General features: G+C 45.1%; 9 protein-coding genes and 5 long non-coding RNA genes across 32 annotated transcripts; 7 read left to right on the forward strand and 7 right to left on the reverse strand.

The window, feature by feature from the left end:
- Positions 1 to 33,343: 33,343 nt before the first annotated feature.
- Positions 33,344 to 776,467, reverse strand: MAD1L1 (mitotic arrest deficient 1 like 1). 8 transcript variants are annotated; one of them, XM_014581068.2, is made up of 19 exons: positions 776,378 to 776,467; positions 774,206 to 774,368; positions 771,715 to 771,855; positions 769,476 to 769,655; positions 767,181 to 767,305; positions 766,384 to 766,465; positions 764,638 to 764,768; positions 762,679 to 762,793; positions 761,650 to 761,711; positions 691,059 to 691,145; positions 534,452 to 534,596; positions 421,719 to 421,859; positions 372,270 to 372,326; positions 331,529 to 331,617; positions 323,083 to 323,173; positions 244,226 to 244,433; positions 183,144 to 183,334; positions 153,244 to 153,346; positions 34,309 to 34,461 (listed from the first exon to the last, which is right to left on the reverse strand). In XM_014581068.2, the coding sequence occupies exons 2-18, from the start codon at positions 774,353 to 774,355 to the stop codon at positions 153,245 to 153,247; spliced, it is 2,097 nt and encodes a 698-aa protein (XP_014436554.2). In that variant the 5' UTR covers positions 774,356 to 774,368; positions 776,378 to 776,467; the 3' UTR covers positions 34,309 to 34,461; position 153,244. The 8 variants fall into 8 exon arrangements, with proteins under 8 accessions (XP_006112934.2, XP_006112935.2, XP_075755706.1 ...); XM_006112872.3 differs by lacking the exon at positions 153,244 to 153,346 and having other exon boundaries at positions 33,344 to 34,461; XM_006112873.3 differs by lacking the exon at positions 153,244 to 153,346 and having other exon boundaries at positions 33,344 to 34,461; positions 774,206 to 774,365; positions 776,378 to 776,461.
- On the forward strand, positions 118,863 to 128,536 carry LOC142818622 (uncharacterized). The gene is made up of 3 exons (XR_012896178.1): positions 118,863 to 119,037; positions 126,242 to 126,299; positions 128,217 to 128,536. It is a non-coding gene; the product is annotated as an uncharacterized LOC142818622 (long non-coding RNA).
- Positions 309,143 to 316,322, forward strand: LOC142818620 (uncharacterized). Its single transcript, XR_012896176.1, has 2 exons — positions 309,143 to 309,230; positions 316,015 to 316,322. It is a non-coding gene; the product is annotated as an uncharacterized LOC142818620 (long non-coding RNA).
- On the forward strand, positions 621,791 to 627,289 carry LOC142818621 (uncharacterized). The gene is made up of 3 exons (XR_012896177.1): positions 621,791 to 621,924; positions 622,909 to 623,035; positions 627,161 to 627,289. It is a non-coding gene; the product is annotated as an uncharacterized LOC142818621 (long non-coding RNA).
- Positions 776,468 to 786,254: 9,787 nt separating the features above from the next.
- MRM2 (mitochondrial rRNA methyltransferase 2) lies at positions 786,255 to 792,036 on the reverse strand. Its single transcript, XM_006112876.2, has 3 exons — positions 791,903 to 792,036; positions 790,008 to 790,297; positions 786,255 to 786,905 (listed from the first exon to the last, which is right to left on the reverse strand). Exons 1-3 carry the CDS (start codon positions 791,908 to 791,910, stop codon positions 786,463 to 786,465), a joined length of 741 nt encoding a protein of 246 aa, XP_006112938.1. The 5' UTR covers positions 791,911 to 792,036; the 3' UTR covers positions 786,255 to 786,462.
- Positions 791,704 to 800,120, forward strand: NUDT1 (nudix hydrolase 1). 2 transcript variants are annotated; one of them, XM_075899598.1, is made up of 4 exons: positions 791,704 to 792,200; positions 792,635 to 792,791; positions 798,994 to 799,139; positions 799,613 to 800,120. In XM_075899598.1, the coding sequence occupies exons 1-4, from the start codon at positions 791,732 to 791,734 to the stop codon at positions 799,783 to 799,785; spliced, it is 945 nt and encodes a 314-aa protein (XP_075755713.1). In that variant the 5' UTR covers positions 791,704 to 791,731; the 3' UTR covers positions 799,786 to 800,120. The 2 variants fall into 2 exon arrangements, with proteins under 2 accessions (XP_075755713.1, XP_006112936.1); XM_006112874.4 differs by having other exon boundaries at positions 791,724 to 791,828.
- Positions 800,121 to 810,446: 10,326 nt separating this feature from the next.
- Positions 810,447 to 847,366, reverse strand: SNX8 (sorting nexin 8). Of its 2 annotated transcripts, none has more exons than XM_006112877.4 (11): positions 847,213 to 847,366; positions 828,380 to 828,561; positions 825,839 to 825,956; positions 818,576 to 818,697; positions 817,504 to 817,584; positions 816,313 to 816,473; positions 815,558 to 815,690; positions 814,090 to 814,158; positions 812,684 to 812,833; positions 811,853 to 812,002; positions 810,447 to 810,754 (listed from the first exon to the last, which is right to left on the reverse strand). In XM_006112877.4, the coding sequence occupies exons 1-11, from the start codon at positions 847,268 to 847,270 to the stop codon at positions 810,641 to 810,643; spliced, it is 1,338 nt and encodes a 445-aa protein (XP_006112939.1). In that variant the 5' UTR covers positions 847,271 to 847,366; the 3' UTR covers positions 810,447 to 810,640. The 2 variants fall into 2 exon arrangements, with proteins under 2 accessions (XP_006112939.1, XP_075755712.1); XM_075899597.1 differs by lacking the exon at positions 847,213 to 847,366 and adding an exon at positions 834,771 to 835,639.
- Positions 847,367 to 850,951: 3,585 nt separating this feature from the next.
- On the reverse strand, positions 850,952 to 852,224 carry LOC142818623 (uncharacterized). Its single transcript, XR_012896179.1, has 2 exons — positions 852,091 to 852,224; positions 850,952 to 851,155 (listed from the first exon to the last, which is right to left on the reverse strand). It is a non-coding gene; the product is annotated as an uncharacterized LOC142818623 (long non-coding RNA).
- EIF3B (eukaryotic translation initiation factor 3 subunit B) lies at positions 851,124 to 889,864 on the forward strand. Its single transcript, XM_006112944.4, has 19 exons — positions 851,124 to 851,787; positions 859,533 to 859,725; positions 860,763 to 860,882; positions 861,294 to 861,351; positions 861,805 to 861,933; positions 869,309 to 869,466; positions 870,758 to 870,889; positions 870,995 to 871,061; positions 871,749 to 871,795; positions 873,752 to 873,962; positions 874,597 to 874,669; positions 875,516 to 875,638; positions 876,496 to 876,574; positions 880,833 to 880,971; positions 882,690 to 882,815; positions 883,360 to 883,437; positions 883,830 to 883,938; positions 884,898 to 885,016; positions 889,315 to 889,864. Exons 1-18 carry the CDS (start codon positions 851,280 to 851,282, stop codon positions 884,999 to 885,001), a joined length of 2,454 nt encoding a protein of 817 aa, XP_006113006.3. The 5' UTR covers positions 851,124 to 851,279; the 3' UTR covers positions 885,002 to 885,016; positions 889,315 to 889,864.
- A 146-nt stretch (positions 889,865 to 890,010) lies between these two features.
- Positions 890,011 to 943,402, forward strand: LOC102443372 (kinesin-like protein KIF19). 3 transcript variants are annotated; one of them, XM_075899600.1, is made up of 20 exons: positions 890,011 to 894,056; positions 898,651 to 898,731; positions 909,154 to 909,264; positions 913,206 to 913,293; positions 913,721 to 913,857; positions 914,604 to 914,729; positions 916,931 to 917,125; positions 918,888 to 919,043; positions 920,031 to 920,153; positions 923,613 to 923,766; positions 925,802 to 925,976; positions 930,678 to 930,870; positions 932,975 to 933,245; positions 933,501 to 933,622; positions 934,631 to 934,767; positions 936,376 to 936,481; positions 939,550 to 940,002; positions 940,412 to 940,577; positions 941,622 to 941,729; positions 942,669 to 943,402. In XM_075899600.1, exons 1-20 carry the CDS (start codon positions 893,946 to 893,948, stop codon positions 942,743 to 942,745), a joined length of 3,090 nt encoding a protein of 1,029 aa, XP_075755715.1. In that variant the 5' UTR covers positions 890,011 to 893,945; the 3' UTR covers positions 942,746 to 943,402. The 3 variants fall into 3 exon arrangements, with proteins under 3 accessions (XP_075755715.1, XP_075755717.1, XP_075755716.1); XM_075899602.1 differs by having other exon boundaries at positions 939,553 to 940,002; XM_075899601.1 differs by having other exon boundaries at positions 918,891 to 919,043.
- Positions 943,403 to 946,855: 3,453 nt separating this feature from the next.
- Positions 946,856 to 1,057,245, forward strand: CHST12 (carbohydrate sulfotransferase 12). 8 transcript variants are annotated; one of them, XR_012896180.1, is made up of 4 exons: positions 975,603 to 977,368; positions 983,712 to 983,782; positions 1,054,929 to 1,055,032; positions 1,056,512 to 1,057,245. XR_012896180.1 is itself a non-coding variant. In XM_075899605.1 (3 exons), the coding sequence occupies exon 3, from the start codon at positions 965,279 to 965,281 to the stop codon at positions 966,527 to 966,529; it is 1,251 nt and encodes a 416-aa protein (XP_075755720.1). In that variant the 5' UTR covers positions 947,042 to 947,285; positions 948,551 to 948,748; positions 965,185 to 965,278; the 3' UTR covers positions 966,530 to 966,827. The 8 variants fall into 8 exon arrangements, 4 of the variants coding, with proteins under 4 accessions (XP_075755719.1, XP_075755720.1, XP_075755718.1 ...); XR_012896184.1 differs by lacking the exons at positions 975,603 to 977,368; positions 983,712 to 983,782 and adding an exon at positions 947,032 to 947,285; XM_075899605.1 differs by lacking the exons at positions 975,603 to 977,368; positions 983,712 to 983,782; positions 1,054,929 to 1,055,032; positions 1,056,512 to 1,057,245 and adding exons at positions 947,042 to 947,285; positions 948,551 to 948,748; positions 965,185 to 966,827.
- Positions 1,024,946 to 1,033,873, reverse strand: LOC142818611 (galanin receptor type 1-like). Its single transcript, XM_075899527.1, has 3 exons — positions 1,033,756 to 1,033,873; positions 1,033,493 to 1,033,641; positions 1,024,946 to 1,026,286 (listed from the first exon to the last, which is right to left on the reverse strand). The coding sequence occupies exons 1-3, from the start codon at positions 1,033,871 to 1,033,873 to the stop codon at positions 1,024,946 to 1,024,948; spliced, it is 1,608 nt and encodes a 535-aa protein (XP_075755642.1).
- GRIFIN (galectin-related inter-fiber protein) lies at positions 1,048,789 to 1,054,089 on the reverse strand. The gene is made up of 4 exons (XM_006112882.4): positions 1,054,024 to 1,054,089; positions 1,051,084 to 1,051,163; positions 1,050,817 to 1,050,979; positions 1,048,789 to 1,049,060 (listed from the first exon to the last, which is right to left on the reverse strand). Exons 1-4 carry the CDS (start codon positions 1,054,033 to 1,054,035, stop codon positions 1,048,896 to 1,048,898), a joined length of 420 nt encoding a protein of 139 aa, XP_006112944.1. The 5' UTR covers positions 1,054,036 to 1,054,089; the 3' UTR covers positions 1,048,789 to 1,048,895.
- Positions 1,057,246 to 1,112,150: 54,905 nt separating the features above from the next.
- On the reverse strand, positions 1,112,151 to 1,122,475 carry LOC112543839 (uncharacterized). The gene is made up of 3 exons (XR_003087104.2): positions 1,122,196 to 1,122,475; positions 1,115,723 to 1,116,197; positions 1,112,151 to 1,113,608 (listed from the first exon to the last, which is right to left on the reverse strand). It is a non-coding gene; the product is annotated as an uncharacterized LOC112543839 (long non-coding RNA).
- Positions 1,122,476 to 1,153,433: the final 30,958 nt, after the last annotated feature.

Consider the following 1,153,433-nt stretch of genomic DNA (forward strand, 5'->3'; position numbering starts at 1 on the left):
GGGTCCCTCCATGAGGCAGCAAGGTGTCTGGTTCTCTGCCCAGCGACAGAGGCCGACATAGAAACAGGGATGGCTTTGTGGTTAAGGCACTGGGCTGGGAGCCGGGCACGCTGGGCTCAGTTTGTAGCATGGTCATAGAACAATTGCTATAGGACCAAAGGCAAATCACTCACTGGCTCCATTTTCAGAAGTGCTGGCCACCCGCCATGTCCAGCTGAAGTCACTGGGAACCCTGGTTGCTCCCCTCTGGCCTTGGGATTTAGGAATCCTCTTCTAGTCCCTGTGGCCCACCTTCACAAAGATACATAGGTCCCTCCCATTGAAGTGGCTGGGAGTTAGGCACCTAAATACCTGTGTGGAGTGGGCCTCCATGCCCTATGTGTACAATGGACCATAGGAATGATCTCACCCTCCAGGGACACAGGGAACACAAAGCCAAACTTGTGTGGCATGCAGATTCAGCAGTGATAGGAGCCATATAAACTGACAGCAACTGTGATGGCTTCCCCCAGTCACATGAACTCCAACGGTTTCTAATGTATCACCAGCTCTGTGGTGACTAAGAAGTCTATGGTAGGAAGACTGGCTTCTATAGACAGCTAAACGATCATCCAAAGCTTCAATCTTACCCTCCATGACATAAACTGCAGTGATGTCACAAATAGCATCGCATGATGCAGTGACAAAGGGACAGAACGGGGAAGCTTTGTCTAATCAACACTGTTAATAAGGGGAACTGGGTTCTCTTCCCTGTCGGAACGTTAGCCAGTCACTCCATCATGCTGTGCCTCGGTTTCCTCATTTTCAAGGCACTTGTAATGTGTCCTCCCCTCCCTGGGTGGGGCAGTTGGTGAGGCATAATTAATTAATTACCTCTTTGCGCCCATTTAAATTGCTAGGATGAAAGGCACCATATGAAGTGACAAGTAATTAGTATCATAAAACAGCGGGAGCAGAGCAAATGAAATCAAAGGGAGATCCTCTTTTCATGCCAGTGTCTTATGAGCAAGAAACCAGCAAAGAGAAATGGGGAACGTGTGCTACAGAAGCATTGTTCAGTCCAAATTAAATGCCTGTCACCAAAGGGTCAGCAGCTCTTCAGACGAAATGGGGGCATGGAAAATTCTAAGCAGCTTATGTGTCAGGGAGATGTGAGTATCTGCAGACACCCATTCAAACCTATGGGCATTTTTCCAGGGACTTCAGTGGGCTTTGGCTCGGGCCTAGAATGAAAATGGGAGCAAAAGGCTTTATTACAGAGTTCTCCAACTGTAGCGGGGAGCTGCCAATGCTCTGTGTGCAACTCCCGCTGTTGTTCTACAGAGACACCAGGAGTGTGGTGATGTGTCATGTCCCTTGGTTTGAGATGCAGGGGGATTCACAGAGCTGGGAAAAGAGGCAGCAGAGAGAGAAGTCCAGATCTCATTGTATAAGGGGTCATAGCACAAAACCCACCACCTTATTTATGGCCTCAGCAGAACCGCCAAGGGCAAAGTGTGCAAAGTTTTCAGGGCTGTTCCAGAACTGTTACTGTGTCCAGAGAGCGAATAGACACACTAGCCCCTGGGCAAGGTGTGTGTGTGGGGTGGGGTGGGGGGCAGCTCCGTGCTCCTGGAAGGAGCAGGGCCTCGAGTGGAAGGGGCAGTGCCAGGGGCAGCCAGCCCTTAGTGCCACTTGGACTGCGGCACGCGCCCCTCCCCCCAGGCCTCAATGTTGCCTGGAGCATGTCACATGGAACTCCAGCGGTGATTTAAAGGCCCCAGAGCAGGCCTGAGTATGTAGGTAGACTGAGCTGGGACATGATAATGGTTTTCAAATACATAAAAGGTTGTTACAAGGAGGCGGAGAAAAAATGGTTTCTCCATAACCTCTGAGGATAGGACAAGAAACAATGGGCTTAAATTATAGAGAGGGGCGCTTAGGCTGGACACTGGAAAATACTTCCTGTCAGGGTAGTTAAGCATTGGCATGAATTGCTCAGGGAAGTTGTGGAATCTCCATCACTGGAAACTTTTCAGAGCAGTTTAGACAGACACCTGTCTGGGGTGGACTAGATTATCCTTAGTCCTGCCGTGAGTGCCGGGGACTGGCCTGGCTGTGATCCAGCCCTGTGATTCTGTAGTGCATTCATTTAAAAGCCAACACACAAATAAACGAGAGGAGACAGAAGCGGCAGAGGTAGGAGAGTGCCAGGAACCAGATCTACTAAGGGATTTGCAGCCCCACAGCCCATTTGCAGTTGTCAACCACCAGGTGTGGAAGCTATGACAGGCCTAGGCGAAAGGCAGCGGGAGGAGGACGTCCGCCACTATCTTTCAGGCCTGCGCTTCTCCTGAAGGGGATCTGGGGACCCATGGTCATAGAATCAAAACAGAAACAGAGCAGATCGGCTCCTGCTGCCGGCTCCAGCTGCATAAACATCCACAGAGAGGCCCCAGATTGACACCGGCCTCGGTCTATGGAGAGAGCTGAACAATGTGGCGGTGTCACTCCGCTTTGCAGGCTCGACTGTGCGACTGGGGCAAGCGAAAGAGCACGGGAAGGGAGCAAGGGAGCGAGATGAAAGGGGCAGGGAGATGAGAGATAGAGCGCGGGGCTGGGAGATGCAAAGGGAGAGCCAGAGGAAGTGAGCGAGAACAGCTGTGCCCTGCCTGTTGGACAGGAGGCTGTCTCCAGAGAGGCTGGGGGAAGGCACAGAGTAAAGCTGTCAAGACAGAGATGTTATGAGTGAGCAGTTGTTTCCCTGAGGCTAGGCAACAGAGAAAAGCAGCAGAGGGACCCATCACTGGCTCTTCTGGAACTATCCTGTGAAATTTTCTGACCTGCATGGGGGGGGGGGGGGTGAGGGGGGAGGGGGGAGGGAGACAGATCCTCTCACCTGCTCTTTGGAAATACTTACTCCTGGGTGGGTTGAAGGGCATTGCCTTTGGCCATGGCTACCCTGGGAAGGGGGCGCTTCAGCCAGATGTGCTGCTGGCTGCGGAGGACAGGCACGGTGGTGGCAAAGGGGCCAGCACTGAAGGGCTCTGGGACCAGGCTGCAGAGCTCTCGCTGCCACCAATGGGAAAGCTGTCCCCGTTGAAACCTGCCGTGTGATCAGTCTCCATGATGGCCACAGAAAGCCAGTTTGCCCTGACCTGCTGCGGGCCAGGGGCAGGGCATGCAGGTGATGGAAAAGGGAGTGTGGGTGACAACTATGCTCTTGTGCAGGGATGCAAACCAGGGACGGATTAGGAAAGTGGCTTTAGGGGGCTGCAGCCCAGGACCTGGGATGCAGCCACCCAGGCCCAACAATGGGAGGAAAGGGGCAAAGTGAGCAACTGCTCCGGGGCCCAGTGATTCAAAAGGGCCCAGGGTTGTTGGTTGTTGCTGCCACTACAGTGGAGGCTGGAGCCAGGGGGCCCTTTAAATTGCCATTGAAGCCCCATGTGGCATGTTCCAGGTGGCACAGAGAGCCACCTGACTAGCCCCAGCCCTGCTCGTTCTGGGAATGCAAAGCTTCCCTGCTTTTCCTAGGGGCCTGGTGAATCTGTCAACCCCACTGCAGCCACTAAATCCCCTATGTGCTGCATTCACGGCCAGCTCTGCCTGGTGATGGTGGGGAAAGGCGGCTCCATGTGCTGCTAGTCCCTCTTCCCTGCCCCACTCCCCCCGGCTGGACCCACATGGCCATGAGCGCAGGGAAGCTTTTCCCCTGCCACTCCCATTGGCTGGGAATCATGGTCAATGGGAGAGGTGGGTGTGGCATAGAACCATGTGTGTCTCCTGCCAAATGGGAGCTGCACCAGATAAGTGCCCCAATCCCTCATCCCCTCCCTTCCATCCCTCGCAGACCCCACCCCACCCCAACCCAGTCCTGCTCCTTAACTCCCACCCAGGCCCCCACCCCTCCTGTACTCCACCTACTTCCCAGAGCCTGCACCCTCACCTCAGCCCACTACTGCACTGCAACTTACCTCACACCCAGCAAACCCCATATTCCCCACCCCAACCGGCTCCTTGGCAGCCCTCTCCCACACACTGAACCCCTCTTTTTTGGCTCCATCCCAAATCCTAGGGAGCCCCACAAAATATACTAGACCCGGGCCCCCAAAATTAATCTATCCCTGGTGTAAAATACAGCGGGAGCCCTGAGCAGATACAAAATTTGTATCTGCGTCCGCAAAAATTAACCGTGGATAGCCACATCATCTTCTGTGGATGCAGCTACCCGCGGATATAAAGTGGGTATCTGCCCATTTGCAGGGTTCTAGATACACATTGTGTATCCGTAGCCACATCCTTCTCTGTCAAATGACCACAGATAGCCACAGTCACATCCGTGGATGCAGGTACCTTCTCTAGCCACTGCACAAATCCGCCAGCCAGCCCATCTGACTGAACTGGCGGGTGTGTTTCTCTCAGCACTGCCCCCTACTGGATAGAATGTGGTCAGCTGAGGGCCAGGGTGAGGTTACCTCCCTTTTGGTGCAAAGAGGCTGCCTGGTGAAACCACTTTTCCTTTTATTTGCTCACTCCTGGCCCCCCTCCACCCTCTGCTCTCGCATTTGCCATCGCCACCTCCCCCAAAGGCTTCCATCTCGATCCCCACTATACAGACCCCCCCCCTTCCATCTGGTGAGCTCATTGCATCACATGGAACAATGGTCACAGGGCCGATAGAGAAACAACAGGCGGAAACGAGTGTATTTCCAGCTGTCGCTAGCGCGATCCATGCTTTGTCCTTTCTGTGATAAGACCAGGCATTCTGTCCAGGAAGGAGGAGAAAGTGAGCCCCAGGGCCCAGCCATAAAGGCTGCAGTCCACAGAGAAGACACACCCCTAACGAATCCTTCCACAGCTCCCCGCCTGTAGCTTTAATGGGCCCGTGTTTTCAAGGCAGAACGGCCCCTGAGTTCTGTCTCCGTGGAGCTGGTGAAGGGAACATCCGACAGCTACGAGGGCTGAGACAATCCAGCCCCCTGCTGGACAAGGGGAGCATGTGGGGAAGTGAGGTGAGGGGTGAAGTTTGACTTGCAGAGAATGGGGTGAGGGAGAAGAGCGGGGGTGGGAGGCCATCCGAAAAGGAAGAGGAGGGAAAAGCTAGTTCTTAGTTCTGTGGGTCTTTTCAGAGATGGGCTCGGCCAGAAGGGTGAGGGAATGCTGGAGAGGGGAGAGAAACGATGACCAAACTTGGCTGTAGCTAAGTCATTTGTGTACCTGATTCCACCAGGCGGAAACAAACAGTCCCAGCACTGTGTGCTGCACGGCGGCATTAAGCCACATTCTTCCAAACCCAGCTCCTCAGTTTCCTGTGAGGTCTTTTGCTCTGATGCAACTGCAATGCAAGGAGGGACTCTCCAAGCCTGGCAGTGTTTGGGAAGCAGCAGGTCCTTTCACAGCCTTTTTTTTTTGCTGTTGATGAAGCTTTTTCAAAATGCTCACAATTAGGGATGTAGAGACCACCTACATTAACCACTGGCCCTGGGATGGGGGCTGCTCTGGCCCTGGTCCTGCTGCAGATGGCGGGGGTCTACTCTTGCCAGCCAGACCCTTTGGATAACTGGTTACCCAGTAAGTATGCCAGTAAGACTAATGCTTACTGGATAACTGGTTAACCTTTTACATCCCAGTTTTAGTTGAAGGCATCATTCTGCAAGGGAAATAAATAGTCAGCCCCCTTGTGCTAACTGCATGCCATCCCACACTATGCAAACAAGAAAGGTTGTTGGTTGAAGGTTAGCTCCTGCCTTGCTACCAGCATCTCAGGATTCACAGGTTGCCAAACACAAAAGGAATTCATGATTTGCAAGTCCTGTTCAAAATCTGGAAACCCGCCACTTCTAAGGAGGTTCTAAAATTGGAAGAAAGGAACATAAACATACAGAGATACATTTAGGGCCAGACTGTCCCAATGGGGCATGCCAAGGTCATTTGCACAGGCAAACCATTGGGTAACTTGTGGCTGTTTGTTGGAATTTTAGTCCCATGGAAGTTACTAAAGAAAATTTCCCCGGCAGAAACTACAGGCTGCCAGCAGGGGGAGTAGCAAACAACACGCACATGGCTAGGAAGTTTGAGTTACCAACTGGATGCTATGTTGTGAGACTTCTATACTCCTCACTCACCACACAGCGCTGTGGGGTTTACCCTGGGTCCCCAAGGAACAGTGCTAGCAGCTGCCTCTCTCATTTCCTTTCATTACGGGAATGTGGTTGCCCTGGAGAAGGATATCAGCTCTTTATTCACAGATGACACAGCGCCGCAAGCAGCAGCGCAAGCCCGTTCCCCAGCCCGTTCCTGGAGAGCCTCCCTAGGGGGGCAGGAGACTGCAGAACAGTTGAGTCTCCAGGTAGGGCCTTGACCTCACAGCTGAGAGTGCCGACAGCGATGATGACAGTGGCTATGGACGTAGGAAATGGAGGAAGGTCACCGACTCGCGGCATGCATGGAGAGATGCGGCATAGTGACCAGGCAGACAGCAGCAATACTTGGACACTGCTAACTTGTATCAAATCATGCCAGTGACCTGGGAGCTGGGGGGACAGCTCTGTGACACCCCAGCAAGTGCCCATCTCACCATAGGGGAGCGCCTCTCTGGGTATTTTCCTTGCACCCATTGCAGTGACAGCCAAATGCCATCGCTTTTCTCTAGCGGCGGGAGGGTTTTCTGGCCGAGGTGGGTGCAGGAGGGCTGCAGGCTTGCAGCTTGCCATAGCGTGGGTGTTACTCTTCAAGCTTTCCCTTGAGCCTGCTCCTGCAGGACGACGACATGGAAGTGATCCACGTCAAGGGGAGCGCCAATATCATACCGTAGCAGGGGGCCCAAACTTCCCCAGGCCACAGGCAGAGTGGTCCCACCCAGTTTGCTGCCAGAGGGGGGAGAGATGTGATGTAGTGGGGGGGGGGGGGTCTATCCACTCTGGTTGGGCATTCACTGGCCACTATCCTTGGGCTGTGGGTGACCCCTACTGGCCTCCATCTGTAAGCCCTGCCCAGCGGGGGGGAGAGGTGTCACCCTAAGGGCCCTCATGTCAGGTAGACGATGGCCCAACTGGTTCTCACCTGAGCAGGGAAGGGGTTTGACCAAGGGAAGGGTGTGGCTTGGAGAGGGGGCAGTAGGAGTGTGGGGAAGCATGGGAGGAAGGAGACTAAGCCGAGTGCTGGGAATTTAGTGCCTGTGTGCCCCTACCCCAAGTGGTCTAAGGCTGCCTGCCCTGACTCCTATGTCCACATCGCACCTATGCTGGGCTGTATCTCTGAGAAGCAATAAACCTTCCATATTCTACTGGCTGGCCGAGTCACATCTTGCTGCGGACGGGGCTGCAGGGTCAGGGGATCCCCGACGCGCCGTCACGCCAGCTGATACAGTCTCAGCTGTTCCAGATCGGGCCTCCCACATGGTAGCACTGGAACTAAGGACAGGGTGCAAGGACAGCACATGGGTCTGTCATGTAGATCTCCCTGAAGCCCTCTTCCCCTCCTTACTCTGCTAAGGGAATCTGCAGCACCTCTTGTTTGTTCCCTCTGAATATAGGACCCGCAGGAGAGAGGGGGAGAGAGGGGGCGGGCAGGTGCTTGGCAGGCTTCCCCAAACAGCTCTGGATGTGCATCAGACTCTGAACTGGAAGCCCCCCTGCTGTTCTTAGCCCCAAGTTCAGACAGCTCTGCAATGCACTTCTGGCTGGCTTAGGTGCATCCATGGCCCCCATAACCTTAGTATCCAAGCACCTTGCAACCTTTAATGGACATAGCACAACCTCACAACCTGCCTGGCAGGTAGGGAAATATTATCAACATTTTACAAATGGGGAATTGAGGTGCTAAGTGACTTGCCACAGGCCACATATGAAGTTAGTGGCAGAGCGGGGAATTAAACCTGGGTCACTTAACTCCCAGGATAATGCCCTGACCATGGAACCAGCCTTCCTCTCCCTCACATCTACGCTGACGTGCAGCCCCCTTTGATATTTTTGTCTTGCTAACTCTGCTCCGAGTCTCCTTACAGCTCTACCAATACACCTCCACCCTAGCCTCCTGGACCCTGCCACCCCCACCATTGTACCACGGCTGGGTTTCCACAGGCACAGACTGCCAAGAGAGGGGCCGTCAACCACTTTGTACCAGGCTTCCAAACTCATCTGAGGGACAAGCCTCGCGCTGTAGAAGCAACCCACTGCCACGAGCGCCCACGCAGATACTCCAGCCGGGCCCCATGTTGTGTTCCCTGGGTACGTGGGGATGAATCACCGCGAGTGAATGAGAAGCAAGTCAGCGCTGGAGGAGGGGGCCAAGAGAGCCAGATTTCTGGCCCAATCGCTCAAAGTGGAGGGCAGGTCCTGGCGCACAGCACTGCGCTGCCGTACTGGTCCCACGAGCAGGCAGCTCAGTGAGGGTGACTGAAGGCAGCACGCACTGCCTTGGTCTATTTTTAGTGCAGCCAGCAGAGCAGGCGTTTGGAAACCCGAGTCAGAATTTATTTACATTCCTGAGTGCTCATCAGAGTGAGGAATGACAATGTAGGGAAAACAATCCCATCATCTCTACACGCCTCGGCGGGAGCCCAGGCTGCTTCTCTGAACGCAGCCTCATAAGAACGGCCGTACTGGGTCAGACCAAAGGTCCATCTAGCCCAGTAGCCTGTCTGCCGACAGTGGCCAGCACCAGGTGCCCCAGAGAGGGTGGACCGAAGACAACGATCAAGCGATTTGTCTCCTGCCATCCCTCTCCAGCCTCTGACAAACAGAGGCCAGGGACACCATTTTATCCCCTGGCTAATAGCCTTTTATGGACCTAAGCCTCACACTCCAGCACCCTCTGCTGGTGCCCAGGGACCAGCCATGAAGGAGGTCGTGCACAGAGTGGCCAGAGGCAGCAGAGTGGGGTGGCTGGGGGGCAGCTTGTGCATTTGCAGACTCAAATTAGCCAGAGCCAATATGTACCAAACTCATCTCTCCTGGATGGCCCTGGGAGCTCTCTAGTCCCCTGCTGACCCACGTACATAGGAATCTGCATGTACCCAGTGAACACGGGAAAGTGCACAGCGCAATGCAGCGCAAGATCTGCAGGAGGTGACATGTCATAATGGAGAGGCACAAACACAGCCCCAAACCCATCCCAGGCTCAGGCTCGCTTCCAGGGGCCAGTCAGTCTTGGTCAGAGACTCTTGTTCCAACGTAGGCATGTGATCTGTAGTAGTGGGCTGCTGGCCATTCCAGAGGGTCCCATTGCCCAGTACATACCATTCTCTCCAGTCGGGGTGAGAGTGACTGGCAGCATGGGCAGCCCACGGGACTATAGGACATGCAGCATTACTGGTCGAGTGGACTTCAAGTTTGGCCAACTCCCCATTCTCAAATTCGGATATGAGATACTTGAACTGCTGCCAGCTGACAAGTTTTCGGAGCAGTTCCAGAGCTTTGAAGGCAGGTCACAGCCCCTAGCAGACCAGCCATCATTTTTGCAGGCAGATTCCAAAGTGCCAAGTAAGACATTAACGAGAGATGAGATGGCAGGATGTAATGAATTGGGCAGGGAAGTAGGCAGGACACATTTCAGAAAGCCCCATTCAGTAGGTAAATGTCCAGCCTTCCCTAGAACGATGCGAGCTATTCCTTGGTGTGGGAGTTTGGGAGAGCCCGCACAAAGATCTGGAAGCTGCTCCCAGGGGAAATATCATGTCATTATCTATGTATCAAATGACAGTGTGAATCACAGAACACACAGAGGAAGGGAATATACGTCTCCTGTTATTGAAAGTATAGAGCAGGGGTGGGGAACCCTTTTTGGGTTGCGGTCCACTGACCCCCAGAATAATCAGTTGGGGGACGCACACAAATAAGGAGCAAAAATAAAAAAACCAAACCCACACCTTAGTGATGTGACCCCTGACTGAGAAGCAAAAGCCCCTCCCCCCAGTATTCCTCTCGCATACCATAGCCTAAAGGGGCCTGGGCTAGTAGATTTTGTGGGCCACCCATGGCTCTGAGTTGGGGCCAAAAAAAGAGGGGTTCATTGTGTCGGGGGGCTGCCGGGAAGTGGGCTTGGGGTGTGGGGTCTGGGCAGGAGGAAGAATGCAGAACTGGATTAGAGGGTTGGGGGGTCTGGAAGGGTGGTAGGTTGCAGAAGCAGGCTGGGGGTGGAAGAGCTGGGGGGAAGGGAGTGCAGGAGCAGGCTGAGGATTGAGGGTGGGGAGACTAGTTGGGAGACGGGGCAGAAGTGGGCTGGAGGTGGGGTTTTGGGTGGCAGGGGATACAGGAGCAAAGTGGTGGGGAGTCTGGGTAGGAGGGGGTTCAGGAGCAAAGTAAGGTTGTAAGGTCTAGGTGCAGGAGTGGGCTGGGGATCAGGGTGGGAGGGGGGTAAGAGCAGGGTCTGGGTGATGGCGGGGGGGGGGGATTTCCCTGGCGCAACACCCCGGGGATGCACATGGCTCTGTGTCCCCCGCTGCTCCCAGGCACCACCCCCTGCAGTTCTTATTGGCTGCAATTACAGCCAATCAGAGCAGCAGCACAAAAGGCTCCAGGCAGCACTTTGCTGCACTGCTGTTTCCCCAGCCAAGAGGAGGGAGACGGGAAGGGGGACTGGCATGGAACCACTTCCTCCCCCTCCCAGGCAGAGCCCATGGGTCAGATCCAGCCCTGCCTTGCCTGACTCCAGCCTGCAAGGCTCAGGGACCCCCACCCTCCAGCAGGGATCTGGCGCTGGCACTTCAGCCCTACAAGAGGGCGACACAAGGCTGGAGTGTTACCACCCGCTCCCTGACGCTGGGTGTAGGGAGGCCCATGCTTCAGGGGCCAGATTCAGGCAAGCCAGGGCTGGATCCAGCACCCAGACTGTAGATTCCCCACCTCTGGTTTATAGCCAAGGAACAATCCCCCTGGCTTCCCCTTGACAAAATCCGGCGCTCAGTGGAGACGTCCCCCACCTGCTAGCAGAATGGGCGGTTAATGAGATTCACTCTCCGTTCTTGAGCAGAGAGATGAGGCGGTGCTGTCCTGTAGCTTTGGTCTCAGTGGCAGAGCCGCTGACCTACATGAAGGGAGACTCCAAGGCAATAAAGGGCATGGGACAGACAAGTCATGGCTGATGCGTCGCCCTTTTCAGAAGAGATGAAATCGAAACAGCGGAAGGTACAGATGTGAGATGCCACCGAGTGAAGACAGCATAACTAGAGGGATAATTTATGTAAGAGCAAAAAGGAGCCCTATGGCAAAGTACAGCATATACCTGTGCTGCGGCCGGGATTGATTTTAAACAGCAAAAGCAGAGAAAGAGCCGACACTGGACCCAGAACTACTCTGTACAACAATTGCAGGTAAAAGGTAGTAGGATTGAAGAGAGCCAGAAATCAAGCGGCATGGCTAACCCGTAAATGTCACTGCATTTCATTTGGGTGGAATTCATGGAAACGGTTCATGTAATTGGAGAGGTTATTTAAATGTAAATACCCGGAAAAATGTTTTCATGGAAAATAATAATACTTAGCACTTACCGTGTGCTTCACAACTTCAAATCCTGGCCAGCCATTAACTAATTGCTCTTCAGCTTGCCCAAAAGCTAATGAAAGAGAGGGTTTGATTGGTTATTTCATAGTTTCTCAGTAAAGCGTAAGGAAACAAATGGTGTTTGCCAATAAACATTTTGAAGAAAACCAGTGTTGGGCACATTCTATCACACCCTCCCATACAGCAATGCCAGGCCATGCCTGTATCTGTCCTGACCCAGTCAACGTCATAGATACTTATGGCGGATCAGATGCCTTAATCTCATCTAAGACCGAAGACAGGCCTACAATGCAAACTTGAGATCCAGACTTCAAACACAGCCAATGTTCAGTGGGTCTTATTCTGGGGTCCAACAGTAGTCTCCATGCTTCTACCCTGAGATTTCTCAGGAGCCCTACACAGGCACAGGAGTTATAGGGATGTGTGTCTCATGGGGTGTTATCTTGTATTTGTTGCTGGCCTGGCTTCATAGAATCCTAGGGCTGGAAGAGACCTCAGGAGGTCATCAAGTCCAACCCCCTGCCCAAGGCAGGACCAATCCCAACTCAATCAACCCAGCCAGGGCTTTGTCAAGCCGAGGCTTCAAAGAGGAGTCACAGAAAAGGCTAGACCCACAGTTGCTGTAAACCGGTGTAGTCAACGGAACTTCAAAAAATTCACGTCGGCTGAGGTTCCAAGCCACTGTTTTTAAAAAGGGGAAAGGGAAGGGGGAAGACACATGGGTCCTGCTGGGGTCATTTCTTCAGGGCTAAAGAGCAAGGAGAAATGTTAACTGGAGGAGGTATAGCTCAGTCAGGGTAAACACTGCTGGCAGGATGGATTCCTAGGCACTGGGACACTGAGGGCAGGGCTGTAGGATGCAGAGTGAGACACAGAATGGAGTTTTACCTCAACAGATTCAGGGCCAAGAACTCAGTTTCCCTACAGATGTCCTTGGTGATATAGTATCAGGGTAAAGGGAACCATGTGATCTAGAGGAATAAATGTAAGATTAAGAAAACCCTCTGTTCCATCTGTCCTTTAACTAGGGTTACCAGGTAGCTTCAGAAAAAATACCGGGGGGGAGGGAAGGGACTGGCCAGGAGGGGAGCAGGGCTGGCCGGGAGGAAGGGGACAGGAAGCAGGGCTGGCCGGGGAGGGGGGTTGGGGGCAGCGGGGCTGGCCGGGGGAGATCAGAGGAGTCGGGGGGAGTGGAGCTGGTTGGAAGGGAGGGATGCAGGGGAAAGAGGGGGGAGAGAAGCGGCCGGCGGGGAGCGGGACTGACCCGGGCACATGCAGATCTCAGGACGCTGCCTGTCCCATGCACGGTCCCGGCGAAGCACGAAAGAGTCCGGCTACGGCTCCACAATGCGCTTAAACAGCGCTCAGGAGCAGGGACAGGGCTTCTCCTCCTCCCAAGGCGTCACTCCTACAGCAGACACAACCAGAGTCTCCAAGCGCCGATCACGCCCCACCTCCCAGACACTCCCCCTGTCAGGTTTTCGTCAGGCACCCAGCTGGAAAGCCAGAAAATAGTGGACATTGCACATGTCTGGTATTTTCTGAATTTTTTTACCAGACAGAGGGCCCAAATACCGGACAGTCTGGTTGAATACCGGACAGCTGGCAACCCTACCTGTAACATTCACTTGCCTCAGGCAAGTCACCTCATCTCAGCCATGTGCTCTCTGCTTTTCCTAAAAATGTTGATTGACAGTGCTACCATAATCACTCCAACCTTCTGGGGGCAACAGAAGAGAACCTAGCTCCTCCCACTCCAAAAATCACAGGCCCTTACCTCTTTGAATCAGAAACTCTGTTATCCTCTAGCAGCATGGGGCCTATGATGCCCAGTTGAACAGGGCAGATTCCACTGAGCAGAGGAAAGTGCCTGACATACAAATGAGACAGTTCACAACAGGATTACATATTCATTGGAAGAGACTCAGGATTTCACTTCCATAATAATGCTGGGCATTTTACAACGGCGACGAGTCATGCACATACAAGACTTATTTGAATGTATTTGTCCCTTTGTAACAGCATATTCCCTTTAATGCCCCTTAGGAGTGCCTCATTTCTTGTCTAATCAATGGCCATTACTATGCATACACACTCTCACAGTCCAGGTTTATAATTAAAATAGCTCCCTAGGATGGTAGCATGCCACATGGCTCAGTGCAACATAAGAAAACACAGTCTCAACCACACTAAGGGGGTAAAGGGTAGGGCTTAGTGACTGTGCATTTGATTTTGCTGATGTGTGGGTTTAAAATCGCCAGCCTTGTCTTGAAATATTTAATTGTTTTAAAAGCACATGCAGAGCCTGTATAAAGGCTACCCACATGAATTTAGTGTCATGAGCTAATCTTACAAGCAAATCCTGCATACTTTACTCAAGCCAAACTCCAACAGATGGGAGGTTGGGCTGCATGAGGATTGCAGGGTTTGGACAGGATTTACTGGATATGATGCTCTCTTCTTTGTGTGTGTGTGGGGAACGATGTTATGACTGGCAAGTTATGGAGACACGGTAAGTTCCAAACATATTCTAGCAGCCATGGATATTTGGACTTGAGATTCGTTAATGGCATCATGCTAACTTCTGCTAAGAGTTCATGCATTACTACTGCATAACATATATGTGCTATACAATACGCTGCTAATTTTCCTCAGCAGATTTTAGGCATAATGAATCCCAAAGGCTGTGTATAAACAAAAAGCTACTCACTCCCTGGACCTCATGCATCATTTATATCTAGCCTGTCTATGGCACCAGATATATTTACATATGCCGACATCAATTCCAAACTCTGCTTCAAAGCCATCTCCGTTTAATGAAGCCAGTGCTCTGTGCACGGTGACTTCCACCCAGAAAATAATTAGCAGCTAAAAAGTTACCAGTAAAATGCAGCTCACCGCTCGCTGTAGTGAGATGCATGCCTTATTTTCACTTACAAATATGACCCGCGCTCTCACTCAGGGCTCTGCTCTCTTCTGAGACTCGTGATGGATGCAGGCACCATAACTCAGGCAGATATAACATATATTACACCCCGGGAGGTGACATATTCACACTCCGGGCAGGAGATTCTGTGCGTGTGTGAGCAACTACATCTCCGAGTTTTCACAAAAGAGTGAAGATTGGACTTTGCTGGCCAGGATAGCCCCTGCTGACCTCATGCTTGCGGGGGATTGCCAAAAAGAGAGTATAGTTTGTGTTTGCTATCAGAAGTTGCAAGGGTCCCTGTTTTGATGCTATCAGGGCTGCATTGTGACCTTAGGCCAGGGCTTGTGTCTGATGCCAAGGGACAAGGTTAGGAAGAAGTAAATCTTCCACTATTCCAAGTTTCCTGAACTCCAAATTAACACATCTCTTGATTCTGAAAACAAGCTGCAATGTTGCTATCATGATCCTCCACGGAACACCTGGGAAGTTGTGACGGACCAGGCCGGGTCTGGGCACAGCTGAAGGCATCTGCTCAGGGCGAATTGCTCAAATTCGGGGCTCCTTATAGCCACAGACTGGAGACCTTCCCAAACACGCCACACACCAGTCCCACAGAGCGCTTCAGCTGCCTGCCTGAAGCCTCACGAGCAAAACCCCTCTGGCACCCCAGCAATATCCGTGCCCCAGGTGGCCCCGGGACTCATACACAGGTGAGGGGTCTACAACCCAATCTCACCTACCCCAAACAAGTTCATTGCTCAAATTTCGGGGCTCCTTACAGCCCCCAGACTGGAGACCTTCCCAAACAGGCCACAAACCAGTCCCACAGAGCATTTCAGCTGCCTGCCTGAAGCCTCACAAGCAAAACCCCTCCGACACCCCAGCAATATCCATGCCCCAGGTGGCCCCGGGACTCATACACAGGTGAGGGGTCTACAACCCAATCTCACCTACCCCGAACAAGTTCTGTCTGGTTCCAAGAAACCAGCCACAGATCCCCGGTCAATTTACCCTCTGGACCTTACCCACAAATCACGCTGAGCCAATCCTTTAGGCTGTGTCCAGACTCCATGCCTCCGTCGACGGAGGCATGTAGATTAGCGAGATCGGAAGAGGGAAATGAAGCCGCGATTAAAATAATCGCGGCTTCATTTAAATTTAAATGGCTGCCCCGATCTGCCGATCAGCTGTTTGTCGGCAGATCGGGAGAGTCTGGACGCGATGCCCCGACAAAGAAGCCTTTCTTCATCGACACAGGTAAGCCTGGTTTCACGAGGCTTACCTGTGTCGATGAAGAAAGGCTTCTTTGTCGGGGCATCGCGTCCAGACTCTCCCGATCTGCCGACAAACAGCTGATCGGCAGATCGGGGCAGCCATTTAAATTTAAATGAAGCCGCGATTATTTTAATCGCGGCTTCATTTCCCTCTTCCGATCTGGCTAATCTACATGCCTCCGTCGACGGAGGCATGGAGTCTGGACACACCCTTAGAATCTACCATCTAAAGGTTTATTACCACGAGAAAGAAAAGCACGAGAGTGAGGTTGCTAAAGTATCATACGTTACATGCATCGAATCTCCCAGTTCTCGATGCAGGCTTGCAGCAAAGATGTTATAAAACTGCTGGCTTAAAAGTCCTTGTTGCACATCCTAGGTCAGGATGGGTCCACAGTTCTTTCCGGCTCTTCGATCCCTGCACTGCTGCCTCTGGGATGAAGTGCTGAGCTGAATAGCAAGATGGAGTCAGCCACATGGCATCTTTATACCTCCTTCCTGGTCTCTTCTTGGCTGCAGCAGGTCACCTGGCAGTGGCCTATCCCTGTGTTCCCTGCTGGTAGCCCTTAGGTGTCAGTCCCCATTCTTGAGGTGTGTCCTTGGCCCATTGAGTGCTATTGTCCCACATAGCCTCGCTAATTAGCATGTCCATAGGCCGGGCTCTGCCCAATGTTCAACCACATGCAGAAAAATATTCAGTATCCATACAAAGTACATGCTTATAACTTCACACACAGACATTATACAATCACATGAATAGTGTACATAGGATTAGCAGACAGTAAGCTTCTATTCAGCACCTCACATGGCCCCCTTTTATACCATTTTTGGGGATGACACCCCCACCTATGTGTGCAGCAGTGATCTGGCTGCTTCCCTCAAATTCGGTAACATGACAGAAGTGCCCTATGACACTGGGCCAAACAGCCAGAGGTGGAGGGAGTTCAGAGCTCCAGAACTCTTCAAGGATGTTGCGAGGAAGGCAACTCATCAACTTGGAGGAAAACATTTTGCACAGTCACTGCTATTTTTATTCTCAGTTATACTGCAGCTCAATCACACCTCTTCCGCGTACAGCAACATTGTTCATACTAATCTGTCAGGCTTGCTGGGATCCAAAGGGTTAAACAACTCTTCCTATGCAAATTAGATTTAATTAATCCTTTTCATCAGTTGCAAATATACCTTCTGAACCCTATTAAAAACATGAATATGCAAATTCAGACCTTTTTTAATTCTCATTTTCAAGGACTTGGAGTCGGGTTTGATTATTCGATTCCAGTTAACAGCCTGTAAACCTGGTGCAAAATTTAATTTCCATTTTAAGTTACAAAAAATGGATCTGTTGGTAATTAAGCTAATTACAGTATTACACTGAAGAGGAGACAAACAAGGAGGACAAGACCATTCATTACACAGAACACTGGTAACAGCGATTGTCTTAGCCCTTGTCTACACTACAGTTTTGTCCAAAAAAAACCCTGCTACTTTTGGCAACACAACAAAGTTACTTTTGGTGGCACAACGCTGCTGCTTTGCCAACAAAATACCTCAACAAGAGGCATAAAGGTTGTTGTGACAAAGTTAAAACATCAGTGTAGCTGCTGCTGTGCATTATAATCACATAACTGGCCTCCCCCAGTATCCCACAATGCCTGCTGTGACTATGCTGCTCATTGTTTCGAACTCGGCTGCCTTGCAGGCATGGGCCGCTGCCTTTTCAGAGCTCTGAGGAGCTTTTACATTTGTTGGCCTGGAAAGCTCATAGAACTGCTGAGGATGCCGCTCCTGGTAGCTGAGGAGGCTGTGGGAGAACGCGGAGGGAATCAGAACCATTAATAGGACATGTGGCTGTTGCAGGCAGGCAGAACAGGGAAGGTGCTGGAGAGACTGTTAAAGCTGCTGTCTGAACTTAAAGAGACCGCACGCCAACTCACTCTCCCCGCGCACACACACTCTGAGCGACAGGGATGGCCTGCTCCCCTGCCTGGCCAGTTCAAGTCTCACCCTGCCCTCGGAGTGACCAGGCAACCAATGTGTGGGCATCAGGTATGGTGTGCACCTGGGGAGCACAAGGTGGTAGGCCTGAGCCTTGACACTACCCCTGCTCCACACGCTGGGAGCGGATGCTGATTGCCTGTTCTGTTCATTCCCTATGGAGCAGCTGGTACTAGCCCCTGTCGGCAGACAGGATACTGAGCTAGATGGACCTTCGGTCTGACCCAGTATGGCTGTTCTTATTAGGCATATAAAATCCAATTTAATTGGTTAACCGGCTACATACTATATTTAACCACGTAACCACTTAGAGGAAGGATGAATGTGTGGGGGAGGCTCCTGCCATGGTCAAGGGCTGCTCCAGCTGGTCGGCCAGAGCAACCCCTGCCTGTGGTGGCCCTGTGGGGCTGAAGAAACTCCCTGCCTGTGGCAGGTGTGGAGCTACTCCAGACCCTACCAGTTAACCAGAACTGGTAAGCCTCACCCATTAAGGTTAACTAGTTAACCATTCACATCCCTAGTTCTTATGCCACACTCTCTCTCCCCTGCCCCCCCCCCCCCACTTCGGTTGAAGAAGTGACTGGCATTCTAGTAGGATGCCCAAGGAATGATGGGATTGAGAAACCTGCATCATGTGACACTGTATCTGCCCCATGAGACTCCGCAAACCCTTGCCAAAGTATCCTACAGCCAGTTGCACAGTGGGATAGCTACCCACCATGCACTGCTCCCTGTGTCAATGCAAGGGCTGCTAGAAGGGATGAGCTCTGCCAACACAAGGAGCATCGTGTGGACATGTAGCAGCAGTGTAGTGAACGCAGCAGAACTGTTGTTGACAAATCTCCATAGTGGAGACAGCCTTAGGGTACGTCTACACTACAGCGCTAGTTCGAACTAACTTAGTTCGAATTAGTTAATTCGAACTAAGCTAGTTCGAACTAACGCATCTAGAACTAAAAACTAGTTCGAACTAGCGTTTTGCTAGTTCGAACTAGCAAGTCCACATTGAGTGGACTCTGAACAGGGCTTAAGGATGGCCGGAAGCAGTGCCGGCAGGGCATAAAAGGAGGACTTAGAGCATGGAGATACTGTCTCAGGCTAGCCGAGGGCTGCGCTTAAAGGGTCCCGACCCCCACCCCGGACACACAGTTCTAAGGGGTGCCCCGCTTCCAAAGAAGTTCTGGCTTGGAGTGCCCTGAGTGCCCACACTGGGCACATCACACCACTCGGCCATCAGCCCGGCTGCACTTGCCGCAGGCTGCCATCTGGGGAGAGGGAGTAATTGGGGGGCTGCAGGAGAGCTTCCACCCCAAGAAGCCCGCAGAGCCAGCCCAGTCCTCCCCATCGGGGGCTCGTACCCCATTCCTCCCTCACCTCCTTCCACTTGCCCTTCCCTAGCCCCCCTTCTTATTGATGTACAAAATAAAGATAACGTTTCTTCCAACATTGACTCTGTCTTTATTGAAAAAAACTGGGGGAGACTGGGAAAAGGAGGTGGGAGAGGGGAAGAGAAAGGCTGGGAGAGGGGAGGGCAACTAACATGATCAGGGGTTGGGAACAGGTCCCAGATGAAGAGAGGCTACAGAGACTGGGACTGTTCAGCTTAGAAAAGAGGAGCCGGAGGGGGGACAGGATAGAGGTCTCTAAAAGCAGGGGTTGGGTGGAGAGGGTGCATTCAGAAAAGTTCTTCATGAGTTCCCATAAAGAAGGACTAGAGGACACCAAAGGAAAGGACTGGGTAGCAGGCTTGAAACTAGTAAGAGAAAGTTGTTGTTCTTGACAAAGCAAATAGTTAACCTGTGGAACTCCTTGCTGCAGGAGGCTGTGAAGGCTAGAACTAGAACAGAGTTTAAAGGGAAGTGAGATCAAGTCATGGAGGTTGGGTCCATGGAGTCCTATTAGCCAGAGGGTAGGAGTGGTGTCCCTGCCCAAAGTTTGTGGAAGGCTGGAGAGGGATGGCACGAGACAAATGGCTTGGTCATTGTCTTCGGTCCATCCCCTCCAGGGTCCCTAGGGTTGGCCGCTGTTGGCAGACAGGCTACTGGGCTAGATGGACCTTTGGTCTGACCCAGGACGGCCATTGTAAGCTCAGGGCTCAGTGTCGGGGGTCTCAGTGGACCCCCTTGATTTTCATGCACACCTGGTCCTGGGTGGCCAGGCTGGCAGCTCTCCTGCCCTAGCCGGCCACTTTCCTGTGCCTAGTGCGGAGATCGTGGACGAGGTCCACGATGTCCGCACTAGCCCAGGAAGGTGCCCGCCTCTTGCGGTCCAGGGCAAGCTCCCGGGAGCCGCCAGCCTGGTCCCGGGAAGAGGGGGAGGGCTGGGGGGCATCGGGTGGGTGGCTCTGTGCCGTGCCAGGTGCAGGGTCTGCTAGCTGGGTGCTGGCAGGCTTGCACCTGGCACGGGCACCGTTGCCAGCCCGTGCCCCTTTAAGGGGTCCGGGGCCGGGAGGGGGGCATAGAGTTTCCCTGGTGTTGGCCAGAGTGGCCACCAGGGAAACCTGGGGAGGGCTAGCCTCCCACTAGTTCGAACTAAAGGGCTACACAGCCCTTAGTTCGAACTAGCTAGTTCGAACTAGGCGTTAGTCCTCGTAAAATGAGGTTTACCTAGTTCGAACTAAGCGCTCCGCTAGTTCGATTCAAATTCGAACTAGCGAAGCGCTAGTGTAGCGCATAGGAAAGTTAGTTCGAACTAACGTCCGTTAGTTCGAACTAACTTTCTAGTGTAGACATACCCTTAGTCTGGAGTGAACTGCAAAGTTGGGAAATCAGCGCTAGCACATCCCCAGCACTGCACAGTAGGGATGTTAAATATCGGTGAATTGAATAGGCGAGTAACTTCATGAATTTTTATTGGTTAGTCGACTATTCTATAGTCCCCGGGGGTGGGGCCGGCAGCCACTATATCAGAGGCAGTAGCGCAGGGGGCCCGGCAGGAGTTGGTCCACGAGGTGAGCCAGTTTAAAAACCAGCTCCCCTCCTATACCAGCAGTCTGTCGCTCGGTGCTGCTGCTTCTGATAAAGAGGCAGCAGAGTGGGGGGCAACAGCCCCTGTCTAAGGGGGGGGGTCTAAGCTCCTGGACAGGGCACAAGCTGGAGCTGAGCCAGACGGCCAGCCCACCTGGCTCCTAATACCCTTTAAATGCAGAGCCGCAGCAGGGGTAGGTTCTGGACCTGGCAGGAGCCAGAACTGAGCCGAGCTGCTGGCCAGCCTGCAAAAAATTTAGTGGCAAGGGGGGAGGGAAATGAATGTAGTCTATAGCATTAACCTATAAGCTTTTGCTTATCAGTTAATCAGTTAATCGACTACACTATTACACCCCTACTGTGTGGGGGTATCTGGGCATCCTGTGCAGCCAAGCTTGGAAGTTTCTGATCCTGGCACTGGTGTGCTGGTGCAAGACTTCTCCCCCACACAGGGTGTGTCTACCCAGCCGTCAGAGGGATGACCGCTGCACTTGCAGACCTACCCAGTCTAGCTTTGGGCTCAAATAGCAGCAGCAACCAAGCCATGGCAGAAGAGGTTGTGAAAGGCCACCCAGAACCCTAGGTAGTTACTTGAGTGGCTAGGTCAAGTTGTTGTGGCTTCATTGCCATTGTTATTGGAGCTAACCAGAGCCAAGCTAGCTCTGCCTGTCACCGCTTGCTGCAATCACACCTCTCTCTGCAGCGCAGATGCAATCTACGAGCTCTAGTCAGCCAGGGTTTCCACCTGCAAAGCATCCCAGCGCAAAAGCCACCCCAACAGGGGCTGCTACAGCAAAAGGCGGGTCACTGGCTGAGATCCAGCATCCTCCTAAATGTAGGTGGGGCTGTGGCCTGGGCAGGCTGGTATGCACTGTGCTGGCACAGCCCACAGCTGCATCCGAGGACGGGCCTTTAATTTGCCCTGCTTCGATGAAAACCCAGGAAAAAGGCAAGTGGAGGTACCGGTACCTGCTTTCCATAGGGATCACTCTGCCCTGGGATGTGGGGGGATCCATCTGCCGCAAGTTTGCAAATGACACCTCCCCGTGCCAGTGCAGGGGTGTGACCCAAGGATTTAAACTGTGACAGGAGACTAGTGCTACTTAGTCTGGGGTGTTCACACTGTTTGGTTCCAGCCCTTGGTTTGTGGATTGTGGGGGACCATATATCACAGAGGGAAAACAGGAGATTGTATGGGGCTAGCCGGAGACCTCCCCCACCTACAGGGCTGGTCCGTGCAACTCGCACAAGTCCCCCCACTCCTGAGCTGGGGCCCATCCCATGCAGGGCTGGTGTTACGGCCTGAGCCGCTGTCTGCTCCCCATGAGAAACGGGGGCTGAACTTGATGTGTATCCAAGCCCTGCCTCCCCCACGGCCTGGCACTGCTGCTCGCCCCACCCTCTCACAACTGTCTACACCCCACTTGGACAAAAGTGGGCATTTGTCCCACCTGTCAAGCTGGACAGCTAGGATACGGCTTAAGCAAAGGGTCTGTCCCAGCCAAATCGGGACATACAGGCACCCTAACCCAGTGGTCACCAACCAGTAGATCGGGATCTACTGGTAGATCTTGGAGCCTCTGACAGGGGATCCTGACTGGTTTGGCCAAGAGGCTGTCAAGTGCTGGCACTTCACCTGCCCCTTCCCACACTGCTGCACATCTCCTGCCTTTTGCCTTGGAGCTGACCCCCTACTCCCACCTCAGGCCTCCTGCTTTCTTTGCAAGGCAGGGGAGGGACAGGAGGGGTGCAGATGTCAAGGTGCCCCCTCTCCCACTTTGTATCCTATCTCTACAGGGCAGAGAGGGGGCACAACAGGACTTGGGAGGGAGTTTGCTGGCTGCTTTTTGGGAGTGGTGCAGGGCCAGGACAGGGGTGAGCCTGCCTTAGCCCCACTGTACCACCACCCAGGAGCCACCTGAGGTAAGCAGGGCCCAGCTGGAGCCCACATCCCAAACTCCTACCCCAGTCATGTACCCCTTCCTGCACCCCAAACCCCTGTCCCAGCCCCGAGTAGCCCTGTATCCGAACACTCTCCCAGAGCCTGTACCTAGAACCCTCTCCTACTTCCCAACTGCCTGCCACAAGCCCCTCTCACACACCAAATCTCTTAACCCAAGACCACAGCCTGCCCCAGCCTGATGACAGTGAGAGAGGATGGGGGAAGGAGGGAGGACAGAGTAAGCAGGGGCGGGGCCTCGGAGAAGGGGCACAAAGGAGGCAGGATATTTGGGTTTGAGGTAGATCTTGAATTGCACTTAAATTCAGAAAGTGATCTAGTGCTTACAAAGGTTGGAGACCCCTGCCCTAACCCTACTGTATGCACAGGCTGGAAACTGGATCTGTTCAAGGGCCACTTTTGCAGGAATATAAACCCACTGTCTTCAGTGGATTAACTCCCGATTCACACCAATGTCACAGCAAGAGGCAGGACTCTGGTATATCACCACACAGACCCCTCTGTACTCACAGTCTGAGAGCATGAACACGGCTATGGTGTCCTGGGGCATGGGTCTTAATTCATTCACCAACTTTACCCAACCTTGCAGCTCTGCCTGAGTATAATTATACAAGAACGGCTGTTATAAACTGTTAATTATGGTTTACCACAGCAATAATCCCTTAAAATCAGTCATTAGGCTGCTTAAGAACTGTTCTGTATTTGGCATATTCTAATGAGTTAGTGTAGTTAACGAGTGATTTGTTGGAGCTGTAATCCTCTCAACATCACCTCAGGGTTGTTCACTAAAAAAAAAGAAGGGCAGTGTGAGATGTAGTTATCTGCTGATCCAGCCTGATATCTTTTGTGGGGAATGAATTGCAGAGCTAGACACTACACTAAGTAATATACAAAAGAGACTGTGTCAGTTTCAGAAAGGCCAAGAACCAGCATCTGTGATATCAGGTACCTCTTGGCATTTAAATGGAACTGGTAGTATCCAAAATAGAACTTCTAGCCCTCTCCTCTTTATATTATTTTATTTCAATCCCACCTGGCAGCCAGCATGAAGAGGATTTGACGAACTAGAACTGCAGGTTTATTAAATCAACTCAAGAGAGAGAGAGAGAGATGTTATCTGGGGACCTTTTATCAACCCCTTCTCGCTCCAACATGTCTGTCAGGTTTTTCGTTGTACTTGGTTGTTTTTTCTTTCCCCGGCTCTCTCCCTCTTTTCAAGAAAGAAGGATTCCAATAATCACAGCACCGGAGTTGTCACATCGGAGCATGCCAATCCAGCGCGGCTCTGTTTGTAACAGACTGATCAGAGTGGGAGCCGATCAAGTCCCTCATATGGGGCTGGAGCGTGCCTCCTAAAATAAGTCCAGCGAGGACAGAGGTGCAGAAGCACACTGAGGAAGAGTTGGGATGGAGAAGACCAGAAAGAGAATCACTGAGGGAGGAAAATTAATCTGCCAGAAGTTCAAAGGGGAGCATAGAGGTGAAGGGTGGGAAGATGCCACCTTTCAGTATATTTCTCTGAGACACGAGGACTCAGCTTTGTAACACAGAAGCCCCCCGAGACTGCTTTCCTGTTCCCATTAATGGCCAGAGCCTGATGATTCCCAAAGAAGTGGGCATCTTCCCTCCCCAGGCCCATCTAGTGCATTTAGCGCCACGTGTAATATTTGGGGGGGATTGAGGGGTGGAGAACTGCCTTCTCAATCCCTTCAGGCAATCAGCTTGGTCCCTGAAGCATAAGATAAAATTGCCCTTATTATTTTAGCTTGCATAGCAGCAAATGTTGCTAATGGTCATAAAATTATCCAGTCCTTATTTAAATCCAGCTACCGTCTGTGTCTTGACGACCTCCTGATGGGCTCTGGCATCATTCCAGCATTGGGGAGGAAAGAGGGAAGGAGGCAGAGAGCTACCAGAGTGAACAGACGGGGGTGGGGGAATCCAAAGCCCTCGGCAACCCAACAACAAACGAGCCAAAGGAATCGAATAGAACAAAAGATATTAAAGAGAAATCAATCCATCAGCCAGAGACTTCAAAGAGGGAGAGTGTCAAGGAGAGGTGGAAGCAGTAACAGATATAATTAGTAACACTAATAACAATGAGGGCTGGAGCCTGGGCCATGAAACAGGATGAGGCAGAAGAGCGCCGAGCAGACATGCGCCTCGACAAGTGTTATACTTTATGTGCGAAACAAGGCCAGATGGAAATCCAGCCACAACGGGGTCTTGGGTTTTGGTGCTAGCTTGTTCTGCCAGTCATCTGAGCCTCTGGCTTCTCCAGCTCTCATTTTCAGGACTCATTGACGTGGAGCTATTTGCCACCCCGGTTCTCTGGTCTGACCAGAAAGGTCAATCAGACAGAACAACCAGCAGGAAGCAATTTTATACCCCACTTCTGCTCTTCCCCAGCGCCACGAGGAGCTCTGCTCTCCACCACCGCCAGGGGCGAGAGGATGGGAACAGTATCAGGCTCTCTTATTCCACAGCAGGACTTAATGGAATGATTCTGGGCATTTCCCATTGCTGCAGTATCCAAGTACTCTATACAACATGCAGAGCTTCATGTGGGGAAGGCCACAGTTTGCACTCTGCCCCTCGTTTTAAGCTGCTCTCCTATGTGGTCATTCCTGAGAGCTGTCTTTCAGGGTCTACACTGAGGCTACAGCTACACTGACATTTTTTTTTGGGAGAAGAGGATTTGAAAATTGCACTCTCATTTGCATATCTTCTTCTGATTCTTTTTGTGGAAGAGATTTTGTGGATAACAAGACCCATGTAGACGGGGCCATTTGTCGGAAAAAAACCTTTTTCGCAAGATCCCGTAAACCTCGATTTTTGAGGAATAAGGGATCTTGCAGAAAAGGGTTTTTTTTTTCTGATAAATGGCTTTTTAATCGGCAAAACCTCTTCCGCAAAAAGAATCGGGAGAAGATATGCAAATGAGATCATGATTCGCATATCTGTCCCTGCAGAGCCCGTGGCTTATAAATGGGTCATCAGATCAACGTTCCACCACCCAGGAAACCAACAGCCCAGTTTTCCCAATGATTTCCCCTCGGACTCGATTTCTGGCCTCAGTTCTCGTGGATACTAGAGTTTGTAGATCAAAACCAATTAAAGTGACTTCTTCTCCCTCTCAGACTAACTTCTGACATTCTCCAGAGTAAAAAAATCTTCTGACAAAAATGTAAAAAAACCACCAGCAACAAAAACCAAACCCCCTCCGTCCCAAACCACCCAACTTATCATACCGCTGTTGTGGCGTATGCACACCCCGTCACAAGGGTGAGGGTACTCAGGTGTGTGGATGCTGCCTGGTCGGCCACAGGGTCGCCAACAGTCTCTATAGTCCATAAATATCCACCTGCGGTCTAGGGTAGTTGAGCTTAGTGTCTAAGGTCAATAATGCTGTCCCTTCTCTCAGGGCAGTATAGTCTACCAGTCAGAGTCCATAAAGAGTCCTAGTTTCAGGGCAGTATAAAGAATCAGTAAGTAGCCCTTACTCCAGGGCAGTATTGCCTAATGGTCAGAGTCTGTAAGCAGCCCTTACCTCAGGGCGGTATGGCCTAAGGGCCAGAGTGAGTAGGCAGCCCTGGTCTCAGGGCAGTACAGTGAGCCAGTAAGGATGAGGGCAAATACCCTGATAGGGGGACCCGGGCCCACCCTACTCCACCGGGTTCTGACCCAGGGCCCTGTGAGAGGCAGAGCCGTCTACCACCCGCTCAACGGGGAATCCAGTCAAAAAACGAGTGTACCTGGGTGGGAGACGCTGCTCCTGCACCCTCGTTGGGTCACTTCCTACCAGGGCTGGTGGGGCAGCGCCCCATGTAGCGACTGGGTCTCTCGGTTCCCTGGCAGCGGCTTCTCCCTGGGGCTCCGCTGGGGCTGTGTAGCGGTGATCTCCTGGGACTCCAGTTTCCATGCTCTGCTGCAGCTCTGGCTGGACGTCCTGCTCCTTCACTGACCATCCCAGACTGAGCTGCCCTCCTGCCTTTCATGTGGCCCCAGCATTTGGAGCATGCTCAGTCTGGGTGAAGGGGCGGGACTTCCTGCCCACAGGGTCTTAATCCCTCTTGCGTCAGTGTGGAGTAGGCACACTTCGTCGCAACCACCACGTTCAAATACCGTGTTCAACCACCACGTTTTGCAACAAACCTGAGTCTCTAAGTTAAAAGAAGCACCAGCATATTTCCTATTAGCCAGGACTCTTTTTCTGAACAGCTCATACATTCATATCCAATTTTTCTAGACACTTGTGTCAATGCAATGTCATCAGACACCAGCTAATCGCTCCCCTCAGCCTGAAAAAGCTTTTCCATTGAAAAGGAGGGGATGTTAATTGTTTTTAAAAGAGCAGATGAGCAAGCACTTCTGTTTTTTTTTTAATGTCTCTTTCCTGGTCAGACTGGGTGCATCTTGTAGCTTTTAAGTATCATGCAATTTTTAGCACGGTTGGTATCCAATTTGAATCCATCATCCTGGCAGACAGCATAAACTGATTTACACCAAAACTTAGCACACTTTTCCTGTCCTCTCAATCCACTGGGATCCCTTGCTGGAGACGTACAGGTCTTATAGCCGACACAATAGTCACTATCCTAACCTGTTTTAGTAGCAAAAAAAACGGTAACAGAATCAAACCTGCCTATATTGCATCAGCAACAGCACCATGTATCGTTGGCTGATGAGCTCTAGCATTATTTTGGTGATGTCCTTAGAAAATAATGCCTCCCCTTCCCCCATCTTGCTTCAACATGTTTTCTGGTCAGCCCAAGTGACACTATTTTCTCTAGTCTCTAAGCCCGCAGCAGGGGGCTGTGAAATGAAAAGGACTGCGATTGCATCTCCTCTCCCTGTTTCGCTGACATGCTGGAGCTAGTTACAGCTCTAAAAACACAACCTCTCCCTAAACTGAAGCCACCCATCCACAGAGGATGCAGAGTCCTTCCTCCTGGAGCCACCAAGTGAATCTAGAGCTGTAATGTAGCCCCCAGTGCCCACATCTGGCTGCGATATTTTGTCATCTCCCTCACATGAGGCTAAGCTCTTACAACACGCCAGGGCTCAGGCTGACAGAGTGGCAGAAATCAGGCCACAAATTGCTTTCATCGTCAATCTCACTAGTGGAACAATGAGATGATGCTAATAAAACAACTCAGCGGCAGTCTGGGAAGCTCGCCGTGCTCCACAAACACTGGTTGATTAAGCCTTACAACACTCCCCTGGAAAGATTGGGGAGTGTTATTTCCATTTTACAGAGTCCCTGACAGAAAGCGGGCAAGTGATCTGTCCAAGGCTGGGCCAGAGCCAGGAGTCAGAACCCTGATTTTCTATCTCCCAGCTCGGGGTTAACCAGGAGACTTTCCTTCCTATGTAAGTGGTAGGGTGTTGCTTCTCCGTCAGGCCCTCTGCTGGGCAGAGAAGGGACTGGGCAGGACCATGATTCGGAAAGTGGATGTTTGGAAGCCCTAGGACTCCATGGGGCCCTGCAGTCATCAGAGCCTGCTGTTCCTTCCCTGAAGCTGCCAGCTCATGGGTCTGCCACTGACCTGGCTACTGTGATGACAAACCCAAGCAATGTCAGCTCACAATGACAGCCTCCAGTTCCAATGGAGTGGTGGGGACAGGGACAAAGACATAAGGAATTAGACCTCTCCTTGCCTTAAAGGAGTCACGAAAACTAACATGGTCTTTAATAGTGGAGGTGGATGCAGAAAGACAGTGCCAAGGGCCAGGTGTCATACCATGAGAGTGGTAGGAGTTAAGACCCATTTTGGGTGTCTGGCCAAACATCTCTTTGTAGTTTGCTTGCCAAGGGGTGCACATTGAATTTACACTTGGGAGCATTTGCACTTGAATTTTCTTACATCACTGCGCCTCAAGCAACCTCCCCCATCACTTGTGCTTGAGCCCAGTCCTGCCTTTAACAATGCAGCTACAGTCAGAAAAAGACACCGGAGCATACATCATCAGGGCACCCTACTACGATGATTTCCAGGTCAAATTTGCTCCGATAACAAGACTGCCCCCTTATTGCAAGAGAGTCAGCGTTTGGAGGGGTTGGCAGCATTTTGCTCCTGTCCTAGTATCAAAGATTTAAGAATGCATGTGAAAATATTAACACACCAAACCAGACAAAAAGCCAAAGAGAGGCTTGAATGCAGCCGGTACACAGGCTAGGCGGTCCCAACGAGCTCGGCTTTCAGAGCGCACTTCTCGAATGAAAGGGACTGGCGTGTTTGCTACAGGCGTGTGGTGCAGAGTATCTCTGTAGCTTCTACATGGAGGACAAGGTAAAGAAACTTTGCTTCTCTCTGAATCACTGGGAGCTTCTTAATGCTACGTCAAAGGGCGACGAGTCTGTCTCTTTGGGAACATGCTAACTTCCCATGATGGATTAAACTTCCTCTTTCATCTGTGGCATTTTGCCATCAACTGTGGCCACTGTACCATGCTTCCAGGGCAGGCTCTGCACCTGCCCAACTGTAGCCAGAGACCAGCCTCCTACTGCAAATCAGCACTAAGCACTGGAATAGTGATAGTCTGGTCTAGCTGAAACAAAAGACAGAACTATGTAGCACTTTAAAGACTAACAAGATTAACCATCTTGTTAGTCTTTAAAGTGCTACATAGTTCTGTCTTTTTGTTTCAGCTAAGCATTGGAATGGCACACTTACAACAGAGAGCAGGTCCTTAATCTGCATAGGAAGTGGGGGGAGGCAGGAAAACAAGGCTTCTTGCCTCTACATACAGTGGGGGAGGCTGCACTAGAGTCTGAAAAAAGATCTTTCACTGCCCTGACCCAAGACAAGAGAGAACACCCCCTGGAATGAAAGGTTTTCAGTGCTCTGCCTCCTTTCCCATCCCAAGTATTGTACGGCCAGAATGAAAAGAGAATAGAAGCTCTCTTCTCCTCTCCTGGCTTCTGAAGTTAAAGTGACTTCTGCACGGGCCTCTCCAGCCCACTCTGTGGCAAGCCCTTTGCAGAATCAGCCCAACCAGAGAGAGAGAGACTTTCAAATTCTCAGGGTGCGGAATGAGACAGGATGTAAAATCCAGGCTGTTTCCAACACGGCACAGAAAATAGCCTTCTCAACTTGATCCCTACGGCAACTAATGCAGCTGGAGACTGGCATCCACTGTGTGTACTTCAGCAACGGCTGATGCATTTCACTCACTCCTCCCCAGAGACTTCTGCTGACAGGGGCTGGGGCAGGAGTAGCTGTGAACTCCCCAGGACCGTCGGCACTCAGAGCAGTGGGATGAGAGGACTGTGGATGAGTGACTCAGTTCCCCTAATGGTAGTGACTTCTCCCAAACTATCCTTATTGAGGACTCCTGCTGGGAGAGGTGATGATTGGAGTTGGTGAGCCCCCTCAGCCAATAGACCCCCCACCATTCCCTACACCGAGGCTGTGTCTAGACTGTGGTGTTCTTTTTCCGCTTCTTTTGTCAGAAGAGGCTTTTCCAACATTTGGCCTGTCTATATGGAGCCAAATGTCAGAAACCCCCCTTTTTTCGGCACATCCATTCTTCCTTGTGAAGCAAGGTTTACAGGGATGCTGAAAAAACACGTCTGCTTTTCTGAAACTTTTTTTGGAAGAGCATACACGTGCCTTGGACGCTATCCTGGAAAAATTCTGCAGTGTAGACATAGCCAGACTGTCTCCTGTGGGGGAGGCCAAACCTGGAATAGCTGATTTTCCCAGATCTCCCAGGACCGTTGTTCAACAACAGGACAGAGATCTTTTAGGGCTGGTCTGCAGTGAAAAGAGACATCTGCATAGCTATGCTTCTCACCAGCAGGAAAAATCCACAGCCCTGAGCAACATAGTTAAGTCAATCTAACCCATCCATAGGCCATGCTGTCAATGGAGGAATTCTTCCCTGGCCTAACTACCAGCTTCTTAGTGAGGTGGATTATGTACTATGAGAGGGGAAACCTCCTGTTGCAAGTATCTGTGTGGAGGCACTACAGTTGCAGCTGTGTGGACACCAGTTTCAGGTAGTTTGTTTTTCTCCTCTTAATTTATAAATCATGAATCCTGTATCAGAGCCTCCTGCTCTCTTGCTGGCTCCAATATCATCTCTATCTTTCCCACCTTCTCCTATCCTTCCCCAACTCCATTCCTTTCCCCACTATATGTATATGGAGATATACCAATCTCCTAGAACTGGAAGGGACTTTGAGAGGTCATTGAGTCAAGGCACCTACCTTCATGCAGGACCAAGTACCATCCCTGACAGATTTGCCCCAGATCCCTAAATGGCTCCCTTGAGGATTGAACTCATAAACCTGGGTTCAGCAAGCCAATGCTCATACCACTGAGCTATCCTCCTCCCCCCTTTCTTTCACACCACACTTATCAGCAACTCCTCCTCTCCTCAGCTTCTCTCAACCAGCTGCTGTGCCCTTGAGGGTTCTCTGTCCCTCCTCACTTTTTCCATGCCTCACCATCCCCATCACCCACCTCAGCTTGTCCCGTTCCCAGCTTCTTACCCCCCCATCCTGCTGACCCCTCAGGATTCCCCATTTTCCACTTCATCAGTACCCAACCTCTTATCCCGGTGATGACTCTAACTCATCTGGCATTTAGATCCAGGAGTGCTTAAAGCAACAGTACACCAGGGCACAGTCCATGTCTCTGTTTTATTGCCGAAACAATTCTTTTGCCTCCCCTTTTAGTAGGAGTAATGCAGTGTGGGAGGCAATGCCATTGTGTGCTCTCACAGCAGGGGGGCTTCTTAGATAAGTCTAACTCCAAGTGGCTCAGCATGTAATCAACAATCATTGCAAGTCTTAGCATCAGAATTATTCCTCCCAACTCCTTGTGCTAGATATGCATTAGAATCCTCATTTTATAGAAGGGAGAAACTAAGTCAGTGGGGCTAAGTGATTTGTCCAAGGCTCCCCATCAAATCTGTGCCAGAGCCAAGACTAGACCCTAGAAACTCTGAACTCCCACTGCTGACACTTCCTGACTAAACATGGCTGCTTGCTCATTTAGTGTAGAGCTGCTTGCAGTCGACACTTTCAGTTGAATGCTCCCATATCAGTCAGCAAACCGCACAGGAGCTGAGTTTCCCAAAGGTCATTGTTTGATGCACAGCTAATTGCTACTCACTAGCAAGGCCCCTCTCCACAGGGAGCCTCCATACAGAGACCTCTTGGATGCCAAGGGAAGAGTCGTTGTTGGAAGAAATCAGGAGCACTGGCATGTGCTCTCTGAAACCAGGCATGCCATCTTCAGGGGCAGTGTATGCACAAATGAAGCGCCCTCTGGCCAGGAACTCTTGTCTGCAGAGAGCAGACTCTTATACACCAGATTACCCCCGGATGCCAGGGCAGAAGCCCTGTTCTACAAGGGGCAGAGGCTATAATTCACTGGAGTGCTGGTTTATTAAACCTTGTTGAACCAACTAGCTTCTTCGGAAACCCATGGCTGAAAGCAGCAATTCATCTCAATGTCTCTCCCCCACACTGAGGGAGTCTCTGAAGAGAGATATTTCTTCTAACCTAGCCTATTATCCATTCACCCTCGGGAGGCAACTTTCTAATGGGCAGGAGGCTGCCTTCCCTTGCCAGTTTCCAGCACTGCTTCTCACATCACCTCTGTTTTGCTAAGATAGTGGGTTTAATGTAAACTTATTAATTACTTCATTTCTCCTGCGAGGAGCCAAGAGAAAGATTTCTAGAAGCAGCCAGGCTCTGCTATTATGTTGGCCGAGAAGTTGAGTGGGGCTGATGTCATGATTCATTTTCTTCATGACTGATGAAGGCGAGTCTTAGCTTCATGTCGTGCATATGAATCAGACAGCGTTCCCCTGGCACAGAATGCCAGGCAATCCATCTTCAACCAGGGCTTCTCCCAGCCTCAGAGAAAATGGCAAACTTTTGTTATTGGTCTTCACTCAAATGGCTATGCTAATGCCCTGTAACCACAATGAGAATGGGGGAGTTGTGATCCGTTCACAAAAGTTGCGCCTTCCACCACTTATGAAAACTGGGGTGGGAGCAATTTGTTCCCTTTAATTTTTTCCATCCATGTGCAGAATAAATGTTGTTATGTGCACTGAGGCATGCACGAATGTGCACCACCAATATAAACACATGCTGCTAGCTGTGGGCTCTCTGCTAATCAGCTGGAAGGCATTTGAATCTCTCATGAGAGGCTGCCCAAGTGCACAGCTTACAGAGAACGCTGAACTGGAGCAACTGTTTACTTCTTGCGCTTGTAGCTCCACACTCTGTTTGCTTCAGTCATTCTAGTTGGGAAAGATTGGGCCTAGAGTTACTGTGAGTGTCCTCAGTATGATTCCTACTGAGAATGGAGGAGCTACTGCCTTCCCACAGGGTAATGGAATAAAGTACAAAGGGGAAGCCATTGTATTAGTAGGAATCACTTTTGGATAATGTGTAGAGACTAGTATCATTTCTGGCAGTAATGAGATGTGCCTCAAAAATTGAAGGACTGTATAATACACCCTCAGGAGTGGCCCAAGGCCGGCTGTGGCAGCTGGCGCCCCAGGCGGAAGGCACGATCGGTGCCCCCGCCTGCACAGCCGTCAATGGCGTGATGTCATCATCGGGCGCCTAGGCCGCCCCTGTACACCCTCCCTTCCTGTGGTAAACCCAAGCACCACCAATTGACCATTTGTTATCAATCGGATACCTATGATGCCCTGGGTAAGGGAGGGAAGGGAGTAAAAACGTCAAATAAAAGAAGCATACGCCCAGATGGGAAAGTGATACTTTAATCTGAAAAACAAACTAACCAGCCCCTCTATTACAGTACAGCCTTTCAGAGCTGTCAGAAAGATCCCTCTGCAGTCGGGAGAGAGAGGTGGTGACGGTTACACCCAAAAATAGCCTGAAATAGCCAAGCAACCCGAGAGTCTTGTGCAAGGAAGGAAAAGCACTCCAGTGATGTCTAAGCACTGGGCGTTTAGCGTAAGAGGGGGAAGAGAGAAGGGTCCACACAGGTGCTGAGTTCTGACAAACCAGCTATGAAGGACATGATCTTGCAAAGCTTTCTGTCTTGAACGGTTCTCAACTCTCACTGAGCAGCGAGCTGTCTATGAGAGCAGGCTGTATCCAAAGGGCCCCACTAGCCATGACTCCAGTCCTCCACAATTGTCCTGCACTCCCAGAAGCCAACCCTCATTAGTTGGTGGCTGCTCAAGCTGTCATTTCCCCTATAGCCTGTGCGCTGAGCTTCAAAGAGCTTTCATGTAGGAGAGGTTGAGACCCAATTCAACAGGATCCACCTACAAGAAGCTGGGACTTGAGCAGCTGTGAGCTCCCCAAAGTCAACATTCTCCTGCCCTCTCTATAGTGACTCCTGCTGAGACAGGCTACATAAGAAGCTGACAATTTAATAAAAAGGTCTCAATGTTCAATAGGGAGGTGGACAGCTGGCAAAAGGGAGCTCTGACCTGGAGTTATTTTTGTTCTCCCCTGGAAACTGTATTGTGGGAATCTTAATTGCTTCTTCAAACAGCCATGATGTGTTTGGGGAGAAAAGGAGAGAGGGGACTGTAAAAGAAATGGGAAGCAACCGTATGCAACAGAAGCAAAAGAACTTGGCCTGATTAGCTCCTGGATCCCCTTTCCACTGCACTAGGCAGGCCAGCGGTGAAACGACAGTCCTGAGCCACATCTAGAAGGTGCCAGGCTAGCTTTCAGTGAGGGTTAAGCACAAGTCTGGCGGCTGAAGAGTTCGAGGGTGACGGCGCTGAGGAATGCTGGAATGCTGTCCTGGTGCAGCAGGTGCAGATCGATGAGCTCACGAATTGTCAGAGAGAATTCAGTTTCCAGAAGTTGCATCTTCCCACCAGAGGAGCTGGAGGCCTGAGAGGAGAAGATAGGGGTGGAGAAGAGAGAAATGAGGGGCAGGGAAGGAAGAAAGAAATTGTTAATACAGTAGGGTTTCATTTCACTTCAAATACTGAAGAATTCTAGCACTCTTGCTATGGAGGCTCCTTCAGTGTACATCTTATTCTAATCAAGGTAACGTTATCTGCTGCAGAGCAGGTGTTCAACACATGATTTAATTGGACCATTATTAAGTTCTGCATTTCCAAAATCTCTGAACAATACCCCCCCTTGTGAGCCTCAAATGAATAATGAATTACAAGGCAGTAGGAAGAATATTTAAAATATCTTGAAAATAAACTTTAAAGGGTCTGAACAATTAACACATGCAGTCACAGCAGAAAAAGCAGAACCAGGGATGCTTTAGAAGAAAAATCTTTGAATAGCCTGGTCTTGGGTGGCAGAAAATAGTCAAAGAGCTCTTTCTCCATTAAGGATCCAAAGTCCTTAGGCCACTCCTCTCTTGGAGGAAAAGACGACATGTTTTCAATGAATATTCCTTTTAAATGAGCCAGTGATCTATCTTTAATTAGGCCCCCTGGTTTGGGTATGTCTACACTGCAATAAAAGACCCAGAGTGATTACACGATTATTTAACGTGGGGGCAGGGCCAGGAGCCAGTATGCTCCTGACTCCACTGCTGGGGAGCCCCAGCAGAGGCAGCAGCTGTGGCAGAGGCAGCAGCACAAGGTGGCAGGCGGCTCCCAACGCAGGCCAGCCTACCCCCCTGTGCTGCTGCCTTTGATACGGAGGCAGCAGCACAGGGTGGCACCAGACCCCGCCCCCCATGGACAGAGGCTGCACTGGCTTCCCATGGAGCAGCCTCCCCGACCTTCCCCCACGCTGCTGCCTCTGAGGGAGACAGCAAGGGGGGGCACGTGGCTCTGTGTAAGCTGATATGTGGGGGGAGCCGGCTTGAAAGCCAGTTTTCTGCGTGTATCTGCTCCTGCCTGCTCCCCTCACAGTATCTGCTACTGCCTCTCTATCAGAGGGAGCAGTGGGGGGCGAGAGTGGGGCAGGCGGCTCTGCTGATCCAGTGCTTGTGGGAAGCCAGCTTAAAAGCCATCTTTTCATGGGCACCAGCTCCTGCCTCCCGTCCTTCACTGGTACAGAGGTAGCAAGGGGGGGGAGGGGAGTACATGTCGTCGATAGGACTAACCCATAAGCCTAGGTTTATTTGTTAATCATGTAGTCAGCTACATGCTGACATCCCTATTATCAAGACCGCTTCCCATGATCAGGTGCTTTGCTGAAGGAGAAATTAGACACACAGAGAAGGGTGGAATCTCAACACATGGTAAAAACCTCTCATCATAACATAGGCATAGGTGCTGGAACTAAGACAGCGGCGGGCGCTGCAGCACCCCCTGGCTTGAAGCGGTTGTCATTAAATCCAGGGTTTACTGGTCAGTTCAATGGCTCTCAGCACCCCCACTGCACAAACTGTTCCAGCCCCCCTGAACATAGGTTATAAAAAGGGTAAAGAAGCAAAATGCAAGAGGAACCAAAGGATCCAGTGCAAACTGTGCTTGTTTCTTAATAAACCAGCAAAACAATCCCAGCAGAAAGTCGTGTTTTCCTCCCCAGACATTTCTCTTTTGGGAAAGATCACTGTTCCGCATCTGCCCTCTTCATGAGGCACAACACAACCAGCCGGTCTCCGGAATGGGACATTCCTTAGCCACATGCTATGCAGCCAAGGGAAGTCTTGAAGCAGCTCAGATAGAACTGCCCTCTCCCAAGGGGGCTATCAGTAACTTGAGTGCTGGGTGTTTGTGTGCACAGGCAGCATGTACCTTCACCTCCTAGAAGGGCAACGCTAATGTCAGGGAAGCACCAAAGGCCCCAGGGATCTTTTTGTTTCCAATTTCATGTTTGCAGGAGTCAGGGTTAATTTCATTATGAACTTCTCATGTAAATGTCACTTCTGATTGTGACGAGTGCAAGGCACAGAGGAAGGCCCTGTCACACCAATGCCAGGGAGGGGATTGAAACAAGATTTTGTAGTGGAAAAGTAAATTAAGAGTTTGTTTAAAGCTCTTCCACTTCAGTTCAATGTTCATTTCTCTTTATGAACTACTCCAGATGGTGAAGTTTAGCGCCTTAATCCTTTGTTTCATAGAGCCACCCTTCTCGCTTTCTGAGCATTCTTTGGGAAAGTGGGTCAGATAGGGACAAACTGAAGAGACTGACTGGGAAAGATGAAAACAGTGGCAAATGACAGAGAGAAAGGGAACTAGGTCAGTGAGGGATCTGCATTTGCACAATCTCAGTGTGGAGCTCTCACATAGCCTTGAATTAGACCATAGGCCAGATGCTATCAATCAGAGATATGCCAAGGCAGCCAGCTTTTGAGTTTGCAAATCCAAGCCCATGGGTTTTGGATCTGGGTCTCTGTGTGCCAACACATTAAAGTTTAGGCTGGGGAGAGGAAGGTCAAAATATTACGGAGGCACCAGTAGTATCTTCATAGTCAGGGCTGAGTTGAATTTTACAACTCTCTTCACTATGTATGAAATATATAGTGTCTCCTCCACCAAATTAGTGCCCTTATTATTTGGGCACAGAATTAAGTAAATCCATGGAGGAATTTGGCACCCACTGTCAGACCATTTATTTGTTCTTTATGGTCTAAATAATGGAAATAGCTTCAAAACTCTGTACAGTTAGAACTCAGTGAAATCTTCTGGTTGTTTCTATATTGCTCAAGGGTGGCATAAAGCAGCCAGATATTAAATCCCGGGCTTCATTTGCAAGTTCGAATGCCTACATTGGCCACCCTAGTTCGAACTAGGGTGGCAGTGTAGACATACTCAAACAGATTTATTTGGGCATAAGCTTTCATGGGCAAAGATGCATCTGAGTCCTTGCCCACAAAAGTTTATACCTGAATAAATCTGTTAGCCTTTAAGGTGCCACAGGACTCATTATTTTTTGAAAAAAATCATATCATTCTTTTTGCATTTCTTATTTAGTGTTCATGTACACTACAATGGACTAAAAAAACCTAACAAACAAGCAAGTTGCTGGACAAAATTTTGGTTAAAATGGAGTTAAAGTTGAGAGTACCAGTAATTTTGGGTAAAATTTATCACAGGAATATAATTATCATCAAACCAAACATTATTAACTCTGAGTTCCCTGGGTTTATGTCAAACTTAAAAAAAAGGGCCAAATATGTTCAGGTAAGGAAATGTAGTTAGGGCACCTAAAAAAATCTGCAATCTGATCTGTCGTGATGGCATGTGGAAAATGTCTAATAACATTTCTTTAAAAATTAATTCAATCTAATATGGACCAAAAGGACGACAGTGTTTTATCCAGTCATATTGTTAGGATGTTGTTACTGAAAGCAGAAAGATTTAGAGCTCGACTAAATATGTGGGTCTACTGAAAGGGTCAGGTCAAAGATAACACCTCTGTTACGGGTCTAATTTAGCCCCTTTAGGTTAATGGGCAAATCAATGTGGCCTTTTGGAGTTTGCAAAACCAAAGCCAGGGTGGGTCAGATCTAGATTCTATTTTATCCAACACACCAACATTTGGGGAGAAGACATTCCAGTTTTAGCCTGTCTCTGTTATCACTCCATTCTGTTTTCAGAAATATAAAAGATCTTTATCAGGAAAAGAATTGAGATAGGACAAAACACTCTAGATACTGATAAAGGGGTGCTGGAACAAATTATATCATGGGGGTGCCATGGAACCAAACTGTAAACCCTAGGTATAATGGAGACCATTTCAATCCAGGGAGTTGCTGCTGTACCCCTAGCTCCCGCACCTATGTACTGATATGTGCATAAGTCTGCAAGTGCCTGAGCCACGCTACGGGTACAAAGAACACCACCACATTTTCTACTTCTTGGGTGCTCTGCCCTACTGAATCACCACAAAGTCAGAAGCAGCTTTTTGGCCATGTTGTATGAACAGGACAAGTGGGGTCCATCTATCATGTGGAGACATGAACTTCCAGCAGTTGCTTTTCAACCTCCTCAGAAAAAGGAGCCTTTAGTACAATTGCTTTTCCAGAAGAGAAAAGATTACCTGTTCCCAGTCAGAAGAAAACATCATAAATCTTCCTTTTAACCCTGGAAATTGGTAAATTATTCAAGGCTTTATAGTTTTTTTTATATTTTTTGAAGGCAGAGACTTGCATTACAGATAAAGCCTTGTGTCAGCACTCAGTCCTTTACGAGAGCCAGGTACCTTGGAACTTGTGTGCCCTTTCCATTTGTTCCACTCTATTTATCTGTCTGTGCAGGGGATGAAGGCTTGAGTGGGATCTAAAGCTAATCATGGAAAGTGAATGCCCGAGAGAGGTGAGCAGCCCAGTGAAGGAGCTACTGTTTCCCTTTCAGTCACAGGATAAACTTTCTATTTGTCTCGCACTCTGCTCATTCCATCTTCAGCCAAACTCTTCGGTCAATATCTGTGTTTCTAGCTGGACATTTATTTTGAGGGTTGGAAAGGCACAAAGAGTGGAGCAGGAGGGTAGGAGCCAAGTAGCCCCAACCACCAAATTCCTCAGGTTGACGAGTCTGACTGCTGGCCTTGAAAAACAGCGATACCCACATGCACTCAGTCGCTGCACTTACAGAGACTGGGAGTCTCCGTAACGGTGAGCATAACAGGGAAGCAAATATTAGCTCCTCTCAGCTCCAACAGGGATCACCCTCACTCATGGCACAATAGGGGTCTAAAGCAGACTCTGTTCACAATCCCTAGGGACTCTAAATGCTGCAAAAAGTAAAGCGTTTCTTTGTTAGGAAGTCACGTTGGCAGTTGCCAGGACTGTCCTGATGTTTGTAAGAGATGCAGCGAGGTGTGAAGTACAAAGGAGGATCACTCATTGTTGTCACTTCAACAGGACACATACATGGGTTCAGACCATGCTAGGGTTGCTATCGATATGGTCAAGATTACACTCTCTGTCCCAGTCTTTAAAGTCTATAAGCTTTCCAACAGAGCAATCTCCTGGACTGGAATTTCTCTCTCTAGACTGGTGGGGATGTTCAAGGTTTGCTAAAATTTTGTTTGGCTCTTTACAAGACACTCAGATGATTCAGAAGGCTGTGTGGGACAAGATAGAAATTCACCCCTCCACTGCCCCATTCCAGGGAATACTTTTGCAAACAGGAAATTAAAATAAGGTATAAAGTCTGTAAACTGAAACTTGGTATGAACTGTCATCATTTCTTACTAGACCAACCAGCTCAGGCCTGGCCAAAGAGTTTGCAGGTCTCAAGGCAGCATGCTGTGGTTGGCTGCGCCATGTGGCCAGGCAGCTCCCAGCCAGGCCAGCGAGCAAGCGGCTGGGCAGGCAGGCACCAGGCAATGCGAGGCCCTGAAGGCACTGGGCCCAAAGGCCAGGCCTGAACCAGCTGGCAGCAAGAGGTCACACAGCAAAAGGGTCAGACACAGTGACAGATGCTGCCAACACACGGGAAGGGCAAACACCATGAGCACATTCAAAAGCATGAGGTCATAAGCAGGCCCGCAGACAGAGGGGAGGGGGAAAAGGGGGCAACTGCCCTGGGGCCCAGTGATTCAAAAGGGCCTGGGGTGGCTGTTACTGTGGCAGTGGCTGGAGCTCCAGGCCCTTTAAATTGCCACCAGAACTCTGGCTATGCAGTGGGCCAACGCTCCCCCCCACTTGTGCCCTCACTTCTAGGATCACGGAATTCGTCCCCCACCCCGACTTTGCCCAGGGGCCCAGGAATTCTGCCAGCCATCCATGGCCATAAGAAAACCCAACCCCATAGTGTACTGGGCAGCATCTTTTGCCTCAGTTTCCCACCTTGCAGTGGGAGAGTCTGACAAACGAATGTCCCTTTAACACATCATTTCTGTCTGCCTTCACTGCACCCCTGGAGTGCTGTGAAGAGAAGGATGCTGTGCTGCGGAGGCCCCAGAAGAAGGTGTCTAGGGGAAAGACGCAGCAGAGGAGAACAAAGGTGGGAGAAAGGGAGAAAAAGAGAAAAATCACATTGTGACGTTTGATACAATTCAGAATTTCACCACAAAGTGGGGCAATCTCCTGTTTCATATGAAAATCCACTGCCCTATTTATGGAAGATGTACGACATAGATGCCCAATGAGCATTCAGATGTACATGTGCAGCATGGACCTCAGAAAGGGTTAAGCTCTAAGAGGATGTGCTGCTTTAACTGGACTGGCAAAGTGACTCTCTAGCCCTTTGACACCATGAGGAACTTCATTACTGTGCAGATGAAACAGCAATACTCCAAAGTGAATGGGCACCTTTATTTTCAAAGCTACTCTTGGCCAGCTGTTTTAATGGACAAGTAATCTGTTGCCCCAGTGACATTTATGCAGGAAGGCTACTGGGGCTGTTCCAGCTCATCTGCTAAGATGTCTGCACTGCTCTTTTCATTGAGTGGATCCACCTGCTGTGCGACCTCCTAACCCATGAAGGCTTTGTCTACACTTCAAAATGAAAGTGCAGCCACAGCAGCGCTTTACATTGAAAGTGGGCCCACGGCAGGCGTGCTGGGAGAGCACTCTATGTAAACCATCTTCACGAGGGGAGTAGCTAACTGTGCTGGGAACCCGTTTACACTGGCGCATCAACTTGCTGCACTCGGGGTGGGGTGTGTGTGGTTTGTCACGCTCCTGAGCCAGGAAGTTGCAGTGCAGTAAAGTGGCAGTGCAGACTTAGCCTACCACTGTGAATACACTGCAGGGAACAATCCTACTGGTACCCTACTCCTTGGCTGATACCTCCTTGCTGCAATGGTGTTTTTATTCACTCTGTGAACTTGGCCATGCTGACTGTATGCCTGCAGTGCCAGTATGGCTCCTGCATTGCTCTCGTCACAAGATGGAACTGCCTGCTGCATTATCTTTCCATGGGTCACCCAGCTCTGCTGCCTCCACACCACCTACCTCCTTTAATTACTTTATAAAACCCCTTTGGCACTGATCTGGGCATCTCTTAGGAACTCTGCAATGTTCTTACCCCACCTAAGATTGCATTACTCAGCAGTGTTATCACAACCCACTGTGCAAAACCCTGCATGCCAACACTCTAGCTGGATATGACACTTGCCCTTCTGTTTGCCAAAAGCAACCCATCCCTCATTCAAGTGTTTTAGCCTGCCTCTCTCACTTTTTATAGTTTTGTCATGCAGCCTCCTGCAGGGTTTCTCTTTTTCCGCCTAGGCCAGGTCACATGTTTTCTCCAGCCATTAGTACGGTTAAATCTTGTCACAGTCCAACAAACCAATTTTAAAACCATTTTTAAAGCAGTCGGCTCTGACCTTTAAACAAGAAAATATTTTTGTTTCTGCCTCTTGCTTTAGATTCCGAGATTTTTCTAAATGTCAAAGGCCTAGCGTGCACACACAGCTGTCAGAGAGAGGCACACAGCCTCAGAGAGGGCCCTAAGCCTGTTCTCAGGCGCCAATTCCCAGCAAAGAGTACACATTAGAAAACAAAGCTCACGTCTAAAAGTCTGTGTGTGTGCACATGCGCACGCATACTCCCGAAGGAACACACACAAACAAAAGTATTTGCAAAGTCTGAATGCTCAGCTAAAAATACCACAATCAATTCCTCCTTTAAAGCTGATGTGGTAAATTCAGGAGCAGGATGGGATTTGCTGGCCACATTTTTCTCAGTGGAGTTGGTGCACTACAGCCTTCTCTTTAGTGTCTGCACAATGGGATTATTCTGTAGAGAGGCTAATTCTTGCTAAGCGTTCTTTCCTCTCATATAGGTCTCCAGAAGATCTCTTCAAATATTGAAGGACAGAGACATGGGGAGGGAGGATGTGAAGGGGAGACTGACTGCTCAAGTTAAACAATGCGATATAAAGAGTTCTGAGAATCTGTATAATTGTTCAGACTTGGCTCTCTTGGGTGGTGATATCATTATCAAAATCCCCCAATTGAATTATGCTTCACCAATCAATCTCTCCTAAGCATTACACCCTGCTCAAATATCAGGTCCCCAGGTAGCTAGTAAATCACTGTAATTAGAGGCTGTTCATTTAAAACGATAGAAATATTAAAAAAACAACATCAAGCAAATTTGCCCACAAGATGTGGTTCTGGCTGGAAATATTTATGAGTTTATTGAACTCCCACTCTATTGCTTTTGTTTATTTTTTGTCGTAACCAGCAGATTTGCTAGCCTGCGACATCACTCTACCATGCCCTATGGGACGCTTAACAATTGAGCACTAATAAGACCTGTCCTTCAATCAGGGAATGCTGCCTTTCCCAAAATGACCTCTCCTTGTCTCCAGCTATATTCCCTTTCCCCATAATATTCTCTTTGTAACCTAAAAGAGGGAGAGTTTGCTCTTTATAATAATTGCTTCTTGTCAAGACCTCTGATCCCTATGTCACAAGCTTGATACATAAAGTGAATTTATGAGGCAGAGGGGAACAGACGTCTATATAAAGAGCCTTCCAGGGCAGGTAATGAAAAAGCTGCTTTGAACTGCTGTGTGAAGAGGCGCAAATGCCTAGCAATGCCAGGATGAAAAGTGAATACTAGGACTAGGATAAGAGAGGAACAACCCCATGCACACGACCAGATTTATGACAAACACTTCCTGTCTCTTGCTTATTATTCAATATTGAGATGAACCACAAGCCCTGCCTCTTTAGTATAGGCATATAGCTCAGACACTTCCATCTTTAATGGGGAACATGACCCACGGTTTATATATACAAGTGATAAAACTGACTGAGCACCGGCTATTACACTAACTCAGTGTCAAAGGAAACTAAATGGCGCGCTGCATGCACATGGACACGTTCCTTCACACAACCACGTGCTTTGACTTATGTGCGTATGTCTGCAAAGGCCACAGGAGATGGCAAAAAGGAAAATTTAAACACAAACACCAACACTTGTCAAACTGCATCCATTTCTCTCCTGGAGAGTAAACCAGAGGATGTTAGTGCCAGGGAGAGAAGTGTGTGGATGGCTTTTCTTCCGTCATGAGGTCTCTTCTATAGATTGCTGCTGTTTAGATAGTGTAGTCCCCTTACTAAGGGGGCCTCTGTTTTATTCTGAAAAGACCCTGTGTGCTACAATCCAGACTACAATTCCCATGAGCCCTTGGAAAAAAACAGGAAGGGAGGACTCTGGGGGGAGAGAGGAGGCTCTCTCCATGTGCTTAAAGAAGAGGCCTAGCAGTCTGCCTTAGAGTTTGGAACCAAAGGGGGAGCCAGGCTGCTGCCAAGGACATTGATCCAGTGCAGAGGCTGTTGGAGTGCAGCTACAGACCCTTGCCTGTTGAAACTAGGAGATAGCAGGCTGCTTTCTATAGGCACAGCACGAGGCAGTAAGTTTTGGGCCTTGTTGGAAAAGTGCTGCCTGGGACAGAGCTGCTGTTTAGCCTGGACCAAATCTTCACTACAGCTGCAACATCAGCGTGCCCACGCAAGCGTCTGGGGCTGAATCTAGGGGGGTGCACACTCTGGGGTGGGGTCACTGGTAGTACAAATGTTAGCTGTATAAGCTTCAATTATTGTTATGTGTTTTGTTAAGGCTATTCATTTCTAATTCTGTTAATCCCTGTTTATTTAAGTTAAGTAAAGATTGCTTATTTTAAAGTGTTCTATTAGATGTATATGATCTGTAGTTGTTGGTTTGGATCCATATTATAGTTGGAATGAGTACATTCCTGGAGGCTCTCAAGGCACACCAGTGTGTGTACAAGGCCAGCCAGGTGGAGGCACCGCCATTTTATATTCACTGCCAGCAAGGGACTGCAGCAACGGAGTGGATAGGGCTTTCCCCAACTAAACACCATCACCACTGGGGTGCTCAGGATCTCTTCTAGGTTAAAACATCAGGCGCCCAGGCACACCTGTGAGTGTGACCTGCTCCTCAGTAACCCGGGGAGGAAAAAGGGGGTTACAATAGTAAAAAGTGACACCCTAAAAATGAGGGCAAAGGTCTCAGGTTTTATATAATGGGAAGAATTTATGAATATTTATACTATTTGATTAGTACTACTGATGTCTTGCATTTGTCTATTAAGACAGCAACTTTGATCCTGAAGGATGTAATTACACACTAACTACTGCTTTCATGACCTCACTTCACCATTGCATGAGGCAACCACTTCTGGGATGGAATTTGGCAACTATTGAATAGCACATAGAAACACTACACAACGGTTTAGGATAAGAAGAGACAAATGCCATACCTAATTAGATCAAAATACACCCATGGGACATCCCCCAAACAAAATATTCTTGCTAGGCTCTAGGTTTGCCTGCACTGCACTAAAAAACCTGCAGCACTGAGTCTCAGAGATCGGGACAGCAGACTTAGGCTCATGCTGCGGGGCTAAAAATTGCAATGCAGACATTTGGGCTTGGGCTGGAGACCAGACTCTGTGATCCACGTGCTTCTTGGGGCCTCAGAGCCCGGGTGCCAGCCTAAGCTTGAACATCTATACTGCAATTTTATAGCCTCATAGCCCTAGGACCCTGTGTCAGGTGATCAGGGTCAGCTGCGGCTGTGACGCAGGGTTTTTATTGCAGCATAGACGTACCCAGCAAGTATTAGCATAAGATCCTATTTTATAACTGGCTAGCAGACCTTTGGCCAGTAGAAATAGCTGATGTTTGCACCTACGTCTGAGGTGTTTAAAAAGGTCTTCCAACAAAAAAGAAAATGAGTGCTTAAGAGAATACGGTATGATAGCCACAGATTTTTTTTTTCAAATATCAATCAATCAAAATCCCAAACACAGGATTATATCTTTGAACAAAATTCCTCCTTCTCCTATGTTACCACAAGCCTTTGTGTGTAAAGAGTATGTTACCTTTAAAAAACAATGCTGCTACAGTATCTTAGAACTAGAAGCAAGAAAGCAGAATTGTTACTGAATCTTCAATGGAGGCACCTACAAAGAAAGTGGACACATCAGCCCTAACACAACAGCTAAATTTCTAAATAAGTGGATGGCTAGGATGTCCATGCTGTAACTTCCTGAACATATGTCAAATGACTATATTGGAAGTGTCAGACTATAAAATGAATGGCTAACAAGCTATGAAGGCAAAATGAATGGCTAACAAGCATGGACAGTATCTCCCCCATGTGCTCTGTAAAGTGGAAGGCCAACCCACTGTTGGGCAGACAAATTAGAGAGAAAAATCCCTCGTTACTTCCTCTAAAATGAATCTGCAGGTTTACACTGCAATCATAGGGGCTACTGTTTATCTACATTTACGTTTCTCCTCTCCATGTAAATGGAACACATAGCAGCCTTGGACTCCACTAGTGAGGTCTCCAGTCCAAAGGTATTCTGGAATCTCCATCCTCTCTCATACATGAAGGGCCTGGAGTCCTGGAGCAAGGCAGAAACATGGCTGCACTTCCAGCCAGCCAGCACCTACTCCCCAAAGACACACCACGAGAGAACCAAACACCAGCATGGATCTCCTACTGCAGACAACTTGATGGAGGTGACAGGGCCTGGGAATAGAACCCTGCATCTAAGAGTCTCCTGTTTAGAAGAGGAACCAGCTACTATAACATGCAGATTTATTTTTTAAGTTCTTCTTTTCCTCACTGGGAGAGCAGGAAGAAAAAAAGGAACATAGAATAGAGAATACCTGCCTTCGGGAACAAAGAGATTGATGACTAAGAAGGAAGAGGGTGTACTAGGGTTATCTGTACAGACTTTGGTTATGTCTAGACTACATCCCTCTTTTGAAAGAGGGATGTAAATTAGACATATCGAAATTGCAAATGAAGCTGGGATTTGAATTTCCTGCGCTTCATTTGCATAACTGTGTCACGACATTCTTTTGAAAAACGCTATTTTGAAAGTGAAATCGTGGTCTAGACGCGGTTCTTTCAAAAACCTTATTTTTTGAGGAGTACAGGATCTTTCGAAAAAGGCTTTTCTTTTAGAAAAAACTGCATCTAGATTGCGGTTTCACTTTTGAAATAGCGTTTTTTGAAAGAATGTCGTGACGCGATTATGCAAATGAAGCACAGAAAATTCAAATCCTGGCTTCATTTGCAATTTCGATATGTCTAATTTACATCCCTCTTTTGAAAAAGGGATGTAGTTTAGACGTACCCTCAGATTAACAGGTCTTTGTGCTTGCTGCTTCCTGCAATGGGGAGCTATTTAGCTCTGTTCTGAACTATAGTCCTCAATTCGACAAATAAGGGAACATGTATAACAAAGCTTGCAAAACATTGTGTTAGCACGAGAGATGGAAGTGGTATTAAGGTGATTTGGATGGCCACATTTCATATATTACCTTGCTGCTGGTGCAATAAACTGCTGGGCCCTAAGAAATAGGAAGTATCTGACTTTCACCTCTGAGGAAGACTTAGCCTGTACCTTCAGTACTCACGGAGTGATATCACTAATTCTGCAGACACTTACCATTCTTCTGCTCCATCTCTCTGCACTGTGATCCTGCCAGGAGCCTCTACTTCCTTATTTTTCCTTCTCCAAGTTAAAACAAATAGGCAGAGAATTAGACATAATAACTGTGTGGTTGAAGGGGGTTGTGCAGACTTCAGGACTCACTAGTTATCAGCTGAAAAGCAAGTTCCACTTATTCCAAGAGATGGGTCTTTTCTCTTTGCAAGAGACAGTGGGTGACTGCACATCAGGGGAGAAAGGGGCTGAGAATGGTTAAATGAACCGATTATAGGAAGTGCCTGTGAGGCATGTCTTACTGGAACAACTGTTACTTTACTACCCAGCAGACATCAGTGTGTAATTAATACGTTTATCTTTCTCATCTCCTTGGTAGCCTTATGGATATGTTGTGATGAGCAGGGAAGGGGAAAGGACAGAGAAATGAACAAAAAGATGCTGTAACCATCACTGTCCTAAGGAACCCATTCTGATGAACTACAATCAGAAATCAGCCCTGAGGAGTTTGACTGTAGCACTGGATGGTGTATAAAAAGTATGCCTGCTCCTATCCATCCATGCAGTGTAGGCTTTTTGCAGGATGAAGTGGCATATGACCTTGATGGCAGATTACACTGGTAATTCGCAGCAGGTTTACTCATTACCCTGTGTGTTTAAACCAAAATCAAGAAAAGCAGTGGTGTGTCCTTCGTCACCTACAGGCAGTCCCCGACTTACGCGGATCCGACTTATATTGGATCCGTAGTTACAAACGGGGCTTTTCTCGCCCCGGAGGACTCAGGCGGCGGGACCGCCCGGACGCGCCGCAGTCCCACTGCCTGCGTTCTCCGCGGCTTTGCTCCGCGTCCCCTCCCACCAGACCAAGGAGACGCGGAGCAAAGCTGCGGAGGATGCAGGCAGGACCGCGGCGTGTCTCAGCGGTCCCACCGCCTGCATCTCCCTGGTCTGCTGGGGGGGGGGGGGTGGGCGCAGCTAGTGCGTGTCCCCCCCCCCCCCCTCCCAGCAGACCAGGCTTTTCTCGGGACGCCTGGTGTAGAGCAGCTCGGGGGCTGCCAGGTTGGTCCCTGCAGCGCTGAGGTGTGGCGCTGCGGGGACCTACCCGGCAGTGCCCCAGATGCTCTGTCCCAGGCGTCCAGATTCAGCCGTTGTTGAAACTGATCAGCGGCTGATTCCAGGAAGCCCAGGGCAGAGCAACTCTTCCTCGGGCTTCCTGTAGTCAGCCGCTGGTCAGTTTCAGCAGCGGCTGAATCTGGACGCCAGTTCCGAATTACATACAAATTCAACTTAAGAACTAACCTACAGTCCCTATCTTGTACTTAACCCAGGGACTGCCTGTATATGCAAAATCACGGCAGAGCAGTACATTCTGTGCTCCGGAGAGTAAAATCACTGGTAAAAGAGAAGGAAAAAAAATAAAGCCACACGAAGATATTAAAAAAACCTTTGCAGTCTGACCCTTTTTGAGGCTCTGAGCATGAATATCAGACTTTGACCTATCACCAGTTGTCCTTGCATAGTATTGAATCTTAGTGCTTTATGATGCCTATATAATTGCTCTCTACTCTTGCATTTTGGCATCAGAGTAACTTCAGCTGCTCTTGAAACTTCTGTGACTCAGAGTTGTCAACTCTCATAATTTTACTGAGAGTTTAGAAATTCTGATTTTTTTTTACTTGTTTCAGGAAAACAGCAAAAAGTCATCAACTCACAAACTGTCCCTTATTCAAAATGCCCACCCTCTCCAATTACTGGCTAATTACTTGAAGTCATCAAGATGGCTGCCATTTTGCTACAACCTATCTGCACGAGGCAGAGAGATTATCACAAATAATAATAATAATAATAATAAAAAAAAGACTGCCACCTCCCACTTTTCAAGGAGATCAGAGACATGCCCACAGGCAAGATGGCTGCCAATCTACGGCTGGGGCAGCAGGGCTGGATAGGACGCTCTTAGGACACACAGAACGTGAGGGCAGTGGTGACACTACAAAGGAAGACTGAGGAGGGAGCAAAAGGTAGATTAGCAGCTGCAGAAGAGGTGGGCACGAAGCAAAGGAATGATATAATGATAGGAGCCAGAGGCAAATCAATGTGATGCAGGAGGAGAACTGAGGAAGGTATGCCCACACTTACACAGCTTTTAGTGACATGGGAGTGTCACACAGCCATGTTGCTGAAAGTCAGGCAGAGTGAACACTGTTGCCAACAAAAAACTAGCACTCCATACAAGCGGCATTTGCTTTGCAGGCAGGGGAGCAACTCCTGCCAACAAATCACTGTTTACACTAATACTTCAAGTGGCAAAGTTTTTCTCCTTCATGGAAAGGGACGGGGGTGGGAGAAGGAAGCACCTGTTAACAAATAAAGATTTGTCACTTAATTGCAAGTGTAGATAAAGTCTGAGGGAGTGAAGAAGATTGTGGCAGGGAGATGGAGACAACAGCTCCTGTGTCTGGGGGTAGCAGAGAGGAAGGGGAGAGGGATTCTGAGCAGCCAATGAGGGCACAGTGTTTGAGGGTGGATTTTGATCCTGAAAAGCTCACATACATTTTGGGAGCAGGTGACTTCCTCCTAAAACTTGAAAAACCAGAATGCAAATAAGCACCACCCCAGAACATACAACACACAGAGTCTGTTCTTTTAATCCAATCTCCTGGCTTTTGAACAGGTGGGTTTGATGTTAGAGGTAATTATATTCATGACATGATACACTAAGACTGGCAAATCCAAGGACAGTAGAAACTGGGGAGTGGGACACTAAGACCAATTAACTTGCCACCCAAAATACAGTCTTTTCTCAAAGTCAGTCCTGAAATTAATGGACTTGTACTCGGAAGCCTAGATTTAAGATGTGAAGAAGTGGGAACTTTCTGAAATATTTTTATGATTCCTATGTGTTCCTCAGTTTTCCCCAGTACTTTGCATTGCTTCCTACTTCAGGAAAAAGGTTTAAGTCTGCTCTTAGAAACAGTGCAGTATATAAGGTATGTTACCTTGCTTCTAGGCTGCAATACACGCGTCACTAAGGAACTGGCTGAAACCAACCCAGATTAACAAAGGCTCCAGATTGGACAACAGATGCCCCAACAACTGAACAATCGACAATGAACAGCAGTGAGCTCCAGCAGATGGAGTTGTGAATTTAGCATGGTGTCTGGAGATAAAGGACTGGGAAATGACCAGCAAGGGATAAAGATTGGGCTTCTAAAAGAAGCTGGTTTCTCTCATCCGGAGCTGCCTAAGGATTGAGAAACAACCAGGCTGTGTCTACATTGGCACCCCTTTCCGGAAAAGGGATGCTAATGTAGACTTTGGAATTGCAAATTCCGTGGGGGATTTAAATATCCCCCACAGCATTTGCATTTACATGGCTGCCGCTTTTTTCCGGCTTGGGGATAAGCCGGAGAAAAGCGCCAGTCTAGATGTGATTCTCCAGAAAATAAGCCCTTTTCCGGAGGATCTCTTATTCCTACTTGAAAGAGATCCTCCGGAAAAGGGCTTATTTTCCGGAGAATCACGTCTAGACTGGCGCTTTTCTCCGGCTTATCCCCAAGCCGGAAAAAAGCGGCAGCCATGTAAATGCAAATGCCGCGGGGGATATTTAAATCCCCTGCGGAATTTGCAATTCCAAAGTCTACATTAGCATCCCTTTTCCGGAAAGGGGTGCCAATGTAGACACAGCCCCAGAGCCTGAAATGGAATCCATTACAACTTGGCTGGTGGATTGCTTTGGCTTGGCCAGATGGCCTATTATTTGACCTTCATTTCTCTGTGCTAAGGACTTCTGAAGCTGTGTTCCAGTTGACGAATAAACCTGCTGTTCTGAATAGTGCACAAAATCTCTATCTATCAGTTTTCTCACTTCTACTCAATGGGAAGAACTCACTGAATGAAGCAGGAGGACAGAGGCTCAGTCTCAAAGGTGGTGAGACTCCAGAGCACACTGGTGGTCTGACACAGTGAAGGGGTTACTCCAAGAGACTGTTTAATAGTAGGAGCATATGGCAGAGTCTCTGGATCTGTAATACATTCGAAGAGAGGGAATTCCTTGAGCTGGGAATCATACCCTAGCTTGAAGTGTGAGCACACTCCAAGAGGCTCTTCCTACTGTCCTAGGTGCCTAACCTAAGAAGGACTTGGGAGGACAGCACTGCTGCTTTTCAGGCACTCATGTGGTTACAGCAGCCTCTGAGGAATCTGCTTGTGGGATCTTCACCCTCTCTGGCAGGAAGCCTTGCTGGCTGACATACATTTGACTAACATTCCTTCAATGCCGGTCTTTCTCCACTGTCTGCCATCCTCCACTCAGCTCCTGTAGCTAGAGGTGCAGCGAGGAGATTTATGCAGACATCATCTCTGCAATTATGAAAGCAGAAGAAAAGACACCTAGATATCATACAAATTGATGCATTTTGCCAGCGGGCCTGTATGCACAATTCAGTAACAGCTGTCATGCTCCAGCCTCTGTCATCTGAACACCCATACTACCTTGGCATTCTTAAACACACTTAAGATAGCTCTGTTCCCTTCCCTGGTGTGATTTTATTCTCTGTTCCAGATGCCACAGCAAAGCAAGCAGCAGCATGGGCACAAAGGGGAGACAGCATGATTGGTGGCTGTTTTCATAGCAGCATTAAAAATTAATGTTCAGTTCTTTAGGCAACATGCAACTAATTAGCAACGACCTCGAGGCAGCCAAAGCTCAAACGACAATCTCTCCAGCCCTCGGAGCTCTTTAAAATCTGCCCTTTTCTTGTGCCAAGTCTTTCAGGAATCGTCCCAAAAACCCAATAGCAATGTACAAATATACATTTATACATTCTATTGCCTCTGAGAGGAAGGGGTGACATATGCTCTAAAGGTAGCAAGGTCATTTGAGGAGAACTTGAGCATTATGTCTACTCCAGAACACATCTCCCCCCCGCTCTGCATAATGTTAAATGAACATATATGTATCTGTCAAATCAGCTCCTAGGATGACTTCTGCAGACCTGGAACCTGTTATTCCCCATCCATCTGGATTTCAACTCCACGCTTGGGTTTATTTTTGTAAACAGAGTTAACCTTTCTAAAATTAGCTGCAGACCAGATCTTCTTTTGGCAGCAAATCAGCTACAGACAGGAGGAAAATAAAACATTTTCCCCAAACATTTTAAAACCACACTAAAGGCCCCATATATTGCCTTGCTCTTTATGTGGAGTGCTAATGTATTAATTGCATTTAAGGACAGTATTACACTATTTCTTTACCTACATAAGCGATTCCTTGCACCGGGGTATTGAAGCACTGTATCTGGGTAACACTGAGAAAAGAAGTTTTACCCTCACATCCCTTCTGATATGGATGTGATCTTTATGGCCAAGACTAATTGCTATTCAAAACTACTTCTGCACACATATACAGAGGGCATTATGCCCAGAGCAGCAAAGCACAGTGTTTGATAGGGTCCTGCAAAAAGCATCTTCTTGTATTTGTTCCCCCACTATGGGATGCTCTTCATGTTGTGTTCGCAGTTGCAGTAGCATGCAGTATTTGAGCACTGGCCTTATAACCCGAAACGGAGCTTTTAAACTTGAAAAGTGTCTGAATGGATTTGTTCTGTCTGAAGAATTAATCCAAAATGTTACCCCTAGAAGCATCAAGACAATTCATGTTTCCTCCACTCTTTTCAGCGCAGAGCTGTCAGTAGAACTGAGCACTTTACAGTTATATAGCATATCTGTTCCCAGCGGAGTCCAAATTGGGTTCTACAAGCTGTATGCTTCCAGCAGCATTCACATACTGATCTGAGGGATGGTAACTAAGGGTATGTCTACACTATTGGCCAGATCATCAGGCAGTGATTAATCTGGCAGGGGTTGATTTATTGAGTCTAGCATAGCTCTCAACATCGACTCCAGTATTCTAGCTCAATGAGAAGCACAAGAGGAGCAGGAGTGTCATTTCAGATCTTGGTATTGGGGGGGGGGACTAACTGTGCAGTGAGAACATGGGAGGGTAGACTCAGGACAGTGGCTTCAGCAGTGTTACAAAGCATATTCAGTACAAGCCAACCAGCGAATCAGAGGTGGAAGAGGGAACTTTGTCCACCCTCCCTCCCGCACATATCACCTCTTTCCAGGAGCTACTAAGGCACTTGAAAACTCTAATTTTGTTTGACAAGTACCTTAGCAATTAGCAGACAGGAGCACTGTATCTAATTACTATATAAAAGAAAGGACATTAAATAAATATTAGACCGACTCAATTCTAATACCAACATGTTCTAACATCTTGTGGCAAGTCACTTAAGGCACAATGGTGAGGCTCAAAACTGTAACGTATATTTTTCTTCATTACTTAATCTGCAGAGAGAGAGAAACAATCAGGACTCCTAGGTTCTATCTCAGCTCTTGGTGGGGACTGGGGTGTAGTGAGTTACAGCAGGGAGCAGATACATCTTGGTTCTATATAAGAACAGCCATACTGAGTCAGACCAATTGTCCATTTAGCCCAGTGTCCTATCTTCCAACAGTGGCCAATGCCAGGTAAGTCAGAAAGAATGAACAGAAGAATCATCAAGTGATCCATCCCCTGTTGCCCATTTCCAGCTTCTGGCAAACAGAGGATAGGGACACCTATGCTCCTTGAACTTATTTCATTCTTATTGAACCTTGTTATAATTTGGGTCTTTCTACCACCCCCCTGGAAAGGAGTTCTGTAGGTTAACAGTGAAGAAATAATTTCTTTTGTTTGCTTTCATCTATTGCCTATAAATTGGGCAGCCTTCTTGTGTTATGTCAGTGAAGGAGTAAATAACATTTCCTTATTCAATTTTTCCACAACTTCCATGATTTTCTAGATCTCTAACACATCCCACCACCCTTTAGTCATTTGTTTTCCAAGCTGAAAAGTCCCAGTCTTTTTAATGTCTCATCATAAGGAAGCTGTTCCTTACCCCTAATCATTTCTGTTACCCGTCTCTAGGGGCGACTGGTGAGAGGGAACCTGGGGGATCACCAGCCACATGACAACCCCCAGTCCTACCTCTCCCTGCCCTCGCTCTGCCCCATCGCTTCCCCCAAACAAGGCAGTCAAGGGGAATAGTAGGGCTGGAGGCGGGAAGGGAAGAGAAGTTTAACACTGGCAGCGGAGACCCCACTCCCCACAGCCCATCACTCACCGGCAGCAGCAGGGGAAACAGAGAAATGCAGAGGAGCAAAGCAAGCTGGGGCCATATTGCTGCACTTCCCAAATCCTGCTGGTGAGTGTAAGCGGCCCAATCCGTGCTGTGGGTGCCAGGCCCTCCCACTAGTCCAGGGGTGGGCAATAATTTTTGGCAGGGAGCCACTCCAAGATTTTGGAAAGTGGTTGAGGGCCACACTCTTCCATGATATTAATGGAGGAGATGCAGGGTCTGGAATGGAGATTGGGTGCAGAAGGGAGCTTGGAGTAAGGGATTGGGATACAGGAGGGAGACTGGAGTCTGGGAGGGAGTTGGGATGAAGCAGGCGATTGTGACCTAGGACAGGGGACTGGAGTGCAGGGGTTTGGGATGTGACCTAAGGTAGGAGGGGACTGTGATCTGGGGCAGGAGATTGGGGTGCCAGATCTAGGAGGAGGTATGAGTGTAAGAGGGAGACAGAGGGTTTGGATATGTCGAGTGGGAGGGGGGCAGAGAACTGGGGCAGGAAAGGGCAAGAGTGCCAGAAGCAGGCTGTGGCCCAGAGACTTGCCAGCTGCCAAACTAACCTGCCTACCTGCAGACTTAAAATGTTTCCCAGCCAGCCAGTCTACTTGCCTGGACATGTGCTTCAACTGAGCCCAGGAGAGGGGGCGTGATTCTTCTTAGCTGCCTGTTAATCTAATAAGCAGTTCCCATTGACTGATTTTTGCCCAGGACTGCACTAGTCCCATCTAGGGATGTTCAATTTCAATTAGTCGATAAGGACCAGTGCAGTGTTCCACCTTTGAAATGTAAAAGTCCCCCGCTGACCCCGGGCTCCATGTGGGCGCTTCTGCTTTGAAATATACAAGAGACCCAGGGAGCCCAGGACTCTGGGGCACTTGTACATTTCAAAGCGGAAGTGCCCACATGGAGCCCAGGCTCCGCGGGTGACTCCTCGCTGGCCCCAGCGGAAACTCTTGCACATTTCCAAGTTGGAACACCGCTGCTGTGTCCCTGCCCCCTCCCACTGAGTTAGAGCTGGGGCGAACCTGCTTTTAAGCTGGCTTCCCCTGCTCTTCCCTCCCCTGTGCTGCCTCTTTCTGATAGAGGCAGCAAGGGGGAGGTGGGGGAAGCTACTAGTTGACTAGTGTGTCAATTATCTGATAAGCTTTTGCATATTGGACAGTCAACTAGTTGATTAGTCATTTACATCCCTAGACCCACCATCAGCTGCTGGCAAGCCATCTTGCCCCTCCTGCCCATAGCATTTGGGATGGCATGCGACCCCTTATGCTCCCCATCCAATTCACACACACATTGCTTCTGCCCTTCTCTGTTCCTTTTTTACATTGGGCAACCACATGTACAAGCAGTATTCAAGATGGGGACATACCATGACTTTACATAGAGGCAATATGATATTTTCTATCTTATTTTCTATTCCTTTGCTAATGATTCCCAGTGTTTTGTTAGCTTTTTAGACTGCCACTGTATATTGAGCAGATGTTTTCAGGGAACTATCCCCGTGATTCCAAGATCTCTGTTTTGTGTGATAACTGGTGATTTTGAGCCCGGCATTTTGTACTCATAGTTAGGATTATATTTGTCCATGTAAATTACTTTTCATTTATCAACACTGAATAATATCTACCATTGTGTTGCTTAGTCACACAGTTTTGTGAGATCCCTTTGTGAATCTTTGAAGTCAGCTTTGGACTTGACTATGTTGAGTAATTTTATATCATCTGCAAATTTTGCCACCTCACTATTTATTCCCTTTTCAAGATCATTTATGAAATAAGATGAACAGCACTGGTACCAATACAGACCCCTGGAGGATACTACTATTTATTTCTATCCTTTCCCCCCTATATTTGAAGTAGAATACTTGGCAACATGTTTATGATCATCTAATGATCTTTCAATTACTTGAATGACAAGCCTTTGGTTATCTTAATCACCCTGCCTCCTCCTGTTTATAAACAAACTCCCTTTTCCACAGGCAAAGCTGGGAGCAGCTCAAGCTCAGTTGCAGTTAAGAGCTGCCTCCGGGGCTAGGTCATATGCTTTAAGCAGACCTCAAGTATGAAATTCATGGAGTTGAAACTACAGCTCCCCAAGTGCCTCAAATGGTTCCCCCAAAGGAGAGTTGTTGGGAGAGCATCTCCTATCGACACACTGAAGTGAAAACACCACAGTAAATAGAGCTAAATACTGTGACTTTGGCTACATTATACACATAGTGGAAGTTACATAACTTAGATCCACCTCGCTGGGTAGTGTAGGCCAGTCCTAACAAGCACACAGCATAGTGCACAACAATGGGGGATGAAAAATTTTGGCCAACCCCACTAGGGCCAACCCTTACTGTTACATAATCCTACATTGGCAGAAGGGGATCTTGACCTAAAAGGCATCTTCCATCTCAGTTTCTTTGATGCTAGCAGTATCAAATGGTTGAGCCTAAAAATAGCTTTCCACTTTTCACTAGTTGCTAGACCACTGACCAGTCTTGTCATTGGCCAGCAGATATCACATTACCCTATTACAAACAAATAACACAGGATTTTTTTAAGTCCAAAAAGTAATATCTACAGTGGGTCAGTAGTTTTACTTTACAACCATTAACTTCAGCAGTAAAGGATTGAAACACCATGTAAAAATCAAAGCTAACAAAAATGCCTCTGCATGCCCCAACAGGAACCAGGAAGTGTTCCTGTTGTCATCTATCTAACAATGATCTTTATGCTTATTTTAATACATGTGCACACATACAAGTAAAGAAAACAGCAAGGCAGTGTAACTAAACACTGTTATAAGTTTAGTTGTTTCAAATTCAGTGTTTTTGGCCTAAATATACAGCAGACAGAGCTAATTTGCTGATGTTCTATAGAGGTCACAGAGTCACCTAATCCAATCTTAGCAAACAGCTGGTTAGTCAGTTTTTGGTGCACAAAATCAGTTGAGAGAGATTAGTGGGTCACTTCCTGACCAACTAGGTTGTATTTTACAATTCAAGTTGGGAGAATCTGTATGCACAAATAGATTTCACTCTCTCCATCTCTCATGCACACCAAGTGAAAGAAACAAACATGAGAAAATAAAAGTATGGGCTATCCCTGAGACTTGTAAACAAAGATGTTAAGAGAAAGTAATTTTAAAACAGAAATTGTGCTACAGACAAAGTGAAGTTGTTTTAAGCCCAATGTTTTGCTTGCTTGCTTTTAACATCATTTCTGAAAGCCTTAGAGGCAACCAAAACACTTTAGTGGTTGTTTCTTAGTTTTTATGTTCTCTGGAGAGCACCAGTAACTTCTCTCACTACGTTTTGTATATCCAAAATTGCATCAATAAACAGACACACAACAGTAAGTATAACTATGATAGTAGTAATTTGCACTTTTATGACATTTGTAAGATGAATATCTGAAACTTTTCATATCTGTTAGTTAATTATCCCCGTAACACTTGTATGTGGCAGGTAAGCATTAGTACTCTTTTACAGACAGGGAAAGGGAGGCAAAGAGAGATGGAATGGCATTCCATAGCTCACACAGCAAGTCAATGGTAGAAATATGGGAACAACTCAAAATTCTTGACTGCCAGTAGTCTGAGTTACTCTCTAGACCAGAGTTTTTCTAAAACATAGGATGGTTGGAGGGAATTGTGAAAAATGTAGAATATGTACATTTTTCCAATCAGTAACATTTAATAGATTTTAAATGACTACACAATATAAGCCATGTTGCCGGGTGGCTCTTTGAAGCTAGTATCCGGTTGTAATCTCAGAAGTGGTCCTTTGGAGAGTGCAACAAATGGGGGACATAAGTGACGTATTTCCTTAAAGCCGCCATATTGTTTTAATCAGAGATCCTAGCTATTGGTTCATTATAGATTAGCAAATGGTGTGCATATGTACAACCAGCCTATTCATTCAGAAGCTGTTATCTTGTCTCCACTGACTGTTCCACCACTGACCCCAGTGCCAACTCTGCCCACACATCTACACCAGCGATTTCATCACTGGACCCAACCACATCAGCCACCAAATCAAAGGCTCATTTAACAGCACATCCACTAATGTGTTTTATGCCATCAAATGCCAGCAATGCCCCACTGCAATGTATATTGGCCAAACTGGACAGTCTCTACGGGAAAGAATTAATGGACACAAATCAGATATCTGAAAGGGCAAAAACCTGTTGGAGAACACTTGAATCTTCCTGGACACTCATTAATGGATCTCCAAGTCACTGTTTTGTTTCAGACCAATTTCACAAGCCAAATACACGGAGAAGTTTAATTCACAAGTTTAATTCTTATGCAAATAGTATGACCGGGATATCAGATGGCTTGCACATTATCTTCCACATCTTAATGACTTAACCAATCAACCAAACAATGAAGGTGCTAACGGTTCTAATCAGCCTCTTGTAACTACTTAGTCTTTAAGATGCTTCTATACTATTTGTTGTTTTTTTAGTTTTTCCTGTTACAAACTAACTCTGCTACCTCTCTGAAGCTTATCTACTCACTGTCTCTTTTTTGCCTTCCTCCTCCCCTTTTTTTTCTCCTTTTTTCCTTCTCCCCGCTCCCTCCTCTTATTTATTCTTGGATCTGGACTTCTAACACTCCTGTCATCTGAAGAAGTGGGTTGTGCCCAGGAAAGCTCATGATACATGTTTTGCTAGTCTTTAAGGTGCTACTAGACTATTTGTTGTTTAAGTTTTTCTTGTTACAGACTAATGTGGCTACCCCTCTGAAGCTTACACTTAGAGTTTGCTTTTCAAAGCTTCATCAGTAGTTATTTCTGTAAAGTGAAGGTGACAAAAATTCTGCTCATGGCTAGAATTAGAGATCAGTGGGGAGGCAGTGACAAAATACTTTGCAGTGTGAGCAACAGGCTGGCAGTAAATCCCAAATTATCATTTTTGTTTACAGTACTGCCTCATGGTCCCAGTTGAGATAGAGCCCCATGGAGCAAGGCACTGCACAAACACATAATAAGAGACATTCCCTGACTAGAAGCACTTATGACCTACATGGCCAAGACAATGGAGAAGCAAAACAGAGGCACAGAGAGGTGAAGTGACTTGTTCAAGGTCTCACAGCAAGTTAGTGGCAGAGCTGATAATTAAATTCCTAACTCCTAGCTCAATGTACTCGTATGTACTGAATCACACTGCTCCTATGTACTGACTGCCTCCAAGAGTTTGGAAAAGCCTTTTCTTCCTCATAGAAGCACAAAGGAGCAAAATTATTGGTGTGCTTTCAACCACAACTATACGTTTCTTGACTTTTAACTGCTTGATCACTCAACCTTAATGTTTCCTTAATGCTATTTCTCGGATGGAATACTACATACATGCTGATGTACATGAGCTTAGATCTGATGTGACCTTTATCTTCATGAGTGAGGACACTAATACATCACCAGGGCTACCCAGAAGGCAGCTGCTATCATTAAGGTGTCTTCTCAATTTAAGTTTCTTATGAATTATTTGTAAGCCATTTTCTCACTTATTTATCTACAGTCTTCCTACACACTCACCAATCAACAAAAATAACAGAGAATTAATGTTTCGGAAGTCTATTCTGTTTCCATGCTGTCGCTGCTTTGCTTTCCTTTAAAAAACATCCTATTCGCAAACCTGATTCATTAAATTCAGCATATAGGGTGAAAAATCCTGAGGGGAAAAAATCAGTGCAATCAGCATCTCAATAAATATAGAATCATAGGACTGGAAGAGACCTCAAGAAGTCATCTAGTCTAGTCCCCTGCACTCATGGCAGGAACAAGAACCACTTAGACCATCCCTTACAGGTATTTGCCTATCCTGCTCTTAAAAATTTCCAATGATGGAGATTCCAAAATGTCCTTAGGCAATTCATTCCAGTTGTTAACCACCCCAACAAGCAGTTTTTCCTGATGCCCAACCTAAAATCTTCATTGCTGCAATATAAAACCATTGCTTCTTGTTCTATCATAAGTGGTTAAAGAGATTATTTTTTCTCCATCCTCCTTATAACAATCTTTTAGGTACTTGAAAACTGTTATTACATCCCCTCTCAGTCTTCTCTTTTCCATACTAAACACACACAATTCTTTCATTTTTCCCTCAGAGGCCATGTATTCTAGACTTTTAATCATTTTTGTTGGTCTTTGGACTTTTTCCAATTTGCCCACGTCTTTTCTGAAATGTGGCACTCAGAACTGGCCACAATAATCCACTTGAGGCCTAATCAACGTGGAGTAGAGCAGAAGAATTAATTCTCATTTCTTACTTACAACACTCCTGCTAATACATCCCTGAATGATGTTTGGTTTTTTGCAACAGTGTCACAAGGCTAACTCATATTTAGCTTGTGGTTCACTATGCCCTTTCGGCAGTACTCCTTCCTAGGAAATTATTTCCCATTTTGAATGTATGCACACATTTACTATATAATGCAAGGTAAAAACAGAACAGCTGAAAATGTTAATTAAACAGTGGATATAATGTATTTATATAATCAAAAGGCTTTCGATAAAGTCCCTCACAAAAGCCTATTATGGAAAATTAGTAACTGCACAGTAAGTACAATTGTGCCTTAAATTTTAAAATAGCTGGCCAGTTCTAAGCATGGAAATAAATCCATAGTAGGGTGCCGCACAGAACAGCTTATCAGTTAAAAGTTTTGCTCTCTAAAACTGCCATCAGAAATGCACATCCTGTTTTCATTACACAGATGCAAGATGCAACATTTGAATAAGGATTCCAAGTCTAGATTTGACTGTTCTTCCCAGCAGTCCTTTTCTTACCAGACACATAACATGGGAATATTCTGAACTGGGATTCTGTGGGAGCACATCACAGACATTGGACTCTAACTTGGAGAAATGTTTTGGTCTGGATTTCAAACTCTTCCTTCCCCTTCCAATATCAGGTGTGCATGGACTATTGGGCAGGTTAGGTGTATTGCTAAATTCCATGAGGTTCTGAGGAGGACCTGCATAATTAAAGGGGTTGGGCTGATACCTTCAGTGTACTATTAATGACCTGGGAGAGAGGGAGATTCATGAAACAGGAACATTACAAAACTTAGTCAAGACTGTGGAGGATTCTAAGAAATTCCAGAAAGACCTAACAAGTAGGTCACTGGACAAAGTAAATTCAATACAGACAAGTACAATGTAATGCACATTGTTATGCCAATTAAAAGGATTTTTAACATACTGAGATGCATTTTGAAATGAATGTAACCTCTCAAGAACAAGAACTAGGTGTCATTTGGGTCAGCTGAAAGATGACAACTGCTCAATGGAAAGTGGCATTCAAAACAGCAAACATGTCAGCCACTGAGTATTAAAGAAAAAGACAGGAGGAGAATATAAAAAATATTATCTAGTCATTATAGAAGTTGATAAGGATCCTCTTCTTGAATATCTTGGTGACCTCCTCATAAAAATGCAGAATGTTAAAAGAAGAGGTTTAGAGAAGGCATACAGAAGAGGTTTCAAGAAGGCAAGACCACCCAGGAAGACTCCCTCAGCACCAAGGGGCATGGTTTCTTTTTGTGGAGAAATTAAAAAATTTGAGGTCATAATTGGAATGAAAACAAATTCAAAATACCAAAATCTTCCATTAAATAGAATTATTTTTTCCACCCAGTTATATTAGATACTTTGCAAAAATAAACAATTCTATTTTATTTGTGTCATTTGTTTTGGAAATTACACCTCTCCTGGGTGGTCTTGGAATTGGGGTTCCGGTAACCCAGGCTGCTGAGGAGCCAGATGGTCAACCAGGCAGGGCTGGGTTGGAAAGACACTGAAATTGAACCATCTCTGGCAAATGCTTTGAAACACTATTTCAGCTGAATCTTTCCAACTGGCTCTAATAATTAGACTGAGAAACTCACTTCTATTGAGGTTTGTAGTTCAACAGGATTTAAGAAAAGGATAGTAATGTGCATGGATCAGAGAAATATTACTAGTTAAAATAAAAAGTATAAGCATTATTAATCTTTATAATTTAAGGTATAAATTGTTTACCAGCTGTTTTCCAGAAGAAATTTCCTCAATATTCTATTACAATTTTGCTGAAGCACTAACATAGATCACTGTCAGGGGCAGGATATTAGCTTAGACAAAACATTGGTCTACTCTTGTATTACAATTCTTAAATTCACGCTCATGAGAGTAGTTTATATATTTCTATGGGGAATCTGATTTCATTTGGCTGGCAGATTTCAGAAGATGTTGTCATCTCATTAACTCTATGTGTAAAGAGTTCATTCTTAGGTTTCAGCTAAACAGAAGTTATTAACTGTACTAGATTGCAATGGTGAGAGTCACCAAGAATGGATCTGGATATAAGTTGCCCTCTGGATTAGGGTGTGTCTCTATGTGATGCAGCATCTTCCCCACCCAGACATGGGAGGGGTTAAACAACCCACCAGGAAGCAGTGGAGTTGAGTCATTTAAGTGGGCTACAGCAGCTATGTGGGTTGCAACCACAGGGAGCAACCAATTCAAGCTCAGGAGGGCTCATATAAAAGGAACGAAAAGGCCAGAGACAGGCAGCTGCAGCCTGGGGCTTCAGAGGCAAGGACTGGGTTCCCTAGAAGGTAAAAGATACACTAGCATCATGGACGGCGTAGTTGCTGGCAGGAACTTGGGATGAGAGAGGGAGCTCCTAACTGGCTGCTGGGACTGAGTAACAGAGGCCCTGACGTAGGGGTGAACATGTTGGGACCATGAGAAAGTGGATCAAGGAAATGTATTTGAACAATTGGACAGGATGCACTAAGCAGCTGCCAGCTGTTCCTGGGATAGGTTCCTGGGTTGGAACCTGGAGTAGCAGGCAGGACTGGATCCCCCCATTTGCTCCTGAGGGTAATGACTGGCTAAATGGACTGCAAGGTACTGACCCCCAGAAGGGGGAAACAGATGGTGACACGGCTAGAGGGCTGAGTCACGAAGAGGGCATGGGGATTCCTGGACAGGCTGCTGGCAAAAGTGGAGACAGAGTGAAGGGGTACAAACTGTGGATGGGGTTATTGTCCTTGAGCTACGTCCCTGAGAGACCAGTAGGAGGCGCAAGTCCAATGGCGATTGTTGTGCCCTGTGACAGTCTGTGTTCAGGATTTTATTTTAGCTTGGGCCCATCTGTGGTACTACTGTGTGTGTACTTATTATCACTGAGTAATAAAATACATGTAGAAACACCAGGAGCTGCAGTATTTTCTTTGTTGATCATGTATCTGGAGAATGGAATTGATAGGATGAGGTAATCTTTTTCACTCCTGAGTGACTAGCCTTGAGGTGCTAAGGAAAGGCACTTTGAGAGAGGTTATGGAACATTACAAAATGGTTTGGAGAATCGCAATATGATATAGGCACTAAGTCAAAAGCTCCTGAGTTTTACTCCTTTCTCACTTCTCTGTCTGTCTTAATACTGTCACCTACAACATTGGGACGATAACACTTACTCCTCTACTAGAGGTGTTATGAGGATTAATTGAGGTTTGTAAAGCATAACTTGTATGTGAAAATTATTCACATTATTAATTACTGATAGTTCATATTATATTTATACAATTCCCAATTATCCCTGGATATGAAATCTATTCAAATGCTAGAGTCACTACTGCTGCTAATCTCTGTTCATGCTAAACTGGTTTGTCAGATATCTTTTCCTGGTCTGAATGGGAGAAATAAGTAGAGTGCGAAGAAGGGAACACACAGTGCAAAGGGAACAAAAGAAAGGAGGACAGATTGAATGGGTGTCATGGAAGACAATGAAAAATTCAATGAACAAACAGTTCTGTGCGAACACTTCTGGATTTCTCCTTCCTGGGTCTTTTCTTAACTGTAGCAATATGAAAATATCATCTTTGATAATTAAGAATTAATCTCCTGTGGCTTGAAGATGGACAAAGCCAGCTGTGTTATTTCTATTCATTAAACTACTTGTTCTGTGCACACTGGCTTAGGAAATGCCTGAATCATGCTATTTAATGGATTCCTCTTTGTCAAAAGGATGGTGCTCTGTAGGAAGCCATCACAGTAATCAGAAGCAGTGGTCTCTGTGTAGATGCACATATTTTTACTGTGCCATATTACTGAAGGCACCGTAATTTAGTATGATTCAAGACAATACTTGAGAAGAGGGAGCATATGTATATATTTTACAGTCTTATTCACATACTGAGGCACGTTCCTGCTCCCCAAACACACAAGGTATGTTCTGATTTTTTCAGTATGTTTTGCAAATTTGTTCTCCCTTCCCTCAGTCTGCTAGTTTTGCTGCATCAGTTGCTTGTTCAAGGGAAATGCTGCCTACTGTAAACTGGCAATATTAACGTCAGGTCAACAGAGCATTTCTTGCGAAGCAGCTGTGGGAGAGGGAGAGATGGAGTAGTTATTTTCCTTTCTTTTCAGTTGGAATATTTATTTCCTTGCTGTGATCTTGCTGCTTGATCCTCGGGCTGACAAAACACTGCCAATATCTGCTGTGCTGGAGCTCAAGGACGATCAATATTTCACTTGAATCAAATACAATGATTTTTGTTCTCAAAGCTCTACAGTTAGCAATTAAACTTCTTATGTCTGTTTCAGAGATGTAGGAGAGTAAAGGTGGGGTCTCTTTTGGTAAAGGAAGGGGTGAAAGTGGCACAAAAGCATAAGTGAGAGCAAATCAGCAGTGAAGCCACCAGAAAAATGCTGCATCTTTTCTTTCTTCTTTTTAATACATTTTTTATGAGCAGTGATATCTTAGATTACACTTTTGATTAAGAGAGACAGGAATGGCCCTGCCCTTTGCACAGTGAGTAGGAAGGAAGTCTTTCATGTTCACAGATGTGAGACTTCAAAACAGCCATTCCCAACTCTTAAAAGGATCAGACAAACATGCCACTCACACTGAGAGGGAGACTTTGATGAAGGTAGGTTCCAGGAAGATGTCACTATGCTTTTGCTGCTGCTGGAAACTATATAGATACACACAACCCTGCCTACTGTTGAGCTAAATAACAGCGTTACATGTTTGCTGGATTTCCAAGAGAAATCCAGAAAAAATGACACACAGTGCTGTAATAAGAGCAACCAACAGGTAACCATGGAAAACTACTGAGGAGCTTCTAGGCATAAATTTATTCAAGTCTAATTATACCTCTTCCACAGAGAGGACAGGGCTCTCCCTTCCTCCCAAAGAGGTGATGATGATGTTGGTTCCCCATCCCCAGAGACTCAAAGACCCAGCAAGCTTCCAGAATTCTGCCACTGAACAGTGTTTAGCTGCAAAATAATAAAACAGTTCAATCAGCTGCTACCCACATCCATAGTTCCACAGAGTCCTGGAGGTCCCTTCCTTTCACAAGTCACCTTGGTTCACAGATAACCTATATCAGTTGAATCACAGAAACAAGAACTTAGCATTCTGAACTTGGAAGACTCCTAGGGAATATTAATGACCGAGGCAGTTGCTACTGTGCTGCATCATGGCTGTGGTAGTTCTAGAGCTTCTTACTTTTGCTATCATAAAGCCTGTAAAATCACAGCCAGTGGAACTCTTCAAGACAGTGACTCCACTAGACAAACCAGACTGACTTTAATTCATCCTGGACTCTGGTACGTCCTACTGACAATGCTTCCCAGCCTACTTTGCAGAAAAGATCAGCCAAATCCAGGACATTTTCTCAGGATTCAAGGAAAGTCAAATACCCTGGTAACAAAGAACATCTGCCTTATCAGAATTTCGGTTCCACTTAGCAAGCAAATGTCTTACAAGCACTGAATGAAAACAGGAGCTACCATAGGTGAATGAACACTTTTCCACAGTGGTAAGTGAAAGCCAGAAAGGACCATCTGTGTCCACTGCTGAATGAAAAAGTCAGTCAGTTAGTCTTTCACAAAGAAAGATGCCAGCTAGCAAGCTTAAATCATGCCAGACTTGCCAAGGTTTAAAAAGGCATCTCTCATCATTATTGCAGTAGTGGTTGCACCAGTGCCAAACAGAGAGATAATGTAATCTCTCTGTTCCCACTCAATATTCCCCTATTTATGCATCCCGGGATCTCATTAGCCCTTCTGGCCACAGATTACACTGAAATATCATGTTCAGTTGATTATCCACCACAACACCTAGTGTTTTCACTACTTCCCAGGATAAAGATTGCATCTCCAGTAAGAATGGTCTATATTTTTTGTGCCAAGATGTATTACTTTACCCTTGGCCTATTAAAACACAAATCAACCTACCAAGTGATCCAGATTGCTCTCTTTTCTTCATGATTTTCTCTTCTTTGTGTCATCTTTAACAAACTTTAACATCAATGATTTTATTTTATTCCAAGTCATTAATAAAACTATTAAATAGCTAGGACCAAGAAATGATCCCTGGGAGATCCCACTAAAAACACACCTGCTCAATAATTCCCCTTTACAATTTCATTTTCAGATATGTGAGCTAGCTAGTTTTTATTCTATTTAATGTGTGCCATGTTAATTTTCATAGAATCACAGAAATGTAGGGCTCAAAGAGACCTCAGGAAGTCATAAAGGCTAGTGCTCTGCAGGGCAGCAGGACCAAATAAACCCAGACCATTCCTGACAGGTGTTTGCTCAACTTGTTTTAAAAGCTTTTTTTAATCAGCAAACCAGGGAAATGTTGTCTAGATGAATTTACTGGAGGTGGACGCACAATTAGTTGAAAGACCATATTGTACATCCACCTTCCAGTAAATTCATCTAGACAACATTTCCCTGCTTTACTTATAAAAATGTCATGCATAACTTCGTCAAAAGTTTTGCTAAAATCGAGATATACCATGTCTACTGATTCCTCCTATCCAGTATGTTAATAATCCTACCAAAGAAGAAAACAAAGCTGGTTGGCATGATTTTATTCTTGAAAAATCCATGCCACCCATTCCCCAACATTCTGGCAAACAAGACAAAAAAGACAGATTTTTTTCTACAAGATTTGTCCTAAGCATTAAGAAATACACAAATAGTCACAAGATCACACTCTTCCACCAACACTTTAGGCTGAAACGGTATGACTGTAGATTTCCATTAGTGGAAGTAGAAGTTACATTTTGCCTTTTATATAGGCAAGTACAGTAGTAAATACAAGCTTGAATTTGTGGATTCTGTGTAAATCATGTTTACCGCCTTGGATCAGAATTTCAAATTATAGCAGAATAGAAAGAAATAATGTTTTTATACATACACAAAACACACTGATGTGAGGGTGCCCACTTGTGCACATAAGGGACTGTGCTTTTCTCAGTTTTCCAATTAGCTCTATGTTGAATTGTGCATTTGCAGTCCAGGGTGCCTCTCATAATGGGAGTTGTGTTCACTTATGAAAACACATTAATAATCAAAACATCCAGATGGGCCCCAAGAATGAGTGAGCAAAGAAGCAGAGATTGTGCCTCATGGGTACATGCATAGGTATAAACAGCATGTTCAACAGAGAATTCCTGGGCTGTATATTACCGCTCTCCTCTCAGAATGGGAGAAGAAACCAAGAAGCAGTTCTTGTAGCAGCTGCTATAGGATGTGTGAAGTCCAGCAGAAACATTGAAGGCATTTCTCAGAAAGACGAATTCAATGAACAAAACAAAACATTAAGTCTTCTTGTGGCTCCCTCAGTAGCCTTGGATAAAATGCTCCTCACTGTTAGCAAGCTAGGCTCACACACACATGGGAGGGGAAGGGCAGAGGAGACAGGGTTTTAGACCACGTCAGCACCCTCTCCTCTTGATATGATTTGATTCCAACTTGACGGCTTTAACGCTCTCAATCTCCTTCAGGGAAGTCTCCATAAATGCAGCCTCCTCCTATGTGTCCTATGCCTAGAACCTACCAGCTCATGCACAGATTGCATATAGCAGAACCTATTTCCCGAGCACCTGCACTGCTTCATGGGAGCCTAAAGACTTATCTGTCAAAGCACAGCTAAGCTGTATTTTAATAACCCAGCAAGAGGTAGTAGGTGAATAAGAGAAGCTAATAGAGGGAAGACACAACATCTCCAAGAAACATTAGGAGCTTCAATTGCTTTAAAAAAAAAATCGTACTTTAGGCAAAAACATAAGGAGTCTGAAGCATCAAAGAGCCTGTAGGGGAACAGTGCTTACTGTACATGTTCCAATCCACTTATTCAAGCACTGCTCTGACCAATTTACTGGGGTCCAGCTGCCCTCCTGCATCACCTCAGTACAAATACCACTTAATTTGCTATGCCAGGGAAACAAAACAATGTCTTCAAGGTCAGGCAGGTCTGGCTCGTTAACTGGCAGGAAAATTCTGCCTCATGCTGACTTGTCACCCATATTAATGGTTCCCTTGCAAGACCATTGCCAAGGTGAAAACAACAGCACACCCCTTTGAATTCAGATCACAGGTCCAGGCTGCGGTGCATGAAAAACCAGCTTCTTCCTTCTGGGTAACTTGTGTTTACAACATGGCCACACATCCCATTCTAGAGAAATTTCAATTACATTTGTTGCATGGTTTGGAAATTGAAAACCAGACCAAGAGTTAGGCCTTAGATATCACTGCCCTGAAATCTGCCCCTTCCCTGAGTCACTCACATGGAATCAGGCTGGGGCAAAATAAAAAGGGCTTTCTCTGCTTTGGAAAGTGTTTTGATATCACCAAGTGCTTGTAAGGCAACACTGACAGAATTTTCCTCTTTCCTGAGGAATCTCTGACTTGAAAACTTTCTTTTTGCCCAGGCTCCTCTGATGCTGTCAACCCACATGTCACTGGGACTGAGAACTGTGACAGAGATACAACTGTGTAAACATCTGGCAAAGAGCCTGTCTGCCAAATGAAATGGTGCTCCAGTGGATGGCTAACCGCTAATTCTCCTTTTTTCTTCTATACTTGCTTGACGCAAGGACTCTGAATAGTTCCCGCATTAACTATTAAATGCCACATTGTCAGGATCACCTAAAGTAAAAATCGCAGAAAATTATAAAGATTTGTCATGAAAAAAAAATATGCACAGTGAAAGATTGAGAATTTCTGATTCAGCCTATGGAGGAAAATAGAAAGGAGCACAAACTCTGGCAAGTCAAGCGTAAAAAATATAATTAGGCAGGACAAAAAAGAATTTGGAGAGCAGCTAGCAAAAGACTCAAAAACTAAGCCATATACACACAAAAAAAGTACATGAGAAGCAGGGAGCCTCCTAAACAATCAGTGGAGCCATTAGATGACTGATGTGCTGAAGAACACTCAAAATAAGGTCACTGAGGAGAAGCTTAATGATTCAGAGGATGAGAGGGAGATTCCCATATTTAAGGTGAATTTTTTTAGGTGAAAATCCGAGGAATCTTCCAAGACTGAGATATCAGTAGAGGAACTTTTAGAACAAATTAATAAATTAAACAGCAATAAGACTCTAGAATCTGAAGGTATTTACCCAACAGTTCTGAAAAAACTCTAATATGAATTACTGTGAACTACTGTTTAAATCAGCTTCTGTATTAGATGAGTGAAGGCCAGCTAATGTGACACCAATTTTTTAAAAAGTCTCCACAAGTAGTCCTGGCAATTATGGGGCAGTAAAGCTAACCTCAGTATTGGGCAAGCTGAAACTTTTCTAAAAAACACAATAATCAAACACATTATGACACAATAATCAAAAACACAAGATGAACACAATTTTGGGGGGGGCGTTAACATGAATTTTGTAAATGGAAGTCATGCCTCACCAATTTATTAGACTTGTTTGAGAGGGTCAATAAACATGTGGACAAGGTGATCCAGCAGATTTGGTGTATTTGTAATTTCAGAAAGCCTTAAACAAGGTCCCTCGTCAAAAAGTCTTCAGCAAAGTAAACTGGTATTGAATTCAAGGGAAAGTCATCTCATGGACCAGTAACTGGTTTAAAGACAGGAAACAAAGGGTAGAAATAAATGTTCGGTTTTCAGACTGGTAAGAGGTATAGAATAGTGCCTCCAGCGAACTGTACTTGGACCAGTGCTGATCAATACATTAATAAATGATCTTGAAAATAAGTAATCATCAAAATAGAAGTTTGCAGACGATACAAAATTACTCAAGATAGTTAAGTCCAAAGCAGGCTGCAAAGATTTACAAACAGTGGTGCTGGAACACTTTCAATAGTGGGGGAGCCAAAAGCCAGTTTCATTGTCCCTCTCCGTGCCTCCTCCCCCACCACAGCTGGAGCTAGGAGCAGGGCTGTGTCCATAAGGCCTGGGGAACCCAGACGAGGGTGAGGGGTCTAAAGCTGGAACCGCAGCTAACAGCAGGGCTGGGGCAGGCAGTGAAGCCTTGGGCATGGGGCAGCAGCCAGTTCCCTAGCAGAAGCAGCATGGGGATGGGAGCCAGGGCCTGGCAGTGGAGCCGGCAGCCAGAACCCTAGGAGTGAGCCTGGAGCCTGCATGTGAGACTGAGACTGGCAGTACACCCTGCTTAAAACCTGGGGGTGCTGCAGCACCCCTGCATCCCTAGTTCCCAGGCCTATTGTTACAAAGGGATCTCACAGAACTCTAATATGAGCTATGAAATGGCAGATGAAATTCAATGCTGATAAATGAATAGAATGCTGAAGTCATTGTGAATAGCTCTCTACAAACATCTGCTAAATGTGCAGTAGCTGTCAAAAAAAGCTAACAGAATATTAGGAACCATTAAGAAAGGGATAGATGCTAAGAGAGAAAAATATCACAGTGCCACTATATAAATCTATGGTATATCCAGAGTTGGAATACTGCGAGTAGTTCTGTTTGCTCCATCACAAAAAAAAAGATATATTAGAAATGGCAATAGTATAGCTAAGGGCAACAAAAACGTTGAGGGGTATGGAACAACTTCTATATGAGGAGAGATTAAAAAGACTGAGATCAATGAGTTTAGAAAAGAGACAATCAGTGGATATGACAAAGGTATATAAAATCATGAATGGAATTGAGAAAGTGAGTATAGAAGTTTTGTTTACCCTTTCACATAACAAAAGAGCGAGTGGTTACCCAATGAAATGAACAGGCAAAGGGTTTAAAACAAAAGGAAGTATTTCTTCACACAACGCAGAGTCAACCCGTGGAACTTGTTGCCAGGGGATGTTCTGATGGCCAAAACTGTCACTAGGTTAAAAAAACAATTAGATAAATTCATGGAGGATGGGCCTATCAATGGCTCACGGCCAAGATGGTCATGGATGCAACCCTTGGGTTCTGGGTGTCCCTAAGCATCTGATTATGAGATGCTGAGACTAAACAACAGGGGATGGATCACTTGATAATTGCACTGTTCTTTTCACTCCCTTTGACGCCTCTGGCATAGACCGCTTTTGGAAGACAGATTACTGGTCTAGATCAATGTTTCTCAAAGTAGGCCATGAGCTTGCTTTGGGAAAGCCGTTAGCTGGCCCACACGGCTTTGTTTACCTAAGGGATCCATAGCCATGAAGCCTCATGGCTCCCTTTGGCTCCAGTTCACCATTTCCAGCCAAGGGGAGCTACAGGAAGCGGATCCTTAAGGTAAATCAAGCAGCGTGGGCCCACTAGCAGCTTTCCCAAAGTGGGCCTGTGTTCCACCTTGAGAAACACTGGGCTAGATGGACCATTGCTCTGACATGGTATCACAATTTCAACTGACCCACAAGCAACAAGGTAAAGATGAACCTAAAACAAAACACGTGTGCTTTACTGCATCTCTTTACATAAGCCACCTAAATTCTGTGTTTCAGTTTTTCAATCCGTAAAAGAGATGTAATATTTGCCTTGCCTCATCGAGGCACTGGGAGGCTTAATTCATTAATGTCTGTGAAGTATTCGCAGATGTTAAGTTTCGGAATGCAAGCGAGTAGTCAAGTAGCCAACTAGGCTTTTGGGAAAGTCAAATCAACTACTCACCCTCCCTCACTGCCTCTGTATCAGAGGCAGGAAAGGGGGGGAGCAGGAGCTGGTGGGAACCAGTTTAAAAGTCGGTTCCCCCCAACACTGTCTCCTCCCACACCCTGCTCCCTCATCAGCACAAGGAGAGGCTCTGCCTGCAGTGAGCCATGGTAGGCAGAGGCCCACTGCAGGCAGAGGCTACTCTGGCAACAGCCTGTGTCCACAGGGGATTCCAGCTCCACGCTGGAACCCACCACAGACAGGGGCTGCTCGCACCTGGTCTGGGATGTATCCCCACTGCGGCTCTACAGTTTAAATTTAGCTCTTATTACACTTAAACTGAAGAGCCGCATCAGGAGTAGCTCCTCCTGGTCCCAGTGCGAGTCCGGGACTGAGCGCCTTCCCCAATCGACTAATCATGTAGTCGATAAAAATTCTATCAACTACACAATTAGTGAAATACCCGTTTCTTAACATCCCTAGTTAAGTTGGAAGGCAGCACAGAAATGCAAACATTGTAACTGTAATGTACTTTATATGGTATGTATACATAATATAATTTTGCTTACATTTCAAAGGATTCTGCTATATGACCCTTGACACACACATCTGATAATAATCAGACATCTTTGATCCTTTATTCCCAGCACAGCCTTTTTATCCACTGGAAAACAGGAGATTAAGAAGAGACCTAATGAAGTTATAAACACCTCTTCTTGGTTTAACTAAATTCTCCAAATCCCTATATATCATTATTGTTGCCCTCTGCTGGATTGCCTCCACTTCTGTGAGAGCATTATAATAAAGTGTCCAGAACTGCTCTGAGGATTCCAAATATGCTCTCATCTGTCCTCATACAATGCCAGAATAGTTTCTGATTGGTGTTCGATATCTCTATTTATGCCAGTTAAATGTTCAGGTGATATTTTACTGCTGTTGACCAGAGCTACTCAACACACAGCCCATGGGCTGCATGCGCATCCCATTTGTTTGCAGCCCACGGGGGGAGCCAAAACAAAAAAGTAGTCAATATGATGGTCTTCTGTTGATATGCGTTTTAGTAGTTAAATTCCTGGACTGTCATTGCTCATTAAAAGTGCTGTCATATGGATGGAAATTGGGTAAATATTGCATTTAATTAATGTCAGCACAACTGATTTAAATGGGGCTTGTGTGTTGTGTAGTCTTGCCTTAATCTTTGTATTCATGCCTGTCAGTGTGAAAGAAGCTATTTGCATATATATTTGCACGTACATGCAACCACACTTAAACTTACGGCCCTCCACATGTGCTGTGAGTATCATTGTGGCCCCCAAGGCTTCCAAAGTTGAGTAGCTGTTGACAGTTCTGCCAGAGCGTTTAGTCCCAAATATGAGAGTGTTTTTATCCCACTTGAACATCATACCAATTTCCCAGTTTATTATTGTTCTGTAGTATAGGACCCTCTTGGGGAATATTCCTTCCTATTTTTTTTTTGTCTCTAGCATCCAACCTGTTGCATGCTTCCCTGCCCCAATTTCTTATCTAATCAAGTTATTCTGAATTCCGTAGCCTTGTTTGTATTGACTGTTTTCTTCCTCTTCCCTCTTGTCTCCCCTGGTTCTTTATCATCTGCAAATTGCGTTTTTATCTTTCGCTATGCTGGAAATCTGATCATGAAAGAGGGCCTTTTCTTTTTTTCTTTTTTTAATTAGTACTTGGTAATATTACCAAGCTGTGAGTTTATGGCTTTGTAGATCTTATATTTTTGACACTAATTACTCACAAAGGCTTTTTAAGCAGCATTTTGACATAGCAACAGCCATGACTGTAATTAAGTAAGAAGTGGTAAATTTTACATTTCAGAAAAAGCATTTCCATTCATGCCCCTCCTCACAGTTCAGCCCACAATATCACACTCCCCAAAAAACAAACTTCTAGGAACTTATTAAATTGATGCATTCAGATCACTGAGCAGACTAGTCCCAGTCCTCTACAATAAAATGTATGTACAGCTCTAGGAGGGGGAGGAACTCATAGAGATTTACCAATCGCCAACTGGTGGCCTGAATGGTTCAGTTAATTTTAGGCTAGTAGTTTCTGCTGCTTCTGGGAGAATGTTCTTTCCACATTCAAACGCTTGGACCTCAAAGACTCACTTTCAAAAAACCAGATGATTGCACTTGACTTATTTTTCTCACTCTATTTAACTCTCATAATCACTCTGGGTAAGTCTACACAGCAGCAACATTTCGGAATAACTGATGTTATTCCTAAATAATAAAGAGTGTGTCTACACTCTTAGCCATTATTTCAAAATAACAGTGAGCTGTTGTTTTTTTTAATTGTATCCTTTGGTATATATGGTTGTGACTATTTTCTTCCACTATTTGATCTGAGGAAGTGGGTCTGGCCCACGAAAGCTCATCATCTAATAAACCATCTTGTTAGTCTTTAAAGTGCTACAAAGTCCTGTATTTTGAGTGAGCTGGGGGACTTCTTACTCTGACTCATAGTAACCCTCATTTCATGAGCAGTAAGGGAAGTCAAAGGAAAAGTGTTCTTCCTTCAACTTCCTGCTTTGTAGCCAGAGCCAAAAGCCGAATTAAGTTATTTCTACTTAAGCTATGCAGTTGCCTAGCTTAATTCAACTTTTGCACTGCAGTTTAGACATGCCCTCTGGAACCCTAGAATTAACATAAGGGAACGTGATGTTTTTCTTCCTGGTAGTGAATGTAGTACCAGGAAGGTACCATGACAGCAACTGCTTTAACTGAAGGTTAGTAAAGTAGCTATTTTGGCAATGATCAATTAGGATCAGGAGGGGGTCAAATGAGAATCTTTGATTCTGCAGATCAAATTAATTTTTCAGTTACTTCAAGACAATGGGTTTTAGTAAAATGTTATGGTTCTGAAGCATCCACCTTGAGATTTTGTAGGACTCGGAGTTTTTAAGCAGAACTCCTCTCATAAATCAACAAGAAAACAGACAGTCCAATACAATTCCCTGCCTATTTCTAAGTACTTTAAGCCCTTGGAATTGATTGGCCAATACCAGCATGTTGTTAATTTGCAGCAAACTTCATTATCAAATTTTTCACTGTAAATACCTCAAAGCTCTAGAACTTCTATCGGTGTGTGTGAGAGAGAGAGAGAGTGAGTGAGTGAGTGAGTGTGTGTGTGTGAGAGAGAGAGAGAGAGAGAGAGAGAGAGAGAATGAATCTACTCCCCAGTGTCCTAAACCTGACACAGGGATCAAATAGAAAACAGTTTAGACTCCCTTTTCTCAGACTGTGGGGACCAGTTAGGGCTCCAGTACAGGTCAGAAGAACCACCTGGGCTGTCTTAGCTTTTGGCCCTAATAGCAAAGGCTCCATGGAATAGGTAGGGGATAGGAGCTCCCCAGCTATGCCTACCTCCTGCACCAGGGACTCCTGCTGGGGACATGCAGCACTGCCTACACAAGCTCCGTGCCTGCTTAGCACACAATGGGTATTCATGTGGAAGGGAAGGTGCTTTTCACAGTGTTAGCGCCACATCAAAATCACAGATCACCTACATCTTGCCTTCTTGTACTATGTGTTCTGTCTTCTACTAACACAAGGCTATATATTAGAATACATCTCTGGCATCCTTTGGCATGATACCCCAGTTTTATTTGTGCCCTTTTTAGATTTGTTTAAGCTATTTGTTTATTGCCTGACTGGCGCTGGCGTGTGCGCATGCCTGTATTTTGTTTCTGTGCTGGTGTTGATATTTATGTATTAGGTCAAGTTATTTATGCTTTTGTTTTAAGATGTATTTTGTTTTCCAATTAGTGAAGCACCCATAGGCATCCTGGCACCAGGCACCAAAAGAAAAAGAGCAATTTATTATAATATATAAAAGAACATTTGTGCTTCTTATCCTCGGGCTGGCAGAATGAACAACAGAAAAAGTTTGATTCTCAAAAATGAGGCATATTAAACAAAACTATGAATATGATATGTTGCGAGAATCTGTGACAACAGCAAACTGATCCTGCTGCTGGAATATTCATGCAAATAGGAGCAATTTCACTATGATTAAAAAGGCAATTAACTGAAAAAAATGCCAGCAATTTCAGAAGCAGCCTGTGTGTCAGTGAGGCCTCCATGCAGTGCTGAGCTGACATTTCGCTCACTTTTATATTCCATCAACACGATACTCGCTACTAGAGCCTGAGACTAGCAATTACCCCAACCAGAGGCAGATGCTCTTAGAAAAGCTTCAACAAAGTCTACGCAAGCCACTTCATACACATTGCACGGAGGGGAATTGCTTTTTCCAAGCCCACCCACTCTGCTGCTTGGAAGAAGGATACAGATATACAGAACACTCATAGAAAGAATGGGTTTAAACAAAGACATGTCTGCCCCTATACCGGTGAGTTGAAGGAAGGAAGTACAGGTAGAATTACACGTTACATCTATTGGTTGGTCAGCTACTTCGCAATGAGGTTGGTGCATTTCATCCTTACATCATGGGGTCAAAGCCAGGGCAGGATAATAATGACAAACGATTGTTTCCTGATCTAAGGGTGAAAAGTTGGTGGTCTATACTATCCAGTTCTTAGTGGACAGGTGTCCACACTGCATGCAGTACCATGAATATTAGCTACCTTGCTGATGCTCCCTGTAGAGGCCATAATGACTGATTTGCTTTATCCCTATACATTTTGGCACCCTAGAAGATGATTGAGGCTTATTGGAAGTCTCACATGGTTCCCCATTGCTATCAATCCAGAATCTTTCAAAACTACTAAGTTTACGTAACATCCTCAGCTCGCCAAACCTGACTGTTAATCTGAGATCCCACAACACACTCTCTCTGAACCCCAGCACGTCAAGTGAAGAAGTTGGCCTGTGGGATCCTTACACAAATACAAGGAGAGCTGACTGCAGATCAGCCTGCCTGACTGCCTCCTTTTCTGCAAAAAACATCCCTTGTCTAGAGCCATGAAGTTTCAGAAGAAGCACCAGGAGATTTCCCCAAGTTGTCTCTCCACCAGTATCCCAAAATTAATTAGGGACAGAACCACTGCAGTACCTATCAGGAGATCTCTACTTGATACTTTCAGAAGCTGTGAGTCCTCTGCCTGTCTTTGATGATCAACTAAGCAAAGAACTGTGCTAGAAACTTTCCATGACTTAGGTATCTCAAACTGGCCATGTACTCAATCTCAGCCCTCATGCAACTAATTACTTCTACTCGATAGCAATTTGTATTGGGTTTATGATTCTCCTTGCTGCTCTTTCCCCCTTTTAATATCTGGTGTTAGGCATTTTATCAGCAGCTCTCTTTTTGCAGGCCAAGGAGGAACAATGGACAGGGCCTTTGGGTTTAGTAAGGAATATGTACAGAATATTAATGGAAAGAAGACAAGCAGCTCTCTGACCCTCTTCAATTAAGGCACAATCTCCATCACCTTTGGCTGTCCTGAAAACTTGGAAATACCATCAAACAAAAAATAATTGTTTAGAGGTCAGGCTGGGACAGATTTAACCATTTATATCTCTGACAGAATCTACATGGATACTTCCTTGACAGATACAGTCCCTCTAGACCAAGCAAAGGCAAGGACTGTTTAACAGAAAACAGCTACTATCCTAGGAAAGTCAAAGTTGGACTGATTCAGTATCGTGGGCTGAATGAGAATATCTCAGAAATGCTAAGAAAATTCAAAGTGTGTTCAGAAAAGGGAGAAAGATAGTTATACGGGAGTAAGACACAACATTATTAGTCTCTGCCCACGTCATTTGGAGAAGAAATTCCAGGACTGACGGTGTAAATAAATCTAGCAAGTAACAATTAGGGGGAGGCATATTTATCAAGGGGTGAGTGGAGGACAAATTACAACTCTTGGAACTTGACAATGAGGCCCATGGCTTGTTATACATGGTAATGCTTGCAGAGACTAGATAGATAGGAGCTCCATCAGCATTGGGCAGTGTATGCTGAATGACATCATTTAACCAACTGCATACCACACAAATTACATTCATTCTTCCGTCTTTCGGCAGGCTGTCAATGGGAGCCTTGAGTAGGCACAGTTTGGGGACCCCTTGATTAAGAGGGTTTCACTAATACCACAAGTGGCTGATGTATGTTGCTCACAAAGGAGAGGAATGAGTGTGCTCATAGATGGTGTGTAGGAGCTTTAAAAGAAAATCCTATTTCATAACAACTTGTGTGCATTTAGATTAATGATGTAAGTTCCTTTTCTTTTCTAAGGAAAAGAATCTGCAAGAACTTGAAGACTCCACCCTCCTGTTCTCCAAGGGCACCATTTCAGGAGGGTGGAGTGAGAGGGTAGCAGCCCTGCGCTTCTGGACAGCTTGCAGGGTGAAAACCCTGTTCCCTGGACGCTAAGGGAGTGAGGTGAAAATGCTTGCATTCCCTGCATGCCCCTCACACCTGCCTGGTGAAGGGAGCTCACCAGACAGGTGTGAGAGGCATGCACGGATTGCAAGCATTTTCACCTCACTCCCTTAGTGTCTGGGGAACGGGGTGAAAAGCAAGCTGCATCCTGGAGTGTACAGCTGCTACCCTCCCCCCAGCCTTCCGAAATGGCGCCCTTGCTGTTCTCCACCATCAGCTGCGCAGTTTCTTTTTCACGCTCTTCCCTACTTCCATCCATAAAAGGGGTGTGTAAGCATATACAATGTAAATAATCTCATAGCCTCCCACACAGCAGAAAAACTTCAAAAATGGCTGTTTCTTTTTTCTTACTATTTCATGAGAATATTTTCTTGCATTTTTACATGATTTTGTGACTATGCCCCTGCACCACAATTTCACAAAAATATGCAATTCTGGGCTCACAAAACGAGACATTTTCACACAGTCATATTTTTAAAAATAGTATTCTTGTACCATTCTAGTGAGCAGGAGAAGCATGGGGAATATTTCTGATTTGGACATCTGGACAGAGCCTGGATCAGTAAGACTTCTTTCTCCTCTAAATGAGGTTTTCATGGATTGAAGGAGCTTACCTTACAGTTCTTCGCTAGGCCTCCAGCACTTTATCTCAGTGCTGCAAAGCTCTCTGCAAATTCATTGGCACCTACTGTTCAGCAAGCCTCTCTCTCTGGTCCAGTTTCAACAACAGTACCAAAGAAAGCTAAAGAGAATTTCTCAGGCTCGTCGACCTCCAGGAAAAGCAATGGACTAAAGGAGTGTGCAAAAATTGTCTGTGACAAAGGAGAAAAGATAGCCCTTCTTTCTCTGCCTTAATTAATGCCATTATAGGTCAGACTAATGAAGTTTTCATGGCTGGTGCGGGACAGCATTCCCAGGAGTTTGGGAGTCTGTACAGAGAGCAGACAAAATATATAAGATATCAAAACTACATGTACTCTTTATCCATTCCTGCATGCTTACATATGATGACTACTTCTCTCAACATGGCAGATTAGTTTGTGAGTGGCTCAGACTCAGCTTTGGTAGCCATTCCTCACCATTATGTTGTGTAGAGGAGAAGAAAATCTCCTTATGCTTTTGTTCACTTCTGCTCTCCTCTCTCTCTACACTCAGCACTAAGGTCTCTTTGCAGAGTTGAGGAGTTACACACTATGCCTTCCTGGTTCTATTTCAGCTTACGCTTAGAAAGATTTGTATTTACAATTAGCACTCTACTTCTTTCATGTCCCAAAATACACAAGTTTAATCACTACCACAAGAAATAAAAGGACTTTTGAGTAGCAGAATTCAGAGATGCAATGTGACGGCAGAGTCCCTCTCTGAAGTGTCAGCCTCTCCTGCACAGAGGATGTAACCTCAGGAAAATGACCCTCCTACTGGCACATCATCTGCTCAGAAATGTCCTTACCCTTCTAATTACAGGGACACCATTAAATGCCTTCCTGCAGTTCTGAATCCATTCTACTGGCTTCACAAGACGACAAGAAACTCAAATCCTAGCACTGGTGAAGGATTATGACAAAATTAATGTGGCTCAAACTGCTGTGGGCAGAGCTCTCACACACAGAGCAATACACACGGGCTTCTAAGTTCTTGGCTAAGAGAATTAAAAAGAAACTGTTAGTTTAATCCTAGTGACAGGACATTTGGGTACCAGAATTCACCCCAAATCTACCATGAACACTCCTCTCCATGCAACCCCAACCACACACACTCCACTCACTCCTCCATTCTTCACCAACTCTTGTCCCTGCTTCAGCCTCCCTGGACTCCCATCAGCCAGACCCTGCAACCAGCACCAGGGTCACCCCAACCTCATAACTCACAGCCACCTCTTGAACTCCCCTGAAACAGGGTCTGTTCCCTTACTCTTCCCCACAAATCTGCTAACCCCCACAAGCAGACCTGGGCTGCTCTCGATTCCCCTCAGAACCTGCAAGCCCCTGATGAATCTGCTTCCCTTCCCCACCAGCCAATCTCCATTTCCAGAACTGAAGATCTCCTTGCTCCAACTCCTGACTTCTCAACAGAGAAGTCTTGGCCTTCCTCTATCCTATCCTAGATGAAAGTGGGGCCCTCCTTTCATCTCCAACCCCCTTTATGAATTGGGATGGCATTCATAGCTCACACAGAACACTGCTGGAACCTGGCATGCCTAACACTGCTATTATATCAAGCAATTGCATTTCAAACAACAGACAGTACTGGGCAAGTGCCACAGTCCTGCTCTGGCCCCTTTAGCCCATTCTGGTTTGAGGTGGGAATAGCTGAACAAGAATGTATCAATCCAATTTTTGTACCTGTGCCTGAACCACATCCCCATGACTCTTAAACATAAAACACAATCTCCTTCAGAACTGGAAGGCTGGGGGGAGCACAAGCCAGAACCCCCCAGCACTAGCTTCCCAGTGCCGCCTGCCACCCCCCCAACCACTGCTAGGGTTGACAGGTGTCTGGTATTCTCCCGGACAGTCCAGTTTTTGCGCCCTCTGTCTGGTAAAAAAAATTCAGAAAATACCAGACACGTGTAATGTCCAGTATTTTCTGTTTTTCTGGCTGGGTGCCAGAGAGAAGCCTGGTGGGGGTGGGAGGAGTGCCTGGGAGGAGGGGTGCAATCGGTGCTGGGAGCCCTCGGCTGATTGCGTCTGAGGAGGAGTGACGCCTTAGGGAGGAGGAGAAGCCCTGTCCCTGCTCCTGAGCGCTGTTCAAGTGCATTGTGGCACCGTAGTTCAGGAGAGAAGCCTGCAGGTGCTTTGTAGTTGCATTTAGGCGCCTTCCATGGGCTCTCAGGCAAAACTGACTGGGGTGGAATTTCTGCTTCTTCCCACTGGGACACCCAAAGACCTGGCTATGGGGGAGTCACCTTCCTACCCATGGTCGTCCGTGCCCCCCCATCATTGTGTTGTCCCGGGCTCTGCCTCTCTCTGCTTTGAGTAGCAGGCGGCTACTTTACAGAGCAGGCTCTGCTGCCTCCCCCTTTGTTCCCAGCTTGTTGGCTCCTGGTAGTAGCCACTCAGGATGTGTGTTCGGTGTGGGTGGTGGTTTGTTTGGGGTTTTTTTGATTGACAAATTTTTAGCCCGTGTGTTTGGTATTTTTTGGGAAATCATCTGGCAACCCTAACTACTGCTGTAGCACGGGGAAGGGAGGAGAGGGGAGCCTCTGTCCACGGGGAGCTCAAACCTCCCGCAGGCAAGGGCTGATGCCACCCCACACTGCTGCCTCTGTATCAAATACAGAGGCAGCAGCGTGGGGTTGCAGGGGGCTCTCTGGGAGTGGGACCGAAGTGCACTGGCTGCCGGCCCTGCCCCGGGGACTACAGAATTGTCAACTAACTGCTAAGAATTCATGTGGTTAGTCGACTATTCTATTACCTTCTAGCTAGCATCCCTAATGGTGATTCCACTGACTGGCCTTTGGATTGGTACGATACCCAGCTTTGATTGCAGCACAAGTGCCTGATTTTTGTGCCACATCAGTGGGACTATGTTTTATAACGATCGCTTTTTAATTTAAAAAAAGTTCAAATCCAGGCCCTGGATTTCCTCCTTCACTCTTGTAATTTGTATTCTATTCCCTCATAAGAACGGTCATACTGTGTCAGACCAAAGGTCCATCTAGCCCAGTATCCTGTCTTCTGACAGTGGACAATGCCAGGTGACCAGAGGGAATGAACAATACAGGTATAATCAAGTGATCCATCTCATGTTGTTCATTCCTAGCGTCTTACAAAGAGAGGCTAGAACAGGGGTGGGCAATAATTTTTGGCCAGGGGCTACTTAAAAAATGTGTGAAATGGCCCCGGGCTGCCCTGGGAGGGGCAGGGCTTAAACCAGAAGGGGCAGGGCCGGGATGCTTCTGGGCTTCCCATGATTGGTCTGGGGGGGTAAGGGAGCCCCTTTGCCTCCCCCTTCCCACTAGGCACCCATGCCCCTGGCAGGGCAGGAAGAGGCTTCGCACGCTCACCCACCCCCAGGCCAATCAGGGCTTGGGGACATCTCCTCCTGCCCCGCGAGCAGCACATGGTGCTTCAAAGCGCCGCATGCTCCGGGCAGGGTAGGAAGAAGTTTCACACCCTCCCCCGCCCCCAAACTCTAATTGGCCTGTGGGTGGGGGAGTAGCAGGGCCTCCGCGAGCCATATCAACCCACTTAGTGGGCCAGAACCAGCCCACGGAGGCCCTTTTGCCCACCTCTGGGCTAGACACACCTTTCCTGCACATCCTTAACTAACAGTCACTGACGGACCTATCTTCCATGAATTTATCTTGATCTTCACAACATCCTCTGGCAAGAAGTTCCAAAGGTTGATTGTGCACTGTGCGAAGAAAAACTTCTTTTGTTTTAAACCCTCTGTTTATTAATTCCATTTGGTGAGCCCTAGTTCTGGAGTTACGAGAACAAATAAATACCAATTCTTTATCTATTTGCTCCATACCAGTCTTGATTTTATGGACTTTAATCATATACCCTGTGAGCAGTCTGTTTTCCATGCTGAAAAGTCCCACTTTTATTAATCTGTCCCCCATACAGAAACCATTCCAATAATTTTTGTGGTCCTTTTCTGAACCTTTTCCAATTCCAATATATCTTTTCTTGAGATGGGGTAACCACATCTGCAAGCAGCATTCAAGATGTGGAAATACCATGGATTTATATAGGGCAAATATGATATTTTCTGTCTTGTGTATTTCTTTCTTAATGAGTCCCATAACTGTTCACCTTTTTGACTGCCACTGCACATGTAGTAGATGTTTCAGAGAACTATCCACAATGACTCTAAAATCTCTCTCTTGAGTGGTACAGATTTAGCCTTCTAAAACTGGGATTCTCTGGTCCGGCAACATCTGGCAGGACCATGGATGTTGCTCAATGAAATAGCCTGTGGCCGCTGGGGAACCCTGGTGTGGAGATCCCCGATCAGACCAGCTGCAGTGGGGCTGGTGGTGGCTGGGGATCCCCGAGGCCAGAGATTCCCGGTCATACCAGCAGCATCATGGGTGGTGGCAGAGCCCCAGCCTCTGGAAACTGGCCAGGCTAGCAGCAGAGGGGCCTGAGCTTCTGTGGATCCCCAGCCCTGGCAGCAGCAGGACATGAAGTGGCCATGGACCCCCCAAAGATAGAGCTCCCTGGCTGGGCCAGCAGCAAGGAGTAGCAGCAGGGGACATCCCCGGTCTGGCAAAATCCCTCATTGGATGCCAGACCATGGAGGTCCAACCTGTAACAGCTAATTCAGACACCATCATTTTGTATGTATTGTTGGGATTATGCTTTCCAATGTGCATTACTTTGCATTTATCATCTGCTATTTTGTTGCCCTGTCACCCAGTTTTGAGAACTTCTCTTGTAGCTCTTCACAGTCTGCTATCTCCTAATCTATGTAACTTTAAGTCATAATATTTTAACTAGGAATATTTTAAAAGAAGAATTTGTATGTGTGTGTCACAGAAGGAGAATTAATTATTCCTCTAATTAAAAGGATATTTTAAAAAATAATCTCTCCCTTTTCCTGCTGATTTTGGCCTTTTCTAGTTAGTAAGCTTTACATTTTTTTCCTTCATGGGTTGAAGGAGTTTGAAATTAAAAAGGCTTATTTTACTTATGTACCCGTGTAATGAACTAGAAGCACAATCATCACAATTAATGAATGTATCCAGGACCAGAAGTGTGTGTGTGTGGCTGATATGCATAAACCTCACTAACCAGGTGCAAAGGAAGTAGAGATTGTGAAGAACTTATAAAATGTTCCCTGAAATGATGCACACCACAGAAAGCACAAATTGCCTGCCTTTGTTGACACACTGAGTTGTGACATTTCTCTTTCAGAGGAAGTCATCTGTCTAAAATAAGGGATAGCAGTTTCTCCAAGGATTATTAATAGTTTAATCGGATACTAACAAGCCCTCTCAGAACAAACCCACTGTTATCATACAGCACTGGAAGAAACAGGGGAATCTCTTTAACAAAGTGTGAAGTGAACTTAGCAGCGCGGAGCCAAGCCTGAATAAGCCCCCAAAGTAGTCAAGTTCCTGTCAAGTGTCTTCCCCCTCTGTTGACATATTTGCAGCAGAATATCAGCAAGAAGTGCCTCAAAACAACAGAGCTCTCGCTCATTATTTCTGTTTTGAGGGACTCTTTTCCAAGTCACGCTTCACAAGTAACAACCCTCTCCCGCATCCCAAAAGTATTATCAACAAAGGTTTCTTAAACAAATGTGTCTGTATCATCAAAAATACCAACTTTTTCCAGGAATGCTCACAGTTGCCTGGAATGATGATTAAGTTCCTATAGAAATTCCAAACATCTCTTAAATCCACAGGTACATCTAGGATGAGGAGGTGAAAAGGATGGAAACAACCATAGACCAATGTGGAATCACTACCATCAGAACAGCTCTGACATGTTTTGAAGGAAAATACCAATGACAATAAGAAAAGGCAAAGCTGCTGAAGAGATACAGGAAAGCGCTGACAAAAACAGAAGAAAATGGAGTCTCCAAAGTTGCCACTGTTCTTCTTGCAACATGCAAGTGGATAATCAGTTTTAATGTTAAACAGCATCTTCTCCTGAAAAATGAAAGCTCAAGAGATTCTGCCTTGCAGCATCCAGTGGTAACCTAGAAATTTTGACCAAGAATGGTATCTTCAGACAGTTCCGAATTTTGACCAAGAATGGTATCTTCAGACAGCCACACATCCACTCAAGTCAGCCATAACAATGAATCATCAAAATCAGGGTCAGATCAACCCTCACGCAAACTGAACTACAAACTTCTTTCCATGAATTCAACATGCCATACATCTAGAACAGATGGGAAAAAAGAGCCACAAAACACCGAGTATCCCAAAAGCCTATTTTAGGAATGATTTAAAATATAACAGAATTGTATTCAAACTACTTTTCCTATCCTTTCATCTGAAAAGTCAAACTCTCTTAGCTACTATGATCCCAACTGTACAGGACTGAGAGAGAGCAAGTGTGCGCATGAGAGAGAGAGCTCTAAAAATTACCAAAAATAGTGTTTCTACTCAAGGATGTGTCACAATATTGGATGATTCCAGGGATCGATAGGAGTTCTTGGGTTCATTAGACAGCCAGGCATCTTCTTTTTCTGATGGGTCGAAGCTCCTGTTCTAGACCTGCATGACTGCAAGATATTAATTTTAAAACCTTGAAATATTGGTCTTTGTTTGTCCCGGGCCTTGGATACGTATACTATTTGGGGGGAGAAAGCAGGAGAAGGAGTGGGAGAGATGTGGGGAAGAAGGAGTTATACATTCTATGACAGGACACTATTTTTTTTAAAATAGTATCTGTTTGACATTACTCAAGTGTTTTGGAATATCAGAATAAAGCCCAGTCAGAGAGATTATTGGGGAAATAAGTGGGATTATCTCTGCAGTTTTTCTTTAAATGCATCCTACATTACATTAATTAAATTAGTTGTTTAACCAATCAGTGTGGAATATCATTTGGTTTCATATTTTCAGGAAAATCCTATATCTCACTGACGCTTTACCACCACATTACAGACCCAGAAGCCATTCAAGGAGAATCCTGGAGTCAATTTATAATAGAAAGACATGATTGCACCTCCCTCCCTTCTGCTGCCTTACAAGATGTGTGCTTAACTGATTCAGCTCTTTCTGTAACACGCTGTTAGAAAACTATATATTTTTGGCTCTAAAAACAGTCTAATCCCTTTACAATCTTGCAGTGCAACCAGGTAGTGCATAGTGAAAACACGATATAATTGCGCAAAGTTTCATAAGTTACTCTGCAGCAATACTCTGCTGCTGCAGCTTCTGCTGGCCTGCAACCAGAGGAAAAATGGCTAGAACAACATACAGGGAACTCCTCTCTCCCCGCATTCTGTTTGGACCTAGTTCAAGGCACTTCGCTGCGTCCAGGCTTAACCTGAGTTAAAAATAGCTGAGTGCTAAGAGATACCATTTCCCAGCCTTTCTCCTCCTACTGCTATTCACCCTGTCCTCTCCTCCTAGTTTTGATATTCACAGATGCAAGCCTCCCGCCCATGTGCAGTCACAGCTGCAAACGCAGCAGTACCTGCCCAGAATTGAAAAGCTGGACATTACCAGATAGTCCACTTCTGCTGACTTATCCTTTTGCTATCACCTACTCATTATCATGCAGAGAATCACCCTGACTTGCTTTCCCCATCCCCAGTCCTGTGCCTGTTTCCCCTTCATATTAATCATGGGCTAGATGTTATCACACTTCTCCTGCTCTCTTGTCCCCCACACCCTCTATTGATTGTCTCCTTGGAGCTCCTGCTTACTACTCCCCCAAGTCCTGCCTCTGACCTTCCCATTAACAACACAAAGAGACAAAGTCAGTGTATTCTCAGCAACGCAGAGAAGCGGAACAGCCACGTCAGCCCATTCCTATTTCGCAGACAGAGAGAAAAAGATGGAAAAAAAAAAAGCCAGAAAAGCATTGAAGGTGAGGGATCAAAGTACAATGCTCTAGTTTAATGGTCCTGCCTTGTTTTGAGTCTATTGTTTTCTCACCCATCACTGAAGAGCTTCACAAACACCCAACTCTCTCACTATCACACAGGGATACCGGGGAGCTTTTTTAGTGTAGAGAGGTTCTAGGAGCTTAATAATATCCCATAAAATCATTATTGTCACCACTTCGGTTTGCTAAGAGTCCTGTAACAGCCATCCCACTCATTGTCACGTGGTGGGAAGATGTCACTCACTAATAACCTTGGAAATGTTTTGGTTTGACTTGCACACTCAGTTGTGTGACGATTTCTGACTTCCAAGGTGGAGAAAATCCTTGTATGTAAAGTTTGGGTATTGCAGAGCATACAGAAAACTAGTCTGAGCTGTGCTTGGGGCCTCTGGGAATTAGTATATGCTGAGTGCTACATCCAGCATCTTTAATTCTTCACTTCCAAAGAAGTTTACCGGCAAAGTGGGAGGCAGGGGGAGAAAACAGCTGCAGCAGTGTGTACTGCTGACATGAAACCACATTCTCCTTAGCATGTAATGCAGAATTAACAAAAAGACCCAACGTATTAAAGAAGGAACTTTAAACTTTAAACTAGCTATAGGCATGAAGGGAAACAAGACCACCTTTTATAAATACATTAAAAGCAAGAGGAAGACCAAGGACAGGGTAGGCCCACTGCTCAGTGAGGAGGGAGAAGCAGTAACAGGAAACTTGGAAATGGCGGAGATGCTCAATGACTTCTTTGTTTCGGTCTTCACCGAGAAGTCTGGAGGTGTGCCTAACGTAGTGAATACAAGCAGAGAGAGGGTAAGTTTAGAAGATAGGATACACAAAGAACAAGTTAAAATTCACTTAGGAAAGTTAGATGTCAGCAAGTCACCAGGTCCTGATGAAATGCATCCCAGGATACTCAAGGAGCTGATAGAGGAGGTATCTGAGCCTTTAGCTATGATCTTTGAAAAATCATGGCAGACAGGGGAGATACCAGAAGACTGGAAAAGGGCAAATATTGTGCCCATCTATAAAAAGGGGAATAAGAACAACCCAGGAAACTACAGACCGGTCAGTTTAACGTCTGTCCCAGGGAAGATAATGGAGCAGGTAATTAAGGAAATCATATGCAAACACTTGGAAGGTAATAAAGTGATAGGGAATAGCCAGCATGGGTTTGTGAAGAACAAGTCATGCCAAACTAATCTGATAGCTTTCTTTGATAGGATAACGAGCCTTGTGGATAAGGGAGAAGCGGTGGATGTCATATACCTAGACTTTAGTAAGGCATTTGATACGGTCTCGCATGATATTCTTATTGATAAACTAGGCAAATATAACTTAGATAGGGCCACAACAAGGTGGGTGCATAATTGGCTGGATAACCGTAGTCAGAGAGTTGTTGTTAATGGTGCTAAATCCTGCTGGAAAGGGATAACAAGTGGAGTTCCGCAAGGGTCTGTTTTGGGACCCGTACTGTTCAATATCTTCATCAATGATGTAGATATTGGGATAGAGAGTACGCTTATTAAGTTTGCAGATGATACCAAACTGGGTGGGGTTGCGACTTCTTTGGCGGATAGGGACATAATTCAAAATGACCTTAGCAAGTTAGAGAAATGGTCAGAGGTAAACAGGATGAAGTTTAATAAAGAGAAATGCAAAGTGCTCCACTTAGGAAGGAACAATCAGTTCCATACATACAAGATGGGAAGCGACTGTCTAGGAAGGAGCATGGCGGAAAGGGATCTAGGGGTCATAGTGGACCACAAGTTGAATATGAGTCAACAGTGTGATGCTGTTGCAAAAAAAGCAAATATGATTCTAGGTTGTATCAATAGGTGTGTTGTAAGCAAAACTCGTGAAGTCATTCTGCCGCTCTACTCTGCACTAGTTAGGCCTCAGCTGGAGTACTGTGTCCAGTTCTGGGCGCCACATTTCAAGAAAGATGTGGAAAAATTGGAAAGGGTACAGAGAAGAGCTACAAGAATGATTAAAGGTCTGGAGAACATGACCTATGAAGCCAGGCTTCATGAACTGGGCTTGTTTAGTTTGGAAAAAAGAAGATTAAGGGGGGACATGATAGCGGTTTTCAAATATCTTAAAGGGTGTCACAAGGAGGAAGGAGAAAATTTGTTCCTCTTGGTTTCTGAGGACAGGACAAGGAGTAATGGGCTTAAAGTGCAGCAGGGGAGGTTTAGATTGGACATTAGGAAAAAATTCCTAACTGTCAGGGTGGTCAAATATTGGAATAAATTGCCAAGGGAGGTGGTGGATTCTCCCTCTCTGGAGATATTTAAGAACAGGTTAGATAGACATCTGTCAGGGATTGTGTAGACGGAGCTTGGTCCTGCCTTGAGGGCAGGGGGCTGGACTCGATGACCTCTCGAGGTCCCTTCCAGTCCTATGATTCTATGATTCTATGAAGAAAAGAATGAAGTTAAATTGGTCTGCTTAGTGCCTCAAATGACAAAGGTGACGTTACTGGAAACAAGACCTCCCAATCTCTATTTCCAAACAACACTTGCAAGACCGCATTGGATTCTTCAGCATTGCATGCTTTCTCCCTCCTGGAAATACTTTGTTCTGGGATCTCCAGCATATTAACTTAACCCTTCTGATATCTCTCCCTGTAAATTATTCTCAAATCTCCCTCCCCCTCCCCCAACTGCCTCCCTGGCCTCTCTTTTTAGATGCCTCTGAGCCATCTAAAAATTATTAACCTTATTCCAAAAAGTTACTCCTAACAGTTATTTTATGACTTCTCTATCAGATACACCTTATTCATGGAACAGAACTTAGACCTCTTCTAAGGATTTAACTGTGAGAGACTATTCCTTTTTATTCTTACCAAAAAGCTGGAAAATGCCCTAGGGATGGATACTACTGCATACATTCCCTGGCTCCAAAGATGAGAGGGGCAGGGAGTATATATTTTACCTTTTCTTAAGGAAAAAACATGAGAAAATGGGAGAATAATGCCAGAGGATGTTTCAAGACCAAGACAAACAGATAGGTGCAAAAATATTTCAACTTCAGACAAAAAAATCCAGGAACAGTCTCTCCTGCTCTCAAGTTTGCTCAGGATGAGACCCTTGATCATTCTCTCTGATCCATGTTTGGTCCTGGTGTCTGCTTTCTGTAGAGCATGATCTTCTAGTAAACACAGAGAACAACCACCAACACAATTAGAGGTCATAAAACCCTCAGGCTGTGTCTACACTGGCTCCCTTTTCCGGAAAAGGGATGCTAATGAGACAAGTCGGAATTGCAAATGCCATGAGGGATTTAAATATCCCCCGTGGCATTTGCATGAACATGGCTGCCGCTTTTTTCCGGCTCGGGGCTTTGCCAGAGAAAAGCGCCAGTCTAGACGGGATCTTTCGGAAAATAAAGCATTTTCTGGAAGATCCCTTATTCTTCTTAAAATCAGGAATAAGGGATCTTCCGGAAAAGGCTTTATTTTCCGAAAGATCCCGTCTAGACTGGCGCTTTTCTCTGGCAAAGCCCCAAGCCAGAAAAAAGCGGCAGCCATGTTCATGCAAATGCCGCGGGGGATATTAAAATCCCCCGCGGCATTTGCAATTCCGACTTGTCTCATTAGCATCCCTTTTCCAGAAAAGGGTGCCAATGTAGACACAGCCTCAATGTAAAAGTTGGAGTCAGGCTGCATTGTACTGTCCTGTTAGCTTAGGGCAGTGTTTCCCAAATGGTGTTCCACGGAACCGCGGGGTTCCGCAAAGTAAAAAAAAGGGTTCAGTGAGAAAACTGCATTACAACAACATTTTATTATTTAAAAAATAATAATAATTAATATCTAAGCATTTATGAATTTTATTGAAAACAATTTTCATTTGAGTTCCCTTCAGACGGCCAATTAATACAAAAATTTAAAGAAGTTTCTCTGATTACATTTTGGGGTGGCTTATGTCAAGAATATTCAGCTTCACCAAGACGTGCAATTCGTCAGTTGTTACCCTTTGCCAACACATACTTGTGTGAAACTGGGTTCTTGAATTACGCAGCAACAAAAATGAAATACAGAAATCAACTGAATGCCGCGCCAGATATGAGAATCCAACTTTCTAGTATTAAACTAAATATAAAAAGAATTTGCCAAGAAAAAAAGAAAAACTACTCTTCTCATCGCAAACTGCCAATATAAAATATATTAGTTTTTGAGCTTTATTTTTTGTACACATTAAATGTGATTTTTTAAAAATATGTGCAATTAAACTAAATGTTGATCTCATGACTTTATTTAGCATTTGTTTATTATTATCCTTACTTGTCATCTACTTTTTCAGCTCCATATATGAGACTGTTATTAAGGGTTCCGCAAAATTCTTTCGAGTTTAAAAGGGTTCCATGGCCAAATAAAATTGGGAAACACTAACTTAGGGACATAAGGACCCCACCCCAATACTGACCTAGTGATGCCATATTTTCAAATCCTTACGCAATGGTTCATTTTTTAAAAGCCTGTTCTTTGAATAAGTGCACTGCTGGCAGCTGGGAAATGAGGGAGGCTAACACTGTAGTCTCCTATAGGTAATTTTATCATGATCAGCATCTGAATAGAGCTGCAGCCACTGCTATTTTCTCCTAAGCTCATAGAACTTGGAATTTAAAAAGGTATCTGGGTGACATTATATGATTTAAAAGTTAATTAAACTGAATGATATAAAGTATAACAGCCCCAGGTGTTTGTTCCAAGCTAGCATGCTTCTACAGCATTTGGAAGGAAAGAAGGGGAGAAAATCTAATAAAAAATCCTGTGAAGTGTTGCACTAAGAAGTAATCATGCCGTTAAATCATTCCAGTTCTGGAACACTCCTAATAACTTCATACCTTGGCTATTCTCTCAGGCTAAGTCTCATTTCCATTGTTCTGTTGTCTTCCTTCTTGGGGCTGGCAGATTGCTTCTTTGAAGAACCCCAAGAGAGACTGCACAACATGGCAGAGAGTGAGGCAGCCTGGGGGCTTTGTAGGTTGAGCACGTCAGCACTGACACCTTTGCTCTAAGGCATGTTAGATCCCTTCCTAGAGCAAACAGGAAAATAGGGAATCAGATTGCCACCTCCACATTGCTGTTAGGCTGCAGAAGCAACAGCGACAGAGCCCCTTGAGCAGAAGCACGGTTGGGGTGCACAGTAAACGCTGGCAAAGGCTTTGGGAGATTAAAGCATGCAGCTTGGGAGAAAAGGAAGGAAGCAGAGATGGGAGGAGGGACGGAGGACAGCAGCATAAAGAAGAGAATTTGGAAAAAATATTTTTTCCACTTAAAAAAATGATTTGTACAGAAGTTGCAGTGACAACCAAGCCAGTCCTGCCTATAACAAATCAGGATGTGATCCTGCTGCTTTCCGGTGAGCCCACTAGAAATATGGCGCATCCCGCACACAGGAAGGCACCTGTTCCTCAGTCCCTGTGGAGATACAGCCATATTCAACAGGGTGCAGGATTCCACAAATCTGCCCATCGTCTAACAAGAGCCCGCACTGGACAACATTTAAACCTTCCTGGATAGTACTCACCCTTAACATTGAGTCCTCGTTTAAGCCTTAGATCTCCTGAGGTCCCTGGTCACTAGCCAAACTTTATCTCTTCTCAAAACTGCCTGGTTAACTACAAAAAACTATAGCACGATGCTCACAGGCTAATAGATCAACAGGGGAGAATAACAAGTGATATATGCCAGAGGAAAAACTTGCTGGGAGAAACAGGCAGTTTTCAATGTCAGGAGCACTCATCAGAGTCATGCAGCTCTTCAGAAAGCATCACGTCCAAGAGAACCGCTCTGCATTCTGAGGAAAGTCCATTTTTCTTGTAATTCATCAGGTTAAAAAACGCCTCCCTCTTTCCATACAGCCTCTCATCTGACCAATTCTCATACAGTGTGCCAAAACCTCCTTTCACTATTAATATCACTCATTGTGAAATGTAATTACCAGCTCTATCACAAAGCGTCAGGCACATTTATCCACTCTACACACTTGCTGACTCTAGACTACATCAGTCATTGGCAGGCTTGATCTGACAACATCATCCAATAGAAACAGTGAATGCACAAGTTCCCATCTAACTTAGGCCACATAAGTAGAGCAGCCAGCAGGTTTGGGCTTTGAATGTGGACACAACAAACAAACAGGAGAGCATGGAAGAAAGACTTTAACTTATCACAGCCTATTAATTTAACTCTAAAAGAAAGAACAGTGATTAGGAATAGCAGGATTGGTGGCTAGGGAAAACAGGACCAAATGCCCTAGAAAGCAATCCTAAAGGATAATGTGAAATGCAGGACTCACTCCCCACAGTCTAAGCTCAGCACTGCGGGAATTAGCTCACTGGGTAAGAGCTCTCCTTCCCTTTACTCCTTCTCACCACATTTTGGTTCTAGCCAATAGAAAAATGTTATCGTTCCCTGTTTGAGCCCTGTCCTCTCTTACCTCGTCACAATCTTTGTCATCTGTCCCTGAACATGCATACAGCATATTGTGACACACTCCCCTCGCTCCCCCGGTGTTTGTTTCAGTTCCTTCCCACCTAACCCAGTTATATTAAATAATAATTATTATTTATTTTACTTTCAATGTCAGAATGGTTCCCAACTAGAATGAGTTACTTCATAATTAACGGATTACTTCCCAGGGCATCTGGAAAGGAATGCCTGACAATATGGCACTCTGCAAAGATCTAATCAATAGCTTTTGCTTACAGCATATGCTTGCTCATCGCCAATAATTAATGAAGGTTTTAAAATTTAACTCTTTTGCTGCTACTTTGGAGCAATGACAGGAGAACAGCATTGCAATAAGGATTCTCAGGTCCTAGCACATATGTCAGATGACTTTGAACAACCCCCCTTCAGCTTTCATTGATAACTGTGCCACATCCCATTACCAATTAAAATGAAGAGGAAAAAGAAGACAAACGGATGCTTTTATCCCTTCACCTGTCTTTCAGACTAGTCATCTTTTAGTATCCAGCAAGTACCACCAATGGAGGAGAATGAAAAGGAGTCTCTCTACTCTTTTCCCACCACAGCATAACGGTTGGTGCTGTTTTTGATAATTAACCATTTGCGGACCATCTGCCTTCGATTTCACGTAACGGTATTTACTATTCTGATTTAGCCCTTTATAAGCATTAAGGTAGTAGGTGGCATGCTATTACACGCTATGGCCACATTGCAGTGGTCACAGGAAGGAGCATCAACTAAAAAAGTAAAACTTCAAAATAACAAAGGTGAAGAGTCATAGACGAGGTTTGATTTTATTTTTGTACCTCAAACCAATTATTTGAACGTATTAGAGAAAACTGTAAATATATCCAATGGACTCACTAAATATACATTATTAATTTCCGCTCATTATTAATGACCTTATAAATTCATGAGTGATGGAATCATAATGGTTGTAGGGAAGGATCATTAATAATAAGGGGAGCTAAATAATGTATGGGAAGTCAGCTCATACTGTGTTTATATGATGGCAGTGCCTTATATTTATTTAAGTTGATTGTGTGCTGGCTTTTTATTTTTTGCAGGATAATGCTGGAACAGCTACTAAGAACTAAAATTTCTACCATTCTAGAGTAACTGATCACAATGGACAGGCGATCCCTTTATGTTCACTACAGCTCATAAGTTAGAACATCTCTCTAAGATCTCCTCTTCCCTCCATCACTGTTTCTTCTGCTAGATACTTCCATTGTCCGCTGCCCTCTCCTCCCAATTCCATACCATTCCTTCTCATCCCAACACACTGAGAATGGTAGGCCTTAAAAATTCCATACTGACTTGGAGATAAACTCCAGGCATGCAAGCATGGAAGGTGAAGGAGCCAAACATGCAATCACAGAATTATTCTGAAATGCACAGGAACACTGTATGACTGATGAGCCAGGAAAGACAAGCCTTGTGCTGTGTGTATGTACAGAAGATTTTGTTTAGCTTCCATCTGTTGGGGCTAATTTGTTAATTATTAAATAGATAATTTATCATTGCTGCCTGCTTGATCTGTGTTTATTACCGATTGTCTATAGCAAAGAAAGTGCTGTATGAATAAAAATTGGATTAATTAATAAAGAAAAGTTCAGGCAACTGCAAACTTACAACAGCTGCTTCCAGTCCCTATACTCTGCTGAGAAAACACACAGAGTGAGGGGAGAAACATCAGGTGGAAGCTCAAATCTCTTGAACCCCAAATTCTTACACTTCCTCACCATACTAATTGCTCAGGGATGATGGAAGGGAAACCTCATTTCTGAAGATGTTAATGAAATTAATACTAACTCTTTCTACCCAAGCTTCAGAAATAAGACACAGAGGCTTTCTTCCAGTGCCCAGTTTCACTGCTGTTACTTAGAGCAGTTGTTCCCAACCTTTTTGAGCGTACGGACCCCTTTTCAATCTATTAAAATTTCACGGACTCCCCCCCCTCCACCCTGCAGGAGAAAAAAAAAGAAGAAAAGAAAAGATTGAGCCTGGGCCCAATCCTTATTTTTAAACTTCCACGGACCCCCTGCAGTCAGGACCGGATTAAGGGAGAGGGGGGAGCTAGCTGGGCAGCTGCCTGGGGCGCAAACCTATGGGGGGGGGCACCTGATTGAAGTGGTAAGGGGTGCCGTGCGCCCGGGGGCGGTGCCCCTTATCACTTCAATCAAGCGCCCCCCACAGGTTATAGCTTGGTTCGGCACTGCCTGCAGTACTGTCACAGACCACCGGGGTCCATGGACTACAGGTTGGGAAACACTGACTTAGACCCTTATGAGGAGCCGTGGACAAGAATTGACTATTTAGGAAAAAAAATATGCAGCAGCGAAGGTGGTAGATATGTTGCCCGTGGACTTCACTGGTGACCCACTCTCTGCCTTTTTCTTATTAGCCTCAGGCTGGTAGATCTAAGCTGCTGGCTAGTGGGAATCTAACTATTTTTCAAGTCCTTTTAAGTGCTGTTGGACAACATGTTTTACAAAATTGTTTAAGCAGATGCTTCTCCTCCTGGCTTTACATTTTAGAAATTTCCACTAGTCATTTTTACAATACAGGGATTTCAAGAGTGACTACAGAACTAACATCTGTGCACTAGTCTTGCCTAGCCCAGCCATCCTGGGGCTGGGATGGCATGTAATGCCGCAATAACAGATATTGCCCCACTCTCTGCAATCACTTTTTAGTTTCCAAAGCAGATGATGGCTGCTATTTTTAATTTCTTACTAGAATTTACTTGGGGGGAGGGAAGGAGAGGATGGTACTGAGGGAGGAACAGTGTGGAGGTGGTGAAAGTGGGAAGGAAGGCTTTCAGAATAAACCTCTTGCTTTTGCAACTTATACATTAAAATGCAAAGGGAATAAAAGACAGACGCAGAACCTACTGTTTCATTAAGAAAATACGACTGATCAAACAGTGAAAATCCTTGAACTCCAAAGGAATTTGCCACAACTGAATGTCAAGAAAAGCTCACATTCATGCTTAAGAGAAGGAACATTGACCTATGAAATCTGCTCCAAGCAAAACCCCCCACAAAGTTACAGACATGCGCTTTAGGATAACACAGGAAAACACTACTTGTTTTCCCTCTGCTGATGCTAAATACCCATGATTAAATGATAACAATCACTTTTGAAGGTTATGTTAGCCAACCCTCTCAGCAAATGATGTAAAATGTAATGAAATTAAGTCTCAATACCCCCAGGAGATAGGTATTATTACATTCATTTTATAAACAGCTGAAATGAGGTAAAAATAAGTTCAACTACTCAAAGGTACCACAGTGAGTTAGTGGCTGAGCCAGGAGTAGAACCCTGGAGTCCTGACTGTAAGTCACATACTCTTATTGCCAAACTACACTGCATCTGGTCCATCAGCGGTTATGAGTCTAGAACAATTAAAAACCTTCACACAAGCCTTTATAAGAGATACCTGGCTTCAGACTTTAAGCTTAATGGCAGGGGTCCGCTACTTGAACCAAAAAAAATGTTGGTGACATAGGGGAAGTGTTTGAGGAAGTGCATCTCCATCATCTCAACTGCTCATGATCAACTTAACAACCATTTTGCACAAGCAAAACTTTCCTTGCTGAATAAATTAATTATGACAGAGTAAACAACAACTTTTAAAAAATGCATGTTTCTATGTGATTGGTTTTTTAATTGGTTGGTTTAACATCTGAAATTTAATTTTCAATTTGATTTTCCTCATTACAGGGTCAGGCTGATGGGGACACAAATCACATGGGGGAGCCGCCAGGATTCACTAACAGGCTTTTTACAGTTGTGACTTAAGACTTCTAATCTCCCCCTCCCATTATGCACCCACTTTGGTGATATCAGTATGAAGGGAAAAGTCAATCTACACCACCAACAATAATTCCCCCTCTCCCCCCAAGTTTCATCTTTTGTTGTGTTTGGTGGACTAAACTCAGGACCAGGAGACCAGGCACTCCTGGCTTCTTTTCCTGTGGCCTGGAGCAAAACCTTTTAACTTCCCTATGTCTTATTCTCTCCCCATCCCCTGTGAAATATGCATAGTAATATTGTCTAATCTCACTTGGCTGTTGTAAAGATTAATTAGGGTTGGAAACGGCTTGGAAGATTAAAGCCATCGCACACGTGCTCCATTTAGTGGGGGGGAAAATCACTCTTGCACTAAGATGAATGAGTGGCTAGGCTGTGTCTCAGGCTGCCTCCAATAAAAGCAAACTGGCAGACTGGTCATTGTTACAGCAGAACAAAGCCACTTTCATCCCAGCAGAATTAGCTCACTATTAATAAAGACTACAGCCCTGTGTGTCCTTCTGTTTTGTCAGTCTTTAGGGAAGGGCCTGCATAGGCTTCTCTCTCATTTTCCCACTCTCATGATTTATATTTTTGTAAGCGGGGGAATGGTCCCGCTATTGTGGGGAACTTTCCTGGCTTCTATACCACCCCGGTGAAATGGACCAGCGAAAGGATCTGAGTCCCCGCTCCCACTTCCTTTACCCCACGGCCTCCCTGATCCTGAGGGCTCCCCCTCCCCTGAGTAGCAGAGCCCTTGAAACCCCAACAAGGCTGGGCCCAGGTTTCCTGGGGCTTAATCCCCGACCTTGTAGTCACTGGGGGCAGGAGTTAGGGTGTCCCCACTCCGAGGTGCTCTCTTTACACTACAGGCCTTCTTGGCCCAGTGATCACTTCATAAGGTTCAAAGCAAATACAATTTATTAAACATCAACTGGTTAAAGAGAAAAGAATAAGAAAAAATGAGAATGGTTAAATGAGAACACACAGCCCTGCTCTGTAGCACAGGGACATCAAAACAGCAGTATGCAGAGTGTAAGGACAATCCACAGTCTCTTTCTTAGAGGCCCTGGATATGCTGCAGGGGGGGCAACAGGCTGGACACGCTAGCTCTGGTAGTGACCACACAGTCTCAGGCTCGAAGTGGCCAGACCCCTCTCCCAGTCCAGAGCCTTTCCCCACACTTTGCTGGTCCCAGGTGCTCACCACATCCAGCTGCAGGCTGTGCTGCTTGGCCAGTTCCACCTCCCTGTGTTGCTTCTCTGTTCCTTTTGGCTCTCTGAGCACTGCCAGTCTGCTGCTCAACACAGGGTCTGCACTCCTTGAGCTGTGTATGCCTGGCTCTGCTGTTGCAAGACTGTCTCTCCACACAGCTTGCACTCCTTGGGCTGTCTGTGTCTGGTTCTGTCGCTGCAGGACTTCATCACACAGCTTGCACTACTCTTTCAGCTCTCTGTTTTTGCAGGACTTCTTCTGCACACAGCTTGCACTCCTTGGGCTGTGTCTCAGCTCTCTGTTTGCTCAGAGAGAGCCAGAACAATCCCAGCTTACAGGGAGGATGGGGCCTGGCCTCTCCCCTTCCTCACTGGCCTGTCCAACCTGTCAGTCAGGCTGAGCTGGAGTGTTGACTGCTTTCCATTGTCTCTGGGGTCTGTCAGTCTCATGAACCCTTCCCCTTCTGAAGCTGGGAGCTGGCAAACCAAAAAACTCCCGCAGAGCTTTAGTAAGGGGTAACAGTCCCCTTACATTTTCATTGTCAGGCAGCGGCGGATATAGGGCAGGGTGAGTGGGGTGGCTGTCCCAGGCCCCATGCTGCAATAGGCCCCACGTCAAGCCGCCATGTGGGGCCCAAACGGCCGCTTGAGCCACTTGCTCCCACGCAGCGGCCCGGGTGAGCGGCGCAGAACTCGGCCGAGCGCCACAGCGGAAGGCAAAGGGGGTTGGGGCAGTGATGTAAACAGCCAGGGGGCAGGAGGCGAAGGGTGTGACAGAGGCTCCAGGTCCCGCCTCCTGGCCGTGTACATCACTGCCCCGACCCATTCTGCCTCCTGCCGTGGCGCTCAGCCGAGTTCTGCGCCGCTCAGCTGGGACACCGCGTGGGGCCCAAACGGTTGTTTGGGCTCCGTGAGTGAGAGGCAGGAGGGTGAGGACTAAGGAGACGAGAAAGAGAGAGTGAGGCAGGAGAAGAAGAGAAAGAGAGAGTTCAGCAGGAGAGGGAGGAGAAGAGAAAGAGAGTGAGGCAGGAGGGGAGGAGACAAATACAAATAAAAAATGTTAATTATTAATGCAGAATTTTGTTTAAGAATAACTTACAATATAATTAAAATAAAAATTATCCAACTAAATTAAGTTTCTATCAAATTTACCCAATTCACATTTAATATGAAAATAGCCTTCAATTTGTGCATTTGACACCTTTTTTCTATTTTTTCTCCAAAGGGGGGCCCCGCAAAATTGTGCTGCCCAGGGCCCCGCAAAACTCTCATCCGCCTCTGCCGTCAGTTACCTGCCTGCCAGTGATGTTCCTGCATGTTTAAAAATTTGCAGATATTTAAGGCCAGAAAGGACTATTATGACCATCCCGTCTGATATCCTGCACAACATAAGCCACTGAAATAAACCCAGTGATTCCTGTATGAAGCTTATGACTTCTGGCTGAGCTCTTTTGGAAAGTGTGACGGGACAGGCGGACCACCCGCCCTACCCCGCACTGGGACGGCCCCCGAGGAAGGGGGCGAAAGCCCGGAGGGGGAATTAGGCGGCCGAGGGAGCGCCGCTGAGAGCTGGACGGCGGCACCGAACGCCGGCGCGGCCGATAGTCCGCAGCCCGGTCCGGCGCCTCTGGGTGACATCAGCGGGAGCGCCGGCCGGGACGCCAAGGAGGGCGGGGGCCCGAGCGCAGAGGTGACGTCAGCCCAAGGCACCGTGGGGCGGGAGATTCAAAAGGGCCGCGGCCAAAGGGAGGAGGGTGTCCGGCCTGGAGAGGAACCCCAGGACCTATCAAGGAGCCCAGACTCCGTGGAGGGCAGGCGGCCAGAAAGCCCTCAAGACAGAGGACGGAGGGTAAGCTTATCCCCACGCTGGGGTAACCAGTAAAAGGACCGACCGGGAAGAAGGGACCCAGGGCGGGGCCGCGAACCCCGCAAGTGGAGGGTTTGGGGGGCTCTTGACCCCCTCCACTGATAGGGGACGCACGTCCCCTTCTTAGGGCCCTGGGTCGGGGCTCGGAGAGAGGGAGGGCCCGAGCCCCCTTCCCGGTCCCCCTGGGATCCGCATAGGCTCGCATCGCCCCGGAGGTACGAGCGCTACAATAAGGCCAGGAGGCCAGCCGTGGAGCGAAGCTCCCACATAAGACGGCGTTCCACCCGAACTTGGGGTGGCCTTTAAGGGGAGGGTTACAGAAAGAGACAACCATCATTACAGATTCAAGCAATGGAGAATCCGCCACGTTCCCAGATACATCACTCCAATGGTTATCACCCTACGGTTAAAAAAAACAACTCTAATTTTTAATCTGAATTTGTCTAGCTTCAGCTTCCAGCCAATGGGATATTTTGTTATACCTTTGTTGACTATATTAAAGAGCCCTTCACTATCAGAAATCTCTGGATGTAAGTACTTATAAAGTATGATCAAGTCACCTTTTAACCTTCTCTTTTTAAAGCTTTACAGATTGAGCTTTAGTGTCTCTCTGCTTTTAACACTGAAGTTGAGGGCAGCAGAAATGAATGTCATTTAACAAAAAGTTCCACTCTTTTCATGACATACCAGATTAAAAATGGTAGTAAAACAAAATGCCAACTGTTGTGCAATGTACTCACTCATTATTCCATTATCTGTCTCCCCGTTTTAGGCCATATTTAGGTCTTTAAATCAAGGCTAACTGTCTGTTTCTAAAAGACGCTAGCCACGTGGACTGGGCTACCTCACAGTAAAAGCTCCATTGCACGATACGATGTCACAGCATATACAGGAAAATTTAGTGCATGGTAATCATGTCCCGGCAGTCAGTCAGTCTGTGTTGCAGGCTAGACCACTGTACTGCAGCTTGCAGTATGCTAACTAAGGGTATGTCTACACTACCACCCTAGTTCGAACTAGGGTGGTAATGTAGGCAACCGGAGTTGCAAATGAAGCCCGGGATTTGAATTTCCCGGGCTTCATTTGCATCTCGCCGGGCGCCGCCATTTTTAAATGTCCGCTAGTGCGGACTCCGTGCCGTGCGGCTACACGCGGCACGGACTAGGTAGTTCGGACTAGGCTTCCTATTCCGAACTACCATTACTCCTCATGAAAAAAATGGTGGTGCCCAGCGAGATGCAAATGAAGCCCGGGAAATTCAAATCCCGGGCTTCATTTGCAACTCCGGTTGCCTACATTACCACCCTAGTTCGAACTAGGGTGGTAGTGTAGACATACCCTAGGAGTGTAGACAAGTCCTGAGAACAGAGAATTTGTTTAAGAATGAGAGCAAGCACAGGTGCCTAGCAACACTGGAAAGTGCATGTGATAGAACTAGGAGGAGAGACCTGGTCCAAGAGATCTGGAAAGAAAAGGCCCAGATAGCATTAGGGGAAGAGATGATTATATCAAGGTAATCATCATGACGGGCAGGAAAAAAAAAACAGCCAAGGAGGGGAGAACAGCTGGCAAACAGCCTTGAGAGTAGGAGACAGGTGTTGAGATAGCAAGCAGCTTCTTAAAGAGCAATAAGCCCACTGCTGGATTTTCAGTAATAAACAGCATTCTCTCCAGTATGTCACTGATTGCCCCCCCCCCCCACCCCATTCTATCCATGGAGGGGCTGAAACTCCTTTGAAGAGATGCTGTGTCTGGGCCTGGAGCCAAGCTTCAGATGTAAATCATTGGTTAACTAGACCATTTTACATTTACACGCCCCAGCTTGCTGCGTGCTAACTGACCATGAAGACAAGCCCTCACTCTCCTTGGCAGACTACTTTTACAGCATGTCTTCTCTCTACCCACTGCTTTTCTCTTTCTTCTGTACGACTTCTGATTTATCCTCCCCTCCCTCCAGTGTTGCTTTTTATCTGAGGGACAACTCTTCTCCAGTGCTGCTCTTCATAAGGGCTCATCTCTTCCCTACACTCAATCCCACTCAATGTCCTCTTTTCTCTCACTACGGCTGCTAGCTCATGTAAGTACATGCTCTTTCCACGGTCCCTGGAACCCATGCTTTCTCTGACCTCATCTCAAGACTGCCCTCTTTCTCTTTCGTTCTTTCAATCAGGCCTTATAGCCCTAACACTAGCTGCTCAGTACTGCTAGGTTTCACCATCCTTTTAATAAGAAAATATGTGGCAAATGCAAGTGATGGAGCAAGTGTCCACTTGCTGCAGCACAACCCCTTGGAACAATCGCCTCTTCTTCAGAGTGACAGGCTTCCATTATTCATTTGAGGGGACAGGGAAAGCTGGGTGGGAACAGCTGGTCTGAGCTGTCATCTTGATTCTTTGATTCATTTGCACTGGCTCAAGGTAGCAAAAGTGTCTCCTTTCAAGAAGCTGTTCTCTAACACATGGTAGGAAGTAGCAGGCTGCATTTATCATTAATCATTCCTCTTCACTCTATGAACTGCAGTGCAGTCGCAGGCATATTTTGATTTGTTCTAAATTGACTGGTAATGGTGGTTCCAGACATCAAAAATGATTGTAATTACATCTGTGTCAGAGCTGTGCTATCTTCCGATGGCTCTGTCAGCAGAGTGACAAAGGCGGGGGGGGGGGGGGGCTTAGGGTCAATAGTGCGGGGAGTGGGGGGTGAGGAGAAAACCAATCCAATAACTATCAATGTAAGTTTATAAATTCAAATTAGGAACCACTAGACAATTAATGAGCATCAAATCTCAGATTAATGGTGCTCACAATGAAGAGGAACAGGACCCAACTTTACAGCAGCAAGGGAGGAAACAACCGGGAAGCAGCAAACATGCTGAAGGTGCTGTGAGTGGACTGTGCTCCTTCCATATCATTTTTATGCAAAGAATACAGACATGGGAGGGAAGGCAGAGGTCACACCTTGGTGTAAATAAAATGGAAAAAATAGTACCAAAGATTTTTTTTGCTTGTTTAATTCTGCCGCTGCTTTTCTTCCTCTCTTCTGTCTTTTAGGTTCTTGTGTAAATGTTGAATGGACACTTTGCACACAATACTTAACAGTGCTCAGGAAATGGGGGATTTAAAACACCGGCTCAGTCAGTTTAAAGAGCAGGATTCGCAAGCCCATTGTATCTGGATTTCTTGCCAGTTATAAAGAGCAGAGATTTTTCTCCCCAGAAGCAATGACAAAGCTCAGCACACGGGCCGCCTTTTCTAGTAGTGTCTGAGTTGTCTAATTTAAAGTGAATTTAGCATTGATGGAAAGGAGCTGATTGTGAGCTGTGCAAGGGGGCAGCAATGTGTGCTCTCTCAGAGTGCCCTGCCAGCATAGAATCATAGAACTCTAGAGCTGGAAGGGACCTCGAGAGGTCATCGAGTCCAGTCCCCTACCCTCACGGCAGTGCCCAGTACCATCTAGACCAGTGGTCTCCAACCTTTTTACACCCAAGATCACTTTTTAAATGTCAGGACAATCCAAGATCTACCCCATCCCTTCCCTAAAACCCTACCCCTTCCTTGAGGCCCCGCACTCTCTGTTCCCCTTCTCTCCATCAATCCCCGGCCCTTACACACTCTCAGGGTATGGCTAGACTGCCGCTTTTTTCGATCCTTCTGTTGGAAGAAATTTTGCCGACATTTGGCCCGTCTAGACTGGAAACCCCCTCATTCCTTGTGGGACAAGGAACACCGGGGCTACCAAAAGAGGGTGTTTACTGGAAAAACTCCTGCAGTCTAGCCGTACCCTCACTGGGTTGAGACAGGAGGTGCAGGCTCTGGGGTATGAATGAGGGATTGAGGTGTGGGAAAGGGTCAGAGGAGCAAGCTCTGGGAGGGAATCTGGATGCAGATGGGGATGCTGGCTCAGGGAGGGGGCTCCAGGCTGGGGAGTACTGGGCTCAGGTGGAGGGTTGCGGTGCTAAGCAAGCCGCAGGCTTGTGGATGTGAGGGTAAAGGAGTTTGGGTTGGGGTATGTGAGGGGCTCAGGGCAGGGAGGTTGGAAGTATAATGGGCTCAGGACACAGATTTGCAATGTGTGGATGGTGCAAGAGTGTTGTGTCAGAAGACTGAGGATGTCGGGGTGCAGGAGTTTGGGGATGTGAGAGGCTCAGGACGGGGGGGTCCAGTGTATGATAGGCTCAGATTTGAGGTCGGGGGGCAGTACAGGAGTGTTATGATGCTGTGGCCAGATGAGGGTTTGGCCTCAATTGGGGGCTGGTTGGCCAGGCTTCATTTTTAAATAAAATATTATGTCAAACACAAAAGTTTTCAGCATTGTCTTTATTTATGAGAAGGGCGGGTAACCTGTTTTGAATCAGGAGTCACTGACCCAAAGAAAAGTCAGTCGGGACCACACAAGTGAGATGCAAAAACACAACCCCTCAAACCTCATTAATGTGGCCCCAACTGTGCTGGTGGGGGCAAGAGACAAGGTGCTGGGGCAGGGTGCCAATGGGTGCTGGGCTGAATACAGCATGATTGTGGGTGCTGGGACAGGGTACCAGGGCAGAGTGACCCAATCTAAACCTCCCTTGCTGCAGTTTAAGCCCATTGCTTCTTGTCCTATCCTCAGAGGCTAAGGAGAACATTTTTTCTCCCTCCTCCTTGTGACATCCTTTTAGATATCTAAAAAAAAAGCATGCCCGAACCTTGCCTTGAGCAAGGATATTTCAGTAAAATCCCCAATCTTTCTGCCAATAGCTAGTATGGTAGGTTGTGGTGTGTTGAGAACCTGCTAACAAGAGTGATGGTTTCTGTCCTGAGTATGTTCCTGCTCACTAGGAACATCTTTCACAGAGAGAAGCTGCTGTCCAATGGGAATGATTTTCTGTTACTAATGGGCCAGATTTGGCCTGATGACCTACAGCCGAAAAGCTCTAGTCTCTATTAGAGTCATAGGATTGGAAAGGATCTCAAGAAGTCATCAAGTCCAGTCCCTTGCACACATGGCATGATCAAGAACCATCTTGACTGCCCCTGACAGGTGTTTGTGTAACCGGCTCTTACCAATCTCCCATGATGGAGATTCCACAATCTCCCTAAGCAATTTATTCCAGTGCTTAACCACCCTGACAGGCAATTTTTCCTGCTGTCCAGCCTAAACTTCCCTTGCTGCAATTTAAGCTCATTGCTTCTTGACCTATTGTAAGAGGTTAAGGAAAATAATTTTTCTCCCTCCTCCTTGTAACAACATTTTAGGTACTATAAAGCTGTTATGTCCACTCTCAGTCTTTTCTTTTCCATACTAAACAAACTCAGTTCTTTCAATCTTCCCTTATAGGTCATGTTTTCTAGACTTTTAATTATTTTTGTTGCTCTTCTCTGGAATTTTTTCAATTTGTCCACATCTTTCCTAAAATATGGTGCCCAGCAGTAGACACAATACTCTAGCTGAAGCTTAATCAGTGTAGAATAAAACAGAAATATTTATTGTTTCTTATTTACAACATTCTAGCTAATACTCCCCAGAATGATGGTTGCTTTTTTGCATCGGTGTTACATTGTTGACTCTCATTTAGCTTGCAGTCCACTTAGAATCATAAGCTCTACTATTCCCTGACCACTTTCAAACAAGCTGCCTTCTGCTTCCAAATTCTCAACCAGTTCCTCCTCTTGTTTCTTTCTCCCCATTGCATATTTCTGCAACAGCTTCTCCCCTTGTATCTTTCTCCATCTTCTGAAATAAAAAATTGTCTCCAATACATTCCAAGAACTTGTTGGATAATCTGTGCCCTGCAGTGTTATTTTCCCAACAGACATCTGGATAGCTGAAGTCCTCCATCACCATCAAGTTCTATGCTATAGATGATTTTGTTGTTTTAAAAAAGCCTCATTTGCCTCTTTTTTCCAGGTTAGATGGTGTGTAGTAGACCCCTAACATGACATCACTCGTATTTTTTACCTCTTTTATACTTACCCAAAGACTTTCAACAAGTCTGTCCCCTATTTCCATCTCAACTTCAGTCCAAGTGTACAGGCAGTCCCCGAGTTACGCGGATCCGACTTATGTTGGATCCGCAGTTACGAACGGGGTTTGCTGCCCGTCTCCCTGGTCTGCTGGAGACCAGCAGACCAGGGAGACGGGAAGCAAAGCCTCTGAGGACGCTGGCAGCGGGACAGCCACAGCGCGTCTGGGCTGTCCGCTGCCTGCGTGCTCCGCGGCTTTGCTCCACATCTCCCCAGACCAGGGAGACGGGGAGCAAAGCCGGGGAGCACGCAGGCAGCGGACAGCCCAGACACGCCGCGGCTGTCCCGCTGCCGGCGTCGTCAGAGGCTTTGCTCCCCGTCTCCCTGCTCTGCTGGTCTCCAGCAGAGCAGGGAGACGGGGAGCAAAGCTGCGGAGCACGCAGGCAGCGGACAGCCCAGACGCGCCACGGCTGTCCGCTGCCAGCGTGCTCCGCGACTTTGCTCCACTTTGCTCCCCGTCTCCCTGGTCTGCTGGTCTCCAGCAGACCAGGGAGACGCGGAGGACCCGGGCGGCGGGACCGTGGTGCGTCTTGGTCCCCCGCCCGCGTCTCCCTGGTCTGCTGGGGGGGGGGAGGGAGCGCAGCTAATACGCCCCCTCCCCCCAGCAGTCCATGCTTTTCCACGGACGCCTGTGGTAGAGCAGCTGGGGCGCTGCCGGTTGGTCCTGCAGCGCCGCTCTGGGCGCTACTGGACCAACCCGGCAGCACCCCAGCAGTTCTGCCCTAGGCTTCCTGATTCAGCCGCTGCTGGTCAGTTTCAGCAGCGGCTGAATCAGGACGCCTGGGGCAGAGCAGCTGGGGTGCTGGTGGATTGGTCCAGTAGCGCCGAGGAGCGGCGCTACTGGAGCAACCCAGCAGCACCCCAGCTGCTTTGCCCCAGTCGTCCCCAAGTCAGCCGCTGCTGAAACTGACCAGCGCTGACTACAGGAAGAGCGAGGCAGAGTTGCTCTGCCCCGGGCTTCCTGGAATCAGCCGCTGATCAGTTTCAGCAGCAGCTGACTTGGGGACGCCTGGGGTTCTTAAGTTGAACCTGTATGTAAGTTGGAACTGGCGTCCAGATTCAGCCTGTTGAAACTGATCAGAGGCTGATTCCAGGAAGCCCGGGGCAGAGCAACTCTGCCTCGCTCTTCCTGTAGTCAGCCGCTGGTCAGTTTCAGCAGCGACTGAATCTGGACGCCAGTTCCAACTTACATACAGATTCAACTTAAGAACAAACCTACAGTCTCTATCTTGTATGTAACCCGGGGACTGCCTGTATACATTATTACTATACAAGGCAATACATCTACCCTTTTCCCCCTGTCTATCCTTCCTGAGCAAGATGTACCCTTCTATACCAATATTCTGGTCATGCTTATTGTCCCACCAACTCTCCATGATGCCAGCTACATTACAGTTACGTTTATTTACTAGAATTTTCAATTGTTTCTGTTTATTTCCAATAGTTATCGCATTAGTATATAGACTTCTAAGATATTGATTTGTTCTTCCCCACGCTTAGTCCTACAGTCATGCTAACAACAGTGAGAGTTTGTGGTTTTACCCTTAACTTTAGAATGGTTGTTTTTGGATTTCCTGGAAGTGGATTGGTATTCAATAAAGAACTCCCCCTCATCACCACTCTGTGGGTTTCTCTTGCCCCTCTAGTACTCTCTCAAAGGGTACTTTGGAAACAAACAAACCTAGAGACAACAAGATATATATTCCTATGTGATCACCTTTTAAAGTGACTGGTTTAACAAAACTGCCATTTATAAATACAGGTGCAAAAAGGCACAACCTTACAGGTGCAGAAGGTCAACTTTAACTCCACTCCCAACAACATAGCCACAGCTCTACAAACGGATCCAGGATGCTCAGTGTAAAAGCAGGAGGCAATTAAAGAAAGCCATGTTTCCCAGAGAGGCCTTTAGGAAATAGCATCGGGAAGGGAGAGAAATCAGCTCTTAAGAGTTTGTTCCCACCAGTCTTGCTCTGTACTCTGGACATAAATTTTGTTATATTAATGAGTCACAGTGGTCACATAACCTGCCATTCCATCACTTCTTGCTTTCTAATGGCTCCTGTTGGAGTTCTAATCTCAGTAAATGCTGGAGGAGCCTCTCAAATGGCCATGCTTTACTACTGTCAGTCTGTCATTGATGCCTCATGCCAAAGCGGCACAAGGGAACGATCTCTTACTTCAGAGATCAAAGTTCCACATTAATGATCAGGAGCTGCTGCTCGCCCTGAGTACAGACAAGCTGAGAAACTTGCTCGCTCTCCAGTCAGAAGTCTCATGTATTTATGGGAGCAACTGTTAATCCAGTCGATGGCTCGGTTATCACTATTATTTATTTGCTGTTTAACACCCAAATTGCAATGCATGCTTGAGAAAATGTGAGAGAGGCAGAATCTCTTCCCAGAAGAGCTTTCTGTCTGGGAACAGACAAAATGCATAAAGGGAGACCAGGACAAAGGGCTGAGGGCAGTGGCTGGTAGAATGGGCATGCACAGATAAAGCACTCCATTCGTCTCCTCTGCGCTGTACTATTACTAGGCTGTAGTGGTATTTTAAACAGCTTATGACATACTCTTAAAAAGTGTCATGATGTGGGTGATTTGTTTTTTGTGGGATGAGCTACAGAAGGGGAAGAGGAGGTGGTTGGGAGGTTAAGGAGAGAAATTAGAATGGGGGATAAGAAAGGAGTGGGGCAATCTGAGACTTCATCATCTGAAGAAGTGGGTTGTGCCAATGAAAGCTCATGATACCATCGACATGTATTCTTAGTCTCTAAGGTGCTGCAGGACCAAATGTTGAGTTTTAAGTTTTTTCAGGGACGGACTAACATGGCTCTGAGCCTTACAAATGTTTGACTACCCACAACCATGTCCAAACATCACAATAAAAGATTTTGGAGTTGCAAAATGGACCTTTGGCCCTTGTATGTTGGCCTCACTCAGCCTGACACAACGCACTTTAGACTAGCTGATCTAACTATGCTAGCAGAGAGCTCTAAGCTACTGGAGGCAGTGTCCTAATCTTTCTTTTTCCTGAATCATAAAAATAAATGGTAGTCAGACAGCTACTAAGAAGATAGCATTCCCAGGAGGCAAGGGTCCTGGATTTTGATCATTTACTCCCTGCACTCTGCAGGTACAAGGACCAGACTTTGAAGATATATATTGCTTTTCACTTGCTGATTGCAAAGAACTTTAAAAAGACAAGCAAGCATCTGTATCTCCTTTAGATATGGGGCAATTTTATTATTTGTATTCTACAGTCGCCTTTGAGGCACAGATACTTTATATCAAGTAACTTGCCCAAGTTACACAGCAAGTCAGGAACAGAATTTAGGTCTAATCTCTGGAGTTCCCACAATTAGGTTTTATTTATATGGGTGGTGCACATTTGCAGATGCATTGGTGCATGACAAATTTTATTCCACACATGGATAGAAAAAATCTGTACATGGTTGGGGAGGTTTAGAGGGAACATTGCCTATAACTCTCAGGCAACCTCAAATATCCCAAAAGGACACTGTCAGGATGAACACTTGAATGTTCACATAACTGGTTCAAGTACAATGGAGTCCGGATTAACCGACACCCGGTAATCCGACACTCTGCTTATCCGACCCTGCAGCTCCCGAGGACTTTGTCCTGGTAGCAGCAGCAGCAGCAGCAGCAGCAGCAGCAGCAGCAGCAGCAGCAGCAGCTTTTCCTAGAGAGCAAGGGAACAGCTGATGCTGCTCCTGCCGGGGACGTCCCCCGCAGGAGCGGCATCAGCTGTTCTTTTGCTCTCTTGGAGCAGCTGCTGCCTTTCCTACCTGGAAGCGTCCCAGCAGGAGCGGCAGCAGCTGCTCCTAGAGAGCCACAGAACAGCTGATGCTGCTCTGCCGAGGACACTTCGTCCCAGCAGGAGCGGCATCAGCTGTTCCGTTGTTCTCTACAGTAGAGTCCGTATCATCCGACATATTTGGTAATCTGACCATGTGTCGGTCCCGTTTAGGTTGGATGCTAGGGACTCTACTGTAAATATAATACTTGTGTGTACAAAACAGTGTCTGAACTGGGAGAGCCAAATTCTGATGGATGGCAAGAACCATGTATTTGGGTTAAGAACCTCAAAAAAGATATTTTGGCCTTAGAGAGAGTTCAGAAAAGGGCACTAAAATGATTAGGGATTTGGAACGGGTCTCATATGAATACAGATTAAAGCAACTGGGACTTTTCAGTTTAGAAAAGAGGAGACTGAGGGGGCGATATGTTAGAGGTATATAAAATCATGAGCGGTGTGGAGAGGGCGGATAAAGAAAAGTTATTTAATAGTTCCCATAATAGGAGAACTAGAGGACACCAAATTAAATTAATGGGTAGCAGGTTTAAAACTAATAAAATAAAGTTCTTCTTCACAAAGCATGTAGTCAACCCTGTGGAACTCCTTGCCAGAGGAGACTGTGAAGGCTAGGACTATAACAGAGTTTAAAGAGAAGCTAGATACATTCATGGAGGTTAGGTCCATAAAAGGCTATTAGCCAGGGGATAGAAATGGTGTCCCTGGCCTCTGAAGGATGGCAGGAGACAAATCACTTGATCATTGTCTTCGGTCCACCCTCTCTAGGGCACCTGGTGCTGGCCACTGTTGGCAGACAGGCTTCTGGGCTAGATGGACCTTTGGTCTTTCCCAGTACGGCCGTTCTTATGTTCTTATATTCTAAGTTTATTGTCAGCATTACAGGCCACATGCAGCTCTGTTTAGTTTTTGGCTATGGTCCAAGTCTGCCTGTTAAAAATAATTTTTTGCACATCAAAGGCCTTGCTGTTGCAAGGTCAAAGCTGAGACTATCTAGAAAAGGTAGGGATGAGCCATCAAGTCATCCCAACAGGCTAGAAGACAAAATAATTGTGATAGTGCAGGCTTGCATTTTAGTGGGTGGGCTCATGAAGAGGATCAATAAATCACCAGACTAAGGTCTTTTTACCGGTGACCCTGGGACATTCTTGGCTTGGAAGACAGCTCTTTTCAATGTTAATGCACTGACTTCCTGTTGGACGCCTTCCCAGGGCTCAGCAGCTACATCTTCCACACATTAGGGAATTGGGTAGCAGGAACCGAGTTGAGTTTGCCTGCGGTGGAATTCTGTTCCACAGCCGTTGCAATGAAGTTAGAAGCTGTGCTGCTGAAACAGCCCAAGGCTATCAGGAGTGTGCCTGTGGATTTACTCTCTGTGAAACACAGAATCAGGCCTCAGGAGCACAGGGGACTTTAAAGCCATCAACAGGAGTGTGACCTCATCCAGGGAAAGTGGTCTCTGTATCAAGATTAATTAGTCTGGAGGGGAAGCCATCTGCTGGTAAAAGGTTACATGCTTGGCCTGTTACGCTACTTCCTCCTGTCCTCTCCCTCTCACCATTCTGCCTTCAGCCCTCTCTTCTTTGCTGGACTAGTTTCAGCCAATTAGTAGGTATTAGATGCTACTGCCTAATGGCATCTGCTTCTGTAGCTTCCTATTTTCTGTGACAGTCATTAAATCCTTGTTCACTGCTGATTCTCATTCACTTGTTCAAGGCCCAAATAGCTAATAACCACAGCCTCCTCCACTGGACTCTGCTTGGAATGCAATTGAATTCCAAACTTCCCGCTCCTTTCTGCCCTTGATATGTCTACTCACTGCAGCACCAGCTGATGCAGAGTTCTTCAATGTAAACTAATGATCCATAGATCACCTCCTTAGCTTTGGGACTATTTGGATATTATCTACTAATGCTGCTTCACTCCCACCGTTTTGTCCACTGCTCATGGATGGAAGGAGGCTGAAGAGGAGAGGAGGAGTCTCTCTCTTTCTTCAGAGGAGAAAAAGAGAAGTCAACTTACTGATAACATTGTACTGCTTAAGAACATCAAAACGACCATATTGGGTCAAACCAAAGTTCCATCTTCCAACAGTGACCAATGCTAGATGCCTCAAAGAGAATGAACAGAAGAGGTAAACATCAAGTGATCCATTCACATATTCTGACAAACAGAGGCTAGCGACACCATCACTGTCCATCCTGCCTAATAGTCATATCCTTCTCTGAAGTTACCTAATCCTTTTTTGAACCCTGTCATAATTTTGGCCGTCACAACATCCTCTGGCAAGGAGTTCCACAGGCTGATTGTGTACTGTATGGAAAATATTTCCTTTTGTTTGCTTTAAACCTACTGCCTATTCTTTGGTGACCCCTAATTCTTGTATTATGAGAAGGAGTAAATTACACTACTTTATTTATTTTCTGCAAACCAGTCATGATTTTATAGACTTCAATCATATACCCCTCTTAGCTGTCTGTTTTCTAAGATGAAAAGTCCCAATTTTATTAATCTCTCCACATATCGAAGCTATTTCATACCCGTAATGACTTTCGTTATCCTTTTCTGAACAATTTCCAATTTCCTTTTCCAATTCCAATATATCTTTTTTGAGATGGGGCGACCACATTTGCATGCACTATTCAAGATGTGGGCATAGCATGCCTTATATAAAGGCAATACGATATTTTCTGTCTTATTATCTATCTCTTTCTTAATGATTACCAACATTTTGTTCATTTTTTTCATCGTTGCTGCATATGGAGAGGATGTTTTCAGAGAACTGTCCACAATGACCCCAAGATCTCTTCTCGGGTTGTAACAGATAATTTAGACCCCATAATTTTGCATGTTTAGTTGGAATTATATTTTACAATGTGCATTACTTTGCATTTATTAATATTAAATTTCATCTGCCATTTTGTTGTCCAGTCACCCACTTTTGTGAGCTTCCATTCTCAATCATTAAAGACTATACTACTCTGCACATCTCAGGTAGAGAACCAAAGGCCTATTATCCTTGGATCCATATATCATCTCTGTAGCTTTGGGATTATTTGGATATCATCTTTGCTACTTGGGCTCATTTCTACTCTAGCTTGGTGGGTTAGGAAAGAGAGGTTGGGAGAACAGTTCTCCCTACTGATTCTGCAGCTCCGAGGCCTATTTTTTCCTTATTCCACATCAGTTCTTCATTGTCTCCACTCATTTCTTCTCAGAGGGAAGCTCCGTATTAGCCTGTGTTCTCACTGGTAACGTAAGAGTAAGACTTGGTGCTTTTCCCCAGATATGCATACACACCTGAGCTGAAGTGAGTGGGACACAGTAGTAAGTAGAAGTGTCGGTAATTACAGAGAAATTGCAATAATGTAAGGTGAAAGAATGCAGAGTATCTAATTCCAGTCTGCACAAACTATGTGAAGGAGTCAAGACCAGAGGAAACTTCCTTTTCTATTTGGAGGTAGCCTGCATCTTTCAGCTCAAATAAGATGATTTCCTGGAAGAAAACAAAATCCTGTAGTTTGCAGAAACAAAATTTGCTCATAAGGACCAGTTGTTCCAGGAAAAGTAACTCCATGCCTCAGTGTAAAGACCATTTAAATACTGCACCACATTTCCCCATAGTTTCTGTACATCACACTTATGTGCAACCCCATATGCTTAACCTGGCAGTGAGACCGCACTGTCATTTTCACTGAGCTAATGGGAGCCAGCAATGTTACCTGCCTCTTGGAGGACGGCAGTCTTACCTAAACCAATATTTGCCTAATAAAAGGTCAGCCTGTTAGACAGCATCTATTTGCAAAATTAAGAGCCTCTCTCCGGCAGCTAAATGCTTGCTTTGGATTTGGAATTACTGTAATTAAAGTTACATTGTGCTCAGATTGGTGCCAATCACTGCAGAGCTCCAGACACGACCTGCCGTTCCCAGCACCAGGCGGCTGGGCGTCCCACTCCATTAGCTCTGGGGAATTAGCTGTCATTAACGAAGAGATGCACACTCCTTCGTGTTGTCAAACCGCAATCAAGCAGGTCGCAGGTGAAGAATAAATACTTTCAGAACAAGCCCAATTACACCATTTACATTTCATTACAGAACCTGTTTAAATCCACTGATGGGCTCCCGAGTTCTTCTGCCTAATAAACAGCATTTCAGAGGAATTAATAGGCCCTGCAAAACATGCTAATTACACTCTTTTGCATTGCATTTGCAATATTGATTTTTAAAGTTGCCACTTCCCCCTTCCTTTTCCACAGCTTTAACTTTCAGGAAAATGCATCTCAAACCAGTTTAATTACTGGAGAGTTTGGAAGTTAATGCACATCATTTGTCAGAGGTGAGCCGTGGTGAAAGCAGAGACACTGTGAGGGACTTCATCCCCTTTACTTGCATGAGCTCCTTGAGACGACTACTAGAAACAACTGCTGAATAGCAATTACAGATGGAGAACAGGCTTCAGCAGAGACTTTACCATAGCAACCAAGCCTAGCTGGACCTGCTCCCCAAAGATGCCTCCTGCTCACAGAGACCATAGCAGCGGAACGGGTACGACAACAGTATAACCACAGCAATCTCATTTTGATTTGAAACTGAAGCTATTTGATGCTTTCCTGGGCACTGAGCTGTTGAAAAACAAAAAAGTTTATTTTCAAATTGTGAGCTTCAACTAAACCATCAGTGCTGGGAGACTCACAAGACTAAAGCAAATTGGAAGCACTTGTTAAAAACATACAGGCTGGCTGTTTCTTCACTCTGACGCTTCCTTTTTGCCCACTAGATTTATGGCCTATTCTCTCAGCAATTCCTGGATTCTAATCTCCTCCTCTTTAATCCCAATTCCCCATTCAGCAGCAGTCCTCTCCAAACTCTGACACACTGTTATTCTGCCTGCCTTTGCCTACCAAAGTGGCTGAGTGACTGCTCAAGATCAGAAGAAATGATGCAATTATGGACAGCAGAACTTGCAAGCTCTTTAAACAGTGCTCAAAGTAAGAGAGGAAGCCTTCCACTGTTTCTTTCTTGCTTTGCAAAGAGTTGAGAGGGAAGGAAAAGTCAATGGAGGCCACTCTTATATCTTCACACAGCTAACACACAGACCTGCCATGGTGCTGGAGAAAAGAGATCTCACTCAGGGATTTAGGCTTTGTCTTCACTTACCAGGAGTTTGACACTGCAGAGATCACTCCTCTGGGGGTCGATTTAGCAGGTCTAGTAAGGACACACTAAATTGAAGGCATCAACTCTGGTTCCACGGAGTTGTGAGGAGTAAGGGAAGTTGATGGGAGAATTTCTTCCATCGAACCTCTGCAGTAGGGATGCTATGGTAAGTAAAACTAAGGCACATTGACTCCAGCTACGCTGTTCGCTACTGTAAACCTGGCCAAGATAGACATGTCTGGATGGGCTAAATAGTAGTGACAGATAACATGCATGGGAGGGGGATCATTCAGGAAACAATTATATTGTCTGGCAAAATTATATATAAAAACAGAAAAGTCTACTGTCAATAAAAGTAAATGGACTATGGATTCCTTTTCCTTCCTCCTCTTCCTGCTTCCTATGTTAACCTTCTCCAACAGATAACATAGACCCCTGGAGGAATAGAAAAAAGAGCATAGTCCAATTTAAGCCAATCTAAGTAACAATCAAGAGTGACAATGAGTAACTCATACTGTCACAATTGTTGTTTCTTTCTTTTGGCTCAGCCAGAATAAAAAGGTGGGAAAATAACTGAGAATCAGGCTTCCATTTATACTGCAGTGCTCAAGTGAAAAATGGAATAGTCCCTTCCAAAACATGCAAGGTGAAGGATAGTAGCAAAACGTGACCAAGAATTTCACTTCTTACATATCTACTCTATGTGAATGTTTATGCAGGAGTGAGCTATTTTGTACAAGTCAGAATCTTTTGTGCTAGCTCAGTCATCCATGTAATCCTCAACCAGAAATCCAAATCAGATGTTTCCAGCTGCGTCAGATAACCTACAGTACTCACTGGACTTACAGCTGCTGTAAGAAGCTTTATGCTATGAAGGGTCTGGTGATTTCCTGATTTGCTTCTTACAAGATTCAAGGAGGCTTCTCCAGTGACCCTCTGCCTTTTCTTTGCCACTTTTAACTGGAACATCTGGGATGTGGGAGGCAGCTGTGTTGAACTCACACGCAGTAGGCATCCAAGAAGAGTGGCTGGCACCCGGCATATTTTAATAATAATAATGATCACGTGCATGGGGCTTTTCATCCCAAATGATCTTAGAGCAATGTACAAACTTAAAGTGATGTACAAAGAGCACAGTGGGATCACTTCACCCACATAAGCATCAAGCTGGGTTAATTAGTTCCTGTCTGTAAAGCTCTTTGAAATACCACAGATATTATTTACCATACAGCCCCTACTCGACAGCATACATCAACATTAAAACAGTTTATAACAGGAAGACAAGCTTACCATCAATGTCCAGATGAACATATAGGTGGAATTTAGGCAGGCAGAATGCAATTACATTAAAATTGGGTGCAATGCTAACGAAGCCAGACTCTACTGAGCTTGTGAGATCAGAGAAGACCACAGTCCAAGGAGAAATCATTTTTAACTGGAACAGATAAAGCTGTCTCCAATGTTTATATTACATGAAAAAAAGAAAACAAATGAAAAGAAAAAGTCACATAATTGACCCTCAGCCCTTTCCCTTTTTAATTACCCAGGGAAAATAACACACGGCTGCCATGTTTGCTGCAAGGTCAGAATGAGGAGTACAGATAGGTAATTTTTTGCCATTGGCTACCTGGATTAACGTTTTCAAACAGATGTGCAGTTTGAAAGCACTTAAAAAAATAATGACTCATATTTTCAACACACTATTTTCCCTGGGCATTGAGCCAGTGTGTAGTGTAGACTGAGGAATGTTGCTATTTAAAGAGTTATCTTGAAGTGTAAAGTTCAATACTGAACACAACTCATTACAATCCCCTCTGCTGGGATCAGGAGCTACTGACAGTGCTCTTCAGAACCTCCTGCCCCCAGTCAATCTGCAATGAGGTAGCCCAGTGATGTGCTTCCAACAATTGTTTCCTTTCTAGCTTCCCCTGGTGGAATAAGAACAGAAACTTCAAACCTTCTCTATCACCAAAGGACCAGGAGCCATTTATACTCGAGTAACCTTTCCTGTCTGTTGCTGTCACGGAAGAGGCGGTTATGCTAGGAAATTGAGAGAAAGGAGGAAACAGCGCAACAGTGACAGTAGTTAAGTCTTGTACAGAAGTCAGCACCATTCCATGCAAAGCCACCTCTCTCACAATTCCTAACTAAAGATGGTACTCTGAGAACATTGTCTCCTGGGGCTCTTGCTAGGAGAGGAAGAGATATGAGCACCCCCTTACCGAAAGCTTATATGCCATTAGCTGCTGTGACACGTGGGATGAAGGGAGTCCTTTTAATTCCTGTCAGACCTAGGACTCAGAGCGCTAGGGACTTAAGCAGGCAGGAATTGCTCCAAAGCCAGCCTGCAGTCATAGACCATTCTGGCTGGGAGAGGTTGGTGGCACTGAGATCTTACAATATTTTGCACTTGCTTCTGCAGCATTTCAGGAGTCACTTCATTTGGGAGTAGAGAGGAGGACAATTGTGATCTTACTCTAAGGAACACTGGGGTCATAGGAACACTGGGGTCATGAGTTATCTGTCAACCCCATGGGACCTCGTGTATTGAGGTACTATGAACTCTTCAAAACAGCATGCTGTGGTCTTTTGCATTTCAATAGACTTGAGTAGTGTGGCAAGGGCCCAAGCCACCACTGGGCAGGCCTCTCACTCCTAACCCCAGAGTTTGGGTTTTGCAGCAGGTCTCTGTGGTAGGGTGTCCGGCCATGCCTCCTCAGACTCCCTCCCTAGCTGCCTTTACCTAACGCTGTTACAGAGTGTTCTCTCGAACTTCTTCCTCTCTCTCTCTCCACCAACTCCCTTCTGTCCTCTCACACACCTCCCCAGCTTCCAACTGCTGAGGCTTTTAAAGGCCCTCAGCCAGCCAGCAGAGAAGTCAGCTGGCCCCAATCTGCTTGAGCCAGCTCCCTCCCAGCTGCATCTAATTGGCCTGCAGTTCTCTGCTTCTACTTACGTTTTTTTTACCCTTTTGGGCTGCCTTTTTCCCTCTCTGCAGCAGCTCGCTGGCCTGACCCCGCCACAGTAGTACCATAAATTAGCACATATAACCTGTGCACAAGTATACAGTGTTGTCTTCAAGCCGTCATTGTCAAGTCTCAAGTCGAGTCTCGAGTCCCTAAAGTCACTTTTGAGTCAAGTCCCAAGTCGAGTCTCAAGTCTTAATTTAAAAAATGTCAAATCACTTTTGTACAAGCCATCAATATTGGCATTTTTGGACATTTTTTTCACCAAGTTGATTTAACAAAATTAACAAGTCTCAAGTAGAGTCTCAAGTCCAAACAATGAACCCGAGTCGAGTCACCTAGGCGACTTAAGTCGGACTTGAGTTCAAGTCGTAGGACTCAAATCAACAACTCTGCGAGTATTACCCCCACCTGTGTATAACCCACGGTTTTCCCTGATTGAGTAAAAAAAGTCTTGTATACCCTGCATAATAGTGAATCAATGAGATTGCAAGACATGTGCCAACCTGCTGGCATCTGCCCACATTTCCAAAGTCCAGAGAGGCACAGGAAGCCACGAGTGGTGCAGCACTGCATGAGGAGAGCCCTTTCCTGGGGCAGGCCAGTGAGCATGTGTGGTGAGGAGTGGAGAAAAAGGAGGGTCAAACAGAAAAAGGGAGAGAGAAAATCAAGGGATGGAAGGCAAGAGGCAAATAGGAGGGCTGATGGAGAGGAAGACAGCCTAAGGGTGAATGTTGCAGATGGCACTCAAGGGCATATCACATCTAATGGGGTCTGGCACTCTACAGGCAAAAGGTGGCCATTGTGCTGTCACAATGATGGCTCATACATGTTCTGGTTGTTATCCATCCTGGCTGCAGACTGCCACTGGAACACTCCTGAGACTGGAGAACCATCCATCCTACATTTCCCCTCATGCTTCTACAGTGGTATGTTCAGTCTAGAAATAAATCTGCCCTTTCCTGTGGTCCAAATGTGCTACCAAATGCCCTACAAGATCATTTATTCTACCAAGTCCCTCAGCTGTGGCTGAGGAAGGCCTAAAGTATGTCTACACTGCAGCTAGGTGTGTGCTTCTCAGCTCAGGCAGAGAGATGCATTAGCTCTTCTTGAGTGAACACATTAAAAAAAATAGCATAGCTGGGGATGGTACCAATGGCAGCTCACACTAGCTTCCTGAGTATAAACCTGCCCAGAGTCCCAACGTATGTACTTAGGTGGCTAGCTTGAGTCACTGCCTGCAATCTCCCTGGTTACACTCTTATTTTTAGTGTGTTAGCTTGAGCGGAGCCAACGTTTGTTTGTCTGCCTGAGCTGGGAAGCACACTGCTAAACTGCAATGGAGCTGTACCCTTAAAAGCTACAATTAATCCATATGATTAAGCCTGCATGACAGATTCCAAAATGAACTAAGGAGAATAATCTTGTGCTATACACATGGCCTAAGTTTAGTTGTTCAGCTCCTTCCCCAAAGACCAAACTAACCTACAGGAATCTCTTCACAATTCATTTTCATTAACTTGTACTGCCTTAAGGATTAGAGATCTGTGCCAAAACTAGCCGCTGGATAGTAATGGAGGGCACGGGGCTCCGCTGCCGTGATGAGAGGCCAGTGTCTGGCAGGCAATGAGAAAGCGTCCACTAAGGAAGAGGTAGCATTAGTTCACATGTACCAGTGGAACCAAATACCAAATGTCCCCACTTGTATGCAACATGCATTTGACAGCGACAGCAAGCATTTCCAATGTGCTCTATTATTCAAGTAGTAAAGACAGTGGGCACAAGTCCCGAAGGCTGTCACAACTTTTCCCACAGGAGAATAGCAGCAGCAGCAGGAGTCACCATATGGGATGGGACATGACGCAACTTCCCCTTAGTCTTTATTATTAGTCCTGCTCAGTCAGAATCAGCCTGAACTCTCTGCCCATCTGCTGACCGCTCAGAACACGAACCACAGAATCAAAAACTGTTCACTACAAGCTGGTGGGACCAGGTGCACATAGGGCGAGAGTGGGATTCAGTTTCCCTGTGTGTGAGGTCCTAGGCTTCTCATACGCTGCTCTAAACCAGAGCACTTCAGCTCTGCCCTAAAGGGAGTACCCCTCTAGCAACATGAAGGCAAAGGCAAAGGTTTTGTTACAGTCTCTGATTACTAATCAGTCTGAAATACACATCAGCTGAAGCAGAGATGTATTTATTTATTCTGAAGTAAACATCTTGACTTTGGGTAGAGAGTTTGAAAGGCTGACTCCTCACAAGGTTCTTCCACACAATATGGGGACTGCATGCACAGAGCAGTCTCATTTCAAAGGGAGGTATCCTCACTTCCAGTAGCCTATGAAAATCTCTACTTTAGTTTACTCTTGCAAGGGCTGGGAGGAGGTGGGAATGGAGCCAGTCCATGCAAAGTCACATTGCCTGTAGCCCAATGCTGGCAGAAACATCTCAGGCTAGGCACTGGCTATGCCTTGAGATGAGACTACTTATTGCATCTGCTGCTCCCTCCTCCTGTTCCTTGCTGCTCAGATGGGAAAGGAGGGTGGAAGTATTAGGCCGTCATCAGTCCCACAGTTACCTACATGGGGCCAGCACACAGAATGAAAAGGAACTATCTAGCAGACAGGAGGAAGGGGCAAAACTGGGGACATTCCTGTTGACAAATAGCCAGAAGCCATATGTGATTTATATATGTGATGCATTTTGTCAGGCCTTGGTGACTTACAGACATCTAATTTGTCTAAGTAATTTTTAACTTGTTCTTTTTTTAATTTTATCTTCTAAACCTACCCCATTTCCACTAGCATTCACTATGTTAGGCATTCCTTCATCAGACTTCTTGGTGAAGACCGAACCAAAGAAGGCATTAAGCACCTCTGCCATTTCCAAGTTTCCTGTTATTGTTTCTCCCGCTTCACTAAGCAATGGGCCTACCCTATCCTTGGTCTTCCTCTTGCTTCTAATATAGTTACAGAATTTCTTATTGTTACCATTTATGTCTCTAGCTAGTTTGAGCTCATTTTGTGCCTTTGCCTCTCTAATCTGCGTACCTGCATTGTTTGCTTGTCTGCCCAGTTTAGGTACAGACATCTCCTGGTGAGTTGGCTGGCAGAAAGTTATTTCTTTTTCCTTCCTTCCTTCTCTTTCTCTCTCTTTTCAACTTCGAGGGCAAGGAGCTTCTCTTCGAAGTGGGACACTGACTGACAGATGATGTGGTACCATTGAGATCAGCTGGTGATTTGCTCCTTTCAACTTGTGATGTCTAAATCAATTTTCTTGAGATACGCTTTCCCTATGTTTTGTAGCATTTTCTCTGACCTCCACGGGATCTCTGACCCTGTGTGAGCTGAGAGTAGGAGACTTGTTTTGGGAGGCGAGAGTCTGGCATCTACTACAATATCCAGCCCAGTGGAGTTGATGCATGAAGGAATGATCCTAGGGAGTAGTGTAGTAGGAATAGCTGCCAAAGCCACAGCTAAAAGAGAAATGACAGCTCTTAATCCCAGAATTTGGCTGCTGCTTAAGAATTCACATCTGATTCCTTTCCTCTCCTGGAGTGTCCCTGGTGGAATCATCAAAGCTAGGTTTCTATGTGCATGAAAGGCACCAGACTGATAGTTCTGGAGACATAAGTCCACAGGAAAGGTACAAGGAGCAATCAAAACTTCCCTACGATGAATCAATGGTGTGCATCACTCTGTCCTTAACTGACCAGCAAGGTCAGTCTCCATGGCCTGTTCAGATCCTTACCCTCTCTGCTTAGAACACCACTGACGGTGCTTATTCATGCTCTGGTGTTATTAGATTCTGATATAAACATGCAAAAACGTAACTACGTTTACAGGTTTGCATCAAATTGTGTACAAAGAGGGTCAAGTGAGCTATAGAAAGCTGATAATTTGCTAAATCTGTTTATACTGTTAGTATGCATATATTATTTTTTGTATTTGAAGCTATGAGAACTTGCTCCATAGTTGTATTTCAAATATTTGCTTCTGAGAGGTATCAACAGGCTTCACCCACCTATTCTGAAAGGGTTGCTCTCAAATGAATAGCAGTACCTTAAGCGATGCCAATCCACACCTGAGGAACTTTGCTGTGAACATTCAGACCAGCATGTAAGCAATAGCTGCTAAGGATGACTCATGCATGAACAGGTGACTTGCTCAGGTGACAACTCCATTTTGGGAGGCAGAATGATAGAATACTAGAACTGGAAGGGACCTTGAGAGGTCATCAGTTCCAGTCTCCTGTCCTCATGACAGGACCAAGCACTATCTAGATTATCTCGGATAGATGTCTGTCTAACCTGCTCTTAAATATCTCCAGTGATGGAGATTCCACAACCTTCCTAGGCAATTTATTCCAGTGTTTAACCACCCTGACACGAAGCTTTTCCTAATGTCCAACATAAACTTCCCTTGCTGGAATTTAAGTCCATTGCTTCTTGTCCTATTATCAGAGCTCAAGAACAATTTTTCTCCCTCCTCCTTGTAACTCCCTTTTAGGTACTAGAAAACTGCTATCATGTCCCCCCTCAATCTTCTCTTTTCTAAACAAAACAAACCCAATTCTTTCAGCCTTCCTCATAAGTCATGTTTTCTAGACCTTTAATCTTTCACACAAGGAGAACAAAAGAATTCCCTCCACATGGGCAAGGAATCAGAGGCAGCAGCATGGGGTGCCAGGAGGGAGCTGGTTTGCGATGGGAGCCAGTTTAAAAACCAACTCCCCTATGGAACGGCTTCCTGCCACCTTGTGCTGCTGCCTTTGATTCCTGGGGGTGGGGAGGTCTGAGCTCCCAGACCCAGCCTGAGCTGGAACTGAGCCAGGCTACCTGCCCGCCTGGCTCCTAATACACTTTAAATGCAGAGCCGCAGTGGGGGAAGATCCCAGACTTGGCGCAAGCCAGGACTGAGCCAGGTTGCTGGCCAGCCTGCTAAAAAATGTACTTGGGGGGGGGGGGGGGGAGAATGTGTATAATCTATAGCATTAACCTATAAACTATTACAGCCCTAATTAGCACAGCATGCGCCTGTGGGTAAGATATGAGGTACAAATTGATATGGGAATGTGGCTGGTCCCTTGGGATGGGAAGAACCAGTTTGGATTTGGTGAGATTAGTTTTTATAACCTCTTATCTGTTTAAGGTGTGTTACTGGTTGTGGCACAGGAGAAGCTGGGGTGTCTACGGGATTGCTTGTGTGACTTCTTGCTGGCCACCATGAAAAAAAGGTGCTTTTTGTGACTGGTTTGGCGTGCCTTATAGAGGCCAGTTTTGGGCTATAAGTAGCCCTGTTTCTAAGCAATTTACCCTGATTTGACCTCTCAGCAGTGCCCCCAGAAACCTGTTATATTACACAAGCCAAATGCGTTGGCCCTTTCTCAGCAATTCATCTGCTCAGTGACTGCCCATGTGAGCCAGCTCCTCCCTCGTCAATCTAGCAATCCCTTTTGCAGGAGCGAGCTGGGGAAAAAGCAAAGGAGAAGCAGATGACACAAATACAGACGTGGGTTTGTGACCTCAGAGGAAACAAAAAGAGAAACTGATCAAAAATCTTTAATTTTGTAAAGCAATAACAAGCCAGATCAAGATGCAGCCCCAACACTGCACAGCAGGGTCAGTGGGCTCTCCAAAGAGAAAGAAGTGGCCGAGCACACAGAGCTCTGATGTTAACTAAGGGGGTCTGCCTGCAATGGCCAATGTCCCTGGGATTGGTGGGCTGCCTGGTTGCTGTCCTTTGCTGAGCAGTTCTTTATATAGGTATTTACATTTGCTTGGGCTGTAGAAAGCAGTTCCAAACTCTCCAAAGGAAAAATGACTTGTGACCACCAGGACACTGTGCACTGCAGGCTACTCTGCTACCTTTACACTGTGCAGAATCGACAGACTGTGCCGCCTGTGTGCAAGGGGAGCCTACTGATTTGACAGCCGACATCGGGTTGCTGAACTGGAGACAATTCCTTCATTGATCTGCACTGAATCTGGGAAAAGTCAGTCCCTAGCCCCATCAATACTGCTGGTATAAAGGTTTATTGCTGGCTTAGTTATTTAGCTTTTAATGGCATATATCATAAAATCCCAGTGCAGATGGATGCATAAGCCTTTGTGGTAAAATCTCTGTCCCACACCCCTTTCTTTTCCCCCTGGAGAAATCACTTCGGTATTGGATACAATACCGGTGAAAAGAACCACCTAAACCTGGAAAATGCATCTTTTTAGCAACACAAGCAAGGTCATCAAAACCCTCCAATGGGTACTTTCAATATTAATATCACCACTACTGAGCAGAGTTTGAACCTCTTGGTAACCACGGGCTCCCTAGAGAAATGTCTTCCACAAACTTTGATGTGAGCTAATTAAGTTTGCACAGCTAATAAGGGCTGCCTGCTTGTCACAACATAGCCTCAGAATCTATGAATTTGGAGAGTGTTAGTACAGATGTGGTAATAGCTCTTTTATCTTGAATCACTTGCTGTACACTCCAGAACCCCCCTGATATTTGGATATAACTTCACCAGCTAGTGTATTTGGCAAGAGGAAAAATTCTCTAGGCTCCAAATTTTAAGGCAGAACCTGAAATAGCCCTGTACTGGCTGGCATTGCTCTCCAAACTTACTCTCATTGTGGGAACATTACCTCGTTCTGTTGTCCTGTACTGAGGCAACAGATCTGGGAGGTCATAGTGGATCACAAGCTAAATATGAGTTAACAGTGCAACTAAGGTTCAAATAAAATCAAATAAAACTGAACACTCCTGCCCTGACTTGAGGCCCCTTTCTCTTCATCCCTTCTCCCTCAGTCGTTCGCTCTTCCCCATCATCACTCACTCATTTTCCCCAGGGTGGGGCAGAGGATTCGCATGTGTGAGGGAGGGAGGGTGGGCTCTGGTTCGGGGTGGGGCTCAGAGGCGGGGCTGGCGAGTAAGGATGTCAAAGTGTAATGATGTACATGGTTAATAAGCAGGTTACATGCAGCCCTCCCTCCCCCTATGCTGCTAGAATACTATGTTCAGTTTTGGTATCCACAATTCAAGGATGTTGATAAACTAGAGAGGGATATAAACTCAAGGAACTCATTCTATTTAGTATCAGAGGGGTAGCCGTGTTAGTCTGAATCTGCAAAAGTGGCGAGGAGTCCTGTGGCACCTTATAGACTATCCGAAGTGTTGGAGCATACGCTTTTGGGGTCTTTGCCATAGGACTCCTCACCGCTTTTGCATTCTATTTAGCTTAACAAAGAGAAGGTTAAGTGTTGACTTGATCAGAACCTACAACTACTTTCAGAAGAAACATATATTTGACAATGGGCTCTTCAATCTAGCAGACAAAGGTAAAATAAGAGCCAGTGGCTAGAAGTTGAAACTAGACAAATTCACATTGGTAGAAATTCACATTACCCAACACTGTGAAACTGTTTCATCATACAGTTTTCACAGCAAAATGACTGACCAAGTATTATTATTTTATCAACTACAATTGGTTAATAACACAGTAAAAGCATCCTGACTATGAATAACTTAGATGGGTTAATTATGAAAACACACTTTGTTATAATATCATGTGCTGCAAAAGGCCGCAGGAGACACATTACAGAGCCACTTGTGGCTCAGAAGCCACAGTTGGAGTATCACTGCTCTAGTTCCAATGGGATTATTTCAGATGAGTTTATTATTATGCAGGTGATTAGATTACATGATCACAATGGTCCCTTTAGGCCTTAGAATCTATGAACTGATGGGTGAGTTTTCTCTCAAATATGATCCTGTGAAGACCATCCCTGGAATAAAACATCTCCGGGGGAAAAGCAAGAGTGAAATTTTTAGTTTGTGTATTTGGTGCTTCACTACCAAAGTGATTAACACATTACAAGTAGAGGAGAAGATACAATTTCCGTCTGCTATTTCTGCAGAAACATCAAGTAATGATCCGTGCAAAATACAAGGCGCAAAGGAGAGCCATATCAGAAAAAATTCATTCTTTCCAGGGATCAATAAGTGTTTAGCAGCAGGCATTGGCTTCACCCTTGGAGAAGATTCACTGTAATACCACCTTACTTCACACAATTTATTGGAGAGAGATATTGTCAAGATAAAAATAATATATTTAGAAAAACTGTATTTCTCTGTATTACAGCTGCCACCTTAGATACAAATGAAAGAAGCTGAAACATCTAGTTTTCTCTTCACTATTGGTAAGGACTGTTTACTTCCTACATTGCAATCTGTTTAGGCACTGAACTCAGTCTAGCACAGGGGTGGGTAATAATTTTTGTTGGGGGGCCACTCCAAGAATTTGGTAAATGGTCAAGGGCCGCACTCTTCCATGATACTAATGGAGGAGGTGTGGGGTCTGGAATAAAGGTTGGGAGCAGAAAGGGTAAGGGACTGTGCAGCAGGAGGGAGTGTGGGGTATGGGAGGGAGTTTGGGTGAAGGAGGCAGTTGTGGCCTGGGGGACTGGACTGGGGTGCAGGGGTTTTGGATGTGACCTAGGACAGGAAGGGGTTGTGACCTAGGGCAGGGGACTGAGATACAGGAGGTGGTGCAGGGATTTGGGTTGTGACCTAAGGCAGGGGATTTGGGGGTGCAGGAGTTTGAGTTGTTACGTAGGGCAGGAGGGGATTGTGATCTTTATAAAATTATAATGGAGATTGCCTATCTCCCAGAACTGGAAGGGACCTTGAAAGGTCATTGAGTCCAGTCCCCTGCCTTCACAGCAGGACCAAGTACCATCCCTGACAAATTTTTGCCCCAAATCCTTAAATGGCCTCTGCAAGGATTGAACTCACAACCCTTGGTTTAGCAGGCCAATGCTCAAACCACTGAACTATCCCTCCCCCCTGTGGCAGGGAATTGGGGTACTGGACATGGCAGGGGATATGGGGTCAGGGGATTGGAGAAGGGAGGGGCTGCAGTGCCAGAAGCAGGCTCTGGGCAGGAGACTTACCTGGTGACTCCCAGCCAGCAGCCCAGTATGTTACACAGGCTGCACGGCCATGTCCGTGTGTAAATAACTATGAGTGGGAGGGGGTGTGTTGCTTCGTGGCTGGCCAGAAACCGGCCAATGGGATTGTGCTGGGGACTGGGGCAGCACCTGAAGCCTTCCCCCTCCTCCCTTCCTGGCTCACAGTTCTGAATGAGAAACAGCCCGGCATCTTCTGAGCAGTGTGGGTGGGGCGGGGCAAGTAGGGAGCCTGCCTGGGTCCCTCTCTGCGTCCATGGACCTAGCCTGTAGGCCATATTTTGCCCAGGCCAGATCTAGCAGGAACTAGACTGGCCAGTTTCACTTTCAATCTCAGCTTTCCTTTTTCAGTTCCCAATGCTACATTGAGACTTCTAGCATTGCAGCAATTTTTTAAATTCCACCTATGCCAGCCCCTTCCCCTCCTCACATATACCAAACATTTAAACCTCACTCCTCCCACTTTTTTGATTACATAAGAGAAACCCTCCCAAAAACATCTGTATTCCTGTTATGTTTGTTTTCCTATGCTCCCCTCTTTATAAAACCCATACATTTAAAAGGCTGGGGGAGAGGAAGGTTAGGGAGAAGTTAGTGAGTTAGCCTGGACCATGTGATACTAAGGTTTCACCATAGACCTGCCTGTGTGATCTTGGACAAGTCACTTAGCCTCCCATCTGTAACATGGGGATAACTGCATTTCCTTACCCCCACAGAAGTGTTGTGAGATTAAATAAAGACTGTGAATGCTCAGATCTTATAGTAAAGGGGGGAGGGGGTATGATTGATAGCTGTGGGACAAACTTAACAGGCGCTCCTCTACTCAGGGCTGAGGTCTGCTCCACGGTGAAGCAACTCGGCTAAACACGTCCTATAGCTGGATTCAGAAAACCAATCTGATCCTTTTCCTTACCCTTTGCAGTCTCCCCTTTCTTTACCCTCAATGAACTTTTTTATAATAACTGAGAAAGTTTACAAGCCTAAATTTAATCATGGGCTCACCTAAATTATCATCATTAATCTCATAACCACTGATGGGTAATTTAATTAAGGTGCATTTGTAATGAATTACAATAATCAATTAGCACCATCACTTCTAACATGAGCTGAGGGGAGTCCATAAAGCAGCACTGTTGATCTTAATTACAGACATACTACGGAAACCTCCACATAGCTCGCTTCCAAGTCTTTTACTGCTGAGTTTATAGAGACAAAAACATCACCATTGTAGACTTTACATACTGGGCTTCTGTAAACATCACTATCTAAATTACCAACAAGCAAGGAACTACTATCAGTACTGGGAAACAGGACCTTTTGATGGAGCAGGTGTCAAATACAAATGCTTCAGAGCAGAAGTAACCAGGAAAATACAGATTCATACATGAGTCATTTGTCTTATTTTATCTTCTCCAAAAGCTTGTAATGCTTTCTAATGACTGAGAATATATGACACAATGTAATCTAGCAAGCAGACCAAAGACCAACGATTACTAAGAACATTCAATGGTTGGCAAATGGATAGCAGTTTGCATTGCAGCCCCTAAATTTAGCCCCATAATGCAATGCCAGTCATTACTACAGGAAATATTTGCTGTCAGTTAGCTCCTGACTGTTGTTCTGTTATTAGATAGATGACAATATGCAAAATAGTGAAGCTAACCGTGCTTATTTCAGACAATAGCTTTTTAAGTTTAAACTTGTGAAATGAGAAACAACCTATGCTGCAAGTCTTAATTCAAACTAAACTTTCAGAGGTTAATGGCACAGTCTTGTTTAATACACAGATCTTTTACCTCAGAAAGTGTGGTCACATTTTAGCTCTGGTAGCAAGTGTAAAGCAGTTTTGTGGTCTCTGAAGTACATTTTCCCATCCCAAAATTGCTAAATCAGCTGGCAACACTAAGCACAATAGGAAAATTTTCTGTTTAGGTAAGGCCCAAGGGTAAGGGGGGAGGGACAGAGACGTGATTTGCAGATCAGAACTGAGGTTGGCGTTTTTAGCGTGCCTGTCACCATGGTGGCTACATCATAAATAGACATCACACACATATGGAATTCACCATTAAATCATGCAACAACTAAGTATGACAGAGGAAGAGAAAGTGGCTAATAGCTTTTCAAAATAGGGTGCTAAGGGGGAGCTTAACAATTTAGAATAATAAGCCATACTCAAGTGCCAGTAGAGGTAGTGGAGAAAATTATTAAAGAAATATATAAAGCTTCTAAAGAACTATAATACAATCAGGAAAACCCAGCATGGGTTTGGGTAAAGGTTAATTGTGCCTCTGTAATCTGTTAGAATACTTTTGAAGAGTTAACAAAACAGCGGATAAAGGAAAACTGCTGGAGACACTTTATTTAGATTTTCAAAAAGCTTTTTTGATAAAGTGCTTCCAAAGAGGTTATTAAGAAAATTTAGTAATCACAGAGAAGGAGGTAAAATCCTGTTGTGGATTAAAAAAGGGGTAACAATAGGAAACACGGAGCAAGAATAAAAGGCTAGTACCCCAGTGTGATTTGAGGTTTCGAGAGGTGCATTCAGATATCAGCACTAAGACTGGTGGTGTCCCGTATAACTTTAATTGCTCATATAGAGGGGCTCAGCAGCAAAAACGGCTACCAGTTGGTGTTCCCTGTAAGCTGCGCACTCATACAGCCACTCAGGAGAGATTCAAATGCCTCCCAGCTGATTAGCAGAGCGCCCACTTCTAGGATTTTTGTTTCCACTTGTGATGCACATTTGCACAAGCCTCAGTTCATATAACAATCTATTTTTTGCACATGGATGGAAAAAAATCTGCATGAAGATGGAAAAGATTAGAGGGAACATTGTTACCAGTGCTAAATCTTTTCGGTTAGTCAAGGTCAGGAAGGATTGTGCGGAACCACAGAATTCCTACACTAAATTAGTAAAATGGGTATCATGATAGCAGGTTGAATTCAACCCAAGTAAGTGCAAAATAATGGAGGAGGAAGTTACTGTCATGGCTCCTTCCACACTCTGGCATGATAAATGCAGAAGTGGGGGCCAGCAAGTGTACCCCAAAGCCTTATTTACCAGGCTTTGGTATAAAACTTCCCCCCAAATCTTAAAAAAGCCTAGATCTTGGGAATAAAACTTCTGCTGCCACCACCCAAATGTTGCTAAAGAAACCAGGGGAAAGATCATTTGGGAAATCTTACCCTTAAAATAAAAATCAGAGCACACAATTAACCAATGCCAGGTTAATAAAAAGAAAAGAAAGAACTTTTATTATTACAACAATATTCCTGTTGCAAGTATAATGACTAGATAGGAAGGTAACAAAATATACTCATGGAGAAACTCCATGGGCCTAGAACTTAGTTACAAAAAAAAGCCAAAACATCTTTTAAACAGTGCCAGATCTCAGACCCCATACCCAATCCTTAAAACAATAAAACCTAACGAAACTACCTAAACTTTACCCTACTTACAGAAAATGAAGAATGGTGTCTGGGAGAGAGAGAGACATGCTTGTCCCTCTCTGTAGCTGCAGAGAACTCACACAGAGACAAAAGGAGAAAGAAAAAAACCCAAATTCCTTTGTCCCAGTTTGAAAGTCCCACCTACATTCCTACTGGTCACTCCACCTGGCTAGGTGTAGTTAACCCCTTAATCCCCAGGCTGCTGGCTAACCCTCATAATCATGACAGTAACAATTTAAAACTACTGCAACACACTCTGGGTTCTCAATCAGAACATAGGCGAAACAGCAAGTCAGTCAGTCAGTCTCTCTCTTCCCCTGTGCCCCCACTGCTCCAGAGGACTTAATGAAAGTATCTGCTCAGGGGACACTGGTGGTCAGAAACACCACAGATGGCATTGGATTGTATAAAGCAGGAGATGGAGAAATGTGTGGAAAATATTTCAATGCCATTTTATAAATTAATTGTATTTCTCCATCTGAAATATAATTCCTTCTTTTAATTAAGGCACAGGAGTAGGAAAGTCCAGGGAAGTGCAATGGAAATGATCACAGTCAAGGCAAATGGCTTAACAAGGAGATCTTGCATGATCTCAAAATAAAAAAGGAGTCATATAAAAAATGGAAACTAGGACAACTAACAAAGGATGAATATAGGCAAGCAACACGGGAATGCAGGGGCAAGATTAGAAAGGCAAAGGCACAAAATGAGATCAAACTAGCTACAGGCATAAAGGGAAACAAGAAGACCTTTTATAAATACATTAAAAGCAAGAGGAAGACCAAGGACAGGGTAGGCCCACTGCTTAGCGAGGAGGGAGAAGCAGTAACAGGAAACTTGGAAATGGCGGAGATGCTCAATGACTTCTTTGTTTCGGTCTTCACCGAGAAGTCTGGAGGTGTGCCTAACGTAGTGAATACAAGCAGAGAGAGGGTAAGTTTAGAAGATAGGATACACAAAGAACAAGTTAAAAATCATTTAGGAAAGTTAGATGTCAGCAAGTCACCAGGTCCTGATGAAATGCATCCCAGGATACTCAAGGAGCTGATAGAGGAGGTATCTGAGCCTTTAGCTATGATCTTTGAAAAATCATGGCAGACAGGGGAGATTCCAGAAGACTGGAAAAGGGCAAATATTGTGCCCATCTATAAAAAGGGGAATAAGAACAACCCAGGAAATTATAGACCGGTCAGTTTAACGTCTGTCCCAGGGAAGATAATGGAGCAGGTAATTAAGGAAATCGTATGCAAACACTTGGAAAGTAATAAAGTGATAGGGAATAGCCAGCATGGGTTTGTGAAGAACAAGTCATGCCAAACTAATCTGATAGCTTTCTTTGATAAGATAACGAGCCTTGTGGATAAGGGAGAAGCGGTGGATGTCATATACCTAGACTTTAGTAAGGCATTTGATACGGTCTCGCATGATATTCTTATTGATAAACTAGGCAAATATAACTTAGATAGGGCCACGATAAGGTGGGTGCATAATTGGCTGGATAACCGTAGTCAGAGAGTTGTTGTTAACGGTTCTAAATCCTGCTGGAAAGGGATAACAAGTGGAGTTCCTCAAGGGTCTGTTTTGGGACCCGTACTATTCAATATCTTCATCAATGATGTAGATATTGGGATAGAGAGTACTCTTATTAAGTTTGCAGATGATACCAAACTGGGTGGGGTTGCAACTTCTTTGGAGGATAGGGACATAATTCAAAATGACCTTAGCAAGTTAGAGAAATGGTCAGAGGTAAACAGGATGAGGTTTAATAAAGAGAAATGCAAAGTGCTCCACTTAGGAAGGAACAATCAGTTCCATACATACAAGATGGGAAGCGACTGTCTAGGAAGGAGCATGGCGGAAAGGGATCTAGGGGTCATAGTGGACCACAAGTTGAATATGAGTCAACAGTGTGATGCTGTTGCAAAAAAAGCAAATATGATTCTAGGTTGTATCAATAGGTGTGTTGTAAGCAAAACTCGTGAAGTCATTCTGCCGCTCTATTCTGCACTAGTTAGGCCTCAGCTGGAGTACTGTGTCCAGTTCCGGGCGCCACATTTCAAGAAAGATGTGGAGAAATTGGAAAGGGTACAGAGAAGAGCGACAAGAATGATTAAAGGTCTAGAGAACATGACCTATGAAGCCAGGCTTCATGAACTGGGCTTGTTTAGTTTGGAAAAAAGAAGATTAAGGGGGGACATGATAGCGGTTTTCAAATATCTAAAAGGGTGTCACAAGGAGGAAGGAGAAAATTTGTTCCTCTTGGTTTCTGAGGACAGGACAAGGAGTAATGGGCTTAAAGTGCAGCAGGGGAGGTTTAGATTGGACATTAGGAAAAAATTCCTAACTGTCAGGGTGGTCAAATATTGGAATAAATTGCCAAGGGAGGTGGTGGAATCTCCCTCTCTGGAGATATTTAAGAACAGGTTAGATAGACATCTGTCAGGGATGGTGTAGACGGAGCTTGATCCTGCCTTGAGGGCGGGGGGCTGGACTCGATGACCTCTCGAGGTCCCTTCCAGTCCTATTATTCTATGATTCTATGAAAGGCAGCTTTCATATAAGAAAATGAAGAAGTTGATGAGTATTTGATTTGAAAAGGAGAAAACTAAGAGACACCTCATACAATAACAGGGCTGATACTCAGGGTTAGCTGGGAGTTCTTATTTGCAAATGTTTAACACTACTGCTCTCTCAAGCTGGGGACTGGACTAGACTGGTCCAGTCCCACACTGGACCCAGAATGGGACAGACACAAGTGCCAAAAAGAAGCCCTCCCACTGATGTAGTGAGTCAGAGACGGTGCTGGGGGCGGCCGCAACCGCATTTCGGCCTGACCTCCCGAATCCTCCCCCGAGGTTTCCCTGGTTATTCCCCGACCCTTTTATTTATTTATTTTTTTGCTTGACAAATTTTTGTCCAGTATTTTTTTTAAACTATCTGGCAATCCTATGGGCAAGCCGGGCAGTCACCCGGGGCCGCCAATTGGTTAGGACTGGCCCTGTAGTGAGTGATTACACTGAACCACTACAGTGACACGGCTGCAGCTGTGCTGCTGCAGTGGTGTACATATACTCATAGACTTAGCCTTAGATTTTAAGCTCACTGAGGCAGGGACATTTTTTGTTCTATGTTTGTACAGCACCTGGCACAATGGGTCCAGCTTCATGAGTAGGGCTCCTATGTGTTACAGTAATACACATAAATAAATGCTACTAATAAATCCTGTCCAGTATGGGCAGCTGAACTGCAGCTGTTCCCATATTGCTGCCGTGCATCGTTATGCACATGAGAGGGTCTTTGCTTTTTAGCTTGCAATTCTAACAGACAGTAGTCGACCTGCAGCCCCTAGGGACTGAGATATATATACACACCAATTTCTCTTTGCTGATTGCTTTTTTAATTACAGACTGGGGGAGAGTTTCTTTTTCTCCTTATTAAGAAGCCAAGGAAATTAAATATTAAAAACTTATGATCATAGCTTAGTTTAGCTACATGTGCATGTGAGGGTGCAGAAAAAATTCTGTGATGTTCTGTTGTGTTAATGGAGACAGAGTACCTTAGCTTTTGTTTAGCCTAGTTAGAACTTTCTGACTTTTGAGGGTCCGACTACACAATCTCTATGCACATTCCTAGAGATTTTTTTGTGCATGAATTAAATGAATTTGATTAATCTACATTTTAAAAAAAATCTTAAACAGATACCTAAATGACTCAACTCTTATGATTTTTATCTTGAGTTTTGAATACTGGATGTTTTTCTTAAAGCTCCAGCTCCTGAAACTAAGTGATTAGGTGAGAATCTCAGTTCTCATTTTAAAAGAAAGTTGCTGGACTTCAAGGCAGCAGAGAGCGCCTCTAGAACTCACCTGAGTTTAATGTAAAGGCTCAGGGCTAGCCTACATTGGGAACTTGCATCAGCATAGGTACATTTCAGAGGGCTGAAAAAGCCACACCCCTCAGAGACAGAATATGCTGACCTAAGCCCTAGTATAAACAGAGCTAAACTGACAGAAGAATTACCAGTGGATTAACTATGCTGATGGGAGAAACTCTCCCCGTGGCATAGGTAGTGTTTATACTGAAGTGCTGCCCACTGGCACCAAGGCCTGCCAATGGGAGGGGCAAAGAGGGCCATTAATTCAAAAGTGCCCATGACTCCTGGCCATTGCTGCTGCTTTAAATTGCCCTTTAAATTGCCACGCGATTGCTGCGCGGTATACTCCATGCAGCACTAAAGGCTGGCTCGGAGTAGAGGGGGCACGGCTTGGCATGCTCCTGCTGGCGCTGGGTTGGCTGCTCCCAGCCTCTGCCCCTTTTGGGTGAATGGAGCCACCATCCGTCCCTTGCCTGGGGCCGGGCAAGGCTATTGACTCCTCTGCTGCCACTGTAGGACTATGTCTACACTGGTGGCTTCTTGTGCAAGAAGTCTTGCACAAGAAAACTTCCACACCACCATGTGCGAGCTGTGCTTTTGTGCAAGAGCGCCCATGGCAATGTGGATGCTCTCTTGCGCAAGAAAGCTCTAATGGCCATTTTAGCCATAGGGCTTTCTTGTACAAGAAATCCCTGCCGAGCGTCCACACTGCCCTCCTGCGCAAGAGGGCTTACACCTGTTAAATAAGGGTGTAGCTCTTGCATAAGAAGCCTTCTTTTACCACGCCATACTGTACATTTCCTTGAGCAAGAGCGGGCGGGCAGTGTGGACGCTCTGTGGATTCTTGCGTAAGAGGCCGTGAATGTAGACATACCCTAGGGGTTTAGGTGTAGACATAGCTTCAGACACCAGAAGACAAATAAAACAAAACCCACATTTTTAAAAAATTTAAATACTTCAACTAATCTCATGACTCTTCTCATGATTTTTGAATGCCTGACGCTGGTAATGCTGCATGTCCCTTTAATTTCATATGGCTTCACATTATATGCAACAATTTTTACATTTCAAATGTAAATACTTTCATCCCAGGCAGGGACCATTTATGTTAAGTTTCTGCCCAGAGTGGGTTTTACAGACTAGTCCTATTCCTATGAAAATAGAGGTTCCTAATGAGAACTGCTGACACAATCCTAACTACGGCAGCACTGATATAACATCCCCTGTCTGCTCCCATTGGGCCCCCTAATTTGATACATTCCTTGGTAAAGACGAGATATAAGAGATGAAAGGTTGGGGCTGGAGATATTAAAGTTTCTTTGAGCAACACCTCTACTTCCCCAGTTGCTCTTTTGCTGCTCTTAGCCATAAATCTTCTAGTCATGCAGCTGGGTACCTGGACACTTATTGCTTTTATTAGATAGGCTATGAGTGCTTTGGGATGTATTAATAATCCATCAGGAAAGACACTTGACACCAATCTACAGGAACCTGAGATACAACATCTATGCACTGAAAAATGACAGTGATGAGCACGGTGTGAAAGCACAGACACAATGTCACCCAAAGATAATCTTCCTCCTCCTCCCATCCTGAGAATTTATTCTCCATAATGCCCTACCTTCGGGGAAATGTGACAGTCATGTGGAAAGATTCTGAGAACTAGATTTATGTCCCAGCCATCAGTAAGACAGCAGCAGGAGAGAGAACACAATGTATTTCTAAAATCTGATAGTCATCACCAAACCCCACTCTGGCCCTCTCTCAGCTGCTACCTACCAAAGTAAACCGTGCCTCTCGCCTCCCAGCTTTAACAGTGCTCAACAGTGACTATTATGTGAACTGAACATATCAATGGAATGACACCATAAGGGATCAGGGTGCCTGCTGCCTGCCATCTGAATGACGAAAGCCCACAAGGAAAGAAATGCTCGCAAGCACTGCACAATTGCTCTGGTGCCAGGCCTGTTTGGCACCATTTCAAAACTCCCTTGGAAACCTGTTGTTCGATCTGCCCTCACACCACTGGCAATCCAGTGACACTGAGTGATGGCATTTAGCAGCCAGGGCAAATCCCAAGAAAAAAAATCATCAGCATAAAGGTGCAAATTCCAGTTCCTCTCTGATCTTCATTACTGCAGCTTTGTCCACTTTGGATCCATTCAGAATGCTGCTGCTGGGGATCACTGCTGTGGCTACAGCTTCACCCACCCCAACCTCCACTTTGAGTCACTCCATTAGCTCCTCCACTTCATCACAGGGTACGTCTACATTGCACGCTTATTTCAAAATAGCACGTTGACACAACAGGGAAGCTTCAAAACTAGTTCGAGGCAGGCTTCCCTAATGTAGACGTGCTATCTCAATTTAGAGCCCCAGGAGGCACTGGGGAGGAATAACTTAGAATGGCCCTGGTGAGAGGCTATTTTGAAATAGCAGCAGTGGAGAGTCTACACACGCCATATTTCAAAATAGCTATTGAGGAATAGGCATTATTCCTCATAGAATGAGGTTTACAGATTTTGGAATAAGCCCTTCATTATTTTGAAATTATTTCGAAACAACAGAATAGCTGTGTAGACGCTCGCATTGTTATTTCAAAATAATGCTAGTTATCTCAAAATAATGGTGCAGTGTAGACACACCCTCAAACACAAATGTTTTGTTATCATACAGGCTATTTCCCATTTAGCTCTGCCCTACATAGCTGCCTAATTTACCATGACATCAGGAGTCACCTTTGCTTTACCAAGGGTCCCAGACCTTACTGTCTGTTGGATACCCTTACTCTCAAACACCTCTGTGCTTCCTCCCAAGCCTATCCCTTATGCAAAGGGGAAAAAAACCCCAATATCATGTGAGCAGCCCCTGCCCTGTCCTTTTCCAAATCTCTCAGCTGTGAATACCACAGAACTCTGGCTTCTGATCAAGGCTAGGCCTGTCCCTCTTCTCCTTCCTCCTACCTTAGTACAGTAAACTTCTGATAATCTGGCACCTTTAGGACCTAGGGGGTGTCGGCTCATCAGATATGCTGGACTATAGCAAGGGGGGCGCTAGTGGACCAACCCAGCAGCACCCCAGCTGCTCTGCCCCAGGTGTCCCCAAGTCAGCCACTGCTGAAACTGACCAGGGAAGCCTGGGTCAGCCGCTGGTCAGTTTCAGCAGCGGCTGAATCGGGGAAGCTGGGGGCAGAGTAGCTCCAATTGTCCGGCTGCCCGGAGCACTTCCAGGTTCCAGATGGTGCCAGACCATCAGGAGTGCCAGACCATTGGATGCCGGACCACTGGAGTTTTACTGTAATTGCCCCATTCCTGCCACCCCTCTTGAACTACTTCTACCCCAAATAACAAACCAACAGCCACATAACATAACTAACAAAACTGCACCACCTTGTTCATTTGCTTGTGTGTTATTCTCCATTCTCAACTCTTCATTTGTTTTTATTTATTAAACTATAAGCTCTCCAGAGCACAATGCAGCCTCAGTCCAGATTGTGGTCTGCAGACACAACTGTAACATAAATGATAATATTTCTGTGAATAATAATATTCACATCTAACCTTTGTCCCTTGGAATATTAGTAATGCTGTTCATAAAGCCATGTAGTATTTAGTAACTTGTCAAACCTGCAGCATAATTAAACAGTCAACGCACATAAACTAATGTACAGCAAACGCTGGAAGAGACAATCAATATGCTGCTTAGTGATTTATTTCAAAACGAAGCTGAGCAAACAGCTGAGTATTCTGAACTGCTGAAAGCAGAGCAGCACTCTCACACGGTAGGAGGACCTGCTAGAAACAGGTTTGCAATAGTGCGCTGTAGCTATAGATCACTTTTTTGAAACCCAAATGACCCCTATGGATCTGGGAGTTATACAGGTACATTATTCTCCATTTCATTACTCATCAGTCCCTCCTGGGGTCTCCTTTTGGGTTTCTAATTCTCTCATTTGCTTTTCACACACAAGAGCTTTTATGAATACCCTTTCTTGCTCTCCTAATGGCTTCTGGCCAGATTTGTAGCTTTTTCATTCCGTCTCTTCTTCTTGATTCACATCAGAGGAAAATCAAGATGTTCACTGCCTGGTGTTAGCTTTGTGTCTGTACTGACTGTTCTCTCCTCACTCATAGATACCAGCGGGCTTTATTGTTAAGGGACAGGATATCAAGCAGCACCAAACACACTTGCAAAGACTTTTTTACAAATGAAAAGGCTATTTCTCCAGTTCTGACTGATGTACGTCATTTTGCAGCTGTCATTGTCTCTTGGGGCTTAGGAAAACAAGAAAACTGCCGTCTTCATCACAACAAGAGTCATCTCTGTACAGAAACCCACTGTTCCTATAAGAAGGAAAAAGGTTGCAATTCCAGTTTAACAATCTATAATGCTTCCTGCTAGAAGAGGATAATATTGTAGCAACTTCAAGCCAGTAACTACTGAATTCTCCAGAGACAGCTCATACTACAGCTTGGAACTGGAATAGCTGCATGTCTCCCCAAAGCCAGTATTCCCCTACAATTTCTTACAGTGTCTGCTGGGAGTCTGGCCCTTTATTAGCTACACACTTCCTGTAGTCAATGCTCTTGCACTATTCACTCCACTCTGGAGCAGCTTAGACTGGAGTGAATTGTGAACTCACTGCTAACTTTACTTACATCATTTCCCACTGAGTAACTCCAGCTGCAAGCACACAAGACCTGCAGTGTCACACAAGTATGCGTTATTGAGCTACTTCTAGAAGATAATATTAATTCTTGTAGTAATGTGTCAAGGCTACCTGGCTGATTACTCCTCATTCCTGCCTGCTTACAAACAGTGATTACTTTCCAATTGCAGCACTCTTGGAAGCACTGCAGAGTGCCCTTCATCTACTGTAATTACGTTCCATCTTTCCTGGAGCTGAGGCTCTTTCTAACTCCCAGCACTTCTATAGTCTATTCTAGGCAGCTGGAATGGAGGCAGAAATTACTCTGGTCCAGAAGCTAAGTTAGAGGAGTTGAAGTGTCTTATGATGCCAGAGGAAGACATAGGGTGAAACAGAAAAACACACAACACTTATGGTAAAAGGAAGTGGTCTCCCTATCGGGCATTAAGGATGGTCAGAGATTAGTTTCAGCCAATTCACCATATTTGCATGATCTAATAAGAGGCATATTTTACCGCCCCATGGTCTATCTACATCAGCTTCTAATGTTCCCAGGTATCTCTGGGTGGACTGATACAGATGCATTTTGGGAACAGAAAACCTGGTTCTCACCGGGTTCAACTGGTATATGGTCTTGCCCAAGCTTCTTTCCCAGACTTCAGTGAAATTTAATTGCTGTGATATGAGGCACTGAGTGTCAAAACATCACTGCCTCTTGGGATGTGACAGAAGAGCTCAGACGTTTCCAACTCAATAGCCCCAAACCATCAACCACTGGTAGATCTTGGAGCCTCTGACAGGTGACCCTAACTGGTTTGGACATGTGGCTATCAAGTGCAGCACTTCAGCTGCTCCTCCTCCCACTGCTATGCATCTCTAGCCCTTTGCCTTGGAGCTGTTCCCCCAGGAGCCTCCTGCTTGCTGTGGAGGGCGCTAATGTCACGGTGCCCCCTTCTCCCACCCTGTATCTTATCTCCACAAATCAGAGAGGGGGCACAACAGGATTAGGGATAGAGCAAGTTTTCTGGCTGCTTTTGGGAGTGGTGCAGGGCTACAGCAGGGGTGAGCCTGCCTTAGCCCCACTGCACCACCACCCAGAAGCCACCTGAGGTAAGCAGTGCCCAGCTGGAGTCCACATACTCAACCCCTACTCAAGTCATGAACCACCTCCTATACCTCAAGCCCCTGCCCTAGCCCTGGGCCCTCATGCATGTAAATACCCTCCCAGGGCTTGCACCTAGAACGCCCTCCTGTAAACCAACTGCCTGCTGCAAGCTCAGCTCAGAGCCCCTCACACTCTACGGCTATATCTATACTACGTTTTGTTGGAAGGGGCAATGCAAATGAAGCGCTGATCAGAGGCGTAGCAAGGGTGTTATGCGCCTGGGGGTGAAGGCAAAATTTGTATGTGTCCCCCCCCCACTGCTGCTGTGTGGCGAGGCCCTGAACCTGGCACACGGCTGAGCCCAACCTGGGAGGAGGGAAGCTTGTACCGCATCTTACCCCACCCCCTCCAGTTTGGGGCCGGGCGCTGCATGCACTAACCCTCCGGCAGAGGTGGAGGAGGGTCAGGCTGGGGGCAGAGAGGCAGGGAGGGGACGGCTCCAGCGGGTGGCAGTGGTCAGAGGAGGAGCAGGTGAGCAGAGGGATAACAGGAGGATTGGAGGAGGACTAAACTGGCGCCCTTCTAGCGTGGCACCCAGGGGCAACTCCCCCCCCCCTCCTCACTACACCTCTGTAAATAATCCACCTCTTAGGATATTTGTTGTTTAATTAATTACTTATTTTACTAACTACAGACAAATATAAATTATAAAGTTTTTGTGGTTTACATTGTTAAATAATTTTTTCTCTTTAATTTGTCCATATCCTGTTCTCATTAGGTTCATGTCTTTTACATAAAAAATGTCAAATTCTTAAAATATGTAAGTTTTATAAAACACAATAGAAATAAATGTTATACAACCTAAACATGAATTTCATCACTATATTTCAATCAAGCATTTAAAACCACGGTTATAGCAAATGAGTAACTCGTTGCTTTAATGAATAAAAGGTAAAAAAAGATTGAGCATATCAAATTTATTGTAAGCAATCTGTAATGCTTCCTAACTGCCTAGTTAGCCTAATTGTTTTTCATACTATTGCACAGCGATAAACTACATGAGAGTTATGATTGTAAGAGAGAAACTTACCTGTTAAAATAACACTCAGAAAAAGTTTTAAATAAAACTAACACACAACACGAGAATCACTCTTACTTTCTTGAAGGCATTTGAAGCAATAAATAGCCTAAGGCTGAGGATACATTTCAAGTGCGGCTTTCTGTCTACCACGAGGACTTTTTCCTTCAAGCTGTCATGAGATTCTATACTTAAGTAAAGGAGAGAGGTCTCTCTGAGCTGCTCTTCCAATTTCACACAAGCCATTCAACTGAAGCCATAGATATCAAGATTCAAGGCCAACCTTGCCTTGAGCAGACTGCCTTGCCAGGTGTTCACAATCAAAACATCTGAACATGTATAAGACTTTTAGTTGAGAAAGTTAATCCCAAGTCTCTGCTATGACTGGGAGATGTGGGTGATCTATAGAAAACATCAGCATTTTCTTTGGAAAATCCACAACAAAATGTAGGGGGATCTATCACCTCAGTAATGCCATCTCCTTTAGAACTGAGGCTCTGATTATTCAGCACCAGTTGAAGTAGAGCGGTCACTGTGTGCATATTTCTGATATATTTTTACCAAAACTCCTGCCTGCCCAAGTCGCTAAAGGGGAAAGGAAACAGGGAGGCCAAAAGGAATTTTCCAAAAGGAATGGTACAGAGCAGTGTTTCTCAACCTTTTTTTTATAAGCTTCAGAGGGGTAGCCGAGTTAGTCTGTAACAGGAAAAATTTAAAAAACAACAAATCGTCTATTAGCACTTTAAAGAGTAACAAAACATGTAGATGGTATCATGAGCTTTAGTGGGCGGAAGTGGGTTTTGCCCACGAAAGCTCATGATACCATCTACGTGTTTTGTTACTCTTTAAAGTGCTATTACCCCCAATGTACCCCCTCTCACCCAGAGCCAGGTACTCCAGCCACCCCCCATCCCAATGCAACCACCCCTCCCCCAGAGCCAGGTACCCCATACCCCCATCCCAATGTACCCACCCCTCCTCAAGAGCCAGGCACCCCAGTGCCCCTCATCCCAATGCTCCCACTCCTCCCGCAGAGCCAAGTATCCCCAGCGCCCCCCCAACCAACTCCCCTTCCCACAGAGCCAGGCACCGGAGGGATGGGATGGGTAAGGTAATCCTGCCTTTAAAGTGGCAGCTCCTGCCGCCCAGCCTGGATGCCTCGGCTTTTCCGGAAAAGCAGCCTGCCAATGTATACGCTCCTTTTCCGGAAAAACTGAAAACGGAATAGTATTCCGTTTTAAGCAGTTCCGGAAATTCATGCCAGTGTAGACACAGCCACCGTGTAGACAATGCTTAAATCCCTTAACTCAAGACCAGAACCTGCACCCCAACCCTCTGCCCAAGCCTGGTGAAACTGAGTGAAGGTGGGGGAGTGAGGCGTGAGCAGGGCCTCACAGAGAGGCGGGGGAAAGAGCACAAAGGAGGCGGGAGAAGGGCATTTGGTTTGAGGTAGATCTTGGATTGCACTTACATTCAAAAAGTGATCTTGTGTTTAAAAAGGTTGGAGACCACTGCCCTAAACACTGAAACCAAAACAGAACATTTCTGAAATTAACTGTGACATCTTTAACCTTCCTGGCAATGAAAGGGTGCTGCTTTGCCTAAAACACATCTGTGAGTAATCACAGGTGCAGAGGTACTTCCAAGCAGATACACCCAATGAAATGGAAACACAATACATATAACACTGATAAAAGGAAATAAAAACTTTTTTTCATGACATATAATTAGCTGGTGGAACTCACTGCCACAAGGTAGCACTGAAATAATTTAGAAAGTTTCATAAGAAGGATGACACATGCACAAGTTGTTCAACTTTTTAACGAGATTTACCAAAACTTAAGAAAAAAATAGTTATGAAGGCAACACAGTGGCTCCATAGTTTAAGTTGCACTGAGTTTTGCATTTTAAGCAAAGATTAAACCACTTTGCTGTGTATGAACAATACTGTTTATCCTTCTAGCAATAATACTCAGCACTTCAATACATCTTACAAGTTCAAAGCACTCAACACATATTAAGGGCTTGTCTACCTGGCATGGCAGCACATTAGAGGGGTGTGACTTGTAAAGCACTCTTATAAGTTGCACTGTAATTGCCCAGTGTAGACTCTGCAGGAATACTTAATGGTACCTAGTTTATATTAACAGTCATCTCTCATGTGCTTTAGTGGCACCATGAACACAAGCTCAGAGTCCTGTAATTTATATGTGCGGTAAGTAAATATTATTTTCATTTTGCAGATGGGGAAATGGAGACAAATAGTTTAAGTAACTTGCTCAAGGCCATGCAATCAGAGACAGAGCTGGGATTAGAATCCAGGGACTTCAGAATTCTTGTCCTGTGCTTAGGTCAGTTGGATACACTTTGAATATATATTACAGAGAGGCAGAATAATTGGCTAGTATTTTAACACAGAGAAAAAACACAATTGATGGCCTGCTGGAAGGATACAAAAAGGAGAAGTGTTTTTCATTAACTAACCAGCCTGCTCCCTTAGTTGTGTAGTGTGAAGCTGTGCTGATGCCAAAGGTAAAAGCAACTCTTTTTATAGCTGCCTTCAAATGCTGTCTCTCTCACCCTCCCTACTGTTTTCACAGTCCAAAAACACAGCAGATTCCCTTTACAGAATCACAAGGGTTAGAAAGGACTGCAATGCTCGTCTAATCTAACCCCCTATCAAGATACAGGATTTGTTGTGTCTAAACCATCCAAGACAAATGGCTGCCCAGCCTCCTTTTGAAAAGCTCCAGTGAAAGAGCTTCCACAACCTCTTTAGGTGTCTGTTCCATTGTCCTACTGTTCTTACAGCTAAGAAGTTTTTCGGATATTAACTCTGCTATGCTATAGTTCTAATTCACAGCCTCTTGTCCTGCCCTCTGTGGCAGAAGAGAACAACTTTTTTCTATCTTTACTGTGGCAGCCTTTCCAGCGTTTCAAGAATGCTATCATGTCCTCCCTTCCAAACTAAACATACAGGCTACGTCTATACTGGCCCCTTTTCCGAAAGGGGCATGCTAATTTTCCAGGTCGTAATAGGGAAATCTGCGGGGGATTTAAATAAAAATGTCCGCCGCTTTTTTCCGGCTTGTAGAAAAGCCGGAAAAGAGCGTCTACACTGGCCCCGATCCTCCAGAAAAAAGCCCTTTTCCGGAGGATCTCTTATTCCTACTTTGAAGTATTCCTTTCCTCGTATTGGTTGCATTCCATCCCTTTGATCATCTTTATCACTCCCCTCTGGATCCTTTCCAGTTTCTCTACTTCCTTTCTATACATTAGTGACCACTGGATGAAGTAATCCAGATGAGCCCTAACCAGCACCGAATAGAGCAGTACTATCAACTCCTGCAACTTCCATGCTATTGTATTTGCTTTTTTCTCTTTTTTTTTTGGCAACAGCATTGCATTGCAGACTTATGTTGAGGTTATGACCCCCCTACAAATCACCATGGAGAACTGGACAGAACATGCTATAGAGCCGTGGTCACCAACAAGGTCGATCGCGATCGACTGGTCAATAGAGAGACCTCAACCAGTTGATCGTGAGGTGTCCAGCCCCTCCTCCCCCATTTTCCTCCAACCCCCGAGAAGCCCCACTACCTACCTCCAGGGAAAACAGACGTAGTGCCGGCTTCCCGTGGGTGGATGGAAATCCTGCAGCTTAGCGCCACTTCTGGCGCTGGCTGCTCTGCTGAGCGCGCTGCGGGAGGGGGCATCAGCCCCGGAGGAGGAGTATGGCGACTTCCCTGCACCAGCGCAGGATGGGTGAGTCGGCCATGGGGTAGGCACGCGTGGGGTTTCCCTGCACCACGGGGGGCAAGGGTGTATGTTTCGGCTCCGGGGCAGGCACGCGCGGGGTTTCCCTGCACTGTGGGGGGGAGGGAGAGTCGGGCCTGGAGGAGGCATGCGCCGGCTTCTCGGGGGGAGGGGGAATCCTGGGAGGAGGCGGATGCAGGGGACTCTCTGCTTCCACTGGCATCTTGCCCCCTGTTCCCTCTCCCCTGCCCCCACTACCCAGCCACAGAACTCTGTCCCCACTGGCACCCTGTCCCCAGCTGCAGAAACCTGTCCTCTGCCCTCCCAGCACCCTGTTCCTTCTCCCCTGCCCCCAGCCGCAGAATTCTGTCCCCACTGGCTCCCTGTCCCCTGCCAAAGCACCCACTAGCACCCTTCCCCAGTACTATGTCCCACCAACACAGTTGGGGCCACATTAGTGAAGCTTGGTGGGGGGGAGGTTGGCGGAGGTTTTCTTTGCATCTTACTTGTGTGGCCCCAACTGACTTTTCTTGCGTCAGTGACCCCTGACTCAAAACAGGTTCCCCGCCCTTCTCAGAAATAAAGACAATGCTGAAACCTTTTGTTTGACATATTTTATTTAAAAATGAAGCCTGGCCAACAAACCTCAATTTGGGGCCAAGCCCCCATCTGGCCACAGCATCATAACACTCCTGCACTCCCCTCTCCCCCAAACCCTACATCTGAGCCTATCATACACTGGAACCCTGAGCCCCTCACATCCCCCAACCCAAATTCCTGAACCCTCACATCCAGAAGTCTGTGGCTTGCTTAGTACCATAACCCTACATCTGACCCCAACACTGCCCGGCCTGGCACCCCCTCCCCAAGCCAGCGTTCCCTTATCCACCTTCTTCTGCATCCAGATTTCCTCCCAGAGCTTGAACTGCTCACCTCTTCCCACATCCAAATCCCTCATTCCCACCCCAGAGCCTATACATCCTGTCTCAACCCAGCGGGGCTATGACTAGACTGCAGGAGTTTTTCAGGATTCTGGAGATATCCCAGAAAAACACTTCTGCATTCAGGGAGGCATTTGTTCTTCTGCTTCCTTTAATGGAAGAGCAAACATGATCTTTCAGTTACCCCTATATTCCTCTTTCCACAAGGAATAAGGGGGCTCCCAAAAGAAGGGGTTTTTCTGCCATTTGGTCCAGTCTAGACAGGCCAAATGTTGGAAAAACCTCTTCCTATAGAAGAATTGGGGGGGGAGGGAGAGGAAGCAGCAGTATAAGGGTTGGGGATAGCAAGTGATGGAGAGGAGAATAGAGAGGGTGGGGCTTCAAGGAAGGGGCAGGGCGGTAGATCTTGGCTTGTTCTGTCATTTAAAAAGTGATCTTGGGTGTAAAAAGGTTGGAGACCTACCCACATCTACTTCCCAATCTCAAGGTTTGTTGAAAAAGGATATTAGCTAAACTGTGCCATAACAGCTGGGGGCACCTCTCTGAGGGTATGTCTACACTACCACCCTAGTTCGAACTAGGGTGGTAGCGTAGACATACCCCTACGGCCTTGCTGGTCCAAGTGCTCTGACAATAGGCATTGAATTGCAGGGTATGTCTACACTGTGGCTGGAAATGAGCCTCCCAGCCAGGGCATACGGACTAGCATTAGCTTGGCTCCAGCTAGTACACTAAAAATTGTAGTGTAGACACTGTGGGGAGTGTGAGAGAACAGGCTTTCAAGCTCACTTGGCCCCAAGGGTCTGAGCTCAGATGGCTCACCTGAGCCTCTGCCCAAGCTGCAAGGTCCATACTGCTATTTTTGGCACACTCACTCAAATCCTGCTAGTGAGGGTCTGTCTACCCTGGCTGGGGTTCTCACTCCCAGCTGCAGTATAGACATATCCAAAGTGTTCCATGCATGTGTTAACTACTGGACCAAGTCAGTTCTAAACCCAGATCTTTTTACCAGGTAAAGTGCACCAGGACTCTGGTGAGACTTTAGCTGAGAAGGCAGTGGAAGCGTTTGATGGTAATACAACTACATACCGAACAAAGCCATAGCAAGAACAGAAGGTCTGCATTCTGCACCCCTAATGCCCTGGGCTCTATAGGATGGCTTTACAAGTGGCAGCTTAGGCTAATCTGCTCAGGACTTTCACTTTAATATGGCTATTATGAGCTGTAAGGGTGCCAGGCTCAAGGGAGGCAGATCAGACATCCTCCCATTTGTATTGCACAACTGACTACAAGCACTAGGAAGACTTGGCTCTCCCCCATCACTGTCTAAGCTAGGGCTACTCAACTTTAGAAGCCCCGGGGGCCACAATGATACTCACAGCACATGCCACAACTTAAGTGTGGTTGCATATACATGCAAATATATTCAAATAGCTTCTTTCACACTGATGGGTTTTGGTACAAAGATTAAGGCAAGACTACACAACATGCAGGCCCCATTTAAGTCAGTTCTGCTGGTATTAATAAAACGCAATATTTACCCGATTTCTATCCATATGGCAGCACTTTTAATGAGCAATGACAGTCTGGGAATTTAACTACTAAAACCAATATCAACAAAAGACCATTATATTGACTACTTTTTTGTTTTGGCTCCCACCCATAGGCTGCGTGTTGAGCCCCACGTACACCCAAACTGCACCGTGCGCCATGGGCCGCATGTTGAGTAGCCCTGCTCTAAGTGAGACATGTAGGAGATACTTTGAGAGGCTGAACACATCCCCTGTCAGTGAGTTAGTTGCAGTAGATTTAAGCTCCTTTCGGCTAGAGCACATTGCACTGTATTGGACAAATGTGCTAAGACTGGACTTGATTTGTTTCCTTTCTGCATCATGCAGACCATGCTGCTAGCCTTTGGCTTCCTCCATGAACCAGCACCTCTTTTATCTCTAGGGCTATGTCTACACTGCACCTCTCTTGCGCAAAAGCCTATGCAAATGAAGCATGGATTAGCATACTGCTGCACTTCATTTGCATAATTAATCAGGGGTCATTTTTGCACAAAACCCCCCTTTTGCGCAGAAGCCATTCTTCCTGAAAAAAAAAAAGAGGAAAAATGTCTCTTGCGCAAAAATGCCCCCAAATTATGCAAATGAAGCATGGCAATATACTAATCCACGATTAATTTGCATAGGCTTTTGCACAAGAGAGGTACAGTGTAGATGTAGCCCTATAGGTGATCACTCTTTCTTTCCAAATGCTTTGTCAGATACACATCCTGCAACTGAACCACACAGCTCAAAGTTTGCACTTATTAGCACTAATAATCAGAAAAAAATGAAATTAAAAATGAATTTAAGTGTAAAACCTCTAAAGGCTTGAAAAAAATCTCTAGAGTGAAAAGCAGGAGGGGAGGTGAATGAAAATTGTTAATTAGTGTGGAATTTTCTGCTCTGTGTGTCAAGAACTAGTGAGTTATGAGTTAATCAACGATTCTGAGATCCCCAGGAGAGCAATAAACCTGAAGGCTCTTAATGGAAGGAGAGGAGGAAAATGGGCATAGTTTCCAAATGAAAGCGTCTTTAATATTGCTTAACCCCAATGTCCAGGCTCTAGAGAGGTCAGGAATTCCAGCATTCAGTTCAGTTCTAAGGCCCTGCCCCCAGTCCCATCCCCATTCATGTCATTGCTTCAAGGCTTTCATAACACAGTCAGGTACACAGACCCTCTTCCCCAATACAACGCGCGTGTGTGCGTGAGAGAGAGAGACAGAGAGAGAGAGAGAGACAGACACCATCAATTCCTGTGTTCAGGAATTCTTCATTCCCTTTGCAAGGCCTCACCTTAAGGAATGAATTAAAAGACAAAAGTATGAGTGGGGAGAGAAGAGGGACAAAGTCCCTTTAAAAATGAAGGGGTTTTGAGATTGAGTGTTTCTCTCTCGTAATGAGTTGAGGAAAGAGAAGGCAAATGAAGGGTGATTTTTTTTGCTACAGAACTATGGAAAGATTTAATCTATTTTTACTTCAATGTGCTCTGTGGAAGTTTAGTATAAATGGAGTACATTCTTCTTATGTGCATCACGCTAAACTATCATTAGAGTTTCTCAGTGACTGGTAAGAGAAGAAAGGCTGCAGCTGTTGCAGGATCTCTGCCATCACCCAAGAGCTTCCCTGATGGGATAAACAAAAGATAAATATTAAGATAAATATTTATAGCTCAGGTCTTCTCCATGCATTTAGGTTTATGCTAAAATATATATAAATAAACTCCTCCAGGCTAAAGACTCAGGGATGGTCTGGAGATGGATGTGAGAGGGACTGGATGAGAGAGTGTGAACCCTAGATGCAAACAATCACAACCCCAATGATGTGAGAGGGACTGGCAGGGTGTGAACCCTAGATGCAAACAACCACAACCCCAATAAAGAGGCTACCCAGCTGAACAGAGTTCAGTGGTCTCCAACCTTTTCATGCACAAGTTTGCTTTTTAAATGTCAGGGCAACCCAGGATCTACCCCACTGTTCCACCCCTTCCGTGAGGCCCTGCCCACTTCATTTCCCCCTCTCTCCATCACCTGCTCTCCCTTACCCTCACTCACTTTCACTGGGCTGGGACAGAGGGGTGCAGGTTCTGGGCTGGGACCATGGGATTTGGGTGAGGGAAGAGCTGAGTGGGTGCAAACTCTGGGAAGGAATTTGGGTGCAGAAGGGAACTCCAGGGTGGGGCAAAGTGTTGGAGGGGGTGCAGGCTCTGGGAGGGGGCTCTAGGCTGGGCAAAGTGTTGAGCAAGCTCCTAGGCCAAGGAGAATACCCCTGAATGCTTGTGGGAAACCGGGCTTTGCACTCCCTAGCATGCAGGATAGCTGCCTTCCAGGCTGGAGGCCCATGGGAAAAGCCTGCATGGATGGGTATGCCACAGGGATTGGTGGAGTTTGCTTGACCACAAACCCTGTAATGGGATGGTCTGGGCTGTTGCCTAACACCATCTGTGTTTCTAGCCCAGGAAGCGCCTTCTCCTCAATGCTCACAGGTACGAGTCTCAACTCCCCTTGGCAACTGGTTATAACCCCACACCTGCCCCAAAACTCCCTGCAAAATGCACAGGGACAATCAGGACAATCAGCCTCCCCTCCCTACCTGAGGCCTACTCAGTGAAATACCTTCTTGCTGGCCAGATCCACCACTTGCCACAGTAGCTGAACCAAACCTTTCTCATGAGATACCAATTAGACCCCTCCCCACAGCACTCCTGAACCAGATCACAGGGCATTTGGGAGGGAGGAGGCTGTGGCTGGGGGTGGTGGTAGCAGCAGGAGGCCGCGAATTGATGGTGGGGATGCCAAAGAGTGGGAGGGAGTTACCGCAAAAGGGTGAAAGGACCGGGGTGGAGTATGAAAAACTGAGGGATAAGTGGATAAGAGGCAGCAGGAGACAGAAGAGCCAAGAGTCTGGGGAAGGGGCAGCAGTAACCCAAAGGCAGTGCAGGAGGAGAAGGCACTTCTAGCAAATGACAAAGTTGTCTGTGAAATCAGCAAGTCTTCTAGTGCCCAAAGGAGCTCAGCTGAACCTGGCTGCCCAGCCCCTTGCTCGCTCTGCATTGTCATTACAATGGCCCCTCTCACTGCTGGAGAAATGTGAACTGCTCTGACACCGCTTTGTGGTCGCTAGCATCCCAGTGCTGTTCTCTGCTGGGGCTCCATGAAAGGAGACAGGAGGATGTTCCTGGTTTGTCATGCTGGGGGAGATTCAGAGAACATTGTGCCTGCCACTCCTCTGCAGGAAAAAGAAACCCCAACACACACTGCATTTTAAAGAAGCCCAAATCAATTTCACAGGGAAACTTCCTCTGCTGAAGCTTTGAATGGAAAGGGGGAATTTAGAGGGACAGGAGGGTCAGGAAAGGGAAGGTAGACTGTGGGGAGTGCGAGACGGGGAACCAGGCTCCTAGGGAAGAGGAAAGAGATGATGAAGAGCAGATGAGGTGAGTAGTGGGTGTGGAAAGAAAGCAGGGATCATGTGGAACAGAGGTATAGGCAGAGGCTGGGAGTGGAAGGGAGGCAAATATGGGATTTGCCGATATAGCTTATTTTGCTGAGAGATGCTGATAAAAACACGGGTTGTGATGGTCCCACAGACAGCTCACCAGGTGTTTGTGTAATAACCATCCCAATCCTACACTCTCCTTGTTGAGCACCCCAGGAAGTGATTGGATTTTTTGGAAAGGCACAGGCACTTTTCCTCCTCTGTCTGAAGTTAGTATAGCCCAGTTCCTGGTAGTTCCTTCCCACGCTCTGCCCGCTGCTGCAGCTAGGCAATCTACAAGGATCTGGAGGGCTGCAGGGGATCCCCCCATGTACTCTCTTCTGAGGAAAGGAAGCATCCTGACCCACTGGACATTGCTGGAATTTGTTCTGTGCTGCAAACAGCTCCTGCCCAGTCAGTTTTCTGCTGACTCCTCTTCAAGATCAGAGGAGGGAACCTGGCAGAAATTCAAAGCGGTGAGCCCAGCCCAGCCCACATCCTACTCAACACCTTTCAAAGGAAAAAAACCCCTTCTGAGAAGGCATCCAGCAAAACAGCAGAGATTACTGACAGCATCCCATCCTTTGCTAAAGCAACATCTGCTACTGGAAAACAAAGCGGGTGGGGGAAGATGGTGTAGGACTGAGATGGAGATGGATTGTCAGAGCCTTGTGATTGACTGGTTGGGGGACACCTGACCTAGTTCTACTCTGGCAATGTCCCTTTTGCTGGGCAATTCTAAACGGTTCCGATGAGTTCCTGCAGCAGGTGAGGCAGGTGCTTTGGCTTGTAAAACTTTTATTTGCCTTGACTCACCCCATCATGGAAGCTTCCAAACAGCAGTTGCAGTTTTACACCTTAAAGCCATCAGAGACAAAATGACTACGTGCATGTGGCAGATGAGGAAAGTGGGCAGAAGTATGGGTTACTGCACAGTAAATTGCTCAGCACCACTGGGTACCGCTCACTCTCTCGGAAGAGCAAGAGACACCACTCCGTATACTTAGCTCATTCACACTAGAGAATACAGAATTGCTCTAGCTTCACTTCCAAAACATGCATGAAAACACCACAGTCCTTCCCCCACCATTTCCTTGAAGGCAGACAAATCCAACAGACTTTAAACCCCTCTCCATCCTTGTTGAAAACTGTATCTATACCCACAGGAAAACAAAACATCTAAGCAGGCAATTTGGAGATCAGAAATTTCTTTGTTTCTATCAACTAGTACAAAGTTGCCAGTCTATTTCCTTTGACATCCAGCAGCCTATCAGAACAAAGGAAAACTGAGAGGGTCACAACCTTCATTCTGGACACAAATTGGCTGCTGGTTCTCTACTGCCTAGCCATGGAGACAGGGAGAGGAGGTTACAGCCACAGAGTAATGTGTGAGATTAAACTGCAATCAAGGGATGGAGTGTGACCTGGGGGAGACATGCTGAAGACAGGAGAAACAGTCCTTAAAATAAACCCTTATTGTACACCTTGTTGCAAGCTCAGTGGATAATCCACCACATTTTAGATTCCTGCCGGTAGCCAGTGTGTTTATTTCCATAGAATCCTTCCCCTGCCATCAATAATAATTCAAAATGTGCAGAGATACAGGAATCTCAGCATTCTGCTTCTCTGAGTCATACTCTAGAGAAGGGCAGTTTCAGGGGACTTTGTGAACATCCCGTACCGTTGGCTTTCTCTAGTGATTATTAAGGTTCAGTTCAGTAACCTGAAGACTCTTGTGCAAGCCACACTGTTGAAAATTGAACAGTATTATTCAATGAACACGGAAAAGAAAGGGAAAATGAATATGGAGCCCCATGAAATGCAGAAAATCTTGTGGATGGAAAGGAAAATTGGTTCTGGTTAGGCTAAATCACGCCGATCTCTTTGGAATGCTTCAGTGGACCCTACCTGGAAACATCTGCAGGGATAAGAGTGTCCACCTCTCCAATGAGATTTTTGTATTTCAGCATAGATGGGAAGCACATGCCTATGATTAAAGGCACAGCAAAAACTGCCAGATTCCAATGAAGTGAGAAAGTAAGGAGAATGGATCTGAGGAGGAAATGTGTTCCAATCACAGGTAAGTAAACTTTCTTTTTCCTTTGAGAAATTGCCACTGCTGATTCCCACTCGTGGAAGATGAGCTAGCAATAACAAATCTTTTGGAGGGAGGCTGCAGAGTACCAATTAAATAAAGCCTCTAGGACCACTGTCCCAGAAAGATATCTGAATCAACTCTCAGCCTGGGAGACAGACTATGTGAAAATGTGAATAGATCAACAATTAGCAGCTTTACTGACCTCAGTGACAGACTCCGTAAGTGTTCCACAGATAATGCCTCAGAGCTCTCGGGATGTGCCTTAAGACCTTGTAGTGAAGTGACTCTGCAAGACTGCAGCAAGTCTGGATACAGAGCAATATATTGTTTATTTAGTCATGCATCCAACAGTGACAACAGCAATTTCATTCAAGTCCCCCATGAGCAACATCATCCTTGCTATCACTTCCTGCTGCCACTGTCTCATTAACACAGCTGCGCAGTGCTTGCCAGAGAGATACAATCAAATGTACAAAAGAACATGGATAAAAACACATCTCATTGACCTATATACTGTACCAGACCTTCCCTTGCTTCTCTTTCCCTTTTCTCATTTCCATTTTACATTTTTCCTTCCTCTTCAGATTCCCTCTCTTCTTTTGCCTGGTTTCTGTCTCTCTCACTTTCTCCTCTCAGCTCTTCTCCATTCTCAGACCATCGAAGTGTCTCTCTTCTTCTCTGTCACTCTTTCAATATTCCACTCACTACATTCAACTGTCTCCTTCATGCTCCCTCGTTTGGATGGTTTATTCAGTAGTTATCTGAACAATCTCACATGAACTACAGAGCTCCCTATAACGGGTAGTACTAACACTGCCACTGTACATAAGAACGGCCATACTGGGTCAGACCAAAGGTCCACCTACCCAGTACCCTGTCCTCCGACAGCGGCAATGCCAGAGGCCCTAGAGGGAGTGAACAGAACAGGGAATTATCAAGTAACCCCTCCCCTGCTACTCATTCGCAGCCTCTGACAAACAGACTAGGGACACCATTTCTACTCATCCAATGGCCAATAGCCATTGATGGACCTAGCCTCCATGAATTTATCGAGTTCTTCTTGAACCCTGTTAAAGTCCTGGTCTTTACAACCTCCTCTGGCAAGGAGTTACACAGGTTGACCATGCGCTGTGTAAAGAAAAACTTCCTTTTGTGTATTTTAAACCTCCTACTTATTAATTTCATTTGGTGACCCCCTAGTTCTTATGTTATGGGAACAAGTAAATAACTTTTCCCTATGCACTTTTTCCATACCAATCATGATTTTATAGACATATATCATATCCCCCCTTAGTCTCCTCTTTTCTAAGTTGAAAATTCCAAGTCTTTTAAATCTCTCTTCATATGGGACCCATTCCAAACCCCTAATAATTTTTGTTGACCTTTTCTGAACCTTTTCTGTCTCTATCCCTTTGTAAATGATTTCTAACATTCCATTTGCTTTTTTGACTGCTGCTGCACATTGGATGGATGTTTTCAGAAAACTATACACAACTTCAAAATCTCTCTCGAGTAGTTAGAGCTAAATTAGTCCCCATATAGTTGGCATTATTGTTTTCAATGTGCATTACTTTACATTTATCAACATTAAATTTCATTTGCCATTTTGTTGCCTAATCACACAGGCTATGTCTACACTGGCACCCTTTTCCAGAAATGCTTAAAATGGAACAGTTTTCCATTATATGTATTTCCGGAAAAAGCGTGTCTACATTGGCAGGATGCTTTTCCGGAAAAACACTTTTTCTGGAAAAGCGTCCGTGCCAATGTAGATACGCTTTTCCACAAAAAAGCCCCGATCATCATTTTTGCGATCGGGGCTTTTTTGCGGAAAAGAAATCTGTACTGTCTACACTGGCCCTTTTCCGGAACAATTTTCCGGAAAAGGACTTTTGCCTGAACGGGAGCAGCATAGTTTTTCCGGAAAAGCACTGATGATTTTACAGTAGATCGTCAGTGCTTTTCCGGAAATTCAAGGGGCCAGTGTAGACAGCTGGCAAGTTATTCCGGAAAAGCAGCTGATTTTCTGGAATAAGTGGCCAGTGTAGACACAGCCTTAGGGTATGTCTATACTACAGAGTTTTTTTGGAAAAATGGCTGTTTTTCTGAAAAAAAACTTCAATTATGTCCACACTGCAATTGTGTTCTTCTAAAAGAAAATTGAAAGAACAGAGGGCTTTTTCAGACATTGGTAATCCTTATTCTATGAGGAAGAAGCCTTTTTCCGAAAGAGCTCTTTCGGAAAAAGGTGTGTGTGGACGGGGAAGAGAAGGTTCTTTTGAAAGAAGAGGAAAGAGGAAAAAAGCACAGGTGCCCTGGCAGCCACTCCGTCCATAGTAATCACAGCTGAAATGCAAGATAGTGTCCATTTGGTGTGGATGCTATCTTTCAAAAAAACAGATTGCTGTTTCGATGCCCTTTTGAAGTGCAGACGCTCTCTTTTGGAAGAAGCTTTTCCAGAAGATCTGTTCTGGAAAAACTTCTTCTGAAAGAAGCCTGCAGTCTAGACATAGCCTTAGTTTGGTGAGATCTTTTTGAAGTTCTTCAGAGTCTGCTTTGGTCTTCACTATCTTGAGCAGCTTAGTATCGTCTGGAAACTTTGCCACCTCAGTGTTTACCCCTTTCTCTAGATCATTTATAAATAGGTTGAATAGGATTGGTCTTAGTACCGATCCTTAAGGGACATCACTAGTTAGCTCTCTCCATTCTGAAAAATTACCATTTATTCCTACCCTTTGTTTCCTGTCTTTTAACCAGTTATCAATCCATGAGAGGATCTTCCCTCTTATCCCATTACAATTTACTTTACTTAAGAGACTTTGGTGAAGGACCTTGACAAAAGCTTTCTTTAAATCTAAGTTCACTATATCTTGTGGATCCCCCTTGTCCACATGTTTGTTGACCCCCTCAAAGAACTCTAGTGGATTAGTAAGGCATGATTTCCCTTACAAATACCATGTTGACTTTCCTCCAACAAATTATGTTCATCTATGTGTCTGATGATTTTATTCTTTACTATAGTTTCAACTAATTTGTCTGGTACTGACGTTAGACTTACCGGTCTAACGTCAGAATCAACTCTAGAGTCTTTTTAAATATTGGCATCTCATTAGGTGCAGAAGATAAAAAAGAGAGGTTACAAACCAGTTAATATTTCCACAATTTCACATTTGAGTTTTTTCAGAACTCTTGGGTGAATGTCATCTGGTCTTGGTAACTTGTTACTGTAAAGTTTATCAATTTGTTCCAAAACCTCCTCTAATGACACCTCAATCTGGGACAATTCTTCAGATTTGTCACCTCAAAAGAATGGTTCAGGTTTGGGAATTTCCCTAACATACTCAACTGTTTGTTTTGTGGACAGAACTGACTCCACCAGTATCCCACAATGCCTGCCCTGATGCTTCTGCTCAGTGTTTTGATCTGTGCTGCTCTGCAGGCATAAACCCCTCCCCTTTCAAAGCTCTAGGAAAAATCTGGCAGCTGAGTGAGCTGCTTTGTTTGGGGAACAAACAAAAAAAGCAAATCATTGGAATGCTTCTGTTCTGCCCTGGTAGGAAAACAGCAGCAGGCAGACTGCTGCTGCAAGGGTAGAGCTGGAGAGACTGCTGTGCTGCTTTGACATTCCTCAGCACGGAGAGCTCACAGAGCTAGGAGGGAATCCTAAGCAGCGCAGGGATCAACTCTGCCTTCCCACAACACTGCACTGTGGGATGCTTAGCCAGATTGCTTTGCTCTAGCTGTTGACAGTGGAGCCAGCAATGTGGCCACAAAATGCCAACAATGGGAGGCAGAAAAACCAGTTTGACCGGTGTCAGGGCTGTTCCCCACTCTGGCACTCTGAGTGCAGAAGGTGAGGGCCCACAAGAGAGGTTCAAAACTTTGCCTGTACAGGCAATGGTTACAAAAAACTTCCCCCCAGAATCACAATACACAGATTTTGGGGAATCACTGCCATCAAGTGCTTTTCTATCCCTAAAAACCTGGGGTGAACATTTGAAATCATCTCCAGGAGTACCCCAAGCTCTTTTGCCCCCAAAAGAGCTTGAAAAAAAGAAAAACACAAGCTGCAGTCCCTGGTAGCTGACCCCCTTAGTCTGAGGCGCACAGATACATGCAGACAGACCTTCCAGGACACAAGAATCAAATCATTATCTTAAAAAAGTTACAGCTGCTCCCCGACTTACGGCCATCTCCACTTACGACCATCTGCACTTACGACCAAAGCGGTCATAAATGCGGATCCGAGTTACGAATGGTGATCTGCGTTTATGAACAGCGCGGTTGCCATGTAACTCTATGGGATCCGAGTTACGAACAGTTCGAGTTACGGACCAAGTGTCGCTCTCAGAGTTACGAACGAGTTACGGACCAAGTGTTGGTCCGTAACTTGTTCGTAACTCTGAGAGCGGCTGTATTTTTATTGCAAAACAAAAGATAAACTTGATAAAGCGTACTTGGTTGCTAGATGTTACAGAGCAACTAAGGAAAACAAATTAAAACACAAAGGAAATCTCTAGGAACAATGCTTAGATGGTAATTGGGGAGGGGAGGCATAGACTTACACAGAGCAATTCAAACCAAACCACAAAAAGAAAAGTTACCCTGAACGCAACTGTATTCACTCTCCTCTTTTACTTACTTCTAATTTTCTCTTTGTTTAGTCTGCTCCCATGCCCTGAATTCCTTGGAGACATGGTAGTCCTCTCTGGGTTTAAATCATTCTCTGTCTCTCAACTCCTGGTTTATCTCTCCCACATACAGAAAGCACACAGGGAACCTATATCCTATTCAAATTTCAACCCTCTATCTCGATTGGTTCTCATGGCCCCCTGGTCAACACCTTTGCTAGTTACCTGAATTTAACCCCTTTGTCACTGGGTGCTGGTCAGCACTCCTCCTGTCCATTAAAACCGGTTTTCATTTTTGCATATTGCAGCACTTTTGTCACCAAACCTTCCTAGTGTAGACACAGCCCAAGTCAAAATCCCATACAGCACTCTTGGATGCTTGCTGAAATCTGGCTCTTCTAGACCTCCAGGATAGTAGATTCCAAAAACAAAGATGTTTGGTTGTGAAACTGACCAGCAGCGGCTTAATTGGGGACGCCTGTGGCAGAGCCGGACTATTGGAAGGGGGGGCTATGAGGGGTCTGGGGTGGCATTCCCCCCCCAACCCAGACCCCTCATAGCCCCCCCTTCCGATAGTCCGGCATATCTGATAGTCCGGCACCCCCTGGATCCTAAAGGTGCCGGATTATCAGAAGTTTACTGTATTTGTTTTTCGTATTAAGTTCAAAACACTAGCAGGGCCCATATGTATGACCGTAGGTGAAATTCAGTTAAGTACTCCTTAATTCATCCTTTGCTTAAGCTATCTCAAAGAAGACTATTATGGTGTCCATGTCTTGTGTTGACTCTCTGAGGAGATAGGAATTTCATCCTCAGAAAGAAGGCATAGTACTGTCTGACGGTAAATGCCATGCCTAAGAATTTTGTCCCCAAGGGTAACTAACTCCTAAGAATTTTGAGCTCCACTGATAAAGCCTGGGACATCTGTAACAGTCAGCTCTGGTAGCTAAATTTTCCTTTAATTTTAGCATGTTTTCACTCATTACACAGACTGCAACAGAATGGGCCTCATTATTTTGGAGCTGTTGGTTTGTTTTTCAGTCCCTTGAGTGGGTCTTGGACTTGGTCACAGCAAAGCTAGGGCTGGGGATGTTGGGAGAGAAGACACTTTTCCTTTGAAAAATTCTTTTGGGCAGTTTTTTCTTACACATACCAACAAAGCACCTGGGTTTTACTACAGAACTTCACCTGGGATGTGTCAGACAAGTCCAGAACCTTCATCTCCTCCATGGCCTCAGAGAGCAGCATCTCTTCCTTGCAAAACATGTATTACTTTGAAAATATGCAGGTTGTGCTAAGCTGTCATTAATATTCCTCTCTTTTTCTTTGTAATGGCCTCCCTTGTCTGATCTCCTTCTCATAGGGGCAGCAAGAGACTTTGCAAAAGTCCATGGCTGGGGACAGGCAGACCATGTTCTCTCCTCCAGCACAAACTTGTAGGATGTAAGAGCAAACCTTCAATTATCACAGCACACAACTGTAAAACTTGCTGAACTGGAAACAAACATTCAGCTATTTCTAACCATCCCCTTCCTGCCTCTGCCCCAAAATTATCTCAAATAACATTCTCCTGAAACCTCTCTGTAGTCTGTAAAGCACACAGCTAAATTATAAGACAAAATGACTAATAAACAATATGAAAATACATATACTTCTGTCAATGCCGAACTGGGAACACAGCTTCTGAGACAACAGCATTGCTACATATTACTCACAGCAAGAACCCAGCTGAGAAGGTAGGGCACACAGCACTTCTCAGAGAGCCAGTTCATTCTCCTTTTTATATTGGAGAGCTAATGTGCACCCTTTAGTATGTGTGTTTTGGGTCTGTGCTTTCCAAGGAGCAGTGAATGCTTATTTGAAGTCATTAAAATGAAAAGCCCTAGTTTGGACTTCACTTGCCTAGAAAAGCTACTGGAAATGGACAGCAGTAAGAAACTGGTAAGACAAGCTTCCACCCCACTGAGCCAAATTGTTAGGTTAGTAATTGTGTTTTCTTCTCACTGAGTGGAAGACATCTTTAGTTGCTAAATACAGACCTGCGGAAAAGGTTCTTGGACCAATCCCCAGCCTCCATCTGAACGTGGTGGTTGACAGCCACAGAAACTTCCTGCAGATAGGAAGTTTCACCTTGATCCTTTTGCAATCAAGCTTTCACTTCTAACAGAGAGAAGCCAAGACGGGCAAAAGGCACTTGACAGAGGGCACATTTGAAGCTATTTCCATCTGCGTCCAGGGCGAAATTCCACCCTGTGCAGAGGGCCTGTATGAGGCGCTGCACCATTCACGGACTTCTGGGAGAGGATTTCTTTTCTAATATAGTTACTGTTTAGCAAGGACAATCCACCGAACCATATCCTCATTTCTGAAGATTAGAATAATGGTGCTAGGGATCATGCATTTGCTATGCTATTTGCTGGCCAGCATAAAAGGCCTTGGTGATTTTCTGTCACCATGTTGTACCTGTCCCATGTTTTACCCTGGTGAGCATATGCTATTACCAGTTCTCCTGTATAACCTCAAGGATGTCTCCTACTTGTGAAAACATGTCTACCCATCTTTGAATGCCTGTGTTAACAATTTACAGGCAGGATTATGTTATAGGAACCACAAGACAGTAAAGAATGGTTTCTGAAGAACTCAAAATAAAAAAAAAATCCATAATCCATAATCACGGAAAGTCTTAAATGTCCATTTGAGGAATAGTGATAGAAATGTAGCCGTGTTAGTCTGGTGTAACTGAAACAAAAAACAGGACTATGTAGCACTTTAAAGACTAACAAGATGGTTTATTAGGTGATGAGCTTTCGTGGGCCAGACCCACTTCCTCAGATCAAATGGTGGAAGAAAATTGTCACAACCACATATACCAAAGGATACAATTAAAATAAAATTTAAAATGAACATATATGTTCATTTTTTTAAATTGTATCCTTTGGTATACTTGGTTATGACAATTTTCTTCCACTATTTGATCTGAGGAAGTGGGTCTGGCCCACGAAAGCTCATCACCTAATAAACCATCTTGTTAGTCTTTAAAGTGCTACATAGTCCTGTTTTTTGTTTCATTTGAGGAATAGTATGAGTAATTGCCCTTCTTTGCACATCATCTGTTAATGGAAAAGCCCGGCTGTTCCTGATTTGTTCTGGATGGTAAAATAAAGACCACCTGTGCTGGCTGAGAATTGGGGAAATTTGTGAGAGCATCCATTATGTATAAGATAACTGTCCACCGGCAAATTGCCTGCAATCCGTTAAAGGGAGAACTCCCAGGTCCCCTCAGCGGCAGCCTGGCATAAGCCTATTCCAATGATACAGCAGAAAAATCACTTTAATTTCCAATTAATCTGCTGGCATATCATACCTTTAATTAAAACAAAATCCACACACCTCCCTTTGTGAGGGAAGGGAAGCAGCCAGCAATGGAGCAGAAAGACTTGCAATCTTGGCTGCCTTTCAGAGCTTGTCCCCTTAAAGCTGATGGAGCAGGTGAACAAGCAGTCTGCCGTTTTTCACTAGGCACTGAGAGCAGTTTGTCGGCACAGATCTGACACATGCACTGAAGCCCCCGCAACACTTCAAGGGATGCTTTAGAGATGAGGGTTGGGATTGTGTGTACACAAAAGAGACGCTCCAGCCTACTCAGGTCTTGCCTATTTACTGTGGGTGGAGGAGGGGGAATTAATACAGGCAGAAGCAAGGGAAAAAATATAATAGAAAGATGTATTGCATGGAAACAAAACCGACTCCTCACTGGACAAAGCAGGGGACAGACTTGGGTAAAAGATGGGAGAGATCTGCAGGCTGATAAGTGGAGAGATGATGAGTTTCAAGATATTCATTATCGTTTTAAATCTTAAAAAAGAATTATGACCCTACAACTAAATTTTCCCACGCCTTTCTTTATTGTAGTGTTTCTCTTCCTTGTATTCATTATTAATGTCAGCTGGGGGGACAAATTTAAATGTTGGCTTTTGAAAAATTAATTCTATTATAATTTCAGTCCCAAAGAGATGGAAGCAGCTCAGGTAAATGCTAGACACATCTTTGCATTTTCCGGCCCTCTGGCATATTGCCCAATTAGCTATTTGCATGTGAAGGCTCCCTTACAAATCTAACTCAAAAGGGAAAGATCTGGTAGAGGAATTGTGTTTTTAAGTTAATCAAGTTTTATTTTTATGGGAGAAACTATTTCACTTATGCTTCCCCATCAACCTTTGATTTTGCATAGAAACGAATAACTTTCAGTCATCCTAGGCATGACCGCTTATGGCTGTTTACACAGTGCAGTAGACAAGGGAAAATTATTGAGCACATTATAGATCTTACTTACAGAAAGAACTAGATAAATTCATGGACATTAGGTCCATCAATGCCTATTAGCCAGGATGAGTAGGAATGGTGTCCTTTGCCTTTGTCAGAGGCAGGAAATGGATGACAGGAGAGGGATTACTTGATGATTCCCTGTTCTGTTCACTCCCATTGGGGCATCTGGCATCGGCCACTGTCAGAAGACAGGACACTCAGCTAGATGTACCTTTGTTCTGACCCAGTATGGCAGTTCTTATGTACCCATTTTCAACCTGATTTTAGGCCTAAAGAATTTCAGTGCAACAAGTGAAATTTTCCATGACACCATATTTTAAAACTGATGAGAGCACTACATGGTATGAAGAGACTGAAATGGCCTTTAGTCTCAGAGTATATTCCTACCAGCTAATAGACTCATCAATGACTAGGAGGGATGGCAAAGATCACATAGCATCCATTAGATAGGCTGGTAACTTTTTCACACCCAAAGTAAAGGCTCTGGTGGGATTTGAGTATCAACTTCAGGGGGCATCCCCCAGGATCTGGAGGAGTTGTGATTGGTCTCAGGGTGTTAAAGACTAGTTGACTATCTGATAAGTAAATGCTTATTGATAGTCAGTCAACTAGTCGATTCCTCCCCCTTTTACATTTCAAAGATGGAATGCGGAAGTGCCTATCGACTAGTCGATAGAAATTCCATCAACTACTTGACTAGTCAATTAACCATTAGTTAACATCCTTAGATTGGTCACATAATTCTGTATGCTCCTTAGTCCTGTATCAGAAGAATGAACAGACTGAGGAATTATGATTGGTCACCTATAGTGGATTCCCTAATAATTGACATTGTTACTTTTGTTTAAAACAAACTTCAGAGAAAAAAAAATCTCTCAAAGCTCCCAAAGGCCTGGAGAACCTAGAAGCTCAGAGGAGTTTTCCAAATGTAGACAGAGGAATAACCAGATGAGACTTGATTCTCTTTCCTAAGAGGCTAAAAAAGTATCAGAAAGAAAACAGAAAGAAAAGACTGTCTTTCCCATTGTCCTCTTCAAAAATTTAAACATCTGTTTGAGTTAAAACCCTAGTATGGGTCAAGCAGAATGAAAACCCTAGTATGGCTTGAGCACAGAGAAGACTGCCAGTTATCCAAACTCGGGAAGTTTGAAATGTCTCCATCCAGCCTATGCTAGCTACTGGGAGGAATGCTAGAGCTCAGTGACTCCAACAGCAGGACATCTCTGTCATCCAACCCCAGCGCTGGTGGGGTAAGTGATGTTTTTGTTTTTATTATTATTATTAAATGAGCTGAAAAGACATTTTAAACACTCAAATGACTGAAGGAGTAAGAACTGAATCCCCACTGTACCCAGAAGAGCAGCATTCAACACAACCTAAAACTTACCTTCCACAAGCAGGTTTGAATGCCACGTGGATCATACTACCATGCACTAAAAGTTTCTAGTGTGCTTTGATGTACTTCTGAGCAGCAGATGCCAAAGGGCCATTTAGGATGCAGCAAGCAAGGTTACTGTAGGCTTACACCTTGTTTGTCAGGCACAAAATCTCTAAGTAGACAAGACTGGAACAGCAATGTTTAAATATGTAGGTCTGTCAAACAGCTTTCAAGACAATGGAGAATTTTTGGAGGAAACAGGGACCTGGCTGGTCCTGATGCCGCCAGCTTTACCGTGTTGTATGTGATATCAGCAGCACAGCACCTGCTGCAACACCACATAGCAGTGGGAACACACCGGACCTTGACTAACGATGCTTTAAGGTGGAAATGTGCAGAGTGCTGGTTGCCTAGCTTGGAGCACTCTCTACTTTCTCCTGAAATTGTTGGCTTTTCAAAAAATCCAGAATAGGTGGTCGTTTAGTTATGTTTAGCACTCTACAGAGATTCTGGGTTGACAGCTTTCCATGCTCTGGTCCTCTAGCCACAGCACAGATCCAGCATCAGTAATGGCAATACTAGCTTTCTCACATAGTTCCAACATGGCCAGCAATGCCGTCTGCAGGACAGGGTAATTTACTCTCTCATTCACTTCAGGTCTCTACTGAGACTGCACACTGTGTTAGTGGCTATTCTCCCTCTCTTCTGAAGGGAGCCCAGAGCAGAAAACATCGTACCTTATATTAAGGTTAACCTCAATTATGTGCTACTCAAACACGCATTAAAATGAGGAAACAGCCATGCTGCTCTGCGCAGATGCAAGAGGAAATGGAAATGTTGGAACAAGCAGCTTGGCATAGGCTGTTGGCTGGGCGAAAGGTTTATTCCTGGGATGCTGCTTTCCTGCAGACTAAGGAAAATTAAATTTAGCACTTTGCAAATAAATAGGTTAAGGCTGAAAGGACACTATTTAGGAATTTATTGCTTACAGCAGCTTCAGAGATTATAGATCCATCACAGTCTATTACCTTGCTAGTTACTGTTTCCATTCTGTCTGTCATTCCCGCTTACAGAGTGGTCCTTTCATCGGATCTTTTTCTGTTCCAACACCAAACTGTCATCACACTAATGGAATTACACAAAGAAAAACATCTTCGGGCTTCAGCAACTCTCCTGCCAAAAGCCAAGGACATCTCCCCTGCTTTCCCTGTGCAATGTGATAAAATTCCCTGCATAAGAGATCTAAAAGGAGATGTAACAACCTTATATGAAGTACAACAAAGGACAGCTGTCTTGCTCCTCGCCGTGACTGTAAAGTGGCATCTTAACTCTGACTTTCAAAAGCATCAAAGCTTTAACAGTAGCAAATAGGACTCCCTTGCAACCTGCCTCTACTGAAGGTTTGTTATAGCTTCAGGATAAAGACCATGTTTTGCAGAAGATGTGAGAAGAAATGCTTATTAAACATAACCTCACCAGAACTCACCACATCAGGTATGGACTACATGAGTGCAGGTGCATTGCATTTCCATTTTGCACACAGTGATACCACTTCTTACCATCATGTTAATATCTGCGCAGAGGTTCCCCCTCCAGACCTAGACCAGCTTTCCTGACCACATTTAATGACAACTATAAAATAAAATATTAAGGACCAATTTCAAAGGTTGACAAATCCCTCACTTTGAAGTTGATATTAATGGCAGTTCCTCTGAGCAAGTTCAAACAGACTTAAGATCATCAGTTACACATAAAAGTGCTACCTCTACTACTCAAATGCTTTATTTCCACTGACATTTACTACAGACTAGGAGCAGTTTATGTTGTGTAAACCATTGTTTGGTACATTCTGACTTAGTCCCCCCAAACACAGGCAGGCTCATCTTCTTTAAATAGTAACTGGTGACAATCCCAAAGTTTAGCCCTGGGACTTATATAAAAGTCTGAGGCCTTCATTAGCTCTCAGCAATCCTATTTTCCCTAAGAAGGAGGAAGGAAGTAGATGTTTTCAGTAAGATGGTTATACAAACAGACTTGACAAGAAATAAGTCTTTGAATTACTTGCCTGAAAGATGCTCTCATGCAGTTGACAAACAAGAGGTAGTGTACTCAATTCTGCTTATGAAACACAAGGTCCAAACAGTGTCAAAAGAGAAATCACTTATCACACTCAGACCAAAAGAATTACTGAATGCAGATCCTTTGTAAATGCATTTTGGATTGATTCATGTATGAGCCAGTGAAATGAAAGATATATGGGAATGGGTTAGTTTTTCTGTAATTCCAAAGTACAAGTATTAAATCAACCTAAATTGCATTTTCTGATAATGATTTCTGTTACAAGTGAGCTCCAAATTCTTTACTCAGATCTTTTACAAATATTTGTAACAAAGAAATTTCACAGAGTGGTGGACAGTAACGTAGCTTGGGATTCATGTTACTATTATAGCAATCAACATCCACAGCCACAAACACTTTCCATTGGTTTTCAGTCCACACCTGCGTTCTGTGCTTAATAGCATATACAGCATCATGTCAAAGATACAAAGATGAACAGGTCCATACTACACACAACCACTCTGAATGAATCTGAAGAGAAAGCATGGTACATTGTGCCTATGATCCCCATGCTGGGAAGTACATCAAATCTTGAGGCGTGCCATGAATGAATACTCGGTATGCTTTCAACCATCCTCAGCATGGAATAAACTGAAGAATAAATTGGCATGGAATAAATTGGAGATGCCTGCAAGCAAAGCAGAAAATGCAATGGCGTAATGGAGGAGAGCTCTATTTGGGATTTTTGCTTTTCTTCAGATGGGTGCAGAAAAAAGGAAGTGCAGGGTAATCTTGGTAAGTGAAAGGCCTCCGGGGACACTGTCTTTCAGACAGGCTCAAGTTCATACAAGCCATATAATGGGTGACAGGTTTTGAGGCTTGGGTTAAATGGAGCCCTTTTCCAAGTGCAGAATTCAAAGTCTACTCTACAGGCTGGTTTAAGCAATGTACTCTAGATCTTTAGAAACTACAAGTCAATGCAGCAGTAAGAGTGCCCAACAAAACACAGGAGTTCTGGGCTCCTATTCATGTTCCTTGAAATGGTATGGCTCTTCCAGTGATTAGGAACTCCCCAGAACTTACACTTTTGTTCTGATTCCACTCCTTACATGCTATTATTCATCCCTGCTAAGCTGGCTGGTCTTGGGAAAACTAACCAGAAACCTTGCCATCCAATTCTAACTTATTCTATATCAGCAGCAAGAACGAAAGGATGTTGTAGGAGCCACTACCTTGAGGTTATTCTGCAGGAGCTGGCTATCCTGGTTTTAGGACCTTTAGGCACAAGAAGAGCGGTTTGCTGCGATACTACTCTAGGATGGTAGAATCTGCTCTTCTTGCTCTCCTTGTTTTAGGCAGGGACCAATGGATAATGAAAACCAAATAGCTGTTCTTTATACAGGCTGGGCCTGTTTTGCTGTCTTGGCATATTATCTCCAATGTACTGTTGCTGGGACATATTGGAGCTTATTCCCTCTAACCTCCATTTTCAGGAGAAATTAACATGCACTTTCTCTTTATTCATTACTTACTCTTTTTATTCTTGTGAATAAAAATATTCCCTAAACAACATATGTTCAGTCAGAGCTGCGTGGTTAAGTGAAGTTGGAATAAACAATAATAATTGAGCAATATCAAGGTGGTGACAAATCAGAATTAAAGCTTTCACACAGACCTTGGTGTCCTCCCCTATATGTTAATAACAAACTCTTGCTCACTTCCTTCAGTGTAGGACTTGAAGGGCTACCAGAACAGCTCCAATTCAGCATATTCCCCCAAAGGAGTCCTTAATGAAATGAGAAATAGTCAGGGAATTTGCAGCTGAGCTGACAATCTGCTGAGATACATTGGTATCAGAGAACTCTGAGTTTCCTAAATCAAAGTTTCCTTCTTTTTCATTTGAGGCTTTGTACATAAAGAACTGTGAATGAAACAGCGGGGTTAGGGTTTAGTGACACGGCTCTGCATGTTTTGCAAATTCACAACAGCACCAGGGAAAATGAGAAGCAGGCATCAAAAGCTGCTTTTTAAAAACAACCACTTCATGTGTTCTGTAATGAGGTCTTTGTATTCCCCAAACTCTTCGTCTTGGAGTCATCTCCCTTCCTCTCAAGTGAGCCAATCACACAAAGTATCTTTGCAAAAGACCAAGGCTTTAAAAAAAATGAAATGGAATTGAATTTAGTGCTGCTGAAAGGTGGTATGTATCCAGAAAAAAGAGAGAGCAGCCAGGGCAGTAACCTAGTAGGCTTCCTCACCCTGTTCCACTAATGAGCCTCAACCTCAAGCCCGGTTGAAGGCATCGCTAAGAAGCAGTCTATATACGAATAACAAAAGCACTTTACATTTGGTATCTCTACACTGCTTTCAGCTAAAAAGTCCTAAGCGCTGTACATTTAATTAAGCGTCTCATTCCTCTCCAAAGTAAAGTGAATAGAATTGTTCCGGACCCATTTTATAGACGAGGAGAAAAATGGGCTGATTAAGTGATGAGTTCAAGGTTTCAAAGCAAGTCAATGGCAGAGATGGGAATAGAAACCAGGAGTCTTTTCCCTAGATCTTTGCTCTAATCACTAAATGACTCTTTCTCCCTTACAGAAAGTAAGCAGCTCTAACACATGCCAGATCGTGGGGGGAGGGGAGAAGCAGGGACAGAGATTTACAAAGGAGCACTCCACTCAAGCCACGATACTGATACAGACACTAGCCTCTGCTGAGACACCTAGTCAGGGTACCAGTTACCACTTGTGATGGCGGCTTGCATGTGGTGAACTAGACAGTGACCACATACATTTTCATATAGGAATAAAGACTATTTGGCAAGAAAAGTGTTTTATTTTAATTAAGAATGTTCATCAGGACAGACTATGGCTCTTTCATACTTATCCGTGACACGATGGCAGCTCAGCTCATGGGACTCCTTGGCCTCACCTGCAATATTTGTTGTGACAGTATCACATCTGCTTCCCAAGATCCATAAACCTGGACACCCCGGACGTCCCATATTCTCTGGTATTGGCACACTCACTACTGGTCTATCCAGCTATGTAGACTCTCTCCTCAAACTCTACGCAACCAACACCCCCAGCTATCTCGAAGACACTACTGACTTCCTAAGGAAACTACAAAACATCGATAACCTCCCCAATAACACCATCCTTGCCACCATGGATGTACAAGCACTGTACACCAACATCCCACATGAAGACGGATTACAAGCAATTAGAAACACTATCCCAGAGGACACTACTGCCAACCTGATAGCAGACCTATGTAACTTTGTTCTCACCCACAATTATTTCCAGTTTGAGAACAACTTATACCTCCAGATCAGCGGCACAGCCATGGGTACACGCATGGCCCCACAGTATGCTAATATCTTTATGGCTGACCTAGAACAACGTTTCCTCAATTCCCGTCCCCTTTTACCCCTTCTCTACTTACACTACATCAATGACATCTTTATGATCTGGACGCATGGCCAAGAAACACTGGAGACATTCCACAGAGATTTCAACAACCTACACCCCACCATCAATCTCAGCCTGGACCATTCTACACGAGAGATCCATTTCCTGGACACCACAGTACAAATCACCAATGGAAAATTAGTCACCACTCTCTACAGAAAACCCACTGACTCATACAGTTACCTACATGCTTCCAGTTCCCATCCAGCACACACCATACGATCCATCATCTATAGCCAAGCCCTTCGATACATCCGCATCTGCTCTAATCCCACTGACAGAGACCAGAAACTTCAGGATCTCTACCAAGCATTTATAAATCTCAACTACCCACCCGGAGAAATAAAAAAGCAAATTGAAAGAGCCAGACGAATACCTAGAAACCATCTACTTCAAGACAAACCCAAGAAAACCAACAATAGAGCACCATTTGTCATCACCTACAGCCCCCAACTTAAACCTGTCCAACACATTATCAATAAACTACAGCCTATACTGGAACAGGATACTAAACTCCAAGAGGCTCTGGGAGACAGACCCATAGTCTCCTTTAGACAACCACCTAACCTCAAGATGATTCTTACCAACCACCACAGGACATACCACACTAATACCAACCCTGGCACCTTCCCTTGCAACAAACCCCGTTGCCAGCTTTGTCCACATATTCACTCTGCTGATACCATTATTGGACCTAACCAAGTGAGTTATAAGATCAAGAATACATATTCCTGCGCATCCAGAAATATAATTTATGTTATCATGTGCCGACAGTGTCCGTCTGCTATGTACATTGGACAAACATCTCAGATGCTTCGCCAAAGAATCAATGCACACAAAACAGATATTAGACAGGACCACAAAGAAAAACCAGTTTCTTGCCATTTCAACCAGAAAGGACACTGTCTCAACGACTTAACTACCTGCATCCTACTTCAAAAGCATTTTAAATCTGCACTCGAAAGGGAATCCTCTGAACTGTCATTCATGCTAAAATTCGACACTCTATGTGTTGGTCTCAACAAAGGCGCCAACTATCTTACCCATTACAAAGATAGCTTCCCCAATTATCACTTCTAATGCCATTATCTCACAGACATTTACCTTTTCCACACTTCCCCCCCCCCATCCTCCTTCTGTTCTGAAATGTGATTTGTCCTTTTCATATGTGTTCAATTTTTTAAAATTGTATCCTTTGGTATATATGGTTGTGACTATTTTCTTTCACTATTTGATCTGAGGAAGTGGGTCTGGCCCACGAAAGCTCATCATCTAATAAACCATCTTGTTAGTCTTTAAAGTGCTACATAGTCCTGTATTTTGTTACAAGGCTATGTGTCACTTTTAAGATGGGGATTGAGTCTCAGTTCGAAGAGACATATCTCTGGCAGAGCAAACCTGTACGAACGGAGTGCAGCTGTGGTGGCATAAAATGCTACCCATCCCATGTACATGCTATCTCAGGTGGGTATATAGCCCCTCCTGTTGCTTTCACTGTCAAGGCTATACTGTTTTTAGCATGCTAGTTTGATCGGATCTAGCACATGTATATCTCCTTGAGCTGGGTCAATGTGAAGCGTAGACTTAGCTCCAAGTCTCAAATGCACTGGCACTTGTGGAAGAGGAGGGAAATCAGACTTGTGCAAAGAACTGTCAAGTCAGTAATTAGATTAATTACTATTATCTGTGATGCGGAATGACCAGAAGTCCTTCATGTGGTCCTGCTAACATATGCAGTGCCCAGATGAGACCAAACTGCTTTGATGGCTGCGATCAGGCTGAGCAAAGCACATAAAAGAACAACTTGAAGGCTGCCAGGTTTTTTAAATGGTTTCTCTGTGGGGAGAAAGAAAGAGAGAATCGAGTCTGTGGAGGCCATGGAGGGAGGGGACAGGCTCATATTAACCTATTGGCAGAGATGCTTGGAAAGGTCCCCGGATATGCAAGGAAATCCCATCTGTGAATGTCTACCATCATGGCCTGAAAAAGCTTGGGGCAGGGCACTTGGAAAAGCACCTCCATGGTGGCTAAGAGTAAAGATTAGCAAACAACAGAGACAGAGCATGCTGAATGGCCCCACATTAACAAGCTTATTCTCACATCTCCCCGTGAATCTGGTTTTCCGCTTTTAAAACCAAGGCTATGTAACTGGATTAGCACTTAAACATGACAGCCATTTCCTACTTGGATAGCGAAACCTGAATGTGTCTCCATCCTCCCCTGGATTACACTATAAAACAAATTTCAGGTCCTTGAGAAAACCTCTCATCCTCTTCTCTTCCCAGAAAGCACAGACTGAGTCAATGAGGCCTGGAGAATTCTATGTCCGCTATTACTGACTCCTGGCTAGTGGAGGTTTTCTCTACCATCTGCCATGGTAAGGGAGAATGAGGAGGGTATTCATCACTGATTCCCTTCGACCAGATTCTATACCAGAATGAAAGGCAACTGAGGCTGTGTTTACCCGCATTATGCTCCTGAGAGCTCTATGCTCAATGAGTCTTTCTGTTGGTTTCTCCTTTGGAGTCTGCAATTCTTGAGGCAGATTAGTTTAAAAGGGCAGAAAATACACACTTATGACTCCATTAAGAGAAAGGAAAACTATTTCAGGAAGAAATGCATGCAGCCAGATTGATAATGTGGCAGAAATTGGAGCATGTGGTGAGCAGGATGAAGACAGGGGCAAGAATTAAAGAAATGTACCAATGTGGAATGGAGACAGGCACTGAGAATGAAACATGGTTTTAATACAATATTTATTCAAATAACCTCAACAGATTGATTGCTACATCCTGCTTCAGAACTGTTGATTTCAGAGACCACACAAATTCCTGGCTGACCTTTGCTGCAATTCTAATGCAGCACATTTGGCATTAACACATCACACTCGCACACAAATGGCGCATGCCTCCTGCAGCTGAGAAACTAATCCACAGAAGCCACGCAGAGAAATTGAAAAACAAAATATAAAAATAAAATAACGTGTAATTAACAAGAATGAGGAGTTAATAGAGGCCTGCAATCTCAAATCAATCTCTCTCTGCCTGGCCTGCTCCACCGATGAGCACCACTGCTATTTTTGATTGTGTGTGCAGGAGTGCGAGACGGCTGCTGGAAGAACAGCACTCTATCAAAACTGTGACTTCTTTTCACTCTTGAAACTCACCGAAGAGAGAGGAGGAGGGGGATGAGAGAGATACAAGAAGAAATGAACAGCTGGGGACATGCTACTGAAGGACACTTATTGGTGAGTTCAAAGTGGAGGTAATTGATCTTGCAAGCATGCTAAGCACATGTACACAGCTTCATAGCTTCCACACCACTGACAGCTCACGTCATCCACATCCACATCTAACGAGCAAGCACAACACTCATACAGGAAGAGCAGATGGGGAAAAACAATCCACTTATTAAACGGCTCATTTTGAGACCTATACAGTAATTACAGAGGGGCCCTAGCTACTCTAAAGTTAAGGCTGCATTGTGATTAGTACTTAAAGGATTTAAACTGTCTATTTCACACACAAATGATTACATTCTGTCTCCTGGTTTAACCCACTACTTTTTCATTGGCTAGTTGAAATTTCTGTTCTAATTTCTAGGTCAAAGACTATATAACTTTGCCAGAGGAAACATTTAAAAATGAGGCCTTTTTGAAATGTCTCTTGAAGTCTACTTTTTTCAGGATCCCTCTAGCTAACCCATGAGAATCACACAGGCTCCACACATGTTCGGGTAGCAGCTTAGATGTAGGGCAGCTTTTCACAGTGTGTAACTTAACCACAATGCTATTCTTCTTAATCACTATAACCTCATTTAGTTCCAAAGATGACATGCAACTGCTGCTCACGGATGGAGCTCAGCCTGCTTTAGTCCGCAGGGGTTCTGCACCACCCCTAAACTCTGAGGAGACCAAAACTGCAGGCTAGGCCAGCAGGGGGCATGAAGGGGTGAGTGGGACTCTGGGGTTTGAGAGAGAGAAGCCAGGCTTGATATGGGAAGAGTGGACTGTGAGGGGCAGCCAAGTATCAGGAAGAAGCAACTCTCTTCACCACATCATTTTTAGACACAGAAATGCCAATTTAGGCCATTTGCTGAGGTTTTTACGCTGCTCTCTGTGCTGTAACATGGCATATCTACATAGGATTATATACAAGATGCATGATGATTCAATGTAAAGCTTATATTAGCTCTCTCTGGAGCCGAACAACTCACTCATGGCTTCTCCATTCAAAACACATCCACACAAACCCACATCTGCAGTGAATCAGGTCTATCTTACTATTGGTTATGTTAGCACTTTTATATTGCTTTATATTTTGGCTTTTTTGTGACATGTGTCCCCTGCAAAGGGATTATTTCAATTTGCATGGAATATAGTACCCTGTGAAGGAAACAGAAATAAAAATATGTGAACTACCTAAGCTATCAACTCTGCTAATCCTCCTGATAGAAGTTTTCATCAAACATGGAAAAATCCCTTTATTGCAAGGACACTATAATTCACATACATTTTGAGGGAGGAAAAAGGGATGAGAATTTAGCTTTAGGCCAGGGGTTGGCAACTACATCAAAATTCAGAACAAGTGGGCAACAAAGAGCCAGTATAAGAATGCCCATTTGCATGACTGAAAATATATAACTTAATATTATTAATAGTTGACATGATGATTAATAATAGCATAAATGAAACATTGTACTCATTGTACTCCCATTATTTAATGGGACTTCTGCTGCTGTATCTTTTTGCATATTCCTTTGAAGTTTACATCATAACTGGTTAAATTCAGCTTCATTAACGCATTCAGGTTACCTTCTGTCAATTTTGAGCGCAAATTACCTTTGATTTGATTCAAAAGACAGAAAGCCTGCTCACAAATATAGATGCAGCCAAACATTGAAAGTAAGGCCAAGCTGATGTTCTGCATGGTGTTGTATGTGACAAGAAGTTCTTTCCAAGATTGCAGAATCAGATTATCATCATGCTCTAATTTCTTCATGTCAGCCCATTTGTTCAGTTTTGCCAATTCTGGAAGTTGTCAAGCAAGTGATTCTAAATCAGAATTCAGCTTGATGAATTTTTCCACCCAGATATCTGACTCCTTGAAATCTGTTATTTTCATTTCCAAATCACTAACTGAGATACCTGAAATGACTGTCAAATCCAGTTCGTCAACAGACACTTTATGTCAGTGGTTCCCAAACTTTTTGCATCATACACCCTTTTTTGATTTTTGAGAAACCCTCACATCCCTCTCCCAAAAAAATAACAGCAAAACTTGGGGTGGGATTGACGGGGTGTGTGTGTGGCTGGGTCGCCTAGCATCCCCCCGCCCCTGGAATTTCTTCATGCTTCCCCAGGGGGGGAACGCCCCCCAGTTTGGGAAGCCATGCTTTATGTGGACGAATCATCATAAACTTAAACAGAGCACTGTGTTGGCAAAAGTCAACAAAACGAGACTCAAATGCCATCATGAGCTCAGAAACAAACCCAGCAAACTGCTGCAAATCAAGGCTGTTATTCGGATTTTCTCTCTGATTCGAATCATGAAACATTCATAATTTTTCAAAATGTCATAAGTCTGTCCATGTTGATATCTTTGATTAAGATAGTCAATTTTGACTGAAATCCAAACACTGGCTGCTGCAGAACCAGGACTGTATTTCCTTTACCTTGTAGCTTAAGGTTCATCTCATTCAAATGACAGGTAATGTCGACAAGATAGTGAAACATGAGCAACCAGTCACAGTCTAAAAGCCTGATGAGTTTGTCACCCTTACAAAATAACGTCAGTTATTCCAAAATAATGTATTGTGCATCTACACAGCAAGCCCATTATTTTGAAATAAATTTGAAATAATGGGTTCCTTATTCTGACTTCTGTAAACCTTATTGTATGAGGAGTAAGAGAAGTCAGAGGAAGGTGCTCTATTTTGAAATAAGTGCTGTGTAGACGTGCCCAAATTTGAAATAAGTTATGCAATTGGCGTAGATCAAGTTGCATAGCTTATTTCGAGTTTATCCCTGCTGTGTAGACATGCCCTTATGGATCTCGGCACCCTTTGTTTGATTTTACATTGGTAATATCTCAATCATTTCTTCGCGCACAGCATTTCTGCAAATATATCACCCCAGAATACACAACTGACTAATGTCACATATGTGTTTTGTTCAAAGCAAACAAAAAATAAGTAAATGTACTCAAAGTTTGCATTTCTTCCTTGTCGATTTGATGGGCCATTTTCACAGCTCCGTCATGAACAGTTTTGGCCGACAATAGCATATCTTGACTTTTCTGTACGATTTTTCTCTTTGTTATGAAACTCATCAAGTAGTTCATGACCAATTTTTAGAATGCATTTCTTCACATAACCCATAGTGAAAAGCTTCCCCTCTCAAATAATGCTGTATGAGCCTGCAAAAATTGCAGAGTTTAAGCTCCCACCTTTTTTTAACCATGCCACCAGGCTATTTTGTCCAATGTTCATTTTTCACTGCAGCTCCTCGGAGGCTTTTTTTCCTGCGTAACCCTGAGGGTATTTTGTAGCAAATACTGCATGTTTTGTCATTAAATCTGTTTGTTTGAGAACAGTCTCTCACCACAAATGAGACAGTGTGGAGATCCAGACCTATCCATAAATGCACACAAGTCTCTTTTGAAAATTTTGATACTCGTCATCTCTCTTTCTCTTCACCATTTTTACTGTTACAGGGTTACAGAGTTCACCATCACCTATGATGATGGAAGAAATCCTTGACCAATCAAATAAAAAGAGAATATGCATGACTCCCAAAGAGCAGAGAGGATGGATGATTGTTAAAATGAACAGTTAAAGGTGAAATAGACCAAAAAAAAAATCTTGACATGTGTAATTATGCATTTTTAAAATTCCGAATTACTTTTTCATTTAAATTTAAAAAGTCGTGTGTATTTTGGGAGTGACAAAAGGGCCATATTTGGTCCTGTACTGAGCGATATATGGCTCTAGAGCCATAGGTTGCAGACCCCTGCTTTAGGCAATACAGGTGGCCCCCGACTTGCGATGTGACCCGTTCCTGGAGAAGTCATAACTTGAACCAGCATTTACGATAGACGCTGTGCATTGTCTTAAATGCGGGCTGAGGACATAAGTCGGGGATATCGGCCCCTTCCACACTCACAAAAATGGTTGTAAGTGCGGGGGATCGCAACTCTGGCCAGCATAAGGTGGGGGTTTCCTGTATTGGGAAGAGGACTGATCTTGGTTACAGTTGATAAACCTCTACATAGAATCAACCCGTCTAAAATGCCGTAAGCAGTAAAGGAGAAGGAAGCGCTAGGATTGCCACAAACAGAAGTAAAGGTCAGCAAAACAAGTTTCTGTTGAGCCAGCCCCAGCTGCTCTCTTTGCTCATCAGACATTAGCAGCACCATCACAGCTACTTTCCTTCCACATTCCACAGTTACAATTAGCACACAGCCAGTGTCTGTCCTTACGGAGTGTCCCTCTTCCATCAAAGAGCCCCCAAAGTGAAGTGGCTTTTATTCTTTTTACCCCCCTTTCACTTGGCTTCAGTAAACAAAAGTAAACCACATGAGAAGCCAGCTTCAGCTCTTCAGATTGCCTTGAAGTTTTGCAGGGATGGCTGCTTTTTATGCATCTTCAATCCAGTCTTTTAAATAACAACTTAAACAAGTGTGGTTCAAAGGCTGTCTGAGTGCAGTGGCTGTTAATTTAGCACATCGCAAAGAAGCTGTTGATTTTATATTACTTCATGAAACTCACTCCATCTGGACTCGAATAAAGGTTTTATTTGCAGCGAGTGGTGCCAGCCTCATTCAAAGTCACAATGCTTCCATTTTTATTCTCTCTCTAAAACAGGGGTGGGGAACCTCAGGCCCGTGGGGCAAATGTGGCCCCTGGCTTGCCTGGATCTGCCCTCTGAGACTCAGGGCCCCTCCTGCATTGGGGAGCCTGTGTTGGGGCGCCAGCCACCTGCCTCCCCACCACAGGGCTGGAGTACAAAAATCTACTAGACTGGGCCCCCTAGGCTCCGGTGTGTGAGGGGAATGTGGGGAGTGTCTTTCTCCTTCTCAGTCAGGCGCCATGGGAGGGTTTGTGGCCCCGACCCGAAAAAGGTTCCCTGCCCCTGCTCTAAAATCTTGGGAAGTCTCCTTTAAACTCATAAAAACTACATCTCTGGGATATTTCCCAATGACTCACTTTGGGGAGCTGTGCTCACTTATGATAAGTTTGGTAGAAAAGAACATCATAGCTAAGAGGTGGAACTAGGTTGAGCTCCCCATCCTAGAGGGTGAGACTTTGAGGCTATGGAAAATAAAGGAGAATGAGAAGATAGGTTGATATTTACCAGATCAGGAACATAACCTCACTGTGATAATGGAAAAAAAAATTAAGGGATTTTAAACTTGCTTGTCAACCAAAGAGGGTCCACATAATAAATGCAAGGATTGTTAAGTAATTTGGTCCTACCTTTCTTGAGCAAGCAGAGAACATGATACCAGCAAGGTTTCTAAACATCATCAGATTCCACATACACATATAGAAATTGTCATACTGGATTAACCCAGTGACCCATCTAGCCCAGTACCCCGTCAACAACAGTGCCAGGGCCAGTTGCTTCAGAAGAAAATGCAAGAAATGGTAGAACACTCAATTTTGGAATAACCTGCCCACAGAGGAAAGTTTTGCCTAACTTCCTCAGTTAGAAACTGGCTTTATGCCCTGAAAAAAAAGGATTTACATATCCCTTTTTCCTACATACCGTAAAGGCGGATGTTCTCATTTGAGCCACATAACTGTCTAATGCTTTTCTAACTCTCAGTGAGCTTTTGGCCTTTACAGTATCTTGTAGCAGCAGCTTCCAAAAATCAAATTTACAGCATGCAAGAAAAGATTTCCCTTCATAAGTTTGAAATGTATTGCCTTTCATTTTCTTTTCATAGCCCCATGCTCTTATATAATACAAAAAGAGTAAACAAAGGCCCCTGATTTACCTTCTCTGTACCATTTATTATTTTGCATGCCTCTCATGACACCCTGATACATCACTTCTCTAAGCAATCCAAAAATCTTCATACCAAAGCATTTCTTTTTTGGCCTCTAACAATTTCCATTGCCATTCTCTCCCTTTCTCCACTGTTTGTTTAGTGTCCATGCTGTGAACAGGGTAAACAGCATGATATATATATGTGCTCAAATAAGCTACACTGATCCACCCTTCACCTTAATAAAAAGTCAGCTAAGCTTACTCTTGGTAATTTCTCTTGGTCTTTTAATATTTATTTGTTTAGCAATAGGTATAGCTAACAGATTTGTCATAAAGAAATTGATTAGTGCAGGAAAAATGAAGGCAGTAGGTAAAAGTGTAGTCAGTGCATCTCTTGTTGGGTTGCCTGGATAGAGCTACATTACAAGCACTTACACAGAAAGCAAAGAATATGCATTACAAACTAATGAACTAATGAACCAGCAACAGTGATAGAATATGAAACTGCCAAGTAATGCAATAATTGTAATATATAACCTTCCGCAAAATCATCTGAAACTAAACTCCTGGTAAGGAGTCTGAACATGACTTTTCATAGCATTTAATTAAAGCGAGAGAAAGAAAGAGAGAGGGCTGCGAAGTCTGAGATGCTCCAGCCTATGTACATGCACATGCAGGGGTTCTTAAAATCATTGTAACATCCTTCATCTTGATGAGCTCCTCTGTTGTGTCTATAGGGATCTCCAATATGCACTGATAAAAAATTCATTGAAATTCAGTATTCATTTATGGACAGTCTCTTCTTCTTAAAATGCGTCATTCTGATTAACCCATCCACTGCTGCTCTAACAAACAACTCAGCTTCTGTATCATATGAACTGACTGGAAAGTTACAGCAGACAAGGCAGGGTGGCCAGCCACAAGAAAGGAAAATTCTGCCTGGAAATACCTCACACATCATTCTGCTCTGAAGGGGTTACAGCCATTACAGTAACTACTCTTGCATAGCTGACTCTTCAAGTTTCAATGAAAATTAAATGCCACCAGCTGTATTACTGAAACGTGCCCTAAAGTTTGCAGACAAGCTGCAGAAGCTTGTAAAGTGTAACGGGACTTGTTTGGTCTAATTATATAGAACCTGCTCCATAGATTGCATGAGTGAAATAAATACAAACAGTGTTTCCTGCTTTGTGACCTCTCCAGCTTAATGCAATGCACACAAACACCCACAGTAAGTTACAGCTCAGAGATTCCACAGCATAAACACACAATCCCATTGAGAAGCCATAATCAGGATCCAAGCCTCATTGTATACATAGGCATCAGCAGTCTGTATTCACTGAGGGGAAAAACAGATGTATATACTTTGCTCTTTCTCTGAACAATAGACTTTGGGGATGCAACTTCTTAAGATGGGAGAAAGATTCCAAGATTTTGTTGTGGGGCTTCTGTGTTAAAGGAATTTCAAATCTGTTCCTCTTATACAAAGGCAACCCTCATGGTGGGACGGTGTGCCAGGGAAGCCTATAAATCAATCAGCCATTTGCGGAGACTGTTCTTGAAGGGTGCCTCCTGAAAATGTTGGAGATCTAAACTTCTCCTGCCATGTCTGGTGTCATCCAATTTAGTTCTATGGAAACACTTAGGAATGAAGCCACAAGTGAAGAAAGTAAAGCAAGATCAGTATTTAGAGATGAGAGTCTCTGCTTGCTTACTCTTTTCCAACAGCTCTCGAGCTTATTTTAGTATGGCGTTAAGAAGAATGTGGAGGTAAATGAATGCTATAATTCAGGTGGTCAACGTGCAATCTTCCCACACACAACTTTGCTAACGGTCTTAGCCTTAACTTGCCTGAAATATCTCTGATAGTGAGTCACTGCCATCTTTATAGAAAATGCTATTATTTGTACCAAATTATATGGTGCTGAGTATAATGTGGACAAAAGACCATCATGCCCTCAAGGGACCAACTGGAAGTGAATATGATTTTAATTGCAGTTGCCATAGGGGAGAGGTGTAGTACTCCTAGTTGCTCTGTAGGTTAACACTTGCTGGGATGGGTAAGATGCTATTACCAACACTGAGACCCTAGGGAGATGGGAGCTGCTTTTCATGATTTGTTTTTAATTATATCACTTCATGATTTAGAACAGAATGCCAAAAATAGGAGTAAGAGTGTTAAGCATCATGACAGGAGAAGCATGAAGATTAGGATGAAGGTTTTATTGCATGTGGAAATAAAACCTATGATATTAAACCAGTGTGAGGGTGTGACTAAACTGTTTGCTGCTGATGAGGACACATCTCAATTATTTATTTCATACAGTGCCCCAAAAGTGCTGCCCATGAGATAAGTGTCTCATATGAAAGACAGTGCCCATAAAATCTGCACTCAAAGCCTGGCCATACAGCCAGACCACTATGGGACTTCCCATTGCCACCCATGGGAATGTTATAGTACTTATTTTGCACTATAGATGTTAAGGCACTTCCCAAAAATAAGGATCAGTCCCTGTCCCATAGATTTCAGTGCAAGACAAGACAAGGAGAAATGATGACAGCATTGGGGCACTTGCATGCACCTTATTTGTTATATCACTTTGAATATTCTTAAAATAAATGTACCTAGGCTTACAAATGAGTGGCCTACTTGTAGGCACACTCTCAGGTCTCAGGGCAGCCCCGCAAGCACATCCTCTGCTTATTTTCCCTCTTGAATAACCCAATGGACTCCACTTCAGGCTCGCTCTTAAAAAAATATTCCTACAGGGGCCAGTTTATTACAACAACCTTTTACAAAGAATCTACATCTAAAGTCCCAAAACACAGTGCACATCACCTGTCTGCAAACAGTCCTTGTTCTCACCGTGGCCTAGTGTCATCTGTTAAGGTTACATTTCTTACACTTCCTGCTCTTCCCAGTGGGAATGCCCATAGTCTCTGTGCTAGGAGAACACTTGCCAGGGGAGCGTTACACTCTCTCCCGACCTTCTTACTGGTCTTCGGATGCAGCTCTTCAGAGAGAAGGTGACTATGGGTAAGCCCCTCTCCTGCTTTCCTTTCCTTTCCTTCAGTCTTCTCTATTGTTTGGCTCTGGCTCTCCAGTTTGGAGCTAGCAGGCATCCTTCTCTGGCCTTCAGCCTTCTCCAGACATTGGCCCCAGCTCTGTGGCTTGGAGACAGTAGCCAGCAGATCCCACCTGCAGTTCTCCTGCCTTCAGTCTTCTTCCAGGAACAGGAGAGCTGAGTCCAGTTTCATTTAACGAGCCAGCTACCCTGTTACAAAGCTATAGTTTATAACACTCATTAAAGAAGTGACTTTTAGGACTGTAAGGAGAAAAGGATGTGATTGCACAGTGTGATGTAGTGGAACACCGTGTCATAAACAATTTCCATTGGAAAGCACTACAAAATAACCTTCTATTAACCTAGAATGTATAAATAGCCCTCAGTGCTTATGTCTATTCCCCACCACTCCCGTCTTGCCAGAAAACTGCTCAGCCAGTTCAAACCAGCTAATTAAAAAACCCTCAGTACTTCAGCAGTTATTAAAAATTTGCAAAAGGGGAACAACTTATAGAGAAACTTACTTCTGTAGCTGACTTTGGCAGCTGGTTTTACATTCCAACTAATCTTGGGTAAATAAATTACACAAACGGCTTGTTGATTTCTCAACTAACAACCCCCTCTCTCATCTTCTCCAACTAAGATTGTATTTTGTTGAGCCCTGACATAGTCAATGTCTTAGTAATTCCACAGTGTCTGAACAGCCTGTGAATACTGAATATTACTACTTAACAATAGGAGAAAGCTGCACTTGAAATAACAGGCCTAAAATGTTGGACAGATGAATGGATGAGGCCCTGTCCTGGATATACAATCACAGAACTGTAGGGCTGGAAGAGATGTTCAGAGGTCATTTAGTACAGTGGTGCGCAACCCGTGGGTCATGACCCCAAGGGGGTTGCGGCTATCTTCCTGGGGGGTCGCGATGTTTTGATCTGGCCAGCTGGGGGCTGGGCCCGGTGGTTGGCGGTCGCATGGTGCTTTGATCCGGGGCCATTGGCAGCCCCCGCAGCACAGGGATCGTGAATGACAAAAGGTTGAGCACCACTGATTTAGTCCAGCATCCACACTGACGCAGGATTCACCATAAAGAGTAGCCAGCTAAACACATATCCCTCTGGCTAGGTTTGAGAATATGAAGATATGGTACATTTCTCTGCTGATAGAAAATAGGGAGTTCTAATGCTAGATTCTTGGAGCATCGTGCGCATATTTTATTTTCCTTTAAACCAAAGTAACTCCACTGAATTTGATTGAGGGGTGGTTTACACTGGAAACATACACTAGCATGTTACAGCTCTTAAAATCCATTCACACCCTATCTTCCCGAGAAGAGCAACTTTTGATAACCTCATCCTTAGTGTAGACAGTGCTAAAATGACAGAATTCTGCCATCAACCAAGTGGTCACGTCCTGGGGAGGTGGATTAACTACAGCAAAGGGAAGAGCCCTTCTGTCACTGTAATGAATGTCTACACTGCAGTGTTACAACATTGCAGCTTTGCAACCACAGCATTCTTAGTGCAGTTGTAGTATAAACTGGGAATGTAAAATACCAATTAATTGGTTAACTGGTTAAACAAAGTGTTAAACACTATATTTAACAGGTTAATAAATTAAAAGGAGGGCTGGGTGGGGGAAGTGTCTGCTTTAGCCCAGCTGGGCTGGTCCCCCCACCTGCAATGGCTGGGCTGGAGTGGTTCCAGCCCATCTGGAGCAACCTCTGCCTGCAGCAGGGGGAGGGGAAGGGAGTTGTTCTAGCCGAGCTGTGGTGGATGGAGGGGCTCTGTGGCTAGCCCAGGCTGCTAGCTCCCAGTCCCACATGGGACTGGCACTTCCCAGGCGTCAGTTAACCTTATCCAGTAAGCATCACCCATTAAAGGTGATGCTTCCCAGGTAACCTGTTAAGTGTTCACATCCCTAGCCTAAACTCCTCCCAATTTACTCTGGTATAAGTGAGAGGAAGAATTAGGACTCAGTCTTCTCACAGAATTCTTTAAAAGGAGGAAGCATCTCCACTCTCACTGTATTCAAATGCAGAAGGTGGTCAAAAAGGAACAACTGTCATATAGCAAGAGCTTCTGACTTGGCATTTCTCAGCAGTTAGAATGAAGAAAGTATTCTGGCTTGCTGATCACAATTACCTCAAAGAGTTGGATGGGACGGGGGAATACAAGCCTACCTTAAAAAGCAAGCAGTCTCCTTGGTGCTCAGCATACATGGAGGTGAGCCGGTATTGGTTCTCAGTAGTGATGTCAATCTGGTATCCCGTCAGTGTGTAGCATACCTTGCGAAACTCCTGGATCTTGGTCTGGAAAACTTCTTTAAGTCGTTGGTTTTTCAGTTCGGCACTTTCCACTTGCTTCTTCAGCTCTAGGAAGGGGAGGAGGGAAAAGTGTATCTTGGTAAAAGTTGCATTAGCACCAAGTGGATCTTGCATTGTAATTAGGGTGCTAGCCAAGCCAAATGAGATGATGGGGTTAATTAGTTAAGGAACAAGCAAGCAAAGTATGAGAAGTCAGGAGCTGAAAGGTCCTCTCCCAGCTCAAGAAGGATGATGTAGGACTGAGCTATGTACTTTAGGGTCACTAGAAGATGTTAAAATGGGATCTGAGAGAGAATTTTTGGTGGGACGAGGAGGGAGAGTTCCTTGCTTGGTTTCACTTTTAGCAATGAGCTACAAAAATTCAAAGTTATACTCTCCCATTCTAATGTTCTTATTTCCTTTGCACATCCCAAGACTATGATTTACGTTTCTGGGAGGCAGGACAGTAGAAAAGTTGTTTTTCTGTAGTCAGTTGCAAATACAACTGTTCAGAATGGTGCCTGGAGAAAGCCAGTAATAGAGGAAATCTTCTCCAGTGCATACCTAATTTGACTGTAAGTGCTTTGATCTCAAATTGTCAAACTGTCTAGCAGTCTCTTAAGATTTGTGGAAGGGGGTTTTTATTGTTACAAAATGCCTGAAGAACAACCACTGTCTCTTCCAGTTTGCTGCCTCAGCTGGACTAGTTTCTGGAAAAGAGGCCAGTAGGGGCTGTCTGCCACTCACCCAGGTATTTTAATATTTCAAAAGAAGCTGCCAGAGCTGTGAATCCTTCAAGAGCATACATAACAATTACTAAGAAACTTTCACCAAAGGTGTCTTATGATTAACTAAAACTCAATTTATCCCCCATTGATTGCAGAGACTGGCTTTACTTAAATATACACTGAAGAAACTGCCCAGTCAGATGGTTGTATCAACATTGCAGCTCAGGTTTAAGAAAAGATTTACCTTACCTTTTTTAATGACAAAACTAATGGCCATTCAGAAATCTCTTGCCTTTTCTTTGACATTGAGGTTCACAAATCATAACTAGTTGGGAATGGCCAAGGCATACCTGAGGTCTGTGCTAATGATCTCTACTGATTCACCTGAACCTCAAATCTTCTGCAGTTACCTCATGTGGTGTCAGCTTCCCCTTATATTCTACAGTGTTTCTCTAATACATTTTAGGTCAATCGAAAGGCTAATGACTTGTCAACTTTACCAACTTGTCCTAATGTAAAGATAAACTAACTTTTAAAGTGCATTAGTTAAGATGCATTAAATCTGTGTGTGGACACAACACAATCAGTATTAGAAAGGCCTTAATCAGTTCAGCTGAATTCACTTTAGAAGTGAAGTGATTTAAGCTAAAACAAATTAAAGGCTGATCTACATGGAAAACTTACATTAGCATAGCTGTGTATTCTAGGTGTGGACTTCTCACATTCCTGAGATATGTAGCTATGCCACCTTAACACCCAGGCTACGTCTAGATTGCATCCTTTTTTTGTATCTCTTAAAATAAGGGACAAGAGATCTTTCAGAAAAGGCTTTATTTTCCACAAGATCCGCGTTAAGACTGGTGCTTTTTTCCGGCAAAGCTCCGTGCTGAAAAAAAGCAGCAGCCATTTTTATGCTAATGAAGCGGAGGAGATTTAAATTCCCGCTTCATTAGCAATTGTGATATGTCTAATTTGCATCCCTTTTACGAAAAAGGGATGTAGTCTAGATGTAGCCCCAGTGTAGAGAGTGGAAGAATTCTTCTGTTGATCTAACTACTGCCTCTCAGGGAGGTGGATTAACTACAGCACTCTCTTATTGTTTTAGTGAGTGCCACTGTAGCTTTTTATGTGTAGAGTAGACATATCCTAAGGCCACTTCATTGCTGAGAGCATCCACAAAGGATTTAATGTGCTTTCACTAATGCACTTTAATGTCACACCTTTTGTTACTGTGTCTTAACTTTCCTGCACATCCACATTTAGACACACACTCAGATTCTACATTATTTAATCCACCACCCCTACGATCCAACCCTATTCAAATCTAACTGCTCAGCAGGGACATTTATTGTGAAAATTTATTCACTGGGGCACTGCTATAAAAGGAAACTATTGATCAGTGGAGGCCGATAAAGCAAGTGAAGTGCTACTAAAGCCTGGTCACAAACACAGAGGCCCTCTTGCTGATACATTGCACGTGAACTTGAGAAGTCAGTGACCACACGCTCTTCCTTTCTTCCAAATTCATCACTGTATGACATAAATCATTCCTTCCCAGGATTGTTATTCTGCAGCTACAACCCTTCTCATTCTCTCTGTTGCTTCTGCCCCTTGACTAATGGAGTAATCAGCCTCTGAAATCAAAAGGTTAATTGGCAGCTCTGACCTCAATATTCTGCCAGTCTTCATTCAGCTATGCATTCCTAAAACAGAACTGTAAAGGATAAAATCCTACATATGAAAGTAAAAATTCACTGACCACATTTCAGCGGTAACATTTCACCAATGTCAGAGACGGCATTAACTTTAATATATCTCACATATCCGACATGTATAAAATTAAAAATTTCTAATAAACACAGGACAGCCTTTGAGAAGTAAATATGCCTCTTTCCTGCAGATCTTAAAGTATGCCTTGCCAGAATTTTATAAACTTAGGAGGTGGATGGGGATCTAATTCATGAAATAGATAAATGTCTCGGTACACAACTAAGGTCTCTTGTGACTCACTGATATAATGAACAGTTAGGTCTTGGTTTCTTTTGGTCCTTTAAACTTATTTCTACTCATGATTATTCTGCACGTGCCGTGTTCCCACTGGACCACAGCCCTGCAAGTAGCACACTTTATGGAAGAAGATTCATTACTAGGGATGTCAACAATAGTCGACTAGACAACTAACCAATAATCCTAGGTGTATCAGTTAATCTAGTAGACTACTCGCATTTCCCCTCCTTGCTACTTCTGTATCAGAGGCAAAGGGGGGAAGGGAGAGGACGGGGAGTAGTAGGAGCCGGTGCGGGGAGGAGCCAGCTTAAAAGTCAGTTTCCTCCAGCACCGACCCTGCGGTGCCAGCGATGCCAGATGTTTCCCCCTCTGGTGTGGTGGGAGGCCTAGGGGAGGGGTCCAAGCTCTCCAATTAAATATAGCCATCAGGTTGATTTAACTTGATTTGTCCTTTACAAATCCATGTTGACTCTTACTTATCACCTTACTATCATCTAGAATCTAGATGTTTGCAAATCGATTACTTAATTATTTGCTCCATTATCTTTCCTGATACAGAACTTAAACTGAGTGGTCTGCAGTCTCCCGAGCTGTCCTTATTTCCTTTTTCTATAGATGGGCACATAATTGCCTTTTTCAGTCTTCTGGAATCTCTCCCATCTTCCATTACCTTTCAAAGAAAATAACTAATGGCTCCTCTATCAGCTCCTTGAGTATTCTAGGATGCATTTCATCAAGCCATGGTGACTTGCAGACTTCTAACTTTTCTAAGTAATTTTTAACTTGTTCTTTTTTATTTTAACTTTTAAACCAACCCCATTTCCACTAGCATTCACTATGTTAGGCATCTTGTCACCATCAACCTTCTTGGTGAAAACAAAAACAAAGAAGTTGTTAAGCACTTCTGCCATTTCCAGATTTCCTTTATTGTTTCTCCCTCTTCACTGAGCAATGGGCCTACCCTGTCCTTGGTCTTCGTCTTGTTTCTAATATATTTGTAGAATGTCTTCTTGTTACCCTAGATGTCTCTAGCTAGATTGCACTTGTTCTGTGCCTTTGCCTTGCTAATTTTGCCCCTGCATAGTTGCATTATTTGCTAATATTCATCCTTTATCATTTGACCTAGTTTTCGCTTTTTATACAACTCCTTTTTTATTTTTATATCATGTAAGAGCTCCTGGTTAAGCCAAGGTGGTCTCTTGCCATACTTTCTATCTTTCCTACGCAGTGGAATAGTTTGCTTTTGGGCCCTTAATAATGTCCCTTTGAAAAACTGCCAAGTGTCTTCAGATGTTTTTTTTCTGAGCCTTGCTTCCCAAAGGACCTTACCTACCAACTCTCTGAGTTTACTAAAATCTGTCTTCCTGAAATCCAGTGTCTTCATTTTGCTGTTCTCCCTTCTTCTATTCTTTATAATCATGAATTCTATGATTTCATGATCACTTTCACCCAAGCTGCCTTCCACTTTCAAATTTAGAACAGTCGTCCCCCTAGTAGCTTTCTTCACTTTCTGAAATAAAAAAAAAAGGTCACCAATACATTCCAAGAACTTGTTGGATAAGCTGTACCCTGCCGTGTTAGTTTCTCAACAGATGCCTGGATGGTTGAAGTCCCCCATCACCATGAGTCTTGTGCGTTGGACGATTTTGTTAGTTGTTTAAAAAAAGCCTGGCCCACTTTTTCTGGCTGGGTAGGTGGTCTGTAGTAGACCCCTAGCATGACATCATCCTTGGGTTTTTTTTTTTACCCCTTTTAACCTAATCCAGAGACTCTCAACAAGTCTGTCTGTTCATCTCAGCCTCAGTCTAATTGTATACATTTTAATACATAAGGCAATTCCTTTTCCGTTTTTTCCCTGCATGTCCTTCCTAAGCAAGCTGTACCCTTTTATACCAATATTCCAGTCATTTACATTATCTCACTTAGTCTTTGTGATGCCAACTATATCATATTTATGTGTGTTTATTTACTAGCAATTCAATTTCTTCCGGCTTATTCCCCATAGAATCATAGAATCATAGAATAATAGGACTGGAAGGGACCTCAAGAGGTCATCGAGTCCAGCCCCCCGCCCTCAAGGCAGGACCAAGCTCCACCTACACCATCCCTGACAGATGTCTATCTAACCTGTTCTTAAATATCTCCAGAGAGGGAGATTCCACCACCTCCCTTGGCAATTTATTCCAATATTTGACCACCCTGACAGTTAGGAATTTTTCCCTAATGTCCAATCTAAACTTCCCCTGCTGCACTTTAAGCCCATTACTCCTTGTCCTGTCCTCAGAAACCAAGAGGAACAAATTTTCTCCTTCCTCCTTGTGACACCCTTTTAGATATTTGAAAACCGCTATCATGTCCCCCCTTAATCTTCTTTTTTCCAAACTAAACAAGCCCAGTTCATGAAGCCTGGCTTCATAGGTCATGTTCTCTAGACCTTTAATCATTCTTGTCGCTCTTCTCTGTACCCTTTCCAATTTCTCCACATCTTTCTTGAAATGTGGCGCCCAGAACTGGACACAGTACTCCAACTGAGGCCTAACTAGTGCAGAGTAGAGCGGCAGAATGACTTCACGAGTTTTGCGTACAACACACCTGTTGATACAACCTAGAATCATATTTGCTTTTTTTGCAACAGCATCACACTGTTGACTCATATTCAACTTGTGGTCCACTATGACCCCAAGATCCCTTTCTGCCATGCTCCTTCCTAGACAGTCGCTTCCCATCTTGTATGTATGGAACTGATTGTTCCTTCCTAAGTGGAGCACTTTGCATTTCTCTTTATTAAACCTCATCCTGTTTACCTCTGACCATTTCTCTAACTTGCTAAGGTCATTTTGAATTATGTCCCTATCCTCCAAAGAAGTCGCAACCCCACCCAGTTTGGTATCATCTGCAAACTTAATAAACGTACACTCTATCCCAATATCTACATCATTGATGAAGATATTGAACAGTACGGGTCCCAAAACAGACCCTTGAGGAACTCCACTTGTTATCCCTTTCCAGCAGGATTTAGAACCGTTAACAACAACTCTCTGACTACGGTTATCCAGCCAATTATGCACCCACCTTATCGTGGCCCTATCTAAGTTATATTTGCCTAGTTTATCAATAAGAATATCATGCGAGACCGTATCAAATGCCTTACTAAAGTCTAGATATATGACATCCACCGCTTCTCCCTTATCCACAAGGCTCGTTATCTTATCAAAGAAAGCTATCAGATTAGTTTGGCATGACTTGTACTTCACAAACCCATGCTGGCTATTCCCTATCACTTTATTACCTTCCAAGTGTTTGCATAGGATTTCCTTAATTACCTGCTCCATTATCTTCCCTGGGACAGACGTTAAACTGACCGGTCTATAGTTTCCTGGGTTGTTCTTATTCCCCTTTTTATAGATGGGCACAATATTTGCCCTTTTCCAGTCTTCTGGAATCTCCCCTGTCTGCCATGATTTTTCCAAGATCATAGCTAAAGGCTCAGATACCTCCTCTATCAGCTCCTTGAGTATCCTGGGATGCATTTCATCAGGACCTGGTGACTTGCTGACATCTAACTTTCCTAAGTGACTTTTAACTTGTTCTTTGTGTATCCTATCTTCTAAACTTACCCTCTCTCTGCTTGTATTCACTACGTTAGGCACACCTCCAGACTTCTCGGTGAAGACCGAAACAAAGAAGTCATTGAGCATCTCCGCCATTTCTAAGTTTCCTGTTACTGCTTCTCCCTCCTCACTAAGCAGTGGGCCTACCCTGTCCTTGGTCTTCCTCTTGCTTTTAATGTATTTATAAAAAGTCTTCTTGTTTCCCTTTATGCCTGTAGCTAGTTTGATCTCATTTTGTGCCTTTGACTTTCTAATCTTGCCCCTGCATTCCCGTGTTGCTTGCCTATATTCATCCTTTGTTAGTTGTCCTAGTTTCCATTTTTTATATGACTCCTTTTTTATTTTGAGATCATGCAAGATCTCCTTGTTAAGCCAAGCTGGTCTTTTGCCATATTTTCTATCTTTCCTACACAGCGGAATTGTTTGCTTTTGGGCCCTTAACAACGTCCCTTTGAAATACTTCCAACTCTCCTCAGTTGTTTTTCCCTTCAGTCTTGCTTCCCATGGGACCTTACCTACAAGTTCTCTGAGCTTATCAAAATCTGCCTTCCTGAAATCCATTACCTCAATTGTGCTGGTCTCCCTTCTACCTTTCCTTAAGATCATGAATTCTATTATTTCGTGATCACTGTCCCCTATACTGTCTTCCACTTTCAAGTTCTCAACTAGTTCCTCCCTATTTGTTAAAACCAAATCCAGAACAGCTTCTCCTCTGGTAGCTTTTTCAACCTTCTGAAACAGAAAGTTGTCTCCAATGCAGTCCAGAAACTTATTGAATAGCCTGTGCCTCACTGTGTTAGTTTCCCAACATATGTCTGGATAGTTGAAGTCCCCCATCACCACCAAATCTTGGGCTTTGGATAGTTTTGTTAATTGTTTAAAAAAGGCCTCATCCACCTCTTCCACCTGGCTAGGTGGCCTGTAGTAGACTCCTAGCATGATATCACCCTCGTTTTTTACCCCTTTTAGCTTAACCCAGAGACTCTCTACACAGCTATCTCCTACATTCATCTCCACTTCAGTCCAAGTGTGTACATTTTTAATATACAAGGCAACCCCTCCTCCCTTTTTTCCCTGTCTGTCCTTCCTGAGCAAGTTGTACCCTTCCACACCAACATTCCAATCATGCGTCCCATCCCACCAGGTTTCTGTAATACCAATGATATCATAGTTGTATTTATTGGTTAGCAATTCCAGTTCTTCCTGCTTATTACCCATACTTCTCGCATTTGTATATAGGCATCTAAGATACTGATTTGATCTTGCCTCCCTGTTGTGCCCTGACCCTCCTTTCTCCTTGCCATTATAGGCCGTAGTCCCCCCCATTTCCAACCCATCTCCCGGTCCCGCACATGCAGCACTTACCTGTGGGCTTTGCTCACCTGCCCCCAACAAACCTAGTTTAAAGCCCTCCTCATACTTCTTGCAGTCGCACTATTATACTAAAGCCATACTTCTTGCAGTCGCACTATTATACTAATTTGATTTTGCCCGTCCCAGTTCTCTTGTCTCTCTTTTATCCCTGCTATTACATTGTCATTTTGTTCTGTGTTTGCTTGCACGTAGCAAAAGGGGGTCCTAGTCAGTAGCTAAGTCTTCTAGAAGCTATAGTAATACAAATAATAAACAACAGATTTTAGGAGGTTAATTAAACTTTCTAATATTTTCTGCCTCAAATTAAGATGTTTATATAAAACATAGGTCATTTTTTGCATTCTTTGCTCCTCAGTTTAAGCAGGTGGTGCACATGTAATTCTTAGGCCCCACCTATGCTGGGAATTTCAGCCACTGATGTCCAGCTGAATCCCAATCCTGGAAAGCAAAATATTTTTAAACCATAATTTGCATTAGGTGCAATCTGACTTTTCTGAGAAAAAATGGTTCAAGACACATTTCAAGACAGGAGGCTCATTCAGGACAGGATGGAGGTGTGTTAGTAGAAAAGGTTTCAGATGACAGCATTACTGCAACCACCCACTCTATCCGCCACCTACAAGAACAGTGAATGTCTTGATTCTCTAATATTCCTTCACATCATTTGGAGAATTACATTTAATTATATCTTTAAAAGACAGCGTTTGAAAACTCAACCCCCTATGTTTGGAGCACTCATTATAGTCACTGTGTTCGACTCTGCTGTATTTTTGCACAAAATGGCCAGGAGGAGCTGCAGATGTGTTCTGCAGAGCTCTTGAATGGAGAGGGCACATTTTATAGATGCACTTCATGTCCCAGAGAGTGCTTTGTTCCAGGTGGACCTTAAAGGTGTGTCTAGACTACAGGGTTTTTTCGAAAAAAGTGGCCCTTTTTCGAAAAATATTTCCCTGCATCTAGACTGCTGCTGCGTTCTTTCAAAAGTAAATCGATAGAATGAGGCAGGTTTTTTTGACCACAGAAAACCTCATTTTATGAGGAAGAACACCTTTTTTCGAAAGTGCTCTTTCGAAAAAAGGTGAAATGCAAACTGTGCTTTTTCAAAAGAGAGCATCCAGACTGCATGGGTGCTCGTTTTTGAAAAAGCGGCTTGCTTTTTTGAAAGTATCTTTCGAAAAAACCTCTTTCAAAAGAGGCTTGCAGTCTAGACGTAGCCTAAGGGGCCAATTGAATCGGAGGCAAGGCTTTGAGATGGGGCACCTGCTTCAAGCCAGCTGCCTTATAAAAAAGTCAGACAGAGTGAAATGAGCCGTGAACAGAGCAGCAGCAAACAGAAGGTGTTTGCCTGAGAGTTTGCCTCGGGGAGCCCCACAGAGGCTGGTCTTTCCTGTCCCCACTCCCCCCCCGCTCTTTTCTCTCCTTCAGGGTGTGATAAACACAACATCTGAGGAGTCTCTCAGAAGAAAGATAGTGGATAGTGAAAGATCAGCTGTTGTGTCCTCCACAGGATGTGCCATGTTTGTCTTCCTCCCAGAAGATAGAACAGACTTTGTCTCTATAAAGTGCAAGCTAGTCTCCATATTGGGAGAAAAGGTTAAAGGAATAGAAACCTAAGTATAAATCCTTCATTCCATCAGAGAAAATGGAGACTTTATGGCTAGAATTCAGCATTTAATACTGCAAGCACTGGATACTGAAGAACTAGAGAGAGCAGTGAAGAACGAGGAAGAAAACTGGCAGCATGTGACCTCCAGGAGAAGGATGACAACTTAGGTATCCCCAATCCCGATAGAGGTAAGTAACCATTTTCACATTCTCTGCACAGGAGGATCAAGGAGTTTGAGGTGCAAGTTGTGTTCTCATCCATCCTACCTGTTGAAAGAAGAAGCCCAGGTAGGGATCATTGAATTTTGGAAGTAAATGCGTGGTTACACAGGTGGTGTCAGAGAGGGCTTTGGATTCTTCGACCATGGGATGCTGTTCTGAGCACAAGGATTGTTAGGAAGAGATGGGAACCACCTAATAAAGAGAGGGAAGAGCAGCTTCACAGATGGCCTTGCAAATCTAGTGGGGAGGAGTTTAAACTAGATTTGTTGAGAGACGGTGACCTAAGCTGTGAGGTAAGTGGGGAAGTGGGATACTGGGAAGAAACACAAGGAGGAAGGTGCAATAGAGGAGGACCCATGCTCAGAAAGTAGAGCAACCAGCTAGTTACTTAAATTGTCTGTACATGAATGCAAGAAGCCTGGGAAGAACTGGAAGTCCTGACACAAAGAACTAGGATTTGATTGGAATAACAGAGACTTGGTGGAATGACTCACATGACTGGAGCACTGTCATGGAAGGGTATGAAATGTTCAGGAAGGAGAGGCAGAGAAGAAAAGGTTGAGGAATGGCACTGTATATAAGAGAACGATATGATTGCTCAGAGTTCCAGTATAAAATGGGAAAAAAGCCTGTTGAAAGTCTTTGGGCTAAGTTTAGAGGTAGGAGCAACAACAGTGATGTCATGGTGGGTGTCTGCTATAGATCACAAGAGCAGAAGGATGACGTGGATGAGACTTTCTTCAAACAACTAACAGAAGCTTGTTCTCATTGGGGACTTCAATCACCCTGACATCTGTTGGGAGACCAATACAGCAGTACACAGACTGCTGGAGAACATTGGGGACAACTTCCTATTACAAGTGCTGAATGAACCAACAAGGGGCCATGCTAGCTGACCTGCTGCTCACAAACAGGAATGAATGAATAGGGGAAGTAGATGTGGGTGGCAAGCTGGGCAGCAGTGATCATGAGATGATCAAGTTCAGGATCCTCACCAAAGGAAGAAAGGAGAGCAGCAAAATACAGACCCTGGATTTCAAAAAAGCAGACTTTGACTCCCTCAGGGAACTGATGGACAGGATCCCCTGGGACGCTAACCTGAAGGGGAAAGGAATCCAGGAGAACTGGCTGTATTTTAAAGAAGCCTTATTGAAGGTCAGGAACAAATCATCTCAACGTGCAATAAGAAAAGCAAATATGGTAGGTGACCAGGTTGGCTTAACAATGAAACTTTTGGTGAGCTTAAACACAAAAAGAAAGCTTACAAGAAGTGGAAACTTGGACAGATTACTAGAAAAGAGTATAAATATATTGCTCAAGCATGCAAGGATGTAATCAGGAAAGCCAACGTGCAACTGGAATTGCAGCTAGCAAAGGATGTGAAAGTTAATAAGAAAGGTTTCTACAGGCACGTTAACAATAAGAGAGTGGTCAAGGAGGATGTGGGACACTTACTGAATGAGGGAGGTAACCTAGCGACAGATGATATGGGAAAAACTGAAGTATTCAATGCTTTTTATTGCCTCTGTTCTTCACAGACAAGGTCAATTTCCAGACTATTGCACTAGGCAGCACAGTATGAAAAGGAGGTGGGCAGCCCGCAGTGAAAAAAGAACAGGTCAAGAACTATTTAGAATATCTGGACATACACAAATCCATGGAGCCAAATCTAATGCATCTGAGGGTGCTGAGGGAGCTGGCTGATGTGATTGCAGAGCCATTGGCCATTATCTTTGAAAACTCGTGGCAATCAGGGGAGGTCCTGGACAATTGGAAAAAGGCAAATGTAATGTCCATCTTTAAACAAAAGGAAGAAGGAGAATCTGGAGAACTACAGCCTCACCTCAGTCCCCGGAAAAATCATGGAGGGGATCCTCAAGGAATTCATTGTGAAGCACTTGGAAGAGAGAAAAATGATCAGGAATAGTCAACATGGATTAACCAAGGGCAAGTCATGCCTGATCAAACTGATTGCTTTCTATGGTGAAGTATCTGGCTCTGTGGATATGGGGAAGGTGGTGGATGTAATACAAAGCTTTTGATATGGTTGCCCACTGTATTCTTGCCAGCAAAAAAAGGAACTATGGATTGGATAAATGGACTGTAAGGTGGCTAGAAAGCAGGCTAGATTGTCAAGCTCAATAGATAGTGATAAATAGTTCGATGTTTGATTGTTGGTCAGTATCAAGCAGAGGGCCCCATAGGTCAATTCTGGGGCCAGTTTTATTTGACATCTTTATTAACAACCTGGATGAGGGGATGAAGCACCCTCAGCGGATGACACTAAGCTATAGGAGAGGTAGATATTTTGGACGGTAGGGATAGGGTCCAGAGTGACCTAGACAAATTGGAAGTTTGGGCCAAAAGAAATTTGATGAGTCCTGCTCTTGGAACGGAAGAATCCCATGCACTATTATAGGCTGGGGACTGATTGGCTAAGCAGCAGTTTGGCAGAAAAGGTCTTGGGGATTACAGTGGATGTGATGCTGGATATGAGTCAACAGTGCACCCTTATAACCAACAAGGCTAATGGCATATTAGGATGCATTATTAGGAGTACTGCCATCAGCTCTAAGAGAGTGATTATTCCTCTTTATTCAGCACTGGTGAGGCCACATCTGAAGTATTGTGTCCAATTCTGGATCCCCCATAACAGAAAAGATGTTGATGTATTAGAGAAAGTCCAGCAGAGGGCAACAAAAATGATTAGGGTACTGGAGCACATGACTTATGAGGAGAGGCTGAGGGATTTGGGTTTATTTAGTTTATAGAAGAGAAGAGTGAGGTGGGATTTGATAGCAGACTTCAATTACCTGAGGCAGGATTCCAAAGAGGATGGAGGGAGGCTGTTCTCAGTGGTGACAGATGACAGAATGAGGAACAATGGTCTCAAGTTGCAGTGGGAGAGGACCAGGTTGGATATTAGGAAAAACTATTTCACTAGGAGAGTGGTGAAGCACTGGAATGAGTTACCAAGGGAGGTGGTGGAATCTCCATCCCTAGTGGTTTTTAAGTCCAGGCTTGACAAAGACCTGACTGGGATCATATAGTTGGTCCTGCTTTTAGCAGGGGTTGGACTTGATGACCTCTTGAGGTCTCTTCTAACCCTATGATTCTATGACAACCGGCCATCCTGTGCAGAATTGCTCTAATAACCAGATACCAAGAACACAAGGGAGGGTATTTGATAGGACTACGCCTTGCTCCTTTTTTTCATTCAAGCCCTGCAAATACAGTTTATTTTGGTTGAAGAATACTAAGAACAGGGAAGAAGAGGAAAGAGTATGAGAATGAGTTATACAATTATACTGCTGGGAGTACTTTTGCATTTAGGGCAAACTCCTGCACAAAATCCAACCTTTATCGAAGAGGACCACAGAAAAAAAACCCTTTATGAAAAATCACATTCATTTGTTATGAAATCAATAGCTACGAATTATTAACTTCATCTTAATAATACTTTCTCTTCAAACATCTTGTATTTTCAACCACTTACATCAACTTTAATGAATAATATATACTATTTTGGATAAATAAATAAATTATGGAGTGGGTGTTTTTAGTCTTTCATATTGAAAATGTCACTGCTTTTTATTTCATTGCTTTTAATGTTCACAAAGCCTGAAAATGTGCCACAGATTCAACATCACAATAGTTAGGATCTGGCTCTAGATCCAAATTAGAAAGTTTAATTAGGTCAGTCCCCAGTCGCTGGAAGTGGATTAATTGTGTCGACGGGAGAACTCCCTCTAGTCGGCATGGGGCAGCTCCACTAGATATCTGTGTCACTTTAAGCACTCTACTATAGACATGGCCTTAGGGTCTGCTGCAGAGCTGCCAGCAGACCTCACACTAAGGAGCATACAGGTATCCAGGAAACTGAAAAACAGTAAGAAAGGCTCCAGAGCAGATCTAAACAGCTGTTTAGAAATGTCTGAACGTCACACACAAAGGCTATGTCTATATTGGGAAGGTTTGGTGTCAAAAAGTGCTGACAACATGTAAAGGTTGCCAAAACCAAAAATCGGTCAAACTTGTTTTTCTGCCTCCCATTGTCGACATTTTGTGGCCACATTGCTAGTTCCCCTGTCGATAGCTAGAGCAAAGCAACCTGGCTAAGCATCCCACAGTGCAGTAGTGTGAGAAGGTGGAGCTGATCCCTGTGCTTCTTGGGATTCCCTCCTAGCTCTGTAAGCTCTCTGTGGTGAGGAATGTCAAAGCAGCACAGCAGTCTCTCCAGCCTTACCCTGGCAGCAGCAGTCTGCCTGCTGCTGTTTTCCTACCAGGGCAGAACAGAAGCATTCCAATGATTTGCTCTTTTTGTTTGTTCCCCAAACAAAGCAGCTCACTCAGTTGCCAGATACTTCCACGAATTTTGAAACGGGAGGAGGGCATGGCTTCAGGGCATCAAAGTTCACAAAACGCTGAGCACAGCCATCAGGACAGGCATTGTGGGATACTTGCAGAAGCCAGTTATCTCAACAAAACAAAGAGCAGAGCCCACATTGGCTCTTGGTTGACAATAAAGCGAGTGGAAAAGAGAAAAAGTCTTTCTCGGGGCAGGAAGTTTTTTGTTGCCAAAATTGGGTGTTTTTCCTAGCAAAAGTAGCATTGCAGTGTAAACACTCTCACGGTTTTGTCAACAAAAGGCAGTTTTGGGTGACAAAATGTGCCAGTGTAGATAAGCCCTTACTCTGGTTAAGGTTACACTGCTCTGTTTCTGCATGTATGGAGTCACTCATTAACAGGCTAACCATAAAATGCATTTCACTCAACGCCATAACTCTCTAAGGGTATGTCTACACTACCCTCCTAATTCGAAATAGGAGGGTAATGTAGTCATACCGCAATTGCAAATGAAGCCCGGGATTTGAATTTCCCGGGCTTCATTTGCATAAAGCCGGCCGGCGCCATTTTTAAATGCCGGCAGTTCGAACCCCGTGCCGCGCGGCTACACGCGGCACGGAGTAGCTAGTTCGGATTAGGCTTCCTAATCCGAACTAGCTGTACTCCTCATTCCACGAGGAGTACAGCTAGTTCGGATTAGGAAGCCTAATCCGAACTAGCTACTCCGTGCCGCGTGTAGCCGCGCGGCACGGGGTTCGAACTGCCGGCATTTAAAAATGGCGCCGGCCGGCTTTATGCAAATGAAGCCCGGGAAATTCAAATCCCGGGCTTCATTTGCAATTGCGGTATGACTACATTACCCTCCTATTTCGAATTAGGAGGGTAGTGTAGACATACCCTAGGACATTAAGCCACTCTGTTTGCAAGACTGCATTAAGAACGTGTTGCTAAAGTAGCTATTGGTGATGCTCAGGTCTTACCAATTCTGTTCTATGTTAAACAAGGATTTATTAGTTTTGTATTTCTAGAAATAGAGAAATGGAAGTCAGTACCATCTCAGTTTCACAGAGTCCAGGATCAGATGCAGAAGTACTATTCTCTTGGCTCCAAGAAGCAGGATTCTACCAACATCTTCCTCTGTCACTTACCTATGCTGCCTCTATGTATTTCCATAATAACCTTCTAAGGTTATTTGCAAAGCTGCTCCTGAGTTATCCCAATGTACCTCTCTAACACTTATCTTCCTACACTCTGCCCCTCCTTTTAACTCTCTTCCCCTCACTTGTATTGTCCCATATTCCTGGAATCCTTAGAATCATCCCCCTTGTTGAAACCTTAGACTAAAACCTTTTTCAGCTTTAGTTTATTATGGCCATACTCTGTAAAGAGTTTGTAACACTGTGTGAAGGACACCACATAAAAGTAATTGCACTGTATTAAATAAAGGCTAATAGGAGAGGAGCAGAGTATTTTCTGAGCCAGGCAATTTTATGATCACTGCTTTCCAGAAGTAAAATTTGCTAGATTTTATGGGACTGTTGTATACAGGAGTAGAGTGAAGTGGGAGGGGAAGAACCTGCAATCTGAATAGCACAGCAGTTCTAGACCATGCTTATATATCTCTACGGCTACATGGTCTAGTGGATTTGATTTAGGCTTTGGAAACTTGCAATTTACAACATTACAACCATGAATTATAAGTTTCCTTGGAGGTAAAAAAAGTTTTAAATTAAACAAACAGCACTGGCTGCTCACTTCCACTAGAGCAGCTACTGAGTCCTAAATGGTATTTATTTTATCTGTCAACATTCGCTTATTTTTAAACTGCATATGGTGCATGGCTTAGATGCCACCTCTCCGGATGTACGGCCCCCACAATCTCTATCCACAACCAAGCCCTTCACATGAGTTAGAGAATAATTTTCAAAGATGGCCTTTACAAACGGAGTTTAGATACTGCCAGGAGTTGCCTGCATACTGACTCTAAGGTTTCCAATGATTTTGTGTGTTTTTTTTTCCTACCAATATACATGACGACCAAAGTTTCCTTTAATCTTTTTCTTTTAAGTAATTTCTTTAATGTTTCCCTTTTCCATCCTTTTTCTTTTTTTAACTTTCATGTGCAGAAAACATTTTTAGGTGAACTGAGGCATGTGCAAATGTGCACCACCAGTAGAAACAAAAAAACCTAGCTGTGGGTACACTGCTAATCAGCTGGGTGGCATTTCCATCTCTCCTGTGTGGCTGCAAAAGTGCACAACTTACAGGGAACACTGATGAGAACTTCAAATTCCATTTCCAGACATCACACAGGTTTAAAGACTTGTTGCATATGGGGCTCTACCTACACAGAATTACACCCGATTGAATGGCTACTGTTGGCTCTCTCAATCTGAAGATCGTGATCACCATGTCCTTCCCGTATTGCTACTTGGGAAGGGACAGAGCATGTCACAGTGGGGAAAAGGCTGTGGACCAAGAGGCTACTGTGGTCAGTGAAGAGAAGGATGGCTCCTTAGCTTGTCAGCCAGTTCATGAAGCTCTGGGGATGGAAGCAGATTCAGGCTCAGTTTCCTCTCCCAGATTAATACTGCACTGACATGAATCCATATAGGAAGTATGGAGCAGTCAAGAGCCTACTGAGCTCTTCAAAAGGGGATAAGCAATAGTGGGGGCTGGGCAGTCCCCTCTCCCTTCTGGTTGCCAAGGGAAGAGTCCTTGCAAGTTCTTAGACTATGCAGTGAAAACACTGTCGCTACAGAAAACTTGAAGTGTGAAGTCTCTGTCTCTCCTGGTAGCTGCTGCATGTCACACAATACTCTAGAATTCTTTTAATCTACTTCCAGTGTCTTACTTCAACTTTATAGAGATTTTCAAGGTCCTACAGAACCTTCCTGTATCCTCCATCTCTACTTCCTTTTTCTCTGGCTTCCTCCCATGCACGATTCTTTTTAATTCCATCCTCTTGCCTTGCTGCTCCTTTTTGTTTTGTTCTGATTTTCCAGCATGGATTGAAAGGATGTTCCATGAACAGGAGACGGGGGGGAGGGGGGGACCCAGTGTGTACACTTTTCCAGTTCCCTACACAACAGCTTCCTAAATATAAACTTCACCTCTACAGTAATATATTAAAATTGAATGCATGTATGTGCTCACATGGTAACTCTGGACATATGATGGTATGATATCACATACATGTTTCTTTCAGTAGGAAGAGGTTATAATTATCAACTAGTCAGAAGTGTGAACTAGTTATGCAGGTACTCCAAATAAGTCACAATAAAACCTATTTAGCCATCCCAGCCAGCCAATACTGAGCAAGTACCATGTATGTTATAGACTGTCTATGTCACAGAATAATACAAAGATCTTTTAAAAAATAACTGAGAATAGTTCTTGGTCCAAAGTGCCAGATAATCTGAATAGAGAACACAGGAATGTGAATTCTACAATTGGGCAGAGAAAGGGGAAAACATGTCTCCAGTTGTCTATTTCACAAAATGAGGCAATGGTTTTGAACCGCTTAAGTGTTTATAATTAGTTATGGGGACTACATACACACAAAGTAATTACATGTGTTACATTGCAGAACCACCAGATATTATTATTGATCATTTCTCCTTTACTTTACCCACTAACTCATTTCCACTGGGACACTGCTATTATTAATACTGCTGCCATCAATATTTAAAGCCTCTGATGTGCATCAAACAGCATCATTACAAAAAGATAAACTGCACCTGAAATATTTGTTTCTTCTCACCTCCAAAATGAGGAACTTCTTGCAGGGATTACACTCATCCGAGATGCAGGGTGAACAATAGCCAATCCTGCAGCAGAGACATGTTTAAAATTCACTGCTTCATATTTATCAGGATTAGAGATGTGAGTGTTATGCCATTGGACAGGAGAGATTTCTAGCTTCCCACAAGGACAACGAACTTCTGTTTTTATTCCAGAAATTCCCCATATATTAAACCTTAAAATTCTGACACTGTTATTTATGGAAAGGGTATTTTAGATCATTTTTATAGGTCTCTAAATTGTGTAAGTTATAACATCTTTTCTCTCAACAACCCCTCTCTCCTTTTAGTCCTTATGGCTGGACTCTATGGCCTGGTCTACACAATAGTGGAAGGTCAAATTAAGGTATGCAACTCCAGCTATGTTAATTACACAGCTGGAGTCGAGGTATCTTAAATTGCATTCCCACACTGTCAATACTGCAGGAAGTTGACAGGAGCATTTGCTTCCCTTACTCCCTGTGAGGAGCTGGAGTACCAGCACTGGTAGGAGCACCCTCTGAGCTCGATTTCTTGGGCCTTTACTAGACCCACTAAATTGAACCCTAGAAGATCAACCGTGGCACATAGTGAAGGCATGGCTTATGATATTGAGGTAGCCTGTCTATATGTGCAAAGGGATATAAAAATAGTATGAATATAGCAAACATTTACAACTCTCTAACCCATTTCTAAAAGAACTTTCCTGGAAAATATGTGGCATAAACAGAATACCTGATGGACAAAGGTGAAATAAAGGGGCTAGTGGCTCTCATTTGGGATACATATAATAAAAAACTCAGGCTGATTTAACTTTTAACCCGTGTTTTCCCAGTATATTTGTTATTTTAGAACATAAGAATAGTCAAACTGAACCAGACCAATGGTCCATCTAGTCCAGTATTTTGTCCTCAGACAGTGGCCAATGCTAGATTCTTCAAAGGAAACAAACAGAACAGGGCAATTATCAATTTCTCCAGCCCCTGTCATCAAGATTCAGCATATGTTAGTCAGAGCCTTATGACTCCTCTACATTTACAGCACTGCAGCTGCATGGCTTCACTGCCTTAGTGCTTAGCAAAGACACTACATTTGTTGATGGGGGTAGCCACCATGAGAGACAGCAGATATATCGACAGGAGAAGCCTACCTGTTGTCATTGCTCTGTTACACTGAGGAGCTCAGTTGGTATAAGTTCGTCACTCCAGGGTAGAGAAGTCAACGTATAGTCAAGTATATGATTAATTAATAAGCCTAGGCTTATCACAACAGGCCCAAGTGCCCCACAGACAGGGCTGTTCCACATCTGGCCTCTGACCCTGCAGAGCTTGGATCCCCCACAGACAGGGGCTGCTGTATAAGGGGCAGCAGCGCAGGGTGGCAGGCATCTGGTCTGTGTAGGAGCTGGTTTTTATACTGACTCCACTCACAGACTGGCTCCCACTGTCATCCCATGCTGCTATTTCTGATACAGAGGCAGCAGTGTGGGATGGAAGGGAGCTCCCCGGGATTGGGGCTGAGAGCACACTGGTTGCCAGTCCTACACCCAGGGACTATTGAATAGTCATATAACCGCAAAGATTTCATGGGGTTACATGATTATTCAATTACCCGATATTTAATATCCCTACTCCAGGCGGGGATTTTCCATACCCGGTGCAATGTAGTTTTACCAAAAGAGCATGGGGCTGCCTTGGCTAATAGCCATTGATGGACGGAACCTCCATGAACCGATCTAATTCTTTGAATCCCATTATACCTTTGGCCTTCACAACATACCCTGACAACAAGTTCCACAGGTTGATTGTACAGTGTGTTAAGTACTTCCTTATGTTTGTTTTAACTTGCTGCCTATTAATTTCCTTGGGTTTTAAGCCTGGTTAAAAGTGGAACAGTTTCTGTCTTTTCAATCTCTCCTCATTTGGAAACTGTTCCATACCTTTTATCAATTTTGTTGAGCTTCACTGTATCTTTTCAATTTATAATATGTATTTCTGAGATGGGGAAACCAGAACTGCACACAGTATTGAAGGTGCCATGGATTTATGGAGTGGCATTATCATATTTACTGTCTTACTATTAGGGCCCTACCAAATACACAGCCATGCAAAACACATCACAGTCCATGAAATCTGGTATTCTCCTGTGAAATCTGGCTTTTTTGTGTGCTTTTACCCCATACTGTACAGGTTTCACAGGAGAAACCAGAATTTCTCAGTTTAAGGTTCCTAGCCCAAAAGGAAGTTGCAGAGGGATCACAAGGTTATTTTAGGAGGGTCAGGGTATTTCCACCCCTTACTTCCATGCTACCTTCAGAGCCGGACAACTGAATATCAGAGATTATAATGCTGGCTGTGTGCCCAGCTCTGAAGGCAGCAACCCACCAACAGCAGTGTAAGAAGTAAGGGTGGCAATAGCATACACATGTTGCCCTTACTTTTGTACTGCTGCTTTCAGAGCTGGGGGGCCAAAAAATGACGATTGCCAACTAAGGACTCAGCTCTGCAGACAGCAGAGCAGAAGTAAGTGTGGTAATATCATACCATGCCATTGTTATTTCTTGCACAGCTGCTGGTGGTAGCTCTGGATTCCTGACCAGCAGCCACTGCTCTCCAGCTGCCCAGCTCTGAAGGCAATTCTGTAAGAGCAGGAGTAAGAGTATCAGTATCATAAACACCATACAATGACTTTCAACCCCAACACAACTCCTTTCTGGGTCAGGACCCCCTACAATTACAATACTATGAAATTTCAGATTTAATTATCTGAAATCATCAAATTTGCTATTAAATCCCATGACTGTGAAATTGATCAAAATGGACTGTGAATTTGGTAGGGTCCTACTTACTATTTATCCCTTTGCTAATGGTTCCTAAGATTTCATTAGTTTGTTTGTTTGTTTTGGACAGTTGCTGCACATTGAGCATGTGTTTTCAGAGAACTATCAAACATGACTCCAAGACCTTTCTTGAGTGGTAACAGCAAATTTAGACCCCATAATTTCTATATATAGCTGAGATTATGTTGTCCAATAAGCATTACTCAGCATCTGTCAGCACTGAATTTCAACTGCCATTTTGTTGCCTCTCACCCAGTTTTGTGAAATTTTGTTTGTAACTTTTCACAATCAGCTTTGGACTTAATTATCTCAAGCAATTTCGTATCACCTGCAAACTTTGCTACCTCACTGTTTACCATCTTTTTTTTCCATCAAATGATTTATGAATATATTGAGCAGCACTGGTCCAAGTACAAATCCCTGGAGAACTCAGATATTACCGCTCTCCATTCTGGAAACTGATCATTTATTCCTATCTTTGTTTCCAGTCTTTTAACCAGTTTTTTGAGAGGACCTATAATGGCTGCTTACTTTGCTTTGGTGAGAGACCTTGTCAAAGGCTTTCTGAAAGTTCAAATACACTACACATCTACTGTACTGCTCTTCTCCACATGTTTGTTGACCCACTCAAAGAATTCTAATATATTGGTGAAACATGATTTCCCTTTACAAAAGCCATGTTGACTCTTCTTCAACAAACTGTATTCATCAATGTATTGGATCATTCTACAGTTTTAACCAATTTGCCTGGTACTGAGATTAGGCTACCTCACTGTTTACCCTCTTTGGCCTATAATTCCCATTTTCGTCTCCAGAGTCTTTTTTAAAAATTCACACTAGCTGTTCTCCAGTCATGTGATGCTGAAGCTGATGTAAGGAATAGGTTACGTACTATAGTTATTGGTCCTGTAATTTCACATATGAGCTCCTTCTGAACTCATATGTGAATACCATTTGGTCCGGGCTGTAGTAAGTTGAGGGTCAGTAATATGGAGTCAGCAGGCCTAAATAGAAGCCTGTAACATGAAAACAGCAACAGGCCTGCAATCTGGTGAGCAAGACTTTGGTTCAGTAACAGGAGCCAAGAAAGAGGCCCTATTGATAATTGTGCGATTGTGTAAGTTAGGTCGAGCATGGAAGGACACAAAGAGGCACTGGGTACAGACTGTGAGCCAAAGGGGAGTAATGGAACATCTTAATAAGAAATGTCTTGGTACAAAAACTCCCTAAAAACTAATGCACATACCGACCTAGGTTCAGGACCAGGTCAGAACTGACAGCATGAAGGATAGTAAGTAAGCCCCCCTTCCATAAGATGAGGGGTGGTAACTAGACAACAGAGGGTGGTAACCTGGTGCGTAAAGAAATGATGTAAGTTGTTTGTACCTGTCTATAAAAGGACACCGCAGAGAGTGCTCTCCGGCCGACTGAGGTACGAACACATGTTGGGGTCACCAGTGTCGTACCTCGGTGTTTTCGTACCTCGGTACCTTCGGTGGTCTGGACTGTTAAGTGTCAGCATCGTCTGGTCAGGGTTGTCCTGGCGTGCTCCTGACAGGACCTCTACTCCGTTGTTAAACTTTCGGCTGCGTGCGTAACAATTGGTACTCCCTTTATCTAGAGTGTTAGACCCCGTGCACTTGGGTCAACACAAGAGATCTCTGAGAGGCCCCGGAAACGACAGATGCAGGCAAGGTTTGAAATCAATCGAGCAGGTTTATTGTCAAATGCGAAGCTCTACCAGTTGGTAACAGAGATCAGTACAATGTTACACCACTGGGCACTATGGCCCGCATTGACAAGGTACCAACACTGGGCAGGCCTATTGCCATAGATCAGATATTAACAGCAGTTAGTCAAAGTTAAGCTTCTGTGCACTCTGTAAGTTTAGGCAATGACACCTGCCGTTTAGGCGCTTAATGCGCCCCCCCCCCCCCCCCAAGGTCGGCCGGAGAGCACTCTCTGCGGTGTCCTTTTATAGACAGGTACAAACAACTTACATCATTTCTTTACGCACCAGGTTACCACCACCTGTTGCCTAGTTACCACCCCTCACCTTATGGAATGGGGGCTTAGTTACGATCCTTCATGCTGTCAGTTCTGACCTGGTCCTGAACCTAGGTCGGTATGTGCATTAATTTTTAGGGAGTTTTTGTACCAAGACATTTCTTATTAAGATGTTCCATTACTCCCCTTTGGCTCACAGTCTGTACCCAGTGCCTCCTTGTGTACTTCCATGCTCGACCTAACTTACACAATCGCACAATTATCAATAGGGCCTCTTTCTTGGCTCCTGTTACTGAACCAAAGTCTTGCTCACCAGATTGCAGGCCTGTTGCTGTTTTCATGTTACAGGCTTCTATTTAGGCCTGCTGACTCCATATTACTGACCCTCAACTTACTACACGGGCGACTTCCTACAGTTTAATTTATCTTTTTGTTTCAAAACTTCATCTCTATTATCACCTCAACCTGAGACACTCAGAAGCATGGCTCAGTTGTGAAAATCTCCCTCACATACCTTGTAGTGAAGACTTATACAAAGAATTCACTTAGCTTCTCCACAATGGCCTTATCTTCCTTGCATGCTCCTCTACCACCTCAATTGTCCAGTGTCCTCACTGACTGTGTCGAGCTGCCTACTTTCTTGCTGTTAACTCTTTTGCTAGTTGCTCTTCAATCATTTTTGTCTGCCTAATTATTAATTTACACTTGACTTGTCAGAATGTAATTTTCTTTCACTTTCCCCCAGATAATATTAATATGTTGAAGACATACAGATGTGTGCAACACTATATATTAGAACAATCACTCTCTTGACCCCAATGGACTTTATGTGTTGTCACAAATTCCAGCACTCAGTTTCCAGAGCCAGTACAACTCCCTCCCCACTCCTCACTCCTCAGAGAAGCCAGAAGGTCTTTGCCAAAAGGTCAGATTGGCATTTTATTTGTATTCATGCCCCCAGACTAATGGAACTGCTTCTGCTGTGAGCAGCAAGGAGGCAAGCTGGTGGTTCCCAGAAGATCAAAAGGAAAATATTGCATAGCATTTTATTTTCCCAGTAGGAAACAAATACCATTGCACACCTCTTTTTTTTTGTTTTGTTTTATTTCTATGCAGAGAGATTCTTACGTATTGCTGAACTTTTCAGTAAGAACATGCAACCTCCATTAGATCCCTCTATTTATAACTCCTTGATGATATTTAAAAGTAATGACACCACCTTAAACACATTTCACACCAAGGAAGCACAGCTTGTTTATAACAACCATTTCAACTTCCCCCAAGACCCTCTTTTGTTCCTTATACTTTGGTTATCAGCCCCTGGAGAGGGCCAAGTGCTAATTAATTACACTTGCCATTTCCTTTGTGCACGCTTTAAGATGCACTTGCCCTCTTCTTTCAAGCTCAAAGAAAAGTGCTGACCCATCTTATTGGTTCATTTTTCATCTTCTTCTTCTTCACTTCCTGGAGTCCATTTTATGAAAACAATTCTTTAAAGATAATACTGCTGAAGATGAACTAAATGATGATTCACCATGGAGCAGCAAAGCAGCAACAGGGGAAAATCCTTTCAAATAGCAAAACTGAAGGAATGTGACAAAATTGTAAGGGTGAGCAATCATATTTCCTCCAGAGGCTGACAAGATGCTTGGTAACAGAGCCATCTTCTGGATAGCTAGGCTTTCAAACATCTTTGAATCTTATATTACCCTTACATGATGCTGAAGTGTTAATGTTTATGTGAAGGCTATTCCCATAGCTACACACTGCACTAATTCTGCTTCCTTTAGTAATGCAGAACTGAAGTCTTCATAGATCCTGAAATAACTGTCCCAACACTAGCAAGAGGATCCAAACTAATAGGCAGACTGAGAGATAACGTAGCATCATGTTCAGCCCAAAAGCTGTGTCTCATTTTCAGACTTTTGAATTATTCATCACATGCTAACTTTCAAACTATTTCAGTTTTAAATTTTAAATATTTAATAATTGGGCATTAAATATTCATATAATTTTATTAGAAATTTTGGGAAGTTGGGCACTAAGGGTCTAATTATTAAGTTTATCATTGGCAACTGATTGGCTAGGCAGAGTGGCTTTCTAGTTTATTAAAGCAAGAAAGAGAAAACATCAAATAATCAAAGAACTCTGACTTACTATCAGATATTGACCCCATCTAACAGGGCCATTCATGCCTTGCAGAAACCTCTTCTGTTTACAAAAGGAAGAAAAAAACCTTATTTAGTTGCAACAGGTTGAAACGTCTCTATCCTTCAGTTTAAAGGGTCTATGTTTATGATGTAGATGTCTCAAAAAAAGATAATTCTCAGTTGAAAGCAGCTGAGAGGTCTTTCTCCACCAGAGGAACAAGAAAACATTATCCCTGGCTTGTAATAGAAACAACAAAGCAGATTATTTCCTTTCTCCTAACGTAATGTTCAGATGGGACAAAACTGGACACAAAAGCAGTACATACTGTTGTCTGTTTCCTCACTAGCAGCTCCTATCTTCTATTTTCCTTCAACAGATGAGACAGTTCTTTAACCATGATCCATGCAGAGGGAGAGCCTATCTTCCTGTCTCTCTATATTATGAGCACACAATCCCTACTGTGGTGGAAATTGTATGGTTTACACAAAAGATGACACACGAGCCCTGGAATTATATGCAAATGAACAGATCCATTCTTCACATTTTACGATTACAATTCTGACTCTCAAACAACTGCATTGGATAATTTCTGAGCCGGCTTTCAAACAAGGGGCACCTCTGTGTTATTAACATCTCACTCTGGCAAGCAGTTTGTCACTGTTCACAAAAATGATCTGAAAAGACACCAGCAATTATCCCCAAAGAGATTATTGGGTGACTATGTTCCAGCACAACAGCTGGAGGCTGAAGTGACATAATATTCATTGGGAAACCTCCTTTCCCAAGTCAAGAGAACATGGAACAAATTAAAGCAAAAATGAACTGAAATGCAAACACACACAAAAAACAAAAGAAATAATGAAGCTTGTTCTTTTGGTCATGATCACCTATGCAATTTCACTAGCAATATGTCTTTAATAGGAAACCTGATCCTCCTGACTGTACCGGAGTTAGGGAAGAAGATGAGATGATGATGATATCTTACATTAACATCAGGGGCTTATTCTTGGAAGGGATCCTGGTAATGTTACAGACCTCTTATAAATTGATACCCTTGCACCCATATTCAGAAATCCCATATACAGAAAGAGAAAAGGAAATTCTGACCAGCTGTTTCTACTCATGAGAAAAGTAGGTGGGAAAAAGACCTGACACTGCAATACTTTGGGGGCATTTCTACATTTCTAACAAGTGTCATCTCCTATGGAAAGTGGAACACATTCCTATGGAACACTTTTAGAAGATTATGCCCAACTTTTCCCACTTCCAACAGAAAACATCCACACAGAGCATACTTGCTAAAACTCACAGCATGTGTTTCTTCTTTTCAGACGTTGCTCCACACAGTCTGAAGGCTGCATTTCAAATTTTTGAGGAACTGTGGCCTTTTAAGAGAGATGTCTTGTCATTGCAAGGCATTTCTTACAGCCTTTTTTGTGAGTATAGCACAATACCACTGTCGTGATCATGAGAGATGGCCAGCAGCCTGGGGACTAAGGGGTTAACTATACCTAACCCAGGTAGAGTTGGCCAATAGGAATGTAGGTAGGAATTTCAAACTGGGACAAAGGAATTTTTGGTTTTTCCCTCTCCTTTGTCCTGGGCAGTTTATCTCCAGCTACTGAGGGAGAATGTCTCCCCCCAAGAATAGACTCTTCACTCTTCTGTAAGTAGGGTAAAGTTTAGATAAATCCGTTAGATTTTATTGTTTTATGGTTTGGAAAATGGGATCTGATGTCTGTGCATTTAAAAATGGATTTTGCTCTCCTTTGTAACTAAGCTCCTGGCCCATGGTGGGTTTCCCCTCCATGAGTATATTACTTTGTTATTTTTCCATCTTGTCATCATGCTTGCAACAGGAATATTGTGTGATAAAAAAAGTTCTCTCTTTTCTTTTTATTAACCTGGTATTGATTAATTTTTGTGTCCTGTCTAGTAGTGTAGGGGTGAGATTTCCCAGCTGATATCTCCCCTGATTTTCTTATCATTACTTGGGTGGTGGCAGGGGAGTTTTTATCCCCAAAATCTAGGTTGTTAAGATTTTGGGGGGAAGTTTTATACCAAAACCTGGAAAAATAAGGTTTTGGGGTACTTTTGTGGGGAAGGAGCCATGACAACCACAAATACTTAGCAGGACATGGATAGATAAAAGAAAGGGCATGATAGGAGGAGAGGATGTTGGAAAGAGCTTATAGAGATAGGCAGTGGGAAATTTAGAATATATGAGAAAGGACAGGGAAAGGATTTGTGCTAATAAACAGGAAGTAGAAGTGACTTCCACAGTGGGTAGAGTGGTCTGCAATGGAGAAAAGGAGGGTTCTGGGATTTTCAAAGTTTTTGCTGTGTAGTCAAACAGCAAACAAAGTATTTTAAGATGGGTCATAATTTTAGCTTTTATCAAGTGGGAGAGGGGAGGAAATGATTTCAGACCTGTGTGTGTTCAAACTAGCTCTGGCAAAAGCTTGTGCCATGGAACACACTGTTTATTTGTAGCCAAGGAGGTGATTATGGGCAGAGCTGGTAGGATAGATCAGCTTCCTTCAATCGCAGCAAGAAAGAAACATTGTAATAGCTTATTGGGCTTTTGCCCTGGTGAAAAAAATATACAGATTTGGGGGGGTTGAGTTACAATATAGAAAGCTCTGTATCAAAGGACCTGAAAAGCTCCAGGTCAGTGGTTCTCAAACTTTTTGGCCCTTGGCTCACCTGGCTCAATGCAAATCTTTCTGCAGACCACCAGTTGCTAATGAAACTCGCCATTAATTACATAATTATACCTGAGCCATTTTGCTGGTGCTGCAGCTAGGGAAAATGGTTAATTTAACCAGGAAGAATGGAAATATTAAATTATTAAACAGATTAAGCATTTTAACTCTCTCATGTTAGTTTATCAAACTTCATTTAAAATAAAGTAAAATACTAATTTATGTACAACACAAAAGGTTTCAATGTTTTATTTATAGCAGGGGTGGGAAACGTTTTTTGGGTCGGAGCCACTGACCCACAGAAAAATCAGCTGGGGACCACACAAGTGAGAAGCAAAAAACTCCTCCAAAACCTCCCAATGCTCATTGATGTGGCCCCCAGCTGGGATACCTCACTCCTCTGGCACTCCCACCCCACGGGGCAAGAGGGGGGGGGTACAGGGAGGACTAAGGTTCAGGGCTTCCCATAGGTCAGATTTACTCTTCTGGGATTAATGGATTTTTTTGGACCACCCTAAGCTCTGAGGTGGAGACAAAAATGGCGGTTTAATATGTGAGATGAGGGTGCCCGTGAGTGGGATACGGATGGGTGTGGAGGATCTGGGTGGGAGGTAGAGTGCAGAGGGGGTGAAGGTGTGAAGTCAGGGTGGGAGGTAGAGTGGGTGGGAGTAGTGTGTCTGGCCAGGAGAGACGGTGCAGAAGCGGGGAAGGGTGCAGGAGCAAGCTGGGAGTGGAGTGTCTGGCCAGAGGGGAGGGTGCTCGGCTCTCTTCTCTCCTCACCCCCAGGGACGCCAGCACTGGTGCACCAACTTCATGGTAGGAAGGGTGAGGACACAAGGCTGGAGAGCCAGCGTGGGCTCCTTGCTGTGGGGAAAAAGTAGGAAGCTGAGCTCGAGCTGCAGACAGCAGCCCGCGGACCACAGTTTGAGAACCACAGCTCTAACTAAAGGGGACTCTACAGTCTAAGAATTTAACTAGAGCTTTTTGCATAATTTTCACTGAAAATAAAAGTCACTCTGAGAAAAGAAGTGGGGTGCAGGGAGGAGAGCAGGAACACACTTCCAATGAAAAGCACATTTACTAGGGGTTTTTTTCTGTGCTTAAAAATTCCACTGAGGTCACCATTCTGGAGAGATGACAAACTCCTGGGATAAAGGCTGGGAAATCCTGGTAGTCATGCCACATTTAGCAAGTCAAAGATATGTTTGTATAAGGCTGTACAGGGCTAAATCCATTTTACATGCTGTATGTATTATTAATTTCTGACAGTGGGCTTAGAAAAACCTAATTCCCTAGGATATGAGCTCCCTTTGAGCAGAGGGAAGCCTTTTCAACACTCATCTTTTATTGACTGAGTCATTTTTGAGTCAATCTGCCTGCTTTCGGCAAGACAAGAGTTTTAAATCTTCTCTTTCTATCCCCCCCTTCCTTTTTGAGTCATGGCAAGTCTATTAAAAACTGCTTAATGTATGCAACAAGGCTTCTGATTTGAAATGTAATGAATTCCTCAGATAGTGGCAGATTAGGAGGAGAAGACTGTAGAAACAGCTGGAGATGCCAAAAAAAAAAAAGAAAAGAAAAGGAAAGGAAAGGAAAAACATATAAAGAGGACGGGAAGGGATCGGGCGGGGAGAGAGGGAGAGGATTCTTAACTCTTTTCATGGTAGAAGAAAATCCCTAAGATCTATTAATAGAATCAGTTAAAGAAAAATAATGAGTGGCAGAGAATCTTCAGACTTGCCAGAGGCTAAATGAGACAAAAAATAAATGAATCAGTCCCCCTATTCTCTCATAAGGTTAGGATATTCCCTAAGTGAAATGAATAACTTAATGGAAATTAGCTCCATGCATATAAATATGCCATTGTATACCAAACTCTTGACCCTGGGCTTCCCTTGCCAATGTCCTGAACCAGCTAGTTTTGTTGTTATGTAACAACACACAAGGTCCCACATGGAACTTTTTTTTTCTCTCTCTTTTCTTTGGTTGGTTGGTTCCAGTTGCAATGTCTCCCAGGTGAGCTTGTTTTAGGGGCAAAAATAAGCATTTTTTCACAGATCATAAATCATTTAAATACATAAAAAGATGCATAACAACTTATGTTGGGCTTTTCATCTTTGACGTGCTGTACACACAATTATACTATATAAAGATCTGAGATACATACTATCCCCATTTTACAAATCAAGAAATTGAGGAAGAAAAATCAAATGTGTGGCTTAATTCTACAGCATTAATTAAATTGGGCTAACTCAGGAATTTTTAGTTCGATGGACCTGTGTGCTCTCTCTCTCCCGTTCTCTTTTTTGTTTATTTGTTTGGACTTGTGCTCATACTATGACAACATATCTCTCTCTGCTTACTGGTAAAACACCTAGCTTGGTTCTGAATTTGACAACTTTAAAACCACATCTATCGCAGAATTCTAACGCAGCAAAGCCTTGGAGATAAGCAAACACAATAGAGATAGTTTGATGGAGCACAAGCAACCCAGCTGAATATAATTAAACTTATGCTCAGTATAATTCAGATGCAAATGAGCAAGATGGGGCCTACAAAACTGGATAGTATCAATGTAACATTCCTTTACTAATGACGAGCGATGGAATTTGGTAACAATGAAGAATTCCCAAACAGCAGATGCAGAATCATTCAATGTACCATCTCAAATCTCTTAACACACAGAATAGCTATGAAAGCCAATGTATGTCTTGAAGGGAAAACTCTTCCATCCCTATAGATATGAAGCTTTTAATCCTCTTCTAAATCAGAGAAGCCAAACTGCAGGAGAGAAAAATTCAAAGGATTGCAAACTTAGTTCAAAAACTGCTGAAGGCCACAAAGAACAGGGAAGATGAGTGAAAAAAATCTGGAGAGTGTTGGTGGGAAATCATTACGCTACGATACTAGACACATGCAGAACTTCTCAGAACAAGGAACACATTTTATCTCATTGCTGTTATACCTGGGGGCCAGCAGAAAAAGGGAGTCATAGCCCCTCTTTTCTCCTTCTCTGCCCTTGCAGTCATGAAAACATTTCTTCCCTTCCACTGCATCATAGGGATGTAAGCGACTAGTCAACTAGCTGACTATCCAATAAGCAAAAGCATATCAAATAATCAACTAGTTCCTTGACTAGTTGCTCCCCCTCCCTTGCTGCCTCTATAAGAGGTGGCAAAGGGGTGGAGGGAGCAGGAGCCGGTGCTGGGGAGAGCCGGCTTAAAAGCTGGTTCCCCCCAGCACCATCTCTACAGATGGCAGGGGAGGCAGGGGGATAGTGGGAACCAGGCACAAGCTGGGAATCAGCTGATTCCCAGCTAGTGCCCAGTCCCAATGCTGTACCTCTGCTTTTTAAATGTATTAAGAGACTGCTGGCTCTTAAAACATTTAACAATCAGAAGTGTGGGGAGGGGAAGGGGGGAAATGGGTGTGAGCCGGGACAGCTGATTCCCGGCTCGCACTTGGTCCTCCCACTGCGCTCCAGACTTTTTACCTTTAAGGCTGGTGTGCAGCAGGGGGACTCAGATCGAGTCGGGAATCAGCTGTCCCAAGCTCATGCAGGGTTCCTCCCTGCTGTGCTTCAGCCTTAAATGTAAAAAGAGCCAGTGGGCTCTTAATATATTTAAAAGGCAAAGCCGCAGTTGGATTAGTTCCCTGGGCCAGGAACTAACCCTGCTGCAGTTCCCCCACTTATTAACTAATCAATGGACAATCCATTGACTAGTCAATTAGTTGGTTAAACAAAATTTAACATCCTTATCTAGAATACAGCAGTAGCTTTCATACTCCCTCTACCATCTGGGTATCATTGTTTGAAACTAGGAAGCAGTGCTTTTTTACTAGCCTATTTAGCCTCCCAGCCCTTATCTCTGAGCTCTCAGGATTTACAGGTGCATAGCCTTTCCTATCTCTGGGTAGAAGCACTTTTGGAAAAAAGACAGCATTACTCTTGTCTTTATATATGCAGACATAATTCTGACCTTTTAACTAAATCTTAACCCTGTGATTCTCTGCCTCCAAATGAGCACCGAACCAAATGGTCTCAGCATGGTGTTAGGTACCCCAATGCTCCTGGAGGTTCAGAGACGTATAATGTAGGCCCTAATCATTACAGAGTTCATGACATTTTTTTTCTTTTTGATAAGGGATAGCATGTTAACTCCAATGACCTAACAAAATCCAACTAAGGTAATTCACTTGATCTTAGCCCTTAAAAGGCTGAGAAGCGGTTACTTAAATTCCTGATGCAATTTCAACTTAACAAAGACTCTCCTCAATTTCTGCCCTAGGCATCATGTAATGTTGCGCTGTGGTACTAAATTTCACTTCAGGAATGAATGCATTTCTGTGATGAATGAGCTAATCCCTGTATAGTCTCTGCATAGCTGTGAAGTTTACAGTGCACTTTGGGAAGCCCTTGGGAGTTTGACATGCTTATCACAGCAAGATCTGCTAATACTAGCAATTGTAGAAGGCTCCAAGGATAGCCAATCCAGAATATTTTTGTAAATCCTTTTCAAACTGCATTCACACTCCCTGTATTCATCCTGCTCACTCATTGCTTACTCCATTCCTTCTTTACTCTCTTCTGTATTCATCTTTGGTTTTGGATGATCTTCTGCTTGCTCCTTTAGTCTTCTCCAGCTCACTCTCCTCTACTCTAAATCAAAGGTGGGCAGCTGGGAGGGGAGAACTTAACAACATAAGAATGGCCATAGTGGATCAGACCAAAGGTCCATCTAGCCCAATATCCTGTCTTCTGACAGTGGCCAATGCCAGATGCCCCAGAGGGAGTGAACAGAAACAGGTAATCATCAAGAGATTCCTCTCCTGTCATCCATTTCCAGCCCCTAACAAACAGAGGTTAGGAACACCATTCCTATCCAGCTTGGCTAATAAATACTGATGGACCTAACCTCCATTAATATATCTAGTTCTTTTCTGAACCCTGTTAAAGTCCTGGTCTTCATGACGTCCTCTGGCAAGGAGTTCCACAGGTTGACTGAGCTGCATGAAGAAAAACTTCCTTTTGTTTCTTTTACCCACTACTTATTAATTTCATTTTGTGACCCCTAGTTCTTGTGTCATGGGAACAAGTAAATAAATTTTCCTTATTCACTTTATCTCTGTCATAATTTTATAGACCTCTATCATATCCTACTGTAATCTCCTCTTTTCTAAATTGAAAAGACACAGTATTTTTAATCTCTCTTCATACAGCACCCATTCCAACCCCCTAATTGTTTTTTGTTGCCCTTTTCTGAAACTTTTCCAATGCCATAATATCTTTTTTGAGATGAGGTGACCACATTTGTATGCACTATTCAAGATATGGGCATACCATGGATTTCTATAGAGGCAATTAGATATTCTCTGTTTCATTCTCAATCCCTTTTTCAATGACTCCTAGTATTCTGTTTGGTTTTTTGACTGCCACTGCACATTGAGGAGTGTGATCCATTGAGGTGTGATGATTGTTTATAATATTGTCATAATGAGGTGTCCTCAGACATTGAGTTCAATAATTTGGAGCTACTGTGTAATAAGGGCATTTCTTTTCTAGTCCTGGAGAAGGATTGTGTACTGATAATGGTGCTTTGACTCTTTAGTTCCCAAGAATCATCACACTGAAGGTATGAAGAGAGAAATACAGAGATCTTTTCTCTTCAGTATCCTACATTTCCAAGAGCAGGAATCATTTAAGACAGGGCTACTCAACACACGGCCCGTGGGCCACATGCGGCCTGTGGCTGGTTTGTTTGCGGCCTGCAGCGCAGTTTGGGTTTACATGGTGCTCAACACGCGGCCCACGGGTGGGAACCAAAACAAAAAAGTAGTCAATATAATGGCCTTCTCTTGATATGCGTTTCAGTAGTTAAATTCCTGGACTGTCATTGCTCATTAAAAGTGCTGTCATATAGTGAAAATTGGGTAAATATTCCATTTTATTAATACCAGCAGAACTGACTTAAATGGGGGCTGTGTATGGTATAGTCTTGCCTTAAACTTCTACTCATGCCCATCAGTGTGAAAGAAGCTATTTGAATATATATTTGCATGTATATGCAATCACACTTAAGGTGCGGCCCTCGGTGTGTACCGTGAGTATCATTGTGGCCCCCAGAGCTTCCAAAGTTGAGTAGCCCTGATTTAAGGTAACGATTTTTAAGGGTTTTTATTCTGTACACCTGTGACGTAGTGGGAGTACCTGGCTGGTTTCTATGCTGCTGGCTCTGGGGTAACCCCCACTGGCTGCTGTGGGTACCACGACCCAGCAAAACAGAATGAGTCACTATGCAAACCAGTGGCCAGACACCCCCCATGGAGAGGAACAAAGGAAGGTGGAATGCTGCCCTGGCTGGGGGGCAGGGCTGGAAGAGGGTTAGTTAGTTGCTGGCTGTCTGGGAGCATGGAGGAGACAGGCTAGGGAGAGGAGCTGGAGTTTAGGGGCCCAGTCTCCCCCCAACTCAAGGAGGCCTGAGGCATCCTAGCCCAGCTCTGTGACCAGACTACATCTGTGCTGTGCTGTATCCTGGAGAGGCAATAAACTTCCTCTATTCCACCGGCTGGTGCGGGCTGTTCATGCCATTTCGGGGTGCAGGAGACGGGGGACCCCCAACGCGCCGTCACAACACCCATGAATTTTTTCAGATAGGGTCAACTGAACTGAGTATTATGCTCAGTGCTGCTCACTTTTAATGGAGCCAAATGCCAAAACAGATCTGGCAGGGGGTTAGATAAAATTGTACTAGTGGGGTAAAAAAGAGGGAGCATGACACACACACAAGTTCTCTGTATGTGGGATCTGTAAATAACTGCTAGTAGAATTGCTCAGCTAAGTTTACACGATGTAGGGTAGTAAATTTGTACATAAAGGCCTAGTCTACACTGGGAGTTTAGGCTGAACTTGGCTGTATTAGGTCAAATTTCTATACGAGTCCGCACCACCAAGACCTTTCCATCAATTTTAAGGGCCATTAAAGTCGATTTCAGTTCTGCATTTCACAAGGAGTAGCAGTAAATCCAACCTAGCATGGTTGACTTTAGGGTAGTGCAGACACAGGGCTGTGAAAGTTGAGGTTCTTGGCCTCTGGAGGTGTCCCACAGTGCTCTGATGTGACTGCTCTGGCTAGCACTCTCAGGTCTGCTGTTCTCCAGGTGAGAGGCTCAGGGCTCCATGCATGGAATTGACTGGGCGGGGCTGATTAATCACCTGTGAAGCTGTGGGCACAAGGCTCTCCCTGCTGTTTTGCAGCCTGCAATTCTATTCCTCTTACTGGCTCCAGGAGGATCACTAGTCCTGCTCTGCAGGGTTCCTTCTCCTGCTCAGCCCCCTCCCTGCTCGGCTCTGCACCACATCCAGCCCCCCTTCCCTGCATCTTGGCCCAGGGTGGGCAAAGTGGACTTCCGCCTTGCTGCCCCACCCCCCCCCTTCTCCTTTGCCCTCTCCCTGCTCAGTTGGCTCAGTTGTGTGGAGTGAACCTGCCGCTGACTGAACCTGCCGCTGGCTCTTCTCACCTTGCCCTCTCCCCACGTGCATGCCCCATAGTCCCCCTCCCCTTTGCCAGTGTGTGGAGTGGTGGTGGGGGGGGGGGGGGTAGAAGGGGTGTTGCCTAGCCCAAGGAGCCCTGCAGAGATAGCTGCCTAGTCCCCTCCCCTTCTTGTCCTCTCCCCACAGGCTTCCTGTTTTCTGTGCCCTGCAATGGAGTTGACTGGGGGGGGGGGGAGAATGAGGAAAGGGGGGGAGGGATGAAGAAGTGAGGGGAAGGAGTAGTGGGGAAAGAATGGGGAGTAAGGGGAATGAGGGAGGGGGTGAGAAGGTGCGGGGAAGAGGTGGTGGGAAAGGAATGGGGAGTGAGAGGAATTAGGGAAGGGGGTGTGGAGATGGGGGAGGAGGCAGTGGGGAAAGAAGAGGAATGAGGGGCAAGGAGATGGGGGAGGAGGCAGTGGAGAAGAAATGGGGAGTGAGGGGAATGAGGAGAATGGGATGGAGAAGAAAAGGGGATGAGGAATCATGGGGAGGGAAGCACGAGTCCGGCATGCAGTGTCCCCTCAGCAGCCGCTGGGGCTCTCTGGTTAAGCAGGCCCATCTAACCCTCACCCTGACAAACCCTGCTCCCCTACACCTGCACTCATCCAACAAGCTTCCCACACCCACAGCCCACTGAGCCCCAGCAAGTTGCACCTGGACCCCCTATCCCAGGTGTGGCCAACCTGAGCCTGAGAAGGAGCCACAGTTTACCAATGTACATTGCCAAAGAGCTACAGCAATTTGTCAGCAATCCCCATCAGGTGCCTCCTCTCCCGTCTCCAGCATCTTTTGCCCACAAGCAGCCCCACTGATCACTGCCTCCTCTTCCTTCCCCACACCTCCTAGCCACTGCAACCAGCTGTTTCATGGCACCCAGGAAGCTCTGTGGGGGAGAGAAGGAGCGAGGGCACAATACACTTGGAGGAAGCGGTGGAGCCAGGAGTTGAACTCTGGAAAGTTGGCAGCTGCAGCCCCGGAGTCAGTGCCTGAGCAAGGAGCCACATATTAACTTCAGAAAAGCCACAGGTGGCTCCAGAGCCACAGGTTGGCCACTCCTGCCCTATCCTATGAAGTCCCACTTCCTCAGTGCCTGGACCCCACACCAAATCCCCGCCTCCATCCAACTCCTCTTGATCTCAACCAGAGAGAGTCCTATTGCCTCTACACCAGAACCTCCCAAGAGCCCTTGTGCATCCCACACCTAGACTGCCCCACACCCGGATCCCCCACAGTAATTCCCTCCATACTTGGATCATGTTGGGCTGAGCCTGCCTAGCCACATCTGGTACACCTGCAAGAGAGGGGCTGGGCCTCCAGCCCTTACGCTATGTAAGGGTCAGGTGAAGCCTCACTGCAAAGTTCCTGCCCTGGGGGAGGCTGGGGTTTCACGGTGATCTCCCCACCTCAATGCAGCCAGTGGTCCTCTCTGCTAGAAATGTTAAGATGAGGGGTTTTCTTAATGGCCTTCCAGTCACAGACTTTCAGTGTGACACTGGACCCATCATTTAAGGCTTGGTCTCACGGGGAGTTTTTGCATTGATTTAAAAAACCGCCAGCAAATAAGAAACGTAATTACCCCATTCCTCAGTTTCTCCATCCAAAAAAAAGGGATAATAATACTTGCGTCTCTCACCGGAGTTTGTGTAAATTTATTGGTTTTATAATTAGGCGTGTTGATGTCATCAGATGGAAAGTGATGAGAAGTGCAATTTTCCAAATTTTGTTTTTTATAATTTCACAATCATTCTGTTTATTCATGCAGTTGCTACTGGTCCTGGATTACAGGAGAATTTCTATTTGGGACTTTAAGGGATGATGACTCCTCCTATTGTCTGATGCTGAAGCAACTTGCTCAAATTTAGTGAAGTTAATTAGGTACCTTCTGCATGTCTGGCACATGGTACAAAACATGCTCCACTTTGTTGAGAAAGAAATTGCAGGAAAGTGTGGGTTTTGGCTAGAAGGGGACATGCACGCAGTGAGCAGGGATACAGGATGTGCAGGGAAGAGAGGAGGGAGACAGTGGAAAGGGGGTGGGGCCTGGGCAGAGAAGGGGGTGGGGCCTAGGCTGGGAAGCTACTGCCTCCCCAAGTGGAAGCTTCACCAACTGCCCATAGTCGAGATCGCACTGCATGGTGAAATAAGGATATGTCAGGGATGCCCAGCAGTACTGCATGAAAATAAGGGAGCTCAGGCAGGCGTATCGGAAGACAAAAGAGGCAAACAACTGTTCTGGGTTATCACCTCAAACATGAGCAGCTGCATGGGATTCTTCGGGGAGATCCGACCAGTTTTCCAAGCCAGTCTATGTATTAGTCCCAACACACTCCTCAAGCAGCAACGTGGAGGACAGTGTGAATGAGGAAGAAGAGGAGAAGGAGAATGGTCAGTAGGTGAGCGGAACATCCAATTCCACTGACAGCCAAGACTTTTTTTAAAACTTTGAAGGCATTCCTTCCTCCCAGGATGTCCTCTAGGTTCCTGTGGGAAGGGAAAGTTGAATTCTCTTGGCAATGGGGGGTACCAAATAAATGGTCACCAGGTGAGCCCCTGCCCTGCCCTTCTACCACACCCAGACTCCCTTCCCCTTCCTACCAGCTCCTGAGAGGAAAGAAAAGTTGCACTTTTCCATACAAGGCAGGGTGCCAACCAGATGGCCACCCCATGAGCCCCACCCAGCTGCCACACTTATACCCCCTTTTCTCTTCCCTGTGCAGTCTCTTGAGGGAAGGGAAAGTTGCATAGTGGGTGCATAAAAGCGTAACTGTGGTCTTATACACAACACATCTCCATTCTCTTTATCTAGACTTTCCTTTATGCATAAAGATTAGGTTTTATGCTCCACAATGTGTCTCCTGTTAAGACTGTCCTTCACTTTTCATTACAGCAGGTGCAGCAGTGAGCCTGCAGCATACTCCCTTGGGTCCGACTCCTCCTGCTGTTTGGGTAGCACAGATCAGAAGGCAAAAGCATATTAGGGATGACATGTTCAAGGAGCAAATGCAATCCACCCACTTGGACAGGGAGTGATTAAGAGAGTGGAAAAAAACACTGCTGCAGGGGATGTGAGCGGAGTGTGAGGACACGAGAGCGAGCAGGGAATGTGGAGTGAAAACATAGGAGAAAGTCTTCACCGTCATGGCAGAGGTGATGATGTGCATGGCGGACTCCCAGGACAGCCAGATACATAGCCCCTCCCTGGCCCATGCTAACCCACATTCTCTCCTCACCGCGTTTATAGCCTCCTCTCTCAGGGACCCTAGAACTTTGGGGAGGAGTTATAAGTCAAGGGTAGCCGAATACCTAAACCCCAGCGATTCATCCTGGAGCAAAAAGCTGTCCTTCTCCCATGTGTGACTGCTGAATGGGGGACTGTAAAATATACTGCTTTCCCTTCCCCTGCCAAAGCTCCTGCTCTGAACTCCTTTTCTGTCTCCCAGCTTCCTTGTGTTCCCTAAATAAAGATGCATGATTTCACAACAGTATCTTTATTGCCTGTGTTGAAATGGGGGTGGGGAAGGTTTACAGGCAAGTGCACAATGCAGGGGGCACCTCTTTAAAATCAACACATATGACTGTCATATCGCTGTCTGGTCATTCACAAAGCTGTTTTTCAAAGCCCTTCTGATTTGCAATGTCCATCAATGTGCTCTCCATATTGTCCTGGTTTCTGGCTGCTCATAATTAGTGGCGAGGTACTATGCCTCAGCCCTCCACCCTGATAGTATAAAGCACACAGCAGACTGCCACAACGGGAATGTTGCTTTCATTGAGCTCTAACCTAGTGCATAAACTGCAAAATCTTTGTGGTCCTTGACCACTTACCAAAATCGTGGAGTGTCACCCCTGTTCTTCTATCATTCTGCACTTGCTCAGCCTGTACAGATGCCTGTGTATGGCTTCATGAGCCACGGGAACAAGGGGTAGGTTGGGTCTCCAAGGATCACTATTTGCATTTCAACGTCTCCAATGGTAATTTTCTGGTCTGGGAAAAAATGTCCAGCATTCAGCTTTCCAAAGACACAAGAGTTCCTAAAGATGTGTGTGTCATGCACCTTTCTTGACTATCCCACACTGATGTTGGTAAAACAGTCCTTGTGCTCCACTAGTGTCTGCAACACCAAAGAGAAATGCTTCTTGGGGGTTTATGTACTCTTTGTCAAGGTGGTCAGGTTCTAAGATAGAGATATGCATTCCTTCTATCGCTCCACCACAATTAAAGAACCCATAATGGCAAAGCCATCCACTATGTCATAGAATGATAGGGTTGGAAGAGACCTCAGGAAGTCGAGTCCAGCCCCCTGTGCAAAGCAGGACCAACCCTAACTAAATCATCCCAGCCAGTATGTTCACAAGTTAAAAACCTCTAGGGATGACAATTCTACCACCTTCCTAGGTAACCCATTCCAGTGCTTCACCATCCTCCTAGCGAAATAGTTTTTTTGAATACCCAAACTAGACCTCCCCCAATGCAACTTATTATATAAGGGTATGGCTGGCTACACAGCAGTGTTATTTCAGAATAACTGATGTTATTCCAAAATAACATCGTCCATACCTATACTACAAGCAGTTATTTCTACAGAATGTTGAAATAATGGCAAGCCAGAGGACTTCTTACTCCAACTCCTGTAACCCTCATTTTATGAGGAGTATGGGAAGCTGGAAGACGAGTGCTCTAACTCGGACTTCCTGCTGTGTAGACAGCGCCAAAAGCAGAAATAAGCTATTTCGACTTAAGCTACACAATTGATGTAGCTCAAGTTGTGTAGCTTCTTTCGGCTTCAGCCCTGCTGTGTAGACATGCCTTAAATGTCCTGCACATTTCCCAGAGTCACATTTCCTAGAGTCTCCACCCTTTGCAGAAGAAGAGTATCGTTTGCTTTGGCTGCTTGGATCACAGCAGCCCCTATTACAGATTTCCCCACTCCAAAACTGATTCCCACTGACTGGTAACTGTCTGGCATTGCAAACTTCCACAGGGTTACTGCCACTTCCTTTTGTCTGGCACACTACACATGAAAGTTCTAAAGCAAACTAGCTGGAAATAATTTAATCCACATTTTTTTTCCAGTATAATAGGACAGGGTGGTGAGGTGATGACCTCACCATCACCTGGAAATCTCTTAATGAATTTTCATCTTTTGAGTATTCTGATGTTTCATTGGCTGTGCATGTTGTTAGTAAATATTGAATAAATGCTCAAAGTATTTTGGCTAATGTACATTATCAACAGTTGCCTCCAAAAGTGTATGCTGGGCTGAAAATATGGGACATCTGCTGTACTTTATTAGTGCTTTTTATCATGCTGCTCTCTCCATTTTATTCATTTATTTATTTTGGTACTAATGTTCTGAAACCAAAACCCAATCAATACCTTAACAGAAATCATAAAGAAGTCATGTAATTAGATGCATATTTTAATTAGTCATAAAAATTTACACACATGCCATACTTAGAAGTAAAAGATAAGGGAAAGGTGAATCATGGTTTGCATTGTTTGTGGCTGCTTAATAAGACAAAGACTTATTAAAAGAAAACCACATTTCCTAATGACTTAGCTGACTTCAGAAAATTTCACTTAATCATAATACTGTAAATAAGGAAGTTATGCAGCAGTATTTAAAAATATCAGAAAATGTTTCAGAAGCCCCACTGATCTGAATTAGGCAGCTGTGTAATCATCGGGGCTGCAAGTTTAATAAAAATTCCAACAGGAAATGTAGACTTGATTATATCTATTAAAACAGGAAAGATCAGAAAGCTGCAGCTACACAGACGAGGGTTTTATTCTGTTTATTATTTTAGTATGTACATCCAAAACAACCTTAAAATAATACAGAATTTCATCTGTCTGACTGCAGCTTCCTGTGCTTCTGGTTGCTGTCCTGATCTTCCTGTCTTGACACATGTAATCACAGCATTTTCAAGAAATAAATAACGATTCAATCAGGTTTTACATTGGAGCAAGTAACTGAAAACTGTTCTATATTCCACTGCAGTTTTCCTTTACCATATTTTAGGGCATGATATATATACACTTGTCTAGCTAATGTTTATACAATTCTTTGAAGATGTAAAATACCACATAAGTATTACTATCAGAGAGGACAAAGGTAGCATCGGCACGAATAAAGAACTAAGCTCTGAGCTCAGAAACAGAACAACATCTTGTTTTCAGAAAGGTACTGGAATATCTGAGAAAAATATGTCAACAGCTTCAAGCACCTAAACCTGAAGAAAGCAAGAGGTGTAAAGCATTGGAAACTGCAAAAGCACTTAAGTGACATAACATTGCTGATACCAGTGTGAGAACAGTGATAAGAAGTGAGGGTCAAGAAAGAAGTTCTGTCTGTGAAGAAAACAAATCCACACTGATCCAGAAACACAAGGCACTGTGCTTACTATCTGCTAATGGCAACTTGAAACAAAAAATGAAAAGTTAAGAACATTTTAAGATGTGCCTAAACAGAAATGAACATTCTTAAATAAATCTTTATCTACAGAAGGAAGGAGACATTCTGAAGGGCTAAAGAAGGATCATTTCCTACTGCTAATCACAGATGAAAGGAGCAGGCCTCTAACCACTAAACTGTTGGTAAGGCATATTTTACTGATTAGTGTAGTTTATTATTTATATTCCGGTAGCAATGTAGTAAAGGATTTGATTATGAAAATTATCCAATTGGAGAGGAAAGCTTAGGTAGTATTTCACTTTCAAGAGAATAAACATCCAGAGTCTGCATCAAAAGGTGTCTAAACTTGGATGAGAAAGAGTATGAGACAGATTCTGCCTTTTGTCCCAGTCAGGCAGTACCCAAATCCTGGCACCATGACCAACACAAGCATCTGATCCAAACTCAGTTCAGGAATTTAGAGGGAAACAAAAAAAAGCAGCTGCTAGATCAACCAAGAACAAAGAGCAACAGAAGCAGCATGTAGTGGGAAGCTAGAAAGAGCATTCATTCGAGAGAAATATGGCGTATAGAAATTGCTCCTGAGAGATACTGGTGTACAATAAAAATAAATAATGGACAAAGAGTATTGAACAGAGTGACTGAAAAAGAAAAAGCAGAGTTTCCCCCCTTCTTTTAAGCATGTGTCTGTAACTGGATAACTAAGTTAATTGAATTTGTAAAGAAATCATGTAAACAGTTAATTGGTACTAATATTCTTTATTACCTGGCATTTAAGATTAAGTAAATAAAAGACAGAAATACACACAGTATCCAGCAGTAGGTTGTGGAATCTCAATCATTGGAAGTTTTAAAGACCAGATTAGAAAAATACCTCACAGGGATGGTCTTCTAGCTAATACTTGTCATGAGTGCAGGGGACTGGATTAGATGACCTTTCTAGGTGCTTTCCAGTCCTACGAGTCTATGAATAATTAAGCACAACATAGACTCCCCTACCATATCAGCCTATTTCCAAACTTTTGAGGATAACTGTCTTTCACCCTTCTCCCTGCCCAACATGCTCACCTACTTCATCAAGTCATTTGATAACTGCACATTACAGGTGCTGGAGAGAATGTAATTCTTGTAATATCTTTTGTATGTATCCATATACTTTGAATTCTGCGTGGAATGAGTAGCCCTGCCAAATCCAACCAACTGCAGCATATGTAAAAGGGATCCTCAGCAACTGGCTCAGATAGTTAGGCGGGCCCAGGTTGTGCCATATCATTCCCCATTACAACACTGTAGCCGCCTGTTATTGTAGAAGGAAACGCTTTCCTCAGAGAGGGTAACAACCCTGCAAAAGAAGCTGCCATTGTTGTGGAGCAATGAAGTACCTAGTTCCCTCTGCTTGCAAGCCTGGAATAGCATTTCCACAGTACTCTCAAGAGCAAAGGCAAAGTAAGAGTCCCTTCCAAAGTCAGACCTCAACCTATCTTTGGGGTCAATGATACTTCAAGTTTGAGCCAGGACTAACAGCAAGAATGTCATTTCCAGTACCAGATTCCAACATGTGGTTAACCCCTGACACTACTCCAAGGCTATGTCTACATTGGCATGATCTTGCGCAAATACTCTTTAACGCAAGAGTTCTTGCATTAAAGTATTTACGCAAGAGAGTGTCTACATTTGCATGTGCTTTTGCGCAAGAGCATCTGTGCCAGTGCAGATGCTCTCTTGCGCAAGAAAGCTCCGATGGCCATTTTAGCCATCAGGCTTTCTTGCACAAGAAATTCATGTTGCCTGTCTACACTGGCGTCTTGCGCAAGAACAGTTGCACAAGAGGGCTTGTTCCTGAGTGGAAGCATCATAGTTCTTGTGAAAGAAGCACTGATTTCACACATTAGAACGTCAGTGTTCTTGCGCAAGAACTCCCCGTCGGTGTAGACAGGCAGGATGTTTTTGCGCAAAAGCGGCCGCTTTGGCGCAAGATTGCACTAATGTAGACACAGCCCAAGTGTATGAAGTTTTATTTTTCTCTGAGGCAGTTGGGTAATAGAAGGCTGGAAGGACTTGTTTCACAAACACTAGTGACACATTCTCTGTTCACTCTGCAAGCAAGGGAAGAGTAGTGTGAAGACCCTGACCCCCTCACAGGGACATTGTGAAGCTTTAATTAACATCTGGAAAGTGCTTAGAGACACTCTGGTGGAAGTTGCTACAGACGCACAAAATATCGTCATTATGCTTGCTACTGACAGTGTTAGAATTCAAGCCACAGTCTTCACAACAGATGGTGAAGTCACTAGCACGGCTGACTGCAGTTATAATTTCTCTCATCACAGACTCTCCTTGTTAGAGCAAATAGGCTTCACCTCTTGATTTCTGAAGGGCAAAATGGATTCTGAAATGACAGGACTCCAATGTACTGGTCAGCACTGCTGACACATTCAAACCAGCGAGCACTCAAATCACCAGAAACTAAGCCATCTGAGGGACTTTCTAATTAGATAAAGCCTCCACTTCATTGCAATGCTTCTCCAGCTTGTCACAGAAACCCTTCTCTTGCATTCTGAACATTAAAGGGAAACAACAAAGAATTATCCAGGTTCTGTTAAGTGTCAAACATTCCAATTTTAAACCATGCACACAGCAGGGGGAGAATTTTTATAAGCCCTCTTTGCAAGCGCATACATTTCTAAACACTTTTCTGCTACTCTTTGCTAACTGTTCATTTGTCCTACCATTAAGGAAATCCTATGCTTACAATCCTTAGAATAAGGGGGGCAGCTGCTGACATAGTTATAATGCTGCAGAGACTGGTACATGGATGGGTCTCAATTTTTAACAAATACAGGGTTAGAGAGCTAGGACTCTTAGCCAGTGTGCCCTGTAAGATGGGAGGCAGCACAGCTTCACAGGAGATTAATCAGCCCCGCCCAGTCAAAGGCTTAGGGCCTTATGCATGGGGCTGACTAACTGGGCAGGACTGATTAATCACCTGTGAAGCTGTGCTGCCCCCCAGCTTGGAGGGAACACTGCTCATAGCCATCTATCTATCCGAAGCGTGGTAAAGAGACTGTGGCTACTATTACGATTTCCAGCCACTGCAGAAGTTCTCTGCATTTACCTTAGAAGGTCACCAGCTGGAACCAAACTTTGGGACCTGGAAACCTTCTGTCTGACTGAAAACTTTAATGAGATTCCTAGAAAGACTTGGTGCTGTCAGTCTGAATTTAGTACTGCCCTAAATCCAATTATCTATTTTGGGGTCATGGAAAGGGATCCTAAAGCAGAAAACAGTGGCTTAGAATGAAAGTGTACAAGAACTGCCAAACCTAGGAACATCACAGCAACCCGAGCCTATGGTTTGGAGAGCTAGCAAACCCCTTTGACATACACTTCCAAGTTCTGAGGGAAACAATCTTGTTCACCAGGAGTTTCTGGGTAAAATGGATTCCAAGGACAAAGCCATAATGACATACCCCTATTACGAGGAGAGGACCCAGGGCTCACTACTGTCAAGTTAAGATCCACTTTCCAAACACTGCTCTGCTCAAGTTTGCTCTTTAAAAAATCAAATTGTATCTCATTTCATTATTGTCAAACATAACAATGCAACAAAGTCTAATAGGGGAATTACACATCATCAACATTGTCAACCTATTCAAAGTGCCTATGTGGATTCTTTTAGATCTGTCAGCTGCCTTTGATGCCACTAATCATGAAGTTCTGATGACATGTTTGAAGTCTCTAGAAAGGATAGATGAAGTCACTTGAGTGCCTCTGATCCTTTCTTTATAGAGGTCTCCATTCTATATTATTTAAGTTCGTATACTGTGTGCCCATTGTGGTATTATCTGAACATCTCAGAGGGCATTTTGGTTAGTTACCTGCCCAAGGAACCTGTTATACTTGGTACCTAAGGGATGCATTCAGCTACTCCTTTTATTCAACATGTGTCTGAGGTTACTGAAGAATCAGTGAGGGGCTATTCTGTGGCCAGTTGCTGTTATTCTGAAGGCTTATTTCATCCATCTTTGTGCCTCCGTTATGTCTGACCAGGCTCGTGCAATGAAATGAATGACCAATTTCCTATCTGGGTCTGGGCTGGATGAAGGCTAGCAAATGGAGAATCAGTCCAGACAGCACTGAGGTGATGAAGAGAGTCTGAGGAAGCAGCTAGAGGAGATGAAGATTATATCAGCATTTTCTGACTAATGGGGCACACCTATATAGCACAAGGGTTGTGTTTTGTCTTAAATAAGCTGGCAGCTCCTGGATGCTCAGATGGAAGCTGTGGTTAAGAGCTTTTTTATCAGTCAGAGAGAAATGGCTGCGATTTTTTATCTCTGATCTGAAATTTGCCATAGTAAAGCATACCTTTGTCACCTTGGGGTTAGACTGGTCATTGTAATGTGATCTGAATATGGCTGTAACATGCGAACATGTGGAAGCTGAAGCTAGCACAGAATCAACCACCCACTTATAAGGTTGTTGCAGGCAGAGAGCTGGTTACAGAACTGCTCTATACTCTGGACAGGGCACTAATATAGTTCCAGGGGGAATTAATGGTACCAGTTTTCACTGAAAGGTGTTGAGATGGTCTTAAACCTATTCATTTCTGAGGGCTTGTCTGTCATTACAGCATAGAAGCTATGCCGCTGGAGCAGTTAGCAAAGCCACTACCTGTGCCAACAGGAGGTGGCCTCCTGTCAATATAGTGCTGTCTACACCAGGAGTTGGGTTGGCATAACTGCATTGCTCAGGGGTGTGGATTTCTCACAAGCAAAAGCAATGCAGTTACATTAATATAGGCTTGTAGAACAGCATAGAGATTGTCTTCTTTCCCATTTCAGGCGCCACAGCTGCTATCAGCAGTGACACCTGAGTTGGAGCACATACTCTCACTTTAAAAGAGAAGGGGATGCTATCTGGATTAAGGATGTTACATTGTGTTTAATCAACTAATTGACTAGTTGATGGAATTTCCATCAACTGGTCGATAAGTGGGGGAAACTGTGGAGCAGAAGTACAGTGGGGGAGGGGAGGGACCAGGTGCGAGCTGGCTCTTGATCCATTTAAAAAGCAGAAGTACAGCAGAAAGGACCAGGTGCGAGACAGGACAGCTGATTCCCGGCTCGCACCTGGTCCCCACTTCTGCGCTTCAGCCTGGTGGCTCTTAATACATTTTAAAAGCACAACCACAGCCGGGGGGGGGGGTGGGGGGGGGGGAGGGGAAGGGCCGAGAAGGGGGAGAAGAACTGGGCTCACATATGGTACCCACTATGCCTCTGTTCTCCTGGGCAGATGGTGCTGGGGGAGAACTGGCTTTTAAGCCAGCTCCCCCAGCACCAGCCCCCCACTCCTTGCTGCCTCTCTTGGATAGAGGCAGTGGAGGGGAAGCGGGGGGGGGGGGGGGGGGGGGAGCAACTAGTGGAGTCACTAGTCAATTATCCAATCAGCATATGCTTATCGGATAATCAACTAGTCTCTTATATTCCTAGTCTGGATGTTCTCCAAGAAAAGTCTATATTAACTTCCCCTCCCATTGCTCCTCCAGAGTCCTTGCTTGTTAACCTTCTGGACAAGCTGCCAGGTCCATCTTAGCATTAGCAGTAGAGGGAGGGTAAGTCGGAATATATTAAATATTCAGACCTTCATAGATCTATTTTTATCTTAGCACCAGATTCAAAAGACTATGAATTTATACAGCATCATGGTACTGATGGTGGTGTCATGGTTAGAATGGTACAGTAATTATGAGCTTTTATTTACATGCACCAATTACTTTCCAAGTAGATTTTCTTTTCAGCTAAAATTTCACCTGTTTGTGCTCTCAGCCCAGCTGGAAAGTCTGAACAAAACATTTTTCAGTGGTCTGAATTATTATTCATTATAAGGAAGAAAAGTATATCCATCTGTCTGAATTAGATTATAAAGGAATATGTCTGAAAAGTTTGACAAAGTTTGTAAAAGTCTTCATATGTGGCATCTGAATGGTTTTCAGTGAGCACAGGGAGCAAACATGGACATGTCAGCAAACCAGTGTGCTAAGATAATCAGAACTATATAGTGATTGTTTACATGAATACACGATTAGCTCTGCAACCAGTACATACAGCAAGGATTGAATCCATATACTGATGTATTTCTTCATGGTGCATGTGTGTTTGTGTAATTAAATAATGTTTATTCCTTTAAAAGAAGAGGAGGAGATTAAAGATCTGATTCAGTTTATTGACATATATGGGAGAAATTCCCATTGGAATTTTGAGCATTTTTTCATCAGGCTATGCCTGCTTCTTTAATGCAACATTAAGGGTGAGACTGTCAGTGTCTTGTTTATCTTATTCTTTATTTTTAAACAGAACTAGAAATGCTTACTCTTACCTCAAAGTCACAGTGCTATTTCCCAATCAGGATATTCAAAGTTATATTTCCTATGATGGTAGTAGGATGGCTGACATTGCATGTGATTTAAGGCACATTAAGTTCACAATAAATAAAGTAATTGAAAATGCTACATATGCATATGAGGGACAACATAATTGCTGTGGGAATCATAGCTTTGAATCTCCTGACTTTTGTGTGATTAAAATATGAATTTAAGTGTTGAATCTATGGTGTTTCTCTCATTTAATATGGAAATCTAGTACCTCATAGCTCAAAGAATGTGTTACTCAGTTTACTTGATTAGGCTGGGAATTGTTGGTCCTGCTGTCACCGTGTTTAGACTTTCGTGACAAGTTTGCACATCACATTCACCTAATGCAGTATCATCAATTTACTTATCAAAAAATCAGCCCAGCCACATTTCACTTCATTTGCAACCTCTGAAGCACAGGAGCAAGAATTTTAAAAATTAGGGAGTAAAAATGAAGATTATCTTTTCCAGTGGATATAGCTTCACAGACAGGCATGCACAGCAGACAGCAAGCCCGTATGGCTAGTTTTCCTTTGGGTTCTGCAGTTTATTTGAACCTCAATCCCCTTCACAATTTTGGAACAAGTAAAGCTGCTCTCTTTTTTCACCCCTAGTCATCTGGAATTACCGGCTTTTCTCTACTTTGTGAATGTAGCCAGATCTCAGCTCCCAGACAAGAATGCTGATCTGGAACTTGAAATTCAGGATTTGGGAGATAAAAAGTAAATGGAGCAAGTTCTTCTGTTGTGCAGGAGCACCACCATCTTGTGTTTCGCTAAGCTGGAAACTTTTTGTATAACTTCAGTAAACCAAGTATTTTCCCTTTCTTAGCTGCCTTCCGTCACTCACTCTAATACAATCTGAATCATCCCAGTGACAGTACGTGTCTCAGCACATTTTTCTGTAACTTTGACACCCACAAGAAACTCTAATAGATTTCTACCACAAGCTTTAATTTCCAGGAGACACAATACATTGACATCATATAGAGCAAAGATCAAAGACTCTTCCCTGCTGGAGCATTCTGCTACATTGGCAGGATGTTTTTTCTAATGTCAGGGAATTTGTGTAGGCCCAAATCTGAGACATCAACAAGCCTTTTTTCTCCTTCCTGCTCATGAATGAAACAGCATTTTCAATTGTGTACAACCAGAGGCCTTATGGCACATAATTCCTCATCAAAGGCTGCTTTGTGATGGAAACTGCTTTAACAGGCAGCTTATATGATACTCTCAGGATCCAAAGGGCAGCCTGAGGCCAGGTCTGCACTATCAAAGAAAGTTGACCTAAGATACACAATTCCAGGTACGGGAATAGAGTCCCTGGAGTCAACATACCTTAGGTCCAATTTCTGTGGTGTCCCCACTGTGGGAGGGTGACTGGAGAAACTTGCTCCTCATGATCCCATGGATTACAGGTTTCAACAGGGATCCCATCAGCAGTCAGGTGGGTCATTTCTAGACTCACTAAATCAAACCTTAGGATATCGATCCCTGGAGCATCAATCTCGGGGTAAGTGAAGATAAGCCCTGAGATCACCATTCATTTCTATTTATTAAAGGGCTCTGCAGGGCTGCAGAGAGGAATCCAGGAGAAGCATCTAGACATTTAACAATGATACCAAGACAGGAGCCATACAATCAGTCTATTTGGACCTGGTTTAAAACATACATAATGTAAAGCTCTTAAGCAAACAGAACTGCCAAGTTAATGAAGCCTACAGGCTAAACATACTGATGCCTATGTCTTGTATGTGGATTATAAAAAAAGCATTACCGGAGATGGGCATTTAAAAACCATGGACCCTGTCTACATTAGTGGTTCCCAACCTGTGATCCATGGACCCCTGGTGGTCCTTGATGGTACTGTAGGGGGTCTGAGGAAAGTTTAAAATAGAAATTAAATTAAATGTACAGAGCCTCTTGTGGGTATGCTATTTTGTGATCCCGGTCAACCTCATTACACGAGGGTTAAGGGATGGCTCAAAATAGCATGTTATTTTGAAATTTGGTGGAAATTCACCAAATTTCAAAAGAAGCTATTTTGAAATAGTTTTGAAATAAAATAAGCAGTTTGCATAGCATGAATTGCGTATCTCATTTCAAGTTTAGGGTGCTGTATAGACGCACCCTTTGTAAAGGGCTCCAACAGCCAGTACAAGAGCTTTTAATTTGAATCATTCAACCTGCACTGATTTTATATTTCCTTTTCCATCATCTCTTCCTTTTAGAGCTAGTTTGCTTCCTCTTTTTCTGACCAACGTTGCTGCTTTTCTTTGGGCCAACAACTCCAATTTTAATTATTGTTTTTAACTTTTATACTGTGTCCAGAGAGATGATGACAAGTGCTTTTAAAACATATTAAGCATATAAAATAGAAACATACTGTATATAGTTTGAGGGATCTCTTGAGCTCTATAAACAGAGCAGGGCATATTCCTCCAACTCCCTCCCCCCACATATGAGCAGAAAGACTGCTAGCTTTTTAAAAATCTAGACATGACTTCTACAGACGAAAGGGAGAAAACGTGCAGCTCCTCTGTTTTTCATGGAAGGATAAGTGCACTCCATGGGGTAACCTTTGATTGATGCCAAGTATTACAGATTCAGTGGATACAAAAGGACTAAGTTACAGGATTTATTACAAACCTCTGACTCCCTAGACAGCTGTTGGATTTTTAAAGTCCCTTCAGTGTCTTACTAGAGCCTCACATCACTCTCACAGTTCCAACAACTTGCAAAACTGAAGCATCCCCTGGGACTGATTCAGTGTGTAGCTACCATTGGAATGCCTAGGTTCTGGTTTTCCAATGCACACAGACTACATAAGACTCTGAGTCCATCTCTTTCATTCTTCCATTTACTTCTGGTGCACTGCCATAGAATGGGTGCATTGTTTTCACACTGGAGTTAGATGTATTTCGGTGATGGGTGACTTCATCCCTGTGCTATCTATAAAGAGCTTTGTCATCCAAATGGAGGAGAGGAGTTGAATACCGTAATGGTAATATAGTCTTTATGGTGGAAAGTTTTCATAAGCATGCCTAACTTTTACTCCCTTTGGAGTAGCCTGCTTCCATGCACACCAGGGGTCATGGCTCTTTTAAGCATTTACTGTAATTTTAGTGTCCTAGCAAAAGAAGAGCAAAAAAGTGCAATTAAAAGAACGTAGAATTACTAGTTTTTTGAATGCACAACAGACTCAAAGAGTTAAGGTTTCCTTCTGCAAGATTTTTCCTCCTATTTTGGGGCTGTCCAATTTCATAACATTATATTATTCAGTATAATGTGAAGGGCATTTACAGGCAATGTATAGATACCAAATGTAACCTAATCAATAATGAAATGCAGGAACCATCACTTTGGTCCAATGAAGCCACACAAAGCAATTCCAACTACTCATATAGTTGCTTTGGAATGATGGGACAGAATTATGATTGGGAGGGAAATCAGCATGATTTTTTTCTCATGAACAGTCCATTACAGTCTCTAGACTGTAAGAAGGAAATAGCGACTAGAATAGCAAAAGCAAGAGCGAGTTTGAAGGCAATGGATAAAATCAGGAAAAGTAAAACGATTAGCTTAGGAACGAAGCTGAATGTTTTGAAAACGTGTATTTAGCAGCATGTTATACGGATGAGAGACATGGGTGATAACAAAAGATTAGAAGAGAAGGTTATTGGTGTTCGAGAGGAGATATAGAAAAATTCTGAGACTAGGATGGATGAAGAAAGTTACCAATGAGGAATTATATAGGAAGATACAGCCGAAAGAGAACCTACTGCAGAAGGTTATACAACGGAAGTTACAGCTATTAGGGCACATCTGCAGAATGAACGCTGAGCAAAAAGTTAAGACCCTGGTATTCGGCATAATGGATGGTCCTAATAGGAGAGGCAGACCCCACAGAGAATGGGTAGATGATCTAGTAGATTGGCGTGGAGCTAGTCTACAGAAATTAAGCCACTCCACACTGGATAGGGAAAGATGAAAGGAAATAGTCAGGGAGGCATCGGACACCAACAGGCGCTGAGCCCATGGTGGTGGCTGATGATGATGACCCAGCTCTAATGTAACATTCAGCCCGTCGGGGAGCTATGTGGCTTGAAATAGAAAAATTAACACTGCAAGCAGTAATATAATTATAACATTTAGCTCTGGTATACAGGTTTCACTTTTAGATGTCGAAGCACTATACTATGGAGGACAGCATTATTACCCACACTTTACAGATGGAGAGACTCAGGCACAGAAAGGAGATGTGATTTGTCCAAGCTCATCCAGCAGATCAATAGCATAGTCAGGTCTCCTGAGTCCCAGGCCAGTGCTCTATCCACTAGACAACACTGCCTCCCAGGAATTCTAACCATAGTCAGCTTTTCTACAGAATCTTTCATCTGGGATTGTCCAATTGCTTTGAACATTACGGCTCCACATCATGTCTGTGAAGCAGATAAGGACTAGGGATCATTTTCCCCAACACTTTGAAAGGCAGACACTTCTGTAGTGGAAGAAAGTGGTGGATTATCAGTGTACAGCAGCACTACTAACAGCTTAAGACAGAAAGTGACAAAATGCTTTCTTTAAACTGTGAGGGGATTTAGGGTAAGGCGATTTATGTTGGAATTTGGCCAGGACACCAAGGTTAACAACCTATTCTTACAAAAAGTGACACACCTTTATTGATAGCAGGTGGCCTGGACTTTGATTTTAAGTCTCATTAGGAAGAAGCTCCCTATCACCATAATCATGAATTGGCTTGTTACTGACTCAGAGGAAAGAGTGCCACCTACTGAAGCATCAACATCATCACTTCCTGAAGCTCTTACCTGGGCCAACTTTGCTTAGCTAGCAAGATCTGAGGAAAACACAGTACGATGTGGTATGGATGCAGGCAAAAAAACTCAAAGCACAGAAAAATCTGCCAACTGTTTTCTGTCAGACAGATTCCGTTTTTAATATACAAGTGCAGTCCCCACCTCTCACCCCTTCCCACCCCCCAATGTAACCATGTAGCAGAAAACACCAAGATTTACCAGGGACAAACAATGGGCAGATAGGTGCAACTTTTAAATGCCGTCCACTCCCTTTCTGAACTCCTTTGCAGTGAGACACACATTCATCATCAGTGCAGAAATGCTGGACAGTAACAAATTTTACCATCTCTGGCTTGTCACTTTAACAAAATTAGATTATTTTAATATTAATTAAGTACCCACTTTAATTCAAATTAATCATCTTCATTTGAAGGCCCTGCCTCTGCTATGAAGCAGACACAGCACCACCATTCAGATCAACCACCTCTTTTATAATGAGATCTCCTAGTCCCCTTGCATACAAAGGACTCGAGTCCCACTTGCAACTCTCAAACAGAAAACTACCTGTGAAACAGATTTGTAGCTTCCCTTTTCAGTGGAACTGTGATGGGGGAAACCTTGGTCCTTTTCCCAGAGGGCTCCCTGTTTGGCCTAAATGTAGGGCAGTGATGGGCAACATAAGAAAATAAGAACATAAGAATGGTCATACTGGTCAGACCAAAGGTCCATCCAGCCCAGTACCCTGTCTGCCTACAGAGGCCAATGCCAGGTTCCCCAGAGGGAGTGAACAGAACAGGTAATGATCAAGCGATCTCTCTCCTGCCATCCATCTCCACCCTCTGACAAACAGAGGCTAGGGACACCATTCCTTACCCATCCTGGCCAATAGCCATGAATGGACTTAACCTCCATGAATTGATCCAGTTCTTTTTAACCCTGTTATGGTCCTAGCCTTCACAACCTCCTCAGGCAAGGAGTTCCACAGGTTGACTGTGCACTGTGTGAAGAAGAACTTCCTTTTATTTGTTTTAAACTGGCTGCCAATTAATTTCATTTGGTGGCCCCTAGTTTTTATATTATGGGAACAAGTAACTAACATTTCCTCATTCACTTCCTTCACACCACCCATGATTTTATATACTTCTATCATATCCCCCCCATAGTCTTCTCTTTTCCAAGCTAAAAAGTCCTAGTCTCTTTAATCTCTCCTCATGAGAGACCCGTTCCAACCCCCTAATCATTTTAGTTGCCCTTCTCTGAACCTTTTCTAATGCCAGTATACCTTTTTTTGAGATAAGGAGATCACATCAGAACGCAGTATTCAATATGTGGGCGTACCATGGATTTATATAAGGGCAATAAGATATTCTCCGTCTTATTCTCTATCCCTTTTTTAATGATTCCTGTTTGCTTTTTTGACTGCTGCTGCACACTGAGTGGACATCTTCAGAGAACTATCCACGATGACTCCAAGATCTCTTTCCTGATTAGTTATAGCTAAATTAGACCCATCATATTGTATGTACTGTGCGTTATTTTTCCCAACGTGTATTACTTTACATTTATCCCCATTAAATTTCATTTGCCATTTTGTTGCCCAATCACTTAGTTTGGTGAAATCTTTTTGAAGTTCTTCACCGTCTGCTTTGGTCTTAACTGTCTTGAGCAATTTAGTATCGTCTGCAAACTTTGCCACCTCACTGTTTACCCCTTTCTCCAGATCATTTATGAATAAGTTGAATAGGATTGGTCTTAGGACTGACCCTTGGGGAACACCACTAGTTACACCTCTCCATTCTGAAAATTTACCATTTATTCCTACCCTTTGTTTCCTGTCTTTTAACCAGTTCTCAATCCATGAAAGGATCTTCCGTCTTATCCCATGACAACTTAATTTATGTAAGAGCCTTTGGTGAGGGACTTTGTCAAAGGCTTTCTGGAAATCCTACACTATATCTACTGGATCATCCCTTTTTCACATGTTTGTTTACCCCTTCAAAGAACTCTAAAAGATTAGTAAGACATGATTTCCCTTTACAGAAATCATGTTGACTTTTGCCCAACAAATTAGGTTCTTCTTTACTATTGTTTCAACTAATTTGCTCCGTTCTGATGTTAGATTTACTCGTCTGTAATTGCCGGGATTGCTTCTAGATCCCTTTTTAAATATTGGCGTTACATTAGCTATCTTCCAGTCACTGGGTACAGAAGCTGATTTAAAGGATAGGTTACCCATAGTTAATAGTTCTGCAATTTCACATTGGTGTTCTTTCAGAGCTCTTGGGTGAATGCCATCTGATCCTGGTGACTTGTTACTGTTAAGTTTATCAATTAATTCCAAAACCTCCTCTAATGACCTGGTTCTATGTGTGGCCCATGAGACATTTTATTTACCACTGACCACACACAAGGTTGCCAGATTCTGCTGGTTTTTTGTTTGTGTAGTTTTTCTTCTACTGGTATTACAAAAGTGACACACACTTGAAGCAAGGGCACGTGACGTGAGGTGTGTGCTGATTGCACATGACATTATAAGAGTGATTCACTCTCCCTATATCCAATCAAAGTGCTGCTACACAATTCAATCAGCACATTCCGCAAATTCTAGGTACACAACCACAGTTAGCAAAACCCTAGCCTGAGAGACCATCTTGGTTTTGATAATCTTGTGGTCCACTGAGATGAAGGAGGGTCACTCATGAGGCCCACTCACTAGTATAGGTTGCCCCTTGCTGCTGTAGGGAGATGTCCTATTTGTATGCTCATCTTTGCAGAAGGCAGGAGCAGCTGGACTGCATGTGGCTTTTGGCCCAAATCAGAACAGACAACCAGATCATAGCTCTTATCCTTTAATTATGGCTCAGAAATGAATACGGGAATAGAACTTCCTATTATATCACTCAGATGTGAATAAAACATTTTAGGAGGCTATTGCAAGATTTAGTATTAACATACTATGTTTAAAACAGGAAAGAGAGTCTCTGTGCATTGCTCATGAAAAATACCCACCCTCAAATAAACACAACATTGGTTTTAATCAAGGTTTATATGATGGGATAGCAGATCCTTATGAGGAACATTCAGCAGCATGAATGTTCTGTCCCTTCGCCACCGTTGGCTAGTGAACAGAGAAACTGACCCAGTTGGTCAGTACTGCCATATATCTATCCACTCGTCATTTAAGATTATACTCCACCTCTAGAAGGGGTGGCCAGAAAATAAAACCAGAGGCTAATCATAAAAACACAAAAGAAACAGAAAAAGGAGGGAGATAAACAAAAATGGTGGTGAGGAGAGAAAGGAATGATGAAGACAGCATAGAACAGGAAAAGTAGGAAAAGAGTGGGAAGAAATGAGAAGATAAAAGGAGTGGAGTTCACTGCAAGCCAGGACAATGTTTCCCTTCCCCCACCTTTTCAAAGCCATTACAGTTTGCACTCCTGTTTCAGGGACAGGAAAATTAGAAAAGCTCCGCAGATGGCAGCTTCACCTTGGTCCATAGTCCGCTGTTATGCAATTCATATTAGAGATGGCGACAAGAGAGAAACAAACCACCCATAAAGTTTCAGCCCATTCCAAAAATAGGGCTTCCACAACTCTGCCCCATTAATACTATATGGTCCTGAGTCCCATTTTTATAATTCAGGATAGAGGACAATAAGTGGTTATAGCTCACGCTGTCCAAAATTCTCCTTTGCAATAGCCATATTATCCACTTTAATAGAAACGGTTACGGCATAAATGAGAGAAAAGGCCGAGTGAACTCTGTGGCAAGTTGCCAAGTTGTGCTGCAGCCTCCAGTGGTTATGCTCAAAGAGATTTAAAGTCCAATATAACCTTGATTTTTAATAGAGTCACATTTAATGAGCTTTAGCGTCCACCATAATAATTTCCTTATTACCTGTCCAGGAATTGGAACTGTGGTCAGAGAAAAACGTGCAACATTCCAACCCAATGAGAACATTTAATAATAGCCAACACATTATTATCAAAACCATCAGCATCATTGTCCTTAATGTCATTTTTGGTTGCAATAATTATAATTCTTCAAACCTTAAGCATAATTGCAGATCAGACAAGCTTGCTAAATGTAGCAAAGCTGATTGGCTAAAGTCCATCCAAATTTCTCATTTCTGACTGACCCATTCAGTGTACATGGGTACTGCTAAAGGACAAAGCTTAGCAGAATGTGACAATCAAATTTTATATTAAATCACCTGTCAAAGTGCTAAAAAGCAAAGCTATATACATAATCCCTCATTGTCTTTTTGACTGACCAATACATGTAGCTAAAATGTAGCATTCTAGTGTTGGTATAAGAATGTAGCAATAAGCCTTATGCAATGTCCCTCAGTGTACCCCGTCAGCCACCCTTTCTGATTGACAGAAAAGAATGGCCTTAGTGCTGCTGGTAGAGATGCATCAGACAGGCTGCCTGCATCTGTTATTTATGTCAAGGCAGGAACAGACCAGGACACTCTTAGTGACTGATTACCGTCCCCATATGTTATAGGGTTTGTTGATGTAATTGGTAGATATTCTAGAACCTTGTGATTTGTAATTATAAAGGAAGTTTTGTTCTTTGTAGTGATAGTGTTTCGTGATGAGTGAAGAATGAGTTAATTTGGTAAGTTTAAAAGTCATCTCTAGGTGTAGATGTACCAAAGAACAGCGAGGAGGAAGCTGAGGTTACAGAGGTACTGGAAGATCATGTAAACACTTGCATCATGCTGAGGAGCAGACTGATGACCCTAGTGGTGAAGGAAGTACCCTTGCTTTAAGTGTGTGTCTGTGTGATCCTAGTGGGGAAGGAAGTACTTGATTTAAGTGCCCTGACCCTTGGGAGCAGACATGCTGAAATCCATATGGGGCCTCACCCTGAGAGCACAAATGTTCAAATGCCAGAAAAACAACAAAGATAAACACTTGCGTCAATAAGTTTGCATGCAACATGACTACAACACCCATCTACTCAAATGGGAGTTGAGGATTATTAGAGAGGGTAGCTTTGCAAGGTTTCTCTGGGTTCATCCCGCCAAGCAGCAGCCTCAAAGCATCAGAATATGACAGAACTTGACTCCAACCTAACTGGCCACTAGATTGGTCCGAGTCTCCGACTGGTAACTATAACATTGTTGGTGGGACTATGTGTGTATGTGTGCTGATCTCTCTGTATTAGGTCTTTAATAAATGAGGCATATTGAAAGATTTCGTGTGCTTCTTATGAGCAAAACACGCAGCCACTTTTTTCCTGTAGTAGGAGAAATCAGTCCCAGGTTTTCTCTATCCAACTCCACCAATGTTGCCCACCTCCATCTGCAGGGTTTGTCCACCTCCAAAGTTCAGTGCTCAACTTGCTCATATCCTTTCACAGGTTGATACTATAACTGTCTCAAAAAGTGATGCAAATGACATTCCAGTCCATGGCATTTTGCATGAAAACACTGGCTCCCTGTGGCTTCCCTAGCAAGTGACTGAATTGCATCTTGTATAGAAGCTACAGTGGAAGAAGGCACATGGTAGCACTGCCTCAGCTCCATTTCCTGTAGTGACCTATGTTTTCTAAGTATTCCTAGAACAGTAAAAAACAAGGTATATCTAACCCTTTTAGTAGTAATGTATCAGTACCATGAATGCCTTCAAATAGCACCCAACTTGTATAGCTCAACATACCTATCACATCTAATAGTAATGTTGTTTTCAACTATGTTAATCGTTATTTTAATTTTGACTATGCCACTGAAAAAAAAAGCTGGTTTTGCAGTGAAAGAAAGGTGTTAAACAGATTAGTGCATTGTTGTCAGCAGTGTCTGTACATGAGAATGATTCACAAAAGTTAATGAAGCATGAGGAAAGGGGGCTCTTCTTTTACTCCTTTATACAACCAATAGCATGCTGGTACCTTCTGATCTCACAATCCATCCGGGGAACACCCCCGCATCCCGATGCATAGTTCTTAGCTATTTTTTCCATTTTGTTTACATGAATACTTCAGTGTGCACAGAGACGCACCTGGAGGCTGCAGAGGTCCCTCCTGTGAATGTGATAAATGACTGCTAGAGACTGAAGCGAAAACCATACCCGACCCTAGCTAGACACTGCAACTGACATTCTCTCTTCCATACAAGTCAGCAAACAAAAGTCAGAATGACGTAGCAAGGGCTCAGGAGAGAAGGGACACACACTACACATGACAAGCTGAAAATAAACTGAAGCCCAGAGAGCTGTTTGTTTTACTGTCAGAATCAAAGAAAGAACAGAGAACAACTTAAAAATGTATCCCTCTGAGTTAGACACAATCTTGGTAGCATTCTGGCAGAGAAATGCCTTACGAATAGCTACAAGTAAACTGAGGGTGAAGATGCAGATAATAATGAACAGCAAATCACATGGGACATATACAAGAAATATGATCCCCCAGAGGAAATGACCTAATTAGACTATATTATACCCCAGCGATTCATTCAGTAGTGGCAGAGCCAAATATATGACTTCTCCTCTCCATTCTCTCTGCCACTGATGGCAATAGAACCCAGTGGGTGTGGGGGGCAGTGGCATCCACAGATATATCTACAGCATTAAACAAGCTAGTCTGTGCAGAAGCATGAGAGATAGGCACTAAGAGACACATTTATTATAATCTAAACAGTAACATTCAGATTTGAATTGCAGGGTATACACTTTTCCTGATAAATCTCTGTAGAGCTTTTTTCAGAAAAATGACCGTTTTCCCCAAAAAACTTCACTTACATCCACACTGCAATCGCATTCTAAAAAAAGAGTAGTTTTTCCAACATTGGTAAACCTCTTTCTATGAAGAAGAAGCCTTTTCCCAAAAGAGATTTTTCGGAAAAAGGCGTGTGTGGACAGGCAAGAGAGAGTTCTTTCGAAAGAAGAGGAAAGAGGAAAAAGCACAAGTGCTCTGGTGGTCACTCCGTCCATAGTAATCACAGCTTAAATGCAAAATAGCGTCCATTCAGAGTGGCCGCTATCTTTCGAAAAAGCAGATCGCTTTTTCGATGCGCTTTTGCTGTGTAGACGCTCTCTTTTGGAAGAAGTTTTTTTGGAAGATCTCTTTTGGAAAACCTTCTTCTGAAAGACGCCTGCAGTCTAGACTTAGCCTCTGTCCCTCTGGGATTCTTATAGTGGAAACTCCTTGGAATGGGAACTATCCTCCTTAAATGTTTAGAAGCAACTAGCGAGTGCTCCTATAAATAGATAAACAACAGTGGGGATGGACTGCTGTACCTCTAACTTCAGGGATCTCTTAATGCTCCCTCCCCACAGAGAAATGAATGCCATACCTCACTGAGACAGGCTACCTAGATGTTCAGTGTGATTACTTGTACTTATTTAGTGCCATAATCCACAAAGATGTTGGGATAAACACACTCTTAGCAACAATGAAATACTGTCATTTGAGCTAATGGAAAAACTAACAAATTACTTTCAGAATATTTCAGTGTCGTAACAACGAGAGCCACTTTCATCAGGGATTTCTTTAAAAGGCTGAGAAGGTTCATGGGTCACAAAATTTTCTGATTGTGAAGCCTTAGAGAAAAGCACTGTCTTCTGGGCCCCACACTTTAAAAAGTATTATTACCTGCAGGCATTAGCCATACACATCACTACATGTTAGCTCCCCATGGCCCCTCCTTCTGTTGTGTAAATTGGTTTATTTTTCTCTTCCGCTATAGCAGGGAAGTTTTGAGGGGAAGTACATGTAGGTCTGAGTTTCAATAGTTAGATCTCTTGGGTTCTGCAGTGTAAATCAACTCTGCCTAGTCACATCTCAATGCTTTAGGTGACAAGTCACACTTTAATGATATTACTACCTTGGTTTACAGAGTTTTAACTGTGTATAGGAAGGTGCCGAACCTCACAGCTACTGTACTATAAGGTCTCAGTTCCATATTTGAATGGAAGAAAGACTCTGCACTGTACCTCAGGAGTCTAAGATTCTGTGAAGTCTATTTAGGGAAAGATGTACTCTATTTTCATGGAGTAGTGAATTTTGCTATGATTAATGGGGCACATATATACTGATAAACAATATTCATTTGTTTAAAACCAGGTCAGAATAAAAATTCAGTCACTTGCTGAATTATTTTCTGTTGTCCATGAGATCTCTAGAGCTAAGCTCAGCCATGAAAGGAAGGATTTTTTTTTCCTGACCTCTATCAACACTGCCCAGCCAAGGTCACATCATTTAATGTATATAAGAACTATGTATATATAATCCCACCTGGCATCCTCTGCACCACATTCCCAATTTCCTTCATGATATCCCGCCTGCCACATTGCCTGTAATGTCCCTGATCTACTCATTTAGTCAATTGCTCTATCAATGTATCAGTTTGAATAGCAACACTAGGACAGTCACATGACAAAAGGCTATCAAAGTACCTGCAACTTCTTGGGGTGACTGCAAACTTCCAACTATTTCCAGATTCTCAGGGATAGAACCTCCTCCTTCCAGGACCCTGACCATCTCTCTCAGCTTCTCACATTCTTCCTGGAGCTGGTGCTGTTCATCCTTTCGCTGCTGCTTAGCCAGGCTGGCTGGGTTCATGCTAAAGTGAAGCACTTTGGTTTTACTGCGGTCATAGTCACCCTGCAAAATCCAAACATGGTATGTTAACTGTGTAACTGGTCTGAATCCCCACACACTACACCACCAGGCAAAACACAGCAGTGACACACACTGTACACTTAAAGAGCATTGATGTCACAATTCTAGCAATGAAAACCAGCCAAAGAAGGAGCTGCTTTCCCCTTCATAACAAACTTTTAACTAAACAGAATTTGTTCCTGGATAACAACTTCATTATTAAGTTTAACTCCAGAAGTGAAGTTTTATGGTTGCATTTTAAATATCCTGATAGCAGGAGTTTATAAATGAACATGTCAATGACCCCAGTGCCAGCCTAATTTATTACTATAAGTTTCTGATGTCTACAGGACTCCAGTGTGGAGTCCTTAGTGAGTTGTATCAGTCTGTCCCTAGCAACTAGAGACATTTCATTTTACACTCTTTTGAAGGTGAATTAGGTTTATAGCAGTTTAACCAGTCAAATCCTAAACTAATGGATTAATATCCTTCAAAAGTGAGAGGGAGACACTGATATTATACTTGTGATTTTAAAGACATGATCTTCACCTGGACTGCAGAAAGCTTTATAACCCTAAAACAAGCAAAACCATTGCTATCCCTGGCTCTCATTGTATCCTGCTCAGCTGAAGTCCAGAAATGTGGTTTGAATAAACAGGCATTTAACATGATAATATTTTACATTTCCATTAAATCTGAATCTCAAAAGTGATTTCACAAACAACAATGAATCTCAACCGAAGTGTGCAGCAGGTATTAGCCTAACTTTATTATTTATTTAGTATTAAAAATCTGCTAGATGACAGGCAAAGTGAGGCTCGGGGATGCTAAAGCACTTGGTAACTGTCACACAACAGCCCGCTAGCTAAGACAAGCATAGAAACCAGGGGTCCTGACTCGCAGGCACACTTTTTTCTTCACTAGAAACACTCCCTACAGATACTACAGTACTCACTATAGAGTCTGTTCCATATTTTGATTGACATTGTTGTGATATAAGCTCATTCAATAAAACAACAGGAACTGAAGTAACCAATGTCTGCATTTCTGAAAAGTAAAAACCCTTCTTTATATAGCCCTGTTAGCCAAACAGATTGTTCAACCTGCCTACCTCGTTGACCATTGACCCCGACCTGTTATCAGAGGGTATGTCTAGACTACATGGCTCCATCGAGGGAGCCATGTAGATGAGGTTTCTAGACATAGGGAAATGAAGCGGCAATTTAAATAATCACCGCTTCATTTACATCAAAATGGCTGCCGCGCTGTGCTGATCAGATGTTTGGCGGCACAGTGTGGTAGTCTTGACGCTCCAGTAAACCTCATTCCATGAGGCATAATGGGGCGGTCGACAAGGGCTTCCCTTGTTGACTGCGGAGTGTCCAGACTACCACGCTGTGCCACCAAACAGCTGATCGGCACAGCGCAGCAGCCATTTTGATGTAAATGAAGCGGCGATTATTTAAATCGCTGCTTCATTTCCCTATGTCTAGAAACCTCATCTACATGGCTCCGTCGACAGAGCCATGTAGTCTAGACATACCCAGAGGGTCTAAATTTTTTGGGTAAAGGGTTATGGAAGTGATGAAAGTTGTTACAAACAAGTTTGTGAACCAAAATATATGTATTCATAATAGGCTTGGCTCTAGGTCTTAAGGATTACATGTTGAGGACTTAGACTGAGGCCTAGTGCAAGTTGCCAGTTGGTATAAAACAGCATGGCTACGTTTACACTGGCATCCCTTTCCAGAAAAGGGATGCTAATGAGACGAGTCGGAATTGCAAATCCGCGGGGGATTTAAATATCCCCCGCAGCATTTGCATTTACATGGCTGCCGCTTTTTTCCGGCTTATCCCCAAGCTGGAAAAAAGCGGCAGCGATGTAAATGCAAATGCCGCGTCTAGACTGGCGCTTTTCTCCGGCTTATCCCCAAGCTGGAAAAAAGCGGCAGCCATGTAAATGCAAATGCCGCGGGGGATTTGCAATTCCGACTCGTCTCATTAGCATCCCTTTTCCGGAAAGGGATGCCAATGTAGACGTAGCCCATGAGTTTTATCTGCTTGACCAAAGGTTATGGGATATGTGTTTGACCTAATGTTATAAAATTTAGCAATATGTCTCTTAAGATAGGTTAGTAATGCATTTGGTGATAAACAGGTAAACACAAACAAACAGAGAGCATGTTAAGGGCTTTTTGCAGTAAAAGCAAACTGTATTGATGTACCTAAATTATTGCAAATGGGATGGACACAAGTGGTTGGGTTAAATTGTCAGAAATGTAATTATGGACAACCAGAATCCCCAAAAGTGGTCTCCTAGAATATCAAATGTGAACAAGAGTATGAGACATGACTTGATTCAAGATGATCCTCGATGTATGCGGGTGGAATAAGGAAAGGTGTAAAAAAGGTTGTCAAACCCATCCCGAGCTGGGACACAGAGATGATGCCATGGAACAATTGCATGGGAAGTCTGGCCCTGCTCCATCCTTTTTTTCTTACATTTTTGTTTCTAATTTTTTTCCATTAGGTTCTAAGTATTATTCCCTGTGTAAGACTAAGTATAAACAATTCAAGAAATCACTTTACCATATTTATCTTATTCTTATACTTATGTACATTGATTTTGTATAATTTCAGTTACATTTGTCTTCATTAAAAAAAGATTGTCAAAGTTTCTGTGTGCGATCTATCAATTTAATCTTTTTAGCTAACTCTAAATAACCAACTGGATAGTCCTCAGACCCCCCACCCTCCCCTATAATTTACACTACATCTTAGATTTCACATTCAGACAGTAAGGGGGGGAAAGCAAATAAAAGACACATTTCCCTCTCTTTTTAGAAGAGAATATCAGTGAGGGAAGTGGATCTGGCCCACGAAAGCTCATCACCTAATAAACCATCTTGTTAGTCTTTAAAGTGCTGCATAGTCCTGTCTTTTGTTTCAGTGAGGGAAACAGAACTTTAAAGGTTAAATATTTTACAATTGTTTCAGCGCCCTCTAGTGGCTCTTATTGCTACTCATCCCTGTTTTAATAACATTCCCGGGGAAAACATGTTGGCGACAACAAGGAATTCAATGGCACTTTAAAGACTAACAATTTTACTATGGTATAAAGCAGAAAAGCTTATGATTTATGGTGCTATCAGACTCCTTGTTGTTTTTGCTGAAACAGACTAATGTGGCTACCTCTGAAACCTGTCTTGTTGGTGACAGGAACACTGCAGACTAAGTGAAAGGGCTCATCCATCCCATTCAGCCCTGGTGTCCTGAAGCTATTGGCAGGGATGCTCCTCACTCTCTGAAGCTCCTTTCCCACTGGAAAAGGACCAGCAGCTCAAACCATTCTGTTCCCTGCCTCTGCGTTCTCTCCAGGAATCAACTGCAACATCCCTATTGAACCTCAGCTGCTAGGTTTTGCCCTGGCAGGGAATGAGGGGGAGAATCTCTGTGTAAATGGGTGAAAGAGAGAGCACTGTGTTTGTGAGGGAAGACGAGGGTGCTCGGGATAGGGTGTGAGAGTGGTTATGCATGTGTGTGGGTGCACGCTGTCGCTGGCTGGAATGCTGCTGGGCTCTGAGTGCAATATTGCCCAGTAACTTCATAGTGGCCCCCTGCTGGCTGCCGCATCTGTAACTAACAAGCACTCATCTCTCAGCTCTATGCCCTGCAGCTGCCTCCTAAAGAGGATGAAAGAGAGCCAATGCTAAGAGCTGGCTGGGAAGCCAGTGATCATATAAAATATCATGTATAGTTAGGTGAAGGAACCGTTTTTAAATAGATGAAAGATGGGGACGTCCACAAACTAATGAGGATTAGACTATTTCCTGCCCTCTACACCCTTGAAGAAGCAAATAGCCTTACAAACTTTATACCATGTGCCCATGACCCTCCAAAAGCTGGAATGCTGGGCCTCCCCCCACCTCCCAGCTTACCAGGCAAGTTGCTCCTGGCAAACATACCACACATCAGCATCTATGAATGTGGACTTTTCCCTCAGGCAGCAACCTAACCAGGATCATATGCTACTTAACACAGGACTTCCCTTTCCTTATTACACAACCAGGATAACTGGCAGGTCCTGGGGCAGGGGGCTCTCTCTCCAGTCTTCACCCTCACTTTGCTTTCCAGAGAGGGCAAAATCACAGTTAATCATACTCAGGTTGCCTGGTGAGAGGATGCTGGGATCCCCTAGCCTCAGACACACTCGTCCTGTGGAAAATGATCCAAGAGGCATGTGTGTGTGTCTCTCTCACTTGTCAACTGGGCTTTTATGCTGCACCCCCCGCTGAAGTATCTAAGCCCCTTATCCTGGCACCTCACACACATGGTCACATGCTAGACACTGAATGGATCTCTGAACTGAGTATAATCAGACAATATTGGCGATTACTCACACCTTTCCTGCCGAGACCACTTTGACCTGCTAGGCACTAGTTTGTTCACTCCAATTTCTTTCTGTATACAGTCCTGCCTTTCTAAGTCATTGCCACAAAGCTGCAGTACTGTGGCTCTTATCTCTCTATCAGCCCAGTATTTTCTAGGTTAGATAAACACCTGCCAGGATAATACTTAGTCCTGCCATGAGTACAGGGGACTCTTGAGATCCCTTTCAATCCTATGATTCCATGATTTCCTCCTTTTATATCACATATCCTTGCTAGCACATATTCTTAAATCAGCACTGGAATACAATTTCAGCTTTAGGGGCGCTCACCAGCTCTTCTGACATTGTTGGTGAATTAATTAGTCTGACATTAAACTTCATTTACAGGCGGGCACACATTTTAAAAACCTGATGTGGTAAGAAGACAGTATCTTACGGCCATGATAAAATGAATTTCATTTTAAATTACTGGGAAAGATCACTATAATATTTGGTATGTTCCTGCTAGCATCAGGACAGGACACTGGTTTCTTCTATAGTCTATACAGTGCTGATCGTTATTTTCCCCTTGAGCAGGACTGGGCAAAATACGGCCCAGGGACAGGATCCAGCCTTCCAAGCCACCGGATCCGGCCCACGGATGCAGCAGGGAGCCTCCGGCAGAGTCCCTGTTTCCCACGCCCCACTGCTCAGAAAAGTGACTGCTGTGGCTGTTTCTCTTTCACAGCTATGAGCCTGGGGGAGGGGAGAGTTGTGCTTTATGTAGTGCTCCCACCCCCAGCACAATCCCATTGGCCGATTTCTGGACAATGGGAGCTGCCTGTTTGAAGAACAGGCAGTGAGTAGTGAGTAAAGCACCCACCCCCACACCCTCAGGCTCTTATTCTCCAACACACATGGCCCCTGAAGCCTGTGCGGGGGCAGAGCAGGCAGGGAGGCTGCCTGAGAACCCAGCTGGGCTGCTGGCTGGGAGACAGCCAGGTAAGTCTCCTGGCCAGAGCCTGCCTCTGTCCCCTAGCCTCCCCTTCCTCTCATCCCTCTGCCCCCCCACTACTGCCTCCCTACATAAGCCAAACCCTCTGTCCCCTTCCTGAACCTACACTCCCTCTCAGACCCTGCACCCCAGTCCCATGCCCCAGGTCAGAACCCCTTCCTGCCCTAGGTCACATCCCAAATCCCTGTACTCCTCCTGCACTCAAGTTTCCTGCCCCAGGTCACAACCCCCTCCTGCCTAAGTCACAACTCAAACCTCTGCATCCCAATCCCCTGCTCTAGGTCACAACCCAACCCCCTGCACTCAAGTTCAGTGCCCCAGGTCACAACCGCCTCCTTCACCCAAACTCCCTCCCAGATCCCACACTACTGCCTGCACCCTAATCTCTTAGCCCAACTTCCCTTCTGCACCCCATCTTCATTGCAGACCCCACAGCTCCTCTATTAATATCATGGAAGAGTGCAGCCTTTGACCACTCAGTTCCAACCAATAGGAACTGAGAGATTTTGCTGGGAGTGGATGTAGTTAGTGAAGTTTCCCCCTGCCCTACAGAGAACTACATGGAACATCTGGAGCGGGCTGGTAGGCAGAGAAACCTGGTTGAGAGTGATGCTGGCTACCAAAATAAAGAACTCTATAATAATGGGGGATTTTAATTACCCCCATATTGACTGGATACATATCGCCTCAGGAAGAGAAGCAGAGATAAAATTTCTCAATGGCTTAAATGACTGCTTCTTGACAGCTGGTGCAGGAACCCACAAGGGGAGAGGCAATTCTCGATTTAGTCCTGAGTGGAGTGCAAGATCAGGTCCAGGCAGGGGCGGATATAGGGCAGGGCGAACGGGGAGGCCGCCCTGGGCCCCACGCTTAAAAAAGCCCCGCGCATGCGCTGTGGCGCCACCGCGCATGCGCATGGCATCACAGCGCATGCGCCATGGCAAAGGGGGGGGCCCCGCAAAACAGTCATCTGCCCCTGGGTCCAGGATATAACCGTTACAGGACCGCTTGGGAATACTGACCATAATATAATAACATTCAACATTCCTGTGGTGGGAAGAACACCGCAGCAGTCCAGCACCCTGGCATTTAATTTCAAAAGGGGGAATTACACAAAAATGAGGAGGTTAGTTAAACAGAAATTAAAAGGCACAGTGACTAGAGCCAAATCCCTGAAAGCTGCATGGGAACCTTTTAAAGACACCATAATAGAGGCCCAACTTAAATGTATACCCCAAATTAAAAGACATAGCAAGAGACCTAAAAAAGAGTCACCGTGGCTTAACCACCATGTAAAAGAAGCAGTGAGGGACAAAAAGGTATCTTTTAAGAAGTGGAAGTCCAATCCTAGTGAGATAAATAGAAAAGAACATAAACACTGTCAAATCAAGTGTAAAAATGTAATAAGAAAAGCAAAAAAAGATTTTGAGGAACAGCTAGCCAAAAACTCAAAAAGAAATAACAAAATGTTTAAGTACATTAGAAGCAGGAAGCCTGCTAAAAAACCTGTGGGTCCCCTAGATGATCAAGCTTATAAAAGGAGCAATCAAGGACAATAAAGCCATTGCGGAGAAACTAAATGATTTCTTTGCTTCAATCTTCACGGCTGAGGACGTTGGGGAGATTCCTGAATCTGCACCGTCCTTTGTGGGTGACGAATCTGAGGAACTGTCCCGGATTGAAGTGTCATTAGAGGAGGTTTTGGAACAAATAGAAAAACTTAATGTTACCAAATCTCCGGGACCGGATGGCATTCATCCAAGGGTTCTAAAAGCACTCAAATGGGAAATTGCTGAGCTATTATCTGTGGTTTGTAACCTATCCTTTAAATCGGCTTCCGTACCTAATGACTGGAAGGTAGCCAACGTGACACCAATATTTAAAAAGGGCTGTAGAGGCGATCCTGGCAATTACAGACCGGTAAGTCTAACGTCAGTACCGGGCAAATCAGTCGAAACAATAGTAAAGAATAAAATTGTGAAGTATGTAGAAGAACATAATTTGTTGGACAAAAGTCAACATGGTTTCTGTAAAGGGAAATCCTGTCTTACTAATCTGTTAGAGTTCTTTGAAGGGGTTAACAAACATGCGGACAAGGGGGATCCAGTAGATATAGTATACTTGGATTTTCAGAAAGCCTTTGACAAGGTCCCTCACCAAAGGCTCTTGTGTAAATTACATGGCCATGGGATAAGAGGGAAGGTCCTTTCTTGGATTGAGAACTGGTTAAAAGACAGGAAACAAAGGGTAGGAATAAATGGTAAATTTTCAGATTGGAGAGGGGTAAATAGTAGTGTCCCCCAAGGGTCAGTCCTGGGACCAATCCTTTTCAACTTATTCATAAATGATCAGGAGAAAGGGGTAAGCAGTAAGGTAGTAAAGTTTGCAGATGATACAATACTGTTTAGGATAGTCAAGACAGAAGCAGACTGTGAGGGACTCCAAGAAGATCTCACCAAACTGAGTGATTGGGCAACAAAATGGCAAATGAAATTTAATGTGGATAAGTGAAAAGTAATGCACATCGGGAAAAATAACCCCAACTATACGTACAGTATGATGGGGGCTAATTTGGCTACGACAAATCAGGAAAGAGATCTTGGAGTTATTGTGGACAGTTCTCTGAAAACTTCCACACAGTGTGCAGAGGAGGTCAAAAAGGCAAATAGGATGCTAGGAATTATTAGGAAAGGGATAGAAAATAAGACCCAGAATATCTTACTGCCCCTGTATAAAACTATGGTACGCCCACATCTTGAATACTGTGTACAGATGTGGTCTCCTCACCTCAAAAAAGATATTCTGGCCTTGGAAAGGGTTCAGAAAAGGGCAACTAAAATGATTAGGGGTTTGGAATGGGTCCCATATGAGGAGAGGTTAAAGCGACTAGGACTTTTCAGTTTAGAAAAGAGGAGACTGAGGGGGGGATATGATAGAGGTCTATAAAATCATGAGTGGTGTGGAGAGGGCGGATAAAGAAAAGTTATTTATTAGTTCCCTAAATAGAAGAACTAGAGGACACCAAATGAAATTAATGGGGAGCAGGTTTAAAACTAATAAAAGAAAGTTCTTCTTCACACAGCGTGTAGTCAACCTGTGGAACTCCTTGCCAGAGGAGGCTGTGAAGGCTAGGATTATAATAGAGTTTAAAGAAAAGCTAGATAATTTCATGGAGGTTAGGTCCATAAAAGGCTATTAGCCAGGGGATAAAATGGTGTCCTTGGCCTCTGTCTGTCAGAGGCTGGAGAGGGATGGCAGGAGACAAATCGCTTGATCATTGTCTTCGGTCCACCCTCTCTGGGGCACCTGGTGTTGGCCACTGTCGGTAGACAAGATACTGGGCTAGATGGACCTTTGGTCTGACTCAGTACGGCCGTTCTTATGTTCTGGCTCTCCACCCTCTCCCAGATGTTGTACCCCTCTTATGCCCCTCCCCCAGGCTACAATCTTCTCCTGCACCCATGCATCCTTCTGGACCAGGACCCCAATCCACTGCCCCAGTTTAAAATCACCTCCCGTGACTCAAACTCCCTCTCAGACCCCAAACCCTCTCCTGCAACCCAGTCCCCTACCTTGAGCTCCCTTCTGTACCTAATCTCCATCCCAGACCCCGAACCACTTCCACAGAAAAATGCAGCCCTTGATCACTTACCAAAATCTTGGAGTGAACACCCCCCCCATCAAAAATTATTGCATCATTTTAATACGAGTTTCAGTGGAATGTAAAAAGTGTTCTGTGGTCTCCAGAGACTCTGCACAGCTTGTTCAGAGTTTGGATAGCTGGGATTAATGTGCAGAAGTAACTGGCTCTTTCCCAGACTTAGAACATTTCTTACAGGGAAATATGAGACTTATTTTGACGAGAGCTCCTCCATGAGACCTGCAGACAATCCACTTGCTGGAAACACTGAAAAACATAATAAGGATTCCTTAGGCTTAGTCCATCTGTCATTTGTGTAGGCAGCATGTCTGTTCTCAACAGCACTTTATTTTGAAACTCGCTCATATTGGAGAGGTGTACTGCACATTTTGCTAATTAATATGATAAACTTGGCAAAGGTAATGCGCTTAGTAATAGGATACCCAACAGGGCACATTTCTTCTACTTCAGTTCCATTCAGTGGCCTTGAAATGTGAGAAGGACAGGGATGAGAAAGTAACTTCAAGACACAGTAATGACCTTCAGTGGATCTTCCTCCATGGAATGTTGAACTGGTAATTCAGATGTGACAGAAAGAAGTACAAAGAGTGTCAGTTCAGAGTGAAGTGATAAATGACTTGATTGATTGTCACCAGATGTGACTGACACTTAAGCAGTACAGTGAATTATTCATTCTTGGAAAGTGAGATGCTAACTAGATGATTTGGTGGTTCAGGCAGCAAAACCATATCTATGCAAGAATGGATCTATAGCTTTTCTCCATTTCTACAAATGGTTCAGCTCTGGTAGCCACAAGTAATGTTCAGCCAATCCATACTGATGAATTGATGCCTCTGAAATTCATATGTTCTGCACCTTATAACATGTTGTTTTCATGTGCAGCTTTGAAACAGGCCTGCCTGGGAACTTTGTCTAGAGCAGTGGTCACCAAATGGTCGAAATCAACCAGTTGATCGCAGCGTCCCTAGGAGTTGATCACCCTAGCCAGCTGGCCAGCTGGCTGACTCAGTGGGCTGAATGCTGCAGCCAGCTGGCCAGGCAGTTACCTCTCTTTGATCTAGCCCAATTGGAGTGAGGTACAACTTCAGCAGACTGAATACTGTGGCCAGCTGAGCTGGAGCAAAGAGAGGCAGCCACACAGACGGCTGCCCCCTTTTTGTTAACTTGCCAGCTAGAAGGTGGGCTGGAAGAGGTGCATGTACATCCCCAGCTCCTGTCTCCTGCATGCAGGGGACTGAGCCTGCTCTGCAGAACCAGGGCTGGGAGGCTGGCACAGGTGGCATGCTGGGGACTGGGCTACGCCGTGCTGTTCCCCAAGGAATGTTTGCAGCGTTGGGGAGCCCCTTCCCCAGCACCCCGGTATGCCAGGCTGGGCTGGAGCCAGCCCTGGGCTCTGCCTGATCCAACCCCAACCCCAGTCCCACTGTATGCAGGCAAAGGGCTAGGATGGGCAAGGAAGAGACTCTGCCCCGCCTCCCTCCTTGCCCCAGCACTACTTCCAGAAGGCTGCAAATCCCAGTGCTGCTGCACTGTTGGTGAGTGCGCTGGGGGCACAGGGATGTGGGGGCAGGATGGGAGGGGGCAGGGGTTGCACTGAGGGACATGGGATGATTCATGGGATCAAGCTGGGGGGGATCATGAGGCTGAAGGGAGTGAGTCTGGAGCAGAGGGAAGACAGGGGGGAAGATAGGGGGGATACAATTTTACTTTGCAGAAGCTGCACTCCCCATTTCTTTGCCTCCCTCCCCAACTAGCTATTTGGCTGCATTCTCACCCTTTTTTGCATTACTCTTCCACCCCCTTCCACTTCCAAACTCCCTCTTGTACCCCCAACCCACACCCTCTCCTGCCGCATGACACTCTTCCAGACCCTGCCCTCCTCACTCCGTCCTGCCCTTCCCACTTCCCACCCAGATCCTGCATCCCTATCCCATTTAATGGCAGGCTTGTTCTGAACATTGAGCCCCTCATTTCTGTTCCCACCCCAGAGCCTAAGAGTGTTCACAAAATCTCCTAACTCTGGAACCCCCGAAAAGTAAATCTGGCCTATAGGAAGCCCTGAACCTCAGTCCTCCCTGTCACTTCCTCTCAGCCCGTGGGGCTGGAGTGCCAGAAGAGTGAGGTGTCTCATTTGGGGGCCACATCAGTGTGGGTTGGGGTTTTCTGGGAGGAATTTTTTTGCTTCTCACTTGTGTGGTCCCCAGCTGATTTTTCTGTGGGTCAGTGACCCCTAACCCAAAAAAGGTTCCCTGCCCCTGCCATGAAGAAAGAAAACATGGAAACCTTTTGTGTTGGACATAATATTTTACTTTATTTAAAATGAAGTTTGATAAACTAACATGAGAAAGTTAAAACACTTAATCTGGTTAATAAATTTAAATTAAACCATTTTCCCCAGCTGCAGCACTAGCAAAATGGCTCGGGTTTAATTATGTAGTTAACTGTGAGTTTCCATTAGCAACCTGTAGTCTGCATAAAGTTCTGGAGAGGGCGGGACCTCAAGAAAGGGGTGGGGTCTCGGGGAAGGGATGGGGTACATCCTGATCTTTAAAAAGAGATTGAGTGTAAAAAGACTGGAGACCACTGGTCTAGACCAAGCATGACTCCCACAGAAATCTTCCCACTGAATAATGAGAAACTACAGTCACCATATCACCTCTGTCCTGACCCCATACAGACATCTTAAATAACAGCTATGAAAAAAGTGACAAATTTTGTCTTCAGAAATGTCAAAGAGAAACACAGTTGTGGCATAGGTGAACTACTCAGTGAGGGTTTGGCTTGCAACAGTCTTCCTCGTAAACGGATTAGGAGAAATAATAAAACAGAATTTGGAATAGGGCTGGTTTGCAGTCTAAAGCTTGGCTATTGCAAGCTAAAAGTATTACAACAGCAGTAACTGCAGTGCCTCTTCACACTTTCTTGCCACAACGAAAACTTTTGTGCTTTCATGATTATACCATTCTGAAAGCATTAAAATCTTGATAACTCAGTCTTCTGTATGAAGGTCTCTGTATTAAAATACCCATATGTTTTCACACACTTTCCATAATGGAAATACCTTACCTTTACAAGTCTTTTTGATGAAATAACGATTGAGGGCAACTCCTTAAAATCTATGAAAAATAGAAATTCCTTCTATAGAAACAGTGTGGATGAGAGAAAACTCCCAGCGATATCATCTTGAATATGTTTATACTTGAAGATGGTTCTGGAATGTGTATGTGTGTGTGTTTGGCAATTACATCTTTACAATTCAGGTAGGCCCTTCTCCTAAAGCCATAAAAGCTACTCACAAATTATTATGAGGGGTGTATGGTGAAAATGAAGTGCTTAGAAGAATATGACTCATTTTTATTTCAAACCCTGAATGTCCAGCATATTCACTGAATCTTACAAATATGCGGCATACATTCAGAGTCCCTGAGAATAGAGGTCTGCAAGCAAAGGAAGCTGTCTCAACTATTGCGAATCAATCTGTTTGATATTCATTAATGAAACAAAATGCAGACGGCTCAGACACTTCAACAAGGCTCTGATTGGCTTGAAGCAACTTCGGCAACAGCCATCAAGGATTTTTAATAACTGATTTTACACTGCCATGTACTGTAACTACGTTCCACTGTATTAGAGAGAAAACTGGTTAACACCCAGAGATGAGTCTGATATGCACTTATAAGTGGCACAGTGTATTACATATTCTTTTTATATTCATGATGTCAAGAAAACTAAAAAAATAAATAAAAAATAACGACTTTTGGGGAGTACAAAACATATTCTGGTGCAACATATGGATAGCAGAATTTAATCTTTTTTACTTTGCACAGGAGCAGATGGCAGAATCCACAACTGAAAAAGGGCTTGTGTTTGTAAGCTTTTCAGGAAGGGACTCTTTCATTGTGTGGACAGTTCCTAGCACAATATGGGTGCTATCAGAATACAAACAACAATATGCGATACTTTTTCTCAACTGAAGAGCCTATTCACACACTGATTTCTTAACAGAGAAATCCATAAAGCTTCTGGAATTCGAGGTGTACGCAGTCTATAAACAGTGTCAAAGGAAATTAAACAGGCATCAGGAGAATCTAATGTTGCTTATTAAATTCTAGCAACTTTACAGGAAAGATGGCTTAATACCTCCCTTGGCAGAAAACCCCAAATGACCGCTGCACCCACTTGAAAGGGGTGGTAGGGAAAACTACTTCCAAATGGTGAGCTAAAAGGCAAGACGAAGCTTGAATAGTATTTGAAGAGGGGAGGAATGAAAGGATTCCCGAACACTCTGCCCTACATATAGTCTTTTCTTCTTTGTAGCACACTCACGCTCACATTTGGAGGTTTTGTTTCCATTGTTCTAGATTACTTCACATTATTGTCTTGAGTCAAGTTAGCTTGAGTATGTGGGTGAGCAGTTTTGCCTATCAATGACTTTTCTCTAACTTTTCACCTGAGTATTTGGTCTCTTCTTGTGGTTATTCTGGCAGTGTCTGTGTTAAGTTCGCTGCTGTTTGCCTACTTTATATTAGCGCAAGGCAGCCACAAAATGAAGTGTTATCCTGTCCCAGAAAACACCATTTCAGTGTAATTTGTTTCTTGTTTATGTTTCTCTGCTCAAGATTGTAAAAGCGATTAGAGCAAAATCCAAACTAAACCATATCCAAGAATTCCCTCTACACCCAATGTACAAAAGCACAACCCACTGACCAAACCCCAGCTCCCTTTGCTGCAGAAGATAACCACACTAAGGGACCTCTAAAATCCTCAGAAACTGTATTCAGAGATGGAATGCAAAGATGAGACAAAGGAAAACTAACCAATAACAAACACACACCACCTGCTGCCTGTAGCCCTGCCAGAAGCACACACACTTGGAACGGAAAAAGCTGAGAAAAGAAGGCTACTGGATTGTCACAAAGGGGTATGCTTGTTCACATTATATTTTATATCTGTTCCTCCCTCTTCTCTGATTCTACTCCCCATCACCCAGAGATGAATGACCTCTACAGGGGTCACAACACTCGAAACTGGAAGTTGAATCTAACTTGGTCTTTTTCACTCCTTCCTCTCCCTAAAAACAATGAGATCCAAAGTTTTAGTTCTGTTCAGATGACAAACTTTGGACCACTCTTCCCGCCTACCTCAATTACTGCAGTCTCCTTCAATACCCATATCCTCCCCCTCCAGTCCTTAGAACACCACAGATGCTATGACATTCTAAGTGCCTTGTTGATTTGACATATGTATCTCATACCTCCTGCAAGCCCCTCGCAGTTCTCCAACACCTCACGTTTAAGATTCTTGTCATGACATTCACGGACCAGCATAATTCTTCCCTTCTTACTTAACCAGCCACATCTTCCCCTTGGCCCTATCAATGATATCACCCTCAATCTACTTCACCCGTTTCTTCCACAATCAGTACTGCCCCCTAGTCTTTCACCGTCTTGAGCTGATCTGCAAGGTCACATTATAGCATCCTGCATGAAATTCCTCCCTAGACCCTCTTTTACAGCAGTACCTACAACAAATTAGCAGCTAGGGAAAGAGGCAGTTGGAGATAGACAGGTCACAAACAACTCCCCTTCCCAATCACCCTGTGACTATCATTTCTCTCACATTACATCTTCCTCTGTGGCTGTACAAAATGTAGCACACTTTGAGCACCGCTGTAAAGTTCATGATAAATTAAATTTTGCCAGAAGTACTACAACTTTTCAGATGCCGTTATCAATATAGTGCCTTTGTACTCAGCGCCAAACTGGATATGCTCTGTGGAACGCAATCCACTTTGCACAAACCTCACAGAAGAAGGGTTTTGAATGTGATATGCAGACTAACAATCACATCTTCAAACAAGCATGGCAAGAGGCTTCAGCGTGGGGATGGTTGGGTATGTTGCTGGAACAGTTTGAGAACATTCAAATGCCTGATACTCCATCTTGATCATTGCTTGATTCATTGTTTAAAAAAAATAAGAAAAATTACATATTGCTCTGGCTCAGCAGGTTGCTGCCTAATGCTTAGAAGTCTGGGAGTTGTGAACTCAAGGCTTGTTACAGCGCTGCAGTGAAGTGCAGTGGAAGTGCTGAAATGTTTCAGTATCTTTCCATGGTTCTTTACTCCCTTAAGTCATATTAATCATGGGCGTCTGGTGCTGGGGCAGTGCTGCCCCCTCCCAACTTGTACCTGGGGTTGCTGTGGAATGTTGTTAGTGTGGCTCAGGCAGGTTCCAGCGCAGCTGGGAAGGAAGAGAAGCAGGGAGCCTCCTCAGCAGCCTGCCCCTGAATCTGCATGGTATAGGCACAAGGCTCCAGTTATAGTCACTTAGGGTATGTCTACACTGCCACCCTAGTTCGAACTAGGGTGGCTAATGTAGGCATTCAAAGTTGCAAATGAAGCCCGGGATTTAAATATCCCGGGCTTCATTTGCATCTTGCCGGGCACCCCCATTTTTAAATCCCCCTTAGTGCGGACTCCGTGCCTGTGGCTACACGCGGCACGGAGTAGGTAGTTTGAATTAGACTCTCTAATTCGAACTACCGTTACTCCTCGTTGAACGAGAACCCCCCCCCCCCAACAAGCCTCTGTGCATTCAGATCTCCCACTGAGCCACCCACACCCAGACTGCCCCACACCTGGATACCGCACAGTAACTCCCTCCACATTTGGACTATGCTGGGCTGAGCCTGCCCAGCCACACCTAGTACACCTGGCACAGAGGGGCAGGACCAGCCCTCACACTGTGTAAGGCCAGTGCAGCCTCACTGCCAAATTCCTGTACCAGGGGAGGCTGGGGTTTCAGAGTGATCTTCGCACCTCAATGCAGCCAGTGGCCTGTGCTTCCTTCTGCTAGAAATGTGAAGATTACAGGTTTGTTCAAATTCTGTGATGGGTAAGGCAGGGGAGCACTTGGTTGGGGAGGGCAGTGATCTTGATCAGTGGGAACCTGGGGAGACAGGGCTGTGGAGGGAAGAAATGGGGGACAGAGGGAGGAGCGGTGTGGTGGCAAGGAAGAGACACATTATTGGTAGGATAAGTCTCAACTTTTTCCAGTGGATGGGAGATTACATTTGCCTGGTGAGAACGGGGCTGGGGATTTGGTTCCTTTACCTCTGGAGATTGAGTCTGCCAGTCTGATGCATAAAGCTGGCACCATCATGCTGCCTCAGTGGGATATTTTACCTTCTTGGTTCTATGAGCTGAATGGGTGCTGTAAGTTAAAGAAGCAGCCATCCTGAATTTTACTGGCATGTCCCCTGGCAATTCTTATTCCTTGTCTGAGGTGCTTATTGCTGTTGAAACAATCAAAATAGGAAGCCCTCAACTTGTTTGTGTGAAGAAGTGAAAATGAGGCGGCAACTTTTGCAGTCTGATTCTAGTTATTTTCTTTCTGTCAGGGAGCAAATGCTAGCTGAGGGTGAGGCCTGACACCTTGTTTGACTGTGTGAAGACAGCACAGTGATTTCTCAATTAGCGTTAACTGGTGCTTGCCACTCTGTGTTCCCCAGGATCAATGAGAGGAGTCTGGGGCATTTGCAAGCTACCTGAATGTCAGCTATGAGGTTGTATAACAAACCTGTGAATGACATTTCTTACTCCCAAATTTAGTGCTTTTAATTAGATACCTTCTGCATGTCTGGCACCTGGTACAAAACATGTTCCATTTTGTTGAGAAAGAAATTGCAGAGAAGTGGAGGGTTTTTAAAAAAAATAATTTTCTTAGGTTCCGGGATTTGACTGGAAAGGGACAAGCACGCAGTGAGCAGGGACACAGGATGCACAGGAAAAAGAGGAGGAAGAAAGTGGGAAGGGGGTGGGGCTTGGGAAGGGAAGCTACTGCCTCCCCAATTGGAAGCTTCACCGACCGCCCATGGCATTTATATTAGGAAACTGATCCTCTGCTGACAGTGGTTGTCAATTATAGATTCTTTGAACTAGTGCTAGAAAGGGTTTAACTTCTAGCATAGTAGAAAAGACCTTTAGATTTTTTTTTCAATATCATTGCAGAAAATGCAGCAGAGTGTGAATGGTTTGAAGAACCCATTTTTGACAACCACTGTCAGCAACAGAACAACTTCCAATTGAGTTTTATAGCAAACATTCACTCCATATAAACAGGGTCCATGAAGGTAATCTTGAATAATGAAAAAAACAACAAATGATCTGGTAGCACTTTATAGACTAACGAAACATGTAGATGGTATGTGGGCACAGCCCACTTCTTCAGATGACCGGAGTTAGAAATATTCCTTCAGGCGGAGGCGATGAAAATAGGATTCCAGATCCCCACAGAACTGAATCATATTTGTGGGGGGGGGGGGGGGGCAGAAGAAGAGTCCATGGGATAGGACAGATTCTTCTGCTGGGCTGAGAGAGTGATTAGATAGGGTGATGATGTTGTTGGGTGAGTTTAAAGTATCCGTTATGAGAGATCCTGAGACATGTAGCAGTTTGGACAGTTTATCATCCTTTTTCCTCTGAAGGGAGATGAAATGGTCCTTGTAGGTGGTTTATTGAATAGTAGTAAAGTCTTGAAGAGGTGAAATGTGTGTGGAGGCTTGCTTTTTTATTATAGTTCCTAATGTAGTTCCTCCTTGATTTTCTTCTGTTTGTTGTGGAGAATGCTGACAAAGTGGTTCCTTAGATTTTTGCGAGGGTGTGGCATAATCTCTGGCTGTAATCTGTGGGGTATGTAGATTGTAGTGGGTTTTTCACCCTTATGCCATTTGGTATAATGTCTATCTGTATGTATTTGGAAAGGAAGATGATGTCAGTTTGGATATGTGCAAGTTTCTTTGTGAGTCTTAGAATCATAGAATACTAGGACTGGAAGGGACCTCGAGAGGTCATCGAGTCCAGTCCCCTGCCCTCAAGGCAGGATCAAATACTGTCTAGACCATCCCTGATAGACATTTATCTAACCTGCTCTTAAATATCTCCACAGATGGAGATTCCACAACCTCCCTGGGCAATTTATTCCAGTGTTTGACTACCCTGACAGTTAGGAACCTTTTCCTAATGTCCAACTAAACCTCCCTTGCTGCAGTTTAAGCCCATTGCTTCTTGTTCTATCCCCAGAGGCCAAGATGAACAAGTTTTTTCCCTCCTCCTTATGACACCCTTTTAGATATCTGAAAACTGCTATCATGTCCTTCCTCAATCTTCTCTTTTCTAAACTAAACAAACCTAGTTCCTTCAGCCTTCCCTCATAGGTCATGTTCTCTAGACCTTTAATCATTCTTGTTGCTCTTCTCTGGACCTTCTCCAATTTCTCCACATCTTTCTTGAAATGCGGTGCCCAGAACTGAACACAATACTCCAATTGAGGCCTAACCAGCGCAGAGTAGAGCGGAAGAATGACTTCTCGTGTCTTGCTCACAATACACATGTTAATGCATCCCAGAATCATGTTTGCTTTCTTTGCAATGGCATCACACTGCTGACTCATATTCAATTTGTGGTCCACTATAGCCCCTAGATCCCTTTCTGCCATACTCCTTCCCAGACAGTCGCTTCCCATTCTGTATGTATGAAACTGATTGTTCCTTCCTAAGTGGAGCACTTTGCATTTGTCTTTATTAAACTTCATCCTATTTACCTCAGACCATTTCTCCAATTTGTCCAGGTCATTTTGAATTATGACCCTAGCCTGCAGATTAGTTGCAACCCCTCCCAGCTTGGTATCATCTGCAAACTTAATAAGCGTACTTTCTATACCAATATCTAAATCGTTGATGAAGATATTGAACAGAACCGGTCCCAAAACAGACCCCTGCGGAACCCCTCTTGTTATGCCTTTCCAGCAGGATTGTGAACCATTAATAACTACTCTCTGAGTACAGTTATCCAGCCGGTTATGCACCCACCTTATAGTAGCCCCATCTAAGTTGTATTTACCTAGATTATTGATAAGAATATCATGCGAGACCGTATCAAAAGCATTACTAAAATCTAGGTATACCACATCCACCGCTTGTCCCTTATCCACAAGACTCGTTATCCTATTAAAGAAAGCTATCAGATTGGTTTGACATGATTTGTTCTTTACAAATCCATGCTGGCTGTTCCCTATCACCTTGCCACTTTCCAAGTGTTTACAGACTATTTCCTTAATTACTTGCTCCATTATCTTCCCTGGCACAGAAGTTAAACCAACTGGTCTGTAGTTTCCCGGGTTGTTCTTATTTCCCTTTTTATAGATTGGCACTGAAGAAATGGGCTGTGGCCATGAAAGCTCATGATACCATCTACATGTTTCCTTAGCCTATAAAGTGCTACCAGACCATTTGTTGTTTTTTTCTGTAACAGACTAACTTGGCTACCCCCTGAAGCTCTTGAATAATGAAGCTACTATCACTAACCAGATAGGTGCTAAATGATGCACTGCCAGGGATTACCACATCCCACTCCACCTCTGCTCTGGCCAAGCAAAAAGAGTGTGGGGGGCGGGAGAGAAAAAGAAATGATCACTTATATCAGGAAGGGGGGAGAAAGATGAAGAGGAATTCCTAATTCCTCTTTTCTTTTGATCAGTGAAGCACCACAAGCTTCGCTACAGATTTTTCATGAAGACAGATATGATCTTCCACGGCGTCCATTTCCCCAACACTCATACACTCCTAATAAGTAGAGGAAACTCCCCTTGTAATGAGTTATTTTGTCTGGCAAAAGCAGAAGGAGGGGAAAGTGTGGGGGGGTACTCCAACACCTTGTTATTTCAAGAGTATTGACACACAAGACACACATGGCGTAGACACAGTTTAACCATGGGTCCTTAGTAATTAACCATGTAGCTATCTACAGTGTTTACTAACAATGCTCACCAGTGTTTCAAAGGCTTCTTCCATATCCACAGTCTCAATGGAAATGGATATTGCTGCATTTTCCTGCCCTCCATGAAGAATCACTTGGGTAGGTTATGCTCTTCATTTAAGCACTCTTTAAAGAGCCCTCAGCTAACTGAACATCTCTCCTGAAGGAAGGAAATCAGGTGCCTTCTCTGCTCTTCCTACCCCCAGGACAGAGGTGGATACCCTTGATCCAATGCCTTCTTGTTCCAGTCTCCTCCTCTGTTTCTCACACATAAGGGAGATACTTCACCCTTTTATTCTTTGCACACTAAAGTTTCTGCAGACTTCGGATTAACAAACACTGGAAAGGTCCCAACCAGAGAGAACAGGGCTGTCACACAGCAGCTTGCTGTGCATACAAAGAAACCATTGACTGAAAGAGTCAGCAAGGCAAGGAGAATTAAAAAGCACAGTTAAATAACCCCAAATCCTCATGTATATTTATAGACTACGTGGCATCAAAACTAAATCAATACCCCTCCTGACTAGCTAGGTACAGCTTGGGAAAGTAAGAGCTGGTAACTTACTGTTGCTTTACCTGTCATCTTGATGAGACCCTGGAAAACCTCAGCACATGAGAAAAATCCAAGGTGACTACAAAGGGAATTTCGTAACATACCAGGAAGTAAAAACTGAGAATGAAAGGAATGGCAAGGAAAAGAGAGAAGAGAGAAAGAAGAATGGTGGGGTTATATTATGAAGTCAGAACAAGGATTACTACTTGGGCCTTGTCCACATGAGACAGTTTTACCAGATAAACTAATATGATTATATCAGTATAAAGCAGGGTTATACTTATTCCATTGCAAGAGTTTGGGGAGGCTTAAACCTCATTGCCAAAGTGACAAACTAAATCAAAGAACCCCACTCCCGCACCAAAATAAGAGTGTCCACTTGAGGGATTGCATTAATGTAACCGTATCAGGTTACATTCACATATTAGTTTACACTGAAAATTATTTTCCAAGTAAACAAGGCCTGTAACTGGGTCGTCACCTTACCTCTTGTGAGCACCCCCTTTCTCTGGCCAATGTACTTGTGATCAGTCTTTTGTAAGGATGGCATCCACCTCTTGTGGGTGGACCCATTTGAGTAGTTGGATGTGACTAAGTTTTTAATTTTTTGTAGGGCTGTCAATTGACCTGCGTTAACGCCTACAATTAATGCAGGACAGGATTAACATGTTAATTTTTTTTAACACTCTGGCACTTCAAAGGGGCAGCACAAACAGAGCTGGGGAATCCGCTGGAGTGCCCAGCTGATCCCCCGCTCCGCATTACAACCCCCAGGCTCCTAATGCTCTGCCCCTTGGAAATGTCGCTGCACGGGGCGGCCCGTGAGTATAGGCAGACTCAGCGGTTGCCTAGGGTGCCGCCTTCAACGGGGCACCTGGGGTGCTCAATGATGACGTCATAGGGTGCCCGACGATTACATCATGGCCATTGATGTTCGTGCAGGCGGGGACACTGATCGCGCATTCCGCCTGGGGTGCCAGCTGCCGCAGCTGGCCTCGGGCTACTCCTGCCACTGCAGCACTTCCAAGGGGCAGCGCTGCATGGAGACTCCAGCTGATCCCGGGCGCCATGCAGCACTTATCATTGAAACGCCGCAGTGGTGTTTCCAAGGGGAGGCACACACAATTAATTGCAATTAAATTTTTTAATCGATTGACAGCCCTAATTTTTTAAAATGGGGTGGTGTCACCTGTCCTCTGGCTGATGGTTCGTTCAACAAATCTTTAGCAGCTCAGCCATTCGGCTGAACCATACACACTATCCCTCTTTCTGAGGTTTACAGTCTAAGTTCTTCTTAGCTGTAAGTCTAAGGCTTCTTTCAGAGGCACTGCTTTCTTCAATCACACAGCTGAAGCCCATCTCAGTACCTGCAGCTGGTGGTGTTTCAGCATACCACTCTGGACTCAATCTTCAACCAGACCAGCAAGGCCCATCTCGGTACTGTCCTGGGCTGCCAGGCTTCATGCTCAGTCCCTCTGGGCATCAGCCTGCCCACTCTGTCCTGCTGCTCTTCCCGAAATCCAGGCACCTGGTCTTCAGCGACCCTCCCTGGGCTTCATTCCTGTTTGTATGAGCTGGCCATGATATTGCTGCTCTTCCTGTCACCTCGAGCTCCACACAGCAACTGAATTTCTCTGCTCTGTTGCGTGTCTTATATAAAGCCCTTCTAGCTCTGGACTGGCTGCTTCATCATCCTGTCTGATTGGCTGTTCTTCTGCAGCCATTCTAGGCTCCCTACAGGACTTCTCTCTGCTCTATTCTGGGGGCAGGGAGACACAGGTCCATAAGGTCTCCAGCATATCAGACTCATCTGTGGGTATTGATCTAATCCACCCTTCCACAAGGCCTTAGCTACCTAACCACTATATTCATGTAGACTGATATTTCAGAGTAAAAGCCCCAAGGAGGGAAAAAAACACTGAAAACACACACAAAGATCTTATGAAAAGAAATGCAACACACACATTATGTGATTCGCTGTGTGAGCATATTTATTCCTTGAATGTAAAAAAGCACACGTTATCCAAAACAACAAGCTTAAGCAAAATGCAAAAATAAAATAACAGAATCCCCAGTTTACTAACTAGAGTTACTACTTTTCCAGAAGCTGTTCTTAGATATCAATCCACCTTTAATAACGTATCTGATTCTTCAGCACCTAGCATATTATAAATGTTAGACCTAATTACTCTGAATATGCTCAAAAACATGCTTGATAGATGCCATTACCCTTAAAACTGCATGGAAGGCTATGACAAATGAAAATAAACTAATCAAACAAAACCAACTATGGTTCTAATAGGTGCAAATCAGCAACACACATTTCCTGCAAAAAGATCTGCCTGCCTCCCAAGAAAGCACTTATGATCTACAGTTCCTGATGACATCTCTCAACTGACTTCGCAATGTCCTTTGGAAACATCCCTTCATGCACTCATATCCAGTGTTGCTGACCCAGTGCCAGTCTCCAATGAACAATGGAATATCAAGGCTAACACCTATATTCTCGCAGAGCAGCAGAACTTTTGGGCAGAGAGATATGCTTGCTTCCTCTTAGGGAGAGAAAGCAGTTTCAAAAAAGACAGCTGAGGATAATCATTCTTTGCTTCCTACTACTAATAACATTTCTCCAAGATGGGAAACCTTTTTTCAATTCTTTCCATCCCCCACTCTCCTGGAAAATTACCAAATTTGAGATGGATTCCAGCATGGTCATGAGTCTTTGTAGGACCAATCAAAGTTTGGGTTGACAAGAAAAACAATACCATTTACAGATCATTGTCTTGAGCACCAGGCCATTAATTCCTTAAGTACCAATAATGTCTTTCACTAGAAGACCTAGTTAATAAGCAGGTTTACACTTCCTATTTCTAACTTCACATACAAGAAAGATACATGCACACAAATAGAATATACACATTCAGGGGATCACAAGCTCTTGACTGATAAGTTACTTGCCTGGTTTTCCATAAGGCATATTTGAGTAATTCATATTTAAAAACATATTTCCATAAATGCAGCAGTGTCACAATCTCTTGCTGCAACTGAAACCTATTGCTTCTTTTCCTTTCATCAGAGGTTAAAAAGAATATTTTTTCTCCCTCCTCCTTTTAACAACCTTTTAGGTACTTGAAGACTGTTACCATGTCCCCCCTCAGTCTTTTCTACACCAAACAAACCCAGTTCATTCAATCTTCCCTCAAAGGTCATGTTAATCATTTTTGTTGCTCTTCTTTAGACTTTTTTCAATTTGTCCACATCTTTCCTGAAATGTGATTCCCATAAGTAGACACAATGCTCCAATTAAAGCCTAATCACTGCAGAGTAGAGTGGAAGAATTCCCTCTCATTTCTTACTTACACCCCTGGAACGATTTTTGCTTTTTTACCTTTTTTTTTTTTGGCAACAGTGTCACCTGTTGATTCATATTTCACTTGCATAGGCAACAAGTTATATGGGCCCCAACCTGCTTAGGCACGATAAATATTCAGGGCTGGTGGCTCAGCTCCAGCAATGTTAACTACAACACAGCCTGAGTATGACTGTGATGAATTGGGAAGCTGGGAGCAGCCCAGCCTTTGTGGCAGGAAGTATGTTTATAAACAAAGGTAGGGTGATTAAGATAACAAATGGCTTGTCATTTAAAGTGAACTAAGGATCATTAGCTGATCCCAAAAGCATTATCAGGTACTCTAGTCAACAGATAAGAAACAAAAGATTGTCTAATGGGGGAGTTTCCTTGGGGAGCTTACAGGCAGAGTTTGGGAGGGGAGGGGGCTAGATATACTTAACAGTCTTTAAACTAAAACCCAAATCACCCAATTTAAAAAAAAAAAAAAAGCAAGAAAGTTCCTTGGTTTTTTTCAGAGAGCTGAGTTGTCATGACCAGGAGAACCACATAGTGATTAGCCTGCCTGGTGTGAGGGTTGCAGATCTCTCAAGACATCTAGATAGACTTATGTCTGAACACTGGAATAAATTGCCTATGGAGATAGTGGAATCTCCATCACTGGAGATATTTAAGAGCAAGCTGGACAGACATCTGTCTATGCTGGATGATCTAGATGGTGCTTGGTCCTGCCATGAGGGCAGGGAACTGGACTTGATGACCTCTTGAGATTCTTCCAATTCTACTATTCTATGCAGGGGCAGATGACCGTTTTGCGGGGCCCTGGGCAGCATAATTCTGCGGGGCCCCCCCTTTGCCACGGCGCATGCGCAGTGACGCCATGCGCATGCGCAGCGGCGCCACGGCGCATGCGTGGGGCTTTCTGAAGCGCAGGGCCCGGGGCGGCCACCCCGTTCGCCCTGCCCTATATCCACCCCTGATTCTATGTGTAGTGCTGGGGAAGAGCCACTGGTCATGGTACATATAGATGTCAATGCCATTAGGAAGGCTAGAAGAGAGGTCTTGGAGGAGAAATTTAGGTTGCTAGGTAAGATACTGAAATCCAGGATGCCCATGGTAGCATTCTTTGAAATACTTCCAGTTCCATGTGCAAGGCCAGTTAGAAAGGCAGAACAGCAGGGTCTCAATGCATGGAAGAGACCAATGGTTTAAGGAGGAAGGGTTTAGATTAATTGAGAATTGGGGAAACTTTTGGAAAGGGAGAGCCTGTACAGGAAGGATGAGATTCACCTAAACCAAAATGGAACCAGATTGTTAACACTTAAAATTAAAAAGATCATAAAGCAGTTTTTAAACTAAGGGCTGGGGAAAAGCAGACAATTGCAGAGGAACACATGGATAAGACAGACACAGACATCCCTTAGGGGAGGGTCTATTAATAGAGATTCTCTATGTCCTAGTAAAGAGAAGATGAAAGATGATAAAATACAGGTAAGATCTGATAAGAATCAGTCAAATGAAAAAGAGTCCCATTCAATCACAGCTGTAATGGCAGACAGCTAAAAAGCAGTCAGTTTTCTAAGTGTTTATATACAAATGCTAGAAGTCTAAATAATAAGATGAGTGAACTAGGGATGTTAGGTAGTGTGTAATTCAGTAATTTTGTAGCTGACAAAAATGCATTTAAAAGAGCTTGGGAGCCGGCACACAGTCAGTCTGGCTCAATTCTGGCTCGTGCCAGGTCTGGGAGCAACCCCGCGCTGCAGCTCTGCTTTGAAAAGATTTTGAGAGCCGGCAGACCTGTTATCTCAGTCCCAGCAGCTACTCCTGCTGCAGCGCTGCATAGAATAGAAAGAGCATAAACTCTGGCAAATGAAGTATTAAAAAAACAATACGAAGAACATCTATCCAAAAACTCAAAGTAATAGCAAATATTTTTAAGTACATCAGACCAAGGAAGCCTGCCAAACAAACTGCCATCCAAAGCCTTGAGTGGGAAGAATTTGGATGAAGGAGGGTGTTGAGGGGTATGCTCCCCTCGAGTGGGATCCCGGGATCAAAGCCTCCCCATGGACCCGCTTATCAGCGTCCTTATAGCTCAATGGCTGGAGTCCACAGCTCAGTTCCTCTTTAGCAGGATATATACAGCCCAACCACCAGATTCCCAAATAGTGGTCTGTGCTAGAGGGGTTAATGTGGCTCTGCAGCCTGCGTCCAAATAACAGTACCCTCCATCAGGGTAAATATGTCTCAGTAGCCTGGGTCCAAATATCAGTTCCTTCTGTAGGGGTAAATACAGCTCAGCAGCCTGCATCCTTGTAACACTTGCCTCTAAAGGGGTAAATACGGCCCTGAGGACTAGTCCTTATAGCACTCCCCTCTGTAGAGGTAAATATGGCCCTGAGGCTTAGACTTTATAGTGCTCCCCTCTATGGGGTATAAACAGCTCTGAGGCCTATCCCACAGGCCTAAGGGAAACTACCTTTGCCCAGGAGTGCTGCAAAGGGTATGTAGGGGGACCCGGGCCCTCCCACTCCACTGGGTCCCAGCCCAGGGCCCTGTTGGCAGTGGTTCGGTCCCCTGCTTGCTCAGCGGGGATTCCCACTGCAACACCCTGAGCGCCCAGAGGACAATCCTCCGCCCTGGGCTATTTCCTACTCTTCTCAGAGTGCTGCTTTGCTCCTGCTGCATCGCTCGGCTGGCTGGATCCTCATGGACTGCCTCTCTGGCCCTGGCTGCTGAGTCTGCTGTGGCTGTGGTTGCTGAGGCTGCAGCTGAGGCTGTGGCTGCTGAAGCTGCTGCAGCTGAGGTGGAGGCGGCTGCTGGGGCTGCTCTGGAGCATGGGCCGGAGCTTTTTCCCCTCTGGCGGTCCTCCCCAAGGGTGTGTCTAGACTACATGCCTCCTTCGACGGAGGCATGTAGATTAGCCAGATCGGAAGAGGGAAATGAAGCCGCGATTAAAATAATCGCGGCTTCATTTACATTTAAATGGCTGCCCCGATCTGCCGATCAGCTGTTTGTCGGCAGATCGGGGGAGTCTGGACGCGATGCCCCGACAAAGAAGCCTTTCTTCATCGACACAGGTAAGCCTCGTGAAACCAGGCTTACCTGTGTCGATGAAGAAAGGCTTCTTTGTCGGGGCATCGCGTCCAGACTCCCCCGATCTGCCGACAAACAGCTGATCGGCAGATCGGGGCAGCCATTTAAATTTAAATGAAGCCGCGATTATTTTAATCGCGGCTTCATTTCCCTCTTCCAATCTGGCTAATCTACATGCCTCCGTCGAAGGAGGCATGTAGTCTAGACACACCCCAAGTGAGCTGCCTCAGGGCCTTTTATACTCAGGCTTGCCTGTGAGCATGCCTGGCAGGGCCATGGGGGAGGGACTCTTTTGTCCAACTGGGCCCAGCCCACAGTCTGTTCTACAGTGCAGACCTGAGACGCCTCATCACAGAGGGGTTTGGGCTCTGAGCATTCTGAGTGCCACCAAAACTTCTGCAAACCTGTCGCCCCTGTTCACTTTTAGTCCTCTATTACATCCAGATCCCCACATCTTCAGTTAAAGAGACATATTACCCTGCAGTATTATTATCAGATATAGAATCAAATCATTTTTGCCTGTGTGAATTCTTGTAACCATTACACAGTTATTCCTCGTGTTTGACCAACCATCTTGTCTTAGTGTCAATGTTGAGTCTTTTAGTTGTTTAATTTATTTTCCACTTCTTCATTTGCAGCATATTGAAGTGGAACTGAATTTAAATCTTTCTGAAGTATATCCAGTTAATAATCCTTCAATCATTTCTTTTACTTGCTAATTCTGTGGCACATTGGAAATGGTGATATTGGCATAAAAGAACACTTTATCCTTTTCTGTTCAGTTCCACCGTCTTTCAGTTGTTTTCAATGGTATAACTACTACCTGATTTTTGACTTTGGGGAAGTGTTTGTGTGCTAGGGATGTTAAAATGCGTTTAATTAAGTAAACATATAACCACTGAAAATGTCAGTAGTTACATGTGGGGAGGTGGGGGATCGGCTTAAGCTAGCGCCCCGTGTGCACCAGCCTCTAATACAGAGACAGCAGTGCGGGGGGAGGGTGGGTCACACAAGCAGCTCCCTGGGAGCTGGGGCATATAGGGAGCCAGCTATTAAGCTGGCTGTCCGTGCACGCTGGCTTCCACCTGCCTCCTCCCCCTGTACAGAGGCAGTGGGGGAAGACAGCTCCCTTGGAGCTAGTGCATGCTGGGAGCTGGTTTTTTAGACAGTTCCCTGTGCATACTGGGAGCCTGCATGTAACAGTGATGTTTAACCAAGGAGCCCAGGCTCATGGCTTCACCTTGTATATGGTTACACTTTTCACATCCCTAGCGTGTGTTGGTAATACACAAAACCAAATCCTGAACAATACCAATGTTGAAACTTCCTGGGCATCCTAGAACATAGCAACTTAAAAACTATACATGAAGTGTAACTATGATAATAACTGTAATGTTGGCAGACCAGCCAGCTTTTTCCAATGCTTCACACTTGAGCCACGCACTGAGAAATTAATTGCTGGAAACCAGTCTGTTTCACGGATGTGTTACTATGGTTAAGATAAGTATGAAACGTACAACAATTACAAAGTTTTCATGAAATGCTTATTAAGTTTCTGTCTGTATTAATCTCATGTATAATCTCTATCACATTCTAAAAGGAAATATTAAAGGTTTTTGCTTTATGACTATAAACATGTTTGCTTTGAAACTCAAGTATCAGAGGGGTAGCCGTGTTAGTCTGAATCTGCAAAAGCGACGAGGAGTCCTGTGGCACCTTATAGACTAACTGAAGTGTAGGAGCATAAGCTTTTGTGGGCAAAGACCCACTTCGTCACATGCATGTAGTGGAAATTTCCAGAGGCAGGAATAAATATGCAGGCCAGGATCAGGCTGGAGATGACCAGGTGGATCCAATCAAGGAGGATGAGGCCCACTTCTAGCAGCTGATCTGGAGGTGTGAATTCCAAGAGAATAGAAGCTGCTTTTGTAGTTAGCAAGCCATTCACTGTCTTTGTTTAATCCAGAGTTGATTGTGTCAAACTTAAAGATGAACTGTAGCTCAGCAGTTTCTCTTTGAGGTCTGGTCCTGAAGTTTTTTTGCTGCAGGATGGCTACTTTTAGATCCGCAATTGTGTGTCCAGGAAGATTGAAGTGTTCCCCTACAGGTTTTTGTATGTTGCCATTCCTAATATCAGATTTGTGTCCATTGATTCTTTTACGTAGGGACTGTCCTGTTTGGCCGATGTATATAGCAGTGGGGCATTGTTGGCACATGATGGCATATATTACGTTGGTGGATGTGCAGGAGAATGTACCAGTGACAGTATGGCTGATCTGGTTAGGTCCTGTGATGGTGTTGCTGGTGTATATATGTGGGCAGAGTTGGCACCGAGGTTTGTTGCAAGGATTGGTTCCTGAGTTCGAGTTATTATGGTGCGGTGTGTAGTTGCTGGTGAGAATATGCTTCAGGTTGGCGGGTTGTCTGTGGGCAAGGACCGGCCTACCTCCCAAGGCCTAAAGGCTTGCTAACTACAATTCTCTTGGAATTCACACCTCCAGATCAGCTGCTAGAAGTGGGCCTCATCCTCCTTGATTGGATCCACCTGGTCATCTCCAGCCTGATCCTGGCCTGCATATTTATTCCTGCCTCTGGAAATTTCCACTACATGCATGTGACGAAGTGGGTCTTTGCCCACGAAAGCTTATGCTCCTACACTTCAGTTAGTCTATAAGGTGCCACAGGACTCCTCGTCGCTTTTGCTTTGAAACTGTGAACCCAGTCAGGAAGCATCACCTCTATCCATCAAGAAGACCTATCAAAACTAAATGGGCCACTGTGAGACATCATAATACGCAACTTTGTTAACTGCCCCTTCATACCCATGAAGTGTGCGCAAAGGGACTCATCCTGTCAGTTTGAATAGTGGAAGAAGGAAATAAGGACAGCTGACAAGGTTTGGACTCTGACAGCACCATAGCTATGACACAGAAGCAGAGCTCCCCCCAAGGTCAACCTGGATTAGCCTAAAAGACATTCAGAGCAGACAGATTACAACCCTGAACGCCTTTTAAAACCACAGACTGTAACTCATTTGTGTACGTTTGCCTACTTTAACATTGTAATAACTCATTTCTGTCTCTTTTAAAGTACATCTTTAGTTAGTTTATTACAGCACTGCCTACAAGCATTGTCTTTGGTGAAGGATCTAAGGCACAAACTGACTTGGAGGAAGTCACCAATCTCTCGGGACTGGGATCAACTTGACTATTTTTTGTGATCTTCGGTATATTATAGCCCCCAGCTACCACTAATTCCAGTTTGACTGGATGCCAAAATAGACTGGAATGCCCCAGGGGACAGTTTGTGACTCCATAATAAGACTGTTACAGTGCTTTAGGAGTTCACATTTGTGAAATCTAATTATGGAGCATACACCTAGTTTGAGATATCTGCCCTGAGATTGACACTCATGGTCATGAGCCACTCACCACAGCATGATAATAAAAGCAGTATACAAATGTCTTACTTGCACAAATTCATCTATGTTCTGCTTTTCCACTTCAATAGGCAAAGTTTCATTTAATCAGAAAAAGTGATTTAAAAAAGTAAGCATACTTGATTATGGAGAATTCAGAGAAAACAATGTTTTAAATATTCTGGAAAGGATCATGAATCCTGACTATCTACCTGTTTTAACAACTACTGACAATGTTTACAGGTTATTTTAGAAGAATTATCTCTTTTTTCTACTTCAATTACTTTTTTTCTTCTGCCTCCTCTAACTTTAGACATGTTGAGTCAGACAAATTCACACCGTGTTTGGTAATCACCAATCACCCATTTGCAGTATTGATCAGTACATTTCACATTTACTACAATTAGAATGAGAAACCGCTATATCTAGTGAATTTGACATTGTGAAGCATGAAAAATGAGGTAGCCAGCTTTATATGGAACTGGTTAGCAGCTGCCTGTCCATTTTCCAGGTCACAAATCTGAACTTATATATAAATATCAACAGAGAATTAAAGGATCTGGAATATAATTAATACTGATCAACATGGTTTCATGGAAAATAGGCACTGGCAAATAAACTTAAGATTGTTCTTTGACAAGATTTAGAATTTTGTTGATAAAAGTAATGGTGATGAAAAAACATACAGAGGTTGGACCTCCTTGGTCCAGCACTCTTGAGACCTGACTGGTTCCAAATGAAGGAATTTGCTGGACCAGGGGAGATCCCCTACTACTGGCTGCCCAGCTCGCTGCCGGCTTCACTTCTTACACCTGGCACTCTGTCTCCAGTTGGCTGTGCTGCCATCCCAAGCCGGGCTTGCTGGACACTGACCTCTCTCTCCACCGTGGGGTTTCCTGGCCATGCTGCTGCCCTTTCCCCCACCCCCCGGCTGCTGTGGCTGCACCACTATCTGTCCCTATCCCTGACCTCCCTGCCCCCAAGTTCTCTGGTCCAGGAACAAATATGGTCCTACCGGACCAAGGATGTGCCACACCAGAGTCCCAGTTTAGGAAGCTACAAACTGTATTTAGAATTCTGTAAAACATTTGGCTTAGTACCACATGACATTCTGTTTTAAAATTAGCAAAGTACAGATATCAATTTACCACATATTAAATAGATTAAAAACTGGTGTGGATAGACAGACAGACAGATAATTGTCAATGTCAATTAACCAACTAGATTTAAAGTATTGGGGGAGGGGTCCTATATGAAACAATTTTCAGGCTAATACTTCAACACACGAGCCTGTATCAAATGTTTTATTAAAGTCAAGGTATACCACATCTACTGCTTCCCCCTTATCCACAAGACTTATAGTCCTATCAAAGAAAGCTATCAGGTTGGTTTCACATGACTGTTACATATCACCTTCTAGATCATCTGCAAGATGTATGCAAATGTATTCCTTAATTATTTGCTCCATTATCTTTCCTGGCACAGAAGTTAAGCTGATTGGTCTGTAATTTCCTGGACTGTCTTTATTTCCCTTTTTGTAGATGAACACTATATTTGCCCTTTTCCAGTCTTTTGGAATCTCTCGCATGACTTTTCAAAGGTCTGACTGTTAGCCATTATATCTCAGTCAGCTCCTTGAATATTCTAGGATGCATTCCACCAGGCCCTGGTGACTCAAAAACATCTAACTTTTATAAGTAAATTTTAATTTGTTCTTTTCCTATTTTAACTTCTGAATCTACTCGATTTTTAGTGCCATTCACCATATTAGGCCTCTAGCCACCACCAAACTTCTTGGTGAAAACCAACACAGAAAAAGTTGCTAAGCACCTCTTGCCATTTCATTTATTCAAGCAATGGGCGTATCTTGTCCTTGATCCTCCTCTTGCTTATATGTGTAGAATGTTTTCTTGTTACCCTTTATCTCTCTAGTTAGACTGAGCTCATTTTGTGCCTTCACCTTTATAATTTTGCCCCTACACTTGTATTATTTCTTTATATTCATCATTTGTACTTTGACTTACTTTCCACTTTTTAATAGGACTCTTTTTTTGGTTTTGATCACTCAAGGTCACTTGATTAACCCAAGGTAGTCCCTTGCCATATTTCCTATCTTTTCTACAAAGTGGAATGGTGTGCTCTCGTACCCTGAATAAAGTCCCTTTGAAAACTGCCAACTGCCTTGAATTGTTTTTCCTCTTAGTCTTGCTTTCCATGGGAGCTTATCTACTAGCTCCATGAGTTTACTAAATCCAGTGCCTTTATTTTACTATTCTCCCTTCTACCATTCCTTAAAATCATGAACTCTATCATTTCATGATCACTTTCACTCAAGCTGCCTTCCATTTTCAAATTTTCAACCAGTTTCTCCCTATCGTTAAAATCAAATCTACAACAGCTTCCCCCTGCTAGCTTTCTCCACCTTTTGAAATAAAAAATAGTTTCTAATACATTCCAAAAATGTGTTGGATAATCTGTGCCCTGCTAGTAATTGGTTATATAATTTAGTTGGCCGTTTAAAAAAAGCCACATTCAGCTCTTCTTCCTGGTTAAGTGTTCTGTAATAGACCCCAACCATAACATCACCCTTGTTTTTTTACCCCTTTTAAGCTTACCCAGGGATGGCTCAACAAGTCTGTCTTTTACATCCATCTCAACATCAGTCCAAGTATATACACTTTTAATATATAAGGCAACACCTCCTGCCCTTCCCCCTGTCTATCCTTCCTAAGCAAGCTGTACCCTTCTATACTAATATTCCAATCATGTGTATTATTCTACCAAAAATACATCCAAAGATCTACAAACAAGGAACAAAAAGCCACAGTCAGAGGATGGATAATAGTATTCTGGAAAGCACCGAAAAGGATTTAGGGGGCCTTACTGATAGCCAAATGAGAATGAGCTCCCAATTGGATGCTGTGGCAAAAAGAGATAACATGCATGTACCTTTGCTGGATGCCAGGTAGAAAAAAGGAGGTGAGACTACCTCTGCATTTGCCACTGATAAGGCCATTACAGTTTTGTCCAGTTGCAGTGCCATTAGTCCATATGCACAGTCAACTGTCCCTTCGGTTCCTTCTCTGCCCCAGAAAGCATCTGTGTCCAAAACAGAGGGGAGGAAGTACAGGTACTGGAGCACCCACAGGGACAACCATCTTGAAGAACCTCTGTTACTACACAAGGTGAGTAAACCTTTCTTCTTCGAAGAGTGTCACACTGGGTGTTCCATCTTAGGGGACTATGAAGCAGTACTCGTGCTTGGAGGCGGGCACTTTAGTTGATCACTATTTTGTACAGTAGCCAGGACTACCTGTCTGAACTGAGTGTCATGAGACTAGTAAGTTTCAAGAGCACAGTGTTTTAAAAAGCTTGTGAACAGAGGACCATGTTGTGGAGCTACAAATACCCATGAGAGGTATGCTATACAAGTGAGCTGTAGATGTCACCATAGATCTTGTAGAGTGTGCACATAGCTATAATGGAGACTCCTGGACAAAAATGCAGTAGGCTGCTCTGATTCAGTCCACTATCCACCCGGATAACCTTTGGGTAGAAGCTGGTATGCCCAGGGACCTTTCTGTGGTGGATATGAATGACCTTGGTGATTTGTGTATTTGCTTAGTCCTTTCCAAGTAAAAAGCAATCGCCCTGTGGACATCCAGTGTGTGCCATGCAGCTTCCCCACGTCTGTGTGAGGCTTCGGGAAGAAGACAGGTAAGTATATGGGTTTGTTACAGTGAAAGGGAGTCAGGACCTTAGGGAAGAATTTTGGGTGTGGGTGAAGAACCTTGTCCTTATGAAATACGGTGAGGGGGGGGGGGGGTTTACCATCAACATACCAATTTCCCCACGCTCCTGGCAGATGTGACAGTTAATAGGAAGGCCACTTTCATAGAAAGGTAGAGCATGGAACATGTTGCCAGAGATTAAAATGGTTAGTGGGTGAAAGCTGAAAGCACTAAATTAAGGTCCCAAGTTGGGGTTGCGTGGGTAGGCAAGTGTTCTGTATACCCTTTAAGAAGTGCTTGGTAGTTGGGTGGGTGAACACAGATTTGTCATCAAAGGGGGGATGAAAGGCTGTTATGGCTGCGAGGTGATCCTTTAGGGAACTTAAAGACAACCCCCCCCCCCCCATTTTTTTTAAATTCTAGTAGGTTGTAATGGAAAGGAGGAGAGCTGACCAGCACTCGGTGACTAAAGGGTTAAACTCAAGGTAGCTAGCAAAGGTGTTGGCTAGTGGGCCAGGAGAACCAATCGAGATAGTGTTTTGAAATTTGAAATGGATATAGATTCCTTGCCTGCTTTCTTTGTGTGGGAGAGAAAAAATGAGTTGAGAGCTACGGAATTATTTAAAACCAGGCAGGACTACCATGTCTCCAAGGAATTTGGGGCATGGGAGTGGACCGAACAAAGAGAAAATTGGAAGCAAGTAAAGGGAAAAGTGAATCCAGACACGTTCAGTGTAATTTTTCTATATTTTGTGGTTTGCTTTGAGCTGCTCTGTGTGACTCTATGCCTCCCTTCTCCATTTACCATCTAGCACTGTGCCCAGACACTTTCCACTGTGTTTTATTCTGTTTTCCTTAGTTGCTCTGTAACATCTAGCAACCAAGTATGCTTTAGCAAATTTATCTTTTGTTTTGTAATAAAAAATCACCTTTTTAAGGTGATGATTTGATTCTTGTGTCCTGGAAGGTCTGTCTGTGTGTGTGTATCTGCATGCCTCAGACTGAAAGGTGAGCTACTAGAGACTGCAGCTTATTTTTCTCTTTTCTTTTTTCAAGCTCTTTTCGGGCAAAAGAGCTTGGGTGACCGCTGGGGGTGGGTTCAAGTGTTCACCCCTGGTTTTAGGGGAAAAAATCATTTGATGGTGGCAGCTTGATTGATTGTTTGTTTATTTATCAGAGCCAGGGAATGGGTGACTCTGGGAAGTTTTGGTAACCACTGTCCGTAGAGGCAAGTTTTTTAAGCTCTCTTGTGGGCCTTCACCTTCTGCACTTAGAGTGCCAGAGTGAGGAACAGCCCTGACACAGGTACTCTAAGATGCTAAGTAGGGGTGCTGTTGATGGATTTAAGCATTTTTGTTCAGTTCACATTGAGAATCTTCACCGCTTATATACATATGATTTTCTGGTTGTTAATCTGTTACAGTTCAATAAGATTTCTTTGATCTGGTTTGTAAAATTTTCTTTCTACTGAGGTGAACCAGGGAAGAGAAAAGTCCAGCTCCCTCGAAAAGGAGATCATGAATCGCCTCTGAAGAGATGCTGGACACTGGCAGCCATGAACTACACCTCATAACTGTGCTCATGGCCCTTTTCCAGGTGGCAAAGTCTGCGGCATCCAGGGCTGCCTGCAGGGCCGTGTGAGAGATGACCTTGCCTTCCTCCAACAGGGCTCTGAACTCCTGATGGGAGTCCTGTGGGAGGAGTTCTTTGACTTTCTCTACAGCTATCCAGGTATTGGATGCGCACACGCTCAGCATCGCCTGTTGGTTGGTGATACATAACTATAGCCACCATTTAGGGTATACCTTTCTGCCCAACAAGTCCAATTTCTTGGGCTCTTTGCTCTTTGGTGTGGGCCCCAGCTGGACTTGCCTGTCCCTATAGTTAGCCAAAGACCCCCGAGGCAGGTGTGCGTACAAATGTTCATGCCCGGATTGAGAGACAAAGTAACACCTCTCTATCCCCTCCTGTTCAGTGGTATAGAGGCAGGGGTCTGCCACAAATTCTTTGAGATCTTTGTCATAGTTTTGTTGAGTGGCAGTGCCAGCCTGGGTGGCGTATCCACTGTGAGGATATAGACCATGGGGTTAGTATCCTCTGCCACCTCCTTGGCCTGTATCCCTGTGGAGCAGCTCCTTGTGTGCTCTCTCATCCATGGCAGGCACAGATGTCACAGGGTGAGCAAGGGCCTCATCTGGCAATGATAATGAGGATTCCCAAAAGGGCCACTGCTCCTGCTGTGCTTCAGCCCATTGGGGTGAATCTAGGGCTGGCCCCTGCACTGTGGACACTTTGCCCTCTACAGGTGGTCTTTCTACCTGTTTCTGCGGGCTATGACTACTGAGGCTGAGGCCCTTGGGAGCAATTTGACTGAAGGAGTGCACAAAGAGTAGGTGCCTGTGGACCTGGGCCTTGAAGGTGTTGGGCCCTGGGCCTGGTGTTAAACCCAAAGTATCCAAAAGGGCCATTGCACCTGTGGTTACCATGGGGGGAAGGGGGAACGGTTTGCTGCAATATCAGGCTACCATGCAGTGATCAGTGCTGGGAGTAAGACCGGTACCGAGAGTGGCGCTCAGTCAAAAAGGCACTTGTGTGCACCGACTCGGCCTCCAACTCAGAGGAGCTGTCGACACCGACCAGGGTGGTGCTGCTGATAACAGTGCCGGGAACTGGTGCAGAAGTCAGTGCTGTGCCATCGCCGCAGGCTTTCCCCAGTGCAGAACCACCATGAGCAGCAGCATCTCCTCCATAGATGACCCAGGTACCATGGACTGCACTTGTAGTGACTGGCCCAGTGTGCAGCTGGGCAGAGTAACAGATGTACCACAAAAGCGGCAAGGAGTCCTGTGGCACCTTATAGACTAACTGAAGTGTTGGAGCATAAGCTTTCATGGGCAAAGATCCACGTCAGATGCATGTCACAATGTGTGCACACCTACATGGAATGGACATGAGCAAGCACTCAGAAAGAACAGTAAGTTGGTCAAGATGTACTACAGGCGGTGCTGTCAGTGCCTCTCTGGCCACCTCATTCTGCACCAGGATGTTCCCAGATTCCCCGGCTTCTGTAACTGGTGCTGAACCAGGTGCCAAAGTCATCTCGATAAGATCCCAAGCTGCATCAAAAGTGTCCAGTGTTGATGGCTGTTGGATACTCTCCATGGGTATGTCCTGTGCCGGACTCACTGTCCATGCTGAGCTCAACTGCCACGTCAGCAGCAAAGGAGTGTTCAGGTGTGGTGGGAGGGGAGGGGAAGGGCAGGGAGGGGCGGGTCACAGCTTCAGAGTGTCCCTCCGGGTGCTGCACTCTATGCCCATTTCTCAAGGGCATAGTCACCGCCTGCTATGTGTCCCCATCTTCTTTGGCAATGGCAATTGAGAGCAGTGCTGAGATGAGGTGGCCTTGGTCAGTGCCCCGAGGGCCTCGGTGTCCCCGTGGTTTCCACACTAATGCCAGTGTACTCTGTACTACTGGTGCCAGGGGTTGGAAAGCAGATTCCATCAAAAGAAGCCTGAGTCTGGAATCTCTCTCCCCCTTAGTTCTAGACTTAAAGCCCTGACAAATCTTGCAGCTATCTGCAAGGTGACCTATCCCCAGACGCTTTAGACAAGCGCTGTGAGGATTGCTGCAGGGCATAGGCTTCAAGGACTTGGAACAAGGCTTGAACCCGTGTAGCTCCAGCATTCCCTCCCCAGGAGGGGAGAGACAAAGTGGGACCTTCTGCTGACTTTACTACCATTTACTAACTAGCTGCTAACTACTGGAACACAAAAACAACATTACAAACTGTGTACATAGGAGCTAAGGGTAGACTTGCAGGGAAATCAAAGGCACTCCAACTACTGTCATGGGCGGTAAGAAGGAACTGGGGGGAGGGAGAGACCAGTATGCACCACTATAGAGGCGCCACTCCAGGGGGCTCCCTGGCTGGCCCAATGGATGCCACTGGGGGGAGGGGAGGAAGGAGCTCTGATATCTGTGCACAATGTGTGCACACCTACATGGAATGGACATGAGCAAGCACTCAGAAAGAACAGTAAGTTGGGCAATTTTTTGTTATGTTAGAATTCAAATAGGTCCTAACATGGGATGCCTGATAGCGGGAAGATGTGCTGAACTATTGTTGGGCATAAGGATATTAAGAGGCACGTAACTGGCTAATTGAGTAGTCAATAAAAATTTTATCAACTAAATGATTAGTTGCTAAGGGAAGGTGGACAGTCCTGGCTTGCACTGGGTCTGGGACCTACTCCCACTGCAGCTCTGCAGTTTAAATGTACTATGCTGGGCACGCAGGCAGCCCTGCTCCTACTACATTTAAACTGCAGAGGTGAAATGGGGGTAGGTCCCAGAGACAGTGCAAGCCGAGACTCAGTCAGGCTTGCTGATCCCCAGGTAATAACAGGTTCAGGACCAACCCCCTACTGTGGCTCTGCAGTTTAAATGTACTGAGAGCCAGGCTGTCCACAACACCAGCTCCTGCTCCCCACCCTCCTTTTGCCTCTGATACAGAAGCAGCAAGGGGGGAGGAGATGCAAGTAGTTGACTACTCACTCACATCCCTAATTGGGCAGTTTCCAACTGTGGTCTGTGCAGAAATGCCCCCTGAGACTGTCTGCTGGTAAACTTCTTACCCTGAAATATGTAGAGCTGAGATGTCAATGCACCAATTTCAAATGTGGATCACTTCTCTGTAGAGGGAAGGAAATCTCTATCCTCTCTCCTTGTTTATATAGTAGACAGTGGTCAGATAGCCTGACCTGAATGCTGATGGATGATATGAGCAGGAACATCTTGCTAGCTTTTAGAACTGTTCAAAGACTGAACAAAGTGATATGCAGCTTGCATTCCTGAGGGAGTCAGAAGCCTTGGACTGTCTTGTCATCAAGATGTACTCCACATTCTAGAAAGGAAGTGTTCATAATAAGTGTTTTTGTATGCGGTGCGCAAACAAAAAGAACTCCCTCCCGTGCATATTGTGTTTTTGTTGTTCCACTAAGTTAGTGATATCAGATGTCTCATGGAAAAGACAACACCTTCTCCTAGTAGTCCCTGTACAGGGCATAGACGATCCATAATCTGAGCTGAAGACATCTTAGATGTAATTGTGTATATGGGGGTGACACAAGAGTATATTGCCATGTGACTTAATAGGACCATGAAGGATTGGTTGGTGAGAGTCTTGTTGGTGAGATTCCTTCACACGTAGGAATTAGTCTGGAGCTAAGTACGCCCTTGCTGAGACCGAGTTCAGGTCCACCGCAATAAACTGTGTGGATTGTAAGAGTGTTAATATGAACTTGTCTGAAATGATCTGAAGTCTAAGGAAAGAGCTGAAGTGCCGTGATGGTTGTTGCTTCTACTTCTGGTATGACCCAGTGGCATAGCCAGGGATAGGCCTGAGTGGGCCATGGCCCACCTATCTTGCATCCAGGCCCATCCATCCTTGCAGGCCAAGCATAGGCGCTGACACCACACCACAGGTGCTCCAGCCTGGGGAACAGCCAGAGAGTGGGGACAGGGCCCGGGGGATGACCCTGTACCGCCTGGGTAGTGAGGCTGGGGCATGAGGGCTTCCTGCACCCACCATTGCCCACGTGCCAGAAGTCAGGGCCCACCCAAGTGGGCCCTTCTGGTTATACCACTGGTATGACCAACCTGTGAACAGCCAATCATCCAGCCAAGAAAATACCATTTTCCTTTGTCTGCAGTGGTTTATGACCATCACTGCAAGGAGTTTGGTAAGAAACCGGGGGTCTGTACCATGAGGTGCAAGCACAGGTGTTGTCAACCATCTGTCTAAGCACAATTTTGAGGCACTGTGAGTTCCCAGTAATACTGGCATCTTCTTCGCTGTTAGTCCATTTTGAGGTACAGAATCCCTGACAGAACTGGTGAAAGGAGTGAAGTGGGCATCTTTTGCTAAGGGCTTCTGTTGGGATTTCTCCATCTTCTTGTGGAGAAAGTTTGTCCCTATCTGTTCCAAATCTCTACTTCACAGAGTACTTGCAATTGTAGGAGAATTCCAAACTATCAATACTGGATGCTGGCACGGTTCTGCCTAGAAGTTCTGGACAAATAAGAGTGGGATGTTAGGGTCTCAGAGCCAAATAGGGACTCAAGTTTTGCAGAGCCTGAAATTCCAAACAACGGACACTGTGACAGAGTCAGGCCAGGGGGGTACAAGACAGTGATAGAAGAGAAGTATATTAGCCTTAGATTGAGTAAATCTCTATTTCCAGGGTAAGCTAAAACCAGCAGGAACTTGCCAGAATCAATTAGGGAAATTAAGCACCTGCAGCCAATTAAGTGGGCTTCTAGAGTCAAGTGAGCCTAGTTAGAACACTTAGGGCCAATTAAGGAACAGCTGAGAGTGGTTAAAAAGAGCTCCTTTGCAGTTAGTTTAGTGCTGAAGGAGCTGAGGAGGATCTAGGAAGAGCAAGCACAAGTGGGTACCAGGAAGAAGAGCCTGAGTTAAGGAAGGTGAGGAGAATTCACTCAGGGGTTATTAGCTGTCATGCAGCTGATGTTGGAGACATTTCCAAACAGCTGTTTTTACAAGGTCCTGGGCTAGAACCTGGAGTAGAGGTGAGCCAGGGTTCCCCCACACACCCACTCCCCATTACCCACTTGGGAAAAAGTCTGGCTGGGGAAAGAAAGGGATTTTATTCAGCCTTGCATCATTTGGAGGTTTCCCCTCTGTTCTTCATGCTGGCCAATGATGAGAGCAGCTCAATGAACAGCAAGATGAAGCCCTGGAAATGGTGCCTAAATTGAGGGCTGCTGTGAATTCTGAAGCAAACAATACACCACAAAGTGCATGACCCACCAAAGCTGAGTAGGAACTTTGTCGTAACATAGAAGGCTCTACCCCAGACCTTGAGCAGCTGCAAAAGAACTGGGACATGATCACTGAATTTCTCTTTATGCCCTCAAATGGACGCATAAGGAGATAGATAGAGGGCTCAGGCACAGACCAACAGACACTGCTCTTGAAGAATTTCCAGTCCCTAACATACAGAGCACCCCCGGTGAATATCCTGAGGGCTCCTCACTTGAAGATGAAAAGTGCTTTACAGTGAGTGACTAAGGAACTCAATCTAACTTATTAAGAACGAGTTAAGAGGCAATTTGATCATGGCCTATATTACCGACACAGGGAAGACACATGAAATATTAGAGAGCTCTTTAATTGAGAAGACAAAGGCATAACAAGATCCAATGAATGGATGTTGAAGTCAGCAAAGTTCAGACTGTAAATAAGACATCTATTTAATAGTGAGAGTAATTACGCATGGGGATGGATAGTCTGATGATTCACTAAAACTCATGCTTCAGATCAATCACACATACTTGGACTAGATGTAGGAATCACTATGGAATTCTATTGCTTCTCTTATTCAGCAGATCACAATAAATGTTTCTTCTTTTGGCCTGAAAATCTGTTAAGGCAACCTACTCCCCTTTCCACAATACCTAATGAAATCTGATTACACCCAATAGTAATCAGTTATACTTGTGTCTCTGACACCACAGACTCAATCTATTCTCATTCTTATCCAGGCTTTGAGACAGTTTTCTATAACTTTATTTGTTCCTAATAGACAAACAGTAACCACCTAAATGGTCCAGCTATTCCATTTTAACCTTTTAGTGGAAAATTTTTAATTTACACACAAATTAAATGCAAGCCAATGTTTCTAGCAGAAAAATACTTTCAAATATGTATTTCTCTTCATTTGAATATTTCAGAGTGGCAGAGGAGTTCAAAACTTGAGTGCAGAATGATCCCAAATACATCCACTGGTTTTTTTTAAAATGCCCTTTTCACAACCCCAATGGCAACTGAAATACATGCATTATCATGAATGCAAACATAATCTTCCACCTAGCACATTAGATAACTGTAATTTAAAAAAGGCTATGGAGGAGTGGGGAGCAAAACCAGACACTGAACTGTCAGGCTTATCATACTCCATCTTGCATCATCACCTAGAACTCCAATGTATTTTTCCAATATTTATCTGATATCCAACTTAATCGCCCATCTATTTCCTTCTCATTAGAATACTATAAGTGCCTGTTTTTTCCCCTGACTGTACATTGGTTTATTGCAAATAATTGTAGAATGTACTTACTCCTATAGCCTAACTATCGTATTGTCCTTACCCTTTTTGAAGACAAAAAGTCAAAAGCATAACCTGTTCATTTTATTCTTGGGTCACGTCTGTTCTATCAAGACCATGCCATGGTAATGAAAACGTATCTTGTGGCACTTCATGTATGTCAAACAAAATGTTGGGATGAATAGTTTTTAGCACTTGATTCAAAAATCTATCTTCCTGGAGAACCTCATAAATGTATGTGGGAGCCCAGGGGCAAGGCCAACCCTAGCAACCAAGCATAAAATAGCAACTATTATAGAAGACAAGCAGTGGTACCAACTGTAGCTCCTGTGCTAACAACTTAATTACATTTGAAAAAAAAATCCTAGTTCTAACATGACAACTCAAATGTTTATAACTTCAAGTGTATACAACCAAAAACGTTTACCAGAACATGTGAAAACCTCTCTCCTATAATTTCCAGTACAACACCCTTTCCCCTTATAGGTTGTGGATTAGTGGTTATTTTTTCAGTCCCTGTTTTACAGTATATTTAAACTTACGTTTTTTTCATGTTTGTTGACGCACAGATCTTATTTCTACCCGTCTTGACACTGCTACTTGTTAGAGGAAATAATTTTCTTTGTATTGTGGCAGCACCAAAAGGCTGCGCCCGAGACTGGGGATCCACTAAGTTAAGAACCATGTACGCGCGCTGCAAAAATACTATAAACCCTTTGGGGAAGGGAGAGACTTAGAAGACAACAAATGACTAAAACAAACAAAGAGGATGATGATTTGTGCTGCTGGAGTGTCATAACACAATTAGAATGGACATGTCTCTGTGTCATGGATTGGTGGTCAAACCACTGAACATGTTTGCTAATGCATCCTGGGTGAGCCTCACAATGTGTCAACACCCCTTTATGGTTCACATGTGGATTAGAGAAGCAATACCCTGTAGATCCATGGTGTCCAACCAGTTCTGAAGCGAACTAGACACACTCAACCGGCCAAATAGCCACACTGTTTAAGCCAACTAGCTACACTCCACTGGCCAAATAGCCACATGTGGCTCATAAGAACATAGTGGGTTGGACTCCACGGCTGTAGATGATATACTGGAAAACTTGTGTGCTATCATAGGAGGGAGGCTGACAACTTGCTCCTGAGGGGTCAGTTAAAGGTATGCCTCCTGGATGGTCAAACAGAAATCTACAAGGGCTTTGCAGATGCGTTTGTCTATACACCACCTTTTCTTGTGTGTGTAACATTGATTTTGCTCCTCTCAACCGCTTTCTCTAAGTAGCATTTTAACAGCAGCTGCTATCATCAGGGTCCCATATACTTACCATGCAGTACAATGAAACCAACCTCTGTAGCAACAACTCCTAAATTCCATGGCAACATTAATTTATTCTACTTCTATGGAATACTCCTTGTTTCTCCACTCCTCTCCACCCTCCCCCAAGCTATGGTTCATATGTTCAATGACATAAAATCTGTTTGCTTAATTTTAACAGTACAGGCAGTCCCCGGGTTACGTACAAGATAGGGACTGTAGGTTTGTTCTTAAGTTGAATCTGTATGTAAGTCGGAACTGGCGTCCAGATTCAGCCGCTGCTGAAACTGATCAGTTTCAACAGTGGCTGAATCTGGACGCCAGTTCTGACTTACATACAGATTCAACTTAAGAACCCCAGGCATCCCCAAGTCAGCTGCTGCTGAAACTGATCAGCGGCTGATTCCAGGAAGCCCGGGGCAGGGGCTTCCTGTAGTCAGCCACTGGTCATTTTCAGCAGCTGCTGACTAGGGGACACCTGGGGCGGGGCAGAGCAGCTGCGGTGCTGCTGGGTTGGTCCAGTGGCACCCAGAGCGGCGCTACGGGACCAACCGGCAGCGCCCCAGCTGCTGTACCACAGGTGTCCGGAGCAAAGCCGCGGAGCACGGGGGCAGCGGGACAGCCCAGACGCGCCGTGGCTATCCTGCTGCCCTCGGGCTCCGTGGCTTTGCTCTGCTTTGCTCCCCGTCCCCCTGGTCTGCAGACCAGGGGGACGGGGAGCAAAGCGGCGGAACACGCGGGCAGCGGGACAGCCCAGACGCGCCGTGGCTATCCTGCTGCCTTCGGGCTCCGCGGCTTTGCTCTGCTCTGCTCCCCGTCCCCCAGGTCTGCAGACCAGGGGGAGGGGGAGCAGAGTAGAGCAGAGCGGCGGAACGCGCGGCCAGCTGACAGCCCAGACGCATCTGGGCTGTCAGCTGGCCGCGTGCTCCGCTCTGCTCCCCCCCCCCCATGGTTTGCAGACCAGGGGGAGGGGGAGCAGAGCGGAGCAGAGCAGAGCGGCACAACGCGCGGCCAGCTGACAGCCCAGAAGCATCTGGGCTGTCAGCTGGCCGCGTGCTCCGCTCTGCTCCCCCCCCTCTGCAGATCAGGGGGAGGGGGAGCAGAGCGGAGCACAGCAGAGCGGCAGAACGCGCGGCCAGCTGACAGCCCAGACGTGTCTGGGCTGTCAGCTGGCCGCGCGTTCCGCCGCCGCTTTGCTTCCTCTCCCTGGTCTGCTCGAGACCAGGGAGAGGAAGTGCCCCGTTCGTAACTGCGGATCCGACGTAAGTCGGATCCGCGTAACTCGGGGACTGCCTGTAATCTTTTTTTAAGGCGTTTGTCACACTCTACCCTCCAGGGACTATTGCATCCTTCTTCTGGATACTAGCTCCTATGATAGTCTCCAACCAGCATAGCACAGAAACACCCCCAACTATTCCATGGAGGTCAGATGAGTAGTTCTATGGGGCCACGATGTTACCAGAAGCCCAGTTTGCTGGCCTAGGCTTCTGACTGCCTGCACCTTGGCCTGCAGCTTTGGGCTCCTGGGCTGCCTGCTCCCTCATCAAAGCAATGAGCATGCACCAATGTAATCCAATTAACTCCCTCTTTGTGAGGAATTCAGGGGAGCCAGAGACACATCCTAGCCACTCAGGGGGAGAGGGAACTAAATATTGGATATCTGGCTGCAGCAGAATGAGGAATTCCATGGTAAAAACGATGAATTTTACCTCTTGGGAAATAAAGACTAGAAACATTTTTTAAAGAAGTGAAAGCTGAGATTGCAAAGCAGAGTTTTGTGGCAAGGGGCACCACAGTCAAAGCATCGCTAAGCTGTGGTCACCAGCAATTGCACTTCCCTCTAATCAGACACCACTGAGAGGCTGGTCTTCCTTTCGAATTCTCATGTGCCAGAGCACATGGCTGCTCACCCTCACTACCCATGTCCACCGAGCTTCCCCGGTCTTTAGTTCTTCCCTACTGCCACTAATCACCAAGTCGCAAAAGATCTTTCTTCTTCCTCTCTGCACGGAGTTTGGCCAGGAATACTCAGAGGCATCCCTGGCACTGAACTGCTACAGAGCCAGTGACCTGTCAGCTGCTGACTGTGATGGTGGTAGCACACGCTACCCCCACTCACTTCCTCATCTACTGAAGATCATTTTTTCCTGCTTCTCCTTCACAATCTCACTCTGTTCACCTCCCAACCCACAAAGAGTCACCAAGGAGACCAAGCCTCTCGTGAACAGTTATTTGCATCAGCACCCGCAAAGCTATTATTGTCCAGCAATAAGAAGGTTCATCCAGACACAGGTACAAAAGCAAACAAGACACACACCAGACACCATGAGCTAATGGGTTCTCTTGGTGGGAATGTTTCTGCTGGAATGCACATCTGGTGATGATGGGCACCTCTTAGATTCTAAAGCCCTTAGCTAAAATAACACCCACGAGGTAATCTCTGATTCAAGCTAGTGCATTTCCAATTTGTTCAGTCTTGTTTGGAAATGGGAATTATCACAGGTGTGTGTGTCACTGTGTACTGTCAATCCTTGCGTGGGTAGCTGCTCACTCTCTGCTTCCTGAAATAGAACAATGAGTGACTGCAGTGTGTATTCAATGAGTGAGAAACTTGGCTTTCAATCTGTCCGCTACCTTCATCTTTTATGCATTATTTACCACAAATCAGGTCTCAAGCAGTCAATAGCTGAACTCTAAGCAAAGAACAGCCACGAGGAAGAATGATGGCACAGTAAAGAATGATGGGGATCAGGGATGAGGTGGGATACCAAGTTCAGGGGCTAATATTTTAAAGAGGGATTCTTCAGATGTTTGAAAAAAAATACTTTTCCACTATGTCATGGGAGTTAGATACAACCACCTGTGTATGGTAGGACAACCAGCTTGGTCAGCATTGCTGCAGAACTCTTGCAGATGTGGAAGCTTCTTATCTGGTCTCTCTCAAACATGCAGAATTCTTAGCAGACATGAAATGCACCCTAGAGAATCTCCTTTGTACGAGACAGGCAAAAGTCTTTCATATTAGCTCACGAGGCAGAGAGAGCTAGCAGGGAATAAAGAACTCAAGGATGAAAAGCCAGGAGGTAGCTCTATTGCAGAATATATAGAGATTAGAACAAGAGGTGAGGAATAAGACCCTCTGCATGGCTCAGTTGTTACCTGTTAGCAGTAAAGAAACAGACTCTTCCCAGGGTGAGAGAGAGCTCAGAGAAATAAAGGTGAAATATTCTAGGCTAGATTTAAACAGTTCCCATCCACTTCAGTGACAGCTACCAAAATAACCTGAAATCTTCATTTATCACCTACCTATTTCAAAATTGATCAATACTGCTACAGAACAGCAATGCTCAGTGGAAGAGGAAAACAAGATGTCGCACAGCCCCTGGGCAATTCTGCCCGTTCCCTACCAGCTTGATACTAACTCTGCCAGTATGTCTGAATCATGCATCGACAACGCTGTAACACTGCCTTAAACAATGCAGCAGCAGCAGCTCTTTTGCTTCCAGCAGCTCGACAAGCCTAGAGCAGTTAGTAGAGAAAGAGACCCCTCTGCTTGCTTCTCTACAGCTGTGAAAAATGTGTACATAGACTAAGTGTTTAATGAGAGAGGAAAGTGGCTGTTTTCGGAGGAAGCGCGTGGGAGAGAGGGGCCTGATGACTCAAGTGTATTGTTCACATTTGCATAATAATGAGGGGTGTGTGTGTGCATGTGCATGCGTGTGAGAAATGTTTCCAAAGTGAAAAACCCCTACACACTCAGGACTTCAGCTTAGAGTGAACAATTGGCTCCAAGTAACTCAAAAAGAAGTGGCCAGGTAGCTGAAAGACACAGAGATCTCAGCACAAAGAGCAGCACCCGGCAGCTGACTGACCTCCCCACCAAGCCCTCTGACAAGAAAGGGCAAAGGGAGCAACTGCCCCATAGCCTGGCGATACAAAAGGACCCTGAGTTCCTGGCTGCCATCGCTGATATTGCAGCAACAGTGGCAACCAGAGCCCAGACCCTTCAAATCGCTGCTGGAGTGCCGCATGGCATGTTCCGGGTAGCAGTGAGGGCTACTGGGGGAAGGCACAGCGTTCTCTGGGTGGAGCTGAGAGCTGCCTACCCATAGCCCTGCTGCTTCTTTCCAAGGCCCTGCTCGTTCTGGCTTCCCCTCATCTTGCCCAGAGACCCAGCCAGACTGTTGGCCCTGCTGTCTCCCCACTCCCACATAGAGCTCTGCTGGGAAAAGACAGGAGGGAGATTAACCAAACCTGTTGGAGTCTAGAAGAAAGGTGATGAGAGGGATAAAGCACAGCCAACAATGAATGAAGAAAGTGGGAGGGAACTGTTGTGCCCTGTCAACACCAGGATTTTTCAGATCTCTAATTCCCAATATGTGCAATTTCACCATTGAAAGCTGTAGCATGGAGGACAAAGTTCAGGTGGGCTCAAGTCAGGATGAGATGAGATGATAGTTAAAAGCCCAAACACCTCATACAACTATGCTTGTCTATGCAACAGCTTACACAGGTGATACCGCTGGAGGAGTACATCTGCTGGGAATTACACAACAGCCCATTGTGAACAAGGAGCTAAAATACGGATGACTTCCTTCTACCTCAAACAACCTCTGACACACAATCTCTTGCTTGTAATGTGCACATTTTAAACTGTTGAGCAACTTCACATACTGTGTCAAAGACATACCCTAAGCCCATAACGCTAGGCCTTTATGTTAAGTTTTCCTGACCTTGTAGGTTAATCAGTACATAAGGAATAGTAGCCCATCATGTAGAATTCAATAATTACTATAGCTGACACCCAGCCAGAGCCTTTCACAATGATCTATGTCCAGTAACAGGTTCATAAACAGTTCAGAGGGTGGAAGAGTGCTGTAGATTTCACTTAACTTTTTATCTATCTGCTTTAAAGGGATTAAATGACTGTCATTAAAACATTTCAGGTAAGCCTTTGACCGTAAACGTCACATCATTTTAGCACTTATTGAATCTGATCCCCAATTAATCTTATTCAGTTATAATTCTCTGTCATTTCACTTACTCTTCCAGTGTTGGTATTATTCTCCATTACTCCTGGCTCCTCATTTCTGCATGACTGTTTTGTATGCCAGGCCACTGTGACTCCCTACAGACCCCAATTGTATCTGCTGATTGCCCAACCCAAAGACACAGATAAAGTGGAAGAATTTTATTTGAGGTCAGGTTGGGAAGACAGAGAAAATAATCCAGGAAATACAAACCCACAGAACAATCTTTACATATTCACTGCACCGTGTATGACTGCAATTCTTCCATAACAAGCTCATCCTTTTCTTATAGCACATGGATGGCCCAACTCCCCCATTCACTTAGTACAGCCTGGAGATAAAACAAAGGGGAAATGAGGAGCCAGGGAGATGCACTACTGAGGTTAGGGAACTTTTCGACATAAAGACTCATCAGGATTAATTCATTCTGCTGTCAGGACCTGCCAATCAGGTGACTTGCATCTCTGCAGCACTTAGCAGCAGGGTGATGGCCATGGAAATGTGAGCTGCTTGTTCTAACATGATTTCTGAAGAACAGGGTTGTACCCATGAAAGCTCATGACACCATCTACATGTTTTGTTAGTCTTTAAGGTGCTGCTAGACTATTCATTTTTTAAAAAGTTTTTCCAGTTTACAGACTAACGCGACTACCCCTTTGAAGCTGATGAATTCCCATTATACATTACAAACAATAGCCAGCAGCCTAAAGCCAACATAGGGAGGGAAGCTCCTGGAGGAACAACACAAACCTCACCAGCAGCAAACAATGAAAATGGGCAGAGGTTTAGGGGACAAAATGTAAGAGATTACCTCTGGGCTGCTGTTATATTATAGGTTGTTATATGCTGTTGGCAATGAAGGGAAATGAACTGTTCCCATCAGCTGCAAATAGTAGAGAAGGTTATTGCACTGGTCATTTGGGACTTGGAAGATCAGCTTCATAACCCCAGCCATGTTCGGAACAACCGCAATTAAACTCACCCTTGAAGTCTAGAGTCCTGGATCGTTTTAGTCTTGAGAAATTCAACAGCTGAGGGAAGTGTCCAGAGAAGGGCTGGAAGTGTGATAACCTGTTTCATAATGTATTTATAGACGTGAGCTCCATTTTCATACATTAGACATCCAGAAACTAACTAAAGTGTTCAGATTCAAGGTGTGATACAAAATGTTGCTTTAGAAATCATTCAGTCTTGGCGCACCCCAGTCCAAATTTTTCTTGTTAAGAAAAACATCTAGGCAGATGTTTCTAATATACCCAGGAAGAGCTGAGTCCTTTGGAAGGAAAGAAACTCCTCAAATGAGCATGAAAGAAGCAGCACCTATTCCCCCTCAATCAGAAAGTTCATTATAAAGATGGGCCCAAAGTTGATGTGGCCCAAACAGGATGCTACCAGGCTCTTCTGCAACTCCATCTAAAATGAGGAGAAGCATGCTGTGTTACAAAGGTACCATATGTCTGTTTCTATACAAAAGACCTACAAAGTGTTAAACAATGACAGAAATAACAGGTAATTGATACAGAAGAGACCTGCACAGTGAATATAGGATTGTTCATTGCAGCTTTCCCAAGGGACCAGTGGGGGCAAAAACCTAATTAGCATAAAGACTGATCTTGATACCTTTTTGGAGGGAATGAGATTACCTTTAATGGCATTTGGCTGATCTGCAACTACTTGCCACTAATATCTCCAGTGGCTGGTGATGGGACACCAAATGAGTAGGGCTCTGAGTTACTGTAGAACATTCTTTCCCAGGTGTCTAGCTGATGGGTCTTGCTCACATGCTCAGGATCCACCTGATCACCATATCTGGGGTTAGGAAGGAATCTTTACCCATGTCAGATTGACAGAGACCCTGGAGGGTTTCACCTTGCTCTGCAGCACAGGTCACTTTCTAGTTTAAACTAGTGTAAATAATGACTTCTTTTAACCCGAGGACTTCAGTAACTCAGGCAAAGGTTATGGGTCTATTATAGGGTCTGTGGCCCACAATGTGTAGGAAGTCAGACTACACCATGATGATTTCTTTTGACCTGAAAGTCTACGAGTCACTTTGTCCAGTCCAATTTCATTCTACATTCTAATTAATCTCACCCTAGCTACCTCCCTGATGATCAACATAGATTCTTTTTCCCAATTTGATTCCACACTGTTAATTATACTCCTTTTGTCATCTTAAACAACTCCTCTGCTTAAAAAACAATAAATAGTCTAGCGGCACTTTACAGACTAACAAAACATGTAGATGATATCATGAGCATTCATGGGCACAACCCACTTCTTCAGATGACCGGAGTGTTGGAAGTCCAGATCCAAGAATAAATAAAGGAAGGAGGGAGGAGAGAGAAGGAAAAACAATTGAAGGGGAGGAAGAAAAAAAGACAGTGAGTAGATAAGTGTCAGAGGGATAACCAAGTGAGTCTGTAACTTAAAAAACAACAATTAGTCTAGCAGCATCTTAAAGACTAAATAGTTACAAAGGCTGATAAGAACCATTAGTTTGCACTCAAGGAGATGACCAACACCAGATTCTATACTAGTGGTCACCAACCAGTAGATCGGGATCTACTGGTAGATCTTGGAGCCTCTGACAGGTGATCCTGACTGGTTTGGCCAAGTGGCTATCAAGTGGCTACACTTCAGCTGCCGCTCCCCTGCACTGCTGTGCATCTCCTGCCCTTTGCCTTGGAGGTGCCCCTCCCCTTGGGAGTCTCCTGCTTTCTGTGCAGGGCAGGGGAGGGGAAAAAGGGGTGCTGATGTCAGGGTGCCCCCTCTCCCATTCTGTATCCTTTCTCCACAGAGCAGAGAGGGAGCACAACAGGACCAGGGATGGAGTTTGCTGGCTGCTTTACGGAGTGGTTCAGGGCCAGGGCACAGGTGAGTCTGCCTTATCCCCACTGCACCACCACCCAGGAGCCAGCAGCAGTGCCCAGATAGAACCCACATCCCAAACTCCTACTCCACTCATGAACCCCCTCATGTACCCCGAGCCTTTATCTGAGCTCTGAGCACCCCTGCATCCAAACACCCTCCCAGAGCCTGTACCTAGAACCCCCTCCCACATCCAACTGCCTGCCCCAAGAGCAGCTCAGAGCCCCTCTCACACTCCAAATCCCTTAATCCAAGACCAGAGCCTCTGTTTTAGCCTGATGAAAGTGAGTGAGGATGGGAAAGAAAGGGAGGATGGAGTGAGCAGGGGCGGGGGCTTGGAGAAGGGGTAGGAAGGAAGCGGGGCAAGGATATTTATATTTGAGGTAGATCTTGGATTGCACTTAAATTCAAAAAGTGATCTTGTGCTTAAAAAAGACCACTGTTCTACACAGACATCAAGAACCATTAGCACCTTCACTGTTTGGTTGGTTGATAATGTGTGAGCCATCCGATATCCCTATCCCGATTCAAACCATTAGCAGAAGAATTAAACTTGTGAATGAAGTTAAGATCCAATCCTTCTCTGTATTTGGCTTGTGGAATTGTTCTGAAACAAAACAGCAACTTGGAGATCCATTAATGAGTATCCGGGAAGATTAAAGTGTTCTTCAACAGGTTTTTGTGTGTTGCCTTTTCAGATATCTGATTTGTGTCCATTAATTTTTTGCCGTAGAAACTGTCCAGTTTGGCCGATATATGTTGCAGTGGGGCATTGCTGGCATAGATCACATTAGCGGATGTGCACTTAAATGACCGTCTGATTTGGTGGCTGATGTGGTTGGGTCCAGTGATGAAAACGCCTATGTAGATATGTGGACAGATTTGGCACTGGAGCTGATTGTAGGGTTCCTGGATGATTACGATGTAGCTGTGTTGCGTGGTTACTGGAAATAATTTGTTTCAGGTTAGGGGGTTGTCTGTAAGCAAGAACTGGCTTTTCCCCCAAGGCCTCTGAGAGTGAGGGGTCATTTTCCAGGATAGGTTGTAGATTTCTGATAATGCATTGGAGGGGCTTAAGTTGTGGACTGTAGGTGATGACAAGTTGAATTCTGTTGCTCTATCTTTTCAGCCTGTCTTGAAGGAGTTCATGTCTGGGTACTTTTTTGGCTCTGTCACTTTTTTTTCCACTTCTCCACATCAGTACTTCAGTTTTAAGAATGCTCTATATCAGGCATGTCCAAAGTCTGGCCCGCGGGCCAATTGCGGCCCGTGTTCCGGTTTAATACGGCCCCCACTTCCTCCCCCTCTCCTGGCTCCCAGGCGCTCTTTTGAACTGGCGCGCCCAGCGCGCCGCTTCCGGCCGCGCCACCGCCGCCCATGGCCTCCGCAGTCCTAGAGCCTGCCCTGTAGGGCACGTCCGCAGCTCCGCTGCCCTGCTCGGCTGCGGGTTCGCCCTGCCCCCGGGCCGCCGTGAGGCTGGCGTGCCCTGCGCTCTCCGCCCGCCTCCGACCCTGCGGGCCCTCCGCCTTGGGGCTGAGAGTGCGGGGACGGCCCTCACGCATGTTCACTTCTTCAAATCTGGCCCTCTTTGAAAAAAGTTTGGATACCCCTGCTCTATATAGATCCTGTAGGTTTTTGCCTCTGTCTGTGGGATTGGAGCAAATCCAGTTGTATCTTAGGGCTTGGCTGTATATGATCAATTGAGAAATGTGTCTGGGATGGAAGCTACAGGCATGAAAGTAAGCATAGTGGTTGGTAGGTTTCTGGTATATGGTGGTGGAAATTTGTCCATCATTTAATTGTACTGTAGTGTCAAGGATGTGGAATTCTCATGTGGACTGATCCAGGCTGAAATTGATGGTGGAGTGGAAGTTGTTGAAATCCTTGTGAAATTTTTCAAGGGTCTCTTTCCCGTGGGTCCATATGATGAAGATATCATCGATGTAGCATAAATAGAGTAAAGGTATTAGGGTGTGAAAGCTGAGGAAACATTCAAGGTCAGCCATAAAAATGTTGGCATATTGTGGTACCATGTGGGTGCCCATGGCTGTGCCGCTGACTTAAAGATACAAATTGTCTCCCAATCAGAAGTAGTTGTGGGTAAAGACAAAGTCTCAGAGCTCTGTAACTAAGTGTGCAGTGCTGTCATCAAGGATGGTGTTCCTGATGGCCTGTAATCCGTCTTCATGTGGAATGTTGGTGTACAGAGCTTCTATGTCCATGGTAGCCAGGATGGTATTTTCAGGAAGATTACTGATGTTTTGTAGTTTCCCCAGGAAGTCAGTGGTGTCACAAAGGTAACTAGGGGTGCTGGTAGCATAGGGTCTGAAGAAAGAGTCAATATACCCAGATAATCTTGTTGTAAGTATGCCAATGCTTGAGATGATGGGTCATCTAGGATTTCCAGGTTTGTGTATCTTGGGTAGCAGATAGAAAATTCCTGGTCTGGGATTGGGGGAAGGAGGAGGGGGCTAGTGTACATCTGGTCCTAAGCAGCATCAGGGAGCCTCATGAGCAGTTGTTTTAGGGGTTTTTTTGTTTTCTTTAGTGTGATCACAGGAGAGAGGCTTGTAGAATCTGGTATTAGTGAGTTGTCTGTCTGCCTCCTGTTCATAATCTGTTCTGTTCATGACGACTTCAGCGCCCCCTTTTGTCAGCCTCTTTGATTATGACGTTAGAATTGTTTTTGAGGCTGTGTATGACTGAGGTTATATTGTTATATGTTGCTGTTTGCTGATAATGTCAGCTCGAGCACGTTTGCAGAAGCAGTCAATGTAGAAATGAAGACTCTCATTACAACCATTAGTAGGGGTCCACACAGAAGCCTTTCTCTTGTGGGATTGGCAGGGGGAGCAGCAAGATCAGTGTGCTGTACATCGGGGTATTGGAAATATTCCTTTAGGAGGAGGCGGAGAAAATATTCGTAGGCGTGGTGGGGCAGAAGGAGAGTCTTAGAGATAGGGACAGATTCCTCTGCTGGGCTAAGAGAGTGGTTGGATAGGTTGACAATGTTGCTAGGAGAGTTGAAAATATCTGGAATGAGAGATCCTGGGGCATGTAGCAGTTTGGATAGTTTATTGTCCTTTTTCTTCTGAAGGGAGATGAAGTGATTCTTGTAGGTGGTTTGTTGAATTTTAGTAAAGTCTGGAAAAGGCGAAGTGTGTGTGGAAGCTTGGATTTTTATGATAGTTTCTAATATTGAGAGCCCCTCCTTGATTTTCTTCTGTTTGTTGTATAGAATGCTAATAAGGTGGTTCTTGAGTTTCTTTGCGAGAGTGTGGCATAATTTCTGTCTGTAGTCTGTGGGATATGTAGACTGTAGTGTGTTTTTCACCCTCAGTCCCTTAGGTATGATGTTCATCTGTTTGCACTTGGAAAGGAAGATGATGTCTGTTTGGATCTGTGGGAGTTTCTTTGTGTAGCTGATGGATTTCCACTCTATACAGCTGAATGCAGTGCCTTGCATGTTCCTCTGCTGTTTGTACAAGAACTCACTGAAGGGTACATGATTTTATCACCTTTAGTCACACTATTTCTAAGTCAAGTGCTATTAAAGATATAAAGAGAGAGATGCTTTCATTACATTCATGTGCTTCTATGTTGCAATAACCAGGCTGTTTCCCAGCTCAAGTGCAAGTTGTGGGAAGCCCAAAGACAAAGCCCAGCCTCTAACAGTACTTGGTCTTGGCAAGGCATACTGCAAGGGAAGAGCAGGACAACTCCTCCTTTCCACTGCCCAGCAGGAGTGAAACTGCCCTATTAATTGCAGTGGACCAAGAAAAAAATTAATTTATTTTCTGCTGTAGCCAAGGGAGAGGAACAGCCAGACTCTCACAGTGGCTGCATTCCTACCCCCAAAGCATAAATTACTTGCTGCAGAAGATTACACAATTTGTAGATAGGAACAAAGACACAGACCAAAGAGGCAAGTAGCCCTTTACACCTCGTCACCCTCATGTACATATAGTGACATTTTAATTAGCTCCCTGTATCTCTGATAGACATCTCCCTGGATCACACACATTGAAACAGCCTTTTACTTCTTACTCCCTTGAAGAATTTGGGACCTCTACAAAAATCAGCTTCTCCCTCCCCTCCTTTTCACCCAGCAATTCAATGGCTTGTCAGACTGTGCTAGAAACCTATTAGTGGGGATTGTATTCTGCATGCACTGTGAAAATCTAATGGGGATCTTATCAGTCTCTCTGTTCAAACTCCAAGCTCAATTGTTTTTCTTCCTGCTACTGCAGGGAGGACTCCAAGCAGCCTGGATGCTTTTTGAAATGGTAAGAGTCATATCTTCATTGAAAATTCAAAAGAACAAGGAAGGTTTATGGATAAACTGAAACAATAAGAAGAATGTCTATGGGGCAGAACTATGCAATCTAAGAGCTTCTGTGGGATGTCAAGTAAACAGCTCCAAGCCAGCAGCAGTAAATTCAGTGTTGGGTTGAATCTGACAAACTATGTAACCAATACTTCAGTAGTACAGCTTCTCTGTCAGGCTGAAGTCCCACACAGCATATGTGACTAGGCAGGAGGAACCTATTGCACATCCCATGAAGACCTGAGGGGCCTGTCTCCTTTTTATCCTTTGACAGCACTCAGACAACTTGTCATTACAACAAACTTTTACTGAATTGAAATGAGTGGATTTGGGGGTGAAAGGTGAGAACAGGAGGGGATGAAAGGATGCAGTCCGAAGTTCTGGTGGAGAAGGGATTCAGGAGCGGATGCATGGGACAGAGGACAGCTGAACGAAACTCAGGCCTTTCAGCTCTCAGAATATTTTATGTTCTCAATTTGGTTTTGTCCAGCTCAGGTTGCCAGTTTGCACCAGAGCAGACAGCCTGTGATGTAGTGTCAGTACCTTGCGGGTTGCTGTGTTTGGGCTGTGGATGACCCCTAACTGGCCTCTGTCTGTAAGCACTGCCCAGCGGGGGGGTGTTTTGAGGGCCCCCATGACAGTGACCGAACCAAACTGGTTCTACCAGTTCTAAGGGAAGGGATGGAACAAAAGAAGTGAATGTTGGGGGAAGGGCCAGTTGCTGGCTGGGAAACATGAAGGCTGTGTCTACACTGGGCCACTTATTCCGGAAAATCAGCCGCTTTTCCGGAATAAGCTGCGAGCTGTCTACACTGGCCCTTGAATTTCCGGAAAAGCGATGCTCTACTGTACAAAATCAGCCGCTATTCCGGAAAAACTATTCTGCTCCCGCTCGGGCATAAGTCCTCATTCCGGAACACTGTTCCGGAAAAGGGCCAGTGTAGACAGCCCAGTAGTCTTTTCCGGAAAAAAGCCCCGATCGCGAAAATGGCGATCGGGGCTCTTTTCCGGAAAAGCGCGTCTACATTGGCCATAGGTGCTTTTCCGGAAAAGCAGTCTGCCAATGTAGACGCTCCTTTTCCGGAAAAACTGAAAACGGAATAGTATTCCGTTTTAAGCAGTTCCGGAAATTCATGCCAGTGTAGACACAGCCGAAGGGAACAGCCTAGGCTGAGGGGCTAGGAGTGATGGACCCCTAACCCAAGGGGTCTGAGACATCCTGGCCCTGACTCCTGTAACCACATCACATCTATGCTGTACTGCATCCTGGAGAAGCAATAACCCCTCTATTCTACTGGCTGGCAGAGTCTGTTCTTGCTGCTACGGGGGGTGCAGCACTGGGGGGAACTCCGACATGTCGTCACACAGCCTAGCAGCACAATGGTCTTAGGCAGTTTGCATGATGGCACTGCCGTGGAGCTGAGGACCCGAGGCATGGGTACTCCTGCTTCCTGTCAGAAAAACATGCCATTGTTTCAGCAGATGTTTTGTCTTACTATCAAAAGGGTATTTTCCAACTAAACTAGGTTTATGTGGAAAATTTCCAGACAGATATAGTAGTGAAAACTCAACCCTTTCACCCAACACTAGGCATTATACTAGTGGCAACAAGACTCCATATGGAAATCTAAAGATAGGATGGTGGATCATTCCCCCAGTAGCACCATATTTATTGCTCAGGAGTGACCCAGAAACTTGGGAACACATAGGACCTTCCGTCCATTAAAATTATGGAGGACTAAAAGTTGCTCTTTAGACTCAATTGTGATATACGAGCTGTCCTTGCTGTAAGTCCAAGATAGGTTCCAAAAAAATTGAACTTATAGCAAAACAACTTAAAGTGGGGAATTTTTTTCCCCGGAGCTGACTTCAATTTGCACTTGGGGGGGGGGGGGGGAGGGTGCAACTTAACAGCGGGAAATGGGAGGACTTATAACACATCAGTTTCTACAAGCGTCACCGACTTTAGTGCAAAACGGATGTATACCAGAGCAACTTATAACAGGGATGCCCTGTAAATACTAAACAACAAGAGACAGGAAATGTTTCTTTTTGCTTGTGTATCACCATTTCCTCCCCTCTCTGGAAGAGAAACACAGATAAAAATTGTGAGATGACATCAATTCCATCATTTTGGTATCCAAGAACCTTCAGTAACACTCTTCTTGAGAAGCTGAGCCATGGCAGAAGCCTACTCAATGTCATGAGACACAGCAAAAACAGAAGCCTGGTTCTGATTTATGATATGGCCTCTTTGCATTGCTCTAATAGTATAATGGGCTCTTTTTCTCTATGAGAGTCACTTAGAATCTGGATCCAGAAAACCCAGCTCTTACTGATGGGAAGGGTTAGTATGATTAACTGAGTCTTGCTGATAACTCATATGCTTGATTCACAAGCCCCTAACATTGTTTGTTTATTTGGACTTATTTCTAGCAGCCAGACTGTACTCTAAGTGCTTTGAATAAGATTAAAATAAGAAACCATTCACGTATAGACATACAAGTACTAAACACACTGTTGTTATATTTCAAACATGTCTTCAAATATTTATGATTACAACTATAATCACAATCAGAACGGCTGCCACGTATCTAACCATCCTTTTCTTGCATAATACATGTCAGTGCCATCAACAAATGTCAGCTGTGCTGGATCAGAGGGAAAGTAGTTCCAGAGTCGAAAACCCCTCATGGAGAATGCCCTGCCAGCAGCATTCCACACCTCCGTCCTTTTTTAAAATTAGGATCTTTATGGAAGCTTTTCTAATACAGAACCTTTACGCTGTGGCTGTCTCAAGTTTGTTTTTGATCTGTCTAAAGTCTGCAACATGATGAACTGGATGTCTAAAATACCAACTTTGCTTTGAAGGATCATCACCTTGAGTGAGCATTCTACATTCTGTCCAATATATGTACACTATTGTCCAGGGAATTTTCATTTATTTTGCTTTGTGTGCACTGTCAAAAACCCCATGGAGATATAGCTTCTGCATTACTTAATGCCCCATAAGACTTAAACATTAATTGGCAGTGAGAAACGGAGAACTTGATGTGCCAAGCCCATGCCTGGGTGAACTTGTAGAGGCACATCAGATCAGATATTTAAGGATGCTGTTTTATAAAGACACCACGTTTCTTTTCAACACTTAGCACCATCTTTCACTACACATTGAGAAAAAGACAATCTTTAGACAGCAATTCCCCTAGCCAGCCATCCTGAAAATCCATCCTGATTTAAAGGGACCACCATCTTCTATTTAGAGTATACTCTGCGTGTCAGTGTCCATTCTACTGCTCCTATCTGACAACCGCTTTTATGTTTGTGTGGCTATTTAACCCTTTAAATAAAAACAGAATCAAATAGGTCAGATAACAATGTTTGCATCATTTAAATCTTCCATCATAGGCCAATAATTCCACAGCTTCTGTTCAGCACCACTATTAGCCACAGAGATAATAGGGGCAGGATCAGGGGAATGTCAATGAAATAAAACACAGGAATACAATGGATAGCAAACATATACAATTTGGTTGAGGGGGCACTGGGTCAACTTTCTGCTTTTCTTTAGCCTCTGTGACAGGGTCAGAAGTGAAGGCTATAAAAAAGTTGTGGAGGGGAGATATATGTCTCAGATCGAGGAGATCTTTGTTCCCAGAGTAATAGGGAGGGGCTGGTTTAGAACCAGCAGAGGCAATCAGGGGCTGTAGAATACCTGAGGCTAATTGACCAGGCCAGAGTCAGGCCAGCCTAGACTAATTAGGGGGTAATTAAGAAAACTAGTTCAGACTGTCCATAAAAGAAGCTTTGCCTACAACTTGAGGTGCGTGTAGCTGAGAGGACAGAGGAGGGGGCTAATAGGAGTAGGAGGAAAGGAGACAACAACCGAACACTAGGACGACGAATTGGAGAGAAGGAGGGTGTGGGGAAGTAGCCCAGGGGTCTTGGAGCTGTCTTATTGCAGGTGTCAGGGATTCACACAGGCAGCTATTATTACCGGGCCCTGGGATGGAACCTGGAGTAGAGGGTGGGCCTGGGCTCCCCCCAACACTCACCTCCCCATTTCCACTCGAGGAAATGGATTGTGGAGCTTATTCTCCGTTTTACTATAAGCTGGCCAATGATGAAAAGAGCTCAGCAAACTAAAGTCCGAGGTGTGGTGCCTAAAACTGTGGGCTGCTGTGAGCCTCTAATCTGCCAAGAAGCGCAGGACCCACTGAGTTTTCATAGGAGCTCTGTCACACCTCATACTAATCAAAGATAAAGCAGGTCTGTAATTGGCAGTTTATGCTCTATGGAGATTTTATTGCAATCTGAAAATAGAGCTCTTCCAATATGGAAGTGAATGTAATCAACGTAGCATTACTCCATGTTTTGGCTCAGCACCAAGTGCCTGGATACATCATTTGTTTCTTATACATTCTTGACCTTTGGTCCAGTTACTTAGCAGAGCGGCTGCATAGATTCACTGAGTTTCCAATGGCTCATCTGAGAGAAGCAAGTTCGTTACCCCATATTTAATTTACGTAGACTTCTTTATAGGGACACGTGTTCCTTTGGGAGTTCTCAGACAGCAGGATCCAGGCAAGTGAGGGATCAGTCTGTCTCCTTAAGTATTAAAAACGTTGCTGTCTAATACAAATAGTGACATTAAAACGTTACTATTTTTACTCAGATCGGAGTTCCCCACATACCAATAACAGCTTCTTAACAGCCTCCATTCATATTGTGAACTACCCCCACCATAGATTCCAGAGCCAAAAGGGACCACTGCGATCACCTATGTAGGCCAACAGAACTCCCTTAAACACAAGCCTAAAACTCCCTTAAACACTCCCCTAAAATAATTCCTTTACATTTGAAGCATATCTTGAAAAAAAATCTTGATTTAAAAATTACCTCATCATTAAAAACATACTCTTTATTTCCAGTTTGAATCTGTCTAGCTTCTAATTCCATCCATTGGGTTGTGTCATGTTATACCTTTGACTAATAGAGTGAAGAGACCTTTATCAATTAATTATTTCCCATGTAGGTTCTTAATAACTATGAGAAAATCATTGCTTTAACCTTCTCTTTATTAAGATAAATAGATGGAGCTCCTTGAGTCTATCATTACAAAGCATATTTTCTAATCCCTTAATCGTTCTCACAGCTCTTCTCTGAACTCTCTCCAATTTATCTAAATCCTTCTTCAACAGTGGACTCCAGAACTGGACACGCTATTCCAGCAGCAGTAACACCATTGCCAAATGTAAAGATAAACTATTCCCACTCGCAATTCTCCTGTTTATGTATCCAAAGGTTGTATTAGATCTTTTGGCCACAATGTCACACCAGGACCACGTTCAGTTGATTTTCAAACATGACTGCTAAATCTTTATCAGTCACTGCTTCCCAGGATAGAGTTCCCATCCAGTGAGTATGGCCAGCATTTTTTGTTCCTAAGTGTATGGATTTAATGGCATATTTTCTTACACCCAGTTTACCATGCAATCCAGATTGCTCTTTATTAATGATCTGTCATCATCTTTATTTACCACTTCCTAGTCTTTGAGTGACCAGCAATCTTTATAAACTATAATTTTATGTTCTCCTCCAGGTCACTGATATAAATGTTAAACAACATAGGGCCAAGTCCCAATTCCACCAGAAACACACCCTACCAATGATGAGTCCCCATTTATAATTATATTTTGAGACCTATCAATGAGCTAATTTGTATTCCATCTATTATATGTCATGTTAATTTTGTGTCATTTGACGGGTTGTTTTTTTTTTTTTTTTTTTTTTAACACATGAAAATGTCATGGGGAACCAATTTAAATGCCTTACAGAAGTCTGTTACATTTACATTATTATCTTTATCAACCAAACCTGTAAACTCATTAAAAATAGTTATCAAGCCAAGATCTATTTTCCATAAAGACATGTTGACTAGCATTAATAAAATTAATAAAGAATTAAAGGAGGGTAATTAAGTCTATCAGCTGCTGCATTATCTTATCCAAGATCTATGTTTGGCTGACCAGACAAGGGTCACCGGGTTAATCCCATTCATCCTTTTTAATTGTTGGTATGACATGATCTTCCTTCCAGTCTTCTGAAACTTCCTCAGTGTTTCAAGACTTATAGAAATCAACATTAACCATCGAGCATTCTCATTAGCCAACTCTTATAAAACTCTTGCATATAAGTTATCTGAAAGCTGCTCATTTAAAAACAACTTACCTCAGTAGCTGTTGTATAACAGCCTCATGAGTTACTATTTGAATGGAAAGTCAGAATTATCCCATAATATGACACATCTGACTTTGTCTCAAACACAGAACTGAAATATGTATTCTGCTTTTTCTGCATTACTATTGATAATTCTTCCATTTCCATCTAATGAGGGACTAATGCCATAGTTAAGATTATTTTTGTTAATAAAATAAATAAAAAATTCGTCCTTATTATCCATTACTTTGCTGACCATAGATTTTAGTGTGTCACTAATCAATTGTTCACAGTTCTGAGCTTCTCATTTATATTCCTTCCTACTGACTTTTTTCTTCCATGTGTTACATGTTTTTACAACTGTTTTTTTTTTAAATCTGTAGACTCCTTTCTCAGTTGTAGGACTATGGGACTTTGGGCACTCTAGAAAAGTTTTCTTAAACAATGCCCAATTGTCATTCAGTTTTTCTGGTTAAACTCTCTCTCTTTCTGCTAATTTGGCATAATTATTTTCAGCTTTGTGAAACTGGCCCTTTTAAAGTGGTGTGTGTGTGTGTGTGTGTGTGTGTGTGTGTGTGTGTGTGTGTGTGTGCATGTGCATGCATGCACACATGTAGTTTACTGGTTTAAACTTTATTCTCTTTGTATATTATGCATGTGATTCATGATCACTTGTATCTAAGCTACCACTAATTTTTAGTTGTGACAAACTCCTCTCTTGGTCATGATGAAGTCTAATATAGAATTCCCTTGTGTTAGATGGAACACTTTTTGAATGAGGAAATTGCTATTTATAATATTTAGAAATTCCAAGGATGGTTTAGTACTGACAGTGTAAAACCTCAAGTGTGTCACTCAGACTGAAGTCCCCCAGGGTCATGCAGCTTTCCTCCCTACACATGATAGTTAGGCATTTAAAAAGCCAAATATCCTATTCCCTGGTGTGATTTGGTGGTCTGTACTGAACATAAATTAATACTATATCTTATACTCTTATCTGTTAGGACATAACTAATCAAGATCATTTTCTTCCAAGTCGTCAATGACTCTGGAACAGGTAATGCCATTTTTGACAGTTACTCTTTTTTTTTCCCTTGTTGCCTGCTCAGTCCTGGTCTATGCCACACATTTATGTTGGTTTAAATCTACAGCCCTGAGCACTGTAGTTATCCCATGCTATCCTCTGGAGTAGTTAACTCAAGCCATCCTCTGGCATAGAAAGCACTATGTCAATGGGAGGGCTTCTCCTGTCAACATAATTACCATCTTTCAGGGAGGTGTTCAAACTACGCTGACATGAAAAGTGCTGCCAACAATGCAGTATCGCCATCGTGTGCAACCAGTTCTGAAGCAGTATTGCTTTCCCATAACTCTGCATGTCTGTCACGTTATTGGATTTTGAGGGGAGCAGTTGAGTCACTGCTGCACCCATGGCGGGGGGTGTTTGCCCCAAAAGTGGTACAAAGGGGGCCATCTGAGGTGTCAAATGAAAGCTTACTTTCTACTGATTCTGTATATGCCTTTCATATATCTGTATAATGTCTGGGTGTAGAGTTATGAATATGTACTCTGTATGGAGACTGGAAATTTCTCTGTATGTGGTTGAGCGATGGGCTCAGCCTATGGACATGCTAATTAGCAAGGCTCCAGGGACAATAGGTCTCTGAAGTACCTGAGACCCACCTATGAAGGAATCTAGGTGCCTGGTCAGAGACCATGTGACTGTCTCCAGCTTGGAAGAAGCCAGGAAGGAGGTATAAACAGGCCATGTGGCTGACTCCATCTTGGTCTCCAGATCTGCTCCTGACCCCAGATGCGTCCTCACAGGGATTCACAAGCCGGGAAGAGCTGTGGACCCATCCTGGCATACGATGTGTACCAAGGACTTTTAAACCAGCAGCTATAACATCTCTGCTGCAATTCTGCATCAAGAACTGGGAGATTCGATGCATATAATGTATGATACTTTAACAACCTTACTCTCATGCTTTTCTTTCTTGTAGTAATAAACCTTTAGATTGTAGATTCTAAAGGATTGGCTCAGTGTGATTTGTGAATAAGATCCAGAGTGTAAATTGACCTGGGAACTGTGGCTGGTTTCTTAGAACCAGACAGAACTTGATCGGGGTAAGTGAGATGGGGTTCTAAGACCCCTCACCTGTATATGAGGCCCAGGGCCATCTGGGGCACGGATATTGCTGGGATGTCAGAGGGGTTTTGCTCATGAGGCTTCAGGCAGGCAGCTGAAGCGCTGTGTGGGACTGGTTTGTGGCCTATTTGGGAAGGTCTCCAGTCTGGGGGCTAGAGAGAGCCCTGAATTTGAGCAATTCGCCCTGAGCAGATGCCCTCAGCTGTGCCCAGACCCGGCCCGGCCTGTCACAATGTCCTGGTGGCTCTTCTTTCAGGGAAACAAAACTGTTAGAGAACATTGCTGTAAGACTCTGACTTGACATACACCAGAGCCGGCCTTCTCCCTCCCCCAACCCCAACCAAAATCAAATCAGAACTTTACAGAAGCAGCAGCACAGACAAAGAAAGGAAGGAATTGTGATATCTTTTGAATTATTTGATAAAAATACACAAAGTAATTGGGTCATCAAACAAAGGCTGAAATGACATCAAAGGAACTGGAAACTAAGAGCCAAGTTTGAAGAGAGCAGTAGCTTCCTCTGGACACGGTGTTTATTCATTGAAACCAAGACAAAAAAAATACAAAGCCTCAGCAAACAAAACCTTTCTAACTGTTACATTCCCTAAGGTTTCAAATGACATTCTTTTTTTGTGTATGTGACATCACAATGGAATTCAAAGAACCAGCAGCAGAACAAAAAATAAAGAATAACTGAAAAGTGATTCTTGCAATCAAATGACTATATAACCAGAAAAACCACAGAGGTAATCACTATTAACTTTTAAATTATTTTCTAAAACTTCACTTGTTCTTAGCTATGTTACAACTAAAATGAAAGACTCTTAAAACTGAAGCTTCTTTTCAAAATGCTTTTGCCTCTATATTTTGTTTACTCAAGCTTGGTTTTACCCTAAGGAGGTGATTGTGGAACATGATTACAGTTTTCTTCTGCCATAAGAGTCCTTTGCAGTGGATATTTATTAATATTATCACAGTCATTGTAATCACACCTGATGATTGTGTATTTAATGTATTTTACAAATCTAACCATACTTAATTCATAGCTTGCCTTAATGAACCACATTCTGTTCTTATCTGCTTATATTCTGGTTCTTCTCCCTGTACAAGAGCACTAGTGAAGGCAGCTTTCCATAGCCAGGCTTTCTGTTAGTGACAACTGTACCTGTGCACAGTAGACACTGGAATTAGCAAATATTGATCCTTGCTGTGTCTTTTTATATCCCTCATTTATGTTCTGTGATTAGGCATCAGAAAAAAAAGGGCAGTCTCAATTGCCCACCTCTGCAGGTCAGAGTTTTAAAGACAGCAGTGATTTTTTTTCTGTACCTTGGACCCCTGTTGATGTGCACGATGGCAGCAACTTCTTTGTGTGCAGTAGTACAATGATTTCTTCATGCGTATGCATGTAGGACCACCTCCTCCTCATGGGCACCAATGCAGTGATTTTCCATTTGTGCCTATACCCTATTCACAAGGACTAGTCCAACGAACTGTCTCTCTCCCATGCTTGGCTCTTGATATAGTGCATTAGACCAGGGGTGACCAACCCACGGCCCTTGAGCTGCATGCAGCTCTTTGCTCAAAGAAACGTGGCTCTTGCTAATTCAGAGCCGCTTGCCTGGACTGTTCATGGCCACTCTGGAGGGAGAAATGCATGGCTGCAGCTCTGGTGAGACCCAGGCATTGGGTTAGAGAGGGGGAGTGGTGCCTGGCTCTGATGGAGGGGTGGGTGGGTGCACTGGGTTGGAGCAAGGGCTAGAGATGTCTGGCTTTGGGGGGAGGGATGCGTGAACTGGGTTAGAGCAGAGAGGCTGGGGGCTTGTTCCTTGTCAAGTTCTCTGAAGATCTATGGACTGGCTGTAACTAGAGACTTTTTTATTGGTTTTTGTCCAAAATGTCCTGTAATGTTATTTTTATCGCTACATTTTGTGTACTATATGTATCTATCTATATAGACAGATATATAAACATAAAGTCATAAAGTGTGGCTCTTTGCACTCTATCCACAGCTATTTTAGCTCTTAGACTAACTGGTTGGCCACCCCTGCACTAGACACAGTGATTTGGCAATGCTCTTTGCTTTCTGCTCACGCGCACTAGTGCAGTGTGGTGACTTCTCCATGCCAGTGCTTTATGCTCAGGCAGGTGCACTTAGTGCAGTGACCTTTTCATGTCTGTGAGCTGCTTAGGGAACCAATGTTCACTCTTTCCCCTTCTGCTCATTAAAGAAGTTGTGGGATGTAGCATGACTGCTGATGTCTTCAGAGACACTAGAAGAATGTTAATAAATGTATTATGTATTTTGTTATGTGGTGTTAAATGTATTATGTGAATATTAATCAGTGCCTGCAGACATTTGAGAAAGGCACTATATGTAATAAGCAAAGCAGTGCTGGCGCTGGCAGTGCAAGTGGGAACTTCAGGGGTTTAATATTCAATGTCCATATTTCTAAAAAAAAGTCAGTGCATGTTAATACTTCACTGCACAAATGTGCATCTCTGCATGTTGTGTTAGTCCCTGACATTAACAAACATTAGCAAGTCTGTACTGTGCATGTCTCTGCTTTATTAGGCACCCATTTTGCACATCACATTCAGTAGCGCCAACATCAAGCCAAGAAAGTTTGTCTTTCAAATGGGAAATCCCTCTGGTCATTACCTCTGCTTACCTCTGAATTGTTTTGTGGGTTTACACAAAGCATGCAAGTGCCCATAGGAAAAATAATGTGAACATTTAGCCCTGGGGTCAACTTACCTAGAGAAGTAAGGATTCTCCATCACTTGAAGTTTAAGTCAAGACTGAATGTTTTCCAAAAGTTCACCCAGAAATTAGAGACTTGATGCAGAAATCATTTGGTGAAATTGTATGGCCTATGCTATGAAGGTCAGACTGGGAGGATTGTCTCAGTGATCCCTATGACTACTACTTGAACTCTTCTCTACCTCTCAAGACCTCCTGATCCCACAGGAAGTTTCCATTTCCCCTCAATTCTCAGAGCCCCAGTGCATTCAGATTTAACATGAACACACACCTGCAGAGCCTTAGCTAATTTAATATAACCCATTATTCCCAAAACCTTGCATCCGTAACAAGGTAACAAACACCCTTTTCTCTCCTTCCTCTGGCACTTGGGGAAAAAAGTTCTAGACCTTCCCATACAACACCCACTCTGTCCCTGGTTCATTTGTAGTAATCACTTTCAAAACACACAAATGACAAGTGAATTTGCTGGCAGTGCTCCTCCCACCTGGCTGTGGAATCCACTTCAGCATGACTCTAAATCATCATTGAAACAACGGGATCTTCAAGTGGAATAAGGCCTAGTACAGAATCAGTACCAACCCCATCTAAAACTGTTTGTGTGACACAAATGTATATGCATGTTAGTGTGGCCACAGGTTTTCCGTTGTGTGGATCATTTGGGAAGTAAAACAAGTTTTTAAAAAAAAAATCATGTTTAAAGACTTTTAAAAAACTGTGCATGCATCACACCTTTCCAAATTTGTCATATACAGCTGCCAATAAATCACAGATCACATTTCTATAGAAATCTTGAGTGGCACACAGCTTGCCAAGGGAGACTTCTAAACAGGGCTAAGGTAGCCTCAAATGTCTGAAAATACATTGTGAAGGAGATCATGCCTGAAAGTACAAATCTTCCAGCTAGGTGACTGCACAATAATATTTAATGGCAAATACTGTAAGTTTGATCAAAGAAATAACAACTGTATAAATCATATATGACTTAGTATTTTGAGAAACTTATTTTGTCCCACCAATAGAAGGCTGGACCCAGAGAATGGAATCAATAGGTACACTGACATCAGGGGAGCTAAGTTCATTTTCAATAGAGAACAAAGTGGTGTGATCATGTCATTCTCTTAAGAGATTTTTTTTGCCTATAATTGACATGTAAGAAATGTGACAAAACTCCAGGTAGAAGCTGGGGAGGGGAGCTAGAAATTTAGAGGAGTGGTTCTCGACCAGCACTACATGTAATCACGGGAGGGGACCGAGAGGTTTAGAGCAATGGTTCTTGTCCAGGGATACACGTAATCAGCTCCAACAACACAGCATCCAAAAAGCTATGTCTGGTTGAAAAGATGTGTGCAGTTTGTACAAATCCTCTTGTATCCAAGAAGCCCTTGCCAAAGAAGGGGTGCTGGGAGGAATGGGTAAGTGTGGGCACAGGGAAGGTTTCCACTGAGGTCAAGCTGTGCCATGGAGGCTCATGTGGACTGGAGTCATGTACAAAAGGGCAAAGGGGAGAGAGAAGTGGTTTGTTAAAGAGAAGGCATCAGGACAAACTAGGAAGGAATTGTCATCTGAAGAAGCCTGTAGTGGGGTGGAGTGGTTGCCCACTGACCCGGAGGAGGAGGAACCCCTCCGGCCACCATGTTGGGCTGAGCCTGACCCTGCCCAGACACCTGACAGGAAATCAGTGGGCAGGGCCAGGGCTAAAAAAGCCCAGCCTGCGGAGGAACCAGAGGGCTGCTCAGTGCTTCTGACCTGGGAGGCTAGGGCTGAGGCTTGGCCTGGGACTCCAACCACATCTGAGCCAGAGGCTGACTACCCGCTCCCTGTCTGGGAGGCTGAGGTTTGGCCCAGGCCTCCGACTATACCAACTGCTGCGGACCCAGAGGGCCAGCCTGACTCTGTGCCCCAGCCTGCACCCCAGAATTGGGAGAGACCACTGCAGCTGCCAAAGCCTGACGCTTGGCTCGAACCCCCAACTGAGCCTGACCTGGAGGACCACCCAGATGCCTGCCCCAGACTGCACCAGGAAACTGGCTGAGCCTCGTGGACCTGCAAGCAGCGGAGTCCTGGACCGGACCGCACCACCTGGACCCCAGTGGGACGAGATCACCCTGGACTTCTCGACTGAGCAGTTAGAAACCCAGGTACCGGCTGAGGAGGAGAAGGGAAGTGGCCCAGGGGATATGGGGGACTGTTAAAGGCCTCAAGGCCAGCACGTTGCGGGCTGGAGCCCCCACCGAGCCAGAAGCAGCCTGCACTTCCTGGGCCAGGGCACAGTGGAGTGGGCCGGCCTATGCCTCCCCCTCCCATACTGGGTGGCAGTCTCCCCGCTCACCTCCACGGCAGGCGATCAGCCTGCACCCCTCCTGAACAAGGAGACCCCAAAGCTGTGTTTGTTGCTGCCATGGCCTGAACCAGAGCCTGGCCTCCTTGTACAATTGACTCTGTGTGTTTGCCGCCATGCCCTGAGCTGGGCCTGGCATATCTACATAAGCAGACTGTGGTTGTGTGTTGCCTGCCCTGAACAAGGACCAGGGCACTTTGAACTATTGTCTGACAGTGTTCACTGCCCGGCTTGAACCAAGGCCCGGGCCTCCGAAGCTGCTACCTGTTTGTTTGTGGCCCCACCCTGAACCACGGCTGGCCGGGGTGCTTTGGACTATTTGGTGGCTGGGATCATTTTGCTGCCTCGCCTGAATCAAGGCCACGGTGCCAGACCACTGCCTGTTTTGGTTGACTGCTGGCCTCCCGCTTGCCCTGAAGGAAGGCCAGGTGTGGACTAGTGACTTGGGGTTTTTGCTTAAAGATCCAGTACAGTGGGCCATCCACTGACCCGGATGTGAAGGAACCCCTCTGGGAAGCCGAACTGGCTACAAAGCCCACGAAAGCTCATGATACTATTTATACATTTTTGTTAGTCTCTAAGGTGCTACAGGACCACTGTTGTTGGTTTTAGGCAGGAAATGACACTCATGCATGTTAGAAGACTTACAACAGTTGACGGTATCCTTTGAAGTTTTATAACAAAGTAAATAATTCAGCCATTTTTCAACATAATGAACAGATAGACTATTAAGTGACCTTAGGTTTGCCTGAGGCCCTTAATTCCCAACTAGTTAGTGCCTGGAGGGTGAAGACCTAACTATATAATGAGTCATTAATACTTAAAGGAAGAGAAACATCGCCCTGCTGCTTCTGTATCCTCCATAAAGTCACTAAGTTAGTGTGTGCTCTCCCACCAACAGTCAGATAGGGTGTGACTAGGCTAGGATGTAAAAGCATGTTAGTATGTATTAGCTACCGTGTGCAAATATAGATGTTTGAAAAATAATAAACTGCCTTGTCTGATTAAGATTGAACAAGTGCTGTGCTGGTCAAGTGAAAGTATAGGCTTCTTCCAGCTCAACCTGTGTTAAAATCTAAACTTTATTGTCTGCATCGGACTTTTATAATGCAGTCATTCGTATCTTTTAGTTAACACTACAAACTGAAAAGGTATTATCTACCTTAGGAAACTAACTCGAATAGCTATTTCAGAATAAGCTATTTGGAACAGCTCCCTGTGTGGACTGCTTTCCAGAATTCTGGAATATTTTGTTCACACAGGGAGCTATTCCATAATAGCTTTTCTGGTCAATTTCCACATGTAAACAAGGCTTATCTTCTAGAGGGATCCCTCCATTGTGTGTGATTCTAGTAAGTGGTGGTAATTTTGCTGAGGAGGGCTCTAATTAGTATGGGACCAGCCCCACAGAAATCACGGATTTCATCGCTCTTCCCTTGGTATTTTCCCCCAAAATGTTGTTTCATAATTTTTATTGATGGCTCTTTATAGTTTGTACCTTCCCTTACAATCTCCCCTCCATAATTAATTTGCATGCTCTATTGTCTTTAAGTATCTGTAAGAATATGATATATTTGTAGTTAATCAATTATGCTTTAATGAACTTGGTAGATAAATAAATCCAATTCTTACAACTAGGAGGCTGTCAAAGAATATCTAGTTCAAGAGTTATTTTGTTCAGAACCTATTGCCCTACTCTAAAGGCTCCCAGATAGCCAAAAAACTCTTGGGGTCTGCATTATACAACATGAAGTCTCAGACAGGGAGCTGGGAAGAACTGTGAGTGTCTAGGCAATGAGACTGTGCACCATCTGTTCTCTGTACTGAATGAGGCAAGAGTTTGATGGGTTTCTGTAGTAAAAAGAGTATGGTTTTGCCCACAATAGCTCATGATACTGTAAACATATTTTTGTTAGTCTCTAAGGTGCCACAGGACTACTCATTGTTTTTAAAATTGAAAAACAATGAATAGTCTTGTTTTTAAAGGGTTAGAGTAACATGGCTACCCCTCTGACTTTTGGTACATAATTATGTAATTGAAAACGATCATAATGAATATGTTGCACAGCAAACCTTAATTCCGCAATTTCATAGTCCTGGAATGCTTGACTTTGAAACTTTAATTTTCTTTTAATGTTTGTGTGTGTGATTAATGTATATAGACACACAAACACACTTTCTTCATTTATATATCTAGTTTATACTTTGCATTTGTTTACTACAAATGTTCTGTGTAATAATCTATTTACCATTATCATTTACTCTCCAAGTAAGAAAGAATAAATACATTAAAGTATTTATGCAGTATGATATGCCACTGATTCCTGTGTAAGACACAGTTTGGTAGCCTGGTTACAGGACTACACTTTTCAGAGCTTGAAAATGTATGAGTATAAAGACAGAACAATGTTCTTTATCTTTACAGATCCACTTCTCTGAACTGTAACTGGAGTTTTGTTTTTCTCACCAACCAGCTGTGAACTAATTACAAGAAGTTCTAACTAGTCAAGCGCCTTCTCTAAACATATGGATCCAATTAAGTCAAACTGCAGCTGATTTTAATCAATCTTCCTTGAAGCAGCCAAAGCTGAAGAATCTCTTCTCCTTCAACTCGAAGAGCTGAGGAGAGCAGGAAAAGCAGGAGAGTGGTATTTGCATAAGGAACACTTCACCATCGGCTCCATTGCCTGTAAACACAAGGCTCCTAGAAGTAATAAATGCTAATTGAGCACTCTTCAGAAGTCTTTCCTCCCATTTTATCCCAAAAAGCACTGATTTGATCAGTCTCTTTTGTTCCTGGCTTCAAGTTGTAGTTTCTCCCAGTGAACAGAGGGCAGATTTCCTGAAGCGTTCTGGACTGTTTAACAAACCAAGCCACTTCCTGAGAGGACAGCAACAGTCTGCCCACAATATGCAAGTCACGCTAGCAGATATGCTCTCCCATCCCAGCAGGGGCACTATAGCAGAAATGGATGCAGATGAATGAACACTTAAATGTGTGTGATCCCCAGCTTTCATATCAGCTGCTCTCCCCCTACCTTAGATGCAAAAGATTTTAGTTACACATGTCAGTGGAAAGGAGTGATGTCATCTTCCCACTGTCCAAATGTTTCTGTGGGTAATTTTTTTTTTAAATAATTTGGGGATTTTAATCAGCAGTAAGGATCTGAACATCGAGTAATATCTATGCTATTATCATTATACAAGTGAAACAAAATCAATGCAGCCCACATTTAGGTGTAAAGAGCCATGGGGATATTTGGAATGGAGGGGTGAGAAGGTTGATGGAGCCTCTAGATATAATTCAAGATGTACTCACACAAGCAGAGAATACAAAGAGACGTCAGATGCGATACATGTTACTGCAGATACTCATCAATATCTCAACTTTTTACTTGCTAATTCTGGCCCAGGGGGTATAAATCAGATAACTCCTAGTACAACAATAACTTTCAAAGCACATACCTGTCCTCTGGCCAACTTAGTTCACTGAATGGAAATATCAGAACCTGCAGCCAGTTCAGGGACCAGCAAAGGCAAAATGACCACACTTGGAGTATGTCTAGACTACAGGGTTTTTTTTTTTTTTTTTTTTTTAAGTGGCCTTTTTTTTTAAAAAAAACTTCCCCTTCATCTAGATTGCCACTGCGTTCTTTTGAAATTAAATCGAAAGAATACCATATTTTTTTTGACTGCGGTAAACCTTGTTTTACAAGGAATAATGTTTTTTTTTTGAAAGTGCACTTTTGAAAAAAGGCACTATTGAATGCAAACAGGGCTTCTTCGAAAGAGAGCATCCAGACTGACTGGGTGCTCTCTTTTCGAAAAAGCGAGCCGCTTTTTCGAAAGAAGCGGTTGCAGTCTAGAAGCTCTCTTTCAAATTAGGCTTGTGGTCTAGACGTAGCCTCAGACACAAAGGCATGTGAAAATGTGAGAGAATTTTTTCCTGAAGATAACTTTTTCATGTGTCACTATAATCAAAGCTCAGACATCAGTCAGTATATAAAGATTTGTGCACTTAGGTTTTTATGCTTAGTTTCACTCGCTTTCTATCACACCTCTCTCCCTAAGACATCAACAAATTTTATATATCCTCTTCTAAGTAACTTTTATTTATCGAAGTCCAATCATTTATTCTAACAATGGCTTATTTATTTATTTAAATGAAAGTGCTACAAATTAAGATTTGGCAGAGGTTTTTTCCCCTTAATCTATTCATTGTCTTCTACCTCTTTTACTTTTTTATTTTCTCTGATTTTTTGCTTTTCCCATTACTGAAGTTTCACAAGGGGATTTTTCCTTCAGTAAATTTGAAAAAGTTATTTCGTAACATTATCATTTGTTCTCCTTTCTTGCTTTTCTTTCTGACAAATATATTATTTTAACCCATCATCTCTCTGACTTCTGAGGTGGAAACAAATAATAAACTGACTTGGGCATGTTTCAGTGTCTTGATTTGAATGCAGAATTACCTTTTCCCCAACATGTTCTCCTTGTACTGTACTATCTGACTAAAGAGATTAATAGCTGGGTAACCCATATTTAATGGGATTCAGTAGCAGATAGCCCATCCACAGCAGGGCCTAGAGTCAACAGAAGTGTTTATATAGGAATCAGTTGTGGGCCTGGACCTGCTAGGGACTTGGCACTCAAGTAAGGAATAATGAATCTTTATTAGCAGGCAGAAGCACTGAAGAATTTTTATCCTGAGGGTGCTAAAAGCCTTTGAACAAAACTGTAAATCAAGAATATGGTTAAAGCAGTGCATTCAGTTGCTATTACTACTTCAAGGGGTGCCACTGCACCTCCAGCATCCTTCGCTCATGTTAGCAAGGCTGTTTTTTCCTTGTAAGCAGTTCTGACCATTTAACCACTCACTTGAGTGGATACTGATCAGTAATTCACATCTTTTTAGTGCTCACACTTGCACAGCTCCATCTTCATTTGGAGAAACCTCAGGTGCCCAAGGAGTTAATCTACAGTGTTCTCCTTTCCTTGTTGTTCACTTCCTAATTCAAAGGAACTCCAAGCTTATAAGAAATACACAGACAGTTACTGAACTTCTCCTTACCTCCCCACTAAGCCCAAGCCTTAGCCCTCTCAAACTAGAACTAAGAATGCTGTTAAACTTAGTCTGGGTCTGTCATGATTTATGAGGGTTACCCAGCAGCCTCGGGACTAAATGGTTAACTACACCTAGCCAGGTGGAGTGGCCAATAGGAATGTAGGTGGGACTTTCAAACTGGGACAAAGGAATTTGGTTTTTTCCCTCCTTTGTCTCTGTGAGTTCCTCTGCAGCTACAGAGTGGGACAAACATGTCTCTCTCTCTCCAAGAAACAATTCTTCACTTTCTGTAAGTAGGGTAAAGTTTACATAAATCCGTTTTATTGTTTTAAGGTTTGGGTATGGGATCTGATGTCTGGTACTGTTTAAAAGATGTTTTGGTTTTCTTTGTAACTAAGTTCTAGGCCCATGGAGTTTCTCCATGTGTATATTTTGTTACCTTTCCATCTAGTCATTATGCTTGCAGCAGGAATATTGTTGTGATAATAAAAGTTTTCTCTTTTCTTGTTATTAACCTGGCATTGGTTAATTGTGTGCCCTGATTTTTACTTTAGGGATGAGATTTCCCAAATGATCTTTCCCCTGAATCCTTATTAATATTTGGGTGGTGGCAGCAGAAGTTTTATTCCCAAAATCTAGGGTTTTAAGATTTTGGGGGGAAGTTTTATACCAAAGCCTGGTAGATAAGGCTTTGGGGTACACTTGCTGGCCCCCACTTCTGCATTTATCATGCCAGATGGGGGAGGAGCCATGACAGAGTCTCCTCATGTGAGTTCTCCACCTAGTCTATTGGTGGGGCTGGTTTCTCAATTCTTGAACCAACAAAGGAGATGACATCTTCCCCTCTCCATGCTTGCCTGTCATCTTCTTCCTCACATCTTTTCCTTTTCCCTACATCCCCAAATAGTTTTGTCCCTCTTCAGTCCCTTCACAGCCTTGAGTTGCACTACACCCTTATTAAACTCTGGGATTCTGAACACTGCTGCTGCTTTGTGCTATTGTGATATGTGCTACTCTAGTACATATGCTCTGTCTCTTTATCATTACATCATATTTATCATTACATCATATTCACAGCATTAAAAAAATCCAGCTACTGAAATAACCACACCCACCCACTTCTGTTTAATATAAGACAGTTAGCACAACTACATGGAAGGCTCGGAACCTTTCCTGCTGCAGACAGACTTTAAAAGGTTGGTGTTGTTAGCAACTCAAGGCTAGGCTACTGGCATTGCTAATACTGATTATAAACACTGTAAGTCTGAGAATCCCAAACAAAGCAGGGAATTACTGTGGGCAGGATGGTGATGCCCCAGTGCTGAGAGAGCTGGCAGTAACCCTGAGGCAGCGAGGACAGATTAAATATGATTTGAATGAGTTGTAACCTGCTTTGAAACCAAAGCTGCTCTTGTGTACGTCTAGAGACCGGGGCATCAGAACACCAAACCCAATGTTTTCATCTCCTTCTGATGACAGAAACCCAATTAAAGGAGAGCTGGGTGACAGGTTTCGTGCTAACCACGACTCGGCAGAGGCGCTCAGCAGCTCTCAGCTCCCTGCTTTATCAAAGCTGTCACTTCTCCCGTCTCCAGGAATTGGTAATAAAAAAGAGATTTGATTTGCCTCTAATAGGTGTCAAGATAAAATCAATGGTCTGTCTGAAATCTGGGTAATTTCAAACCTGCAGGTTTTCTACCATCATAAAGCAATTTACACAAAGGGGGGGGGGGGGAGAGAAAGAAAGAAAAATTAAAAGAATGAAATGTTACAAGGCTGGATTGTTCCGCACATCAGAGAGAACAGTAGGGAGCGATAACACTGCTCAGAGCAGGATGGCCTTTGATTAAAAACAAAATAGGCTTGGCTTCTTGTTCACTCCAGATTCTTTGAAACAGAAGATGCTTTAAATGCAACACCCCCTCAACCCTCCATCTGCACAGAGCAAGAGTGTTACAGAAATAAGAGTAGCCTGAGTGAATATTGCTGCCAGCCTCCTTCACCCTCCTTTGGGGAGTGGAAGGCTTCACAGCTGAATCCAGACTAAAAAAGCTGAAGCACCAGTCTAGGCAAGAAGATGGGAAAATCCTGTGGAGCTACGGAGAAAACAGCACTCTCACTTTTCTTTCACTCAGATTTCGTATTTCATACCTTCCTTCTCTTGGGGAGAGAGTGTCAAATGCTGCCAAGAGAACTTATTTCCAAACTGCATCATCATATTCCAGACTTGAATAGCTCCTATCATATAAGGCTGGAAGGTACTGAGCTTTGCTCAGTATCAATGGTAATAATGGTAGAAGCTGTAACAAATAGCACTGAGGCATTTTTATCATCCTGTCATCTGAGTGGAAACCAAAGTCTATAGACCATCTCTGTTACCTACCCGCCTTGTGCTCTTGGGGAGCGAGGGAGTGACACTCATGGAAAATCATTCCTCTCCCCCAGGCCTCTGCTAGAATCAAAGACAAAGTAATGAAAAGGCCAGGGAAGACACACTTAAACTGCTTCAGACAAGGGTGACAGAATTAAGGAAACACCCCAGCCTCATCTGCATGGAAGATAGCACAGAGACACATCTCCATTAGCATACAGAATGGAGACCAGCTTTTCCAAAGCAGGAACCGCACTGAACTATGGGATACCGAAAGCCGAGAAGCACTGTCTGATGGGAAATCTCTGCTCCTGATGCTAATGAACCCAGGCCTGCTCACACCCAAATTAGTGATTATCAGACCAATTCTAGTAATAGATTTTATTGACATCCAAAATACTGAAACTGCCTAGTTGCACTGTGAGCTCCTTCAAGGAACATCACCCATAACCAGGTGGGATCACTCTCTATTGTCTCGCCTCTGTTTACCCATAAACAAATCCAGTGTTCTCTTCAAACTACTGTCCTATCCCTATAAAAACTCCTACCTTTGCCCAAGAAAAACTGTTCTGATACCTGGATTTAAACTGCATCAGTTCCATTGTGACTTCTTCATCTCCTGTCTGATCATGCTGGGGGCTCTGCTCTGCTTGTCTCCTGCCCTCTGGACCCACAACTCCCATCACCATCTGGGAACCCTGATCAGTGCAAGTTCCACGGAGTGATGAGGTGTCTCTCTCTCTCTTCCTCCTCCCCCCTGCACTCCCGCATAGCCTCCTGACTCTGCCCTATGTAAACTGTTATATGTTTAGCTAGCCCTAACATTTGTAATCAGTTTTAATTTAGATTTACTATTGTAACTGTTGGATTTAATTTTGTATGTGTTTGGCTTCCTGTATATATATTTTCACTACCCAGAAATAAATCACTTTCATTGTTAAGTTGGTTGCTTCTCTCGCTTCCTTTCTCTTTCGCTCACTCTTCCTCAAGGGGTGTTATTTTGGCTTCCCCGTTTGCTCTGCAACTACGCTTCTTGTACCCAAGCTAAAGATCCCTGTAGTGCCCAAAATCCGGTGGGGTTTGCTCATCATGTGGTTTACCAGTGAATGATTGTGGTGTGAAAGTAGGGATAGATGGTGCTGAACCTGGGGGCTTATGAGGATGGCAGCTTAAAGTGCTGTTTAATACAGCCCACTGAGTCCAAAGGCACATGAGGGTGAAGTGTGGCATTGCTGTTAAACTCAGCCTGCTGAGTCCAGGGACATATGAGGGGTCAGCTTGGGAGTGCTGATTACCCAGTCCTCTCAGACGTGCTCTGTCAGTGGGTGTGAGTGTCCGTGTGTGTTGCTAAGGTGGGAAGAACCCCATCCTGACTAACCTAGTTCCTGCAGGAGACCTCCAGTGGGAGGGGGAATTGGCAGAGGGAGAATTCAGCTCCATATGAGAGCACAAGTAAGCATGAGCAGCACACTGATAGAATTGTTAACCTTCCCCCTAGTTCCATAAGAGTAACCCTAATAAATGAGTGATAGAGATGTAGCCGTGTTAGTCTGGGGTAGCTGAAGCAAAATGCAGGACAATGTAGCACTTTAAAGACTAACAAGATGGTTTATTAGATGATGAGCTTTCGTGGGCCAGGCCCACTTCCTCAGATCAAAAATAAATGAGCATACCCTAGAGTAGTGGGCAAATATGGTAACATCTCCCAGTACTACTACAGCTGCAACAGTGGTTTGTTATAGCTATGAAGTTTGCTAGAACAGACAAAAGTTGAGAGGCTTGTAACCCAAAGAGGTTCTACCTGAGGACACTGAAAAAAAGCATCTGTTCTTGCATGCCTGAACACACCACCAAAATCTCAATGTGACATTATCATACACAGATAAAGGTGTGGGGGATGGGTTTGGTTTAGGCTTCTTGTGGGATCCTTCCCCCAGACTGAAGAGAAAGGATCTGTGGATTGTCAAAGGAACTCTGGAAGTTTATCAGTATACCCATCCATCAAGGCAGACCTGTGCCAAGCTGTCCAGCCCTTCTGGCCCTGCCCCACCTCTTACCTGAAGAGTGAGCTTCTCCAGTTTCATTTCCAGAGATTTGTTCTCTTCTTCTAGATGCCCTCGCTCAGCCTCCAACTCCTCAATTTTTAACCTGTAAAGAGAGGGGAAAATACACCGATACTCTCAATGTCCCAAGCCAGCTTTTGTCCCAACACTGGAAAGAATAAATGAGGACTCAACAGAAATCACACACCACAATATTGCACGCTTAAGAATGCGCAGGAAAAAGACAACTCATCAAGAAATTCAATAGTTACAATTCCTACAGAAATTTTATTTTGGCCATGTCACATGTACAATTGTCTGTTCCTTTTTGTTTTTTGCTAAATGTTTAATTTTGGTGTGGATGGGGTGTTGTTTGTTCAGAGTGGGTGTGAGGTTTGCTTTTTTTAAGATAAAAAAGCAAATTAAACTACTTAATGTTCTACTCTTTGAAAACTCACACATCACTTAGGTAAAAACCAGTTGGTAAAAAGGGTGAAAGGCGTGCTCACCTTACATTACATATAAACCTCCAACATCCTGGGCACCTTTTGCCAAAAGATATTGCTATATGACAGCGTCTTCAGATGTAACTTAATATTTCTCCTCATACTATGTATGCATTTAAAAAAAAATTGCAAATCTTGTCCAGCAAAGCTGGTAGCTGTTAAACATCTTTACTACTCATAAGATGGCTTCACAATTACATATATTCAGTTGCTTTAATGTTTAAAGTGTTTGTAAAGGCACAGGATTGCTACACGAATGATGCATCTTGCGAGGTATTTCAGTCATTCAAGTATGCACCTGCTGGAATTGCACCTGCTGGAATGCACCTACTCCTCACTGCAAGTATGCACCTACTGGAATTACTCAAGCAGCTAAGTAGAGCACTTGATAATTTTAGAAAGACACACAAAGAATACACAAACAATGAGGAGTCCTGTTGCACATTAAAGGCTAACATATTTAGTTGGACATAAGCTGTCGTGGGCAAAGGCCCACTTTGTCAAATGCATTCCATGTTTGTCAGCTGCATTTCGTGCCTTCTAGTGAATCTGACGAAGTGGGTCTTTGCCCATGAAAGCTTATGCACAAATAAATTTGTTAGTCTTTAGGATGCCACAGGACTCCTCGTTGTTTTTGCAGATACAAACTAACACGGTTACCCCTATCTCACAATGCAAAGAGTGCATGTTATCCAAGGGTATGGAACAGGCACAAGGATGAAGAAGCTGGAAAAATTAAAAGTGAACTTAATGCTTTGGGATATGCCAGGGGAAGAGGGAATTATTTCTGTGAGGAAACAACATAGCAGCTACTGAAGGTCAGAATAAGAAACTCAAGACATTCAAAGTCTGTGACATCCCCATATTCTCTCCTTTACTGAGCTGGCACCCCTCCTCTACACCTGAGCAATGACCTCTCTCCTATACTGGCTGCTGTTCTCAGTGCTGGAAAGATTTTTAAAGACTCATTAGTACTCTTATCTATCTATAAATCACTCCTCAACTGTCCTGTTTGACACTGTAAACTGCCCTGGATCTCCTTGGGGGATATAAAGAACCATAGTTTGTTCTTGATGCAATAGTGTAGTCGATTGACTGACTGATAAGCAAAAGCTCATCGGTTAATGCTATAGACTACATGCATTTCTCTCCCCTCCCCTTCCCCACCAGCAAATTTTTTAGCAAGCTGGCCAGCAGCCCAGCTCAGTCCTGGCTTGCAACTGGTTCAGGACCTCCTCCTGCTGCGGCTCTGCATTTAAAGTGTATTAGGAGCCAGGTCGGCAGGCAGCCTGGCTCAGTTCCAGCTTGCGCCAAGTCCAGGAGCTCAGATACCCACACAGGGGCTGCTGTCACCTTATGCTGCTGCCTCTTTATCAGAGGCAGTAGCACAGAGCAACAGGAAGCCAGTCTGCAAGGGGAGCTGGGTTTTAAACTGACTCACCTCATGTACCAGCTCTTGCCTGGAACCCCATGCTGCTGCCTCTGATACAGAGGACTATAGAATAGTTGACTAACCAATACGAATTCATGAGGTTACTCGACTAGTCAATTAATTGATATTTAACATTGCTAGTCTGTGCTCCTTGATATTTCCTGAACAGGATTTCCCCCTGGCAAAGAGAGAAGGGTAATGGAGAATATAAGAACATAACATAAAAGCAGCAGAGCACTGCAGATGGCAGTTAAACTACCAGAAGAAGGTACTTGCTTGTGTCTGAGATTTTTCATGCAAGTACACGCAGGGCGCAGTTGATGTATTTGAATTCTCCAGTGGGTATAAGGGCAATATTAACCTACATACAGCCTTGTGCTCTATTTAGGTACCAAGAATATATATTTTATCCCCAATTCTCACATCTCAATTTGTGCACCAGAGTTACTCTTCCTCAGCAAGTAGGTTGTTCTGTAGGTGTTTACAAGTAAGGAGAACAATCCAGGATAGTTTCAGTTGAGGAATAGGAAAAAGTAAACTAGAAAAAACTTGGGGCTCAGTACAGTCTCCTGTTGATTTAACATTTGACCAAGACTGAATACAAATGCAGCTTTTCAGTGGGAAGAGGAAAGAAATGATATTTACTCACTAAAATACCGACACCATAAAATGCAGAGTTTTACTTGTGCAGGAACCACTGTTGAAATTCATTAGAGTATCTACCAGTGGATTGGTTACAAAGACACTTGAAAACATGCAATTGTTTACATTCTTGACAGGACTGATTGAATTGCTGCAAACTGTATATGAACCCCAGTATCTTGGTCTTATGTATGTGTCTCCAATTCCAGACAGTTGGAATCACTCTGGTGTTGGACATAATGCTCCAATTTAGGACAAAAACAACGAAGGAACCCTCCCCCCGCCCCATCTCCAACAAAGCCTTTCTACAAGGAAAGGCACATCATAAAGTTCACGAGAGATCTAGTCATGCAAATCTCATTGACCTGGGAAGTGTTTACCTGCTGTGGTGATGGATTCTACCATAAAATCTGAGGCAAGAAGGCCAACCATTGCTATTTTTAAGCAGCAAAAAATAAAGTATTTCTCCAACTCTCTCCTTCCAGAAAACTCTGAGTCCAGTAGAGCTAACTGATGCTCCTATTTTATTCCTTAGGTTCTTTATTTACAAGATTAAAATGTTGGCAGATATGGCGCAGGTGTGACTGGCAAAATAGTATTGTCACTGATGGGGGAATCTCTTACAATATAACCCATCTGAGAAGCGGGCCCTGCCATGTAGAAAAGCTACTGCTGAACTGGAAACTACTGAATGGGACAGAAAATGTGTGTGTGAAGAAGACACTATTAAGGGATCCCAATGGCAGTAAGACGGTGTTAGAAACAGAGCAGAGAGATTTCCAGCAAGTGTGACTAATAGGCATTGGCAAGGACATGAATTTCTTTTGAATGACTGTAACTCTACCCACTCACTAAATCCATAGACAACACTTAGGATTTACTGGAGTTTCTGTGTGACAGCAGAAAGAAAAAGTTCAGATTTGTTCCAGCTGAGAAGGTCCTTCAGCTGTTGTCTCAAGTCTTTACTACAGTTGTTTTTTAATGTATTATTTTTATTTATTTGGTATAAAACAATAGCCTTTGCAGATTTATCACCATCCAAGTAAAACGAGTTACTGCCTAAACACTGTTTGTTGCACCCTGTGGTCAACAAACTAAATAGATCGACCACCCTTTCCCATGATGAGATCTGCAGAATATGGCAAATATGATTTATGGGGAACAAGTGGTATGAGGAATGACAGCATTAATATTGGCTTTTATTGTCTCCTTAGACGTAATAAAGGTGGATAAGAATTTCACGTTTAGAGCCATAAAAGGTCTGAGGAAGAGCACTTTGTTCTCCAGAGGAGAAGGAGAAAAACTGATAAAGTCTTTCAAGCTCCTCACTGAAAATTTACTTTCCATACTAAAGAAAAATGAAACAAAAGATTTTTTAAAAGCCTTCACTCATTCACAGGATGTGAATACAGATTTAGGGGATTAATGTGGATTTCTTTGTCCTCTGTGACTACCCTGCATTTGTTTTCAGAAGTTAGCTTTTAACAGTGAAGTTTATTTGGAAATGCCTAGAGGCACACAGTCCTTTCCCCTTCTTCTCCCATGCTTCTGATGGGTTCTTTCAATTTTCCGGGCTCCTTCAGTAAAGCAGCTATCTGGTGTGGGTAGGTTTAGTATAGGAGAGCAGGTGCATTGGATTATAGGTTAATGGTGTGTGGAGGCCCACAGTAAACATTAGCAGTAGAAATAATTCCCACATGAAGTGTGGGACTTCTTTCCCCATCTTCCAATTTGAAGAGTTTGTATTTTTCTTTCACTTGTTTTCTGCCACAGGGAATTTGAAATGGCAAACTGCATGGGGAAAGAACCTAAGTACAGTCATATTCCTAGTTCCTGCAAGTCCACTGGCAGGAGGCAACAGACTCTAATGATTAGAGACACCCCACAAACAAGGAATAGAAACAGTGTCAACTGGTGGCGTGGAACCCCATAGGGACAGATTCTCTAACATTGTAATGGAGAAGGAGAGGAGGAAATAGTGATTCCACCTCCACCAGATACCCCCTTTCCATTCCCCAAAACCCATCCTTCTTTTCCTTCCTTATCACACCCATCCGAGTCATCTTTGCTGCACGGAGCCAGCTGCAGCTGGCCATACAAACGGTTCTTCCATGGTTTACTATGAGAGAAGCTATTGACAAGCGAAATATTTAAAGACTATTATATTGGTTTTACAAATGTTATAGTGGCTAGTTGTTGTATTCCTTGTTAAATGGGGGAGGGCAAGCTGAAGTGTTTTCTGCAGGAACTAAATATCAGGAGGGCAGAGGATAGAATAAATTCCAAATACAGGTATCCATTTGGTTGAATTTACATTCCCCTGGGAGAACAAAACTATGGGTGCTGAACTAAAATCAGATCTACTGAAATAATCCTAGGGATCTGCAGGAACCTGCAGCCTAAAACTCCAATCAGAAGGGAGTAGATAGCGAGATCCCACCTTAAGAAAGATGACTCGAGGCCTGAAACCTAAGAGAGAATACCAAAAGGAGGACCAAAAGTGCTCAGAAAAGCAGCTAGCTCAGGAATTGTGACAAACATCACAAATGATATCTGGTTCCCATGCAAGGAGGCGTCCTGTGAAAGTCTATCAGCAAGGTTTACCTGTGTTACAGTAAGAGAGCTCTTTACTGATTCTGAGCCCTAATGCATGGGAGATACCCAAAGCAGGAAAGATGAAACACAACTCCATTCCTAGACTGGGTAATTCTAAAGCCACAAATCAGTTCCTTCTCTCCATCTAATTCAGCTGCTGGACAGAATGTAGAAAAAATGCTATGATATTCGGAGTAGGCTGCTCCTGAGAAGAAAACAAGCTACAGCAGCAGGGCAGCCCATTTGCTTGTGTGGAGAAAGGGATAGGAAGTTGCCCACTAGACCCAAATTGAAGAAGCCTTCAGCAGAAAGACAGAACTTCATACAGTGTTTCCTCTGTTAGAAACCACAGCCCACAAAATTTGCACATGCTGAGCAGCAAGAAGGGGAAAGAGGAAACCCAAGGGCATGTCGCCATTACGCCGGGGACTGACACTGTGGTGATGGATCTACCAGCCATCGATTTATCATGTTTAAGCAGCTATGATACTCAATCTCCAACAACGCTACTGTCAATGCTGGTACCCCACCAGGAAAGAGAGCAGCCCCTGCCAACCTTACTGCACACAAGATACTATGTAAGTACATTGACTTCAGCTGCGTTATTTGCATAGATGAAGTCACATAGACTACATCAATAGCAGAGGTTACTGTAGACAAGGCCTTAGTGAGCAATTTTATACCAGTTCCATCAGCCTTGCAAAAAAGAGTCATAAAATTGTGAATAGGAAAGGAAATAAACTCAGGTTCACATCCTTGGATGCAGAAGCCATACTGCTTGGGCCTGCTTAACTGCTAAATCACCAGCATCAGGGTTTGGAACATGCTCTGTATTTTGCTAAATACGCCAGCATCACCCTTGTAACAAAAAATGGTTCAATGACAGACTTCCACCTAAAGAAAGGTTTAGCTACACCAGGAATCTACCAAAAGTAATCTTATAATAAATCTGAAGGGTCAAATGTCTCAGATGACCCTAGCTGCAGAAAATGTGTTATCCTGGAAGTGTTTGTGGTATGTGTGTGGTGGGGCAGACAGAAGGGAGTAGAGGGTGCTGCTTTGAGAAGTCCCAGAAACTTAGCCTCTTAATTTGATATAGCTTTCAATTTTGCCTTCAAATTATTGCTCCTCACAGGAGAACTATACCAGAATATAAATGGCTCTGCTGGGGAGCAGCCCAATTCTGGGACACTCTATTTGATTTCTAAGGAATAGTTTAAATCAAAGAAGCAGAGTTATGCTTCTGAACACACTGTTTGGAATTATGTTTAGACTACCATGTATTTAAGAGCAGAATAGGGGCTTCTGCTTGCAGAGAACCTAGCACACTGCTGGCACTCACTAATAAAATAATTGGAAGGGAACTGAAAGTGCCATGTGAGAAATCTGCCCAGGTTCAGAGGGTAGGCTTACAAATCAGGGAAAAGTTGGACCAAGTGACAAGTGAGATCCATTGTAAGGAAAGCATCGGCAATGTCATGAAGTCCTGGATTATGTGGAAATCTAGCTCTTTAGTTTTGTTTTCTAGTGTCCTTGAAATTGCTCGGCTAATAGATGGCAAATGCTGTTTAATGAAGATAAACACTGAATAATGAATCATGGAGGTGAAAAGAGAGAGACTAGAATTGCTCCTAAATGGAAAGGGTGCTGCAGTCCATACTAACCAGGAGAGAGGGGGAGACTGGAGAGTTATTGTAGAAACATTCTGAATGTCTCCAGCTCCCAAAAGACAGCACACAGAATGCTGGCTTTACTGATACAGAAGCATAATATTAATCAGAATAAGGGATGATTTTTACTGCTGCTTGTGAGATTTTTAACACCCTGTAGCACTACAAACACTATGCTTCAGGAAAGTCCTATATGCCTCCTGGAGAAATGTCTCAAACGTACATTCACATCATGAATAAAGATTTAGGAATAACTGATTCAGCCTCATGGAAGTAGGAAACAACAGTACAGTATGACCTACAATATCATCTCCTTAAAAGATGATTTGGTGAAAGGTGACCTTCAAAATTCTGCCCCTCCACCTTGTGGGAGATGTACCTGAGAAATACATCTTGAAGGTCAATTTTAGAGCTCTCTATTGTATTAGAACATCTTAGCTGAACACTGGTTATTTTCAAATCCATTCCATTTTAATACTGAATAATACTTCTAGAGCTGTAAAACAAACTAGGCAGGGAGGGGAAATTTAGAAAATCCATAAGATGCAGGCCACTAATTTTGTGCCTCCTGCAAAACCTTGTTCTTGCTCCTAAGAGGCTACAATACTTTCACAATGATGGAACTGAGAATATAAAAGTAGTAAGAGAAAGAAATCCAGCCAAAATCTCACATCAGCTCAGAACCACAAATGCAAGTTGTCACGATCTAACAGATTGGCTCAGTTTAAAAAGAAGGAACTTTATTAAAGCATTCGGGACACAGATGAACTTTCTGCACTTTGTATTTATTGTTTCACCTTCCTTGGAATGGGAGCTGTAAATACTTTAATAAATATACTGAAAGGCTGTCTAGTTTCATTGTAGCTTTTGTAAGTGCTTATGTATCCTCTGCTGAAATGCTGTTTTGTAACTTTTCTCTCATTGAATCACAACATGTATCCCTCTGCCATCTGCAACTGCACACTAGGGGAACCATTTGTCTTTTCTCTCCAGTGTTGGAAGCACATCAGTATTATAAAACGCTGTTTTCTAAGGCTCTCTCTATGACTGCCAGCAGGACCTGTGCTTAAAGTCCAGATCCAGTAAAAATAAAAAAACAGCAAAGTTGTTCCACGGGGAGAGAAGTAAATTTGGGGATTAAGGAGCCACTGCAACATGAATTAAAATTGTGAAAAAGAGTCAAGCAGATTAAAAAAAACAGAGCACGGAGTAACCCAAGGTGGAAAAAAGGTCTGAAAATGACAATTTAGGAAAGGCAAGAGGCATCAAGACTTTTCCATGGCTGCTGGAATTTCCTATGGAAATTGGATAACTGGACAAAGAAGGATTCTACTTTAAAAATATCCCATCAGGAAAACATCTGTGTAATGATCAGTCCTAAAGCTTAGTTTCTTATGCTGTAGGCTTCCTGGGGTGTCTTTTCGGTATGTGCTTTGGTATGTGCTTGTACAAATAGGGTTCTGGTCTATGACCAGGCCTCCTATCTGCTACCACAATAGAAAAAATAAATTAGGAGGATGCAGCATTTGTTTCCTTTTATAACACCAATTTGGTTCTTTCCCTTCTCCCCAACTGTGTAACAAATAGAAGGAAAAGCTCCTAGAACACATGCTCACCTGAGCGCTTTAACCTCCTCAGTAGTGATGAAGGTGCTGTGAGCTGCTGTGCATTCCTGAGACTTCAAGCTCTTCAGTTCCACCTCCAACTGCAGGAATAGGACAAGAGGTTAGTTCATTCTCTGAGACATTACAGACACTTCTGAATCACAGAACTGTAGTATGGACAATAGCACACAAGCTTTTCTAATAAGTTTTCAGTGAGGAAATTATCATTAATACTCCTCATAGTGGTACAATTGGCCAAATGCATTATGGGTTTTTTCACCTTCCTCTGAAGCACCAGGCATTTACAACAACCTGATGGCCCATAATCTATCCCACTAGAGCAAATGCTATGATCCTATTGTCACATAAGTGTCTTTATTTCCAAGTGTTGTGTGGTTCTTCAGCTTAGGGTGCATCTACACAGCACCCTAAATTCGAAATAAGATACACAATTTGCACTATTTTGAAATATTTTGAAGAACAGGCAGCTTGTTAAGATGTGAGGTGGCTATTTCAGGATACCATCGGTATCCTGAAATAGCCATCCAGTGTAGATGTACCCTTAGGTGTGTCTATGCAGCAGGGCTTAACTCGAAAAAAGCTACGCAAACTGAGCTACGTCAATTGCGTAGCTTATTTTGAAATTGGGAATGTCTACACAGCATTTATTTCGAAATAGAGCTTTCTTCCTCCAACTTCCCTTACTCTTCATACAATGAGAGTTACAGGAGTCAGAGTAAGAAGTCCTCCAGCTTGACAGTACTTCAACATTATTTTGAAATAACTGCCTGCTGCGTAGAAGCGGACTACATTATTTTAAAATGTTGCTGTGTAGATGTACCCTTAGCGATACAACAGAAATGAAAACCAAATTCACCTCATAATACAATGTAGACAAGCAGCAGGGAGGCAGCCATTACATACTCCAGAGCCAGGGCCCTCTCAGTATAGAAGTAATTCTAACGTATTTTGTGAAATACAACAGTTTTACATGTGCCAACCACAACCCCCAACTAATACACCCTCTTTTGCCACACCTCTAATTATCTTTCCTAACATTTGCTTGAAGACTATATGGAGCAGGTGAGGGAAAGGGGACTGATACTGTTCAAGTGGAGCCATTGCTCCTCTTCTGAATATTTCCTCATCTATTTCTCTGTGACTAATCTGAGGCAGAGAACTCTTTGCATGAAACTAAGAGTTCCCTAGCACCTGTAGTTCTATGCCGGCAATGCAACCACATTTAGCACCAGAAGCTTCCAATGAAAAAAGCTGATCAGACTGCTTTGTCCAGTCCAACTCCAAGGCTTCTACATTGCTCTCCTCAGTCAGGGGAACATTTCTAGCCCTTTCAGATACAAGTTGCTCAGCCAAGATGAGGGAAAAAGAATGGATGAATTAAGAAAACAGTTTGTCTCAGCCCCTTTAGGCTGGGAAACCAAGCCATGACCTGAGCATGTGAGTATCTTTTACCCAGGCCCTATTATCGTCAGGATGGGAGCAGAGGGAGGAATGTGTTGAAATCGCTTCAGCCTCCTTTGGCTATGTGAATCTGTATCCCTCATCCAGTGCTCAAAAGTCCATGTATAGGGGTGGGAGAAATAGTGTATTTTACCTACTATTAAACTACTATCCTAAAAGCCTCAGGCATTCTAAGCAGAGGCAAACAGCTCTGAGTATAACTTTCAGACACTTTGCATGCCTGTTATATCTCCTCCCAGCCTGCCCACTCATTCTTCATGGTCTGTTCTTGTATACCTATTCTTCTCCTCACACTTTGGCTCTTCCTTCAGCATCTGTCTTGTATCTTCTCATTACTAACTTCCTCTAATAATCTATAGGCAGACACAATGCTTTTCATTTACATGGGAAATAATAAGCAAAACAACCCTAATTAGAAATGCAAACCATATGAACACTGAGGCTCAACATTCAACATCAGGAAGACAGCGCATTAACATACAGCACCCTTCAACTGTACTGATTAGACTTGTAGAGCATCATAATTTTGCACTGGAGTACGGAGTCCAAATGCAGCCAGCTGATACCAGTTTCTTTCTTTTACAATAAAGGGAGAGTGGGTAGGAAGCAAACGCATTCAATTGCAGAGCTATGCCTAATCACATTGCTCTGCCAGAAATAAAGTTCCAGCATAATGGATCTTCATACACTTGTGCGCTCCAAGAAAGACATGAAAAATATGGCAGCATTAAAGCTAAAGACAGGAGAGAAAGGACAGAAAAGGCCTGATTCCCATACCTAGTCCCATCCCTTTGGCTATATCTGGGGTTAAAGCAAAGGAAAAAGATGTGAGGGAAGAGGGTCTAGTGAAAACCCTCTTTGGAAAACTACATTGTAGTATTCGCCCATTATTTGCCAAAATCCTTTCAAGCAAAGGGAAAGAAGCAAAAAGCCCTCCTGCATCATCATGCTGTAAAAATGTTCATGTATATTAGCCAGCTGACAAGATTATCACAGCGAGGAATGCTTCCCTCAATTTTCTGATTACTGAGCTTATCTGTCCCAGCTCAGTTCATTACAGATGGCTTGGATAAAGCAAGCGCTCTAGATAATTCCAGGGATGAGAATTAGGGAACTGGTACTGGCAGCGGACTTCAATTCCAACCTACTTCTAGCTGGAAGACAGTATTATATAACCTGCTCCCCTCTCTGCAGAAGGCTGGGATGAAGTTTGTTATAATAGTTTTGTGCTGCTTTCCGGGACACATGTGGATAGCATTTGAAGACGGAGCACTGGTAAATGTGCTATTTGTCATAGGTTAAGCAGCCTAACCTTCAGTCCAACTGCCACCTGCTAAATGACAGGAACCAATACATCCCTGCTTTGGATGGGGGGCGGGAGTGTTACTAATCTGTTTTTGTGTTTTGGGGTTGCATGTAATTGTTGTGTATGGTGGGAAAGCGATTGAGTGTATAATAGGAAGAGGAAAGGAGAGATGTGTCTGAGTATACACATATGCTTATCTGTGCCAGAGGGCACAGTGCCAATGAAAGTCCTACATGATAAGCAGTTAGTTTCTAGTACATATTTAGTGACTCCTAGGCAGCAATATGAGAATCTGGGTGAGATTCTGTGCTATGCCTCTGTAAACAACCCAGAACTGTGGTGGGATAAATTAAGGGCCTTATGTAACCCTTGTATCCTTCCAATTCTGAAAGGGGCCACAGAAATCCATGGTGTAAATAAGACATAGGTGGGGAGAAGGACACTGCCTAAATTCCAGAAGCTGTCCTTGGCTTCTTGTACGATGCAGCCCAAACCTCTGCGGCACTACATGCTGACTCCTTACAACTAAACTGCTCCATATTCTCAGGGCTTATAAGGAGGTCTTTTGACTGTCTTAGACTCAGAGCTAGCAGCAGGGGAATTCTCCTCTCACTAGATCTGGGGCTTCTTGGGTATATCTAAATCAGCAGTTTTCAAATCTTCTGGGTTATTTTTTGGTTACAGCTTCCCCTCCCCACCATGCTGACCCAGGCAAAAATAGACACGTGCAGAAGTACGATTGAGGGCCTGTTCATAAGCTTAACATGGACTTTAACACAACCTCAAGTAAATTACCTGCATCTGTAAGTTTCAAATACACAGCCAAGGTTTACTCACCAATGGACTGCTTTTACCTTGGGCATGGACCAGTGCAGGGGGCAGGTGCTGCTAGGCGTTGAAATCGGTGAGGCCACAGCAGATGTTGACATTGACCCACAGGCTGGGTGGCCTGCTGAAGTGAATCGGGGTAGAGGTAGTGCTTCATGCTAGGGACTAGCATAAGCCACCTAATATTGCATTTGCCCCCCAAAATGTGCTTGCATGACCCCACAGTTTGAAAACTTCTGGCCTATGTCTACCTTGAGAAAAGTCCCTGCACAATCCAAAACAAAATGTGGCAACAAGTCTCAGAACCCAGTTCTACAGGTGACTTTGGCTCAAGTTCCAAGGCTAAAAAAAGTCGCGTAAAGGCTCTCACGCAGGTTCTTAAGCCTAATGAGGAAGGGGGCACATCTCAGAGTCCAAGCAGGAACATCTACATTGTTATTTTTAGTGCCATGGAGGAAGCCAGATTCTGGCTCTGAGACCCTGCCATGTGTTTTCCACTTTTTCTGCAGTGCAGATGTACACTTAGGGTATGTGTACACTAGCCCCCTAGTTCAAACTAGGGAGGCTAATGTAGGCATTCGAAATTGCAAATGAAGCCCGGGATTTAAATATCCCGGGCTTTATTTGCATGTTCCGTCCGGTCGCCATTTTGACATTCCACTAGCCTGAAGTAACTGCCCATGGCTACACGCGGCAGTGAAACAGTAATTTGAACTAAGTCCTTAGTTCGAATTAACTGTTACTCCTCCTGGAATGAGTTGTAACAGTTAATTCGAACTAAGGACTTAGTTCCAATTACCGTTTCACTGCTGCGTGTAGCCGCGGGCAGTTACTTTAGGCTAGTGGAATTTCAAAATGGCGACCGGACGGGAACATGCAAATAAAGCCCGGGATATTTAAATCCCAGGCTTCACTTGCAATTTTGAAAGCCTACATTAGCCTCCCTAGTTCGAACTAGGGGGCTAGTGAACACGTACCCTTAGAGCTCCTTTATGCTGCTCGGGCTCTTTTACCTGGCAATACAGAGAGGCTAGAGGTGAAGTGAGATTCTCAGCCCAGGGTAGGTATGCATCACCATGTTACTGCATCTCCTGTCATAACAAGAACAGGCCTGATCCAGAGAGGTGCTAACCACTCATTCCCAAGAGAGCTTAAGGCAGCGCAAACTGATCAGGATTAGGCCCTTTTAATTATTTTGTCCCCATTCTCTAGTAATATATTACTGGCTCCAGAAGAAACCAGACTATTTTTTAAGTTAGCCAAGGACTTTATGACACCAGAAAGGACAGAACCATGAGTAATGTCAGAGGCCATGAATGGAGAGAAGAAACAAACTGGTATTTAACATTTTGACCGTGCAATGTCCTTTTCTCAGAATACGGCAGAGCACCTTTCCCTCCCTCCCTCCATCCCATTTTATCCAGCATCTGTGCAGCTTTCATGATGTCCATAATCCCTGATTTCTGGCCAACTTTAGAGCTACTAATTACATAAGATCAAGGTGCATCCAACGTTTAAAATAACTCATTATCATTAAAAGCACCATTATGTATATAGTGTGCTCAAGCCGGAACGGTAAACTGCCATGATGTCCTCAGTAACAGCAAACACATCTTGGTTCTTATCATTTACACAATAGACTACTAATATGTTTAGAATGAAATGAAATGGCTTTCTTCTCTCCTCCCATTCCCCACTTTAAACCTCCTGGGGAATAGGAGTTCAAGATCTTTCTCCCACAAATGTTGATGACTTTATAAACACTGACAGCAAAATAAGGAATTCAGCCAGTTCTATTTCCCTGTTCTGCTTGAAGTGTCTGTTGTCTTTAGAGGTGGCAGGAAAAACACACAACTGTGAGCTAGGCTACTAGAGGGTAAAAACACACACACACACACACACAAACACAGATTTTTCATTTTCAGATATCTGGTTACAAGTTGCACTTGTGGCACTTGTCCCTTTTTAAGCTCCCTCCCCCCAGATATTCTGCTAATGAGTTAATCTCTGATTCTCAAGGTGCTATGCCTTCAAAAGCATCGTAGTGACTTAGGAATCTAAGGCTATATATTCACTATAAGTCCCACATTGGCACAGCAGCAGCTACACCATTATAATACACACACGCTACAAGGTTTTTCCATCACTGTAGTAAATCCACCTCCTAAGGAGGCAGTAGCTTCCATCATCCTCTCTCATCTGGCTTAGCTATGTCTCTCTGGGTGTCAAATATAACTAGGTCAACCTAAGGTTTAGGTGGAGACCATGTCCAAGTCCCATTTTCAGAAGTGATTTATAAATTATGGAACTCCCCTTAAGCTCAATGACTTTTGAAAATGGGACATTTTTGACAACTAACTTGTGTGTGAATGTCAGGCCACGTAGCTATACAAACTGAAATCCTGATTTCTGGACCTAGCTTTGGGCTCCCAGATTTCAAAGAAGCCTTTGTATTTTGCATTTTGTTTTAAAAAGAGTATTTCAACTGAGTGTCAAAATAAGCACTTGTTTGAGTGACGAAAAAAATAAAAGGTCAGATTTATTTGCCCACTTTGTGTATACAGATTTCATATAAGAGTACATGACTGGAGATATATTGTTACTGGTAGAATAATCAATGTCAAGGGCTGATTCAACAAGCTTATACTGAAGATGAAGATTGTCTGCCTCTAATTCAACATTTTGGGAATTGTAAAAAGGGGGAAACAGTGAATCCATTATGAATGTTTAATTTTTATTAAACGTACCATCCTTTGAAAGTCTTTCCTTAGCAAAAGAGATGAATTTAAAAGGGAGAGATAAATAAGAAGTGAATTTTCACAGAGCCAGCATGGAAAGGTGAATTGAGAGGCTGTTTCTCCCACAAGCCTCGCCACAATTCAATATGTTATTTAAATACATGAATAATTAAATGTGTGAACACCAGGTAGGGTTGGAAGGAAGGAGTCTGTGCCTGTTCCTGACTAAGGAGTCATTGCAGGTGGTTTTGGAACAAACGGATAAATTAAACAGTACAATAGAACCTCAGCATTATGAAATGACCAGTCAAACACCAAATGCATTTGGAACCAGAACTGTGCAATCAAGCAGTAGCAGAGGAACTCCCACTCCAAAGACAAATACAGTACTGTACCATGTCAAATGTAAACTACTAAAAATTAAAAGAAAAAACCAATTTTTTTCTACATAGTAAAGCTTCTAAAATGTACTGAGTCACTATGCAGTTGTAATTTTTTGGAAGAACAGTCATAACATTTTGTTTAGAGTTAAAACATTTTAGAGCACATTTCACTTGTCACGCCAGAGATCGCTCTTCCAGCATTCAATTTAGCAGGTCTAGCTAAGACATGTAAATCAAATTCTGAGAGCAGCTCCGGCCAGTGCCTATACTGGACTTAGTGCATCTGAGGGTACTGAGGGAGTTGGCAAATGTCATTGTGGAGCCTTTGGCTATTATCTTTGAAAAGTTGTGGAGATCGGGAGAAATCCCAGATGACTGGAAAAAGGCAAATGTAGTGCCCATCTTCAAAAAAGGGAAGGATGATCCAGGGAACTATAGGCCGGTCAGTCTTACCTCGGTTCCTGGAAAAATCATGGAAGGGATCATTAAGGAATCCATATTGAGGCACTTGGATGAGAGGAAAGTGATTAGGAATAGTCAGCATGGATTCACAAAGGGCAAATCGTGCCTGACCAATCTGATTAGCTTCTATGATGAGGTAACTGGCTCGGTGGACATGGTGAAGTCAGTGGATGTTATATACCTTGACTTTAGCAAGGCTTTTGATACGGTCTCCCACAATATTCTTGCCAGCAAGTTAAGGGATTGTGGATTGGATAAATGGACGGTAAGAAATATGGCTAGAAGGCCGGGCCCAGCGGGTAGTGATCAATGGCTCAATGTCAGGATGGCGGTCGGTTTCTAGCGGAGTGCCCCAAGGTTCGGTTCTAGGACTGGTTTTGTTCAATATCTTTATTAATGACCCGGATGAGGGGATGGATTGCACCCTCAGCAAGTTTGCAGATGACACTAAGCTGGGGGGAGAGGTAGATACTCTTAAGGGCAGAGATAGGGTACAGAATGACTTAGACAAATTGGAGGATTGGGCCACAAGAAATCTGATGAGGTTCAACAAGGACAAGTGTAGAGTCCTGCACTTGGGACGGAAGAATCCCAAGCATAGTTACAAGCCGGGGACCAACCGGTTAAGTAGTAGTTCTGCAGAAAAGGACCTGGGGGTTACAGTGGATGAGAAGCTAGATATGAGTCAACAGTGTGCCCTTGTAGCCAAGAAGGCTAATGGCATATTAGGTTGCATTAAGAGGAGCATTGGCAGCAGATCCAGAGATGCCATCATTCCCCTTTATTCGGCTTTGGTGAGGCCGCATCTGGAGTATTGTGTTCAGTTCTGGGCCCCCCACTACAAAAAGGATGTGGACGCATTGGAGAGGGTCCAGCGGAGGGCAACCAAAATGATTAGGGGGCTGGAGCATATGACTTATGAGGAGAGGCTGAGGGAATGGGGTCTGTTTAGTCTGCAGAAGCGAAGAATGAGGGGGGATTTGATAGCAGCCTTCAACTTCCTGAAGGGAGGTTCCAAAGAGGATGGAGAAAGTAGTGACAGATGGCAGAACAAGGAGCAATGGTCTCAAGTTACAGTGGGAGAGGTCCAGGTTGGATATTAGGAAAAACTATTTCACTAGAAGGGTGGTGAAGCACTGGAATGGGTTACCTAGGGAAGTAGTGGAGTCTCCATCCCTAGAGGTGTTTAAGTCTCGGCTTGATAAAGCCCTGGCCGGGTTGATTTATTTGGAATTGGCAAAGAAAAATTATTAGGGGTATAAAACAGCTTCCATGAGGAGAGAATTAAAAAACTGGTACTGTTCAGTTTGAAAAAGAGCTGATCATGCAGGGATATGCTAATAGTTATGAAGTACTTCACACAACATACAGTCAACCTGTGGAACTCCTTGTCAGGGGTTGTTGTGATGGTCAAAATCAAAATAGACTTTAAAAAAAATAAGTACATTCATGGAAGATAGGTCCACCAATAGCAAGTAGCCAAGATGGTCAGGGAAGCAACCTCATCTTCTGAGTGCCCGAAGCCTCTGACTGAGAGATGCTGGGACCAGATGACAATGGTTGAGATCACACAATAACTGCCCTGTTCAAACCATCTAGGGCATTTGGCATAGGCTGCTGTCCAAAGACAGGATACTTTGCTAGATGGACCATTGATCTGCCCCAGTATGGCCATTTTTATGTTCTCATGACTCTCACAATAGGCTGTGTATCACTCTACAACAGGCACTTGAGATGTCAGTTATTCTAGAAACATCAGCTGTAATAATCTATAAAGGATGCATCAATAAACATTAATTTTATTCACCTCCTTTCCTATAGGCAAGTGCAGCTAATTTAGTGACTTCCTACTTCACAATGCATCCAAAAATGAATGTGGTAGTTGAACAAAGATCCCACACACTTTGTGAGAGTCATTTTAAAACCATCCTGCCAGGAAGAAAGGGGGTTTCCTCCTTAAAAGTGGATAAGTTTTACTGATGAGATAGATAGAATCTTCCTCAAACAGGATCCTGAGGGCGGAGACAACATTCAGGGGAGCAGACAGCCATGGGAAGGTTAGGAGGAGGGTCTGGCTCCTTGAAAGGATGAGGATCACAGATAGAGGGGGCAAGGCTAAGGGCAGCTGTCCCTCAGTGCCACCCAGACGGTGGTGCCCCCCCCCACCCCAGCACTGCTTGGAGCATGCCATCCCCCCCAAGCAGCTCTAACACCCATAGCACCCATAACACCCTGCACAATTTAAAAGGTACTCTGTACTATGGGTGCTGCTGCTGCTGCAGTGACAACTGGAGCCCGAGGACACTTGGAATCACTGGGCCGTTGCTCCCCCCATCAGCAGGTGCGAGGAAGAGAGGGTGTCTGCTTGAGCCCACTAGTATTGATAGCTCCTCCTTGTGACAGTCATTTTGGGGTACATGACAATAATATGAGAGCTCTATGATGAATCCTTTCTGATCAGCTTTTCTATAAAAAAGAAAATACTTTTTACCCGCCTTCACCGGGAGCCCTCAATGTACAGGTGAATGCAAGAATCATCCTAAAACATCAGGAGCAGAAAACATTTGGGAAGAGCCAACCAGCACTGGATTCTCAACTGCTGAGCAGCAAGTTGCTCACCATTAACCCTGATCCTCTTCAAAAGAAACATAACAGTATTTGCTACAAAAACATGATATGACTTGCCACTGAGAAATGAGCGAAAAGGTAGAGGATGAGTTAGGGCTTTTTACTCGGAAAGCTAATCTTTGACGCTACTATTGAACATGATGACCACATGAAGGGAAAAAAAAATGGATGCCAAAATAATGGTGCTTTAAAACTATTTCACACTTGACAGAAACAAAGGAAAAACAAAACCAACAAAGCCTTTATAAATGTTTAAAACACACAAGAGTTAACTGGTCAGACATGTCCTGAATCCCACTGTTTATACAAGCTAATTGATCTATAACAAAGTCAGTGTCCTTTACCAGTGGGAAGGGAGGTCTAAGGTTAAATATTCTTCTAGCAGATAGATTCCTAAAACCATGTATGTCTACATCACTGTATATATACACATGGATAAACAGATGAGTGTGTGAATACACACACACACACGCACACACACACACACACACACACGTGCTGACTTCAGCTTCTTTCCAATGCAATATGAATTGTGTTTTTTCCTCCTGTTGCTGTTAAAGAGAGCAATTTTTCAAGTTTATACTGAATGTCACTCTATTTCATTTCCAAATATAATCTCCTGGAGAGAAGGTTCGCATGCCCTATTTTCAATCTCTAAAGCTAATACACAAATTTATATTCCTTTCTCCCACTCGCTCGCCTAAATTAAGAGGCGTAATTACTAGGAGCGCTTGCTACAAGCGAACAAAGTGCCAAGGGAGAAGGAGCTGTCACTGCCGGACGCCTGCAGCAGCCACCTTCCCCTCCCCTCCTTGTCATGTCGTTTCCACCCCCAGGATCCTGCTTATGAGGCAATTTCTATCTAGCCCATCAGCAGGACTTGTTCACTTGTAGGAAGCAACCCTCCTCTCCCACCAGGACGGTCTTAAAAAACAAATGACAAAATTACTTCAGCTGTCAAGGAACAGCTACTGATTGCAAATGCACCCTGCAGTGCACCTTCCCTCTGGTGCCTCACTTTTCTGAACTAACAGAGATCACTGGGCTTTATTTCTGCTAGCACCAAAACACAGTTTTATTATCTAAAATTTGGCCCCAAACTCACTTTTCCTCACTGCCATACTCCCACGTGCAGGATCTCACAAAAAGGAAGATTATTACTTTATTCAGGCTTAGCACTGAAATTGCATTTGTATTTTCAAAACACAGCATAGATTTTAACTAATTCAGAGGTTCCCAAACTGTGGTCTGTGGACTTGATATTTAATCAATTCATTTTACAGTTCTAAAGGAAGTGGTACATCAACCAAGTAAGTTTAGCTGATCTAATCCAAGAGAGCCCTAATGAGTTTTCGTCCACTCCTCTTCTTTGCTTCCAATCTGCAAGGCAATTTCCCTCCCACCCCCAAAAATCTCCTTCTACGCTGTGATGTTGCAGACACGCATTGGTGAAGTTGCATAGAAATTCATAGGGTCAGTTCAGTCCCGAGGCAGAAAAAATGCAATTCCACTGGAAAAAATCTGGGAGTATGCACATAAAGACATGCATGTATGTTACATGAAACTAGTTGTTCAAGAGTTTTAATATCTAGGCATAAAACCTCACACCACTATTATAAGCATAGCATTATAAGGTACTGGGGAAAAAAACGGTTACTTAACTCATAACTGTTGTTCTTTGAGCTGTGTTGCTTATGTCCATTCCATTAGGTGCGCGTGCACCGTGTGCATGGTCATTGGAACTTTTTTACCCTTAGCAGCACCTGTTTGGCCAGCTGGGGAGTCCCCCAGAGTGGCGCCGGCATATATACCTCTGCTAGCTCCTACCCCGCTCAGTTCTTTCTTGCAGGAAACTCCAACGAAGGGGAGGCCAGTGGGAATGGAACGGACATAAGCAACACATCTTGAAGAACAACAGTTACGAGATAAGTAACCATTTTTTCTTCTTCGAGTGCTTGCTTATGTCCATTCCAATAGGTGATTCCCAAGCCATAACTATGGAGGTGGGGTTGGAAGTCTAGATAGTGACGGATGGTAGCACAGCCATCCCCACAGCCGCATCCTGCTGGGACTGCTGTGAGATAGCGTAATGTGTGGTGAACGTGTGCACGGATGACCACGTGGCCACCCTGCACATATCAAGGATTGACACCTGGGCTAAGAATGCCATGGACAATGCCCAGACCCTAGTGGAATGGGCAGTCACTTGGGGCTCTGGTTTCCCTTTCAGCTCGTAACATGCCCTGATGCAAGCGGTGATCCACGAGGAGAGACACTGCGCCGAGACTAGCGAGTCCTTCATTTTCTCCGCTACCGAGACAAAGAGCTGCGTGGACTTACGGAGTGCTCTTGTCCTTTCTAAATAAAATGCCACTGCTCTCCTAACGTCCAATGTGTGTAGTGCCTGCTCCCTTCCCTCCGCGTGAGGTTTAGGGTAGAAAACTGGGAGATAGATCTCCTGTAACATATGAAACGGGGACACTACTATGGGTAGGGAAGCTGGGTGAGGGCGGAGGGTCACCTTGTCCCTGGAAAACACCATATACGATGGTTCCGAGGACAGGGCCCGCAACTCTGAGACCCTCCTAGCCAAGGTAATAGCCACCAGGAACGCCACCTTCCAGGATAGGTGAGACAGGGAACAGGTAGCAAGCGGCTCGAACGGGGCTCCCATGAGCCTTCAAAGCACTAGGTTTAAATCCCACTGGAGAACAGGCTGTCTGACCTGCAGGTATAGCCTGTCCAGGCCCTTCAAAAACCTCTTGATTAGCAGTAGGGTGAATACTGAGCGTCCCCGCACCCCCTGATGAAAGGCCGCAATGGGCGCCAGGTGTACTCTAACCGAGGAGGTACACAGCCCCTGCTGCCTGAGATCCAGCAGATAGTCTAAGACACACTCTGTCGGCGCCGCAAAGGGGTCCACCTCCCGCTCCCCGGCCCAAGAGGAGAACCTCCGCCATTTAGCCTGATAGGTAGCACTAGCAGAAGGCTTCCTACTTTCCATCAGTACACTTTTCACCGGGTCCGAGCAGAGGAACTCCTCCCCCCTCAGCCACTGATCTTCCAGGCTGTGAGGTGCAGGGAGTGCAGGTCCGGGTGACAGAGAAGGCCTTGCCCGATGTTCTGAGTGAGCAGGTCTGGGACCTGAGGGAGGAGGATGGGGTCCTCCGTCATGAGGCCCCGTAGGGTCGTGTACCAGTGTTTGCGGGGCTACGCCGGGGCAATGAGGATCAACATTGCCCAGAACCTCCTGACTTGTAAGAGGACCTTGTGAATAAGGGGAAATGGGGGAAACGCGTATAGGAGGCCCTTGGGCCAACGCCCTATCAGGGCGTCTCCCAGGGACCCGCTCCCCCTCCCCTTATACGAGTAGAACCTAGGGCATTTCTTGTTGCTGGTCGAAGCAAACAGATCAAGAAGGGGAGCACCCCACCTCAAGAAGAGAGAGCTGACCACCTCCCCCTTGAGGGACCACTCGTGGGCCGCAAAAGCTCTGCTGAGCCGGTCCGCCAGGGTGTTTGTCCACCCCCAACAGGTAGGTCGCCTGCACGTATATGTCGTGCGCCACACACAATTCCCAAAGGGCCATTGCCTCCTGGCATGGGGGAGAGAAGTGAGCACCACCCTGTCTGTTGATATAGTACATAGCGGCTGTGTTGTCTATCTGGACCAACACACAGTTCCCGCGAGGCGGAGGCGAAATGCTATGCACGCGAGCCGGACAGCTCGCAACTCCCGGACATTGATATGCAGCCTCCTCTCCGCCTCGGACCACATACCTTGAGACCTCAGGTCAACCAGGTGGGCTCCCCAACCTGCTTCCGAGGCGTCCATGCCCAGCTCCATGGTGGGGAGGGGAGGTGCAAATGGTACCCTGCCGCACACCTCCTCCTCTCGCTGGTGAGACGGTGACCATCCTGTCCATGTGGTCCCACGCTAGCCTGTAAACGCTCAACAGCCAAGACTGGAGCAATCTCAACCTGATGTGCTGGAACACATACGTACAGGCTGCCATGTGCCCCAGGAGTTTCAGACACTGTCTCACTGTGGTCAGGGGGGCAGCCTGAAATTCCTGGACCAACCCCCTGATTGTTTGGAACCTGGGGCCCAGGAGGTAGGCCCTCCCCATCATGGCGTCCAGTCTCGCCCCCACGAACTCGATAACCTGCGTGGAGGTTAGGATCGACTTCGCCTCGTTTACCCAGAGCCCTAATCGGTACAAAGTCTGTCTGGTCAAAAGTATGGACCATGGAGAGGCCAAAGTGGAGCACCGCAAACTGGTAATGGTCCCCCCCTACCATGAATCTCAGGAATCTCCTGTGATGAGGGAAAATGGAAATATGGAAATAGGCATCTCGAAGGTCGAGGGCAACAAACCAGTCTCCCTGATCGAGAGATGGAATAATGGAGGCTAGCATCACCATTCTGAACTTTTCCTTCCTTATGAAGGTGTTCAACCTCCTGAGGTCCAGTATGGGGCAAAGGCCCCCTTTCACCTTGGGAATGAGGAAGTAGCGGGAGTAGAAACCCTTCCCCCTGAAGGCCACAGGAACCTCTTCCACTGCCCCCAGCAAGAGGAGCATGGCCACCTCCTGCCGGAGGAGGTGCTCGTGAGAAGGGTCCCTGAAAAGGGACAGGGAAGGGGGGGACGGGGTAGGGAGGGAAAGGAACGGGATAGAATATCCCCTTGCCACCACCTAGAGGACCCACCGGTCTGATGAAATAGCTGCCCAAGCCCGGTAGAAAGGGAATAGCCTGTCCGCAAAGGGTCGATTTAGGGCCGTTACTGGATTGCCGTCCTCGCTCGCACCATCAAACGCCTGACCTGGGCCACTGGGGCTTGTGCAATGGCCCCTGGTTGTTATCAGAGCCCGACCTGGAACTCCTCCTGGCGTTCCTGTTACCACCACCCTGGGACCTACACATGTTGTCGAACCTGGCCTCCTGACTAAACCCTCTTTGTCCTCGAGGGGTCAGGGGCCTTCTCTGCGGGGCCAGGATATGGAGGCCCAAGGACTTCACAGTCGCCCGAGAATCCTTCAGAGTATGGAGCCAACTGTCTGTCTGCTCCGAGAAGAGACTTGAGCCCTCAAATGGCAAGCCTTGTAGGGTAGTCTGCACCTCTGTGGGGATGCCCGAGACCTGGAGCCAGGAGCTTTGGCGTATAACTATCCCCGTAGATAACCCATGCCACTGCGTCAGCCGCATCAAGGGCAGTTTGTAGGGCCAACCTGGAGACTATCCTGCCCTCCTCAGTGAGGGCTGCGAACTCCTGCCGGGCGTCCAGAGGCAAGCGCGCCTTAAACTTATCTGCTGCCACCCAGGAGTTATAGGCATACCTGCTAAGCATTACCTGTTGATTGGCAATTCTCAATTGCAGGCCCGCAGTAGCGTACACCTTCCTGCCCAATAGATCTTCTTGGGCTCCCTACTCTTTGGCGTGGGACCCAGCTGTCCTTGCCTCTCCTTGTTACAAGCTGCCTGCACGACCGCCGAGCCCGGCGGTGGGTGGGAAAACAGATGTTCATGGCCAGCCTGAGGCACAAAGTACCACCTCTTGACCCCTTTCTGTATAGGCGGTATAGACGCTGGGGTTTGCCAGAGCGTCTTGGTGATTCTGGCCACCGTTTTTTTTTGGGGGGGGGGCAACTTTAGTCGGGCCATCGGCCGTGATAACGTCCATGACAGGGTCCTGCTCCTCCTTGATCTCCTCTGCCTGGACCCCCAAGTTCTGGGCCATCCGCCTCAGGAGGTCCTGGTGGGCTCTCGCGTCCATGGCTGGCATCGCCGGGGCCAGGTCCCTGAAGGCATCGTTGGGTGGGGAGGAGAAAGAATCCTTCATCTCCAATTGTAACCTGGGGGAGCACCTCCCCTGAACCAGGCGGATGTTGCAGTACCGCCTGAGTGACCATCTGGGCTGGTGGAGGTGGCTGTTGCGAGGGGGCCTCAATCCCCGCCATGCCTGACAGGGAGGGTCTGCCCTCTGACATCGGGTCCCTAATCGGTGGGGTCGGGACTGGGACCAGTGCCGTGGTGCTGACCGGTGCTTCCGTGCCAAGGTGTGCTTCCCCTGGTGCCCGACTTCCCGCACCGACGCGGCCTCCGGTGTCTGAGGTTGGAGCGCAGGCTCCATGAGCAACAGTTTCAGTCTCAAGTCCCGCTCCCTCTTAGTTTGGGGCTTGAAAGACTTGCAAATCTTGCAAGAATCAGTAAGATGACCCTCACCTAAACACTTTAGACAGTCCTTGTGAGGGTCACCACGCGGCATCGTTTTAGAGCAGCGTCTGCAGGGTTTGAAGCTCTGAGGCCCCGTGTAGGGGAGGAGGGAAGACACTAACACCTAACAATGAATAAGAAAGAAAACACTTAAAGATAACAACTTTTTACAGAAGATAAGCTAATGCTACGGGCAGTCTGTCAGAGCAAGACCAATGTTCCGGTTCACCATCATGGGCGGTAAGAAGGAACTGAGCAGGGTTGGAGCCAGCAGGGGTATATATGAGTGGCTATGCCGGCACCACTCTAGGGGGCTCCTCAGCTGGCCCAACGGGTGCTGCTAAGGATAAAAAAGTTCCGATGACCGTGCACGCAGCACGTGCACACCTACTGGAATAGATATAAGCAAGCACTCAAAGAAGAAACAAAACAATCTATGTTGAATTTGGCTATAACTTAATGGTATGGTTTAGACAAAGATGATGAGACAAAAGGACTTCCTTAGATGTAGAGTACCCTTCCTCCATTAACCAATAAATTGGAATTAGAAATTCAGACCCAAAAAGCTCTATTTACTCTTTCACGCTAGTTATACTTTTAACATGCTGAGTTTCTGGTCATTTCAGTTGGAAGGGACAGTTTATTCAAGGTCTCTGGGACTGGTGTTGGAGATAAGCACTACTGCATACTTCAAGGGAACGAAGCTGGCATCAGAAATTCAGGAAGGCCGAGTCAGGGGAAAAGTAGCTTCCTGAGCAAAGGAAATACAGGAGCCACCCTCCTCCATAGAGCTACAAGAAGCTAAATAGTCCAAACGGGCAGAAGGCGGTTCATAGACAGCAGTGCTTGGTGTAAATACAGGCTATTTCATATCCCAAACCTCTCACTTTTAGAGAAAGGAGTAAACATGGGTCGTCTCTCTCCTCTTTGTTTAGTTGCACTCCCACCTTCTAAGGCCTGTTTTGTGTCCTCAAGCACCAACCCTGGGGGGCCCACCTGCAAGAGAGATGCGTGTGTAAGCAAAAACTTGTGAAACAACCCATGTTCAAAAGAATACCCCCTTTCGATCCTCTAAGGGCTCATTCTGAAGGGGGACCATCTCATTTCCATATTTATCAAGTTGGAGCCTCTCAGCTGTTATCAGACCTGCTCCACCACTTTCACCAGCTTTTAGATAACTAAGTTTTCTTTAATTATTACAGAATGCTCCTCCTGTTAGGGAGAGCAAAATAGCTGGTGTCCACTGAGAGAAAAGAAGCTCCAGAGTAATTAGACTTAAATGGCTGACACCTCCTTCTCATTACCCCTGGTTAGGAACAGCGTAACACTGAATAACAATCTCTGTGGGGAACCTGCCAAAGCTTCTGCAGTCTGTAAGCCAGAATCCCATCTAATGCATTCTGAAGCATCAGTGCATTGAGAGTCTTCCAGCTTCAGATAAAGCAGCAAAAGGGTGCTTTTTCCAAGAGAATAGGATAAACTCCCTCAGGTATATGTTAAAACTGGACCTTCTAGTAACTGATTCAGAACCCAAACCATCAGCGAAGCTAAGGAAATGGAACATCTCAGCATGTACAAAGTTTGCTCAGAACCAGTAGGTCAATAAATCAAAGAAGAACTGCCAATGCATCCCACCAAAGAACTGTGGTTTGATGGTAGTTTACAAGTTCATTTGTTTTAGTTTTTCATATATCAACTTTCTTGCCAGGAAGTCATAAAATAAATGGTCAAAGAAAATGATCTGTGAACATATGTATTTCAACTAACTACAGCTCTGTGCTTCCTCTGCCCTCTATCCATGATAGAGAAAAGAGAAAATTACTCACCTTGTGCAATAATGATGAATCTTCTAGATGTGCAGCCTCGTGGGTGCTCTACTGTTGGTGTCGAGTTGTTCCAGTGCAGCAGATCGTTTTCCCTATCAGTAGCTGGCCGGACTGTGCACTGTGCATATGGTCCAACTCCCGCCAGTTCCTTGTGTCCACCCAAGTATTTGAAAGACATGATTAAAGACCAGAGACTCCGAAGCGGGGAGGTGGGTAGGTAGTAGAGCACTCAGGGGCGCACACATCTTGAAGAACCATCATTACTGAGCAAGGTGAGTAACTTCCTCCTCTTCTCCAAGTGATGCCCCCGTGGGTGTTCCACTGTTCATGACTTTGTAACAGTACTCAACAACACAAGGTAGGCAGGTTTCAGAGTCACCATCTTACAGCTGTTGATAGCATTGCCGAGGCCACTGCTGTATCGTTAATTAGATGGTGGAAGATAGTGTAGTGCTTCATAAAAGTATGATTTGAGGTCCATGTGGCTGCACAGCCAATCTCCCGAAAGGGGACTCCTCTCAGGATCGCTGTGGATGTTACTACGGCTCTTGTGGAATGAGCCCTGGATGCTCCAGGAAGAGGTTTATTTTGGATAGTATAGCATTTGGTGATGCAAGGTACCATGAGTCTGGATATGCGTTATGCCGAGAGCGGCTCACCCTTGGAACGCTCTGCTATGGTGCAATTTATGGAAAGATCAAGTTCTGTTGATATAAAAGGCGAGTGCTCTGTGCACATCAACTGTGTGAAGGATAGCCTCCTGCTGAAATGCATGTGGTTTAGGGTAAAAGGACAGGAGAACAATTGGCTCTTTGATGTGGAAATCAGAACATACTTCCGGTACAGAAGAGGGGTGAGGACGCAATATTACGTTGTCCTTATTGAATACAGTATATGGCGGTACTGCCGTGAATGCAGCCAACTCATTATCTCTATGAGTGGATGTTATGGCTAGTAGGAAAACCATTTTGGTAGTCAACATGGATAGTGGACAAGTGGCTAGTGGTTCAAAAGGAGGTCTGGTAAGGGTGCCCAGGACCAGTTCTAGGTTCCACACTGGTGATGGTGTCCTAAGCAGTGGTTTATGATTGTACAATCCCTTGATAATTTTCTTTGTGGTGTAGTGCGCAAATACTGAGAAGCCGTCTATTGTATGGAGGAAGGCAGTAACTGCTGCCAAGTAGACTCAGAAAGGCTAAGGCTAGTCCCCACTGGGTTTAGGGATAGGATACAGTCTAAAATCTCATGTAACTGTGGATCAAGTCATTTGTCTCTATACCATGACACAAATCTGTGCCATTTTTTAATGTAGGTGAAACACGTGGCGTGTTTCCTGATGTGCATCAAGACTTCGTTAATGTGGTCCAAGCATCACATTTCAGATTCTTGGAACTAATAAGGAGCCATGCTGCCAGACGCAGGGCTGAGGATGCACCAAAGTGTCATGGTTCTGAGTCAATGGATCTCTGCATTCAGGGAGGAGATAGGTGGATGAGGAGACATCCGAGTAGATAAGGAAACATCAGAGAGAGAAAGGGAAACCATGTTTGATGGGTCCATAAGGGGGCTATGAGTATTACTGTCACCTGTCCCTGTTGGTCTTCTTCAGGACTCTTGGAATTAGTGGGGTTGGCAGAAATGTGTAAAGTTGAAGGCCCTCCCAATTGAAGAAAAAGGCGTCCTCTCACTCCAGCCCTGAGGCAGTATTGTGGGCATTTGGTGTTCTTGCATGAAGCATTAGAGGTCTATTCCGGGGAATCCCAATGACAGAACAGGAAGATAAGCTGAAGAATGCTGTGCTGTAGTTCCCACTTGTGGTCTCTTACAAAGTATCTGATCAGCCCATCTGTTGTGACATTGTTAATGCCAGGTAGGTATGATGCCACCAGTGTTATTTTGTTGTGGATGCACCAGTTCCATAGGCGTATCGCTTTGGCACACAGAGAACAGTATCGGGCACCACCCTGACAATTTATATAATACATTATTGTCATATTGTTGGTAAGTATTCTGACAGTGGTATTATGAATGTGTGCACGGAAGTGCTTGCAAGTGTTGACGACCACTCTCAGTTTCAAGAGATTTATGAGGAGCGATGTCTCTTCAGTAGACCATCAGCCCTAGGCAAGATGACTGTCCAGGTGTGAGCCCCTCCCCCCCATCCAAGTAAGGAGGCGTTAGTGGTAATGTTTATGATAAGTTGATCTCAGTGGAATGACACCCCCACTAGTAAATTCTGTGGGTTGGTCCATCACTTGAGGGAAGCAACCACTTCAGAAAGGAAGGGAAAGCTGTTTGTGAATGTTGTGTCTCAATGGAACGTATACTGAAGCTATGTATGCTGTTGCTGCCATGTGTCCCATGAGCTGGAGACAGGTAAGTACTGGCATTGTGGGACTCGTGATGACAATCGCCGTGAGGTCTGGTATCGCCTGAAACCTCTGTGATGGTAGGTATGCCCGTGCTGTGGTAGAGTCTAATTGGGCACCTATGAATTCTAGGGATTGCGTTGGGTGCAGAGTAGATTTTTGATAGTTGATGAAGAGGCCTAAGGATTTGAATATTTTCTGTGCTGTATTTGTCATTTTGAGTGTTTCTGGAAGGGAAGAGAAATTTATTAGGCAATCGTCGAGGTAAGGAAATATTATGATGCCCTGTCGACGTAAGGGAGCTGCAACATTGCAAGTGTTTTTGAGAATACCCTCAGACAAGCCGAAGGGTAGAACACGGTACTGGAAATGGTCTGATGCTACTGTGAATCTTAGAAAACACCTGTGAGCAGGATGGATGGTGACATGGAAGAAGGCGTCTTGTAGATGGAGGGCTGCGAACCAGCCCCCCTTCCCCATCCAGCAATGGGATGATAGATGCCAGGGTAACCATTTTGAACCACTGTTTGCAAAAATATCAGTTGAGTCTCCAACCGCCCGTCCTTTTTTGTGTGAGAAAGTAGTAGGAATAGAAGCCCTTGCCCCATAACTAGTCCAGTACTCTCTGTACTGCCCTGATGGAGAGGAGGTGAAGGACCTCTTGTTTTAATAGGTCCTTCTGAGAAGGGAGCCTGAAGAGGGACAGGGAGGGTGAAGAGGTTGGGGGAAGGGATGTAAACAAGATTGCATGGCCAGATATTATGAGCTCGAAAACCCAGCAGTTGGTTGTGATAGAGGCCCATTGGTGGTAAAATGCCCTTGTGTTGAGGACCTCATCAGTCTTTTCCACGAACAACTTTTGTTTGTTGAAAGGGAGGTCTTCCACCTTAGATTGTAGTTCCTTTGGGACAATAGCCAATTGTAATCAGGATGCTCTTCAGATTATGATTGAAGGCGTGGTGGAGCATGCTGCTGTATCTACAATATCAAGAGCGATTTGTAAGGATGTCCAATGGTTGCATAACCCTCTTGGACAATCAACTTCAAGATTGATCTTTTGTTATCTGGTACGTGTTCCATGAGAGCAATGAGTTTAGAATAATTATCGAAGTCATGATTTGCTAAGAGCTGAGTAATTAGCTATGCAGCATTGTATGGTAGATGAAGAATAAACTTTTCTTCCGAAAAGCTCCATGTATTTGCTCTCTGTCAGCTGCAGTGTTCTTGTACTGTGGCATCTTAGATCTCTGTTGCACTGCATCAATCACCAGGGAATTTGGTTGGAGGTGGGAAAAAAAAATCCCATGCTCTTGGCAGGGACAAAATACTTTTTGTCGGCCCATTTGTTAGTGGGTGGGGTGGAGGTTGGGGTTTGTCATATTTCATCAGCCACTTCCATAATGGCCTCATCAATGGGCAGTGCAATTTTTGCCCATTGGGAGGGTTGGAGATTCTTGAGGAGACAGTGCTGTTTCTCTTGTATCTCAGTCAATTGAACCTCCTGGCTGGCCACCACCCTTTTAAACAAGTCCTGAAATTGTTTCATGTCATCTGTGGTTGACGTATTCCCAGAGATCACTGCCTCGTCTGGGGAGGAAGAGGAATGGTCTGTGGGTGAGGTGTCAGGTTGTTGTTCAGGGTCGGATAGTTGTCCCTCCCTCAAGTTCAGGTTATTGGGGAGGTGCTCTGAGGAGATGGAGTGGTAGGATGATATAGAAGGTGCCGGCTCTGCTGGTTGAAGTACCTTATCAAAGAGGAGCATGAGGAGCCACACCTCCCTGTCTCACCGTGCTCTAGCTGTTACCTTCAAGAAATTGGGGTACTTCTGTGGAATAAGTGCTTCCCCAATACACAAAGAGTACCCCTCTGATGCAGGCATGGGCTCGCAATAAGTGTCGCACTTTTTAAAACCAGAAAAGCCTGGAAGGGTGCACCCTGTCGATGAATTAGTGTTTTCTGTTTGTTTAATCTTGTCATCTTTCCTCTTTTTTTTCTTTTGCTTTTGTGGCTGCGGCCTGTACAAAGGTCGACAGCAGCTTTTTAAAAAACAAACAAAAAAGCAAGAATGAACGAACAGTCTAATTACTAACTATAAAGTAATTCTAATAAGACTAACTAATTAACTAACTATGAACAATCTTGTTTTTTTTTAATAGATTCTCTGAGGAGAGGAACTTGCTCCATCTGAGACTGAGGGTGGCAACGAAGGGAGGGAAACTACAGACCGGTCAGTTTAACATCTGTCCCAGGGAAGATAATGGAGCAGGTAATTAAGGAAATCATATGCAAACACTTGGAAGGTAATAAAGTGATAGGGAATAGCCAGCATGGGTTTGTGAAGAACAAGTCATGCCAAACTAATCTGATAGCTTTTTTTGATAGGATAACGAGCCTTGTGGATAAGGGAGAAGCGGTGGATGTCATATACCTAGACTTTAGTAAGGCATTTGATACGGTCTCGCATGATATTCTTATTGATAAACTAGGCAAATATAACTTAGATAGGGCCACGATAAGGTGGGTGCATAATTGGCTGGATAACCGTAGTCAGCGAGTTGTTAACGGTGCTAAATCCTGCTGGAAAGGGATAACAAGTGGAGTTCCGCAAGGGTCTGTTTTGGGACCCGTACTGTTCAATATCTTCATCGATGTAGATATTGGGATAGAGAGTACGCTTATTAAGTTTGCAGATGATACCAAACTGGGTGGGGTTGCAACTTCTTTGGAGGATAGGGACATAATTCAAAATGACCTTAGCAAGTTAGAGAAATGGTCAGAGGTAAACAGGATGAAGTTTAATAAAGAGAAATGCAAAGTGCTTGTTCCATACATACAAGATGGGAAGCGACTGTCTAGGAAGGAGCATGGCGGAAAGGGATCTAGGGGTCATAGTGGACCACAAGTTGAATATGAGTCAACAGTGTGATGCTGTTGCAAAAAAAGCAAATATGATTCTAGGTTGTATCAACGGGTGTGTTGTAAGCAAAACTCGTGAAGTCATTCTGCCGCTCTACTCTGCACTAGTTAGGCCTCAGCTGGAGTACTGTGTCCAGTTCTGGGCGCCACATTTCAAGAAAGACGTGGAGAAATTGGAAAGGGTACAGAGAAGAGCGACAAGAATGATTAAAGGTTTAGAGAACATGACCTATGAAGCCAGGCTTCATGAACTGGGCTTGTTTAGTTTGGAAAAAAGAAGATTAAGGGGGGGCATGATAGCGGTTTTCAAATATCTAAAAGGGTGTCACAAGGAGGAAGGAGAAAATTTGTTCCTCTTGGTTACTGAGGACAGGACAAGGAGTAATGGGCTTAAAGTGCAGCAGGGGAGGTTTAGATTGGACATTAGGAAAAAATTCCTGTCAGGGTGGTCAAATATTGGAATAAATTGCCAAGGGAGGTGGTGGAATCTCCCTCTCTGGAGATATTTAAGAACAGGTTAGATAGACATCTGTCAGGGATGGTGTAGACGGAGCTTGGTCCTGCCTTGAGGGCGGGGGGCTGGACTCGATGACCTCTTGAGGTCCCTTCCAGTCCTATTATTCTATGATTCTATGATCTGCTTGGGATCCCAGGCCATGGTTTTGAAAGGAGCAGAATAGGTAGCACCTGCGATTACTCCTGGTCACGAACAGGTCCATCTGGGGAGAACCCCACTTGTGGAAGATCAACAGGGTGACATCTGCCCGAAGTGATTATTTGTGGGTGCTGAATGAGCAGCTGAGGCAGTCTATCAGCGTGTTCTGCCCCCCGGGTAGGTATGAAGCATACAGGTGAATGCGATAGGCAACACAAGAATCCCACAAGAGCAGGGCTTCTGGGAGAGGAGCAAGAACCACCCTGTTTGTTTATATAAAATATCATCAAGGTATTGTCTGTTAGTGCTGAGACATACTGGCCTGGCAGTTATGGAAGGAACATCTGGCAGGTGAGGTGCATTGCTCACAGCTCCCTGATACTGAGCTGAAGGGAGAGCTCTGTCCCAGACCACCTGCTCTGAGTCCAGAATGTGCCACGGTGCACTCCTCATCCCATTTCTGAAGCGTCCATGGGTGAGCGTGGGCTGTGGTTGGTGAAAGGTAGCCCTGCTTGCACCACACAAGGCTGCAGCTGCCAGGACAGGTACCAGAGGAGGGGATCTGGGAGAGTGGCTAGTCTATGGAGTGTCTGCTGGGCCTGTAAATCTCTGCCAGCCACAAATGCAGCAAGCACAGTCATAGCCTAGCATGTTGCCCCACATAAGTGTAGGCTGCTATGTGACCCTAGAGGCTCACGCAGATCTGCACCACGGTAGTAGGGAACTGCTGAAGGAAGTGAATGAATTCCGATACAACCCAGAAGCAGCTCTCTGGCAGGAAGGCTATCGCCTTGGTGGAGTCCAACAGAGCCCCAATGTACTCTTGTCTTTGGGTCAGCACCAAGATGGACTTGGATTTGTTCAGGAGGCGGCCCAGCTATGCGAAGACAGACCTGCCAGGGCCACGTGTGCCAGAACCTGTTCCCTGGACCAGCCCCAGATCGGCCAGTCATCCAGATATGGATAGATGTGCACCCCTCACAAAAGGCTGCCACAACTGCCATGCATTTTGTGAACACCTGAGACTGTGAAAAGGCCAAACAGTATTACCGTAAACTGATAGTGGTGGTCTTTGACCAGAAATCTGAGGAACTTCCCTGAGGTGGGATGATAGAAATAAGGAAGTACATGTCCTTCAAATCAAGGGCATCAAGGAAAGGTATGATGGTGGCTAGGGAGACCATTCAAAACCTGAACTCCTGATAAAGGTGTTCAGGTTCTGTGGATCTAGAATAGGCCCGAGCCTGCCTTTGGCTTTAGGAATAAGAGAACATGGGGAGTACGATCCTCTGGCCCTGAACTCCTTGAGGACCTCCTCCATGGCACCCAGAGCAAGAAGCATGTGCACCTCCTGCATGAGAAGTTACTTATGAGAAGAATCCCTGAAGAGGGATGGGGAAGGGGGATGGGAGGACAGCAGGGAATGGAACTGTATAGAGTATCCTGCCTCCACCATGCTCAGGACCCAGCATCTGTGGTAATCGGAGCCCAGGCACAGTAGAAGCGGGACAAGTGCTTGACAAAAGGGAAAGAATCTGGCTCAAACTGGTTCTCTATCCTTGGGAGCATCCTCAAAAGTTAGATTTTGAGTCTGGGGTTTGCTTAGGGCCTCCCTGACTCTGGTCTTGGCCCGAGTTGGAATGAGGCTGGTGCCACTACTGGTTCTATCCTCTGTGCCTAGAAGAGTCCTGGCAGGGTTGACAAGAGTAGATGCAAGTTTGCAATCTAAAGGACTTTCTCTGAGGTGCAGGGGTATTGGTCTCCAGGGATCTGAGTCTCACACTAGAGTCTTTCAGGCTGTGCAGGCAAGAATCCATATTCTCCACAAAGAGCCCGGCACAATCAAAACTAACTACCTACTCCGATAAGTAAACTAAAAAGAGATATTGAAGTACTCACTATACAAGAGGCTGAGAAGCTCCAACCACTGTTACGGATGGTAAGATGGAACTGGGGTGAGGGGGGATCGGCAATGTCTTATATACTGCGCCTTGAAGGTGCCACATCAGGGTCTCCATGGCTGACCTGACGGGTTCCACTAAGGGAAAAAATCTCCAACAACTGTGCACTTGGCACACACACACACAACTATATCAATGCACATGAGCAATAAGTCCTTGCTTCATTCCACAGGAAGCTAAGGAGCCTTGGTTCGCAGATTGAGCATTGTGTTTGAAACGTGAACCAATCTCATCCTGAGGTGGTTCCCTGGACACAAGTACAATCCCCTCAGAACTGGGCCTGTTTGAGCAAAGCTCTTTCACTTTCCTGCAAACACAGCAGCCACAATTTAGCAGGTGTTCTCTATGCTGGAGGCACTCTTCTGACTCCTGTTTTGCTGGAAGAGGGAGGGAGAACTGGGGCCCATCAGGATCTCATGCTCAGCCTGTTTTCTGAATTCCCTATTACAGGAAGCTGGGGGATGGCGTAGGAAAGCCAATTAGCATTATATGAAAGAAGCAGCTCTCTCAGCAGAGGCTTCCAATTGCCTCCAAGAAATATTGGCAGATGTTTGAAATCGTCACTGTTGTTCCCCAAACCCTTCCCAAGAACAGCTTGTGGAAGGAAGAGTTGATTTAGAGCACTCAAGTTTTCCAACTAAATGAGCCATCACAAAACCCTCTTACTGTAGCAAAGAGAGGGAGCACAATGCAAAGAATAAAGCAGGCGCTTCAGCACCAGACCTTCCCATTTTAGCCTGCAGCATGTGCCTGTGGCCCTCTTCAATCAACGTTATCCCCACCAAAGCGAGTGGTGACAAAACAAAACTCAGAAAGCACCACATTGAATGCCATCGCTTTAGCATAATGGTAAAACAGAAACCCGCTTTCCCATCATTTGGGATACATGCTCTGACTGCTATCAACAATAACCAAGACTACGTCTATATGCCTTCCTTCTTGTGCAAAAGCCTATGCAAATGAAGCGTGGACTAGCATATTGCCATGCTTCATTTGCATAATTAATTAGCAGCCACTTTTGCCCAAGAGGCTTTTGTGCAAGAGCCGTTCTTCCTCATTTTTTCAGGAAGAACGGCTCTTGCACAAGAGGGGGATTTTGCGCAAAAAGGATCCATGTACACAGCTCCTTTTTGGGCAAAAACAGCCCCTAATTAATTATTCAAATTAAGTGTGACAATATGCTAATCTGCGCTTTATTTTCATAGGCTTTTGAACAAGAAGGAAGCCATATAGACGTAGCCCTAGTCTCAGTACAAAGGGAAAGGGAAAGTGTAAAATGGTATGCAACAGAAATATTAGCACAAACAGGATAGGGCCTGGCAAGAGCTTGATTTTATACAGCCACTCATTAGAGGTTAATGAAATATCCATAAAGAAGTAAAAATTCACCAGACAAGACAGAGCCTGTAACACAACAAAGAGCTGTCAGCCTCAATTAAGTGACTCCAAAGAAGGTGGGATAAACCCATTCATTATTTATCATGAGGTCATAGGAAAAGTTCTTCTGTATGATCTTCTAGTCTCTGTGGACAAATGAGGTTTTGCACCTTCTTCCAGAGGACTTTGCTGACCTAATAGGACAGTCCAGGGAGACTCTGAACTGCTGCCACCGCCACACCTCTGGCAGCCAAAAGTGCAGGCAGTGCTGACAATCTGTTCTATTGCCACAGACACACACTGCAGATGGAAGGCAAAATAAATAATTGGGAAGTGTCTTTTCCTGAACTCAGCTACGAATTTAAAGGCTAACAAGTCACATTTTGAGGCCTATTTTTAGGCATTAGCCTCCCTCCTTTTTTATACACTCACAATCATCTATTGGCACTAGTCAGCTATCTGCTCTCTGGACACACATTACCTCACCCACCCCCATTGAATCCGATTGTTCAAGCGCTACATGCCCTCATTTGTGCTCAGAAATGTTTGTAAATGGCATCCCAAAAAGTCAGAGGCCTATGTCAGTCCAACCATGAGAGATGCCCCAGAGACTCATTCCAGAGATGGGCCAGAGATGGGGAAAGAGACCAACAGCAGTTCCTCCCATGTACTGAAGAAAGCAAATGCCCTTCCGAATTATAGCTCTTAAGTGTGGTGGGAATGGGAAATCTGAAACCTGCTTCTCCTCCTTTCAGGATGAGACATGGAAAAATTAAGGATTATTCCCCTCCACCAATGAGCACTAGTCAGAGGAATTCAAATTAAGAACATAAGAACAGAAACGTGCGTAAACACTGTTTACACATATGAGCTCTGTGCAGAAATTTCACCAGGCTCCTTCTCTCTTCCATGTCAAACATCCAGAAGAAATGAGGAAGTCACACCTGATAATTCTCCCTCCCTCTCAGAAACAAACCATTAGAGCAGAAAGTCCTCACTCCTCTCCAGAGGAAGCTTTAACTCAACTAGCACAATCAAACCCTGTTACCATGAGATAGAGCATGATTCATCACAGACTCAATGAGAGTACATGCAGAATGGAAAGGCTCTGTATTTAAAGAGCAGTGACTTTGCTTTCAAAACAGGGAACATCTTATAAAGATTTCCACCCATACTCTTCTGCATCACACAGGAGGAAAGTCCAGGTGTACTGTTCCAACATCATTTCAGTCATAATCCTATATTGTAACGGTCACAGCATGTTGTAAACCATCACCCAGGATCTGAATAAAGATGGTTTTGGAATGAAAAGCTTTCAAAGGTGATCCTTTTCAGTGGAAAGCAAAATCTGTTACAAGTCATCTACTTCAGCACTGCAGGAAATACCCTTTCGACCACATTCACCTGCCCTTAGCAAGGAACACAATAATTCCTGACAGCTCCAATGTGCACACAGAAAGTTAATACTTTTTACCAGGTTGTACAGAACCTCTTCTGCCTAATCTACATGTATGTGAGCCCTGTCATCTGAAGATCTAGGGTAAGGAGCTCTCTTTTGATGACTACGGGGAAGAGAGGCCACAGAGCTGCTTTATCTGTATAAGCTTTTTCACAGAGAACCCCAGATGCACAGAACCTCCAGACAGGACGGAGTGCCCTCCTTCTCTCCCCTGCTTCCCCTCCATCCAATGTTTGAATGAAGAGGGGGAAGTATGGCTAGAGAGAGCTTTGTTTGCATATGCTTTCTGCCAAAAATTCCTCCAGTGACAGTTTGAGTCACAGTCACTGTATGTAATGTCAGAGTTGTGTAGTACAATTGAAAGAATAGGGGAAGTGGTTCCTCGTGTTGTGACAAGAAGTGTATCACCAGGGGCAAGGACTCTGCTCAAAAGTCCCATAAACTGGTCCCAACCAGGGAAAATCCTATGCTATTGAAAAGGATCTTTGATGGCAGACAAAAGAGACAGGTCTTGAGTGCAGTGTGATGTAGAGAGGGATCCTGGTTGAAGCTGCAGAGAACGGCAGCAGAGCTCACTGAACTCTGGAGAGTCCTCTTGCACCCAGTATTTAAATAAAGATGACATCACTGCAGCTGGGTTAGGTGGAGTCATCTCAGGGCATGAACAGGCAGCACTTCCCAAGAGACTGGAGACAGATCTGCATCTAAGTGCACCTCATGACTTGGACCTTCTGATCCAAAGCAGGAGTGGGGTTTAACAGATGGGGAAGGGTAACGTGATGGGGTAAATGGTGATTTGCCTATTGGATGTTCACAGCAGCGCACAAGGAACAGAGTTAACTTACTACTGCCAAAATTAAAATGGAAGAGTGTATTATTTATCATTCATATAATTATGCTGCTGTTTTCCCAAGCTGACACTGTGATGATGTTGATGTTTCCCCCTCACACACACACACATTTGTCCTTATGAGTGGGAAAGCAGTGCCTATTAAGAGCTGCCAGAGTAGGTATTTATTGATCCCAGAAATTATGAGTAGGGGAATGAGCCAGTGGTGTTTGTTACTTAGGCATTCCTCTTAAAAGTCTCTGAACCCAGCTCTTGTTGGTGCTAACACCTGAGGGAAGTGTTACATAGTGTTCTCAAAGTGCAGTCCAGTCCATGGCTGCCTCCTAGGTGGTCCGTGGCAGGCGCTCACCTCACCCTCTTTCCTTCCCCATGCATCGGGGAGCCCATACTGCCGCTGAAGCCTTGCAGCAGCCATGAAGCTGCAATACCAGCTCCGACCAGCAGGTGGGGTGCTGAAGAAAACAAACTCACCCTCCCCACCCCGCATAGGCCGTGGAGCTACCTGTGGAGGAGCACCACTGCCATGGTAAGAGCAGCGCGCTCCTGAGTTGGTCCCACAGGGCAGACAACAGGTTGGGGTGCATGGGGCTCGGCTGGGCGAGCTCTCGTTGGTGCACGAGTGGCCAGCACCTCCCCCTGCTTTCCTGGCAAAAGGTTGGGTTGCGCTGTGCCTGGCAGCGGTGAGAGGAGGCGAAGCTGGGGCTGAGGACCCTGCACATGAGGGGACAGGTGGGAACTCAGGGCCCTTCAGAGCTCTGCATCCACAGGGAGTCGGTCTGGGGGAAGGAGCAGAGCAAGGCTTAGCCCATGAGGGCACCATGGACTGATCCCCTACAGGATTCCATCTCCTGCAGTGCTGGATACTCCAGGGTCACCTACTCACCCATCCTCGCCTTGCTGCATTGTGCCCGGCCTCCTTGCCCCCGTCCCTCCATTTCCATGAACCCCCAGAACTACCTTAACCCAGCCCTATTCCCAGGGGCTCCCTGCCCCCCATCTCCCTGAAACCCCTCAGCCACTCTGTCCCCCAACTTTAGCCTCAGGCACTCCCTGCCCCCTTTTCTCTGTCCCTCACCAGACACCCTACCCTCAGTATGCTGCATCCTCCCTCTGGCCAGACACTCTCTCTCCTGGCCAGACACCCTCCTGGCAGCCTGCTCTTGCACCCTTCCTTGCTCCTGCACCCTCCCCCCAGCCAGACACTTACCCCCACCCTGCTGCTACATCTGTGGTTGCTCCTTGCATCCTCCCTTGTTCTGGCTCACTCCTCCTGGCCAGACACCCTACTCCCAGCCTGCTTCTGCACCCTATCTCCCACCCGGACCTTGCACCCTAACCCCCTTCCGCACCCCACCTCTTTCCCAGATCCTGCACCCTATCCCACTCACTGGGAGCCCCGTCGCGCACACTGAACCCCTCATTTTTGTCCCCACCCCAGAGCCTAAGGGGATCAACTAACTCCAGAACCCCAGAAAAGTAAATCTGGCCTATGGGGAGCCCTGAATCTCAGTCTTCCCTGTACCTTCCCTTGTCCCGTAGGACTGGAGCGCCAGAGCAGTGAGTTGTCTCAGTTGGAGGCCACATCAGTGAGGGTTGGGGTTTTTTGGAGGAGTTTTTTGTCTCTCACTTGTGTGGTCCTCAACTGATTTTTCTGTGGGTCAGTGGCCCCTGACACAAAAAAGGTTTCCCACACCTGCCATAAATAAAGAAAACATTGAAACTTTTTGTGTTGGACATAAATGAATATTTTATTTTAAATTAAGTTTGATAAACTAATATGAGAAAGTTAAAGTGCTTAATCTGTTCAATAATTTAAATTAAACCAGTCTCCCTAGCTGCAGCACTAGCAAAATGGATAATTGTGGATAATTATGTAATTAACTGCACATTTCCATTAGCAACTTGTGGCCCATGGAAAAGTTTACATTGAATCAGGTGGTCCACGGGCCAAAAAGTTTGAGAACCACTGTCACAGAAGGTAATAGTTTGTTACTGCTACTACTTTTGGAGTTGTGCTATTGCACTAGGCAGTGATGATTTGTCTGTGCTTTTGCCCTGAAGGTTAAGGGTTCAGCCTCCACAGACAATCCTTGATGGAAGAGTCATTACGCTGTGATCGAAAAGTTATTATTTGAAACTGCATTAATCAGATCAGCAGCATCTGACCACGGTGCCAAGATGTCAATTCTAACCCCTTCATCAAAAGTATGTCCTTCCTCTTCTAGCATTTCAGCTACACTGGGTTGTGTATGTCTGAGAACTCAAAACCTTAGTCAGAACCTGAACGCGAGATCTAGGAAAAACTAGATGCTGGAAGAAGTGGTGTTTGTGAATGAGAAAATGGTACTTTTCGAGCAACAGTATCTAATATTCCAGAATAATCATAGCACATATTATGCTGTAGGAGATGATGTCTTTCAAAGAAGAGGTAAAACTAAGACTTTGATCATTTGTAATTATTAAAGAACCATTTATAAGAGTTGAGGAGAGGTGTTCTAACCTCAGGGTCCTCACCGAGTCCCTGAAGATATCCTTCTAGGTGACGGTACTTAGTGAGAAAGCCAAGTTAATAGATTTTCAAGTTGATGGGTTTTTAATTCAGTCCAATTAATGAAATATCCCTTTTTGCTATTGCTAATTATCAGGTTTGCCTTGTTTGTGAAAGTCCATTAGAGAGACCACAAATCAGTTCCAATCAGTTCATTGGTTTCACTATATAACAAACTCCCAAAGGGCAGAAATATCAGCTAAGTAAAGAAGTTGGATTTTGTTATTAAAGCCTCCTACTCCTCTGTGGGTTTGCTTACAAAGATACTACTTACTGAACAAACCTTTCACAAACAGCACGTTCAGCAAGTAGGGGAGTCTGGATGAAGAGCCCACACTGAAACTGCACAGCCAGGCAGTGTTCTCACCATTTCTGTTGATCCTTGTGCAGAGAGATATTGCGCTTAATGGATGACATTCAGACCACTGCAGAACACAAGGCCTGTGTGCCACTCGAGCCTTCAAAATAGGGCCTAAAGGGATTTCAGTGAAAGTGGTATATTGGAAGAGGCAAATTTCACTTAGGTCATAGCTGCAATAGCTTATCAACCCAGACATCACAAAGACAGAAGAGCATCATCTTCAAACTCCTAAGTTTTGACAGAAAAGACTGAAGCCTCAAAGACCAGGTAAAATGTGATTAGAGAAATTCCTATCTGGTAAAGTAAGGAATGTACTCATGATTTATTTTAAGAGACCTTCAAAAAGACAGTGAGGAATCATGCATTACCAGGATCCTGCAAATATATCTCCATACAAGTGAATCATAAATGACCAAAGATTTCCATTCTCCAATTCATCTGATGAACTGGGTTTTGCCCACAAAACCTCATAATTCTATATATTTTGGATAGTCTCTAAGATACCACAGGAATACCTGGCTTTTAGAGATTCCACGAGTTCTCAAGCAATCAGAAGTATCTTGAATAAACCAAGTACTATTTTGTTACTCTAGAGCAGCAGGCTCCCCAACAATGATGTTGGGATCAGAGATTGAAAAAAGTTATAGCCATCTACTCTATAATACTATAGCCAGACACCTTCAACAACTGTTACACTGCAGTGAAGCTTCCAAGAGTGGACATGAAGCCCCGAGAAAAAAAAAGAATGACCACAATCATATTTTTTACAATGAGACTGACCTTCAGGAGCATCATCAGAGCTAGACCCACCTCACAGCTCTGATGCCAAGTTACCCTTTCCACATGTAATAGCTGCCTTTCCCCAGGGAGTCAGGAGCCCAAGAAAAAAATATGATGTTTTCTGCTTTGGAAACTACTCCAATGCTATCTACTGCTGCATGAAAATCCTTAACCCCATGTCAGCTGTGATTGTCTTCAATGGGAAAATGTAAGTCGTCCTGCTCAAACTTAACTGTACTGCTGAGTTCCATAAAACTTTAATGTTAATGGTTCCAACAGCAGGTTCATTTGTGTAATGGGACTTTTAAACAGACAGTTTATTTCTTTTTAATTTGAGGAGGATGTACTGTTTGATCCCATGTGCCTGGATGGATTTTTAAAACAGAAATAAGCCAGTACAATCGAATTACAATCTCCTCTTCTAATCTAATTAAAGTAGCACTGATACACCAGCATGTGAAAGTGCAGCATGCTGATCCCTTCCCTGTGTCATGCGTGATTTATTCACCAATTCACATTCACCTATTCAAGGTCTTGATGTTTCCCTGTCTCTATTTGTTCCTAGTAATATACAACAGATGTTTTTGATTTTGCCACTGTCTTGTGTACTGAGCATGAATTTTGAAAGATGGAACATGAAGCAGATACAACAAAGCCAGCAGAGGGAATTCTACAAGGGACCGTACAATGAATCTGTAAAAGAGGAGTCAGACAGAGATACAGTTTCTGTGCCTTAGATGTTTGTATATAAATATACCACTCCATGGGGAACAGAGAGGGGTAAATTTCCCATGAATGTTATATTGGGTACAGAGACCAAGATCTTATCTAGGAATAGTACTAGGGTAGATATAATCTCAGAATAATTGTATTTCTTTCCCATCCCCTAAAAAAGAATTTACCCTGAGAGCTATGGCTCCACATCTAGGCAGAAGGTAAAAGGCCGGGGGAGGGAGGGAGAAGAGTTGGGAATCAATCACTCCTCCTACATACCTAGCCTTTTCTCCTTCTGATCAATCCAATTTCCTGAAGGAACAGAACACCAAGGGAAAGTGCAAAATCACACTCCTAATTTAAAGAATAAGGACAGGAGAAAGTGTGTGCAGGGGAAAGATTAGCTTCTTAAATTTGCCTTTAAGTATCTCTCTCTCAAGATACATGTTTCTAGTCCACCAATCAGCATGGCATTTAGGTAATAGTACACCAGGGTACCATAAACAATAGTCTATTTCAGATTCAATGTTCATGACTGAGCAGTTAATGCTTCTCCTGATGAACAAGGTTCACAACCCTGTTACCGTGAGAATGGTGATATTGGATCCTCCTCTCTTTACCATTCTCTCTTGTCTTCTGACTCACACTGTTTATTCCCCCTGTTTCAAATTACAGTATTGTTGTATTGATTTCTACAGCACAACCAACAACTTGCTTAACTGATTGATCATACTGCCTCTGCTTTATTCATGTAAACTTTCATTTGTATCACAGGCACTGTTACAGATATTGTTAATTCTTCCTTAACTTCTTGAACTTGCCTATCTAAATTTGAATGTGTGTTGGTAATTCCAGGTATAAAGAAGCCTAGTTTAAATACCTAAACCATCAGGAATTTTCTTCACATTTCCATCCAATCTTTCACCTTTATATTCAAACTAACTGTTACATTATCTCATCTGGAATCAGTTTTTGCTGTATCTTTATAATGATCCTTTATAATTCATCCTTTTCAACCCAATTTTAACACCGGATAGTTCACTAAACTGCTTTACTACTTGTCTATTATCAGAGGGGTAGCCGTGTTAGTCTGAGTCTGCAAAAGAAGCGAGGAGTCCTGTGGCACCTTATAGACTAACCGAAGTGTTGGAGCACAAGCTTTCGTGGGCAAAGACCCACTTTGTCAGATGCATGCATGCATCTGACGAAGTGGGTCTTTGCCCACGAAAGCTTGTGCTCCAACACTTCGGTTAGTCTATAAGGTGCCACAGGACTCCTTGATGCTTTTACTAGTCTATTAAGATCACATTGTTGCTAAGTTGAATATCCAGGTAGCCACTTGTCTTAATTTTGCTAGACTTGCATAAGCAAGGACTTATATAAGATATTACAGGATTTGCGGTCATCTACATTAGTTTGAAAACCAAAGTCTTGCATTCTCAAGGATGTTGACCATCCTCACTGATTGTTACTTTTCCACAGCTTGGGGCTGAAAAACAAGACCAAAACACACCCACAGCCATCTCCCACACATGCATGATTTGCAAGGGTCTATACTAGCTTCAGTTTTATTTATACTTGCAAAAGATTAATGCTCTAATTCCTATGTATTTAATTGCCAGCTATTTGTAGATAATCTGGAGACTTTATCAGTCTCTTACCAGCCTTCACTTATCCCACTCTTGATACTTTGATAATATTCCTAACTGCGTGTCTGATTACCTTTCATTATTAAGTATGGATGCAATGGATATTTTACTTCTTAACCCTACTGCCCACCTACCCACCATGGGTCTTTCTGTTTTGAGATTCCCTTTTCTGTATTATTACTCCTGTTACACAGACTAAAATGTGGCAGTTTCTTTTGAGTTTCAATTGGTATTTCACTCAAATATCAAATCTAATATAAGGCTGTTAGGAGCCTCCATTTACTAAATGTTTTTAATTTATGAATTTTTGCTGCCTAAACCCTAGTACACACCAGTTCTTTCTCAGCTCAGTTTTTGTAATGGTCTTTATATCTCTTTCCAGTTCATAACTGATACCAGAACAGTACTGTTCACTTCAGTTTCACTATTCCTGTTTCTTCTCTGTTCCTTCCATTCCATTTTGGTTACCTCTAAAGATACAAATACAGCTTAGCATTTTGAAATACAAGGCACTTTACATTGCTACACCCTCACCATATGATTTGATCCTGTGACTATTTCCCAGCTTGTAAATCACCCACCTTCTATATTCACCTTTCAATGTTCCTTCTCTATTCCTCTTCCATTGTTTTCTTAATGTCTTCACTTGTGGCCTCCAGTTCCCCTTAATTATTCTGTTCGTTACATTTCCAAATTTCCTTTGCTTCCCATCCTGCCAGGTAACACTTGTGATTCTCCCTTTAATCTTTCGGAAGGTCAGAAAAGAACACTTTCCAATAAGCAGTCTGAAGCCTTCAGAATGCACATTTGCCCTGGAAGCCATACTGCCTTTTGCAGACAAAAGCAGAGATGCCAAGAGTACTTCTAGAAAGTGAAAACACAGGCACACTTGTTTGATACCCAAATACCATCATCACTTCCCTCAGAGATTAAATGGTGAAAAAAAGTCTAGACACCAGCTAACTGGCCAAAAGAGAGCTGGAGAGCACAGACCCCAGCCATTATTTGGATAGCATGCCTGAAACAGATATTTTGGTCTTGACTACAAGAAGATATGAGTGAAGGGAAACAAACTCCAGATTTAAAAGAAAAAAACTTCCTGCAAAGAAAATGTGTGTATGTGTGGAGAAATTGCAATCAGATTCATGCATTGTCAATCCAATATGCCCACAAACAGCATTACATTAAATTGCCACACACATAAAGATCCTGTAACCACAAACTTAGGGCAGTACAGGCCTTGATGAAAATACTGAATGATTCCCTGATATACAAGCAAGTCCTAGAGAAAGTCATTCAAGAGTACTAACTTATTTCAGAAACTCCTTTGATGACAATCAACAAAACAAAATTTGCAGAAAAATAAAAACAAAATAAACATTTCAATCAGCAAAAACAAAAGAGCTGAGCTTTCTTCTTGCAACCATGGAACAAATTTGGGTGAAGTCCTGACAGAGTGTCTGCTGACCATCATGTAATCACACACCAAATAACTCTTTAGAAAGTCATACACTCACAATGGGAATACAAATACCACCACTACCACTCCCCAAAAAACAAAGAAGGAAAAATAAATAAAGTAAATGGGAGAGAAAATCAAAGTTCCATTATAAAAATTACACAACTCAATGATGGGGGTAATTTCTCTTAAATCAGAAAATAAATTCTAGGTTCAAGTTCCCTGAAGGGTATAAAATATTAAAGCATGTTTTATGGCTTAATCACAAACCCATTTCTCCAGCCACTACTGGCCATGTCTAATTAGGGTGAAGTATGTTAATGATAGCAGAACAGCCCAGAGACGTCTTCAGTTGTGATATTAATTGCATTTAGGGAAAGAAGCGTGAATTGTGCTTATACAAGCTAATTAGTATGGGTTTGCTAATTAATACTGGAAAGTCAAACTGCCTTTGTCTTGTCAACTGCAATTAGCTGAAGCTGTTTAATTTCTTTTTTCCAGTAGTAAACTGATTTTTAGCAGAGAAATAATTGAATCATGTGCAGCAATACACTATGCCAGTTAGCTCAGCATGTCTATTACACTTTCTGATACAGTGCATTTCAGATCAAGCTAGTGCACTGTCAGCAAGCTGCACATGCCACCACTTTTATAGAATTCTCTGGGGCACATGACTCCCTGAAATAGGGCCCCTCTCCTTTTGGCAGCTTATAGCATGCAGTCACTCTAGTCCAGGCCACAATCCCTATGCTCTAATGCTGCTGCAACAGCTTTGACTTTAATCAACAGTATGTCCAGAATGAATTATCTACCATGGGCCCACAGTAGCATACCCACAAACACCCAGTCAAACCCACTGGGGAGATAACATCTGTTATACCACTGAACTCCAAGCACAGCATTTTATCTCCATCGCTGAAAGATAACTATTAGCACTCATTAAGGTGGTTGCAAAGATGTCACCTGCCTAGCAGCTTATCCCAATCAACAGCCCAAAGACCCACTGGGCTGTGTGATAGTACTTGACAAGTGTTTATTCCATTTTACTTACAGCCATAGACTAAGCTCATGCACTCACTCTCTGGTGAAAAGCAACAGTCTCACCTGTCAGAACATAGGGTAAGAAGCCACCTTTTTGTATCTTCCCAGCCACAGAAGTTCAGCATCAAACAAACAAGAAGTAGATCACAGGTAAATAATTGGGAGGGGGATAGAATGGGAAGGGAAGATGTAAGAAGTGTCAATTTAAAATGAGTATGAAAATAAAGCCACCCATGTTTCTCACTTGGAGAAACATGTCAGGAGAAAATGTTTGTTTGGTAGCAAAGTGTGATGGGGCTGATAATACAACCCTTTGAGACCTCAGGTGGCCTGAAATGGAATGGCAGCATCTAAAGGAAACATTACCTTGTCATCCCTAAAGAAATAAAAGGAGTGACACATCCCTCTCCAAGAGGAGGATTTATTTTGTTGAAGGAGGGAAACCATTTGCAAAGCAAACTTCCAGTTCTGAGAGGAAAGAGCTACAAGTCAGCTTCCCTCAACTGGGATAGGAGGGTGGGAGAGAGAAAACAGACTGTATATCATGCTAGGGAACAATTTTCTCAGGTTTACTGAATGAAACTCACCAAACTAAATAAAGTCCATACCTCAGCACTCTGCAGTCCGTCCTTCAAACTACTATAATCTAGGGCCAGAAGTCAGAAGTCTCTTCCTACCACAATGGTATAGGCTCTGTGAGGATAACCAGAAGATCTCCAGTGTTTTGTTAAATTAAACCTCTCCAAGAGTGCACAATGGGCACTGCTTAATCCTGTATCCTCCTCCTCAGCAATAGGGCACAACAGCTTTTCACATATAAACATAAGGAACTAAAATTTCCCAATCTTATCCCGTGTTCCAAATTTATGCAATTGAAAACTGGAGCCACAGTAACTTCTGAAATGCTTACAACACCCCCCCCCCCCCCAACCTTGAGGATACAACAGTTTTCTACATATATATCCTACAAGCACAGGCCCAGTGATAAATGCATGGAATTTAAAACTGAGCCCATGTAATTTAGAGAATAGATGATAAATGGAATTAACAATGTCTTCCCTGGAGACCTCAGCTCACATCTGTCTCAAATCACTGGGAAACTGAACAAACCTTAAAAAAGATCTGTCCATATCAGTAGCCACTGCACTGTTTGACAGAACTGGCAATATTTATTTACAGAAAGCCCAATATTGGAAAAACAATGGAAGAGACAGCCAAACTAGGTGGCATTGACAGAGGTGTGGCAACTCATGATGAAAACAAGAGGGTTGAAGGAACAACATGCATTAGCAGAATTGTGTTGAGAGCCACAGGAAGATAAACAGAAGCTTTTCAGCAGCAACTTTAAAAGTCTAGCAGCACCTTAAAGACTAGCAAAACATATAGATGGTATCATTAGCTTTCGTGGGCACAACCAAGAAGTGGGTAGTACCCATGAAAGCTCATGATACCATCTACATGTTTTGTTAGTCTTTAAGGTGCTGCTAGACTATTCATTGTTTTTTAAGTTTTTCCAGTTACAGACTAACTCGGCTACCCTCTGAAACTTTTGAAGATTAGCAGTTGAGTTTCAGACCAGCAGTGTCTTCTGCTCCTACTTAATATTACAAGTCCTATATGTTCACTTTCATGAGTGCTAAAATTCACTCAATTTAACATAAAAAAACACTATATTGTTTATTTGTTCTGGACCATGCAGGTTTGTCCATATTAAAAAGTTCTACATCTGAAACTTTGAAATTTGCTCATTTGCACACCAAACATGGCTTATTCATCACATAGAGCAGTGGTCCCCAACCTTTAGAGGCTCCCGGGCGCCGGGCCACTCACGCGCCGGGCGCCCGGGGGCCACTCATGTGCTGGGCACCCGGGGGCGGGGCCACTCATGCGCCGGGTGCCTGGGGGCGGGGCTGCACGTCCTGGGGTACGCCGGGGAGGGGATGCCCTTGCACCTGGCGCCGGCATGTGTCCCAGGGCCGGGGCTGCCCGAGCACCTTGTGCTGTTGGCCCGGGGCCGGCGCCCGAGCCGCATGCCTGGGGCCGGCACCGGCGCTGCGTGCCCGCATGTGCCCCGGGGCTGGGGCCACCCAAGCACTGTGCACCAGGCGCTGGTGCGTGTCGCGCGCCTGGGGCCGGCGCCTCCAGTGCGCCGCGCGTGGGGCCAGCCCAGGTTGTCGGAGGGCGCGCACAAATGCCCCGGCAGGCGCCATGGCGCCCGCGGGCACCGCGTTGGGGACCACTGACATAGAGTAAAGCAACTGAATTGTGTACAACCTCGCGTCCTCCAATTTTCTGGTCTGTTTCCTGTCTTTGAGAAGATTAAACTCAACTGAATAGACAAATACACCTGAAAAATTAAATAGTAAAAATACTAGTTTTCAGGGCATTCTATCACATCTTAGACTAACTGCAACCACCCAATCAAAGTACCAGATTCATTATGAAATAAAATAATTATTTTCTTTGTAGAACTGCTAATGAATAGAAGGCAAATTGTCAGGAAGAATACAGGCTTTCGAAGGAGTAATCTCAGCAGTATGCAGGGTTTGTACCAAGTAAATAAGGAGAAGCACAAGAGGCCAGACCTATGATATTCTTTAATGGGACACACACTCTCCTCCCCTTGCAAGGGTCACTGCCCGTTCACATCTGAAATTCAGGATCCACATTATTAAAGGGCATTTAAAGTTGCACCTCACTTTTTCAACGCTGTAAATCAAGGAGGAAAAGAAAATTAACACATACCATATCTGCTCTCTGTTTCTGGGTCCCCACTTCTTCCAAAACTTGGGACAGCTGAGCCTTCAAGAAAATAAAAATCAGAACAGTATTTTTAGTCACTATGATCTTTCTTAAATAGCACTGTTATTTATTACAGCTTGCTACCACCAAATATCAGCATTCCAGTTCTGGGAAATGAGGACTGAGCTAAGAGGCACCTTAATGCCTCAAACTCTGTGGGCCTATCCCTTCTGCATGGATAATGCTGAAAGTTTGAAATCGCCCTGGTGTGCCTCTAACCCAAAAGGATCTACTTTTAGAGATGTGCAGCTGGTCATTCTCTAGGCCTATGCTATCTTTGACCTATCTAACAAGACTGCCAAATTACAGTACCAATTGTAGTTCAAAGACCATAAATGTAGCCAGACAGGGAGCAGAGAATCATTATCCTATAATGAGTGAAACTCCCCACAATAAAATTACAAATACATGAAATACAGGAGGAACATATCTAATTTTAATACACTATAGAGAGCCCCCAATAATATACACAGGATCTATTGTGACATATAGGACCACTATTATTATTAATTTGTATTAATACAGTGAATATAGGCTACAATAAAAATCAGTGTATCATTACAAGAAAAAGTCCCTACCACAAAAGCTTACAATCTACAGTCTCATGAAAGACACAAAACAGACACACAGAAAAAGAAAGTGACTTGCCCAAGGTCACAAAGCAGATCACTGGCAAATCCCTCCTAAACCCTAATTCAGTTTCCTTTACACTGATCCATATTGCCTCCAATGGCAATGTATGTACTGAAAAATATTCATAGATTTTTTTTCTGCAGCCTGAAGGCAGAAGGGTTCAAAAGCTCTTGCCTTTGTGAAGTATAATTTGAGGCTAAGCAGTGGTATGTTCAGGAATTCTTGTAGAGAAACCCTATGGGAAGGTACTCTGGTAGAGTCCTGGGAGATGAAGCTGACTTGAGTTTTCTTAAGAAAGTCATGGCATAGTGAGTATTTTCGGGCTGATGAAGTCTTGTTGCCAAGCAAGCTTATAGTGTGTTCCTTACAGAGACTCTCTCAAAAAACCTCTAAACTGGAAACAGGGTTCCCTTAAGAGAAAGCTATAAGCTAATCTTGGTTCAGAGTTGGTATCTCTTCTGAGTTATACACCTGAGTAATGTTGTGGAAATCGTGAACACATCCCAGTGAAGGAGTTTTGGTAGGATCTTATAATGCTTGGGTGATAATGGGCCTTTATGAAAGAATTGGTTCAAAGAAATCAAACAGTACAACACTTTGTTGTCACTTCCATCTTGTTCCATGACACTATGCTAGCTTCTAATCAGCCTCCCTGAGTTTAGCACAAAGCTTGAAAGATAGTTTCAAAAGAGGAAAGCAAAAAATATTTAAAACTCTAAACAACCCAATACAAACTACAATTTTTCACACAATTCAGGTAGATATTCATTAAATCCTCCAGAGTCTCTATAATGACATCTCTACACCACATGATATGGGTTTTATGAACACTATATCCAAGAGGTGAATGGCAAGCAGTTCATGACAACAAAATGAAAAACATTAAGCTACAAAAGCTAATAGCACTGAAATACAAGTAAACAAAACATTACAGTCTCAGAGTTCAGCATAAATGTGTAGTTCAATTCCCCAAACAAAGAAACAAAGGCTGCAATTAGATAGAGCCCAAGTCTGCCTCAGCAGTGAACTCAGTGGAAGCTCCCAGAAAGTTACAGGTTCTAGCTGTGCAGGCCCCATAACGATATCATGTTATTAAAGGAACAGGCACTCATACAAGACAAATGTGGTTTTTATATAAGCCTAGGTTCTGGTGTCGGGAAATGAAACAAACGCATTAAACACTACAGGAGATGCAGCCCTGTGCAGACATAGAAACAAGCACTAGCAAGAAAGAAGCAAAATTTAAATCACCACAAGAATGCTGAAATGTAAGGAGACTGTTTGCTAATTCACAGACACCTGGGAGCAATTTTTTCCCACAAATATTTAATCAGGTAGAATTATATCACCAGGTTAGAGTCAGAAAAGAGCCACATATTCCATTTACAAAGACATTTTTCAGATACTGGAATAGCCTTTGAAACACATGCAGATGGAATGAACACTCTGGAAAAATAAATCAGCTTTCTAACATCTCTAATGGACTCAGGTCTGCATAAAGAGGATTTTAATGATCCTATTTGACCATCCTGAGCTAGAAACCATGATGATGCAAAAAATGATGAAGGAGTGCATATTTGTTTACTCTAGAGTTCCATCAGGTGATTCTCAATCCATGGCCCAATCAGCACACAGATGCAGCTCATATGAAATCCTTAGGACCTTACATATAGTAGATATATTGTGTAAAAAACACAGAGAGTAGAATGTGAAGCCCACAAGGGTAAATAGATTGAGAACCATTGATTACACCTAAAACTGGTTCTGGTCTATCAGGGTCTCTCTTGGATTAAGGAAAAGTCAAACAGACCAAAGACAGAGAATGATAAAAACCAATCCATGAACAGATTGAAATGCTTAGGTATGAGGATATTTCACTGAGGCTAGTGTTACACTAACTGAGATAGGAGTCTGATGTTGAAGGTTGTTAACCCAAGAGAATTCTACATCTAAATCTACAAGGTACTTCAAAGAGCAAATTAGGAAAGTCAATTACATTTACCACGAACCTTGACAAACATTTTTAACAAGTGTGTGTTTCACAGGATACTTTCCACCATCTCTATTTTTCCAAAATAAAGAATTTGTCCCCAACCCAAAGCAACACTGGTAATAGGAGAACAAACTGCAGATGCTTAGCATATTTACAACCCACCTGTCACTTGGAATCCACACTGTAACTCTCCTACCAAAATGGGTATTCTTTTTTCCACTTCTTTCTGAAGTTTCAAACTTGACCTATACCATGCCTGAGGCTAATATTAAGATCATGCAATGTGGCTAGGAGAAGAGCTGTCCCTGCAAAAGGTGACACCTGCACAGCTTCTAAAAATAAGAATGCTGGGCACAATGTGTTCTCTGAAGCAACAGATAGCCTACATACTCTTGACTCAAGAACGTATAACATACATGCACAGTTCTGATAGTTCCTCTGAAATCTTGTTGTTTCTAAGTGCTTGTCTACAAAACAAGTTACAATGCAGAATCCCAGGCTGTGAATCTACAGAGCACCAGCTTGCCATGAAGTAACTGCAATCAAGTTCCTTCATGGCGCTGTAACAGTGTACACATGGGATATTACTCAATTTCAAGCTGGTGCACTATAGAGTCACACCAAGGCTTACAGTACCCTGTGGAACGGACAGGCCTTCCATCCCTCCCAAGTACTTGAGCATATTACCTGTGAAAAGTCCAGCCATGGGAATTTCTCTAAACTTTGATTTATTGATATGAATTTCCATAATGAGAAATGAGCACTGATGAAACATTTCTATACTGAGAACTCAGGAAAATAAAATCCAAAGAATAAATATAGCCTGCATAATTATAGGCCAAGCGCTTCTCCCTGCCCCAATCCTGACCTGAGAGGACCATGGCACTCAATGACTGTCTGAGATTTTAATCAGTCACCTACAGGTAAAATACTTTGTGTTCCATTACCAAATCCTTAAGCCTTGGTGAAATTACACAGCAGGGAACCAAATTTGTTCCTAAAACAAGAGGCATCCATGTGTCTTGTTGCTCAAACAAGTGAAATTAACTAACTTGAAGGCTTAATTTGTTGTTTGGGCAGCAAACACCACCAAGGCAATGTATCAATTAGGAGAACTGTCCAATGAGATGCCACTAGATGAAAGTAACATGATTAAATGGCTGGCAGAAACCATTTATAAAAAAAGCCAAACTATGCATTTTAACTCTTTTTAATCAGACACACAAGTCTTTGGAAGAGTATGGGGTGAGGGCGTACAAAATGTATAATCACCATGAGTAAACCTTAAAATGTCTTAATATCAAGGACAGAGGAATTATTTAGGGTGCTAGAAAGGAACAGAATTAGATATAAATCATGATCATATCACAGACCTGTGGCAACTACGTGATTAACAATGTAATAGAAACATAATTTAATGTATTGTTAATTATCTTTTAATATGATCCAGAAGCTGGAATTAAGGTGATCCCAGCAAACGTTCCGCAAGCCAGCAGAATAGGATCTGCAGATCATAATTTGAGAACCTTTTCAAATAGTGTGTGTGTGTGCGCGCACACCTGCCTGTGTATATGTGTGTCTATCTGAGAGTCTGTCTGTTCAAGAACCTCCTCCTAAATGGTAAGAACTAGGATCATCAAATTGAATATGCATCTTCCTCTTCTCCTAACTTAAAGCAAGGTCAGGATTTAGTTGTGACGGGCAAACCGTAAGCACTGGGAAAACAGCTGTTTTCCATAACATGGAAAGGGAAGGGCTGTTTGGAGGTACACAATATTGAGAGTGGCCACTGGAGGGGAGCCCACAGAGGAGAGCTATCCTGCAGAATCTACACTAGGAGCTGCCATACCATCAAGGGAGTGGAAAGCAAGGTTGGGGCTCTGCCATGATGCTTGTCAGCACCCCAGGTAAGTAGCCCCCTTTCACAAACCCTTTCCCCTCTCCTGGACCTTGGTTGCAGAGTGCAGTGTGGGGGGGAGAGAGAAAAGGCCCCTGGTGGCCAGGAGGGGGTTGGGGGAAGAGAAAGGCTCTCAATTCCCACATGCACTGGGGGTTAGTCAAGCAATGAATGCACAAACTAATAGTGCTCCCCTGGGACTGATCCACAAGGCTGTGAAGTAGCTAATCTGCATGTTTTATCACAACCACCTGAAACATCAGCCCTATGCCCTAGCCCTTTAATTAGCCCAAACCAAATATTGAATCTAGCTCAGCTGTTACAGGAAACATCATTCACTGCCATACCCCTACTAGGACATAAGGAAATGCAAACTAAGTGGCAGCAGCATGACACACACACATATTTTTTAATTATGAAGGAGAAATTAGGCTCTGAACTTACCCAACGTCTAACTTAATCAAAGCACTTCAAAAAAAGCTGCCAGCCACCACCATAGCTTAAGGAAGCAGTTGGAGAGAGATCCAGAATGGCATACAATAACCTGTTGCACCCCTTGTTTGTGGCCCATACAAGTATTTACAAGATCACCTCAGACAGGCTATGGGGAATGTTGTTGTATTGTTTCCTGTAGCTTCCCTTTCAGATCTAAAACTGTTAGGTTGCTCCATTGACACGTTTTCAGTTTTACACCCAAGACCACATGGTCTCGTGTCACTTAGGACTCCTCACAATTTATCATGCCCACTCTCCACTTTAGTAATGGAAATGTATGGGACAAGGTGTATTCTCAGATTTCCCATTCAGGTCAAAGGAGTAAAATATCCAGCAGAAGCTGGAGCAAAGTTTGACATTATAATTTCAGACCTTTTGCTTATAAAAAGACTCCCAACACCACCACATTTAAGTGACTTGAATCTAGTCTATACAGATTTTTATGCTGTATCTGTCACTGGCATCTGAGGGATCTCTTGCAGAAGCAAGGACATGCACGCTAAATTTTCAGACAAATATGGAATTAAGTTATATCTTTCAGCTCTCAAGAAATTTCCAGTACTTAATGGACATATTCAATTCCCATGAACCACAGTGCTCAAGCTTTAAGCAATCTCATAAGTAAATAGGTACTGAGTTAAAGACCTCGACAGGCAAGTAAAAGTTGTCAGCCAACAAGTTGCCCACTAACCACATAGTATGGGCAGGACAATCAAAATGAATTAAATGGAGTATGTCAGAAAAACATCATGCTACACATTTAACACATTACTTTAAAAAGCTCTGGAAGAAAAAAAAAAGGTCAATTTAAAGTGTTGATTCAATGGGACAACACTGGCTAATGTAACCCCATTGCAAGTACTATTGCATCCTCTTCCTAGGGAGTATGATAAATTGTAAGCTGGCCATATTATGGCTTTGCTATCCGCTTTCTGAAGCAGTAATATAAATGGTTTGTGAGCATGGGAACCAATTCAAATAATAGGGAGACATTTCTGTATTGTTCAGTTTACTTCTCTGTGCTCTGTGAGTTAATGGCTCTTCTGAAACACCTTCTAAAACAGCAATTGTAGCTACATCAGCCATATTTCAAACCTTCAAGAGAAAACACAAACATGGGGAAAATACTAGACAAGAGTGAATCAAAAAGTCAAGACCGCTGCTCTCCTCATATCTCCTCCTTGTGTCTATCAAACAGCTATTAACGCCAGCTCTAACGCAGGAAGTGTTTGGTCAGTGAGAAATAAAGAGCTTTGAGGATTAATGAATAAAACACAAAACAATTTGTTCATTACAAGACAGGTGGTTAAACTGGCCACATCAATGGCCCCAATTTCTCCTCTGAAGGAATTTGAGTCAACAATCTAATGTTACGAACAAGCTGCTGAAGTGACAGACACTCACAAGGAAAACTAGGCTCCTTAATCTCTATTGAACAAATTTTCTAAAAACAAAATAAATCCTCCGTTCTATGAAAAATTAGCAAAAAGTGCTCCTTTTGTGAGCCTGCAGTAATTTGCTCCTCAGTATCTCACATTCAGAAGCACGCAGGTACAAGCACACAAGTGGCAGCAGCCAAAGAGAAACAATTAAAATTGTAACAAAATACAGGACTCTGTAGCATTTTAAAGACTAACAAGATCGTTTATTAGATGATGAGCTTTCTTGAGCCAGACCCACTTCCTCAGATCAAATAGTGGAAGAAAATAGTCAACCATTTTCTTCCACTATTTGATCTGAGGAAGTGGGTCTGGCCCACGAAAGCTCATCATCTAATAAACCATCTTGTTACTCTTTAAAGTGCTACATAGTCCTGTATTTTGTTTCAGCTACACCAGACTAATACGGCTACATTTCTATCACAATTAAAATTGTGTGTGTTACGCATAGGTTGTAAATCAAAGCAACGTTGATTTGGAGGCGCAGCACCTTTAAGTCTTGTGTTTTCATTAGGAACTATGAAGAAGCTCAATATAGTCACAATAGAAATGTTTCTTACTTTATGATGCCATCAGAAAAAAAAGAGAGGAGTCATAGCATTGTCATCAGCAAAGCCTCCTCCCCGGGAGCTTGGATGGGAAGGGCTGGTGGTCCCGCCCCTGAGGAAGCAGTTACACGGTTACCATATTAAACTCTTTTTAATATCCCTATTTCCTAGTCAGAAATCCAGACTCAGGTCTCCAAGGGAAGAAAGCACTCCTCTTGGAGGTGCAGAAGTTTCAGTAACACAAGCTGTGGTTTGCAAACCCTAGGTTTGCAGCACTAACCATACCTAGGAGACAATGACATATCCCATTTTTTATATCCCATTTCCTCTTGGGATTCCTGAGGAGCCACGGCCACACCTTAGTGCTCCTCTTTCCTAGCAGAAGAGCTGGGAGGCTGGTAGTCAATATCTCCCATCAGGGCAGCTGCCTCGAACTAACAAGGCAAAGTCTAGCCCAGAGGGATTGTGACTTAGCTGCAAAATCGAATATGTTTTATAATATAACAGAAGCCTAAGCTGACTGTGCCAGTGTGTTAAAGAAATATTGCATGCAAACAGAAGAAATCAGTTGAAGTGATTGGCCAATTTACTTATGAGGCCACGAATTACTACTGTACTTTCTACTACTGTACTACTGTAATTTCCTTGGCAAATTACCTTAAAAATACAAAGGAGTATTTTGTAAGAATCACATAAGTGTGCTATTTTAAAATCCTGTTTCAAATGCATGAAATATAGGAAACCTAAATAAGACTCAATATTTTGGGTTCCGATATCAAAAAACACTTCATTGTTACACTGGCATTTACCCCGAGATAATGAGATAATAAAAAAATCTATGTATAACTTCACATATTTACCTGTGTAACAAATAAAAAGCAAAATATTGGGCCAGATCCTCTGACTTGGCTCAATTCCCCAAAGTCTGTTGATGGAGCATGCTGTGGTCTTTGGCTGCTTTAACTTGCAACACTGGTAAATTGACCCCTTACTCCATGATTTGGTGGGGAGAGAAATAGCGCAAAAGACAGTGTCACACCGTCTCTTTCCTTCCCCACTATCCCTTAGGTGAGCCAAACAGAACTCTGTGCATCTGAGAGGCTTTAGGCTGAATATAGGATGATACTAAAAAGGTGGCTGGATTATAAGACATATGCATGCACTCAACTAATCATGAGACACTGTGGTCATGAAAGTGCTATTTGACTATTCTGTAATGGACTAAGAATCTGAAATTGTCTATATTCACGGAGTTTATATTTTATCTAGAAAGCTTGAATGGTATCACCAGATTGTACTGGATAAAGGGTTAAATTCACATACAAAATGTCCCTGGTGCCTCCCTGCATGTCTATTTTTTGTAAAATTCTGTTCAGTGAAAGAAAACAGGAGGAAAACTTTGATTTCGAGACAGCTGTGAACAGCTCATTCGCGTGGGTGGCAGGGATTGTGACAGAAGTAACTCAGCCAGTCACAGTTAGACTTCCGTTTATTTGCATACTGCAATCCTATGTATTAAAATATTGTGAAAGCTGAAATGAAAAGAAATTTTCACTAGTGAAACATGCCAACTTATGACATCGCAGCCAAGAGATGTAACTTTCAACAGATAAAAAACAACAACAAAAAAACCACTTTGCCAGTTAAGTCCTTTGAAGTTATATAGCCCATTTATACCATACTATATGTATACAGCCCAGTACTGTTGCAGATTATCAGAGATCTGGAGCTGTTTCAGAAACTCCACAGTGTTCTTCAAATTTACACAGAATTTAATGGGTTTGGATAATTTTAAATGTCTTCCATTGGTGACTGCTAATGTTCCATGAAGCAGCATTATTTGGGAAACTGAAAGTAAAGGAGCTTAATATCAGAGACTGTTAAATAATTTCCATACTGCTATAATGATTCAATTCATTTTACTGCTCTCTGGAAAGTTCTTTTGGTTATTAAATTGAGAGCACACACACAAGTTGAAATAACATCTACAAATAAAATCTAGTAGTCCCCAAAGTGTCAAACACAAAATTGTACCGAGTATAATTTCACAACAACTGGGGAGGGAATGAGGGTGAAGGGGGAATCAGCCTCTCTTTAATAACTATCCAGAAGTCAGGAGGAAAATTCCCTACTAATCTTTGAACACACAAGTTCATACGTTGCTGGTGTAGAAGCAAAGCTCATTCTCAGGCATGGGAAAGTTGTAATGTAATGGGTAAAACAGGGATCATGTTCTTATTGTTGTGACTTATTACATTACGTGAATAATGTAATTCAAGTAGGTTTTGTGGATAACTGCCTATGTGGGTTTTAACATAGTTTGATTTCAAACACCTCTCCAGTCTCTTGAGAAAATGAAGCAATTTAAACCAAAGGAAATGCTAACCTGTGTAAAAAAGTCAACCCAAGAGCTGCCAAGGCACCAGTACTTCCTGTGCCTCCAATGGCAACTCAACCACATAAAGAAGGAATGACACTTCTTTATTCAGAGTAATACTCTTATTTCCCTCATATAAGCAAGAGCTGCTGGATGTTATAGAAAAATAACTTCCTACTAGACATGATGTGTAGTAGTGAAATGCTACCTCCAGTGAGAGACATATAGGCAGCTGGTTAAATCTGGGGGCATGAGATGTATGCATAAAGAAAATGAGTTTCAATGGTATTTGAAACTGGAAAATTGCTGGAGTCACAGTTATAATTACTGAAGACAGAGGGAAAGCATCTGTGAGCTACAGGCTCCTGTCAAAGTCACTATCAAGATTTACTGGACAGAGAGATAATGGCCAAATATTTCCCTTGCTCTCAAGTTTCAAGGACAGACCAATCCTACTTACTCTATTTTGTTTTAAGTGACAGACACAGTAGCTGGTGATGTCAAGAATTGCAGATAGCAAGTTTACTATAATGTTACAGATCATCCTGAGTTCTAGTGCTACTGCTGTGTTAAGAGAGTTGTCCAGAATCAGGAGGGACCATTTAATAGACCCATGTGTTCATATCACAAAGTGGAATATGATGATTTCAAACAGGAATTTTTTTTTTTTACTACAGGCAGTCCCCGGGTTACGTACAAGATAGGGACTATAGGTTTGTTCTTAAGTTGAATTTGTATGCAAGTCGGAACTGGTACATATAGGGGAAAGTCTAGCCAAACATTTCTCCAGAGCTCAGTTTTATTCTCCCACACCTTACTTCCCTCAGTCCTTTATTCTCAAGCTGAGGTGTCTGCTGAGAAAAGCCGCTCCGCGTCTCCCTGGTCTGCTGGGGGGGGGGGGGGGGGGGGGGGGGGGGGGGGGCGCTAGCTTCGCGTCTCCCTGGTCTGCTGGGGGGAAGCAGCTAGTGCGGGGTTGCCTCACCCCATTTGTAAGTAGGGATCCGATGTAAGTCGGATCCATGTAACCCGGGGACTGTCTGTACTCAGGAAAGTACTTGGCCAAAAATCAGCTGCATGGCTTTATAACAAAGTCAGGAGATCTAGTTTTTATTCCCAGCTCTGCCAAACAATTGCTGTGAAGCTTTTGGCAAGTTATTTAATTTATCTGAAACTCAATTTTACCAGCTGTAAAATGATAACATCCACTCTGTAACGTGATTTGGGATTTTTGGATGATAGAAGATATCCAAGTGCAAGATATTATTGCCACTGACACAAAAGGAATCCAAGCTCAATCAGATCGCTCTGTCAGTAGAAGCATCAAATGCTTAATTTTAGGTCTATGTATAGAGTTGCCCGTACATGTTCAGATGAAGCACTTCCCTGCTCTCTCCTATTCTTTATATCCGAAAGGCCATCTCCATCTCCAACCCACACATAAAATAAATATAAAACTCCAGACAGCAACCTGTGTGCGCGACAGAGAGAAAAATACAAAGCTCAAGATGGCAAGTGGAGAGGGAGACAGACAGACAGACACACAGGAGTCTAATGTCCTTTGGATTTTTGAAAGTCCAAAATCTTCCCCCAACACAATCCCCCAATTCCCATTGTTGGCATTTATTCAGAGATGAGAAGGGTCACAACACTAAGAGGCATCTAGAGGAGATGGCAGAGTGTAGAATGATCACTGAAGCATGTTCAGGAAGCCATCTTTGGTGATCAGGCCCCAATATCCTGGAACAGTTTTTAGTGGAAGGCATGTATGTGCAGCTCTTGATCGACCGGGGAGGGGGGAGAAAGGGTCCTCAGGTGTTTGCAAAAAGTGCCTGATTTGTAAGAACAGCTCAAAACCACAGAAAGCATCTGTTGATCTTGCATTCTGAACTGTGGGGAAATTTTGAGACACAGGGGAGAGACACAACAGAGAAACTCATTTGCTCCTGTTTTTCCTTGATGTTTTTCTTCCAGATGTTAGCTGTACGGGGATGAATATGGAGATCAGGGGATTAGCAAAGATCAATTGGGAATATTATACTGCTTCTATAGGTCTGTTGTCTTCCATTCTAATCAAAGGGTGCTGTAGCCCCTGGGAAAGGAATGCTGCCAAACAAAATGTGAGTTTGCAGCTGCTTCCTCAACAACAAAGGGCAGCCTGACTGATGAAACTTTGCCAAGCCTACTGCTGGTAGAGTTATGTAGCAGGCCAGGACAGCAACTCAGGGTCACACATGAGTGAATTCCCAATGGTCATGGACTCCAAAGGTGTCATTCCACATCACTGGAACACTACAGGAGTAACTCCACAGCTAAGGCACTCCTGCTGGGCACAGAAATATTCCCATCTCAAAACAGCTGCTAAATGTACCATCTTAGCAGCCAGTAGGTACATTGACAGGGTTCCCTTCTCTAGTACTGCTTGTCTAAGTTTTTAACCCTTTAGTGTCTGAACATTCTGTTACAAACTTCAAGTATAACAAAACAACCAATCTTCTCAAGCCAGAACCAAAATAGGCTTGTGTTTATGCCAGGGGATGCTAGAATACATTAAGCAAGCCCCCGTCACACTTCTCTAAGCAGCACACACACACACACTTACACACTTAAATCAAAGTACTAATAAGAAAGTTGCCTAGTTACACTGCCGTGATCAAATCTCAAGAACTAAACTGAAGGGAGGTGGGGGGAATACTCAAAGGATCAGCTAGATATGTACCATAGGAAATTACATTTGGTGATGCAGTAACTAAGTTTCTTTTCACATTGTATACTAAATCGTCACATTCTCAGGAGGCATCGTGCTGCTAGAGACACTAGTTTTTGACTAACAATAAAAGAGGGCCACTGGCAGTCTGTGGTTACATATACGCTAAGGATTTGTTGCAAGAGTCAGGCTGTTTGGGATGCCCTGGCCAAATTTTAGCATAGGTCATTTCATTCTGCCTGCCTAAAATGAGTGACAGAATGACTCAAGGTATGAAATTTGCACCCTTGCCAATACTGGCATTTTCACATGCACGGTGAAGGAAAAAATATTAACAATAGCAGCTACCAAATGATGGCCATCCATTTTACCATTTGGGGATCTTATCTGTAATGCCTTCCTACTGGGTAGACACACCTTTCCATTCCTAGATTATATGTTCTTTCTCTGTTTCCATCAGCTCCGACACAACTAGATGGCTGAAGGAACAAAACTTAATATGTTTAAGTTTTTATTTTCAAGTTACCTGGCAAAAATTGCCCCCTCCCCTCCCGGTTTGTTTATTCATTCAAAAATAGTGAAATGACTTACCTCTACCTAAACTTCGCTTCCAACTTCAACGCCATAAGGTAGCTTGATTTATCTGATCCACAAGAGTTAATCACCTCTCTGAAGTTGCTAGGTAACAGTATCTTGTCTTCAGGATATGATTAGTCAATGACAATTTGCTATGATGAGATAGTGCTTGTAACTAGAACCCTTGTTGGTTCTAAGTTGTAGACAGCATTGGATTAGGACTGGTCTTTCCGGTTGATAGAATATTCCAGATCAATAGTCTAGCTGTGTGGTTGAATTTGCTGAATAAAGCAAGCATTCTACAGTAGACTTCCAATAATCCGGCACCTTTGGGACCCAGGTGGTGACGAATTATCGGATATGCCGGACTATCGGGAAGTACTCCAGCAGGGAGGGCTGTGACAGGTCTGCAGTTTCAGCAGCAGCCTGTCACCTGCGGATCCACCCGTTCCCACCACTCCCACCCCCCTCAGGCAGTAGAGGAAAGATAAATTGCGAGCCTGTAATTGACTAACAGCTTCTTAAAGCAGCTGCCTGCCTCTCGCCCCCTCTCTGCCACCACAGCTTGCAGGCTTTGCCTCCATGCAAAATGGCAGAGAGTTCAGCCCTCGCCACGCAGTTCCCCACTGACCCCTACCCCCTTCCCCTGCCCGAGGCAGTAGAGAAAAGAAATTGTGAGCCTGTCACCTGCGGATCCACCCGGCGGTAGTGTAATTGACTAACAACTTCTTGAAGCAGCTGCCGGAGCACTTCCGGGTTCTAGTTGGTGCCGGACTATCAGGAGTGCCAGACCACTGGATGCTGGACAAGTGGAGTTTTACTGTACTTTAGATAGATAGCCTTTACTGTTTGTAGCAGATGTAGATTCTTCTCCTATTCCAGTCTTGAAAAAGTGTGTTGAGATAAACAAACTGCCACCAGCAGATTAAATTATCCAGTTTGTAAACCAATTTCTAAGCTCTTAAAGTTTCCTTTAGGATGAAATCCACTTTATGTCCTCTCTCTCCTGCTATTTTCTAAAGATACAAAAATGGAGAATGGATACAAATATTGTCCTGAAACCCCAAAGCATTTGGTACACTGTGATTATATTCAATTCTAGTTTGCATTAGCAGTGACAATACATAGTCGTGGTAGCCAGCAGTTTGCCACCAATGGAAGAGACGATAAAAGCAGCAGTATGCTTGGCACAGTTGATCAATCCTGAAAGCTGTTCTCACTTCAACTGACCTACCCAAACTTAAAATTGAGAACAAAATCATACCAATGCATGGAGCAGATGGGTAAAAACAATAGGAGAGTTGTCTGCTCTTGCCATATTCCTTGTTTTTTATTTCTCTCTCTCTACACTGCATGTTGGTGGAAGTTTAACCGACATGGGTTTCCTATTTTAAATTGGAAACCAAACCAGTTGCTGGATGATTTAGCAGATTGCTAATCAGAGAAAGTCTTATCCCTTGTCATAGAGTATAATGCCGCTTACAGCAGATGTGATGAAAAGTCATTACCAACTCATGGCTCTTCAGTGGTCAATGTGCAAGGATTTGACACTCTCAGTCCACTGTGTAGTGGCCAAATCCTCACATTACAAAAGCCAACTCAGCAATTGATGCTAATTGCTGCCCCTACTTGACTGTCTCAGCAGAGTTGCCAAGGACTGAATAAAAACAAATGCTGATAAGGAAGCAAGCAATGTTGCTTGTCATTTGATACCATTCTGTGGCAAGAGTGAAGACTCTGGCCAATCCAGCTGGCATCATTCATGAGCCCAACAGTTCATTTAAAACAATATCCGATTTCCAAATAAACAAAGTAGAAAACAAGCTTACTGATAATACACTACATGTGAGAAAATGATCATGAAGCATCTGTTCTCTGGACATGTCTCCCTCAGATGAGAGATTAGACCTTTCTAATGATAAAAATGATATTAGCGCTTACATTTTCAAAGCACTGCATGAACTAATTGCTCCTCACAGCTTTCCTGTCTAACACTGGAAATAATTATAATCAACCCCACTCAGTGAAAGGGGAAAACGAGGAACCAAGAGAGTCACAGTTGAAGGCCAGAAGGAACCAGTAGGTCATCTTTTCTCACGTCCTGTATATCGCAGGCCACCCACGCCACCCAGCACATACATACTCAGCTGAAATTAGAACTACCATAGCCCACGGAGACTAGACTATTCTTTGCCACACAAAGGAGATGGAAGAGGCCACGGTGTACCTGTGCTGGAGGCCCCTACAATGGCAGGGAAATGATCAAGATATACCCAGATAATCCTGGCAAGTGACCTGTTCACACAGGCTGCAGAAGGTGAAAAATCCTCAAGGTCACTGCCAATCTGAGCTGGGGGAAAATTAAGTTAGACTCTGAGCATGTGAGCAAAAACCAGCCAACCAATCATCTGAGACACAATGCTTAGTGCCAGCTTAGAGCCCTAACCCTCCCTGCCCAATGTCCTATCTCTGCCTCTGGCTATCCCTGATGCTTCTGAGGAAGATTTTTTTAAACCTTCACAGAATACACTGAGGCAGATCTCTCCCTGACCTTGGCCAGTAGCCAGTTGAACTCTGAAGCAAAAGAGGGTGTGTCTCTTTCCCGAGGCCACATGCACAGTCAGAGGAACAGTCAGGATTAGAATACTGAAGCTCCTAATCTTTTTGTCTTTACATTAGACGACACTACCACTCCTATTTCATTTCACACTAAGAGTGTGTCGACACTGCAAAGTGGGGGGCGGGGAGGAGCAGTGACTGTTGTATAGATAGACCAGGGGGTGGAGAACCTATTTTGGGTCAGGGGCTGCTGACCCACAGAAAAATCATTTGGGGGCCGCACACAAGTGAGAAGAAAAATAATCCAAACAAGCCCTCATTGAGATGGCCCCGGACTGAGAAGGAGAAACAACTCCCCACTTTCCACTCACACACCAGAACCTAGGGGAGGGCCCCACAGGCTAGTAGATTTTTGTGTGCACCAGACCCACAGGACAGCAGGAGAGGGAGGGGGGCTGGAGCACTGACACAGGCTCCCCAATGCTGAGGGGGATCCCTAAGCCTTGGGAGTGGGCTACCCCGATGTAGACATTAAGGATGTTAAAATGTGTTTATTTGCACAAACATGTATCCACTGAAATTTTCAGCAGATACACTTTACACATGGGGGAGGCATGGGGTGACGAGAGACGGTGCTCGTGGGGAGCCGGCTTTTAACCTGGCTCCAACTTCCCCTCTCCTGTTGCCTCTCTAACAGAGGCAGTAGGGAAGGGGCAGTCAGCTTGGCGGGAGCCGGCTTCAAAGGCTGTATCGGCTCCTGCCTGCTCCCTCTTCCCTGTGTTGCTGCCCCTACTTCAGAACCAGCACTGTGTAGGGAGGGAGCAGGGAGAGAGAGAGAGAGTCAGCTTGGTAGGAGCTGGCTACCCATGTGCACCAACTTCCACTTCCCCCCACAGCTGCCTCTCACACAGAGGCAGCAGGTGTAGGGGGGCTGCCTGTAACCGAGAGGGTTAACCGATCAGCCCAGGTTAACTGTGTTCTCAACTACATGGTCACATCCCTAGTAGACATTTGATTTAGCTAACTCATATATTGAAAACACTGTAGCTGATGTGGCATGGACTTCAACGCAGCCTTCCTGGGACCCTGTAATATCTGGCCTTTGTGCAAGCCTTCCTGGAATCCTGGGTATTTACTCAACTAGCCCCTGCTGAAGTCATGCTCCAGAGGCACCATTGCTCTTGGCATGCAATAAAGCTAGAATAAGCTAGCTGAGGTATGTTTATACATACTGCAATTACACCACCCAACTGTAGCTTAGATGTACCCTCTGGAAAAGACTGAAACTCATGCAGGAGTTGCATACCAGGGTGTTCTGAATGGAACAAACTGATCTATATGTACTACATTTGCTCAAAGTTGGCCTCAAATTTCTCATCAAATCTAAGAGGAAAACCTGAAGCTCCTTTCAAAAACTGAAAAAAAAAATCTCTTTTTATTACCATCTTGAAGAAAGTCAAGTAGCCCTCTCTGCCTGCGTTCAAGCTTCACCATTCTGCACCCCCTTAGAGAGAAGCAGAAACCACACTCATTTGAGAACATTTTCAAAACTAGTAAAGCTCAAGGAATTTTAAATGCCTGTATTTAAATTTAAAATACTCATTTTGCCTCCTCAGGAACAAGAGAACGAATAAAAAGATCCCCTCTTGGCACACTCCTGAATAAGGATTCACAACATTTCTAATTGACTGTTGCTGCTGAAAAGAATGAGTCTATAAATAGGCAGAGCACTGGCAAAGTGGGTAGTTGAGAGAAACAAGCAACATTTTTTTTAAATTAGTTTTTGGGGAGGAGGGTCAATGAGGTTGAGCAAGATGATAAACACAAAGGCAAAGCCACAGAAGAGGACTGAAAGATGGAAGGTTAGAGAAAATAACACAGTTTAGATGCAAAAAGAATCCTTTACACTTGAAAGGGGGTGGAAGGTGGTATCTGGCAAAGGACTGGGAGATGGGACTAGGAGAAGAGAAGCCATCCTGAGAGAATGCACCATGGCCAGCTAGTTGCCATACCCTGGGCAACGGGATATTCTCAGTTCAGGAACCATGACAGTGGGACTTTTCTGATACAACACAATGGGAAGATGGTGCTTTGCCATGGTTTAATGCTATGTGAGACAGAAGTTAATGCAGATGTGATTCCACACCTTTGTTCACACCTATGAGCACTATGATGAGAACTGTATTCTGTGGGCACAGGTAAACTGGTATTTAAACCATTATCGTATAGGGAACCTTCTGTTTACACTTTTATTTCTTCTCTATCACCTCCCATGCAAGCATTAGTTTTTATAGAGAAAGCTGTATCTAAACCATCCTGCATTAATCTCGTCTCTTAACTCAGAACCTCATGGATACCATTTGCACAGTCATTCAAGTATTGTGCTGGAAGAATTCATGCAGCCATCTTGACAGGCCTTTGTGGCATGGGATTAATCCAAACAAGAAGCAGAAAAAAATGTTTTAACTTACAATGCTACCCACACTATTAGACCAGAGAATACTCAAAATCATGTTCCATTAGTTTTGCTATTGATTTAACAGGCAGGAACAGTTAAAATAGGAAGGAAAGTTTCCAACAATAAATACATGTGAGCTTATAATGTGGAAAAAGCTTTTTAAATATTTGTATGATGTTTAATTTGATCAGGTACTGTATACAGGCACTGACTTTCTTCTTTCCAGGTGGGTGCTGATACCAAGGTGAGGCAGGAGTCAAATAGCCCTGCATCCTCCATCCACAGTCAGATGGGACTCTCATCCAACAGGTAGAATTGAAGGATTTATTAGTCCATGGAGAGACAGCATAGAACAGACTTGTCAGCACAGAAAGCAGAAACAGTCAATATAATCCATCTTTGGGAGAGAGGAGCCCAGAGCGAGAGACCTGGCTCTTTTCCTGCACCCCAAACCAGCCCAGACAGTCCCACTCTCTGCAGAATAGTGATAGAAATGTAGCCATGTTAGTCTGGTGTAGCTGAAACAAAAAACAGGACTATGTAGCACTTTAAAGACTAACAAGATGGTTTATTAGGTGATGAGCTTTCGTGGGCCAGACCCACTTCCTTTGATCTGAGAAAGTGGGTCTGGCCCACGAAAGCTCATCATCTAAAAAACCATCTTGCCACTCTCTGCAGTCTGTTCCCAGCCCCCCCCCCTCCACCCCATCAGGCTCCTCCTCCAGCCTTTGTCCTGCTTCCTGGGCAAAATGTGTCATCTGGTTGCATCCCCTCCTGGGGTCAGGTTACAATCCACTGAGTACATATGAGAGACTATTACACCCAAAATTCCCATCACCATATAAGTATTGGTTCAGTGGCAGGAAAACTGTGGCACACACAGGGTTACTATAGGACAGTAGAACTCACAGGCAGCATCACACGGTCACACCAAGGCCCTGCTCCACACCAAAGTCCTTCCCCAAGGTCCCATCCCCTCTTCATGTCACTGCTCCACTCCCTCATCCCCACTCCTCCTGCTGGTTGCCAAACAGCTGATGAGCAGTTGGCTGGTAAGTGCTGAGCACCCACTATTTATTAAAACTAATAAAAGAAAGTTCTTCTTCACACAGCGTGTAGTCAACCCGTGGAACTCCTTGCCAGAGGAGGCTGTGAAGGCTAGGACTATAATAGAGTTTAAAGAGAAGCTAGATAATTTCATGGAGGTTAGGTCCATAAAAGGCTATTAGCCAGGGGATAAAATGGTGTCCTTGGCCTCTGTCAGAGGCTGGAGAGGGATGGCAGGAGACAAATCGCTTGATCACTGCCTTCGGTCCACCCTCTCTGGGGCACCTGGTGCTGGCCACTGTCGGTAGACAGGATACTGGGCTAGATGGACCTTTGGTCTGACCCAGTACGGCCGTTCTTATGTTCTTATGTTCACTATTTTTTTCTGTGGGGGCACGAACCCCAGAGCACACACGGAGTTCGTGCCTGAGCTACTGTACATATTTCTTATTGCAACTATGAACAAAGTTCTCACCTATGTCATGTGCAGAAAGTATAAACTGTGGAGTTATCACAACAGACTATCAACTAGTGAAATGCATTAACGAGGGATGTGATGGTGTACACATTTAAACTATTAATCAATGAGCCTGGGCTCATTGGTTAACCTTAACTGTTACAAGGCTCCCCCATCCAATCCGTTCCTTCTGTATCAGAGGTGGCAGCAGGTATGCACATGGAGACGTCTTAAAAACTGGCTCCACACACATACTGGCTCTTGTGGAGCCAGTTTACCCCCCTCCTCCCACACTGTATCAGAGACAGCAGTGGGGGAGCCAGGCTCACATGGAGATGTCTTCCTTCCCCCCTCCCCTCCCCAACAGAATTTACATGTTTACCAAAACCCCTGCATTTTAGTTAGCATCGCTAGCATTAACCTCTACAATCTATCATTTATTTATTCTCCTTAATCTGGGAAAGGGTTGAAAAGGTATAAGGACCATGTGCAACCTTTGATGCCATGAACGGGGGGGGGGGGGGGGGGAAGGAGGAGGGGAGATAAACCATCTTTTTTCACCTCTAGCTGCTGGCCATTTGTAATACACATTCTAGGATTGCTAACCACAAAGAATTCCCTTGACAATTGAATTTACTTTGTAAAAATTGTTGGCAAGCTTAATGCTAAGGAAAAGAGTTGGACAGATGGCTCTGGAGACTGAAGTCCTGTTTTTATCCACAAAATAGACGTAGTATGAGAAACAAAAGTACAAGCTTCCCCATGCTACCTCACCAGTGTCTATCAATTTTCACCTGAAGAAATTACTTCTAAGTAATGGTATTTAGTGTTAGGTATAGTCCAATCATTCCTTGGCCCTTTTGCTGTGACTGATAATTTAGGTCTGCAGTTTAGACTGGGGTGAATTTTGTGATACAAACATTTGTACACTCTGAAGAGGGCTGAACAACTCATTTCAAAACAGCAATCAAAGTGTCATCAGATAGTAACAACTTACAATCATTATTGACCCTAGTTAGATTTAATTGGCAATGTAATGGTGGAAAAGGTTCTATTGTCTGTCCAATTACCAATTCTCTGGGCCATTCCATCTCTAAATTTTGACAAATCTGTTCCACGTCCTACAAACCAATTTGATATAGAGGGAAAGGGTAAGAATACACCACTACATGGCAATTTTCATCATTAGGACATGACAGAAAGTCACAAAGAAGTATTACAGTTTTATTCCTTGTGTATAGCAGTTTTCTGAAATTGACAATACATCATAATTCCCAGGCTTCAGTCACCTGTGGCTACAATGGAGGTTACTACACTGCATGCGGTACCAAATGCCTGCTGACTAAACCCAAAAAGTTCTTACGTTAGTGCCACGCTGTAATGTTTACAGGGAATAGGGACGGGTATCTGAATATATATTTTCCTAATCTTCTATCTTAAATTGTTTCTCTTTCTAAAAAGGCACCTAAGTAGCTGCAAAGTTTTACCTGTCTGAATGGCAAGGCATCTAAATAGCTGCAATTTTTTACCTCTGCCTGAATGAGGCACCTTCCCATTCAAAGGTAAAACTCTGCAGTTATTTCGATGTCTTTTTATAAAGAGGGACTCCAGACTTCAGGAAATCCTCCTGAGTTCAAGAAAGAACCACTTCACTTGACTGTTAGCTTGACAGATGCCAAAGCTGCTCATGACACACTTTCTAATTGCAGAAGAGATAATCATGGAAGCATGTATAAATGTATAGTTATCTGACTGGAGGTGTGCCATGAAGCAGCTCTCAGAGCATTGGAGTCCATGAAAGTACAGATTAGTGAAATTCTCCCTCTTGAGTGATCTTTTCTCCACTCAAGATAAGTAAGGAAGAGAGTTTGATCCAAAGTGTAAGTAGCATTCAACGCCACAACAGAAACTAGCATCAATAGAAAATACAACAATATAATGTGTATTTAAAATCAAAAGGCAGATTCTGAATTGTAAAAATCAGATACCACAAATGTTAGGTTTGTCTAGGCTGAAAAGCAAGGCCCTTATTATCTTTAAAAGGGGATATGCCACTTGTGTGTCATAAGGTCATGCCTGCACTGTGAAGATAAATGCCATTTGTCAGTACAGTTGGGAATACTCCTACCTTTTACAGAAATGTAGGAATAAAAAGACTACAGCATTATTCTATGCATGCTTTTTTACTTTAAAAGAAGAAAGGAAAATAAAAGATGTTAGAATCCAAGAGCTACTAATTTTCTACAACATGCACAGGGTACACAGATGCATATGCACAAATATGTATGTATGAGTTATGTAATTATTACCCTTACATTTCGCTACTTACAATCGTAGCATCAAAAAATCACCTTATGTTCCATCACACACAGCATCTGCATCACTATATACTTTACACAGCAAAAAAGACAGAAATAAATCCGAATATAGTATATACCAAATAAATATCCAGAAATGAAACAGCACACACATTCAGAGGCTGAAATTTCAAAACATTTACTAGTGTCATCCTAAAGTGAAAAATCAGCACATGATGACATAACACCTCTTACTAATGCTTCCTTCCATTTTCAACATCTCTAGGTCATGGAGACACACTTTCAGCCTATAGCAGGTATGCAAATTGGCAGGTCCACTCAGATGAATCTTAAACGGTTACCTACTATTTCTTAACTGTTCTTTGACATATGTTGCTCACATCCATTCTGTTTTAGGAGTGTGTGTGTGCCCACGTGAACAGTTGCTGAAGATTTCTGCCTTGTATCCATAGGGCCAGCTGTGGTATCTTCTGAGTGGTATTCCCATGCAGAGGTATATTAAGCACCACTGGGTCTGCACCCTCTCAATTCCTTCTTGCCAGCTACTCTAACAGTGGGGTAAGGAGGACAGGAAATTCAATAGATGTGAGCAACACATCTTAAAGAACCTTAATTACAAAAAAGTAAGTAATTGTTTTTTCTTTGAGTGCTTACTCATGTGGATTCCATATCAGATGACTCAAGCAGTATCCATGGTAGTGGCCTCAGAGTTCACAGCTTAGCAGCATGCTAGGATCATCCCAGGCTTGCTGAATCAGTGCATAGTAAGATGTGACCATATGGACTGATGATGAGGCAAATAGCTCTGCAGGTGTCCTGAAAAGGTACATGGGTGAGAAACGTGAGAAGGAGGCCTGCACCCTGGTAGAGTGGGCAGTGATGATCACCAGAGGTGGCACCTTCACTTGATCATAGCAGAAGAAAATGCAGGCCAGTATCCAAGAAGAAATTCTTTGAGTGGATAAAAGCAGCTTTACATCCTGTTTGGCTACAGCGAAAAATAATTGTGTTGACTTGTGGAATGACCTGGTTCTGTCAATGTAGTAGGCCCATGGTCGCCTCAGTTCGCCTCATGGTAAGGCCAGCCTTGGTCTAGACAGTACTGGGTCCTGCCATGCGGGCAGGGGACTGGACTCAATGACCTCTCGAGGTCCCTTCCAGTTCTAGTATTCTATGATTCTAAGGCTAGAGCCCAAGGATTGTAGCCTATGTTTCTTCCTTAGATTTGTACAACTTTGAGAAGAAGACCAGTAAATAAATGTTCTGGCTTAAATGAAACCGAGATGATCCAGGGGAGAAATACCAGGTGCAATCTGAGCTGGACGTTGTCCTTGTAGAAGATTATGTGCAGCAGTTCCAAGGTGAGCACCATTTTGAATATTGAGCAGACTAAAATCACTGTAACTAGCAACACGGCCTTCTGGGAAAGGAGGAGGAGAGACAATTATGCAATAGGCTCAAAGGAGGGACCACGGAGTTGTGACAGCACCAGATACAAGTCCCACAGCAGAATGGGGTCTCTGATTTGCATGTAGAGGTGCTCTAGGCCCTTAAGCAACTAGGCTGTTATATCCTGAGCAAAAACCAACCTACCCTTAAAATAGCAACAGCTGAAATGGCTGCTAAATGGACCCTGATGGATGAATGGAGCCTCAAATCAAGTGTCCTGTGCTTAATAGGTGAGGCTCTTGTCTGGCCAGTGAGATGCGACTTGGTACTAGGGACAGAGATCATGGCAAAGGAGACCTGCGCTACAGTCTGTGACCAATGGTGTTTCACCAGTCTATGCTGCTGCACCTCAGTGGACTTTAGTTCTGAGGCAGCAGCCACCTCAATCCCTTGTTATGGCACCAGAGCTGGTCAACCTTGCTCTTCAGCTGCCAGAAAAGCTTTAGGCATCTAAGGCCCCACTGTAGGCTGAGAACCCCTATTACTGCCCAGAGTGGGGGTCTGGGATTAGATGTATGACTGCAGCAGACTGCAGCAGGGTTCTGAACAGGGTATATGGCCTGACACAGGTCCTTCATCTATCGGCCCTCTGTCCTTCAGCTTCAAAGGGCTCTTCTTCTTTTGCCACGTCCGGGGCACTGGCTAAGTCAGTGGTGGAGTCCACTGCTGGTGAACCACTCCACACCAAAGCTGATGCTCTTGGAGAACTCTGGTGCAGGATGAAGAGCCGCTTCCATTAAGATATTCCACTCTTTCTGGGTATGAAGGTGAAAGTTGTTACAAATACAACACCTGTCCTTCCTGTGGCATTCTCCTAGACACTTGAGATAAATGTCATGTGGGTCATAAATGGGCATCAGCCTGCTGCATGCCAAACACAACTTGAAAGTAGGCAAGAGGAGCATGCCCCACCTGCTGAAAAGTCCTAGCTAGAATTCTGTTAACAACTATACTTACCAGTCATTTAAATAATACTATCAACAAAGCCCTAAGGTATGCAATCTATTGAGACAAGAACAACATTTAGCCTTTGATAAGCAAGAAAAGGCGCTCTAACTAATCACTATGGATGGTAAGAAGGAACTTAGAGGGCATAGGGCTGGCAATGCCTAATATATCTCCGCATGGGAGCACTACTCTAGAGGCAGCTACAACCAACACAATGGATACTAAGGCAGTAATCTTTGGCAAGTGTTCACATGGGTGTGCACACACCTAAAATAAAATCAACATGAGCAAGCACTCGAAGAACAAGATGGACACTTACAGCCAGTAGTTTAAACATATATGGAAGCAGTGATATTACACCACATGGGTAATTCATTGTCTCTCCTCCTCTGGCTACGGCTATGTCTATTTACAGAGACATGTATGTACAGGATAGGTGCTACATGGGTAAGTTACATGTTGCAATGAAAAAGGGCTGTATCTACACACTGCTGCAGCATATAGCTACATATTTTAAGAAAGGCTCTGGCACCAGGGGCCTTTCCCCTCTCCCTCACCCCTTCAAAGCCTTTCTGAATGGCAAAGTGTAACAGGTTTGAAGTCTCCACTGGGGTGTCTCCTGCTGCTCAGTCCAGGAATTAGCTTTCTTCCTGCCTGGAGAGCCTCATTCTGGGCGGTCTCTCAGCTGCTCTTACTCTTTCCAGACAACTCGGTTACCCCTAAGCCCACTACTTGCCTCTACTCTGATTGCCATCCTTCCTCGAGACCCCTCCCTCAGGGGCAAACTGTAGTCCAACTTGGCCATGCTCATCATAGTCAGGGAGAGAGGGCAGGAACTGCTGCCTATTCCTACCCCAACTGTCCTCTGCAGCCCTAGTACCTTCTCAAGCCTTTACAACAAGCACTCAGCCTGAGAGTTCACAAGGCCGGAGTTTCCCATCTCCTCCTGCCCATCCCCAGCACTGTTGTGTCCAAGGTACCCCTATCTGCCTACTGGGTCCTGCTCATATGCTGAGTTTAATATATTAGGGGTTGGGAAAGAATCTCTGCCCCAGGTCAGACTGGCAGAGATGCCAGGAGGTTTTCACCTTCCTCTGCTCCTCCCCCTCCCTCCCAGCACTTTTGGAGCAGTGAATTCCCTGATTTGTGCTCCATCCCTGCTCCCTCTGGCCCCCACTCTCAGAGCTAGAAACCCGCAAACCAGCTATTCATGGCTGTTCAAGCTCTGGGAAGGAGGGGGGATGAAGCAGAAATCAGGCAATCTGTGTGCTCCAAAAGTGCTGCGAGAAGGATGAGCAGGGAAGGGTGGGATTCCAGTGTCCCAAAGGCACATGGGGGGAAAGAGGTAGCCAGGGGGTCGAAAGGCTGCAGGTGAAACCCCAGTGAGCTGCATGCAGCCCATGGGCTGCAGGTTGCCCACCACTGGCCTAGATGGTCATGATGGTCTGTTCCACTGTTTGTTTGAATTTTGTTTCTGATTTCAGGTGCTGTCAGTTACTGTGTTAGTTGGGATTGTGCTTCTGTGAGTGTTTAATCCTTTGTTCCCTTGATTGCCTTTGATCAGCCTCCCCACATGGCTAACAAGGGGGTAGGCCTGACCTAGGTGAGCAGGCTTTAAAAGCCAGAGGAAAAGCGACCAGGGGAGCGAAGCAAGCAGGAGGCTACATACGGGCGTGCACTAAGAGGAGTGTTGTGAGCAAAACACGAGTAGTAATTCTTCTCCTCTACTCTGTGCTGATTAGGCATCAGTTGGAGTATTGTATCCAGATCTGGGCACCACATCTCAAGAAAGATGTACATAAATTGGAGAAGATCCAGAGAAGGGCAACAAAAATGATTAAATGTCTAGAAAGTATGTCCTGTGAGGGAAGACTGAAAGAATAGGGCTTGGTCAGTTTAGAAAAGAGAAGACCGAGAGGGGATGTGATAGCTGTTTTCAAGTCTCTAAAAGGGTGTCTCAAGGAGGAGGGAAAAAATTGTTCTTCTTGGCTCTGATGATAGGAAAAGAAGCAATGGGCTTAAATTGCAGCAAGGGAAGTTTAGGTTGGACATTAGGAAAAAGTTCCTAATTGTCAGGGTAGTTAAACACTGGAATAAGTTGCCTAGGGAGATTGTGTAATCTCCATCACTGGAGATATTTAAGAGAAGGTTAGATAGACATCTATCAGGGATGGTCACTCTAGACAGTGCTTAGCCCTGCCGTAAGGGCAGGGAACTGGACTCGATCTCTCAAGGTGCCTTCCAGTTCTAATATTCTATGGTCCCTTCTGGTTTTAAAGCCTATGAGTCCCCAAGACAGATTTGTCTAAAACACAAGACTGAACAATTCTGTGTGTACAATATGATTTTCAGTGCTCCATGATGATCATCTTCACCACAGTATCTCCTGACTCTCTGCTGAAGATTTAAATTAGTACCAAGTGGCATCAGTTCCTATTCTAGGGCTATGTCTAGACTGCAGGCTTCTTTCGAAAGAGGCTCTTTCGAAAGATCGCGTCTAGACTGCAGGTGGATCTTTCGAAAGAGCAATCCGCTTTTTCGAAAGAGAGCACCCAGCGAGTCTGGATGCTCTCTTTCGAGGAAGCCCTATTTACATTGAAGAACGCCTTCTTTCGAAAGAGGAACTTTCGAAAGAAAGCGTTCTTCCTCGTGAAACGAGGTTTACCGCCATCGAAAGAAAAGCCGTGTTCTTTCGAAATAATTTCGAAAGAACGCGGCTTGAGTCTGGATGCAGGGGAAGTTTTTTTGGGAAAAGGCTACTTTTCCCGAAAAAACCCCTGAGTCTGGACACAGCCTAGGTGATCCTGAGCAAAGTTCCCTCTAATGTTTTCCATCCATATGCAGATTTTTCCATCCATGTGAGCAATAAACTTTTATGTGCACCGATGCATGTGTGAATGTGCATGACCAGCAGAAACAAAACCTACCTGTGAGCTCTCTGCTAATCAGCTGGGCAGCATTTGAATCTCTTCTGAGAGGCTGCACAAGCGCAGAGTTTACAGGGAACAGTGATCCTGAGTGATCTCACTGACCCTGTTTAGGTTGTGGGCTCTGACAAGACAACAGCACAAACTGATATGGCTGAAGGCATTTATATTTTATTTGTATGCGCATGGAATGTTTAGCTGTAGTCTTCGTATTCTCAATTTGTATGAACATACCTGTAAAAATATCTCCATTTACACATATTTTGTATATAATCATTTAGATCTAGTCTATCATAGTCACTTTACATCCTCATAATTTATTTTTATATAATCACTATTCTTGTCTAACAAGTCCTCCAACATACTGGCTTTCTTTAATAATTAAAATTAATAAAAGGTTAGTAACTTTTCTCAAGTACCTACAGTTTTAAAGAAGTCTTATGAAAGTGTAGTGGTTTGGCAAAGTGTAGTGTTTGTGAATGGAGGTATTGAGTATAGAAAAGAGAATGCATAGTGGATAAAAATCAATTATTTAAAAAAAAATCAATGTTTTTGTGCAAGTTAGATTCTACTTACACAGAGCTGAAATCTGAATCTACATCTGTCAAAGCTAAGCTCACTATAACTATTATACTCATTTAAATAAATTGAAAATATAAATCAGTTCAGTATGCCGAACCAATGTCATGCACTACATATCTGTTATTGTCATCACAGTTGGATTCATGACACATGTAGTGTTCAGTATTACTGCTTGTTTTATTAAACAGCATAAATAAAATTCAAGAGAAAAATTATAGTTTAAACTATGGAGCAACTGCTGGTTTTCTCAAAACTCAATGCTTATTAGCCAGGATGGGTAGGAATGTGTCCCTAGTCTCTCTTTGTCAGAAGATGGAAATGGATGACAGGAGAGGAATCACGTGATTATTACCTATTCTGTTCATTCCCTAAGGCATCTGGCATTGGCCACTGTCAGAAGACAGGATACTGGACTAGATGGACCTTTGGTCTGACCCAGTATGGCTGTTCTTATGTTTCTGTTTGTTTAATGAAAAGCTTTTACCAGAATCAGTGCCTGTTTGATATTAACACTGATTAAATCAACTGGATAAACTGCAAAGTCTCTGAAAGAACTGAACAGTTCTTTTCAATGTACTGGGACCACTAGGTTTTCTATCACAGGGAAGATCTGTATCTGTAGTTTAGTTAAAGTTTTTGTTCATGGCATGATGCCAATCTTTTTAAGCTAACATTTCTATTTTCTGGGCTTCCAGTCAGGTTTTTTCAAATTTGAATGAACTAGCCCTATGCCAAAGAAAAAAAAGAGAGAGACTTTTAATGACTTACCTGTAAGTATTCTTTTCTGCAAGCTACAAGTTCCACTAATCCACGCTTTAGTTCATAATCAACATAAAATCAGACTAGTATTTCTAAACGAGAGATATGTTGTCCACTGCATAATGGGTATAACGCTCCCTACTGAAGGAACACAAATTCCTACTGCCCCAATTATGAATTCCTTCTCAATGAGGGAGAAATAGAAGGCTGCAGAGTAGAGAGAACCCCAGTTGTGAGGAAAAGACAGACACAAGCATGGTAGCAGCTGCAAATTATACCTCTGGAGAACAATTATTACAGGTAGATAATTATATCTTGTCCAAAACACACCAATTTCAACAGATCCTCACTTGGTTCTCAATTCAACAAAGCGTCTAAGCATATTCTTAAGTATTTTGTGGGCCACATATGGACATAGGCATATACTGGAGTGCTTTGCTGAATCAGAGCCTTCTAGCCCAATTAGGAGGTTGCATACTTCATAGCATCTGTACACCGAGCACACTGCATACTCCAGGAACTCCTTGCACTCCACCTTTCCCACTATAAGCTCTATGTGTGCTCCCTCCAACCCCTCTACTTCAGGGAATCCCTATACTTCTCCCTTGCCCTCCCTCATACCCGAGGCTTTGTGACCTCCCTTCTCCCCCCCCCCATTCCTCCATCTCCTCTATACCTAGTCTCTATCCTATGGCAGTGGGTCTGTGCCATTGCCCCCTGCCCCCAATGCTTCCCTTTACTCTACAGGAAGGCCCCCAAATCTGCCCCCTTTGTTAGGGGATCAATGCCCCCCCCAAACTCCCTCTCATCCCATATCAAGGTTCCCTATTCTCCTCCTGAGGCAATGGGTCCTGTATACCTTTCATTCCCCACATCTGCCATACCAAGGCTCCCCGTGCTCCCTGCCATGCTAGCAGCTTTGTGTGTCCCTTCTTCATACTTATCCCATAGCAACAGTATCTAATCTGCCCCAAGGGTTCTGTGAGCTCCACTTCCACCATATGCTCCCCATATGTCAGGGGCTGTGTGCAAGCCCCCTTGTCCTCCTCACTCCACCATTATTAGTCAGAATATTCGCGAAAAATTTGGAATTAATTGTATGCAGTATTCAAAATGTGACGTGATGTTACTCTGTTGACCCACAGGAAAAACTTTTTAAAATCATAGATAGATAATTATTTAACTTTTGCAACTTTTTTCTGCTGCTTTGTGGATGTTCATAAGAATCTTTCAGAAAATAGGGATGTTACATTTCGATTAATCAGCTAATCGAGTAATTTAAGTAATTAGCTAATCAAGAATTTCCACTGACTAACCAATTAGTCGATAAGGAGGGAGGAGGTTGCTCACTATCCCCACTGTGCCTCTGCCTTTGCACGGTAGTAAGAGCCGACTGCTTCATCCCACTTGCACTGGGTTCCCTGTTGTGCCTCTGCCTCCCTTGTCTGTGGTCCTTCCCCTCACCAGCTGCACTGATGGTGCTGTGAAGAATCAGCTTTTTTAAGGTGGCTCCCCCAGCACTGGCTCCTGTTCCCACCCACCCACTCCCGCTCCCTCTGATATAGAGGTAGCAAGGGTGGGGGGGATACAAGAGTAGTCAACTATTTGACTACTCTTTTACATCCTTATCAGAAACTGCATAACTAAACCAAGTGCTGCCAAATGCAAAGAAGAAAAGAAGTAAGCAGGAAAAAGAAGTACCAGGAACCATCATCTGTAGTGGTATTAGGTGTTACATGCAACTACAAAATTCAGAAAGAAGCTTTGAAGTTAACTGTCCCTTTAAAAGAATGAACAGGAGATACAAATAAAGCATTAACAGGATGGGGCAAGGGTGACTACAAGGCCTTTTATAACCTGGTCAGTTTATCTTCAATTATTATAGCGTCTGATTTCCACCTGTTCTTCCCTTCTGGGTTCTTTCCTTTTGTCCATTTTCCAGATAGGATGTTTTCTGGGCCAAGTACTATTTTAATTATTCTTGTAGCTTTCAGATGATATCTCAGAGTCCTTAGGAGCTATAGAAGATGGGATCTTTTATAAACCCCAAATTCATTAAAACTCAGTTAAGTTTACAGGTAAAAAAAAATCAGTGAAATAAAATTACAAAAAAAAATCTAAGTATACTACACTTAAAAGAAATCTAAATATATTACGATATGGAAATACACAGAGAAGGCATCCAAACAACTCTACTTCTGCCTTGCAGTCATGGGATTTTAGTAATTTGCTACCAAAGAACTTAAAGCAGACTTCTAAAACCTTTCTGTCTTTCCCACTATGCTCAAAATTCCTGGCTTCATAACAGGGAAGAGCTAAGAGATGAAAAATAAATTATAACTACATAAAAATAGGGATGTTACAATTAATTAAGATACTCTGGATATGGACTTTCAATCTTAACTTCATTTTAACATAGTTCCTTCACTATCCCATGGGAATTTCCCAATTTTTGTAAACTATTAAAAGTTTCACAAGAACTAACCAAAAAAACCCACAAAGAATGATCCCACTGTGAAATACTTCCAATGAGTTGTCAGCATGTCTTATCATTTTTATTGTTTTATATTTTATTTCATATTTTAAAGGGTTGCTTCACTAGTCTGCCAAAATGGCAAAAACAGCCAAAATGGCCCGAGCCAATTAGCTGGGTACTACAGCTGAAATGTATTAATGAATGTGACACCCCTCCCCCTCACCTTAGTTTAGGAGTGACTTTCTAGTTTACAGATCTGTGCTGGCAAGACAGCACAACGTGAAAGGGGATGAAAAGTCCTCGTCCTTAAATTATGTCTCTAGTTTTCAAAAGTTTCAAAGGAGATTGAATACCACCTTTAAAATGCAACATGGAACTAGCAGGGTCTTCATAACATTGACACTCCAGGTCCTCGATTCTGACAGAGAAAAGACAGTTACTTAGTTTCATAACTGTTGTTCTTTGAGATGTGTTGCTCATGTCCATTCCACTTAGGTGTGCATGTGCCACATGCACAAATCAGAGTTTTCCCTTAGCGGTACCCGTCGGGCCAGCTGGGGAGCCCACTGGAGTGGCGCTGCTATATCGGTGCATATATATCCCCGCTGTCCCTCCACCTCCTCAGTTTCTTCTTGCCGGAATGCTCCAACGCAGGAAAGGTAGGATGTGGAATGGACATGAGCAACACATCTCAAAGAAAAACAGTTATGAAAGTAATTAACCATCTTTTCTTCTTCGAGTGCTTGCTCATGTCCATTCCACTTAGGTGAGTCGAAAGCCAACCCACAGGAGGCAGGGTCGGAGACTACCTAGAGATGGACTGCAGCACAGCCCTACCGAGTGCACCATCTTCCCTGGCATTCTGCATGATGGAATAACAGCCTGCAAAAGTGTGTACTGATGACCTGGTAGCAGCCCCGCAAATTTCCACGATGGGCACCTGGCCTGCAAAAGACGCAGAAAATGCTTGAGCTCTTGTGGGGTGTGCCCTAATGGGTGAGGCCGGAACATGCGCTAGCTCGTAGCATGCTTTGATACAGTCGGTGATCCAGGATGAAATACGCTGGGCTGACATGGCTGGCCCTTCATCCTGTCCGCTATAGATATAAACAATTGGGGGTACCTGCGGAAGGACTTGGTCGTCTCTAAATAAAAGGCTAAAGCACGCCTAAGGTCAAGGGTGTGTAAAGCCTGATCTGTCCCAGAGCTATGGGGCTGAGGGTAAAAAACAGAAAAAAAATATCTTGGTGGATGTGGAAGTACGAAACAACTTTGAGCAAAAAGGCAGGGTGGGGACTCAGCCTAACCTTGTCCTTAAAAAACACCGTATACAGAGGGTCCACTACCAGATCCCTGAGTTCCGACACACGCTTGGCCGAGGTAATGGCCACCAGGAAGAACACTTCCATGAAAGGTGTGGAAGGGAACACTCAGCCAATGGTTCAAAGGGGGCCCCGTGAGCCTTGAGAAAACCAAATTTAGGTCCCTCATGCACCTGAGGGTAAACCCTATTTAACCCCTTGCGGAACTGGTATACCATGGGGTCCAAGAAAACGGTAAGAGCCAGACTGAAAACACCCGAGCCAGAGTGAAAAGCTGAAACGGCTGCTAGGTGCACCTGCACTGAGGAAAGAGCCGGGCCCTGAAGCCTGAGCTGAAAAAGGTAGTCCAGGATAGCTGGCACAGGGGCCTCCATAAGGGAAAACCCCTTGTTACCTGACCAAATTACAAAATGTTTCCATTTTGCCAAGTAGGAAAACAGGGTAGAAGGCTTCCAGCTCCCTAAAAGTACTGCCTGACCTGCTCCAAACACTGCCTCTCTGCCGCCAATAGCCATGGAGCATCCACGCCATGAGGTGCAGAGAGAAGAGGTTTGGGTGCTGGAGCCTGCTGAACTCCTGGGAGATTAGGTCCGGGTACAGAGGGAGGGCCAGAGGGTGCTCCACCAAGAGTGCGAGGAGGTCTGGGAACCAATGTTGATGAGGCCAAGCTGGGGCTATTAGGATTACTGATGCCCGGAACTCCCTTACTCTTAGAATTACTCTGTGGATCAACAGGAAGGGAGGAAGGGCATAGGTTTTGAACAGTCAGCACAGGACTTAAAGCCGTGAGGCCCTAGCATGCCTCATGAACCAGAAAGGAAGGGGACGCAATGGGCGAGCCCCAACCCAACAACTTATTAATACTATCTATACAGGAATTCAACAGTGAAAGCAACTTGGAGGAAACAAAGGGGATCAAATAGGTGCTAACTACTCTAAAAGACTTGCAGATACTGCTGGGATAAGGCCTGTGAACAAGCAAGAAGGGAGCTGCAAAGACCATCAAGGGCGGTAAGAAGGAACTGAGGGAGTGGAGGGCCAGTGGGGAAATAAATGCACAAATATAGCAGCACCATGCCAGGGGGATCCCCGGCAGGCCTGATGGGTACCACTAAGGGAAAATTCTCCGACAATCTGTGCACACGGCATGCACACACCTAAATGGAGTGGACATGAGTAAGCACTTGAAGAAGAACACTGAAAACCTGCAAACACCATGAGGAAACAGACAACGGCTTTCTGCTATCTGACTTCTGAGTATAGTCTATACCAGTGGGTCTCAAACTTTCTAGCCTGTGGCCCACCTGGCTCAATGCAAACCATTCCAGGGACCACCAGTTGCTAATGGAACCTTGCCATTAATTACATAGTTATGCCTGAGCCATTTTGCTAGTGTTGCAGCTAGGGAGAACGGTTTAATTTAACCAGTGAGAAAAGAAATATTAATTTAAATTATTAAACAGATTAAGCGTTTTAACTCTCTCATGTCAGTTTATCCAACTTCATTTTAAATAAAGTAAAATATTAATGTATGTCGAACCCCAACCCTCAGTCATGTAGCCCCCAGCCGAGACACCTCATTCCACTGGTGTTCCAGCCCCACAGGGCGAGGGGGAAGGACAAGGAAGGACTGAGGTTCAGGGCTTCCCTAGGCTAGATTTGCTCTTCTGGGGTTGCAGAGTTAGTGGATTTTGCGGATCCCCTAGGCTCTGGGATGTGGGACAGGGCTGCTAATGAATGGGATAGGGATGGGGTGCCAGGTCTGGGTGGGAGGTAGGGCGCAGGAGCAGGCTGAGAGGAGGGTGTCTGGCCAGAGGAGAGGAGGCAAGAACAAGGGAAGGTGCAGTGTGTGGCCAGGAGGGAGGGTGCAGGAGCAAAGGTGGGTGCAGGAGCAGGGTAAAGGTAGGGTGTCTGGCCAGAAGGAAGGGTACAGGAGCAGGACAGAGCTGCAGGGTCTTGGCAGGGGGCAGTGCATGATGGGGTTGGGGATGCGAGTTCTGGGCATGAGGGAGAGGGGGCACTTACTTACTTTCGCAGCATGCGCCGCTCGTAGGCACCAGGTCCCAGGCACTGCCTCCCACTGCACCCATTGGCCAGAATCTGGCCAATGGGAGAAGTGGGGAAAGCCTCCAGGCTACCTAGTTTTACAGTAATTATGAGCCACCAACAATCGGAGGAATCAGGCACAGAATCAACGTACTCTATACGCCATTATTTATCCAGTGGTTACAAACCATCTCTCACTGAAAAAGAGAAAAAGCTGTCTGTGAATGAGAATATACCCACACCTATACAGTATGAAGTTTTCACCTGTTAAAATCTGGGAACTACATGGCCCTTGCCCCCTTTCCAAAAGATACTTTCGTTGCATATTTGAGCTTTTCTCCTTCCAACTTGTGTCTATGAGGGTGGGGTCTTATAATTACAGAGCTATTTGCATCAAGCATCAAACCATCCCATCCCACCCTGCTCCTATATAATACATAGCACTAGGTATGAACCACCTTGTATAAAGGAAGCTCTTCTACTGTGAAGCCTTTGTGTGCTGCCATCTGGTGAGGACTGTAAGAATGGTTTTACTGAGAATATACTCCCACCCACTTACACATGTAAAAGCTTCTAATTGTAAATGTTATATCTCCAGAAACAGGCAAACAAACTTACAACACAGCAAACATCAAAACTCTCAGCCCCACATCAAGTATTTTTCATTTATTGTGGGAGATGTGAGAATGAATCATAAATGTATGTTAGTTATCTCATCCTTCCAAACCTTCACTAAAAAAGCAGCCAATTTAAAATCCTCTATAGAAAGTCAGACCTAGTACTTCATCTGCTTTTCTGGTCTCTCAAGGCCAGGTGGATTTAAGGGATGATCTAGACTCCCCAGATTGAGCCTCACTTCAATTTGGTTGCTCAATGTCAGCAAATGCTGACAAATGCCACTATTATTGCTGAGAAGACCACTCTAGGCAAACAATATATTAAAAAATTTCAAAAGAGATACACTAAGGAGTTCAGGATTGGAGAGCAAAAAATGCGTGGAGCAACTGTTTTAGAAACATAACACCAAGTGAATAATGGAAGACCAAGATCAGTCAGAAGCAGCTTCTGATTTTACAGGAACATTATCACTAGACACAAAACTATCTGAAGGGTGGAAAGGTGGAGTCCTGACTACGGCAGGAACTTTAAAAAAAAGTCTCTCACTGTTGCTAACATCATTTCAACTCCATTAGTATTAGTGTGACAGCCAACTTTTTGGCCCAACAGAGCTAAAAGTTTGGTTCTATAGTATGAACCAAAGTGCCAGGCTCTCTAACCAAGAGTTGTGGATCAGTCTGAAAGGGGAACCATAATACATTGGAGAAAATCCCACTTCAGGTAGGACTCTTGCCGCCACCGGAATACAATATACTGGGCTGATGTTCTGAATACGATCATAATGCAATGTACTTTGTAGGCTGACAAAAGTAGAAGCCCTATCGACATTTCTAGCACTACTAACATTAAGTGGAAATGAATAATTTTTAGCACCAGAAAATGTTGGGAAAATATTTCCAGTGAAAGCAAGGCCAGGGTATGTGGTCTACTCATTACAACAGAGAACTGGCAACAAAGAGCCCTGGGCTCCATCCACATTAGTAGGATCCGAAATGCAGGGCTGGAAGGGACCTTAAAAAGACATTTAATTAATATACGCCTACATAAACGCTGTCAACAAAAGGTCCTTCTTGGTGCTTTCTCCTTAACTGATGTTGAAAATGTTTCATTAAGACTTAAGGTCAAAAAGGGCTATGAAGATCATCTAGTCCACTGACGGGCAACCTGCAGCTCATTTGGGTACTATGTACGTCCTACAAGACATTTTGTTTACCATTGCCCATGTGTAGGATTGCCAAATTCCACTGGTTTCCGTCTGCATAGGGTTTTTTTCCCTACTGGTATTACTAAAGTGACATGCACAGAAAGCAAGGGCACGTGAAGTAAGGTGCATGCTGACTGCACCCAACATTGACTGTGAGAACCATAAGCTCCTTGTGCATCTAATCAAAGTGCTGCTATGGGTCAGCTGGCACACATCGCAAATTCTAGGTATGAAAGTGCAGTTAGCAAAAAAAAAAAATTACCTACTTTTTGAAATTGTTGTTCTTAGAGCTGTGTTGCTCATGTCCATTCCAAGCAGGTGTATGTGTGTGCCATATGCACAGTTATTGGAAGATTTTTTCCCTAGCAGAGTCCCCATCAGTCAGCTGTGGAGCCCTTGGGAGTGGTGCTGTTATGGTGCTGTATATAGACCACTGCCAACCCACTCCTCCCTGAGTTCCTTCTTACTGTCAGTGATGGCCCTTGGAGCTTTAAATTTTTATTGCCTCAGGCAAGTGTCTCCCTAGCTCTTGGCTTTTCTAGTGTAAATAGTTGTAAACAGAGTTGTTAGTTTTTTCTGGTGTTATCTTTCCTCAGTGGGGAGTAATCCCATTCTCCCCAGCCTGGGAGTCGGGCATGCCTCAATCCCAGAGCTTCAAACTATGTGCTTCTTGTCAGAAGCCTAAGCCCATGGGAGACCCTCATGAATCTTTCCTTAAGTGAAGCACATGAAATGGACAAGTTCAAGATTTCCAGGGGCTTTTGTCAGAGAACCAAAAAAGAGAGACTTCAGGCTAAAACTCCTCCTGAGGGAGTCAGCTCTTCTCCCTCAGCCTGCACAGCTGGGACCGGTACGGAAACTGGCCTTTTCGGTGCACAGTGCACCTTCTTCAATGCGGGACAGTACGGCACCACCAAAAGAACTGGCCTCCAAGACCCCTCAGCACTATCATTCTCCGGGATAAAGAGCCACAGGGACACCTTCTTGGCAGTGCTCACACTTTCTGGTGCTGCTTAAGAAGAAGCAGCCAGAGTGAGGAAGGTCACCCATAACCAAGCTCATAAAGCCAAGGAATACATCCCATGTCAGAACACTGAGGTACCAACAGGAAACCCTCTCAATGAGCAATCTTGAGGCTCACTGAGATGAAGGAGAGCTACTTATGCTGCCCACTCACTAGCCTGGGTTGCCCATCACTGATATAGTCTAATGACCTGTATATTACAGACTGTTAAATTTCACCTACTTATCTTTTTATGGAGCCCAATAACATGTATTTGACTAAAGCATGTCTCCAGAAAGGCAGCCAACCTTGAAGGCATCAAAAGATGAAGACTCCACAACATTCTTGGTAGTTTGTTCCAAGGATTAACTGCCCATACTGTTCAAAGTTGTGTCTATTTTTTTAATTTCAATTTCTCTGCCTTCATCTTTCCAGCCACTGGTTCTTGTTCCTTCTACACTTCCAAAGGACATTCTTAACCACATTGAGAAGGCAAACAACCCTCATCCGCAGCTCCATATTAGAAAGAGCAGACAGAGAATATAGTAAGAGACACAGAAACAACTGGATGACATACTCTCTTCTCTAAAGGAAAAATACAAGAAGTAAGCACAAGTCCGGATGAGTTTATGAGGCCATGTGACAGATTTCTACTGCCAGTGACACTGGAATAAATCATTCAGTATCACATGGAACTACAGAGATTATAGAAGCGACAAGGAGTCCTGTAGCACCTTAGGGTATGTCTAAGGGTATGTATGCCTCGTGAAACGAGGTTTACAGGATCGGTCGGCAAAGGCTTCCCCATCCCGCAGATCCGCGGCTACACTGTCGCACTGTGCCAGATCAGCTGATCATCGGCACAGCACAGCGGCCATGTTTATTTTAATGAAGCGGGGATTATTTAAATCCCAGCTTCTTTGCCTATGCCGGGTAAACTGGTTTCATGGCTCCGTCAACGGAGCCATGTAGTCTAGATATACCCTTATAAACTAACAGATGTATTGGAGCATAAGCTTTCGTGGGCAGAGACTCACTTCGTCAGATGCTTGGGAGTGGGTCTTTGCCCACGAAAGCTTATGCTCCAACACATCTGTTAGTCTATAAGGTGCTGCAGGACTCCTTGTTGCTTTTGCAGATCCAGACTAACATGGCTACCCCTCTGATACTTGACAGATTATAGAGGAGTTCAGAGTCCTGCGAAGGGAGTTGAAGAAGAGGAAAATCCAAAGGACATAAGAACATAAGAATGGCCGTACTGGGTCAGACCAAAGGTCCATCTAGTCCAGTATCCTGTCTACCGACAGTGGCCAGCACCAGATGCCCCAGAGAGGGTGGACCAAAGACAATGATCAAGCGATTTGTCTCCTGCCATCCCTCTCCAGCCTCTGACAGACAGAGGCCAAGGACACCATTATATCCGCTGGCTAATAGCCTTTTATGGACCTAACCTCCATGAAATTATCTAGCTTCTCTTTAAACTCTATTAGGGTATGTCTACACTACCACCCTAGTTCGAACTAGGGTGGTTAATGTAGGCAACCGGAGTTGCAAATGAAGCCCGGGATTTGAATTTCCCGGGCTTCATTTGCATATTGCTGGGCGCCGCCATTTTTAAATGTCCACTAGTTCGGACTCCGTGCCCGCGGCTACATGCGGCACGAACTAGGTAGTTCAGATTAGGCTTCCTATTCCAAACTACCGGTACACCTCGTTCCACGAGGAGTTACGGTAGTTCGGAATAGGAAGCCTAATCCGAACTACCTAGTTCGTGCCGCATGTAGCTGCGGGCACGGAGTCCAAACTAGCGGACATTTAAAAATGGCGGCGCCCAGCAATATGCAAATGAAGCCTGGGAAATTCAAATCTCGGGCTTCATTTGCAACTCCGGTTGCCTACATTAACCACCCTAGTTCGAATTAGGGTGGTAGTGTAGACATACCCTTATAGTCCTAGCCTTCACAACCTCCTCTGGCAAGGAGTTCCACAGGTTGACTACACTCTGTGTGAAGAAGAACTTTCTTTTATTAGTTTTAAACCTGCTCCCCATTAATTTCATTTGGTGTCCTCTAGTTCTTCTATTTAGGGAACTAATAAATAACTTGTCTTTATCGGACCCTCTCTCAGTGAGAAGAGAGCAGTTGGAAAAGAGTGGAGGTGAACCACTGACTATGTGACTCTAAAGGTTTGTGGACCTCTGGGTCACATATCAGTGGAAGAGATCTCACACATAGCAGGAGGGCTAATCTGATCAGCTTGTGATCAGCTGGAGCAGCCAAGAGGGTGTTAAACTAATATAAGGGAATGGTGCTTCCTAGGCAAATGCAGTACACCTTCAAACTCAGCATGTTGTAAATAAATTAAACCAACGGACATAGAACGTGAAGAGATTTTTCATTTGCTTATGTACCTATGCTAGGAGTCTGGGTATAACAAGCAAGAGGCACTGGAAAGTTTCACTGATGAGAAGAAATGTGATATAATTGGCATTGCTAAAACCTAGTGGGATGATTTGTGTGGCTGGAATTTTTAAATCACTGGATATAACCTGTTCAGACAGGATAGAGTAGTAAACGGTAGAGGCGGAGGAAGAGGAAGGCATGCTAAATTAGCAATCTAAAGACATCATTACCTTTTATAGAATTATTGATAACTCAGACATGCAGGATCTTGAATGTACACAGAGCAAATCTTAATGAACAAAACTTTGGGGAGCAAATTGGTCAAGGTCAGTTATAGACCACCAAATCAAACCAGAAAACAAGAATAAGTTACTCCTTAATCTCTTGTATAATCTATGAAAAGAAGAATTGTGTTATGGGGAACATCAATTTTGGGAGACCTATGCTAGAGATCTCATGCAGCCCTTACTAAAACATCATTAGAGTTTCTAAAAATTGTAGAGATGATGGTTCTCACACAACTACAGGTATAGCATCCAACATGAGGTATCTTTTTTGAACCTCATTATGATGGACACAGATAAATTAATCACTGGACTAGAAGTTGGTGGTTGCCGAGGGATGTGAGGCCCCATGGATCTAGAACCCACTTCTGTAGAGCTACCAGGAAGCTGGCATTTGCAGGTTCTAGGCCAGCAGTCGTAACCAGTTTGCATTCCACTGCTCATGACCTGCTGAGGACACAGAGTATGTGAAGGTCTCTCTCAAAAATTTAACAGACAGTAGCCTCAGAGTTTAAAAAAAAATGTGAATGAAGATTGGGAGCTCTTTAAGAAGAGTCAAGAGGAGGGCCAAAAAGTCTCAATTAAGGAAGAGGACAGCTTTGGCTAAAAAAAGTCCATTCCGGTTAGGTGGTCAAGTGAGGACAGCAATAAAAAATAAAAACGGAATATAAAATACATGAAAAAGGGAGAAACTGCAATTGATAAAAACTAGAAGTTATGAAGCGCAAAACATTTATAAGAAAGCTGAAGATATACAAAAAACCAAAAGCTAGCAGGTCTAAGGATAATAAGGAGGTAATTAAAATTATTTTAGGAATGTAAGAAGCCTGAGGAAGAGAAAAGGTCCATTACTAGAAACTGTAAAAATGTTACCAATGATGCAGAAAAGGAAGATATCTTCAATTAATATTTCTGTTCTGCATTTAGAACGCAGGATGATGTACTCTAACCATGAGGACAATTAAATAATTTTCAACAGTCTTAAGAGAGTCTTAAAGAGTCTTAAGAGAACTGGCAGAGGAGATGCCTGGCTTGCTGGTGTTAATTTTTAATAAACCTCAGAATGCTAGAGGAGTGCTCGGTTCTACCAATATTTTAAAAAGCCAAGCGGGATGACCTGGGTAACTATGAAGCAATTACCCCCAATATCAATCCCAGGAAAATAACAGAAAAGCTGGTACAAGATTCAACTGATAAAAAAATTAAATAAGTTAATAATTTAAAGCTAGTCAAGAAGTGTTAATAGAAAACAGTTCTTGCCAGTGCTCAATTGACTTATTTGAGATTGCAAATCTGGTTGATAAAGATAACCGTGCAGTTGTAATAGACAAAGATGTTCTGTTCATAGAATGATTTGGGGTGGATGCTCCAGGCCACAGCAGCCAACTCTGTCCTATATATGGGAGGGACCTGGGGGATTATGAGGGCCTGGTGCAGGGCAGCACTCACCATAGCACTTACCCCAGCCCCAGGGCACACCGCTTCCCACTGTCAAAGTGAAGCCAAGTTCAGCTGGCTGGGAGAGGGAGGTGGGGCAGAGTAGGTGGCGAGGCCACTCCTGCTCCTGCCCCTACGGTGAGTGAAGGGGGGAGAGACCCTTCCTATTGCCTTGCATCAGGCCCTGTAATCCCCCAGCTCATGTTGCTCAGGGGAGAGGGTAAGAAGGCAGAGCAGGGTTCAGATGGAGCAGGGGTGGAGCTTTGGAAAAGGGGTGGAAGTGGGATGTGGAGATATGGAACAGAGGCAGGGTGGTAGCAGGGACCGCGGGTTGCACATCAGGCTGCCTAGGTCCTGCACCGCTCTAGAAATAGACATTTGTAAGGCATTTGACTTAATACCATAGAACATGCTGAATAAAAAAGAAAAGCAGCATATTATATAATATCAACAGAGCATACATTAAATGGGTTAATATCTGATTGATTGACAGATCTCAAAAAGTAGATGCTGCTGGGGAGTTATTGTTGAATGTTTATGGATTTCCATAGGGAACAGAACAGTACTACATGCTACACTATTAAACATTTTCATCAACTATCTGAAAGTAAATATGGTATCATTGAAGATGAATTTGGTAAAAGACACAGAGTGGTGCCATCTATTAATGTCAACAGAACCAAACTCTTTTTTTCTTCATTGCTTAAGGAAGCACAAGAGAGATGCGGTACAATACAACAGTCCTGGGAAATGGTTTTGTTCTGCCTACATTAGCAGCTAGCCCATTTTCATCACCAAATCAGCAACACTAGAAGATGCCCACTGCTACCAGATATCGTGCAACAGGTTGTTCTCTCAGGGCATGTCTACATCAAAACTAACCTTGGCCTAATTAAAAGTGTGTTGCTAAATCAATGGAAGTTTGTGTGTTGACAATCTGATTTCTGTTTCTAACCTTATTTTGGTGTACTTTGGTAAGTAACTGAGTTAAACTAAATTATGAGAAGCCTCTCACACTGTAATAAGAGAGTGTCTACACACCAACTACATACTTTTAAAAAAAATACCTTTAATTAAACCAGGGTTTGTGTTGGGATAAGCTCCCAGAGTAAACAGTGCCCTGATTTCTTTCAGCGATTCATTCAGCCAAAACAATTCAGGGCTGCCTGGAACCTATCTACACTGCAGTACTAGCCAGTTTTAAAATCCACTTCAGCATGGAGGGAAATTTCTATTACACAGACCAGGCTACTATGTGACCTTGAGCAAATCACTATCCCTCTTTGTGCCTGACTTTCCCCATGTACATAATGGGACCAACACTCCAACCTACTGTACAGGGATGTTGTGAAGCCTAACAGAAGTCAGGTACTTGGGGATCCTCAGTAAAAGGTCTTAGCATTTCCTCCCAAAACAACATCCAATGATGAGCAATGGGGAGAAGAAGGGGGATGTCACAGAAGCTGTCAAACTAGAAACCTGACAGGGATATAGCCAGAGCAAGAAAAAATACAGTATGTGGAGAAAATCCAAGATGACCCACTCTGTAGACCACCAAAGGATAGAGATCCAACCTGTGCTCCCTCTAAAGGGGAAAGAAACACAAAGCATTGCACTGCTCCTGGGAGACCTCAAGTTTACCAGAAGATGCCAAAGAGATCATGAAAGGAAGGCTGTTTAGGCAAGGTGTTTGTTCTGCCAGCTCTGTGATTGCTTCAGTGCTCAGCAGTAGCACGGGGCACATTAGCATAGTCTCCAGAGGAATCAATTTTCTCCCTCATGTGCTACAGATGAGATGCTTCAATGACAACAGTGGGGGAGAGAGGGGGAAGTGAAGACTGAAGTGGAAAGAAATCTCTAGAGGCTCCAACTTGATTCTTATGGGCAACCAGAGGGATCAGAGAAGACTTCTCTGACATACTTGTCTGCCAGTTGCAGTTTTCATTGAGGAAAACAGCACAGTAAAGTGGAGTTGGAGGAGAAAGAGATATGTGATTCAAAGCAAACCTCCCTGCCTTGCACAGCAGGAAGGAAATTTCTTCAGCAGGTTCCCATAATCACAGACACACCTTATTCTAACTAAAGAAGGCATGTACCTTAGAGGCAAGAAAACCAGAAAGAATCAGCATAGGAGGGTAGAAGGAAGATCAATATACAGAAGAGAAAAAGGATGAGTTAAATGGAAGGGAAGGAGGAGAGAAAAAGGATATATTGCAAAGAGGGGGAAATGAGAGAGGCAGGATGGCTGAGAGACAAGGAGAAACTTTTATCCAAACATTTTATTGCATCTGCATGTACATTTAAGTACCTTAAACACAGGGTGACTGCTAAGTATCTTTTCTTTGTGAAGATCAGTTTTATATCTAACATTACAAGCCTTGGCAATGCCCAGACTGCACAACCAGCAGATGTGCCACAGCTATTAGATAGAGATAAGATGATAATATTTGGTCAATGAGTTCTGAGGTTACCAGCACAGTTCCAAATTTTCCTGGTTAACAAAATCAGAACATATGGCATTGGATGTGCTGAAACTGTCAGGCTCATAATTAACTGATTAGAGTACATATGGAGCTCACAGACAGTATAAATCTCTCAATGTAAAAAATGCTAGGGACTATTGAAGGTGTCAGTGTGAGTCTTCCCTGCAAATCTCTCTTCATTAATGTTTCATATGGAGCCAAATGTGTTTTAATAAAATGGCTATTAATGGAGTTATATTTATGATGATTTCACTTTTATGCAGCTGGTGTTAACCTTTCAAACCCTACACTTCATGCAGAGCTGTGTCAGCATCATTGCCAGCACGTAAAACTCTAGTCCAAGCATCTCTTGATTTGTCCTATTCACATGGAAGCCAGGTTTAGTACATGCTAGACAAGTAAAAATTCATCAAGCTAGTGGTTGTCACTTACACTGCTGATGTCACAGTGTCAGAATGAAAATCCATTTCAAGTTACAGACACAGCTTGGATTCTGTTTATTTTAGGTATTTTTAGAGCTCCAATCGACATAGTACCTAGAGGCAAAGTCCTCCCTTCTCAGCTCTCTGTACTCTCCAGAACACAGACTTATATACATGCAAGACATGTCATTAACCACTCAAAACAGACAGCTATAGCATGTTGCTTTCTCTGACCACAATTCTGCATGGCATTCTTCTTTTCCCGGCTTCACATTCAAAGTTTTGGAAAAGTGTATTACTGAATCTGAGTATTCAATACAACAGGACACAGAAAAATACAGAACAAAGTGTGCATGTATGGACTAGTGAGTGCAGGTGTGAGGATCCATGTAAATGCAAACAGATCCTGATCACTTAGCCATCTGTTCAGGTTTTTACAGTCTTGATACAAATTGGATTGAAGGTGGTGCCCAAACCGCATTTATCAATGCATGTGTGTGCTTCAGGCTATAAGCCACTGGACTACTCTTCTAGATATGCGAAAACTGTGGCTAGTGCAGAATGCCATGGCCCACCTGCTAACTGATGTTTTGCTCCAAGAGTTCATAACACCTGAGCCACAATATATACCTTGGCTACTGATCAATTCCTTGGTGTTGCATACAGTGTGTTTTTTTATTTATAAAGCCCTGTTTTAGGTCCTGGCCCTGACAGATGCTTCTTTTGCCATACATTATCTCAGCAGTATCATACCAAGCTGACAGTATCCTCTTGGTCCAAACGGTACCCTCATTAAAAACTGGGGAATTTAAATTCCTCTTGGTTTGCCAATCACGTATCTGATGACCTTCAAAAAATATACTTGCAAGATCCACCTATTCTCCAAGATCTGTTTTGGGGGAGAGGAGGTACTAGAAAGTTGTATTGGGTGGTATTTGGAAGTTAGAAACATACTGCAGATCATTTGCTGTGTTCTCCTTCTCTGATTAATGGATGTAGGTCAGGTGGGTATCTTGTTCTTATGGTTTACTGCAACTGTTTGATATCAATGTTGTAATGTGCCAAGAGTTTGGGGGAAAAAAAAGTTCTCTGATTTACATCTAGATGTCACATTTTCACTACCATTTAACATTTCATAGGGCAAAACCACACAAGGAAGAGGTAAAAAGAGACAGAAAAAACTGAGTAACCTTGGGGAGAGTAACAACTATCATACATAATCGCATAATCTATGTGCACACACCCCTAACCTTTTTGAGTGCTATTAACTCAGACTAGATCTATGCTAATAGTTAGGGGTGTGATAGCAAGAGTATATTTAGCAGTGAAGTTGCAAGAGCACAGGTAGTGGCAGTGCAGGGAAGGCTAAGTTATGCCAAGTAAATACTCACCAGATTCAGCAGTTGCATAGCTCTTTATTCTTGCACTAGCTCAAAGTGTATGTGAACAGGGAAGTCACATCCTTAGCTCACAGTGTAGACAAAGTCTCAGGGTGCATATTCCAGGCATAGAACATCTCACCCAAACTACCAGAACTCAACACTTTGCTCTCAAGACCTATCTCTATTTAGCATTGACAGAAGATTTCTACCATCTCCCCTTAAACTCAATTTACCCATTTGTAACGACGTGTCGGGGTTCCTCTGACTCCTGCACCCTCGTAGTGGCACGAACAGACTCTGCCAGCCAGTAGGAATGAGGGAGTTTATTGCTTCTCCAAGGATGCAGTACAGCACAGATATAATCTAGTTACAGGGCCAGGCCTAGGATGCTTCAGCCCCCCTTGAGATGGGGGAGACTGGGCCCCTAAATCCCAGGCCCCCTTGCTTAGGCTGCTTCCTCCATGATTCCAGACAGAAACTACTCTCTCTTCCAGCCCTGCCCCCCCAGCCAGGGGTTGGATCCTGCCTTCCTCCCTTTGCCTCTATCCCTGGGAGGCAACCGTTCAGACAGGTTGGGAGACCCTTGCCTAGTGACTCATCCACTGTCCTGCTGGGTCGTGCTACAAACAGCTGCCAGTGGAGGTCATCCACAGCCCACTGCCCAAGCCCAGCAATCAGCAAGGCCCCCACACTACACCACACCATTGTGCAAAGGAATATCCAGACCTCATCTCCTTCATGATCAAAAAACAGATAATACGAAAGCCCTCCTGTCCTCACCTGCCTCCCTGCCCTTGTGCACTATATCATTATCAACCACCATCTTCACTGGATGTCTTTTTTTCTCACACAGAATGGCTGATACAATCCATGTGGTAGGGGGATAACATATATTAAAAATACCTGTAGAGAAAATCAATTTTTTCCTGTATGATTTCTTTGGAGAAGGTGTAGTTGCGGGTAACAAATGAGGGGGATCATAAAATAACCTTTTCTCTACCATACACAAGCAAAAGTCTGTCAGTTATAAGTCTAACAATGGAATGCACATGCTGGGAATGTGTGAATAGATTTAAATAAAATGGAAACCTTGGATAAAGAAAAACCCTGGGATAAGACACAACAGGTAAGTGGGAGCATTATTCTTTATATGAGAAAATAGGACAAATTATTTTTTATTAAAGGTAAACTACAGTGTATATAAAGGATGTTATGCTCTTTGCCTTTATATGGTGTACAGAGGCTGACTCAAATTTTTCCCCTTAAAGTATTTTTCTGAATTTAAAAAAAAAAACAGAATTATTAGGTCATGCACTCTGTGGATTCTGCAGGACAAATACACTGCATGCCTAAGTAGCTCCTTCAGTTCTTCTATTTCCCCTATAAATTCCATGTGTGTTGTTCTCATCTCCCCTATTTTAGAGACTCTATTCAAGCCTGTCCCCACACTTCCTTCATCGTATAAGTAGCTGTGTGTCCCCATCCCCTTTTCCCATTCCCCCATGCCAGCAGCCCTGTGTGAACACCATTTCCCCCTTCCTTCACATCCAAGAAGTTCCGCACCCCCCCCCCCCCATGCCTCCTTTCCTCCCAATGGCAGGACTCATTTGTGCTCTCTCATTCCTCCCTCCACCATGACAGGGACTGTGTCCTCTGTGTCACCCATGCTAGAATCAGTGGAGCTGTACTGGTTCTAGAACACTGGGTTAAGTAAATTTCCTAAAGTTCTTCAAGTAGCTGTAGCCATATAGATTAACAGCTACAACTCAAGTTTCAGCCCTAGGTAATGTCACCAGCTATGTCTTCTGGAGATCTTGCAAGGGGTTTCTTAAAAGCTGGCTCCCTACATGTATCGGCTCCCGCCTGCTCCCCACCCTCACCAGTACCTTTGACAGCGAGGCAGCAGCACGGTGAGGGGGATGGGGAGCAGCTCTGCAGGAGCTGATACATGCAGGCAGCCAGCTTGTAAGCCATCTTCCTGCATGTACCGGCTCCTGCCTGCCCCACTCACCTTCCACACAGCTCCCACCTCCTCTTCCATTGCTGGCTCTGTATCAGAGGCAGCGAGGTGGATTGCATGTAGTTGATAGGATTAATTGATATGCCTAAACTTGTTGATTAATTGTTTACTCAACTACACGTTGACATCCCTAATAATTACAACTATTACAATCTTAAAAATGTGTTGCAGCGTAGTAAACTTATAAAAAACAAACAAAACTAAAAGCAAATAAAACATTTACAAATATAGAAAAGAAAAACAAAAATCAATGGAATTTACGCCTGGCTTGACATGAATAACTGAACATGGGTGAGGCCCCCTTTCTTAGGGGACAGGATTAGGGAGGTATATGAATCAGCAGTCTGAAAACAGAATACCTGTACTAGGTAAGACAAGGAGGAATATCCAGGGAACCATTTACAGTGGACAAAATAAGTTGAGAATCTAAAACGAGCTTAAGAGTAAGTTATACATGGTCAGGGTATGGAATGAGTGTGTTGTACAAGGATCAATGCCTACAAAGTAACTAGCCAATTTCAAAACATGTCATGTAATCTATATTAAATACAATGCAATGTGTAAATGTGTCTAAAGCAAGAAGTTTGTTGTGTAACTTTGGATGTGTGGTATGGCTTTAACCCACACCCTCTGCTTGAGATTGATGAACCCACCACCTCTGCTTGAGACTGATCAACTCAAGTGTAGTTTAACCATATGACAATAAAGGAAAGTCAGTGACGAGACTAGAGGCAAACTGAGTTCTTGAGGACCAAATTGAAAAGGTCTTGGGGGAACCCCAGAAGCGGGATACGGATAGGAAGTTCTTTCATGAACTTTATATTGCTCCTGACCAAGGAGTCAAATCTGCCATGAAGACAATGACAGTGAACAACACTTGACAAAGAGAAGACAGATATTTTCTCTGATATCTCTGTCTCTTTTTGGGCGATGCAGATGATCTTGATCTGACAAGAAAAATTGTTTTTGATGAGGCTGAAGGCTAGCTGGCCTCTAAGTGCTGATATATACATTCCTAAAGATCTCAAAATCACTTGAAAATCCTTTAGAGTCTGCAAAGTCTCACAAGTCTTAGCACTAAACAATAATCACGCTTCAAAAGACAGATCTCCTATTATCACCTGTACGACTTTAGGTATGCACATGACTGTAACTAAGGATGAGATTCTGGAACAGAAAACTTCAGCAAGACATGAATTCTTCAGCAAATTCTGCTGCATTGGAATCAACAAATATATGGAGCCCTCACTTTTATTTCTGTAGATACCCAAATTCTACAATTCCCTAGACCCTCTCTTGTCCTGTCAAGTTTCTAACAGTTCTGCCATTGTCTGCATCTTTATTACCATCTTTACCGTTCCCATCCATGTTCAGATAAATCCCATCTCTGCTCCCATTTAAGTGCTTTGTGCCTTCTTCATGCTGCCCCTTATGCCTGTAACTCCCTCCCTGTAGTATTTTTTGACTCTACTCCAGTTTTGATCCTTCTGCCCTTATGAAAGCAACTGCTCCCTTGTCGGCCTTTTATGGGAACCATTGTCTGCTGCTCTATAACACAACCACTCTCTGTTCTAGCTCTCAGTAAAGCACCAGGTAATACATCAGAAGGTGCGAGTGGCATCACTTGATGGTTACCTGCTTTGTTCATTCCCTCTTGGGGCACCTGGCATTGGCCAGTCAGAAGACAGGATACTGGGTTAGATGGGACTTTGGTCTGACCAAGGTCTTATATTCTTATGATGAGAAAAAACACATTTCTACTATGTGTGTATAAGTATGTATTGAAATCAATGAATGAATACTGGTGCAGATTTTGCAACATATGTTTTGAGCCCATGCCCACTCACCTGTTTCTTAAAAGTTGTTTCAAAAGGTATTTTGCAAACTGACTTTGATTTTATGGTTTTCTCTTAATGTCAATTAAATAAAGGATTTACGAATGGCCCCAACAGACAACTTAACCAGATGAACTCAGCATGTAAACACATCAGGTGGCTTTCTCCTCCTCCAAATCTACAAGCATGCTGCATACACAATCAGAGAAATCAGATGTGAAGGAACAGTCTGTGGCCCACTGCTATATAGATTATAACTACAGTTGGAGCATGGTGCCGCCTCATTCATTACCTCTAACTCAGCATTGTGCGCATGCATCTTCTGCACCATTTCTTCTGCTTCACGCATGCGCCGGCTCAGCTGGGGAGAGTGTTCTGATGGGGTCAGCTCATTGTCATATGACTCCAGAATTGCTCTCATTCCATCACGCTCCTGTTGAAAAGAAAGAAAAAAACCCAGGCTGTTTAGACTCTTTGCTGGAGACATGCAGCTTGCATCTTCAAACTGACGCATTCAATTAAATTTAACATTTTTTTACTATTCTTCTCCTACATAGTAGAGCACATTATTCCAGTCCAAAAGTTATTTCCAGTTGTCCCATTACTCTTTTGTATACACATCACACATCAACTGAGAAAAATAAAAACTTATTGCTCTAAGAGTTGAAAACGCACATAAACACAAACATCCCTTTTAGATGGCAACATGCACCATTTTATTGAGGTTCTCAATTTTATTTTCACTATTACAGTTCCCAGCTAAGAGACTTTTTCTTTCCATTCGTATGTTAAACAGATGATTAACCTGAGAAATTATATGTACAACTTATAAATTCTTTGGTTAGTACCATGAAATTATGAAAATTGTTGTATCACTGAATGTCTCTATGCAGATATAGAATCCAACATGACCTTCAGGCCTTGTAGCAAGTATCCATGGGTATGTCTACACTACCACCCTAGTTCGAACTAGGGTGGTTAATGTAGGCAACCGAAGTTGCAAATGAAGCCCTGGATTTGAATTTCCCGGGCTTCATTTGCATCTTGCCAGGCGCCGCCATTTTTAAATGTCCGCTAGTTCGGACTCCGTGCCCGTGGCTACACGCGGCACGGACTAGGTAGTTCGGATTAGGCTTCCTATTCCGAACTACCGGTACACCTCGTTCCACGAGGAGTAACGGTAGTTCGGAATAGGAAGCCTAAACCGAACTACCTAGTCCGTGCCGCGTGTAGCCACGGGCACGGAGTCCGAACTAGCGGACATTTAAAAATGGCGGCGCCTGGCAAGATGCAAATGAAGCCCGGGAAATTCAAATCCCGGGCTTCATTTGCAACTTCGGTTGCCTACATTAACCACCCTAGTTCGAACTAGGGTGGTAGTGTAGATATACCCCGTTAGACTAGGGACTACTGAAGAATAGTTAACTAATGACTATACTCTGACCACACAATGGGTATGTTAAGGATGTTGGCTACAACTAGGACAGGAGTGGCCAACTAATTAGACATGAAAAGCCAAAAGAGCTGTGGATAGTAGTGCAAAGAGCCACACAGCCTTCCCCCGGAGCCAGGCCCCCCCAGGCCCCCCAACCCAATGCCCTCCCCCTCCTCAAGAGCCAGGAACCCCAAGCATCTCCCATTGTAACCCAATGCCTGGGTCTCACTGGAGCTGCCACCACCGCAGCCACGCACTTCTCCCTCCAGGAACTGGGGTGCTTGCACAAAGTGGGCATGTGGCTCTGAACGAGCGGTAACCCTGAGAGCGCATTTCTGTGAGCAAAGAGCCGCATTCAAGAGTCACAGGTTGGCCACCCCTGAACTAGGAGAATTGGTTTTCTCCAATCCTCAACAAGGGATTGGGCATTTGGAAAGTGGAAAATCCACAGCAATGGAGATGACAAAGTAGACATGTTAAAAGGACTCCTAGGAAGAGAGAGACACAGGAAGCCTGTGAGGGAAAGAGACGGAAAGAAACATGCATGTTTTTGTAGCAAAGGGATGCAGTTTAGCTGTAGGACTAGGAAGAGAGACTCAGTGATTCAGAAATGAAGCCATAAGTTATAGCAGATGGTTCTTTAACAATCACAATCGAATCAAGACCCCAGATGAAAAAATGCTGAGGAAAGGAAATGAATGTAGGCTGTTTTTGTATGGAACTGTATATTTCTCATTCTACTGAATAAAGAGCAATGATGCTTTAGACAAAGAATCCAAGATAGCTAATGGAATAAATGCCACAGTGAGTGACAAGCATAGGCAGTTAAGGAATAAAAAGGAAAATGCAAATGTACAGGTACATCTACACTGCAACACTATTTTGAAATAACAAACGCTATTTCAAAATAGTCCGCATCTACACAGCAGGCAGTTATTTTGAAATAGTGTCAAAATACTGTCAAGCTGAAGGACTTACTCTGACTCCCCTTGTTCCTCATACAATGAGGGTTACAGAAGTTGGATGAAGAGTGGTCTATTTCAAAAGTGCTGTGTAGATGCTCCCTATTTCGAAATAAGCTATTTTGAAATAAGATACGCAATTGATGTAGCTCAATTTGCGTAGCTTATTTTGAATTAAGCCCTGCAGTGTAGATGCACCTTAAGAGTTGAATACAATAGGTTGACCAAAAAGGTTAAAAAAAAGAGTAGGGAGAGTGACAGAAACAAATTGCTAAGCAAATAACATAAAGAAGCAAAATAATATGCTCAACGAAATGTTATATAATGGTTATATTGCAAGATAACAGAACAGACTGGGACATATGAGTTGAAGATGTCAGCCAAGAAAGACAAGTTCAGGCAAATAAGTAAAAACAAACAAGCAATGATGGAAATAATATTTTAAAGAGCTACCTATACAAAGTGCAGTACCCACTGGGTGCCAATGTTTCCTTTTGCCTTGTGGCAAGCAGGACAACAGAAGGAGTTGCAAGTGGGTGAGAGGCCATATTGGAATTAACTGAGGGTACGTCTACACAGCAGAGCTAAAGCCGAATCAAGCTACATAGCTTCAACTACGTCAATTGCATAGCTGAAGTCGAAATAGAGTAATTCAGATTTTGGTGCTGTCTACAGCACAGAACACTCTTCCTTCGACTTCCCTTGCTCCTCATGAAATGAGGGTTACCATGAAGTGGAGTAAGAAGTCCTCCAACTCACCATTATTTTGAAAAAATGATTTGAAGTGTAGATGCTCACTATGTTATTTCAGAATAACATGTTTTTCCGAAATACTGCAGCTGTGTAGACGTACCCTGAGAGATTGTAAGTGAGGCAGGGAATGAGCCACTGTCTTGTCAGTTGAGAGGTTTCTGAATAGGAATGGCTGAGTTGGGAAGCTAAAGTAATGCGATCTTAAAAATATAGGGGGGAAATTTGAGTGAGTTGCGCTGGGGAAGATGAATTGAGAAAACAAAGCTAGGGACCATTGACTGAAAGCTTAAGAAAAGATTTTGTTACAATATTCACATTCAGAAACGAAGACCAGAACTGAACACCAGAAGCAACTGTTTTCAATTATAACTTCTGTTATGATTTATTATCAGTAGAATTACTGGATAAAGCTTGTACTGTGATTTTCATTATATAGTCCCTCACAGAGTCTTTGCTTTTCAAGTCAGAGCCAAGCCTTAACAGGCAAGAACCCATCCTGATGTCCTCTGCTCCCTTAGAGGCAAGAAGTTGTACCCTCAGAAAGGTGTCCTGATTCCTTAGAAACTCTCTGGTTCTCACTTTGGTAGATGAGCAATCTAGGAAGCTGCTTGTCTAGGGATCTGTTCTGAAGTATGCATCCAAAGGCTTGAAAGCCAAGTGTTGCATCTTAAGAGTCACTCTGCGTCCCAGTAACAAATCATCTCTAAATGTGGATGCTTTCTTTGTGCAAAGATGGACAGGGACCACTGGGAAATGATGCAACCAGAAGATACCTTAGACGTTTACATTTTATGGGGTTATGTTTGATTTTGCAGTTGAAACAATTCTAAGGCTTTTGGGAAATCCTTGAGATAATGGAGAGAACACCATTCTGTCCAGTTATGACCCTGATGAAGTATGTGTAGTCAAAAACAAGGGCTAGAAAGCTAGCGAGAGGAGAGACAATGTAGCGAGAAGAGTATTCCAATTATATACTTAGCTGCAAGCACACCCAAAGATCAAATCTTTACATCTCAGTAATTCTCTGGTGTCTTCTAGCCCTTGATTCTGGAATAGCAGGGTGAGAAAAGTTTTTTTTAATCACTTTCTCTTAGGTCATGAGTGGAGAACCAAAGGCCCAGGAACCAGAAGCAGTCCCGGGCTTGCCTGGATCCAGCCCCCAGAGCTCAAGGCTCTTTCCTACCCCCAGCACTGGGAAGCCCGCACTGGCACTCCAGCCCCCACCCGACTGATTTTTTTCTGTAAGTCAGCAGCCTCCGACCCAAAAAAGTTTCCCCAACTTGCCATAGGTAAAGACAGTTCATTTTGAGAAGAGACAATTTTGCAGGTGGGCTGTCTAAGAATTGTGCAGGTGGGCTGCCTGCACTGCTATTTCTCTATTGCAATGGTTCTCAAACTTCATTGCATGGTGACCCCCTTTTGACAACAAACATTATTACATATCCACAGGAGGGGGAACCTGCCATCCTGGGCTTGGGGGGGCCAAAGCAGAAGCCCAATGGCTTCAGCCACAGGCTGGAGACCTGTAACCTGAGTCTCACTGCTCAGGAGTGAAACCCTCAGGCTCCAGCTTTGGCCCTATGTGGTAGAGCTTAGGCTTTGGCCCAAACCCCAGCAGATGCCAGTTCTAGCGACTCCATTGGAAAAGGGTTGCAACCTACTTTAAGTTCCTACCCACAGTTTGAGAATAGCTGCCCCATTGTACTTGTGAAGATATTTTGCAATTAAGGGAGGCTTCCTCCTTGGCCGCATGAAAACAAATTTCCTTTCAGGTATCTCTCAGGTCAATAATTCTGTTTCTATAGCTTCTGGGAAGAGATTCCCTCTCCCAGGAAAAGTGTTTGCTTTTGGGTAGATCTGAGCAAAGCCCAATAATCAGATATTATTTATGTTAAAACCTGTTTTCCTTCATTAACTCTATAGCCCTAAGCTATTGTCTGATTCTAAGGTATTCTCCGTCTTATTCTCTATCCCTTTTTTAATGATTCCTAACGTCCTGTTTGATTTTTTGACTGCCGTTGCACACTGCATAGACGTCTTCAGAGAACTATCCAGGATGACTCCAAGATCTCTTTCCTGATTAGTTGTAGCTAAATTAGCCCCCATTACATTATATGTATAGTTGGGGTTATTTTTTTCCAATGTGCATCACTTTACATTTATCCACATTAATTTCATTTGCCATTTTGTTGCCTAGTTACTTAGTTTGGTGAGATTTTTTTTAAGTTCTTCACAGTCTGCTTTGGTCTTAACTACCTTGAGCAGTTTAGTATCGTCTGCGAACTTTGCCATCTCACTGTTTACCCCTTTCTCCAGATCATTTATGAATATGTTGAATAGGATTGTACCTAGGACTGACCTTTGGGGAACACCACTAGTTACCCCTCTCCATTCTGAAAATTTATTATTTATTCCTACCCTTTGTTTCCCGTCTTTTAACCAGTTCTCGGTCCATGAAAGGATCTTCCCTCCTATCCCATGACAACTTAATTTATGTAAGAGCCTTTCATGAGGGTCCTTGTCAAAGGCTTTCTGGAAATCAAAGTACACTAGATCTTCTGGATCGTCCTTGTCCACATGTTTGTTGACCTCTTCAAAGAACTCTAATAGATTAGTAAGACATGATTTCCCTTTACAGAAATCATGTTGACTTTTGCCCAACAAATTATGTTCTCCTATGTGTCTGACAATTTTATTCTTTACTACTGTTTCAACTAATTTGCTCGGTACCAATGTTAGACTTACCAGTATGTAATTGCTAGTATCGCCTCTAGAGCCCTTTTCAAATATTGGCGTTACATTAGCTACCTTCCAGTCATTGGGTACAGAAGCTGATTGAAAGGATAGGTAATAAACCATAGTTAATAGTTCCACAATTTCACATTTGAGTTTTCAGAACCCTTGGGTGGATGCCATCTGGTCCCGGTGATTTGTTACTATTTATCAATTAATTCCAAAACCTCCTCTAATGACACTTCAATCTGTGATAAATCCTCAGATCTGTCACCTACAAAGGACAGGTCAGGTTTGGGAATCTCCCTAACATCCTCAGCCATGAAGACAGAAGCAAATAATTAATTTAGTTTCTCCACAATGACTTTATGGTCTGTAAGTGCTCCATTAGTATCTCGATCGTTCAGGGGTTTTTGAGGTTTTTTTTAGTTTTTGGATAGCTATTCTTCAAACTCCTTTTTGGCTTTTCTTATTACATGTTTATACTTAATTTGGCAGTGTTTATGCTCCTTTCTATTTACCTCACCTGGCCTTTCATACCCCGAGTTTCTATGTCCCTCCCTCTCCCACACCCACACCCACAGAGAAAAACACTGTATTTCAATGTTTAGCAATTGGGCAGTGAAGGAGGAGACTGTCCCAGCATATAGGCTTGCTGGGTTGAGCTGTTAGAATCACTATTTTGGAAAAGGAACGCTTTTCATTTTGGAGGGGGAAAAAACATTTTTTGTAATTATGTCATTTAAGTAAAATATGCTTATAACTCTTGACTGGCTGCATCCCCAGAGAGCAGCATACAGAAAAACATTTCAGCCTGTTAAGCTAGACTCTGGCAGATTTATTGCAATAATTTATAGTGCTTTGTGAGAGAAAGTTCACATCGCAGAGGTCCTGTCTGGTACTTTCAAATGCACTGAGGAAGCTCTTGCTGCCAGTGACACTGATGGGAGGCACTCTTGTAAAGAAGCTCACGTTGCTGCTTCTGTTTACATATACACTTCAGATTAAAAATTGCAGCAATAGCCAGATCTGGAGCCATTGATGGGCAGGTGCGGAGTCTGAGCTGCACAATTATAAAACTAAATGATTTTTTAGAACTGTTTTGGCATATTTGTGATAAAATTTGCCTATACCTGCTACAGTAAAACTCCATTGGTCCGGCATCCAATGCTCCGGCACTCCTGATGGTCCGGCATCATCGGGAACCCGGAAGTGCTCAGGGTCAGACAATTGGAACTGCTCTGCCCCCGGCTTCCCCAATTCAGCCACTGCTGAAACTGACCAGCAGCTGCATTGGGGAAGCCGGGGGCAGAGCAGCTCGGGTGCTGCTGGGTTGGTCCTGTAGCGCTGCCCCTTAGCGCTGCGGGACCAACCCGGCAGCACCCCAGCTGCTCTGCCCCCAGCTTTCCCAAGAGCAGCTGGGGTGCTGCCGGGTTGGTCTTGCAGCGCCGAGGAGCGGCACTACCGGACCAACCCGGCAGCACCCCAGCTGCTCTGCCGCAGGCATCCCCGATTCAGCCGCTGCTGAAACTGACCAACAGCGGCTGAATCAGGGATGCCTGGGGCAGAGCCGGATTATCGGAAGGGGGGGGGCTATGAGGATCTGGGGTGGCATCCCCCCCACCCCACCCCAGGCCCCTCATAGCCTCCCCTTCTGATAGTCTGGCATATCTGATAATCCGGCACCCCCAGGGTCCTAAAGGTGCCGGATTATCGGAAGTTTACTGTACTATGCTAAGAAGTTTTCTTGCATGTATACATGAGAGTGAACTGGCAACAATGCAACTGGCAGTGCAGAGGATGCCTGAGGAGTTTCTGATCTCTGGTTTATTCCAGAGGATCACACTTATTTTCTTGGCTTTGCTGAATAACTTTAATTTTCAGACTCAACAAATATCAAAGTTCTCCGATGCAATTAAATGGAGATCAAATACCATATCGCCCATCTAATCTCCATATACATATCACTCTCAAAACAGGAACTGTGTGTTAAACATACCTCTAGCGTTTTGAATTGCCATTCAGCCCTCTGCCCCCATTTACTTTCTCCATCAGCATCTTAAAGGCAGGCAGAATATGTTGTCTGAAAGCTGGTGATGTACAGCTAACATTTTAACATGGAGCCCCCAAAGAAAGCTCCAGGCTTAGAGTATGATAAACCCTGTTTATCAGGAGGGTGCTAGCTTTCACAGAGATGAATTAGGGATCCCATTTATTTCTGTTCCTAGTTACATAGAAACACTATTTTCTACCTCTTAGCAAGTGGGGAAGCAGCAGCACTTAACTCAATTTTACATGAGCAACCTTTCTTTGGAAATGTTCATATTTAGTTTCTGAACAACATACTAAGCACAGTACTTGCGTTCAACATGTATCATTTGACAAGGGGTAGAGTGTAAAAGGCCTTCTAGGGAATATTCTCCATGAGGAAAGTTTGGTTTGAAATATCTGACATTTAGAGCAATGTGGTTCATTCCAAATTCAAACTCAAACCAAATGCTCTTCAGAGGACTTTTGTGAGCCCCAGCTGCTTTTCAACAGGGATGACATAGCTGTAAAAAAGAAAGAAGTGACTCCATCACTAGATAAATAACCCCAATCCTACTATTTCATAATAAAATTCTATCAAGTATTCACAGCAATGTTCCCTCTAATCTTTTCCATCCATGTGTGGATTTTTTCCATCCACATGCAAAGCACTGACACATGTGGGAATGTACACCACCCATAGAGAGAAAAAAATCTTATCTGCGCATGCTCTGCTGATCAGTTGGATTGCATCTGAATCCCTCCTGAACGGCTGCACAAGCACACAGCTTACAGGAAACACTGATTCACAGGACCACCCATCTTACATCCTCACTAAAGAAGCTGAAATGATCCTAATATGGGTGGCATGTACTCCAGCCTTATCATGAGCTCACCACCTCTTAGTCAGAAGGAGCCATGGCTTACTTGAGGACCATGTGTTGAAGTTTTGTTTTTGAACTCTGTGGCAAGAAAAAAAATGTAGAGTGACTCTGAATGCTTATCTTAAGAAAATGCACTCATTGAAATATCATATGGGCTGTATACGTCTTCCTGAGGAAAACTGGATTTCTCAGACCAAAGATGATGAGAAAAAGACCATTGCACCTCTTAGACACTGGTATATCACGCATGGCTGAGAGTTGCCAAAAGTAACCATTCAAGTCATCACTGGGCAGAATTAAATATGTTTTTGCCATAAGTCCAGTGATGAGGAGACAGGTCTGCATCACAACTTACATCTCTGGGATCCAACTAAACAGGTATTTTGTGTCATCAGCGGGTGGCATGTAGAGACTACCCTTTGGTTAGATCATTTGGCTCTACAGACATTCCCATACAAAACATTCCATTGCCAACCCCTCAGGTATGCATGTCCTACAGCAGAGTGTTTCCAATCAACCTATTGCTCTGCGCTAGTCCTTATTGGCTCACTGCTCCGTTCTCCAAGTCACTCCTTTCCATTTGTTCAAGGATCAGTTGCATAATAAAAGCTAGTTTCAAATTTTGCTTTAGAGGATTGTTGGTAGTTTCAGCTGACAATTTACTAACTGTACTGATTAGCCCCTGCGCCTGCCCCCCCTCTCACCAGGGGCAGCCCATGAGCCTAGGAAAATTAGGCAGTTGCCTAGGGCGCCACCGGCCCGGGTGTGCCGTGATGAGCATGCAGGGAAATGTGCATTAGCCTTTCCCATGCCATTGGGGTAATAATGTAATGACTCCTGTCACATGTCTTGACGACTCCCCCTACTGGACATTCACCAGACTGATAAGAAGTGATCCAAATGCAGAATTTACATGTGTTTTTAAGCTTGTGGAGTTTGAACAGAGTCCAGGCACGGTCACTGGCTTTGGGTGTCTTGGCATACTTTTGGGGTAAAAATCCTCTTTCTAGTAGGGATGTAAAATCCCATTTAATTGGTTAACTGGCCAAGCTGGAGCATCCCAGCCTGCAGGCGAAATCCACAGGGCTGGAGCAGCCCTGAGACAGGCGGGAAGCTACTTCAGCCCCCACCAGTTAACCGGGACTGGCAAGCATCACCCATAAACATTTCATATCCCTAGTTTTCAGCACTCCAATCAGAGAGCTGAGGTCTCACTATTCAACTGCCCAGACTCTAGGACCAGTGCTGGATCCCTCACCGGCAAACTGTCTTCTAATTTAAACACACTTTCACAGAGCTTCAGCTGTGAGGGCACTACAGATTTAGTTTTCTTCCGGGGCATGTGATAGATGTAACACAGTGTCACTAGTGCACTAGGGCCCTGCATCCCCATATGCAAGCAGATACGACTCAGGCAGCAAGTAGAAGAGCAGGTTTATTAGTTGACATGGGATACAGCGCAGAACAGACTTGTCAGCACAGGAACCAGAAGCAGTCAGTGCAATCCATCTTGAAGAGAGGGGCTCAGAACCAATGACTCTGACCTCCTCCCTGTATCCAAGCCAACTGAGACTACCTCACACATGCAGCAGTCCGATCCCAGCCCTTCAACCAGCTCCCCCTCTGGCCTTTGTCCCGCTTCCCTGGCAAAAATGTCACTTGGTCACACCTCTCCGGGGCCCAGATCAACCATTGTGTATGTAGGGAAAGCGGTCTCACTAAAGTTCCCACCATCATCTAGGTATTGGTGCAGTTCCAAGGGAAACTGAGATACAAACACGAGGTTACTACAAGACAGTAGAAATCACATGCAACATAACAAAGGGAATAAAATCCCCACAACCCTATTTTGTCATACACATAACACATAAGCAGGCTTTTCACAGGATTCTAGATCATCATTTTTTTTATTCCTGTCTGTCTGTTCAGCAGTTCCATTACGTTATGTCTTATGCTCATTTCTCAGGTTCATTCATCTTTAAACCTTTTTGTTCAATGTTATTCTTCACCATTGTATTCAACACACCCTCAGTTCTTCCTCTATTTCCAGTTCCTCACACACTGATGTGAAGAATCAGGTATGGCAAATGCTACCCTTTCCAGGCCCATTCTTGTCAGCTGTGAAAACCATCCTAGTTGTCTTTCTTGAATCTTCTATAACAGCATAATTTCTTGCCCTAGCCATTGTCTTATTTCTTTTCCAGTCTTGAAACTTAGTATTCTCCTCAGACAGTTCATTTCTGCAATCAATATCTTTCATTTACCAGCTTTCCTCGGACTCCAACATTCTGACTCATGCAGCAGTGTCATCACAACAACTGTTTCATATATGCTGATTTTCATTTGTATCAAAAATGTCTTTAACATCCCAGGTCTTGCAAAATTTTCTGAATACAGTAGTGGCTAATCTATTCCGTTTACATCATCATCACAGGTCCTATTCAATACTGATCCTCCAAGATACACACATTTTTCCATTTGTTCTAGTTCTTTGTCTTCAACTTTGATCTTTACATCTTCCTATTGTCTTCCAATTGCCTTTGTCTCCTCTGTACCAATCTTCAACCCAAATTTTCCTTCCCAGTCTACCTTGTCATTTATTCTGTGTCCTCCTTCATTAGTGCTGATTCAATAGCTGAAAATGTAAGGTTATACACTATTGTCCCACACAACGACACCTCCCATTCAATCTCCCAAAGCTGTAGCCATTACTGTTTCTAATACCAACTTGAACAAATCTGGTGATAGTGTGCATTGATTCTCTCCTGTGGTTTTCCTGAACCATTCCATCAGCTTCTGGTCTACTCTCGTTGCACTCATGGACTTCTTGTAAATGTTTTCTATCAGCTTGTTCTATTTCTGGAGGATGCCATATATTCTCAAAACTTGCCACAAACCTGTCTGCTAAATGCTATCAAAAGTCTGTTTGAAGCCTATAAAGTTATTGCAGCAGATTCTGGTATGTTCTATGTAATTTTCCGATCTCTCTCATCACAAATAGCTCATTTGTTCCACTTCATCCTGGTCTGAATCCAGCCTGATCCTTTCCAACTACTGCTTCCATGTACCACTGCAACATCTTCAGGAATTAAGAGATTTCTGAGATCAGCAGGAGTAGAAATGATTAATTATAACTGATTCACCCAAGAAACTCTTGCCCTGTCATAGCTGTGTGCAGAATAAAGGGAAGCAAAGATACATTGTAATCTCAGCCACGAATTGGACTCAATCATTTGGAAACCAGTGTGACATACCCTCTTCCCATACTGAACATAAGAACATGAAAGGGAGGGAATGTAGAAATAAAGGATTCCTAGCAAAAGGAAGTCTATTTAAACTAGAAAGTTAGGAGTCTCTTTGGCTGGCATGACACATCCTAAGGGAGATGGAGACCATAAGCAGAAAAAGATCTTTTTTGCCTGAAATAAGAACAGTTTAGGGTAAATTTGCAGTAAGCTTTAGTGTGTTAGAACTAGCTGTGTTTTCTTTTACTTTAAATTTGCAATCTACTTTGCTTTGTCTGTTTTCACTTGCAAACATTTAAATCCTATTGTTTGTACTTAATAACATTACTTTTATTTACTATCAAGCCCAGCATAAATAATTGTTACACCATTAGTGTGTACATCAGGGGTGGGCAAAAATTAGCCCTCCAAGCTGTTTGATCTGGCTCACAGCCGCCCTGCTGCTCCCCTGGCCCTAGGCCAATTGAGACAAAGGGGAGGACAGGGGTGCGTAAAGTCATTTGATGTTCAAAGCAGTTGGTGGCTCCCTCCTACCATGCCAAGAGTACACAGTGCCAAGAGGGAAACAGCAGGCGTTGGCCTGAGGACAGGGGAGCGCATAAGGTCTCCTTCCCCGTCAGGGGCATGTGATGCCTAGAGGGAACCACCAGCTGTTCAAAATCACCTATTGCATGGTGGTGGCGGGGAGCAAGAGACTTGGCCCGTGGTGGGGGAGTGTGCAAAGTCTCCTCTCACCACCAAGGACACATGGGACCTTGAGGAAACTGCTCCTTTTTGCCCAAGACTCTCCCCGTTTCCATCTGAAGCCCCGCCTCTTCTGGGGCAGAGCCAGATCGCGACCACAGCAAGCATTTGTGAAGTGGTCCCCTGCCAAAATTCTCCTCAGAGCTGAAGTGATTCATTGTCGGCATTGCTCTTTGGGGGAGGCAGTGATCTCAGCTTTGCGCCTTGGCGAGAGGAGACCAGGAGATCTGGCCCGGCAGGGTGGTGCGAAGCCCGAGAGAGCAAAGAGGCGAGTGTTAGTGGCTTTATCAGTACACCAGGAAGTAGCCCCAAGGAGTCTTCTGTGTCTGCACCCCGTCACAAGTTACATTCACCTGCAGGATCCCATATACACAAAATACCCTCTTTGGTCAACTTTCCCTCTATGTTCCTCCCACTAAATTCTTTCCTTACATGAATCCATAACTTGGCTGCCAGGGAGAGTGGCTGCAACTTAAGGAAGGTCACTTTCCACTAGAATGTAAAATGCAGGACAAATGTAGCACTTTAAAGACTAACAAGATGGTTTATTAGATGATGAGCTTTCGTGGGCCAGACCCACTTCCTCAGATCAAATAATTTAATGTAGTCTTTAAAGTGCTACATTGTCCTGCATTTTGCTTCAGCTACCCCAGACTAACACGGCTACATCTCTACCACTAGAATGTAGGCATCAGAGAGTACTGATCCAGGAGCTGCAATAGCATTAGCACGTCATTCTGCCTCCTACAGGTGGATTATAGGAAAAAGGACTCTGCTAACTTAAAAACAACTGTACATAGCTATAGTCTTCTGTATTAACAAATCTCATACCACTAATATAGTAACATTGAGTGACTCAAGTGCCCAACCTATGTCTCCAAGGAACACGGAAACAGGAATGGGAGAGGTGACTCCTGGGTTGAACAAGAGAAGCAGCTAAGGCAAGAATAAAACGTAGCTGACAAAAATGCTTTAAAAAAGCAATTTGACCCACTCATTTTTTGAGTGTTCCCCTATTCCTGTTGGTGTTTATTAACCCCTCCCCAAACACACATACAGAATCCACCACTGACTTTCTAATTAGTTGTAGAGAAAAAAAATCAATAAGAAAGAAATTAAAGTTACAAATCTAACTGGAGTCAGTCACATACCTAGGGAAAATTTGTTCCTGGGGTAAAGTTTATCTAGTGTCATAATTTTATTGAAATCCTATATCTTCCTATTGACTTTTATAGTTTCAAGCTGGATGCGAGAGTATCATTATTACAGTTTCAGTGTTGCTCACAGGGCCGAGGGGGGCTTTTTCCTTTATAAACAAGCTGTAATTGTCTGCTTTATTGATCAATAAATCTCTCAACTGCCTCACTTCACCAAAGTTCTTTTCTGTTTAGTCTTCTCAACCATCCTCTGAGAGAAAATATGGGGGGTTAGTAATTTGGGGGAGGATGTTTGGGTTTTTTTGTTTGTTTTGTTTTGGTTTTTTAAAGAAGAGCTTGTTTTGTTGTTAGCAATAAAAGAGCAGGAATTGTACCGGTCTGCTTAGATAATGGCTTTTTAATGACAGATTCTAGTCACAGTAAAATCCGCTTTATTTCCACATGAGTTAACTTCAAATATTAATCCAAAAGCAAACACAGTTCGCTTGCTCTATCGCTTCTGCGTGGATTGGAACCTGAAAGAGTCACTATGAAAAGTAGAATTGTAATGATATTTTCTACTCAGCGTGCCTTTTTGATGGTATGGAAGCGTTCCCATTCCTACCGTCAAACTCGCCTTTAGCTTAATTAACGATGATTTAAAGAGAATGTTAATAGACTTTTTCATTATGAGGAAATCAACTGAAGCTCTTTTTCCCCCCTTTCAGATTCCTAACTCCAATTAATGAAAACAAGAAGAAATTTCAAACAAGAAACAAGGCCTTAGTCACCATTCACAATTGGGTTTAATACAGCCAAATCTCCCTGGTCCAGATAAAATGGACAACATGGAAGTAATTAGGGTAGACTGACAAGTAAACAGAGTTCTTTTCAACATATTTGATGGATATATGTTTATATGAAGCCATCCCTTTATATATGGCATACTTTTTAGAGAACTGAGATTTAGTTTCAATCTTTTTGTTAGATGTTTTCTAACATAAATGTGATGTAGTAATAGTACAATAAGCAGCAAAATTTGGCTCATCAATTCATCACAAGTGGATAATATGATAGAGTGGAATACACGTATATCAAATTATTAACTCTGTTTTGTAATGAGTTTAACACATCTCTGAATTTTGCCTGAGGGTAGTTAATTGTAGGGCATTCTAGACAACTGCACTGCCAAGCAAAGATAATGGACACTTCCTTGAAAGTCTATCAGTGAAAAGCCATTAAGAATGCAATTGAGGACCATCAACTCTGATTGTTTTTCAACAGCTGCCCACTGAGGGGAATGCATGACAAGGGAGCCCTGGAACTTCTCTATGGTGCATCCAAGGAATTTTGTTATTTCAAATTTCTGTAACTCTCAAGCATTTTAAGAGTAAAAACACTGATGGACAAACTTATTTTCCAAGCCTATATTCCTTGTTTTCCTACCACACTGTCTCCAGACTTTCCACAAATGAACTCAGAACCACCTTGCTCTCCTTCAGGACAGTTGCAAACTCCAAGCAGGAGCCCACCAGAAGCCACTGCTGAAACTTGGACATCATGTTTCAGGAATTATAGCTATAGTGGCGAAGGACCAAGGTTCCCACTAAGCCAGGCCTGGGCAAAATATGGCCCACGGGCTACATCCGGCCCACCAAGTCACCAGATCTGGCCCACAGAGGCAGCGGGGAGCCCCAAGCAGGGTCCCCTGCTTGACCCACAGAAACACGGCTGCTGAGGCACAATCCCAGAAATCAGCCAATGGGAGCTGCTTGTTTGAACAACGGGAAGCCAAAAAGAACCATGCCCCCTCTCCTCAGCTCATTATTCAATGAAGCACACGGCCAGGCAAGCAGGCAGGGAAATGTTTTAACCACTGCAAGCAAGCAGGCAGGCAGGCTAGTTTGGCTGCTGGCTGGTAAGTGTCCTGGCCACAGCCTGCTTCTGGCACCCCAGCCCTTCTCCTCCCCCCCCCCCCCCCCACTTAGGGTTACCAGATGGATTTCAAAAAATACCGGACATACGTGATCTGAGAAGTGGAAGAGGGGGGCAAGAGGGGAGCGGGGCTGGCCAGGAGGGGGCCGGGGGGAGCGGAGCTGGCCCAGGGAGGTGGCTTGGGGGGGATCAGAGCTGACCCAGAGAGATCAGGGGAAGGAACCGGCCGGCGGGAAGCAGGGCTGGCTGGGAGGGCATCGGGGGGGGAGCAGGGCTGTCCAGGGGCAACCAGCCAGCGGGGAGCAAGGCTGACCCAGGCGCATGCAGATCCCGGGGTGCTGCCTGTTCTGCGCATGGTCCCGGCAGGGCGCACAGCCAAGTCCTGCCCCGGGAGTTTCTATCCCAGCCCCGCCCCCTCCTCTCTACTGCGTAGATGCATACTGCCTGGCTGGTAGACACGCTCACGTAGTGTGAGCATGTCTACCAGCCAGGCAGTATGCAACTACGTACTGATACTCCTGATAATAATGAAACTTAATTAGAAAATAGTATTTTCTCAATTTGTTTCCCGGACAGAAAGCTCAAATACCGGATTGTCTGGTTCAAAACCAGACACCTGGCAACCCTACCCCCACTTCTTGTGCAGAACACTCAGCTCGTGACTCGGTAAAACTGATTAAGATGCTGTGCAATTTAGAGGGAACCTTGCTAAGGACTGTCTGACAGTTGGCAACACAAAGCTGGAGCCCCAGATAGAATGCACCTTCCTACCAAAGAGATACAGGTTATTTGTCTCTGGATTTAGGAGTCAGCCCTTGTCACTGCTGCAGCCCCATGCCAGTCCCCCTCCACATTAATCCCCAAGGCCACATTCCTTGGGGGAAAGGGTGCAATGTGGGGAGAAGGCAGGATTGTAGCAGGAAGAGGCAGGGCTTGGGGAACAGGTATGGACACCCCCAGCTGCAGGCCACAGGGATTCCCAGGCCAGATCATAAAAATCCTCTAGCCATAGATGGCCCACAGACTGTGAGTTTGGGACCCTTGTACTAGAATCATTCTCTCATGCTCTGAAACAATTAGAGGTCATTATTCTCACAATTCATAAAAATAAAGTAACTACTTCATTGACAACATCCCACTAGATTTCCATTACAGCAAAGCACAATCACACAGGAAAATACTACCTGTCTATGCACAAAATCTATTCATCCATGTTTACAGAAAACAAGAGGAAAACTCATATCTTATTTGTACAATTAAATAAAATCTTACTTAGCCTGCACAAGTATACTTTTGCAAGACTACCTTAAATTCTGTTCCTCTATCTACTTCTACAGGATAAACTAAACTCACACTTACATATTCTCTCTTTTCCTAGTTTTTACTCTTACCTAGAAAGTAACCTCCCCCTGTGACAGCCTCTAAATCTGTCATGCAACAGCCAGTTGAATATAATTTTAATGGGGGTAATTATCATTAACCAATCTTCTGTGGCAAAAGATCAAGACAATGAACTCAGCTGTATTCTGAGCAGCAGTTACTATAGGTTGGACCTCTCTGGTCCGACACCCTCAGGATCTAACCATTCCCAAATAAGGGAGTTCGCTGGACATGGGGAGGTAAATTCTGATCTCTCTCATGATGGACTCGTGGCAGACCCAGGCAGGCTCCCTTCCGAGATCCCTGCTCCTGCCTGACTCTGCTGCCAGACTGGCTACCAGTCCAGCTTCCTTCCTGGCTGCCAGCCAGACTCTACTGACAGCCTGAGGATATTGGCTCCAACCACTGGGGTCCCTCTATTCAGGATGCCAACACATTTCTGGCCCCAACTGCAGTGGAGCCAGCAGCTGGGAGCCTCATATGCAGAAGAGCCAGGAGCATAAGCCAGGTCCCTTGTGAGTGAGGTTCCTGACTCCCGCTGCCGGTCCTCCAATGTGGGCGGAGGGCAGGGGGCAGAGGGGGTACTGGCAGAGGAAGCCCATTTAATCAGTTAACTGGTTAAACCTAAGGTTTAGCCAATTAACTAATTAACCAAGATTTTATATCCCTACTCGAGACCACCACACATGGATGGCAATGGTGACTAGAAATATTTGGGGAGATGAGAGAGGCTATACAAACATAAAACTACTACTACTACTAATAATAAATTTCCACTATCCTCAAAATGACTGAGTGCATGTCACCAGAGGACAGGTTGCAGGCATAAATTTTCTAGACATCATTAATGATTACTTCTTGAAGAAACTTATCAGGGAACCCACAAGAGGAGATGCAATTCTTAATTTTGCTCTAAGCGGGACACAGGATTTGATCAACAGATAAATATTGTTGAACTGCTCAGTAAGAGTGAAAATCATCTAATTAAATGTAACATCCTTGGAGCTAGGAAGCAGAAGGGAAGAGGACCAAAGAAGCCTACCACATAGCATTTAACTTCAGAAAAGGAAACTGTACCAAGAAGAAACCTAGTTGCATGGAAATTAAAAGGAACAGTCACAAGACAGACATGCCTACAAGCTACATAGAAACCATTTAAATATAATCTAAATAGAATGTCAAATAAATGTGTAGCCCAAATTTCAAAACAAAGAAAAAGGCAAGAAATGCCACCACACCTAAACAAAAGAGTTGGTTAGAGGCAAAAAGGTATATTTTAAAAATTGGAAGTGAAATCTTACTGTGGAAAACAAAAAGGAGCATAAACTCTGTGAAGCCAATTGCAAAGGTATAATTAATCAGGCTAAAAAAGAATTAGAAGAGTGACTATTAAAAGACTCAAAAACTAATAAATAATAAAATGTTTATGTGCATCAGAAGCAGAAAGCTTGCAAAACAATCAGTGGGGCAACAAGACAATGGAGGTGCTGAAGAACTACTTAAGGAAGACATTTCCATTATGGAGAAGATAAATGAATTCTTTACATCAGTCTTAAATGCAGAGGACGTGAGATTCCCAAATCTGAGCGTTTCTTCTCAGGTGACAAATGTGAGAAAATTTCCCAGATTGAGATATTACTACAGGTTGAACCGCTCTAGTCCGGCACCACTGGTACCTGACTGGTGTCAAACCAGAGAATTTGCCAGACCACAGGCGGTCAATAAACAAACTTTATGGGACCACAGGAAACTTGGCCACGCCCCTGTTAAATGGACATCCAGCTAACTAAAATCATGCTGGATCACAGATGTTGCCAACTATAGTGTGCTGGACAACAGAGGTTCAATCTGTGGAGGCGGTTCTGGAACAAACTGATAAATGATATTGAAAATAAATTGAAACACCAGTACCAGATAGTATTCACCCAAGAGCACTGAAAGAACTCAATTGTGAAATTGCAGAACTACTAACTGTTGTTTAAACCATCCTCTGTGCAAGACGACTGGAGCATGGCTAATGTTATGCATTTTTTTTAAAAACGACTCCAGAGATGATCTTAGCAATTACAGGTCAGTAAGCATAATATGAATATCAGGCAAATTGTTTGAAACTATAGAAAAGAACAGAATTATCAGACACTTACTTGAACACAATGTGTTGGGGGAGAGTCAACACAATTTTTGTGAAGGAAATCATGCCTCACCAGTCTACGAGAATTCTTTGAGGGGATCAACAAACATGTGGACTAGGATGATCTTCTACATATAGTGTGCAAGGACTTTCAAAAAGCCTTTTGCAATGCCCCTGAGCAAAAGCTCTTCAGCAAAGTAAGCGGTAATGGGACAAGAGAGAAGATCATTTCACAGATCAGTAACTAGTTAAAATACAGGGAACAAAGGGTAGGAATAAACGATCAGTTTTCAGAATGAAGAAAACTAAATAGCAGTCTCCTGGGGATCTGTATGGGAACCAGTGCTGTTCAATATATACATAAATGATTTTGAAAGTGAGATGGCAAAGTTCTCAGATTTTACAAAATTACTCAAAATAATTAATTATCAAGACGACTGCGAAGAGTTACAAAAAAAGTCACACCACTGGTTAAGTGGACAACAAAATAGCAGATAAAATTCTATGTTCATAAATGAAAAGTTATGGATGTTGGAAAACAATCCCAAGTGTACATATAAAATAATTTGTTACCACTCAAGAAAAAGACTTTGGGGTCATCATAGACAGTCCTCTGAAAACATATGTTTAATGTACAGTGACAATCAAAAAAGTTAATAGATTTTTAGGAACTATTAGGAAAGATAGATAATACAATAGAAAATATCATAATGCCACTACAAAAACTTATGATACACTACAGGTGGAATACTGCATGCAGTTTTGGTCACCCCATCTCAAAAAAGATACATAGGAATTAGAAAAGGGTCAAAAAATTGATTATGGACAGACAAATTTCCATATGAGGTGGGATTAAAAAGACTGAGACTTGTCTGGAAAAGAGACAACAAAGAAGGAATATGATACAGGTCCATAAAATCATGAATGGTATAGAGAAAGTGAGTAAGGTGTTATTTACCTCTTCATGTAACACAAGAATACGGGCTGATCCAATGAAATTAATAGTACACACAACACACAGTACACACAACACACAGTCAACCTGTAGAACTCATTCCAGGGGATGTTGTGAAGTCAAAAAGTGTAACTGGGTTCAGAGAAAAATTAGGTAAGTTTATGGAGGACAGATCCTTCAATGGTTATTTACCAAGGTGGCCTGGAATGCAACTCTATGCGCTAGATTTATTTAAGCTTCTAACTGCGAGACACTGGGACTAGATGACAAGGAATGAATCCCTGTTCTGTTCTTTCCCTTTGAAGCATCAGGCATTGGCAACTGCTGCTTGCTTGTGCACACAGGCAGATTTGAAACACTAGACTAAGGCTCTATGTACAGAGATCTTGAGAGCACTGGTGAGTCAGATTAACAAGTTTATCCCTTCAGTTCTATGCAGAATGTTAAGTTGCTTTTTAAAATTACTTTCCCTTTCTTTTCCAAGTCTCAATAACTCTATCAATATTGCAGCAATGTCTTTCTGAAAAATACAAAGAAAATACGGGTTTGAGTTGCTGCTTCAAACTCCACCACCAGTGAGGAGTACAATGCCTAAAAACCAGTTATTTATTTCAGCAGAATACAGCCCGTAGCCTACCAATGCTACTCACATGCTATACCGGGGTCAGCAATGTATGGCACGCAAGATGATTCTGAGTGGCACATGGTTGCCTCCCAGGTGGTCCGCGGCTCAAGTGCAGTGCAGTTTCCCCTTCCCCCACACAGCAGAGAGCCCACGCTGCGGCACGAGCCCCCCCTCCCCGCCCCAGACTTTCCTTGCCCTAGTGCTACTCCCAGGGGGCTGAGAGTCCCAGCACTGCTGCCCTTGCAGTGTGTGTGCTGGGGGCACAGAGATGTGGGGGGGAGGAGAGGATGAAGGAGGATGCGGTGCACCCTTGAGGCTACCGAGAGATTAATGAAGCTGCTAAAATTTAAGTAGGACTTAGAGTATGTCTACACTGCACGCTTATTTCAGAAAAAGCTATTCGCTGTCTCTGGGAGCGGATGCTGCCCCAAGAGTCTAGGCATGCCATGAGCAGCACTGCTCTGTGTATGTCTGTGTTCCCATGTCCACCCTCCTTATAGTGGTAGTTTGTGGTGAGAGGGTGTCCCACCCTGGTGTTGGGAGTGAGGCAGGCCTCTCCAGATACCCTGTGAGCAAGAACACAACTGTCCTCTGTTGTAGCTTCCCAGGTCTGGCTGCCCTGGACTGGCGCTCCATGTAACAGGCTGCTGTGTGATCCCCAGGCCGACAAGGCTAAGCGAGGAGTGTGTTGCAGCCCCTCGCCACCTGCCATTTCCACCCATGTGTGTCTAGGGAAAGTAATGGCACTCATCTAAACAGTACTCACCTAATGAGCCTTTCCCAGCTTCAGACGAAGCCTGGGAGACATCCTGGGAGCGGGGTCCTGGCTCTAGGGCAAGCATGACCTCCTGGTTGGCGGGCATTGATATGGTGATGTCCTCATCTGGCTCCTCCTCTGCACTGCCTCTGCCCCCTGGAAGGGTGACGATGGGTGTCTTCAGCCCAGAGTCCAAAACGGGTGGGGGAGGGGAATGACACACCCCCCCCCCCCCCCCACACACACACACAAACCTCTAGGATGCGCGGGAGCCAATCATAGTTAGGGCAGGTCTGCAGTGCCGCCCTGGAGTAGGAGCTGCACTCCCTGGCCTTAGCATAGGCCTGACTGAGCTCTTTGATCTTCACACACACCTGCTCCTGGATACGTATGTGGCTCCTCGCCCCAGACCTCAATGAGGTCCAGAATCTCCACACCAGACCAGGAAAATGCGCGCCTCTTTCATCCCCAGGCAGGGTCCTGGTAACTGGCTGCAGCCATGGAGGGCTCAGACACAGCACAGGGGTCATTCATGGCAGCAGGAACAGCTGTGATGGCTGCTGCTATGTGGCACAGGGCTGTCAGGCCCTGCTTTGTGCCACAAGCCCTGTTTTGTGCCACAAGCCCTTTCTCCTGTGGCTGTGGCTGATGGGGCTGCAGAGGAAGGAGACCTATAGAGTTCTGATGAGTGTGGACAGCGTGGTAAGCAGGTCACCTGTGGCAAGCCCTGGAGGCCACTTATTTCATAATAACTCCAGCTGCCCTGTCTACAAACACCCTATTTCGAAATAAGTGTTATTCCTCATATAATGAGTGTTACAGAATTCGAAATAAGAAGCCTGTTATTTCAGAAGTATTTTGAAATAATGGGCTTACTGTGTAAACGCTCACTTGGTTAGTTCAGAATAACTCTAGTTATTTCAAAATAATGCTGCTGTGTAGATGTGCCTCTGGTGACTTTAAAAAGCATCAATGGCATGCAGATCAGTAAACAGAAGTGAACAAGTTAAATCTTGGCATACCACTTCTGAAAGGTTGCCGACCCCTGTGCAATCCTTTGCTCTGCCAATAATTCTTACACTTTCCATGCTCTCCAAATATACAGAAACTTTATTTTTACCATTTACCTGTATCAATTTTTTTAAAGAAAAATATGAAACTGACAACATTTCCTGGAAAATTGCTAGCACTAAATACTCTGATAAAATAGGAAGCCTCTGAGCAAAGGCCACATGCACACTGGGAGACTGGATCATTTATTTCCAAAATGACAGTATACAAGGTTCCTTTCACAAACTTCAGAAGTTGCCATTTGCTTTTTAAAATGCAGTTGAAAGAGGCTTAAGGGAAACAAAAAGAGACAAAAGGCGAGGAAAATTCCCTCCTCTATCCTTAAAAATTGTTCCAAAGAGCAGAGGGATTGTTGGAATTAAGGGGGTAAGGAGAAAGAGTGATAATGAAATACCCTCACACAATAGTTTTGGTCTAGAATGCTGAAGGAAACTGACAGCAGTTGAATGTTTACAGTGGAGGACAAAATCCCAATACATTAGTTTGGAGGGGAGTCCACGTATCAGGGACTGTTAGCTATACATTTATACACCATGGAGGCCTAATGACTCACTACAATCATACAAATAATAAATAATATACCTAGATGCAAGATAAATGGATCAACTCTGCCTTTAGCTTGCCAAGCTCTCCTTATCACTCACTGCACATTGGACCCTAGCTAGTGTTAAAATAACTACTAAGCAACAGATGGCTCCTTGTTAAAAAGTTAAGATTAATCACTCCTACATTGATTCAAATTGTATATTTTAAAAACATTCACCCTCCTTGTATGCCATTATGTAATTCACAGTATTTTACTACATTTCTCAGAATACACTCATCTAAGACACTCCTAAATTCACCCACAATTGTACAGATGCACAGTAATTTGGATAAAGACCTGAATTTTGACAAGTTATAAATGACAACTTATCTCTTTGGTTACATCACACAACACATCTACATTATCCTTCAATAATTCTAGTTATCATAGAATCATAGAACACTAGAACTGGAAAGGATCTCGAGAGGTCATCGAGTCCAGTCCCTTGCCCTCACAGCAGGACCAAGCACCATCTAAACCACCCCGACAGATGTCTGTCTAACCTGCAATATCTCCAGAGATGGAGATTCTACAATCTCCCTAGGCAATTTATTCTAGTGTTTAACCACCCTGACAGTTAGGATATTTTTTCTAATGTCCAACCGAAACCTCCCTTGCTGCAGTTTAAGCCCATTGCTTCTTGTCCTATTCTCAGAAGCTAAGGAGAACAATTTTTCTCCCTCCTCCTTGTGACACCCTTTTAAATACCTGAAAACCACTATCATGTCCCCTCTCAAACTAATTATGAAATTACACTCTGCTCCCTGGTCCTGCACTTAATTTCTTCAGCAAATGCAGTTCACCTCCTCCATTGTGCAAATACTGTCTAAATGGAACATTAGGCAGGGAAATTGTATGGGAAGCTTTTGGCATTCTCCTGGATAAATATGGCTTCAAGTGATCACAATGGGCAATCACAATGTAGTGTCCATAATAAGGGCTATACTTATCTGGAAAGTTGAATTAAGATGCTCAACTCCAGCAACATTAACTACATAGCTGGAATCAACATACATTAATCGAGTTTCCATGTGGTCTCCATAACAGGAAGTCAACAGGAGCAACCGCACACCCTCTATTTGATTTATCAGGTCTTTCCTAGACCTGCTAAATCTAACATCAGAAGATCTTCAATCTTCCCCACAGTGAAGATATAACCTCTGAAAACAGGCTGTGTTCTAGTCCAAAGTGGGCAATAATTTTTGATGGGGGGGGGGGGGCATTCCAAGAATTTAGTAAGTGGTCAAGGACTGAACTCTTCCATGATATTAATGGAGGATGTGTGGGGTCTGGAATGGAGGATGGGTGCAGAAGGGAGCTCGGGGTAAAGGATTTGCGTGTAAGAAGGGGTGTGGGAACTAGGAGGGAGTTTGGGTCAAGTATGGTGTTGTGAGTTGGGGCAGTGGACTGGGGTACAGGGTCTGGGAAGAGATATGGGTGCAGGAGGGAGTGCAGAGGGTTTGGATTATGTGGGGTAGGGTGATGGGAGTGAGGAGCAGAGGGTTGGGGGGAAAGAGGGGCTGAGGCGCCAGAGTCAGGCTCTGGCCAGGAAACACTTATCTGAACAACACCCAACTAGCAGCCCAGCAGGATCTCTGCCTTCCATGCCTGGGCAGGCCACACAGAGCAGCCAGCTATGAATCCATGTGCATCGGTGAACAGCTGTGAGCCAGAGGGGAGATGGGAAGGGCATTTTGCATGCTGTCTTTTCTTTCAAAAGGCAGCTTCCCTTGGCCAGAAATAGACCAATGGCAACTACAAGATTGAACTGGGGTGGGGCTGAGCAGGCAGGGAGCCTGATTGAGAGTCCTGCTGTGCCCACAGGCCAGATCCAGTGGCTAGATGGGCTGTAGGCTTCCTATAATCGTATGTTGCTCTGGCCTGTTCTAGACTGTTAGGCACAAGAGGACAGCAGATTAGACATGTATTCATCTGTAACAGGAAGAGACCCATCTGTATTACGGTGTGACTAACTTCTGATTCACTTATCTGATGGTATATTGCACATGCACATCTGCTCTCTTTACCCTTAGCACACTTGTTTTTACTGTGTTTACCAGCCTACGCAGACATTTGTGAAAGTTTTCCCACATTACTGTCACAACTCTGCCAATCTTAGTGTTTTGAAACTATGAATTGAAACTCTGTCTGTAAATCTGGCCTGAACAGGGTTAGTTAGCAAGATGGTAACAATGCTAGTAGCTGATCTATACTAGTGCTCCCATTCACTGCTTCAAAAAATGTCAAGTGCTATTTTAAGTAGAAGGTCACCTGAAAGATCACTGTACTATTACTGTAATGCACACATGCCACCTACATAGCTAAAGCAGTTGATCTAAATGTACTCTCCTGGAAATGATAGTAACAACATTGTGTTACTTCATATGCACTCCAAAGACCTGTGAAGTGCTGTTTTAAGAATGATATCGTAAGCTATTGTTTCACATTTAAAATTCAGTTACAACTAAAATGTAATGACATATAATTCCACATTACTGTAGGAGGTTAAATGTTTATATTTTGAATCTGTAAACCAGTATCTAAAGTGAGCCCCTGAATGAATAATGAAGTGTTGCTACTGATAAAGGTTAAAAAATAAGTAGAACTGAGCAAGTCTGAATATTCTCCTTTTCAACCTCCTTTAAGAGCAGTTTCCTGTTGTTTCACCCTAAAGCATAGTTTGCTCAGCACCAGTACTATGCATCTTATTAAATTAATCAATAGCAAACCGCAGGGTTTGCTTTCCAACACACAGTGAAGTGAAAGATATGAAGCATGACTGCTCTGGGCTTCTACCTCTTAAGTACCACTCCTGAAATGGCCTTCTGCATGTAATCAAAACAAGCCTACCAGTTTTACAGTAGAAGAGAAATTTGTCAGTATAAGCAAACTATTCCAATAATAAACTTATCTGTGGGCCATTAACTAGGAAAAGAACTGCAAAATTGAAATTAGACATGTGGTACACCCAATCCAGTAACCTGTCTCTGACAATGACCAGTACCAGATGCTTTGAAGGAAGAAGTGAGAATCTCGCAATAGAAGGATGTGGTCTTATCTGCCCCTGTCATGGGTTCATACTCATGAGCTACAGTAAGAGATTGGCTTAACTCCCTAAGGCAGGGATGGGGTCCTTTTTTGGGTTGGGGCAGCTGACTGACAGAAGAATCAATCAGGGGCTGCACACAAGTGAGAAGCAAAAAAGAAAAGCAAACACTCACCAATGTGGCCTCCAATTGGGAAAGAGAATGACATTCCTCCCATTCCCTTCACACACCAGTGCCTAGGGGGATCTAGACTAGTAGATTTTGTGTGCTCCAGCCCCACAGTGGAATGGCAGAGGGTTGGAGCACCAGCATGGGCTCCCCACAATGCATGGGGAAGTTCTGAGCCTCGGGAGCCAGATCCAGGCAGGCTGGAGGCCGCATCCATCCCCCAGGCATTAGGTTCCCCACCACTGCCCTAAGGAGAAAGTTTACCAGCCAATCCACATCTTTTATCATCGTTAAAAACTCTGAATAGTCTTTTTATTCATATCAATGGCCAAACATTTTTTGAATGCTGATAAATTCTTGATCTTCCAGACTTCCTGTAGCAATGAGTTCCACCATCTAATTATACACTGAGTGAAGAATATTTCCTTTTATCAGTTTTGAATTTGTTGCCTATCATTTTTGTTAACTGTTCACCTTGTTTTTGTGTTTTGAGAAATGGAGACCAGAAGCTCCTGACTTACTTTCTCTAAATCACTCAATATTTTATATGTTTTCATCATATCCTCTCTTATTTTAATCCTTACAAAAGCACACAGTCCCAATCTTTGTAATCTCTCTCCATCTGAATTCTCCTTCCCCGCAATCCTTAATGATTACTACTGCCCTTTGGTCAACCATCCTGTACTTCTGCAATATCCTTTTTGAGATGGAGTGACCAGAAGTAAATCAGGAAAAACAATGAACACATAATAAAGATCAGTGGACCATATCCTACAATTCTACACAAACGAGAGAATCTTCAACCTTCATTAACAAGCCACTACATAGTCCTCCAGATTTTAAATACTGCCTAAAATAATCCATTGTCATTAAACTTCACAAACTAGTATATGCAGGATCTAACAATAATGTTACTCACCATTTAGAGAGCACCTTCAATTTTCAAAGAGGCATGCAACCACTAGCTAATTCATCCAGACAAAAAGGCAGTATTTTCTTTTGTTCTCCCTCCACTGGTTCTGCAGCTATAAACCAACAAAACCTTTCCTCAAAATTATGCAGACATCAAAGATGATGTGCTCAAACCATCAGACAAAAACCAAAACAATACTAAGGTCAAGCTTCATTAAAAAACAATTAGGAAAAAAGTCAAGTTTACCAAAAGGAAAAACATTAGTTGAGAAATGCATTGTTTTTAAATGTCTGAAAGGTTATTTTGATTAAATGAGCAAAACCAAATCCTATGAGAGCCTTCTATTAATTAGTATCTTACTGTAAAATTATAAACACTCATACTAATTGTTTATTTGTGTTGTGCTTTCAGCACAGCTTCACAGGAATGGATACTGGAATAAAAAAGTTCAAATTCTCACAACTTAAAATGAATACCTATCTTTCTCCCATAGCCAGGTAGATGTGAATATATATCAAGGATCCACCATGTAATCTAAAATAACATGCAGTGTTCTGCTTAAGTTGTGCTCAGGAGTGCAAAAATAAAATGATTCAAGTATGGTTTAATTGCTGAATCAGGAAGGTTTATTAAAACTTGAGTAAAGGGCAAAGGAAAAGAAGCAACACTGCACCAAAGAGCAGGATACCTTCCTGCCTTAAAAGTGATGTGATGGAGAAACCTGGTAAATGCCAGAACTGAATTAACGGGGAGAGTGAAATCCCCTTTTTTATTCAACTGTCAAACAAGCAGGTGAAGCAAAACTTTCTTAGCATTCATGAGATCATGATGAAATCTAACTTCCAACACTAAGTCCACTAGGAAACAGGCAGAGAACAGTTATTTTCCATTTGCCAACATTAAAGAATCTTCCAGTTTGCAACAACCTGAAACTTCATGAGGACAAATAAAAGGATAAAGAGAGTGCCCATTAACTTAGGAAGTCACTGAATAGTTGCTTAGGCTGTTTATCATAGGGCACTTGAAGAGGAAAGGCTTTTTATTAAGTTGTATTGTTGGCATTTTATTAAGCTGAATTGATGGCATGGACGTAGAGGAGACAAAAATATCATCAGGTACAAGATTTCATTTTAAAGTTGAATTTCATTTGTATTGAGAACACCACCACAAAATAACTCTGATATAAATGCCAACACATACAACACTGGAATCCTCTGTATAGGGATATAAGCAACTAGCAAAAGCTTATCAGGTAGTCAACCAGTCCCTGAATTAGTTGCTTGCCCCCCTTGCTGCCTCTATCAGAGGCAGCAAGGTGGGAGCAGGAGCCAATGCTAGGGGAAGCCGGTTTAAAAGCAGGTTCCCCCAGAACCAGCTTTGCAGTGGGTAGGGGAGTAGCGGGGACCAGGTGCAAGCCGGGAATCAGTTGATTCCCAGCTTGCGCCCAGTCCCAGACGCTGGGACTCTGCTTTTTAAATGTATTAAGAGCCTGTTGGTAAGAAGGCGGGGGGTACCTGGGTCTTGGGCATGGCTGGTATCTAAATTGTTGCCTTCTAATTGCAGGCGTGTGGATTTCCAGGGAATGAAGAGGGGCTCTTGAGTACTTCATAGAATTCATTGGTCTTTGCTGAAAAGAGCTTCTAGCCCTCGAAAGGGAGGTTCTCCAATGAAGACTGTATTTCCCTCGGGAAAGCTGAGGAGTTAAACCAAGAAGTTCTCCTCATAACGACCGCCATGGCTGTCAACCTAGTGACCGTGTCAGCCATGTCTAGGGCGGCTTGTAATCCTGTGCATGAAATAGCATGTCCCTTGGGGGATAACTGATTTAAATTCTTGCTTCTTTGCCTCCAGTATATCATCTGTAAAACTATTAAACTTCCAACAGTTGCTGAAATCATATTTACTAAGCAATGGGGCACAGTTGGCAACTTGGAGCTGAAGTGTGGAAGACATATAGACCTTTATACTGAAGAGGTCCAGTCATATGTTATCCCTATCAGCTGGGGTGGATCGTGGCTGGTGTTCCTTATTTCTCTGTTGTGTGTCCTCGACTACTAGAGAATTAGGAGGTGGATAGGTAAACAGAAACTCGGGTCTACTGGAGGGGAACATACTACTTTCTATCAGCCCTTTTGCACATGGGCAGCATAGTTGCAGTTGTCTACTGGATCGTTTTAGCAGAGTCCAAAATCATGGCATTAATAGGGAACGCGATCTTGGGGGTAGGAGGGGTCTGTAAGATGTTGGTAAGTTCATGTTGGGCTTAGAGACACCCTCCATTGCAATGTTGAGATTCAAGACCTCTTCAGTAGGGCGGCAGTGTAAGGACATGAAGTTGTCCGCCGCCATTGGAGGTGGTAGTATTACTGCTTTGTCTGGCAAAGATGATAAATTAGTATCAGGAGATGTGTCTGGTACAGATTCATGGATTTGCTGATGTGGTGTGTCCTCCTGCATCCTCTGAGGAGATGGAGACTGGGCTGGAGGAGAAGGCAGGGGCTGTTTGTTTATCTTTTTGGTATGTTGCCTTTTGTGCCCATATGACATTGGGTTCCAGTACTGCCAATGAGCACCATATGGCATGGGCAGTGGCATCCAGGGGTGTAGTCTCCAGGAGGGGATAGTTTCCCCCATTGAGTGCCTAAAGGTAGGATGTGAGGACAGTACTGAGGCCTCGGAGCCGGTTATGAGTTGGGGTGAAAAGAACAGCACCTCTGCATCATCCTCATCATTTGGTAAGAGTGTAGGAGAAGAGACATGTCTTGGTGCCACTGTGGCAGGTGATGTATTGGTGCCAAGGAACAAAGAGTTGAGGATGGAAGAAACGGCAAGGTCCTTACGGTGAAGGGACCTCAGTGCCGGTGTGGATGGTGCCAGAGGTGGCACAGATGGTATCTGCAAATCCGTGTGGCTGTGGTTACAGCACCGGTGGCTGGGTTGATGGTACCGAGGTCCATTGCTGCTGAGGGTTGTAGGGCTAAGAGACGTGTTCTCGGTGCTGCTCGCTCAGCCATCTGTTTGTCTAGTGCCATAATGGGCACCGAGCTTCTCAAGGCAGGCATATCAAGGTCTGTAGTCTTGGTGAGGGGCTTCTGTGCGCTCTGTTTTGTAGTACCACATTGGGTGCCAGAAACGCCTGGCGAATCACACATGCTGAGGCACAGTGCAGCTTCAACTTTTGGTGCTGACTTCTCAGTAATGCGCCGCTTAGGTATCTACGATTTATGAGGTAAATCGGAGGTGTGCTTCTTTGAACGTTTTTTCTCCTTATCAGATTTCTGGTTTTCAGAATGTTGGGTGCCAGAGTCACAGGCAGGATGCTGTGCCTTTTCAAGCATTAGCATTTTAAGATGGCGTTCTCTATTGCTGCGCATATGTGCCTTAAGCTTAGCACAGTGGTGGCAGTCTTGCTGCACATAGCTCTCACCTAGACACTTGATGCACTTGGAGTGTATGTCAGAGACGAGCATGGCGTTGTTAAATGCAGTGCAATGCTTAAAACCTGATGATCCAAGCATTTCTATCCAATGAGGATAAAGGTCAGAACAAGAGGGGGAAAAAACGTGGATAACAGGTTTTGTGTTTTTATAGCAAGACGAACTTGGATAGGTAACAAGGTATCAAAAAAAGAGAATGGGGGGAAACAAACTACTTCTCTATAGAGAATAACACTGAGCGAGGAACACTGCTGAGCTCAGTCTTAAGGTGGGGACGGTAAGAAGGAACTGAAGGGAGGGTGGCTTTTGTACCCTGCTGCTGCGCATGCGAGCTTTCCCCCAGGCACAGCTTTGAAGATTCTGTTCTGCGGCACTGGGATGCATTGACACCTGCTTTGGAGCACCCACAGGGATGTTTCTTGAAGAAAAAGAGCATGTTTTCAATGATGTGTTAAGCCTTTTAGTCTTATTTTCAGAATGCGATCATAGAATCATAGGGCTGGAAGAGACCTCAGGAGTTCATTGAGTCCAGCCCCCTGACCAAAGCAGGACCAATCCCAACTAACTCAATCCAGCCACGGCTTTGTCAAGCCAAGACTTAAAAACCTCTAGGGATGGAGATTCCACCACCTCTCTAGGTAACCCTTTCCAGTACCTTCACCACCCTCTTAGTGAAATAGTTTTTCCTAATATCCAATCTAGACCTCCCCCAAGGTAACCTGAGTTACTGGGAAATGGTTTATAATTAGCACCTACTTAAATGGAGATATACATTAGACAGTAGCCATTACTGAATCCTAACAGCTTGCAAGTACTTCCTTTGCATCACCTCTGGCACGTATATGCCAAAAATGTATTCTTTTGGAACCGTATAATATGTGAAGATATGCTGGGTTTACTCTCCTTGCATATAATCTCCAGTGGCATTTCTGAAGAATACTGCAAAAGGTCCTGGCAAGTTCAAGACTGAATATAAATGAGACAAGGCATACAAAGGTAGGTATCAGACTAACCTGTCTGTCATTGACCACACATTTGGAGCTCTGGCAGTTACATTTAGAGAAATATTGATCCTACCCATTTCAGACTCACTGGAATGGACAGGCTAGCTTACAGGATCAGTCATCTGGATCAAAGATAGCAGGTAATCCTCCTCTTTGCTAGAAGGAAAGGAGCTTTTCAGGCTGAAAGCTTCTTGTTTCTATAAATCTATTCTGGATCTGTTATGGATAGGAGGAGCGCTGGCCAGCATTCAGTGACTAAAGGGTAAAATTCAGGTAACTAGGAGGTGTTGGCAGGGAACCAAGAGAGCCAATGGGATAGGTTGTTGAAATCTGAACTGAAAGATATATCTGCCTGCTATTTTATTTGTGCGAGTTTTAAGCTAGGGAAACAAGATTAATTAAACCAGGCAGAACTACCCTGCGTACAAGGAATACTGGGTATGGAGATGGACTGCACCTCGAAGGACAGATTGTAAGTAGATAGGGAAATGTCTATTTAGTTGCAATCAAGTTATTTTCTTTATTTTGTTGTTTGGTTAAACTTCTCTGTGCTAAGTCCATGTGACCCCCAAACACTTAATTTTAAGCTGTAGCCCAGAAATGCCATTTTCTCTGTGTTTTAATTTGCTCTTTTCTTAGTTGCTCTGTAACACCTAACAATCAAGTATGGCTTTTGGTTTTGTTAATAAAATCACCTTTTTTAAGGAAATGATTTGATCCTTGTTACCTTGGAAGGTAATAAGAGGTCTGTGTATGCATGCGTATAACTGAGAGGTCAGCTATCAGAGATTTCAGTTTGTTTTCTCTTATTTTCTTTAAGCCCTCTGGAATAAGTTGAAGCACTTTCGTCCTGCGTCAAAGAAGAAGGGGATTTTCACTTGATGGTGGCAGCCTATCTCCCAAGGCCAGGGAATCTGTGAGTTTTGAGGAGTTTTTTAAGCAGAAGACTATAGAGGCAAGGTATTTTTAAGGTCTCTTGTGGGCCCTCACTTTCTGCACTCGGAGTGCCAGAGTGGGGAACAGCATTGACAGCATCTGCTAATTCTAGTGCTCTAGAGCAGTGTCTCTCAACCAGAGGTATGAGTACCCTTAGGGGTACTCAAAAGAAATCTGGGGGGTACATCAACAGAACTGAAATTTGGAGAAAACTGGATTTTTGTTTTAAGTTTCGCAGCACTTTATTATTTTTGTGTTTTTACACTCAAACGTTTTATTGCTCCCCTGGCTACGATTAAGCTGTTTAAACAAATGTGTTGCAATGGTAGAACAAAATTTTGTGCCCCCGAAAACTGTAGGTACTGAGAGTACTTAGAATTTTTTTTAAAAAAGGGGGTACTTTATATTAAAAAAAGGTTGAGAAACTCTGCTCTAGAGCAAGTTCACATACATTTACAGATAAATAGTGTGTGGGGGAGGGAGAGGAACCCCATTAAAGCCAATCAAAGGTCCTCTCAAGCCTGCAACACAATATTGGGCAGGTACCAACACTGGATCCTCAGCTCTGTAGCAATCCCAGAATGGGATGAATAACATTCTAGAAGTTATTAAAATTAGTCTCCAACAGTGACAAGGCACACACACCAAACTTCAGATAGAGCCTAGTTAGCAATGTAATACAAATGCAGAACACTATCACAAACTAAGACAGTTTTATTTCTATACAGGCAGTCCCCGACTTACGCGGATCCGACTTATGTCGGATCCACACTTACGAACGGGGCTTTTCTCACCCCGGAGCTCATGGGTGGCGGGTCGCCACCTGTGTCCTCCGGGGCGAGAAAAGCTTCTCCTGGTCTCCCTGGTCTGCTGGGGGGGGGGTCCAGCAAAGCCGCTGGACCCCCCCAGCAGACCAGGGACACCCGAGCAAAGCCGCCGCAAGTAGGAATAAGAGATCCTCCGGAAAAGGGCTTTATTCCGGAGGATCGCGCCAGTCTGGACGCTCTTTTCCGGCTTTTCCCCAAGCCGGAAAAAAAGCGGCGGCCATGTTTATTTAAATCCCGCGGGGGATATTTAAATGCCCCGCGGATTTCCCTATTCCAAAGTTGGAAATTAGCATGCCTCTTCCGAAGAAGGGGCCAGTCTAGACGTAGCCCCAGAGTTTATGCTCCTTTCTGTTTTCCACAGAAAGTTTTCACTTCTAATTTTTAAATGATGCCTTTTTGCCTCTAACCAAGTCTTTTACTCTGTTGTACTGTTTTACTCAGATGTAGTGGCATTTTTTGGTTCTCATATTGTATTTCTTTTTTAGGTGTTGTGACAGACTGCTGGCTAAGTCAGAACTCTGCCACTACAGTGGGGCTGAAAAGGCCTATTACAGCCAAGCTCATGCCTGATGGGCTAATGGAAGCACCTGTGGGCCTTATTAGCCAGGAGGCTATATAAGGCAGCCAGAGGGAAAGTGAAAGGGGAGGAGCTAGAGAGTGGCTAAGTGTGCTCCCTAGGCAGAAGGAGAGGTAGCTGAGTTAGCTGCTGGAAAACCAAAACTCTATAAATAAAAAGTAGTGGGAAATACACAGACAATAAAAGGCATGGGTGATTGCACAAGAAAGGGTCTTCTGATGATTTGTGGACAAAGAAGGTGTCCCAGGGAGAGGGGCCTGAGAGAAGACCTTGCACAGGTGTAAATAATTTTAGCCTTCATTGTATTATTTTTAAATATTTTTCATGTATCATGCAAGCATTTTTTCTTGTGACTATTTATATTCATTTCTGGTTAACCAGTTTCTTCATTTTGTGTTGTTTTTCTTTTTTTAAAATTAAATGCTACTGCTCTGGGCTTTTTTGGTATCTTCCCCCCTTGCATTGATATTTAATATTACATTTTTTTTAAACTTCATGCTTCAGCTATATGCATCTCTTATAGTCCTGTACTTCACTAAATCAAGAATTGCCTGTCTCCTATGGGTTCCAGAATTAGGTGCTTCAAGAAGAAATCATTAATGGTATCTAGAAACTTTATCTCTGCATCCTGTCCTGAAGGGACTCAGTAGCTAAAATCCTCTATCACTGGGTTTTCTCTTTTTATGGCCTCTATCTCCCAGAGCATTTCAGTACCATTGTCACCATCCTATTCGGTTAATTGGAAGAATATCCCTTATTATTACTCAAGTATGGATTTTTATCTGTCGAGATTCTGTGGTACAGTTTTTCATTTAAGACTTTACAATGTTTGACTCCATGCATTTTCACACATACTGAAACTGACCCACCAGCACAATTTTGCCTATCATTACCATATATATTTATCCCAATATTACCATGTCGTATAAATTATCTTCATTCCATCAATTTTCTATGATGTCTATTATATCACTATTTTCATTTTCCTCCATGTCCAATATAGACATATCATTAGTGGGAAGGGAGCTTTCTAAGGTTTTGTCTCAAAGTTCCAGGACATGGATTAAGATGCATGAGAGTTATTGTTTCTTGTCTCCTCTCCCCCTAGAGGGAGGAACAGGATTCATGTGGTCACTCTCTTCAATTTCAGGCCAGGCTTACACTAGATCCAGCAGCTCAGCTTAAGGTATGCAATTCCATCTACATAGCTGGAACTGGCTTACTTTCAGCACGGGGAGGCCGAAGGGAGCAAATGCACTCATCAGCTTCCCTTACTCCTGGCAAGAACGGAAGTACTGGATGCTGGTGGGGGATGCCCTCTGAGTTCAATTTAGCACATCTTAAGTAGACTCACTAAATCGAACTCTGAAAGATCAATCACATTAGCGTCAATCTTCCATGGAGTGAAAACATGGTGTGTGTTCTGGATATCTGCTATTGCTGATTGAGTCTTTGGATCAGAGGCTATGTCTACACTGCAGGAATTTGTTGGCAGAGGCAATGCAAATGAAGCACTCATTAGCATTTCTCACGCTGTCATTTGTATAGTCTCTTCTGATCTGTTTTGCAGAAGAGGCTTTTGCAGAAAAAACACAGTGTAGATGGGGCAAAAAACCTTTTGCACAAGAGCCTGTATACCTGCTTTATTGAGGAATAAAGGTTCTTTCACAAAAGGTTTTTTTTGCACAAAATTGTCCCATCTACACTGCGGTTTTTTGCGCAAAAGCCTCTTCTGCAAAATGGATCGGAAGAAACTATGCAAATGAGAGCGTGAGAAATGCTAATGAGCGCTTCATTTGCATTGCCTCTGCCGACAAATGCCTGCAGTGTAGACGTAGCCTGAGAGACATTGTGAAAGGGGTGCCTGTTTGCAGGGTACACTGAGTAAGGGTGTAGTTGAATGATGAGGAATTACACTGATGAACAGGGAGCTATTGCTTATGTAAGTAATGGAGCCAATGAAATGTATATATATTTTGGAACTAGTTTTGTCATATGCCCAAGCTTTGGAAAGGCTAACTATAAACATCAAATTAAAAAACGTTGGGGTCTTCTTTCCTGTAGCAGTTGAAAACATTACAGGTCAATGCTCAAGTTTGTCATCCTCTCTGTTGTAGGGAACTTAAAAGTGTAACCACTTAACAGATTAACCAATAAGTGGAGGCTTATTGGTTTCTGCGATGGTTACACGCTTGCTCCCCAGGAGCAGGGCTGGCAGGGGCTGCTGGACCCATTCCTGGGGACCCAGCTTCGCTGCAGGGCTCTGCAGTACAACTTTTATACTGCATGTTGAGGCTGGCTTTATACTGCAGAGCCCACAGCATGTATATTCATGTAACTGTTAAGATTTTTAGAGGTTACACAGTTACATTTTTAAATGGCTTTTTACATCCCTACTCTGTGGAGTCTGTGACATGGAATTAATTGAAGGGTGTATCTCTAGGAAAGGACGTTAGAGAGCAGGGATGCACTAGATGGTGCATGGTTTGGGCGCCTTCTACACCATTATATACTGGAATTTCCATCATTTTCCATTTGCATGGTGGGTAATTGCAACATGTGTGTGAGGTTCTGATGTACTTTGCTATAATACTTATCCTATGTAGCATGGTGAAGCCAGGTAGTTGGCTTATAGAAACTGTGATCAGCTCTTAAATCTTGACCATGCTGTTTTACTACTGCTTCTGCCACTCATCTGACCATGGCAGTCCTGAGCTGCTAAGAATTTTGACTGCTGACCAGAAAGGATTCCTAGACTAAAGGTAGTATCTCATGAGTTTTTAGAAATCTTCAAAGTTGTTTCTGGGTGATCATGTTCTTATATTATTGCTGCTTTTCTTCAGAGGGATGGTGGTAAGATGGAAAGCCAGACCATGAATGCTGACTTCCTCAGAGTGTTCAGCTGTATGTTGGCAAGTTTCACATGTGTTTCATGCCCATAAGAGCATCACTATTCAGCTGCTGAGTAGATGAGGGCCAAGTGCTTGTCTACAGGGTATGAGAATCCACTTCCCAATTGGTTGCAGTCTGTGGATTATATTTTTCCTAACCTTTGTCTTGGCAGGAATCTTTGTCAGATGTTGGTGGCATCTGAGGAGGTAGTCCTTCATTTTCCATTTGCGTAGTGAGTAGATGCCAAGATAATTCATGAAATCCTGAATGAAATTGTTATTGTAGATGATGACATTCAGGAACTTCTTTGATTAGTGGTTACTCAGAAGTGATGCCGAGGTGGCTGTTTTTTGAGGGTCAATCAGAGTGGACATAAATAATACTCAGTTTTTTCCGATATTCTGTGAGGATCCCTTCTGCTTGGATCCCAATGGATATTGTTAAGGGGAAAATTCCCCAACAATCATTCACATGGTTCATGGAATGGATATGAGCAACACATCTTGAAGAACATTATTTATGAAAGTTAGGTAACCGTTCTTTTCCTGACTGGTTTAGTAGATGGTGGTCCTGTTTTGAATTCCATTCAAGAAGCTGTTCACCCATAACAACATTCTCAACATAATTTGAGTCTGTAAGACTGCTGTGATGTCTGTGTCCCATACTGAAGGGTAGCTATGATTTGGCAAGATTGTTTTGGCCAGATGACATTAGGTTGCCTATGGATGTTGGTTATTGTTAGCTCACCCATTTTTCATTCTGATGAATGTTTTTTTCTGTATCTGATAAGTAAGTCTCTTGTAACATGAGGACACTGATTTTCTTTTTGTTCAATAGCTTGTTCAGGTATTCACGTTTTGTGAGAGAGGCTTTCTTCATTGAGGTAGCATACATGAATGTATATTTTACTTTTGATATTTGCACTGAAAAGAGCCATTTCACTCAAAATTGTTTCTTGAGTTGCTTTTCTAGTGTGCAAGGCCATTGATCAGCATTCAGTTGCCATGCTGATGACATTGGTCATACAGAAGCACTTAACAGGGGTGAGTAAGCTTAATATATGACCCCTAGATACAGCAGGACAACTGAGAAAGGGTGCATCTTTTTTTTTTTTTTTTTTTTTTTTGGAGGCTGCAGTTATCTTAAAGAGTCTTGCAGCATTTAATCTGTAATGACTCTCTTAAATATCTCACTCTCCCCTATCTTCACCTTCCCCAGGGCTGCAAGTCACCAGCACACGTCTTTCAGTGTTAATTTGTCCCAGTTTGCAGTGATAGCATCATTAGTAGAATAATGCTGCTGCTGTAATTACTGTGGGATTTGTACACAGCAGTGTGCTCTTTCATTGTGGCATTCCAACTCTTTAATCTACGCAGGCCATCTGCTTTATTTCTTAACTAAAAGTTGTTTCATTTCTGCTTTAGAAGAGAGAGTCTGCTGCTCCTAGTCTCCACTCTTCAGGAAAAAAAATACAGCAGGAGTAAATAAAATTGTATACTGTTACTCAAGTGGAAAGAGCATCTCTCTTTGATAGGTCTTGTTCATTTCCTATGACTTTCTTCAATTCATGTGATATATCTTTGTTGTGTCTATGTTTAGCTCTCCTCTATAGCTTCAATGACATTAAGATCAGAATATTACTAAGCCCAGTACACACTATAGACAGCGGACGCGCACACACATGTTTTATAAAACCCGTCCATTGACTCTGTACCACAGTTAAAGCAAACAAACAAACTAAGTGACTTTTAGGGAATTTCTGTTGCAATGTGGCTAGCAAACCTGGTCATAGCTAACTGTTTGCAATTATAGTTCAGCCAGAGCCTTAGATTTCAAAATCACATTGTCTACTGTCAAAAACTTAATACTTGACTAAATAGAACTTTAATTCCAGTCTAGTAATTCCTATCAAAACTTCAAAAACAACTAAGGCTACGTCTAGACTACATTCCTCTTTCGAAAGATGAATGTAAATTAGGCAAATCGAAAGTGCAAATGAAGTGCAGATTTAAATATCCTATGCTTCATTTGCATATTCACATCTGATCACTGTTTCAAAAAAGGGTATTTCAAAAGTGAAACCGCAGTCTAGACACGGTTCTTTCAAAATCTCCTGCCTTTTTTTTTTTCAACATGAGGAGTACAAGTTCTTTCAAAAAAAGGGGGGAGGGTTGGAAAGAACTGCGTCAAGGCCGCAGTTTCACTTTCAAAATACTTTTTTGAAACAGCGATCAGACGCAAATATGCAAATAAAGAGCGAGATATTTAAATCCGCACGTCATTTGCACTTTTGATCGGGCTCATTTACATTCTTTTGTAAATGTAATATTTTGTAAATATACCTTTCCAGCAGGACTGTTGTTAATGGTTCACAATCTTGCTGGAAAGGTGTAACAAGTGGGGTTCCGCAGGGGTCTGTTTTGGGACGGGCTCTCTTCAATATCTTCATCGATGATTTAGATATTGGCATAGAAACTACGCTTATTAAGTTTGCAGATGATACCAAGCTGGAAGGATTTGCGACTGACTGCTCTGGAGGATAGTGTCATAATTCAAAATGATCTGGACAAATTGGAGAAATGGTCTGAGGTAAACAGGATGAAGTTTAATAAAGACAAATGCAAAGTGCTCCACTTAGGAAGGAACAATCAGTTTCACACATACAGAATGGGAAGCGACTGTCTAGGAAGGAGTACGGCAGAAAGGGATCTAGGGGTTATAGTGGACCACAAGCTGCATATGAGTCAGCAGTGTGATGTTGTTGCAAAAAAAGCAAACATGATTCTGGGATGGATTAACAGGTGTGTTGTGAGCAAGACACAAAAAGTCATTCTTCCATTCTACTCTGTGCTGGTTAAGCCTCAGTTGGAGTATTGTGTCCAGTTCTGGGCACCGCATTTCAAGAAAGATGTGGAGAAATTGGAGAGGGTCCAGGGAAGAGCAACAAGAATGATTAAAGGTCTAGAGAACATGACCTTTGAAGGAAGGCTGAAAGAATTGGGTCTGTTTAATTTAAAAAAGAGAAGATTGAGGGGGGACATGATAGCAGTTTTCAGATATCTAAAAGGGTGTCATAAGGAGGAGGGAGAAAACTTGTTCATCTTGGCCTCTGAGGACAGAACAAGAAGCAATGGGCTTAATCTGCAGCAAGGGAGGTTTAAGTTGGACATTAGGAAAAACTTCTTAACTGTCAGGGTGGTCAAACACTGGAATAAATTGCCCAGAGAAGTTGAGGAATCTCCATCTATGGAAATATTTAAGAGTATGTTAGATAAATGTCTATCAGGGATGGTCTAGACAGTATCTGGTCCTGCCATGAGCGCAGGGGACTGGATTCGATGACCTCTCGAGGTCCCTTCCAGTCCTAGTATTCTATGATTCCTCTTTTGAAAGAGGAATGTAAATGAGCCCTAATAGTCTTGCAGCACCTTAAAGAGTTACAAAACATGCAGGTGTTATCGTGAGTTTTCCTGGGCACAAACCACTTCTTCAGATGAATGGAGTTATTAAAGGTCCAGTTTCAAAATAAATAGGGGATGGGGGAGAGAGAGAAGGGCAAAAAAGGGAAAGGAAACAGTCATTTAGAGTTTTCATGCCACATGAAGCTGATGGAGAAGGTGCAAATAGTTCTTAAGTACCTATTGGGGTTTTTTTTTATGGCATTAGGATGTGGAATGTAGTGGGCCATCCAGGGAAACCTTAGAACTTAACTTTATTTACAGGTTTGATTCCTATCACAAAGGCATAAATAAAGACATATTTGTCACTACATTCCACATCCTAATGACATCAAAAACAAAGGGTACTTTAGAACAATTTGCACCTTCTTTATCAGCTTCATGTAGCATGGACACTCTATTTCTTTTCCCTTTTTCTTCCTTCTCTCTTCTCCACTTCACCCTCCTGCCATCCCCTATTTATGTAGAAACTGAACTTTTAATACCTCCATTCAACTGAAGAAGTGGGTTGTGCCCACGAAAGCTCATGATACCATCTACATGTTTTGTTAATCTTTAAGGTGCTGCAAAACTATTCCCTTGTTTAAGTTTTTCCAGTTATAGACTAACTCGGCTACCCCTCTGAAGGTAGTAATTCCTATGTTCTTCATTCAGAAAGACCAGCGCGCATTGGGCTCCAGCCCCTCTACCCCAATGTATCCCCTGGCATTTGGGAAAACTGCCTCAATTCATGGGACTGACTATGCTAGCTATTCATGAGCTGAGAGTCCCTTATCCAAAGGAAATTCTCAAGTGTTTCCTTAACATTCTCTTTTCCCTTTGTGCCAGTCTTAAGAGGGGCCTGGCCTTTTCTCCTGTTTCAGGGAATACTGTTATCTGAATTTTGGTAGGTTTTTTTTAAGGGAACGCCCAGGACTCGTGATAGTGACTTTCAGTGATAAACTTTGGCATACAGTCTAACAAATGATTTTAAGTGTTCGGGAAGAGTCGAAATACAGCTGAGAGTAGCTGGCAAGTGCTGGAAAAGGGTTGGGAACTGGAATCCCAAGCATCCTGAAAGGTATTCTGTCTCTCTGAATTGTGCCATCTAATATGCTTGTTAGAGTTTACATATTTCTCACTAAATGGAATTAGGAATAATTGGTGACCAATGTCTGTAAATAATATGAAATGTGTGTGAGGAATAATCTCGTGTCTTTAACAATTTATTTCTCTCTTAACAAGTATATAACCTATTCCTGGAGTTTAGTCTTTCCTGAGCCCTGGGAGCTAACCTCTACAATAAGCATTTTTTAAAAGACATTTCTTATGTTTAAGTCCAGAGTGCAGCAATCATGCAGAAAATGTAGACCTTTTTGTTTTGGGCCCTTTTTTGCTACCATCTTCAATCTAAGCAGATGTCTTTCCCCTTTCTTCTGGAAAGCCATAGAGAGTAAATAACATGGAAATTTATTTGAAGACAGAGACATCAGAGGTTGGCATGGACAATTCATTCATTAATTTTATTTGATCCATACATGGAGGTGTTACTGCATATAAATGAGTTAGCCCATAAATGACATCATGAGTTAGCCCATAAATGAGTTAGCCCATAAAAGCCTGTTGATGAAGGGGAATTCTTGAAGGAGGCCACAGAAATCTCTGTCCTTTAGTGTAGAGTCTGTCAAGAACAGATCACCTTCAAGTAATTAGGCCAGGTCTTCACTATAGTTGTAGGTTAGCTTTAAGGTATGCAATTCCAGCTACATAAAAAAAAACTGGAGTCGATGTATTTTAAGATAAGCTTTGGCACCATCCTCACAGCGGGAGGTTGACGGGAGAAAAGCTGCTGTTGACTTCTCTTGCTCCTTGCAAGAAGTGGGAGTTCTGGCATCAATGGGGCACCCAAAAGTTCAATTCAGTGGGTCTCTATTAGATTAAATGGCAGAAGATTGACTACCGCAAAAATTATTTCTTTGGGGTATGTGACCTAAAACCCACTCCCTTCTGCTGCGCAATTGACCAATTTATCCTCAGGTTCCACTATATTGTTTATCATCCAAGTCAATCTACTATTGATCAGTTTAACAGAACTTAGATTGATTGGACCTGTTGGCAATAATTAGTGACTTTGGTGGAAATACTGGAAAGGAAAACCCTTCTCTCTAATCTCCAGAGCATGTCAGGAGATTGGGGATGGTGGAAAAGAAAGCATTTTGGAAAGGTTTTATAGTCTTCAAATACGGTTGTCTTGGCCTCATTTTGACCTTGCCTTTCCCCAATAGTCACCACAAGAAATGCAGCATCTCAGAGATGGCCAGACTCTGGCAATCTGCTTGTTCCTAAATAGTGACAGTTTCACCAATATATCAAAACATGTATTTTATTACTGTTGAATGCTACTCGTTGCTTTGTTACTGATCCACTGGCAGACCTTAGTCAGGTCACTTCACCTCTCTATGCTTCTGTTTCCTCATCTGTAAAATGTATGTTTGAAATGTTTATGTGAACATTTATCAGAGTCATAATATCTGAAGTGATACCTGACATCCTCTGTAATATGCTTTGCAATATAACAACAAAAAGCACAAGAGCTATTTAGCATAGATATTATTTAGAAAAATAAGTTGCTGGGAATTCCCTTTAAATGTCCTTCTCCTTACATGTTCCTCTGTATACACTTTCTAACTCTTTTGTATTTCTCCTGTTTGCATCCTGCCCTGCTCCCTCTGCCATTTCTCTCTAATCTCACATGTTGTCTCTGCTCCTTCTGCCTCTGGTGAGTTGTGGTACCAAAGTTGAAAGTTTTTGAAAATACAAACTATGGGATGAGGTTAGAAGCACTAAACATGGTCTACTCAGAGAACTGTGGGAAGACTCAAGTATGTATGTGAGATGTTATAAAGGGAGGCAAGATCAATTATTTTCATTAGGCAGTGAGATCAGAAGAGGAAACAGTGGGCTTAATCTATAATTGGGAAAACAAGGTCTGAAATACAGGTTGGACTTCCCTGGTCTGGCACCCTCAAGACCTGGCCTGTCCCAAAAGAGGGAATTTGCTGGATCAGTGGCGGTCCCCTGCCACTAGCCTCTCAGGACACTGCCTGTCCCTGTGGCTGGCTCCGCTCCAGTGCACTGCCACTGGGCTCCAGCCTGCAGGGCTTGGACTTGGGCTAAAGCCCAGCTGGGGCTTCCTGGCTTCCACCGCGCCTCACTAAGGCTTCCCAGGGATGGGGTTTGTGCCGGCTGCCACACTAATTCTCCCCCACCCCGCCCCAGGGACGGGGCTCCCTGGCTGCGCCACTGCTGCCCCAGTCAGCCAGAGCTCCCAGAAGACATGGCTTGCCAATTCTGCTGCTGTCCTCCCCAGCCAGGGCTCTACCAGGACAGTGCACCCTAGTCCTGCTGCAGCCCAGGGACAGGGCTGCCTGGTCCCGTTGCTGCCCTGCCTGGCTGAGGGTCCTTAGTGACGGGGCTCCCAGCTGGTTCACACTCCCATGTTCTGGGGCTCTCTGGTCCAGCAACATTCATGGCCCTGTGGGACCATGGATGTTGCCAGACCAGAGTGTCCCGGATGTAGGCGGTTCAAATTATATTTAGGAAATGGGGCAAAGCAGGATGTGAAGAAACCAAGGTTTGTGAAAAAATTCAAGGCTGAACTGAGCATCTATTTGTCAGGGATGCTTTAAGGGAGATGAAATAAATTCTGCCATGATCAGATGGGAAGACTAGAGAGAGGGAAGCAAAAGAGCCAAATACCTCCTGGTGTTACATACCATTAGCTGGAGGTGGAAGGGTGGTGTGAAAGGAAGCATTAGTGGCCAGTAACTGTCCTCCCACTTGTCAGTGAATGGGAGGTATGCACTATTTAAGTGTGTAACAATTTCCTTAATCACCTAGCACAGACAAGCAATCATTTCTTGTCCAGTAGCCTTGTGATTGTGTAATGCATTTTGGTAACAAATTTAATGGAAGCTACGTGGATTTGTCTTAAACCTGAAATGAGCCAATTTTACATCTGCTTTCCATCTCTCTCTCTTTCTGATGTGAGACATTGTGACCCTTGTGTTCTTCACTGTGTGAATACACTTACAACATACCAACAGATACAGGTGTAAATCTCTGTTGTGTAATTTCTAAATGAAAATTAATACCAAGAAAAAGCTGATAATCACTAATATAAACAACCTATTTATATAAACATTTCACACAAATATTTATCAGAACCATAATTTGCTTTGCAACATGATGTCTTTCATGGAGGGAGGGAGGTAATTAAGGCTGAGAAGGGAAAGAAAGGGTTGGAGTGTAGTTTAAGGTGTTGCTTTTCTCTGTTTGCATGGGTAAATAAATAGTCCAACAACCTTAACACAATGTTTTAGAACACGAGGGGTTTTCTTTGGCGGGTGGTATATATACCTTTATCTGTAATAGTCTTTGAAGTACTATAACACTGGATGTGAAGAAGAATCACATTCATAACTCAGTGCAGTGGCTGGTTTTAAGAAGGCAATTACATATGATTTACAAAATGAAAAGAGCCCAGTCGCCTTAGTGCATGATACTTGCAGGGTTTTACAGCACACACTCTAATCTTAGCTAATAAGAGTGGTATATAATATTAGAGTTCCCCTTGTCAGAGAGCCCATTATGTGCATGCTGGAAAACGAGAGCAGCTGCTTGCTTCTTGTTGCCACAAAAGGAGGTAGAGAGGCTCCAAAAGGTTGGCTTCCCTGCAGGGTTTTTATTTATAGTATGTAAGTATTAAGAAGTAAAATTCATATGTTTAAGTAAAAACTTTAAAAAGGTATTAATAATGTTCATGTGAATGTTACAAACTGCAAATGGAGATGGTATTTCTTTTTTTCCCACTCAAGAGTCCCAAGTTTTGTAAAAAGTTTAATTTCTTTTGTTTTGAAATGAGAAAGGGAATTGCCAAGAAGTTCAAATTCTGCATTTCCCTGACTTGGACCAACTATAGATTCTGTTCACAGCTTCATCATTCATACCCACTGAACTGATAATCTTCTCCCTGTGCAACTCAGATTTTAAAAACTTAAAACAATTGTAGTCTGGATAGCGTGCCCCACAAAGGAAGAGGTCTGCACACAGTCCACAATCAAAGCTTTAATTATTAGGGGGATACAATTAAAAGTCCATGTGTTTTAAGTTCAAAGCGGCGATGATCAATATTAAAACAGATGGGTGTAACTAGCAGGATTTGCAGCTTTAAAAGCTCTATTGAACTTGGGACATGAACTACTGTTTATAGAGGAAATGACGGCTATTCCTAAACTCATCCTAAACCATTCCTCTTAGGTGACAAATCTGAAGAAATATCCCAGATTTAGATGTTACTAAAGGAAGTTTTGGAACAAATTGATAAATTAAATTGTAATAAGGCAGCAGATTGTATTCAGCCAAGAGTTCTAAAGGAACTCAAATGTGAAATTGCAGAACTACTTAGTGAGGTATGTAACCTATCATTTAAATCATCTTCTGAGCCAAATGACTGGAGGATTGCTAACGCTATGCAGTTAAAAAAAAAAAAGACTCCACAAGTAATCCTGGCAATTAGACGCCAGTAAGTATTACTTCAATACCAGGTAACTGGCTGAAATGATAGGAAAGAACAGAGCTATCAGATACCTACGTGAACACGATTTGTTGGGAAAGAGGCAACATGACTTTTGTAAAGAGAAATCATGCCTTATTAATCTATTAGAATTCTTTGAGGGAGGGGCTCAACAAAGATGTGGACAAGAAAGCCTTTGACAAGATGCCTCGTCTAAAGCTCTTCAGCAAAGTGAGACGTCTTGGGAGAAGAGGGAAGATCCCCTCATAGACCAGTAACTGGTAAAAAAAACAGCAAAGAAGTGTAGGACACAACAGTTATGTGATGCAGAAAGGTAAATAACAAGGTCGCCCAGGAATATTTAATAGAATCAGTGCTATTCAACACATTTATGAATGTTAAAAAGAAGGGGAAGCAAAATTTGCAAACAATACAAAATTATTCAAAATAGTGTAGTCCATAACAGACTATGAAGAGCTTCAAAAAGATGATTCTCACAAAACAGAATGACTGCCCAACAACAAATGGCAGATGAAATTTAATGTTGATAAATGCATAGCAACACATATTGGAAAACATAATCCCAACTATACATGTAAAATGATGAGGTCTAAATAAACTGTTAACATTCAAGAAAGCAAAATTGGAGTCTTCATGGATAAGTCTCTGAAAACATATGCTTAATGTGCAGCAACACTCAAAAGAATTAATGGAATATTAGGAAGTACTAGGAAAATGATATATAATAAGACAGAAAATATCATAATTTCTCTATACAAATGCATGGTACGCTCACACCTTGAATACTGCATGCAGTTCTGGTCACCCTATCTTATAAAATATATATAGGATATGGAAATAAATATTATCAGGGGTGTAAAGAACTGGCATGTGAAGAGAGATTAAAAATATTGGAACTGTTCAGCTTACAAAAGAGACATTATATTATATCGGGGAAGTGTTCCCTCTAAGCTGAACACTTGGGCAGCCACCCAGGAGAGATTCAAATGCCACCTAGCTGATTAACAAAGCACCCATGGCCGGTAGCCGCTAGCAGCATGTTTCTCTAACAGCGGTGCACAACTGCACATGCCTTGGTGCACATAATATTTATTCTGCACACAGATGGAAAAAATAGAGAGAACACTGATCAGGGGATATGATAATGATCTACAAAATCATGAATGCTATAGAGAAAGTTAATACCAAAGTGTTATTTACTTCTTTACATAATACAAGAACCAGGCGTTACACAGTGAAGTTAACATAGTCATAGTTAGCCTATGTGTCCAGCACCTGAGTCTTCACACCAGCGTTAACCTAACGCAATATACTGGGTGTGAAAAGTCACTCCCCGCCCTGTGTGACCCAATATACTGTCTCACCAGTGGGCATGACTAAGACCTTCCAGGGGCAGGTCCCATGGTTCTTTGTGCTATAGTAAACTGAGCCACTCAGTCATTCTTTCCCAGTGAATTGTGGGAGAATGTATTTGTCCTTCTAAATGCAAAGGGAACTGTGGGAAGGCACTGGAGAATTATCATGAATTGTACAATTTAATTTGCATCCTCACTACCAAGTGGGAGATGATCAATTCAAGTAAAAGTGGAACCTGGACTCAATCTATATCTCTATCTGTGACACCTAGTCTCGGTTGAACACACCAACTAAACTTAGGTGAGAGATTTTTGCATGCAGACAGGAAGTAAATTAGGGACAAAAGCCTGGTAAAGAGCAAAGGCTAATTCTGCAGCAAAGATACACCCAACACGACTGAAAAATGCTTAAGAGGCTAAGGTGCTATTTTAAACACTAAGATTAAGGGAGGTTCCACTTAATGGTTTATTTTCTACACAATGACTAATTTACAGGATGAAATCAAAGTGCTTGATGAGACAGAGAGCCAGGCAGACTACTAAGGCCACGTCTAACCTGCCAGTTAGCAAGCCTGCTCTAATTACACGGAATTCATATGCAGAATTCATACGGCCCTTCTATCAGAAAAAAATAAAAATCTCAGTCTGCAAATTAAGTTTTGTTGGTTCATTTATTTTATGTTCTGCATGCCCCATAAGATACTTAACTAAGGAGTATCAGAGTGGGAGACTCTACAAAACACAGTTTTAATGTGCTAAATATTGCACCAGCAAGTCAACAACTCTTCCCTTTCATATTGTCTCATCTAGTCACCACTGGGATTGGACTAGTTTACTGGCAGCTCGCCCCCCTCCCCATCCTGGCGGGGGTGGGGGTTGGGGGGGGCAGTGTAGTATTTTCTGTTGCCAGAAGAGGGTCACGGTGCAATGAAGTTTGAAAACTGCTGGCATAAAACACAAAAAAGAAATAAAAGCACCAAGATAAACCCTGAGAAAGGGCTCGTTAAATAAGAGAATGCTTCCTGGAAATTGGTGTTTTGAGTAGTTCTGATCCTAAAGAGAGAGGTCAGAACATTTGTACATGTTTCCCCATGTATTGCAGATAACACACACAAGCTCAGACTATCCATCCTGGTAACAGGTTCTGCCCTTGTCACTAGCATAAATGGCCTACAGATCTCAGAGCACTTACTTTGTTTTGAAACTATATATTCCATAATTAATTCCTAGCAGAATAAATCTCAGGACTGCTGGGTTATAATTCATAAGAGCCTTTTTCAAAAAAATTTAAAACAGATACACTGAATTCTCCCTCTGCCATGCGCACAATCAAGCTTAACTATTCAGAATTAAAGGGGAAACTGTGTAGCACTTTAAAGACTAACAAGATGGTTTAATAGGTGATGAGCTTTCATGGGCGAGACCCACTTCCTCACCCCACCTTCTACACTAAATCTGATTTGTCAGTTGAATAATGTGTTCACTTTTTTCATTGTATTCCTTTGGCATATATGGTCATGCCAATTCTCTTCCAGAATATGATCTGAGGAAGTGGGTCTGGCCCACGAAAACTCATCAACTATTATACCATCTTGTTAGTCTTTAAAGTGCAACACAGTTTTTCCTTTTGTTTTAGCAAGATCAGACTAACACAGCTACCTCTCTATTACTATTCAGAATTAGTTACTTTTCTCAAGTGCTAAGGACTGGCAGATTTGTGACAAACTGTGTGTATCCCCCAGGAATCGTAACTAGTTTTTAGATGTTCTCCAGGCAGACTATGGAAAAATTCCTTCTTATTCTCTGTCCCATATGACAGATTGCCTCCCAGGCTAGTCTACAAAAAGTTACAGCTTCTAGTATCTACATTTTTCACCAACTCTAGTCTCTCTCATCCTCATCAAAGGCTGCTCCTGGTCTTGAAAGGCACTTGCTTAGTCAACACACAGCCTGCTGTCAACAGACTAATCTTTGCAGCTCATCTACAGAATTTAAACAAAATCTGCCTGCTCTTCCCTGCCTCTATGTGACTCCTTGCTTGCCCGCATCAGTGAAGCGGGAGCTATAGAACTCTTGGCTACAGCAAAACCCATTTTTGGCACGCCCAAAAGGTACAAGTTCTGACAGATAATTAATAATTCCGGTCTTGCATAGTGACTGGTTTGAGGACAAGTTATTCCATAATGAAAACTCCTGCTAGAGTTTGAAGCAGGCATGCAGAAATATCCTATTTTCAGCTGTATGTATTTTTTTCCCAAATCACTTCACCGTAGCACTGCTCTAAATATGTCTTGTGAGATAAGCTTTAAATCCTACTTGGGCAAAGTTTATTAAAAATTAAAATTTGCAGGGGGAGTAAAAAAATGAAAGGGAGGCCTTCATTACTTAAAATCATCCAATGAACAAAATAATAGATGAAATTGCTTTCCATTGTCCCACATTATATGAATTCTTACTGTTAGCCAAACCTTGAATTCTCAGAAAGCATCGCCTTCAACAAACCCACATCAAAATCCACACACCTATGCTTGTCAGCCAAAGGAAACCGACATCTACAAACATCCAGGTGACTTATAAATCACAGACATACCAGAATGAGGCCAAGTCTACACTAAGGGATAAGTGTGAACTAAGAAACACAACTCTGATGCCATCCCCACAGTGGGAGATCAACAGAAGAAATTCTCCTATCAACTTCTCTTACTCCTTGAGAAGAAAGCTTCAGGGGGCAGCTGAGTTAGTCTGTACAGGTAAACTGAAAAAACAACAGTCTGGTAGCACTTTATAGACTAACAAAACATGTAGATGGTATCATGAGCTTTCGTGGCCACGAAAGCTCATGATACCATCCACATGTTTTGTTAGTCTATAAAGTGCTACCAGACTATTTGTAGCTTTTTTCAGTTTCCTTGAGAGGAGTACGAGTACCAGGATTGATAGGGGTGCCCTCAGCGTTTGATTTATCAGGTCCTTACTAGACCTGCTAAATTAAATGCCAGAAGATTGATCTGCGGAGCGTTGATCCACAGGTAAGTATAGACATGGCCTGATTATCATCATCTCTCTTCAAATTAAATGAAGCACATATTTTTCTATGCCTTCTAAATTAAGATACCCATGAGGGAATCTCTCAGATCTTGACACAAAGCAAGTGCTGTCAGGAAAAAGATATCATCTGTCTGTCCATCATGCCGCTATTTTTATTTTCTATATAAATAATATTTTAATGGCTTTTGCTACATCAGCCCATTGAATCTCACCTCATTGTTACAGGCAGGGCTGGGAGCATTTCCTATTAAGGTTGCTCAACATTTCCCACTATTTCCCTAATTTTGTTGCTTATAATTTTGCAAAACTTTAATTGTTTTGGTTGAAATTTTTACTGTCAGCTGTTTGTCACAGGTTTATGTAAAATATTAATTGGGGGGGAGGGGGGAGAAAGAGAGGCCAAAAAAGTTCAGGCGTTTCTGAGAAGGCGGCTAGTGAAAAATGTCTGTCCTATATTTTTAAAAAAATCTGATATTTTTTCTTTAAATAATTCTTGTGCCTCATCCTTCAGAGCAGGAGTTTAAAAGTTGGCAGAGGGTAAACTTTGAGTGTTTTTGCCATTCCTCTGAAAAACAATCCAAATCTGACTATGTTACACGCTCTTAAAAAAGTCACTTTGTACATCCTCAGTAGAGCTTTTTTATTTTAGCTGCTAAAATCATCAATGACTCCATTCTCAATAGGAATGCTCAAGCACATCTTAGCTCCTTCAGTTAACTGGACTACTCATACACCATACTCTCCCCAGAATGACTGAGCATATGCCAATCCAAAGCAACAGGAACCTCTCCCTGTAATGACAGCTACTAGTTGTTCAAGACTAGGATAGGGCCAGACCCTGGAATTGAGAACAAGCAGCCTAAAATAAGACGGATCAAGTGGGTATAAAACAACCAGAAGGAATAGGGATGGATGGTTATGAAAAAAGTAATAATAGAATTCAAATAATAAATATTTAAGCATATGATTAAATAAGCTAGATATGTGCACAGCTGAGTCAGTTAATTTCTAATAAAAAAGACAAAAAACTATCCAAAGTCCTACTTGCCATTTACATCTCTCCTATCAGAGGGCAGTTTCCCATACGTATCATAGTAGAAGTAGTATTGAGAAAGAATCTTAAGGAGGGCAGTGTGCGGACCTTTGGAATAGTATAGGGAAAACATAGGCAGCCATTAGCCTAGCAAACCACCAGGCACGGCCCTGCCCACACTCCACCCCCAGAATTCCCCAGAATGTAGGTGTTCTGGGAGTGGAGCGTTGCTGCCCCTAGTGCTTGCCTTCCCCATGCTTTTGCCTGAGGAGGCTGGAGCTATGCAGACTCCTCCCTCCCTCAGTGTTCTGATGAGGCATGAGTTGTGCTGTATGGCCTCCTCCCTCCCTGGCGCTCTAATGTTCTCGGAAGGCGGGAGCCACATCATGTGGCCTCCTCCCTCTCTTGGTGCTCCAGGGAGACAGGACCTGTGTGGTGCAGTTTCCTCCCTGCTCCGGTGCTCCAGGGAGGCGTGAGCCGTGCTGTACAGCCTCCTCCCTGCTCTGATGCTCCGGAGAGAAGGAAGCTGTGACCTGTGGCCTCCTCCCTCCCCGGTGCTCCAGGGGCCGGGGAGGCTAGGGCATGCACACTCACCCTTTCCCACCTTCTTCTGTCCCAGTGGGAAAGGGGGCACTCAGTACGCTGTCCTGCATCCTCCCCTCACCACAGAGGTGGGTCCTCAGTGGGGGGTGGGGAGGGAGAGAGGTTGTAGGTAGGGCTGGGGGCCTGCCTTCCCCAACCCCAGCTACAACAACTGCTTATGAAGGAAGGTGTTTCATGAATCCAGTGCAACATGGCACAAAGATTTTTATAGGCAAACTGAAAAACAGGTGGATGATTGTAACATTGTTACAACACAATATGATACAGAGAAGTTAACTAGGAAGGGGCTAAGTTATGGAGAGTCTTAATAACTACAAAATTGTACTTGATACTGTGATGAAGAGGAAGCATGCAAAGTAACCCAAATAAGGGAGGTGTATGATCAGAGCAGGTCAGAAAGATGATCATAGGAGCAGTATTTTGAATAGACTTGAGGCAGCAAGCTGCATGTCAGGAACAGTAGAAAAGGAAAGGCCGCAATAGCCAAGATGCAAATGACTGAGAACAATGGTTATACAGTGTGCTGGATTAAAAGACTTACCAACTCCAAAAGACACCGTAATATAGGTCCAACTTAAACGTATACCTCAAATTAAAAAACACAGTAAGAAAACCAAAGAAGTGCCACTATGACTTAATGACCAAGTAAAAGAAGCAGTGAGAGATAAAAAGGTATCATTTAAAAAGTAGATGTTGATTCCTAGTGAGGAAAACAGGAAGGAGCACAAACTCTGTTCAATTAAGTTTAAAAAATAGAATAAGGAAGGCCAAAAGGGAATTTGAAGAACTAGGCAAAAACTAAAAAAGTAATAGCAAAATAACTTTTTTTAAGTACATCAGAAGAAAGACGCTGGCTAAACAATCAGTGGAGCCACTGAACGATCAAGATGTTAAGGGAGCACTCAAAGATGGTAAGGTCTTCACGGCTGAGGATTTTAGAAAGATTCCCAAACCTGAGCCATTCTTTCTGGGCAACAAATCTAAGAAATTGTCACAGATTGAGGTGTAATTAGAGGAGCTTTCGGAACAAAATGATAAACTAAACACTAACAAGTCACCAGGACCAGATGGCATTCACCCAAGAGTTCTGAAAGGACACAAATATGAAATTGTAGAACAATTCACTGTGGTTTGTAACCTATCTTTTAAATCATCTTCTGTATCAAAGGACTGGAAGATAGCCAATGTGGTGCCAATATTTAAAAAGGTTTCAATAGGTGATCCTGGCAATTTCAGCCCGGTAAGTCTATCGTCAGTATAGAGCAAATTAGTTCAAACTATAGAAAATAATAAAAATGTCAGACATATAAATGAACATAATTTGTTGGTTAAAAGTCAACATGGTATCTGTAAAGGGAAATCATGCCTTACTAATCCACTACAGTTCTCTGAGGGGGTCAACAAACATGTGGACAAGGAGGATCCAGTAGATATAGTGTACTTAGATTTCCAGAAAACTCTTGACAAGATCCCTCAGCAAAGGCTCTTAAGTATAGAAACATAGAATATTAGAACTGGAAGGGACCTCGAGAGGTCTTCAAGTCCAGTCCCCTGCCCTCACAGCCAAGACCAAGCACAGTCTAGACCACCCCGATAGATGTCTATCTAACCTGCTCTTCAATATCTCCAGAGATGGAGATTCCACAACCTCCCTAGGCAATTTATTCTGGTGTTTAACCACCCTGACAGTTAGGAACTTTTACCTAATGTCCAACCTAAACCTCCCTTGCTGCAGTTTAAGCCCATTGCTTCTTATCCTATCATCAGAGGCCAAGGAGAACAATTTTTCTCCCTCCTCCTTGTGACACCCTTTTAGATACCTGAAAACCTCTATTATGTCTCCTTTCAGTCTTCTCCTTTCCAAACTAAATGAGCCCAATTCTTTCAGTTTTCCCTCTGTAGCCAGACACAAACCCCATCTTGTTTTTCCACAAACCCCATCTTGTTCCCCCCCCCCCCCAGAGAGCAAGAGAAAGGCAGTCAGCCTTTGATGCCGTGGGAACGCAGGTGTGGTGCCTGTCCCTGACTCTACCATAAACAGAAACCAGACAGTAAATGGACTAGCTGACGACTGGGAGGCCTCCCGTCGCCGTGATGGCTAGTATCAGTAATTGACACGCTTGCACTGTCCCAGAGAAGAATCTTCGCCCATCACATACCAGAGGTGCCCATTGTCTGCATTTTTCCCAGGTGCAAATTATGCTTTGCACCCTTCGTGGGAAACTTGGCATTCAAAGCCATTTTTCCTAATTGGCCACTTGAAACCAGGAAGAAGCCTACATAACCCAAGGGGTATAAAAGAGGTTCAGCAGCCCACCCCATTTGAGCTCCAATCATCTATACCTGCTGGCAGGTATTGATTGTCTCCCGAGGTCTGTGGGACGCCCAACCTCGCCCTACTTCTTCCCGAGGGATTGAGAGAAAGACGCTGGCCACGCCAAGTCTGGAACGCAGGGGTGAGAATCTATACCTGCTATGTGTATTTTGCATGCATTTAATAAGAGCTCAGAGAACCAAAAGGGTTTCATGGTACCTGTAAGTGACTTATTAGAGTAATTTCTGTCCTGTCCTTTGTAGTGTAGCATTTAACAACTAAGTTTACCCTGTAACAATAAAATAGTAACTGTTTAAGTTTTAACCTGACTCCTTCAGTTGCTGTAACAGAACCAAGCACAATTTAAAAGAACTTCAGCTGGTCATAAGGGACTCACTGCCCTGACCGTCGGCTGACACCCTCATAACTCATGTTCTCTAGATCTTTAATCATTCTTGTTGCTCTTCTCTGGACTTTCTCCAATTTCTATGTGGTTCCCAGGACTTGACAATACTTAACCCAATCGAGGGCTAATCAGCACAGAAGAGAGCAGAAGAATGACTTCTTGAGTCTTGCTCACAACACTTCTGTTAATGCATCCCAGAATCATGTTTGCTTTTTTTTGCAACAGTGTCACTGTTGACTCATATTTAGCTTGTAATCCATTATGACCCCAGACTCCTTTCTGCAGTACTCCATCCTAAGCAGTCACTTCCCATTCTGTATGTGTTAAACTGATTGTTCCTTCCTAAGTGGAGTACTTTGCATTTGTCCTTATTAAACTTCATCCTATTTACTTCAGACCATTTCTCCAGTTTGTCCAGATCATTTTGAATTATGACCTTATCCTCCAAAGCAGTTGCAACCCCTCCCAGCTTGGTATTATCTGCAAACTTAATAAGCGCACTCTCTATGCCAATACCTAAATTGTTGATGAAGATATTGAACAGAAGCGATAACAAACCAGAGCCCTGCAGAACAGAAAATGAGTACAAGATTTTTTTTAGGAGTACAGGATCTGCCAAAAAAGCTCCCCACTGTCAGCAGAGCCACGGCTAAACTTTACTTTCACTTTCGAAAGGGTGCGTGATCAGCACAGTGCCCAAACGTGAGTATGCAAATGAAGCCTGGGATATTTAAGTCCCGGGCTCATTTGCACTTTCAAAGTGCTTGATTTGCATCTCTATGTTGGCAGAGAGGTGTAGTTTAGACACACCCTCTGAGTTTACTAAAATCTGCCTTCCTGAAATACATTGTCTTTATTTTGCTGTTCGCCTTTCTACTATTCCTAAAATCATGAACTCCATGATTTCATTATGACTTTTGCCCAAAATGTCTTCCACTTTAAATTTCTCAACGAGTTCCTCCCTATTTGTTAAAATTAAATCTAGAACAGCTTCCCCCACCCAGTAGCTTTCTCAACCTTCTGAAATAAAAAAAAATTTCTCTAATGCAATCCAAGAACTTATTGGATAAACTGTGCCTCCACTGTGTTAGTTTCCTAACATATGTCTTGATAGTTGAAGTCCCACATTACCATCAAAATCTGCATTTTGGATGATTATGTGAGTTGCTTAAAAAAAGCCTCATCCACCTTTTCTGCCTGCATAGGTGGTGTGTAATAGACCGCTAGCATGACATTGCCCTTGTTTTTTTTACCACTTTTAACCTAACCCAGAGACTCTCAAAAAGTCTGTCTTCTACATCCATAACAACTCAGTGTCAGCCTACACTAGCATATCCTTTTTAAGAATCAGGGTAATACTAAAATCACAACAAAGGCATCAAACAGACAAAATGCTAAGACTGAACTCCAAACTCAATGTGACATGTGATAGCAGCAGCATTGTATTCTGGCAATTGGGACAGTAAAAGTCTAAGAGCTACTATGAATTTCAAAGTTGGAAACCACTCACCCGTAACATCTATTCTGATTTTTTACCATCTCTGCATGTGAAACAATGACATATTCAAAGACCATAAGAAAAACAAAATACCAACTCTGGTTACAGAAAACCAGATAAAATCAGAACATGAAGGACCAAGCTGCAATGCTGAACTCCAGAAATCAACATAAAGAAAAAAACACTGTCCTCAATCCTCACACAGAAAAGCACCAATTAAAAATGTCTGAGATGGGGGGAGAGGGGAAGAGAGAGAGAGAGGAAACTAGCACTTCATAAGTGAGACATAAAGATGCTTCTTGATGGATTATTAGTTCTCTGATGAGATGCTACACCAAAGTTTGTTTATGGATTTAAACTTTAACTTTGTCAGCACTTGACATTCCACAGAAATCAAAATGTTGCAAAAAACAGAAGCCAAATACACATTTAACATTTGTGGGGTCAGAAGGGTTTTACTGTTGGACTTAAGGTTACTGGATAGTCTGACAAACCCTTCATTGGCTCTTATAATAGTGATCAATAGTAATCTCTAGTGAAGGCTGAAAACATGCTCAATTTCATGTGCATTTAAGTGCCGAATGGACTGATTTAAATCAAGGCTTTTTGGCCTTAGTTTAAATTAGCCATTTTAATCAACTTCTCCATTTGTACTTCAGTAAATTTCTAAGTCTAGATGCATTCCCACTGGTTGACATAACCACTAAAACATGCTAGTTTATGTTGCATAAAAGCCTCCACCCGAGCTATTACTTGATTTTACACATGAATTTTTGGAAATACACTAAACTGTAAAGTCCGGACAACACAAGACTTAGTGACTGACAAAAACCTCCCGCTGACTGCATTGCTAGGGGTGGGAGGAGTTTTCTTCTAAATTACTTCATTACTGATGATTTGTAAATGATTCTCTGAAGCTTTGTAATTGTTTCAGCTGCGCTGCATTTACAAAAACTCTGAAACTTGTTGTGATCTTAAACCTTGTAACTCTGTAATCTTTGTAAAACTTTGCAACTTTGTAACTCTCAGCAACTTTGCTTTATAAATTCAGAAATTTACTGTAAAAGCTTGGTAATTGTTGAGCCTTGCCACTTTGTAATCTTTGTAACTCTCAGCCACTTTGCTTGTAACTTGCTCTAACCTGCATTCTCCCCTGAGAGAGAGAGAGAGACAGACAGTTCCCCTTTAATTTAAACCTTTAGTGGCAGCTCTATCCTCTTTAGTTTAACCATATAGTTAATATAGTGGACTGTTAATTCCTCAATCAATAAACCCATACTAGTGTAACCCTGGGTGGTCTCCAGTGGAATTTTTTTTTGTGGGGGGGGGGGGGGGCAAATTACAATAGACATGATACATTTTTTAGCTACATAGCAGGATCCGCTAAAACATTTACATTTATTTTAGCAATTATATAGCTTCATATTTTTCGCTTATTAACTGTACTTTTTAGGAAGTTATACCATGGTTAATCATCTAGATTCATTGCTAGATAATTAACTTTTTGCTCATGACTAGTGTCAAGCTGCATTAGGATAGTAACTAGAATTTAATTAAACACAAAACTGCATATAAAATGTATTTGTATTAAACAAAACCGTCTTCAATATTTTGGATTAATAAACTTCCCTTTTCAAAACATGTTTTAAACTTACAACTAAATGATGTATTAAACAGAAGGATTAATTATAGTCAGTGAATTAAACTAATTATTTGAGAGAAACAATATGGATGAAGTAATATCCTTTTATTGGACTAGCTTCTGTTGGTGAGAGATACAAGCTTCTGAGCTACACAGAGCTCTTCTCTAGGTCATTTCAGGTGATTATTTCAGGTCACCCTGGGAAAACTTTCAAGTATGCATAAATGAAAGTGACATGCGCTTAAGTTCCTACTCTCTTCAAAATGAGAGCCTGCTAAGTTACTTAGGCTGACTATTGTGCCATATTTATAAATCTTGACCTCGGAAATTAAACTTTTTTCCTAATTCTTTCTCTGTATAAAAAAGCAGCCTTTAATTCAATGTTTTTGAGAGAGGCTCATGGATGCAGCATATTTATTTTTACTTACATGTTTTAAGAGAGTAAATTAAGTTTAGGCCTTAGTATATAGATTTAATTGTAAACTGTTTTTTTAATTATACATTCTAAAAATCTAATATTTTTAATTGATTTTTATCCACGCTGCTTCTTAAGCAGCTGCCTTTGAAACTCAAAAAGACCATATTGTGTATCTGCTTAAAAGTGCTGTTTTGTTTTTTAAGTTTTTGTTTTCTATGTTTCAGCAAAAATCTTTAAGCTATTTTTGAGTTGTGGGTGAATGAAAAATTGCCAAAAATGTAACTGCACTGTAAAAAAACTAAGAGGGGGCTTATCAGAAATGACTAAAGCCTTGTTCTGGTCATGAGCACATGTGTGTATAAGATCTATGAGGTGGTAAGGACAGAAAGATTGCCAAAAATAATTTCAAAAATAATGCTATAAGCAATATTAAAAACCTGTATCTGCTAAGATTTTAGCAGTTTAATGCGGTCACACTTGCTTGGTGACATCTCTATGCATTCTCATCGCCCAGCCCAACAAGTTCATGGATATTGCTCTCAAGCTAATGATGGGATGGATATGTGGTAAAAAGTAGGTGAATTTTGGGTGTCTAACTGAAGACATGTTGCAAGGGGCTGATTTTTCACAAGAGGCTCAAAGTTCAGCAGTTTCTGAAAATCAGGTTCCTCATTTTCTCAAGATGATCACCCACAATTTTTGAAAATTTTGGTTAGGAGTCCAATATTTTCTTTACCCAATTCCCACTTGGGGTAAAGCTATTTAGTCTTGTAGGGTTTTTGAAAATGTCCTTTATATTGTTCTACAAAAATGTACTAGTGAGTTCGTAATGAAATTTCAATCATTTAAAAATCACATAGAGGATGTACTGAGCTCCTGCATACTTGTTAAAAAATGGCCCACTAGATAATTACATGTTCGCTGCCAAAGTTTTAAAGAATGTCAGATCTATTAACCTGGCAAGTCACTGTTTAAATACCTGAAATTAGAGTCTGCTGATGTGGTAAACCATGTTTTGATAGTAGTAGGCGCATTTGCAGGTGCAAAGAGGATATTTTCATCATTTAACCTTATTGAATTAGTTCAATAACCAGCACATTCCAAGTTAAGAAACTGATTTGGAGTTTAAAAAGCAGGAATATTTGTTTCTCTCCAAATCTATAAAAGCCAGGGGGTGAGAGCATGACATTTACTAGTTTTAGCTTTATAAATAAAATTATGTTTATTATTGAATTGGTTCCCACTTCCTTTAGTTATGCATATTTAGTTTTAGGTGACAAATCTGAGGAAGTCTCCCAGATTGAAGTGTCATAAGAGGAAGTTTTAGAACAAATTGGTAATCTAAATGGTAATAAGTCACCAGGACTCAAATGTGACACTTCAGAATTACTAATCGTGGTTTAAATCAGCTTCTGTACCAAATGACTACAAGATCTCTACTACTACGCATCTGACGAAGTGGGTCTTTGCCCACAAAAGCGTATGCTCCAACACTTTGGTTAGTCTATAAGGTGCCACGGGACTCCTCGCCACTTTTGCATATTCAGACTAACACGGCTACCCCTCTGATACTTGAAGATCTCTAATGTGATTAAAAATTTTTAAAAGAGCTCTAGAGGTGATCCTAGCAATTACACACTGGTAAGTTAAACTTCAGTATTGGGCAAACTGGTTGAAACTATTGTCAAGAACAGAACTGTCAGACACGTAGATGAACATAATTTGTTTGGTGAGGCATTTTGACCCTTCCCATCTATACAAATTATTTCAGGGAGTCAAGTAGCACATGGAGAAGAAGAATCCAATAGATACGGTGTCCTCAGATTTCTAAAAAATCTTTGATAAAGTCCCTGAATAATGGCTCAAGTAAAATAAGCTGTAAGGGGATAAGAGGAAAGATCCTCTCACGGATTAGTAACTGGTTACAAGATGGGGAAAAAACAAAGGGTAATAATAAATGGTCAGTTTTCAGAATGGAGAGAAGTAACTATTGGTGTCCCCCAAGTTTCTGTACTGGAACCAATCCTATTTAACATATTTATAAAGGGGTGAGGTAGCAAAATTTGCAGATGTTAAAAAATTGCTCAAAATAGTTAAATCCACAACAGATTGCAAAACACTTCAAAAGAATCTCACAAAACTGGGTGACTGGATAACAAAATGGCAACTGAAATTCAATGCTGATAAATACAAAGCAATGCATATTGGAAAACATAATCCTAACTCTACATATAAAATGATGGGGTCTAAATTAGCTGTTACCATTCAAAGGAGAGATCTTGGAGTCATTGTGGATAGTTCTCTGAAATCATCCACTCAGTATGAAGCAGCAGTCAAAAAAGCAAACGGTGTTATGAATAATTTAGAAGGGGATACATAATAAGACAGAAAATATCTTATTGCCGCTTTATAAATCCATGGTAGGTCTGCATCTTGAATACTGCGTACAAATGTGGTTGCCTTATCTTAAAAAGATATACTGAGATTGGAAAAAAACCAGAAAAGGACAACAAAAATGATTAGGGGTTTGGAATGGGTACCATATGAAGAGATATTGGGCCTTTTCAGCTTGGAAAAGACACGATTACTGGAGGATATGACTGAGGGGTATAATATCATGTCTGGTGTGGAAAAAGTAAGAAAGAAAAAGTTATTTCCCAAAATACAAGAACGAGTCGTCATCAAATGAAATTAATAGGCAGCAGGTTTAAAGCAACCAAAAGGAACTATTTCTTCACACAATGCACAATCAACCTGTGAAATTCCCTGCCAGCGGGTTTTGTGAGGTCAAAGACATTAACAGGGTCCCAAAAAAAAAGAAATTCAGAGGACAGGTCCATCAATGGCTATTAGTCAGGATGGGTAGCGATGGTGTATTCCCTCTGATCACTGTTTGCCAGGGCTGAAAATGGGCAACAAGGGATGGATCATTTGATAATTGCCTATTCTGTTCATTTCCTCTACATCTGGCATTGGCCACTGTCAGAAGATAGAATACTGGGCTAGATGAACCTTTGGTCTGATGAAGTGTGGTCGATCTTATAAGTTCACTGAGGATAGGATTGCCAGGTGTCCGGTATTCACGGGCTCCATCTGGTTTAAAAAAAAATAAAATAAAATAAAAAAAAAAAAAAACAACCAGAAAATATCGGACATGTGAAATGTCTGGTATTTCCTGTTTCCCTTGGATGAAAGCCTGGCGGGAACAATTTTCCCTTGCTGCGTTTGGTGGAGGCAGGGGAGTGAGGAGCATGGCATAGTCATAGTGAAGGGGGGCAGGAGGGAGCGCTTGCTGGACACCATGCTGGGGGGGGCACCAGGCTGGGGTGGGAGAGGAGCGTACGCTATTCTGGCCCACATGACCAGCAGAGACCCGGGAGCTGGCCACATGATGCCTCCCTCAACACCAGCTGTGGCCAGCCTGCGGCTCACAAGCCGCACGCGGCTCTTGCTCCCCCAAAAGAGCGGCTCGCGAAGCCGCTCCTGCGCCTTCCTCCTCCCCCTCCTCCCCCGGCTTCCCTGTGCTTACTGGGTAAGAGCTGTGGAGTTTTAAAAATGGCACCCAGGATGGTGGCTGTCTTAAAGGGACAGCCTCCTTCTTAAAAATTAAAAAAATATATATATTTTTTTTTTGCTCGACAATTCTGTTCTGGGGGGCTTTTTGGTTTTTTCCTCTACAATTTTTTCCCTGTGTTTTTTTGAGGGGAGACAGAGGTTGCTTGGTATTTTTTGTTAAACCATCTGGCAGCCCTAACTGAGGACATTCAGACTGCCCTAGTAGAGGGCAGATAGCTGCATCTCAGATCCTACAGGTTATCAGGTTCTACTAGTCTATTTTCTTCACAATGCTCAACACTCACTTTTCTCTCTATGCTCCCCTTCATCAATAATTTAACTCTTATTCCTTTCCCACTGGCAGTTAAAACTAAAGTGTCCCACTGAATTCAACTTAAATAGGATTAAATCAGCAAAAATACTGAAAATAATATTTCCCCGTTCTGAAAAACAGACTGAAAATGTTGCTCTCTGATTTTTTCAGACCTCTACAGGTTGAGGTAACCAGCCTTTAGTAAGATTTAGATTCCAGAAACCAATATTTTCCCCTGGTATAATTCAGATGACTAACAGTATTACATCAGAGAGGAATTTGACAATAGGTCAATTGCAAGGGAACATCTCATCTCGTTCACTCCCTTTGAGTTGGCTCAGAATTGAGAAGATCAAATATAAGAAATGTAACAAATATTAAAACTCCCAATCCATCCTTCTGATATCCTGCTCTCAGCATCTCTGTAGAAAAAGGCATGAAGATTTTTAAAAGTTGTGGAAAACTACTTGAAACTTTTTGGAGAGACCTACAGTTCTTCCACCTAGTCTCCAAAAGAGTTCCTTCCCTATCTTTTTCGCAAAAAGTCACACTGACTTTCAAGGCCTGAGAAAACAGGGCTACTTACCTGTAACTGTTGATCTTCGAGATGTGTTGCTCATGTCCATTCGAATGAGGTGTGTGCGCACCATGTGCACGGATCCCGGAGCATTTTTTCCCCAGCAGTCCCTGTCAGGCAGACAAGTCACCACCTGGAGTGGCGTCGCTATAGTGGAGCATAAGTACCCCTGCCGACCCTCCCCCTCCTCAGTTCCTTCTTGCCAGAAACTCCGACGCAGGGGAAACAGAGGGGGAATCGAATGGACATGAGCAACACATCTCAAAGAACAACAGTTACAGGTAAATAACCCTGTTTTCTTCTTCGAGTGGTCCCTCACGTCCATTCGAATGAGGTGACTTACAAGCTATCCCCATTGGAGGCGGGGTCGGAGTCACCTTTTATCGAGAAAAGACTCTTACACATGTTACGTAACGTAACAATCAGAAATTTAATTTAACAATACAACCGAATCTAACATAACACAGAAACACAGGAGAAGAATTTACAGCACGTAATATGTCAATCACATCCTTTTTTATTTTTTAAACAGAAGTGAGCCTAAAACAGTGGAACCCAAAGCAGCATCCTCCCTGGCCTGTTGGGTGAGTGCATAATGCTCTGTAAACGTGTGGATAGAGGCCCATGCTCTACAGATTTCAAGTATCGGAACTTGTGCCCCAAATGCCACAGACACAGCATGTGCCCTAGTGGAATGTGCCGAAACTCAGGGCAGCTCCTTGTGCGCCAGAGCACAGCATTCTCAAATACACAAGGAGATCCAGACAGACAGCCTTTGGGCTGACACCGATAGCCCTCTCATTCGTTCTGCACAGGCAATAAACAACTGGGATGATTTACGAAAAGGTTTTGTTCTATCTATATCAAATGCGAATGCTCTTTTTGCCTGCTCGCTAGGGGAGTGGTGTGGCTTAGGGAAGAAAACCGGAAGGTATATGTCTTGCGACATGTGGAAGGCTGACACCACCTTGGGGAGAAATGCTGGTTGGAGGGTGCAACCTGACTCTGTCTGCAGAAAACACCAGATACGGTGGTTCCACCATAGAATCATAAAATATTAGGACTGGAAGGGACCTCGAGAGGTCATTGAGTCTAGTCCCCTGCCCTCGTGGCAGGACCAAATACTGTCTAGACCATCCCTGATAGACATTTATCTAACCTACTCTTAAATATCTCCTCAGATGGAGATTCCACAACCTCCCTGGGCAATTTATTCCAGTGTTTGACTACTCTGACAGTTAGGAACTTTTTCCTAATGTCCAACCTAAACCTTCCTTGCTGCAGGTTAAGCCCATTGCTTCTTGTTCTATTCTCAGAGGCCAAGATGAACAAGTTTTCTCCCTCCTCCTTATGACACCCTTTTAGATACCTGAAAACTGCTATCATGTCCCCTCTCAATCTTCTTTTTTCTAAACTAAACAAACCCAATTCTTTCAGCCTTCCCTCATAGGTCATGTTCTCTAGACCTTTAATCATTCTTGTTGATCTTCTCTGGACCCTCTCCAATTTCTCCACATCCTTCTTGAAATGCGATGCTTGGAACTGGACACAGTACTCCAACTGAGGCCTAACCAGCGCAGAGTAGAGCGGAAGAATGACTTGTCGTGTCTTGCTCACAACACACCTGTTAATGCATCCCAGAATCAAGTTTGCTTTTTTTGCAACAGCATCACACTGCTGACTCATATGCAGCTTGTGGTCCACTATACCCCCTAGATCCCTTTCTGCCGTACTCCTTCCAAGACTGTCGCTTCCCATTCTGTATGTATGAAACTGATTGTTCCTTCCTAAGTGGAGCACTTTGCATTTGTCTTTATTAAACTTCATCCTCTTTCTCTCAGACCATTTCTCCAATTCGTCCAGATCATTTGAATTATGACCCTATCCTCCAGATTAGTCGCAAATCCTTCCAGCTTGGTATCATCTGCAAACTTAATAAGCATACTTTCAATGCCAATATCTAAATAGTTGATGAAGATATCGAACAGAGCTGGTCCCAAAAAAGACCCTGCGGGACCCCACTTGTTATACCTTTCCAACAGTATTGTGAACCATTAATAACTACTCTCTGAGTACAGTTATCCAGCCAGGTATGCACCCACCTTATAGTAGCCCCATATAAGTTGTATTTGCCTAGTTTATTAATAAGAATATCACACGAGACCGTATCAAATGCCTTACTAAAGTCTAGGTATACCACATCCACCACTTCCCCTTATCCACAAGACTCGTTATCCTATCAAAGAAAGCTATCAGATTGGTTTGACATGATTTGTTCTTCACAAATCCATTCTGGCTGTTCCCTATCATCTTGCCACCTTCCAAGTGTTTACAGATGATTTCCCTAATTACACAGCTCCGACACCCTGCACGCCAAGTTCATGGCTACTATAAATGCCACCTTGAGAGATAGGTACTTGAATGGGCAGGTGGCCAGGGACTCAAAGGGAGGACTCATAAATTTCGTTAGCACCTAGTTGAGGTCCCACTGGGGCAAAGGGGCCCTCACCTGTGGGAATTATTTGTCGAGACCCTTCAGGAACATTTTGACCAGTGGGTCTGTGAACAGTCATCTGCCCCCAGACCTCTCATGGAACGCCATCAGGGACGCTAAATGCACCCGAACCAACAACATGGACAGACCTGCCTGACGTAGTTCAAACAAGTAGTCCAAGATCACAGGGACAGGGGCCCGGCAGGGACAAACTCCCTTTTCAGAAGCCCAAACAGAAAACCTCTTCCATTTAGCAGCGTAGGACAATCTGGTGGTCGGTTTCCTACTTCCTAGGAGAACCGCCTGCACCCCTTGTGAACAAGCCCGCTCAGGTTGTGTCAGCCATGGATAAGCCACGCTGTCAAATGGAGGGATCTGACATCCGGGTGGTACAAGATTCCCCCTTCTCTGGTATGAGTTACCAGATCCTGGGTCAGGGGCAGATGATGGTCTGGTCCTCCATTTCTCGCAGTATGGGATACCAGAACTTTCTGGGCCTGTCCGGGGCTATCAGGATGACCCATGACTTGAATAGTCTGATTCTGGTGAGTACCTTGGGAACCACAGGGAATGGGGTAAACGCATACAATATCCCTCGTGGTCACGGTGAGTTCAGGGCATCCCCTTTCGATCCCTTCCCCAAGCCTAGGAGGGAGAAATACTGGGGATATTTCCGCTTTGTTTCGGTGGCAAAAAGGTCCACCTGGGGATGACCCCACTTTTGGAAGAGCTGTATCAGGACCTCTTCCTTCAGGCACGACTCGTGGACTCTGAAGGACCTGCTCAGCGAGTCTGCCAGCGTAAGTACGCATCCCGGCAAGTAAGCCACTTGTAACTGGATGCTGTGGGCTATGCAGAACTCCCATAGGATAACCGCCTCTTGACACAGTGGAGATGATCGAGCAGTCCCTTGCTTATGTAAAAAACAGCTGCTGTGTTGTCCAGCTGCACAGAGACTAACTTTCCCAAGAGCAGGGTCAAGAAAACCTTGCATGCCCTTCTGACCACCCTCAGCTCCCTCACATTTATATGCAACAACCTCTTGTGCAGGGCCCACAACCCTTGCATCCTGTGACGCTCCAAGTGTGCTCCCCAGCCATCGTCGGAGGCATCTGTGATGAATGTAACTGACCACAACTCTGTCTGGAATGGTACCCCGGTGCACACCTCGCTCCCTAGAGTTCACCAATGCAGAGAGGTCAGGACATTCTGAGGCACGGTCAGGATTTGGTCCCAACTCGCCCTGGCCTGGATGAAAGACCTCGCTAACTAGGTCTGTAACGGTCTGAGTCTCAGTCTGGAGGGTCTTACGACATAGGTGCAGGCTGTCATGTGTCCAAGTAGCCTCATACAGGACCACACTGTCGTGAGCAGGGACTGCCTCAGATTGGACACCAAGTTCCCAATCGCCTGGAATCGGGAGGCTGGAAGGTAAGCTCGGCCCTTCCTGGCATCTAGGTAGGCCCCCACAAATGCTATGTGCTGGGCCAGTGTCAACTTTGACTTTTCCTCGTTTATGACGAGGCCGAGCCTTTTGAAAAGGGTCTTTGCTAGTTGTATGTGCACGACCACCTGGTCCCTCGAGAAGCCCCTGATGAGCCAGTCGTCCAGGTAAGGAAAAACCTGGACCCTGAGTCTCTTGAGGAAAGCTGCCACTACTGCCATGCACTTCGTTAAAGCCGTGGGCACCGTAGAAAGCCTGAAGGGCAGGACAGCAAATTGGAAATGGCAGTGGGATACCACAAACCGGAGGAATCCCCTGCTCAAACCCGGGCAAGGCCAACGGCACCTATTATGTACACTGGTGCCTGGCATATTAACAAAACCCCCACCAGGGCCCCGAGGTCTACGTGTCCAATAATCTGGGCGCGCAGCCTGGAACTGCAGCCTATTTATTTGTCTACCTGGCAGTTGCCTCCACTGAGGCGCCGGGGTGTGGATACCCAACAATCTAAGCATAGATCTGGTATCCTTAAGGCTATGAAACCTGGCATCCGTATGCTCTGCAAACAGGGCCTTTCCATCAAAGGGTAAGTCTTGTATTGTAGACTGCATGTCTAACGGAATCCCTGAGACCTGCAGGTAGGTGCTGCACCGCATTACCACGCCCGATGCCCTGGTCCTGGCAGCCGAATCCACTGCATTAAGGGATGCTTGCAGAGCTGTACAGGCTATTATTCTGCCCTCTGTAGGCAGGGCGGCAAACTCCTGCCTGGCGTCCTGGGACAACCGGTCGTGAAATTTCTCCATCACTTGCTAGGTGTTGTAGGCATAGTGACTAACATTGCTTGTTGGTTAGTAATGCGCAGTTGCACCCCTCCAGTCACGCAGACCTTGTGCCCCAACAGGTCCATGCGCTTAGGGTCTTTAGCCTTTGGGGTTGGATCTGGCTGCCCCTGCCCCTCTTTTTGAGCTACTGCCTGGACCACGATTGAACCAGGCATGGGGTATGAGTAAAGGTGTTCGTGCCCCAACTGGGGGACATAGTATCTCCTTTCAATGCCCTTGAGTCTGCCATAATGTGTTCGTAATTTTTGCAACGGTTTTATTAAGTGGCAGGGCCAGTTTAGCAGGGGCATCCTCAGTGAGAATGTCCACCATCAGGTCAGATTCCTCAGTCACCGGTTCCACTGGCACGCCTACATTCACCGCGAGCCGGTGGAGCAGCTCTTGGTGTGATCTGGCATCCATTGCTGGCATAGAGCTGGGTCTGCCAGGGCCTTGTCTGAGGATGATGACACCTGACCTGGAGCCGGGTGTTCTAGCATCAGTGGTGTGGGCCCGGCTGTTGTGGCACTACCGGCTGCCACTGGAGATCAGTGTGCAACTCTCCCAAGCTGGTGTGTCCATGCGGGCTGGCCCCCCGGAGCAAAGGTGGGGCTTTAGACAACCAGGTGGATGGTGTGGACCGTCTATGAGACCCACTAGCCGAACGGGAAGGCGGCATCGGGCCCTGCCATTGGTGGTAGGCCCAAAGTGTCCAAAAGGGCCAGGGCTGCTGTGCCAGTGTGGGCCACGTCTGTTTGAACCCCTGTGGAACCTGTCGGTGCCGGGAATGAGAGCGGTACCATGACGATGCCTGAGATGAAGCTGGAGAATGTAAGGATTCCTCCTCGGATTCGGAGGACAGATCGGATGCCAACCATGGCGGTGCCTTGGAGGGCTGCTCCTGCACTGCCACAGGTGTGTACCTCACCATAGACTCTGGCTTCCTAACATAGGGGTGGAGTTGCGGACGCGGCAACTGTGGTACCGGCCTTCCGAAAGTCGCCTGCTGCTGCAGCACCGATCCTACAGCTCGAGCTGGAATTGTTGGTGCCGGAGCCGGGGGCAGAGCCGGAGCCAGGGCTGGTGCCAACATGGCTGATGGGGCCACCGGCCTTGTGGGTGTTGGCACTCGGTGCTGCAGATGTCCCCAGGACGGGAAACAGTGACTCCCCTACCATCTCCAATAACAGTGCCGGGTCTCCTAGCACTTTAGGAGGTACCAGCGCAGGTTGACCCAATGCAGTTGGCAGGTCCCCTGACTCTATCAGTGCCATCCAGGGTCCTGGAGATAGGGAAGTCACCGGTGCCGCCAAGGCCCCCGATCCCGAAGTCGAGAACCCCTCAGAGGAAAGGGGCGAGGGAGGCAAGGCTGTTAGCTCTATCAACTCATGAGCCGCCTCAAACGTCTCCAGAGTGGAGGGGCGATGAGCTGGAATTGGCACAGGACTTCGCGCTCGGTGTGAGGCTGTCTTCCTCTTCTGTATGCCTCTACAGGACACGCCTGGTGGGGATGGTCCCAGAAAATGTCTATACCTGTGCCGGTCCCCATGGGCCTTTCGGCCGGGTGATCTCCCTCTGGAGTCCTTCACTTTTTTCGGTGCTGGGGACTGAGATTGTTGCCGTGGTGCCGTCTTCTTCAGTATCGCGGTGCAGGAGGGGCCGGAATGTGGTTACTGCACAGACGCCGGTGCACTACGCACCGAAACTTCTTTGGAAAGCGCTGGTTGAAGTGCCGATTCCATCAGAAGTAATTTTAGGCAGGAATCTCTTTTCCTCTTAGTAGGAGGCTTAAAACTCTGACAGATTTTGCAGGAGTCCGTAAGATGAGATTCCTCCAGACACTTAAGAGAAGCGTTGTGGGGGTCTCCCTTGCGCATCAGTTTAGCGCAAGCCGGACAAGGTTTGAAGCCCTGCAGTCCTGGCACCACCGTCCCCCAGCGCGGGGGAAGGAGAAAGGGTGATATCTACTAAGTATCTAACAACTACTTAAACAAAGAACTGCCAACTAACAGTAAGTAACTAGCTGAGATCTGTACGAGACACGGGTGGTAAGAAGGAACTGAGGAGGGGGAGGGCCGGCAGGGGGTACTTATGCTCCGCTATAGCGGCGCCACTCCAGGGGGCAACCTGCCCGCCCGACAGGTACCACTGGGGAAAAAAACACTCCGGGAACCATGCACGCGGCACGCACCCACCTTATTCGAATGGACATGAGCAACCACTCAAAGAAGAAATCCCTAAAATCATTTGGCATGTTAGAGAAACCATCTTCTAAAGCAAAAGGAGAGGCACATTTCAACAGAGGCTTCATACTAAAGGATCACATGTGACAAAGTAGGTACTAGCCTGGGAAGAATCACAACTCAATGTTATCACATCACAACTGTGTCCACTAATCATTTAATATTTCACTGAACAATGGAAAACAAGCTGCAGGAAACCATTCTGTATATGACTGCCCCTGCTCCTTAGAACATAGGCTCACAAACTGGGGTGGGATGTGCCCCCCAAGTGGGGCATGAAGAAATTCCAGCGGGGCTTGAGGCAACCCCCCCCCCCCCCCAAGAACCAGTCCATCTGGTAAATAAATTCAGAAATGTGAAATGTCCGATATTTTCTGTTTTTCCTGGCTCAGGCTGGCTGGGGGAGAATGGAGCGTCCCAGGCAGACTTCAAAATGGCTGCCTTAAAAGGACCTTTTTTTTCCGCGACTCAAGTTTTTCTGCTATTAGGGGAGGGGGCATGAGGGTTTCTCAAAAACAAAAAGGGGGCATGATGCCAAAAAGTTTGGGAACCACTGTCTTAGAAGATTAATTACATAGAATACCCCCAAAATATCTGGATTGTCTTGGGCAAGTGGAAGTCTTCCTTCTATCTGCCCAGCTGCACAGGGTTTTTCATTGTTTTGAAATGTAATCAGTAAGGTTTATATTTTTTCCTCAAGCATCACTTTCTTCCTGTGAATTTGAGATAGTGGGGAAAAGGGACTGATTTTTAGGTTTAAAGAATTTCTTTCTACTAGAGCAGCATGCATTGTTGATATGGATCAATATTGTTCAGCCTCTTCTGTTGAAGCCAAGTCTTCTGAACTTTTTCTTGGAGAAAAACTTTCTTATTATTAAAACACCCTAAAATGATGGCAAAACTGGGATGCATAAGAGAGCAGTAAACTACCACTTCCTCTTTCTTCATTTCCTCCCCAGGAACTCAGCACCGCCTATCATTCCAACAGAAGGCAAACACTTACAGAAATCCCACCAGGAAATTAAGTAAACTTTCCTGACAAAATCACTTATTAGTTCTGCAGAAAACAGCTTCTCATTTAAAACTTTGTGATTTTTTTTACCCACTTCATTCTTTTTATTTATAAAATTGCTTATGTTGAAATATTACAGTGAGTATAATGTATTAAATTATGCAGTGCAAGATGTAACCTTAATGGAGTGAATTATATTCAGCTAGATCACACGCTCCCAAAAATATGCGAAAGTACAGTGCTACCGACTTACAATTGTGAAGTGTGTGTGTTTGTGTGTGTGTATAAAAATTTGCTCGTCTCATTATTTTCTTTTTCCGCGTATGATAATGTGCCCAATGCTGACACCTCTCCTATTCTCCCTGGCAGGCCCTACATTAGCATGTAAATAGCTGGCAGATACAAGGATATGAAAGCAAGGAAGAGCTCTTTAATTAACTTTAATCCTCTGCAAATCCGTACAGCAATCTGTTCTGACAGTTTTCTACACAGGATCTTCTTAGGAGGTCCCTCAATGGTGTTTGTGGATCCTTGCCAGACCAGAATGAGGAAAGAGAACAAAAAAGGCAACTTTTGAAACAATATTTGGACATTTTTCTGCTATTAAATGTTGCCCTGTTGACTGCCATCTGCTATTATCAATCCTGTCATCAGTTCAAGTATGGATGGGAAGCAAAGAAGTCATAAGCAAGATGACAGTTCTCTTCATTCTAGTCCGCAATCTATTCCTCCTCTGTTCCTGGGGCACAAAAGTGACAGATCTCATTCACACAAACATACACACACATACCAGCCATCTAGTCTTTACCAAGGTGACAATTCTACCCATCCATCCCACATACACACGCACATCCTCAGCCTGTAAGAAAGGGAGATTCCTGAACAGTGAAGAGTGAAATAGCTTAATTCTTACGCTACCAGATAAAAGCTGTACTATAGATGATTCTTCAGAACTTGGATATAAACATGTATGACTGTATAACTAAAAACTACTAAATTTGAATTGCTCCTCATATCTAAGAGGCTTACATTATTCACTGTGCTACAGAAAATTTAAAGGGAGGGAAAAGCAAAAGACCAAACAGAAAGAGAGAGAAGCTCTCTGCTCACAACCTTCTTAAAGTGGACATTCTTAAATAGCTAAAACCCACTGATCTGTGTGTGAGATTTGTGCTGACTCACATAAATCAGCAGGATACCACTAGCAAATGCTAATCTGACCTGCTAAATAAAAATCCTTTGGGACTGCAATATCTGTTTCCAAAGACCAAGTGACTTATATTTAACAGGTCAGATGGGCCTTTGGCAGTAGAAGCACCAGGATTCTCCACTCTGACCAGAGCTGAACAAGACAACTCTAGGACTGGGTGAACTGTTAAAATCTCTTTGGACCGTGCAGTCTGAGCTTACTAAGGGTTCTACTTATGTCAGTGAAGTTAGTAGTTTTTATGATGAGGACATATGTCCACTAGGACTCTGAGGCCACCAAACAGCTGTCAAGAAGGGAACGATTTTGTTAGACATAGAAGGTTCTACCTGTCATTCTCAACCCCTAAGGCATCCAGTACATCACTTGGTCTGTTTTACACTCAGAGGATGGAAAGACAAAAGTCTCAGGAGACAAAGGAAAAATGTCACAGATACCAGTGTGTCAAAGAGAAAAAACACCATTCAGAGTTAGGAAACAGTTCTACAGTATCAGGCTGTAACTATCTGAAGCACTGCTTCACCAAGCCCACCAGCCAAGCTCCTCAGTTTCATTACCATTTCATATTTATCTGTAATTCAGTCAGCAATAAGTATAAAAATTAGATGTAAAAGTTTGTGAAGTTCTCCTCCCCTGCTCCTGTTTTTTTAATATTGCTCTTTCACCAAGGCAGCCACCTGACAGTATCCACTAAAACCACAGCAGCTTTCTATACAAAAAACACAGGGGATTAACAGCATGGTAGATTCAGAGATTTAGTGACCAAAAAGGATTTAATGAACAAGTCCTCGAAGTAATTATGAATTTCAGGATGGTGAACTTCAACATAACCAAATATGGCTGTGAAAGGAGAGCAACCTTTACTAATAAATTACTTCTTAAATGAGAATCTGTTTACGCATGACCAGATGATGTGTTATTAAGCATAACGGTCCCCATCTATACTGACTGCTAAACATATTTAACAATGTATAAGTTAACATGAATTCAAGGAGTCATGTTATAACCTTGACTGAATTTTGCTAGCAAAGGCACACTCTATCTGAAATAACTTTGTGAATGAACTACAACAAGGTAGACAAATGAAGGAATTGAAACAACTACATTGTTTGGGGTGGGAAGGAGGGATCTGATTTTGTTCCATAGATAGCTAAGACTTATAGTCTGTTTTCCTGGCAAGAGAACATGAGGTGCGCATTTTTGAACTGTAATTCTTACAGTAAAATTAAAAGCAGTATTGTTACTGTTGCTCAAACTCATTTATTTCTGTGCTATCTACATGCTGCTTTTTGGAATACTATGCTAACACTAATCTAATACTGTACATCAGAAATGAGATTATTTTATTATTTCTTAATCAAGTACACATTCACATACACCAATAATAATTCTAGATAAAATTATACAGAACAACACTAATCTAGTCCTTTGGTAGTACTGCCTACAGTTGCTGATGGCTGTCCATTATCACTTTATTCACTAAGGACAGGCAGTGTGGTTGGACAGTCACTGGAATTTAGTTATGTTTGTTTTAACAAAGAGAATCATAACTTGCTTACTCATTGCAAGGTTGTTAGGTTCATTCTCTGCTATCTCTAAATGACTATGATCATGATACATATAAATATCTGTGAAACAGGATATAGCAAAGATCCTGAAGCTTATTTCTCAATTGGAAGGAAGTTACAAGTCTATAAGATTGACAGTATTTATTTAACAATGTTGTCTGTTTCATGTGCCATCTATGTTGACAGATTCAAAGAGTCTCAGTGCTTGGCTGAGCATACAAAAAGCAGATATGGAAATATATGCAAAATATGATTATGGAGAAATGATAGTTTCCATTTTAATTTAAAGGGCATCCAGATTTACCACAATGTAGACATAAAAAACTAAAGTAAGAAATCTAAGATGAATAGCTAAAGATAAGGAGCAATTCTGGAAGTGTATCAGAAATAAGAACAATTTGAGTAACTGTTACTCCATCAAGTTATAAAACGTGACCCATCAAAGATAAAGAGATTGTGGATCAGCTAAATTATTTCTCCACTATATCTTTCGCTGGAGGAGTGGTGTAGCGAATGGAATTCCTACTCCCACACTTACTCTTCACAAAAGGTGAAAGAAAAACTTTATTAGATATAGAGATAGGAAAACTTTGAGAAATTAAATTGCAGTACAGAAAAAATGTAATAACCCAAAAGCTACAAAGGGACCAAGACCAAAGCACAAACAAAAGATATAATTTGTCATTAAAAACACCAGCTACTATGGTGGAAAAACATCCTTTAAAAAAATGAACTAAGGATGATTTGGGAACTAAGTATGATGATTAGTCAGAAGACAGCAAACTTTACTTAAGTACCAGGGCAATTAGTTGAGAAGGCTCAGAGAATTACAGAGCATCTGCTACAGTTGCGTGTAATAGGATAAAATAGACAGGTAAGTATTAATGTTTGTTAAGAGTAATTTAAGCCCTTAGCTCTTCCAAAGATTTCTAATTAGCTAACAAAAAGGAGAACTGGTTTTCAAAATCTATATAAACTTAACAAGAACCCCTGATTTGATACGTGCAGTATGAGAATTAATCAGGTGTGCAGTGGTGTAGAGGTTAAAGCAGGCTGGAGGGAGCCTACACAGAGTCAATCAGAAAGAGGCTTGTAGGGAGCCAGTCAGAGGGTGGCTGGCTGGCACAGCCCTGTTTATAACAGTAGTTGGGTCCTGACCAGGAAGGGTGCAGGGCTGGTTCCCAGAGAAAAAGCACCTTGGATAGAGGTGCTGAGCAGGCTATGGGGATCACAGAATCATAGCAGGACCAAGTTCTGTTTAGACAGAGAGGCTCCAGCCTGATACCTGCCAGGCTGTATGCCTTGACACAAAATTCAAGAAGGTGCATGAGTCACAAGGGAACTGTCCCACGGAATGAGAGGGAAGACAAGGCAGGACAAGGCTGCCACCCGAGAGTCCGTGGGCCAGTCCTCAGAGTAGTATTTGGGCCAGAAGATGGAGAAACTGCAGAGCAACGATGGGCGAGATGCCATCCAGAAGGGGGCATCCTGCTGAGGACTGAGCTAACTCCCACTGTGACCAGCAGGAGGTGCTGCGGCAGTGAATTACAAGCAGTCACTGGGTAAGAGCTAGTTTAAGTAGGACTATAGGATTATTTCTTGACATGGAAAGCAATTAATAGAAGATTAGCATTCATTTCATTTTGTGTATTTATTAGTGTGGAAGGAAGGGTGAAAAGCAAGATGGTAAAATGTGTTGACAACACAAAATGTTGATAATGTTATTTGAATCTAACTGGAAAGTGAGAAACACCAGAAGGAGTTAACAAAATGAGTAATTGGAAAACAAGCAAAGGCAAATAAACTGAACATAGACCAGTGCAAGATAATACAAAATGGGGGAAAAACATATCCACTACTTGCAATGTGCACATATGCAACTTTTATACCAGGTGCAATCTCTCTCTTAAGTGATCTAGGTCTCTCTGTGGGACACAAGGTCCTGTGGAGGTAACGGGTCAATAATCCTATAGCTCCTCCTGGGAATCTTGCACATTTCAAAGGTGAAACGCGGAAGTGCTTATCGACTAGTCGAGTAGACAATGGAAATTCCATCATCTACTCAACTAGTGAATTAATATCCCTAGATCAGATAAATAACAAGAGAAATTTCACTTCCAGCGTTATTCAGAACAACTGGAAAGAAGAACAACTTCTTGGAGCCAAGGTGCTGCAGCCCGAACGGGGCCTCTGCCTGTGCTGGGGGAGGGGGAAGGCGCGGCAGATAGACCAGCACCAGTCATATGACTGAGGTCCTGGAAGCCACCAGTGCCGCCGCCCGGCTTGCCCATCTGTGGCCTGAGGGGCTGCAGGAGCTGGCCAAGAGCCCTGCACTGCCAGCAGCCTCGGGGGACCGGGTAAGGCACTGGGTAACCTCTGTTAGGTTGCCCCCTGCGCTGGTGGCTGCTGAGCAAGCCGGTGACCCTGCACTGCAGCCACACCCAATGCCACCATTGTGCTGCAACTGCCTGCCATGTGGCGCGAGAACAAGTGAGTGCCCTGCCATCTCCTTATGCCCAGATCCCCAATCCCTTACTCATCCCTCCCCCTCCCAGCCAGACAGTCTGGCTGCTCCTGCTGCCTGGCCAGACATCCTGCACCCTTGGCCAGACAGCCTGGTCCAGCCCTCTCCTCACCCTGGCCAGATATCCTACTTCCACCCTATTTCCGCATCCTACCTCCCACCCTCAAACCCTCTTACACCCCACCTCCTGCCCAGATCCTGCATCCCCCTATCCCTATCACATTTACTGGCAGACCTGTCCCACATGCTGAACCCCACATTTCTGTCCCCAGCCCAGAGCCTAAGGGGTCCACAAAATCCACTGAACCCCAAAAATCCACTGGCCTATGATGGGAAGCCACAACCCTCAGTCCTCCCTATCCCTGCGGGAGTACCAAAGGAGTGAGGTGTCTCATTTGGGGGCCACATCAGTGAGGGTTGGGGGAGTTTTGGAGGAGGTTTTTTGCTTCTCACTTGCATGGTTCCCAATTGATTTTTTCTGTGAGTCAGTGACCCCCGAAACAAAAAAGGTTCCCCACCTCTGCCATAAATAAAGAAAACATTGAAAACTTTAGTACTGGACATATTTTACTTTATTAAAATGAAGTTTGATAAACTAATATGAGAAAGTTAAAACGCTTAATCTGTTTCATAATTTAAATTAAATCTTTCTCCCTAGCTACAGCTGGTTCAGAAAATAAGGTCATCATACCCAACCTCTCTTAACCCCTCCTTCCGGGGGCCGGACCACGGAACAGGACCTGTGGGATACCATTACATTTAGATGTATCTAAATATAGATAGTGAGTGGATATAGAAGTTGGCAAAATTGTGGAAAAACGTGTGTTATGAATTTGGTAGCTATGTCAATGATTAGACAATATTGGGATGTAACTCATAACCAAATATCAAAATCTGTTGGATGTTTATTACAAATGATCTTTTGATAAACCTCCTGGGGCTTCCTAATGGAAACAGTCACACATAAGGCAGTGAAAAATTAATCTCTCGGTGATAGGCTACTGATATCCTTCCACTACAAAAAGAAAACAGTCCAACTCTAGAAAAATGGTTCGGAAAAATATAAAAGGTTATGGAAATATTAATACACTAATTATGTACCAAACAAAATAGATGGTCAATAAAGAGATATTTAGGTATTTGGTAACCATTTATTCAATACTCAGCAAAGTACATTCACCTGCAGAGAAACCACCATGCCTGTCCAATATTTTTTAATATGAACAATTGATAGACATGCCTGGTCTGTTAAATCTGTAATCAGAGATTCCATTTGATTTCATCAACTCACTAGAAATAACACCACAGAAGTTGTAATGATGCTCACTCCGTAACATGGTCATACCTTGTTAAAAAGATCTGGTGACTATAATCCTATAAAATGTAGGAATGTAAAATCCTGTTTAATTGGTTAAACATTAAGTTTAATCAGTTAACTGATTAAACGAGGGGCAGGGCAGCCCCTACTGGTTAACTGCGACAGGTAAGCTTCCTGTTAGGATGAGGATTACTGGTTAATTGGTTAACAATTAACATCCCTATTCGAATGTGTCTCTAAACAAAAGCTCACTGTTGTAATGATTTTTTAAATATATTTACAAGGCATAGCATTGTAAATCTGTTAAAATTTCTGAAATAAACTAAAAGTTAATAAAAATAATAGGGATGGGAGGAGCCCACAGTTAATGGACAAATCTGTACGTTCTAATACAGGAGTGGGGAACTTAAGGTCTAGGGGCCAGATGCACACACAAGGCTCAGAGCTCCCCCTCAGCATTGGGGAGCCTGTGCTGGTGCTCCATCCTCTCATCCCCACTGCCTCTCTGTGAGGCTAGAGCACGCAAAATCTATGACGTAGGCCCCTCTAGGCTCTGATGTGCGAGGGGAATACGGACAGTGTATTACTCCTTCTCAGTCAGGGGCCACGTTAGTGGGAGTTTTTTGTTGTTTTTGTTGCTTCTCATTTGTGTGCAGGCCCCGACTGATTTTTCTGTGGGTCAGTGGCTCCTGATCCAAAAAAGACTCCCGTGTTCTAATATGACCCCTCAAGCAAAGCACACAAAGAATGGGAAAGAAACATTAGATGTGCTGCAAAAAGGTACAACTCAGCAGCACATGGACCTCAACCCTTTCTTATTACTAAAATAAAATAAAATGAAATGTATATGCCATGTCTTGAAGATAACTTGGAGACCTATTTTGTGTTAGTAAACTGAGACATGCCATCTTTCCAGATGACAAACAACTTCATTTTAAAATCCATAATTAACTTCATTTTCTAGAAGGGCTGGCTCAAGTAAGTAGGACCAATAACACACATTTATATCATTTTGAGTAGGGATGGTAGATACAGTGTAACTGAATAGTCATGTAAGTACACAAAATATTATCAGTTACACATTATTGGATTTTAAAGAGAGCAGACAGTTTACTGTTGCACCCATTAATGGGTGTTTACCCCAAATTCAGTACAATGTGGGCCATGTGAGGTGTCATATGAAAACTTATGCTGTGCTGATTATACGTATGATACTCATGTACTTCTATGATTTTGGTGTCTGAAATTATCAAAATGGGCTCTGTTCTTGTATTGTAAATGTTCTCTGTCTGGGAGGGAGCAATGGGCCTGAACTGCCTGTTGTGAGTAAGGATTGTTCAGTGAATAGCTGTGCTAACTAGCACTGCTTCAGGGACAATGGCCCTCAAAGTGGCCAATACACACCCGAGGAATGCATCTGGAAGCCTGAAGACCATCCAGTGCATAATGGCTACTTGCATATGAAACACAAATAGGTCACTTGATCATGTGACCAGCTCCAGTTTGGGAGACACCAGGAATATAAAAGTGCCATAGGTACGGTGACCATATTTTCTGAACCAAAAATAGGGACACATTAACCACGCCCCCAACTTCATTAGCCACATCCTCTGAGCGTGAACAGGAACAGCTAACAGAAGAGTTTGGAGAGGGAGTTTAGAGGGGGAGGTTAGAGGGCACTAGTGACTTCTGAACTTCTTTAAAACATAGCTCTTAGAATAATATATATTCCAGAGGTTTAAAAAGAATCCCAGTTTATACTTAAACTTATTCATTAGAAAAATGCAGACAGAAGCCCAGCAGCAGAGTGGGGGCTATCCTGTTTATTGTGTCGAGTGTAACAGGTATGATTACCTGCCCTGTGGGCGGGTGGCATATGTGTGCACCAGTTGCAAGGAGCTCCTGACCCTCAGAGACCGAGTTTGGGCTTTGGAGGCCAGGGTGGCTGAACTGGAGGAGCTAAGGGAGGTAGAAAGCTATGTTGATGAGACTTTCCAGGACACTGTAGTACTGTTCCACCTCCAGTCTGAGAGCCCCAGTACTCTTAAGGAGGATGAAAGTCTCAAGGGAACAGAGCATTCAGTGGGAGCAGAGGGAAACCATCCCGTAGTTGGGACCCTCCTCCCGGAGGATGTTGCAGTATCCTCTCACACTGAGGATACCTCTGAGGGGGAGGGAATGCCAGTTAGGAAGAGGCAGGTGTTAGTAGTGGGTGATTCGATTGTTAGAAACATACATAGTTGGGTTTGTGATGACTGGGAGAACCGTATGGTCACTTGCCTGCCTGGTGCGAAGGTTGCGGATCTCTCGAGGCATCTAGACAGACTTATGTGTAGTGCTGGGGAGGAGCCGGTGGTCGTGGTACATGTAGGTACCAATGCCATAGGGAAGGGTAGGAGAGATGTCCTGGAGGCCAAATTTAGGCTGCTAGGAAAGAGATTGAAATCCAGGACCTCTATGGTGGCATACTCGGAAATGCTTCCAGTTCCACGCGCAGGGCCAGGTAGGCAGAGTCTCAATGCGTGGATGAGACGATGGTGTAGGGAAGAGGGGTTTAGATTTATTAGGAACTGGGGACACTTTTGGGAGAGGGGGAGCCTATACAGGAAGGATGGGCTCCACCTAAACCAGGGTGGAACCAGACTGCTGGCACTAAACATTAAAAAGGCCGTAGAGCAGTTTTTAAACTAAGAGATGGGGGAAAGCCGATTGGTGCGGAGATGAACGTAAATCGGAGGGAGACTTCTCTTAGAGGAGAATCCATTGATAGAGATTCTCTAAGCTGTAGTCAGAAAGAGAGGAGGGGAGAGGGCAAACCATGGGCCAGAGCAGACAAACAACTGCATATAAAGGAATCCAATGCATCAGGGAAGGGCAGACAAATAAGCAGTGGCAAATTTTTAAAGTGCTTGTACACAAATACTAGGAGTCTGACTAATAAGATGGGTGAACTAGAGTACCTCGTATTAAAGGAGGAGATTGACATAATAGGCATCACTGAAACCTGGTGGAATGAAGAAAATCTGTGGGACACAATCATACCGGGATATAAAATATATAGAAAGGATAGAGCAGGCCGGGTGGGTGGCGGAGTGGCACTGTATGTGAAAGATAATGTAGAATCAAACTAAATAAAAATAATAAGTGAATCAACATGTTCAATAGAATCGCTATGGATAGTAATTCCATGCTCCAATAATAAGAAATTAGCAGTAGGGATATATTACCGACCACCTGACCAGGACAGCGATACTGACATTGAAATGCTAAGGGAGATTAGAGAGGCTACCAAATAAAGAACTCTATAATAATGGGGGATTTTAATTACCCCCATAATGACTGGATACATGTCACCTCAGGAAGAGAAGCAGAGATAAAATTTCTCAATGGCTTAAATGACTGCTTCTTGGAGCATCTGGTGCAGGAATCCACAAGGGGAGAGGCAATTCTCGATTTAGTCCTGAGTGGAGTGCAGGATCAGGTCCAGGATATAACCATTACAGGACCGCTTGGGAATAGTGACCATAATATAATAACATTCAACATTCCTGTGGTGGGAAGAACACCTCAGCAGTCCAGCACCCTGGCATTTAATTTCAAAAGGGAGAATTACACAAAAATGAGGAGGTTAGTTAAACAGAAATTAAAAGGCACAGTGATTAGAGCCAAATCCCTGAAAGCTGCATGGAAACTTTTTAAAGACACTATAATAGAGGCCCAACATAAATGTATACCCCAAATTTAAAAACATAGCAAGAGTCCTAAAAAAGAGTCACCGTGGCTTAACCACCATGTAAAAGAAGCAGTGAGTGACAAAAAGGTATCTTTTAAGAAGTGGAAGTCCAATCCTAGTGAGATAAATGGAAAAGAACATAAACACTGTCAAATCAAGTGAATCTGCACCGTCCTTTGTGGGTGATGAATCTGAGGAACTGTCCCGGATTGAAGTGTCATTACAGGAGGTTTTGGAACAAATAGAAAAACTTAATCTAACAAATCTCCAGGACCGGATGGCATTCATCCAAGGGTTCTAAAAGAACTCAAATGGGAAACTGCTGAGCTATTATCTGTGGTTTGTAACCTATCCTTTAAATCGGCTTCCGTACCTAATGACTGGAAGGTAGCCAACGTGACACCAATATTTAAAAAGGGCTCTAGAAGCGATCCTCCCAATTACAGACCGGTAAGTCTAACTTCAGTACCGGGCAAATCAGTCGAAACAATAGTAAAGAATAAAATTGTGAAGCATGTAGAAGAACATAATTTGTTGGACAAAAGTCAACATGGTTTCTGTAAAGGGAAATCCTGTCTTACTAATCTGTTAGAGTTCTTTGAAGGGGTTAACAAACATGCGGACAAGGGGGATCCAGTAGATATAGTATACTTGGATTTTCAGAAAGCCTTTGACAAGGTCCCTCACCAAAGGCTCTTGTATAAATTACATGGCCATGGGATAAGAAGGAAGGTCCTTTCTTGGATTGAGACCTGGTTGAAAGATAGGAAACAAAGGGTAGGAATAAATGGTAAATTTTCAGAATGGAGAGGTGTAACTAGTGGTGTTCCCCAAGGGTCAGTCCTAAAACCAATCCTTTTCAACTTATTCATAAATAATCTGGAGAAAGGGGTAAGCAGTGAGGTAGTAAAGTTTGCAGAGGATACAAAACTGTTTAGGATAGTCAAGACAGAAGCAGACTGTGAGGGACTCCAAGAAGGTCTCACCAAACTGAGTGATTGGGCAACAAAATGGCAAATGAAATTTAATGTGGATAAGTGTAAGGTAATGCACATCGGGAAAAATAACCCCAACTATACGTACAGTATGATGGGGGCTAATTTGGCTACGACAAATCAGTTCTCTGAAAACTTCCACAGTGTGCAGAGGCACTCAAAAAGGCAAATAGGATGTTAGGAAATATTAGGAAAGGGATAGAAAATAAGACCCAGAATATCTTACTGCCCCTGTATAAAACTATGGTACGCCCACATCTTGAATACTGTGTACAGATGTGGTCTTCTCACCTCAAAAAAGATATTTTGGCCTTGGAAAGGGCTCAGAAAAGGGCAACTAAAATGATTAGGGGTTTGGAACGGGTCCATATGAGGAGAGGTTAAAGCGACTGGGACTTTTCAGTTTAGAAAAGAGGAGACTGAGGGGGGATATGATAGAGGCATATAAAATCAAGAGTGGTATGGAGAGGGCCGATAAAGAAAAGTTATTTATTAGTTCCCTAAATAGAAGAACTAGAGGACACCAAATGAAATTAATGGGGAGCAGGTTTAAAACTAATAAAAGAAAGTTCTTCTTCACACTGCGTGTAGTCAACCTGTGGAACTCCTTGCCAGAGGAGGCTGTGAAGGCTAGGAACATAATAGAGTTTAAAGAGAAGCTAGATAATTTCATGGAGGTTAGATCATAGAATCATAGAATAATAGGACTGGAAGGGACCTCAAGAGGTCATCGAGTCCAGCCCCCGCCCTCAAGGCAGGACCAAGCTCCGTCTACACCATCCCTGACAGATGTCTATCTAACCTGTTCTTAAATATCTCCAGAGAGGGAGATTCCACCACATCCCTTGGCAATTTATTCCAATATTTGACCACCCTGACAGTTAGGAATTTTTTCCTAATGTCCAATCTAAACCTCCCCTGCTGCACTTTAAGCCCATTACTCCTTGTCCTGTCCTCAGAAACCAAGAGGAACAAATTTTCTCCTTCCTCCTTGTGACACCCTTTTAGATATTTGAAAACCGCTATCATGTCCCCCCTTAATCTTCTTTTTTCCAAACTAAACAAGCCCAGTTCATGAAGCCTGGCTTCATAGGTCATGTTCTCTAAACCTTTAATCATTCTTGTCGCTCTTCTCTGTACCCTTTCCAATTTCTCCACATCTTTCTTGAAATGTGGCGCCCAGAACTGGACACAGTACTCCAGCTGAGGCCTAACTAGTGCAGAGTAGAGCGGCAGAATGACTTCACGAGTTTTGCTTACAACACACCTGTTGATACAACCTAGAATCATATTTGCTTTTTTTGCAACAGCATCACACTGTTGACTCATATTCAACTTGTGGTCCACTATGACCCCTAGGTCCATAAAAGGCTATTAGCCAGGGGATAAAATGGTGTCCTTGGCCTCTGTTTGTCAGAGGCTGGAGAGGAATGGCAGGAGACGAATCGCTTGATCATTGTCTTCGGTCCACCCTCTCTGGGGCACCTGGTGTTGGCCACTGTCGGTAGACAGGATACTGGGCTAGATGGACCTTTGGTCTGACCCAGTACGGCCGTTCTTATGTTCTTATGTTCTTATCCCTTAGGCCCCACTCACCTGTCACAAAGTCCCATCCCTGGAGGTAGTACTTCCAGGTTTAAGATGGACACGTGATCAGAAGTAAAGGGTGTTGTGTGCCCCTCTAAGAACTCCTTCTACTATCCTCTGCCAGTAGGGATGGGTTTGGCCCCCAAAGGACCCTCCCATGCATCTATACTGCAATTTCATTAATCCAACTTGCATTGCATTAACTCAGGGGGAGAGGCTAGGGGTGCCTCTATTTCAGTGGTTCTCCAACCTTTTGGCCCATGAACCACCTGGTTCAACGTAAAACTTTCTGAGAACCTCCAGTTGCTAATAGAAACTCATTGTTAATTACATAATTACGCGTGAGCCATTTTGCTAGTGTTGCAGCTAAGGAGAACAGTTTAATTTAAATTATTAAATAGATTAAGTGTTTTAACTTTCTTTTGTTAATTTATCAAACTTCATTTTAAATAAAGTAAAATATTAAAAGACCAACACAATGCTTACCTAGCGTGGTACTCTGCTGCAGCAGGGAAAGTCTCCAGGCAGCGTGCTCTCGTTCCCCCAGCAGGGCGAGTGGGAGAGGGAACTCAGTCCCCTCCCCATGCAGCGGGGATCCCAGCACAGCTGCAGGGCTGCAGCACCAGGTCAGGCTTCCCGCTGGTAGGGCGTTGGAGGGGAAGGGGAGGGGGGGGGGGGGGAGAGAAGAAACCCTGAACTTCCCTGCCAGACCAGGCTTGCTGACACGTCCCAAGCAGAGTGGGGAGGGGCACGGGGGAGAGAGAGCAGCAGCTCACAAGGGGCAGTGAGCCCGAGTGCACCCCAAGGGGGGGGCAGTGAGCCCGAGCATGCCCTGAGGGGTGGCAGCACCCCAGCTGAGTTTCGTGAAGCCCCTGCCAGGGCGCAGGCAGCAGTTTAAAAATGCTGAGGTCTGGAAGCGACTACTCACCGCCTGGGACCCAGACACCTCTCCCTTACCCCCTCCCGGCAGCAGCGGCCTCTGTAACAAGGTGCCACCTGCACATGTGGAGGAAGAGGCGGCTGCGCGTCCGCACCGGAGGCCCCGTGGAACAGGGGCAATCCTGCATGGTAAGGAGGAGGCCGCTCGGTGAGCAGTGGTGGGGCAGTGGGTAGTGGAGTGGCCAGAGTCGCGCACCATCAGAAGCCCACCCCAGCTGACAAAGCTTCAATGGGAGCTGCCTATGTGCTCTGAGGTGAGAGGAGGAGGGGATGCTGCTGCTGCGCTGAGCCGCGCCGGGAACAATGAACCTACAGTTTCTTCTTCCTGCAAGTCCAAGTCCCCATCAAAGTGAGATGTCCGACGGAGATTTCCGGGACATTTTACTACTTGATGGGGCACTGGGACAGAGTCCTTAAAATTGGGACGGCCCTGGAAAAATCACTACATATGATCAGCATAGCCATAGGCCATCTCCATTTTATCTTCAATCCTGATTCTGATTCCAGATGCTAGGGACAGAGGGCTTGGAAGGATTTGTTGACCCGTCCTGATACAGGATGTACATCAGAGACTTTTAAGCTGGAAGTTTTTAATATCTCCAGTAAGAGCCTGCATCAAGAAGTTGGTGATTGATGTATGCAATGTATCCTCTAACAATCTCGCTCTCAACCTTTTCTTTCATGTATTAATAAACCTTTAAGTTGATTTTAGATTTTCAAGGATTGGCCCAGCTTGCTCTTGTGGGTAAAGTATAAATTGGCCTAGGACTATGGCTGGTCCTTCGGGACCGAAAGGATCTGTTCAGAGTTGGTGAGATTGGGTTTTATAACCTCTCACCTGTGTATGAGGTCTGAGTCTGGTTGTGGCACAGGGAAAGCTGAGGTGTCCAAAGGGTTTTGTTTGTGGGGCTTCCTGCTGGCCAGATTGGCAGCTGAAGTGCTTTGTGTGGCTGGTTTGTGGCCTCTATGGAAAGGACTTCAATCGTGGGCTGTAAATAGCCCAGGTTTTGAGCAATTCGCCCTGAATTGACTCCCTTGGTGATGCCCACACCTGGCCCAATATATTACAATGACTATTCAAATACTCCCCAGGGACAGGGCAGGCAGCCAGTACGCTCCCGGCCCCACTTCTGGGGAGCCCCCTGCTACCCACACAGCTGCCTCTGTATGAGAGGCAGCAGCGCGGGGTTGCAGATGGAGTCAGACTGGGTACGTCTACACTACAGCGCTAATTCGAACTAACTTAGTTTGAATTAGTTAATTCGAACTAAGCTAATTCGAACTAACGCATCTAGAACTAAAAACTAGTTTGAATTAGCGTTTTGCTAATTCGAACTAGCACGTCCACATTAAGTGGACCCTGAACCAGGCTTAAGGATGTCCGGAAGCAGTGCCGGCAGGGCATCAGAGGAGGACTTAGAGCATGGAGATGCTGTCTCAGGCTAGCCGAGGGCTGTACTTAAAGGGACCCGACCCCCACCCCGGACAGACAGTTCTCAGGGTGCCCTGCTTGCAAAGCAGTCCTGGCTTGGATTGCCCGGAGTACCCACACTGGGTACATCACAGCACTCGGCCATCAGACCGGCTGCACTTGCCGCAGGCTGCCATCTGGGGAGAGGGGGCAATTGGGGGGCTGCAGGAGAGCTTCCACCCCCAGAAGCCCGCAGAGCCAGCCCAGTCCTCCCCATCAGGGGCGCGTACCCCATTCCTCCCCTCACCTCCTTCCACTTACCCTTCCCTAGCCCCTCTTCTTGATGTACAAAATAAAGGACAATTGTGTTCAAAAATGGAATCTGTCTTTATTGAACAAAACTGGGGGAGACTGGGAAAAGGAGGTGGGAGAGGGGAAGAGAGAGGCTGGGAGAGGGGAGGGCAACTAAAATGATCAGGGGTTGGGAACAGGTCCCATATGAAGAGAGGCTAAAGAGACTGGGACTTTTCAGCTTAGAAAAGAGGAGACGGAGGGGGAACAGGATAGAGGTCTCTAAAAGCAGGAGTTGGGTGGAGAGGGTGCATACAGAAAAGTTCTTCATTAGTTCCAATAAAGAAGGACTAGAGGACACCAAAGGAAAGGAATGGGTAGCAGGCTTCAAACTAGTAACAGAAAGTTGTTCTTCACAAAGCAAAGAGTCAACCTGTGGAACTCCTTGCTGCAGGAGGCTGTGAAGGCTAGAACTAGAACAGAGTTTAAAGGGACATGAGATCAAGTCATGGAGGTTGGGTCCACGTGAGATCAAGTCATGGAGGATCAAGTCATGGAGATTGGCTATTAGCCAGGGGGTAGGAGTGGTGTCCCTGCCCAAGGTTTGTGGAAGGCTGGAGAGGGATGGCACGAGACAAATGGCTTGGTCACTGTCTTCGGTCCATCCCCTCCAGGGTCCCTAGGGTTGGCCGCTGTCGGCAGACAGGCTACTGGGCTAGATGGCCCTTTGGTCTGACCCAGGACGGCAATTGTAAGCACAGGGCTCAGGGTCGGGGGTCTCAGTGGACCACCTTGATTTTCATGCACACCTGCTCCTGGGTGGCCAGGCTGGAAGCTCTCCTGCCCTAGATGGCCACTTTCCTGTGCCTAGTGCGGAGGTCGTGGACGAGGTTCACGATGTCCGCACTAGCCCAGGCGGGTGCCCGACTCCTGCGGTCCCGGGAAAGCTCCCGGGAGCCGCCAGCCTGGTCCCGGGAAGAGGGAGGGGCTGGGGGGCATCGGGTTGGTGGCTCGAGCCGTGCCAGGTGCAGGGTCTGCTGGCTGGGTGCTGGCAGGCTTGCACCTGGCACGGGCACCGTAGCCAGCCCGTGCCCCTTTAAGGAGTCCGGGGCCAGGAGGGGGGCAGATTCATTTCCCTGGTGTTGGCCAGAGTGGCCACCAGGGAAACCTGGGGAGGGCTAGCCTCCCACTAGTTCGAATTAAGGGTCTACACAGCCCTTAATTCGAACTAGTAAATTCAAACTAGGCTTAATCCTCGTGGAATGAGGATTACCTAGTTCAAACTAAGCGCTCCGTTAGTTCGAATTAAATTCGAACTGACCGAGCGCTAGTGTAGCGCCTATGAAAGTTAGTTCGAACTAACATCCGTTAGTTCGAACTAACTTTGTAGTGTAGACATACCCACTGTGAGGGGAGCCAGTTTAAAACCCGCTCCCCTGGTGGACCGCCTGCCTGATACAGAGGCAGCAAAAGTGTGGAGGGAGATGCATGTAGTCAACAAGATTAACCAATAAGTCTAGGCTTATCAGTTATACTGTTGACTAAACAATGATATCCCTAATTTTGAGTAGTGTTGACCACAGTAATCACAGTAGAGAGTCCAGGAATGGTGGCAATAAAGTGGAAGAATTTCAGAATCCTGAACCAACTCTCCCAATACTGCCCACCCCTACAAACAAACCCAAACTGCTCTCTTCACAGTACAGCATGAGCCTTAAATTTCTGAATTGGTTGGCATTTTCCACATAAATGCAATTCTAATAAATTAGGGCTGCTGTTGAAAAGTTGCTAAAAACCAGTTAACCCAGTATTGCATTTTATCATATGTTAGAACAGTTTCTCAAATTATTTTCTCTGAAACCTGTCAAATTGTTTGGAGATTTTAAAAAATATATCTATCTATTTTAATAGAAAATCTCTGGAAGCACTATCCTCTGTGAGCTTTCTGAATGCCACAATAAATTTTCACACAATCTACCTTTCATCAGAGCTTGAGTAATGTCAAAATTTACATTTCTTGGTAGTTAGTGAACATGCAAGGGTTTGAATAAGGAATAGTATGGGGGGGACACCTCAGAATGAAGTAGGAAGCGTTTGAGCTCTAGAAGCAAGAAAGGGTTGGACTCGCTTCTGACAGAAAAGAATGAAAAAGTCTAAAGTGTAAAATAGCCCAAAAGACCCTCCCCCCTCAACTGCCTTTGCAAGTGAAAAGATTTCTTTCCCCCATTGTGGTGTCATTGTTACTGAAAGAAGATTTCAGTGGAATATGCTTTCCTCTTTTTGTACTGCTAATGTTCTGTTCCAATGAGTTCACACCAATTAACACCAACTTCCAACTGATAAGTTTAACTTCTTATCAAGTAAAAAACTAGTCAGTGTCTATATTTATCACCCTCTCTCTCTCTCTCTCTCTCTCTCTCTGTGTCTATGTATATAAAATCATAATCAAACCAGGTCAAAATTGCTGCTCAGTTGTCAATTATAACTGCAGTATACTGGGGGTTGTCAAACCAGGTCAAAATATAAAGAGAGAGACAGAGTAAGAGAGAGAGAGACCTGGTTTGACAGCCCCCACCATACAGCAGCTATAATTTACAATTGTTCAGCATTCCACTGAGAAGACATTCAACAATGCCAGCACTTTCAACCTCCTACCTTACATATATGAAAGTAGAAAAAGGGATGGGGTAGGTGCCTCGGATGAACATCTCATATGGGAAACTGACATGCAAAGATACTCAGTGCTAAACATCTAGGCTCATGACAAATATTGGTTTATTTTAAAACAATTTTTCTTTTTTAATGGCTGCTTTGGATTGGTAGAAGAGTCTAAAGTTGTAGCCTCTAATATAATAAACCTTCCCTATCTCACACCTTCTTCTGTTCTTGCTGACCTACCTGTGAGCTGTACTACCATGAAAATTACACAAAACTGAGAAGGCAGAGTCCAGCGACATCAGCCAGCCACTGTCTCTTGTCATAGCTGATGCAATCCACAGAGAGACTGACATTTTGTTACATTTTGCTTGGAAATATACAAAATGATTTAAATGGGTTTGAAAGCATCTGAGTTTCCTTGGAGCAGACAGTAACGAAAGCTTCTTTGACTAAGGCAACATGAATGGCACACTTACCCAAAGCATAAAGAAGTCATATCTGCTGCTATGGGATTTGCACTGTTCCCCAAGAAGATGCTCTAAACAGAAAAAGCGTTGGCTCGGGGAGAATAAAAGGCATAGTCGCACCAAACTGGGGATGAAGGAGGAGGGAAAAAGAAGGTGACAAGCATGGCATTTGTTCTGGGAGCAAATGAGAGAACTAAAGGTAAGGTTTTACTTAAAGGGATTGCAGAATGAATTACTTCCAGAAGACTGCTCTGAGCAACAAAAATTCTGTCAAATGCTGCCACATAGCCTTAAATAAAAGGCGTTGATCATTCTTGCTCTCTTGGGCGCATGTTCACATCTTAGTTGGAAAAAAGGGAAAAGAAAAGGGAAAGCATGGGGTGAATGAGGAGAGAGAGGGGAAGAGATGCCACTGGAGTAAGCAATGCCATTTGTGTTTTCACATTCACTTCATGCAAAAGGTCACAGCTCCTCCCTCCACCCCTCCTTTTTAATTTTTAACTACTGCCTGAGGCAGCTCACAAGCACCTCTCTTCCAGGCACTAAAACTCCCACGAACCCTATCTTAATAAACACCTTCACATCACAGAGGGATAAGAGCATTTTGTTTTGATTTCATTATATTTCCTGAAATTGCTTTTCTCTTTCTGTATTTTTTCTTCAATGCGGTGTTGCAGCGGCCCTCCTGAGGGATAATGCAACAATCTTTCTGAAAAAGTCAGCTTTCTAACAACACTACAAATGGTATTTCCCAGTAACAAAATAAGCAGGACTTTTGCTTTTTTTAAAAAATGAATATAATAGAAATGTCAGCCCAGAAACGTAGCCTCAAAGGACGATATATTAATACCAGAAAAATAAATTTTAAGAGAAAAGGGAGCTTTTCCTTGTCTGTGAAAGTTAGCAGAAAACCTTGCAAAGCAGAACAGATGCTAAACTAGTAAGAGTGAGCAAGTGTCTGCAGTGTGTTTGCCTAAAGTGCACTGAAGTGAGCCATGCAAGCACGTCTGTGTCTGAGAGTCTGTTGGTTCAAGAACTCCTCCTAAATAGTAAGAGGTAGGGCCACCAAATTTGATATTCAGCTCCCTCTTCTCCTAATTTAAAGCAAGGTCAGGGTTTGGTTGTGCAGGACACCAGGGGAAATGACTGTTTTCTATAACATGCAAAGGGAGGGACTGCTGTTCAGAGGGATAGGATATGAAAGTGGCCATTGGGGGCAGTGAGCCCACAAGAAATAGCTGTCCTGCATACTGTCCACTGGGGGTAGCTGGACCACCCACGGGAGTGGCCAGCAGGATTGGCGCTCCACCATCTTGCCTGCCAGCACACCAAGTAGCCCTTTTCTCCAAATCCTTCCCTCGCCACCTGGCTCTTGGCTGTAGCACTGGAGGGTGGGGAGAAGGCCCCTGGCATCCAAGGTGGGGACTGGGGGGAGAAAAAAGCCCATGCCGGATGGGAATCCACACCCCAAGCTCCTCCTCACTCCCCTACTCTCACTCTCACACCCTCCCATCCCCAGCCTCCTGCACTTACCCCCACATATCAGCGGAACCACCCAAGGGAGCGGCCAGCAGTACTGGCGCTCCACCATCTAGCCTGCCAGCACACCAAGGAGCCCCTTGTTCCAAATCCTGGGTGGAACTGGCTGGTTTTATTCAATGTGGCAATTCACAGGCTCCAAAAGCCCCGTGTGTTATATGCACCGAAACGGTTTCCAACAAAGCAATAAAACCTTCAAAGCTAATTTGTCATTTAGTCTAAACATCCCACTTTCTCTCTCTCAAAAAGAAAAAACACAGAAAAAAGGAAAGCTGAAGGACAAAAGCAATTATTTTGCAATGCCACATGTGCACCCTCAAACATGGCTGCTTTGAAGGTCTGGTTTCTAGCAGCTCACTGAATTGCCAAACCTAAAAAGCCTTTCACAATTGTCAAAGAGCTGATTCTTCCTGCTGCAAAAGATATCTGCCATGAGCTGTTTGGGGAAACAGCAGCTTATAAGATAGGACAAGTTCCTCTTTCCAACAACACTGTTGCCAGGAGGATCAATGAAATAGCTGAGGACATTGAGAAGTAGTTGCTGGAGAGGATAAATGGATCTCCATGTTTTTCTATTCAGGTGGTTGAAACAACCAATATTGAAAACTAGGCAATACTGTTAGTGTATGTGCATTATATATTAGAAGATGACATGCATGAAGATTTACTGTGTGCACTTCCCCTGCCTACGAAAGCAACAGGGGCAGAAATTTTGTACAGTTACATTTCAGGCAGGCTCAGCTAGAGTTAATTGCATTACAGTTTGTACTGATGGCACTACAGTTTCACAACCAGGGTAAAAGAAGTTGCGCCTGAATATAAGTCTACCAACGGTCATTCATCACAAAATGTTGGCAAGCCAAAAGTTTTGACCTGAACTTCTCAATGTTTTCCATGACATTATCTGTATCTGTATCCACTAAAGTCACATTTATTTGAATCACTGAGAGAGGATATGGACGCCGAACACAAGCAGCTTCTGCTGCATACAGTAGTTTGTTGGCTGTTGAAAGGGAAAACCTTGACCAAAGTCTAACTTAAGAAAACAGCTGCAGAGATTTCACAGATAAAAATTCACCATTAGCTGCACATTTTAATGACAAGATCTGGCTCATTAAACTTGTGTATGTGAGCAACATATTCACTGCACTGAACAAACTCAATCTCTCGCTGCAAGGGAGAATAGAATCTGTTTTTAAAATGGCAGATAAAATCCCAACCTTCAAAATCAATCTGGAAAACTGAGGGAAACGTGTGGATAGGGGAATTTTTAACTTTTCATACTTTTGGATTTTTCAGAAGAAGCTGTTGGACTTTCCAAGTTAGTAAGTAAGCACCTAAACCCACTCTCGGATGTATTTGAGCAATATTTTCTGAATTCAAAAGATCCGAGATTTGGCAAAGAATTGATCCGCAATCCATTTCTTCCTGCCAACAAGAGGTCGTCCTCCTTGCCACTACTGCAAGAGGATCAGCTGATTGAGCTGGCATGTGATGGAGAACTTAAAACTTTGTTTAGGGCATCCTCATGTGTGTCATCCTTCTGGATTAAAATAAAGGGTGAATATTCAGAACTCAGCACCCTAGCTCTGAAGACCTTGTTGCCATTTTCATCTACACACCTTCATGAAAAGGGTTTCTCTGCAATGACTGCTACCATGACCAGACATCAGAATAGGCTTGACATGATAAACATAGTGCAAGTCTCGCTGCCAAGCATAATGCCTCGCTATAACTTGCTTGTGTTGGACAAACAAGCCCAACATTTCATGTTCTTTAGCAGCTAGACTAACTAGTGATATCTTATATGTGACTTTTAACAGTGGTGGACATAAAATACTTTGGGAAGCGATGTCTTATGTATGACTTTTAAAGCTGTGGAAATAAAATACTTTGGGTAGCTAGCGATGCATTATGTATGATTTTTTAAGATGGAAAGTGAATACTTTGGAGGCGATAATAAAAAAAATCCATTAAAATGAGATGTATTGTGTGCGTATAGATGCAGTGTAAAATAACACGTGATCACAAAATTAATTGCCATAATGAATACGCAAATATGTAAATACATTAATTACCATAATGAATTAGCAAATGTTTCTCTGCCAGTCCACCAAAAGTTTTTGAATGAATTTGCCAGACTGCGGTAAAAAAAAGGGTTGGGAACCAATGGACTGCTTGACTATTTGCTTCAATCCCTAGTCCCAAATCTTTTTAAACACTCCATATTCCTAATAATTTTTCATGCCCTTCTCTGTGCCTGTTCTGTTTCTAATACAGGCAACAAAGAGAGGGAGAGGGAGAGCAAGTGTAGCATGCAATTATATAGTGGCAATATGATATTTTGTTTTATTATTTATCTCTTTCCTGGTGATACCTAACATTTTTACCGTTTTTTCTTTTGACTGCCACTTCCCATTGAGCAAATGTTTTCAGAGAACTATCCACAAATACTCAAGATCTTGTTCATGAATAGTAATTGTTAGACCCTGTCATTTTGTATGTATAGATAGAATTCTTATTTCTAGTGTGTATTACTTTGTAATTCAATACAGAATTTTATCTGCCATTTTGTTGCCTAATCACCCAGTTTTGTGATACATCTTTGTAACTCCTTGCAGTGAACTTTGAACTTAACTATCTTAAATAATTTTGTATCATCTGCAAATTTTGCTGCCTTACCATTCACTTCCTTTCTCAAATCATTTATGAATATGTTCAACAGCTCTTATCCCTTTACATTCTGAAATCTGACCATTTATTCTCACCCTTTGTTTCCCATCTTTTAATCAATTATTGATACATGAGAGGACCTTCTCTATCCCACGACTGCTCACTTTGCCTAAGAACCTTGGTGAGGAAATTTGTCAAAGGCTTTCTAAAAGTTCAAATACACTATATCCACTGGATCACCCTTGTCCACATGCCTAATGTTATCCTCAAAGAATTCCAATATATTGGTGAAGCAAGATTTCCCTTTACAAAATTGTCTTGATTCTTCACCAACATATTATGTTCCTCTATATGTCTGATAATTCTATTAATTTACTTATAGTCTCAAACAATTTCCTGTTACTGAAGTCAGAGTTACCAGCTTGTTGCCAGGATGCTCTCTGGAGCATTTTTTTAAGAATCCACATTACAAGAGCTATCCTCCAGTCATCTGTTACAGTAGCTGATTTAAGTGATAGGTTACATGCCACACAATTAGTCATTACACAGTTTCATATTTGAGTTCTTTCAGAACTCATGGGTGAATACCATTTGGTCCTGGTAACATTACTTTTTCATTTGTGAATTAATTCCAAAAACACCTCTGACGCCTCCATCTCAGATACTTCCTCAGATTTATCACCTAAAAATAATGTCTCACATAGGGGGAACTTCCTCACATCCTCTGCAGTGAAAACTAATTCAAAGAATTCAAGTAGTTTCTCCACAATAGTCTGGTCTTTCTTGAATGCTCCTTTAGCATCTCAGTCATCTAGTGGCTCTTCTGACTGCTGTTAGTGTTAATGTCTTTAGCTAGCTGTTCTTCAAATTCTTTCCTAACCTGCTTTATTATACTTTCATATTTGACTTGCCAGAGTACACTTGACTTGCCAGAAAAAACACGCTTTTCTGCTTTCTGGCTCCCTTTTACAAGCAGCAGAACAGGAGAGAGTTTTGTAACCCACTCCCCCTTGTGGTGAAAGCTTTCTAGAATGAAGAAACGATAACTAAATTCTGGAGAAGCAGAGAGAAATGGCAGATACAGCAGTTAAAACCTGTAATGCCATAACAGTTTGGCAATTTACAAGCTTTCTAGATAAATGTAATGGCCAGGAGGGGGGGTGGGGATAGCTCAGTGGTTTGAGCGTTGGCCTGCTAAACCCAAGGTTGTGAGCTTAATCCTTGCAGAGGCCATTTGGGGATTTGGGGCAAATATTTGTCAGGGATGGTACTTGGTCCTGCTGTGAAGGCAGGGGTCTGGACTTGATGACCTTTCAAGGTCCCTTCCAGTTCTAGGAGATAGGCAAATCTCCATTAATTTAAATATACATGACTGTCCCCCAAGGCCACACAGCACATCAGTGTCACAGGCAAGATTATAATTAGGACTCTGCAAATTGCAATCCATGAAAAATGTGTCACTGACTGAAATCTGGTTTCCTCCCTCTCTTCCCCCACAAAATCTGGGTTTTTTTGTGCTTTTACCCTGTACTATACAGATTTCACAGGGGAGACCAGGATTTCTGACATTGGGGATCATGATCAAAAAGGGAATTGAGGAAGGCTGAAAGGTTACTTTAGACTTTTGCTGTATTGCCACCCTTACTTCTGTGCTGCCATCAGAACTGAAATGTTGGAGAGTGGCAGCTGTTGCTGGGTGCCTTGCTCTAAACATGGCAGCGGAACACACCATGCTATGCCACCCTTACTTCTGCAGTGCTGTTGGCAGGCTCTCTGTCTTTGGAACTGGTCTTCTGGCCAACAGCCCCTGCTTTCCAGCTGCCCAGCTCTGAAGACAACATCACCACCACCAACAATGGAGAAGTAAGGGTAGCAATATTGCAACCCCCTACAATCACCTTGCAACCCCCACACTCATTTTTGGGTCAAGACCCCTACAATTACAACACTGTGAAATTTCAGATTTAAATAGCTAAAATCTTCACATTTACCATTTTTTAAACCCACAAACATGAAACTGACCAAAATGGGCCATGAATTTGACAAGACTAATTATAATTTTGGCATTCCCGTATCCCAGGCCAGTGCTCAGTCCAATACACCAAGTGTTCTCAACTATTTTCACTGTATAGTTCACAGCTTAATAGGCATGGCCTCTCTAGTAACTGATCGCCTCCTCTTAAAATCCACTATTATATCTGCCTTGTATCAAATACAGAAATCCAGTGCATAGAGAAGTAATTTTAGGAAAATATTTACATTATTTATTGATAGCCATCTAATATGAATAGCTGCTGAAAATAAGGTGTGGTAGCTAGAATCCTATGACCAGCCAGGTCTCTACAGTCTACAAACAACTAGTGTCCACACAGTTCAGTGCATTCTAAACCATGCTGCCTTCTCAGCCTGAAATACTAACATAGCAAATACTCATGAGACAAGGACCATTTAATTTCTGTTTTATATAACAAGTTAGGGTCAAAGATAATTTATCCTGTGTTTCTTTTAAAAAGTTACTAGCCTTGCTCGACCATTCCTTGAGATGTTTTGCACATGCCCACTCCACTCTTCATGTCCGAATGGGCAGAAATTTTTTCCACCTTAGTATCTGTCATGGAAGCTCAAGTGCCCAGTGTTGTTGCATGACACTATATATCAGTGTATAAGGGCCCAGTGACTCTAGAAACCCTGTTCCTTCTTTCCAGACAACTCCAGTGCAGATGGGTAGGACAACAGGTAATGAAATGGACATGTGCAACACGTCTGGAAGGTCAAAAGCTATATAAGGTTAGTAATTGTTTTTAATTCCTTGAGTGACTGCACATTCCATTCTTGGTAGCTAACAAGCTGTCAGGTAGCTATAAACACAAAGTCGGGAGTACAATTCAGGAAAACGCAGACTGCTGCATGAAAGGCAGGATGGCAGGGCTGGGGATGGTACAGTCACCAGGGGGAGCAACCCTATGGAGCACTGTCTCCTGGGATCAGTGGCTCCAGATTCTACTTCTTTAGCCTCTGTGGTTCACAAGAGAGCCCTGGGGTTTAGGTAGACTAGCTCTAGGGATACCAATTTATATCCATGAACATGAATTTGAATCTGTAAAGAGCTTTAAATATAGGAGGCTATCCATAATGAAAGTCTTTGTGGAGAGCTTGGGAGATGCTTCATTTTGTCTGTAATGTCCACAGATAGTTCGGTTGACCAATGGAACTGCTTAGTTTTATATTGAATGCCAAAGCTCTTTTAACATCTGTGGTATGCAGGCAAGTGATTTAGGGCAAAATATAGGCAAGTAAATTGATTGGTTAATATGAACGTTAGATAACTCTTTAGAGAGAAATCTTGGATGAGGATGCAGATGTACTTTGTCCTCAAAGAACACTGTATAAGGTGCAGCTCAGCCACTCTACTGTCCAAAATGATGCCTTCAAAAATGCCGTCTTCAGAGTCTCAAATGGAAACCCCGTAAGTCTTAGGGATGTTAAATTTCTTTTAATCAGCTAATTGAGTAGTTGATAGAATTTCCAATGACTATTCAATTAGTCCATAAGGGGGGAAAACTGCAAAACCACAGTGGGGTTAGTTCCCAGCCCTGGGAACTAACCCCACTGCAGCTCTGCCTTTTAAATGTAACAGCCACCTGGCTCTTATTACATTTAAAAGCCAGAGGCTCAGCAGGGACCAGGAACAAACAGGGAACCAGCTGTCCTAGCTTGCAACTGATCCCAGACACTGCACCTCTGCTTTAAAAGCATTTAAGAGAGGAGGTGCAGAATCTGGGATCAAATGCAAGCTGGGACAGCGGATTCCCAGCTTGTGCCCATTCCCCCCACTGTGCCTCTGCCTCCCCTACCCACCCCCCACGAAGACGGTGCTGGGAAGAACTGGCTTTTAAGCCAGATCCTCCCAGCACTGGCTCCTGCTCCCCAGCCCCTTTGCTGCCTCTGCTGGAGGCAGCAAGTGGGTGGGACGACTAATCAACTAGCCACTCCACTACCCATGTACATCCCTAAACAAAACTATGCTCAACTCCCAGGAGGGAACAGGTTCCCTTATCTAAGGATACAACCCTTCCAAGCCCATCAAAAATCAGATTGTCATACTGTTAGAAAATATAAAACAGATCTGTCCAACAATCTAGAGAAATCAATACTTAAGAAGGCACACCCAGCACAGAGTTCAGATGGTGACAACTTGCCGAATAACTGGAAGCCAAAAAACATTGAAGAGTCCTGAGATGTAGTCTGGCATGCTGGACATCTGTGCATGAAGACCCCAGGAGTCCCATACAGATTCAAACTATTAGGACTAGGTGAGCCCTCAGATCTGCAACAAGAAACCAAATTCCTTGGAATGCTGTTTTGGAAAGAAAAGCTCTGACTGGACAAATACTTGCCCTGGGCAGTCTCTGGCAAATCAGTCAGCTGGGTAGATTCTTATTCTTATCTTCCTTGGGAAAACTGCTGTCATGGGCTTACATTTTGGAGGAGATGCAGTCAGGTCAAAAGGCAGCATCGGCAACTGGTAATGAAGTGCTTCACTATGAACCTGAGATTCTTTCTGTGACCTTGGTAAATCACCACATGAAAGGAGGCATCTTAAGTTTAGGGTGGTATGCCAGTAGCAAGAAATGGAACAATGGAAGTCAGTATGACCAAGTGAAACTTATCTTTTTGAGAAATCAAAATTGGGTTGAGATCTCCTTTCAGTTTCAGAATTAGGAAATACCAGGAATAGAACCCTTTCCCTCTGAGACACTGCGGAACCTTCTTTCTGACTCCTACCTGAAAGGGAGAATGAATCTGCTGGAGGAGAACCTTCTTGTGAAAGTGGTACCTGAAGAGTGAAGAGAAGTGCTGAGTGGGAGGGAGGGACAGAAACAAATTGGATGGTAAATCCCATTTCCACAGAGCTGAAGACTCACTGGTCCAAAATAATCCAGGACTAAGTACTGAGCAAGTGGAAATTTTGGTTTGCTAATATTGGGGAGATGGAATGGGGCATCCTGGAAACTGGCATAATGACCTCAAGTGACCCATCAAAACACCAATTTAGCACACTCTAGGTATCTTGAGGGACCAAGCATTGATGCAGAGATAGGAGAAGGTAGTCTGTGTCTACAACCTCTATTCTTACTTTGCAGGTCCTGACAAGGAGCAGAGGCAGGGTAGCAGTGGATTTTCTATGAGCCAAAGTGTTTCCTAAACAGGGCAAGAATATGCAAACCTAAAGATTTTCAAGTCACCTTATAGTCCTTAAAGCTATGGAGTTTAGAGTCTGTTTGCTCCGAACAACATGAAAATGCTTCAAAGGATTGATCTTGTACTGTTTGTTGGACCTCTTGCAGAAGCCCTCAGGACTACAGCCAAGATTTCCTGCACATGAAGGCATAGCCCTTGCTTATGGATTCATTCTTTTCCTGTACTTACCCTTAGATGCTGTCACGCCTCTCTCCACCCACTTCAATCAGCTACTATAATTACCAACTGAGCCGCCGCCTTCACCTTGTTCACTAGATGTCTCTTCTGTCTGCATTACTTCCCTCGACTGCAGCTCCTTGTCCCCAGTCTACTTCCTAGCAGGCTTCTCTTCGATCCTCACTCACTGCCTTTCATAATTCAAGGTTTGGGGGCTTAAGGCATAAACTCTACAGAACATGCAGCAAGGAAGCAGACGAGATACATAATAAGATTGTTGCTGAGAGAACCATAACGTGGAATTACCTGACTTCAGTGTGTTTAAATTCTCAGACGTATCATTGGATTAACCTAGTTTTCCTTTATTTAATAGAAATATTCACAAAGATCTTTATTCAGTGGAAACATGCAGACTGAAGGTGAAATAAATTCCTCTTTTAGGAGTGTATTTCTAATTTTCATAATCTAACCTCTTACCTAGAAGGGCACTGGATATTAATATCCCTCTGCTAGGGAAAAAACCTAGTCATCATTCAGGGAGAAGGAATCTTACTCCTAAACCCCTGGTAACAAGCCCCATGATTTATAACACATTTAAAAGGCTCTAAGCACCTCTGTAGTAATTAAAAATACTTCCAAATACACCATCAATAAATTAGAGACAGTCAGTTAGCATCTGTCTGCGCAAAAGCATCTCTGACATTTGCTGTAAGTACTTTTGCACACTTCAATGCAAATCCAAAACCAGTGTAAGCTGGAATCACCGCTGTGGGCCCCTTTCACTACTCCCCACTTACAGGGAAAGTCAGGGAAGACCTATGTAACAGTAAACCTATGACTCTGGCCTGCACAGGAGATATCACCTAAATGCTTCCCCCAAATCCTGCCCTCCAAAAATCACAACAGCCCAGATCAGGAAACCTCCAAGGTCAGAATCAGAACAGGATTTGCACTCTAGCTGTGAAAAATTAGGACAATAAAATGAATCAATTATGCAAGATATTACAAATCTGAGCAATATTAGTGGAGAAGAACAAACTTAAAACCTGCAATACAAAGACAGCTCAAGGTTTCAAACTGCTCTAAAGATTACATGTACTGCTGTAGCTGTGTTGGAGAGCCCTGCAAATCCACAGATATCTACTTTATATCTGTAGATATCTACATCAGCAGACCATTTAGATCATGGATAGATACGGATCCAAATTTTATATCTAATGCCCTGCAAATCTGTGGCTATCTGCTTGATATGCGCTAGTCATTTTTGCAGATTTTTGTTCTACCTGTTGGTCCCAGGATATTAGAGACACAATGTAGATGAGGTAATATCTTTTAATGGACCAACTGCTATTGAGAAGAGAGACAAGCTTTTGCTGTTACACAGAGTTCTGTGCAAGTCGGACAGCTTATGTCTCTCACCAATACAAGTTGGTTCATTAAAAGCTATTATCTCATCCACCTTGTCTCTCTAATGGTTATAATAAGCTAAGCAAAGGCAAGAGGAATCATTTCTGGTCTAGAGACTCGCTTCTGGTTGTAGAACTGCATGAAAATGTAGATGTGAAACAGAAAGCCAATCCAGAAGAGCCCACAGTAAAACTGGGTCCCTGGACAGGAGTGTAGAGGGGTGCTCGATGCTCCCAGAAGCGGCGAGGGGCCGCAGGAAGAAGGAGCAAGACCAGTGCCAGCCACGCTGTCTACACTCAGCCCTTAGAGCCACTTGGAGTGCACCGTGAAGTACTCTAGTGTCAATTTAAAGGGGTGCTGCTGCTGTTGCAATAGAATCGCTGGGCCCCAGGGCAATTGCCCTTTTTGTCCCCACCTTTCTCCATCTGTGGGCCTGTGCCAGTCTGAGAAATCAGCAACTGAGGGAGCTTTGAAGCCTTAAGAGTAATTCAGTGGCAGCCTAACAAGAGTCTAACAAAACTACATGCTGTTACTTCCTTAGCTGGAAAGTAGAGGAACAAAATGAAATCAGAGACAGACACACACATACCATGGAATCAGGAAAATAGATTAGGCTTACGACAAAGCAGGAGAAAAGCATGTCTGTGTCAGGAGACAGAGACAGGGAACATTAATTCCTCTTCCCCACTCAAAGCTCTTCAAGTCTCCAACTACACATCCATTACAATATTTTCTTTTTAATCTGAAGATGTCTCCTCCTTCCAATTATACTTGTTTTCCCATGCTGCCCCTAAATTATTGCAAACAGCTTCATCCCAGAACACATCCCTTATATCTCTTCTGTTCCTTCTCTAAAATAAAGAGATTCTGCAAATGTACTGGTGAATATTAGTGACTCTCTTAAAACAGCCCCTTTCAAACAGTAAAAATCATTTGTGTTCACCCAATTCTGGAAGCAATTTCCATTAGCTTAATATAGTCATGATATTTTACCAAGGTAATTATACCCTTAGCTATCAGTAACAATTAAACCCTTAGACTGGAGTTGCTTAATAAAGATCTCAAAATAAAAATCACACATTCAAAATACAGTGTATTTTAATGTCAAGCATGCAAATAAGAACTTGCAATAACTATAACGAACCACAAAGTATAAATCAGCATAACTTATTCCGGCACTAATAAGCCTATGCTAAAATTACATTGAGAGCATTGTATAATTCTGATTACTACATTATAGGAAGGCTAGTGCAAGGACTGTAATGCTGTACAGAAAAGCAACCAAAATGATTCCAGGGAGTGTTGAGTTTTGTATGTGCAAGAAACAGGGTGCAAAAAGATCAGACGTACTTGGTTTCTACTGCTTTATTTAATAAAAGCATTCAACATGTCATTGAGAAGAGTGAGATATAAATTTATATATATATATATATATATATATATATATATATATATATATATATATATATATATATATATATATATGAATCTAAAAGAATAAAGATACAAATCAACAAAATAAAACTTTTCTTTCTACAGCATTCTCCATGCAAACTACATCCCCAAATACTTTATCCTTGAGCTTGAGTACATATTTATCTATCTAAATAAAACACAGGCGGGCAGAAATTCAGAGGTACCCACAAGAAAGGCAATATCACAACCGGAGATCTGGAAAGAGATTTGGAATTGGAATCAACAATATAGATAAAGAAAAGCTATTCCAAATGGCAGGCGTTTCAAAGGATAAGCTCTTGCACTAAGAATGACAAAATACTTGGGAGCGATGAATAGGCCAGTACCACACATGCATGTGGTAGTAAAGGGAAGTAAAGGGAGGAAGAGAAATGACAGGCCAGGTTTCTATGAGCAATGTTCCCTCTAATCTTTTCCACCCATGTTCAGATTTTTTCTAACCATATGAGGAATAAATTTTATGTGCACCAAGCCATATGTGAATGTGCGCTACTAGTAGAAACAAAAAACTAGCTGTGTGGCTCAATTATTCACATGGGTGGCATTTGAGTTTCTCCTGAGTGGCTGCAAAAGTGCACAGCTAACAAGGAACAGTGTCTATAAGCCCTCACAGTAAAAAGTTTTTAGAGAGAGTAGGCACCTGTAACCCCATTCCACTTGGAAGCCAGTTGCCAGACTTGGTGGACCTTGCAGTAAATCGTGTACAGGACTACGAGTCAGGAATATTGGGTTCTGTTCCCAGCTATACAAGTGCCCTGATGCATGAACTTTGGCAAATCACTTCTCCCCTATGTCTCTGTTTCCCCATCTGTGAATTAAGGATAAGAATGTATCCTTTGCACAGTACTTTCAGATTCAGTGATGAATACAGACTATGTATTGAAGAAGAGATCAGGCCAATCTCATTTAGTACCTTTCCTAAAAAACCTCAGCCGAAAACTAATGCCACTTTCCCTGGAAAATGCTTCTGGACAGGATGATGTCACTCCATGGAGTAAGATCTCTGACTGCCACAAACACAGAAGGGATAATCCTTGCCTCTGTGGTGTTCCTGGTCTAGAGTCTGTGAAGCATGTGTGGCACTTCCAGAAAGAGTTTTCAAAATAAGGGATTTTGTATTCAAGCAAACAGGGAAAGGGATATAACTGAGTTGTCTGAAAATATGGCAGATGTGGTCATGCCTCTTTGCATGTACAAAAAGTTAGGCAAAAGCCTTGTGTGACTGATAGAATCTGCAAAGCTCAGAATGATTGTGGGAGTAGCAAGGCTCAAGATGTGAGAAAATACAGGCATGAGCAAAGGTCTGAGCAAAAAGTTGAGACTAAGGAAAACACATGACAGTGTTCAAGATGATCTATAAGAGGTCGTAGACTGAATCAGAAGTAGGAACCTGCTTACAGAATATTACTACTTATTTCATTAAGGACAAATATGGAGCTTAGCACCACTTCAAGACAGAAAAGCAGGCATGGTCGCTATGCCCAGGACTAAACAGAACTGCAAAATAAAATGCAGTAGGAGACCAAGAGGAAATCTGCTGCAAAGTTTTTGTTTAACCAACCCATCCATTATATTGAAAACTATCAAGATGGCAGAGTTACATATGTTCACATGCCAGATAAAATTACTGATCAGTATAAAAAGGGTTAAATCACTGAGCTCCCAAAGTATGGATAACTTTTTTTACCAGCCACAAAGAAGGATCATTCATTATCCCAAGGAAGACCTAGCCACAGAGTCTAATGTGGCAAAGGAACAAACAGCATTATTCTGAATTTTATGCAGCTACAAAACAAATCCGACAGTAAATCAAGTCATGCATTCTGAATCTACCATGCTTAAGAACGGTTTAATCACACAGCTCAATTTCTGATGAATCTCTGCTGTTCTAGCCTCCAAAACTCACTTACACAGTTAGTATTGACTTTTGAGAAGATACCTTCCAGGGACAATCAGTGTAAATAATCAGCCAGTGTGTTAGTTAATCAATATTTACTTAATCCTAAACCCAAAACACCACCATAAAAATTATGTCTCACTAAAAGTATATTTATAAGCTGAAGACATGATCTGGTTCAACACCCTGGAAGGAGAATGGAAATTTATGGCTTTTCCTCTGAAAGTGCAAGTCCCCAACGGTAGACAATGCACAAATAGGAAGGAGACACTACAAAGGAACAGAACATCATCCAGGAAAATATGGCTAATTCACTAATGGAGTCTCAGAGGAGTAGCCATGTTAGTCTGTAACTTTAAAAGTGACTAGTCCTGTGGCACCTTAGAGAGTAACAAAAATATATACAGTATCATGAGTTTTCATAGGCAAATGCAAGGGCACTCCTGCCCTTAATCAGTAAACTTAACATTTAACCAGCTAACTATTACACAGGATTTTAAATCCCTAGAACAAAGCAGAATTAACAGTTTTATAGAGGCTGTAAACTGTACTTTTTCACCTCAAAAGGCTGTTAACCCTGAAATTCAGTGACACATTAAAAGCCAAAATAGTTAATTGATGTTTTATTATTGATATTATGAGCTCCACCCAAACTAGTATGAGTAACATCCCAGTTTGATTCCTCACCCCCTCCCCCCGCCAACTGAGCAGACTCTGGGAAGCATAGGAGTACACCACCATTTTTTTCTAACATAACTCCTGCTTCAATTTGTCCTCAAACCTGCCCACTAATGTCAAAAACTGTCTTCACATCACCCAATAAGACAGCATCACCAGGCTTTGCTTGTATCAAATCCTGCCTCAGTCAGCAGTTTATATTCAGACCAGGTTTCTCAAAAAGGGACAATTTTGAGAGACTAAAATGTCAAACAAAATATTTAAAAGACTCAGCTCCAGCTTGTGCCAGCTTTGCCTTTTATTTCCAACAAAGTAAGCAAAGGCCATAAGCTCTGTGCAAAACTCTAAAAAATAGAAAGAAATATGCACAAGCTTAACGACAACAGGCAAGTCAAATAAAAAGCTACCTTAGTAAATATGGCATTCAAAGCCAATTTGGCATCAAATCAAACAAGGGAATGAGACACAAAAGAGAACATAAGAACATAAGAACGGCCGTACTGGGTCAGACCAAAGGTCCATCTAGCCCAGTATCCTGTCTACCGACAGTGGCCAGCACCAGGTGCCCCAGAGAGGGTGGACCGAAGACAATGATCAAGCGATTTCTCTCCTGCCATCCCTCTCCAGCCTCTGACAAACAGAGGCCAAGGACACCATTTTATCCCCTGGCTAATAGCCTTTTATGGACCTAACCTCCATGAATTTATCCAGCTTTTCTTTAAACTCTATTATAGTCCTAGCCTTCACAGCCTCCTCTGGCAAGGAGTGCCACAGGTTGACTACACGCTGTGTGAAGAAGAACTTTCTTTTATTAGTTTTAAACCTGCTCCCCATTAATTTCATTTGGTGTCCTCTAGTTCTTCTATTATGGGAACTAATAAATAACTTTTCTTTATCAGCCCTCTCCACACCACTCATGATTTTATAGACCTCTATAATATCCCCCCTCAGTTTCCTCTTTTCTAAACTGAAAAGTCCCAGTCGCTTTAACCTCTCTTCATATGGGACCCGTTCCAAACCCCTAATAATTTTAATTGCCCTTTCCTGAACCCTTTCCAAGGCCAAAATATCTTTTTTGAGGTGCGGAGACCACATCTGTACACAGTATTCAAGATGTGGGCATACCATAGTTTTATACAGGGGCAGTAAGATATTCTGGGTCTTATTTTCTATCCCTTTCCTAATAATTCCTAGCATCCTATTTGCCTTTTTGACCACTGCTGCACTCTGTGTGGAAGTTTTCAGAGAACTGTCCACGATAACTCCAAGATCTCTTTCCTGATTTGTCATAGCCAAATTATCCCCCATCATACTGTACGTATAGTTGGGGTTATTTTTCCCGATGTGCATTACTTTACACTTATCCACATTAAATTTCATTTGCCATTTTGTTGCCCAATCACTCAGTTTGGTGAGATCTTCTTGGAGTCCCTCACAGTCTGCTTCTATCTTGACTGTCCTAAACAGTTTTGTATCATCTGCAAACTTTGGTATCATCAGCAAATAACAAAGAGGCAGGCTTTGTCTACACTGAGTTTCAGGGAAATCTAGTACCACTGCTACCATTAGTGGAGCTTCTTCAGAGCAAAAGCCAGGGTGAGAAATATCTCTAAAATTATGCATATAAGCAAAGGGAGAGAAAGGGAGAGAAGCTTCACCACCACTATAGACAGCAGGATTAAGCCAAGAGAAATTGTGGCAGACTGAAAATGAATATACTTCTTCAAACAATTTCTTGACTAGCAAGGACAGTGGCTTTTGGGAAAGCTCTTCAATCCCACAGTGATATCTGAAAAATCCTTCAGCGACCAAATCTAGCGTTCATACTTAATTTAAACCATGCATGTAAAGAACTGTAAATGAACTCCAGCCCAGGAAACTTTTGCTCCCACTTGTCAGGCACACAGTTCAGACTGATTAACTGAGGCCTTGTCTATACTGCAATCGGTTGTCAACCTAAGTTATGCAACTTCAGCTATGTGAATAACAAAGCTGAAGTCCACGTACTTATATGTGTTTACAGCAGCAGCATCACAGTAGTAAGTCGATAGCTGATGGTCTCCTTTTGACTTCACTTATTCTTCTCGTTGTGGTGAAGTACTGGAGTCAACAGAAGAGCACTCAGCAGTATGTCAGTCTCGAGTCTTTGATACAGCAGCACTCTGACTGTTACTCCTAAAATACCAGTCTGACCCTAGCATTTCTGCTTCTATCTGTGGGATAGGTTCCAGCATGAGTGCCTGGGCTCTTGTTGCACACAAACAATTATTTAGGAGGTGTTAGGGCATGTCTTCACTATCTGCTGGTTGGACTGGCAGTGATTGATCCAGGGAACCAGAGCAGCTAAGTGAAGCTGAGACACTGGCAGACTGGGAATGAAGGAGAGAGGCCAAATGAAGCAGGGACTTTAGAATGGTCAAAAAAGACCACTGAGACTAGCAGAAGAATTAATGATGAAGAATTAAAGTGAATGTCCATGAAGTTTCTATTTGGATACAGAGATGTAATAATTGCCTTAGAAATATCACAAATCAGATAAACTAATTACAGTAAACTTCCGATAATCCAGGACCTTTAGGACCCAAGGGGTGCTGGATTATCAGATATGCCGGACTATCAGAAGGGGGGGCTATGAGGGATCTGGGGTGGGATGGGGGGATGCCACCCCAGACCCCTCATACGCCCCCTTCTGATAGTCCGGCTCTGCCCCAGGCGTCCCCGATTCAGCAGCTGCTGAAACTGACGAGAGGCAGAGCAACTGGGGGTGCTGCCAGGTTGGTCCAGTAGCACCGCCCCTCGGTGCTGCGAGATCAACCTGGCAGCACCCCAGCTGCTCTTGGGGACGCCTGGGACAGAGCAGCTGGAGTGCTGCCGGGTTGGTCTCGCAGCGCTGAGGGGCGGCGCTACGGGACCAACCCGGCAGCACCCCAGCTGCTCTGCCCTAGGTGTCCTCGATTCAGCCGCTGCTGAAACTGACCAGTGGCTGACCAGAATCAGCCGCTGGTCAGTTTCAGCAGCAACTGATTTGGGGATGCCTGGGACAGAGCAGCTGGGGTGCTGCTGGGTTGGTCCCGTAGCGCCACTCCTCAGCGCTGCAGGACCAACCCAGCAGCACCCCAGCTGCTCTGCCCCAGGCGTCCCCAAGTCAGCCGCTGCTGAAACTGATCAGCGACTGACTCCAGGAAGCCTGGGGCAGAGCTGCTCTGCCCCGGGCTTCCCGGAATCAGCCGCTGGTCAGTTTCAGCAGTGGCTGAATCGGGGCGCCTGGTGCAGAGTAGGTGGGGTGCTGCCGGGTTTGTCCCGTAGCGCCGCACCTCGGCGCTGCAGGACCAACCCAGCAGCACTCTGGCTGCTCTGCTCTAGGCGTCCCCAAGAGCAGCTGGGGTGCTGCTGGGTTGGTCCCGCAGCCCTGAGGGGCGGTGCTACTGGACCAACCCGACAGCACCCCCAGCTGCTCTGCCTCCGGTCAACCACAACAAACATACTGCCACAGAACAGTAAGGACCATGTCATATATAACAATGCTTTCCCCAAAATGTGATTTTTATAGTCCTGTTTAACAAAACACACCAGATTCACCAGAAAGATGGATAAGTGAACTCCCCTTCCTTCCCCTCTCATTTCTAATTTCAATGACACAGAAAGCAGCACAGTCTACTACTGATGCCACACTAATCAGATGATTAAATTCCACTCTAGGTGATATGCTTTCACTATGAAATTATTATTTTTAAAGAAACTATTTGCTCAGTCTCATTTTAAACCACAAGATTATAATTTTTTAAGTAAATTAAATTCCTTTCCCTAATTTTCTGAGTAGAACCACCATTAAGAATTCCAGCACCGGGGAAAAACTGGCTAAATTTCTACCATAGCTCTAACTGTTAATGTGGTTCTACAGAGGACCTCATGTAATCCCAAAGCAGATTTTCTGAGGACAGAGATATCCTTTTCTCCTTTAAAGTGGCTCAGATGAAATATTACAGAGCTCACTGAAGGTTTCCACTTTCAAAAAGCAAGTGTATTTGCTATGAATTCAAATAGGACATTTCCAGTGATTTGTTCTCTTCTGAAAAAAATAAAACCACAGAGAGGAACAAATCCAAGCGTCTTCATGTCTTCAAAACAGAAATTAGGATTACAGTCTGCTACATCGTATATTGCAGAGAACAGTCTGAGATCTTTCAATCCAGGACTTTAAAAATCAATCTGTATCCTATGTATTTGCCAGCTGACAAAAGAAAATAGATTAACAAAAGAAATATTTTGGTGGTTTATTGGGCAACTGTTTTATAATTTCTTGCTCAGGTCTGATGCTACACTGAAGAACCTCAAAAAGCTAAGGAGGTTACAGTAGAATCTCAGAATTACAAACACCAAACTGACAATCTGAGGAGTCAACCACACATCTCCTTTGGATCTGAAAGTACTCAATCAGCCAACAGAAACAAACAAACAAAAGTAGCAAATAATGTAGAGTTCTGTGTTAAACAAACTACTAAAAATAAAAGAAAAGTTTTTTAAAAATTGACTGTGGTTCATTTAAATTTGGATGGTTCGAAGTAAACATTTTTTATCTGGATGGTAAAGCTTCAATGCTGTATTAAATCAATATTTAGTTGTAAACCTTTGAAAGAACAACCATGTTTTGTTCAGAGTTACGAATAACCTCCATTCCCAAGGTATTTGTGAAGTTCTGTTATATAAATGCAATACAGGTAGCAAAGGACTGCTAAAGTGCTGTATTCTTTTTCAAAATACGTGGTGTCACCGGATATTCCATAGGCTTTATAAAAATATGCTTATGAACATGACATAACTGGAATATGCTTTCTGTAAAATACATAATGTATTTGTTTTATCACCAGAAAAGTTATAGTCTACTAAATATATAATTTTCACATTTGAATTAATGTGTCATCTTTGTTGATCAAGATAGGAAAATGAAGTTTATACCTGTGTTATTAATGTAGTCATACTAAATGAGGGCCATAAATAAACAAAAGTGATTTTATTAAATATAAAAGGTAGCATTTATGTGGCCATAAGAGAGAGTGACAGAACAATGTAGGTTATTAAACAAAATAAAACAGAATATGGAACTTAATGGCACAGTGCTCAGAACAATAATCTACGAATAGACTTGTTTTTTCCAATAAGCCTGAAAGAGCTATGAATGATCCTATTAAGACACGTGGCCATGTCACCTGATTCTGAGACCCATCTTCAATTCTGTACTTTTCCACTGAAAGTGAAAAAATGTTTAAACTGGACACAAATGATTCCTGCCTTGTGCAAAACCTATTTAAGAGTGGGAATGAGGTAATCAAGGTCATCAGTCCTCCCTGACTACCTGCCCCAGATGACTGCTTGAAACATCTAAAACTGAATGGGGAGGGGGGGAAGTATTGATCCCAGACTGGGGGCTCTTCAGTCTGTGAAAGAAGCTTATTAGAACAACTTTAAAAGTGAGATACTACATGTAATCAGTTTCTTAGCGTATTTTGCATATTCTGTTTTATTTTGTTTAATAACCTACATTGTTCTGTCACTATCTCTTATGGCCACATAAATGCTACCTTTTATATTTAATAAAATCACTTTTGTTTATTAATAAACCCAATGAAAGTAACTGGTATCTAGAGGGAGTCTGTGCATCTCTCTGTTTATCCTGAGAAAGAGGGTGAACATGAGTTTATCTTGTACAAAACTTTATATAAAATAAGATAAATTTATCTTGGGCACAGGTTCCATTGAGGCTGTGCATTTGGGTGCTGAGGCAAGTCCCTTTGAAATAAGTCCCATCCTAGAGCTGAGCGGATCTCAGCATCTGTACTGTACTGCAAAGGACTATGATTCCATCTCACTGTCACTGCTGGAGAAGGCCTGAGAGCCAGGACAAGCACTGCGGAGTTGAGGGGTACCCATGAGGGCAGGAAGATGGGATCAGCAGTAATTCAGCACATGAAGTGACAGTTCCAAGGAGTCTCTGTGACCAAATCCATCTCACTTGGAATTATCCAATTATGTTTATAACCACGGCTATCATATTACAGACCACGTGGAAACCAGAAATGTATAATGCTTGGAAAATCCTGTCTATGCTGCTTATAGTTTCATTGAGCCAAGGGGAGCAAAGGTTTCCTGTCCTATTTGCCAGCCACTCAGAATGCAACGCCTGCCACAATATGTTAAAAAAAGCTACAGCAATTCTGTCTCTGTCATTTACTGGACTCTTCATGCCATCTTCTGAAGCCAGAAAGAGATTTAACTAATAGATTTAACTAATACCCTCTTGTGAAACAGCTGCTTCATGCTCCAGAAAGCTCTGCTTAGTACACCATACATCACAGCCTCTTTGGCTCACCACTGACACAGAATTACAGAACTGAGCACAGAATAATTAAAGCAAATCAAGATTCTGTAGCTGTAGTCAACACTCAAATTTTAAGCCTGAAGCAACAGCAACAACACCTTTTATTTTCCTGTGGGCCACATCTCTCATACAATGCTGGAAAAAGTTGTTCTGTCTAATTTCAGTCTTCAATCCAAATAACGTATATACTTAGTAAAGATACATCACTATATCTTGTGCATTAACGCTCAGTGAGCTGAGCTACAACAAATTTTATTACCTTCATCTTTCCTTCCTATTGTCTTGCTTCTCCCAGATATTGGCACATCTAGTTTAGAACCTGATCTGCCATACACAATAGTTTCAGGTTATTCACATGACCTATTGATGTCATTGAATTGCTAAGATAAGTGAAGTTATGCATGGGGCGTGCTTGGATTCACAACTTTGTGATGAGAGAGAAGTAATAAATGATCATTTGTCCTCAGGCAACAGTACCACAGAATTTAATATAAAACAATCAGGGTCCTACAGGCTCTTAAATCATTCTAAAATTTAATCAAAAAATAAAAGTCCTTCTACCAAATTCCATAGAATGGTTCAAAAAATCTGTAGAAATGGTCCTAAATTAATTTCAACAAAATGCTATTGGGTTAGCTAAATGTGAAAGGATTTTTATATACAGGTGATGTGACCATCTCACCTTTCCCTAAGTTCCATTTCTCCACAGAAGACATGCACAGTACAGTACCTTTCTTCTAGTTGGAGAAGCAAGCGATGTAACTATCTAGGCCATTTTAAATTCCATTTAGTGGCTCAGACACAGAAATATATACACAGAATTATAGGGCTGGAAGAGACCTCAGGAGGTCATCGAGTCCAATTCCCCGCCCAAAGCAGGACCAACCCTAACTAAATCATCCCAGACAGGGCATTGTCAAGCAGGGACTTAAAAAGCTTCTAGGGATGTAGCTTCTACCACCTCCCTAAGTAAAGTATTCCAGTGTTTCACTTCCCTCCTAGTAAAACAGCTCTCCTGGATTCCTTTCCCCTTCATGTTAGCATCCCAGAGGGTCCTGCTCATCAGTTCCTTGAGGGAGTTAAAGTCTGCTTTTCTGAAGTACAGGGTGTGTATTTTTCTGCTCTCCTTTCTTCCTGATCCTGAAATCAACTATCTCATGATCACTGCTGCCCAGGTTGCCACTCTCATTCACTTCCCCTACTAATTCCTCCCTGTCTGTGAGCAGCAGGTCAAGCTGTGCATGGCCCCTGGTTGCTTCCTTCAGCACTTGTACCAGGAAGTTATCCCCAACATCCTCAAAAAACTTCCTGGATTGTCTGTGTACTTCTGTATCGGTCTCCCAACAGATTTCAGGGTAATTGAAGCCCCTCATGGGAACCAGGGCCTGTGATCTGGATGTTTCTGTTAGCTGTCTGAAGAAAGCCTAATCTACTTCATCCACCTGATCTGGTAGTCTATATTAGACACCAACCACAACATCACCTCTGTTGCTTCCACCTCTAAACTTAATCCAAAGACTCTCAACAGGCTTTTCTTCCTCTATATACTGGAGCTCTGAGGAATCATGCTGCTGTCTTACCCTGTTAATTTGACTTAACTCTCTCCCCAAACATAGATGCCAAGAATGATATTAAGTGATATGTCAACTACATAACAGCAGTGTACACAAGCGCCACACACCAGCAGGCCAGCACTGACACTAGTGCATTTACTCTGAGCAGCCCCAAAGACAATACACGTCACTGTTACAGCATCCACTAGACTAAAACCAAGTAGCACTGAACTATCAACTACTAAGCACACAAGATGAGAAATAATAGAACTGCAGGAACAGTAACAACGGCAGAGGAGAAATGCTTGCATTCCTGAATTCTTTCCAGATTCTATACCTTTGTAAGCAGTAGCACTCGTTTCTGCAAGCGTCTGACAAAAGCTTCGTGATGCTCACGTTTTTTCTTCTCATCCAGTAGCTGACTCTGGATCCGTAATATATCTTCCTGTAGCTGCTGCCGAGCCTTCTCTAATATCCGGGCACTAAAAGACACAAGTGAGAGCTTAATATTATTTCTTATCCGTTTAGATGAGAAAAACTTAGAGAAAGTACTAATAGCAATGGAACATGTTACCAGCATTTTTTCAAGGAGATAAAGATGTCCAATGACCAAGCTTACTGCTTAGCCCCAAAACAATGACATTGCTTTATATATACACGTCATAAAACATTACATATACTTTACACGTATAATTGTTTTACCTTTGGGTAAATACTTACTCTCCAGCATCAAAATAATTATAGATGTTAACTACACCTTTTAAATATTAACCAGTTAGAAGCATGATTGCCAATAAACATGGTCTGCATTCAAGAATAGCTAACATTTAGCTAGTAATTGTGCCAATTATCCACGTGCTGTTCTTGTCAGAAGCCTAGGCTGACAGTTTGTGTTCCCGTGACTGAGTAATAGCACTTACTTTGCAACATGGACAGAACTTGCAACCACCTGTAGCCAATTTCCCTCTCCCTCAGCTTTCTATGCAGCAACAAACTTCATTGACTCATGGGAAAAAAAAGTTGTAGTATAAGAACAACTCAGTTGTATTGTAACTTGGGAAAAAGAGTGTTTCAGAACCAGAGTACATCAACAGTTGTACGTTCAGTGTGAACAAGCCCTGAAAATGAAAATTTCTGTGTACCAAACACAAAACTTCAAGCAGGCTAAAAGCATGAACACCAGGTACTCTTTATCACTAAAAATCAAAAGAAAATAAATGAAATGTCGTAAACAAAGATATTATTCAGGTACTGTTTAGATATGTCAGGAAAGTAACACTCCTATACCCTGACTGCCAGAACCATTTGTGCTCTCTGGGAATTTTACTGGGAAAGTGACCATAAATCTCCAATCATTCCCCAATCCCCCAATCAGCAATTTACCCATCTCTGATGACAAATCCCTGTAATAACAAAAATCCCTATAACAACAAATATGCATTTTAAAAATCCAATGAATTAAAAGCTTATTTAAAGTTCCAGATCAATTTGGAACCATTCACAGCTCAATCTGATAATCCAGCAGTGTTCACTTGGGTGGGAAGTTCATTAAGAGGGCTTTAAATTTATATGTGAAAATGAATAATTTAATTACCAGAGTACCACTACTTCCCTGGCTCTATTTTAATTAATTAGTTACACACAACGAAATTGATCCTCAACAGTATCATCTAAGTTGATGGGACATGGAGTGGTGTCTGCCTCTCTAACTGGCTGGTTTCCGCTTCATCAGAAGTTCAGTGCAAATGTTCAAAGTTCTTTGAGATCTTAATAGACATATCAGTATTTTTCCTAGTCAGCAGTAAAAGGATTTCGGAGGGTAAATAGAGACTCCAATTATTATTGTGTTGATTCTTTGGATAAATACACTGTTACATGATACCCTCTGCAAATGTGCAGAAATCTGTCTTTATCAAAAAGATATGCCTCAGCTGTCAACATTTAGAAAGCCAGATTCCACTACACTAATACAGTACTGTGAAAGATGGTCAAGAATCTTGTGGGAAAACAGAGTCACAGTAAGATGTCACAAGGATACATATAAATTCAGAAAGTATAGAACACACACAGTTTTTAACCTATGGGCTACGTCTACACTGGCATGATTTTCCGAAAATGCTTTTAACGGAAAAGTTTTCCGTTAAAAGCATTTTCGGAAAAGCACGTCTAGATTGGCAGGATGCTTTTCCACAAAAGCACTTTTTCTGGAAAAGCGTCCGTGGCCAATCTAGCGGTTTTCTGCAAAAAAGCCCCGATCGCCATTTTCGCGATCGGGGCTTTTTTGCGGAAAACACTACTGTGCTGTTTACACTGGCCCTTTTGCGCAAAAGTCTTTCGGAAAAAGACTTTTGCCCAAACGGGAGCAGCACAGTATTTCCGGAAAAGCACTGACCATCTTACATAAGATCGTCAGTGCTTTTCCGGAAATTCAAGCGGCCAGTGTAGACAGCTGGCAAGATCTAATAGACAGGATCACAAAGAAAAAACAGTTTCTTGCCATTTCAACCAGAAAGGACATTGTCTCAACAACTTGATTACCTGCATCCTGATTCAAAGGCCTTTTAAGAATACACTTGATAGAGAATCCTCTGAACTGTCATTCATGCTCAAATTCGACACTTTACACTTAAGTTTGAATAAAAACTCTAATTACCTTACCCATTACAAAGATAGCTTCCCCAATTATCACCTCTAAAATCATTAGCTCACAGACTTTTACCCCCCCCCCATCCCGTTTCTGTTCTGAAATTTGATTTTTCCTTTTCATATGTGTTCATTTTTTTTAATTGTATCCTTTGGTATATATGGTTGTGACAATTTTCTTCCACTATTTGATCTGAGGAAGTGGGTCTGGCCCACGAAAGCTCATCATCTAATAAACCATCTTGTTAGTCCTGTTTTTTGTTTCAGCTACACCAGACTAACACGGCTACATTTCTATCACTATCCAGAATTTAGTGTTTCTACCCTTCTAACAATGCTTCCTAGAGTGAAAATGACCACTGAAGGAATGAAGCTGATGGTTGATGGTGTGAGGCCTGTGAGACAGAGAGAAAAGTGTGTTTTGTTTATATAAACTAGTGTAAACCATTAAGGGCTTTTGTTGCACTAGAAGTGTTATCAGTTGGCCTAACAACATAACTGTATAGGAGACAGGAACTGTGTCCTACCACTGCAGTGCTAGCCAAGCCACACAGCGAACCTGAGCCTGAAATCCAGTTTTAAAATACTAAATTCTGAGTAAAATGCAGGACAATGTAGCACTTTAAAGACTAACAAGATGGTTTATTAGATGATGAGCTTTCGTGGGCCAGACCCACTTCCTCAGATCAAATAGTGGAAGAAAGTAGTCACAACCATATATACCAAAGGATACAATTTAAAAAAAATGAACAAATATGAAAAGGACAAATCACATTGCAGAACAGAAGGGGGATGCGGGGGGGTGGGAAGGGGGAGGAAGGAAGGTAAGTGTCTGTGAATTGCTGATATTAAAAGTAGGGAGAGTGGGATGTTTGTGAGTTAATGGTATTACAGGTGATAATTGGGGAAACTGTCTTGGTAATGGGTGAGAAAGTTCAAAGACTTGTTAAGTCCTTGTTGGTAAGTGTCGAATTTTAACATGAATGACAGTTCAGAGGATTCCCTTTCAAGTGCAGATGTAAAAGGTCTTTGTAGCAGAATGCAGGTGGCTAAGTCATTTAGAGAGTGTCCTTTCTGGTTAAAGTGGCAAGAAACTGTTTTCTCTTTGTGATCTTGTCTGATATCTGTTTTGTGGGCATTAATCCTTTGGCGAAGTGTCTGAGATGTTTGTCCAATGTACATAGCAGACGGACACTTTCGGCACATGATAGCGTAGATTATATTTCTGGATGCGCAGGAATATGTGTTCTTGATCTTATAACTCACTTGGTTAGGTCCAATAATGGTATCAGCAGAATGAATATGTGGACAAAGCTGGCAACAGGGTTTGTTGCAAGGGAAGGTACCAAGGTTGGTATTAGTGTGGTATGTCCTGTGGTGGTTGGTAAGAATCATCTTGAGGTTAGGTGGTTGTCTATAGGAGACTATGGGTCTGTCTCCCAGAGCCTCTTTGAGTATGGTATCCTGTTCCAATATAGGCTGTAGTTTATTGATAATGTGTTGGACAGGTTTAAGTTGGGGGTTGTAGGTGATGACAAGTGGTGTTCTATTGTTGGTTTTCTTGGGTCTGTCTTGAAGTAGATGGTTTCTAGGTATTCGTCTGGCTCTTTCAATTTGCTTTTTTGTTTCTCTGGGTGGGTAGTTGAGATTTATAAATGCTTGGTAGAGATCCTGAAGCTTCTGGTCTCTGTCAGTGGGGTTAGAGCAGATGCGGTTGTATCGAAGGGCTTGGCTATAGACGATGGATCGTGTGGTGTGTTCTGGATGGGAGCTGGATGCATGTAGGTAACTGTATGAGTCAGTGGGTTTTCTGTAGAGAGTGGTGTCTAATTTTCCATTGTTGATTTGTACGGTGGTGTCCAGGAAGTGGATCTCTCGTGTAGAATGGTCCAGGCTGAGGTTGATGGTGGGGTGTAGGTTGTTGAAATCTCTGTGGAATATCTCCAGTGTTTCTTGGCCATGTGTCCAGATCATAAAGATGTCATCGATGTACCGTAGGTAGAGGAGGGGTGAAAGGGGACGGGAGTTGAGGAAACGTTGTTCTAGGTCAGCCATTCTGAGTGGGAGTTATGAACGTTAATCAGTCCATTCTTGTGAAGTTCTTTAAAAATAAGCAACCCTATATAATTGTCAAGCTTTGCTATCAGTAGTAGCAAACATCAGTCTGCACCACTGATTCCTCGAAGTTTTTCCATCCATCCGTGGAATGAGTTTTGTCATGTGCACCACTTATGCAGATATATGCCACAGCGGTGCCCACCAGTCACAAACAAAAATTCTGGATATATATATATATAAAAATTAAATATTGTGGAAGAAGAAAGAATACTAAAACAAAACAAGGTGTATGACTTTTAAATGTTTATTACGAAATCAAATAAAAAAAGAAAATTAATACTCCAAAATTTCAATAGCCTTTTGGTATCTTATTAAAAAGGTTTCTGTTCTTGTTGTCTTTTTCAGGAAAGTAGGCACTGGGGCCTGACCTAGAATGGGCTGGGTTGGGCTGTTGGCATATATATTTTAATTGCTTTCAACTACTGGCTAAATGTTATTTAATGGTCTCACTTCTGAATACTTTTTGTGCACATATTGCTCCCCATTATCCAAGAAACAGAGGTTTTATATTTCAGTTCTGCTTACACATCTCAAATCTTTCAGACAATTTGCTTTGCCATTCATCAAAGCTGGTGTGATTCAGCTCTGGGGAAAGACTGAGGAATGAAATCTTTCTGCATATTTTATTCATTTATTTTTATTTCTGCACCTAAGCAATGTCTGAATAACCTGGGTGGAGAGCAAGCTTAAGTATTTTAGCACCAGGTTAATGCAGTCTCATTCTCACATCTGACTTGTTTTCTCTGTTTAATGGGTGCTTCCTGACTTGTACTCTGAACAGCAGCCAAGCAGCTGGAGTTATCTGGGGGGGAGGAGGGAGAGGCACAGGGGAAAGGTAGGTGCTGCTTTTACTCAAATCAGCCCAGCATCTGGGAAATCTGCCTGAAAGGCAGTTATGGAGGGGACAGGGAGCTTCTGTGTTTTTATTCAAAGCAGTCCAATGCGTGGGGTTGCTAGAGGGGGATGGGGTAGAGAGCTGATCCCACTTGTATTCAAAGTAGCCCAACACATGGAGCTGCCTGGGTGGGAGACTGGATGAGGTATGCTGCTTCTATTTGCAGGCGCACACACTGATGCTAGCCCAGCTTCTGGGGCTGGCTGAGAAGGAGGAGGAGCTGGATCTACAAGCACAGTGATGGCAGCTGGAGGTGACCAAGAGTATTGCACTCTCAAACCATCTGCCCCCAACTCTCCTCCTGACTTCTCACACTCCTGCTCCCTCACCAGTTTACTTTTTTCCACCTTGTTCATCTACAGGGTCAGGACTCAGGAGGACTCTGGTTTCAGTACAACTCTGGTTTCACCCAGCCAAACAGTCATCGGGTCGCTGTCTGGGTGGCCTCCCACTCCGCCTCTACAGTATATTCTGATACATGTGTTTGGCTGACATATACAGCTCTGGGTAATGTAGCAGAATTTCTGAATTTGGCATAAATAGATGCTTGGGTGAGGTTCGAAACCAAAATCCCTGGGTGTATGTGAAAAATAACATTAAATTACAAGAGACTTGATCAGTATGCTAAGTGGTACACACAACTCAGAAGAGGAGTTGAGTGATTTGTTCAATGTGACACAGCCAGCTGGAAACAGAACCCCATCTCTCCTGGTTCTTAGTTCTGTGCTTTAGCCAGTGGGACACACTGAACTGGGTCCCTTTGGATATCCACACCTTTGGACCTTATGTATTTTCTTCCATGGGTAATAGTGACTGGAGGGAAAAGCTGGCCAACTTCATCTCACTTCTTCCGAACAGCTGTGTGCCAATAAGGAAATAGAAAGGATCTTCAGAATTTGTCATACTTAAAAGTGAGAACTGTGACTTCTTTTTCAATTATCACTCCAGGCATCAGGAACCAAGTATTCAGTGGAGGCCTTGGGAGCCTGGGCATGTGAAAGTAAAATTCCTAAGAAAGGAAAGTGAACTAAAAGAAATTTCCAAGCAAACAAAGGGAAGTTCAACAGAGAATCCATCCTTCCCAGATGTAACACAAGCAGACTTTCAGCAGCTAGCTTTATTTGCACCATCTAATTCTGATTCTAAATGCTTCAGTGTCACCACGGTTTTTATTTTGAAAACAAAAAAAATCAAAACAACTAAAACCAAGCTGAGAATGAAAAACGCAAGACTGAAATAATTACTAATCAAAGGAGAAGCCCATTTATAGGATGGCAAAGCCACCGGGCGGCACTACCCAGTAATTTTTCTCCATGTCACCTCTGATGAGTTTTATATTTCTAACATCTCATCAATTTGCATCACCAAATTCAATTTGCATTCACAGATAAACAGAGAGAGAACAGTAAATACTCTCATCTGACCTTGAAGTGTGAGAGAGAAAATTGCCCTCCCAATTTCAATTCAATCCCAACCATAATGAATAATGCAATTTGCCCCATCAGTTACCAACCTGTAATCACACACTTGTATGCTGGAGGAACACGCTTTCATGCCAGGCAGGAGATGAACGGAGCCAATGCCTAACACTTTTTGTCCTGAGCTTTCACCAGCCCTGTTATACTTCCCCACCGCATTATTCAAGCCAATTGCCTGCTCATAGAGGGATAATGCCTCAAGAGAGGTACCATGCATATCTCTGCCTATAGTGACTCAGCTGACTGCATGTTCAGGAACTGGAAACTGGGAGGGCTATGTCCCACAGAGAGGTTATTTTCTCTCCTCCCCCTCTCCCAGCCCCTCTTCACAGTTCTCTTAGCAGCTCTGGAGGGAGGGAGTAAAATGGATACCAGCGATGGCCACCTCTTTGGACTTAAAACCACATAGGGGCTTCCCCACCCTAGAGGCATTAGGACCCAGGCGGTGCTTTCTCCCACAGAGAAAAACTTCAGAAAGGGGCCCACCAGAGATTTGAGCTGATGGAAGCAAAAGCAGAAATCCCTAGACCAGTGTTTCCCAAATGGTGTTCCACGGAACCCAATAAGAGTTCCACAAGAAAATTCCATTACAAACTGAATTATTATAATGGAACGGAATTTTCATTTATTTATGAATTTTATTGAAAAAAATTTTCATTTGTGTTTGCCACGATAAGTGTCCCTGTGTAATGCCAGCTTAGCCAGAGAGTTGTGATGATGTCACTACTCAACATTGTGCGTGCAGTCAATCAGGGGTTCCACAAAATTATTTTGTGTTCAAAATGGCTCCGTAGCCAAATAAAATTGGGAAACACTGCTCTAGACAATCAAAGAACTTTTTTTTACAGTTTTGGCAGACACTCTTCTACCTCTCTCCCTCCCTGTGTCCTCACCTCAATATTACCCCATCTCTACCCCTCTCACTCATCTTTCTCCCCAGCCCTGTCCCCTTCACTCCTACTTCTCTTCTCTTTCCACTTAGGAGATCTCCTTCCTAATTAAACCTACTACACACCACCAAAAATGTGGAATTAACATGACTAGGGCCCCATCAAATTCACAGCTATGAAAAATATGTCACAGTCAGTGAAATCTGGAGTCCTCCTGTGGAATCTGGCCTCTAGTGTGCTTTTACCCTATACTGTAAAGGTTTCTCAGGTCAAGTGTTCTCAAATTGTGGGTCCTAATCCAAAAGGGATTTGCAGAGGATTCACAAGGTTATTTCAGGAGAATCATAGTATTACCACCCTTTCTTCTGTGCTGCCTTCAGAGATGGGCAACTGGAGAGTGGTGGTTGTAATCTTGGCCGTGTGCCCTGCTCTGAAGGCAGCAATCTGCCAACAGCAGTGCTGAAATAAGGATGGTAATACTACACCCATATGCCATATCGCTCTTATAAATACTGCTTTCAGAACTGGATGGCCAGAGAGTGGTGGCTGCTGACTAAGAGCCCAGCTCTGCAAGCAGTAGTACAGAAGTAAGGCTGGTAATACCAAAATTATCATATCATTGTTACTTCTGTGCATTTGCTGGCAGTAGCTTGGCCTTTAGAGCTGGATTCCTGCTCCCCAGCAGCCACTGCTTTCCAGATGCCCATCTTTGAAGGCAGTGCTGCCACCAGCAGCTATGCAGAAGTAAGGTAGCAGTACCATGGTTCCCATACAATAACCCTGAGCTCTCCAAACAATGCCTACAAATATAACTCTGTGAAATGTCAAATGTAAATATATGAAATAATGAAAATTACCATTAATCCTGTGACCATGAAATTGACCAAAATAGACAATGAATTTGGTAAGGCCCTAAACATGACATTTGGTGCTATCAGTTTGTTCACTCTGCTTGTGTGTTCTACTTCTTCCCACAGCAAGGAGGTCTTTTCTATGCATCATGTAGATTCTTGGGGCAGAGATTGTCTATTATTTTATAGTGCATAGCCCCAAAGGACCTCACTCTTGATTGACCATTAGGCACTATTGTAATAAAAGTGATTAGAAGTAATAATAATATTAGCTGGGAATTTCCCTGTACTGCTCCAGATCTTACAAACACTTTCCTATCCCTTCAGGAATATCATTTTGGAAGGGCAGCAGAGCTGAGCAGGCTATAGGACATTAAGGGGCAGAGGACTGACAGAGGGAACAGTGCAGGAGGAAAATCTGCCTGGCGGTTGGGAATGAAAAGAGGAGGGAAATGGAAAAGCAGAACTAATTTGTCAGTAAACAAACCAATTGAAATTCTACACTCGACAGTGGGATAATAGCTTATTTCAATAAAATAAAGAAAGGGTCAGAAAGTGTTTGGATGATAAAAACAAAAGTTTAAACCCTCCATTGCTATCTAATGACAAGGAGCCCTTATAGATTCGTGACTCATTACTGCTTCATGAAGGCTCCACACGACTGTCTGCCATGACCTTTTCCAATCAGACTTCATTTCCAATGTGTATTACAGTTTTCCAGCATGAAATGAGCATTATACACTGCTGTTCATTCACATTTTTTAGCTGAATGCTTTTCTCAGGCTACTGGGTGCACTTATACAAACAGAATCTTCTGAAAGAATACTTGAAAAATTGTTGTTTGAGGGATAGGACCTCAATCATAAATCTGAGTAATGCAAGGCTATTGCCCAGGAAATAAATACTGGTCTTTTGTCTCTAAAAGTCTGGTTCAAGGTGCAATAAGTGTGCTGATCACAACTAGAGTGACCAGATGTCCCAAATGGATAGGGACAGTCCCAATATTCAAGGTATTGTCTTATATAGGCGCCTATTACCTTGCATCCCATCCAGATTATTCACATCTGGTCACTCTAATCCCAACCAAGTTCCTAATAGATACATATGCACACTAAGGATGTTAAGAGGCAAATAATTCACTAATCATGTAGTTGATAGAATTTTCATTGACTATGTGATTAGTCAATAAGGGAAGAAGTGCTAAGTCCCAGCTTGCACTGGGTCCAGGACCTAGCCCTGCTGCGGCTGTACAGTTTAAATGTAATAGGAGCTGAGCTGCCTGTCCACCCTGCTCATAGTACATTTAAACTACAGAGCCACAGTGAGGATAGGTCCCTGACCTGGCATGAGCTGGACTGCCTGCCCAGAGGCTGCTGCCGGAGCAACCTCTGCTGCGGCCTGCCTGTGCCACAGCGGACAGAGCCTGCGTCCTGGCAACAGCTCTGTCCCGCAGTGGGTCCCAGAACAGCCTTCCCCGCCTCCCACCATGGATAGGAGCTGCTGGAGCAGAATCTGCCAGTGGTGCTTTGTGGCAGCCTCCCCCTCAACTCCACTCCCCGTGCTGCTGCCCCTCGCTGCCCCCGCGTTGTCTCCCCCTTTTAAGTTAGCTGCCCCCAGTACCAGTTACTGCTTTCTCACCCCCCCAGTTGCTGCTTCTGATACAGAGGCAGTGGGGGGGGGGGGTGGAGAGAATGCAAGTAGTTGACTCAACTAACCAATAAGCCTTGGCTTATCGGTTAGTCGACTACTCACTTACATCCCTAGTGCACACAGACAACCAATGCACAATTAAGCACCACTATAATATCTGTCCAGAATAGATGGTTAGAGTCCAAATGCAGTGATGTTTGGGAAAGCATCTAGCTAATGACTACAAATATTTACATACAGTCAACAGTTTCTGTCCTTCACATGCACAGCACCAAATTCATTTCACTACATCTCTTTCATTTCCCTTCATCTTCCCCAGAACACCAAAAAGGCCTTTCACTTATCTGAACAGCAATAACTGAAGCCACTTTCTGAACGTGATAGCAAAGCCGTCCAGAGTGACAGTAGTTGCTCTAAATATAGCAGCACATAGGATGCTTTGCTATTTAAACATACTTGAATGAAGAGTGTTAAAAAATAAAAACTCATCTTCAACAAATGCCCTCAAAAAGTCTTCTTTGTCAGCCACTAGGAAACTCTAAATGTGACAACATACACCTCACTCCAAAGAAAGTCACTCCAGAACTCTTTTGGGCCTCTGTTAAATTTAACATTCACTTGCACCTCATGTCAGCATCTGCACTTGTAACACAGTTCCCAGGTCAAAATGGTAGCATTTTACCTCTGTGGTTAAAGCAAAGAAGGGAGAGTGGAGAGTTCTCCTAACTCCTTGGCTGGCACAGCAAGAGCTATCTCGACTGCTGCAATCTATTTTAACCATTGTTCACATCCACTTCATGCAGCTATAAATGGGTATAAGTTACAAGGCAGATGAAAATCAAGCTTTAAGTGTCTGGTTCCAGACATTCAGTTAGAAATCTGTCCAAAGGAGAATAATCTGAATGAGTATCAAACTGATTACCTGTAGTTGGGTCAGTTTGAAATGACTTGCACTTCTACAAGCGTACTCTTCACAGACTCTGCAGTCCCGCATTCTGCTTGCCAGTTTGGTCCCAGACAGTTAAACAGAGACAAACCCTTTCTCAAAACCACTACACAGTGTCATGACAATTTCTTCTCCTGTGGTAAGATGGGATCCAATGTTATGGGATGCTAAATTAAAAAACACTTAATGGAATTCTACCCATTGCTGTTCCACAAGGAGCTCCAGGTGTATAGCATGCTTTCTATGGTCCAGAAAAGAGAAGCCGTAAGTCACAGTGCTGCTCAGATCTTTCACTGGGTTGATACTTCTTACGAGTTACATGCAGGGCACAAAGACCTTCCCACTGCCAGCTTCATCCCACTCCACTGCTTCATCCGTTCATGCATCTGGACACAGTCCCACGAGGCAGCATCCTCTGGCTCTCTCGAGACCTTTGAGAGGCAGTGGGTGCTGTCCAGGGTTCTCTGCTTGGTATCCCCATCTGGTTCTCTTGTTTTAGTCCTTTGACCCTCACACCCATCCCTGTTTTTTTTCCTTTGTCCCCCGAAATTAGTTGGTGTCTAGGGCTCTTTGGATCCTCCCTGTAGGCTGGGGGAGAGTCCTTTAGATGTGGGCAGGCTACCACCCACCCACCTCCTAGACCCCAATAGGCCAGCTTCATCCCACCCCACTGTCTTTTAAACCAAAACCAGGCAACAGGAATGAACTACAGTCTATGGACAAATGAACTATCAAAGCAACTACATTCACAGCTCAGTTACATCAACTCTACTGCATCCATATTTCTAAATGACTAATAAAAACAACACTACACACCATGATGCCTCCCAGCAATGAGTATTTCAGACAGAAATCAGTCAAGTGGAGAAGTAAATGACCCTTATGCTGAGGTTTTGTGTTTCAAGATCTCTACTGGATGAGTAGAAAGGTTAGACTTTTATATTTCTGTGAAGCTTTGATAAGAAGGTGAACTCCAGAGATGTGGCAACCAGAACACTGAATGCAAACAAAAGCCCAGGGCATTCTGGATGCAAATTTTTCTGTGGTTTTGTCTACTGTGCAGAAACATATATACATGTAACACAGGGCGCAAAACAACACTGTTTGCAATCCAGTTAGCAACACACAACGTACCTGACAACACAGTAGCCAGGAAATTAAGACTCCATGCACAACCATGACTGCTCCACACACAAGCACACGTCCTACCATTACCAAAACTATTGTACACCACAAACCACACCCACCATACTGCTACTCTTACCCAAACTCTTGTATTTTGGATGACAGGTTTAACAACAGGTTGTTTCGGAGAGGTTAGTTAAAGTAAACAAGTTCATGCTAGGGATGTTAAAATGCGTGTTACTGGCTAACTGTGTAACCCTGAAAGTTTCAAATGGTTATACACAGGGCAGCAGCCAACTCCCTGGGAGCCACGTATAACCATTTGAGTAACTGATATGCATGAGCTTATAGGTTACCCTTTTAAGCAACTGCACTCTTATATTCCTAGTACATTTAGAAGGTTGTGTAAAGGGGTGATAGAAGACTGACATTCCTAGGAGACACAACTAAGGTTGCAGTACCTGGTCTATTTCATACAATAGTTAGGATAAGGACTGTGGGTAAAGCAGTAGAAATTCTGTCCCCAAATCAATCATACTAAATTTGTGCAAAGCCCCAATCAGATTTGTGTGCAGAAAACGAACATTCTGTTGTAACAAGGTTAATGGCCCTAAAGGACTCTAAATCCAATTTGTTTTAATATGCCTGCCTCGGGTTTACTCAGGACCAGTGTTCCCTCTAATTTTTTATGTACGTGTACAGAATGCTTTTCATTATGTGTACCGCTATGGAGGTGATGTGACACGTCACAAAAGTCATTCCACACATGACCAGGGTCCCGCTGGGCTGTGACTGGGAGTTGCATATAATAACGCCTCCCGGTCAGAGCCTACACTTGACACCCCCTCCTGCACTCCATCCACCTGCCTCCGGTCACAACCCCCTCCTGCACCCAGACCACGCAATCCTTCTGACTCCAGGCCCTTGCCCCCAAATTCCCTCCCTGACCCTAAAACTCCCTTCCAGAACCCACATCCCCTCCTGCATCTCAATACTCTACTGAGAGCTCCCTCATGTACCCAAACTCCATCCCAGACTCACTCTAATATCATAGGAAAGTGTGGCTCCCTGATCACTTACGAAATTCTTGGAGTGGCTGTGCAGCTTAGAGGGAACTTAGCTGAGGACCCACTTCTCCCCATGAACATTTGTATAGGTGGAAGATATTCTTTTAAAGATATTTAAGACAAGAAATGAAAAAAGCAATAGAAAGAAGCAAAGAAGAAATCTCAGACTGAGCCCAACTTAATATTCTGCTTGCCAAAGGTATTGATAGCTATTTCATTATCATAATACCTCGTGTCAATCTACGCAGTAAGACTAAGATTCTCTCCTCCCCCCTTCCCTTCTCCTATTTATTTCAAGTTTTCATATCCCCTACTCATAAGTCCGGTCATCTGAAGAAGCGGGTTGTGCCCACAAAAGCTCATGATACCATCTACATGTTTTGTTAGTCTATAAAGTGCTACCAGACCATTTGTTGTTTTTTTCTGTAACAGACAAACTCAGCTACCCCCTGAAGCTCCAGTAAGACTAAGAGTAGATTAGTGCATTGCTTGGAAAGCATTAAGGCCTTTTACTTATATCTTTTAAAATAGTTCTCCCTGTGGCTCATCTTTCTGGAGGTAAAGCAAAGAAGGAACATAATTCTGCTGGCAACCTTATTTTTGTAATAAAATCCTATTTTAAGAAAGAAGAGTCATGTCCCCCTCATGCACATCATGTAAGGGAGTGAAGGTGGGAATATGCAGGTCTCCACCTGAAAAGAAAGAGTGTATGTTTGTTTTAAATGAGTGTGCACGTGCCAGTAGAGCACATACACAAGGGGGGAAATTTGTTACAAAATGCAATAAAAAACGACAACAGGAATCCATGCTGCTCGCGCTCTGGAGCTATCCAACATCCCAATTAGCAACTCTGATATTTCTGTACCCTTCATCTCCCACAATCAATACAGACACTTTGGCAACCAACAGTAGATTGTCTATGCTCAGCGCTCCCTTCGATCGCCACCTGTGTTCCATTATAATCTCCCCTGCTGCCTCCACTGTACCTGATTAATAAAGCCTATTCTCCCTGTTTATTTCCTTATTGATTTTGCTGTCCCCTGCGTAAGCAAGAGAAGTCAATGCAGTGAGGGGTGGCACTTGCTTGGAGACCTCACCATACAAATGCCTCCTGAAACATCATTTCCCCCTCATTGCATAATAGGGCTCTCTGGTTGAAGGTACTTCTCGGTATCGGCATTGTCATATAATGTTCCTTGTGTTCTACTTTACTGCAGCTGACAAACCCTCCACTTCCTGTCAGTGCGCTAATAAAAAAAGAAAACTTCTAAATAGCTTCTGATACTTTTGTATTGCAAAATGAAAAGGATAAAGTGAGCTATTTCAGCAATGTTCCCATTTGATTCCCCACACCCCAAAAGAAACAAAAAGAAAAAGGGAATGCTCCCTGCACAATCACTATATCAGCCAAACAGCTCAGTTATTAATCTCTACCTCCTCCATGTTCCCTGTCTTGGGGGCCTGGAAAGTTGACACTTGACTTGAAAAATGCCAACCCTAAGCAGTTTATTTCCTTTTGAACTTTAAGAACTGACTGAGACAGGAGTGACCTTTAAAAAGGCAGGGTTAGTTCCTTTAGGAATTGATAAAAGTGTTCTCAGCTTACACAGCAGGGAGAAGTGCTAAGCAAATCTCCTATGCAAACACCCACTTCACATCACAGGCAAGCAAAACACAATGCTCCACCAATGTTCCATCAGTTATAAGGCACTAGCCTGGAGACCTAGTGACCTAGCTTGCAGTGCTTTGAGAGAAGATGAATTGGCCATAATGATAATCCTATGATCCAATTTAGGAGGAGTAAACTGTAGACAGCATCATAACTTCAGGAAAGACTGACTATCACAAACAGTAGATGAGGCCACAAGACATAATACCCTAGAATCTGGAACCAAACCACTACAACTAGCAAACAAAATAAAACAAGTGTCATGTAACTTGTAGTGTAGGGCAGGGCACCAGGAGTTAGGACTAGGATTCTATTTTTGAATAGTCAACAGATTTAATGTAACCTAGGCCAAGTCACAATCTCTCTAACTCAGTTTCCTCATATGGGACAAGGGAATGATTATATAAGGTACAATATTCTGTAAATGTTCATTCATGTCTTTTGAAGAAGAGTGCCATGGAAATGTGAGCCTTTGACAAATGGGAAGGGTATTACTCTTTTTCAGACATCTCAGCCATTTGGTTAACTACATTTCCTGTAAGGATTAAAACCATAGACAGTGGGTCCTGAGAGTGTCTCCAGGAATACTAGGGAAGCAGGAAATGCAAGCAGGAAGCCACGAGAGCAAATGAAAACAGAATGTGGGTTTTTGAACTGGAAGCATTGATCTTCCTGTGCAGTCTTTGTGTCCAGAGCAGAGATGGGAGAGAGAAATTCAGCCAAGAAAACCAGCAAGGAGGATTCAACAACAACCATACCTACTGAAGGACTAAGACTTGGAAAAACAGATTGTAAGTAGAATAGAGAATGTTCAGTCAGATACAATTAGGTTATTTTCTTTGTTTTGGGGTTTGTTGGACTTCTCTGTGCTGAGGCCTGTATTACTGCCCCCTCTATACTTTAACTTTTAAACTGAATCCAGGGAAGCAATTTACTGTGGTTTAATCTTTCTTTTTTCAGTTGTTCTATAACATGTAACAATCAAGTACGTTTTACCAACTATGTTTTCTTGGTTTGGTTAATAAAAAATAAATCACCTTTTTAAGACCATGATCTGATTCCTGTGTTCTAGAAGACAGGAGGTTCTGAGTGCACATGCCTAAAACTTCAAGGTCAGTTATTAAGAAAATTACAGGGTTTTTTTTAAGCTCTTTCCAGAGGGAAGTTTAAGGAGTTTGAGAGTACCCCACAGGAAGATATTCCCAAACACATCTTCAGCCTTGACAGAGCCAAATAATACAGGTAATGAAGCTACAGGGGGTAGCCGAGTTAGTCTGCACAGGAAAAAAACAACAATTGATCTGGTAGCACTTTATAAACTAACAAAACATGTAGGTGGTATCACGAGCTTTCGGAGGCACAGCCCACTTCTTCAGATGACTGGATTTTTAGTTCAGGATGTGCAGACTCAAAATAAATGGGGGGGGACAAAAGGACAGGGGTGGGAGACAGGGAACAGAGGGTATTGAAAATCGGGAAGGAAGAGGGAATCAGTAAGTATCTGAAGACTGGGTAGTTAAAATGAAGCAGATAAGAATCAAAGTCAATTGATAGTATCCTTACTGGCATAGGAATCTACACAAAGAGTTGTTTGCACCTTCATTGTCTATTAGGTTGATAGTGTCCTTACCATCCCGATGTCATGGTAGGGGTCTATTACAGACCATTTTATCAGAAAAAAGAGGAGGATGAGGCTTTTAAAAAAACCTAACAATCATCCAAAGCACAGATATTGATGGTGATGGGGGCTTTGTATCCACATATTTATTGGGAAAATAACATAGAGGGGCACAGATTATCCACCACATTTTCTTTCATTTCAGAAGGTGGAGAAAGCTACTGAAGGGAGACTGTTCTAGATTTGACTTTAACAAATAGGGAGGAACTGGTTAGGAATTTGAAAGTGGAAGGCAGCTTGGGTGAAAGTGATCATGAAATCATAGAGTTCATGATTCTAAGGAATGATAAGAAGGGAGAGCAACAAAATAAAGACAATGGATTTCAAGAAGGCAGACTTGGAGCTGGCAGGAAACATCTCATTGGAAGAAAGATTTTAAAAAATGGAGCTAGTTGGCAGTTTTTCAAAGGGACATTATTAAGGGTGCAAGAGCACACTATTCCACTGTGTAGAAAAGATAGCCTAGCAAGAAACTGCCTGGCTTAACCAGGAGATCTTGAATGATTTAAAACTCTAAACAGAGTACTACAGCATGGAAACGAGGTCAAAGTACAAAGGATTAATATAAACAAAACAAGTACATAGAGACAAAATCAGAAAGGCTAAGGCACAAAACAAGTTCAATCTACCTAAAGACACAAAGGTTAACAAGAAGACATTCTACAAATATATTAGAAGCAAGAGAAAGATCAGGAATGTGGTAGGGCCATGGATAAATGAAGAGGGGGTCACAATAATAGAAAACGTGGAAGTGACAGCACTACTTAATAACTTCTTTGTATCAGTTTTCACCAAGAAGGTTGGTGGTGACTAGATGCCTACAACAAGTTGGATGTCTTCAAAGTCACCAGGACTTGATGGAATGAATCCTAGAATACTTAAGGAGCTGATTAAAAAGTATCTGAGCCATTTGCTATCATCTTTGAAAAGTAATGGAAGACGGGAGAAATTTGAGAAAACAACAAAAAAAGCAAATAGAGTGCCCATCTATAAAAAGAGAAATGAGGACAACTCAAAAAACTACAGACTAGTCCACTTAACTTCTGTACAAAGAAAGATAATGGAGCAAATAATTAAAGAATTCATCTGCAAACATCTGGAAAATAATAAGGTGATAAGTAACTGTCAGCATGGATTTGTCAAGAACAAATCATGTCAAACCACAAGCTTTCTTTGATAGGATAACAAGCCTTGTGGATAAGGAGGAAATGGTAGATGTGGTATACATAGACTTTAGTGAAGCATTTGACATAGTGTTCCATGACCTTCTTATCAATAAACTAGGGAAATACAATGTTTATGAGGCTACTATAAGGTGGGTACATAACAGGTTTGATAACTATTCTTTGGTAATGATTATCAATGGCTACAGTCATAACAAGTGGAGTTCCACAGGTATCAGTTTTGGGACCAATTCTTTTCAGTATCCTGATCAGTGCTTTTAATAATGGCATAGAGCAGGGGTTCTTAACCTTTTTACCTTCACAGCACCCCTGAAAGTGAACTTCATGTTCACACCCCCTGGGAGCCATTTTTTGCACAGCCTAGCCCACCCCTCTCCCCCTCACTTGACAGGAAGCTAAGGGGTGTGGCTAGGATTATAAGAACTCTGCCAGGGAACTCAGTCGTGGCCCAGCCTCTGAGGGAGACAAAGGCCTGCCCAGAGCTCCTGGCTGACGAGGCTCAGACCTGGCCCGGGCCTCCCACAGCCGCCTTCCCTCAGGCCAGCGAAGGCTTCCCTACCTGGGCTGCTGAGGCCTGGCCAAGCCAGCCAGCAGGGCTACCCTCTGACCTAGAGGAACCCAAGGCTCTACTGGTGCCTGGCAATTCAGAGGACTGGCCTGAGCTAAAGGCCCGGCTCAAACCCCGAGGCCTGCCTGAACCCTTGGACCTGGCAAACCAGCTGGATGCTGGACGCAGCCGTCCGAGCTAATTCCCAAGTCCGACGGCTGGTGGCGCTATGGGATGAGTGAACCCCGTTACAGTGCCTAAATTAATAATGAGCTTTTTACTTTGAACCTTTTCCTAACAAATTTACATAATATTTGAAGATGAAAGTCGGCAATGCTCGCATACTGTTATTGTAGTGTGTCGTCACATAGGCCTGATTGATTCACACTGCTATTGTAGTGTGCCGATCTCTAGAAGTTAATAAGAAATTAATGTTTATAATTTTAATTCATAATATTAATTATGAAGAAATCTAAACTTTAGAATTTTATCTCGTGAGAAGGCAATTGCGATAAATTTTCTGGAAAGCACCTCACATCTCCCCTATATCTCAGTAGTTGAGAAGATTAACTAACTAGCGTAGGATTACTGGTTAATCAGACATTCAACCACTGGTTTACATCCTTAGTTGCAAGTGCTTTGGATGACAGAGTTATAATTCAAAATGATCTGGACAAATTGGAAAAATGGTCTGAGGTAGGATGACACGTAAGTGTGAAAAGTAACAGAGTTAGGCATGTTATTCTGATCTTGTAACACTTTACAGACTAACAGGATGGTTTATTAGGTGATGAGCTTTCGTGGGGCAGACCCACTTCTCATGATCTGAAGAAATGGGTCTGCCCCATGAAAGCTTGTCACCTAACAAACTATCCTGTCAGTCTTTAAAGTGCTATATGACTGCTTTTTTTGTTTTTACAGAAGTGTGAGAGAGAGTTGCCCAGGGTCACACAGCAACTCAATGACTGAGCTGAGATTTAAATTCAGGACTCTCTGGTTACTAATTGTGTCAAATGTTCTACATGATGATGCCTTCTAGAACTTAAGGAACTAGTAATTCAGAAAACTCCAATGGATAGTATGAAGTATTACTCTGCAGTCAGCAGTAGAAGAAAAGAAATCCTTCCAGTGTAGGAAGGAGGCATATGACTTTTCCAATGAATTCTTAAGGCTGCTCTATAGCACTTGCTATTTCTTTTCTGTACAGAGAGTTTATTTTATACTCACTATGGCAAATAGACAGACAACCATACAACGTAGGCTGAAATATTCATACTGAATCAGACCTATCAGCACTTATACATTTTAGTTTGAAGCCTTGAGAAAAATTAGAGAGGAGAAAAGGATGTGGTCATTTGTTCTGGGGATGGGGTCATAGTTATAAAGAGTAGACTAAGAGTATACATATGCTACTTTTCAATCCATGATTTTTAGAATTAACAATCATTGTTTTATCATGTATGATACTACCATTTTTCTGACTGATAGTTCAGATTTGGCTTTCTGCGGAAAAGGCGATAGCTGTAGGTCAGAAAGAAAGGTACTCACCATTGGAACACATGAGAAAAGCTTACACTTTCCAAGCTGTTGTACAATCAGTTATTTTAAATGCTTGATTTAACAGTGTTTAGCCACCAACTTTTGTAGTAAGTCACAAAATTATAAGTCTGAAAAACATATCCCCATGTATAGCATATAGATAAAGTAGCATCTGCATGGTTGTTTGAAAATGTAAAGTACTAGTTTTAATACTGTAATTGGATAATTGTAATGAAAAGAACTAGTTTCCATACTGTAAGAGCCAAGTGGCTTTTATTACATTTAAAATGCAGAGGCGCAGTGGCCCCGGATCGGCGCAAGCCAGAACTGCTCAGTCCTGGCTTGTGCTAAATCCAGCAATCCCTGTTCGCATCAACCCTTCCTGCTCCTTGCTACTAGGGTTGCCAGGTGTTGCCAGTTTTGAACTGAACAGTCCAGTATTGAGCTTTCTGTTTGGGGAAATAAATTGAGAAAATATAAATGTCTGGTACAGTAAACTTCCGATAATCCGGCACCTTTAGGACCCAGGAGGTGCCGGATTATCAGATATGCCGGACTATCAGAAGGGGGAACTATGAGGGGTCTGGGGTGGGGTGGGGGGGATCCCTCATAGCCCTCCCTTCTGATAGTCCGGCTCTGCCCCAGGAGTCCCTGATTCAGCCGCTGCTGGTCAGTTTCAGCAGCAGCTGAATCGGGGACGCCTGCAGCAGAGCAGCTGGAGTGCTGCCGGGTAGGTCCGGTAGCGCCGACCCTTGGTGCCGCGAGACCAACCCGTCAGCACCCCAGCTGCTCTTGGGGACGCCTGGGACAGAGCAGCTGGGGTGCTGACGGGTTGGTCCCGCAGCGCCGCTCCTCGGCGCGACTGGACCAACCCGGCAGCACCCCAGCTTCTCTGCCCCAGGTGTCCCCAAGTCAGCTGCTGCAGAAACTGATCAGCAGCTAACTCCAGAAAGCCAGAGGCAGAGCTGCTCTGCCCCGGGCTTCCTGGAGTCAGCCCTGGTCAGTTTCAGCAGCAGCTGAATCAAGACACCTGGGGCAGAGCAACTGGAAGGCTTCTGGGTTGGTCCCACAGCGCTGAGGAGCAGCACTACTGGACCAACCCAGCAGCACCCCAGCTGCTCTACCCCAGGTGTCCCCAAGTCAGCTGCTGCTGAAACTTATCAGCGGCTGACTCCAGAAAGCCAAAGGCAGAGCTGCTCTGCCCCGGGATTCCTGGAGTCAGCCCTGGTCAGTTTCAGCAGCGGCTGAATCGGGACGCCTGGGACAGAGCAGCTGGGGCGCTGCTGGGTTGGGTCCGGTAGCGCCAAAATTTGGCGCTGCGGGGACAACCCAGCAGCACCGTCCCAGGTGTACCCAAGTCAGCTGCTGCTGAAACTGACCAGCGGCTGATTCCAGGAAGCTGGGGCAGAGCAGCTCTGTCTCGGGCTTCCTGGAGTCAGCCGATGGTCAATTTCAGCAGCGGCTGAATCCGGGACAGCTGGGGTGCTGCCGGGTTGGTCCCGCAGCCCCGAGGGGCAGCACTCTAGCTGTTCTGCCCCCTGCTTCCCGGATTCAGCACTGGTCAGTTTTAGCAGCGGCTGAATCGGGAAAGCTGGGGGCAGAGCAGCTCCAATGGTCCGGCTGCCCGGAGCACTTCCGGGTTCCTGATGGTGCCGGACCATCAGGAGTGCTGGACCGTCAGATGCCGGACCATCGGAGTTTTACTGTATTTTCTAAATAAGATGTAATATAGATTGTGATGTAATGTCAAGTGTGTCTGGTATTTTTGTTGAAACCACCTGGAAACCTTACTTGCTACTGCCTCAGAGAGGCAGCAGTGTGGGGTGGGGTCCAGGAGGCACCATGGAGAGCTCTCTCCAGCTCCTCCCAGCACAGGCTTCTGTTCCCCCCACCCATCCCGCTGCCTCTGATACAGAGGCAGCAAGAGGGGGGAAGCGAGTAGTCAAGTATTCAACTCTACTACTTGCTTACATTTTACTTTATCCACAAGAATTTGGACTCACAGACTGACAGAAGGAAGGAAAAGCACAGTGGGTGGTGGTAAAATTGCTGGAAAAAAAGTCTGCTGGTTTTGGTCATGGTCTTTTAATTGCCTGAGTGCAATTTTCAAAGAAGGAAACACTTATTGTACCCTTGCTACTCTTCTTAAATGAGATAAGTTGATATTTTCAGAGAGGGAAGGCAGGTTCCCTTACATGAAAATGCATGAGGAAATGAAGAAGTATTCAGCAACTAAGTATCCTGCACTTCAACACCCTCTCCAGTCACTCTGTAGAATGGCAGGAGGATTTGCAACTGCAATAGGTGAGAGTTACTCCAGATAATTTCAGAAGGGTCTTAGTAACTCAAAACAGGGAATCTGTATTCTCCTGGCCTTTTAAATAATGACTGAAACAGAAAACAAGTTCGACAAAGAGCTCCAAGAAGTTTGGGTTAGGCACAATGAGCAATCACTCTCTGTGTGTCTGTCTCATCACGGCAGCATACAGACAGGATTCAACAATGCTTCCACTGGAAGGACATGGGAGTGCATGGATAGCTGTCACTGGTGCATTTATACAGTTACTGCCACAGTAGCAAACTGTGATATCACTATCACTGGAGCTCAGATAGCAAATCACCAAGGAAAACAGGCAGGTGAAGCAGACTAGTTAAAAAGGCTAAAGCATCTATCTACACAATTTCTTTGTTTAAAATACCACTGAAGTATTACCATCTCTTTGTGAGATTACCACTCTCAAAATCTGGATTCATACATGACAGGCAGATACCTGCTACAGTAAATATGCCCCAGACTGCATGTCTCTACTTCAAAGCTTAAAGTGTGTGTGTCAGAATGGATGAATTAAGAGTTTCATGAAAATACCATTAAACCATGAAAGTACCAATTTTTTAAATAATTAAAGTTCTTCTCATTCTTGCACAAATACATTAAACCAACCATCTTATCAAATTAATCAACCCCGTTAAAAACTGCCATTGTGTGAAAACAATGAAGGCAATTCCAAGCTGAACTATAGTTGATTTATAGCAAATTTATCCAACTAGAAGATTTACCTGGTGTTGCTCCGGTCAGCAGTTTCCCTGTATGAATGGGGGTGGGGGGAGGCTTCAGCCCCTCCCTCGTCCTTTCCTAAAGGGCATCTGGGATTGAGACCAATGGTGGGGGGGAATGGTTTGGGCTCCACCTGTGGGGGATGGAGGCCAGAATGGGAGGGATGGGCCAACCATGCTCAGCACTAGCACAGGAACCCTACCTCCACCTTTTCCCCCTGCTGGCCTAATGAGGGTAATAGCTGTCCAAGTCCTGATCTCTGGCATTTTGCTGCCCCTTTGTGGTCATTATACAGTATAATGGTCCCTGCTAGCAGAGCCCTCCCTTTCCATGTTATGCAAAACAATTGCATTCCAGGAACATCCCACTGTCATTTTACAACCAAACCCTAACCCTAACCTTGCTTTAAGTTATGATAAGAGGAAGCTGCATAGCAAATTCGGTGATCCTAGCTCTTACCCTTTAGGAGGAGTTCTTGAACAAACGGATGGATGACAGACTCATTCACTGACAAATGCTCTCAAATATATGGCACATGATTTTATGAGACAATTATAACACTATGGAAAAATATGTCACCCTACTAATCTCACAAAGTAGTCAAGGATTTGTGAAATGTTTATATTTCGAGAAGTATTCTACATAAAAATGTTCTAGTACTAAGTATAACTTGAACAGCAACTCTGCACTGTGATTAAAAAACACAGGTGAGTTGACATACTGAAGTTATGCATATAGATTTTCACAGCTCTGAAATCAGTTTTGTAAAACTATTGGCATTACCAGTCTGTCAATTCATACAACCAGTTAAAGTTTACTCTTCTAGTAGATTACTGCCGTTTACAAAGGTCATCTTACCAGTCAAGTAAAAAATCATGAAAGTTCTATACTTTTCATATTTTCAATGTATTTTATAAATAAATGTTTTAGTGTAATACAAATATGCTTGACATAATGGTCAGATAAGACAAAAGTCAAACAATTCACAAGAATGTAGTCAGTTGAATGAAATTGTTAAATATCTTCAACAAACAAAAGTTCTACTCAGAATTATTTTAACAAGGTTAACCAAGTAGCCCTATTTCTACCAAATTCATAAATCTGATTTATTGCTTTCATTGCTCCAATAAAGAATTACTGATATGTTCTTTAAAAGTCAGAAAATCATTTTAAAGAGATGCTATAAACTTTAAAATTATCTGTTATAGGCTTTGCACATGTTGCTCATAAAATTTTTGATTATGTTAAGTACATTTTAAAAGCCCAATCTATTTGTCTTTATTGATGCTATATCTTACACTTCCCTCAGCAATGAAAATCAATTAAGTCAGCTTCACTTTTGGTTATCTTTTAATTTCAGGATCTCAATGCTTCAATATTTGCGTTTTCAATATGGTTGTAGAAATTGTTTTAAAACAACTGATTTCATTTTTTAAAAATATGTTGAAATATTTCTAGTAGCTATAGGTTCAACTTATTCATAAATGATTTGGAGAAAGGGGTAAACAGTGAGGTGGTAAAGTTTGCGGATGATACTAAACTGTTTAAGATAGTCAAGAAAGAAGCAGACTGTGAAGAACTTCAAAAAGATCTCACCAAACTGAAACATTAGGCAACAAAATGGCAAATTAAATTTAATGTGGATAAGTGTAAAGTAATGCATGTTGGAAAAAATAACCCCAACTATACATACAGTATGATGGGGGCTAATCTGGCTACGACAAATCAGGAAAGAGATCTTGGAATTATCGTGGATAGTTCTCTGAAAACTTCCACACAGTGTGCAGCGGCAGTCAAAAAGGCAAATAGGATGCTAGGAATTATTAAGAAAGGGATAGAAAATACGATACAGAATATCTTACTGCCCCTGTATAAAACTATGGTACACCCACATCTTGAAGACTGTTTATAGATATGGTCTCCTCACCTCAAAAAAGATATTTTGGCCTAAGAAAGGGTTCAGAAAAGGGCAACTAAAATGATTAGGGGTTTGGAACAGGTCCCATATGAAGAGAGGTTAAAGCGACTGGGACTTTTCAGTTTAGAAAAGAGGAGACTTGGGGGGATATGATAGAGGTGTATAAAATCATGAGTGGTGTGGAGAGGGTGAATAAAGAAAAGTTATTCATTAGTTCCCATAATATAAGGACTAGAGGACACCAAATGAAATTAATGGGGAGCAGCTTTAAAACTAATAAGCGAAAGTTCTTCACACAGCGCGTAGTCAACCTGTGGAACTACTTGCCAGAGGAGGCTGTGAAGGCTAGGACTATAACAGAGTTTAAAGAGAAGCTAGATAATTTCATGGAAGTTAGGTCCATAAAAGGCTATTAGCAAGGGGACAGAAATGGTGTCCCTGGCCTCTGTTCGTCAGAGGCTGGAGAAGGATGGCACGAGACAAATCACTTGATCATTGTCTTCGGTCCACCCTCTCTGGGGCACCTGGTGCTGGCCGCTGTCGGCAGACAGGCTACTGGACTAGATGGACCTTTGGTCTGACCCAGTATGGCCATTCTTATGTTATGTTCTTATGTTAAAAGCTTGAAGTTTCATTAATCCAAGCCTTTTAAAGGATTTCTAAACTAACTAATTTCATCCATTGGATGATGCAGATGTTATAAAGAAACCACCACCTTGAAATAAAAGAATTCAGGTTACCATATGGATAATAATCCTTAACATTTACATAGCCTCAAGTGCAATACAATTAAATATTAACTAAAGGATGCTTGCAGATTTCTGCTCACCTGAGGCAAGTCGTATTTTTTTAAACAGAGAAATAGTATATCATTAGTTTTCCATTATCTTCAACAGGGTAAGGATATACAAGTAGATTTTGTCCCAGGGAAATTTTGTCCCATTCATATTGCAAGACTGAACTAATTTGGGCAACCTGAAGCTGAATATTGTCTATAGAATACAAGAAATAATCACATCCAAGCTAACCACATGGTACAAATTAAAGAAAGATAAATTGCCCTCAGAGTTCTAGCACAGTTCATACATCAAAAGCAATTAAAATAAAACTCTGTGATGGTATCAAGTACTTTTAACATCTAGCATCTCCATGCACAGAAAGAAAGGGGGGAAGCCAGTAAAACAGTAATACTGCATGAACAACTCTACTATTGCCAGCTTCCTTATAGGAAAAACCTTCACTGCATCACAAGTCATCTAACAATCTTACCTGGTCATCACCCATCTGACACCCCAAACCTGGCATATCATAGACAGCTACTGCTTGGCTCCTAGTAGTCAATTCTTTTATCCCAAAAGGCCTGTCTATGCCAATTACAAGATCCAGTATCTTCTCCCAGGGCAGACACACTCAAAGAAGTTTAATTTCCCTCTTCCATAAATTGAAAATGCAAAGTGTAACTACATCAGTGACTTCAGCATTTTGTTTAAAACAGGATGCGCTCATTTAGTCTACAACTTCTTATGAACATTTAAGTAATATTATAGGCTAGACCAGTGTTTCCCAATTGGTGCGCCGCAGAACCAAAAGTAGGGGTTCCGCAAGGAGCCGGCGCTCCCTCGCCCTCTCTGAAAGAGAGACAGACGGCTAGCCAACTTCTTAAAGAAGCAGCACACTTGTTTCCCGTTCCTCCCTGGCAACGCGGAGGCATAGCAAGGTGGGGGCAGAGGGGAACAGTTGCTCCCGGCCGGCACACTAGGGGGGTGCCGGACAGGGGTGACCCCATGTGACCCACAGCGGGGAGGGATGCACTTCCCCTCCCCAAAGGAGCCAACACACACTGCCTGAACAGCTGGGGCTGTGGCACCCGGCAATTTAGTTCCGTGGCCTTTCTGCACAGTGCAGGGACAGGAGGTCAGGAGACCCAGGTCTGCGCAGCTCCAACTAGGCAGCAGCGCTCTCTGCATTTAGACTCCCTGCATCCTCCTCTCCCCCCATCCCCGCCACGCAGGATGGCATCGCAGAAGTAAGTTGCTGGGGTGCAACAGCCCCTGCTGTTCAGGCAGCACGCATGCTAGCTGTTTGGGTAGGGGAAGTGCAGTCGCACACTTCCTGGAAACCAGCGGTGTTGCAGGATTGCCAGATACTGGTCCCAGCTTCTCTTGTCCTCTGGCCCTAGCCAGACCCCCCCCCCCCATGAGTACCCTGTCCCCACCAGCACTGTCCCCAGCACCCAGCAGCACCCTCTCCCAGCACCCTGTCCCCACCAGCACAGCTGGGACCACATTAGTGAGGCTTAGGGGTTTTGGATGTGTGTGTGGTGTTGTAGTGTGGTGTGGTTTTTTTTTTTTTAAAGCATCTCTCTTGTGTGGCCCCAACTGACTTTTTTGTGAGTCAGTGACCCTTGACACAAAAGAGGTTCCCCGCCCCTCTCATAAATAAAGACAATGCTAAAACCTTTTGAGTTTGACATAATATTTTATTTCAAAATGATGCCTGGTCAACAAGCCCCCAATTGGGGCTAAACCCCCCATCTCACTGCAGCATCGTAACATTTCTGCACCACCTGACCCCAAATCTGAGCCTATCATACACTGGAAGCCCCTGTCCTGAGCCTCTTACATCCCCTAACTCCTGCATCCCTACATCCTCGGTCTTCTGCCACAACAACCCTGCACCATCCGCACATCACAACCTCTTTGCCCTGAGCCCCTCACATATCCAACCCAAACTCCTGCACCCTCACATCCACAAGCCTGTGGCTTGCTCAGCACCCCAACCTTCCACCTGAGCCCAACACACTCCGCAGCCTAGCACCCCCTCCCTGAGCCAGCATCCCCTTCTCCTGCATCCAAATTCCCTCCCAGAGCTTGCACTTCTCACCCCTTCTCACACCCAAATCCCTCATTCCCACTCCAGAGCCCGCACATCCTGTCTCAACCAGTGAGAGTGTATAAGGGCTGGGGATAGCAAGTGATGGAGAGGAGGGAAATAGAGAGGATGGACCTCAAAGAAGGGGTAGGGTCTTGGGGAAGGAATGTGATTTTCATGCACTGGTGGGTCCCCCTTCCCCCTCTTTTTGCTTGACAAACCTAGGGGTTCCTTGAAATTCTGAAAAGCTGAAAAGGGTTCCATGGCCAAATAAAATTGGGAAACCCTGGGCTAGGCCAAAATGTCCTCAGGTTCTACTTGATTTAAAAATGTTTTTTAATCCACCACTCAATCAAGGAAAGTTCCAACAATTTGGTTTGAAACAGCAAATACAATTATAAGCTCCCCATGAAGTCCTACAATATGCAGTTAAATAGAACATACTACACTCAGCACTGTGCACATTCCTCCAGCTCTTGTAGATGCAACTGCAAAAGCAAATAATGACAGTAGACATGTTAACTTTCACTCCATTAGAAGCATCAAGAAAGGTGGTGTGTGTGTGAGAAAGAAAAATATAGAAACTGAACAAATTAGTCTGTAATTTTTTAATTTTCAAACTTTCTGAAAGAGCACTGCAAGCAACGGAGTTAAATACATTCAAATCTATTTTTTTTATAAAACTAGTTAACAACGTATTTTAATTGGTATCTCAAGACAAATCATTGAGGCAGTAAACAGCAGCCTTAAGGGAGACAGCAAACTAATCCATACAGCAGCATGACCAATCTGCACTTGCTTTCATGAGACTCCCTGCTGAATCTTGCAAACAGAGATCAGTTTCACATTATTTAATTGCTGTTATTCTCACCTGTTTCATATGTGAACAAGGTACAGAAACAGGGAAGCCAAGGCCAGTAAAACTGTGTAGGGTCAGGTACTATGCTCAGAAAATAAGATCTGAATTTAATGAAAGGCAAGGAGTGCAAGTCTATGGGGGAGGCTAGGATCCTATGTTTTCAGTGACAATAGCCAATACTGGGATGCCTTAGTGTTTGTAACCTCAAGTTATGTTATATTGGTCCCAGTTGTTTAGAAGTGCTAAGATGAAGTCAATAGGAATGGTGCAGTGCTCCCTGTAAACTGTGCATTTGCGCGGCCACGCAGGAGAGATGCAAATACTGCCCAGCTGATTAGCAAAGCACCCACAGCTAGGTTTTTTGTTTCTATTGGTGATGCACATTTATACAATGCCTAGATGCACATAAGAATGTATTCTGCATGTGAATGGAAAAGATGAGAGGCAACATGGGTTGTGAGTGCTCAACATTTCTGGCATTCAAGCCCAAGATCTGACACTAGAAATCAAGGAACAAAGACCTAGTGGCTTCTTTTGAAAATGTGGCTGTAGTTTTAAAAATTAAGGACACAAAACAAGGGCTAGCAGCAAATAATAGTTTGAGCTGCTTTTGGCATTTGCCTAGCTGAATTTAAGGTTTTAAAAATATGTATTACCTTGATTTCACCAGTTGGTCCAGTCTTCTGGGGACATGTTATCTAAACCCCAATTTACATTTAGATTGCTGAACTTCTAGTCTAATATTAAAATTACAACAGATTTTATGTTTAAATTCCTCCTCTCTTTTTTTTTCTTTGTACTAGGAATGTTAGATAGCACGTAATTGAATACTCATGTAACCGCATCAAAAATTTTAGAGGTTACAAGACTATTCAAAAGTCCCAGGGGCGGGGCTGGTAGCCATCACGCTCCTGCCACATAAGAGGCAGCAGTGCGAGGTTGGAGGTGGAAGCTTGGACTCCCCCCTCCTCCCACGGACAGGGGCTGCTACCACGAAGCAGCCTCTGTCCATTTCCCCTGCCCCCCAGCAGCAGCATGGGGGGAGGAAGCAAGCGGCACCATGGGGCCACTGCTGTAGGAATTGGCTAAGCTCCTGCCCACTCCTCCACTGCCTCTGTAGGAGGTAGCAAGGGGGGCAGGTGGGTCCCTACTTTGTACACAGGATGCTTGGTTGCTGTGCCTTCACCCAGGGTATCAGGATTCAAACTAAGCTGGTACTCAGGGTTATACCACAACAGAGTTTCTCCCTTGAGCCTATCCATTACTCTAGGAGTTTAAAAGATATTTAGATTACAGCCCATATGTTTGGGAAGGTAACATGACAGCTATATAATCAGTACAGTCTTAAAGTCTGCAGACATAGCTTGAAAACAAATGTGAAAATTCCCCATTAATCTAGTGTGTTAACTGTGAAGATTAGTAATGATAACTAATTATACTGAAATGTAGATTTCAGAGCTGACACTAGTGAAAATATCCAGCTTCTCTGATTTTAGTTGGGGCCTGGTATACAGGCGGGAAATGTCACCATCCTTCCCTCTAACCCCATGAGGGTCCAACATGCTAGCCACAAGCACCATATGACTATTTGGCCGGTTGAGTGAACTAGTTGGCTTGAACAATGTGACTAACTGGCCAGATCAATGTGGCTAGTTCACTACAGCAATAGTCACTATCGTGGCTATTGCTTCAGAACTGGTTGGACACCACGGCTCTAACCCCTACAATCAGATCTTTTTACTGGATAGCTGAACTCTCAGTAAGTGCAATACACCATACACGCACAAACTAGGCATGGAGAGGTGAGGGATTAACATAATTGAAAGCCATTTTCCAAAACTAGGCAGGAAAACATTCTAAAACTAGTCAAGCTACGTTCGTACCAAGGCAATTCATGTTAGAAGGTCTAATCACCTGCTAACATAGTAAAATCTGTTCCAAAAGAATCAAAAGGTAGCCTATTTGACTCACAGTACCACCACAGATATTTTAAAGCTATCTGATTTATCAAGCCAGCTATTACACCAGCTAAATGAGAATTTTTAGTTGACAAAACAATTGTAGTGACAAACAACTCAATCACGTGCATATTTTAAGGTGCCACAACTATGGAAAAATGCCTAGCTTAGGAAAATCATGTCACGTGTGGATCTTCCCTGTAATTCTGCAATAGAATTTAGTCATCATGATTCCCTGGTCTCTGACTGCCTGTGTCACCCTGGAGTCTGAGCTTACTTCTCTCTTGAAAAGGACAGTTTCTCTGGACCATAGACAAGTTTAGTGATAGATTCAAAAGCTCTGGAGCATATCCCTCAATGGCACTGTGTGTAAAGTAAAGACTAAGTGCTTTTCCCGACTGGGCATGAATGATGCCAATTTAGTTTATTTCCCCACACAGGTAAAAAAGCAACTTTCTGCAAAGCCAGATAAAAAAGACAAACTGAAAAGAAGGCATCAAATGCGTATATCTCAGAAAAGGAACCAAATTAACTATGATAAAGTCACTCAAGTGATCAAGATAAAGGTACAATTTGTAGAATCAATGGTTTCTCTGAAGGGGTTTATAAATGTCAGTTCAGTGGGATGGGAGCAGGGGCGAAACTAATTTACTCTCTTCTATCTTGGCCATGGCAAACATCTCTCAAGGGCCCAGGCTGGCATGGCCAGGAAGGTGCAGGACTGGGGAAGGAGAGAGGGCCCGGGCTGGTGTGACTGGCGGGAGAGGGGGACAGGGAGGAGAAAGGGCCCAGGCTGGCGTGGTCAGGGGAGAGTGAAGGGGCCCAGGCTAGTGTGGGTGAGGCGGGAGAAGGGGCCCAGGCTGCTGCGGGGGTGGGAGGGTGCCCACGCTGGCATTGGAGGGGGGGCCTGGACCGAGAGGAGAAAGGGCCCATGCTGGCGCAGCCGACGGGAGGAAGGGAGAAGGGGCCCTGGGGCTGGCGCTCCCCCGTGGCTGGGGTGAGAGCCAGCGTTGCTTACCCCCCATGACAGGGGATTGGCGAGCATAGTGAGCAGGAAGCACAGCCCCTTAGTTTACACTGAATATTATAAAATTGAAATTTAAAAATGGCTATTTTCAGAAACTCACAGGACTGGAAGGGACCTCGAGAGATCATGTAGTCCAGTCCCTTGCACTCATGGCAAGTCTAAGTATTATCTAAGACCAGTGGTTCTCAAACATTTTGGCCCATGGACCATCAGGCTCAATGCAAACATTTTCATGGACCACCTGTTCCTAATGAAAACTCACAGGTTGAGGGGAAGGGACAGGAAGGACTGAGGTTCAGGGCTTCCCATAAGCCAGATTTACTTTTCAGGGGTTCCAGAGTTATGGATTTTGTAGACGCCCTTAGGCTCTGGGGTGGGGACAAAAATTAGGGGTTCAGTGTGCGGGACTAAGGATGCTAAGGACTAGTCAACTATCCAATAAACAAATGCTTATCGGATAATCGAGTCGATTAGTCGCTTCCTCCTCTCCCCCTGCCTCCTTGCTGCCTCTATCAGATGGAAGCAGCAACGGAGGTGGGGGGAGGAGGCACTTCAAAGCAACAGCGCCGCATGGAGCGTGGGACTCCAGGCTCTGCCGCTCTGAAACGCTGGGTGGTGTTTCAAAAGGGCAGCGCCATACAGCTGATCCCTGGCTCCCTGCAGTGCTGCCCCTTTGAAATGTCGCCACGGTGTTCAAAGCAGCTGCACTGCATGGAGCTGACCCCAGGCTTTGTGTGGCACTGACCCTTTGAAACACTGCCGTGGCATTTCAAAGTGACAACACCACACAAAGCCCAGGGTCAGCTGGAGAGTTCCCAGCTGATCCTGGGCTCAGTGCAGCACTGCACCTTTGAAATGCTGCAGTGCCATTTCAAAGGTGCAGCGCCACCATATCAACTAATCGAATAGTCAATGCAAAAATGCAACAACTATTCGCTAAGTGAATTATACTATATTTAACATCCTTATGTGGGACAGAGCTGCCAGCAAGTGGGATAGGGATGGGGGTGCAGGATCTGGGCAGGTGGTGGGGTCCTCGAGGGGTTGAGGTCTGGGTGGGAGGTAGGGTGCAGAAGGTGGCTGGGAGTAGGGTGTCTGGCCAGGGGAGGGAGCAAGAGCAAGGGAGGGTGCAGTGTGTGGCCAGGAGGGAGGGTGCAGGGACAATGGTGGATGCAGGAGCAGGGTAGGTGTCTGGCTGGAGAGGAGGTACAGGAGCAAGGGAAGGTGCAAGAGGGGGCTTGGGATAGGGTGTCTGGGCAGGAGGGAGGATGCAGGAGCAAGGCAGGGTGTGGGGTCTTTGTGGGAGAAGGGAGGAGAGTGAGAGGGACTGGGGTGAAGAGGTCTGGGCATGAGGCAGGATGCGTACCTGGCTTTGTGCCCCCATTGCTCCTACTGGCCACCAAAGGCAGCAACGGGTAAATCCTGTGGCCAGCACATCACTGCACTGCTGTTCCCCCAGCAGGATGGGGAGAGAGGGACTTCAGCTCACCTCCACATAGTGGGGAGTTCGCACAGCCACAAGGCTGGAGCACCAGCTCCAGCTTTCCATCTGGAGGGTGGGAGGGAAGAGGGGGGTTGGTGAAGAAAGTGCCTACCTTCCCTGCCAGACTGGCTTGTGGCGAGAGGCAGAGCAAGCGGCTCCACGCTGGGGGAAAGGTGCCCAGACCCACTTGCTCTGCCTCTCTCCGTGAACTGGGTGCAGATGCCTCATGCATAACAGGGACCAGGCCTGTGTTCCTGGTGTCATTCGCCCCACCCCACCCCTGCCACCATGGGCTGAATGTGTGTGGGGGAATCAAACCAGTGATGGCGCAGGGGGGCCTCCTGGTGCCCTGGCACAAGCGCAGCTCCTGGTTCCACCACCCAAGCAGCCCCAAGGGAGGCAGCGACCCTTCCCCTCCTGCCCCCATGCACTGAAGTTCCAGGCAGGCTGCCCTGCACTTCAGTGGCAATGGCGCAAGGGGAAGATGCATCAGGAGCAGGCTGTAGCACATGAGAGTCACTCACTGAGCTGCCATAAACAAGCGCTGGTGACGGACTCTCATGGTGGGAAGAGGGAGGAGAGGAGCACGGCTTGAGCCTTCTCGGCATCCATACCGCCAGCCCCTGTGATGGGCCAGACATCATGCCTGAGTGCAGCTTCTAGGGACATTCAAAAAGGCCCAGCAAACAGGAGCCAGAGCTGGTGTTGCAGCCTCACAGCTGCATGGTGACCGCCAGGCTGCAACAGCAGCACGAGGTCTCCACTGCATAGGGGAGGAGGAAGGGTGCTGAACTCAAGCCACAGACTACCTGGGAGGTGGCTGCAGACCACTAGTGGTGCATGGACTGCACTTTGAGAACTACTGATCTAGACAAAGGGTGAGCAGAATAGTTAATTATACCGCCAAGCCACTGGATTTAGGTGCAAAAGGAGACTCAGGCTCCCTGCCTATTGCATGCTCAAAAAAGCCGGCCAGTGGGGGCTCTGTTTGTGAAGAGCTGCACGCTCAGGGGAGGGAGGGAAGGTTTCATACACTGCCCCCACCCCCAACACAATCTTGCAGCTCTTGTTGGCTGGTTCTGGCCAATGAGAGCTGCCTGTCTGAAGAAAAGGCAGTGCACAAAGTACTCTCCCTCCTCCTCTCAGGCTCATAGCTGTTCAGACACATGGTCCCACAGCCAGCTGCTCTGAGCAACCTGCTGGGGCATGGAAGGCAGGGAACCTGATGGCCACAAGTCACACAGGTAAGCATTTCCAGCCAGAGTCTCCCTCTCCCGAACCTTCTCCCTCCCACTCCTGTCCCCCTAACCCATATAACCCAAACCCTTTGCCCCTCCTCCTGAACCCATTCCTCTTCTCAAACCCTGCACCCCAATCCTCTACCAAGGTCACAACCCAAACCCCAGTACTTACTCCTGTATTCCTATCTCCTGCCATGGGTCACAACACCCTGTGTTCGCCCAAACTCCCTCCCAAATACCACACCCCTTCCTGTGCCCCCAGTTTCTTACCCCATGCTCCCCTCTGCACCCAACCTGCATGCCAGACCCTGCACTTCCTCCTCCATTAATATCATGAAAGAATAGAACCCTTGACTGCTTACCAAGTTCTTGGAGTAATCCCCTCATCAAAAATTATTGCCCACCCTGATCTAGACCATCCCTGACAAGTGTTTATCTCACCTGCTCTTAATCTCCAATGATGGAGATTCCACAACCTCTCTAGGCAATTTATTCTAGTACTTAACTAACCTGACAGTTTTCAGTTTTTCCCCAATATCCAACTTAAACTACCCTTGCTGCACTTTAAAGCCCATTGCTTCTTGTCCTATCATCAAAGGTTAAGGAGGACAATTTTACTCCCTCCTCCTTGTAACAACATTTTAGTTACTTGAAAATTGTTATGTTCCCTCTCAGTCGTCTCTTCTCCAAACTAAACAAAACCAGTTTTTTCAATCTTTCCACAAGTTCATGTTTTCTAGACCTTTAATTATTTTTGTTACTCTTCTCTGGACTTTCTCCAATTTGCCCACATCTTTCCTAAAATGTACTACCCAGAGCTAGACACAATATTCCTGTTTAGGCCTAATCAGAATCAAGTGGAACAGAATAATTACTTATGTCATTTACAACATTCCTGCTAATTTTATTAGATTCTTCCAATGTAGTGGTTAATCAAAGAGATTGAGACCAAAAGCAGACATTAGCACTTTGAAAACTGGCCCAGACATTCACACTTTCCAAATGAACACAGGATCCAACATGAAACAAAACAGTAAAATCTACAGATCTTAATGGATTTCTCATTTTTCATGATAACAGAAAAGGCAAGCTGCCTACACCTCCGTCCCCCACATGCAATACAAAACCTATTCTGCGCTCCGGGGATAGTTAGCATTTCGTGTTTCTCTACTTTCTTCTAATTTTCCCATGCAACTCCATGCAGGGTGCTAAACACCCTTTTTCTTTTGTCTCTGTGAAACAGTACACTGTATCCACCAGGCATGCATGCTACCTACATGAGAATTAAAACTCAAAGAGCAAAGTCATTTAAACACAAAGCTCTTACTACAAAATTCATGACCACTAAAACTCTGAAGTAAATAAGTCTCAGAGGGGCAGCCGTGTTAGTGTTACTTGGCATCTGAAAAAGTGGGTTGTGCCCACGAAAGCTCATTATACTATTTATATATTTTTGTTAGTCTCTAATGTGCTACACAACCATTGTTGTTGTGTAAGTTTTTCTGAAGTCCATGTCACTGGACAGTACAGTAATGCAAAGACCCAGAGTTTTACCATCTGTCAGAACATACAATAACAAGGTCAATGTTTCCATTAGAGTTCCCATACATTAAAGAAAACTGGCAAGTGTGTGGTATAAAAAGAACAAAACAATACGTACTGCAAAACCCATCTTAGGTTCCCCCTTGAAAGGTTTTACTGTAGATGCAACAGCTGTTAGTAATTTGAAAATGCTGCATTTTCAAATAGGGCGTATATGATAAATAGTAGGTATTTATAAAAAAAAAAGATACTGCATAGATTCAACATGTATGCCCAACCAATTACTTTATACCATGTTGTCATGCTTGTTGCCACATCTCATCTCATTTAAGAGTACCAAAACACTTCAGAGCAATCTGCTAATGTCATGACCATGAGGGTTAGCCAGTAGCCTGGAGACTAAGGGGTTAACTATGTCTCTTACCTAAGCCAGGTAGTGTTGGCCAAAAGGAATGTAGGTAGGACTTTTAAACTGGGACAAATGAATTTTTGGGTTTTTCTCTCCTTTGTCCCTAGGGAGTTTCTCTCAGAGGGAGATAGAATGTCTCCCTCCAAGAATAGTCTCTTCACTATCTGTAAGTAGGATAAAACTTAGATAAATCCATTAGGTTTTATTGTTTTATGGTTTGGGAAATGGGATCTGATGTCTGTGCATTTAAGAAAATGGTTTTTTGCTCTCCTTTGTAATTCAGTTCTAGGCCCATGGTGGGGTTTCCTCCATGAGTACATTAATTTGTGACTTTTCCATCTAGTCATTATGCTTGCAACAGGAATATTGTGGTGATAATAAAAGTTCACTTTGCTTTTTATTAACCTGGTATTGGTTAATTTGTGTGTCCTGGTTTTTACTTTAGGGGTGAGATTTCTCAAGTGATCTCTCCCCTGATTCCCTTATCATTACTTGCGTGGTGGCAGCGGATTTTATCCCCAAAATCTAGGTTTTTAAGATTTTGGGGGGAAGTTTTATATAAAAGCCTGGAAAGATAAGGTTTTGGGATACTTTGGCGGGCCCCCACTTCTGCATTTATCGTGCCAGAAGGGAGAAGAAGCCTTGACAGCTAGCAACAACAAATAAAATTACTCTTCAACCCAAGGGTCCCAAACCCCTAACACACTTACACACATCTGGTGTTAAAATAACACTTCTGAAATGTAAGAGTGTTATGTTCATACAAACTATTCTCACTTATGACCCAGGTCTTGTATAAAGAAAGCCTGTGCCTCTGTTTCCCCATCCATAAAATGGGGCTATGATACCAACCTACTTTGTTAAAGCATTTTGATATCTATGGATGAAGAGTTCTATGCAAGTCAGACAAAATTACCCTTGCTTTTCTATCCATCCTACATTCATTTGCAGTCATTCTGCCTCTGCCTATACTGAGGTAACAAACTGAGCATAAGCTCTCAATATGGGAGTTGAAAATAGGCTTAAGGGATGTGTAACCACTTCCATTTGGAAATGGCCTAATAGATGGGAACCCCCTTCATGGAAGAACTTAAAAGCCACTACTAGTACTACAGGCAGTCCCCGGGTTATGTACAAGATAGGGACTGTAGGGTTGTTCTTAAGTTGAATCTGTATGTAAGTCGGAACTGGCGTCCAGATTCAGCCGCTGCTGAAACTGACCGCCAGTTCTGAATTACATACAGATTCAACTTAAGAACCCCAAGCTTCCCCAAGTCAGCTGCTGCTGAAACTGATCAGCGCTGATTCCAGGAAGCCTGGGGCAGAGCAACTCTGCCTCGGGCTTCCTGTAGTCAGCGCTGGTCAGTTTCAGCAGCGGCTGACTTGGGGACGCCTGGGGCAGAGCAGCTGGGGTGCTGCTGGGTTGCTCCAGTAGCACCGCTCCTCGGCGCTACTGGACCAACCCAGCAGCACCCCAGCTGCTCTGCCCCAGGCGTCCTGATTCAGCCACTGCTGAAACTGACCAGCAGCGGCTGAATCAGGACGCCTGGGGCAGAGCAGCTGGGGTGCTGCAGGGTTGGTCCAGTAGTGCCCAGAGCGGGTGCTGCAGGACCAATCCGCAGCGCCCCAGCAGCTCTGCTCCAGGGTCCAAAACAAAAGCCTGGTCTGCTGGGGGGGGCACACTATCCGCGCCCCCCCCCCCCCCAGCAGACCAGGGACACGGGGAGCAGAGCAGCAGCGGCAGCGGGGTGCCGCGCCTCTGAGGCTTTGCTCTGGCAAAGTCTCAGAGGCGCGGGACCCCCCCCCCCCCCCCCGCGGCTTCAGTCCTGGTGCCTGTGGTCTGCTGGGGACCGTCCCCAGCAGACCACAGGCACCCGGACTCAAGCGGCAGCAGCGGGCGGGTTCCCGCGCTTCTGAGGCTTTGCCAGAGCAAAGCCTCAGAAGCGCGGGGAACCGCCGCTGCTGCCGCTTGAGACCGGGTGCCTGTGGTCTGCTGGGGACCGTCCCCAGCAGACCACAGGCACCCGGTCTCAAGCGTCAGCAGCGGCGGATCCCGCGCTTCCGAGGCTTTGCTCTGGCAAAGCCTCAGAAGCGCGGGAACCCGCCCGCTGCTGACGCTTGAGTCTCAGAGCCTGTGGTCTCCTGGGGACGGTCCCCAGCAGACCACAGGCACCGGGTCTCAAGCGGCAGCAGTGGCGGTTCCCGCGCTCCTGAGGCTTTGCTCTGGCAAAGCCTCAGAAGCGCGGGAACCCGCCCGATGCCCCTGGTCTGCTGGAGACGGTCTCCAGCAGACCAGGGGCACCGGAGCAGCTTACGAACGGGGCTTTCTCGCCCCGGAGCTTGCAGGTAGCAATCCGCTACCTCGACCTCCGGGGCGAGAGCCCCGTTCGTAAGTGCGGATCCGACATAAGTCGGATCCGCGTAAGTCGGGGACTGCCTGTATATGCAATATAATTATGAAGTGTCCTCCTATGTATTCTATACTTACACCTATCTATACATATGAAAACAATGTGATTCTACAATTTAAGTTGTGCCATTATATGAGTTCTCAGCATGGAAAAAAGTTAATGTGGGAAGCCTGTAAGTTTTGGGAGATACAAAACGATAATTTTTCCATATTTAAGAGCCTCATATATCCTCCAGGGCTAAAAATGACTAATCCTAAAAGCAAAAACCCTTCTCTAAAGTGGTGGCAGTTCCTTTGGGCAGCTAATGCCATTCCAAACATTTTAGAAGTATTTTATCACACACCTTGACTGCAACTGAAGTTAACGGTTTAACAGGTTTTCAAAAGCATGCATGCAAGCCCTCTGCAAAACATTACCTATATTATGAATCAAAATGGACTACCCACATCTAAAGTAACTGAAGACAGAGCCTTACAATCTGGAACTTATTTAGACTAAAGCCAGACTTAGGACCCTAATGGCAATTCCTTTGCATCTGCCATAATACTCTACTTCAAAAAGTTGGAATGACTATCTGGCCCTTGATAGTAACCACCGTCTGTAACTGGTAAGGCAGTAGCTCTGGCATTTGTGCTTTCCAACTCACATGTTATGTTTTGTATTTGTATCTGTTATTAAAAGTTAACTCAGAAAAGACACTGAAAAGGTCCAGTAGTTCTAGCATAGGACTTGAGACACCCAGGATCAAGACCTTGCTCCATCACAGTCTTTCTATATGACCTTGTGCAAGTCACTTAAGATTCTGTGCTTCTGTAAAATAGTGTGTACAATGAGGATAACAGGAAAGAAATGGAATGAGGACAAAGGCACTATGAAAATAATAGTGAGCTCAGATATTATGATAATGGAAACCTTATCAATATCTGAAATAGATAGATACACAGGCTATCACAAAAGCCACACATTTGCTGTAAATACAAATAGGGCAGGAATAATATCTCCTTGTGAAAGGCAAAAATCTCAAAGTACTAAAGTCACTGCAAAGTAAGACAGGGCAAAGTCTTTGCTCATTATCACTAGGGACAATGCAGAAATACAATAAATAAAAGAGATATAGGCCTGGGATGTAGACAGCCAGCTAGGGGGAAAAATCACCTTAATTTCAGATAACAGAAGAGAAATGAAAGCAAACAAATCTGGTTAGTGCTGTTCCAAGGTTATGGATGGGTAACTGGGTATCCCCTGTTGTCTCAGTGGAAGCCAAGCTAGACAGAACACAGAGTAATTATGATTTATGGAGGGTAAGGAAACAGCCGGTGATGGTGGTGTCAGGTGGTGCAGAGAGCATAGTGATTTCTTTATAATGAGAAGTATTTTGCTGCTTCTGTCCAGCCTGATGGTGTGCACAGCATGCTTGAGGTTGAATTACCAAAGACAGAGGAAGCCTGAAGTCTCTTTGTGCAGCCTTCCATAGGACTCCAGCAAAGGAGGGGTTTGGCAATTTGCAGGGCTTGACAAACCCGGGCGAGAGTGACTTGCCATCCCCGCACTGCACATGCGCCAGACCAGCATTGTGCATGCACGAAGCGCTGGTGAATGGGGCGCTTGGAGCGACCGGCTGAAATCGGCTCGCCCCAGACGAATAGATTCAGCGGTTTGTCAAGCCCTGGCAATTTGGACTAAGTAGAAGGAACCAGAGAAACATCAGCTTCCTCTAAGCCAGTGGTCTCCAACCTTTTGAACCATAAGATCAGTTTTTCAATGTTAGTGCAACATAAGATCTACCTCAAATCCAAATACCCTTGCCCCACTTCCTTCCTGCCTTTGAGGCCCTGCCCCTGCTCCACCCTTTCTCCAAGGCCCCACCATTCTCACTCACTTCCATCAGGCTAGGGTATGGGTTGGGGCGCAGGCTCTGGTTTTGAGCTAAGGTATTTGTGGGAATGTGAGAGGGGCTCTGGGCTTAGCCCAGGATTGGGGTTTAGGGTTCAGGAGAAGTTTTAGAGTGCATCTAAGAGGAGTTTGGGTGCAGGGGGACTCATGTCCAGGGCAGGAGGTTGGGAGTAGCAGGAGGTTCAGGGGTGGAGCAGGGGTTCAGGAAGCAGGTTCTGGCTGGGCACCATTTAACTGGGACAGCTTCCAGATGGAGTTAAGGCAGGCTTACTCCTGCCCTGGCCGTGCACCACTCCTGAAAGTAGCTGGCATGTACAGCAATGGCTCCATGGTGCAATGTGCTACAGGTACTGAGCCCACAGCTTCTACTGGCCATAGTTCCCCGTTATTGATCAATGGGAGCTGCAGAAGTGGCGACTGCAGGCAAGGACAGAGTGTGGAAACCCCATTCTCTGCCTGTCTCAAGGGCTGCAGGGATATGTCAGCCAATTCCAGGAGCAGCAGTTACTACAGGGATAAATACTCCACCCATGACAGGTTAGGCATTTTAGAACTCACTACTCAAAGCATTACATTTAAGCGTAAGAGAGAAATGAATATTATGAAATGCAAAGGTCAGTCCACACCAAAAATAACCTACTTTGCAAGCAGTAAAAGTAGTAACAACCCCCCACCATCGCCACATATTGTGTTGGGTCGGGAAATGAGAGTGAAGAGCAGTGTGTGTTTGTGAGAATGACAGACACACACAAAATGTGTGAGAGTGACAGAGATTTGCATTGCCAAGCTCCCTCCATCCCCTTCTCTCTGTGTGGAGATAGGGTACAGAAGAGGGGGAGGAGGAACACCCTGATATCAGCACCCTCCTTTTTCTCCCTCCCAGTCCCAGCACAGCAAGCAGGAGGCTCCCAGGGGGGCAGCTCCAAGGCAGAGGGCAGGAGCAGCATGACAGTGGGTGGAGGGGCAACTGAAGTGCCAGCGCTTGATAGGTGATCCTGATGGGTTTAGCCAGGAAGCTGTTAGAGGCTTCAAGATCTACCGGTAGATCCCGATCTATTGGTTGGTGACCACTGCTCTAAGCTTTCAATATATCTGTCTTTCAACAAAACTGAAAAATTAATTAGTGTTCAAAATATATTTTGTCAGAATCTTAAACTGAGAGTCCCATTTTGGGTCCTAAGCATAAAATTTGGGACATTCAGTCCTGATAGTGCAGGCTGCCCTCAGGGAGGAAGATAACCAACTTTCCTTTTCCTTACAGACTTCCCACAAAGTTCTGTCCAAAAGCAACCAAGAATTACCAAAAGAGCCCAAATATGATGTTCAGTCACGTCATTGGAAATAAACCATTTTAAAGAAACATAGTTCAATAAGTAAGGACAGAGGACATCTGAACAAATTCAATGCATTTCAAAGGGAGATGCTCATAACAGTCTTCTCTATGGGCAGCAACACAAGCACACTGGCTGATAAAGCAGATTCAGCTGCTAAAGAAAATGGAATTCACATTCACATTTAGTTAGTGGAAACCTACTAGATACCCAGGGGTGATAAACATTAAACAGTGTGAAATTGTATTGCATTTTTCAGCTCTCCTCCTGGGATTTTTATAGCGATAATCATTTTTTGCATATAGTGTGAGTTGAAAAAAGGTTCATTTTAATTGAAGATGTTTCATGAAAGTTTAACATGTGCAAGAATTGTAAGTGCCGGGGTTCTTTTGTGAAGGACAACAGATCATTTAAATGGCTTGTGAATTAAACACACAGTCATGCTGTAAGTGGCTGAGTGATTTGGAGGATAACACACTGTAGCTATGTCTGCATTAATGGCAGAGCATACAGTACAAACATTGTATGTGTAGCTACACACACCATAGTGAAAGGCAGGCTGTGTCTATATTCATTACTGATGTGTGTAGCTATGGATCAGGGAATCATAGAATGCTAGAACTGGAAGAGACCTCAAGAGGTCAGAGTCCAGTCCCCTGCTCTCATGGCAGGGCTAAGCACTGTCTAGACCATTCCTGACAGACGTTTGTCTAACCGGCTCTTAAATATCTCCAGTGATGGAAATTCCAAAACCTTCCCAGTCAATTTATTCCAGTGTTTAACCACCCTGACAGGTGGAAAGTTTTTCCTATGTCCAACTTAAACCACCCTTGCTGTGATTTAAGCCCATTGCTTCTTGACCTATCTCAGAGGCCAAGGAGAACAATTTTTCTCCCTCCTCCTTGTAACACTCTTTTAGGGTATGTCTACACTGCCATCTAGTTGGAACTAGGGTGGCTAATGTAGTCATTCGAACTTGCAAATGAAGCCCGGGATTTAAATATCCCGGGCTTTATTTGCATGTTCCCGGGCGCCGCCATTTTTAAATTCCCCGTAGTTCAAACTCCCTGCCTGCTGCTACACGTGGCACGGACTAGGTAGTTTGAATTAAAGCTCCTAATTTGAACTACCTTTACTCCTCCTGCAATGAGGAGTAACGGTGGTTCGAATTAGAAGCTTTAATTCGAACTACCTAGTCTGTGTCGCGTGTAGGGCAGGGAGTTCAAAATACGGGGCATTTAAAAATGGCGGCGCCCGGAAACATGCAAATAAAGCCAGGATGTGTGAAACAGACAGTTCCTTCCTAAGTGGAGTACTTTGCATTTGTCCTTAAAATCATAGAACACTAGAAGCAGGGATGCAGCTGGGAAAGGCTCTGACCAGAGGGGAAGGAGAATAATTGGAAACGGCTACAGCAGGTGAGAGCTGCCAAGGTATTTTCCCTGTTGCCTCTCGCACAAGACCCTTTTCCCACTGCCAGAGTCCTTCACCGAAGAGAAAAAAAAAAAACCTTCTGGCAGCACTGAGCAGGACCACTGCACTGCTAAAAATAGCATGAGATGCACTACTTGTGCGTAGAAAGAGTTCATGTAGGTATTCAGTCACAAGGAGCACTCTAAACACTTAAGCAGTGTCTCACTGTTATAACCAGGCTAACTAGAAGTGCACTGTCTACATTCATCCATAAGAGTCGATATAGCTCAAGGTATAAAGTTTTCAATTCCAGTCAGTTCTAAAATAAAATGATTTTCCCTGTCACTATTTAGGAATTCATTTTACATTTTCTGAAATATGGACACCTGTTTAACACTCTTCTTCATAGAAAGTGGATCTCTGATTACTGGATTGTAACATTAAACAGTTAGGGTATGTCTACACTAGCCCCCCTAGTTCGAACTAGGGAGGCTAATGTAGGCATTCGAAGTTGTGAATCAAGCCCGGGATTTAAATATCCCGTGCTTGATTTGCATCTTTCCGGCCGGTCGCCATTTTTGAAATTTACAAGTCTGGACTAACTGCCTGTGTCTACACACGGCAGGGACCCGGTAGTTCGAAATAAAGCCTTAGTTTGAACTACTTGTTAAACCTCATTCCAGGAGGAATAACAGGTAGTTCGAACTAGGGCTTTATTTTGAACGACCGGGTCCCTGCCGTGTGTAGACACGGGCAGTTAGTCCAGACTTGTAAATTTCAAAAATGGCGACTGGCTGGGAAGATGCAAATCAAGCGCGGGATATTTAAATCCCGGGCTTGATTCGCAACTTTGAATGCCTATATTAGCCTCCCTAGTTCGAACTAGAGGGTTAGTGTAGACATAGCCTTACATATTGTCAACACTTGGCATGGAGCTTTACAGATTTTTTTTTAAAATGAAACAGCCCCTGCCTGAAAGAGCTTATAAATTACATTAGACAAACATACAACATGGAGAAAACACAAAATATTATAGATGGAAGAAAAAATATCTCCAGCAGAAGGAAATATATAGATCTACTTACCAGCAGAATATTCTAACTGCATTTTCTACTAAACTCATCTAGCACTTCATGCAGAGGCACTAACCTGGCTCCCACTACAGGAAGGAGGTCTAAAAATTCCATAGTTTCTGCAAAGATTTTACTGGAAGCATCTCAAGCAAAGCAATAGTACCCATCTTTTCCAATCAAGATGAGATTAGTAGATTTGTTTTAGAACCCCCAGAAGTATCTAGGTGCTGTATAGGACAAAGGGAAGCGACATCTCCAGTCCAGAAGAACTTTCCATCTAAAAGACTTAAATGAGTACAAGAAAAACAGAGGACAAAAGAAAGGTGAAAGGAAATAATCTTAGGATGTCTACACTACAAAGTTAAACCAATATAATTTATGTTGACCTTCATCCACTGCTGTAATTAAACCGCTTTTGCACATCCACATAATGCGCCTTTTGATGGTGGAGCATATCCACACTTGGTGCTCTTACATAGAGAGAGAGCGCAGCGTACCAGTATAGCTATCCCATTGTGCAATTTGCCACTATCTGCCTCTGAGTATACTATGAAGGATTTGCAGTGCATCACTGGGGCTAGCTCAGTGTCCTTATGATGCAGTATTTTCCATCCATCATTTGATGGGCTTCCTACTACAGTTCATGCTGCTTTTCAACAGCCCCTGAAACTATGCACCTGCCATCTCTATCTGAAAGTATGGATCCTGCACTGCTCTCCAGTGCTGTGATGAGTGTTATGAACACAACATAGCTGATCCTGCAATATTTCATGAGCTGCAAATCGGAGAATGACACCAGGCTGTCTGCCCTAGTGTATGCCATGGATGGAAGCAATTTACGTTTTGTGCACAAGAAACAAGCCTATATGGTGGGATTGCGTATTTTTTGCAGGTATGGGATGATGAATAGTGACTGCTGAACTTTCAAATGTGCAAAGTCACCTTCCTGGAACTGTATGCAGAGCTAGCCCCTGCCATCTGGCACAAGAACACCAAAATGGGAGCTGCCTTAACAATAGAGAAATGAGTGGCAATCACTGCATAGAAGCTGTCAACTTGAAACTACTGCCAATCAGTTATGAATCAGCTTTGAGTGGGAAGTCCATCATGGGACTTGCAATGATGCAAGAGTGCAGGGCCATTAATTATATCCTACAATGAAGGACTGTGACACCTAGCAATGGGAACAAATATTGAATGGCTTTGTGGCAGTGGGATCTCCAAACTGTCGTGAGGCAATAGAGAGCATACAAATCCCTCTTTTGGCCCCAGACCACCTCCAGAGAGAGTACATCCATAGAAAGGGCTATTTTAGGACATTGTAAGCATAGGTAGATCATTGGGGTCATTTCATAGACATCAATGGAGGGTGGTTAAAGAAGGTGCATGACACAAATCTTCAGGAAAAAGTCTCTCTCCAGAAAGTTGCAAGCAGAGACTGTCTTACCAAACCAGAAGATTCAACTGGGAATGTGGAAATGCCAGTGATAATCACTGAAGACTGATCCTACCCTTGCTCCTATGGCTCATGAAGCTTTACACCAGCAACTTTGATTGAATCGTCAAAAAAACTGGGAACCGTGGAGCTCCAACTTAGGCTGAGGGCAGTTGAGAAGGAACTGAAGGGTGCAGGCCACGCATGCGCAGTGCCTACTGGCACACACACACCAGTTGGTGCTGTGAATGCACGGCCGCCATAGGGACTGCTTCAAAATCTCCCATCCAGGTGCTGGAATGGCACCGAGTCCCAGTGTGGAGCATCCATGGAGGCCTCTCAAAGAAGAAACACTTTTCTGCAGGCCCCCCCTACACCTAGCTGCATAGGAGAATTAGAAGCAGATACAAACTGCAACTATGCTGGTTATTTCAAATACCTCTACTATTCTGATTTTAAAAAGCAGAGCACTATTTCATGTCTCTCTGCAGTATCAACGTGCAATGAGAATTTACCAGAGCTTCCCTCTTCTGCATCAGGCACACCAGAGCTGCAGTGCTGGGACTGGCTAGAAGACCCCTCTGGAAATAAAAATTGTCTTGATTCACTATGTCACTGGATTTCTGTCACCTGTGCCCAATCCACCTCCAACTCAGCTTCCTCATCTGCCATGTTGTCCTCAGGGTTCACTCCACTGGCCACTGTCTCCAGCCCCTCCAAAGTATCCATGGGGCTCTTGGTGGTGGGATCACCACTAAATGTGGCTTGCAGCTACCTACTATTGGACTCCCTTGCCTTCTGGGACACCTGTCTCAGCTCCTTGATGTTTGCACAGCCTTGATGAATGTCACTATCATACCCCATCTCCACACCAAGAGCAATCTGCCATTAGGTATTTAAGCATTGAAGCAGTACTGTGACTGCACAACTTCCTGTCCCCATAGGCAGGAGCATATTTGCTCAAGGGAGCCAGCATGGATGATATAGGAGTTCTCCATGCCAAACAAACAGGAAGAAGAATTTTAAAAATTCAGAAAGGGGTGGTGCACATGCCAGTGTATGTATCCTCGTGCCAACTTCATTTTGTAGTGTAGACTAGCCCTTAGTTGTGCATTCATGCAGTTTCCTGGGCATTTTCTTTGTGAAGGATTCCTCCTTGCCCTCTTAAAATATACTTTTAACTTTTTTAATTTATATTAGTGAGCAACTGGGGTTGAAGCAGGGAAGAATAGAACAGATTGAAGAGGAGTGAGCAGGGGAACTGATGAAGGGAAAGAAGAATTGGAGAAGAAGTCTTAGAGAGGGGTTGAATAAACTGAAGGGCTGCATTGACAAAAATGTGAGGATGATGGGGGAACAAGCACCAATGGGAATACAGCAAATGAGGGGGGAAAAGTGTATAGTGCTGTAGTCTCAGGTGAATCAGACACAGTTAAGAGGCAATGAATATCCCTCTGAGTCTGCTTTTCCAGATGGGTGTCACTGAGACCAGGTGATATGCATCAAAGGGGAAGCAAGAGAAGGTGAGAGAAGATTTGAGGACCTGTGAAGTGACTACATACTTTCTGTGCCTTTATCCATAAGTGGTGCCGCCCACTTTGATGAATGAGTTTTATGAAGTGTGGAGCTTTCCCCCTTCAAATGCAAGTTTAACCCAGCTTCCAATTTGCTTTTTCATACAGAAGATGGGGGGGAAATGCTGCTGCGCTGGGAAGGTCTTTCTGGCTATGACTAGACAGCAGGGCTATTTAAGGATACCAGAAGTATCCCGAAATTCCGTATCTTTAAACATGCCTGCTATTTTGAAATCCACTATTCCAGCATCCCTGTAACTCTTGTTCCACAAGGGTAAGTGCGTAGCTTATTTTGAGGTAAGGGTGCTGTGTAGACACATCCTCAGGGTCCAGTACAAGTATGAAGGAAGAAAAAGTCCTGATTTACCTGATGTGTCCTTAGCTATTGGGTTGTATAGCAGTCTCCCTAAAGAAGTGACAGACGCCCCAGGATGTGGATTTGTAAAACTAGGCTGGACAAGAGAGACTAGGGAATATGCTGTAAGGAAACAATTCTGCACCAGGTGGAAGAGACTGGATGTTCAAATATTCTTTTTCATCTCTAACTTCTATGATTCAGCCTATGGCTCACTCTCTCATTTATATCCCTTAACAGAAAACTTAGGGCACTGTCAATTTTCAAGATATGAGGACAACACCCAGAGGTCAATAAAAAGTGAATCAGTTCTCCCTGATTTCACAAAGTTTATAAAGTATCCAAACAAGGGAGGCAGGCTCACTCCTATCCCGTTTACTTTCATAGCAAAAGAATCAAACACTTGGCTAGAAAGATATCTCTCCAGCAATGCTCTCTGTTGCTGCCAGTAAACCCAGACCTTCATATCCTTTGCATTCTTAAATTCATGCAGCAGGAAAACTCATATCATTTTATTTATTTTACGTAAACTTGGCATACAGTTACAGTTACCAGAATCCATCATTAGTAGGTAAAACAGGAAAGGTCCTATAATCAACAGCCAGTACACTCTAAATTACTCCTATAAACCACCATTCCCTCTTATATTTTATTTTGTTAAAACATTTAAACTGTATCGATTTTATGCCTCCAGCCTGAAGTCAGGGAATATTTGCAGATGTGTAAATCCACCTCTAACAGTGGTGACATTAGCTGAAGCAAAAAATGAAATTTACACTTGACTGCTTTCTTCAACAATGCACGGTCACCATTTAATGGGAAAGTAGAGCAGAGTGCAAACGCAAAAAGGAAAGGGCTGATTAAAAATCCAGTGGTCATGAACTGACTATAGCTCTGCCACTGAAACAAAACACTGCTGGGTTCAGAGGACAGCAAATCCAATGTTCCACGTCCCTCTTTATCACCAATAGTAACACTCCAGACCAGGATTATAGATTAATCTGAATAGGAGGCACTGAAGAAATATTTTTTATCCTCATTTAGAGAGCTCACCATCCTGATGAGCCAATCTACCACCTGCTTGCCTCTTCTTCCAAAAAACAAAGCAAGTTCTTTAGCTGTTGAGTCACATTCTAATTGAATGGATAATGGCAACCAAATTCATTAGGAGAAACTGAAAAAAAGAGACCTGACCTCTGATTTCCCAAAAGTCTCAAAGCGACCTCATTAGAACTGGGCTGGTGAATCTCGGGAGGGGATTAACATAAGTACCTCTAACTCTCCTACACCTCTCTCATCACATGACACTCACTTTTTAGTAACCCTTAGTCGTTCTCCATCTCTAATACAAAGAAACAACAGTCAGCCAAATCATGAAACACTGGCTTAAGGGGGAAAGGACTGTGGTTCTCTGCCAGTAGTATTCCTGGAAAGGTTTAATTCAGACTTTGAGCAAGTGCACACATTCCCATGATAACTATTGTTGGCTTTCCTTTGTTCAAGTTCAGCGTCTATTCCTCTTTTGCCTTCTCTGTAGGCTGTGCAGATAGCCAACAGTAGAAATGTCATCTTCATGTGTTCAAACTATTTTTGGTGGAGAAGCAAGGGAAGTGAGGGAATGGAGGCTTTATCTGAAATTTGTAATAAACAATAAGCATTCCAAATGGTATGAAAACCCACAAACATCTGAGCACCAGCCTGCTGCTATCATAGGACAGGATTCACCTTCTAGCACCAGCCATGGAAGGCTAGACTCCATAAGAATCTCCTATCTCTTATGACAAAAGAGGTGAAAAAGAGTGAAGCAAAGACAGATTTTGTTGGTTCCAAAAGCTCTGACTAAGAGAATGCCCTTGATTTCAATGTGGCTTCCAAGTTGCAGGGCAGAAGCAAAACTAGCATGGCACTGTGGGATCCAGGGTGTGAATACAATGAAAAAGCAAAGATACTGTGAGGATTACTCCACCCCCTAAAAAAGTTTATATTGTTGGGCCCAAACCCTAAACTGAACTCAGAAACAGGAGAGGATGAGGCGTCTCAGTAGTATGGACCTAACAACAGGCCATTACAACTTTTATCCTTTTTTTAATGTCCTCCTGCTGCTGCAACCCCAGCTCCGATAAGAGGATGTAATACATTATTAGGGTTTCAGATCTACCCCAAATTTATTTTGATAGTTGCTGTCATCATTGTGGCCAACTCAACTATGACACAGTATTGCTTTTAAGTTAATGGTGATACTGACACTAATAATACACCAAGCATTTCATGAGTTCCACCACCATTTGGCAACACACCCACACAAGTTTTAAATAAGGATGTTAAAATGGTTAGCTAACAAAATGACAGTGCTTCACCGGTTAACTTTTAATGTCAATCCCGCCACCCTAACCCGCCATGGTCAGAGTCCCTTCACCTGGCCTCACGATTGCTGAAGCTGTTCTGACATGGTTTGGCTGGCCGCTGCCTGTTAGCTGGCAAAGGTCAGTTAACCAGTAAGCATCCCTAGTTTTAAAAAATAATTATTTCAGACCAGAAGCTCAGAAGGACTGCACCTCATGACAGAATTCTCACTACTATCAAGAGAGCAGTAAACCCCACTGATTTATGGGAGGAATTTCCAGAAAAATGGTACTGGCTTGGACCTAACATTTCAAGCAAAGTAATCTCAGAACACTCCAGTTAGGGCATTCCCCAGAGATTCACCTTCACTCGCTGAGCATACTTGACAAGTTGACTTTTTTGTTTTAATTTTTATCATCTATGTTACAGCTCCGTTATTAACAGATTCTCATTTGCACATGTCAGAGAAAGAGAAAAATCACCTAATTAACTGCTTTTCCCATCAGCAAAGGAAAAGGGGGAGAGAGGAGGTGCCAATTTGTACTCCACTCTTTTCTCTTCCCCTTTTGTAAATGTATGCAATTTACAATTCCCTGTCAGATGTGAGCTGAAAGAATAATTTTCTAATTACCAGGATTTCTCAACACCAACTTTGAATTGTTAGGTTCTTTTCCTTTTAAATTAGGGAAAGACTCTGCTGAAACAATGTTTTATTTTCAGTGAGCTCTAACAAAAGTCTCAGTTTCTAACCAATATTTGCCATATATTAAAATAACTAATCCAAAAAATATGGCCAAAGCAAACAAGTAAACACACTTATCACAATAACTTACCAACAATCAAAATAAAATGTTCTGGGAAGGCTTTTTAATTTTACTTAAATTTGATAGCCACTTTCCCTCTTTATTTTGTCAGGTATCTTTTTATATCACTGAGCTGAGAATTTTTAAAAAGATTCAGGTTTGGCAAAATTATAATATTATGAATATACATTTTTCCTTCTCTGGTTGAACACAACATCTTAGAAACTTTATAAAGCCATATGCTGTCCTTTCAGAAGTGTGTTGCCACACGGAGCACTCAAATCAGCATGGGCAAGTTAAATATGGTTACTACCATTCCATCTATTAACTATCATTATATCAGAGTCTCTGGGGCAAAGTTACTGGCCAAATCATGGTCTCATCAAATGAGCTGAAACTATACCACTGACTTCAACTTCAACAGGAGCAGGGTTTGGCACTACGTACTTTAATATTATCAACACACCTGATTCTAATAAAGCTTCAAACTCCTATGTTCAGGAAAAATAGTACTATGACTACATTTAGATCAAAACTGCACTATTTTCCTCTTTTGTGCCTTTACAAAACCTAAACCAAAGACAAAAGCAATCCTGTACAGCAAAACCTAAACCAGAAGTGAAAATGCATAAATGTTTCAGGATAGAGTCATAAATTATAGTTGAGGCAGTAAATATAACAGGCTGCTTTAGAGTTGTCTACATGATAAACTGTTAGCAATAAACAAATGCCATTGAAGAGAAAGAGCTTCCAAACAATGCTTCAGTTAAAGCAGAAAATTCCACTACCCACTTGGGATAATAATAGGTTAAGAGCGCTATTAATTTTAATCTTAGTTCAGTTTGTCTTGTACTTCAAAAACAAAGATAACATCTCAGTAACACACATCAAAGCTGAACTACTAGCTAGTTGCAATCTTGACAAAACTGGATCCCAAAACTCGCAGACCCCTTTAATATCTAGACTCTGATAATATTCGAGACAGAATAAACACCATGGGGAACCTTCACTGCGAAATGCTCAAGAAAAGAATCATGGAGAAGGGAATATGTAGCTAGTGTCTAGAAACCTAAAGATAAAGATAGGAATTTATCTAACCAGCTGCCTAGAGCAAAACATCTACAGTCAGATAAGTAATGATCAGAGCTTCACAGCCCAGCTTGCATGACAGGCAATATCTGTTATTAAAGTCACTGAGGTTTGATTACAAGAAACCTGTGTTGAAACAAATAAGGATCACCTCCCCATCTTAAGTAAGTGGGGACAAAGGCACCACAGATAATAGTGTCTGACTGCTCAACAGCACAGCAATTTAACCCCAGCTGTTCACCAGCAAATTCCAGCTCTGTGTGTAAATTATATGTCTTACATTCAATAGAGACAAAACAAACCCTGGAAGAGTCAACACGGGAATAAAATGTTGCTCATTTTCCCTGTCTCCTGTTTAAAAAATAATGTATTGAAGCATTCCTGGAAAAGGGCAGAAAAATAAGCACAGTTCCAACACTATCTAGGCTGAATATCCAAAATGAGAGCAACTAAAAGCATATACAGCTGACAATGAACTCCAGACCCAACCTCTGCCAGCAGAAGTTACTCTGGGGGCAACAAAAGAGCACCAGGCTATCCTGCAGTTTATAACCACTCCAGTCTTAACCTCTCTCGGCTATAGCAGGCTGAAAATATATGAGAAAACACGGTAAGTGTCAGGGAGAAAACGGCAGTTACACAGTTTATAATCAGGCAGTCCTGTTAAGCCATCTCTCTTGGTAAATGAATTTATTCCTTGTTAAGTTCTTAGCCTGAAAACATAACTGTTTTACACTTATATGCCTCGTTTTGACTTTCATAGTATTTTTTATATTAAAGACATCACTTCCAAATCCCATTTTAATTATCAGCACACAGGTGAATCTGATTTATGCTAGCTCTATCAATCATTGCTGTTCCACTCAGCAGACACCAGGCAGGCAGGCTGTTATTTTTAAGTGATATAGATGCTAGGATGTGTCAGCTTCCCAAGCACAATGTTATCCTAAAGTAGGGATGGGGAACCTAAGGCCCAGGGGGCCAGGTGCAGCCTCCGGCTTCCCTGAATCTGGCCCCCGAAGCCTGGGACACTCCCCCACAGCATTAGGGAGCCCATACTGGGCTCAAGTGTAGTTTGCACTGGTTCCTGATACTCAGTTACAGAATGTACTCTCCTCTAATCATATTCTTATACCATGACCATCACTGTGGTATCTGAATACTTTTCAGTAGTGCACCAAATATACCTGGTTTTTTCCTTCTCTCTCCTTGCTCCAGGGATAAACAATTCATTCAACAATTTAAAATTAGGATTTTAATTTCTCTTCAACATAAGGTGTGTTTTATTGGTGAAGACAAGGTTAAAGAATGCACCTGACATTTGGAGAAGGAAGAGCAAGATTGTAGTGGTTCTTAGATCAACAGTTTGTTTTAGTCTTGGGCCAGCCACTAACAAAAATTGTTTCTCATTTCAAATTACGTTTGTCTTGACAGTAGATAATTTCCATTGAACACAAGGAACTCAGTTATCACTGTGAGCAGTCTTTCAAACATCTCAAGTCCAAATATCTTGATGATAAAGCCCAAGACCTTGAATTTCATTTGACATTCAATGGGGATCTAGCATACAGCAAGGATCACATTTGATCTGCTCACATCAACTATATTAATGAACAAGCATATTGCTGCATACTGTACCAGTTATGGCTTGCTGAGGGCTGATGGTTTTGTGCTCTGTTAAATTGCGTTGCTCTAGTTAAGTAGTAAGGAAGGAATGCATTACTAAGGCTAGGTCATCATCCACCAGGAGCCAGCGGTGGATGACAGAATGTATTTCCCACAGATCAGATACTGCAAGGTGCGAGTTTAGGGCACATCTTCACTATCGGTGAATCAACACGCCAGTGACTGATTCAACGTGGCTGATTGACCTCCTCTAGTAATAAACGCAATAAATCGATTGCTGATCACCCCCCCTCCCCCGACGACAACTCTACTACTCCACCAGAACGAGAACAGTGAAGGTAATTGATGGGAAAGTTTTTTCTGTTGACCCAGAGCTGTGGCCCCTATTATCAGTAGATCTAAACTACATCTATTTGAGTTGTGCTACTAGCCTAACTCAAATTGTGCAGGTTAGATTGACCTGTCCCTGTAGTGTAGATGAGCAGTGAAAAGCTGTGGATCAATTTTACCAATTCTGGGTGCGTATCCTCAACCACAGGAGACAACACACAGTGGCTGCAAACTCTACAGAATATATTCTTCTGCAAACCACCATGACTCTTATCATGGCCAGGTTCAACACCAAACAGATAGAGCCATGCAGTAGCAATGAAAATAGTAAAGGAAAAACAAACCCAAAGAAATGGCTGTTTCTCTAAAAGAGTGACCCATTAATCATCAATGAAGGACAACAATGATGTTAGTCTGTTTATTTGCCCCTTTAACTACCACCTCCCGCCCCACCATAAATAGGAAAGGATGCATATACTAAATGATTCATATAGAACTTAACATGTCAAAGTTGTCTGGAAAAATAAATCACAAACCTCACAATACCCCTGAAAGGCAAGAATTATCACTCTGTGAAAGCTTCACTCAAACTTGTGATTCATAAATAGGACATGGATTTAAATAAGGCATAGAGCACAGGAAAAATCGAAAGAGCCTAGACAGTTTAGATCCATGAGTGACACCAGAACAACGGAATCTATATGGGAGATACCGAAAGCAATTTTCTCCCCGCCAACATGCCTACAAAATCTCCCCCTTATAAAACTGCCCTGAGTGGCTGACAAAACAACAAATGCTGCTTGAATGACCAAGAAGGTAAATTTTTCATGATGCAGAAATGTTCTGTTCTGCAGAGAAGCTAAATGTGATTCAGACTGAATTGGATATCTTCATGGTGACAGATCAATGAGTGGAAAGACTAAATGCAGTGTCTTCTCTGAATGAAGTTCAACCTGTTTAGCTAGGACCAGAGAGAGAGAGACAGACAACACCAGTCTAGAATCTGGACATGGGCTCAAGCTCTTCATGGTTTCTAAAATCAAGTAAGGAGGCACTGGGTCCATTGTTGGTACAGATGGATCCCTATTAAAGGAAAGAAGAAATTACTCACCTTGTGCAGTAACGATGGTTCTTTAAGGTGTGTGTCCCCGTGGGTGCTCCATTGTGGGTGTCCGGCTCATCCCAGCACCGCAGTTCAGAGATCTTTCAGCCGTTGTCTGCTGGACCATGCATGCGCGGTGGCCATCTTGCGGCTTTTTGCACCGTTTCTGGTTGCACGGTTCAGTTCCTCCTGATCGTCAAGGTCTGGAAGACAAAAATAACAGACTCCGAAGAGAGGAGGAGGGCGGGTCGTGGAGCACCCACAGAGAGACACACCTTGAAGAACCATCGTTACTGCACAAGGTAAATAAATTCTTCTTCGGGTCGTGTCCCCATGGGTGCTCCACTGTGGGTGATTCCACAGCAATAGCCGACATATGGCGGAGGGTGCGAAGTCAATTTGTTGCCGCTAAGGAGAGGACCACAGTGGCTACTACTGTGTCAGAGATGATGATCTTTGTTAGCACGTAGTGGCTTGCAAATGTAAGGTCGGAGGACTATGTCGCCACTCAGCAATATCCTTCATGGGAACTCCTTTGAGAAAGGCTGTCGAAGACGCCACCGCATTGGTAGAGTGGGCTCTAACCATACGAGGTAATGTGACGTTTCCTAGTTCATAGCATTTAGCAATGCAGGACACTATTATTTTCAATATTCGCTGTGACAATAGCAGGCAATCTTTAGAGCAGTCAGCTAGCGAGATTAGTGGCTGATGAGATTTTCATATATTGCAGGTTCTTTCAATATAGAATGCCAAGGCCCTGCGGATGTCGAGCAAATGAAGCCTTGCATGGTGTTCAGAGGAGTGTGGTTTCGGATAGAATACAGGTTAGACGATAGGTTCATTTATATGGAAACTGGAATTGTCCTTGGGCAAAAATGATGATTGTGGTCATAAGATGACTTGGCGTGAAAATGGTGTAGAGAGGTGATGCCGAAAGGTCTGCCAGTTCTCCTACCCTGTGTGCAGATGTGATTGCTAACAGGAATACAACCTTCATAGTAAGAGAGTCTAAGTCAGATGTGGCCAAAAGCTTGAACGGGAGCCACGTCAGAGTGTCTAGGACCAGCTCTAGGTTCCAGGGGTTGTCTGTGTTCAGGGAACAGGTTGGTCAACCCTTTGAGAAATCTTCTCGTAGTGGGGTGCGAGAAGACAGTATATCATTCGATTGGTTGGCGGAAAGCTGTGATAGCCGCCAAGTGCACCTTGAGAGACGACAGAGAAAGACTGAGGTGTTTGAAGTGCAAAATATATTCCGGAATGGAATATAGAGGTGTTCCATGAGGAGCCGCCAAGTGCACCTTGAGAGACGACAGAGAAAGACTGAGGTGTTTGAAGTGCAAAATATATTCCAGAATGGAATATAGAGGTGTTCCATGAGGATCCGAGTTAGTGTGAGAGCACCATTCACTGAACCTTCTCCACTAATGAAGGTAAGTATTATGGGTCAAAGTTTTTCTACTATGTAAAAGAACGTGGTCAACAGCTTTTGAGCAACTTATTCTTTCATGTTGGAACCCGTCAGGAGCCAAGCAGACAGAGTGAAGTGATCTGGTTGCGGAAAAAGCAATTGCCCGTGATCCTGTGTCAGTAGATCGGGCCAATTGGGAAGACAATACGGAGGATGAGGCAACATGTGGAACAGGTAAGGAAACCAAGTCTAGCGCGGCCAGAATGGTGCTACTAGGATTAGTGTTGCTCTGTCCGCAGCCAGTTTCTCTAGGACTTTGTGGATTAGGGGAATGGGTGGGAATACATGGTTATTGACCCCAGTTGTACAGAAAGGCCTTCTCCTTTGACACAAGGCCGATGCCCACTCTGGAGCAATAATGAACGCATTTCGGGTTGTACTGCGTGGTGAAGAGGTCCACCGCTGGATGGCCTCAGTGCGAGAATATGTTCCATAGGACGTTGGGGCGTAGCTCCCATTAGTGCTGTTGGGCAAAGTGCCTGTTGAGCGTATCTGCTGTCGTGCTATTGTCCCCAGGGAGGTATGCTGCTGTAATCATGATATCGTGTTGATTACACCAATTCCACAAATGCACTGCTTCCCTGCAGAAAGTACGGGAACAGGCTCCTCCCTGCCGGTTTATATAATAGACTGTTGTCATATTGTCCGTAAGTATTCGCACTCCCTGGCTGCGTATCCAGGGGAGGAAGTGGTTGCAGGCATTGTACACAGCTCGTCGCTCGAGCAGGTTTATATGGCAGAGAGATTCCTGGGTTGACCAATGGCTTTGAGCTTGTCTGTCCGGCATATGGACCCCCCAGCCGAGCACGGATGTGTCTGTTGTGACCTGGATAGTTGGCTGGGGTTTCTGGAATGGTATACCTGTCAACATGTTGTGGGGGATGGTCCACCACCTCAGGGATTGCTTGACCGTGCTTGGTACAGTGACCAGTCTTGTTGAGTTGACAGCACTTTAAGGCCTTGTCGAATGATCGGGCTCTGAGAAGACAGTCATCCAGGTAGGGAAAAATTATGATTCCTAGTCAATGTAGGAAGGCTGCTACTACCACCAGTGTTTTGGAGAACACCCTGGGGGCTGACGAAAGACCGAATGGCAGGACTTTGTACTGGTAATGTTGGAGCCTACAAAGAATCGAAGGATGTGACTGTGGGCCGGATGAACTGTCACATGGAAATAGGCATCTTGTAAATTGAGGGATGCAAGCCAGTCTTCTTGCTCAAGTGCTGGTATTATGGTTGTTAGGGTCACCATCTTGAAATGCTGCTTTCGTAAGTATTGCTTGAGATGGTGAAGGTCCAGTATAGGCCTCCAACCCCCAGATTTTGTCTGTGTTAGAAAATAGCAGGAGTAAAACCCTCTCCCTTGGAAGGGTTTGGGTACCTCTCTATTGCTCTGATGTCGAGCAAATGAGCTACCTCCTATTTGAGGAGGAGTTTGTGAGAGGGGTCCCTGAAGAGGGATGGGAGAGGAGGAGTGGTAGGAGGAAGGGACGTAAAGGGAATTACGTAGCCCACTGTTATTAGCTGCATGACCCATCTGTCTGTTATTGCAGCTCAGCGATGGTGAAAGGGCCTTAAGCGATGGTGGAAAAGCGTAGTACTGGCATTCGAGACAGGTAGTATTTGAATGGCTTGGAATCCCTTGATCCACGCGTCAAACTTGCTGTTTCATTTGTTGTTGATTTGTTGGTCTGGCGGCTTGTGGCCATCATCTTTGAGGCCGTTGCCTAGGTCATTGGTGCTCGTATTTTTGTGGTTGCGCATAAGAGAAAGGTCTTTGTCTCTGATAGGGTGTGTACTTTTTCCGTCAATATGGAGGCGAATACATGCCCAAGGTCCTGAGCATGGTGCGCAAATCTTTGCCGGAGTGAAGCAGCTGGTCTGTCTTGTCCGCAAAGAGGCCTTGTCTGTTGAAGGACAAGTCTTCGACTTTAGATTGAAGGTCCCTAGGTACCGCTGACATGTGGAATCATGAGGCCCTGCGCATTACGACAGATGTTGCTGTCGTCCTTGCTGCTGCATCCGCTGTGTCCAGAGCGATATGAAGCGTTGAACGAGAGGCGGTCTAGCCCTCTTGAATGATAGCTTTGAGCAGCTGTTGCTTAGTGTCTGGAAGGTTGTCGAGTAGGGGAACTAATTTCACGTAATTGTCGAAGATGTGGTTCACTAACAGCACCGCGTAATTGGCCATTCCGAGCGTTAGAATGGCCGAGGAGTACACCTTTCTGCCCAAGAGATCTAGGCACTTGTTGTCCTTACCTCTAGTGGTGGTTTTGTATTGAGAGGCTTTGGCCCATTGTTGAGCTGCGTCGACAACTAAGGAGTTAGGCTGGGGGTGGTTAAACAAGAATTCCATCCTATTGGCTGGGATGAAATACTTTTTGTCGGCCTTTTTATTGGTCGGCAGCTCCGTGACAGGAGTTTGCCATATCTCATTGACAATTTCAAGTATGGCCTCGTCCAGTGAGAGAGAGCAACCTTGGAAGAGTGGGAGGAAGGATGTAAGTTTTTCAACAGATGATGTCGTTTCTGTTGGACCTTCTTTAACTGTACATTCTGGGTGTCGGCTACCCGCCTGAATAACTCCTGAAATTCCTTCAGGTCATCTAATGGTGAGGTGTCTCCAGTGAGGATGGCATCGTCTGGCGAAGAAGACGCCACCTCCATAGGGGACCTTTGATGTGATATCTCTGTGTCAGAGCTGTGCATTGCTTCGACGGTGAGCTGTTCTGTTGGTGGTTGATCACCAGATGGAGTAGGTGGTCTGGCTGAGGACAAGGTGGGGGATCTGCTCCTGTCACAAGATGTGAATGACGGAGCTGGTGAAGGTGAGATGCAAGTTGAGTGGGAATATCACTCACAATGGCTATGGTATCTATGCCAGCGATCATCATAAGAAGGTTGGCATCTATGCCTGTGGTCTTCCCTGTATGTAGAGCATCTGGAATATGAGGGAGACCTTGGGAATCTGGATCTGTGCCAAGAATACCAAGGAGATGGCGAGCTATAGTATCAGTGACAGTAGTGCCTTGGTTGGCAGCAGACACTAGGGTGGAACCGCCTGGATTCATGCCGAGTTGGAGGTGGAGTAGGGGATTCGGGGGGAAAAGATCCCCTATTGCGGACTCGCTGCTACTCCTCTGCCAGTGGAAGAACGGGAGAGTTGCATAAGAGGCGTTGGTGGTGTCGTCCTAGGTGTTGAAAATCAGTGCGAGTATGGAAGTGTTGTAGACTGCTGCGCTGGTGCCGATGGTTCTGGTGCCGAGTGCATTGGTGCCAACTGTGCCAGTGCCTTAGGTGTCGGTGCCGGTGGAACCCTGTGCATCGCTATGGTGTGTCCCGGTGCTCAGGTTGTTGATGCTGAGGAATGAGGTGCAGGCTGCACCGATATGGTCTCCAGTCCCGGCGTCGGTGCTGGTAGGTTGGAGGCAGATGGGGCCGGTACCGGTCCTGCGGCTGGTGCTGACATCGGTTCCGGCTTAGATCTCGGTGCCCAACGCTCCTCTGGACTCGGTGCCAATGTACTATGCAGCAGTTTGTCTTTATGCGCCTTTCAGGCTGCCACTATAACCGAGATGCCCGGCTTATCTCCAGTGCTCACTCTGAGCGCTGGTAAGGAAAGAGATAGCGATCGGCCCTTTTCTGGGCTCGTCACCTTGGGGGAAGGCCGATGAGTTGTGGCGGGGAGAGACGGCAGATGAGCTAGGTTTTCCGCCTGTGGTCAAAGCGCCTTATCCAATAAGAGCATCTTGAGTCGCATCTTCTGGTCGCGGCGTGCCCTAGCCGTCAGCTTCATACAGTGTGGGCACTTTTGGGGAATATGCCCTTCCCCTAGGCACTTTATACATGAGGAGTGCCCGTCTGACGCGGGCATTGACTCCCAGCACATCAGGCATTTTTTGAAGTCTGGTGATCCAGGAATGGTGAGAGGAAAAGGTGGGGTTTTTTAAACGCGCTAAGCTAACTAGAATCTAACTACTGTAACATTAACTATAATCTTAACTAATTAACTTTCTACAAATTCTCCTCTTTCAGTCCTGACAGGATCAACGAATGAGGGAGCTATTTCTCCGTCTGTGTCCGAAGATGGTCAGAAAGAACTGGTGGGAGCTGGACCGCGCGACCAGAAATGGCGGAAAAAGCTGCAAGATGGCCACAGCGCATGCACGGTCTGGCAGACAACAGCTGAAAGATTTCTGAACTGCAGCGCCAGGACGAGCCTGACACCCACAGTGGAGCACTCACGGGGACACTACCCAAAGAAGTTACAGCTAACCTCAGACTAAATGCAGAGGAAACAACCATCTTAAACTCAATCCAGACTGGTATAATACGATGTTTATGAAGAGAGAGACTTGAAGGACAAGTAGAAGTGTTTCCTACGTATCTATTACTGAGGATGTTTTTCAATCATTTTGTCCAAGTGGTTTAAAAACTACGTGCATTTTTGGACAACAAGACTGGTACTGTAATGTTAAGCATTCAAGATAATCAAAAGAACTTTTTCCCCTTACCTTGATTCTGCGGTCAGACTATGGTTACCATTTCATTTGCTACAGCAATGTGTATCCCATGTCCTCTACACTGGACTACAAGAGGCTAACCTTAAAGAGCATTTGGAAGCTACAGCAGGTACAGAATGTAACTACCTGCCTGCTGTGTACAGAATGCTATAGAGAGCTAGCTACCTATAGCAGTTTTATAGGAATCTCACTACCTTCCTTTTCAACATCCAGATGCAACTCACAGTGTTACATGATCTATAAAACCCTACATGGCTTGAGTCCTGGCCAAGAAACCATCTCCCCTCAATGAACAATGTAGTAGATGAGCCAGAACACTTGGGAGCTGATGGCAGATATTGTAGTGATGTTTACTGTATAAAACTCACTACATGGATTAGATGGATTGTGTCCTAAGGCCTTACAGGCGCTAGATAGGCCACACACAGGGCCAGTAGGAGGTTTTTGCTTGAGGAGGTGTTGATAGATTGCTGTTTAGCTCAGTAATACACAGACTGAGGCTCAAGAGCCTCTTTAACAAATCTCCTATGGCTCTTTGCAGCACATATTAAAATATCATGAAATATCATTATTAACCAATCTGAACATTTTTACTACATTAACTATTTATAGGACACCTGGTCAGTCATTCTGCTGTGGGAATGAATTCTCACTACTGTGACTCTTTCAGGTAAGGCTGATCACAAATTTGGCTCCTGAATAAATAATGTCTTTGTGTCACTGGTTTAGCTTTTCTGGTGGCCAAGGGATTTTTAGTATATACATTCTGTAGAAATTCTTTAAAATTATTTAGTTGTGACTTGAATCTTTATTTTTACTTTGTAAAAAATACATCTCTATAGTTATAAAGATTTCTCTCTCACACACTATACATTAACATAATTGCATCTACTTACCTCCAACACATAGTTTACCACACATTCTAATCTCACATAGAACCAAATTTACTTGCATCACAAGCAGCTGATATTTTATATTGCTCATATGAGAAAAAAGTTAGATCTTCCATCCTATTTCTAACTTCACAAACCTACAAGGACACTAGATACAGTATTGTACTATATGCAATCTATAACATCTAGCAATTACTTTCATTCCATCAAACTGTGTCTCCACTCTCTGTTTAGGAGAAAAGTAACAGATCATTCTCCAAGAAAGTACAAAACTCTAACATTGAATATGTTTATGGCAAGTGGTTCATACACTAATAAAAAGGGACCACTCAACCACTGGAAAAATAGATATGCCAATAATAGCTACTATGAAGTTATTTTACAAAACTTTGAAGACTGAGTATATCCACCACTTTATACACTCCATTCTTACAATGTACACATAAGAGAGGCACATGATTCTAAATATAACTGTCACATTACCGAATTGGAGGGAAGCAGCCAGATCGCTGCTGCACCCCTAGGTGGGGGTGTTGGCCCCAGAAATTGGTATAAAAGGGAGCCATGTGGGGTATTGAATGGGAGCTTATTGTTTGCTGATCTTATGTACGCTATTTATGTGAGTGTATAATGTCTGTGTGTGTAGGTAGGAATCTGTAATCTGTGTGGAAGCTGAATATTTCTCTGAATGTGGTTAAGCATTGCTATGGACAGGCTGATTAGCCAGGCCCTGTGGGACAATGGCACTTGATGGGCCAAGGACACACCCAAAGAATGGGGGCTGTCACCTGAGAGCAGCCAGAAGGAAACACAGGGATTGGCCTCTGACCAGGTGACCTTCTGCATACAAGAGGAGGCCAGGAAGAAGGTATAAAGAGGCCATATGGTCGATGCCATTTTGTTCTCAGCTCAGCACTTCATCCCAGAGGCAGCACTGCAAGGATCGAAGAGCCTGGAAGACCTGTGAACCCATCCTGATGATAGAATGTGCAACAAGAACTCTTAAACCAGCAGCTGTAACATCTCTGCTAGAGCCTGCATCGAGGACTGGGAGATTCGGTGCATGTAACGTACTATTCTTTAACAACCTGACTCTCAGGCTTTTCTTTCTTGTGATAATAAACCTTTAGTTTTAGATTCTAAAGGATTGGCTCAGCGTGATTTGTGGGTAAGATCCAGAGGGTAAATTGACCAGGGATCTGTGGCTGGTTTCTTGGAACCGGACAGAACTTGTTCGGGGTAGGTGGGATTGGGTGCTAGGACCCCCACCTGTTTATGAGGTCCGGGGCCATCTGGGGCACGGATATAGCTGGGATGTCGGAGGGGTTTTGCTCGTGAGGCTTCAGGCAGGCTGCTGAAGTGCTCTGTGGGACTGGTTTGTGGCCTGTTTGGAGAGGTCACCAGTCTGAGGGCTGTAAGGAGCCCCGGATTTGAGCAATTCGCCCTGAGCGGGCGCCCTCAGCTGTGCTCAGACACAATAACAAGGAGTCTTTTCTTAGAATATGGGGCCAGTAAATAATTATCTTAATTTGAATGGGATCATTTAAAAGTTAGGCTGTGTAATAATTTCAAAAAAACAAGTAACATAAGCACACACCTATCTTTGGCTTTTAAATTGCATTAGAAAGCTTTAGTGTCCATATATTTTCTCTTCTCCATGATTCTATTTATCAAAATAACTTTAAAAGATGATGAATCTTTGCTTAGAAAGCATTCGTATTGAATAAATACTTCTTTTTTCATTTCTTCCCTTATCTGGAATTGAATATTCGGGCCTTCATCAGCCGAGAGCTATGTAGCAAAATAATAGTTACATTTCTTGGCACTTAATATCTCTGGTGTATGCAAGAGGAAAATATGAACTCATACAAGACAAGAAGTCAACAAGCTAGGAAAAACTTTGTTCAGTAATAATGAGATTATTAACAAGAAAATCAACCAACTTTTACCTAGACTGAACCAATTTTACAATTTCCTGACTAAATCTCACACAAAACACATCAAGATTTTTTTTAAACTGTGCCTGGAGATTTTCACATGTATGATAACATTTCTATTAAAACAGAACAAACTTGAGGGATTATATCAAATCAATTCCAGTGGGATTTATGTCCGCTCTAATCCGCTATTCAGTCTCAATCTCATTAACATACCAGGCTTAATTGGCATTTCATCCCTGCATTGTGTCTCCAAAATGAACAAGGTGTAATTATGTTAAAAAGAGCACTTCAACGGTTTTAGTTTAATTCATGTCATTCATCCGCATCAAAATGAGCGCAGATGTTCTATTGCGGGATATAGCAAGAGATGAGCGGCTTTGAAACCATACTTTTTTGTTGAAAACTTTATCTTAAAAAAGTTATTTAAGTGTAATGTACAACACAGTATTTTCTTCCTTTGTTTCAGTTGCTATACAGCATTAGTTTTCAAAAGCGGGTTCTGCTTAATTTGATTTTTCATTTTCAAATGAACAGCTGTGTTTAATTCTAAAATCTCTTTGTTTAAACATACAGAGCCCAGAAAGAGTTTGAACAAAACATCTTTCTGTAAACACTTGATTACCAGGAAAGGCCTGTTTTTCAAAGTAATCTAGGTTTTTTTGCTCTAGGTTCTCTTTTGAAAAGAAAAAACTTGCATCACTTTTCAGATGTCAAACAACAAAATGAACAACCATTTTACTAATTGCATGGACTTTTTGTATTCAAGGTAAATGAAGAAAAACACAAAAGGATTTTCACCCACTACCAGAAATGTTAGTGAACGCAGTTAATAGGCATAACATTAGCCTTTAGAAAATTCTCCCTTTCTTGGCTTATTTGTGAGCAGATAGAGTCACCGCCAATATGAACAGAATAGTCAGATATAAAAATATACTGCAATTTCCTGGACAAACTTATTGAATTAAGTTTAACCTCACTGAATTAGTTTGGTATCTCAGTAGCTCAAAGTAAAAATGCAGATGTTTATGAGTTACAGTGGGATTGTATTTAACATAAAAAATGTACACCTTGGGAACTCATATGAACTTCAAAGAATTATGTGAAAAATGGGCCAAATCCAGAATGAACTTTTAAAGTTACATTGGTTTCCCAGGACATCTCTAGCAGGAGAGAAATGCAAATCCATCTATTCCAGTTATACTTTTGAAGCTTCACCCTGAAGGGGGGAACTTTTATTTCCTCATTTGTTACATCAAGACAGATTTTAAAAAACTGTATAAAGAAGGGACTCTCAGACTCATGGGATTCACAGAGCTGGCAGGGACCTGTGCAGACTGGAGAAACCCCAGTCAGAAAGAGTAAAGCAAATCTTTGCCCAAGAAGGGCAATGTCTGAGAAGCCAAAAGCAATACGAATGGATGCCTTTACTGAACCATAGAGAGGAAATAAAAAATGTATTTTCCCTGAACTGTGACACATACTGCTTAGTGAATTTGTAGGTCCAACAAACCCACAGAAGCTAAGAATGCTAGCATTAAGACTCATTTAAGAAGGGCTTTCTAAACAAATGTCATAGTTCATTAAAGCAAAAGCTCTAGTGACTGTCAATTAAGTGCCCAAATGTCTGCCCAGACTTTCAGCTTCAACACTCATTTTTGCAGTGACACATGTATAATGGAACTGTGTTTATTTCCTACAAGATCCATACAAAAATGAGGGAGTTTGGTTTTATGTTCAACCTCAGCACAACTTTCATCGGTGACTACTGAAGAAAAAAGTATTTTGTGGACTTAAATAGCCTTTGCATTTGTATTTTCTTCTGTTATCCACAGTAGAAAGCTTTACAAAAAGCATAACAATTATATAATTTTATAATTTCATAACCACATGCTTCCCATAATAAGAGAATTTAGACTATCAGGTAAACATATAATTAGGGAATTATTAAAATGAGTGTATTATTCACAACAGACTGACAATAACAGTTCCAAAGAAGCAATCAGATCAAATAATTAAATATCTTCAAAACATCAATTATGCAGCACAGTGGCTACTAACTCATTAAAGATGAGTATGAACAAGCATGAAAGCCTGAAAATCCAGACCCAGTAAACCACTGGCTCAAAGCCTGACCTAAAATATTATTAAAATGGCTGTGGATAATCAAGGAGTAATTTAAGGTAACTCACTGATGTCAAAATTCTTCCATTAAAATTTTAATTGCATCTCAATTTTACAGTTTTCATGCTCACTTAAGTCATCTGTAACAAGTCAGTTGCCACTATGGCCTGTTGCATCAATGTTTGAAAACATTTCTATGTAATTCCCTGATCCGATTGCTCCTTTGGATCAATTATCAGATTCTGGGGCATATGTTAGCATGCACTTCTGTGGTATTGTGCACCAGGCTATGTCTCAGGCTCCCGCAGGTGTGGTTGGCCCAGGTGAACAAACCAACCCATCATCCCCAGGACAGAGTAACCACTCTACCACTCTCCAATGGTGGTTAGACCCTCTCAACGTGTGCAATGGGGTTCCTTTCCATGTGCCCCACCCACGTTAACATTGATTATAGACACCTGAGATCTTGGCTGGGAAGCCCATCTGGGCAAGCTGACAACGCCAGCTGTGGTCTCAGGCACAGATTCCCCTGCACATCAATATCAAAGAGCTAAGGGTGGTAGGGTTAGCCTGCAAAGCCTTCGGGACGGAGCTTCATGACAGGAGTGTCAAGCCATGGGAATATGGTCTCTGGAACAGAATACCCTAATAGCATCCTCATGTGTTTAAAACAACAGGGGTTAGCAATATGGGTGCTTCTATATGGGTGCATTTGGCTGCTATCCTGGCATTCCACCCAGGATCAGGGGGCTGCTCAGTGTTTGTAAACCAGTTGGTGGGGAAATTTCTTAAAGGTCTGAATAGATTGTATCTGCACATAAGGGACCCAGTACCACAATAGGACCTGAATCTAGTGCTTGCAAGTTTAATCTTGGGCCTGTTTTTGAACTGCATATTTCCTGCTGTACAAGTCAATGAAGGTTGTCTTTCTGGTGGCTATCACCTTGGATAGAAGGGTTTCTGAGCTTAGGTCACTAATGTATGAATCTTCCTCTACAATGTCCTTTAAAGGCCCCATCCAGTGTTCCTCCCAAAGGGGGTCTCCCATTTCCATGTTTCCCAGGACATCTGTTTTTTACCCTCTCACTCCATGCTGAGAGACTGGCCCCTACACACCCTGGATGTAAGGTGGGCAATAGCCTTTTATCTAGAGCACAATAAGCCCTTCAAGAAATCAACCCAACTGTTTGTAGCAGTAGCGGACAGAATGAAGGGGTTCCAATCACCTCATAGGGGATTTCTGCTTGGATTATGGCCTTTATCTGCACATGCTATGATTTTGCAAAGATTTCCACTGGTCCATTTTCCACCCACTCAACGTGGGCACGGGCTTTGTGAACAGCTTTCCTTGCTCATGTCCCAGTCCAAGACATTTGTAGAGCAGCTACATGGTGGTCTGCTCATACTTTCACTTCTCATTATGCAATCCAACACCATGCTAGAGATGACACTGCATTTGGAAGGGCAGTTTTGCAGACAGCAGACCAGCAAACCCTGACCTCTCCTCCGTATAGCAGTTTGGGAGTCACCTAACCTGGAATGCACATGTGCAATCACTTGAAGAAGAAAAGATGATAACTGATTTCTTCAAGATGTGTTGCTCATGTCCATATCCTCCCACCTCCCCTCTGTCAGAGCAATTTCAGCAAAAAGGATCTAAGGGACGGGATGGTCGGCAGTTGGCTACATACCATGCGTACTGGTGCCACTCTAGGGGTTTCCACCGCCAACCTACAGGTCTTGCCAGGAAAAGCCTTCCAATGACCACCATACTGTGAACCAATAATGGCGCACTTGGCACAAAGTCAGCCTGCTTCAGTCCTGAGGCACCAAATGGGGATGCAGGAACGTTTCCATAAGGAGTTCTCCAAGCCAAAACTCCCCGTCCCAGCATGTTCTTGGCTTGAAAGCTTTGCAGAACTTACAGTTATCTATCTGCATGTTCAAAAGCTTCAGAGGGATAGCCAAATTAGTCTGTAACTAGAAAAACTTAAACAACAAATAGCCTTGCAGCACCTTAGAGACTAACAAAACATGTAGATGGTATCATGACTTTTCATGGGCACAACCCACTTCTTCAGATAATGAATTATCTGCCTAGTGTGCCACTCCCAGACACTTGGGACAAGATTTGTGAGGGTCCCTCATAGGCATAAACTTCTGGCACTTTACATATGGGTTAAACCTGTAGAGTCAAGGCATGCCCTGGTCTGGGGATGGGAGAAACAAACAATTCCTGGTTGAGAGCTATTTACAAGTACTAACTTACAAAATAATTAGCACTTAACAAAACTATCTTCACTATAAAGCTAGGGAACACTTGCTCTAAGCAAGAGACAGAGATAGCTCCAATGACCATTATGGTAAGAAGGAATTGAGGGGGGGGATGGTTGGCAGTGGACTATATACCTTACCATACTGGTGCCACTCTAGAGGTCTCCACTGCCAACTTATGGGTCCTACTAGAGAAAAGCCTTCCGATGACTGTGCTTGCAGCATGCACACACATAACATGGAATGCACATGAGCAATCATTCAAAGAAGAACAGAAAGGTTTCCTAAACATTAACAGTCCATGCTTTTCAAAAAACCAATAGCTGGCACTTAAAGATGCTTTATCAAAATAACACAGACAGTTGGACATCCATGATGTAAACCCTTTCAAATCCAATACCATATATTCAATTTATGGAATAAGCAAATTATACAAAATCTTGTCCCCCCCGCCACACACACTTATCAAAGTCCAAAATGACTACACTATGCTAAATTCTAGATTTTTGTTAAGGAGAATAAAAAAAATCCAGGCTCTTTTTTTTTTTTCTTTTTTTTTTTTTATAAACAGTTTAAGCTACAAAATGTACAATGCAGCTATAAGAGAAAATATGGGTTTTTTTTTCTATTTCACTGGTAATGGCTATGAAAAGTTATAGGTGTAAACATATTTAAGCAAAAAATGCTGGAAATGGGACTTAATGACTATGACATGTGACAATGCAAAAGTAAGTGAGCTGTTCTAGGGTAAGAGTACTCCAAGTGAGAAAGCTAAGAACAGTTCACAGAAGGCCTAGAGCATGGACTAGTGATAATATCTGCAGAGGCAGGGCAGCTATTAACAATACAAACTGCAATCCTATATAACACCATGACTTCTATGAAAATCACCATGATTTTAACAAGTCATGAAGTCTTGGGGAGTAGCCAAGTTAGTCTGTAACTGAAAAGACGAATGGTCCTGCATCACCTTAGAGACTAACAAAAAATGTAAATAGTATCAACATTTTTTGTTAGTCTCTAAGGTACTACAGGACCATTCATTGTTTTTTATATTTTTTCAAGTCATGAAGTGTCACTGTTAAAGAATTAGTACCAGGTGTAAAGAAGATTTAGATAAGATCTCTAGAGCCTAGGTGATCTCCTCAGATGTGAAATGTCAATGAGGATTCATAGAAAGGGTAAGTAAATTTGGGACTTCAAAACAATATGAAATTTAAGTCTGTTTTTAAAGTTCTAAAGCTTTAAAGAAAATTGCCTGGAATTCAATAGTAATATGTATGGGAAATCAACAGTGGGTAAGTGAAAAATATTTCATGTACAGTTGGGGAGGCTACAAATCAACCTTTTTCCTGGTAAAATCAAAAAAGCTAAAAGGGCAACATAAATCAATGTGACTAAGCAGGGACATAAACAATAGTACAAGAAAGAATATTTTTTTAAAAATATACGAAGAATCTGGGAGGCTTAAAGATTGATGAAGTTAAAAAAAGTCAAAAGAAAATTACATAGGAGTACAAAGGATTAACAGTAAACTTCAGAAAATACCAGAAATAGCATAATTTCCAATATACAAAGTTTAGAGACAAAAGATAAAAGAAACACCTGTGAAATTTAATAGAGAGTTTTACCAAGGATGGAGAAATATTTTTATTAAATAGGTGCAGGTACTCTGTTTCTATCTTCATAAAGAGTAGACTGTGGAATTCTGCTTACGCTGGTAATCAATTTTCCAAGGACAACAGAAGACAGAGCTAGGTATTGAATAGATAACACAAAATTTTAGAAAAGGTCAGGTGTACCAAAGGCACAGAAAGCACCGCACTGAGACAACAGAGTGTCAGTCATCACATTTTTAAAGTCACATGCTCATATTACTGAATGAAGTTTTAAAACAGGATCCTACACGAGCTCCAAAGTTCAAAATGTATCTTCAATCCTTTTCAGCTCACACAGCATGAAAAGGGAAAAGAGAAAACACTCAAGTTAAAAAGCAACACATTTTAAAATGAAAATAGGAAACATTTTAACACCACACATATTAAGGAGGATCAGTAATAAAGCATATTGACAGAGACCAGGGATATAAGCAACTAATCAACTAGTCCAGGGGTGTCCAACCTGTTACAGGCAAAGAGCCAAAATGGGGGAAAGGGGGGAGTTTGGTCAGGCAAAAGAAAAAAAAAGAGCAAGAGAGAGAAGCCCCCCAGAGCTGTTGAGTACAAAAAAAAAAAAAAAAGGACTTTTAAGGACCCCTTTAAGAAACGTGGTTAACGGCTTTTTGGCCACATCAGGCTCCCACCTGTCGCCACCATCTTGAACACGACATTTTGAATGGCTGCACCGGACGGCTCCCCTGCCCTGGTGAGCACAGGGAGCCAGGGGCCATTTTCCAGGGCGTAGGGGCGGCTTCAAGAGTCTCACTTTCGGGGGGGGGGGGGGGGAGCTGCATGCGGCTCATGAGCTGCGGGTTGGCCATGGCTGTACTAGTCAACTAGATGCTTTCCCTCCTCCCCTGCTGCTTCTATCACAAAGAGGCAGCAAGAGGGGGGAAAGGGATGGGTGCTGGAAGTAGACATCTTAAAAGCCGGTTCCCCGCAGCTACAGCTCTATGGGAGGGAGCAGGGGCGCAGCAGCAGCCAACTTTGAAATGTACAAGAGTCCCTGTTCGTGCTCTTATACATTTCAAAGCTGGAACACTGCGTGGAGCCCCAGGCGCCACGTGGGTGCTTCCACTTTGAAATGTACAAGAGTCCCAGCAGGGGTTCTTGCCAATTTCAAAGTGAAAGCACCTGCATGCAGCCTGGGGACAGCAGGCAGGGCCGGCCTTAGGCCAATTCACCTGATTCCTCCGCATGGGGCCCCATGCCTAAAGGGGCCCCGCGCCCTGAACCTGGAAGTGTGCCGGGCGCCATGGGGGACAAGTTAATATTCAGAGATGGGGGCCCTACTGCAGCAATATTTGGAGCTGGGTCTCTCCCCCGGCTCTGCCTGGAGTGGACCCCAGACCCCACCTGCGGGCGCCCCTCCTCCACGCGCGTTGAAGACTCTGGTCCCACAAAGTGGAAGGCAGAAGATAGGGGAGGGGGAAAACTAGGGGGAAGGGGTGGGAGAGGAAGGGGCTTGTGAGGAGGGGGAGGAGGGAGAGAGGAAGGGGCTTGTGCAGAAGGGGAGGATAGATAAATCCCAGGGGGCCAAGTGCAGACAATGAAAAAAGGGCAGGAGAGGAGGTGTCAGTGGGAGGGGCGACAGGGTGATTGATGATGGGAGAGGAGAAAGTAAGGGCATTGGTGGTTAGAGGGGGGACAGGAAGGTGCTGGCAGAAGGCTTGAAAGAAGAGGTGGGCATGAGGAAGATAGAGATGGAGCAAGGCATGTGTGAGGGCACAGGGGCAGGAGGAGAATGGGGGCAGAGAGCGGTGAGGGGGTGGGCATCAGGGAAAAAGGCCACATTCCTGTGCCTAGTGCGGAGGTCGTGGACGTTGGAGGTCTCCCCCCAAACCTTGATGAGGTCCATGATCTCCGCACTAGACCAGACGGGCGCCCACCTCTTGCGGCCCCGGGTAGGCTCCTTGGAGCTGCCAGCCTGGTCCCGGGAAGAGGCAGTGGGCTGGGTGGCAGGCTCATGCCATGCCAAGTGCAGGGTCTGCTGGTTGGGTGCTGGCAGGCTTGCAACTGGCACAAGCACTGTAGCCAGACCGTACCCCTTTAAGGGCTCCGGGGCCAGGAGGGGGGCAGAAAAGTTTCCCTGGTTTGGTCCACAGTGGCCACCAGGGCAACCTGAAAAGGGCTAGCCTCCAACTAGTTCCAATTAAGTGGTTACACAGCCCTTAATTCGAACTACAGGCAGTCCCCGGGTTACGTACAAGATAGGGACTGTAGGTTTGTTCTTAAGTTGAATCTGTATGTAAGTCGGAACTGGCGTCCAGATTCAGCCGCTGCTGAAACTGATCAGTTTCAACAGCGGCTGAATCTGGACGCCAGTTCTGACTTACACACAGATTCAACTTAAGAACCCCAGGCATCCCCAAGTCAGCTGCTGCTGAAACTGATCAGCGGCTGATTCCAGGAAGCCGGGGCAGGGGATTCCTGTAGTCAGCCACTGGTCAGTTTCAGCAGCGGCTGACTTGGGGACGCCTGGGGCAGAACAGCTGGGGTGCTGCTGGGTTGGTCCAGTAGCACCGCCGCTCCTCGGCGCTACTGGACCAACCCAGCAGCACCCAAGCTGCTCTGCCCCAGGCGTCCTGATTCAGACGCTGCTGAATCTTACCAGCAGTGGCTGAATCAGGACGCCTGGGGCAGAACAGCTGGGGTGCTGCCCGGTTGGTCCAGTAGCGCCCAGAGCGGCGCTACGGGACCAACTGGCAGCGCCCCAGCTGCTGTACCACAGGTGTCCGGAGCAAAGCCATGGAGCACGGGGGCAGCGGGACAGCCCAGACGCGCCGTGGCTGTCCTGCTGCCCTCGGGCTCCGTGGCTTTGGTCTGCTTTGCTCCCCGTCTGCAGACCAGGGGGACGGGGAGCAAAGCGGCGGAACACACGGGCAGCGGACAGCTGTCCGCGTCCTCCGCGGCTTGGCTCTGCTTTGCCCCCCCCCGTCCCCCCGGTCTGCAGACCAGGGGGAGGGGGGGGGCAAAGCAGAGCCAAGCCGCGGAGCGCGCTGACAGCTGACAGCCCAGACGCGTCTGGGCTGTCAGCTGACTGCGCGCTCCGCGACTTGGCTCTGCTTGGCTCTGCTTTGCCCCCCCGCCGTCCCCCTGGTCTGCAGACCAGAGGGACGGGGGGGGCACAGCAGAGCCAAGCAGAGCCAAGCCGCGGAGCGCGTGGGCAGCGGACAGCCCTGTCCGCTGCCCACGTGTTCCGCCGCTTTGCTTCCTCTCCCTGGTCTGCTGGAGACCAGGGAGAGGAACGGCCCCGTTCGTAACTGCGGATCCGACATAAGTCGGATCCGCGTAACTCGGGGACTGCCTGTACTTAATTCGAAGTAGGCATTACTCCTCGTAGAATAAGGTTTACCTAGTTCGAATTAAGCGCTCCGATAGTTCGATTTAAATTCGAACTAGCGGTTTGTATGTATAGCCGCTATTAAAGTTAATTTGAATTAATGGCTGTTAGTTCGAATTAACTTTGTAGTGTAGACATACCCTTGGGTGCCACAGTGGCACATCCAAACAAGCCATATGAACTCAGTACAGGTGCACAACACAAAATCCATTCTGCTCATGGGAGGAAACTCTTCGGCTATGTCTACAGTGGCAGCATCTTGCTCAAGGGTTCTTGTACAAGAAGTCTTGCGCAAGAACATGTCCACACTGCCATGTGCGAGCTGTGATTTTGCACAAGACCATCCATGGCAGTATGGACACTCTCTTGCGCAAGAAAGCTCCAATGTCCATTTTAGCCATAGCGGTTTCTTGCACAAGAAATCCCTGATGAGCATCCACACTGCCCTCTTGCACAAGAGAGCTTACACCTGTTAGAAAAGAGCATAGCTCGTGCACAAGACACCCTCTCTTACCACGCCGTACTGTAAATTTCCTTGCGGAACAGCAGGCAGGCAGTGTGGCTGCTCTGTGGGTTCTTGCACAACAACAGCTGTATTTGCATAAGAAGCCACGAGTGTAGACATAGCCTTAGAGGGAACACTTCTCCCAGCCTCTCTGCCCTCTAGTTAATGTCACACACATTGGGTTAATGCAATCGCAGGATACTTGCACGGGGAGGGTTTGCTGGGGGGGCCAAACTAATACCTGTTGGCAGGAGGATGGTGGCAAAAGTACTTTGAGAGGGGTGACATGACACCTTTTACTTCTGGTCATGTGTCCATCTTGCCCCGAGTGTGTTACCTCCACAGGTCTCCAGAGGGGGTGTGGCTAATGGGGGTCGGTGTGTGGTTAACAGCGGCCAGGGGACGTGGCTAATGGGGCACCACCAAAAATTATACAGATCTCCAGCCCCCGGAGAAGGAGTGAGTTTAGCGCAGGGTTTTCCTGTGCTGCGGGGAGGGGAAAGGGGGTGTCGTTGGGGGATTTTTTTTTGCTCAACCAAAATTTCTGTGGGTCCCCGTCAAAATTGTTCGAATTGGGCCCCGCACTTCCTAAAGCCGGCCCAGTCAGCAGGGGACTCTCCGCTGGCCCTGGGCTCCACATGATGTGCCAAAATTGAAATGAACAAGAGTACCCAGTGGGGGCTCTTGTACATTTCAAATGAGAAGCACCCATGTAGAGCCTGGGGTCAGCGGGACTCCCCGCTGGCCCTGGGCTACGGCCACATTCCAACTTTGAAATGCACAGGAGCTCTTGAACATCTCAATGGTGGAACACAGAAGTTCTTATCAACTAACTGAATAGTTGATGGAAATCTCATCGACTATTTGAATAGTTAATTAATCGAAATTTAATATCCCTAACAGAGACTAATAAACATCAGAAAAGAATTATTAATCTCTATGACCAAAAACCATCTACATTTACACTATCTAGGATAAAAAATCCAGAGTTATGAAGAAACTACCATGCAGGCCAGCCCATGGCTATATAGAAATACCTATGGGTATGTCTACATAGCAAAGTTATTTTGAAATAACAGCTGTCATTTCGAAATAACTTTACTAGTGTCTACACAGCCAAACCGCTATTTCAAAATTTATTGAGCAAAAAAAAATTATTTGAAATAGCAGAGAGCTCATTTTGAATTTGGTAAAACTCATTCCACGAGGAATAATGCCAAATTTGAAATAGCTATTTCGAAATAAGTGCTGTGTAGACACTTATTTCGAAATAGGGGACCTCCAGCCTTCCCAGGGTGCTCTGGTGGCCATTCCAGCCTCAACCAAAACACTCTTCTCCCTCCCCCCTTCCCAGAGCCCTTAAAGGGGTTGACTCTGGCCACAGTACCTGTGCCAGCTCCAAGCCTGCCAGCCCAGAGCCAGCAGTCACTGCCCCGACCCAGTGGCCCCAAAACATGAGCCAGCAAGCCACTGGCAGCCAGACCTCCACCACTCCCCAGGAGCAGTCTGCCAGCTCCCAGGAGCTGGCCAGGGCCTGGAGAATGTGGGCGCCTTCCTGGTCCAGGGTAGAGATCATGGACCTTATTCAGGTTTGGGGGAGATGCCCCCAACGTCCATGATCTCTGCACTAGATGGAGGAACATGGCCGTCTATGGCAGGATAGCTGCCTGCCTGGCCACCAAAAGCCACATGCGAACCCAGAAGCCGGTTTGCATGAAAATCAAGTTGGTCCAGCGAGACCCCCAACCCTGAGCTTCCCCCCGTCCCTTCTTCCCCTGGCTTCCCACTTCTAGCTCCCTCCTCCTAGGTTTCCTCCTCCCCTCTCCCACCCTCTCTTCTCCTCTCTCCCGCCTCCTTTCCCTAGTCTCACCAGAGTTTCATTCATTTCCCCTCTCTCCCCCCCGATTTTTGTTAAATAAAGAGAGTTTGTGTTCATGAAAATACGTGTATTTTTATTTGACATCAGGAAGAAGGATTAGGGAGGGCTAAGTGGAAGGACGTGAGGGAGGAATGAGGCACAAGCCCCCAGTCAGACAGACCAGGGAGGCTCTTAGTGCTCCTCAGGGTGGAAGCTCTCCCACAGAGCCTCCTGGGTACTGACAGCCCCCCGATGGACCTCCCAGATGGCAGCCTACAGAAAGTGCAGCCAGGCTCGCAGCAATGCGTCCACAAGAAGCATCAGAGTGCCATGGGGCAGCTCTGGCTCCATGGTGCAGAGTGCTGTGGTGTCCTGAGTGAGGGCATCCAGAGCACGCAGAGACAAAATGCTTTGCTGTCCTCATCGAGGTAGGCAAGCAAGGAGGGAAAGCTGAGAACTGTCTGTCCAGGGGGTCTCTTTAAGCACAAGCCTTACATAGCCTCAGGCAGCAGCCACACAAAGTAACTCCTGACCTGATGCCCTGCCGGACCAAGTTCCAGCCAGCCTTAAATGCGATTCAGAGTCCACTCAGTGTGGACGCGTTATTTCAAAATAACTTATTTCAAATTAACTATTTCGAAATAAGATATTTCGAAATAATGCTGTAGTGTAGATATACCCTATGTGAACAGATACACTGCAGTGTTTTCAAATTCCACTGAAGCATTCATTGATTTAAATAACTGACAGAGACAGACAGGACTTCAGACCAGATGGACAACTGGTCTATTCCAGTACAAAGTTCTAGTGTTATCATCAGTCAGGAATATCTCAAAAATCATTGCATTGCTGAATTAATTTATAGTGTCCCTTTGTTTCTAGATGACACATACATTCCAGCTCATGCCTGAGAAGCACACAACACAGCCTGAACACTATTATTCAAATCTTCATGATCTTAACTGAAAAGGAAAAAAACCTTCTGATTTTTTAGGTATCCCAAACAATCTTTGATAAACTGGCTCTCCTCTGATCCTTCCCATTATAACAGCAGCTCACAAATGAAATGAATGTAATCAGAAACCATTGAAAAATGTTAATGGTTAATGTAAAATGATAAAGCTCTCAAAACCCAGCATCAACATCTACCTTCATTCACTACTAGCAGAAACAGATCATTTTTTTGAAGTCTTTATTTTTTCACATTTCTGTTTCCTCCTCCTGTTTCAGAGGGGAAGCTGCATTTCAGAATTCCTCAAAACACCAAACTCAGACCCTGTGCCCAAGCTGCATCCCTTAGCTATCAACAACCTACAATCAAGCACAGGTAATAATCATAATACTCCTAATAGATTTATATCTTTCACCACAGATTGATAGCTGGTTGACAGTAAAAATACATATATTTCCTGTACTAAGACGTGAAAAATCTTAAATTTTTCATGTCTAAATAGTATTTTCGCAAAAGAAGGCTCTCTCATGCTGGGCTAGCGATTTCATTTTTTCAGTGTTTAATTTACTCATGAAGACTCTTGACAAACCACCACTTTTTTTTCCAGGATTTAGCCGGGGAGCAAAGTGGTCAAATGCAACCAGAAGCACAAATACTTTTGTAACCCCCAAGGAGATTACCTAGATTCCTCGGGCTCTGTCTGCTGGCAGCTCAGGGACAGGCACACTGAGTTTGCCTTGGCTCCCCCTCCCTACCAGAGACAGAGTCTGCCTGGCAACCCATAGGGAGTGAGATGCCCCTCCCAGGAAGAGAAGCCATTGTTGGAGGAGTGTGGAGCCTGCCAGGGCAAGGGGAGGGCTGTCTGTGTGGGAGCTAGTAAGCCCCAAGCCTGCATGCAGGGTGTCCCCCTGAGAACTAGCCTCTAAGGACCTGAAAGCAAGATCCCTCAGCTGGGTTTAATTTCTCCACTGTTGATTCCCAGTTTATAGAGTTTGCTGGGAAACTTCCCCAGCCAGGCTGAGTTAGCTCTCCAGCTCCCTAGGTGAGACCAGTCACCACATGGTCAGCTCTGCTCTGCCTGCTAGTTCAGGGCTGCTGCCTGCTGTGTGTGTGTCTAAATGCCGGGGTAGGAGATTACAGTTTGAGTTTTAGTGCAGTGGTGTAACCTGCACCTTGAGCTTTACAGCCCTTTGTGGTGATGGGAAATTCTGGGATCAAAGCAGCCTGATTCCTCCTGCCTGAAGAGGATCCCTGCCAGAAGAGATCAGCCCCTCTGCAGTGACTGAGTCATCTCTGAACCTGAGGCTCATTCATGGAGCATGTGAGTGCACCATCTTTTAGTTCATCTGTCAGGGACTTTGTTTGGGGATTTTATAACCTGCTGCATACTAGACCTGTGGAGGGATTTACCACCTTCTCTCACTTGTGAGTCCATTGGGCTGTAATGGACCCTGTCAGCCCCTCTGCTGAACCACTGCAGAGAAGAATTTTGTGGTCATAAGTCATCAAGGGTCCCAACAAAGTACGCGTACCAACAGGACACTAACTTTACAGTTGCTGGGCACCGGTGAACCTAAAAATAGTGTTTTATCCTGTTATGTTATATTTGTCTCGTGTTCAATATAAATTGTGTTTATTATAGTGTATGTGTTTGTGTTATTTTCTGGGAGTCTCCAACTATCCGGCAAGTACATGGGGATTACCCTGGGCTGGAATTTTCCTCCCAAGGTGCCCTGGTGACCCTGCCAGGAAGGAGTGAGGGGGGTGGAGGCACCTCCAAATAAATCCATAGGAAAAAATAAAGTTAAGTGGGTGGCGGGATCCAGAAGAACCCAGACCTATCCATCAAAACCTGTAAGCAGATTGGCATTAAAGAAGGTAACCAGGTGGAGAGGGAGCGCTACACTTTCTAAGTCATCATTTGATATGAGGCTTACATACAGCAGCTACCAGGTTCTTATGGAATAAGTGTTGTTAGCTTGCTATAATCTCAGTTAAGGCCTTCTCTCTCAAATCATATTAAAAATCCTTAGCAACTCTTCATGCTTTAGAGTCATGTGAGAAATTACCTCTTGAAGCACTTGCAACTGTTGTATTATAGCTGCTGCATGTATTTAGCTGTTTTTATTATTATATTTCGTACAGATAATTTGAGGAGCAACTTGATTCTGTTTTTAATCATTCTTAACTACTGGGGGGAAAAAAAGGAAAAACATGCATATAAATGCTACCGGCCCACAGTACTACTTCTGGTCTTCTGTCAGAATGAATTCAGCTTAGCACACAACAAAAAGTTTCCTGACAAAGCAAGCTGAAAAACCTCTGAATTCACCCATAGCCCTTTAAAAGATCCGCCACCACAGAGGGCTTTTAGGTGGAACCTAGTGAATATTTTTTTTGTATTCTGAAGGCAAACTGTTCCTCAGTTTCAGATTGAAACATACTGTACAAGCAGATCACCATGGCCCACAGCACATAATTCACACAAAAACAAGTGCATTTCTCATATATCTGTATTTTCTTTTTTTTCCCTCTCTTTCCACTCCTTGCCCCAAATAACCTATTCAGTTTTCAGCTTTGTAGGTGGCAAAGAACACCCAGAATTATTAGCACGCTATCAAAAATAGTAAGGAAGACAAGTTGTCAAAAAGAAGGGTTTTATTTACACAGAACAGATAGACTGTGCAACCAAGAAAAAAAATGTGAACCATGATACCTGGATAAATCCCAGACTGATAACACTGCCTAGGAATCAAGGACCAGATTTTAAGAGGTGATGGAAAATTCCAAAATGCACAAAATCTTTCAGATGTGTGATGTAAGAAGCATAATATAGATTTACGGAACTATAGATTTTTTTAAACCTCAAAAATTAACATCCACCTATATGAACTGAAAGATCCAGATTTCATGTTGCTAGCTCCATTCTTGCCCCCAACCTGTTGTATTAAAGGTGAAATACATATAGTGAATTAGAACGCACACAGTTGGGAGACCCTGTAATACTTCTAAACAATATTGGATCTACTGTCTTCCACTGAGAGCCTTTCCTTATCAAAGCACAAGATCTGGCTGCCTGAATGGTCTAAGGCCAAATTTTATCAACTCAAAGGCCTAAATCCAACTGACTTTTCATGAGACTTTGGCTTCGAAATGCCAAAATAGCTTTTAAAAATGGAACAGATTCACAAACCACTTAGACATTTTTGAAAATTTTACTTTACATCTTTAGCCTACTCAAATGAACACCACATACCTTGGAGGGGGGGGGGGGGGGAATTAAAAGCAACGAATGGTCCTGCAGCACTTTAGAGACTAACAAAAAATGTAGATGGTATCATGACCTTGTGTGTGCACAACCCGCTTCTTCAGACCTCTAAACATATCTTAAAGTTAGAGTTTGAATTCACCTCTGTGACAGAGCGGGCCGTGTCTGGGCATAGCTGAGGGCGTCCGCTCAGGGCGAATTGCTCAAATCCGGGGCTCCTTACAGCCCCCAGACTGGTGACCTCTCCAAACAGGCCACAAACCAGTCCCACAGAGCGCTTCAGCAGCCTGCCTGAAGCCTCATGAGCAAAACCCCTCCGGCACTCCAGCAATAACCGTGCCCCAGATGGCCCCGGGCCTATACACAGGTGGGAGGTCCTAGCACCCAATCCCACCTACCCCGAACAAGTTCTGTCTGGTTCCAAGAAACCAGCCACAGATCCCTGGTCAATTTACCCTCTGGATCTTACCCACAAATCACGCTGGGCCAATCCTTTAGAATCTAAAACTAAAGGTTTATTATCACAAGAAAGAAAAGCCTGAGAGTCAGGTTGTTAAAGAATAGTACGTTACATGCACCGAATCTCCCAGTCCTCGATGCAGGCTCTAGCAGAGATGTTACAGCTGCTGGTTTAAAAGTTCTTGTTGCACATCCTATCATCAGGATGGGTTCACAGGTCTTCCAGGCTCTTCGATCCCTGCAATGCTGCCTCTGGGATAAAATGCTGAGCTGAGAACAAAATGGCATCGACCACATGACCTCTTTATACCTCCTTCCTGGCCTCTTCTGGTATGCAGCAGGTCACCTGGTCAGAGGCCAATCTCTGTGTTTCCTGCTGGCTGCTCTCAGGTGACAGCCCCCATTCTTTGGGTGTGTCCTTGGCCCATCAAGTGCCATTGTCCCACAGGGCCTGGCTAATCAGCCTGTCCATAGCAATGCTTAACCACATTCAGAGAAATATTCAGCTTCCACACAGATTACAGATTCCTACCTACACACACAGACATTATACACTCACATAAATAGCGTACATAAGATCAGCAAACAATAAGCTCCCATTCAATACCCCACATGGCTCCCTTTTATACCAATTTCTGGGGCCAACACCCCCACCTAGGGGTGCAGCAGCGATCTGGCTGCTTCCCTCCAATTCGGTAATGTGACAACCTCTCTTCCCAGGGAGGTTATATTACTGACATTTGAAAGAAGAGTATAAAGCTCAACCTAAATAAAACTGCTCCTGGGTTTCCAGGATCTGCATGCTCCAGAACCTATATCCTTTTAACTACAGAGCCACTACCACCTCCATTAGATTTTCATATAGAGCTCCCTTCTCAGATCACAGGGTGTAACAGAAGATTATTCTATCCTGTTACAGGATGCAGTTTATTCTGAGCCAGTCCAGCACTCATGTAAGGAAAGAACTAATATCTGTGAATAGAGTCAGGAGTTAGGAGATTTTCCCTCACACAGCTCTAACAATCTATCTTGTAACACCATTCCTGGTGTATGGGTGGGCAAATATACCAAACCCTTTTTTAAAAAAACTGACCATCTATATCCACTCACAATTACTAGAAGACTATGCTAGTTTCTCTTGGAACCAAAGCAGTTAGTATTTCTACCCAGATCTTCAGAAAGAAAAGGCTAATGAGCTAAATTACTGACCAGCCTACAAGGTAGGGGAAGAACTGGCTCTTTTTCGCAATTTACACACTAGTATTTCTTTGAAGTTTAATGCAACTCTCTAGGGAAAAAAAACATTGTTCCCAGCCCATCTCTACCCACCACCATCTTTCAGATAATCTCATAAAGTTAATCACCCAAGAGTGGTTATTCCCACAGTTTAATAAACTCCCTCTGCACTGCAGTCAACTACAATGCAGCCATACAGTCAGAATGATAAATACCCTAGAATGGCATGGAAGAGCCCAAGATACACAGCTTAATTTTGTTTGCTCCTAAGCCTGAAGCCACATTTTCCTCTCACTAGATATTCAATATTTGCTCACAAACCTCCCATTCCTCTGGGCTATAGCGGGAGTCATGTCTGCACATCTCTGACCAGAGGATGACAGAGATCAGATGTGGACTATAAACAAACTGCATCCTGTTTAGGACAAGCTGCACAGAGGAGCTTGGCATCACTTCATTGTTCCAGGAGGAAAGCTCGTTTCAAAATTGCTTGCTTCTGAAAATTTCTTCTGTCTCCTGAAAGATGGCACGCTAAGACAGAGATCTGTGTAATGGGCAGAATTTTGAGTTCTAATTTGGACACTGATGGAATTAACAATTTTCAGTGAAGAAATTTAGAGGGCTTGTGACGGGGAAGCCGATCCCCGCACTCCAGTCAGCTGGCAGCTGTAGGGACGTGGGTGTAGGGACGTGGCTGTAGGGTGCCGGCAGCTGTAGGGACGTGGGTGTAGGGTGCCGGCAGCTGTAGGGACGTGGACGTGGCTGTGGCTGCCGCGAACAGTAAACGGCCTCCCGGCGGCGCAAGCACCTGGGGGCACGGGACACAGGTGGAAGGCGGGAAAGGGGAGGACAAAGCCCCTGCAATCACTGGTGGCCCGTGGCGCCCGCCAGCTGGGGAGATGCTGCCGCCGCCGCAGAAAGCGGCTGGCCAACAGCACAGGCACGGTCGAGCTCGGAGCCAGGCAGGAGGATGCTAGGACCCAGGAGGGATCAGCCAGTATGCTGAGTGTAGGGGGGGGGGGGGGGGCAGGACGCCGGCTGGGACGCTCACAAGAGAGGCAGTTGGGAGCAAAAGGGGGAAGGAGAGCAGGGTCTGGCTGTGCTCTCATCCCTCGCAGATGGAGAAGGTGAGCTCGGAGGGTGGAGGGTGCCAGGAGCAACGGACTCCCAGGACGCCAACTCCAACTGCGACAGCATTTCCCCGAGAGGCGAGCGGAGCAACCCGACGGCAAGCGACCAACCCGGCCAAACCAGGAGCTGAACAGTAACAGCCCGAGCTGCAAGGCGGGGAGCATCAGCGTGACTAGCCGCCCGGGACTGCAAGAGAGGGACAGAGACTCAAGGGAAGAGACTCAGAGGTGGAGTGCCAGTAGACAGGAATGAAAGGACCCTGCCCCAGGGCTCCAAATCACTGTGTTCTCATTTAAAATAACTGGATGAGAAACTGCAGCCATTTGTTGTGTTCCATCCAAACTGTCATGGCAGACACTGTGCACTTCAAATCACAGGATATTACAAACCAACTCAGGAATCTTCCTAAAATGCATTTTAGTGTTATGCCCATTCAACCCTATTCCCCTCTTCTAAAATACAGACAACTCTATGCAAACTCAGCTGCCACAAAACAGATTATTCTTAGAAAAAATGTTCTTTTACAGGTTGGACCTCCCTGGTTTGGCACCCTTGGGACCTGACTGGTCCCAGATGAGGGATTTTGCCGGACCAAAGGAGGTCATTTTTGGACCTATGCTACTGACCCCGCTGGCCTCCCAGCAGGCTCCTCACCTACTGCTGGCCCTGCTGCCCCACTTGGCAGCCATCGCTGCTATGGCTCCACCGAGCACACCCTGGCACTGGGGCTCCAAGCAGCCATGCGCACTGTGTGCTGGGGCTCAGGACAGCCACATTCAGGGGCTTCCTGAGCAGCAATGCGTGCCGTGCCAGGGTGCCCAGCCCCACTGGGCAGCTGCTTGGCGGCCCCGCCATCAGTTCCTTGCTGGCCCCACAGGGATCCTTATTGCTGGCCCGCCATCGGTACTCTCTGGTCCTGCAACATCCATGCTGGACCATGGATGTTGCCAGACAGAGAATACCAGTTAAAAGAATTTCAACCTGTAGCAGCATCAGCAAGAGCCTTTGAAAAAGCACATTGTCCTGTTTTCCAGGCTATTTTATCCACTACGCCCAGAGCTGGAATGGGTTTAAAAGATAAAAAGTTGGAAATTCATCTAACAAGCTACTTTTACTCTTTCCCATCACTAGCCCTGAAACAGGCTAGGCACAGCCAAGAATGAAATAATACGCATCAAGGTCACACAGCACCATGATAGGCAGCCTACACTCCCATCAAACATCACAGCCCACTCAGTGCTTCTCTAATAATAGTCATTTCATTTTTAAAGACCCCTGAAAAGGAAATTAAAATTGGGGGGAGGTGTCGTCTGTCATGGCTGCTTCCCCACTCTGGCATGATAAATGCAGAAGTGGGGGCCAGCAAGTGTACCCCAAAGCCTTATCTACCAGGCTTTGGTATAAAACTTCCCCCAAGATCTTAAAACCCTAGATCTTGGGAATAAAACTTCCGCTGCCACCACCCAAATGTTGATAAAGAAATCAGGGGAAAGATCATTTGGGAAATCTTACCCCTAAAATAAAAATCAAGGCACACAATTAACCACTGCTAGGTTAATAAAAAGAAAAGGAAGAGCTTTTATTATTACAACAAGATTCCTGTTGCAAACATATAGGGAGGTAACAAAATATACTCACGGAGAAACTCCATGGGCCTAGAACTTAGTTACAAAGAAAAGCCAAAACATCTTTTAAACAGTGCCAGATCTCAGATCCCATACCCAATCCATAAAACAATAAAACCTAACGAAACTACCTAAACTTTACCCTACTTACAGAAAATGAAGAATGGTGTCTTGGAGAGAGAGAGACATGCTTGTCCCTCTCTGTGGCTGCAGAGAACTCTCTGAGACACAAAAGGAGAAAGGAAAAAAACCCAAATTCCTTTGTCCCAGTTTGAAAAGTCCCACCTACATTCTTATTGGTCACTCCACCTGGCTAGGTGTAGTTAACCCCTTAATCCCCAGGCTGCTGGCTAACCCTCATAATCATGACATGCCCACCAAATCACAGACGGTGCTAGACAGCCTCTGGCCACACTGGCTGTGATTTCTTCCTGTAGGTCTAAGATAAAACATAGTAAATACCTTATGCACACTTCACTAAACACCTGAAGACATGAAAAGTAAGCAAATGCTTCCATATCCATAGAGTACCATCACAGCTATACAGAGAATATTAAGTAGTTGAGTCCAGAAATGCCTCATTAACCAAGCAAACTCTCAGTCTCAAAATCAAATTTTGAATAGCGTGGGGTCTTGATCTAAAGTTTAATTGACCAAGTTCTGTGCCTCTTGCGAAATACACCACTGTCATACACCAGGCCAGGTCTTGGCACCGCTGAGGGTGTCAGCTCAGGGCGAGTTGCTTAAAACCAGGGCTATTTACTGCCCTCAACTGGGGTCCTTTCCCAGGCACCCCTCAAATTATACCGAGCACTTCAGCTGCCTCCCCGGTCAGCCGGAAGCCTCACCAGCAAAACCCCTTAGACACTCCAGCTTCCCGGTGCCATCACCAGACTTAGGCCTCCACACACAGGTGAGAGGTTACAAAACCCACTCACCAACTCCAACAGATCCTCCTGGTCCAAAGGACCCAGCCACAGTCCCAAGCCAATTTCCACTTTAGATCTTACCCACAAGATCACGCTGGGCCAATCCTTTAGAATCTAAACTCTAAAGATACATTAATGAAAGGAAGAAAATGTCGAGAGTAAGATTGTTAAGGAGAACCTTCATATATAAACATCACACATGTACACACGTCTCATACATAGAATCAACAGTGAACAAGCTGTCATTAGACACCTTACATGGGTCCCTTAGCACAAAATGTTGTCGTGCCTCAGTTTTCCTTCCCACACAGTATATCAATTCTGGAATGCCCCTTCTCAGGTGAGAAGCTCCAACACTAATTACAAGTATTAACAGTGAAATACCAGGGTCACAAGGCTTTTGAACATACAGTGTGTCCTTGGGTACATTTCTTAACAATTTCCAGGGTTTTGGTACAAAATCATGCACATTGAACATTGTTACAATTCTTAGTAACAGCAGTACAGTGGTCCTGAAAGTTAACATCAGTAGCAGGAACAAATACATCCTAAGTGTACATTGACAATTCTGGCCTTTTAGATTTAAAAAATTGCAGCCTTCCTTGGTGAACACAAGTCTTGCCCCTCCCCCTTGCCCTGTGGGGTTAAATTCAACTCTCCCTCTTCCAAAGACAAAGGCTTGGCTGGGTGTGCCTCCCCCACTCACAATGGCAATGGGATTTTCTTTCTCTCCACGGCTAGTCATGAAGCAATCTGTCCAGAGAGTACCCTGGCCACCCTGCTTTCAATCTAGTTTTCCAAGTGGGCCACTGCTTCCCAGAGACAGGGCCTAGGTGAACTGGCCTGATAGACTTATGGATCTCTGGTCCCTTCACCGAATCAGACTGGAAATATGCATGTCTCAGCCACACACACTCTCCAGCAAGCTGGTCAAACACAGTCACTTGGTCATCAGAGGGCTGGTTCATCTCCCTGGCTATCCCCCCTACATCTGAAACAACCTCCAATCCCTCTGCAACTTCCTTACCCTTGTCCCCACTGGACCTTTCTAACCTTAAGTCACTTTTACCCCCCTCAGGCACAGCAAACTGCTGGCCCACCTCACCATAAAGATCCTCTTCCTTATGACCTTCCGCAAGCAAAAGCTCACCTTCCCCTGGCTCTACAGCAGCATCACCCTGCTGAACCACCACCAACTCCCTTGGAGTTCCATTAACCCCCTGAACAGACAGGTCTTCACACAACCCCCCTTCAGGAAAACACACAGACTCTTCTGGGGGGAGATCAGAGACCTCTCCCTCCCCCTTCTGGGCTTCAGCTGCCCCCAGAGCTAAATCTGGGCCCACAGCACTCTCCTCAGCCAATCCAGGCTGACAGGCACCTCCGGTAGACAAGGAACTGGGAATAAACCCTTCCCCCCCATGCATACCTCTCTCCTCAGCAGCCGAACTGCCAGGCTCCACACACAGAGGTTGCACACACTGAACACCCTCCAGAATTTGATCTTTTTCCCCAGCTAAACTTTCACTCTGGCCAGCCACTCCAGACTGCACCAGAAGGACACTTTCCTGAAATAGGGCAGGGAGAGCCCAAAAATCTGACCAAAAATCTGACACTACCCTCTCCTCTGAGGCTCCAGGCAGACGTGTAGATGCCTCACTCACAGACACACAACTATCTCCCTCAGGCACACATTGAGGAAAACTTTTACCTGGCTCCCCATAGGCCTGACTAGCCACAGACAACTTCCCAGATTCACACTCACCCCCTTCGCAAACCTCATACATGTCCTGAGGCTGGATTAAGGTATCAACCTGATTACACCTATTAGCCATCACTGCAGGCTTCGGGGTGTCTGGGTGTACAGCCTGCATAGCCTCGCTCAAGGCAGATTGTTGAAAAGTTGTTGGCTTTGTATCCACCTTAGAAATAAACGTCTTTTGCTATTCTGGAAGACTGGTGATTGGAAAATTCTCACTCTTGTGATGTCATATCACTAGACAGAGTAACTAAGAAGGGAAGACAACGAGGAGTCCTATGGCACCTTAGAGATTAAGATTTATATGCTGGACTAGCATATATACCCAACGTTGCTTGGGTCTTTAGCTGAAGTAATGTTGGGGAAAATAAATGAAAGACGTACATGCTTTATTTCAATGATTTTTAAAATGAAGGGAAATGAAGCTGGAGTGCGGGTTTGGAGGTAAGAGACAGTTTAGGGCAAAGGGTTGGGAGTTGTGGTGCAGGCTCGAGGCAAAGTGTGGTGGCGTCAGGGCAGAGGGAAAGTGTTAGAGGACTGATGGGGAAAGATATGGGGGGTGCAGAAGTCAAGACAGGTGGCTAAGAGGTGGGAGGTGCTTACCAGGGCTGCCGGTGGTGGCAAGGGTGGCACTGTTCCAGCAGTGACTCCTTCCAGGGGACCGTGGCAATGTTCCCCATGTGCCAGCGGCTCCTCTTGAAGGGTCTGGCTGCAGCACCCCCCAGGAGGGAGGAATCTGGGGCTGCATGTTTGTTGGTTGGGTATTAGGGCTTTGCGGACAGGCTCCAGCCTCCAGTTGCCCTCCAGGCCTGCATTCTGTCATGGGGAGCAGCCCCCAGCCTAAAGCTGGTCCCCCAGCTAGAAGCTGCTCTGTGGAGGGCCTTGCTTGGGGCAGCGGCCATCCTTCCTGCAGCCTGTTGGGGAAGAGCAGCACTCTGCATGGTGGTTCCCATCCTCCAATGGCCCCTCTGCGGGCTGCAGGCTATCTGTGGGTGGAGGTTCCGTGGGATGCCTCCTTTTCCAACCTGCATGCTATCTGGGGAAGGGCCAGGCTCTGGGGGCTGCCACCCCCAATAGCTGCCACCCCAAATCCTGCAGGCTTATCTGGGGCAGAGTGGCTAGGCTCTGGGGCTTCTCCTCTCCAGATGTCCCCCTTCTAAAAGCATACCTATGGCCAGCAGACTGTCCCTCGGGTGGGGTAAGCTAGGCTCCGGGTTTGGGGTGGGGGACTCTCTACCCAGTCTTGAGGCAGGCAAGATGGCAGAGTCCTAGCCCTGCTGGCCACTCTCTTAGTGCTGTAGCTGCCCCCAGTGGCCACTCTCAATATCCTGTCCCTCTTCTCTGTGCCCCTCCCTTTGGCACTGCACCGCTCCCTGCCTTTCCATTTTATCGAAAACAGCCCCATTCCCAGCACTTCCTGTTTTCCAGGCACAACCAAACCCTGAGCTTGGTTTAAGTTTTGTAAGAGGAAGCTGCATATCAAACTTGGTGGCCGAACTGTTTAGGAGTTCTTGAACAAACAGACTCACAATCAGATGGACTCACAGATGGACAGGTACACTCTACAATTTTATTTTATGTATATAACATCTGTTAGTCTCTAAGGTGCCCGAGGATTCTTCGTTGTTTTTGCAGATACAACTAACAGTTCTGCCTCTTTGAGAGGGGAAGGAATTTTCAGTCAGACTACATAAAATTTGGCTTTTGTTTTTATTAACACATTTAACTCAAGGGACTAATGAACACTAGGAAAATAATGTCTTTGTTACAAATTCAACACTCTTTTATCCCAATTAAGGTGTAGAGCTCAAAGACATGAGACACCACAGTTCTCTAGGAAGCATCTTAACTTATATTTCAGATATTTCTAAAAATAAAACAAAGAAAATAATCAAGACTTTTTGGCCTTCTACATACATACACATTAGAAAGTAGCAAAGAAAAAGGGAAGCAAAACCCCATTTTTCACAATCTTTTCCAAGACACCTTTGAAACTCAGAGCTCTGAAGAAACTGACAGTTAATCATAATAGGAGTTTATATAATTTTGAAGCCCAGTAAATCTACCTGGTAGGGTTATATGATGGATCCTAACTCCCTGTGAGAAAGGATGAGGTGTTCCCCAAAGTCATTGACAACAACAGTGGAGCCCAGAATATGACCTTAAAGTTTAGCCATAAATAATTTTGTAGCCAAAGCCTCCAACAGATATTAATGCTACAGCACAACACTGCTACACAACAAAATACACCACCACAGATTCAAGATGATTGGCTGTCTGTTCAGAAAAGGTCAATCACTGAAGCAGGAATAATGGGGCAAATCAGAACAGAAGAGTATTGACAGAGCTATCTGGAATCAAAGACTGTAATGTCAAGCAACCAAAGAGATTGGCTGAATTGTATGGAGAACCTGCATATCACTAACTCCTGCTATATTAGGGATCTTCCACTACCAGCTCTACCTCCTCACTGAAGATCTTACCATAACATGCAGAACATCATCTTAAATAAGACTGTAAAGACAGTTAGGTTATATTGTTTTCTGTTGTGGGACTTTGGATCTGAGGTCTGTGCTGTTAGAAATGGGTTTTCCTCTCTTTTTTAACTAAGTTTTGGCCCATGGGAGTCCCCATGAGTATATTAATTGGTGACTTTTTCCATCTAGTCATTATGCTTGCAACAGGAGTATTGTTTTGATGATAAAAGTTATTTCTTTTTTATTAAACTGGTACTGGTTCAGTTCTGTGTCCTGGAAAATCTGTCTGTGGGATCTGCATGCCTCTGACTAGGGGATAGCAGCTGCACCTACTAAGTGGCAGGGTTGAGGGTGGGGTTGCCCCTCTGAGATACTGGGCTAAACCAACACCAATGTGAATAGCAAAGCTGACTTCCTACCCTTGAGATTTGTACTGGTGCCACCACATCAGAGAATGATTACCAATTACGATAACCAGGGCAAATCCTCAGCATAGACAAGACCTAACTTTATACACTTTAAAATTCACATAGTATCTACTTCAAAGGAAAGAGAAATAATGTTTGCAAAAGATTTTGAGAGTCTCCAATGAAATTAAATATACTCAATGAAAATTACCATGTGATAAATAAAGATGCAGAGATGTTCATGTTCTTCAACAGCCATCTAGGATTTTTACTTGTGCCTGTCCCATCTTCAACAGTAGTTTTTCAACTGTGCATTACCGTCACTTATTCAGAGAACACAGTGCTCAGGGTTTATGTATGTGGAACAACCAGAGAGAAGGGGGTCGTTGTCATGACTGCCTGCTTTACGAGTATAAAGGGTTGGAGACCTTCCAAGGGTTCACCCAGAATAAGCCATATTTGAGACACCTACACACCTCAGCCAAATCTCATGAATAGGGATGGGAAAGGTAAGATATCCAGTAGCTCAAAAGTAGGTGAAATCCCCATGCTGATACTCTGGCATTCAGCCAATGATTTATTCAAACTCAGAACCATCTCAGCACAGCTTTTTATGCAGTAAAGTTCAAAGGAGAAAAATACTCACAAACCACCAATCCAATAATATTATTACCACCTTGCTACTATATGGCACTTTTTAATCAGTTGAGCTCAAAACACCTTACAAGGAAGGTCTCTATCATCTCTAGCCATTTTACAGGCAGAAAACCAGGGCACAGAAAGGGGCATGAGTTGCTCAGCATCACCCAGAAAATCAGTAGTAGAGCCAGAAATAGAACCCAGATCTCCAAGATCCTAGTTCACTGCTTTGTCTATTAGAACAAGATGCAATCCAAATGATCTAAATTATTTCAGAGAACATGACCTATGAGGGAAGGATGAAGGAATTGGGTTTGTTTAGTTTAGAAAAGAGAAGACTGAGCGAGGACATGATAACAGTTTTCAGGTATCTAAAAGGGTGTCATAAGGAGCAGGGAGAAAACTTGTTCATCTTGGCATCTGACGATCTAACAAGAAGCAATGGGCTTAAACTGCAGCAAGGGAGGTTTAGGTTGGACATTAGGAAAAAGGTCCTGTCAGGGTGGTCAAACACTGGAATAAATTGCCCAGGGACATTGTGGAATCTCCATCTGGGGTGATATTTAAGAGTAGGTTAGATAAATGTCTATAAGGGATGGTCTAGACAGTATTTGATCCTGCCATGAGGGCAGGAGACTGGACTCAATGACCTCTCGAGGTCCCTTCCAGTCCTAGTATTCTATGATTCTAAAGATTGAACTGGTATCAGTCCTGGAGTTCCCCCTTCAACCATGTCAGAAGAGATTCAAAAAGGAATAAAAAAAAATAAATAAAAAAAAAACTTACCACAGGGAATATAAAAGGATCAGAAAAACCCAAGGGCTTTGTGGTAATTAGCTTAACAGCTGGGACAGGTATTGCAAAGGAAAGACCAACTCAAATACCAATGGGGGAAGAAGACTATTACAAATCAAAGTCTGCACATAAAGACTCCCTGGAGAAGAAATAACAAATCTGAATCTACTTATGGATACAGGTATTAATGCCTCCAGCCAGTGACTTCCTCAGCTCAAGAAAAACAGTTTTCCTTATAAAGTATCCCAAAAAAGCCAACATTACAAGTGTTTTATTGCGAACTGCTTAGTTCAGTGATCTAAGAACACAGAAAGAGGAAAGGACTACTTTAGTCTTCATCCCTGATAACTCCTTTAGTTAGCCTTAGACAAGGCATTGAACTTCTCTGGGTATGTCTACACTGAGATAAAAATGTCAGTGCACCAAAACTGAGAGTCCACGTCAGCTGACTCAGGCCCTAGGGCTAAAAATAGCAGCGTACACATCCAGGAGCAGGCTAGAGCCCAGGCTCTGAGTCTCTCCCCACTCACAGGGTCCAGCCTAAGTCCAAACATCTATACTGTGGGTACGTCTAGACTACAAGCTTCTTTCGAAAGAGGCTTTTTTGAAAGAACCTTTCGAAAAAGCTTCTTTCGAAAGAGAGTGTCTAGACTGCAACCTCTTCTTTCAAAAAAGTGAGCCGCTTTTTCAAAAGAGAGCACGCAGGCAGTCTGGATGCTCTGTTTCGAAAAAGACCTGTTTGCATTCAAGAACGCCTTTTTTCGAAAGAACGCTTTCGAAAAAAGGCATTATTCCTCGTGAAATGAGGATTACCGCCATCAAAAGAAAAGCCGCGTTTTCGATTTTTTTCTGAAGAATGCGGCTGTAGTCTAGACGCAGGTGAAGTTTTTTCGAAAAAAGGCTACTTTTTTTGAAAAAAACCCTGCAGTCTAGACACAGCCTGTGATGTTAATAGTCTCAGACCAATCCCCACAAACCTGACTCAGCTGATTCAAGCCAACCTCAGCCATGCTGCGGGTCTTTTATTGCAGTGTAAACATATCTTCTGTCTTAGCTTCCTCGTCAATAAAATAGTAAGTATCCACCAGGAATGTCTGTGATTTTAAAACTTCCTAGGTTTGAAACCATCTAGCTGCACATACAGTTAATTTATATAGCTATATTTACTATCACTCAGTCTTACCCTCACTCTCCCCCTCCCACTGCTTTCATTTGTTCATTACACCCTGGCAATATCTTATATTAAATTAGATTGTAATCTCTTCTCAAGCAAGGACTGGCTTGTATTTTGTATGGTGTCTAGTGTTTACATGTTCCAAAGAAAAACGTCAACAATTATTTAAGTATGCTGCTTACTTTCAGACAGAAAACCTGACAGAGATGTGGAAAACCCATTCTTCTCAAGGGAGTAATAAATTATCAATAGGCTTAAGAGAGTTAAGTGCCTCTTAACTACTATGTTTCTGCTAAAACTGACTGGAATCATCCAACTAATCTGGTATTATGAGCAGAGCTTGAACGGAGTATGAATACAATTCAATTCCCATCTACCTCGTTGTGTAAATAGTTGGCCTATTTTTACTAAACTGACATGGTTAGATAAGCACCTAAGCAAATTCAAAACTGGAGGGTGTGAACAACAGTATCCTCCATTAACTGGTCTCAAAGGAAAATCTGTATAAATGGAATGTGTCTATGCTGTATCTGAAGTCTCCAAGTTCATGCCAGTCATCAACTTATCAAGAAATATAAATGAGTGACCATGTCAGGAACAATTTATGATAGATCTAATTGTATGTTGTTGGTATTGAAAAATTCATATTTTGTGTGGGGAATGATTTACACTCAGTATTATATATTCTCACTCAAATTTTCCAATACAATAATCCAAAAATATCTGTAGTGCTGTTTTATATATTAGCATATTTTATGGTGGTCTCTCTTTATAAAAAGGCACAAATTAATTTCAGAGACATTGTCTCTGAAATGTGTGGGGAGCATAAGCTTTGTGAACTATTCAGAAGTGTTGTACTAGCCTGTATTTGACAGAATTACATTTGCAAGCCAAGTGAGAAGGTATGTTCTAACTGGCACCTAAAAGAAACCAGTTCTCCTGCCTCCTTTTCCACCTGCTGGGTGTGTTTCTTTCATTTCTGCCCATGGTAGTTAATCCATTCCCAAAGTCTTAACTTAAATATGCAGGCAAACCCCACATTAAGACAGTAGCAAGACTAAAATCCAGATCAACAGAAAAATGCTTTCAGCTAAATGATGTTAGGTTGTGGGCATCGACAATTTTCTTCAACTGGGTCATGGGAAAAAATGTTTGAAAACCACTGGTTTATCACATGTCCTTATATGGGCTTGCTGACCCAGAGGAGTAGTCATTTCCCATATTCTGACTGGGATGCCCACAGAAGACTCACCAGGTAGAAAAAGCTTCTTTATATCCCATTGTTAACGTGAAATATCCTTAATGGGCCATTAAACTTGAATAGTCAATTCATAATTTGCAGGCTAGGCTGGATGTAAACTATTTTTGTGAATCTCAGAAGGATAGCTGTGTTAGTCTGTAATTTTAAAAACAATGATTATAATGGGTTATGATACTATTTATTTGTTTTTGTTAGTCTCTAAAGTGCCACAGGACTACTCCTTACTTTGTAGGTGTTACTTCCAGAAAAACACATTTCTAAAATACATATGCATAGCCCATATTGATAACTTCAGACAAAGAGCTAATATAATATATGAATTTCAACAAGATAATCTTATTTACCTAATCAAAACTTTTCCAGTGACACACCTTACATCAAATACACTGTACAACAGCTGTTGCAATTCTGTAACAGTGGTAGCAATACATGGTCCTATTTCAATCAGACAGCAATACATTATCCAATTCAGCTCACATCTTCTAAGGGAAAAGAAAGAACATATGGGCATAGCAAAACAAAGCAAGCAATTAATGGACGTTATACCCAGATACAAAAAGAAGGAATTTAAAAACCCCAAGCTGTAAAGGAACCAGAGATTTGGGGGGTGGGGGGGGAGGTTCATATACACCAATTTCCATCCATGGTATAAAATGATACGGATGAGCCACAAACTCAGTGGAAACTTGCACGCATACTTTAAAAATACTCTTTATTTCAGAAATCTATTCTTTTTAGCAGAAAGCAATTCAGTACATAATGGATGAATATTCAAACCCAGTAATCAGCAACTTTTAGTAAGATTACTGGAGATGCCTCTACACAATACTGCACCAATTTGGATATTAGAAACAGAACAAGGTCTGTGTCAATAAGGCCACAAGAACATCTGGAAAGTAATAACCGATGAAATTCCAGTCCAGATAGAAAGTCATTTACTCTGGCACTTGCTTCACCTATTGGTCCAAAAGCAGCTTGATTTTGTTAACCGTCAGGCTACAATGCAAACCCAATCTGTTCACAAAGGCTTTGCTTTTTTCAGAGACTATGAACTGTTATGGATGCATTGTTTATAGGATTGATCAAGTTATAGGCTGTAGTTATACATATGTATCCATTTTGTGACAGCAGCAAGTAGCTGTAAATTGGAGGATTGTTCTTGTAGCAAATAGTGGGCAGAAAAATGCTAATTTTTGTTTGTGTTCTATTAATCATTAATGCCCAGAATCTTAAGGATAGATATATTTTCCCAAAAATTAAATTCGAAAGTATAAAATCTTGCAAATCAAAATGTAGAGATGGTAGCAAGACTGCCTTAATTGGATTTCTGAATGATCTGGCTAACGCAAAAGGAGGAAGATAGTTATTTTACATCATCTACTTGCAGCTTTTAATATGGTTGATCACTTTATTCTGCTTAATCATCTGAGTCTCGTGAGTGGGATAGTACCAAACTGGTTTTGGTTAAGAGACAAAATGGACCCAGCCACTGATGGAAGGAAGTTTTACAATCTCAGCCAAGCTGATGCAAAAGGCGGGCTTTCAGAAAGAGTTTGGTTCCAATATTTTTTTACATCTCTACCATCTTTTGAGTGACATATCTGAAAGATATGGCTTGGATAATCATTACTATGCAACCCACAGCCAGTTACATTTCCTCTACTGTCCAACTTCAAGAGGGGGCTTGTGACGGGGCAGCCCCGCCCCGCACTCAAGCCCAGGGAAACCACCTGGAGCTGGGGGTGGAGAGGGCCCCACCCACACAGCCCTACTGGGCATGCTCCGAGGGGAGCCAAGATATAAAAGGCTGCTGGCCTGCTCAGAAGGGGCAGACCACAGCCCAAGTGGGAGCTAGCACCCAGATGCCAGAGAGGGAGTCGCGAGGATTGCTGAACGCGCTGCTGCCAGGCCCCAGCCGGGCTCGCCCCCAGCGACGGAGCCGCCGGCCGACCCCCCGTGACCCAGGCACCAGACCGGACACTGCCGACCCCGACACTGACTGGGGAAGTGTCGCTACAGCCACCCGACCAGCGCCGACAGGTGGGACCGCTACGGACCGGGGGTAGGAAGTGACCCAGGGCAGGGAGCTGGAAAAGCCCCTGAGGGCTCGGTGCATTGCAGGGAGGAACCCCCGCCGAGCCAGTGGTGGGAGTCACCCGCTGCTCATAGGGCCCTGGGTCAGGGCCCAGTGGAGAGGGCGGGCCCGGGCCCCCCTACCCCTCCTGCCCTGAACCCCGGTGAGTGGGAAGCTCAGCCTGAGGACTAGGCCGCAGAGCCTGCATAGGCCAGTGGGCCATATTTCCCCTGATACAGGGGCAGCATACTTTGGGACTAGGCCAGTGGGCCGTATTTCCCCTGATACAGGGGCAGCATACTTTGAAGACTAGGCCAGCGGGCCGTACTACCCCTAAGAGAGGGACATTGCACTTTGGGGCTAGACCCAGGTGAGCCGAACTATGCCCCGGACGGGGGTGGCAACCCTAAACCAGGGGGGAGCCCCCCGACAGAGCTTATGAGGTATAAGGAATTATATTACTGAAATACAGCAGTAGCTGACAATTTGCAGGGACAATCTCAAAAGAACTGAAATTGCAATACAGGCAGTCCCCGGGTTACGTACAAGATAGGGACTGTAGGTTTGTTCTTAAGTTGAATCTGTATGTAAGTCGGAACTGGCGTCCAGATTCAGCCGCTGCTGAAACTGATCAGTTTCAACAGTGGCTGAATCTGGATGCCAGTTCTGACTTACATACAGATTCAACTTAAGAACCCCAGGCATCCCCAAGTCAGCTGCTGCTGAAACTGATCAGCGGCTGATTCCAGGAAGCCCGGGGCAGGGGCTTCCTGTAGTCAGCCACTGGTCATTTTCAGCAGCTGCTGACTAGGGAACACCTGGGGCAGAGCAGCTGGGGTGCTGCTGGGTTGGTCCAGTGGCACCCAGAGCGGCGCTACGGGACCAACCGGCAGCGCCCCAGCTGCTGTACCAAAGGCGTCCGGAGCAAAGCCGCGGAGCACGGGGGCAGCGGGACAGCCCAGACGCGCCGTGGCTATCCTGCTGCCCTCGGGCTCCGCTGCTTTGCTCTGCTCTGCTCCCCGTCCCCCAGGTCTGCAGACCAGGGGGAGGGGGAGCAGAGTAGAGCAGAGCGGCGGAACGCGCGGCCAGCTGACAGCCCAGATGCGTCTGGGCTGTCAGCTGGCCGCGTGCTCCGCTCTGCTTCCCCCCCCCCATGGTTTGCAGACCAGGGGGAGGGGGAGCAGAGCGGAGCACAGCAGAGCGGCAGAACGCGCGGCCAGCTGACAGCCCAGAAGCATCTGGGCTGTCAGCTGGCCGCGTGCTCCGCTCTGCTCCCCCTCCCCCTGGTCTGCAGACCAGGGGGAGGGGGAGCAGAGCAGAGTGGAGCAGAGCGGAGCGGAGCGGAGCACAGCAGAGCGGCAGAACGCGCGGCCAGCTGACAGCCCAGAAGCATCTGGGCTGTCAGCTGGCCGCGTGCTCCGCTCTGCTCCCCCTCCCCCTGGTCTGCAGACCAGGGGGAGGGGGAGCAGAGCAGAGTGGAGCAGAGCGGAGCGGAGCGGAGCAGAGCAGAGCGGCAGAACGCGCGGCCAGCTGACAGCTGGCCGCGCGTTCCGCCGCTCTGCTCTGCTCCGCTCTGCTCCCCCTTCCCCTGGTCTGCAGGGGGGGGGGGGGGGGAGCAGAGCGGAGCGCGTGGCCAGCTGACAGCCCAGACGCGTCTGGGCTGTCAGCTGGCCGCGCGTTCCGCCGCCGCTTTGCTTCCTCTCCCTGGTCTGCTCGAGACCAGGGAGAGGAAGTGCCCTGTTCGTAACTGCGGATCCGACATAAGTCGGATCCGTGTAACTCGGGGACTGCCTGTAATTGGTTTAGGAAGGTGGTGTGGAAAGAGCAAACTTTTCCCCAGGCCTTCTGATTGTGATGGGAAAAAGCTTCCGTAGTCTGAGCTGCTTATGCATTAGGTGTGATCTTTAACTGAGTGCAGTCTTTAGAAAAATCAAGTGTCAGCTTGGAGCAAGAGGGACAGGACTGTTTACCATCTTATAAATGTTACCAGACTGCAGTCACCTACTTATACTGATCTTGCAGTCACTATGCATTTCTTCACTTCTTCACATTTCAGAAAAATGTTGCAATACATTATAGATATTGTAAGGTCTGCTAGAAATTTGAACCATTGTCTAGTAGACTAGGAAGTGATTAGGCCTATTTATTGTCATTCGTTTGCACTGCCTATTGCTGGCTGAACAGAATTTAAGGCTGGAATTTTCAGACACACCTAAATGAGTTAGGTGACCAAATCTCTGTGAAATTCAATGGGTTTTAGGCAAGCAAATCTATTTAAAGCCCAGTCTGAGATTCTAAAGCATTTTTAACTTGACATGTGTTGGGTTCCAAATCTCCTCCTGAACTTTTGACACTTGCCATCTCACCTCTAGGGTCAAAAAGTGTAAGATTTGCAAAGATAGTTCAGGTACATGGTGGAGTACCACTAGTCCACAGTCTGCGGCATGTCTTCTTATACCAATCTTGCAGTGAGAAATATCTCAGGTTTGGGAAATTTTGCAAGAAGCTTGGAGACTATTTAGAAAAGCATTTAGTACGGTGCTTGTTAGGACTTAATCTCCGTTTCTGAGATTTTATCTTCAGTATATTTTAGTGTTTTAATGAGTGTTATCTTGTTGTCAGTGTTTCCTGTCAGATGAATGCTTGGGTGGTCACCCAGAAGAGTCAAATGCTGTCCAGCTGATTAGCAGAGCGCCCACAATGGACAACATGTATGTCTACTGGTGGTACACATCTGCACATGCCTCTGTGCATATAACAAAATTTATTTTGCATATGAATGGGAGAAAATTAGAACATTGCTTGTTATGCATATGTGCATTGATATGCACCATACAATTTACTATTATTCATTCAATTGTTATCCTTTACCATGACAAAAAAAATACAGTAACATTTATAAAAAGGCAAAATTTTTATAATTATTACAGGTAGGTGTCCCAATGCCCATTTTTAAGCCATCTTTAAATTTCTGCAAGTAGGTTGCATGATGAAAGATTAATTTCACACCAAGTTTTGAACCAAACTGCTCCCAGCCTCCCTGCATTACCCCCCTTTATCTGTTGTATGTCCCAAGGGTGTCAGCTCCGTCCATCACCACACTTGTGTTGGGTGACCCCAGGCTGGGTGGGCGGGGCTTGAGCCCTTGACCTCTGCCTCAGGAGACAGGTACCTTAGTCACTGTGCCACTGGAGTAGCCTCTCAACTACCCTCCAATCTGGACCCCTTTCCACTAGTAAGACACTAGCTTTCCACTAGTAACACTGCATCTCGCTATAATTAAATTAATATTGTTCCTTTTCCATACTATCCAGACTATTTGAAAATTTAAACAAGCTTGGGCATGTTTCATGCCAAACCACCTAAAGAAAATTATAATACTTAACATTAACTCACTACATGTTTGCTTGTTTGCATATTCTCTGCTCGTGCTCTAGCATTAGTGACTACTAAAGGAGAAACTAGTTCATTCTACTATGATTGGTATCACATATAACATGGGCTACATCTGTAGACTACAGGCTTCTTTCGGAAGCAGCTTTTTTTGGAAGAGATCTTCTAAAAGATAGCGTCCACACATAAAAGCGCATTGAAAAAGCAATGAACCTTTTTGAGAAAGCATCCAGACTGATTGGACACCCTCTCCATAAAAGGCCACCTGGAACGACTTCAGCCAGGGCTTTAGGTCAGCAGTTGCTTCTGAGCGTTGGAGCTAGAGCCTTGCAGACACACACACTGGACAGCTGTTTCTTTCCCTCTGCTGCGTGCTTGCTACCTCTTCGAGGGACAGCAAAGATTTCGCAGTGCCTGCTGTGGCTACCGTCCTCCTTTTTGAACTCCACAGCTTTGTTCTTTGTGCCATGGAGCAGGAGCTGCCCCTGGGCATGCGATGGCACCACATAGCCATGCTGCAGTTTTTGCAGCACTTTATTCCAGCTGCCTTCCTGATCCTGCATGAGCTGAACCCCAAACTCATTCTGGGGACCTTTTCCATGGGTGCGGCTGCTACACTCTGGCAACCGCACCCCACAGTGGAGAGGTGTTTTTTGGAGGCTCGACACCATTTTGGACTGGTGGGACCGGCTGGTCATGGGAGCGGTGGGACGACCAGGAGTGGCTCCAAAACTTGCCCATGCAGAAGGCCACCTTTTTGGAGCTACATGCCTCGCTCGCCCCCACTCTCCGGAGACATGACACCCACGTGCAGCCCACCCACCCCCCGGAGAAGTGGGTCGCAATTGCCCTTGTAGTAAGGTCAGTAACGAGTCAGCAGGCCTAAACAGAGGCGTGTAACATGAAAACAGCAACAGGCCTGCAATCTAGTGAGCAAGACTTTGGTTCAGTAACAGGAGCCAAGAAAGAGGTCCTAATGATAACCGTGTGATTGTGTAAGTTAGGTCGAGCATGGAAGGACACAGGGAGGCACTGGGTACAGACTGTGAGCCAAAGGGGAGTAATGGAACATCTTAATAAGAAATGTCTTGGTACAAAAACTCCCTAAAAACTAATGCATATACCGACCTAGGTTCAGGACCAGGTCGGAAGTGACAGCATGAAGGATAGTAAGTAAGCCCCCTTCCATAAGGTGAGGGGTGGTAACTAGGCAACAGAAGTGGTAACCTGGTACGTAAAGAAATGATGTAAGTTGTTTGTACCTGTCTATAAAAGGACACCACAGAGGGTGCTCTCAGGCCGACCTTGAGGGGGGCGCACTAGGCGCCTGAACGACAGGTGTCATTGCCTAAACTTACAGAGTGCACAGTAGCTTAACTTTGACTAACTGCTGTTAATATCTGATCTATGGCAATAGGCCTGCCCGGTGTTGGTACCTTGTCAACGCGGGCCATAGTGCCCAGTGGTGTAACATTGTACTGATCTCTGTTACCAACTGGTAGAGCTTCGCATTTGACAATAAACCTGCTTGATTGATTTCAAACCTTGCCTGCATCTGTCGTTTCCGGGGCGCCTCAGAGATCTCCTGTGTTGACCCAAGTGCACGGGGTCTAACACTCTAGATAAAGGGAGTACCGCTTGTTACGCACGCAGCCGAAAGTTTAACAACGGAGTAGAGGTCCTGTCAGGAGCGCGCCAGGACAACCCTGACCAGACGACGCTGACACTTGACAGTCCAGACCACTGAAGGTACCGAGGTACGAATACACCGAGGTACGACAGCCCTCTGTAAGCTCACCTCCCCCAACAGCTACCGGTCGGTGGGCAACCAGTTTGGTGTGGGGAAGTCCAACATTGGGGCCCTCCTCATGGAGGTAAGGAGCTCTCGGGGGGGTGGGGAGGGAAGTCCTGAAAAAGAGGGGTCCCTCGGGAAAGAGGGTTGGAGGCTGGGGGGGAGGGGTGGAGTGAGGAGAAGCCCCATCCCCAGGGTGTTGTGCTGTTCCGCCCTCACACAGTCCTGCTGCTGGCGGGGGGAGGGGATGGCCTCATAGGGGGTGGCTCCTAGAGTGGTTGGGGGGGAGTGGGAGTGGAGCAGGACAGGCACTTCCTCTCTCATTCTCTGTGTTGTGTGTTTGTTTCTCTCCTTCTGCAGGTTGTGAGGGCCATAAACTCAATCCTGCTGCGGAGGGTCATCCATCTGGGAGACCTGGATGCGACCATGGCCGGATTTGCTGCCGGGGGGGTACCCAAACTGTGAGGGAGCCATTGATGGGACCCACATCCCAATCCGTGCACAGGATCATCAAGCAGCCTGCTTCATCAACAGAAAGGGCTATTTTTTGATGGTGATGTAGGCCCTGGTCAACCACTGGGGACACTTTACAGACATTTTTGTTGGGTGGTAGGGCAGGGCACACGATGTCCAAGTCTTCAGAAACTCCAGCCTGTACCTCAAGCTGGAGGCGGGCACATTTTCCCCTGCCATGAACTTGGCATTGGGGATGAGCAGATGCCACTGTGCATCGTAGGAGACGTGGCCTACCCTTTCATGCCATGGATTATGAAGCTGTACACTGGCCACATGGATCCCAACAGGAACTAATTTACTGCCCCCTGAACCGGGCCAGGATTCGGGTGGAGTGCACCTTTGGCTGCCTACAGACACATTTCCAGTGCCTGCTGACCCGCCTCGATGTGGGGGGATACAACATCCATGAGGTGGTTGTGGCATGTTGTGTCCTCCACAACATTGTGGAGAGGAAGGGGGAGGCCTTCCTCCAGAGGTGCAGGGGCAGATGCCAGCCATGAAGGGTGAGCATTTGAGCAGCCAAGTACAGCTGCCATCCAACAGGCCCATCAGGCCGGGGTGCACATTCGGGAGGCCCTGAGGGAGAGGTTCTCTCAAGGACCCCAGAAACTCTCCCCGTGACCTCCTCCCTAGGGGCCTCTGGCTTGCGGCCCTATCCCTTCCCCATCACACACCCTCCCTTCGCCCCTTCCCTGATCTCTCAATAAACACACCTATTTGGTTTTCAACAAAATAAAGTCTGTGCTGTCTGTGGGAGCAGCTGCTGCCTCGCACATGCAGGCATGCCCGCGTACTGTGTGCGGCACACCTCAGTCTGTGTGGGATCTTGCCTGCACCCTTATTGCTAGCCTGTTTCCAGCCAGAGACCCCCACCCCATGGCAGGACGTGTGTGACCTCCCTTGAACCTGGCAGCAGGATCCCACCCATGCTCAGGGGCTGCTTGCTGGGTCCACGTGCCGCACACTAGTGCTGCACGTGGTTGCACATGCACAGCCCTCAGCACGATGTCCAGCCAAAGCAGCCTGAGTGACACTTGCCCCCAGCCTGTGCGTGTGATCAAGTGAGACTAATCACCTGAAGATCCCTCCCAGGCATCCGAAGTGGCCTGGGAGACGTCCTGGGTCACTGGCACCGGCTCCGGGGATAGGGTGATGGTGCCCGTCTCCTCCTCTTTCGCCTCTGGCTCTCCTACTCCTCCTCCACCAAGACCTCCAGCCGGGCAATGACGGGGATCTCCAGGACAGAGTCCATCAGGACGGGTGGCGAAGACTTTTCCCCACCCCCCAGGATCTTGTGCAGCTCCTGGTAATGTCGGTATTACAGCGCTTGGACCGGAGATACTGCAAGGTCTTCTCCTCACCCCATAGTCTGGTCTGAACCAGGACAGTGCATGCCTCTTGCTCCCCCTTCATGGGTCCTGGGACCCAAGGGTCTTGAGGCTCAGACATGACTAGCAAGGCCTGTGGCAAGGAGAGCTGCGCGGTGAGGTGCTGCTCTAAAGCCGGCTTCCCGCCACAGGGCTTGTCCAGGGTGCCTGCAGCTTTAGGAGGGGCAAGGAGACAGGAACGATACAGTTGTGATTACTTTGTATGGAATGGCCACCAGGGCACCTGTGCTATTTCCTGGAGGCCTCTTCTTTCGAAAAAACCCTCCTCGCCGTCCACACATGCCTTTTTCCAAAAGAGCTCTTTTGAAAAAAGGCTTCTTCCTCATAGAATGAGGATTACCAACGTTGGAAAGAATCCATACTCCTGAAAAAATCCACACTTGATTTGCACTTTCAATTTGCCTCATTTACATTCCTCTTTTGAAAGAGGAATGTAGTCTAGACATAGCCCTACTGATCTTACTCTCTTTGTCTCCCATAGACTGCCCACACATCTTGGTTATCACTTTGCAGTTTATTTACAGTGTTTCACTCCAGCATCTTCAACACTGTGCAGACACAATAGTTACAATATATGCCAGTTTTACTATCTCTCTTCTAAAGGGGAAGGAAAATTCCCTTTTACAGGCTCTATGGTTCTCTCCTCTCTTCTCTTCCCATGTCTTTTATCTAGTCACAGTATTAGTTAGTTTCCAAGCCTCAATCTTATCTGATAATCAGCATCAACTCTCCTGAATCAGACCCTTCAAGAGCCATCTGAAGAAGTGAGTTGTGCCTATGAAAGCTCAAGATACTATACCCATATGTTTTATATTAATAGAGAGGTGGCCGTGTTAGTTTGATCTTGCTAAAACAAAAGGAAAATCTATGTATCACTTTAAAGACTAACAAGATGGTTTAATAGGTGATGAGCTTTCATGGGCCAGACCCACTTCCTCAGATCATATTCTGGAAGAGAAAGGGCATGACCATATATACCAAAGGAATATAATGAAAAAAGTGAACACATTATTAAACTGACAAATCAGATTTAGTACAGAAGGTGGGATGAGGGGGAGGGAGGGAATAGCTATTTGAGTCAATGAATGGCTAATCAGGGGTAATAAGTGGAAAGCTATCTTGTAATGGTTAAGGTAATCTGCATCTTTGTTAAGGCTCATTCATAAAGTGTCAAATTTAAGGATGAAAGTTCTGAAGTTTCCCTCTGCAATCTGGTGTTAAAGTCTCTTTGAAGTAAGATGTATGTAGTAAGGTCGTTAAGACTATGTCCAGGTAGGCTGAAATGAAAAGCAACTGGTTTTTCCTTGTGACAATGTCTAATGTCTAATTTGTGGGCATTAATTCTTTGGCGAAGTGTTGGCACATGATGGCATAAATTATATTTCTGGATGAACAGGAATATGTGCTCTTGACACGTGTCAATATAACCATGTCCATTATATGATCAAGAGGTTCATTAAACAGATCTCTCCCAAATCTCAGTTTACATATAAGCAGTGAAGAGGTTCATCAGAACCACCAAGATAGGTGGTAGGAAACAGAACAATCTGCATTTCAGGAAACACAACTGGGAGAAGAGAGAGCATGGAACTTCCTTCACGAGAATCTATGTTACCTTCCTGACAGCTTGAATGAAGTGTACTTTTGAGGTGTAACGGGGGGAGGAGGGGGGAGATATCTACTTATCCTCTCCTATGTAACAAACATGATAGAAATCAAAACCATGTAAACTCTATTTACATATAGGGGGATGAGATGCTCACAGGAAGAGAAGAAACAACATAAAGTCATCCTTTTTCTCAAAACAAAGACCTTTAACTTTGGAAGACATAAGCAAAAAGACAAGCCATCTTTGGTATCCATCACTAGATAGACAGAATGGAACTGCTCTTGGAAGCTGAGAAAGATGAGTCTTTCAACCGAAGGGCAGGAGAGATGAAGTCTCTGGAAGTTCAGTATAGGTGATAAACCTGCATAAGCAAAGACTGTATCTTGCTAGATTAAGATTCAGAATTTTAGATGTATATTTTCACTTGTTTGCTTGTAACCCTGTCTAACTTTATTCCTTTTACTTGGCATCATTTGACCTATGTCCTGTTAGCACATTTGCCTCATTCTTACTAAACGCCAACTCAGTGCTATGTTTACATAGAAGGGTGTATTTACTCTAGTTAATAAGTTGTAATGTGTTGTGTGTCTTTAGGGAAATAAATCAACCATATTATCTCCGAGCTGCCCGGGAGAGGATTGAACAATGAAACACACATGATTGTGGGACAATTCATGACTAGGAGTGGGTTGAGGTCAGTTTGCTGGTTGTAATCAAGACTGGTGTATAAGTCAGAGAGGATCTGCAGACAGATTGTTGGGTCAGAGCTACTGAACCATGTCTATCTAGCACACAGACACTAAGGCTACGTCTCCATTGTCAAGATTATGTGCAAAAGTGGCTGCTTTTGCGCAAAATCTTGCCACCTGTCTACACTGGCCTCAAGTAATTGCGCAAGAACACTGACATTCTAATGTATAAAATCAGTGCTTCTTGCGCAAATACTCTGACGCTCCCGCTCAGGGATAAACCCTCTTGCGCAACTGTTCTTGTGCAAGGGGCCAGTGTAGAGAGGCACCATCAATTACTTGCACAAGAAAGCCCAATGTTTAAAATGCCCATCGGAGCTTTCTTGCACAAGACAGCATCTACACTGGCACGGATGCTGTGTAGACACTCTCTTACTCAAATACTCTATTACAAAAACTCTTGCGATAAAGAGTATTTGTGCAAAGTATTGCCAATATAGACATCTGCAGGGCTCGACCATCATGGCGAAAACCACTCGGCAGCCCTGCACTACGCATGCGTGAACTGCCGGTGAACGGGGTGAACGGCTGAAATCTACTCGCCACAGGCAAGTAGATAAGCGGATTTGTCAAGCCCTGGTTATCTGCATGTTTGAAAGCTAGCTGTGAGCATCCCACAATGGAGCAAAGCATTGTTAGGCTCTGAGAGTTGCAGGACAAGTGCTAACATAAACACTTACTGGTCTGGATTGTACCCGGAACCCCATCACAAATCTACACTACCATAGATATCAATAAGACAGTAATGGAGAAATGAAAAGGATTTAATGACTAATGTTATATGGAAAAACTTTAAAAACAATTAATAGTCTTGCATCACCTTAGAGATTAACAAACATATAGATTAACATGTAGATGGTATCGTGAGCTTTCGGGAGCACAACGCACTTCTTCAGAAGAATAGCACATGTTATATGACATAGGATGGTTTGCTGAAAATAAAGGAAAATATTTCATTCAAAAAGGAATTTATGTTTCTGAACCACTATGGCCCCAAGTAAGCTTCTCTCTACTGAAGGCTCACCATGTCATCTGGCCAGCCATTAACTCTCTTGTGCATAACCTTTGTACTGTAGTTCTTATTTTATGATCCCTTTTGTCATAAAATCTCTCTGCTTTTGAGGCCAGCCTGTCCTCTGCTTCTATCCTATTAACTCATGTTAACACAGCAAAAGGAGCGAAATAAAGCAATCAGGTAGATGCTTGTACATTACACTACTGTATGGCTGCTACGAAAAAGAACAGGAAGAAACATTAGGTATCCATAGCCTCACAGAACGATAGATTTGTACCCCAATCCTCAGGTCATACTTGGTACCTCTTTGTATCAGAGGTGCCCATACCTTTACTTGCCTGTCAAGTACTGGAGCTAGGTTGTTGTTGTTGCATGAGACGTGTGAAGTGATTGCAGAGATCAAAAGATCACTTTTCATATAAGGATGTAGGGCTCTGCACCTGCTCAGCAGTCAGTCGTCACAAAACTGCAGGCTGCAGTCAACAACCAGCTTTGACTTCTTTTGCAACAGAGGAAAAAAATAAATTGCTATATAAAAGCTCTTCTTGTTTTAGCAATATCACCACAATTTGTAGCCAGCAAATATCCCAGATGTTCCCGTGTCTTCCATCCTATAATTCATTTTCCACAACTACATTCAAGGGTTCCAAATCTGCACGTTCCCACTAGGGTCATGAATATAACATCTTACAGAATCTCTGGGAGTAACATGGTGCATCACTGTTGAACAATTAACTCGATGGGATGGCCTCTCGTCTTCCCCTACCATTTTAACAACAGGACACCAAAGATCTACAATTCAGAACAAAGAAGAAAGCATTTATGGAATGCAGTGGAAAGGATTTAAGCACTTCCAACAATGATTAAATGACCACAGCATCATAGGAATCTCTGTTCCTGCTACTAGTGACTGGGATTTATGTAGGGGGTCAATAGAGCAATGAACATTACTTATCACCTGATAACCAGTTCAAACTAGTAATTTTAAACTGGTTATTGGAAACTAAAGAAAAAATAAAGGACAAAAATAAATAGACTGCATTGGCAGAAAAGAAAAACAAGAAAGGACAATAAGAAAGGGAGGAGGGGAAATTCGATGGTAATGAATGTTCAAAGTAAGGACAGAAATTAAAAGAGACTAAGGCAAGTTTAAGTAACTATTGACCTCTGACGTTAAGTACAGAAATAATGATGAATAATTAACTCCTTTAAGAGGTTCGTTCCCATGACATATATAGCACAAAGGTGTGGAGTCAGTACTTGGAACCAAGCATGCAAGTTATTACATGTTCTCTTTCACAAATATTCACTGTTCAGGGCAAAAGTTGCAAGAAGATACTGCAAGAAAGAAGAGGGGGCAAATGCCTGAAGAAAGGTGGGTCTCTACATGCTGGGGTGATACCCAGATTAGGGACAGTGATTTTTCTTCAAATTTCTTTTTATAAGGTTCTCTTCTGCTGAACAGAACTTGCTGCCTATTGCTGCACTTGACTTTTGCTCATTTTACTTGCTTACACATACTTTTTTCAGAGGCTAATACAAGCAATCTTAGTAATACAGTTGTGTGTGAAGGAAACAATAATTATTGCATACAGTAACTCCTCCAGATCTCCAGCTCAAACCCTCCTAAATTGTCCAACATCTGTGACTCCACAAGGGGAGGCACTGAATTTTGTCATTAAAGTCTGTAATGTCTTCAGATTTGAATGTTTGATTCAATGTTTGCATAAGGGCTAGAGAGAAAACTCTCCCCTAATTGGAGAGGCACTTAGTAATAGGACTAACAATGATTTCATCACGCTTCCATCCCCTATTCGAACAGGAGAGTCCTGATTCAAATAGAAGATTAGGAACTTTAATAATCATTCCTCTTAAGTGAGCTCTCATACAAGTGGTTCAGGGTGCTAAAAATATGCTGAAAGCCAATTTTGAAAAAAGCGTGCTGTATCTAGCTTCTCCCCTAAAACTGGTGTTGGTTTTGTTTTACATCTTGCAAAATTTGATGTTTTTCTTATAGTCCCAGCTCCTGGAGACAGCTGATGACATGACAATCTCAACTTTCATTTCAAATAAGGGTTTCTAATGCTTGTGGTTGCAGAGAATAGCTTGAATATGTGACCCAAGTGTGAACCTAAAGACTCTAAAAAAAACCCCAATAATTTTAAGTCAAGTTTTTGGAGCGGATGTGATTTTGAACTCAAGACTAGCAATGACTGCTACTCTTGGCACCCAGTACTGTGCATCAGGACCTCACAATTAAAGCTCCTAGGTACTACCATGACTACTAATAACAACATGTCGCGCTCTCACACGCCTTATGTACAGGAAAGGGTGCCAAACATGCATTAAGTTTCAATCAACTTGTCAGATTGGACTTCCACAGCAAATGTATCATCCTTTTTATCTCCAGCTAAGCATCTTACAGAGACTAACTTATTTCAATGTTTATCTGGTCACTATTCAAAGTGTATGGAGTTCAAACAGGAGCTACTGAGTTCATGTGCTCACTCAGGACGAAAATCACATTTGAAAATACAAGCTCCAAATTGCACAGTACCTACCTGAGGCAGCCAGAAGGTACAATCATGTGCCAGTAATCCAGGAGCCCTCCTCGCTCAACACATTTCTTATAGAGATGAATATGCTCAAGAGAATTTCAGGTTCCAGAGCTGGTAGATGGGCAACACTTTGTACTTACATTGCATTTTTCAGACAAATATTTTCAACTACCAGTTAAAATTCACAAACAATCCATAGAGCTAAGTTAAAAAAAAAACACATGATGTCTTCACCCACCTCCAAAATGCACTCCTTTTGCATTTCTGCAGCACCTTCCCTCCAGAGGATGTCAAAGCTCATTATGTAAGCACTCTATGTAATAAGTGTGATGGGGAGGACAAAGCCTGACCTCCCCGCTGGAGGCCTTTCAGCACCCTGGCCAGCAGCAGGAGCAGTGGAGAGGTCCTCCGAGCAGGGTAGAGGGCAGCCTTCACTGTAACCAATCAGGGTAAGGCAGGCTGCTATATAAGGAGCTGCTAGCTCAGGCCAGTCAGTTCCTTCCTAGAGCTCAACCCAGGCAGACCTCCTAGATGACTGGGGAATACCAGAACCATGGACAGCTCTGAGTGGGAGCTGGGCCTCCAGAACTGAGCAGCGCTAGATCCTGCAGCTGAAGGCTAACCAGCAACAACTCTGCAAAATTCCGGACAAGGGGAATTCGGCCACAAGGCCCTAGAGAAGGGCTGGATGAAACAGAATCCTGGGGAAGTGGCCCAGGGATGGGATCACCATTACTGACTTTGAAGCTTGGCAGATAAATGCTAAATATAGGGTCCCTGGGCCAGGACCCAGAGGAGAGGGCAGGCCTGGGTCCCCTCCAAATCCCTGTTCAAACCACACCCAAGCAAGGAGGTAAAAGAAGAGGTCTGAACCTCCTCCAAGGACTGGACTTTGATTCGCCTGCAGACAGGTAAGTTAAATACCGCGAGACCTCTTCAGCTGCCAAGGGGCGCTCGCACACAGGACTGAACCTGTTAAAGAGCTATAGAACATCTCAGTGAGAGAAGTTTCATAAATAAGTGAACTAAGGCATAAACAGGTGAAGGGACTTGTCCAAGATAATCATAGGACATCTATGGTAGGGTTTGGAAAACCTGCACAGAAACATCCAGCATGCTGCCAGGATGGAATCCCTGACAATTCTAAAAAATCATCTGAACCAGGACTCAGGCATATGCTGAGAAGACAACTTCCTCTGTGTCAAAATACTTACCCTAGTGGTTCTAGTCCCATCTGGCAAATTAATTTGCAAGTTTAGGCTTCTGGAAAATGATTCAATCAGTGGACCACAAGCCAAAAAGATCACCCCTTTACTGTATCTCAGAAAATTCAACCATACGGATACAAGACACACTGTTCTACCTTCTTCTGAAGGGATCTTACCCTTCTGGGATCAAAGGGGTTGTTCAGTTTCCATATTTATTAAACACCATGTTCCACTAATGGGATCCTAACAGAACCCCAGATCCAAGAAGTGAAAGAAAATCAAATCAACTTCAAACCAGACCCTAATTAAAATCTTTCCTTTTGAAGAATGATTTGTAAGTAGGTCTATAAGGGGTCACTCATTTGGAATACATTATCTCTACTAGATTCTGTTGAATCAGCAGCATACATGAATCTCCACTCTCTCTTATAAAGCAGTCGGATGGTAACTATACTGCACAGTCAGTCTCACTGGCCTTATCAACAGAAAATTAATCACTAGACACAGACATCACATCATCTTCCTTCTTCCACTCATAAAATCGCCTCTCGCAACAAGATTCCAGGGATCTTAAATTCAATCTATGGTCTCCAGCCAGAGCAACATTTGCCTCTTTGGGACACTGTATGTGTCTCTCACAAGTCTGCATCATATGCAAGTCTGGTATTAGGCAGCTCACCAAAATGACAGACAGAACCTCCACCGAGTCACATACAGTTCTAGAATAAGTCAACTGCTTTTTGTCCCAACAGTCAACAGAACCCCTCTTGCCCGCATAGAGCTTTAAACACTTCCTGCATTACAACTTCGAGACCATTTCAAGGAAAGTAACTTGACACTCAAGATACAGGCTGAAATCAAGAAGGTAAAAATAAAGTGGTAGAAGAAGACCAAACCACAGCAAAAATGCTAAAAGTACTATAGACCATCCTCTAAAGCATGGGCTCCAAACTGGGGTGGGGGAGCCACGGCATGAAGAAATTCCAGGGGAGGCACAAGGCAACCCAGCCTTCCCCCCACCCATCAAGTTTTGCCTTGTTCAGTTTCTTTTTCCTTTTTTTTTTTGCTCAACAAGTTTTGCTACTATTTTCGGAGGGGGGGGGCAATGAGGGTTTTTCAAAAATCAAAAAGGGGGGGTGATGCCAAAAAGTTTGGGAACCACTGCTCTAAAGTTTAGAAAAAAGAGGCTTCTGACCACAGCAAACTGAGAATCATTGTCAGAATACCCCCAAAAGTAATTTTATTTCTGTTACAACTGGAGAGGTTTAAACTACTTTCGCCTGTAGGGAAAGCCTTCTGCAGCACGCTATTGCACAGGATGAACAAGACTGTGGATGCAAAGCATAGAGAAGAATGGGCTGAATTCAAGTCCAAGAGATCCTATGTAGATTAGATATTCACATTAAGGACAACCATAGAAAAACGAATAAAATGGAAAGCTCCACTCATCATCAGTTTCACTGAGTTTCAAAATGCATTTGACAGACTAAACAAACACATAGGTTAGAATATTCTTCAGACCATTGAAGGGATATAAGCGACTAGTCCATTACCCAATAAGCATAAGCTTATCGGATAATCAACTAGTGATGCTACTGGTCACTTCCCCCCCTTGGCTGCCTCTATTATACAGGGGGCAACAATGGGGGATGGGAGCAGAAGCCGGTGACATCAAATGTACCAAAAAGCAAGTGACATCAAATGTAAAAAAACCCATACACCACATTACTAACTTAATGATGTATTGAAATCAGACATATGACATCAGAACATACCTCAGAATTTTCAATTCAGACAAAAACCTCAGTGCTAACATACAGCTGTAAAACCTAGAGATCTATCAAAACATTAGACAGAAAATCAGATGCCTTAAAAATATAAAGTCCCTCAACAAGATTCTAAGCAGTGGCTGGAAAGTCTTCATTACCAATCAGAGAAGCCACCAGAAGAGGTAGGTTAAACTTGAAATTACACAAAGGTTTCTAACCACGAGCGGAGTGCAGTTCTGGACCAGCCTTTCCAAGGAAAGCAATGGGCGCAAAAAACAAAACTGGCTTTAAGACTGAGCTTGGTAAATTTATGGAGAGGATGATGATATGATGAGTCTGCCTACAATGGCATAAAGACGATCTGCAACTGCTATTAGAAAATAGCTAATGGCCAGTGACAGGATGCTATATGGGAAGGGTTCTGAGGGTATGTCTAGACTACATGGCTCCGTCGACGGAGCCATGTAGGTGAGTTTACAAGACATAGCAAAATGAAGCGGCAATTTAAACAATCGCCGCTTCATTTACATCAAAATGGCAGCCGCGCTGTGCCGACGATCAGCTGATCGGCACAGCAGGGCAGTCTATAGACTTGCCACGGTCGACAAGGGAAGCTTTTGTCGACTGCTCCAGTATGCCTCGTGAAACGAGGTTTACTGGAGCCGTCAACAAAGGCTTCCCTTATCGACTGCGGCGCGTCTAGACTGCCCCGCTGTGCCGATCAGCTGATCGTCGGCTGAGCATGGCAGCCATTTTGATGTAAATGAAGCGGCGATTATTTAAATTGCCGCTTCATTTTGCTATGTCTAGTAAACTCACCTACATGGCTCCGTCGATGGAGCCATGTAGTCTAGACATACCCTGAGTTACTACAGAGAATTCTTTCCCAGGTATCTGACTGGTGGCTCTTGCCTATATGCTCAGGGTTCAACAGACTAGTATATTTCAAGTCAGGAAGGCTCTTTCCCCCAGATTGGCAGAGACCCTGGAAAGGAGGAGATGTTTGCCTTTCTCTGCAGTACTGGACACAGGTCATTTGCAAACTAGTGTGAGTTGTAGATTCTCTGCAATTTGAAGTCTTTAAATTATCAATAAACTCATCAACCCCGTTGTGGTTTTTTGCAGTCTTTCTATTATGAATTGAGGACTTCAGTTATTCAGCCAGAGGCTATAGGTTTTTTTTTTTTTTAACAGGGATGGGAGAAGAAAGTGCCTTTGGTCTACAACATGAATAGGTCAGACCAGATTATCATGATGGTTCCTTCTGGCCTTAACGTCTATGAGAAACACTGAACAGACTTGTGTCATGTACTTCAGCTGCCAACACACTGGCTCCCACATAAAGGTGTCATGTGGAAACCAACTGGTAAGAGGAAATGAGGTCCTTCAACAGAACTCTTAAGCAGGGAGGGAACAATCTCCACACCACAGTGCAGATGGAAGCAGCAGCAAACAACAGTGAGGCAAAATGAAGAAAACTACTTTCACCAGGGTTCCCTCTAAGCTGTGGGTCTTCCATTCTCAGCACACAGGCAAAATTTCTTACATTCTATTTTAAATTTGTGCAAATATATCTTACGAGCAAGAACCACAAGCTGCTTTTTAAAAAGATAGCTTCTATTAACAAAATAAAAACAGATCATTTCTAAATGCCTTCCACTATAATGTAATTTCAACAGCTACAACTATTACTAGGCCTTCACAGTAAGTTTAGATGGCTCCTACAGCCTATAAATACATAAGAAAAAAATGATAAAGGTGCAAAATCAAGCACTCAAAGTTAGGGAATGCCATAATTAAAGTTATTTATGAAAGTTCAATTCCATGTCCTCAATTATCATAGCTTTCAAATTGGTCATTGATAGTTACCTCCACCAGGAAAGGTGCATGAGCAGTATGGATTGTAAAGTCCATTCACACATTGGCAGCAGCCAGTGGAAAGGCTACAGCAGTAATACGATTGCTTGGCTTGTAGAACATACATTCTGCTGGGTTACGGCATATTTTGCAAAAAGGGTCTCTGTCTTATTCTTTCAATATATTGTCATTTTAACTGCTATGTGGGAAGTCATGACAGAGCTACCAGATGCATGGCACAGGGCAATGATAGCAGGCAATCATATATATAGTAGCCCAATGTTTGAGAGTCTGTAACGCTGTAGCATTACAGTCTTGCCTCTGGGGGGTGCTCTTGCCTCCCGCCGTGGCGCGCGGCTGAGTTCTGCACCGCTCGGCCAGGCTGCCGCAGGGGAACAAGCGGTGGCAAGTGGCCATTTGGGGTCCACAGTGCATGCACCCCCGGCGCAGAACTCAGCCAAGCACCATGGCGGGGGGGGAAGGTGGGTGGGGCAGTGACATACACGGCCCCGTCCCCTGACCGTCACTGGGGTAGGGTGTAAAAAAAATGGACACCCTTGATCGGGGGCGGGATGGGGGAGGGACCGGCCAGGAGAGGAGCGGGGCTGGCTGCGGAGGGGGAGCAGAATTGGGGGGAAGGGTCAGAGGCAGCGTAGCTGGCCAGGGGAGAACGGGGGAGGGGCGGCCGGCAGGAAGCAAAGCTGGTTGGTGGAGGGAGATGGGGGCAGCGAGGCTGGCCGTGGGAAATCAGGAGGAAGAACTGGCTGGCGGGGAGCTGGACTCACCCAGGCACATGCAGATCCTAGGTGCTGCCTGCCCGGCTCATGAATTCCTGACGGAGACAGAGGAGAGCGGAGAGAGAGTGAGAGGCAGAAGGAGGAGGAGAAGAAAAAGGCAGAGTGAGAGGCAGGAGGGGGAGAAGAGAAAGAAAGAGACGGGAGAGAGAGGCAGAAGGAAGAGGAGAGCTGAAAGAGAGGGGGGAAGGAAGTAGGAGGAGAGAGAGAGAGAGAGAGAGGCCAGAGGTTCAGGAGAGAAGACCGATGTGGAGGAGAGACCTGAAAATCCCATCTTATGATGGGCTAATTGGCTAGTGTATAATAATGTGGGAAAACAGAAACTTCGCATTGCCTACTTTCAGTATGTAGGCACAGCATCGCTATTTTGCTTGCTCTACATCGTGGTCTCATCTGACTCATCATTTCTTCTTAGAAGAGAGAAAAATCCAAGGGGAAAACAAATCCAGATGCCAAGGGAAACCATTCATACTTCCTGGGCAAAAAGGAACAATCAGCTGCGAAGGACTGTAGCTTCATTCTATTTGTAACTTTCCTGGGCACCTTTATAAGGAAACAAAGAAACCTGAGCTTCTTGTTGATCCTACCTTCTTCACTTCACAACTGTATTTATACTCAACAGTGCAAACCCCACATCTGCGTATGGGAGAAGTCAACAGAGTGACTTGCAGAAGGATGAAGAGGGATTTTTTTTAAACATAAAATTAAACTTGATTTCAACTGCAGGAGAGACACTCCTGCTTTTCACTGAACAACCTACAATAGCTAGGTGCTAACCCGGTGGCTACGTCTAGACTGGCCCCTAATTCTGGAAAAGTCATGCAAAGCAGGTAAGTCAGAATAGGGAAATCCGCGGGGGATTTAAATATCCCCCGCGGGATTTAAATAAACATGTCCGCCGCTTTTTTCCCGGCTTGGGGAAAAGCCGGAAAAAAGCATCTAGACTGGTGCGATCCTCCGGAATAAAGTCCTTTTCCGGAGGATCTCTTATTCCTACTTGCACTTGAAAGTAGGAATAAGAGATCCTCCGGAAAAGGGCTTTATTCCGGAGGATCGCGCCAGTCTAGACGCTTTTTTCCGGCTTTTCCCCAAGCCGGAAAAAAAGCGGCGGACATGTTGATTTAAATCCCGCGGGGGATATTTAAATCCCCCGCGGATTTCCCTATTCTGACTTACCTGCTTTGCATGACTATTCCGTTTTATGGGGCCAGTGTAGACGTAGCCTTTAGGTTTGAAAGCAAGCTATTCAATGACTACAGAGCACTGACCCTGCACTGAGTACAACACTGCAGTGGGCAATGTTTCTGTTCTCCTATATCTCACCTTTTTATGATGAACTGTATTAAAACAGATTTAAATGTAATAAAGTCTGCAACCTTTACAGCTAGAAAATATGGAAGGCCAATAAAATTAGTCGAGCATAGAAATGAGGGAGTTAAACATCCTTTACTTGTCTTCCAGTAGCAATACATACAGAACAGACTGAGACTGCAAAATCGAAGGGATTTTAAGCCAATTTAAAATTCAAACTACCATTTCTCCATCTCCTGCCTAGCACAGCTCCAGCCCCAGGAGACATTAAATACACACACTCTCTCCCACTCCTTTTTCCCTCCCCAGTATTGTTACCACAGCTTTTCATGCTTGTTTTCTGAAATTTGTTTATGAAATGGTAATCTGAAATATTTATGAATCACTTGTCATTCCCATACCTGTGTTCAACATAGGGTGGTTCAATTGTAATTAATGCATATTTTCTCTTCAGTTCACACTCCACCCAATTTCCCTTACAAGATACAGCTGGAGAAAATTACTTGAAGTTCCCCTCCACACCTCTGTTTCTTCTCTATCTATCTGCACCCTGATTTAACCCTGCCTCACATTCCCTGAATATAAGATTATAACACTGAGAGGGTTCATAATCTTAACTGAACAAGCAAGTCCACATAGAAGCAAACAGATATAAATCTAAGTAACCAACTGTACCACTGCACCAAGACAAAGTTATCATCACAATCATTCCTACCCCTTCTGTCACCACTACAAAGCTGCACAGAATATACTACAATGTGGAACAATGGTTTCTTCTTATATAATTATACGAGGCTACTGTATGTATCCGCTAGATGCCTCTATGCTCTGTTCTCAAGTAGCAACTGCTAGCAACCTCCAAAAATATAATTTAAAGAATAATCAAATAAGTTTTGTACTTTTATAGTACTTTTCCATCTCAAGAACTCAATTACTTCACAGAGATACACACTGGAAAACAAGGCACAGCAGTTAGCTGATTTGATCCCACAAGTAATTTTTTTCATTTGCAGATTCCTAAAGTTTCAAATGGAGGTAAGGCCTCTTTGTAAATCTTAGACATAGGTTGCAGACCACAGACTGAAAACTACTACTCTATCCAATAGATCATGTGAAGTCCCCTAATAATGACAGCAGGTGGAAAAAACTGGTAAAACAAAGCAGAAAATGAACTGTATTTGATTCAAAAATCCTGGCTTATATCATGCCAGCAATTTTTAACCAGAACTGCTCACTGAAGCTAAAGAAAAGCTACAGCTAAAAAGAAAATGAAAAACAAATATTATCTGGTGTAGCTTAGTTTCGGATATTTCTTTACCTAATCCTTACATCAACCTCTGAACTTTCATCCCAGTATTGTCCTCTTCCCTGTAAGCTAAAGAAAATCTTTCACTCTCTACAAAACATTGTATTAGATGAGACAAACAGCACTGGTAAAGTCTTTCACTGCTGAGTACCTGAAGAAACTATACAATAGTGACTATACTACAGAGACAGATTTGCTGAACCAATCAAGAATGCACAGTGAGTACACAATCAGTCATCAGTCTCTCCTCAAATGAATTTTGTAAAAGAAACCCTTTTTTCAATCTACTATACCCTCCTCACACCTCTCCATAACTTCTGCTATATATGGCATCTGTTTTGTGAAAAGTAACCTCCTCTATATATGCAGGGTTTGGATCACAATGTCTGCCCTCTAGCCCAGCCAAACAAAGCATACTTCTTTCTGCACTTTATCAATGAGATATTTAAGTTAGCTGGTCGAATAAAACCATATTACTGTACTGTAGTATCCGAATGCCTTCCACATAAAATCAAGAGCAATAGTGAAATTTCTCATGGACTGTATAGGGTCTCCCTTTATGAATAAAATCTCTACTTTGGGTAGATGGAATTTTTTGGTCATTAGCAGAACGGTTTGTTTCAGTTTGAAACTACCAATAGATTCTACTGTCATTCAGTAACAATTTCATCACCATACTCTACAGCTCCCTCTACAATGACATCAGAGTGAAAGCTTGTCTTCGATTTCATTGTATGTGGCTTGGTTTCAAATACAGGCTTCTCATTTAAAGATGTCAGTCTTTCAAACCTAAGGAAGTATTCCAGACAGAACATGTTTCTCAGACTACACCATGCACCCTGTGTCGGAAACATTGGTTGCCTTAAATTTCATGTAGTAGGGACTACTGAGAAGGAAGGAAGGAAGGAAACTGTACTTTTTAAAGAGCCTATAGATTGGCTTGATACGTGCTTCCATGCAAGCATAGAATTAAAGCTAGCTTGGGCACTTGCTTCCAGATCAGAAGCGTAGAGCTCTATATTAACTCCTTGGTTTGATCAAGGTACAGTATCCATAAGGCAACCCATGTACGTCCTCAATTTACAAAACTTCAATTGTAAAGTTTTGGATCTCCTCAACTGACAAAGTCTTCAAAGGAATGAAGAATTCTTTGGGAATTCTATACAAGTCACACAAATGGAGTAATTCAGTTTATAGTATCAATACCAGTGGAGTCAAATGACATCTGATAAACACTACCAAATGTATAGGGAGCAGTTACTCCTCTCATACTGGATGACAGCCTCACTCTTCATGAGCTGCTCCAACAACTGTGTCTTTAGTCAATTTCACACTCAAAACTGAAAGAACAGCCTGAGAAGGTGGGAGAGGGGAGACCACACAAATCTCACCCAGCCCTATTCTCTCAAAGTCTACTCCAGATTTTATTTCATCACTAATTTAGAGAAGAGGTGATTTTTTTAAAGATTTTGCAAGTTGTAACAGGAACCCCTGTAGTTATTCAGGAGGTGGTCAGGATTTATTGCCAAGGCGTCTTCACAGGTCTCTGCTTTGTTGATGATGATAACCAGAAGGCTGCTTGCTTGTGTGCTCAATGATGTGTGCTGTGTTGACTTGTGCTCTTAGAGAGCCTCCAAAGACCACAAACCAGATATGGATTGAAGGTGCCAGGCCAGGTTTATTGTTAAGCTAAATACAGTAATAGTTGTCAGTAGACTCTACTGAACCACTACGCGTATGTACTCCATAACACTAGAATGACTCAGTGGGAAATTTCCACTGCCCCCTAGGTCATACAAAGACTGTCCCACCCAAGACACCACTTTGTATATAGGTACAAACAACTTACATGTCACTGCTGATGTACCAGGATGCCACCTTCTGACACTGTCAGGTTACCATCCTCTGACGCTACTTAGATACAGCCCATCAGCTGTACCTCTTGGTTTGATTAGATCATCTCTATCCATCATGCTGTCATTTCAGACCCTTTCCTGAACTTGGTTCTGTATCTGTGAGGAGTAGGTACCAAGGTCTTTTTTAATGAGCTAAGTGGTACCGTATGCTTTTCACTTATGACCAATACCAGTTATTGTTCTACACCTGGGCTTATTACCACTTAGTATTTTGCACTCTCAGGACCCTGTTCATGCCAAGTTCTGTGAGCAGGGGCCTCACATCTTAGCTTTGCTTTATGTTGGCCATGTTTTGTCTGTTGTTAGCTAAGCCTCAGGCCTCAGACCAGGCCTGAGCTACACTGGCTTATGTTTTAGGCCTTCATCTTACTACAATCCCCACAAACACTTAACTAAGTCCTACAAGAACTAAAGAATGTCTTCTTTAAACTCATCTGGACATTTAAACCAGTATTTGTATTTTCTCATTCCATAGTAAATGAAAGGCTAATTTTACAGCACGGATTAAATCATTTCACACTTAACCTGGCTTTTTAGAATTAACATGTGGCTGCCCAACTAATTCAGTTATGTCCCTCTGTTACTATTTATTAGACCCCAGCCCCTGCACAAAAAAACCCAGTATAGAACGATAATCCTCTTCCTCCAAAAGACAATGATTTTCCTTATAGTTATCAGAACATTTTAATGAGCCTCTGAAGATACATTCAATAGGCAGAGTAACCAATGGAGGAAGCAGCACTTCAGTTTAATGAGACAAGTGCATAACTTATATTTTGTTTTCTCTTGCAGCACAGTCATTTCTTGTTGAAATCCCAATCCATGCAAAACAAAGATTTTAGAGGAAAACCATCAAAATATATTTCAAATCAGGGTTTTGGGGGAAGGGTTCCCCAAAAACTAGTTTCAGATATTATTCCAGCCCTAATTTCCCTTTGTATTTTTTTTTTTTTTTTTTTTTTTTGTGGTTTTAAAAATCACATGATAGAGCCACAAACAAATTGCGGACCTGATTCATTGACCTGAAAGATGAACAGTGAACCTGATTATATGCAGTGCTACCAAATGGTCAAATTAAAGTAGGGGGGGGGAAATATTTCTTTTTTTACCTATAATCATCGTAGGTATTATATGTAAAAATTGTAGATAAAACATTTATATGCACAAATATATATTTTTAAATGCAACATACAAATTGCTTAGACCACAACACCAACTTAAAAAGATGACTCAAATTTACAATTGATTTTGCTAGAACTCCCCTGGCCAGTATCCACAACATACCTTTTCCAGAGTCAGCATAGTCTATGGTTCTGTTTTCAAAGCCCTCAGAGGCAGAAATAGTTTCTTTTAGAAAACACATTTATCCTAGAACACATTCAGCCAAACGAAGCGAGACTCACTCAACAGTCATTGTGATGGCAGGTTCAGGCTGGCTGCTGCAGCTGTATGCCCAGAGGAGATAAGTCAAACAATACGATAAAAAATTATTTCATTGACAATAAAGAAAAGAATATTTTTGGTTAATACAAAATTGAAGTTCCAAACCCTCAAATTACAACTTTCCTAATCAGTTCTGAGTCAGTGAATCAAGGTATGTGTGTATAGATGGCCCCAGTGTAGCCATGATACATGTTGTACTTGCCTCATTGCAGAAAGATTCCTTTCTGAATGGCATTGAAATTAGGGATGTTAAAAAAAAATATCTATAAAAACAGCAGCTGTGTAACCATTAAAAATCCTATCAGTTACATAGTTAACTTTTTACCTTGGGATGTATGGGTACAAACTTGAGAGGGAAGGATAGTGGAGGTGTGGCTGCTCCCAGGACATACCTTGCTGGCCCCACTCCCAGGGAGCTAGCTCGCACCTGGAGCCTCCCAGCTGCAGAGCCCACAGCGCAGGGTAGCTAAGCTCCCTGAAAGTGGGGCAGCAGCCAGTGTTAGAATCCAGACAGCAACCCAGAGGGACCCCTGTGGTGCAACATGGAAGGATTCTGCATCACCACCAAAGATAGTGGTGGCAGGAGAGCCATGGGGAACAAGGAGGCGGCCTAGGTATGCGGAGCTGACAGGTAGGACCCTAACAGAGTTTAACTGGTAACAGAAACCAATAAGCATTTATCTTACTGGCTAAACTCTTATTGCCCTAAACAAAGTCCATCTAAGTCAGCCATCTTAAATAATCACTGGTGCAAGATGGTGATAAAAACCAGAGAGTGCTAAATAAACAAGGCCCAAGACAAAGCTGAGCAAATTTACCCATTACATTTGAAGAGGTGACTCAGTCAGGCAATTATACAGGTTAATGGCACAATTATACATCAATGGCAAGGCCCTATAGCTAAGCTTTCAACTGAAAGGGAAGCATACAGCACTCTACTGCAATATACAAGATGCAGGGTCACGGCAGGATTTTGTGGACTTTTGCTCTTGGAATTGGTGAAGACAAGGTTTCACAAGCTGACAACTCTGATTTCCAGGAGTCAATTAATAGAATACCCCTTGGCACGCTAAGAGGGACCAGGAGTAATGAAAAGGGATTTTTATTAAGGTTATCACATGGGTTTGTGACATGAGGAGTAACAGTTAATCCGAGGGAAGGGGTTTCTTTCGGAATACCTCATCTACATGTGGCGAGTTAATTCAGACTAGTGGATTTTTAAAATGGCAACCGGATGCGAATATGCTAATCAAATGCGGGATATTTAAATCCCATGCTTCATTAGCAACTTCGGTATGCTACATTTGCATCCCTAGTTCAGACTAGGGAGCAAGTGTAGATATATCCTAACAGTGTCTTCTTAAAATGTGTGTAGCGCTCTCCTTTAAATATATGTATTGTATGGGTCTGATACTTCCTCATGTACAGATGCCAGAAACAGAAATAAACCAGACATATTCCTGTGTATTTCAAAATCTTATTCCTGGCTAAAACAGAAAAGCTCTCCAAAGTTTATTTCACTCATGGGAATCTGATTTTTGTTGCTTGAATAAAAGCAGTTTCATATTTTTATACATTTACACCTCCTTTAATAATAAAAATATTTTAAAAGACTCTTGAATATGTAAACAACATTTTAAATATTAACACTGGAAAATATGTATAAACAGGACATAAATATTAATGGAATGGAATTACATTTTCCAAGAATGTTATTCCTACCTCTAATGATGTATGAGGTCTGTGAACTCTGACCAGCCATCCAGACTTAAAAGGAATTGAAATGCCAGGTCCCACTACACTGCTGAAAAAAAAATGCAATCTTGCGGATACAGACGCTAAGAGGAAAGAGTTTATATCCATCTGCAGCAAAATAACTTGACCAGTTGCCAACAATTCCTCTTTAATCTGCAGGCAATGAAATGTATGGCAAACTGAGTATTGAACTTTGGGTTAAAGTATTCGTGACAGAAACACAGGACAGATTTCCAAGATGACCAACCAATCATTCCAAAAGACAGAAGAAGATACACATATGGAAGCTGATCACTGTACTGAATCTGCAGTTTTACTTTACAAAAGCAATTCCCTGGTTGCTAAGGCCAAACTACAAAAAAGGAACAGCAAATCCTCTTGGGAGTCCATAGACGCAGCAGTTGAAAGATAACAAATTAAAGACTGAGGATGAAAAACTGGAGCCCTGAGAATGCATCTTGGAAAACTGGTAAGGTGACAAGCCTTGTCACCAATAAACTACCTCTTAGGCAAAGCAGCACACAATCCAGGGACTACCAAATATATGCAGAAGTATGAGAGAGAGTTAGAAATTCTCTGGGATCCTATCCAAGAAACAGTTCCTTATACCAAAGGGTCAAGCAGCAAAGAACTACTATGAGAGCAGGGTCACCTCCTAAAAATTCCTTCTATTGTAATTAAGAAAAAAAGAGGAATGGCTACGAGTCACCATATTTTTCCTCTGTAATGCATACACTAGGAGAAGATTTGAGAAGCTCTCAAAGTGATCCTCCTCCAATTAAAGTTGCCCCAGTACTGGATCTCATATGTGGGGGATGAAGAAAATATCTGGAAGGCACCAATACACCTGTCAGGATCCTCAAAACTCCTAATCAAAGATGCTAGAACCCACTTCACACATTCAGCTCTTATGGTGCAATGTCTTTGCTCATCTTCCCTTTACTCCAGGCTCCCTCCAACTAAGCCCTTGCTTACTTCAACAGATGCTTTAAAGACTACACCTTACGCTTTTATGGACGTTGTTTGAGATCTGTGGTGCAAGGCCACATCTGAGCACTCTCTAGGAAGAGCTTTCTGAGACAGACATGTGTACATCAAGATATTTTTCAGATTTGAGATACTTTCGTTTCATTAGTAATATTTTTTTTATCTTTCGTTTCATTAGTAATATTTTTTTTATCTAACTGGCCCCAGAATTTATAATCCTAGTGTCAGCATTCTGGCTGTACTAAGCACAAAAAAAAAAAGGGGGGGGGGGGGAGAAATCAGCTGCAAAGGCTAAAAGCACCATCTTCTGTTAAGAGCATGTTACTGCAATAGAACAGTTAATTTCCAGCTGCTGTTCTTTCCACCATCAACATGGTAAGGTATGGGTCAGACCAGTCTTACTGCTTCCAAGTATCATGAGTCACCTACAAGTTTTATGCAGATTCTTGAAAAGCAGCATTTAAATCTGAAGTGTAACTAAAACAACTAAAATTGAAAAGGCCTAGATTGAGCAGAGTGTGGAAAATGCAATTAAAGCAGAAAAAATGTATTTAACAAACAGCACTGCACAATAAAAAGGTTTGTCAGGCACAGACTTAGCTTACACATGTTCAGATCTGTCAGCATTTCCATTATAAATCCCAATTTTCAGCCATTGTTGATCAAACTGAACTGAAACTTGATATGCAAGTTTTCAGCCCAGATGCTCAAATAAATTATGCACATTAATTTTGTCATTTAAGTTTCAGAGCAGCAAAAATGAAGCTTTTTTTGTTTTTCTGCAATTTATGACAATTTGTTCTTTTGCCATAAACAGCTAAAAACTAGGCAGCCTACTTTTTTAATGAAACTTTTAAGGCAGTAAGTCTTTAGCATAGACTGGTAAGCTTTGACATTGGGGAAATTTATTTACAATTAAATAAAAATACCATCTGTGTTTTACCATATTTGCTCCACACTATGATCTTCAAATACTATAAACAAGTGTATATAATGAGGCATACTATCTGAAATTTTCCTAATATCAGGTTGAAAATCTGACAGTAGAACCTCAAAGATACAAACACCAAAGTTAGAGACTTACCAATCAATCAGATGGGAGCGGAGACAAAAAAACCAAAGCAATCAATACTGTATTGTCTGGGGACTTTAACCCTAGGGCTCATGGCTTCAAACATGGGAGACAGGTGAGGGCTGCAGCTGAGGGGCAGGGATGGTCAGCTGGCTTCTGACCCTCTGGAGTACTGGGGCTCAGGGTTTTAGACAGGGAGAGTGCTGCAGCTCCAGGGCTTCAGCTCCAGGGCTCTGTTCTCCGCTACAGTCCCAGCACTGCTCCTCCTCCCATTGCTAAAATCCTGAGACCCAGCATCCTTCCCTTCCCCCCACATCACAGTTGAAATTGAGTGGAACCCCAGAGTTGCAAACCTAAAGCCAGCAGTGCAGCAGTGAGGCTAAAGCCCCAAACTCCAGTCCTCTCCCAGGTCTAGAGCCTTGAACTGGGTGCTCTCTAGAGTCAGAAACCCTGACTTCTCTCCTCTTCATGTTAGGGATGTTAAATTTTGCTTAATCAGCTAATTGAGCAGTGATAGAAATTCCATCAACTACTCAATTAGTCGATAAAGGTGGCACTCACTATCCTGCTGTACCTCTGCCTGCGGCTCTTGTACATTCCAAATGCAGAGTTGCAGCAATCTGGACCCCGCTTGAGTGGAGACTGCTTCAGTCCCCGTTCATGCCGTTGCCCCTGCTGCGCCTCTGCCTCCCCTGGCTTCCATTGTGGAGATGGTGCTAGAGGAAACAGGCTTTTAAGCTGGCTCCCGCTTCCCCCACCTTGGTGCCTCTGATACAGAAACAACGGGGGGGAGGGATAGGGGGTGGTCTAGTCGAGTAGTGACTCAACTACCCAATAATAAGCCTAGGCTTATCTGGTACTCAACCAGTCGCTTACATCCCTACTCCATGCCTCCACCCTCCCTGAACTCAGAGCCATGACACATACCTGCCCCTCCTGCAGCCCCAACTCCTCCAGTGGATAAAGTCTACATTACATCTTCAGAGTGATAGACAACCTCCATTCCCAGGATGTCTGTAACACTGAGGTTCTCCTGTACACTGGGGACTTGGCCTGAGTTCAGTTTGGATGGGAACTGGTTGTGCTTGTTGTTGGTTCTCTTGGGAGCCGAGGAAGACATGTTGTGAATTTCATTTATGGAGATGCATGTGACTCGGGAGCCCAAAGGTCGAAGCACACATGCGGCTACAAATAGGGAATGGGATGCCGGTTGTCAGGACAAGAGAGAACACAGCTCTATGTCGTCTTTCACAAACAGCTGCGAGGCACTGGCGGTGGTCATCCTCAAACTTTGTCACTGCTTTTCTCATAAGGGAACTCCAATTAGTTCTGTCTGCAGCAGCTAGTTCAAATTGTCGAGGTTGAAAGCCTGTCCACTGCAAGTTGGTCTTCAGGTTATCCTTATACCTCTTCCTCAGGAGTCCCTGTTGCGACTACCATGTACCAGCTCTCCGTAGAACAGCTGCCTCGGGATCCTGCTTTCATCCAAGCGGAGAACATGGCCAGACCATCGAAGCTGGATCTGGAGGATCTTGGCTTCGATGCTTGTGGAACTTGTTCTATCAAGCACTTCTTGGTTAGTAATTCGGTCCCGCCAGCGTACTCGCATGATTGATCGTAGGACGCACATGTGGAACTGCTCCATCCGCTTGATGTGCCTACGGTACAGGGTCCATGTTTCACAGCCATACAGGAAAGAGGTGAGGACCACAGCATTATATACCTTGAGTTTAGTTGACAGACGAATACCTTTGTGCTGAAGAACTTTAATACGCAATCTCCCAAGTGCCTTACTGGCTTTCTGGATCCTTTCTGTAATCTCTTTGTCAAGGGATACATCACTTGATATTGTGCTGCCCAGGTACTTAAAGCTGTCCACTACCTTCAGTTGTGTACCTTCAATAGTGATACATGGCTGTGGAGGACAACTGTTTGGTGCAGGCTAGAAGAGGACTTCTGTCTTTCCGAGGCTAATTGTGAGACCGAATAGTTTAGATGCTTTAGAGATTCTGTCAATGATTGTCTGCAGGGTGGTCCTCTTGGTGTGCCAAAAGGGCGCAGTCATCAGCAAACAGCGCCTCGGTGATAAGCCTCTCCAGTGTCTTGGCCTTTGCAGTAAGGCGTCTCAAATCAAACAGTGAACCATCCAAACGATATCTGATGTAAATACCAAGATCTAAGTCTTTGACAGCATGTATGAGGATTTGAGCAAAGAACAGGTTAAAAAGCACTGGGGCGAGTATGCAGCCCTGCTTCACGCCATTGAAGATGTTGAATTTCTCAGATGGCACACCATCCGAGAGCACCTCTCCTGTCATATTGTCGTGAAACAGCTTGATGAGTGAGATGAACTTCGTTGGGCAACCCAGCTTCCAGAGGATGATCCACAATGCATCTCTGTTAACCGTGTAGAATGCCTTCGTCAGATCAATGAAGACAGAGTAGAGGTTCATATTCTGCTCAAGGCACTTCTCTTGCACCTGTCTCATTACAAAGATCACATCGACAGTACTGCGATTAGGGCGGAAACCACATTGTGACTCAGGGAGACTCACTTCTGAAGCTGTCGAAATCAGCCTGTTCAGGATGATGCGGGCGAAGATTTTCCCGGCAACAGAAAGCAGCAAGATACCTCTGTAGTTCCTGCAATTGGTTCTTGCACCCTTATTCTTGTACAGAGCAACTATCACGGCATCATGGAGGTCAGATGGCATTTCTTCCTCTTCCCAAATACTGGTCAAGACATGAAAAATCTTAAGTGACTCCTCATTAAGTGTCTTGTACAGTTCTGCGGGAATTCCATCCTTGCTGGATGCCTTGTCGCAACTCATCTGCCTGTTGGCCTTTCTAATTTCATCAATAAATGGAGGATCTCCCAGGTCTTCAATGGTTGACTTCTGAGGAATTTGTTTCAGTGCTGATCAATGGACTGATGATGGACGATTCAGGAGCTGACTGAAATACTCTTTCCATTGGTTATTAATGCCAGCCTTATCCCTAATCAATGTAGTTTCATCTGTAGACAACAAGGGGGCAAAGCCAGACTTGGAAGGACCAAAGACTGATTTGATGCAGCTGAAGAACTCTCTTGAGTTATTTTAAGTCAGCATAGTGTTGCACCTCTTCAGCTGTCTTTTCCCACCATTGATTGTGCATTTTACAGATTTCTCACTGAGCCTGGGCCTGGAGAAACTTAAACCTGTCTTTGTTAGAGATGGAGCCTGGATCATTCGGCCACTCCATAAATGCCTTCTTCTTCTTGGCAAGCAGGTCCTCAATAGCACTGTTATTCTCATCAAACCAGTCTTGATGATTGCGTTTCTTGGGACCCAGCACTGACTTCACTGTCTCCATCACCATTTCTCTAAACTGGCTCCACTTCTGAATTGGACCTCCAATCAATGGTCTGTTGGCAGTCAACTTTTCATCAAGGCTTGACTGGAACTTGCACAGATGAGAAGGCTGCTGGAGTCTGGCAATGTTAAAGGCTGTTCGAATGAGGTTTGGGAACTTTGGGTGATGCTGAGCAATGTGTATTTTGAAAATAGTGCCAACAAGCCTATGGTCAGTCCAGCACTCTGCTCCTCTCGTGGCTCTGGTGATAAGGACATCCTGAATATCACACTGACGAACAATGACAATCTATCATGTGCCATTGTTTCAATCTAGGGTGCATCCAGGTAGTCTTGTATTTGTTTGCCATCCTGAACACTGTTTGTAACGAGGAGGTCATAGTCTGCACATTTGCTCAACAGCAATAAGCCGTTGCTGTTCATCTTACCAACACCATGTTTGCCTAACACTCCCTCCCATCGACTGTGGTAACAGCCAACTCGGGCGTTGAAGTCTCCCAACAAGATCAACTTGTTGTTCGCTGGAACTGAGCACAAAATGGAACTGAGATCGATGTAGAACTGTTCAATTGTCTCCTCTGTGCTGTTCATGGTGGGAGCATGTGCATTGATGACTACTGCATGCCACCTGTGACTAAGGGGTAGGCAGAGCTTCATGAGCCTCTCGTTAATACTGACAGGCTGGTCTGAAAATGGTTCATCAGACTAGTCTTAACGGCCTGGCCGACTCCATGAATCCTAGCCTCATTGTGCGCTTTCCCTTTCCAGAAGAAGGTATAACCACTAGCTAGCTCAGTGAGAAATCCTTCTTCAGGAAGCCTGGTTTCACTCAAGGCAGCGATATCAATACCGTAGTGTGAAAGCTCTTTAGCGACTAAGGCCATTCTCCGATGAGGTCTTACTGTGTCCTCACGGTGCAGGAGCATACGGATGTTCCATGCTCCCATTATCAACTTGGGGTTTTTGCACAACATAACCTGTGCGTGAAAAATATTATTATAGTGGGAAAGCCTTTGCACAGAGATGATCCCACTCTCTCGACCTCAGAAGTCAGAATCCAGTGGCACAAAAAAAAATCGTTACTTCTGGAGACTACCTAGGCTGCATTGGATGGCCATGTCACCTTCAATGCTCTGACATGCCCCACGCACTCCACAGTGCGCTGCTGCAACGCTTTCTCAGCTGTTGAATCATAAGGATTTCCACCGCCTGATCTATCGAAGCAGTCTTTGCATGCTGGGGTGAGCAAGTCCCTAACTCACCGAGGGTTTCAGTCCCATCAGTTACCCTCACCTGGTTTAGCCGGCCTGTCAAAGCCGATGCCCGGGGTGTGGCCATTGCTGCATGCAGAGCAACTACGTGGAGCCACAGGTGAGAGCTGGATGCCGGTCAAAATCGATGCTACCATGCAACCCCATACACACTTATTAGGGATTAATAATAAGAAATTTAGTTACAAGCTGGGGGCACATTAGTTGGAAGTGACGGAAGGGGAGAAGGAGAAGGACCTCGGAGTCCTGGTTGATCACAGGATGACTATGAGCCGCCAATGTGACATGGCCATGAAAAAGGCTAATACGGTCTTGGGATGTATTAGGCGAGGTATTTCCAGTAGGGATAAGGAGGTGTTAGTGCCATTAAACAAAGCATTGGTGAGACCTCATTTGGAATACTGTGTGCAGTTCTGGTCTCCCATGTTTAAGAAGGATGAATTCAAACTGGAACAGGTACAAAGAAGGGCCACTTGGATGATTCGAGGAATGGAAAACCTGTCTTATGAAAGGAGACTCAAGGAGCTTGGCTTGTTTACCTTAACCGAAAGAAGGCGGAAGGGAGACGTGATTGCTCTCTTTAAATATATTAGAGGGATAAATACCAAGGAGGGAGAGGAATTATTTAAGCTCAATATTAATGTGCACACAAGAACAAATGGATATAAACTGGCTATCAGGAAGTTTAGGCTCAAAATTAGATGAAGGTTTCTAACCATTAGAGGAGTGAAGTTCTGGAACAGCCTTCCAAGGGAAGTAGCGGGGGCAAAAGACCTATCTGGCTTTAAGATTAAGCTAAATGGGTTTATGAAGGGGATCGTTTGATGGGATAACATGATCTTGGCAACTAATTGACCTTTCACTATCGGTGGTAAATAGGCCAAAGGTGGGATGATAGGAGTTACTATAGAGAACTTTTCCTGAGTGTCTGGCTGGTGAGTCTTGCCCACATGCTCAGGGTTCAGCTGATCACCATATTTGGGGTCGGGAAGGAATTTTCCTCCAGAGTAAATTGGCTGAGGCCCTGGAGGTTTTTCGCCTCCTTCTGTAGCATGGGGCATGGATCACTTGCTGGAGGATTCTCTGCATCTTCGGGTCTTTAAACCATCATTTGAGGACTTCAATATCTGAGATATAGGTGAGAGGATTCCAGGAGTGGGTGGGTGAGATTCTGTGTCCTGCATTGTGCAGGAGGTCAGACTAGATGATCATAATGGTCCCTTCTGACCTTAAAGTCTATGAGTCTATGGTTATGCTATTGATGAACTATAGAGCAGAACATGAAATTAACACACAATTATAAAACTTGAGAGCAGACTGAAGTCAAAACTTCACATTTTAATTCTGTTCCAGTATAGATTTTTTTTTCTGCTGTTGCCTGATGTATAGCAGGGGATTGTAATTTTTCTTTTTGTATTCACACATCAAAGATGATTTGAACATGGAAGATTCTGCCTCCCCCCACCAGCTCAGAGTTAGTCAGTAAGTTGATCGCACATAGCTCTTCAAAAACAATGGTAATGACCAAAATTGGGTAATAAGAAATGGATCAAAGGAAGAGACAGACAATTTAAAGGAGCAAGATTTCACTCTATATATTTCTAGTTTCTCAGGAATCCATAACAATTTCAACAGTGTATTTCATCAAGGGCCTAGTGAAAGTTGCTCTCATGAAATCAAGGGATTTCGAAGTTGGCTTGAAGCAGACATGGCACAGGTAAATGCTGGGCAAGCATCAGTGTTCCCTGTAAGCTGTGCACTTGTACAGTCATTGGGGAGAGATTCAAATGCCATCCAGCTGATTAGCAGAGTGCCTACCATTAGGCTTTTTTGTTTCTGCTGGTGGTGCACAATCACACATGCCTCAGTGCACATAACATTTATTCTGCACATAGATGGGAAAGATTAGAGGGAACATTGGTGGGCATCCTTTCATATGAAGTGCATTAGCTCACAAAAGCCATCAGTCACTCTATTCCACTAAATGTAGAGCCAGCCACAAAAGACTAAAATAAGGACACAGTGGACCCGTACCATTTCAATCAACAAACTTCCAGAACACTGATGATTAAAAAGAAATTGTGAGAGTTACAGTGAAAAAAATCAGTTTTTACAAAAAGCTTTGCTAAGTGATCACAAGCAACCAAAGTAAAAAGCTGCAGAATTAGACTAACTTCCATTCAATTCTCTTACCACTGAAAGAAGTCATTGTGTAAGAAACATAAAATGGAGGAACAACAGGCCATCCTTATTGGTTCCACTGATTTTGAATTTGAAGATTTCCATGGAAAGTACTGAGACTGGAGAGAATAAAGGACAATGATCTCTACAGTATAGACAAGTCTAAAATTAATGTAAGGAGATTAGACTCATTGAGAACATACTATGAGAAAAATCCTCATCCTGATAGTAAATCTGCTTAAATGCCCTGTTCGTGTGTAAAGGAATTAGAAAAGAGAAGAAAGTTAGTCTCTCTGGGAATATCTTAATATAGATAATTCATTATCACCCTGTCCCCATTTCCCTACAGTTGGTACAATGAGAGGCACTGTTGCAATTAGGACTATCCCCTTTTATTATTTAATATTTATATTACAGTAACATCCAGAGGACCTCCCAGTTTTAATATCTGGTCCTACACATTTACTCTAACGTGAGCTCACCTGTGAGCAGTGAGTGAAAGTTCATAAAATGTCACTATAACCTACAGCGACAAGCACTGATGGGATAAGATGCATAACTGGAGGTATATATGGTCACCGAATCTGAAATAGTTGTGTGTTTCAGATTCGGTGACAATATATACCTACAAACCAGTGACACCGCTATGCACACCCACATGGCCCCATAATATGGGAACATTTTTACAGCAGACCTGGAACAACGCTTCCTCAGCTCTCGCCCACTAAAATGCCCCTTCTCTACCTCTGCTACATTGATGACATCTTCATCATCTGGACCCATGGGAAGGAGACTCTGGAAGAATTCCACCATGATTTCAACAGCTTCCACCCCACCATCAACCTCAGCCTGCACCAGTCTACGCAAGAGATCCACTTCCTGGACACTATAGTGCAAATAATTAATGGTCACATAAACACCACCCTATACAAAAAACCTACCAACCACTATGCCTACCTTCATGCCTCCAGCTTCCATCCCGGACACACCACACGATCCATTGTCTACAGCCAAGCACTAAGGTACAACTGCATCTGCTCCAACCCCTCAAACAGAGACCAATACCTACAAGATCTTCACCAAGCATTGTTGAAACCACGATACCCACACTAGGAAGTGAGGAAACAGATTAACAGAGCAAGACAAGCCCAAGAAAGAAACCAACAGAACACCACTGGCCACCACCTACAGTCTTCAGCTAAAACCTCCCCAACACATCATCAGTGATCTACAACCCTCACTTTCACAGGCCTTGGGAGGCAGGCCAGTCCTTGCCCACAGACAACCCGCCAACCTGAAGCAAATTCTCAGCAGCAACTATAAACCGCACCATAGTCACACTAACTCAGGAACCAATCCCTGCAACAAACCTTGGTGCCAACTCTGCCCTCATATCTACACCAACTACACCATCACAGGACCTAACCAAATCAGCCACATCATCACTGGTTCATTCACCTGCATGTCTACCAATGTAATATCATGTGCCAACAATGCCCCTCTGCTATATATATCAGCCAACTGGACAGTCCCTACATAAAAGAATAAATGGACACAAATCAGACATTAGGAATGGCAATATACAAAAACCTGTAGGAGAACACTTCAATCTCCCTGGACACACAGTAGCAGAGTTAAAGGTAGCCATCCTGCAGGAAAAAAACTTCAAGACCAGACTCCAAAGAGAAACTGCTAAGCTACAGTTCATCTGCAAATTTGACACCATCAGTTCAGGATTAAACAAAGACTGTGAATGGCTAGCCAAGTAAAAACCAGTTTCTCCTCTCTTGGTGTTCACACCTCCACATCAGCTGCTAGAAGTTGGCCTCACCCTTCCTGACTGAATTAACCTCGTTATCTGCATATTTATACCTGCCTCTAGAAATTTCCACTACATGCATCTGACGAAGTGGGTCTTTGCCCACGAAAGCTTATGCTCCAATACATGTTAGTCTATAAGTTGCCACAGGACTCCTTGTTGCTTTTGCATGACCTATGAAGGAAGGCTGAAAGAACTGGGTTTGTTTAGTTTAGAAAACAGAAGATTGAGGGGGGACATGATAGCAGTTTTCAAGTATCTAAAAGGGTGTCATAAGGAGGAGGGAGAAAACTTGTTCATCTTGTCCTCTGAAGATAGAACAAGAAGCAATGGGCTTAAACTGCAGCAAGGAAGGTTTAGGTTAGACATTAGGAAAAGGTGCCTAACTGTCAGGGTGGTCAAACACTGGAATAAATTGCCCAGGGAGGTTGTGGAATCTCCATCTCTGGAGATATTTAAGAGTAAGTTAGATAAATGTCTATCAGGGATGGTCTAGACAGTACTTGGTCTAGACTTGCCCCCATGAGGGCAGGGGACTGGACTCAATGACCTCTCGAGGTCCCTTCCAGTCCTAGTATTCTATGATTCTATCCATGGTCCAGATGTTACTGGATCAGACAGCCCCAGACCTGAGAGTCCCAGACCACAGAGGTTCAAACTGTAATACAACCATGACACCCTTTTGCACTACTGCCTTCAAATCTAGCTGGCTGGGGAGTTGTGGCAACTAACCAAGGGCCCAGTTCCCTTCAGATCTGGGTTCCCGGCCAGTAGCTGCTACTCTACAGCTGCACACCTCTGAAAAGAGTGTCACAACCAGCAACAGCACAGAAATAAGGGTAGCAGTACTGCAATCCCCCTACAATAACCTTAAAGACCCCAACATACCAGGGATGTTAACAAAATGTTTATTTTTATAAACGTGTAACCGCTGAAATTTTTAGCAGTAACACGCTGAGGAGCAAGTGGCAGGCTGGTGCTCACACTGAGTGGCTACCCATGAGCACTGGCTCCCACCTGCCTTCCCTTCGCTGCTGCCTCTGATACAGACAAAACAGCATAGTGGGGCAGGTACCTCCACTGGAGCCAATATGTGCAGGGAACCAGCTCCCACCTGCTTCCCCACCTCCTACACTGCTACCTCCCACTTGAATGCAGGCTCCCCTCCAGGACTGACTCCCACCTGCCCCCCAACACTGCTGCCTCTGATACATTAGGTATCATCATTAGGACTAACTGATGAGCTCAGGCTTACTGGTTAATCATGTAAATGGGTACACGTTAACATCCATACCACAAACATCTTTTTTGGGTCAGGATCCCTACAATTACACCACAATGAAATTTCAGATTTAAATAGTAAATTTCACAATTTCAGCTATTTTTAAAAAATTCTATACAGTAAAATTGATCAAAATTGACCATGAATATGGTAGCACCCTAATTACATCAAGTAAATAAGAGAAGCCTGAGACCAGAAATTAATAAACCGACACAGGTGAACAAAATAATTCTGGTTAAGAACATGAAAAATAAAACAAAACAAAATGAGAGAGAGAGGGGAGGACAGATGGATGAATGTGAACGCACACTTACAAAAGATTCATAAGATTAAGACCAGAAGGGACCACTGTGATCATCTAGGCTGACCTGCATCACATAGGCCACCGAACATCCTCAAAATAATTCCTACAGCAGATCTTTTAGAAAAACATTTGATCTTAGTTTATAAATTGTCAGTGATGGAAAATCCACCATGACCCTTGGGAAATTGTTCTAGTGATTTATTACTCTGATCATTAAAAGTTCACACCTCATTTCCGGTCTGAATTTTTCTAGCTGCAACTTCACCCATACGATTATACTTTTCTCTGGTAGACTGAAAAGCACATCACTAAATATTTGTTCCACATGTACGTTCTCATAAACGGTAATCAAGTCACCCCTTAACCTTCTTTTTAAATTCAATAGATCGAGTTCCTTGTGTTTATCAAGGTAAAGCACATTTTCTAATCCTTTAATCATTCCTGTGGCTCTTCTCCAAACCCTTTCCAATTTATCAACATCCTTCTTGAACTGCAAGCTGCAAAATTAAACACAGTATTACAGCAGTGGTCACACCAGTGTCAAATACAGAGTTAAATTAACTTCTTTACACCTACTGTGATTCCCATTTCTGCATCCCAAGATCATATTATCTCTTTTGGCCACAGCAGTACACTGAGAGCTTTTGTTCAGCTGATTATCCACCATGACTCCCAAATCTTTTTCAAAGTCACTGCTTCTCAGGATAGACGCCACGATCCTGTAAGGATGGCCTACATTCTTTGTTCCTATATCTATACATTTACCTGTATTAAAAAAGCATACTGTGTGCTTGTACCCAGTTTACCAAGCAATCTAGATCACTCTCACTCAGTCACCAGTTTTCATAATTATTTACCATTCCCCCCAATTTTTTGTCATCTGCAAACTTTATCAGTGACAATTTTATGTTTTCTTAGAGATCACTGATAAAAATTTAACTAACACAGGACCAAAAACCAATCCCGATGGGACTGCACTGGAACCCAGAATGCTTAATGGCATGTTTGCCATTTTACAAAACAGACTAAGGTTTCTGTATGCCAAACCCCAACCTTTGCTTAAAAATGTTTAATGTTGGACAGTGACTGAGTTATATTAACACCGTTGGCTTATATATTTCATCTAAATTAATACAATAGTGGCCACTCTCAGATATCCTAGCCTCATCTCCTCAGGGCATAATCTTCTGTGTGTGCATATACTGCCTATCACAATGGGGACTCAATCATGACTGGGGGGTGTAGCCAGACAGGAACCCCCTTGTAACATCCATTTTTGCTTGCCTGGAGCATACAGGGCACACAGAGCAGAAGGCCCAGGCTGTGTGACCGTGAATGGCTGTAAACAGAGATACGCCAATTGCTGACCAAGAGGCTGCCAAGGAGTGCCCTTGACTGAAACCCATATTGATACGAACACACATCCATCCGCAGGGGGAGGAATCTCTCGCCCAGTAAAAAAATGTCTAGTGCTCACAATTTAGTTCTCTCTCTTGCAAGTGTAAATTAACTTGAAACTTGCTTGTAAGAACTGGCGCCACAAAACGGACCAGTAGAATTCGGCATCTTAGATAAGAAAGAGAATACGGGCCCCCAGGGGTATAAAGATAGGTCCAGCAGCGCATTTTCTCTGAGTGTCAATCTACCATCTATCTGCTGGTCGGGTTAGGTGTTTGATCTCCCGAGGTTCCAAGGGGACGCCCACCTCGTATTCGTCTTTCCTAGGAATTGAGAGACCGGCCCTGGCCTGACACGCTGGAGTCGAGAGGCACAGAAAGGGGTAAAAATTGTACCTGGATGTGGTCCTTTGTTTAAGTATATATATACATAGTATTAGAGCTCTTTAAAGATTAAGCTGTCACTTAGTACCATTATTTCTATTTTCTATCTTTATTTTCTTTGTAACCATTTTTAAAATCTGTATTTGTTAGCATTTAAGAAATAGAGCAATAGCCATTGTAACCATATGCTTTTATAAGTCTTTTAATAAACCTGTAACTGTTTAAGTTTTAACCTGACTCCTTCAGTTGCTGTAACAGAACCAAGCACAATTTAAAAGAACTTCAGCCGGTCATAAAGGGACAGACATAGGGAGAGCTTGGGCATTTGGATCTGTGTCACTCCCAGGTGACAAGATCCGTTGGGGCACCTTTCCAGCCTTTCCCAGGCTGCCCGCTGCGAAGGAATTTTGTGTTCTAGCAGTTAAAATCTAAGGTGTAATAAGCTCTTCCTATATAACGGGGCGTCTGTTGGCCTGCTGGCCACCCTCTGCAACGGGACCCCGGTCCTAGCAGTAAAGACACGGACGTTAAACCTTTTCTCGGAAGCATACACACACACACTGCCCTGACCGTCGGCTGACAGGGGGAGAGGGCTGTATTCATTTTGATGGAATATATGGACCCTAACAGCTAAAGATGTCAACATGACCCTGAAACTCAAACTCTGCTTATCGGACAGAAAGAAAAAAAGGAGAGAAATTGGAAAGAAAAAAAAATAAGGTGGGGAAGGACAAGAGATGGCGGCAAAGACAAAGTCTCTAAATTAGGCAGTGTCTGGGATTCAGCCAAAATCAGTAGAGATGGTGAGTCATCTGTCTCTCCCCTTTCTGGCCCACTGTGGTCAGGACATCTCTCATGTCTTGCCCACATGCTTAGGGTTTAGCTGATCGCCATATTTGGGGTCGGGAAGGAATTTTCCTCCAGAGTAGATTGGCAGAGGCCCTGGAGGTTTTTCGCTTTCCTCTGTAGCATGGGGTACAGATCACAGCTGGAGGATTCTCTGCATCTTGGGGTCTTCAAGGTATTTGAAGGCTTCAATATCTGAGATATAGGTGAGAGGATTATTCCAGGAGCGGGTGGGTGAGATTCTGTGTCCTGCATTGTGCAAGGGGTCAAACTAGATGATCATAATGGTCCCTTCTGACCTTAAAGTCTATGAGTCTATGAGGATGAAGGTCCCAGAAAACAGTGGGGGTGACAAGCATTATGATGAAACTTGCTTCATTAGCCAATCTCCCCCCCCCCCCCAGTCTCTTTTTCAAAGCCCCTAAAGCGAGTAATGAATGGAACGGCACATCCCCTCATTATTTTGCCATCTGATTAGACATGATCTTAACATAGTCTTGAATGATATTTGTAGGCCTTTTTGTTTGGGCAAATATAGTCTGTCTCCCTTTCATAACATCTCCCATCAACAAGTGCTGTTATAAGTTATTCTGATATTTTATGAATTTTCACTCACTCCTTACAGGTAAACTCATCATTAGGCTAATTTATCACACCACCCCCGCTGTTTTCAAAACATTATTTTCAGCAAGCTGAAAGGGGAGAGGGGACAAGAAAGATGAGCATGATGAGCTATGATCTAGGGCTTTTGACTATGATTCTAGAACAAAGGAAACCCATTAAGGTGGAAGGAGATTAGTGCTTTTATACTGGCTTTAACAGTTCCTTTTTGCCTCCTTGCTTTCTAATAGGGACCAATGCAGGATAAGGGGAAAATGAAAGATATACAACAATTTATTATTTCTACAGCACTATGGTTAAGCATGGCACTTTAGAGACAAATGCTGCAACAGAACCCCGCCCTATGGAATTTACAATCTGAATGTGGCAGCTGAGAAAAGAGTGGGCTGGTCATTTCTCAAAGAGACAATTATTTTCAGACCCACAATGGCCATTTTGTGCACTTTTTTTTTTTTAAATCGGGTGGGCTATGCAAAACTTAACATAAACTGGAGTCTTTTCATAAATATAAATGTCAAACACAGTGGAAAGGATTTAATATTGCCCTGAAGTGCTGTGAACACAAACATTAGTCTAGAATTATGCAAGTGAACACACACATCTGCACATAAAACCAGTTGATTATGTCCCTTATATAAACACACACACAAGAAGACTGTCCTTGTCCTAGAGCCTATATTACATACTAACTGCTTCTCCTGATAGCAAAATAACTTACAGAAACTATTAAAAAGCCAGCATTTTCTCCTTTAAACAAACAACGTTTCATTGTAATTAAGCTTCTGCCCAAACGATATGGGGAGAAAGTTTGACAAGCTCAATTTATATTTGTGATGGACAGTCTCTGGGACATCCTAAAAGTGAGGAAAACAGACAGTGGATGATGGCTTATGACACGTATCTGACTTAACACTTGAGGAGATGGACAGTTCCCAGCCTGTAATTCACTCACTGTTTTGGGGGAGAGGAAGTTGGTTTGTTTGTTTTAATCCCTGCTGCCTACTGGAAGGCATATTCTGTGGAATTTGTAACCTCCCTGTCCCTTGTTTTCATTGAAGTGGTTAGTTTGTTTAAGATATATATACACAAAACTAGACAGACCAGGTGCTTTGAGAGAGTAAATCATTTGTGGAAATCAAATATATGATTTATACAAATAGAGCCTGTGAAGGACATAAGGAAATGTGATTCCCTACAGGCAACACAACAGAAATCTGCTGAGCAATCTGGGAAGAAAAACATTTAATCAGCCATATTTTCAGTATCATCTCTCACACATGAAGCTGTATGTTCAAGCAGGAAAGGGTCCTTTCCTCAATGCCCCTAAAAAGAACTTTACATTTACTAGGGGGCTGCCACCCCCCAGCAGCTTTTGCAGGAGCAAAGGAGGGTTCAGAAGTAGGCTGGGGATACGGTGTGTGACCAAGGGGGAAGGTTCAGGAGTGAGCTGGGAGCAGGGTGTCTAGCCAGGGGGAGGGAGCAGGGCTATGGAGGAAGGGAGTCTCAGCAAGGTGATGAGTAAGGAGGCTGGGGGTGCAGGGTTTCAGCAGGGCAGTGAGTGAGTGGGCTGGGGGTGCAGGATGTCAGCTGAGTGGGGGTGAAGAGGTTGGAGTACAGGGTCTCAGTGGAGGGGTGAGTGCACTGAGGGTACAGAGTCTCAGCAGAGTAGTGAGTGGGTAGACTGGGGTGCTGAGTCTTGGCTTGGGGATTTGGGGGCCACTTGCTTTCAGGTGGCTCCCAGCACCATAGCTCAGGCATCACCTCCTGCTGTTTCCATTGGCCTGATTTAGGCCAATAGAAAGAGCAGGAAAAGCCTACAGGAAGTGCACCACTGTGCCGCTGTCCCCCAGCTGGGGGAGAGGAAAGGGAAGTGGCAGCGCACACAGCCACTTCTAGTGCCTCTTCTTCCTTGCAAGCCGGGTCCAGTGGGGAGCCCTTGGGACTCTTCCCCCTCCTTGCAGGAAGCCAGCACTGGTGCTTCAACCTCACGGTGAGAGGGATTGGTTGGGGCACCAGCGCAGGCTCCCTACTGGAGGGACTGAGCTGTAGTTGCAAAAGAGTCATATTTGGCTCTCTACTGAGCCATATTTGGGTCAGGAGCCATAGGTTGCCAACTCCTGGCATAGGAGGTGAGGCTTTCACAGCCAGAAAGCATGAGAGCGGCGTGATGAGATCTTTTTGTTGTCTGTCAGGAAAAACTTTTTTATATATACAGAGAGAAAATAAATTTCTTACTCTTCCACATGAAAACTGGTTCCAGCTTCAATCTCCTCAAGAGGACAGCATTCTGACTGATAGAGTACTTAGCAACTTACTTTGGCTCTTCAGACATCCTGAGGATTCCAAGTTAAAAAGACTTCTTGATTCTAAGAGCAGAGGCAATGTAACACACTATTGTTTCAGAGATATTGTAGTCTATATACTATGTACATCTGGACAAATCCTAGATCCCCAAAAGTCCACTTGCATGCATGCTTGTAAGGGTCAGAGTGAAAATCCACAACGGTGAAGAATTTATTCCAAAAATACAAGCTGTGTCATTCCATCAATACTGGACTAATTAGTAATTCTTACAGCTAGAAAAAAGACCTTTCATTTCAGATCTTGGATGCTTTGTCTTTCGATTTGTTTTAGGACTACGGTGTCCAACCAATTCTGAAGCAATAGCCACTATTGCAAACTAGCCGAACTCAACCGGCCAATAGCCACATGTGGCTAATGTGTTGGACACAATAGTTTTAGGAGATTTTCCACCCACAGACTTGGCTGCCTAAACAAAGACCAAAGATATCAGGGTAAGATACTGAAATTGTGTTACACATTGTGACAGGGTCAGACTGGAGGACTACAAGAAAGTGATAGTAGGGAAATATATGAGCCCTAGATTAAATAGGTCCTTGTTCCCAAGGTGCACTAACAAGGGCTGATCCAGAACCAGCAGGAATCTGCTAAAATCAGAACAATTAGATCAATTAAAACACCTGGAACCAAATAGGAGGCTCCCAGACTCAAGGGAGTCAGACTAAACAGACAACCTGGTAGCTAGTTGAGACCAGGGATGCAAAATCCCGGTTAATCAGTTGACCCGTTTACACTTATGTTTAACCGATCAACTGATTAAGCCGGATCCCTCACTGCCCCCCACCCTGCTGGGCTACCACTGCCAGCTCCCTCCTCCCCCACATTTGGGGCTGCTAGCAGCAGGAGTTGGCAACCCTAAGCATGTGGGGGAAGCTCTTGCTTTTGACCTCCTCTTGCATACAGGGTGGCTGGTTCCTGCTCCAGCACCCACAAGCGGCTGCTCCCAGATACTGGTTAACCAGTATCCAGTAAGTATCACCCAATAATAGTGATGCTTACTGAGTAACTGGTTACTCGTTCACATCTCTGGTTGAGACTGGTCTAAAAAGAATTCCTTTCTGTTAGCTCAGTACAAGAAGGAGCTGCTGAGAGAAAGTGTTGTGCAGAGTCTGGGAGGAACAAGTGCAAGCAGGTACCAGGAGAAAGAACCTGTGGTGAGGCAAGTGCTGGATAGGGATGTTAAAATGTGTTTTTTTTGTCAACCGGTATCTTGAAATTTTCAGCAGATACAAGATTACATGCGGGGGAGGGGAGGACCAACTGCCATTTCCCCCTGCTGCCTCTACTGGAGGCAGAGGGGTCAGTCCACTCAGTGGGAGCTAGCTCCCCATGTGTACTGGTTCCTTCCTGTTCCCCACTGATACCTCTGATTCAAAGATAGCAGTGGGGGGAGAAAAAGAATGCTCTCCCAATAGCATTAGCTCCTACCCCCACCCCCACTTCCCAACCCCCTCACACCCAGCATAGCTGTCTCTTTGGAAGGCAGCAGCATGGGGCGGGGAGGCAAGTGGCTCTGCAAAAGCCAGCTCCCTGCGTGTATCAGCTTCCACCTTCCCCCCTGCACTGCTGCCTCTGATACCAAGGCAGCAGCATGGGGGTGGGTCAGCTCAGCAGGAGCCACCCAGAAAGCCAGTTGTACGAGAGGAAGCAGTGTGGGGTGGAGCAGTTAATCCACAAGAACAGGTGCTGGGGGGTGGGTGGCTTTTAAGCCAGGTCCCCACAAGCACCAGCACTGCTCTTCTCTGCTACTGCTGATTTAGAGGCAGCAAGGGTAGGGGTTGCATTTAACTGAGGGTTGCCCAGGCTCATTGGTTAACCATGTTCTTGACTACACAATCACATCCTTAGTGCTGGGAAAGACCAAAGGGAAGTGGCCCAGGGATTTATAGCTATCACCCATTTGATACCAGACAAATTACAGGCAGCTGCTATCGCAGGGTCCCTGGGCTGGAACCCAACTCAGAGTAGAGGGTGGATCCAGGGTATGAACACCTTGATTCTAGAGAGGTTGGCCAGCGATGAGCCATATTGTAGGTGAAGTTTCTGGATATTAGGATGATGAAGCCTGCCTCCGTCCTGCATGAGGAGAGTGGAAACCAGAGGGAAATGTCACAGAGGACTTTGGATCATCTGAAGCAGGTAAGGGAACCATGTCTCTCTGGGCCAGTTTGGAGCTACCAGTATGTCCCTGGCTCGGTCCTGTTTTATTTTCAGAATCACCTTGTGGAGCAGCAGAGGCAGCGGTGGGAAGGCATACATGAGCATGTCCTACTTTATCATGAATGCATCCTCCAGAGATTGGGGACCTAGACCCACTCTGGAACAGTACTTTGCTGCATTTGGTATTGTTGTTGTTTGTCCATAAGTTAGTGTACTGACTGGTCAGCAAAATGTTAGCAGGTATTGCGAACCGCTCAGAGTTTCAAGATGTTGATATGGAGTTTAGACACCTTTGGTGACCATTAGCCTTGGACAACTTGTTGACCTATGTGGGCTCCCCACCCTAATAGTGACGCATCCATAGTTATTGTGACTGACAGGAGTGGGGGTTGAAAAGGAACTCCCTTGCAGGTATTGTCTACCTCCATCCACCAAGTGAGGGATTCTTTCACCATGATTGGCATGGACAAGTGTTTGATTATTTGGTGAACCTGTGACTTGTATACAGTGTGAAGCCAGGCTTGTAATGATCTCATGTGTAGGCAAGCATGTGGTACTACGAACGCAGCCACTGCCATATGTCCCAGGAGCTAGAGACAGAGCTTTGCTGAGAACTGCAGACAGTATTGTGCCTGGCCTATCAAGTCTGTGATGCAGCTCTGCCATTGTGCTGTTGAGCTCGACCCCTATGAAACTGAGGGTTTCTGTTGGGGTCAAAAGCATTTTTGAAGATTGAGTTGCAGTCCCAGTTGGCTGAATAGTTCTCTGGTTGATACCTGTTGTGCATCATGAAAAGACAACCCCTTTTGTAGGCAGTCGTCCTACAAGGGGGATGATAATGACTCCCCCTTCAGCGAAGGTGTGCTGCAACTACCACTAAGACTTTGGAAAAACTCTTGGTGCTGTGGAAAGTCCAAAGGAGAGCACCTTATATCTATGGGGCTGACAGAAAGAGGTTGGTCGATACTTCTGATTAAATGCTCTGACCTGCTTCCTTTTTGTTACAGGTACGTATATGCCTAAGGTTCTCAAGATAGCTTTTGAATCCTTGAGAGTGTGTAATGCTGTGTCTGTTGACTCTGCAAATAGTTTAGAACCCTCAAATGGAAGGTCCTCTACTGTGGCTTGCACCTCCTTCAGGAAACTGGACAGCTGTAGCCAGGAGGACCACATAACAATGGCTATTGAGATGGATCGTGATGTTGTATCAGCCGAATTGACTGCAGCGTGGATGGCTGTGCGTGAAATGAGAGCTCCTTCATTTAGGTTGGACTTGAACTGTTCCCTCTTCTTGTATGGAAACTGTTCAATAAAAGGTGTTATCTGCTCAAATATGTTGTAGGTGTATTTCACAAGCAGTGCTGTATAACTATCCTCAGTTGGAAGGTAGCAGAGGAGTAAGCTTTTCTCCTACGGAGATCAAGCTTGAGTCATCCTCTGTCATATGGTGTGGTAAGAGCAGATTGTTGCTTCCTTTCTGATTGACAGCCTGCATCACCAGGGAATTGGGCTTTCAACGGGAGAATAAAAAGTCTGCCTCCTGTGGCGTGACGCAATATTTTTTGTCAGACCTTTTGCAGGTTGGTGGGAAGGTGACAGGCATCTGCCATATTCTTTTTGACAGGTCCATGAGAGCAGTGTTCAGAAGTACCACAACCTTAGCAGCCAGGGAAGTGTGTAAAATGTTTGTTAACTTGTGCTGGGTTTCTGCCAAGTTAACAAATGATATGTGCAGGGAAGCCGCAATGCATTTGTATAGCTCCTGGAACAACTTGAAGTCATCTCAGGAAGTCAAGGAGATGATAAATGAGTGGATGGTGGAGATTCTGGTGTTCACTCTTCATCTTCTATGTCCAATTCCTCTTCCTCCTCTCATCTGGAGAGGGTGGTGGAGCATGCAGGAGAGATTGATGCAGGGATTCTCTGCTGCTAAGGCTGGGCTTGCTCTTGCCTATATACAGGCCAACAATGCCAGTATGGCCAATTGGAGGGGATTGGTAAAGGTGGTGGTAGCCACTGAACGGGACGCTGCACTGACTTTGGTAAGGAGCGCCTTGGTGTGTGCACAGTAATGGAGTCATCATCGTCATCACTGGATAGTGACAGAGGAGGAGCTGATCCTGATGGTGTCACAGGCAGGGAAAATTGAGATGTATTTGGTGTGCAGAACAATGGCATTCCCAGCACCCAGGTTACTATGAGTTCCCTGGCTGTGGTGAACTGCTGCAGTGCCCGTGTGCTCACTGCCAACCGTCTGTGACATGGGTTGGCTGGCGGAGCTAACCTTGCTCAGCACCGGCGGTGCTGTGTGCTTGGTTTGAGCCTGCATGGTGGAATGCTTAGTCTGAGGAGGCATTACGCTCGGTGCTGACGCTGACCACTGGTTTGTAGGTGCCGTAGATGATTTTGTCTGTGCTGATGGAGCTGACTTCGGCTTGGAATGTACCAAGGTCTTAGAGCTAGACCGAATTTGGTCTTTTGCCCTTGAGTAGTCTCAATACCAGATGTACCCAGAACCTCACTATCTGGTGCCTTGTGTGCCACTGGTGCCAGGGTTGATTTCTCTGAATGTGACTGCTTTTTCTCAAGAGACTTGTCCCTAGAGCAGGGGTTCCCAACCTGGGGTACGAGTACCCCCAGGGGGTACGAGAAGCTTATCAAGGGGGTACAGGGAATATTTGGTAAATAACTAGATTATCCTAATTGAAATATTCCAAAAGTGGTAGTGTTAGTGAAAAAAGTTGTGGATTCTAGAGTCTAAAATTTATTTCCTTTCATATTGAATAGGGGGTACGGGAAGGTTTACTAAAAGCCAATGGGGTACGGGGACCGAAAAAGGTTGGGAACCCCTGCCATATAATGAATGAGAATGCTTTTTGGCTTGATCAGCCATATTATCTGAGGGTCTCACCCCTGTGGAAGCCGACTTCTCAGAGCTCACAACAGGAGAAAGCTGCTTGGGTGGCAAGGAATGTTCAGCGTTAGATGCGAGTCATACCCTTTTTCCGTTGACATAAGTTTAAGCTGGAATTCTCTGGCCTTTCTGGTTCTCACAGTAAATTACTTGCAGTGAGGACACTTGTCCACTTAGTGTCGCTGCCTGAGGCACCACACAAAACTGAGCGTGGCCGTCTGATATGGATATTTACAACCTACACATCAGACACCACTTAAAGCTTGGTGAACCAGGTATGTCCCTAGGCCACATTAAAAACGGTTCGCTGATTATCTAAAGAACTTTTTTTAAAACTGTAACACTAAACTACTAATTGGTAACTTATAAACACTAAATAACTAATTACTGAACTAATCTAATAAATTGGAATGTTTTCCAAAGAGTAAGTAGGGCAACTGCAGGTTCCAACTATGGCTAACAGCATCAGAGAAGGAACCAAGGGATTGGTTGGCTGCGCACACACAGCTGCCATTACAAGTGGCGCATGCCAGCTGCCCAAAGACACTGCTGTCTTAAATCTCCGACTAAAGGTGCAGCAGCACCAAAAACACCAAAGGTGGAGCATTCCTCAAAGAAGAAGAATCCTGTTGCTCTTCTGAATCACATATCCATCTTAACTAGACATGGTCAGATAAACATCCAGAATGTGAGGGCTTCTCAACTCCAGATTTAGGATGCCTATCGGCTTCCTTTTTTTTTTCTTTTTTTTTTTTTTAAAGGACAATCTAAAGAGGAGTCTTTAAGGATGTTTAAAATGGAACTAAGAGAGCCACATGGGTTGAATGATCTGCAATAAGAATCCTGGTTTGGCAGCATTTCTGTCCCTGTGTTGTTGAGAACTTCCAGGAGAAGAGACGAAAGAATAAACACAATAAGAAGCATGAGCCAAGAAGAAAAATCCATCTTGTGAATAATCTGGGCTTCACCTAGAAAAGAAATTCTGTATAGACCCAGGGCTCTAACCATGTTAAAAAGTTCTGGACATAAGCGACAGGACTCTCACATCTGAACTCTTCCAGACAGGCCGCCTAATGTTAACTGAGCTAATCCATAGGACTCATGGTGTTTTCACCCAGGCTGAAGACAAAATGGAAAACACAGATTGTGAAGATTTAGTTACATAAATTGCTAAATGCTGTAAGGAGTAGTCACCAGATGAGGAATGGACTTTATCAAGGTTTGTGGAGCTGGCTCTTGTAAACAGAATATATTAGGAAAATATGTCTTACAAACAGAATTATTAACCAGAAACGTAGATTGCTTTTGTTAACAAATAGAAAATAGATACATTCATCTGACAAACAACCTGTATTAATCAAATCATGGAATTTGTTGTAGCTGTAAATGTGATTAAAAATGAGAAATTATGTAATCAGTATAAGAAAGTAGCCAATGGTGAATCAGTATATTATATTTAATACAATTAGGTTGCATAATCTCTGGATAATGGTAGCTCAGCATATACCAAGAGAATACAACAAGGTTTGAGAAATGAACTAAACCCACCAGTCAGTCTTTAGGTAAAGAATCACAGAATACTAGGACTGGAAGGGACCTTGAGAGGTCATTGAGTCCCAGTCCCCTGCCCTCATGGCAGGACCAAATACTGTCTAGACCATCCCTGATAGACATTTATCTAACCTACTCTTAAGTATCTCCACAGATGGAGATTCCACAACCTCCCAGAGCAATTTATTCCAGTGTTTGACCACCCTGACAGTTAGGAACTTTTTCCTAATGTCCAACCTAAACCTCCCTTGCTGCAGTTTAAGACCATTGCTGCTTGTTCTATCCCCAGAGGCCAAGATGAACAAGATTTCTCCCTCTTCCTTTTAGATACTTGAAAACTGCTATCACGTCCCCCCTCAATCTTCTCTTTTCTAAACTAAACAAAACCAATTCTTTCAGCCTTCCTTCGTAGGTCATGTTCTCTAGACCTTTAACCATTCTTCTTGCTCTTCTCTGGACCCTCTCCAATTTCTCCACATCTTTCTTGAAATGTGGTGCCCGGAACTGGACACAATACTCCAACTGAGGCCTAACCAGCGCAGAGTAGAGTGGAAGAATGACTTGTCGTGTCTTGCTCACAACACACTTGTTAATGCATCCTAGAATCATGTTTGCTTTTTTTGCAACAGCATCACACTGCTGACTCATATGCAGCTTGTGGTCCACTATAACCCCTAGATCCCTTTCTGCCATACTCCTTCCTAGACAGTCGCTTCCCATTCTGTATGTGTGAAACTGATTGTTCCTTCCTAAGTTGAGCACTTTGCATTTGTCTTTATTAAACTTCATCCTATTTACCTCCGACCATTTCTCCAGTTTGTCTAGGTCATTTTGATTTATGACCCTATTCTCCAGATTAGTCGCAATCCCTCCCAGCTTGGTGGTATCTGCAAACTTAATAAGAGTACTTTCTATACAAATATCTAAATTGTTGATGAAGATATTGAACAGAGCCGGTCCCAAAACAGACCCCTGAGGAACCCCTCTTGTTATGCCTTTCCAGCAGGATTGTGAACCATTAATAACTACTCTCTGAGTACGGTTATCCAGCCAGTTATGCACCCACCTTATAGTAGCCCCATCTAAGTTGAATTTCCCTAGTTTATTGATAAGAAGATCATGCGAGACCATATCAAACGCCTTACTAAAGTCTAGGTATACTACTTCCACCACTTCTCCCTTATCCACGAGACTCATTATCCTATCAAAGAAAACTATCGGGTTGGTTTGACATGATTTGTTCTTTACAAATCCATGCTGGCTGTTCCCTATCACCTTGCCACCTTCCAAGTGTTTACAGATGATTTCCTTAGTTACCTGCTCCATTATCTTCCCTGGCACAGAAGTTAAACTAACTGGTCTATAGTTTCCTGGGTTGTTCTTATTTCCCTTTTCATAAATGGGCACTATATTTGCCCTTTTCCAGTCTTCTGGAATCTCTCCTGTCTCCCATGATTTTCCAAAGATGATAGCTAGAGGCTCAGATACCTCCTCAATCAGCTCCTTGAGTATTCTAGGATGCATTTCATCAGGCCCTGGTGACTTGCAGGCATCTAACTTTTCTAGGTTATTTTTAACGTGTTCTCTTTTTATTTTACCTTCTAAACCTACCCCCTTCCCACTAGCATTCACTATGTTAGGCATGCCTTCAGACTTCTCAGTGAAGACCGAAACAAAGAAGTCATTAAACATCTCTGCCATTTCCAAGTTTCCTGTTACTGTTTCTCCCTGCTCACCAACTAGTGGGCCTGTCATGGCTCCTTCCCCACTCTTGCATGATAAATTCAGAAGTGGGGCCAGCAAGTGTACCCCAAAGCCTTATCTACCAGGCTTTGGTATAAAACTTCCCCCAAAATCTTAAAAACCTAGATTTTGGGAATCATTTTATACCAAAGGCTGGTAGATAAGGCTTTGGGGTACACTTGCTGGTCCCCACTTCTGCATTTATCATGCCAGAGTGGGGAAGGAGCCATAACATGGTGGCAGCGTGGTGGGATTGTTTTGAGAACCCAGGATTTTTAAGGACACAGGTTTTTCTTTTGAGCTGCAAGTTTTACAGTTTTTCTGGTTTTTTTCTTGTTTCCTGGGCTGCTCAGAGGGGCAAACAGAAGGTTAAGCTTAAGCCAGACATAGACCATCCCAACCAGTTTTTTTTTTAATATAGCTTTATGATAACTGGATAGCTAGGGTAGTTAAGGCAGGATGTCCAGCTCTAGGACAGATTCATACCCCAAGGAGAGGGCAGGAGCAATGTATAGCAGTGCTGCTCCTCCCTCACCTCTGCCTTCTACATGAGAAGCTGCCCGTAAGGCAGATGGCAGATCTTTAACTCAGAAAGAGGTTGAGCTTATCCCACGGATAGAGGAGAGGTGAGCACAAATAAATGCAGAAGCAGAGGCCAGGCGAGCACAAATAAATGCAGAAGTGGGGGCCACCAAGTGTACCCCAAAGCCTTATCTACCAGGCTTTGGTATAAAACTTCCCCCAAAATCTTAAAAACCTAGATTTTGGGAATAAAACTTCCACTGCCACCACCCAAATATTAATAACGAGATTAGGGGAAAGATCATTTGGGAAATCTCACCCCTATTATAAAAATCAGGACACACAAATAACCAATGCCAGGTTAATAAAAAGAAAAGAGAAAACTTTTGTTATTATAACAATATTCCTGTTGCAAGCATAAGGATCAGATGGAAAGGTAACAAAATATACTCATGGAGGAATTACACCATGGGCTAGAACTTAGTTAAAAAGAAAAGCCAAACATCTCTTAAGCAGTGCCAGATATCAGATCCCAAACCCAACCCTTAAAACAATAAAGCCTAACGAAACTACCTAAACTTTACCCTACTTACAGAAAGTGAACAATTGTTTCTTGGAGAGAGAGAGAGAGAGAGACAGACAGACATGCTGGTCCCTCCCTGTAGCTGCAGAGGACTCACCCAGAGAGACAAAGGAGGAAAAAAAACCAAATTCCTTTGTCCCAGTTTGAAAGTCCTACCTACATTCCTATTGGCCACTCCACCTGGCTAGGTGTAGTTAACCCTTTAATCCCCAGGCTGCTGGCTAACCCTCATAATCATGACAGGGCCTACCCTGTCCTTGGTCTTTCTCTTGTTTCTAATATATTTATAAAAAGTCTTCTTGTTTCCCTTTATTCCCGTAGCTAGTTTGAACTCATTTTGTGCCTTTGCCTTTGTAATCTTGCTCCTGCTTTCCTGTGTTGTTTGCCTATATTCATCCTTTGTCATTTGTCCTACTTTCCATTTTTTATAGGACTCCTTTTTTATTTAGATCATGCAAGATCTCGTGGTTAAGCCAAGGCGGTCTTTTGCCATATTTTCTATCTTTCCGACGCAGTGGAATAGCTTGCTTTTGGGCCCTTAACAATGTCCCTTTGAATAACTGCCAACTCTCCTCAGTTGTTTCTCCCCTCAGTCTTGATTCCCATGGGACCTTACCTATCAGCTCTCTGAGCTTACCAAAATCCACCTTCCCAAAGTAGGCATGTATAAAGCCAGGTAAGAGAAACTGTGCAACTTTTACAGAGAGTTAGTCAATATCATATAGAGTATTATATATAGCACCTATGGTTTTGTGTAACTATGAATTTTTTTCATGTTCAGCTTTGTTAGGTACAGATCCTTTCCACATAACAAGGACAAAACAAAATTTTGTTGACGTTTGTTGACCTGCACCACACTAACTTGTGAAGTAGGTCTCTAAGGTTTTGCCGACCTTTGGAACAGTCAAAACAAAATAATCAATTGATTACAAACTATGTCATGTTTACCGATGGTCTGTGCAAGCCTAATAAAGAGTCTTGAAAAACATGTCAAAGATAACAGATAAGAAGTAATGCTCAGAACAGTGAAAACTCTCAACCTTAGTATACACAGAGGTGGAATTCAGCTCAGATTTGAATCAGTTGACCAGCTGTACTAGTGTCTCCCAGAGAGGAGGTAACATATTGATCTTCCATTCTGGGATACACTGTTCTAATCTTTGACTAATAAACTAGAATTCACAAAGTTGAGTAAGCCTGGCGATTTGTTATCTCTTGTTATTGAACTGAATCCAACCATACCACTGGGTTTCTGCTGTCAATGGCTAAGAATCTGTTGGGCTACTGACCTGTTTCCCTAGCTCAGTAAGGATTAAACAATTTCTGGAAAGTCTGTTCCACTGGCATCTATCCCAGCAGAAACCATGGCACCAAAGTAGTCCTGAACCACTGGAGAGGCTGGGACTAAGAAGCAAAGCAATCCTAATGCCGCCTGGTATGCTGCCAGCATGGAGATGGTTGGTGCTGCTGTTCAATATATGAAATGGGAATTTATAGGCATTTCTCTGGCACACAACCATAGCATCTGAGCAACCAAGTTTATAAAACGATGGCTGGGAAAGCGCAGAGTGGAAAAGATTTACAAGTTGGCTAAACTCTCTAAGAGAAGTATAAGGTACAAGCAGCAGGAAGAATAAGTCTAAGATCTGCATTTTAGGAAAGCTATCCCTCTGCACCTCCTTTACCTCCTAAAGAGGATATGAGCAAGAGTGCCATTTCAGGGAAGAAGTAGGCAGGCAGGCTACTGCCACACATACTGGGATGGTGCTGTTCTTCTTCCCTTTCACTATCAGGGAGTGAGAATAAAGTACACAGCTTATGTACATTAATCTCACTCCCAGCTCGTGAGGGGAGGGGGCAGAGGAATAAGTGACGCAAGCTGAGTACTTTATCCTCATGGGGAAAAAGAGCACACTGCATCCTAGTACTTGCGTCTGTAAGCCCACACACACACGCTCTCACGAAATGGCACCTTTGGACATGTGCGGAAGCTCACTGCAGCATATGTTTACAGCAGAAGCCAGACATGGTGGACATGTTTCTAGGACATTAATTGTGTACTCAGAAGGAGTAAAGGAAAAGGGAAGGAGCTAATCAACAGTAGCTAAATGGACCTAGTAATTAAACTTGTTTCTTTCATTACCCACACAGTGCTCCTCCTAAGTAAAGCCAATTTCTCATAGGCTACATCTCATCAGCTATCAAAGTGATCCCAAAGCAGTCTTCATTAACCTCTATTCCTCTAAGCCTTTGGATTGTTATCTTTATTCTACAGTTACCCAGGTTCCACAATACCTCCTGCTGCTGCCACCGAAAGAATAATTTACTCTATTTACACAACTCTCAGCAACACGCTCCAGAGCAGCAGTGAGATTCCATCATGCACTATTAACAGCGCTTTCACTACATTAATCAGCAATGCTGACGGGTTTTTTTTCTGCAGCTAATGTGCCCAGTGGAAAAGTGGTTGTGACCCTCTATCTTTTCTCGTCACCAGCACTATGGAAGAAATTTTTGTTTCGCACCTAACCAATGTTAGCAACCTCCAAGAGACTCCATCTAATTCATACATAAATAAATAAACAATCCCCAGGTACACATAAAGACATTGACTTAAATCTGCAAATCAAGAAATGCTGGCCCCTGACTCTGCATGTCTAAGTGCCCCAATTTGCTTAGGAAGCGTAAGATATACGTTTTGCATCATCCCCTATTCACTACAGTTCCCTGAAATATTGATATACAACAGGTTATACAAAGCACTCATTGTGCTTACACTCCCCAAAGCCAGAAAAATCAACGCTAAGCCAGAACGGTAATGTTACACTAATGTGACCCTTTATGGTGCAACGGCCTTTCATTATTTTTTTAATAATGGAAACATTGGCATCACAGGAGCACTACTGAACTAGAGGGATAGAAATTCAAGGGAAGTGCTAAGTGAAATTGGTTTTGTCTGTTCATTCCTCAGATGCGCAATATGCTGTTGTGTACACATTTTACCCATGTCTTCTCCCCTCCTTGTTACACCCCTCTCTGTAGATCACCCAGATTAAACTGAACTGAAACAGGCTCCATATAGAGCTAAATCTGCTCTTCAGTTCTGCAACCAAGATGTGATTGTGTGTAGCAAATTACCCCCATTCCATCATTTCCATGCTTGGTTTGTTTTCTGAATCCCAGTCCTGCTCATATGCTGCTACACTTGCAATCAGATCCTCCCTGTTCAAAGGAAACTGGGAGCTGTTTGTGAGACTGCAGGATGAATAGAAGATTGAAATATGTCTTACAATAGTCAGTATTCCAGGAAGGTTCCCCACAATCAAAATAAAGTATCAGTAAAACTGTTCCATGAGGATCATAAAAATTACATGAGCAATGTAAAAGTTTGTGTAAGTATTCCATAAAACTCAACCAATATCAACAGCACCTACACAAGCATATCCAGGCACAATTAATATGCAGAGAGAGGGTTACCTGAGTAAAAGTTGTTTGCAGAGTGCTGGCATCCTGCAAGTGGGATGTTGCTGATCAATTAGGGTGTATCTAGACTACAGAGTTTTGTCGACAAAAGTGGACTTTTGTCGACAAAACTATACCTGCGTCTTCACTACCACCGAGTTCTATCGACATAACATTGACAGAATTCTGCAGTTTTGTTGACGGCGGTATACCTCATTCTACAAGGATTAACGCCTTTTGTCGACAGAGTTCTCTTGACAGAAGGCGTTACTGCATCTACACTATCCTTTGCGTCTACACTCTCATGTCGACAAACCAGCTTGCTTTGTCGACAGAACTGGATATAGTCTAGCCTCTGTCAACAAAAGCCTGTACATGAGGCAAACCCCGTTATTAAATTAAACATGCTAATGAGTAATAAGTTCATAAGCAGGTAAGATCATCATTAACCACACCTTACACTCTGCCCTCTTCTCATCATAACAATATGGAAATAAAGCTTGTGAGTGATTTCCTGCTTCCCTACCCAAAAGAGATTAAGATGCTGGCTTCTGGTCATGATTTTCTTAAGTATCCACGCAGATATTGAGAAAATTCAAAGCTTTCTGGAGCAGAGACCCTTCCCTATTTTATGTTTTTGCACTGAACAGAACTATACATATACAGGTATCACATTGTCAGCAGGCTCAATCTTAAGACCTTCAACACCAAAAGCCCAAAACCCGGCTACCACTAAAGCTAAAGGAGAACTACTGTAGTGGTGAGATAGTAGAAGGCTGTATAATTTCGAGGCCAACCACTAGAGGGAGTCATGATCTCACACACTAAGTCATTATATTACATCCACATTCTAGACAGTATAAGAAACAAATAAAACAACAGAGCATCAGCTGATCCCGGATATGGCTCAAGGAAAGAGAAAAATCAGATTTGCTTTCTTATAAAGCACTTTGTCAGAAACTCAAGATCCTCTCCTGGGAGCTTTCAAATCAACTGTAATGGAAGATTTAAGAACATACCTGATTGCCTATATTTTAAGACAGAAAATATTAGACAAAAGAAAGGAGATCTTGTCAATTTTATAAACTGAACTCAAATAATTGTGACTTAGCAGGTTTTAAGAGTTTTCATTTGAGCCAGGTCTTACTGCCTCTTTCATTTGAAGGCATCTTTGAAAATCAAGAAGTAATTTTGATCATGTTTTTGTTTTTAAGTTAAAATGATCCAGTTGTGACCAGCATGAACAAGCACTTCCAAAGGGCTCTTTTTCCCCTCAATAAAAAGATTCTCTCTGGCTATAAATAAATTAAGACAAAATCATTTTCTGTAACAGACAGTGAGCAGCAGCTATCAAAATCAGTAACTGTTAAAACTTTGCCACCTCCACTTTTATTTTTACTTTGGTCATTTGTTTTTGTTTTTTAAAAGATATCCAACTGTTTTTCCAGCTTACGCCTCCTAACAAATCCATGAACCAATTTAGCTGGCTGCCTGTTTGGCCAACAATTTTTACAACTGGCTAAAACATTTCAGTAGCAGTTAAAGAGCATTTATAGTAAACTTTATTGCCTTGCTTGAATCCTACTTGTCATTAATATTGGATGGCAGGGACAATGATTATCCCCTGAACCAGAACCTACCAGACACCTCAGGAGGCATGTTAGTAAAAGCAGGCTGAGATGAACAGAGGGTGTTTAACCAGTGCTGAACTATAGGACATTTGACTGCTTTGTGTTCAACATGTTTATGCTCAAAGTAGTCATTTTGCATGTTGCTATCGCTTGATCATGTCAGACAACACATTGGCAACACAAAAAGCCACAAACTCAAAAAACCTTTTAGATGTATGCTGAGGTGTTGCTTCTAACAAGAACAGACTTACGGAGTCAAGGAAATGAAAAGGCTTTGGAAAGAGAAGAGAGTGAGCACAGGGGTTCAGGTGACAGCACATTCTACTGAAGAATTACATTTCCTTCTTGCAGTGAATAGCCATGCTTAAAAATACTGCCACCTGTAAACAGCTCAGCCTGGGAAGTAAACAGATAGAGAGAGGCAAACAAACCCACGTCTCCTTATGAAACACCTAAGAATAGTAACATTAAAGATTGTATTGCATTAAGATATACTTTTCTACTCGTGGTTGCAGCAATAACAATATAGCCAACAGGTCTCTGGAGAAGTTCCAAGAACAAAGGACTCAGTCATTATTTAGTTTGTAAGCTCTTTGGGAAATGGACTGCATTTTTATTCTGTGTTTGTACAATGTATAGATCCATCAGGTCCTGATCAATGATTGTGACTCCTTACAAAGTAACTAATCCCAAAAGAAAAGTTTGATTAACCAAGACGACTACTGAATAAAGTACATATCTCATAGATTAAGTTTGTGGGGGATGCCAGTATCAATACAACAACTTCTACAATTCCAAAGTTAAAACAAATTACTTCCCTTCATGTCAAACCTCCAAGAAAGCTTAAACAAAATAAAAACACAATCCCTACTTCTCTGGGGGTCAGAAGCAAAATATATAATTCATACCTTCTGATGTAGATGGTCTATCCAGATAGGGAATCAAATTGAGTTACTTAAAAGATTTGGATCCTTGTAGTATTTCCTGCAGAAATCCCTGAAATCCTCAGACCAACTTGACTTAACCAGATTTGGTAGCCAAAAAAGCAGAATTAACATGTTCCTCTCAAACCAGGCCTACATTTAGAGGTGCAAGAATCAGTGTTGGATCTATTATACCAACATGTGAATACTGTCACTTAGAACATGGACCAAGCCAAACTCAAATCAGGAGTCTAACAGTGATTGGCGCACAAGATAACTTGATGCAGAATGCCGCAAGGACACGGATTATAATTCCCTCAGTCCTGCACTAGTGTAAAATATCACAATGCCTATACAGTCCAGTTATGGTGGCAGAGTCTGGATAATTTTATACCAGTTACATCACAGTAACAAATTAGCTTGCAAAAAACACTCAACCCCAAATTCAGGAAGCAGACGGAAGGTGCAGTAGTTCAGGCACACTGCTCCTATGATTGTTCAAGAGTTGTGTACTCTCAGAATACCACTAGCTAAAGGCAGAAATTCAAAGTCTTCTCACATGACCCATCAAGAAAAATTTCAAAGTCTTTGCAATGATCTTTTCCACTTGCCTAATCACAATCACTTGAACCCAAGGATTTCTAATCCTCTTCTACTGCTTTGTCTCTTTAGCTTTTAAAGGTGAAAATGGTTGGGAAAGCAGCTTACATTCCATCTGAACCCTGAATTCATTTCAGCCTAGGAAGTAAGCATGATTAAAGTGTTCCACATATTTATACACCTCCAATCCTCAAGACTATCCCACAATCTGCGGTTTTCCTTTAAATCACAAATGTAATCTTCAACATCAGCTTAGTAAAGATAATGACAATACAGATGATTTCTTGGAGGCAACAGGACAAAATGAAGAGCAGCAAGCATCTTGGACTGCAGCCTTTTATTTTCTGTTCACTTATATTAAAAGTAACAAATTCCTGCAACACACCATTTGTTGGCATCACCTACCTGTTTGTGATGGTACAGTTCTGCTCTTTCAACACAAGCTCCCTCTGCTGCAGGGCAACAATCTGTCTCGAGAGATCATCAGGGGTTCTAAACAATTAAACAATAATGGAAACAGTTAAACATAAACATGTCAGTGGCTGAAGTCCGAGATTTGACTGTATAAAAAGGATCACACAGAGAGGCAGATAAGATTGGTGCTATAGGCTAAGGCTGACACAGTCTATTACAACAACTGAACTATCACTGGTTTGTGTATTGTCAAGCACACACAGCCAGTTGTATTCATTAGGACATCAAACCCCTGCTGCACTCTAAGCCTACCCCTTCCAGTCAATAGAACATCAGGCCCATCACTTCGTACAGAATCACGCTCTCAGGCTTTGTCTATACTAACCCCTGCTGTCAATCTATGTGACAAATAGCATAGCTGAAGTTGGCATACTTGTTGCAGCATCTTGCATGCGGTAAGGATGCAAGGGCCTTAGCAGCAAGGGGAGAAATGTCTTCAGTCGACAGAATTAACCAATAAACCTACTCTTACTGGTTAATTGTGTAGTCGTCTACACGTTGACATCCCTACCAAAAAGTGCACTGTAATTATCTCTGCCTATATGAAATGCCTCAAAACAGCTCCTAAAGATACAGCTCCTTCTGTTTAGATGGACAGTGAACATGTATGCAATAGGAAAATCCATACTATTATAAAGGGAGTCTTCTCACAGAAGAGTGGAAGTAGATGGTGAACAGTGATTTTATACCAGAAACAGTCGTAAGACCCCAGAATTCACTTTGACTATGTTGTCAAACCAACTAAGCATTCAAGATAACAAAAGGTTGCAGATCTACTTTAGTTACTTTTTAAACCTCAAGAAAGTAAATTAAATTTTAAATTTTAAAGAGATTTAGAAAATGAATCTTTGAGCCTGCACATGTAGAATATTTTAATACACTGAACAACACTGCCCTCTCCAGGATGGAATACACTAAACTAGTTGACATAACTGAGCTTGAAAAGAAGAGACACACAATTTAACACATCAAGCAAGCATTGTTTTTGAAGTTAAAGACTTTACATTGATTTCCAAAACTGGAGAGGTTATGGAATAGTCGAATAGAGTATCAACTTCTCACTCCTTCCCCCTCTCCCCCCACCCCCCAGCAGCAAAGGGGGGTCGGGAGGGCAACAGGAGCTGGTGCCAGGGGTGGGTGGCTTAAAAGCCAAATTCCCCCCAGAACCAGTTCCGCAGTTGCTGCCTTGCCCCCTTCCGCCTCACTGCCTCTATCAGAGGCAGTACGAGGGATAGGGGAGGTCACTGTGAAATAGTCTCTTCCCGGCTCACCATGGGCAGAAGCTGCTCAGGCAGCAGCCCCTGCTAGTGGTGACCTGGGCTGGCCACGGACAGGGGCTGCTCCGGCAGCAGCCTCTGGCCACAGCCACCATAAACAAGGGCTGGTACCGAAGCAAGCCTCTGTTCACAGCAGACAAGGCTGGTCACTGCAAACTGGGGCTGCTGGACTCAGTACAAACCAGAACCGAACAGTCCCAGATCATGCTGATCCAGGACGCTACACCTCTGCATTTTAAATGTAGTAAGAGCCATAGTGCGGGTGGCTCCCAGAGCCAGCACAAGCCAGGACTTCTCAGGCCTGGCTCAAGTTGGCTCCTGGAGCTACCCCTTATCAACTACACGATAAGTCAGATATTTAACATTCCTATCCAAAACACAGGAAAGTCACAGTGTAACAGATGTTACTAAATGAGCGAGCACCAACTTCACTTGCTCCCATAATCTAAAGAAAAACAGATTTAATAGCAAAGACTGCTTTTCCTTTAGCTCAGTGAATCATTTGCAATTCAGTGCTCTAATTTCTAATCTGTACAAAAGGGAGGTTACTCACCCTGTGAAGTAGCGACAGTACTTCAAGATGTGTATCCCCATGACTATGTCTACACTGGCAGCTTCTTGCGCAAGAACATCTTGCGCAAGGGTTCTTGTGCAAGAAGTATCGCGCAAGAAAACATGCACACTGCCATATGCGAGCTGAGAAGGAGTTTGGAGCGTGAAGGAGGGGTTTGGAGTGTGGAGAAAGACAACTGATAAGGAGACCGGAGGAGCCAAGGAGAGCAGCAGCAGCCCTGATAAAGGCTGCAGGAAGATGCCAAACACCAACAAGGTGAGTGAATCTTATACGGTGACTCCTAAATTGTGGGACAGTGGCCTGACTAGGGGCCAAGGCGTAGGATTGACCATACCACAGTAGCTTGACGCTTGCTATGAAGTAGTACGCTCTTTACTTGTTGTGAGCACTTCTGTTCCACCGCCAAAAATCAGACAGGTACTAGGCCATCAAGTGTAGTGTTTGAGGCTGGGGATGGAGAATTGTGCCTCCTTTCTGAAATAAAAGGCCTGGGCAGGTCAGAAGTGGGTAGGGAGGTCTGAGAGACATTTGATAGAGATAGGGAAACCAGGTCTGCCTGGACCACGCTGTGGCTATAAGGATTACCTGGGTTTCATCTAGCTGTATTTTCCAGAAAACCCTGGGGAATGAGCCAGATAGGATGGAATGCATGGAACAGGTGAGTATTCCAGGGGATAAGCAAAGCATCTCCTATATATATTTGGGGCTTATGCCTGCTCTCAAGAAATATTGGGGACATTTGGAGTTCTGGTACGTTGCAAATAGGTCTATGTGCAGACAACCCTAACATTGGAATAAGTCATGAGTGATTAGCTCATGTAACTCCCACTCGTGATTTGTCACAAAGTGGCAAATGGTATTCTTTTTCCCAGGAAGATATGAGGCGGTGATAGTAATACTATGGTGGATACACCAGTTCCACAGTCGAATCACCTTTGCACAGAGGGAATGCGAGTGGGCATCCCCCCTGGCGATTGATGTAGATCATCATACTCATATTGCTGGTGAAGATATGCACCGCTGAGCCTTAGATACACTGATGGAAAGTGTATGCATGCATTGTGGATCACTCTGAGCTCGAACAGATTGATATGAAGTCCTGACAACGTTGGACCCCTTGCCCAGTGCGAACTGTTATAAAAATTGAGCACCCCAACCTAAAAGCGAAGCATCCATAGTGATCTGTTTGGAAAGTTGTTTCTGGTGGAATGGTACACCAGTACAAAGGTTCTTTGATTTGATCCACCATCTTAGTGAGGTGAAGACCTTTGGAGGAACAGAAACATATCTGTGCACCTGGTGTTGAGGTGGGGTATTACACTGAGGCAATCCAGTGTTGGAGGCAGCGAAAGCATAGGCGGGCATGAGGAACAATGTGTGTGGTAGCTGCCATTTGTCCCATAAATCTGAGAAGTTATTATAGGGACAGTTGAATTTGTGGTCATGATTGAGGTTAAGCTTCTGATGGCCTTGAAATGTTGATTCGGGAGGTATGCGTGTGCTGTTGTGGAATCCAGGTAGACCCCTATGAATTCCAAGGTTTGAGTAGGGTGGAGGGTGGATTTTTGTTGTTTGATGATAAATCCCAGAGACTGGAAAAGGTTCTTAGTAAAAATGATCATGTCTCTTGTGGCCTGTTGAGAGGTGCTTCAAATGAGGCAATCATCTAGGTAAGGGAATACTGTGATACCGTTTCGACAAAGGTGCGCCGCAGCGACTGCTAAGGTCTTGGAGAAGACTCTTGGGGCAGAAAAGAGTCCGAAGGGAAATACTCTATACTGCAAATGATCTGACGCTACTGTAAAGTGTAGAAAGCACCATGCGCTGGATGCATGGTTACATGAAAGTTCGTGTCTTGTAGGTCAAGGGCTGCGAACCAGTCTCCTTTTTCCAGTGCCAGAATAATCATAGCGAGTGTAATTATCTTGAAATGTTGCTTGCGGAGGTATTTGTTTAGTTGTCGGAGGTAAAGGATGGGTCTCCAGCTCCCTGTTCTTTTCTCTGTGAGGAAGTAATTTGAGTAAAAACCTCCTCCTTGGTATTTCATGGGAACCCGTTCTACGGCTTCTATAATTAGAAAGTGTGAGACCTGTTGGCAGAGCAGTATTTCATGAAAGGAGTCCCTGAAGAGGGAGGGGCAAGGTGAGAGGGTTGGGGGAGACAGATGTTAGGGGAATAGAATGCCCACATCTGAAGATTTCCAACACCGATCCGTGGTGACTGATGCTGATTGGTTTTAAAAGGGGTGCAGGAAGTGGTGGTGGAAGAAGATGTTGGACTAGCATGGCATTGGTGTGGAAGAGAGGTTGGGCAGGCCCCCAAAGCTTCCCATCTAGAAGCCTGTGAGGTGGAAGAGCTAGTGTTCAGGGCTCTCCGTTGGTGGTTTCTAGGTCTGAAATGACCTTGGTCAAATGGTCGTTGGTGGTGTTATCTGCAGAAGGATGAGTCCCTGTGTCTCTGGTAGGGTACGTAACACGCCTTCTCTGATAAGGGGGAGTGTACATCCCTAGGATACATAGGGTGGTACAGAAGTCCTTGCTGGAGTGTAGGACTTTGTCTTTGTGGCAAAGAGTTTACCTTTGTCAAATGGTAGATCCTCGACCTTCGCTTGGAGGTCCTTGAGGACTCCAGCTGCTTGCAGCCAAGACAAGCAACTCATTACTATAGACATTGCTGTAGCTCTTTATGCTGTGTAAGCAGCATCGAGAGCCATTTCTAAAGCTGAGAGAGATATGGTGTACCCCTCTTGTACAACAGACTTTAATATAGGTCTCTTATGGTCAGGAAGATGTTTCATCAGCTCTGTTAGTTTTGCATAGTTGTCGAAGTTGTGACTGGCAAGCAGGGCTGTATAATTTGCTAGGAGAAGTTAGAGTGTCAAGGAGGAGTACATCTTCCTCCCAAATGAGTCCAGACATTTGTGGGTTTTGAGTCCAGACATTTGTGGGTTTTAACCGGCGTATTTGTATTCAGAGTTTTTAGACCTCTGATTTGCAGCATCAACAACTAATGAGTTGGGCTTAGAGTGTAGAACTAAAAAGTCCATGCCTTTTGATGGAACAAAGTATTTTCTGTCAGCCCACTGATTAGTCAGGGGGAAAGGGGTTGTGGCTGGTGTTTGCCAAACTTCATCTGCTGCTTCCAAAATTGCTTCATCAAGGGGAAAGCGCAATTTTTTATCTTGCTAAGGTTTGGAGGTTCTTTAAAAGTTTATCCATTTTTCTTGCACTTCTGATAATACACACCTGCTGACTGGTAGAAACCCTTTTAAATAGGTCTTGGAATTTTTTTAAGTCGCCACTGGGTATGGGGTCGTCTGGAATGACTGCTTCATCTGGTGAAGAGGACGACTTGTCATTGGGTGTCAGACCTTGATGTTGGTATTTGGGTCATCCATAATCTGCCCTTCCTCCATGTCAAGACTGTCTGTTGGAGATGATGGAGGACTTGGGTGTAGGAATGGTAATGATCTCTGAGCAGGCACGGAGGGGACAGTTGAACTGAGTCATGTTGCAGCATGACGATGGTAAGGGGACCAGCAGCTTTGGTACGGAGGATGGTACAACCAATATGGGTGCCACAGAAACATGGTGAGAATACCATGTTTTCTGCGTATCATATGTTAATGTGGGCTCCTGCAGGGGAGGAGTGTTGAGAAGAGGAAACAGTCTTAGCATCATCATGGTAGACGCTGTCATGTGATAGAGTAGGTGATCGTAGTGAGAGAGGGGAGTTTCACACTGATAGGGGAGAGTGAGAATGATGTCATGATATAGTCCCATAAGGAGATCTGGCTCTTGGTTCCTGGTTCAGTACTGGAGCAGTCTAGTCCTGAGTGCATGCTGAGGAACAGTGGCGGCTTGATGATGTTTGCCATGGTGCCAATGTGGTTGGTGCCAGCCGAGGAAGCATCAGCGCCAGCGATGGCGGCAGTGACTCGGAGCTCGGAATGCGAGACTGAGTTAGGTGGATTTTAACCTGGCCTTCCTTGGTGCCGCTGGTGCTTGCAGTGCTGGGGATGATGGCAGTGCCGGGAATGCTGGTGGTGCTCACGATGCTGAGGTTATCTTAGAAGTTGCTGAGCTCCAAGTGGGTGCTCTTTTTGGTGCTGGGATAGCCACGGCCATGCTCTGTTTAGATTGCAGCGTGGATCCTGTTATTGATGTGGCACAGGGCCTCTGAATACCCAAAGTGCCTGTCTTATCTCCCATGTTAATTTTTTGTTTTGATAACACCTTCAGCTCAGCAGAGCTTGAAGGTTTTTCCCCAAGAAGAAGGGGTATCTGAATAATTAGTACCCTCTTTATCCAACTGAGGTTGAAGCATTCTGTCAAAAAGTAACATGTGCAATCTTAGCTCTCTCTTTGTAAGCCCTGGCTGTGAGGCTGTACCAATGGATGCACTTCTGGGGGACATGGCTCTCACCCAGGCAGCGGATATATTTGGCATGGCTGTCAGACGCAGGCATAGAAACCCAGCATTTCTCAAATTTTTTAAACCAGGAGATCCCAGCATGTCATCAGTTGATGGAGTTTCTTCTTTTCTCTTCCAGCTCCCCCCCCCCCCTTTTTTTAAGAGGCCTGAAGAGGCCTGTGGTTCACCATGCATTGTTCCTGAGGGATTATGCAATGACTGACTGCGAAATCTAAGCAACTATTTACACTAAAAATTAACTATATAATTTTTTTAACTATTAAAAGAACAAAAAGAACAGTTAACTTCCTAATACTAATTTTCTCTCCACAGAAGTGAAGAGAAGTGAGAGGTTGGAGCTCCATCTGCAGCTGAGGGTTGCAACGAAGGAACTGAGAGAAGTCGGGCTGCGTGCATGAACTCCAAAGACACGAACAGCATGTTCCAACCTTGCGCATGCATGGTCCGACTACACAGTGCTAGAAAAGTCTCTGATCTTCAGCACTAGGATGAGCCTGACACCAACAGTGGATCACCCACGGGGACATCACTCAAAGAAGAACCAGGCTTTAGCCTCAAGAACTCTGATCCTAGTCACAAGAAATGCTGATTTTCTTTCCCCACTGGATACCTAGAAAGTCCTGGGCTAGAGGAGGGAATAAAAAGGAAAGATAGGACAGGAATCGCAAATGACAAGGGGAATTTTCTTTCATATAAACCAATTATGTTCACCTTTCCACTACTTCCTCTATCTCCTAGTAGTTGTTCCATAACAGTACTCACTAGAATCAGGAACATGAACTCCTGCCATTAGACAGGGATATAATCTTTTGCAACTCTGACTCATGTCATGTAACTAATGCCAGGAAATAGTCAGTCTGTTACCAGTACTCCTACGTTTCCCACATATTACACAGTGCCAGAGGTAAACAGTATCTTTGGCAAAAATTGAGCAAATTAAGTCATTTGAATCTCTTAAGTTGGAAGCGAATGAAGCAGAAAACCCAAGAGGGGTAGGGAATGGCAGCACTTCCAAGATTTAGCAGAAGAAAGGAACAGCACAGAACAATCTTCCACATGCATTTACATGGCATGATCAGACACACTAGAGATGTAAATTTATTCCAGAGGCTTTGGCTACACTAACACCCCCCACCTTAATCTAGTCAACAACTTCAGCTAAGCAAATCGCATAGCTAAAGTTGACATAATTATGGCCGTGTCCTCTGTGTAGTAAGGCCAATGGGACTGCTCTCCCATTGACTCTGGCTATGCTTCTTGTCCTAGTGGAGTGACAGATTCAACCAGAGAGTGCTCGAAGATTGATTTATTATGTCTAAGCAGACATGATAAATAATTTGCTGGTGGATCAATCACTGCAGTTTTGATCCACCACTAGTGAAGATAAGAGGAACCAAAAAAAGATGCATCTGTGAACTTACAGATTAAGGCCTTATCCATTCTAGAGGTCTCAGCCATCAGTAACAATTTTTCAGTGTAATCCCCCACACTAGAGATAGACAAAAAATCTGGAAGTCACTATTTGTACCTATGCCTGATACTAGGATTTAAGTTGCATCCATACAAAATTCCTTAATAGAGGATTTGCTTGCTTGCAATAGATGTTTCCACTGGAACAGTTACACTGGTGGCTGACCAATAATGACTATATATCGAGGCTAAATCACGACTATGATCTAAAGCTTGTCTATTCAAACATTTCACGAATTCATTCCATGCAAAAATGCCACCAAGGAAAGACAGTTTCAGGAAACCAGGTACAAAGTAAGACTATTGATCATTATGAATTTTTGTATTACAGCTAAGACATTCAAATTTAAACAATTTAAAAGAAGGACTAATTAGAAGCCAAATTATTTACTGTGTTACATAACAAAAAAAGATGTGGAAAATATAGTATGTGATCAAGTAATTATCGACTATCATAAATCATACACACAAGGAAGATGAATCATTTGTAAAGGCAACTTTAATTCTAGAATTTCCTATTTTGGGGTGCCTGCCTTTATATGTATGTATTTTGTAATATACTGGTTTTTTATTAAAAGGTATTAGAAATTTCATCATATCGATTCCCATTAAGTTCATTAGCAAAGTACATTCATTCATAGAATTTAAGGAAAGAAGGGACCGTTAGACCCTATTAGCTAACCTCCTGGGCCATAGAATTTCATTCAGTTACTTCAGTATTGAGCACAAAAACTTTGTGACATTTAGACCTTCAGCACAGGTCCTAACTCAGTCTCCCCATGCATTTCAGCTAGGCTGCATGTATGGCCCTGGGATGGAGCATGCTCTGTGAACAAAGGGCATACTCAGGCTGGGCAGCACAGACCTATAGTAACATCGAGCATTCTCGGTGTAAGAAGAATCTTCAAAGAATTTAGTTAGTATTTCATAACGAGACAGTGTGGCATGTGTGAGCTGCAATTCTCAGAGGCTTACAGTTACAACTCATCCCAATGTGAGCAGATTTTCACAATGACAAAACACAAACCCCAGAAACCAGAAAGACCACTGCTGCCAAATGTCCCTGCTGCACATTACTAGAACTTCTCAGTGAAACAGTTGTAAGACCTTTTAAATATGAACAAAACACAAGTTCTGTAATTTTGCTCCAAGAAATCACTGAATTTTTTTTTTTTTAAGTGTCAACAAAAATATCAGCTGGAGGCAGCCTCCCAGCATGGAATATTTCCATTAAAGTTTGGCAAACTTATAAGCAACTGAAAAACAATTGTGTTTTAATGGAAAGTGATACAAAAAATGATGTTCAGAGATAGCAGCTGCCAACCGATTTCCAATAAAAGGCCAAATTATCATCCTCTGTCATGGGATTCAGGTCAACAATCTGACCTTTGACCTAGTTTTATCAATTAGCTGATTGGGATTTGTGTTTACTATTCGGTGAAACACTTTACTAGCACTTGATTTAAAAAGAGTGTTCGAATTGATGGTTAAATTAATAGATATTACCTTCTGCTATCTAACGGGTGTTAGCTTTCTATAAACTAACACATATGACTGGGCCAGGAAATAAAATTGGCCTCTTACAAATAAAAGTCACACACTTAATTATAGATTCCAAAAATTATTCACATCAAAATCCAAGTGAGATCACATACGGTGCCTTCTAGGTCATCAAAGCCACACGCCTCACACTTTTCCCGTTTTACTTTTTAAACATAGGCACATGTAATGAAACTAAACCAGCCCAGTTTTGGTACCACATTTCACTCTACTAGCAATGAACCTTCACTGATGTAAATCATCCTCTCTCTTCATAGATTTATGTAAACAGTGGTGAATGAAAAAATAACCACCTGTCAGCATCCCAGTACTCACCGAACATTTGTGCACTGGCTTGCCTCAAGCCTTTCCATTAGCTGCACTGATAATTACACAACCCAGTAACTATAACACAGTTCATACCAGTGAATATTAGAGAATCAACCAGATAATTTTGAAACAATCTGCCTTGTAAAATAAGCTACTAAGCTCATATTCACGTTTTTCCTGTACTCAGTACTGCTTCCAAGAAGCTAAAGCATCTAGTGTTTCTCTCCACTTTTCCCCCAATATTTCCCAGGCACATAAATCTAGTTTATTCATGGAACAAGCCACTCCTTACATTGTCTAACATGTATCAGTGCAAATTCACAGACAAATATTTTTCATAGTATAATGGAGAATACAGGCCTGTGATTCCACATTGCAATTTTGATTGAATTGCACTACTCTAAATACAGACTATAGATTTTGGTGTGCAAGACTGCTAGTATTTATTCCTCCACTAAATGATTATAAAGAATGGACAGAAAGGCAAATTAAAATACACCAAGTAGCCTCTGTATCTGAATTCTAGTCATTCAACTGCTGTCTGACTCTCGAGCAAAATACAAGGAGCTGAAAGCTGGATGCTGCTTCCCTTCACCCCTGCTCAGAGATCAAATCTCCTTCTGCAATAAACCTTAAAACAAAATTCTGCTTTCCAGTATCTGGGAAGCAATACCCAAGCACTCAGGAGCATTTGATATCAATTTAGAAACAAGGTTTTTGCCCTAAGGTACAAATTAGCCCAGAAAGGCTTAGAGCAGAAGTAAGGCAGTCAAGAGACAAAATTACACTTTGAAGTACAGATAATTTAAAAAGGAGCAATTTAATAATGATAAAAACTCCACAACTGTTCAAATGAAGTGAAAAATTAACTTAATGGGATGCCCATCCAAATCATTCTGCTTCACTCAATGAGCTTTCAAGCTTCCACTGGCAAACTTTATGCCAAGATGTTCTTCACCCACTCAACTGGAATTTTGTAAAAAAATTGCCAGAAAGTTTCTCTGTTGTGCTGTGTTAGTTAAGAGGCTATTATCATTTCCATTATAAACTCCAATACTTTGGCACTTAGAACTAGATGTTTTTAAAGCACTGAGCTGAGATCACTAAACAGCCTAGATGCCAACCTTTTTCTGTAATAAAACATAAAATGAAAAATGGATAAAATGTTATTTAATTTATAATAGATTAGAATTAAATATTACTTACTGCAAGTGTTTCACAGTTATACAGCAAAGGGAAAATATTTGACTTGAGTTAGATCTTTTTACCTATGAATGTGCAAAGTAAAAATAAGGCCATATTGATTAAAAAATAATTTGTGCTACTGTGTTTTGAGAATTGAGGCCGTTTAGATTTTTTGTTCTTAAATAAACTGTTGAAGTTACCCAGGTATTTATATTTTATAATGCAGTGCACTCCATTTATAAAAATAACTGATATAAGCAGGGCTCGACAAATAATGCAATCTACTCACCTGTGGCAAGTAGATTACAACCTGGAAAAGCCGGGTCCTGGATATAAGTTAGGCAAGTCCTGGATATAAGCGTCAACCACATACAGTGATCAAAACCATTTGGACAAAATCATTCCTATACAAACTAAATATGCTGCTTGTAAGAATCAACCATTTATAAAAATCAAATAGTCTGGGATGAATGTGATTCTTATAAAAGAAGTGCATTGTGTTAACATGCTCTAAGCAGCAATTTTTGCTCAGGTATAACTGTTTTAAAGTGTCTTCATGCAACATTTTTGCATATTGCTTTAACTCTACCAGAATACAAAGGAGGGATGTTTAATTTCGATTAATCAATTAATCAACTAGTTGATTTCAAGAAAGAGATGCAGCAGGACTGCTTAGGTCTCCACTTACATGGGTTCTCTGCTGAGCCTCTCCCTTTGAAATGTACAAGAATCGAAGATGGCTCTTCTGCATTTCAAAAAGAGAGGTGCAGCAGTTGGGATGCCACCTCCCCTGCCTCCCATGGAGACAGTGCTGGGTAGAACCAGCATTTAAAAGAGAGAGGCAGCAAAGGAGGGGGGGAGCGACTAGTTGAGTCACTACTCGACTACACAATAAGTTTATGCTTAAAGGGTAGTTGACTAGTCACTTACATCCCTAATCCAGACACATTCTAGGCTCCGCAACTCAGCACATTTAAATTCATATTGAATTGAAGCAAGGCATGCCCCAATTTTTGGCACAAAACTTTAATTTAATTCAAGGTTTTCAAGAATCCAGCTCCATAGGATACTTAGTCATAGAATACTAGGACTGGAAGGGACCTCGAGAGCTCATCAAGTCCAGTCCCCTGCACTCATGGCAGGACCAAATACTGTCTAGACCATCCCTGATAGACATTTATCTAACCTACTCTTAAATATCTCCAGAGATGGGGATTCTACAACCTCCCAGGGCAATTTATTCCAGTGTTTGACCACCCTGACAGTTAGAAACTTTTTCCTAATGTCCAACCTAAACCTCCCTTGCTGCAGGTTAAGCCCATTGATTCTTGTTCTATCCTCAGAGGCCAAGATGAACAAGTTTTCTCCCTCCTCCTTATGACACCCTTTCAGATATCTGAAAACTGCTATCATGTCCCCCCTCAATCTTCTCTTTTCTAAACTAAACAAACCCAATTTCTTCAGCCTTCCCTCATAGATCATGTTCTCTAGACATTTAATCATTCTTGTTGCTCTTCTCTGGACCCTCTCCAATTTTTCCACATCTTTCTTGAAATGCGGTGCCCAGAACTGGACACATTACTCAAATTGAGACCTAACCAGCACAGAATAGAGAGGAAGAATGACTTCTAGTGTCTTGCTCACAACACACCTGTTAATACATCCTAGAATCACGTTTGCTTTCTTTGCAACAGCATCATACTGCTGGCTCATATTTAACTTGTGGTCCACTATAACCCCTAGATCCCTTTCTGCCATACTCCTTCCCAGACAGTCACTTCCCATTCTGTATGTGTGAAACTGATTGTTCCTTCCTAAGTGGAGCACTTTGCATTTGTCTTTATTAAACTTCATCCTATTTATCTCACACCATTTCTCCAATTTGTCCAGGTTATTTTGATTTATGACCCTATCCTCCAGATTAGTCACAATCCCTCCCAGCTTGGTATCATCTGCAAACTTAATAAGAGTACTTTCTATACTAATATCTAAATCGTTGATGAAGATACTGAACACAGCTGGTCCCAAAACAGACCCCTGCAGAACCCCTCTTGTTATGCCTTTCCAGCAGGATTGTGAACCATTAATAACTACTCTCTGAGTACGGTTATCCAGCCAGTTATGCACCCACCTTATAGTAGCCCCATCTAAGTTGAATTTCCCTAGTTTATTGATAAGAAGATCAGGTGAGGCCGTATCAAACGCCTTACTAAAGTCTAGGTATACCACATCCATTGCTTCTCCCTTATCCATAAGACTCATTATCCTATCAAAGAAAGCTATCAGGTTGGTTTGACATGATTTGTTCTTTACAAATCCATGCTTGGTGTTCCCTAGCACCTTGCCACTTTCCAAGTGTTTACAGATGATTTCCTTAATTACTTGCTCCATTATCTTCCCTGGCACAGAAGTTAAACTAACTGGTCTGTAGTAAAGTAGTATAAAACAGTGACTATACAGTTACGGACTAAGGATAGTGTCTGAATGCTTGTTAACAAAAATCAAATGTTAGAAACAGACTACCAGGCTCTATTGCTTCTCTGTGTCAAATCCCTAAGCCCTAATCCTAATGCTCTTACCTGTTAAAGGCACTTGCAAAATAAAAAAAGAATTCCTTGTGCCATTTTCTGCTTCTTTCTGATGTTAAAGCATCGTGAAAGAATTTACAATCCTTTTTCTAGCTCAAAAAGAAGTTTTTCGTCTACTTTTACATTCTGAAATCCAAGTTACTTCACAGCTGGATAACTATAACCATCTCTACCCTACAAGCATGGCCCTACCAAATTAATGATCCATTTTGTTCAATTTCACAGTCATATGACTTTAAAAACTGTAAATTTCATAATCTCAGTTGCCAATCTAGACACGCTTTTGCACAAAAAAGCCCCAATCGTGACAATGGCAAATCTGAGCTGTCTATACTGGCCCTTTTGCGCAAAAGGACTTTTGCCCGAACGGAAGCAGCATAGTATTTCCACAAGAAGCACTGATTTCTTACATGAGATCGTCAGTGTTCTTGCGGAAATTCAAGCGGCCAGTGTAGACAGCTTCCAAGTCTAGACACAGCCAGGATGTTTAGAGCTGGGAGCCAGACCACAGCTGTATAAAAGTTTTCAAAGCCACTAGAAACCTAGCTAGGTTGACCAAATTTTTAAATGTAAACCTGTGTTCCAAAATTCTAAGCATACACCAGGCCTATCATGTATGAAGAAAAACAGTAAAATGGCAATCTCACAAGAAGAGCGAACTAAGATAGAAAGGGATTTTAGTCAGTCTATTTAAAATTGTTTTTTGTGTGATTTAACACCAATTTTATCATAGAATCATAGAGCTGGAAGAGACCTCAGAAGGTCATCAAGTCTAGCCCCCGTTCTAGTCAGGACCAATCCCAATTAAATCAACCCTGCCAGGGCTTTGTCAAGCCGAGACTTAAACACCTCTAGGGATGGAGACTCCACTACTTCCCTAGGTAACCCATTCCAGTACTTCACTACCCTCCTAGTAAAATAATTTTTCCTAATATCCAACCTTGACCTCTCCCACCACAACTTGAGACCATTGCTCCTTGTTCTGCCATCTGTCACTACTGAGAACAGCTTTTCTCCATCCTCTTTGGAACCTCTCTCAGGAAGTTAAAGGCTGCTATCAAATCCCCCCTCACTCTTCGCTTCTGCAGACTAAACAGACCCCACTCCCTCAGCCTCTCCTCATAAGTCATATGCTCCAGCCCCCTAATCATCTTGGTTGCCCTCCGCTGGACCCTCTCCAATGCGTCCACATCCTTTTTGTAGCGGGGGGCCCAGAACTGGACACAATACTCCAGATGTGGCCTCACCAGAACCAAATAAAGGAGAATAATGACATCTCTGGATCTGCTGGCAATGCTCCTCTTAATGCAACCTAATATACCATTAGCCTTCTTGGCTACAAGGGCACATTGTTGACTCATATCCAGCTTCTCATCCACTGTAACCCCCAGGTCCTTTTCTGCAGAACTACTACTTAACCGGTTGGTCCCCAGCTTGTAACTATGCTTGGGATTCTTCTGTCCCAAGTGCAGGACTCTGCACTTGTCCTTGTTGAACCTCATCAAATTTCTTGTGGCCCAATCCTCCAATTTGTCTAAGTCACTCTGGACCCTATCTCTGCCCTCAAGCTTATCTACCTCTCCCCCTAGCTTAGTGTTATCTGCAAGCTTGCTGAGGGTGCAATCCATCCCCTCATCCGGGTCATTAATAAAGATATTGAACAAAACCGGTCCTAGAACCGAACCTTGGGGCACTCCGCTAGAAACCGACCGCCATCCTGACATCGAGCTGTTGATCACTACCCGCTGGGCCCGGCCTTCTAGCCATCTTTCTATCCATCTTACCGTCCATTTATCCAATCCACAATCCCTTAACTTGCTGGCAAGAATATTGTGGGAGACCGTATCAAAAGCCTTGCTAAAGTCAAGGTATATAACATCCACTGACTTCCCCATGTCCACCGAGCCAGTTACCTCATCACAGAAGCTAATCAGATTGGTCAGGCATGACTTGCCCTTTGTGAATCCATGCTGACTATTCCTAATCACTTTCCTTCCGTCCAAGTGCCTCAAAATGGATTCCTTAAGGATCCCTTCCATGATTTTTCCAGGAACCGAGGTAAGACTGACCGGCCTATAGTTCCCTATATCGTCCTTTCCCTTTTTTGAAGATGGGCACTACATTTGCCTTTTTCCAATCATCCACGATTTCTCCCGATCTCCACGACTTTTCAAAGATAATAGCCAAAGGCTCCTCAATGACATTTGCCAACTCCCTCAGTACCCTCGGATGCATTAAGTCCGGACCCATGGATTTGTGTACATTTAGCTTTTTTAAATAGTTCCTAACCTGTTCTTTACCCACCACAGGTTGTCCATCTTCATCCCATCTTGCGTCACTTAGCGCACAAGTCCAGGAGACAACCTTGTCCGTGTATACAGAGGCAAAGAAAGCACTGAGTACTTCCCCACATCATCTGTCACTAGGTTACCGCCTTCATCCAGTAGGGGTCGCACACCCTCTCTGATCACCTTCTTCTTGTTAACATGCCTGTAGAAACCTTTCTTGTTATCCTTCACATCCTTAGCCAGTCGCAATTCCATCTGCGCTTTCACCTTCCTGATAACCCCCCAGCACTCTCGAGCTATACATTTAAACCCCTCCTTGGTCATTTGTCCAAGTTCCCACTTTTTCTAAGCTTCCTTTTTGTGCTTAAGTTCACCAGGGATTTCCCCTATAAGCCAATCCGGTCTCCTACCATGTTTGCCTCTCTTGCTACACGTTGGGATGGTTTCTTTCTGTGCCTTCAATAAGGCTTCTTTAAAATACTGCCAGCTGTCCTGGACTCCTTTCCCCTTCATGTTAGCATCCCAGGGGATTCTGCCCATCAGATCTCTGAGGAAGTCAAAATCTGCTTTTTTGAAGTCCAAGGTGTGTATTTTACTACTCTTTTCTTCCTTTGGTCAAGATCCTGAAATCTACCATCTCATGATCACTGCTTCCCAGGTTTTCACCCAAAGCTACTTCCCCTATTAGTTCCTCCCTGTTTGTGAGCAGAAGGTCAAGCTGCACACAGCCCCTGGTCGGATCCTTCAGCACTTGTGTCAAGAAGTTATCCTCAACATTGCCCGTGTACTACCGTATTGGTTTCCCAACAGATGTCAGGGTGATTAAAGTCCCCCACAAGAACCAGGGCCTGCGATCTGGAAGCTTCGCTCAGTTGTCCGAAGAAAGCCTCATCTATCTCATCCACCTGATTCGGTGGCCTATAGAAGACACCAACCACAACATCACTGCTGTTGTTTGCACCTTTAAACTTAACCTATAGACTCTCGACAGGTTTTTCTCCCTCTTTATACTGGAGTTCAGAGCAATCATAGTGCTCTCTTACATATAGTGGAACTCCTCCTCCTTTTCTCCCCGCCTGTTCTAAACAGTCTATACCCTTCCATGACAGCGCTCCAGTCATGCGAGTCATTCCACCAAGTCTCTGTTATCCCAATCAAATCATATCCCAATCAAATCATATTTCTTGGACTGGGCCAGGGTCTCCAGTTCTTCCTGTTTGTTGCCCAGGCTTCTCGCATTAGTGTACAAACACCTCAGGTAACCAGTTGAGCGCCCTATCTTCTCCATTCAAAACAGGGGTTCTCCTTTCTTGCTCGTTCCTCTCTGCATTTCTTCCCGGTATCCGACTTTCCCACTCCCCTCAGGGTTTTGGTCACCGTCTCCCGACGAACCTAGTTTAAAGCCCTCCTCACTAGGTTTGCAAGCCTGCCCGCGAAGATGCTCCTTCCTCTCTTCGTTAGGTGGATCCCATTTCTTCCTAACAATCCTTGTGCCCGGAGCAGAGTCCCGTGGTCGAAGAAACTAAAGCCCTCTCTGCGACACCAACTGCGCAATCATGCATTTATGTCCTCAATTCGACGATCCCTGCCCAGTCCTCTCCCATCAACAGGGAGGATGGACGAGAACACCATTTGCGCTACGAATTCTTGGATCTTTCTTCCCAGCGCTACATAATCCGCAGTAACCCGCTCAAGGTCATTCTTGGCTGTATTATTAGTTCCCACATGGAGAAGCAGGAAGGGGTAGCGACCCGAAGACTTGATCAGTTTGGTAATCCTCTCAGTCACATTGTGAATGCGAGCTCCCGGTAAGCAGCACACCTCTCGAGATTCCAGGTCCGGACGGCAGAAGGATGGCTTTTAACAACTATTTAACTTCTAATGCTCGACTAACTGCATTTTGAATAAGGAAAATTCACTCCTACAAATTTATGGTTTTAAGAACTAACAAAAAAACCCAGGATAAGTATGCACTGGCATTTTATAGTGCTGCAACTTTCAGGTTCAGAGGTGTGAAAACACATACACACGAGCGCAGCAAGTTACAGCGCTATAAAACGTTTATGTGAATCAGGCTCCCAGCACTGTTAGTTATTTTTCTCATGGAGGTGGTTTATATAGATGCCGGGAGTTCTCTTTATACTTTGTTTTAACTGTGCTTTAAACTTTTAAGTGTAGACCAAGCCCTAAACCTATACTTCCTACTGATCCTTGAGCCCAATCAAAGAGGACAAGTTTTTACATGCTTAATATTTCTCCACTAAAATAAGGAATGGAAGGAGAAAACATAGTAGTGAACAGAATACTACTACTGTCTGAAAGAAAGAGGGAGCAACAAGCAATCCCAATTTCTAGAAGTCTCTATCAAGAAAATGCTCTCTGTACTTGGACAGTACAATCAGCAAATTCAGTTCCTTCTGGCACAAATGAAAACTGAATTTGTCACTAAATCCAGCATTTGAAAGTCTGGCTAACCTGATGGATCAGGAAAAAGACTCTTGAAAAATGTAACAATAATTAACTTATCTCTGCTGGACCACGTAAATCAAAAAACACATAATATGGGGACAAGAGGGAGACAAGTGGCTAATCCAGATTCCATTCAACATCAGAGATTTTGGACCAAAACAGTTTTTCCCCACATCCCACAAATTAAATCAGTATGGGCATCTCAACAACCGGTTTCCTGTTTCAATTCTGTCTTATCTTATACCAGAGTTCAACAAGGTCTGCTTAGTCTTTAATTTTGGGGAAAAAAATCTAAAGAATAGGGAACTCCACACTACTTAAATCATATCGTAGCATTTTTTTTGGTTGAAATTTTGTTCAAATGTCAAACACAGAAGGATAGGACACAAATCTTTGCAAGAACACACATTATATACTTCAACATACCCTGTGGGTAAAAAGGTTCAGAGTCCTCAAGGAGGGACAAAGCTGTATTTTGTTGTGTAGTACAGAACACAACTGATAATAAAGATTGCAAAGTTTTCTGTTTATTTTCAAGAATAATGATGTCAATCATGTTTGCCTTCAAAACGGAGGTCACAGTACTCCACATGACATGACATCAACTATTCAGTTTTGAGATGTCCCACAAGGAAAGAAAAAAAAAGTTATTCACCCTGTGTACACTATGGGAGTTCTTTGAGAAGTGTGTCCCCATGAGTGCTCCACTCTGGGTGCTGGTGGGCCCTCACATCAGTGACCAAAAATTTTTTTAGCAGTGCCCTGACATATCGCACACGTGCTGCAGCATCTCCTTGAGCCATTAGTGTCTGTTAGGAGCACCTGCAGCCCCTCCAATCTTTATCTGCCGTGGTTCCAGCCCAGTGCAAGGCTCCAAAGCAGGGGAAGGAAGGAGTGTAGTGATCTTTGAAAAAAGCTATGATCTTTGAAAAATCATGGAAGACAGGGGAGATACCAGAAGACTGGAAAAGGGCAAATATTGTGCCCATCTATAAAAAGGGGAATAAGAACAACCCAGGAAACTACAGACTGGTCAGTTTAACGTCTGTCCCAGGGAAGATAATGGAGCAGGTAATTAAGGAAATCATATGCAAACACTTGGAAGGTAATAAAGTGATAGGGAATAGCCAGCATGGGTTTGTGAAGAACAAGTCATGCCAAACTAATCTGATAGCTTTCTTTGATAGGATAACGAGCCTTGTGGATAAGGGAGAAGCGGTGGATGTCATATACCTAGACTTTAGTAAGGCATTTGATACAGTCTCGCATGATATTCTTATTGATAAATTAGGCAAATATAACTTAGATAGGGCCACGATAAGGTGGGTGCATAATTGGCTGGATAACCGTACTCAGAGAGTTGTTGTTAACGGTGCTAAATCCTGCTGGAAAGGGATAACAAGTGGAGTTCAGCAAGGGTCTGTTTTGGGACCCGTACTGTTCAATATCTTCATCGATGATGTAGATATTGGGATAGAGAGTACACTTATTAAGTTTGCAGAGGATACCAAACTGGGTGGGGTTGCAACTTCTTTGGAGGATAGGGACATAATTCAAAATGACCTTAGCAAGTTAGAGAAATGGTCAGAGGTAAACAGGATGACGTTTAATAAAGAGAAATGCAAAGTGCTCCACTTAGGAAGGAACAATCAGTTCCATACATACAAGATGGGAAGCGACTGTCTAGGAAGGAGCATGGCGGAAAGGGATCTAGGGGTTATAGTGGACCACAAGTTGAATATGAGTCAACAGTGTGATGCTGCTGCAAAAAAAGCAAATATGATTCTAGGTTGTAACAAAAAGTGTGTTGTAAGCAAAACTCGTAAAGTCATTCTGCCGCTCTACTCTGCACTAGTTAGGCCTCAGCTGGAGTACTGTGTCCAGTTCTGGGCGCCACATTTCAAGAAAGATGTGGAGAAATTGGAAAGGGTACAGAGAAGAGCGACAAGAATGATTAAAGGTCTAGAGAACATGGGAGGTTTAGATTGGACATTAGGAAAAAATTCCTAACTGTCAGGGTGGTCAAATATTGGAATAAATTGCCAAGGGAGGTGGTGGAATCTCCCTCTCTGGAGATATTTAAGAACAGGTTAGATAGACATCTGTCAGGGATGGTGTAGGTGGAGCTTGGTCCTGCCTTGAGGGCGGGGGGCTAGACTCGATGACCTCTCGAGGTCCCTTCCAGTCCTATGATTCTATGTCCATTGATGTAGAAAGGACTATTGGTGGTAGGTAAACTAAAGGTGTGTAGATGATGATGTCACCCACCACTGAAGGGATTTCTCTCTGGCTCTCAACCAAACCTTCATATTTGTTATATGGAGGATGAAGGTTGGGTCATTATGGGCGGCTGCTGACCCTGAGGTCTACGTCTCTGTGGCCTGTGTTTCTGCATCAAGTCATATTGGCGTGGTTGCCTGTACAACTCTCTTGCTCTAAAATAGTTATTGTATGTAAGCCTCTTCTTAGGTAGTATATACATGCCTAAGGTTCACAATATAGTCTGGGAATCCTTCATAGAATGTAGGACTTTGCAAGTTTTGGCTGTGAATAGGTTTGTCGTATCGAAGGAGAGGTCTTCCACCTTTTGCTGTAACTCCCTAGGAATGCCGGATACTTGAAGCCATGAGGCTCTGTGCATATTGATGGCTGTTGTGGTGGTGCGAGCCATGGTGTCCATCACATTCACTGCAGACTGTAAAATGGTAGAGGCAATGGTGTATCCCTCCTGAATAATAGTATGGAGCTGTGGTCTTTTTTGCTCTGGAAGGAACTGGGAAAGCTCTTGTAGCAGAGTAGTTTATGTAGTCATAGTCGGCAAGTATGGTGGAGTAGTTAGCCACCCTCAGCTATAATGTCACCAATGAGTACATCTTTCTGCCTGGCATGTCTAGGCACTTACGATGGCCTCATCCAGGGAGTGCAATCCTGGAGGATGTTGGAGGTTGTAGGGTATGCAAGAGTCTGTACTGTGGATCGCATTCCTATGCCAGAGCCACCATCTTAAACAGTTCTTGAAAACATTTAGTGTCATCCATCGGGGTGGAATGACTGGAATAACAGCCTCACCAGGCGATGAGGAAGTGTTGTGGTGTAGGGACCTCCCCTCTCCTTCGGAGAGAATGTCTTCCTCCACTAATTATGGATGCTCCAGAGAGTTTGGTGCCATATCCCTGGGTGTAGGCTGAGGGAGAATGTGGTCTCTTGGCTGTTGTAGAAGGAATAGTGTGGTCCCAAGGATACCGTTCGCCCAGGTAAGGAGGTGGAGGATACGGCCAATGGTGAGAATACCTGTGAGGTGGCAGAGGAGCATGTGATGGTTTTGTGGAGCAGGGCTGCATGGGGCTAGAGTGTTGAGAAGAGAAACAATTTCTTTGACTGCTGCCCACTTCACTAAAAGAGAGTGATGGAGCTGGTGACTTAGGCGAGTGTATCAAGTACACCAACAATGCTGAGGATCCATGGACTATTGATGATGGAGGATGCCTAATATGCTCATGAAACGGTGCCAAGCCTCAGTGTATCATGGATAGGGCCGGGTATGAAGTCGGAGTCTGTGCCCAAGGTGGCAGCATTTCAGCATGAGGTCTCTAAGGTGCCGTTTCCAGTGCCATCTGCAGTACTGCCTTCCACACCAACTTATGATATTTAGTTGGCATAGTGGAAGGCAATGCTGTCGGTGCCAACGACTTCTCTCTGGGCTCGGAATAAGCTCTATTATGCAGCATCGAATGCCAAGGCAGTGGCGTGCCTGAGGTGCCGGGCTTGTTGCCTATGCTCACCCTGGATGAGCTTGGCGCCGGAGGCAATGATTTCGCCGGAGAAACCTGGGTTTCTACCTTTGCCTTATAAGATGAGGTAGAGGGATGACCTTTGTCTATACCTCTTGGTTTGTCTGCATCTTTGTTTCTGGATGGCAAGTCATCTCCCAAAGGTTGAAGCAACTTTTCATATAGTTAAGTTTTAAGTCTGTTGGCACAGTCTTGCCGAGCTCTAGTGGTAAGGTTTGAGCAGTGCAAGCATTTCTGTGTCGTGTGCCTCACTGAGGCACTTTATGCAGGACACTTAGCCATCCAAGGCTGTCATGGCCTCCCAGCAGGAGTCACGGTGCTTAAAGCCTGGGGAACCAAACATATTGAACAAAAACAATGAACTTGCTTCGGAGTGTTTTTGTTTGTTTTGACAAACAGGAAGGGTAGGAGTAAAAAACGTGGAAGTGAGGAAAAACTGAGGAAATTTAATGGATTTGTATGTTGTTTCAGATGAAGAAGGACAAGCTCAAAAGATCTCCATCTGCTGCCGAGGATGGTAGAGAAGGATCAGAGGGTCCGTGCCACACGTGTGCCTAACAGGCACTAACGGCACAAGATGATACTGGAGTGTGTGCGGGGCACGGCAGAGCACTGTTAGAAAAATCTCCGGTCACTGGTGCAAGGATGCACCAGCACTCAGAGTGGAGCAACCACAAGGACATCACTCAAAGAAAAACCAGAGTTACTCAAGTTAGATTTGAAAATGTTTAGCCAGGATTACAATGCTCTTCAGGCTGTTTTGTCCTTCAAAGGGATGCAGTTCAGACAAGTCATCGCTATGGAGTTCCAGAGCTCTGGGCAGCCAAAATGGCAGCAATGTATCCTAACAGCAATGTATCCTAATGTATCCAATGTATCCCAGATGGCCAAGGGAACATGGCAGATAACACAAGCATAAATCCAGGAGACTCATATGAATTATCAGCCTGGCTCTTAAAAGTTTGCTGAGAGGTCCAACATTGCCCATTTCACAAGTCATCCCTATTCTTTCCCTGCTAAGTAGTGAATATTGCCTCTGGCTTTATGTACCCCTGGGAGGTACGAAATACCTGAGAGAGTCTCTGTCTCTGTCTCTCGAAGAGAGAGCCATTGACATCTGTCTCTTTTAAGGAGCCTCTTTAGTGATATCAAGACTAGACTTTACTAACAGTGAACGTTAACTTGAAGCTTTAAAGAAATGGTATGTTTTCTGTACCCTCTAAGGTGAAAATATGTGAACAAATTGTTTATCACACTTCATGGGGATGTTCAAGAGATTAGATTTATTCCAATTAAATCACTATGCAGATTTTCTACAAATAAGGTATAGTCTTCAGTTCTTAATAATAACAAGCACCTCGACATATAAACTCAATTTGTTGTACTGCTAACCCACAGGAGTGCCCTTTAATTGCTATGCTGTTTCACATTACCAGAGTTCCAGCACAGAGCTGACTAGTAAGTATGACAGGGGCAACCTTTCTTTTCTCTCTGTTTAGCTGAATGTGTTTTGATTTTCAGCACAAAAGCTAATGCTTTGTTGTTACATAAATAATTCAAAAACTATTGCTGAATTCTAAATCCTTCACTTCTCTCTGGTATTTATAAACAATCCAGAAATACTGTATTCTAGATTGCTGTTACTTCCTCCTCCACCCCCAAACCATGAAGAAAAAGAACACACAGTGTTTTTTGAAATTTTAAATAATATGAAACACCACACAATAACTCCTAACTAAAACATATTCCATCACTAAGACTATGATTTAGTCACGGGTATTTGTCACGGGCAACCCGTGATAGACACTGAGTTGCAATCACACTTCACTACAAATTGTTCCAGAAGAAACAAATAAGAGGGTTACGTTATGGATTTAAGCAGGTATTACATCAACTATACAACAGACTGTGACTTGACTTCAATAGGGTGGATCAGGTCAATAAAGTGCATGTGTGATACATGGTTTGCATGTAAACAATAGGTCATCGATCATATACATCAAAGAATAAATGTGTTTTGAAGTAATTAGTGTACCATCTTTTCTAAATCTGCCAGATTAAACCGTTAATTCCAGCATTTTCTGCCTGAGAATCTTGAGACCTTCCATCTTTTCACCATTTTTTTTAACTATTAGGGAAGAAGGGAGAATCCAGTGTACTTGGAGGCCAAAGCCCTTAGAAATGCTCTCAGTATGAACAGCAGTGGGGGGGCATGGTAGGGCGGGAAAACTGGAAAATACCATTAGCTACCAACCATTCAGAAATAATATGTAGGAAAATTCCTGCTACAGCCAGGTAGCACCAACTGGCGTCATTGTTTTTACCAGTCTTTTTCATTTATCACAACTTTGTTTATATATTTTTTTAAGGTTCTAAAATAAACTGCGGGTGACAATTTTTGTTAAGTTCAATTCATTATAAATCATGTCTGAAAAATTTCAAATTAAAATCTAGACATTTCATCAAGTTATTAGTGCCTGTTTCCAGGGGATCTGAATGACAAACTTCATAAAATATTATCTAGAGTAGTCACTGCCACTTATGGGGTAACAGATATTAGCAAAATATTTGCAATAAAAGAGTAAATGTTTCCTTGAACTTGCAATTTAATCTAGCAAACATAATTGTATATTAATGTTGATGCTGAAAAGATATTCTTGCCCTGTGGGATCTTACACTTAATGTCCTCAAGATTCTAATATAAAATGTGAACATTGTTAATAATGCAATGCTCTATTGTTTAATTAAATTATTTTTCTTTGCAAAATGTACTATAGCAGCAATCAATACCACTTTACATGAACTCAGATTTAGTTAATTTATGAAAGCAAACATCCCAAAAAAATGCCCATCTAGTGTATACTATTTCATGGTGAAATCTCTACGGAACTTACTCAAAGTTCTAAATTTGAAATTGTGGGCTCAAAACAATCTTTAAGACACTTCAGGGATATTTCAGAGGAAAATACTAAAGAATTATTAGAGTGAACTCCATGAGAAAAATCTAAAGCATAGACTTATAAACAATAGAACAACTATAAAAAGTACTCACATTGGTACCCTAGCAAAGGATTTTTTCAGGATATTTGGATAATTGTGGAGTAAAAAATAGCATATGAAAAGCCCAGACCAAAATGAATTTGAAGATATGGTCAGTTGGAAGTGTATTCTGGGCAGACATATGCAAATTAGTCCAGCCATTCAAAGAACAGAGGGTCATTAGAATACCTGAAGACGACCGTTGGCCAAAAATTGGGCTTAAATAAGAAGCCCAGGAACACCTTCTGCCAATCAGAACATGGTGAATTAATACAAAACCATCAATCAGGTAATGCCACTAAATGGGAACCGTTCACAAAAGTCACTTTCTCCAAGCTTTCAAACAAGAGGATTGTAGAAACCATTTCATATTTAGCTAGAAGCCATCTTGTATAACAGAAACCATTTCAGATTTCTGCTTCTCCATGTATACCAGAGTGAACTTTCTGTTACCTCAGGACAGAGGCCTGCAAGATGAGCTATTGATATGCGTTAATTGGGCTGGTTGAGAAGGAAGATTCACTCCCGAATACCTGCCCACCATCTTGCTGATAAGACTTTGTTTTTCCAGGTTGAATTGATGATTTCTGTAATTAGATGTCCTGACGTCAGACTGTTTGGTTAAGGGTATAAAGATACTAGGATTAATTGTATTGGGCAGCCTTACTGGGCCCGTTTCTGCTGGGACCACGTTTGGCTCACTTTGCTTTACTGATCAATAAAGCTGTCTGTTTAGCCACCTAAACTGAGTGAGGCCTTTGCTTCGACAGGATAGAAGCCTGCTCCCACTAGCCTTAGAACCTTTATGGCAGTGTTTCTCAAACTTAGAGGGGGGTCACAGCTGGATTCAATTTTTCACTTGTGACCCTTCTCCCCCAGGCCACGAAGAGCAGCAGGGCAGCGGAAGGCAGCCGCCAGCAAGCCACACAGCGTGGCCAGGGCTATAGGACTCCAGGAGCTCAGCTCAGCTGCAGGAGAAGGCAAGGTGGCGGGAGAGTGAGGCCGGCGCCGACACAGGAGCGGCTGGCTGGGGCACGGTTGCCGGGCAACCAAACGTTTCCCCAGCTGGGAGAAGGCGGGGTCTTCTCAGGCACTGGGCTGGAGTATTGGGTCAGTGCAGAGGACCCGGAGGTAAATAAGGGCACGTGGGGGTCAGAGGAGGAGGCAGAGGAGACACGGGAGAGGAGTGGAGGACGGAGGGGGGGAGGGAAGGAGGGAGAGAGAGTCAAAAGGACGCGGAGTGGAAAGAGGCACAGGAGGGAAGGAGCCTGCAGGGGGAAGGGCATTGAGGACGGCAAACTCCTTGAAGGAACCGCAGGAGGGCAAGGAGTCTGGTGAGAAGTAGGGAGGAAGCAACCCAGGGCACTGAGGATGGGGGAGGTCACACAAATTCATTTAGCATTTTAGGGATCGTGGTATCACAAAGTTTGAGAACCCCTGTATTATGGTATATCAGGTTCTTTAGAGGGATCCCTGCTGGGAAATTTAGCTCCTTAACTTCCAAATTAATCAAAGGAAAGACAATGACAAACAGCACCAAAGAACTAGATACTTCTCCAGCTCCTCAAGCAACTCTATAGAATCTCTGATGGTGGTACTGTGCAAAACTGTTTTGCAAGACATTTGACAATATTCATCCAGTGCTACAGAAAAACAATTTAGCTTTGAAAGCAGATCACTTGATAGACCTGATGAATGCACAAGGTTTTGCTAGCATTTAACACCAATTAGTTCACATGAAAATTACTGTTAAGGCAGCAAACAGAATTATCTAGGATAGAACTAAAAGATCAAGTATTTGTTCATTAGGCCTGTTTTGTTAAATTCCAGAATAGCATGGATAAAACGTTATTTGGACTATCACAGAAGGACAAAATAGAGCAAGTAGGATTCTTTTTTTTTTTAAGATAAAACTCACGTATCAAACATACATCTTTCTGCCACAACTATTCCCTGCTGAAAAGATACCACAGCAAAAAGACCTCATTTTATAGATTACCAGGGTATTATTCTTATAAGAGCTACTCTCTGATAGCAAAGGCAGTGAACTACTGTAACTCAAACCTGAAACTGATACGCTATGTGCATTTGACTGTCTACTTTATGGATTTCACAGAACTTATGGCTTGCTTCTGTTAATATTTGCCTGAGATAATCCTTGGAAAATAAATTCATTTACTTAACTCTTGCATTATTTTCATTGCTTTTTCTGATCACAGTGTGTTCCTAGATACCTATCAGATCTGCTTATTATCAACCAGCAGCATAAAATCTCTGATCCTAAGCAAGAGAAACTGTTATTAATGACTGCAGGTCCTTGTGTAAGTCTGCCATTTCATATGAAATGATTTGACGTTCATTGTATTATTCTTATTTACACCTGATTATAATCACATACCTGTTCAATCTCACAGCTAGAACTGCCGTTTTCAATAGAAATTGAAGCTACTGTTTCAGTTAAAACTACACTAACTTGGAAAAATCTTTTTTTTAAACTCAGCCAATGATTCTCTTAGACACACAGAAAAGTAGACATATAATGAAGAGTAGTGTTTTTGGGTAGGTTTAATGTGCTAGGATATTTTTAGGTAGAAGAGTGGGTTTAAACCTACTGTTGCTATGAATTAAAAACTGTTTCATCTCTCACACACTACTTCAAGGTTTGTAACAACAGCTGTCTTACCACTGGCAGAAGCAGAAAGTGAATTGAGCTAGTTTCAGTAAACAGGTACAAATCTTTACTAGAACATGAAGAATCAATTGCCTGCATTAACAAAAGAACAGCCATAGTGGGTCAGACAAATGGTCCATCCAGCCCAGTATCCTCTCTGCCGACAGAGACCAATACCAGATGCCCCAGAGGGAGGGGACACAACAGGTAATCCTCATGTGATCCCTCTCCTGTCACCCACCTTTGGACTAACAGAGGCTAGGGACACCATTCCTACCCATCCTGGCTAATAGCCATAGATGGACCTAATCTCCATGAATCTATCTAGCCGTTTTTTAAACCCTGTTAAAGTCTTAGCCTTCACCACATCCTCTGGCAAGAAGTTCCACAAGTTGACTGTGCACTGAGAGAAGAAAAACTTCCTTCTGTTTGTTTTAAACCTGCTGCCTATTAATTTCATGTGGAGACCCCTACTTCTTATATTGTGGGAATGTCAATAACTTTTCCTTATTCACTTTTTCCACACCAGTCATGATTTTATAGACCTCTATCATATCCCCCCTTAGTCTCCTCTTCTCTAAGCTGAGAAGTTGAAGTCTTTTTCAATTTTCTTCATATGGGACCCGCTCCAAACCCCTAATCATTTTATTTGCCCTCTTCTGAATCTTTTCCAATGCCAATATATCTTTTTTGAGATGAGGCGACCACATCTATACACAATAGTCAAGATGTGGGCATACCATGGTTTTATATAGAGGCATTAAGATATTTTCTGCCTTATTCACTATCCCTTTTTTAATTATTCCTAACATTCTATTTGCTTTTTTGACTGCCACTGCACACTGCATAGTGACTCCAAGATCTGTCTCCTGAGTAGCTGTAGCTAAATTAGCCCCTATCATGTTTTATGTATAGTTGGTATAATTTTTTTCAATGTACATTACTTTACATTCATCTACATTAAATTTCCTTTGCCATTTTGTTGTCCGGTCATTTAGTTTGGTGAGATCTTTTTTAAGCTTTTCAAAGTCTGCTTTGGTGTTAACTATCTTGAACAGTTTGGTATCATCTGCATATTTTGCCACCTCACTATTTACCCCTTTCTCTAGATCATTTATAAATAAGCTGAATAGGATTGGACCAAGGACAGACCCTTGGGGGGTCTCCACTAGTTACCTATCTCCAGTGCTTTTGTTGTTTAAAAAAAAAAAGTGCCGGTACTAGAGTTTCAATGGTTTTGTTGAGGAAAAAAAAAAGCATGCAGCCGAAATGTGGTTGTGGACCCTTTAATTGCCATGTATCCCAAGCGGACTTCCATCCAGCATGGAACAAGTGCTCCCAGAGCTGGCTGGGGCTAGGGCTGTGCCAGAGAAAATCAGTGAGTGCTCCCAAAAAAAGGTGACGATACACTGTACTGGTGTGTACCATCACAAAAAAACCACTGCCTCTCTCCATTCAGAAAACTTACCATTTATTCCTACTCTTTGTTTCCTGTCTTTTAACCAGTTATCAATCCATGAGAAGACCTTCCCTCTTATCCCATGATAACTTATTTTGCTTAATAGCCTTTGGTGAGGGACTTTGTCAAAGGCTTTCTGGAAATCTAAGTATATCAGATGAAGAAGGCACGATTTCCCTTTACAGAAACCATGTTGACTTCCCCCCAACAAATTATTTTCATCTATGTGTCTGACAGTTCTATTCTTTATTATGGTTTCAACTAATTTGATTTACTGGTCTATAATTGCCAGGATCACCTTTTTAAATATTGGCCTTACATTAGCTATCTTCCAATCATTAGGTATGGAAGCTGATTTAAAGTATAGGTTACAAACCACAGTTAATAGTTCAGCAATTTCCCATTTGAAAACTTTTAGTACTCTTGGGTGAATGCCAGCTGGTCCCAGTTACTCGTTACTGTTAAGTTTAAAACATCTGTTATTTATTAATAGTGGAACAAAAACAACAACAGACAACAGTTGAGAAAGCCACTGGCATAGGTCAGTGGCATATTTGTTGCAAAGCTGTTTATATTATGGTAGCACTTAGAGGCTCCAGCAGAGATCGGGGCCACACGTATTAGGTACTAATTCATACATCTAGTTAAAACTGCCCATGTCCCAAAGAGCTGACAATCTAAATAGACCAGACAAAGGGTGGAAGAAAAGAAGTCTTCTTATTACATAGATGAAGGACCTGCTAAGGCAACAAAATTATATGATTTCCCACAGTCACTCTAGAACTCTGTGTCAGAATCCATACATTGAACCCAGGTCTCCCCAAGTCTCAGGCCAGTGCTTAAACCACAGGATCCTCCCCTTCAAATGCATTCTCAGATTCTACCATTTCATCCTGCCTCAACTTAAGACAAACACACCAGGATGGAATACACTTCCATAGAGAGGCATCTTATTCTGTCGTTCCCTGTCAGCCACCTTCACAGTGTTGAATGTTGAGATCAAACAACTTCCTTTTAAACTGAAGTCCTATTGATATACACTCAAACATCAACACATATTGCTAGCTTTCATAGGTGCAAATCTATTAAATTGTATTATAAGAATGAATTTATGTTTCTTCTCCCTCTCCCGCCGCCTTTGGAAGTTTTAACATGGCTTTAATTTCCTGTTCAGCTATTGCATGGTTTCCACACTCGGTTCATTTGCTGTTCACAGCCCACTTGTCAAGTACTGTTTTAATAAAGAATGTGTGCCAAACCTCTCACAAAGAGCAGACGCCTACCATCAGTGTCAAGCCTTTTACTTAATCAAAGTACCTTTCTCACTCAGCTGTCCACAAGCCAGCAATTCAGCTGAACAACTTCAGAAAAATGAATTACACACATCCCCAGACACATGTAAATAAAATGAAGAAATTTCAGATTTACAGTAGCTGCCTTCAAACCTTCTCCCCCAGCTCAGGGAGGATTAAAAGGACTTCAAAGAAGTCTGAGTTCCAATTAAAACAGTGTGACCACCCCAGGGATGCAAGAACATTCCTCTGATTAGTAAGATGCGCTCTTTGAACTGTTTAGCTAAAAAAAGCTTTCAGAACTTTAAACAAATGCAGTAATTCTCTGGTTTGACTTTTTTTAAAAGTACAGACAAAAACTGAATATTCAAAATGAAGGATGAGTAACCACTCAAACCAAAAGTTTAATACAAGCCCTCCAGTACATCAGCACTATAGATCCATTGGTGAATGTAAAATGACTCAGCAAGATCTAATGCAGGAGCTTCAGCACTACCAGGCTGGGTCAAGTGTCTAGAATAGAAATCACAAACATAGAAGTGTTATAGAAATGTAGCCGTGTTAGTCTGGGGTAGCTGAAACAAAATGCAGGACAATGTAGCACTTTAAAGACTAACAAGATGGTTTATTAGATGATGAGCTTTCGTGGGCCAGACCCACTTCCTCAGATCAAATAGTGGAAGAAAATAGTCACAACCATATATACCAAAGGATAAGTGTTAGAATTTTATAGCAGGGTGCTGAACAACCAACATGACCGCCAAGATAAGATAGGAGAAATTCCCAATTCAGTGCTATAAAACACAAAAAAATCTCAAGGCCCTCTAACTTAGTGAGGGGCAACTTAGGTTAGTGATTAGGGATGTAAACTGTTGTTTAAAAACAAGACCGGTTAAATATTATGTTTAAGTGATAAGCCGTGGAGCAACCTCCATTCTGCCCATGGCACAACGTGGTGGGCCCAGCCAGGCAACCTCCCTCCCCCCACCTCAGGGCTGCTCCAGTCAGACTGGGCCAAGCCCACCACACTGCAGACAGGAGCTGCTCTGGCTGGGCTGCCACACCACACCAAGGGCCTGTTCTGACCAGGCCCAGTGCACCCACTGCTTCCGCTTACCCAGGTACCAGTAAGCATCACCAAGTAAGGGTAATGCTTACCTGGTCGCCTCTTTACATCCCTACTGGTAAGTGGGCCGCATGAAAGACCTTCCATATCAGTGGGCTGCAAGACTTATAACCAAGATGGTCTCCCAGGAAAGGGTAGTATAACTAAGTGCACTTGCGTACCTAGAATGACCAGGATGTGCCGAATGAACCACACCAGCACTTTGACTGGATGCAGAGGAAGTACGTGGCTCAGAGAAAATGTTATGTGCAATCACCACGCACACCTCACTTCAGATACCCTTGCTTTAAGTGCATGTCACTTTTGTAACAGCGATAGGAAAAAAAACTACACAGATAAAAATTAGCAGAATCTGGCAACCATGTGCGTGGGCAATGGTAAACAAAATATCACACATAGAACCTCAATGGGCCACAGATTGCCGAACACTGTCCTAGCTTCTTCTTTACAGGACACAAAACACCTGCCCACTAGCAGAGGACCCATCTAGTTCCAAACTTCTACCTTATCTCCATTCCATCAAATGGTAACCCCAAAGTTACATATCCATAGCACCCCAATTCCAAACCTTGTATGTCAAACCCTCCAACCTGAGATGCCAGTAGAGACTTTCTCATATCTCATCAGCATGCATCAGTTTAAATGAAATGCTAGTGACATTTTAGGCCTAGCATTACAGACCAAGCAAAACTCCAAACCTGCTTTCTGTTCCCCAAAAAATTAAAAATTAAAAAGTTCACATTATGTACTCTGAAAGTTTTGACATCAAAAAGAGTGATGGACCTAAATACACATGGTGGGAAACTAACTGTGTCTTAAGAGTGTGCCAAAGGCATTCAGTACTAAATGAATATAATAAACTCTCCAGTGAAAGCCAAACCCCCATCACCATCATCCACAAATAATGAATAATTCATTTCAGAAGGAAACAAACAGATTTAAAGACTCATTCATAGAAAGTGCAACTGCTGGAGTGTAATCGCATTAAAGATGTAAACAGCGGCATTTCAGCAATTACTGTTCTCCTGTTGCCAGCTCACTCTCCATCAAACCGGTACATCAGCTCAGCTGCCTGCATCAAGCACAGGGTTCAGAACAGCCAAAAGCAATTACAACTTCCCTGCGTCTCTGCCACAGGCTTCTGTGACTGGGATTAAGATAAGGGTTGGATTGGTGTCACAAGCACTCTGACACCATCTTGGCTTACTGCTATAATAAAGTTCTAGTCACTTTCAAGGCCTGAAGCTACCATGGAAAGTACTAATAAACTTAACAGAGCTACAGCCTATAACATTTTAAATGTATTTATGGAATGGAGAAGAGTTGCACATTCTCCCTAGTAAAGAGGAAGAGAAACCACTGTCATTGCTTTAATCTTTACATTACTGTTTCTCTGCTCTTCCCTCAAACTCAAGTTCTGCATTAGGATTTTATTTGTGTGTGCTGTAAACCACAATATAAAAAAGGTACTGTACCTATAATCCACTATGCTTTTTGTGTTTTTTGCAGGGGGTGGGAGCGGGCAGGGAGCAGTGAGGCCATTCCAGAGCCAGCCACTGCACCTTCAACAATTAAAAGATGTTGAGCCTCAGAATGGATTTCAGCTAGCTGTTTCATACTTACTAAGACCCTACTTTCCCTCAGATATGGGACTTGCTGCTCTTCCATGCTCGTAATGTGTTCACAAAAAGTGTATGCAACACCATCAGTGAAGCCAGGGTGTATCATGTATGCACAGGTCCTCTGAAACCAGCTAATACAGGTAACAGTTGGGAGAGGATGTCTGAGATTGGTGAGATATTGTAGGTCATCTGTATTTTGGATTGTATTTCTGGATGAGAGTCCTATTAAGCATTAAAATTATTTTATCTAAACTTTGCAACACATGTAGCCTCTGGGACAGGTTCAAAAAACACATATGTAAGCAGGGTCTAGATGAATGCTTCCATTACAGCCAGCTGGAATGGGAAAGAAATCCTGGGTGTGTTTATGTAAATACAGTTTGCTCCTGCTCTGCTTAGATGTTAGATATTCGGCTGTTACATGGTGTTTTGCTCATTGTAATCAACTTGGCTGGCTTCGGATCACAAATTGTGTCAATAGTAATTGCAATGTCTGTAATTATTTGGGGGAATGCAAAAGAAGAAACTCGGCACAAACTCTCAGTTTAAAGAATTAGATTGTGGGTGTGGATGTGTGTATATATAAACACAGCTCACTCCATTTGCTTAGGCCTGCTAGATATTCAACACTTACAATGTTGTTTTGCCCACTGTAATCAATTTGGCTGTTGTGAGGTCACAAATTGTGTTAACACTGAATGCAAGAATGGTGAGATATGCTCACCAATGCTTGCAGTTATTGTGGGAATGCAGAAAAGTCAGACTGTATTTAACTCAGTTAAAAGGAGAGACCCTGTCAGTGTAAATACACTAGGATGGACAGAAGCTCGTCTTCCAGAACCCCATGACATTAAGTCAGACAGCTGCATGCCTTCCAGCCGTGAGCTGTAAGACTGGACCAACCTGTTTCTTTCCCAGTTTCAATGATAGAGTTAAAGAAAGGCTCCATAAGAAGTCTCTTTTGTATCTGAATTTACTCTAGTGGATGCTGGAATCTCTCGTGGCTGGACTGTGCTTTGGGCCACGAGGTGAAACCACTGATAACAGAAATCTCTAGTTAGCAGAAGATGTGATGAGCAGCCAGAAGGACAGTGATGGAGAAGCGTAAATGGAGACAGTGATGGAGAAGCAGTGCTAGAGAGCAGCAAGCAGGTGGATGGCAAGTAACCAGCAGAGTATGTGAGATGCCTTCTACCTGTCCCCTCCCCATTCAGGACGGGAGGTGAACTCTGCAGAGCCACCTCTGAACTCTGGGTCTGCCTTGACCAAGGGCAACAACTGTGAGTGGGCTGCAGAAAAGGGTTGGGCATGTGAAGGGGACATTTACATTGCTGGACTTGAGAGCCTGAGAGAAAAAGAACATTGCCTAATCTACCGGAACTGGGATGTTTACTCGTGGTTTTGGTTATGAACTCTGTTTGTGGTATGTTCCCCCCAATTAATGCCATGTTACTTCCCTCCTCTTATATTAAAGGTTTCTTTTCTACACTCAGGCTCTGCTTGCAAGTAGGGAAGTATTGCCTCCCAGAGATGCCCAGAGATGTTGTCTGAATTTTCCAGGTTACCGGGTGGGAGCTTAAACCAGTTCTGCGTTGGATGGATGGAGAGGAACCCCTATATATTGAACCAGGCCCTGGCTGAGGCTGATACTACCTGGAAGAAGGGTTACACATAGAAATTAATAAATAAAGTTGCCAAGAAACTAGCAGTTTCTAGATATTAGCCCCACAGTATGCTAATATCTTTATGGCTGACCTAGAACAATGTTTCCTCAACTCCCATCCCCTTTTACCTCTTCTCTGCTTATGCTACATTGATGACATCTTTATCATCTGGACGCATGGCCAAGAAACACTGGAGACATTCCACAGAGATTTTAACAACCTACACCCCACCATCAATCTCAGCCTGGACCATTCTACACAAGAGAGCCATTTCCTGGACACCACAGTACAAATCAGCAATGGAAAACTAGACACCACTCTCTACAGAAAACCCACTGACTCATAGTTACCTACATGCTTCCAGCTCCCATCCAGAACACACCATACAATCCATCATCTATAGCCAAGCCCTTCAATACAACCGCATCTGCTCTAACCCCACTGACAGAGACCAGAAACTTCAGGATCTCTACCAAGCATTTATAAACCTCAACTACCCACCCGGAGAAATAAAAAAGCTAATTGAAAGAGCCAGACAAATACCTAGAAACCAACTACTTCAAGACAGACCCAAGAAAACCAACAACAGAACACCACTTGTCATCACCTACAGCCCCCAACTTAAACCTGTCCAACACATTCTCAATAAACTACAGCCTATACTGGAACAGGACACTAAACTCCGAGAGGCTCTGGGAGACAGACCCATAGTCTCCTATAGACAACCACCTAACCTCAAGATGATTCTTACCAACAACCACAGGACATACCACACTAATACCAACCCTGGTACCTTCCCTTGCAACAAACCCCGTTGCCAGCTTTGTCCACATATTCACTCTGCTGATACCATTATTGGACCTAACCAAGTGAGTTATAAGATCAAGAACACATATTCCTGCACATCTAGAAATATAATTTATGCTATTGTGCCGAAAGGGTCTGTCTGCTATGTACATTGGACAAACGTCTCAGACACTTGGCCAAAGGATCAATGCCCACAAAACAGATATCAGACAGGATCACAGAGAAAAAACAGTTTCTTGCCATTTCAACCAGAAAGGACATTGTCTCAATGACTTGATTACCTGCATCCTGATTCAAAGGCCTTTTAAGACTACTGTACACTTGAAAGAGAATCCTCTGAACTGTCATTCATGCTTAAATTCAACACTTTACACTTAAGTTTGAATAAAGACGCTAATTATCTTACCAGTTACAAAGACAGCTTCCCCAATTATCACCTCTAATATCATTAGCTCACAGACATTTACCTCCCACTCCCCGGCATCCTCCTTCTGTTCTGAAATTTGATTTGTCCTTTTCATATGTGTTCATTTTTTTAATTGTATCCTTTGGTATATATGGTTGTGACAATTTTCTTCCACTATTTGATCTGAAGAAGTGGGTCTGGCCCACGAAAGCTCATCAACTAATAAACCATCTTGTTAGTCTTTAAAGTGCTAAATAGTCCTGTTTTTTGTTTCAGCTACACCAGACTAACACAGCTACATTTCTATCAAGAAACTAGTAGGCAGATTTGAGTCACCAATACACAGCTGCTTTCATTGGCTCTCTCAGCTCCTTTGGATCCCAAGCATTCTTGTCATTTACTAAGGAGAATTTCAAACTACCTCAACAGTGCTGGGATTCCAAGTTGATCCTTTGTTAGCAGAAAGAGACCGCCCTCCCCTCCCCCACACTGAACCATGCTTTCCCTAATGTAATCCACTGATTCCAGCACTCTCCAAAATGGAAATATGAGAAATGCACTTTTCCAAAACTACCAAAACAGGAATTAAAAAACCCCGAAGGATATAAGAAAGCCAAGTTCCTTTGCTCAAGAGTCACTCTGTGTGGATAAATCCCTGTAATACTATATTTTGTATTAAGATCTTGTCCTTTTAGTCATATCTTTGTTAAGTGTTCTTATAGAATCTCTGTAACATTTCTCCTATAACTTTGTATTAAGATATATAGATCTTGTAAGAAAAAATGTCTTTTGAGCTCTCCCCTTTCCTTGATGGTCCTGTTGAAATGAATGAGGTGTGAATAGAGAATGAAAGGTGAGCACCTCCAGCAGCAGCAGCAAGGGTGGAGAAGGTCTGGAAGCCAGATCCAAGACAATACCTGCAAAGTGAGCTCATTAAGAAGACTGGACATACAGACCTGTGGGGAGTCAAGCAGCAAGTGCCTGCCCTTGGAAGGACCCTCTTTGAAGCACATTAGGAAAGGCAAGGTGATGACTAATTGGCTGCATGAGAGGGATAAATAGGAGGCATCTTGCAGAGGTTTTCGTCTTGTCAACACGGGAGCATCGAACCGGATCGGCACAAGCCCGGCTCCACCCCTCCCCCATCTAACACCTGGCAAGTGCAGTTAGGGGGAGCAACTTTTAGTAACAACAAGACAGAGTCCACTTGTGTGTGTGAGAGAGACCATGAGTGTAATATATCCTATGCATATGATAAGTATTGATTGAACTATGTATGTTCAATAAATGTGGCGTGTTGCCTTATCCCCCCGAAAAAGATCCCAGGTGCTTCTTTTAAGCATAACATCTGTATAAGTGCTAGTGCTTTATTCACCGATAGCCATGTAATATATCCAGGATTATTGGATTCAGATAATGAATTATCCTTCAGAGCATAGTCATTTCACTGATGAACAAAATCAGCAGTATACTGAAGAGAGACAATGCACTCTCTCTGCACTAGATAAGTATGAGGTATTATTCCTAGTTCTAGATCTGTCCCACAGAACTATGACTAAGATATCATTTCTTTCTAGGGGTTCTCTCTTATCTCCGAGGACAATCCTGCTTATCTCCGAGGACAATCCTGCTAATGAATAAAATACGGAGAGGCTAGCACAATTAGCCTCTAAAATAAAAGCAACATTATCCTGCATGTTTGTCTCCCAACTTCACCTAACCTAAGGTTGTTATGTATCGGGTAATTAATCGAATAGTCAATGCATTTTTGCATCAACTACTTAGTCAATAGGGCGCCTCCACCTTTGAAGTGTAGCAACAGCCCTAGGGTGGCTACACTTCAAAGGCGAAAGCACTGAAGCCCAGGGTCAGTTAGGGACTTCCCCGCTGGCTCTGGGCTCCACCCGGCAGTGCCACTTTGAAATGCCACAAGGAGCCTGACACCAGGTTTCCCCCAGCATTTAAAGCGGCAGCGCCATGCGGAGAAGCTGACCCTGGGCTCCATGTGGCACTGCCACTTTAAGTACAGGCAGTCCCCGGGTTACGTACAAGATAGGGACTGTAGGTTTGTTCTTAAGTTGAATCTGTATGTAAGTCGGAACTGGCATCCAGATTCAGCCGATGCTGAAACTGATCAGTTTCAACAGCAGCTGAATCTGGACACCAGTTCCGACTTACATACAGATTCAACTTAAGAACCCCAGGCGTCCCCAAGTCAGCTGCTGCTGAAACTGATCAGCAGCTGATTCCAGGAAGCCCGGGGCAGAGCAACTCTGCCTCGGGCTTCCTGTAGTCAGCCGCTGGTCAGTTTCAGCAGCGGCTGACTTGGGGATGCCTGGGGCAGAGCAGCTCGGGTGCTGCTGGGTTGGTCCAGTAGCGCGGCCACTCCTCGGCGCTACTGGACCAACCCAGCAGCACCCCAGCTGCTCTGCCCCAGGCGTCCTGATTCAGCCACTGCTGAAACTGATCAGCAGCGGCTGAATCAGGACTCCTGGGGCAGAACATCTGGGGTGCTGCTGGGTTGGTCCAGTAGCACCAAGGAGCGGTGCTGCGGGACTAACCGGCAGTGCCCCACCTGCTCTACCACAGGCCCCGGGCTTTGCTCCACGTCTCCCTGGTCTGCTGGGGGGGGGGGGGCACTAGCTGCGTCCCCCCCCCCCAGCAGACCAGGGAGACGCGGAGCAAAGCGGCGGAGGACCCGGGCCACGGAGGACCCGGGCTGCACCCGCGGTGCTTCCAGATCAGCTGGAAGCGCCGCGGGTCCGGCCCCGGGTCCTCTGCCGCTTTGCTCCCCGTCTCCCTGGTCTGCTGGCTCCCCCAGCAGACCAGGGAGACGGGGAGCAGCTTTTCTCGCCCCGGAGGAGGCGGGCGGCGGGACCAGGCGTCCCGCCACTCCAGTCCTCCGGGGCGAGAAAATCGCCGTTCGTAACTGCGGATCCGACATAAGTCAGATCCGCGTAACTCGGGGACTGCCTGTACTCCCTTCTTCTCCCCCACCCCTTGCAGCCTCTATCTGATAGAGGCAGCAAGGGCGGAGGGGTGGGGATGGGAAGCGACTAAACAACTATCCTATTGACTATCCAATAAGCATTTGTCCTTCACATCCCTAACCTACCCTTGAAGATTAGAACCAAATGTGTTCTCCACTAGCACTGGAGGGACAATGCTCAAAAGCATCAAGCATGACCAACCAATGGAAATTCAAACATTTCCTTCAGGCAAGTGTCATCTTCAAATCTGGACCAGTACACATATCACCAGAAATCCCACATTCACATTTACCAGCACTTTCACAAATCCATGCAGCTTACTCAATTTAAAAAATAAAAAGTGTTCAAGTATACAGCTGCCCATAAAGAAGGAGAAGAAGCTGCTTATTGATTTCACATTAGGGCTACTCTTCAGACAGGAGGGTGAAGAAAACTGAAGTCAAGTCCTGCCCTCTCCCCATTACATTCTCCCCTCAAAAAGCATAAAACCTTTAAATACATGAAAACATCTCAGCTGTGTAGTCACCCTCAGAAAAGCCATCAATTACACAAATTGGTTGTGTGACAGAGACAGGAATAAAAATGAGACTGGGTCAGGGTTGCTCTGGAACTAATTTATTGGGGAAAGAGAATTTTTTTAAGGAGGGGTTTTCTCCTCCTTCCCCCTTCACTTGCCTGCAATCATGTCATGCCCCAAGGAGACAGCAGAAGAGGATTTCATTAATAAATTTATTTCAACTTTCTTTTCAATGGTGCTGAGAAATGTATGCAAATCCATTTGTAATTAGGTTTAAAAATTCCATTTCACGGGATAATCAGACTTCAAAAAACTCAATTTTAGTTTTAATCAGATTTTAACAAGGATATTAAGTCCGTTTCGTTCAGAAGAGGGAGAAATGGTGAATTTAACACAAAATGTATTCAAGCTTAGCCCTGGGAGATAATTAAATAAAATTAATTTGGCAAGGGTTGTCTGTAAATGGAAACACTCCAGTCAGCAGACCATGTTTCTGAAGGAAACAAAAGCAGTTCATTACTGTACAAATGGATACAAAGCTTATTGTTCAGATAGAAGAGCTGCAGCTCTTCTACAACAAGAAGTTGACCCGGACTCTCAAGCTGCGTCTGAGAAACACAGCAGGTTACTGAGGAGAAACACACAATGGTAGGGTTAGTGTTTCATAGCCTCTTCAGTTAAGCCCTTTAAGCTCACCTGGGAGAGAATAGGAAATGAAAAATGCAAGCGACAACATACAGAGATTTGAGAAATTCAAAACGTTATAAACAGGAAAGGTTTAAAAATTATCTGACTGCAGGGACCTCTCTTAGAGGGAAAGAGAAATAGAGATGTGTTTAAGGGATCATTAACAAAATTCACACCAGGTGTAATTACATCAAAGTCAATGGAGGATGAATTTGGCCCCATGTACCAGTCTATATCCCAGTCTGACATCAAATATAATCCATCCTCACCTGGCCAACACAATCAGATTGACAAGTGAACTTTGTACAAGCAGTAGGAAGAATGTAAGCATGCAAATATAATACGCATCAACAAGCTGGCTGAAATTTTCCATTTTGAAAAGTCACAGGAAATTTTCCATTTTGAAAAATCCATTGGTTAGATGTAGGGAATACACAAGCAGAAAGTCATAATGCTATTCAATCTCTAACAAATGAGTGAAAATGTGTTCTTATTCCCTACACCTCTCTTCTTGTTCCTTTTCCCCTTTATGCCTCTTTTCAAATTGCTTCTTCCTCTTGAAACAATACCCAATTCCAATCAACCAATCACTTTCTTTCTCCCCTTTGGACTCATTTCTTAGTCAACAACATCCTTTCTTGTTTTTGTCACCAATAATCTCTTCATATCTCATTTATCTCATGTTTGTATAAGCTCTCTAGTGCGAAGAACTTGCTTTTCTCTTTCTTGTGTATTATTACAAAAATGTAGTGTTGTATAAATCCATATAAAATACCTTTCAAAAATATTGAAGCTGCATGGTTAAACTCTCAAACATCAGTAAATTGCAAAGTTAAAATTGCATGCACAACCTTAGCCCTGTCCCCTCCAATGTATGCATTGAAGTTCTGATTCAGGTAAGCACTTAAAGAAATGCTTAACTTGAACTGGGACTTAAGTATGCGCTTACTTGCCTAAATTAGAGCCTGAACACTGTTTACTTCTGAGGACACACAATTTCTCAAACATGTTTTTCTTACAGCCTTATATTCACATGTGCAGAACTTTATATTACTGCATACTCTATGTATGTTGGGAACAGACAATTAACTAGCTATAGATTTAAGTACAACAATATACAATTATAAGGAAAGCATGTCATGCCTAAGCCACCTACTCTGCAGCAAAGTTAGCATCACAAGTAATTGCCACATCCCCTGAATTCTACTTGGCTGCGTCTAGACTGGCATGATTTTGTGGAAATACTTTTAACGGAAAAGTTTTTCCGTTAAAAGTATTTCCGCAAAAGAGCGTCTAGATTGGCACGGAAGCTTTTGCGCAAAAAGTGCTTTTGCGCAAAAGCATCTGTGCCCAGTATAGACGTGCTTTTGCGCAAGAAAGCTCCGATGGCCATTTTAGTCATCAGGCTTTCTTGTGCAAAAAATTAAGGTGCCTGTCTACACTGGCCCTCTTGCACAAGTATTCTTGTGCAAGAGGGCTTATCCCTGAGCGGGAGCGTGAAAGTATTTGCGCAAAAAGCACTGATTTTGTACATTACAAAGTCAGTGCTCTTGTGCAAATTCAAGCCAGTGTAGACAGCTGGCAAGTTTTTGCGCAAAATCTTGCCAGTTTAGATGCACCCCTTAAGTAATGCTGCATCATGGTCAAAATAAATAGATACAGGATATGGGAACAAAAATTAAGATACATACCTTAGAGAGACCAGAACTTATGGCAGAGTGAGTATCTTACTACATTTAAAAAGGATTTTCCTAAGGGACAATGCCCCTCCCTCTACCCTCAGCCGTGAGGCTCTGCCCCTTCTCCACCCTCCCACCATGCTCCTTGGGAGCCACAAACCATGTCGCCTCCACCTACAGATGTTAAATATCAACTAATTATCTAATCAAATAGTTAATAGGATTTCCATCAACTATTCGATTAGTCAATAAGGATTAGCACATGTTCTGCCTTTGAAATGTACAGGAGCCCCACCAGGGGCAGTTGTGCATTTCAAAGATTGAAATGCTGCGTAGAGTCCGGGGCCAACAGGGAGTCCCTCACTGACCCTGGGCTCCATGCAGGCACTTTTGCTTTGAAATGTACAAGAGCCCCATGTGGGGGCTCTCGTACATTTCAAAGAGTAAGTGCTACTGCTGTGCCCCTTCGCCATCCCATGGAGCTGGAGCTGGAGCTGGAGCTGGAGCTGGAGCTGGAGCTGGAGCTGGAGCTGGAGCTGGAGCTGGAGCTGGAGCTGGAGCTGGAGCTGGAGCTGGAGCTGGAGCTGGAGCTGGAGCTGGAGCTGGAGGCAACAAGGGGGAGGGAGGAAGCGACTAGTCGACTAATGTGTTGGCTATCCGATAAGCTTTTGCTTATCAGATAGTTCACTAGTCGATTAGTCGCTTACATCCCTACCTCCACCATGCTCCGACCTGACCTGGCAAGGCTTGGGGCAGCGGGAGACACAAGCTGCATGGCTCCCAGGACATGCAGCTTCCCTCTTCCCCAGTGCTCCAGGGAAAGGCCACATGGCTGCCCTACTTTGTCTCCTCCCTGCCCCACCATGATCCCCCATCGACTCCACGCCAATGGGCTGGAGGTTAAACCTTCCCTTACATGCCATCGGCCCCTGAGCATCCCACGTGGGCGAGGACTGCCAGAATTTAAATTGAACCGCGTGGCGGCTCCGCTGTCCAGGGCAGGGGAGGAGATGTGCACAGAAGCCAGGAGGGGGCGCGTGTAGGAGCCTCAGGGACACAGGTGATGGGGGAGGGGGGCCACATGGGAGCCGTATGACCTCTCCGGGGTTTGGGGAGGGAGGAATGCAGGAGCCACGCATCATTGCAGGGGCTCGGGAGGGGGAAGGAAGGAAAGGGGGTGTGCAGGAGACATGGGGGGGGTGCAAGGGAGCCAAGCTCAACCCCCCAGCAGGCAGAGGGGAGAAAGCAAGCTAGCCTGAGTTCAGCCCAACCTCCTGCACTAGTAGACAGACCAGGCCCACCCCAGCATCCAGGGGAGAGCCGGGGCTGCCTACCCACAGAGAGGGGTGTTGGCAAGCATAGCAAGCAGGGGGCACCTCCCCTTAGTACATTTATAAGAATATAATGGACCATTACAATTAAATTAGTGCAAGCATATATGAATGTAAACGTATCACAAGATTTTTTCACAGCTACAGATAAAGAAAAAAATGACTTATGTTATAATGTTTTAGTTAAAAAATAGTGTGGTTTTCTAATTACTGATGGCATCATCCACTACAGAGTTTGTGAGCAAGCGAATCTATCTATCCATTCATTTGTTCAAGAACTCCTCCTAAACAGGAAAAGCTAGGACACCAAATTTGCTTTGCAGCTTCCTCTTATCCTAACTTAAAGCAAGGTAAGGGTTTGGTTGTGCCAGGACAATGGGATATGTCTGGAATGGGATTTGCTTTCCATAACATGGAAAGGGAGGGGGCTGCTAGCAGGGACCATTATACTATGTAATGACCACATGGAGGCCAAGAGATGAGAACTGGAACAGCTATAGCCCTATTAGGGCAGCAGAGAGCAGGGGTGAAGGTAAAGTTCCCGCCGGCCACCCACGCAGCAAGGTCCCCACCTCTGCCAGCCCTGGAGAATCACCACACAGACAGCACAACTCCCACTGGCTCCTGCACCCCTCACACACACCTAGCCCCCTGCTCTGAGCCTCTCCTCGCCCTCAAACGCGACTCTTGCACCTCCCCACACAACAATCCCCTGCCCTGAGTCCCTCCTCATCCTCCAACCCTGACTTCAGCATCCCTACACTCCCCAGCCCTGTGCTCTGAGCTGTCCCTCTCACCAAGAATTTGCCTCTTGCACTCCCCCTCCCCTCCAAACCTTCAGGCCTCTGCCCTGAAGGATCAGAGCAATGCCATGTAAATCCTCTAGTAAGATATCTAGAGAAAAGTACACAAATCCACCTAATTCTACCACCTTAGCCATGGTAAGAAGGTGGGAATACAGTATCTGGTTACATTATATTCTTTGCCAAGTAACTATTTCTCACTAACAGACATTCAGATATACCAGTTGTGGACACTGCCAACTGCAATTCCAAATGCTAGCCGCTTCCAAGCAAGATAATAAGTACTCAGTCACCAAGACACATGTTCCAGCTAGGCAGGCGGCAGAGAACATCTTGCCAAAATCCCACTTGAAGCAATCAGGACTAAATGAGATGCTAGTCCCCAGCAGGCTTCAAGTCATCTTTGTCACCCTAAACTCTGTGGAAGCTCAATTTACAGGCAATCAACAGCTGCCACAAAGCATGGAATCTGAGAATACAAACAGCAGATAAAATCACTGACCAACTGCAATATGTAATTTGGCAAATCAGCCATGCATTAGTCAAATGGAATAAAAAATAATTCATAACTGGATTCAAGTACTGACTTACAATTTGAGTCAATAGCATATCTGTGAAAAATCACAGGAAACTAGCCAAGTCAACTGATGAACAGACTAAAATTGAGTCTCTATCTCAGGACATCTATTTGAAACAGTAACACCTCCAATCAAAGACTGTGAGCAAGATTCCTTGCGCTGCCCTCCCAGAAAAAAAAACAGGAGGATACCAAGGCCTCTCTTAACAGCTTTTTGTAGACAACAGAAACAGAGGGACAAATCATATGCTAATCCATAGCTGAAGAGATCTTATTTCAGGAGGAATTGTTCAGGTATCCCACTGACAAGGTGCATCGTGAGAGAGAATCCGAAATATTAGATTTCTCCCTACCCCAAATATTCCACTGCCACGGAGAAAAGTCTCCCTGACCATCTTCATTTTCCCAGTGAGCCTGACTTTTCACATGTAATATCTCTGATACTATCAGGTTTTCTGGAATAGAACTGAAGAGTTCAACTACAAGTGATAGCCTACAACGCCAACAAGGACCCCTTAAGTTCCTGTCATTGTTGCTTTTTTTATTACACCGATCAGAAGACACATCACTTATAAACCAAGCAGACATCCAAATTCAGGATGGAATAAGAAGGGGACAGGAGCCAGAAAGGGAAAAAACAGATTCAAGTACAATGGAGACATTTCTAGAAAGGTCAAAATGGCACACATACTGGATAGTACTCAGTCAACTTGATAGCTTCAAACTCTCTTTATAACAAGATGCAATACAAATTGAGAACATGTTTCAACGTTAGGTAGTTTGCATCTGTCACTCCAAGCTCACGAGCCTCATACAGCAAAGCTGCTCTGAAAGTGACTTCATTATGAAAATGTTCTACCATCAAGTTATTTTACTAGGAAAGTTTGCAAAATATATTCCAGTATATCAGCAGCCCAGAGGCAAAACCCACTAAACTTGCAAAATAAGTTTTTCAATATGCTCCCTGAACCCCTGACTACATAAGACACAGCAGGTATTCCTGCCCTTCCCTCCCATGGTAACTGATTAGGCTGCATTGAATAGTGGGCAGGTTTTATTTGCCTCCTGCTGAGAAGGCTTGGCTTCATTTTCCACACACTTAACATTCTAGTCCCTCAGAAATACTTAAACAGTCCAGGTCAGCGCTACCAAAATTAGCATAGACAACTAATTGATTTCAGGTGTTTGTTAAACACACAGATTCACTGGGGCCTCATCACCTCCCATCTTTGCTTTCAAATATAAATCTTTGCAAATTTCACAGACACAATTCCCTGGATGACCCAGTACAGTGTCTGCTTTCATTCAGCCTGGTTGCTTCAGGCGTTTCTTTCTACTCTGCAACTCTTCCTCCTCAGTTCTGGAAGAACATAGATGTAAGCCAGCAAACCCACAATACTGCACTGAACAGCTTATCAAATGAAACATCAAAGATACACAGAGAAGGATGTGAAATCAGCAAGACAGAAATCAGATCACATATTTAGAACCAGGTTTGTGTGTTTGATATTGTCTCCTCAGCTAAAAGTACAAGAAGAATAGGCTTGATTTCAAGATAGGACTTGCTACAGGGTCATCAACTTAACAACCCTACTTCTGTCTGTAAATCATATATCTATTATTGTTACAAGTCAAGATTATTTATAAAGAGAGTTACTCACCTGTACAATACCTGGAGTTTTTTGAGATGGGTTATCTATATGTATTCCACTTCTGGTGCACCCTATGTACTTGAGATCAGAATTAATTGGTCAGCATCTGTTGAGACACACCTGTGCCCTGGATCCCCTTTCACTCTCTGAGAGCATAAAAAAGCAAGGCCAATGGATGCCCAGTTTCTTCACCAATACAGAGTGTGGATATTATAAGCCTACATAATAGCAGGAAAGGAGAATGGAGCATGAAATAGACAGACCACATATTTCAAAGAACTCCATTATCCAGGTAAGTAACTTTCTTCTTTTGAGTTCTTGTCTATATTGTATAATTTATTTCTATTTATTTTGGAAGCAGTACCATGATAGAGGGAGTCTAATTAAGACCTGTATAAAAGCTCTGTCAAATCATGCATTGTAAAAGAAGCCACAAAGATTGCCTGTGCTCTTGTATAACAAGCCCCATCTTGACCAAAATCAAAAGGTGAGTTTGATTCAGTCAGCAACCCGCTTAGACAGTCTTTGGGTTGACATTGCTTGACCCTTTGATCTTTCAGCAAAGGCAACCAATAGTCTTAGGGGCACCCTAAATGGCTTTGTTCTAGATAAATAAAAAGACAGGGCTCTAGAAAAGTATGAAGTACAGCTTATCTCCTACCTCACCCCACCCCTCACTGAAAATTGTGCCTTTGGTGGAAAAAATAAGCAACAGTTTAGATTAAAATTCAGTATAAACTTCAAGAAGAAACTTAAGATGTGTTCTATGTATGACCTTGTCCTTCCTAGACATAATATGGAGTAGTCCAATCAGAGCAGCCTAAAAACCCCTTGAGACAATGTTCAGATCCTATGTAGGAGGAAGCTCTTATACTTGTAGAAATACAAGTTAATCTTTTTAGGAATTCTCATCAATACATGGGAAAAAATATTATCATCCTGAATAGGTGCATGAGGAGTACATCTGACTGCTTAGTGAATTTACACAGAACTGGCTATCAGTATTCCCTGGGCAGCAGCACAGCTTCACAGGTGATTAATGAGCCCCACCCAGACAGAGGCTCAGGGCTGATTGAGTAGGTAGGGCTGATTACTTACCTGTGAAGCTGTGTTGCTCCAGCTTAGAGGAAACACTGCTTGCTACTCCTCTGAAAACAGAGAGACCAGTATTCTTTAGAGACTAATGGAAGTTCAGGATATCATGAATCTCAGTTCTAATAAGGCAGGCTGTGTTGAACTGCCCACACTGAAAAACTCTTTCACTTAGCAGCATGAATAGTTCAGCAATATCATTTCATGCTATGGATTAAGACAGTGGTTTTCAAACTATGAGTCATGAGCCAGTACTGGATGGTGGAATGTCAGACACCAGGTCTCGTTGCTTATAGGGTGATCAGTGGGGGTGCAAAGGCAGGCTATATGCCTACTCTGGTACTGCAGGCTGCGCTGTGCCCCAGAAGTGGCCAGCAACAGGCTCCTAGGTGGGGGGGAGAGAGCACATAAGGCTCTGCGCACTGTCCCTTCCCAGAGCACTCTCTCTATATTCCTATTGGTTGGGAACCTGCTACTGGCTGCTTCTGGGAAGCAGCATGATCTGCAGCGCCAGGAGAGGGATGAAGCCTGCCTTGGCACCCTGCTGCACCATTGACTGGGAGCTGCTCAAGGTAAGCCCTTCCTGCCCCAGCCTTGAACCCCTGGCCCAAAGCCAGAGCCTCCTCCTACACGCCAAAGCTCTCATCCTCAGCCCCACCCCAGAGCCCACATTCTAGTCAAATTATGTTGGATCACAGGCATCAACAATTTTCTTCAACTGGGTCATGAGGAAAAAGTTCAAAAACAACTGAATTAAGATGTTCCGCACATCTCAAGAACAAGTTTTTTCTAAGAATTAGACAGCATCCAGGGCAGTGATGAGTTGGAGAGCATATGAATACATAGTCTTCACTTTATCCTAAGAGATAATGTCTATAAGCAGCGGTTAGAAGAGCCTCATCAGTTCTGGAAACCAATACTCCTGGGCTAGGCTGGAGCTAAGGGGATGATCTTATGTGTGACTTTTTTCAACACTCTTGGAATATGGGGAATCTGTAGATATCAGGCCTGTATGCGGGGGGGTGCGAAGAGTGCGAACACATTCCCACTTGTAAAGAGCAGCCTTCTGTGATAGTCACCTTAAGGCAGGGGAAGAGGCTTCAGGTTAGGGATGTAAGTTTAACCGATTAACTGGGGCAGGTAGAGGCTGCTCCAGCCTGGCTGCTTCCAACCCTGCACAGGGGCTGCCAGCTCCCAGCCTGCATGGCCTGGGAGTTGACAGCCTCACACAGGGCCAGAAGCAACAGGGGGTGGGTGAGGAAGAAAGCAGCAGGGGGTGGGTGAGGTACAGTTCCCAGCATGCATGGGCTCACAGGCTGAAAGTCAGAAGCTTCACACAGGAAGGAAACAGCAGTTGAGGGGGAGGCCTGGAGTGACCCGCCAAGGCATCACCCATTAAAGGTGATGCTTACTAGATAACCTGCTAACCATTTTACCCATTCACATCTCTACTCCAGGTTCTGCTTATTTCCTCAAGCAACTCCCAGAAACAGCAGCATATCCCCCTTTCAGCTGGCTCCTACATAGAGGCATGGCCAGGCAGCTCTGTGCACTGCCTTTCTGTCTGCAGGTGGCACTCCTGCAGCTCCCCTTGGCCATGGTTCCCAACTAACTGGAGCTGTGGGGGAACTGGCAGCACACCAAGACTTCTGGCTGCCCCTACACATAGGAGCCAGAAGGGATGACATGCTGCTGCTTCCAGGCAGTGTAGAACCATGGCACTTGCGGAACATGGCAAGCCCCAGACCCACTCCACAGAAAGAGCATGAGGGCCAGATTAAAATGGTTGGCAGGCCGGATGCAGCCCACAGGCCATAGTTTTCCCACCTCTGCCTTAAGGTCTTCTCTGGTATTCTGTGGCATTCTAGCCAAGAAATCTACAATTTATGTCAACTAAATTGTTGAACCTGGAAGGGAGAGATGGATAATTGCTTATTAATTTGTAAACTGGCTGACAAAGAGCTTTCTCTTCCAAAAAGGTAAAAACTTTTCATCTCTTTTCCCTTTAGAGTAGATTTTTGCTGCCTCATTATTTGTTGACCTTTGTTACTATTAATAGAAGCTAGTGTGAGTAAAAATACTTCCATCCCAGAAGGGAGTTAGTATCTCTCATTTATTTTTTTCAAAGTTAGTAAGATTGATGCTGACATTTGCCACCACAATTGTGCAGGTTCCAAAAGTCCATCATTTTCCAGCACAGCAAGTTCATCAGGGGAAGATGTAGGAATCTCTAACACCTCAGTCATTCCAAAACATCTTAAAAAGCTCTGTAATCACCATGAGGAAAAATTAATTTAGTGCAATAGTTTTGCCTAGCAACTAGGAAAACATATATGCAGAGATTACATCCAAACATTGCTGGTGTTTCTATTCTGAAATTTTGTACTGTTAACTTTCTAAACAGGACATTGATCAAGTTATCACTAGTAAAACCAAGCATCTCTGTGGTGAGGGCAACCTAACTCTAGGGGATACAGAAGACTTAGGCTTCCTGTCCCGGGCCATGCTCCAGGCTGCAGGAATGAAGAACATACAGGTAATGGATAGATGGGTAAGGTTGCGGGTGTCAAACCTCTTGTATATTTCTTATGCTCACTATGACTCCTAATCCTATAATCCCTTTCTTAGAAGTAGGGGCCATAGGAATGGGTATATAGGAAACTCTTCTACACTAAAATCTAAGGCATATTCCTCTTGCAAGAGTCAGAGGATGGTGGAACCCTAGTCAATGTCAAGGAAGTTCCTAATACCAACACAGATATTTTCCACCAAAGAAAATAACAGCAGCATCTCTGCTGAGACAGTTAAATCCACAACCACTGTAAATCCCAGTGCCAAGAATAACAAGATCAAGACTGATATTCAGAGCCCTGCTGGGCACAAAACTCTGTTGAAGAGACTGAAGGAAGAATGGGAGCCTCTGGGAAGTGCATCCCCAGATACATAATGGTTGTTCACGAGTGTTTGACGAAGTGTAACTTAACAGACTGTCTGTTTGGAGAACAGGCTCTTGCCCTCAAAGGGGAGATCCGGTAACATATACTGGACCCCTGGGGGAGGTCTCTAGGCTTGAAGCCACGCTGATTGGCACATGGCCACCTCCATCAACAGGGTCTTTGCCGCCGAGTCTAGGGCCGCTTGTAAAGAGGTCATGGCTATAGCATGGCCCTGCTCTTGACAAGACCCCGAACTCCTGGTGGGTATTGTGGGGCAATAGCTCTTTGTATTTTGAGAGTGCTTCCCACGATTTATATGCATAATGGCTGAGGATCTCCAGTTGGTTAGCAATTCTCAACTGTAGGCCCCCTGCAGAGTAGACCTTCCTGCCGATCAGGTCAGTCTTCTTCGCCGCACTGGGGGCTGGGGCCTGTTGACCTTGCCTTTCCTTTTCATTGACAGCTGAAACCACAACAGGAGGGATGGGGGTGTGAAAAAAGGAACTCATACCTTTTGGAGGGAACAAAGTACCTCCTCTCAATGCTCTTGGTCGTCGGGGGGATGGATGCTGGGGTCTGTCACAAGTTCATATTGTTCAACTGTATAGTCTTCATGATTGGCAGGGCTAACCTGGATGGCCCCTCCTGTGATAGAAGGTCCACCTGGGGTCCTCAGGTTCCTGTATGTCCTCCACAGGGAGATTCATGTTCTGGGCAACCTGGCATCATAGTTCTTGGTAAGCCTTATGGTTGACCAGAGGAGAAATGGACACGGAGGTGTCTGCCACTGCTTCATCTGGAGACAAGGACAAATATGCATGAGCAGGCACAGTGTCCCCACATGGGCTATGGGCGTTGATGGGCCCAGGGTCCCCCGTCTAGACCTGCCTGATGCCCTGACCTGGGCAGCTGGTCACAGGGCTCAGGCAGTAGGCTGTCACATCTTTGTGGACATTTTGCTGATAGGCCTGTAAATGGTGCCTATCCTGAGAGGATCGGGGCCCATGGATCATCAACACCATCAACCTAGGTGCACCCTGGGATTGATGGAATGCCCAGGGTGTCCATTTTGGCCATTGTGCAGGCGGTGGCCACTGTTGCTGCCACAGTGCTGAGGGGTCCCAACTGCCATGGCTGGTGCAGCTCCACAGAGAATGGATTGATAGTCTGTCCAATTCTGACTCCGACTGTGATGACCATGGTGGTGCAGATGATGTCGGTGCTGCATGTTGAGACCTTCTCAGGGACCTTGAGTGGTACTGGGACAGTCTAGACCCAGAATGGGGCCGAGCACTTCTGTAGCTCAACCTTGACATTGACCTAAATCGGGAGATCTAGTGGAGTGGAGGCGATCCCTCTGATGAGGATGACCCTGTCCCAGTACCGTTCCATGGACTGTGGTCGACACTGCACCGCACGAGGGGGAAAACTGGCGTTGCAATCTCAGCAATTTATCATGCACCCTGGATGTCTCAGACTCCAAAATTTCTATGCAGTCTTGGGCCGCCTCATAGGTATCCAGTGTCAAGGGAGAATTTAAGACTTGTATTGGACATATATCTCTCAGAGACAGGTCACCTACTGGACTTGACAGTGGTGGTCCAGGGACTGGAGTCAACAGCATGTCCTGGACTTGCGTGCTGGGGACTTCTGTGCTTGGTCCAGTCTCGGCCAGGACTTATGAGGGGATCTACCTGTCTTCCCTCCTGCCTCATAGTGCCAATGAGGTGGACCTATGCCTCAGTGCTGCGGTCTTCAGTGCCGAGTTTCCCTAGCACCAGGAGTCCATGGCCATGCTTGGTTTCAGCACACTATCATGCATGGAGGCCGGAGCACTCCACACCAAGCTGGCTCCAGGTACCAATTTCTCAGCCTGGGGGGCGTTTTAGCACCCCTTCCTTAAGAAGCTGCTGGAGTCTGTACTCCCTGTCCTTTCTGGTGCAGTTCTTAAAACTCATATAAATTTTGCACTTCTCAGTGCAGTGTTCTTCACCCAAACAGCAAAAGCACACGTTGTGCGGATTGCTGTTGGGCAAAGAGCGCTTACACTCTGCACACGATTTAAAGCCTCGGGCATTAGGCATGCCCAGGCGCCCCCGAGGGACTGTAGTTCTTGGGCATTTGCCCGCTGTTCTGCTGACACTGAAGACTCGCTACACAAAAGGAGATGACTACAAAGAGCTATAGGCTAGGGATTATACACTTGCCAAGGAAAGAGCTAGGAAGTTCCAACACCATCACGATAAGAAGGAACCGAGGGAGGGTACAGTCAGCTGTGGTTATACATGCGCTAAAATAGAGGCGCCGCTCTAGGAGTCTCCACAGCTGACCCTACAGGAGCGGCTAAGGGAAAAGTTCCGGACGCTCGTGCACGCAGCGCATGTACACCTGACTGAAATCAACATGAACAAGAACTCAAAGAAAAATACTTACTTCTTCCCAGAATCTGTGCCTAGACACCTTTATATAATATGGGTTGAGGCGGCAATTTACTGGCAGGGGGAACTCTCCTAATAAACTTATGATCTTAATTCAGAAATATTCACTGATACAAGGGCTCCAGAAGAAGAAAAATTGCAATTGCTAAACAAAGAGCTTAAATAATATCACACAGCACTTAGATTGACAAAGCTAAACTACCACTGTTAAAATACAGGCAACTTATTTTGGAGTACATTCACACACACATTTTTATACATTCTGAAAAACTGAAATAGTTTAAATATGTGTTTATACTCTAACTGCTGCTTTGCACAGGGAATAGTTAAAATTGGATACTAAAGCACCAATGACTGACTCAGTTTAGCATTCCCACCATTGGACCTATACTGGTGATGGAACAAGGATGACAAATAAAAGTAGCATTGCCCTAGCTATTGTCAGCGACAAATGCCACTATGCCACCATTGACAAGATTTAAGCAATAATCAAGACTGAAATGTTTTAACATCACATCAACAAGATGCTTTACTCAAAGTAGGCTCAGTCAAATTTGCTGAAATGTTGTGCAATAGGATTTGGTTTTGTGTACACTTGCACTAAACTGTTTTCAGCAGCAGTTTTGCTAAAGTTACTTTTCAGCAACAGGCACATTTTGTAGCATGATCAAGGCTTAACAGTCCTCACATAAGAGTCCCTGTCCATACTGAGCAGCTGCAGTAACAGATTTCTGCTAGCCAGAGGTCTGAGATTCTCTCTCCACTAAAGACTCTCTCTTCCCAATGCCCATGTTAAGGAACCATTTTTAAACCCTGATCTAAAACGGTTTCTACATCAAGCTGAACATGTTTATGCCAGATGGTATCACTGGGACATACAGGTGTTTTTTAAAACCATAGAATACTAGAACTGGAAGGGACCTCGAGAGGTCATCAAGGCCAATCCCCTGCCCTAATAGCAGGACCAAGCACCATCTATATTATCCTTGATAGATGTCTATCCAGCCTGCTCTTAATTGTCTCCAGTGATGGAGATTCCACAACCTCCCTAGGAAATTTATTCCAATGTTTAACCACCCTGACAGTTAGGAAGTTTTTCCCTAATGTCCAACCTAAACCTCCCTTGCTGCAATATGCCCATTGCTTCTTGCCTAATATTTAGTTAACTGTTTAAATACTGTTATTACGTGACATTATTACTGCAATCTTGGCTCTGCTCATTTCTTTCAATAGTATTTGCTCATACTATACTGTAATATTTTATATTTATAGACCTGATTAATTCCAAGGCTAGATAGGACCATTGTGATCATCTAGTCCCAAATAGCACAAGCCATAGAATGTACCCAAAATAATTCTTAGCACATGTATTTTAGAAAGACATCAAATCTTGATTTAAAAATTGCTTGTGATGGAAAATCCACCACAATCCTTGGTAAATTGTTATTTGATCAGATGAGGCAGATAACAAGGTCTCTGGGCAGAAACTACTTCTAGTGACTCTGACAAGCAGTGACATTTTTGAAGTATAAAATAATTAATGAATGATTTTTATAGCAGGTTCATATTTCTACTTTGAGAATAGCTTTAAAGAATAGATTGTGTGTCAAACTCTACCAACACCATCCGGCATGACCATGTCCAACTGGCATTTGCAGGCACCATTTTTTACACCTCTGTCTAAAACAATTCTCTATCATGAAGAAGACTTTTAATGTAGAATGGGTTTTTGTATAGCATGAGGGAGGGGAGAATACATGAGCAGCATATGCAATACAGTTCAAAAATGAAATACGTAGGCACACTTACATGGAAATGGGAGGTTAAAATTATATATGAGCTAACAACTTTAGCAGTTATTGTGTTTGTAGAAATGTCAAAATGAATGGCTGAATAAAAATAAAGCGAGCATTTGAGCCTTGTAACAGCAGCACACCATCCCCTTGCTGATTAGCCTCTGCTATTTAAATGATAATTTCACTTGAGTTACATTAAGCCAGTGCTGTTTGTGTTGAAGTGTCTCTTTTTAAAAAGGTCTGCACTTTGGAAATCTTTCCATTCACAGCAGAGTGAACACCAGAGTTCAATCCATTTACATAATACAAGGGGGTCAACCACACTCTCAAGAGAAAAACCTACTTTCGCCCAATTGCTTTTGTGCAGCCTCTCAATGCCACAAAAATGAAGCAGTTATGGGTAAGGGTGTGTCTGATGCACTGGTTCCTACCTGGGCTGGAATATCTGGATTTTGGCTACTCACAGAGGATGAGCAATTGAAGAGACAATGTTTCAGTTCTAAATAGGGGAACAGCATGTCCAACATCTACAATATTCTGATTTTACACAGCTAGGAGCAAAGCCATTCACTGGGGTCAAATAATGCTGAATTTTATAATGTGGACAAATGCCCATTAGGAACTAGGACGAAATCAAACTATTTAATTAGTGAAAACTTAAACAACAAATAGTCTGGTAGAACTTTAAAAGCTAACAAAACAGGTAGATGGTATCATGAACTTTCGTGGGCACAACCCACTTCTTCAGATGACCTGAGTGTTGGAAGTCCAGATTCAAGGATAAATAAGGGAAAGGGGGAGAGGAGGAAAAAAAATTGAAGGGGAGGAAGAAAAAAAGAGTGAGTAGATAAGCTTCAGAGGGATAGCCCAGTGAGTTTGTAACAGAAAAAAAAAACTTAAAGAACAACAGTCTACAAGCATCTTAAAGACTGAGTAGTTATAAAAGGCTGATAAGATCCATTAGTTTGCACTTTGAAAGGAAGATGACCAACACCAGATTCCAAACAGACATCAAGAACCATTAGTACCTTCATTGTTTGGTTGGTTGATAATGTGGGAGCCATCCAACATCCGGATTCAAACCATAGGCATGAGAATTAAACTTGTCAATGAAGTTGAGCTCCAATCCTTCTCTCTGTATGTGGCTTGTGCAATTGGTTTGAAATATAACAGTGACTTGGAGATCCATTAATGAGTGTCCATAAAGATTCAAGTGTTCTCCAACAGGTTTTTGTGTGATTTGTGTCCATTAATTATTTCCCATAGGGACTGTCCAGTTTTGCCGATATACATTGCAGTAGGTACTGCTGGCATTTGATGGTAGAGATCATATTAGTTATGTGCAGTTAAATGAGCCTCTGATTTGGTGGCTGATGTCCAGTGATGAAAACACCTGTAGGTATGTGGGCATAGCTGGCACCGCGGCTGATTGCAGGGGTGGGTTCCTAGATGCTTATGATGTAGCTGTGTTGTGTGGTTACCGGAAAGACTTTATTTCGGATTAGGGGTTGTCTGTAAGCAAGAATTGGCCTTTCCCTAGATGCCTCTGAGAGTGAGGGGTCATTTTCCAGGATAGGTTGTAGATTTTTTGATAATGCATCGGAGGTTTAAGTTGTGGACTGTAGGGCTATGTCTAGACTGTCAAAATAGCCTCTTTCGAAAAAGAATGTCTAGACTACAACCAGTACTTTCGAAAAAGCAAGCTGCTTTTTTAGGAGAGCATCCAGGCAATCTGGATGCTCTCTTTCGAAAAAGCACAGTTTGCATTGCTTAGCACCTTTTCTCAAAAGAGCACTTTCAAAAAAAGGTGTTATTCCTCATAAAATGAGGTTTTCCAAGGTTGAAAAAACTGCCATGTACTTTCAATTTACTTTCGAAAGAACACGACAGCAGTCTAGATGCAGGGGAAGTTTTTTTGAAAAAACCCTGTAGTCTAGACACACCCTAGGTGACAACAAGTGGAATTCTGTTGTTTTATCTTTTGGGCCTGTCTTGAAGGAGTCTGGGTACTTTTTTGTCTCTTGTCAATTTGTTTTTTCACTTCTCCAGGTAAGTATTTCAGTTTTAAGAATGCTCCATATAGATCCTGTAGGTTTTTGTCTCTGTCTATGGGATTGGAGCAAATCCGGTTGTATCTCAGGGCTCGGCTGTATATAATCTATTGAGAAATGTGTCTGGGATGGAAGCTACAGGCATGAAGGTAAGTGTAGCAGTCAGTAGGAGTCTGGTATATGGTGGTAGAAATTTGTCCATCATTTAATTATACTGTAGTGTCAAGGAAGTGGATTTCTCATGTGGACTAATCCAGGCTGAGGTTGATGGTGGGGTGGAAGTTGTTGAAATACTTGTGAAATTCTTCCAGGGTCTCTCCCATGGGTCCACCTAACACCTTTACTTTACTTAACTTACGCTACATTGATGACATCTTCATCATATGGACCCATGGGAAAGAGACCCTTGAAGAATTTCACAAGGATTTCAACAACCATCTACATGTTTTGTTAGTCTTTAAAAGTGCTACCAGACTATTTGTTGTTCAAGTTTTTCTTGTCACAGACTAACTCGGCTACCTCTCTGAAGCTCTTTAATTTGTGAACTACAGCAAAAGTGTGAAGCCAAACCTCCAGAAGGGAAATGTTAATAAAGGAATCCACAAGGCCCCTAATTCCCCTTTGACCTAATGCTTTACAAAACTTTATTCTGCCCCAGTGACATTTTGTTTCTTTCAAAAACCAAAGGCATCCCACAAACAGCTAAATTCCAAGCTACCAGTGACAAAGTGAGGAATGTGACTTCTAGCATGAGATGACAAACTGGTTAAGATGGAAAAGGCTTGGAGCAATCCTCCAGCAGATGCAGCATGTCATATTTTGTACATGATGGCTACATCCTTGATCTCTCCATATTCTGAATGGTGGTCTCTGCAGAAAGGGCAGAACCATCGTAAGAAAATTGCAAGTTTCAGTTGGGAATTGTGAGTCCCACCTCCTCAGCAGAGCCTCTCAATCACCTTCCTTGCACGCAGAAGGGAAGCTAGTGGGCGGTACGCTTGGTGGAAGAGTGAGGGGCCAGGGCTGAGTGGTGGCTGCCCAGCTTCTCTGGGGGCAGCCACCAGCCATGCAGCCCTGTCCCAGATGCAGCTAGGCAGCCACCAGACTTCAGCCCTTCCCCAAGACTGGCGCTGCAGCCAGGGCTACAACGCTGCTGCTCTGGGGGCCAGGGCTCGCGGTGCAGCTGCTCTGGGGACAAGCTCCAGCCTTTCCCCAGGTCTGGAGCTGTACTCAGGGCCATGTGGTGGCTGCCCAGATGCTCCCAGGCAGTGTGGGGCAGATGCTCCCGGGCAGTGTGGTAGGTGACTGCCTGAGCTGGACTGCGGTGCGGCTGTTCCTGGGGCCAGAGCCCTCTGCACACTTTTTCTCCTATCCCGGATCACTCTTCCCCGCTCATTGCCCTCTGACTCAGAGCCCCCTGCCAGCTCTCCCCCCTCTGTCTCTGCCTCAACTCCAGCACCCCACTCTGAGCACTGGCAGCAGGTTCCCTCTGCCACAGGCAGGGACTTGCAGGCAGCCCCGCAGGGAGCAGCTTGGTACACAGGCAGCACTGGGAGCAGCACACCTGGGGGGGAGGGAGGATAGGTCGCATCTTCTCCCCACAAGGTGTGGGGGGGGGGCACTGCTTGGAAGCAGGTCTTAGGATCCCAGCAAGGGGGTCTGGGATGGGCGCTCTGTGTTGGGAGTCTCTCTCGGGGAGTGATGCCACAGTGGCACACACCCAAACAAGTACACATGACCTCAATATTGGTGCACAAGACAAAACTCACTCCACTTATGAATGGAAAATCTTAGAGGGAACACAGGTACCCTACTTTAGAGATGTCTAAATATTTCTATCTCAAGAAGATTATAAGTTCCTCCAGTTCAACTCAGTCTCCCCTGAATCACAAGCTGCTTAAGAGCAGGTTGCAGTCCTGAATTTTTAAGTGCAGGCATTTCATTCCACCGGTATGACATCCCACACTGGAGCATTTCTATTTATAATGGTGTTCTCCATAGAGTGCAACTTCAGATGTGCAGTGGATGGAAGGTCAATACTGTGGGAACACCATTCCCATCCCGCTGCCTTACAATGTGAAAAAGCATGAGCACTTGAGGTCAGACTGGCAGAACTGTGCATCAGACATTTGCATGGCACTTATCACTGTGCAGAGGGCTAGCAAAAGTCCCTATCTATTTTGAAGGGTTTTGTGAGAATTTTTCTGGCCTCTGCACAGCATGAATTTCACCACTGTGTGGTAGCTGTATCATTTTACTTTTACAGAAGTACAAAATATTTGAATATAAATGTTGCTATTTTCAGAAGTGTACAAATACTATATTTTATAGTTAATAAAAAGTGTGTGTTCCTGAGAGGAGAGAGTATAAATGTTAATTCCATGGAGTTTTCAGTTGAGCCTTTGCAAGTGCAAAGAGGTAACTTAACAAAAATAGGTTTTTAAATTATTCTTATACATGTTGTATTTATTTCTGTTTTCTATACCAAGGAAATTCCCATTGTGATGAGACAGCTTGTTGTAGATGGGGGGGTCTTGTTAATAGTAGCCAGGCAAGTTACAATATGTTCACAAATCGTAAATTACAATTAATTACAGATATATTACATGCATAACATGAACTTTCACATGCCACAACTGTAGTAAGATTTCTTCTTCCCCAATTAGAGCCACTTAGCTCTAAAACAGCGTGGTCACCATAACTAGAACGCTGCAAATCCATGAACTATTTTTGCAGATGTAGATACAATTGCATAGTGCTCTATTCACTGGTGGCGCTTGGCCACAATGTCCACCTTGGGCAGCCCAACGGGTGCAGCGCATATGGGGCCAGTGGCATTTGGGACCAGTGGCTGGGGTTGGATAGCAGGTCAGAGTTGGGGCTGTCCAGCACTTGCTTGCCATGCTATGCATTCAGCAACTAGGGCTCCTCAGCCGCCACCAGTGTCCCCAACGAAGTCCAGACCAGCCCACCAACATCTGGGCAGGGCGTGCCTCCAGCTGCAGAGACTGGAATAGATAGGAACTGGCACTCCACCCCTCTGCTCCATTGTGATGTAACACATGCTACAATGTGATGCCCACTTCCTCCTACTCCCCATTCCACACCAACTCTTTTTCTGAAGGCACTGCCCCATACTCCCAGACCCTGCCCCCACTCATTCATGGGCACTCCTTCTACACCCCCGAGTTGGCATGCTATTGTGGGTGCAGGTATGGACAGAGGTAAAAGCCACTAGCGGATCAGGGGTCAGATCACAGGTTGATCTTTGTGGATGTGGATTGGATACAGATTATATTTTTATACCTGCACAGGTTCCTCAGCATGCCCCCAACCAGAGAAAGAGATCAAAAGAACATAAGATACTGCCATTCAAGATCAGACCAGTGGCCTCTGACAGTGGTCAGCATCAGATGTTTCAGAGAAAGGTTCATGAATCCCTAAATGCATAATTATGAAATGACCAGTTCTGATAGGAAGTTTCTTCCTAACGCTAAGCAGTTATGGGTTGGATTAAACATGAGAATTAACAGCACTTTCATTGGCTTGGTTAATTGAACAGCAGATGGTTTCATTACCCATATAAACATCTAACCCTGTATTGAATCATGCCAAACTCCTGGTCTCAATATTTTGTGGCAATGAGTTCCACAGGCTATTTACATATTAATTATACATTTCTGCATATCAGTTTTCAGTTTCTCTCTTCAGTTTCACTTAACTTCCCCTTGTTTTATTATGCCCATGTGGAATTCCTCTGTCTTTTCATCTTGATTATCTGTAAATGGTCGGGATGCAACCCCATGCAAGTGTCCCTAACCTCTGTTGCCTGAAACTGAGAGTGAGGGACAGGGAATGGATCCTTTGATGATTGATTGTTCTGTTTATTCCCTCTGAAGCACCTTGCATAGGCTACTGTTGGAAGACAGGATACTGGGCTAAATGAACCACTAGTCTAACCCAGTATGGTCGTACTTATGTTCTTAATCTCATCTCAGAAAATGTTATCACTGAATTGTTCATCCCTTTTTCCAAACTATTAATGAATATATTAACCCTCCTCCTCGATCTGGTACAATAAACTAGTGTTAAATTTTTCGCCATGTAACAAAGTTGACTGTTTATTTCCTATTCTTCCCCTTCTGCCTCTCAACCAATTTCTAACCTATATAAGTATTCTACCTTTCCCCTCAAATGCATAGCTTCAGTACAATATTTGTTGTGTGAGACTTTGATAAAAGCTTTCTTAAAAGTCCCTTTATATATTAATTTGGTAACATAAAACATTCTAATAGATTAGAGAAGCTCAATTTTCCTTTACAGAAACCTTCTTTCTAATCACACATTACTTTAAGTACTTTCTTAAATCTATTGTTTCAATTGGTTTGTAATGTCCAGGATCAATGCCTGCACCTTCTTCAAAAACAAATACAACGGCTGCATTCTACCCTCTTTGGTACAGCTCATTTTAATGGTTATACTGGTTAGAAAGGAGAGACGCTGTTGGACTGTATTCTCAGACAGAGTCTGGCAATTATTTTTCATCCAAAACTAGAATGCAAACAAGATGCCACAGTATTATATATAAATATATCATACACAAATTATTTACAATTTGTCCAAAGGCATAAGACATCAATAAAAGCCGAAATAACACTTTAATACTCCTCGTAGTATATTAAATACAGAAGTAGAGTGAGATTTTTCCAGATTAAATTACAAAAATATAGCACAGATTATATTTGAAGACCAGCTTTAGCAAAGTCATCATATGAGCATTATTAGGAGATTAGGAGGAGATTGAGAGACTTCATTTGTGGTTGCAATCCATTCACACTTTTGGGATGGAAGAAAATTTAGTATAACCTAATGTAATTACTAGGATTTAAAGCAGGGGTTGGGAAAAGGGCCTTCACGGCCCAGATCCAGCCTGCCAAGAGGGTTGATCTGGTCCATGGAGGCCCTGCCACTCCTGTACCCCCAGGCCATTGAGGGTCTAGGGACGGGGGAGCACGTGGCGCTTAGAGTCAACCACCAGGGTTGACTAAGTGCCACAATCCGGAAGGCAGGGAGCAAGAGACTTTCTGCACTCCCTCCACGCCACCCATCCCCAGAGCCTGGGGTGCGGAGGAAGTGTGCAGCATCTCCTCTCCTGAAAGGGGGTCAGCACTTAAAGTCAACCACCAGCTGCTGCTCAGCTGGTGGCTGACTCTAAGCACAGCGCTCCCTTGCAGGGAAGGGCAAGGAGCGAGAGACTTCACATGCTCTCCTCTCCTCCAGCCCCTGATTGACCCACCGCCAGGAGCATGGGTATGTAGAGGGAACCGCCAGCTGTTCTGAATAGGGTTGCCAGGTGTCCAGTTTTCACCCGGACAGTCTGTTTTTTCTGGCCCCAAAAAACAAAAAAAAAACAGAAAATACTGGACATGTAAAATGTCCAATATGTTCTGTTTCTCTCAGATGGAAGGTTGGCGGAGACAATCTTCCCCTGCCACGTTTGGTATGAGGAAGCGAGGAGTGAGGGGATTTTTAAAGGTGCGGCAATATTTATTTTTTTTTTTTTGCTCAACAAGTTTGGTCTCCAGTTTTTTTGGGCCATGTTCGGGATTATTGGTGAAAGCATCTGGCAAGCCTAGTTCTGAAGAGCTGGAGGTTCTCTTGGGGAGGGACGAGAGGGAGAGGAGATTTTGTGTGCTCCCCTACTCTCAGACTAATCCGGGTTTGTGAGTAGGGAAGCACAGAAGTGTCCTTGCCTCTCCCCTTCTGCCTGAGGGCGCCCCCCTTCTAGGGCAGCCCAGGGCCACTTTAAAAATTTCTGAAGTGGCCCCCAGTCAAAAATTATTGCCCACCCCTGATTTAAAGTTAAAGATTCACAACTCCTATGTTCCCCTCCCTTCTCTACTGCAAAAGAAATTCTAACCCACAATTCAATGCAGATAGTAAGAAACATGATTCCCTAGTGTCCCACAGAACACAGACACAGACCTCAAAAGGAGGACCTGGCTAGAAGGAATTCCAGTATTGAGTACTGTGCATGTGTAATTACAAATTACAACTGTGCTAACCTGTATTCTAAATAGAGACACCTGCCACATAATTAGCACCTGCCTTCCTCTCTTAGAAGAAAATATACCCACCCACACATTTGCTCTTCTCCCTAATTGGGTTCAGATATTGCAGAAAACTAGTCCCCAAGATTTGTCAACCAGCCAGCACACAGATGTTTCAGGAAGAAAACCAGGTCAGGACTAATAGGTTAATGTTTTTGTTTCTGGATGACGGGTCAGCAGTTTGGGGTCTGCTGCAGGCAGCTGGCAGGTTCCACAAAAAGTGAAAATGCTCCTTAAGTGTTGGCCTGAATTCCTGTTAGATCTGCACTTCTCTTTATATACAGGGAAACCATCAGACAAAGCAGCTGCACCAGTCCTAAAGCAATATCACTGTTGAAGCTAGCCAACCTTGGTCCTGTGAATTAAAGATCACAGAATCTCTCCCAATTGCTCATTTAAATCAAGAATTCCTTCAGTACAAGAATAAGCTCACTGGTACCTCTTTCATTTAGCTCAGAGTGCACCCTCAGCACACTAACAAGGTCATCACTATAGAAAGGGACATACCAGTCCTAAATGTCTCTTGCAGAAAGTGTTACCAACGAATTAAATACCAGGCACTGAGATGGGACGGCTTCCGTCCAAAGCAAATGCAAAGATTATAAATTATGGGAATAATCAATCCCAAGACCTCCATAGAGCATAGTGCTCTGATGCTTACTGAGGCCTGCTTCTCCAACTGGCTTTCAGTTTTTAGAACTACTGAAACGATTTTTAAAAATTAGCTCTTCAAGTCACTTGCATGCCTCACCCTGCATCCTTCATGTGTTACTTGTCTTATACTGTGAATACTTTGAGCAAAAACCTTCCTTCCTATGTGTTTGTGTAAGACCTAGAGCAGTCAACAAAATTCTGACTGGAACCTCTGAGCACTATCACAGTATATTAAACACCACAACACTTGTCATTTGATGTAAATATATAGGCTTCGCTCATACTTCTCTAGTCACAATTTAACCCTCATCCCCATTTGACTACACAAATAGGCTACGACCTTTCCTCTTATGAACAAGGATGAACAATTCCCGCACTAGACTAAGCCAGGTATGAGGATAAAACAGGGGTGGGCAATAATTTTTGCAGGAGGGCCACTTTATAAATTTTGGTAACTGGTTGCAGGCTGGCTGGGGGCCACCTGGAAGGGGTGAGGTTGGGGCTAGAGAGAGAGCAAATAGAGTCTGTGAGTATGAGACACACACTTTGTGAGAGAGAGACAGAATGTGTGACATGGATTGAGTGTGTGAGGCAGGTATGTGTGACAGCGACTGTGTATGTGGCACAGACTGGGAGTGTGTGCTGGCTGTTGCTGGGTAAGTTTCTGAAAGAAGCCATGCTGTCGCTAAGGGAAACCTGTCCGACTCTGTTGTCTCCCCCCTCTGCTGCTCTGTACTCCTCCGAGTCACTTATCCACAATTCAGATGGGAACAGCTCCACTGTGTGTCTCCTTCTCCCTGAATCTTGCTCTGCAGAGATGGAGTACAGAGGCAGGGGACTATCCTGACTTCAGCACTCCCCTTTTCCCTCCATCCTCCCACTCCCACTCTGAACAGCTACCAGGAAAATCCTGGGAGCAAGGGAGAAGGGGGGGGGAGGGCACACTGCTGGCTTTAAATATGCACGTTCTGCTAATTAAGTGGGCAGGCCGAATCAGGCCCCTGGACCTGATTTTGCCCCACCCCGAGATAGAAAGAAGGAATAGAATCCTGGAGAGCAATACAAATCATTTCATTGTCTTCCAATTCTTGGGCAGAGTAGGCAGACTACTCTCATCAGATAGCAAAGCCTATGAAAGGAGGGACCACCAATAAACTACGTGGCAGTGCTGATAGCTGTGCGTCAGCTGCAGCTCTGAAACCTAGTTAGCTAGAGAGACACCTATATAAGCCTAAGCTGTCCCCACTTCATTGCTCCAGTCAGTCCTCCAATGTCATAATCCTCCACAGCTTTAAGAGATTCGTTCTACTACACAGACACAGATCTGGAGGATTATCCTACCTGTGGTGCTCAGATTCAGAATTCAGTGGCATCAATTTAAAAATAAAACAGAACACAACTGCCTGTTTTTTGTCTCTGTACCAGTTCTCTTCAGAGAAAGATTTCTGGAGTGATCAGAATCCTAAATCTCCTGTGGCTTCTCATCTGTGGGCACCCACTTCCCCATGTGAGTTGTAGGACTATGCATAATCTTCGAGGAGCTTTTCCAATCATCATAATCTCCAGGCTTTCAGAACAGACATAAGGTCACCTCAGAACCAACCATACCAGCAACAACAGATGGGAACAGTTTAGCTAACCTATCTTGGGATGTACGTCCTTTTTAAAACTAGTCACCTAAAGCACATCATCCTTATTCTAGTGCTGACTTATTGCAACTAGCATTCTGAACAAACACAAGAAGTGGTATGTACAAGAGTAAGCTGCCAAATAAGATATACATTTATTTACATTAGAACAGTGGTTTTCAACCTTCATTAATTGGCAGACCTTACACAATTTTGAATGGAGATACAGACCCCTTTGGAAATCTTAGACAGTCTGAGAATGCAGAACTCTGCTTGCAAACCACTGCTTCATAACAACAACTACCTATCATGGACTCCTTAAACCTAATTCGTAGACTACCAAGGATCCACAGACCACAGAATGAATTTCACTGGATTAGAAAATGTACAGGGCAAGGATCTTGTCTGAACAACTGTCAGGTACCTCATAAGCTTTGAGCATTATATAAACAAGGAACAATGGGAAGGAAAGAATTGGGAGGATGATTAGATTTAAAACAACTTCCCTCTTAAGGATGATTCAGTGACTCAACAATGAAGAAGTAAAAGAGAACTCAACTTAACAGGTCTGAGAAGAGAAAAGGGATAAGAAGCCAGGGAGAAAAAGAAGGTTGCTAAAATGGGTGGAGAAACTGACTGAGGTATGTACTGCACTCCGTTGCTAGAGAAAGTGTGCGAAAATCCTTGAACACGTTCAGAATAGCTGCAATGAACAGGAACTCTGCTATACAGACACAGAAAGTGATCATATTAGTGTGGTTTTAAATAGATTTTAAAACATTTGATTTTAACAAGCCAACAACTTTAATTAGACTAATGCCTGACCTTTTCACCATGGCCAGCTGATGTTTGTAAAGGAGTCAGAGCACACGCCTGAGGAATAACATCCATCTTTTTCTGATACAGCAAGAGAAAGTGTGCCATCTAGTGGGTAATTCCTCACACTGACACCAAAATTATCTGCATTTTTTTCCCCACACCCAGAAAGCCTACTCCCTTCCAGAAACACTATTATTCATCAAAAATAATTTATTGCCTGACTTTTGCAAGATTTACTTAAATTAAAAGATGTCTCTGAGGTTACAGTGCCCCCTGGCAAAGCCAAACTTCACTGAAGTCTATGAAAGTGAAGGGCACTAGTACAAAACGAAGTCCTTCTCTGAAAGTAACTAACCACCAGGTCATCCAATCCCATGTTCAATATAAACATACTGTCATCAATGTACTACAGAGAGAGAGCAGGAATAAAAGGTACACACTTTACTGACACAGACCAATAGAATCACAGCTCATCCTTAGCAATCAAGAGTTACAATTGTTTATATCATCCAGCAGTACCTTTTCTAAAGACAGTATGCTGTTGAGCAAATAAAGCGACTAATACATTTAATACATGGTAAACAGATTTCAACTTTCAAATTTTATAACATTTTCCCTCTTGCAGATGAAAACTGATGTGGCGGAAGAACTATAGATCTGGAATAAATGAAGGCTAAGCTTAAGAGTCCCTGGCAGTCCATGGCAATGTAAATATAAAGGGTCACACGTAATACACCACTCTTAAGAAAGAAGAAGCATCTAGTAAATTGGAAAGTGGACAGCATTAGGACATGAACACAGAGGAATCCTTTGGTCAAATGCCTACGAACCTACAGACAGCTTCATGATAGGAGTACAAGTGGACTGTAAAAGACTGAATGCTGTGCGATATATTTTATTATCTGGGTAAGGAGTAGGGCGTTAAGTAGCGATTAATTTGCTAGTCAAGTAGTCAATGCAATTTCCATCAACTATTTGACTAGTTGATAAGCACTTCCGTGTTCCACCTTTGAAAGGTACAAAAGCCCCTGCTGGGGACTCTTGTACATTTCAAAGCTTGCACATCACATGGAGCCTGATCCCAGGCTCCAAGCGGTGCTGCTGCTTTGAAATGCCACATGTAGCCAGAGTGCCGCGCAGAACCCAGGGTCAGCTGGGGAGTCCCCAGCTGATCCTGGGCTCCACGCTGCTGTTTTGAAATGCCACAAGGAGCCTGATGTCGGGCTCCCTGAAGCATTCAAAGTGGCACCGCCCCATGGAGCAGCTGACCCCAGGATCTGTGGGGCGCTGCCGCTTTAAGTACCCCTCTTCCCCCCCGCCCGCTGCCTCTATCAGACAGAGGTAGCGGGGGGGGGGGGGCAACTAATCAACTAGTCTTTAACATCCCTAGTAGGAAGGGGCGCAGCTTAGAACATCATCATATTGGTAAACTATTGAAATTATGCTTACATTATATAGAGTATAAATAAGAATAGCATATGCTGTTCTTACCTCCATAAAAGTAGGAAGAACTTTGAAGAGAATGAAAAATAGCAGTGGGAGGACAACATAAAACAATTCAGGTCAGAGATGTAATATTAGCCAGTCTTCTATTATTTCTAGTGTTTAGGTGAGGGAGAAATCATGGAGAAATCAAAGAAGATGGAACTGATTCCCATCACTTGGTTGAGATGGCAACAATTCATAACGCATGGTCATGGACTTCAATACAGAGAGAGAAACCTTTGAATGAGGTATCTAGTTTTAATACTTTTTATAGTTTATTTCCACAAAAGGGGCAGCAATAGAAGGCAATCGTCGTATCTCCCATAAAACTCCCCAAAAATATAAGCCAAACATCACTATGCTTAACACTCTAAGAAGATGGCCCCCTCCTTTCCAAATTTTTATTAGATAAAATTACACACCAAAGCCCTGCTCACAAACTAATCTGACAGGGAATCTGCAGGGACCAGGCAATCAGTGAACACAAGCAACTGCAAGCAGATGTAGAACAGAAGCCCTAGAGAATAGCTAGAGGAAATGAGAAACCATCCTCTCCCAGAAAGCCAGAGGTTGTGTGTGCTCTTCCCCTGCATTCCATGTATAAATGGAGGAACTAATAAGAAGAGATACAAGGACCTACTGCATTCCCTTTCTTCTTGCTTATCTAGACAGACAGTACACATTGCACTAGCTCTTTGGGATAACCATCCAACTGTTCCCATTCTCTGTTACTCACTGTCTAGCAATTAACTTTCCTCAAGCTTTCACAAGTGATATGCTCCAGGAATATGACTGGGACAATGATCTCCTTTTACACTTATTCTCATATCACTGGCTGAAAATGAACATAATTCATGCTGAAAGAAGCCTGGATAAAAAGCTCACCCCGATTCCACTTGGTGCAATCACATGCAAAAGGTGATTTTCTTGAGAACAATTTGTTCTTCTGTACAAAGATACACCCTTAATAGTGCTAAACAGCTTGGCACAATCAAAAATCTCACTAACACTTTCCATCAAATATTCTGATTTTAAATGAAGAGGTTATCAGTCTTCAGCAGGAAGAGTCACTTGTTTCCATTTCCTTCCCACTGGGAAATTACCTCATTAAATCTTTAATAGCTTGAAATAAGTAAAAGCTTCCATACTACTGTCTGGCAGAAAGAAAGTTTGGGAAGGATGAACTCAGTATTCAGTACTTCACTTTCCTACCATTGGAGAGATGATGCAAGTCTGAACATATGCATCCTGAACAGAGGCAGGGGATGGTCTCAGCAGTATTATCTACCTACGTTCATTAGCTTATGATTCACTCTGAACACAAAGAATTATAAGAAAACCAAGGTGATATTCCTTGTGATACAATCCTCTTTTACTTAAACAGCACTGTACCAGTACAGAATCATAGAATCATAGAATAATAGGACTAGAAGGGACCTCAAGAGGTCATCGAGTCCAGCCCCCCGCCCTCAAGGCAGGACCAAGCTCCACCTACACCATCCCTGACAGATGTCTATCTAACCTGTTCTTAAATATCTCCAGAGAGGGAGATTCCACCACCTCCCTTGGCAATTTATTCCAATATTTGACCACCCTGACAGTTAGGAATTTTTTCCTAATGTCCAATCTAAACTTCCCCTGCTGCACTTTAAGCCCATTACTCGTTGTCCTGTCCTCAGAAACCAAGAGGAACAATTTTTCTCCTTCCTCCTTGTGACACCCTTTTAGATATTTGAAAACCGCTATCATGTCCCCCCTTAATCTTCTTTTTTCCAAACTAAACAAGCCCAGTTCATGAAGCCTGGCTTCATAGGTCATGTTCTCTAGACCTTTAATCATTCTTGTCGCTCTTCTCTGTACCCTTTCCAATTTCTCCACATCTTTCTTGAAATGTGGTGCCCAGAACTGGACACAGTACTTCAGCTGAGGCCTAACTAGTGCAGAATAGAGCGGCAGAATGACTTCACGAGTTTTGCTTACAACACACTTTTTGATACAACCTAGAATCATATTTGCTTTTTTTGCAACAGCATCACACTGTTGACTCATATTCAACTTGTGGTCCACTATGACCCCTAGATCCCTTTCCGCCATGCTCCTTCCTAGACAGTCGCTTCCCATCATGTATGTATGGAACTGATTGTTCCTTCCTAAGTGGAGCACTTTGCATTTCTCTTTATTAAACCTCATCCTGTTTACCTCTGACCATTTCTCTAACTTGCTAAGGTCATTTTGAATTATGTCCCTATCCTCCAAAGAAGTTGCAACCCCACCCAGTTTGGTATCATCTGCAAATCCCATCATGCCATCATTTTGCATGCACAACTTCTACTCTTTTTGTTTGCTGTAAAGTTGCAATTGACATGGTAAGGAAAGGAACCCACGAGGGGAATTTTGGATCTGGGTTAAAAGTCGCAGGTCAAGACTTATTCTTGTATAAAGCATAGCTCTCAATGCCAGGATACACAAAGGAAAGCAGTTCTTTTGCGCAAAACACCTCTCTTCCCACCAATATCAATGGGAAGAAGATGCAGCATATCCCACTTTTGGTTATATCACATACAAATTAGAAAATCCAGAAATATCATCTAGTTCAATGCTAAAAGAGGTTAATTTCTGTATCTACAGTATAACATATCAGCCCTCTCTTTGACTAGACTTACAATCATCTCATTGACCCTAGAGAAATTTTCTCTGCGCCATAAGTAATAAATGTTTATTTCACCTCTCCCTTCATATAAAACACAGGATGATAAAAGAAAGAGCTGTTAAGTAGTAACTTTGTAAAACAACATGTCAGGTCAGTCTGAGGTTTAATTATAGAAATTATATATACAATAATGCATCATAAACTTATAAAAATGACTTGCCATACAGATCATGAAAGTCTCTAAGCTTAATATGGTTAAACAAACTCAATTCCTTCTAAACATGAATGTAATTATACAGAAGAAGTTTAGAGAACTAAGAACGGAACCAGCTTCCCACCTACCTCAGTCTGAAACAGACTGAGTCGGGCTGTTAGTTACTAGTTCACAAATGAATCCCAACACAGATACTGCAAGACTGTTTGTATTTAAGGAGGCATAATTATATACATTGTATAGCCGTGAGAAAGAGGAATACCAACAGACAAGTTTGCACATGTGAGGACAGATAAGGTGGATAGTCTGACAAGCTTAAGCAAGCAAGATCACTGAGAGGTAAAGCAAGTGCAACAGAAGTTTTAACTCCATCAGAACCTACCTGATACTTAAGCCAGTGCTTTGGTCTAGTTTTTCCCAGCTTTTCAACTTTCCCAGAAGTTTCTAGGGAGGAAGCCAAAAGAAGTCATTAAAGAAATCCAAATTTTGTCCTCACATCTTAACACCTATGGCTGCATTTTTCATTCCCTCCAACTTCGTCTTTTCCACTTTCTTCCTGTGGACTTTGTCATCTATCCACGGCCAAAGCACTGCTGAAGCTTCATTCTGTGTCCTCAAGACACTATTAACAGCAACATTAATATTCTCAACTACCACAGTTACATGGCACAATGCACCATTTCTTGCCATCCATTATCTATCCATGTGAATTAACCCCCATTATACTGATCTCTGCAGTAACAGGATATAAAGAATTTAAACAGTATTCCAAGCATGCCAATTCTAAACCAGCTGCAGTGCCCAATTTCCCCCCCCCCCATCAATGGGATATACATCACAGTTCTCTATGCTTTCAATCAGATTGGATTGCCCAAGATAATCGCTTTTCACTACAACAGTTTTCATGACCAGGTAATTAACTTGGAAAATTACTTTATCTTTGACTAAGAGTGAAGTGGAAGGGATGCTGCTGGTGACAGCAAGACAAATAAATCAATAGTATGTGGTCTCTACCACCAGCAGCAGTGATCTGAGGTTTTGCAACAGGCTCCCATTATGTGTCTATTGTATAATAATACCTCTGGGACGCACTTAGGAATCAAAAGTACATTCATAAGGTGAATACTAAGGTGAAAAGGAGATGTGAAAGTGAAGATGAGCTGTTCCTAAGAGAAGTCTTTAAGATGAACAATGGATAGAGCTTTGGTTTTCTTCCTCATTATGAACACTCCCCTCATAAGGTATTCTACATCCTATGCTATATATTGGGGCAGGGCCAGTATGAAACATGAACAACAGTAATCACAGTCTATATCCTATGTCAAAAGGAACTAAAATTCCCTAAAAGCCCACACAAGCAAGAGCAGTAGATCCAATTTTACTTATACAGCAAGCATTCTCTGCTCCTCACCTCATTTTCCAATTCAAGGGTCACAAGATCTGCCTGAACCTTTTCAAAGCGCTCAAGTTTCCTCTGGAGACCTTCCACCTCCTCTCTGAGTAACCCATTGTTTTCCTTCATTTCCCTGATAAAAAGAGAAAGGGCAAAGCCATTAAAAAGCCACCATAACAAATCAATTCTCTTGTGCAAACTCCTGGATATACACACAATTACAGGGAAGCATAAGGCATTGCAAAAGCCATTATGACTTTGAGCCAAAGTGGTAACCTTCTATAACCTTTGCTACAAAGAGGCTGTTAACTCAGGAGGCACCATTCACTGGGCTGAGTTTCTTCACTCCAAAATGCCGAGTTATGTGCAAACATGTTAAAATTTCATACCTGCTTTACTGATTGTACAACAACAGAATTTAAAGTAACACAACAGCCTTGACATTATGATGCAGCCTCAATATGAATGCAGGTCTGGAACTCAGTAAATAAGGAAACAGTCAAGAATTAGATTTTATCAGCCCTGAGTTTGTTACAGGTTTTATGGGGGTACATTAGTCAGCCCCACTGTGTCAAAAATAATGGCACTAATCTTTCAACGTGCTTCAGTTTCCTCTCCATTACAATATATTTTACATGTCCAGATGCAGAGAGAATGGCAGGGAAGCAACCTGGAGAGTTTTCATGATAAATGGTCACTGAATGGTAGCAGTCCACATACATCAAGAGCAAAGTCAAAGGAACCAGTGTAAAAGTGTGATTTAACTTCCAGGTGACGGCTCTGCAGATGTCATTTAGAGGTATGTTTTTAAGAAAGGCCATGGATGCTGCTATTGCTCTGGGTGGAATGGGCGCATACTGTTGTTGTGGGCTCTCTATTGAATATGGTGTATGCAAGACAGATGAACTCTGACGTCCATTTGGATAGTCTCTGTTTAGAGATGGGCATGCCTTGAGAGAAACAAAGAGCCTGGAGGATTTCCGGAAGGATCTTGTTCTTTATAAGTACAAGGCAATTGCCCTGTGGACATCCAAAGTATGTAAGACGGCCTCCCTGTTGTTAGAAAGAGGCTTAGGACAGAAGATGAGTAAGTTACATGGGTTTGTTACAATGGAAAGAGGTAGGTACTTTTGGGAGAAACTTGAGGTGTGAGTGGAGGACGACCTTATCTTTGTGAAAGATGGTATACGGAGGGTCTGTCATGAGAGCCCTGAGCTCACCCACCCTGCACACTGAAGTGATAGCTTCTAGAAAGGACACTTTCACAGATAAATGCAATAACGAGCATGTAGCCATGGGTTCAAACAGCTTGCCTGTTAGTGCCCTCAGAACTAAATTTAGATCCCAAGCCAAAATCAGAGGTTTATCCGGGGGAATGTGTGTTCTGTAGCCCTTTTAGGAAACATTTGACTATAGGATGTGCAAACAGAGAATAGTCATCTACCTGAAGATGCAGTGCTGTGATCACTGCAAGGTGCTCCCCTTATGGAGCCAAAGGAAGTCCTGTGTCCCTGAGGAGTAACAAGTAGTGCAGTATTTGAGGGAGATCAGTTGACCTTGACAGACAATAGTTAAATGACTCACTAAGTTCAAACTATCTAAAACAAAACTTTTTTCTTTTACAAGAACAATTGAATAACTAACTATGACTAAACAGTAATAACTAACAGTTTTACTTAATTAACTAAGCACAAAAGGATATCTAGGGCAATTGCAGGTTCTGACTGAAGCCAACAGCAGCAGAGAAGGAACTGAGGGGTCAGTTGGCTGTGTGTGTGCAGCAGCCACTCTTGAATGGTGCATGTCAGCTGCCCCGCATGCGCAGCCCACCAAGGGGACTGCTATCTTAATTCTCCAACTAGAGGCATAGCAGCACTGAAACATTTAGGGTCGAGCATCCCCAGGGACACTCTTCAAAGAAGAAAGGAGCCATTTTTTACATATGCCCCATATTAAAGACAGAACCTTCCTTCTCACCTGAGGTAGGCATTATCCTCCCTGAGCTGGAGCAGTTCCCGCTCCATCTTTGGGAATCGGGCGAGTTCTGCTTTCATATTCTTCACAATTGAAGCATCTTGTTCCTGCAGAGAGAGCTTCTGTTCCAGATCCTAGAAGGCAATTGATGACATCAAAAAAAGAATGCCGAGTTTAGCCCAGGAAGGCCCAGGAAAGCTCAGAGCTCTAAACCTGTGCAAATCCTCTTCTCCCTATCCTTACATAAACTCCAATATATATCAGAAATGGGTTCTATTAACATGGAAAAGAACATCTGCTCTCCCTCTTACACATCAGTTCCCTATCAGTAAAGAGTAATAAACCACAAGTTTCCTCTTTTTACCTACAATAACATAATATATATGAGAAATTAGTACTCTGATGGGCTGCTTAGGAGTGGACAGAACAGACATGCACAATGGAGACAGAGGGCAACAAGCAGTAGACACCTTCTTCATGTTGGTGTAAACCCACATAGTTGGGTTTTATTTTTTGAGAAAACTGGGTTTATTTAGAACAGTAATGCAGTCTCTTGTCCTCTTCCCCACCTCCACTTCCAGTCACTCTGCCTGCTGTAGACATTTCTCCTGATGCATCCCTATAAAATTGGCAATGCTTCTGCCCTTCAGTTATATTCTACTAAAGGCCAAAGGAAACATCACAATAAGCCATTTCCCCAAAGCCAAGTTTAATTCGCTCCATCTGTTTTTCTCTCTCCTACCTCCTATCTCCATAGAGAAGTATCAATTCTAACGAGCCTAGTTGGTTTGGCAGTACAAAGGACACCTCCATACTTCCCCCAAAAAGTAAACCAGATTCCAGTGGAAGCATTTCTCCAAAAGCAAGAACTAAGCTCAGAATTGCACCACTCACCATCTGCTATGAAAAAGCCAATATATCTAGAAGTACTGTGCCACAGCCTTGAGTGACCAGACAAGACCAGGCACAGCTTGCATGCAAACATTCTGCTATATAAGGACAGAAATCAATTATCTACACAGAAGAGATTGGTATATCTTTCATCCAATTGGACTCTCAGGCTATATCAGACTATGGGTTTCTTTCGAAAGAAGCTTTTTTCAGAAGAGATCTTCCAAAAAAACTTCTTCTGAAAGAGAGCATCCACACTGCAAAAGAGCATCGAAAAAGCGATCTGCTTTTTCGAAAGAGAGTGTCCAGACTGAATAGACACTTTCTCACATGTAAGCTGAGACTGCTGTGGACGGAATCGCCACCAGGGCACCTGTGCTTTTTCCTCTTTTTCTGAAAGAGCTCCCTCTTCCCTGTCCACACATGCCTTTTTGCGAAAGAGCTCTTTCGCAAAAAGGTTTCTTCCTTGTAAAATGAGGATTACCAAAGCCGGGAAAACCCCTCTGTTCTTTCGATTTTCTTGCGGAAGAATGCAATTGCAGTGTGGACTTTCCTCAAATTGTGTCAGAAAAACAGCCATTTTTGCAACAAAACTCTGTACTGTAGACATACCCTCAGATATTAAAAAGATGAAGAGCATTATATAAATGCTGAATATTATAGCCTGTATAATCCACGCTTCCAATTTCCATGCCTTGAAATGTGAATTTAGGCAACTTCAGCTTTACCCTACTTAACAGGCAAGTTACTTATATGACAGAATAGCTTTCAGTTTCCTGTAAGGGTAACTTTTTCAGATACTTTTCCTGTGTAAAAATGAAAAAGCAAGCTTTCAGCAAAGGTCACACGCTCCCTCACCTTAATTTTCTGTTCATGTTCTGCCAACAGAGACTGGCTTGCTTGCAGCAACTGGATTTGCTGGTTGGCCTCCTGACATTTGCTGTTTTACACAGACATAAGAGATTCATTTACATACAAGAATAACTTGGTGGGAAAAATACACAGAGGCACATAAGAGGCACACACTTATTATTCAAGTACAATTTACCACCTTGATAAAGGACTATTGTGGTGTAAACACAAGAACTGCCCTCCAGGAACCTTCTTTAAGGTTCTGTGACAACTGAGATATTCAGATATGCAGACTAATTTCCTCTATAGCAAAGGCAGAACTACTCTTGTGAAAAATACTGACTGTATTTTATATATATTTTATACCTCTACAGAGATCCTCAAGATAATGTTACCCCATCTCCACGCCAACAAGACATTATGTAATGAGTACATTACATAAAGAGTTATTTAAACCTTGGTCCTAAAAACAATTGTTAGAGCATGGGGCTAAAAGAGGACAATGTAGCAGGAAGATGCACCTTGTCAGATCTTTTAATCACCCCTCAACTACACACAGCACAAAAATCAAGTATTAACGTAAATATATATAAGAGAGGTGATAAGCTTGTGTGTTTCTTTTCTAAGGTAGAATTAAATTGCTGCTCAGAGCAAGTCTCCAGCAAATTTTACAACCTACACATGCAGATCAAAGAAGTTCTTTGAAGAGCAAAAATTAAAAGCTGTTGAGCGTTTTTTGAATGATAGCAGCTGCAAAAGACTGAAGATTTGTTTTCTCTGGCAGTAGTTGTTCCCCTACTCACTTGTGTTGCATATCCAGCTGTTCCATCAGTTCCTGTTTCTGAGATTCGTGGCTTGTCATTTGCATCTCCTGATTCATTAAACGCCACTGCAAGTCAGATATTTTCCCTTTCAAGATGCTGATCGTCTAGATTAAGAGAAAGAAGGGGAAGAATAAATGACACACAACTAGACCAATGGTCCTCCAGGATGAACATTCTGGCATGCAAACTACTGAGATCAAACAACTGACTAATGTGAAACACTGAATCTAAAAATAATTCACAATAAGACCTGTAAACCCACCTCAGAACAAAGTCAAAGAAAATTCTTTGCTCTCTTTCATCTGCTGCTCAAACTGACACCTCTTTATCCATTAAGGATATGACCTCAAGTTGATATGCAAAAATCAAGCCTCAAAACCAAAACCAATGCTCACATGAGTGTTTGTCCTACCTTTAATTATCCCACCATCACCACATCCACATGCTTCTAAACAGTGGGGTTTCAAAATAGAGACCCAAAAATTTTCAACCAACCAAGTAACAGCAGAGGTAATTCCTCAGTGGAGGTATACCTACCACGGTGACTGGTACAAGAAACAGATCCAACAGCTAAGATAGTAATCACAGCAGCCTCTGCAGTTACTCCTTTACTAAACTATTAGGCTCAGCTCTCAGTAACTCAGATCCACTCAAAATACGCACACAGAAAACACACATCAGTACTGTCAAGCCTAAAATAAACCAGTTGCCTGACAAACCTTAAATAGCAAAGCAGAAGAAGGAACATCTCAAATTTGAAGAATAAGCCACACTTGCTAGAATTACCATTATTCACCTGACCCTCACGCCTCACTCCCACCTTTAACATTCTGAAACTTATCAGGTAGCACAGGGGTCAGCAAACTCTGGCTCATGAACCAAATATGGCTCACTAGGAAACCAGATATTGCTCTTCTGGAGCCCCAACTCAGCCCCCTCTAGCCCTCCCCTCCACCCCCCTGCAGCAGAGAGCCAGCGCTGGTGCTACAGCCCTACGGACAGTGTTCCCTCTAAGCTGCAGGGCAGCAGGCAGCATAGCTTCACAGGTGATTGATCAGCCCCACCCAGAGCCGGGGGGGGGGGGCACAAAATTCACTAACCCTGAAACCCCAAGAGTAAATCTGGCCTGAGGCCTTGAATCTCAGCCCTCCCTGATCCTCCCCACACCATGGAGCTGGAGCATCAGGGGAGTGAGGTGTTTCAGTTGGGGGCCACATCAGTGAGGATTGAGGAGGTTTGGAGCGGTTTTTTTCTTCACTTTTCACTTGTGTGGGTTAGTGGCCCCTGATCAAAAAAGGTTGCCCACTCCTGCCATAAATAAAGACAATGTTGAAACCTTGTATTTTAGACATATTTTACTTTATTTAAAAATGAAGCCTGGCCACAAGCCCCCAATTGTGATCCAGCCCCCATCTGGCTGCAGCGTCATAACATTCCTGTACCCATACACACACACACCAACCCTGAGTCCATCATACACTTGAACCGCCCCCGCATACTACCACATCCCCAGTGCCCTGCGATAACACTCCTGCACACTTCACACACCCCAAAAACCTGCCCTGAGACCATCATAGCCCCTCTTACACCCCAACCCAGACTCCTGTACCTGCACTCAAACCTTCATACTCAGCCCCATCCCAGAACCCTGACCCCATATCCCAACTCCCTGCCACAGCCCTGAGCCCCTTCCCATACCCCAACCTCATGGCCCCACCCCGTCACACACTGTCCACATGCGGAATGATTTTTGTTATGCGATACATCACTCCCATATTGGTGCACATAACAATAGTCACTCTGAACACGGACATACAAAATTAGAGGGAACACTGTCTAGGTAGTTTTTGTTCCTATCAGCTCTTCCAATTCTCCTGCTTGTTTCCGTTACTACCTTTGTTCCTTCTCATCTTATCAATCTTTTCATTAATTTCTCCTTCTCCCCACTTCATGACTTCTATCCCAATTTTCCCCAAGTTTAGAACACTCTCCCTACTCTTGCACTCCAACTGTCTTTCTCCTCCAAATCCACCTGTCTCAATGCCATCTCATTGTTCATCTCCATATTCACCTTTCCAGAACTGTTACCCTATCTCCTTTCCTGTTTAGACAGTAAGCTCTTTATGGCAGGGGACACATATTAACTGTGATTGTTAATCACTGTGTACACTGTGGTTCTAATTGTGGTAACACAAGTGGATAGTTCTGATTCCATGTGACCCTCATAGTCACCTAGACAACCAGGTGAAATAAAATAAACCATTACGCTCTTACTTCATTAGCTTCAGTTAGCTTGCTCTCCTTCTCCTGCAGGTTCTGGCTCACAGTCTCCATGCTTTTCTTATAAGATGTATTAATCTCCATTTGTTCCTTCAGCTTAGCCTCAGCCTCCACTTCTTTTTCTTGATAGTGCTTTATGCGCGTGAGGAGCTCCTGGTTACGGTCAGCCTCTCGCTAGGCAAGGGAAAATATAAAGGGACTTCATAAAGAAGAAAGGACCACAATGCTGAAGACATCATCCTTTCCTCATTGCCCCCTATAGTCTCACAGGCAACCCTAACAACAAACACTAATCTCTTAAACCCTCCTCCCCCTGGGTACAGCTAGACTGCAAAGATCTAGCAGAAAAAGATACACAAAATGCACTCCGCATTTTGCGTATCTTTTTCCAATACTTTTGTCGGAAGAGGCTTTTCCAAAATTTGGCCCATCTAGACTGGGCCAAATTTCAAGAAAAAACCCTCTTTCGAAAGCTCCTTTCTTCCTTGTGGAACAAGGAATACAGGGGTTTCTGAAAGAGCACAACTGCTCTTCCGCAAAAAAAAAGTGGAAGAGCAAACCCATTCCCTGGACGTAGCGGAGTTTTTTTGGGATACCACTGGTATCCCAGAAAACCCCCTGCAGGCTAGCCATCCCCCCCCCCCCCCCCCAGTAGAAAAGCTAATATCTTACTGGCAGCTTTTCAATGACAAGGGAATGAAACAAAGGGTAATGAAGCCAAAGAATTACTAGACAGCACTTTCTGAAGTGATGTATGAACTTAAAACTCAGAGATGGCTTCATGGTTTGCACAGCATAATTTACATGTGCTCAAACATCAATTACACTTACACAAGTTTATTTCACTGAGTCTGGGACCTTAATATCTGGAGTAACAAAATCCGTTTCTCTTTGAAATTTCTATGTGCATTAGAGTATTTTAAATCTAAATATTTTAATCTTAAATAAGTAACTCTTAAAGACACAGTATAAACCAGTGTTTCTCAACCAGTGGTACGAGTACCCTTAGGGGTACTTGAGAGAAGTCTGGGGAGGTATGTCAACACAACTGAAATGTGGAGAAAACTGAATTTTTGTTTTAAGTTTTACAGTGCTTTAAAATTTCACCGCCCAGCTACGATTAAGTTGTTTAAACAAATGTGTTGCAATGGTAGGAAAAAAAAAGTGTGTCTGAAAACTGTAGGTACTTTATAAAAAAGGGGGGATACTTTATAAACAAAGGTTGAGAAACACTGATATAAATAATCAGTGCAATGAAACCACCAACATATGGGAGTAGATTTAGGAGTTGGCAACTGTGGGAGGGGGAGTGTTCAGCCAGATTATTTTATTGGCATTCTGACAACATTTCACATGCCATTTCAAGTTTGTTTCTCTCTCAAATTGAGTAGCACTTACTGAAAAATATAAATAAATTTCTCTGCTAAATCAAAGCAATTTGGGCCACAGATTTACATGCTAAGCAAGAATTATGCAAGACAACACAAGATTCCTGAAACCTTTATCCACATGACTCATGAAACACTGAATTTGAGCATGGTAATACCACTCTGCTGAGTTAGTGCTGCTCCCTTTTTGTACCAGTATTTTAAGGGTTTCTGAGAGTGACTCAGCTAGATTCAGGTTTGAACCACTCCTGGCTTAATCCCAAGATCACGTGACTTGAAGCAGAACTAGGAATTTACTCAATGACCCACTATTTCACAGCTATAGAATAAATCTATCTTTCAGAATCCTTATAATATTTTGCCAGATTTATTTTTTTATTTATTTTAGCAGATGAATTTTGAAGAGGCACTAAGAGGATGACACAGCCCACAAACTGTGCTGCTTATTTTAGCAACATAACGAAGCAAACACATTTGGGCACACAACCAGAAGGCAACAAAAGCTATTAGTCACAACTAAAGCTCAGCATCTTATCAATGCAGCTTCTCTGTATGACAGTCACATGACTGGTGTTATCATTCCAGTTCATTACAGTCAAACATACTAATTGTTTGCAATTGTGCCAATAAAGTTTAAACACTTCTGAAATAATCAAAGTGTAATGCAATAGACCTGAATCTCCTTTTGTTTTATACTGATGAGCAGAGTGCTAAATAAACAAACTTACAGAGTATCCAGTGGTCAGATCAACATCAGACTATCTGTCAGCCATGCAACAGTTTCAATGATCTCAAGATGCTATGACTGGAGCCTTGGCTGCCAGACAGCACGAATGCTTACCTACCTCATAACTCCTGGCATTAGTATTAGCTGCCTTCTCCAGCTCAATGCGAGCTCTTTTGTGGCTCAGCTCCATCTGCATCTTCTCCCGTTCCACTTGCAAGAGCTGAGATTTGGAATGAATCTGCTCAGCTTGTTCCTCTAACTGATCAGTTTCCACGTGAAGATAGACACAAAAACACACAATCAGCAGAACAGCAATGATACTTTTCATTTTTACAGTGCTCTCCAGATTTGGCTTTCAAATTATTTTACAAACTTTATATATTTAACCCTTCATGTCATAGATGGGCGCAGGTAAGTATTGTCCTACCCATTTAGAAGATGGGAAAACTGAGGACCAAGAGTTAAATGACATGTCCAAGGCCACAAAGTCAATCAGTGACAGCTGAGAATAGACATGTGGGTGAACTTTGAGGTCCAAATTTCCCACACCAATCACTGGAGAAGTTTGCTTCTAGAATACACTTACAACACACAAAACTAAAAAAAGATTCTTATTTCAGATTTCTTTGGCCTTTTCAAAAAAGAAACAGGAGCTAGCCAAGGAACAGAGATCAGGCCCAATACCTACATCTGGGAAACTAAGTGTAGAGCAAAGTACCAGGTCTGACATACATGTTACAACCAAATTTTATTTCTGAGAATGCATTGTGTGTGCAAAATTACTACCAGGACTCCTGTTAATTCCTTCAGTGCTGTGAGGATGCACAGAATACTTTGTCTTTATAACCAGGGCTCGACAAATAATGTAATCTACTTGCGCATGCACAGAGAGCAGAACCGCGCGGCTGGCGAGCCCTGTTTATAACACATTAATACTTCTTCCATGTTAAATCAGAATCCTAAATCAGAACATATTTTCACTGAAGACTTTACAACACAGAAAAAAAAAGACTAAGGACATTCAAATATTATAGTTCAGGGGTGGCCAACCTGTGGCTCCAGAGCCACATGCGGCTCTTCAGAAGTTAATATGCGGCTCCTTGCATAGGTACCAAATCCAGGACTGGAGCTACAGGTGCCAACTTTCCACTGGGCTGGAGGGTGCTCACTGTTCAACCCCCAGCTCTGCCCTAGGCGCTGTCCACCTAGGATCCTGCCACTTCCTACTCTCTCCACTGAGCCTGTCACACTCATGCTTCCCTCCTCCAGTGTCTCCCACTGAGAAAGAGCAGATCACAGTGGGCAGGAGGAAAAGGAGAAGGAGGGACTGACCAGTGGGTGGGATGTGCTGAGAGCGGTGTGGAGATATGATCAGGGCTGTGATATATAAGCAGCTCTTTGGCAATGTGCATTGGTAAATTCTGGCTCCTTCTCAGGTTTAGGCTGGTCACCCCTGTTATAGTCAGAATGTTGAGGGAGTGGAGAAAGGAATGTCAAGCATCCCAGGGGTTAAAGAAACCTCTGGGCTCAGCTAGCCCCACCTCACTTTACCTGCAAGGATGCTAGGCCTAGAAGGAGGAGAAAAGGAAGGAACATGGCTCAGTTTGGAGCTGACTAAAGTGAGGAGGCAGGAGCTTGGTTTGTGGGTCTGAGGGCATGAACCAGATCCTGTCCATCCAGCAGCCATGGGAACAAGTAAGCCCCCACCCCTCTGGGAAAAGGGAGAACATATTGAGAAACTGAAACTGTAAGAAGAATTTGGACTCTTGAATCCATTTCCCAGACTGAAACAGGGAATGGCTTGGGAGTTCCTGGGCCAGAAACACAGTGGTAAGAGGGCCAGCTTCCCTCCCCCTTTTCTGCCCACCTACTCAGCAACCTAGCTAATAGGTTACCAAGTCCCCAGGGACCCAGCCACACAATTTTAAATGCAATGGAAATTTAAATAAAGATACCAAGGCCTTACTTTACACTCAGACACATAATTAGAGATCCATAACAAAGCTACAAAACTCAAAACTTGTGTAAGACATCTTGGACATTGCTAAAGTGTCCATCGCTATAGCATCCATGAAGACTGGTTTAGTAAATTAAAATTTATGCTTCAAAGACTACAATTCTGGTCCAGATTGAGGTCCCCAATAGAATTAATTTGGTGATCTCAATTCAGTCCTCAGAGTCAATATCATAAAAATGCCATGGATAGTTTAGCACACCTAACAGTATGTTTTCAAGAAAGAAATGGACAAGGCAGGAAAAACTGACCATCACCCCGAGCAAACCATCAGTTAAGCTCAGTCATGGGGGCAAGATGAAATCAAAATACAGCTGCCTAAGTTGACCTACAGATAAGTTAAAGGGAGAGAATTGAAGAAAACCAATTGAATACTGACCAGGACAAAGAGTCAGGCCCATAACTTACTTTTTTCTTAAATGAATGGGTTTAAGAGTTTTATTTTGGGAGCAAATTGTCTCCATCATTGGCAATGTTGGGATAGCAATGTAAGAAAGGACAGCCTCTGTTTCTTAACTAAAAAAATTCCCATGCCTGATATCAAAATAAATCTAAATTCTTAACTCCAGGTGTGAATGAACCAGGGATGTCTCACCTGAACCCTCTGCTGGTACTGCATATGCAAGGTACTTGGAAGTGATCCTGGTGCAGCCAGACTAGATGCCCCCTCCACACGCTGTGAAATGAAGTTGTTGAGAGATCGCAAGGCAGAGAACACAGTTGTATTGTCCTCTGAGTTCTCCATGGTGAGCTCTCTGCTGTAAAACACAGACACACAAAGGCAAAAGTGAAACATCCAGGGCAATCTTATTCACCGCTATAACATCAGGTAAGCATACCCCCTTCTTCAAGTCATTCTGAAAAAGCATTTCTCAAATACAGCCACAAGAAGGTTTTTTTAGAATTTATTTTGCATCCACAATAGCTTCTACAGCATAGAAGGGCAAAGCAGAGTATGGGGACAAAAGCAGCAGTTCCTCCTTGCAGCGCCCAATTGTTGCTCCTGGGCAGCAAAATGTGCCGCTTTCATGTTTACACTGGCACTGCCAGTAGGGAGCATTGTCCTGCACAGCACAACCTCCTCAGGGGCTCGAGGAAGTGCCTCTGGAGACACAGTGCATGCAGCTCTTAGTTTCTGGGATGCTCCTCCAGGTAGCTTTCCCACTGCTGCCCAGGAAACCTGGGACACTGCACACAGTTGGTGAGTTCATGACCCACTTTCCCAGATGGCAGAAATAGAGAGACAGGTTTGCCAGGGCAGCCACCAGCAAGAGTTGGTGGCTGCACTCTGAGGTCACCACAAATTTTATTGTGAAAACCCCTGCTCGAGTCCACATTCTTCTCATATACATTGGGCCCTGCCAAATTCATGGGTGTGAAAAACTGCAACACAGACTATGAAATTTGACTATCGTAGGGGTGTCATGATATTGCCACACTTACTTCTGCCCTGCCTTCAGAGTAATGGCTGCTAGGCGGGCATCCAGTTCTAAAGGCAGTGTTGCCACTAGCAGCAGTTAAGAATTAAGAGTGGTATGGTATGGAGGTCACCACCATAAGAACATAAGAACATAAGAACGGACGTACTGGGTCAGACCAAAGGTCCATCTAGCCCAGTATCCTGTCTGCCAACAGTGGCCAGCACCAGGTGCCCCAGAGAGGGTGGACCGAAGACTATGATCAAGCGATTTGTCTCCTGCCATCCCTCTCCAGCCTCTGACAACAGAGGCCAAGGACACCATTTTATCCCCTGGCTAATAGCCTTTTATGGACCTATCCTCCATGAAATTATCTAGCTTCTCTTTAAACTCTATTATAGTCCTAGCCTTCACAGCCTCCTCTGGCAAGGAGTTCCACAGGTTGACAACACGCTGTGTGAAGAAGAACTTTCTTTTATTAGTTTTAAACCTGCTCCCCATTAATTTCATTTGGTGTCCTCTAGTTCTTCTATTTAGGGAACTAATAAATAACTTTTCTTTATCGGCCCTCTCCACACCGCTCATGATTTTATATACCTCTATCATATCCCCCCCTCAGTCTCCTCTTTTCTAAACTGAAAAGTCCCAGTCGCTTTAACCTCTCCTCATATTTCCCTCTAATACTTCACATCCCTCAGCAGAATGAATTTTGTTATGTGCACCAATCTGGAAGCGATGTGTCCACCCCTCCCCAGGACATGGCAGATTGGAGACCGGGTTAAATTGGGGCAGGGCTGTTCCCCTGAGGGATGAGGTTCTGTGCCCGAGGTGAAGGGGCAGGACCCTGTACAGATGCCCACGTGAGGCAGGGCCCTGCCTTGCTGCCCCAGGTGGGTACAGTATTGGGTGGATGGGGCCCTGCGCTGCTCCCCGGGAGAAGAGGGGGAATTCCACAGGGGGCCGTGTCCTGCTGCCGCCCCAGGGGAGAGTCGCTGGGGGTGTCTGGTGAGGCTCAGCGCCAGCGAGGGGGACCCTACGGTGCTGCTGCTCCCCTGGGATCCCACCTGGCTGCCCCGGCTGGGGAGGGTCAGTGTTGGGGGCGGGACCCTCTGCTGCTGCCCCCCCCCCAGGAGTCAGTGTGAGGGAGGGGCCCTGCCGCGCTGCCCCAGAGGGAACAGGGGGAGGGGCGCTGCCTGAGGGGGGGTCAGGGTCAGAGCGCGGGACCCCGACGGGAGGGGGGGGTGTCAGGGCGGGAAGACGCCTGTGCTGCCACGGAACTGCAGGGCGGAGCCGAGCCAATCCGATTACCGCCCGGGGCGCGAGACAGCGCGCGGGTCTCTCGCACTCACCCACAGCAGCCGGCTCCCCGCCTCCTGCTTGGATCTCCCTCCTCGTCCTGCCCCGAGATCTCACGAGAACTCGAACCCAGCTCCCGCGAGACGAACCTTCCCGCCCCGCCTCCTCCCCCCCGACGCACACACTTTACCGTAATATTCGGGTTATACGTGCGTCCAGGGGTAGCTCCGTGGTCCTCTTACCGCTAGGCGCATGCACAAAGTTCCTATTTCCCCAGTGTGGTAGAGTAAAAACTGACGGTGCCATGGCAACGCTGTATCTGGGAGGATGATTTTGTGATTCAGACCCTGGAGTAGGAGTTGAGACACCGGGTTCCAGTTTCAACTCTGCCAGAGCAAGTCTGTCTGACCAGCTTGCTCAGGCTGTGGTTGTTCAGTATAGGGACGAGTCGACTGTCCCATAAGCAAATGCTTATCCAATAGTTGACAGGATAGTTGACTAGTTGATTCCTCCCCTTGCTGTCTCTATGAGGTAGAGGTAGCAAGGGGGAAAGAAGAGGAAGCACTTCAAAGCAGCAGTGCTGCTTGAAGCCGGGGGGCCAGACCCTGGACTCCATGCAGCACTGCCGCTTTGAAAAGCCACGTGCAATTGGGGGCCATCTGGAATGTCCCCAGGCTGCATGTGGCATTTTAAAGTGGCAACACCACATGGAGCCCGGGATCAGCTGGGGACTCCCCAGCTGACCCCCAGTTCTGTGTAGTGCTGCCACTTTGAAATGCCATGGGAAGCCCAGCATTGGGCTGCACGCAGATTTTCAAAGCAGTTAACTGACCCCACGCTCTGCAGCGCTGCCGCTTTGCAACACTGCAGAGAGTCTGATACCCCGGCATCTGGATTTCTTTTTGGGCTTCTAAGCTCTAGTGCAATATAAATGTTTACAAAGTAGTGATTCTAATAAGAGACACATCCTTTACAGAAAGGACATGAGGGCACACTGCCAGTGACCATCCCTTCTCCAACAAGGCGGGAGGCACCATACTAGAAGTTATGTTGTCAACATACAGGAGAGTGAGTAACCCACCCAATCCATCCAGATCTTCACAACTCCTGACCATAGTGACAACAATGCCTACATGCCACTTATTGCACTGTGCAGTTTCCTCTATTGGATTGAACCAGGGCACTTGCAGATTTTCTTCACCTGCCACTTCTTCACAGACAGAAATATCAGGAGGGACTCCTAGGATGATACACACCACAGGCTGCACCTACGGGCAGCCAGACCTGATCACATATTCTCTACTAAGCTTTCAAAGCAAAGTGCTACCACAGACTAACAACTTCAGTAGCAAATATAACTGTGTCTACATTGGATTTGAAGTCAGTGACCAGCATTACTGCTGTCAGGAGTAGGCAAATATGCTCAAGGTTCACTATGGGCAGTGGAAAACAAAAAAGCCTAAAGGGAATGAAGAACCTTTTTAAGCTCCTGGTGCTGTCCCTCTGTAAGCAGATAAAGAATTTATGAATTCTCACTTCCATTTTCTTTCCTCGGGCTTGGTATGCAATTGCACCTTTGCCCCTTCTGACTAGAACTGATGAATATGAAGGTGGGAAACTCAGCAATTCACTAAAGAATTAACTAAAAAAAAGAATTAAGGATGCCCACTGCTAGCTTGAGCCACACTAGAGAGAGGGTGTAGTTTAATCAAACCATGTGTTTAAGCAAAAGTCCAAAATACATTACAGTAACTAAAATATATACCTTGTAAACTTCCTTGCAATGCTAAACTGGGATTCCCAGTTACGCTTCCACTGTGTGTACAAGTGATTCTGACCAGCTCTCTCCTGATGCTGCATGAGAGAGTCTCCAGCACTTTGCTTTCGTTGGGGTTCAGTAGCCTAGAATTCTAATTTCAGAAAAAGTCCTGCTCAGCTCAGATAGAAGCATACCAGATGAAAACAGTCTTCGGGGAATTTAGCTACCAAGCTCTAACAGGGCTCAACTCAGCACATGCAAAAACTGATTTTTCAGAGGCTTGTTGAGCTGGTTAAATGTGGTTGGATTGTCATGCGGACAACAAAAGGCATATCCATGACAAGAAAGCTACTCTTCTTATAAGCTTCAAGACCTTGCTCCAAAGCCTGAGCACAACAGATCTTCTCAAAGAATAAGTCACCCAACATTTTTAAGACAGGCAAACATGCATTTTCCTAGCCTCTCTCTTAGAAACAGTTTAACCACTTCAGCCTAAGGCAGATAGTTGGCATGGAAATTTTCAGCCCATATAGTTATTTGGCACAATGTGCTAATAAATTGCACTTTTAGGAAAAATTCAGAAGTAAAACTGAATGATAGCTGCCTTCTCTTCAGTATCATGACAGCTGCGTTGCATTTAGTTCAAAGTATAACTATGATCACAAAGTAGAAATCTGAAACACACACATGTACACAAATCTTTAAGTAGTGTTTTATTTTTATTCCCATCCCCCACGGGCAGGTTTTATACATAAGAATGGCCATACTGGGTCAGACCAAAGGTCCACCTAGCCCAACATCCTCTCTGCTGACAGTGGCCAATGCCATGTGCCCCAAAGAGAATGAAAAGAACAGAATCGTCAAGTGATCCATTTCCTGTTGCCCATTTCAAGCTTCTGACAAACAGAGGCTACAGCACAGGCAGTTGGTGAAGGTAGGGCTGGGGGAGGCAAGCCCTCAGCCCCATCCCCAGCCTCGCACCTTCGGCTGAGGTCCTTCACATCCATAGGAGCCAAGCCACCTCCTCACAGCCCCACCATGGGGAAGCAGGGCAGCATGCTGTGCGCGCCTACCACCACCACAGGGAAGAAGACAGTGGGTGCGCACTGTTGTGTAAAACCTCCGCCCAAGCTGGTATAATGTGGATGTAAGACATGTAATTTTCTGTTATTGTAAGTCAGGTAACTTTGTTATTTTAAGTCGTCAGCTTCAGCCATTGCAAGTCCCAAAACTTTCTATTGTACGCCATGTAACTCTCAACTATTCTAAGTTATATCAGTTTCTATTGCAAGCCATGTAATTTTCAAGTAATGTTTCAAGTTCTGCAACCTCTTTGCAAGCTTTGTAACTTCCAGCTATTGCTTATATAATCTTTAAGCTCTGTAACATTCTATCCTGTGACAAGGGAGTGCATGGATATGTGTAAGTGGTAAGAGAGTGTAAATAGGGTTATGTCTGCACCTTTGTGGAGAGGAGCCATGAGGCTACAGACTTGAAGCCAGGGGCTAGGTGGGGTCTGATGTAGTCTTTGCTTGCACGTGAGAAAGACAAGAATGGAGGTGCAGCGAAGATGAGAAAAAGGAATTAATATGCATGAGGAAAATGAGGTCAGGTGGGCCTCTTGGGCTAAGTCTAGTCTTCAGGCTTCTTTCGGAACAAACTTTTCCGAAAGAGATCTGCCGAAAAACTTCTTCCAAAAGAGAGTGTCTACACATAAAAGAATAGTGATAGAAATGTAGCCGTGTTAGTCTGGGGTAGTTGAAGCAAAATGCAGGACAATGTAGCACTTTAAAGACTAACAAGATGGTTTATTAGATGATGAGCTTTCGTGGGCCAGACCCACTTCCTCAGATCAAATAGTGGAAGAAAGTAGTCACAACCATATATACCAAAGGATACAATTAAAAAAAATGAACAAATATGAAAAGGACAAATCACATTGCAGAACAGAAGGGGGATGCGGGGGGGTGGGAAGGGGGAGGAAGGAAGGTAAGTGTCTGTGAATTGCTGATATTAAAGGTAGGGAGAGTGGGATGTTTGTGAGTTAATGGTATTACAGGTGATAATTGGGGAAACTGTCTTGGTAATGGGTGAGAAAGTTCAAAGTCTTGTTAAGTCCTTGGTGATAAGTGTCGAATTTTAACATGAATGACAGTTCAGAGGATTCCCTTTCAAGTGCAGATGTAAAAGGTCTTTGTAGCAGAATGCAGGTGGCTAAGTCATTTAGAGAGTGTCCTTTCTGGTTAAAGTGGCAAGAAACTGTTTTCTCTTTGTGATCTTGTCTGATATCTGTTTTGTGGGCATTAATCCTTTGGCGAAGTGTCTGAGATGTTTGTCCAATGTACATAGCAGACGGACACTTTCGGCACATGATAGCATAGATTATATTTCTGGATGCGCAGGAATATGTGTTCTTGATCTTATAACTTACTTGGTTAGGTCCAATAATGGTATCAGCAGAATGAATATGTGGACAAAGCTGGCAACGGGGTTTGTTGCCAGCTTTGTCCACATATTCATTCTGCTGATACCATTATTGGACCTAACCAAGTAAGTTATAAGATCAAGAACACATATTCCTGCGCATCCAGAAATATAATCTATGCTATCATGTGCCGAAAGTGTCCGTCTGCTATGTACATTGGACAAACATCTCAGACACTTCGCCAAAGGATTAATGCCCACAAAACAGATATCAGACAAGATCACAAAGAGAAAACAGTTTCTTGCCACTTTAACCAGAAAGGACACTCTCTAAATGACTTAGCCACCTGCATTCTGCTACAAAGACCTTTTACATCTGCACTTGAAAGGGAATCCTCTGAACTGTCATTCATGTTAAAATTCGACACTTATCACCAAGGACTTAACAAGACTTTGAACTTTCTCACCCATTACCAAGACAGTTTCCCCAATTATCACCTGTAATACCATTAACTCACAAACATCCCACTCTCCCTACCTTTAATATCAGCAATTCACAGACACTTACCTTCCTTCCTCCCCCTTCCCACCCCCCCGCATCCCCCTTCTGTTCTGCAATGTGATTTGTCCTTTTCATATTTGTTCATTTTTTTTAATTGTATCCTTTGGTATATATGGTTGTGACTACTTTCTTCCACTATTTGATCTGAGGAAGTGGGTCTGGCCCACGAAAGCTCATCATCTAATAAACCATCTTGTTAGTCTTTAAAGTGCTACATTGTCCTGCATTTTGCTACACATAAAAGTGCATCGAAAAAGCGATCTCCTCTTTAGACAGATACCATCCACACAGAATGGATGCTATCTCGCAGGTTAGCTGTGGTGATTACTATGGGTGGAATGGCCACCAAGGCACCTGTGCTTTTTCCTCTTTCTTCTTCTATTGAAATAACTCCCTTTTCCCCATCCACACACGCCTTTTTCTGAAAGAGCTCTTTCGGAAAAGGAGTTCTTCCTCGTGGAAAGAGGTTTACCAATGTCAGAAAAACCCCTCTGTTCTTTCGATTTTTCCCCCCAAAAGAACATGATTGCAATGTGAACATGACATTTTTTCAGAAAAACTCAGTAGTGTAGACATACCGTTGGGCTACGTCTATATTGTGCTCTCTTGCGCAAGAACATATGCAAATGAGGCGCGGCAATGAATATCACCACACCTCATTTGCATACTTAATGAACCGCCATTTTTGCGCAAGAGGATTTTGCACAAGGAGCAGTCTACACTGCTCCTTCTTGTGCAAAAACCCCCTCTTGCACAAGAGCCATTCTACCGCTTATTTTCAGGCAGAATGGCTCTTGTGCAAGAGTGGGGTTTTGCACAAGAAGGAGCAGTGTAAACTGCTCTTCTTGTGCAAAAGCCCCTTGCACAAAATGGCGTTGTGACGGGGTGGAGCAACCCCATCACTAGCCGCAGACAGAGGGATCATCCGCAGCTGCGGGAGCCGCGGGTTCAGCCCCGGCAGCCCTGGGGGACCTGCCTCCGGACAGTTCCCGGGAGTGGAGGGGGCTGTGGAGGGCAGTGGCTGGCCGGCCGGAGAGTGGGGAGGATGCCGCGCAGCGGCGCCCGCTGATGACGTCACCGGCGCACCAGGAAAGGAGGATGCTGGGCACCTGGAAGCGGGGGGAAGACGGCCTGGAGGAGGATAAAATGGGCCGGGCGAGCAAGGAAAGGGGAGAGGAGGATGCAGAAGGAGAGGACCGGCAGGTAACTGAGGGCTTGGGGGAGCCAGGGTGCGGATAACCCGGGCCGGGCGCACCAGGGCAGAGAGAAGATTGAGCCCGCCGCCAGCAGGGTCGTTAGGCCCAGGGAGGGTCGCGGAGCCCGTGAGCAGGCAAGTTTAGGGGCAAACCCCCACCTGCTTCCACCGGGAGTTGAGCTCCTGGTGTTAGTGCCCTGGGCCGGGGTCCGGGAGTGAGGGAGGGCCCGGACCCCACCCTGCCGGCGGCAGTCATCGCAGCGCCCCGAATCACTTCAGAGCAGCACTGACTAGACCCACGTGGGCTAGGCGTGACACAGGTGGAGAACGTGGGCATTGTCCCATGCCCTGTAGTAAGGGCAGGGAAAGGAGATATTTTAGTGGTAGTATTTGTCGCCTAGGACCGAGGTATCCTGGAAGTGAATAAGTTACTCAAGTGGCTGGTGGAGAACCAGCGACAGCTGCAGCAGCAGCAGACTGAGGTGCTGCAACAGATCTCCGCTGAATTTCAGAAGCAACAGCGCCAGCTGCTACATGAACTAAAGGAGGGAGGCGCCTCCAGTGCAGAGACCCGAGGTCAAGATACGGGTCCCCGAGGGGGAGACGAGGAAAGGACAGTGAGTGCCCGCCTCCCAATTAGACTGGACAAGTTAGGGCTGGAGGACAATGCCGAAGCCTTCTTAGTGACCTTTGAACGGGTGGCGACGGCCGCGCGATGGCCCCAGGAACATTGGGCCACGATACTGGCCCCCCACCTTTCGGGCTCAGCATGCCTACCGTAGCATGTCAGACCGCGATGCTCTATGTTACTATAAGGTGAAGGAAGCAATATTAGACCAACTGGGTATTCCCCCAAAACGTACAGACAAAAATTCCGGGCTTCCAAGTATGGGACAGGGGAGCGCCCCAGGGCAGTAGCCCAGCGAGTCAAGGAGGCCGGTATGCGGTGGTTGGAACCGTCCACTAAGACGGCATCCCAGGTAACCGACCTGGTGATCTTAGAGCAGTACCTACAGGTGCTGCCTTCCGAGGGCCAGCAGTGGGTACGCTGCCACCTCCCCGGGACCCTCGAGGAAGCGGTCACGTTAATGGAGCATTTTATGGCTGCAGAAAATGCTGAGGAGAAGGGGAAGCCGGGGATAGGGGCCGGTTCATCTGGGCGAGATGGCCCGACTACACGAGGAAGAGAGACCCGGGTAGAAGGGGGTTAGGCCCAAAGATTGCTCCCAACCAAGAGATGGCACGTCACAGAAGGGAAGAATGGGGAAGAAGCTAGAAGTACTGATGAGAAGCAGGCGGACGCCAGGGCCCCCCCCCCCCGAAGGTGACCTGCTTCCAATGCGGGCAGAAGGGCCACTTCCGGAGAGACTGCCCGATGATGGATTGCACGTTCGGACAACCCTCCTTGAAGAAAGCCCTGAGGCAGGAGGTAAGTCACGGACGGATAATGCAGAAGGTACAGCTGAATGGGAGGATGGTCGAGGCGGTGCTAGACTCGGGGTGTGGGCAAACTTTGATTCGCGCCGACTCCCTAGAGATAGGGGTGCGCTGTGGCCGCCCGGTATGGATCCGGTGCGTACACGGAGATACTCGTGCTTACCCGACTACACGGGTGGTCCTGCATGATGGGCAACTGGGAAGGCTCCTATGGGTGGCGGTAGCTGACTGGTTGCCATACCCCGTCTTGTTGGGGAGGGATTGGCCGGGATTTCGCCAGCTCTTACAGGAAAAAACTGAAACCCCTGGGGGACGAAGCAAGTCAGTCTGGGTGGCCCAGAAGGAAGAAAGCTCCAGCCGATCACCGCCTGGCAGCAGAGAGACCGAGCGGCAAGGGCCCCCCACGGCGCTTGGTACTACAACGGGAGGACCCGACGCTCCAGCATGCGTGGGAGAACGCCCGGGTAACGACGGGGGAAGGGGATGGGGAGAACAGGCCACCCGAACAAGGACCGTACATTGAAGTCCAGGGTGACAGACTATACCGGGTCCAGAGGGGGAATGAACAACAAGGGGAAGAGGTCCAATTGGTCGTGCCTAAGGCCTACCAGTGGAGGATGATGGAGTTGGCACATGAAAACCCTTGGGCAGGGCATGTAGGCGTGGAGAAGACCCAACAACGGGTATTACAACAGTTCTATTGGCCGGGGATATATCAGGACATCAAGAACTTTTGTGCCTCCTGCCCCCAGTGCCAACTAACTTCGGGGGTGAGGGTGCCCCGGGCCGCCTTGGTGCCCCTTCCGCTGGTTGAGGAGCCCTTCGAGTGGGTGGGGTTAGACCTCGTGGGGCCCCTAGAGCGGACACGAAGATGGCACCAGTACATCCTGGTAGTGGTGGACTACACCACACGTTACCCTGAGGCAGTGACCCTCCGTAAGACCACGGCCTCTGCGGTAGCCGATGAATTAATGAAAATGTTTGCCTGAGTTGGTCTCCTGAAAGAGATTTTAACCGACCAAGGCCCGAACCTGGTATCACGGTTGATGGTCGAACTGTGCCGGTGGCTACGGATCAAGAAGATACGGCCCTCAGTATACCACCCGCAGACAGACGGGTTAGTGGAAAGAGTTAATCAAACTTTGAAGGCGATGTTACGGAGGTTAGTACAAGACGATCCTTGGGGCCCCGGGGCCGGGCGCACCGGGATGGAGAGAGGATTGAGCCCACCGCCGGCAGGGTCGTTAGGCCCAGGGAGGGTCGTGGAGCCCGTGAGCAGGCAAGTTTAGGGGCAAACCCCCACCTGCTTCCACCGGGAGTCGAGCTCCTGGTGTTAGGGCCCTGGGCCGGGGTCCGGGAATGAGGGAGGGCCCGGACCCCACCCTGCCCGCGGCGGTCATCGCAGTGCCCCAAATCACTTCAGAACAGCACTGACTAGACCCACACGGGCTAGACGTGACATGCGTCTCATTAAGTATGCAAATGAGATGTGTCGATATTCATCACTGTGCCTCATTTGCATATGTTCATGAGCAAGAGAGCGCAATGTAGACGTAGCCTCGGTGATAGAGAAAGAACTCAGTGTATGTGACGGGGTTGCCCAGCTCAATAAAGGAAAGAGAGCATGCAGACCACAGGTTGTACAATCAGCTTGCCGGCCCAGATTGGTGACTGCAGGCAGACACACTGGACCCATCCTGCTTGGCTTCTTCTGCTCTCTCTACACAACTCTTCACATGCGTGAGCGTATGAATGTGCATGTGTGAAGGAGTTCCATTCCCTTTTCACTTGATCCAATAGCAGCACTGAATAAATCACTATGGCTGGTCTCCAGTGAAATTAGGTAACACATGCACCCCCGCCTCCCTGGCCCCGGAGCATGAGGAGTGCGGGTAGGCACACAGGCCCTAGCTTCTCCAGCCCCAGAGCATGGGGAGGGCAGACAGCGCATAGCTCCAGCCTCCCTAGCCCCATAACATGGAGAGGGAAGAGGACCCACATCTCTAGCCATTGCAGAGCACAGGGAGGGCAGGCACAGAAAGGCAGCAACACTCCACTCCCAGAATGCCAGCAGTAAGTGTCCTGGGGGCGGCATGTGGGTGGAGCCAGGCTGACAGTTTGGGAAGTCTGTGCCTTCCCCTCACCCATTATACTGGATGCCCATGGGCTATGGATATCATTTCTACCTATCCTGGCTTATAGCAATTAATGGACCCAGCCTCCATGAATTTATTTAGCTCTTTTTTTAACCCTATTATAGTCTTGGACTTCACACCATCCTCTGGCAAGAAGTTCCACATGTTGACTGTGGGTTGGGTGAAGTGATTCTTCCTTTTGTTTGTTTTAAACCTGCCACCTATTAATTTAATTTGGTGCCCCCTAGTTCCTTTGTTATGGGATGGAGTAATAACTCTTTTTTATTCACTTTTTCCACACCAGTCATGATTTTGTAGACCTCTATCATATCCCCCTTAGTCGTCTCATTTCCAAGAGCTTCTAAGGTGGGAAATTAGACTAGATGTCCTTACTTGTATAATTAGGTTATACACACACTAGGGCAACAAGACTTTTATTTTGTGTGTGTAAAACATGATGAACCTCTAAGTTGTTATATAACAGACAGAGTTCACTAAATTAGACTTAACAATAACGCAATTCAATTTCAGAGTCTCAATACTGGGATTTTTAAAAAAAATACAGCTCAAATCAAAATCCCCAGTCAGTAACTTAACAACTACTGCAATAAGGGTAGACACATTTGTCAGTGTTTCTGATGTTTCACTCCACCATTGTACCGTTTTGCCAAGTAATAGATCTCTGCTGATTCTTTCCGGCTGGACTGAGGCTTTATCGTTCTCACATCCTGGAAATTCTCCTTCAGTCTGTTTTGGAGGAGATGGGTTTCCCGTCCATCCCAGAACTTACAGAGGATGGTTCCGCTTGGCCGTAAGATAATTTTGGACAAATCCAAAAGAGACAAGCACAAGTTAATCAACTTCTGATGATCTAGCTCCCGTACCCCAGAGGCATTAGGTGCCATGTCACTCAAGATAACATCTGCTTTCTCTGTAGGAAGAAGTTCTTGAATCTTCTTAAGTGTGACTGAATCTGTAATATCAGCATTGGAAAGGAAGACTGCTCCTTCCAGAGGGGAAATACGAAGAAGGTCCACTCCAAGGACAAAACCAACAGGGACATTAGGGTCTAGAAAACAAAGAGTTAATGTAAGAAAGGAAGACACAAGACACCTCCCTACCTCCAAATTAATCATTCTCATTGCAAGAGTTTCCCCAGAGTTCAATACACAAACCTACACCACATTCTGACAAAGTGCCATCTAGCCCTCCTATAACTAGAATGTTCATCTGTTATGCTCATCTCACTCTCATTATTTTTAGGAAATAAAATAAAGCAAGCTTTCTTTAAAGATCGATATTCCAGAAAACCTCTTCATCCATTTCTACCCAGTGCATCAACAGTAAGGCTGTGCTGAGGTCATCCAATAAGAACAGTACTTGTCCCTATTATATAACCTCTTACAAACATTAATGAATTAAAACACAATATCCCTAGGAGGTCACTGTTACCACCATTTTTACAGAAAAGAAATTAACATACAGAGAAGCTAAGATTCTTGCTTGGAATTACCTATTAAACGCTGGTCTCTGAGTAGTGGATTTACTACAGCAATGAAACAACCTCTTCCATCACTGTAGTAAGTTTCTACAGTACAGCATGTTTCTAGCATAAACATATCTTTAAAGCTAGCGGCAGAGATGGGGACAGACCTCTCCTCCTCCATGCCCAGCCCTTTCCTTTAACCTTTAGCTAATACCCTCAGGCTGTGTCTACACTGGGCCACTTATTCCGGAAAAGCAGCTGCTTTTCTGGAATAACTTGCCAGCTGTCTACACTGGCCGCTTGCTTTTCTGGAAAAGCAATGACGATCTACTGTAAAATTGTCAGTGTTTTTCCGGAAAAACTATGCTGCTCCTGTTCGGGCAAAAGTCCTTTTCCGGAAAAACTGTTCAGGAAAAGGGCCAGTGTAGACAGCACAGTAGTCTTTTCCGCAAAAAAGCCCCGATCACGAAAATGACGATCGGGGCTTTTTTGCAGGAAAGTGCGTCTACATTGGCCACGGACGCTTTTCCGGAAAAAGTGCTTTTCCAGAAAAGCATCCTGCCAATGTAGACGCGCTTTTTCCGGAAATACTCATAATGGAAAACTGTTCCGTTTTAATCATTTCTGGAAAAGGGTGCCAATGTAGACGTAGCCATTAAGTAGCTCAAGGTAAAAGAGCTTTAGCCATTTCTGCAACATATCAGCCTAGGGATGTGAATGAGTAGTTGAGTAGCACTATCAACTACTAGATCACGTCCTCTCCTCCCCCCATCTGCTGCTCTTAAAGGGACAGAAAGGAGCCAGTGTGCAAAAATGCTGGCTCAATCTCTGGTCCCCTGCTTTGGTCTCAGGACAACTCCTCCCCTTCCCTGCCACTCTGCATTCTGAAAGGGACAGAGCAGCAGCAGCGGGTCCTGCGGGTCTCTCTCAGCACAAGCTCTCCCTCCCGCCCCCCCCCCCCACCCCAACCCATTGCCACTTTGCATTTTTAAACAGATGTGGGGGTATGGCTTGTGCTGAGAGAGACCCAAGGGACCAGCTGCTCCTGCTCAGTTCCTTTCAGAATGCAGAGTGGTGGTGGGGGGGGTTGTCTTGACATCCAGTGGGGGATCAGAGATTGAGACAGTGTCTTTGCACGCCAGCTCCTCTCTGTCGCTTTTAGAACGCAGAACAGAGGGGGAAGGGGTTGTGCAGCGACCTAGAAGTGAGCACTGTAACTGCCTTTCCCTAACCACTAGTCCAGTAATTGATGGAAATTCCATCAACTACTCAACTAGCAAATTAATTGCTACTTAACATCCCTGTATCAGCCATTTCCTTCTGGGTTCCCACAACAAATTTTTGGTGACCACACAGTGCAGTATCAAGTCTTGCTGGTGGCCACTCTGATAGTTTTTCCTAAAATACTTAACTTTAGAATAAAACAATATCCACATATACGCATAGGTGTCAACTCCACAAGTGCTCCAGGATAAGAGCACCAGGGGAAAAAAAATGAGCAGGTGCTTAGCATCCACCAGCAGCCAACCTTCCCACCTACTGGCAGCCTCACTGATCACCTCCTTCCTCTCTCCACCAGACCCTCCTCAGCCACCGCGATCAGACGACCAGCCAATTAGCTGGTCTGCGAGATGCAGGAGGCACTGGAACAGAGGAGGAGAAAAAGGAATGGTGTGCACTCAGGGGAGGGGGCAAGAGATGGAGCAGGAGTAAGACCATTGGGTAAGGGGTGGGATTGGTGCTTAGGGAGACGGATGAGGAGAGAGGGGTGAGAGTTGGGGCAGGCCTGCAGCAGAAAGTGGGTTGAGCACCCCGAGGAAGAGAGGAAGTCAGCGCCTATGCATATATACCGGTATGTTGAAATCATTGTAAATTTATTCAAGGTTTTTTTTTTGCATATTCAATAATAAAAATAATGTACAGTTGTCTCTATTCTTTACTGGACCAAAACAGAAATAAGATCCTTTGCACATTCTTGTCTTTTTTGTGTCTTTTGCTTTTTTGGGGTTGCCTATTTTTTTAAGACTAGCTGGATGTGAAATCTGTGAAAATGTCCTATTAACAAAAATACAAATATCACTTTTCACAGCTGACTTACTCAGCCCCGGCAAGTCCTGGATGAAAAGGCAGAGAAAGATAGGGGGTGAAAGGACATTGCAGAGCCAGGAGGGAGATTGAAATCAGGGGCAGAACAAGACACCAAGTGGCTAGAGCCTGCCACCCACCACCACAGGGCTGAAGCCTGACACTACTACCCCCAGGAAGGTGGGAAATTGGGTGCCTGCTCTTCCAGCTTTTGTGTCTCCAGAAAGGGGCAAGGCCCAACTGCTGACAGTCTGTGTGGAGGGAGCATTACTATGCTTTCCCCCTCCACCTTGCAATCACTGTCCAGGAAGCTATGGTGACAAAAAACACCCCAGGGGCCACATCTGAGAAACACTGTGTACTCTCTAAAGACATCTTCTCCACCCATTAAGACCTGCATCTCTTTATTACCATCATAGTTATAAAAGCCCTGCATACTTTAAATTTTATATAGTTATCAATGACTGTGCTGAATATAAGCATACACCCTCATTCAGCTTTCTTCAGCACAAGTAAATCTGTTTTTAGATGACATTGATCACAGACTGCAGGCTAAGTCAGCACTGTCTAGTTTTTTGGGTACTAAGCAAGTGCACTCACCAGTGCCCAAAGCATTGACTCGCTGTACAGCAACCTGACTCCAAGCTCCAGGAGCTGCCCCACAGTCTATCACAGAGAGCCCTGGACAAAGAAACTTATGTTTGTCATCTATCTCCAGCAATTTAAAGGCACTCCGACAACGATAATTATGCTGTTTTGTTGCCTTAACAAACGGATCCTTCAGATGCCGCTCCAACCAGCGGTGCTCTGCCCCAGTTTTGCTCTTTAGACATCCTGCTGCACTGTGGAACCTTTGGCACTGAAAGGAGGTGCTCACCAACCTCTGATAACTATAACAAAGAAAGACAAGTTAATCTGTTACTGCATAACCACTGTGCACTTGATAACTATAGGTCTCTCACCTAATAGACTCCAATTCTAATCTCATTCCTTTCAATCTATCACTAAGCTCTTCTACAGATAGGACTCTTGAAATTTACTGTTGCATTTTAGAGACTATTAGCCACTTGCAATTAATAATTATTTGTATTGTAGTAACATCTAAGAGTCTCGAATATGGACCATGAAATTTACTGTCACATTTTATAGACTATTAGGCACCTGCAATTAATAATTATTTGTACTGTAGTAACATCTAAGAGTCTCGAATATGGACCAAGAAATTTACTGTCACATTTTATAGACTATTAGGCACCTGCAATTAATAATTATTTGTACTGTAGTAACGTCTAAGAGTCTTGAATATGGACCAAGAAATTTACTGTCACATTTTATAGATTATTAGGCACCTGCAATTAATAATTATTTGTATTGTAGTAACATCTAAGAGTCTCGAATATGGACCAAGAAATTTACTGTCACATTTTATAGACTATTAGGCACCTGCAATTAATAATTATTTGTACTGTAGTAACGTCTAAGAGTCTTGAATATGGACCAAGAAATTTACTGTCACATTTTATAGACTATTAGGCACCTGCAATTAATAATTATTTGTACTGTAGTAACGTCTAAGAGTCTTGAATATGGACCAAGAAATTTACTGTCACATTTTATAGACTATTGGGCACCTGCAATTAATAATTATTTGTACTGTAGTAACATCTAAGAGTCTTGAATATGGACCAAGAATTTTACTGTCACATTTTATAGACTATTAGGCACCTGCAATTAATAATTATTTGTACTGTAGTAACATCTAAGAGTCTCGAATATGGACCAAGAAATTTACTGTCACATTTTATAGACTATTGGGCACCTGCAATTAATAATTATTTGTATTGTAGTAACGTCTAAGAGTCTCGAATATGGACCAGGTCATATTCTGCAACAGCACTGTACAAGCACAGAATAACGTATGGTCTGTGCCCCACAAAGACCTTGGCAATTACAATGAGATTTTCCTACCAATATTAGCCAATCCTTGAAACAGCTGTGACAGACGGATATTATTGGATAAGTGATAGAAATGTAGCCATGTTAGTCTGGGGTAGTTGAAGCAAAATGCAGGACAATGTAGCACTTTAAAGACTAACAAGATGGTTTATTAGGTGATGTGCTTTTGTGGGCCAGACCCACTTCCTCAGATCAAATAGTGGAAGAAAATAGTCACAACCATATATACCAAAGGATACAATTAAAAAAATGAACAAATATGAAAAGGACAAATCACATTGCAGAACAGAAGGGGATGCGGGGGGGTGGGAAGGGGGAGGAAGGAAGGTAAGTGTTATTGGATACAGTGACTCTCCCCCAGCAATCTGATGGCCTTTGTGACGCTAAATGATACTTCTTGGTGCCAGGGTCTAGGGCGGGAAGAACAGAGCGGCCCAACTGCGCAGGGGCGCCCCCGGGTCTCGGGTAGAGATGAGCTCCCGACACCCCCCACCCTCCGCAGGAAGAAGCACCAGAGCCCCGGGATCCCGGCTCCTCACCGGCTCATAGCCCCGGCCCGCAGCGACAGGCCCCTCACGCTCCCTGTGTCTCCTCTGAGGCCTCCCCGCCCAGGAACACGCTGCGCGCCGCGGGTTCCGGCTCGGCGCCGCCGGGGCGGGCGGAGGAGAAAGCGGCTTTCCCGCTCTGGGCACCGCGGGAGCCTGGAGCCGCCGCGGCCCGAGCTCGCGCACCCGGGGCGGCGCCTCTTTCCAGTCGGGTCGTTTGCAAGCGCCAGCCCGGGGGCTGCACGTGGGGCCGCCGGGCCGGGCTCGCTGGGGGCGGAGCGGGCTGGGCCAGGTGAGGGACGGGGCTCGGAGCGGGCTGGGGCCCGCTAGGTCAGTGAGCTGGGGCGGGGGCTGTGCCAGGTTAGCAATAGGGGGGCAGTGTGGGCCGGTGAGTGATGGGCTGGGCGCTGAAGGGGGGGGTGAGTTGACTTTAATCAGTTTTAGGGGCCAAGCAGAGGACAAACCCCGGCGCATCCGTACGAGCCACTGGCTGGTGCCCGTGCTCCGCAGGCAGTCGGTGCGGGGGTGCTGCTGCTGCATCCGCTGCTTTGAAGTGGTTTCCGTCATTTGCACGCTTTGCAGTTTGGGGATCCCAGCACCCCCACTACACAAATTGCTCCAGCCCCGCTCCTGGCGCGTTCCATGCGCGGTGGGCACAGGCCGCGGCGTCTGATCGTGCTCGCCTAGCCGTGCCCGGCTCACACCCATTTCCCTTTGCACACACAGGGGCGATGTTCACCAGCAAGCTCTTCACCCTGGTGGTGGTGGTGCAGCCCCAACGGGTGCTGCTGGGCATGAAGAAACGTGGATTCGGGGCCGGGCGATGGAATGGATTCGGGGGCAAAGTGCAAGCCGGGGAGACCATAGAGCAGGCAGCCCACAGGTGAGACATGCTGGGTGCTGCCTGAGTACACATGCACCGTGGAGGTGTGGGAGGCAGGACCAGATAGGGTATTGATGGGTCAACTGGTAGCTCCTTACTCAGCCAGAAGGAGTAGACAGACTGACTCTATCCCTGAGCTATTCATTTGGCCAGGCATCTCTAAGGGTGCATCTACACCCTAAACTCAAAATAAAATACACAATTTGCACTATGCAAATTGCTTATCTTATTTCGAAACTATTTTGAAATTTGGTGCATCTACACAGCTGTAACACACTATTTCGAACCATCCCTTATTCCTCGTGCAACAAGGTTTACTGGAATGGTGAAATAGCGCACCCGTTATTTCGAAAAATATTATTGAGATGGCAGCTTGTGTAGATACAGGGTAGCTATTTCAGTGGCCATGCAATGTAGATGTACCCTTAGTTAGGGGTGAAACAAGGGAGTATCTCCAACCTCCAGCATTTAAAAACTGTCAGCCCCCCCTTTAAAAAAATTATTCATTTGTTGTAAATCATAATATTTGAGCCAAAACACTGGGATATTTTATTTGCCATCTGGGTTTTAATCTTTTACGTTCATGTTTTTCAAGCCTTTATCTGCAGTGTTGAGTTTTGAAAAACAAAAGCTGAAGCTTTGAGAAAAACATGAAAAATATCAGATTTGTGATTTTTTTTCCCCCTGCTTACAGAATTTATTACAAAAGCTTCAGTCCAATTAAATATAGGCAATTCTAGTGCCTTTTGTGGGAGGGCCACTGAGCATTCTGTAAACAAAATATGACATGTTGTTGTGTATTAGGTAGGGAATCACTTCACCCATCATTGAAAATGCCTTGTGCTGTAAGTAGCACCTGTTCAATAGTCCAGTGGTGGACAACCAGCCTATTGGGTTTATATTTGTGGCCTACAAAACTTTTTTTTTTTTTTAACTGTTGCCCACACACAAAGTTGCCAGATTCTGCTAGTTTTCATCCACATAGATTTTTTTTTTCCTGCCAGGATTACAAAAATTACGTGCACTTATAGCAAGGGTATGTGAAGTGTGGTGCGTACTGATTGCACGCAGCATTGCCGGTGGGAGGCATGTGCTCCCTTTGCATCCAAGCACTGCTGCAATTCAATCGGCACACCCCGCAAAGTGTAGGCATGCAAGCGCAGTTAGCAAAACTACCTTATCCCAGGAAACTGTCTTGGTTACGACAATTTTGTGGCCCACCAAGATGAATGAGGGCCACTCATGCAACCCACTCACTGGCTAAGGTTGCCCATCGCTGTTCTATGTACTACACAACAATTGAGGATGTGACTGATGAACAGTATGCTAGCCAATGTAATTACATGACCTGTAATTTGACTAGGAGTTAGTACAGATTTAACCTCTCTAATCCAGCAGCCTCGGGACCTGACTGATGCCATACCAGAGAATTTGCCAAACCACGGGAGGTCAATATCATCTAGCAGCATTGCCAACACTTCAACTGCTTTCTGGGATCTTAGAAGACATTTAGGGATAAATTAGAGCTAAATAACAGCATAGAACACTGGGAGCCAGGACTGGTGGCTGTAAACAAATTTTATGATAACACAGGAAACTTGGCCACACCCGGCTAACTAAAATCATGCTGCACCATGGATGTTGCTGGACCAGTGAGTGCCAGATTAGAGACTAGTGCCAGACTGTCTGGTAGACCTCAGTTTTAAATTTTTAATTCAAAAGATGAGAAGCTGAGTATTACCTTGGGCTGTGTTGAGGGATTGTTTTAGTAAGGGCTTAAAGGAAGAATACCAGTTACTGAGTCACCAATACTGGTATTCTGCAGTACTTGGGTCTATGTCCAGTTGTTGCTTGAACCAACCCACACCTGTTTTATTTGATGAGATCTGCTGGGATTGTGGCAGAAGGCAACATGGCAGAGTATAGCTGAATCAGTAATTTCATATGCAGATTTAATGTCAGCTTTATATAGAAGCATTCTTCTGACATAAGCCCATGCCTCCCAACCTCTTGGCTCTTTCACAAATGCCTGAATTTTCCTTCAGAATGGCAGGACATTCGGCATTTCTACAGTAAATCTCTGGGTGACCCACTGGCTAATTTTATTTGTTTCTGGATACTTCAAAGTTTCCTTCTGCACAGAGTAATTTACTTTGCAGAGAACTGGTCTCTTAGGGCATGTCTACACTAGGAAGTTATTTGGAAATAAGTTATTTCAAAATAACTCCCAAAATAACTATTTCAAAATAGCACTATTCCTCATGACAAGCATAAGTTATAATTTCAAAATAACACGACTGTTATTTCAAAATAATGGGCTTAGTAGTGTGGACGCTCCGCTTGTTGTTTCAAAATAAGAGCTCACAGTTTCTTTGGCTGCATTTTCTGTAATAGCTTTTCACATCAGTTACTGCCTGTGTATGGAGGGAGGGAGAGGAGCTTCCTTTCTTCCATCTGCTCTTGGTTTGTTAGATTTTTTGCTATTGCTGAAAATAGGGTAGATGGGTGCTTTGAATAATTTAGCATTTAGTAAGTACTTGTGAACGGGGCCGGACTGAGGCATGGGTGAGCTGAGCAGCTGCCCGGGGCGCCAACTGATGGGGGGCGCCTGATGACAGCTGTAAGGGGTGCGCGGCATCCCTTACAGCTGCCATCAGGCGCCGCGTGCCTGGCTCCCGCAGTGCCGACCCCGCGGTGCCGGCCAGCAATGCCCTTCCTCCCATGGCCGCGGGGCCCTGCACAGCCCGGCGTGCGCGCCAGCAGCACTAGCCAAGCCAGGCTGGGCAGCGCATGCGCCGTGCGCAGGCCCCAGGTTGCGCGCCAGTGGCCATGGCCGGCCCACGTATGCACCCAAAAGGGCTCAGGCTGGCCCTGCTTGTAAAGTTCTCAAAGAACTGCATACGCTAAGCCTCATACCAGCACTGAGGTTCTACCGTTACTACAACAACACTGCATATTGTGGGCCACTCATGCGACCCACTCACTAGCCAAGGTGTAAACTTGCCAATTTTGGATTTAGAAGCTGTGGCTTTAACATGCAAGAGTTTTTAGTCATACTTGTAATGTTTCAGTTATCACAGACAGTGTGGTCAGCACCCTGATAAAGGATGTTGCTCTATGTGTGTAGCAGTTTGAGCAGGAGACTTCTTGTAGCAGCTCATCAGAGCTGACAGCAGTGTCACTCTGGGGAACTCCGAACTTCCAAATGCACCGGCCTCTTGGATCTGTCTCTCTCTTGTGTCATCTCCACTGGGGTTGTGATATGATCCTATCTCTGGGTAGTGGCTTAGCATAGATAATGAATGTTAATCTGAGTCCTAGATCAAGAGATATTTCCTGCTTCAACAACAGCTACTGGAGCTGACTTGATGCACAGTATCCCATAGGGCTCCCAAACACCCACCATTGTTCACCATGTCACATTATCTTATTAAGGAAGCATTGAACTTTTTTGTTATTTCTAGTTTACATATTTACCCATTGGCTACGTCTACACTGGCCCCTCTTCCGTAAGGGGCATGTAAATTTCAAGAGTCGTCGTAGGGAAATCCGCGGGGGATTTAAATATCCCCCGCGGCATTTAAATAAAAATGTCCGCCGCTTTTTTCCGGCTTTTAAAAAAGCCGGAAAAGAGCGTCTAGACTGGCCCCGATCCTCCGGAAAAAGTGCCCTTTTCCGGAGGCTCTTATTCTTACTTCAAAGTAAGAATAAGAGCCTCCGGAAAAGGGCACTTTTTCCGGAGGATCGGGGCCAGTCTAGACGCTCTTTTCCGGCTTTTTTAAAAGCCGGAAAAAAGCGGCGGACATTTTTATTTAAATGCCGCGGAGGATATTTAAATCCCCCGCGGATTTCCCTACGACGACTCTTGAAATTTACATGCCCCTTACGGAAGAGGGGCCAGTGTAGACGTAGCCATTATGTTTCCAGCCACCATGTAGGGAATTGGACTGAATCAAAATGCTTAGAAAACCATAGCAGTGTCACACTCTGCTGTCCAATTATCACAACCTGTGAAGTGAAGCTTTAAGCTCTAGTGCTGAGAAAACATCTATTTTAGACACTACCCTGTCTTCCAGGAAGATCAACTAAAATTAGTCAAACCATGAAATAAGTGTTTCTAAAAAATGGGATTCATCACATTGATGCCAGAATCTTACAGAAGGTTCTCATTAGATTTAACTGGAGAATTGCTGCCCTCCCAAAAATAATATTCCTGAAAAAAAATTCTACTGCACATTCATGTCAAATTCAGGTCTAACTTTAATTAAATACTGAGCTCTCAAAATATTAGTTATTGCTGTACAGTGGAAGAACTCTGAACCAACCTCAGAGTTCCACAGCCAGCCTTCCAGGGGACGTGCAAAAAACTGCCTACAGTGTAAATAAAATAGTTAAGTCTGTTTTTCTGCCAGTGGCCCAAGCCCTGCGTGATGAAGTTGGGAATTGGCTGGTTGGCAACTTTAGAGAAGACATCAGAATTTTAAGCATATACTCCTAGTTTCTCATACTTTCATGTAGTATGTACACAAAGTTCAGTGCAGTTGCTGCTTTTTTGTAATGGTTGATGACTATTTACACTGGTCTAAATAGGAAGTAAAATATTTGGCATCACATGGATTATGATGATATCCTGCATCAGTATTGGAATGAAGCCCAGTAATTCCATCCTTTGAACACAGCTCGCTTCAGATTTTTGTATTGGCAAACCAGATTGGCAAAGAAAGCTGTTACATATTTGACCTGCAAAATACTGCTGAAGATTCATAATGTCTAAATTAAAAGGTGAGCCAGATCAATACTTCAGTGGGAAACCTTTAGACTAACAGTAGATCTACTAACCCAACAGTTCTGCACAAATTTCAGCTGTGACCATTGCCTCCTACCTTCCAAAATCTCCCCCCCCCCCCCCCCGCATTTCAGCTGGATATAGTAATGACTTCTTGTCTCAGTCCATTACCTAGTGTGTGATGCTATTAAACAGCAGTAGCTGAATTTCATTAGAAAATGCAGACATCCCTGTATTTACTTATCTTCCTCACCAAGATATCACAAGGGTTAGCTAACCTGCTGTTTGAGAAGTACTATGCACTGCCTTGGGGAAGGATCCCATAGGCTATGTCTACACTGCACTGTAGTTTGAAATAAAATACACAGTTTGAGCTACGCAAATTGCCTATCTTATTTCAAAATACCTTATTTCATAATTTCAAAATAACCTGCTATTCTGAAACATCCCTTACTGCTCGTGGAATGAGGTGTACAGGGACATCAGAATAGTGAGCCCGAAATAATGGGCTTGCTGTTAAGACATGGGATAGCTATTTCGGGATACTCCAGTATTCCAAAATAGCATTGCAGTGTAGACGTAGCCATGGAGGTGCTTTTCCCAGTGAGGCTGGACATGGTGAGAGTTTTCACCCAGCTGTAGTATATCTTTAAAAGGATCTGCCCATTGCAAGAGGATTAATATCTGAATAACCCGACTTATTGCAAAATGCACAGTTCAACTGTTAAAACCTAAATCTAATTTTTCCTCTAACTCCTTTCTCTAAAATGTCCCTTTTTTACCTTGAATTTTTCCTATTGTAAGTAGATAGAACATTTGTAGTAGCCTGCTTCTAGCAATGAGCAGTAGGCTTGTTCTAAATCAACTGAGGAGATTTCTACTCACAGGATTCTATTTTCTTCCAGTCCTCCATTATAGTTTCTGGAATATGCCATCATCCAAATAGCAAAATTCACATGCACATGTTTTTAACAGTTCCCTGCTTTCTGCATTTCATGATGCATCATTTAGAGCAAGGGCTAACTAACGAGTGATTCCTAATAGTTCTCATCCAGGACAGGTGTATGCCTCAGCATGCTTTGAGCCAAGTGTGCTGGCAATTTGGAATTCAATCTGGAACATTATTTGCTTAGAACTATGCACTTTGAGTTGCATTTTGCTGTCATCTTACACTGGTAGGTTTACCCTCCACATTTCTGGCAAGTTGCCAATTTGACGCTAACTCCTGCTTTTAAGTGTCCTTTTTTCCTAGTTCTCAACTCCCCTCTCTCCCTTCAATTCTTCATTCCAAGTTTGTGCAAAAGATGCAGGCGGTCTTTCTGCCTTCACCCCAAAGTGGTGAACATGCAGATGTTAACTGCAGAGTTTGTTTCTCCACTGTTCGCCCTCATTCAAATATATCTATCCCTCTTGCAGGGAGCTGCTGGAAGAGAGTGGATTGATTGTAGACAACTTGCAGAAGATGGGTCAGATCACCTTTGAGTTTGTAGGCAACTCTGAGCTCATGGAAGTCCACATCTTCCGGACGGACAGCTTTCATGGGGAGCCAACAGAAAGTGATGGTAGGAGCATGGACAAGTGGCAACACAAAGATTTGTTTGCCCCTATTTCCTAATACTTAAAAGCATATGATGAGAGGGGTGATGCTGGTCCCATGCTTGTATGCCCCTCTTTAGTGCACACTTAATTTGTCTTCTTCCTTACCTCTTCCCAATATTAGTTGTGGACTCTCCGCCCTCATTCTCTTGGCTAGAATAAACTTCCTCCCAGGGTTTACTAGAAAGGGGGGAGGGTGGCCGACTAGGGATATATTGCCTGATCAACAATAGCAGCCTGTGGCCTTTCTAAGTCCTGCCTTTTCACTCTGGACAGTTTCCACCGACAACTGCCCCGTCCCTCCCCATAAGGAAGCTACTAGATGTGCAGGCCTATGGATCATAGTTGTTGGAGGTGTTTTCCATCTCTTTAGGATATCCACTTTAAAAAGTGGCAGTGAAATAAGTTTACCTAAACCTCTTTATTCTTCTTTTTCTAGAAATGCGTCCACAGTGGTTTCAGCTGGATCAGGTGCCTTTCAGTCACATGTGGCCAGATGATGTCTACTGGTTTCCCCTGTTGCTCCAAAAGAAGTTGTTCATTGGCTATTTTAAGTTCCAAGGGCTAGACACTATCCTGGAGTACACACTGAAGCAGGTGGAGGAGGTATAAAAAGGAAGAGCAGCATTCCACTGTCACCAAATGGAATACGCCATTGCCTATATTGGGCAAGGCCCCAACTAGTAGGTGTGAACCAGCCACTGCTGTGACTGCTTTATGCAATGCTCTCCTTTCTTAACAGAGACTTATCCACTGGATGGGTGAAGGAGAAAACAGTGACTTTTCTCTTGCGGGAGATGAAAATATTTCTTGTGCTGGTGCAGTTCCAAGGCATGGCTTAGTAATGACTCCCATAATTCAAACCTGTCCCTTCTCCTGTAATAATTAGCTCAATAATCAGTTCCTTTTCATTTGGACCTCTTTTACATTAAAAACCCTAAAATGAGTATAGCATGTCTCATCTGTTTTATGTTCCAGGGAAGCAACACAATGATTTCTGAAAGGCCCTTAAAAACTGTCCAGAAGTAGAACTGCCCGCAAACAGCACAGAGACTGGTGTGTGCTAATTAACAACTTTCTTCACAGGCTACAGCACTGCCACTAGTGCTTCCTTTAGTTCTCATCCCCTTCCATCCTATATACTGGGACAGTGTGTTGCTCCCTCTTATTCAGGGCCACTGAGGCTGGAGCATTTTGTGCATGGCTCTAGTTCTGTTCCCCTCAAGGCAGCAGGAGGTTGTGGCAATTGGTAAAAGAAAGCACTGCAAGTGCTTAGCATTGCTTAGGCCCTGCCCTGGTTCTCATTTCTCTTGCTATGAACCTTTACTATTTATTCACTGCTTAAAGGGTTGTTAATGGTCCCTCCAGCACAGCTTTTCCTGTGATCAAGGGAAAACGTGCAATAAAAGCTTACAACCTCGAGCAGGAGCTTTCTAATACGTTTCACCCCAGGACAGCAGCAGGTGAGCTGTAGGGCTTGGGTGTGCTCCAAACTCAGCATACAGGGCAATGAGTTTAATCAGTCCATACCAGAAATAATGATACCGCTGTTAATTTCTTGTACACGATTTTTTTATTTGTCTTACAAATGCATATTTTTAAACACATTTGGAGATACATTTCAAGATTCTAATATAATCTGTAAACATTTCCAGTCTATCAGCCCTAGTAATAGTTTTCTAATTCCTGCTGTTTGATAAAGTGCTTCATACATACAACTACTGGAGCAAAGCAAAGATACAGGATTTTCCCAGGCAGGCAAAATTCACATCTTCCTCCCAAGCCTGCCTCTTCCTATCTCCCTCCACCTGCTCTGAATAGTCTGTACTAGTCAAAGTGCCATTCCTCATGCGCATGGAAAACTATGGCTGATGGTGAAGGATAAGAGTTAGTGCCTTGTATCCCAGCTACTCATTGTGCATTACAAACACTTGAGTTATATAGAGAGTCTTGGGACATGGGCCTCAGCTTATGACACTTACAGCTATACAGGCAAGTCTGTGGCTATCCCCACAGGGAGCAGCTTGAGGGCAATTTAAAAAATGGGCTTACACACAAGAAGACTGAATAGCTCAGTAGCATAACAACAGGATCTAAAACCTTTAGCTACTCACACCACAAACTGGATGGATAATGACTTTAAGGCTGTGTCTAGACTACATGCCTCTGTCGTCAGAGGCATGTAGATTAGACACATAGGCAAAGTCAAATGAAGCCGCGATTTAAATGATCGCGGCTTCATTTAAATTTACATGGCTGCCGCGCTGAGCCGACAAACAGCTAATCAGCTGTTTGTCCGCTCAGCACGCTAGTCTGGACGCTCCCCTGCCGACATCAAAGCCCTTTGTCGGCAGCCCCATTATTCCTCGTGGGATGAGGTTTACTGGGGCTGCTGACAAAGGGCTTTGATGTCGGCAGGGGAGCGTCCAGACTAGCGCGCTGAGCGGACAAACAGCTGATCAGCTGTTTGTCGGCTCAGCGCGGCAGCCATGTAAATTTAAATGAAGCCGTGATCATTTAAATCGTGGCTTCATTTGACTTTGCCAAAACAACAAATCTACATGGCTCCGTCAACGGAGCCATGTAGTTTAGATGTACCCTAAGGTATTAACCAGATGATGGCTGCTAATGGCCTCAATTTAGGACCTGCTGGATAGTGATCCATGCCAAGGAGGATAAAGACAGAATGGTCATGGAGACTGAATTTATCGTCAGAGGCGGTTTCTCTCCCCAACACAGGGCCATGGAGGTAACTTGCACTGCTGATGTTTCAGCCATGTCTGTTTAAACCATGACCCTCTTACACTGGTAACTTTCCCAGCACTGAATTCATATCTTGAACTTTTATATGAAAAACAATTTAACTGGCAATTATTCTTTGGCCCTGTGCTGCAGAGACCAATATTTTGTCCTTACATAAGCTGCTGCTTCATCTTTCAGTAAAGTTACAGTCTTGTACTTATGCAGGTAGCCTGTTACAAATTCAGCAGTGATCGAAGAGGAAGAGGAGATAGACAAGAGAGCAAGGCACTGTTTAAACATAGTGATGCTATCAGCAAGTCATAAGGAAGGGGAGTGAAGGGGGAAGAGAGCTAAAAATAGCTGTGTTTTATGTGTTGATATTTTGGAACGTTCCTCAGCTGTAAACCCCTCTGTACAGCTGGTCAGAGTGTCTACTAAATGCCATCCCTTTCCAGTCCGAAACAGTGGTGGCAATAGGAATGGCAGAGCTATATGTCTGTTTTGATGGAAAAGAAACCAATTTCTTTACTGAAGAGTCGGTGTGACGGGGAGTTGGGACTCTGCGAAGTGGAGCCCTCCGAACCCCGTACTGACAGGCAGAGAGCTCTCGGTCCACGGGGCTGTTGCAGCGTGGCAGTGCCAGGGTTGTTCCCTGACCACCGCTAGCGCATGCGTGGAAGTGCCCCTGGCCAGCTTGCCAGCTAGCGGGACAGCGCCTGCACAAGTGTCCCGGAAGGCAGACGCCGGATTTGAAAAGCTAGCGGCCCCAAGTGAAAAGGGGCGAGGAGGCTGGCGAGAGGGATTGCGGGCCAGTGATTCTCTGAGGACAGGCGTGGGTTTCCCAACCCCTAAAATGGGTCCGACTGCGGGAGAGCTGGTGTCACCGGAGCAGACCACCATGCGAGAGAGGGCTGTCTGCATGAACCCTTGACAAAGCAGCGAATAGAGGGTAGGAAGCAACCCAGGAGGGGGGAAAGGACATCAGACTGTGGATAGAGCCTGGCTGAAAACCTCGCAGGTTGGTGCGTTGTGGAACGAGTCCCCACCAACCAAGTAGAGGTTTGTCATCCCTGCTCTTACGGTCTTGGAGTGGGGGTGGGACCAGTCCCCCCTACACTCAACGAGTGTGCCAGGCTGATACCTAAGCCAAGAGACTGGAGAATTACTTGCGCGGGTATGGGACTTGTGGGGAACACAGAGGGATATTGGTGACGGGAAAAGAAAAGGGGACGTGCAGCCACTCACGATGATGAGACCCACTGTAGCCTGAGTGAGTGTGGATTGTGGGAAGGATCCCAACCCCTAGAATGGGGACAGTCGGGTTCTCACCACCTTCATGCTCATTTACAGACCTGGCTTCTTTAAGGCATTCTGGTGCAGAAACGCTTGCACTGAAAATTAGAAATCTGGGTGCCTTATCTACAAAGTCACATTGCAAATGAGCGGAAGCCCCCATGAGGTCAATGTGTGCAGAGAAAGCTTCCATTCAGAAAGGCACATTAACTCTTTGGTGCTGGAGCTCACAGCAGCAGCAGGTCTGGGTTAACTGGTGCACTCTGTTGAACTCATTTCCTGTTGTGCTTAATATTAATTCAAACTAATTCCAGTCATAGGAGAAAATTTGGCTACGGCAGAACCAGCTGTGGTATTGGGAACCACTTATTCAATGCATTAGCTTTTGTTTTCACTTCTGTTTGTTAGTCTGACCGTAACATGGATCATAACAGCAGCATGGAACCAGTTGGTCCTGTTTCCTCTATATTGTACACAGGCCACACAGAGAACTGAAGTCTTTTTTACTTTTCTATTCTAGTCTCTGCCATAGTAGAGAAGTTGTAATAGATACTGTCTCTGCAAATTTCATTGACCCCCCTAAACTAAGAAGAGAATATAAGTGCAGAAACCCCTTCTTTGCTGCTAGAAATAGTCATGCCACCATCATTTAGATTTCAGGCCACAATGGCTAAGTCTATAAAAATAAGTTTGCAAGTGAAAGCTTGCATGAACCACTGTTAGAGGGGAAGAGGCTCTACAGAGAGACCAGTAACCAGCGCAGAGTCCCCCAGGTTATGGCATTGGCTGTTTCAGGTAAATGAACACTAGATTCTCATTCTTTCTTGAAAGCTGCCCAAAGCTTAGGAGATGTTGTTGAACAGCAGCTGCAGTTCTCAGTGAAGCAGTGTATGATCATCCTTGTGTGCAGGAGCTAAGACAAGGTGACTGCACAAATGGATATGCTCTCACGCAGAGCTGCTCCAGGGAAACATTTCTTTTTAAGAAAGTTTAAGCCTGTGACATACATAAATCTGATCACACTGAGTTCCACGTACAGAGCCTGTAAAGGCTGCTCCTTAAAGATCAGCAATAAGCAGTTATCCCTAGACTATCTAAATATTTATAATGAGATTAAGAGTTTTTAGAAATAGCCTATTAACTTTCAGGTTTTTATAATTGAGAAGGGGAAGATTTCTTTCTACAAGAGCCAACTCGTCACTATGCTGACGATCAGCCTACATCAGACAACTGATACGGGCAATAAATCTCACCATTGGATTGCATAGGAGATGCAAACTTTTCTGGAAAAATGTACAGTATTTTTTTATTTTGATTATTTGTTAAATTTAACAGTGAGCAAACTACTTTTCAATTACCAAATAAGATTCATAGTGGGGCAGGGAAACTTGGGTTGCCTATAACCAGCATACACATTTTTAAGAGCATTGATCCTGCCTGGGTTAGTATTTAAAAACACGTTGGCTGTGTCTAGACTGCATCCCTTTCCCGTAAAAGGGATGCAAATTAGACACATCGCAATTGCAAATGAAGCAGGGATTTAAATCCCCCCCACTTCATTTGCATAAAAATGGCTGCCGCTTTTTTCCGGCTCGGAGCTTTGCCAGAAAAAAGCGCCAGTCTAGACACGGATCTTTCGGAAAACAAAGCCTTTTCTGAAAGATCCCTTATTCTAAAAGGAATAAGGGATCTTTCGGAAAAGGCTTTATTTTCCGAAGGAATAAGGGATCTTTCGGAAAAGGCTTTGTTTTCCGAAAGATCCGTGTCTAGACTGGCGCTTTTTTCCAGCAAAGCTCCGAGCTGGAAAAAAGCGGCAGCCATTTTTATGCAAATGAAGTGGGGGGGATTTAAATCCCCGCTTCATTTGCAATTATGATGTGTCTAATTTGCATCCCTTTTACGGAAAAGGGATGCAGTCTAGACACAGCCATTAAAATGTGTAAGCTAACAAAAAAAAAACAAACAGCTATCTTCCTAGCCTTAACAAGGCCAAATAGAGAAATGTCTCCTCCCACTCAAGATGGTAGTTGATTGTACTATACAATATATATGGTTTTAGCAGTTTGTTCTGGTTTGCTAATATAAACTCTTCTGTATTGCTTTGTATTCTCTCCTAGAGTCCTTGCAACCTGTCTTAGGCTACGTCTACACTGCAGGCTTCTTGCGCAAGAACTTTTTGCAGAAGAGATTTTCCGCAAAAAGTTCTCGTGCAACAGAGCATCCACATTGCCATGTGCTTTTGCACAAGAGAGAGTGTCTTCACTGCGTGGACGCTCTTGCACAAGAAAGGCGACTCAAACACTTCAGGCAGGACAGAAGGTCACCAGTTGCTTCTGAGGGCTGGTGCCGGAGCCCTGCAGAGACGTGCGCTTAAAGGGACCCTCTTGGACAGCCGTTTCTCTGCTTCTGGTGCCTGCTTGCGGACCTCTCTCGAGGGACAGCAACACTTCAGCAGTGCTTGCTCTGCTTGCCCTGTGCTTCTTGGGACAACACAGCTTTCCATTGCCTTTTGATTGCTGCCATGGAGCCGGAGCTGTCCCTGGGCATGTCCTGGCCCCACACAGCCATGCTCGAGTGTGTGCTGCACAGGATACACGGTGCCATGCTGCTACTGCAGGAGCTCGACCATGACGACACTGTGGAGTCCCTCTCCTGGGGTGCGGCAGCTTCACTGCTGAACTGGCAGCCCACCCTGGAGAGGTGGTTCTGGAGGCTGGACATCAGTTCCGACTGGTGGGACCGGCTGGTCATGGAGCGCTGGGATGACCAGCAGTGGCTTCACAACTTCTGAATGAGGAAGGATACCTTCTTGGAGCTCTATACCTGGCTCGCCCCCGCGCTCCAGAGACAAGACACCCACCTGCGGCCAGCCATCCCCCTGCAGAAGAGAGTCGCCATCGCCCTCTGGAAGCTCGCCACACCTGACAGTTACCAGTCGGTGGGCAACCCGTTTGGCATGGGCAAGTCCACCGTCAGGGCTGTCCTCATGCAGATAAGGCCCTCTGGGGCTGCAGTTTCTGCACGGGAGGAGGGGGGGAGGACGAAGAGATCAGTCCTGGCTGAGGGCGGGGGGGGGGGGGGGAGAGACCGGTCCCTGGGGGAGTTGTGCCGTGCTGTCCCGCCCTCACCTGACCTGCTGGGGGGGGGGGGAGATTTTTATGGGGGGGAATCCTGGGAGGTTCGCGGGGAGAGGGCAGGCACCTCCCACAGCTCACACTCCCCCTCCTTCTCAACCTCTGTTTTCTGTTTCTCTCCATGTCCTTCTGCAGGTGGTGAGGGCCATCAACTTCCTCCTGCTGAAGAGGGTCATCCGAATGGGAGACCTGGATGCCACCGTGGCCAAAATGGCTATCCTGGGGTTCCCCAGCTGCAGCGTAGCAATAGATAGGACACACATCCCCATTTGAGCACCTGACCTGAACAGCCCACTTCAACAAAAAGAGCTACTTTGCCATGGTGCTGCAGGCCCTGGTCGACCACCATGGACACTTTACCGATGTATTTTTGTGGGGTGGTTGGGCAGGATACACAACACCTGCATCTTTAGAAACTCCAACCTGTACCATAGGCTGGAGGCGGGCACATTCTTCCCCCACCGGGAATGCGCCATTGGGGATGTGCAGATGCCACTATGCATCATGGAGGACGCGGCCTACTCCCTCATGCCATGGTTTACGAAGCCATACACTGGACACCTGGACCCCAGCAGGGAATAATTTGATGAACCGGGCTAGGAACCAGGTCGAGTGCGCCTCTGGCCATCGGAAGGTGCTCTTTCGTTATCTTCTGACCCGTCTGGACATGGGGGAGCACAACGTTGCTGAGGTGGTTGTGGCATGTTGTGTCCTCCACAACATTGTGGAGAGGAAGGGGGAGGCCTTCCTCCCGGGCTGCGGGGACAGACACCGGCTAAGTGGGCCATGCATTTGAGCAGCCCTGGACAGTTGCCATCCAGCAAGCCCATCAGGCCAGGGTGCTCATCTGGGAAGCCCTGAGGGAGAGATTATCGTAGGCACCCCAGTAACTGTCCCCAGGGCCTCCTAACAAGGGGCCCCTGCCCAACCCATCCCTTTCCTCCTTCCCCCACTTCCTAATAAAGGAGCCTATGTGCATGGCAACCAAACCAAACCAAACGTGCTTTATTTAACATGACTGAAAGGTAGGCAGGGGGAGGGGGGGGCTTATGTTTCCCAGGGATATCTGCCAGTGCCACCTCAGGTGCAGGGGCCTCGTTGGTCTAGTGAATGGGTGGGCGCGGGGAGCACAGGGACATAGCGAGCATGGGGAGGCAGGAGAGGGGGACATGGGGTCGTTGTGGGGGGCAAGAGGGGACACATGGGAAGCAGCATGCTGGCCATGAGATCTGCAAAGCGATCACAGTGCTCTGTGAACTGTTCCTAGGCATGCTGGCGCCACTCATAGTCGGAGTGGACTGTCTCAGCCAGCGTCCGCTGCATGTCCTCAATTACTGCCACATGAGCTGGTCCCAGGGCCTGGCACACCTTTGTGTCCCCCAAACTCTGACAGGTGGCATCGGTGGACTGGCTGGCCCCTCACTCCCGGCTGTGGAGAACACACAACAGGGAGAGGCAGTCAGTCATCCCTGCAGACACTGTTCCTGAGGCCCCAGGGAAGTGTGACGTCAGTGGTGGCAGAGGAACTGGGAGCAGCCTGGGCCTCCCTGTGAGCTGCACGCACAGGGGCGGCTCGCACCAATGTGTACGGATGTGGCTGCTGTCTCGCACTGGCAGGCAGTCCCCATAGTTTGTGCGGTACTCCTTGGGGTGCGTGAGGTCTGGTCTGCGCCCTTGTGGCTAGCCTACTCCCAGCCTGCGACCCCCACCACACCCTCCAGACAGGATGTGTGTGTCCTGCAGGATACCAGGCGTGCTCAGGGGCTGCCTGCTGCATCCATGTGCTACACAGTAACGTAACACGAGGTTGCACGTGCACAGAGCCCAGCACGATGTCCAGTCAGAGCAGCACGAGCGACACACTGTACGCACTTCCCCCTCCCGCCCCCTGCCCAACCGGCCCCCCCGCCCTCTGAGAGAGTGACAAAGACACAACTCACCTGAGGATCCTTCCCCGGCTTCTGAGGAGGCCTGGGAGACTTCCTGGCTGCCAGGCAGCGGCTCTAGGGACAGGGTGATGATGGGACTGGTCTCCTCATCCTCCGCTGGGGCAGCTGGCTGGCCCTCACGCTTGTGCTCCTGCTCTGGGTGCACGATGACAGGGCTCCCCAGGCCAGTGTCCACAATCATGGATGAGGTCTCCTCCTCGTCCACCAGGATGCAGTGCAGCTGGCTATAGTAGGGGCAGCTGTGGGGTCCTGCCCCCAAGCACTCGCCAGCACGCACGCAGGAGAGCCAGAGTTCTTTGACTTTACTCCAGACCTGCTCAAAGGTCCGGAGTGGGTGTCCGTGCTCTGCCAAGGCCCGTGCCATCCAGCCAAAGATCTCGGCGTTTCTCCTCCTTGCCCAGGGATCCTGCAGGGCCTCCTCTTGTCCCCACAGCTCTAAAAGGGCCTCGACCTCTGGCCCAGACAAGGAGGGTGCACACCTCTTGGTGCCCCTGGGTAGGTCCTGTGACCCCGAGGCTGCTCCCTATGAGGGCCAGGGGAATTGCAGGGGGCCTCAGGGGCAGACATGCCTTGTCCTGGCTGTGGCAGGGAGAACCGCGTGGAGAGATGCTGCAAGGTTGTGATCTGCTTCTTGACACGGGGCTTCTCCAAGGGGCCAGCACCTTTAAGGAGGGGCCAGGAGACAGGAACTATAGAGCTGTGATGAGTTTTCAGGAGTGTCCACCAGAGCATGTGTGTTTTTTCCTGGAGGCCAGTTCTTGCATAAAAACCCCCTGCTGCCCGTCCACACGTGCCTTTTTGCTCAAGCACTCTTGTTCAAAAAGGTTTATTCCTCGTGGGGAGAGGAATAACTCTTGCACAAAAAGTCCTCTCTTCTGACGCTTTACTGTACTTTTTCTTGCGCAAGAATAGGCTTGTAGTGTGGATGCTCCACAAGTTTTTGCACAAAAACTTTTGCAGCAGAAACTAGTCAACATTATATCTGAGAATCAGAATTCTAGAATTAGAGAAGTTGAATATACCCCCTATTAATAGTCAACTTGCCTAGAATAGGGAAATAATTATAGTCCAAATTAGACAGATTACTCTTCCTACTTAGCACATTTCCTTTTCACTCACTCAAAGTTTATTGCCTCTTTCACCTGAAGGAGTTTGCCTTCATCTTCAGTATATACGGTGCCAGAAACGAGTGGCACTGTGATATATACTGATGTACTAAATTTCGGTTCTGACCTGGATATGTATTAATTGAGAGTTAAACCAGAGGGAACATCAGCATTAGCCAATTTGGGCTCTCACAGGCAGTCATCCTCTGAGGATGCCTGTAACATAGGCACCCATGAGAGACTCCAGCCCTTCCAAGGAAAGTTAATCACCCTAGAGCTGCCCTGCTTCTACTGCATGAAAAGTTATTCCTATCTAGGGAGTGTATTATCATTTCAATCAACTATTTTCTACCCATGTGGCAAGCAGATTCCTGTAAGAAACACTGTTCAGCAAGGTCATCTGTGGCCATACGTTACTATGTATGAGCAAATATGCCCTGTGCCTTCCTGTGACACATGAGTTCAGCTCGCACACTGGAAAACATCACACCCACCCAACAGAGTTAGAGAGCCAACCAAGACATTTTTACCTGGTTTGTATGTGGATCTAGCAATATGAGATCAAACACCTAATGAACGAGCCTGGGGGGAGAGGGAGGCTACCCTTCAGCTCTTCCTATACACACATGCCTCTACTTTGGGTCCTTAGCTTAAACAGCAAGGAAACGTCATACATCCTGTGCATCTCAGCACTTTAAACATTGGCCAGTATATGTGTAAATAGCTGTAAGAGGGTAATTCATATGAGCGATGTGGGACTTCAGCAATAGCCAAACTGCAGGACTTGGAGTACCAAGCCTCTTTCAGTCCTTAGGCAGAGGGCCGCTAGGGCAATGAATCTGAGTCATGCCCTGTGGCACTTCAAAATAAAGAACAAAAATCAAGAGATTGTGTGTGTCTGTGTGTGTCTCTCTCTCTCTGTATGTGGTTCTGTTTCCAGTTTGTCCATAAGTCAGAGAGCAGCTCAAAGCAGCAGTATAAAAATAGCTGTTCGGAAGCTTCATTTTCTTGTTTGGAGATAGAGGTTACCAGTGCTTTTTTTGTTTAAAAAAAAAAAAAAAAGGTGCCGGTACTCCAGGGGAAAAGCTCTGTTCTTTCCAGGTAAGCTCTGACTTGAGGTGCCAGTACTGCGTCTGGAGGTGCCAGTACTGCATACTGGGCAGTACCATCACAAAAAAAGCACTGGAGGTTACATTTCTCTCTTGACCACACTTCAGCCTGGTCAGTGTCAGATCTCAGAGAGTTAACTGGAAAAGAAGTTGCCCTCCGGGGGTGACAATGGCGGTGTTGGCATATTGTGGGGTGCCACAAAGAGGCAGCTCAACTTTGGCTTCAGTTCATTCCAAACTTTACTCATCTGGAGAAGAGAAAGCAAAACAGCTTGATGGGTCACCATCTTGTCACACAACACACAAAGGACTGAGTAGTTCAAGGCAGCACTTAGCCCTGTTGGAGGTTGATCAAAAGCCAAATATTATATGAACAAACAGGCTACGTCTACACTGGCCCCTTTTCCGGAAGGGGCATGTAAATTTCACCAGTCGTCGTAGGGAAATCCGCGGGGGATTTAAATATCCCCCGCGGCATTTAAATAAAAATGTCCGCCGCTTTTTTCCGGCTTTTAAAAAAGAGCGTCTACACTGGCCCCGATCCTCCGGAAAAAGCGCCCTTTTCCAGAGGCTCTTATTCCTACTTCAAAGTAGGAATAAGAGCCTCTGGAAAAGGGCGCTTTTTCCGGAGGATCGGGGCCAGTGTAGACGCTCTTTTCCGGCTTTTTTAAAAGCCGGAAAAAAGCGGCGGACATTTTTATTTAAATGCCGCGGGGGATATTTAAATCCCCCGCGGATTTCCCTACGACGACTGGTGAAATTTACATGCCCCTTCCGGAAAAGGGGCCAGTGTAGACGAGCAGACAGTGAGTCCAGAGCATTCCCCCCCATCAATCTGCTGCTTTCATGTAGCTTTCCGAGGACCACGTCATCCTTACCAAAATAAGCAGGTAGGGAAGAGACAGAGTTTCAAAGGCTTGTTCAGAGGCCTCCACAGAATGTGTCTCCCCCTAACAAATACTTCCATACGCAATGCATAGAAACAAGTCTAAACCTCAGAAATGCTGAATGATTAATAGACATACATAAAAAGGGATCCTGTTTCTTGCTAAATACTTTCTGTTTAACACAAAGCAAAAAAGCAGATCCATGTAGCAAATATCCAACATCCACAAATAAATAGCCAGTCCACATTTCTCAGCCAACTCTAAAGCAAAAAAGTCACCCCGGGGAATGGAAGAACAGCAAAACACACACTCTCACTCACATTCTCTCTCACTTCCCCTGAGTTTGTCAGCATGACCTTCACAAGGACAGCCCTACTCTTTGAGAAAGAGGGAAAAACAAACTGCTCAACTACCTATTTTTATTTGGAGGAAGGGAGGCAAGATGACTGAAGAACTTACCTCTTTATGGCCCTGGATCTGGGAGTTTACAAAAGCCCCCAAGATGTGGGAAGTGAGAGGCAGGTAGATATGGATCAGCTGTGTCTCCTGGTGCAAGCAGTACAGAGAAAAATAATTCCGCAGCTCCATAGTCAGGATGGCATTCTCTTGCTGAGAGATGGAAAACCCAGTTAACCTCTTTGCTCAGAAGGGAGGTACAAGGGGGGGAGGGGGGAGGGTGATGAAATGCATCATTCCTCAGCATCTACTCATGCCAATAGAGCACAAGTCCCCTCTCTATCCCTGTTATTCAAGCATTTACCAAAATTAAAAAGCTGTCTTGTGCCTGTTTTGCTTGTCAGCAATTGGTGAAGTCACAGAACAAGCACCTTCCACCAGGCAGAAGGTACATTTCTGTACTTCCCAGACTCAGCTATATTGGACCATGTTGGTTTTGACACCAATCACCAGCAGTAGAACAAGTACACTTTCCTTGCAGCACAGCAGTTCATTTGAATATGACTAAGATTTATGGGTGACCCATAAGAACAGTCACACTGGGTCAGGCCAAAGGTCCATGTAGCCCAGTATCCTGTCTGCCAACAGTGGCCAATGCCAGATGCTCCAGAGGGAGTGAATAGAAACAGGTAATCAAGTGGTCCCTTTCCTGTTATCCATTTCCAGCCCCTGACAAACAAGCTGGGGACACCATTCCTACCCATTCTGGCTATAGGACAGTCCCCTTTCTACCTGTTCCAAAAACACTGATAAACCACAGCATGGCAGTATTAGGAAAAGTTTTCTATCTACCACACACGCTGCCCATCACTCCCACACAAACATCTGCCATACCTCCACAATTCGTGACTCCAGCTGTTCCACAGACTCCAGTTCCTTGTTTTGCACAGTGGCGCTCATCATCTGCTTCTTCATCATGCTGTACTTGTGCAAAGCTCGCTGGTGTTTATGCAATACTCCCTTCTCATGCCTCTCACACAGATCCTTCAGGAAGAAGGGAAACAACCAATACTTACCTCACATTAAAGACTAGATATTGGGGAGGGAGCCATGGACAAGCGTGGGGAAGAGAGAATGTGTATTTCTGAGGGTATGCCTCACTGCAGAGTTTTTCTAGAAAAACTGCTGTTTTTTCAGAAAAACTACTTATGTCCACACTGATATTGTGTTCTTTCAATAGAAAGTTGAAAGAAGGGAGGGGTTTTTCAGACAGCGGTAAGCCTCTTTCTACGAGGAAGAAGCCTTTTTCCAAAAAAGCTTTTTAGGAAAAAGGCATGTATGGACATGGAAAAAAGTGTTTTTTCTAAAGAGAAGGCCTCCAGGAAAAAGCACAGGTGCCTTGGTGGCCACTCCATCCACAGTAATCACAACGGAAATGCGAGATAGCATCCACATTGATTACGCTATCTTTTGAAAAAGCACATCGCTTTTTCATTGTGCTTTCGCTGTGTAGAGTCTCTCTTTCGAAAAAAGATTTTCTGGAAGATCTCTTCCAGAAAAGCTTTTTCTGAAAGAAGCTAGCAGTCTAGTCGTAGCCAGAGAGGTACACAGCTCAGAATGAGGGCATGAAAAGTGTCCCATGCAATTTCTAAAATGTGTTATTTCCAATAAAGCCTTTTTTTAAAAATCAGAAACAGAACTGCTCAGAACTGCAACAGAGGGTACAACAGGCAAGCTGAAGCTTCATATCTGCCAATGTACTCTGAACTTTACCAATACCAAACTTCCTAGCTATGTGTCCCTTTTCAATATAAAACACTGCTAATTAACTTCAGTGTTAGCTTGGAGTGCCCTGCCCCTCTTCAGGAAGTCTGCCAGCTGTGTTAAACTGTATTTAGAGGTTTTCTGCAAGGTGTCCAAGGAGTAGACTGAGATCATAAGACTAATTTCATGTGCATCTGAACAAAGGTCTTCATCCTGGCCCACTAATTCATGCTTTTCCTCTGTCTCTAAAACAGCTGACATATATAAAAGTTTAGCTGATTCCTACAAGTGAAGAAGATAGAAATCTTTAACTTCTTGCAAGGTCTGATGTCCACAAAACTTTTCATAAGCCCAGAGCAAATCAGTAATACTTCAGTGCTAGCTAAGGGTGAGAACCACTCCCCTTACTCAACACGCCAGTTTGCCTCTGAACTGGCTTTTCCAGCCCTTTTTCCATTCACTTAGAGCTACACCCTGTAAAAAGCCAAAAAATGTTCTGAACAATTTTTTCACTGGCAAAGAAACAGCACACTCACTTTATAGGACTGGAGTAAATCCAGGAAAAGGTTCAGCTTCTCCACCACATCACTCTCTTCCTGTTTTCCCTAGAAAATAAGAGACACGTACATTTCATATAAGCCTAGCAAGAGCTTATCCCAGTTCCTCAAACCCACCTAATAAGTTGCGTCTCCACAGTTATTTCCAGTGCACACATGCCATTACATAACTACAATAAGCAGTTCTCTCAAAGGGGCTGGAGATTTTAAGCTTGGACAGCAGATTGACCACAGAATTAACTGGAGCAGGAACAGCATTCTGATCAAATGACCCCTACAGCAAGAGGCTGGGGTCATGACTCCTCTAAGGTTTTCCAGACAGCTCTGGCTGGAACCTCTATACTCACAGAATTCCCCAGGCTTTCATCTTCCCTTATGAATTCCCCAGGCTTTCATCTTCCCTTCCAGGTAACCTATAAATACCAGCACTCCCCCCTTAGAATACTTAATGAAACAAAAGACAGAGCTGACAAAACACACTCTAAACTTCAGCACTTGCTTGTTTGTTCCTTATGTCCCATCTCCCTTCCTGTGTCATGCGAGGCTCTAGAAGTTCTTCTAGAACTTTAGGCTCCTTGGTGCCGAAACCTGATTTGATTTATTTGTAACGCGCCAAGAATATCTTTAGCACCATGGAATGATAGTTGTAAGTGATAGTTTATTTTCACTACCTTTTTGGACTGTTGTGTGTTTATATTATTCCAAGAGTAGTTATCACAGTGTGCTGTCTCAGCAGCAATAAGACCGCTTGTGTTCTGTCTGAATGAGTTTCAAGTAGTGTTTAACAAGCGGTTAAGATCACAACTTATTACAGAAACAGGTTCTGCTGGACTATATCCACCACACCATCTGAGCCAAGCAGAATGCAGGATTCTTGGATCACTTGAGACAGTTACTATTTATTCTTTTAAGCCTTTTTAAAAGTTCCACCCATCCGCCCGCCCCCAGTCTTTTTTCCTCTCCATTATGCCATACCTGGCCAGTTCAGCATGGCTTTGGGCTGCAAAGAAAGAGGGAGTAAGTTCTGGGGCAACCATGTCTAGAAGGCCTTTTAATCAAGAAGTGACACAAGGCAGAAAATACCTCTCTCGGGGTATGTCTAAACTGCACGGCTATTTCAGGATACTGGAGGTATCCCTAAATAGCTATTCCGCATCTACACAAGCCACCCATTATTTCAAAATATTTTTCGAAATAATGGAGCTCTATTTTGCCATCCCAGTAAACCTTGTTGCACGAGAGTTAAGGGATGGCTCGAAATAGTGCATTATTTCAAAATTTGGCGCTGTGTAGATGCGCCAAATTTCAAAACAAGCTATTTTGAAAAAGATTCACGATAAGATAGTCAATTTGAGCAGCTTATTTCTAGTTCAGGGTGCATCTACATAGTACCCTAAGTGCAGCAACTGCAATTATACAAGAGAAACAACATGGCAGAGGAACTCACCTGCTGTACAGCCTTGTCAGCTAGCAGTGCAAATTCGATGGACAGGCCTTTTAAAGCCTGTTTCAGAGTCCCCCACGTGCTATTGTTCAGAGCAGCCCAGGAGGGAAGTGGTGTAGTGTCTGAGCCCAAAGCACTGAGAGAGGAAAGCAGAGACAGTGAGTAGATCCCGCTAAGAAGCTAGGTTTGTCTGATAATTTTACCCATCCCAATAGTTACTGGAAGTTCCCCCTCTCAAAACTCACTAGCAGTCCCCTAAGAATCAGGAAGCAGTAAGTTTATATCTACTTTCCAGGGTTAGGTTAGCAGCACAGTGCAATGATAGCAGTTTGGATATGTGTCTGTAGATGAGCATATGCACACACAACAGAGAGAGAGAGAATGATGTGAACTGTGCACTAGCAAGCACATCAGTGTTTTAATTTAAAACAAAAATGCGGCGTGTGTGTACATATACAGCACGTAAAAGGGTGTGTGCATGTGCATGATCACACATCCATGTACTCAGGGACTGTACCACTTCATACAAGTGTAAATCAGCTCCAGAATATCAATGTATTGCCATTTTCTCTCCCTCACTTTGGGGAACACACCATATATTCTTCTTTCTGCAACCAGAAAAAGGGATCCTGGTTTGTGCCTTGCGTCTTTAGAAATACAGGCCTTATCCTCATAGATATTCTGCTGGTACAACTATTGCTCTCTTTAAAACACAAGAATATTCACAGAAGAGTACCCTAGAGGGAGCCCTAATCTACCTTAGCTCCTTTCCAAATATGAGAAGATCTGAGGCATTATCAATGGCTCGGGAAGCTATTCTTTCTGCACGGTCCCGCAGTTTGTAGAAGCTGTTGTAGATATTTCGGATAAGCTCTCGACTGGCAGCAAATTGGGTCTGGATGTCAGCTGGGAGGAAGTCCTAAGGCAGCAAAAGAGAGCTTAGTAATGGACCCAGTTACACGATAAGTCACAAGCAGAAAGATTAGGAGTACTTAGCCTGATAATACCTAAAATGGTTGTATGCTCTGAGAGGAGCCATTCAATATGGTATTGTGATATCCTGGGCGTATCAGTGACTCCCTGCCAGAACTTCTAACCGTAGCCCTGCAAACTCAACCAGGTATTACAAGCAGTTTCTTCTTGCTTGTTTTCATCAGTAAAACACTGTGCAACCGGAGCTTTGCTAACCATTCTACTGGTGATGCATGGGCACGATAAGATCCAGCTCAATGTCCCACAGCTGGATTTGTTCTGCAGCACTAACATCAGTAAAAGTATGACTGCCCCTTAGTGTCAAGCACTGTGAATGATATACACGCCGGGGGCAGGATTGCTGAGTAATAACGGTAATATCTTTATCATTTATTTGTCTTGCAATAGCACCCAGCAGCCCCAGTCACAAAACAGAGCCCTGCTATGCTAGAAGCTGTAAAGACCTTTTTTTAAAAAGAAAATTTAACCCTTCACTGGCTTCTTTATTTTCCCCTTACCCTAGGCTGAACTTCCACATAAGCAAGCATCTCAGGGGAGCAGTAATGTCAGGCTTGGCAAGAAAGAGACACAACTAGGGTACAGCAGCCTTAGACAAACAAAAAAATGGTGAGATTCATAGCTTCTCTCATAGAAAGAGGGGGATGATAATATAAAGGAAAAGGAAGCAACAGGATGAACATTCACACTGTGCACGTTGTTTATAGTTATTGAGGAATGTGCATTTGGATAAAGACTTCTCTCACTCTAATTGTGTGACATTTTACTACGTAGATCCAGACTGGACATACTGGGCCTGAAAATAACCAGCTATGTGTTTTGTTTTAAAGAAAATAGAAGTCAAAAGCAGCTCCATTACAGTCCTCTGCATAAATTGTTCCTTTCCTCTTCAATTACAGCCACTCTTTTTTACCCAGCAGATACAAGACCCTGTGCCCATGGGTCATAAAAAAAAATACCTTGGCCCGGGGAGCTAGTTGGCAAATCATGAACTCATCTCCCACTCCTTGGACCAGCTCCCTCAGCTTGTTCTGCACATCCTAGAAAAGAAAAAGAAACTGCCACCAGTCAACCAATCAAACCCATCAGGCAATTCACACAGTGACAACAAATGACTGTGTTTGAAATTTAACAATTTCAGTCCTGTTAAAACTTGAGCTTTCTTATGCTCTGAAGCAAGAATCCACAGTTGATGGTTACTTTTATTACATACTGAAAAGGTCCACCTTTTCATGGCATTTAAGTCTTCCTCCTTGAGGGACAAATCAACCTCTCATGGCAAAGGAGCATAAAAAAAAAAGTGATTCTGTATCCTGTGCTTATTTGTAGACCCCTGACCCACCTCTTTCTGTGAATTTCCAACTCCCATATCACCAAACATGGCAGATATAATAGGCCAGAGGAGGCTAAGCCTCTCCTGACATAGCTGTTGCTCACCTGCCCCCGGATGCCTGAGCCATGGTGGCCCCACCTGAATTCCACCTCTTCATGTCCATGTTCCAGCCCTTTCCTAAAGCCCCCACTGCCTGCCGCTGCCTGGTGAATCCCTCCTCTCCACCACCACCCCCAGAGGTCCCCATTGCCCATCCATATCATCCCTTCCTCTAAAATTTAAACATATCCAAATGTTAACCCTGCACCTCAAATGCGGCATTCGTCTGAGAAAGTTCCTCCTGTGCTAAAAAAAAAATTGGATTAGGAGACAGAAAAATACTCGAATAATGACATCATCGTTTCTTAACACTCCTCTGGTGAGATACCTTTCTGGGGAAGATCAGCAATAAGGAGTGGTATGACACATATTGCCACAGGAAAGAGCATTATTTTAAAGACCTCATACCTACAGCATTCTAGGGATGACAACACAACCCACCGTCCAGTAGCAGAGATACCCAGTGCAAAGGAAATGCTCCACTAGCCCCTTGTAGCCAGGATTACAATTGTGGGTATGATAAATGTGCAGGCAATAAGCAGCTCTAAACCCAGCAACTGTTTCCCAGTGCACATGTTGCATCATTAACAAGTACTCACCGAGCCACTAAAGGAGAGAAAGAGCTTCAGGAGCACATCTTCTGAGAAAGGAGGATGCCGAGCCACCAGATTAATGAAACGCTTTAGAGCCCGCCGCCTAGATTCTATGAATTCTCGGTCAGCTATAGAAGGAAACACAACATTGTGTTAATGCACTAGGCACTACAACAGGCTTAGGAAGAGAGACAGACACCATCAAGTCAAACTACTCTCTTGCATTTGCATCTGCAGCAAAATCCAAGAAAGCATCAGCTGCGCCATGCAACAGATCTGCTGGTTACACTGGTCTACTTGTTAGTTATCACAACACTGCAAACCCCCACTCCCTCAAATGGTCTGTTACAGCCTGTCCTCACTAAGGCTCCAGTTCTGCAAACCCTTCTGCTCCTATTTACCTCAATAGGATTACTCAGGTGAGTCAAATTAATCAAGTATGAATTTGCAGGATTGGAGCCCTAGTTGCAAATTCTTATGTACAGGGAGACAATAGCTACACTGGCACTTTAAGTCAAACTATTATCGGGGTAAAAATCAAACGCCGACTGGCATAAGTTTTCAGCCGCAGAAGTGCCATATATTAGAAGTGGTTTAATTAAGCCAACTGGAGAGCAGTCTTCTGTCACCACAGAGTGCTACATGGGAGACCATACAGGGGAGCAAGTGCAGCTGCTTCAAGGTCTATAGCAAGGGTGGGCAACAGTGTTCCCTCTAACATTTTCTATCCTTGGGCGGGTTGAAATTTCTTATATGCAAAACCAGTACTGTAGTAGTGTGTGCACCACTAGTACAAACAACACACATATCCACATACATTTTAAGCAGTCCATATGTGTGGAAGAAAATGTATTAAAACAAGACACCTGTGTCTAATTGCTGTGAAGTACCCATAGTGACTACAAAGGTAGGGAATTAGCCTTCTTCCACTCGAAGAATAGAAGCCCCAGAACACATGATTTCAGGGTTTGTAGATAGAGGCCTGTTTCATCCTACAAAATTACCATCACACCTGGTACTTGCTACTTCTGACTCATCAGAGCCAGAACTTTACCACATAGCAAAGATCTGGCCTTAGTGCAATACAGTTTACCATGTATAAATTAGTAACACAGGATTAAAAAATATAAGTTCAGAGTTTTAGATATTGGCAACACTCCAAAAAGATTCTGTTAAAAGAAACTTTTTTCTTATCTTAAGCCATTAACACCTATGTAAACTTTGTTTGAAATGCAACCATGCTAACATCCTCCTAGCCTGCGCACACACACTCTCCATGCAGGCTGCTTTCCCTACCCCCTCCAACCCAGCCTAACAGAGAGGACTGCAGCAAGTCCGGACACCCCAAACAAACTGCCTCCTGTCTCTACTTCACTGCACAGATGCCAGCACCTACCCATCTCCTCCTTCCTCCACCTACCCCATGCAGTTAGCCCTTACCTTCCTCTTCCCAGCCCAGGAGGCTTGAAGAGATTGCTCAGTTTCTACCTGTCTCCTCTAGTGAATGGGACTTTCCAAACTCTCCTCTCCTCTGACTTTCCCCCAATACCTCCCTCCAGCCACTCACTGCATCCTTATCTTGGCTGCTTCTCTCATCTGCTTTTCTGCTCTGGGAGCCATTCAGTTCAGCACGCAGCAGCATTTAGCTGCTGTTTACAGATGTCCCAATTCCCACTGGTCAGCTGAGCTCCCTGCCTGTGCGGGGCTCAGAAAATAGTTGCACAGCCACGCAGCTTAGACAGAACTTTGTTGAGCAATAATTTTTGAAGGGGATCACTTCACAAATTTCTGAAGTGACCCTAGGCTGCCCCAGAAGGGGAGAGGCCTGGGCAGAAGGGCGGGGCCAGGACCCTGACTGGCCCGGGGGTGGGGGAGCACGTAAAGTCTTTGCTCTGCTGCCCCCACCCTGCAAGGGGCACACAGCACCTAGAGTGAACCACCAGCTGTTTTGAACAGCTGGCAGTTCACTCTAGGCACTGCACATCCCTGGCACGGGGAGGAGACTTTGCACGCTCCCCCGTCTCAGGTCTCAATTGGCCTGGGGGTAGGGGAGTGACAGGGCGACTGCGGGTCAGATCAGTAGGGTTGGCAGGCAGGATCCGGCCCACAGCGGCTCTCTTGCCCACCCCTGGTCTACAGTGCAGACATAGCCAGAGTGTCTCTTCATGTTTACACTGCATCTGGCTCAATGGGACCCTTACCTTATGTGGAGCTTCTAGGCGCAACTACAATACAGATAATTTTATAAGCACCAGCTGTGAACTAAGGTCCTACTACGAAGTGAAACATCCCATACCTTAAAAAGATTATATGCAAAGCAAATTTAACATTTGTACTCTTTTTTGCTCCTTTACATTGTGGAAAGATGGCTTCAAAATCTTTTCTCCAGAAATACCTTTGTCCCATACCTTGTTTGGGTTGGGATTGGTTTGGTGTGGTGTGTTTTGTAATTTCAGACTACTGTCACATCCTTATCCAAGTCATTCAAATATCATGCCAAAGTCTTCCAGAAAGAAGTGAAGTCCAAAGCTGATATTTGTAAAGTTAAAACAAAAAAAAAAACAAAAAAAGGAGAAGCATTTTTTAAGGAGAAGAAAGAGTTGCAAAAAAAAATGACGTGGCCTTTTAAGTACACAAATAGCCTAATGACTCTAGGCCACAACATATTAGAATGGTCCCTGGCAATAGTTTCACATCATAAAGGGACAATGAAGAGCAGCACTGCCTTTTCCTTCCCAGTTCGCTTTTAACATGAGTTTATTGGCCATAAGCAGCCTCACAATGATCCTTACCCACCAAGCAATTTCCAGTTGCTCAGGTCACAAGTCCACTCTGATTCCCTAAGACCATGTGCTCTGCTAGTTTCCCTGTTTTAATAATCTAACTAGATATATCCGCCCCTGAAAACATGTAGTGAAAAAACAAGTACCAAGAAGAATTTTAACTGTAGTTTGTTCTGTTTCTTGTAAAGTGTTATAGTTCTTACTACCACTCATTTTCTGTGGAGGAAGACACTCAAGTCAAAGTCCATGGGACGGAAGGAGAGAATGGTGAAACGCCGCTCTGTTCAATTGCTCCAAGCGCTTCATCTAGTGGCTATGACTGCTACTCCCTCCCTTCCCCCAAACACACCTTATGGCTCATACACAACACTGGATAGAACTAGCAACAAGATTTTTTAAAAGAAAAATTTAAGATGGAAAAAAAATCAGATGGCAAATAACTTCCTATAATGTAAGATATGTTGGACTACAGCAGTGGTCACCAACCAGGAGAGCCCAATCTACTGGTAGATCTTGGAGCCTCTGACAGATGATCTTGACTGGCTAGGCCAAGAGGCTATAAAGTGCCAGGACTCCAACTGCCCCTCCCCCCGCCGCTACTCATCTCCTGCCCTTTGCCTTAGAGCTGCCCGTCCTCCTGGGGAGCCTCCTGCTTTCTAGCCTGGGAAAGGAGGGGTGTTCATATCAAGGTGCCTCCTCCCACTCTGCATCCTTTCTCCAAAAAGCAGAGAGGGGGCACAACAGGACTTGGGATGGAGTTTGCTGGCTGCTTTTGGGAGTGGTGCAGGGCCAAGGCAGGGGTGAGCCTGCCTTAGCCCCACTGCACCACCACCCAGGAGCCACCTGAGGTAAGCTGAGTCCAACTGGAGCCCACATCTTGAAACCTTACCACAGTCATGACCCCCCTCCTACAACCCAAGCCCCTGCCCTAGCCCCAAGCACTCCTGCATCCCAACTGCCTGTCCCAAGAGCAGCTCAGAGCCCCTCTCATACTTCAGATCCTTCAAAAAAGACCACAGCCAGCACCCCAACTCTCTGCCCCAGCCTGATGAATGTGAGGGTGGGAGGCAAGAGAGGGAGGATGGAGTGCCTGGAGGCGGGGCCTCAGAGAAGGGGCAGGAAAGAAGTGGGGCAAGGGACAGGAAGGAAGGGTATTTATATTTGAGGTAGATCTTAGATTGCACTTAAATTTAAAAAGTGATCTCGTGCTTAAAAAGGTTGGAGACCACTGGACCACAGAAGAGTATCCTATGGGGAGTGATGGAAGCTCCAACATTTGGTCCGTTTAAAAATACATAGAATAAAGCATGGGAAGATAGAATAGAGAATAATTCATACTAATATTGGGCTGGAAAAATAGATATTTTGCATTTCTTACTTCTATGTGATCTGTACTCACTGATCATTTTATTTAAGAGGATTTATCAGCAGTGCAATAGTGTTCATATTCAGTAGTGTTACCAGTAGTTCTTAGGTTTTAGCATCAACATTCCTCCATTATTAACAGAAGAAGTCACTCTTCTCACAAGTATTGTTTCAGGATGTAGGCCTGTGAATTCTCACAGACTGTGAAACCTCAAGAGCCAGTTTAAAAAAAACAACAACAACCCTGACATCTTACATTCTGCAGAAATTGGCAACATTACCAGACTAGCTCCAGAATCATCATTCTGGCCTGGTCTAGTTCTCTTTAATCCCTCCTCCAGATCTTTTCACTAATTTCTGATTCTTCTTTTCTATGGGATGATGTGGACTCCATGAATTAAATGAAAAATGTATTGGGAAATGTTAAGTTTAGCAATATTAGCAGAAGATGAGACAGTGAAAGGTTTGTTCTTTAGCATATAAAGCAGAAACAAAATTGTATAAAAGACTTATGTAACATTACACAATAAAAATAAAATGTAAATACAGAGTCAAGATATGTGACTAGAGAAAAATGTATGGAATGTAGTATGGATGTGTAGTCAGGCTTAGAGCATTTCACTATCCATAAGTATGCTGTAACCATTAGAATATGAATGCAATGACAACGAATCCAAAGCCATCATTCATCTTTTTAGTTTCTAGTTATTTCTAAAGTAGAACTAGACAATCTGTGTGTAAAGCAGAGCAAGAAAAAACTATCCTGAGAAGAAGGATGATCTCTCAGATAGGAAGATACCTTTTATATATGGACAGTTACTCAATTTGTGTGACCAGTATTGGTATAGAAAAGTCTCTGGGGGATATGCCACGTCCTGGAGAAGCTATTTACTTAGAGCAGGAGTCTTACCTTGGGGCCAGTGCCAGTCCTAAAATCCTCCTAGCAGGCCAGCATGCACCCCCCTCTGGCAGGGCTCCAGGATGGGTCGGAGTCTCTGTGCATCCCCCCCCCCCCCCCCCACACCAGCTTCGCATACTGTCCCCAGGCAATTTGAAACCCTACAGGGGCCACCATCACCACCACCGGCAGCGCAGCAGGGCTAGAGTGACTTCTGGCTATTAGCCCCATGCCACTACTGGCACATCCCTGTGGCCCTGGGGAGGTATGAGCAGAACCATCCTGTCCATAGGTGTAAGCTGTGATGTTAAATTAACCAGTTATCTGTGATGCCAACTCTACTGATTTGATCACAAGCTTCCTGATAACTGGTTCCCCCACCCCACCCCGGAAAGCCATAGCCACATTATTAGAATTAAACCATATCTGAGAACTTCACTACCTGATGCCTCCTGAACCACTATCAACTGTACTCACTCTGCCTTAGCAGATTATGCTTGTTTATTGGTATATGGTATTAGAGGAAGAGAATCCCAGCCTTTTTCTTTTAAAACAAAGACTTTAGGTCTCACGGTTTGTGGAGAAAAGCTAGAAAATGTGCCCTGAGTTCCGCCAAAGACCTCAAACACCAGATGCCAAATAAAAAAATCTCCAAGTGTATTTTTCATCTGTGATTTCAAGAAGTCAATCTCTTTTTGATAGTGTGGGGGCTGATTCATGAGTTTTAAACTCTTGTGATTGGCAATACAGCACGTGCAAGTTTATAGTGTCTCCCCTTTTGCCCAGGAGCCCACCCAGACACTAGGATCCTACAAAAGACATGAAACTGCATCCTCACCCTGACACCCCCATTCTTGCACTGGGATGCCTCTTCCCTCCTGCCCCCCGCTAACATCCCACGCCCTCAGACTGGGAACCTGCCTCTCCTCCTCCCCCATTAACATCCACATCCTCACACTGGGATACCCTGCCTGGGGTAACTGAAAATGAAACCCACTGGCCCCACCCTGCTGGCTGCAGAAGCACATCAACTTGGGCAGCTCCCTAGCTAGCATGGTTCACATTGCAGAAGCAGCTAGCGCGGCTTCCTGAACTGAACAGCATCCTATATGGCTGGAACTATGTGGTCGCTGGGGGTGTAGGTGCTGCTGGAACTTGTGTGTGCGGGTGAGTCCCTACGCGCTGCCTGTCCCCTCATGCTCTCCCCAAGGGCCAACAGTTGCATAGGCCTGACTAAGTAACTTTTAAATTATGTTGCCAGCCAGATTGGGTAAGTGCTAGGATCATAGATGGCCCACAAGCTGGAAGTCTGAGACCCAACATAGAGTCTCTGTGCTTGTAAACAGAGGCCATAAGCTTGAACAAAGAAAAGTTGAAGTAAGGGATTCACACTGCAGGGTGTAAACTTTTTTTTTTTTTTTTTTTTTTTTTTTACACACTCATTTCTCCTGGAGCATTTAAGCCCTTTCATAGGAAAATTATTTTTCCCCACTTTCCATCTCTACGGTTCTCCCACCACAGAAAAGAGAAGGGGTGTCTACATAGGATTGTCAGGTGTCCAGTTTTCGCCTGGACAGTCCAGTATTTGTGGCCCCTGTCCGGTTAAAAAAAAAACAAAACCAGAAAATAGATATCTTGTGTTTTTCCTCATATGGAAGGCCGGAGTGGGGGGGATTTAAAGGCACAGTGACTTTTTTTTTTTTGCACTCAACCAATTTCCCCTCCCCCCGCCCACCATGTTTGGGATTTTTTGTGAAGGTATCTGGCAAGCCTATGTCTACAGCATCTTTCATACTCAGAGCACTTCATAAAGTGCTGTGTCACAGCACATCCTGCAGCTGCTTCACGTATGTTTCAGTAGCCATTCCACACTCTCCAATATGCACCAGCACCATGGACATTATAAGCTACCTTACTGGGGAAGAAATAGCTGACTCTATCCCACTCTGAGGCTAGCCTTATGCTTTTCATGAATGCCACAGAATTTTCAACTTACACTGGAGAGCTAGCAGTGGGTCTTTACAGTAATGGCTTACTGAAAAGGACTCCCAGCGGTGTGTTGCTGGGCATCCCCAAGCTCTACACTGCAGTGTCCACATTGCTTTATAAACCGAAGAACACAAATGTGATGGCCTCTTCAAGACAGCTGCATTCTTGACTGTCCTCTCACAAGCACACTCACACCAGAGCCCATCCAGTCACTACAAAGCCCCACATGTTTACCTCCCAGCATTCTCTTCGGTGGAAGTGCAGGCACCATTCGATATGGGAACTTCTGAAGCAGCATCTCATGGAACACCACAAAGTCATTGTATCGCCTGTACACAGAGCACTTGAAGCGCTGCAATAGAGAAAGGCACCACACAACAGTCAGATAGGCCAACAGCAGCATTTCAGTGATTTTCCCGCAGCCAGGGGGAGTTAAAGCTACATGTGGGACTTGAAGAGAGTGGCTGGTACATTTCTTGGATTTGCAGACTACTTGCTTTAAGCTAACAGTTAAAAAAAAAAAACACTCACATGGAACCCTCCAGTCATGTCTCAATTATGCATGCAGATGTCTTAATGTAAGCTGGATAGCTTGCTGGTAGGTTAGGTTTCTTTGGGAACAAGAGCTTCAGCAAAGAGCACATTTCCAAATTTTATATACACAAATATGGGGGCAAAAAGTATTTTATATAGGAAAGGAGAGGTGTCTTCTGTGCATCACTGCAAGGAAGTAGTAGATGTCCCTAAACTTGCTGTGATTCCACATAATTCCTCCACCAACCCAGTGTCTCATCTGCATCACACAAAGGCTTAAAAGGAAAAACACAACTGCAATGAGCAATCATCATTAAGGAGCATTTCAATGCCAGTGTACTCCACTCACAACTTCAGTTCCTGGTAACATCCACCAAACAAGACCTGTTTGCCAGGACAAACAGTTCTCAGCCCTCTAAAACCTGTTTGATCTCTTCTAGTGAGTCATGCAGCAGAATGAGGAAAGAGTGGGAACTGTGGGATTCCTAGAAGAGTGTGAAAGTTTATCATCTTAGTGTCAATATTTTTGCCTGATGTCAGATTTCAGGAATGAACAGTGAGATCACCCAGGTTTTGGGGATTAATTTGGGTCCAAGATGAGTGAGGTAGCACATATAGTAGGGATGTAAAAACTGCCCAAAAGAGTTTACTGGTTAAACTATTTGTTTAACCAGATAACCACTGGCCATGGCAGAAGCTGGTACTTATGGCATATGGTTACCATAACTGGTTAACCATTTAACCTTTAACATCCTTAACATTAAGAGGGACACTTGAGAGGCACACAGGCAAGTCATTTAAAAACCACATTTAGCTGATGGAATAGCATGTTGAAAAGACTAGATGTCATTACATTCATGCACTTTACATTTATATCCTACACTGCTACTACCTATTGCAGAACGATGTGATTTCAGAAATAACAAATGACTGGAACACAATAGATACAGCTCTTAGGCCCTCCTTGTATCTGCTCTGATCTGTTCTTACAGATTTCAGCAGGTGCCAAAGGAACAGTTACTGCCTTTCTATGAAGAATCTCATTACACAGAAAGAACTGTTGGAAGAATCAACAAGGGGTCTGATGACAGCTCAGGGAATTGGAAACTGAAACAAAATACAGGACTATGTAGCACTTTAAAGACTAACAAGATGGTTTATTAGATGATGAGCTTTTGTGGGCCAGACCCACTTCCTCAGATCAAATAGTGGAAGAAAATAGTCACAACCATATATACCAAAGGATACAATTAAAAAAAATGAACACATATGAAAAGGACAAATCACATTTCAGAACAGAAGGGGGATGAAGGGGGGCAGGGAAGGAAGGTAAATGTCTGTGAGCTAATGGTATTAGAGGTGATAATCGGGGAAGCTATCTTTGTAATGGGTAAGGTAGTTGGGGTCTTTGTTCAGCCCCCAGCAGAGAGTGTCAAATTTTAGCATGAATGACAGTTCAGAGGATTCCCTTTCAAGTGCAGATTTGAAAGTCTTCTGGAGTAGGATGCATGTGATTAGGTCGTTGAGACAATGTCCTTTCTGGTTGAAATGGCAAGAAACTGTTTTTTCTTTGGAATTGGTAATGAGATTAGAAGTCTCACATCTGTGATCTGAAAGTAACTCTGGCTAAGGACAATACTGACCGAAAATTGATACAACACTGTCAGACCGTTGCTTCTTTAGTGACCTGGGTGGAGTGAGTTGGTGCTCGCGGGCCAGTTCTTAGGGGACAGATAGCCTCATCAGGAAAAAAAAATAAAGACATAGAAGACATTATTGAGCAGTCTCACAAAGGGAACAAAACTTGAATGGGACATAGAAACTGGACTCTCATCTTACTTCAAAAGTGATCCCTAAAGTCAGGATTGGAGAAAGAAATTGGGAGTGGCGGGGGAGAACCTTCACTGCTGCTGGATGTGCCATACCTACATTAAAATACAGTCTAGCCTTCAAGTGATTTTGGTAATTTCACTCTAGTCCTCAGAGGAGGTCTGTTCACCTTACAAAACAACAGCAGTATTGGTCAGTCCCAGCATTAGAAAAGCAGTGGTTAGGAGTAAGCTGCAGGGGCAAACCTATACAAACAATTCTTGAATTCTTGATTCAAACCAGCATCACCAATACACTGAATAGATTTTAAAAAGTTACCTGGCTTTTGAATACAGGCTGAACAATTTCATGGAAACTCCTGAAAAAACACACTCTCCCACACAGACTGGTGTTCTCCCACTCCCACATTACCTTGCTGGAAACTTCATACTCCACGTGTTTCAGGAAGAGGCCCTTCTTCTCAGGTATAAGCTCCACTTGCACAGTGTCCTTACTCAACAGCTCTTGTAGGGTGTAGGAAAGCAGAAGCGGGTTGGTCTGCATTGGCAGCTGTTCCGGATCCTTTGGCTCAATTACTGGAGGCTTTGCCAAGTCTAAAAGGAGGAAGAAAAAAATTGCTGTTCTTGAAAGAAAAGCTCAGTGAAAGAAGGAACCTTAAAATAACCATCTGCATGTCTTACAGCACCTCGACACCAGTCAGAAAAGCAACCAAGCCACTCCTTCTATGAGACGCTCTGCCCACTTAACTACCTCCCCCACTCTTGGCATACTCCTCACCTCCCTCTCCACAATACTCATGAGCATTGCCTATTATACCTAGTCATGAGGCCAGCTCTGCTTCTCTGTTACAGGCCAGATTTTGTCTGTGAATTCACTATGAGGCCTCCATTTCCTGTCCATGCAGCTCCCACCACAGAAGAATCTGCCAAGCTAAGTGAATACCTCAGCATTCTTGGATCCTGTCTAGAACAAATTGTGGAAGGAAAGAAACTGTGTAGATTAGACTTTAATTTATTACTTTCACATGTCACCAGAAAGAAAGGAGACACTTCACTTGGCAGAACTTCATTTCTATTATAATGTAGTGGGGTAGGTGGGATTAATTAGTCCCATTAATAACTTTAGCACCTTCATGTACTGAAGCTCCAAAGAAGAGAATTCTTTAATTGGACAGCAATCGGGAAAATTTTCATACAGTGAGCTCTGAATAAAAGATTCCAACTTCATGTACAAGGGGTCATGCATCCTAAGTGGTGCAGCTTCTTACAATGAAGTCAAGCATCCCAGCTGTGCAGCTTGGACAGACGGGTCTACAATAATTCTAATCAATATACTATCAGTGAACTACAAATGGCTCTGAAACACAGATAATCTCTCTGTTGATTTGAGGTGGTTCCTTACTAGACAACATTCTGCAGCTGAGCTAAACAGCTGACTTTATTGCATAATTACACATACTATGCAACAAGTACATTCATATAAGTGTTTCATGCGTCTTGGGAAACAGAGATTCCTTTCCTGTTTCCAATCCCACAGCAAAGGGAAGATATAACTATGTTCTCCTAAGCAGGCAGGCACCGGATCACCTGGCTGACCACTGGTGAGCAGAAAAGATCTGGCTGCTTTATGTTTAATAGAGGAGAACACCTCCAGTGACTTCATAGAGGGACTTTGGACAATGGCTTGTTAGCAGGTGACTGTATAAACTAAGATATGGAAAAAAAATTCATTCCTAGAAGGCAGAATAAAAGGCTCTTTTGTCACTTGGAAGCCATGTCCTTATGATAAGATTTTTAATCCTGTTTTCTATAACCCGTCAAAGGAGAAAATTAGTCCATTTGCAATTCCACCAACACACTGCTTCAAGATATAGAGATCAGCCAGTTTGTTCATTTTTCCTAGGATATTGGACTTTTTTAAGTAAAGCAAACCAAATCCAGGACAAGTGACCATACCCCACACGTTTAGTTAGGCATCACATTCAGTTAGGCACCACATTCCTGCTAATATGACTCAAAGAAGCGAGCCTTGAAACCCCAGCATTGCTCAGGATGACATATTACTGTACCTGGCAACCACCTATATAATAGCTTCTAGAATATTTACATGCCAGTAACTTGGAAGAAAATAATGCAACCTGATTTAATGTTAATATGGCTTATTCCTGTATGACACTGCAATGTATCTGTCCCTCCAGCTGTAAAACAGATGCTACAAAGGCTTCTACTGGATTAGGAAAGAGGGAAGGAGCAGTAGAAGACAGTGAGGTCTGGGCAAAGGTACTGAGGCAAAAGGCAGGTTCTCTAATGCAATGGAAGAGTCCTCCCTGATTGCGTCCTTGATAGGGCAGTACTTTGATATTTTACCTTAATAATCAGTGAATCTTGTATCAAAGGCAGTACCCTTTCAGCTTGGCAATGCCATTAAATGCCTTCAGTGAACAGTACCCCACAGAACAAAACATCCCATAATGTTAAAAATCAGTCCACAGTATTTATTCACATTCCTACAACCAGAAAAGTCCCTGCAAAAGATGATTTCTCCTTTCCTAATCCAACACCAAGAGGGATGTTAAATTATTTGGTTGCCTTCTTAGGAGATGTACAATTTGGGGCCATGGCTTCTTTCACAGAGTTGCTGCTCCATCAAGGAGACTAATCACTGGTTAGATCAGCTTCAGAAGCTCTTACCCAGGTCTTTACACCTCTATTTCCACTCCAGCCACACCCTGCAAGCCCTCTGGGTCATCCAAGCTTCCCTCCTAACCACTCCTCAGCAACTTCACCAACTTTGGGCTTCAGGTCTTCTTTCATGTTGCCTCATACACCTGGGGCAGCCTTCTAAAGCATAACGAGATCCCCCTCTCCCCCCCACTATAAAAATGGCTTCTCAATATCCCCCTATTCCCATGAAGCAGTCTAGCAATAGTGACCATACTGGACAGCTTGAGTTTGTTGTTTTGATTGTACCCTCTCATGGGTAAGCTCAGAAGCTCCTGGGAGCAGGAACTGGTTTTTCTCTTTGGCACAGTTCTCCTCGCGCCATACACACAGGCCTCCCAGCACTAGATATACTGGCAGCACCATCTACATAACAACGATGCCAGTGCTTATCCCAATTTACAGACTGAGGAGGCCTGGTGCACAGGACATGTTTTAAGTAATCTGGCTCCAGAGCCAGAATAAACACTAGGGCAGTGGTTCTCAAACTTTGTGGCCCATGGCCCACCCCCTGCTCAACGCAAACCTTGCCAAAGACCACTAGCCAACCACCCATGATAACAAAATGGGGAGAGGAGAAGTTGGGGGAGCAGCGTCTGGCTGGGAGGTAGGGTGCAGGAGCTGGCTGGGAGGGAGGGTGCAGAAGGTGTGGAGTCTGGGCATGAGGAGGATGGGGGACACTTACAGACACCACCCCATTAGCCATAATTCTAGGCAATGGGAGCAGCAGAGAAATCTCCAGCCAAGCAGTTTCCTGCGCTGCCATTCCCCCAGCCAGAGAGTGGGGGGAGCGGCAGTACACAGAGGCACTTCCTTCCCCAGCAAGCTGGATCTGGCCCAAGAAGCTCTCCCCACTGTCGCCCCAAAGCAGGAAACCAGTGGTAGTGCTTCAACCTTGGGGAAGAGGGCATCAGTGCAGGCTCCTCGTGCAGGGGGGAGAGGAGGGCGAACCCACAGCCCACCTGCAAGATAGTTGCGGATAACTAGTGGTCCGCAGACCACACTTGGAGAACCACCACCCTAGGGCAAGGTCTGAAATCCTAAGTGTATTTTCCATTTCTTAGGATGGAGACTGGATGCCTTCCTGGAAGATACCCATTAGCCAAACACAAATAAATACATGGATAAGTGGGTGAAATTTAGTGGCCTGAGATACACAGGAGATTGGACTCGATTATCTAATGGTCCTTTCTAACCATAAAAATCTGTAAATGTACAAAGCCACGCAACTGAATATCCCATTGTAGAGAGGGCTTATTTTATCCTTGCCCTGTCCCTGAACCCAATTCCCTGAGAGAACCTGTTCCCACCTTAAGGTTATTTAAGAACTTTTTTCATGTGTAGATTCATCACTATTCAAGCACCTCACATAGAACTTCATCGTTCTGTGTGCTGTCATATGACATTCTTCAGAGGAAAAATGATAGGAAAACAAACTTATAAACGGGGATTGGTTAAAATTTAACCCATCCATTTCATGAGAGGACATTCATGTAAAACTCCTAATGCAAATGTTCACACACACCTCATATCACCCTGCTTGCCTACATACAAAATAAAGTCGAAATTCCACAGCAAGACACTTGCATTACTCCAAATGTTCAGCAAGAAAAGGCAATATTTAGAAACAGATAGGAGGGGAAAGATGGGCATCCAAAATTTGAGGAGGGCCATGGGAGAAAAGAACCTGCAGGAGGAATCCTGAATTCCCCAACATTTCGCTATTATCCTTGGAACACTGGCATAAATCTAGACAGATTAACGTTCAGAGCAACTTTATAACAAGTATTCAGCCTTCAAAATAGGGATGTAAAATCCAAGTTAATCAGCTAACCAGTTACGCGGGATACCACTACTTCCCCTCTCAGACATGGAGGGCAGCCAGCTTCTTTTCATGGCCCCTGCTTCTGCTCCCAGTCTCCACATCCCCATATGGCTTCAGCTCCTGAACCCTGCAGTGCTGGAGCAGCCCTCCACCTGCGGTGGGTTGCTCGCAGGTACCGGTTAATCGGCACCCAGGACACATTACTCGGTAAGAATGATGCTTACCAGGCAACTGGTTAACCAGTTACCTGTTCACATCCCTACTCCAAAGGATTAAAAATGTAACTGGTCCTTAGATTCCTCATGGAGTTTAAAACTCACACTGCACACTAAGACAAAATGCAGAATGAAACCAAGGCATGTGTTGCCCATCACAATTTTAGGCATGCCACTCCTAAAATCTGCAATATTATGCCTGCCTTCATCTTAATCACCTGCTTAGTCTCTTAGTCCCCTGCCTAACACCCACCTCCTCAATGAATTCCTTCTCATCAATAATCCCCATGCTGTCTCTCCTGAAATTTGTGTAGCTTATTGAAATTTCAAGAATGGCAAAGCACCATGTAAATCAGGGGTGGGGAATCTAAGGCCCAGGGATCAGTTTCAGCCCCTGGCTTGCCTGGATCCAGCCCCCGAGGCTCAGGCTTCCCCCACCCCACCAGTCCCATGCCACTCTCCACAATTCCCCCCATGGAGTGGGAGCACTAGCACCAGCTCCTTGCTGTGGGAGAAGGAGCCCCGAGTCTTGCGGGCTGGAGTCAGATAAGCCAGAGCTGGATCCAATCCACAGGTGCTGCCTGGAAGAGAACAGAAGCAGCTCCACGTGCTGCCATGCCACCTCCCCCTGGCTGATGCTGCGAGCACAGGTTTTCTTGCTACGCTACATCAATTTTTATGCGTATGTGCACACTGACTTGAAGAAGAAGATTTGTCTAGTAGTTAAAGCACAAGACATAGAATCAAAGAGCAGGAGTTTTATTCCTAGGCAAGATCTGCAAAGTCAAACTCTCCAAACTTTTTTTAAACCATCTGTAAAATGGAGATAACAAACTAACAACTCCCCACCTCACCAATGTGTTTTCAGACTGAATTAGTTATGGTTCTAAAAGGGCTCAGGAATCCTCAAATGGAAGCTGCCAGAGAAGTATTTATTACATTAGCAATAGCAGATTTCCTAAAATAAGACAAAAAAATGTTCTGGAAGCAACAAAGCTAACCCTTCAGGAAAGGAAGCTGAAATTTCCTCATCATTATCACAGGTCAGAGCCTGAGGGAGAAGAGGTGCTTTCATATCTCAAAAGTGGGACGTCAGAGCTGCATATTTATGTATGGGAAAACCTCAGATTTCCCCTTGGTAAAAAGCAAATATTTCACTCACACTTCAGAGCCAGGAGCATTGAAACAATAACATAACTATCATTCATCAGCATTTCCCTTCCCCTTAGCCCTTCCACAAAAAAACCCTCAGAAATTACAGATTAATCATCTATGTATTGTATCAGTTAACCCTCTCTCTCTCCCTCCCTTTCCTTGCCCATAACAACCTTCCTTGGACATCTGTTTCCCACCCCCACCCAACTGAAAATTCAATGTGTTTTCCCTCCCCATATCTTATGTTGAAAGATCTTGCATAGTTTGAAATCTCAAAGAGAAAACAGTAACTGCAAAAGTGTTGTAAGGAAGCTCCTTCCCTCATCAAGGGGCATAGCATGCTTTTGATACTCAACTGTTGAGTTTTTCCATTTTAAAATCACCTATAAATTCATCTCATCTCCCTGGAAAAAATCCAGGAGAATCCAGCACACCATGTCCAGTAGAATCTTCTATTTACTACAGAAGTCTGTCTTTAACACGAAAGAGAAGGCATGCTTCTGACTAGGTTAAAAGTAACCTATGTATTATGTTTCCTGTGGAGAGGCACGGTGTCGACGCGGCCCTCCCAAGGGCCATGCAGGGTCCTCCACCCGGCCCCTCCGCTTTCCCTCACCCGAGGTCTCTTCCTCTTTGTGCTCCCCGATCACCCAGGAGCCCTGCCCCGAGTCTGGCAGGGTCGGTCCGCGCTCAGTTGAGTGTGAGTGGCGTCCGCATCAGCGCGGGGAGGTGGGGGGCTTGGGCCTGCCCTCACTCTGAGCCCCGACCCAGGGCCCTAAGGTCTGGGGGGATACACTGACCCCCTCAGTCCTGGTTGGTGGGGGAGGGAGTCCCCTAAACACACCAACCCCCCGGGTTCCAACACCCTGCCGTGGGTCACTTCCTACCTCCCTCGCCACGCCGCCGTGACGACTTGGTCCCGAGGATCTGCGCAGATGGGGTCCGAGGTGCCTCTGTCTGTGCGCCCTCCCTCCGGCTGTGCGTCTTCTTCCTTCCTGCTCTGGCGGTGGCGCTCCTTTTAAGCGTCCCGCCGCAAGGACGTCCTCCGTAGCGGGGTGGGGACGCCCCCTCCGCTGGGGATAGTTGCCCCACCAGGGTGCCTGCACCGGTCGGCGCCATGGGGCAGTGTCAGCGCCCCGGCGTTCCTGCCCGGCCGGGGCCACGGCGGCGTGGCCAGGTGCAGCTGGTCGGGTCCCCTGCTTGGCCCCGCCTGCGGCAGAACAAGCCGCGCAGGGCAGGAGCCGGAGCGGAGCCGCTGCTTCTCCCCAGCATGCGAGGGACGGCGCCCGGTTAGTGCGGGGCGCAGGGGCTGCCCCGTCACATTTCCCTTCAGCTGTAATTTCTGTTAGCAGAGGGCTTGTAAATTATGATATCTGTGCCCCTCCCTTTTCTTCAAAATGCAGCTGCATGCAACCTCTGCCACACACCTGTCCTGCCACACACCCAAAAAGGCCACCTGTTCAATTACATCTACAGGTTGTAACACTTTAGTTTAGCACTCTCTGGTCCGGCAACTTCCATGATCTGGCATGATTTTCATTTGGTGGATGTCCACTTAGCATGGGTGTGGCCACGTTTCCCTAGAGTCCTGGCTCTCAGTGTTCTGTGCTGTTAGTTAGCTCTAATTTACCCCAAGGCTATGTCTACACTGCAGGCTTTTGGCAAAATCTTGCCGGGTGTCTACGCTGCATGCGTGTTCTTGCGCAAATAAATTTACAGTACAGCATCGGAAAACAGGGCTTCTTCTGGAAGAGTTATTCCTCTCCCCACGAGGAATAAGCCCTCTTGTGCAAGAGCTCTTCCACAAGAAGGCAGTGTAGACAGGCAACATGATTTTCTTGCGCAAGAAGCCCCTATGGTTAAAATGGCCATCAGAGCTTTCTTACGCAAGAGAGCGTCCACACTGCCATGGATTCTCTTGCGCAAAAGCATATGCAGTGTGGACATGCTCTTGTGGAAGACCTCTTGCACAAGAACTCTTTCACAAAACAGTTCTTGTGCAAGAAGCCTGTAGTGTAGACGTGGCCCAAATGTCCTCTAAGAGCCCATTTAGCAGTGGAAATTTTGGTAATGCCACTAGACAATATTGACTCCTGGTGCTGAACCACAATCAGGTTCTGAGGGAGCTGGATGAAAGGGCTGCGTCTAGACCGGCATGATTTTCCGTAAATGCTTTTAAAGGAAAAGTTTTCCGTTAAAAGTGTTTGCGGAAAAGAGCGTCTAGATTGGCACGGACGCTTTTCTGCAAAAGCAGTTTTTGCGGAAAAGCATCAGTGCCAATCTAGACGCGCTTTTGCGCAAAAAAGCCCCGATCGCCATTTTAGCCATCGGGGCTTTTTTTCGCAAAACAGTACTGTGCTGTCTACACTGGCCCTCTTGCGCAAATGATTTGCGCAAGAGGGCTTTTGCCCAAAAGGGAGCAGCATAGTATTTCCGCAAGAAGCACTGATTTCTTACAGTAGGAAATCAGTGTTCTTGCGGAAATTCAAGCAGCCAGTGTAGACAGCTGGCAAGTTTTTCTGCAAAAGCAGCTGATTTTGTGGAAAAACTTGCCAGTCTAGACACAGCCAAGAGGTTCAACCTGTACTATATATTTGAGGGAGTTTTTCAGCGTGTCTGTTCAAGAATTCCTCCTAAATGGTAAGAGCTAGGACCACAAAATTTGGTATGCAACTTCCTCTTATCTTAAACTTAAAGCAAAGAGAGGGTTGTGCCAAGAAAATGGGATGTGCTTGGAATAGGATTGCTTCTCATAAAACCATACAGAAAAGAGACAGAATCACCAGGCAGATGAAAGGGGCTGTCTGTGTGCCCTCTGGTCCCTCTGGGACTGCCTCAGCCCTGAGCCTCCCACCCCCAAGGTGCCCTTTAGGCAGACTGGGGCGGGGGGAGGGTGTTGTAGCTTGCCTCCCCACTCCACCCCCCGTTTGTATGGGAACATGTCTGGTTGTTTCTCTTCATCAGAGAGCGAGGGGAAAGTGCACAATTTGCTGCATTCCTCACTCTGGCTACGAAGCACAGGGGGCAGACAAACCTGGACCTGCCCCAGCTGGGGGGCATGCACCTCTCCCCTGGCTGTGCCGGCTGAATTTTATTAATAAAATAATGACATTAGCATTTCTATGAAACCTTTCAGTCACAGGGTACATCTACACTGTGGGGTTTTAATGGGATAAACTCAGTATCCTGGAAAAACTCCGCCACATCCAAGGAACACATTTGCTCTTCCGCTTTCTTTTGCAGAAAAGCAAACGCGCTCTTTTGCGGAACCCTATATACCTCGTTCTATGAGGAATAAGGGCTCCTCCAAAAGTGGAAGCTTTTCCGCCATTTGGCCCCATCTAGATGAGGCCAAATGGCAGAAAAGTCTCTTGGAAAAGCGATCGGAAAAAGCTACAGTGTAGACCTAGCCACAGACTTTAAAATGTTTCACAAAGAAGGATAAGTACCATTATCCCCATTTTACAGGAGGGAAACCTGTGGTCAAATTACATCATTTGTCCAATGTCAGACAGGGATTTTTTTATCAGAACACAGAATTGATCGCGAGTCTCAGCCCCGTGCGCTGTCCACTCAATTATTCTGTATTTTTCCTCCAAATGATTTTCCAAGTCTTGGTAATATGAGTCGTCCTTATAGTGAACACAGAGCACATTCCATCCACAAGCAAGGCAAAAAGATCATAGTCCCAGTGTGTAGTGACAGAAATAAAATAATAATAGAGATATAGTTACAAATTGGAGAAATAGCAGGATTACAGGAACGAATCCATTGAGGAATATTCTAATGGACTACAGAGAGAGCAGAATCATGGCCAATGCAGACTTTGGTCCTCAATTCCAGATCAGTAAACTGTTTCTCTTAACATATGGATGTGACAAAAGATAAAATGAAAGTAAACAGTTGTAGCCAGACAGGAACCCCTCTGTAACATCCATCTTTGCTTGCCTGGAGCATGCAGGGCACACAGAGCAGTAAAAGCCTTGAACAGAAGGCCTGGATATGCAGGCTGCTGTAACCCTGAATGGCTGTAAACAGAGATATGCCAATTGCTGACCTAGAGGCTGCCAAGAAGTGCCCTTGACTGAAACCCATATTGATACGAACACACAGCCGTCCGCAGGGAGAAGAATCTTTCGCCCAGTAAAAAAAATGTCCAGTACTCACAATTTAGTTCTCTCTTGCAAGTGTAAATTAAGTTGAAACTTGCTTGTAAGAACTGGCGCCACAAAAACGGACCAGTACAATTTGGCATCTTAGATAAGAACGAGGACACGGGCCCCTATGGGTATAAAGATGGGTCCAGCAGCACACTCACTCAGAGTGTCAATCTACCATCTATCTGCTGGTTGGGTTAGGTGATTGGCCTCCCGAGGTTCTATGGGGATGCCCACCTCGTATTCGTCTTTCCTAGGAATTGAGGGACCAGCCCTGGCTTGACCCGCTGGAGTCGAGAGGCACAGAAGGGGGTAAAAATTGTACCTGGATGTGTCCTTTGTTTTAAGTGTACACATAGACTTAGAGCTCTTTAAAGATTAAGCTGTTACTTGGTACCATTATTTCTATTTTCTATCTTTATTTTCTTTGTAACCATTTTTAAGATCTATATTTGCTAGCAGTTAGAAATAGAGCAATAGCCATTGTAACCATATGATTTATAAGCTTCTTTAATAAACCTGTAACTGTTTAAACTTTAACCTGACTCCTTCGGTTGCTGTAACAGAACCACGCACAATTTAAAAGAACTTCAGCTGGTCATAAGGGACAGATATAGGAAGAGCTGGGACATTTGGATCGTGTCGCTTCCAGAGGACAGATCCGTTGGGGCATCTCTCAGTCTTCCCTAGGCTGCCCGCTGTGAAGGGATCCTGTATGCTAGCAGTTAAAATCTGAGATGTAATAAGCTCTTCCTATAAACTCTGGGGCGTCTGTCAGCCTGTTGGCTGCCCGCCACGACGGGACCCCGGTCCTAGCGGTAAAAGACATGGACATTAAACTCCTCGGGGCACCCGTCAGTCTCTCCTAGACTGCCCACTGTGACGGGGCCTTGTGTCCCAGCAGTTAAAGACTCAGGTGTAACACACACACACACACACACACACACACACACACACACACACACACACACACACACACTGCCCTAACCATTGGCTGACAACAGGAAATAACTCAAACCTTAGCCCCTTTAACTCAAAAGATAACCTGATCTTAATGACTAGGCATGTAACTGCTGTCCAAAAGGCTTTCCTGTTTGAAGATGGCTTTCAGGAAGTCACCAGCTACAACTTTTCTAGAATCCGCTGGCAAGATGTAACATCATTTAGAATTCCTCAAGGAATGTACCTAAGTTAGAAATGGTCACGTTTCTGCAGTCCACCGTTGCTGTTTACTCAGGCCTCGAGAACCCAATCCAAAGGAAACAACTATCCTGCTTTGCTATAATTTCTTTCCTCCTTTGCATATGAAGCACCTAGATGACTTACCTTGCATTACCCAGGACCAGCCCAAGAGCCGGGGGAAGAGAGAAGGATCACACAGAGCTCCCGCCAGAAGAGATGTTAAATTTAGATTAACGAACTAATCAAATAGTCGATGGGATTTCCATCGACTATTTGATTAGTCGATAAGGGCACCTCCACCTTTGAACTGTAACCGGAGCCCTGACAGAAGAACCTGCTGGCCCTGAGCTCTGCTTTTCAAATGTACAAGAGCCCTGCCCAGGCTCTTGTACATTTCAAAGGCTCAGGTTTCGCAGGGACCTCCCTGTGGGGCTTTTTTTTTGAAATGTACAAAAGCCCCACTGAGGCTCTTGTACATTTCAAAAGCAGAATCACAGCAGAACCGGCGACACCGTTTCCTACTGTGACTCTACTTCCTCTGCCCCCTGCAGAGATGATGATAGGGGAACTGGCTTTTAAGCTTGCTCCCCCCAGCACTGGCTCCTGCTCCCCCACCTCTTGCTGTGTCTTTCTGTTAGAGGCAGCAATGGGGGAAGTGACTAGTCACATCACTAGTCACTTACATCCCTACCAGCTAGCACTCCCCCGGCCCAGCCTGGGGGAGGGAGCCCAGCCCAGAGGGGGAGACCCAATGCTGGGGGAGAGGGGAGAAGGCATGCAGGCCTCCCACCACCATTCCCCGGGCTCAGGCAAAGAGCAAAGGGAAGGAACAGTGCAAGATTGCAGCTGGCATCTCCCCAGGCCTGTGTTGGGGTGCACAGGCCTGCAGCCAGCACTCCCTAGGCCCCAAGGAGGAACATGCAGGCTCCAGGCTCCCCACCAGCATTCCCCAAGCTTGTGCCCTGGGTCGGGGAAGAGATGCAAAGGCTGGGCAGCCTGGCATTGCTTGCGGGGGGGGGGCAGCAGTGGGTCCAGAGGGGAGGGGCCAAGCTGTGTTGGGTCCACAGGGGAGGAGCATGGGAAAGCCACTTACATGGCTGGGTGGCAGGCAAGATAGCAAGCCCTGTCCCCATCTGGCCACTCCCTTGGTGGTGTGGCTATCACCAGTGGTCACCTGCAGTATAGCTGTCCCATGCACTCATTGCCCCCAGTAGTGACTGTGAGTATCACATCTCTCCTCTCTCTGACCTCTCCCTTTTCATGTTATAGAAACCAATTAAATTCCAGGCACATCCCATAGTCCTGACACAACCAAACCCTGATCTGGCTTTAAGTTAGGATAAGAGGAACCTGCATTCCAAATCCTGTGGTCCCATTTAGGCAAAAGATCAGTTTGGCGACAACACCAACTAAAACAATCTCTGATACCCCTTCCAAATATTACTGAAAAGTAGAATACCCAGTCTGTGTGTTTGCAAGAACTGAAAGCTTGGGGGGGGGGGGGGGGGGGAGACAGAAGAGGAGGAAGATTGTATATTCCACTTGCCTGCAATTGGTACAATTCTCTCCTCTCTGGAGCACAAGGTCTGCACACAGTTAAAGATTTACCACTACAGAAAAATAAACATCTGGACTTAGCAGTGCACTTGGCTTTCAGGACAAGCCATAATAATCATCAGCTCCAAAAAATCTGCAGTACAGGCATAAAGAACCAAAAAGAACCAAAAATGTAACTGACTAGTGCCAACTATTTTCTGAAAGAGTAACTTGCATCAATCATGTAAGTTACTTTTTAACCTTCTATAAATAGATTATGTTAAAAAGAACCTTTCATTCTAAGGACAGAGAAAGGCAAACGGATTACTAGTCCACCTGTCCCTCTACAAAAAATCCATCAACAGCCTATCTGAAGGCTCACTCTTATATAGAAGAGATGTCTTTGGCCTTCCTAGAGAATACACAGTCAAACTATGATGGTTTACAGAAGAGGAGCTCAACCATATCAGACGAAACAAGGACCATCAAACCCCAATGAACTAGGAGGAGGTGTCCTGTGACACCTTAAAGATTAACAGATTTATTTGGGCACAAACTTTCATAGGCAAAAACCAACTTCATCAGATGCATCTGATGAAGTGGGATTTTGCCCATGATGCATCTGACGAAGTAGTTTTTTGCCCATAAGAGCATATGCCCAAATAAATCTGTTAGTCTTTTAAGGTGCCACAGGAATCCTTATTGTTTTGCAGATACAGTATAACACGGCTATTCCTTGATACTTAAAACCAAATAAGAATTCACTCCCACAGTTTACAATACAATATTTGTCAGAGGAAACCAAATGAAGATGAACAGGACATTCAGTCACAGAAGTACTATTTACACAACAGAAAATCAGATTAGAAACAGCCTATGCCAAGACACGGTCACTGTGTCACCAACTGAAAGCCTCCAAAAGCAGCCAGATCGGAATTTTTCACAATGTACACAACTTGCTATGGAAAGCCATCTCACAAAGACAATTGTTCTAATCTCTTACACAGGTCTTCAGCACCAACATCCCAGAGTTATTTTACAAATAAAACCAAGGAGAGGACATGCAGTTATCTGTAGGGTTAACCAAAGATCACATACAGCTCATGCTGGATGCACTAACTTCTTTTGTTAACCCTACTTTTGTGTGTTTCCAAAGGGACACATAACACTGACCACAGAACAATTAGTGACCAGTTGTGTGAAGCTGCTTTAATTAACTGTCTCCCTCTTTTCTCCTTCAAAGAGAAAATTGACAGAAAAGTGTCCTTCTGCAATGGATACCTGATTAATAGCCAATAGATGTCGGATTAATATCAGATAGAGCCCTACCAAATTCAAGGCCGTGAAAAATACACCACAGACCACAAAATCTGGTCTCCCACTCTGCAATCTGTTTTTGTGTGTGCTTTTACACTACTATACAGATTTCACCAGACCAAATCAGTTTCTCAAATTGAGGGTATTGACTCAAAAGGGAGCTGCCAGGAGGGCAGGGGGATGTTTGCAATGTTATTTTAGTGGAGGGTGTCACTGTACCCTTACTTCTGCACTGCTACTTCAGAGCTGGGTAGCCAGACAGTGGCAGCTGCTAATTGAGGGCCTGGCTCTGCTTGGTAGCAGTGCTTAAGTAAGGGTATAAATACCATGCCATCCTTACTTATGCGCTGCTGCTGGCAGCAGCTCTGTCTTCAGAGCTGGGATCCTGGCCAGCAGCTGCCATTATCTAACTGCCCTGTTCTGAAGGCATTATTATCAACAGCAACAGCACAGCAGTAAGAGTAGCACTATCACAACTCTCCCCACAATAACTTTGCAACACCCCACCTCCCAGACACACAAAACTCCTTTTTGAGGCAATTACAAACACCACAAATTTCGTCTATTTAAATCTGAAATTTCTATGTTAAAATCCTAGGACTACAAAATTGACCAAAATGGCCCTGAATTTGGTGAAGACCTACCAAGAGATGATTTTCAGGAGGCCTTTCAGAAAGATGGAGATGACAATACAGCTGTCCCTCCCCCCTTCCATCTTTAACTATCAGGAGTCTAGTAAATTTAAAAAGCATATTTTAAAAACAAATAAATAAGCCACATAAGAAGCTCCCTCCCTTTTTCCTTGTATAACCAACACTGAAGGAACGTGCTGCCATTTTCATTCAAAACATCATAATCAATGAAAGTGTTTCACTGTCTGCTAGACCAGGGGTTTTCAAACTTTTGTTCTCATGACCCAGTTGAAGAAAATTGTGGATGCCCATGACCCAACATAATTTGACTAGAGTTTAAGCTTCAGGGTGGAGCTGAGGATGAGAGCTTTGGGATGTAGGAGAGACCTCTGGCTTTGAAGAGGCTCAGAGATGGGGCAAGCTTATCTTGAGCAGCTTCCAGTCAGCAGTGCAGTGAGGGTGCTAAGGCAGGCTTCCTGCCTCTCCTGGCACCGCAGACCATGTTGCACCCAAGAAGCAGCCAGCAACAGGATCGCAGACAACAGCAGAGCCTTGTGCACTCTCTCCCTCCCTCTTTACCCTGGAACCAGGCCTGCCGCCAGCCGCTTCTAGGGCACAGTGCAATCTGCGATACCAAGACAGGCAGATAGCTTGCCTTAGCACCCCCACTGGTCACCTGATCCCCCTGCACCAATGAAACACAGTGCCTGATATTCCACGACCCAGTACTGGGTCGTGATCCATTGTCTGAAAACCAGTGTGGTAGACCAGTGGTCCTCAACCTTTTTTATACCATGGACCAGCAAACTCATTAAAAAACCTTTGGCAGACCAGCACTGAAATATTTGCATAGTTATGGTAATTTATTTATTTGCATATTCATTAGGACAATTTTAGCCTATGGTATATTAGGCAAATCAAAGGAGGGGGGACATGATGGTTAGCCAGAATTTGAAAAAGTGCTGCACACACACATTTAAAAAAAACAATAAAATATTTGTTAATACTTGTTAAAGTGCATTCTCCAGCAGGGGCGGATGAGAGTTTTGCGGGGCCCAGGGCAGCACAATTTCTCCGGGCCCCCCTTTGGAGAAAAAAAATAGAAAAAAGGCATCAAATGCACACATCGAAGGCTATTTTCCTATTAAATGTGAATTGGGTAAATTTGATAGAAACTTAATTTCGTTAGATAATTTTTATTCTAATTATATTGTAATTCATTTTTAAACAAAATTCTGCAGTAATGAAAAGGGGAGGGATATCCAAATGTTGAGCAAAAAAAGTGCCCTCCCCCCCCAAAAAAAATCATGGCACCTTTAAATCTCACACTCTCCATCCCCATCAGACATGGCAGGGCAAGAACGTCCCAAGTGGCTTTCCAGCTGAGAAAAACTGAAAATACCAGACATTTTACTGGTCCGGTATTTTCTGGGTTTTTTTTACCTGCCAGAAGCCACAAATACTGGACTGTCAAGGCCAATACCAGACACCTGGAAACCCTAGTCCTAACTCGAGCCTGCATTTACAATAGGCCAAGGACGTAAATTGGGGGATTTTGGCCCCTTCCCCACTTCGGAAAAAGTTCATCATGGTGGGGGGAGGAGGGTTGTAAATCGGGCTGTTATAAAGCAGGGGCCTCCTGTATTTGTGGCAGGGGTGGGAAACCTCTCTTGGGTTAGGGTCCACTGACCCCACAGAAAAATCAGCTGGGGACCACACAAACGGGCTGGGGACCAGCAGGCCTGGGGCGGGTCTGGCCAGGGGTTTGGACTGTGCCCCAGGGCAGGGGACTGAGGTGCAGGGTCTGCGAGGAGGGCTATGTGGGTGAAGATATCGGAGTGGGAGTGACTGGGGGCCACTTACCTAGAAGCGCCGCTCGCCCGTTTCTCCCACAGCCCTGCCTGGCCATGTGCTGGGGGATTAAAAGTCTGAGGGGAGCAGTGATTGGTGGGTTCCCGCAGCTGCCATTGTCCAGGTCCAGCCAATGGGCTTGTGCGGAGGGGACGGGGGGGGGGGGGGCGGGAGCAGCCCTGAGGGACCCTCCCCTGCCGGCTCGCAGCTCCTGCACCACAACAGGCCCCACTGCGCTGTTCTGTTCTGCGTGGGGGCGGGGCTGTTGCTACCTCGCGGCCGGACCCAACCAGCACAGGGTTTGCTCCGGCCGCTGCTGCGCCCGCGCGGGCTGCCTGCTGCGGTGGGGGCAGGGCTCGATCTTCCAAAGCGCCACGTCGGGCTCCCGCGCGTACCCCACGCTGCCGACCCGGCTCTAAGCAGGGCGGATGAGAGTTTTAAAACACCAGGCACGGGGCCTATTGAAGCGCGGGGCCCGGGGCAGCCGCCCTGCTCGATATCCGCCACTGTTCTCCAGTCCAAACATTTTGCCTCAGTTGCACAAGAATTAAAGAGGCAGTACTAACAGGTCTGACTGCTGACACATTCTGCACATTCATATTTTCCTATGCTCTTAATAATGCATAATAGTAATGTGTGTATCTGCTGGCTCGGAGCAGCTGGAGGCCAGAGGGAGCCTCCTACCAAGCGGGAGGGAGAAGAATAGGGTTGCAGGAGCAGCCACCCTTCACCCAGCGCTTGGCCCTGCTGGCCAGGGTAGCCGCTTTCCACCTGGTGCTTGGCCCCACCAGCAAAGCCATGTAGCGATTGCCGGAGCTGGAACTGGGGCCCCAGTTAGGGATGTAATAGTATAGTTGATTAACAATAAGCAAAAGTTTATAGGTTAATGCTATAGACTACACACATTTCCCTCTCCCCCTCTCCCTGCCAATACATTTTTAGCAGGCTGGCCAGTAGCCTGACTCATTCCTGGCTTGCGATGGGTCCAGGACTTACCCCTGCTGGGGCTCTGCATTTGAAGTGTATGAGGAGCTGGATGGGCAGGCAGCCCGGCTCAGTCCTGGCTCATGCTGGATCCAAGACATACACTTGAAATGCAGAGCTGAAATGGGGGTATCAGAGCCAGGCAGGCAGGCAGCCCATCTCAGTTCCGGCTCAGGCCGGGTCCGGGAGCTCAGACTCCCCCTAAACAGGGACTACTGCCACCCCGTGCTGCTGCCCCTTTCTCAGAAGCAGCAGCACAGGGTGACAGGCAGCTGGTTCATGAGGGGAGCTGGTTTTTAAACTGGCTCCCCTTGTGGACCAGCTCCCATTTGACACCCTGCACTGCTGTCTCTGATACAGTGGCTGTTGGCTCCACCCCCTGGGATTATAGAATAGTTGACTGATAAAATTTCATGAGGTTACTTGACTATTCAATTAACGGATATTTAACATCCCTAGTCTCATAGGAACAGCCTTGCTCCAGCTGCAGCACACCCAGCTCAGCCGCCCCACTCACCCTGTTCCTGCATGGGGAAGAGTGCAGGAAGGGAATTCCCTGGGAGCCCCGGGGGGGGGAACTAAACAAAAGCTGGGGGCATGGCCTGGCAATGTGCCGCAGCCCATCAGACAGGTTCATGGCCCGCACTGGTCCACGGACTGGTGGTTGAGAACCACTATGCTATAGACTATTTTGTTTTCAGATTAAATTATGGAGACGGGAACCATTAAAAATGTATCCACATATTTAACAAAGGTAAATGGTGTTCTGAATATGCAGTGGTCTTCTTCACAATTCATTCAGTATAAAAACACTCCACTTTGCAACTCATTAGCCCTCTCTACCCCCCAGTGATAACAGCTTCCCTTGCAGGCGGGCACCAACATCTGCCAAACGCAGTTTACTACAGTACTCTTGTTACACAAGGAGGCTGAGCACAACATGAAAACGGTTTGGACTCTTGCCTGAAATAAAAACCTTGGAAAGGCTAGTATCTGGCTTGCTGAACAGATCCTGTGATGGACAGTCACTGGGCCAGTTAGCACGCCTCTTTGTGGCTTGGTCATCACCAAGGTATGGGGAGGCAAGGCTGTGCCTAGCACTTCTAGTACCCTACGCAGCACCCTGCAGAGGGGAGGTTCTAGTCCCTTTGAAAATGAATGGAATGGGGCAGCCCTGGTAGGAGCTTCCATGCCCCCCCTCCCCAGCTCATCAGAGGGGAAGGCAACGCTTGACATGCTTCCTCAGCATTTTTTTGAACGGGGAGAGGGAAGCGCTGACAAACACTCTCCTTTGACTAACTCATTGGGGAGGGCAGAGGACGCAAAACAGCCCGGATATTTCTGAAGACGAAAGAGAGAGCCCTGAAACGCATTACCTTCCATGTCCTCTCCCAGCTGGGGAGGGAAGGAAGAGACAGCCCCAACGCACCCCTGCACCTGGCTCCCTTGGGGAGGGGAGGAGAACAGACCCCGACACCCCGTCCTCCTACACCAGACTTTCTTGCGTGTGGGGGACACAGACCTCAACACCTCCTCCTCCTGCGCCCAGCTCCCTTGGTGGGGGGAGTGACACCCTCCTGCAGCGCTACGCGTCCTTGGGCGGGCGGGAGGAAGAGCAGCCCCGGCACCCTGGGCAAGGCAGCCCCCCTCCCCGCTGCCCCGTTCCGTACCTGTGCCGGCTCCCCCCGCGCCTGCGGACACCTCCCCGTCCATCTCGCCAGCGGTCATGTGAGTCCAGAACCCCAGGCCTCCCTCTTCTTCCTCGCCAGAGGGGCGGAGCGGGCGGTGGGGGGCTGGAGAGCCCGACTCCGCCTGCCCTGGGGGCGGGGCTGGGCCTGGGAGGCTGAGCTGGGGAGTCCCCAGGCAGGGATGGGACGCGGGAGGAGAGAGGACGCCGGGGGAGGGGGAAGGAAGGACATACAAGGGGGAGGCGATGGAGGAGACGCTGAGGGATAAATGGGAACACCAGGCCGGGAGAGCGCTAGAAAGGGGGACAAAGGGAGAGGGAGGAAGAGATGGGGGAGCATGAGGGAGGTGACTGGGGTCACTATAATGTTCCAATGTTTGCATTAATGTCCATTCTCTTTCCCTCCCCACAGCAGTACTTTAGTCTGTTCTCCACCCCCACCCCACCTTCTGTGCTCATCACCCTGTTACGGGGACACAGCATGCCACCTCCCCCAGCTCCCCGGGTGTCACATTGTGCATGGCACGTCACATATCACCATCCTTCTCCAGCATGGCACAGAGACAGTCTGACGGCCCTGCTATTGTGTGGTGTCACGGCTAGGAACTCTTGTGAGGCAGTGTTGATACCACAGCATTCTGATGCAGTGCCATCATGCTCTGTGATCATGCCACCACACAACCTTCTGTTCTGGCAGGAGTAAAGCACATCCAAATATTATCTCCCATCTAAACACCATCATATCACAACATCATTTCAGGACAATGGCCCTGATTTAGCAAAACACTTAAACACATACTTCAGTTTCATGCTTTAGGATAATGTTGGGACCCATCAGCTTTCTCATAGACAACCCTGTTACATTTAAAAATACTGGAACAGGTCATGTAATCAGTGTTCCCTGTAAGCTGTGCACGTACAGTCACTCGGGAGTGATTCAAATGCCACCCAGCTGATTAGCAGGGCACCCAAGGCTGGGTTTTGTGTTCCTTCTGGTGGTGCACATTTGCACATTTCTGATGAATAGGACACCTCTAGGCACTATTGTAATATAAATAACAATTATTGGAGTAAGAGGGAAAACTTTTGGGTCATTTGCACCATGGAAATGGCAGGGGCAAATGGACTCAGTGCTGCAAACATAATGGGTATTTACCTCATTGTTCTGTATGCAGAATGTTTACGGCAGCGATCTCAAACTCTCAGCCCACAAGCCATCACCTGTTGGAGCAATTGTGCAATGCAGTCTGGGACTCCTGGTGGGCCAGGGAGGCCCTATTTGCTACCAACCCCAAATCCTGCCCTGTCCCACCAACACCCTGGTCTCTGCCCCTCATGGCACCCCATCCCTGAGGATGCAGCTTTGGGATCACTGGGGAGGGCCTAGTGCTGTGCAGCAGCAGCAATCACAGACACCCATACTTCTCATGGCGGCAGGATCCCAAGGGAAGTGGAGCACACTGGGCAAGTGCAAATATTTTTCAAAGGGGGAAAATGTGATTGACTAAAAAAATGGCAGACAACAATAGTCACCAGAAATGACTTAATTCATATTAACAAAATTACTAGATTTCAAGTTGATGGTGACCTTCTAAATAAATAATTTCAAGTAGGGATGTAAATTCTCATTAAAAAGGTTAACCAATTACATGATATAATTTTAATAATTTAACTGGTTAACTGGGGTACAGCCAGATTGCTGAGGGTCCAGCATGGCCTTGTGTTGGCAGGGCAGCTGCTCCAGCCAGCAATGATCCTGCCACGCTGCAGGGCTGCTTCAATCAGCTGGGGTCATGCCACAGGTGGCCTTGTGTTGGCAGGGCAACTGCTCCAGCCGGCAATGATCCTGCCACACTGCAGGGCTGCTTCAATCAGCTGGGGTCATGCCACAGGTTGGGGGTTTCCATAGCCAGCTGGGGTCCCGCTGTGCTGTGGGCAGGGGACTGCTCTGGCTGGCCAAGATCCCACCTCACCTCAGGACTGCTCTGGACACCTGGGGTCCTACTCCGTCAAGCTGCAGGCAAGGAATTGCTTTGGATGGCTGGGTTCCTGTGACTGACAGCAAGGCTGCTGGCTGGGTCTGGGCTCCTGCTATGCTGAGAGTAGGGGACTGCTCCAGTCTAGTGGGGTCTTGCTGTCCAGGCCAAAGTGGGAGGGAGGCTGTGCCTTCCCTCCCCGTGCCCGGATCTCCAGTTAATCAGTTATCAGGCAAGCATGCTTGTAATGTTTACTGGCTATCTGAAATAGCAACCCGTCCTCTAAGGGAACACACCCATTATTTCTAAGTATTTTTCGAAATAATGGACATGCTATTTAGCCATCTCTATAAACCTCATTGCACGAGGAATAAGGAATGGATCGAAATAGCCTATTTTGAAATAAAATCAAAATAAAATACACAATTTGCGTAGCACAACTTGCATTTCTTATTTCGAGTTTAGGGTGCAGTGTAGATGCACCCCCAGTTTCAAGGTAGTCTTTATCTTTCATTACATAAGCAAAGGTTCCTTTCAGCCATCCCTTATCCAGTCATCAGATTTCAAAGCGGTAGCCATGTTAAGTCTATTTCAGCAAAAAACAAGGAGTCCACTGGCACTTGAAAAACTAATAAATTTAGTCTTTCAAGTGCCACCAGACTCCTTGTTTTTGCTGAAATGACAGAGAGCTCTGTATCCCATGTCTTTTGCTTCTGATGAGACAGTAACTCCCCACATCTCAATACTCAGGGCCATCCATGTAGGGATCCACTGGACTTGGGGCCCTTACATGAATGAATGGCTCATCATTAGAGCCCTGTGCAGATACAAAATTTATACCTGCATCTACAAAAATATCTGCACAGACATCTGTGGGTGTGGATACCCACAGATATAAAGTGACTAGCTGCAAACTTGTAGGGTTCTAGATACAAACTTTGTATGTGTATTCATAGCCATACCTGCAAAAATGAACAGTGGCTATGGATACAAATACAAAGTAGGTATCTGCCAGTTTGCAGGACTCTACTCATTATCTCATACCTTATGCCTTTAGGCTGTGGCCAGCTTGCAGGTGGTGCCCCAAACTTAATTGCTCTGTATCCCTGACCGTAAGAGCCTCTTTCAGGTGTGACACTGGGAGGAGCTGGCTTCCTGGAGGTGAGCAGCTCTGCACACATTTTCCTAGGGCCTTTGCTCCAGACAGAAAACAGGGCTTCATCATATCCCTGCCACACCAGAATAACACTGGGAAAACTCATGATACTATATACGTGTCTAGAGAGAGTGCGTGTCTCTAAGGTGCCACATTTAATTGGGACAGGTCCTGCATTGGGCCGGGGGCTGGACTCGATGATCTCCTGAGGTCTCTTCCAGCCCTGTGATTCCATGACACAGGACGGCTGCCACACGTGCCTATTCCCAGCGCCTGGAACCTCCATGCGAAGTGCTCTTCCGATCACGTGAAGGCTAGCGATGATGTGGCGGCTCTTCTTGGACCGTACCATCCTTAACATGACCCCATCTAATTGGGGGTTCAAATATTCTCTCCGGTTTTTGCTCTGCGTCGCCTCTGCAGCAATAGCGCCTCACGACCAATCGTGACCCTCCCTTCGATTGACGTTAGTAGCGTCCATGAGTTGGACAAGTCCATTACACCACATTTGTAGGGGTACTAGGGCTATATTGTCTCCTCATTTTACCGTTTTCTCACTTCGACTTCATTGTTTTAAACACACTCATGTATCCTATACACAGGGCGCATTTTATTTTTAATCTGTACAAAGAAGTGTATTTGGTATCCCTCCCTTTTCACCGTCCAAGATGGTTCAGACAGATCTCACGTAGGGCTGCAGACGAGGGCCGCCATGTTGGACTAAACCAACCTTGTGTATGAAATAGGGAGAATGGGGCTTGATGGGAGATAGAGATTGAAGTCGCCCTCAGGCTCTGTGGGAAGCAGGACAGAGAAGAGACCCGGGTGATTGTCGCGCGTGTGGCCAGAGGAAAGCAGCGGGTGAAAAGCCATCCCCCCCCCACGCACACGCGAGGAGTTGGTGTGTTCCGCTTCGCCATGCCCGCCGGGTCTCGCGCACATGGCCTAGGAGTAGGAGACTCCCCTCCCCCCTGCCTTTCCCCGGAGAGTCCGACTGAGCGCGGCCGGCCCAGCAGCGACCCCCTCCCCATGCAGGAGACGGAGGAGAGTCAGGCGGCCGCGGCCGGAGCCGAGGGGTCCGGGGACGAGCCCGAGCTGCCGGACGGGCCCCTCCAGCGGGAGGAAGAGGCCTCGCCGCCGCCCGGCTCTCAGGCGGAGCAGCCGGCGCCGCCATCGCCCACTTCCCCGGAGACGCCGCCATCGCCCGCTTCGCAGGGGGAGACGCCGCCATCGCCCGCTTCGGAGGAGGAGGAGGAGCCCCCCGCTGCCGAGGAGGCCGCCAGCCAGGAGGAGCCGCCCGGCCGCCAGACCCCCGAGGAGAAGGCGGAGGCCGAGGAGCGGGAGGGGGCCGAGTCGGCGGAGGAGCCCGAGGACGACATCTCCTTCAGCGACCCGGAGGATTTCGAGGACGACATCAGCGAGGAAGGTGCGGAGGCCGAGGCTGCGCCGCTGGGGCCTAGGCCTGGTCAGGCGGGGCGGGAAGGGGCGAGCGGCAGGGACCACAGGCCTGTGGAGCCCTCAGAGACCGGCGTGCTCGCCTGGCCTGAGGGGGCGTAAAGTCCGCAGACGGGGCCCTGGACGCTCCGTTCTCCCCGGCGCCGCGTGAGGGAGGCGGGCGCCCGTGCCCTGCCTGAAGTCGCGGCACTGATGGGAGTGGCGGCCTGATGGGAGTCTCTAGGCCCGGCTCGCCGAGCTGTGCTCCTGCTGAGAAGAGCATGGAGCCGCGTACCGTGGTCCCCTTGCTGACTAGTCGCGGAGGCGCGTGTCTTCCAGACTCCCCCAGTGCCAGGCGGTGCCATCCCGCTGGGCTGCAGCTGGTCCGGTGACACCGGAGGGAGGGGGGACAGCTGGAGCGGGTGCTCACCCAAGCCTCTCTGTGACCTGCTGCGTGGCGTGAGCTGGATGTATGTGATGTTTCTGTTACAGCAGCATGTTCAAAATCTCTTTCAGGATAGGGGCACTTTGTTATACTTACAAATGCACAGTGGGGATAGTGTGTCTGCCTTGAGAGGCTCACGGTGTTAGCTTCTGTGCATGTGTGAGCAGTAGAGATCCCTCTTCTGTATTAGCATTTGTAAAGTATACTTAAATTAAAACTTAAGAATCAACAAGAGACCTATAGCACCTTAAAGACTAACAGATGTGTTTGGGCAGAAGCTTTTGTGGGTTTAAAAACATGGGGGGAAAAACTTGTAGTCTTTAAGGTGCCACAGGACTCTTGATTGTTTTTGCAGATAGACTAACATGGCTATCCCTCTGATATTAAAACGCTACTCTTAAGTTATAATATAAAATCTATTAAACCAAATCTCTGAAGTACCTTTCATGTTAATGTACCTTAAAGTACAGAGTAAACTTAATTGCCTTTTATTTTTAAACCCACTAACATTGTTAGTATCTGCATATTTGCGGCCCAGGACAATGAAATAACTCACATGCTCGTTTCTTATCCTATACTTATTTTAGATCAGTGGTCACCAACCAGTAGATCAGGATCTACCAGTAGATCTTGGAGCCTCTGACAGGTGATCCTGACAGGTTTGGCTGGGAGGCTATCAAGTGCCTGTGTTCCAGTTGCCCCTCCCTGCACTATCCTGCTGCTCTTGCTCAGAACTGCCCCTCCGAGCCTCCTGCTTGTTCAGAGTGGGGGAGACAGAGGCAGAGGGGCATTGATGTCACTCTGACCCCATTCCCTGTACCCCATCTTCACAGAGTAAGGAGGGTGGTGCTTTGGTGAAGGGGTGGAGTAGGTATTTGGGTTTGAGGTAGATCTTGGACTGACTTAAATTCAAAAAGTGATCTTGTGCTTAAAAAGGTTGGAGACCACTGTTTTACATTATCTGGCAGAGGGATTTTTAAACTAGCCTGTCAAAAACCAGTGATTGGTGGATCTTTCAAGGGTCTACAGAGTGAAAAAAAATTTAAACAGTAGGGAGAGTAAAGAAGGTTAGCGGGTAGGTAGGTAGGATCAGTGTGAGTGGGTAGGATTGCTTTTATGAGGGTTATGATCTTCAGTTATTGTATTCTGAAGAGCTTTTTGTTTAATATTAGTGAATCCAAGCTACGAGGCTACATGAAGAATGTAATTAGCTGCCATCACGTGTAACTATCTAAAGATGACTGGCATTTGTTGTGTTGAGTTGAATTTTGATTTGTTTCTTGAATCACAACTATTTTACTATTTGGAGTGGTTCTCAAACTTGGAGTCAGGACCCCATTATTGGGGTCTCCAGAATTATTTTAGACTAGTTAGAATGTGAGGCTGAAGCCTAAGACTGAGCCCCACCATATAGGGCCAAACCCCAAGGGTGTCAGCTGTGGGTGGTGAGGTTCAACTTACAGCTCCAGGACCCCTGCCTAGGACTGAGGACCTTGAGTTTTGGCTTGTCCCACAGACTAGGCAGTGGGGCTTGTGCTTTGGCCCCATCCCTTCTGGGGGCAGTGGGGCTCGGGCAGGCTCAAGCTTTGGTACCTGCTCCTGGAGTCATGTAATGTTTGTTGTCAGAAAGGGATCACGGTGCAGTGAAGTTTGAGGTTCCCTGCTATTTAACCCAGTAAGATTGCACACAAGGGATGTAAGCGACTAGTCGACTATCCGATAAACAAAAGCTTATTGGATAGTCAGCTAGTGCCTTGTCTAGTCACTTCCCCCTTACTTGCTGCCCCTGTCAGAGTGTGGATCAGGAGCTGGTGGCTGGGGAGCTTAAAAGCCGGTTCCCCCCCCCAGCACCATCTCCTCAGAGGACTGGGGAGGCAGGGAAGTAGCGGAGATCAGGCATGAGCCAGCAGACACTGGGCCTGGTTCCCAGGTCCCCCACTGCTCCACTGCTCTTCAGCCTTTTAAATGTATTAAGAGCCACCAGGTCTTCAACTAGTTTATTAAACTAAATTTAACATCCCTGTTGCACATAGTAGAATCTTGGTCATGTAAGCACTGTTGTGTTGTACCAGTATTTACAGTTTTGTAGGCTTTTGTAATGTCTAAGTGCAGTGTCAGAAACAGGGCTTGCCGAACCGTGGCGCCAGCCATGCTGTCCGGCAATCTGCATGTGCAGATTGCCCGAACCCAGCTATTCCGGGTTCCAATCTGCTCACCCATGGCAAGTAAATTATATAATTTGTCAAGCCCTGGTCAGAAAAATCTGATATTTAAAACCTGACTTGCACATTAATTGAAAAGTGCTTGGTCAGATCCTCCATCTTGGAACAAGCCCTTTTAGGTATGTCTGCATTGGAATTGGACAACTGTGGCTGGCCAATGCTGGCTCACTTGGGCTCAGGAGGCTGTTTAATTTAGGTGTAGACATTTGGGCTGGAGTCTGAGCTCTGTTACCCTGCAAGGTGGTTAAACAGCCCCTTGGTGCTTAGCCCAAGCTCTGTGAGCCCAAGCAAGCTGCTGTGAGCTTTTAATTGCAGAGTATACCTAGCCTTTGTGTCTGTGCTGAGTTTGAAATAACTGTTAATTTTTTTTATCTTCATTCCATTCCAGAACTAGGTAGACTCTCCATTCTCACTTTATTGTTAAATTAGGAAGTAATATGTCCATGGAAGTAATTGAACTATGAATAATGTGTTTGTGAAAAGCCATTGGAAAAGTTGGAGGCTTTTCTGTAATAACTTTAGTGCGCACTCTCTCTCTTCCCCTTCCCCCCCCCCCCCCACCCCGCCTGCACTCTAACCTACTGACCTTTGCTGATGGTGACTGTGCTGGTCAGTTAATGCTTTTACTTTGCAATGAACCAAATCCTCTATATCAAATATCAGGGGGGCAGGGGCACATCAGGAAACCATAGCAGCTTCCTAATGTCTGCATGCCTTCCTTATTTGAAGTTGGCTGGTAGTGGTCTCCAAGATAATATCTGCTGGTTGATCATACTTGGAGCATAGCATGCTCTGGCCACACCCTTTCTGCCTCTGATATGACTGACTACAGTGGAGTCCCATGCCAGAGCTAATGCTAGCTAAGAGCAGCATAATGAGAACCTGGTCTGGTATGTCTTCCCTTCAGCACAATTCTAATTTAAGCTGGATAAAGTTGTTTATATATGCATATGCAAGTCAGTGGTTCTGGCTATAAACATGTCTTGCATTTCTTCTCAGTGGAGTTTCTCTTTTCACTTCTTGTTGGGAAATGCTTCCATTTCAATTTTTATTATTTTTATATAGAGAGAGATGTAAAAGTGTAACCATGTACACAGTAAGGCTGTAATAATGTAGTTGATTAACCAATAGGCAAAAGCTTATAGGTTAATGCTATAGACTACATGCATTCCCCCCCCCCCAGCTAATTTTTTAGCAGGCTGGCCAGCAGCATAACTCATTTCTGACTCATACCAGGTCTGGGACCTACCCTTGCTGTGGCTCTGTATTTAAAGCGTATTAGGAGCCTGGCACAGTTCCAGCTCAGGCCAGGTCTGGAAATTCAGAACACCTCCACCCCTGGACAGAGGTTGCTGCCATCCCGTGCCTGGGGTGACAGGCAGCTGGTCTGTGAGGGGAACTGATACAGACGCAGCAGTGTGGAGTGGCAGGGAGTTCCTTGGGAGTGGAGCATGCTGGCTGCTAGCCCCACCCCCAGGGACTATAGAATAGTCAAGTAACTGATAAGAATTCATGCAGTTACTCGACTTTTCTCTTAACCCACTATCTAACATCCCTAGACTTATCAAGCAATTGAATTAAAAATAACACGAGGCCTAATTTTCTGTTTGGTCGAGGTTGAGTAATAATGTATCAGTGCCAGGAATTTCCCAACACTGTGGTCTTTTCTTTTCCCTTCTTTCTCTTCTGAGTAAATACTTCAAAAATTCTGATCACATCAGTTACTAGACAACTGACAAAAACAGGTGGTGAAAGGTATATACACACTTATAAGATGTTGTAACGTTTTTCTGATATTTTACATGTTTTCATGGTGCTTATTAAATTTTCCTGACTGAGAATGCTGCCTACGCAGTCTGACTCTCCAGACTGCATCTTAGGATTGCATTTTAAAAGTTGAGACTATTTCTTTTCTGTGTGAGCATCTATACAGCCCTTCTGTTATTTCGAAATAAATTCAAAATAAGACGGCTTATTCCAAAATCTGTAAACCTCATTCTATGAGGAATAACACCTATTCCAAAATAGCTATTTTGAAGTCAGACACTCCACTGCTGCTATTTCAAAATAGCCCCTCACCAGGGCCATTCTAAGTTATTCTTCCCCAGTGCCTCAGGGAAGCCTGCCTCAGACTAATTTTGAGGCTTCACTGCAGTGTAGACATGTTATTTCAAAATCAGCTATTTCAGAATAAGCATGCAGTGTAGATGTACCCTAAATGAACTTTTGTTTTTTGCAATGATTCTCCCCCCCCCCCTTTTTTTTTTTAAATTTACAAGCATAAATTGATTTCAGATAAAGGAACCAGGGCTAACAGAATTATTTCTGCTTTGCAGTTGTCCCCAGATCTTCTTTTCTGCCCCTATTAACATTTTCATCAATATACTTTCTTTTCCAGTCAGGTGGTTAGATAGCACTATAACTGGAAGCCTTGGTAAAACTGAAGAAGATATATTTCAGTATTATACAGGTTGGACCTCCCTCATCCAGCACCCTCGGGACAAGGAGAGAATTTGCTGAACGAGGGGAGATCAACTCCTAGTCCTGCTGCCAGCCACCTGTCCTTGCACTGCTGATAATTCATGTGTTTCTTCAAACAATGCTGCAGATCTGATCACTAAAACATCTTAATTTACACCTCAGTACAGCATTTTACTACATCTAAGAGTATATTTTTTGTCTTTTTTTTTTTTTTTTTAAATCATTTTAGGAAATAGTACATAATACAGTACATTAGGAATGGCAAGAACTAAATCTCTCTCACACACAGAGTAGAATTTATATTTTATTAAACTAAATCTTAAATGTTTCACATTTGCAATGGCAGTCTCCTGAGTTGCTGTCTGATGACTGTCTGTAAATTTTTTCCCCAAATTTTATTAATTCCAACAGATAAGTCCTCAGAACACTGAATGTATGGTGTCCTTAAAACTTCATTTAGCTCTCATCTTTCCCACTCCCACTGTCATTTTGATGCAGATCTGATTCCAACTTGATCAAAAAAACTAAGACTGATTGTGCTTAGTGTGCACTTAATTTGGGAATAAGCCCCATTGAGAACAAGTATAGGATGGGCTTCTTTGGGAAAGCTGAGTTATGCTGAAATAAAATAGGGAATTGACTTATGGCATCACTATTATGGTCTGTGACCACGATTTTCCAAAATAAGAAGCATGTATTATACAATATAAAATAAGAAAATGACACTCATTGGCAACTGGCAACCATAGATTTCTCTTTACTGCAGCTTTCTGTACTATATGCATGGGTTATTCGAAACCTAGTTTACTAATTATACAGGCCCCTGAACTCCCTTCCCTGCATGGGGGAGGCCACAGTGGGGCCAGCTTTTCCCACCCGCAATCTCTTCCCTGCATAGGCTGGTCACATATTGCCAGCAGTGTCCCCATAACAGTTAAGGAGGCATTGGGGGAAGAGGGGAATCCCTTGCAGTAGTGGGAGAAAAGGGAAACCCCCTTGCCTATAAGGGGTGCCTTTAGGGAGGAAGGGGTGGCCACAGCTGGGCCAGCCCCAGAACCCCAGCGTGGGGAGCTGGGAAAAGTAATGAAGGAATGGCTTCTTTTTGGTGCTTCTCACTTTTGTGCAGCCCCCGAGTTAGTGGCGCCCAATCCAAAAAAGGTTCCTCACCCCTGACACAGACATCGAGAGAGTCTTGATGAATGAAGCATTGCATTGTTCTTCAGACATATCCACATCTTCAGCCACAATAGTTTCTCCCCACAAACAGCTTTCCTTATGATGTTTCATTCTTGCAGCTAGACCAGGCATGTCCAAAGTCCGGTCCGTGGGCCAATTGCGGCCCGTGTTCCGGTTTAATACGGCCCCACAGGTAATTTGGCAATATCTATCTTTTATGGCCCCCAACGAATCCATATGTATTGAGATGAATACATTGTAAAATCTCAGTTAATGTCAGTTGGTCTAAATCAGTTATAAATATATTTGGACACAACATGTATACTTGGTGTTATGTTCCTGTTCATATTTTTTGAACTTAAAAGTTGACAGACAGCCTTTATTACCAATAATATGTAATGTACTTTACAATGTTCCTGACATATATTTCAGCTTCCTGGATTTTTTTTTTCATCTGGCCTTCAGATATGAAAGGCAGAGTGATTTAACACCTGTTTAGATTTGTCATCCATGTGACGAAATGAAAAGTATGCCGTTTGCAATAAACTTCGCATAAAATAGTTAATTTGCATTTAATTTTAATGGTTCAAAGAATGTCAGGCAAAATGGTCGGCCCTCACGCATGTTCACTTCATCAAATCTGGCTCTCTTTGAAAAAAGTTTGGACACCCCTGAGCTAGACCCTGCATCAGCTTCTTGCACTGCTTACACTTGACATGTTTTCCTTTTTTTTTTATTCGGGGAACAAATGTCCTCAGCATTTAAGTTGCCATATGCTTAAAGTGGCTTAATACCTTTCCCTTGCTCTTCCAAAAAGTGAAGGTGTTCTAATTAAAGGCTTACAATGAGTATGACTTCCCACCATAATTGCAATGATGCTACAACATACAGAGCTTCCCATGGAGAATCATGCCAGGCTTTTTTGATGTGGGAGGCAGAGCGATGTTAAAATTCTTTGTCAGCAGATAGTTCAGTGGGTTTGTAGGTAACTCGTGTAGTTACTTGCTCATCCATGAGCAATTTCGGGGACTTGTAGTAAGTTTTAACACCTAGTTGTAGGCTGCAGAGGTTTCACATGTCTTTTAATGTAAAATGTTAACATGTTTCTTACAGAAATAGACAATGGAACACATCAGGCTGGCTGTCATTTGTGATCTTCAGGAAACTGTGCCCTATAGCAAGCATGCCCTAGTAGATGCCAACTGTGTTAAAAGTGGGGGGTTGGGGGGAAATACATTTTGGTCACATTTTCGTAAACTCAGTCAAGCTCAATGTTCCATACATCTTTCATTTGCACTCAATTTTTTACAGGTATTTAAGAGGAGTGTTGGTAACAAGCTGTTGAATTTTCCTTTCCTCACTTTCCCATTAACTCAGGAGACTGGTTTTGAGTTCCCCTCTTTCTCTTTGCAGAATTACTTGGTGATGTGCTAAAAGACCAGCCACAGGAGGCAGATGGAATTGATTCAGTAATTGTAGTGGATAATGTTCCCCAAGTTGGACCAGACCGTCTTGAGAAACTGAAGAATGTTATTCACAAAATCTTTTCCAAGTTTGGGAAAATTACCAATGAATTTTACCCAGAAGAAGATGGGAAGACAAAAGGGTGGGTAATGAGAGCTCATGCTGGAAATGGGATTGAAACATTGTTCAGGTTAATCCTTTGCGTGCTAATAGATGTTTGTGAGCTAAAATTCTGATATGCAAGTAGCAGAATGAGAGGTACCTTGAGAACGCATGCCAGTGATACAGACACACAATCCTTAGGCCACTGAAGGGCTTTATTGTTTCCTAGACTCTAGCTGTACAGGGGAATAGTTATCGTGTTGAACAAATGTGTAACAAATACCTTGGGCTTGGAAGCAGGAAATTAGGCTTTTTTTTTATTAGTAGTACTGAGTTACTTTCTCCTCTGATTATCACTATCCCAGTTATCAGGTGAATGAAACTGTTAAGGTGGCTGGGGAGCAGCATATTTCTCTTTGGGGTTGGGATGGAGACTTTATGCAGCAGATCGGAGAATGTTCAAACCAAATAACTTTTGTTAAATTGTTCAGTATATGTTCCTGGAGTTGTAGAGAGACACTAATTCCTGTGGGCCAGAAGGCTTTGAGCTCAGAGTAAATTTTACAAAACAAACCCAGGTCCCTTAAATAATTTTCTGCAGCACATTAGTAGGTCCTATGTCCACTGTACTATGAAATTTGGCTTAAAGTTACGGACTTGACTCCATTTGGAGGGAAGGAACTTGATTATAATTTGGCTTAAGTGAAGGGTAGTAGTTGGGTTTTGAGGGCCCAAAACATGTGAATGAGAGGTGTGGTGGTGTGTTTTTTTTTCTTTTGTGTTTTGTTCGCTTTTCAGATGTCCTGCCATTCTGTTGGGAAGAACTTCTTGCCCATTCACATAATAGCTCTTATTGCATTTCTGCTTTGTTTGAACATGTCTTGATAATCTATTCTGTCCAGTTTCAGGAGGGCAAAATAAAAACTTCCCAAATCATATATGTATGGTTAAGAAAAATACCTACTCAAGCTTGAAGTGGCATTGTGTACCAGCCTTTCAGTTCATTCAGCATTAGACACAGTGGGTAACTATAGGCAGGTTGCTATAAGGTAATGGCATTTATCTAATTTATCTTAGATATATTTTCCTGGAGTATATGTCCCCAGCACATGCAGTTGATGCCGTGAAAAATGCAGATGGCTACAAGTTGGACAAGCAGCACACTTTCAGAGTCAACCTTTTCACAGACTTTGACAAGTGAGTGCAGCTATCATGTTCTCTCTTCTTTATTCCTAAAGGCAATGTTATAGTCTGTTTCTGATTAGGGATGTAAGCGGCTAAGAGGCAGCAAGGGGAGAGGGCAGGCGTAAAAGCGGGTTCTCCCTCTCCCCCTCCCACCCCCCCAGCACTGTTTCAGCAGGGTGAAGGGGAGGCAGAAGCTTTAGGACTGCTGGGCCTCTGCCTTTGAAATGTACAAGAGCCATGGGCAGCTATTGTGCATTTCAAAGGGAGGAGAGATGCAGCAGGATAGGGAGCGCCCCCCCCCCTTTCTACTAATCAATGGAAATTGTATCAACTACTCGATTATTTGATTAGTAGAAATGTAACATTCCTATTTCTAATCACAGGCATGTGCAATATATGTAACTGATCAAATCATTCTTTTAGATATATGACAATCAGTGAAGAATGGGACATCCCAGAGAAACAACCATTTAAAGACTTGGTAAGGTTTTCTTTTCTTTTTTGTTTTGTTTTTTTTTTAAAGAAAGATGAAAGGGGTCTGTTTTGCAAAGCTTTGAATTAAAATATCCAAATGATTATTCTAAAACTACTTATTACTGTGACATTCATACAAAATTACAGAACAAAACTATATTGCTTTTATAGTGACAACTGCTACTGTTTAAGAATTGTAATCTTCACAATCATGAGAAGGTGCAGCTCTTCCAAAAAACTTGCCATAGCTCTTTGGGCAAAGAGGGAAATGAGGTCCTGATGTTTCAAATTGTTAATGTGGGTTTCCAATGTTTAGGCCAAAATAACTAGAGAATTAAATTGCTGAAAGCCATAGTTAAATAATATTTATCATCATGTGCTCAGAAGTAGCATCCTACATAACGGATATGATATTTTTGGAAATATGCTGCTTTACCTCCTGACTTTCTTTTTCTTTTAGGGTAATCTTTGTTACTGGTTGGAGGACCCAGACTGTAGGGATCAATACAGTGTAATCTTTGAGTCAGGAGATCGAACTTGCATCTATTGGAATGATGCGAAGGAACCAGTCGCAATTGAAGAAAGACCAGTAAGTGCCCCTCAAAGAATTGCTGCATATTCCAAATGAAATATTGTAATTAATGCTCTGAAAAAATAGTGAACTCAGGAAACGGGGGGGAATAGTGAGATGAAGATCTTGTTCAATTGTTGTGGGCCGAGAGAGGGAGACGGGGGGCAGGGGCCAGGGGGGGCAGCCAGTGCCCTCTGGACCCCACTCCCGAGAAGCCACCTGCCATCATGTGCTGCTGCCTCTTGTGTCAGAGGCAGCAATGCAGGGTGGCAGGCCGAGCTGGTCTCTGAGGCGACCTGATTTTAAAAACCTGTTCTGCACAGACTGGCTCCTGCCTGCTCCCTCTGTCCACAGGGGGCCAAGCTCCTCACGGACAGACGCTGCACTGGTATCCCACAGAGCAGCCTCTGTCCCGGCGAGTCTGGGTCCACCACAGACAGAAGCTACTCTGTGACAGCCTCCCCTGCCCCTCCTCCCCACTGCTGCCTCTGACAGCACTGGGAGAGAGGGGAGAAACAGGTGGCTCGCATGAGCCAATACGCACAAGAACCAGCTTTTAAGCCTGCTCTCGTTGTGTGCTGGCTCCCGCCTGCTCCCTCGCCCTCCGTGCTGCTGCCTTTCTATCGGAGGCAGCAGCACAGGAGTGTGAGGGAGAAGGCAGTTCCATGGGATGTGATAGAGGCAGCAAGGGGGGGAAATGTGGGTTGGATGACTGGAAAGGAAATAAAGTTGAATATGACCTCAGTTGGTCTATTGGCTCTGTTATATTGCTGTGATTCTCAATTAGCCTCCCCATCTGTAGATTAGGAATAATACCCCGAGTAAGATGTTTGGATAAAAAACCTTGAAGTGCAAAGTCAGAATTTGAGAGGTCTCTGCTTCTCAGTGGTGAATGGGTGTTTATTGTTGTCAGATGGATGCTACTCCTTAGCTCCACTGTGTCTGTTGCGAGAAGCAGCACTGAAGATTTGTGGTAGGCTGCTTGCTGGAGGGAGTCCTGAGACAGTCCCATCACGAGTAGCTCAATATGTCATCTGCTCTAGAGCCCAAGGAAGATGACAGTCAACAAGAATATCTGGTGCTAAAGAGCTCTTTTCTTGTGGTTAGGGGAAGGCAAGTAGTAGGGAGAAAATTGATGTGGGATTTCAAATTAGCAGATGCTTGTTAGCCAAGGTTCATATAAAAAATGCCCTTTTCCCTCACTCTAGTGAGGTTCAGGAAATGTCATCTTAGGAAGATTAGAACATACCCTTCCCAGTAGTCAGAGAACATTTGGCATGCTGTGTTAGTGAGAAGTTCTGGACACTGCTGAAGGTGTCCCTTCACCATCCACTTCTGGCTCATTCTTCTTCTGGTTAATGAGTGTTTGGAACCTGAAGTTTTTTTTTTTTTCAAAGCATTTTTCATGAAATAAGAAATGTATTCCGATCATGTTTAAATTTGTGGAAATGTGGTTGGTGGATTACTTTTGCCGTTACCTTGCTAAAATGTTCATTTAAGTGGACTTGTGGAGGGTGTTGTATCCCAGGTTTAAGAATATGACTTGGGGTAAAGCTCATCAATCTGACCAGAAAGTTTCTAGGTTTGTGCTCCACCCCAATCAGAGGTTAAGAGTTGTAGAGCTCTGTCTGAAGGCATGTCTCCGGAACTGCAGCAATCACACTTACCCTGTGGGTGGTACCAAAATAAAGCAATTTTTATTACGATCGGTATTAAGATTACAGACAATTCAAAGCCCATGCGATACTTGCATAAATGGATTCAATCTCCCTGGGTGGTAACATAAGCCTGATTATACAAAGTACAGTAAACTTGTGATAATCCGGCACCTTTAGGACCCAGGGGGTGCCGGATTATCAGATATGCCGGACTATCAGAAGGGAGGGCTATGAGGGGGCTGGGGTGGGGAGGGGAGGATGCCACACCAGACCCCTCATAGTCCCCCTTCCAATAGTCCGGCTCTGCCCCAGGTGTCCCCGATTCAGCCGCTGCTGGTCAGTTTCAGCAGCGGCTGAATCGGGGGCGCCTGCGGCAGAGTGGCTGGGGTGCTGCCGGGTTGGTCCGGTAGTGCCGTCCCTCGGCGCTGCAGGACCAACCCAGCAGCACTCCGGCTGCTCTGCTCCAGGTGTCCCCAAGAGCAGCTGGGGTGCTGCTGGGTTGGTCCCGCAGCCCCGAGGGGCAGCGCTATGGGACCAACCCGGCAGTACCCCAGTTGTTCTGCCCCCAGCTTCCCTGATTCAGCTGCTAGTCAGTTTCAGCAGCGGCTGAATCGGGGAAGCCTGGCGCAGAGCAGCTCCAATTGTCCAGCTGCCCCGAGCACTTCGGGGTTCCTGATGGTGCCGGACCATCAGGAGTGCCGGAGCATTGGATGCCGGACCAATGGAGTTTTACTGCATACTGCTGCTGTTACCAAGTATAATATAATACTCACATTCACCCTCCTGGAGACCTTAGGAGTGAGAGGACCAGCCTCCCTCCACTGGTGGAACACGGAGTGTGGTGAAAGACTGTGATAGCAGAAGAAACTTAGAAAAGGGTACTACAGTAGACTTCCGATAATCTGGCACCCTTGGGACCCAGGTGGTGCCGGATTATCAGAAATGCTGGACTATCAGGAGGTACTCTGGCAGGGGCGGGTCTCGTTGGAGGGGAAGCGGGGGAGGGGGCGGGGGTGTGCCAAACCCTCCCTCCTGCTGCAGGGAGGCAGAGCCTGCGAGCGGTGGAAGAGGAGAGGCGGTGACAGGCAGGCAGCCGCATTCAGGACGTTCTGGTCAGTTACAGTCACTCCGGCTGGATCCACAGCCGACACGCAGTTAATGTAATTTTCCTCTCTACTGCGGGGGGGGGGGCGGCGGCGGTGGGAACAGGTAGATCCGCAGGTGACAGGCTGCTGCTGAAACTCACAAGAGATCATCTCCCCTCCCTGTCCCTGCTGCTTTTACCAGTAGACCGATAGTCCAGGATCAAAAGATCAAGTGAGTGAGCTTTTGCAAAAAAACAGAGGCAGCAGTTGAACCCAGTGAACTGGAAGGCATTGAGTCAGTCTGCCATTAGCATTGTGACCCACTGGAGAGTGCTGTTTTGACTTTTGAATATTTTTGCCCATCAGAGTGTACATAGTGATGAAGTCAAAAGTGAATGAAGGTGCTAGTAGTAGTGGTAAGAAAACTTTAAAAAGGAAGCATATAACCCTGACACTGAACCAGAAATTAGAAATTATAAAGATGCTAGAAAGAGGCATAAATCGGAACGTTATCATGAGTAAATTTAGCGTTGGATCTTCGACAATCTATAACATAAAGAAACAGAAGGATAAATTGCGAGCATTTGTTGCTGAAAGTGAAGCACCTACTAAACGTACTGAGCTACGGCAAACTCTGAAAATGCCTAAGATGGCACAGTTGGATGTAGCTTTGTTTAAGTGTTTTAGTGCAAAGCGTTCTGAAGGTAAGCCCATTACTGGGCCAGTGCTCATAGAAAAAGCAAAACAGTTTCACAGTCAAATTAATATTAGCGAATCATGTGTGTTTTCAGAAGGTTGGTTGCGTAATTTTAAGGATCGGCATGGGATCCGTAAATTAGATATCAGTGGTGAGCAAAAATCTGCCAATCATGTAGCCACTGAGGAGTATAGTGCTATTTTTGAGCAGTTGGTGGAGGAACACAGGTTGTCACCTTGTCAAATGTACAATGCTGATGAAACTGGGCCCTTATGGCGTTGTTTGCCAAACTCTACTCTAGTTGGCGGTGGTGAAAAGGCTGCTCATGGCTTCAAAATGAACAAAGACCACATTACAGTTCTGGTATGCGCAAATGCATCTGGCACGCATAAACTTAAGCTTCTTGTCATAGGGAAGTACAAAAAACCAAGAGCTCCCATCCAGAACACACCACACGATCCATCGTCTATAGCCAAGCCCTTCGATACAACCGCATCTGCTCTAACCCCACTGACAGAGACCAGAAGCTTCAGGATCTCTACCAAGCATTTATAAATCTCAACTACCCACCCAGAGAAACAAAAAAGCAAATTGAAAGAGCCAGACGAATACCTAGAAACCATCTACTTCAAGACAGACCCAAGAAAACCAACAATAGAACACCACTTGTCATCACCTACAACCCCCAACTTAAACCTGTCCAACACATTATCAAGAAACTACAGCCTATATTGGAACAGGATACCATACTCAAAGAGGCTCTGGGAGACAGACCCATAGTCTCCTATAGACAACCACCTAACCTCAAGATGATTCTTACCAACCACCACAGGACATACCACACTAATACCAACCCTGGTACCTTCCCTTGCAACAAACCCCGTTGCCAGCTTTGTCCACATATTCATTCTGCTGATACCATTATTGGACCTAACCAAGTGAGTTATAAGATCAAGAACACATATTCCTGCGCATCCAGAAATATAATCTACGCTATCATGTGCCGAAAGTGTCCGTCTGCTATGTACATTGGACAAACATCTCAGACACTTCGCCAAAGGATTAATGCCCACAAAACAGATATTAGACAAGATCACAAAGAGAAAACAGTTTCTTGCCACTTTAACCAGAAAGGACACTCTCTAAATGACTTAGCCACCTGCATTCTGCTACAAAGACCTTTTACATCTGCACTTGAAAGGGAATCCTCTGAACTGTCATTCATGTTAAAATTCGACACTTACCAACAAGGACTTAACAAGTCTTTGAACTTTCTCACCCATTATCAAGACAGTTTCCCCAATTATCACCTGTAATACCATTAACTCACAAACATCCCACTCTCCCTACCTTTAATATCAGCAATTCACAGACACTTACCTTCCTTCCTCCCCCTTCCCACCCCCCCGCATCCTCCTTCTGTTCTGCAATGTGATTTGTCCTTTTCATATTTGTTCATTTTTTTTAAATTGTATCCTTTGGTATATATGGTTGTGACTACTTTCTTCCACTATTTGATCTGAGGAAGTGGGTCTGGCCCACGAAAGCTCATCATCTAATAAACCATCTTGTTAGTCTTTAAAGTGCTACATTGTCCTGCATTTTGCTTCAACTACCCCAGACTAACACGGCTACATCTCTATCACTAAAAAACCAAGGGCATTTAAAACTCTTACGAGTTTGCCAGTGATTTATGAGGCACAGGGGAATGCTTGGATGATGTCAGAAATCTTTAAGGACTGGTTTTTTAATCATTTTGTGCTCGCAGTTAAGGAGAATTTTAGAAAGGAGGGTCTACCGGAGGATAGTAAAGCTGTTCTTTTGCTCGATAACTGTTGAGCACATCCGCCCGCTTCAGAGCTTGTAAGTGGAAATATCTTTGCTACATATTTGCCACCAAACGTGACATCTTTGATCCAACCGATGGATCAAGGTGTGATACAGAACTTTAAGTGTTTCTACAAGGGGACTTTTGTCCAAAAGTTGGTAAACTCAGACTGCAGTGTTTCTGAATTTCAATCTGATTTCAACCTTAAGGACGCTGTGTATGCGGCTGCATTGGTTTGGAAAGACGTGAAGAAGTTTACTGTACGAAAATGTTGGAGGAAACTTTGGCCTAGCATCATGTTTTGTGATGATTCTTCTGATGAAGAGGAATTTTGTGGATTTAATGTTAGGCCTAAGCATATTAGTAACATACAAGAAATAATTGAAAATGTCTCTGAGAAGAATGCTGTTGCAAAGCTCTCAGAAAATGACATTGAACAATGGCTTGCCATGGACAAAGATGAACCAGTTGTAGAAATTTTGAGTGATGCTACGGTCATTGAAAGTGTTTTGAATCCACAAAAACCTCAAGAAGAAGAAGAAGAGGAAGTGATGGAGAGAGCAAAATATACCTGGCGAGAGGCAACTGAATTTATTTCCAAATTTGTAGAATTTGCAGAGTCTTGCAGCCAATATAATGCAGCTGAAGTGATGAACCTTCATATTATTCTGAATAACTTTTATGCTAAGAAGTCACAGTCCTCTAAGCAAGCTGATCTCAGGGATATGTTTGCAAGGGCACAGAAGACAGTTCAGCCTTTTTCTTCACCACCACCAGAGCCTACTGTTGTTGACACTCCCATAGAAGCAGAGGAGGATATTGAAGAGGGGGATGATAACAGGGATGAAGCAGCACTGGTTTCATCGGATGATGAGTAATTGTTCAGCATGGCAAAATAAAGTTACAGATTTAAGTTTCAGGGGTTTGTTAAAATTTGCATTTTTTAGTGTTTAAGTGAATAATTAACAGACTGTGTATATATATCAGCAGTGTATATATCTGCACACCCCCACCCCACCAACCCCTACTTTCCCCTGCCCCCCCTCCTCCCGGCAGTAGAGAGGAAAGTTACATTAACTGCGTGTCGGCTGTGGATCCAGCCGGAGTGACTGTAACTGACCAGAACGTCCTGAATGCGGCTGCTTTGGCACATCCGCGCCCCCTCCTCCTCCACCTCCTCCCCTTCTCCCACCGACCCCTACCTTCCCCTGTCCCCCCCCCCCCCCCCCTTCCCGGCAGTAGAGAGGAAAATTACATTAACTGTGTGTCGGCTGTGGATCCAGCCGCAGTTAATCAATTGCTCTAACAACTTGAAGCAGCTACCGGAGCACTTCCGGGTTGCAGTTGGTGCCGGACCATCAGGCGTACCGGACCACTGGATGCCGGACCACCGGAGTTTTACTGTATAAAGAAAATAGTTCGAGGAAGAAAAGTCCTGAGGAAGAAAATTCTCCTGCTCAACAATTGCCATGGGGTTTTATAGGCCTTTTTGTATTGCCTTTAGCCAACCTCTCAAAGCCAAAACAGATTTCTTCACCCTGAGATTTTTGTGGGTACACATTTGATTGGACGATTAAATTAGTGCATCCTTTTGAATGTTCATGAAAGATCACTTGATGCCCTCATGGATAAGTTCTCCCGGGGGGGGGGGGGGGATGGGAACTTGTGGTCCAGTACCAAGAAATACCTCAAGTTGCCTACTGCCCCTGTTTTCTTGATTAAACCAGGTTCAGTTTGGGTGGGTTATTGTATTTTGAGACCTTTTTAGATGATACCTACTTGTATCTTGTGAAATAACACCCCGGTCTGCCTATTTTTTTTTTTTTTTGTTTGTTTGACTTGACCCAACTGGAAACTTTCACACATTATTTGACTATAAATCCTTCCAAAACTCCTAAGATGTATATTTTAACCTTTACTTGTAACCAATCTACATTTCTATTAAAGCCACTTTTTACAGGATAGAATCCCTGTAGGCCCTTGTGTTACTTGCTAGAATATGATAGAATAATAAAAGGTTTAGGAAAGTGTATATAGGTTTACAGGCGACAGCGTGAAGCTGCAAACCACACATTTTAAAAGTCTTCTGGATGTAATTCAGCTCTGATGTACACTTTATCTGCAGCGGTGGACAGAAACTTATGTACGCTGGTCCCCAAAAGGAACCTACCTGGCTACATTCCATCAGAGAGGCATTGCTCTATGGGGAGGAGAGAAGTTCAAGCAGATTCAGCGGTTCAGTCACCAGGGTGTACAGCTTATCGACTTCTCACCTTGTGAAAGGTAAGGTAAAAAAGCAGTTTGAGACCATGCCTTAGGGAATAAACACAAAGCATGTTTATTAGTTTCGGTATCATGGGTTTTCAGCCTTTATTGCTCTGCTCTTTGGAATTGCTGCCTTTAGAGTTAATTTTTTTTAGAATTGTTCGTGTGGGTCCATGATTGTTTGACATGATTTTTTTATTTAAGTTGGAAAAAGTATTTAAAGAACACAATCCAGAATAATGATCTACAGTATCTAATAATAATAATAATAATCTCCTTGTTTACTTCAGTCAGTTTGTGGAGTACAAGTACCTTAATGCACACACAGATGGTGTCTTTGTACTCGGCCATTGATGCCTATGCATTGAGTTGTGGTCTTTCAGCAGAATGGTCAGTTTATAAGCATCTTCAAGTGTTTTGTTTTATGATGGCTCCATGGAGATTATTAACCAAATGGTTTTATGAAAGCTTCACCTCTTAAGTGTAAGCTTCTGTCTTGTGTTTATGAATGGAAAGACTGGCTTGTTGGGAGTAATTAGATTTTAGATTTTTTTTTAATATAGTTGAGAGATGTGTTTGGACTCTCTCTAGGAAAATATGGCAATAAATTCTTCTAATGTTCCTGTCCTGAAAGCTCCTGTCTGGTAAATTCTTGGTTTTTTAGGCCATTGTAGGTTATACTGTGTTGCTCATCCATCATCAGACCTTAATGGTGGTGATTCCCCTTTACAATACCCAGGGTGGAGGGTTTTGTAAGACGGTTGGGCGGCTTTTTAGCCAGAAGAATCTAGAGGCAATTCCATAATTTGGATGCCCAACAACCACCCCTGATACGTCTACAGTTCACTGACGTAATCAGTCTATCCAAATGCTTACACAGCTTCATCCCCTGTAGCTGTTGAAAGAGAAGGGACTCTGTTGTCCTAGCACATCTAGGCGCTCCGTTGCTATGGGGATGTGGAGCCATTTCAGTACCACAATAGAACTGCTGGTTCATGAGGTAGGTGAATAAAGCTCTCTGCTATTCTACTCCTAGAGAGGCTCCTGTGTATTACAAAGGACTGTATAGGTGGATATCTAATACTCAAGCCCTTCCTGAACTTCCTCATTATTTTGTGTAGGAATGGATTGGAGAAAAAAGTTTATATTCTACCTATTCTCTAGTTTTGACTGTGTTCTCTTTGTGCATGCCTCTTAAACTCTGCTTAACTGATTCTTCTCAAAATTAGATAAAACCGCATTTGTGCTGAAATGGTAATTACACCTTATGAAAAATGCAGTTAATCATTTTCTCCTGTCCTTTTTATAGGTACTTAGTGACCTTCAGCCCTTTAATGGACACACAAGATGACCCTCAGGCTATAATCATATGGGATATCCTAACTGGACAGAAGAAACGAGGGTTCCATTGTGAAAGCTCAGCCCATTGGCCCATTTTTAAGTAGGTTGGGTAACAATAGTGGATGACAAATTACATAACTAGCTGCTTGTTACTAGATAAGTAATGTGATAGATCTGATTTTTGGCCTTACTCTTATTTATTTAGGTGGAGTCACGATGGCAAATTTTTTGCCCGAATGACATCAGATACCCTCAGTATCTATGAAACGCCTGTAAGTGCTCTTTTTATCTTAAAAACAAACAAACAAAAACCCTGCTTTATAATGTCAGGTGTACCTGAAGTGCTTTTGTTTTAAGTTAGTTACTGTTAAAAAAGGATACCTTACACTCCAGTAAATATTTATTAAAGGATGAGAGATCCATCTTGTCTTGTTCTTCCCTTGGGCTTTCAACATCCCCAGTTTTGGGGGTTGGGACAAGGTTCCTTCCCCAGTGGGAAAATTTAACTGAAATGTTGGAAGGAAACCGATAAAGAATTAAGGTGTTCTTAAAGAGCGTAGAAAATATTGCTTTACAATATTGCACTTGTTTAATACTTCCCAACTCTTGTTAACAGATTGCTGCCAAAAAAAAAACCTAAATCCATTTATTTTAACACTATTGCTTACTGCCCGATTTTTCCAGTATATCCCCTTATGCGTTAGATTATCTTTTATTTGTAAGGTTATGGTGACTGGGTGGATAATGCAAGAATTAGTATTATGGGGATAAGTGAATTGTTTTGTACTTTATATCCAGATAGTGATAAAATGGGGACAATTATTTACCTCCTTAAGAGTGTTAATTTAAAGGGTGTTTTGAGGTGCTTTAATATGATGGAGGCAGGAGGGCATAGCAGTACCTACCTGTAAGTATTTCTAACTTACAAATTCATGATTTTTTTTTTTTTCTTTTTCTAGTCTATGGGTTTGCTGGACAAGAAAAGTTTGAAAATCAATGGGATAAAGTGAGCTTATTCATTTGTAAAGAATTCTGCTTTTTTGTTATATTCTTGAGAGATTATGTGTTAGGATTCTAGTATTGTGGAGTTCAATGCCAAAAGAGATTATTAAATGAACTAGCCTGACTTCCTATATATTAGAAACCATAGCATTTCACCTAATTACCCATATATTGAGGCCAACAGTTTGATTCTAACTAAAGCATCTCTCTCAGAAATGCATGTAGTCTTGACATGAAGACATCAAAAAGAAAATCCACTTGCCTAGGTGATTAGTTCCAGTAGTAATTGCCCTCCTGTTTTTAAAATAGACCATATATGTGTGTCTTTTTCTAATTTAAACTTTTGGACTGACTGCTGGACATTTGATTCTTAGTTCTTTTTTCACTAGATTAAATATTAAGTATTTTCTTACCATTAAAATAATTACACAGTGTTATCAACTTGCCTCTAAAAGATAAGCAGACTGAGCTCTTCCAGTCTTCCTCTGTTCTGGGCAGACAGTACTAAATCTTGTTTCCCAGAACATCATTCTTTCAGATGAGCAATAACTATTTGCACTGAAATATTTTGCATTTGTTTAGTGATTACACAATGAAGAATCAGTATCTAGTCTAGAACCATTTGCTTCCTATGTGGTGGTCAGCAGTGAGAATTGTTAACCTGTCTTTTTCCTGGGGAAGACACCTATGTCACTATTAGTTGGTTGTCAGTTAACTTGATGGTTACTGTTCTGCTTTTTGGTGTGGCAATACACAAACTTAGAATTTCAATATGCTAGCATGTTTCTTCTCAGTGTTTACTTTCCTTGATGATGACCTGCAGCTGTGGAGAGAAGTAGAGATATCTTTGTCATTACTTCTCTTTCCATGCATTGATCTATGGGCAGGGCTCGATAAATAATACAATCTACTCGCCCGTGGTGAGTAGATTGTAACCCGGAAGAGCCAGGTTCGAGAGATCTGCACATGCGCAGATCGCTGGACAGCGTGGCTGGCGAGCGGGGCTCGCCGCGGTTCGGTGAGCCCTGTCTGTGAGTGACAATTTGTGAACTTTACAGCAAGGCCTGAAATCTCTAATTGCTTGATGATCTAAGAACCTTACTTGGTGTTCCTGCTGCATGTGGGCAACTCTGATAAACCAAAATGCAGTTAACTTAATTTAAGCATATTTCATCAGCAAAGGGATATCTTGCCTGATAATTTGGCTTTCTGTAGTCTTAAATGAGAGCACACTATAAGTTACCCACTGGCAGTGAGCTTATTGTTTAATTTCTTTATAACACAACCTATAATCTAATTACTCCAAACAGCAACAGCAGGATCATGCTGAATCACAAGGATCCTTCTGATCTCTGTCTTGACATCAGATCAAGACACAAGCAGTCTTTCTGATGCTAACCAGATAAGAGTGACGGACAGAGTTAAACAATTAAAACATTCATTCTTACACTACAATTAAGCTATATTTCATGAAACATAAAACTCTGTGGTCTATATCTAATAGTGACAAATTGTAGGAGAGAAGTGTGCTTATAACATACTTTTAAAGGTTGTCTTTTTGTAACTCATTTTTATCAACCCATATCCCAAATCATGTTGGATTCTGCAGTATGAGATGAGGAGGTAATTTTTCTACCTTTCCTAGATAAGTGTGTTGCTTCAGCATCACTCCCTGCCACCTTGGAATGGCAAACCAAACCTGGGTTTTCTGCATGGTATAGAATATTGACTGCAGGGCCAAACTGGTCTTGGTAAATTTCTTTAATCGTTCTTGTGGCTCTTTAATTTAGGGATGGAATTTTTGGCTGTAGCCTAGCTTCAGTGTCAAGCTCCCTTGTAACTGATTATCATAACCTGTCAAATGCAATGCAGAACACTGTTCCTTATGTTGCTTGCAACATACCTTTTAACTTACTTGGTTTATTCCATCTTGTCTCTTTTTTTCTCTTCACTCCTGTAGGGATTTCTCATGGTCTCCAGGTGGAAACATAATTGCATTTTGGGTCCCTGAAGACAAAGACATCCCAGCAAGGGTGACATTGATGCAGCTCCCTTCCAGACAGGAAATCCGTGTGCGGAACTTGTTCAATGTGGTGGATTGCAAACTACATTGGCAAAAGAACGGAGATTACTTGTGTGTGAAGGTAGACCGGACTCCTAAAGGCACACAGGTATGCTTCTCCTTGGTGCATTCATAAAACTGATTCTGTGCCTGCTTTGGTTTTAACATTTCAAAATGGATTGATAGAAGTGAGTACATTAATTACTTGGCATCAAAACCCGGGACTCTTTCATTTTTCCAGTTAGCACCTCACACGCAGCTCTTTTAAAAACAAAAAACCTTGTGGGCACTTAATGAGCATTGGACTTGACATCAGTATGTGTTTTGAAAGATTAATGAAAGTATGTGTTTTATTTCTGAAACATCTGGGAATAGATTCTTTACTCTCTGCATTTGTTATTTGTTACGTCAAGTTTGGGTCCCACAGATCATGCTGTATGAGCTAATTTAGATTTTGGTCCTCTTGAAATGGTCTCAACTTCTGCACTGCAGAAAGCCTTTTCTGTTAATGCACAACTTGCTGAAGAAAATACTGTTTTATTAAAAGTGCTGCTTAGAAATGAGAAAACAGTAGTAATCTTTGCATGTTACCTTCCACCCCTTGGGGAAATGATGATTTAGACTCTTTAGTGATCATCTTAAAATACTAAACCAGGCCAGTTGCATAGTCATCCCCATATTTCTGCATTAAATTAATTGCCTTACTATTATGGCACTAGATATTTGACCGTTAACTTTCACAGGGTGTGGTGACCAACTTTGAGATCTTCCGAATGAGAGAGAAGCAGGTCCCTGTGGATGTGGTAGAAATGAAAGGTAAATTCAACTTTTCACATGTCTCGGTGCAGGAGATTCTCAGTGTTTTTTCTTAAATTGTGCTATATGCACAACGCTTACTAGGCTGCAAATATGCTAATCTAGTGGTTTGTGATTGAGGGGTTTTTTGGATGGGGACTGGGATGTTCATGTGGAGTGGGAATTTTTTTACATGGAAAACTACATGTGGACGTTTCATGTACTCTTTGCTAGTAGCTAAGTTTAGGATGTCTTCAGTCAGTATGGAAAAATCTTGGTGTGTCATACATTCTTCTTTAGAGATAAATGTGCTAGCTGTTTTGCTGATGTGCATTTATACATACAGTATTGATCAGTGAATAAACTGACAAAATATTGTAATGTAAAATGCTGCTAGTGGCTCTTAACAGATAAAAGAGCTGGGTGGCATATTGGCCTACTTTTTTTTGTTCTTGGACCAGCTATTTTTTATCTAAAAAAATTGCCTGGTAGATATATTTTTTTCTGCTTCAGTTGCTGTATTTTAACAACAAAGAACAAACTTCCTTAGTGGGAGACTGGCTATATTTGATCCTTACCTTTCAGTCTGAAGATATTCTGTACCAGGCTAGAGGAAAAACTGGGGTAGGTGATTGTGAACACCCCATAAGTAGCATCCTCTACATTTGTCTAGCTGGCTCATTAGAAGCAAAGCAGGAGTAAAAATCTTAATACCAAATTACTCAAACTGGATGTTTTTTTAGCATCCAGGATTTCTTCAGTCCTGACAGTAACTGCTTGGAATTGAGGCTGTGTAGGGAATGACTGATTTAACTCAAGAATTTTATCTTTATGTTGGGTTTTGACACTTCTTTACATCTGTTGCAGAAGGTATCATAGCCTTTGCCTGGGAACCAAATGGAAGCAAGTTTGCTGTGTTGCACGGAGAGCCTCCCCGAATTTCTATCTCCTTTTACCATGTCAAAAATAATGGGAAAATAGAGCTCATCAGTAAGTGGAGTTGACCGCAGGAGTACGGGTGGAGGAATCTAGGCATTAAGCACTTTCACGTGGTGGTAGCAACCTGTTTACCCTGTAGGCTTCTTAATATCTTTTTCATAGACCATGTGTCATACTTTTGGGTCTTGGCAGAGGGCACGAGGGGGAACATGTCTGGAGCATGTTGACTTCTGGCTGTCTTGGGCTGGAAAACAGCCACTATAGCGCACATATCTGCTTGTTCTGCGGTGAGGGCCAAATTACCATTTTACTTCATTTTGGGGGGGGGGGGGAGTGGAACTATTAATCTTTAAAGCATTTTTTGCCCTAACTTCCTTTCCTTTCTCCATTAATTTACTTTATCTACACTTTGTTCTCAATACTTCAGGGATTTCCTCCTGTTCCCAACTTGGGCAGTCTCCCACATCTCTGCCCCCCAATTTGTTTTAAGTCCACAAGGAATCAGCTTAAACTAAATTCTGAAAAGGAATTTATAAGCCAAAACAGATGTCTGCTCAAGAGGTTGTATCAATTACATCAGTTTCTAAACAATTTTAGTTAAATTGGTACAATTTGCATGTTAAGGCTTTAAGGATTTCTGATTTCCCCACACATGCACCTTTTTGAAATTTCTAATCATCCCAGTGTTTTCAGATAATCAGTGAGAGGAAATCCATTTTGGGTTTCATTCTTCCAGTTAAAATATGCTTTAGTAGACATTATCGGTTACAGAGCTCAGAGATGCCTTTTTGAGGATTCTGTAGAATGCCCGTGAGTATAGTTGCTACGTAGTTGTTTGTTTGGTGCCATTGAGTGAAGACTTCCCTCACTTTTATGTTGGCATAAATACAAGTTCTGTTTCCTTTCAGAAACGTTTGACAAGCAGCAGGCAAACACGATATTCTGGAGTCCCCAAGGGCAGTTTCTAGTGCTGGCTGGCCTGAGAAGGTGGGTATTGCTACTTGACAATTTGAGCTAGTTTTTTAATCAGTGTAATGTTCTCAAAGAGCTAAGAAAAGGTCTCCCTCACACCATTATATGCATACATCTGTAAGACACGTACCCAAAATCTTAGCCATCTCTCAGTTCTCTGCTAGAAAACTTGTATGCATTAAGAGGGTTATCTTTTTGTTTGGAAGAATATAATTTTGACATGTAGTAATCTGCCAGTTGGCCTTTCCAAGGTCTACATGGATTTCAGTTTGCAATAATAGGTTTTCTTGAAGATAAATTTATCTGTTGGTAACTTCTACATATTTCCATAAGATTCTTTCTCTCCTTCCTAAAATTTAATTTGCTGTAGTAGCTGTGACCTCCTTATGGCAAATGAAGATAGTCTAATCTTGCACATCTAAAATGCACTTCAGCTGTTAATTCCTTTAGTCTGTCTAATAAAGATATATTTAGTCTAACTATGAAGACATATTTATCCAGAGAGCTCCAAAGGTTTCTCTCACATGAAGCAATACAAATGACTTGTATAAGAATTTTCACAATTTCAGTTAAATCATGACAATTGGGGACTTTTTCTGAAATAAGTATAAGCTTAAATGAGTATAAGTATAAATAGGGTTCTACCAAATTCATTATCCATTTTGGTAAATCTCATCACAGCATTTTAAAAATCCTGAATTTCACAGTTAAATATTTAAATTTTAGATTTGTGTTGTTACATCATGAATATGTATCTTAAAATTTAAATGTGCAAAGTCAGCATTTCTCAAATTGGCAATCAGACCCAAAGTGGGATGGCAAAGCTTATGGAGGGGCAGTCGTGGTATTGCCACCTATGCTTCTGTTTGGTGTGCATCCAGCTCTGCAGGTAGCACTGCTGCTGATGGTTGTGGTGCCTTCAATGCTGGGTTCCTGGCCAGCAGCTGCCACTCTCCAGCCACCCAGCCCTGAAGGCAGCACAGGAGTAAGAGCGGCAATACAGTGACTCCCCTCTCCTCCGCCCCTCCACACACACTAGTCAGATTTCATGATCCATGATGTTGTCCATTTCCACACACAGACCCCCCCCCACTCTAAATTTTGGTAGGGCCCTAAGTATAACTGATATTGAAAGGAACATGACCCATAGATACCATTTTTTCTTTTTGCTAACCATACTAATGTTAGTTGTAACTTTCTTAGACCATTCTCCTATCCAGTTAATTAAAATCTTTGTGAAAGTGGGAATCTCCAGTAGGAGTAAAGAAACCTTTATCAACTCTGAATTTGGCACTGGTGTGACTGATACAATATTCCAGTATCCATTACTGGTGTCGTCAGTTGAAGAACAGAAGAGTGTTCAGAGAAGAGCCATGAGAAGGATTAAAAGATTATAAAATCTGCCTTCTAGGCATGCAGCAATTCTCCAAAAAGCTACATTTTTAGAGTTTAATGTATGCTGCTTATATATACACTCACATCATATTTCATTTCAAAGCTTATGCTATGTATGTTTAAATGAGGCATGATACAGAGTTGTATGGTGGTGCCTATCTCCCACTTCCATACTACTGAAGCAATTAGAATGACAGAACTGAAATAGGACATCAGCTGGAAGCTCAAATGGAAGGAATTCACTAGTTTAAGAGCACGTAACAAATAAACCACAGTGTACATCAGAGTTGCAGTGGCAGTCATACAAATGATGGCTGGAGACAAATTCTACACATTCAGTGAATTGGCTTCTGAGTACTTGAAGCAAATCCTGCAAGCATTTGACAAAGTTAATTCTGTAGTTGAAGTCTTTAAATATAACTAACTGAAAAATGCAGTGCTGGGCAGGTTGCACAGTGGGATGCAATAAATAGCAGGTAACTGATTGCCCTGTGCCTCCATGAAGAGAGATTCTAAAGTTGGAGTCCAAAAGCAATCACTTGTGAAATTTCTCTGACTATATGGTTCAAAATGCACCCGGAGCACGCACACTACCAATATGCCGCCTTACTGAAGGCTTTTTCAATGGTGAAGTAGCAAAACACATCACCAGTAGAGCTGTTAAACACAAACTAGCACAGTACTCAAGAGGAAGAAGACACAAAGATTCTTCTGCATGCGATATGTGCCAATATGACTTTTGGATCTCTGAATGTCAAAGGAATCATAGTAATTAGGTCACCTGAGCAGCAGGGAATATAAAAATCTAAAATGTGGATTGAAGCAGGCACCATTGACAAGAGTCACTTCATACCTATTCACACAACTTGAAGTATTCACTCTTGACTTCAGCAACATAGTTCCTGCTGTCCATGCATTAAGAGGATGTAACTGTCATCCTTGGTTGATATTGCAGAAATAATGCGGGGTTTTTTGTTAAATGTTGTAGAAGCACAGGGAACTAACTTACCGTGTGAGAGATCTTGCCAAATTCAGAGTAACAGTTGGAGTTCAACCAATGATGTGAAGCTGGTAGTGCTGCATTACAAGACAAAGAGAGACGGAGACCCACAGAGACCTAAATTGCTTGTATCTCAATCTAGCCCCCAAAAGGGCATGTCAGTGGTTGAACTCCCTCTGTGTGAGGACAGTTTTGAAATGTATGTCAGCAGAGCATCTTGGCAAAAAAAGATTTGGATGTCTTTTGTGCGTAAGCAAACCAGATATTGGCTCACCATTGCAATAGGGATAGACAAATGTGAACTACTTTCATATTCTTCAAAATCCCAAAGGCAGCCAAGCCTTCCATTACCATATTTATGAGCAGTGATCCTTACTGATGCAGGCAATCATCTGTCTCTGTAGTTGGAACAGTCCTCCCTGCACAGAACTGTGCAAGCAGTGAAGACTCTGGTAACCCATGTGATCTTAGCGCTTCATGCTAGACTAGATGACTGGAAATGTCACCAACACACTCTCATTCCAATGTCCCCTGTACAAACTGATTACTTTAGATTGTTGCTGTGATGTTGTGAGCTCTTAGAGAAATCCAATTTTATGTCTTAAATAATACATAGGATCATTAAACTAATACAAATGTTCTTCACAATGGTCATTTCCAGGGCTTGACAAACCCCGGCGAGAGCTACTTGCCAGCCCCGCGTGCGCAAAGTGCCAGTGAATGGGGCGCATGGAGCGACCGGCTGAAATCTACTCACCACGGGCGAGTAGATTCAGCGGTTTGTCGAGCCCTGGTCATTTCAACATGTTAATAGTGTCCTAGTTTATCCCTGTTTCTGTAGTAATGGCAACACTTGAGATCTTCATCATATTTCATATTACAGTAGACATAATAAGCATGAATGTAGAGAGGGTATGCCAGGGGGGCAAGATACCTCTTGCAGTCCAATCTGGCCCACCAAGCCACCGGATGTGGCTCATAGCTGCCCTTCTGGGACCCTCAAGCACGCAGCAGCTGCTCATTTAAGCACAGGGCTGCTCCATGTGCCTCTCTGCTCTGGAGCTGAACCAAGCTGAGAGATTGGCCTGGGGGGACAGGAGTGGAGGGCAGCGCAAGCCTCTCCCCGTCCTGGAGCTGAGAGCCTCATGGAGGGCACATCTTGTAGCTTTAAGCGATCTGGGGCTGCAGCAGGCAGGGAGCCCAGCCTGTCTTGGGGGTGCTGCATGGCTGCTGGCTGGGAGATGCTTAGGGAGTGCAGTCTGTTTATCTTAGAAGGAAAAGGTCAGTGGATGACTTGATTATGGTCTAAAATACGGAGTCCTGTGGCACCTTTAAAGACTAACAAATTTATTAGATCGTGAGCTTTTTTGTGGGTAAAACCCACTTCATTGGATGAGTTGGAGTAGAAATTACAGAATCCAGGGTACATAGAACAGCAAAAGAAGTTTGCTGACAACTGTAGGGTGAGTTCATAAAGAATGTCACCTCCTTAAAACAGAGATGGGGAACCTTTCTTGGGTCCGGGCTGCACACAAGCGAGACGTGTGCAAAAAAAACCAAAACCCTCACTGACATGGCCCCTGATAGAGAAGACAGACACTCCTCACATTCCCCATACACCCATGAGCCTAGGGAAGCCCAGCCTAGTAGATTTTGTATGCTTCAGCCCTGCAAGGGAGTGTCAAGGGGGCTGGAGCGCCAGTGCAAGCTCCCCAATGCTGGGGGTGGGGGCGGCCTTGAGGGCTGAATCCGGGCAAGCCCAAGGACTGCAACCAGCCTCTGGGCTTTTAGGTTCCCCACCCCTGCCTTAAGATCAAAGAAGGAAGTGTCAGCAGATGTCCTTCTTGCTTTCTCATTGATTTTTTTTTGCCTTTGCAGCATGAATGGTGCCTTAACATTTGTCGATACATCAGATTGCACCGTGATGAATATTGCTGAACACTATACAGCCTCGGATGTAGAGTGGGATCCTACAGGTCGATATGTTGTGACATCAGTATCCTGGTGGAGCCACAAGGTATTAAAGTTTCTGTTGTGATGTCTGCCCTGGGTATTTTAGAGCAGTGTTTTTCAACCAGTGGTACGAGTACCCCTAGAGGTACTCGAGAGAAGTCTGGGGGTACGTCAACACAACTGAGATTTGTAGAACTGAATTTTTGTGTTAAGTTTTACTGCACTTCATTATTTTTGTACTTTATACCCAAAAATTGAATTGCCTGCCTGGCTACGATTAAGTTGTTTAAACAAATGTGTTACAATGGTAGAAAAAAAATTGTGTCTGAAAATTGAGGGTACTTACAATTTTCTCTTTTTTTTGAAAAGGGGGGGATACTTTATTTAAAAAAAAAAAAAGGCTGATAAACACTGTTTTAGAGGGTCAGTCTGACTTTTCCTGTGTTAACTACAAAATAAAGATGCATAATGTGGCTTACATCTGTAAGTGGGTCATAACTCTTGGTGTAATTTTTTGCTATATGAGATAGGCATGCCACTCATTGCTTTCCTCTGTCAGTGAACTACTTCCTTGTAGTTCAAGTGAGTGCACTGTATCTTTTCTGAAAGCAGGTATAAGTGTTTTTAGTCTTTGAGATTATTTCAGGGTCTTTGTTACTGCAGTAGACATATCTTGGAAAGATAGGGGGATATCTTGGCTTTATGTTAATGGGGCTCTAGGATACCTCTGCTCTACTTCATTTTTGAAATAGTATGGCTTATTCTTAGTTGAGGAATGTAACTTCAACTTATAGTTAAAATAAAAGTTCACATCTACCTCAAGCAGCATGTTCACTCTGAAAAGGTGAGCGACTGAGTCCCACAAGGGCAGGCCTGGGCAAAATACTGCCCACCAAGCCACTGGATTTGGCCCCCAGAGACAGTGAGGAGCTCCCTTGCTTGCTCCGCACGCTGCACAAAAACATGGCTGCAGGGTGCTTTCTCTTTGAGTCCAGAGGGGAGGGAGGAAGATTCACACGCTGCTCCCACCCCAAGCACAATCCCATTAGTCAGTTTCTGGACAAAAACTGGCCAGTGGGAGCTGCCTGTTTGAATAACAGGCAGCCATGAAGCACAACCCTCTTCAGTTACTCACTCAAGCAAATGGTTGAGCAGGCAGAAATATTTTAAGCTCTGCAAGCCTTTATGTCTGTAGTCAAGCAGGTTTGGCTGGTAGCTGGTAAATCTCCTGGCTAGAACCTGCCTCTGGCACCCTAGCCCCTCACTTTCCCAACCCTCTACCCCCCACTCCTGCCCTGCTACTCGAACTGCACCCATACCCCCTTCCAGATCAGGCATCCCAACTCCTGCTTGACATCACAATTCCATCCTATCCTAGGTCACATCCGAAAACCCTGTGCCCTAGTTCCCTGCCCTAGATCACAATTGCCTCCTTCACTTAAACTCCCTCCCAGACTCCATTCTCCCTGCTGCACCCCAGTCCCTTACCCCAAGCTTCCTTCTGTACCCAAGCTTCATCCCCGATCCCGCACATCCTCCATTAATACCATGGAAGAGCGCAGCCCTCGATCACTTTCTGAAAGCTTGTAGTGGGCCTCTCCTCCCCCCCTCCCCACATGAAAAAATTATTGCCCACCCCTGCACTAGGGACTTTCCTGTTGCCATTGATTCTCTCTCCCTCCCCTGCCCTCCTCCCATGGAGTGCATTCAGTTATATGGCAATGGGATAGCAGTGTAAAACCCTTTGACACGAGTGAGATTTCTCATTTTGCTATTTTCCAGGTGGACAATGCTTACTGGCTGTGGACCTTCCAAGGTCGTCTCCTTCAGAAAAACAATAAAGATCGGTTCTGCCAGCTGCTATGGAGACCTCGACCTCCAACTCTTCTCAGCCAGGATCAGATAAAGGTGTTATATCTCAGTTTAATTATTCTGGCTTGAACATCATTGCAGAGAATTCTCAAGTATTCTAGTCACAAGAATGTGACTTAACTCTACAACAGTTTTCAATTCCATTCCCCAGTGTGTCTGTGTCTCTTACAGTAAAGCAATGTAAGAGCTGGTTGCATGTTGAAATGGTTCTATGTATGTTAACAGTGCTCTAAGTTGTCACTATTCCTCTCTCAAACTGTTTTGGTTCAGGTGTAGAGAGGAGTATGTGTTTTGAGTAAACTAGAAAGAATGGTAGTAGGAACAATAAAGATTGTAAATTTCAATAAGGAGCAAAGTTTGGATAGCCAAACTCAATTAATTATATTGAGGTTGTTTTTTTTTGTGCCAGGGCATCTATAAACCTAAGCAATAAAGAGAAACTGTATAAACGAGGGATTTTTTTTTATAGACCCAAGCAAGCTTGCAAAAATGCTGGGTATGTCTAGACATGCTTGAAGTGGCATTCTTTTATATAATATTGTTGTATGTAGTTCTGGTTGACATGAATTCTCTTTTACAGCAAATTAAGAAGGACCTGAAGAGGTACTCCAAGATTTTTGAACAGAAGGATCGCCTAAGCCAATCAAAAGCCTCAAAGGTAAGAAGCCTCTGGGACATAATGAATCAATGAAAGACAGTTAGTGCATTTGTTACCCATACTAGTATGTCTTTCTTTCATTCTACTGACTGGCAATATAGTTTTGCTGCTGCTGCCTCCAAGTTGATAGACCTTGTCCCTTATCTCAAGTAGGAGAGACCATTGTGTTTTAAGTCCCAAGTTTCCCAGATTTAGTCCTCAGATGACCTAAGAACATTATGAACTCAAGCACAAGCATATATGTAGGGAAACCAGTTCGTCAACAATTTGCTGATTCTTCACTTGGAGAAACCAAGGCATGGTTTACTAGTATATGTTGGAGGAGGAATCAGGAAGAATTTCTGTTGAATTAAGTGGAATATACTTGACCTCTTCTTCTTTTGCTTCTGTAGGAGCTCGTAGAAAAAAGACGTACAATGATGGAAGACTTCAAGAAATACCGCAAGATGGCACAAGAATTCTATATGGAACAGAAGAATGTGCGTCTGGAGCTGCGAGGAGGTAAACCAGGAACTGGCAGTATTGTAAATATGTGGTTTTAATTAGTAACTTTTAAAGCACCAAATAAACATTAAAACTAAGGCTATAGAAGCAGTCTTTGGTAATGATCAGTGTTTAGGAGTTGAAGACCTTTTATTTGTGATGGGTTGGGGTTCCTCCTTCTTCAGTATACATTTCCCTCTCTTGCCCAAATAATCACCAAACCCCTGGCAGGTTTGCTCACTCCTCTGCTATTCTTTCCCATCTTCCTCCCCGCCCCCCTTCCCCCCTTTAAAAAAAAATCTATCTTGAGGTAGTGAATAGAGGGAAGGCTACTGTTGCTGCTCAGGGTGGTCATTACTGATTGCTTTGCATGTAATATTCTGGAGACAAGTGTAGGGGTGTTAAATTGCATTTAAGCAACTGATTGACTAGTCAATAAAATTTCCATCGATTAGTCAATAAGTGGGAGAAACTGCAGAGCCACAGCAGGATTAGTGCCCCTTTTAAATGTATCAAGAGCTAGTAGGCTTTTGATACATTTAAAAAACAGAAGCGCAGTGGGAGGGGATCAGGTGCAAGCTGCGAATCTGCTAATTCCCGGCTTGCATCCGGTCCCCACTACGCCTCTGCCTCCCCTGCCTCCTGTGGAGATGGTGTGGGGGGAGCCGAGGAGGAGAGACCAGCTTTTAAGCCAGCTACCCCCAGGAGCAGCTCCTGCTTCCCCCTCCCCCTTTCTGCCTCTCCCTCTGATAGTCAGAGGGGTTGGGGAAGGCGAGAAGTGACTAGTCAATTCACTAGTTGACTATCCAATAAGCATATGCTAGCCACTTACTTCCCTAGGCCAGAGATGAAGTTAAAATGCCCTTTATTTTAAAGGTGATTTGGTGCTGTGTATTTTTATATTTTAGCAAGTACCTTAGGCATTCTTGCCTGCTTGGTGGTGGTATTCAGAACTAATGCTTCCTCTCTTCCTCCAGGGGTGGACACAGATGAGCTGGACAGCAATGTAGATGACTGGGAAGAGGAGACTGTTGAATTTTTTATCAATGAAGAAATTATTACCATTGCAGAACCAGAGTAATCCAATAAAACCCTGGTAAGACAGATTACCTTTCCGTTGAGAAATATCTTATTAGGTGTTGCAGTTAATCTCCAACTGGCTTAAGAGTACTTTCTAAAGCCTGGTCTACACTATGAGATATGGTCGAATTTATTAAGGTTAGGTTTTTTTTAGCACCCAATTTTATAAAGTCGAAGGTGTTTGTCCCCACTGTGCTTGAAGAGTTTGACAAAGTATGTCCCCAATAGAATGGCCACCATCGACTTTGACAGGAATGCACTATGGGTAGCTATCACACAAATCTGATGTCCCTTTGCATACTGGGACCAAAACAGTGCAGTGCATGGTTCTGGATAATGCTGTCAGTGTCCCATAATACACTCCTCATGCTGAAATTCAACAGCAAACAAGTTTTTCACACCCTTTTTTCCCCTGGTGGTTATCTGTACAGATGCCATAGCAGGGTAAGCATGGAACCCAGTCAGCAACAAAGTACTATGGCAATCATTAAACATCTTGCGCCTGATGTTGCAGTATGTCCAGAGCCTAGCTAGGGCCTGCTGGAACAAGAGAAACTCGGAGGAGGCCATGAACACACTCTTCTGTGAAGGCACTTGAGTTGAGTGATTGGCAAGTGCTAGTGGCATTTGATCCTCTGACACAGTGGAACACCAGTTCTGGTGCTGTGAGAAAAGCACAGATTGGTGAGACCACATATTTATGCAGCTATGAGATGATCAACAGTGGCTGCAAAATTTTCACGTGTAAAGCCACTTTCATGGATGTTCACAAATTGCTTTTTCCCTCCCCGGAGCACAGGAATACCAGGAGACCCCCTTGTGTAGGAATAGTGACTGCCACAGATTGTTAATCCCATTTATAGCATAATTAAAAATGTGAACTCACCAGGAGTGCCTTTCCCCATCAGGGCCCGGCAGTGAGATGTCTTGGGAGGAAGGGATTGTTTCCAAAAATATAAAAAGGTTGTGGCTGTCAGTGAGATCAGATGCTCCGCTCACCTGCTGACCATTTTCCTCTTCCTCATCTACACTGTCCTTCAAACTGCTCCTCAAGGCTGCCAGAGGAAACTCTTGGGAGGAATACTGGTCAGGTCCCCCTTAGAATCCTATGCAGCCGCTCACAGAAGTGGCATGTTTGCAGCGCTGACCCAGACCATCCGTTTGTCTCCTTTGTCTTCTGTTACGCCTGCCTGGGCTTTTATTTTCATGCAGCACTGCTGGATGTTCCTTGGCATGTCCTTTCTTGGCAAAGAATCAATGCACATAAAACAGACATCAGGCTCTTTCACAGAGAGAAAACTGTTGCTTGCCATTTTAACCAGACTGACCATTCTCTCAAAGACCTTAAAACATACATATTGCTTCAAAGAGATTTTAACTCCAGACTTCAAAGAGAAGCCTCAGAACTGTCATTCATGCTTAAATTTGACACTTTGTGTATGGGCCTTAACAAAGATGCTAATTATCTCACCCATTATAAAGATAGATCACCCCTAACATCATTACCTCACAGACACTAACCTTCCCCCCGACCCTCCCCTCTGTTCTAAAATCTGATTTGTCAATTTTATGTGTTCACTTTTTTTTATTGTATCACTTTGGTATATATCGTCGTGCCAATTTTCTTCCACAAATTGATCTGAGGAAGTGGGTCTGGCCCACGAAAGCTCATTACCTAATAAACTATCTTGTTAGTCTTCTCCCCACATAGCAATGAATTCCAGGGTCTCCTTCGCCCTGGGCATTCATGGTGAAGTGTGCTGCCTGCTCTAGAGTCTGCTCATCACTCTGGCCACACGGGAAACAAAATTCAGATTTTTTTTTTTTCCTTGGGCTTTTGTTGTTGTTGTTCACATGGAGAGCAACAGAGTTGAGCATCTGCACTACCATAAAGTCCACCATGCAAGGTCAAATTTAGCATTACTCCTTGTGAAAATCAGGAATACCAAAATCTATTTTAGCAGCCCCTAAAGTTCATGGAATAGGTTGGATGGAGTGGACTTCTTGTTTAGAAAATAGACCGAGTGCAGCTAAGTTTGACCTAAATTCCTAATGTAGACCAGACCTGTTAAAGCTTAAGGTTTCTAGAATACAAAAATTAATGTATCTATTCCTTTGACTTGGCTCTTGTACTTTTGTTCCCAGCTGAATGGCCAGTTGTAGTGCCAGTGGCCAGAAATGACACAGGTGTTCTTCAAAGCAAATGTTTAGGTTAGCATGTGAACCTAATGTAACTCTGCAGAAAACTAGTTGTGGTGTGTGTGTGGTTGTGTTTTTTGCCAGTGTGCTCCTTTCAAAGAGTGAGAATGAGCCAATTCTCAAACATGATGCATGTAAACACTTGATGAAAGTGTCTATGCAGCATGAGAAATATTTATCACTTTGGTAGTGGAGAGGTAAATTCTGAGTTCTGGTTATTGGAAGGACTGTAACCTTGAACCTGGTGTACACAGTTTTCTGATGCACTATGTAAGAAGGTTTAATTACTGAACAAATTTGATGCATACTGTTAAGCCAGGTACTCTACTTAACTCTTGAATTGCTCAAAGGTGGTTCTGTGCTCTGGCATTTATAGGAAGAGGTGTAGCACTGAGATTTAAATTTTGTAATAAACGCTTTTATTTAGTGTTACTGAAAGTGCTTTTTCATAATAAACTTTATTTTAAAGGTTGTTTGATCCAGAAGGCTCCTTACCTTGCTGTATACTCCAATATATCCCTCAAATATTGTCAATAGGTGTTACAGATCTAGTGGTGCTTTCCTCCTTGGACATTTGCCAGACTGCTGTAAAGGAGTCCAAACCCTAAATTCTACTGTAAGCTTCCAGAGTCTGAACAGAACACTGTGTCTGGCTTGGTGCGTACTGTAAGGATGCAGTTCCTCTTTCTAGTATAATGAGAGCCTAAGACCAGCGCTGACCTCTCAGCTTCCCTTGTAGCTTAAGTATCCCTCTCCCAGAATTCAACCATAGTGTCCTAGTTTTGGGCTGACTCATCATGCTACACCCCATGGTCCCTAAACAGAGACTTTGCATATGATTCTGTTGCTTTTTACTTCAGCAAAAAAGCACAGATCACTTGGAAGATAGCACCCCAAATGTGGTAGCCTTAAGGGGGCCTTCTGTATTTCCTCTGGTTGCCTGGCTTCTGCAGCAGCTTCTTTCAGTTGAGCTGGTGAAAATGACAGGAGACCCTGAGGATGGCAGCTTCTGCCCTCTAACGTTCTAGTCTCCTCTGTCAAGGTACTTCTAATCAGCCTCCTCAGGTGATCACAGCAAGTGAAAAGCAAGTCCTGCAGGTGACTTCAGTAACCAGCCTTTTGTCTCAAAATGCTATTTTTTTCAATCGAGGATCATCAGGACTGTTAGTCCTGGGCCACTTCATCTTGGAATTTTAGTATAACATGCAAGTAATAAAAGAATAGCAGAGAAATGAAAGGACATCTCATTCACAACAGCTTTTATATTTGATAATCATGATCTCGCGTAGAGTTCTTAAATTGTACAAATTCCCCAAATCATCACAAGAGAATAGTCCTTGTTGCTACATTGGAGAAATATGTATTTAAAAGGTTTAATTGCTTCTGTACTAGGGAGGAAGTTGTATTTAGTGGTTAGGACTAGGGATGCTAACAGCTAGCTGGCTAATCATTTAACCAATACGCAACTGCTTATTGGTTAATGGTTCCAGCTAACTGCAATAGCCTTCCCCTCTCAGTCCCAGCCCGCCAGTCCAAGTTTTAAATGAAGTGTGCGCAGAGAGGTGGGGGGGCTCCTTGGGAGTGGTCTTGGGAGCATATGGCTGCTGGTCCCACCCCCACTCTGGGAGGGCACCAAGTAACTGCTAAGAATTTTAGCAGTTACACAGTTATTTCTAATGCGTATGTAAGGCACTAGCCTCTGATTTTTAGGAGTTCAATTCCCTGTACCATCTTAGACTTCTGTGAGACCATGGGCAATTCACTTAACCACTTAGTGATTGGAGTTATGGCAGCAGCAGCTCAGTGCCCAGTAGCCCCGTCAGTGTATGGAACGAATACTAAAACCCTCTTACCCATCCAAAAATGCACAAACATTTTAGAGGCCAGGGATGTCCTCTTGTCCATATCTGGGGAATGTGGGAGAGTGGAGGTAAGAATGGGGAGAAGCAGTCTTCTGAATTAAATATGTTCAGCTAATCATTTACTTGGGAAGCACAACAGCAAAGTGTAAGCAGAGTGCAGTTGTAAAACTCTTTCCTTGCTAGCAGCTGTGAATTGTGAGTTTGTGTGAAGCACAGTACTGACATTGACTTTTCCTTTTTTTTTTCTTTGCAGCATCGCCACATCGTGTACTGAAAAGGGGTTCATTTATTTTCAGAAAGCCGACACCATCTTTGGAATTTTTAATCCATATTCTCACTCTGGACGGTGAATGCACCAGGTTCTCTCCATTCTGACACATTGTAGTGCCTTTAAACCTCACTGTCAGCAGTGGGGATATTTAAAAGGCACTGCTTTTAAATTTTTATTCATTTGGAAGGGGTTGTCTTTTCTTTTTAAAACCACCACCAGTATTTGCTGTCTGAATCCTGTGCATTGCTTACCAGTTGGCAGTTTTGAACTATTGCCCTTAAGTGAGCATCAAAACACCTTCCAGAATCTTGCACGCTCACAATGCTTCTATTTGCTGAGGACTCTGTGTGTGTCCCAAGTGCATGGACAGGTGTTTGTTTTGTACGGAGAAAGATCAGCAGGAAGACCATCTTTCATATGATGTATGTTAGTGTGCTGAAGCAGCACTACAGTGGGCTGTACCCTCCTCCATTCAGATTGTGACAGGATTCAACAGGTAGAATGTGGAAATAAAAGCAGACCTATCCTAAAAGCAGACTATCTGTGTTTATCTGTAGAAATCTTACCTTGATAAACTCAGGTCATTTATTATCTGAATATGAAACTCTTGGTTTAGAATTTGCAACTGCATTTGGATTTTTGTATCCCAGGTCCTTCGTGTCTGCATTCACTTTTTTTTACTCCATGGCAGGGGTGGGCAGTAACTTTTGACCAAGAGCCACTTCAGAAATTTTTGAAGTGGTCCCGGGCTACCCCAGAAGAGGTGGGGCCAGGATACTTCCATGCTTCTCTGTCCCTAAGCCCTGATTGGCCTGGGGGCAGGGGAGCAGCCGGACCTCCATGGGCCAGATCTGCCCTGCAGAGGCTCTTTTGCCCATCCCTGTTCCATGATGTAGCAGGTGTCAGACCAGCTTGCATGTTCTTGAAATCATCACATATAATTATTAAAAGCAGCGGATGAATTTGAGACCTCTTACAAGATGTAGCCATTGGCAACAGCAGGATTGTGGGAGACTTTCTTTTATTTGCAAGCTTTGGTTGGAAATATGTTCAGAGGAACACTCTACTTGTGTATGTTTGGATATACAAGGAAACCTATATTCTAATATCTGGAGCCCCATGCCTTGTGAAAATAGTCCAGAATACTTAAATTCTGCATCCACCTCTTTTTGAGCAAACTTCCTTACAGCAACAAAACCAAAACACCTTAAGAATCTAGTTCTTAGCAGATAAGAACTCTTAAATGAGTGTGTTTTATGGTAAAAATGCAAAACAAATTAATCATTGTTAAATCCATAATCAATTTTACCCTTCGCCTTAAAAACATCTTGTGGAATAACTTCTGAAAGCTTGAACATGTTGAATCATTATTACTGAATACTGTAACCTTTTTAAATAGGGAAAGTAGTTTTTAATATCACCTCTGTAGTGAATGTCTAGTGGAAGTTCAAAGATCAGTTGCCAGTAGGATTTACTAATGGGACTTATCGTAAGTGATGCATGTAGTGATCTGTCTTTTACCCACCAACAGTCCAAGAAGTTGACTTGTGAAGTGCATCAATGCCAAATGTCAAACTATCCACCATTTTTACAGCTAGATAAGTTATACTTTCTGACTATTTCTGAAGATGGAAATGTTCTCCTTTACCATGTTGTGATCTGAATTTGTTTAATTGTGGTTTGAAAAATAAGTTTAGCCTTGTCCAGTATGCCTTGTAGTTTTTCAATGATGCATATACCTTTTTGGTACAGGACACTCTACTTTTTGGCAATAATGAAAAAGTGAAATTACTAGAGACAGAGACTACTAGACATGTTTGGATATAGTGACTTACAGCATCATGATGCCCGTCATACTTTTGTGTGTGCACTGATATTTTTGAATAATAATGCTCTTCCGAACTCGGCATATCTCTTCAGTGCTAGTTGTAGTACAGATGTTTCAAAGCAGGGAAAACATTACTTTTATCAAGACCTTGCAAGTACTTGTTCTGTCGGCAGCATTCTGCTTAGTTACAACCCAGTTTGGTTATCACCCATCACCCAAACAAATAGGACTAGTTTTCTTTAAAGTATGGATCACATTTATCATAGACCAAGATCCCCTTCCAAAAATATAGAAACTACTTTAAGCCCCTCACAGGTTTTCAATAAATGTTGTTTGGAAATGATTCCAATCATAATTTCACTTCAGTTCCTAGAGCAGTGGGTCTCAACCTATTTACCATTGTAGACCAATTCACAGCTCTGTTACGTGGGCTGCATCCACACAATATATACATATCTATATGGCACTGAGAATGTCACGTGGGACACAACTGTAGGCCAATTGTGCTTCATTAGACTAATACAAATAATAACGGTCCATTTTCTAGCTTAAAATCAGAAGCCAAGAAATCCTGCATATTGTATTCCGTTGCCAGTTTTAAGTGGATTTACTATGCTTTACTCCTTATCTTTCTCTCAGTATAGCAATGCTACAAAACTGATGCATGAAGCAAGTCTTTTCCTTACAATTTACAAGTTGTAGTATATGAACTTGAGCTCCTTCAGGATGAAAGACTAACTTATCTCCCCAAGATAAGCAAGCAAAGAATTTTTTTTTATGACTTAGTAAAGTCTGTTACGTATGCTCATGTTGTATGAGGGCTGAAATCAGTACTGGTTCAACAAATAATTGGGTATTTTTTTACTTCAATACAGGCAGTCCCCGGGTTACGTACAAGATAGGGACTGTAGGTTTGTTCTTAAGTTGAATTTGTATGTAAGTCGGAACTGGTACATATTGTAGGGGAAACTCTAGCCAAACATTTCTCCAGAGCTCAGTTTTATTCTCCCACACCTCACTTCCCTCAGTCCTTTATTCTCAAGCTGAGGCGTCTGCTGAGAGAAGCCGCTCCACGTCTCCCTGGTCTGCTGGGGGGGGGCTAGCTTCGCGTCTCCCTGGTCTGCTGGGGGGAAGCAGCTAGTGCGGGGTTGCCTCACCCCGTTTGTAAGTAGGGATCCCATGTAAGTCGGATCCATGTAACCCGGGGACTGCCTGTATTGAGTACTGGCACTAGTGACTCATGCTGCTATTCTAGATGAGTTTATTTTTCTGTAGCACTTACCCAACTGTTTTTGCAAACTGTACAGTAATAGCTCTGCCTCCTACTGAAATGCAACTGTTTAACAGTGTGGTAAAGCAACCTTATTCAACACTTGACTACAGGAAACTTTGAAGTATTTTACCTGGAATAGGGCTGCTAAAACTTATTTATGAAAAATATCCTCGAATCCATGAGTAAAAGAGGCTTATGAACCTTTGCAATACTTCCCTCCAGAGAGAAATTTACTTGCCTTCCTGTAGTTCTTGTTTGTTCAAGAGCAGTGACCACCTCGGCCAGGGTGTGCTAAATCCTCCAGTATTTTCTGAGCGGCAAATCAACTACTGGAGTTGTGTAAGATGTCTTGGTGTGGGTGTTTTCTCCTTACAAAACCCCCCCAAATACTCCTATCTGATTTTGTGTTTAAAGTGTCTCTCAGCTATGAGGTAGTGCTTCTCTCTTCTGAGTAACTGTCATCACTGTTAAAAATAAGCCTCAGACTTTGAGGCCTGTGCTCTTAATTGCTAATCTAAACTAATAACTTGACCATTTAAAAATAAATCTCTCCTGAAATGTTTTATTGGACAACTGCATCCCTTCTCCATGCCATGAATGGAAGTAGAGGGGCTATGCTTTGTTTGTATATTAATCTCAGGGGTTGTCTTAGCACTAGGCTTGAGTCCTCTACATTCAGAATACAGCTCTAATATTTTGTCTTGTGGAGTAGTTTTTCTACTCTACAACAGAACCCCTGTACCCTGTTCTATAGCTCACGTATTTCAGTAAAGTGCTGTACTTCAAACATCTATCACCCCTTGAGCGGTCATTGCTTCATTATGAAGGAGGAGGGAAGGGCTGTGGGAAAACAGGCCGCCTCGACCATGTTATAACAGTGACTCTGGCTCAAGTTCGCGATTGGGTTTATTTACTCTGCGTAGAGGCACGGCCTGCAACTGGAATCATCTCCCAGGACCAGGGGTGCAGCTACTGTGCCAGGGCAGCAGCGGCGTCTGCACTACGCCCGGGCCACGGGCTCTGATGGACTGGTCGGGGCGGGGGCACCTTCCCGTGGCTTCGGTCTGAGGCTGGATTTCACTTCGCTAGGAGCAGGCAGCCGCCGTGTGGGCAAAACCCCAGTGAGGATGAGGATGCCTTCCCCCCTCAAACCCAGAGGCGCGTTAGCCCGCGGCCGCGCCCACGTGCGGAGCATCTCGGGCCGGGTTCCATGCGCGGCCGCCGCAGGGGAGGCGCTGGCGGTGCGTGCGAGAGACCGCCCGGAGCAGCGCACCTAGGGACCTGCGGGGCAGCCAGCGCTTCTGCCCCCTTTCGTGCCGGGCTGGTGCCGCGTAGTTCGGCCCTGCCCCTTCCCAGTAGGTCCCCGGGCGTGGGAGGGCCCAGCGCTTAGCCGCCCCCGCGGTTCAGGTGCTCCCTGCTGCCGCTGATGTCACCTGCCGCCTGGGGATCCCGGGGCTGCGGCTGCGGACCGCTCTGCCTGTCTCCCGAAGCCTGCTGGCGGGGCCAAGCCCTATGGCTTCGCCCCTGGGCAGCCCTCTCAGCGCGGGGCAGAGGCAGACCGGAGACCTGGCTCCCGGCTCGGCCAGGAAGGATCTGGGCGTGCAGCAGCAGCAGCAGCTCACGGTGAGTCCGGCAGTCCCGGGCAGTCAGGCGGCCTTGGGCGTAGGCAGCCAGGCACGGTCCCTTTCCTGTCTACTAGGCAATGCCCAGCTGCACCTATGGGTGCGGGAGCTACGGGCCTGAGAGTGCTACAGCTCTCCCTGGCTTGAAGGGGTTTCCAATATATCCAAGGTTTATAGTTTGGTTTCGTGGCTCCCAGCATCCCCAATTAAAAATTGTTCCAGCAGCACCCCTGGCTGCGCTCGCAGCTGGCGCATCTGAGAGCCCTGGGCAACCGCTGCTGCGGAACAAACTACTGCTGGACTGAACGCAAGACTGGACAAAGAAAACATCCTGCAGGGGCCAGATTTGTAGTGGTAAAGGGTGGGACAGGATACGCTGACAGGTGTGCCCCATGTCACTTTCTGTGAAAGCCTTTTCCAATCAAGGCAACTGAGCATTTCAGCTTCTCCATCTGAATGGTAATTGTATAAACTTTAAAAACAACAATTAGTCTTACCAGCCTATTGGTTGTTTTTTAAGTTTATCCCATACAGACTAACTCAGCTACCCCCTGAAGCTGGCAATTGTATGTTGTTAATATATGCTGAGTTGAAAGCAAGTAGGTTTCACTCATTAGAGTCCCTGATAGAATCTGTCCAGTCCCAAGATTTTGGCATTTCTTGGTGTGGATCACGGGAATGTACTAGTTTTTTTTTCCTGTAATGATTTTGTACACAGTTCTTTAATTAATCCCTCTCCCGCGTTTTTTATTATTTAAATAATCTCTCACTCCTCACACTTATTTTTGCTATGACTGTGTGTCAGAAACACATCTACAGACATCTCTGCTTTGAGCTCTAAACCAGTGTTTCTCAACCAGTGGTACAAGTACCCTTGGAGTACTCAAGAGAAGACTGGGGAGGAGGATGGCAACACAACTGAAATTTGGAGAAAACAGAATTTTTGGGTTTTTTTTTGTTTTACAGTGCTTTATTATTTTTTACTTTGTACACCCACAAATTTCATTGCCCGCCTGGCTATGATTAAGTTGTTTACACAAACATGTTGCAATGATAGAAAAAAATTCCATGTGTCTGAAAACTGCAGGTACTGGGGGTACTTATAATTTTTTTAAAGGGGTACTTTATAAAAAAGGTTGAGAAACACATTTAACTATTTAACGTAACAGGAATCTCTTCTATAATAACGTATAGTAGTATGTAAAATATTTTCAGTTCACTTATAATGCCAGTAAGTCCTTTTTACTGAGTCTGATCCTTTGTCACATGCTTTCTTGTCTTCCCTTGGTGGCTACAAAAATTCTTTTAATTTACCTGCTTTGGGATGTGAGTGTAAAGCAACAGGCGGAACTGAACCTGAACCTGGAGCTTAGAGCATGAGCCTCTATCACTTGAGCTGAAAGCTAAGCTAGGGCTGTAGAGAAAATTCATTCTTTCTGTAAGGGGTCTAAGTGCAACTACATGAGACAGTACACCACAGCCAGAAGGTGTGTGGGTTACATGAGCAATAACAGACATGAAAAAGAGGCTTGTCAGTCTTACACCATTGCCTGCTCAACATAAGAAGTACAGCTAGAGTGCTACAGATAGAGTAACATTTTCAAAAGTGCCTGCATCCCAAGAAAATTAAGCTCCAAAGTCACGTCTAAAATTTCATCCAAAGTCTTTTAGACTTGACAATAAAGCAAGAATCCATTCCAGGTCCTCTCTGAATATTAAACTTCCCACAGAGTTAGGGTGCCGCTGCTTATATCCTGTTAATATTCATCCAAAAATCAGCCTTACTTTTATATTACTAGACTTTAAAGTGTTATGTACTAGGTGATTCTGGAGAGTGCCTGGAGAGCTGCCTTTGGAAATACTCCTAAAATCAGCACAAGATTTGTTATTGTGGAAATAGATTTGGTCTCTATAGAAACTCTTTGTATGTGACTTTGGGGGCTTTATAGCAAGACTATTTTGAAAGCGGGTCACCTTTCAGGTATGACACAACAGCCAATTACTTTAAATAGCATTTCACTCACATTAAAGTATTCTCTGAGCAATTGTTAAACAGATATTACTAGTCCATTGTACTGATGGGAGATGTACACTTAACTGTTTAAGTACCCACTGATGCAGCAACCCGGGGGTGGGGCAAGCAGAAGCAGTGCTTATGGGAGCCTGCTTAAAAGGTTTACTAGCTCCTGTGGAGCTGCAAGCCCTCTCTATCAGAGGCAGCAGTGTGGGAGGTGATGGGGGCAGGTGGGAGCCGGTACACATGGGAAGCATCTCTCTCGAGCCAGCTCCCTGCACGTATTGTTTCCTTTGGACCTGCCGTCCCCCACACCCTTCTGCCCCTCTATCAGAGGCAGTTGGGGGAGGGTGTCAGGTGGGAGCCAGGGCTCATGGGGAACAGACTTAAGTCAGCTCTCCGTGAGCACCGGCACCCGCCTGCCCCCCTACATGTAAACTTGTAACTGCTGAAAAATTCAGCAGTTCCACATTCACACACTACATGATTTTTAACATCCCTAATTTGCAGCCCACAATTGTATTACATCTACACAATCTAGGATCTATGCTATATATTATTGGACACTGTCTTTTGGTAACTTATCCATGATCTATTTACATATAGGCTACGTCTAGACTAGCATGATTTTCTGCAAATGCTTTTAACGGAAAAGTTTTCCATTAAAAGCGTTTGCAGAAAAGAGCATCTAGATTGGCACGGACACTTTTCTGCAAAAGCAGTTTTTGCAGAAAAGTGTCCGTGCCAATCTAGACGCACTTTTGCGCAAAAAAGCCCTGATCGCCTTTTTTGCGCAAAACAGATCTGAGCTGTCTACATTGGCCCTTTTGCGCAAAAGACTTTTGCCCGAACGGAAGCAGCATAGTATTTCCGCAAGAAGCACTGATTTCAGACAGTAGGAAGTCAGTGTTCTTGCGGAAATTCAAGCGGCCAGTGTAGACAGCTGGCAAGTTTTTCCGCAAAAGCAGCTGCTTTTGTGGAAAAACTTGCCAGTCTAGACGCAGCCATACAGTATTCAGCTCTAGGGCTGTTTCATAGTACAATTATATACAGTGTGTTATGGACATGTGCACAGTGGAGAGTTTGGGACAATGTAATCATTGATTGCTAAGGAGTTATGTATTGTTTATGGGTAACTAATTAACAGTTAACAGTTTACTGATGACCCCAGCTGCAGGGTTTGGATCTAGAAAATTTTCAAAGTTCAGGCTTGCTCAGATTTGGGATTTTGGTTCCCCCCCCCATCTGTCTACATCACACTAAGCATAACACAATATCATCATAAACTTTGTCAAACGTGTTCTGTATCACAGATGTAGTGTCAATCACATGTTCGGTAGAACGTTCCTAAGAATGTCTTCTTTAAAAAAAAATTCTTCTCCCTGATCTTTGGATACTGAAATGAGTGGCTGTTGTTTGTATGGCAGTATCGTGACATTAGCGGCAGCCTGCTACAGGTTGTACCTCCTTTAACCGGGACTCTGGTCTAGCAACATCCATGCAGTGGCAGTGGGAGGCCAGCCACTCAGCTGGGAGCCTTTTGGGGGAGGGGGCAGAGGAGTAGCAGGGAGTTCTGACCCCTGCAGCAGGACAGTAGCAAGGGGCCGGCAGCAGCAGTCGCAATTTTCCGGCCCTGGCCGTGGCGCTCAGGGACCGGCAGCGACAGCCCTGGCTGTGGCGCTCGGGGGTGGCCGGGGTAGCCAGGGAGCTCTTGCTCTGGTGGCTGTCATGCAGCTCCAGCCTGGGACTCAATGGGGCCCGGGATGGTGCCCTAGCCAGGGGCAGCACAGGCCATGTTGGAAAGGACCTTCCCTGGTCCAGCAGATCCCCTTGTTCAGGACCAGTTAGGAGCCGAGGGTGCCGGACAAGGCAGGTACAACTTGTAGCAAAAGGATTCGTAAATCTGCTGCTCATTATAGTTTCTGATGAGGATGCAAAAGAACAAAAACTGTTGTGATTTTGTAGGTCCTGCAAAGTGGCTAATTTCACCCATGCGGTAATGAAATGAGTTAAATAAGAGCTTTGAGGTCACCTCTTTAGTTTCTGAAGATAATGTTTGTTTTAGGTTTTGAATCTACAAAATTATGAGATTTTTTTTATTATGTTCAGATTCTAAGGCCAAAATGTTCAAATGTAGGTGCTCACTCAACTTAAATTCCACTATTCTGTCACCAAGAACTAAATAACATACAATTGTAATCAGTGTTTTGGGGATACAGTAGAAACATAATGTACCTAACAGCTCTGCAGAATCCAGACAACTCCAATCTCTGTAAATGGCAATAGTGTTGGTGGGCAGAGAACTAAACAAAATGGAATGGTGTTGGGATTTTGTTCTTTTAGAGATGTGTAATAGGGAATAGGCATTTGTTGAAAGAAAACGTGAACATTATTGGAGAAATAAATATTTTAAGCTTCACTGGTGCTGTTAAATATCCTGGAGAATAAAGAAAAATCAATATAAAGTTATTCTAAATAGGGGATCATGTCACTTGAAAAGAGAATGAGTTAGTGATGGAGTAGCCTGCATTGGCTAGGGGAGTATTTACAACCAGAGCAACTCCTTTGTGTCTGTGTGCAGGTTGCTCTACGGATTCGTCCTATCAATGAAGCTGAGCTGGAGGAAAATGCTGTTATAATAGCCCACAAAGTGGGTCAGCAGGTGAGGTTGGAGCAGAGCAGCATGGGTGAGTTTACAGCTGAGCTGATAAACAATGGCTTTTTGGAAGGAGAACCAGGAGTTTTAATGCTGGTGCCCCCGTCACGACGAAGAGCAAGTACAATGACCCACTTGAACGTGGACAGGCATCTGAGGAGTTAAATGTTTTGCAAACCTGGGCAGTTGCAAAATTTGCAGATTTAGAACCTGTTGTGACATTTAAGCAGGGCCGTCCTTAGGCATTTTCAGCTATGTAAGGCACCATTAAATGTGGGGCACCAGTGGAGCTCCAAATTTAGAAGTCTCTTATGCTGTGTATGCTTAGGGCCACCAACGGGTGCAGAAGCCTTAATCTGTTGGCCCTCTACTCCAACTCCCAGCCTCATCGGACCCAGTGCCCCAGCTTCCCTCCTGCCTCATGGCCCTAATCCCTTAGCTCCTGGCTCTGCCTCCCAACCCTGTTTGACCCAATCTGCTCTTCCCACCCCAATCTGCAGGCCCCCTTTCCATCTGCCAGCCTGCAGTTCCGGCAGGCTATTATGCCTTCTAGCCCACAGTTCCAGTTGGCTATGCCACTCAGTCTGTCTGCTCTCCCACCAGCCTTCTTACCCTCTTCTCATCCCTGAGCACAGCCCCGCCCCATGGAGTGGCTGCCCTCCCCCACAGGGGATGGTGGGTGCCGGTGCTTAGGCTTCATAGGGCACCAAAAATCTTAAGAATGGCCCTGCATTTCAGGTCAATCGTAGCTGAAGATGGTAGAAAAAACTACTATTTTTTTCAATGAAAATGTTTGAATGAAATTCATTTTGTTCAAAAGCTTGTTTTCACAGAAAATTTTTAGACCTTTTATAGAAAATTTCAGAACATTTTCCTTTTGCTTTGATTTTTCAAAACCAAAATAAAATTAAATTGATTTCTGTTGCAAATCTTTTTGTTGCAAAAATTGACGATTTTATCAAATGAAATTGTTTTAGCTAAAAATTTCAGAGAAAAAATGCTGGCCAAATTCTTATGACCAGTTCCAGTTAACAGGAAATTTGTTTGGGGAGGAGGAAGGAAAGAAAAGAGGTTGCCATTGAGAGAGCTACAGGAGCTGGTTCATTCTCAACTTGTGAACTAATTGCGGGGTTCATGAAACTGCCCGGGAATTAAACCACTGGGAATTTGCCTGGGCTGCTTGGTGTGTCTAGAGATAAAACTGTAGATTTTAGAAACTTTACAAACATAGGAATTACAAGATTGATTTTGGGATTGAGCCAGTCTAGTCCAGTAACCTGTTTCCAACAGTGGTCGATACCAGCAGCTTCAGACGAAGATGCAAAAACCTTACATTAGGCGGGTATGAAATAATCTCCCACCTGCATCAGGTCTTGAAATCCCTAGTAGTTAGAGACTGTTTTAAACCAGGAATTGTTGGGATTGGTCCTGCCTTGGGCAGGGGACTGGACTTGATGACCTCCTGAGGTCTCTTCCAACCCTAGGATTCTAGGAAGCACTCAATTTAATATTCCTTCCAAAAATGTTAACTTTCACTTTTACAGCCCTTGATGTTCTTGATATCAATAGAAATGATTAATCAAACAAATAAAACAAAAGGAAGTTTTTCTTCACTCAGCGCACAGTCCCCCTCTGGAACTCCTTGTCAGAGGATGTGGTGAAGGCTAGGACTTCAACAGGCAGGGCTGGCTTTCGGAAGTGTGGGGCCCAATTTGAACAGTTTTGGCGGTCCCCCCCGTTCCCCCCAGGATTTTTTGTTGAGCAAAAAAAAAAAAAAAGCTCCCACACAACAAACCACAACCATACACACAAATATCACATCAGAAGTAGAGCTGATCAAAATGTGTATCAATAGAGTTGAACATTTTCAAAAAAAAATGCCATCTTTATGATGCAAAATTTTACACAAAATTAAATCATTTGCCTTAAGTGTAGGTCAAATATATTCAACTGTGCACTATCCAATCTTTTCAATAAAGTTTAAAGTTTGATTTTTAAAATTACCAGAGAGCATTGCAGTTTTCTGTTACGTTGATTTACTTTTTAAATAGCAAAAATATAGTCTTTGTTAAGAAAGTGTCAGTTCTGTGGTCAAATTCCAGTCCTTAGTGATTTCAACAGCACTGATTTCACTAAGTAATATGGTACCTCACCACCATTGCCTCCTTTGCACTGCCCTTCAACACATATTGCCTGCATGTTGAGTCCAAGGTCAGTCTACACAAGATTTTATCAATGATTTTTGCTCAAGCAATCACGGAGACAAGACAGGGACTCTCAATTGATTCTAGTCAGCTCTGCCTTGAAACACTGGATGTAAAGTGTCACAAATAATTGAGGACTCCCAAATAGACTCTACCACCAGAAATAAAACCTGTTTCCATCTTCTGTGACTTTGTTAGCTGTGACTCACTATCCCTCTGCTTAGTGTTCAAGTTATGGTAGACCCTAAGCCAGGTCATATTAAGTTCAGGTCTTTTACTTTTTAATCATACAATATGGATTACAACATTTCATTCTCCCAGCTCCAAGTCTTAAATGAATTTCGACCCAAAAGAGCCAAAATTGAGCACCTTAACACAGCAAGTGTGTCTACTGATCTTTGTGGCAAAGTTGGTATGACTATATAAATAAGGTCTGCTCCTGAAGCCTTTTCCTACAGTTGATTAACAGATGGCAGTAGATAGCTCATTCAGACCACTGGCTGATAATAGTTAGTCACCCTGACCAGTCATTAACCATAGTCATGGACTCACCCTACTCTCCATTGTCTCTATGATTCTCTGATGACCTGTGACAAAAAAGGAAGGTGGAAAGGGAAACTGAAGGGAGAGACCTCTCTAAATTCACCAATCAAAGAGCGGTATTGCCAACCCAAAAATCACAAGGAACGCCTACACAAAGTTATGAGAATGGTCTACAAATCATAAGATATTTTAAAAATAAAACAGGTTGGATTTTTATTGGCCTTTTGTTTCTTGAGTACTTAGGGTTCATGTTTTAAAGTTTTCCTCCTTAGCTGTAAGGCCCAGAAGTATAGAGAACTTTTTTTAAATGAAAGCTGAGATTCCTACATAATCAATTGACTCCAGGCCTTTAGAAAAACACCAAGGCTGAGTCTAGACTGGCATGATTTTGCGCAAATACTTTTAACGGAAAAGTTTTTCAGTTAAAAGTATTTGCGCAAGAGAGCGTCTATACTGGCATGTGCGTTTGCGCAAAAGATTTGCTTTTGCACAAAAGCATCTGTGCCAGTGTAGATGCTCTCTTGCGCAAGAAAGCTCTGATGGCCATTTTAGCCATCGGGCTTTCTTGCGCAAGAAATTAACTTGGCTGTCTGGCCCTCTTGCGCAAGAGGGCTTATCCCTGAGCGGGAGCGTCGGAGTATTTGCGCAAGAACCACTGATTTTGTACAGTACAAAGTCAGTGTTCTTGCGCAAATACTCGCTGCCAGTGTAGACTGGCGGCAAGATTTTTCGCAAAAACAGTTGCTTTTGCGCAAAATCTTGCCAGTCTAGACGCACCCCAAATGTTTTGAGACTCATGGTAAAACAATGGAGGAATTCTTGTGAGCCCATGCTTTGCCCACAGCATAAATAAATTTAAAGAACCAATATCTTCTCCATTAAACATCCTAATGAGATACTGCAAATGGTAAACTGAATTCAACAGCTCCTGATTTGAACAGGTATCAACCTAGTTTTTCATATTTGAGATGAGTTACCAGGAATCATACATGACAATATGAAATCTTTCCACTCTCAAGTCAGCATATTTACAAAGCACCTATAATTTTGATCCATGCATTTATTGGATAGTGAAAGAGAAAGGAGGGAAATTAGTGTAGATAAATGTTCAAATTAAAAAAAAAAAAGCCTGAAGGAATTAGGACTGGGCTCCTACATCTCACGTTCAGAACTGACTCAGACACTTATGACCAGATTTTCAAAGGTGTGTAAGATCAGATAGATATCTTTGAAGAGCCGAGTTGGAAACTGTCTCTTTAGGAGCTTAATTACCTTTGAAAATCTGAGTTTAGATTTCCAAGTCCAATTATCAAAAACTTTAACTGGGGACCTAAAGAGACAAAAGGCAAGAGATATGGTATTCCTTTTAAAAACACGTGACATCTATTTTTAGCTAAATTTTATATTATTTTTCTCCCAGGGGCAACTGACCCCTCCGGCCACCTCACTACGCCACTGCCCCCCCCCCCCCCGCAGATCTGTCATCCTATGCATGTGCAAGATCTGTGAGAGCCGTCCCATGAATCTGAAGTTAGTGTCTGTGGCGCCTGCTTCTGGGTGGTGTCTCAATGCTGCCACATTCACCTCCAAAGAGGGGGCTTCCCAAAGCAGGCCCTTGCTGTTGACCCCCAAGGCATCCACAGGTCCAGTCTCTTTTCAATGGGCCCACTTCCCAGGGCTTATTGATCTTGAATCTGGCTTCTATCCCTTCTCCAACCCCCATCAGAACTACTGTGCCCTCCTGGCTTAGAAAAGGCATAAACAGGATGATTAGAAATTAACCCGTCCAGTCTCATGTCCCCTAGGCAGGGAATGAGCCATCTACATTAGGCCCCAGCTGGAGTATCATGTCCAGTTCTGGGCGCCACATTTCAGGAAATGTGGAGAAACTGGAGAAAGTCCAGAGAAGATCAACACAAATGAGGAAAGGTCTAGAGAACTTGAGTTATGAAGCAAGGCTGAAGAAATTGACCTTGTTTACCTTGGAAAAGAGAAGACCGAAAAGGGACATGAGAGCAGCTTTCAAGTACCTAAAAGGCTACGTCTAGACTGGCATGATTTTCCGCAAATGCTTTTAACGGAAAAGATTTCTGTTAAAAGCATTTGCGGAAAAGAGCGTCTAGATTGGCACGGACGCTTTTCCGCAAAAGCACTTTTGCGCAAAAGCATCGGTGGCCAATCTAGATGTGCTTTTGCGCAAAAAAATCCTGATTGCCATTTTCGCGATCGGGGCTTTTTTGCGCAAAACAAATCTGAGCTGTCTACACTGGCCCTTTTGCGCAAAAGTTTTTGTGCAAAAGGACTTTTGCCCGAATGGGAGCAGCATAGTATTTCCGCAAGAAGCACTGATTTCTTACATGAGATCGTCAGTGTTCTTGCGGAAATTCAAGCGGCCAGTGTAGACAATCGGCAAGTTTTTCTGCAAAAGCAAGTACTTTTGCAGAAAAACTTGCCAGTCTAGACACAGCCAATGAGTATCATAAGGAGGAGGAAGAAAAATTGTTCTGCTTGGCCTCTGAGGTTAGAATGAGAAGCAATGGGCTTACATTGCAGATATTTAAGACCAGGTTAGACAGACACCTGTCAGGGATGAGCTAGGGCAACTCAACTTTGGAAGCCCCAGGGGCCACACTGATACTTACAGAACACGCTGAGGGTCTCAACTTAAGTGTGGTTGCATATGCAATCAATTATATACAAATAGCTTCTCTCGCTCTGACAAGCATGAATACAAAGAGTAAAGCAAGACTGTACAACACACAGGCCCTATTTAAGTCAGTTCTGCTGATATTAATAAAATGCAATATTTACCCGATTTCTACCCCTGTGACAGCACTTTTCATGAGCAATGACAGTCGAAGAGTTTAACTACTAAAACACATATCAACAGAAGATCGTTACACTGCCTACTTTTTTGTTTTGGCTCCCACTCACTGGCCACGTTTTGATCCCCACATAAACCCAAACTTCACCGTGGGGCGCAAACAAACTGGCCATGGGCAGCATACCATGTTATTAATAAATATTTTATAAACCTTTACCTTTTCTGTTTTCTGCCATGTCTCCATTCCTTGCTCCATCATCTCCCCTGGTACCTGCTGCCCCCCAACACCTCACCCTCTTCTGCTGTCCTGAGTCCTGCCCTTCTCACTGCCCTCAGCCCTCCTGTGACCTGCCCCCCTCCACCAACCTTTCTCCCCTTCCTGTGCCCACTCCTCCAGTAGCCCCACTCTGATCATGTGAGCTACTCCTCTTCTAACACCTCCCTCTACACACCTACCCTGCCTCTCTCCTCTGGTGCTGGTCCCTCCCCTGGAGGTTTCCTGCCCTTCTGCTTCACGCCCAGAATCCCCTGGCACCTGCAATTTCCCTTAGCCCTACACCCTCCTCGTGCCTCCCCTTTCCCTCACTGCCCCTGTCCCCTTTGCCCTCTTTTTCCCTGTTGCCCATCCCCTCACCACTCTCTGCCCCCATTCCCCTCATGCCCCTCTGTGCCCTCACACATGCCTTGCTCCATCCCCACCTCTCATGCCCACCCCTTCTTTCAAGCCTTCTCCCAGAACCTTCTCCTCCAGCCTCCAATGCCCTTCCCCTCTCCTCTCCTCGCATCACCCTGTCCCCCCCTCCCACTGACACCTCCCCTCCTGCCCTTTTCCTCATTGTCTGTACTTGGCCCCCTGGCATTTGTCTCTCCTCCAGCCTGTCTCTTGGTAACCTCCCCTTTCTTCCCCCCTCCCCCTCCGCATAAGCCTCTTCCCCTCCCACCGCTCCCGCTCCCCTACCTTCTGCCGGGCTGGATTGCGAACTGCGTGTGCCGCAGCGGCATGGCACTTTTCAGTTTTAAAATCCCCGGCATGACGTAACGTCACGCCCGGGTGTCTCCCCGCCCACCTGCAAACAGCACACACGGCAGCAGCAGCCGGCAGCATGCGCAGTGCAGGTAAGGGAGCCAAGGGAGCTGACTTCCGGGTGCAGGGCGCGGGGCCCCCTTAGGCGCGAGGCCCAAATCGGCCAAATTGGCTTAAGGCCGGCCCTGTCAACAGGGTTCAAAACAGAGCTAGATAGATTCATGGAGGTTAGGTCCATAAATGGCTGTTAGCCAGGATGGGTAGGAATGGTGTCCCTAGCCTCTGTTTGTCTGAAATTGGGTGACAGGAGAGGGATCACATGAGGATTATCTGTTGGGTTCCCTCCCTATAGGGCATCTGGTATTGGCCACTGTCAGCAGACAGGATACTGGGCTAGATGGACCGTTGGTCTGACCCAGTATGGCCATTCTTATGTTCTTATCTGTTTCTGAATCTTGTTAAATTATTTTCCTTAACAGTGTCATGCGGCAGTGAGTTCCACAGGTTCAGCACATGTTGTGTGAAACAAATATTTCCTTTTATCAGTTTTGAATTTTTGCTGTCTTTTAATGTCGTAGGGATGCCCCATTGTTCACGTGTTATGAGAATGGAGAACAGAAGCTCCCCGTTCATCTTCTCTAGATCAGTGTTTCTGAAAGTGTTCTGCAAAAGCACTTTGAGAAACACATTAACTGGCTGCCCCGGTTTGTTTATTTACTGGCACTGTGGCCACGGAGCTCCACAGCTCCCATTGGCTCTGTTTCTCTCTTTGCAGCCAAGTGGAGCAGCGGGAAGCGGTGGCCTGGCCCACGCCGCTTCCCGTGATTCCCCTTGGATGCAAAGGACAAAACTGAGCCAATGGGAGCTGCGAGGCTCCGTGGCCGCGGCACAGGTAAATAAACAAACCAGGGAGGCCAGTTAATGTGTTTCTCCAAGTGGTTTCACGGAGCACTTTCAGAAACACTGCTGTAGATCCTTCATTGTTATATAGTCTTTTATCATGCTCCTCTTATTCATCACCACCTCTCTAAGGCAAACAATCCCGTTCTTTTCAATTTCTCTTCAGATGAGATTTTCTCTAGATCCTTAATCAGTTTAATCAGCATTCTGTGAACTCCCTCTAATTGTGCCTTAGTGTTGCTGAGATGGGTGACCAGTTTTGCATATGGAATTCCAGATGAGTAGACTTCAGATCTGTATCATGGGGAACAATGAACTGTTATGAAATATTCTGGCTGCCTTTTACGCCATAAAGTGCAAAGGGCACACATCTCTTTTCCCCCTGTACAAATTATTTTATGAGTTATTTGTGGAACAGCATTCTTTAAAGGCCAGCATGCTGGCTCAGTCACAAACTTTGTTTCTGTATAGCTTAGTTAGAGACCCTCTCACCAGCCTTGTGGTCTATTTTCCTCCAGTGGACAGGGAAAGATTCAGAGATTGCATTGGCTTAAGGATATTTTTTACCCTGGAGAATGTGTCTGTGTCAGCCAAGAAAATGACTGTAACAGATGACGTGAACATGGGTTCTTTGGCAGTCTAATATCCTTTCTGGTTTCTTAGATAACATTACTATTCAGACCACAAGTATAATTTTCTGGGAGCTATTTCCACCCATTTGCTGATGCCTAAAATGAAACGTGCCAGTACAATTTATTAGTGAATGAGGAGTGATAGAAATGTAGCTGTGTTAGTCTGGTGTAGCTGAAACAAAATACAGGACTATGTAGCACTTTAAAGATTAACAAGATGGTTTATTAGGTGATGAGCTTTCGTGGGCCAGACCCACTTCCTTAGATCAAATAGTGGAAGAAAATTGTCACAACCATATATACCAAACAATACAATTAAAAAAAATTAACATATATGAAAAGGACAAATCAAATTTCAGAACAGAAGGAGGATGGGGGGGAAGGTAAATGTCTGTGAGCTAATGATATTAGAGGTGATAATTGGGGAAGCTATCTTTGTAATGGGTATTACATTACAAAGATACATTACAACCCATTACAAAGATAGCTTCCCCAATTATCACCTCTAATATCATTAGCTCACAGACATTTACCTTCCCCCCCCCCCCCCATCCTCCTTCTGTTCTGAAATTTGATTGGTCCTTTTCATATGTGCTCATTTTTTAAAATTGTATCCTTTGGTATATATGGTTGTGACAATTTTCTTCCACAATTTGATCTGAGGAAGTGGGTCTGGCCCACGAAAGCTCATCATCTAATAAACCATCTTGTTAGTCTTTAAAGTGCTACATAGTCCTGTATTTTGTTTCAGCTACTAGTGAATGGTTTGTAATTTTGTGTTTGCACAATGCCTGTCAAACAAGACATTAACCCTGGACCAAGAAAACTAACTTTATTTTTGCTGTCTAATTAAAAGTAAACTTTAAAGTGAGGTAATATAAACAATATTGATACCCTGGTTCCGACCTCACATAAAATCAGTCCAGGACAGCTGACAGGTGGTTAGGGGCAAGTGAGGAACTGACCTGGAGCTCAGCAATTCAGAAGGGCCGAGGGTTCCCAGGCACTGCCACAACTACTGTGATAACCGGAGCTCTGAGCCCTTTCAACTGCCACCAGTTTTGCGCTCCAGACATCTCTGAGGGCTGGTTGGGGGAGAGGAGGCGCAGCATGGCACAGCCTCAGTGCCACCTGCAGCTGGATGCCCCAGCCCTGCCCCTTCCATCCAAGACCCCACCCTTTCCAGGAGCATGAAGCTGCCCCACCCTTGCCTAGGGGGCAGCTCCATGTCGACCCCCTGATTAAAGCCCCCATTTCCAAAGAAAATGCCTAAAATAAATTCTCTGTGCCCAGTTGCATGGGTGGAATCTAGTGTTAAATCACACAGACACTTATGCATTTACCCACTTTGCATGTGCAGTTACAGATTGTGGGCACAAATCAGGAATTTGCCCTTAGATATTTACTAATTGTAATTATTTGTCTTCTGCATAGCTCAAAAATAGTTTTCTCTAGCAAATTAAATCATACAAGTAATTCTCCTAGGATATTTACTGTCTATTTTTTGGAATTTTGGAAAGGGCAGGAGTGGGATAGAAAACCAAGCCAAGCTCTTGATGTTTCCAGACCAGCTATTGGGGATTTGTTTCTTATCTAGTTACATGATTTTACTACAGTGAGCAGAGTTTTAGAGAAACAACCAAACATCGTAACTCTTCTGTAGATCAGGTGGTTGGTGTAAGCACTTAATTAGGTATTTATCTGAGAGATGGCAAAAGTTTCTCTGGAGGATATGGTGCATGGTTTCCCATCTCCCCTTCTCTTAAGTAATCCCCCTTGTGACCAGTACACCTCCTATGAGCTGTTCCAGCAGAGCGGAAGGAATATGCTTTTTCCACCGTAATTATGTATTTACGTGAGTAAGCAAAATTGGTCCCAAGGGAATCAGAGAAACGAAACCTGTTTTCTAACATGCCATAAAATATTTTTCTTTCCACCTTCCCTTTTTCCACTCTCCTTTTTCTAATAAAAGTTTTTTTTTTTAAAGGACCAAGTTTCTGGCCTTGAACTGAGCTGATACATCTCCTGATCCCTACTTAGGAAAGGTTTTGGGGGATTTTCCTCATGCAGTTTTGATCCCTGTAATTTGTTTCTTTTATGGTTCCCACATTGGCTGGGAATATTCCAGTGCCCAGCCTCTTCCCTAACAATAAAAATGGAAGGGGGTTAGTTTTTCTCTTATTCACAGTAGAGGGTGGTCTTCTGCCATAATTGCTAGTTACCCGTGTGACCTCAGCTGGTGATCAGATGAGACCCAATTAAGGATGCAAAGATTTTCTCTCTCTCTCTATTTTGTAACAGATGGTTCTTCTAATGGACCCAAGTGAAGGTCCAGATGACATCTTGCGAGCAAATCGATCCCGAGAGAGGACATTTATATTTGATATGGTTTTTGACCACAAAGCAACCCAGGTGAGTAACGTTCCCTCCTCTTCCAAAAGGTTTATAGCGTGGTTTACAATTGGGAATCTTTCCTTTCCATGGATATTTGGTCTGACCATGTGAATAATACTGTGCATCCCAAAATCCACTTGGTGTCCAGTGAAAAGGTAGCAGCGCTAAGTAGAGGCTAGCTGCAAAGGTTCTCTCATCTTTATTGTGATCTGCAGTATACAACATGCTCTTATCTGGTGGATGAGGTCACAGTCACCTCATGGGTCCTTCTATTCTGTGTGCTCCTCTCAATCTTTTTTTGTTTTGTATGGATGAAGCTCTGTAATAAGAGGCAAGTTCCTGAGCCCTTGTTCAGCAGACAGAACTGATTCACACAGCTGTGTGCTGGGATGGATGGGGGAAGATGGCCTGAGAAACGGATGAACGTATGAAATAATTTACGCTAGGCAAGTTATTTGTTCTGCCTATCGGCAATTGTCTAACGCGTCTATTGCAGTGATATCAAGACGTCACAATTTATTTACCTAAGGATTTACTGTGGGCGCCTGCCATCATAATATCTTCTAAGCAGTAGGAATGTTAAATTTAATCAACTGTTAACAGGGAGTTTAGAGAGGGAGTTCTCCAGGCAAAGGAGAAGCAGATACAGGACTCTTGAGGGAAGTGTTTGTTGTTATTGGGGCTTTCTTACTGTGTGCTGAGCTTGTGTTTGTTCGTGTGTGGTGGTGGTGGTTTTTTGTTTGTTTGTTTCTTTCTTTTCCCTTCTGTTTTTGAGTGAGGCTTTATAGAGGGATTTCTCCAGGTAGAGGAGAAGCAGATACAGGACTCTTGAGGGAAGTATGTGTTGTGTTTGGGGCTTTCTTGCTGTGTGCTGAGCTTGTATTTATGAGTGAGGGTTGGCGTGTGTTCTTTTTTTGGTTTTGTTTGTTTGCTTTTCCCCTGTGTTTGTGAGTGAGGCTTTTTTTTTTTAAAGTTGATAAGTGGGGAACCACAGTGGGGTTAGTGCCTGGCCTGGGAGCTAACCCCACTGCGGCTCTGCCTTTTAAATGGATTAAGACCCTGTTGGCTATTAATCCATTTAAAAAGCTAAAGCGCAGCAGGAGGGACCGAGCGTGAGCCAAGACAGCTGATTCCCTGCTTGTGAAGGATCCTCCCCCCGCTGCACCCCAGCCTTTTAAAAGGATTAAGAGTCTGTTGGCTCTTAATACTTTTTAAAAGCAGCTGATTCCCGGCTCGCACCTGGTCCCCCTACTCCCCTGCGGAGACAGTATTGGGGGAACTAGCTTTTAAGAATAAGATTTAAAAGGCTTTTAAGTCCCTTCTGATAGATGGAGGCAGCTGGGGTGGGGGAAGCAACTAGTCGAGGGATAGCCTTTGCTTATCAGATAGTCAACTAGTCGTTTACATCCCTACTAAGCAGCCAACAAGGCTACGTCTACACTGGCCCCTTTTCCGGAAGGGGCATGTTAATTTCAGAGATCGCAATAGGGAAATCCGCGGGGAATTTAAATATCCCCCGCGGCATTTAAATAAAAATGTCCGCCGCTTTTTTCCGGCTTTTAGAAAAGCCGGAAAAGAGCGTCTACACTGGCCCCGATCCTCCGGAAAAAGCGCCCTTTTCCGGAGGATCTTATTCCTACTTTGAAGTAGGAATAAGATCCTCCGGAAAAGGGCGCTTTTTCCGGAGGATCGGGGCCAGTGTAGACGCTCTTTTCTAAAAAGACGCTTTTCTAAAAGCCGGAAAAAAGCGGCGGACATTTTTATTTAAATGCCGCGGGGGATATTTAAATCCCCCGCACATTTCCCTATTGCGATTTCAAAAATTACCATGCCCCTTCCGGAAAAGGGGCCAATGTAGACGTAGCCCAAGTGTGTAATCGCCACAATATGTGATCCAGAAATGACTCCATGGTGGAGATTCTAGGAAGTCTTCTAGAATATTCTTCTTTATTACCTCTCTTGTTAGGGTGTCCCTGACACCTTAACATCCCTGGGAAAGCTTGTTAACTAGATGGGCATCCCAGCATGTTCTGAAGATGGTCTGGCTTCTCGGTTCTGCTTCTGGCAGCTCACTCCAGACTTACACACCCTGGAGAACACTGCATGGGTGTGTAGAGGTGACATGCCTGGTGCTTCTTTTAATATTCCCAACCTGCTAGCAGTTTCAAACAGACACTTTGGGGAAGAGCCACAGCTGGTATAAAGAGTCACGGCTATGTTGAAGGCAATGGAGTTATGACCACTTACATCTTTATTCCTGTTCGAACAGCCTGCCAGAGGAGGATTCCCTATGGGCTCCCCCTGCATGTGGAATAATACCTTTGTCTAAGTCCAGGATGGACAAGATTCAGTCTGCAGTTTTACAATAAAAATGTCACTGCATTAAATGTCAATAGCTCACAGTCCCATGGGGAGAGAAATAGGGGAATAAGAGCTTTATACCCTCAGGAAGAGGAAATTCCAAGTTTCACCAAGACATAGCCTCTGCTTCTAGCCATGGAAGGTCCAGAGGCATTGGACTTTAGAGCAGTGCAAAGCTCTAAAGACTTTAGATTTGCAAAGCAAATCTGTGCTAGATCATTTTTGAAGATTTTACAATTATGAATTTTAATTTTACTCTCCTTTCATGGCCAATTCCTGCTAAGGTGCCTGGTTTTATGAACAAGGGATACAAGAAATAGTTCTAATACATTTTTATAAAGAATATTTCTTTAGCATATTTAACATATAGCTAATGATATGTCAGGCTGTATATGTCTTGTACACTATGGCAGGGCTACTCAGCCCATGGCCCGTTTGTTTGTGGCCCATGGTACGGTTTGGATTTATGCAGGGCTCAACATGCGGCCTGTGAGTGGGAGCCAAAACAAAAAAATAGTCAATATAATGGTCTTTTGTTAATATGCGTTTTAGTAGTTAAATTCCTGGACTGTCATTGCTCACTAAAAATGCGGTCATATGAGTGGACATCGGGTAAATATTGCATTTTATTAATATCAGCAGAACTGACTTAAATGTGGCCTGTGTGTGGTATAGTCTTGCCTTAATCTTTGTATTCATGTTTGTCAGTGTGAAAGAAGCGATTTGCATATATTTGCATATATTTCCATGTATATGGAACCACACTTAAGTTGTGGCCCTCCGGCATGTGCTGTGAGTATCATTCCAAAGTTGAGTAGCCCTGCACTGTGGTTTTACACACATGGCCTTAGTTCTTTTCAGTAGTGCAGCTATCTCAGATGAGTGGGTGACAGATCCTTTATACTTCCTCTTATACAATTTTATGATTAGCATATTGTATATTTATGCAAATGTGTTATATGTGAATGCAGCATGTGTACCCTCATCTTTTATCTCTGTTGTATGTATCTTCCACATCTGTGGTTATATTATAGTAACGTATCTTTTTTAAAAAGTGTCTGCAATGAACTGTGTGCTAGAACAAATGGTGTCACTTCTTATGTGTGCTGAATGTTAAAAAATAAAGTAGTGTTACACTGCAACCTTCCAGCAAGAGTATTTGTGTTTATATCTAACTCCTCTATGTGCATGTTACGAACATAATAGTGTCTGCTGAAGCATGGAGGACGTGATCACAAATATTATTTTTGTCTGTCTTCCACTGATGCAAAGAATCTAAATGAAATGTTCCCAATTAAAAATCTAAGAAAATAATCAAACTTTGTTTTTGGACCCTGACGCACCACATGCATGTTTGGATAGTTCAACAAAATCTCTACCTTAAGTCATTTTGATAATTTTGCAAAAATCTTTTTGTACTATGAAGCCAGAAATAGTTTTGGGGCCCACAGAATTTGTGAAGCAAAAATGAATGTCCGAGCGAACTGTAAAGAACAAGAGATGAATGTTGCGGTAAGTTTAGACATTGGGTACTTGTGTCAGCTAGAAATGATTGTTTTGCCTGACCTATGACCTATGTTGTTTCTGACTATGACTAGGAGGAGGTGTACGTGTCCACAACCAACATTTTGGTAGATGGAGTCATTTCTGGATACAATGCAACTGTTTTTGCATATGGCCCAACAGGTAACATGAATAAAATATTATACCACAGGGGGGCAATAACTGCAAAGTTTGGATTTGGAGCCAGAGTGGAGAAGCAATAACAATAGGGGACTTGATCTGGAGTAACAAGTCCAGTTAATTGATCACTTCATAGCTGAGACCTGAGTAGTAAAAATACCATTCTGGCTGGGACATATGACTCTTTAAAAGTTAAAGCGAAGCCTTTAAAAGTTAAAGCAAAGCAAAGTCTGAAAATATATTTAAGTAGTGTGTGCAGTTCATTGGAGAGGAATATTTCATTATAAAAAGGGTGGGAGGAAAAAGGGCTTCTCTTGTGGTGATCACAGGAAGTCAGACCTGGCTGCAGTTAAACTCTGCCATGGATTACAGTAGAAGGTATTTTTTCTCTCAAAGTTGATCTGTGCTGCTCTACCCTGTATATTCACAGGTGCCGGGAAAACCTACACTATGTTAGGGACAGACAGTGATCCTGGGATCTACGTCCGCACTCTAAATGACCTCTTTAAAGCCATTGAGGCCACCAGTGAAAACATGGATTACACCGTCTCCATGTCGTACCTGGAGGTGAGATGTCTTTGTCTTCTGGACCAGTTCTGTAGAGACGATGCTTAAAAAGAATAGCTTAGGGATACTGTTACTGGAAGAAGCTCTAACTCTTAGCCCCTGGGAATCCAGAGTCAGGCCTCCTGCATCTTTCCCTGACGGTGATCCCCACCTTGAGTCTCAAATTCTTGTTTCTTTATTTTTTATTCTAATGCATAACATGCTGGCTAAAGGTGACATTTCTCCCTAGAAAGGCTGGTTCACGTAGTAGGTTCTTATCCTCTACTTTTACTGGTTAATAGTTATGCTTTTGGTTTAAGTGGTAAAGGCCTACGCTTCTGATAAACCCAGGCTTCTGGTGACTCACACTGGGGACAGGGACAAATGCATTACACTCAATTTAAGATACATAAAGGAGTTGATAAAGAGAGCGAGGTGAGGAGGGGGCTGGCTCATACTCCCTGTAACAAAAATGTAAAGCAAAAGCAGTATCTTTGCCATTATTTCTGTGACAGCTCTCAGTGATAACAGGCATTTGAGCCCGTTTCCTGACTCATTCATTCATGTTATCACTGTTATCTCCTGTCTCACCCATGCAGGGAGTGTAGCTCAGCCAGCCTCTCCTCTCCTGTCCAGGGAAATACAAAAAGTATCAAGCCAATGCAATGCACAATATATTTTGAATAATACACAAGCCTTTATTGCTAACCTAAGGACAAAGCACTGCAAACATACAAATTTCCTTTGCTTTTCTCTTCTACCCTCAGATTTATAATGAAGTGATCCGGGACCTCCTGAATCCATCCTCTGGATTCCTAGACCTCAGAGAGGATGCTAGAGGTAGCATCCAGATAGCGGGAATTACTGAAGTCTCCACTACAAATGCACAGGAGGTAAATTCAAAAGAAATTCCACGGGGAGGGAAGAGTTTGCTGAACTAGATTAATATTTTAAGAGGCTCTCAACACCTACATATTGGCATAACCTTCCTTGGTGTAAGACCTCTCATGGAACAGGATCCTACAGTGACTTACTTGATGACGTGGATTGTTCAGGAAGGGCTAATCAGGCAAGCACAAGCATAGTAGAAACATGAATGAAATCCATCACGAAGCAGTAAAGATCAGCCATGTGGGTCAATAGTAAGCTAAGGGTATGTTTACACAGCAAAGAAAAAACTTGCAGTTGGCCCATGCCAGCTGACTCGGCTGTAGTTTTCAGGCTGTGGAACTATATTCCATTGTTGTGTAGATTTCTGAGCTCTGGTACCCTCTCACCTCACAGGGTCCTAGAACCTGTGCCCCAACCCAAGCTCAGAAGTCCACCCAGCAATAAAACAGACCCTAAGCTCCACAAGTCTGAATCAGCTAGCATAGGCCAGCTGTGGGTGTCTAGTGGCCGTGCTGACATACCCTAAGTCAGTGGTCTACAACCTTTTTACACCCAAGATCACTTTTTAAATCTCAGAACAGGCGAAGATCTACCGCCCCGCCCCTTCCTTGAAGCCCCGCCCTCTCTATTCTCCTCCTGTCCATCACTTGCTATCCCCAGCCCTTACTTACACACACTGATAAACAGTTTATTTTTAAACTGCGATACATACAATTAAAATCACGTATTTATAGTTATGAAATAAATGGTCTGTTTTTTATTCATGCTATTTAAATCTAAAATGAAGCATTTATAATTATACATTTTGTGGGTACAGAGTACTGCGGCTGGGGGCAGGGGAGAGGGAACAGGGTGCTGGGAGGGCAGAGGATAGAGGTCTGCAGCAGGGGACAGAGTGCCAGTGGGGACAGGTTTCTGCAGCTGGGGACAGGGTGCCAGTGGGGACAGAGTTCGGGGAGTGGGGACAGGAGAGTGGGGACAGAGTTCTGTAGTTGAGGACAGGGGAGTGGGGACAGCGTTCTGTAGCTGGGGACAGGGGAGTTGGGACAGCGGTCTGTGGCTGGGGAGTGGTGGCTGGGGAGTGGGGTGGCTGGGGAGGCAGAGAGTCCCCTGCATCTCCCTCCTCCCAGCATTCTCTCCCTCCCCCCCCCAGGGAAACCAGCGCCTGCCTGCCCCGGGGCCAACCCCCCCCCCAGGGAAACCAGCGCCTGCCTGCCCCAGAGCCAACCCTCTCCCCCCCCCGCGCAGGGAATCCGCGCGTGCGCCTGCCCCGAAACCAACTCCCCCCATCCCCCGCGCAGGGAAGCCCCGCGCAAACGCCTGCCCCAGAGCCAACCCCTGCGCGCGCCTGGAAACCCCCTGCGTGCCTCCCACGGGGCAGACTCACCCCTCCTGTGCAGTGCAGGGAGCCAATGCTCCCTCCCGCAGTACACCTGGCCGGCAGAGCAGCTAGCGCACTTCTGGAATTGCCGGAAGTGGCGCTAAACTGCAAGACTTCTGAAGCCGACACTACCTCCAGTTTTTTTTGAGGTAAGTAGTGGGGCTTCTGGGGGGTGGGAGGGAAATGGGGGCGGGGCGGACAGGACGCCTTGCGAGCGACTGGCTGAGGCCTCGAGATCGACCAGTAGCTCGTGATCGACCTGTTGGTGACCACGGCCCTAAGTGAAGGAATGCCAGGACCTGTGTTCACAAGCCCTATCAAACACAATAGTTTGAGAGTAGAGAGGAGAAGGTTCAAGCATGCTTTCGCTGACATGCACTGTATAGTAAGTTACGTTAGTACTTTAACTTGAGCTTTCATTTGCTATTTTTCTAAGGTTATGCCATGCTACCAGGGGTAGGGAGAATCATGTTACTATATTCTGTTATGCCATGCTATCTTGTTTTGCACTGAACATGAGATAACATGCCAAGGCATGGTGCATCCCAGAAGAACATATCTCAGCCCGTCGTAAAGCCACCTAAAGTGAAACCCCAATAATTATACAGTTATTAGTCAATGGGACAGGTCATGGTCCCAATGGGGCCACAGACAAAACTCCCATTGACTTCAGTGAGGCCCAAACTTGGTCCAATGCTGACAAATGTGCAGGCTGGTTTATCTTCTTTGTTTACTCATCTGTAAGGCTGTCATTGAAGGAGAGAGTTGTCCTATTACCTAAGCAGATCTTTAAAGTTCTGCATATGTTTCTGTATTGTTTAGATTATGCAGCTGCTAACAAAAGGAAACAAAGAGCGTACACAAGAACCCACAACTGCCAATAAGACATCCTCCCGCTCACATGCGGTCCTCCAGGTCACAGTGAAACAAAAGAGTCGGGTGAAAGATATTAATGAGGAATTGCGAGTGGGAAGGCTTTTCATGGTGGACTTGGCAGGGTCTGAAAGAGCAGCCCAGGTACAATTTGTAGTTCAGCAGCCTTTCACAGGCCAAGTCTTATTTCTTTGACATGTTGTGAAATGACTAGATATGAAAGATTGATATGTGTTATTCTCCTGGAAAACATTACTGCACGAGCATTTGATATTTTTAAAACACTGAGATTACAACATTTCCATTCAGATGATGTGAGCCATGTACTTTTTAGAGCATGAATTAGCTAAATGCATTTGAACTTTGTCTTTTATGTGTTGTTGAACTTTGGTTGCTGTGTATTGATATGTGGGCTGTTATAAAGACAGTTGTGAATATTTTTTCATTGATGGCATAGAGGAAATACAGATGAGAGAAGCAGGAGATGAGAGCAAGAATGTTTCATCTTAGTGCATGAATCATTGCAAAATATGTGAATTTGAAAATATCTTTTAAAAAGTGGCAGCTATGCAGAATGATAGATTAGTGTCATTGACAAAGAAAGTATAAATAAGTAGGTAGCTAGAGGACAAAGGGATAGAAGGTCAGATAAATGGAAGCCAAAATAAATAGAATATGTGGAACATTGGTTTACAGGAAGGAAGAGAAGAGAGAAAAGAGGATGGAGGACAATGAATTATTTGAAGGATAGACAGGTTAAATATGGTGGGCAGACAAGCAGGAGAACTAAAAGCTTTAACCACTGTTCCCTGGTACTCTTCATTACCACTTTATGGGGATAGATGATAGTTAGATGGATGGAAGAAGATACTGAAGAAAAGGTAATCAGATCAATAGTTAGAGCAAATTTTGCAGTACTAAAGGCTACCATGACAATTGGCCAAAAGCCCAAGAACTGCAATAAAATTGCATGTTTATGAAATTTTAAAGTAGAAAATAAATAGACCTATAAAACGCTGTGCAATGGGCAGGATGAACAAAACAAAACACACTACATGGCATGGCATTTGCCTGTAACTTTTAGAAAGTTGAATATAAATCTGTTGCTATTTGAATTAATCAGCAGTAAAGATCTACAAATGGTTAGGTTGTCCTCACCCTGCAAATGTACGATGAGGCTGGCTGGTGATGGACTGTGTCATAAGACTCCAGGGGTTATATGCAGCATTCAGGTCTTGGCTTGGACTTCTCTTAGTTGAAGGAAAAATTGATGAATCAGTGGAAGGGCTGATGACAAGAAGGGTGGGACAAGCAGCTGGCTAGATGCAATCAGAGCCCCAGACTTAGATTCAGGAGACCTGGGTTCTGTTCCTGGCTTGCCCACTGGCCTGCTGGTGATCTTGGGCAAGTCACTTCACCTCTCTGCTCTTCAGGTTCCACACCCGTAAAATGCATAGCGTGATGCTGACTTCTTTTGTAAAGTGCTTTGGGATCTACTGATGATAAATGCTATATATAGCTAGGAATTATTGTTGGGTATCAAAGAGAGACACAGAAATGATTGGCAGTTGCGGAGAGCAATATTGGAATGAATGGATGGAAAGATGTTTCCACAGAAAGATGTTAGATCTGCCATGATCTGCAACCCTATTTGCAGAAAACAAACCATGGGTGGGTAATTTTCAGTTTATGCAAAACATCTAATGGAGACCGGGGGCCATTCAGTTCTGTTGTGAGCTTTCAGTGGTACCCGCTTGTGTCAGAGCTGACTGGTCCTGGTTTCCATCTCGATTTGTGAGAGAAGCTCAAGCTTTGAAACGCGAATCCTGATATTAACGTTGCATGAGTCAATCCATTCCCACAGTACAACTCTGTCTTTCTGAAGTGACTTCTCTTTCACTCCAAGCAGACTCAGAACCATGGCAAGAGAATGAAGGAGGGAGCCCATATCAACCGCTCTCTGCTAGCTCTGGGGAACTGCATCAGTGCCTTGAGTGAGAAGGGGGGAAGTCGGGGCCAGTATGTCAATTTTCGAGACAGCAAACTCACACGCTTGTTGAAGGTACTGTTTACAACTGGTGAGGAAGGGAATTGACATGTTGCTTGCTTGTACTGGCGACGCTTGAGAGCTAATCATCATGTCTTGACCCTTTTATCCTTCCAAAGTTTAGGAAATCACTCCAGGATCTTGTGTGGGATTTCAAACCCACCCAGTAATTTATTGTGGCCATATTACCACAAAAATGAAAGGTCAAGGTTTGGAAGTCCTGGACTAGTGTGCTCTTATTGGTCACATGATAAACTTTAAAGGTTTCTGAGTAACAAGGGCCATTCGCTGTCTTTGTTTATGAGTCCCAGCGTGCTTTCATTGGTTTGGGTCTGAATCTCAGCCCAACTTGGTGTTGATCCTACTGCTACAGCTGGTTGAAAAATATATGTAAACACACAATACTGTGAAAAACAGACAAACAAAATGTTTATTTAAAATAATATGTAGACTTTTTAAAATAAAAAATGTGAAACATTTTTGGTATTGTAGAGATTTTCCAGCAAAAGTTCCCAGTTAGTCAAAAAAGCTTTTTGTTTATTGGAAAAAAGTTTCAGTGAAATTTTTTGACCAGCTCTTCCTATAGCCTTTAGTCAATATCCTCCATCGGAATCTAAATGAACATCTTAATTAGTAGCTTCAAGGGGTAGCCGAGTTAGTCTGTACAGGATAAACTTAAATAACAATAAAAGGTCTGGTAGCACTTTATAGACTAACAAAACATGTAGATGGGATCTTGAGCTTTTGTGAGCACAGCCCACTTCTTCAGATGACCAGAGTTATGAGTTTAGGATGTGTAGACCAAAATAAATAAGGGAGAGGGGGGAAAGAAAAAGAGAAGGGAGCACGAAACAAGGAGCAGAGAGAATGAAAATATCAAAGGGAAAAACAAGCAGGGAAAACTCAATTAGTGTTTCTTTAAGGTCGGCGTGTTTTCACTTAGTGTCTTTCCTAGTCTCTACTCTTGTTAAACTAAACACTGGCAATGTTGCATTCCTCTAGGACTCCTTAGGGGGAAATAGCAGGACAGTTATGATTGCCCACATCAGTCCTGCCAGCATCTACTTTGAAGAATCTCGAACAACCTTGATCTATGCTTATCGAGCGAAAAACATCAAGACAAGGGTAAGCAACAGGCCCTCCAAGAGCTAAATCATGTAGACTAAAAACAGGCCAGGATGGGGGGGTGGGACGGGTGGGAGGAGGATAAAGATAATGGGCTGGGAAAGGAGGATTCAGTGTGTGATAGGGGAGAGAAAGGGCAGATGGTTCGCTCCATGTCAATGTTGAAAGGCTTGACGGGAGAGGAGAAAGGTAGCCTGATTGGAAAGGCAGGGAGTTGACAACATGGTGGCTGAAAGGACGGGGAAGCAGACAGAATGGAAAGGGAGAGTGTGTCCGGTGTGATGGAAGGAAGACAGCAATGGGTATGGCAAGGAGCAGTGGGTAGATACCATCACGAGAGAGAGGATCACAGAACATAGTGGGTGTTGGACAGGGTAGCAATGAGCAAGCAGAAAGGAGTGAATGGAGACTGTGAAAATGAAAGGCAATTGGTGTGGGCAATGGAAAGGCCTGCATGAGGAAGATAGATAGCCAGTTATCTACAGTTATCCCATTGATTGAGGGGAACTGAATCCCTTTCTGTGACTGGGCTCCTCTCTTAGGAAGGGATATTTTATTTGACAGCCATTGTGCTACAATGAAAGAAATAGCTTTCTTTGATAGGGTAACAAGTCTTGTGGATAAGGAAGAGGTGGTGGACATGGTATACCTAGACTTTAGTAAGGCATTTGATACAGTCAGGCATGATCTTCTCATCAATAAACTATGCAAACTTACATGGGGCTACTGTAAGGAGGGTTCATAACTGGCTGGATAACCGTTCCCAGAGAGTAGTTATTAATGGTTCACAGTCATGTTGGAAAGGTATAACAAGTGGGGTTCTGTTTTGGGACCGGTTCTGTTCAATATCTTCATCAATGATTTAGATACTGGCATAGAGAGTATGCCTATTAAGTTTGCAGATGATACCAAGCTGGGAGGGGTTGCGACTGCTTTGGAGGATAGGGTCATAATGGAAAATGATCTGAACAAACTGGAGAAATGGTCTAAGGTAAACTTCGGTAACCAGGTTTGGTTCCTTAAAGAATTTGAAACCGCAGACAGAGGAATACTTCTTTTTAGGGTTAAACAAAGATTTTTATTTTTCTATATACTTTACAGGCAGTCCCCGGGTTACGTACAAGATAGGGACTGTAGGTTTGTTCTTAAGTTGAATCTGTATGTAAGTCGGAACTGGCGTCCAGATTCAGCCGCTGCTGAAACTGATCAGTTTCAACAGCGGCTGAATCTGGACGCCAGTTCTGACTTACATACAGATTCAACTTAAGAACCCCAGGCATCCCCAAGTCAGCTGCTGCTGAAACTGATCAGCGGCTGATTCCAGGAAGCCCGAGGCAGGGGCTTCCCGTAGTCAGCCGCTGGTCAGTTTCAGCAGCGGCTGACTTGGGGACACCTGGGGCAGAGCAGCTGGGGTGCTGCTGGGTTGGTCCAGTAGCGCCGCCGCTCCTCGGCGCTACTGGACCAACCCAGCACCACCCAAGCTGCTCTGCCCCAGGCGTCCTGATTCAGCCGCTGCTGAAACTGACCAGCAGTGGCTGAATCAGGATGCCTGGGGCAGAGCAGCTGGGGTGCTGCCAGGTTGGTCCTGTAGCGCCCAGAGCGGCGCTACGGGACCAACCGGCAGCGCCCCAGCTGCTGTACCACAGGCGTCCGGAGCAAAGCCGCGGAGCACGGGGGCAGCGGGACAGCCCAGACGCGTCTGGGCTGTCCGCTGCCCGCGTGCTCCGCGGCTTTGCTCCCCGTCCCCCTGGTCTGCAGACCAGGGAGACGGGGAGAAAAGCAGAGCAAAGCTGCTGCCCCCGCATGCTCCGCCACTTTGCTTCCTCTCCCTGGTCTGCTGGAGACGGGCCCCGTTCATAACTGCGGATCCGATGTAAGTCGGATCCGCGTAACTCGGGGACTGCCTGTATAATTAATTTTTCATGTAAATTAATTTACTATCTTTGATTCTTTTAAGAAAGTGTAATATACAAATAAAAAGTAGAAAAACAGTACAGTTAAAAAAACAAGAAATAATAACTCCTCCTACTGATATACCCTCCTGATTTACCTTTAATCAATTTATAAAGTTAATAAATATATAATACGCATGTTAAGAAAGATAGAAGCATTGCTTAGATTCAGGAGATATTCTTTTCTTTATGTTTCCCCTTTTTTGGATGTTTTCGTTGCAGCTTTTGACCGGTGTTGTTCCTCTTTCGGAGCTTATGTGTGACAGTGGGATTGAGCGCTGGGGAGGGAGCTCTGGTTGATTAGACCTAGCTTTTTGGATTCGCAACCCGTCCGTCCTTGGTCTGTTCCATCCAACCTTGTATACCCTGTTTCGGTATTTTGGTATTCCTCCACTCTCCTGACAATTGCTGACGTTAGATTTTTGTTGTCTTATTCTGCCCTTTCAAAACTTTCGTCTGCTCCATTTGGGGTAATCAGCACGTTGTTGCATATTGCTGTCTGAGTTACTTACTTCCCTAAAAGCGGGGTTATTGTTGGTCATCCAATTACATTTTGTTTTTATTTTACATCTTCTGTATCTCACAATGCTGCCTTTCCTTTCCAATTACAATTAAACTGGTGCTCATTTGACATATTCTGGGTAGGCCTCAACACCTTCCTTTCACAGTAAATAGGGTGAAGTTTAATAAGGATAAATACAAAGTATTCCACGTAGGAAGGTACAATCAGTTTCACACATACAGAATGGGAAGCGACTGTGTAGGAAGGAGTACTGCCAAAAGGGATCTAGGAATCATAGTGGACCACAAGCTAAATATGAGTCAACAGTGTGAGGCTGTTGCAAAAAAAGCAAACATGATTCTGGGATGCATTAACAGGAGTGTTGTGAGCATGACACAAGAAATCATTCTTCCGCTCTACTCTGTGCTGATTAGGCCTCCATTGGAGTATTGTGTCCAGTTCTGGGCACCGCATTTCAAGAAAGATGTGGAGAAATTGGAGAAGCTCCAGAGAAGAGCAACAAGAATGATTAAAGGTCAAGAGAACATGAACTATGAGGGAAGACTGAAAGAATCGGGCCTGTTTATTTTAGAAAAGAGAAAATGGAGCGGGGACATGATAGCGGTTTTCAAGTACCTAAAGGAGTGTTACAAGGGGAAGAGAGACAAATTGTTCTCCTTGGCCTCTGAGGATAGGACAATGAGCAATGGGCTTAAACTGCAGTGGGGGAGGATTAGGTTGGACATTAGGAAAAACTTCCTAACTGTCAGGGTGGTTAAACACTAGAATAAATTGCCTAGAGAGGTTGTGGCATCTCCATCTCTGGAGATATTTAAGAGCAGGTTAGATAGACATCTATCAGGGATGGTCTAGAACTCTAGACGGTGGTTGGTCCTGCCGCGAGGGCAGGGGACTGGACTCGATGAGCTTTCGATGTCCCTTCCAGTTCTAGTGTCCTATGATTCTAGGAAAGAATTAATGATCCTGTGTGTTCTCATCCACCAGGTCAAACGCAACCTGCTGAATGTTTCCTATCACATTGCACAGTACACCAGCATCATTTCAGATCTACGCAGGGAGATCAAGGGTTTGAAGACAAAGATTGAAAATCAAGAAAAGGAGACGGGTGCAGTCAGTTCTGACATCAGAGATGTACAAGGTAGAGCTGGGAGTAGATGCTGGTCTCATCAAGGTTTCATTTCTGTCTATTGGGATTCTTTATAATCATCTTGTTTATTAAAGTGATTATCAGAGCTCCTCCATAGCGTCCCTTTCATGAGTCCTTTATAGGCTTTCCTGTATTTGAGCCCTCGCTTCTCCAGTTGCCACATTTGTAGCCAGCCATGTTTTACATCACTGTGTTAGTATGGGCTCATCAAATTCATCTCCCTTTATCACATCTGTGTTGGAGACAAAGACATTTGTTTCCTTTTGCAGAAACGTTTTCAAGTCTTTTTCCTTGATTCCATAGGGGTCGGGTAGCCTAGGCGGGGGAAGGCTTTGCCTTCCCAAACCACCAGGCAAGGCCACACCCACACTCCGCCCCCAAAACACCTGCTATAGGCGTTCTGGGGGTGGAGTGTTGCTGGCCCCAGCACCTGCCCTCCCTGTGCTTCTGGCCAGAGAGGCTGGGGGTGAGGAGCTGTGCCCCGCATGTGCTCCCTCATCTCTCTTCATCTCCCCGGTGCTCCAGAGATGCTGGGGTGCGCTTGGCATGCTGCCCCGCCTCCTCCCCTCGCTGTGGGGGGCAGGGCCTCGGCAGAGGGGGCGGGGATGTAGGTGGAGCTGGAAGCCTGCCTCCCCCAGACCTCAGTGCACCAGTCGCCTGTGCTTGACCCTTCTTTACATTTCCAGAGCTCACACATGGTGCTTTTAAAAAGGTAGAAGAGGCAGCAATGTCTAGTGGTCAGAGCGGAGAACTCGGAGTCAGGAAATCTGGATTCCATTCCAGTCGTTACCATTGTCTTCCTGTGTGACTCTGGGCAGACAGTTAACCTCTCTGTGTCTCAATTTCCTCAACAGGAAAATGAGGTTTATCTGTCTTTGAAAAGTGGGGTAGCCGCAGTGGGATTAGAATAATAGAATAATAGAATACTAGGACTGGAAGGGACCTTGAGAGGTCATTGAGTTGAGTCCCCTGCCCTCATGGCAGGACCCAGTACTAGACCATCCCTGACCCGGGAGCTAACCTCTAACGGCTTGTAATATATTTAAAAGACTAAAGCGCAGCGTGAGCCAGGAATCAGCTGTCCCAGCTTGTGCCAGGTCCCCCTCCCACCCCCGCACTTCTGATTTTTAAATGTATTAAGAGCCGGCAAGCTCTTAATACATTTAAAAAGCAGAGGTGCAGCATCTGGGACTGGGCACGAGCCAGGAATCAGCTGATTCCTGGCTTGCGCCTGGTCCCTGCTACCCTCCTACCTCCCCTGCCCCTCGCAGATGCTTTTAAGCACCGGCTCCTGCTCTCCCCTTTGCTGCCTCAAGTAGAGGCAGCAAGGTGGGGGAGAAGTGACTAGTCGAGGGACTAGTCGGCTGTCCAATAAGCTTTTGCTTATCGGATAGTCGACTAGTTGCTTACATCCCTATCTGATTCTGTAATGATTCTCATGTAATTATGATTGCTTTGCTGCCGTGCACCTCCAGGTTCTCTAGCAGTGTCAGGCCAGACATTTTTGTTTCAGTTTCTGGAATAATTTTGTTTCCAGAGTCACTTTTCAGTTGATCTCACTGTGGGGAATGTTCCTTTTAACAGAAAATTGTAAAGGTGTCTGACCGACAAGCCCTTCCCACCCCTCCTTCTTCCAAAGATCAGTGGATCTCAGTTACAATATCTTAGGCCATTTTTCAGAGAAAACAGCTCCCAGGTAACAAGGAAGGGTTCTGTCAATGCCCCTGTAATGCAGGCTTCTCACCACTCCCTTCCAATGATGAAACTGAAAGATGATTTAGGGGTAACTGGCCATGATATAGCATAGCACAAGTTTAAACTTAGCAGTCCCGTTGGCTTCAAAGTACAACACTGTCACTGACCCTCCGCATCGCAGACTGACAAAGGTTTGTATCAGGTGTGCCTCATGGAACATGGAATGGATGACTAGCCCCCAAAGGAATCACTTCTGGCCCTTATCAGTCCCATGGGGTAGCTCTGACATGCTGCAGATAGGAAGCAGGAAAGCTGTTGTTTTCTTCCACAGTGGAGGAGCATCAGGATTCCGAGGCATACAGCCGGCAAGAGATGAACAAGTTACGAGAGCAGCTGATCGGGGCTTTCAAGGAGCAAATGGAGATGCGCCGCAGTCTCATGGAGCTGGAGAACACGAACATTGAGCTACACATCGATACCTCCAGGCATTTGCTAACGATTGCCGAGTGAGTACGTCCACTGCATGGCTGGGCACTTAGGGTGTGTCTAGACTACAGGGTTTTGTTGACAGAAGTTTTGTCGACAGATACTGTCGACAAAGCTTCTGTCGACAAAGAGCATCTAGACTACATCCAGTTCTGTCGACAAAGCAAGCCGCTTTGTCGACATAACAGTGTGGACGCAAAGGACAGTGTACATGCAATAATGCCTTCTATCGACAGAACTCTGTCGACAAAAGGCGTTATTCCTCGTAGAATGAGGTTTACATACGTCGACAAAACTGCTGAGTTTTGTCAACGTTATGTCAACATAACTCAAAGGCAGTGTGGACGCAGGTATAGTTTTGTCGACAAAAGTCCACTTTTGTCGACAAAACCCTGTAGTCTAGACACACCCTTAGTGATGAGCACAAAATTAATATGCAGATCCCTGCCAACGCTATGAGAGATCCTAAAGTCACATAGCTCCAGCTTCCGCCAAAGGCACTTGTTTCTAGATGGCATCAGGAGAACATAAGAACGGCCGTCTGGGTCAGATCAAAGGTCCATCTAGCCCAGTGTCCTGTCTTCTAACAGTGGCCAATGCCAGACACCCCAGAGGAAGTGAACAGAACAGGCATGGGTGTCTGGTGGCTTAGGCAGAGGACCACCAGCTTCTCCCTGCCCACAGATTACCTGCTATAGGTGTTCTGGAGGTGGAGTGTTGCTGCTTCCCGCACTTGCCTTCCCCATTGCTCCTGGCCAGAGGATGGAACCACGTGACTGCCTCCCCTCCCCCAGTGCTCTGCACCTGCCCTGACACCTCACCTCCCTTCCCCGGTGCTCCAGGAACTGCTCTGTGTGTATGTTCCCTTTGTCTCTCTTCCCCTCCCCAGCACGCTGTCCCACGTCTCTGAGCCTCCCCAGTGCTCCAGGGAGGCTGGGGAGCACTCGGCGTGCTGACCTGCCTATTCCCTACCGTGCATGGTTCTCTGGGACCTGGACTGCCCGCATGCTCCCCTCGCCTCTCTGCCCTCCCTGGTGCTCTGGGGAAGGTGGGGGGCACTCGGCGTGCTGCCCCGCTTCTCTGTCCCTCCCCAGTGCTCCAGGGAGGCTGGGGAGTGCTTGGGCGCTGCCTTTTGTCCTGCACTGGGTGGGTGCACTTGGTGCACTGTCCCACCTTCTCCCTATCAAGGGCGGGGCCTTAACAGAGGGGGCGGAGCTGTAGGTGAGGCTGGGGGCCTGCATCCCCGAGCCCCAGCTATACCAACCGCCCACGAGAACAGGAAATCATGAAGTGATCCCTTTCGTGTCATCCATTTCCAGCCTCTGACAAACAGAGGCTAGGGACATCATTCCAACCTATCCTGGCTAATAAATATTGATGAACCTAATCTTCTTGAATTTAGCTAGTTCTTTTTTGAAACCTGTTAAAGTTCTGGTCTGCACAACATCCTCTGGCAAGGAGTTCCACAGGTTGACAGCGCTACATGAAGAAAAACTTTCTTTCGTTTGTTTTAAACTTGCTACCTATTAATTTCATTTGGTGACCCCCTAGTTCTTATATTATGGGAACAAGTAAATAACTTTTCCTTATTCACTCAGGCATACTGGAGTTAGCTTTGATTGGTCTAACTTGCTAAAAAAAAAAAGTAGTGCACTAGTGACGATGCAAGTTGACCACCTGAGTATGGTCCTACCTGGGATGCTGAGGACATACTGCCAATACAGCTACGTTGCTATATTTAGTGAGCTAGCTCAGGGATACCTACATGTGCTCCAAACCTGCCTCCCTATTGCAGTGTAGACAGAGCCTGTGTTTTCAGTAAGAAATAAAGTGTTTCTGATCCAGTTTCTTGGTTCACTACATGTCACACACCAGTCACCTCCATATGCATACAGAATAGCTCATATAACTGTCCCTTTGGCAATTGTTCTAGTGGTTAGAATAGGTCGGCGCACAGGAGAGATTGAACCAACAAGGAGAGAGCAACCTTTGAGCCCAGACATGAGCATCTCCAGCAAAGTGCCCTCCATCCCTACTGCAGTGCGGGATTGTTAAGAATAAGGTGGAGCAATGTGCCCCTATTGAGCAATAAGTCAATTGTTCCATGAATATCCTGCATGGATTCAGTCGCCAGATTAGGGCGGGGTGCTGCTGCAGAGCAAGAATGTGGTAGCTGTGAGTATTTCAGGGCTCTGCAGGGGGAAGAGACGCCTTGAAAAATACCCAGATCTGTATCTGACTTTGGAAATGAGACTTTTCTAAAAGGGAGAAGGGGATAAAACATTTACAGTAGTTCAGCCTGGTCAGGCAGAGGGGTCTCAGACTGCCGAGCAAAAGAGCCCGATAGGGCATAGTGATTTAATTGGAAGTGCTGTACTATGACAGGAGGCCTTTTGGTAGTCACACCTCCCCATCAGCTGCTGGGAGTAAGCCCCCTCCTGATTGGATTGGCCTTGTTAACTGTGGTCCTACACTTGGTAGGTAGCACATCCCTAATGAACCCTTCTGCTCATTAGGGATGTTAGAGTGTTCACCATAAGCAGATGTTTACGGATTAATGATGTTAGTTCCAGGGAGGTGGCTTCACTGCAGCAGGGCAGTGAACATAAGAGCAGCCATACTGGGTAGCTATGTCTAGACTGCCATGATTTTCCAGAAATGCTTTTAAAGGAAAAGTTTTCCGTTAAAAGCATTTTCGGAAAAGAGCGTCTAGATTGGCACGGATGCTTTTCCGCAAAAGCACTTTTTGTGGAAAAGCGTCTGTGCCAATCTAGACGCGCTTTTCCACAAAAAAGCCCCGATTGCCATTTTTGCGATCGGGGCTTTTTTGCGGAAAACAAATCCGAGCAGTCTACACTGGCCCTTTTGCGCAAAAGTTTTGCGCAAAAGGACTTTTGCCTGAACGGGAGCAGCATAGTATTTCTGCAAGAAGCTCTGATTTCTTACAGTAGGAAGTCAGTGCTTTTGCGGAAATTCAAGCGGCCAGTGTAGACAGCTGGCAAGTTTTTCCGGAAAAGCGGCTGATTTTCCAGAAAACCTGGCCAGCCTAGACACAGCCGGTCAGACCAAAGGTCCATCTAGCCCAGTGTCCTGTCTTCTAACAGTGACCAATGCCAGGTGACCCAGAGGGAATGAACAGAATGAATCAAGTGAACCATCCCCCGTCACCCATTTCCAGCCTCTGACAGACAGAGGCTAGGGACACCATTGCGACCCATCCTGGCTAACAGCCATTGATAGACCAATCGTCCATGGCTTTATCTAGCTCTTTTTTGAATCCTGTTAAAGTTCTGGCCTTCACAACATCATGCTTCCTCCCTGGGAGCTGGGTGGGGAAGGGCTGCCCACTCCGCTCCCTGCGGAGGTGGCTTCCTTGCCACTGTGAAGCCTCCTCCTGGGGAGGCTTCACTGCGGGCTCTTCAATATAAAGCTTAGTCCTCAGTGCGTGAAATTGCTGAGATTTCCAGCAGCTACACGATGACCCTATTACATCCTGCTACCTATTGAACATCCCTACTTTACATATTCTAGTACCTATATCTATATCCCTGCCTCTGTAATTTCCACTTCGTGCATCTGACAAAGTTGTTTTTATCCACAAAAGTTTATTCCCAAATAAATCTCTGTTAGTCTGTAAGGCGCCACAGGACTCTTTGTTGTTTTTGCAGATGCAGACTAACATGGCCACTCCTCGGAGACTTATGATAGAAAGGGGATTCTGCCGTCAGGGCACGAGCACCAAATCCTTTCTAGTGCTTCTGATGGGAGTGAGAGAGAACAGTTGAAGTCAGGTTTCAACACATGGCAGTTATCAGTTATAGTTGCAACATTAATGTGTAGAAACACAAGGTGGTGTCTTTCCACAGGGACTGGATCTCCACTATGGGAAGCTCTGGCTTTTAACCACTATTGTGCAATTAAGCAAGGAGTGAGAATAGTTTTTCATTCGTCAGAGGCTGCATGTGGTTAAAATTATAATTGATGCAAAGCAATGATACTATTTAGAGCAGGTGGTTCTATTGTCTTTCTCCAGCATCAAGTTTAGAGCTACAACAGAGAGTGAAAACACTAGACTTTTCCCCCCAAAAAACCCTATGTCTGATCTAGGACTTGAGTTTTTATTGAAATCTATGTTAACTTGTGATGGCAAACCTGAATTGTTGGCCTTAACATCCTCAATTCAGGGGGTACCTTGCCTGGTGCTAATGATGTGTTCTCTCCACGTTCCCATTGTAAATAGAGCTAACCCAGCCTTTGCTATTGGACAAACTCTGAGTAGTTTTAAGTTCTGGGTATGGTGCTAATTGGTTACCTATCAGTCTGTTCAACCCCTGTATACATTTTTGTAGAAATATAAAACTCAGAAAAAGAATCTTCATTAGATGACATATGTCTAGTAAACATCTCTATGCAGCTGCTGCTACAGCAGCTTGTAGTGATGGAAGAGGCAGTGCTTCGTTACAGTTTAAACATCTCACTGAAGACTCTTTGTATCCTCCCAGAAACTAGGATATTGTTTGCTGGCTGCTATATGCTAGGTACCAGCCATGGTGCTGTCAGGATTGGTATGGTTAGCTCAGCTGTTGCCATGCAAAAGGAAATTGGGAAGGCATAAAAAACTAAATAAATATGTCATGGGATTACTGGCTAACAAGTGTTCGAGTAACTGTTGCTGGGCCCTTGGAAGTTAATGGTTTTCACTCTTGTGTTTTTGCTGGCAGCTGGGAACGAGAGAAGACTCAACATGCTCAGAAGTGTCATAACAAGCTGGTGAATGGAAAGGAAGATGAAAACATGGAGGAGGCAGACCGAGAAGTAGAGGAGGCAGATTCCCCTGAACCTCATGAAGTCACCGTGGCAAGAGAGGAAATCAACGTGCTATTGGCAGAGCAGCGAAAAACAGCAGCCTTAAAGGTGAGAGCGAACATCAACCAGGTGACCTCTCCATAGCCTGGTCCTGTGCTTCAGCTGGAGTCTGAGTGAGTGTGAGGTCAGCAGGATAGTGGGGCACCACATGGAGGGAGAGCCAGCACTTTAGACACCAGAGAACCTGAAGGAGGAAACAGCAAATGCACTTGAGCAGTCAGTTGTGTGCAGAGGTCCCCTCTGGCCACTCAGCATAGAATCCAAGTTCTGAAAGATGCTGTACAGACCAGTGTTTCTCATCTAGTGGTACGAGTACCCTTAGGGGTACTCGAGAGAAGTCGGGGGAGGGGGCGGAGTACATCAGCACAACTGAAATTTGGAGAAAACTGAATTTTTATTTTAAGTTTTACAGCGCTTTATTATTTTTGTTGTTTTCACACCCAAAAATTTCATTGCCCACCCGGCTACAATTACGTTGTTTCAACAAATGTGTTGCAGTGGATAAAAAAAATTGTGTGTGTCTGAAAACTGTAGGTACTGGAGGCACTTATAGGTTGTTTTTTTTAAGGGAGTACTTACAATTTTTTTTTAAAAGGGGTACTTTATAAAAAAAAGGTTGAGAAACACTGGTACAGACGACTCTACAACACAGGCTTTTGTGACACTGCTTCATTTACTGTCTGTGACAGGGCGCCTGCCCTGCACTAGCCCTTTAAGACCAGAACTCAGGCCCTGAGCAGGGGCTGGAAACAGAGAGGCCAGCTGAAGATGTTTGGGCTAGGGAGAGCCCAGCTGGCAGCTATATAGAGAAGCACAGTTTGCTTATGGGGGGAGCCAGTGAAGGGCTGACTGCGGAGGAAGCAGGAGTTCCTAGGAGGGAGACAAGCTGGGGATAGCCAGTTAGGGCTGGGAGAGGGCCAGCCAAGACTCCCCCTGACTAGGGGCTCTAGACAAAACCCTGGTTTGGAGGCGGATCATGATGCAGCCTACGTAAGCAGGGCAGTTGAGACAACCCCAATGCCAATGATGAGCAACCCATACAGACTGTAACTTGCCTTGAGAGGGGCTAGATGAGGACAGTCAGGGGGCACTGAGGCGGCTTGCACCCTGACACCGTCATAAAACTAAGGGGAAGAGATTGTACTTGTATTTCCCACTGGGAAGCAGAAGGATATTTGTTATGAGTCGTTGGGGAGTGTTGCTTTGGGAAATCATTACACCAGTATTCAGGAAGGTCATGCAGGGGAGTTTACAGGAACTTTTAAATATGGATAACATGGATTGGATGGAGCCATTGCATTGGTGGGCAAGCAGCGGCCCATCTGGCTACTAGGTGACACTTTATTTACTATTGCCCGCATGTAGGGTTGCCAGATTCCTTTGGTTTCCTTTCGTGTTGTTTTTTTTCCTACTGGTATTATTAAAGTGACACACATGTAAAGCCAGGGCAGGTGAAGTGAGGAGCGTGCTGATTGCACACAGCATTGACTGTAAGAGCCGTGTGCTTCCCCTACATCCAATCAAAGCTCTGGCACGGTTCAGTCGGCGCATCCTGCAAATCCAACATACACAAGCACAGTGAGCAAAACCACCCTGTCCCAGGAGCCATCTTGGTTGCAACAATCTTCCAGCCCACTGAGATGAAGGAGGGCTACTCATGTGGCCCATTCAGTAGCCTAGATTGCCCCTTGCTGAGCTAGTGACTAGGAACTCCTGAGTTCTAATCCTGGATCCGCCTCTGATTTCTTCTTACTGGAGCAAGCCACAAACTATGTGCTTTTCCTCACATATAAAATGAAGACAGTGTTTCTGTACCTCCTTCTTAGGGGTGCTATGTGGATTCACTAGCCAATGTTTGTACAGTACTCCAATAATTCTTTATGCTTAAATAGCATTTCCCATTGGTACATTCTTCAGGCTGGAGGACTCTCTCCTCCTGTGTGCTTGGATGCTGCCTAGCCACATTGTCAACCCTACCAGAATATAAATGAGCTTCATCATCATTGCTAAACAAAATGTGCACGTATCCCATTTCTGGGAAGGGGTAGGTGTAGCGGCACTGGCTCAGACGCCTGAGCTGTATCTTGAGCATTTCATAAATAAATGAAGTGCAGACCCACTGGTGCATGCAAGTCCTCGTCTTCCTTTTCAGTCCGAGCTGGAGCAGCGCTTGGCCAACGCCAAGAAAAAAGCCTCCCAGATGGAGAAGCTGTTACCCAAACAAATCACCAGTGAAGACCAACGAGAGGTGCTGAGGCTTCTCTGCAAGGCTCACGAGCTGGAAGTGGGGAACACGGAGTTGCAGGCAAATGCCTTGTACAGGGAGAACCTGCTGTGCCAGAAGGATTTTGTCATCCAGCGGCACCAGCAGCACAGGCTGCTCTGCGAGGAAATCATTCAGCAGCAGCAAATGCTGCTCAAAGGTAAAATTCCAACCCTCTTCCTGTCTGGAGAGAGAGCAGCTGAGGAACAAATGGAGAATATTAGAAATTATTAGCTAGCGAATGGAGAAGGCTAAAAATAATTCCATCTAAAGACCTTCCTGCTTGTGGGCCAAATTCTGCTCTGTCCTCCTTAGCTTTAATGTAAGCTGTGGGTTTTCAGCCCCTTTGACAAATCAGGCTCTCGGTTCCTTCTTCCGTGATCCCTAACTTTCTCCTTTCCCATCCCTGCTCTAGGCCATGACATCCCTGTCCCAGAGACGCTGAGGATGCTGTATCAACTGTACTACCGTGAGCTAGAGGAGGGGACCCTGACCCGCCTGCTCCTGATTCACTCAATGACGTCCAGCACATTGAGGGTGAGGCAGGGCTGAACCCAGCACACTCTCAGTGAATTCTATTCAGTGCCACACGTGGTGCTTTTCTGGACTGGGGCCTCCATACCACGCCACATGCTGGTTTGGGGAGGATAATAGGTCAGTCACCATTCAGCAGATGGTCCTCTTCAGCCCACCTTCTGCGGAATGGCTGACGTTCAGGTGTTACTTAGGTGGGAATACTTGTTATTTAATGGATCTATTCTTGTTTCACTCAGAGCTTAAGGCTTCTGGAGGTAGAGAGGAACCAAGAGACAGCTGGAAGGGGCAGGGTAGTCCCCTATCATGTTGGGTTGGAGGTAGGGATGTGAATGGTTAATCAGTAAGCATCACCCTTACTGATGCTTACCGGTTATGGTTACCTGTCGGCCTGGCCTGGCCAGAGCAGCCCCGCCTGTCTCTCCCCTCGCCATTTGGCTGGTTGAGTGTGGCTATAGTGGCTAAGGCTTCAGAACAGGTTGCACACCACAGATATACAGGAACCAAACTTCTTCCAGATACTCTCTTTAATGTTGATGCATGATGGCAGGTTGTGGCTTTGGATCCTGAAGAAGGAAACTACATATGCTTCATCAGCCAATCTCCCGCATGTGATTAGGAGGCTGACCTTGTTGCAAAGACTCCATCAATAACTGGGCGTGTGTTGGGAAGCTTTGCTGTGCTGTGGATTGATGCCTTTTGAACCAAACAACCCCCTTTCAGTTTGTGGGCTGGAGGATTGACAGAAGCAGGTGAACTGGGGAAACCCTCTTACATGCCCCAGGCACCTTTCCACTTTTTCTCCTTGCTTCTTCAGTGCCAGACCAAAGCTGTGTCTCAAAATGAAACAAAATGCAGGATGTGATGAGGGGTTCAAGAAAGGGCAGGTGGCTACTGCATTTGGAGATCTATGTTTAAAGAAGCTGAGTAGAAAGAGGGGTTTGTACTGAAAAACATCTTTGCTGTGTCTGTTTACACTTCCACCAACCTCTTTTTCTTTTGTGGTCCCAGTGTGGCTCTGCATTGAATATAGCTCATCAGCTGGACCTAAACAAAGAAGAGGCCAGAAAAGTGCTCTCTGGCAACAAGAAGGATCTTCCTTGTGGAGCGAAATTTGAACTTCCATCCATCGTCTTGGAGTCAGATAGGTGAATGCATTTCCATCCTTCCTGGAGAATGGGCTGATCCTGGGTCTTGCAGCTCAGCAGTCAATTACAGTGTGCAACCCATGCAATTATGGCTAGGGGTCTGTCAACACTTTAATTGTATCCTACGTAACTTGCCCATTATCTTTTTTGGGTTGGATTGTGTGTGACTGGGGGAGAGACTGGGGTTATATTTTGAATGTGACTGATGCACCACTCATCTGCTCCTATCGATAGGTTGAAAGGGACATCAGTCTGTTACACATTTAGAGTATGTTTCGACTACATGTCACCAGAGGCATGTAAATTAGACAACCTGACATAGTCAATGAAGTCGGGATTTAAATATCCCCGGCTTCATTAAAATAAAAATGGCTGCTGCGCTGTGACAGCTCAGCTGATCGTCGGCACAGCGCGGCAGTCAAGACGTGGATCGGTTGATGGGAAAGCCTTTGTCAACTGCTCCTGTAAACCTTGTTTCACGAGGCATAAAGGAGCGGCCAACAAAGGCTTCCCCTGTCGACCGAGCCACGTCTTGACTGCCGCGCTGTGCCGACGATCAGCTTAGCCGGCAAAGCGCGGCGGCCATTTTTATTTTAATGAAGCCGGGGATATTTAAATCCCAGATTCATTGACTATGTCGGGTAGTCTAATGTACATGGCTCTGGCGACAGAGGCATGTAGTCTAGACATACCCTTAGGGCATGCATCTCCTATGCCACAGGGGTTTGGTATTGGTTTGAACTCTGCAATCTTTTCATGTTCTGCCCAAGTCCTAGGCTCTCAGAAGATGCTGTTTGCACAAAGGTGAAAAATCACGTCACCTTAAGAAATTCAGTAACAGTGATATTACTCCAGGGGCCTGATTCTGACCCTATAGAAACCAGTGGCAAAACCCATGCTGATTTCAGTATGAGTAGGATTAGGCTCATGGAGGCATCATCTGACATGGAAAATATAAAACTGCAATTTATTGGGCGGAGATCAAAGCAATGGCAGAATCAAACAGGAATGAGAGGTGATTTGACAGACACAGTGCAAACCTGCACTGGTTTTTCTTATGGGGGCTGGGCAGGAGAGCGGAAAAGGGAAATCAAAGACGTTCCAGTAATATACATACTAAGATGAATATCGCTCAATGATGCAGAGCCTCTCCCTGTCCTCAAAAGTCTCTCCAACATGAGTCCCAAGCCAGATTTGGTTCCTAGAGGCCAGACCCCAAATGAGATACCATGCTAGAAGAACCTCCAGAAAAGCAAACCAGCAGTCCTTGCTCTATTATGCAATTGCAAGGTAGCTCTGTTTTAGGAGGAATCTTCTCCAGGGAGTGAGTGAATGGGGTGAGGGTGGGGGACTTTGGTTCTAAACCAATCAGTGAGAAAACCAATGCATATTAATAAAGCTCTTTTAAATGGGTTTGGGGTCCTCTGTTTCCCTGAGTTCTGAGGTTCTCTTTCCACCCTAAATCTGCCCTCCCTTGCTTTTAAATCAGTCCTGTCTCCAAACATTCCAGAAGGGCTGTGTCTGGCTTTTCCCATGCCTGTTCTCTCTCTAAAGGCCTGGCTCTTATGCATGTAGTTCAGTCTGTTCATGTGAGTGTGTTTTTCACAGTGACAGCTACAGATCATCTAAAACTACACCTGTTAAGAAACTGGGGAATCCAGACACCCATCTCAGCCCTACTTTCTGTCACTCTGCAAGAACCCCGCTGCACCAGGTCAGTACTGGCGGGTACAAAGTTCAAGGTCTAGCTGCCAGAGAGAGCACTTTCTTCTGGCAAGAACAGAGTGCCTGCAGCAGCCAGACCCATCATCGCTGCACGATGCACTGAGGCGTTGAGAGTAGTTTTCTAGATGAGGAAGATAAATATTCATGTGCAGAACGTTAATCAGGCATTGGAATCAGGCCCCGGCTGTGGGTTCTACTCTCACCTCTACAATAGACTTAGCCAAATCAGCTGATCCCTACAGGCCCCAATAGTATGTCTATACACCAGAGATAGTAGTGTAACCCTTCTGCCAAACAGTGCCAGCAGCAGCCAGGGCCAGGTTCAATATCTAGGGGTCTCTCTCCATCCATCCAACACAGAACTGGCTCGAGCCCCAACCCAGTAACCTGGGAAATTCACACCACACCCCGGAGCGCCTCTGAGAGGCAATGCGTCCCCACTCGCAAGCAGAGAGTGTAGAAAAAGAAACTTTTAATAAAAAAGAGAGGGAAGTAGTATGGCATTAATCAGGGAAAACACCACAAATGGCGTTCATAACTAACCAAACCTATGAATAACAATCCCATCCGAAGTAGGTTGGGCATTGTCCTTTTCCTCCCAGGCTCTTAAGTCGAGCAATGTAAATTCCCCCTTCGCATGCCCAACTCTTCTCTGCACCCCACTCACAGTTGCTGCCGTGGGTCAGGGCAGACCCAGTGTTCAGAGGTGCATCCGCAGAGTTCACCTCCCATCCAGAGTGGGGAGGTAAAGAGGCATCTTACCCACTCCACTGGTCACCCACCATCTGCCTGCTCGCTGCTTTCTGGTGCTGCCCTGCTGGCCATTAGTCTCACCTTGCTGCTGTCGCTCTGCTGCCTTCTCATTACGCCCTTCCATCGCCACTCTGTTGGCTGCTCATCCTGCTGCCACCAGCTTGTGGTAGATTTGGCTCTGGGTTAAATCTAGTGATTTCAGCTCTTGGCCCAAAGCACAGTCCAGTCACAAGAAATTCCAGCATCCACTAGAGTAAATTTAAATAATAAGAGAGACTCTGTATGGAGCCTGTCTTCAGCATTATCATTGAAACAGTGGGGAGAAAAAGGTTGAACCAGTTTTACAGCTCACGTCTGGAGGTCATGTAGCCTGCTGACTCAGTCTTGCCCTCCCCAGCTTAATCTCACAGGGCTCTGGAAGGGGAGTCTCCGTCCATCTAAGTTTATTTAGTTACTGACAGTGTCTCTCTCCTTTGTGCCAGGTTAAGCACAGACTTTCTTCTTTTGTATTCCCACAATCTTTACAGACATTGCAATTAGTGTTACCACAATTTGTGACCAACACCAGCCAGGTTGATTACAATGAGCTGTGGAAGAAAACATTGTCCTCACTCTGAGTTTGTAAGCAACAAGTAGCCAGAGGCAGTTTTATTACGAGCTGCAGCAAGGGAAAAACTGGTTCAGACAGGGGGGGAGTCCCCCTCCTCACCGAGGCAGATCTTCGAATATAAGCAATTATGAAGCAGTTTATATACTGTCTATTAAATATAATAACAATAACAATTAGTCTCCTTCCCATTACAAACACCAATGGCTAACAGTTATTTAGTTCCACCCAGATGCTCCTTATCTCAAGGTCCCTACCAGAGTCAGCATTCTATCCTTATCTCCGTATGGAGGCGAGAGGCAAAGGCAGCGTCTAATTACAGATCTCGCATTGTCAGGCCACAGACTTAGCCTGACTCTTGCTCTCTTGTTAACAAGACCAAGATGGCTGCACACAAATTCCCTTATTCCCTTTTCCTGCCTCCACAGAGCAAAACACTATTCCATCAGCTGAATATCTAACACATCTAAGCAAAGCCAGCGGCAAACTGTATTTACATGAATGCCCTCAGGGTTTCTTTCCCATTCTAGCTGAAGCATTCATTCAGCCCCTGCTTACAGTAATAATCCCTACTATGCAGATGAGAAGGAAAAATGAATGTTCATGAAATGCTCTGGTATCCCTGTGATGTAAGTCATACAAATACCTTGATCAATACTACATAAATTATAGGGCAGGGAGTCATGTAACAGCTACCAGACACCTCTTGATTAGGGATGTGAACAACTAGTCGACAATCCAATAAGCAAATTCTTATTGGATAGTTGATACACTAGTTAACTAGTTGCTTCCCCGCTCCCCTTCATGCCTCTATCAGAAAGAAGCAGTGGTGGAGGGGCAGAAGAGGAGGGGATGTTTCAAAGTGGCAGCGCTGCATAGAGCCCGGGGCCAGACCCTGGGCTCCACCCGGTACAGCTGTTTTGAAATGTCACGTACAGCAGAGGGCCAGCTGAGGACTGCCTGAGTCCCCCGCTGTCCCCTTGCTCCCTGCAGCACTTAGTGCTTCCAAGATGGAGGTGCACTTATTGACTAATTGAATAGTCAATGCAAATTGCATTGACTATTTGATTAGCCGATTAATCAAAATGTAACATCCCTACTCTCGATCAATAGCCAGGTCCCCATGACCAATGCATTTTCTATTCAGTGCATCGAAGGCACAAAGTAATATTTGTATGTGTGTCTGTCTGGAGGGAGGAAGATGACGAGGTAACTCTTGCCTGGGTGTCAAGCATCTCTGACATTTGCATTGAGGTGGCAATACTCAGACCCAGGGATGTTGGTTGTTTCCCAGAGAAGCTGAAGCTGGATGGAGTTTGGTACTTTCTGGTGTCACCTCCTGTTATGGAGCCCTTGTAAAGTTCTTTTAGGAAATCTAATCACAGGATTCTTTTGGGGCTAATTTGTGGACACTTTGGGAGTGACTATGACATGGCCTAATGCCTGAGCAGAGAACCAAAAGGCAGTTGTTACTACTGGCTCTAATTCCAAGGCTGGCTCCTTTTGTAACCTTGGGTATTTCTCTTACGTGGTCTACCTCAGTTTCCCCATCTGCAAAAATGGATTTGGTACCAACTTCTCTGGAGTGTGGTAGTAATTGATTCATCTTTGTAACAGACTTGGAAGATGAAAGACACCTTAAGTGTTAAGTAAAAAGCAAATTCTGAGTTGTTTGATTCTATGGCTTTGGTTTCTAGCAGAAGCCAACTGGCGATACAGCAGGAAAGATGACTTCCACTCTATGTTCCCCCACCTCCCTGGACTTAAATAGGAGAAAGTCAGCTGCAGAGATCACTCTTGCCTCACTGAGTCTGGAAGCCTTGACGGAGATTGCTATTAGCACCAAAAGCATCTCCCGCATTGCAGCCAGCCGTCGTTCCCGCGCTCAGCGCAGATTCCATACGAGTGAACTCACCTCGGGGCACTCCTTTGAGGAGGATATGTTGGAGCCAAAAAATCAGCATTCTCACTTCACTCCAGAGCCTCATGTGAAAGACACCATGAATATCGAAAGCATCCCAGCAGAACCCCGGAGAAAGGAGCAGCTGCACTACCCAGCCAGGAGAGACTTGAAGAAGGAACAAGAGAAATCCACAGAGAGGAAAACCAGGAAGAAAAGATCTCACTCCCTGGAACTAACCTCTCAAAAGGTAGACACTTTGTATGTTTCCTTTGGGAGGGAAGGGCAGATCAGGCAGGGACCAGGTGGAGGACTTAGCTGAGGTGGTTTTGGAGGCAGTAGTGAAAGGAAGCCACTGGGAATGGGTGCAGCAGCAGACACAAATGATTGGAGAAACAGGTTGCATACAGTAGTGTCAGAGGATAAGGCTACGCCCAGGGATGGAGGAAGCACTGAGCTAAAACACAGATAATGTTTTGAATAACTCACGCTGGCACATCACACATCCTTAGTACTTTTCTACCCCTTCCTAAAAGACAGCCTGAGACTAACAAAGGAGCGAGGGATCCTTTTTTGATGTAGTGCGACCCACCAACAGAGAACAAAGCCTCCTGAAATGGGAGGTTCATGTCTAACGCTTTCTTGTTGGTGTCTTTCAGCTCTCGAAAACAAAACATTGGACCTCCTCAAGCCACAATATGGACTGTGTGTGTGAGGACCAGCTGCCCCGAGCTAAACTCTTCCAGATGTTGAAGGTCATGAGCAACCTATCCCATGTCACTGCTGCTGCCACAAAGGTGAAATTCCCCATCGGTCATCACACAGGTAGGACTCACTGTTCCTGAAGTGACTTCATATCTGTAGATTAGTTGTTGAGAATCAAGCCACAGCAGAGGTTTGTGCTAAAAATGAATTTAGTTAAAGAGCAAAATTGTGCACCAAAAATGTGTTTCAGCTGGGTAGACTTGATGGCTCATGATGGGCAAATGGGATTTCAGAAGCATTTCCTCTTGAGTGTTTCCACTGGCTCAAATATGTCCTCGTACTGTCGTGACCAAAAGTTATCATCTCACTTCTGTTCAGACCCATACATGAAACAAGCTACAGCCTCTCCCCGAGTTACGAACGAGTTACAGACCAAACACTTGGCCATAACTCGATCTGTTCGTAACTCGGACCCCATTGAGTTACATAGCAACTGCGCTCTTCGTAAGCGCGGGTCGCGTTCGTAACTTGGGGACCGCCTTTACGACCGCTCCATAGGAGCTTTGGTCGTAAATGCGAACGGTCGTAACTCGACCGTTTGCAACACAGAGACTGGCTGTATTGGTTTCTGACCTGTGCCCAGGTGACACGTGTCCACAACTGGAACTGGCTGTCCCATGGCCTCCATCTTCGCATCCTTAGCAAAGAGGTCAAACAGGTTGTATAACAACCTCACAGACTTAGGGCTAACCAGGCCAGGTCAGGTTGAGGTACGTGGTATTCGGACTGCTGCTGGATTGGCTCTCCACCCAATCTGTGGCTAAACATGGAGGACTTCAGGGTGGGATTTTTAAAGCTGGTTAGGGGAAGTGGATGCCCAATTCCCATTAAATTCTAACTGGAATCCGACATTCAGACCCCTATGGAGGCTTTAAAAGTCTCACTCCTTATCTTGATCCCTTCCACCAATGTGAAATTCTTTCCTTTTTAAGTTTCTTTCCAAAAGATAGATACAGTCAGCATTTCATTTGCAGCCCTTCCATTCATTTCATCTGGTCCATTAGTGAATCCTATATATTGAATTGTCATTCTTTGCTACATACACTCTGTTCCTTTCCCACTATTTATAGTAAATGTATTTTGTCTCTCTCTCATGCTACCAAGAATGCAGTCCATTACAAGTGCTAGAAATAGGCAACACCCCCCCAAGCACAGTTCAGCAGAGCAACGCATATCAGACCAGAGGGCAAGTCCTACAAAAGCAGGTCAAAGGTCAGTATGGAAGACATCGGTGTTCAGCTATTACTTTCTTTATTATGGTGCTTGCTCTGTCATAGTCCTAGTTGAATGCACTGTAGACGCCACACAAGCTGCTTGCTTGGAAAAGTGACCCTGTAGGTACGTCCCTTGCAGCCAAACTTTAAGCCACACAGCAGACAACTCACAGCATTCCAAACATATCAATTACATTCTTCCTCCCTAATAGCCAAAACTAACTCCTTAAGAGGAGAGAACTTTTTCAGATGTGCTCACAAACCCAGCCTGATCCATGTAGGAAGCACAGCTGTCATATGAACTAGCTGTCCGACAATATCCTCCTGCTATTTCATGCATTGCCCTGTGATTCTCCCAAATGCTTAAGGAAATGAATGAGAAGCTGGCTTTTTGTTTGGCCCCAAAACCACCAGGATCTCTTTTCAGCTCTGACCAATGCTGAGAGTACCTGGTGGAAATAGAGATCCACGGCTTAGTGTAGGGGTGGGGAACCTTTTTTGGGTTGGGAGCCACTGACCCACAGAAAAATCAGTCGGGGACTGCACACAAGTGCACACAAAAGCAAAAAAGAACAACCAACAACAAAAAAACAACCCACCTTCTCTGATGTGGCCCCCGACTGAGAAGGAGAAAGACATTCCTCACATTCCCCTTGCACACCAGAGCCGGGGGAGGGGGGAATGCTAGTAGATTTTGTGTGCTGCAGACCCATGTGGGGTGATAGGGGCTGGAGCACCAGCACAGGCTCCCTAATACTGGAGGGGAGCCCTGAGCTCTGGGGGCCAGATCTAGGCAAGCCAGGGGCCACATCCAGGCCCAGGGCCTTCGATTCCCCACCCCTGGCTTAGTGCTTGCTTTGCTGTGTGATGCACATAGGCAAGATACTTCTCCTGTAATATGGTGATAAAAAACATCTCAATCTTCCTTCACGCACAGGGCCCGCAGATGGTGCCAGCAACCAGACGAAGAAGCAGCCATTCACCAGCTTGAGGAATCTACCGAGGTCAAAATAAAATCACCAGGGAGAGCAAGATTCCCAAGGAACCAGGTCGTCAGGAGCATTTGAAAAGAGGGAGGGTTTTTCTTAAGACACATTTAAGACTGTGTTCTGAGGCTGGAAAGCAGAAGGGGTGGTACGCACACTGCTGGCTGCTTTCCCCCACATCCTTTCTACAGGGGTTTTCAGGTTTTTTGACTCTTTTGTGAGTCAAATGAAAAAGAAAAGGAAACCCCATTTGTCCATCAGCATTCTTAGCCGGGGAGAAGGCAGCATGGAGATTGCCATCTGGGACTTTGCATGTGCCGCATCCTCTCTTATCTGTGGAAACCACCCACGCATGTGGGCAAGCTATTTAATTCTCAAAAGAAATTGCAGACTCTCTTAAAAAATTCCCCTTCCCCCTTCTCATTGCCTTGGAGCTGGAAAAGGTGAGGCCTATCTGGAATGCTGCTTAGTTGAGCAGATGTTTGGCAGTGGGAGCAGCCAGAGGCGTTCTAAGCATTTGGCCATGTGCAGAGCATTTTAGATCTGACTGTAGCTTGAAAAAGCGGTTTGGTGGCTGGCAGAGATTTTGTTATGAGCAGGGTTGGAGGTGAACAGAGGAAATGTGTGTTTCTTCTTAAAAAACACACCCTTCTTTCCAGCAGTTCTCCCCCCTTTGGTTTCTTGGAGGGACAAGGGACTAGGACATGCATTTTGTAAATTGGTTTCAGATGCAACATCTGATTTCAGATGTTGTTTCAGCAAAACCAACAAGGAGTCCAGTGGCACCTTAAAGACTAACAGTTTTTATTATGCCAGTGCCACCAGAGTCGATTTTGAAAATCAATAATAGACTTACAATTAGAGTTGTTTCCTGTTATTTTCTTAACCTTGCAAATAAACTGGCACAGGCCATTCCATTGAATAAATTTTGCCTGTACTTTCCAAACGTGAATAGCTTCTCCCACATCCACTGGGCATTCACTGCAAGCATGTAAGGAAATGTCATCTTTATGGCTTCATTATATTTGAAAGGGAAGGTAAGTTATGAAGGCTCTGTCTGTGGCTAAAGCACAGGACAGTAGAGTCAGGATACTTAGATGCTGTCTCCGATTCAGTCACTAATTTACAGTGCAACCTTGGACATTGCACTTAACCACTTTGGGGCTCTGTTTCCACATTGGCCAGCTAGGGATGGTAATAACCCACTACTTCACCTTAAGGTGGCAGGCTTAATTGATTTGAGTTCCTTGAATGGAATGTAATACAAATGCAAAGTAGGTATGAAGTAGTGTCGTTATTCACTGTTACAGTATAATGTAGTAAGGTCTGATGGACACTTCTCATTGAGTTCTCTGTTAAACAGCAGAGAGCCTGATGACTCTCATTGCAGACAAGAGGGGCCAGGAGAACTTGTTCTCCACATAAGCAAAGAAATAAAAAGCACATTTAGATAAAACAAGCACAGGCCGTGTTAAAATAAACCCTTTCCAGCAGGCCTTGAGCCAGTCTTGTACTTACAGGACACCATGGCTGTGTCTCCACGGCCAGCTTTTGCAGGCAGAGAGTATGCTAATGAAGCACTTATTAGCCTTTGTTGTGCTGTTAGCATATTCTCTGCCTGAGGCTTTTTGCACAAGAAGTTTTTGTGCAAAAAGAAGCAATGTAGACGCATCCGTTTTGCACAAAAACTCCCTTTTGTGCAAGATCCTTATGCTTCAAAAAAGGAGGTATACACATCTTGCACAAAAGGGTGGTTTTGCGCAAAACGGATCCGTCTGCATTGCTTGTTTTTGCACAAAAACCTCTTGCGCAAAAAGCTTTGGGCAGAGAATATGCTAATGACAGTGCAACAAATGCTAATGAGCACTTCAGTAGCATACTCTCTGCTGGCAAAAGCCGGCAGTGTAGACATGGTCCATGTGAACCAGGTGGGAGCAAGAGACTGAGTGCGAAGGAATACCATGAATGTCCTAAATGTGTACATCTCTGCTAAATACCTTTGGGCTGATTCACTCTGAAAAGTCACAGTGTTCAAAAGCTAGATCCTGTTCCACTCACAGACTGCTACTTTGAATCCTGACACCTACAGGCACTGGTTTGTGGGCATAACTCAGCCTGGAGGTTGTGCTTTTGGAAACAAATGGAAGATTTTCCAGAAAAGCCACACAGCCGAAGATGAATTGGCACCATTGTATGCAGTGCCATCCTTAAATGTTCTTTAATCATTTTCCTACATTTAAAATATGTAAGTTAAGAAATGAATGTAGAACTTTGTGAATGAATACTTTAGACAGTTGGAGTCAGTAGCTCTGTGTTGCTGCTCTGGATTCCAAAGAGTCAGTCTCTGAAAGGGAGGGAGAACACTAATGCACACATTTTCAGAACTCTGATGAAGGACTTTGACCAGAGTTCCCTGTAAGCTGTGCGCGTATATGGCTGCTCAAGGGAGAGTCAAATGCCACCCAGCTGATTAGCAGAGAGCCCACAGCTAGGTTTTGTTTCTATTGGTGGTGCACATTTGTACATGCCTCTGTGCACATAAAATTCTGCACCTAGATGGAAAAAATTAGAGGGAACATCGCCTCTGACCTGGAATGAAGGACTCTCTTCTTCATGCATTTTACATGTGAGGAAAGAGACAAGATCTTAAACTCCTCCAGGCCTATTGTACGATAAATTTTAGGTGTTAAATCAGGGGAGCCAAAACTTTGCTCACCTAAGGTTCTCATAATTGACCACTCACTGGAAGCCCAAGAGCTAATTTGTACAAGTAGGACAGCTTGTAGCTACCTGCATCTTTACAAGAGCTGCAGCAGGCAGGGAAGATAGATCTCACCATGTAACATTCCACTGCAGGCTAATTTGCACAGCTGAGATGCCTACTTCAGAGTGGGTCACTTCTAGGGGCCTCTCTCTCCCAAAGCACAGAATCAAAGCAACAGCCTGCAACAAAAGCAGGCCCTGCTGCTGTTCACCTCTAGGGACCCAGCATTCCATCAGCCACACAAAACTAAGTACCTGCTCAAGAGAAACTTGCCTAAATTATTTTTTCCTCCTCCAAAAGGGTTACAAAATCAGTAACCAATTAAACAATGATTTTTCAGGTCATTATACTCCCAAGTTTTCCTTCTACCAGTAACTTTTGGAATATAGTTTTATAATGCAATGGATTTCCCATAAATCTTTTAAGAAAGTGAAAATCTTTTTTTTTTTTTTTAAATTCTTCTAACTTCATCTACTTGAAAGGAGAATATGACCAATCCTTGGCTTTCAGTTTCCCACAGATTATTTGGAGTACCTGTTGCTCTTGGCACCTGAGCCACAAGCAACAGATCATATTAGTTGGAAACTGCCTTTTAATCTGATGCCAACTATAATCCCTCAGTCTCTGGCCTGGTTTACAGAAGGGAAGCTGGATAGCATTTATGTAGGCTTACCATTGCTGCTTGACTGACAGCCCTTCAGTTCAACTGGTACAAACTCTCCTGCTGACTCTAGTACAGAGGGGGAAATTTTGTTTGCTATTAGGATGCAAATGAATGTGAGAGAGAGCCACCCACAGGGATAAACAATTTAGTTCCGTTAGGAAATATTTGCACCCTGAAAGAGACATGGAAAAATCCCAGAGAAGGGAGGGAAGCTGTCCCAGTAAGCAATGCATGGCCAAGGCACTGGGCAGAGAATTGCTTTAAGGCTGTATGAATAGATCACTCAGTGAATGAGACTGAACAGAGTCTCATTCACTCTGGATGGATGGCCTCCAGATACTCTGGGCCCTTCTGCCTTGATCGATAGGCTGCCTTTCACATGAGTACCAGTGTGCTTTACAGAGGCTAGTAGTGCTCAGTTCTTACAGATGGGGAAACTGAGGCATGTAAGTCAAGCAACTTGGCCACGGACAAACTGCACGTCGGTGGCAGAGGGGAGACTAGGAGGCACTCCATCGTTAGACCGTGCCGCTTCCCATCGATTGACTCCCCCCACTCCCGCGCAAGCAGTGCCAGCAGATTGGAGGGATGGGGGGGAGCCGCTGCAACTTCCATGCCACTGCAGAACTAGCCCCAGAGTAATTTCCATGGGTGAAAACTGGCCTCCGCGGAGGACGGGCCGCTTCTAATTCTGCCCTGTGCCTGCCCTGAGCCCTCCCCCGCCGGCTCCGCCCCGCCAGTGCGAACCCAGGTCATACCCGAGGGGAGAAGGCAGCGGGCGAGGGACGGGTGCAGCGGCAGGGCTGGGACCAAACCGCTCGAGTGCCCCGGCACCAGCAGGGCGCCCGAGCAAGGTCTGCGCGCCCGTCTCCCCCCGGCAGGGCGAGGGCCGGGGACTCCGCGGCCGGACTGGCGGGGGCCGGGGCGGCCGGCGCTGCCGCAGGGCGCAGAGGGAGGGCGAGGGCGGGGACGGGCCCGCAGGGAGCCCCTGGCTCGGCGGCTGGACGAGCGGCGCCTGCGCTGCGGCCCCTCTGGCCGGACCCCCCGGCCGGCTTCTCGCGAGAGGCGGCGGCTCAGGAGGAGGAGCCGGGGCCGCCGCCGCCGCTGGAGGCTCCGCTAGCCGAGCGGCTCCGGGCAGAGGTGAGCGCGGGACCCGGGGCGGGGGCAGTGACACCCACCCCCAGCCAGAGTCTGCAGCTCCTGGGTCCCTGCGGGGAGCAGCGCTGCCGGGATCCTCCCTCCATCCCCGGGGGCAGCGCCCCCCTCCCCACCGGGCAGCGCTGCCGGGATCCTCCCTCCATCCCCGGGGGCAGCGCGCCTCCCTCCCCACCGGGCAGCGCTGCCGGGATCCTCCCTCCATCCCCGGGGGCAGCGCGCCTCCCTCCCCACCGGGCAGCGCTGCCGGGATCCTCCCTCCATCCCCGGGGGCAGCGCGCCTCCCTCCCCACCGGGCAGCGCTGCCGGGATCCTCCCTCCATCCCCGGGGGCAGCGCGCCTCCCTCCCCACCGGGCAGCGCCTCCCTCCCCACCGGGCAGCGCTGCCGGGATCCTCCCTCCATCCCCGGGGGGCAGCTCCCCGCTCCTTCTGGACAGCGCTGGGCAGCATCGGTACGTGGTTGGCCCCTGCCCCGAGGGACAGGCCGGCTTCCCGGTGCTGCTTCGCTGGCGGCTCGGGTGAGCTAACGTGAGTCCTGCCGGGGACGCTGAGACGGGTTGCGATTCCGCTCTTCCTCCCGCCGCCTGTCATTGGTGGCCTGGGCTGTGCAGAGGGAGGGCATTGGCTGGCGGGGATGACTTGTGCCTGCAGCGGCACTCAGGGCAGAAAGCCAGGTGCTGGGGGTGAGGGGCGGGGGGAAAGGCAGTCCGATGGCTCTGCGCAGCTTGGGGAGGTGGCCCCGGGAATGCACACAACGGGCCAGGCATGCGGCTGGCTAGTCAGCGCTTGTGCGGGTGCACACAGTTGGGGGGAATCTGAGCAGCAGAGGAGCTTGGGTCCAGCCAGGGCTCCAGCTATTACCTGACTGAGAGCTGGGACAGAGACAGGGCTGTGAGTATCAAGCTGACTGTCAGGAAAGAGATGGTGCCATTGCCCCTTGTGTCTAGATGAGACATTGGGCCCACGTGGTGGATGGAACAGTTGTACTCAGAAGGTTTAACATGCCCAAGAGTGAGGTGCATGGCTCCTGCTAGGACAGGAAGGGTGCCAGACTCAGGTGTTGGAACCTAGTGGCATTAAAGTGACTTGTGCACTCATCACAGGACTTTGCTGGATACAGCTATGTGGTCAAGTGGATCACTGCCCCTTTATGTATCCCAGCTCTACTTCACCAGTTTGTACTGTCTATATTCCCCACCCCTTTGTCTATATTCATGTTTGCCTTTTTCCTTCTTTTGTTGGATCTCAGTGGAAATCAGTGGAAGCTACAAACAGAAGCAAGATTGCAGAATAATAGCTGAGGTGGAGTGGAAATGCCTATGTGGAGATACATTTTGTCCTTGATACGAAAGGCCCTTATCTTATGATTCAGAAATCTACGGCCATAATTCTAGCCCAATCTAATCTTTGGGTCTGATTCACCAGTCATTAGAGTGCTGTGATGCAGGTGAGGTCCGTGAAGTTACACTTGTTCAAAACCAGCGTGGAGAGAATCTGCATTTATACTGCTGCCATCAAAGGGTTAGATCAGTTACTCACTAGCCCATAACAGGCTGATGAGGTGAGATGTTTGCAAGTTCTGGCTACAGTTTGGAAAACAGGGTAAAATTAAGGTCTTGCGATAAGTGCATGAATTTAGCGTAGACATTAAAATTCAGAGCTTTTTTATCTGAAAACCACAGCTACCACACTTGATGTGAAAGATAATCTGTATCAACTGCTCTTTGTAGTAGATCATGTGGTATGTATTAGTGCAGTCGTCTGTCCCCATATTGATGGAGTACACATCACCTCAAGATGGGATGCAGAGATAAAATTTCTTGATACTTTAAATGACTGCTTCTTGGAACAGCTGGTTCTGGAACCTACAAGGGGAGAGGCTATTCTTAATTGAGTCCTAAATGGAGTGTAGGATCTGGTCCAAGAGGTAAATATAACTGGACCACTTGGAAATAGTGACCATAATGTAATAAAATTTAACATTCCTGTGGTGGGAAAAACACCTCTGCAGCCCAACACTGGCATTTAATTTCAGAAAGGGGAACTACACAAAAATGAGGAAGTTAGTTAAACAGAAATTAAAAGGTACAGTGACAAAAATAAAATCTCTGCAAGCTGCATGGAGACTTTTCAAAGACACCATAATAGAGGCCCAACTTAAATGTATACCCCACATTAAAAAACACAGTAAGAGAATCAAAAAAGTGCCACTGTGGCTTAACAACCAAGTAAAAGAGGCAGCGACAGATAAAAAGGCATCTTTTAAAAAGTGGAAGTCAAATCCTAGTGAGGAAAATAGAAAGGAGCATAAACTTTGTCAAATTAAGTGTAAAAATATAATAAGAAAAGCCAAAAAGAAGTTTGAAGAACAGCTAGCCAAAAACTCAAAAAGTAATAGCAAAATGTTTTTTAAGTGTATCAGAAGCAGGAAGCCTGCTAAACAACCAGTGCGGCCCTTGCACGATCGAGATGCTAAAAGAGCACTCAAAGTTGATAAAGTCGTTGTGGAGAAGCTAAATGAATTCCTTGCTTCAGTCTTCACAGCTGAGGATACTGGGAAGATTCCCAAACCTGAGCCATTCTTTTTAGGTGACAATTCTGAGGAATTGTCCCAGATTGAAGTGTCATTAGAGGAGATTATAGAACAAATTGATAAACTTAACAGTAACAAGTCACCGGGACCAGATGGCATTCACCCAAGAATTCTGAAAGAACTCAAATGAAATTGCAGAACTATTAACTGTGGTTTGTAACCTATCCTCTAAATCAGTTTCCATACCTAATGACTGGAAGATAGCTAACGTGACGTCAGTATTTAAAGGGGGCTTTAGAGATTCTTAGCGGGGGTCAACAAATATGTGGACAAGGAGGATCCTGTGGATATAGTATACTTAGATTTCCAGAAAGTCTTTGACAAGGTTCCTCACCAAAGGCTCATAATAAGTTGTCATGGGATAAGAGGGAAGGTCCTTTCATGGATTGATAACTGGTTAAAAGAAAAAAAAAAAAAGGATAGGAATAAATGATCAGTTTTCAGAGTGGAGAGAGGTAACTAGTGGGGTCCCCCAAGAGTCTGTCCTGGAACCAATCCTATTCAACTTATTTATAAATGATTTGGAAAAAGGGGTAAACAGTGAGGTGGCAAAATTAGCAGATGATACCAAACTGCTCAAGATAGTTAAGATCTAAGCAGGCTGTGAAGAACTTCAGAAAGATCTCACCAAACTAAGTGATTGGGCAACAAAATGGCAAATGAAATTTAATGTTGATAAATGTAAAGTAATGCACATTGGAAAAAATAACCCCAACTATACATAAAATATGATGGGGGCTAATTTAGCTTCAACTACTCAGGAGAAAGATCTTGGAATCATTGTGGATATTCTCTGAAAACATCTACTCAAGTGTGCAGCAGCAGTCAAAAAAGAAAATAGAACGTTAGGAATAATTTAAAAAGGGATAGAGAATAAGACAGAGAACATCTTTTTTGACTCTATATGAAACCATGGTATGCCCACATCTTGACTATTGTGTACAGATGCGGTCGCCTCATCTCAAAAAAGATATATTGGCATTGGAAGAGGTTCAGAAAAGGGCAACAAAAATGATTAGGGGTTTGGAATGGGTCCCATATGAAGAGAAATTAAAAAGACTTGGACTTTTCATCTTAGAAAAGAGGAGACTAAGGGGGGATATGATAAAGGTCTACAAAATCATGACTGGTGTGAAAAAAATGAGTAAGGAAAAGTTATGTACTTATTCCAAAATATATAAGAGCTAGGGGTCACCACATGAAATTAATGGGCAGCAGGTTTAAAACAAACAAAAGGAAGTTTCTCTTCACTCAGCGCACAGTCCACCTCTGGAACTCCTTGCCAGAGGATGTGGTAAAGGCTAGGACTTTAACAGGGTTCAAAAAAGAGCTAGATGGATTCATGAAGGTTAGGTCCATCAATGGCTATTAGCCAGGATGGGTAGGAATGGTGTCCCTAGTCTCTATTTGTCTGTAAATGGGTGACAGGAAAGGGATCACATGAGGATTACCTATTGTGTTCCCTCCTTCTGGGGCATCTGGTATTGGCCACTGTCAGCAGACAGGATACTGAGCTAGATGGACCATTGGTTTGATTCAGTATGGCCGTTCTTATGTTAAATCCTTTTGAAGTTGTAATGCTGTTCTGTGGCTAACTTCTATAGGATACTTGAGTGATACTATCATTTTCTTCCATGGTCCTAGCCCTCGTTGGCTTGGATGGGTTGGAATTCTGCACTTTAAGTACAGTTGTATAATTTGTTTCAAGACATTGTGTAATGGGTTTTGTAACTCAGTCAAGCATTTCCTATATTAGCCCAGGTTGTTTCCTTGGGCTTTGGAAACTGGCATTCTGTAATTGGTCTGTGCTAACTTCATGAGTTTGTGGTGTGGTGAATGGATGTGGAGATCCCCTCTCTGGTATTTTTATGCTTTTCTTTTTTCTCTCCGATTCTTAGGGTTATACTTTTTTTAATAGTTCATCTGAAATTTTTAAAAAGCTTTTATTCTAGAGTTGGAATAGGACATTAAATAGCGTGATGTCTGTGCCCCCTCTTCTGGGCTCTAAGGACTAGAGAAAGCAGACTTCGACTGGATACTGCAGAAAGGATACTGATAAATTACCCTTTTACTGGGAAATCTTTGTTTAGTAAATATGTGAGCTGCTGCAAGCATAGAAGTTTGCCCTTAGCTCGTCTGCTCAAATACTAAGTTATAAAGCAATGTGCTCAAATACTAAGTTATAAAGCAATGTATTAATTCCACTGAAACCCAATAGGCAAAATTACAACATGGAGTAAAATATCACAGCTGTAAACTATAAATATTAAAGTTATAAACACCTGAAAATTGGCCTTACCAAAGGAGTTTCTAGTGTAAACTCCCACAGTATGCATTGCAGTATTCTGATATGTAGTTGGTCCAGAGAGCAAAGGCTGATGTAATAGAGACATTCCCAGATTCTTGTTGGCTAGAGCTATGGGAAATGAGATTTGCTGAGACTGCAGAATTTGAAAGCCCAGAACTGATGGGTAAGCATTGGGCCTCGCAGCAAATGTATAAATAAAACCTGCTCTATTCTGGGAACCCCTTGTAGACCAATACCTAGAAATGTTAATGATTATTGAGTTAGCACTTCAGGGTAAATACAGGCAGCCCTCACCCTTCACGGTTTCGGTATCCACAGTTTTGTATATTTGCAGTGCACTGTGCCACACCAGTCCAAGCACATGATGCAGCGTGATGACACTTTTTCAGTGCGCTCTAGTATCAGAGCCATACCAGGGAATTTGTCTGGGAATATGATACTGACACACATAATCACAGAGATAAATACGTTGTGAATTACAATCCATCACAGTTGTATGTGGTCACTGCCCAAAACTGGAAGTGGGTGGGAAAACGTGGTGGTTCTGTGTTGGGAATACCCCTGCCTCCAGCATTTGTGGATTTTGTCATTCGCATCTCAAGAACATATCCCCCACAAATGGCAAGGGCTTTCTGTAATTAGAGGAGGGGAGGCTGGTACTGCTAAACCCATATGCATTGGACTTTGCGATAGAGAGGTGGGAAGAAGAACATGAATGAATATGAAGGAAAATGGTTTTAACTTTAGTTGGTTATTGACTTGCAGATTCAAGATCCTGACTAATGCACTAGTGTAGCTACATCAACAGTTCTCAAACTATGGGTTGTGACACCATTTTAATGGACTCGCCAGGGCTGATTTAGACCTGACAGAACCCATGCCCCACTGCCCAGGGCCAAAGGTGATGACCAAGGGTGTCGGGACTCAGCCCTGATTGAGCCTGAAGTCCTTGGGCCTTTGGCCCCCCTGCCGAGGTCAGTGTGGCTCGGGCTGTGATTTTGGCTCTGCCACCCAGGGCAGTGGGTCTCAGGCAGGCTCAGGTTTCAAGTCCCCCCCTCCCGAGGTTTGTTACAATTTTTGTTGTCAGAGTGGAGTCACGGTTCAATTAAGTCTGAGAACCCCTGAGCTACACGGACGATACTTTGCTGGTGCAAATTTCTGGTATATATCTCACGCAGGACTACAGTGCACTAGTGTACGCCTGATTTTATGTTTGCACTAGGGGTTTGTATCAGTGTGACTACACTGGTACAGTTACACAGATGCACATTTTCCTTGTCTAGACAAGCCCTTAGATTTTTGCGGCGGGGGGGAGAGGGAGGGAGGAGAAGCAGTTTATTTTGGTCGTTGGCAAAAAAAGCAAAATTCTTTCTTGGTTAGGGCTAAATCTGCACAGTCCTGGTCTGACCCTGATGTCAGATTCTGCAGTTTTCCCTCTGAGAGAAAGCTGATCACCGGGACTGAGTTGCTCTCCAACTTTTTTACACCATGTATTGAAATAAAGACCTGAAATGCAAAATGAGCAAACATCCCATGAGAGAGCTGGTGATCTGTATCAGGGGGCCAGATGACAGACAGTAATGTTCAGTGGCAGGCATGGGGGAAAGAGGTGGTAAGTCTTGGCAATGAATGGAACCTACAATACATCTAAAGTCTGTTAATGTTGTGCAAACCTTCCCTCCCTCCCACAAAATACTAAAGGATCAGGAACAGAAAAATAGGGGTCATAGTACCAGCTCTAAAGTCCTTTTGCTGCGGGCCTGATCTGTGTGTTCAGATTTTCTGGAGGAGGAAGTGTTGCAAAAAGTCATAAAAGTGGGGAAGGAGGAGTCATGGAATCTGTTGCAATAATAAGCACTGGACTCTTCTGATAAACATCCCTGCTCTGGGCCAGAGTTTAGGAGCTGCTGTCTCTAGAGGTTGCTGTTACATCTGTGACACTTAACAGGTGAGGCTTATGGTAAGGGTGGAGCAGCTCCTCACCTGCCCTGGACAGAGGGCTGTTCCAATCCCACAGAGCCCACTGCAGCCAGCCAGCTGACCTGTGCAGCCCTTGTCTGAGACAGCCATGCCTCCTCCCCTTCTCCACACTGCAGCTTATAGGCTGTGGCGCCCCGGGAGCTGGCTGCAGAGCCTGCAACGAAGCCTCCCCCCAGGAGTGGGGCAGAAGGGGCTGGCGGCCCAGCTCCTGGATGGGCTTTGCTATGGGCTAAATATCCGCAGCGTGTGTGGCCGTGTAATCAGTAAGATGTTTAGCAGTTACACGGTTACCTTTTTAAACAACTTTTGACGTTCCTACTGTGACTAGTAACTAGACTTACTGCGGAGGGAGAAAGCCAGTCAACTGTGGTGTGGCCAGGCCAGGAGTCACTGAATGTTATTAGCAAGAAACTTTTTAGAAAAACAACAACAAATCATCTAGGTGCCCTTAAAAGTTATTAAGTGGCCTGTATGAAAAATGGGTTCGGTGCTCAGCCCAGTTCCCACTTGGTGGGCATCCACACCCCAAATACCATCACCTTCATAGGCACTGAAGGGCGTTCTCCGCTTTGAGCCCAAGAGCTGCGTGGGTCGTATAGCGTGAACTCTCTACTCTCCTGTAAAGGCTGTCCCTTCCGGTATGGCTCAGGCAGCTGTCTGAGACACCTGTTCTCAGTGTGTACATATATAGATGGACCTTTCATCTCCAATGCTTTCTGCCTGGCAGCTTTTCTTAGTACTAAAATCACACTGACATTGAAAAGAAAGAAAATAGCAATTGACAGAATAATTGGATTTTTTCCAGCATTAGTTGGGTTAGTTAGCTAAGTCCCATTATAGGTATCTGGTAGAAATCCCATCCCTGAGCATGGCACTGCTAGCATTAACGAGCAAGGGTTTGATTTGATCCTCTGAAAATTGGTGCTGTGTATCTTGGAAAATCAGCTCATGCACTGACAGATGTGTGCTGTGCCCTGAGAAGCATGCTTGAGCCCTCAGGGTGAGCAGGGTAATGCTGCGTGAACTCTGTGGCTATCAAAGGGGACATCTTGCCAGTGATCCAGAGGGCTGCCGCAAGGGATTGGTACAGCGCTAAACACTGCATTTTAGTAAGGCCAATGCTTCCATAAATTGAGCGAGAGCATCCTGGGCTGGGAGATTTCACAGCAGTGCTTTCAGCCTGTGGGCCTGCATCATGTTGCGGAGGCTGATTGGTGCAGAGATTGCAAGTGGCTGATTCTCTTTGCGATTTTGAAACATTATTATTATTTAATTGCATCCCAGCAACGCCTAATGTCTCCAGCCAGGACTGGGGGAGCCCACTGTTCTGGGCATTGCACAGACCAAGAATAGAAAACAAACCCTGCTGCAAAGAATTTACACTCTTACCAACAAGACAAGCAGCAGAGTTCCAATTTTCCATGCACAGGCTAAGACTGCAACCTCAAGTTTTGACCTATAAACATGCACAGATGCATGTAATGGCATTGGAACAGTTTTTGTAGTGGGGGTGTTAAGAGCTATTGAACAACACTGTAAACCCTGTAAATGATGGAAACCTCTTCAAGCCAATGGGGTGCAGCCATGCCCCCAGCACCTCTAGTTCCGCAGGCCTACGGGTACACACAAAACAATTTATCCCTTTGTTAGCCCCCCTTGCATCTTTCTAGCTGTCTCTTAGGTCTAGACTGCATCTACACTGGCATGTTTTGTCACCAAAAACTGCCTTTGGTTGACAAAACGGTGAGAACATACACACTACAATGCAACTTTCTTTGGGAAAAACACCCAGTTTTGATATCAAAAAACTTCCACCCCTGCAAGAGACTTTTGTTTTTTCTCCTCCCTTTATTGTCAACCAAGAGTCAGCGTGGACTGGTTTTGCTGAGAAAACTGGCTTCTGACAATATCCCACAAGACTGCCTTGATAGCTGTGCTCAGTGTTTTGTGATCTCTGCTGCCCTGCACCATGCGTCCCTCTCCTTTCAAAGTTCCGGAAAGTATCTGACAGCTGAGGGAGCTGCTCCACTTGGGGAACAAACAAAAAGAGCAAATCATTGGGATGCTCCCATTCTGCCCTGCTAGGAACACAGCAGCAGACAGACTGCTGCTGCAGAGGGAAGGCTGGAGAGACTTCTGTGCTGCTTTGACATTCCTCAGTATGGAGAGCTAACAGAGATGGTCATGGTGCTGCTCAGCAGCTGAGAATGCTGTGGGAGAACTCGGAGAGCATTCCAAGAAGCGCAGGGATCGACTCTGCCTTCCCACAACACTGCACTGTGGGATGCTGACCCACATTGCTTTGCTCTTTCTGTTGACAGGGGAGCTAGCAATGTGGCCATGAAATGTTGACAATGGGAGGCAGAAAAACCAGTTTGACCATTTTTCATTTTTAATGACTGTTGCAAGTCGACAGCACTTTTGTCACCACACCTTTGCAGTGTGGACATAGCCTGAGATGCAGCCAGTCCTTGTCTGAACAGACCTGGCATAGGTAATTATTGCTGAGTAATACCTGTCTTCTTACATTCCATTCTGAAGAGTATTCTGTTGGCAGCTCTTCCACCCTGCTGACGGGCAGAATTAAGGGATGAATCCAAGGCTCAGCTCAACAGTTGGCGCTGCAGTGCAAAGCAAAATTGTTAGTTCACCAACCACTCCTGGTCTTTGGCTCTTTCATACCTCATCATCGGTGCAAACAAATGTATTTAAAAATCCCTAAATCATGCCTAGTTAGTTTGTTTTTTTGAGCTGCTACAAAGCCCTAATCTTCCACTGCTCTTCTGTGTGTTGGCAGATATTTAGCCTAGTCCGAGTAGGGGGCCCTAGTGGTTAGATCCAAGGGGCTAGGCAATGGGATTCCTGCTTTCTAATCCCATTTCTGTCATGGACTCACTGTGCCACCTTGGCCTTTGTGTCCTTCAGAGACCCTAAGCAGTCAGTGAGAGTGTGGGTGCTCCACATCTCTGAAAATCCAGTCTCTTTCCTAGCTTTGAAATAGTAAAATTCATCTTCCCAAAGTCTGAGGAGCATTTTGAGAACCACGTGTGAGGGGCTGCTGGAGAAATGGGAATTGGGATGATTACGGCAGTGCTCAGAGAGCAGGTGCAAGTTTGTGGATGTTTCTCCCCTTAGAGAGGGGGAAGGGGAGGCCTGTTTGAACTTGGATCTGAACTTCCCCACAGCTTGGGGAATGTTCCCACCTATGGATTTCAGCTCGGCCCCATCTCTGTCACTGAGCAGAGGATTCCCTTTGTGGAGGGATCGTCCAGTTTTACAGCCAGTCTGCCATTGGTGCAGCAGTAAGTGGCTGTGCTGCATCGGAGGAGCTGGTCCGTAGCCTGTCTGCATTGCAGTGCATTGGTGGATGTACAAAGTAGGGATGTTAAGGACTAGTCGACTATCCGATAAGCAAAGAGTCCCGCTGGGGACTCTTGTACATTTCAAAGCTGGCACCTCCTGCAGCCTGGAGTCAGCAGGACTTCCCACTGGCCCCAGGCTGCACACAGAGTTCCGCATTCCTCCTTTGAAATGTACAAGAGCCCCACTGACTCTTGTACATTTCAAAGGAGGAATGTGGAAGTGCCCATGGGGACTAGTCGTAGTGGGTGGAAATTCCATCGACTACTCGATTAATAAAATAACTGTTAGTTAACATCCCTAGTATAAACCCCAGTGATGTTTTGGCTTGTGCATGGGAATGTGCTTGTCTCTGCAGCACATGTACCCAGAGCTGTGATACTGGACCTTGGACCATGTTGTGGCATTTTCCCTCTGCCCCATTTTTGTTTTGTTTATAAACCAGGAAGTGGTTTGGTTGCTGTTTTTTGTTTATCCTGATACATCTGGATGGAGAACTATTTCCCAAAGCAGATGCTGGCCCCATGCTAATTGTGCACATCACCAATCCCACAGCCTCGTTCTAGACTTGTTTCGATTCTTCCCCTCCCTGCAAGCTTTTCATATGCAGAGAAAATTCAGTACCGATGATTTCAGATTTTGTCTAACCAATTCTAGTCTCCATGCTCGCAGAGTGAGGTACAGAACATGAGGTTCTATGAAGAACCCTCTCATAGCCACTCCATGAATCCCAGTGTGCTTACAACGTGGTTATTTTAAATCAAACGTACAGTTGCCAAACACTGCTTGGATTTGGCCAATGCTCTTTACGTTTTTAATTTTTCTCCCTTTATAATGTGGAATTGTTGATGCCCTGAGAGATTGTATGTGTGAACTGGCTGTCAAACAGCCTTTGCATTTAGGGAGGAAACAAACCCAGCACTGGTTTTGAATAGGTTCCTTTCAGAGTTACTTAATGCCCACAAATGGTTTTGTTTTCATATCTGATATTGTTACGGTTTGTTTTGAGGCTGTTAAACAGAATGGGAATGTCAGCAGATTTTTTTAAAAATTGGTACTTGTCTGTGTTGACAGCCTAAATGGTCCTCTGGCGTGAGATTGTGCACTTAACACCTTTTTATCCACCTTCCTAAGTAAGCTCTCATCCGAGAGATGTTTTAAAAGAGAAAAATGATTCTTTCTCTGAAAATACTGGAAACTTTTTAACCACGCTAATGCATTGCACTTCAGTGGCTCCTGCCATCCATCCAATGATTTCAAAGTGCTTTCCAAAGATTAATGAACTGAACAGCATTAGTTCATTATTCTTTGTAAAGCAAATTATGCGGTATCAGAGGCAACAGCGTGGAGCAGCAGGCGACTCCCTGGGAGCCGGTGCACGCTGGGAGCCAGTTTTTATGCCAGGTCCCTGCACGTTCTGGGAGTCTGCATGTAATTGTGTACCCAGTTACACTTTCACATCCCTAATAATTACCCTGTCGTAATACTCACCTACACTGTACCTATCTTACAGGGGGAAAAACTGAGGCAGGGAGATGTGAACCAAAATTTGCAAAAGTGGCCACTTATTTTGGACAGGTCAGTATTTGGGAGCCCAACCTGAGATGCTAAGAGGCCCATTCGCACAAGTGCTAAGCATCTACAATGCCCTTTGGAGTCAGTGAATGCTCAAGGAGTCTTGAGCTGAGTTTCCAAAATCAGATGCTGCTTTTGAAAATTTGGCTGCAAGTGACTGACCCAGACTCCCACAGTGAGCATTTCACAGAGCTGGGACTAGATTCTGGATCTCCTGAGTCCTGGCCTTTTGCTTTAACTGCAAGACTCTACTTCCCTTGGCGGCGGAAGTGGCCAACCAAGCTGCTTTGCTATCCTGCTAGCTGCAAACATGACTGCTCATTTATGTTGCAAATTAATTTCTTTGCACATGTGCATGCAGTGCTACTGAAATCAATGAGGGGGTACGCATCACCTTTATTTTGCAAGAAGTTAACTTGTGCAAAAATGTGCAGCATTAGAGCTATTTGTAAGCTCTCTGGGGCAGGAATCCTCTTTTTTGTTCAGTATTTGTACAGCACAGTGGGCTTTTTATCCCTGACCAGGACTTCCAAGTACTACAGGCCGTCCTCACTATAAGTCCAAGATACATTCCAAAAACTTGGACTTATAGCGAAACAATTTACAGCAGGGAATTTTTTTCCTGTGGCTGACTTCCATTTCTGCAAATGGGTGGAGATTTTTTGTGCGACTTAAGAGTGGGGAATGTAGGAATCAGTTTCTGCAAGCGTCAACGACTTTAGTGCGGAATGGATGGATACCGAGGCAACTTATAGCGGGGATGCCCTGAGCAGCAATTCCAAGACTAATATACTCCCCGCTTGAGGTTTATGAGTGACACTTCCAAAAGTCCTTTAGGTCACCCACTTAGTTACAGCTCCATTGTTTGAACTGTTGTCCTGCCCTCACTAATTTGAGTTAACCTCTATGAAGGTTGCTGTCTGAGATGCTTCTGAGTCCTTTAAGGAGCAGACAGAATGGCTGAATAGTCTCCTGCAAGAGGGCAAGGAGAGGACTTATTTGCAGCTGATTGGGAGTGATGACCTTTGAACAACACTCTCAAGTAGCGTAACCCTCAAACCCTTGGTTTTCTTTACAACACTAACTATTGTTGTTACAATAACTTCCTATAATGTAAGATATGTTGGACTACAGCAGTGTCACCAACCAGTAGATTGGGATCCACTGGTAGATCTTGGAGCCTCTGACAGGTGATCCTGACTGGTTTGGCCAAGAGACTATCAAGTGCCGGCACTGCAGCTGTCCCTTCCCCCTACTGCTGCACATCTCCTGCTCTTTGCCTTGGATCTGCCTCCTCCCACCCCCAGGAGCCTCCTGCTTGCTATGCAGGGCAGGGGAGGGAAAAGAGGGGCGCTGATGTCAAGGTGCCTCCTCTTCCACCCTGTATCCTATCTCCACAGAGCAGGGTGGGGGGCACAGCAGGACATGGGAGGAAGTTCACTGGCTGTTTTTGGGAGTAGTTCAGGGCCAGGGCAGGGGTGAGCTTTAGTCCCACTGCACCACCACCCAGGAGCCACCTGAGGTAAGTGGTGCCCAGTTGGAGCCCACATCCTGAAACTCTACCCCAGTCATGAACCTCCCTCCTGTACCCCAAGCCCCTTCCCCGGTCCTGAGCACTCCTGCATCCAAACCTCCTCCCAGAACCTGCACCTAGAATCCCCCTCTGGCACCTCAATTGCCTGCCCCAAGCTCAGCTCAGAGCTCCTCTCACACTCCAAATCCCTTAATCCAAGACAATCCTGCTGCCCCTGCCTGGTGAAAGTGAGGGAAGATGGGGGAGGAAGGGAGGATGGAGTGGGTAGGGGTGGCGCCTCAAAGAAGGAGCACAAAGGAGGCGGGGCAAGGGTATTTGGGTTTGAGGTTGATCTTGGATTGCACTTAAATTCAAAAAGTGATCTCATGCTTAAAAAGGTTGGAGACCATTTAGAGAACATAAATAGAATTTTAGGGGGGGGGTGGAAGTCAAGAAACTTAAAAGTAAACACATACATTGCTTAGAGCCCTGCAAATCCATGGATATCCGCTTTATAGCCACTAGTATCTGCATCTGCAGATGTCCCTGCTGATATCCGTGGCTTTTTTTTTCCTGTGGATACAGTTGTGGGTGCAAACCTTGTCTCCGCACAGGGCTCTACAAATAGTTTTGGTTTTGTGAATGCTGAATGCTGCACAGTCTGGCTCCTGCATCGCAACTGAGACATGAAATTGACCATAAACAGAACTGACCAGTTTCCCTGTCCATGCTGGACGAGGTGCAAAAAAAGCCTCATAGGATCTCTCTCCCCTCTTGTGTATTATTATTGATTATTGGTACTACAGTAACTCTAGAGGCCCCAAGTGAGATAGGACCCATTGTATCAGCCCATGATAAAAGAGAGCTCCTGCATTAATGATTCTATAATCTAAAAACAGACAGAAGGTCAGTGGGAGGGAAGCAGAGGCCAGGAGGGTGAAGTGACTTTTGTCAGCATCACACAGCAGATCAGTGGCAGAGCTGGGACTAGACCCTGGAGAACCTCAGTCCCACTACAGTGCCTTGCTGATTTGACATCCTCTCTGTTCCTTGCTCCCTTATGCTCCATCAAGCCACCCGAGGGGCTTTGCTGGTGGGGGCTGTCTGAGCTCTCAAACTTTTTTCCCAGCTGCTGGTCTGGCTACTGTGAACAGCTAAATCAGGAAGGAGCTGAGGCCATTGCATTCAGCTTGTTTGGCTCCACAGCCCTGACCTTATCTGTATCCCTGATTAGAAAAAAATGCATCCGTGCATGGGGATGAAGGGTACAGCTGTTTCCCTTCCACAAACCTCCCCCTGGGACCATCTGCGCAGATGGGGAGGGGAAGTTAGGAAATGTAGGTTTGTTCCATTCTGACACAATCTTGTTGACAGGCATTGGGCGAGTGTTTTAACCTCAGTGCTTCAATTTCTCTGTAACTGGGATAGCACCGCCTGCCAGGGGCTTTGGTATGCTAAGCTAAAATGGCGTGGATGGCAGGTGCTATAGAAATGCAAAATATATTGGGCCAGACAAGAGCCCCTCTCTCCCCCTCAACACAGTCCAGAAAAGCAGGACAGGTTTCTCTTGGCTGGAGAAAAGTAGATTTGCAGGTGCACCCCTGAAGCAGCATGATCTACGTTGTCATCTATCCAATGTAAAAACCCTGAAGAATATTAAATATGGTTTTTATCGGGGCCAGGTCCTTTTATACGGTTTGGATAAAATCATAGGGAAAAACTCTTTGTGGCAAAAGCAAATAGACAAGGGAATAGCAGCCAAGAGAGGTCAAAGAGTTATCATCCCTGCTGCACATTGAAACTGATTAGATAAAGCCTAGTGTTGGGCCAACCTGCATTCCCCTGGGAGGGAGGTGAATTTTGACCTGGGAGGGAGGTGAATGTCCCCAGCAGTGACACCTTTTTGTACCTACCCAGCTGATAGCATCTCTATTTTCCAGCAGTATTTTGACTTTCAGGGCATGAATGAAGGAGGTGAGACAACATAGGATTGTTAATGTCAAGTATTCAGAATGAGGGTGGTCTCCCCCCCTCCTCCCCCTTTCGCTCCCAGACAGGAAATAATACTTGTTTAAAAAATAAATTCTGGCTAAATTTTTTTCTGCTTTTGAAGACGCCAGGGTTCATATTTTCAAGCTTCTCTCATGAGGCTGGAATCCTTCTTCTTCTCTTTTTTTTTTAGTGAAAATGGAGATTCCCATGTAGTCACATGAGTCAGGCAGAGGAGCCCTTAAGAGACACACTGGTTGTTGCAACACTCACGATAAAATTGCAGGAGGTGACAAATGACTTTGCATCCAACCGTCCTCTGGTGTGGCCACAGCCTTCAGTTGGCAGGGCCTGTCCACGCTAGCCACCATGCCTAAGAACCTGGTTTCCTTCACACTTTGATCCCCAACCACCTGCAGCCCAGCAAATGGGGTAGGGGAGCAACCGGTTATGCTATTGACTTGAACGTTTGATGCAGGGCCACATTAAGGGGAAGGGCCTGCATCTCACCCCATGAGGGCCAGCGGTCTGTGTGTAGCTGGGTGGGTACAGGGTGTTTCACGCAGCACCTATCGTCCAAAACTTTAGAGTCAGGAGCATATAGGGCCATGTGGAAGCCGTTACCCTGCAGGGTCTCTCTACATCAGGGTATGTCTACACTACAGCACTAATTCGAACTAACTTAGTTTGAATTAGTTAATTCGAACTAAGCTAATAAGAATTAGCGCAGCTAGATCTAAAAACTAGTTCGAATTAGCGTTTTGCTAATTCGAACTAGCATGTCCACATTGAGTGGACCCTGAACAGAGGTTAAGGATGGCCGGAAGCAGTGCCGGCAGGGCATCAGAGTAGGACTTAGAGCATGGAGATGCTGTCTCAGGCTAGCCGAGGGCTGTGCTTAAAGGGACCCGACCCCCACCCCGGACAGACAGTTCTCAGGGGTGCCCCGCTTGCAAAGCACTGGCTTGGAGTGCCCTGAGTGCCCACACTCGGAACATCACAGCACTCGGCCATCAGCCCGGCTGCACTTGCAGCAGGCTGCCATCCGGGGGGAGGGGACAATCGGGGGGCTGCAGGAGAACTTCCACCCCGAGCAGCCTGCAGAGCCAGCCCAGTCCTCCCCATCGGGGGCTCGTACCCCATTCCTCCCTCACCTCCTTCCACTTACCCTTCCCTAGCCCCCCCTCCTGATGTACAAAATAAAGGACACGTGTGTTCAAAAATAGAATCTTTTTATTGAACAAAACGGGGGGAGACTGGGAAAAGGAGGTGGGAGAGCGGAAGAGAGAGGCTGGGAGAGGGGAAGAGAGAGGCTGGGAGAGGGGAAGAGAGAGGCTGGGAGAGGGGAGGGCAACTAAAATGATCAGGGGTTTGGAACAGGTCCCATATGAAGAGAGGCTAAAGAGACTGGGACTTTTCAGCATAGAGAAGAGGAGACGGAGGGGGGATATGATAGAGGTCTATAAAGGTATGAGTGGTGTGGAGAGGGTGCATAGAAGGAGTAGAGGACACCAAAGGAAAGGAATGGGTAACAGGCTTCAACCTAGTAACAGAAAGTTATTCTTCACAAAGCAAATAGTCAACCTGTGGAACTCCTTGCTGCAGGAGGCTGTGAATGCTAGAACTAGAACAGAGTTTAAAGAGAAGTTAGATCAATTCATGGAGGTTGGGTCCATGGAGTCCTATTAGCCAGGGGGTAGGAGTGGTGTCCCTGCCCAAAGTTTGTGGAAGGCTGGAGAGGGATGGCACGAGACAAATGGCTTGGTCACTGTCTTTGGTCCATCCCATCCAGGGTATCTAGGGTTGGCTGCTGTCGGCAGACAGGCTACTGGAGTAGATGGACCTTTGGTCTGACCCAGTACGGCCATTCTAAGCTCAGGGCTCAGGGTCGGGGGTCTCAGTGGACCACCTTGATTTTCACGCCAACCTGCTCCTGGGTGGCCAGGCTGGCAGCTCTCCTGCCCTAGATGGCCACTTTCCTGTGCCTAGTGCGGAGGTTGTGGACGAGGTCCACGATGTCTGCACTAGACCAGGCGGGTGCCCGCCTCTTGCGGTCCTGGGCAAGCTCCCGGGAGCCGCCAGCCTGGTCCCGGGAAGAGGCGGAGGGCTGGGGGGCATCGGGTGGCTGGCTCGAGGTGTGCCAGGTGCAGGGTCTGCTGGCTGGGTGTTGGCAGGCTTGCACCTGGCACAGCCACCGTAGCCAGACCGTGCCCCTTTAAGGGCTCCGGGGCCGGGAGAGGGGTATATGAGTTTCACTGGTGGTGCCCAGAGTGGCCACCAGGGAAACCTGGGGAGGGCTAGCCTCCCACTAGTTTGAATTAAGGGGCTACACAGCCCTTAATTCGAACTAGTTAGTTCAAACTAGGCTTAGTCCTCGTGGAATGAGGTTTACTTAGTTTGAACTAAGCGCTCCGCTAGTTCAAATTAAGTTCGAACTAGCGGAGCGCTAGTGTAGCGCCTATCAAAGTTAATTCAAACTAACGTCCATTAGTTCGAATTAACTTTGTAGTGTAGACATACCCTCAGAGTGCCAAGAGACTGACCCTGTTTTTTGTGCTCTTCCAGGCCCCTTGTCAGCAGCATCATGTGGTATCCCACGCACCACAGTGAGAGGCTGAGGTGAACTGCGGAGGAAGTGGCGGCCCTGGCAACAGCCAGGATGACCAGAGCACGGCTGTTCCGCCTCTCGGTGGTGCTGGGTTCCGTCTTCATGATCCTGCTAATCATCGTGTACTGGGACAACGTGGGGACGGCTCATTTCTACCTGCACACGTCCTTCTCCAGGCCCCATGCCCCTGGCACGCTTCCCACTGCCACTCAGGACGAAGACGTGTCGGACGTGGATGAGTTCTTGGAGAAGCTGCTAAGCTCCGGCCTGAGGCAGACTGGTCCCTTGCACAGGAAGACGGAGCAGGCCCCGTTGCAGGGCTCCAGCAAGCCTGTCTTGGGCAACCTGGAGGAGAATGTGAGAGGCTACGACTGGTCCACCCGTGTTGCCAGAGTGAGCCTGGATCAGGAGAAACTCCAGGCTGAGCGGCGGAAGACGCTGCAGGAGTTCTGTGCCAATTCCAGCTTTGCCTTCCCTACTAAGGAGCGTTCCTTCGACGATATCCCCAACTACGAGCTGAACCACCTGATTGTGGACGACCGCCACGGCATCATCTACTGCTATGTCCCCAAGGTGGCCTGCACCAACTGGAAACGGGTGATGATCGTGCTGAGCGAGAGCCTGCTGGATCAGGGCATCCCGTACCGGCAACCCCTAGACATTCCCCGAGAGCACGTCCACAACTCCAGCACCCACCTGACTTTCAACAAGTTCTGGCGTCGCTATGGGAAGTTCTCCCGCCACCTCATGAAGATCAAGCTGAAGAAATACACCAAGTTCCTCTTTGTACGCGACCCCTTCGTGCGGCTCATCTCTGCCTTCCGCAGCAAGTTTGAGCTGGAGAATGAGGAGTTCTACCGGCGCTTTGCTATCCCTATGCTGAAGCTCTATTCCAACCACACCAGCCTCCCCACCTCTGTTAGTGAGGCCTTCCGGGCCGGCCTCAAAGTTTCCTTCCCAGACTTCATCCAGTACTTGCTGGACCCCCGGACAGAGAAGATGGCCCCTTTCAACGAGCACTGGAGGCAGGTTTACCGCTTGTGCCACCCGTGCCAGATAGACTATGACTTTGTCGGGAAGCTGGAGACCCTCAACGAAGACGCGGCTCACCTGCTGCAGCTTCTCAAAGTGGACAGGCTCCTCCGCTTCCCCCCCAGCTACCGGAACAGGACTGCCAGCAGCTGGGAGGAGGACTGGTTTGCCAAGATCCCTCTGGCCTGGAGGCAGCAGCTCTACAAACTTTACGAGGCTGATTTTGTCCTCTTTGGCTACCCCAAGCCAGAAAATCTCCTTAAAGACTAAACGCAATTGGAAATTGAGGTGGGGGGGGGGGTTACCAAAAATATTTAAAGCCTCACAGTATCCTGCTCTTAATCTCCCACCCCAGCAAGATAAAATTCAGTATATTTTTCTATTCAGCCCCTTCCACATTTGCAAGAATCCAGGATACTCCATCCAGCTGTGCATCACCTGAAGAGCTCCCTCTCCTCCCCTCCCCCGCCATCAGAAAACTTCCTTGTTCACTCTGTCGGCTGTGTCCTTTGGTCGCTTTTTATTAATACTTTTTAAAAATTAATATATTTGAAATATTTAATACAAATTGTGTGTTGTGGTGAAGGAAAAGGTGGAGTAAAAATGATACCCTTGCCCCCCCCCACCCCCACCCAATGTGTTGTCTCAGTGCTGTTGTGTGCTTTGGAGACAGGCCCGCTGGTGGGAGGGAGACAAAGGGGACAACTCCCCCAGGCCTCGGTGCTTCAGAAGGGCCCCTGGCTCCTGGCTGCATCAGCTGGAGCCTCAGGCCCTTTAAATCACCACTGGAGCCTCACACAGTGTGCTCCGGTCACCTCTGAGGGCTGGCTGGGATGGGGCAGGGCTCCGTGTGGTCCAGGGGGCTGGCTGCTCCAGCCCCGCCCTTTCCGCCTGAGGTCCTATCCCTTTCAAGAGCAGCACCCCCCACCTTGCCCAGGGGCCTGGCAAGTCTGTCGGGTCTCCTGTAGGGAGGCACCACTTCCAGTTGTACGTGGGGTTTACAAAGCACTCGAGGCCAAACTCAGAGCTGATGTGTGCAGGCTTTGCCCCTCTGCTCTGCGGGCACTTGCACCAGGTCTGAATTTGGCCCCAGTAGGTTAGACTTACGCACAGCAGGAGCACGAGCAATGACAGGAGGATGCTGGGGGACTAGGGCAGGTGACTGGTGAATTGGCAAAGGCAGGTCTGACAAAGAGGGCGGGTCCGAGAGAGGCTGGGACCTCTCTGCACAAGCATTAAAGGCCTTTCTTGTTTCAGGAAAGAATTCACCCGAGGCCCCTACAAAGGGCCACCCTCAGAGCAATAGGCCACTGCAGGCTGAGTGAGAGTGTTTAGGCATTGGCAAGCGTTTCACCCATCGGATGTCCAGATTGCTTCTGCAGCACGATTCCCTCAGTTCAGTCAAATGGCTGCGGTAACAGCGTCCTGGTCTGTGGTAACCCCGGGGGCGTGGGCTGATATCTCCCATTATCATTGCTCTGAGCCAGTATTCGTTTCTCTCTTTTATGTGGTCATTTCATCCTGTCCACATGCTTGTGAGCTCGCCCCTGATCAAAGCCATCTCCAGATGTGAGCAATAAGGATGTTAAGGACTAGTCGACTATCCAATAAGCAAATGCTTATCAGATAGCCAACTAGTTTCTCTCTCCCCCCATCAGATAGAGGCAGCAAGGGGAGGGGGAATAGAGAAGGGTACTTCAAAACAGCAGTGCTGTACAGAGCCCGGGGTCAGCTGGGGACTCAGGCTCCATGTGCCGCTGCCACTTTGAAATGCTGCAGCAGCGCTGCATGGAGCCCGGGGTCAGTACGCAGTTGATCCCGGGCTCCATGCAGCGCTGCTGCTTTGAAATGCGAGAAGCCCAACGCCGGGCTCCTCGTGGCATTTCAAAACAGCAGTGCCACGCAGAGCCCGGGGTCAGTTTGGATTCCCCAGCTGACCCCGGGTCCCGTGCGACGCTACCCTTCTGAAACGCCACCACGGTTTTTCAAAGGGGCAGCACCGCCCTATCAACTAATCAAATAGTCGATGAAAAATGCATCGACTAGTCGATTAGTCAGTGATACGATACTTAACTGAGTGGGCAACTGGGTGTCAGACAAAAAGCAGCTGAAGCGAGAACAGCCACCTGGGGGCATTAATTCATCCACATCTGGACAGGCCACTCGACCTGACAACCAGCCTCTAATTCACCTCTGGCAGACTCCATGTGTGACATATTCACAGGCACAAACTTATGAAGAGAACATGGCTAGGGTGCAAATATTAGTTCTGGGGAAAAGGGGAAGATCCTGCCAGAAGGGCAGTAAGGCAAAGCAGAGAGGTCTGTTGTCAAAGGATGCGATGTCCCAATCCTGACTTTCTGCTCATACAGAATGATTGGTGTAGGTTTGAGGGACCCTGCTGCAAGGAGTGAGGGTTGCTTGCCATGCCAGAGGGGCATGGGCTGTTCCCAAAGGAAATCGGTGCTTTTAGAAATACTCTAGTGTCTCGCTGAATCTTTAATCACGGCCACTTACAAAGACTGGCCATCCAGTGCTCTGGGTAAGCGGGTGAACATTCTTTTGGCTACAGTGTTTAACCCTTGCACAGACCTTTAGGTGGTTTCAGTAATTTACCTGTTGCTCAGCTCCTCAGATTCCTGGTCTCATGATCTTAACTTATTTCTTACCTGTGTTCTTTTTCCTTCTGGGTTATCCGAAGCATGGATCTCTCCTTCCGTCTCCTTTGGCTCTCTCCTGCCTCCCTTGCATCTTCTTGTCTCCTCCTGTTGCTGCCTCCCAGATGTTCTGCTTTTGCCTGCCCTCCCCTCCCTTCTGTTAGATGTGCCCCGGTTCCAGTTCTTGATGAATACTCAGCCACTGTCATACACTTATTCCCGGCAAGTGACAGGTTAAATCCTCGTGGCCACACTAGCAACGGAGAGTCTGATTCTGATCCTGCCTGTGTAGTTACACCTGTGGAAGACCAGAATCAGGTCCTCAGAGTGTTTCCCAGCCCTCTGTTGCACTGGTGTGTTTGAGAGTGAACCGAAAAGGAAGGGTTAAATGGAAGCTTCTATTTCCAAGCTTTAAAAAAATAAAGTCTGACTTCATTCCTTGTTAATTTTTTCAATCACCAGCAAATTGCCATGAAGTTGAAAGATGCTCATAGTCTCATCTCGCTTAATGAGTAGTAATAGGGGTTTCTTGTTGATTCCCAGCTCCTTAATTTCTGGAGGGCAAGGTGGTTAGTCAGTCAAACCTGCTTTTTAAAAGTGCACGCTGGCTGTTTTCATCTGTTGTCTTGGCAGTTATTTTCTTACCCTGGTGAATGTACTGGGTGTGTAATATTTGTGGATATGAGAGACGGGTAACATAATGCAGACTTAGTGCCAAACATACCATAGATATGTGTTGTACAATTCCCTCCTACTCCCTCCCCCCAGTACCATGTGGGCAAAAGTCCACTAGCGTCTCAGCTAAGATCGTCAGAGGCACAGTGCTTGGTACTGATAGCAGAAATGAGCTGATAGGCATTTGCTGTTGAGACTGTCTTCGTTAGTGTGGTCTCCCATCCGGGGCTGGCCTCATTAGTGCCGAGTCATGTCCGGGGCCGTCTTCGTTAGTGCAGTATCATGTCTGAGGGCAGAGGACTGGTTTCGCAGTTGGCTGCGAGCTCATGAAACTATTGCAAACCCCCTGGTGCTGGTGTTCAATGAGACTCCCAAACGCCGCCCTCTCCGAGCCAAGCAGTATTTCCCCAGAGAGGAAGGAGAGAGGTTCTCTCCTGCACCACACCCTCTGTGTCCCATTCTGGCAGCGTACAAAGGCTGTAAAAGCAACACAGCTGGCCAGAGGAGATTTTCCTTCCCCACGCTGTCTCTCCACCCCTCCCTCAAGTCAGTGGAGTCTCTCTAGTGCTAAGAAGACTGAGTGCTGCTCCAAGTTATGCAGCAATGTTTGGAAGGCTGCTGCAAATTAAGAGTAGCATGTAGCTCTCCACTCTATGCCAGGGGCCTCATTAGCCCTCACAGCAGCCCAGAATCAGGAAGACACGAGGGTGGCATAGAGACCCCTTTGCCTTGCCAACCCGGACTGTTTATTTTGTGCTGTGCCTGCTGGAGAAAGAATTCCCCCCCCCCCCCTCCATAAGTCTAGGACATGGCTGTGGTTGGTTCCATTCTACAATGTGAAAGCTCCTGGTGGATTGGAAAAACCCAGTAGCAGGATTGCCATCCCATGTGGGACTGAGGGTGAGTGTATGTTGGTGATTCCCATCTCACAGTCATGCCAGCGCACATCCAGCTAGCGCGATAGTTGCAGTAGGAGGGGGAGCTGTGGCGCAGTTAGCCACGCTGAGTACCCACTCATGGGGTTCAGGCTGGTTCTACTCAGTGCACCTCGCCAGTGCTGCTGTGGCTGCTACTCTTAGCATGCTAGCTCCCTGTGGACTAGGGTGAGAATAACGGGAGGGGCTGGAATCACACTTTGAGCATCTCAGGCCTGTGAGGTGCAGAGCACGGTGCTCTGCACCTCACGGACCTGATACCAATGGGAGCTGAAGGCGTTCGGGACCTTATAGGGTAGAGCAACAAAACTTGAAATTTGACCTTTCACTTGCCAGGAAATGGTCTCCAGTTTCAAAATATCCATTTATTGTTGCTGACCCCCTGCCTCCCTTCCCCCCACTTCTGCTGCTGAGAATTTGTGGTTAAAAAGGAAAAGATTATATGGACAGCACGAAGAATCTTGGGGTACCACAACTCTCTTCCCAGAGCTGAGACATGGACTCTCCTGCTTTGTGTGGGTCTGGGTTTAAGCCACACACTTCTTGGATTGGTTTGATGTTCCAAATGGGGGTGGGGGGAGTACAACCGGGCATGTGAATTTCAGCTCCATTGGAAATCCAGGAAAGCGGTGCCTGGCAAATAGAAAAAGACCAGTGGGTAGGGGAAGAAATCTTTCTGAGCACCTGTAATGATGCTATAACCAGCAGTGGAACTAAAACCTTGGTAGACAGCAATGCCTAAGACAGATGTAATGTCAGTGCTAATTTCCTGTGGGACATTGGGCACCTGCAAGCTGACAGGACTAAGCATGTGTGAGTAGGTCAAGCATGCTGATGGGGAGGGTGTGGCAAAGAGGATAACTGCCCTGGTGCCCAGTGATTCAAATATATCTGGGGCTCCTGACTGCTGCTTCGGCTACCACAGCAGCTGGAGCTCCAGATCCTTTAAATTGCTACCAGAGCACAGCATGGCATGCTGCAGACAGCACTGAGGGCCGCTGCCCCAGCCTCACCCCTTCTATCCAAAGCCCTGCCCCTTCCGAAAGTCCGGAGCTGGCCTCCGCTCCCACATCTTGCCCCAGGGTCCAGAAAGTCTGTTGGCTCAGCTAGAGTAGATGCGTGAACATACAGAGATTTTATGAGGAGCAGTCTGACTGAAGAATTCCAAATGTCTGTAAATGAGACTACACATGGTGTCAGTTTAGAATCCTAGAACTAGAACGAACCTCGGAAGGTGATCAAGTCCTCACCCCTGCATTCACGGCAGGATCAGCATCCTGTAGCCCATCCTGACAGGTGTTTGTCTAACCTGCTCTTAAAAATCTCAATGGGTGTTTCAGCTGATGTGTTCAATGCAACCATTTTGTAAATGCAATTGCTCCATGAGGTGCCGTGTGCACTGTTGCAGCGTAACGGACATAATCTAATCCCGCTGTCCTTACGCACACAGCACTCCCAATGAAATCACTGGAAGGTCTAGGTAAGGACCGTAGGGCTAAACCCATGTTTGCAAAGTTGTAGAGGCATTTGCTTCACGGGGTGTATCTGTGTAATTCCAAGCTCTACTCGGCCTCTAAGGACTTGAAGTGTCTGTTGTGTGTATGATATCTGTATCTCAGTTGGTAGCTGTTTTAATCATTTAAGATTACCCTACTGTTTAGCTAGGGGGAACAAGGCAGAATAGCAATCCTTATTAGGGTTGTAAATATCCATTTAAAAAGTTACCTGGCTAAATGATGTAATTGTAATAGTGTAACCAGTTAACTGTGTGTCTGGGGTCCAGCCAGTCCACCGCGGCTGGGGCTGCTCCAGCTGGATGGGGTCCTGTCATACCACAGGTTGGGGGTTGCTGCGGATGGCCAGGGTCCTGCTGGCTGGGCCACAATGGGTGGGTGAACTGCTCTTCCCTCCCCTGGTCCTCCAGTTAATCTGTTACCAGATAAGCATGCTGGGAAGGCTAATGTTTACCGGGTAATCAGTTAACCTTTTAGATCCCTAATTGTGATAGCAGTGGGCTAATGTGGGGCAGATCTGCCAACAAATATGAGACACTGGAACAGAAGGGTGTGTCAGGGCCTTTACATTCCTAATGGTGGTGTCCGGAATGAGCATCACCAGGAGATGGATACCAGCTCTGACAACGTAGAGAAGAAAAGGCCAGGGGGAGAGGAAGTTCTTCTTGCCTAAGCAGAACCTTTGACCCAGTTAGCAACAATGTCTATTGTCCTGTCGATATCTCATGCTGCGGAGTTACAAGATGAAGCCGGGGAGGTGGCTGTGTGCAGGAACTAGAAAGTGATGGTGTGACTGGGTTGAAAGGCTTCTCTGCATTCTTTTCTCTAGGACAGTGGTTCCCAACCATTGGTTTGCACACCCATCTGCCAGGCTGTGGCACATTGCCAGGCCACGCCCCCAGCTTTTATTTAATCCTGCCCACTCGGTTCCCAGGGAATTCCCTTCCTACCCACTTCCCCATGCAGTAGTAGGGTAAGTGGGGTGGCTGGCAGCCAGGTGTGATGCAGCTGGAGCCGGGACTGCAGTGAGGCTGTCCCTACTGGGGCAACATCACCGTGGTCCCGTTTCCAGCTCCGGTGGCTGCTATGTGGCTGCATGGAGAGCAGTTGTCTCGGCTGGTAGAGCCAAGCACTGGGTGAAGGGCAGCTTCCCTGGCTGGTAGGGCTAAGTGCTGTGTGAGAGGTGGGTGTTCTGGCCGGTGGGGCCAAACACCATGTGGAGAGTTGGCCTTCAAGGATGACGGGGTAGGAGGTTTTCTTCCAGCAGTGGCACTGGTGAAGTGCGAGGAGGCTGTGATCTCAGTGGGTAGGAGATTTGTGCACACCACTCCCCTCTGCGGCCATGTCTGTACCAGGCTGCCATTATCACTGACAATGCGCGGGCGTTATTAGAAATCAGAGGTCGAATCCGTGATTGCTCCGGCAGCATATAGGAGTTCAGTATGAGTAGAAACCATCTTCTGTGCAGGGAAGGCTACTTGGCTGGCCTGAAGGCTCCCTGCCCTCTGCCTCCCTCTCCCTTGTCCCGTACAGGGGTAGCTCAGATTTGCATTGCACTACGGCTAGTCTATTTTTTCCCAGGACCAGTAGGAAGCAGAGCATAAATTAAAGCCACCACAAAGCTCTACATATGAGAATTCAATGGTGGTTTAAAGCTTCGTTAACTTCCCACCTTCTGCCTCCCATTCCTGCAGGAACAGAGTAGCTGAGAAGTGAGTCCCTGGTTTCCTTGGTAGGAGCTGACGCCCTCCCCTCCTCCATACCTACTTGATCTCAGAGGGGTAGCTGTGTTAGTCTGTAACTTTTAAAAAAGCAAGTAGTCCTGTAGCACCTTCTTCATCTGAAGAAGTGGGTTTTGCCCACAAAAGCTCAAGACGCTAGATGTATATATTTTTTGTAAGTCTCTAAGGTGCTCCTCGTTTTTTTAATACCTACTTGGTGTTAGGTCCTTCTCAACACGTAAAAACCTCGGTTCCCTCATCGTATCCTCAGGCACTTTAAGTGGGGTAGCCTCCTTTGCTGCAATGCTTATCAGAGTGACCTTATATCGCATCAGCCCTAGGACTCTGCTCACCCTGGATGTACCCTGGGAACCCTTCAAAAAGCTAAGGGAAGTGCCTGTTCTAAAAGGACCCTTTGGTTAATCCCTTCTTGGAGAGAAGGGGACTCTGACTTTCTTAGTCTTTGCTTTTGTAGCAGGTTCCTTTCCTTACTCTGTGATGTAGATGTAGTAAGTGGTCTCAAAGGGGCAGCCGTGTTAGTCTGTAGTCTTTAAAAACGAGTGGTCCTGTGGCACCTTATTTTTGTTAGTTTCTAAGATGCACAGGACTACTTGTTGTCTTTAAATGTAAGTGGGACATTCATAGCAGCAGGATCACACAAGTGTCAAGGCTGCCATGTGATTTAGGCAGTGAGGGAAATGTTAGATCTGGTGCCCTGCCCTTAAAAAAGCCACCGGAGAGAGAATTCTTTGTGTGGGAAGCCATTCTGGTTGGGGGGGCAGGGAGAAAATTCCACTGAGGCTGTCAGCAGGTTCTGGCAGAGTGTCCTTTGAAAACATGCCATTTCCTATAGCAATGGAATTCAGAGCTTCCTCCTAAATAAAACCTCCTTAAAATTCGGCTGCAGTAGGAAGGCCCTACTCCCTGGTGCCCAGAGAGCTCAGTCCTCCCGAATGCAGAGGAACTGCTAAACTTGAAATGGCTTGGGAGTTCTATATGCCCAAGCTGCTGTCCTGCAGCTAAGGCTTATGAGTGTGACTACTCCCCAGCAAGTGGTTGCCGACGCAAGTCAGCAGAAGAGAAGCTGGCTTTGTGCAGTTGGAGGTTTGTTTTCTACAAGATACATCCTGTTTTCCTTTGCCTTGGGGCCACGATTCGTTCCTTTGTGAACAACAGTCCTGGTGGGTAGCGGTAAGTGGAGACTGGGACGGGCTAGTGCGCTGCGGCTCCGGAACGCCCCAGAAAAAACTACTGTATCGCTATGCAGAGAACAGCGAGCTCTTTTCTGCCACCCCATCCGCCTGAGCAGAGAGCTGCACCCTTGCTGCAGAATTCTACAGGCTGGTTCCAAAAAGCCTCGAGAGAGGAGACTGCTCGTCAGATCTCTGGGTTTCAGAGTAATGTCTGTAGAACCTTGTTGGGTCCATCCCTGTGGAAGAGTCTGATAGAATTTCCTGAGGGGCGGGAGATGAGTGAGTGGGTACTCGAGGGCTCTGCTGCTCCTCTATCCATCTCTGACCCTGTTCATTCCGCTCTCGCTATAGGCTCTCGCCAGCCATCTTCCTTATTGATGCACAAGGGGAGCTTCCCGTCTGAGAACAGGGAGTTCACCCAAGGCTTACTGGTCCAGGTACAACAGCGATATTTTAGTGGTCTGCAGAAGCTGCTGGTGCAAACACAGCTGTGTACAGGAATTCCTAACAGAGACCTGTGATTTGCTCAGCAGTAGGCCTCAAGGGATATGTGTACACTGCCTCCCACCCTGGGTTCTCAGGCTCACACGAGTGCACTAGAAACAGCTGTGTAAATGTTCCTGCTCCGACTTGTGGGGGGGGGGGGGGGGGGGAGCTGGAATATCCTAGTGCTGTCTACACTGCTCTCTAGTGCCCTAGCATGAGTGTGGATCCAAGCTGGGAAACTCACTTGCTGTGAGTGTAGACACATTCTTCCTGCCTCACTGTTCATCAATGTGAAATCATCACTGTGCCGAGTCCTAGATACCCTCTATGCCCCATCGCAGTGGTGGTAGTGTCCTGGTCCCAGCCCTTGAGCTCCGGGGGAATTTGAAGAGCATAGCATCTCACAGGACAGAGCTGTCTGGGAAGGACATGGGGTTAGCTGTGAAAGCACAGGGTAGGCAGTTAGAATGGCTTGTTCATATACCCAGCTCAGCTGTTCCCGTGCTGTAGTCCTTAAGCAAGTCACTCAACTGTGTGGTGCTACTTCCCCATCTGTAAAAGGGAGGGAAATAATGCCTCCCTGAGATGGGGAGGGAGTGATTCATTCATTTGTAGAGCTCTTTGCCTGGGAGGTGAAGTAGCAGTGTGTGTATTAATCTGCCCCTTCTTTGTGTTGGTGCAAGGGATAGTGAAACATGGTTGGTCTTATGTAAAAGTGCAGCAGCACCACTCAGTGCAGACTTGGTTGGTCAAAGGGTGAGCTTGGAGGATGTTCACGAGAAAGTCTAACACAGTGGTGGGCAATCTGTGGCCCACAGGTTGTATGCGTCCTATTGGGGTTCTATGTGTGGTCTGCAAGACATTTTGTTTTTCATTGCCCACACGCGGGGTTGCCAGATTCCACTGGGTTTTATCTGTGTAGTTTCTTTTCCTACCAGTGTTACTAACGTGCAGGGGCGGATATAGGGCAGGGCGAACGGGGCGGCCGCCCCGGGCCCCGCGCTTCAGAAAGCCCCGCGCATGCGCCGTGGTAAAGGGGGGCCCCGCGGAATTATGCTGCCCGGGGCCCCGCAGAACGGTCATCTGCCCCTGCTAACGTGACACACCCGTAAAGCAAGGGCTCGTGAAGTGAGGTGTGTGCTGATTGCACACAACCAGAGCCTTGGGCGGATACAACATTTGTATCCACATTTGCATCTGTATCCTCAAAAATGAACCGTGGCTATCCGCATCTGCGGGTGTGGATATCCACAGATAGAAAGCGGATATCCACAGATTTGCTGGGCTCTACGCACAATGTTGACTGTAAGAGCCATGCACTTCCTCTGCATCCAATCAAATTGCTACTATGGTTCAATTGGCACCCCTTGCAAATTCTAGGCAAAAGGGCAGTGAGCAAAACTACCCTATCCCACGAGCCCATCTTGGTTATGACAATCTTGCAGCCCGCTGAGATCAAGGAGGGCCACTCACATGGCCCACTTGCTAGACTAGGTTGCCCATTGCTGTGCTAATGGGTCTCGGGTGCAGAAGAGCCTGCCACACAGAGCTCTCAAGTACTGGTACTGTTTCCCAGAAAACATATGGAGGTCAGAGTTTTATTTAGCACACCACATCTGGGATGGCTTCTAAGCTGCCCCAGATGTTTAATCAGTCCCGCTTGGGAAAGGCAGGGAAAAGCTGAATAACTTTGCCTTTCCCCCAGTGCTGTAGGGAGAGGCAGGAGGAGAAGCGTGCTGCAGACATTACTGGCCACTTAAAGGAGCCATTGCTTTTTGTCTTTAATATGTCCATGTTTTAAAACAGACCCATACCACTAAAATGATCAGATCCATGCAGAATCCTGGTGCCAGCATGTAATGTCTTTTTACCCTATGTCAGACTGGAATGCTTGACCGACTACAAGGACGTTTGCTCCAGAGTCGCAGGTCAGTGGCTTGTCTTGTCTTTTTACTCACCAAGCAGATGGATAACATACAGCCTCGGAGAGCTGCTCTTGCAGCAAAGACGTTCCAGTGTTCATATTTATTTCCCTGGGTTGCAGGAATTTAAAATGGATGGAAGAAAACGAGATTGGAAAAATAATCTTGTTTTGTTTGGACCCAGGACAGTTCTCTGTGGAAAAATGGGAGGGATAAGGAAGAGATTGTAAAACAGATGTGTCAAAAGCAGGCCTGCAGCCAACTGGGTGTTCAGATGGGAGTGGAACAGGGCTGGGGTTGAGTGTTTCCAAAATATAAGAAAAACAGGAAGGTGGGGAGGAAGAAAATCAAGAGAACTGTTAAAAGCAGGGTTCCAGCTAGATGGATAAATGCCGAGGGCTTGTCCTCATGCTCAGGGATGTGGTGGTGCAGCTTGCACAGCTGTAGTGCTTAGTAAAGACACTACCTGTTGCAACAGCAGAGCTTCTCCTGTCAGTGTAGGTCCTCCACCTGCTGGAGAGGAAGTAGCTGTGTTGAGGGGGGAAGCCCTTCCCTTGACATAGTCCTATCTATGGGGGGGGGGGGAGTAGATATAACTCTGTTGTGTGGGTTTTCCACTCCCCTGAGCATCATAGTTTTACTGGCATAAGTACATAGTGTAACCCAGGCCTTAGATGTGCAAGAGGGAACGTTAAGGAAGCATGTGGTATCTTGAATAACATCTAAGCTTGTGCTTTTTAAGAGCAGGGATCCCAGAGCAGACAATAAGGAAATAGCCTGGAGAATTAATTTGATCTGGGTTGGAGCTGACCAAAATAGGCTGCACAAAAGCTGAGGAACTGGTGATAGGATCACAGGGGCAGCCAGCAGTTGAAATGGCTATTGTTTTAGCAGAGGTGCTGGCAGGGGCTTTCAGAATTTGGACATGGAAACCAGCCCTGCGAAAAGCAATTTATTCTGCCATCAGTTGAGGGTGTTTTTCACCCACGTTTGGATCATAAGGTTCCCTGAGACCTCAGCTTCTCCTCCAACCTGACCATGCAATCAACTCAGTGTTTGTAGCACTGGTCTGCCTGTGTAACAATTGCTGTGAAGTCCTAGCCAATCTCAAAACTCTCTGCAAGTTCCAAATCCATGCAGGGGATGGGCTTCAAAGGCTGAGCTTGTTTAACCCACCACCTTTGATGGGAAAGAAAATAGTACTGAAAAAATTAAAAGGTAAAATCAGGCAGCTTCTAGTGAGCTATGTGCTCCCCGGGGAGCTTTGTTAAAAGCAGTGTATTTTAAGGAAGGTCAGAGCACTGGGTGATTAGAGCTAGGTGAGATGATCTGGATTCTATTATGTGCTCTGCCACTGACCTGCTGTGTGACCTTGGGTTTGTCATGTAACCTTTGTCTGCCTGGTCCATTTTTCTTTGGGGTAGACTGATCTCTAGAAAAAACCACAAACATTCTGGATGTGTCCTGGTTAACTTTTACAAAGAACATAAAAACCTTGAGTTAATTACCAATCGATTAACTCAAGGAGTGTATGCATCTCCTGTATCAGTGGTGGGCAACCTGCAGCCCATGGAGTTTTATGTCTGGCCCACAGGACATTTTGCTTACCGTTGCCCATGCGCGGGGCTGCCAGATTCTGCTGGTTTCTGTCCAAGTAGTGTTTTTCCTACCGGTATTACAAATCTGACACACATGTAAAGCAAGGGCACGTGAAGTGAGGTACTTGCTGATTGTGCACAATGGTGACAGAGAGCCGTGCGCTCCCTCTGCAGCCAAAATGCTACTATGATTTAATTGGTACTCCCTGCAAATGTTAAGTGCACAAGCACAGTTAGCAAATCTATTCTGTTCTGGGAGGCTGTCTTGGTTGTGACAACTTTGCAGCCCACTGAGATGGTGTCAGCCAACGGTCAGGGCAGTGAGTCCCTTATGACCGGCTGAAGTTCTTTTAAATTGTGCTGGTATAGATGATTGGAGCTCAAATGGGGTGGGCTACTATACCCCTCTTTATACCCCTTGGGTCATGTAGGCTTCTTCCTGGTCTCAAGTGGCCAATTAGGAAAAATGGCTTTGAATGCCAAGTTTCCCACGCAGGGTGCAAAGCATAATTTACACCTGGGAAAATGCAGACAATGGGCACCTCTGATATGTGATGGGCAAAGATTCCTCTCCTGGGACAGTGCAGGCGTGTCAACTACTGGTACTAGCCATCAGGGCGACGGGAGGCCCCGGGTCGTCAGCTAGCCCATTTACTGTCTGGTTTCTGTTTATGGTAGAGTCAGGGACAGGCAGCACACTTGCGTTCCCAGGGCATCAAAGGCTGACTGCCTTTCTCTTGCTCTCTGGGGGAGGGAAACAAGATGGGGTTCGTGTCTGGCTACAGATGGACGAGCCATTCCTGCAACCCATTCACTGTCCTAGGTTGCCCATTCCTGTCCTATGTGTTTGTCAGGTACCTCCCACAATGGGGCCTCAATCTTGATTGGGCCTTAAAACACTAGTATAAGACAATTGCATAATAACTGATCCAGGTGTGTGTGTTTGTGTTCCCCGTGGTTATCGTATATTACAGTTTCCAACATAAACGTTAGAGACTGGCTTAGTTAATCTTAGACCGGTGTGTCTTGCTTTGACACTAGCACAAGTCTTTTTGTTGCGATTTGAAAGTCACCATCTGTATATGTATTTTTTTGTCTTGTGCACATGTGCATGTATGCCTACATACACACAAGATAACCGAGTTGGCACTTGAGCCCATGGTAGCGAGCGTGTCAGGATGGCCTGACCAGATACAGTGGAACTTCCAATAGGGTGAAATTCATGCCTGTGCAAAAGACAAACACAATTTAGGCTTGTGAATCGCTCAGAAAAGGCCCAGCTTTTACACAAGCCTTGGTTTAACTTCCGCATAGGAGTTAATTTCACCAGGCCTTCAAAGCCTTTCATTCCCACACCCAAAATAACTTCACTGTACGCAGCAGGAGCTCAGAAGTAAGGTTGCAATTAGTATGTTGCTGTGCACTGACAAATGAGGACTTTCCGTCTTCTTTTCTACTAAAAGAGTTTCACTTTCTCCATGTCCTCTCTAAACAAGTCGCCTCATATATAAAAATAGTCATGTCCCGGAAACGTTCAGATTCTGTAACCATAAGCTGCAGGCTGTTATTGCAACGCATGTGGGAGAATCAGAACTGTATTTACAAGTGGGTGTGGACATTTCTCCAGCCATGGCCCTCCGCCTGGCTGTGATTTTTCTGATTGAAATGGAGCCAGCATTAGCAGCCAAACATTAAACCAAATACATCATAGGTGGCTGCACAACCCCCCGCCATAAGGTTTTTCTTTCAGGGACTTAGGTACTGAGGCATGACCTTTTTGAGCCAGCAGATTTAAATATTGTAGCCTGTCCCTGGCTCAAAATGCTAAAGCTGAAATCATATTGGAGCCAGATCTCAATCTCTCCTCTTCTCCATAAAACTCCCAAAGACGTGTGTTTCTCTTCTTGCACCCTTTTTTGTGTTGCCTCCAACTTGCATCAGGTTGTAATAGCCATCACTGTCATATGTAGCTGAACAAAAAAAAAGTGTATATTTTAGAAATGTCCATCTGTCTGTCTGTTCAAGAACTCCCCCTAAATGGTAAGAGCTCGGACCACCAAATTTGGTATGCAGCATCATCTATCCTAACTTGAAGCAAGGTCAGGGTTTGGTTGTGCCAGGAAAATGGGAAGTACCAGGAATGGGAATGTTTTCCATAACATGGAAAGGGAGGGGGCAGAGATAGGAGGGAAGTGATACTGAAAGTTGCCACTGGGGGAGGCAGCCGCACCACCAAGGGAGTGGCCAACAGAGCTGGGGCTTCACCATCTTGCCTGTCACCAGGCCAGGTAAGTAGCCCTCCTGCCCTTCACCACAGCAATGGAGGGTGGAGGGGAAGGTCCATACGAGCTGGGGGAGGGTTAGGGGAGGCAGAAGGCCCCTGGCATCCCAGGGGAAGGGGTGAGGGAAAGCCCTGCCAGGAGGGACCCCCCCCCTACCCTGAGCCCCTTAGCAGGGATGCATCATGGATTAGAAATGTATCATATGATGCAGGCCTCTCCACATTGCATCACCAAACCATTGCTAACCACGTTGAACGGCACCCCCCCTTGCAGCACACCAGTTTCTATTGTGTAGAAGTGACGTTAGTATCTGAGAGAGTGAATTTGTATGAAGATGTTGCTGAACTTCATCTTGAAGTCGAGCAACTTCCAAATGGTGTCCCTATCTCTATTTATCATATTTCTAAGGGTTTTCTTCCTCTTGGAATAGGGCCACCAAGTTTGCATACAATTCTGAACTTTTGGAAAGTTTGCCTTTTGTATCTATCCTGGGTTTTAATTAAGGATGTAAAATCCCAGTTACAAAGTTAACCAGTTAAACGTGTTTAACCAGCTAACCATGATCCCATGGTGGGAGGCTGCTCCAGCTATTTTCATTGACAAAAAACTTCCAGCTCCACGAGGGATTTTAGTCTTTTCCCCTCCTTGTGTTATCAACAAGCATGCCATGTGGACACCTCTGGGCATTTTGTTGCTAATTCTGGCCTCCAAGAAACGGGCCTCAATTCCCAATCAACCCCTCTGGTCAGCAGTTTGAACTCTGCTGCCCTGCAGTCGGGTGAACGGCTACCTGCTGTGCCTTGCAAGCCCCACAAAATTTAAATCCCTTTTCCTGCTTCCTGAGCATCTAGAACCCTCCCAACCACCCCATGCTTGCTCAGTGTGCACAGATCTCATGATTTCTTCCCAGATGCCCATGCCTCGCCGTCACAACAAACGCTCTCCCGCTTGGACCGCTGTGGAGCTGTTGGATCTGATCAGTGTCTGGAGAGAGGTGTCTGTTCACTCCTAGCTGCGAGTGACCCACGGGAACTGGGACATGTATGGGCACGTTTCTTGATCTTGGCGTGAAAAGAGGTATAAACAGGACATGCTGCAGTGCAGAGCAAAGATTTAAAAGACTTGTCTCAGTTCGTCATCTCAGTTCATCACATCACCATGATGTGAACAGGCGCTTCACTGAAGACCTGCTGTTTCTTTAAGGGGCTGGATGCTTTCCTTGGCGGTGACCCACCCCTCCACTGCCAAGAGCCATGTGGCTACTTCAGAGGGCAAGGAGGCTGTACCCAGAGGACCTCACCAGAGGATGAAATTGTAGACGAGGAGGTTGAGGAAGATGAGGACCAAGGGCTCCCCCCGAGGTCACCGATTGTGTCTGGCAGCCAGGAACTGTTCTCCACTGCTGACAGACACAGCCGGTCTGAGGAGCCGCTTTCCCGGGACCAGGAAGCAGGGGATGACACGCAGGGTAGGTGGCTGTGGCTTGAGGAGTGCAAGGCGGAGGGCTCGGAGAGGTGGGAGGCTGGTGGCGTTTCTGTGAGCGGCACACGTCCGTGTGTAGCTAATCCATGTGGCCAAGCTGGATGTTGATGCTCGCCGTGATCTCAATGGAACCCCGCAGCAAGGCCATTGAAACTTTTTCAGGGATGCTTGTGAATTTCCTGCCATAGAGTCCCTGGTGGTGCCGCTTTGTCCCTCCCCCATTCAGGACACGAGCTCGTGTTATTCATCAATCACTTGTGCAGAAACCAAAGTGGAACATAGGTGGGCTGCACGTGGGAGCCAGGTGAAAGCCACAAGCCTGGAGACATTATGCCCTGGTTTCCTTGTTTCTTGGGAGTGGTGGGTGATGGTAGGACTGGAGGAGGCAAGCCAGGGGTAGCAGGCGGGGGGGCACATGGGGGTGGGAGGGGAGCGCACAGCCTAGCAGGCAGGACCAGGATATGCATGTGGAGGGGTGCATAGATACTCCCATCCTCCTCCAGAGCCCTGCCAGAGCGGAGTGCTTGCTGGCCCACTCGGAGGATTTAAAGGATGCACTGGCCCTAAGGTAAATTGAGTTTAAGACCCCTGGCTTAGTAGCTAAATCATGGCTCGTAAAATCTGTATCCAGGATTCAGCTCCTAGCATTGCCACTTAGTGACCTTAGTCAAATCAGCCCTTGCAGGGTCAGGCCCACGGTGCTGTTTTGGTGGAGAGTCATTCACTCCTATTGTTTTAAATGCAAGAAATGGGTTAGATGCAAATGACTGGTGTAGAATTTTCACATGCACCAGTTTTGTTTCCTCTGGTAATAACTGCTACCCTGCACCTTTTATCCCTTACTACATAGAACTTCAGAAAACACCGGGCAAGGGGCTAAATAGAAGTGCAGTGAGTAACTCTGACTTTTCTGACTGTGTGTAACCTTTCTTCCTTAATGTCACAGTGAGGTGATTCGTTTTAATTATGTTTTTCATGGGCACAAAGAACTAAAAGAATGAAACTCGCTTTACCCTGGGCTAAGGATTGAGAACAAGTCAACACGTGGGGATCTTGAGGTGAGTCTGTAGAATTCATCCCTGGGATGTGAGCCCTTTAGCAGCTTTTACTCAGTTATCTGTCCTGTCGATTGTTGCTTTGAGAGAGACATAGAAGGAGGCAACCTTCCTAACAGTAACACATTTTCCTTATCGTTGTGAAGCACACACTTAGCAGAAACTTGAAAAAACATGTCAAGTAGCCTCTTTGAAATATACAGACACACATTCTCTGTTCTCCTTTGTTCTCGGCCGCTGGCAATATGGAAAATACCAGCCATCAATGGGTTAACTAGCAGCCAGGTGACTTTTAAAGGCTCTATTCCCTTGAATAACATTTCTCATCCTTGTTTGGGTGATGGTCCCTGTATCTAGAGCGAGACCTTGTAACATGCTAAGTAAAAAAAAAAAAAAATTGAGAGGAAACTTGTCATCTTCCTGTATTATTTAACTAGCGGTTCATGACTAATAAACTTCACATTGGTGCTAGTGTGTTGGAATCACACTCCTCTTCCCTTTTCTGAGAATACAGAGCATAAGGATGACAGCTGTCTTTCAGCTGCCAGGACGTAGGATTAGGAAAGTAGGAACCCTGGGTTCTGTTCCTAGCTCTGCCTGTGGCTTGCACTCTAACCTTCAGCAAAGTTGCTGGCTTAACCTCTTGTTGCTTCAGTTTCCTAAACTGTAAAAGCTCTTGGAGATCTCAGATGGAAAGTGCTGCGCTGCAGTGTGAAGTCAGATACGAAGCTGATGAGTCTCTTGGAAATACTCATGAGCACAATCTGTCCTGCACAACGAAGTCAGAAAGACTGGATTACATTAATGCCATGTACCCTGGACCACTTAATATTATGTATGAGCTGGTGAAGTTGAGAGTGAAGGTGTAGAAGGGGACTGTGTTGGACAGAGAAGTAGGAGAAAAATTACATGAAGGAGCCTACATGTAAATTCACAGGAACCCAAAGTCTCTGCAAATGTGAATTATGAAAATGTTCCAAGTCCCCCCTCTTTTCCTTTAACGTGCCTCCTTGAATATTCAGGGCCAGCTGACTGGTTCTACACTTTAGGTAGACACCCAATATGACTTGCTTCATGAGGCACAAATGCACACCCCTCTGCTCTGAAAACTCACCAGAGTTGTGGTCCAGGCCCTGCAGACAGACTTACAGAAGCAGCTGTCCATCCGCACAGACAGAGGGAGGAAACTGAAGTTCCAACAGGAATAATTTAGAGATAGTTCTGTGGCTGCTGTGTTGTACAGGAGGTCAAACTAGATCAGTGTTTCTCAACTAGTGGTACGAATATACTCGAGAGAAGTCTGGGGTGTATGTCAACACAGCTGAAATTTGGAGAAAACTGAATTTTTGTTTTAAGTTTTACACCGTTTTATTATTTTTGTACTTTTTACACTGAAAAATTTCATCACCCACCTGGCTACGATTAAGTTATTTAAACAAATGTGTTTCAATGGTAGAAAAAAATGTTGTGTGTCTGAAAACTGTAGGTACTGGGGGTACTTATAATGTATTTTTTTTAAGGGGCACTGTATTAAAAAAAGGTTGAGAAACACTGAACTAGATGATTGCAATGGTCTTTTTCTGGCCTCTGAACCTTTGAGCACTCTCCATACCACCATCTATCACAGCGAACAAGCTATCACAGCGAACAAGCCAGCCTAAGAGCACTGCACCTGGAGGAGTTACAGCAGGAAATGTGCCCAGAGAAAAGTTTTGCAGCCACATCTCTGCTAACCACCACTGTCCATGATGTGGACCAGCAGAGGGCAGGATTGTCTCAGAAACATAGCAAGCCAGAGCGATCCCCATCCTCACCCCCCTTCTGGTTTCTGCTCTGCCTGGCTGCTGTCACTCACTTTCCTGTGCCAGGCTGATTGTTCTCTGCTGAGCTGCCTGTTCTGTTTGCCTGTATTTCTCTGAGTGGGCTGATGTTTGGCAGTAAGCAAACTGGAGGGCTGAGGACATTGTGAGATTTAATATATGATGCATTTCAGGCCAGTCCCTAATCCAGGTGTGTGTCACTGCTGTCCACAGGTGGTGGGTATTAGAGGCAGGGGGAGGCTAAGCCTCCCCAAAAAGCCAGATGTAGCTCTATTCCTGGTCCCCCTCCTGCTTCTGGCTCTTCCATGGTTGGCTGCCTGGACTCCTCTCACTCTAAGGCAAGGGCTGTGCTGCCTGACACTGTGGGTCTAGGAAGACTATGGCCATACTGCCTGGGCCCCCAGTACTGGAAAGGCTGGGACTGTAATGCCCGGTGCTTTGGGGTGGGAAGGTTAGGGCTGCACTGCATGAACTCCCTGGATTGAGGGGTGCTAGCCTAGGGCAGAGGGTACAAGAGGCTGGGGTTCTGGTGGGTGCAGAAGGGACATGGCCTCTGGTGGAAGTGGCAGGGTTGGGGAGCTCCCCAAGCTACTGGTTCACCCTCCACCCATGGTGCTGTCTGCAGCTCTTAGCGTGCATGCTTGCTTTAGGGTCACCTCAGCACCGGCCAACTTGGTATCGATTCACTTTCTCTGGATGGCCAAGCAAGGGAGTCTATAAACTGGTCGTATTTTGGTCAGTGGCTCGTAGGGCTGCAATGCCAGTCAAGTTTGGTCCGTCTGCCCCTCTCTCCAGCTGGACAAGTGCCCAGGCCAAATGAGGTTGGAACCTGGCAGAGTCTATTCCTATACATCGAGCACTCGATGACTGATGGTAAGAGGGAGGGGAGACTCCATAGCCAATGTAGACCTGGGGTCAGCACAGATGGGAAAAAGGTCCCTACTAGGAGGGCAAGGAGTGGAATTTGCCTCATTTAAGAAATATCTGAATTGGCCCCACTGTTCCCCATGCTCTGAGCTTCCCAGGACTTAGCCCAAGTGTAAAAGAAGCAAAAGAATGCAGCTGTGCCCAGTGCCAAGTGTGTTCTTTAAAGGAGCTGCCCCTGCCAACCCCAGGGGCTTCTTTGCTTCACAGCCAGTAGGAAATCCAGCATTGCAGACACCTTCGGCTCAGTGCCCACCATGGTTCCTCTTCAGACAAAGTCGTCCTGTTACCTGCTACATGCATCCATTGCTCTCGGGTCTCTTCTTGGGGGTGAGGGTTGGATACCTGCCCGGGAGGAAGTGGCAAGTCTGTTGTCCTGATCCGTATGTGGGATGAGGTTTATCAGATTCCACTGATCCCTCTGGAGCCAAGGATTCTTACCCAGAGGTGGCTCGGAGCTAGACTACACCCAGGCACAATGGGCACTGTTAAGCGTTTGGATTAGAATTTGGAGAGGTCCATTTGACTGGAGACAGGTGGTCTGGCTGGGATTCTATGAACACAGGGCTGGGCAAAATATGGTCCAAGGGGTGGATCTGGCCTGCAAAGCCACTGGATCCAGCCCATGGACCACCCTGCCAGGACAGCTGCTGCGGATTTAAAGCTCAGTCCAGTGGCTCTCTGCTCTGGAGAGAGGGGGAGGCTTTGTGTGATCTCCCCACCCCCAGCCCACTCCTCAGCTCCTATTGGCCAGAAAGAACCAGACAATAGGAATTGACCCCAGCCAATCTCTCAGCTCCTATTGACTGGAAACAACCAGCCAATAGGAGCTGAGATTGGCCTGGGGGATGGGGGCAGCTAAGCCTTTCCCCCTTCCAGGAGCTGAGAGTCATGTGGAGGGAATAGCCTGCAGATCTAAGTGATCTGGGACTGCAACAGGCAGGGAGCACAACTTGCCTTGGGGTGCTGGCCAGGAGCTGTTTCAGTAAGTGCCTCCCAGCCAGAGCCTGCCTCTGGCACCCCTGCCCCTCCCCCACCCAACTTCCTGCCCCAGGTAACCATCCAAACCCTCTACCCCAGGTCACAACTCCCTCCTAGGACCCCCTCCCCCAGGCCAGAATCCTCTCCTGCACCCAAACACCCTCCCAGACCCTTCACTCCCCCATCCCTGACCCAGGTCACAACTAGGGTTGCCAGGTGTCTGGTTTTGAACCGGACAGTCCGGTATTTGAGCTTTCTGTTTGGGAAACAAATTGAGAAAATATAAATGTCCGGTATTTTCTAAATAAGATGGAATGTAGATTGTGATGTAATGTTAAGTGTGTCCAGTATTTTTGTTGAAACCATCTGGCAACCCTCGTCACAACCCCCTCCTTCACCCAAACTCCCTCTCAGACCTCACACCATCTCCTGCCCCCCAGTCCCTTGCCCCTTCTGTTCCTAGCCTCCATCCTAGACCCCGCACTCCCTCCACAGAAAAGTGCGGCCCTTGACCACTTTCCAAAATCTTGGAATGCCCCCCTCCACTAAAAATGATTGTCCATCCCTGTAGTAACATAAGAATGCCCAGCGATGGACACAGGCCCTGTGCTAGTGCTGGAATTTTGTAGGGAGTAAAGAGGGCTAATGCTGTTGTAGGAGGCTACACGGATATTTCCTCATAATGATTGTTTGTGACAACATGGGTGACTTTGTGCGGGTCATTAGAAAAGCAGAAGGATGAAGCTTTTCAAAGCCATTCTAAGAACCTGGGCACTCGGTTCCTGCTATTTATATTGGCAATTGCATCTCCAAAGCCCACCCCAAAATACAGGTCTCTCCTCATCTCTGCTAGTGGTTTCATCCAAGACAGCCAGTGAGGTTTCAGTAGTGGGCAGGAGTGCCTTTCGCGCTCCAAACAACACGAGGGAGGTTCAGGTGCCTTAATGGGATGCAACTGGGAGGTCTCCAGAAAACACTCCTGCTATACAGAGCTCTACTTTTCCCATTTCTGCATTACAGATCTTTCCAGGTGAAGATGGCTTTGCCTGCCCTGTGGCTACACAGCCCTGTGCTAGGTCTCTGTGCATGTTTGGTGCAGTGCAAAGTGCCCACTGGCCTAGATCTCGCACTCACTGGCAGTGGATAGATGGAAAAAGACAGCTCATTTCCTTGCTTGTAGTGCAGTCAGTGCACCTACTGGCTCCTCGCCAAGAGATATGAGGAATAACTAAACTTCTGTGCCTGTCTTTGGTTTCCGGTGGGTGTGGGGTGCTGCTCTCCTTGAGTTTCACAGGGTTTGAATTGAGGACAAGAACCATGCTGGGTCGGGGAAATATTCAAAGTGATTCACCACTTTCACCTGTAATTGACTGTGCAGCCAGGCATGACCGAGATAATCTGGGAGCTGGGGCCTCAGGGAAGAGACCGCCCTCCGCACAGGGGGGGGGGGGGGGGGGAATTCCAAGTAGTGCTGTATTGGCCAGTGTGGCTCCTTTGTGAAATTATTCACTGTGTCCTCTTCTTTCTCCTCCTCCCTCCAGCAGGGACAGAGGGACTTCAGGCTCTAAGGGTCCTTTGCTTTGTTTTCCTTTAATGTAACTACCCTGATAGCAGTCTGGTCTGGAGGAATGTGTGCAGGGCGCCCTAGCTACAGGCCTGGGTCTACCATGGACTCAGTCAGGCCTTTTTGAGTCTCAGCATACCCTCCGGTGAACCAGGGCTTGCACAACCCACGGTAGTCATCTCAGGCAGGGTTGGGTGGCTTCCACTCATACAGCATGGCTGGAAGGACAAAGCTGTGGGGAGTATGTGATTCCTGAACAGAGCATGAGGATAATTTGCCCCAATCACCTGTCCTTGAGGATATGTATGTAAGCCACCATCCTTCCGGTCCAATTCCCTCCCCACTTGCACTATTAACACTTCTTATCACTGCTTGCCAACAGCGGGGCAGCCCCGTGTCCTACAGTTACCTTTAGGGATAGTACCAGTTGGATAGCCTTATCCTGGTGAATACAGTAGGTGGCAATGGGAGTCAGGAGGCCTGGCCATTGTCCACTGTGCCACCAATCTTGGACAAGCTTACCTAGCTGGTGTGTGCCTCAGTTTTCCCATCTGTAAAATGGCAATAAAGTGCTCCGAGGCTTCCAATAAAAGGGCTTTGCATCTGCAAAGAATCGTTATTGTGGTGGACGAACTGTGGGCATGTGGTATGCTCAGAGTTAAAGAAAACAGCTTGCAAGAAGACAATTCCATTGGTTTGTTCCAGTTTTCTCCAGCCAGGCTATGAGGGGAAATGCTTTACGTAAGCCAGAAGTGATTGAGGATGTATGAAAAGTTGAAACTGCCAGATCCACCAATCATCATGAGGGGCTGAGTCCTGCGGAATGAGAAACTGGCATATGCAGGGAAGGAAATAACTGGCCAAAAGCTGAGTAGATGGGAGTGTTTCACTTCTTGCTATTTGGGTAACAGGCTAACCCCTACCCATTCCAGGCAAAGGCAGCCCGTGCTTAACCAGTCCACAACCCCGCAGCTGCACCTCCTCTTGCCTAAAAATCAGGCCCCACCGATTTCAAAATGGGCAACATTTCCATTAATTTGAATGGGACCAGGATTTGCTCTGGAAGTGCAAGTCTGTGAAAGATTGGAGGATGGAGGGAAGTGTTTAGGGTGCTGCAAATGAGACCACAGAGACAGTGTGTTTGGTCTACCCTGGGTGGACTGTCGCATAGGTACTCTGCGGTGGTTTATGCAGCCTGTTCCGGAAGCAACGTGGAGTTCTGATTGAGCACCCGAGACTGGCAGTTAGTTTCAGAGTTTTCAGCCAGATTTGGGTTAACATCGTGTATAAGGAAAGATGAACTGCGACAGTGAATTACTGCCCCTTCCCTGCTATGTTACTGCCATCCATAGTATACAGAACATGGATTAATTTTGTTAAGGGAGCCTGAATGAAAGTTATAGTCTCTTCTTCTAAATTATTAGTGAGATCAGTGACATTCCGAGGGCATATCTCAGTCACCCAGTCTCCAAAAGGCCCTCGTCACACAAACTCAGAACACTCTGCATTGGCAGAAATACAGACGCCTCTGGGCCATGCGCTCACACAGAAGATGCACTGAAATTAGCACTAAACCATGATGAGGACACACAAAAATGGGTTTAAAATTGATTTTATCAGTTGTGCCTATAAATTTGCCAGCAGCACGAAGTGGAACAGCTGCGAGCTAGATTTAAATCCAATTAAAAATGTCCACATTGGTGTTTGCACTGGTTTAACAGAACATTTTTCAAATAGCATCTTGTACTTAAACCTCCTCAGGCCCATTACCACTGCCCTCCTCGCTCAAACAAAACAACTTCCCCGTCACCATGTCCAGGACCCTTAGGGCTATGCAAATGTCACACAGCTACCAAACCCTCTGGCCATCACTTTTAGGATGCACACTCCCACACAGCCATCTTGTCGCATTCCCGCTAAACCCGAGTTGCAATCTCAATCAATGCACCTTTGATTTATCTCAGTCAGGTACTTGCAGTAAGGCTTGACCACTGTTGGCCTGATCTAAGGCTGATTGATGAATGGCGGTATTTCCATTGACTTTTGTGTGCTTTGGATTAAGCCCCTCCTGAACGTCACACCACCACTACCTAACTCGTTATCACCCCACACTTCACTGCCAACTGCTTATCCTAGGGATGACTCAGTCCCCTTGAGTGTGTATGTGTAAAGGATAGTGTCATAGGGACTATGGTGGTCATAGACTGGCACTCCATTGTGTTTTAGACATTGTACAAAAGGTTAGTCACTGTTCCAAAGAGCTTGTGTGTATAATTGGATGGGGCAGGCTGGGTGTGTGTGTGTGTGTGTGTGTGTGTGTAATTGGATGGGGCAGGCTGTGTGTGTGTGTGTGTGTGTGTGTGTGTGTGTGTGTGTGTGTGAGAGAGAGAGAGAGAGAGAGAGAGAGATCCAGGAATGTGAAAAAAAACTCCACATTCCCAACAGACACCAAAAAAAGCATTGGTGTGGCAGCATTACATCAGCAAGAGAGAATTCTCCCATCAGCAAAGATCAGCTACAAGGGAGACCTTACAGTGGCACAGCCACAGCGGTGGAGCTGTGCTGCAGCGAGGTCTGTAGGGTGGGAAAGCTTAAATCTGTGATTGTGCTTGATGGAGTGAGTACGGGTGCATTTGAGTGGTGAAGATGACTAACTGTAGATAAGTGTGTGAGTCCGTGTGCATTGTGCATGGGTCACCATGAGCCTGTGTGGATCGGGGGGGAATGAAAGCCATTGACAAAGGTAAGTAAGGGTATGTCTACACTACAAAGTTAATTCGAACTAATGGACGTTAGTTCGAATTAACTTTGATAGGCGCTACACTAGCACTCCTCTAGTTCGAACTTACTAGTTCGAATTAAGGGGTGTGTAGCCCCTTAATTCGAACTAGTGGGAGGCTAGCCCTCCCCAGCTTTCCCTGGTGGCCACTCTGGCCAACACCAGGGAAACTCATATGCCCCGCTTCTGGCCCCGGACCCCTTAAAGGGGCACGGGCTGGCTACGATGCCTGTGCCAGGTGCACGCCTGCCAGCACCCAGCCAGCAGGCCGTACACCTGGCACACCTCGAGCCAGCCACCTGATGCCCCCCAGCCCTCCGCCTCTTCCCGGGACCAGGCTGGCGGCTCCCGGGAGCTTGCCCAGGACCGCAAGAGGTGGGCACCTGCCTGGTCCAGTGCAGACATCGTGGACCTCGTCCACGACCTCCGCACTAGGCACAGGAAAGTGGCCGTCTAGGGCAGGAGAGCTGCCAGCCTGGCCACCCAGGAGCAGGTTTGCATGACAATCAAGGTGGTCCACTGAGACCCCCCGACCCTGAGCCCTGAGCTTAGAATGGCCGTACTGGGTCCATCTAGCCCAGTAGCCTGTCTGCCAACAGCGGCCAATCCTAGGGACCCTGGAGGGGATGGACCAAAGACAGTGACCAAGCCATTTGTCTCGTGCCATCCCTCTCCAGCCTTATCTCTCAATAAAGAGAGATTCTATTTTTGAACACAATTGTCCTTTATTTTGTACATCAGGAAGGGGGGCTAAGGAGGGGTAAGTGGAAGGAGGTGAGGGAGGAATGGGGTACGAGCCCCCAATGGGGAGGACTGGGGTGGCTCTGCGGGTTTCTGGGGGTGGAACCTCTCCTGCAGCCCCCCAATTGCCCCCTCTCCCCAGATGGCAGCCTGTGGCTAGTGCAGCCGGTCTGATGGCCGAGTGCTGTGATGTGCCCAGTGTGGGTACTCCGGGCAATCCAAGCCAGGACTGCTTTGCAACCAGGGCACCCCTGAGAACTGTCTGTCCGGGGTGGGGGTCGGGTCCCTTTAAGAACAGCCCTCGTCTAGCCTGAGACAGCATCTCCACGCTCTAAGTCCTACTCTGATGCCCTGCCGGCACTGCTTCCAGCCATCCTTAACTCCGGTTCAGGGTCCACTCTGTGTGGACATGCTAGTTCGAATTAGCAAAACGCTAATTCGAACTAGTTTTTTAGTCTGGATGCGTTAGTTCGAATTAACTAATTCGAACTATGTTAGTTCGAATTAGCGCTGTAGTGTAGATATACCCTAAAGGACTAAGCAGAACACTGGAAGCAGCTGAACTACAAGGGTATGTCTACACTACAAAGTTAATTCAAACTAACGTCCGTTAGTTCGAATTAACTTTGATAGGCGCTACACTAGCGCTCCTCTAGTTCGAACTTAATTCAAACTAGCGGAGCGCTTAGTTCGAACTAGGAAAACCTCATTTTACAAGGATTAAGCCTAGTTCGAACTAGCTAGTTCTAATTAAGAGGTGTGTAGCCCCTTAATTCGAACTAGTGGGAGGCTAGCCCTCCCCAGGTTTCCCTGGTGGCCACTCTGGCCAACACCAGGGAAACTTGTCTGCCCCCCTCCCAGCCCCGGACCCCTTAAAGGGGCACGGGCTGGCTACGGTGCCCGTGCCAGGTGCAAGCCTGCCAGCACCCAGCCAGCAGACCCTGCACCTGGCACGGATCGAGCCACCCACCCGATGGCCCCCAGGCCTCCCCCTCTTCCCGGGACCAGGCTGGCAGCTCCCGGGATCTTGCCCAGGACCGCAAGAGGCGGGCACCCGCCTGGGCTAGTGCAGACATCGTGGACCTTGTCCACGATCTCCGCACTAGGCACAGGAAAGTGGCTGGCTAGGGCAGAAGAGCTGCCAGCCTGGCCACCCAGGAGCAGGTATGCAAGAGAATCAAGGGGGTCCACTGAGACCTCCGACCCTGAGCCCTGAGCTTACAATGGCCGTCCTGGGTCAGACCAAAGGTCCATCTAGCCCAGTAGCCTGTCTGCCGACAGCGGCCAACCCTAGGGACCCTAGAGGGGATGGACCGAAGACAGTGACCAAGCCATTTGTCTCTTGCCATCCCTTTCCAGCCTTCCACAAATCTTGGGCAGGGACACGACTCCTACCCCCTGGCTAATAGCACTCCATGGACCCAACCTCCATGACTTGATCTCACTTCCCTTTAAACTCTGTTCTAGTTCTAGCCTTCACAGCCTCCTGCAGCAAGGAGTTCCACAGGTTGACTCTTTGCTTTGTGAAGAACAACTTTCTGTTACTAGTTTGAAGCCTGCTACCCATTCCTTTCCTTTGGTGTCCTCTAGTCCTTCTTTATGGGAACTAATGAAGAACTTTTCTTGATGCACCCTCTCCACCCAACTCCTGCTTTTGGAGACCTCTATCCTGTCCCCCCTCCGTCTCCTCTTTTCTAAGCTGAAAAGTCCCAGTCTCTTTAGCCTCTCTTCATATGGGACCTGTTCCCAACCCCTGATCATTTTAGTTGCCCTCCCCTCTCCCAGCCTCTCTCTTCCCCTCTCCCACCTCCTTTTCCCAGTCTCCCCCAGTTTTGTTCAGTAAAGACAGATTCCATTTTGGAAGACGTTATCTTTATTTTGTACATCAGGAAGAGGGGCTAGGGAAGGGTAAGTGGAAGGAGGTGAGGGTATGTCTACACTACCCCGCTAGTTCGAACTAGCGGGGTAATGTAGGCATACCGCACTTGCAAATGAAGCCCGGGATTTGAATTTCCCGGGCTTCATTTGCATAAGCCGGGCGCCGCCATTTTTAAATCCCGGCTGGTTCGAACCCCGTGCCGCGCGGCTACACGCGGCACGAACTAGGTAGTTCGAACTACCGTTACTCCTCATTCCACGAGGAGTAATGGTAGTTCGAACTAGGAAGCCTAGTTCGAACTACCTAGTTCATGCCGCGTGTAGCCACACGGCACGGGGTTCGAACCAGCCGGGATTTAAAAATGGCGGCGCCCGGTTTATGCAAATGAAGCCCGGGAAATTCAAATCCCGGGCTTCATTTGCAAGTGCGGTATGCCTACATTACCCCGCTAGTTCGAATTAGCGGGGTAGTGTAGACATACCCTCAGGGAGTAATGGGGCACGAGCCCCCGATGGGGAGGACTGGGCTGGCTCTGCGGGCTTCTCGGGGTGGAAGCTCTCCTGCAGCCCCCCAATTGCCCTCTCTCCCCAGATGGCAGCCTGCGGCAAGTGCAGCCAGGCTGATGGCTGAGTGGTGTGATGTGCCCAGTGTGGGTAGTCCGGGCACTCCAAGCCAGGACTGCTTTGCAAGCGGGGCACCCCTGAGAACTGTCTGTCCAGGGTGGGGGTCGGGACCCTTTAAGCACAGCCCTCGGCTAGCCTGAGACAGCATCTACATGCTCTAAGTCCTCCTCTGATGCCCTGCCGGCACTGCTTCCGGCCATCCTTAACCCCGGTTCAGGGTCCACTTAATGTGGACATGCTAGTTCGAATTAGCAAAATGCTAATTCGAACTAGTTTTTTAGTCTGGATCCGTTAGTTCAAATTAGCTTAGTTCGAATTAACTAATTCGAACTAAGTTAGTTCGAATTAACGTAGTGTAGACATACCCCAAAGGAGTGAACTTTCCAGCTGTGGTCACTGACTGCTTTTGGAGGAGCTGCTGTGGCAGGTTTTCTGTGCTTGTATTTCCCAGTCTGGCTGGAGTGTTTTGGGGGTACAGGCCTGTATGAAGGAAGTTTGGGTGTGGGGGTGCTTTTTTGATAAATGTGGACTGCAATTAATTTAAATGTAAAGGAGTTCAAAATAGTCATGCAATGAGTGCACATGAGAGGTTAATGAAAAATGTGAGTGGAAACAGTGATTGGTAAAATGATTTTGTTATCACATGCTAAAAATATACAGAGTAATAAAGCTTTTATAGAAATCAACTTTTGGGATCATGGTGGGCAGTGCCGCCGCCCTGGCCCCCTGCTCCCTTGGCTGCCTCTGCCTGGTGCTGCTCTACCTGCTCGGCAAGGCTAGCACTTGGTGAGTGTGGGCAGGGCCCGGTCCACTCCTCACGGGTGGGGGGTGTTGTTCCCCCATCCCTGCTGCACTGCCACCAACCTCTCCCGGCCATCCCTCACAACACAGTGCTCTCCCACTCCCCCTAGCGCAGTGGGTTCTCAAACCTTTTGGCCCAGGGCCCATCTGGCTCAATGCAAACTTTTCTGGGGACCACCAGTTGCTAATAGAAACTTGCCATTAATTACATAATTATATCTGAGCCATTTTGCTAGTGCTGCAGCTAAGGAGACTGGTTTTGTTTAACCAGTAAGAAAGGAAATATTCATTTAAAGTATTAAACAGACTAAGTGCTTTCTCAGGTTAGTTTATCAAACTTCATTTTAAATCAAATAAAATATTAATGCATGTCCAACACAAAAGGTTCCCGTGTTATCTTTATTTGTGGCAGAGGTAGGGAACCACACAAGTGAGAAACCAAACCAAACCAAATAAAAAAAAAACCCTCCAAAAACCCAACCTTCATTGATGTGGCCCCAACTGAGACACTTCATTCCTCTGGTTTTCTAGCCCCACTCGGGGAGGGGGAAAGACAGGGAAGACTGAGGTTCAGGACTTCCCATAGAATCATAAGGTTGGGAGGGACCTCAGGAGGTCATTGCGTCCAACCCACTGGGCAAAGCAGGACCAACCTCAGATTTATTCTTCCGGGGTTCTAGGATTAGTGGATTTTGTAGAACCCTCCCCAGGCTCAGGGGCTGGGTGTGTGGGACGGGGCTGCCAGCAAGAGGAATGGGGGTGAAGCATCTGGGAGGGAGGTGGGGTGCAAGAAGGGGTGATGGTGCCAGGTCTGAATGGGAGGTTGGGTGCAGGAGCAAGTTGGGAGTAGGGTGTCTAGCTAGGGGGAGTGGGCAAGAGTAAGGGAAGGTTCAGTGGGTTGCCAGGAGGGAGGGTACAGGAGCAAGGGTGGGTGCAGGATGTCTGGGCTAGGGGGAGGGTGCAGGAGCAAGGGAAGATGTAGGAGCAGGCTGGGGATAGGGTGTCTGGCCAGGAGGAAGGCTGCAGGGGAAGGCTTGGGGTAAGTGTCTGGCCAGGGGAGACAGTGAGGAGCAGGTTGAGGGTGTGGGGTCTCGTGGGGAGGCATGAAGGTGCGGGGGTCTGGGCATGAGGGGATGGGGGGCACTTACTTACCTTCATTCCCCAAACCAGTCCCAGGCACCACCGCCCACTGCTCCCATTGGCCGATTCTGGGCAATGGGAGTAGTGGAGAAAGCCTCCAGGCAGCGCATCCATGTGCTGCTGTTCCCTCAGCCACAGGAGGGGGTGGAGAAGCACTTCTTCCCTGTGAGCTGGATCACACAGCGAGGCTTGAGGCTTTCTCTCCTCACCCCCAGCGGGAAACTGATGCTCATGCTCCAACCGTGCATAGTGGAAGTTGTGTGGGCTAGATTGACAGGGAGGTGTAATGTAGACTAGGCCTTAGTGTATAGCAGGCTAGTGTAGGATAGACTTACCCCCCAACTTGCTGCAAACTAAGTGTTCATGTGGACAAGCCTTAAGTTAAATTCTGCAAAAGTTTGAGAAAATAAGCTACTAGGGGATAACATTTTCAAAAGCTTCTAAGTCCTATTTTCAAAAGTGAATTTTCAGAAGCACATTGGCCCAGATTTTTAAACATATTTAAGCATTATGGCTTTCAGTTCTGTAATACCTAACTGATTTAGGAACCTGTCTCATTTTTTATTTGAAGATTTGAGCTCCTCAGTGCCTAAATACGTTGCCTGTGAATTGGATTTAGGCTCCTAAGTGTCTCAAGACCGCTTGAAAATAATATTTAGGCTTCAAAATCAGGCATTTCAATACTGAGTGCAGCATTGCTTAAATCCCTTTACAAATCTAAGCCTTAGACGTTAATTGAAAGTCAACAGATCTTTGGCTCCTATGTACCTAAGTCACTTTTTAAAATTAGACTTACACTTCTAAGTTGCTCAGATGCTTTTGAAATTTTTACCCTCAGGATCTAAGTCCCATTGATGCTCAGTGAGACTTAGGATTTTTTAGGCTTCAGATTTTCAAAGGTATTTAGGTGTCTGACTAACAGAGAAGTTCCTAGCAGGGTTTTCAGAAACCCTTGTGCTGGTTAGGCAATATTTAAAGCTCCTTCTGGAGGTCTATCTGCATCTTCAGATGTCTCAACACCTTTTAAAATCTAACCCTGAAGGGCATATGGCACATTTGAAAATAGGACTTAAGAGTCTAAGTGACTTTGGCCCTTTTGCAAATGTGACTGTATCAGACTGAGAGGCCAGTCCTGAACTTCAGTATAGAATTTTATAAAGTGGGTCCCAATTAATGGGGGAAAGACAGTTCTAGCAGTTTTAAAGACCTCGTGTGTTCAATTTCATTGGTTCACTTGGTAGGGACATAATATAAGAAAGGGATACCAAAGAATCCTGAAAGCTTGTGTATCAAGGAAAGCCAGTACATGGCCCATAATCATGTGGCCACCAAAAGTTGAGAAGATGGCCAAAGATGAACAGAAATTGAATATACAATCAGACCATCTTAAGCTCCTTGCCTGACATCAGTGCAGTTGATGCTTGATTTGCAAGGAGGCCACGTCCTTCTCGGATTTGCCACAAAAGTGATGATCATTTTTATCAGGTCTAGGAGCATTAGCTTGCTAATTTTAACCCCAGGTTCTTTTCGCATCTGCTTTTACTTTGGACAGAACTTTTCAAATCAGGACACTCAGTTATTCTTGACTAAGGCAAGGAGGTGATTGCTTAAATCCTACTCGTCATGGAGTGTGGAATAGACTGATTGCTTCCTGATTGAAGCAGAAAGGGAATTTTAGTAACTTATTAACAATATATATTCAGGGCATATTTGACCTCTGTACATCTCACACTGACCAGACAGTCAGTCCTATCAGCATATAAAGAGCCAATTTTAACAACGTATTTAATTGATTTAAGGGTCTGAAATTTTCAGTGACTATGGACTTGATTTTGCAACACCATTAATTACATGTGCAAATGCTGCCTGACCATGTGGTTACCCCATGCAAATCATGGAGGCAGCTGTCTGCATACAATCAATTGCTCCCATAGTCATCCTTGGGGTCAGAACTGCAGGCACACAATGGGAAACTGGGGTGGAGGGCTCTTTAAAAAGCCAAGCCATTCATTCATGGGGCAGGAAAGTGACTCTTGCTTTTAGATTCTGAGGATTTTGGAGAAGAGAACGGAGGTCATATATTCAGAATCAGAGGTCTAGTCTACATGGCAGACCTGTATTGGTATAACTAGATCATTCAGGAGGATGAAAAATCCCCCCCCCCCCCCCGAGCAACGTAATTATACCAACCTAATCCCCCTCCCCCTTGTGTAGACAGTGCTATACTGGTGGGAGAGCTGCTTCCACTGACTTAGCTTCTTCCTCTTGAGAAGGTGGATTAACTGCGCCAACTAGAGAACTCTCTTCTGTCACCTTAGAGCATCTTCATTAAAGCACTATAGCTGCACAGCTGCCTTGGTGTGCCGATGCAGTGTTTTAAGTATAGACCCGCCCTTCTCATAGAATCATAGAACAGGAAGCGACCTCAGGAGGTCATCAAGTCCAGCCCCCTGCCCAAGGCAGGACCAATGCTATGGGGAACCTTTGCTTTTTTTTACCCTTAGGAACCCTGCAATCAGTGCTATCTCAAAAGTCTTCATCAGAGAAAATACATTATTTAAACAGGAAAGAATTAAATGGAGGTTCCAAACAATGTTCCCTCTAATTGTCTCTGTTCATGTGTGGAACAATTTTATGTGCACCAAGGCATGTGCAGGTGTGCACCACCCAAATAAACACACACTGCCAGTTATGGGCACTCTACTAATGAACTGGGTGGCATTTGAATTTCTCCTGGGTAGCTATGCAAGCACACCGCTTACAGAAAACACTAGTTCCAAAGTATTAGGAGATTTATAAATAGCTAAGCAAGGTAAATAGATGAATGGGTGAGATAGAAGTTCAAATGTTTAGAAACTCTTATTCAAAGTAGCAAGTATACTCTGTGCAAGTCTTGGAGCTGCCAGTTGGGCAGGAGAGGAATGGTGAACAAATGCCGACTGAGGATTTGTGTCTGCATTTTGCATCGCCTGTTCAAGCTGCTGGAATGTTTCATATGCCTAATAAACTCATAATTCAGTCAGGGAAAGTTACCTTTATATGCCAGTCAGTGACTCGGAGGAAGTAACCTTGAATGTGTCACCTGCTACTGGTGCTGCATTAATTATTTTTTTCCCATTATTGAGAAGGATCAGCTTCGGGACGCGGAAGGAAGAGGTTTCTAGGGTCAGTGAGTTTAATATTTTACACACCTAGGTAGAATGATACTCAGAATAGAAGGAAGATGTTTGTTCTCCATGAAGGACTGTGTGAAAATCATAAATGTCTGAGTCTCCTCTTCCTTGGATACATCAGGACCAGCTCACCATAGGAAATGACATTACACTGGTGTAAAATTGGTGCAAGAGAGGAAGGAACCAGGTCTCAAGTAACAGGCAAAGTAACAGTCGATATACAAAAGGGCTAAATATATTGTCACTTTGATTATCATTTAGAGCTGGCAGTGTTCCCTCTATTTTTTCCCCACGCGTGTGTGGAATAAATTTTATGTGCACTGAAACATGTGCGGCTGTGCACCACCAGTAGGAACACATGCTGCCGGCTGTGGGTACTCTGCTAATCAGCTGGGTGGAATTTGACTCTCCTGGGTGGCTGCCCAAGTCGTCCCCTTACAGCAGTGGTTCTCAAAGTGTGGGCCATGGGCTTGGGGCTCACCCCCCTCTGCAGCAGGGAGCCTGTGCTGGTGCTCCAGCTCTGCCCCCTATGCAAGGTTGGAGTGCCAACACTGGCTTCCCACTGTGGGGAGGGGAGCAAGTCTCGCGGGCTGGATCTGGCTTGTGGGGGAAGGAAACAGCTCCCTGCATTGCCACTCCACCTCCCCAGCCTGGGGGAATGACAGCACAGGAAACCACTTGCCTGGAAGCTTTCCTCACTGCTCCCATTGGCCAGAATTACAGCCAGTGGAAGCAGCGGAGGTGGTGCCTGGGAGCAGTGGGAGGCACGGAGCTAGGCCCAGACCCTGCACCCCCATCCACCTCATGCACCCCACTCCCACCCAGACCCTACACCTCCACCCCATTCTTGCACTCTCCCTCCTAAACCTCCCATCCCCACCCTGCTCCTGCACCCTCCCTCCCCAAACCCGTCCCTCCCCTCCCCCCACTCATGCACCCATCTTCCCACTCAGAACCCCCCCCACACACACACAGCCCACTGCTGCACACTACCTCCCAGCTAGACCCCACCCCTTCCTGCACCCATTTTGTCATCATGGGTGGTTGGTTGGTTGTCCATGGAAAGGTCTGCGTTGAGCAGCGTGGACCACAGGTCAAAAAGTTTAAGAACCACTATTTTTAGGGAACACTGGGCTGGACCCTCAGCTGCTCCAGAATTCCTCAGTGATGCAACATGTGCTGACAACTTGTACCTGCTCCTCAAAGGCTGCTCTGAAAGCTGGCGATCACTAGAGTGTCTCTCACACCAGCTCCTCCCGCATCTCTGGACTTCCCACGCTCACCTGTGCCCTCTGGCATTCACAGGGGATAGAACTGAGTGAGCCTGCTCACGGTTCCTCCTTCACTGTCACCATCCCCCTTTCCCTGCCAGAGAGGTACAAAGGGGCTGGAGTCAAGACCAGAATCTGGCCCATTAAGTCTTTTCTTAGAGGTCTGATTCTGTCAGGTGCTGGGTGCCTTCAGCTCCCTATAAAGTTAATGGAAGTTGAAGCCATTGGGCATTTTGCAGGAGGCTTGCAGTACCTCACCAAAGCGAGTCTTGGAAGCACAGACAATAGCCAGAGGAGGTCTGAGTTCTGACTCTGCTGTGTGTAGATCAGTGGAGTCACCTGGATTTAGTTAATTGTTTTTCATCTTCCTTTTCTCCCTCTATTACTTTGCTTCGTGGCTTTGTGCGGTGCCGGCTCCTTATAAATAGGCAGAGTGTGTCAAAATGATGCTTAATTCTCTTATCGCACTTATCGGCAAATGCCACTGGGAGACATTGAGGTAATTGTCTTCTCCTCCCCTCTTGCTTTTCCTCTTTAATTTAATCCTTATGTTTGCTTTGGAACAGCAGGCATTAGTGAATGGCAGTTTCAATAAGTTTATCTTTTCTTACTGCTTTATTTAATAGATACGGGTTGCTTGGATGCTTTGGTTAATGGATCTGTGGACAAGACACCAGAGGAGATCTCATCTCTGTAATTTAAAGAAATGGTAATAAAAGGAGAAAGAAAACCAAGGAAAAGGCAAACAACAAGGCTTTCAGATATACTTGAATAACCATCCATTAATAAAGCCCTGATTCTGCCGTGGGACCAGGTCACTCTTGCCAGGTTGAAACTTTATAATTCAATTATAATTTCTTCAGGCGAGGGGCCCGTCCTCACAGATTTCTCTGTTAAACCCCATTCAAAGTAACTAACTCATGGCCTAGCCGCGTAAGGGAGCAAAGGAGGAGAAGGCGTCCTTCACTCCTTTGAGTGGCCTCCTGTGACAGGTAACAGCATGAGGAAGACAGCAGGGCTGTGTCTAGACTGGCCAGTTTTTCCAGAAAATCAGCCGCTTTTCTGGAAAAACTTGCCAGCTGTCTACACTGACCGCTTGAATTTCCGCAAAAGCACTGACTTCCTACTGTAAGAAATCAGTGCTTCTTGCAGAAATATTATTCTGCTCCCATTCAGGCAAAAGTCCCCTTTGTGCAAAGCTTTTGTGCAAAAGGGCCAGTGTAGACAGCTCAGATTTGTTTTCCGCAAAAAAGCCCCGATTGCAAAAATGGCGATCGGGGCTTTTTTGTGGAAAAGCACGTCTAGATTGGCACGGACGCTTTTCCGCAAAAAGTGCTTTTGCGGAAAAGCGTCTGTGCTAATCTAGACACTCTGTTCCGAAAATGCTTTTAACAGAAAACTTTTCCGTTAAAAGCATTTCCGGAAAATCATGCCAATCTAGATGCAGCCCAGGTAATTTAGAGTCACTTTGCCCTTCCCTGCTGCGCAGGTGGAAGATGGGGTAGAGACGAAATCTGAGCTCTGCCCCCTCTCCCTTCCTCCATGCACTGGCTAGCGTCTCACTCTGCTCCAGGGGCTGCACAGTAAGCACTGCCCTTTGCCAGGGCTGGGGTAAAGCAACCATTCCAGCCTAAATGCTTATTATTAATACTAATTAACAGCCCCACCCTGAACTGTGTGTGCAGGAAAGGGAGAAAATCACAAGCATGCAAAAAGCCTTTCCTCCCTCCCCCGCCGGCCTTGCCTCACCTCCACTTCTGCTCTAATCTGCAAGTTTTCTGCTATCAATTTTTAAAGCATTGCATTTGTATCACATGAAGCTGTCACATTATGCTGCCTAGTGCTAACCCAGCCTAAGATGTTCTCCTGCCCAAACGAGGACCCTATAAGATGGGATATTTATCCCAGTGCATAGACTTTGCACTAATCCTCTGTAGGTGAATTTCCCTCTACCATCTTGTTCTTAGAGTGGCTGCAGCTACTAACAGAGGAGAGGCACACACTGTGCTCTCTCCTAGATGCATTACATTAGTTCTTTCTTGATGCTAGTTTTCCTTTTTCTGCTATCAAGGTCATTTGAGACTCATAGTGCAGTTTTGGTTTTATGTCTGGAAATACACCACCCATTGACCCAACTTAGTTCCAGAATTCTCTTGTTCAGTACAGAATATTGCAAGAAAGTTCTTAACTTTTCCCTCAAATGAGGAAGGGCTTGAGGGAAAAAAAATCTATCAGAGCAGACCCACTGCAGATGAAAGCCTCTTGACTGAACATGCTTGGGCTCATCAGCATGTGCAGAAAATGGAGGGCTGTAAATAAAACACTGTGTTTTGCTGTTTCTCATTTCCTTTCTGCCTTCTTACTGACAGAACTTTGCTGTGTTGGAGCAGGATGTAGACATTAGTCTGACAAAGGACTTCTGAAGTTTGATGATAGTTTCCTCCTGTGATTAGTATTTTTCCAATCACTTTCTATAACAAACTCAGTAAGCCCCAGCTCCTCAAAGGTGTTTAGATACCTGATGCCCAATGGTTCCAGGCCAGAGTGCCTATGGGTTGTTGTTAAATCTTTTTTTGGTACATGATCAGTTTGCCACATTTCTGATCTTTGCCATTTGGTCATGTTGCCCATATTACAGCCAACTGATCCTTCACTGAAAGGTGATTGACAGTCAGCACATCAGCTTTTGGGACAGGGAAGGATAGATGAGAACTTTCTTTTTGCCACAACTTGGTGACTGGTGCCTTCAGAGGATTGGGGTGCAGACAGAGCCACCTAGAAGAACTGGGAAGGGACATGAGGAGCAAGATTAGCCCATTTAGCGAGCAAGATTTTGGTGAGGGCACAGGAGGCCAGTGGTGCCTCTCCTGATGGCTACCACGAGTTGCCTGTCCCGGCCGCTTTGTATTACAACCATGTAACATGAGCATTTCCAGCCACAAAGGAAGGGATGAATCCTGGGAGAGGCCAGCCATTAGGAATGTAAAATCCTATTTAATTAGTTACAAAGTTAATGTTTTGTTTCACCAGTTAACTGATTAAATGGGGCTGGGGTGAGGGGGGGACTGGGCTTGAGTGGCTCCCACACCATAGACAGGGGCTGCTTTTGACCCCATGCCGGGATACTGGCTCTTGCATGGGACCTGAAGCAGGAGCAGGGTAGGGTAGGGTAGGGTAGGGTGGGGTGAGGAGGGCACCCCTCATGAAGCTGCCAACTCCCAGCCCTGTAGAGCAGTCTTCTGCCTGCAGCCAGCTGCTCCCAGGTAATGGTTAACCCTAAGCTGGGTTACTGGTTAACCCATTCACATCCCTACGGGCCATCCTGAAATCAGTGGGCATGGATGATACTCAGCATCATCATCTCTTGTTTTCCTCGCAGAAATAGCTGATGCTTGTGTCCAGGAGAAGCTCAGTTACTCTAGTCCCGGTCTTCCCTGGAAGGAACCACTAGTGCAGGGAAGGGTGTAGTGAACCCTGGCTGGTGGGGCAAAAGGGTGTAGCTCAGAGCTGCTCTAGTCTTTGTCATTTTCGCTGGGGTTTCCAGGGTTAGTTTGGTTTCATTGTTCAGTGGAGTCTGGGGCTGAGTCTAGACTGGCAAGATTTTGCGCAAAAGCGGCCACTTTTGTGCAAAATCTTGCTGCCTGTCTACACTGGCTGCAAGTATTTGTGCAAGAACACTGACTTTGTACTGTACAAAATCAGTGGTTCTTGCACAAATACTCTGACGCTCCTGCTCAGGGATAAGTATTCTTGTGCAAGTATTCTTGTGCAAGAGAGCCAGTGTAGACAGACAGGTTAATTTCTTGTGCAAGAAAGCCTGATGGCTAAAATGGCCATTGGAACTTTCTTGCACAAGAGAGCATCTACACTGGGCACAGATGCTTTTGTGCAAAAGCAAATATTTTGTGCAAAGGCACATGCCAGTATAGACGCTCTCTTGTGCAAATATTTTTAACAGAAAAACTTTTCCGTTAAAAGTATTTGTGCAAAATCATGCCAGTCTAGTTGCAGCCTGAGGTTTTAAGAGGCACCATTTGCTGTTAGCAGGAGCTCAGATTTCCAAGTCTGACCTTCTGCCTAAGGGGGGAACACGCTTTATAGCCTGCCTGTGGTACCAGTCTTCTGAGCATTCCTGCTAGGACTTGAGGTAGGCCATATTATGGGTCAGACCATAACAGAGAACCCATCCAACATGATAAGGCCTGAGCAGATTAAAAAGGGGCCAATTAGCCCTGTGACAGGCTGCATCTGGAGGGGAGTCAAGGCCTAATGGCTGATGATGCCCAGCTGGGGGATGAGCAGGGCCAGATATATGGAGAGGAAGCTGGTCATAGGAGGAGCTACAGAAGGAAACTCTCAGACCCTGTCTAGAAAGGAGGGGACAAGAAGAAGGTTTAGGAGAAGAGTAAACCCTGTGATCCTGCCTCAGTCTATAGAAACTGGCAAGAACTTGAGCAAGGGTGGAGTAGCTAGAGGAGGCACCAGTGGACAGAGAAAGAAAGTGCCTAGGGGAACAGCAATAGGTCTGAGATTGGCAAGACCATGGTTGCTAGGCATAGGGTGTCTGTGCTGGAACGCAGAGTAAAGTTCTCCTGCCAGCCACTGGGGAAATGGCCTGGCCTGAGACAGATCATCCAGGGAACTTTTGGGCCCTGTAAGGGGAACATTATAGTGGCCTATCCAAGGGCCAAGCCATGGAGAGGGAGCAATTGGACCCAGAGAGGGAGAGAGACAGAGCCAGCTACTGAAGGAGGAGGCATCAGATTGGTCAAGGGCTACTCCCAAGATTTGTCCATAAGGGAGCTGCACAGCATCAAGTAGTGAACCTCAGGACTGGGGTCAAAGGAACTAACTGGTCTGTAACTTGACAGCAAAGTAAAGCTCCCATCAGAAGAGTTAGGAGCAGTACCTGCTTGTTCCCAACTGTAGAATGGCTTTCTACTGGAGCCTGGGTTTCTTTAGACCCCTTCAATAACAGCAGACAGCCCATGGTAAAGTTCTGTATGGGTTAGGCCAGGGGTTCCCAACTTTTTTTGGTCCCCATAGCCCCTTGGCTTTTAGTAAACCTTCCCGTACCCCCTATTCAATGTGAAAGGAAATAAATTCTAGAATCCACAACTTTTTCCACTAACACTACTACTTTTGGAATATTTCAATTAGGATAATCTAGTTATTTACCAAATATTCCCTGTACCCCTTGACAAGCTTCTCATACCCCCTAGGGGTTGGGAAATAGGTAAAGCCTGAGTGGGACATTTGGGTACCACTGGGGTAGTTCTCCTAGTAATGCCTGAGACTGGATTGGATGTGCCTCTAGAGAAAGCCTATGCAGTGTGTGGAGTCCCTTAGTACTCTGCTGTCACAGCTATTATCCTGTATGTGCCTCTGCTCATAGCTGGGCTACCACCTGGGTGAGCATCTTCACTATAGTGTCTTTGTGTCCTCACAAGTGGTTGCATTTTCCTAGCAGTGTGGCAATGCTGACAGGCCATTTACTTCTGCATGGTAATTGTCTACTACTGGTGCAGTGCAGGGATTAGGAGGCTGTCCTGGCGCTTGATGTCCTAGCCAGCATGACAATGGTTTGTTTCTGTGTCCAGTGACCAGACTCTCTTCATTGGGGGAGAAAAAAGGCTGGAGCTGTGTGGAGGCAGCAGCTTTGTTCCAACTTGATGCTGGGTGATTGACTTATGGAGCGTGGCTGGGGTAGCTCATAAAATGCTACTCGTTTGCACAGCCTGCAGCCAGGCAGGTGCTCGCTGAATTGAGCAGAATGGGGCTGTTTGGAACTTGAGCTGGAGAGGTTATTAGTAGCGGGGCTCAGGTTCCTGAAACTTCCAACAAAAGCCCATTTGGATGAAAATCTTTCTCTTTAGTATGGCAATTATCACTGCAAGGGGCTGTGCCCCGTCATGCCGCTTGCATTGTTCTTGGGAAATACCAGAGAACAGGAGGGCAACTCAATACCCAAAGCCACACATTGTCGAAAGGTTTCTTTCAAGCTGTAATTGCCCTTGTCAGTCTCAGAGGGCAGGCACGGAGCAGAGGGGTGGCTGCAAACCAGCTGCCATTGAGACTGGAAGGTTACCTGAGCACATGCATGAGAATTCCATCCTTTCATAGGTCGAATAATGAGCACATTGAACCTAGAAATATTTGTTCTCAGGAGTAAATCTGACTGTATAAAAATGGCTCTTCTGACTCTACCTGATCTCGCTCGCACTTGCAAATCAGGAGTAACTCCATTAAGTCAATGGAATTACAGTCATGCCAGTTGCTCTAACATCGCACTCACTGTATTTTCTTCCCTGTGGGCCTTATTCCAATCTCACACTAATAAAAATAAGTGCACCACAGTCAACCGGTTACACTGGTGCAGAAAGAGTGGGAGAGAATTGATCCCTGTGTGTTTTTGGTCACTGAATTACCCCTGTGTACTCTACTGAAACACATGAGTTCTTTTGCTATGGTTAGCACTGCAGAACCAATATTGATATAGGAAAGGAAGCTGGGTTCTCTTCTGTAACTGAACATCAATAAGATGCTCAATTAAATTTGTTCCTGGTGAAGCTGGTGTCAGAGGCAGACAGAGCTCTGTTTGAGTATGTCTACACTAGGACATTATTTTGAAATAACTAAATTTGAAATAATAGCTCCCAAAATAACCATTTCAAAATAAGCTTATTTCCCCAGGAAAGCAGTTCAGATTTCAAAATGACAGGCTTGGTAGTGTGGACGCCCTGCTTATTATTTCAAAATTAGGGGGCGTTACTTTGAAATAACTCCCTATCGTACACCAGGGCTTCAATGTTTAGACCACAGATGGCGTTTACAGGGCTGGCAGTCAGAAAAGTCATTGCTTAACCTGAGTGCTGAATAATCTGCGAATTCCTGAGCATGTATTATTGGAGACCAACCTGTTATCCTTATAGAACTACTCCTCTGCTGCAACTTCTCTTAAAGAACCTCTAGCTCTCATGAGGATGCCTACCATCCCATAAGTGATAAGCCTCATGGTAAGGCTTGACTTTGCAGTGCTGTACTCCTTGCTTGTGCTGATTTCCATGGGAGTCCTGAATGTATAGGAAGAGTAAATACTGAAGCTGTCTACTGCCACAGTGGCTCTAGGAGAAAAATTTGCCTTTCCTGTCTTGGTAGAAGGTTGCCTCGTGATTAGAGTACTGGTCTGGAACAAAAGAAACGGGTTCATTTCCTGGCTCTGCCAGAAACTGGATACATGACCTGAGACCAGTCATTGCATTTCTGTTTCTCATCTGTAAAATGGGCATAATGCTAATTCCCTACCTGAAAGAGAGGATAAATTAGTGATTGTGAAGCACTGATGAATTACGGTAGCAGTGCCATTTAGGTATGTGGGTATATAGCCGGTAAAACATAGCAGGTTCTGTGCTAGTTGTCATGCAGAGTATGCTCAGAACTGCAGAAAGATCCCTGCACACTAGCAAAAGTAATTAAACTCATTGTGAGAGACAAGAAGGAAGGCCAGGAGGTGCTTTAGATCCATCACTGTTAATACATTTGACATGCATCAACCTGCAAACTTCTTTGAAGGAAGTCAAGACAATTAAAGAGGTACTGGAGCTTCAGAGGATTAAGCTGACACTGTCACCTGGGTGCCACATACCACCATCTATCTACCTGTTGCTGCTTATGCATGTTAATATCTAGAAATGTCTTTCTCTCTCTGGAAATAGCAAGGTCCCTTCTGGGAGCATATAGCTTTCTGATGTCCTCTGGCTGTGTGGGTGTTGCAGATTTAATAGCTTTATTTGTTCAACTGTCCAGATCTTTATTGTAATGTATTGATTCTTATGAACTTTAATATTATTGGCACTTCTAGTTCTTTATGCCATTAACTGGTGTAAGATGGTTTCATGTCACTGTCTAGATTTATCCTTCTTTCCTTTCTCTTTTATTTTCCATATTGCATATAACAATTTCCTTCACCGCCCCAAGAAATAACTCCTTGGCTTGTGTGTGCTAGATAACAGGATAAATCTGCCTAAACAAAAAACATTCAACATACACTTTTTAAAAATTAACACTCTGCAAAAGATGCTACACTTTTCTGCAACAAATAGCTGAGAAAAGGAAACTGGGAACTGAATAAACTGGAAATTGTGACAAAGAGGGGATTGTATTCACCCTGTTTCCTTTATGTTGTTTGTGATTTGTACTTCCCTGTAGTAGTCCTGTGTGTCTCCGTTTTCCTGGGCACTGCTCTATTGTCTAGAGTTGCCAGATGGTTGAAACAAAAATACTGAACACGTCCCCGCCCCCCCCCCCCAAAATAAAATACTGGGAAAAAAATCTATCGAAGGGAAAAAAAACCGAGAAGGGGGACCGAACTTGTTGAGCAAAAAGAAAAAAAAAAAGGACTCCAAGGACTTAAACCCCCTCCCCTTCCAAAAAAAAAAGAATTTAAAAAAAAAATATCATGTCCCCTTTAAGTGCAGGGATAGAAACAGCAGAGCAGTTGAGTACTAAGACCCAGGGGAAAGCATTGCTTCCCCTAAGTCTTTTGGATGACAGCCTTTTTGTGCCAGCAGCCTTGGGGAACCATGTAAGCTTGGGGGCTGGGGTCAGGAGGCTGGGGATCTTGGGTGCTGAGTGTTTGAAGGTGCCCGGCATTTTCGCCTCCTGGCTGCGGAAAAATTCAGAAAATACCGGACATCTCAGGTGTCTGCTATTCTCTGACTTTTTTTTACCGGACAGGAGGTGAAAATACCGGAGTGTCCGGGTGAATATTGGACACCTGGCAACTCTAGCTACTGTCCAGAAGGGGATGGGGATTGCTGAGACTCACTGAAAGCATCCCATCACATACACAATGAACCTGAGTCTGAGCGGGGGTGAGACCGAGACACCTTTTGCCCAGGAAGCTAGACAAAGTGGGGGAGGAGGGGCTGCTGGCAGACTGGGGCAAGTTGCTGACGGTGTCAGTCTTCTTTTTTCCTTCAGAGGGGGCTTGGAGCAGAAGTGAGGAACAGGGTCAGGGCCCCTTCTTCTCAAGATGGATTGTACTGACAGTTCCTGTACTAGCAAGTCTGTGATATGCTGTATCCCTGTGAAGCAATAAACCTTCTGTTCTACCTGCTGGCTGACAGCCATGTCTGGCTACGGATGGGGGTGCAGGGCCCGGTGACTCCTTGGTGACACCTCCCTCAAGTGGAAAATGGAATGAGGCAAAGATTATGCAATATCTGAGTTGGATGCATTCGCTGTGTAATCCATTTCTGACACAGGAGTCAGTGACAGATGGTGATTCGCTGACTCAGAGTCAATAGGCAGCTGTGGAGATCTTCAGAAAAGTGCTCTCAGGGTTGACCAGCAAGTTCAACCCTGCTAAGGTAATCAGAAATGACTAATAGCCCCACGCCTGGCTATGGATGACAGAGTTCTCAGCTGCAGAGCCAGCTGCTTAGCCAATCTAGAGAATCTTCCACTTTGTATGGTGCTAACTGCACCTGAGATGGGTGGAGATCAGTTTATGTTCAGGAGAGGAGTCACAAAGATTTTACATCTCACAACACGGGATCACATTGGGACATACACAAAACATCCATTTTAGGCACTTAGGAAGCTGCTGCACACTGAGCAGAGAGGCACTTAGAAATAACAAATGCCTCGCTTTGGAAGTTTTATGCCCTCACAAACCCAAGCAAAGTCTATGGAAACTCAGCATCTCTAGAAGTCAAGCCCAATGATAACACTTCCCTATTGTAACACATTTCTCTGTGGAAAAGCTTTGTGGGGAACAGCACGCTCCAAGCTGCCTTTTGTCTGTGTAGTTGTATGGAAGGGATCAATGCTACCTCCTCCTCCTCTTCCCTCTCCCCCCTCTCCCCCCCCCGAGTATTTTCAGGGTTCTGGAAGCATCTTGCATAAAAATGGTTTGAAATGTACTCATCTTTGGTTTTTTTTTTTTTTAATCTGCCACACCGTGGTATCTTGGCTAAGATGGTGCTATACAAAAGGAACAAGCTGCTAACTTGAAAATATGCAATCAAAGGTTACACTTCAGGTCCATGGAAATTCCTTTTCCCCCATTCAGTGTTGATGACTAACTAATCGGCCCATGAATTCTGCCAGTCTGACCATTTCTTTATTGTAATGCTTCAGGCATTGATTTCTTCTGGCTGCTTTGTGCAATCAGCAAGGGGCACCAAGCAGGACTTTGATCTGGAGACATCTCACTTGGAAAAATATTAGTTTGCAAGTGCTGGTTTTATCTAGGTACTTACATGGTGGAGTAGCTCAGCCCTTCATAATAGCTTATTGTAGTGGAATTCTACTCACTGGTATGGCGCCTCTTGATGGTCACTCTGGGAACTAGTGATAGAAATGTAGCCGTGTTAGTCTGAGGTAGCTGAAGCAAAATGCAGGACAATGTAGCACTTTAAAGACTAACAAGATGGTTTATTAGATGATGAGCTTTCGTGGGCCAGACCCACTTCCTCAAATCAAAAAACTCTGGGAACTAGCTCTGTTGCTCAGCTTCTTCTGACCGATGTCTTGCCCATCTCTGCTGTCTCCATGTCTGGATCTGCATCACTTCCTGGACTGTGGGGTCCTCTTCAGGACAGTCTTCCAACTGTGCTCACCATTCTGTTCTCCCCCTTCTGGGGTGTATCAGGAGTTCTCAGTCCTTACACTGGCTTGAGTGGCCAACTGCAGCCCCGAAGTCTAGCCCCTGGCCTCAGTCTGTGTAGGCCATGCTTCAGTGTGGCTAGTAGGGTTGCCAGGTGTCTGGTATTGACCCGGACAGTCCGGTATTTTCACCTCTATCCAGTAAAAAAAAATCCTGAAAATACCGGACTCCTAAAATGTCTGGTATTTTCTGTTTTTTTTCCCTCCTGCTTTGAGATGAAAATACCAGACACCTGGCAACCCTACGACACACTCAGCAACTGGGCCCAGCCCCCAGAAGCCCCCCCAGAAGCCTCTCCAGCCCTTCTTACCTGATTCAGCAAGGGCTTATCTTGTAGCTGGAACAGAAAAACAAAATGGCCACCAGCAAAAAAAAGCCTCTTAAAGGAGCCATGATGATTTTTTAATTACAAAAAAATTTTTTTTGCCTAATAACTGCTGTCTGTCAGGGTCTTTTTTTGGGGGGGGGGGGGGGAGGGAGTGTTCGGTATTTTTGATTAAACCATCTGGCAACCCTAGTGGCTGGAAGGGAGGGGGCAGGGAGACCCAGTCCTGCCCACTACTCTGAGCAAAGCGGTTCCCTACATAGGACAGTTATAGGCAGCCTTCCCAGGCCATGCACTTCTGGGGGCCCTGCAGTGGCCTCACCAACTGTCCTATGGACAGGACCTGCAGGATTAGCTGGGGCAAGGGGCCTGGTGTGGCGATAGCAAGGGTCACCCCTCTGTACTCACTGAAGCAGAAGGAGCTGGAGCAGCCCAGCAGCCTGCTCCATTCCACCCCACCCTGCTGCCCTCTCCTGGCCCTCAGCAGTGGCAGGAAGTGGCGAGTCCTGGCCTCAGGGCACTCCGCTTCCCACGGCTGCGGAGAAGTGAGGCACCACAGGCCAGGAGGATGGCTCAGTGGGGCAGGCTGCTGGACCACTCCAGCTCCCACCAAATGCATGGTGGTGCGGGGGGACCCCTGCTGCTGCTGCACCAGGCTCCCATTATACCCCAGGCTGTGTGGCTCAGCGATGAGGCCTGTTGTGGGGGAGGGCTGGCCTAGCCCCACACCTGGTGCAGTGGGTGGGGGGCCAGGTTGTCCCAGGTACCCCGCTTGGGACAACCCTGACTCTGGGTCTTGACCCAGGGACCTCTAGCAGCAGCCATGTCTGCCCTACTCCACTCCCCTTAACTGTTCCTGTCCCCTGGGCCACTTCCCCGTGAGCCTTGCTCTTGCTTGGCTCTTGTATCAAGCCACAACCAGGGAGGTAACAGGCTGGAGACTCTTCTCAGCTTCCCTGAGCCTGCCCAGCACTGCTCTCCCCAGGTGCTCCTGCTGCACTGGGCAGGGGTTGAGGCCTGCTCATGCCAGTCCCGGAGGCTAAGTGGTGGGAGGAGGGAGCCATTTCCAGCCTGTTCATGCCCTGACCCTGCAGGCTCCACAGCAGCCCCTTAGGCATGGGCTTAGCACCCTCTTCTCTCTCACCATCCCCCACCCTGGGTCCTGCCCCCAGGGAGCATGGGGCTGCTCCATCCCCTAGGCCATCTTCCCCTGCGGAGCCACCTTCTGGCTGAGTTCACAGAAGCCCCTGCAGTCACCTGGGCCCTGGTGCACAAGGCATCCTTAGGGCTTAACTTCTTCCTGCTTGTGCTGCAGCTGGGGGTCAGGAAGTAGCTGGGTTAAGTCAGTGGCCAGCAGCAGCCTGGAGGTGCCAGCTGCCTTTTGACACTGTGCAGGCAGGAGAGGACAAGCTGCTTCAATTCACAGGGGCGTGGGAGGGGGTCTGATGAGCTCTGCAAAGACATGGGCCAGGTCATCCCTTCACCCCCATGACTGGAAGCAACGAGGTGGAACGAGGTGTACAGCTAGTTCGGACTAGGAAGCCTAATCCGAACTAGCTAGTCCGTGCCGCGTGTAGCCGCGCGGCACGGGGTCCGACCTAGCTGGCATTTAAAAATGGCGCCGGCCGGCTTTATGCAAATGAAGCCTGGGAAATTCAAATCCCGGGCTTCATTTGCAACTCCGTATGACTACATTACCCCCCTCCCTAGTTCGAACTAGGGGGGTAGTGTAGACATACCCTGATAGGTTGTCCATCTGCCCTGCTCTGCCCCAAGGCTGGGGCCAGTGTGAAGACTGCTGAACTGCTTTTTGGTCCCTGCCCCACCCTGTACTTTGTGCCTGGGCTTAAAGGGAACCTCTGGCTGTTTATTTATGGGCCTGAGCACAGGTCTGTGGCCCAGGACTAAGCCGCCGGGCTTACAGGAATAAATACGAATCAGTACTTTGATGAATATTGGGGAAGAGGGTGGGGAAAGGGAAAGGAGAGTAGATGATGGAGAGGCAGAGGGAGGGATTGGGGAAGCAGCAAAGGAAAATGGGTGAAGAGAGGAAAGTAGGGTTGCCAGATGATTTCAACAAAAATACTGGACACACTCGACATTACATCACAATCTACATTATTTAGAAAATACCGGACATTTATATTTTCTCATTTATATTGTCTCAATATGTTTCCTGAACAGAAAGCTCAAATACTGGACTGTCCTGTTCAAAACCGGACACCTGGCAACCCTAGAGGAAAGCAGGAGGCACACTTGCCACATCTCCAGCAGTACCGTGCTTGTTTTGTCAAGGAATGAATGAGCTTTCTTCAGTCTCTATCATGTCAGCATTACTGTACAGTAACTGTGGCAGGCAAGGAGACAGTCCATGACCTGTGTTACCCATAAAGTTCTGCCTTTAACAGAGTTACACTGGGTCTTAATTCAAATTCCAATTCACACCTCCCGCCTCCATGTCTTGATTAAGAGGTGTGAAAGAGAAGCAGTGTCACTGTGGAATAAGATTACGGTGAGAGGTTTGTGTCTCCTCAGTGATTCACTTGCAGGAAATACATCCCCAGGCCTGAAGGCAGTGAGACAAAACTAAGAGCACAGAACTGCTAGCCTAAGAAGAGGCCACAGGACAGTCCAGGCACTACACAGCCACTGTTTGTGATTTCCTGCAGCAACAGAGGCTCAGATAAAGTTAATTGACACCCACTGGCCTTGCAGCATGTTTGCCCATATTGATTCAAATGGCAAAATTGCAGCTAGTCTGGCAAAGCTTAGAATAGGGTGAGGTCCTGTAGAGTAAACAGAGGAGCTCAGATACATTAACAGCGTTGTTGATGGAATATGAGTCAGTGCCCTAAACCTATTTCACTGTCTGTTTCCTGTGGGAGACAGTAGTTATCCTGCTTGGATAATTACATTTCTCCTCTCCCAAAGCCCAATATGGGAGATGATGGGAGGTGAGTGAGACCTGCTTAGTTTCCCAGAAATGCCACCCACCAGCTGGTTGTCCTTATCCTCTCACACTGCTCCCAGATTCAGCAGGGGCAAACAAGGACTGACGGGGCTAAAGTGAAGCAAAAACCATCATGACTGTTGGCTGCATCTTCGTTTTCCTCTGCTGAGCCTCTGCTGGGCCCATTTGCTCCTGGGACTATAGTGATTCTTAGATAATGACAACATTTCCTTTGGACTTCTTGGGACTTTCCTAAGAGAAGATTCCAGCAGCTTTAAAATACATTTTCCCAGGCTATCCAACCTCCGCTGACCAATGTGTGCAGAGAAACACATTTCCTAATTTACACCCCATGGGCGAGACTTTTAGTGTGGGCTCCTTGGGCCAGAAATCATCTGGGTTCAATATACAAAGATGTGTCTATTGTGTATTCCTCCCAGGGCCAGAAGCATTAATGGCACTTAGATGCCTGTCTGATTGTCAGGCATTAGAAACAAAGAGATTGCAGGATCCCAAGGGGATCTTATCTGCTATAAATAGCTGAGTCCTATCGGACAGCAGGGAAGAAAAAAAAACCACCTTCCCAAAGGCTGCAGTTGTGCGTCTGCTAAGTCAGTGTGCGTCATGCCGAGGCTGCAAAATGACACATACCTGTTGTGGGATGGGGATCTCATGGCACAGAGAAGCTTTCACTCTTATAACACTGATTCAGATTTGCCCTACGGGGATAGTGAGTAAAAATCATTATTACTTAGCCATTGTTGGATAGACTGAGTGAAACAAATTGGTGTTCTCAGTAGTAAACAGGTATGCACATCACAAAACCAAACCATGATAATTGGTTGACCTTCGGATTGTTACAGAAGAGAGGTCAAGGGGTGAATGGATTTGGAGAGCGGGCAGTTCCAGTACCAGTGAAGATAAGAAACAAGGAGAGATTGCTTTGTGGAAAGACTGAGGCAGTTGTTTATTAGGTTCCCAGTTGTTTCTCTCCTCTTGAGGCAGACATAGGAATGAATAGTACAGGCAAATTAAACCGGACACTCCTATTTTTATACAGGAACAAGGGGATGTTTAGTAAAATTGAAAGCAATGCATTTAAAAGCGATGATAGAATGAAATATTTTTATGCAGGCGTGACTGGCCTGTGGCATTCATTGCCACAAGAGCTTTGTGGGATTCAAGACAAGATTAGAAATACACTCACATTTCATTCAATGGAATTCTAAAGACTGTGTTAAGGGATATATAAAGGCTCATGCTTCATGGCATAAGTAAACCCAGTAACTGATGGAGTCGGGAAGAAACTTCTCCCATGGAACGGTTATACTATCACTGTTCACTGCAGAGTCCTTCTACTGTGGTCTGCATCATCCGCTGCTGGCCATTCTCAAAGATGGATACTGGACCAGATGGATCTGATATGGCTATTCCTATATTCCCCTCATGCCCTAGACACAGACCCTTCCAAACAAGATTGAATACTTTTATAAAGGCTACATAAGGGAAGTTTTGTGGTGCTGGGCTACACCTGGTCTGTGGGTAGAAGGTTTCAATTTACAGGGACTGATCCAAAGCGCACTGACTTCACTGGGCTCCTTAGTCTGACATCTTTCACCAACACTAATGTATACTTAAAAAGAAAAAAGAAAATCATTAAAAATGTTCCCGACGGGTATTAAAAAGCCAGCTTTTTATGTACCGGGCAATAAGGGCTGTCCATGTCCCATGAGTTATCACCTGCATAAATGCAAATGGCATTTTCACACTGAGCACAGTAGTCAAGAGACGTCTGTTGCAAAAATGCATCATTGTGGCTTTGTGCCTGTTTAACACAAAGAAGGGAAAACAGACCCAGGATGCAACTGCTTGTTAGGAGACAAGCCTTTGTTTCCCATGCAGATCATTAGTAATATGAAATGTTATTTAATGATCATTAGACAAGTGGAAATCCTGCTGGGACAGATGGCTATTTCAGTCTGGCTTTCTCTGAACTCCCAACGCAAACGGCTCCCTGGAAGGCAGCAGGATGTTACTAGAATTATTCTAGATTATTCTAAGAGGGGTGGTTGAGATTCTGTGGCCTGCACTGTGCAGGGGGTCAGACTAGATGATCATAATGGTCCCTTCTGACCTTAAAGTCTATGAGTCTATGAGAATTAGATGTTTCCCTAGAACACTAAGCCTCCTCTTTCTAATAAGTCTGTTTCTAGTCTTCAAAAGTTTAGGTTTACCAAAATGTGAAATCCTTTGCCCCAAAGGTTGCTTCCTTCAGTTTTGCTGCTTGCTGATATGACATCCCTACTCTCCCAAGTACTGACAAGCAGGGGTGGCCCTAGACTAGCTGCCAGCTAGTCCCAGGGTGCCCTAGGTGAACCATGCAATCGTCACCCCAACCTCCAAACCCCTCAATGATATTGCGCCACCATTTGGCACCCCATTTAACTTGACGCCCTAGGTGACCACCTAGTTCGCCTATATGGACGGGCTGCCCCTGCTGACAAGTGAGGAAGTGGAGAACAAAATATTATGGTAGCACCAGGAGGCCACAGCCAGATGTGCAGACATATAGTAGAGATGATCCTGGACTTTCATCCCAATATTCTACTTGTAAATTGTATCTTTTTCTCCCTCCCTTTACCTGTTGTGTCTAATCAGACTGTCAGATGTTGGATGGGGATTGGTCTTTTATTATGAATCTATACAGTGCTTACCAGTGAGTCCTGAACTTTTTGTATTGATTATCCCTTTCACACGGCAGCCTCTGAGTGTGATTCCTCCTTAGAATTTAAAAGAGGGGTGCGTATTAATTTAATAATTTAATAATTTAACCTAACAGAGGCACAGGCATGGCAGCCCTGCACATGGCCTGGCTTAGGTCTATCAGCCCCATTGCTTGCAGCCAAACCTGCTGACAGGATGGGCGGGAGAGCAAACAGGGCAATTGCCTACGCCAACCATACATCCTGGCTTTTCCAGGACAGTCCCTGTTTTTAATACTCTGTCCCAGTTAGGATTACCAGGTGGCTTAAAAAAAAATACCGGACACACTTGATCTCAGATGGGGGGAGGCTGGCCCGGAGGATGTGGAGGGGGGGAACCGGCTGGCAGGAAGCAGGACTGGCGGGACGGGGGGCGGGGGGAGCGAGGCTGGCTGGGGGAGATTGGGAGGGACTGGCTGGTGGGAAGCAGGGCTGGCCAGGAGCGGGTCGGGGTGAGCAAAGATGGCTGGGGAAGATTGGAGGGGAGGGGAGAATCGGCTGGCAGGAAGCAGGGCTGGTTGGGGGAAGTGGGGCTGGCCAGGGGAGATCGGGTGTGGAGGGGGACCGGCCGATGGGAAGCAGGGCTGGCCGGAAGATGGTTGGGGTGAGCGGGGGGAGAGAATTGGCTGGTGGGAAGCAGGAAAGTCCCGGGCGCATGCAGATCCTGGGGTGCTGCCTGTCCCGCACACGGTCCCAGCGAAGCACGAGCGAGTCTGGCCCCGGGGATTCCCTCCCGCCCCGGCCCCGCCCCCCCTTTGCATAGTTGTGTACTGCCTGGATGATAGACATGCTCAGGCGGCGTGAGCAGTGTCTCTCACTGGGTCAGCAGCACCTGCCTCCCGTGCGGCCCAAGCACACCCTGCACCATGCGTGCCAGCACCTCGGTCTCTTGCACCAGCAGTCAAAGGGTGGGGGCTAAAGTCCCACCCTTTTCTAATGGTGAGGGCGGGGCCGTGAACTGGAAAAGGCCGTGGCATGAGGGAGCACAGGCCACCTCTCATCCCAGCTCTGCCACTTCCCCTTCCCAGCAGCTGCACTTGGCAACATGCTACACGCCAGGGCGTCTGCACCATGCCGGGGGGAGGGACTCTGGCCTGGGCAAGGCCCCTCCGGGACAAACCCAGCTTCCTAGGGGGGTGGAATCACTGTCCAAAGCGCACACACCCCACTTCACAGGGGGCAGGGGCACGGCAGCTGCTGCCTCCATGACTGGGGTGTGCAAGTCCATGCACAGCAGCACCCTCCTTCTAGGAATAGGGGCCAGGTGCAGTGCCTCTGGTACCTGTGGGGTCCATGCTGGAGCCAGCTCCCTAAGGGTGGTTGTCACCTGCCCCAGGCAGGATGGGAGTTTTTGTTTTATTTTATTAAAAATGGGGGTCGGGGCCAGCAGAGGATGGAGGAGAAGCCTGAAAATGCCCCCAGACACACTGCAGGGCAACCCCCTGGCCAGACACCCTACTCCAGGCCCCCTCCTGGCCAGACACCCTCCCTTATGGCCAAGCACCCTACACCCAGTCCACTCCTGCACCTCTCTCCTGGCCAGACACTCTCCATCCTGGCCTGACACCCTCCCTCATGGCCAGGTTCTGCACACTCCTCTCTGGCCAGACACCTACCCCCCCCCTTACTCCTCCATCCACCATTGCTCCTGCACCCTCCCTCCTGGCCAGACACTGCAACCCCTTGCTCCTACTCCCTGCCCCTGGCCAGACACCCTACTCCCAGCCTGCTTCTGCACCCCATCTCCCTCCCAGATCCTGCACTCCATCCCTATCCCATTCTCTAGCAGCCCTGTCCCGCACACCTAACCCCTTATTTTTGTCCCCACCCCGGAGCCTAAAGGGGTCCATAAAATCCACTAACACCAGAACCACAGAAAAGTAAATCTGGCCTGTGGAAAGTCCTGAACCTCAGTCCTTCCTGTCCCTTCCCCTTATTACATGGGGCTGGAGCACGGGAGGAGTGAGGTGTCTCAGTTGGGAGAGTTGGGGGTTTTGGTAGGAGTTTTTTTGCTTTTCACTTGTGTGGTCCCCAACTGATTTTTCTGTGGGTCAGTGGCCCCGACTCAAAAAAGGTACAAATAAAGAAAACATTGAAACCTTTGTGTTGGACATAAATTAATATTTTACTTCATTTAAAATGAAGTTTGATAAACTAACATGAGAGTGAAAAACGCTTAATCTGTTTATTTAAATTAAACCGTTCTCCCTAACTGCAGCACTAGCGAAATGGCTCAGACATAATTATGTAGCTAATGGTGAGTTTTCATTAGCAGCTGGTGGTCTGCACAAAGGATTGCATTGAGCCAGGTGATCCATGGGCCAAAAAGTTTGAGAACAACTGAAATAGAGGCACTCCCAGCCTCTCCCCCCAGAAATTGCCCTGGGCTCCCTGCTGCTCCACAAGAGCCCACAGAGTGATTGGGTCTATTACTATGGCAGTGAAATCACTATGTCACTCCGGTGAGGATGATGGACAGACTCTTTGCGAGTCTTCCTCATCCAAGCAGTTGAGATTAAAACACCATGTTAAGATGCCACGTGAAAACACTTGGTGCATCCACAGAGAGGCAGGATGTATCCTATCTCTCCAGAGGGGTTGTCATGATTTATGTGTCTGGGTAAACAAGCCCTTTGTGAGCTCTGTGAAGAGGTGAATTGTTTGGACTTCCAGTTTCAAGGGATTTGTTTTTCTGTTTTTGGGCTGCACGTTGCCTAGACCTGAATGGAGTTCGCTGTGACAACGCATTTCTGTGTTATTCTGACACACAAAGTGAAACCTGTGCTAAAGACCCCACATTCAGTGAGAGAAAGCGCTGCTGTCAGAAGAAGTCAATTCAACCTTTTTCCAGTTTTTTTTTAAAGCTCGCCTCTACCAGGCAGTTGCACTTTTACTGATTGGTCCCTTATATTTTTGAAGGGTGACTAAATATTAACTGGATCTTCTTGGGTAATGTCAACAGATCGTTTGGCTCCAATCCTAGCTTAAAGTTTAAATTGGATCAAGCCCTTTGTAAGCAGGTGAGGAAGTGATCACGTTTGGCAATTATTATTTAGGTATTTACATAAAACAGGCATTGCCATCATGGTATTGACATATACATCTCTCAGGAGCTTCATATATAAAATAGCCCAGCCTTATTGACCTCCATGGAAAATGTACCTTTCAAGCAGTGATGGTAATAGTGATCCCATAATTGTCATGTATTGTCATTCTGGATTGTGGAAACAGAGGACACTGGATAGTTTTGCAGTAACTTCAAAAAATGCAGTTGCAGTACATCTCATTAGGATGTAAATTCTCATTAATCAGTTCACTGGTTAATGTTAGGTCACACTTGGGCTGCCGCTGGCTTCCAGCCCCCTCCAGAACAGCCCCTGTCCACAGCAGGCTGGACTCCCTACAAAGAGAGCCTGTTGCAGACACTGGTGCAGTCCCTGCCTGCAGGGCCCCTAGGTCCCCCAAAGACAGGGTCTGTGCTGGACGAGAGCAACCTCTGTCTGCAGTGGGCCCTCTGTGGGGATGGAGCACCCACAGCAGGTGGGGAGCTGCTCCAGCCCCCTCTGATTACCAGTTAATTGAAACCAGTAAGCATCATCCGTTAAGAGGACTAAGGAAGTTGTCCCATAAAAATGTGAAATAGTTCAGGATGATTCCCAGGCCCTGAGTCAAATGGGGCTGCATCTGCATTGCAAAGTAATATGTCTTGGATCCTGGATCTCATTCTGAATCGAGGCAGCCCCCTAGCACTGCAGTGTCATGGGACTCTAGGTCTGGGGCCTGGGTTAATACAATTGCAGTATAATTACATGGGGGCATCCTATGAGGCCCAGACCCATTCCTATTAGTAAAGGATGGCAGGAGGAGTTCTTAGAGAAATCACATGACACCATTTACTTCTGGTCATGTGTCCATCTTGACCCTGGCAGTACTACCCCATGGGCGGTACTTCCTGTTGCAGGTGGGATGGGCCTAAGGGGTCAGTGGGCATGGCTAATGGGATCAGGGGGCATGTCAATGTGTCCCCATTTCTGATCCAGAAAATACGGTCACCATTGTCCCAGCACCTGGAGATTCAAAGGGGCCTTGAAGTCCTGGCTGCTGCTGTCGCTACTGCAGCAGTAGTGGCATCCAGAGCCCCAGACCATTTGAATTGCTGTCAGAGCACTGCCCTACTGCTCCATGTGGCTGGGCGGGCGGGGGGGGGGGGGGGGGGAGGGAGGCGGATGCAATGATCTGGCTGTTGCTAAGGGCTGACTGCCCTTGGCCCTGCCCCTTCTGCCTGAGGCTCCTCCCCTTTTGGGGGCATGGAACCAGCCACCTCACACACACCTTGCCCTTGGGCCCACATTGGCTCTTAGCCCTGCTCTTGCAGCTCTCATGTCACCACCTCCCAGTCCCCTGAGGGGTCATGAATCCAGTTTGCGAACCCCTAGCACAATGAAGCACAATTTGGGCCTGGGTCTCTAGGCAGTACAGGCAGTCCCCGAGTTACGCGGATCCGACTTATGTCGGATCCGCAGTTATGAACGGGGCCCTCTCCCTGGTCTCCAGCAGACTAGGGAGAGGAAGCAAAGCGGCGGAACACGCGGGCAGCGGACAGCCCAGACGCGTCTGGGCTGTCCGCTGCCCGCATGCTCTGCGGCTTTGCTCTGCTTTGCTCCCCGTCCCCCTGGTCTGCAGACCAGGGGGACGGGGAGCAAAGCAGAGCAAAGCCGCAGAGCCCGAGGGCAGCAGGACAGCCACGGCGCATCTGGGCTGTCCCACTGCCCCCGTGCTCCGCGGCTTTGCTCCGGACACCTGTGGTACAGCAGCTGGGGCGCTGCCGGTTGGTCCCATAGCGCCGCTCTGGGCGCTACTGGACCAACCCGGCAGCACCCCAGCTGCTCTGCCCCAGGCATCCTGATTCAGCCACTGCTGGTCAGTTTCAGCAGCGGCTGAATCAGGACGCCTGGGACAGAGCAGCTTGGGTGCTGCTGGGTTGGTCCAGTAGCGCCGAGGAGCGGCGGCGCTACTGGACCAACCCAGCAGCACCCCAGCTGCTCTGCCCCAGGCGTCCCCAAGTCAGCCGCTGCTGAAACTGACCAGTGGCTGACTACAGGAAGCCCCTGCCCCGGCTTCCTGGAGTCAGCTGCTGATCAGTTTCAGCAGCAGCTGACTTGGGGATGCCTGGGGTTCTTAAGTTGAATCTGTATGTAAGTCAGAACTGGTGTCCAGATTCAGCCACTGTTGAAACTGATCAGTTTCAGCAGCAGCTGAATCTGGACGCCAGTTCCGACTTACATACAGATTCAACTTAAGAACAAACCTACAATCCCTATCTTGTATGTAACCTGGGGACTGCCTGTACTAAAATCATTATTATTTGCTTAACAAAGACTCTTTTAGAAGTGTTAATAGCACACATTAAACTGCCTTTCCTCTTTAGGAAATGTAAAGCTCTTTGGGTGTGTCTAGACTACATGCCTCCTTCGACGGAGGCATGTAGATTAGCCAGATCGGAAGAGGGAAATGAAGCCGCGATTAAAATAATCGCGGCTTCATTTAAATTTAAATGGCTGCCCCGATCTGCCGATCAGCTGTTTGTCGGCAGATCGGGGGAGTCTGGACGCGATGCCCCGACAAAGAAGCCTTTCTTCATCGGCACAGGTAAGCCTGGTTTCACGAGGCTTACCTGTGCCGATGAAGAAAGGCTTCTTTGTCGGGGCATCGCGTCCAGACTCCCCCGATCTGCCGACAAACAGCTGATCGGCAGATCGGGGCAGCCATTTAAATTTAAATGAAGCCGCGATTATTTTAATCGCGGCTTCATTTCCCTCTTCCGATCTGGCTAATCTACATGCCTCCGTCGAAGGAGGCATGTAGTCTAGACACACCCTTTGTATCTCTCCTCCCCAGCGGAATACAACAGGACTACAGATTACTGCTTGGCTCTGATTTTATCATTATACAATCCATTTTTACTTTATTTCCACATGCTGTGTACAGGTAGAGCATCAGGAGAACTGACTTTTTGAGTATGAAATGAATTAACAGAAATCCAGTTATATGCAAAACCACCCAAAGAAAATGTTCCCAATCCCAAAGAGCCCATTTTCCCACAGCACTTTTCAGAGTGGCTCTGAGATCACATAGTCTCTTCTGAATTTCCAAATACTGAACCCCAATGGTTATGACCAATTCACTTCAGCAGCATTTGTTTGTATGGCAGCTCAGTGAGTTAGAGATTGGACAATGTGTCTCAAGCGGCACAGTGTGTGAAATTCTCTGCTAATACTATTTATGTTATGTGATTTGTAGAGATTCTTTACTGCTTGCAACTACAGTTGATGTCATTTGCAGCCAGGAGAGCTTGTTCCATTTGGACTTTATCAGCACAGGTTTAGCTGCAGCAAGTGGTCAAAGTACAATTGCTAACGTATCAAACCTGCATTGAAGGTTTATCTCTTTAGTGTGAAACTTGAGAGGATTGTGCATTTCTTGTGTCCAGGTGTGTCTGGTAGAGGTAATTTGTCCTTTTGAGTAAGTGAATCTCAGTTAAAATATAAATCATCTTTTTCTTGGCATTTTTTTCTCTTTATCTCTTTCCTTCCTATGTCTTTATTTGGGAGAGCAGAGGAGTGGAGGGGGCTTGTTGTTAGGTCTCTTCTCCCTCTTTAGAATATCACACTAAAAAAAAACCTACCGAAAGGATGTCAGATGTGTTGGATACACCTTTTAATAAAGATAAATATGTTAATAGGTGTTCTTCCCAAACAGGATTATAGAGAAGTCTTCTCTCTAGAGATGGTGTTTAGATACAGAGGCTGACAGGACATCAGTGGAGCTTCACAATTGTTCTTAGGATCATAGCCTCCCTGACATCTCTGGACCATGGCCAAGGTGCCTCTAGACCCTTTTCCTGCAGAGTCCATGGAGTCCCTGTAAGAGAGCAACTCAGGCACCGAAGAAGGTGAAGTTCCTTCCGACAGAGAAAAATTAAAAAGGGAGACCATCCTCCGGTGGTATTTGCTTTTCATTTCTTTGGCTGACCTGTAGAGGTTTCCAACAAAGCAATAGCATATGGGGTTGAGGCTGGAGTTGTTGAGGCCTAGCCACTGAGCAAAAGGTCGGAGCTGCAAGATCCAGGGAGATGGAGTCACCTCCTGCATCGATTTAGGGATGTTGAAGTCAATCCAGATGTCCATCATGTAGACAGGCAGCCAGGAGATGGCAAACAGCAGGACTAGGGCCACCACCATCTGGGCCACTTTCTTGCGGATCTTCAGCCTGGAGGCTGGCAGGGATCGGTTCAGGGAGTTACACTCTTTCAACGGGCTGGTGCAGCTCCATAGCCTGCGCACTGTCAGGAAGCAGATGATCATGTTGAATAGCACGGGCAGACAGTAGAGGGCACAGAAGAGCAGGAAGTTGTAGGCTTGCTTGAGTCTCTCTTGAGGCCATATTTCCCTGCAGATGGGGAACACCAGCGGCAGTCCCTCCACCACCCCAATCTCATCCCTTTTGTTCATGAAGATAAGGGGCATGCAGATCCCAGAGGATAGGACCCACACCACCAGAATGGCACTGAGGATCTTCCTCTGCGTGAAGAAGGACCTGGCATTCAGAGGGTTGTGAACACTGTAATACCTGTTCACACTGATGACAGTGAGGCTGAGCACACTGGCTGAGACAGACACAGCCTGGATGAAGGGCACAGCCCTGCACAGGAAGTCCCCATACACCCAGGCTTTGTATATCAAGTTTCCTGCAGTGATGGGCATGCAGACACACACCACCATCAAGTCGCAGATGGCCAGGTTAATAAGGAGGCTCCTGGTGGCACTCAGGCTGGACATCCTACTGCTCCGCTTCCGGGTGAGCACTTTGATGGACATGATGTTCCCAACAAATCCCACCACAAAAGAGAACAGGTACAAGATGGTGAGGCTGATGGTGACAGGCTCCTTTGCAAATAGCAAGAGCATCTTTTGCAGCTCCTCCCAGTCCAGCTCCTGGCTCCCATTCCATACCCCTGACAGGGTCACATTCTCCCCTTTCCAAAGCTGCAGCAGGCTGGGGTGGCTGTCTGGGAAAGGGAAGGAGGAATTCATTGCTGCTCCCTACAAGCCACACAGAATCAATCAGAGAAACCCCACCCCTTTGGCAAAGACTGGACTTTCTGGTGGTCTCTTCCGGCTTTAAACTCTATGATGCTAGGACCAGGAAGCTCCTTTCCCACCACCGGACCCTGAGTGGTTCTAGCGTGTGCTGATGCAATGCTACAAGCCTGGAAAAGAAGGGGGGGATCAGTACGTTCTAGTGTAAATATTTTCCTTTCTTAATTGTTGCTCAGTCATGTGTGGGGAATTGGTACATAGTCAGAAATGGATTCCCAGTGAGTTTATCAGCCGTATGCATGGGGCGATGCCTTTAAATCCTTAGGAACATAGGAATTGTCAGATTGGCTCAGGCCCATGGTCCACCTAATCCATTATCCTGCTTGGAGAGAGGCTGGCACCAGAGGCCTCAAATGAAGAGGTAGGAAACTGCCTGTGACAGAATAACCTGCCACTGGAGAGAGGTTTTATTTCAGCCCCAGTATTCAGAGCTGGCTGATGCCCTCCCATGCAAATGGCTTGAGTAAACGCTGAGCAAAGCCCTCAGGCTCTGGCCCCGGGACAGCACTGCCAGGAACTGTAGACGTTTGTGCTTTATTTCCAGATGTCCCTGGAAAAGCGGGGGCCCCCACGCTCCCCCCTTTCCCCAGAGATAGGAGTGGGAGGAAGCCCTTAGCCATGTCTGCCCCAGCCTCGCAGTCCCCGCTGCCTGGGGAGATGCCACTGGAGAGTGGAAAGTCTCCGCCTGCGCTAGTGGCACAGCTGGAGTGTCGCCTGGCCGGTCAAGTGACAGCTCCGCATGGCCCAGGTCTGGTGCTGGGCAGACAGCTCCCCTCGCCCGCGTCCAGCAGCCCTGCCCCGCGGGGACTCACAGACACCCCCGGCCGTCTCCCGCCCCCACACGACAGCCGGCCAGGCGGAGTAAGCGCACTCACCTGCGCAGAGCCGGCGGGGAGAGCAGCGAACCCGGCAGCACCAGGGGCTGGAGCCGGACCGCGCTTCAGCTGTTTGATCGGTGCCTGGCGCTGAGTGCGGAGCTCAGCGCTCCCGGCAGCCGAGAGCAGCGAACCGGACCGGTGTGTCCTGGATCTCCCGAGAGCGGCTCCCATCCCACCCGGCCCGCTCCCTCGGCGTGCCCAGCGACACACACACACACACACCGTCTACACTCACTCTTTCACACCCCAGCTGTCGCTCTCTCTCTCACGCACTCACTCACACACACACGCACACCTGTTCTCACACTCACACACCCCAGCACTCCCACTCGCACACACATACACCTGCTCTCACTCTCTTACACGCACTACACCCCTGCTCTCACTCTCACATACAACCGGCATTCGCACTCTCACACACACACACCGGCAGTCACACTATCAAACACCCCTGCACGCACTCTCTCCTTTACACACACTACACCGGCACTCACACACCGCGGCACTCACACACCATTACACTTACACACACACTCTATCTCTCTCTGTCACAAACACAAACACACACACACACACACACACACAGTTCTCTTACTACACAAACACCCCTTCCACCCAGATCTCTCTGCAGCCACACACACACACACACACACACACACACACCCTGCCTCTGTGCCTGGCTCCTGCCGCCCGGTCCCTGCGCTGGCTGCTTCCTCCACCCCTGGGGTGTCTCAGGCGCCGAGCAGGGAAGTTTGGGGCTGTTCATGAAAAGCCCCACCCGGTACCAGCCTCAGCCGGCCGGCTGCTCCCGGGCGTCGCCCCGGCTGGTGGCTGGCGTGGCTGGCTGCGGGCGGGCGGGCAGGCGCGTCCCAGTGGTGCTGAACGGACAGCTCCCTTCCGGTGCCTGCCCTGTGCCCGGCGGCCGTGGCCGAGCGAGCCCTGAAGCCGGCAGGGCAGCCGGTCACCTGCGCGCTGTTTTGCCTGGCCGGGCTCAGGCTGGCAGCCGCTCGGGCAAGTTCCTCTCCGAGCCCCTAGCGCTGGCCAATCCGCTGCTGCGGCTCGCCCCGCCCGACGGGAGGGGGGGTGCTGATGGTCTCAGCATCGCTGCCCCTTCACCACCCCCGGGACCGGGCCGGCCGCCAGCCCCGACCTCTCCCCGGCCACCACTGCCCTCTCGCTCCCCGCTTCTACTCGGCACGTCTGCTCCGGGTGCTGAGTCCCTGTGGCTGGAGCCAGGGCTCGCCCGCGTTCTGCAAGCCTCTGTCTTTGCCCTCCTCGGTCTCACTTCCCTGGGCTCTGCCCGGCCGGCCGCAGCCACCGCTGCCTTCAGCCCGCCTTACTCCGGCAGCCGCAGCTCACCTGGGAGCTGGGAGAAGCGGGGCGAGACACGCTTGTGTCGGACTCGGAGCGGTGCTTCGCTTCTCCGGAGCCAGAGCGGGGAAGGATGCGCGGAAAGGGATCGATCCGGTCCTGGAAACAATTCAGTGGCACCAACGAGGTTGACAGTGTCCATCGCTTTGCTTCTAGGACTCTGGCTGCTTCTGCTCCAGTCCTGTGATTGGCCAAGGAGGCTTGTGCCCATCTGGGGTTAGATTCGCCCCAAGAGGAGCTTTGCTTCCTTACATGCTTAACATTTAGAAAAAACCAGGCCCCTCCTTTGAAGCACCATCTCATGCAGAAAGCCATTAACTCCAAGCCCTCAAGACAGGAAAGGGGAGTTTCAGGGGAGCTTGTTTGAAGTAGATATTCTATCTGCCATAAGAGATAGAGCAGTTTAATAACTAGCCAATGGATCATAGAATCATAGAATACTAGAATTGAAAGAGACCTCAAGAGGTCATCAAGTCCAGTCCCCTGCCCTCATGGCAGGACCAAGCACCATCTAGATCATCCCTGACAAGTGTCCATCTAACCTGCTCTTAAATATCTCCAGTGTAGAAGGTTCCACAGCCTCACCAAATAATTTATTCCAGTGTTTAACTACCCTGTCAGTTTGGAAGTTTTTCCTAATGTCCAACCTAAGCCTCCCCTGCTGTAACTTAAGCCCATTGCTTCTTGTCCTTTGATCAGAGGTCAAGCAGAACAATTTTTCCCTCCTCCTTGTAACACCCTTTTAGGTACTTTAAGGTCTGCTTATGGTCTCACAAAGGTATTTTTCAGAAGTGAATGACAGCAGCAGGGGTAGTTGATTCTTTGGGCTCAGCTACAACACAGCTTGCCCCCTGCAAGAGAGACTTGGAAATCTTGTTGCTTAACTTTATTCTATAATTTGGTTCCTGGGTAATTCCGCTCAGTGAGCAGCCATACAAACAGGATGGTAGCCATGATCTCTCTTCAACACTTGTGATAGCGGGATGGCTGAATCTTATCCTTTACTGAACAAAACTTCTAAGAGTAAGGGCTTGTCTGACATATGTCTGTACTTTTGTAAGTATAGACAAATCCTAAGAAATGGGTCTCAATCATGGAGTAAAGTCACTAGACAGTGTGGAGTAAAGTTGGACCTGATGAGTCATGGGGGAGAGGTGAGGGGGGAGAGACACTTAAAACCACAAGGTGGGATTAGTCTCTCTTATCTTCCTTTTGCCTCCCCAGAGGAAAACGGCCTGAATTCTTTCTATATGCTTGCACATGGGAAGAAGAGAAGGCTGTTGAGAATGGTACTCCAGTCCTGGTTTTCAGGTTCCCTTTTCACAGATGGAAGCTGTTTGTCAATGAATTGTAAATACCCTTGAACTCAATAGAGAAATCTCCATCTATTTATGTGAAGGGAAAGGGAAATATTTTCAGTCTGCCTGTCATGAAATGAAAGAAAAATCAGCAAAGGAACCTTAAGTCAGGGGAAAAATGTGATCTGGGTATAAATCTCTTGGTACTGTATACATTAGATGTGTTTGTTCTGGTCATGTGAAAATCTATTTCCTTTCAGTTTCATGGACCTATATTTGTAGCACACCAGAGACAAACAACTTCTACAAACTAACTCTGTTGTTTTCCTCAAAGTACAAGACACACCCTATTATTCCCTCCCTCCATCCCGGTGAAATGCACAAATCGGATACCTGATATCTGCTATAACTTCACACCTACGCCAAAAGCAAATGGCTACATCGCTAATGGGGAGTTCACAAGCCAGAGTTAGTCATTTGAAATGTACAGTGCACCCAGGCCTTGCTCACACTTCACATATTCGCCCAAAGTTGTCATTCCATTGTAAAGAATGCTAACAGAGGTGAGCAGACATACAACCTTAAAGTTTGTCAATACTATCATGGGCCATTGATCTAAGTTACATAACTTCAGCTGTAAGAATAATGTAGCTGAAGTTGACATACTTATGGCTGGTTACCGTGGTGTCTTCACAGTGTTAAGTCAACAACTGATGCTCTAGACTCTTCTTACTCTTCTCATTTTGGTGGAGTACCGGGGTTGATGGGAGAGTGGTTGGCAGTAGATTTATTGCGTCAATCGGCCCCCCATTGGATTGATTGTTGCTCATCGATCCAGCCTGTAGTGAAGACTGCCCTAACAAGGTGTTAATAAAAGACCAACTGAAGAACTAAGGGTTGTGCCAGTGCCTCTTAAGAGGTGTTATAACCAGGTCATGGACTATGCCAGCCTATTTGCATACACTAAGATTCCAAATGCCCAAACTAATGAATTTAGTTGTAGTAACTTCCACAGACTCCACAGGCAATCTACATGGCCCCCTGTTAAAAAGCCTGAAAAATCTAAAGTTTAAAGTATCATGCAACATTTTAGGATGATCAGTGGTGCAATATAATTAAGATACTGGCAGTGAATCCAACTTTGTGTCGTATTGGCACGATGCACAAGCACCTAATCATCTATAACTCATGGATCTGGAGAACATATTACAGCGGGGGAAGGGGAATATATAACGCAGTGAGAGGAATAAGAATATTGATCGCAAGTTCAGAGTCACCAAATAACTCAAGATGGAGCATGCAGTCAGACAGAAGTTGCTAGAGCATCGCATTGAAGAGACCATGCTGAGCACCTTTTATACCAGCTGGCTTTCAGTGCAACTGTTCCTGGTTTACACTGGTATGAAGGCCAAATCAAGCATACAGGAGTCCCCATTCCTCATCTCTGCATATTAGGGGTCTGCTTGTGGACTCACAAAGGCATTTTTCAGAAGTAATCCCATTAAAGCCAATGGACTTATAGTTGTATGAAACTGGTGTGAAAGGCGAACCAGGCCAATTTAGCATCTTGGGGCTTTGTCAGCATTTCAGAAGAGCTCATAGTAAATAGTGCCCTGCATAACATAAACATAATAATACAAATGTTTAAACCTGTCCTGTGCCTTTTGCATCCAGCTCCATAGGGGATCCTTGGATAGGGCAAAGATAGCAAAGCTGGCCCTGTACCACCTTTTCCTGGCACCAAGGTTTAGGGGTACTCCGGAGCAAAAAGTTTATGTGGCTGGAAAGGGATTTGCTCTGGACCTACTATAATCAGCATAGGTTAGAGAAGCTTTGAGGATACACTAATTTATGCCAGTGGCCAAACTGAGCTCTAGCTACTTCTATGCCTGGGTAGACAATGGAGGAGTAACTCCTTCAGACAGTTACAGCAAACAACTCCAGTGATGACATCGCACAATTCATCTTCTCTCCAAATATAAGGGTGCTAAATCTTACTCTCACTGGTGAGATTGCTGAAGCTTGTGATTCTTGTGTCTCAGACCACCTAGGGAGCATGCCTGTTATCTTATATGGTACATGTGAGTGGATCTGCCTACATATGGTGACATTGTCTGCTGCCATAGTAAGTGTGTAGGCTGCTATTCCAACAAAATTTCCTTTAACATAAGAACAGCCATACTGGGTCAGACCAAAGGGCCATCCATCCCAGTATCCTGTCTGCTGACAGTGGCCAATGCCAGGTGCCCCAGAGGGAGTGAACCAAACAGGTAATGATCAAGCGATCTCTCTTCTGCCATCCGTCTCCACCCTCTGACAAACAGCGACTAGGGACACCATTCCTTACCCATCCTGGCTAATAGCCATTAATGGACTTAACCTCCATGAGTTTATCGAGCTCTTTTAAAACCCTGTTATAGTCCTAGCCTTCACAACCTCCTCAGGCAAGGAGTTCCACAAGTTGAACAATTTCTGCAGTTGTTGTGTTAATTTTGCTTTGGTCCATTTAGTGGAACTCATGTGGTTGTTCCAGTTGCAGCTGTTTGCTTCTAAGGCCAGGCAGGTGACAACTGGATCAGGGTGCAGGGAGTCAAAATTTCAGGAGACAGGGCTTTAGCACCCTGCAAAGTGGAAAAGGCCCTGAGATTGGGCAGCAGCCTGAGCCGGAACAGCTACACCACAATTAAATAGCTCTGCTCCCGGAACCCCATGCCACTTAGTTAGCTGGCACAGGCCAGCTGCAGGGATCTAACTGCAGTGTAAACATGGCCCCTGAGTTGACAGACAGGATGGCCCTAACCTGCCTCCCAGGAATGACGTGAGATTTAGTTAGGACTTGTCTCATACATTTAGTGAAATTTTTGCAAACTGCTGCGTGGCCCATGCTGTAAAATGGTTAAGAAATGGCTTGTATTAAGTTAGCTTATGTCGATAATTAATCAACTTAAAGTAAAATCCTAGCTCTGTTTGAAGTCAATGACAAAATACCTGTGGACTTCAATGGGGTCAGGATTTCACCCTTTAAGTAGACAACCCTTATTCAATATTGTTTTTATACCATGTTTAACACCCTAATGTCTGAACGCCTCTCAGTGCATTAAGCAATGTGACTGCACATCTGTCATATTTTGTTTGTTCTTTCACCTTCTGCCGAGGAGGAGAAAAGTGTCTTGTTTTTGTAAGGTTTTAGGCATTTTTAAACATATGTCTTGCTCTGTATGTATGTTGGAGAAGACAAGGTAAAGGAAATGCACCCCACACCTGGGGTAGAAGGTGATGAAGCTTGGGATGGTCCTTACTTCTCAGGGGAGTTCATTCCATAGTCTTGACTGCTTCCCTTAAAAGAAGTTTAATCTTTTACACCTACACAGAAGTGCATTTGGTTAATGTAGCCAGCTCTGTTGTGCTACGGGAGCAGAGTTCTCAACCACAGTCTTCATCCCAGGGCTTTAGATGGTCTTTTAGACACCCAGGCCATGAAATACTTTGAAGATAAGGACCAAAATCTCCAACTTGATTTGAAATTCTAGGGGATGCCAGTGCAGGGAGTAGAGAACAAGTGTAGTGTGTTCACAGTAGCCTAGGATGCTGACCAGACTCACTACAGCATTCTGTACTATTTGGAGTTTCCAAAGTGCTGATGGCTTCATGGCCAGATCTATTATATTGCTGTAGCCCAGCTGGGAAATGAGAAAGGTGTGAATAGCTGAGGTCAGGTCATCATACTCCAGGATAAGATAGAGTTTCCTAGCTAGCCAGAGATGATAGAGTGTTACCTGCAGATGCTATGTGACAATTTAGCCTCAGTGAAGAATCTAGGATAACTCTCAAGCTGTGGACTGAATTACTACCCAGGGACATGTACCTTCCACCAAAGGAGACAGCACCATGGCTGCAAGCTCTTCAAAGTGTGTTCCTAGCCCATCATCAGCATCACCTTGGTCTTGCTTGGGTTCATCTTTAGCTGCTTGTTCTTCATCCATGACCTGATCTCATCCAAGCATGGGGCCAGCATGGTGGTAATGGTGTGGTTGCATGTAGTGAGGGTTAGGTAGAAGTGTGTCACCTGCATACTGCTGGCATTTGAGTCCTTGCTTTGGATCATTCATCTAGTGTTTGCACATAGGTGCTGGAACTAGGGCTGTGGGGATGCTACAGCACCGCCTGACATGAAACGGTGTCCATTATATGCAGTACTTACAGTTTGGTTCAACGGCTCTCGGCACCCCCACCATAAACATTTTTCCAGCACCCCTGTGTTTGCATGTAGATGTTGCAAAGGGCTGGCGGCAGAGAGTTGGTCTTTGTGGACCCCAGAAGTGAGTGGATCTACTGGCGGCTGTGCAGTGTCCAATCACTGCTGGTTGGGTGACTCCCAGAAAGGTCTCTGCTCATTTTCATGCATTCCCCTGGACTGCTATCACCTCTTTCCAGCATGACAGCAGAGTCTCATGGTTAATAGTATTGAATTCTGCAGAAAAGTGCAGGAGACCGAGACTGGATATAGGTCCTCTACTCAGAGGCTATGTCCCAAAAATGTGTTTGCTCTTCTGCTTTTTTTGCACAACTTAAAAAAAAAAAAAGTGGCAGTGTACCCTGACAGAAGCAGATCATCCATCAATGCTACTAATGCAGTTTCAGTTTCATGCCCTGGCCTGCATCTAGTTTATACAGCTATTTACCCTAAAGGCAGGGCCCAGGTGTTTTTTTTCTCTGTTAAATACCATACACATTAATTATAGCTTTTAAATCTAACCAAGAGATGGACCCCATTGTGCTAGGCTCTGTACAGAAGAGTAGAAAGTCTCCCCCACCCTTGTCAAAGATCTTACAATGTAAATAGGCAAGACAGACTCTGAAGGGTAGAACACCCAACCAGAGTGAACAATGGCAGCAACAAAATAATAGAGCCTTCTCTCTGTGTGGCTGGACCAAAATCTTGCCTTAAGGAGGATGTTCTAGTACTTTATCTTTAAATGTTATTTTCCTGCAAAGTTACCTTGACAGACAGGTAAGTCCTCTGAAGCTGCAGTACCTTATTATTAAAAAAACTCTTACTAAGTCATATCCAAGTGTGATGGGGTATATCAACCCTGCACTGAAGAGCAGGTAGTGAGTGGGTCCCAGCTGCCTTAGCGAGCCCCTCTCTGACAGCCCTGCTGGGCATACTCCCAGTGGCACCAGACTATAAAAGGCCCTGAGGCAGCTCAATCTGGGCTGACTGCAGAAGGGGAAGGAGGCGTGGAGAAAGTTCTGGAACCAGAGGCACAGGCGCCACCAGACCAGGGGTGGCCCGTGAGTATAGGTCGACTCGGCCGTGGCCTATGGTGCCGCCTTCAATGAGGCACCCGGGCGCCCAATGATAACGTCACACCGTTGAGGGCTGTGCAGGTGGGGGCACCGATCGCGCGTTCCGCCTGGGGCGCCAGCTGCTGCAGCCCTCCTCAGGCTGCTCCTGCACCAGACCAGACAGCAGCAGTCAGACCCAGAGAAGCTACACCATGAGTCATAATCCCATAGTAAGACGGCAGAGAAGAGCGCTTAACATGGAACGGTAGGAAGTAGCCCAGGGTGGGGAATTGTTCTCCGGGCGCTCAGCGTGTTGCGGCAGGATTCCCCACTGAGTGAGCAGTGACCTGTGCCACTGCCAACAGGGCCCTAGGCTGGGAGCCAGTGGAGTGGGAGGGTCCGGGTCCCCTACTGCCTCTGTAGGTAGCCCATTAGGGTGAAGTTTTCTTACAAGCCTCTGGACTAGCCTCTGGGCCGTATTACTTTTATTAGAGGAGTCTTGCATATGGTCTCTGGCTGCTAGGCTGTCTTACCCCTGGTAGAGGAGACCTGAGTGTGGACTCTGGCCACTAGGCCACATTACTCATACTAGCGGGGACTTGTGGGACCTCAGGGCCATATAACTCTTACTAAGAGGGATTGAGGAATGAACTTAGTCTGTATCAACCCTGCCATAAGGACCTATGTGTGGACTTTGGCCTCTGGGCTGTATTATGCCCCTCAGAGGGATCGTGTGCAGGGACTCTAGCAGGTAGGACACAAGGGGACTAAACTCAAGGGGACCCCCAGAGAAGGCCACCCCTTGTCACCAAGCCATTAAACAACCACAACAACAAAAACACCAAAGCACTATCATTTTTGTGGACCCACTAACCAGGGGTTTTTTGCTTCTTTTTCAGAAATATTCTGGCTTGATGGATGCTACTAGTGATATAGATTTTTTTTTCTTTGGCATCAGGTATTATGAGTCTGATTCTGCATTCACACCAGTGTAGATCAGGAGTGACTCCACTGAAGTGAATGGATTGCCATCACTGTAAATCTAGCAAGAGGTCAGAATCATATCTGCTATATCATCTAAAGATAAAAGCAGCAAAGTATATTTCAGATCTATTTAAAAAGAAACAAATGGGAAAATCAGTGCAACCATGATAAATGAAAGGACAATATTGAGAGGTTTGTTTCAGCTTCCTAAGAATAATTATAAGCATCAAAGAGTGAGTAATTTTAAGTTTTGAGTGCCCTTTTAAGTACTTTAAATTTACGATGTGTAATTTTTGGGTCTATAACTATGAATTACCTGGAGGCCTATTTTTATAAACATATGTAAGCCAACTTCTGCATCTGCCAGCCTTGTTATCTAGGAGTCTCCTAGACTGAGCTGTACAGAAACACAATGGCTGTGTCTAGACTGGCAAGTTTTTCCGCAAAAGCGGCCGCTTTAGCGGAAAAACTTGCCAGCTGTCTATACTGGCTGCTTTGAATTTGTGCAAGAACACTGATGATCTAATGTAAGATTGTCAGTGTTCTTCCGCAAATACAATGACTCTCCCGTTTGGAAAAAAGCCCTTTTGCGCAAATGCTTTTGTGCAAGAGGGCCAGTGTAGACAACTGAGAACCGTTTTGCGCAAAAAAGCCCCGATGGCGAAAATGGCGATCAGGGCTTTCTTGCGCAAAACCGCGTCTAGATTGACATGGATGCTTTTCCGCAAAAAGTGCTTTTGCGCAAAAGTGTCTGTGCCAATCTAGACGCTCTTTTCCACAAATGCTTTTAACGGAAAAACTTTTCCATTAAAAGCATTTGCAGAAAATCATGCCAGTCTAGACGCAGCCAATGGCTAGAATAAACAGATAACAATATGGACAGGAATTGGTCTGATTTAGTGTTCATTGACCGAAGGTCAAACAACATGTCATGTGGACATTAGTGTGATTGAAAGAGTGATTTCCCCCCAAATAGTTTATTGTTGGATGAACAACATGGAAACCACATAGAAATCTGTGGAGTGATAGAGAAATATTCACCAAATTCACCCCTGTAGGGCCTCTTTTGGAATGCATGGAATTGTATCAAGGTTTGACCCAACCTCATTAAAAAGAAGAACCAGTGATTACAAATAGCAGACCTGCAAGAATTCTGAAACTAGTTGTCAGTAGAAATCAATGTTGTCCATATCTAACATACAGTACAAATTCACAAGCAAGATTTTCAAGTGATCTTGAGCTCATGCTCAGCCAGACACATCTCTCGTGAAATTCACTCCCTCTGAAAGATCAATGTGGTTTAGAACACGATGAGCTTTTCAAAAGGAAGCAGTGAATTTCCCACCACAATGCATTGACATGCCTGAGAAAAAAAGGGAAAACCAAATGAACAAACCCTCAGGCAAACAGCCAGCCTTGCTGCAATTGCTTATTTCACTCCGAATTTTTAGGGAGCGTGTGTGAAGAAGGAAACAGGAGTTTGGTGCTCATGAAAATCAGACATTGATGTTTTTTAGATCCTTCTTTCCCTGCCCCCCCCATAAAGTTAAGGATTTCATGCAAGTTTTCAGAAGGGCTGTGGTCCTGTTGCTCCTCTTAATTTTAAGGACCCACTTATTTCCCCAAAGGGCCGCATTAATCTATATTTCCCATTTATCCAGCAGGACTGCAACTAGCATCTGCACCTTCTCTCTCCTGGGATACAAACTAAGGTCAGATCACCAGTGACACATCCACTCTCTCAGTAAAACACAAATTCCTTCATCCAAGAGAACTCGCCTTAAAATGTAGCCTGGTGAACCACAGCAGTCAGGTGGTTCTCCTTTCAGCTACACCAGTTTCACCCTGGTGTAACACTAGTAACGTCAGTGGCATTACACCTGAACAATGCCAGTACCATTGAGAAGAAGTGCCCAGGATGGCAGAGAGCTACTCGCTTATCCAGAGACCATCAATTTGTAGTGTAAACAAAGCCCAAGGCACTGCATGAATCTCAGACCACTTAAAAGCTTCTAGGCTTGGAAAACTCCGACTTCCTCTGTGCTTCACACTCAGAAGCATAAGCAGCTGACTACTAAGTCACTACAGGACAAAGGATTTTCAGAAGGATCAGCTGACTGCTAATTGGGGGCATCATATGACAAAGGCTTTAAATTTGATGGTGTTGCTTACCTTCTGCCAGCTGCAGGCACAGAGGGAAGTGGAATGGAAACAGGAAGGAAGGAAGGAAGAAAAGGCAGAGAGAAAATAACTATTGGAATAAACATGTTTGTGCCAGTAAAGGGTTTCAGAGAAAAGAGAGGAATTAAAATACAATGGGGGATGAGGGGTGGGGAATAAGTCTATTTCCCGGGGACATTGTGACACTCACTCTATTTATTCCTGCTTAGATCTGCTGTGGCTTATATGGTTTAGGTTAGCTATAGTTGCTGCAGTAGGGCCATTCTTGTAACAATGTTGAGAGATGAAATGACATGTATAACAAATAAAACCTGCCATGTTTTGTGTACAAACTCAGGATATCTTGAAGCTTCCTGCTCTGCAGCCTTCTGCAGGATAGAAAAGGGAGATATACTTGGAATCTGAATACACAGCTGTTGGGGAAGCTGAGAATTTGAATTAGGGTCTGAATATTTCAGCTCTCTGAATATTTCAAACACCCCTAGATGCAAACACACCAACATTCTGAGAGGTTTAACATTCACATATCAGTTCTTGATAATAAAAGAATCCCCCAGGCAGACTAGACTGCCTTTTCTCTCTAGTAATGAGATATCTATACAGTCATGAAGTGGTTATCTTAGGGTTCGTCTACACAGCACCCTAAACTCGAAATGTGCAAATTGCATATCTTATTTCGCTTCTCTTTTGAAATAGCTTATTTTGAAATTTGGTGTGTCTACACAGCACCAAATTTCAAAGTAATGACTATTTCAAGACATCCCTTTATCCTCGTGGACTGTCCAGTATGTGCTAGCAAGGCAGCTAGAGCTTAGAGCAGAGGCTGAGGTTAAGTGCTGAAATGTCTGCATCTCACTTCTAGTCCCATTTCTGACAGCCAAGAAGCAGTCAATGCAGTAAATCACCCTCCCCCCGCAGACATCTTATTTTTGGGACAGGATGTTGTGTTAAAGAAGAGGAAAGTAAACAAGGATGTGCATGGCACTTAGGTCACTGCTTCATGTGGAATCTGAAACAAAGGAAGCAAGGGAAAGGAAAAATTATAACCCAGAGCATAGAAAGAAAACCTGGAAACAGGAGATAATGCATCTTAGGTTAACTCACTGCTTATAAGCCCAGGCTGCGTCTCTAACTCTGGGGGGTCCAGCAATACACCAGGGGCTACGTCTAGATTGAATCTCTTTTTCGTAAAAGGGATGCAAATTTGACGTATCGCAATTGCTAATGAAGCGGGGATTTAAATCTCCCCCGCTTCATTAGCATAAAAATGGCTGCCGCTTTTTTTCGGCACGGAGCTTTGCCGGAAAAAAGCGCCAGTCTAGACGCGGATCTTGCGGAAAATAAAGCCTTTTCCGAAAGATCCCTTATCCTTCTTAAAATAAGGGATAAGGGATCTTTTGGAAAAGGCTTTATTTTCCGAAATATCCGCGTCTAGACTGGCGCTTTTTTCCGGCAAAGCTCCATGCCGAAAAAAAGCGGCAGCCATTTTTATGCTAATGAAGTGGGGGAGATTTAAATCCCTGCTTCATTAGCAATTGCAATACATCTAATTTGCATCCCTATTACGAAAAAGGGATGCAATCTAGACGCAGCCAGGGTGTTTGACCCAGCTTTGCTGAGTAGGGCAATACGGTCTCAATGTGATTTTGCACATTGGGTTTGTGATCTTGGTTCTATCTATTGGTCCAGTGGTTTTCAAGCAGGGGTGCATATACCTTTGGGGATAAGCAGAGGGCATTCAGGGCAGTACATTCATTCATCTAGATATTTGCCTAGTGTTACAATAGGCTACATGAAAAGCCCAGTGAAGTCAGTACAAACTGAAATGTCACACAATGACTTGTTTATACTGCTGTAGACACTGAAATAGAAGCATGATATTTATATACAAATTGATTTATTTTACAATAATAGTAAATGATTTACCCAGTGTTGCTTGGGTCCTTAACTTAAGTAATTTTTGTTTTTCTTTATTTAAATCATTGTTCTGGGGTGGGGCTGGGGATGAGGGGTTCAGTATGCCATCTGCCCCCGGGATAGGAATGTAAAATCCCATGTAATTGGCTAACTGGTTAAATGTAATGTTTAACTGGTTAATCGATTAAGGGGGGGTGCTCCCTTTTCACTACAGTGCGGATGGAGTGCCCCGCTGCCAGCCGGAGGCCAGCCAGTGTGGCCCCTGTCCATGCCTACCCTAGCCCCACTCAGTTAACTGGAACCGGTAAGACTCACCTGTTAACCTTTCACATCCCTACCCTGGGAGAGAGGACAACTCTAGCCTTTTGTCTCCTCAGCAGCTTGGGACCAGGTGAGAAACATCTGTCTATGGCTGTTGCAGCAGGCACAGTTGGGGTAGGGGTGCATGTCTCCCACAGCTGGGGCACAGACAGACACTCTCAAATATATAGTAGATAGCTGCCCCTTTCTCCACCTCCGCCCCCTGCTGCTCCAAAGGCGTTATAGCTCTCTCAGTCCCCATATCTAGCTTCTTGCTGCCCCTGTGTGCCTGCTAGCAGAACTTCCCTTTCCATTTTATGTGAAACAATCATATTCTAGGCACATTCCACTGTCCTGGCACAACCAAACCCTTATCTTGCCTTACATTATGAGAAGAGGAAGCTGCATATTAAATTTGATGGTCCTAGCTCTTACCGTTTAGAAAGAGTCCTTGAACAAACAGGTTCACAGACAGATGGACAGACAGACACACAAACTCTTTCAAATATAGAGTAGATGGTACAAATGAGAAATTCAGCAATTTTTCAGTAATAGTGTGGCTGTGATACTTGGGGGGTGTACGTTAGACAAATGAGTCTCCTGAAAGGGATACAGTAGTCTGAAAAGGATGAGAACCACTGTATTAATCCAGAAAGGCTGGTAGAGAGATCCAGAATTTCAGTGTAAGGCCATGAAGAACCTCAACCTGTGCTGCACCTAGCCACTCATACAAGGCTGAAGGCAAGTAATGTCTTCCCCAGCGTAAGACACTGAATCGGGCATGGGCAGAAAGGGGTTGGTTCTGTTTCAGGTTCTGACACTGATCTGACCTCTTTTGCAATTTTGGCCAACTTACTTTTTTGCACCTGAGGTCCTCCACCTGTAAAATGCAGCGATGCTGCTGCTGTCTTCCCTTTGCAAAGCAGTGTGAGGTAGAGAGAAAAAGTGATATATAGGAGCTATGTATTTTTATTACAGGGGATGGGATGGAGAATTAATTCCTGATCTCAACAGGCAATCATCTTCTGCTCTGATGAAGCAAGAGATTTGATTATCTTTATTACCTTAATTTGTCGTGCTACATGTGATGTGGTGCTGCATCCAAATATGCTGAAGGGTAAGGCTTCTGAGCAGACCGCAAGAGCTGGAGTGTGTAATAAACTTGGATCCTGATAGGTTAATAAATAACATTTCCATGGCCACTGGTATTATGCCAAAGTAAATCGTATAGCTGTCACATAATCTCAGGACTTCAGCTTCCAATACCAGGCCCTTTGCATTGTGCCTATGGGCTTCAGACAATCTCTTCCCAATCTCTCTGCTTTTAATCTCTAGAACCAGCAAGTATCTGAGGATGGTAAATGCCCTCAGCCTGACCCCACAGCCATGAGGTTGGAGTGTCTCATCCAAGCTAAGCCGGAGATAGGTGGGGCAGGGGAAGGGGGGGGGAGAGGTGAGTTCCAAGTTGAAATCATTTAAATGCTCCAGGCTTTGTCCTATGTTTGTTCTATGCAAGCTCCTTCCTCACAAACTCCGTCACAAAAAGCATCTGTCCCCTTTCCAGCATGGTCCCCACTGACTCACTTGTCCAAATTGTGGCAGACCTCAAGCAGCTGGGTCTGGCCAGTAGCACTAGGAACTGTCTCACCCTAGAACAGTGATCTACTCTCCCTCCTCCTGCTCATTTTCTTGGAAAGAAGAAGGCACAGTTCATTTCCAGGTTCCTCACAAAGGGACCACAAATCCTGTGGATTTAAGCAGCATCAAGGTCTGGGCAGTAAATCAGAACCTCTGGCTGGAGTCTGCTGGGCTCTTGGATGAATTCAGAGCGGTGATGGGTAAGAAAGGTGCCTATTGCTAATCAGTGTTTATCTCCCCAGTGCCTGGTTCAGTGGCAATGGGGCGTGTGAGTGGGTGAGGGTTATAAGTTATACAGCAGGGTGGCCTAGGCAGTGATTCAGAAACAGGCCGGCATTCCTAGAAAATCGCTGGCTGACGGTCAGGGAGGAGGCCGGAGCCCTGCACCTGTTCAGCTCCTGATCACAGCCCGGGGACTGTAACGAAGCCGAATGGAAGTTGATCGCTGGAGAATGAATAACATGGTTAAGGGATTCCAGTGGCAGTGGGGGTAAATGAGTCTTGTCCCATCCCATTCCCTTCCCAAGGCAGGACTAAGCAGCCCACGCGTGTGTCAGAGAAGAGCCCCTTGTTATGGCTGGCGGAGAGAACCCCACACAGTGGATGTCACTGGACAGCATGCTCTGCTGACTGGACGTGAGGGTCACTGATCAGTGAGTCATGGTGCTCACCCGGTTGGGGGGAGGGAGCTGTCAGAGCTCATCTGCAGAGAAATGTGACAGTTATTCAGAGTGTCGGAGACAGTCATGGCCTGACTGAATGTCACAGGCATCAGTGGACACCATGTCCATCAGACACCCGCCGGGCTCCTTTCTGTGTCACTCCTGATTCAGCAACGCCCTGAGGGGCCGACCCAGGTTGACACCGCAGAGAAGCAGAGCAGCCACAGAACCCATTGCCAGGATCAGGGACAATGGATCACAGGTCTGATTCTCCTCTCGCTATTGCAGGTGCCCGTCAGGAGTAAGTCCACTGAAGTCACTGGAGTAAATGTAAAAAAAAGTCAGGTCCTCTTGGGAGAGTAAGGACGTCTTCTCTGTTGCCCTAGGTAGCAACAACTAGGGACAAAATACACTCAGTAAAGAGACACTATTTAAAAGACATCCTGGTACATTGAGATTCAGTATTCCCACCTAGTAACGAGACTCCTGGGCAAGAAACTCTAGTGTGGGGATTTTCCTGGGACTGTTATGGCCCAGAAACATGTACTAAATCAGTCTGACTTTCTATCAGGCAGGGAGAATGCTCTTTCAGCTGGAAATCATGGGGGCTCAGCTGGTGTCCAACATGTGGTCTTGTGCAAAATATTCCTCTCTCTTGTTCCAGGTGAGGAGCTGCATATCTCTTTAGCATCTCTCGTTTATGTTAACCAGCAGCTGCTGTTTCTATAGCTACTGTCATACCTTCCCCCACCACGGAGGCTTAAGGACAGATAGCCTCTCCTCACATGTCCAGGACCTCAGAGCATTCTTTGCACAGTCATTTTAAAAGGAAGCTAAGGCTCTGGGGGGCCCACAAATCTAGGGGTGTTACCATGACATTGGGAATGAATTAATCTCCGTACGGGCTGCAAACCATGGTTGTGCCTAGACTACAGGGTTTTGTCAACAAAAATTAGAGGGAACACCGATCCTCAATGAGAGTTAGTTGCTCCATTTCTATTAGCGAGCCTGAGCCATGCTACTACTAGGGGCCATCAAGTACCTTTCATTGCCAGGGAAGAAAGTTTCAGTTTGAGGACGGAGTGGTTAATATCTCTACGCCTACAGCAGCTCCACTGATGGGTCAGGGAAGTTTGCGCTCCGTTTCTCTGTGCAGATGGTGCGAGTGAGATCAGCTGATTCGCTGAGGGGCAGGCTGAGGAAGTGGTGCGTTGGAAGAAGAGTGGAGCAATTGGATGTTTGCTGGCTAATTTTTTATGGCAGCTCTTTTTATTTATTGTACTTGAAATATGTTTGCCCTATTCATCCAAGCTCAGTGACTGAAGTCATTGGCATTGTGGAATATGAATATAGTGATGGGATATAGATGGGGGTTTATTGCCATCGAAAAGCAAACTATTATTATTATAAATTCTCTCATCAGTTTTCCCCCATGAAGCGCAATCAGTGTCATGAAACTTCCCAACAGGGACAAATGAAAGGAGCCATTTCTTCTAAATATAGTTCAGTGTTCTCAGAGACAGAGCAAATTTTATGCTGTAAAGGTCCCGAGTCTGACTGCACTTGCATTGTTTAACACAGTGTAACTGCATTGACTTCAAGCAGTTACCTGTGAATTTTGGCCATTGTAATTTGGGTCTGGATCAGACTCTAAATGCAACTTCTCTAAAACTGACCCTCTCCCTGGGCTGTGGAACCCAGGGTGGTTTACTCCAGACCAGTTGGAAGCTCCAAAACAGAATGAACAGGGAGAGTGAGGAGAGTGAGGGAGTCACTTCACAAAAGGAGGGTTTTTGAGGTCCAGGTGGGACTCAGCTCGTGATAAGAACTGGATGCACAAGGAGACTAAGTTACTCCAGATACATTGATCACAATTTCCACTTCTGACTTGTAACCACATGGTTGCCATTTACTAAGCATATTTTCTGTTCTTTCTATGCAAACACATTTGTTCTGGACTTTCTTGTGTTCCTACTACAACCTTTGCAATAAGAACATGATGTCTTCAAGTTATAGTCTGGATATCCTATATAGGGTATGTCTACACTACCACCCTAGTTCAAACTAGGGTGGTAATGTAGGCAACCGGAGTTGCAAATGAAGCCTGGGATTTGAATTTCCTGGGCTTCATTTGCATAAAGCCAGGTGCCGCCATTTTTAAATGTCCGCTAGTGCGGACTCCGTGCCGCGCGGCTACACGCGGCACGGAGTCCGCTCTAGCGGACATTTAAAAATGGCGGCGCCCGGCTTTATGCAAATGAAACCTGGGAAATTCAAATCCCAGGCTTCATTTGCAACTCCGGTTGCCTACATTACCACCCTAGTTCGAACTAGGGTGGTAGTGTAGACATACCCATACAAACTTTTAAGACGTATAAATGTTGACTTTGCAGTATGCAGTGTTGTGTCAGGTACACTATTCTCCCCTGTAGTAATATGAAGGCCTAAAACAAAAGCCCATGTAGCACAGGCCTGGTCTGAGGCCTGAGGCCTAGCTAACAATGGACAAAACTTGGCTAACATTAACCAAAGCTAAACTGTGAGCAAGAGGCAGGCCCCTGCTCACAGGATATGGCACGAACAGGGCTGAGAGTGCAAAACACTAATTGGTAATAGGCCCAGGTGTAGAACAATACTTAGTACTGGTCATAAGTTGAATGCCCATGGTACCACCAGCTTGTTAAGAAAGATCTTGGTACACACTCCCCACAGGTACAGACCCAGGTTCAGGAAAGGGTCTAAAATGATGGATAGAGATGATCTAGTCAAACCATAAGGTTGAGGGTGACAGGTGATAACCTACAATGTCAGAGAATGATGTGTAACTTCCTTGTACCCAGGGCAGATGAGAGTCCCGCGGGGCCCAGGGTAGCGCCGTGGGGCCCCGGGCAGTGAAATTTCGCGGGGCCCCCCCTTTGACACGGCACATGCACGGGGCCTCGGGAAGCACGGGGCCTGGGGCAGCCGCCCCACTCGCCCTGCCCTAAATCCGCCGCTGCTTGTACCTGTATATAAAGTGGTGTCTTGGGGAGGACAGCCTTTGTCAAGCCGGGGGGCAGTGGGAATTTCCCACTCATTGAGCTGAGGCCATTGTTACGGGTACATATGCATAGTGATTCATAGAATCATAGAATCCTAGAGCTGGAAGAGACCTCAGGAGGGCATCAAGTCTAGCCCCCTGCCCAAGGCAGGACCAATCCCAACTAAATCAACCCAGCCAGGGCTTTGTCAAGCCAGGACTTAAAAACCTCTAGGGATGGAGATTCCACCACCTCCCTGGGGAAACCATTCCAGTGCTTCCCCCTCCTAGTGGAATAGTTTTTCCTAATATCCAACCTAGACCTCCCCCACTGTAATTTGAGACCATTGCTCCTCCTTCTGTCATCCATCGCTATTGAGAACAGCTTCACTCCATCCTCTTTGGAACCTCCCTTCAGCAAGTTGAAGGCTGCTATCAAATCCCCCCCTCACTCTTCTCCTCTGCAGACTAAATAAGCCTAAATCCCTCAGCCTCTCCTCATAGGTCATGTGCTCCATCCCCCTAATCATTTTGGTTGCCCTCTGCTGGACCATCTCCAATGTGTCCACATCCTTTCTATAGTGAGGGAGGCCCAGACTTGGATGCAATACTCCAGATGTGGCCTCACCAGTGCCGAATAAAGGGGAATAGTAACTTCTCTAGATTCAGTGGAGTCTACTAACAACTATTACTGTACTTTGCTTAACAATAAACTTGGCTGAGCACCTTTGATCCTTATAAACTTAAAAAACAACAAATAGTCTGGTAGCACTTTATAGACTAACAAAACATGTTGGAACCAGACTATTTGTTGTTTTTTAAGTTTGTCCTGTACATACTAACTTGGTTACCCTCTGAAGCTTCTTCGATCCTTATGTGATTTGTGGACTTTGGGGGCTCTCTTGAAGTCTGCTGTGCTAATTAACGTGTAAATCAACACGGCACACATCCTTGAGCACACACGCAAGCAGCCTTCTGGTTATCATTGACTGAGCCAGAGACCTGTCACGAACTCATCAGGAGGATCCGCCTGACTGACAACACCCCCTTCTTCTGAGGACATTCAGACTAAATATAGAAGGGGATGAGAATGTCCTTAGCCAGTCAAACTAAAATGTTCTAAACAGGCCAGAGCAAAACTTGGACTTGGACAGATAGCAATTCCAATGACTCCCTTTGATGACCAGGGATGTTACAGGACCTGTGATGAGTACATAATGTGTGGCTTGGTGGCTATGACAGATAGCAGCCATTTGTTTATCGACTGCCATTTGGAACACACGTGGGGAAAAGGGGATGACTAGAGGGCAGCTCCAGCCAGTGTTCCCTCTAAGCCGCTTGACAGCCCAGCTTCACAGGTGATTAATCAGCCCCGCCCAGTCAGAGGCTCAGGGCTCTGTACATGTAGCTGACTGACTGGGTGAGGCTGATTAATCACCTGTGAAGCTGGGCTACGGTGCAGTTTAGAGGGAACACTGGCTGCAATGGCCTTTTTGAATGAGTTCACGTTCCTATTTAACAATGGTAAGGTGTTTATTGCACTGTTATGCAAGTTTGTCCATTAGCAACCTTTCTCCTGCTGGAGAGCAGTCTGGGGGTCATACTCCTAATACCCTTCTCAGAGGAGAGAGAGGTGGACAAGGTAAGAGAGAGAAGGGGGAGGAGAAAGCAAGATGAGTGAGTGTGTGTTGATTCCATTGAGCTGAGAAGGGAGTGAGAGAAAGAGATTGAGTCTCACCACCAGAGATATGGTGCCTCGTGTTTATCCTGAAAAACATAATTGCTAGAACCTGATCCTTCTAGGCAGGGGCAGATGACTGTTTTGCAGGGCCCTGGGCAGCATAATTCCGCGGGGCCCCCCCTTTTGCCACGGCACATGCGCGGGGCTTTCTGAAGCACGGGGCCTGGGGCGGCCGCCCCGTTCGCCCTGCCCTATATCCGCCCCTGCTTCTAGGATCCTTCCGCATAGAAAGACTCTAGTTGTGCCTCCAGTGCATGTTGATGAAATCATTTAGGCTTAGTGCTCCTTCACACCTCTCCCTCATTTTGACCCACAGAATCACTCCTGGGCTCTGTACAATCACAGGAGAGTTGGCAGGGTTAGAGCAGAGGAAATACGGATATTGCTGCAGTGTGGACAAAATTATTCAGGGGACTCTTGCAAAATGAGTTGTGACAAATTTTATTCCCCGGGCTCTAAATAGGAGTTTGATTTCGCACTATCCTTTGAAGCCAATAGGCCTTATTTTCCCTCTGTGTCTCCCGTGGAAGTCAATGAGAGTTGTTGTAACCTGTGACTGGAGAATCCGACTGAGTATAGAACCACGGGGAGGAATAATCTAGTTGACTTGAGCAACTGCTGGAATTTTAAGCCAGGGATTTCTCTAGGGAAATGGACAGGCATGAGTCTGTATGAGGGCAGGAGCATAGTCATCTGCTACTGTTTGTCAGGAATGCCCTCCTTTATTGGAGGACAGCAGACTGCTTGTGAGCTTGGACACACGGGGCCAACAAACTCAGCCATTTCTCTAGGTGTCATTTTTCATATTTTATTGGTGATCATGTTTACATTCTACCAAGCTCCAGTAGGCACATGCCCCCCTCCACTCGCATCATTCTTACCCATCACCTCGATCTACCCCGCTGAGAAGTGGAGCCAATTCAGACCCTATTGCAGAGTTCCCCACTGAACAAACTGCTATGTGGAAATCCACTGTTGGTAGCAACAAACAAGGATGAAAATGTCTAGACTTCCAGTTCTCCATTCAAAGGCACATGGCGCCAGAATGACTCTAAGGATCTGGATCATCTGACATTAACTAGCTCGTTGTGTATTGCCTTTGTATTGCTAAGATACAGAACACCAAGGGCATGACAACTCCACTATTGCGTTTTCCAGCACATCCTTCCTGCGGAAGACAGGAGATGATGGGTGGCAGAGGGCAGAGAGAGAGCCATTAGCTGCCTACTGGGATAGGGTTCTTAAGGCTGGAGAGCCTATCCCAGCTTTGCTCACTAATAAAGACCTCGTTTAGTGATTTCCATGGAAGAAATTCTGACATCCTTCACAACCTGTAGTTTGGTGATAGCTGAGAGCTGTTTCTGCCGATGCTTGTATTGGAGGATTTTGTTTTCATCAATGGAAACGTGGAAATAGTCTGGGTCAGAGTAGATTTCAATCTGAAAGAGAGAGAGTGAGAGTTAGGATCTCCAGGTATTGGCCTGAAACATCGCCGGAGCAGCTGATCCAGCAGGAACGCTGACTGGAGGTGCTCTTGTGCTGTTGTTATACTGAAGGTGGATGGTTTCCTGAAAGCATGTTTGTTCTGTGGTCAGTCACAGACCTCTAGGACACTGATGCATGTGCTAACCACCTTCCATGCAGGCTAGCTCAGGGAACAATTACAACACCTCTTTGTTTAGTGGTAGCTGTAACAATGGACACTTCAGTCCAGAGACTAGACTGAATGCAGACACCAGGTGTTCGGGGTTGGTTGTTTGGGAAGGGAAAGAGCAAAGCAGAATAACTAGCGTTCATTTGGAATCTAGACAGCGTGCAGAAGAAATGTGGCTTACACACGTGGTTCTCAAGTAGGAGTACACGTCAGTCCCGCTGCAAGAGGAACAAAGGGGGGCAGTTGCCCTGGGGCGCAGCAATTCAAAAGGGTGTTGCTGCCACCACTGTAGAAACAAGGGAGGCAGGAGCCCTGAGCCCTTTAAATCGGCACCGGAGCACTGTGTGGCGCACTGCTGGTGACGCTGAGGGGGGAAGCATGGCACATTCCAGGCAGCTCTGAGGTCTGGCTGCCCCCAGCTCCTCCCCTTTTGTCCAAGGACCCACCCCTTCTGTTGAGGCCCCGTTCCTTCTGGAAGTGTGGAGCCCCTCCTCCCCTTTACCCAGGGGCCTAGCAAATCAGTCGGCCCTCCTGGTACATGTATTTCGGGGGGTATGCAGAGGTCTTCCAGGGGCTAAATCAACTCATTACGTATTTGCCTAGATGTACAACAGGCTACCTAGAAAGCTCTAGCAAAGTCAGAACAAACTAAAATTTCATACAGACAGTGACTTGCTTCTACGGCTCTATGTACTATACACAGAAATATAAGTACAATGTTGATATTCCAATTGACAGATTTTATAATGATATGGTACAAATGAGAAAGTTAGCATTTTTTCAGTAATACTGTGCTGCGATACGTATTTTGATGTCTGGTTTTATGAGTAAATAGTTTTAAAGTGAGGCAAAACTTGGGATACACAAGACAAGTCAGACTCCCGTAAGGGGTATAGTCATCTGGGAAGATTGAGAGCCACTAGCTTACACTGATCTTTGTGTTCTGAGAGCATAAATCAGGCTGGAGTAAGAGGGTCCAGGTCCCGACAGGTATTGTGGGTATAATTTAAAGTGTGTGTGTATGAGAGAGAAGGGGGGAAATGCTTTCTCTTACACCCGCTTGCTAATTCATTTTCCTACTAATCACACATATGCTTAATCGACTCACTTCCCTTGTACATTACACTTGCTTTGCACAGTCCCTGTATGGCACTGCAGTTCAAGTCACATCACTTAACCACTTACCTCTGTTTATTACAGTCATCTTATAATGGATGTGTAGTTTACCTCACATTTAGAGCTCTGCTATACTGGGACTAGGGATTGCTTTGATAGTTTGACCTGCTTTCTCCAGGCACCATTTGGCTGGATATGGTCCAGAGTGCTAAATCTGTCAAATTTCTGTTCTCCTATTTTGTCACTGGCATTAAGGAAGTCGGTGGAGTTACTCCAAGTTTACCACTGTGTAAATGAACAGAACTTGTGCCTGGAGGGATGGATTGAATTATTTGTACTGCTGGTTCCAACTACAGGTTTGGGAGTCATGTGTCTCTCCCACCAGGGAGTGTCCTCCAAAGATTTATGAGTTGATATTGAATTACCTGGAAAGGTTCCTTTTCTTTAAGAGGAAAGGTATCAGTTACTTCTTCCGGCCCCCAGCGGTTGGATAGGAAGGAGTTGCAGACAATTCTGGAGTCCGAGAAGCGAGGGTTAAAGTGGAAAGCAATTTGGTCTCCTGCATTGCAGAGGAAATTAATTTCAAACCTAAAAAATGAGAGAAATGAGTGATTCAAACCCATGAAGCTTGGCAGCTGGGTCCCATGAGACACCCTGATGCTCTGAAAAATGGCTGCAAAGAATGCTCTTACATATTTGCATTGGAGCTTGTTTCGCCTTTAACGATCACGCTCCAACCAGGACACAGCCCCTCTGGGTATGATGCCTCGAACTGTGAATAACAAGAAAAAGTCATTGATACTCTCAGCAATGAAGAAAGACAAGGTGGAGAGGTAATGCCTTTTATTGGACTAACTTCTGTGGGTGAAAGACACGCTTTCCAGCAATAAAGAAACATATCTCCATTCTCTCCCCTGCCCTCTCTCCTCTTCCCCATTCCCACCGCAGTTTTATCACCAGCTTACTTTTCATCCCCTCTCTCTCTCCCTTTCTCTCTCGCTCTCATCTTCTCTTTATCTTTTGCCTTGTCTCCCTCTTTCGCTCTCCCTTCCACCTCATTGTCACACAGCAATGCCATAAAATAAGCATAAAGCAGCTTTGCCTGTTTTGCTCTCAGAATTCCCTTTTCTTTCTGATCCAGCCCACGTCTTTATAAAAGATGTTTTGGGGCAGCAAATCCTGTTTCATCTGCTGATAGTTAAGAAATTGCTGCTCTGCACCAACTGGCAGAGAGACACCAAAAACCTGCATAAAGTCCTACTTGGTATGAAATCAAAGAAATCCTTCTTCCTCCTCCCCATCCTTAACAATGCAAAGCCTGAGCATGAGGCTTGGGTTGCTTTGAAGGATGGTTGGAATGGTAGGAACTGATCGGAGGGGAATCTAATAGTGAATCATAGACATGTCATGCTAGCAGGGCTCTCAAGAGGTCATCTAGCCAAGCCCCCCCATATTAAGGCAGCGTAAACTATACCTAGCCCATCCCAGACAGGTGTTTGTCTAACCAGTTCTTAGACGCCTCCAATAAGGAGGATTCTGTAGCCTCTCCAGGTAACCTTTTCCAGTGCTTAACTTTCCTTGTCGTTAGACAGTTTTTCCTATTATCCAACCTAAATCTCCCTGTGTTGCAGACTAAGTCAATTGCCTCTTGTCCTGGCCTTGGTGGACAAGGAGAGCAATCGCTAACCATCTCTCTGTATAACAATTATTTACATATTTGAAGACTGTTCCTCCTCAGCCTTCCCTTTTCTCTAGACTAAAGGTGGCTGGTTCTTTCAACCTTTCCTTTAAGGTCATATTTTCCAAACCTCTTCATTTTTGTGGCTCCCTTCTGGACTCTCTCCTGTTTGTTCACAGCTTTCTTTGAGTCACTGGAACATGGGCAGCTGGCTAAGTGCCCCTCAGTCACTGTTATCCAGGCTTTTCAAGCTGGGAGCTTTGCCCAGACTTGGGAGTTAAACTATGCAAAAGGCAAGAGAGCAAGTTTGTTCCTCAATAGCCCACGTTTCCATTGAATAACCCATAAGAAATGCTTGATGGCCCCTGCCTTTTCTGATGTCCTTATGAGCTGACTCTCTTGTGCCACACATAGGGCCACCCAACAATACCATTGAAATGCAGCTGGCTCTAGTACAGATGGAGGGCAGGAGCAAAGGGACTCACAGCTCAGTGCAACACAATGGGGAAAAGAGGAATTCTGGCCATCAAAAATGAGCCAAACCACAGTTCTTATGGAAAGTACCCTGGGGTCTGTCAAGACTATGCTGAGATGATGGGGACTGAGGTGTTAGTCTCCATAGTGAACTGCTTGGGGCTTAGGGTACCTTCCTCATAAGGATTTGGAACAGGAAGCTACAGAAAGTGATGGATTAATCTGAAACAGCTCTCTCTCTCTCTCTTTCTCTCTCTCTCTCTCTCTCTCAGTTATCCCCCAGGGAATTACACCTGCTACCCTTCACTAGTGATATTGCCACTCTACACCCAGCTGACCATCGCCTGGTTCTGTGTTTGTACATCACCTAGCACAAAGCGGTCTTGGTGCGTGGATGGGAATCCTAGATGCTATCACAGCAAAAATAATAAATAATGATTCACTCCCATGATTATTTTATATTTCTTCTTCCCCTCCCCCTCTGCTCATCCCCTAACACTTGGAGAAATTGCTCCTGGTTTTGGCAGATGTTTTGGGTCTCTTCTCCAGCCAGAGTTTTTATTCCCACTTGTGCAGAGTGCTTGGTCTCTCCTTCTGGGGCTTCACTTATCCCTAATATCCCCTTACTCTGCCACTGGATTCCATGCCAAGCCATGCTTAGGGGCCACCGGACACACACCTCCTGGGGGCAGCAGCTGAGACACAATCATCTCAGACTCGGCTCCACTGTTAATCTCTAGCTCTCTGTCCTGCTACTTCTAAAGATGGAGCCTACAGAACACATTACCACCATTCTCATACATGCTGCTGTTTGGTCATGCACACATGATTGTGCATGCGAATGGACACATACATACCTGCATGCACACACAGAGGATATGATAATACTCTCACATTTTGCCCTCTTTGACTTGGGTTCAAGCACAGCTGATTCTAAGGTGCAAATGGGGTAGAAGTCATGATGGAGACCCAATCTGGGCTTCACTTGGATCTCTGCCCTAAAGTCATGATAGCACATACAACAAAACTCACCCCATGTCCCCACAGCAGCCCCTCCCTCTTTGTTACTGGCTGGGTGAGAGAGGTTATTTTAAGATGCAAAAGGAAAACACCTGCTTGGGTTGCTCCACTAGCCACTGGGCTAGATTCTGATCTCAGCACAACCCTGTAATTCTGTGAAGTCAGTGGTGTTAGTCTGGATTTACACCACTGTCACTGAGACCACAATCTGGCCTGCTACCCTAGAACATCCTTCTGGACTCAATTATAATTGAGATACATTTTGGGTTCACTACCGAAACAGCCCTATAAACAGAACTCACATGTGTCTGTAGGTTTCTAGCTTGGCTCTGGCCAGATTTTTCCCTCCCAGCTGCAAAGCTGTTTCTTTACTACCCTGTGTTTGAATTACCTGAACCCCAGACACTGACGACCAGTTTAAGAGGGTGAATTATGCCACATGCTGATCCCTCTCCCTTACCCGCAGTGCCATCGTGCTCGCCTGCCCTTCCACCGTCAGCCCGACCACGGGGGCATGTGTAGCCAGCGAGGCCTGATATAAGGGTTGCATGTCAGGAGACCACGTGGGTAGGTGGGCGTGGTGGGGGATTATCAGAGTTAGCAGAGTGAGCTAGCCTCTTGGCCCTTAGTGTGCAGAGAGGAGGGGAGAAATCCTTTCCCTGCCTGCCTTGCAGAGTCAGACTATTCATTCTCTCCGCACTAATCCAGACTTTGTGTTCTGGCTAACAATAGCAACAGCAACAAAATAATCCAGAAGGGTGCTGTGTTGGCATCATTGTATTAGTGCGAGGCCAGGCTAGAGAATTTGAGTTGAAATCCCAGATATCGCTTGGTCTTTAGTGCACTAGGGCTCTCTCTGGCTAGCATGGGGGGAGTCTCCGGAGTGGGAGATGGCTAGGAAGAAATCCCTGCGGGTTAATCCACTGGGAGATTCTTCCCTGGACTGAGACAAGTCTCCTGGGCAGAGAGAGATGGCTGGGGAGAAATCACCTGGGGAGTGGAGGGTTGATTCTACTGGTGATCCATGCCTTGGACAAGAGTGGACTTCAAGAGGAGATGTGCTTTGGGAGATACTAGCTGCGCCTTTTTCTCTTCCTGCTCTGCTGTGTTGCCCCCGCCAGAGGGTGATGATCTCTGTGCATGTGGGAGGAATTTTGCCCATTTGGTTTTCTCTCATTCTTTGTAGTTTGTAATCCTGGCTTAGAATCAGCTGATTCGAGCTCTGTCAGGGCGGCTTTTCCACCTCACAGCCCCCTTGCTGCTTCCGACAGGCAGACCCAGACAGAGCCTGGCTTGTCAGCAGTGTATTAGGATTTAACACTCCGCTGATACCAGCAGGTTGCATTGACCCCTCTCTTTGCACAGGACAATCCACGTATTTGGGGGCTGAGCAGATATTTCCCAGAGCTGCATGGCACCAGCAATGGACAGCAATCAAATGAAATCTGAGCACCATCGCAGGGACTGGTGTAAGTGTTGCTGGCTGCGAGGAGATCTCACCGCAAATCCAATTCTGCCTCTCACAGTAGGGGTCACGGTAGGGTCACTGAAGGGAATGGGGCAGGAGTACAGTACTATGTACATCGGTGGGGGGCGGTATGGGAGAATCAGAGCTTTTCCTATCCCCACCTCCACCAGCAGGAGGCACTGCAGAGCAGCCTTTTCCAGATGTATCACTCTGGAGTAGCAGTGCAAGCACAGGTGCTGGAACTAGGCAGGTAGGGGCCAGCTGCAGCACTACCTAGCCTGAAGTGGTTTCCATTATATACAGGGCTTCCTGTTGGGCTCCATGGCTCTCAGCACCCCCACTATAAAAACTCTTCCACCAGCCCTGAGGGAGAGTTTTCCCCATGCTCCCCTCCTGGACAGCAGGTCGAATGGGGGCACAACTGGTTTTATAGCGGGGGTCTAAAGGTGCAAACCATTATTACTTCTTCAAACCCACAGCACTGCTAGTCCCAGCATCTGTGAGCTGTGGTCATCTGAGTTTATTTCAGCTGGAAGTATGGTGAGGATTTGCCTATTTAACATATATCTCCATGAATTAACTTCAGGGAATACCGCTATGGTTCCCAAAGACAGAATTTCAGATAGGAATGACCCACCCCCACACCCCCAATATGTATTACTCTGTCTATAAGGTGATTAAGTACAACAGCTGCATATTGCAAGATTTTTTATGTGGCTGAATAAATGTACTCCTGAATCTAAGCTTCCAACATAAGCCCCTAGCCCTTCTAGTTGCAACAATAGCTAAACATGTGAAGAGAAGGTAATTAGATGCAGTGACGCTAATAATAATACCTGGCTCTTATTTAGCACTTTTTGTCAGTAGCTCTCAAAGCCATTTACCAAGGGGGTCAGTTTCATTATCCCCGTTTTACAGATGAGGAAACTAAGGCAAAAATAGATAGGAGCCTGGCAATGGAGCTGGGAATAAAATCCCATTCTCTTCAGTCCCAGTCCAATGCTCTGTCCACTAGGCTACACTGCTCCACTCCCCACACTAAAGCATACTGCCTGGGTCTGCAGTCAGCCTGAAACACTAGTGCTGAAAGAAGTGTGAATTGCTTCTGTCCACTTCAATGGGACTGTTAACAAAGGACTAACAACAATTAAATAATTAACCTGTGTTCCTTCAAGCCGAGCTATCTAGCCACCCTGCTTATCCGTCATTGCTCGGGTACACTGGCAGTTATTGGGCCGGGGTGCAGTGAGGCAGTGGTTGCTATCAAGGGTAGTTGAGGTAAGAAATGAGGAATTCACCACCCCAGCACAACCCACAGGTCTGTGCCTCCTCCATCCCTGCCCAAAAGGCAGAAAGCAAATAGATGCATCTTCTCCCAAGCACCAAACTGCAGGGGGGTGATAGATGGCAGGCACATTCCAATTCTGGCACCAGACCACCTCATCTCTGAGAATATTAACCACAAGGGGTGTTTCTCCAGGGTTCTGCAGGTGCTTGTGAATCACCGTGGTCATTTCATGGACATTGACACAGGCCGGTCCAGAAAGGTACAAGACTCATGCATGTTTCAGATCACTGGCCTGTTCAGGAAGCTGCAAGTGGGGATTTTCTTCCTGGACCAGAAGATGACTATGGGGGAAGTGGAAATGTCCACTGTGATCCTGTGAGACCCTGCCTCCCCTTTAATGCCATGGCTCATGAAACTCTACACAGGGAGCTTTGACAGCAGCAAGGAGTGATATAAGTGGGCCACAGTGGGAGATTTCCTTATGCCATTTGGTGATCTCCCTGTACCACTTGGAAGGATTTACCATATCACCTGCAGGGTTCCCCTCTACCAGCTGAAAATGTTCCCCCTTCCAGGTGAATGATCTTTCCATAGCAGGGGAAGGGGTTTCTGTGTCAGATGAGGGATGCCTTGTGCCATCCTGTTGTCTCCCCAATTCCTTGTGCTTTTGGGCTGCTAGGTCTGAGATTTGCAGACTTTCAGTTGTTGGGATTGCTAGTGGCAGGCTGCTGTGCATTGCCCTCTCTTGATGGCGCAGACGCATAAGAAACACATGGGCTGTGTCTACATTGGCACCCTTTTCTGGAAAAGGGATGCTAATGAGACCAGTCGGAATTGCAAATGCCCCGGGGATTTAAATTTTCCCTGCGGCATTTGCATGAACATGGCTGCCGCTTTTTTCTGGCTTGGGGCTTTGCCGGAGAAAAGCGCCAGTCTAGACAGGCATCTTTCGGAAAATAAACCCATTTCCGGAAGATCCCTTATTCCTGATTTTAAGTAGGAATGAGGGATCTTCCGGAAAAGGCTTTATTTTCCGAAAGATACCTGTCTAGACTGGCGCTTTTCTCCGGCAAAGTCCCGAGCCGGAAAAAAGCAGCAGCCATGTTCATGCAAATGCTGCGGGGCATTTGCAATTCCGAAGTGTCTCATTAGCATCCCTTTTCCGGAAAAGGGTGCCAATGTAGATACAGCCATGCTGAATTTCCCCACTGGTAGCCTGGGATGTTCTATTACTGATCTGGCAGGAATTTATGGTTTGTGGGTAGAATGCCTTCACCGTTCTGTGTCTTTTTTTTTCTTGCATGCAGGCTGATGGGTTTTTTAAAGTATTTGTTTTGATTCCAGCAGGTAAAGCTTTGAGCTTTTTCCCCAGGCTCTGTTGCCCTTGACTGATTGTTAAAAACAGTCCAACAGTGACACAAACCAACAACCTTTCTCAGTGCTCAAGAAGGCAGGCCATGAGATGTGCTCATCATAGCTTCCACAAAAAGCAAATCCCCCTCCCAGCTAAAAATCTCCTACCCACCCTCATCCAAGCCTCACCCACTCTCCAAATGTCAGGAGACACATGCTCAGGTTATTTTAGACCAGATGGAGGGCTCAGGACCATTCACAGAAAGGACCCTGCTATCAGCTCATTCCCTTCTCACCACAGGGGGTTCAGTGCAAGCACACACCCCTCGGAGCTGAAGCGTTGCATGGCATGGAGGAGAGCTCCGGGAGCAGATCTCAGACCATTCAAGGCTGTATAAATCAAAATCATTTGACTCTACCCAAAAGCCAAGAAGCAGCGGATGCAGATTCCAATGCACTGGTGTTGCATAACATCTAAGAATGTTATGCATTCTTTTGCTCCAGCTTCAATTTCCAAGTTGATTTAAGATGCAGACCCTTGTAGAGCATGACAGGAAAGACTCCAAGAGGCAGGAGAGAGTCAGAGAAGAGCTATATAATGTATCAGGTGCCTGGCTGGACAGATATGAGCAGTATGGAAACAGTTATGTTGTAATGGGTGGGATTTTCCAAAACAATTGGCATTATTATATGCTCTCATGTTTTGTGACATGAGTTGTCTCACTGTTTCCAAATTGAATGCCACATTTCTTGCTCCATTCTAGTCTGCTTTCATGACAGTGATGTTTTGTAGTGATTTTTCTCATATGTCATCTATTTTCCTCCTACTATTCATCTTCCACCAAGAGGTATCCAGTCAAGGACTTTTCTAGGAATGCATTTCTTTGATAGCCATCTATCCAAACCTCTTCAGCCCTTCTTTCTTGGATCATTGTCTCTACACTTTGTTGACCAGTCCTTTGTAACACATCATCATGGTAAAATGACTCAGGGTATGTATACACTACAGAACTAATTCGAACTAACTTAATTTGAATTAGTTAATTCGAACTAAGCTAATTCGAACTAGTGCATCTAGACCTAAAAACTAGTTCGAATTAGCATTTTGCTAATTCGAACTAGCATGTCCACATTGAGTGGACCCTGAACCGAGGTTAAGGATGGCCGGAAGCAGTGCCGGCAGGGCATCAGATTAGGACTTAGAGCGTGGAGCTGCTGTCTCAGGCCAGCCGAGGGCTGTGCTTAAAGGGACCCAACCCCCACCCGGGACAAACAGTTCTCAGGGGTTCCCTGCTTGCAAAGCAGTCCTGGCTTGGAGTGCCCTGAGTGCCCACACTTGGCACATCACAGCACTTGGCCATCAGCCCGGCTGCACTTGCCGCAGGCTGCCATCCGGGGAGGGGGGGGTCAATCGGGGGGCTGCAGGAGAGCTTCCACGCCGAGGATCCCACAAAGCCACCCCAGTCCTCCCCATCGAGGGCTCCTACCCCATTCCTCCCTCACCTCCTTCCACTTACCCCTCCCTAGCCCCCCTTCCTGATGTACAAAATAAAGGACACGTGTGTTCAAAAATAGAAACTCTCTTTATTGAACAAAACTGGGGGAGACTGGCAAAAGGAGGTGGGAGAGGGAAAGAGAGAGGGTGGGAGAGGGGAGGGCAACTAAAATGATCAGGGGTTTGGAACAGGTCCCATATGAAGAGAGGCTAAGAGACTGGGACTTTTCAGCTTAGAAAAGAGGAGACGGAGGGGGTTAGTTCGAACTAACTTTGTAGTGTAGACATACCCTTAGAGTGTGGAGCTGCTGCCTCACGCTAGACAAGGGCTGTGCTTAAAGGGACCCGTCCCCCACCCCGGACAGACAGTTCTCAGGGATCCTCGCTTGCCTGTCTAACTCAATGAGGGACAGCAAAGCAGTCCTGGCTTGGAGGGCCCTGAGTGCCCACACTCGGCACATCACAGCACTCGGCCATCAGCTCGGCTGCACTTGCCACAGGCAGCCATCCGTGGGAGTCAATCGGGGGGCTGTCAGGATCCAGGAGGCCCTGCAGGAGAGCTTCCACCCCAAGGAACCCACAGAGCCACCCCAGTCCTCCTCATTGGGAGCTCATGCCCCATTCCTCCCTCACCTCCTTCCACTTACCCCTCCCTAGCTCCCCTTCCTGATGTAAAAAATAAAGGACACGTATGTTCAAAAACAGAAACTCTCTTTATTTAACAAAACTGGGGGGGGGGGGAATTAACCTCTGGGGAGACTGGGAAAAGGAGGTGGGAGAGGGGAAGAGAGAGGGTGGGAGGGAGAGGGGAAAACCTGGGTGGAGGAAGCTGGAAGGGGGAAGCCAGGGGAAGAAGGTGGAGGGGAAGTATAAAACTATGGTACGCCATATCTTCAGTACTGTGTACAGATGTGGTCTCCTAACCTCAAAAAAGATATTTTGGCCTTGGAAAGTGTTCAGAAAAGGGCAACAAAAATGATTAGGGGTTTGGAACAGGTCCCATATGAAGAGAGGCTAAAGAGACTGGGACTTTTCAGCTTAGAAAAGAGGAGACTGAGGAGGGATATGATAGAGGTATATAAAATCATGAGTGGTGTGGAGAGGGTTAATAAAGAAAAGTTCTTCATTAGTTCCCATAATATAAGGACTAGAGGACACCAAATGGAATTAATGGGCAGCAGGTTTAAAACTAATAAGCGAAAGATCTTCTTCACACAGCACATAGTCAACCTGTGGAACTCCTTGCCACAGGAGGCTGTGAAGCCTAGAACTATAACAGGGTTTAAAGAGAAGTTAGATCAATTCATGGAGGTTGGGTCCATGGAGTGCTATTAGCCGGGGGGTAGGAATGGTGCCCCTGGCCTCCGTTTGTGGAAGGCTGGAGATGGCTGGCACGAGACAAATCACTTGGTCATTGTCTTCAGTCCATCCCCTCCGGGGTCCCTGGTGTTGATCACTGTCAGCAGACAGGCTACTGGGCTAGTTGGACCTTTGGTCTGACCCACTACGGCCATTCTTATGTTCTTATGTTCTAAGCTCAGGGCTCAGGGTCATGGGTCTCACTGGACCAACTTGATTTTCATGCAAACCTGCTCCTGGGTTCGCATGTGGCTTTTGGTGGCCAGGCTGGCAACCGTGAGGCTGTAGACGGCTGCATTCCTGTGCCTAGTGCGGAGGTCGTGGACATTCGAGGCCTCCCCCCAAACCTCGATGAGGTCCACGATCTCCGCACTAGACCAGGTGGGCGTCCGCCTCTTGCGGCCCTGGGCAGGCTCCTGGGAGCCTCCAGCCTGGTCCTGGGAAGAGGCGGAGGGCTGGATGCCATGCCATGCCAGGTACAGTGTCTGTTGGCTGGGTGCTGGCAGGCTTGCAACTGGCACAAGCACTGTAGCCAGCTCGTGCCCCTTTAAGGGCTCCAGGGCCAGGAGGGGGGCAGAAAAGTTTCCCTGGTTTGGCCCAGAGTGGCCACCAGGGCAACCTGAGAAGGGCTAGCCTCCCACTAGTTCCAATTAAGTGGCTACACAGCCCTTAATTTGAACTACTTAATTTGAACTAGGCGTTACTCCTCGTAGAATGAGGTTTACCTAGTTCAAATTAAGCGCTCCGCTAGTTTGATTTAAATTTGAACTAGAGGTTTGTATGCGTAGCCCCTATTAAAGTTAATTCGAACTAACGGCTGTTAGTTCGAATTAACTTTGTAGTGTAGACATACCGTTAGCTCATGGACTTTTGTGGGTAAAATCCGCATCATCAGATCCCGTGAAAGCCTATGAGCTAATATATTTGTCAGTCTCTATGGATACGTTTACACTGGGGGCTAATGTTGAATTAAGCTACGCTACTTCAGCTATGAGAATTGCGTAGGCGAAGTCGAAGTTCCTTAACTCGACTTTTGGCGCTATCTACACTGCAGGAAGTCCAAGGAAGAACACTCTTACTTCGACTTCCCTTACTCCTTGTGAAATGAGGGTTACAGAAGTTGGTGTAAGAAGCCCGTTATTTTGAAATTATTTTGAAATAATGGGCTCGCTGTGTAGACTCACACTCCATTATTTTGAAATAATGTGAGTTGTTTTGAAATAACGCTGCTTGGTAGACATGCCCTTCGGTGCCAGAGTAGACAGCATTATGGGTTATTTTGTCTCACCAGTGGATACAGGGATTCTGTACATTTGCCTGGACCTGATGACATGGAAATCACTGCATGTCTTTAAAAGTTCTACCAGATATATATAGCTGGGCTAAGACATGACTATGGAGGGGAAAGTGCAGGACTGTAATCATCTGTCAATATCAGAAAGGTGTAAACACTCAGAATGGGGAGGAAATACCAGGAGTGCTAGAAACGGGGAAAGCTCAGAGCAGCAGGTTGGAATAGGGAAGGGAAATTCTTGGGTGAATAGCTGGAAATTTTTCTGACCATGAAATCAATTATGCTCTGGAATAATCCCCTAAAGAAAATGATGGTAAAGGTGCAGGGGTTTAGGATTTTTTTTAAGATGGGAAAAGAGACAAAATCAAGTACTGCAGGAGAGTAGGACTCAGTGATCTAATTATAGATCTTTTCCATCTGTGATTGAGTGCCTCTCAACCTGTGTGGCTGCCTAAAAATAAGCACAGAAACATCATCAGTCAAAGAAACGTGTCTGAAGATAAGTATGTAAGAGACAAAGTAATTCCTGGGACCAGCACAGATCCAACAGCACTACAGAGAACTGTGGAAGGTATGTTTGTAGTCAGACATCTTTATTCAAGAGTCTCCATTCACCTCAACATTATGTGGCAGGGAGAAATACACCTCTTGTGACAGGCAGTGTCCACAATAACACATGTACCGGAGCAGTAATACCAGTTCTAGGCTACAGATGGCAGCATCAGACAATTCAATAGAGGCTGGAATCTCAGAGGGGTTCTGGGGAGGAGGGAGTCATGAGGCAAAGCTCCAGGAATAAAAGACAATGCTATTACTGGTTACTAAATTCAGACCTTGTCCTCTATTCACACTGTATTCGTGGTGCTGGATCCTGAGCTGCAAGGAGTTCAGAACAATTCTTTATTGGTTTCCAGAGGAGGAGGTGAACTATACTCTCAATAGGACTCACTTTTTGTTCTGCCTTCGCCCTGGCTGTGACGTGCATGTCTCATTCCAAAATGTCCCTTCTTGCCTCTGCTCCATTTGGTTCTCTGGGAAGAGACTGAAAACAAAAGAGGCCCCTTAGATTTTAGCAGAGTCTGTTTTAGGGCCCCTGGAAGAGTCTAAGTTAGACACTTACCTCTTTCTGCATACGGAGGTGCCATATTTAAGTCTCATCACAGCCATACGGGCACTACACTTCTCTTTCTACACACAGCCCCAAGCTCCTGCAGCCTCTTTTTTGAATCAGAGTCCTTTATAAATACCTACATGGATGACAAGCAAAAGGCCTGTCGGGAAAGGTCAAATTCCAGCCCAGTTCTGGCACACAAAACATGGGCATGCAGCACTGGAGCACCTATCTCTGGTGATAGCTTTGCCAACTTTGCCATTTACATTTAATTTTTTACTGTTGCACTAGAAGTTCTAGGAGGGCTGGAAAAGTCGGGAGAGCTGGTGCAGATGGCCCACTGTGCAGGCAGGGCCGGCTCAAGCCATTCCTGCGCCCCGGGCAACGGGCGTGTGACACATGCGCAGCTCCACCCCTGAGCGCAGGGCGCATGTGTGGCCCTGCTCCCCGGCGTGCTGCGTACCTTACAGCTGCAATTGGGGGCACAGAGCCTGACTGGAGCTCTAAGGGGCACTGCATGGCCCCCAGCCCCGGACGCGTGGTGCCAGATGGCAGCTCTAAGGGGCGCCACGTGGATCCCGGGCGCGCAGCGCCCCTTACAGCTGCCATCAGGCGCCCCCCATAGGTTGGCGTCCTGGGCAGCTGCCTGGCTAGCCCTGCCCTTAATCCAGCCCTGCGTGCAGGGTTAAAGGGCATTGGAGTTAAACACACAGCTGGAATGTGCTAGTGTGCCCATATCATGGCTCCCCCAGTGGAATTACACTACAGGCTGAACCTCTCTAGTCCGGCATCCTTGGGACCTGACCAGTGCGGAAGCAGAGAATTTGCCAGATCATGGGAGGTCAATATCATTGAGCAGCCTTATCAACACTTCCACTGCTTACTGGGCTCTGAGAAGACATTTAGGGGTAAATTAGAGCTAAATAACAGCACAGAACACTGAGCGCCAGGATTGGTGACTGTAAACAAACGTTATAGGACTGTGGGAAACACGGCCACACCCATGAAAAGTGGCCATCCAGCTCACTAAAATCATGCCAGACCACAGATGTTGCTTGACCAGAGAGTGCAGGACTAGAGAGATTCAACCTGTTTGAGAATTAACAGTGGGAAAATGGGAGGAAAATCCCAAAGTCAACACCACCATGGAATCGCAGCCTAAATGGAATTTTGGGTGCCCATCTTGAGACATCTTGAAGGGGCCTGATAGCCAGAGGCCAGATTGTTCAATGGACTCCACTTTGTGCTACAAGTTCAGTGGAAGAAAAGATCTCTGTTGTTCTGAAGGCAAACAGCTGCTATGAGCGATGTGTCCTGGGGAAGAAAGCAAACACCGTTCATCTGATCTGTAAAAGAACCTAAAACAGAGACCAGTTTGGCAGGTGTCCTTTTCTTTACCTACCTGTATTCTTCCTTTGTCCTAATGCACAATTATCTTAGCAACTGTTTGTTTAGCCACTAGGGGAGAAGAGTATAAATATGTTAAAAGGCTTTTTGGAGGGAGGGATGAAGTTACCACGTGGTTAGCTTGGAGCTGCTTAAAGCTTCCTGCCCTGTTTCCACCCATAGGCTACGTCTAGACTGGCATGATTTTCCACAAATGCTTTTAACGGAGAAGTTTTTCCATTAAAAGCATTTGTGGAAAAGAGCATCTAGATTGGCACAGACGCTTTTGCACAAAAGCACTTTTTGCGGAAAAGCGTCCATGCCAGTCTAGACGCGCTTTTGCTCAAGAAAGCCCTGATCGCCATTTTCGCCATCGGGGCTTTTTTGCACAAAACAGTTTTTAGCTGTCTACACTGGCCCTCCTGTGCAAAAACATTTCCGGAAAAGGGCTTTTGCCCGAACGGGAACGTCAAAGCATTTGCGCAAGAAGCGCTGATTTTGGATAGTAGAACATCAGTGCTTTTGCGCAAAATCAAGCAGCCAGTGAAGATAGCTGGCAAGTTTTTGTGCAAAAGCACTTGCTTTTGCGGAAAAACTTGCCAGTCTAGATGCAGCCACCCTGTGTGTGTATCACATGAGTAAAGTCGCCATCATACAAATTTACACTGCATAGCCACATCAACATATTAACGCTGATCATTTTTAATACTATGCAAGATGAACCTCCCAAATCCAGGGCTCTCTAGTCCAACAACATCTGTGGTCCAAAAGGACCACGCATATTGCTGGACCAGAAAGCCCCAGACATGAGGAGCATGAGTCAGCTGGGAGTCCTACAGATACTGGGGCCGGCAGGGGCTGGTCCTGCTGCGGTTGGGAAGTTCAGCCTGAGGGAGCCCCAGTCTGGGGACGGCAGCTGGGAGGAATCCCCAGCCCTGGTCAGGAACCCCGGAGGGAATGGGACTGGTGGTGCCCGAGGACCTCAGTGGCAGTGAGGTTGGCAGGGGGAATACCCGGTGGCAGAGGGGCCAGTGGCAGTTGGGAAAGCCCTGGCCTTAACTGGGAACCCTGTAAGGAGTGGGGCCAGTGGCACCTGGGGACTCCAGAGGCAGTGGGGCTGACAGCATCCCAGAGGAATCTCTGGCTGAGAACCCTGTCAGCAGCAGGGCCAGCAGCAGCTGGAGAGTTAGGCAGACCCTGGGAGCTTCGGCCTGGGTCCAGCAGAAGGGTGGAGAGCCCAGCCTCTGGGACCACCCACGGCCCAGAAAAGGGCCTTGACCTGCACCGGTTCAGCAAACTCCCTGATTCGGGACTGCTCAGGGTGCCAGACCAGGGAGGTCCAACCTGTATTAATGAAGCACCCTGACTCTGTGGCTGCCTTATTTGGGGACAGGCACTTTATCAAGATCTCACTTCACGTATCTGTAACTGTAATAAGAAAGCTCTCCACATGCAACTCCTATGCAGGCATTCACACAATAGGCTGGTGCATAGGCTGCTGTAATGGAACGCAGGAGCGCTCTGGTCTGTTCCTGCCTCTGCCATTCATCTATTACGCCAATAGTCAATAGGTGGACTATGGGTCCAATCTGGACCACCAGATGCTTTTGAATGACTGAAAAAATCTCTTAATTTCATTATAATTTTCATGATTGTGGCTGATGTGATGAAAATGATTCTCTGGGGTCTGGATCATGACTATACTTTGACCAAGAAATTTGGACCTAAAAAAATATAATTGAGCTCTGCTGTGTGACCCTTAGCAAGTCAATTTGCTTCTCTTTCACTTCCCAGTCTCTGTGTCATGCATTCAGTTTGCAAGCTCCTCAGAACAGGGATTGTCTTACCTTATGTGCTTACACGGTGCCTAATTCAACTGGCCTTGGTCTAAGTTGGGAGTCTAGGCCACAAGATTTTGGAAATTGGTCCAGGGTCATACTCTTCCATGACATTAATGGAAGAGGTGTGGGGTCTGGGATGGAGGTTGGATGCAGAAGGGAATTTTGGGTAAGGGATTAGGGTGCAGGAGGGAGTGTGGGGTCTGGGAGGAAGTTTGGGTGAAGGATGCAATTGTGACCTGGGGCACTGGACTGAGGTGCTGGCGGTTGGGTTCTGAACTAAGACAGGGAACTTTGGTGCAGGAGCTTAAGATGTGATCTATGCCAGGATGGGGTTTTGATCAGGGGCAGAGCATTGGGGTGCAGGTTCTCGGAGGGGATATGGGTGCAAGATGGAGGCAGAGGGTTTGGGTTATGTGAGGTACGGGAGCAGGAGAAGGGGGCAGAGGGTTGGGGGAGGGAGGAACTGGAGTGCGAGAGGCAGGCTATGGCCAGGAGACTTACCTGGGTGACTCCTGGCCAGAAGCCCAGCACATTTTTAAGGCAAACTGCCTGCCTGCCCCACCCTCTGAACAGCCCCTGGGCCTGCAAATAATATTAATACTAAAAATAATGCACAGAGCTAATGTTGGAAGGGCCTGCTGCAATGCTCATTCTGTTAATGGAAAGGCTCATTGGCTTTGATGAAATATGGATCAGCCTTTGGTGAGCAACAGTCTCTCTTCAAATGAGACAGATTGTTGCCCTAGTTAAGACACAAGCCAGTAGGATCCCAGAAAAATAATGCATCATGCAATGTAGCAAGAGAAATGGCAAGAGTTAACACCCATGGACATGCCCTATAGCTGTCAAGCTTAATATTAAAATATTCGGATAGAGTTTCAAATACTGTATGTTGTTAAAGTGCCAGTTTCATCATACTCCAAAAGTGGCAGCCAAAACCATGGGGAATTGCTTCACCACTTGAGGTTTTGGCCATTTGTTTTGTCAGCTTTTCCATTATTTATACTGTCATCACAATGTCCCATAGTGTTCCCAGTTAGGCAATAACAGCTCTCTTTCCCCCAGGGCTCTCCCAGGCTGTCTCTTTGCTGAAGCCACAGAATGTGAGGTTCCGTTTGTATTGGAAGGAGGAAAGATTGTTGTCAGGCAAGTGAGTAGGGACCAAAGGATCCATCTACACTGCAACCAAAACCAGTGGCACAGAGCCTCGGAACCCACATCCGTTCTCTCCGGTTTGCAGGGCTCAGGCATCAGGACTAACAATGACAGCCATTCGGGCTCAAGGAGTTTCACAACCTGGACTCCAGTGTGAATCCAAATATCGACACAGCAGTTTTTAGGCCAGCAGCCTGAGGGAGTCCCCTGAGCTGGGAGACACTGAAATCAAATGGTAAAACTCTCATTCACTGATGAGGATCCGTGTGTTAAAATGCTTCGAGACCCTTGTAGGGAAGGAGCTGGAGTGTTTCTCTTCTAAGACAGACTTCCCCTTTAAGGAAGAACATATCACCCCACCCACATGGCAGGGCAGATTCAGAAATGTTACTCTGAGAGTTTGGTTTCTGACTTGAGAGGGGGACTAATATGGACTGTCATATGGGGATTTCCTCTAACTGTGGGTAATTCTGTTTCATTCCTACCAATACATCAGTGGGATGGCCACCCTCATGGTCCACACACAGGTGCCTCCAGAACTAAAAGAAACAGCTGTTACAGTTCATGCTAGAGGGTCATGACTTTGCAGCTGAGGATGCAACAAGTCATATCCTGGGCAATCAGCATAGAGGAAACCTATCACAGTTACACAAAGGCACCAGTCAGTGGGTTACATCAGTGATACAAGTTACTTTATATTTCCTTAAGAGGTGAGGCTCTTTGGAATACTAGTGATCCTCCATTGTTATTTGTTTGTTTGTTTTACCCAGAGGGAAGATGTTAGGGTATGTCTACACTAGCCCCTTAGTTCGAACTAGGGTGGCTAATGTAGGCATTCGAACTTGCAAATGAAGCCCGGGATTTAAATATCCCGGGCTTCATTTGCATGTTCCTGGGCGGGCGCCATTTTTAAATCCCCTTAGTTTGAACTGACTGCCCAAGGCTACATGCGGCAGTCAGAAGTTAATCCGAACTAAGTCCATAGTTCGGATTAACTGTTACTCCTCCTGCAACTTTGCTTGCCCTAATTACCCTACCTAGCTCGAACTAACGAGCTAGTATAGACGTACCCTTAGAGGCTAGAGTGGCATTGCTTTATCAGGGGAGCTGTCTCATCCTTCATACAAGTAGGTGTAGGTTCTAGTCCCAAATCTGGGGACTCTTTGTCTAATCAGAAAATCAGTCCTTGAGATCCCAAGCTTTGGAGTATCACCATTACTATTGTCTGGCTCCTGAAACCCTTTTGCTTCCTGATGATTCAATGTGGTCGGCTTGAGCTGGAGGAAAGTCAGCAGGGGTGGCAAAGAGTTTCTATAGCCAATAGTTGGACATCCTGAAATAATGAGCTCAATGACCTCTCGAGGTCCCTTCCTGTTCTAGTGTTCTATGATTTTATGAATTGTCCTGTTATGTGCAGACCTGACTTCTCCTGCTGCTCCAATATCCCACCCAGCTTCCCTAGGGAGATGTTTGTCTCTTTCCATGTTCCTGAGGCTGAATGTGGGTGTCTGCTGGTCACTGGCTTAGAGCTAAAACAATGACATATCCTGGGGAAGGAGGCAGAATTCACTCCATTCGCTATTTGTCCAGGAACTCTCTGATTTTGGCTACTAGGGCAGGTAATTGGATTCCCACTGGCATGTAGCCTGAGTTAGTCAATAGGCCCTTCTCCCTCCCCCCTCCCCCAGGATAAGGCCTTTATATAAAGGGTTTTATAGTGTATTACCATAGTTGAAATTAGCTTCTAAGGGCCAGATTTTCCAAAGTGCTCAGGAATCTACAACTGCTAGGCTGTGTCTACACTGGCACCCTTTTCCGGAAAAGGGATGCAGATTAGCCAAGTCAGAATTGCAAATGCAGCGGGGATTTAAATTTTCCCCGCTCCATTTGCATGAACATGGCTGCCGCTTTTTTCCGGCTCGGGGCTTTGCCGGAAAAAAGCGCCAGTCTAGACAGAGATCTTTCAGAAAATAAAACCTTTTCCGGAAGATCCCTTATTCCTGATTTTAAGAGGAATAAGGGATCTTCCGGAAAAGGCTTTATTTTCCGAAAGATCCCTGTCTAGACTGGAGCTTTTTTCCGGCAAAGCCCCGAGCCGGAAAAAAGCGGCAGCCATGTTCATGAAAATGGAGCGGGGAAAATTTAAATCCCCGCTGCATTTGCAATTCTGACTTGGCTAATCTGCATCCCTTTCCTGGAAAAGGGTGTCAGTGTAGACACAGCCCTGGTGTATTCAGGCTACTATACTAAATGTCGGGGGATCTACAGCCCTTAGTAGCTAATCCTAATCCCCCACCTAAAAGGCAAAGGGACACATTTCCAGAGGGGCCTTGGTTTGGCCTCCAGTTTTGCTCCTGCAAACATCTGCCAGCACAAATAACGGCATGTCAACTTCTAGTTAACTGATCTGCTGCAGCTTTTGTGTAATTTACCTTGAACATGGACATCTCTTCAAAGAACTTGTTTTTCCATACGGCAACAAACATAAGGGTCTCATGGGCACTAAACTCCACCCTCTCAAGTGTTTGATTCATTTGTGGTCTGGTCCCTGTTGGGTCACGGTCCCAGCAGTAGCGATACATTGAACCTGCCATGTCTCTGGAGCTTTAGGGCACAACAGGAAGTCAGGAGGGGGAAGGAAAACGTGACCAGACCATGCGACTATGGATTCAGAATATTCATGGTGCAGCAAAGTGCTGTTACCCTGGAACGTGCTGATCATTTTGGGATGGTAGGACCCCTCCCCCACCGTCCACTCTGTGAGGCTCATTCTGAAGGGTATGAAAAGTGTCGTTTGTAACGTCAGGATTTCTGCCAACACCTTAGCCAGTGCTGTTCTCTTGCCAGCTGTTCTCATTGCTCCCGGGAGCTGTAAGAACCTGTAGTGCAAGGTGGGACCCAGCTTTCAGTGATTCAGCAGCTGGGAATGAGAACAACGAGACAGGCTAGTGGAAAAGACAGAGCGCTCAAGTGAGGCATAATTCACTGGGAACATTCTCTTAGAACCTCTTCCCATCTGAGCACACTCTGTCCCGCATGAGTGTGGCGGGGGAGGCGCTGCCTCCGGATCTCAAAACAGTGGCAAGGGGTGTTCTTCAGACAGCATAGACCCCTGACATGGGGAGGAGGAGGACAGTTGTCCCAGGGTCTGGCAATTTAAAAGAGCTTGGGACTCCAGGCCTCCCATTGTTACCATGGTGGCAGCAGCAACCGGAGTCCTGGGCCCTTTAAATTGCTGCTGGAGCCCCTTGTGGCATGTTCCAAGCGGTGTTGAGTGCTGGCTGGGGGGAAGAGTAGTGCTGACTGCCGCCTGAGGTCCCACCCCTTCCAGGGGGCCCAGAGCCAAGCCCCCACATAAAGCCCAGGGGCCGCTCTTTCCTCCATTGAGGTGAGAGGCATTGTCCCCCTCCCTCTTGATCCCAATGGTGTTGTCCCATGAGGGTGGGGGTGGATCAGCTGCTCTCTCCTGACATGGTATGCTCTTGCTTCCTGCCCCTCGCCCCACAGAGCCTGGCTTTGAGCATGTAGCTCTTCTGTAGGCTCAGTTCCTCTGTGAGTCTGCAGCCAGAGGGGCTGCTTCGTTTCTAGTGGAATGTGGCTGGGACGTCAGTGCCTGAGCGTCTGCTTTGTGTCCAGTGAATTAGAACTCAATGAGTTCCCAAATCTCAGGCCTTCTTACCTTGGCTATATCAGTGAGGCTCCAGAGAGGAAAGATGTACCCATGGTGAATGAGCTAGCCTCGGGAGTGGGAGGACTTGCATTTAAGTCTCTGCTCTGACACAGACTTCCTGGGTGACCTTAAGTAAGTCTTTGGGCCTCAGTTTCCCGTCTGTAAAATGGGGATAATAGTACTGCTGTGCCTCACAGAGGTGTTGTGAGGAGAAAAGCATTTACATGAAGCATGTATGGTACTCAGATACTCCCGGAAAGGGGGCCAGATAAGTACTGTAGATAGGGAAGGAGTCTTGAAATGTAACTCTTGTCTGGATCCAAATCAGTTCCTAGGGCAGTGGTTATTGACTTAGATGTCAGTATTGGGGTTGTGACCACACTGTCCTTCCTTTATCACTCAATGGTGTGTGTGTGTGTGTGTGTGTGTGTGTGTGTGTGTACTGGGGGGATCCTGGCCAGATGTGAGGGGAGGAGTCCTGGTATAGCTTAGAACTGCCCTACAGAATTGGTTCTGGGTCAGATCCAAAGGGAAAGATGGTGGAAAGACCATGAGAAGCTTTTGTCATTTCAGGTTGAACTTTCATGTGCACAGCTAGTTCCCAACCTAATTCTCACTGGCCTCTCCCGCAGCATCTAAGCCTGCCAATGTTCTTTACCTAGCAGAAAGGTATGTGATCCCCGGCTGCTGCTGACATAACGAATCTCCCAGCAACTAAGCAGCCCAGGGTTGTCAGAGCTGCTGGCACCATCTTCCTTCCAACAAAGCCGTTGTCACCCACCCGCCTCCTGCATGGAGACCAGGATGTGTGGTTTTGCCTAGGATGTGCCGTTTTGCCTTGGGGCAGATCAGCAGCGGATAGTCCTGGGACACGAAAGGATGTAAATCAGGTCATGGACTGTTAGCAGTGCTGATGATGACAGAAGCATGAGCCCCACCCTGGCGCCATCTGAAGAACAAAGGAGCTTGGTGACACCGAAGGCTTACAGAGCTTGGCAGCAGGCCAACTTATCCTTTAGGCACAGTAGGCACAGTGCCTAGGGCCCATGATACTTTTAGGGGCCCACGAAAATGTTTTAATTTCTTTTAAAATCAGAAAAAAAAATGAACTTTTAGGGTTGAAGAAAATGTTTTAATTTTTTTCTCACATCAGAAAAAAATGAAACTTTTAGGACCCACGAAAATGTATTTAATTTTGCCTAAAACAGAAAAAAAAATGTTGAAGTATTTAAAGTTATATCAAAAATAATTTTTAATATTGATATTATTATGGAGGAAGGGGCCCATGAAGGCAACGGTGCCTAGGGCCCACGAAAGTCATAATGCGGCCCTGCTTGGCAGAGGGTGAATTCCCATCCCGGGAAGAGAAAAGTTTGGCTATGGTGCATGCAATAGATGTTTTTTTAAGTGTCAGTCGTAGATCATGCTGCAGTTGGGTTTGGGAAACAATCCTCTAGAACAGGGGTGGTCAACAGAGAGCCGAAACAACAGGGGGAAAAATGCGAAGAGACACACCAGAATTATCAAGGAAAAATAAAAAAAAAGGAAAGACCCCCAGAATTGTCAAACAAACAAACAAACAAACAAACAAACAAACAAACAAACAAACAAAAGGAGGCTGTCCCTTTAAGAAACTAGCATAGGCTTTTTGGCCATATCAGGGTCCTGTTGATGACCGCCATCTTGGGTGACATTTTGAATCGCCACCCCGGTGAGCACAGGGGAGCCAGGAGCTGGGGGCAGTGGGAGCGGAGGCCGTTGGGGGGAGGTGCAGGAGCGGCTTCACATGCAATGCTTTTGGGGGAGAAGAGCTGAATATGGCTCGCAAGCCGTGGGTTGGCCACCCCAGCTCTAGAAGGTCCATACCTTGTCCCTTCCTCCTCATGTGCACACCTGACCTACCATAGCACCACCTCTGATTCCTTGTCTGATTCTACCCACTAGCTGCAACAGACTTTACAGGCTCAGTTCTAACCCTACAGTGGCCTCTGTCATCAGCTGTGGCAGTGCCAAGGCACTACCACACATGGCATCCATTCCATACCCCTAAACATTTGTGGTCCCCTTTTCTGAACTTTTTCCAAAGCCAAGATACATTTTTGAGATGACGGAACCATATCTGTATTCAAGATGTGGGCGTACCATAGATGTATAGAGGAATTAAGTCTCTGTTTTATTCTCTATCCCTTTCTAGATGATTCATAAAATTCTGTTTGCTTTCTGACTGCCATTGCGAATTGAGTGAATATTTTCAGAGGACTATCCACAATGACTCCAAGATCTCTCCGAGTGGTAATAGCTAATTTATCATTTTACATGTATACTTGGGATTATGTTTTCCAGTGTGAATTACTTTGCATTTATCAACACTGAATTTCATCTGCCATTTTGTTGCCCAATTACCCAGTTTTGTGAGAACTTTTTTTTAAATTTGTCACAGTCTGCTGTGGACTTAATTATCTTGAGTAATGTTATATCATCTGCAAATTTTGCCATCTCACTGTTTACCCCTTTTTCCAGATCATTTATAAATACATTGAACAGCATTGGTCCCAGTACAGACCCCCTGGAAGTATGGGCACTGGTGTAGGCCCAGCTGGGGAAGGCAGCTAAAGCCCGACCCCTTCTGCCCAAAGCCACACCCCTTCACTAAGATCATATCCCTTCACAACATTCCTCTCCACCACCCCGCCAAGCCCCACCTGATCCTAGCTGAGGGCCTGGGCTGCGGAGCGACCAAGACCCAACCTTCTCCAGCCTCTGGGGAATCAAGTAGCTCCACAGATAGGCTGTGTCTACACTGGTACGATCTTGCACAAAAGTGGCCGCTCTTGCACAAAAACTTGCTGCCTGTCTACACTGGCCGCGTGTTCTTGTGCAAGTACACTGATGTTCTAATGTATGAAATCAGGGCTTCTTGCTCCAGAACTCTAATGCTCCTGCTCAGGAATAAGCCCTTTTGCACAACTGTTCTTGCGCAAGAGGCCAGTGTAGATAGGCAACATGAATTTCTTGCACAAGAAAGCCCTATGGTTAAAATGGCCATCAGAGCTTTCTTGCGCAAGAGAGAGTCTACACTGGCATGGATGCTCATGAGCAAAAGCACATCTCTTGTGCAAAAACACATGACAGTGTAGACGCTCTCTTCTGGAAGAGTTTTTGCAGAAGAACTCTTCCGCAAAAGAGTTTTTGTGTGAGAACGCGCCAGTGTAGATGTAGCCATAGTGTGGGCAATTTTAGGAAGGCAATGCCTTCCTTTGCTTATATTACCAGTCTCTCATGCCTGGGGGACACAACCAATTACTTTGCTCCATTCTGCTCCATTTATTCCTACCCTTTGTTTCCTATCTTTTAACCAGTTACCAACTCAGGACAGGAGCTTCTCTCTTATCCCATGACAGTTTATTTTCCTTAAGAGCTTTTGGTGAGGGACCTTGTCAAAGGCTTTCTGGAAATCTAAGTACACTTATATCTGCTGGATCCCCCTTGTCTACATGCTTGTTGACTCCCCCAGGGTATGTCTACACTACCCTCCTAGTTCGAACTAGGAGGGTAATGTATGCATACCGCACTTGCTAATGAAGCCCGGGATTTGAATTTCCCGGGCTTCATTAGCATAAGCGGGGAGCCGCCATTTTTAAATCCCCGCTGCTTCGAACCCCGTGTAGCGCGGCTACACGGGGCTCGAACTAGGTAGTTCGGACTAGGGTCCTATTCCGAACTACCGGTACTCCTCGTTTCACGAGGAGTAACGGTAGTTCGGAATAGGACCCTAGTCCGAACTACCTAGTTCGAGCCCCGTGTAGCCGCGCTACACGGGGTTCGAAGCAGCGGGGATTTAAAAATGGCGGCTCCCCGCTTATGCTAATGAAGCCCGGGAAATTCAAATCCCGGGCTTCATTAGCAAGTGCGGTATGCATACATTACCCCGCTAGTTCGAACTAGCGGGGTAGTGTAGACATACCCTCAGAGAATTCTAGTAGATTAACAAGGCATGATTTCCCTTTACAGAAACCATGTTGACTCTTCCCCAACAAATTATGTTCATGTATGTGTCTCACAATTCTGTTCTTTACTATAGATTCAACCAGTTTGCCCATTACTGAAGTTAGACTTATGTCTTGTATATTGCCAGGATCACCTTTGGAGCCCTTTTTAAAACCTGGTATGACATTAGCTATCCTCCAGTCATTTGGTACAGAAGCTGATTAGGATAGGTTACAAATCACAGGTAGTATTCTAAAATTTCACACTTGAGTTCCTTCAGAATTCTTGGGTGAATGCCATCTGGTCCTGGCAACTTATTATTGCTTAGTTTATCAAGTTGTTCCAAAACCTTCTCTAATGACATCTCGGTCTGGGACAATGTATCACCTAAAAAGAATGGCTCAGGTCTGGGAATCTCCCTCACATCCTCAGCTGTGAACACCAGTGCAAATAATTCATTTAGTTTCTTTGCAATGACCTTATCATCCTTGAGAACTCCCTTATAATCTCGGTCATCCAGTGGCACCATTGGTTGTTTAGCAGGCTTCCTGCTTCTGATATACTGAAGCAAAATTGCTTAAAAAGCAAAAAATTGCTATTACTTTTTGAGCTTTTGCTAGCTGTTCTTCAAATTCTTTTTTGGCCTTCCTAATTATATGTTTACATTTCATTTGCCAGAACTTACTCTTTTTTCTATTGTCTTTATAGGATTCAGTGTCCACTTTTTAAATGATGCCTTTTAAAAATTTGTTTAGCCCCAGTGGCATTTCTTTTGTTCTCTTACTACCAGGGGTGGGGAGCCACACACAAAAACCCTGACACCAGTCAGGGGCCACACACAAAAACCCTTCACTGACGTGTCGCCGGACTGAGAAGCAGAAAAGACACTGCACATTCCCCTCGCACACCAGAGCCTGGGGGGCCCAGCCTAGTTGATTATGTCTGCTCTAGCCCCATGGTGGCAGGGATTTCACTTTTGGCACTGTACCTTTTAATTTCTGTTTAACTAATGTCCTTGTTTTTGTGTAGTCCCCCTTTCTGAAATTAAATGTGACGATGTTGGGCTGCTGACGTGTTATCTCTACCACAGGATGTTAAATCTAATTACATTATTACCAAGCCATCCTGGTTTGACAGAGCCCTATGCAGATTGAGACTCTGGGGTCACTCAGATCCAGAATTGGAGTTTTCAGCTCAGGCAATGGCTGCAGCAGGAGGTTTGGAGACTTTGTAGCTATAAACAGTTGCTAGGGATTAGGAATTACGCGGCTCTGACTTTATTTAGGGCAAATGGGGCTTCAGGCTGACAAAGAACAAAACTTGAAAAATGAAAAAGTTAGCAAAAGTCTCCTTTTATTGAGGGAACCAAATTCATCCATTTCCTGATGTCATCTGAGTGACTCAACATGAGATGAGTCAGAATTGACTTACTAAAATTGAACTTCTCAAATACTGGCACAAGGGTAGGCCATTTTATCTTGAAAGACTGTGCACCTTTTGGATGGCAACCCGACATTTTCCTCGTTTTGTGCAAGCTACAAGGTTCTTGAGACAAAGGCCTACAACCATCTGTCCATTTCTGATCATTCTGTCCTGAGTTTAAAAACATCTGGAATCTGCTGTTTTTCCCAAGTGTATTCAAGAGTTTTAATCTCTGTTAGTCCAGCATACACCTCTCCTCTCTTTTTTGAGTATTGTAATTTTATCTCGCTACCTCTCTATTTGCATTGCAGCAGCACTTAGGGGTACACTGCACAGTAACTCGAAATAAGATATGCAATTTGAGCTATGCAAATTGTGTATCTTATTTTGATGCTATTTCAAAATAGCTTATTTTGTCATTTTAATTTTTAAATAAAGCACTATTCTGAAATGTCCCTTACTCCTCAGGTTATGTCTACACTACAGCGTTATTTCGAAATATCTTATTTCGAAATAATTAATTCGAAATAAGTTATTTTGAAGTAACACATCTACACACAAAATGCATTTTGAAATAGCATTTTGCTATTTTGAAATAGCACATCCACACTGAGTGGATGCTGAATCACATGTAAGACTGACTGGAACCAGGTCCGGTAGGGCATCAGGTCAGGAGTTACTTTGTGTGGCTGCTGCCTGAGGCTATCTGAGGCCTGTGCTTAAAGGAACCACCCCCGGACAGCCAGTTCTCAGCTTTCCCTGCTTGCTTGCCTACCTCGATGAGGGACAGCAAAGCATTTTGTCTCTGTGTGCTCTGGTTGCCCACACTCGGGACACCACAGAACTCTGCAACATGGAGCCAGAGCTGCCCCATGGCACTCTGGTGCTTCTCGTGGATGCGTTGCTGCAAGCCTGGCTGCACTTTCTGCAGGCTGCCATTCGGGGGGCTGTCAGTATCCAGGAGACCCTGTGGGAGAGCTTCCACCCTGAGGAGCACTAAGATCCTCCCTGGTCTGCCCCACTGGGGGCTTGTACATCATTCCTCCCTCACGTCCTTCCACTTACCCCTCCCAAATCCTCCTTCCTGATGTCAAATTAAATACATGTATTTTCATGAACACAAACTCTCTTTATTTAACAAAACTGGGGGAGGGGGGGAATGAAACTCTGGTGAGACTGGGGAAAGGAGGTGAGAGAGAGGAGAAGAGAGGGGGCAGAGGGACGGGGGAAACCTGGGCTGGGAGAAGGGAGCTGGAAGGGGAAAACAAGGGGAAGAAGGGGGAGGGGAAGCTCAGGGCTCAGGGTTGGGGTGGTCTCGCCGAACCAACTTGATTTTCATGCAAACCTGCTTTTGGGTTTGCATGTGGCCTTTGGTGGCCAGGCTGTCAGCTATCCTGCCATAGATGGCTGTGTTCCTCCATCTAGTGTGGAGATCATGGACGTTGGAGGCAACCCCCCAAACCTGAATAAGGTCCATGATCTCCACCCTGGACCAGGAAGGCGCCTGCCTTCTCCGGGCCCTGGCAGACTCCTGGGAGCTGGCAGACTGCTCCTGGGGAGCGGTGGAGGGCTGGCTGCCAGTGGCTTGCTGGCTCATGTTTTGGGGCCACTGTGTTGGGGCAGTGACTGCTGGCTCTGGGCTGGCAGGCTTGGAGCTGGCACAGGCCAGAGTCAACCCCTTTAAGGGCTCCGGGGAGGGGGAAGGGAGAGGAGTGTTTTTGGTTGAGGCCACCTGGGCACCCTGGGAAACCTGGAGGCCCCCTATTTCGATATAAGTGTCTACACAGCACTTATTTTGAAATAGCTATTTTGAATTTGGCGTATTCCTCCTGGAATGAAGTTTACCAAATTCAAAATAAGCGCTCTGCTATTTCGAATTAATTTCGAAATAGCGGTTTGGCTGTGTAGATACTAGTACAGTTATTTCAAAATAACTTTGCTGTGTAGACATACCCTCATAGAATGAGGTTTACAGGGATGCCAGAATAGCGAGACTGAAATAACAGGCTTGCTGTGAAGACATGGGTTAGCTATTTCAGGATACTCTGGTATCCCGAAATATCATTGCAATGTAGATGTACCCTTGGAGCCCCAATCATGATTCAGGACTGTATTGCGCTAGGTGCTGGACAAAGACAGAAGACAGTAATGGCTGCAAAGAGCTAACCATTTAAATAAAAAGATGCCATGTTATCTGGGTTCTTACTGATGTTATCTGGGTTCTTTTATGGTTACAAATGAGCCCCAGCATTGAAGCCCTGGATACAGATCTGACTCTGAATGTCTAGCGTTTGATGGTGTTTGGATCCAGGGTGTTGTTCAGATGTTGTTTGCTTTCGGTGTTCAGTTGCGTTGTATTTGTAGAGCCCTACACAGATACAAAATTTTGTATTCACATCCACATCTGTATCTGCAAAAATGAGTCATGGATATCTGCATCCACATCCATAGAAGCGCATATCTGTGGATTTGCAGGGCTATTCAGTGCTCAAACACGTTGGCTGGAGGTGGTGGCAAAAAGGGGTGTTTTATAAATCAAACACTTATGAGACCAGGGTGTTAGACAGAAAGGAAGTAATAGAAACTGGGAGGAAATAGGAAAATTCAGAGACGCATTTGGGAATTGGATGTATGAGACTAGCTCAGTAAGGGGTGTCAAACAGATTCCATCAGAGGCAATCAAAATCCCAGCCTGATTTTTTACTGCCCCTGGAGCAACATTAGCTATGGGAGTCTGTATCTGAATACGCAGAAATGGATACGCTGTTGTGTAGAATTTGTGAGCCCTGGCTCAAGACCCCGCTCTCTACTTGCTACTTTAGTCTGGCTCAAAATTAAATAAGTGAAAAGAACCTCTTGATGCTAGATTCCGTAATTCCAGCCGTTTGGCTTTGACTTGGCTACATCGCCAGTATACGTCTGTGAGCCTCTGTTCTGTGTCTCCTTGCACGGAGGTGAGGCTGATAGGACAGGGAATGGATTGTTCAAACAGCTCCAGCAGTTAGAGCTTTCTCCTCCAATGAAAGCTATTTCCAGAGGGTATTTCCAGAGGGTAAACACACAAGGTGGGCTGTGAGATTTGGGTATTTCCAGAGGGTAAACACACAAGGTGGGCTGTGAGATTTGGGTATTTCCAGAGGGTAAACACACAAGGTGGGCTGTGAGATTCTCTCACTGGTCACAAAACCAGGCCCTGCCGATTTAACAGAAAAAGGGCTCTATTATAGTCCCTATTTTGCAGGCATCAGGTAGCTTCAATCTACGGCTCCTTCATTCTATCTAGAGCAGCAGTTCCCAACCTTTTCCAGATGAGGACCCATTTTGACAATTCAGGAAGACTTGGTGACCCAAGGCAATTCAAACATGGGGAGAATAGGGGGGGAAGAGCCACCTGGGGAGACACATGGTGACCCTTTTGAAATGTAATGGAGACCCATACTTGGGTCGTGACCCATAGGTTGGGAAACCCTGATCTAGAGTGCCTTTCCCCTTTACATTCTGCAGCCTCTCTTCTTACCTCTCCCACCCAAATTTACCCCATGGTTGTCTACTTGTCTGGGAAGCTGAAGTCCAACATTTTCAAGGCCATTATTAATGTTGCTCTCTAGCCAACAATTTGAGCACATTGAAGCTAAGTGAGGTGGTCACCCTTCTTGTGGGGGATCAAGCCTGTTACTACTGCTAAACCACATCTTCTGTCCTTTTGTCCTGACTGATATCTGGGATTCTCACCGGGCATTGCCTGGGGCAGTCCTTTGAAGATGAGTGCCAGTGAAATCCTGACACTATTGAAAGTAATGGTGAAACTCTGTGCTTTTTCTTGGGCCTCTAAGAACCTTTTTCTTGCTTGTCTGTGTTGCCTGCACTTCCCATCTCTTTTCCGTTTTGCATTTTAGGCAGATTTCAGCCTGAAGACAGGTTCCAGAGTGCCAGGGTTCGGCTGTGCTCTTCATCGCCTCTTTTTAAATTTAATTTGGCTGTATTAAGGCTTTTCTTTTTAAAGCTTTTACTGAACAGAAAAGGAAGTTTCCAAAACATCTGGAACAGCTCATGGAACTGGAGTGGATTCCAGTTAGACCATCCATCGCCTTTGGAGATTTAGGTTCAAGGTCTGAGTCAGATCACATGTGAAATGGGTTTGAAGATTCCACGGTGATATTTTTCTGTGTGACAAAATCACTGCTCAGCTTAGTATGATTGGCAGGCTCTGCTCCCTAGATGCCTGGCCTGGAACAGCTATGCAGCTGCAAGACATGACTGAAGTGCATAGCCCTGTGGTGGATGAAGACTGAAACAATGGAGCTACGTTTACATTTCTCATTCTTGCACAAGAAGATATGCAAATGAGATGCAGTGATGAATATCGCCGTGCCTCGTTTGCATACCTAATGAACCACCATTTTTGCGCAAGGGGCTTTTGCGCAAGAAGAAGCAGTCTACACTACTCCTTCTTGCACAAAAATTCCCTCTTGCACAAGAGCCGTTCTGCCTGAAAATAAGCGGCAGAAAGGCTCTTGCACCAGAGGAGGTTTTTGCACAAGAACAAGCAGTGTAGACTGCTCCTTCTTGCGCAAAAGCCCCTTGCGCAAAAATGGCAGCTCATTAGGTATGCAAATCAGGTGTCACGATATTCTTCACCACACCTCATTTGCATATTTTCTTGCACAAGAATACGCAATGTAGATGTAGCCCCATGGGAGATTCTCCAGGTTAGGACCCAGGTGGCTTGGCAGAGTTCTGTGAAAAGTGTGAAGATCATCTAACTTATAGCATATCCCTGGCTCTAACAACACTAAGTTGTTCACACCTGTAAGTGGAGTGGAGCTGCCATGGCAGGGTAGAGGCTTTGCTGTCCTAGAACCTATTCCATGAAGCAGTGAAAGTGTCTCAGAAGAAAACCAGCTGACCATGTTCCTGAAGCTAGAATTATTTTCATAACTGTCAGTTTGCTCCAGCTTGTCAACACTTTGCACATGTTCTTAAACAATGCAAACTGTTTCAAATACCAAGACACCCTGCTTTTGTCCAGTGAGTGCCATGGAGTCTTTAACTGCCACATGGGCAGCTTTTGGAGCTGGTAAGAAGCACCTGGGTTAGAACTGGAAGGGACCTTGAGAGGTCATCAAGTCCAGCCCCTGCCCTCATGGCAGGACCAAGCATCATCTAGATCAGTGGTTCCCTAACTTTTCGGCATCACGCCCCCCCTTTTTGATTTTTGAAAAACCGTCATCCCCTCCCCCAGCAAAACTTGTTGAGCAAAAAAAAAAGGAACTGACCAGGGCAGCAAAACTTGATGGGGGGGAGGGCTGGGTTGCCTCCCTTCCTTGGAATTTCTTCACACACCCCCCTCAGGGGACACACACACACCCAGTTTGGGAACCCATGATCTAGATCATCCCTGACAGGTGTTGGTCTAACCTGCTCTTAAATATCTCCAGTGATGGAGATTCCACAACCTTCCTAGGCAATTTATTCGTGTTTAACCACCCTGACAGTTAGGAGGTTTTTTCTACTGTCCAACCTAAATCTGCCTTGCTGCAATTTAAGCCCATTGCTTAAATATCCCACTTGAAAGCTGGCCCATCTACTAGTGTCACCTTGTAGTGTCAGCACTGAGTATGTCTCAGGCCTGATGAAGGACTTCAACCTACAGCTCTCTGATCCACAGAGAAAAAACATGGATGAACGAAAGTGCCAGTGAAATGTTTCACTACCACAGTGTTCTATCTGCCCCAGGCTGAAGAAAAGACGTGACAAAGCTAAGATCAGACTTAAGCACACCAGAGTGACTTTTCTGAAGCAGAAGGAGCCTATTGGCCCTCAATTAACCTTACCCTCAGCAGCTGACGTTTTGGGCATAAACACGCCAGGAATGGGACACGGTCAGCCCTGGCACGACGTTCACTGATTTCAGTGCAAGCTGCATGCACTATTGCAGGGCTCCATTTGGCTCCAAGTGACTGAGAACATAGAATCAAATGGCGAAATCAAGCCAGATGCTGAGAACCAAGCATTCAGTAAACAAGCCCTCTGTGCCAGCTACTGTACTCTCGCTCGTTCATGCACACACCCCCACCAGCTAACGAACTGGGTGCTGTGCACGCCTTTCCTTTATTAACGTGCAGGCCAGTCATTGTTTATGTAAGAACCTGGTTATGAAGCCCTCCCTATTGTGCTTTCACTCCTGTTTCCTGTATTTGAATCTCTTATCACAGTGCTGCCCCAGGATACGTGCTTCGGGGGGAGGGGGTGTTGTTCTACAAGTTGATAAGCTTTTATTGCAGCCAGCCCAGTTTATGGGTCTCCCGAGTAATGAGGCAGGGGCGGTAGGGCTGGGAGAGATGCTGTGTGATTGTTTTCCCTTTTCACAGGCCCCCTCATCGTGCGGGTTCCAACAGGGGGAGACGGCAGACATAGGCTGTTTCCCTCTGGCTTGTTGCTTTATGACAAGAGGCACAGGGAGGAGGGTCTGTCTCCACCCCAGACTGAGTGTGCTGACCATCTCCTGCCCCAAGTTCACAGCATGTAGCACTGAGCAGCAAGGCTGTGGTTATTCCATGCCAAACGTGCTCTTTTCTCTCTGTTTCTAGTGAACTATGGGAGCGAGGTACATTGGCTAGGCCATTGGGCTTGGACTTGGGAGAACTGGGTGCCATTCCCAGATCAGCCAAAGTCTTTTTTGTGCAACCTTGAGCGTGTCACTCTGTCTACCCATGGGGGTTTTAAAAGAATCAAAGCCAAAAATAATGCTCCAATGCTGTGAAAGAGCAAGCCATCAAAGCACCTGGTACAGTTATACTCCTATAACTGCCCTGTATTCTGGAACGGGAGGGCCTTTTTCTGGTTTAGCTGATGTCACTTCCAAAGCACCATAAGCTAACCTGGGAAAAGGACCTCTCATTATGGAATATTAGCTTCCATGTGGGGGAGGGGCACCTATAGTGGTATAATTGTACAGATACAATTATGCTAACACAAGCTGCCTCCCGAGAATCAATCAGCTCCCCCTTTATATACTTGGAGTCAGTGTTCTCCGGGTGCTGGAGCAGAGGCCTATAAGTGGGGCCTGTGGGGTTCTTGGTCCACCACTGATTTTGGTCTATAACCTGGGGCAAGTCAGTTGCCTGCCCCATACCTCAGTTTCCCCCTTCTGAAAATGGGGAGAATAATAATTATTCACCTTGTAGATGTTCTGTGAGACTTAATTAATTACAGGATTGTGAGGTCCTTTATGCTTCTTGGATGCAAGGTGCTAGGGGAGCGTAGAGCGTTATAAATTCTGAGCTCTGTGTTGGGGTTCATTTTGCAGGAGAGTTATCTGGAGAAGGTGGGTGGGGTCTGTTTATAGTGGCTGAACTCTGCATACACACTTTAATCATGGCCTCTGAAGATTGACTATTGTATGAGGGATTTTTTTTATGCCAGATCTCAAATAAATTAAAGTGGCAAATAATGATTTTGCCAGGTGCTGGCTCTCTCTGAAGGCTTGCTTCGCATGTGCCTTTGTGAGTCTGTGTGTGTGTGTATGCGATGAACGGTCATTAAAGAGGCTTTAGTGGTCCCCGGGCAAAGCTCTCATGAGAAAATCCCAGGAGCCTCCTCTCAGCTACTGGTGAGAAGGCCAGTTGTGAATGTCTCTGCTGTGCCCCTTCCCCAGCGCTCTGTTCTCATTCAGAGAAGACACATCATGTTTTTTTAAGGGGCTCTGATGAACAATCTCACCTCAGATACAAAGGGGCTTTTCATACAAGGGGCTCTTCTAAGGCTGTTCACAGACAGGAGAGCAGACAGCATCTGCAGGCCCCTGGGCAAGATGAGGGGGCTGGCTCTGCACCCCCAAAAGGGGCAGGGCCTCAGGTGGAAGGAACCGGGCTGGGGCAGCCAGCCCTCACGTTGCCCCTCCCCACCCCTTACAGCTGTCCAGAGGGTATGGCATGGCGCCCGCACTTCTCCAGATAGCCCTCAGAGCCATGGTGCAGCACTCCGGTGGTGATTTAAAGGGCCGGGGTGACTGCAGTGGCAGTGGCAGCTGGGAGCCTGGGCCCCTTTGAATCTCTGGGCCCTGGGGCAATTGCCCCCTATTTCCCTCCTCCCCGGTAGCAGACCTGTTTGCAGATCTCTGCTTCCTCAAGCCTGCACTGGCACCCCAGTAAGCAGAGCACATGAGTTCAGAACAAATCTGTCCTCTGGCTAAAACAAGGAATCCAGTGGTACCTTAAAAGTCAGACAATTGTATTATGGTATAAGCCTTTATGAGTTGCAATTCACTTCATCAGATGCATGATGGGAAAGAAAAAGAACCAGATAATAAGAATGCAGAAATGAGAATGTAGTTAGCACTGATATAACACTCCCATCTCACTGGGTACGTCTTCTATAGTTCGAACTAGGGAGGCTAATGAGGGCGACCGAAGTTGCTAATGAGCTGCAGGATTTAAATATCCCGCGCTTGATTAGCATAACCCCGTCCGGTCACATTTTTGGAAACTGACTAGCCCGAAGTAACTGCCCGCGTTTATACGTGGCAGAGAAGTGGGATTCCGAGATAAACCCCTTAGTTCGAATTAACTGTTAAACCTCATTCCACGAGAGTAACAGTTCATTTGAACTAAGGGGTTTATCTTTGAATCCCGCTTCTCTGCTGCGTATAGACGCGGGCAGTTACTTCGGGCTAGTCAGTTTCCAAAATGGCGACCGTCCGGGATTATGCTAATCAAGCACGGGATATTTAAATCCTGTGCTTCATTAGCAACTTCGGTCGCCCTCATTAGCCTCCCTAGTTCGAACTTGGGGGCTAGTGTAGACGTAGCCTGTATCCTTGCTATCTGGTTCTTTTTCTTTCCCTTCATGAATCTGATTAAACGAGTTGCAGCTCACAAAAGCTTATGCCATAATAAAATTGTTAGTCTTTACGGGTACGTCTAGACTACAGGCTTTTGTCGACAGAGGCTTTGTCGACAAAGAGCGTGTAGACTACAGCCAGTTCTGTCGACAAAGCAAGCCGCTTTTTTGACAGAAAGTCTAGACGCTCTCTTTTGAAAAAGCACAGTGTGAATGCAATAGCGTCTTTTGTTGACAGAACTCTGTCGACAAGAGGCATTATTCCTCATAGAATGAGGTTTACCGCCGTCGACAAAACTGCCGCGTTCTGTCAATTTACTGTCGACAGAACTCGACAGTCGTGTAGACGCAGGAATAGTTTTGTCGACAAAAGTCCACTTTTGTCGACAAAACCCTGTGGTCTAGACACACCCTAAGGTGCCACCAAACTCCTTGTTGTTTTTGCTGAAACAGATTAACATGGCTACCTCTGAAACCTGTCTCTGGCTGCTACTCTAGCTTTTGAATGTCCTGTAGGCAGTGGAAAGTTCTCTCCAAAGCTTTGAGAGAGAACATTTCTCTTCAGAAGCTTTGTGGGTTAACCTTGCTGTGGTTCTAGCAGCTGGTGATCTTCCAGATATTTGGGACAATCTTAACTCTGAAGATCCTCTCCCGGCAGAGATCTGGGATGCTCCTCTCTGAAATTCAGAGCTGGCATGCGAGCATTATGGAAAATTTAATACAAATGAACACCCCGAACTTCATGGGTCCTCATTTCCACTTCAGTTTCCTTTTCTCCTGAACTGGTGGATACCAGTGCATCGGCTCACATTTCCCCAGCTATCATCTAACCTGCAGTAGCCTAGTGCAGGGTAATCTCTCAGTGTCATCCAGCTGTGGTCTGGTGATGTCTGGTTTGTATGTGTCCCTTGGGCTCTCTCCCAGCATGATTCAGAGGAATCCTGGCAATCTGTGACCCAGGACTCTAAGATGAACTCTCGCTTGGAAAGGCGAGGTTAATAGAGCTCAACATTTCAGGAAAAGAAAACAACCAAAAGTTAATGTTTTCCATAAGAAGAGACCAGCTGCTCCCAAACATTTCCGGCCAATGGCTGCAAAGCAAGCATGTTGGTGACAATCCACGAGGAATTCAGTCTACACTTCCCATACTGCTCTGCCCAGGGATCCAGTGACAGCAGAGCTGCCGCCTATATGGGACCTAGTCAAGTTGCAATCCGGACATGTCCAAGGCTTTAGCTTGGTTACCCATCCCAGTTACGTCAAAGTTAGCTCTTGTCTAGCTCTTGACCTTGCTGTAATAAGGTCAGGACACTATGTTGCCTCTCTGGTACAGGTGGCATTGGGAAGGGCAGATTAATAAGGGAAGTTTAAGTAACAAAGTAGATACCAACACGAGCCTCCTTCCATTCCATGTAGTCCTGTGCTGCCAAATGCACTGCAGCCCCTGTCTGGCTCTGTTTCCAGACTAGTTAGAACTCAGACTTCCAGGGGCTTCCACAAATGCACACAATAGCATCTGTTTGCATGTGGAAAAACCCACGTTTATACACACAAATACTGTCCGTGCTTCTTTTACGTGAAGCCTTTGAAGCAAATGCCAAAGTTTGTTTTCATTTCCGCCTGGTGAGGAGGCCTTTCTTGTTCTGCTGATTTTAGGTGTCTCTGTCTCTCTGCAGGTTGCAGACCCTTGTTTCACATTTTACAGGGGCAGTGGGTGAGTTAGCAATGCCTAGCTTGATTAGAATTAATTTAGATTCATCTGGGGATAAAACAAGTCATCCTCCCACCCCAAAAATACCAAACTTCTGCTCAACAGAGGCCTACAATGAAAAAGCCAGGGTGTGGTAGGGCAGGATTAGTTAGCCTAGAAGGGCCAGATTTTTCAAAAGAACTCTGTGTCCTGCATTTTCCACGGAAAACAATATGAGTGGCCGGATAATGAGTGCTTTTGAAAAGGCAGCCCCAGTTTCCTTTGGCCAGGGACAGTGTCTCATCATCACAGTGACTGCTGTGTCACGCTTGCCGTGGGAGGGCCCAAGGTTTAGGGGGAGAGGGATGGGCCACATAAGTCAGGTGGGGTGACTCCTGTGTGGCTGTCTGGTTGCCAGGTGTCTGAACAGTCCAGTATTGAACCGGACAGTCAAGTATTTGAGCTTTCTGTTCGGGAAACAAATTGAGAAAATATAAATGAGAAAATATAAATGTCCGGTATTTTCTAAATAAGATGTAATGTCGATTGTGATGTAATGTCAAGCATGCCCAGTATTTTTGTTGAAACCATCTGGCAACCCTACATCTGGCTCGTGTTTCACCCATACAAAGAGCAGGCGGTGCATTTCCTGTACCGCAAGAGACCGCCCCATTTCAATGAGACCAAGTTCCATACTTACCAGTAATGGAAATGATCTTCATAAAGCCCTGCATAGCTTGATCGTTGGGCAGGGAGAGTACTCTGAGTAATGGGGTACAGCTTCTCCATGAGCTGCTTGCTGGGATGATCCATACTGCGGCTGTTTTTGCAGTAGCAGTTTACTGGGCAGCTTTTCCATCTACCAACAGCTTCTTAGGATGCATCCAAAAATCAACCAGTCAGAGTGTTCTTTGGCGTAATGTTCAGGACCAAGAAGCAGGCTCGTGCCTGGGACCCATAGGAAAGTGCCAAAAGCATAGTCAGGAGGCAGCCTGGCCACTGTAGCTACCCATCAGAGCATTTCTTTGCTCCAAAGGGGCTGACAAGGTAGTTAGCAAAGACCTCCATGCAGAGGTGAAAGTAAGCAGCGTGCCCTGGTGTGCCGCTCTGGCAAGAGCTGACTGAGCTGCGAGTTAAAGAGCTGGCAAGGACCTGGGTTGCAATAGGACAATACCTGTAAGAAATGTTAAGTTACTTTCACCCCTGCCCCAAATTGGACAATTTGGACACCCCAAAATGGAAGCATTCAACATTTGAAGCCACTTTGGAAAACTTGGGCCGAAGCATCAAAGCCTCCAGTGTACGTTCCTTGCTGGGTGGGTTTTCCAGTCCCAGCTTGCGTGGCTTTTCTGTGCAGACATCTGGCAAAGGCGATGAGCAGTCTGAGCGTGGAATGTAATGAGTTCTGCAGAGAAGAGGTGCTGCTCCAGCTTGCAGCCCCCAGGGCAGGGAGGCGGTATTTTGTTTATAAACAGAGGCAGGGTGATTAAGATAAAAAAAAAGGGGGGGCTGGTAATTAAATTAAATGCAGGGTCTGGAAGTCGTTAGATGAACCTGAAAGCATTGCCAGGCACTGTAGTTCCTAGAGCTGTAAAACAGGAATCCCTCTGCATGGAGGCGTTGAAGAGAGAAAAGGGATTAGTCATATTAGCATAGAAGAAACACAGCCAAGGTACCATTCAGGAGCACGGGAGCTGTGAGGGGGATCGGAGACAAGAAAGGGCCAAAAAAACCTAGGGAAGGGCAAGAAGTGGTATAGAGAAGTTCACACTCTACGGCTACGTCTAAACTGGCATGATTTTCCGCAAATGCTTTTAATGGAAAAGTTTTTCCGTTAAAAGCATTTGCGGAAAAGAGCGTCTAGATTGGCACAGACGCTTTTCTGCAAAAGCACTTTTTGCGGAAAAGCGTCCGTGCCAATCTAGACGCGGTTTTGTGCAAGAAAGCCCCAATCACCATTTTCGCAATCGGGGCTTTTTTGTGCAAAACAATACCTCATTGTCTACACTGGCCCTCTTATGCAAAAGCATTTGAGCAAGAGGGCTTTTGCCTGAACGGGAGCGGCATAGTATTTCCGCAAGAACACTGACAATCTTACATGAGATCGTCAGTGTTCTTGCAGAAATTCAAGCGGCCAGTGTAGACAGCTGGCAAGTTTTTCCGCAAAAGCAGCTGCTTTTGCGGAAAAACTTGCCAGTCTAGACGCAGCCTACCTGTGTCATTTAGGTGGCCCAAACACCATAGAATCGAAGAGCTTCATAATGTCTAATCTATTTCTCCTCATAGCTCCTCTGTGAGGTCGAGTCCAGCTGTTTCCCACCTTGTTCAGATGGGGCACTGAGGCAGAGAGAGACTAAGGGCCAGATTTTCACCTAGTGGGATTTTCAAAAGTGCCTAGAAGATCAGATGCTTTGTAAATTCAACAAGGTGTCTAAAATCCTCTGTCCCTAAGGGTATGTCTACACTGCCACCCTAGTTCGAACTAGGGTGGCAGTGTAGACATACCCTAAAGTACTAGCCTGTGGTCATACAGGCTGCCCATGGGGAAAATAGGGAAATGAACCCAGATCTCTAAAGGCTAGCACTGTATCCACTGGAGCAGTCTCTGTCTCTGCTGCATGTTGGGAGGAGTGGGGGGAGGGAAGAGGACTCTGACAGATGGAAGCAAACCCAAGAAGACTTGTTCTTGGAGGCTCTAGCAATCAGTCCCAGGCAATTGGGAAGGGTGTCATGTGGGTGACAGCTTGAAAAGCAGCACCGAGGTGAGGCAGGATGAAGAAAGGGAGAGAACACGAGAGGAGAGCGCTTAACATCCAAGGGGGGGGGGGGGCAAGTTCAGCACCATGCTGGGAGCAGGGCAATCTCTGTAGGAGCAGCGTGCGGGAGGGGCCGGGCCCGGCTAGCAGGGGGCTAGTGGGCCAGAAGGCCAGTGTCAGCAGCAAGAGTCTGCACCATGCCCACCCCCACTGCACTCACTGGTGGCATTAAAGGCACTCATACGGCATTGCTCTCCTGCTGCCGGCGCCGGTCCTGCAATCCGGCTAGTCCCCGGGGCCACCTCAACTGGGGGAAGAGGTGGGGGCGGAGCAAGGGTGGAGCAGGGCCGGGGAGGGGCAGAGCAGGGGTAGGGAGAGGCAGTGCCTGATGTGGAAGGGAATAGTACCTGTCTTTTCCCAGGGTGGGGTGTGCACATGGCCACTACCCCCCCTCTTTTTCCTCTGTCACCAGTCACCTCTTTTGTGCAATTTTACATTTTAGCTGAAAACCATTTTGTTTTGTCATTGTTTGTTCTGAGCTTGAGAAAAGGAGGGAATGGGAAAGTGTTGTATGAGTATCAGATGTGTTTATGCCTCAAATTCTTTCAGCTGTAGCCATGCCAATTCCAGAACAAAGAACAGAAATTGCCTCCACGGAGTTCATATAGTCAACGATTATTGTCCTGATTTGCATTATTCACTGTGCACCATCTGTGTGCTCAGTACTGTCCAGAAAATGTAGTCTCTGAGCCAATGGACATAGGATGGGCAGCCCTGGTTAAGAAGGCTCAGAGATTTTAAGTATGGAGCAAATAGTTATTGAACACATGATAATATCTGTGAGTGGAGGTGCTGATGGCAATAGAAGTTTTACCTGATTAAGGGCTGGAAGATTTGACCCTCTGACTTTTTTCAAGAGGAAAAGCTGCCCCAAGCCCCGGTGCCTGTTTATTTTCCTTTCCAGCCTGCAGCGGCCCTGAGATACCTCAGAAGGCTTAAGCGCTTCTCCTGCTGTAAAGGGCAAGAGTAAATTGACCTTTAGTCTCTTTTTGGGAGCAGCTAATGGCTTCAGCAGCTCTGGGGATATTTGTGGCGCTGCAGGCAGTGGAAAACAGATACAGCGAATGAGTGGGCAAGAGACAGTCCTTTTAGCTCTTTTACAGCGTTGTACATGGGAGTGTATCCCTGACATCTCCATACTTCAGCCGCAAAGGCTGTGGGGCTGTTTCAGTGCTTGAAGCGATAGAAATCCGTGGTGTTTGCTCTGATGGTGCCCACCTCAATCTCTTGGGGCCAGCCAAGTTGGCAACAGCAGCTCTTCTAGGGCAAACTCAAGATTAGGCAGGAGGAAAATCCTGCAAATCATGCTTCTCCTTCCTTTGAAGTGGGGGAAGGTTGAATGGTGTGTCAGCATCGTGAAATCCTCCTCAGACTCAGTCCTGTGGTGTTTTTTGTCTCCCGGTGTGCTGCGTCCACAACCTGCTGATAGCCGTCAGAAGCTAAACAAAGAGCTGTAGAAGCAGGGGGGCCATACAAACATGATGACCGAGCCAGTGGTACCACCGGAGCTGGCACAAGTAATGAAAACCCTGTGAAGTGAGTCCCTGCTTGTTACACGCGGCCAGGCCGCGTGTGTCTTATACAGTGGGTAGAGGGGAGACATCCGGGTCTGAGGTAAACTGGAGGGTGGCCAAGATACCTCCAGCCACTGTGCAAACAGACTGGCTATGTCTAGACTGGCATGATTTTCCAGAAATGCTTTTAACGGAAAAGTTTTCCGTTAAAAGCATTTTCAGAAAAGAGCATCTAGATTGGCACGGATGCTTTTCCGCAAAAGCACTTCTTGCAGAAAAGCGTCCGTGGCCAATCTAGATGCGCTTTTGTGCAAAAAAGCCCCGATTGCCATTTTCGCGATCGCGGCTTTTTTGTGCAAAACAAATCTCAGCTGTCTACACTGGCCCTTTTGCGCAAAAGTTTTGCGCAAAAGGGACTTTTGCCCGAATGGGAACAACATAGTATTTCCGCAAAAAGCACTGATTTCTTACAGTAGGAAGTCAGTGATTTTGCGGAAATTCAAGCGGCCAGTGTAGACAGCTGACAAGTTTTTCTGGAAAAGCGGCTGATTTTCCAGAAAAAGCTGGCCAGTCTAGACACAGCCGCAGAGTTTATCCAGGCAGCCCTTAGTTCTGAGGCCTGGGTGTATCAAGACTTAAGGACAGTGTTCAAGCTCTGAATTTAGCCACCGGCACTGGGGTGCCTCAGATACTGGCACAGCAAATGGCATATTGGGCACGCAGGTGGTATTGCAGGACTACGTGTGGGATCAGGCCTGCACTCCCTGATGGAGCTGACCGTGTAAGTAGGCATTTGGGCTGTGCCAGTGTGGTGGGTGTGTATAAAGAGCTGCTCTAGGGATTATTTTGGAGAAGTGCCATGGCCTGTTCTCTGCCGGAAGTCAGACTAGGGGAATCCAATCATCCCTCCTGGCTATAGAATCCTGGCTATAGAATCTATGAAGAGCCAACCTCTGTCTTGAATTCCCCTCTTCCAGTTCATCCCAGCTTCCATCCTTCTCACACCCCAGAGGGGTGGTCTCTGCTACCCAATAGTTTGTCCTCCCATTTCACATTGCACAGTACTTCCCTGCCTCATCCTTTTCACTCTCTCCACCTGACTTCTGAGTGATCTCACCTACTCGCACCATTTTAACTGCCATCCATCCATGGACACCTCTCAAACTTACCTCTGTGCTCAGGAACTTTTGTTCTTCATCCAGACCCATGTTCCATCCATTGTCTCCTCCTGGGTGCACTGCTGCCAGCTCAAAAACAATGTGGCCAAAGCCGAATTCCTTATTCTTCCTTACAAATACTCCTTAACCTCTCATTCTCAAATCCAGAGCTGTCCTTACCCATATGCAGAATATGCAGCTACATGGGGCACCTAAAAATTTGGGGCACTATTGGGTCTGTATGTCTACACTGCACACTTATTCTGAAATAAGCTATTCCAGAAGAAATACTCCAAACTAGCTTATTTCGAAATAGCACGTCTACAGTCCAGGGAAGCCTCGAAATTAGTCCGAGGTAGGCTTCCCTAATGTAGACATGCTACCTCGATTTAGGGTATGTCTAGACTGCATCCCTCTGCCGACAGAGGGATGCAGTCTAGACATACCCCCAGAGCCTCAGGAAGCACTAGGGAGTAATTACTTTGAATGGCCCTGGGGAGGAGCTATTTCAAAATAGCAGCAGTGGAGTGTCCACACTACAGCTCTTTCGAAATCGCAGTTTTGGAAGAGGCATTATTCCTCATGGAATGAGGTTTACAGAAGTTGGAATAAGCCATCCGTTATTTCAAGTTTATTTCCTGTGTAGATGCCCACATTGTTATTTCAGAATAACGCTGCTGTGTAGACACACCCTGAATGCCCATCCATCTGCCTTTTCCTCTCCCTGCTTTATGGATCTGCTTCCTCTGGACAGGAGCTAGTTAACTTCAAAGTGAAAAAGCCTGCCCGACCCATTCGCAGAACACTGAAAGAGCCAGTCAGGTGGTAATGAAGCCATTTAACAGGCATTTGCCAACCCTAGGTCTATCCTGTCAGTTTCTGAATTTACTGTGTCAGTCGACAAGACCTTAGTTTAAAATTTGTTTTCAAAATATTTCATTAGTGTGTTGCTGAAGATTATAAAATCACATCTCTAAAAAATTATCATCTCCCCCAGAGATGTGTTGGGCACCAGTTTAATATACTGTGTAGGGCCCCATAAATCCTAAGGAAGGCTCTGTTCAAATCCCATTCTCTACCCAGGACCTCTAACCTGTGAGCTGTCTTCAGCTTGTCCCTGTCTATTGCTCCTCACATTCAGGTGGCGCCCAAATCTTACCACTGCTTCCTGCACATTGTCTCTGAGGGTATGTCTACACTACCCCCCTAGTTCGAACTAGGGGGGTAATGTATGCATACCGAACTTGCTAATGAAGCCCGGGATTTGAATTTCCCAGGCTTCATTAGCATAAAGCTGGCGCCGCCATTTTTAAAAGCCGGCTAGTGCGAATCCCGCCCCGTTCCACGAGGCGTACAGATAGTTCGGATTAGAAGCCTAATCCGAACTATCTAGTCCGTGCCGCGTGTAGCTGCGCGGCACGGGGTTCGCACTAGCCGGCTTTTAAAAATGGCGGCGCCGGCTTTATGCTAATGAAGCCCGGGAAATTCAAATCCCGGACTTCATTAGCAAGTTCGGTATGCATACATTACCCCCCTAGTTCGAAGTGGGGGGTAGTGTAGACATACCCTCAGAGACAACCTTTTTCCTGGGCCTACTCAAGCCAAAACTCACACCGAGGCCCTTATTTTACTATATTTGGGCATCCTGCACTGCAGAGTATCTGTATTCTTCACAGGCAGGGACAGTGTTCTTGCACTTGCCCTTGCTCTTCCATAGATTTGGGTCTGTAATAGTCTCCCAACTGGCCTTTCATACTGGGTTGAACACGTGGAGATTTGGTGGCCCAGCCAGCAAGCTGAAAGGGCTTCAGCACCCCAGAAACAACTTTGTTTTCTCTTGAGAACACATGGGGGTGAGGGAGTAGCAGTGAAGTGTTCAGAAATCCACTGCTGTTGCTATCCGAGACACACATCCAGCGTCTAAGCGACTGGAGAGCCTGCCTAAGGAATCAGGGCCGCAGAGGGAAAGAAGTCATTCCCTGGAGGCCAGGCTGAAGGAGACAAGGGATTAGGTTCAGGCTTCCTCCTGCATCACTTCCCAATTAGTCTCCCTTCTCCTTTTCTTCATCTTCAAAGCGGTAAATGTCATTAATCTGTGAGGGGTATTAATGCTGGGCTGAGCACTGCAGGATCATTTCTCATCTGACTCTCCCGCTCGGTCACACACACTCGAATAGTTTTTTGCTGCTCTGTCATGGCTGTTAAATGTACAAAGGCCCCTGAGTAACGTGATCTTCTTAGCTGTTGTCCACTGAGGCCCCTGCACCCGGGGCCTTTTGAAGGCAGGAATGTTGCCGAGTATGACCAAGTTTGTCCCATTGAGGGTCCTGCACTCTCATCCTCAGATCCCCTATCTGGAGGAGTTACAATGCAGGAAAATCTGGATCCACTTACGGGCCGGCCGGCTTCCCAGCGCCACTGTGCCCTGCAAGGTGCCTGCCACTGGCAATCCAAGTGGCTCCAAAGGGGGGAAACAGACATGCCGAGGTCTGTGAGAAGCTAATAGGAAACACTAATAGACAGAACCAGGGCCAGGTCCCTTAGGCTATGTCTGCACTGCCAGGTTCTTGCACAAGAACATCTTGTGCAAAGGTTCTTGTGCAAGAAGTCTTGCGCAAGAAAACGTCCGCACTGCCATGTGCGAGCTGTGCTTTTGCGCAAGAGTGCCCATAGCAGTGTGGACGCTCTCTTGTGCAAGAAAGCTCCGATGGCCATTTTAGCCATAGGGCTTTCTTGTGCAAGAAATCCCTGCCCAGCATCCACACTGCCCTCTTGCACAAGAGCTCCTGTGCAAGAGGGCTTACACCTGTTAAAAAAGAGCGTAGTTCTTACGCAAGAAGCCCTCTCTTACCACGCCGTACTGTGAATTTCCGTGCGCAAGAGCTGGCGGGCAGTGTGGACGCTCTGGGGATTCTTGCGCAAGAACAGCCATACGTACGCAAGAAGCTGCGAGTGTAGACATAGCCTTATGGTGTACCTAGTCCAAGATGCTTGGGGAGTATCTGGAGGAGTCGGATCCAGAAATAACCTCACTAATCACAAAGCCAGAACATCTGGGCAGGACAGGGTGGGGAGGAGATGGGCTGACTTAGTTATTAAGAACAGATTGGCCCCTTTTATTTAGCAAATGTTTGCAAACAAGTATCAAGCATAAGCTTAACAGTAGTGGAATGAATAGGGAGATCCGGGGACAGGTTTTAGGGTTAGGGTAAAGGGGGGTACATCGTTAACATTACAGTAATGCGAAATTCGAGCTCGGTGTGCTGATTGCATGCCCTTATGCCGCAATACATCATGTACTCCATGGGGTTGATCCATTTATACAAAGCACCCACATCGCCCAGAATACAAGTTGTGCCCCTTATATGGATAATAAAGAACATATGCAAATTACGGAGGATGATGGGAAGGGAGGAGGGCGGGGAAGTACAATAGGTGATTTTTGAAAAGCCCATAGAACATAAGGGAGTGTGTGTAGACCTGGATGTAGGTAGTTGGTGGTTTTATGGAAGCCCAGCATATAGTTGTTAGTGGGGGTGCTTTCCCTAAGGAGTAGATCTACTGCTTTTATTAAGCCAGACTATATTATGAGGGTAAATGTGCCCTATTCCTGCATCCCCCGTGATTTTGGGGGGAAGTAAATACAAGACCACTTGGGGGATGAAGCCTGAGCTTTCCCCAGGTCTGACCCTTGTCAGGGTTTCTGTGGGGCCTGCGGCCGCTAGGGGATGAGGCTGATGGCATCCCTGGCCACGTCCCACTAGGGTGGGTGTTTTATATAGTTTCAGAGACTTTACGTTGGAGAAAGACCAACGCTTTCCCAGCTCTTCTGTGTCCCTCGGCATCCTCTTCTTCTGCATCCTCATCCTCTTGTAAGTCTCGAGCCATGCCTGTTGGGGGGACACAGCCCTCCGGGGAGAAAGTGGGTGAGGTGTCCCCAGAGTGCCCTGGCCATGTCTCCCTCAGTGAGCGGCACTAACTCAGTCCATGGGGGGGGGGGAGAGGGAAAACCCTCCCCTAGTGTCATGTGACACTGAGTCCTTTTGTCTTCTCTGTCCCTCAGTTTCCTCTTCTGCAGCATCCTTGTCCTCTATTTATTTCTCATTGTACCTGCTGGGGGAACAGAGCCTTCCAGGAGGGAAGGTGAGTGAGATACCCCTGGAGTTGCCCCTGCTAAGCTCCCCACAGTTGGCAGGAGTAACCCAGACCCGTGGTTATCACTAAAGTCATAGTTCCAACCCATGGTCACAACTGATACCAACTTGAGGTTATGAGTGATCGTTGCTATTACTAGAGAGCTACCAGAAGCAAATCCCTGACTACAAACGTCCTCAAACTTCAGTGGGGTTTGGCATCTGGATCTGGATCTGAATCTGGTTGGTAGCAGGAGCTATAATCTGTGTGACCCCAAAACTCTGGTCAAAGCCCCTCATGTTTTGAGGTATTGGAAACCTGGCTTAGAAAAATAGATCTGGTAATGCCTTTGTGGCTGAATTAATACAATATCCTATCAGCACATTACTGCTTGTCACATCAAGACAACTGACTGAGCATGCAACTTCTGATGTTGTTAATGGAGATTCAGTTCAGCTAATGAAACAGGCTTTAGTGTTTGCTCCTAGCGGCAACACACTGTTGCATGAGGAAAGGGGAAATAGGGAAGGTGCCCCAAACCAGGGGCTTCTTTGGCTCCATATGTCCTAAATCCCCGTTCCCAACATCCCAACGTCCAACTCTGTCCCCTGCTGGCTGGGAAAGATTCCAGCTCTATTGTTTTCCAAGCTGCCTGCTGGAAACACCCCCGTCTAGATTTCAAAGCAGCCCAGCAGTGCTGCCTTCTGATCGGAGGTGGCTCCATGGGATCCTGACGGCTTTGTAATTCGAAACAGTAGGATTAGCATTGCCTGTGTGGCCGAGGGCTCCGGCAGTACAAGGGGGTGAGTTGGGAGCATGCTGCAGACCCAGGCTGACGTTCCATGTCTGCCGGGGTCCAGTGAGAAAAGGCAGCTGGTGAAGGGACTGATCCAGTGAGTCCAGGTGCAAAAGCCTTAGGCCTGAGGAGCCCACAGGGCCCTGGCACTGCTGGTAGCTTGGTTGCTAGACTTACACCTTCTGGACTGAAGCACAAAATGGGACGTGCTGCTTCGTGAACCTACACGTCTCCTATGTGTCAGCTGGGCGCGTACCAGAGTACAGTGGAGCTCTGTTCAGTGAGCTGGGAATAAATGAGACACTAGCATTTCACTGAATACCCTGCGCTCATTGTCCTGTTCCCTACAGCAGTCCCAGGTTGGGTTTCTCTCACACTTACTTCCACAACGGGCGGAAACTCTATTCCCGGAGGGGAGAATGGGCCCTGGCAGATGGTGGGGAGAGAAAGGCTGAGTAGTAGCCTGAAGGCATTGGGAACATAATACCCAGGGAGGGAGTGGAGAACAAAGAGCCCAAGGTGATTGGCTTGCAACACTTTTGGAGTCAACAATGCAAGTTCCCTTCCTCTGTGCTCCATAGACTCACAGACACAGAGCAGCCTTGTTACCTTATCAGAATGTCTTTCTTTCTTTCTTTCTTTCTTTCTTTCTTTCTTTCTTTCTTTCTTTCTTTCTTTCTTTCTTTCTTTCTTTCTTTCTTTCTTTCTTTCTTTCTTTCTTTCTTTCTTTCTTTCTTTCTTTCTTTCTTTCCCTGGGCCCATTAAATTGCTGTCAGCCCTGGCAGTGCACTCTTTGCAGTGCTGAAGGGCTAACTGGGGGAGACTAGCCCCAGTCCTTCCCCCTTCACCTGAAGTCCCACTCCTCCAGGAGCATGGAACCAGCTTCCACCCCATTGCCCAGAGGCCTGGCAATTCTGTTACCCCTTTCCCCCCAGCAAAGATTGACATATGTAGTGGTGGTGTAGCCAGATGTTAGAGAGACAAGTTGGCTGAGGTAATATCTTGTATTGGACTGAGCTGGCAGTGGCAAATAACAGTATAGAGCAGGGGTGTGCAAAAGGGCCTCCATGGGCCAGATCCGGCCCACCAAGTGGGTTGATACGGCCCATGGAGGCCCAGCTGCTCCCCCGCCCCAAGGCCAATCAGAGCCTGGGAGCAGGGGGAAGCGCACAAAGTTTCCTCCGCCCTGTCAGGATCACATGGTTTTGAAGCCCTGCGTGCTCCTGGCAGGGCGGGAGGAGACTTCACGTGCTCCCCCGCCTCCCCAGCTATGATTGGCCTGGGGGTGGGAGGAGCATGCAAAGTTTCCTCCAACCTACCCCGGTTCTGCAAGGAACATGTGGCACTTAGAAGTGCCACACGCTCCAGGCAGGGTGGGAGGAGGCTTCGCTGGCTCCCCCGCCCCCAGCCCCTGATTGGTCTGGGGCTGGGGGAACACAGGAAGTCTCCTCCCACCACCAGGGGCATGGGTGCTTAGTGGGAAGGGGGGGCAAAGGGGCTTCCCACCCCCAGACCAATCATGGCCTGTGAGTGGGGAAGCCCGAAGTATCCTGGCCCCGCCCCTTCCATTTGAGGCCCTGCCCCTTCTAGTGCAGCCCAGGACCACTTCCAAAAATTTTGAAGTGGCCCCCGGCAAAAAATTATTGCCCACTCCTGGTATAAAGATACCTGAAAGAGCTGGGAATTATTTAGCATGGGCAGGATAATAATAATGACTACCGGTAATAGGACACATGATGAAAGAGAAGAATTCAAGCTGCATAACAAGAAAAGCTTTCAAGGAGTGAAATCTGTTAGAGCGTGTCCACACTTACAGCGCTGCATCTGTGCTACTGTAGACCTTTCTGTACAGAGCTTCTCCCTCAGCACAGGTACTTCACCTCCCCTCTCCCTGGAGGCAGGAGCTATGTCAGTGGGGGAGACGCGCTCTCATCCACATAGCTCTGTCTGCACTGGGGTGAAGTTGGTATAACTGCATCACTCACTGGTGTGGCTTTTCCACACCCCCGAGTGACTTAGTTTATATGGGCCATAAGTTTAGAATATAGACCAGGGCTTTAGATTGTGCCAGCACTTAAGATAGGGGCGGGCAATAAAAAAATGGCAGCCAGAAGGGTTAGTCCCAGGTGGGCCACCGCCACTATGTTTACCTGAGCCTCAGCAAGTACCGGAGGATCACAGCTCTGGTTGGCTGCAAATCACCATTTGCGGCTAATGCGAGTGGCAGGAAGCGTCACGGACTGGGACGCGACTTCCCGCTGCTCACAGCCAACCAGAGCTGTGATCCTCCAATACCTGCGAAGGCGCAGGTAAACATGGAGGTGGGGGCCCGCCAGGGACTAATCCTGTGGACCGGATCTGGCCTGCAGGCTGGAATTTGCCCACATCTGGCTTAAGATGATGCTTAAACCCAGTTCGGACAATATCCACATAAAGGTATTGCATGGAGCAATCAGACTTGTGTCAGGGAGAAAAGCTATGATCAGACAACTGATATATCACGACAAGTCTGTTTTGCGAAAACATTGGAGAGAAAAGTTGTCGTGACACGGAATTCTCATCCAGCCAGTTCTACTGAAAATTCCATTCTGTGGGTCAAATTTTGTTGATCTCAGCCTCTCCCCTTTTTATCTGACTTTCAGGAACCCAATGGAATCATCTTCTTATGAAATTTTCTTTCCACCAAAACATCTTCACCAGCTTCTCCAGAACCACAGACTTTTGTCCACTTGCTTTCCTTGCATCCATTTGTACAGTCTCGTAACCATTCAACAAGGCCTTTCCAATTAGTCATTGCAGAACAGCTGCATATTCACTGGATAAACATCAAATGCACAAAATTGGAGCCTCCCCAGATTGCCCTAGACTCAATCCTCATGAGTGCCAGCGTGTGCTTGGGTATCCAGAGTGGCCGCACGTGTATCAAGACCGCTCTTCCTAGGTCACTGTGACTGTTTCCCCACTTTAGGACATAACAGAAGAGTCTTTCAACAACATTTCCTTTGAAAAATAATCCATCTCTCTCTGTTTTTGGAAACTGCTCCATATTCTGCACAGGAAGAAGTTAATTACTGTCCAGGGGGTGAGGGCGTGTGTTCTCGAATGTTTTAAATGTTTAATTTTCTTGAAAGAAAAACCATCTCTGATCTCCGCTGGATCCTCTCCCTGTTTACACAGAGGGTTTCTATTAGCAGGGCCAACAACACATCCCCAGTGGCCACATCCGTGTCCTTTCCTCTTTCCCTCAAAACAGGAACTTCTCCCAAGGGGTGTGTGTGTGTGTCCTACCTCATCATGAGCCCTACTGCTGGGAGGCTTGCCTATCTGTGACTCAGTCTAGCATGAGGTGGCCTTGTCCAGAAACAGGAGTCCTGAAGTAGCCCCTGTATCATCACACTGGGGTAGTGGTGGGTGGCTGGGACTGCAGAGGGTTCTCCTTCTGGACCCCAGTCTAAGTCCTGGATACTTGCCTGTTATTTTCTATATATAAACTTCCCTTCCCGCACAGAGAAAGGGAGGAGAAAGGGGAAAGAGAGAGAGAGCTGAAACTGAACAAAAGAAGGGAAGGGAGGGGAGGGAAGGGGAGAGAGTTGGGGTTTAACGGTAAGTACCGTCAGAAACTTATTCAGGGCACATCGATCTTAGCATATTGTTGCCATGTCAAAGTTGTGAATGTGTCTTGCTAACATCTGCTGCGTTCAGCCATGTAGGCTCTGACATGGGCTAATTAAATGTCCTCCTTTACCCCCTCTCTTTTTCTTTTCCCAGAAGGAATTCTCTCCAGCCACACAGCCTCTTCCAGGAGGGGGCGCAGGAGAAATGGCAAAAGGTCGTGACTGTGGGGAGAATTGCAGTTGGCTCAGCCCCTGCCAGCACCATCAGGCGGCGCTGTTGGGAATAGTGCAGGAGCTCTTTCCTCCTAGCAGGAGATGTTCTAGGGAGGGCTAGTAGGGCCGCTCACAGACATTCCACTCCCCTTTGGACCAGCAGGAGGCACTGTTGGGCACGGTCTTGAACTAAGGCCAAGGCTATGCTAAGGGAAAAAGTCGACTTACGATACGCAACTCCAGCTACATGAATAGGGTAGCTGAAGTCGACATACCTTAGGCTGAGTTTCTGAGGCATCCCTACTCCGGGGTGTCATCAGGAGAATCTCTCCCATCAACTTCCTTTACTCCTCACAACCCAGTAGAGTATCAGAGTTGACAGGGGTGCCATCAGTTGCCGATTTATCAAGTTGAACCTGATATCAATCTCCACAAGACTGATCTTCCAGTAAGTGAAAGCAAGCCCTGGGAACAGGGTCGCTGTAGCGCGTGCCAGCTGTGGGGTGGCTACAGTTGTTTCAGTTCTAGCTTCCCATAACAGGAGTCACCACAGGGAATGGCCTAAGAGTGCTGATTATTGGGGAGCTCTTCTATTCCCAGCAGGAAGCACAGTAGGAAACTGGACAGGAGTGCTGGCTGGCAGGGGCTGGGAGTCCCAGCTGCTCCCATCCCAGTTCCTCCCATCAGGGGGTGATGTCGAAGAACTCAGCCCCCTGTGGGACAGTACAAATGTTCTTGGCTGGGGGTTTTGAGCAAGCTGGAAAGGTACGTGAGGGGATGTTTCTCTTTGGCATAACAAGCAGGGATAGCTGCATGCATTAGGCTGGCCGCACACGCTGACCTTTATCCCTTGAAAGGTTAGTGTGGAGAGGTTCATTTCCTTTTGTTATTGCTGCTTATCTCTCCCCTACTGGAGCTGCTATCAGGGCATTATTGGGTTGCTTAATTTCACTGATGAAAGGAGATTAATGAGGATGAGCATCATCACCTTAATCCCCACTTGATTCTGAAAATTATTATTATAAGGAAGTTGGGCCTGACAGGAAGTGCCCCAGGGCAGTTCGGCTGGTCCGGCTCCAAGCCATCCGACGCCTTGGGTTTCCTGAGCCCTGCATGATATATGTGTATGTGGTGTGATAGAGAGGGCACCATCAGCTGCAGTTTGTCTCTGCCTGGCTGCATGCAAAGGGCAACTCCACCCACACTTCCTTCTCCACACCATCTTGCTCTTCCTTCGTTAATTATTATTCTGCTAGTTATTGATTACTTCTTCTTTTTCTCTTCCTCTTGCCTTTACTTCTCTCTGCTCTGTTACTCCCCCCTCACCCCCCCGCTGCTCCCCCTCCCACACACACACTGTCACCAGTTTTTTTAAGCCATCCTTCTAGGCCTCAGGTTCACAGTCACACTGCCAAATTGCACCCAGCCTTAGAGTGAGAAAACATTCGTCATCACATTTCCTAGTGAAAGAAGAAATCGATGGGTATTTTTCATGGGGCTTACCAATCCCCCTCCATTTCCTGTTAGTGCTAGTCTGAGCCACATGAAGGGCATTCCAGAGCATTTATCTGTTCTGAGAAAAGGCCAGAGAGAGGAGCTGTCAATTTAGGGGGAAGCCATCCCATTTTGGTGAATGCTCTGTGGATTTTAACAATCTGGTAGCCTTAGATGTGGGGCCCATGTAATGTGTGTAGGTAGCAGTTAGCACTAGGGGGTGGTCGAGAGAGCTCACACTGGGGAGGGGAAATCAAGATACTTGTCACGGTGGGTGGAAATGGCGGGGAACAATGTTCCCTCTAAGTGTTTCCGTCCACGTGAAGAATAAATTTTGTTATGTGCACCAAGATATGTGCAGATGTGCACCACTAGTAGAAACACATGTTGCTAGCTGTGGGCACTCTGCTAATCAGCTGAATCTCTCCTGGGTGGCCACCCAAACTCACAGTTTACAGGGAATGCTGGTGGGGATCCGTAGCCAGCATAGGAGACTGAATCATAGTTCTACCATCGAGGACTGATCTTCTGGATCGTGGGTTGGACCCAGAAAGCCTTGGGTGGCCTGCAAGATCATGATAGGTGCATGTTGGGAGAAGGTGAGAGTGTAGGTTCCTACCAATGCATCACACTGCTTGTAACCCTGACTCCTGGCCAGTGCACTCTGCACCATCTGGCCCTCACATCCATTGCTCACATGTCGGGAATATCCTGGTGCAAATGGTGCAAAGACCCCTAGCAGGCCGGGCTGCAGAGTGCCCAGACAGGGTGCCCCCTGGAGGAGGACACAGAGGAAGCTGCACACTGCCATGCAAGGGAAGAAATGGGCACGGCGAGTGAGAATGAACAAAAGGATTCATACTGGAGAGGAGAGGAGCAAGGGGGGGCAACTCCTGGTCTGTTAGGGAAGAGAATGGGTCAGTCCCTTCCTGCTTTAGGGCTCCCAGGTGGCGCTGTGTCGGAGCCCACACACTCTTTTTTGTCTTGAGAGCTGTCGCAGACCCCAAGGGGGAAAGGGATGTTCAAGGAGCTACAAGCCCGTCTCAGCCAGGTCAGGACTTCTTACAACTTTACTTCAGCAGTGAGGGCTGCAGTCATGTAATGTCTGAGGGATGATCCCGCTGCTGGAATTGCGCCAAAATGACTCTATTTTTAAAAAATGTCCCAGTGGAGCATTCCGCTGCCCCACCAGGTCCAAAGACAACTTCTGATCAGCTGAGAAGATCTGTATTTGTGATATTTCTCTTGCTGTCTTGTTTTATCTCTCCACTGGGAAAATCGCTGGCTAGAAAGTTAGCCAAATATGTGTGTGTTTTCTCTCCCGTGTCTCTTCAGCAAGCTTGAGCCAAAATATTTTCTTTCTTTCTTTCTTTCTTTCTTTCTTTCTTTCTTTCTTTCTTTCTTTCTTTCTTTCTTTCTTTCTTTCTTTCTTTCTTTCTTTCTTTCTTTCTTTCTTTCTTTCTTTCTTTCTTTCTTTCTGTCCCACCCTTGCTCCCTGTCAGGCTGAGTGCATGGTCCAGAGGTTGATAATGTGAACTGAAAAAGCCAGACCATGATGGCCTCATTCAGACAAAATTCTCAAGCTAATGGTAAGTTTGCTTGGGTACGGAGAGCAAGATCCCCCCTTCACGCTCCTGCCCCCACATCTTGCACCCTGCAGCAGTGGGATGTTTAGTGATAGAATTGGGCAGATCAGTAGCAGCTACTGATTTATAAAAGCTAGAGTTTCCTAAATGTCCTTTAATCTGACATGTCCTGAGGACGGTGCCATGGAGGGTAGGACCCTGTGGTAGATGGGAGGAAGAGGGCAGGAATAATGTACTGGCTTTAGACAGGCATCCTCTCTGTCCCTGACAAGCGGGATGCCAAGCAGGAAAGGGCGGACCCAGCCCAGAGCTGGATGCTGGAACAGAGAGGAAAGGAAAGGGCCAGGAGGGAACAGGAAGGGCAGTGCAAAGTGCACTTTGAGGGCTCACACAAGCCAGGCGCCCTCAGAAGGTTGACCCCAGCATGGGGAGGAGACGCCTGACACTGTGTGCTCCTTGGAGAGGTTTTGCCTCTCCTCCTCCCTTCAGTGCAGGATAAGGCAAGGGGCAGAGGAGTCAGGGGGGACGAGACTGTATTGAATCAGGCCCAAGATAAACAACACTCTGCCGCCATCCCTCCTGCCCTTCGGAGAAAATATCGGGCCTGTTTTCCAAGCAAACAGAGAAACTATGGAGGCCCTTTTCCTCTGGCTCTATTCCAGCAGAGAGTCCGCACTCTGGCTGAAGCAGACATTAACCCCAGAGAGTCCAGAAGATGATGTGCTGGGGCAAGCAAGATTCTCCCAGAAGTGCTGGGAATTGCTTGCACTTTGTAGAGTGGCATGATTACGATTTGCCTCACAAGCAGCTTTGGAGTCCTCACTCCAACACTCACTGTGTCAAAAGCAACAATTTGTGGGCCACATGTCATGCCAAGAAGTCTGGTGAGACTGTGACGAAGATCCTCGTGTCTGGACCAGGTCACGTGCCTTCCACTTTTGGTGTATTCCTACAGGCTGCCCCGAGCCGCAGCAAATCAGGAGAAAGGAGGCACATGGCCTGTCTGCCGTGCCGCATGCCAAATGGTGAAATCTGCGTTGCAATACCTGGCTCCCTGCAGCATCCTCCTGAGGATCCATACTGCAGTCAGTCCAGAGGGCAGCCAAACAGAGAAGCTCCTGTGAGTCACACCAAACATCCGCATCCAGCCCCATAGGTGCAGTAAGGAGCCACTGCACTGATGATCTAGAAGAGGGGTTCTCAAATTTCCTGGCACCGTGACCCTCTTCTGACAACAGTCACTATATTACCAGTGGGAGGGGGAGACTGCAGCCTGAGTCCCTCCTAGGTGCGTGGAGAGGGATCACAGCCCAAGCCTTGCTGCCCCAGATCGGGGTGAAGCTTGGGCTTTGGCTTCAGCCCAAGGTCCCTGCAGTCTAATCCTGGCCCTGGTGACCCCATTAAAACGGCGTCCTGACACAGTGTGAGAACCGCATACAGGGGGACTTCCTGTAGGGAAAGGCTGGGTTGCTGTACAGCCTAATCTTTGCACGGGGATGCCGCTTGCTAGACAGATTAGGAAACAAAAAGGTGCAGTTTGTGTCTGTTGCCAATGGAAATGGGCAAAGGAAGGTGTTCCTGTCTTTTGCCGACACAGAACGGAACCCAGCCTTCTGGGAGCAGACGTGCTGTTTCCCTCAGCCTTTCCACACTTGCACCCACCGTCCTCAGCAGGTCAGTCTTGCTCTATGGCATACACTCCTTCCCATGAGCCAGGTGCATGTGGCTCTCTCAGACCAGATGCAGCACTCCAGGCCATGAACCAAGGCACCCAGTCCTCTCTGTGAAACACAGACTGGTGCCTGAGGGGCCTGGAATAAAAGACTCACTTCCCAGCAGCTGTAAGCCTAGCAGCAGGTTTAAAACAAACAGAAGGAAGTTTTTCTTCACTAAATGCACAGTCAACCCGTGGAACTCCTTGCCAGAGGATGTGGTGAAGGCTTGGACTTTAACAGGGTTCAAAAAAGAGCTAGATAGATTCATGGAGGTTAGGTCCTTCAATGGCTATTAGCTAGGATAAGAAGGAATGGTGTTCCTAGCCTCTGTTGGTCTGGAAATGGGTGACAGGGGAGGGATCATGTGAGGATTACCTGTTGTGTTCCCTTCCTCTGGGGCATCTGGCATTGGCCACTGTCAGCAGACAAGATACTGGGCTGCATGGACCATTTGGTCTGACCCAGTATGACCGTTCTTATGGTCCCTTCTTTCAGCAGCTGTCTTGTGTGATTGGCCTTTCCTCCCCTCACTCTTATTCCCCAAGCCCTTTTCATGCTCTGTGACCTTACGAAATATAAACCCTTCTGTAGCAGATTCTCCCTGCACTGCATCCTCATACCCCCAAAATAACTGCCCTTCTGGTCATTTGGTGGCTTAACTGTGGTGAAGTTAGTGAATCCTTTCTCTTCTCCACCCCAGGAACCTCCCACTCTTCATCCCATTGCTATGGAGCACTCTTCAGAAGCAGACCAATGAAATCCATCCATTTTTGCCCTTGGGAGTCAGACCAAGATGGCCAAATGCAGACATCTGACTGACATGATGGCAGACTCAAGGAAGCCCACAATGGAGTGGCTTCTTACTTGAAGGCAGCTCAGTATAAATATTTAACAGATATTGTAAATATTTAACTTCTCAAACAAGAGTCAGTATGGAAAAAATAGACCTTGACTCTAACCCCAGCTCTCCTCTGAGATGCTTCGGAGAGCTAACCTATCTCCAAATTCCCCAACTTAGGGTCTCCGAGGTAGAGAGGAGGGAAATTAGAACTCCTTTAGATAGTAAGTGCCTCTGGGCCAGACCTATATTTTGCTATGTTTGTAGAGTGACCAGCATAACAGGGCCCCGATTGTAGCTATGGCTTCTAGACACTATCCTAAAATAGATAATAAATCTGAACTTCTTAAGAGTAAAAAACATCAACTCCCAGCTAAAAGGGAAACTTGTCTCGCTGGAGTTTATAGAAGCCCTGTGGTTAACTTGCTGCACGGTTTTAAAAGCATCTCCTTGTGCATTCCTAGGGGAGAGAACTCTGCGGTGAAGATCTGCATTAGTGAGTACCTACAGATATACACAAACATGACCCAATAGGGCAATTTCTGCTCTCCCTTGCTGTTGAAGCTGATTTACACTGGTGTGTGGGAGAGCAAATTTGGCCTAATGAGTGTCTCAGGGCAGATTCACCACTGGCATAAATAGTGTTCAATAGATGTTTGATATCTTGTGGCAAGCCACTTAAAGGACACTGGTTAGGCTTAAAATGTTAATGTCTATTCTTACTTTGTTACTAACTCCGCAGAGAGAGAGACCCGGTCAGGACTCCTGGGCTCCTTCTCAGGTCTGAGCAGTGGGTGCGGTCTAGTGGTCAACATCAGGAGACAGATACATTTGGGCTCTAAATAAGATCAGCATGACCATACTGGGTCAGACCAATGGTCCATCTAGCTCAGTATCCTGTCTCCCAACAGTGGTCAATGCCAGGTGCTTCAGAAGGAATGAACAGAAGAGGCAATTAGCAAGTGATCCATCCCCTGTCACCCATTCCCAGTTTCTGGCAAACAGGCTAGGCGGGGCACCATCCCTGCCCATCCTGGCTAATAGCCATTGATGGACCTCTCTTCCTTGAATGTATTTAGTTCTTGGAACCCTGTTATGGTTTGGGCCTTCACACCACCCCCTGGCAAAGAATTCCACAGGTTGTCTGTGAATAAATATTTTATTGTGTTTGTTTTAAATCTGCCACCTATACATTTCATTGGGTTACCTTGTGTTATGTGAAGGAGTAAATGAGCATTTCCTTATTCAATTTTTCTATGCCATTCATGATTTTATAAACCTCTAACACATTTCCCCCTTTTAGTCATGTCTTTTCCAAGCTGAAAAGTCCCAGTCTTTTTAATCTCTATTCATATGGAAGCTATTTCTTATCCCTAATCATTTCTGTTGCCCTTCCGTGTATCTTTTTCAAATCCAATATATCTTTTATTGATGTGCTGACCAGATCTGCATTAAATATTTAAGATGTGGGCATAACATGAATTTATACAGAGACAATATGATATTTCTGTCTTATTATGATTCCCAATCTTCTGTTAGCTTTTTAGATTGCACATTGAACAGATGTTTTTGGAGAACTATCCACAATGATTCCAAGATCTCTTTCTTGAGTGGTAACAGCTAATTTAGACCCTATCATTGTGTATGGTTTGGATAATATTTAGCTATGTGCATTACTTTGCGTTAATCAACACTGAATTCAATCTGCCTTTGTGTTGCCCCCAATCACCCAGTTTAGTGAAATCCCTGTGTAGCTTTTGGCAGTCAGCTTTGGACTTAATTTTGTATCATTTGCAACTTTTGCCACCACATTATTTACCTTTTTTCCAGATAATTTGTGAGTAAATTCAACAGTACTTGTCCTCATACAGAATAGTGGTAGAAATGTAGCCATGTTAGTCTGGTGTAGCTGAAACAGACACCTGGAGTTAAATCCCTGCTCACCATTTATTCCTAATCTTTTTTCCCTATCTTTTAAGTGGAGTATCTGGCAACGTTTCCATGATCATCTAAGGATCCTTCAATTACTTGAATGACAAATCTTTTATTATCTTAATCACCCTGCCTTCCTTTGTCTATAAACAAACTCCCTGTCCCAAAGGCAAAGCTGGGAGCAGTACAACAGATAAAATCTGTGTCTGGGTGTAGGACATGCACCTAAGTAGTCCTCAAATACAAAATTTAGAGGTTCAAACTCGAGTTGGGAGCATTAGAGGCCCCCTCTGCCGTACCTAAATGGCACCCCTGAAAACGCTGTACATGGAAACATGCTGAAAAACCCATTGTCAGACTTAAATACTGCACCATCCGCCAAGCCGTATGAGCACTCTGTAGAATTCCTAGACTTTTTTTTTGCTGACTTCTGCTTCTCCAGGGGAGTCAAGGAAATATTATTGTCCTCACTTTGTAGATGGGGAAGTAAGGCTCAGAGAGGCAAGGGACTTAACTAAGGTTGCACAGGGAATCTGTAGCAGAGCAGGGATTTGAACCCAGATGTCTTAAGTCCGAATTACTGCTCTAATGTCTGACTCATCCTTTCCCCTCCTCTCAGTCAGGGAGCGTTTACACTGCACCCATAGGTCGAAATAAGCTATGCAATTTGAGCTACGCAAATTGTGTAGCTTATTTTGAGTCAATTTCGAAATAGCTTATTTCGAAATTTGATGCTGTCTATACAGCACTTATTTTGAAATAAATTGCCATTCCAAAATGTCCCTTACTCCTCATGGAATGAGGTTTACGGAGACATCAGAATAACGAGCCCATTATATTTCAAAATAACGGGTGCGCTCAAAAGATGCGGAATAGCTATTTCGGGATATCTCTGGTATCCCGAAATAGCACTGAAGTGTAGACGTAGCCTCAGGGAACCAAGTGGATTTGTATATATTTAACCCTTACTTTGGAAACTTCTGTTAGTTCTTCAGGCTGAATTCAGCCAGAAAGATAAATTCATGGGCCTGATTCACCCACTATACGAGGATTCCTCCACCATTGTGTTACTCCCTGGTTGCTCCATCATTAAATTACTCCACTGGGTTATTGAAATCAACAGTTACATTGGTGTAAAGTGGGAGTGCCACCCTGCTGAGTCTTGCCCCTGTTCATGCCGGACTGTAACAATTTCCTGCCCCGGCAGTGAGCCACCTGCACCTGGAATAGCTTTGGAGGCTTCCAGGCCTTGCAGCACCTTCCCTAGTGGCTGGATGGTGATTTTTACAGGAAAAGAGGCTTGGCTACGGCCTTGTAGCACAAACTGAGCGAATCCCCCACATGTCGCAGCCGGGAGATTAATTGGGGTCTGTTCCCGGGATGGTAGTGATTGAAAAGAAGAGGTTTCTTTGTTAGATTTGGGAAGAAGCTGCCCCTGAATTCCCCTTTTATTGGGCTCTGGTCTTTTTCATGTCTTTCTTCCTTTCTTCAGCTGGCTGATCAACACAAGCCTGCTCTGAATGCAGTAATGTCCCGCGCTCTCTCCCCCTGCCCTAGCACCATCTGCTCACCAAAGCTAGGTATTTCCTCTCTCCTCCTATGTTAAAGCTCTGCATCCTGGGCTCTATTGTGACATTTCACCCCCTCTCATTCCTTTGCCTTAACTTGCCTACTGCCAGGCTGCCTCCCTCCTCCCCCAACAAAACGATTGAGGTGGAGGGGAGAGGTTTTCCCTGGGTCTGTAAAGAAATGTTAAAGTGTGTCCGGAGACAAAGGCTGTCCCCTTTTCAACCTACCAGCTGCCTCTGGCACAAAAGAGGAGAAGGGGGGTGGGGCCTGTGTGGTCATGGGGGGCACTTTGTGACCTGAAAGGGAGAAAACCTTGAGAAAGAAACAGAATAAATATCCCCTCCTTCCGCCGCCTCTTAACAAGAGGGGACAGAATCAAACGCTTTTGTTAAGCGAGGGGCTGTCCCCACACCAGTTAACACGGCTTCTTGACGTCAGACTTTAACTCACTCCTCATCATGTCTTTCTATCCACTGGCAGAAAATTCAATTAGTCTCAAGCAAGTGCCTTCCTAAAGGGCACAGAAAACGAAAATAATGGGGAGAAATCCGCTTTCATCCTGCACAGAAAGGGACTTTAGGGGGGAAATACAGATTAGTGAGATAAAGAAACAGGTTTGGGCCTTTCCAAAAAGGTCTTTCTTTCTCCCTTCTCTGATCTGATCTGAGGCTTTCTGAGGGCCCAACTCTGTCCTTAATTACACTGGCATAACCTCATCAAAAGCACTGCTACTGGGTAGAGAGAATAGTGTATAAAGGCATCAGACCCGGGTTTTCAGGAGATGGTACTGAACCTGCAACTTTAGGGGCTAAAGCCATGCGCTTCTAGAGCACTGAACTAAAAGCCAACTGGCTCTTAGTTAAGGCTGTAGAGCAGACTTCACTCTCCCTAGTTCAGTGGTCTCAGTGCCTCTGGGTTACAAGTGGATCAGTGAGTATGTTTTGGTGTGAATGACAGTCAAAATTGGGCCTGTGTTCTGAACTGTGCATATGACTCCTCTGTCCCGCTGTCCGATCTGTACAAGGTGTGCACACTAAGCTGGCTTCATCCCATGCTGCACTCTGGGTTCTGGAACCACCGCACAAGTAGCTGTTAACTGGCTTTGTCTAAGGAACCAAGGATTTCCTTGGTGCTGTCTTTCTGTGGAATCACAAATAGTAAGAATCTGATGCTGCAAATTCTTATACCCATGACCAGCCGTTGCTCATGCAAATAGCCCCTTTGGCTTCAGTGGGGTCGCTCACAAGAGCAAAGGCTACTGGCATGAGTCATGGACGGTTGTGTGATAATGGCATATACTGTACATAGAATCACAGTGTTGCTTTCTTTTAGCTTTGGACAAGGAGCTTTATTTGAATAGAACCTCTCTGCCTAGAACCTCCCTCCTGCCTGGATTTAAATGAACAGTACCCCTCTCCTCACTTTGCCGTCTTCTTTTCTTCTGGGATTAGAAACCAGAGCAATGTACTATTGATGCCCTGGTAAAGAGAGTGGGTCACCAAAAAGTTTGCTGATGGTATTAAGTAGAGACTAATCAAGGGATTGCCCACTACAAACAGTGTTCCCTGTAAGCTCATCACTTGGGTGGTCGCCCCGGAGAAATTCAAATGCCACCCAGCTGCTTAGCAGAGCACCCACAACCAGCAGCTCGTGTTTCTATTGGTAGTGCACATCTGCACATGCCTTGGTGCACATAACATTTATTCTGCACAGGGATGGGAAAAAATTAGAGGGAACATTAATTATAACCTCTTCTCAGTCTTTATTTTCTGTCCGCAGCCAACTCCATCTTGAAACCTTGTGAAATACAAACATGGAAATAGATGCAAAGACAAATAATGAAAGCCGTAGAGCATTGGATGTGGCCATGTAGTCCCCAAGTTCTCAGTTTTCCCTACCCAGAACCCAAAAATCACCCCTGGGTGCCAGGATTCACCCAGCCTCATAGACCTTTTGCAGCCACAAAGGACTATGAGGTTGAGTTTATCGCAAGAAGCCATGGTGTTGGGTGGATGGTCCTGGGACTGGGGTTGGGGGGGAGGTTGGTGGGGGTAAGAATGGGGCTTGGGGAGGGGTTGGTGGGCAAGCTTGAGATGCTGGGTTGGTAATTGGCCAATGTGATGGAGGAAACGGCTGAGATTTCTAGCTTCTCCCATGTCAATGTGGGATTGCTCTCTGGTGTGCATCTTGTAGAGCTTTAGCTCATCCATTGATAGGACACACTTTCCTGTCCTATCTGGATGAGGTAGCTGTGTTCTGTGGGGACAGAGCAAAGCTGTTTCACATGTCTCTTTCTAGGAAGCTAGAAATTCTCCTTTTGAAGGACCATACACGGGGGGTGCATGCCTTCTGCGCAGAAGAGCAGGTGCAGAACATTGCGTACACATTCAGCAGCTGGATCCAGACCAGCTCAGTGATGAATGCATGCCCCACAGGACGGACAAACATTGAAAGTCTGTCTTGTGGAGAGCTACAGAGCCATGATGCATTTAGGAGCCCCCAAAGGATAGATGCCTGCTGACTACATAGGGACCCTCTTTTTGTTCTGTGTTTGTACAGCACCTAGCATAATGGGGTCTTGGTCTATGTCTGGGATCCTGGATGCTTCTGCAATACAATGTAGTACCAAGCAGTTTGTTGTATGGATCAGCTATGACAGGGTGAACACTGAGCAGCACTTCATGTACAGAGGCTAGTTGGATACAGAGCAGTATTGGGTGTGTATGTATGGGGGTGGACAGGCAGAGCAGCAAAGCATGGGGCAGTACCAGCCAGGGCGGAGTGGCATGGTGAGGCCAAAGGAAGGGTATCGCCTCTATGCCCAGTCTGTCAGCGGATTATCAAGAGTGGTCAAACAGTCAAATATTTTCCTCTGATCATACTTCCTGCCCCCTGATGGCATTGGCTTATTCCTTGCTTCATCGCCCGCCTGCCTTTTCTTCCCAGGACTCTGGGAGTTGCTTTTCAGCAGAAAACTTTCTGGTTTGATGGTTTTTTCAGAGCCTCTCTGCCAGGACACTCTGTGTCTTCCAATCACTCTTCAAATAAATTTTCTTCCCCCAGCAAGAACACTCCTGGACCACCTCAGCCCCCACTCCATCACAGAGCTTGTGCCTACAGTGCTGCATGCCAGAGATAAGAACTAATCTGCGTGTAGGGCTCTTGCAGGCTGGTGTCTCTGTGTGGAAATCAGCCCCATTCCAACAGGAGAGAGAAAGCACAGCACACAGTTTGTAAGTTGTATTTCCTGGGCCTGATTCTGAGAGTTGCTAAAATTCCTTGAGACCTGAGGACTTGGCAGCGGCTCCTGGACAGGAAAAGAATCCACAAACAAAATAAAAGTTAATTGAAAATATAAAAGGGAGGGAAAAATCTGACTGCCCCTGATTTCAGCATCTGTCTATTTTCTCTCCCACTAGGTGGATGCTGGAGACTGGTGTCTTGTGTCTTACCTAAACAACTGGTGGGATATTTATTTTTTCCTCTTCCTTCCCTTCTTTCTCATATTTGTCTCTTTCATAACCTTCCTGTCACTGGGCAGATAACGAATGTGTTTGCTGCATGTTTCACTGAGTGTACTGTATAGAGGGCAGCGAGTTATAAAACAGAACTGTTTGCTACACACTCTAGCTATGGTTTCATATTAGTGCATCTGTGTGTTTGCGGTGCATTCGCTTGTCCCCTCTGGCATGTCTTTCTGCTCAATGTACCATGGTGCCCAGGCTTAAGATCTTGAAGAATAGGCACGGGGAGTAGACAGAGCCATGAAGCGATCGGAAGGAAGGGAAAAGAAAGACAGGAAAAGAGGGAGAATGAGATCGGGGAGTGGGGACGTGGAGAAAGGCGAAGAAGATTATTTTTGTCTCCTGAGCTTTCTCCCCAGCCAAGTCCCCCAGTCTTGGCCCTGCATGGCTGGAACATCTGTTGCTGAGAAGGGAACAGTAAACCAGTTGTGCAAATATAATAAAATGGGATGTCTCTCTGTCCCTGGAATTCCTGCCAGGCGGCACAGACCTATATCCCATCAGTGCTGGTTAATCAGTGACTAGTCGGTAGCCCTGAGCACCTGCTAGCTGCTTCCATCTCAAGGCCATAGGGAGAGGATGGAGGACAACATTTTCTTCAGCAGCTTCCCAGATAACATCTGTTCTTTACTGAGGCCAGGTGCCGGGAGCATCTTTGTGGCTTTGAGGATGTTACACGTGCACAAGCGCCTGCTGACAGGGGTCGTCAGTGAGTTGCCCGTCTTATGACAGCACCATGCGCCGACAGGAAAGCACATCCACTTGTCAGCAGCACAGGTGGTTTCTGTAAAGGCAAAGCAGCTGCTTGCTTGGAAAGTTTGTCTTGCAAAGGAGTTGCAAGCCTCCTTCTTTCTGGGCCTGCCCCATATAATTTCAACAAGACTGGAGTTCTGCATCTCTCCTTCCAAAGGGAAAACCAGGCGCGCCCTCCCAGGACACCCTGATGGGCAGTGCAAACACACACGCCTTACAGACACCTCCCTGGACTTGTCCCTCTCCCCCTCCCATTGTGTAGCTATCATGCAGAGCTGGTTTCAGCCTGAATCCCTGTCACATACCCAAGGCTCTATCCTATTCAGCACAGACAGGCTTTGGGAAGCTGTGGAGCAAAAGCATCCCCCATTAACTAAGGTGCTGCTAAGCAGCCTGAGGCCTAGGGGAGCACTTAGCACCTCTTTTGCTAATAGAGGATCACATTTAGCAGTTGTCTCCAATCAAGGCCCCACCCTGAAACTGCCCACACCTCACTCTATTGTTACCCAGCAGGAGGGAGGGGGCCTTGAGAGGGAGAGAGGAGGTGTGGCAAGTTTCAATAACTCTGACTCAGCATGAAGGACAGTGCTGGGTCCTTAACCTTACTGGGCCCCCACACAGTCTCTGTGAGGCCTTGCAGCCCTGCACTGCTAAGGCCTAGGAAGAGAAGTGGGGCAGCAGACTAATGGTTAAAGATGTGGTTAGGGCTGCTGGAGCTAGTACAGGAGCCTTTCTCCTTGGGAGACTTGGGATCAAATGCTACCTGGGTCACCTGTTAGAGGAGTTGGGGATCTCAGCCAGGCTTCCTGGAAACATGTTTCCATGTAACAAACCCAAGGACGTTGGCAGCCTCTTCTCAAGAGAGGCCCAGGGCTCGAATAGCAGGAATGGGTCAGGTGGCCAGACAATCTTGCTCTGGCAAAGCCATGTTGAAGGCCAGGCCTGGAAGAACAGGGGTTGGGGTGGCAATTTTGGACCAAGTCCGTATAGAGGCAGAGCACAGGCAGTGTGCAGGAGCTTGTGCTAGGTCTCTCCTCAGCAGGAGCCTTCCCTTTCTCTGCTCCTGACCTGCCGTGTAGGACAACCTCCTTGTCAATGTCTGCACCCGCTCACCCCTCTTATCAGAGCTCATCTGGCAACATACCTGTCTCTTCTTCCTGGCCTGCCTCACTGACATTCAGGTCTCCTGTTAAGTGTGCCTACAGCTTATCTGCCTTCAAGCCACCCTCAAATCTCACCCATCCATAACAGTCACCAAAGAGTTTATTTTGGATAAGGAAATATGAGAATGTGGCCGAGGGAGCCAAAGAACGGCCTTTCCAATTCCACTGAAAACCTGGTTGCTGGATGCCATTCCATCACACTCTGCTGCAGGCCTGAGTGTCAGCTGGTGTGAATTGGTGCAGCTCCATCGACTTCAGGGAGCGATTCCACTTTCCTCCAGCCGAGCAGCTGGAACCTTTGTTTTTAAAGAAAGCTGGAGTTTTCATTCTCTCAGCGTGTTCATCACTGTGTGACTGAGGCAGTTATCTCTGTGGGTCCCGGCTGCAATGTTCAGGGCTGAGAGGATTGTCTCTTATTAAAACCAGGTGTGAGGCATTCTTGCTGCTGCACTGTACCTGGAAAGGAAACAAAAACTCCAGAGTGACTTTCCTTCAATTACTAACTGTAAGTGGCTGTTATGTTCGATGCACCACTTCCTACACATTGGGATTTTTCTCGGGTAATTTATAGCTCCATCAGCCTGCGCCTTCTCAGAACTTCTGGAGATACACTGTGGTTTGTGTCAGCTTATCAAAATCTTGTCCCTCAGCACGTCCAAAATGTCTTAGCTATTCTTTGGCTCTGGATCATTTTGACCCTGGGTCCTTTAAGAGGTAAGACTGAGAATCCCTCTATATAATTTACTAAGTTATAGGGTGTTTTATTTTTCTATCTTGGGTACTTATGTGGCTCACATAATGAACATCATAGCTGGAATCGGCCTTCCTTAAGCCAGTGGTCACCAACCAGTAGATCAGGATCTCCTAGTAGATCTTGAAGCCTGACAGATGATCCTGACTGGTTTGGCCAAGAGACTATCAAGTGCTGGCACTTCAGCTGTCCCTCCCCCCTACTGCTGTGCATCTCCTGCCCTTTGCCTTGGAGCTGCCTCCCGGGAGCCTCCTGCTTGTGGTACAGAGCAGAGGAGGGAGAAGAGGGATGCTGATGTCAGGGTGCCCCTTCTCCCATCCTGTATCCTATCTCCACAGAACGGGGCCAGTGGGAGGGGAAAGCACAACAGGGCTTGGGATGGAGGGAGTTTACTGGCTGCTTTTGAGAGTGTTGTAGGTCCAGGGCAGGGATGAGTCTGCCTTAGCCTCACTGCACCACCACCCAGGAGCCACCTGAGGTAAGCAGTGCCCAGCTGGAGTCAGCTCTGAACCCCTGCCCCAGTCATGAATACCTCCTGCACCCCTAACCCCTGCCCTAGCCCTGAGCCCCCTGGACCCAAACTCCCTTACAGAGCCTGCACCCTGAACCCCCTCCTGCACCCTAACTCCCTGCCCCAGGCTCAGCTCAAAGCCCCTCACATTCCAAATCCCTTAGCCCTAGACCAGAGCCTGCATCCCAACCCTCTGCCTCTGCCTGATGATAGGGAGGGAGAATGGGGGAGAGAGGAAGGGAGGACAGAGTGAGCAGGGGGAGGGCTTCGCAGAAGGGGCATGAAGGAAGCGGGGCAAGGGCATCTGGGTTTGAGGTAGATCTTACATTGCACTTAAATTCAAAAAGTGATCTTGTGCTTAAAAAGATTGGAGACCCCTGCCTTAAGCCAAGCAGCCATGGCGTCTACACGTTGGAGGCCGATGGGAGCACACGGAGGGTCGGTCTTCTCCGTAGTGTAGACATGCCCTTAGTCTTTAAGGTGCTACAGGACTCCTTGTTGTTTCTGAGGATACAGACTAACACGGCTACCCCTCTGAGGCTGGACTTTTAATTTTTTCAGCAAACGGCTGCCCTCAAGGGGGCAGCCAAACAGCCACGTATAGGTTGCCGACCCCAATCTAGGGTGTTGAGATATGTGAGTGGGACACAGAGTTATGTGCATTACAACCTTTATTATTATTGTTATTTATTGTATTACCATAGTGCCTGGCCATCCTAGTCATTGCTTGGGTCCCACTGTGCTAGGTGCTGTACAAACACAGAACATAAAGGCGGTCTCTCCTACAAAGAGATCACATCTAAGTCAAAGACCGGAGACAACACCTGGCTACCGATGGGGGAGTACAAGGAAACCATCAGACAATACTGACCAGCATGGCAGGCAGTACAAGCAGCACAACAGAGACCTAATAATAAACCACAGCTTGCTTTTCTTCTTTGTGCTCTTGGAAAATGGGATTCTTTAGCTACAAAGCTGCAGCATTCTTCCCTGTAAACAATACAGTACAAGCAGGGAACCTTTTTCAGGTCGGGGGCAGCTGACCCACAGAAAAATCAGTCGGGCGCTGCACACAAGTGAGAAGCAAAAAAACAAAACAAAAAACCCCTCATTGACCTGGCCCTCAGCTGAGAAGAAGAAAGACACTTCTATGTTCCCCTTGCACACCAGAGCCTAGGGAAGCCCAGCCTAGTAGATGTTGTATGCTCCAGCCCTATGGGGGGATGGCAGGAAGGGCTGGAGTACTAACACGGGCTCTCCCATGCTGGGGGCAGAGAAACCCTAAGCCCTCAGGAGCCAGATCCAGGCAAGCCAGGGGCCACATCTGGCCTCCCGGGCCCCATCCCTGAATCAGAGTCTGGGCCAAGAGGACTAGGAAATCCAGTTCAGCTTGTCCTAGCTTTTCTCCCAAGTGAACAAAGACAACCCTAGGGATTCCTTCAGGATCTAATGCCACATGGGTGAGAGATGAGCCCCCAGTGAATTCGGGATACAAAGACTCTGGTTGCGACTCATGCCCTTGCAGAGCTGATACTAAGTATGGACTAAGGGCGCAACCCTTTGGAGCACCTATTTGCATTCCCAGGCACATCCCTGATGCGAATGGGGATGTGCCTGGGAATGAAATCAGTTTGTTTTTCCTTCACTCTGGCTCTGGGCTGTTTGTTAGACACTGGTAGTAAACTCAGCGCTGTTCAGGAAACAGACGCAGACACAGCCCTTGACTTGAGAAGCCTTCAGTGTGAATGACAGAAAACACAAGTGGGCATCAAGAGACTGGCAGACTCAGAAGGATCCACTCTACAGCACTTCTTTGGGGGTAGAAAGTGTCCATGGATTATAATGGGTAGATAGGCTAATGTCCGTGGATCTCATAGACAAAGCCCCCAGCTCAAAGGCTATTCAATTCAATACAAAAACCTCTTAGAGCGCATCTACACTGCACTGTTATTTCAAGATAACTAGCGTTATTTCGAAATAACAATGCGAGCGTCTACACAGCCATTCCATTATTTCGAAATAATTTCAAAATAATGAAGGGCTTATTCCAAAATCTGTAAGCCTCATTCTATGAGGAATAATGCCTATTCTGAAACAGCTATTTTGAAATAAGGCGTGTGTAGATTCTCCACTGCTGCTATTTCGAAATAGCCCCATATCAGGGCCATTCTAAGTTATTCCTCCCCAGTGCCTCCTGGGGCTCTAAATTGAGGGAGCATGTGTACATTAGGGAAGCTTGCCTTGAACTAATTTTGAGGCTTCCTTTCAGTGTAGACATGCTGTTTCAAAATAACTATTTCGGAATAACTGTTCTGGAAGCATGCAGTGTAGACATACCCTACCTTCAGTGGACTTTGGATCAGGCCCAATGTGAGTTTGTATTTAAAAACAAGAGGGAGAAAGGGAGGCAGGCTAGAACTAGAGGGAGAGCCAGGTGTTGGAGGACCAAAAGGAAGAAGGCACAAAGGGTACGTCTAGACTATAGGCTTTTGTCGACAGAGGCTTCATCGAGAAATACTGTCAACAAAGCATCTATCAACAAAGAGCGTCTAGACTACAGCCAGTTCTGTCGACAAAGCAAGCCGCTTTGTCGACATGAAAGTGTAGACGCAAAGGACAGTGTAGATGCAATAACGCCTTCTGTCGACAGAACTCTGTCGACAAAAGACGTTAGTCCTCGTAGAATGAGGTTTACTGAGGTTTACTGCCGTCAACAAAACTGCCGAGTTCTGTCAACATTATGTTGACAGAACTCGGTGGCAGTGTAGACTCAGGTATAGTTTTGTTGACAAAAGGCCACTTTTGTCAACAAAACCCTGTAGTCTAGACACACCCAAAGTGGAAAGGCAGGGCCGGGGCTTTAGGGGCACGGTGTCAAAGCAGTGGAGGCCCAGGGGAAAGTCTCACTGGTATCCTTGTTTGAAACTCTTCCTCAGGACCTCCTGGATGCACACAGCCCCCTGATGGGCCCTGATGGGCCTGCTAGATGGCAGCCGTGCACGGCTGTTCAAAGGCCCTGGCCAACTGCTCAGCCTCTGCCCCCTCCCCCACCCTAGCAGGAACGTCTCTCCCTTATTTTCGCACACAGGTTGTGCAGGATACAGCAGGCCAACACCACTCGGGAGACATTCTGCTCGCCAAGGTGCAGGTGGGTGAGGAGGAGGCGGCGGAATCTCCCTTTCAAAAGGCCACGGTGCCCTCCACCATGATGGGGCCTTGTTCAGTCTGGTATTAAAAATTCCTTTGTTGGGTCAAGGTGTCGGGTGTAGGGCTTCATCAGCCAGGGGAGCAAAGGGTAGGCTGTGTCCCGCACAGTGCACATAGGCATGTCCACGTCCCCGAGCCTGATGGTGCAGTCAGGGAAAAATGTGCTGGCATGCAGCTTTTGGAAGAGGTTGGAGCTCCTAAAGATGCAGGTACCTTCCCTGATTGCCTGATGATGATGTCGGTGAAGTGGCTTCAGTGGTCCACGAGGGCCCGCAGGACCATACAAATGTACCCCTTCCGGTTGATGTTGTCCGATGCCTGGTGGTTGGGGGCCCAAATGGGGATGTGGGTGCCATCAGTGGGCCCCCCTGCAATTGGAGAAGCTCATGGTGGCAAAGCCAGCGACCATGGGGTCTACGTTGCCCAAGATGATGATCCCGCACAGCAGGATGGTTTTGATGGTCCCCACCACCTGTAGAAGGATACAACCACAGGGTTGCCAGGGCTCTTGGGAGATCTCTGAGTCCAACTCCCCTTCCCTCACACACCAGGACAAACCCCCAAGTTCCCTCTGCCCCCCTGGCAGGGCTTTGTTAACGTGGGACTGTTAACAGGGAGGGAGCTTCCACCATTTCCCCCTTTTTCCCCATCTCCTAGGGAACCCCATTCCAGCAGTTCACCACCCCCTGGAACAATAGCATGAGAGCGCCATACCTGCATGAGCTGGTTCCTGATGGAGTGGTAGCTGTCCAGCGTGGCGAGCTTCCAGATAGCGATGGCGACCTACTTCTGGAGGGGGATGGTGGGTCGCATGTGGGTGTCCTGTCGCCTGAGGGTACGGGCGAAGCCACTCACACAGCTCCAGGAAGGTGTCCTTCCACATGTGGAAATTCTGGAGCCACTGCTCATCATCCCAGCAGTTGGAACTAGTGTCTAATTGCCAGAAGTGGTGGTGCACGGTATGCAGGGGAGGGTGGGAGGTGTCATGCTGCATGAGCAATGCCTGGAGAGAGGAGAGGAGGTGCCCTGCAATGCCTTGTGGGTCCTGTTTCTGCAGGGCCACGAGGGCAGCCTGCAGTAACTGCAGCAGGAGGTGCAGCTATATGAGGTCCAAGAGCCAGCAACTGCTTTGAGGCAGGTCCAGCTCCATGGTAGGAGTACTGTGGTGTCCGCGAGGGCAACCAGAGCGTGCAGTGAGAAGGGTTTGCTGTCCCTCAAGGAGGTAGGCAAAGATGAAGAGCCTGAGATACAACTGTAGAGAGGAGATCCCTTTGAGCACCAGCCTCAGCTAGCCTCAGGCAGCAGCTACAGGAAGTGACTGCTGTCCTGATGCCCTGCCTGAAATGCTTCCGGGGGGGCCTGAAATGCAATTCAGGCTCCAATCAGTGTGGATACTCTATTTCAAAATAGCTCAGTGCTATTTTGATGGGCATTTGTAGTGTGGACAGGCTATTTAAAAATAAGCTATTTCTGAGTTTTTATTCCAAACTAGCTTATTTTGAAATAAGCGTGCAGTGTAGACACAGACTTAGAGACTAACAAATATATATATATATATACCTTGCTGTATGCTGACTTCTGAAATTGATCACACATTTCCCTGCAAAATCTCCTAATTTGCCTGGAGGACCAGGACACCCCCCCCCCCCCACACACACACAGAGTTCAAGTATCAGCTTGCAATTCCTACACAGTTCTCACTACAGCACAGAGAGGAAGAGAAATTGCCTCACGCTGCCTCTGAAAGCCTCCAGACAGCAATGGCTTCCCAGACACATCGAGGGGGCGTCTCTTCTCCCTCTGGCTACCATTTCGCTCTTCCTTCTCTCTTCACCTTTCCCTTCTGCCTTGTCCCATTTCTCTTTCATCCCAGCCCCTGTGCCCCCCTCCTTTCTCCCAGAGCTCTGGCGTGCTCCTTGCTCTCTTGCACACACTCCAAGGGGTTCACTGAGAGGCCCTCATGCTGAGCCTGTACACTGACTTACTGAGGCCACAAGGGCAAGCTCCTCTTCCCTTGAGCGGATGGATCAGATACGCATCGTTCCGGTTCGCATTCCTCCGCGGCTCTCTCCGGGGACCCCAGGTTGCAGTAGCAGATGGTAGCTGCAGGGGCCCGGTGACCTGTTAAACTGCCATCGGTCACTGCCTTCCAAACCCAGTGAGCACAGAGATCTGTGTTTATTTGTCTAACACAGTGGAATCGGCTCTTTTTCTCCAGGGCCGCTCCATTGGCAGGACTCAGTACAGAGGCGTTCATACTTCTACGTCTAGATCATGCAGCTAATTCCCAGGGCAGGCAGCCTGTCTTCCACAGCCAGACGTTCCCTGGCCTGGGAACATTCTGTGAAGTGCAACAAGGAAGTGGGCTTCACAGGTTTGTGGTAGCTACGGACACCCCATCTGCGACCTTCTTCTCCTCCAACCTCTGCCACACACACGCAGCAGGGACGAAAGCAGGCTGCACACTGCTGTGTATGGGAATGGACTGGAAACTCCCTCCTTCTGCAATGGCCACCAATACCTAGGAGAGTGCTGTCACAGAAGTGTGATACGATCTGTATCAGCAGCTGCGGCAAGCTCTGGGGAGGAGCAAAGAGGGCATTTACCTTCCTAGTCCATCTCGCTTTCCCTCTCCTCCCCACCAAACTCCCTCTCAACTATAGAGGAGGATTTAATATCAATGGGCAGAGAGTCAAAAGGCATTTGTCCAATATTCCAGTAAAATGGATGGGTAGGGAACAGGAATGACCCGGCGATCCTGCGTGAAACCCTCAAGTGATAGGTAAAGGACTTGTGGGTTCATAGAGTTGCTCTGTGATATACAGGCCTGCCACTGGGCGGGGAGAGGGGGAAGGGAGGAGGGCAACTGCGGATTCAAAGGGGCTCGGAGGTGCCAGCCTACAGCAGCAGCAGAGGCCATAGCCCCAGACCCCTTTGAATCGCCATCAGAGCACCGCTCCGTGCAGCTATGAGGACTGCGGGAGTGGGGGGGGGGGGTACCGTGGTCTGGGTGGTGCTAAGAGCTGCCTGCCTGAGGCCCCGCCCCTTCCCGGGGCGTGGAGCCGGACTCCCCACACACACACATCCCTTGCTCCGGAGCCTGCGGTGGCTGTCGGCCTTGCGGACGATATGTAACAATAAACACTACACTGCGTCTTAAAAGGGGATGGATGCTATAAGATGCTTATACGAATTTTTCATTATTCATGCTAAGTAAGAGGTAGCAAATTTCATGTTTCAGGGTGCCAGGTCGTCAGCTGAATTTTCCAGTCCCTTCAATGTTCAGAATGGCACAGCAGCGTTATGGAATTATTTTCCTTCCTCTGAAAGATGCTAATGCAGAAATGTAGTAGGCCTGATGGACTCTCTGTTTGGTAGACTAGTCTAGTGTGACAGCTCCTATGTCCTAATTAGAGCTGGGCCAAATTTTTTCAATGTAACTTTTTTCACTGAAGAATGAAAATTAGAGGCAACTGAAACTCTTTGAGAAAACTTTGTGTTAAATTCACCAGGTTGTTTCAGTCAAGAGGGAAAATGTTCCCCCAAACCTGAAATGTTTGGGTCAACATTTTGAAACAAGTTAAGAAAAGATAAAAAGAAAATGAAACATTTCATTTTGGGGAGAACAAAATGGTTTGTTGGCCCCAAAACTACATTTTTTTCAAAATTTTTCAGTTTACAAAAAAAAAGGAAAAAAAAAAAGAAATGTTTTGTTTTGGGTCAACCCTGGGTGAATTGTGTAAAAATAATTGTTCAGTCAAGGGAATGAAAAAGCAATTCTTTGCAGAGCTCTAGGCCTAATATAAATGATTTTATTCCAGTAAGATGTGGCAACTGGAGAGTCCTTCTATAGTCTCCCCTGTCTTGTTACATCCCTCATTTCACTCGGCTCATTAGATTCAGCATTAGTATGATAGCGGGGCCTATAGCTCCATTGAGCTAGGTGCTCTGCAAGAGCAGGCCCGGTCCCAAAGAGCTCCCAAATTAAATAGACAAGTCGGACAAAGGGTTGGAGACAGTTGGCTATACGCTGTACACAACTCACCACAACCCTCTGATGCCAGTAGAGCAACATCCCTTTGTGCAAGCCATGGATCTCGCCCAGGGACGTTGCTCTAGGAGTGGATTTCACACAGATCCCGGGCACTGGCTGAAGAAATTGCTGGTCTGAGGAAGCGGGAAAATGGCTCCTGTTTCTGGAGCAGGGGAGGCATTGGCACGAGTTCAAGTCAGCCCCGCAGACTCCCAAGTGTCAAAACTGTGGGAGGCTGCAACTCCATGGGCCAGGCTGCAATGACACTCACTCAAATTTGGCCCAGCTGCCCTTCCCTCATGCCAAACCTGAGTGGTGCTCGGACCCTGTGTGCCAGGTCACAATCCCCAGAGCAGGGAGCTGAGTGAGCCCCCTCCAGAAGGACAGCAGACACTGCTGTGGGGTGAGTGCAGGGCAGGTTTACTCTCCAGTCCCTTCCCCCGCCCAGGCCCTGGGGCCTCTCTTCCACAATGGGCCAGGATGAGGAGTGGGGAGAAGGGAGCTGCTGGATGTGATGTGAGCTCCCTGGGCTACAGTACACGCCCGTATGGAAGAAGAGGATAGCTGGGTGCCCCCTGGAGTCAGAAGGCCATATCCATCCCTGCTCTGGAGGGCGTTTTGCAATGCTTGCCCGCTCTGCAGAGAGACCCAGGCGAAACCTGGCACCAGCCTGACAGAGACTGTGCAAAGGGGAGTGATTGTTCCATTGGAGCCAAAACGCTCTCGTAGCTGCAATGCCAAAGGATCTCGGGGATCTCAGACTGTTGCTTAATTAATAACAAGGTTTATAGGGCTGCCTTTCAAACAAACAAACAAACAGCCTCCCCTGGGCTACTGTGGTTCTGCAGGCCTGCTGCTTTCCTTCCTCCAGGCCCCTCCCCCACAGGACACTCTGGCTTGGCCACCCTCCTCTGCAGGCAGATGTGGGCTTCCCCAGGGCCCTAACCCACATATCAGCATTGTCTGCTGTGGGAAAGGCCAAGCCTACTGCCACTAGGGCCTGACAATGTTTACAGCTTAGGGGAGGAAATATCCAGTGTCAGTCTGCTCTGTTAGCTTCAGAACAATGGGTCCTGCCAACACGCCACAGATTCTGGGTAGCTGCCCCTTCAGCGGAAATGGGGAGCATGTTGTTCCCTTTGCTCTGTCTTTTCTAGGTAGGAAGCAGCCTGGTCAATAAGCAGCAGCTGGATCCTGATGGTGATTTCACAGTCTCAGATCGTTCACTGATAGCGTCCAGGTGAGTAAGAACCGAAGCCAAGTGCTCACGGAATTAAGGGTACGTCTAGACTACATGCCCCTGACAACAGAGGCATGTAGATTAGGCTACCCGGCATAGGAAAATGAAGCGGCAATTTAAATAATCGCCGCTTCATTTAAATGTAAATGGCTGCTGCGCTGTGCCGATCAGCTGTTTGTCAGCTCAACGCGGTAGTCTGAACGCTCCGCAATCGACATCAAAGGCATTTGTCGACCTCCCAGATAAACCTCATCCCAGGAGGCCTACCTGGGAGGTCGACAAATGCCTTTGATGTCGACCGCGGAGCGTCCAGACTACCGCGCTGAGCCGACAAACAGCTGATCGGCTCAGAGCAGCAGCCATTTACATTTAAATGAAGCGGCGATTATATAAATCGCCACTTCTTTTTCCTATGCCAGGTAGCCTAATCTACATGCCTCTGTCGCCAGAGGCATGTAGTCTAGACGTACCCATAGAGACATAGGTTTTGTCTCTACACTATAATGTGGCAGCATGGCCATAGCAGGGGAATAGGTTAGTGCACTGGGAGTATGGCTCCCAGCACTGCAGCATGGTTCACCTGGGCGTTTTACAGTGCTGCGACTTGCTGCGCTTGGGGAGTGTGTGTGATTTTTCTCACCCCTAAGCCAGAAAGTTGCAGCACAGTAAAGGGCCAGGGTAGACTTAGCCTTGGAGACAAACCTGGTATGAGTCTGGAGTAACTATGCTGGCTGCAATGGAGTTTATTTTGAGTCACCCCAGTATTACTCAGAGCAGGACCTGGTCCTCAGGTTTCTTCTGACAGCCATCCTGCCAGGTTAGTAGTGGTGTAGAACGGAATCTCTTATTTTTCACAGAGTGGGGCCAGACCTACAAAACTGAGACCTGGGTCTCGAATACCCAAGAGTGTTTGAATTCTGGGCTTGAGTGTGGCCCATTCTAGGCAAAGGACCTACTAAGAATTTCAGTTCTGGAGCTGGAATCAGAGATCTCCTTGATCCCCCAAACTGTTGGTTTTCTCATCTGGGTGCTTTGGTTCAAGCTCATCTCTAGTTTTCTATGCCTCAAGGTTTTCCATTGCACCTGGTTTCAGGTACTTAGTGCCAATGCAGTAGCCTTTGTGTGGTGAGGTTTGTGACCTGTTTTGGGAAAGGTCTCTAGTCAAGGGCTGTAAGCAGCCCTGGTTTTGAGCAATTCGCCCTGAGCAGATGCCCTCAGCGGTGCCCAGACCTGGCCTGGTCTGTCACAGTGGTGTAGTTGGCAGGATCCACAGAACTTGGTCAGTGGAGCTTTGGATCAGGAACCCACACTGTTCTGAATTTGATTTTGGTATTGAGAGTTCGGTTGGTTAAAGAGCAGCTGCAATGAGTCAGCAACACTATGGGTATGTCTACGCTAGCCCCCTAGTTGGAACTAGGGAGGCTAATGAGGGCGACCGAAATAGCAAATGAAGCACGGGATTTAAATATCCTGCGCTTCATTAACATGTTCCCGGCCGGTCGCCATTTTGGAAATTGACTAGCCCAGAAGAACTGCCCACGTCTACACACGGCAGAGAAGGGCGATTCCGAAATAAACCCCTTACTTTGAATTACCAGTTAAACCTCATGAGGTTGCAGCACAGTAAACCACGCATGAGGTTTAACTGGTAATTCGAGGTAAGGGGTTTATTTCGGAATCACCCTTCTCTGCCACGTGTAGACGCAGGCAGTTCTTCCGGGCTAGTCAATTTCCAAAATGGCGACCGGCCGGGAACATGCTAATGAAGCGCGGGATATTTAAATCCCGTGCTTCATTTGCAATTTTGGTTGTCCTCATTAGCCTCCCTAGTTCCAACTAGGGGGCTAGTGTAGACATACCCTATGAGAGTCTGGACAGAAGGGCTTTGGAAGATTTGTGCGTGGAGAAAGGCATTGACTTTAGAAAGAAAGCTACTAAGCCAAAACTGAGATCTTTGCTAATGGTAAATGACCAGCAGGCAAGAGAGCAGCTCCCTCCCAATGCCATGGATGCTGTTGCACAAGCAGTTAGAAAGCAGCAGGCACTGAAGGGAGTTGAGCTGAAACACAAAAGTGCACTTGCAGCTCTGCGTCAAAAGGAGAAGGAAGAGGCCCACGCCCAGCGAATGGAAGAGCTGGCAGCAGAGGAGAGATCCAGACGACTCCAGCTGCAAGCGCTTGAGGAGCAGCAAAAGCTACAGCGATCTGAGAGCCCACCCCCTATTTTCTAGAGACAATTTGTCTGCTATAGCCCACCTACCCTTACTGGGGGAAATGGACTCTGTGATGTACTAGGTATTTTAGACCCCCCCCCCCCCCCCAGAGTTATTTAGCAATTCAAGCCCAGAGTTTTGCATCATCAGCTCTTGGGATCTAATTCTACCATTGTCTGTGTATGGCCCAAGACTTTTATTCCCTGACGTCTCCAACACTCTCAAAAAGTGCTATATGGCCTTCAGCTTCTTCACAGCCCACCACCCGCCATTCCAGGGTGAGTGAATCGCCAAAAGTCGAGTGCAGCATATCCCGGACTGCTGTGCCAGCACTGGGGACCAGCCTAACCCCACTGTAGCGCTTGGGAATGCAACCAAGCGGTCCCAAGCAAATTGCAGGAAAATGGATTAAAATGGGGCTTAGCATGGGAATTAGTCCCAGTTAATTTGATGATGTGATGGAAAGACCCAGTAATGCAATAACCTCGTTGTGGACAAGGCTGCCTCGTAAGGCCTGGGCTCCTGTCATGAGTGAAAGGAGTTTGATGGTAGCTCAGCAGATAACAGCTTTCAAGTCCCTAAATGGGGGTTACAAGGAGAAAGGAGAGAAATTGTCCTCCTTAACCTCTGAGGTTAGGACAAGAAGCAATGAGCTTAAATTGCAGCAAGGGAAGTTTAGGATGGACATTAGGAAAAACTTTCTGTCAGGGTGGTTAAGCACTGGAATAAATTGCCTCATTGGAGATATTTCAGAGCATGTTAGACAAACACCTGCCAGAGATGATGAGGTACTTGGTCCTGCCATGCGATCAGTGGACTGGACTTGATGGCCGCTTGAGGTCCCTTACAGTTCTAGTATTCTACGATTCTGTTTGTCCCCCTCATCACATAGGTGCTTCCCTTTCCAATGTACACGAATTCCCCTCTCTAAATTACTTAGACTCCTACAGGAAGGGGATTCCCATAAATATGAACAAAGAAATGCAATTTTCCATCCTGCATGCCAATGCCCTCCTCGGCCTATACCACGCCAGCTGTCTCCCGATTCCTCTGCATGCGATCATTCTCCTGTTGCCTTACTGCTGCTAAGGGGCACCTTGCCCCCCTACCCTGGAGCTGCACACAGGGCTCTGCTGCTGCCTGACAGCCCTTCCTGGCAAGAGCATGTAGCTGTTTCCCTGACAAGGGCAATGAATCACCCTCTTATTCTAACAGGCTTTCTGCATAACACACCTGCCACGCTTTAGTCTGGCCTTCCCCTTGACAAGTTTTTCTCCATCCCTTTGATAGAGGCTCTTTTCAGCCTCGGTGAAAGGGGCCTATTGGTATCTTGATGGATTGCACCTTATTTCAATATCAATGGGGGATGGGGAAACAGACTGTGTGGAAGGCCTGAGGCAGCCTGGTTAGCCGAGGTTTGTTAACAGGATCACCCCCTGGCCCTCAGCTCCCCCATCCCTCCCTTCACCACCACTTCGTCCTTTGCACAGAGAAGATAGGAACACAGGGCTGTGACTGATTCCATCTCCTCAAAACCACTTTTCTAATGGCAGATCCCGGGGTGGAGCTGAGGGTGGGGGTTGGGAACTGGTTCTCTTAACAAGATTTACTGAGGATTGTCCAAACTGAGTGCCGGCAGAATGTTAACATCAAGGCCTTGTCTGTGGAGTGTTAAGTCCGAAGGACCCCCACTGTTGCTATGGTTTCTCCTTTTCCTCTACTGTTTTTTTTTTAAAAAAGAAAGAAAAAAGATAATCCTTTCTTTTCTCTTAGCCTTTCATCCTCCCCCTTCCAAGTCAGCTGCTTTTCATTCTCTGTCAAACACAACAATCTCTAATGGTGCCTGAGGGAGCCAATTCAGCCCTCTCTAGTTATCCTGCTTCATCCACCATCCCATTCACCTGGGGGTCTTGGTTACTGCATATTGTCCATTGTGGGTTATGGACCACAAACTGGGACAGTTCCCAAGAGTGTTCTTTCCCTGACCCTGACCTGGAGCTGGTGAATGAGACAAGGTGGAAAGGAATCTTACCATGCAAGCTTCCTTGTGTAATACTGTACACACAGTCTTCATGCTGTCTCCATGCCAACCTCACTGGAAGGAGATGCATGCTTTCAACCAGACAGAACGGCGGCACATCAAACTCAACATTAGCATACGTGCGTGAGACTGTAACACTGGTCAGTGTGAATTGCGTTTCCTGTCCTGTGCTGATCCACAATTTGAGTCTGTTTCAGTCCCCAGCTACAGAGTTGGCCTGACTAGCTCTAGCTGCTCTCCATGCCGGAACCCCTGCACTTCAGGCCCAGGTGACTCAGTCTCACCACAAGAGCAAACTTCGGAGCAGTAGCCAAGTTATTCTGTAACTGGAAAAACTTTATAAACAATGAATAGTCTAGCAGCACCTTAGAGACTAACAAAACACAGAGGCTATGTCTATACTGGTGGGTTCTTGCGCAAGGACATATTGCGCAAGGGTTCTTGTGCAAGGACTCTTGTGCAAGAACATGTCCACACTGCCATGTGCCTTTGCACAAGTGCATTCATGGCAGTGTGGATGCTTTCTTGTGCAAGAATGCTCTGATGGCCATTTTAGCCATAGGGCAGTGGTCACCAACCAGTAGATTGGGATCTACTGGTAGATCTTGGAGCCTCTAACAGGAGATCTTGACTGGTTTGGCCAAGAGGCTGTCAAGTCCTGGCACTTCAGCTGCCCCTCCCGCTACTGTTGCGCATCTGCTGCCCTTTGCCTTGGAGCTGCTTCCCCTCACCCCCGGGAGCCTCCTGCTTGCTATGCAGGTCAGGGCAGGGAGAAGAGGAGCACTGATGTCAAGGTGCCCCCTTTCCCAGCCTGTATCTTATCTCCACAGAGCAGAGAGGGGGCACAACAGGACTTGTGATGGGGTTTGTTGGCTGCTTTTGGGAATGGTACAGAGCCAGGGGTAAGCCTGCCTTAGCCACCACCTGCACCACCACCCAGGAGCCACCTGAGATAAGCAGTGTCCAGTCAGAGCCCACATCTTGAAACCCTACCCCAATCATAAACCCCCTCCTGTACCCCTAACCCTAAGCACCCCTGCATCTAAACACCCTCCCAGAGCCTGCACCTAGAACTCCCTCGAGTACCCCAACTGCCTGCCCCAAGCTCAGCTCAGAGCCCCTCTCGCACTACAAATCCCTTAGCCCAAGAGCAGAGCCTACAACCCAACCCGCTGCCCCTGCCTGGTGAAAGTGAGGAAAGATGGGGGAGGTAGGGAGAATGGAATGAGCAGGGGCGGGGCCTCGGAGTAGGGGCACAAAGGAGGCGGGACAAGATTATTTGGTACTGAGGTAGATCTTGGATTGCACTTAAATTCAAAAAGTGATCTCATGCTTACAAAGGTCGGAGACCACTGCCATAGGGCTTTCTTGCACAAGAAACCCCTGCCGCGCGTCCACACTGCCCTCTTGCACAAGAGCTCTTGCGCAAGAGGGACTACACTTGTTAGAAAAGAGCATAGCTCTTGTGCAAGAAGCTCTCTCTTCCCACACTTTACTGTAAATCTTCCTGTGCAAGAGCGAGCACGCAGTGTGGACATTGTGCGGAAGAGCAGCCGTTCTTGCGCAAGAACCCGCCAGTGTAGACATAGCCGTAGATGGTATCATGAGCTTTCATGGGCACAACCCACTTCTTCAGTTGATTGAAGTTATTAGAGGTCCAATTTCTAAATAAATAGGGCATGGGGGGGGGGGGAGAGAGAGAAGGAAAAAGAAGGGGAAAACAAGAAAAAAAGGGAAAGAAATAGTCAGTTAGAGTGTCCATACTACATGAAGCTGATAGAGAAGGAACTAATTGTTCTTAAGCGCCCATTTTTTATTCTTTTTATGTCATAGAATCATAGAACTGGAAGAGACCTCAGAAGGTCATCAAGTCCAGCCCCCTGCTCTAGGCAGGACCAATTCCAACTAAATCAACCCGGCCAGGGCTTTGTCCTGAGACTTAAACACCTCTAGGGATGGAGACTCCACTACTTCCCTAGTTAACCCATTCCAGTGCTTCACCACCCTCCTAGTGAAATAGTTTTTCCTAATATCCAACCTGGACCTCTCCCACCACAACTTGAGACCATTGCTCCTTGTTCTGCCATCTGTCACTACTGATAACAGCCTTTCTCCGTCCTCTTTGGAACCTTCCTTCAGGAAGTTGAAGGCTGCTATCAAATCCCCCCTCACTCTTCGCTTCTGCAGACTAAACAGACCCAAGTCCCTCAGCCTCTCCTCATAAGTCATATGCTCCAGCCCCCTAATCATTTTGGTTGCCCTCCGCTGGACCCTCTCCAATGCGTCCACATCCTTTGTGTAGTGGGGGGGCCCAGAACTGGACACAATACTTCAGATGCGGCCTCACCAAAGCCGAATAAAGGGGAATTATGACATCTCTGGATCTGCTGGCAATGCTCCTCTTAATGCAACCTAATATTCCATTAGCCTTCTTGGCTACAAGGGCAAACTGTTGACTCATATCTAGCTTCTCATCCACTGTAACCCCCAGGTCCTTTTCTGCAGAACTACTACTTAACCGGTTGGTCCCCAGCTTGTAACTATGCTTGGGATTCTTCCGTCCCAAGTGCAGGACTCTACACTTGTCCTTGTTGAACCTCATCAGATTTCTTGTGGCCCAATCCTCCAATTTGTCTAAGTCATTCTGTACCCTATCTCTGCCCTTAAGCGTATCTACCTCTCCCCCTAGCTTAGTGTCACCTGCAAACTTGCTGAGGGTGCAATCCATCCCCTCATCCAGATCATTAATAAAGATATTGAACAAAACTGGTCCTAGAACTGAACCTTGGGGCACTCCGCTAGAAACCGACCGCCATCCTGACATCGAGCCATTGATCACTACCCGCTGGGCCTGGCCTTCTAGCCACCTTTCTATTCATCTTACCGTCCATTTATCCAATCCACAATCCCTTAACTTGCTGGCAAGAATATTGTGGGAGACCGTATCAAAAGCCTTGCTAAAGTCAAGGTATATAACATCCACTGACTTCCCCATGTCTACTGAGCCAATTACCTCATCGTAGAAGCTAATCAGATTGGTCAGGCACGACTTGCCCTTTGTGAATCCATGCTGACTATTCCTAATCACTTTCCTCTCATCCAAGTGCCTCAATATGGATTCCTTAAGGATCCCTTCCATGATTTTTCCAGGAACCGAGGTAAGACTGACCGGCCTATAGTTCCCTCGATCGTCCTTCTTCCCTTTTTTGAAGATGGGCACTACATTTGCTTTTTTCCAGTCATCCGGGATTTCTCCCGATCTCCACGACTTTTCAAAGATAATAGCCAAAGGCTCCACAATGACATTTGCCAACTCCCTCAGTACCCTCGGATGCACTAAGTCCGGACCCATGGATTTATGTACATTTAGCTTTTCTAAATAGTTCCTAACCTGTTCTTTACCCACCACGGACTGTCCATCTTCATCCCATCTTGCGTCACTTGGCGCAGAAGTCCAGGAGCCAACCTTGTCCGTGAATACAGAGGCAAAGAAAGCATTGAGTACTTCAGCTTTCCCCACATCATCTGTCACTAGGTTACCTCCTTCATCCATTAGGGGCTGCACACCCTCTCTGATCACCTTCTTCTTGTTAACATGCCTGTAGAAACCTTTCTTGTTATCCTTCACATCCTTAGCCAGTCGCAATTCCATTTGAGCTTTCGCCTTCCTGATAACCCCCCGGCATTCTCGAGCTATACCTTTAAACTCCTCCCTGGTCATTTGTCCAAGTTTCCACTCTTTGTAAGCTTCCTTTTTGTGCTTAAGTTCACCAAGGATTTCCCCTGTAAGCCAGTCCGGTCTCCTACCATGTTTGCCTCTCTTACTACGCGTCGGGATAGTTTCTTTCTGTGCCTTCAATAAGGCTTCTTTAAAATACTGCCAGCTGTCCTGGACTCCTTTCCCCTTCATGTTAACATCCCAGGGGATTCTGCCCATCAGATCTCGGAGGGAGTCAAAATCTGCTTTTTTGAAGTCCAAGATGTGTATTTTACTACTCTCTTTTCTTCCTTTCGTCAGGATCCTGAAATCTACCATCTCATGCTCACTGCTTCCCAGGTTGTCACCCACCTCCACTTCCCCTATTAGTTCCTCCCTGTTTGTGAGCAGAAGGTCAAGCTGAGCACGGCCCCTGGTCGGATCCTTCAGCACCTTTGTCAAGAAGTTATCCCTAACATTCTTCAAAAACTTCCATTAGGATGTAGAATGTAGTGGGCCATCCAGCCAATGTCTTTATTCATACTTCTGTCATAGGAATCAAACTTGTAAATGACATTACGTTCTAAGGCTTCCCTGAAGAGTTGGCTTGTGAAATTGGCCTGAAACAATACGGTGACTTTGAGATCCATTAATGAGTGCCCAGGCAAGTTAAAATATTCCCCAACAGGTTTCTTGTGTGTTGCCTTTTTGGATTCCTGATTTGTGTCCATTAATTCTTTCTCAGGGAAACTGTCCAGAGCAAGGTCAGACAAGCTAAACAACCAGAGCTCTGATAAGCAGCACCGGCAAGGCACTGAATACAATGACTTGTAAGGTCTGAGGCTGGCAACCAAATTAGGACAGCAGGAATCCTGAGCCAAGAAGCAGAAAGTCACATCCTCACATTCCTTCTAAATGATATCAAAACACTATCTCACTGGGCTGTTAAGAAGGTGCCCCTCCTTCTAGTATCCACCATCAGCAGATAAGCAAGGAATCTCTTCAGATGTTTAAAGAAAACCTAGTTTGATATCCCATTATGTCTGGGAAGGAATCAACAGCTGTGGGTGAGAAAGATCTTTTTTTTTTTTTTTTTAACCTTTATGGTCCCTACTTCTCTATTGTGTATTTGTATGCTTTTTGTCTGGTTTGTTGATTTTTTTCTGTCTGTTACCTAACTAATTTTGCAAGGTGTAAATCAACTAAGATGGTAGGGTATGACTGAGTAAATAACTGTTTCACAGTGTATTCGGATTTATCAAATAATTGGTTTTGTAACTTGATTGGTTAAGGCAGAGCTAAGCAGGACTCAAGTTTCACTATATAAGCTGGGCTCCAAAAGGAATGTCTTTGCACCCAACTTCAGGACACAGCCTCAGGATCAGAGCTGCCAAATCTCAACCCCCTGCCAATCACACCAAGCAAAAACTGGAGTCCCTGGATGACCTGATCCTGACCTGACCGGCCATCAGGAAGTTTGTCTGCCTTATTGATAGTGATAGAAATATAGCCCTGTTAGTCTGGTGTAGCTGAAGCAAAATACAGGACTATGTAGCACTTTAAAGACTAACAAGATGGTTTATTAGATGATGAGCTTTTGTGGGCCAGACCCACTTCCTCAGATCAAATAGTGGAAGAAAATAGTCACAACCATATATACCAAAGGAAACAATTAAAAAAAAGAACACATATGAAAAGGACAAATCAAATTTCAGAACAGAAGAGGGTTGCGGGGGGGAGGGGGGAAGGTTCTGAAATTTGATTTGTCCTTTTCATATGTGTTCTTTTTGTTAATTGTATCCTTTGGTATATGTGGTTGTGACTATTTTCTTCCACTATTTGATCTGAGGAAGCAGGTCTGGCCCACGAAAGCTCATCATCTAATACACCATCTTGTTAGTCTTTAAAGTGCTACATAGGCCTGTATTATTGATAGTGGTGAGCATTGTGTGTTTAGCCTGTGCATTCTGTTTTGGTGATTTAATAAACAGAGGTTAAGGATATTACTGTGTAAGGCTCTTTCACTGGTAAAAGGCCCTGCAAACATGCAGAAGAATATGCCCTGAGGCTTAACCAAATTAGACACTGAGCTTAGGAATTGAGTATGGGTGGCCCTGTGCCCTAGGAATTGGGTCAGATTAGGAGCCTTTCACCTGGAGCCCTAGAAATGAGGAAAGTGCGGGAGTGCCTAACTCAAACAGTTTACCCCTTGAGCCCTAGAACTGGTAAAAGTGGGTGCCCTACAGCATGTGAGTAACGGATCATCGGACAAATGTACAACAAGCCCATCATAGAGCTGGCTCAGCCTGGGACAGCTACAGAATCTATCTCAGTGATACCATCTTACTGGCTCACCTGGCAGTAGCATTAGACCTGCTGACCTATTGTTTCACCAGCTCCAGGCAACAGACAACACAAACACTACAAACTCAGCACCTCTCTCCTGTACCTGGAGGGCACTGGCAGCATGATCTCCAAAAACTAATTACTACCAACTCCAGCATCTCACTCCCTCAGCAGGGGCTGCAGGAAGGATCGGATCAGACCCTGAACTAAAAGAACCACTGAGTGAAATGAGAGTCCCCCAGAGTGAAATGAGAGTCAAGCCCATATGCAGGAATTTCTGGAGGGGGGGGGCTTTTTTTGTAAATGTGGACTGCAAGGGTGCAAATGCATTCCCCATACTCCCCCACGTAAGTAGTGTTGCCAAGAGTCCAGTATTGTACTGGACAGTCCAGTATTTCGCCTTCTGTCCAGTAAAGAAATTGAGAAAATGTCCGGTATTTTCTGCTTTTCCCAGCTCAGTGGCCAATGGATAGGTGGTGAGGGCAGGGCCCGGCAACTGAAAGGGCCACGACTGCATTTCAGTGGCCTGGTGCTTTTCTTTTTTCTCAACAAAATTTTGCAGTTCCTTATTTTTTCTGGGTCCGGTATTTTTGGGCAAACAATCTGGCAACCTTCACATAAATGAGCTCCGACCAGCCAGGGAAGGGCAGAAGAAGCTCTCTGCCCAAGCCCCCCTCCCCGTTGCTCCTGCCGACCAGGGTAAGGCTGGGACTGATTTCCTCCCCTCTCCCCAAGGAGCAAGGTCCAGTCCCGTCCCTGGCCTCACTCCTGGAGGAAAGGAGCGTAGGTTTTCACCCTTCGCACACACACCCCTGCATAGGGGCCTGAGAGTGGTACTAATTCTGCAGCCACCTGGTCTGCACGACAAACCCCTTTGACCCACTCACTCTGACAACAGTATTTTGAATCATGTCTACAGAAACCACAAAGCCAAGGAGACTTGTCCACTTCCCCCCAGCCACCAACAAGATTTAATTCAGTGTCACGTCACTGGTGAGAGGAAGATGCAAAGAGAGGGAGAGGGAAAGCGGCACAAACTGTAAAAACAGTGAAGGAATCCTCAGGCTCTCAGGAGAGCACAAGAATGGAAATAAGGTTCTAAATTAGGGGAGCATCCAGGGAAAAATACTATTCCCCCCTCCTCCCACTGAGCCAGGGAGGTGAGTCCCTGCAGGCGAGGTTACGGAAAATGCTGAACTGCCAGCTGGCCCTCCCTCATCAGCAAGGCCTCAAGTTTCTCCCATTTCGGATCCTGCTTTATAATGTATCTCCCTCTCCACTGTGAGCTATTCCCTTAGGAGGGTTCTGTGCCAAAGCTGCTCTCAGATACACCGGGGTAAGTCCCTAAAAAAAACCACTTATGGCCGTCGACTCTCTTGCCTTCAGCTGATTTCAGAGTTGCTCCAAATTTACACCAGAGTATCTGAGACCAGTTCTGGCTGATAAAAGCATGCCTGTAGAATCTCACTGTACCAGGCAATTTCTCTTTCTTCTTGGCATCAACACTGGGTTTTGAGGCCCCTGAGGATGGTATGGCTGATTTCATCATATTGAGCTCCTTGGTGTGCGTGGCGATGTCACTGAATGATCAAACCCACACACCATGGGCTTGCCTCGTTCCTGCATCACTGAGGCAGGCTTTCCGATCTAGTTCATTGCCATGGCCCAGGGCTGATTAATCTTCAGACCCAAGGCCAGTTAGAAGTACGCCTGCTTGACTTTCTGAGCCCATGGTTCCTCTCTTTCACACCAGCCATTACACTGTAGTTTATTCCTAACACAAATCAGAGAACTGGCTTCCCTGTGGCAAAGGCAAAGCATGGCCAAGCAGGCAGGTTACATTGTGCCAGTGTACCCAGGAGCTTGTGGGAACTGCACACAGCCCTTGAGATTGGCACATGTTTTAAAAGTACCAGGCCAGTTGTACCAGTGCCTGGTTTGACCTGCACTGTAGCTCTCCATAGCTGTAGGTCCCCGGGTGGTCCAGGTTCCAGCAATCAGAATTAGGCCGCACTGTTCTAGCGCTCTTAAGGTACAGCTACACAGCAGCATTATTTCAGAATAACTGGGTAATACTCTTAGGGTTGCCAGATGGTTTAACCCAAAATACAGAACACGCCCCCCCTAAAAAAAAAAACCACCGGGAAAAAATTCTATTGAGGAAAAAAAAGAGGGGAGACCAAAGTTGTTGAGCAAAAGAAAAAAAAATCAGCATGGCCCCTTTAAGAAGAGGCTTTTTTGCTGGTGGCCATTTTGTTTTTCCGTTCCAGCCACAAGATAAGCTCCAGCAGAACCAGGTAAGCAAGGGGGTGGGGGCATCCAGGGAGACTGGGGCTGAGCCCAGTTGCTGAATGTGTCGTAGAGTTGTCAGGTGTCTGGTATTTTCGCCTCATGACAGGGAAAAAAACCAGAAAATGCCAGACATTTTCAGTGTCCGGTATTTTCTGAATTGTTTTACTGGACAGGAGGTGAAAATACTGGACTGTCCGGGTCAATACCAGACACCTGGCAACCCTAAATACTCTTTGAGCCTTCTATCATCTCCAACCCAGTGACTTTTGGTTCTGTGGCAATCTCCAGAAGGTGCCAAAAATTCAGCCCCTTGCTGCGTTATCCCACTTCCCCCCTTGTGCCATAGGAGTGGGTGCTTCTGCTACTGCACATCTTACTTGGCGTATGGCAATCAGACCAGAGCAGGTCCTAGAAGTCCAGGACTTGAGCAGCAGAAGGGCCAAGACTGTAACCACGAGCCTTCCAAAAGGCTAACTCTTTTCAAACCTTTCTCAATCAGATCCTCAAGGAAAAAGTCCCTCTGTAGTGGCTGGGTGCAATGAGGCTTAAGATCTAGCAGATTTTTCCTTTCAGAGCATCATCTGTCTTAGGTATCTTGATGACCAAGACTTCCCTCTAATTTTGTAGGCCCATGTGCAGAATGAATTTTGTTATGTGCACCAATATGGAAATGATGTGCAACACATCACCTCTGTAGTGGTACACACAACAAAATTCATTCTGCACATGGACGACCTGTGGTGTGGGTGGGGTAAGGGGTTCAGAGTATGGGAGGGGGCTCAGAGTTGGGGGTGGATGAGGGCTCTAGCTGGGAGTGTGGACTCTGGGGTCAGGCTGGGGATGAGATGTTTGAGGTGCAGAAGGAGGCTCCAGGCTGGGGCCAAGGGGTTAGTGGAGCAAGGGTAGTGGAGGGGGCTCAAGGCTGGGGCAGGGGAGTGGTGTGTGGGGCGCTTACTGGGGCAGCTCCTGTTTGGTGGATGGAAACAGGTAGCTCTGTGCTGCCCCGCGCTGACCTGCTGGCACCACCTCCACAGCTCCCGTTGGCTGTGATTCCTGGCCAATGAGAACTGTGGGGACAGAGCTTCGTGGTGCTCACAGAGAGGTGGCTCCAGCCTGAGGGTATGTCTACACTACCCTCCTAGTTCGAACTAGGAGGGTAATGTAGGCATACCGCACTTGCAAATGAAGCCCGGGATTTGAATTTCCCGGGCTTCATTTGCATAAGCGGGGAGCCGCCATTTTTAAAGCCCCGCTGGTTCGAACCCCGTGCAGCGCGGCTACACGGGGCTCGAACTAGGTAGTTCGAACTAGGCTTCCTATTCCGAACTACCAGTACACCTCATGGAACACCGGGGTGGAACGAGGTGTACCGGTAGTTCAGAATAGGAATCCTAGTTCGAACTACCTAGTTCGAGCCCCGTGTAACCGCGCTGCACGGGGTTCGAACCAGCGGGGTTTTAAAAATGGTGGCGCCTGGCTTATGCAAATGAAGCCCGGGAAATTCAAATCCCGGGCTTCATTTGCAAGTGCGGTATGCCTACATTACCCCGCTAGTTCGAACTAGCTGGGTAGTGTAGACATACCCTGAGGGAAAGGAATGGCAGCACATCCAGCCACTTCTCCCCCTCCCCCACCAGCAAGGGCTGGCCCAAAACACAGTAGCTTTATTGGCCCTAAAGCCCCTTTCTTAATCCAGCCCTGAGCCCCTGTGTGGGGCTTATTGAGGAGCTGCCTGGCCACAGCTTAGAGCAGTGTTCACCAACCAGTAGATTAGGACCTACTACTGGATCTTGGAGCCTCTGATAGGTGATCCTGACTGGTTTGGACAGGAATCTATCAAGTGCTGGTACTTGAGTTGCCCCCAAGGCCGGACTAAGGAGTGGGCAAACCGGGCAGCTGCCCGGGGAGCCAACCGATGGGGGGTGCCTGATGGCAGCTGTAAGGGGCGTGCGGCGTCCCTTATAGCTGCCATCAGGTGCTGTGCACCTGGCTCCCGCAGCGCTGGTCCCCCCGACATCCCTGCGGCGCCGGCCAGCAGTGCCCTTCCCCCCATGGCCGCGGGGCCCTGCATGGCCAGGCGCTGCACACCAGTAGCAGTGGCTGGGCCGGGCTGGGCAGCGCATGCATCGTACGCCCCGGGGCGGGCCCGTGTTCCCTAGGGGAGCTGCTCCTGCCCTCTGCCTTGGAGCTGCCCCCCGGGAGCCTCCTGCTTGCTGTGCAGAGTGTGGGAGGGGGCGCTGCTGTCCGGGTGTCCCTCCTCCCCCCACTTCTGTACCTCATCTCCACACAGAGAGAAGGGGATGGAGGGAGCTTGGCGATGCAAATCTCTGTCACTCTCACACATTGTGTGTGTCTGTCATTCTCACAAACACACACTGCCCTTCACTCTCATCTCCTGACCCTACACATACTTGGGGTGGTGTTACTTCTGTAACTGCTTGCAAAGTGTGTTGTGTTTGGTTTGTGACTGGTCTGTGCATTTCATAATTTTCATTTCTCTCTTACACTTAAATTGAATTATTTGAGTAGTGAGTTCTAAAACTCACTAACCTGTCGTGGCTGCAGTAATTATCCCTGTGGTAATTGCTGTTCCTGGAAGTGGCTGGCATGTCTCTGCAGCCCCTGAGAAAGGCAGAGTAAGGGGTCTCCATGTGCTGTCCTTGCCTGCAGACACTGCTCCTGCAGCTCCCATTGATCAGTAACAGGGAACCGTGGCCAGTAGAAGCTGTGGGCTCAGTGCCTGTAGATGAGGGGCAGCACATGGCCCCATGGAGCCATTGCTGTACGTGCCAGCTGCTTTCAGGAGCGGTGCAGGGCCAGGGCAGGAGAAAGCCTGCCTTACCCCCACTGCTCTACCACCCAGAAGCTGTCCCATTTAAACGGTGCCCAGCCAGAAACTGCTTCCTGAACCCCAGTCCCAGTCCTGAACCTCCTCCTGCACCCAAACTCCTTCCCAGAGCTGGCACCCTGAAATCCCTTCGGGACCCCAATCCTCCAGCCTGGGCTAAGCCCTGAGCCCCTCCTACACTCCAAATTCCTTGGCCCAAGACCAGAGCCTGCACCCCAAGCTCCTACCCAGCCTGGAGAAAGGGAGTGAGGATGGGGGATAAGAGGGATGGAGTGAGCAGGGTGAGACCTTGGAGAAGGGATGGAGCAGGGGCAGGGCCTCAAAGAAGGGGCAGGAAGGAAGTGGGGCAAGAGTATTGGGTTTGAGGTAGATCTTACATTGCACTTTCCTTGAAGAAGCGATCTTGTGGTTAAAAAGGTTGGAGACCACTGGCCTAGAGGGAATGTTGGTGGCCACCATCGCCAACAGTGTCTGAGCACTGCTCAGTCTTTAACGTAGTTATCCTCACAACAGCCCTGCAGCACACCAGGTGCTTCTGGCCCAAAGCCCAAGGTCACACAGGGAGTCTGCAACAGAGGCCAGGTGCCCCAGACTAAGGATGTTAAATTGCGGTTACATTTGTATTGGCTACACGACTAGTCGATAAGGGGCGTTCTGCAGAGCCACAGTGGGGGTAGCTCCAGGAGCTGCCTCAAGCCGGGACTGAGCAGTCCTTGCTCCTGCCAGCTCCGGAGCCACCTGCATTTCAGCTCTGCATTTTAAATGTCATAAGAGCTGCTGGGCTCTTTAAAATGCAGAGGCAGAGTGTCCTAGACCAGCGTGAGCAGAGGCCCAGCCAGGTTTCCACAAACAGGGGCTGCTTCACAGCAGCCTCCCCTATTCTTCCCTGCTGCCTCTGATAAAGGCAGTGGGGGAGAAGGACGGGGGGCACTGCGGAGATGGTGCTTGGGGGAAACAGCTTTTAAGCCAACTCCCCCCAGCACCGGCTCCTGATTCCCGCCCTCCCTCCCCCCCTTTGCTGCCTCTCATAGTCATAGGCAGCTTATCAGGTAGTCGACTAGTTGACTACTCACTAACATCCCTACCCCAAACCCTATCCTACCTACCAACCCAGCCTCCCTGGGAGTAAGTAATCAGTAGCCCCCGTACTGTGCTGTGATGGGACAATCTGGGAAGGGCTGCAGCAGAGGCTGCGACGTGGCTCCTTGTCCTGGTGTATCATGTTGGGGCTGCTGGGCGGGAGACTTTGCTTAGATTGTGTTTGGATTCAGTTTCAAGGTTGGGATTCCGATTGAGCAAATGATTGAGGATCTGCCAAACTCTTAATTTATTATGGAGGCGCGCACTCCGACACCCATTATACAGCAGAGCCCTGGGGCTGCTGGTGGGAAGGAGGGCAGCTGGATAGCAAGGCATTGCATCACTGGGGAAGGAGAGGTTTCTGCTGGGTGAGGTCCCTGTGGCGGGCTGTTCATGCCCTGAGGTGACTCTTTATTGCAGTGTCTGACAGATGCTGGCAGGTAGAGGCTGGCCAACAGGATTGGCGCTGTATGAAACACAGAAAGCACTTTTCCCTCTTCAAAAAGGGGAGCCGCAGGGCAGGGATGGGTGAGCATGCTGGAGTCTTCCTGACAGCTGTATTTCCTGTGCCTGCGCCAGGTCCCCCATCTCAGTGTTGTTGGCACCTTCAGACCCCTCCATGCAATGGCTAGGCGAGAGGCTGCTCTCATCGGCTCAGGATGAAGAGCTTGTGTTTGGGCAAACTCTGGGGAACAGCCAGAGATGTAGATCCTGCCTTGATCTGGAGTTTGCTCCTAGGAGCTGGCACCCCCCAGTGCTCTGTCCTTGCAGATGGAAGACACAAATGGCAAACTCGTGGGGAGGGGCAGACTCAGACGTGGAACTTTGTAACCGTCCCTCAGCCTCAGCTGGACTGAGCTGAGTGGAAATGGCAGGCAGATGTTTTAGGGAGGTAAGGCCCATTCCAGCTCCAGCCCTACCTCAGTGGTTGCCCTACTGTAATAGCACCAGAGGGTGGGGTATATAGGTGCTGGAACTGGAGGGACTGTGGGTGCAATAGCCCCCCCGGCTTACAGTGATTTCCCTCATATTCCGGGTTTACAGTTTGGTCCAATGGCTCTCAGCATCCCTACCATACAAATGTCTCCAGCACCCGTGACTAGGGAATCCAAACACTCACGCATTGGAGTTCTAGCATCTCTTCTGCATCAGGCCTATTTATCTCCCAAACAAAGCCCCAGTCCATAAGATTCCATTGACCACAAGTAATTTAGCTGAGACCAAGCAAATTTATACCACATGTGTACTTTCAAATAAAGAGATTACAAGTCCAAGTCTCCATTGCCCTCGAGCAACATGAAGGGGGCGTAGAGGGACACGTTTTCTCTCCCTGGGAATGCCCCATCTGTAAGTAAGTTCCACTGACAGTGTACAGACCTTACCAGGGAAACTGGCCTTATGTATTTAGTCTAAATGTAATCCTTTTTCTGTTTAACTCAGGCCTTTATACCACAGTGCTTGCAACAGCAGCCCAGCTCAGTTTGCATGTGCAGCATAACTGTGTTGCACTATATATTGTCCTAAAGTCTCAGGCTATCTCAGGCTACTCCAAGAGATCTTCCACAAAAACTTCTTGTGCCCGAGTGTGTCCACACTGCAAAAGCGCATCGGAAAAGCGATGCACTTTTGCGCAAAAGAGCATCCAGACTGCAAGAAAGCTGATTGCTATTAACAGAATGGCCATTGGGGCATCTGTGCTAGTTTCAGTAGGATGTTTTTGCACAAAAAAACCCTGCTGCCCGTCCACACACACATCTTTTTGCACAATAGCTCTTGCGTAAAAAGGAGTTATTCCTCATAAAAAGAGGAATACCTATACCGCAAAAACCCCTCTGTTTTGTTGATTCACTGTAAATTTTCTTGTGCAAAAAACTCACTTGAAGAGTGGACACTCTGTGAGTTTTTGCGCAAAACCGGCTGTTTTTGCACAAAAACTCTGCAGTGTAGACATAGCCTCAGAGGCTTGCCATGTTAGTCTCTAACTAACTAACTAACTAACTAACTAACTAACTAACTAACTAACTAACTAACTAGGGTGCCAGAGGACTACTTGTTGTTTATATTGTCCTAAGTGCTTGAAGTACTTCTAGCAAATTCTGGCACTAAGTAAAAACCAAGAAAATAATGACAGAATTGAAGCATCTCATATAGAAGTCTGTAATATTTTCCTGGACACTTTTGTGGCATTAGGGCATGAGGGTTGTGGTTAATTAAACTTCTCTCCATGGCAACAAGACTGAATTATGAGTGCTTACTTTCATTTGCAGTGGACGCTGTAGTCTTGCGATTAACTGAATTGACACTCCTCCCCCATATAAAATTTCGGAGGTATTTTCTACAGCAGAAGAAGGAAGAAAAAGCCTCTTGTCATTTCAGCTGCCCATTAGCATTCAAACTCCTTCTCTGTTTTTGTTCAGCTGCATTTCAAACCAGGCATCAAACAAGCCTCAGACTATTATGTGATGAAAGCTTTTCCTGTTAAGAAAGCTGCTTGGATCTGCCTTGTGTTTTCCAGTATATCTCCCAAATGAGGCACATAGACAAGTTAAAACAGGCAAAATTCAACAGGACGCTGGAGGATTCACCATCCCGCCACTCTGCTGCCTTCCCCTGTCTCTAACAGCACTGGAGGAATCCTGAGATAAACTTTTGATTTCCACTGATTAAATCAGTGGCACCATCACCTATTTGTACCTGCCAGCCCTGGCTCACACCCTCCATGTTCTGTTGTGAAGAAGCAGGAGGTGGTGTCCTCAGGCAGAAGGGATCTAACACAGCTGGGGCTGAGGCTGGGGGTGGAGGGGGGAATGGTGCCAGGAGTAGAGAAAAGGGGATATTGCGCAGCCTGAGGCTGAGGGAGTGGTATCAATGGTGCTCTGGCAGTGCGTTGCTGCTAATCCTAGTTACAAAGAGGAGAGCTGGGTTCCATTTTGGATTCTGCCATCCACACGCTATGGGTCTGCTCCCTTCCCCAAGACTGTGTACAGAGGCCTACCATGGATCTGCCCATGCACACAGGGCAGGGGCTCGGACACCTCTACTGCAGGATTCCCCTTTTCTGGGATGGGCACAGGGCAGGGATTTTGCCTGGGTAAGGAAGGCAGGATGTGTCTCTATTGGCGCAAGAGGCTGGGTACAGTATGGTCAGTATTAGAATGCATTGCCAAGTGCACCCCTGTACGCAGAGCAGTGCTCTGCAGTCTGTGCTTTCATTTTAAAACAAACCAAATAGTTCCTACCTAGTCCTTACAGTTGTAACGAGAACCTTGTAACTATGCCACGAATTCAAACCAATGCAGTGATGTTTGCCTGAGTCTGCAGGCAGCCTGAAGCAATCACTCTCAAACAAGTGCAGCTCCCTCATATGTCTCGGAGGATATGTCTACGCTGCCCCCGTTTTGTGCAAAAAATATGCAAATGAGGCAAAGCGTGGAATATTGCCATGCCTCATTTGCATAATTAATGAGGATCCGTTTTTGCGCAAGAGCCATTCTTCCGCATTTGTTTCAGGAAGAACAGCTCTTGAACAAGAGAGGGATTTTGTGCAAAAAAGAGCCGTGTAGACAAAACCGGAGCAACATTAATTATGCAAATGAAGCGTGGTGATATTACACGCTTTGCCTCATTTGCATTTTTTTTGCACAAAACCGGGGCAGTGTACACATAGCCAAGGGGATGTTAATCCTGGAACATAAAGATATTACTCCACAATGCAACATTGTTCACTAGTCATTGCTGATCATGTTGGCAGAAACACCCAGCTGATAGATTTATGCCACAATTCCAAACTGCCTGCTATTACTCCAGAAAATCCATCTGCCCCTTCCCAGCTGCCAAACCTTCCAGCACAACTTTTCCAGTGTTGCGGTGTGCTGCCAAAACAAGCATCTAGGGCACAGAAAACTAAAACTGGGTGAGAGAAAAGCACTAAACAAATGGCATGTAACCTCATATGAATAAGTCAGGGGGTGCTGTACTGACTGTGTGATACATTTTCATCTCCAATTAATTAAACACCTCCATTTTAAAAATGCAGCTGAAGGTATCATGGAATTTCCCGCTAAAATAGTCAGCTCCAACTTGTCTGGGGGTAGACAGGCCCCTACAATAATGTGTGATCACGAAACCCCAGCAGAACAGGTACATTTACAGAAGAAGGGCGAGGGTAGAGGACCTGGCAGTCCTTAGATGGGAGGTTGTTCCAGGCATGAAGGCTCTAGTTGGTATGGGAGGCAATAGCTCTTGGGAGAGAGCCGGGGGAGATCTGAGTGTGTCAGGTACACAGCCAAAGGGCAGAGTTTATGAGGTTCCTTGGAGACCAGAATGGACTTCAGGCAGGTCACCTAGCATGCAGGGTATCCGGCTCGAGACTCCTTGGGGCCTGATTCTGAGCATTCACAGCTACCATAGACTCTGACTGAGTATGGGGGATTCAGCCCTTTGACACAGCTGACAGATCCCTGGTGTCTGAACCCGGACACCCAGAAACTACAGCACTTCAACTCAGTAGCCACTCTAGGAACACGTTGGCCTGGCCCTTTCTGGGCCACAGTGTCTTTGTGAGGGGCCGTGATGTCAGTAATGGAAGGCGTGCTCGAAGATAAGGGGAGACAGACACTCGGCGTCTGAACGTTATGCCTGGCCGTGCCAGATCCCAGGGCCCCATTTCTCAGCACTTTCTCCTCTTCCTTCCATGGAGATCTCAGCTCAGCGTTTCCACTTGAGAGGTTAAAGTCTGAATAGGCCAGGCAAGAGCTGAGGACAGCCTAGAAAGAATACATCCCATTGTTTTATCTTGAATGCAGGCCATGTGTTCCACTAATACCCTATTCACTGCCAACAAGCCCACCACAAGCTGCATTTCAGTCTTAGATTAGTGCAGCTATCAGGACACATTTAGATATGGCTGATTTCCTCTGCATTTGTGGGGAGGGACAGACGGTGGGAAAACACTTCCAAAAACCTAGCCCTTTTCTTGCCCTGCTTTGCCCAATCTCCAGACCCAGGACCGTTTGCTAATCGGATTCCCACAGCACCAAGCTAGATAGAAGGGAAACCATGTGACTTTCCTGGAGGCACATGGCTGCTGGAGAGCTGTGTGGGAACCAGCGCATGGAAAGAACTGGCAGAAAGGGTGAGATTTTTCAGGGTTCAATAGTCAAGGCCCTTTTCAAGCAGGACACAGAGTCTGGCCAGCTCACCTCCCACCAATAAGGTCCCGCGGAGACTAGGGACCATGAGGTTATGGCGGGCCGACATTATCTGGTGAAAAGGAATTCAGAGGGGAAAGCCAAAGAGGGCTGCCTGATTGGCTGTGGGGCTGCATAATGGGATTAAAAGCCTTTCACCCATAGGTTGCTGGTTTGAATTCAAACCAGCCCAGGAACTGTCAAAAGTTGCTGTTTCCACAGTAGATGCTTAGTGGCCTATGTGACATGAGTTGGGGGGGCCCAATCAAATATGTCCTCTTCCCCTAAACAGAACACACTGGCACCTCTGCCACAAAAGAAAAAAACCCTCCACATTCAATAATTATAGTTAACAAGTCCTTACCACACCCCATCAGACAGGCACCTTAGTGGTATTATACCTATTTTGCTGATGGGGGGAAAAATTGATATACAGCAAGGTTAAGTGTCTTGCTCAAGTCTACTCAGCTCATCAACGGCAGAGCCAAGATTAACACTTAGGATCTCTGGTTCCGAGTCACAGAGTCAGTCCACAAGACCCTGCTGTCTCTTGCTGCGTACACAAGGGCTAATGGATATGTATACTTAGTAAACACCATGCACATTTTTGGTAATATGTGCTTGCGAGGCAGCCTTTACTATTGTGAATCAGTAACAGCTGTTTGAAAGGACACAGCTATTTGCCATTTACTGGAAATCTGCTATGCAGGGAATAACTGTTTGCTACTTCAGGCTGTATAAAGTAACACTGACATAATGGTCAGTGTTCCTCACAGTGTTCCTCTCATAGGGCTGCAGGCCATGTGTGGAATAAATTTTGTTGTATGCACTGAGGCTTGTGAAGATGTACACCACCAATAGAAACTCATGCTGCCAGCTGTGGGCGCTGTCAGTGCTCTGTAAATCAGCTGGATGGCACTAGAATCTCTCCTGAGTGGTTGCCCAAGTGCACAGCTGACAGGGAACAACTGGCTGCAAGTAAAGATCCTGGTGAATGTAGATTTACTAGTGAAATTAACTAATCCTGCTAACCCTTGCTCACAGGAGTGGCCTCTGCTCGTGCAAGTAGCATCATCAAGGTCAGTGGGCTTGTGTAGCTCATGCTTTACTTTGTATTATCATTTCCACCTGCACAATGTGGATGTAACATGCTATTGGCTCCATCAGCGGCTAGGCCACAGAGAATCAGACCCAATGGGATGGCAAGATCTGGCCCTGCACAAGAAGAGGGAGTCCCCTGCAATGGCTTGTATGGGTTTCTCATCATTCGTGGTGACAGGAATTTCAGGGACCCGAGGAGAGAGAGGCAGCTTTGGTATCGCCGGGTAACATTCCAGCAAGCTGGGATTTTTACATCCTTCTTCAAAGTCTTTGCTGGCCCAGATCAAGCAAGCACCCACCCACCCAGTCCCAGGCAGTGGGCAGGCAGCAGATATGTTCAGTGTGTTTGTGTATGGCAGGTGCTTGTCGGAGACAACGGATGTGAAAGGTCACAGAGAAAAACTGCAATCCAGAGTGGGTGTCCTGGGGGAAATCAAATAAGGCCAAATCAGCCCCCTCCATGTCAGACTCCATTGTTTCCAGCTCTCGCTAATTGGAACCGAGCTGCCGACTATACTCTCAGGGGGCGGTGTGCGGGGGGGGGGGGGGAGTGACCCTGAACAATAGGCAGGGATGGTAACAAGCAGACAGATTGGGCAGGACACCAGAGCAGCAGAGAAATGACTGCAGTAGCCAGGCTGATCTGCTCCCTGCATCTGAGCTGGTACACCTGGCATAATAATCTTCCTTGCAGTTCCCCGTTCTGCGATGCCGCTAGGCATGGAAGGGAGGATAGGTCCTTTTCCAAGCCACCAGGGCGGATAACAAGGTGCCTGGCCTGCTAAGTGATTTGCCATGTATGGCTGCAGTATAGCCTCCCACCTTGCGCTCACCCCAGCTGTGCCCACATTCAGACATCACAGGGTGTCGGGCCTTGTACTGGCTCTGTGTGAGCCAGGGCCTCCTGGTGGGCTTCCTAGCTGTGGATGAATTGCTCTAGGAGGGGCTGCTAACGGGAGGTGCGAACTGGCTTTTCCTGATGTTCAAGTGAAGGGGCCTGTTTTTGGAGCTGAAGGTTCTGATCCCGCCTCTCTCGCTGTGCAACTGCACCTGTTTGCCGCGTGGCAAAATCCTTCAGTCGAGACCCGGGCAGAAGGAGCTGAACCAGTTCTCAGCAACCATGCTATGATGGGGAATGGGGCTGAGCCAGCTTTATTTCTTAGTGCGCCCACCCCACAGTGAAATCCCATGTTACGATGCCCGTTTCCCACCTTCCTCCATCTCCTGCTGTTCTTTATTGTCTTGAGATGCTTTCCTCTCTTGAACGATTGGGCTCCTGTATCATGGCCTGGTAGTTCCCTCAAATGAATGGACAATAACAGTCGCTAGACGGTGCTTGGTCCTGCCATGAAGGCAGAGGACTGGACTCGATGTCCTCTCGAGGTCCCTTCCAGTTCTAGTGTTCTATTTCTCTGATTCTAATAAGGCTATAGCACCTCCAGTCTGACGAGCCCACACTGACTTTTGCCTCATGCTGAGGTAGGGGGTTATTATCCACATTTTATAAGTGGAGAAACTGAGGTGCAAAGTGGTGAGGTGACTTGTCCAAGGTCATGCAGGAAGTCTGTGGCACAACCCACAATATAAGTCAGGTCTCCTGCCTCCCACAAGGGCCTCCTTCCTCCCTCCCTGGGCATGGCATTAAGGTTGGCTGTGGAGCCACATGCAGAGGGGCAGTGGCAAGGAAGAGGTTAATATGCATGTGGTGAGGAAGGAGGGCGTGTTCCCATGAACTGGGCCCAGGGTTTCTTCTCCCTTAGCAAATCAGAGCATCTGGTCGTAGGACTCGTTGCTGTTTAAGCAGCCCTTCCCCCAACCTGCTGGCACTGTGCACAGGAGCCTGGGAACCCTTGCATGTCCCCAGAGCAGATGGGCCTCTCCTCCATCCACATTGCATGGGTGGGAGGCTCTGGCGGTGGGTTTTAATTGAGGCTGAACTAAGGCCTTTGTGAAGAGATTCCACGGCAGATGCTGCTAGGCCTGACCAGGGAGAGGTGGGGAGGCCTCACACCCCCATTTTTAAAAAGCCCCTTCCACGTATATTTTTCAAAGCCCTTTGGGATCCAACCTGCCTCAGCGGCACCAGAGTGAGCTCCCGTCTCCCTGGGAGGAAGCCCTGCTGCCAGCCGCTCCAGCCACTGAAAATTCATGCCTCTGACTCACCATTCTTGTGCTCACCACATTCCCTTTTTCTTGTGGTTAACAATCTCGCCAATCACAGTGACCGTGCCTGGGAATGCTCCGATCCTGTGACTCTGACTGCGAAGAGCCGAGACCCGGGCTCTGAAATGCTGCAGATGCCCAGCATGTTCCAGATAATACAACCCTGTCACCGCAGGGGGTGCAGCATCCTCAGACTCCCCATGAAGCACTGGCCTCTGTCCCACAGGCGCCTCCGAAGAACCTAACCCTAATTCCCCTGAGAAAAGCCTGTGAGCTTGCTTCCTTCCCTGGCACATGCCTTAGACTTCTGGAAATGTCTGTTCCCTTGGCCATGCAGGTTGGGTCCATGCATGTGGAGAAACTCCCCCATGTGATCGTGCAGAAATACTTATGGCATGGTGCTTCATCGCTGGAACGGGAGCTGAACTCATCCTATCAAAGCCCAACCAGGGCGATTCCTGGATTTGATGGGCTTTTCTGTGCTGTAAGGGAGGCTCTTGGGCCTGCAGCCTCTAGAAAGGCAACATGTCACAGCAAGACATCACCATGATGCGCCTATTCACTGCAGCACTTTTCAAGCACGCTTCTATTGTACATCGCATGGCGTTCTTAAGCATCTTTACCCTGCACCAGACCACAAAACTCTGGAAAACCTCTGAGTTCATCTTTCTTCCTGGTATGGAATCTTACTATGAGACCCTAAAGAGCGGATATGACCTTGTGGATCACGTGATGGTCACCTGTTCTGTTAATTCTGTCTGAAGCACCTGGCATTGGCCCCTGTCAAAGACAAGATATGGGGCTAGGTGTATGTTTGGTCTGAGCCAGTGTGGCCATTCTTATGCTCTTTACTGGGCCATTTTATGCCCCATTACTCTGTATATTCCTGGTCTCTAATGAAGGTGATATATCGGATGACTACCCAGCTACCAGTTAGTTCAGCTCCTCTTGGAAAACAAGATGGAAAGAAATATCCTCCCTTCGCCCTCCCTCCCCCGCCCCCTGCCAAGTAGCTCTTAAATACAGCTGACTCTTGGTCCTTTGTAAGAAGCATTTCCAGCACCCAAAGAGGAAACAAACAAGTTCCCATCTGCACGTCTCCTTTTATCAGCATGCACCCTCATGCCCTTTCATTGGCTTTTTTCCCCTGGCTTGCTCACCAGTTCCCAGCATACATTCCTCTTACCCAATACCTCCAAGGGGATTGGAACACACTAGTGCTCTGGGCCAGCTCTCTTCTGCATCCAGTCTAATTAAGAGCTGACCGGTCTCATTGTCCCAGCATTCCAGAGCCTTGTATAGCAGCTCTCCCAAAGGCAGCTGAGACAAAGGAGTGGGTGTAATTTGCAAGAAGGCCTCTGGCTGATTAACAATAACATGGCAGCACATTCAGCTTTGATGGGGTTGGGGCACCAGGGAGAAATCTAGGCCAGCACAAAGCATTTGAGACAAAAGGTGCAAATTCATTCCCAGCATCCTCCCTGGAGTTGAACCTCAGTTAGGCAGGAAGGGCTAGCTATCTCTTGAAGCCAGAAAATAAACTATTTTCTTATCCCCCTCTAGAGAGATATTCAAGCTTCCTTATTTATCCAGATCTGGGCTTTCAATTGCTAACAAAATAGCTGTGGGCCTCCACCCCTGCAGCTGCAGCGTAATTATTGTTACCAGAGATTTACGCAAATCCCCACTGTCTCTGTGCAGAGTAAAACACTTCCTCACCAGTTCTCCTTGGGAGAATGGGAAGCCCAGTAATTTCTGCTCTTTCCATCTCCATGTTGCCTTGTCTTGCCTAGGGTCGGTGCATTATAGTGGTGGTCGCCAGGCCATGATGACAGCCTTCTTTCTTTTTCTCCGTCTACTTTTAATAAAAAACATAAAAACAAAAAAAACCCTAAACAATGCTGAATCTAAATTTGGTGGTTGGTGTCAGATTGGCAGACCTTAGGACTTGCTGCCCTTTCTCTACACAAGAGGCACATCAGCCTGGCACAAGTGTCTCCTATACCAATGTGCTTCACACCTGACCTGGAAGGACCTGGTAGGGCCCGGCTGGGACAGGAGCTGCTCTTCCATGTACTGAATGAATGGAATGGTTTGCCAGTGTGAACTGGACACCTGCCCTCTAGGAACAAAGTTGTGTAGGCAGCTCACTGCACAAACCTCACTGCATAGCCACCAAATGCTTCTTTGGGTCTGTTTGTCATTTAAGTTCACTTCCATAATCCAAAATGTTTCCATCTGGGTCAATGGCTCCGCAAATGAAACCTTTCATTTGATTTTTCCCAGTGGAAACATTTCCCAGTGGAAACAAGAAAACTTGTTTAGAAAGTAAATTCCATCAAAAAACATTTTGATGGAAAATTCCTGACCAGAGCGACTCATCAGCAGTCTTTAGCCACCCAGTCGCACTATCTGCCTCTCAGGGGTGGCCCTAGACTAGCTGCCAGCAACTGGTGCCCTAGGCAAACCATGCAATCAGCGCCCCTCCAAACCCCTCAATGATATTGCACCCCCATTTGGTGCCCCATTTAACTTGGCGTCCTAGGCGACCGCCTAGTTTGCCTATATGGACGGGCCGCCCCTGCTGCCTCTTGCTTTTTCCTTTCATTTCCTTCTCCTTGTGGTTAAACATATTGGCTACGTCTACACTGGCCCCTTTTCCGGAAGGGGCATGTAAATTTCACGAGTCGTCGTAGGGAAATGCGCGGGGGATTTAAATATCCCCCGCGGCATTTAAATAAAAATGTCCGCCGCTTTTTTCCGGCTTTTAAAAAAGCCGGAAAAGAGCGTCTAGACTGGCCCCGATCCTCCGGAAAAAGTGCCCTTTTCCGGAGGCTCTTATTCTTACTTTGAAGCACTTTTATCCAAACACCCTCCTTGCTTTGGGTTTCTCTCTGCTCAGGGCCATCCTTAGGATTTATGGGGCCCTACACAGTCCTATTAAACGGGTGCCCCTGTACCCAAAAGCAGCTGGGGCGGGG

This window comes from Pelodiscus sinensis, chromosome 16 (genome assembly GCF_049634645.1).
Source record: "Pelodiscus sinensis isolate JC-2024 chromosome 16, ASM4963464v1, whole genome shotgun sequence".
NCBI lineage: Eukaryota > Metazoa > Chordata > Testudines > Trionychidae > Pelodiscus > Pelodiscus sinensis.

What these genes read in the sequence shown, in the direction of transcription:
- NUDT1 (XM_075899598.1), top strand. Translation starts at nt 791,732, where the DNA reads ATGGCCTTTGTGACGCTAAATGATACTTCTTGGTGCCAGGGTCTAGGG. An exon ending in ATAGAGCAGGCAGCCCACAG is followed by an intron (nt 792,792 to 798,993) that starts GTGAGACATGCT and finishes TCCCTCTTGCAG; the next exon opens with GGAGCTGCTGGAAGAGAGTG. An exon ending in GGAGCCAACAGAAAGTGATG is followed by an intron (nt 799,140 to 799,612) that starts GTAGGAGCATGG and finishes TTCTTTTTCTAG; the next exon opens with AAATGCGTCCACAGTGGTTT.
- LOC142818611 (XM_075899527.1), bottom strand. Translation starts at nt 1,033,873, where the DNA reads ATGGATGAAGAACAAGCAGCTAAAGATGAACCCAAGCAAGACCAAGGT. An exon ending in GCTGTCTCCTTTGGTGGAAG is followed by an intron (nt 1,033,642 to 1,033,755) that starts GTACATGTCCCT and finishes ATCTCTGGCTAG; the next exon opens with CTAGGAAACTCTATCTTATC. An exon ending in AAATAGTACAGAATGCTGTA is followed by an intron (nt 1,026,287 to 1,033,492) that starts GTGAGTCTGGTC and finishes TGTGGCTTGTAG; the next exon opens with GGAGCAGCAATGAATTCCTC.
- GRIFIN (XM_006112882.4), bottom strand. An exon ending in ACAAGCTCCAATGCAAATAT is followed by an intron (nt 1,050,980 to 1,051,083) that starts GTAAGAGCATTC and finishes CTCATTTTTTAG; the next exon opens with GTTTGAAATTAATTTCCTCT. An exon ending in AAGAAAAGGAACCTTTCCAG is followed by an intron (nt 1,049,061 to 1,050,816) that starts GTAATTCAATAT and finishes TCTCTCTTTCAG; the next exon opens with ATTGAAATCTACTCTGACCC.
- EIF3B (XM_006112944.4), top strand. Translation starts at nt 851,280, where the DNA reads ATGCCCGCCGGGTCTCGCGCACATGGCCTAGGAGTAGGAGACTCCCCT. An exon ending in GCCCATTGGCCCATTTTTAA is followed by an intron (nt 870,890 to 870,994) that starts GTAGGTTGGGTA and finishes TTATTTATTTAG; the next exon opens with GTGGAGTCACGATGGCAAAT. An exon ending in TGGGAAAATAGAGCTCATCA is followed by an intron (nt 875,639 to 876,495) that starts GTAAGTGGAGTT and finishes GTTTCCTTTCAG; the next exon opens with AAACGTTTGACAAGCAGCAG.
- SNX8 (XM_075899597.1), bottom strand. Translation starts at nt 835,002, where the DNA reads ATGGCGCCGACCGGTGCAGGCACCCTGGTGGGGCAACTATCCCCAGCG. An exon ending in ACGGCGGCGTGGCGAGGGAG is followed by an intron (nt 828,562 to 834,770) that starts GTAGGAAGTGAC and finishes TCCTCCTTTTAG; the next exon opens with ACTTGGCAAAGCCTCCAGTA. An exon ending in TGGAGTCACGAATTGTGGAG is followed by an intron (nt 812,003 to 812,683) that starts GTATGGCAGATG and finishes TCCATCTCTCAG; the next exon opens with CAAGAGAATGCCATCCTGAC.
- MRM2 (XM_006112876.2), bottom strand. An exon ending in AGTCAATGCTTTGGGCACTG is followed by an intron (nt 786,906 to 790,007) that starts GTGAGTGCACTT and finishes TTTGTTTTCTAG; the next exon opens with ACCCTAATGTCCCTGTTGGT.
- CHST12 (XM_075899604.1), top strand. Translation starts at nt 965,279, where the DNA reads ATGACCAGAGCACGGCTGTTCCGCCTCTCGGTGGTGCTGGGTTCCGTC.
- LOC102443372 (XM_075899600.1), top strand. Translation starts at nt 893,946, where the DNA reads ATGGCTTCGCCCCTGGGCAGCCCTCTCAGCGCGGGGCAGAGGCAGACC. An exon ending in GAAAAACAGCAGCCTTAAAG is followed by an intron (nt 930,871 to 932,974) that starts GTGAGAGCGAAC and finishes CTTCCTTTTCAG; the next exon opens with TCCGAGCTGGAGCAGCGCTT. An exon ending in ATCGTCTTGGAGTCAGATAG is followed by an intron (nt 934,768 to 936,375) that starts GTGAATGCATTT and finishes TGTTTTTCACAG; the next exon opens with TGACAGCTACAGATCATCTA.
- MAD1L1 (XM_006112872.3), bottom strand. Translation starts at nt 774,355, where the DNA reads ATGGAGAACTCAGAGGACAATACAACTGTGTTCTCTGCCTTGCGATCT. An exon ending in AACATGAACAGAAAATTAAG is followed by an intron (nt 764,769 to 766,383) that starts GTGAGGGAGCGT and finishes ATTGCCTTCTAG; the next exon opens with GATCTGGAACAGAAGCTCTC. An exon ending in AGAAACAGAGAGCAGATATG is followed by an intron (nt 331,618 to 372,269) that starts GTATGTGTTAAT and finishes CTATTCCTGCAG; the next exon opens with TTGGAGGTGGAACTGAAGAG.